Source organism: Podarcis bocagei (assembly GCF_964188305.1).
Source record: "Podarcis bocagei genome assembly, chromosome: 15".
Taxonomy (NCBI): Eukaryota; Metazoa; Chordata; class Lepidosauria; order Squamata; family Lacertidae; genus Podarcis; species Podarcis bocagei.
This window is the reverse complement of record NC_138141.1, coordinates 38,189,665-39,314,215: the sequence shown is the minus strand read 5'-3', so window position 1 is coordinate 39,314,215 and position 1,124,551 is coordinate 38,189,665. Positions and strand designations below refer to the sequence as shown.

Below are 1,124,551 nucleotides of genomic sequence, written 5' to 3'. Positions count from 1 at the left end.
CAGATTGGCCTTTTTTGATTTTCAAATGTAGTTGGCATTAACATTTTCATAGAGACCTCAAATTGCCAATGGCTGATGGCATTTTTGTTCAAGAGCCATCTCTGTAGCCAGTAAGCAGCATACAAACGACATAAGCAACACCAGATCTCTGAGCACCCAGGCACTGCAATGTACTCAGACTCAACTAGTCACAACCTGACAGTGTGCAAGTTGTTAAGCATATCCACCATTCCAGACATGCACACACTCTTACTTCCCTCAAGTAAGGGAAGGGAAGTTCAGCATACTGCTGAACCTACTGAATACAAATCCTTTGTCAGAGGTCACATACAGAATTTGGCAGAGACAGGACTTGAACACAGGACTCCTAAAATCCATGTCCAGTTCTTGTTTTCTATGCCCTCGCAACTCACAAATCTTGTGATCTGAAGCATTTATAAAAGTTGAATTTACTTCCATTACTACCATACTTGTGGCTCTTGATTTCCTTTGCAACTCTAGGTCCTGAGGCCTATGTATTGGAGGTCCTAAATAATTGTATTTAAAGCATTTCATAAAGGACAGTGCCATGCACCGGAATTTCATCATGTCACAAACAAGGACCAAGTACTTCCTCTTCCCCAGCTGTGGTCATTTAGCTTTGGAACTAGTCCGTTGAAAATAGTACAGCAACTGAATTAAGTAAAAATCACTGGGGCCCTAAAACGACATATTTTGAAAAGCTGCACAATTCAAAGACTTGGGAAAATGCTCTAAAACGGCTCTTAATGAGCTGTGCCATTGGACTCTTGAGATGGCATTCACATTCCCACGGTGCTAAATCACCCTTTCTGGCAATCCTTTTTCACACTTTGCAAGCCTTGACTCCTGCAAAAATGAGCAATGGCTTAATTTCTAGTGACTTCTGCACGTGTTTACTGGATGAATTACACCCCCTCCCCCTTGGTTCTTGCTTAACGTATGGGCTCCATGTCAATTTAATAGCTGCACTGCTGAGGAACTGAGTGCAATGCAGGGACACCTGACCTTAGTTCTGAAAAGTGTGCGATGTTCTGTAATACTGCTTGCACCCTTGAATTCTGTTTCAAAGATCCAAAGAACCCTTGACTGCAGAAAACCTCCTTACACCGAGGTCAGACCAATGGTCCATGTAGCTCAGTATTGTTTGGCTCGCCAAGATTGAAGGCAGGCTTCTCTCCCCATCTAATTTAGAGATACTGGCAACTGAAGCAGGGGTGTCTCTGCAAAGCAGATGGTTGTCACTGAGCTACGCCCCTGCCCCTAACATCACAACCAGTTTCTTGCGCCCCAAGCAAACGTTCCTCGATGGGTCTTCAACGGCACATATGGAAACCACTTTCGGAACAAGAGGGGTGTTTTTTAAGGGCGGTTTGTTAGAGTCAACAAGTTATGCTAGACTTGTGCAAATGTCTCAAAAGCCACAGTACCCGCTTTTCCTGGAAAGCCTTTCATTATTGTTTACAACAAACCAGTTGAAGATCTGTTTTTCTGTTAGGCCTTCAGTCCGTCTGCAACTCTGGGTTCATGCTAGGGATGGATGAATCCCATCTTACTGCAAGTCCTTCACTCTCACAAGTGTTTGCTCTTAAGTCCATATTAAAAACAACCAAAAGTTTTCGTTTCATTTTTTAGAGTTGTTTTATCCCAAAAGATGCATTAAAAATGCTTTATTCTTTATGCTGAGGACTGGTTCAACATTGGGAGTATTGTATGAACCTAAGAAAATAGTGCAGATAACCTGCTTTTGCAGCAGGGCAGGCTGAGCCACAACCTTTATCCCTGAAGTGCTAGCCTTCCTACTTGCAGGGACGTTTCTGGGGAGGCACCACTTTAAAGTGGTGTAGACAAGATGATACTTTCCAATTGCAAAGAAGTATGCTGCAGCTGCATTTTGGCATGGTTATCTTGGAACATGAGCCAGAAGGTAAGACAATGATTGTACCGCTGTCTGCTGGAAAGCAGACAAGACTACTCTGCCTCCCCAGGCAGGTTCCAGGACTCCCTCCCCAGTAGGTTCAAGACTGATGCTTCCCCTGAGCTGTCCTTTAAACTGTGATCTGGTAAATTCCCCCTAAGAACAAACATAGCATTGCTCAGGGCATTGTTGTGAATTTTAAAACTGCTCCACTAACTTGCTGCTACCTCTTGCTTGCATTCTAAGAAAAGACCAGGGGCACACTGATGTAGCAAGGAGGGCATTTGTGTGGGTTCCTTCAAAACCTGGGCCAAGCCTTGTGCATGTGCACACATGCATGCTAAGATGCATATATTGTGTGTGGATTTCAGTGGAAGTTGCTTTTGGGTCTTAGAAAAAGCAAGTTTTAAAAACAAGTCCACATTTGCTTGCATTCTTACTCTTCTACCTCTGCTTCCAACTTAGGAATATAGGAACTGCTCTTTAGATTCCATCCTGGTTTTTTCTTGTTTTTTCTTTTAAGGTCTGTCGGGGCCATTTCCCCACCCACCCACCATTGTTCCTTCATAAATCACTCTGTTTATGCTTTTAGATTTCTGAGCAAATGCCTGTTTTCTATTGGAGCGGCCTACACATAGTGCTTGATTCTGACAATGGTAGGCCCTTTTCAAACAGGCCCTTTTTCTTTCCAATAACTCTTCAGGCACTCGCAGAGCATGCAGATTGGAATCCCGTTGCGTCTCGGGCTGCAATGTGGCGATGTGCCATCATCCCTTCCTGCTGAACATGCTGCGGGGAGCACTGGAGGTGGACGGCATGAAATAAATATTGGAAATCTCTGTACCCACAGAAGAGGCAGCCTGCTGCCTCTCAGAACAGTGGGTGGCTCTCCCATTTCTCTAGATTCATGGAATTCTGGAGAGAGAGAAAACCCTCTGGCGCACAGGGGATTGGATCACTCAGTTGCTCTTGCAGAGGCACACAGCAGAATTGGCTCTTGCCTAGAACTGGAAGTAACTTTCCAGAGTTTCAGGCAAGGATGCTTTCCAACTACAGAGAAATGTTACCTCCATCATTAAAAGTAAGCCCCTTCCAGTCCTCTCTTGACTACAAGCTGCCTGTTATTAGGAACAGAACTAATTCACTATTATTATTATTATTATTATTATTATTATTATTATTATTATTATTATTATTATTATTTGGATTGATTGATTGAATTTATATACCACCCTATACCGGTGGTTCACAGAATAAAATCAAAATATAGAACCACGAAAGACATAATCAAAATAAAACAACCCAATAACCCCCACCCAAAGAAACCCGTCCACATTTTAAAAGGGCATAGGATGTCAGTCAAATCAACAAAAGACCTGGTTAAAAAGGAACATTTTTGAGTGGCGCCTAAAGGTGTATAATGAAGGCGCCAGGCAAACTTCCCTGGGGAGAGCATTCCACAGAGGGGGAGCCACTGCAGAGAAGGCCCCGTTCTCGTGTTGCACCCTCTGGACCTTTTTTTTTTTTAAGATATTTATTGCAAATTTTAAACAAAGAACAAACCACCAAACATATATAATACCATCACCATACAACAAACAGAAAAAACAAAGAAAAATTAGAAAATAGACATAGAATGAAAAAAAGAATACAACAAAAAACAATTATCCATAAATCATATTTTCATAATCTTTGGACTTCCTCACATCACCCTTTCCTGCGTTCTCAGTCATATAATTATAGACAGCAATTTATTACCTTATTTCAGTTCTTATTTTGTAGTTCTCAAATATTATGTCCCAAACTTTAAATATTTTTATCATATACTGAACTGCTTAGCTTAAACATAATATTATTTCAAATTTCATCATTTTCTTAAACATCACTTATTCTCATACATCTTACAACTAAATTGCTGAAGCCATGTTACTTTCTATCGTGCATTCTCTTAACATTCATACAGCTTATAATGTTTTTGTAAATAGTCTTTAAATTTTTCCCAGTCCTCTTCCACCGACTCTTCTCCCAGGTCTCGAATTCTGCCAGTCATTTCAGCCAGCTCCATGTAGTCTATCAGTTGTGTCTGCCATTCTTCCAGAGTGGGCAAATCCTGTGTCTTCCAGTGCTTTGCGATGAGTATTCTTGCTGCTGTTGTTGCATACATAAAGAAAGTTCTATCCTTCTTTAACACCCCTTGGCCGACAATGCCCAAAAAGAAGGCCTCTGGTTTCTTAAGGAAGGTATACTTAAATAACTTTTTTAACTCATTATAGATCATTTCCCAGAAAGCCTTAACCCTTGGGCATGTCCACCAGAGGTGAAAGAATGTTCCTTCAGTTCCCTTACATTTCCAACATTTATTGTCGGGCAAATGATATATTTTTGCAAGCTTGACTGGGGTCATGTACCACCTGTATATCATTTTCATAATGTTTTCTTTCAAGGCATTGCATGCCGTGAACCTCACTCCGGTGGTCCATAACTTTTCCCAGTCAGCAAACATAATATTGTGCCCAATGTCCTGTGCCCATTTTATCATAGCTGATTTAACTGTTTCATCCTGAGTATTCCATTTCAACAGCAAGTTATACATTTTTGAAAGTACCTTAGTCTTAGGTTCTAACAGTTCTGTTTCTAATTTCGATTTTTCCACCTGGAAACCTGTTTTTTTATCCAGATTAAAAACCTCCCTGATCTGAGCATAATGTAACCAATCTCGCACTTTGTCCTTTAATTTCTCAAAACTCTGCAATCTCCAAGTATCTCCTTCTCTTTCTAGTATTTCCCAATATTTCGGCCATTTGGCCTCCATATTGAGTCTTTTCTGAGCCTTGGCTTCCATTGGTGACAGCCACCTTGGGGTCTTGTTTTCTAATAAGTCTTTGTATTTTATCCAGACATTAAACACTGCTTTCCTGACAATATGGTTCTTAAAAGCCTTATGGATTTTTACCTTGTCGTACCACAAATACACCCTCTGGACCTTTCAAGGAGTAGGCACACGAAGAAGGGTCTCAGAAGATGATCTCGGGGTCCAGGTCGGTTCATATGAAAAGAGGCAGTCCTTGAGGTATTGTGGTCCTGAGCTGTTTAAGGCTTTATTAGTCAAAAACCAGCACTTTGATTTGGACCAGGTAACCAATTGGCATCCAGTGCAGTCGGACCAGAATTGGTTTAATAGGCTCAAAGTGTCTTGCTCTGGTAAGTAACCTGGCCACTGAATTCTGCACTAGCTGAAGTTTCCAAACCGTCTTCAGAGGCAGCCCAATGTATAACACATTACAGTAATCTAACCTTGAAGTTACCAGAGCATAGATAACAAAAGTTAGGCTATCCTTGTCCAGATAGGGGCGTAGCTGGGCCACCAGTCAAAGCTAATGAAAGGCACTCCAGACCACTGAGGCCGCCTGAGCTTCAAGCAACAGCAAAGGATCCAGGAGTACCCCCAAGCTATGAACCTGCTCCTTCAGTGTACGTAACCCCATCAAGAGCAGGCAATCTCCCACCCATCCAGTCTAGGGAATCATCCAGGAACGGGGCTTCAGTCTTTCTGGATTGAGTTTCAGTTTGTTGGCTCCCATCCAGTCCATTTCCAAGGCAAGATACTGGTCCAGCACTTCCACTGCCTCACCTGCAGATGTAAAGCAGAAATAGAGCCAAGTGTCATCAGCATACTGCTGACAATGTACAGTGTTACCTCAGGTTAAGTACTTAATTCGTTCCGGAGGTCCGTTCTTAACCTGAAACTGTTCTTAACCTGAAACACCACTTTAGCTAATGGGGCCTGCCGCTGCACCGCCGGAGCACGATTTCTGTTCTCATCCTGAAGCAAAGTTCTTAACCTGAAGCACTATTTCTGGGTTAGCAGAGTCTGTAACCTGAAGTGTATGTAACCTGAAGCGTATGTAACCCGAGGTAACACTGTACTCCAAACCTCAGGATAACCCCACCCAGTGGTTTCATGTAGATGTTAAACAACGTTGGGTATAGTATTGAGCCCTACAGAACCCCACATTGAAGGTTCCACAATTGTCCTTACTGGCAGTGGTTTCCCAGGGCATCATGCAGAGGTATTTTTCCATTGGCTGGGGGCCGATTTTGGTAATCTGTCTCCCTGAGCAAGGACAAACTTTGGTGCCACCCCTCCCCCCATATTTCTTATTTTCACAATACAGACAACTTCCAATTTATGTAGGAGTTACATTTTAAAGCACTGCGTGTTTAAGTGAAATCGCAGATATTTGAAACACAGCTGGAAAAACCTGCAAACACCCGGTTCTACCCACATTCCATTGGGTCAATTCCAGGTTTGGTGCAATACACATATGCGTGGTCACGCACATACTGAACGTGTGCAAATGAGGGGATGCCTGTAACTGAGTAGGTACCTGTATAAATATAGCTGTTTTTGATTTTGCATCTCCTCGGCTCAGCGCCCTGTGCAGGGGATCCACTCACACTGCCCTGTCTGGTGCTCCAACAGCTGTTTCAGGCACCTTTTAACCTGGAGGTTTCCAGGACCCCCCTGCAACGCGTGTGCTCTGCTCCTAAGCTACATTCTCTGCTCATTGCTCAGGCTGGGGTCCAGTTTAAAGGGAAATAATCTCCAGGCATGATTTTGGCACTCCTCATGCCTTTTGCTTTTAAAATCAGACATGCGCACCCCAGCCGCTCTTTTGTAAATGATTGGAGTAGGCATCTAGATGTTGCTTCTTATTTGTACCTAGATTTAAAGTGGTTTTATTTAACATTAAGCAACAACAACGACAAAGTTGTTACTAGAGGAGTGCTGTTTTCTTGACTAGATACAAGGAAGTAGGAACTGTGCACAAAGAAACCTGATCTGTCCCAAATTCACTCTGGCTACATCAGGGGTCAGCAAACTTTTTCAGCAGGGGGCCAGTCCACTGTCCCTCAGACCTTGTGCAGGGGCCGGACTATATTTTTTTGGGGGTGGGGTGGGGAATGAACAAATTCCTATGCCCCACAAATAACCCAGAGATGCATTTCAAATAAAAGCACACATTCTACTCATGTAAACATGCTGATTCCCAGACCATCCATGGGCCGGATTTAGACTGCGATTGGGCTGGATCCAGCCCCCGGGCCTTAGTTTGCCTACCCATGGACTACATCTTTGCTGGTTCAAATAGGAAAGGATCCATTTCCTGGGGTTACTGTCGGATGGCGGAAGAGTCAAGTGTGTGCCTCGTTAAGATGTTGGTCACGTATATCATCTTCCTATTGCTAAAGCCACTTAGGAGGGAGGCTGTAAAATCGCTTCCCAAAAAACCGTGGCTTGCTGAAGCCATCTAGTGGGGGAAACTGAAAATGCCGTTTGGGTTTGCGATGGTCTTCCCTCCGCCTGATCAGATGCATCGTGCCATCTGTTTGACTGCTTCAACACATGTAAAGCACAAGTTAATAGATGAAAGACAAGGATAAAGTTCTCCAGGTCATGCAAGTCCTTTGTGAACTTAAACAAGAAAGTGAAGGCAAAGGGGCAGAGTGTTTCCAATAACCACATTCTCATGCACATCAGAGTTCTTTGGAAACTTACAGAATGCTAATCACCAGAAGGCGAGCGTCACTGAAAGCGCATTGAGGAGAAACCTGCTTGATCAGGCCCAAAGTCCAGCATCTAGTTTCCTACAGTGGCAAGTTAGATGTCCCCGGAAGACCCACAAGCGAGGAATAAATTTGATAGCCCTCTTCCTGTTGCTACTTTCTCCACAACATCTCATAGACTACTACCATGGGTGGGACATTCTATGGCACGCTTTCAGTTCAAATACAGTGACAGAAGAGCCCAGTAGACCACACCTGTGGGCCATGTCAAAAGGGTATGAGCTCTGTGATAGCATCCCTAGGTTCTTTGGCAGACACGGCAGAGAATACGATGTTCCTGGAAGGTAAAAAGTTAGAAAAGGACACGGAAATGTGCGACGCCACAAATAAGGCAGACAGCTGCTGTCTAAAATAAAGTTGCGTTCTTAAAGCATGGCTATTTGGGAGCATGGAGATTACTCATGAGTAAACAAGCATAGCACGGTGCTGCTAAGTGTGCTGTACTATAACTACAGCAGGAATGTGTTGTCACCTCGGGGAACAATGGGTCAGTGCTTCTGGCTGTTAACCAGAAGGATGCTGGTTCAAGCCCGCCCAGGGACAGCTGTGGGCAAGATTTCTGCATTGCAGGGCGTTGGACTGGATTACCCTTGGGATCTCCTCCAGCTCTATGATTCTATGAGACCACCTAAACTGGAATGCTGCTAGTGTTTCAAGTACTATAAACTGGGCAGAGAAGCTGTGCCCCTCCAGATATCGCTAGACTGCAACTCCCATCATCTCTGTTCCATTGGCCATGCTGACTGGAGCTGATGGGAGTTGGAGTCCAACAACATCTGGGCAGCCACAGGTCTTCCCCTCCCCTGTGTTCAAGCATTGCCCTGGTTTGCCATTATTTCCCAGCTGACACTCGACCAGCTGTGGTTACTGAGCATGCTCAGGCTTTATTTTTGGCCTTGTTTGCCTAATTAGCTAAGCAAGTCTCTGGGTTCCCCTAAGAGTAGACCTCCCTCATTTTTGCCCTGTTAGTGGTCCCTGTCTGCCAGCACCCACGACCTTCTTTCGCTGTGAAGCAAAGTGCAGTGGCAAGGAAAGGCCACATAACTCTGTGTTGGAGCAGCTGCTTTGCATGTAGAAGGTCTCAGGTTCAACCCTCAGCATCTCCATCTAGGGCTGTCTAAGGCTCCCTTCTTGAACCTCTGGAGAGCCACTGTCCTAGAGAGCCACTGGACAAGACTCAGCCATATGGACCCAGGATCTATAAGCGAGGCAGCTTCCTATGTTAATACAGTAGTGCCCCGCAAGACGAATGCCTCGCAAGACAAAAAACTCGCTAGACGAAAGGTTTTTCCGTTCGCGATTTGCCTCGCAAGACGAAATTTCCCTATGGGCTTGCTTCGCAAGACGAAAACGTCTCGCGGCTTTGTTTCCTTTGTCTAAAAACAAAGACATGTTTTGTTTATAAAGTTAATTTATTTTCCCTTCAATTTTTGAACTGCTCTTTACAGTATGTGTGACTTTAAAGAGCAGTTAATAAACTGTTGTTGTACCAAATTTGGCTTTGTTTGGACTTTTTTTGACCATAGGAACGCATTAATTGATTTTCAATGCATTCCTATGGGATTTCGTGATTCGCAAGACGAAAAATTCGCTAGACGACAAAAATTGTGGAACGAATTAATTTCGTCTTGCGGGGCACCACTGTAGTCAAATCAACCCTTTAATTCAGACTCATGAGGACTAGAACCATGTTCTGTTTTTAGGAGAACAGCTGTAGCTCAATGGCAGAGTGCCTGCCTTGCTTCCAGAAGGTCCCAGGTGGAATCTTTGGCATCTCCAGGTAGGGCTGGGAAAACACTCCTTGCATAAAACCGTGGAGAGCTGCTTCCAGTCAGCGTAGACCAGCCTGTGGATCGGGACCTGCATGAACCTTATGGAATCGGATTGCAGGCTTTATCACATTTACTTGCATGCCTCAAGCTAGTGTTTATCAAATAGGCAAAGGTGCAGTTAAAATGCATTAAATTGGTGGTAGCTGAAGATCTGAGGTCCAAAATTTGGGAGACGATAAACCGATGGGGCCAAGTAAATTTGGGTTTGTGGGTCAACATACCCAAAAAGTTAGTATGAAGTAAGAACGTAAAGTAGGCTTGCTGTACGTCAGGGAAATGTCCTGTTTTCCGGGTGTAAAAATGGAGTCAGGGGGGGATTTTGCCAAAGTGACAAAATGTCAGGGAAAACCTGGATGGATGGAAAAAGCAGAAGAAACGGTCGGTGGAAGAAGACTGGAAGAAATTTAAAGACTATTTACAGAAATACTGCAAAATTAATGAATGTTAGAATGATGTCAGAATGAAGTTAAGTGGTTTTAGCAGCACTGCTACAAAGGAGTATGTAAAAATGGTTTGTTAATAGGTGAGAATCCAAAGTTACAATATATTAAGTTAAAGGATTAGGATAAAAACAAAGAGGGAAAGGATTTGCTGAATTAACTAACTGAACTGGAATACAAAAAAGGGAGGTGTGAGAAGGTCAGGGAAACAAGTAAATGAAAGACAAGACATGGAAAGATTGATTTGTTTTTAAATGTTTTTATTTTTCTGTATTTTGTATTTTTTCTTTTTTCCTTTTTCTTATTTTTGTAACCTTTTTTGAAACTTTAATAAATATCATTTTTTTTTTAAAAAAAGGAAAAAGCAGAAGAAAGGGCTCCAAAGAATTTCACTATTTTGAGGGAAGGTTTCCCAAAAAAACTCTCAAAAAATATGGCAACCCGAACGTAAAGAGAGGGCCGTCTAGTCCAGCATCTGATCCACTCAGCAGCCAGTTAAATAGATCTAGGAAACTGGCAAGCAGGAGCTGAGTTCATCTCTCCTCCCGTGGCTTCCAGCAGCTGGTATTCAGAAGCATTTCTGTGCAGAGAGGCCGACAGCTAGATGGACCTCATGGCCTGACTCAGCCAAAGGGAGCTTCCTGCGTTCCTCTGTCCTGCAGACGAGGCCCTGTCCTCGACAGCAAGCCTGGCATGGGCCCGTGCAGCTGGCCTGCCTGTGTCTAATGAAAGAGGCAGGAGGGGTTTTTAAGCAGGCAGTTTTTATGGACTGCCTCGAGAGTCTTTCATGCTTCCCCCTGGTTTTCGTGGGTTTGGGGCAGCCTGCGACTGCCGAGAGAGAGCCAGCCCCCATTGTCTGGCAGCTGCTGCGAGGAGCGTTTCTTGTTTCCAGCGGAATTCTAGACATCCCTCTAAGCTTTCCCCCGCCTTTGATGTGGCCGTGAATCTCTGCCTTTGTCCTCTTGGACTCCAGGGGCCTCCTTCGCCGGAGAAATATTTCAGCCGTCTTCCCACTTCGCTTCGCGAGGTTCCTTCCGCAGAAAAGCAAAACCGAATGGGCAGGTCGCTTTGCTATCCGTCCTTATTTGTAATTACTATTTTTTTCCCTTTTGTATTACTATTTTTTTTGCGCGCAAACACGTACAGGCACAACGAACACCAAAGACGTCGCACAAATTCAGATTTTAAGTGCCATCAAGAGCAGCAGGTGACAAAGATCTGTAGCAGGAAGCAGAGCCACAGGGCTCAATCATATAACATCATTTTATTTTATTATGCTTTTAAAAAGCATGCTGCTGTGTTTTAGGCTTTATTTCCTAAATTTATATACCACTTGATTTAAAAAAAAATGGTTTGCAAAAAGAATAAAACAATATTATTATTAGCAAAAACAAAATCCAAACAATTAAAACCAGAAATAAACTAATCAGCTGTCTAGATGTCTGGGTAGGCTTGTCTAAACAAAAATGTTTTTAGCAGGTGCCGAAAAGAGTCCACTGAAGGCGCCTGTCTGATATCGACAGGCAGGGAGTTGTGGAATAGTTATGGATACCTGTAAAAGTGCCAGTTCCGCAAATCGAAGTGGTGGGAGAGGGTATATAGATTCGGTGACGTGGTCTCGCAGGTAAACTGGTCCCAAGTTGGTCAGGGCTGGAATTCCTGCATCGCAGAGGCTTGGATTGATGACTCTTGGAGATCCCTTCTAACTCTACAGCTCTTTGATTCCGTGACTGACTGTTGCTGCCTGCATATTTCAAGCCACTTTGCTTTGCTTTTCAAGTTGGAGTGCTCTAGTGTGGTGTTTACTCAAGTCATTAGCTTTGTCTTCGGGTGAGGACTTGGAATGCGGAAGGAGAACATTGCCAGCTAGAGGATCCTGACCCAGCCCACCCTCATGCCCCCTATCACATGCCCTCCAACATGACAATGAAAATAGGGACATCCTATTCAATAATAATAATAATAACAATAATAATGGTGTTATTTATACCCCACCCATCTGACCAGGTTGCCCCAAACACTCTGGGTGGCTTCCAACATATATGAAAACATAATAAAACATTAAATAATAAACTTCTCTATACAGGGCTGCCTTCAGATGTCTTCTAAAGGTTGTATAGTTACTTATCTCCTTGGCTTGGGGGGGGTGTCACATAACTCCATACCTTCCAACATTTCTCAGATAAAAATAAGGGCATCCTAAGGAAAAGTGGGCCATTCTGTTTTTTTTTTTTAATAAAGTTTTATTGCTTTTTTCCAGGGTAAAAAAAAAGGTATATCATCCATAGCACATCAAAAGCAGTTTTACAGAAAAGAAAAGAAATTATAAAAGAAAAAAAAAAAGAAAAGAATCACATTTTTCACATCCATTTTCATGATCGATCAGACTTCCTCACGTCCCCCATCCCCTGTTTTCTTTACAATAAAAATAAACAGCAAATTAATACCTTATTTCATATGTTTTTGTGTTTTCCTTTAGTTATATAGACCACAATTTATACATTTCGAAATCTTAACTTAATTTTCAACATTTACCAAATTCAATACTGAAGCATGTTTTTCCAGAACATTTAGCAAATTCTCAACATTCATATAGCTTATAATATTTTTGTAAATAGTCCTTAAATTTTTTCCAGTCCTCTTCCACGGCGTCTTCTCCCAGGTCTCGGATTCTGGCTGTCATTTCAGCTAATTCCATATAGTCCATCAGCTGCAAGTGCCATTCTTCCAGCGTGGGTAACTCCTGTGCCTTCCAGTGTTTAGCTATAAGAATTCTTGCTGCTGTGGTTGCATATAGAAAAAAAGTTCTATCTTTTTTTAACACTCTCTGGCCCACAATGCCCAGGAGGAAGGCCTCTGGTTTCTTGTGAAAGGTGTATTTAAACACCTTTTTCAACTCGTTATAGATCATTTCCCAGAAGGCCTTCACCCTCGGGCATGCCCACCAGAGGTGAAAAAAGGTTCCCTCAGCTTCCTTACATTTCCAACATTTATTGTCAGACAAATGATATATCTTTGCAAGTTTGACTGGGGTCATGTACCACCTGTATACCATTTTCATGATGTTTTCCTTTAAGGCAGTACATGCCGTAAATTTCATACCGGTGGTCCATAACCTTTCCCAGTCTTCAGACATAATGTTGTACCCGATGTCTTGTGCCCATTTTATCATAGCTGATTTAACTATCTCATCTTGGGTGTTCCACTTAAGCAGCAAATTATACATTCTTGAAAGCACTTTCGTCTTAGGTTCAAGTAATTCTGTCTCTAATTTTGATTTTTCCACCTGGAAACCAATTTTTTTGTCTTTTTTAAAAATCTCTAAAATTTGGGCATAATGAAACCAATCTCGCACCTTTCCTTTCAGTTTTTCGAAACTCTGCAACCTCCAAGTGTCACCATCTCTTTCAATTATCTCACAATATTTCAACCAGCCAGTCTCCATATTACGAAATTTTACGGCCTTAGCCTCTACCGGTGATAACCACCTCGGAGTCTTACTTTCGAATAAGTCTTTGTATTTAGTCCAGACAATAAGTAGAGCTTTCCTGACAATATGGTTTTTAAACAGTTTATGAGACTTTGCCTTGTCGTACCAGAGATATGCATGCCAACCAAAAGCATTGCTATGCCCTTCCAGATCTAGGACATCAGTGTTTTCTAACAAAAACCAATCTTTCAACCAGCAGAGGGATGCAGCTTCATAGTACAGTCTTAGGTCCGGCAGGGCAAACCCCCCTCTTTCCTTTGCATCTGTTAATATTTTAAATTTTATTCGGGGCTTTTTGCCCTGCCAGACAAACTTCGCAATGTCCCTCTGCCACTTTCCAAAACATTCCACTCTGTCCACGATCTGAAGGGTTTGAAACAGAAACAACATTCTTGGCAATACATTCATTTTGACTGCAGCTATTCTGCCCGACAAGGTAAGTCTCAGTCTCGACCATGTTTCTAAATCCTTTTTGATTTCCGACCAACATTTTTCATAATTATCTTTAAACAAATTCAAATTTCTCCCAGTCAGGTTAACCCCCAGGTATTTCACTTTTGGAACAACATTTAATTCTGTTTCCTTCTGAAACCCATCTATTTCTGAAGGTGTCAGGTTTTTAGCCAAAACCTTGGTTTTTTGTTTGTTCAGCTTAAATCCCGCCACCCGACCAAATTCAGAAATTAGTTCTAAGGCTCTTTTTGTACTAGCTTCTGGCTCCTGTAATGTCAAAACCAGGTCATCTGCAAAGGCCTTCAATTTGTATTGTTTTTCCCCGACCTGTATTCCTTCCACCCGCTGGTCCTTCCTAATCATATTCAGCAACACCTCCAGGACAGAAATAAATAACAAGGGTGATAAGGGGCACCCCTGTCGTGTCCCTTTTTCAATTTTAAACTCCTCAGTCACCACGTTGTTTACTATCAATTTAGCTTTTTGCTCTGAATAGATTGCTTCAATACCATTTTGGAACGCCCTTCCCACTCCCATCCCTTCCAAATTTTTCTTCATAAATTTCCAAGATATGTTATCAAAGGCTTTCTCGGCATCTATAAATATCAAAGCTGCCTTCGTGTTCAGATTTGTCTGTAATAACTCCAAAACATCAATGATATTCCTAGTGTTGTCAGACATATGCCTGCCAGGGAGAAAGCCTGCTTGGTCCTTATGAATTACTTCATTCAAGACTTTTTTCAATCTGTTTGCCAAAATGTTAGTAAAAATTTTGTAATCCACATTTAGGAGTGAGATAGGGCGATAATTCCCGAGTTGAGTCTTTTCAGATTCCAATTTAGGAATCAAGGTGATGAATGCCTCTTTCCACGATTCGGGTGCCCCCTTTCCTTCCATAATTTGGTTACATACCTCCATTAATGGCTGAACCAAATATTCCTTCAATGTCTTGTAGTATTTGGAGGTAAGCCCATCTGGACCTGGAGATTTGCCTAATTGCATGTTCTGAATGGCACTTTCAATCTCCTGTTGTGTTATTTTGTAATTCAGGGCTGTTTGCTTGTCTTGTGTTAATTTTTGGAGGCCATAACTTCCTAGAAAATTATCTATCTCAGTCTCCACTTGGGGTCCTTGAGTAAACAATTTTCTAAAATATCTCTGGAAGCACTTTCTAATATCTTCTGGTTTCTGAATACATTCTCCCTCAACCTCTAGATTGGTAACAAAGTTCAACTTTTGTCTCTTTTTCAGCTGCCATGCCAGCAGCTTCCCACATTTATTTGCCGATTCGAATGATCTTTGTTTCATTTGTTTAATTTTCCATTCAACTTCTTGATTTATCAATTTTGCATATTGTGCTTGATGGAATTTTATTTCTCTTAAAACTTCTTTTGATTTTGGGTTTAGTCTCAACTTTTTCTCGCCATCTCTTATCTTCTCCAAGATCTTATCCTTTTTACCATTCCAGAGTTTTTTCTTGATAGAGTTCTGCTGTATCAGAAATCCTCTCATCACAGCTTTACTTGCGTCCCAGATTGTTTTCTTTTCCACCAAAGTATTCAAATTTATTTCGAAGTAATCTTTCAGCGTTTTTTGGGCCTTCTTCACAATCTCCTGATCTCTAAACAAATAGTCATTCATTCTCCATCTGAAGGATCCAGCTGGTGCCAGTCTTAAATCTATTTTCAAGGCGTTGTGGTCAGAGCAAGTTTTAGGGCAGATCTCGACTTTTTTTGTCTTAGGTGCCAGTCCTCTAGATGTCCAAATCTGGTCGATTCTTGTCCACGAAAGATGGGCCTCAGAGAAAAAAGTTCCCTCTTTACCTAGAGGGTTCTTTGTTCTCCAGATGTCAATCAAGTCCATATTGTCTGTAAGTTCAAAAAAAGTCTTTGGAAGTCTGCCATCTTTGGTCAAATTCTGATTTTGAGACTTATCCATATGTGTGGAGACAACTCCATTCATATCACCCATCAGGATGATGTTAGTATAATCAATATAGTCCAACATTGTCTCATGTAGCTTCTTATAAAATTCCGATTTCCCATCGTTTGGTGCATAAATTCCTACAATCAAAAATTTCTCTCCTTGTGCTTGAATTTCAATCGCCAAAATTCTTCCTTGTTCATCTTTAAAGATCAATTTTGGTGCTAGAGTCTCCTTTGCATAAATCACTACTCCTCTTTTTTTTACCTTATCTGATGAGATGAATTCTTGGCCTAGTCTCTTGTTAATTAGTACTCTCCTATGGAGCCTAGTCACATGCGTTTCTTGAAGGCAAATAATGTCTAATTGTTCTTTTCTCAAGATATGAAAAATCTTTTTCCTTCTTTCGGGAGAATTTGCGCCATTAATGTTCCAGCTGAGAAGCTGTAGAGACATCTTGGACTAATTATTTACTTGCTGGGGTGTCTCCTTTTTCGTTTTTGTCTGGAGGTGGAACCGGATTCAATCCAGGCGGAGGAGGTGGCCAGGCACCTGCTATTCCTTTCCGAAGGTCTTCCCCGTGGTCGTTTAGGAACTTTTCTTGCTCCTCTGCTGTTCTGATTCTTACCCTCACCCCTTTCAAGGTAAAAGATAATCCTTGAGGGAATTCCCACCTGTATGGGATTGTGTTGTTTCTCAGTAAGCTTGCTAGGTCTTTATATGTGGCTCTTAAGTCCAGAAGTTGTTTTGGTATATCTCTAAAAATTTCTGCCTTTTTTCCCTGGATCACCAATGGATTTTTAAAATGCAAGCCGAGTATGGTTTCTTTTTCTTGCCTAGATCTGAAAATGATCAGGCAATCTCTTGGTTTATCCTTCTTAGCCACTCTTCCTAGTCTGAAAGCGGTGACAATTTTAAAGTCTTTTTCCTCTGCCACACCCCAGAATTTGGATAATTCTGTTGTCAAAAATCCAATCAAATCCTCCTTTTCTAATTCTGGAATGTTTCTAATTCTGAGGTTATTTTCCCTATTTTTCAGCTCTGCAAGGGACAGGTACACTTGTTGTTCAGTCACCTGTCTACTCAGTGGTCTGACTTCGCCTCTTAATTCCTCTATCCTCTTTTTATTTTCGTCTGCTTTTGTATTTGCTTCCTGTGCCAGTTTCCGGTTTTCTGTTGCAGTCTTTTCAATATTATCTATGGCCTGAGAGTTTTTAGAAACTTGGTCTGTCAATTTGTTAATTGAGGCTGTTACCTGGTCAAGTTTAGCAGCTTGTTCATCAAACCTAAGTGCTTGTTCATCCGCTTTCTTGTTCAGTGCTGCCAACTGCTCCAATATTTCTTTAGATACAGAGTCTATCCCTCCAGCAGCCATCTCTCCAAGAGTAGGCTGTATAGCTTGTCCTTCCTGCAGGCCTGTCACAATTGGGACAGATGATCTGCGTGGCTGCACAGGCAGAGTTAATTGCAAAAGTTCAGTTTGTTTTGCTTTTTTTTTTCTGCAGCCCTTGTTTTTGCTGTGCCACTCATTCCACAGCTGTCCCAGTATCAAGGTCAAATTGTAAATCCCATGGGAAAATTAATTCCAGAAAAAATAAACATCCGGGCAGGAAAATTCCAAGACTAGTAGCAGTTCTCAGATACTATTAAATCCACAATCCAGCAGGGGGAGCTCCCTGAAAATTAGGGAGAAGGATAGGAAATTTCCACCAAAAGTTCCCTTTACACACACAAAAAAAAAAAAAATATTATCCAAAACAAGGGGGGGAACCCCTCTCCTTAAGCTTAAACTGCAGAGAATAAAAGTTCTTTACCAAGGTGCTTGCAACAGTTCCTTTTCCCGGTTACAAAGTAGCCCAATGTTACTTCTAACTTTGTCTACAGTTACTGCAGACCGATGTTACTTGTATCCAGTCAGACCGAGAACAGGGTTTCAAAAATTTGTAATCCACAAGGTAAAAGAAAGAGGAACATAAATTTGTCACTTATAAAACTGTTATGTCCTTTCTTTAACTTTTAATCAATCAAGGTCGAATTTGCAGATAGATTCCAACTCTTTTAAGATTCCTTTCAGCGCTTCAGCTTTAAAGGGGCTTTGCTCAATACTTTAAACAGAGCCGGGAGACTGACTTCCTTTTTAGCGTCTCCCGCTTTCAGCCAAATTTCTCCAAATTTAGTTCGTACAAAGCTCCAAATTTCCTACTCACGAGTAAGTTGTTTCAGTTCGATTGTTGAAGGAAGAAAGGTCAGCGCTGATCAGCAGCAGCCGCGCGGCTTCACTTCCGCGGAAAGAGCGATGGATCCACAGCACCGCTACCCCCTTCACGTTCCGAAACCCCTTACGGGGTCCCTTCTGCGTTTCGGAGGTCGCTCCTGGTGCCCGCCGAATCCCACGGCCACTGGCTCACTCTACCAGTGGTTTTTCTTCATGGGTCGTCGCTGTGCCGCAGCGCACGACCCTTTTCCGCGGAGCCCCTCTTCAGCAACTGAAGAGGACCGCCATTGCTGAGCGCGCCGCCTCCGGAAGTCCAAAAAGTGGGCCATTCTGGGATCAAATCAAAAACTGGGATGGCTTCTGTAAATCCAGGACTGTCCTTGGAAAATAGGGACAGTTGGAGGGTCTGCTATCACTTCCTTGGCACTCTATGTACCAGGGATGGAGAACCTGCAGCCCTCAATTTATTGTTAGGCTCTCATCCATTGCTGTCAAGCGTCCCTTATTTGGCGGGACAGTCCCTTATCCCAGCACCATGTCCCGCTGCTGTCCCTTATTGATGATGTCCCTTAGATAAGCTACTGAAGGTAATGGGGCCCTTTCTATGTCCAGCTGTCCTTTGTCAACAACAAATTGTTCCTTTTTTTGTGTTGAATATATGCTATATGGTAATTTATGGACCTAATAGGTATCTAAAGCCATTTGAATGCAACAAAATATGTATTTTATCAAAGTAATTGTTCATCCCTTATTTTGGCTGCTGATCCCTTATTTTCGAGGTTGCTGGTCCCTTATTTTCAAATCTGAAAGTTGACAGCTATGCTCCCATCACCCCTGGCAATTGACCATCTGGAGCCACAGATTCCACATACAGATACAGCTTAGGCCCAGGCTCTCTGAAGGGCTGGATTCTTCCACACAAACCTGCCCAGGCCCAAGCCCTACCTGCAGATGTCATTGGGGACTGAAGCTGAGACCATCCGCCTGCAAAGTACTACTGAGCTATTGTCTGCTACAAAGGGGGGCGGTCTAGTTCCCATGGCTTTAAATAAAGGACTGAGTTAAGAATGTAGGAAGCTGTTGCATTCCTGGGATAGCTCAGTCAGTAGAGTACCAGACTCTTAATCTCAGGGTTGTGGGTTCGAGCCCCATGTTGGGCAAAATTTCCCCACGTTGCAGGGGGTTGGGCTATATGACTCTCGCTTGGACCGTTGGTCCACTAGCTCAATATTGTCTCCTCTGACTGGCAGCAGCTCTCCTAGCTCAATATTGTCTCCTCTGACTGGCAGCAGCCCTCCTAGCTCAATATTGTCTCCTCTGATTGGCAGCAGCTCTCCTACCTCAATATTGTCTCCTCTGACTGGCAGCAGCTCTCCTACCTCAATATTGTCTCCTCTGACTGGCAGCAGCCCTCCTACCTCAATATTGTCTCCTCTGTCTGGCAGCAGCTCTCCTAGATCAATATTGTCTCCTCTGACTAGCAGCAGCCCTCCTACCTCAATATTGTCTCTTCTGACTGGTAGCAGCCCTCCTAGCTCAATATTGTCTCCTCTGACTGGCAGCAGCCCTCCTAGCTCAATATTGTCTCCTCTGACTGGCAGAAGCTCTCCTAGCTCAATATTGTCTCTTCTGACTGGCAGCAGCTCTCCGTGGTTTCAGGCAGAGGGCACTCCCAGCCTTGCCTGGAGAATGAACCTGGGATGTTCTACATGCAAGACAGCTGCTCTATTACTGAGCTACAGCCTTTACTGCACTTCCAATAGGCCTCACTGCCTGCATCAGGGCAGCAGACCTCGGTCCCCAAGGCTTGTTTGTTTTTGTGCAAGCAGGGAAGAGTTTTGCTGCATACATTGGCAGCCTGCCCAGTATGCAGAAGGCCCTCCTTTGCCCCTCTGATCCCCATGTTTCCCGGCCCGGCACATATTCTCATAGGAATCCCTCTTTCGCCATACAGTATTAACACAGCCTTGTATCAAGTCAATGGGTTAAACCACAGAGCCTAGGACTTGCCGATCAGAAGGTCAGCGGTTCAAATCCCCGCGACGGGGTGAGCTCCCGTTGCTCGGTCCCTGCTCCTGCCAACCTAGCAGTTCGAAAGCATGTCAAAGTGCAAGTAGATAAATAGGTACCGCTCCAGCGGGAAGGTAAACGGTGTTTCCGTGCGCTGCTCTGGTTCACCAGAAACGGCTTAGTCATGATGGCCACATGACCCGGAAGCTGTACGCCGGCTCCCTCGGCCAATAAAGGGAGATGAGCGCCGCAACCCCAGAGTCATCCACAACTGGACCTAATGGTCAGGGGTCCCTTTACCTTTATCTATATCAAATCAGGCCATTGGTCCATCAAGCTCTGTATTGTCTACACTGAATGGCAGCGGCTCTCCAAGGTTTCAGGTAGAGATCCTTCCAACCCCTGCTTGGAAATGCTGGGGACTGGGCTGGACTGGGGGCCTTTTGCATGCAAACGAAAGTACACAACCGCTGAGCTAGAGTTCCTTTCTGCAAATAGAATATAGGAAGCTCCCGTATACTAAGTCGCTTCACTGGTCCACGTAGCTCAGTACTGTCTACACTGACTGGCAGTAGCTCTCCAGGGGGTTCCAGACAGGACCCTTTCCCAGCCCTGTTTGGAGATTCAAGGGATTGGACCTTGGAACTTACACATGCAAAGTAAATAAAAAGCAAGGTCCCAGTCCTCATTGTTCTAAACCAGGAGCTGATTTAAACAGGAGAATAGGGAGGGCAATCCCAGCCCAGTATTGCCTACTCTGACTGTCAGTGTCTCTAAAGAGTTTCAGGGCAGATTCCTAGCTCTACCTGAAGATGCCAGGGATCAAACGTGGGACTTTCTGCATGCGAAGCAGGTGCTTTGTCACCGTAGATGATGCTCCCCTTGAAAGCTTCTTGAAGCTTTAACTGTGACTTTAAGGATGAATGGGAACCCTTTACAAAGTATCTGAAGATGCAACAAAGCGAACTGGACTCCTTGGCAGGTTTTGAATAAACATTCACAAACTTTTTATTGATAATAATAATCAGCTAAATAGTTTGAGGATCTATACAACTTTGTAACATGCAGAAAACAGCATTCTTAGAGAAACCAAAGACTGGAACTGAGGGAAGTCGGGGGTGGGGTGGGGGTTCTGGGTGGGAGGGGGTTGGGAGGAAAAATGGGGGGGGGGACACACAAGGATGATATGTTTTTGGATAATATGTCTTGTTATAATTTTGAATTTAAAAAAAGTATTTATCTGGCAATTGGAAAAAAACTTTAAACCTTAGTGCTTAACTAAATCTAAATCTGTAATGTGTGTAATTATGTCAAAATAAAACACATTTTATCTGTAAAAGAAAGAAAGAAAGAAAGAAAGAAAGAAAGAAAGAAAGAAAGAAAGAAAGCTTCTTGATGCTTATGCAAAACCGGCTCGCCCCGTGACCTAGGGAATTCTCTCTCTGCGTGGTCTTCTGTCCATTTAAAACGACTACTGCTCCACTTTTAAACTAAATTAAATACATCTTTCCCCCACCTCCAACTTGAGCTGCAGTTTTGGCACTTTCCCCGAAAAAGACCAAAGTTTCACACAGATGTATTGGGGATGTGGGCGGATGGAAACATGAACAGGCCGGCCGGAGGTGCGAGACTGTTTATGAGTAGCCAGAAACAAGGTGAGGTGTTTGCCTGATTTATGACTCAGCGCCGAGGACTTCCCAAGCATGTGTTCTCGCTTTCTCCGAGGATGACTCAGCAGAAAACTCCAGTTCCATAAGCCAAGTTGCTAGCATTTAAAGTTGACGGACTTCTCTGCTGGGCAAGTCAAGGCTTATTTAAGTTATATTCAGCTTGCACCTTCCCTGTGGGCATGTTTCTGTGACAGACTTATAGAGGCACCAATAAGCCTTGCATGAATTACTTCTTATTCTTTTCTTTTTTTTTAAACAGATGACCTGTTTATTGAGAGCGTTCGCTCTGATTTGCTAACTTCTGGGACAAAGTTAGATCATATCCGGAATTTACTAAGCATTTGGTTTGATTTGGTTGCGGGGAAAGTATATGACAATGAGCATCCATCTTGATTTAGAATAATAGAATTGTAGAGTTGGAAGAGACCCTGAGAATCATCTAGTCCAAAGGCCTTGCAATGTGGGAATATGCAGGTATCCCACACTGGGATCGAACCTGCAATCGTGGCGTCATCAGCACCACGCTCTAACCATCTGAACAATCTAAGCAGACTTGATTGTGGGGTGTTTTTACAGTCTTCCAACTTGTTCAAGCTCACACTTTTAATTGCATTTACCCATAATTTTCCTACCCACAGAAGTCCATTTCTTTTCTTTTTAAAAAAAACAAAAAGTGGTTTTGTTTAGCTAGGGTGACAGAGCCCTTTAATCCACTGAAAATGTACAAACCTAAGCTTCCCTCCTGCAAAGGACTGACTCTGTGGACACTGGGGAGGTTAGCTGGTCCATAGGGCAATTGGGGCATTGCCCCACTAATATCAGTTGGCTTAGTCTCAGTGCTGCTCTTGTAGAATTCAGCAGGGATGCGGATGGGGACAAAATTGGTTGGTTCTGCCTTAACTTCTGGCTCCCTACCAGCCCTTATGGGCACCAGTCACCACTAACTCTGGAGGCACCTTATATAGCAGGTGCTTTTTCTAGATCGAAACTATGGACCAAATTACAGCTGTTACTGCCGGATAAACAACTCTTCTTCCTTATTAAAGCTCTGTACAGTGATAGCAATTTGCAGGTTAGATGTGGGTTGCGGGGCCAACTTTCGGACTGTGCTGAGATGACATGGGGAGTGAGACAGGGCTGTATTTTGTCTCTCACATTGTTTAGCCTTTTCCTAAATGATTTAGAGGAAAGTCTAATGGACTCAGATGATCATCTCCCAGAAATAGGAACCAGAAATACCTCTCTTTTGGTATATGTGGACAATGTGACCATCCTCTCTTGTTCCAGACCTGGCTTGAAATACGAACTAAGGAAGCTCTCAGATTACTGTTCTGACAACGGGTTATCCATCAACTATGAGAAATCCAAAATTTTGGTCTTTGATAAAAGATATTCCCCTTGTAAATGGGTACTAGATGGCCATAATCTAGAGCAGAATAAATGCTTCCGGTACCTAGGGCTGTTGTTTCACCACAGAAAGTCCAGGAATTGCCACCGGCAGACTATCTGTCAGAAGGCGGAGATGAGCAAACTTGCAATACTCCGTTTATTTTTATCAAAGGTGTCATAGACTTTGAAGATGTTTGAATTCAGGACAAAAGGGGGAACATGCTAAGAGGAAGACATGTTTGGCAAACCCTCACCATGATCAACTCCTTCCCAGAAACCTCTGTTGCCACTGTGGAAAGATGTGTGGATCCAGAATTGGCCTCCACAGTCACCTATGGACACACCGCTAAGACTTGTCATGGAAGACAAACTTGCTTGGATACGAGTGACCGCCAAAAAGAAGACTACACTGTGAGCAGTTCAAACAAGTCAGGGATCAATTAATTAAACCCCCATTGGTAAATTTAACTGGAAAATCCAAAACATTCCACCTCAAGTACCTCCTTGGAGAAAATGTCAAATGATACTACCCTGGTCGTGGCTAAATTCCTCACGGAAGTATTAAGAAACAGAAACCTGCATACTCTGGATAAAACATAGCAACCACTTTGGTACCCTTTCCCAGTATTTCTGTTTTATTTTGCTTTTGAAAATGTTTTTGTGGGTCTTTGGACTGAAATGAATTTTATATATACACACATACCACACACACATATATAGCAAGTGTAGGGCCCTGATCCAGATTGGGACCCTGGCATGGAGAGGAGACAGGCTTTAATACTCCCTATTTTGGATTCCTGGTGCCCACAATTTCTTTTTGAAAAACCATTCACAGTTCCCACAAGGGTTGATTGGTAGAAAGGTGTTTCATCGGCTTGGTCATTTAACCACAATGGGTTAATTACTACCTTAAAATTCATTTTAAATATTAGTTACTACAGTTGAGAAAAAGCAATTTGAACAACCTTTGTAATTCCTTTAAAATCATTAGATACTTCCAGCTGCTTTTTAAGTATCTGCTTCCACATGCTGTCTCTCTGCCACCTATTCCCAGCTGATTTTTTTAAAATAAATGAATGTTCCTTCATACGTACAGCATGCCCTATCAAGGCCCAGAATAACGCTAATCAAAGCAATGTGATAATTTAACCATTCAGAAGAGAAATGACTTTTTCCCTACTTTCGTTTTGAAAGAGATTTCTAATTAACAGTACAATCCTTTGCATGCTTACTTCTGTGTAGAGGATTGCAGTCAATGGCTCTATAGACACTTTTTCAGGGAATGTGCCCGATTTTCAATGGGTCTTACCCCCAGTATACTCTCTGTGGCTGCATATATGTGTGAAAGCACATGAACCCACCTAAAAGCATCCTGGGGCATCTTAGTACCCTTAGAAAACTACAGTTCCCAGGATTCTTTGGGGGAAGTCCTATTCTTTCTATGTATGGTGTGAGTACAGTCTATGGAATTTGCCGCCTGTGGCTGCAACCCAGTACACCAGGTGTGGGGAACCTTTGGCCCACCAGACGTTGCTGAACTACAACTCCCAGAAACATGGGCAATGGTTGTGGCTGCTGGGAGTTGTCATTCAGCAACATCTGGCAGGCCAAAAGTTCCCCACACCTTGCTGCACACCAAAGAGCCAGCATGGTGTAGTGGTTAAGAGCGGTAGACTCGTAATCTGGTGAACCGGGTTCGCTTCCCCGCTCCTCCACATGCAGCTGCTGGGTGACCTTGGTCTAGTCACACTTCTCTGAAGTCTCTCAGCCCCACTCACCTCACAGAGTGTTTGTTGTAGGGGACGAAGGGAAAGGAGAATGTTAGCCGTTGAGACTCCTTCGGGTAGTGATAAAGCGGGATTATCAGATCCAAACTCTTCAAAGCATGCACACAGAGCATGCATTCATTGCAGAGCCGGCTTGCTCATTTGGCGGGGTAAAGCATCTGCTTCAGGCGGCAGAAACACAAGCACCCTGCCCGACGACTTCTGCCACCACTGGAACCCCTTTTCTCTTTAACTTTTTGGTGAAAGAGGAACTTTCCAGCATGTGGCATTGCTGTTTGTCTTCCTCACCACTGGGGTAGAGAAGATGTCATGGACTGGCTGCATGCAGAGACGTGGTGGGAGGCACCAGCTGGGGACCCCCAAGGGCACCCTGGGGAAGAAGACTCCGAGCCGGTGGTGGGATGACGATGAGTGGTCACAGGGAGAAGAAGGAGCAGACTGGGAGGAGCAGGTGTCAGAAACAGAAGAGGTAACAGGCTTTGGTGAGCAGGAAGAGGCTGTGGCAGAGAGCAGTTCAGACTCTGAGGCAGAAGTGGAGGCTGGAGTGGTGTGGGGCCAGGAGACAGAGATGAGGCTGGCTGCTGAAGTAGCCAGGGAGTCTCCTCTTCCTGCTGTGACCAGCTCCCTTCTCCCCTGGTCTCCTGGAACCTGCAGAGGTATGAAGAGGGCAGAGCAGAAGCGGGTTCTGTGCAGGCTCAGTCTATGACTGCTTGGGAAAGACCCTGGAGAGGAGACAACTTAGGAATAGGGCAGGGCAATGTATATCGTCCAAAACCAGTTTCGAGTCCACATTGTGGTAACAGCTTCATAATACTCAACATGGCGATATATCAGGAGTCACGATGTGTGCGTGTGCTATGAAAAAAAAAAGGGATGTGGGAAAAACCGTGGGCCCCGTCACCACTTCTTTCATGATTCCTGCCGCCCCTTTTGCTCTGTATTATAGAATAACACTTGTAACAATATAACATAAGTAAAACATATAAGGTAAGTTAAAATATATCAGTATTAGACCCCTAAGTAGCTGGTGTTATCACCAGCTAAATATTGCAATATAGTCGTACCTTCGTTTTCAAACAGCTTAGTTCTCAAATGTTTTGGCTCCCAGACACTGCAAACCCGAAAGTGACTGTTCTGGTTTGTGAACTATTTTCAGAAGCCGAACGTCCGGTGCAGCTTCTGCAGCTTCGGTTTCTGAATGTTTTGGAAGTCAAACAGACTTCCGGAACGGATTCCGTTCGGCTTCCAAGGTATGACTGTACTCATATACAGTGGTACCTTGAGTTAAGAACTTACCGTATTTTTTGCACCATAACACTCACTTTTTTCCTCCTAGAAAGTAAGGAGAAATGTCTGTGCGTGTTATGGAGGGAATGCCTACGGGTGGCATGCCTACGGATTTTCCTCCTCTAAAAACTACGTGCGTGTTATGGTCGGGTGCGTGTTATAGAGCGAAAAATACGGTAATTTGTTCTGGAGGTCCGTTCTTAACCTGAAACTGTTCTTAACCTGAGGTACCACTTTAGCTAATGGGACCTCCTGCATCTGCCGCCGCGTGATTTCTGTTCTCATCCTGAAGCAAAATTCTTAACCCGAGGTACTATTTCTGGGTTAGCGGAGTCTGTAACCTGAAGCGTCTGTAACCTGAAGTGTCTGTAACCTGAGGTACCACTGTATCACAATGTCTAAATAAGGATGGCACTACATAGAGGCAAAAGGGGCAATGTCCTGGCAACTGCTACTACTTAGGGGTCTAAAATGTTGAAAACCAGACATTGCTCAGAAGTGGTGGGAAGGCAGGGACCTTCAGTCCTTGCAACAGCCCCGTTGGAGCAAGATCTACTGGAAAGAGTTGATGGGATCCCTAGGCCTGCACTGTTTGGGTTCCTTGAATAAAGAGTTGAGTATTTTTCTTCGATTGTTGACTTATGCTTGACTCCAGCTTCTGACAGAAGATGAGCATCAAGGCCTTGCGGAGTGCTCCCTCGTTTGCCATTTGGTGAGGGGTGGGTGTGTGCATTCCAGCAGTTGCGGGAGGAAAGCGACACTGTGGGGCAGCGACACTGTGGGGCACATTCCAGTTTCGCCTCAGGTGGCGGAATGGGACAGGCTCGTTCATTGCAACAGACTTGACAAGCTGGAACGTGCACAGAGGAGGGCAACCCAGATGATCAGGGGCCTTATGAGGAACGGTTGAAGGAGCTGCATGGAAAAGACTGAGAGGAGATATGGTAGCCATCTTCAAATATCTCAAGGGCTGTCACGTGAAGAGGGAACAAGCTTGTTTCCTCCCGCTCTGGAGGGCAGGACCCGAACCAAGGGCTTCAAGTTACAAGAGATTCCGACTAAACATCTGGAAGAGTTTTCTGACAGTAAGAGCTGTTCGGCCGTGAAACAGACTCCCTCGGGAGATTGTGGACTCTCCTTCCTCAGAGAGCAGAGGTTGGAAGGCCATCTGTCATGGATGCTTCAGCTGAGATTCCTGCGTTGCTGGGGGCTGGACTAGATGACCCTCAGGGTCCCTTCTGTGATATTTATGAGTAGGCCTGTACTGTAAGTCCCTGATCTGTGTGAGTCGGAGACGGAGAAAACCCAGACTCTTCCCATTATTGTTAGACTACAACTCCCATCTTCCCTGACCACAAGGGTTGGGCCCCAGGAGAGCTGGAGTCCAGCAACACCTGCAGATCCACAAGTTCTCCTCCCCTGTGTGTTTGTCGAAGAGACTCCGACACATCTCTACATTTCCCTTTCTGATCGGGGCTGGGACGTCTGTGTCTAATCAGCCGCCTGGTTTCTTCGCCTCCCGCTGCTTATGTGGCTTTCTAATGCGTCTCGATTTCTGAATTTCATCCAGGTGGTGTCACGGATTTCTTCCTTTTTTGCGGCTGGCCTCCTTTCTCGCCTTGCGTTTCCTGGAGGTTTGTTTTTAATTACTCGCCGAAGCGAGCCTGTGCCAAACACACACTCTTTCTCTCCCTGTATTTAAACACGTATGCCGTATATAGGCCAGAAAGGTAAATCCAACTATGAAAGGAGCGGGGCGGCGGAAGGAGGGGGGGAGGGGAGGTGTTTGGAAGAGCCGAGTGACCCTTTGCAAAGGGATCAATAGCCACCATCCCACCCTTGGGCCTTCTTTTGAGCTGTGTTGTGCAGCCTCCGCTGTCAGCTCGTCCGTAGCTGCAGTCGATTCCTCACACCCCACCCCTTCCTTTTCGATGGAAGTAGCACGTCCCTGGTGGATTGCCACAAGCAAGGAGCTCCGGTTTAATGGGGCATCTCCTGCTCAGAGTAGCATCATCAGCATATTTCCGGGGGTATGGGAATGTGGATCTGAGTGCCTGTATCAGTAGGGGGTGGGGGGGATAAAAGGACGCCACCCGTCTCAAATCTGCAAGGCAGATTGCAAAACAAGGAAGATGTATGTGCCAGCCTCCTTCTGCATATTTTTTTTTTGGCTCCGCGCTGCCATTTCAAGTCGATTTTGTAGCGTTTGTTTTAAGACTCTGCTTCTCCTTCCCGCCTCCCACAGAGGTGAAGTCGGTACACTGCAGTCGTAGGAAAGATGCCACCAGAGAATACAGAACTGGCACTGTGTGGAAGGGAATCCTTTCAAGAAGCGCTGCTGAAATGCATCCACAATGCAGCAGAAAAGCTGCAAACGGAGGGGAAAACAATGGAAAGCTTTGCAGATCAGTGGCTTAGCTGCTGGGGTTTTTTTGTTTTTTGTTAAGAAAAGGTATTGCAGAGAAAAATATAAGTTGCAGGAGCACGGTGGGGGAAATTAGATGGTTGTGATGGTTACCGTTGCCAACTTTTTAATTGCCCCTGCTCCTGTGTCTTCCATAGTGGACTGACCAAAAAAACAAACAAACCGTTAACAGGCAAAGCGTTTCCTAACAGGGGATCTAGGGATAAAGCGATGTGAGGAACCTTCACCTGCTTAATGTTTGCACAATAGCCTCCCCATCTCTCCCCCCCCACCTCTTTCCCCCTTTTCTTCCTAATGTCTCAACAAATGAAACTGATTTGCAAAAATGTTACATGGGGGGGGGGGATACGAGAGAGACATTGTACACACTTTTGTAAATCAATAAAATCTTTAATAATAATAAAGACACAGGAGGAAAAGGGGCAACCTTAGGTATCCCTTGAAATATTAGCAATTCCTGCAGTGTTTAACATGAATCTGTTATCCAGCGCGGGGACTTCCTGCCCCCAACTCAGCCCACCCCAGCTAGGACTTCACTATGAAATATGTGAAGAAATATTAAGATTGCCATTTTATTTATTGCCTGCTCCTTTCTTTATTGGCTTTCAAAACAATATTATGTGCATTTATTTGTCACCTTGTATATTTATTTATTTGTTCCGGAGACATCAAGGTGACTTATAGTAAAATCAGTCAGTAAACGGTCAACATATGTACTTCAGTAAGAGCAATAACGTTGTTTTCAGTGGACCAGTTCTACACAAATAGATCCTGTTAATAGATCCATTTATTTCAGGTGGTTGTATTCCCACTATGCCCTGCTTAGCACAGACCTGATGACATGAATGTACCAAAGTTGGCCGTGTCCATTAATTTCAATGGGTCTACTCCAAGTGTGACCCACACCGCATATGACTCAAAAGAGTCTACTTTGAATAGGGCTGGCATTGCATACAAGCCAATAAATATAAAATACACACTCACAAAACTACAAACAAAACCTCTTTCTTTTATTTTTTTAAAGCCCCTATAGTAACAGCCCATACCCAAGATTTTCACTTCCACAATACACGTAGTAGATATTCCAATATGCTAAATAATATGAATATGCTGCCCATCAGAATGGGTTTCCCCAGCCACTCTGGGTGACTTCCAACAGAATATAAAAAAACATTATGATATATTAGACAATGAAAGTTTCCCGAAGCAGGGCTGCCTTCAGGTGTCTTCTAAAAGTCATATAATTGTTTCACTCTTTGACATCTGACGGGAGGATGTTCCACAGGGCGGGCACCTCTACCGAGAAGGCCATCTGCCTGATTCCCTGTAACTTCACTTCTCACATTGGACCAGTGTTATGTGGTCCCGGCAGTGTTATGTGGTCCCAAGCACCAGTCCGGCAGCCGCATTCTGGATTAACAGAATATGTAACAATTCCCCCACTTCCCGATGAAACTGGGTTCTCCATCCTTCTCTTCTGTGCATCCAACCCCCTTGCAATGCAGGAATATGCAGCTGTCCCATACGGGGGATCAAACCTGCAACCTTGGAATTATCAGCACCACGCTCTAACCAACTGGGCTATGCAGATACTGGTGACTTTTCTTCCCGAAGGAAGCTCTTGTGTGGAGGACAAATATATTGATTTCTGTATTTCTGTATTTATGTTAATTAGAATTCTGATGTTAAGCCAAACCGAGTGTGACCTGTATATATCACTGATGAGACATACCTTTGGCCCTCCAGATGTTGTTGGGCATGGACTCTTATTGGCCTCAACCAGCATGGCCAAGGATCACAGGGTGATAGAAGTTGAACATCTGGAGTGCTGCAGGCCCTCCACCCCAGGGAAATGATGCAAGGGGGTTAGCTAATCTCATGGGAGGGTAGGTTGCTCAATGGCTATGAGCTGTCATAACGAAATGGAACCTCCAGGTTCAGAAATAGTATACCATAAGGCGGGGGGGGGAGCAATCGGAAGAGGGCTGTGGGTTTTACATCCTGCTTGTGGTCTTCCTGAAAGGATCTGGTTAGCCATTGTGGGGAAACGGGACCTTTGGTCTTACCCAGCAGGGCTCTAAAGTTATATATATATCTGCTCCGCGAAGGAGAACAGACTATGTATTGACTGCTTTGGTTTCGTTTTTCTTTTTTAAATAGTAAATGTTATTAGTATTTTCCACACAACAACAAAAAATGAAAAATAACAATACACAAAACACAAGCATATAAAAAAAAACCCAAATCCAAATCTTACAAATAATATAAACACTAAAAAGGAAAACGAACATTGACTTCCACCAATCCCACAGCACCTCATTTACCTCTCATTGTATCTTCCTGTTTTCCTTATCATCTCTAGCCTAACATCTAGATATAAATCCCTCTTTCTTATCCTTTCACTTCACAAGGTTTTTCCAGACTTAGCCGACTGCTTTGGTTTCTGAAGTTTTCTTGAACATTGTCAACAGGTTTATTGAGCAAACTTTGCCCCTTTAAGGGTAGAGATATACCTTGCTGAATTCTTTTTCTGTGTTTTCAGGATCCCGTTTTTGCCTGTGAATAGGTGGTTGCATGGCTTTCATTACTGGAACAATGCGTGAAAATGCCATTGGTGCTTGGATAGAGACTAGCTGATGATGCTTAACTTTGCAGTTCTTCTTAGGGGAACTGAGTATACTATTCCAAGGCTTGTAAATACTGTTCTTAGGGTTTAAGGCTCTTTTTTTTTGAGGGGGCAGGGACAGGTAAGGACCTCTAAAAATGACATTTTTTGCAGGTCCACAAATGGGTCAACTCCTTGCCCAGGCACAAACCTCACTAGGTGACCAAAAGCCTGTGGCTGTCTCTTAGCCTAACCTACCGTACTGGGGTTGTTGTGATAATGACATCAGGAGAGGAGGGAGTGAGCCATGTATGCCACTTGGAGTGCTTTGGGAAAAAAGTGGGATATAAAAGTAATCATAAAACAAACTAGTGACTTTTGTTACGGGCTACTAAGTTCAGTGGACTTATTGTGAGGTTGTGCTATTTCACAGCATCATAGCCCATTGTGTGCCCCTTCTACAGTAAAGGTGATGGTACCTAGGGCAGAGATGGGGAACATGTGTTTCCCCCAGATGTTGCTAGCACAGCCCAAGTTTAGGGGTGATGCAAATAGTATTCCAAGTAGAGTTTGGAGGGCCACAAGTTTCCCCACCCCTTGACATAGTTATATGGTGATAATGTATCCATCGTTTTCTTTGTTTCCAAAGTTAAAACCAGTCTCAAGGCGGCTTGTGCAACCCATACAAAATGTCGTAACTACAAACCTAACAAAAGCAGGCATAAACAATGAACAAAACATCAAAAAGTACAAATCTAACAATTCCACACAACTAAGAAGATCCAAAATAAAGACACATATTGTAATCAGGCTGCTGGAAACTTCCTTAAGAGGCTGACTTTGAGTTGCAGGATGAGAGTTTTCCATTCTATATCCTACATATTTTTTAAAGAAAACCTCTGGGAACTGTAGGTTACCCACCCACCACACAGAGCAGCCTTAACAAACTATAGTTCCCAAGATTCTCTGGGGGAAGTCATGTGCTTTAAATGTATGGTGTGTACTGGGTACACAACCTGAGTGGCATTCGCCTAAAGAGTAGGGCTGTAACTGTTTTGTTGATCTGTTAATCAGTTAAACACTATGTGACCAATTAAACAGTCATCTTGTCCCCTGGCTAATTGACCAGCAGATATTTTTAAAGACAACAGCAATCAACTGTTAATTGCTGCTTTTACTAGCAAACTCAGGTGGTGGGTACCACCAGCAGGATGGTAGCCCAAAAGTGGCTACTGTGATTGAAGCAAGAGGGAAGTGGAAACCTGCTCAGGGGATCCCCAAAGATTTGGAGTGGGGAAATCTAAGTGAGCTACAAACAGCCCAAGAAGGACTGATCATACTCTGTAGCAACAGAATGCAGAGTTGGGGAGTAGATTTTCTGCTTGGAGGAAACAGCTGGCCAAGAAACCTGAACAGGAACATGTTTAGAAGGACGGCAGGAGTGCAACATTTTGGCAGAGCAGGCCCCAGGTTCAATTCCAGGTAGAGCTGGAAGACTCCTTACCTGAAATGCTGGAGAGCCATTGCCAGTCAGTGCAAACAGTATTGGGCTAGAGGTACCAAATGCTCTGACTCTGTCTAAGGCAGCTTCCCATGTAAGTAAGATGTCACGCAGGTGGGGGCTGTCCAAGGGCAGACCGAGTTTGGTGGGGCACTGCCCAGCCACTATTGACTAGCTAACTTTTGACCAGATTCAGATGTTTTTGCTCTGGGGTGAGGGTGAATCTGTATTTTTCAACCGCAATCCAGTACTACTTTCTGTTCCTTGGATTTCTGGGGCATTATAAAGAGTGAAACACAATGAGCAGTTAACTTCCGAGTGGGTCTTGATTGCGTGAACCATGCTTCCATTAGATGTTTAGAAGGGTTGCCAGATATTTCTTATTCTAGGATACCCTTTTGTATACTAAATAAACCTTAGAGAGTCTGTTACTGTGGCATAACCTTTCACAGACAATGGCCTTGATTGTATGGATGGCTGGAGGATAGATGAAGTAGAGAGAATCAAATAAAGAAGCAAAAACTATACGAATACACACATGGTCGAGTTAATAGAATCAATATACTGCATGCCATAGATTAAGACCATTGTTTATGAACAGTTTAAAAAACCAATATTGCCAAATAATTTGGCAATTATATGCAATCATTTATTAATAACTTGGCACCACATATGTTGAATTGCTTTCTAGACTCTGTGTAATCCTAAACATCTTTTACTGAGTAGGAAGTTCCATTAACGTTACTTGAAGTTAACTTCCAAATTCATTTAGGATTGGATTGGAGTTGTCTGCCACAATCCTATGCAAGTCTGGGAGTACGTTTTTACGGTGGTTTGTTTTGTGCTGAAGAATGACGGATAAGATATAAGTATCTTAATAAATAAATTGAACTTTCTTCAGAGGAAACATGCAGGATTCTGCTGTTGACCTGACAAATTGTACTTCAGATTAGAACAAGGAAACCCTACATTACTAAAGAAAGCTGTACAGGGTTCTGTATATGTAAGTTAGCTGTAAGTTGTATTGCGTTAGATCAGGCTCACACCCAAGTGCTATACAGGGCAATCCTAAGATTACTCAGAAGAAAGTCACATTATTTTAAATGGGACTTACTCCCATGTACCGTAAGTCCCTTTAGGATTGCAAGCTTAGATGGTGTAAATGGCAGGATTCTTTTTTTGCAGGATGCAACTTTCTAAACTTCCCCAATGTTGCAGTTTTGAATTTTAGGCTGGGGATTTGGGTTTGACATGGAAGAGTTAACCTGCTCTGCCTGGTCTCATTATTTGTGTGAAGCAGATTTTTGTGGATTTTAATACTTCTCAGGGAAAAACGGAATTCCTCCGCTCCCAGATGCTGTTTTTGACAGAAATTCCTCTTCCCTGCTTTTCAACCTCACAGGACACTCTGTGTTTGGTTTTATTTTTAAAAAAGTGAGGGCGGGACGGGGAATAGCCTTGGTGACCAGCCCGGGCCTTCACCCTCAGCCCTCTCTCCTCCATCTTCTCACAGCTCAAAAAAGGCTCAAACGCTTCTCTCTCTCCACCTCCCCCCCCACGCCCCGCGCTTCAGCAGCCTGAGGAGAGCGGGCCGTCCCATTCCGCGCCTCCGCGGGGGTGCCCCACTCACCACCCTCGCCTCGCGCCTCCCTCCCGGGCTCCCCTTCGCCCCTCTCTTCCCCGCACCGCACCGGAGCTCAGCTCCCCTGGGGCCAGGGCGCGGAGGAGCGGGGTCCCCGGCTCCCCATCCGGCTCCGCCCTCTCCCCTCTCCCCGCCGAACCCCCCTATTCGGGGCGATGGTACGGCCCGCGGGTTAGCGGAAGCGCGGCCGCTGTGGCGCTGCCATGTTGAGCAGCCTCCTCTCCACCTCCTCCTCCTCCTCCGCCGCCGCCGCCGCCGCAGCAGCCCCAGCCGCCGCCGCTTGTGCTTTGTTGTCGGCTCCATGTAGTTGGGGGCCCGGGGGAGGGAGGAGGGGAGGGGGGCGGGCGGGGGAGAGAGAGAGAGGAGAGAGAGAGAGGAAAAAAAAAAGAGAGGGAGAGGGAGGCGAGCAGGCAGGAAGAGCGAGCGGGCGCTGTGAGGAGCCGCAAAAAGACCAGGCCGCCGGGCCTGAGGAGAGAGAGGGAGGCACCATTTATATATATATCTATATCTTATAACTCTTATCTATCTATATACAGAAGGCACTATTTTTTATTTTTTAAAAAAACATATATATATCTATATATATATAACCTTCCGTATTCCCGGCTGCCGCCGCCGCTTCCAAAGCCATGGAAGCCAATTGGACCGCGTTCCTCTTTCAGGTGAGGGGAGAAAAGACGACCACCCTCTTCAAAAACCAACCCCCCCCGCACCGCGCGCGCACTTCTGAATAGCCCCCCCTCCTTAAATGTCCCCGCCTCTCCCTCCCCCAACCCCCCCTCCCTCCCGCCCGCGCTTGCCTGCCTCCCCCCCCCCCCCGCACAAGGCACCCCGCGCAACCCTCCCCGCCAGGCCCTGATTCTTCTTGCAAAGGGCCGGCTCGCTCTGTCAGCAGTAGCGGCGGCGGGCGACCCCCCCCCCCGCTAGAATAGCCGCGCGCGAGGGGGGGCGGAATAGCGGGAGGGAGGAGATTGTAGCTGCTCTCTACGGCGCTGTGGGAGGCCGGCTATAGCGCGCTCGCTCTCCCTCTTTCTCTCTTTTCTCCTCTCTCCCGCACCCTCTCCCCCCCCCCCCGCAGCCGCCTGCGTCCGAAACAGCAGCCCCGCCACTACCAAAAAACAAACACAAATCTGTTTTGCGGAGGTGGCTTTCCTCTCTCTCCCCCCCCCCAATACTTTGCCTTCTGTAGCTGGTTGGGTTTTTTTGTGTGTGTCCATTTTTTCTTCCCAAAGAAGAAGGAATTCGAGCTCTCTCTCTTTTTAATTTGGGGAGTGGTGGCTGCCCTCCGCTCTCCCGTCTACTCATCGTATTTGCTCAGATATTGGTGGCCGACGTTTCTTTTTTTTAAGGGGGCCATCCAGTGTTTTCTCCTCCACCCATTGAGCTAGAGCCCCCCCCCCCCATCTTGGGCTCATATCGGTGGCTTTTAAGGGGAACAAAACCTGTTCCCATATATATTATTGTACTTCTTGGGGCTTCTGTGCTTTTTCTCATCTTGTGCTCAAGTATCCGTGCCCCTTTATATGTTAAACTCCTTGACACATTAGTTTTTCTTTCTCCCCACCCCACCGGATTTTTCTACTGATATATGTGTGTGTGTGCTCTTAGTTCTTTTTTATGTTCTAATTGTTTACGATTTTAATTAATCTCCCCTCCCCTTGCATAGCCCTCTCTTAACTCGCATTTTCAGCTGCTGCATTCTTTGGCTCCCCCAGTTCTTTAGGACTCATTTACTAATTTTCCCTCTTTCCTCCATGAGCTTCTCTGTGCACTCGCTCTTGCTCCTTCCCTTGCCACCACATTTTCTGCTGCATTCTTTATTCCAACTCCCTTCAGTTCTCTAGGATGTTTAACCAACTGCCTGCTATGAGATTTTCTGTACACTCTACTTTCTTCTCTCCCCTCAACTCTTTTTGCATTTTTCATTTCGTCCCCTACCCCGTGTTTAATTGGGAATCTTAAATTATTTTTCTCTCCTCACTCCCACAATGGAAAATAGGATTTTCTGCATACTTTTCATTCACTTCAATCTCCTCTACATCTTGTGTTTTTGAGCTGCTTATTTTTCTCCCTCAATACCTCTGCTGCTTTGGGACTCCTTAACTAATCCTTACCGTGTCCTCTCTACCCCCTCTAAAGATTCTCGACACCTTTTACTCCCCAGGCTCCTAGTAGTTTTTGGTCTGCATTATTTCTCTTGTCCCCAAGATACTTTTGCTGCCTTTTATTATTAAAAATAAGTGCTGGCTCCCTCCCCCTTGCCCTATTTATTTTGCTTTTATGTTTTCTTTGGTGCTTTATTTGCATTTATCCCCCCCTTTTACTCCCATCATCGGCACTTTCCCTTTAGTCTTTTAAGGTGCAATAGGGCCTTATGTGTGTATTCTGAAACTAACGGCTACTCTGGAATTTCTTGCTTTGTAAGTTGCTGCTACTTTGGTCGCCCTTACCCCCAGCATGTTACCTTTAACTGTTCCCTCTCTTTTTTTAACCATGTTTTTGGTGGTGCCAATTTTACTGATTTTTCATTCTTTTTCTGTCCTACAAATCATTGATCTTTTGCCCCTCCTTACTTTGGCTTGTGGAATTCTGTATTCCTCCCTTCTTTGCCTTCTTCTGTTGTTTTCCAGTTTTGAACTGAGCTACTAATTCTTGTTCCCTAAACAATTATGCTCTTCCACCTTTTGCAACTTTGTCCTCCCATTTTTACTACTTTTTTTTTTTTGCCCTCATATTTTTCTATCTGCTGTGCCTCCTGGTTCCTTCTCCCTCTTTCTGTTCCCTCTACCTTTTTTCCTTTGTTTTCCCCCTCAGTTTTTATCATGTACTTGTAAAGCATATTTTTTCTTTAAAGATTTATCACTTTCTCCAGTTTGTCCTGTTTCTCTCCCTTTTTTCTAAAGATGTGTATTCACATGTTTCATTTCCTCTTAGCCCATTCTTCAAAAAATTGTCACTTTCTCTACCCTTTTGTTCTGCTCTCCTACTTTAAATTACTATTCTCTTCTCCCTTCTCCCTTATTCTGTTTTCTCTCTGTTACTTTGTCACATAAAGCCCTTCTACTTCCCCCCTGGGTTTTTACTATTCTTCTGTTGGAAAGTAGTCCACTGTCTCCTGAAAATTATTTGTAAGTGGTTCTTTGGACAAGTCTTAAGGACAAATTATATTTTAATTTCCACGCCTAACCCTCTTTATTGGGATATAGGTCAGGAATCCCCTTACCTGCATGTGGAATCAAATACTGGGCTTCTTTCAGGAGAGAGCATGTTGATAATGTAGCTGGAATTTGTTGACTTAATAAGAAAATGTTGGGACAAACCATCTGGGGTGGGGGCAGGATATGTTCAGGTCCTAATCAATTTACTAGTCTGCAGTTTTGATTTCAAAGAATACTTGCCCATGATAATTTTCGAGGGATTGCTCTCTAAAACCAGGGCCTGAGTGAATGATGAACATGTCTTCTATTAAGCAGCTCTCCTTGCTTAAACCCCTTTGAAAAACAAAACTCCCATTAACTGCTTTTTCTTAAAAAGATGCCAGAATAATGTAGTCAAAATGATGCCATATAGCCTACAACTTGAGTCACTTAAAAGCATTAATATTCTGTAAGGAATGCAGCATGCCAGGCTACTTCCTCCTTAAATCTACAATCCAAGTGAGAACCTACATTACAAACCATTCCCCTTTTTTAGCTTGGAAAAAGTAAACTAATTACAATACCTCTTCTCCCCCTCTTTCTTTAAGGTAAAATAATCCTCTCTGCAAATTACAAGTCTGCGTCATTTTCCCACTGAGTCTTCTGTTCTCTTTAAAATACAAAGCATGACTCCAGTTTGAAAACATGAAGCGAAGGAATAAATCTGAGGCAAATGCACTGCAGTCTTTCTCTTCTAAAGGAAACTAGTCACCCAAGTACAAAGATGAGTCATTCGCTTAGGTGCCCAGTCTTTGGATGCAGGCTTAAAAAATCCTCTTGAAAACAGAATCTGTTTGAGCTTATGATAACTAAGAGCTCTTGTGTGACTTTTATCTTTGAATACAAGGAATGAAATGTTTTACCATAGGCAGATTCTAGCAGTGATACATCTGCAGTCCAATGATGGGTTTGATTATTTTCCCTGTTTAGAGATTTGAACATTGTTAATCTCCTTAGTGAATCATAGGTTATAAGATACATTTTCCTTCTCTTTACCAACCTCTACTCCCTTCCATAATAACCACTTGAAGGAATGATTATTGTGAAAATATATGTTAGGACCTTAATGGCTGTCTCACAGTTATATTTGTACTTCACTTGGCTTTTACTTCTTAACTAAATAATTTGGTACAGTATTTCAGAGTTGGGGTAAAAATTAATCTTATGAGGTCAACTTCATAAAAATATGCTAATGTCAATTAGTATGCATGATGGATTTCCCCCCACTTTTTAAAGGTTTTTGATCTTGTTCATGTGTTGAAAATGTCCTGCTTTGAAGCAAGGTGGAGGTTTTAAGCCTGAGTAACTTTTGCCTACACAACGGTTTCTGAGCTTATGTATATGTTAAAGCAGATTTTATAGCTGCCTAGGAAGTACACGTTGCATGTTTAATATTGGGGGAAAGATAACCCATCTAATAATGCAACCAAGGTATGACTCACTTATGCTAATTGGTTGCTCTGACATCAAGGCTTCAGTGCGAAAAAACTTTGCTTCTGGCAATGAAAGTTCACAATGCCAATCCTTCCACCCTGGGTCTTGAAACTGTTTTGTTTTCTATCACAGAAATCACAGTAATAGAAAGAAAATCATGAGCTGTTGATTTGAATCCCAGGCTAAATAAAAACTACACTGCAAGTGAATGAAAATAACTTAACAAAAGATAGTCAAATGCTCATGCCCTCATTTACCATTTAGCCCCTGATCCTTTTTTAGAAGGCCTTAATGCAAGAGATCATTAGGAATCACAGAAACCATTGCTTTTGGCAGAAAGGGGACATTGATTTAGCAGTTTCAGCAAACTCTTTAGCAAGGTGAGATACCCAGGTCTTAAAGTACATATCCTTGTTCAAATTACTTTTATAGCAGAAAGCTTTATGAGTATATAGAGTTCAGCCATCTTATCAGTTATGTAGATTTTGTGTTAAAAGAATGAACCTAGCCTCCCTCAGACTTTCACGTTCCCCCTTGCCTGGTGGGGCTGTAAGGAAGAGTTTGGAAGCTTCCACTTCAATTTCAGATAAACCACAGTTTAGTCTATTATCCGAACCCTAAATCTTACTGGTGATTAGTGAAAGCATGGCAGCCTCTTTTAACTATGGTTTGAAATTAGATTGTTTCTATTAACCATAGTAAAATAATTCGGTTTTTCAAGATGTAGATAAAATGGCAAGTTGCTGGTAATAAAAGAGGACTTAAATGTCTTCTCATGGTTGCATGGGGCTTGGGGAGAAGAGTGTGCAAGTCCAGAGAGAAACTAAGCTTGTTCTAATGATGCTAAACCATAGTTTCCTGCTGGGTCCACACAAACCCAAAAGCTTTAAAAGGCTCTTATTAAAGTGTGGTTTCTTGAATCTTGTCTGAAGGATTTGTGTTCCATTTTGAACTGATATGTTGGTGCCTTGATAATGTGATTTAAGTTAGGTGCCTTGGGCCAAATCTTTCCCTTCCATTATTTTTTATTGGTGCCTCAGTTACCAACAGAGGTAAAGGGAAGGGCATGGAAGCAGATGTAGGAGCTGTGCTAATCACTAACAGGCTACTTTGATAGAGGTGGCTATGGCCCTGGCCCCCTGCTGAGAACTGCTTGCAGGCTGCCATCGTAGATAATGTGTGCAGTGTATTAAAATATGTAAAAACTTTGTATGAAGATAATTGGGCTCCGAATGCTTACTGTCTTCAGTTTTTTTTTGTGTAGAGCCTACAGGGAAATAAACATACAGTAAAAGAGTTAAAGCTTGTCTGAGTTGGGTTTCCAGTGGTTGCATCCTTGGCTGCAATTGTTTTACAGGATCATTATGATATTTTAGTTGAAATCTTGATGAAAAGTGGAACCTTGTGTTGGGTTTACGCTCTGGTCACCCAGCCTCCAATCCCTGCTATATTAAAGATGCCTGTGAGCTATTCTAACAGGCTCAAGAGCCTTTCTGGGGCAAAAAAGGTTCTGTGCAATTCATACAAAATTGGGCACTCACATTACCTATCCTTGGAAAGTACCTCCCCCCACCCTAAGAACAACACAATGCCATTTATCTTCAGTGAGCAATCATTTCAAAGGTGGCTGTTGGAAAAAGGTTGCAGCCATTTTTGGTCTCAATAAATTCTCAGATGCTGCATCTGACAGACGTACTTGCACAGGCTTTTTTCTTTTTTGCTTTTGGAGGGATGTGCTACTGATTGTGAATTAGTAATTAGTGACTTGCATGTGCTGTTTTATGCTTTGCTGATTTTATTGTATTGTTGTGGGTGGCTTTTATTGAATTTTGGTGTTTTAATATTTTAATTTGGTTTTTAATTCTATGTCGGCTACAAAAGTACATTTCCTAGGTAAATAAGTGAAATAAATAAATGTTAAAAACAAACCTGACAGCAACAGCTAACTTCATAATAATGGGAGGCTGGACTCTCCTAAGCCCATCTTTTGAGCTTGGAATATAGTGGAGGACTCTGTAAGGACAGAAATGTCTCCTCTTCCAACCTTGCTGAAAGTGGCCAGAGGTGCTATCTAATTTCCAAACCATGTGCAGATGGAGTAGAGAATGGCAGAAAGGTGGACAGAGATGCTGAAATATTTGGGAATTTCTCTTGTCACTTCCTGCACTCTGTGCCTGGTGGGATACTTGTAATGGCTTGTGGACCTGATGCAAAACCATGTTGTGGGTGACCCGCTGGCTGTTCCTTGTATATGAGGTGGGTTAGCTGGTTTAAGTCAGACTATCTCAAGTGAAAATATATGGTTGAAATTGTGCAACTCATGAGAGGGTTGCATGTTGTTTAGACTTTGTTTTCCTCTGAAATAAGCTATCCAGGTGTTTCAGAACCAGCCTATGCTATCCAGAGAGCCCAGTTCTCACAAGGCTCGTGCAGGCCTCTAGTGTGAGCATAACATGGCCTGGATTTACTCACTCAGCATGCCTTGCAAGTCTCCTTAAGCTATTTCTAGTAGCAAAAGTTTGTGAAAGGCTTTGTTTTTCACTTTAGTACTTGATGGAGTGCCTCTAGACATGAACTGCAGAGGTTCTTTCAAAACATGGTTGTTTAACTCAGCTTCAATAAGGTCTGTCTTCAAATGAAGAACCATTTCAACGCTGGATTCTGATTCAGACTAAAAATGTATGACTAATTTTGGTTAATCCCAACTATCGAAAAGCAAATGACAGTGCAGCTCATACAGCGTGAAAGGAAACAAGCCTCGGTTTTTTTCTTACCTCTATAGACAAAATTTAAATAAACTGTACTGGTAACAATTAATTTGGCCAGTTGAAGAGAACCTATAGGGTCTGATTCCAGTAGGAACAAGAGGACAGGCAAACTGTTCATTCCTGGGAAATGACATAGTGTGTACAGTTGTCTTTCTGTGCAGTCATTCAGGGTCAACTTGTACTCTGGCAAGTTTTAAGAAGTCTCTGCTTGAATTCTCCCCAGTCCTATACAGTGAGACCCATTTATGGTTTTAAAATACTTTTCTTTACTTTGAAAGCAAGCTTAGTACAATTTTGATTTGTTAAGGTTGCCAAATCTTACATAGTACCCCTAGATAGCACTCGAGTATGGATGGAATCCACCCCACGCCCCTTCTTAAGCAGAGTCATGGAATACTTGGGCAACTGTACATGGGAACTCTTTTGTCTTCATGCTGGGCAAGTGAGTTTCAAAACTGGGATACAGCTAGCACCTATTCTCACATCTCCCTTGGTTTATTGTTCTGTCTGATACAGAGCACTGTCAAAAGCTCTCATTAAATGCCGAGAAACAGGGCCACGCACACACTCCTTAAGCACAGGTTAGCATGTGTTTGAAAAGTTGCTCATCTGAGAATATTTCTCTTGTGAGCTCTTTTTAATATTGCAAAGTGAGAAATCCAACCAAATGTCATGTCCTCTCCTACCTTTGCTCCTTCTATAGAAGTGTGGTTCAGCTAGAACTATTCCCTTTGTCCTTGAGTCCAGCTTGTTTGTCCTCTCCATGGCATCCAGGTGATATGGCTTGCAGGTCATAGCCCCATTATGGATTTAGAAGTGAAGCCTCTTGGGTTGTCACCAGATCCTCGATATTTGCCCACCTAAAATCTGTTCCCCAAGGAGCTGCTGACAGAATAAGAATTACATCTCTTATTTTCACCTGTCTTCAGCCTGGAATGCCTTAGTCATTGTGTTACTAAATATATACATGTCAGAAGGTGTGAGTTCCCAGTACATGCTCCTTGTGTTTAGTTCCAGCACGGACAAGTTATTACAAGTACAACTGACTTGGTTGTACTGTCTGTCTGGCGGGCTCATGGTTGGCTTTCAGAAGCAGCCTTCCTGTCAGTGGACTGGTGTCGACAGTTGTGTTATCCCCCATGTAATGTATCCACAATCTAATAGAGCAGACTGGGCATTATAATTGTATTTGTAACTTGTAGTTAACCAAATAGGCTGTCATTAAGATAGGGATCATGTAATATGTTGAGCAGCATGGCATACACCCAGTCATTAGCTGCAAGAATTGCTCCCCTCAGGAATTAAAAAAATGGTTTGCTGAAACGTGCACCTTACTATATCCGCCTGATGAACGCCTGTATTTAGAAAGCAAGTGGCTTATCTTCCTTTTGGGGAAATTACTGTGGGTGGGATTATATAACTCGTAATGTCCATTTACCTCAGTTCTTATGTTGAGGATTTGCTCTTGTGTTTATAGTGGGAAAGAATAGCATAGTAAAAAGGTGGAAACTTCAGTGGTTTTGCAGGTGACATTGCTATTTAAGTTGGCCAGCAATTTACTTTAAGAACACACTCCTGGTGGTTCAACAATGGCAACAACAAAATATTTGCTCCCTCCATTATATGGCTGAAATGAAGAAAGCTAGGAGTAGGGGAGGGGATCTTTTTGTGGAAGGACTGAAAGTTCTGTCAGTTGTACTGTATTAAAAACAAGTTATTGGGTTTAGAATGTTTTAATTTTAAGTGTGTCTTTTGTTCTGGAGGATTTGGGGTTTTAGTAAAAAAGAAAAGAAAAAGGAGATCCTGCATGTCTTAAGTCTGCCTACCTATATTCTAGGAGTATGCTTGGTTCAAGCAGGTTTAGTGATGAAGTCGAATAGTCAATACAGTGGTACCTTGGGTTACAAACACTTTGGGTTATAGACTCTGCTAACCTGGAAGCAGTACCTCGGGTTAAGAACTTTACCTCAGAGTGAGAACAGAAATCATGCAGTGGCCGCACAGTGGCAGTGGGAGGCCCCATTAGCTAAAGTGGTACCTCAGGTTAAGATTGGTTTCAGGTTATGAACGGACTTCCAGAACGAATTAAGTACGTAACCAGAGGTACCACTGGAGTGATAATAAACATAAGGCATAACCTCATAGTCCAAGTATTTGTCCCTCTAGCCCAGTGCAGTCTGCTCTAACGGGCAGCTGCTCTCCAGAAATTCAGGCAGACATCTTTCCCATCACTAGTTGCCTGAGATCTTACTTGGCAATGCTAGAAATTGAACTAGATACCCTCTGCAATGCAAAGCTTGTGGTCTGCAACTCTCTCTTTTCTGGGTTCCTTGGAAATTTCCCTGGAATCTTCTGCAAGATTCCTTAGCACTTCAGTCAAAATGGGAAAAGTCCACTGAAGAGAAAAAGTTTGAAAACCCTGTTGTTTGTTTGTTTGTTTGTTATATCACTTTTCATCACAAAAGAGTAACCCAAAGCAATTTACAAAAACTCTGGCAGTCTGAGTGGGCAGTCTACATGAGACTCTCTGGGTCAGACCAATTATATGCAAATCTGTTCTCCTAATCTCAGTGGAACTTATTTTCAGTAAGTATTTGAGAACAGTGACCCAAAAAAATGTTTTAGCTGCAATTTTCAATCCTTACTGCCTATTTTCTATTATTTAGGATGACTTGCTCTTTACAAAAAGTTCAATTCATCAACAGTCAGTCTGCATAAATATACTTCCCAATAAGAGAAACTGTTTTATTAATATTTTGAAACATTTCAAGACGCGTCACAAAATAAAATGGCTTCTGTAGTGAATTTTACTACTGCTGAGTTGCATTGAGCTTGCCTTCTGCTTTAACATTATTTCTAGCCTGAAGGATACTGCAAGTCCTAACTGCTGTACTCAATGCATTGGTAACCTCGATGCTGGATAACTGTAACACACACTGTGTAGGGGCTGCCCTTGGGCCTGGTTGAGAAGCTTCAGCTGGTACAGAATACTATGACTACATTGCTGATGGAGGCATCTGGCTGACAGCATGTGATACCAATGTTAAAGTATATTCACTGGCTGCCCATCTACAGCCAAACCAGGTTCATTGTCTTTGTATTGATTTACAAAGTTCTGAACAACTTAGGTCCAGGCTACTTTAGGGACCACCTGAACCCTTATATCCCAGCTCAGTCACTTCAGTCATCTGCTGGAGTGATAGAATCATAGAATTGTAGAGTTGGAAGGGACCTCAAGGGTCATTAGTGCAACTGCTTGCAATGCAGGAATTTCAACTACAGCATCCATGACAGATGGCCATCCAACCTCTGCTTAAAAACCTCCAATGAAGGAGAGTCCACAACCTCCTGAGGGAGTCTGTTCCACTGTAAAACAGCTCTTACTGTCAGAAAGATGTTCCTGATGTGTCACCAGCTATGTTGGTGAGGTTCATTTGACAAGAAACAAAGCCTTTAGTGGCACCAGCCCAGTATTCTGGAATGCTCTGCCAAAAGAGATTCAGCAGGCTCCTTCAATTTCAAACTTTAAATTCCTGCTGAAAACTTTCCTATTCCATTAGACTTATGTAGGCAGTTACAAATACATCTTTCCACAATAGTTAGCTGATCTTGATTTTAACTTTTTGTATGCTTTTTATTGTATTGTTTTACATGCAGTTGTTTTAAACAGCTCTGATATACTTTTATGAATAAAGTAGAATATACCTGTTGGGAACAAAAGGATCAGTATTACTTTCCTTTCTCTTGGATAAGTTTGCCCCTTCAAGTGCTAGATGGACCAATACCCCACTTTCCAAGTAAGATTGGCTCCTACAATTAAAATTCATACAAAATCCACCCCCAGTTGATAACGTACAAAAATGTGGCTTTGGGCTGAGTAAGTACAGAGGACAGTTGTATTAAGTAACAGGTGAGGCGGACCAAACATTACTTGTTATTCCTGGCCTGTTAACCAGTTGAGGATCAACATTGGTGGCCATGTGGGTGGCTTTCTTAATGGAGCATGGATTAGGATTTTGATGTCTTGGGAGGTGTATTGGAAGACTTTGGAATTTTGACATTCCTAGCACTTTCGGCAAATAATCATGAATTAGTCTGAAATGAAAGCACACTACATTATAGTTATACTTTGGATCTTGAACACCTTGGCTCCCTAACGATTGAAACCCGGAAGTGAGTGTTCCGGTTTTTGAACGATTTTAAGAAGCCGAATGTCCAGCGTGGCTTCTGGTTGGCTGCAGAAGCTTCCTTCAACCAATCGGAAGCCACACTTTGGTTTCCAAATGTTTTGAAAGTTGAACAGACTTCTGGAACAGATTCTGTTCAACTTCCAAAGTACGACTGTATATAGTATACAGCCCTCCTGGCCTTCCTCTCAGGTGCAGAGCACAAGGGAGTTAGTCAGAAGTACAGCCCTGACTAGCTGTTTCTGTAGGCTCTCCTGCTCTATCTCCTGTGGTGGTTCATACTCTTAGCTTTCCCTCAAACAAGGAAGCTTGATACTGGTTGCTATTTAAAAGGCATACAGTAAACAAAAGCAAATGCCTAAACAAGTACTTAAACTGCACTCTTCCATTTATTAGCCTGCGGGTGGGGAACCTCTGGCCCATCTATAGGCAATTTTGACCAAGCCGCACCTACTTGTCAGTCACCTGTTTTGGTATTAAAAGCTCTATCAGCTGATCAGCAGAGCTTCAAAGCACTGCACAGCACTTTGAAATCCTGATTATCAGTAGATATCTGTGCATCACAGCACTGCAGTGTCATTTGCAATGTCAGATGATTGAAAGATGAGCAGCCCCCCACATGTCAAATTCAGCCCAGGGGGGTGGGTTGGGGAGCTAAGGATCCAGTTTCCCACCCCAGCACTAGCTATAGCAAGTTTCCAATACTTCATATCAGTATAAAGAAGATTTTATGAACTGCCTTCACCTGCTTCCTAAAAATAGAAAATGACGAGTTTAGGTGGATCTCCTGGAGGAGGTAATTCTATAAAAGGTGTGCCACAAACTGCTGGCTGGCTGTACATGAGAACAAGATTCATTTGTTAAGACAGGTTTCTTGCTTACAGTGTCAAAAATTTGAAAGCACATTGACTGACTTGAAAATGAAACAACTTTAGTCAGGCCTGTGATAAAACTTGGATGTCTTGCAGAGTTGCTTGTCCCTTCTGTTTGCTCAGTCTGTATAACTTGCATTCAATTCTTGTGTCAGGCTTCCTAACTCTTGCTAATGTGTGTGGGGCAGGAGGGGAGAGGAAATTAAAAACCTGAATTTTGGTGGTAGTAGTATAAATTAGCAAGGTAAGATATGTACAGATTTGCTTTCTGCGTTCTCTGTGTGCAGCTTGAATCCTTTTGTTGCCTTGTGTGTGCACAGTCCTACACATTAAGTGCCATTTGAACATTAGGAGCTGGGTTAGTAGAAATGTTATAAGGAATTAAGTATAAACAGATTAATAGAATATTAAAGGAAAAAATAAGGTTAGAATGTGTTAAGATAATTATAAGATAGAAAACAGAGGAAGATGGAAAGGAATTGCTGAAACAATTAACAGAAGTGAAATACAAAAAGGGAGGTGTGAGGAGGTCGTGGAAATAAGTGAATGAAAGATAAGATACTGAAATTGTTTGATGTGTTTTAAACTGTTTTTGTTTGGTTATGTTAGTTTAATGTGTCAGTGTTATGTAGTGTTTTTGTATTGTATTGTTCTTTTTTTTGTAGCGTTGTGTTTAAATTGTTGGAAAAGTAATAAATATTATTTTCAAAAAAAAAAAAAAAAAGAACATTAGGAGCTGGGCCCCCTCAAATCTGTTCCAGAGAAGGGCAGCTCTTGCCTTCCGAATTAAACCCTACCACATTAGGTAATGCGTGGAATTTACCATCTCAGCAGGTTTCTGAGCAGTGTTCCCTTATCAAAGCTAAGTAGTGCGCTTGTAAGTTACAAATGAATATTTCTGTTTTTAGGCACACGAAGCATCACATCACCAACAGCAGGCAGCACAGAACAGTTTGCTGCCACTCCTGAGCTCTGCTGTTGAGCCCCCCGACCAGAAACCAATTTTACCATTACCAATAACACAGAAACCTCAGCCCCCACCGGAAACGCTAAAAGATACCATAGTCGGGATTAAAAAGGAGAAACCGAAAACCTCCTTTGTGTGCACATACTGCAGCAAGGCCTTCAGGGACAGCTACCATTTGAGGCGCCATGAATCCTGCCACACAGGGATAAAGTTAGTGTCACGGCCAAAGAAAGCTCCTGCAACGATGGTGCCCCTAATCTCGACCATCGCAGGTGACAACAACCGGTCAACGCTGGTTTCGACCATCGCAGGTATCCTCTCAACAGTCACTACGTCTTCCTCCGCCACCAACCCAAGCAGCAGTGCTGGTGCCACAGCCATGCCGGTGACACAGACGGCGAAGAAGCCCAGTAAGCCTGTCAAAAAGAACCACGCCTGTGAGATGTGTGGCAAGGCCTTCCGTGACGTCTACCACCTCAATAGGCACAAGCTGTCCCACTCAGATGAGAAGCCTTTTGAGTGCCCAATTTGCAATCAGCGTTTCAAAAGGAAGGACCGCATGACCTATCACGTGAGGTCTCATGAGGGTGGCATCACCAAACCCTACACCTGTGGTGTTTGTGGAAAAGGCTTTTCGAGGTACCATGTAGAAAATCCCAGGCGAGCTCAAGTATTGGATTTTCATTCCGTGTTCGCGTGGGGGGTGGGGGTGGGAAGGGGCCGTAAGGAAAGTGAGTGTGGGAGGCGGGGTGGGGTGGGGGAGGGGACAGTGACCCTTCTTGGGTCTTGAAGTCTGAATCTAAAGGCAATTTTGCAAGTGATAGGACATGCTGCTTGTGAATTTAAAACAATAAATTATTTATGTTGGTCTGCATTGGACCTTGCATTAGCAGGCCGTGGATGGAGATCTTAAAACAACTCTTTTTGCACAGACCAGAAAGATTACCAATCTAGCAGTATTGGGGAAGCAGAGATTCTGTTCTATTTGGATGATCTCCAGTTCTAATAGCTAGTAGATCTTTCTCTTAAAAAGAGAATTATACCAATGGGGTATACCCCAATTATACCATTTGGGGGGGGATTAATTTTTTTCTTTTCCTGCAAATAATCACAGGCAAGCCATATGACCTCTTTGAGGAATGCAGTTAGAATGCTGCTTATAGGGAAGTATGGATTTGAAAGATTTGGGTGGTTGGTTAATTGTTTATTGTGGAGGATGTTGGGTTTTATAAATGACCTACACTGTGTTATGTGTAACAATGTGTTCTCTTTGTGTCTCTACTTTTTTCTTTCTTATACAGGCCTGATCACTTAAGTTGTCATGTTAAACACGTTCATTCCACAGAGAGGCCCTTCAAATGCCAAGTAAGGGGTTTGGTGATCTACAGTGCTAAATTTATATGCTGTCTGCTAAACTGCTTCACAAAGAGTTTGGATTTGGATGTCATAGGGGCTCTTTGAATTGGAAATATTGGGGCGTGAGAACCAGATTGGGTTGCATTATGGATCCTTGGAATCTCACCTTCAGGCTGCATCAGTAGAGCTTCACCTTGCTTTAGAGCACTCTTTTAGCTTATCTCCATGAGGCGACTTTGGCTAAGTGCTGAAATAGCCCAGAAGACTTTTTACAGCATAGGTGAAAAAGCACAAGGGAGAGAGAAGCTCCCACTTATGGTAGCAGCTTCCTTGAACAGGGCTCTACAGATCTCGGGCTGACTTTGGTAGCCAGCCCAAAGTGGTTGGGTCATGTCTGTGCCATTATGCTAAGCTTGGCATGTCACAGAAGAGCACTGTAAGTTCAAGGTGAATCTCTTCCCCTTTCCCAGCTTCAGTGTGTAGCTATGTTTACTTGGCTGAATGTACATGCTCCAGATGTTCTTGATAAAAGCATAAATGTATTTTTATCTCTGTATTTGAGCAGGACTGTACACATGGATTACTTGAGTGTCTTGTTTTGCTGTCTTAAACATGTTAACTTCACTGTTTCCTCCAGTGGAATAGAAAATGTCCTCCATCCTGAGACCCTATCTAGTCTTAGTTCAGTAAGCACATTCTAAGGCATTTTCAGCAAATATTGCCAGTTCTAGCCCCAGTATTGAAAACAATTTCTTGTGACAAAAGTTAGCTAGGAACCAAAGACATACTTGCAAATATCTGTTTGCAAATAGGAATCTCCTTCAGCTGTGACTCCATAATTAAGCTTTTGTAAACTGAAGGAATAGTTGTGTTCTTTTTTTCCACTTGCAACTTGTCACTGTGCCATAAATGACAACCTGCATGCATATGTAGGCAGACTAGCAATTCTTTTTGTATTGGCTAATAACTTGTCAACTAGTTTATGAGGCTGAGCTTAAAGGCAAGCAAAATGGCTAAGTTGATTGAACAGTTGGCTGTTCTTCTATTTTGCTTCATCTGTGCAAGACTGAGCTTGTTCTCAGTGACTCAGCTATGGCCAGCTAGTGCTTTGAATTAAAAGGAATGACTCTTCATGCTTTGTGCTTAGTTTTTGTCTTGATTTTTATTTAACTAAATGTAACTGAACAGTGGAAAAATCATAAGCAGGAGTGTTGGCAGAAAACAATACAAGAGACCACCTGTGTGTGTATTCCTAGCATTTATAAGCCCCATGGCAGTTTGGTATGCGAGACTGTCTTGCTATCAAAACACAAAAGTCCCACTTTTGTCCTCTTTAAGTATTACTCAGCTCTATGTCATGAGTGTGCTGTTCAGTGTTTGGATAATGGATGCATCAGTTAAGAGATGGTTGGAACCATAGTTGGTATCCAGTTCATAGAATCCCAGAATGTATTTAGATTGGTCTTTTATCAGCTGCATCTTCATACTGCCTTCATACTAACCAGCTGCAAAAGCGTACTTCGGTGGCTAAGCATGTTAGGCCTGGTAGACGTGCTAAAACTCCCAAACCACTTCATGGTTCACATAGTTGAGTGGCACTATACACACACACAGATTCTTTCCAGAAAGAAGGAGAGGAAGGATTCTAGCCTATATTGCAAATAATTCTTATGCAGGAGGATTCAGTCATGATACTCTCCCCTGCTGTCTTTCCACTCTGGGCAGTCTAAAGTTGTACAGTCCAGATACAGGTTTACAATTTTACTTGTGTTTTAACAAATTAAGTGTTGTATCCCGTTTACACATACTCTGATGGATATGACTACTGGGGTGGGGAGCAGCCATACTGGTTGGGCTACAAATGAAAGGGGTCTTCCTTCACTGTGTATACTTACGGGGAGGAATACTGCTATGCTTTAATTGCACGTCAGAAGGGTTTGAACTAAATCTCAAATTTCAATTCCTCCTTTGTGGGGTGTAAGGACTGATGGTGTATTGGCAGCATAATAAGAAGAATATACCTAAAATTAGCATTCATTGGAGTAAGGGTACTTGCCCAAACCTTCTGTTTCCTTCCATGTAGACTTGCACGGCTGCCTTTGCCACCAAAGACAGGCTGCGGACACACATGGTGCGCCATGAAGGAAAGGTGTCATGTAACATCTGTGGTAAACTTCTGAGTGCGGCATATATTACCAGCCACTTAAAGACTCATGGGCAAAGCCAAAGTATCAACTGTAATACCTGTAAACAAGGCATCAATAAAAGTAAGTGGATACCCCCTTTTTTCAAAACAGTCTTTCAGCATACTCTTTAGCATCAGCTATATGTGCAAAACTTCCCATCAGTATGTGTGGCATGTTTAAAATATAAAATACATGATGTAGCTCAGGCATAGGCAAACTCGGCCCTCCAGATGTTTTGGGACTACAACTCCCATCATCCCTAGCTGACAGGACCAGTGGTCAGGGATGATGGGAGTTGTAGTCCCAAAACATCTGGAGGGCCAAGTTTGCCTATGCCTGTTGTAGCTTATGTGAGAAATGATGGGGAATTGTAGTCAAGCAGATGAGACTTGCAAGGAAAGGAATTTCTGTATTACACTGGAGTTTGCACCAATTTTTCTTTCCTTACCTCAGTCAATCTCAAATGTTGCCAGGCCTTACCCAAAGCCCTTTGAAGTCGGTGGAAAGTATCCCATTGATTTTAGCAGGCCCTGAATTGTCGCTTCAAAGTTCTTGGCATGCTAGAGCTGATGACTAAACAAGTTTTTTTAAACAAAGCATTCATCCTGATGGAGTTTTTAGGGCACTGAAGATAAATCTTGGTTGTTGCAGCTGAAATGCCCAGTCATGTTTAGCAGTGCAGATAATGAAGACATTTCCTCCTCTAAAACAGCTACATAAGAATGGGATTTTCAGTGGATCGTAAAGGAGTTAGGGGTCAAGCAGCTCACTTCAGTTCCTCCTTTGAAGGATTTCCATAACACAACAAACGTTTTCATTTTTGTTCCTTCAGTTCTCTCTGAAAAAGCTTGAAGGCATGTATTAGCTATGAGGAAAGCAAGATAAGAAATTTATAGGATCGAATTGTTCATCACATAATAGGTTTCGATGTCTTTGTCAGAATCTGCTAATCCAAACATAGGTTTATAAATAACAACTTGTGGTGAGTAAGGATGGACAGGAGTTGTTACGAATTTTAAGTCTCTTACAAGATTTGGCCTATACATGCAATAGAATGAGAAGGTAGAGATCTGAAGTGGTACAGTAGGCTGTACCACCTCATTGAGTGGCATTTTTGAATGCTAGTTGAAAATAAATAAACTTCAGGCAGAAAACTGGCACAAGGAGCAGACTGCAGTAGATCCATCTCCCTTATGTTCTTTGGTAGAGGGGGTTATTTGCAGAGAAAGTTTTACTTTCAGTACTAAAATACCTCCCATCTTCCACCTGTTGTCTAAAAGTAGTAAGTCCAGTCTACCAGCTCAGAAATCTTTTGCCTCATTCTATTGCATGTGTACATGAGACACGACTAATAAGATGTGGGCTAGTAACTTTCATAGGTTCATGAGTATGGCTGCCTAAGAACTAATAAACCTACAAAATAAGTGATAACCTACCAAATTGAAGGAAAATAATTATGTGCGTTGTTGCCCAGTCTCCTCAGATACTAGAGGCAAGAGTCGGTCATGGATTAGCAGTCTGGAAGAAAGGTTTCTGTATTGCCCTTCCTCATAACTCCTGTTCTTCCCCAATAACTTCAAAAGGGTTGCTTCAGAATATATGTTTTTATTTGTGATACCATTGCAACAATCCAGTAAGGATCTATTCAGACTTAGCTAGTGGTCAGCTCCATGGCTTGGCAGGGGGACTTGAAGCAAGTTTTCCTATCTCCAAACTGTAGCCTGTACTCACCTCATAGGCTCTGTTGCTTTCCCCTTGTACAGCAGCCTTCCTTTGCCTGTGTATCCCCCATTCTTTCACCTTCTCTGTTTGTCGCTTATCCCTTTCCACATTGTGCCTTTCCACATTGCGAGTGCAAAAGAAGTCTTTTGGTGGAGATAAATGGTGTCTTGTGTTAAATTATGCAAAGTCGCTTCACTCACATTCCTCTTAATTGCAGAATTTGGGTTTTTCAAGCAAGAAAATCTGCACCTCCCTGCTTGTGAGTAGCAATTGTCTAAAATTGATATTGTTAGTGGTATTAGGCTGGAAATGCATGATGCAGTAACTGATAACCTGCCTTTATTAAGATACTAAGTTTTTTATTGATATGGACTGCTTTGCATGTTAAACTATGACTTAACACAAATGAGCAACCACTGTACAAATCAGAGCTGCGCCCCTCTTCTTTGCTGTGCCGGAAGGACACAAACCCAGTGTTGGCTTAAGTCTTATGTGCACCCAGGGCCCTTGATTGGTTCCTCTCCAAACAAGTCACAAGAATAAGCCAAAGAAGATATTCCTCATTCTTAGTCGTTTGGAAAGAAACAAGCCACAGTCGCTGATGTGCATGTAACACTAAACTAGTGTTTGTGTTTGTTTTCTTCTGGCTTTGCAAAAGAGAGGAGGTGGGACAGGTGCACTTTGAGCAGCATGCACTAGCACACCTGTTTATTCCTAGTAAGCCATAGTTGCTTAACTCTTGCTTGCCATTATGCATGAACCAGGCTACTGAGAGTTGTTGTATCTAATAAGGCCTACTCAGAGAGGACCCATTGAAACCGGTGCTCCTAAATTGGCCATGTCCATTAACATCATTGGGTCTACTCTTGAGTAGGACTAGCTTTGGATACCACCCTGAGCCCTTGTACAAGCCATGGTGGCATAGGTTTCCAGTTTCCCCCATAAATGATTCCAGCCAATCTGTCCTGCAGTGCAGTCTGTCAATGCAGCTAGGCCACCTTCCATCCATCTGCTTTATCCACAACTGTGGTCACTGTATAAGGAAACGCTGCACACACTTGGCCACTGTGCACACACTTTAGTCTGACTTAGAAGTGGTCGTTTTGACACAACTACATTATGGAACTCCCTGTTGGCAGAGACGGTATACCTGCAGTTGCTACATGTTCGGAAAGCAGCTGGGTCTCTTCCAGTGGGAAGGTCTGTTAAAACTCATTTGTTCTTGCTCTTAATCACAAGGACTTAAGGAGGGTAACATCCACTCTGTATAAGGTAGACAGGTCAGTGTCCCTTAAAGAACTCCTGATCTAAGATGAACAAATTGGACCCATGAAATGAGAGGCAGTGGGAGGCTATGTTTGTCCCAGTCATTTCAGCAGCACACTTAAAGGTGAGGGTTTGGTCTCCTAGTTCTTCTCCAATCCATTAAATAGCTGGGTTTGAAGCTTTATACAGCTGTCCTAGCAGAGGTGATGTTGGAAGTGTTTAATTATTTGCACACAACTGCTTCTGTTCAAAATCATGAAGGGATAGTTTTATGGAAAAGCTAATGCAAATCTTCCAAAACCCAAATCCACTTTCCTCAAGAGTTGCCAGACTTCAACAAAATTATTCCTTTTGATGAAAACTCTAACATGCATCTGTATATATGTGTCTCTTTTATAAAAAATTTGGCTGGAATAGCATGCATGAACGAAGAGAGTAACAACCAGAAGCAGCAACAGCAGCAGCAGCAGCAGCAACAGCAGCAGCCACAACAGCATGTCACAAATTGGCCTGGAAAACAGGTAGAGACCCTGAGATTATGGGAAGAAGCTGTTAAAGCAAGGAAGAAAGGTAAAAATCTATGCCCTTAGAATGTTGTTAAGTGATGCTATTGGTGATAGATCAAATTCACAATAACACTTGTGTCATGGCAGCAGCCACTAGATAATCTGGCATTCCCTCCTGCCATTGCCAATCAGACTCACAATAGGTCCTTACCGCTTAATCACCTCAAGCAATTGCCCAATTATGAGAGCCAGGCTGGGAGACATTAGTCCTATTATGTGTTAGCAAGTCTCCTGTCAGCGTGGTCTGCTGCTTAAATAAAAAATGTGAACTCTTGCTCCAGTGTTAAGAATCGGGGACATATAGAAAACTTTGATTTAAAACCTTTTATGGCAATTTCTTTTGTAAAGCTATGAACTCTAGTGATAGAATTAAGACCAATCAGAGGCATACTAAAAAAAGAAAAGAAAAAAGAAGTTACAAGTCCTTCATCGGAGAACTAGTTTCTGGGTTCCCCATGGAGAATTCTCAGCAACTTTGGAAAGCCAGAGAAGTTAAACTGGTATAAAGCCACAGTGTAGATATTCTCAATTTTGATGTCAGGTTGCTCTAAGTTGGCTAGGAAGGCATCTGGCCTAGGTTTCTTGACCTTGTTACCAATCTCATCCCACTTGCTTTTTATTCCCATCTTGTCTTTCACTTGACATTTTAACAACTTTCTGTTGCTTTCTTGTGTGACTAGTTGCAAAACAACAAAAAGTGGTATGTTCTCTTCTTGCCAGGGTGACTCCAAGACCTGCTGTAGGCTGAGCTGGTCACTCAGTTGCCTTTTTTGTAGCTCATTTTTGTCTTAACTTTATAACGCACACAAGTAAGCCAAGGAAGTGTTGCCTGACCATTGGAGGATAATGACATAACTCATCTAATGGAGTCTAAGTTACTAATTCTTCTCCACACTTGAGCTTCTAATGGCGGTCCTTTTGTTTCAGATACGTTTTTTTCTTAAAATAGTATGAAAAGTACACTTGTCTTTCTATTCTATGTCTTGCGGTGGCTTCCATACAAGGAAGTAGCAGCGACCTAATGCAGTGAAAATCAGTGCCAGATTTAAAAAAATCTTTGTTTAAATGCAGGTAATAGTGGCCTAGTTTGCACATATGTTAAGTCATGGCTTGTTAAACCATGATTTCTTGGCTTGTCTGATCCCCTGTCCAGCAGCTTAACTGTGGTTTGTTAATTGCCAAGAAACCACATATTGAAGCCATAGTTCGCTGGCTAAGTTTTGTTTTGACAATGTTTTGACATTGCGTGCAAATCCAGTACCTTTCCTTAACCATGGTTTGTTCAGCCACTGCAACCTAGATGCTTGCCAAGCTACAAAGACAAGTGTAGCTAGGGGAAAAAATCAAACTCTTGAGAAGGAAGCCATATTTTGTTAGATTGCCTGTGGAACAACTCTTGGTTTGTTAGCCAAACAAGGGTTTTGGGTTGTGGGTGAACTAGGCCAGTATAATATATATGTGGTTTTTTTGTATGAATAGAAGCTACAGAACAACTCTTGGTTACAGGTCCACTTTGATATTTCTCCTTCCATCCACACTAACTTTTTCAACTGTTGTTGAGCAGTGTACTTCCTTAAAGAAGATTACTGTAGTAGAAGTCTTGCAGATAATGATCATATGGCAATGTCCAGTTTTTATTAGGATTAATGAGTATATTGATATCCTTATTATTTGGATTTTTGTGTTGTACACCAAAGAAATCTGGCAATTACAACAAACCATCCAGGTGTTCCTCTTGCGTTATTCTGCTTTCAGAGTTGAGATTTTCAGGGCGATGAATGATACAGCAGATTCCATAATTATAATTTCTGGGCCACTAGAACACACTCTGACACACACTAGTCTTGCCAAGCTTTCTTCTAATTTCCCTTTGAAAAAGCTAAGACTTCTTGGGATGCTGAATCCTGAACACTAAATCCCACTCTTTCTAGTGAAAGATGTAGCAAAATTTAATCTTATAATCCTGTTCCTCCAATGGCAGCATGCACAGCTTCATGCTAATTTGGCTTCACAGATAAATTGAGAATGTAACTGGTTCAAGGTTATTACTCCATTTTATGATTGACTAGGGATTTGAACCCGGGTTCCCCAATGCAAATCCAGGTTGCTTATGTAGATGATCCTGGCATGCTCTTAATGCCAGAGTCTTCCTTAGGACCCAGAGTTTCCCTTCCTTCCCAGATAAAGGTGTGTTGAAGTGAACTCCAGTTCCTCAATAACTGACGTCATATTTTAGCCCCACCAAACACCTGCATTTCTTTCTTGTGTTGCCATTTGCTCCTTCATCTTCCTCTGGTGCTTACGGTGGCTGCTGGCATCTTAATTTGCATTGCCCTATTTTTTATGAACTGTGCATGCACACAGAGCCAGGGAACTTGGGGATGGAGAGACTGTTCTTAGAGTTGTAGCTGGGTGGGGACCTGTGGAATGCTGAACTATTCATAGGGTGCAAAGACTGAACTGGGAGAGAAGCCCCCGCAACCTAGGAACAGGGATGGTTTGACAACTTGGTGGAAGCTGAGCCTGCAATTGCATGAATGGTCAACTTTCTTGGGCAAAAAGCAGAAGGCATTGGCCATTTCTTAAGGCAGTTTTAACCACTGATTTTTGGAAGACAGAGTTTTCACACATGATGTAGACCGAGCATTTTTATACCTCAGAATGCAAGAAAAGGGAATGTCAAGAAAAGAAACCATTCAAATAATTTTTGCCTGGTAACTAAAGGGCCATGGAGATAGCCTGAGAAAGGATGGCCAGAGTGTGAGTGGAAAGTACTTTAGCCTTAATTGATTCTGAATCACTTGCACAAAAGGAAAACAGTTGCATTCCATTGAGAAGTGGAACCCATTGGCTCTGCTGCAGAAACACCAGCCACAGCACAAAGCAGCCCAGTGCACAAACAGAAAGATCTGACTTCAGGATGCATCCTGCCTTGGCTTCTTGGGACACAAGTCAGGATGTGCTCATCCCAGGGGTACCAGGAAGCCTGGATGCCCTACTTGTGTTTGCTTCTTTTTCTCTTGCACCGTTGAAGTCCCAAAATCTGCATTTTAAAGTCTGGGTGCTCCTTAACTCATTTTCTCTTGTGATGGCAAGTCACATTGGTGCACACTGAATTATTGGCACCTAGGTTCCAACAGTTATAAATGCAGGGCAGTATTGTGTATGCACAGTATCCTAAGGAATGTGATGGTCAGGACTGGAGTGCTGGCAGCTTCTGTATGCAATAGGTGGCATATCAGGGCACGGTGAGAGGCTGTAGGTCAGTTGAAAAACCCCATGCTTCACAGGTGGCAGATGTCAGATTCAACTCATGGCATCTTAAGTTTAAAAAATCTCAAATTTGCTGAGCTTGAAAAGTCCCCTGGTTCTCTGAAGACTTTGTATGCGGCTGCTAGTAAGAGTAGATAGTACTGGGATAGATTTTTGCCTCACAATTTGAGAGCCTATGTTGCCTGGGAACACTTGGCTTTGGTTAGAAATTTTAAAGTTAGACATGACAGTTTCATGCTCGTGTGTAAATGCAGCCACCTCGGTTATACTAGAGAGTAGGGGGAAACTAGAGAAATGTCATTGAATGGCTTAATTGCAACACCTTTCCTCCACCTCCAATTTTGATTGCAGAAAGTCAACAGACACTGAGGCCAACTTCAGTCAAGCAAGGTAGGGTCAGATATATTTATATAGCTTGTATGGTAAGACCAGACCCTTGGGTTTCTTAGAATCTGATTCCCCAGATACAGTTCCTCCACGTTTGTGGGTTACAAGGTGGCAGTTTCCAGACTCTGACAATAACACTAGCTGCCTGTCACTAAGAACTAAACACCCTGGGGAATTGTATAGGGGCTAGAGCCCTGTCTACCCAACCACCTTTTGCCCCTGCCAGTCTTTTCTTAATCTCACCCTCCCTATTTGTGCAGTGTGAGGCCCACCTTTTGAAGGGTGGGGTACAGTCTGTCTGTTGTGCAGCAGAGCAATAGCATGGCACAACCAAGGCTTCACACAAGTTGCAACCTGAAAGAGATTCTGGCTATATGGCTTTGATGCACTAGCAAGTATGTGAACAACTTTATGCCTTGGCTTTATGCCTGGAGCTTGCCTAAGTTAAGGTTTCCAAGAGGAGCTAGCTGTTTGTTTTCATGCCATAACTAGAGGAGTTAGTCGCACATCCTTTTCTTTCCCCCCTATATGTGAGCATAAGTATTCTATGGCTAGCCAGCAGGTGGTGCTGATATACTAGAGGTATTTACCTCTACCATGTACGCTTCCTGCTTATTCTCCCCACACGGTTAGCCCCAAGGGTCCTTCTGGTGTACATTATAAGCCTAACTCTTTCTCAAAATTCTAAAGGAAACACTGGTGTGTAACTTTTAGCCAACCTGAAAAGCTATGTGACCAGTGGGGTTTGATGCACACACCTTACTGACTGGGGTGTTGTAGTAATTTAGTAAGAAGTTACACTTACTAAATTATTCCGCCAACTGTGGTTTAAATTGATCTTAAGCAGGTAAATAGTGAAACCAGCTTTATGTATTGGTCCCTAATAATGACTTTTTAAAACCTTCACAGAATGTCAGTACAACTTTGAGAAGGCTATAGAGTACGTACCATTCGGTATGTACACTCTCCTCTACTTATAATGTTCCTCATGAGAGGATTTTCTGCTAATACTGTGCTGTTTTTATGAACAAATCCCCCTTTTATATTTTAAAAAACAACTTTCGAAGGAAATGTATTTAATTCAGATGAATTGCATGATTGAAGTTAACCTAGGCTGTAGAATTAATTGTATTTAATGATCTTATTCCCAAATTGATGCTGTTTGAGGATACTTAACTGTTGCAGAGAGAGAACAGAGAATTTGTTGACTGCCATTAGTTTTCTAAAAAAAATAATCCAGTGGTTTTGCCAGATTACCAGGAAACCTGAGAATAGCTGCAGGTTGATGGTTAATTTGTTGGCCTGCAAGCACTCTGTAGCCATTGGCTGAGCTGCTGTGAGGGGATCAAAACATTCTCTCTGCTCAGGAGTGAACTGTCAGCAATGAGGGACAGGAGCTGGAAGGGACCATGTGTTGCAGTGGGAAGGGATACTTAGAGATGGAGGGCTGGCTTTGCAAGAGTACAGGTATGAACCCACAAAAAAAATGCAGTAAGGTTTATGTAATGGACTAACCGTCCATTATTTAATGGACCCTTCTAAGGACTGCCATGCCAGGGGTTCAAAGTCTTCTCTGGGGTGTCTTTTAATTTTAATGTTTAGGAAAAAAACAACCTTTGGTCTTTTTTTATATCTCTTTCTTGTTTTTTAGAAGCTGCTAACCTGTGCCAAACGTCCACTGCTGCCACTACGCCTGTGACTCTTTCTACTCCCTTCAATATAACTTCCTCAGTGGCATCTGGGACCATCACCAACCCAGTCACAGTGGCTGCTGCAATGAACATGAGAAGCCCAGTCAATGTATCAAGCGCAGTTAACATCTCCAGCCCGATGAGCCTAGGCCACCCTGTCACCATTACCAGTCCGTTGTCTATGACCTCTCCGTTAACACTCACCACACCTGTTAATTTACCAACTTCAGTAACTGCTCCAGTGAACATAGCACATCCGGTCACTATAACCTCACCCATGAACCTCCCGACGCCAATGACATTAGCTGGTCCATTAAATATAGCAATGAGGCCAGTGGAGAGCATGCCTTTCCTTCCCCAGGCATTGCCAACCTCTCCCCCATGGTAAAAACAAGCAAACAAAAACTCACAGCAGTATTAAAAAGAGGAATGAAAAGCAAGTCCTTACCAGCAATTATGTTTTTGTTTCGTTTGTTTTTGTTTCGTTTTAGTTAACAGCGGTAATGAAACCAGGCTAATTCAGCTGGGGCAAAAATAATAATAATCATGCTCCGTTTTTAAAAATGGAAAACTATTATAGTGTCTCTGTTTAGTTAGCTGGCTGTTGATCTATATTACTGGACCACATTTGTTTCCTTCAAGCTGGCAGTGATGTTGGAAGAGGAACAGATCGGAGTTGAACCCAGTCATTTTTTAAAAAAATAAATAAATCAGCATTGCTGATAGCCCTGGAAATTGCGAATGAAGAAACAGTTTTAATCTAATGAAGAAACGGTTTTAACCTGAACACTAGAAGGCTTAAGAAAGGCCCTCCATATTATCATAGGATGGAGATGGATCACTTGCCAGCTCTCTGTCCCTCTGATTCAGAACGTAGTGTTTGTAGTGTTGTTTTTTTAAGTAAATGCATTACATGGTCCTTTTTTTGTTTTGTTTAAGAAAATGCATTTTGAGTAATTATGCATTTTACCTTTTGGGAATATGATAATTTCAGGCCGAATTCCCTATGGGAAAAGTGATACCAGCTCTGATATGCAAAGCATATGGTAACTTATCATTCTACCTGCAACATATACATAACTAGGGATTGTGACCTGATATTTGGAGATGTAAATACTACGAGACATATTACCCTAAGGGAATATAACATCATATTCAACATTAAAAAGGAGGAAAAAACTGTTCAATGTTTGGCAAGGAACAGCTGTGGCTGGTGGAAGAGGATTTGAAACCTACACAAGCATGGTCTCTGCTCAAAACCCAGTTGGGACTCTTTCGGAAGAGCAAATAATGGGCTTTGGAACACAGAAAAACAATGCTTTAAGCTAGAAGACTGTGGAGATGCTGGGGTATGATGTATGTATGCCCCCCATTCTCCCAATCAGAACCTGCTGGCTGTGTTGACAAAGGAGAGCAGGTGGTGTTCACTAGAAGTTTTTTGTCTTATATTATAAAATGATATACAGTTTTTATTCTAACCACTAACTAGTTAGGATGCCCCTTCAGGACAAGCCAAGTGTGCATCTTATTGTTTTGTGTTCTTTTCTTTTTTTAAAGCCCCTTTCTTCCCTTCTCCTTAATCAAGTGTTGTGCAGATCTCTTCAACTTTGTAAATATTTGCAGGAGAACCCCCCCCCCCAAATCATTTTTACTTTTAGTTAATTGTGTTAACCCATAGTTATCAATTTGTGGGGGGTTTCCCAGTAACTATCTGACCTATCCAGTGAAGGAGAAATGCCCCTTTCCCCCACCCGATGGTCTCATATTTTTTTTAAAAAAAATACAGCTACACCTTTCTTTCAACTTTTTTTATCTGTACTTAAAAAGTAGGATGGAAAATCTAGGGAAGAGGTTACTTTTTTAGGCTATCATGTCACAAACATTTTTTAAGCTTCATTAAGACCTGTCCTATAAACAAGATGTTGTGAGAAATAATTGGAGGAGCAGCCAGGTGGCTATTGATTGGAACCAGGGGCCTCACGACAAAGTGACTATCAATACTTTGATTTTAATGGGATGCAGGCAAGCCTGTGAGGGTCAAGCCCACTGGTGTTTTTTTTTTGTGTTAATACCCATCGTGTCGGTGTAAAAGCAACATATTCCGTACTTTTGAGGCATACGTCTGGGGTCAAGAGACGGATGCCCAGATTATGTGAAAACAATTCTAGGGGCTTGGACTACATAGTAAAAAAAAGGGGGGGAATAATAGAACTTAGTGTAAAATAATTTTATAAATGATCTTTTGTACCTTAGGACATCAAATTGTACAACTTTTGTATATATAAAAGCTTAGGAACTTCCTGTGTAGCAGAAAGAGAACACATTCCTACACTTTTAATGTATATGTTTGTTATAATGTCATGTAAACATATGCCCCATGTTTGTGCCTTTTAATTAGTTTGTCTCAATAAACAGAAATGTAGAGACGTCGTAGTTATGTGTGCATTGCCGTACAGTATTTGTATTTATGCACTGTTCCTTTTTCTATTTTTGTCAAGATCAGTGCATGAGGCAGCTTGCAAACCTTGCAATCACTTGCAAAAGTGTATTGTTCCAGGGATGCATATGTGCTCATTTGAAGATTTTGATCTGTATGTCTTGCCTGTTCTATACAGAAGAGGTAACCATTGATTGGGGCAAAACCATCAAAAAACCCTCTTCCATTAGTGGGAATGCCTCCCTGCCCTGGAAGAACTGTTTCCTGTTTTACAGAAGAATGAAAGACTCTACACAAGCTCTTTTCATGAACTCCCCCACCCAGCCACAAGTTTCCTTGCATCAACGTATGTTATTACTGTACTCCTGATGTATTGTGGCTCTGTGCAGAGGAGATAAGTCATTCTCTGTTAGCTCTTGCACGATAATTCATGGAATGTTACCAATCCATTTTATCCTCCTTCACTCACAGTTCTTTGCACCCAATCCATTGTCTGGATATGTGATTTGGTAAAGTGGTGAATCAAACCACAGCTGCTTGCAGTTTGCTTAAACATAACACCCCATACATACATAGATGTAGAAAGGGGGAGGGCTCCAGAGTTGGCGATCACCCAGTAACAACACTTGTGTAGGTGTTGCTGGTCAATGGTCTTGTCAAGAGCCTTTCTTACACATTGTAGGTAATGAATACATATAGAAGGTTGTATATAAGGACCAACCAGGTTGATGTGTTGGTTTTAATGGATGAATTACGTATGGAATTCTGCAGCACCGTGCTCCTACAAACTTAATGCATCCCAAATAGTTTGTGTGTATGTAACTGTTAAAGTTCACTGCCTGTGTTTTGCAAGCTCAAAGTAGTGATTCATCCACCTAGAAAGCAGGAAGCATCCTCAGCAGGTAAGTTCTACTGCCACTGTTTCAGGTGTTTTTTTTATTGTAAACCACCTTGTGATCCACATATGAGTGGTGGTGTATTAATTAATTAATAATAATAATAATAATAATAAAGTGGGCCACCCAGAGACAGTTCCTGTTTCCTGTTGCTCCAAACAGCAGTACTACAACAGATGGTTGGAAATTGCAGGTTGGGTGAGGCAAGGTTTTTTAAAATAATAATATTTCTTCTGTCCAGCTGGCTGTCAGGAGAGGGTCAGAGCTCTTTCCAGAAGTCTGAACTGATCTCTTGCAGAGGGCTTCCTTCCCATTCCATTGCTTCCTCTGTTTGGCTTCCCACACCTACATTAAATCGAGCTGGCACACATCCACACCACCCATTTAAAGCACTCATGTCACTTTAAACAGTCGTAGTTTCCCCCCAAAGTACCCTGGCATGTGGTTAGGTAAAGGTGCTGATAGTTGCTAGGAAACCCCTATTACCCTTAAGAGTTAGAATTTCCAGAGTTCCCTGAGAAGACAAATGGATAAACCATTCTGGGAATTGTATCTGTGAAGGAAGTCAGGGTTTCACAGCTACCGTACCATCGGCACCCTTAACCAGTTCTTTTGGAGAAGCTGTGACTTAATGGTACAAGTGTCCTTTAAATACAGTGGTACTTCAGTTTACGGACTTAATCCATTCCGGAAGTCCATCCTTAAACCAAAACCGTTCTTAAACGGAGGAGCGCTTTCCCTAATGAGGCCTCTCGCCGCCGGTGCCCTTCCACTGTTTGGATTCTGTTCTTAGACCAAGGTAAAGTTCTCAAACCAAGACAATATTTCCGGTTTTGTGGAGTTCGTAAACTAAATTGTTCTTAAAACCAGACTGTTCTTAAACCGAGGTACCACTGTATGTATGATATGGATGTGACTCTGACTGCCAACCTCATTCACCAGAGGAGCATTTTGAAATGTTTGTGGTCTTGTAGTCGTGACTTCCTTGGGTTACTGTTGTTTGGGGGAAATGTAGGGGTGGAGGAAATCTCTTTCATAAGCTGGACCCAGGCCATTTTGGGGATTGTAGGTAATTACAGCCACCTTAAATTTAATCTGGGAGGCTCATTTTTTTTAATATTAAGTCTATGCAAAGACCTGATGCCTGTAGGCTTAATTAAAATACTGGTTGGTTGATAAGTTTATTTTTTAAGCAGCATTTACTGAAATGTGTGAAAGCTCAAGAAAATAATAAATATTTTGTGTCAAGACTGGATGCAGTTGGCTGTCATAGAGATGTATAACTTAGCAGTTGAGTGCCAGCAGGATTGGAGTGAAAAGTGGGTGTTCCTCTGAAACAGGAATCTGCTTACTCAAGATTTATTATTTACAGACTTTATTAATTGCTTTATATTAGAAATACCAAACAGTGTATAAAAATTAATTTTTAAAAATTCTTTGCTTTTAGCAAACAAACTCCATGAACAATTTTACCAAGCTTTCGGCTGTAATACTTGAAGCTAGTCGACCCAAAGCTAAGGCAAACTCTTTCTCACTGCAGTTTGGGCCTGTCACACCAAATTGGGTGAAGTCACACCAAAGTCATGTTCTGGTGTGCCATGTTTATTCAAAATGGCACCCTGCATGTAAACTTGGACGAAGAGCGCTGCCTCCACTTCGGGGACACTCATGTTGAGTTTGGTGGTGATACAGTGATAGGTGGACAAGCCTATTGCCAAAAATGAGTGAAGTCACCCAATAGTGACAGTTCAGTCTTCCATCTTGATTCAAAATGGTGTCTGCCATACCAGTATCGACTGCCGCCACGACCTCGGGAACTCTCCTGCTGAGTTTAGCGATGATAACCAGCATTGGGACCCACAAAGTGGACAGACCAAAGAACAAATGGCTTTCCAAAATATATAGTACACAAGTGGGGAGTGCCTGATGCTGGCAGGCAATTCTTTGAAAAGCAAAAATATATTGTGATTTATAAATGGATAGTGTAATACGTGAGTTTGGACCCGGCAAGCCAATGTTACGAAGTTTTGCCAAAGTCATGTTTTGGTCCATCTTGATTCAAAATGGTCTTGGCATCCAAACATCAGCAAAGCTTGCCCCTGCCTCCTCAGGAACCCTTGTTCTGAGTTGGTGATAGATTGAGTGGTGTCAGAGCACATAGGAGGCAAACAGGACAGACAAGCAATAAACTTTCCCAAATACATAAGAGTCTCAAGTATGGAGCGGCTGGCTGGCTGACAGTCTGAACACGAGCACTTCTGTTAGGGGATGAGGATACAGTGCAATGTTTTGTTTCAGGCCCGGCTCATCTGATCTAAAACTCTTGTCAATAGTCCTGTTGATGTCTAGTTTTTTTTTAAATTCTGGGTTTTGTATTGTAAGCTGTGTTGTCAATTCACTTTACTACAGTTCTATCAAGCTCCATGCCTTCTCTCTGACCTACGCTTTGAAACAAGACTGGATGATTAATATTTTAGCAATCATTTGCTGGCTGTACTTCAAAGCCAGCTTGAAATGATAAAAAGTCATTGGCGCTAGGCAAATAGCAGTGTTGGTTTTTTTAAAAAACAAAAAAACCCTGCCTGATTGTAAAAGTGCACTTTGCCCTCCTCCCATTTATAATAAAATGGCTTGAAAGCCAGACAAAAATCCACAAATGCAAAACGTGGAATATTCTGCATGTCAGACAGAAAATGACATGCACAGCACTCCAGAGGATGGATCACTGGGTGAGTGAACATTTGAGTAATTATAGCTGGCCACAGGCTAACCATGATTCATAGGAATAACTGTTCTTTAAAAAGAAAAACAAAGGAACTACCTTTTGGGCATTTGACAGTCATATCCTAAAGATGAGTAATAGCTCTTTATTTCGGTTCCAGACTTCAGCTCCATTTCCCCCCATCATTAAAGTTGTGTTGATCCTGCAGACGATATAAATACAGTAACAGGCACTTGTTTTTTATTTTTTTATTTGGTCCGATTTATTTGTCTAGCAGTGCAATCCTGCTTAATCCCTAGTACAGGGTGGGGGTGGAGATTTCAGCCCAATTTCCCTAATGGGCACAAACCAATGGTGAGTGTGGCCCACTGGGACAGGTGGGCTGGAATGCAGGGAGGCCAACAGTAGGTGGAGTCAGAGCCAACGGCGGGTAGAGTTGGAGCCAATGAATTTTGCCTCCACTCTCCCTGCCGAGTTCTCCAAAGGCAACACTGCTACTGGGGAGAAGTTGGCACTGCCACCCCCTTGACTGGTTTGCAGCAGGTAGGCAGGTGAGGTCTGGCTGAGGGCACGCTGAACTTGGCGGAACAGTCCCCCAATTTGCCCTGATGGACCAGGTGTGATTGTTGCCCTTGCACAGTAGGCTACAGCCTAGCTACATACATGTACATCTCTCTCCAGACAAGCAAGAAGCATGAAGAAGAAGAAGAAGAGTTTGGATTTGATATCCCGCTTTATCACTACCCGAAGGAGTCTCAAAGCGGCTAACATTCTCCTTTCCCTTTCTCCCCCACAACAGTCTGTGAGGTGAGTGGGGCTGAGAGACTTCAGAAAAGTGTGACTAGCCCAAGGTCACCCAGCAGCTGCATGTGGAGGAGCGGGGAAGTGAACCCAGTTCACCAGATTACAAGTCTATTGCTCTTAACCACTACACCACACTGAATGTAATTGAAGGACACAAATAAACCCAGAGGAGGAGGAGGAAGCTGACAACCAGTGCCACCCCCTTGACTGGTTTTAGTGTCTCAGCTTTGTCTATGCTGGCTTCGTCATGTCCACACTATGGAAGATGGCAGGATCCCCAAGGACGTGGTCTATGGGGAGCTGGCTTTCAGCACCAGGCCAGTTGGCAGACCAACCGTGTTACAAAGATGTCTGCAGCTGGCACATGATGTGGCAGCTAGCAACACCAACTCTGCCATCTGGGAATCCCTTGCAGGCAACCACAGTGCCTGGAGATAGGCAGTCAGGTCGTGAGCAGAGGAGAAATGACTGCTGGGAGGAAGGCAGAGAGGGGAAACGCCCTGGTGCATCTGCAGCAGCACAACTGGATGCCTTCATCTGCCCCAGCTGCAACAAAACATGTCTCTCCCGTATCAGTCTCTGCAACCACAGCGGGTGCTGCAACCTTCCAAAAGCTTGGCCTCACCCCCAATGGCGTATTTAGCTAGGTGGGGTGCTGGCTGAGGGTAGACTGAACTTGGGGCAACCCCCTCCCCACAGTTCAGATTGCAAAGCACTTGAGAGGAACCTGAGGTTTAATATGTGTTAATAAAGGATAGTAACTGAGTTTTTTTGTTTGTTTCTTTGGGGCAGATGAGATGGTGCTCTATTTATGGATGCTACCTTGCAAAGTGTGCTAATGGATGCTAAAAATGCCAGCCCAGGTGACACAAGTAGGGCTTTGCCCGTCTAGAATGGTTGGGTACCTTGTGATGAATGGGAGGAAGGCGAGACTGACTAGGCCTGACTCATCAATCCTAGTTTGCATGAGATTGCCTTATACAGGACCAGATAGTTGATCTTTTTAGCTTGGTATAAGACAGCTTCTTATGTCCTTAAAAATCACACCTATCACACGTTATCTGAAAGGTGGGTATGTTGGACCTGAAGCCCTGCAGATGCTTTGGACTACAATTTCCATCAGCCTGAGCTGGCAATGCTCGTCTTCTCTGGTTTTGTCATGCTCATTATGATCTGTGGACTGGTTGTTTTGGAGAAGGGGGAAAGCACCTGTCTCTACAGGAGGCAGACTGGAGTTTGGGGGAAGTGTCATCACTGTTCTGGTGATCCACAGCTCTGCTTCTCCAGAACATCTGTCAGGAGAGGCTGTGCACCATCTGGACCAGTGTCTCACAAACTTGGGTGTCCAGATTTTTTGGACTACAATTCCTGTCACCCCAGCTAGCAGAACCAGTGGCCAGGGATGATGGGGACCGTAGTTCAAAAGCAGCTGGAGACCCAAGTTTGGGAAACACTGATCTGGACCATGGTCTGGGCACAGTGGCAGACTGGATGGGGCCCAGTAAACTGATCCTGAACCCTGGGAAGACTGAAGCGCTATAGATTGGAGGTTCCCGAGTCTGGGTGTTCTCCTGAATTTTTGTCACTAGAGGCCCAGTGGCTAGGATTGCCTTTCACCTACCACAGCTGGTGTATCAATTATGGCCATTCTTGGACAAGGATAGTTGAGGCCACGGTGATTCATAGAATCAGGAAGGGACCCAGCAGATCATCTAAGTTCAATCGGCTGCAATGCAGGAATATGCACCTGTCCCCTACGGGGATCGAACCTGCAACCTTGGCGTCATCAGCACCATGCTCTAACCAACTGAACTATCCAGGCTGAGCACTGATAGCCTCAAGACTCCATTATTGCAGTGCAATGGGGCTACCCTTGAGTGCCTGGTCTAGAGGCTCCAACTGGTGTCGTCTTCTGCATTTGCAGCACCAAAGTGACCTCTCTGGGGTGCAAGCCTGGACAGAGTGTATGGAGGTCCTGGGCTGCCCAGATAACAAGAGACCTCTCTTGGCCTTGCTGATGTGGTCCAAAGGAAAGCAGAGAAAGTCATTTAGGACCAGGAGTTGCCAGAAGCAGGAGGACAAGGCACCACCCAACCGTCTTAGGGACTCCATTCCAGATTTACTCCTGGAGGGTTTACTCCTTAGCCTTTTCTTCTCCTGAAGATGTCCCGCAACACACTGGGCACAGTTTTGTCCTCCCCCTGAATCAACAGGGACCTCATTACTGCATTTAATGTTACTGCCTTAGTCTTCTAAGCCAACAAGTGTGCCCTGGCCCACTAGGAGGGTTAGGTGGACCAGACATCTGATTGGGAGGGCCATCTCTCAGAGGTGGAGCATCTGCTTTGCTTGCAAAAGGTCCCAGGTTCAATCCCCAGCCTCTCCAGGTCAGGCTGTTAATGTCCCTTCCCTGAAACCCTGGGAAACCACTGCCAGTCAGTGCAGTAGACAATACTGAGCTGCGTGCACTAAGGGCCTGACTCCGTGGCAGCAGCTTAAACCAGTTGCTACCTCGGGGGAGGTCTCAGTATTTTAATGTTGCTTGTTAGTAAAAACACATGGGAAATGAGTTTTTTTATTTTTTTCAAAATGTTGGATTATGGGTTGTAGCCAATGCCAGTTTGCTAGATCACTCTACTGAAAATAATGAACACGAGTCACTTGGGTCTATTAATTTTAATGGGTTTACGCAGAGTAACACTGAGTTTTGCCCACCTACCAGTTACTTGCAGCACTGTCTGAAACGTTGTTGTTGTTGTTGTTGTTATATTGGTCGTATACTTGTTGAGCTTGTCTCTTAGCCCGGGAGCGCAATACTGAGGAGTCGCAATTTGATATAATGTGCTGCGCGGGTCCTCATGCCATGTGGACCCGCGCGTGACGTACCGGGGCCACCACGTCTTGGGTCTGAAGAACCCCAATAGCAAGGGAAATTAGGGGGAAAGCAAACTCCCGTTCAAATTTGGGAGCTGCTCTTGTCCTTTGTGAGCCCCTCCTCTTTCTCTCCCCCCCCCCGCCGTGTTCTCGACACCCTCGGTCTCTCCCCCCCCCCCCCCGCTTTCCTCCTCAAATCTGTGCCACTTGTGGCGAGGCGGCCTTCCTACGGGGAGGAGGGGTGTGTTACACAGCTGCGTTTCAAACAACCGGCCGCTAGGCTCGGGGAGGGGAAAAGGTGGGGGGGCTAAGGGAGGCAGAGAGAAAGGCAGCTTCGCCCGCCGTTACGTTGCCCTCCTGTGTTTGCAATGGATCGGTGTGACCATCGGGGAGGGAGAGGCGATCCAGCGAGCGGCCACACCAGCATACATTAAAAGGAGCGACCAACCTGCCCCCCTCTCCAAGGTCTTGGATACGGAGGAGGAACAACTGCGAGGGAACTAACGTAGGTAGACCGGGGGAGCGAGCGGGGAGGGAGAAGCGGGCGTAGCTCTTCTCCTACAGGGGAGGGGTCGGCGGCGGCGGCGGCAGGAGGATCCTTGCAACACCCAGCGCGCTCTCCCTACCCATATCTTCGGCTAGCCCTATCCTGCTTCTTTCCCCGGCAGCCCAGCGGTGTCGCGCGTCTCCCTTCCGAGCCCTCCTCGAGTGGCGCGGGTAAGCTTTGGAACGTTGGGGGTGGGGAGCGGGGCGGGGGAGGGGCCCCTTTGGAACGCCGAGGAGCCTTTCGGAACGCCGGGGACGGAATTGTGGCTACTTTCCGCCGCTTTCCTTTTTGCGCGCGCCGAGCGTTCGCTTAGAGACCCTCCCCGCGGGAAAAGGGAAATAAAGGGGGTTGGGAACCCCACCCCCGAAACGCGGCGGCCGTTCCTACCCGGGTTTCCGAAAGCTGTAGCAGCTGACTTTCCAGCCCACCCACCTACCCCGCGTCTCCCCTCCATAGCGGCCTGTTTTGGAGCCCGCGGTGCCTCTCGCCTCCCTCTCCCTTTGCGCCGTCGGAGGGCCCTCTCCTCTAACGAGGCGCGTTCTCGACTCTGCTTTCGGTTCCTCGCTCCTAGAAGGACCTGGCGGATTGGAGGCGGGTGGGTTGGCTGGTGTCCCTGCGCTTCTTCCTTCTCCTCCAGGCGGTCATGTTCCCCACCTCCTTTTGCCGCCACCCCCTTATTTCAACTGCGAGGGGCGTGTGGTTTGGAGGGCGCAGATAAGAGCGTCTAGCCCGGTGTAAAGGGGCAAAAAGGGGTGTGTATGGGTGTGTTTTTAAGCAAAATGAGCTTTGCTTTGGGAGGGGGCAGAGAGAGAGGGAAGCTGGCAAGCATGGCTGATGTGAGATGGGAATCAAGGAAGAGTTGGGAGTTGATTTGTTGTTGTTTTGACACCTACCTTTCAAAGTTTACTTCTTGTTTGCATAATGAGGCGCTGGAAGGCTGCTTTGGAGAGGTTTGGGGCCTCCTCTCTTTCCCCAACGCTCATTATTTAGGAGGAACTGGTCCTGGAATTGTATTTCTGCTATTTCTCTCTCCTCTTCTCACAGCCCCTCTCCCAAATAATCTACTTTCCCACCTCCATTCCACAATAGTTGCACATTTGTTTCACTTTCTCTCTCAAATTTCTTCCAAGTTCAGCATCATAGTAGCAATAATCCGCAGTATTCTCATGAATGAATATATATACTGCTTAATTGCCAAACACACCTTTTAATCAATTTACAAGTATAAAACCAATTACGAAATAACATAATGGCGTGTAAATAAGAATGCACAATAAAACAATTCAACTGAAACATTGAAATAAGCATCCATGTATAAAAAAGCAAAGCAAACACCTTTGAAGAGTGCAGCAGTTTAAAAAAAGCAATTAAAAGAATTAAAAATTAAATATAGTAATAGTAATAAGTGTTTGCATTGAACTGGAGTGTTCTGATGCTGCCAATAATGTATTATTGTAATCCACGTGACACCCCTGTCAGGTATGCCTATGGTATTATCTCCACCTTGCAGAGGGCATAACTGAGGCAGAGAAAGAATGGCTTGTTTAAGGCTACATAGTTCTTGTGGGAGGTAAGATGAACTGATTTTACTCTACTATGTAATGCCAGTGCTTGGTTAAAAAAGAAAAATGAGAGTTTTGTATCCCGAATGGTGGGCTATCAGTTGTAATAAACAGGACCTAGTTATGGCTGGTTTATTAGTTTATTAGTTTCTTCAATTTTGATACACACCAATGCAGTTCCATTTCTGAAATCTGTCTCTACTTTGTCACATAAATGCTACTGCTTGAGTGGCATGGGAAATTGGCTACCTTTGTGCAGGTAAAAGCATCCACTAGTGTCTCTCAAACGCTCCAATTCGACAAAAAAGGTAGCAGAAAGTTTGCTGTGTGGGATCCACTGGTGGTCTACTAGGTTCCATTGGGTTCTTGGGCTGAAGTTGGAAGTGACTGAACTGTCAGATTGTTTCCGAGTTTCCGAGCCGCACTGTTATGATTGAAAAGATTTGGTTCTCATTGTCTGACTCACTCTTGGCCAGTTGGAGTATTGCTCCCCACCTGAGAATTGATGCAGAAGCATCGCTGCCCACATTGTCTGCCAGGTAAAATGGCACAGACAGTTCCCAGCACAAGGAAATAAATGCAGAAAGTGCTTTTCTAGGGGAAGGATGACACCTTGTTTCTGAGAAGATTCTTCCTTCTTCTGTCAAAGTCATTTTGATGGTTTGGATGTTGCCTGGGAGTTTTCATTGTTAACTGTTGTGACAGGATTTTATTTCATTGATAGCTGTTGATGACATGCCCATCCAAGGATGGAAATGCTTGAAATCTGCTTGGAATTTTGAAACTTGCAAGTAAGGAAGGTGGCAGAGACCATGGATTGGTTTATTGGCTGGTGATGTCACCAATGTCCTTTTCCTTGTTGCTGTTCTTTGTAGAATTGGGCAGACCACAGGTTTTCCAAGATCAGTTTATTAACTTTGACCCTCTCATCTTTCTCACAGCACCTCTCTCACTTGGGCAGATAAAAGATTTTAGAAGGAGCAATTTGATAGCCTTAGTTGCAGGCATCTGAAAGATATTACTGGTACCTTGATTCTACCACACAGAAGTGATTTTATGTTCCATTCTTTTGTGCAACACCTTAACAGAATATATTTAATTAGATGCAGATGCAATTCCAAAATGTGGAATAAAGTTTAAGTATGAAGGTGGGAAATGAATACAAAACGAAATACGATCTTCCTCCTGGAATAGAATTATTCAGGCTCTGCAATCCTATACACACTTGAATTCAACAGGGCTTAGCTTCTAAGCAGACATGTATAGGATTGCACCGTAAATCTGCTATGTATTTGGACAGCTGCCTGTTAGCTATGCATTCGGACATCTCTTAAAATATAATCAAAATTTGTGTGATGATTCCTGAGATCCATGAGCAAGTTTTTGCCTGTGTTTGGATACAACTGAATCGATCAATCACTTTGAATCAAGATGGTGGGCTGAACCTTTCGAAATTGCACTGATTGTAACTACTCCAAGCAATACAAGGGATGAGGCTACTAGACTATATATTTCATCCTGTGTTCTGTACATCAACTGCTCCTGTTTATTAGTGACCCAATTAAAGAAACCTTAGTTGGCTGATTGTATGAATTTTGGTTGGTTGATTAACTAAATTTGCATAAATTCACCCATGGATAAAACAATATCTGAATAGTTCTTTAAACTTGTAAAACATCTTGACCTATTTTTTATTACTCATTTTGCATAGGTCTCTGAAAGGTGACCTTCTTCGTCTACAGACCCACTTGAGTGTTGCATCCACCCTCTTGGTCCTTCTGTGCAGTGCTCAAAATTCCTCTGGCGTGTTTTGCAACTGGTGCGTGCCCAGTTGCGGCCACCTGCATTCTGCCCTTCTGGTGCCAATGAGCATCTTTTAAAAGTGGGGTTTGATCACAGGGCAGCATTTCAGATTTTGGGAGGTGGTGGGGGCAAAGAGAAAAGATAATCAAGGTTTAAAGCATATTTTTTCCAATCTGGCGACCTTCAGATGTCGCTAGGCTACAACTCCCATCATCCCTGACTATTGAGCTAGAGCTGATAGAAGTTGTAGTTGAAAACATCTGGAAGGCACAAAGGTGATGCAAAGGCCAGGGTTTTGTTTATTTTTTTTTTTTGATACCCTGGGAGTTAAATTGCCAAATTAAATTTCCCAGAAACAGCATGCTTTAAGAGCATTTGCTGTGGTAACTTTTTAAAAGACCCATAATTATTGTGATATGATTGGCACTGGTTAGAATACCACCCCCTCCCAAGTAATGCAAGCCCATTTAATAGTTTATTGTTGGTTTGCTATTATCCTGGGCGTGCTTTCCTTGGAACAGGCCCCACTGAATGCTGGGAGACTTCTGAGTGAATATGCCTGGAACTGGGTTCCAGCTCTGAAGCATCTTTGAGCAGGCTCGAGATCTAGGTTGCTCCAGAGGTGTGTTGTGGAAGCCAGTGAGTGGGACAGATGCATGGACTAAGCCTCTGGATTTGATCCCTGTGTCCTCAATGTCTCTTAGTGTATCGGAATTAATTTGGGAACTGCTTGCTGACAGCCTGGATCACAGATGTCTGTTTTCTAAAACGATGTGGTTTATTTCCCTTTGTTAATAAAGAATTCGACATTCCTGTGGGCTGACAATAACTCGGCTTTGGATGAAAGTCTGCAAATGTTTCCAGCTCGGAACATACCTTCTCTTCGCCTCTTAATGTAAAGAGTACATTTTCCAGATGCCATCTAATACTGTAGTAAATATATAGATTTGCAGCCCTCCAGATGTGCTGGTGAAAACTGGCCTGGGAGAGGTGTCTGTGTGTGGGCAGAAACTGCTTCCACTTCACTTCCTGAATCTTCCTCACCTCCTTGTATATTGTTTTCCTCTTGGTCTCTTTAATCTCGGGTGCTACCAAGTGTTTGGTCACTATGCTGTCGAAGAGAAGCGGGAATCAAGCTTTGCAAGAACTGAGCTGCTAGGTCTAACCTCAGAGCACCTTGCGAAAGCTCAGCAAATCAGAGAGAGGAGATCGGCTTAAGTTCAAGTTCAGACCTTGAATGGAGCAGAAGAAGACTTAAAATGAGTGGTGAAAGAGTGGGCCAACCAGTTCCATCTGTCTGATGGAGATCTGAAGTGGAGGCTGCAATCCTCTGTACACCTTCCTGAGAGTAAGCCCTATGTAAGACAGTGGGGGTACTTCTGAGTAAACATGTATAACATGTGCCATGTGTTTCTTAGGTGGCAACATCCCCATATTTAAATCACACTGGACACCAAGGAGAACTGTGGTAATAATAATAATAATTATTATTATTTTTATTTATACCCCGCCCTCCCCAGCCAAAGCCGGGCTCAGGGCAGCTAACAAGCAATAATAAAAACAAGCTGAATGAATACAATTTAAAAACAAGATTAAAATACAACAATTAAAATATTGAAACATTAAAATATTAAAATGCAGCCTCATCACAGAAGGAAAAAGGAAAAAGAAAGAGGGGGAGGGAATCAAATTGGCTCCAAGCCAAAGGCCAGGCGGAACAACTCTGTCTTACAGGCCCTGCGGAAAGAAATCAGATCCTGCAGGGCCCTGGTCTCATGAGCCAGAGCGTTCCACCAGGCCGGAGCCAGAGTTGAAAAGGCCCTGGCTCTGGTTGAAGCCAATCTAACTTCCTTAGGGCCCGGGACCACTAGGGTGTTGCTATTTATGGACCTTGAGGCTCTCCGTGGGGCATACCGGGAGAGGCGGTCCCATAGGTACGAGGGTCCTAGGCTGTGAAGGGCTTTAAAGGGTAAGGGATGAAAGCCATGGCTGAATCCTCTTTGTAAGCAGGAGAATCAAAATTGCCACTGGGTGCACCAGTGTGGTAACCCATGTGCAAAATGTCCCGGCTGCATGCTACCTAGGGAAGGAATGAGATAAACACCATTGTTCATGCTGGCTGGACTGATGGGAGCTGGAGTCCATTGACACCACCAGCCAGGGCTCAGAGGGGCTCAGCACATCTGGTTACATAAGTAAAACTTGCATGTGATAAAGTGCTTGGAGGATTGTTGGGGCAGAGGACTGAGGAAGCCCAGCGTTGCGTTATTGGTTGGTATTTTCCAAATCAACCCTGTGGTGTTTTTTTAAATGGGAAAACTATCAGAATCCAGTGGTGGAGAAATGGGATGGATGGCGGCTAATGGATTGAAGTTGAATCCCGACAAGACAGAAGTACTGTTTTTAGGGACGGGGGGCCAGCAGGTGTGGGGGGACACCCTGGTCCTGAATGGCATAACTGTGCCCCTGAAGGACCAGGTCTGGGAGTCATTCTGGACTCACAGCTGTCCATGGAGGCACAGGTCAATTCTGCGTCCAGGGCAGCTGTTTATCAGCTCCATCTGGTACACAGGCTGAGACCCTACCTGCCCACAGACTGTCTCGCCAGAGTGGTGCATGCTCTAGTTATCTCCCACTTGAACTACTGCAATGCGCTCTATGTGGGGCTACCTTAGAAGGTGACCCGGAAACTGCAGTTATTCCAGAATGCGGCAGCCAGACTGGGAGCGGCCGCCAAGACCACATAACACCAGTCCTGAAAGACCTACATTGGCTCCCAGTACATTTCCGAGCACAATTCAAAGTGTTGGTGCTGACCTTTAAAGTGGCCTCGGCCCTGTATACCTGAAGGAGCGTCTCCACCCCCATCATTCAGCACGGACACAGATCCAGCACCAAGGGCCTTCTGGCGGGTCCCATGCTGTGAGAAGTGAAGCTACAGGGAACTGGCAGAGGGCCTTCTCAGCAGTGGCAACCAGCCTGTGGAATGCCCTCCCATCAGATGTTAAGGAATTACATAACATTTAGGAAACATCTGAAGGCAGCCCTGTATAGGGAAGCTTTTTAAGGTTTAATGTTTTGTTACGTTTTTATATATGCTGGAAACTGCCCAGAGTGGCTGGGGCAACCCAGTCAGATGGGTGGGGTACAAATATACTACTACTATTACTACTACTACTACTACTACTATTGTTGTTGTTGTTGTTATTGTTATTATTGTTATTGTTATTAAATTATTTGCTAAGATATAGATACAGCAGGCAGGATTCAGTAAAAGAAAACCAATTTAGGGAGCAGTCCAAATAGCTCTTGAAATTGGTGCATTTATGTCCTCTGAAGCTCATGAAGTTGCGCAAATACAGACACAGCCATTTCTCTGAGGCCACATCAGTGCATTTCTGGGACGTCTGCTCTTGGGTATTTGCAGTCTTTTCCGCTGCACGGCTTTGCCGCCTGATGCTTATTGTAATGGCTCAAGAGCTAATGTCCTAAATCCAAAATAAATTAAAAGGTGTTCCTTCATTTACCGCAACAAAATGACTTCCTCCTCCTCCTGCCTCTAAATCCTGGGCTGGCTATTAGTTTCCTGGCTCCGTGTTGGGGGAGTTATTATCCTCTGTTCTTCCAGCATCTCAAATCTCCCTTGCAAGATTTTTAATTTAAAATCTAATTAGCTAAGCACGCAGTCGGGTTGTCATAGGTAACGGAAGCGGACGCTTTGTTGTTGAGGCCTACGGATGGCCTTTCAAGATAGCCTTTGTGCATTCAGCAAAGGACTTTCGGGGTGGCAATGGTGTTGTTGAGACCTCTTAACGATGATTGGTTGGGCTGCTGGGCTGTCACAGAGGGACTGAGCAATCGGAAGGCCTCTATTGTTTGCGCTGCTCAAATTCTAAAAGAGGGCTGGGGCAGAATGAATGGTCTGGGGCAGGGAACTTGGAGAACCTGTTGCCCTCCAGAGGTTGCTGGATTATAACCCCTGCCAATTCTGACTAGTCTGACTACTGGCCATGCTGGTTGGAATAGAATCAATATTTGGAGTGCCCATCCCTAGCCTAGGGAATTTTGAAAGCCCTGGTGTTCTCTGGGGAATCTACCGTATTTTTCGTCCTATAGGGCGCACCGGCCCATAGGACGCACCTTGTTTTTTGGGGGGAAAATGAATGAAAAAAAATTATTTCCCCCCCCCCCTCTGCCCTGGCTGCTGCCCCAAGCCTTGCGCTCATCTGCCCGAAGCACGGGGCACCCTCCGGAGGGCTCCCCGTGATTCGGGCGACAGGCTGCCGCCCCAAGCCTCGCGCACTGGGCGGGACCTCCTGCCGGGCGCGCAAGGTTTGCAGACACTCGCCCAAAGCACGGGGAGCCCTCCAGAGGGCTTCCGGTGATTCGGGCGACAAGCTGCCGCCCCAAGCCTCGCGCACCGGGCGGGACCTCCTGCTGGGCGCGCAAGGCTTGCAGACACTCGCCCAAAGCACGGGGAGCCCTCCGGAGGGCTCCCCGTGCTTCGGGTGACAGGCTGCCGCCCCAAGCCTCGCGCGCTCGGCGGGACCTCCTGCCCGGCGCGCAAGGCTTGCGGACACTCGCAGGGGCTGCAGGCTGCTGCCCGCAAGCCTTGTGAGCCCGCGGGAACTCCCACCGGGCTTGCAAGGCTTGCGGATATCTTCCTGAAGCCTGGAGAGCGAGAGGGGTCAGTGCGCACCGACCCCTCTCGCTCTCCAGGCTTCAGCGAAAGCCTGCATTCGCCCCATAGGACGCACACACATTTCCCCTTCATTTTTGGAGGGGAAAAAGTGCGTCCTATGGGGCGAAAAATACGGTACATTCCTTCCCTTAACCTGAACCTTTGCTAGGTAAGCTAAAATAAACGGATGTCTAGTTGTGCCCACCTTTACCACAGACCCCACAAGTGTCCCAAATTATTCGGGACAGCCCGAATTGGCAGAAGGTGCCCCTTCTTCTCCACCCAATCCCGAATGTCCCAGTTTTGCACCCCCATGCTGGTTGAGGGAGCAAAAGATGGGCGTTTTCCAGTTCTGCTATAGTGCGAGTCCAGAAACAGGTCCAAAAACTTAACCTTGACCTCCTCTTTCGGAAGTTTGTCCGTGGTTCCCAAAAAGGAGGCGGGGGGCAGGGAATAGCCCAGAGAATCACTGTGCCACCCACCTACTGAACTGGAAGTGCTGTAGGAAGGCAGTGTGGTGCAGCAGTTAGAGTGTTGGACTATGACCTGGGAGATCAGGGTTCAAATCCCCACTCGGCCATGAAGTTCACTGGGTGACCTTGAAGTCAGTCACAGCCTCTGAACCTACCTCACAGAGTCATTGTAGTCATTATCTGAGGGGGTGGGATGGGCCATGCACTCCTTGGGGGAAAAGGTGGGATAATGAGCAGGTAAGCAGAAGGGCTTATTTATTTAAGAAAGCTGGAGATACCAGCCAGAGGGAGATGGCAGCCGGACATCCAGAGATCTCTATGTGGTCGTAATTGGACCCACACCAGTCGTAAAGCACATCTGGTGCCTGGCTAATTTCTAACACTGTACAGAACATTGGGTCAGCTGCTTGGAGACCCTTAGCTAATCATGGCTGGGATGGGAACCATCCAGTCAGGAGGGAGAGAGGTCGGAAAAGTTTGATTTTACAGTTTAGCTTCAAGATAGGGCCCGGATTGGGAAGTTGGTAGGATAGACATGGCAAATTCCTCAGGCGGAGGGAAAGGTTCTAGAAAGTGGCTAGACTTTTTGTTTTTTTACAAGCGGGGTAGAGCAGATAGCCATTCTAAGAGAGCACTAGATTTCCTGGTTTGTTGAAGAGACTTGTAAGTAAATTTCTCTTTTAAGCCTGGAATGGTGTTTATGACTGATCCTAAGTGTTGTGCTTTTATTAGTGAAACCATTGGAAGTGTCTGTTAAAATAAAGTACGTTATCGTATCCAGTGTGCCTCGGCTTTAATTTATTCCCAGAACTGGAAATAAATTGCCTTGGGAACTCCTCGCTGCAGATTCTTAGTGTTTGCTGTCACTCATCGAAAACCCCTGCATTCACACTTGATTTATACAGGGAGTGACCAAGGATAGATTTCCTATTCTCAGTCCTGCTGCCTCGGGAGTTTCTCACACCTTCTGACTCTAAAATTCTGTGATTCCAGGTGGGAATGTTTCCAGTTGTCATTTGCAAATGGCAGAATTTCAGCCCATTAAATAAGTAGATAATAATACATGGGTTCTAATTTTTCTGAGCTCGTTCTAATAGGCAAGGAGGTTATACGTTGCATGCTGGATCTGAAGTAAGAGGCACGAGTTGAGACCAGAATTAACATTCTCACGTTGCAGGTTGGACTTTGATTTAACATGAATGTTGTGCTCAAAGCTGCTCACAATAATCACAATAGCGGTATAAAAGAACAATAATTGCAATCACGATAATATCAAATACAGTAGCATATAAAGCAAAGAACAACCAATTCATCAAAACAATTGATGCAATTTAATAAAGCCATAGTAGTTCAGATTTCAGTGTGCATCATAAAATCATAGACTTGTGGAGCTAGAAGGGGCAGCAGGGTCATCTGGTCCAGCCATCTGCAATGCAGGAATCTTTTGCCCAACGTGTCTCGAACCCACAACCCTAAGATTAATCGTCTTATGCTGTACCAACTGAGCTACCAAGGCAGATAAGAAAACACATAGGGCTCGTTGATGAGTTGGTCTTTGGTTGGAGTCAAACTGGAAATGCAAGACATGGGTGTTTTTAGTCTGTGAAATGGGTGCAATGCCATAAGCTGGTTTGAGAGGCAGGAGTGAAATCAAGGCTATCCAATTGTATCAACATGTGTCCCTGGGGAGGAGTCATAATTCTATGCATGTGCAGTGCTTGCAGAAAGTCCTAGCTTTTATTCCTGGCACCTCCAGTTGAAGAGATAAGGTGGCAAGTTGATGAGGAAATCTCTCCAGATTGTTAAATTTTGCAGTCTTTGCGGACCAAGTTTGTCAGGTGGGCGGGGCTGCCCTCCTGTCAATCACCTGATGTCACAATGGTGTCAGTAGGGATATTGCAGAGTGCTCTCATAACCACCTAGCACAGTGATGGCCAAACCTCGCCCTCTAGCTGTTTGGGGACTACAACTCCCATCATCCCTAGCTAATAGGACTAGTGGTCAGGGATGATGGGAATTGTAGTCCCAAAACAGCTGGAGCTGTTTGGCTATGCATTTTTTTAAAAATGGCCAACACAACAGGCTTTGCTGCGGTAATAGCTCATTATTTTAATGTGCTGGAATCCCCATTGCTTACAAAGAAGGAGTGGGGCACAGGCTTGCATTACTTTTAGGGAGGAGAAGGAGTAGGGCTACATGTTTTTCCTATTAAAAAAACAAACCCAGGCCAAAATCTTACTACGAAGTTTCCGCAGTAGGTGGGAGGGAAGCAGGAAATCGAGTTATGTTCTGCAGAAATAAATATTTCTCTGGGTAGCTTTGCAATGGGCCTGGCAGTTGATTAGGTTGTGTGTGAGTCACTCTTAATTCATCCTGTAATTAGGACAGCTGTGCGTGTGTGTGTCATAGAGTTAGAATAGTGTAATGATTTAGCTGTGGCTTCTCATGGTATTTTAATTTTGTTTGTTTTTTTTTGTTCTATTGTATGATGTATTATTTAACATATGTCTCATTTTTGTAAGCCCGTCTGGGTGCTTACTTAACGATCAAGTGGTTCTTGTTGTTTTCGTTGCTGTCGCTGTTGTATAGCCAAGAAACTGAAGTACAAATCAGGAGGAGCCGAATTCGAATCTTGCCCCTACATTAATTCACTCGGAGAACATAATGAATTATAGTATTTTAATATTCTTTTGGAAACCGCCCAGAGTGGCTGGGGAAGCCCAGCCAGATGGGCGGGGTATAAATAATAAATTATTATTATTATTATTATTATTATTATTATTATTATTATTATAAAAGCTTAGCAGGGCTGTTCGTATGCTCTTCGGGGTACCTGGGTTGAATTTTTATTCATTTACTTGCTTGAAAACTGCACCTACATTCCTCCTTTCTTCCAAGGAGCTCACGATGGTGCTCACGACTCTTCCTGTCCCCATCTTATCCTCACAACAACCCTGTGAGGTAGTTTAGCTTCTGTCTTTCCCTATACCTTCTGCTTGGATCATCATCCAGGACTTTTCTCCGTAGGCCCTGGATGACAGAAGGGTGAGTGAATGAAACTTTTAGGGTGACGCTGTGGGTTAAACCACAGAGCCTAGGACCTGCCAATCAGAAGGTCGGCGGTTCGAATCCCCACAACGGGGTGAGCTCCCGTTGCTCGGTCCCTGCTCCTGCCAACCTAGCAGTTCAAAAGCACGTCAAAGTGCAAGTAGATAAATAGGAACCGCTCCGGCGGGAAGGTAAACGGCGTTTCCGTGCGCTGCTCTGGTTTGCCAGAAGCGGCTTAGTCATGCTGGCCACATGACCCGGAAGCTGTACGCCGGCTCCCTTGGCCAGTAAAGCGAGATGAGCGCCGCAACCCCAGAGTCGGCCACAACTGGACCTAACGGTTAGGGGTCCCTTTACCTTTGCATTTACCCGCTTAAACTCCAACTCCCATAAGCTCCAGCCAGCAATTGTCAATGGTCAGGGATGGGGAGAGTTGTAGTCCTGCAGCGTCTTAAGAGAGCTACAGGTTTCTCAGGCCTTCTAAAGTAGCATTTATTTATTTTTTAAAGACAGCTGAAGCAAGTGTCGTTGTGTTGCTGTGCTTCCTTGAGTTTTCACTCTGTTGCTCCGCTGCAATATTTCTGTTCGCTTCCTGTCTTTGTATTTTATTGGATTTTTATTCTGAGTGATGGGATGCAGAACACAAACACTGAGTGATGGGTGGTGGGGATGGTACAGCACTCTGCACACCCTGAACCATGAAAATGGCTTGCTTCTTTGGCCTGATCCCTGCCAGGCTGTAGAATTCACCTTCGTTTCATGGAAAACAGGCCGGCCTCATTTTTGCAGCTGCAAACAAGCAAGTTCCAGCATGCAGCTGTTGCAAACAGCATGTTTGACCTGCCTCAGCCAAAGGCAAAAACCGGACTGCCTCTTAGGTTGCTGACGGCTCAATCCTTTCTCAGGCTCTGATTGGCCCTTGTTCTGATCATCTGATTGGCTAGAAGTCCTGTAGAGTCCACCCTTGCTTCGTTACCAGTTTGGGGAAGCCAGGCTGGTTCAGCAGGCTGGTTTTTGGCATTTGGGTCTTACTTGAGGGGCCACTTCTCAGTGGTGGAGCACCTGCTTTGCATGCAGAAGGTTCCAGGTCCAGTCCTGGTATCTCCTGGTACAGATGGGTATGTTCCTTGAAGAGCTGCTGCCAGACAGTGTAGGCCAAACTTGGTTCTCCAGCTGTTTTGGATTACAACTCCCATCATCCCTAGTAGCAGGACCAGTGTTCAGGGATGATGGGAATTGTAGTCCGAAAACAGCTGGAGGTCCACGTTTGGGAAACCCTGATCTAAGAACTCACTGACAGGGTAGCCAACTGATCAGCAAAAATGTAACCTGACCTGCTCCTGTGTTTTTAACACAGAAAATTTAACAGTGCAGAAGTCAGCAGGCAAAACTTTTCACTGCTGATCAAACTTGAAAGCTTTGGTCCCCATCCTGCACTCAGCTCTCACCTGTGGCTCCTAGAAGCTGTCAGCATGTGACAGTGGCCACACATCCCAGGAAACTGCTTTGATTGGCTGGCTAAACCAGGTGAGGGCAGCAGGTGGGTCTCAAGCCCTCAGTGAGTTAGGGAGTTGTGAGGGATTTCACCTGCATGTGAAGACAGGCTGTGACGGATTGAGTGGAAGAGACCAAGACTATTTTTCTTTCTTCTTTCTTTTTTGTTGTTGAGCATTTTTGGGGAAACCAAAGCTTTTGGAGCTTTTAACCTTTGGGTTTCCCCCGACATTTTGCCAATTCGGCAAAATTTCCCCAACACCACTTTTACACCCAGAAATCGGGACATGTCAGGAATTCTCCTGAACTATGGCAAGCCTAGGAAACCCTGATGTCAGTGTTCGAAATTAGCCAGGTGCGCTTTGTACCTGACTATTGGCCACTGGCGACCAAGTGAAGATGCCTGGGTCACAGGATGGTGCCTGGCACCTCCACTATCTGGAGGTACATGCCTGGGGATCATTGAATCTCGACTGTTTTCACTAATGCCACATCCTGTAGAATTCTGTCTGTTCTATTCTATCTGCCCAATCTGAATGATTTTCAGGAACCAAAATGTTTTTTCTGTGCAGCCTGAGCAGGAGCAGTGAAAAGCTTTACAGTTAATTGTTGGAGCTTGTCTTCACTTACCCCACCCTAATGCCCTGCTCCCAGTTGTGAATAATATTCTTACGTTATGAATGGTGCGTGTCATCATTAAGAAAAGAGGCAGGCCAATATACCGTATTTTTCACTCTATAAGATGCACCCGCCCATAAGACGCACCTAGTTTTTAGAGGAGGAAAACAAGAAACAAGAAAGCAACGCAAAGCCTCTTGAGCGAAGAGGCAGGAGCACTCCCGCTGCGCTCAAGAGGCTTTGCATGGCTATCCCTGAAGCCAGAAGAGCAAGAGGGATCGGTGCGCAGCGATCCCTCTTGCTCTTCTGGCTTCAGCGATAGCTGCGCAGCCTGCATTCGCCCCATAAGACGCACACACACTTTCCCTTTTTAGGAGGGAAAAAGTGCATCTTATAGAGCAAAAAATACGGCAAGTGTGGACTGGCCCTGGATCAAGTGACTTTTCTTCTTTAAGTTTTCAAAGTTAGGGTTGCCATAGGTCCTCCTTTTCCAGGACAGGTCCTCTTTTCCAGGGGTGAAATTTCTGCCCAGGTGGATTTTTTGAATTTGCCAAAATGTCTGGGGGTATGGGAGCGGGCTGCTTTTTATGTTTCATCCGCAGTATTAGACAGCCAAGTGCAAAACGTATACATACTGTGTGTGAGATTTGCATGATGCAGGAAAGGGGTAAAAATCCAGGGGTGTGTTGCCCCCCAAACCACTGATGCCAAAGTTGGCATTTTGAATGGACATCAGAAGCAGACTCAGCCCTGTATGTATAACACATTGGCTCACCCTATCTCTCCCCCTTCCATTCCTAAGCTCCCTGCCCTCCTAGCGCTGGGCCAGCTGCTGTGGAGGATGAGTAGATAATTCATGTCAGCAGCTGGTATCCTTTTTTAAAAAAAGAAATCCTGGGGAACCAGAGACGACTGCCAGAGCAATCCCACTCGATGGCAACCTTGTCAGCCGGCAGCCCTGCAGGGACAGCTTCTGCGTTCGCGTAGCAGTGAGCGCCGTTGTCGGTAGACAGCTTGTTGCTTTCTCTGGGTACCTGCTGCACCGCTCTCTTGCCTCAAAGGGAACTCTGGGCACGGATGCAATTGGCCAGGCAGGTTTCCGAAATCGCACCACAGGTTGCTTCCCTTCTGTCTCCCGCCTGGCAGCAAACTCTGTCTGTCCCCCTCCTCTCTTAAAGCACAATCCAGGCTACCGCAATGATTTTTATAAGGCTGGTATTGCCTTTATAATAAAAGGCACGCACCCACTGTAGTGCTCTTGCATAAGATGCTCTCTTAAGAACCAAGTCAGACAACTGGTCCATGCTAGCTCAGTATCTTCTACGCTAGTGAGGAATATGTGCCCCCCCAGATGTTCATGAACTACAGTTCCCATCACTCCCTACCAGTGTCAGTGAGAGTTCATCCTCATCATCAGACCTTTTATTGGCATCACATACAAACATCCAAAACAAATCAATACAGAATTACCACTTCCCCAGTGGCACAAAACATTTGCTAAAAGAAAGGAGGCAGAGCAGTCTATCGTTGGTGAGAGTTGGAGACCAGCAAAATTAGGAGGGCCGCAGGTTTCTCACCACTGGGGATGTAATAAGGCACAATTCTCTGTTCTGCCTTACATCTCTTTCAGAAATATTCTCTACCATTCCCCCCCATGTGACTTTGCCTTAAACATCACATTATTTTCTGCATTGTTTTTGACGTTTCCCTTCCAGTTAGGTGCATTTAAGCTAATTAATCAAATACTGTAATTAATTACACAAGTTTTCAGCCACAGCAGTGAGATGAATAACGTGGGTTTTAGTGGAAACTGAACTGTAGTGGAATAGAAGCAGCGCAGATTGCAATGATCACTGGATGGGGGGAAATCACTGTTTCCTTAATAGAATCCTGCCTACATGCCAAACCACGTCTTTATTAGAGGTGTAATAGAGCCTTAAAGGTCTGAGTACAGGCCAGGGATAGCTGGGGCTGAAGGGAGTTCAATAGCATCTGAAGGTTCCCTACACCTGCAGTCACCATTGTGGTGGTGGATGTTATCCCATTGCCAGTGTTGAAGTCAGATTCAATTGCCAATACAGTCAGCTTCCATACATGGAACGGGGACACCATCTGGTCCATCATTCCCCTGTAGCTCATTGGTGGAGCATTTGCTTTGCCTGCAGAAGGTCCCAGGTTCAATCCCTGGCATCTCTAATTAGGACTGGGGTGGGGAATGTCCCCGTTCTGAAAACCTTAGAAAGCTGCTGCCGGTCTGTGTAGACAGTACTGAGCTAGATGGATCAATGTTCTGACTTTGTGTAAGTCAGCTTTTTATTTTCATCTCAGGCATTAAAATGCTTTGGGCCACTTCCTGCTTGGTAACGTGCAAACAGAAAATAAATGAAACAAAACAAAACTGGTGACTGTCTTGGCCTTCAGTGAAACTTCATGGTACTTTGCTACACGGTGTAAAAAAAACACAGAAGGCTTTTTGGAATGCAGGGAAGAATGAGTCTTAATGGGGTTGTTGGTGGCAACAGGAGAAAGCAAACGGATGTATGAGACAAGCAAAAGGGCATTCTTTTAAGATTTTCATTCTCATTCCGCTCCTGGGCCTTCGGGTGGTTAAGAATCTGTTAAGCTGACCACTACTCCCCCTGCCCCCATTGCCTTGCAGATATTAAACCCTGAATTTCTGAATGTTCTATATACAGTGGTAAGGTAAAGGTAAAGGGAACCCTGACCATTAGGTCCAGTCGTGGCTGACTCTGGGGTTGTGGCGCTCATCTTGCTTTACTGGCCGAGGGAGCCGGCTTACGGCTTCCGGGTCATGTGGCCAGCATGACTAAGCTGCTTCTGGCAAACCAGAACAGCACACGGAAACGCCGTTTACCTTCCCGCTGGAGCGGTACCTATTTATCTACTTGCACTTTGACATGCTTTCGAACTGCTAGGTTGGCAGGAGCAGGGACCGAGCAACGGGAGCTCACCCCGTCGTGGGGATTCGAACCGCCGACCTTCTGATCGGCAAGTCCTAGGCTCTGTGGTTTAACCCACAGCACCACCTGCATCCCATATACCTCTGTCTAAGAACAGTCCTGTTAACGAACAATTCAGGGAACGAATTCTGCAAAACCGGAAGTAGGTGTTCCGGCTAGCAAACTTTGCCCCGGAAGACGAACAGAATCTGAACGGGAGAAGGGTACTGGCGTCGGGAGCCCTCATTAGCAAAAGCACGCCTTGGTTTAAGAACGCTGTCGGCTAAAGAACAGACCTCCGGAACGAATTAAGTTTGTAAATGGAGGTACCATTGTACTATGATCATCCCGACATGCAGGATTGTGGTGTGTGTGTGTTTAACAATTCCTCACCATTTCCCAAAGCTAGCTGTTTTTTTCAGACAAATTCAAACACGAGTCTTGCTGGATGAGGCCCGTGGCTACCTCTAGTCCAGCATCCTGTTCTCACAGTGCCCAAGTAGAAAGGGAAGCCCACAAGCAGTATTTGAGCCTAACAGCACTCTCTGCTCCTTCGACTCCTGCAACTGGCATCCAGACGCATACTGGGCATATTGCCTCCAAGGCAGAAATTAGCTGTCGTGGCTGCAAGCCATTGATAGTTTTGTTCTCCGTGAATCTTTTCTGTCCGGATTTTTGAAATATGGTGACCCTGGCTTACTCCTTAGCCTTTTCATCTCCTGAAGGTATCCTGCAAGGCAGTGCAGATTTTAGGATCCTGCAAGGATCTGTTGTGGAGGGTTTGGGAGCACCTCCAACGCAATATGGAAGGTGGTTTAGGAGACTCTCTATTTTCCACTCAAATTCTTGCAGTGTTCTTTACCTCGTCTAAGACAGCTGTAACTCGTCTCTGACAGCGGCTCTTTCCCCCAGCTAAGCAGACTATATTCCAGCAAAAGTCAGAGGTTTCGACCAATAGACACCAGTATAGTGGGGTGTAATGGTTGGATAAGAACCTAGGAGACCAGCGTTCAAATCCCCACTCAGCCATGAAGCTGACCTTGGGATTTAGTCTAAAAGTCCCTCACAGGGTTGTTGTGAAGATAAGATGGGGTCATGGAGATCCATGGAAGAAAGGTGAGCTATCATCCTGGAGGGATGGCTCAGAGGAATCTGGTGGAATTCTCTTTCATCACACTGGTCTCCTAGCAGCTGTCTGTTTACCTAGTTTGGAGACCAGGTGTTGTCTTATCTTGAAAGTGCTCTTAAGAAGACCAGATCCAGCAGCTGAGGCTGGAGAGGTTCTGCCATTTGGTATCTGGTGTGGGCTCGATAAGAAGCTTAGCCCACTGTTTGTCCTGTGTGATCAGAGAAGGTAGGTCTTTGGGTCAGCTGTACAATCCGTTACATGTTCCTTACAATTGGGTGTATTCCAAAAGTGTCCAGTCCAATCACCGCCACCCCTTGGAGTGAGAAGCTAGGGATGATGGGAGTTGTAGCCCAAAAACAGCTGGAGGACCAAGTTTGGCCACCACTGTGCTACACACTAGGTAGTATTTTATGACGAATGTTATTCTGAATGCTGGGAATGGGCTGATCTGTCAGTTCTGGTTTCTCTCTGATACTTACATTCAGTTCTCCACATTTCCACATAATTTGTGATTAGTTTTCAGAAGGCCTCTTTTTATAAAAAAAAAATCAGCATTTTAATGTGAATTTCGCCTGATGCACACATTTGTCTGCAGTTTTGCCTAGTTTTGTTTTTTGCAAAGCAGTTCCCCACTATACAAGTTTTTTTGGCTCATTGTTTTCACGAATTACATATTTTTATATACACTTTACTCAGTACATGCATTTTTGCACACATTACTTGGCTGGAGAACTGCATTGTCACGTTCAGAGAAGTGCGAATTTGGAAGATGCCTGTGTTTCGGTTTGCATAGTGTTTTGGAAAGCATGAATTAGGTATGTTTGCCTTTAAATGCAAACTGAATTTAATCTCCCCCCACCCACCCCTGCATTCCTAGTGCCCATTGGGACGGGTGGGTCAGAAGGCAGGGAGCCCAAGCAGTAGGTGGAGACAGCGCTAATGGCAGGTAGAGCCAGTGAATTTTCTCTCCTCACCTCCTCCCTGCTAAGTTATACGTGGGTAAGATGGAAACTTAGGAGGAGGACGCTGACAGGCAGTGGCAGCACCTGGACTGCTTGCAAGTACAGAGGCAGTGTTGGGGGTTGAGGGCAGAATGAGGTTGGTGGAGCAGTGCCCCATTTTCTGCAATGGGCCCGCCTCCCCGACCTGGAATATATCCCTTCTGTTGTCTTCAGAGCTTTAATTCAAGCATGTATCAGCGCTGCCCCTTTAATTAATGGTTCTTTTGCAGACAGCTGGTATGATTCCCTTTTTAATCCCCTCTGCCTCATTTGCATATGGCTTAGTCAATGACCTAGCCTCCTCCATCTGAGAAATGCAGGGATTCCCACTCGCCTTTATGGGCACATGCAATGCACTCTAGGTAAGATGATCTTTTATTGACTTTATTTATTTGTTCAGCGGAGGGAGCAGGATGTAGGCGTTTGTGTTACACAGAACTCATTATCAGGTGTGGTTCTGAAGAAAAGCCTGAACACTCCCTTTCGCAACCCTCAATGGCTTATTTAGAGCATCACCTTTAAATATTTGCATGTCCTCCTCTGTGAGGCAAACGGGGCGATGGCTGTCTCATCGCAGGTCGTGAAAAAGATAGCTCCTTCTAGATGATATGCCGTGATTTTTGCCATAGGAAGTGCGGTAGAATCCTGTTCCCAACCATATTCTTAAAATCTGTAATTCTGGAAAACTTGTATTCTGCATTTTATTTATTAATTACACTTATATACCACCAGCTTCATGGCAGAGTAGGGATTCAAACCCTGCTCTCCCAGGTCCTTGTCATTAGGGCACACCATTTGCATTTTCTTCCAAGCCACATATTTGCAATATTGCGGAATCCTGTTGGTTTATTTTTTGGGTGTGTGTGTGGCAATGCATGATGGAAGAACGGGAGCACGAAGGGCCGTAGCTCAGAGGAAGAGCTTCCACCTTGTATGCAGAAGGTCCCAGGTTCAATGCCCTTTATCTCCAGGTAAGACTAAGAAAGAACCCCCATCTGAAATCCCCAGGAGCTGCTGCCGGTCTGTGTAGGCAGTACTGAGCTTTATGGACCCAATGGTCTGACTCATGGTCAGTACAAGGTTCCCAGAGGCAAAACATCTTTCTTTTCACTTAGCTGTAGAGTAGGGTTGCCATATTTTAAAAAGTGAAAATCTGGACACAAAAGTTGTTGGTTTTTTTGGCAAAGTTGTTGAGCTCAGGTAATTATAATAAAGTATTTTGCAAAATCTCCCCCCAAAATGAAGTTTTTGACCTATTTTTTTTAAGGAAACTGGACAAAAAAAAACAAAACTTTTGGCATGGGTTGCCATACATCCAGGTTTTCCTGGACAGTTCTAGCGATATTGGGAATTCCGCCTGGATGCTTTTTTCTGATGGATGAATTCTGGATATGTCTGGGAAAACCCAGACGAATGGCAGTCCTGCTGTAGGGCAGCTGTGACGAACCTTTGGCCTGCCAGATGTTGCTGAACTACAACTCACATCAGCCCCTGCAAGCATGGGCAGTGGGCAAGCATGAAGGGAGTTGTTGGTTAGCAACACTGGGGAAACCAAAGCCTTCCTACACCTGCAGGTTACTAAAAGCAGCCAGAGTTGGGGCAGTAGCCCAAATATGGAGGAAGGATAACCACCCAGATAGGGTGTGGAGGCTCTCTCACAAAACACCAGGACCTCCTGCAGAAAAGGAAGTGGTTGTTTTCAATCAGTGTTGCGGCAGAACAGCCAGGAGTCTCTCAGCTCCTATAGATCAGGGATTTTTGAACAGCTCTATGGACCGCCAGTGGTTTGCAAGCTTCATTGAGGTAGTCTCTGGCAAACCCACCTTCAATATATTGGTTTTTGTATTTGCATTGCTGCTTTTATTTCTTGAACTGTATTTTATTCTATTGCAATTTGAAATGTGTGAAATGCAAATTGTAATACAATGTAATAAAGGAAGCTATAAAGATACATATAAAAAACATACAGCATCTATCACAGCACGTTGCAGTTGCTACAAGAGGCCAAAACGTCATTCAGTCCTCATAACCAGGAGGACTAGGCACTTGACTTTAAAGCAAGAAAGTTGATAGTTGGCAGGAATTCAGAATAGATTCCATCCATTTATTCTGAACCCGCTATTGATTTTGTGTATGTGTGTTAATCCCTTTTTGGTGCATCAGGATAATCTGGGCTTGCTTTCCTGTGTATTTCAAAAACATATATACAATGTAAGGTCAGAGATGAAGTCATTTAGTATCCGTGTGTGTGTGTGTGTGTGTGTGTGTGTGTGTGTGACATTAATGCACCAAGAAAAGGCACAAATGTCTCTTCCTCGCCCCTTGAAGATTTTTCTTAAATGTTCCTCATATGACAAGCTGTTTTCTTTAGCCAAGCTGGTTTTAGATTAAGATATTTATCCAGTAAAAATGGAGAACAGAGATTACTCTTGACGGGCTGGATATAGGGCTGCAGGCTCCGAGTCTGGGTTGGCTGCATCTTTCATGCACAAAATTAAGAAGGGGGGAAAATGTGTGTTGTGGGGCGGGGAGGGCGGGGGCGGTTCAGTAGTTGCTGACAACCAGAGGACGAAAATCCTCCCCAGTACTTCAGATTATTGGCCCATTCTTCCAATAGGAGCTATAAGAACATAAGATCAAGCCAATGCCTCATCTAGTCCACCGTCCTATTCTCACAGTCCCCAAATATTTCCCCCAATGGGAAGCCCGCAAACATAATTTGAGCGTAATAGCACTTTCCTTGCCTGTAATTCCTAGCAACTGGTATTCATATTGCTTCCCAGTCCTCCACCTCCACCAGGTTGTTTAAATTTGTGCTCTATGGACCTCAGCTACAGTCGTGCAAAACGTATCATTCTATGGTGCTGAGGGTGGTCCTCTGAACCAGCGGTTACCTGGTTGTCAGTGCTCAGCTACCTTAGCAACATTATTTCCATTATTTGAGTGTCGAGCTCCTATAAAGCCCTGGCCTCAGAGAATGCTCTTCACCAGGGGTCAGAAAACTTTTTCAGCCGTGGGCCGGTCCACTGCCCCTCAGACCTTGTGGGGGGCCGGACTATATTTTTGAAAAAAAATAAATGAACGAATTCCTATGCCCCACAAATAACCTAGAGATGCATTTTAAATACAGTGGACCCTCCGGATACGAACTTAATTCATTCCCGGGGTCCTTACGTACCCCGAAAAGTCCGCAACATGAGGCACCGCTTCTCTGCATGTGTGTGGCACAATATAGCGCTTGTGTGCATGTGGCGAAACCCACAGTCATACCTTGGGTTGAAGTCGCTTCAGGTTAAGCCTTTTCGGGTTGCGCTCCACAGCGACCCAGAAGTAACGGAGCGTGTTACTTCCGGGTTTCGCCACTCACGCATGCGCAGACGCACTAAATGACGTCGCGCATGCGTGGAAACAGCAAATTGCGACCTGCGCACGCGCAGACGCGGGTTGCATTCGCTTCAGGATGCGAACCGGGCTCCGGAACAGATCCCATTCGCATCCAGAGGTACCATTGTATACACTTACGGGTTTGCTACGTTTGCACCCCGAAAGTTACGTTACCTGAAGGTATTGTAACCCAAAGGTCCTCTGTAAACGGACACATTCTACTCATGTAAAAACACGCTGATTCCTGGACCGTCCGCGGGCCGGATTTAGAAGGCGCTTGGGCCGGATCTGGCCCCCGGGCCTTAGTTTGCCTACCCATGCTCTTCACTCTGGGAGCAGCGTGTTGTGGGCAAGGCCTGCAAAATCTTCTGGGTTCTGCTTTTGTTGTACAGCTCTATGACTCTGAGAAGATAGATATTTTTTGCTCCGTGAGGCGGCTCCTTTGCATTACAAGGACTGAGGCCTAGTCCCAGTTACCACAAGCAGACCAAGGATGGGGACACAGCGTTAGTTTCCAACTCTGGGGAACCGGTTTTCCTGGCACATATCGAACGCTGACAGTCTGCAAACATTAATATTTGAGGAGGTGGTGAATAACTAAGGGGCGATGAGAAACCAACACCGTTTGTGACGTCTTCTTGTGCAGAAATAGCTTTAATGTGCAGAAATAGGAAGCCCTTTTGTGTTTTTCTGGTCGGCGTTTAACGATCCCTCGCCCCAACACCTGGCAATGGGTTTGCTCATTTTATGGGTGCATTTATTGCTTAATGTTAAGCCCAATTTTGTCCCATTGTATTTCAGAGGGTTATGCGGTACCTTGAGAAAAGACCCAGAAATCTAAAGCTCCTAATGTGTAGCATTTCCTTGTTTCATTGCTTGAAAGGAAGCTGCACAATCCATATCTGGAAATGTTCCATGTTTAGATGCGTGTGCAATCGTATTGTTACTGCCGTTAAGTTATTTGCACAGTGCTTCCAGCACACATCAGGACAGGCTATAGCTTCAGCGGCAGAACACATGCCGAATGTCCCAGGTCCCCAATCCTTGGAACCTCCACTTTTTAAAAAGGATATTCTCTGTTTCAGGGCTGCTGTGTCTGAAGAATGGGCCTTCACACTCCAGCTTGAGCGGAAAGCAGTCAACAAGCAGGAAGCGGGCATCATTCCAAGTAGATTCCTAAGGGGTGCCAGCCAGCCAGTGCTAATTGAAGGTAATTGCCTCATCAATATTTATAATCCCTATTCTTTCCCCACCCCCAAACGATGATCTGGTTATGCCAACAAATCAGCGTGGGCCTGAGGGGCCCCTAGTGTCATCGTCACTTGCTAATATTTTTCTTAAAATGCCAAGGACTTGGTGCTTTACGTAGGAAATTAATGAAAAATCCACAGTGCCCCAATCTGCAGGCTTATGATTTACTTGTTGGGAGAGGAAAATGGGATTTCTGGCTACCTCTCACTTGTGGTGTGATCTGCCACCAGGATTCTAGGACCACATCTGCACCACACATCTAAAGCAGGATCGTACCGCTTTAGACAGTCAGGGCTTCCACCAAAGAATCCTGGAAACTGTAATAGTAAATGATGATGATGATAATAATGATAATAAAAAATTATTATTATTTATCTGTACCCTGCCCATCCGACTGGGTTTCCCCAGCAACTCTGGGCTACTTTATTATTGTTATTGTTATTATTATTATTAGTAGTAGTAGTTATTGCATTTATATACTGCTCTATACCTACAGGTCTCAGGGCAGTTCCAAGGATAAAATTAGAATATAAAACCACAAAATACATAATCAAAATAAAAACAACAGCAACCAGAGTGGTTAGGACAGGCATAGGCAAACTCCGCCCTCCAGATGTTTTGGGACTACAACTCCCATCATCCCTAGCTAACAGGACCAGTGGTCAGGGATGATGGGAATTGTAGTCCCAAAGCATCTGAATGGCCAAGTTTGCCTGTGCCTGGGTTAGGAGACCGCCTATAAGAAAGCACAATGGGTTCTTTTCCTTGAAAAAACGTTTAGGGGTACTCCCATTTTGACTCAAGAAAATCACCATTTTATAGTTCAAAATGGGGGAAATAAATACAGTAAATGGACAAAAGTACAAAGATTCACAAAATGTTTAGGGATATACGTACCCCTGTGTCCCTCCTTCCCCCTGGAGGAAAAAAAAGCACCGAGAAAGCATCCTGGCTTAACCTAGTCCTAGTCAAGTTAACTGGCTGCATCTTTGCCTGGTGTTTTGGATACCCGTCTCTCTGTGATTTCTCCTTCCAGCAAGGATGAATTGGTCCACCAATGGAACAAGATTGCTGGTGGGGCAACCTGCCACATAGGTGCAGTTGGACAGGATTCTCCAGCATTTGCTGGGCTCTAGCAGCTGTTGCACAGGGTGAGGAAGCCGACGCTTGTACCTGTCAAGCAGCAACAGTTGGAGATCGTGGAGGTTTGCCACGGAGCAGCAATTACGATACAGGCTGGCTTCCTATAATATCTCAACATGGGTGCATTTGTCAACAAGAGAAGATCAATAGGAGGTTGTCAGATTTCCTACGCCTAGAGAAACGGGATCTTTAAATTCACTCTTCTTCTTTTGTTTGTTTTCTTTCTCTTTGACAGTTTTTAAAGCTGTGTGCTCTCGGCCTTGATGATCAGTGTGGGGGTGGGGGGAGCGAAGATGGGAAATTTGGAGCTTATTAGAAGATGGGGCTTGACTCTGTAAAACCAGCTTAGTTTGGCCAGTCGGCTCTGCTGGGGAACATGGACGGTCTGCTCAATGAGGAATGCTGAAAGGAGGAAAAAGGAACCTCTTAGAACTGTCTTCTTCTATAGATCCTTGCCTTTTCTCTTAAGAGCTGCATGCTACCCAAAAATGGGACTATAACTGCTGTAATAGCTTTATATGTTGGCTGTCTCTCCAGGAAATAAACCAAACCCAGATGTATGGGATAAACCCTTTTTCTTTTAAAAACACCCCCACTATGAGCCATTTCTATTTGCAAGACAGTAGGAGGATTGTTTGTTCCATACGCTTCTTTTGAAGACCTGATTCACTCTTGGCAATGCCGACTAAGCCCCCAAACCTTATCTATTGTCATGAAATATGAGCCAGGGTTCAATTCTAGCGTTAAGAGTTGCTGTGACTTGGAATGTGTGATGTAATAATGTGTGGAGTTCCTTTCCATTGTTCCTGCCAAAGCTGCCCTCCATGTATCTGACGTTTTTATTTGGGAGAGGGGTTTTCGGGAGAGAGAGAGAGGGAGAGGGAATTCAACATGGATGTGAGCCCCAGCACTTATCTTTACAAATTAGCTGCACATTTTCTGTCTGTCAAAAGAGGAGTGAGGCTAGCTTCATGTTGTCAGGGATGGGCAACCTGAGTTTCAGGGCCAGATGTGACCATCCAGTATTCTCTATCGGGCCCTTAGGCCTCCTTCCAGGTCACGCCCCCGTCCCTAACTACACCCCTCACTGGGCCTAGTATAATACATTTTTAAATGTACAGTGCAGATGGGGCCTTAGCCATGTCTACTCGTTTTGGTGGGTGAGTAGCTCTAATTGGATACCACCCTTTGGTTATTAAATCTTTGCCACCAAGTGGAAGGTGCCATTTTGGATTCTTTGCCTCAAGCTCCACCCCATTTCTGGCTCCTCCCCCAGCACTTTGTTTCACATTATTGCCTTATTAAGTGCAGAAGGACCCAGCTTTACTCGTGGCAATAGAAAATGAGTATTCATGTGCACTCTTGTATTATTATTACGCTGGTGTGGTTTTTTAATGTGGTTTTCCATATTGTGTGCTTACTGTTTAATTCTGCAGTTATTTTTGCAAGCAGGGCATTATTATTATTATTATTATTATTATTATTATTATTTATTTTGTTAAGCCAATAATGTAAGACCTAAATGACTTGCCTTCTGCTTCCCAAGCATTAGGCTGGTGGGTCTGAATTAAGCAGGTTGTGTCTCTCTGCATAATGAATAGCTTTAAATCTTTCCCCTTAGACCTTAATGGACAGAGCCCTGTCCTGCTTAAATAATTTACAGTGCCCATAAATGAGAGGGTTTTCTCTCTCCCCCTCCCCAATTCTTTTCAAACTGCACACATTCTGTTTCCATAGAAACACATGCAGTCTTTCTGCTTTTGCCTCGCCTTCGGCAAATCAATAATAGTTTATTTCTCTTTTCACACACACACACACACACACACACACACACACACACCCCTCCTGCCTTTTAAGGTCTTCTGTGGAGGCCTTGGGAAGGAGAGAGAGATGTCAAAGGCACGGTTCCCTTTTGCACTCTGTGGGATAACTTTGTGGTGTAGAGCCTGGGGGGTTCTGAGCAGCAATTGACCCACCGGTGTGATTAAGAAGTGGCGGTTTTAATTGCACAGTATACTGCAACCCACCTCCCCTCCCCGTGAACTGCTGCTGGCTGAGGACAACCCAAAGCTCTTGGATCCTCGAAGGACCACCGCCATGAGGAACAGGCCCATTGATAAGTCAGGCCCCCTCCAATGTACAGGGGCGGCACTGTATAAATAGCTAAACGCATTGCCTTTATGATTTGTGAGAAATTCCACAGTCAGAGCTACAGGGTCCTGTTTCCTTTTGTACAAGAGAGCTCTGATGATTTATTGTATCCTGGGGGAACATAGGAAGCTGCCTTATTCCTAGTCAGACCATTGCTCCATCTGGCTCCGTATTGTCATCAGAGCAGCCCTCCAGGGTTTCAGACAGGAGTCTTTCGCAGCTGGGGAATTGAACCGAGGACCTTTTGCATGCAAAGCTTGTGCTGTGCCACTTATTGGAAGGCTCTGCAAAACAGGCAGGAAAATGGTTGTTTCTGCGTTGTTGGTTTCTCAGAGAGCAACAGTGCCCCTCCCTCTTCCCCTGCGCTTCATGGCTTAGGCTGCTTCTGGCTCAGCTAAACTCCCAGCTCTGTGTCCAGATATAAGTGTTTGTAGATGCACCGCAGGTGAAAACGCCCTGATGGATGTCTCATTCCAAAGGCCAGGGGGAGAGATTCCAAGGCCATCAAGGTATGGGGAGATGCTTCCGTTAGGTAGCTGCCTACCTGTTACGCTTAGCAGGCAAAACTATAGCAAAGGCTCATTTTGATGAGTAAGTAAAGTACCCATACTTAGAACAACATGAAAGCCAGTTCCTCACATTCCAACCCTTCCCATCTCGCTGTTTTGTTCCCCACCTCATCCATCCCTGGGCAACTGCAGTTTTGAACCTGTTTTGTAGGTTCTTGCATTAAAATCATTACACAGGATGGTGTTTTGTTTGTTTTTTAAAATCCCACAGTCATTGCCCTGTGAATAAGGTGCAGACATTTAGTCAATCAGGATGCTTTTAATTAATCAATTGGATGGATTGGCTAAATGTTTGCCTCCTTTAAATTGTATGTGTATTAGTGCCAGTGGGTTTTTTCCTGTTGCTACACTTCAGTATGGCGTTCTGGCACCTTTAAAAAAATCCTTATTATTATTTATTGAAATTACCTGCCACTTTGTTTACTAAACTTAATTCAAAGCGACTTACAAACATACACTAAAACCAACGTAAAGGTAAAACGGAGTAAAAGCTAAAATGCATTCACATTTATAAAGAGGCAGGACTAAGACATTCTGCTCACTGAAGGAGGAGGTCAAAGGCCTGGTGGAAAAGAAATGTTCTTGCCTGGCGTCCAGATACAGGTAATGATGGCGCCAAGTGTGTCTCGCTGGGGAGAACATTCCATAAGCAGGGGGCCACTACTGAGTAGGTCCGTTCTTCTGTTGACACCCTCTATACTCCCTTGGAGGGGAAATGGAAGAGAAGGCCATCTGGTGACTAATGGGGATCCGGGTTGGTTCATGCGGAAAGAGGCGGTCCTTGCAGTATTGGGTCTTGAGCTGCTTAAGGCTTTGTAGGTCAAAACTTGAACTGAGCCCAGAAAACTAAGTGGACACTAGTGCGGTCAAGCCTGAATTGGTATTATGTGCTCAGACCATCTTCTGTTGGTCTGCAGTTTGACTGCAGCTGCCAAACTGTCTTCAAAGGCAGACCTACATATAATGAATTGCAGTGATCTAACCTAGAGGTTAGAAGGGTGTAGACAACAGAAGCAGGGTTGATGAACCCCTGATGCTCCAAATTGTTACTTCCCTCCCCACTGAATGGGCCAACTTTGGCAAGGGGTAGGCCCACCAACCTGTCAATCATCTGATGTCATAATGATAGTAGATGATTGACACTCGGGGAGGTGGGGGCAGATGGCGCACATGAGTAGACGTTCGACTCTTCACCTGTTGGACCTGTCAGTCCTGCTTTCTTCAGATTTGGGTGTGTGAGGGAGTTCTGTGCATGGTACCCCCTCATGCACCCAAATTGAAGAGGATTCAGCTCCCCCCCCCCCTCTGTCAGCTAACTGGTTCGGTGTTGGTGTGTGATAATCCTGTCTTATGCCAGCTTTGTGTTACTGAAGCAGACTTTGAGTTACCCGCACCCCAATTTCTGTGTTACAAAGCACTGAGTATTGCCTTCACATTCTCACTGTCCTCCCTTCTTGTAAATCTTATTTCATGTTTGAATTCCCTCAGCTATTTCAAGAATGTCATCCTACTGAGGTCAGATTACTTTCCCATGCAATGTATAGAGAGAGCAAGCCTGCGAGGCATGGCACTTTTCAATTAAGTCCCTCTACTTTTCTCAATTAATTTCTTAATTTAGAAGTATAGGAGGCTGGAATTCCAGTATGGATCAGCAACACATTAGTCACAAGATACAAAGGGGGAGGGGGACCCCCCCAGACTTCAGATATTTTTAGAAGCTGTTCTAGAGAGGGTCAATGCCCCCCAACACAGTTTTCTGAAAGCCAGATGTGGTTGTTTGGGTCCTTGCTTTCGTAGCATTGAAGTATTGCTTTTTTTAAGACATAAATTTACATTGTGGCTTGAGAGTTGAGCAAATAAGGTGGCAAGACAGATGCTCAGCTAGTGGTGAGGGGGGAAGACGCCCACATTCTCCAGGAATGGAGAGACACAGGTTCAAATCCCTGACTAGTCTTGGACCCTGGACCCCAAGGAGGAGACACTGTTTTCCCTGTGTGGCAGGTAACCCAGAGCAGCCGTAGGAACAGAGAGCCGCTTTCCTTCCCACAGTTGCTCCAGCAAAAGTGCTGCCTGGTGACTAACTGTAGGAGGCTAGTAAAACCATGTCATTTTCTAGATCCCCTGATCCTCTTTGTATGCCCATTCTTTCCATTGCTGTGGTTGGTATCAGTTTGTTCATTTGTTCTCTCAGCTTCTTTCCCCCACTTTGAGGAATACAGACAAACTCTACAATTTGCCATTGGTTCTGCATTTCCTGATGGAGCTTTTACTCTGCTGTGGAGTCTTGGAGGATCAATTCTTGTTGGAAAAGTGTGTGTGTGTGTGTGTGTGTGTGTGTGTGCTTGTGTGCCTGGTTGTCCCCAGAGGGCTTGCCCATTTCATTTCCTCCTGATTGCTTTGTGTCCCTGCCCCCCGACAACTAGCTTAGTCTCTGCAGCTTAATATATGGCTGAACGGCATTAACAAGGGATCACTCAGGTGCTTTTATTTTATCAGAGTTAGAGGCCAGCACTCTCCTCCTCCTTCCCCATGTTTTGATGCCACGGCAGCGATGCTCTGAACTGGCGCCGGATAACCAGGAGCTGCCATTTTAATTTGCCACAATGCCCCAGAGCAATAGTCCTTCAGTTGCATTGTGGGTAATTTAAATGGTGGCTCTCAGACTCGAGACTGTTTTGAAATGGAGGGAGAGAGGCCAAGCAGGTGTTGGTTTGATATGTTGCCACCAGGACCCTTGTAAGCAAGGTCTGGCCTTCATAGTAATGACACCCTCAGTGTGGTGAGCAAGAATTTGGGCCTCTGCTTGTGACATATATGGTTTTGCCCTTCTCACTGAAAGTGAGTGGCTGGCCCAAGGTCACTCAAAGAGCTTCATGGTTAGGTCTTCTATCTTAGAATCATAGAATTGTAGAGTTGGAAGGAACTCCAAGGGCCATCTAGTCCAACCTCCTGCAACCTTCTTTGATTCTGAAGGTGAACACAAAGCTACTTCAGCAAGTCATTAAACAGCGTCTTACCCTTTCCGGTCTTATGTCATATAGCAGCACTTCTAGGGATGGGGGATAAATTAGATCCAGTTTGCATTTAAAGGCAAACCTACCTAATTCACAGTCCCCCTGTGTACAGTACCTGAACTGAAACACGGTCATTCTTCAAAATGGGCTCATGTTTAAATTTTGCAATTCAGTTCTCCAGCTAAGGAATGCGTACAGAATGCGTATATTGGTGAAAATACATGATATTAGGCGAAACTGTTTTGCAAACATGTGCCTATTAGGAGAAATTCGCACTAAGATGCTGATGGATGAGACCTTTAATTTTTTCAACAAAAAAATAAAATAAAAATAAATTGGAAACTTATATGCAGATGTGGAGAACTGAAGACTGGAAAAATAAGAAACGGAGAGACGCTGAGATTGACAGTTCTAAGGAGAGGCTCTTTGGTACAACACTGAGCTTGGTAGGCTTAGGAGGTTCGGTTTTGCAGCCTTCTGCTCACTGTGTGTGGGGGATTATGCTCCCAGCCCTGGTAAGGAGGACAGAGGGGAGTTTCCACGACCGGCCTCTGCCACCTCTGCAAACCAAAGACAGGTGTTCGAGGTCTGAGCCGACGTGGTATTAAATGCTTTGGACTCCCACATACGAAGATCAGCTGTCAGGAATCCGCACAACTCACACAGGCCTGCCCAGGTCCACTGTACGATGACGCAAAGGACAGGGAGCCAAATGTGTGCCATGGATGTGTGACCCAGTTTTGCCTTTCAGAGGGAACGTCTTGTCAACTTTTTGCTGGTGTGAACTGCTTGTAGCGATGCCCTTCCTCAGAATTCAGCTGCTGCTCCAGAGTCTCGAGGGGTTATGTCTGGGAGGGCATGTGTGGCGTGCATGCATCTTCTTTTTAGTGTACCCATTGGCAAATACATCCATGCTGGCACAAGGCCACATCCACACCAACCACACTCTCATACCTCTTTAAACTGTCATGGCTTTCCCCAAAGCATCCTGGGAGACAGGTGCTGAGAGTTGTGTGGAGACCCATGTTCCCCTCACAGAGCTACAATTCCCAGAGTTCCCTGCAAAGAGGGATGAATTCATCATCATCATCATTTTTAATTTCTATCTTACAATACTCAAGGCGGTTTACAAGCTGAAGAAACAAAAAATGTACGTCTTATAACAATCTAATGCAATACAAAAAATGTGATAATAAAACATAACTTTAAAATAGGCAACCTCCTTCAAAAAAGTATCATTCAACAATCATTAGAATAGTATAAAATAATAATATCAACATATAAAAGCTAAACAGAAATCCACTCAACAGTTACAATAATATCTAAGCCATAATCAATAAAACAACGGCAAGCCACAGTACATAAAACACTACATAAAACAATACACATTGAGAAGCAGAGAATGGGGCAAGGCAGGTGGAAGGAGGCCTTGCCTGGTGGAGTCTCTCCCCTCACAGAATTGTTAAACTACTGTGGGGAATTATAGCTCTGGGATCTAAGTGTCTAGGAAGCTGCTTTATCAACAGGCCAGATCAGTGACCCATCTAGCCCAATATTTGCTATAGTGACTAGCAGCTAATCTCTAGACTTTCAAGACAAGGTTACCTCATTCAATCAGGGACTTTCCGCATGCAAACCCAGATGCTTTTCCTGTCTCAGCCGGCTGGTGGCCCTCTCGATGCCAGCGCATTGGTGCTGTAGAGTTCACTCCCGCAAGTGGTAGTTACCGCCACCAACTTGGGTGGCTTTAAAAGAGGACCTGGACAAATTCACGGAGGATGAATCTGTCAGTGGCTACCAGCCACAATGGTCATGCTCTGCCTTCATGGTCGGGGGCAGTAATGCTTGTGAATACCAGTTTCTGGAACGGCAGGGGAGAGGGCTCTTGTGTTCAAGCCCTTCTGAGGATTTCCCACAGGCATTTGGTTGGCGGCTGTGAGGATGCTGGACTAGATGAGCCATTATTCATTATTTAGTATATTTCTATACCGCCCTTTATCCGAGGATCTTGACAGGGCGGTTTACAATACGAAAACACAAAAATACACACCATAGTAAGAAACAGAAACAATGCCCCCCCCCCCCCAGTATTTTACTGTTCTTGTGTTATGTTCAATTCAGTTAAAATATCAACAGCTTCTGTTTTTCTACTTCTACTGGTCAACTGTTTTCCGGATGCAACTGCTGGCTTCATCCCGCTTTTTTAATATTTAGCAGTCATTTATGCCTTCCTTTATAAGCAATTTTTAAAAAGTGCTTCCTTAATGTTGTTCCATTGATCCCCTTCTTGAATTGGAGGGCTGGAAAGCTAATCAGTTCATGTGGAATGGGATTGGTTTACAAATAATTAGCAGAGGATTTTGTGCCAAATATCAGAAGCTAGGAAGAGAACCCCACAGCAGAATATTTACTGTATTTTTCGCTCTATAACATGCACCTGACCATAACACGCACGTAGTTTTTAGAGGAGGAAAATCCGTAGGCATGCCACCCATAGGCATTCCCTCCATAACACGCACAGACATTTCCCCTTACTTTCTAGGAGGAAAAAAGTGAGTGTTATGATGCAAAAAATATGGTAATAATAATAATAATAATAAATTTTATTTATATCCCGCCCTCCCCAGCCGAAGCCGGGCTCAGGGCGGCTAACAACAATAAAACAGTACAAAAGTACAACATAAACAACATTCTAAAATCATTCATTATAAAAATTAATTAATTCAAGCCACTGGCAACCATTGGGCCAGAGCTCTGCGAAGATTGTCGAGGGAGGGAGTCAGGCTGTGCCCTGGCCAAAGGCCTGGTGGAACAGCTCTGTCTTGCAGGCCCTGCGGAAAGATGTCAAGTCCCGCAAGGCCCTGGTCTCTTGTGACAGAGCGTTCCACCAGATCGGAGCCACAGCCGAAAAAGCCCTGGCTCTAGTTGATGGACATGGTCTCTTAGCCAGATTTTTAAACTAAATGGTTGAAATGTCCGTCCCCCTGTCCCCGGTAAGCACTCTCAGTGATTTTTGTTTGCTTGCGTAGAATAGTGGCTTCCACCCTGAGAGCAGCAAGGCTTCCATGCCACTGCATAATGAAGCGCCATAATGATCAGGTGACGTGGCCATGGACAGAAATTGGTGGAGGGGAGGAGCCAAATGGCAGTCAGTCCTAGCTGAGCCAATGGAGGGTCCCTCCCTGTCTCACCTCTTCCTCATTGACTGCCATGTGGCCACCCAACCTCTGCTTAAAAACCGCCAATGAAGGTGAGTCCGCCACTTCCCATGGGAGTCTATTCCACTGTCAATCAGCTCTTATTGTTGTCAGAAAGTTCCTATATTGCCAGACTCTCCTGTCTTGTAACTTGACTCCATTGGTTCAGGTCCTGCCCTCCAGAGCAGTTGAAAACAAGCTTGCTCCATCTTCCATGTGACAGCCCTTTAGATATTTGAAAATGGCTATGAGATCTCCTCTCAGTCTCCTCTTTACCAGGCCAAACATACTCAACTCCCTCAACCATTCCTCATAAGGCTAGTTTCAAAAACCCATTATCATCTAGGTTGCCCTCGTCTGCACACGTTCCAGCTTGCCAACACCCTTCTTAAACTGTGGTGTCCAGAACTGAACACAGTACTCTAGGTGTGGTCTGACTAAGGCACAATAGAATAGTACTATTACTTCCCTTGATCTGGACACTTAACTTCTGTTGATGCAGCCTAGGATAGTGCTCATTAACTTTGTTTACTGCTGCATCAAACCCTCGCTTTGTCCTGGGGCAGGTGCCCACCAGCATCAAAAACAAGGTCGCTGCTGGCGAGCACATTTCTGGTCTCTTGTGCAAGGGTTCTTGAGAATTTCCAACATTTCTTTGCACTGGAATGGGTGGAATAGCTTTGAATGGAGCGCGTGGGAGGCTTTATTGGCCCGATGAAAACCTGCACACATGCCAAAAGCTGTGAATGAACAGTTAACATGCCAGTGCGGGGGGAGAAGCATGTGTTCAAGGGCCCTCTATGAGGCATTCGTGGACAAATTGCAGAAGGGCGCAATATGGTTTTGATCCGTTTTGAAAAATGGCAGCGGGTGCGTGCCAGGTTTTTTTCTAGGGCCGTCTGCGTAATGGTGAGGGTGATTATTATCCAGGCGCTGTTCTGTATTATCCAAGTGGGGGGGATGGAATGACATAGAAACCGTGAATACCTAGCTGTTTCCAGCAACAGGGGTGGGGGGCAGGGGGTTTACATTGAAATAATGCCAGGCGAGCAACCAGGTTGCTGCATTTCAGGGTATGAAAGGGAATAATTCCCCATCTTGCTGGGAGCCGACAGCTGTGCTACAGCTGTAATCCTGCTCTGATTGACCTCCGTGCTTAGAGACTGCCTACCTCGGAGTGCCAGATGCTGAGGGCAAGCAGCAGAGGAGGCCCCATCTCCCTGGAAGCTGCTGGGTGCAGAGAAAAACATTGGACTGGATGGGACCTTTTGGCCTAGTCCAGCAGGGTTGTCTTCTTATAAGCCCTCTGAGAGAGTGCCTAGAACAGGAGTGGGGATCCTCAAGCCCTGGGGGGCTGAATTTCTGCCTGGCCCTCAGAACTCCCCCTGGGCCAGGCAGAGGTTTGTTCCAGCTCTGCCTGGAGATGTAGTGGATTGAACCTTGGACCTTCTGAATGTGAAGCAGATAGCCCAGTTGGTTAGAGCATGGTGCTGATAATGCCAAGGTTGCAGGTTCAATTCCTATTTGGGACAGCTGCATATTCCTACATTGCAAGGGGGTTGGACAAGATGATCCTCAGGGTCCCTTTGAACTCTACAATCCTTCCTTCCTTCCTTCCTTCCTTCCTTCCTTCCTTCCTTCTTGTAGCTGAGCCCACTCTTTTGAGCTAAAACACTTTTCTGATAAGTAAACTGCGAAGTCCTATCGCCTTTGCTGGACTGCCTCTTTCTGGAGGTGTGCTAAATTCACGTCCAGCGGTGAACAATACAAAGCAAAAGTTGTTTGTGCAAGTGAGCACTCGGAACAGGATGCAAAAGAGACACGGGTGAACCAGCTTGTAATAACCCGCTCCGCGGCACCTTGGAGATGTTCACTTAATTGAATTCAGTCTGCCGTCAGCTTAACGTCCCTTTGCTTGGTTGTTAATGAGGCTGGTACTAAGGCTCCTTGGCTCCTTCCCCAGCTTGCAGCAGGAAAGCTCCAAAGGCTTGCATGGAAATGTTCAATTTGCTTGGACTATTCTTTGAAATCCATTCAAAAGGCAAAGCATCTGCAAGGCAGATGAACATTGGGCCTGCAGAGAAGTAGCCACCTTGAAACATAACAGAAGTGGTTTGGATTTTTGGGTTGTTTTTTAAGGACCTATCCAGATGTCTTTTATTGTGCATTCATGATTATTTGTGATCACAATGGTTTGGGGGCAGGTATATGCAATCCCACTTTGTTCCTGCAAAAGTTTTGAAGCAGTCATGCTGCCTTTATTTCCAATTGGTGCCTTTTGCATAACTTCCTGCTGAAGCGCTGTAACTTTATATGAAAAAGAAGAAGAAGAGTTTGGATTTGGTATCCCGCTTTATCACTACCCGAAGGAGTCTCAAAGCAGCTAACATTCTCCTTTCCCTTCCTCCCCCACAACAAACACTCTGTGAGGTGAGTGGGGCTGAGAGACTTCAAAGAAGTGTGACTGGCCCAAGGTCACCCAGCAGCTGCATGTGGAGGAGCGGGGACGCGAACCCGGTTCCCCAGATTATGAGACTACCGCTCTTAACCACTACACCACACTGGCTCTCACCACAGATGTTCTGCTTTCATGGTGCTATAGCGGAGGAGTGACCCTCCCGATGGCAAAAATGTGGTAACATCAGGGAATCATCACAGAACAACTCATAAAGTTGAATGATGGTCCAGTGTATTGGTGGTCCAGTATATTGGTGGTCCACCACCAATGCACTGTTACTGCATCAATGACGTGATGCAGAATACTCATGGCAAGAAAACAATAACCCTTTAGCCTGGAGGTATTTGGCCCAGTGTGTTTTTAAAAGCCACATCACTGTGGGACAGCCTCCCATGCTCAACCCAACTTTCTCACCAGAGTGTCTTCGTATGAAGGTTGGTGACCAAGCCGCTTGGTTGAGAACAAACTCGCATATGAAGCAGGAGAAAAGCCACACCCACCCAAGGCCTAGTCTCTGCAGCGCCCATGCTCTGTGTAAAAACTGGACTGGAACTGTTCCATGCTCTGCTAATCTGGAACACATAAAACCTGGATTCCCTTAACATTGCAACCACCACCACCTCCCAGAATAAGGGCCACACCAGGAGTGTTTGTTCGAGGAGGATCTTGGGTATAGTCATGCAATGCCAGTGGCATCGAATTTGCCCTCCAATGGCGCTCCCCCCCCCCCGAGGATTCTGGGTTGTTTCAGAGGGTCCCAGCTGGAACTGCCTGTGGTTTCTTTATTTTCTGGCTAGTGGAGCAGGGAGCTGGTGCTTAATCTATGAGTCTCCCTGCTCAAGACCCACTGAGCAGAAGGGCCCTGTGGGTTATGCCCCATGGGTGAGACCACTCTGTGGATCCTTTAACAACCTTTGACAAATCATTTTCTAGTTACTGCCAACATGTGATAAAAGAAAGCTCTCTAATATTTCCTGAGTACGGCAGGTATGAAGAAATTGCGATAGCATATTTACAAGATGTAATAATTGTGCTTGGAACAACTTTAATATTAATCACCAGTCTGCAAAGTGTCACTGCCCTGCAACACCCCCACCTAGGTTTCCCACAATTTGAAATAGCAAAATGCACCTTGAATTCCCACTGAAAGTTGTTGGGGAAGGTTTGTCTACATAGTTTTGTTGGTGGGGGTCTTTTTTTGCCGTTTTACTTTCCTTGCGAAACATTCCCCCACAACCATTCAGCAAACTAAGGAATGACATAGCACTAACACAAGCATTTTCTTACAGGTTGCTATGGTTCCCCCACTCTCGGTCTGAACAGGCAATGAAAGAATCTCCCTCTCTTGGTAACAAGTAGCTCTCCTGGAATTGCTGGAGAATGAGATGGCGGTGCTGCCCCTGTGAATTATCCCGGTAAGTCTTCTATGTATTCCAAAACAGTTCAGCTGAAAACTCAAGGTTTCCCCCCTCTAATAAATTCATTTTATAAGAAGAGACCTGCGGTGACAGGCCATAATCAAAATCATAATTTAATTGAAAAATCTGCTGGGTGATACAGTCTTCAGTAAGCACCAGAAGTTCTGGCCTCAGTTGCATGACATCGGACCCACAATGGCCCCTGGTGGTTATGAGCTGTGCATCTGAGTCGTGGGGGGAAGAGGATAGGCAGCTGGTGCAAGCTTTTTAGCAGCACGGTTAGGGGCTGGCTGTGCTCTGCCCCCAACAGCAGCCTCCAGGGCAGGGCAAAAAGGAACAGTTAGGGAAGCCTCCCTTTTCTGGAATCAAAGAAGAGCCCTGCTAGATGAGACCAGAGGTCTCTCTAGGCCAGTGTTTATCAATTTGCAAGGTTTTTCTTTTTCATGACAATTCATCAGCATTTCAATGCAAATGCCCTCTGTACATTCTACCCGGCCCTCAGAACTCTCTCTGGCCCTCACCACTCACTGGCCCTGCTTCACACCCCTGCAGTTCCCTGCCCATAGAGCAGTGCTTTCCAAACTTGGGTCTCTAGCTGTTGTTGGACTACAACACCCATCATCCCTGACCACAAGTCCTACAAGCTAGGGATGATGGGAATTGTAGTCCAATAATAGCTGGGGACCCAAGTTTTGCAGGGAGTCCCATAGTGGCCGGAATTGGAGCAGACGACAGGCAAAGCTGACTCATTCTCCTTTTGTCCCCATCCTCTTCCCCATTATGGGACGCGGGTGGCGCTATGGGACGCGGGTGGCGCTGTGGGTAAAACCTCAGTGCCTAGGACTTGCCGATCGTATGGTTGGCGGTTCGAATCCCTGCGGCGGGGTGAGCTCCTGTCATTCGGTTCCAGCTCCTGCCCACCTAGCAGTTCGAAAGCACGTCAAAGTGCAAGTAGATAAATAGGGACCGCTTTATAGCGGGAAGGTAAACGGTATATCCGTGTGCTGCACTGGTGCTGGCTCACCAGCTGCAGCTTCGTCACGCTGGCCACGTGACCCGGAAGTGTCTTCGGAAGGCGCCGGCTCATGGCCTCTAGAGCGAGATGAGCACGCAACCCTAGAGTCGGACACGACTGGCCCGTATGGGCAGGGGTACCTTTACCTTTACCTTCTTCCCCATTGCCTAGTTCTACAAGGGCATCACAGACTACTGTATAAGGAGGAGGCAGTTGGAAGGCAGGGCCACCTCCTGGACTGGATGTAAGAAGTCAAGCAGGCAGGTGGAGGCTGAGTTCAGACTGAGGTTAGTGGGGCAGCGCCCCACTCGTCCTACCAGACCAGCCTCCCGTGTTTCCAAGAATAATTCAAAGCGTTAAAAGGCTGCAGTTTTATCGCTGACATGAATCGGTTAGTACAAGAACAGAACATCTGTGCATAATATGTGTGCGTGATAAGAGAATTGTTAACGCATGGGTAAATTTTGCAGCTTATTGCTTTGCCTAATGGTGTTAAGTCTGCCTGCACGCTGTCTCGCTAAGAGGTTCTAATGACATTTCTTTTTCCTTTGTGTACACACACACACACACACACACACACTATTAATATGGTTCTATTATCTCGTTGGCTTTTGAAATCTTCCGCCTGCCACGTAATGGAAATGAGATAATGTGATGGAACGCTCCCCCCCCCCAAAAAAAACCCTGCCCAATTCATTCCTGGTGTAATTTCATCCATCAGTGGAGTCTGTACCAGAAATAAATGGTATTTTCTTTTTGTGTTTTCAAAGGGGGAAAAGGCAATACTAATAATTGAATTGGTGGTGCTTTCTGCTCTTGTGGATTTGAGGTATTTAACAGCAAAGCAAAATACTATGGGTTGCGTCTAGTGTTAAGTCATGCTCAGAGTTAGACCAGTTGAAAATAATGGGCATATTTAACACAGGTCCATTGGGCAGTATCCAGCAAACGCATCCTTTCAGCTCAAGGATTTCTACTTTTGCTGCCTTTTCTTCCCCATGCATGCCCCATGCCCATAGTGCTACGTTGAGTAAAACCCACCAACTTCAGTGGGTCAGCTCAGAATAGAACTTGCTTGAATACAACCCTATGAAGCACATTTCTGCAACATGTCCTGATGTATTCTTTTCCTATCCATTTTGTTTCTGTGCGCTTTATATATTTTCTTTTTAACACTGAAATCAACACAACCAACGTAGCAAAAAGAGAGTTGTTTAATTTTCCTGCTATGCAATTGTGGACACATTTATTCATTTATTTTAAATTAGATACTTGCTGTAGTATCTTCTTCCTTTTTGATGCTGCAAAAATCCACTTCTTGTTTTTTAAACACATTTATATCCAGGCTTGCCAGCCTCTAATTTCAAAAGCAAGAGCCGCAGCTCATTAATAACACATCTGCCTTGCATGCAGAAGATCCCAGATTCAATCCCCAGCATCTTCAGGGGGGGCTGGGGGAGACTCCCTGTTTGAAACCCTGGAGAACTCCTGCCAGTCAGTGTTGACAATACTGAGCTAGATACCAACAGGTCTGACTCAGTATGAGCCTAAAAGTAATGACACACTTGGAGGAGGCAAGAGGCATAGCCAACACGAAACCTCCCTCTCTCATTATACCAGAACTCAGGGACATCCAATGAAGTAGAAAGTTTGTTTAGATGTTTGAATAAATTTTATTTGAGGATTTCCACCCCCAAACTCAGCTCAAATTCTGCCAATTCCCGGTTGTCTCAGGAGTTGTGTGGGCAGGTGAACTGTTCAAAACCAGCTATCTCTGGTTACATTTCTCACACAAAATAAAAAAAATATTTTTATTTTTCAGTCAAACATGTTTCTGAGGCTCCGGACGCCGTACTGAAGGGCCTTCTCTCGGACTTCCTCCTGTGGTAGATTCACCTTGGTCCGAAATTCTCCAGGCATATTCAGCAGCGTTGCATTTTGGCATCGCCAATGTCCCGCCATTTTGTTGTGGATTACTGGCTAGCGGCGCTGGAAGATGTCGACGTAGCTTCTTGACGACAAATCTGGAAGGCAGACTGTGTGCCTCCTCACCTTTTCTTCCTCCTGGCCTGGGGATTTATACGTTTATTCTCTTTCCTTCCTTTCTACCTCAAAAGCTGGTTTGAAAAAAAAAAAGAGTCTAAACATTTTCCAAAAGCAGTTATCAAAAATGACAAGTCTGTTCCGGCGGAGCAGCAGCAATGGCAGCTCAAGGAACGGCTCTTCTGCCCAGGAACTCAACAACAGCCGCCCCACAAGGCAAGTCCGGCGGCTGGAATTCAACCAGGCCATGGAAGATTTCAAGACTATGTTCCCCAACATGGATTATGACATCATTGAATGTGTCTTGAGGGCGAACAATGGGGCAGTGGATGCCACCATTGACCAGCTGTTGCAGATGAACTTAGACGGGAGCGGGTATGACGACAGCTCGGATTCAGATGACAGTATTCCTCCTGAGGTAAACCTCACTGTGTTGTGGAGGCCGTCCGCAAAATGCCCTCTGGTGGACCCCTCCTTATGCTTGCGTGCCATGCCTACCCAACATGGCAGTGCTTCTTCGATTGCTGCTGGGTGTCCTCTGTTTTTACTGCTGCGGGGCATTGTGGGAAGTGAAAATGGTGGCTGCCCAGCCCAGCCCAGCAGTGAATACTGGGGGGAATGGGGAAATCCAATGAAAGGTGCCAAGGCTGGTGCCAGCAATGATGCTTTGTGGTGAAACCAGGCCTGGGTGTTTCCTAGCTGATGTTCTAGGGGTCAGCTATTTTTCTTGTGTGGAGAAAATAAAACTAGAGGATTTGGGGGAGCAGGGAACTATGGAGTCAACAAACTGGACTGTGATTGCTGAGGTGGTAGTTGTATTTTATACCACGCTTTGTCATGCTGCTTTGTTTCTAATCAGTGAATATCCTGTAACTTGCTGCGGAAAGCCTGAAACTTTTTAGACCCCAAATGTTCTGGTTCTCTCCCCTCCCAAAATTTGCTGCATTAATGCCATGTGGTAGCATTGGAGAAGCATTGTGGAATGACTGATAGAGCGGAATAAACCCGCCACTAAATGCACTGTTGCGGCGTGAGGATCGTATTACTTTATAAATCTGTGTTTCGCACTCTACTCCATTTTAAGCCATTTGTTGTTTTCTTCTAGGTTTTAGGATTTTTTTTTAAAAAAATTGAATGTTGTGGGGTTTTTCCGCTCCCTCTGTTTTTATATAGATAGCTTAGCAGTTTGCAGTGTATATAGCAGTATATATTTAAAATAAATAAATACATTAGTCCCTGCTGCCCTGCCCCGTCCCATGTTTTGGATTACAACTCCCATCTGCCTGAACCGGGACAGAAAAATTCTATAAAAATATAAGATGAGCTGTGCTGGATCAGGCCAGTGGCCCATACAGTGCAACATCTTATAATAGCAGTGGCAACCAGATGCAAGTGGGAAGCTCTCAAGCACAATCTGTGCACAGGAGCACTCTCCTGTTTTGTGGTTTCCAGCAACTGGTATTCGGAAGCATAACCAGCCAGGATGAATTTGTCTAGTCCTCTTTTGAGGTCCATCTAATTTGGCGTCCATCACTACCTCCTTCAGGAGCAAGTTCCATAGTTTAACTGCATGAAAGTTCCATAGTTTAACTCCATAGTTTCACTGCATGAAAAAGTCTATTATCCTGAATGTTCCAACATTTAGCTTCATTGGCCGCCCACGAGCCCCAAACACTACGGCAACCTTTCTTCATAAGGGCTCCATCCCCTCGGTCATTTTGGTTGCCCTTCCCTGAGCCTTTTCCAACACTACAATATCTTTTTTGAGGTGAGGCGCCCATTCCAAATGCGGTCACACCATGGATTTGTATAACAGCGTTAGGATATTGGGTTCCTTTTCATACTGGGTCAGTGTCCTTCATTGAGCTCTCTACTCTGACTGACTACAACAGGCATAGGCAAACTCGGCCCTCCAGCTGTTTTGGGACTACAACTCCCATCGTCCCTACCTAACAGGACCAGTGGTCAGGGATGATGGGAGTTGTAGTCCCAAAACAGCTGGAGGGCCGAGTTTGCCTATGCCTGGACTGCAAGGTCTCCTGTTCCTAGTCAACCACTGCCAGTTCAGGCCACACGCAGGTTTACGGGTTTGGGGCTCTCCTGTGAATAAATAAGGAGCATGAGAGTTATAGGGCATTAAAGGATAACATCTCCTGCCCCCATGCGGACCTTAAGAATGGCAGTAGGAAAAACTATGTGCATGAGCTTTGCCGTGCAGAAAAAGACAAGATGGGGGGGGAGAGAGAAAGGGGTGGATGACAACATCAGAGCAGCCACGGCGAGATTAAGCCAACGGCCTCACATTCTTTCAAAGCAGATCTGACAAGGGCAGGCTGTGTGTCGCGCTTGGTTAGAGGGACAACTGCAAGCGGGTTTCATGTTGCGTGAATAGCTCGTCGACTATTTGCGGATTTGAAAACATCCTGGCAAGATGATAGCACACGCTCCCTGCTCCACGGCTGCCAGGATCTCGGTGGAGTTGAAACTCTTTTTTTTTTTTCTCTAGTAGCGGGAGAAGTCAGGTGTGGAGGGGCACGTCCTGCCTTGGGGTGACTTAAGGCCAAGCGGCCGGTTGTCTGCCCAGTCTTGGAGTTTCCCCAGAGGTCTACCCGACTCACGGCCCTTGCAAGATGCATTCAGCCCACCAGCTGGGCACGGCGGGGCCTCCAGAGGGCAATGGGAGCCTGGTTGTGTTGTGTGTTTGAGGCTGCAGAAACAGAGGCGGCTGTGAAGCACCTGTCAGGCCCTGAAAGGTGGCTATTGAAGTGTATTTAGCTGTGTGGTATCATAAGATGCTTAGCCTTGCTGTACTGCAGTGCTTTCCAAACTTGGGTCCCCAGCTGTTTTGGGACTACAACTCCCATCATCCCTAGCTAGCAGGACCAGTGGTCAGGGATGATGGGGGTTGTAGTCCAAAAACAGCTGGCGACCCAAGTTTGGAAAGCATTGCTCTACAGGCAGGGAGCCTCAGGTGCGTGAAGCAGAGGTGTGAAGCAGGGCCTGTGAGTGGTGAGGGCCAAGGAGAGTCCTGGGGGCCAGGTAGAATGTATGGAGGGCCACTGCATTGAAATGCTGATGAATTGTCATGAAAAAGAAAAAAAAATTGCAAATTGCTGCAGAAATGTGGAGAGTGAATTTAGGGTTGGAAAAATGAGAGGCTGAGTGGACGGAAAGTTCTTCCATGACTTGTCCCTTGCTGCCCCCTCCCTTAACCCCCATTTGCTACTTTTAACCTTCAGCTCCTTCTGCAGATCTTTTGAGTTCATTTTTCCTTTGGCCTTCTGCTGTGTCAGTTCCCACTTCCCCTGCCCTTCATCTTATAGAGTCACCAGTAGCTTTTTAAAACAACAACAAATTAAGAGCTGCCTCCTTTTAGTGAAAGGAGACCTCAGTGGGGATGCCATAGAATTTGGTCAGAAATGGGAACGTAAATTGCCACAATTTATATATTTTTTCGCCTCATGTCGGGAACAGTATTTATGGTTGTATTTTTAGTCTGCAAACCTTATGGAAAGGATTGTGTTACTGTCTGTATCGTTTTTGACATTGCCCTTCTACTGAAATGCATTAATATGAATTATGATATCAATTGCACAAGTTTTGGCCCTAGCAGATAGAGAGGCAGGTCTTAGCAGAAGTCAAACTGTAGCAGAAGAGAAACGCTGCTGATTGCAGTGAGCACAATCACTGCCTCCTTTACATCCCTAGTCCTCACCGTTTCTGCACTTCTCGGATCTCTGTAATGTGCAAAGCCATTATAAATTCTGTCTTCTTCTGCCTCTCTCATTTGATTCAGATCTTGGAACGGACTCTAGAACCTGACAGTTCAGATGAAGAGCCGCCTCCGGTTTACTCTCCCCCCTCCTACGACATGCACGTGTTTGATAGACAGTACCCACAGGCTCCCCCGACACCACCTCCCAGGTAAGCAGGCTAAACTCTTATTGGGAGTTCACAAAATTCTAATGCATTTTGTTCAGCAATCAGGCGATTTGCATGAGCTGTCTGTCTGAGGCATAAAGTGCATTGCCTTGCAGGCCTAAGAGCGAAGTGAAAAATAGATGAATCCACAATATCTGGCCCACTAATCCAGTCTTGCAATTAAGCACTAGCCTGGTAGCCATAGGCAACCAGGAGTTTCATGTAAACAAGTGACCAGGCTGGCAGAGGAGGAATGGAATATTCCATCCTTCCTCTGTGCGTGCCACAGAAACCAAGCAGAGCGAAGCCCCCCTCCTCTGCACACAGTCCGTGGAGATTAGGAGAGCAGGGCAGGATGTTAGAAGCAGGGGTTTCATCACCAGCTGGAGATCACAGGCCTTTGGAAGCTACTCCCCTCCCGCCCCATCTTCAGCTAAAAGCAAGCTGCTAAGAGGATGCTTGAATGCAGGGACTCTCCTGGGCTGTGTGGAACCGTCTGCTGTTTGCACCTCGGGATGATGGAGGATTCCCACGCAAACAGAAACTGCTGCAGTTCATGTTTTTGTCTGTAGCCAGGAACGGAAATAATGCAGTTATACAAATCTATGGTGCGGCCGTATTTGGAATATTGTTCTCCGTTGTGGTTGCCTCACTTCAAAAACGGTATTGTGGACTTGCAAAGGGTTCAGAAAAGGGCGCCCCAAACGATCAAGGGGATGATCCCCTTTGGGTCTTTTTAGTTTGGAGGAAAGGTGAATAAGAGGTGACATGAAGCAAGTTCATAAAATGATACATGACATAGAGCAACTAGATAGAGAAAGGTTTTTCTCCCTCTCTCATCAAACTAGAATCCACGGAAGCTGAACGCTGGAACATTCAGGGCAAATAAAGGGAAGTTCTTGTTCATGCAGCACAGTGTTAAACTATGGTACTCCCTGCCACAGGAGGGACTGGTGGCAACCAACTTGGATGGCTTTAAAAGAGGATTAGACAAATTGGTAGAGGAGGAGGGAGGCTATCAGTGGCTACAAGCCATGCTGGCTATACTCTGTCTGTACCGTCAGAAGCAGGAATGCTTCTGAAAACCAGTTGCTAGAAGCCACAGGAGGAGATGGTTTTTTTACTCAAGTCCTGCTTGACCGTTTCCCACAGGCATCTGGCTGGCCACTGTGAGAACAGGATGGTGGACTAGATGAGCCACTGGCCAGATTCAGCCGTCTCTTCTTACGAGCCGAGCCAATGCGATCTGCGTTCCTCCACACAGTTGTTGTTTTTAAGTCCCCAAAAAATATGTAATTAATGACTTTATTTCAGCACATTGTGACGTTTCCTTTACCTTGAAATAAGTGCTAAGTTAAAAAGCAGACAGTGAGATGGAATAATGTAGTATTTAGCAGAAACTGAAATGCAGAGGAACAGAAACATTGCTGATCTTTATGGATACAGGACAGAATGGAAACCACTGCCTTCTGACATCCTTTTTGCATCCTGATATCCAAGGTGAGGGGCAGCACAGCTCTCATCTGTAAAGCAAAGGGGGGGGGGATAGAGGTTTGAGCCCCAATTTGAGGAAGGGCTGAGCCCCTGGCCCACTTTGACTTGGGATCGCTCCCCGATTTGAGGAGGCGTGTTTGCATCCTTGACAGCATCTCCACCCCCGGCTTCAGTTACCTGCTCACTACCCTCTCTTTTTAAAAACCCTGTCCTAATGAAGACACTAACCTGTGTATACAGTCATAATTGCCTCTTGCCGCCCTCTCTGACTTTCATGCTCCAATGAAGGGGCCGTGAAGGGGAATTCCCAGCCTTGAGACGCTCAGTTATTAGCAGCTGCGAGCCGAGCCAAGATCTGAAATATAGCAGAGCCTGGGTCCCTGTGGCGTTCCTTCCTCATTTTTTCCTCTCCTTCTTTGGCTTTGAGCCCTCTTCCACGAGTTGGCCTCCCTCGCGTGTGCCAGTTAAGGGAGCCTAGGCTACTTTCCTCTCCCTTCTCTCAAAATCCTGGCACAGCGGAGAGACCAGATCTCGATGGGTGTTCTCAGACTCCTGCCTCGGCCTTCAGAGTTTGTTGAGTTTCTTTTCATAGAATCATAGTTGGAAGGGACCCAAAGCACTATCTCGTCCAACCTCCTGCAATTCATTGTGTGGAGATTTTCCTTCCACAAAGAACCAAGGACCCTGTTTTTGTTTTTTTGCAGGTGCATTCTGCAACATGCTACTGACACAAAAATAATAGTTTGCCACTTAGGTCTTCAACCAGTGGGTCAGGACAAAGCTTTTGCCACCATGTTGGTGTTTACATAAAGCTCACCAGAGCACTCTATGACATGTCTGGGCTAGATGTAAATGTCTGATGCGACACTCATTTTATCAATTTCTATGAGAGCTGTGTTGTGGCAAAGGAAAGGCACGAGCCTTTTCCAATAAGATACGCATTTCTGATCAGTCATATCCCCCACTTTCCTGTGGCTATGCCTGCAGTGAGGGAGTTCTCTATGGAGCAAGGGCACTCGGTTCACTTTCTAGTCTGCTCCTGTGGCTTTTCGAGACTCCTCGTAGAATGGAATTTTACTGGGAACTAGCTTGCAGAAAGCTGGACCATAAAGAAGGCTGATCGCCAAAGAATTGATGCTTTTGAATCATGGTGCTGGAGGAGACTCTTCAGAGTCCCATGGACTGCAAAAAGATCAAACCTCTCCATTCTGAAGGAAATCAGCCCTGAGTGCTCACTGGAAGGACGGATCCTGAAGCTGAGACTCCAATACTTTGGCCACCTCATGAGAAGAGAAGACTCCCTGGAAAAGACCCTGATGTTGGGAAAGATGGAGGGCACAAGGAGAAGGGGACGACAGAGGACAAGATGGTTGGACAGTGTTCTCGGAGCTACCAGCATGAGTTTGACCAAACTGCGGGAGGCAGTGGAAGACAGGAGTGCCTGGCGTGCTCTGGTCCATGGGGTCACGAAGAGTCGGACATGACTAAACGACTAAACAACAACAACAGCTTGCAGAAGTGTCAGCTGTGGTGAGGCAGCTTGGTTGCCATCATAGCAGCAGTGGCAGCCCAGGAAGTGACAGCAAGAGTCTGGTAGCTGCAGGAGGTTAGAGTTTCTGGAGGGAGAAGGGCTGCCATGTTTGTTTATTTATTTATTTTTCATTCATTTCATTTCTATACCACTTCATATCAAATAAAAAAAATTTAAAATCTCAAAGCGGCTTACAATCTGCATTAAAACATCAAATAAAACAGTCCAGAATTAAACATTATGGAAGAAAGTAAAATATAAAGTATACATTCAAAGCAGCATAATCAATGGGAGACGAAAATATTATCTTAAAAGATTTCAGAAGGAAACATTACAAAGGAGGTCAAGTGCAAGAATGCACATGTAAAGCAGTGAAGTTAACCCCCCCCCAATTAATCTCAACATTTCAAATGAAAACCTTACTAATGGAAATCAAATATAAAACACATGTTTAAAAGAGCATAATTAGCAAGAGACTAAAAATATTTTCTTACAGCTGTTGCTGTCCTGCCAATGGTGGTACATGGCTGGTGGCAGCTGTGGAAGATCAGGCTTCGATGACCTGGGTCTGCACTAAGAGACATCCAATATGTCTCTGGCCTCTAACAGCTTCAGCTTTTGTAGCTGGAGTCAGTCCGGGCTTCGCCCTCCCAGGCCAAGTGGGAGAAGGCCTGCAAGGCAGGGAGCACGTCATCCAGGACTCCCTGCAACTTGAAATTTGGTTGGGTTAGGGGAAATCCGGTAGGAGCATAGGAAGCTGCCTTCTTCCAAGTCAAGACCACTGGTCCATCTAGTTCTGTATTGTCTACACTGACTGGCAGCAGATCTGGTGTTTCAGGGAAGAATCTCTCCCACTCCTACCTGGAGATGCCCAACAAGGGTTGGGCATGGGGACTTCTGTATGCAGAGCAGATGCTCTAATAGTCTGCTACTAGGTTTCAAAGCTTTGCCTTAATATGCCTCCCCCCCTGCTGTTGACCCTGCAGGAACGATATCCAGAATTCCAGTGGCCCCCAAGCGCAAAGGCGGTACCGGAACTGGAATCCACCGTTGCTAGGCAACCTTCCTGATGACTTCCTTCGCATCTTACCCCAGCAAATGGAAAAGGTGCAGGTAGGGTGGATATAACTTTCTATATTTGGGCTATGAGTTCAAAATATCGACAAGGTCCATTCAGTGTTTCGGCCTTTCAGGGCATTAGATAGCTCAGCAACTTGGGATTGTGTGTGCGCATGTTGCCACAAGCTCTTGAACCACACTTCAGCTCTCCTCAATTTGCACATAGGCCCTAATAGGTCAAGTACCACCCACTGAACAATATAAATGCTTCTTGTTCCCTGATCTCAGCAACTTAGGAGTCATAGAATTGTAGAGTTGGGAGGTACCAAAAGAGTCATCTAGTCCAACCCCCTGCAAGGTGGGGCTCGAACCCATGACGCTGAGATCTCATGAGTCTCATGCTCTACCACCTGAGCTATCCCTCAGGTCCTTGCTGCTTCCTCCATTCCCTTCCCCTTCTTCTGCCTTCTCCATCCTGCCCTGCTTGACCCAGAAGTAGCTGTGTCTGACACTGACATGCCTCCAGTCCTTGAAGTCCCTTTAACTGCCCTTTTGGGTTAGTTTTAGGAGCAGGGTTCAGATCTAAGCTTCAGGTAACGCATTCAATTTTATATGTAATCATAGCACCCCAGGGGGGTATTTTATTACTTGTAACCGTTCCAGATCAGATTGGATGGCAACCCTGTGAACCTGATCTTTAAAAGATCTGTTTCAACGAAGGAGGATTCAGGAGAGAGGAGAACTCCCAAGGAAAACCAATAATGTTGAATGTAGTGTGCAAGCCTTTAGAAGCGGCTTCCTCAACCTCAGCCCTCTAGATGTTTTTGGCCTACAACTCCCATGATCCCTAGCTAGCAGGACCAGTGGTCAGGGATGATGGGAATTGTAGTCTCAAAACATCTGGAGGGCGGAGGTTGAGGAAGCCTGCTTTAGAGTTAGGCAAGTTGTTGCTATGGTGGTTGTTTTTTATTTGCTTCATTTATATCCCACCGTTTTCTCCAAGGAGCCGTACATTGTTCTCTCTGCCCCCACTTTATCATCGCAACAACCCTGTGAGCTAGGTTAGGCTGAGAGGCAACAACTGGCCCACGGTTGCCCTGTGAGTTTCATGGCTGAGTGGGGATTAGAACCCTGATCTCTCAGGTCCTAGTCCAACACTCTAACCATTACGCCACACTGAGATCAAAAGCTGAGCCTTTTCATTTGCCCCAAGAGACACAGTTTAGGCGGTGCTGTGTTTGGAAGAGAGGAGACTTGTGGGTTTAGGGCCAACCTGGGCATCCAGCATCAGATGCCCATCTCAAAATGTAGGGCTCCCACCAAGCATCTAAAAAGCGTTAAGTTTGGAGTGCATGATTTGGAGAGGAAATGCCGTGGGCAAGAGAACAACACTTTACCCTGTTTCCTGCGTTCCTCTCCCCCAGCTCCCCCCCCCCAACCAAATCACACGCTCCCAGTCCTACTTTTTAGAGTAGGCAGAGATCTGGTTCTCCACTGAACACCTAGTTTTGCTTATTATGTGGACTGAAAAATGAAGCCTTGTGGATTTGAGTCCTCAGAGTGACAGCTTCATGTGTTATGTTTTGGGGGAGGGCAGGTAAAGGTGTACACGCAATATTTTTTTTAAAGTGTCTATTTAAAAGAAAGTATGAATGCTGCAAACCTAGGTTATGCATCATACAGGTGCAGCCATCGGGGGGGGGCGCTCTGATGGGTTGGGGCTCTGGGCTCTGGGTCACTGTGGTGGTCATGGGTTTGCTGCCCTGTGAAGCCTGCAGTCCCTAGCCATTCCTTCTCTCTCTGTACGCAAATGCCCCCTCCAGAGTCCGCAAAGCTGCCACCAAAAAACAGCAAGCCCAGGAAGCCAGAGGGCCCACGGCTCATTGGACCAGGAGAGGAAGTGGAAGCAGTATCTAGAAGATGAGCGGATCGCGCTCGTCCTGCAGAATGAGGAGTTTATGAAGGAGCTGCAGAGGAACCGGGATTTCCTTCTGGCCCTTGAGAGAGGTAATGGCATATTTCAGAATCTTATAGTGCTTTGTTTGTTTGTTTCTTTTTTTGTAGGAATGTGGATTTTCTTTTAGCCAACCAATTTTATGAACGGTCCCCCTCCCCGTTTTATTTATGTTTTTATTACTGCTGTCATTTTTGTATAGTGTGCTCTGCTGTATTTTTTAGGAAACAGGTGTTTTATAAATATGACAGCACACATAAAAGAACATTCCTCAACACAGAGTCTTATCTGAGGCAGAGCAGCAAAAGCCTATCAGTATAGAAAGGTCTTGACCTGGCATAGGCAAACTCGGCCCTCCAGATGTTTTGGGACTACAATTCCCATCATCCCTGACCACTGGTCCTGTTAGCTAGGGGTCATGGGAGTTGTAGTCCCAAAACATCTGGAGGGCTGAGTTTGCCTATGCCTGGTCTTGACTGACCAATGGCAAATGGCAGAGAGTGGGCCATTTGAACCTCAAGCAGCAAGGAATTCCATTGAGGATTGACCTGAGTGCAAGGCAGCAGGTCTTCCACTGAGCTACGGTGCCTGAATGGAAATCAAACCCAGACCACAGCAGGGAAACTGCCAAATCCTGACCACTTGACTGCCAGTTTTTGACACTCATGCATTTCCTTCTCTTACTTTTTTGGTCGCCATCTAGATCGATTGAAGTATGAGTCGAAGAAATCCAAGATGAGCAGCGTTGCCCTCACTAATGATGTTGCTTTCACCTCTGTAATATCAGGTATTACCCCCCAATAGTCCACCCCCCAAAGGATGGATGTTAGCTTTGGGTCAGCTGCCAGAATGTAAGGGTGCAAATCCAGTAAAAAATTATTCCAGTTCAATCAGTACTTAGGTTACTTTGACTATGCAGGTGTGGCCAATGACTGGCTCAAGGTCACTCAGAAGAGCTTTGTCTCCATATAAGAATTTGAACCTGAGCCCCCCCCCCCAGGCCTTGTTTGACACCAACACTTAAGCTGTGTATGGGGAAGCTTTCTTTTGACCATTTGGCACGCTTTGAATTTTGAGAGAGTGCTGGGGGTGCCAGTCACAAAATGGCTGCTATGGGGGGCGTGGCATAACACAAAATGGCTGCCGATGGCAACCCAGAATTAGACAGTCACTCATGACAAATTTAGGCTTGCCATGGGAAGTCAGCTTTGTCCTGCTGGTCCAGATCGTAGAGATCAGGCAGTATTGATTTTACACATGCACACACATTCTCTTGCTGTCTGATATAACAGGGAGCATTCTTCAGCAGAAATAAACCACACCATGTGGACTCTCCTTTCACAGAAATAGCTTAGAAGAACCTGCACCTTTTGCACCAAAACTTCCTTTTTAGGAAGACTAGAGACTTTTTTAAAAAAATGAAAGCTCAGCATTGGGGATCTTGCCCCAGGGCAACAGTGAGAGCTTCCACAGGCATCAGTTGCACCCATAGGTGCTTGGTTGGACATGCCTGGTTTGGTATGTCTTGGGCATCTGGGGCAAATAGCTGGTGTGAGGCGACAAACAGCTTCTGGAATATGTTTTCAACTCTTTCCCTGTACATTTGCAAGGAAATGCTCATAAGTATCCTTTTGCTTTGGACTGTTGGATCAGGACTTAGTCTTCCCTCCCCCCCCCCACTCCGGATCCTCCCTCATCCCATGAGGAATGGGCACAAAATGGTGAGCAACCTGCTCTGGTCCCCAGTCGTACTAAGCACGGTTTCCTCCTTCCTTTCATCTTTGAACAAAGGGGATATAGCCTCGCTGGCAGAACGAGGAAATAATCCTGCTTAACCTTCACTACCCGAGCCGAGCGGCAGCCTCGGAGGAGGGAATTAGAGCCACTGTCTGTCGCTATCACATGGAAACCGTGGAACCGTCGGGGCCTAGCCAAGTATTATAAAGAGACTGCTTTTGCTGAGGATGCTAACGGCAACTAATGCTACGCTGCAGGCAGTGGAATATGCCTTATCACTTACAACTAGTCTGTGGGGTGGCCCTTCCTGCCACCTTCCTCCTCCTTAGTGTCCGAGCTGCCCCTTTAAGATCTCAGCAGGAAGATGGAGGCAAAACTAGAATGAGCTGGCTCTACCTGTCTTTGTCTCTGGCGCCACCTGCTGTTGGGCTCCCTACCTTCTGCCCTACCAATTCCCAGAGGGCACCAGCCACGGCTGGATTCAGGGGCAAAATGCTGAAAAAGGCTGTTTAAGAGGATTGGGGCATTCTGGGCATACCCCACTATCAGACCTCACAAGAGCCAAATTTGGTGTTAAATGCCTCTACTAAAAAAAACACGTTGAAAATTCGCCTCTGTTTCCTCAGTGTTGTGTTTTAATCCCGAGTTTGTTTTGCCTTCCAGACGATGTAGCTCGCTCCAGTGGTGCCGTCTCCGATGATGCCTTATTCAGGGACAAATTAAAACACATGGGGAAATGTGAGTTGTGTCATGGTGGGCAGCATGGTTGGATCTGGAGCTGCGGTGGGATTTCCCCCACCAGCCTGCATGAGTGAATGTATCGTAAATGCTGCGCTAGACCATTGAATTACTTTGACAGTATATGGGAATCTTAATACCTGCCTGTAACTGACTGGAGTTTTGGGGAGGGTGCATGTGACCCTTGCAGTATACAATGTGGGCAGGAGCTTTTGCCAGCACAGAGGGGTGAATGGGGATGACTGCACAGTCAGCTCTGATCCATTTTCCTGGCCTGCCACATTTGGCCCCTTGGTGGTCAGGGGGATGTATGCCTTTACCAGGGACTCCTCTTTCTTCTCATTCTGTAGTCGGGGATATGGATACATTCTGCAATGTGCAGAAAGCTGGGTGCGGAATTCAGTATCCCGAGAAGATCACGTCTTTTATTTTAAACAGGTTCCCAGTCCTTAAGGCTAGAACCCTAACCCTAATTTCAAAAGCCAAAGCGAATAGGCTTTCCAGTGGTCTTTGATTCAACAATCCTTAGAGAAACTGCATGGTTACACCCTCTTTCTCCTTTAAAAAAACAACAACAAACCTTTATTTCCACACACCCCTTCCAGCTACACGCAAGAAGCTCTTTGAACTTGCCAGGGCTTTCTCAGAGAAGACCAAAATGAGGAAATCGAAAAGAAAACAGTTGTTAAAGCATCAAGTGTATCCTTCCACGTGAAGTCTTGCTATTGTGTCTTGAGGGTGCTAAATTCCCTGCAGTTCCGAGCACATTTAAAGTACATGGTTTTCCCCAAAGAACCCTGGAAAAGTGTACTTTTACCCCCACAGCTACAGTTCCCATGGTTCTTTGGGGAAAACCATGTGCATAAAATATGCTTTAAATGTTTGATGTGCATGTGACCCTCAGAACCCACCCCCCTTGCATTCTAGTGTGAGGTTGGCCATGCCAGCCAAGCTATGTTGCTGGCACAGAGCTGGCTTTCTGCACTCAAGTTCCTTGTGGCATGGCCCAGGGGTCAAGAGGGGCCTCCCTTTGGGTTTTCTCCACTGTCCATGCCTACCCCAAGAGCAACCAGTGAGCTTTGTGCTTGAGGAGGGAGTTGAACTCCTTTCTCCTCCTCCAACTTGCGAGTCACTGTGCTGTTTTAGACTTCAGCAGCTCAGCTGAAAATGTAATAGATCTAGATTTACAACACTCTTTGCTTGTTCTTGCTGATGTCACCATCAGCACCAGCTGTGGTTGGTGTTCACTGGCAATGGTAGGGCTGATGGCAGGGAAACCAAACAGTAGGCAGAGCCGAGGAAAGGAAAGGCAGGGCCTGCTCATTCTAGTTTTGTCCCCATCCTCATCCCTGCTGCATATGTCGTTGCGAACCTGCTTCTTGATCTCAGGATTACGGTATTTAAAGAGGTGGTCAGGTGCATAGAGAACAAACAGCTTTCCAAAATATATAATAGGTAATGACGATGCAGTGTGACTTGGGAATCTTTGGATTCCCAGTTGAGTTTGCAGATCACTGAGTGAAAGACAATCTTGCACGTGTGTGAGCACACACAGAGGAACCCTAGCTTTGTCTTCTACTCTCCTGGGGCTGAGCCATAGCCATGGAAATCATGGTTCTGGAGCTCAGATCATCTGAGGCCTGGCTTAGATTATGCCCTCCACATGCCATTGGTTTCCTCTTTTTTCCTCCTTAATCGCAAGTGCAGGATGGGAACAGCAGCTTCGACAGCTAATCTTCTTGATGACGTTGAAGGACATTCATGCGGTAAGGCGAGAGCCCTGTTTCTAACGTGAGTGCTACCTTTGGGTTGGTCCCAGCTAAGCTCAGTGTGCTGATTTACTTGTGATCTCAGCTCATAAGGCTACTGCTTGGACTGATTCACCCATTTAAGACTCTTTCAAACTGTATATAACGATGCCTGATCCTTTATTGGTGTAGACTTCTGCATAGCTCAAAAACCTTGCCCTATATCTTCACCTGTGGAGGCTGGTCTAACACAGGATTTCCCAGTCTCCCTGCTTATTCTGTGCCCTCTCTCTCATTCGTTCTGTGGGGCCCATGTGACAGCAGCTCCACATAAGAAGAAGAAGAGGAGTTTGGGTTTGATATCCCGCCTTTCACTCCCTTTAAGGAGTCTCAAAGCGGCTAACATTCTCCTTTCCCTTCCTCCCCCACAACAAACACTCTGTGAGGTGAGTGGGGCTGAGAGACTTCAAAGAAGTGTGACTGGCCCAAGGTCACTCAGCGGCTGCATGTGGAGGAGCAGGGAAGTGAACCCGGTTCCCCAGATTACGAGACTACCGCTCTTAACCACTACACCACACTGGCTCACCACATAACTTCAGAGTGAGCTGCTTCTCACTGGCAGGTTTCCATATTCTCTTGCCTTCCTCTGCCTTTCAGATGAAGAAGGCCAAGCAAGAAGACGACAGCTACACACGGAAGATGAAACATCAAAAGAAGCACAGTAAGGTGAAGAGTATTTGGAGATTAGGGAGAGGGATGTTGCTAGTGGTAGAGCATCTGCTTTGTATGCGGAAGGTCTTGGGTTCAATCCTGGCATCTCCACGTAGAGCTGGGGAAGATTCAGTGTCCAAAAACCCTGGAGAGCCACAGGTGTTCAGTATAGACTAGGTGTGGAGAAGCTTTGGCCCACCAGATGTTGCTGAACTACAGTGCCCATCACCCTTGACTGTCAGATATGCTTAGCCGGGGATTATGGGAGGTAGTTCAACAGCATCTGGAAGACCGAAAGCAGGCTTCCTCAAACTAGCCTTCCAGATGTTTTGGAACTACAGCTCCCATCATCCCTGACCACTGGTCCTATTAGCTAGGGATGATGGGAGTTGTAGTCCCAAAACATCTGGAGGGCTGGGTTTGCCTATGCCTGGCCAAAGGTCCTCAAATCTAGGATAGACAATACTGAGGTTATATGCACTTTGGGTTGGATTCCTATGCAGAACTTTTGCCTTGGGTTCAGTATTGAATATTCCATTAAAAAAAAAAGATGTTTCCAGAAAACGGGTGTTCTTTTTTTCTATTTTTTCTTTCTATTGACCCTTCCAGTTTGAGCCACTAAAATCCGCTGTCTTGGTCATAGCACGGTGCTAAAGGACAGCAAGTCTGGTTTCAATTCTGGTTTTGGGGTGGCACAAAAAACATCTGAAGTTTTGAATGTTTGAGGTTTTATTCTGTTTTTAATGTTCTGTTGAAAGCTGCCCAGAGTGGCTGGGGAAACCCAGCCAGATGGGCGGGGTAGAAATAATAAATTATTATTATTATTATTATTATTATTATTATTATTATTATTATTATTAATTAATTAATTAAGCTCTATTTTACTAAGCATTGAAATCTGCCCTCCTTTGTCTTCTAGATCCTGAGCTGGCCAATATATATATTTTTAAAGAAAAGGTGAATAATGGGAGAATTAGAAGATGTCAGAGAAGCACGATGGGGTCAGGTGCTTTTGTCCTCCCCTGGAGCTGTCAGATGCTTCCCGAAGCCCAAGCTTTTTATAATGCCAGGCACATGGTTGGTCCTTTCTTAGCAGCTGGGTTCGAAAACAGTTACCGGTTGGTTTTTCCTCCTCCTCCAATCTGAAGAATCACCAGCCCAAAAGGAGGAAAGAAACAGCGATCTGATTTTACAGCTGACCTGATTTTTTTTTTCTACGTCAAATCTTTGCAAACTGCAGAATGAATTTTCGAGATCTTAAGGATGGGTCAAGGACCTTTCTTTCTTTGTTATACTGTAGGGTTCAGACGTCTGAACGAAGGGCGGGGGGAGATGCCGTTCAAATGTGGATTCTGGCCTGGTGTTTTTAAACCATATCTCTTTAACTAACAGATGACCTTTCTGCAGCCACAGGATGGCCTCAGAATTTCATTGTATCATTGATGATTATCATTACATAATTATTGCTGCTAACAGAAAATAAGTCCAAATCAAGAGATTGGATGGTCAGGATGTTATAAACTTTTCTCCACGTAAAAAAAAGGGGGAGAGTTTCTGCTGATTCCAACTAACAACCAGAAATGCCTCACAGTGGATTAATCCCCTGCCCTTGGTCCTTGTTTATTATTATTTTAAAAGTGGGCCTCGGAATTGCTGTCCTTCCAGCTAGAAACCACTTTCATCCCATTGCTTCAGCGTGGCCCCTCTCCTAACTATGTGTTCCTTGTATTGCTGAAAATTATGATTGGAAAATAGGATTGATGTAAAGGGTTGTATTCTGTATGTGTTTCTGTGAATAAGGCATTCTTCATGTGATGGTTGTGAAAGCCATGTGGTTTTTGTCCCATGTTGCTCAGGTGATGCTTTGAAAGCCTGGAGCCAGTCAATAAGTAGGAAGGAAGCACACAGTTGTCTTCAGCCACTTAGGGGCAGGCTTTTGAATGCTACCTTGGTGCTTTATGACAAGGCCATGTGTGAGGGGACTCTTCACAAGAGGGTCCTGCTGGGACAGAAGTCTTTGGTTCCTCTGATACAGCGTCTGGCTGGCGTCCCCTAGGACTGGGGGTGGGGGCAGAAGACAGAGAGGGCAGACTGAATTTAGTGGGGGCAGTGCCTCGTTTGCCCTAATGGCAAATGACCCTTTGTCAGGCCCACCATGCCTGTTGCTTATGACTGCCAAGGTTTGTTCTGAAACAGACACTCGTCCTGCCATTCAGAAGTGACACTGACCATAGAGATCTGAGTTGTTTTGGTGGTTTTTTAATACCCACCCAAAGCGGTGCCAGCAGCAAAACCTGTGCCTGTTGCTTTAAATCACAGGCAGAGAATGCCCAGCCGGGCTCTAACAAGGGGGGGGGGGGAGGACGGACAACAACAACCCAAACCCTCAAAACCCTGAATGAAGGTTTGTATGTTCTCCAGCACAGAAGTGACGTCAGTGCAACTTAGACAAAAGTTCAGCCTCTTGGACTCTCTCCGCAGGGCTGTTTTGTACGGGATCCAAGTTTCCAGGGAGAGTTGGGAGAAAGCAGTATTGCTTAAAAAGATACCCAAACTTGAGGGGCTGCCAGGCAGAAACGGTTCCCTTTTGGGGAGGGGAACTGGTGTAAGCAGAGAGAAAGAGAGAGAGAGATCCTCAGGATAAGACCACCCCCCTCACCCAAAGCCTTCTTTGAGGCTAAGCATCCACTAGTTGCCAAGGAGAAACCTGGAGGGTGGCCACTGGAAATAAACAGCCAGAGAAGTAGAAAAGCCTTCCAGCCTCTCTCCCTCTCCCCCCCTTCCCCGTGGGTTCCTAGCTGAATAAGCCACCGGCTGTTCCTCTTTTGACATCTATAGCTGGACTTTCTCTCTCTTCCTCTCTCTATCTGAACGCTTGGAAAGGACTCAAGTTCTGGAATCGGATCCGCTAGTTTGAAGGCTCCATTGCTTCGTGGCTTAACTTTTTAAACTTTCCATTTTATTTTTGTGACGCAGACAGAAGCCAGGGAAAAAGTCTTTCTGCATGGCAATGGAGGCTGCTCCTTTAGGGGCGCATGGGGCATTGCCTCACCAACCTCAGTCTGTCTTCAGCCAGCCCCCCCCAACCTGCCTGCTTTCTTAAGAACAACCTGTTTGGGGCAGGGAGGGGTTGGCCTGCCAGTAGTGTTGCCCCCCTTACAGAACAGCAGGGAGGAGAGAACGAGAGCAAAAGCAGAATTAGCTGGCTCTGCCTTCCACCCCACCATGAAGGCAACTTTGCAGGAAGTGTGACGGGGAAGAGGACATGTCAAGGGTACTTGCCCTTCCTCAGGACACGCTGCCTTTTGTGTCTTTATCCCTCTAGCCTCCAACAGTGTAAAAAGCCATGCAGACAGCTTTCCCCAAGCGGTGGGGAAATGGCCCCACCTGTTTTGAGCGAAATGACTATACGGGATAAATGGAGTTGCTGCATTTTCTCCCTGCCAGACTTCCTGTGCCTTTAACGCTCTAGCTGGCAGCTAGGTGAGGAAGGGGCATAGCTCAGTAGCAGAGCATCTCCAGGCAAAAGGACCCGGCATTTCCAGGCAGGGCTGGGAATATCCCTTGTTTGAAACCTGGAAATCCTGGAGAGAGACAGTCCTGAGCTACATGGACCAACAGTCTGACCTGATATGAAGCAGCTTTCTATGGCCCTAAGGTTGCAGGTGGAAAGGAGGAATGGGCCAGGATCCTGTTGTATTACTACTCCAAAATGGGCTGTTGCAAAGTTTCACAGCCAAAGTTCCCAACAAATGTCCTTGACTCTGGGCTGGCAGTTTTTAATTTTTGCAGGGTGGATGGGTGGGAAGGGATACTTCTCAGGCAGGAGGGTGGTTTTTGCCTCGGGGCTTCTGGCTGCTGTTCCTTACCAACTTCTGCCAGGAGGCTGTTCTTCCAGCTCTTGCTCCTTAGCAAGCTTTGCTTCTCCATCCTGCCCTCATTGGCTTGACCAGGACTCCTTTCTCGGAGCCATGGCTCAATCGGTTCCTTCTGCCATTGCAAATTCTTTGCTTCCCTGTTGTCCTGCTTTATTTTATTTTTTACATTTAAAACCTCAGGTCAACATGGTCGCTTCTCTCTGCCTGGCCCTTGAGACTTTTCTCCAGGCAACACCCCCTCACCAGCCTTCCTTCACACCCTGCTTGGGTGTGTTTGCTTGGCTGGAACATGTCTTTGTTCTTGCTTGACTGGATGGAAGAGGGAGAGGAGGGGTGAGTAGAAATCTCCTGTATGAAGGTAAAATCTATACTCATTGCTCCACCTACTTTTGCCCCTGGTCCCTGCCCACCACTGGCATGTGGCCCCTGGAAGGTTGCCAATGAGGACATGCGGCTCTTGGGTTGAAAAAGGTTCCTTGCTTCTGTTTTAAAACAAGTGCTGGCTGCCCCTTCTTGTGGATGATTGATAGTTTCAGCATACAAATGAGAATCTTGGGTACATTTGTTCAGCTCCCATGAAACCCTGCAATCCTTGTGAGTCTACACTAATGAAGCCTGGTTTGTTTCAAGCAGGTGCAGGGAACCTGTGCCTTCCCAGATGCTGCTGAACTGCAACTCCTATCACCCCTGGCCATTGCCCATGTTTCTGGGGCTGATGGGAGTTGCTGTTCAGCAACAACTGGAGGGCCAAAGGTTCCCCATACCCAGCTTAGAGGCTGGGGAAAGTTCTTTTTTGGAGACCCCTCCTGGCTGTTCAACAGTACTGCCCACTCCAGATGACCCGTTTATTGAGCAATCATACTGATTTGCTTGCAATAAAGCTTATGCAGAGGTTAGACTACACCTGGCCTTTACTGAACACCCATTCTCATTTGTTTGTTTATGACAAGCATTTGTCTCAATTTGCTCGCGCAGCGTGTTTAACATCTTCCCCGCTAAGCATCTGTTTGTCCCACCGTTTACCCATCACAACCGTAACCGCAAAAAAAGTCTGATCTTTCAAAAAGTGGGTTTGTTGCACTCGAGCGAACAGAGCGCTCTGATCCACTGCAGTTGCACAACTTACGCTTCTGGTACAAGCTTGAATACATTCCTGCAGAATATTGGCGGTCTGGATGCAACTGTGGCCCTGTGCAGGTGAGAAGACCAGGTGGGCAATGGGGCCAGGAATGTGGGTGGGAGAAGCGTAGTTGAGTCCTCCTTGGTAGCTGGGATAGGTCTCTTAAAGAGAGGGTAGTTTCCTGGATTGGCCAGGCAAGAGCAATAAGGGATTTGCTCCTTCAATATTTTCTGGGAGTTTCATGGATGGAAGGGAGCACCTGTTTCCAAAAGAGGCTCCCAGATAAATAAAAGCACGCACACACCCCAATGCCCAATGGATCAGGATTAGAACCCGGGCCCTCCACTTCTTCAGGTAGCAACACTGACATCCTTTTAAGCCTCGCACACTGAAGAATGTAGGCTACATGAGATACAGAAGTTTGGGAAGGGCTGTAGCTCAGTGATGGAACACTTGCCTTGCATGCAGAAGGTCCCATGTTCAATCCCTGACATCTCCAGGTAGGGCTGAGGACTCCCAACGAAAAACCCTGGAGAAGCTGCTGCCAGTTCGTGTAGGCAATACTAAGCCAGGTAGACTGAGGATGGATTCCGTGCAAGAAAGTTCCCTATGTCGTTACTAGGTTTGGAAAGCAATTGGGGAATGGCCAAAGCAATGGTTTTGTATTTGTGCAGGTGGGTTGAAACACTTCAGACATTTCCTTTAGCAGCCTCTGGACATTTGGACCAACTGAGCCCATGGGGCATATAGCCCAGGGGAATGAGGGCAAGGATGTAATTTTTAAAGAATCTAATGTAAATGCATTTTAGAGGCCGCCAAGTTGGGCTCCTAAACCAAGCTGTATTTCTCTGAGCACCAAACAATGTCCTGTCCTTGGTAATGTTTGTATTCCTTTCTTTAAAAAAAAAGGGGGGGGGAAGAGGGTTGTTTTTTTTAAAAAAGGAGACAAACCAACAAAAAGAAGAAGAGACTTCTGTGACGTTTGTGAGTGTTGCTATTTTAGAATTTATTTCCATACATGATTTTTTTTCTCTCTTAAAGATGTTTAATAGTAATTCATATAATAAAGTCATGTTGTACTCTCGTAATGCTTTTGGCTTTGTGAATCTCCACTGTGGTTTGCTTATTTGTTTTCAGAAAGGGGAACTTGAGTCAACTTGTTAAAACGCAAACATTTAAAAGAAGTGCAAAAAGCAAGGACAATAGCTCAGTTGGTAGAGCGTGAGACACTTAATCTCACGGTTGTGGGTTTGAGCCCCGTGTTGGGCAAAAGATCCATGCATTGCAGGGGGTTGGACTGGATGACCCTCGTGGTCCCTTCAAACTCTACCGTTCTATGACTCCCTAACTTAGACTACTCATTTAGAATATGGTGCAAGAACAGATTCAAAGGTCAAGCCTACCTCCTGCATCCCAAATGCTGGGTTTGGAAGAAGGGAGACAGACATCCTTTTTAGATACAGAATGTGGGCTTTGCAGCGGCTGGTCTGTAATTAGAACAGTAGGAACCTAAATCTGGCTTACTGGTATTCTTAGGATGTCTCTCATAGACGTTTCCTGGAAATACTGGAGGTATGAGAAGACTGCTTGTTCCAGTAACCTTGGTGTAGGTGTTCCAGTGCATTAATCAAAGGGGATGATTGGGAGTGGGTGAGAATACAAGGAATATGATGTGAAGTGTTACATCTGGTGACATCTGGTGGACAAATCTCAGAAGTGCTGGTAAGCCTTCAGGAAAACATGCACAGAGACCCCGAAGACTAGGCCTCAAGCCTTCCTAGGGTGTGTAAAATGATGCCAAGCTAAACTTTCTGTGCTGTGCTCAGATGAAATCTTTCCTCACCAGAACTAGGCTTGGGAAAGCCTAGTTAGTTGCATAACCCTACTCTGCATAGCACTGATTGGCTAGGACCTGTAAGGTCACAAACTTGCTGCCCACCCCAGAGTAATTTTGCGATGCTTTCGAAAGCAATTCCCTGCTTTTAATTACAAAGGCAAACAAACCAAAACCTAGAGCAACAAATGAGTAAAGGGAAGAAACATGATTCAAGGCTTGGGAGATCTAATGTTCAGTTCCCCGCTCAGTCATGAAGCTGCATGACCCTGGGACATTTGCTAGCCTACCTGTCATGAGGATAAAATGGGGTGGGAGGAGCTCATTGGAAAAAGGGTACGATAATGAATAATAAAAACCAGAATAAAACAATAGTCATTTTGGTGGACACCACCTTTTCCAGCCATGCTTTCAGCCTGTTGAGGTAACCCCAGGCCTGGTGGCTATATGTGCCCCTCTGGGATTCTCTACATGGCCCTCAGAACTTCCCTTGCCACCCTTGTCTCACACCTTCCTTGAGTGTTTTTGCCTGGCTGGAATGTGTCCTTGAACTCTGAGCATGCCTTTTGCTTGCCTGGATGGAGGACAAAGGGCTGTGTGTAAGTGTGTGTAGAAACTAGCCTACAGTACAAAGATAACATTTACCTTTGTTGCCCTGCCCACTTTTGCCTCTGGCCCTACCTACCACTACTTACAAGAAGAGATTTGCAGAGTTTCCCTTCCTTGCTCTAAAGCATGGCGTATGTCACCCAGAGGTGAGGCTAATATATGGTGATCTATTAAAGTGTGTTTTTCAGTACAATACAAGTTTCCAAAGGGGTATACAGTTTAATCACGGATTGCAACAAACAAAACACAGTGTGTCCTAAAATATATAGCAATTTAATCACGATTCAATAAATCCTGACCAGGCTTGCACTGTGCCCTTCTAAAATGTTTTTGCCTAGCTGAAATGTTGTCCTCGGCATGGGATAATGCCTTCTGCTTGACTGGATAGAGAGGGTGGTGTTTGTTTGTTTGTTTGTTCATATTATAAACTACCCTGTGATCTTCGGATCATAAGGCAATTTAATAGTGATTTTAAAAAATACAGCAACCTCTGACTTTCCTGTGGCTGGAATGTCCCATACTGTACAGAGGTCCTTCTCTGCCCCTAGCCACAACTTCAATCTTCCTTTCTCACTGGCTGCATTCCAGCTGTGAAACTCTCCCCTCCACCCACCTAACACACACCAATCTTCAATTCAAGCAGGTGGAGTTGTATCTGGGAGTCAGCAACCAGCAGCCATCAAAAGCCAGCAATGCTCACTAAGCAACTGTTTTTAAAGCAATCGACGCCCGTCTTTAGCAAAAGTGCTCAACAAGTCAAGCAGAGAAGGGGGGGAAAGTCCCATCCTTCCTTGACATCCGTAACAATGTCTTCCTATTACGAGATAATTGCCACAAAGTGCACATCTATTTATGTTTATGCGGGGAAACAAAGCTGACAGAAGCCTCATCAAGCCTTTCAGGTTTGGGAGCCATCTGGACTCTACGCTCGGCCATATGGTCTGAGCTTAAGGACTTTAATTTGTGTTAAGTTGCAAGGCACACCGAGCGTCTGTCCTCCTCCTCCTCCTCTACTCAGATGCGTTTCTTTCCTAATGGGAAGAAGAGTGGCATTTGCCAGCATCGCTGTTCCCTCTCACTGTCGCGCTCTGGGACTAATAAGCAGCTGAAATGCCTTCTGTCCCCGTAGAACCAGTTCACGTTCCCCTTCGCGATCATGAGGAGTGTGAAACGAAGGAGAGGGAGAGACCGCGTGGCAGCGGCGTAGCGTGGGCTGTCAGCACCCGGGGCAAGGCAAGTAATTTGCGCCCCCTAACCTGGGGCAAGGCAAGTAATTTGCGCCCCCTAACCTGCCGCCGCTGCCAGCTTCTTCTTGCTGCTGCCTGGTCTGGTCTGGTGTGGTTCTCTCCCGCGCTCAGCGCTGCGCTGGGCAGCCGCTGCACTATCCCTCCCCCAGATAGTCCCTCGCTCTCTCTCCGCACCACACGCCTGGCACCCACCCCCTCCACAGTGGGTGGCGACCCAGCGGCTCGGATTCGCACAGCCAGCACTGCAGTGAGAGAGAGTGAGTGAGCCAGGTAGGGGCAGAGAGCTGCGAGTGCGAGCGCCCCCCCATGTGTTGTGCCCGGTGCGGCCAGCCCCCCCTGCACCCCCCACGCTACGCCACTGCTGTGTGGGCTGGTGCCCGGTGGGGCTGGAGGGGCGGAAGGCAGGGAGCCCCACAGTGGGCGGAGACAGAGCCAAAGACAGGCAGAGCCAACTAAAGCCAGTTTGGCCCACCCACCTCCTCCCTCCCAAGCTCCAAAAGAGGCAACCCCGAGGCTGAGAAGGAGGAAGACCCTGGTCTGGTTGCATGTAAGAAAGGGTGAGGTTGGTGGGGCAGTGCTCCATTGTGCAGCTTCCACTCCAAAGAGAAGATAACCAGGACCCCGGTCCCCTGAACACACCCCAAAGCCAGGCTGTCTGGCGCGGTAGAATTGGAAGGGACCACAAGGGTCGTCTTGCTATTGAGCTGCTTTTTAATGCACTTTGAATGTTGATAGGTATACCATAGGGGTTTTGATGTGAATTTACTTTGGTTCTTTTTTATATAATACTGATTTATAACAATAATTTATTATTTATACCCACGCCCATCTGGCTGGGTTTCCTCAGCCACTCTGGACGGCTTCCAACAAAATATTAAAAATACAATATTCTTTGATATATGATTGTCCTGTCTCCGATTCCATTTGGAGAAATGGTGTGTATGGGGAGTGCCTTTTACAGCACATATGCAGTTTCTTAGGTCGAACTAAATTCTACTCCGAATGGGGGAAGCAATTTCACGCTCACGCTCCTTTACTATTAAGGTTGCAAGCCTACAAACTGTTACATGAGAGTAAGCCAACTTCCCAGTAAACATGCATGGAATTATTACTGCATTACCAGTTGCATATTCTATGGCTGAGCCATAATATTGCAAATGGGTTCTAGGGCAGAGATCAAAGGAAAACAGTTCTCCCCCCTCTATCATACAGAAGGCAGGCAGCGCCCTCTTCAGTCAGCCCCGCTCTTCCATCGATTGTTTCTGCCTGCCTTCGCTCTTCCATACTTCTCCAGCTTCTGTTTGCAACTGTTCATCACAAGGCTGTGAGGCGCTCGCGTCCGGCAGGAGTCTCGCGAGGTTTTGCGTTTCCGGTTCCGGGTGCTGCGGGTTGCTAGGGCCTGCTCCGGGTTGCTAAGAGAGGCCTAGCGAAGGCCCGAAGGCGTTATGGCGGGGAGTAGGTTGGAGAAGTTTGGCAGCGTCTTCAGCCGGTGAGGCAAGCTTTGCGGGTCCTCCATTTAGCAATTCGGGGGTATGGGATGGCGAGGAGGGACTGTCGAGGTTGCAGACTCAGGGCGGCTGGTGTAGCGGGTAAGGAAGAGTGTGGAAGTCTCGATGAACCTTTGGGCCCTGGGCTCGAAGCGAGGTGTCATAAGAGAACGCAAGAAGGACCCTTTTGGTTGGAAACAAATGTTCTTGTAGCTCAGTTGTGTGGGGGGGGGGGGAACCCGCGCGCCCTTCAGATGTTGCTGGACTACAGCTCCCATCATCCCTCACCATGGTCATACTAGCTGGGGCTGATGGGAGTTGGAGTCAAATAGAAATCTGGTGTGCTACAGATTCACACCCCCCCCATTTCTTCCTTGCCCTATCTTAGACTGAGGACACCCTAAGCTTGTTTTTTTGCTGATGTCATACTCTTTCTTTCTCTCTCCCTCTCTCTGTATATTCCCTTTTAAAAATACTGCAGCACACGGGACCTGCTACGTTCAGGGGTCATTCCTGAAGCCAAGAAACCCATCTGGTTCGATGTTTACGTCGCTTTTCCTCCGCTGAGGGAGCCTCTCTATCGGGAACTTCGTCCGCAATATGGCAAGATCCAAGATGTGGTCCCCCCCATCCTGTACAAGGAGGATGAGATTAGAGCGTAAGTTCACGCCCTCACCTCTGCTACACACATTTCTGCTCTCGTTCATTCATTTGCTGATTGCATCATTATATCCCACATTTTTTCTATCTCCAAGGAGCTCCAAAGTGCTGTACGCCCCCATATAATCCTCACAACAACCCTGTGAGGTAGGTTAGGCTGAGTGGGAGTGTGGCTGGTCCAAGGTCACCCAGTGTACGCTTTGTGGCCAAGTGGGGATTTGCACCCAGGTCGACTAGCAGTGAAATTGATGGACAGTAGATTCATCATGAAGAAAAGGGTGCCCTTCTTCTTTTTACAAGATGTGGTGATGGCAACTAACTGAAGAGGGCTTCACCATGGGAAGTGTTTATTTATTTTGGACACTGCTTGTGTTTTAAAGTGCAACCAAACATATATGCAATAAAAACCATGTAAAAATGGTTAAAATGGAGATCAGCTAACTATTACTGGAGTTGCTGTTGTTGTTAATTACCTGTGTAAGCTTGGTAGCATAAAAAGGTTTCCAGCAGAGCTCGACAAATTTTTGGAAGAGGTAAGGCCTATTGGTGACTGTTAACCATGAAGGGCAAATGCCATGTTCACATTCAGAGGTAGTATGCTTCTAGGGACAAAGGAAGCTGCCTTATACAGAGTCGTATGCTTAGTACATTCAGCTCAGTCTGCACTGACTGGCAGGTGTCTCTACAGGATTTCAAACAAGGAAAATACCCATCTCTACCTGGAGACTGAACCTGGGGCCTTCTGCATGCAAAGCTCAGGCTCTACCACTGAGCTTTAGCTCTTCCCCCAAATGCTGAATATCAATTGGTTTTTTTTGGGGGGCGGGGAGCTGTTGCCTTTAGGTTCTACTTTGGGCTTCATTGACACATCTGATTTACTACTGTGAAAAGGAGAATGGAGGGTTAGATGGCTCTTCTGTTAATGATTCCCGTTTTTTTTAATTCCAAGGAAATTACTGGTCGCTTGGCTGCCTGGTTATATTAGGAAATTCTTGCTTGAGCAGAACTTCTAGTAGGGCACGCATCTCAAAAATGTTTGCCACTCTCAGTCTCCTGTGAATAAGTTTGAAGTCTTTAGTGAATGTAACCAGAAATGTCCACTGGAATTTCAAGTATTCCTTGGAATGTAAATATGTTATCTAACTGCTCGTTACCCATGCCTGAACCTACATTCAGGAAGTAAAAGATCTGTTTAGAACTCCATCCCAAGTGCTTGGAGTAACCAGCAATAGTCTTGTCCAAAATGTTTGTATACACACCTGCATGCTTTATCTAAATCTGTGTTGCCAGAAGGCAGCCAGCCATAAGGCTGTCCTATGTTGGCTAAATCAATAATCAACTTTGGCATTGGTTGGTCAGTAGGGAAGGCAGTTTCATAAGTTGATGCTTATGACCCTATAGAGGATTGGAAATTCTAATCTGAGGTAGGCATGGGGAGGGGGACTATCTTTATTATGGATTAGTTTACTTGCAACCTTTTTGCTTCTGGCAGTACCCACCATTTGCACCCACTACTCACTGCTTGTATATAGTCCCCAACAGAATGTGGCCTGACTTAGTCTTGAAGGGTGTAGGAATCTAGTTCAGATCATGCAGGAGGGGAAACCCTCTAGAAATTACATTTGCTTTATCACTACTGGATCTACATATTTATTGACATTACTGTCTGTCAGGGGTTCAGGAGCAGAGGCAAGGGCAAGGGAGGAAACAGAGAGCGAGGGGGAGGAGGCAGAAGAAAAGATGAGTGATGACGACGACCCGAGATCTCCGAGTCTTTCCAGTGAATCAGAAGATTCACAGAAAGGAGCACCAGTGGCCAGGGCAAGGGGGGAGCCTAGGGGGACACCCCAGGAAGATAGAGCCAGAGGGGACTCAGAGGGGAGCAGTTGGAAATCGGGACCAGCGTCACCGCCAGAGAGCAGGGAAGAGGAAGGGCGCCAGGGATCAAGCGCTGGCAGCTCACAACAGGAGGGAGGGCACGAGTCAGGAGTGGCCACACCTCCATCGGGGAGCGAAGAAACGGTCAGACGGAAAGTGGAAGGTTGGGCGCGCGCGCCAAGTTCAAATGCACAGGAAAGTGACGCAGTAGGCAGCCAGGAGAGGGAGCCAGGTCCCAAAGCCCGGCGCAAGGAGACAGGAGGGTCCGGGGGGTCGGCGTCAGAGGAATCCCGGAGGGAAGAGACCCCGGGGGGCAGAGGGACCCAGAGGAGAACAGTCAGGCGGAAAAGGTGGAGCAGGGCTAGGATATTAAGTTGGTGCACAAGGGGCGGAGACTCAGACGGAGCTTCGCCGATCTAACCACTAGACGTAGAGTTGCACGCAGCAGCTTGAGAATGGAAACTGTAACTCAATAAAGACTTTTACTTAATGATCGCTGGCTAGCGTGATCCTCTGTGAGCTAGGATCTGGAAGCAGCTCTGACACTGTCTTTATATAGATCAGTCCCAAACTGAAACTTCTTGTCTTATTTATTAGGAAATTTTATAAAGCTTATGGAAATGGTCCAAGAGCCTTTGAACTGTCCAGATTAAACTTCAAATCCACCTGCCAAAGGTAAGTGAACAAACTCTGACATGAAGATTTGCCCCTGAAATGATGGAGGAATAGGGATTCATTTCCCCTGCTTGTTGCTGTTTGACTGGTGACGGGTGCCTTGAATTTCAGGTTTGTTGAGAAATACATTGAACTGCAGAAACAGGGAGATATCGATGATGACAAACTGTTTGAAGAAACAGGGAAAGCACTCTTGGCCGAGGGACTTCTTTTACGCAGAAAAGTGCCAGAGAATGTAAGTATTCCAAAGAGTTGCTCTAAAGGAGAGGCAGGGGCTGAATTAAGTTTTTGAATGGTCTTTGGGGCCTCAGTGTATGAGGGCCATGGACTTGAAGACTGGTGGTTAGAGTTTAGCTTTGGAAATGGCCTTAGTTGGCGATTCTCCAGAGCTAACTTGACAACTAAGTAACCATTGCGTGCAAACCCATACAAGATAAATTTAAAAAGCAGTTTACTACTCAGAGGGTAACTGTGTTTTATTTCTGTCCACTATTGATACACATTTACTTTCACGAATAAGTCCTGATATAACACAGGCAGTTTTAAGGTTACAGTGGTGGTCCTTGTAGCACATTGGTTATCCAGGGGGCACTGTCACATAGAGGAGACCCTTTGGGGTAGAATAGGGACTGGTGTTCCAATGTTTTGCTTGACTTTGGCCTATAAACGTAGAGCCAAACTAGACAAGACCCAATACACACAGATAAATTGTGTGGGTGCCTTTAAAAAAATAAATGGAAAGTGTGGGTGTGTGGGATGATCTGGATCAGAATGCTGGTGGGGATTGGTTAAGCCTTTGTTCCCTGAGGAAGGGCCATCACTCAGTGATAGAGCATCTGCTTTGCATGAAGAAGGTCCCAGGGTCAATACTTGGCATCTCCACATGGGGCTGTGAGAGTTTCCCTGCCTGAAACCTTGGGAAGCTGCTGTCACTCATTGCAGACAGTATTGAGCCAGATGGACCAATGGCTCCAGCTCTGTATAAGGCAGCTTCCTATGTTCCTATGCTGTGTTCTTGGTTAAGATCTTCCATTGGCATTAATGGACACCCCCCCCCCTTATAAAGCAAAATAGTAGGTGTGGATGCCTCAAATTAGATCAAGAACACAGCGGCGGACAAAGGGTTTGAAACAAAAACCCTGTCCCAGAGTCCTCACCTACTTACTTCCAAAAACTATTATTTCAGTGGATAACTCTGTGAATAGCATCTCATCTAGTTTGGCCCTCATATCGCTGCCCATAGCTGAGGTCAGTAGTGGAGCAACTGCTTTGCATGCAGGAAGTCCAAGGTCCATTTACCAGCTTCTCCAGGTCGGGTTGTGTAAGATTCCTTGTCTGAAACTCTGGAGAGTTGAGCCAGTCGGTGTAGACAGTATTGAGCTGCATGGATTAATGGCCTGACTTTGTGTAAGGAAGCATCATGTGCTTTAATTTCCTGATGCTACAGCAGGGGTGGGAGGTCTTCAGCCTTCCATATATTGCTGATCTACAGGTCGCATCAGCCCTGGCAAGCATGGCCAGTGGCTAGGGATCAGGGGAGTTACAGTTACAGTAACATCTGGAGGGCTGAAGGTTCCCACCCACAAGGATGCTACAGCAACCCTGTAAGGGGCTAGACTCGAGCTGCTGACTCTGTTTCATTCTTGCCTCTGTCTTGTTCATCTGCTTGTAATGTCCAGGTAGCCCAGCAGGCTTCTCCGGAAGCCAGAACCAGGGACCCGATGTTAGAGATGCGACTCCAAAGCATGCTGCAGGAGATGCAGGACGGCAAGCAGGAGCAGGAGCTTGAAACCACAGATGCACCAGAGAAAGGTCCTGCCCCATCCTAAGGGCTCCATATTTTTCAGTTGCCTTGTAAAAGAAGGGTTAGATGCCACTGAATGTCTTCTCTGTGGGCATATGACTGGCTGGACTTAGAGACACTTACAAACAAGCGGTTGGCCTTTTTCCATCCACCTCACTATTTCATGTTGTTACACACATTGACTTGCAACAAAAGGATAACGAGGACTTTGTCTCATTGTGACTTGCTATGGCACAGGAGGGGCCAGTCCTGCACACTCATGTGCCTAATATGATGGATTTGATTATTAAAACTTCCTTCAGAAGCGTGTCTTGCCTTGGATGTTTGAGCTTTCATTTATGTGGTGGGTGAAGGGCTTGTGGAGTCGTCTGGTCACTAGGCTGCTATTCTTTACACTCACTTGGCAGGAAGTCCCATTGAACTCAGTAGGACTGACTCCTGAGTGGATAGGATTCCACTGTGTGAAAGGACAAACTGAAGTTTTGTTTGCATCCTTTTGTGTGTGTGTGGGGGGGGTGTTCTTTCTCCCTTGCAGAATGTAATTATGGCATATAATATGGACAAAACTGATGGTTCTAAATGGGCAGAGTGATACCACGGAGACCTCTCCTTCCCCTGTCCAAATCTCGACTGAGTAGGTGACCTTCAGACAGTTGGAGTCTCTTGGGGATGAAGTACAGCAAGCCTCTTACAATAACTTGTAATTGCAGATGAATTGCCAGAACACAGCAATAATAGTAACAATAATTCTTCACCACAGGTCAGTATGTTATGTTATGTTTTGTTTGTTTGTTGTTTTTGCAGCTTGTATCCTGAAGTCTTTGTGTAAGCAACATGGTTTAAAGCATACTGGAGGTGGGAGGGAATTGGGAACACAAGGAGAGCCCTGCTGGATCAGGCTAAAGGCCCATGTAATCTAGCACTCTGTTCTCCCAGTGACCTACCAGATACCCAAGGGAAACCCATAAGAAGGACATGAGCGTGACAGCGCTTTCCCAACTACAATTTCCAGCTACTGACATACTGCCTCTGATAGTACAGAATCACAGGAAGCTGCCTCATACGGAGTCTGACCCTGGGTCCATTTAGCTCCGCCTTGTCTTCACTGACTGGCATTAGAGCCTTTCCCAGCGCTACCTGGAGATTAAACTTGGAACCTTCTGCAGGCAAAGCAGGTGCACTGCCACTGTGCTTTGGTCCTTCCCCATAAAGATAAAGTAAGATTCCAGTCCTCACAATAAAATATCTGGTGACATGTAAACAGGGGAAGCTGCCTTACACCAAGCCAGACCCCTGGTCCATCTAGCTCAGCATTCTTTGCATGGATTCAGTGAAGTCTTTCCCAGCCCTGCATAGAGGCACGTGGGATTGAATCTGGGATCTTCTGTAAGCCACCCAGGGACCATGCCACTGAGTCATGGACCTCCCCTTTTAGTTATGGCGCACTCCCTAAAAGTTCCGCAATGGGGTAGGACATGGTCATTGTGAGCATTAGTAGCCACTGAGAGCTTTCTCCATGAATTTGTCCTCCGTGCCACATAAAGGCTGGAATTTTTCAAGGGAGGCCAGTCCCGCTTATCTATTGCCACAGCCTGCAGCTTATAATAATAACATCATAATAATAATTTATTATTTATACCCTGCCCATCTGGCTGGGTTTCCCCAGCCACTCTGGGCAGCTTTCAACAGAATATTAAAATACAATAGTCAGCTTAAACAGAGATCGTTATACACCAAGCACACCTAAGCAAATTAAGGCTGTAATGCTATGCATGCTTACCTGGGGTCAGCTCTGTTTGTACACATCTCAGCACCGAGGATTGTGCTTTCAGTTCTGTTAATTTTAAAACAGTGGACTCCTATGTTCTTCAATCCAGCACCATCTTTTTTTCTCCCTCTGCCTCCACTCCCTGCTTTTGTGTTTCTGCTCATCCTGTCTGAAGAAGGGTTTTGTGAAACCCATAAAAGTCTTCCCCCCCCCTCTTCTTTTAGCTCTTCAGTTGGTTCTAATAAATGGTATTGCTTGGCTTTGTATTTTGCAAGGAGGGGGGATTTCACCTAACTGGCCAAATTGCCAACCAAATTGCAGCTGTCTTCTTAAACCTGATCACTAAATGGAAAATGCTTGCCGTGTCTCTGGGGAACGTGTTGGCTCCAGCAAACCTCTGGTGCGAAGGAGCCCCATGGAACCCCATCTCAGTTTGCACAGTGTACCCAGATGGTTGAATTTAGGGAATGTTCCCTGCCCTTATCTCTTTCTTCAGTGTTTGGGCTACTGGGAATGCTGCTAACTAAACACTTGTTCTAAAATTAAAATTGACTTGGAGAAGAAGTCCCAAGGAATTTGACTCGTCCAAGGCTGGAGCTGTCGTCTTGGCTGCCGGTTTTATGATCATGGCTTGGCTTGACACGTTGCCACCTCTCGGGAGAAGCCGCAGCCATTGGGCCTGCCGCCGGAGGGGAGAGAGGCATGATGGTGTTCCGTGTAGCTAGTAATGTGGTCCAATTAACTGGAAAGATTTGAAATGCCTAAGTGAACAGCCAAGCTAAATGAGCTGGCAGGGGTCAGGACTTGCTGCTGATGAGGGCGGGTTGTTGGCTCTTCTGTGGCAACAGAGATGGGGAAAGAGTTGCTTGTTTCTCTCCCCCACCCCCACCCCCTCTTTAATTTTAAAGGCAGCTTCCAGAATTGGAAATAGCTTTTTGGAATCTAAGTTGCTTGTTGGCTGACCTCAATCCCAAAGAACACATCAGTTGGGGTAGTGGCTGCCAGGCAAGCTCAAGTCTCTCATTTCCTCCAGCTGGCTGGGAAGGGGGGCAATCTTTGGGGGTTCACCTTTTGAATACACAATGTGATTTGCAAGTATCTTTTGCATTATGAAGGAAACAGAAGGAAACCATGTGTCTAATCCTCCCTTTCTGTTGGGTGAGTCCTTTGTACTCTGGGCTCTGTCGTCCTTAGTGACCTTACAAGAGCTGGAGTATTTTTTAATTAAAAGGTTGTAAGCAAAACCCCCAAGGGTGACCTATTTACTTATTTATCAAGCATTTACCTTCCAGCTGTTAGCAAAAGGTCACTAGCTTCAGCTGATGCTTTAGGAGTTATGAGTGTGTGTGCTTTTTAAAATTCATTCCCCCCTTTTTTCTTTTTCTTTAGCTTAGATGAAAAAGATGCTCGATCAGTCACTCCACTAACCTTGGGGTGGGTTTTTTTCTTTCTCTTTTTGAATGCATGCAACATTCCTTGCCAATAATGATGTTGACTTTTAGGATGCTGTGCCTGCCTAACATACAGGGACAAAAAAAGAGTGTGTTTCTCATTGGTGTTTGTTTCCGCAAAAACCAAACAACCGGCTAGTGATTATGGCCAATAATGAGATATTGATTATTTTGCAAATGTCACTGCTGGAAGGGCAGCCGTGCTGGCAAGCAACATTGCCGGTTATGCTTCAATCCACTTGGTGGCACTGTAGGGTTTGCCATGACAGTCTGTTAATTTCTGTTTTTATATACAGTACCATGTTTTCAAGGAGCAGTGTCTCCCCTCCCCAATAAATCCACAGGTCTATATTAGATTTATTTAAATTGTTCAATTAACAGTTTTTAAATACCATGAAGCACATCTGTTTTATTGTTTGTTTATATCCTGCCTTTTTAATGAATGTATTTGAGGTGGCTTATATACAATCAAAATACAAGATAGGCGGCCGTATAAGTACAGTGTGTGCGTGCATGTGCATAAAACATTTCCAATATTTATCTAATTTTAAAACATTATAGCCAGAGGTGAAAATGTGAATTCTAACCCTTCTGGCAATTAACAGGAGCGCACAATTTGCACATAGTTCTTTATGAGCAGACACCATTGGAAGGAATCTGCTAGCTGAGGTCCGCACCAAGTTCTCTTGCTTTGGCTGCACAGAGTCCCTGTTTTGTGAATTAAAATTTGATACACATCCCAACAATCTATCTACATTATTGGGGTGCTTCCATGTTTAAATGCACACACAGAAACCATGCTGCCTTGTATAGTTTTGCCCTGAACTGAAGGTCGCAGGGGCAAGAGCATAGGGAGAGCCAGTGCAGTTAGAGTGTTGTACAAGAACCTGGGAGGCCAAGGTTCAAAAACCCCACTTAGGGACCGTGGGTGACCTTGGGCCAGTTAATGGAAGGAGGGGAGAACCGTGTACTCTGCGTTGTGCTCCTTGGAGGAGAGGTAAGATACACATGCATTAAATCATAACAACTTGGAAAATCTTTAAGACTTGGAATGCAAGGTCTGTAGCCGAGTGTTAAGAGTGTCTTCTTTGCAAGTAGAAGGTCTGAGGTTCATTCTCCAGCACCTTTAAGGGGGCTGGGAAAGATGTCCTGTCTGACATCCCAGAGAGCTGCTGCCAGTCAGTGTTGAAAATGTATGCCACATGCAACAGTGGTCTGCCTCTGTAGTGGTCTGCAGCTGTATTCCCTTCTGGGCAACTTTTTAAAGGGGGTTATAGTCTAGTGGTGGGTGGTGCAAGAGACAGCAAGCGGGTGGAGTATAGTTTTGGCCTTTGTCCCATTGGCCAGTTTTCTACACACCTTTCTCTATCCTCCATCTAGACAAGCAAGAGGCATCATCACAGTTCAAAGACACATTTCAGCTGACAAAAACAATCCAAGGAAGTTGCAAAGAGACCCAGCAGAACAGAGGTCAGCAACCTTTTTCAGCAGGGGGCCGGTCTACCATCCCTCAGACCTTGTGGGGGGCCGGACTATATTTTGAAAAAAAAAGAACGAATTCCTAGGCCCCACAAATAACCCAGAGATGCATTTTAAATAAAAGCACACATTCTACTCATGTAAAAACATGCTGATTCCCAGACCGTCTGTGGGCCGGATTGAGAAGGTGATTGGGCCGCATCTGGCCCCCGGCCCTTAGGTTGCCTACCCGTGCAGTAGAAGGTGTGGCTTGGAAAGGGGAGGGTCCTGGAGCCCCAAGGGTCTTGGAGGGCTGCATTTGGGGTCTGAGTTTTCCCACTTCTGTTTAAGCACACATGGTTAGGTGTTGGGATAATTTCTGAGAATACAGTAAATCGTTATTTAGGGCCCAGCCCTGCCCTGCCAGTCACGCACATATGTCACCTCATTCAAAATCCAGTTTTGTGGAAGCCCCTGGAACCATCCTTTTTCAAGCTGAATACTGAGCATGGCAGAGAATGAGCTGATGGGAGTTATTGTGCAAAACCTCTGAAATGCACCCGCTTTGCTAAGGCTTGTTGGTCTAGATCAGGCATGAGTAACATCCGTAGCCCTCCTGATATCGCTGGACTCTCTGTTCTCATCATCCCTGACCATTAGCAATGTTCTCTGTTGTTGAAGGAAGTTGAAGCTCCCATGTGCTGAGATGGCAGTGCGAGAATCAGCTTTCATGATGGTTTGCATTGTCAGTTCTAGCCTGCCGCTACATTGGATAATGAGATCCTTCATCGGGAAACCATTTAAGTAAAAACAACAGGCCCTCCCCTGGGATATGTAATGGGGAGATAGCTTAATATAGTATGTAATAAGAGGGCCTGTCTTAATCTTGCACAAAACAAGGAGCTGAGATCTCATCTCTTTCTGTGTGCGTGTGTCTCAATTCTCTTAAAATTCCCAGTCTAAGACCCATGGCGATGTGGAGGCGGGCAAAACGTCTGTCTTTTTGGGGGGCAAAAGGGAAGCTTTCCATCCAAGACTGCGGCTCTATAGCTAATGAGCAGAGCTGGGCTTTATCTGTCTCTAGGATCCTATACCCTATTAAGAGAGCACCCAGTTGACCTTTGTGGGCTAAATTGCTGGTGACCTCCTTCCTGGAAGCTAACCAAAAGGGATATGGATCACGAGCCCCACATGAAGCTTCTGGCAAGCTTCATCAGAACACATTGTGAGCCAGCCAGTTAACAGTCAGTGGCAAGAGGTCAGCTTCTCGCTTCCACCATATGCCTCGAGGCACAATGGAGCTTTAAAATAACATCCTCTCATTTAAACGCTTCAGAGCAGAAATGAACTCTGTCACCCCCTTCTGCCTCCTCCCCAAATGGCATTCAGATGGGCCTGTGCTTCTCAAAGGTTTCCCAAATTTCTGATAGCTGAGGCACCCTTTGCTCCGCTGAAAAGATGTCCTTTGGAAGCACACTAGGTTCACCCACGTTCCAATAGTGCTTTATAGCCCCGTTACTGATCTGGTTATGCCTCCTAATCAGAAGCCAGAGCAGTGTCTCTATAGGAGGGACAGTAGTTATTAAATTGCATCTAGTGCTAGGATGAAGCAGAATTAAATTGCATCCAGTGGTGAATGCCTCTACAACAAAAGAACGTCTATTCTAAAAACATTCTAAAATCAGCTGTCAATCTCACTGGAAAGAGCCAAGGCCAGAGCAGTATATCATACAGAGATGGAACAGGCAGCCTTCTGAGGGCGAGTGATTCTGTGTTGACTTTGCTTGGGAACAAATGGGTCATTTAATCCTAAACAGTACCATCCACATACAGGAGGAAAAGTATTAGCAGACTTGGGAGAATTCGCAATTTTACGGAAGTATAAAAAAAACACCCTTATTGGGTGGGGGTCTCCCAAGGGAGTGAGGAACCTGGAAAACATTTCAGCTACAACTGAGCATGCTCACTAGCCACAGACTGCTGACTGGCGGCAAGGGAGAGGAGAATGGAATGGAACAGTCAACACTGCAACATTATGTTGTAGGTTGTCATACCTGATACAGAACTAATCCTAGCCTGGAAGAGGCTGATTGGAAGAAACCAAGGGAAGAGCAGTTAATCATACAGAGATGCACTGGCAAACATCCTCTGTGCATTGAAACACAGGGCTTACCATTAGTTGTTAGGAATAGGATTGCTGTTGAAAAGATTCGATGTGAGAAGGAATTTGAGGCTAACAGAGGGGAATATGTTCTGGCAGCTTCTGTTTTATTGCGAAAAGACTTCCGTCTGTGTTCCACAACAGCTTTAAGTGCCGCCAGATATTTGTCTGAGGTAAGATATCTAATAGGTCATTAGGGGATATAGACATTAATTGGAATAATTTACACTTTCCTCTTCTAGGAGACCAGGGCATTTAGTAATACAAGTGTATCTCTGTTTGTGCATGCATGCACACACTTGTAATATGTATTAGAGCTGCAATGTTTAGTCAATTAAAAATCTTGCTCACTTAAAAAAGCTTCCTCCGACTAACCAAGTACCAGGGTTTTGTTCTGTTTCGAATAGTTGCTTTTGTAAGTACTTATAAATCCATAGGTAGCAGACACAAAGGGGCATTTCTACTTCTCTCACAAAGGAGGGAATACCTCTCCTGCGACTGTTCCTGCTGTGGCACTTACCTCCAACATCTTAAAAACAGAGGGATGCTCTCTTTCCGTCATACACACCGCCCATTTCAAGCAACCCCCCTCAATAATATTGGGAACTGTAGTTTGTTAAGTGTGCTGGAAGCTGTAGCTCTGTGAGGTGTAAGCTATAGTTCCCATGATTATTGTGGGCTGGCGGGAAGAAACGTGCTTTAAATGTCTGGTTTGTAGGCAACATTACTCTGAATTAAATGGTAGCTCATTAAAACCAAAGCAATAGAAATGTGAAACATTGAGTGATATTAATTGATTGATTGACAAACATTGCTTCCCTGATGGAGTTTGGTGCCTTGAGAATATTTAACCCAGGGCTTGATTATGGCAGGCCTCTGCATCAGTGCATGCTGAGCTGTATGTTAAACACTGGAATAGTTTCTTGAAAACCAGTCCCTTTTGGTAAAACTTCCTCAGTCGAGATGGCAGGGACAGGAGAGCAAACAAGGAGTGCACCCCCTTGTGCATACTCCTCCTCCCTGCTTTGCACCCACGCTGTGCTGGAACAAGCATGTGTCGATCATTTGGGAGGCAATCCATGGGAGCTTCTCAGCTTGCCTTGTCCTCCCCACCCCCACCCCCCGTGTGCCTCCGCCGCTGAGCATACTGCAAGCTCATTCTGCTGTGCGCTAATGCTATTATCCTCCCGAAATTAAATATCAGGCCCAAACCTATAATGTTTCACAGGGTGGGAATTGGGGTTATATATTCCTGGGTAGAAGCTACCTTCTATTTCAGTCATAGCATTTAATTATGATTGGTATGTTAGTGCCCACCAGAGCATAACAAATTGTCATTATGTTATTCTGCTGAGTCTAATTTAATTGGCAAGTTGTCACAAAAGCAATTATCCGTCATTTATTTTGTTGCCATAACCACATCTTGGAGAGCACCTGCTGTCTGTGATGTGGGGCGGTCAGGCGGGAAAGGATCCCCTAAGTTCCCCCCAGTCCTGGATTCCTTCCACTTTCCCCAGCGCAAGAGGCCTTTCCTTTGTTCCTTTTCGGTTTGGCGTTTAAAAATTTGTGTCCTGGTCTAGAAGATGTCACATCCTTTTGCCTAAAAAGTGCATGGCCTTGAGGGAAAATAGGAAATTGGGGAATGGCCCCACAGTGGGGCAGCCGGGTGTGAGAATCCGCTCGGACAGCATTTGGATTAACCAACCAGCTCCGCTCCTCTTGCTATTCGCTTTACTATTTTATTTATTGACAGTGAATAAGTGAATATATTTTGCCGTTCTACTTGGTGCCCATGGAAGACCACAAATAATACTGCAAGTGACACCAGTTTAAACTGCCGGTGTAAATAAGAGCTCTGAGAATGCAGTGGTCGCAACACTCTCTGTGTGCCTGGACTTTGTCTTCCTATCAGCCAGAGCTTTTCCGAGGGACCAGGGCAGTGCAGAGTGGGTCAGGCAAGATCTATGGAAGTGCTTTTCGTTTGGATCCCACCCAGTGGTAACACCAATCTATCAAAAAAAACAGCAAAACCCTAGGAAAACTAATAGTTTTAAATTTGTTCTTTCACGAATACATTGTGATCTGCAATTGGCTTTGCAACAGGGTGTCAGATCTTGTAAATGGCTTAAAGGTTTTAAGTGGTATATAAATTTTGTTAAATAAATTGATACTTTAAAAAAAAGGTGGAAGCAGAAATACAGTGGTACCTCGGTTTTGAACGTAATCCATTCTGGAAGACCGTTCGAGTTCCAAAATGTTTGAAAACCGAGGCGCAAAAGGTGGCCTGCAAATTTAATGGAGAAAATTGAAAACAACTCAGCGGAAGCCGTTTGACTTCCGAGGCGCATTCGAAAATGGAAGCATTTACTTCTGGGTTTTTGGTGTTCAAAAAAAGAAACGTTTGACTTCTGAGACGTTTGACAACCAAGGTACCACTGCACTGATAGGGCAGGGTTTGCTTGCCTTACTCCATATGTGCTGTTACAAGTACTACATAACACTCATTCCACGTTTGTAATAAGAAACCATTATTTCGGTGTGGCAGCACCTACTCTTTGGAACTCCCTGCCTATTGACACCAGGCAGGTACCTTCACTGTACAGTTTTTGGGATCCACTGAAAAGGTTTTTCAGTAGGAAAGTCTATCTAGACATGCAGAAGCTGAGATCAAAACACACGTCTTTTTAGCCTATTGTCGACTTCAATTATCCTTTGAATGTTTTCAACTCCAACTCCCATCAGCTCCAGCCAACATGGCGAGCGGTCATGCATGATGGGAATTGTAGTCCAGCAAACATCTGAAGGGCCACGGAGGTTCCCCACATTTGATCTAGGCATTTTATGAACATAACACACTTGGTTGCATTACTCATGACACAAAGGGGACTTTCTCGCTGCCCTGTATGTGGAATGCCTCCTTCAGAAAGCCTCTTTTTGATGCTAACACTTATTAAGAAAGCTGAACCTTCCCTTGCCCTTAGATTTTTCTCTCAGAAGTGAACCACCCTTGAGGGGAAAAATTCTGCATCCACAGAGTATGAAGAAATAAGATGGAGAAATGGTTTAGATCCCTTCAACCATGTGTGCCATTTGATGGGAAAAAACCACAAACACCAGAGTACCCTGCCTCACTCCATGCTTTATATTTGAAAGGTATAGAAGACAAGTGAACAAACAAACATGGCTGCTGCCACCATGTCAAGCTCAAATTAAAATGTCTGAGGAAAATTTAACGGCTTTAGACAAATGTTTAAAATTACTGCTGAAGTAGTACTTGAATGGAGTAGACAAGTGAACAAACAAACATGGCTGCCACTGTCATGTCAAGCTCAGATTAAAATGTCTGAGGAAAATATAACGGCTTTTGTAGAATGTTTAAATTACCGCTAAAGTAACTTAAAAGGTTTTGGGGAGGGAGGGAACTGGTGGCTGCAGTTGGGGGGAAGATGTCACCTCATACACAGAGTTCCCTTTTGCTCTGGACCTTTTTCCGTGCGCAAAAAAAGATGGTTGCGTTGAGCCGGCAGAATATGTTTCGTGCGAGCGAGAAGAGAAAGGGGGATCTCAGCCCTGATTGTAATGGCTTGGTAGGAAATTAAAGCTGATCTCCTGGCTCTTCAGAAGAGCTCGCATCTTCCTGATGGGCTCTGATTCCACATTACTGAAAGGGCTTGATTATTATTCCGTGCAAATGAGAAGTAATTCCACCGAAGCCAGAATGGCTGCTTTTCCTGTGGACTTTGCTCCTAGCATAGTTAAATAAATGCTTGGTGGTGCCTCCTTCCAGTCTACATTGCAAATTATTGAGGCCTTAATTGCATCTTCCCCCCTCCAAATTTGGGCAAATTAGCCTGTGTTTGTGTGGCTCCAACGTTTAGCTTGAAATTGTTGGTATGGATTGTGCCATAATGTCTGGAAGCACATTACTAGGTTTTGGTAATCCGTGCTCTAGTAGCCTCCCAGTTGGATTACTGCAATGTGTTGCACTTGGGGCTGCCTTTGAAGATAGTCTAGAGTTCAACTGGTGCAGAATATGGCTGCCATGATTTTAACAGGGACCACAGGCATCATGAACACATTAATGTGTCCTTTCTGGCTTTCTGATTGTTTCCAGGCTCAATTCAAAGACTTGGTTTTGACCTATAAACTCTGCAGAGATTGAGACCTTGATACCTGGCGGACCACTTCCTGCCCTTGTCCTAAAATAATAAACAGAGGTCCTTCTCCAAGAATCAGGTCAGCCTGAGATATGGAGGGTGCCATACAGGAGGAAAGCTTGGCTGTCCATAGAGGGGTTTGCTTGGTGTTCACCCGGCTGTATTTTCTGTGCCAGGCAAAGACTTTTATTCTCCCAGGTCTTTTAACATAATCTTAAATATCTATTTTGCCATCCGTAGAACTTTTAAAGAATGTGTAGGTTAGCATTACCGTATTTCAAAAAGTGTAAATCTGGACAGAAAAGTCATTGGGGTTTTTTTATAATCTCTCAAAAAATTGAAGATTTCCAGCTATTTTAAAGAGAAATCATCAAAAATGACACTGCCAACATGGGTTGCCATACGTCCAGATTTTCCTGGACGTTTAAGCAATTTCTGCCTGGACACTGTTTGTGACAGCCAATTGCTGGCTATGTTCAGGAAATTTTGGACGTATGGTAATCCTAGTGTAGGTGATTTTTTGAACTATTTAATTTATTTTGTCTTTGTGGTTGAAGGTGGTGGGCTGTTTTAGTTTTTGTGGTATTCTTTTAGCTATTTCAAAGTGTAAAGTCATCTGCTATTACTTCTTATTGGGGTTTTAAGGGAGTTTTAAAAAAGAATTTCCATGTTGATTTTTTCTGTATTTATCTACTATATATTGTGGAAAGTGGTTGGTCTGTCTGTCTGTCCGTCCATCTATCTGTTCTCTATATGTTTGGCCTCCTCTTGAGACACCATGGTGATGAGGGTTTCTGAGGTGGGGGCAGGGGTCGTCATTGACATTTGGATACTAGCTGCCATTTTGAACCAACATGGCGGACCAAAATGTGACTTTGGCTTGACTTCGCCAAACTCAAAAATTACACTATCCATTTAAAAATCACATTTCTTTGGGTTTTTACAAATTCCTGGGCACTCCCCACTAGTTATAATCTGCAGGTCACCTAGGGGTCCCCTCCCCATAAATAAAATATGTTTTAGGCACATAAATAAGTCCAGATGGCACTGGACTTATTTATATCTAGGTGCAGTCATGAGTTCACTGTGTCCTGTTATTGTGAGAGTCAATTAAGTTTTTGTCCATCTTCCTTTGTCCTCTAAGCCTTTCATGATAGCATTCCATTTTATAATTATTATTCCTTTCTCCCCACCACCTTTAGTCTCATTATGATGCAGATAGGAGGTGATTATGTTTTAAGAACATAAGAAGAGCCTGCTGTTTCAGGCCAGTGCTCATCTAGTCCAGCATCCTCACAGTGACCAGCCCAATGCCGATGGGAAGCCTAAAAGCAGGACCTGAACACAACGGCACTCTTCTCATGTGCAATTCTGAGCATTCTGCCTCCGACAGTTGCAGGTAGAGCATTGCCACCATGACTAGTAAGTAGCCTTTGGGTTGTATTCAGCCAAGTGAGAGCCAGTGTGGTGTAGTGGTTAAGAGCGGTAGTCTTGTAATCTGGTGAACCGGTTTCGCTTCCCCGCTCCTCCACATGCAGCTGCTGGGTGACCTTGGGCCAGTCACACTTCTTTGAAGTCTCTCAGCCCCACTCACCTCACAGAGTGTTTGTTGTGGGGGAGGAAGGGAAAGGAGAATGTTAACCGCTTTGAGACTCCTTAAAGGGAGTGAAAGGCGGGATATCAAATCCAAACTCCTCCTCCTCCTCCTCTTCTTCTTCTTCTTCTTCTTCTTCTTCTTCTTCTTCTTCTTCTTCTTCCTAGACCCATTGGAATGAGCAGACTGGTTAGTCATGCACATTCGTTTCAATGGGGCTGCTCTAAGTAGGATTAAGATTAGCCCAGCCCATCATTAGCTTTATCTTCCTTTGTTTTGCCTGGTCTTCTCTTTAAGCCAAGTTGATGGCCATCACTATTTCTTGTGGGAGCAAGTTTCAGAGTTTAGCAATGTGCCAGGCAAAGTAATGCGGATTCGGGTGGCGCTGTGGGTTAAAGCACAGAGCCTAGGACTTGCCGATCAGAAGGTCGGCGGTTCGAATCCCCATGACGGGGTGAGCTCCCGCTGCTCAGTCCCTGCTCCTGCCAACCTAGCAGTTCGAAAGCACGTCAAAGTGCAAGTAGATAAATAGGTACTGCTCCGGCGGGAAGGTAAGCGGTGTTTCTGTGTGCTGCTCTGGTTCACCAGAAGCGGCTTAGTCATGCTGGCCACATGACCCGGAGGCTGTACACCGGCTCCCTCGGCCAATAAAGCAAGATGAGCGCTGCAACCCCAGAGTCGGCCACGACTGGACCTAATGGTCAGGGGTCCCTTTACCCGTTACCTTTTTAGGCAAAGTAATACTTTCTTTTGCTTGGCCTGAATCTTCCAGCATTCAGTTGCATTGGATGACTCCGAGTTCTAGTGTTAAGAGAGAGGGAGAAAACCCCTTTTCTATGTGTTTTCTCTATGACTTTTCATTGCAAAACACACCATCATCTCCTTTTTTGGTGCAGGAGAGATATCTTGCATCTGCTGCCAGTTTCATTGAAACTTCATGTCTCCCTCTGTCTCCCTGGAGTTCTAGAAAAAGAAATGCCAGTTATTCTATATTATTTTTGTTTTGAAAGCTAAAGAGGTAAGCTGCTTTGATAGCTGAACAAGGGGCTTGCCTCTTCAGCTTCCTGAAATGCTAACATTGCTTCAAAATGTGATGGGAATTCTGGAGGTTTAGAACAAATGAATAAATTGTTTCCTTGCATTGACTATCTTTGTTTTGCTTTTTGCTAACATTGTAGAGATATTTTCAGTACACACGGGTGGATCTTGCCTGTATATTCCTCTTCCCATTTGGATTACAGCTTGTGTTCTTGTTCCCAAACCTTTCAATATCCTAGCTCCTCTTTGCATTACAAAGAATTCTAATAAATTCAGTGCAAAGATGTTCAGAACAACACACCCTTCTAACCTCCCTCCCCTTAAAAAATAAATTCTGATAAGTAGTGGTTGGCTATATGTATTTGTGCCAGAGAGAGGGGCGGGGAAGAGGGTAAAAATTTCCTAGCCTTCTTTTTTCTCTCATTACTTCAGATTTGATTATTTTCTAAAGCAAGGAAATAGCCTAAGACCACGATTTATTCATCAGACACGCGTTGGGGTGATGTAATTCTGAATTGCAAGCGAGGCAGGGGCACCAGATCAGTATAATTCATTCCTCTCTTTCAGACACCAGCCCTCCTGCTGTAAAATCTGCACAGCGCTCTCCCTGCAGAGAAGCTTAATTGTTTCACCTGAGGGGGGGCGGTGGCTTTCCTGTCCCTTTTTATGCAGGAGCGCTCACTTTCAGAGGAGCATCTGCTCCTGTGAATGTGTTTATTATCCCAAAACCTTCTCCTCTGGTTTGCATCGCAGCTTAAAAATGTTAAGAAGTTTGCTGCTGCTAGCCTCAGTCAATAGCTCACAAGTAATATTCAGATAAACCAGCCTCTCTGGATGCAATTCTTATGCTGCACAGATTATGATAGTCTGTGCTCGCAATAGTATCAGGGTGGTTATATGCGACCCTGCGTGTTGTTTGCGCCAACAAAAGTTCTGATACAGACACAACAGACTTGTTTCCAGTCAGTGCACGTCCTGTAGCTTCCTTCTGAAACCCTGTAACTTTTCGTGCCCCAAATGTTCCAGGTTATTTTTTTGTCTCACGCTGTTGTGCTGTAGTGCACGAGTGCCCTTCCAGCCAGCAATAATGCAGTTACATTGGGGAAACATCGTTTGACGCAACCATGTGTAACCACTTTGTAAACAAATCACAGTGAATGCTCATTAAACAGCTGATGTCATCTAACCTCCCTACACACTTTCTGCAAATAAATCAGGATGAATGCTTCATAAATGGGTCTTCTGGAAGCAACCAGAATGTCATTTCTGGCTGAGGAGTGTACTGGGACTACATGTCCCAGCATCCCTGGCGAGGAATCAGGACCAGGTCCAGGGGGTGGGTTTCCTCTGATACTGTGCTGGGCTGACATGGCAGTGAATGCAGTGGACAGCAGCAACTATTGGGTGACAGAGGGCCAGCGTTCAAATTTTCCACAATGTCCCAGAGTAAGGCTACTTCAGGGGCATTGTGGGAAAATTAAAATGGCATCTAGAACCAGTTACCGGCTGCTGTTCAGAGCACTGGACTGCAGAGAAAAAATAAAAGGGGCCCCCAGGGTCTTAGCAGCTGCCTAAGGATGTCAGGGACGCAGGTGGCGCTGTGGGTTAAACCACAGAGCCTAGGACTTGCCGATCAGAAGGTCGGCTGTTCGAATCCCCATGATGGGGTGAGCTCCCGTTGCTCGGTCCCTGCTCCTGCCAACCTAGCAGTTCGAAAGCACATCAAAGTGCAAGTAGATCCCGCTCCAGCGGGAAGGTAAACGGCGTTTCGGTGCGCTGCTCTGATTTGCCAGAAGCGGCTTAGTCATGCTGGCCACATGACCCGGAAGCTGTACGCCGGCTCCCTTGGCCAATAAAGCGAGATGAGCACCGCAACCCCAGAGTCAGTAACGACTGGATCTAATGGTCAGGGGTCCCTTTACCTTTTAAGGATGTCAGAGGCTCACAGGAAGGTGATGCTATTTGCATCATTTCCCACCAGTAAAGGTAAAGGGACCCCTGACAATTAAGTCCAGTCGCAGACGGCTCTGGGGTTGTGGAGCTCATCTCGCTCATTTCCACCAGTAGAGGTGGCTAAAGATTAGGATAACAGATAGAAGGTGTGGCAGACTTACCTGAGTAAAGAGTAGGAATGAAGGAGAAATTCAGGGCTTGTCCACACATGGGTCTGATTGGTTTTCCTCTTGATCCACACTTTCTAGGCATGGGCCTTATCAGTCTTCTCCTTGCCACGCTCTTTTCCCAGGGAGATCCCACTCTTTTGTGCTAAATCGGAGCAAACATAAATCTGGAGAAACCCTGAATTGCTGTTTGCTCCAGTTGAGTGCTAAAGAGTGGGTTTTCCATGGAGGGAAGCAGCAGGGCAAGAGGAAATGCAGATAAGCCCTCCATTGGCATTTTAATGTGAACCTAATTCACACTTACTGGACCAAAACATGTACTGAAACACACCTGTCTTTCAAAATCCATAGTTCTCTGAATTTTGTGATGTAGTTCACTAAGCAAAACTTGATTGCAGCTGCATTAAAAAAAATTGTGAACATTAGGAGAAAGTGTGCAAAAAGGGTAATCATTAGAGAAAATAGCATACAAAAAAAATTAGGGGGAATTGCTTGCAAAAATGTCTGTTGGGAGAAATGCTGATAATATTTAATGAGGACTTTTTTCCTTTCTTTTTCTTTTAAATGCAAACTGATGCAGAAATTTAGCAAACTGAATTCAAGAATGGAAAAATGAGAAACGGAAAGAGCTACTCTCAGCCCCCCCTCCCAAGACCTGGCTCACAGAGCTTGCAAAGGTTGGTCCCCTTTCTTGGACATATGCTTCCTCCTGTTTCTAAGTATGTTGGGCCTTGGCAAGAAATGGCTTCTCTTTGAAATGGCTCTGCTATTTTTAACATAGTTATTCATCCCCATCAGCATTTTGGATGGAAGGAGACTGAACAATAGCAGCCGCCACAAATATAAGATAGGGTGTGGAGGGTGAAATCCAGGAGTGGGAGGCAGGCAGGCAGGTTGATCATGGAGAAGAGCTTTACCCATTTCCTGTAATTTGTCTTGACAGGTCAATTCTATTGTTGCTGAGCGGGGGAAAATGTGATTATGAGAGACGCGTTTGCTGCTGTTGTGATTCCCACCCCCCCCGACCCCCTGATTAGGCTTCTGTTTAATGTGGCAAATAAATAAATAAATGAAGTGTAGAACATATCTATTCCCAAGAGCCCAGCTCCTTGGGAATCCTGCCCTAACCAGGAAAATGCTATTAAAAAATTCCTTCCAGTAGCACCTTAAAAGGTAAAGGGACCCCTGACCATTAGGTCCAGTCGTGGCCGACTCTGGGGTTGCGGTGCTCATCTCGCTTTATTGGCCGAGGGAGCCGGCGTACAGCTTCCGGGTCATGTGGCCAGCATGACTAAGCCACTTCTGGCGAACCAGAGCAGCACACAGAAACTCCGTTTACCTTCCCGCTGGAGCGGTACCTATTGATCTACTTGCACTTTGATGTGCTTTCGAACTGCTAGGTTGGTAGGAGCAGGGACCGAGCAACGGGAGCTCACCCCGTCACGGGGATTCGAACCGCCGACCTTCTGATCGGCAAGTCCTAGGCTCTGTGGTTTAACCCACAGCGCCACCTGCATCCCTTAGTAGCACCTTAGAGACCAGCTAAGTTTGTTATTGGTATGAGCTTTCGTGTGCATGCACACTTCTTCAGATACACTGAAACAGAAGTCACCAGACCCTTATATATAGTGAGAGGGTGGGGAGGGGTATTACTCAGAAGGGCGGTAGGAATGGGTGATTGCTGTCAATATCCTGGATCAGCCAGGCTGCAGAGCATGATGATCAGATTCCTTCTCATGTTACATCTGGACACATCCACACAATATATCTAGCGCCCACGGATTATGCCGAAGAATCCTACGAGTGTAGTTTAAGGGCACTGGGAATTACAGCAAGCTCTGAAGGGTAAACTGCAGTTCCCAGGGGTCTTTGGGGGAATCAAAATATGTTAAATGTGCTTTCAGCTTATGGGTGTGATGTGACCTGTAATAATTACTTTGCTTCAGTAGTGGTCATAGTCACAATCTAGGGAGTTACAGAGTGGGAAGATGATGGATTCTAAGCCATGATTCTAAGTTACTGTCCACTAGAGCTATGTTCCACCTGTATGGTCAGAGGCATTATGTCTCTGAATCCCAGTTGCCAGGATTCACAGGAGGAGAGGTTGCTGCTGCACTCATGTCCAGCTTGTAGGCTTCCCATAGGCATCTGGTCATCCGCTGTGAGAACAGGATCCTGGGTAGGAAGAGTCATTGGCCTGATCCAGCAGGCTTGTCTTACATTCTTATGACTGTGATAGGGAACTCTGTATAGTTCCAGGGTGTCATGGGCCAGGAGTTGGCTTCACCTGCTGAGCAGCAGCCTGAAGGGGCAGAAGGTGAAGTGACTCCAGCTGCAGCTGATTAGCCTTCTTGCTCCTGATGAGAACCAGCTGGCTCCAGCTTTCTTAATCAGGGTTTCCAGCCTCAGTCAGTTGCTGGGAACAACCAGGGCCTTGCAGAGCCAGGCAGAGGCCCTGGCCAGGAAGATAATGTGCCCCCCCCATTTTCTTTATCCTGGGGATAACTGAATTCTTCTAAATAAGTAAGTATATAAACAATTTTCACAAAAGTTATGCTGACAAATAATTTTATTTCAAGGCTTGAACTGTATCTGCATATAAAGACAAAATGGAAAATATAGATAAATATTCTGACTGAGGCCCCCTTTGGAATTGGAGGCCCGGGCCAAGTGGCCCACATGGCCCCCCCTCTGTCTGGGCCTGGAAACAACATTTGTCATTCCTGGCCAGACCTTGCTGCTTCTTGTGACCTTGGAGCCTCAGCTTTCTTGACCCCCAGATCATCTGACTATTGATCATTCCTGACCTTAGGACTGGACTGAACCTTGTATATGGACTCTGCCTATAGGCAAGTATCTCCCCCTGAGACTCAGCCAGTTGGCTGGCTTCTCCCTCCACTGAGCTACCCAGTTGTTGGGCTTTTCCAGATGACGCGTTAGTTGCACATTCATTCTGAGAGCCAGTGTGGTGTAGTGGTTAGGAGCGGTAGTCTTGTAATCTGTGGAACCGGGTTTGCATCTCCGCTCCTCCACATGCAGCTGCTGGGTGACCTTGGGCTAGTCACACTTTTCTGAAGTCTCTCAGCCCCGCTCACCTCACAGAGTGTTTGTTGTGGGGGGGGGGGGGAAGGGAAAGGAGAATGTTAGCCGCTTTGAGACTCCTTCGGGTAGTGATAAAGCGGGATATCAAATCCAAACTCCTCCTCTTCTTCTCTTCTTCTGATATGCTTGTGCAGAGGTTATACGACAAGGAACGTACATCCTGATTTCAATCTGATTTGCTTGCATGGTGGTTGTATGCATCTTCCAGTTGATCAGCTGTTTATGTCAAGGGAAAATGGCTAGGCCTAGACTTTGGTCAAGGAAACTGCTTATATGATAGGGGATGGGAGGGGTGATGAAGAAAATGGGAAGGCTCCGAGAACATACCGTCTGTTCTGTAACCACAAGGATATTATTTAAGTTGATGAACGTGTTTTGAGCTTGTGTTGAAAACACATTGTACAATGAGATAAAGAAGTATGCTAGTATGGGGTGGTTGTTCTTCTACATTAGGTTGGTATTCTCTGCTTAGGGTATAGAAGCTTGCAACACTTGTTTGTTGGGTCGTTTCTCCCTGCCCACTTGTAATAAAGGAACACCAGGTCATGTTCTAATCAAAGCATAATACATGGTTCTTTTCCACAACATTTATCACAGTTTTTAGTGCATTTCCCTGTCACCTTCCTAACTGCAACAAGTCTGCTCCCCCCCAAAGTGGATTTGTTTCAATGGAGCCCTTTAATATACTTTAATTGCACAAACCTACATTTGCAGTATACGGTTGAACCCGTCCCTCACAATACTGAGGGTGCTTCCTGACTGTCACTATTTTTGGATGGGATTCAGTCACATATTGACAAATTCAGCTTGTCAAGTTGATTGGGAGGTCTTGCACAACCAATCTGTTCCCCGCTACCCAAAAGATCTGACATTTTGCAGTAAGTAGAGTGATAGCAAAATGCACTGGAATGTGTGAGATACTGCTAGCTTGGTGCAGCGTCATATAACTTCCCTGCAGACTTTGTGCAAACTAATCAGGATAAATGCTCAATAAGTAGCTTGTCTAAAAGCAACTCGCATAGACACTGCCTACCAGAAATGTTTTACTTTGTGCTAAAACACTGACCCCCCCATTTAAGCACAGTTCTGCAAATATTTTAGAAAATCTGGGTGCAATATCTTAAGAGATTGAAAATGTATAGTGAACAAACAACTTTCCAAAACATATAGCAGATTAATTCAGATTTGAGTGCACAAAGCTTAGTATCTGGTTAGACTATCTCTGGTCTTTATTGAGCATTCATTCTGATTTGTTTATGGGGCAATTATACAACTATGAACATCCAGCCTGATTTGCTTTCCACTTCCTCCTGTTATTCATCCACCCAGCCATATTTTTCAATGGATTTTCAACGCTTTCCCCCATCACTTTCCCAAATGCAAATAGTCTGTTTTGTAAATAAAGTGGATTGGGTTTGCTAGGATAACCCAGCACTTTAACCCACTTCAAACGAGCAAACATAAATTACCAGTGCAGGCTTGAATCCCTCTTGCAAATATTGAAAACAAGGCAGCACCTCCCCTGCTTAAAATGTGAGTGAATGAAGCGTAGCAATTCCACACCCAAATGCCTAGCGTGGAAGTACAAGTGTTGAAGTAGGAAGTTGGAAATGCAACAGTTTGGCAGTGATCTCAGTTGGGCTCTCCATGAAAACTCTGGGAACAAGTGCTCTCTGAGCTGCAGGAAATGTCCAGTGTGGAAGGAGTACAGACAAAGAAGAAGAAAGAAACCACCTTCCTTAGCAGCAAAGGAAAGCTGGAAACTAGCTAGCACAGGACATTCTCTCTCTCTCTGGCCTTTTTGGATAAGGACTGCTGGTGTCCTGGGCTAAAGTTCAGCAAGGATGGCATGAGCTAATGTTGTGGAAACCAGGGCTCTTGCTTGACAATGGATTCTTTATCTGTTTCTCGGTTTGCATCATCACTCGGATGAGTCAACCTCTAGTCATCTAGGGTTTTCGGGAAACCGAACACTTTTTGTGATGGGAGATGCTGGAATAGAAGCAAGTTGATCTGGAGGTTTTGAATCCTGTAATTTAATCACTGGGGATATACAATAAAGTTGGCATATTTTGAAGAAAATAAACAAGTAAAACAAAAAAGATGAGGAGAATTAGTTAAACGATTATACCCTTCTTTTCACATGTGCCTCAAACTGGCTTACAAAAAGAAAGCATACTCTGTACAAAATTGAAAACATAGTTGAAAGCCTCAGAAAATAAAAACATTAGAACAGTGTGCATCCTGGAACAAATCTGGTTTGACCTGACATCTTACATTTTGCAGGGACAGTGTCTGCCAGGTTTCTACTGGGAGGAAGTTCCAGACAATGGAACTTTTTGTTGACGTGAGTCATGCTTCTAGATCATGGGGGAACCATATAGTTGACTTGCTATCCCAAAGCAAATAGAGTGTGTGTAAACAGGTCTCTTGAAAAAAGAACTTTGAGGAAAGGGGGAGCCGAAAGCTGAGAGCTCGTAGTACAAATCTGAAACAAAAAAGTACTTCTGGCTGCAGAGCAATTATTAATATAGCTGGGGGAGATAATGGGTGCTTTAATGAAAACCAAAATTTGCATGTAATATCCTTGTGATTTTCTTGGAGACACGAAGGGTCACCCACTGTTCTAAAGCAATTTTTCATCCTAAAAATCCTTTTGCATAAAAGTAGGTGCTACGAGAAACAGAGATGCCGCTCCTGCATTGGATTCTGTCTAGGGTAGTATCAGTGCAGCTCACAAACCTACCTACTTGGAAGCAGAATCAGGACTCCCTTCCAGAGGGGTTGCTAGTAGGGGCTGTGATAGAAAACATCTGGAGTTAGGTGCAGCTTTGGGGAATGACCTGGAAAATGTCTCAGATACCTTTTCAGAAGGAGCTCTGGAGAGCAGTAGTACCAGAGGGGCAAGCTGGAGTCTCTATTAAGCCAGAGACAGATGGAGAACCTCTGGAGAAGGGAACATGGGTGCACAGTGATCCTGAATTCCTTAAGGGAGTGAGTACATATAGGGAAGCAGACCTTGTTCAGTGAACCCCTTTACCTCAATGTTTGCTTACATGGAAATGCGGGAAAGTCCTGGAAGGGAATTGCAAGAGGGCTTTCCCCATATTCAAGCCTGTCCCAGAAAAAGGCTGAGTCAGAGTTGCCAGGAAAAAGACAGCCTTGCTTGAAGTAAAGTTAAGACTGCACTTATTGTTTGCAGGAGAATGACATCACTGAGTGAGATCATTGGCATGGACCGGGTTATTCACAGTGTGCTGTAACACCTAATGTAATGCCTAATAAAAGCTGTTGAGTTGAGCATTCCTTATGATTGTTCATTTGTATAAAAGAAAAGGAAAGCAAGGCCCTTTGATGTGCCCCTGCCCATGGATACCCAACACAAAGGAGGATGTGGAAGTGAGATGGGATCTCTATGCTAGTAACCTTCAAAGCTTCCTCTTAACATGATGTCAAACCAACATTTTTTCCTTAGTGGGATGGATCAGGGAAAGGTGCATGGCTCAGTAGTGGAGAGCATTGCTTTGCATGCAAAAAGTTATGGCTTCGTTCCTTGGCATTTCCAGATAGAGCCTAAGGAATACTCCCACCTGAAATCCCAGAGAGCCTATGACAGGTCATTGTGTGGATTGGGGATTCCAAGCTGTTATTGGGTCAGAGGCACCACCAAAATACCAATGTCCAAGAAGGAAAAATCCAACGCTTGGAACGCCACTTTTCCCCAACAGGCAAAACCACAAATGAAACATGCATTAAAAGAGAAGGAGACAGCATCCCCTCAAAGAACAGGCAGACCCTCCACACAAGCAACCAAGCTCCCCTCATTTTATACACAAACAATTTTTCAGAAATCGGGAAGAGTAGGAGACCTTGGTAGGTGCCAAGCATGTATCTGAGGGTACTGTGGGGCCTGTGGTTGCCACATTGGGAACCCTTGATATTGAGCTAGATGAAACAATGCTCTAACTAGGGAGGGGCTGTGATTCAGTGGTAGAGCACATGCAGAGGGTCCTAGGTGCGGGTACACTTAACTTGGGCACCTGGAGAACAACAGTCAGTGTGGATAATACGAAGCAAAATGAACTAGGGCAGCCTTCCTTGGGTATTTACCATTCTCATTCTTTGTGGGAGTTCATGGAGAACCCAAGCTGGTTTTCTGCTTAGTCCTCACATTTGACACCATATGCTACCTAAAAGCTGCAGCACTGCTGCCTTCTGCCATATCTCTTCTCAGATCCTTATATCCGTCAGCCTTTCCTTTTGCTTCCACCTTCCTCAGCTACCTAAAGATCTCCTTGACCTCAAACAACTTTGCCCTGCACCACCACATTGCCATTAGGAATGGGTGGCTCTGTCAATGTTGGTTATCTTTGTTTCTAACTTTTCTAATCTTGCATCCAGTTCTTTGCATTCCTGCAGCATTCTTTTTTAAATCCTCATGAAAATTTCTCAGCATCTTAATGTGAATTTCTCCTAATGAACACATCTGTATGCAGTTTTGCCTAATATATGCATGTGTGCAAAGCAACTTCCCCTTACACTGGATATCTCTGTTATTTTTACCAATACATGCAAACTGATCCACACTTTACCCTAGTATGTGCATTTTTGTACACATTACTTTACTGGATAACTGTGCTGCAAAATTGAAAGATGTGTGAATTTCAAAGGATGGCTGTGTTGGAGTTGGAGCATATTGTTTCGGAAAGTGTGAATGTGGGAGCTTCTCCTTTCAATGTAAACTGAATTGAATCTCTCCCCCATCCTGAAGTGCCTCTTACAGCACCTTTAGGGTATCACTTTTCTCTTTCTTCAAATCCCTCCTCATGGCGACCCAGCTTTTCTGTGAAGCCTTTGCATAGCCAAAGATCCCATGGAGACACCCTCATTTTCAGCAAACGGAAAATCTATACAACTGGCTATCAACAGACCGTCTATGGCAGGGGCGGCCAACATGGTGCTCTCCAGATATTGTTGGAGTCCCAACTATCATCACCCCCAGCCAGTATGGTGAATGACTGGTGGTAAAAGTTTTACTGGTGGTAAAAGTTTAACTTATGGAAGTGGTATTATATGCTACAAAACACTGACGTTTCTACGTGGTATATGATAAAATCACATAAATGTACAGTGGATAAAATCAATTAAAATAAGCTGAAAAATCAGAAAGCTTGCTTAAAATGCCTGCTGAAATAGAAATGTCAAGTGCCTGATGTTCAAGGGGGAGAGGGCCTTTCTGATCTCCTCCACAATACTGAACACACAGCTCCTGGTGGATGCAAGCTGTGCGTCTGAACCATGGGGGAATCGCTAACAGTGATTCCCTGAAAATCTCAGTGATTGGGCAGAGCTATAAGGAATTGGGGGGACCTTAAGGTATTCTGCACTTAAGTTGTTAAGGGCCTTCTAAATCAACACAAAAACTTTGAATTTGGCCTAACAACATACAGGCAGCGAGTGCAAACTTCTGACCACTGGAGTATATGTGTTGGTGGTAGTCTGTCCCCACCAATAGTTCAGCTGCAGCATGTTGTACCAGCCAGAGCTTCTGTACCAGGCCCAAGGGTAGTTCCTCACAGATCTCATTGCAATACAAGCAATCCTCATTTTGTGTGGGGGTTACTTGTGTGTCAGCGGAGCCCACATAAAGCATTCGACCCCACTCCCATTCCATCCTTTTAGGGATGTTTTGAGGTCACTTCTGGGTTCGGCGCTGTGCATGTGTGCGCTTGTTGTTTAGTCGTTTAGTCGTGTCCGACTCTTCGTAACCCCATGGACCAGAGCACGCCAGGCACTTCTGTCCTCCACTGCCTCACGCAGTTTGATCAAACTCATGCTGGTAGCTTCAAGAACACCATCCAACCATCTCATTCTCTGTCGTCCCCTTCTCCTTGTGCCCTCCATCTTTCCCAACATCAGGGTCTTTTCCAGGGAGTCTTCTCTTCTCATGAGGTGGCCAAAGTATTGGAGCCTCAGCTTCAGGATCTGTCCTTCCAGTGAGCGCTCAGGGCTGATTTCCTTCAGAATGGAGAGGTTTGATCTTCTTGTAGTCCATGGGACTCTCAAGAGTCTCCTCCAGCACCATAATTCAAAAGCATCAATTCTTCGGCGATCAGCCTTCTTTATGGTCCAGCTCTCACTTCCATACATCACTACTGGGAAAACCATGGCTTTTACTATACGGACCTTTGTTGGCAAGGTGATGTCTCTGCTTTTTAAGATGTTGTCTAGGTTTGCCATCACCTTTCTCCCAAGGAGCAGGCGTCTTTTAATTTCGTGACTGCTGTCACCATCTGCACTGATCATGGAGCCCAAGAAGGTAAAATCTCTCACTGCCTCCATTTCTTCCCCTTCTATTTGCCAGGAGGTGATGGGCCCAGTGGCCATGATCTTCGTTTTTTTGATGTTGAGCTTCAGACCATATTTTGCGCTCTCCTCTTTCACCCTCATTAAAAGGTTCTTTAATTCCTCTTCACTTTCTGCCATCAAGGTTGTGTCATCTGCATATCTGAGGTTGTTGATATTTCTTCCGGCAATCTTAATTCCGGCTTGGGATTCATCCAGCCCAGCCTTTCGCATGATGAATTCTGCATATAAGTTAAATAAGCAGGGAGACAATATACAGCCTTGCCGTACTCCTTTCCCAATTTGGAACCAATCAGTTGTTCCATATCCAGTTCTAACTGTAGCTTCTTGTCCCACATAGAGATTTCTCAGGAGACAGATGAGGTGATCAGGCACTCCCATTTCTTTAAGAACTTGCCATAGTTTGCTGTGGTCAACACAGTCAAAGGCTTTTGCATAGTCAATTAAGCAGAAGTAGATGTCTTTCTGGAACTCTCTAGCTTTCTCCATAATCCAGCGCATGTTTGCAATTTGGTCTCTGGTTCCTCTGCCTCTTCCAAATCCAGCTTGCACTTCTGGGAGTTCTCGGTCCACATACTGCTTGAGCCTTCCTTGTAGAATTTTAAGCATAACCTTGCTAGCGTGTGAAATGAGTGCAATTGTGCGGTAGTTGGAGCATTCTTTGGCACTGCCTTTCTTTGGGATTGGGATGTAGACTGATCTTCTCCAATCCTCTGGCCACTGCTGAGTTTTCCAAACTTGCTGGCATATTGAGTGTAGCACCTTAACAGCATCATCTTTTAAAATTTTAAACAGTTCAGCTGGAATACCATCACTTCCACTGGCCTTGTTATTTGCAGTGCTTTCTAAGGCCCATTTGACTTCACTCTCCAGGATGTCTGGCTCAAGGTCAGCAACCACACTACCTGGGGTGTACGAGACATCCATATCTTTCTGGTATAATTCCTCTGTGTATTCTTGCCACCTCTTCTTGATGTCTTCTGCTTCAGTTAGGTCTTTACCACTTTTGTCCTTTATTATGGTAATCTTTGTACGAAATGTTCCTTTCATATTTCCGATTTTCTTGAACAGATCTCTGGTTCTTCCCATTCTGTTGCTTTCCTCTATTTCTTTGCATTGCTCGTTTAAGAAGGCCTTCTTGTCTCTCCTTGCTATTCTTTGGAAATCTGCTTTCAATTTCTTGTATCTTTCATTATCTCCCTCGCATTTTGCTTGCCTTCTCTCCCCCGCTATTTGTAAGGCCTCGTTGGACAGCCACTTTGCTTTCTTGCATTTCTTTTTCATTGGGATGGTTTTAGTTGCTGCCTCCTGTATAATGTTGCGAGCCTCCACCCATAGTTCTTCAGGCACTCTGTCCAGCAAATCTAAATCCTTAAACCTGTTCCTCACTTCCACTGTGTATTCATAAGGGATTTGGTTTAGATTGTATCTTAACTGTCCAGTGGTTTTTCCTACTTTCTTCAGTTTAAGCTTGAATTTTGCTATAAGAAGCTGATGATCTGAGCCACAGTCAGCTCCAGGTCTTGTTTTTGCTGACTGTATAGAGCTTCTCCATCTTTGGCTGCAGAGAATATAATCAATCTGATTTCGATGTTGCCCATCTGGGGATGTCCATGTGTAGAGTCGTCTCTTGTGTTGTTGGAAAAGCGTGTTTGTGATGACCAGCTTGTTCTCTTGGCAGAACTCTATTAGCCTTTGCCCTGCTTCGTTTTGATCTCCAAGGCCAAACTTGCCAGTTGTTCCTTTTATCTCTTGATTCCCTACTTTAGCATTCCAATCCCCTATAATGAGCAGAACATCCTTCTTTGGTGTCACTTCTGTAAGGTCTTGTAATTCTTCATAGAATTGGTCAATTTCAGTTTCTTCAGCACCAGTAGTTGGTGCATAAACTTGGATTACTGTGATGTTAAAAGGTCTGCCTTGGATTCGTATCGAGATCATTCTATCATTTTTGAGACTGCATCCCAGTACAGCTTTCGCCACTCTTTTGTTGACTATGAGGGCCACTCCATTTCTTTTACGGGTTTCTTGCCCACAGTAGTAGATATGATAGTCATCCGAACTGAATTCGCCCATTCCCGTCCATTTTAGCTCACTGATGCCCAGGATGTCAATATTTATTCTCGCCATCTCATTTTTGACCACATCCAACTTACCCAGGTTCATGGTTCTTACATTCCAGGTTCCTATGCAATATTTTTCTTTACAGCATTGGACTTTCCTTTCGCTTCCATGCATATCCGCAACTGAGCGTCCTTTCGGCTTTGGCCCAGCCGCTTCATCAGCTCTGGATCTACTTGTACTTGTCCTCCGCTCTTCCCCAGTAGCATGTTGGACACCTTCCGACCTGAGGGGCTCATCTTCCAGCGTCATAACTTTTATATGCCTGTTGTCTTTGTCCATGGAGTTTTCTTGGCAGGGATACTGGAGTGGCTTGCCGGTTCCTACTCCAGGTGGATCACTTTTGGTCAAAACTCTCCACTATGACCAGTTCATCTTGGGTGCCCTGCTCGGCATAGTTCATAGCTTCTCTGAGTTCTTCAAGCCCCTTCGCCACGGCAAGGCAGTGATCCATGAAGGGGGCATGTGTGCGCATTCGCATGTAAATCAGCCATTGCCTGTGCAGCGAACTCCCTGTTTGTGTGGGGGTTACATTCTGGGTCACTGCATATGTAAGTCTGTTCCACCCCTGTTCTGCCCCTTCCAGGATCGAAAGCTGTGTACATGTGTCCTTGTTTGTGTGCAAAATGGTCATTCCCTGTGATTTAGTTTTGAGATTACCGGTGCATGAATCACTGTGACCAGGCTATCTTTGCTCAAGTATAGCTATAATTGTCATACCAGATGTAACAGGTAAAAGGCATTCCAAGCCACTGAGGCTACCTGAGTCTCAGGTGACAGGGGTAAATCCTGGTGCATTTCCCAAACTATGAAACTTTTCTTTCAGAGGGAGTGCAACCATTTCCAGAGTAAGCAACTGGCCAGTCTCATGTTGTTGTCCAGCAACCTCTAGGGTCACCACACTGGCCACCTTTGACATTTGAGCACTTGGACATGATCACTTGCCTCAGCCTCAATAGAGCTCACATTTGTTATCTGTGTCTGCTGTACGATTTCAACTCCTTTGACTATATTTCAGAGTTTGCACCAGCAGAGGGTGCTGTGCTCACAATTTTAACAACTTGGAGAATTCAGAGGAACGGCAAATAAGGTTACTTGTTCGGGGAATGTTGATATGAAAATGGAAATAACAAGACAACTTTATTCTTCCGCAGGTTTTTTTGTCCAAAAAAATATTATTGTTATTAATATTTTCTTGCTCCCCAGCCAGCTGCTGTGGATCGTGATGATATTAGGAATGACAGCTAAGATTTCTTTTTCCACCCGCTATGAGAGAGGCTTATTTCAATTTTCTGTAATCCGGAGAAGGGGAAGGTGTCCTTCTGTTGTTGACCTCTGCTTGAAGACTCAAGGAGAAAAAGCATAAGCACCGGCCAACTCTTGGGAGGCTGGGTGTCATGGCAAGCCTCGAGAGAAAATGCCGTGTCTCTGGAGGCTTTGAGCCCCAGAGCAATCAGATCCACCTTGTTCATAAATTCAGTTGCTGGGGCAGAATGAGAGCAGAATGAGGCCAAGCCCAGACAAAAAAATGAAAAGTAAATGCATGGGCATAACCAGAATTTTTTTGGGGGGACAGGCCTTTCGTTAGGGGGGCAGAATCTGAGTTATGTATTTTTTTTATTTTTTTGGGGGGGACTGCCCTTCCCTGCCCCCCCCAGCTACGCCCATGAGTAAAAGCATAAAGAAGAAAATTGTGAGCTGCACTGTGTCCTTCCGAAGAGTGAGTAATCTGTGATTGTCTGGATGTTGCTGGACTGGAAATTGCATTATCCTTGACCCCCAGTGGTGTCTGATGCCCATTGGGATTGGCAGGGCAGAAGGTAGGGAGCACAGCCCGTAGGTAAAGTCAGAGCTAACGACAAGAAGATGGTAAGGTGGAGGCAGACTGAGGTTGGTGGGGCAGTGCCCCAGTGAACCAGCCCCTAGTGCTGACCACTGGGTTTTCTAGCTGGGGCTGATGGGAGTTTGAGCTCAGTGACATGGGAAGTATCACAGGTCCCCCCCCCACCTGGTCTGTACCACTATGGAACTGCCCATTCCATTCCATTTCCATTAGCTAGAAAAGTCTGTATGTCACTCTAGTGCTACCCACAATTCTGGCTCCAGGTTTTGCCAAGGTAGCTTGGTGGGGGTGTCCCCACTTTGAGTGGGCCCCACCACCTCTTCCTTACCCTGTCACCTCTGCCTATTTCCTTGTCCTCTCCTTGGGGGCTCACATCTGCCCAGTTTTCCTAAAGGAGCACTGAAGGCAAATTGAGGGTGTTGTTCCATTGCACCCGGCAATGCACCCCTCCCTTGCCAAGTACAGATTGTCCAGAGAAGGAATATATATGATGCAATTGATCAAGAGGGGCAGAGCTTTGCTACTTTTTACAACATTCTAAGACAGTGTTCAAGGGCAAAGCCTGGATCACGAGCTCCTAGGAAAGAGATTATATTATAGTCATCTCTCGAACGGTCATTTGATGCAAAATGTGAAATAATCTTTCTGTGTCATCAGTGAGTATCATCCCTGAGCGCAGTGAAAGAGGATGCATGTGGGATGAAGTCAGAGTTTTACAGAGAGATGTGCTGGGTGCCTCTTGCTAGGCTGAAATATACTGAGAGACAGATTACCTGACCGTAAACAGAGGGGGAGAGAGAACGAACTTCACAGTTCCACACTGGCTTGACTCTGCTTGTGAGAGCATCTCCAGGAGGCAAATGCCTTTGTAATAGAGACTTTTTGCAGGTACCTGGCAAAGGAATGGTGCTGAGTTTGTGTCAGGGCTGCGTACTTCGGAAGAGAGGTTGACATATATAATGTTATGCAGGTTTCATTCTCTGGTGGCTTGTAAAAAAACCCGAAAGATGCGCCAACTTTCTCTTGTGTGAATGCGTGTCTGTCCCTCCCACATGACCTTGGCTATTTTCTTAGCAACACTATTAATGTGAATTAGGGAAGGCGGCGTGTGCAACATTTTACGGTAATGATTTATTACCTGCCCTTCACCCTAGGTTCCCAGGGTGGGTGACAACAATTTAAAACAACAAAGCTAAAAACAAATTATGGAATAGGTCCCAAATGTATACCTCTCAGGTCTCAAAGGCCCAGGTAAAGAGGTTTGTCTTCCCTCATATGATGAAAACTGTATAGTGAAGGTGCCAGATCCACCTCTTTCAGGAATTCTTTCGCTGCAATTCCTTTATTTCAGGGGGTTGGGCTAGATGACCCTTGGGGTCCCTTCCAACTCTACAGTCCTTTGATTCTATAATTATGGTGATTGACTAATCAAAAAACGCAACTTAAGCGAAAGTCAAAAGCAAGGGGTGCCTGCTGAATCTCTGCTGGAAGAGCATTTCACAGCGTGGGACCAGCAACACTAAAAGTCTGGTTCTAATTGAGCCTCTGTAACATGGGAGACAACTAATAGCACCCAGATACTTCAGGGTAGGAATGGAGTCCAGTGGCACTTAGCAGGTGGCAGAGGATAGCTATCAAGTGCCACTCTTTGATCTGCTAGACTCCCTTTCCCCCTCCACATGCTGAGAATAGAACTTGATACAGTGGTGCCTCGCAAGACGAAAAGAATCCGTTCTGTGATTCTCTTCGTCTAGCGGTTTTTTCATCTTGCGAAGCAAGCCCATTGACGGATTAGCGGATTAGCGGCTTTTAGCGGCTTTTAGCGGCTTATCTGCTGATCGGATCAGCTGATAAGCGGCTTAGAGGCTTAGAAAAAGGGGGGGAGGGAAAAAACCAGCAGGAACTCGCAAGACATTGTCGTCTTGCGAAGCAAGCCCATAGGAAATTCGTTTTGCGAAGCACCTCCAAAACGGTAAACCCTTTCGTCTAGCGGGTTTTCCGTCTTGCGAGGCATTCGTCTTGCGGGGCACCACTGTACTTTCTGCGTACAGATCTCTACTGTTAAGCTATGATGCACACACCTTCAAGATACAGGTTATGAACATAGTAACCTTCGTGGGAGCATTGATTTGTCAAGCAAAGTGCATGCATTACCATTGAACTTTTGTCCCTATGCCTCGGACATTGCAGTGCTGCTTCCAGTCGGAGAATGCCATACTGGGATTGATAGACCAATGTCCCATCCTGGCTCCATGCATCCATCAGCGGGCAGCAAAAATCCATTTATCCTCAAAGAAAGGGTCTGCTGGGCTTTGGGCAATGTGCCCAGAGACCAGGATGAGTCCTCCACTTCAAAGTTTTTGCCTTCGCCTTGAATGCTGTCCTATCAAAATAATCTGCGGATTACCACCGGTTGAGTTTATTGGCAGCAGAGATAGTGTAGGTGTTTTTTTCCGGTCGTACAGGGGGAAGTGGAGATAAGAGGGAGGAGGAGAGCAGGAGGACAACTTGACGAACTGACTAAGATAAATTTAGTGTGCTACAGGAAATCGAAATGGGAAATAAAGATCTCCAGGAACTGAAATATTTAAAAAGATAGAGAAGTTAGGCCACAGGCGTGAGCCGTTCCAAGCCCTGATTTCCCCAACAAGCTGATCCTTAAATCAATCTATCACCCTAGCCAGACAGAATATTGTAAAGCTAATAGAATGGAAGAAAAATTGAAATGGAAGTGAGGCCATTCTATGAAGTAAAATGACAGAATCCCTGAAATTTCCATTATAATTACAAACATATTTCCATCTTTGCTGCTCCCCCACATCTGCTATGCCTTCCTCTAAGTGTATACATAGATATTATTAAGATCACCCCACTTTATTTGGTGAGAAGGCTGCAGCTCTTACCTGAGTTTGGTTTCCTTTGGAAGCATATTGGCATTCTGTAATGCTTGTGTCTATTTACAAATATACTGGCTGGTCCTAAGTCAGGAGCAGCCAATGTAGTACCCTACAGATGTTGGTAGACTACAGCTCCCATCAGCCCCAACCAGTATTGCCAGTGGCAGGGATAATGGGAGCGGCCCTCCAACCACATCTGGAGGACACTATATGGGCAAGGGCACAGGGAACACTCCCAACAGGCAGCCAAAGTCCATCACTCCCATGTTGGGTCACTCCAAACTCTGGCTCTGGCTCCATCTCTCCTTCAAACTTCAGTTCTCTCCCTTTGTTTTTCTCACAGACACTTGCCTGGTGTAGAGCATCCATTTTCCATGCAGAAGGTCCTCTCTGAAACCTTGGAGGCCACTGCTGATCAGTGGTGACAGCACTGAGCTAGATGGACCAGTTGTTTGACGTGGTATAAGGAAGCTTCCTGTGCTCCGGTGCTACTGCAATCAAAATGCCAGCATCAAACTGTGAGTATCAGAATGCCAGATCCCAATTTAATCTAGATTTACCCTTTCCTCAAAAAAACCCCCAGTAAGTAAAAAAAACAAAACAAGAGTATGTTGTCAGCAACTGAACTGCAGTATCTGAATGACTCATTTGCAATATTAATCCCCTATCTGGAAACTCCTTAAAACTGCTATCTATAGACACACTTAAGGTAAAGGTACCCCTGACCATTAGGTCCAGTCGTAGACGACTCTGGGGTTGTGACGCTCATCTCGCTCTATAGGCCGAGGGAGCCGGCGTTTGTCCACAAACAGCTTCCGCGTCATGTGGCCAGCATGACTAAGCCGCACGGAAACGCCGTTTACCTTCCCCCCGGAGCGGTGCCTATTTATCTACTTGCACTTGACGTGCTTTTGAACTGCTGGGTGGGCAGGAGCTGGAACCAAGCAACGGGAGCTCACTCCGTCGCGGGGATTTGAACAGCCGACCTTCTGATCGGCAAACCCTAGGCTCTGTGATTTAGACCACAGCGCCACCCGTGCCCCTATAGACACACTTACTTGGCTGTAAATCCTATTAGCTGGGTTACTTTGGGCTCCCAGTCTCTTTCTCCTCCCTCCCCTTTCCCTGGGGAGATCACTTCAGTTCTGCTGACGCAGCGGTTTGGCTTCACCCCCGGAGGTGCACTCCATTGTCTCTCAATACAGATGGATGCCAACAACATATTTTCCTTGCAAAATTAGACATTCAGTATTCTGCACTGTATCCAATGTGAGTCATATTTAGGGATGCAAGTAAGCATCCTTTTCTTTCTTTTTTTAAATAATATTTTATTAGGTTTTGACAGTAGAAAAGTTTAACAAACACAAAAAGCAAATGCAAAACAAATACAAAATACAAAAATACAAAATACAAAAAACAAAAATACAAACATTAAACACAAAAAGAGGAAAAAAACACATATAGAAGAAAATTTTTTTCTCTCTTTCTTAATCTCTCCACTTTAAATTGACTTATTTTCCTGACTTCCTCACGTCTCCCATTATTGTATCCCTTTTAAATTTAGTTCAGCAAATTCCTGATCTATTAATTTATCTATTATTAGTCCCCTTATACTTTTTACCTTGTTGCTAGAGCCCCTTCAATTCATTTCAATGTCATCAACATTCAAAAATTTTACAATGTTTCTGCAAATAAATTTTAAATTTCCTCCAATCTTCTTCCACCGACTCTTTCCCTGGTCTCGGATTCTGCCAGTCATTTCCGCCATCTCCATATAGTCTATTAGTTGCATCTGCCATTCTTCCAAGGTGGGTAGATCTTGTGTCTTCCAATGCTTTGCAATGAGAATTCTTGCTGCTGCTATAGCGTACATAAAGAAAATTCTATCCTTCTTTAACACCAATTGGCCAACAATGCCCAGGAGGAAGGCCTCTGGTTTCTTAAGGAAAGTATATTTAAATACCTTTTTCAGTTCATTATATATCATTTCTCAGAAAGCCTTAATCCTTGGGCACGTCCACCAAAGGTGAAAGAATGAACCTTCAATTTCTTTACATTTCCAACATTTGTTATCGGGCAAGTGATATATTTTTGAAAGCTTGACTGGGGTCATGTACCACCTATACACCATGCAAGTAAGCATCCTTTTCTGGTCTGCCCTATATTTGCTTCATGCAACACTGTTTCCATTCCACTGCAATTCGTCTTGTGCCAAAAACTACATTATTTGTCTCACTGTCTGCTGTTGCGATATTACATCACTTCTGTAATTAATTATGTTGTCATTAATTTATGCCATCTCATTAGTAATGCAGATGGGGGATGGATGAACATAAACTTGTAGCATTTGCAGACTGAAAGTAACAGCAACAGTGAAGACCACTCGCATTCACTGGGTTGATTTCTGTTCTGGACATCGGACAAATAAGTGAACATGGGCAATTTCTGCTAAGGTTTCTGTTATCATTGGAATTCTCCAACATCCCTAGTCGTTCCTGGAGTAGATCCATTGAAAATAATCAACATGACAATCTTCTGCCCATTTATTTCCATGAAACTAATTTGAGTAGAAATTAGTTGGTAAGAACCTCTTGTTTCCATTTCATTCCTGAAGCGTCTGTAACCTGACGTACCACTGTACTTTAAAAAACGTACAATCTCCTACTTTATGGGGAAATGTTAAATGAAATGGTAAAGTCAGCACAAATAAAGTGGGCTCAGGATTTAGGTCATAATATACAATTTGAAGATTGGGAAAAGATGTGGAAGGTGAATTTAAAATTTACAGATTGTATCTTACTGAGAGAGAATTATATGAAAATGATGTATAGATGGTATATAGCACCAGAGAAAGTGGTCAAAATGTATAAAAAGGAATCAAAAACTTGTTGGAAATGTAAAGAAAAAGATGGTACATTCTATCATATGTGGTGGGAATGCAAAAAGATTAGAACATTGGGAAATGATATATAATGAATTGAAAAAAATGTTTTAAAAGACTTTTTTTAAGAAACCAGAAGCATTCCTCCTAGGAATTTTAGACCAAGATGTAAAAAAAGAAATTTGGAAATTATTTATGTATGCAACAACAGCGGCAAGAATTATACTAGCACAAACTTGGAAGACAGAAGAAATACCAAGGAAAGAACAATGGCAAGGGAAACTGGCAAAACTAACGAAAAAATTACATGAAAAGGACAACAAAGATTTCAAAAGAGAATGGGAACCATTTGCAACATATATGAAGAGGCAACATGAAGAAATGGACTCACTGGCAGGGTTTGAGTAAACAATCACAACTGTATACAACAACTGTATACAACAAAAAATACGACTATAGTAGTACCTCGGGTTACAGACGCTTCAGGTTACAGACTCCACTAACCCAGAAATAGTACCTTGGGTTAAGAACTTTGCTTCAGGATGAGAACAGAAATCGCGCAGCGGTGGCATGGCAGCAGTGGGAGGCCCCATTAGGTAAAGTGGTGCTTCAGGTTAAGAACAGTTTCAGGTTAAGAATGGACCTCCGGAACAAATTAAGTTCTTAACCTGAGGTACCACTGTATATGTATTGGGAAAATTTTGGGGAAACAATACGCAGGGTGAACAATATGGAAATAAAGCAAAACGGGAGTATGAGGGAAGTCCAGGGGAGGAGGGTGGAAATATCAAAAATTGTTAAAGATATATTGTTAGAAGTATACATGGAAAAATCAAATATATATATCTGGGGCGGGAATCTTTGCCCCCAGCAAGTTTAGAGTCCAGGTAAGTTATTGGAAATTGGATGCTATTAAGCACCGCCTTGTGTGTTTTTTCCTGCTTGCTTCCATCACGTTGGAGGCAATCACGACTCCAGCCTGTCGGAAGATTGCCTTGTCCATTCCAATGATCTTTAACTGCCCGTTTTCACGGCAAAAATCACAAACGCTTTTCTCATTGTCCGGTTGCCTTGCCGGTCGCTTCCCATTTCTTTGCTTTCCAATCCCAGGACTCTGGGCCAGTCACATCCCATCAGGCCTTTTCTACATCTTGCCCCTTTCTTTTTTTCTTTTGGTTGCCAGCAGGTCTCCTGATGGCTTCAGCTTCTAAGAACATTGCCGCCATGATAAGCTAGGAGGTTATCATGTGTGTGTGCTGATATTCTTGGGCTTGCTGCTGAATGTATATTGAGATTTCTGTTTGCCAAGGCTAAAGGGAGCAAGCATCAGGGAAAAGGGGGCACCGTCCCCCAACCTCCATCTGCTCTCCGCTAACCCCCACCCACCTTCCTGCCTTCTTATTTAAAACCAGTCCAAAGGGTAGCCACCAGCTTCTTCCTCCTTTTTCTCACTGATGACCTTGCAGAACAAGGATGGGGACAAAAGTAGATTTAGTTGGCTCTGTCTGTCATTGGCTCCGGCTTCACCTACTGTTAGGCTTCCTGACTGCTTCCTCATCAGTCGCAGTGAGTACCAGCCATCACTAGGAGCCTTTTTTGTGAGTCAACGTTCCTTCCGAAGATCAGGCCACAAAGAATGTAGACAGGTGAGCAGGTGTCTGAGTAGAGGCAATGTAATGCTAAGTAGGAACCAAAGGGTGCTATGAGTGGCTCCACAGAGGGAAGCAGTTCTGGGGAACACCAGTGGAGAACGGAAACCTGCAAACGGTGGTTTTTTTAAAGGTGCTGAGAATAGATAGGAGACCTCTCAGAGATATTCCCATAACAAACTACAGTTCCCAGGATTCTTTGGGAAAAGCCATGGCTGTTTGTGGTATAAAAGTGCTTTAAATGTATGATGGTGATGTGACCGAAGTTTGCAATTACAGTGGTGCCCTGCAAGACGAATGCCTCGCAAGACGGAAAACCCTCTAGACAAAAGGGTTTTCCGTTTTTGAGCTGCTTCGCAAGACGATTTTCCCTATGGGCTTGCTTTGCAAGACGAAAACGTCTTGCGAGTGTTCCGATTTTTTTCCGCTCCCCCCCTTTTTCTAAGACGCTAATCTGCTAATCCGCTAAGCCTTTAATAGCCGCTAAGCCTTTAATAGCCGCTAAGCCTTTAATAGCCGCTAAACCGCTAATAGTGCTAATCCGCTAAGCCGCTAATAGGGTTGCTTCGCAAGGCGAAAAAACCGCTAGACGAAGAGACTCGCGGAACGGATTAATTTCGTCTTGCGAGGCACCACTGTACATACCACCGCAGTTTGTATTTGCACATCTGGATTGAAATTAAACCACTTTTCTACAATGTAAAGTGATATTGCTGCTGCTATTCATAGTAGTAAATTTGCATGCTCCTTTTCTAAACAAATGGGTTGTTTCCAGATGACCTGTTTCTGTGAGCACTCATCCTGATTTTTTTTTACTGGGTGTTTACACATCTTCCCATTCAACATTCATTCATCTTGCACTTTTCAGTTCTTTTCATCATCACTTTCCGAACTGCGAAAAGCTTGTTTAATTTGTTGTTGTTGCATCCTGGTGACAATGTTTTGATCCTCTGGAATTACACAAATCGAACTTTCCATTAGATAACTATATGCTTGAGCCCCTCCCTCAAAATAGTGGCAGTCTGGAGGCAACCCCTAACCTGAGGCTTCCAATGCCTTGACCTTCCCGTGTGGATTAGAAAGTGAGGAATGGTATGGGCCTGTCAGCTTCTGTTAGGTCTTTGGGAAGAATTAGTTGCTTTTTCAGGTGACTGTATATGTGCCCAGTGAAACACCCCATTTACCATACCCTTCATTTTATTTGGTAAGCTTGGAATTTGACCCTTCCCACTGTAGGTTTCCCGGTCTCTTTGCAGGCCTTACAAAAGCAATCTAGTTTGTCTTTCTCCCCCGCTCCCCCCACACCTTCCCACCAAGCCCCACTGTGCATACAGCTGCTAAATAAAAAAAGCATGTAATAGAGATAGTTGGATTGTCAGGTTTCATAAAGTAGCCTAGGAATCTACAAGCCAGCCTTTCTTCGCCAGCCTCGCTCCTTCTCCCGTAACTGAGCTAACAAGATATCTCAAGGATATTCCGGTTAAGTGGTTGCAACATGAGCAATCGGCAAGAAGGATGTTGGGTCGGGCAGGGGGGGGGGTACTGTGCTGTGCTTTTCTGAAGGGAAAAGGAAGAGAGAGAGATTTGTGCCATGTGGCATCAGGTGAGGCTTTGCAGCCTCAGTGGACTAGGCGGATGAAGCACCAAGGTGGAAATCAAAGGGTCTTTGGCATCACTCAAATCTGGAACACTTGTTCAATATTTTCTTTACATTAAGTGCCTATTAGGGGAGAGGGGTTGGCTAGGTCTCCTCAGGGATATTTCAACCCCATTCCTGGATTGTCAGCTTTCATTTAAGGTTCCTTCAGGGACGTGGGTGGTGCTCTTGCCTAAACCACTGAGCCTATTGGGCTTGCCGATCGGAAGGTTGGCGCTTCGAATCCGCGAAACGGGGTGAGCTCCCATTGCTCTGTCCCAGCTTCTGCCAACCTAGCAGTTTGAAAGCATGCCAGTGCAAGTAAATAAGTACCGCTGCGGCAGGAAGGTAAACGGCATTTCCGTGCACTCTGGCACTCATCACGGTGTCCCATTGCGCCAGAAGTCATGCTGGTCACATGACCCAGAAAACTGTCTGTGGACCAACACTAACTCCCTCTGCCTGAAGCGAAACGAGTGCTGCACCCCATAGTTGCCTTCGACTGGACTTAACTGTCCAGGGGTCTTTACCTTGCCTTTTACCTTCACGTATCTAATTTGTTGAACACTCATCCTGATTTGCTTACACAAAGCTTAAATAGTGGTTCGATTGGGAACAGGAACATTTCACACTGCAACATTTTGTTGCCGCCATGTGTGTGTCCCTATATAAGATAGGCCTGCTAAGACAGAGCACAGCAGCTGCTTGTCTTAATGCTACCTAGTAGCTTTTTGCTGCTGCTGCTGTTTTAAAAAGGCTATTAAACACCTTGAGCATTTTGTAAAAAAAAGGAAAGACGGAGCATAACATATTTTGAATAAAGAATCCAACAATGATAACTTCATGATAGAGGAAAAATTGTGGGAACTACCTAGTCCAAGGTATGTAATATTGTAGCCATGTTGCCAAATAACTCTCTGGTAGCCCTCCTGTTTTTCCTTCCTTAAAGCACAATGGATAAATTTACCTCAGACTTTTCGCCTCTGAAATAATAAAGTCATGGGCACCCATTATTGGCTTTCTTTTACCTCAGTTGATGCATCAACTGAGATGAATATACCTTTTTGCTCCATTGGAGGGGGATAGAACAAAAAAAAAAAAAGAAAAGAAAAGAAAAAAAGAGGAAAAAATGATGGGAAACATCGATATTCTCCATCTCCTAAAACCTAGCAACTTGCCTTTTGACACTCCATCTTCACAAAGCCTCTGCTCTCTGAAGATTAATTGATGTTGTGGTCCACTCAGCCTGTTTCCAAATCCCTTTTGAGCCACCTTTTAAAAACCACCTGCCTTTAAGAATAAATAAATAAATAAAAGTCACCAAGTCTCTCCCCCCCCCCCTTTTAAAAAAGGAACCTGGATTCTCAAATGATTGTCCGGCTTGACAAATTGGATTCTGAAAGCTGATTCTTGAAAGAAAAGGCCGCAGGTTTGACAAGACAAGAAACAGCTCATCCTCTGAGGCGGGAGGATAAATAAATAAATAATGGAAAGAAAAGAAATCCCATTCTTCTACTCTTGTGCGACTCAATGGGCAACCCCCCCACCCTTGTTGCTGATAAGATTATCTCCTCTGTGATAGGCGGCAGAGCCGTACAATGGAGACCTAAAGCAAGCTGTACTTTTGATAGCCCCCTGATTAATAGAACTGTCCAATGAGGACCTTGGCATCTGGGAAGAATGATTAATGACATTTTATGTGACCTTAGACCCTTCCCTCTTCCCCAGGAAACATGGGGAAGAGAAGGGCGATAGTCGCTGGTGAATTCTCTCAGGCTGACAACTTCAGATTTGCGCCCGACACCCTTTTGTGTATCGGAAATGGCACTCTGGCAGGAGGCAGTCCCTTTCTCACAAAAATCAATAGCTACTTTGCCCAGTACCTTTACCGAGACATGGACTTGACTGCGCCTGTTCCAAAAAGGTGGCCTTTTTTTCAATAAGGAGATGGACTCCACCGCCACCGCCCTGTTTTTGACACGCATTTTCAGACCGACTCTGACTTGTCCTTAACATCATGGTCACTTGCAGGGCAGCCGGTCTGAAAATGCCCTAAACTGCATTTAGTCCAAACAAAACCTATTACTGTGTGGAGTCAAGCTCTGAAAACCACAGTTGTGCAGTTTTGTAGTAAAAGTTAGTTGTGGAAAGTGCAGGGTGGTTTGGTATCCATGCTGCCATGTAATTCCCTAAGTGGTTGAGCTCTTCAATTTGATTTAATATTTCTATGCAGTTTTTCCAGTAACAAGGTTCATTTTTTTATTTAAAACAGTTATATACCACTTTAATATTTGAAAACATCCTAGCCTAGATGATCTATCTTGCACCAGCTGATGAACATCAGACAGATATAAATAATACTTTAATAAGTCCCTCTACCATTTTTCCAATTTTTTCCATGTTTCCCCATCAGTTTGCACTGTTTTTTTAAGTCCTCATGAAAATTCAGCATATGAATGTGAATTTTTCCCAATATCCCGAATATTGTAAAGCAATATTTCCTAATATAATGCATTTTTGTTTGCTTTTTTCAGTAATTTATGCACACTTTATTTGTTTAACTTATTACATGTCTATCCTGCCCCTGCTCCCAAAGGAGCTCAGAGCAGCAAACAAGTCATAAGACAATAACGTATTTTTAAAAGTCTTTAAAGAAATTACAGTACATATATAGACTGAGAAAGATCTCTGCTTAGAAGCCTTGTTGAAACAGGTTCTTCCTGCTGCAAGGACAACCAAGATGGCCCTTGTCTAATATTCGAGGGGAGGGAATTCTGAAGGGCAGGTGCCAGAACACCGAAGGACCAATTCCTATATTGTATGGGATGAACATCCTGATAAGCTAGTATCTGCAGAAGGCCCTCTCTTCTGCAAAGCACAGTGACTGATTGGTTATATATGGGGTGAGATGATATTTCTGGTATTCTGGCTCCAACCTACATAGGGCTTTACATGGGTATAACCAGGATTTGGGAGGAGGGGAGGTAGGATTCATGTAGGGGGCAGGGCAGGGCAGAACAGTTTTTTTATTGATTTACTTGATTTAGGTGGGGGGGAGATGCCCCCCACTCCCCCCCCCCGCTACACCTATGGGACTTTACCTAAATTTTGCCTTTTTGCATATATTACTTGGCTGGAGAACTGCATGGCAAAATTCAGAGGACAAGTTGCATTGTCTGACCATTTAGTTCCTATGTTGCTTCAGAAAGTGCAAAGTGGGTATGTTCAACTATAAATGTGAACTGAACCAAATCCCCCCCCCCCCCAATCCCTACTGTGGGATGAGGCTGGTCAGCTGATTTCATTTAACCTTAGGATCTGGCACACTTTGTTGCAGGGTGTTTCCTTTCTTTCTTTCTTTCTTTCTTTCTTTCTTTCTTTCTTTCTTTCTTTCTTTCTTTCATATAAATACACGCCGCACAACCTAGCGGCTAGCCCAACCAGGAAGGAGAAGGGCTACAGTCAAATGTTCTCAGTCAATATAAAATAAAAATTGTCAGGCAGTGCAAATACTGATGGTCTAAGTTGAAATGGGTAGGTTTCTGAACTGCTGAATCCCCATCTCTCTCATACTCTCTCTCTCTCTCTCTCTCTCTCTCTCTCTCTCTCTCACACACACACACACACACACACACACACACAGAGAGAGAGAGAGAGAGAGAGAGAGAGAGAAAGAGTGTTTCTAAGGAAATAATTTGCATTGTTGTTTTTAACCATAGTTTGAGCCAGCTTAGCTGTGTGAAGCAGGAATTTAAAATCTTGCTCAGTAAAGGGAGTTTTTCCATTGTGCTTGCAGCTGCAGAACTATTAGCCCATTTAATACCAAAAATACCGTCCTCTGATACTGGTTTTTGCAGCCCCTCCACCCCACCTCCAACCACTGAGGGGGGGAAACCGCTGACACAGGTCCTCTAATGCAGAAGGTGCTTGTGAACTCCCTGCTGTGACTTTCCCCTCTCCCTTTTATCTTTTTGAATTGCAAATAGAGCTTCAGGTCTGGGGATGAGTCATTTGCTGGCTTGTTAGGCAATGCATAGAAGGCAAGGCGGAAGGAGCTACAAGCAGTTTCACTGCTCTTGCTGATCTCCAGGAGTTTACCTGGCTTTTTACTGTAGCTGGCTTTGTGCAAAACCTTCATCTCTGCAGAGATGGAGCAGTCTCCTATGCTAGGCAGTGTGACAAAGCCACTTCTGGCTTGCCCAGGAGGTGGGGTTGCGGGCTTCACGCCCACCCCACATGAGCTGGGGGGAGCTGGCTGGGGGGGGCGAGGCCTGTCCTATTTAGGGCCGGTGCTGAGGGGGCTCGCCCTCTTTTCGCCGGCTAGCCCTCACGTTTTCCCACCCTCCCTCCCTTTAAGTGGGCTTTAGGTAGGTCTTTGACTTTGCTATGGACTTCGGTCTGTCACCGCAAGGGGCATGGTAGGAATTTTTCCCAATTGGCAATTTCTAGCCTTTTGGTTTTTCACCTACCTCGTAGCAACTCGTCACAACTTCTCGGCATTGGCGGTAGGCATTGGTAAGAAGGGGTTAAGAGGATGTGGGGGGGGGAGGAACGCCATCACCTCCCCCCAGTGAGCGAAGGGTGGTCCGTTATAGGACTCCGGGGGGCGTGGCCCTGTCCGAAGCCTATGGAGGTGAGGGCCAAAGGCACGCCCCAGAGCGGTGACCCGGGGGAGCTCCTAGTCGACGTGCCTCGGCGGGAGACTCCCCCGATTAGTGTTAACCCTTCCCTGTGTCTCCAGCAAGTGGGATGGAGCCGGATAGTCGTTAGGACCAATGCCTAAGCCAATGCCTCTCATTCCTGAATTCAATAAAGTTGTGGCCTAATTCGCCCAATTAACCTTATATTATGGTGTCTTGTGTCTTTATTTATCCTGGTGGGGGGCGGGAACTCGCCACGCAAGTGACTTGCACTCCTACCTAGGGACAATGAGATGGCAGCCTTGAGAGGTGCTCCTCAGTGCTGTAATGGTAAATTCTGAAGTGCAGGAAGAGCTCTGCACCAATAGCTGTGTCCCCAAGGAGTGTTTAAAAATGTGGGCATCTTACGCACATTTAACTTGTGCAATTTCAACCTTATGTGGTTGAAGGCTAGCTTGTTGAAATCCCATGAGTTAAATGTGGAGGCAGTGAGAGGAGAAAGCCTTGCTTGAGCCTTGTTCCTGACAAACATCTTCACTCCCTCCTTGTTCCAGGGGACGGCAGCAGCATTTTGTGGTTCGTCTCAGGTGCCAAATGCTGTATTTAATGCATTTTACAATGTTGTGACACGCCCTGAGACATCATAGAATCAAAGTTGGAAGGGACCACAAGCGTCATCTAGTTATCTAGTCCTCCTGTAATGCAAGAATCCTTTGCCCAGTTTATGCCTTGAACCCACAACCCTGAGATTAAGAGTGTCATGTTCTACCAACTGAGCTATCCTGGTGGTAATGATTTTTTTAAACACACACACATTGTGTGGGTAGGAGAGCATTTTAGTGAATTCACTGAGCATGTTTACTAGACACCCTGAGAATCTGAGGATGAACAGAGCCTAAGGTCCATGCAGTTGCAGATTCCCCCCCCCCCCGCCTAATTTTTGTCCTTACGGATTTATGTGGTATCACGAGTCACTTGCTTGAGAACACGACATCCCTCTCACAGATTACTGCTGTCAGCAGATGAACACGGTCACTCAGAAAAATCTATTTCTAGCTCTCTAATGCCATCCCCAGATGCTACTTGTGGTCACTGGTACTGTGTGAAAACAAAACAAAACGTCGAGATTTTTGCTGTAAAGGGTTTGCTTTGAATTTGCTTCAGCAAAGTGCTCAGAGATCTATTAATTAGGAGAGTTGCAGATTAAAAATAAAATAAAACCCTAGCATGATACAAGCAGATGCTTAGCGTTCCCAGTTGCGGGGGACTTGCGGGAGGTCAGCGAGTACAATCTGAGGAGCTGGCAGTACCTAGTTTGCTATCATAGTGAAAACTCTGGCAGTCCTAGTCCCTGTGATATTGACAAGGAGAGATGCTTATTTCTCTGAAGGTCGCCTGGCAGCTTCCAAACAGCTGTTCAGCATTGCACGACCTCAGGAATGTTCTGAAATAAGAGGTTTCACTCCTGATTTGCACATAACCGGAGGCTTCTTCAACTTGATGTCTGGTAATGAAGCCTTTGTTGGATCTGCTGTGCTGTATGGAAGTACATCGAGTTGACCATATGGCTGGGGAATATTGGAAGCTGCAATCGTGACGTGGTGCTAATTAACTGGTATCTTTATCTGCCCTGTCTGCGTTATTTTTAACCGTGAAAGGCCTTTAATTATTATTATTTTTTTTTAAAAAACTAAGCCCTTATTAAATTGCCAGTGCAAACAGAAAAGCAGCAACATATCTAACCCCAATGACAACACAGCCGAAGATCACATACACGCCCGTCTGCTCTTTTCTAAGTCGTATGTAGAGCAAGCAAGCAAGCCCAGCAGCCAAGATTGCTTGGCATGGCGTATTCTTCTGATTTGCAGTATTGGTTTTTCAGTGGTAATCTGGATGGTTTCACAGGAAAAGGAACAATCACACTTTGAAGGCCTATAAGATACAGTTATATGAAGTTTCAAAGTAGTGTTTTAGTCTCAGAGTTTGGGGGCACATCTACACCATACAGTGGTACCTCAGGTTACATACGCTTCAGGTTACAGACTCCGCTAACCCAGAAATAGTGCTTCAGGTTAAGAACTTTGCTTCAGGATGAGAACAGAAATCGGCTCTGGCGGCGCAGCAGCAGCAGGAGGCCCCATTAGCTAAAGTGGTGCTTCAGGTTAAGAACAGTTTCAGGTTAAGTACGGACCTCCGGAACGAATTAAGTACTTAACCCAAGGTACCACTGTACATTTAAAGTACACAACAGCTGCAGACGTTAACCTTAGTTAAATGAATCCTTACTTGGAGCACACCTTTAGGTTGAAATGTATTCAGATGGAGACTTGGTATAAAATAACAAACTTCCAAGAAATAGCATGCCTGTTTATTGTGCCACCCCTATCACATGCTCCTGGCTGTTATTTGTGATCTCCAGGTTGTGGTGGTCCAGACTGATGTCCTGAAACTAATCTTAGTGGTACTGCTGTGTGTGTTTGTGAGTGTTGTGAGAGGCAGTGTAGTGTAATTGTTGTAGCCTCAGGCTATGTATTTGGAGACTTAGGTTGGAATCCTTTATGGCCGTGAAAGTCACTGGGTGGCCTTGAGCCTGTCACTATCTCTTGGCCTAATCTACTTCACAGGATAGCTGTTAGGATAGATAAAACACACACACACACACACACACACACACACACACACACACACAACGAACGAACCATATGCATCACCCTGAACTCCTAGGAGGAAAGGTAGGATTAAAATGCAATGCCTATAATCACAGCCCTCCAAGCTTCATGCAGAATACTCCTGATATTGAGAGCTGCATTCTGAGATTGCAATTCACGAGCAAATTTAGCAGATGCAACTTGAGCTGTGAAACCAGGGCTCTGCCAAATAGCCCTGAAACGTGGACGTTTTGTGTGTGTGTGTGTTTTTGTATCAGAGACCACATAATTCACTCTTGACAACCTGATAGGAGGGCCATTGGCTTCTGCTGAGCTGCAAGGTAGTTCGACATGATGTTACTTGGTGTAATGGTAAAGGCGCTCCGGGCTACGGAAAGGCTTACACCTCCACCCCCCAAAAAAGGATTCTACTTTGACTCTTATCTGCTGTTGTTTTCTAGTCAAGACAGCTGGCTTCTAGAATTGCCTGACAGAGGAGAGGATGGTTAATCAGAGCAGAATGTTTTGGTACAGTCACGTCTTCTCCTCTTTCTTCCTCTTTCCCTCCACCCGCACCCTACTAAGGCAGTGTTTCCCAACCACTGTTCCGCGGCACACTAGTGTGCCGTGAGATGTTGCCTGGTGTGCCGCGAGATGTTGCCTGGAGGGAGGCGGGCGAGTCGGGCGGCGAGAGGCGGGGCGGCGGCGGCGAGGAGAGGCCGCCCAGCGCGGGGCTCTCGCCGTCTGCCTGCCTGGCTGCCTGCGAGCTCGGCGGGCAGCGCCTCTGTCCGCAGTGCCCGCCTCGCGGCTCTCATTCCCTGCCCCTGCCAAAGCTCACCCAGCCAAGCCGCGCTCTCCTTCCTGCCTCGCTTTGCTGCCTCCTCCCCCCCCCACCCCCAAAGCTTGGAGGTTCCCCGGCAAGGGGGAGGGGAAAAAATTGAAACTTACACTTTCGTGCATCCCTCCCGGCGTGACGCTGCGCGCCGACGTCACGGGGCTGTAATGGTGGTGTGCCTCGAGATTTTTTTCATCAAACAAGTGTGCCTTTGCCCAAAAAAGGTTGGGAAACACTGTACTAAGGTATCCTGGAGAGCTCCATTTAGTTTGGTCTGAAGTTTAGGCTCCAAACGATGAGAAGGCATCCCAGCAAACAGGGTTCCCACTGCGAAATCCAGCTCGGTCTCTAGTACTGAAAACACATTGTGCTTGGCGGTGGACATTTCAGCACGGACATTTGTGCACAGCAGCAACACAGGTTTGTTGCATGTGATGCTCCTTTGCCATCACAGCACTGCGCTGTGTCTTTCTACCAGGGGCCAGCCACCCAGCTCCTTACCTATGCTGGTGTATAGAAGTTGAACTGGCTTCTTTTTGCCTGCATTTCCAAGATTAAAATTAGCACACAGAGCACTATGCCTGCTTGCTTCTAAGGCTTGCTGCTTTCTTTGTTTCTCTTATACTTTATTTCTTTGGTCTCCAAATAACATTAGTTAAGAAGTTTGCAAATAATGATGACAACAACAAGGAGCACCCATCAGTTCCAAATGCGACTGTGGCTCCCACAAAGACACCTTCGCTATATTAATTAACAGGGGCGTATTCCTCCTGGACTGATGAACATCAATATTAAATCTGAAGATGGGAGCACGCATACTGGTTCGGTGACCCCTCCTCAGATTTCCCCTACCCTTCAAAGTCTGTTTGATGATTGGCGGTGGGGAAATTATGATCAGCTATACAGTGGTACCTCGGGTTAAGTACTTAATTTGTTCCGGAGGTCCGTTCTTAACCTGAAACTGTACTTAACCTGAAGCACCACCTTAGCTAATGGGGCCTCCCACTGCTGCCGCGCCGCTGGAGGACGATTTCTGTTCTTACCTTAAGCAAAGTTCTTAACCCGAGGTAATATTTCTGGGTTAGTGGAGTCAGTAACCTGAAGCGTATGTAACCTGAAGTGTATGTACCCTGAGGTACCACTGTAGAAGGAAAGTGGAGTTTTGTGTGAGAGTGTGCATGCAAGAAGGTGTGGGGGGCGTCTAAGTTTTAGGGTGGGGCATAAAGGCAAATACCAGTTTGAGCATCTAAAGGAAAACTAGGCCAAGAGGAAAATGGTTTCCAAAAAAGGACAACACAAGTGGCTTTGATATGGATATGTTCACTGCCTTGAAGAGACACGGCTCTAGAGAAACTCTTTATCAGTGTCAAATTATGACAAATGACATTGGGGGGAAAGTCACAGGGGCCGCTGAACACTGTCGCAGCAGGAACACCTTAGAAATTACACAGGTATTTTTTTCCACCGCTCTGTGCCTTGGGGGGGATAGTTCCCTCCCCTCATTCTTCTTCTTTTACTACTTCTCCTTCCCCATTTCAGTATTAATTAATCAGAAGGAATAAAGGATTGTCTTCTGTTCTATTCATATTTTCTGCTTTATTTTAAGCCTAAGAAAATGGGGGGCTGGGAGGGAAAGAAACATGAAAATGGAGCGTTTGGGTGAAGATAACACCGCCCAGCTTCTCGGCGCGTGCAGAAAGACGTTATTTGCCTCTCTTGACAAGACAAATTGCAAAATTTGTGACCTGCTGTCTTGTCTGGCAGGACGGCTTGGCAAATGCAGAAATGTAAAATAAGCAGCAATTATGGGAAGACAATAAAAGTCAGGAGGCTTTTCTTTTTCCTTTCTCTTTTGGCAGCAGTTTATGAGAGGTAACCTTAGCGTGGAAGCTAAGCGGGGGGCCTCCAGACTGTCAGGAGGGGTTCAAGCACAGACCAAAACTTTTGGAGCTGTGTACACACCATGGATTTCAGGCACATTTAAAGCACATGGCTTCTCCAAAGCATCCTGGGAGCTGTAGTTTGTTAAGGGTGCTGAAAATTGCAGCTCTCTGGCTTGTGAACTACAGTTCTCAGGATTCTTTGGGGGAAGCTATGTGCTTTAAACGTACTTTAAATGTATGATGTGTGCACAGGCTAGGTTTGCACAGTTTATTGATATTATTTCTTAGTACTGTACATTTATATCCATCCTTTTATCTAAGGAGCACAAAGTGATGTATATACACACTTCTCCTTTCTCTTTTATCCTCATGACCACCCTGTAAGGTAGGTTAGGCTGAGAAGTAGCCCCAGTGGGCTTCATGGCTGAGCGCAGATTTGAACCCTTGTCTCCTAGGTGGCGCTGTGGGTAAAACCTCAGTGCCTAGGACTTGCCGATCGTATGGTCGGCGGTTCAAATCACCGCGGCGGGGTGAGCTCCGGTCTTTCGGTCCCAGCTCCTGCCCACCTAGCAGTTCAAAAGCACCCCTAAGTGCAAGTAGATAAATAGGTACCGCTTTATAGCGGGAAGGTAAACGGCGTTCCGTGTGCTGCGCTGGTGCTGGCTCGCCAGAGCAGCTTCGCCACGCTGGCCACGTGACCCGGAAGTGTCTGCGGACAGCGCTGGCTCCCGGCCTCTTAAGTGAGATGGGCACACAACCCTAGAGTCGGACACGACTGGCCCGTACGGGCAGGGGTACCTTTACCTTTACCTTTACTCCTAGGTCCTAGTCCTGCATTCTAACCACTTCAGTGTAGAAAACATTCCCTATTTGGAAAGTTTGAAAAACACTGATCTAGACCAAGAAAAAACAACCCTTAACAACTCTCCAGTCTGTTTTTAATGTTTTCTAACAGCTCCCTCAAAGCCTTGTCTATATAAATGTTGAATTATATGGTTCTTTGACTCTTTACTAGAAATTGCTCAGTATGACCTTCTTTATATAGTCTTTTTCATTTCCGCCCCCCCCCCCCAATATTCTGCCGTATCTCACAGAGGAATATCTATAACTGTCAAGAAGCACAACTCCCCCCCCCCCATCAAGAGACAGCTGTGTCGCTCACGCCTAATAAAGTTGTCCTCTCTCCAGCTATGGGGCAGTAATCTGAAATAAAAATGTTACCAAAAAATGAGGTTGGTTGGGTGGAAATCTTCGGCATGGGTTTTCTTAAGACACTCACACACATACAGCATGTTGGAGATGAGATGGAATACAGAGAGAAGATAATTTATCAACTTGTTATATTTCTGATTTCACCTTCTGCCCTCGTTCCTGATGGAATTCCAGCTGGGTCAGTATAAAAGGTTTCCAGCTGAACTCGCCGTGTGTCTCTGTTTACAAGATCACACCGTTCTTACCTGGCTTAATTCATCTGGAAGGAGTACCACCCTGTTTACCGTCCTCCTAAGAAACAATTAGGATTTTCAGCCACAGTCTACGTCAGAGGCAGTCAGAAGATAGATTAGGTAGGATCTGCTGATCTGCAAATAGCTTTCTGGGCTACTTGCACCAAAGATTTCTGATTCCCAGTCATTTCACAGCAGTAAGTTAAGGCCATTTCTGCTCTGTAGATTTAAAGTCCTCTTGTACCACTTAAATAGTCGTAGGTGGTCCCAAAGAGTTCTGGGAGCTGTAGTTTGTTAAGGGTGCTGAGAGATGCTAAGAGAGACCCCCTATTCCCCTCACAGAGCTGCAATTCCCAGAGTTTCCTGGGAAGAGGGGTTGGTTGTTAAATCTCAGGATTGTAGCTCTGGGAGGAGAACGGGGGTTTCTTCACAACTTGCAGTGCCCTTAACTAACTACAGTTCCCAGGATTCTTTGGGGGAAGCCATGACAGTTTAAAGTGGAACAATAGTGCATTTACAAGTATGGTATGGATGTAGCCTAAAATAGCCAGCAAAAATAGGTGAGCTTCAAGCCTTTACTTGTGTGGCCAGTGGGCCACTGGATTTCTACTTGTGACCTTCAGAAGAACTGGGGAAACCAATACTGATGATTTGAACCCAGGTCTCTGCAGTCTAAAATTCCACCCCCTACAGAGATAAAAGCATTCCATGCCCAGCGCAGTGAGCAAACACGTACATTTTTTACCTCTTGGCATTTTGGCCAGGCGTGAGCCCCATTCCCACTTTCCCCTTAGCGTGTAGAAGGATCAATCAAAATAGAATTACAAGGACAGAACAGGAAAATATTTGCTCAGCCTAATGGATACGCTGATCCATGGGGAGGGGACATTTTCTGTTTTATAGGGCTGATGCCATCGGGATGCTATATTTAGGACCTTACACTTTAACAGAAAGAAACACAACAACCCCTGCCCAAGAACGAAACTTTCCTCAGAAATATTTAGTCACGCTTTTGGTTTCAAAATACTGTATTTACCCAAATGTAATGTGATCCTTTTTTGGCCAAATTACATCACAAAAATGAGGGTGTGCATTAGATTTGATGGCACATTTGCATTAGGCAGCAAATACTTCCTTTTTTTGTTTTTGTTTTAAGGTTTTGAAAATTGAGGTGTGCATTAGATTCGATGGTGCATTAGATTCATGTAAATGTGGCACTATGTGCAGAGGGCTTCTAAACCTATTTTAGTTGTTTTTTTTTATTTAAACCTCCACCCACTCTCCTCTTTATCCAGAAAGGCTCCAGAGTGAACCTTATATAATATCTGTAACAAATCTGACAGTCCCTGCAAGGCTAGGAGGAGTGGCGGTGATTCAGGCTCCTGGCCTTAACTTTCTCCTAGCTGGATGACAGTCTGTTTCCCAGAAGCCTTTGTGGGGGCTTTATCCCCCATTGCCAACATGTCTTTAAAGTAGCTACCCAGATCCATCGAGTTGTGGAGAAGTTTTGGATGTTGCTCTGTGAGATGGGGGGGCGGGGAGTTATCACACTGTTCACTTTTTGAAAATGCCAAGGACTGACTCTCACAGAGAATGGAGCTGTGGGGATTAAAGCCTTTTCAGGCAGAAGCAAAAACTCAGCATTATGATCATTTCTCCCACCAACAAGGCAGAAGAATTGCTTAGCCCAATCCACAGGGGTATTAGGAGGACTAATGGGATGAAACTAAAGAAGCAGCATTTCGGCTTATAGCCTTGTGAAATTCGTGGCGGGGAGAAGAATTAGGCTGCCAAATAGGCTCATCGGGAGAACAAGACTTTATCTCTCCTGGGACCTTTAAAATTAAGGAGGACACAGTAGTCACAAATATTCTGAGGAGAACCTTTAGCTAAGTTATACAGGGCTGGGTACGTGTGGAGGACTTAATATGTGGGTGGGCGAAACTTCTAGGCATTTCCCATTTTGGGCGTGGCCGCCGGGATGTCTTTTAAGAAGGGAAGAATGATCGTGCTGTCAAATTATTGAAATTATTTTAGCCGATTAAACTGTCAGGCTTTTAACTTGACTAAAGCAATTAAATAATTTTGCATGCTAGGCTCCTCAATACAGGTGCCTTTTTTCAAGGTTTCTCTGGCAAGGTTACTGCTTTCCTTGATACACAAAAGGATCCCCCCCCAAAAAAAAACTCTTACTGCAAGGCCCCACCTAAGTAAGTGAGATATACAGTATATGGAATATTGGCTGCTCTTTTTTTCTGTTGGCTTGGTTCCCCCACTCCAGTTTAATATATAAGTACTTTCAAAAACATTAATAGTCCTGGAATCAGTTTTGAGGAAGGGAAATATATAAATGTTTGTAAATAAATACATGGTAGCTAGTAGCCATCAGCTGCCAAAAGCGATTGTCTGACTAGGGATGATCAATATAGCATCATTTCTGGACTACAAATCTCATCCTCCCTGACTATTAGCCATTGATGTCTGGGGCTGATGGGAGTCGTAGTCCAAAATATTTTAAGAGCACCATGTTATCTACTCCTGAATTAGAGAAGAAAGTTCCCTCTTTACAGCACAATAGCAAGCCTGTTGCAGTGTTCTCATTCTTGCTGATCAGGAGTAGAAACTGAAATAAAAACAATAGGCCAACAACTTGTAAGAAACAAACCTCCACAACTCACAAAATCAGAAGATTAGAAAATAGCTGCACATGATCAATTGGGCAAGTATGGTTTGACAAAGTCAGGTTGTGCTGTGCAATTTTATTTAAGCAGCCGGTCTGGCATATGTCATGCAACCAACTCTGCCATTTGCTGGTTTGACTCTGAGGTCACAATCTCATAGCTCAAGCCCACTTATGACCTACAATTGGCTTAGCAAGGATGACTTCAGGAGGAGCCATGGGGATTGCAGGACCTGCAGAGCTTCATTTCCCCTGCCCTTGAACTACCTTTAAGACCTAGATGGAAACCTGGAGAAGCTTTGAGCTTGTTGGGATGGAGTCAGGGCGACAGTCCCGAGAACACCCTTCAGAGTCTCCATCTGGTAAGACAGTCTTGACTGGCCCCACTCAAAGCATCTCAGCCTGCCTCCTCTCCACCATGACCTCTGCAGTTTGCACCCAATATGCCCTGGATTTGGGGAGATTGTGCCATGACCTGAAGAACACTCAGGAGGACATGAAGAACTTCCAGGACAAAGTCACGGGCACCTTGGTGAAGCTGGAGGGCATCCTTGGTTACTTGACAGAACTGGTGGCCAGGCTCGAAACCAGAATCCACAATGTGGAGCAGAGGTTGAGGGTAGAAGAGGACAAAGGCACAGCGCGGAGCAAAGTCCTGTCCTTCCTGCTGCCCAGGGAGAATGATCTACGCAAAAGATGTGTTATAATGGAAAACATGTTTTTCAAGAAGTGGACCTGGCTGGAGGAAATGGTCCAGAAATGGACCAAAGATTGGAGAAGCCCAGCACAGTTGCGATTTGCAATCCGTGAGAGAGGAAACAGAAGTCTTGCCCTCGAACTTGGGTCAGAGGACCAAACGTCAACAGGGAGTTATGAAGGACTGGGATGGGAATGAAACAAAATGAGGATAAGTAATCCTAATAACACATAGACACTGTGCATCCTAATGCTCCATGCTTTCTAGCACACATGAGTATTCATGTGAACTTTGGAGGTAATAAACTAATTATTTGTTCCCCAGTTTATTTATTGTTTTAATGGTGCAAAGAGAGAGATTCTAGTTCAGGGGTCAGCAACCTTTTTCCGCCGTGGGCTAGTCCACCATCCCTCAGACCATGTGGTGGGCCGGACTATATTTTGCGGGGAAAAGAACGAATTCCTATGCCCCACAAATAACCCAGAGATGCATTTTAAATAAAAGGACACATTCTACTCATGTAAAAACACACTGATTCCTGGACCGTCCATGGGCCAGATGGAGAAGGCGATTGGGCTTTAGGTTGCATACCCCTGTTCTAGTTGATGCAAGAAATACAGTACAGTGGTCTCTCGGGTTACATACGCTTCAGGTTACAGATGCTTCAGGTTACAGACTCTGCTAACCCAGAAATAATACCTCGGGTTAAGAACGTTGCTTCAGGATGAGAACAGAAATCGTGCTCCGGCCGCACGGCGGCAGCGGGAGGCCCCATTAGCTAAAGTGGTGCCTCAGGTTAAGAACAGTTTCAGGTTAAGAACAGACCTCCGGAATGAATTAAGTTCTTAACCCGAGGTACCACTGTAGGTTATTTTAAGCATTTATATACTGCTTTTGGGAAATGTATCCTCTCTTCTTGGGAGCAGGATGAATGAAATGCTATTTAAGAAACATTAATACAGTGTAAGATTGTAACATACTAAATATTTTGAAAAGCATGGATGAATAAAATTATTCAGCTGGTGCCAAGGAGATAACAGAGATGGCACCAGGCAAGCTTCCATGGGGAGAGACTTGCAGGGGCAGAATGCCCCAGAAAGAAAGACCCTATTCCATCTCACACCTGTTAAATACAATCAGTGTTAGTCTTTACCCTGCCAATTCCCAGCCAATACAATAGCGTTAATGGGTCCTCTAATCAGGGTTCAAAATTGCTCATTAGGAACTGAGACCGAGAGTAAAGCATGGTCACATCCATGCCAAAACATTTAAAGCTCATTTCTTCTCCCAAGGGAAACTTTAGTCTGAGGCTGGAAATAGTAGTTCTGTGGTCAATAGACTGCAGTTCCCGGGATTCTTTGGTGGAAGATATGTGCTTTAAATGTTTGTGTGGATGTGAACCATGATCAGTGATAAAAGACTACAGGCTCCAGACTGTAACTGAAACATATAGATTGGTTTATTTCTTATTAATGTAGCAAAGCATCTACACTACTTGATTGCAATAAAATCTCTACGTTTACAAGGAATTGGTTATAATTCTTCATTATCATTATCTTCACATGGAAGCTAATGGTATTTTGAATTTGGGAGAACACAAAGTGGTTTAAATCAATGTAATATATAGCAACAGAGTATCTTTGGAAAACGTAGTTTCAGAATGGCATTAAGAATAGCATTGGAACTGCATAGACAAAGGAATCACACTGTTTGTTTTTTCCTGTTCTAGTTGACCATTTGGCCTCCTCCAGCCCATCTAGTTGTGACACAGAATTCCTAAGTTTTGTAGCATCTCAGTATTTGGGAGTGAAGTTCATAGCTACCCATCTGTGACTGCGGGCCAGGATCTTGTAGCCTTCAGCTGGGTGAAAGCAGGCCAAGCAGAATTGAATAGACAGCAGGCAGAAAGAGAATAAAGGATTATTTGAACACATCTTATATTGACCAGCAAACAGGGCCAGGAGGGTGGAATTTCCCATCTTTACGTCAATTTCATTATTTATGTAGGGGAACCCCGTAAGATATTGACTGGCATAACTCGTCTGGGGGCCCTGCTTTTCCAGACACCCTTTACAAACATTCCAAAAGCATTTATAATTCTTCTGCCATTGTGATGTTGTTCTTCTCATCCCATCCCATAGCATTGCTTTCAACAGAAAAATGGCTCTCTATTTATGCTGCTGGTATGGTGTTATCTTTTAATCTTATCGCTGTCCAAAATGCCAAGGTCTCACATGACTATTACTGAGAGACGGCAGAAAGTTCCAAGCAACTTACATAAAAGTGGCATGGAACTGTATTTTTTTCCTTCCATTTTGGCCCAATCATGGCAGCTCTACTGTTTGCTAAAATTTGCTATAGTTGACTGTTCTGCAGGCTTAGGTGGATCCATATTGGCAGCACCCTGCCTTTCTGTTGATAGCACAGGGAGCTACAGAAGTGCCCTGTAGGAAGCTCTTGTTACCTGGGCAAGTTACGCTTATTTATTGAATTTATATCCCGCCCTTCCTTTCTAAGGAGCCCAGGATGGCAGACAGAAGCACACTTTAAAAATGAAAACAAAGCAAAAACATTATAAAACAGTCAAAACATTCTAAAAACAGTTAAAACCATCTAAAACCAGTTAGAAACATACAGTACTTCCATCCAGTGATCTTCGGGTTGCTAGGAACAGTATCATTCATCTGCCAAATGCCTAGGTAAACGGGAATGTTTTCCAATTCTCCCTGACAGTAAAGATGGAGACTTGCACACCTCACTAAGGAGGGCATTCCAGAACTGAGGAACCAACACTGAAAAGGCCCTGTTATGGGTCAGTGCAAGTCAGGCACCAACAAGGCCTTACCTGTCAATTGTAGCATCTGAGATGGTTTGTATTGAGGAAGGCTCTCTTTTAAGTACTTGGGTCCCAAGTTCATGTGGTCCTTGAGATCTTCCGGCGCTAAGCCATATTAGGCTGCAGTCCTACATCTTTCTAGATGTAGCAAGATTGGCAACTTCTTTTCACGAGCTCTACTGTTGCTTAAGCAGCAGGCTGATATGCAAGACATAAGTTGATGGATGCTGCTTTATCTTGAGGAGTACATCTTCATTACACTGAAACTTAGTTCTAAGCATACACGCAGAACTTCAAGTTGGAAGCTTTCCCCACCATTGATCTAACCATGGCATGAATAGCTTCACTTGTTTAATTTCTGCATCCCAGGCTCTGTTTAATGGTACAGGAGTACCAGTAGGAAAAAGGGGGATAAACGTACCTATATCTACTGTATGCTGCCCTGCCTTCTGCCCCACCAGGCCCACTAAGGACCAGCCACCACTGAATGCCTTGGAATGACACACTGCCAGGTGTTCAGGGGCACTGTGGCTGGAGGGCAACCAGTGTAGGAGAGAGCCCACCTTGCAGAGACCTCCTCAGACCTGGACCTGCCTCTTCTAGCATCTGCTTGCACCTCCTCCAGAGAGAGGCCTGCCTTGCTCTTTGAGAACCACTTTGCCAATGAATCTGGGTTCTTTCCCCACCACTTTCCACACCAGCTGCACCTCCAGCGCCTTACCTGATGCTACTCTGCCTGACAGCCAGTTTGAAGCAAAACAGAACCGCCGCAAAAGAGATCCAGCCGGCTAATTGTACATGGCAGATAAATAATTAACCATCCATCCCGGCTTAATACCAGAACAAACCAAACAACACACAAACAACAGAAAAGTCAACATATTTAGGAGCGGGCTCCCGCCCGCTGCAGAAAGCCCCATAGCCCTGCCTAAGATTTAAAATTTACAAAATGCTAGCTCGCTAAATAATCAGACGGCTTCGGTTGTGTCTCAGAAATGGCCACCTGCGGCTAATGCTCCAATTTTAAATGCATCCCCGAGTCAATCTTTGTAAATTCCACATTAAAAATTGATCTGCCTGAGAGGAGCCTTAATATGGGATGTTTAGAATACACACATTACATTCAGAGAGAAGCCGTTGAGCCAGGAAATTTAAGAGCACATGCGATTAGAAAGGAGAGTAGTTGGGCTGTTCATCTGTAGTGAGCGGAAATTGAGTCAAGGTGATCCTGGAAGGGAGCTTTCTAAATTAGGTTGGCACTTTTCAGACAAATATGGCTGTGCACAAATAAATTTGCATAGAAGTGTGGGCAACCGGACAGTTCCACCCAAGTCACAATGGCTAACAGCAACAATCGGAGGAAATAAAGACATAACATCATGCACGGAACTTGAAGCTTTATTAATTACCTAATGAAACAACATGAATAGAAATCATCAAGATTGCAGCTGCTCTAAAAAGGGTTATAATTTTAACTTGAATGTAACTGAAATTATTAAGATTTTGGAATGCTGACAAAGAAAAAAGCCATCAAACCTAGCATGTGGGGGGGCACTTTAATTAAAATGTATAATTTGGTATTTGAATAATTTGTATCAATGTATTAATTGGATATGAAATGCCAATGTTATAATGGGACCATTATTGGAATAATATTGAAAAACTAATAATCATTTATTTTTAAAAAATAGGAAGTGTGGGCAACTGGTCTAGCAATTCTCATCTCTGCCCCCTGTTTTGCCAGCTCCAGTTGACTGTAGTAGTAGTCATCAGTTCTGAGAATTCTCTTCCTTTGTAACTTGGTTCACACTGCAGACTCAAATGGAACCTCTGTGTGGTAGGAAGTCTGTGAGTAGGTATGAGTTCCAAGTGCTGGTACCGTTCCCTGCAGGAGGATCTCCGTTCAGCCTTTTTGTCTGAAACCTGGATTTCTGTTCAGGTATTCAGATATTATCTTGCTAGGTAGACTTGATGGTCTGACTTGGCTTTAAAGTAGCTTATGTTTCTGTGAAAGAGTTGGTCAGAATTTGTAGAGGATCCTTAGCTTACTATCTGCTTTTGCATGCCGGTTCAGTCCCTGAGATCTATGGATGAAGGGCAGTATACAAATTTAATAAAATAATAAATATCTCCAGTAAAAGGGATCTGGTGGCTGGTGATGGGGGAAGCCCAGGGGTGGAGGGGTGGGGGGTGTCTTTTTTCTTTTCTTTTCCAGAGCAGGAAGTGATTATGTTCTAGCCACAGTTCCAGGGTAATTGATGGCTTATTCTGGCTTTGGCAAGTGAATGAGGTGATAATGAGGCTTTCATCTTTGTGATAGATTAGCATAGAGAGGAAGCCAGAGTCCTGGAAATGATAATAAAAGTGGTGACTGAATACTCTTTCCTTTTTTTTGATGGGGATCTTAGTTCACACTAGCAGTTTTAACAGTTCCTTGCAAGATTATCTGCTCTACTACTTAAAACGTTAAAAGTTTGCATTTCTGGTGGTTAAAGGTCGTTTTGTTTAAAGCTCAATGTGTTTTCCATTCGGAAGTAAGCACTATGAAGTTCAGTTGCAGTTCTACTGTGTATTACTGCTCTTTGATGGGTTGGGTCATGTGTGGCCATGACCACTGTTAGGATGAACGCCTTCAAAATTGATCATTATTCTACTTCAAAGGCCTCTGCCTATCTGATACCCTGGAAGGCTGCTGCCAGTCAGAGTAGCCATTACTGAGCTAGATGGGCTTAAAGTTTGGCACACTTGTTTCTAAGCCATTTTTATAGTGCTGCTCAGTTCAAGATTTCCAGGTAATGGGCGTGCCCTATGCTTCAACTATAGCATGTTGTTAACATGTAGAATGGGTCCAGTTCAGATCTTCCTATCTTGGTCTGATAAACTGTGGTTTGTCGGGTGGGAATTGTGCCTACACGGTCCCTTCTCTCACACGCTGCTGATAGCGCCAAGGCCATGGGTTGGATCCCTGTCTGGGTGCATATCCCTGCATTGCGGGAACTTGGACTTGATGATCCCTTTCAACTCTATGACTATGTGAACTACAAATGTAATGGAGACAGCGGGGATATTTCAGATCCTGACAAGACATCGTGGGTGTCTTGGGGCTTTGCCTGCCTGCCTGCCTGTGGGCTGTGTGTCGCCTACCGCAGTTCTTAACAGATCCATCATTTTGTATAATTCTATTTTCCTTGTTCCGATTGATTGGTCTTGGAGTGCATTGATCGGCCTTGAGCTCCATAGTGGACTAATTTGGGTAAATGTTGATTATAAGAGGAGCTGATGGCTCGCTCTGGGGGCCCTGCCAGGCCCGTGCAAAACTCTGCTTGCAACTGCATGGAAGGGAAAGTCGCACGAGTGTGTGTTTTAAATTGCAAGCCCATCCGTTAACTGTCATTTGTGTAGTTCCAAATAAACCCAGAATAAATACAGCACTGACTCAGATTTGCCACGACTACTCCATTTCTTACAGGTAAGGAAATTAATCTTATTTTCCTCAGTTTAAATATAATTACGCCACTAAGCTATTCTTTCCTCTTTACTGTAATTATACAGATTAAAGGCTACTCATTTCCTGTACAAAGATACGAGCACAACATATGGCAACAATGGAGCTTTTCATAAATTATATGTATGTTTCTCTCCAAAATATATTGAAAGCCAGGCTGAAACAAACAAACTGCCTATAATGGAGAACAGCAATCTTCCCCCACAAGAAAACAAAGCAGACGCATCTCATGACAGGTGTAATTTTGACAGAAACCTGCTTCATGAATATGGAATGGCAATTAGATGTTTTATTTAAAACTCGGATGCCCTTAGGGGGAAATCCAAGCCCCCCCACTTCATTTATTTCCCTAAACAGAACCTGGTTTAGCCTGACAACATATTTGAATGATTTTCTACTCTTCTTTCGCACAGAAAAGAATTGAGGGTCTCTGCACCATAGATGCCATTGGGTTAGACTTGGGAGCAGAGCAAAAGTCCATGAAGAAAGAAAGAAGCCGGGGACACACCAGGCTAAAAACAGGAAGCCACCAGTGTAGGCTGCAATAACTTGTGTGGGTGCCGCCATACCATTCATAAGAACCCAAGCAAAGCCTTGCTAGATCAGTAGATGGAACCAGCGGCTTCAGACCCTTGTTCTTTCAGAGGCCAGCCAGACCATTGCAAGCTGGGTCCTGGTCATCATTAGGGTTGCACAGGCATTGACCCTGCACTGCATACACCTGTCTAAGGAGCTAGGTGTCTGGGGTCTCTTGCCAGATGTGAGGGTGTAAAAGGTTCAGAGAAGCGCATCAGCTGAAGCTTCCGCCTGGCTGTGACTTCTTAGCTGAGTTAATGTCCAGTACATAGCTGTCGACTTTTCCCTTTTCTTGCGAGGAATCCTATTCGGAATAAGGGAATTTCCCTTAAAAAAAAAGACCATAGACAGCTATGGTCTAGTATTGGAGCCTGCCTAGAGTTAGGATGCCTTTAGGAAGCAGAGGGAGGGTTCCGAGCTAGGTGTTCTGGCTCCTGTTTAACACACACACGAGCACACAAGAAGAGCCTGCTGGATCAGGCCAGCAGCCCATCGAGTCCATCATCCTGTCCTCACAGTGGCCAACCAGATGCTTCTGAGAAGCCCCCAAGGAGGACCTCACTCAGCACAGCAGCAATTCTGCCCGCTTGTTTCCTTCAATTGTGGGAGATTTGACTAGACCCCTTCAGCTTTGTGACTCTGAGAAGCCAGATCTTCCCAATTCCCCCATTTTTGGATAACATTGATTTTCTCCCTTAACTTAAACTTCTTGTGTGTGTATCATTAAGGCTAACCTCTGCTTGCATATGTCAGTCTCATTACCAACTGGCTAAGCAACCCAGCCTTGGCTCCTTTCCCACCATGATAGACATGTGATGGAAGCTCAGGAAGCATTTGGTGGGATGTGTGGGCAACATCTTCCCAGGGGGATAATTTGTGCACCAGCAAAGGCCATGCTTCCCAGTTGTTTGAGTGTGCAGAGTTGGGTAAAGCAACACCTCGGTTCTGTTGGACAAGTTTTTTGGGGGCAAGTACGCAGGTGGCACTGTGGGTTAAACCACAGAGCCTAGGACTTGCCGATCAGAAGGTCGGCAGTTCGAATCCCCGCGATGGGGTGAGCTCCCGTTGCTCGGTTCCCTGCTCCTACCAACCTAGCAGTTCAAAAGCATGTCAAAGTGCAAGTAGATAATAGGTACCACTCCGGCAGGAAGGTAAACGGTGTTTCTGTGCACTGCTCTGATTCGCCAGAAGTGGCTTAGTCATGCTGGCCACATGAAGCGGAAGCTGTACGCCAGCTCCCTCGGCCAGTAAAGCAAGATGAGTGCCACAACCCCAGAGTCGGTCACAACTGGACCTAATGGTCAGGGGTCCCTTTACCTTTTTTACTGCTTATGCTACAAGCTGAATGGGTTTGGCAGGTTCAGAAAACAAAGCCAGTAAATAAGCTTGTGCACAGATTTTAACAATTTTTTTTGGACCTGTACTATTTTTCTGTTAATGTCACTGAGAAGGGCAATGGCAATGGCTTAGTACTTTTCTCACAGGTGCTCCAGCAAAACTAAGGAACCATGCTCATTGAGGCCAGTGGGGGGGTGTGTGAAGCTGCCCCCGGCACCTGCATCTGTTGGGGCTTCAGAAATGCACTGGTGGGAATGCCAATAGTCCCCCCCCCCAACTTCATATGCTTATTCACTCTCTGCTACGTCTGCTTCTCCATTTGGGGCCTGCATCACTCTAGCTTGGCGATAAATCAGGTCCTCCCTTAAAGAGGGCACATATTGCGGTGAGACCTGGAAAACTGACACCCTGTGTTGTGGGTGGGTACGATTGGTCAGCCACAACACCTGATTGGTAGGTCCATCGAAGCTGGATGCAATCTGGCCAATGGGACGCAGTCCAAACGGTTTGAGGAACCTATTTATGCCCCTTCACGTGACCCAGAGCTTCCTCTTTCGGCGTGTGCATTCGGAACACTCACCCACCTCTCCCTACTTTTAGAGCTTTGTGCTTGACCTTGCTATGGCATTGTGTGTCATCTGTTGTTGGGACAGGGGCACGACAGGAGTTTTCCCCACTTGGCTGATTGGCTGTTGCCATTTGGGTTTCACCTGCCGCGTAGCGAATCGTCACAACTTGTAAGGTGGCGGATAGGCTCTGGTTCAGGTGATAGGGATGGGAGAACGCTCTCGCCATCCCTATGTGAAGGGTATTCTGTTAAAGGAATCCAGGGACTCGATGGTTTGGTCAACCCCTGAGAGGGGGTTGTGCCCGTGCCTGAGTCCAGGGGGACATTTGGGTGGCGGAGTTAGCCCGTTCCCGGCTTTCCACTTATCCGAGTGTTCCCCCTTGGATGACCTATGCTGGAACCCTGGGTCAGCGCTACCTGCATGGCAGGGAGCTAGTTAAACCAGAGCCTATGCAACCACTCACTTTCTGTAATCAAAAAAGTTGTGGCCTAAATTCTGCCAAAAACCAAAACCAAAATTTTGAGTCAAGTGTGAATTTATTTAGGGGGGAGGTTTCTGGGTCTGAACACGTAATCTTATGCATTTTACTCAGAAGCAAGCCCCATTGTCTTCAATGGAGCTTACTCTCATATGCGTGTATGTGGAGTTGCAGGCAAGATGCCCTGCCAACCTTGGGGTCACCTGCTGCTTCCTTGCTCTTCTTCCTGTTCCGACTTGGTCTCCTAACTCCTGGCAGTGTGTGTTTGCACACACACACGCTTTTCAGCCAAAGATAGAATGTTTTATAAATCTGAGTGGTACAATATCGTGATTTCGTCTTGTTAAACACCCCCCAGGCTCCTGTGGGATGGTTTTTGGAAACGAGATACAGCAATCTCAGCGAGCTTATTCCTCAGCGCTTGAACGTTAAGCAAAGAGAAATGTTCCATGCAACACTGTATATAAAGAGAGCCAGGATTAGATTTCGATTTGCTCCCTGTGAGATGGAGTGCCTTCCCAGTTTTTCTGTCTTTTAAAATCGGATTTCCCTCAGATCCCCTTGTGAGATAGCAGGATATCTAATGAAAGCACCAGAAGTGTTTGTTGTGGCAAAGTAGTGGAATGTACAGGCTGACCGCAAGACCTGGCTTCCTTCCTCCAGACCCCACAAGTGTCCCATTTTCCTGATTTAGAGAAGCCGTCCCAGTTTCTGATTTGTTCCCAGAATGTCCCACTTTTCCTTAGGATGTTCCTGTTTTCACTGGAGAAATGTCGGAGGGTATGGAGTTACCTGATCCCTGAGCTGTCTAAAGGCAATCCTGTATAGGGAAGTTTTTTTAAAAAAAAAGTTTAATGTTTTCTTATGTTTTTATATATGTTCGCAGCTGCCCAGAGTGGCTGGGGCAACCCAGTAAGATGTGTGGAGTAGATATACAGTGGTACCTTGGGTTACAGACGCTTCAGGTTACTGACTTCGCTAACCCAGAAATAGTACCTCGGGTTAAGAACTTTGCTTCAGGATGAGAACAGAAATCGTGTGGTGGTGGTGCAGCAGCAGCGGGAGGCCCCATTAGCTAAGATGGTACCTCAGGTTAAGAACGGACCCCCAGAACGAATTAAGTTCTTAACCTGAGGTACCACTGTAGTAAAGTTATTATTAAGGAATGGAATGTCCCTACTTTCATTTGAGAAATGTTGGAAGGTATGTTCCTCACCCTCACAGCCAGCCTTACCTTTAGACTAAGTGGCACCCCCAGCAAATAGGGTATTTGGCACCTCCCTGCCTTTGTTCAACGTTTCCATATCTTCTTTTCCCGTTATTACATTTATTTGCTCATTTCACGACTTTGATGCATGATTTATCCCTGTCACGTAAGGTGAAAAAATTGCACACATTGATATGACCGCAATCGCTCTTGTGCACACTGCAGTATGTACACAATCTTTCTTTGTCGGAGGGGTCATTGAGAGAGTTTCTAGATTTGCGTATGTCACTGGCGGGATTCAGTGGCACGCTGACAAATTCAGGTTGCCCCTTTTAAAGTGGATTAGGAGTAGGGTTGGGTGACACCAGCTGTTCAACATCGTGGTATATCACCAGCCAAACATCGCAGTCAGGCGATATACCGTGATGATGAAAAAATAAGCTGCAGTGGCCTGAGCCAATGGCCTGCCCCAGCTCTCACCGTGGGAGCCAAGCAGTTTCACCTTAGCGCCTTGCGAGCTGGGACAACGCAGCTTGTTTGCATGGCCCAGCTGGGGCGCAGGAGGGCTCCTAATCTCCAGCAGAGTAATCCTGGGTCCCCCCTCCACTTGTGTGGGAGCCAGTGCTGGGGGATCTTTTAACTGCCCGGCCGAGGTGAGTGCTTCCATTTTTCTGCAGTTTGTCTTCCGCCAAAGCCTGCCTTATTTGTGTTGCTGTGTGTTGTGATGAAATTACAAAATTAACTATGTGAACAAAATTAGCCAGTGTATGCTGTCTTTATGTTATTCCACCCTGTTCATTTCAGTGCAAAGGAAACACAATGCAAATGAAGAAGAAAAAATGTGATCAATTACATATTGTTTGCAGACTGAAAGCAATGACAACAATGAATGCCAATCATATTTGCTGGGATCAGGCATGAAATGAATGGTTGTTGTTGTTTTTTAAAAAAAATATTCAGTTTATATATTTCCCCTCCTCCCAAAGTAGCCCAGGGCAGCAGACACAGCAGTGTGAAAACATTAAAACTAATAATCTAAGAAAAAATTCTTTCAAAACATTATCGCCACCAGTGATCTCAGGGTTGCCAGGAATAGTGTACTTCAGCCACCAAGTGCCTGAGTCACCTTCAGCAATTTCTGTTCCTTTTTTCTGTTTTTGCAGGAATTTCCCGACATCTGCACTTATAGTGGCCTCAAGGAAGGCCTGACTGGCTATCTGAAGCCCTGAATAGGCCTCACTTGTGATCAGAATATATAGCATCGATCCGTTCTATGGCTGTTACTTTTATGCACTGTTTTATATTTTACAGTTGTGTTTTATTTTGTTTACTGTTAGCTGCCTTAGGCACCATTACACAAAGAGGAATAATACTTATTTAAATAAATAAAAAGACTACAGCGAAAAACGCGAAGGTGTCCAATGTCTGCTTGCAGTCACCTGTGTCATACAACAGTGATTCCCAAATCTTTCCCCCCATGGATTTTTTATTTTATTTTTAGTTGAATCAACACTGAACATCTTAATTCTAGCCTCTCATTAATTTTGCTGCTAATCCTTTCTACTCATTTCAAGCCCCTCCTCCTCTGGTTTTCTCTCCTCTGGAGAGGCGGTGTGGTGTAGTGGTTAAGAGCGGTAGTCTTGTAATCTGGGGAACCGGGTTCGCTTCCCCGCTCCTCCACATGCAGCTGCTGGTTACCTTGGGCTAGTCACACTTCTTTGAAGTCTCTCAGCCCCACTCACCTCACAGAGTGTTTGTTGTGGGGGAGGAAGGGAAAGGAGAATGTTAGCTGCTTTGAGATTCCTTACAGGGAGTGAAAGGCGGGATATCAAATCCAAACTCTTCTTCTTCTTCTTGTTTCAGGTTCTCATAATGCAGAACAGCCACTGAGCCCGCTGTTTGTGCACCACCTGAATGGATCACTGGTGGGCCATGGGCCACCATTTGGGAACCCATCATACAGGTTCACCTGTTTGGGGTTGCAATTGCCTTGCAGATAGCTGGATAGCTCAGTTGGCTTGAGCATGGTGCTGACAACACCAAGGTTGCAGGTTCAATTCCCATAAGGGAAAAGCTGCATTTTCCTGAATTACAAATGATCCTTAAGGTCCCTTCCAACTCTATGAGTCTGTGAAATATCTATGAGACTCTGGGAGCCCTGGGTTTGTCCTGCATAATCATATATGCGAAATGATATTTAGGCTGCAGTCCTCTGCAAACTTTACCTGGGAGTCAAGCAATACCTATTGAACTTCTCCTGAGCCTTCTTGAACAGTGTGTCTTACAAATATAAATAAACCAGCTACTGGAGGTGGGGGCAGACTACACTCATTGTATCATGGGGGTTATTTCTTAAGTGCTGCTGCAAATTCAGCAGATGTGCGGCTTCTGCAAAACTGCTTGCATGTGTCATATGCATATTTCTTGTTGGTGTGTGTGTGTGTGTGTGTGTGTGTGTGTGTGTGTGTGTGTGAAAGCTCACCACCCCCCTCCAAAAATAAGAAATAAAACAACCCTTCCAACACCACTGGAAACCTTTTTTCAAAAACCTGAGCACTTCATACTTGAGTGGCTAATTTGGATAATATCCTTCGCCGGTGGAAACTTGCTCCGCTTCCCTGCCGCCTCTCCGTGTGGCGTTACTTTCACTCCGATAAATGTGCTCGCAGCTGCGTTTGGCAGGGAGAGGCATTGATCTACTGTGGCCGGTTACTTTAATCCGAGGTATTGCATTCCCCCCGTGGAGATTTCCCCCCAAGGCTGCCTCCATTACCCACTCCTGACAGCTGAATGTGACAGCTCAAATTACCTCGGCAACACGATCGAAATGGCGACTCTCTCCTTCTCTCGCCCGCCGCCCAGCCGCCAACCCCCACGTGCACCCCCGGTTTGTCTCGTTTCTAATTAAGCAGTAATGTCTCCTGTCTGGATTGCTAAATGTCCAGGGCCGGAGACAGCCCGTGAGGAAACGTTAGCAACAGAAACAAGCAAAATAAGTTCCTTTTGCCTAACCTTCCCCACCAGTCCTTTCTTTCTCTCTTTCTCTCCAGCCCAGCAATATTATTGATCGCCGGGACATACAAGTCTTGTGCAAGAGTCAAACCTGCCCCCGGGCACTGCTTGCTGACTTCCATCCTGCGCAAGGAGGGCAACTCATCATGCACATTCGACGTGGGGCTGAGAGGAGGGAAGAAACATGCCATTTGGCCACATTTCCCATGGGCCTTGCTGTGTGCAAAATGAGCAGCTGACATTTTGACCTCACAGCCACAACAGGAAGCTGCCTTCTGCTGTGCCCTTGGCCCATCTGGTTCATGTCCTGCCTACAGTAGCCTTTGCCCTCCAGAGGTTTTGGACTACAACTCCCATCAGCCCCGGCTTGCAAGGCTGTTCTCCCACCTGCCCCAGCATCATACAGGTGACATTGATGGGAGTTGAGGTTCCTGGTCTTTATTAGACTCGTGAGTGCTGTATGACGCAATTTACAAGTTGTGGCTCAAAATATCTGGAGGGCGGCAGGCTGGCAAAGGCTGGTCTACACAGACTGGCAGCCAGCTCTCCAGGAATTGAGGCATGGGTCTCTTTTCCTGGCTCTACCTGGAGACTGACCTGTGGACCTTTTGAACTGAGCTATGGTAGCTCTCTGAAAATTCTGCCAGCTCTTTCCACGGACACAAAGGAAGCTGCCTGGTTCTGAGCCACTTCATTGTCCCATCCAGCTTGGAAATGTCTACACAATTTCAGTGGGTCTGAGTTGGACTAGCATTGGATATAACCTTTATATACATTTGCTCGTAAAAGAGCAGGCTATAAAAATCCGTAAAGGATCTCTCAGTGTTAATCCCTAAAACAGGCTTGTACAGTTGATGACATTGGGTGGTATTCAACTAAGTCATCTTGCAGGTAAAGGTAAAGGGACCCCTGACCATTAGGTCCAGTCGTGGCCGACTATGGGGTTGTGGCGCTCATCTCACTTTATTGGCCGAGGGAGCCGGTGTACAGCTTCCGGGTCATGTGGCCAGCATGACTAACCATGGCGAACCAGAACAGCGCACGGAAATGCCGTTTACCTTCCCGCTGGAGCGGTACCTATTTATCTACTTGCACTTTGACGTGCTTTCAAACTGCTAGGTTGGCAGGAGCAGGGACTGAGCAACGGGAGCTCACCACATCGTGGGGATTCAAACTACTGACCTTCTGATCGGCAAGTCCTAGGCTCTGTGGTTTAACCCACAGCGCCACCTGCGTCCCTCATCTTGCAAGTAGACACATTTGAATTAATAGATCTTAAGTCATATGCATTCACTTCAATGTGTCTACCTGGAGTAGAACTAGCATTGTATACCTACCTTTAATCGTACCCCATTTTTCCTCCAAGAAGCTCAAGGCTACTGGCTACAAAAGATAAAAATCTGACTGAGCCTTGGAATTGATTGGCCACACCTATGAGAAGACACCAACTTAGGGTGCAATAGTAGGGGTTGCTCATATGAACACCCCTCTCATATTGATGTGTATATCATGCCTATATAGCAACATCCTCCTCTTCACACACCAGCTACCTCCAATACACGTTTGTTAGGCCTCTTCCATGTGATCTTGAACCATTTAGGCTCCCTCTCACGTGGATGTAGCAATGGGCAAATCTGTCAATCTTGGCTCCTCTCAGTTTCTCACTTTTCCATTCTTCAGTTCTGCACATTTCCACATCAGTTTGCAAGTATGCATGGCATCATATGCATTTTCTACAAAGCAAATCCCCCCCCCCACAATGCATTTTGTACGTAATTATCACGAAGATATGTATTTATATGTACAGGTTACCGTGGTATATGCATCCTTCTGGTACACATTACCTGAATGGAGAGCTGCACTGTAAAATTCAGAGAAGTGCAAATTTCGAAGGATGGATGTGTTTCAGGTCACATACAGTGGTACCTCAGGTTAAGTACTTACGGTAATTCATTCTGGAGGTCCTTTTTTAACCTGAAACTGTTCTTAACCTGAAGCACCACTTTAGCTAATGGGGCTTCCTACTGCTGCTGTGCCACCGGAGCACAATTTCTGTTCTCATCCTGAAGCAAAGTTCTTAACCCGAGGTGCTATTTCTGGGTTAGCGGAGTCTGTAACCTGAAGCGTCTGTAACCCGAGGTACCACTGTAAGGTTTTGGAAAGTGCAAAATGAATTGCCTTTCACCCCTGTTCCCTACTTGGATGCGCTGTGTGCCTGTAGGGGCCAGTTCAGATGGCTGAACGTATGGCCGGCAGGGGACACGATGAGCTCTACCGGGGACGGGTCTGACACGTGCGCACAAGCTGGAAATGACACAGAACAAATGGCCAGCCTCCAGCTTCTCTGCCTTGTACTTTTGTATATCGGTGCACCAACGCGTTCTTTCACTGTCACATCGGTTCTAATGAATGTTATTCGCACACCTGCCAAATTCGAGGTGGCTTCTGAGTGTCATTTATAAGCTGAGGAGGGGGGGGGGGGAACATGGACGTTTTCTGCTTTGCTCATTTCGGTACAAATCTCCCGAGTAGCTGTCAACACCACTTTCCTCTTGTACTTCACCCCCCTTCCACCTCTTTCGTATAATTCCTTGCTATCTTCTATGTGGTCAGCCTCTTGTTCAAAATACATTTTAATAGCGTTAAGGGAAAAGGGGGGTGGGGTGGAAATACACCCCCAACAACACTATAAAGAAATTGAAGGCTGTTAGTAAGTACTGAGAGGAGAAGATGGTTTTTAATCTCTCGTACGGCGTTGCTTATGCAGTAATGAGATTGAAATAACAGCGGGACGCAATGTTATGTATCATAGCAAATTCTGCTCGGCGTTTTCCCCATGCAAATAGTCTTAGTGAAGAGCTGGAATTGGGGTGGGTGGGGGTGTTATTGTTTTATTTTTACAAAGGAAAGAAATGGAGCATGTAGGTCAGGACTGTGTGTGTCTTTTGGTTGGATAGAGCAAGGCAAGCAAATTATCTGGCCTAATTGTGAATATATTGTCTGTCTTGGCTTGTTTCTCGCCTGCTCCTGCCTCTCCCTGCCTGCCGCTCCTTCTCTTGCTGTGGCTGTGATATTTGAATGCCTTTGCGAAGTGCTGAACATATCGGTCAAAAGCTTGTCTGCACATGGAGCCCCCCTCAATTTGTCTTGTGGTTAGAAATTGGCCACAAGGGGGATCCCCAAGGGTTAGCCGGTCATCTGCTGCCGTTAGCCTTAGGGCTACAAAGCCAGCTGGAAATGACAGAAACCCTCTTGAGCTGCAGAGGACATTGCAAGGTTAAACTAGGTTCTTTCTTCTTTTCCATTTTTGTTTTTTAAACAAGGGTGCGTTATTCCCCCCAGAGCCACATTTTTTGTTCAGTTAAACTGAACAAGTGCATATTCAGCAACCATTTTACACAGGGGTTACGTTCCGAGGCCCCGCACATTTAAGTGAAATCACACATATTGGGAACACCATTGAAAAAGCTTGCAAACAACGCAGTCACTCCCTCCAAATCTGCTTGCTCAAATTCCAACTCTCCACAGTTGTCAACAGCTGGTGCAAGGGCTCATGGGATTGCACTTGCAAAGGTTCGTGGGATTGCTAGGTGCTGTTTTCGCCCTTTCTGCGCTCTTTTAGGTAACGCTGCACTAGATAGGGAATAACCTGACCCAGTGTAAGGCTGCTTCCTCTGCGTGTGGCACGCTGCAAAGCCCTTATAATAAAAGAGATATTACAGCTTGTCGGACCAGCTGGATTAAGTTGACTTAGGGATCTATACAGGTGCTGCTGGCCTTCTGATTTGAGCGTGGCTCTCCAGCCTGAGCTTGGGTTGCCATATGCCTGGAATTTCCCAGACATTGCCAGGATTTGCCCGTCGGAAACAGTGTCCGGGTGCAAATTGCTGAAATGTCCAGGAAAATCCAGACATATGGCAACCCATGTTGGAAGCGTAGGTTTTGGTGAATTTCCTTAAAAATAGCTCAAAAACTTCATATTTTATTTTTGCAAAAAAACCACAACTCAGCAACTTTTGTAAATGGATTTTCACATATGGCAATCCTAGCCTGAGCTACGTGTTAGATTGCAGGGATAGAGACCCCTTTTCACCCTGAGGGCCACTTTCCCTTATGGGCAGCAGCCAACTAAGGGTCGTGAGCCAGTGATGAGCGGAGCCAGAGGCAAAAGTGGGTGGAGCAACACATGCAAATGTTTACCTTTGAGAAGCAAGCTAATTTTTACACACACTCGCTCACCCCTATTGTACGCGCCATCCAGACAAGGAAGAGGTCAAATGCACATCCCAGCCTGGCAAAAACATTCTGGGTGCGGAGCAGAGCTGGTGAAGTTTGTAGCCTGGGGAGAAGTAAGAGGGCCAGATGAAGAGGTCTGGAGGGCCACATTCATCTCCTAGGCCCGAGATTCCACACCCCTATGTTGCTTTACCTGTTCTTCTGATTTCCGGAGCCTAACTGCCTGTCGGTCAAGCCTGCCTGATGGACAGCACCTGCTTCTGGCTCCCCACAGCTGCTGTTTCGGGAAATTGACTTGCACCCTGACCTCGACTGCAGCTCTGCCATCTGATACTGACAAGGAGTAATCCTTCAGATCCTAACCCTAAAAACTGGGCCTGAGCTCACTGGGTTGTTGCGGGTCTAAATTTGGCTGCCAGGTCGCAAAGCCCTTTTGCGTTGCAGTGAATGCAGACAATTTCCTTCATAAGCGAGGCCAAGAATATGTCAGGCTCTGTATTGCAAGGATTTCAGTTCCCGGGAGGTGAGCAGCAGCTGTCGTCCCAGCATAGCTCTTAGGGGCCAAAACAATATCGGAATGACTTGTTTCTGCCAGGCACCTCTGTAATAATGCATTGGGCTTTCTTCTGCTGCTGCTTGACCTTCGGGCGACAGACTGTAACTAAATGGCAATGTGGGAAAGGGAAGCCTGTTTAGGAGAGAACTCTTTCAGACTGAAAACAGTCGCAGCTTTGGCGTCAAAGCAACGACAGCATGGATGGACTTTAATGGGTTTTGTGCGCTTTGGTGGACCCCTGTGGGCTTCTGAGTTGTTTGCCGGGGGTGGGGGGGATAGAAACACCTTTTAAAGTGTGCACGCAGACGGATGAAGAGAGAGAAAACAGGAACGACAAAATAAAATCCAACCACAGTATAGATGATTGTTGCAAAAATGAAGCTCTATTCTGTGAGCGGTGCTCTACAGCTGTCGTGTCATCTCAATGTAGTACAGGAGTGGGGAAGGCTTTTTCAAACCAAGGGCCACATTTCCCTTTGCATAACTTTCTGGGGGCCAGGGGCAAATGTGGGTGGGGCAGTGGCAGTGGCTTTTATCCCAAAACACAGTGACAGTGGCCTGAGGAATTTCATATTTGAGAATCCAGTATGAACAACTGGGATAGCTCCGTAAATAGAGCACGGGACTCTTAATGTCAGGGTTGTGGGTTCCCCTCCAACTCTACAATTCTATGATTCTTTGTGGAATTCCCTCCCCACAGAGGTGCATCTGGTTCCTTTGCTGTACAGCTTTCAGTGAATGGTGAAGATGCACTGGCCTTGGACCCCTGAGATGTATGTTTGCAGAACCCGCCCTATTCCCGTGTCATCTGTTTTAGAACTCTTTCTAATGCTATATCTTATATTGCTGTAACCCACCCTGCTGGTGAAGGGCAGTTAATAAATTTTGGAAGATTAAGAATCTGCACCTGTTTTGCACAACAGCCACTATCTTCCTCTGCCAACATGGCTGCTCTGGTTAGGTCTAGTTATCCTGCCTTGATCTAGTAGCAGTCAGATATCAGGGCAATCTAGGAATGGTGGGTCTTCAGGGGAAGCAGAGGTCAAGCCCAGCAAGGCTGTGCAAGAGTGGGCATGACCTAGTAGCACAGAGCTGAAGTCAAGCACTGGTCAGCTGGATTCCAAAAGCAAAATATTAGCAGGGTCAGTAGCACAAAACCAGCTGTGCAACCCCAATAGCCTGCAATGCTCCAGCAAATAATAGTATTCGGTGGAGAGTTCATGTAGCACGCAGAGGGCCCACAGTTCAGTGGCAGATGGACCAAGGGTCTGACTCTGTATAAGGCAGTTTCCTATGCTCCTGGTTTCCCAGACCTAGCAGCAATTGGTTAGACCAACCTTCAAGAGTCTTTATTTCTCAGGAGTTCTCTTACTACTGAGGACCCTTGAGTCACACATACCTTTGAACCACAGGTGGTTGCCTGCACCTTGTGCTGTGGCATTCCTGGGCCTGAAAGATAGTTTGACTTCCCACCCAGTGCAGGCTGGTCCATTTGGGTGAACGGGGCACCACCCCACCAACCTTAAGTTTTTTTAACACCTGGTCGCCACCTTACATTAAAAATGAAATTTTCTAAAGCAGTGTCCTTCAGATGTTTTGGACTACGATCTCGCCCATACCATTCATTCAGAACACGTGGCATCCCCCAAAGAATCTTGGGGACTGTCGTTTGTTAAGGGTCCTGGGAACTGTAGCTCTCTGAAGGGTAAGCTACAATTCCCAGGATTCTTTGGGGAATGTGTTTTTAAGCGTGTTGTACATGTATGGTATGAAGGTGACTAAGCTCCCATTCACCCATGTGATGGGATTTGTAATCCAAAGCAGGTGGATGGCACTAGGTTTTAGGGAAGGCTTTCCTAAAGGATCAGAGTATGAGGAAGTCCTCTGCTGGAGATTCTGAAAGGCTCCTTCTGTCCAGACCAGACAATATATGGACCAATAATCTGACCTGATGTGAAGCAGATTCCTATGTCCCTAATGTTGCCTTCCTTTATGAGGCAACAATGGCCAACAGAATGTTGGGGCAGCCAATCAGGGGTTCATTTTTAATACAAGCGTCACAAACCTGGCAGTTGGGGAAAACATGGGCAATGAGGTTGTTCAAGGCAGCTCAGAAAAGCAGGGTGGGAGCAGAAAGCCCTGGAAGAAAACAGGAATTGTGGCAGAAGGGGAAGAATTAAAGTCGAAGGAAATGGAAATAAAGGGAAAAGAGGTGAGCATATTAGTCAAAACTGTTGGAAGAGGTGGCTGTGTCTTTAAATACAGATATGGTATACAGCATTGTGGGAAGTCTCAGTTCAGACATGGAGTCAAATAGTAGATTATACTAACCTTATAGGTCAAACCAGTGCTTTTTTCTAAAAAAATGTTTAGGGGTACTCTCATTTTCCTACTCATTTTGAAGTACTGCCCCTCACTGAGGCCAAACTTAGATTCACAAAATGTTTAGGGATATGTGTCCCCCTGTGTCCCCCCAGAAAAAAAGCACTGGGTCAAACCATGGTTTGAGTTTTTCAAACGTTCAGAGAACATGGTTTAGAACTGCCTTTCCATCTGTTTAGCAATCCCATCTCTTAAGGTCCAGCAGTTTTGGGAGGCAGTGAAATGACCACTTGTTATGGATTTTCCGTTCAGTCCTCATGCCAAACTCATAGTTAGCTATCTAATTTCAAGCCATGTTTTTGGATTCTAGTTTGCTGGCCAATTACAAACCATAGTTAAAGCTTTCGCAACCATGGTTTGGCATGATATGAATTGTGCCGGTGTCCAAGAGACTTAGCTGGACACTTGGTCCTACCAATTTCAATATGCTGAAGAAAATCTATAACCAGTCTTCTTCCTGAATGAGGTTCCATCTGCACTGTACGCCGTTTCCGTGCGCTGCTCTGGTTTCAGTGTTCCGTTGCACCAGAAGCGGCTTAGTCATGCTGGCCACATGACCTGGAAAAACTGTCTGTGGACAAATGCCAGCTCCCTCGGCCAGTAAAGCAAGATGAGCACCGCAACCCCAGAGTCATCTGCGACTGGACTTAACTGTCAGGGGTCCTTTACCTTTACTTTTTATAGTACTTTAAAGTGTCATGGCTTTCCCCAAAGAATTCTGTAAAGCGTGCTGAGAGTTGTTAGGAGACCTGCATTCTCCTCACACAGCAACAATTCCCAAAGCTCCCTGAGAAGAGGGATAGATTATTAAACTACTCTGTAAGTTGTAGCTCTATGGGGAGACTAGGGGTCTCCTAACAACTCTTGAAACTTTTAAACAACCTATAGTTCCCAGGATTCTTTGTGGGAAGCCATGACTGTTTAAAGTGGTAAAACAGTGCTTTAACTATGTAGTGCGCAAGTCTTTGCAGTTCCCCAGCAAGAAGGTTTTAGAAGGGCTGAGAACAAAAATTGCAGGAACCACCAGGGGTGTTGGTGGGAAGATGAGTCGGGAATAAATGTGATGACCGAGAGAGAAACCTCAGCAAAAGCAGCAATGGAGTTTAGGCAGCAGATGGATGGCAAAGATGGATGCCAACTCCTTGGCGTGACCCGCTATATATTGTGGAATGGTTTCACAATGTCCCTAAACTTTCAAAGTGGAAAAGAAAGATTGTGTGGTGGATTGCTGCCTCAGCGTTTACTGTAGCAAAGAGCTGAATCGGGAAGCTGGCCTGGCAATGACTAACGAGGAAGGGAAGGTATAAATGATGTTTCTGGGTTCTTTTTTTTTTTTACGTCACATTGTTTTGGATGGTAACTGCCTGTGTTTTCTGGAGGAAAGTCTGCTCCCTGTGAGGTGGAGAAGGAGGAGGTTCAGACACTTGATTTGAATAGCAGTGATAGGCTAGCAGGTGTTCAGGCACTCAGTCCGGATTAACATCCCATTGGCTGCCTTCCCAGTTGTGGTTGCAGAGGATCTGGGGCTGGGGTTCCCACGTTTCAGCAAGTTCTACACAGGAGGAGGGATAAGGAGATGAAGGAAACTTAATTCCACTGAAACCAATGAGGCTTCAAAACAGGTGGCTAACCTTTGGCCCTCCAGCTCCTATAATTCCTGATAATTGGCCATATTAGCTGAAGAAGAAGAAGAGTTTGGACTTGATACCCCGCCTTTCACTCCCCTTAAGGAGTCTCAAAGCGGCTAACAATCTCCTTTCCCTTCCTCCCCCACAATAAACCGTCTGTGAGGTGAGTGAGGCTGAGAGACTTCAGAGAAGTGTGACTAGCCCAAGGTCACCCAGCAGCTGCATGTGGAGGAGCGGGGAAGCGAACCCAGTTCACCAGATTACGAGTCTATCGTTCTTAACCACCACACCACGCTGGGGCTCCTGAGAGTGATAACTCAGCCACCTTCTTGACCACACCTCTGTGGCTTAATTGGCCATGCCACCCTTCCAGGTCGGGGGCTACCAGATGCCACTGCTAGAAAGAGTCAGTCCTCTAGCTCTTGGATAGAGGGGTAAAGGTAAATGACCCCCGGACGGTTATGTCCAGTCAAAGGCGACTATGGGGTTATGGTGCTCATCTCACTTCAGGCTGAGGGAGCCGGTGTTTGTCCACAGACAGCTTTCCGGGTCCTGTGGCCAGCATGTCTAAACCACTTCTGGTGCAATGGAACACTGTGACGGAAACCAGAGCACACAGAAACGCCATTTACCTTCCCACCGCAGTAGTACCTATTTATCTACTTGCGCAGGTATGCTTTCGAACTGCTAGGTTGGCAGAAGCTGGGACAGAGCAACAGGAGCTCACCCCGTCATGCGGATTTGAACCGCCGACCCTCCGATCAGCCAAGCCCAAGAGGCTCAGTGGTTTAGACCACAGTGCCACCTGCGTCCCTTTTGATAGAGAGGAGTGTGCAGACACTAGCCTACTGTACAGTGGTAACATATTCTTGGCTCTGGCCACTTTTGCCTCAGGCCCTGCTCACCACTGGCAGGTGACCCCTGGGAGGTTCTTCAAGGGAAAGCTGCCTACGGGCTGAAAAAGATTTCTGTGCCGCTGCTCTAGGAGACGACAGCCTTTAATGTGTCTTCCCCCAGTGGTTTCAGATCAGCACATCTTTACTTATCCTATGGCAAGTTTATGTAGCTGTGCTCAGGGCAAGCAGAGTCATGTGCTGAAAGAGAATGCCCACAGGTTTCCCTTTCTCATTCATGTGTGTGGAGAGACTGACTGCCGTGAGACTCTAGGAAAGCAGGGCTTCAACAAGTTCCTTATCTGATTGCAGTGCCCTCTTGTGCGTCAGAGCGCTTGGTTTTATAATTGTGGTTCACTTGTTAATCTTTCAACGCCAGTATCTGCAAGGTGCGGCAAATAAGCAGTATTTCGCTTTAATTGAAGGTCAAGTGTCTCTGTGGAATATGTGAAGATTGTAGATGGATCAGTGATGGGCTCTTGAAGCCATCTAGATAACTCAGGAGCATTAATAGTTCCTTTTTCTCCCTCCCAGGAACATACACAACTCTTCACATCCTCTCGTTTGATTCATCCCTTGTGTTTTATACCTGAGGAAGTCATTGGAATAATACCTCCCACCAACACCGGGGAAGAAAAAAAACCCCTCCCTAATTTGTAATGCCGTATTTACTTTACCTTCACTTACATTCAATGCTTAAGACAGCCTTTCTCAACCTGGCACCCTCCAGGGTACAAGGCAGCTGGAGGGCAGCAGGTTGCGAAAGACTGGTTTAAGCCATTTGAAGGACAAGGAAAAATAATGTGGGTCTCTAGAAGCCAAAGCACAAACATTAAAAAGACACACTTTGTTCTGTATTTGGAGTTAAACAAACCACAATGCTAGTTTGGACATAATTCTGAGCCAGGGACCATGGTTTGTTGCTCCCCTGTGTGTTCCACCTGTGTTCTAACTTGAATAGGGACAAGGTTTTTAGATTTATACTTCCTGTGCTAAGTGTCTCACCCTTGTATATCTTGGTTATCAACAGCTCTCTGTGTGTTTGTAGCCTCCATATTTAATAATGCAATTATTGTTATCAGCACCTTGCTTCATTTCCCTTTCTTTTGATCCCAGCATTTGCAATCCCCATCAGCAACAGCAACCAATGTGTAGACAGATATACATGGAACTTAGGATAATAATAATAATAATAATAATAATAATAATAATAATAATAATAATATATGTATACCCCGCCCATCTGGCTGGGTTTTCCCGCCACTCTGGGCAGCTTCCAACACAATATTAAAATAAAGTAATGCATCAAACATTAAAAGCTTCCCTAAACATGTGTTTGATGGAGTGCGGTCTACAAAAGCTTATGCCACAATAATTTGCTATTATTTAGGTGCCGTAAGATGCTTTGTCATTTTCCCATTAACTATGGTTTACTGTGACATGCAAACAGAGCCATTGTGATGTAACACTTGCAGTGGTTCTCAACCTGTGGGTCCCCAGATGTTGTTGGACTACAACTCCCATCATCCCTGAGCTTTGGCTTTGCTAGCTAGGGGTGATGGGAGTTGCAGTTCAACAACATCTGGGGACCCACAGGTTGAGAAAGGTTGTCGTAGAGTGTCAGACCAGAACTGTGAAGTCCCAGGTTCAGTCACTGCTCAGTCATGTGGCTCACTGACCTAGGACCAGTCACCCCTCGCACCTTAACCTGCCGAGGCTTACGGCTCACAGGGCAGGTACAAGACAAGATAAATCAGGAACCTGAACAGTTCCCAACGAGTCTTGCTAGCTGAATTTGGAAAGATGTTTCAGCAAAAGCCTGCCTATCCCTGCTTGCCAATTTTATAGGACCAGTAATCTGGTCTGCAGTCACATGCTCCTCAGTAGGGTAGAATGGAAGATGTTGCAGAGAAATCGTCCTCAGGCTCTGTGGATGGCAGCAGACCCACATACATAGGCTGGGACAATGTAAAAGACGGTACTGAGGGCTCCCCCTTGAGTGGGGTGACTGGTGCACCCTATGAATTAAATGCTGGGGCTCAGAGGACAAGACAGAGTCCACCTCGCAGGATTGTTGTGAGAATAAAACGTCAAGTAATAAGCGTTCCGTTAGAACTTTTCCTCGTGTTAGAAGAGGAGGTTAAGGGGTGATATGATAGCCATGTTCAAATATATAAAAGGATGTCACATAGAGGAGGGAGAAAGGTTGTTTTCTGCTGCTCCAGAGAAGCGGACACGGAGCAATGGAGCCAAACTACAAGAAAGAAGATTCCACCTAAACATTAGGAAGAACTTCCTGACAGAAAGAGCTGTTCGACAGTGGAATTTGCTGCCAAGGAGTGAGGTGGAGTCTCCTACTTTGGAGGTCTTTAAGCAGAGGCTTGACAACCATATGTCAGGAGTGCTCTGATGGTGTTTCCTGCTTGGCAGGGGGTTGGACTCGATGGCCCTTGTGGTCTTTTCCAACTCTATGATTCTATGATTCTATTCTATGATTCTATGTGTTATCTTTTGGGATAAAGCTATCAACAGCTACTAGTCATGCTGGCCGTGTTATATACCTCTTCTGTAAGAGGCAGTATGTCTCTGAATGCCAGGTGTTGGAAACTGCAGGAGGGGAGAGTGCTGTTGTGCTTCCCAAAGGCATCTGTTTGGCCACTGTGAGAACAGGGTGTTGACGGGCCATTGGCCTGATTGCGTGGGGCGCTTCTTATGGCTCAGCACTGCTAGTGATGTCATAAACACCGTCCAGTGCACGCCCAGGACACTTGTGTAATCTGGTTTCAGATGCTGCTCACAGCTTACTGGGTGTACTGACAGGACTCAGGAAGTCAGAGTGAGTCTGGAGAGATATCACTTGGTGGGGTCTTCTTGAATAAATCTAGTGTGCCTGATTGTGGCAAAATCTGATGCATGCTTTGGCTTGGGGGAGAATTGGTTTTTCTTAGGGACAAAATATTGTCATTTGAGCGCCGGAAAAAATGTATCTTCACACTATCTTGTGGAAAGATGACTGAATACATTCGTGCACATATACACATTAACATACTGTGTGTATATCATCCTACACTTCAAAGAGACTTCCCCAGGATGCCCCTTTATCACACAAAAAATTATCCCCTGCCTTTTCTCATACAGCTCAATGCAGTTTGCAAGTATAATCAAATGCACTCAAATAGCAATCTATAAAAAAGAACAGAATACAGTGAAATCCGGCAATCAAACAACTTTTAAATGTTGCAATAAGAAATGTCATATAAAACGCAACAATAACCGGATTTTAAAAAGGGGGGGGGGAAGCACCAACAGAAGGATTGCATATAATCTATATGAAATACCATTCTTAAAGAAATAAATAATATTGCTATGGTAGTCAAGCGATAAAACCCAGTCTCTAAAAATCAAAGGCCTTTCTAAATAGGAAGGTTTTGAAGCTGCAATGGATGACCAACAAGGAGGGGGCAAGATGAATATCTCTTTAGATAGAGACTTCCAAAATTTGGGTGTGGCAGAAATGGTTCTCTCTGTTATTATAACAAAATGTGGGTTTGGAACTGACAGGATGGCCTCTGTTGATGTTGATTAGCAAGTGGGCAGGATCAGTTGGAGGAGCTGATCTACGAGGTATGAGCAGAAGCTGTACATTCCTTGCACATAAACACACTCTTCGCATTGGAAAGGCCTTAAGTTTATGAAGGGAGCCAGTTCCACCTATAGCGGGACCCCTTCTTCCTCCCCTGCTAGTCCTTGAAAAGGGAAGGGTGTCATGCTATTAATTCCAACTTGCGAAAATGCTGGCGATGGTTGCAAAGCTGGACTCGGTGCGAAATGTTGTTGGGGATGCAAAGCACAATGGGGCCGGCTCAGATGCGAAGAGGATTATTTGTGTGAAGTGGTCTTGCTGTTCTCCCTCTCCCCCCGCCCTGCTTTTTTGTGTGCTGCGAAAATGCTGGCAACCATAACGTGATTATTGAGGAATATGATGCACCGAAAGAGGTGGTGGAGGAGAAAGAAATGCCACTTAAGTCGCAAAAGTGCTTTTCAGCCTGAACAATCGAAATGAAAAAATAATTGCACTCCCCTTTTTTTATTCTCTCCAGCCTTTCTTATCAAACGACTTTATCACCTTTTTGGTTTTATTTTACACATTATTTAGACTTTCCTGTAATCCCTGCTATTCTACCATTGACACCTCCTTAATACCTTGTCTAACGCCTCTGACACTTCTGGCGCATGCCTGTGCCCTCCTATAATAGAGAACAGCTTTGGCAAAGGAGGAAAAGAATCAGGGGGTGGCTGAGTAGCGGGAGAAAAGAACAGAGGAATTATTTGCTGCTCAGACTGTGAATAATAAAGTTTGAGAAGAGAGAGTGGTGCCAGTGAACTCTTCCCTGTCAGGGTGAACTTTGCCGTCTTGTGTGATGTCTGTCCTTGTTCAGCCACCGCCTGCAGTTTGAAGATTGGGAAGACGTGGGAGAGGGTGTATTATGTGCAAGAAACGGCCTGCTATATGGAACCAAAGCAAATCAGTCCCTCTTGCACAGGTGCAGACTATGCATCACTGTCTCCCATCCTATTGCCAGGCTTCGCCCTTCTATTGGCCCCTGCTGGCCCTGGCAGATTTTGAATGGTAAGGATATTGCTCTTCCTCTCAAATCACTTGTTCCCGTTTTTGCAATGGCTTTGCAGCTCCTGGTTCTCCCCCAAGCCAATATGTTCTTCTGTCTTGGCTTTGTATGTTGTGAAGAACACAGTGCTACCTCTCTCCCAACTCGGCACCATCTGACAGCATCCTCAGCTTGCTTCCTGATGTTATTGCAAAAGGACCACTGGAGGATTTTTTAGTTCAGAGGAAAGACAAGTAAGAGAGCGGGGTATGGCAAAGGTGTATAAAATGATGCAGAGTGTGGAGAAAAAGGATATAGTTTTTTTCTTCCTATGTCATAATACTAGAACTTGGCTGAATTTTGGAAAGTTCAGGACAGGCAAGAGAAAATACTTCTTCACATAGCACACAGTTAAATTGTGGAATTCGTTCCCACAAGAGGCCATGATGGCTGCCAATTGACTTGTGACTCAGCTATACAGCTGCAAATAAAACGTTTTAAGTTTGCTTTAAGTGCAATATACAATTGTGACAATAGATGGCGATAGTGAGCCTTATGGAAAATTACTATATTTTTTAAAACGCCTTTACAAAAAGCATTTTCAGAACTTTTTTTACATGTGTGTAGATGCCACTTTGGATGACTTTAAAAGCAGTTTAGACACATCCATGGAGGGTAAGGCATTTTTGCACAACATTCCCCCACGCAGTCAAGAATTGTCTGGCTGTGGACTAATCCTGCCAACTCAGGCTGGCCATTCAGCTGTCCTAGACAGGAAGTGTTGCAGGTTAATGGCTCCCCCAGACAACCTGTTTGTTGAAAATTTATCCTGATTTGCTTGTGCAAAGCTTGCATAGAGGCTATATTATGTCCACTTTTAATTGAGCTTTCATTCTGATTGGTTTACAGCAGGGCTCAGAAACCTTTTTCAGCCATGGGCCAGTCCACCATCCCTCAGACCATGTGGTGGGTCAGACTATTTTTTTTGGGGGGGGGGATGAACGAATTCCTATGCCCCAGAAGTAACCCAGAGATGCATTTTAAATAAAAGCACACATTCTACTCATGTAAAAAACACTGATTCCTGGACTGTCCATGGGCCAGATTTAGAAGGCGATTGGGCCGGATCCAGCCTCCAGGCCTTAGGTTGCCCATGCCTGGTTTACAGGGAGGTTATACCTCATCCTGTCAAACAGTGGTTAGCTCATTTTTAGAGCATTTCCCAGTCACTTTCCTAACCACAAAAAAATCCACCATCAGCTTGCTTTTAGGCAGTGGCGTAGCGTGGGTGGTGCAGGGGGGGCCGGCCGCACCGGGCGCAACATCTGGGGGTTAGGGGGTGCAAATTACTTGCCCTGCCCCGGGTGCTGACAACCCACGCTACGCCATTGCTTTTAGGTGGTTCTGTTGCAGCAGAGCACTTTCTTCCACTTTTAATTGCAGAAACCTAAATTTCCAGTGCACAGTTGAATCCCTCCCACCACCTAAGACTTGGCATGAGTAACAGCGTTTATTCCTTGCTCTGGTGTGTTCCATTGCATCCCTTGGGGGGTCTTCCTCTTGGTTCTTCCCCTTCCTTGCTCATCACATCACCTACAACACTTGCCTGTGGCTCAGCCTTGACAGCAGCATTAGAAAGCCCCTCCCAAAGCTCATGTGGTAGAATTGCACTTCCTGCATCCCATGTCTCTCTCTCTCCCCCCCCTCCAAACACCAACTCAGCGAGTGTATCATGAAACCCAGCAAGGTATTGCTTGGCCTTGTAAGCAACACAGGTATTGCTGCTATATATATACCTGGGTCTAATTTCCTATTAAATAAACTGTATCTCTGAAGTGGGGACTTGTGGCGGCTTTATTGTAAGTATATTACATGCTAATTCAAGCAAATAAATTTGCCCTGGCTGTGGAGCTGAAGCGATTAATAAGCCTCGAAGATCACTTGGCTGCCCTGATGAGTTTCTTCAAGATAGTGTAGTATATTTGGGGAAAGCATTTAGACAAGGGCTCCCCCCCCCCCCATTTTATAGGCTTTAATTATTAGTGACACTGTGCAAACGGCTTCATATGACTGGAATGCCAACTACTTAACTCCCTGACCTTATTATTCAAATAAACACTTCTTATTATAGCAGTGTGGCTCGTTCGTCAACACATCAAATCAGCTGCCACAGCAGTGGATTTCAATGTCCCCACTGCGTCAGCGGAGAGCATACGGACTTCATTAAGAATGTAATGGCAGCCTTTAAGGCATCGCCACCGCCCCAACTTTAATTTAAGCGCTATTGTGTGTTGCTGAATGTACAGCTTAATGCTCTTAAAAGGGTCTCAGCAGCCGTTGCATTCCCAGCTAGGAGGGGATGTTTGCAAAAGAAGCCTTCCACATCTCCTTCAGCAATTTAGTGGCAATGCAGAAACCTGCTCCCCCTGCAAAAAATCAGGGATAATGTGACTTGGCCAAGGTTCCCAAAGACATTGCTCCACAGGGCTCACAGACCTTACTAACCTGACAATTTCCTCTTATTTTCATGCACTGACTGTTACCTCTACATCACCTAAGGCAAGGAGTGGGGAGCACTTTCAGCCTAGGGGTCCCATTCCCTCGTGGGCAAGCTTTCAGAGGCCACATGCCAGTTGTGTGGGGGGCCAGAGGGAAAATGGGCAAGCAGTGGATGTGACTCTTAACTTCGCATGGTAGGATATATTCCAGCGATTCAAAAACAGACCCACCCTTCTCCATCCAGCCCAGCAAGAGGCACCGTCACAGATCAAGGACACATTCCAGCATCTAAGGAGAGAGGGGTGGGCCTGTGAGGAGGACCAGATAGGGAGGATTGGAGTGCTGTAATTGTCCCCAGTCATGACAGTTACAGGGACGCGGATGGCACTGTGGGTTAAACCACAGAGCCTAGGACTTGCGGATCAGAAGGTCGGTGGTTCGAATCCCCGCAACAGGGTGAGCTCCCGTTGCTCGGTCCCTGCTCCTGCCAACCTAGCAGTTCGAAAGCACGTCAAAGTGCAAGTAGATAAATAGGTACCGCTCTGGCGGGAAGGTAAACGGCGTTTCCGTGTGCTGTTCTGGTTCGCCGGAAGCGGCTTAGTCATGCTGGCCACATGACCCGGAAGCTGTACGCCGGCTCCCTCAGCCAATAAAGCGAGATGAGCGCCGCAACCCCAGAGTCGGTCACGACTGGACCTAATGGTCAGGGGTCCCTTTACCTTTACCTTGATGACAGTTACTTATTCCTGACAATAACTCACACCTTCCTCCCACTGAAGTCCCTCTCCATAGCCCATAAGAATGGGAGAAAAGCCTGTTTATTGGATAAGACCAATGGCCCATCTAGTCCAGTATCCTGTTTCCAGTGTGGCCCACCATATGGTTCTAGGGAAGCCCACAAAGAGGGGGCAGGAGCAGCAGTTTCTCCCAGCAGCTGATAACCAGTGGTGCACTACATCTTGCCATGGAAGTTCCTTATAGATATCGTGACTGGCAGCCATTGATAGATCCCCCCCCCTTCTTTGAAATTGCTACTGTTCTTTAAAAGCTATAAGCTAGCAGCTACCTGTACCTTTAAAGGTAAAGATAAAGGTACCCCTGCCCATACGGGCCAGTCTTGACAGACTCTAGGGTTGTGCACCCATCTCACTCTAGAAGCCGGGAGCCAGCGCTGTCCGCAGACACTTCTGGGTCACGTGGCCAGCGTGACGAAGCTACTCTGGCGAGCCAGAGCCGCACACGGAAACGCCGTTTACCTTCCCGCTAGTAAGTGGTCCCTATTTATCTACTTGCACCCGGGGGTGCTTTCGAACTGCTAGGTTGGCAGGCGCTGGGACCGAGCAACAGGAGTGCACCCCGCCGCGGGGATTCGAACCGCCGACCATGCGATCGGCAAGTCCTAGGCGCTGAGGTTTTACCCACAGCGCCACCCGCGTCCCCTACCTGTACCTTTAAGGCAGCCTAAATGAATTGCACACTTATGTCAGGGGTGGGAAACCTGTGGCCATCCATATGTTCTGGACTAAGCTCCCATCAGCCCTAGCTGGTAAGGATGATAGGAGTTGTAATGCAGAAACACTTCGGTTAAATAGCTCCTCCCGACCGTCTTGAACTTCCTGCCCATCCATTTCATTGGATGACCCCAGTTTTAGGGCTATGGGAGAGGGAGGGAAATATTCTCTCCACCCACTTTCTCCTCACACCATAGATACTTTTATAAACCTATTATCATACCCCCTTCTCTTGTCACCTTCAACCCTCCAACTACCGCTAGAAAAGTTGATCCAGCTCCCTAATAATTTTGGTTGTACTCTGTTACACCTTTTTGAAATCTGCAATATCATTTAGGTACTTTCAGCAGAAGAGAGTGATGATGATGATGATGATAATCACTATAATTATTTGCATAGTCTTTGCTATTGGCCAAACAAGTCTTTTTGTATTCCTTCAAAAACCTTTCAAACATATTTGATTGGAGGTGAAACTTTAGGACCTGAACAATTTTTCAGTATTTTATTTACAGCCTCTGTATTCTACCTCTTAAATTCTCTAGGCAGCTTGCAATGAGTAAGAAAGCCATATAAATACAAAAAGAACATAAAATGCAGCAAAAACCAGAGACGTTGTGCCTCCACAGTTAAAACACAAATTTAATAACTGAAAGGCGCAGACTTCATCAGGCCTAGGTGTGACCAGAGCGATCTTCACCTGGAGCCAAAAAGAGCACAAAAGATGGTACCAGGTGAAATTACCTGGGAAGGCTGTTCCATAACTGGGGCTCGTGTCCACCGTGTAAAGCAAAGCCTTATCCCAAAGACATTAAGTTTTCTTTGGGAACTGTTGTCTGTCTCCAGCCAATCTGTCCGCACCATACACCCCTGCAAACACCTGGGTTGGGTGATGCTGCCTCTTATAGCAGGGAGGAAAATGTCTCTCAAGGCACTGCCAGTCACTCACTCCTGTTGAATGCAGACTCCAGAGCACAGGAGCTAAAATCTCTTTTAAAGGTTAGTATTGCCAGATCTCAGGAGGTTGACCAAAAATTTCAGATTGCAGTCTCTAGCAGAAGGTCTCTAACATTCAATGGTGAAGGACTAAGACCAAGGATGTTTGCTTTTCCCCCTGCTTGGCTTGACAGAGTTTTTGTTACGAACAGGGATAGACAGATCAGTCTCTGCAAATTTTGCATATGGTTCATTCACAAGCCTGTTCCAATTTCTGCATTAATCTGCATTTAAAAAAAACAACAACGAACTGAAGATTTGTATTTAAATATATATTTTACTAGAATATACGTATTGAAATGTATATTGTGGGTGGTATGCAATTAAATTTTATTCAGAGTACACCCACTGAATGACCACAACTAATGTGGAATTTACACACATATTCACATGTGAAAATGCTTTTTTTTAAAAACGTTTTAAAAAATACATTGAATTTTGCATAGTTCACTTTCACCATCTAGTGTCACATTTGTGTATTGCACTTTACAACACATTTAAAATGTTTTATTTGCAGCTGTGTAGCTGAGTCCTAAGTTAGGCCCATTAATTTCAATATGTAAAATTTAGTTGAATACCATCTTTATCACAGTGCCTGCATTTCTAAACATATTTTTTCCTTTTAAAAGTTTCCATAAAATATGTATATTTAATGTGTTTTGATAGTCATTTAGTTGAAAACTGTACTGCAAAGTTCAGAGAAGTCTGAAATCATGTTCTGGACCATGTGCTAGTTGTTGTTGTTTAGTCGTGTCCGACTCTTCGTGACCCCATGGACCAGAGCACACCAGGCACTCCTGTCTTCCACTGCCTCCTGCAGTTTGGTCAAACTAATGCTGGTAGCTTCAAGAACACTGTCCAACCATCTCGTCCTCTGTTGTCCCCTTCTCCTTGTGCCCTCAATCTTTCCTAACATCAGAGTCTTTTCCAGGGAGGCTTCTCTTCTCATTAGGTGGCCAAAGTATTGGAGCCTCAGCTTCACGATCTGTCCTTCCAGTGAGCACTCAGGGCTGATTTCCTTAAGAATGGATAGGTCTGATCTCCTTGCAGTCCATGGGACTCTCAAGAGTCTCCTCCAGCACCAGAATTCAAAAGCATCAATTCTTCGGTGATCAGCCTTCTTTATGGTCCAGCTCTCACTTCCATACATCACTACTGGATGTATTAGTTAGGGAAGCATAAATTTGGTCAGTTTGCTTAACAATGTGGACCAGGCAAATTTTTCCACCCCTAGTGTATGAACTCCCCTTCTCTTCAGTTTAATCAGACTTCACTCAGCCACCGGGAGCATCCTAACATGCCAGATGCCATTAAGCTCTGCCCCAAGTACAGCAAGATCCACTATATGAAACATTCAATCTGGGAATCTGAAACTGCAACTTTCCATGTTGAACTTGGATTGAATGCAGAAATATCCAACTCCTTTCTTGTTTCAAGCCTTCAATCTGATCAAAGGTGTTTTTCCCTTCTGTCTCTAGTGTAACCCTCTTCTCCCTCCTTCCCCCCCCCAAAAAAAGAAAAGCAACACCTTATAGGAGAGCATGCAAAAAACAAAACAAAAAACCCAGTGTTAAATTTCTGCCTCTGCTGAAGCAGTGAATCAAATCAATTCTCCCTTTCTTCTTTTTGATTCCCTGAGCTTTTACATTTTCAACCCTGTCACAGAAGAACAGGGCTGGAGAAGCAATCCCTTTTGTATTCCTATTGACTCAATTATTTTGCCTCTTGATTTTCTATGAAACGGACCAGAATGGCAGGCTGATTGCTAATGGTCCACGTATTGTTAAAAGTGATGTGTTTTGAAGGTGCTAAGTAGAATATCTTTTGTCTTTTTCTTATTTTTTTTTTCTTTTAAAGCAAGAACTTGGACTGCATTGGAGTTTTATTTTGATTGATACAAACCATAGCGGACAAGGAAGGATATGCAAGATGAGCTTTTAACCATCGGCCGGGAGAAATAAATGTGGCTGCATCGTAAGCGAGTTCTCACAATGAAAGGTCATGCTTTGTCATTCTCTGTCTGTGCACTACATCGCTGACCTTACTTTTTCTTTGACCCACTTGTACTAATAGACTAAGTCATATGATACCCTGAAGAGCCAATGAGATTAATCTCCTGCACACTTTGATCGATAGAGGCTTGGCACGGGGTGTTCTGTCGATGTTGCATTTATACAATGTCATTGATGATCCGTATTGACAGCTGAATGGGTGTTCTCAGCATCACAGAGGGAGCTGCTTGTCACAGGTTTTTTTTAACTCAAACAGCTGCTCCTTGGACAAAGAAATCTGGCATTGGATCATTCAAGTGCTATAATACATATCTTCAGGTCTCTTTCTAAATGCTGCTCTGGTGATCTTAACTGGGAAATATTCTTGCTCTCATGGGTGCCTTAAAGCAGTGTTTCCCAACCTTGGGCCTCCAGCTGTTTTCGAACTACAATTCCCATCATCCCTGACCCCTGGTCTTGCTAGTTGAGGATTATGGGAGTTGTAGTCCAAAAACAGCTGGAGGCCCAAGGTTGGGAAATGCTGCCTTAAAGAATACAGACTAAAGAATTGCAACTCCCAAAGCACTTGGTAAAAAGACTGTGAGTACAGGTTAACAAACAAACAAACCCCAACGCCTCTTGTTTTTGAAAACTAAGTTTCTAGTCCTTGGAGAGACAATGTTAATAATAATAATAATAATAATAATAATAATAATAATAATAATAATAATAATTATACCCTGCCCACTCTGGGCGGCTTACAGCACATATCAAACATTAAAAATTTCCTGATACAGGGCTGTCTTCAGATGTCTTCTAAAAGTCAGATAGTTGTTTATTTCCTTGACATCTGAAGGGAGGGCATTTCACAGGGAGGGTGCCACTACCGAGAAGGCCCTCTGCCTTGTTCCCTATAACTTTGCTTCTTGCAGTGAGGAACCACCAGAAGGCCCTCGGAGCTGGACCTCAGTGTCCGAGCTGAACAATGGGAATGGAGGTGCTCCTTCAGGTATACTGGGCCAAGGCCGTTTAGGGCTTGAAAGGTCAGCACCAACATACTGAATTTTGCTCAGAAACATACTGGGAGCCAGTGAAGATCCTTTAGGACTGGTGTTATATGGTCCCGGTGGCCACTCCCAGTCACCAGTCTAGCTGCTGCATTCTGGCTTAGTTGTTGTTTCCAAGTCACCTTCAAAGGTAATCACACGTCTTGAAAATGTGATGGGAAAGGATTTGAAATAGGCTGGAAGTAAAGAAAACCGTATAGAATTATTGAATGTTGTCTCGATGTGTCCTCTGGTTCTAGCTTGCTGGTTAGTAGAGGTGTGGGGTGTCAGTGCTGAATTCCTAAAAAACAAAAGAGGAGGTGCTGGGCTTTTTAATCTGTGTGGCAGATATATGATCACTTCTGTAAGCCTTTCTTGAATTCTGTGGAAAGACTGTAGTAAGAAAGCCCTCTGTGTATGCGCAGGTGCACCATTTTCTTTGTTATTTCTGCTTCAGAGCTCTGCCATGAACCTACTGGCTAGTCCTTTGAAGTGGGGCCAGTGCCCTCAAAATGGTATGAGCCAAACATATTTTATTTTACATGCCATGTAGTGTGTCGTGAAGCTCACTTCAGTGATTTTGTCATCTGGAACCATCTACTTTTGATCATTCAGCATTTTTCGTTACTGCCATATTCGAAGCTCATTTGGGTATGGATTTTGTTGGCCTGGCATTGTGGCATTGTGTTGACCCACCATCCCAGCCTGTGCCAGTTGAGCTCCCAGACTTTGTCCCTAGCCAAAATCCACTCAGTCAACAAAGCATCCCTGCTTTTCTCTATGAAAATATAAGAGGGTCAGTCTGTGGCAGACTGATGTGTTGGGTCCTGGTTTTGAAACTCCTTCTGACTCTAAGGCAAGGATGGGGAGCTGAATCTGGCCCCCAGGCCTCTCTCTGGCCCTCAGCACTTTCCTCAAGCCACATACCTCAGTGACCCTGCTTCAAACCCAAAGTGTGTTTGCCTGGCTGGAATGAGTCCTTGATTCTGATACGTGCATGTAGAAACTAGCCTATGGTGCAAAGTTAACATTTATGTTACTTGCCCCTTCCACTTTTTCCTCTGCCCCTGTCACCAGCATGTGGCCCTTGAAAGGTTTCCCAGAAGGAAATATGACCCTCGGGCTCAAAAAGGTTTTCCACCCCTGCCCTGATATAAATACTGCTGTAATCTTTTGCTCTTCGGACTAGCTTCATTCCGCCAGGGATATGTACCGTATTTACTTGAGTCTAATGTGCCATCGAATCTAATGCGCACCTCAATTTTCAGAACCTTGGAAGCAAAAAAAGTATTTGCTGGCGATTGTAAATGTGCCATCAAATCTAAGGCACACCTTAATTTTTGCAATGTAATTTGGCCAAAAAAGGTGAGCATTAGATTCGAGTAAATACAGTATGTGTGTGGGATCAACATAGTTAGCAGCCCACATTCCCCTTTAAATGCTGAATGTTTACATGTTGTTAGTAAATGAAAGTAATAATAGGAAACTTACCTTTAAACTGGTCTCAGTGGAGACAAGTGAGTACTATATTTCTAGCAAAAATAAAATAAAATACAAGAGCAGGCTTGAGGGCAACGTACCTTTTTTGAAAAGCCAATTGAATCTGCTTGTTCAGCATTGAAGGGTTTAGTCTCCACTCTTTCGCTAGACAAGGATTTTGGTGAATTATCAAGTTTTAAAAGTGTTATGGGGAAATGACTTTGAAATGGAAATAGAAGATTGGTGTTGGTCTAGACCCTGTGCTGGAACATGTGCTGCAAACTGTTGCAAGATGCGCACACAGCGCTGAACCCCAAAATGGCCCCCAAACATCACTCAACACATCACAAAAAGGGCAGAATGGGGTGGAGCATGTTTATAAGTGCTCCAATGACGCACACAGGGGCCAGAACAGATCCCTTGCATAAAATGGTAGTTGGCTGTACAATGTAAGGAATTCATCAGACAACTACTTATGGCTGCTTGTTTAACAGTTGCTAGATTTGGGAAAGATTTGTGGATGGAGATTAGCCTTGATGGAGATCTTGATGGAGTTTATATACTTATAAACTGAAAGTTGTCAGGAACTGTGCAAAGAGGGATTGATTATTTTGCAGGGGAATGGTTGAATTTCTTCACTTTTGTTAACAAACAAACAATAAATAAATGTGGTTGGTGATCCGCTCTGAATGAATGCTTTAGCAATAGTGCTAATATTTGAAATGTGTGTGTGTGTGTGTATGGAGGGGGTACTTTTCTCACTAGAAATACTCAAAACTGGAGAGTACAATCCAGTCAGAACATGTGCTTTAAAAAATCCTGTTTCTATCAATGGCAAAAGTTAAGCAGACACTGAAACCTCTCCCATTGTAATCACTGGGATATCAGAGTGCTTAACCTTTCATTGGACTGTGTTTGGGAGGGTGGGGAAACTGCCCCCTGGAAGTATTTGGGCCTCTGACTCTGTGGTTGGACCCCGGAGGTTACTTGAAAGAAAGGCATTTTTTATAATATGTGAATGATAAACAGATTATAAACCAGACAGAAATAATAAGGCAGCAATCCTAGGTGTGCTTCCTTGAAAAGTTAACATCATCAAAATCAATAGGGTGTGCTTCAGCAGGAGTAAAATATATGGTGGTTTGGTTTTCAGAATTCTCATGTGGGACAAAGACACACATGGTGAAATCTACTTTGACCCCTCTGCCCCCTTCGTCACCAGTATTTTTTTTGCTTAGTGCTGTTGCTCAGCTGTTGATTATGTTTGAGAGGAGGGGTCCAGGTGGCAGCTGGGCCAGGGTGGTTATGGCGATCTATATCTGTCAATTAATGAGAATACTTTGCATCACATAGGCAAAGGTGGTGATTCTGCCAGACAGTGTTTTCACACGCAGTGGCGTAGCGGATTGTGATTGCATGTTACTCCAGTTATTAATACACCAGGAAAACCGATAGGATCCAGTCTGTTTTGGTTAGCCTCAGCCCCGAACACCCATTCTGTCTGCCACACCGATATTTTACTGGCTCTTTTGTCAGCATAAATCAGGGTCTCGTCGTTATTTTGACATCACCTTTCGACGATTACAGACTCAATAGAGGCAGTGCATAAATCTCTCCGGCCGTGGCTGTGGTATGTTATAAACCTCAGCAGTAATATATTTTCCTGTGTAAGCCGTGTGTAGGTCCTGGCTGTCCTGCAGCCACCAGCAAAGGACGTTATCATTCAGATGGAGCTGGAAGGCGCATGGCTCAGTGGGAGAGCATTTGCTTTGTGTGCAGAAGGCCCCAGGTTTCAAGCCCTAGCAGCTCCAGGGAGGTCTGGGAGAAGACCCTTGTCTGAAACCCTGGAGAGCGCTGGCAACCAGGTCAGATGACACAGAGCCAGACAAACCAATGGCCTGGCTTGGTATAAGCTTCCTAATTTCCACCAGTTTAGATGGCATTCAAAATAAAGGATTAGACTAGTGTTTCCCAAACCTGGGTCTCCAGCTGTTTTTGGACTACAGTTCCTATCATCCTTGACCACTGGTTCTGGTCGCTAGGGATGATGGGAGTTGTAGTCCAAAAACAGCTGGAGACCCAACATGGGCGTAGCTAGGATTTTTGTGGGGGGGGGAGCAGGCCTTCTGTTTGGGGGGGCAGATGAACTTCACTTAGCTATGTATTTTTATTGATTTTTTTGAAGTTGCCATTTTTTTCTCAGCAAGTGCACAGAAGCAGTGATTGTGAAAGGCCTTGGCCCTTGCTTTACATATTGAAGTTTGCTAGTTTTCTTCTGGTCTCCGTTTTGAAAGGCTAAAGAGGTGAAATCTTCTTTCTCCTGCTCTGAAATCCTTCCCGCTTCTCCTCTGCAATAAAAGTGTGTATCGGTGAGGTGTGTTCCTGTCAGTGCTGCCTGCTCACCCTTGGAGCTCTTACATCATCTTACATCTTTGCAAATTCATTGCAAAGGAGGCACAAGAATCTCAACAGCTTTTGAGAAGAGAAATTGGTCTGTAGTAACACCCACTCACACCAGCTAGGGGTGTATTTTTTAAGAGGTAATATCAGAATTTAGGCTCCTTAAGCTGCAATCCTAAGTGAAGGGTTTTTTTATTTGGCAGGTGGGAAACAAAATTCAAATGTACTTCGGTGGGAAAATCCTGCACCATGCTGTGATTAAACTATCCTTGCATTAATTTTTTAAAAAGGCTTTTTAAAGGAGTGAGAGATTGAGACATGTTTCTGAGCCTGTCGAAATTTGATCCTGGTTTAGGGGTGGGTCAGGGAACTTGGACAGTTGAATCCTTCAGATCAAATTGCTTCCAAGTTCCTGGTCCTCCCCTGGCTTGCCTCTGAACTGCTGGACGTTGGACAGAAAAGAAAGTTTTCCTTGCAGCACAGTTAAACTGCGGCACTCACTCCCAACGGAGGCAGTGATGGCCACCAAACTGGATGGCTTTAAAAGAGAATTAGAAAATTCACGGGAGAACAAGACTACCAATGGCTACTAGCCACAAGGGCTACACTCTTGTCTCTGCTGTTCAGAATCACAGGTGAGAAGAATCCTGTTGTGCTCATGTCTGGCCTGCAAGCTTCCCACAAAAATCTGGTTGGCTACTAAGAGAACAGGATGGTGGATTCGATGGGCCATTGGCCTGATCGCACAGAATTGTCTTCTGTCCTTACTGCCCCATTAGTCTCCATTTTGGCCATACCAACATTGAAGCTCTGATCTCAGGTCTTCCTCCAGTACTGGAGAAGGGGAATCTCAATGCCGGAGCATCTGATTTACATGCAGGAGGTTCCAGTTCCAATCCCCAACATCTCTAGGTACAGCTGGAAGTACCTGAAACCCTAGAGAGCACCTGTCAGTCACTGTGGACAATACTGAGTTAGCTGAACCAGCAACTTCCTTTTGTCTCTATGAGAGGGAGATCCAGTCAGCCCTATGATCCCTAGAACATCCTCCCAGGAGTCTTTGGTCAACCTTGAAAACAAAACAGTTTGCCTAGGCAAAGAAATTGATATTTGGGTAGGAAAAATAAGACTTACTCGTGCCTACAAAGCTGCGCAGACATAGTGCGTCCGCTGGGTGCCCACCAAATCACCCAGATTGTTTTGCCAGGCCTTGTTAACAGGCCTTTGAAACCTTTGTGCCACAAAGACTGTGGCAGCAGCAGCAGTGTGGCTGTGAGGCATATCAGTGTCAGCAAGCCAGCGGTTTTGGGAGGATTGTGTCTCTTTGAGCAGCCAGCGGAAGGCTGCTGCCAGGGAGATGGGACGCGTCGCCAGCCCCAGGGGTCACTCCTGATTGAATCCCTAAGCCAGGTTAAGTACCTCCAAAGCTGTGTGAGCACTTAGCGCAGGCCAACCTAGACGTCCTAATTAGCTTTGAGCGAGGAGCCAAATGGAAGCCAGCGGCGAGTTCAGCCTCTGTCAAAACAGGCGCCGATGCATTAACTTTTAAGAGAGAGGGAGAAAACAAAAATGGTCTCATTTGAGCCAATTTGACAAACTGTACAGTACAATCCTTTTCTTTTCTCTTTGTCCGTAAATTACAGTGTAAGAGAGAGGCGCACTTCTCTCTCCTTTTTCCAGCAGGGGAGCTGCCTACTGTAGTGTCCTTGTTGGGTTGGTTATCAAATACAGTAGTTCTCAAGAAGAAGACGAAAGGCGGGGGATGAGGGCCTCTAAACCGGGTCATGTTTTCTCTCTCACTGTGGCAACCTTGAGTTAAGTGTGAACAGGGGATTATCCTCTGAAGAGCCAAATTGCTATAGTTTTATCATTAGAGCAAGTCCCTATTCTCCTGGTTTCCTCCTTCCCAATATATCAGCACCAGGCAGGCCTGTTACAAGAGGAGGGGTGCAATGAGGGGGGAACCTCTCCTTCCCCTCCTATTCAGAGCAAAGTGTGTGAGTTGAAGTAATGGGAAATGGATATTCTCAGAGCTCAAGTCAATCAATCATGATGGCATGTTCTGCAGGGGGAAAGAACATACAAGGGAATAACTGTTTGAGCAAAGCATCATTTTTGTCCTATAGGGATCCACTAATTTATTTGAGGTGGGTTTTTTTTATTAGCAATTATAAGCCACCATGATTATGTCTTAATTCAGAAACTTGACAAACTGCCTGCATTTATAACCATCCCAGAATTTCCAGGATGCCTCCCCTTCCTACTTCTGCTATATAATTTAGTAGTAAATACACTAAGATTCTGGTTGGTCCCATTCCATACATTTAAAGCACCCAAAGAATCAAGGAAACTAGTTGGTTAAGGGCGCTGGGAATTATAGTGCAGTGGGTGGAACTGCAGTTCCCAGGATATTTTAGGGGAAGCAGAGTGTGGATGATACTGAATATTGTGACATTTCAGTTTAGGTGCTACAGGAATTTTCAAGCAGAATTTTCCAGTTTGACGTCAAATGATATATTTCAAGTTCATTTCCCCCAATGTGACAGCATGTATATTAAAGTGGTATCTATTCCTAATGTATGTTTTCCCCTTGTGCAGTAAAGAAACTGGTCAGCAGTTAATCAGGGTAAGATGATGGCATTGCTAATGTGACAACACCCACATAATAGTTTGAGAGGGAGAGATGAACGCTCACCCCCCACTCCTGATACCAAGCTGAGAATAAAGTTGGTTGAGAAGTGTTTGACTATTCATCCAACTTGTTTGCTATGGACAGTTTGGGTCAGATCCAGACTTTGTCGTATTTGGAATAGTCCCACTGAAATAAATGGGATTTAAGTTTATTGTGACTAAGTCCCATAGATTGCTCAAAGCAATTAGTGTAATACTAAATCATAATTTGGCTCTAGAGGAGCACGCCTCTCTCCTCCTCCTTTGAGAGCCAGTGTGGTGTAGTGGTTAAGAGCAGTGGACTCGTAATCTGGTGAACCGGGTTCGCGTCCCCGCTCCTCCACATGCAGCTGCTGTGTGACCTTGGGCCAGTCACACTTCTCTGAAGTCTCTCAGCCCCACTCACCTCACAGAGTGTTTGTTGTGGGGGAGGAAGGGAAAGGAGAATGTTAGCCGCTTTGAGACTCCTTAGGGCAGTGATAAAGTGGGATATCAAATCCAAACTCTTCTTCTTCTTCTTCTTGATGAACAGCCTGCAGGGAGGTTCATTATCACATAACCATGGTTACTTGTTATGTTTGAACTTGGTCAAAATATGATTTGTGTTAACTATGGTTTGGGGCAGGCATGGGGACTCAGGGCAGTCAAGATGTTGCTGGAATACATATCCCATCATCCTTGAACACTGGCTCTACTGGCTGGAGCTGATGAGAGTTGGAGTCTAACATCTGGAGGGCCCATATTCCCTACTTTTAGTTTTGGCAAGCAAGCAAACTTCAAACGGTGGTTAATGATCCTGGCTCCCCCACCCCCAAAATGTACTGCTAGCCCCATTTCTGTGCTCTAATCTGTAGTAAAATAACTGCAGTCCTCAGTTTGGTCACAGCAGATAACCATGGATAGTTAAAAATGGAAACGAACACTTCTGATACTTTCCTCTTTGTCTCACTAGATGCTCGTGCATGTAACAAAAAGCCAGGAATGGGGAACTTTCAGTCTTCCCGAAGATGACTTACATCTTCCCTGGCCACTAGCTCTTCTGGCCGGGCTGATGGGGGTTTGAGATGGGCAAAATCGGAAAGACCAAAGTCTCTGTAGGTCTGACCATAATCCTTTAATACAGTTATGGTGAATCTTTGTTCTAAAACCACAATCCCCATCAGCCTCTGGATGTGTGGCTGAAGTCCAGGGATGATGGGAGTTGTAATTCAGCACCATCATTCAGCACCAAAGGTTCCCTACAGCTGCATTAAACCGTAGTTTGGCGCTGCATGCAAACCAGGCCTGTCTGTCAAATCAGCTATTGAATGATACCTTTCCTCGCTGATTGTAAAGAGGGCAGTGAGTCGCTTAATAAAGATTACCATCCATGGAAAAACGATATCTGGGTTGCAATTTCTATATGCTGATCAGATGTTGCCAGTTTGCCTTCTACAGACCTGCCTGCTCAGAATTTCATGAGGAAGCTGGTATATGCCTCTTCTTTTATTAAAAATTGATTATTAAATATAAATGCACAATCTGCATCTTAAGCCTATTCCTTTATATATTTATTAAATCTGTGTAGCGCCCTTCATCTGTAGACCACAAGGCAGCTCACAACATAAAAATACAAAAAACCCCCACCCACACAAAATACATAAAAACAAACCAACCAATAACCTTCCTTTGTAGAGTTTAAAGGCCCCAAAAGGTTTAATCATCCAAAGACCTGGTTATAGAGAAACCTTTTCATCTGGTGCTTAAAAATCGGTAATGTAGGAGCCAGGTGAGCTGCTCTGGAGAGAGTGTTCCACAAATGGGGAGCCACCGCAGAAAAGGCTCGCTCTCATGTTGCCACCCTCCGGACATCTCATGGATGATGACTGCAGGGTCTGGGTTGGTTCATATGGGGAGAGGTGGTCCTTGAGGTGAACCCAGGACACCATCCACATACAGTGGTACCTCGGGTTAAGTACTTAATTCGTTCCGGAGGTCTGTTCTTAACCTGAAACTGTTCTTAACCCGAAGCACCACTTTAGCTAATGGGGCCTCCTGCTGCTGTCGCGCCGCCGGAGCCCGATTTCTGTTCTCATCCTGAAGCAAAGTTCTTAACCTGAAGCGCTATTTATGGGTTAGCGGAGTCTGTAACCTGAAGCGTCTGTAACCCGAGGTACCACTGTACTCAGTTTCTGGATAATTGCTGTCTGAGATAGGCTATAGGGACAGAAGAAAGATGGGTGCACCATAGGGGTGAAATCTCTCTCAAACCACTATTTAAAAAGCAGAGAGTTGAGATTTGCGTTGCTTGCTTGTAGTTTGACCTCTGAACTACCAAGCCTCACAGCTTTCTAGTTACCTTGATTACCTTTATCTGATTTGATGAAGAGTTGTTGCTCCTGGGGTGGGGCTGACCCCGCTGGTGCCGAGTGCGAGCTATGTGGAAGCAGATGAGCCTTTGTTCCAGCCGGTCTGGCCAAGTCATCTGAATGTTTATTTCGACTAAATTTGATTGCACACACTGGTACAGGAGGGCTCTTTAGGTTTTGTTCACCGCTGTGTTTTAAATTGGAGGAAGAGAAAAGATTGAATGCTTGTCTCAAATCAAGGCACCGAGGTGCCCCAAAGTGACTGCTGAGATAATGACCCCAAATTAGCCAGATACTATACACACAAACACTAAAACTTCCTAAATGATGGGGAAAGAAGGAGGGGGCGAGGGACTCAGAGGGGAGAAGCAGCTTATTATACCCTTAGCATTAATGAACATTTCACTTGCGGCAAGAAACACAGAGAGCACACTGGCTTCCTGGTACATCTCTAAAGTTATTAATTTTGCTACTGGTGTCATTTTCCATTTACAAAACAATGAAGCAAAGGATTTAATTATGCAGGCTTAAAAATAGAAGACGGTGTATTTTGCAGGCCCAGGGATTCAAGACATGCATACAAACAAAGGCAACTGTCTGTGGGTTTTGCATCAAGGGCTGTGGCAGCAGCACAGGAAGGGAAAGCAGCAGCCCAGGTGAAATTAGCCGCTCTTTCCCCATAAATCTCTGGGAAATTCAAACAGCCATTAATGTTTGTAGACATTTTAAGCGATGATTTCATAATCGCGCCAATCTATCTGTGGCTTTGCTATAGATGAGGGTCGTTTGGTTTAATGTACGTTTCAGTCTTCATTGCCTTTTAACTAGTTTTTAATCAGTAATTATTGCCGAGCTGGAATGGTATGCGCAGTCCTTCCTGCCCGCTTCCCCGGAAGAGTGCCAGTCAATATGTCATGTCAATTAGCCCGCGGTGCGTGGGCTGGCAGGAAGCGCCGGATCTCTCACTAGCAGAGGGCAGCTGGATAACTAGCCTGTCTGTCTGATCAACCTGGGGGAGTGCGGTGGGGAATCTCCCCCTCCCTCCACTCACATTTGCAATTTCCCCCCAGGCATCTCAGGGCAGGAAAGGCCAGGACAGCTAAGTTGTGCAAATTAAAGGAATGCCGGTGCCTTTGGGTTTGCTTGCAACCAAAGCAAATAAGAAAGTGAACCAAGATTCCCATTTCAGTTAAGATAAGTTAGTTTTGGTGATAATTTGTGCTGCTTCCCAGTGCACTTGTGTATTCACTATTCTGATAGATGCTTGGACTGTTCTGTGGTCCAGCTTGTTACCACATCAAATACATGCACATAAATATCCATGTTACCCTCCTCCTGGTTATGTCACAAGCTTGCCCTCTTATATTTTAGTTGTGTGCCATAATTTTCTCACATTGCCCTTCTTTGGGATTAGTTTTTTTCTTGTTTATTTTACCCCTGTGTCCTGCTGCTGTACCTTGTGTTACCTTTCTGATTGGCTTGCTCTTAGAAAATGCTGTATCGCTGTATTACTGTTTCCCCAAAGCACATTTTTCCTCGAGTACTGTTGTGTTTTAATGCAAGATTTCACCAATTAAATAAGTCCACTCCCTCATCTCGTGGAACAGTTTCCTAAGCATGGGAATGCAAGGTAGTATTCCACAGTCTGGGAATACAAGGTAGGGAACTTAAAGATGGAGGGAAATTTGATTCAGTGCTCATTTAAAGGTGGCTGTACCTAATTCACAGTTCCCAAAACAATTTGTGAACCAAAAATGTTGCCATCTTCCAAAATTTGCAGTTTTCTGAAATTTGCAATGCAGTTTGCCAATCAAGTAATGTGTATAAATTCACACTGAAACACTGGTGAATTTTCAGGAAGATTTATTTATTTTTTTACATTTTAAAAAATAAATAAATGTGGAGAACTGAACTAAGACAGGAAAAAGGAGAAACTGAGAGAAACCAAAACTGGCAGATTCACCCATCACTAATGGTGATACAATATAGTCTTTTTAGCTGTGGCACCAACATGCTGAAACTTGCTCTTCCAATAGACTCATGTTACCCCCTACTTAATCAGATTTTAGATTTCAAGTGAAGACTTAATTTCAGACAGCATCTTGGGATCTACTAAGTGCATGACTCTGGATTTAATGGTGGGTGCTTTAGAATGTTTTTCTGTTTTCTGTTTTTTATTGATTTATGCTCCTGGAGATGTTCAGAGTGCATTTTAAGTAAGCAGAGAGTGTCCTTGTACATCAGGGATTAGGGGATTAGATCAAATAATTCTGTATCCAGGAGTGAGCCTCAACACCCCTTTTTGCTAAAAATTAACCAGTGCTTTATCCTCCCATAACAATTGTAGTTTGATGAGTGTGCTGCGTACCCTTCTAAATACATCCTTAGCCCTAAACGGTAGTTCACAGTTCTTTGGTACAGTATAGAGGAAATCACTCCTAGACTGCTGGAAGTCTATCATCTAAATATAATTGGGGATCTGAGGTGACCTGCAAAAGTGAGTTTGGTCTATCTCATCTGTCCAACAATCTATCTGCTACATTGTTCTGGTTGTTGTTGGATAATGCGGCTTTATCATAAAAGAATACCCAAATACTTAGGCTGTATAGTAATAAAGGGCTGAGATTTTTTTCCTTTTTCCCCTGGATAGATAGGTGACACGTATTAATGGGTATAATTGTTCAAGGATGAGAATGATAGCTCATTACTGAAAAGCAGATGTTGCACCAAGTTGAGTTATGCATCATGAAAGCAAAGAGTTGACGGGACAAATGGAGAAGGGAAGCAACATTTCTCCAGAGCATCGATATAGGCTGTGTGTGGCAAGGATTTATTATGCTACTATGCATTTCTGCCTCCCCAGAAACTTGTGATATTGGGGTATAGCTTTCACCCACCTTATGGGGTTGCTGCAAGGTTTATTGTGATGATGTACACATGAGGTGTCTCATATGGAGTCAGGCTGCAGGACCATCCTGTCCAACGCTGTCTATTCTGACCAGCATCAACTCTCCCAAGGTTTTTGGCAGAGGTAGATCTTTTCCCAGCCTTCTGTCGGAGATTCTTTTCACTTCATCCTTTAAGTGACAGTGCAGAGTGCCTTGCACCGATATAGCTACAGTCAGGTAGTGATGGCTGCTGACTTGGATGGCTTTCAAATAGGGTTAAACACATTAATGGTGGGTAAGGCTAGCTATGGCTATTAGCCATGCTGGCTATGTTCATCATCATCATCATCATCATCATCATCATCATCATCATTTATTATTTATACCCCACCCATCTGGCTGGGCTTCCCCTGCCACTCTGGGCGGCTTCCAGCAAAATATTAAAATACAGTAATGCATCAAACATTAAAAGCTTCCCTAAACAGGGCTGCCTTCAGATGTCTTCTAAGAGTCTGGTAGTTGTTTTTCTCTTTGACATCTGCTGGGAGGGCGTTCCACAGGGTGGGTGCCACTACCGAGAAGGCCCTCTGCCTGGTTCCCTGTAACTTCGCTTCTCACAGTAAGGGAACCGCCAGAAGGCCCTCGGCGCTGGACCTCAGTGTTTGGGCTGAATGATGGGGGTGGAGATGCTCCTTCAGAAATACTGGACCAAAGTCATGCCACTGTTGGAGTTCTGAACGCTATCTGAATACCACTTGCTGCGAATTGTAGATGGGAAGAGTGCTGTTGTGCTCAGTTCCTGCTTTTGGTATAAGAAATTTATTAAAGTTTCACAAATTATATAAACAAACACAACAATACAAACAAACACACATACGAGAAAAAACAAGTATAATTTCAAATCCTTATTTTCTTAAAACTTACTTCCCCGACCTCCTCATACCTTCCCTTTCTGCATTCCAATTTCAAATATTCAGTTCAGCAAATCCTCGCCCTTACTTTTATGTAATTATTAACCTTTCTTTTCTTTTAACTTAATCCTTACAGCTGTAATCCACTTAATTTCTAAAGCCGCATCATTCTAACACACATTAATTTTGCAATGTTTCTTAAGATAGTTCTTAAATTTCTTCCAATCTTCTTCCACCGTCTCTTTTCCCTGGTCTCAGATTCTGCCAGTCATTTCTGCCAGTCCCATATAGTCTATCACCTGCTTTTGGGTTTCCCATTGGAGCATCCAGTTGGCTGCAGAGAGAACAGGATGCTGAACTGGGCGGGCTTCTGACCTGATCCAGCAGCGCTCTTTCTATATTCTTGTAACTTTTCGTTCCAATGCACACTGGGCTGGGCTGACATGTGGCTGAATTTTAAGATGGCTCGGGTCCAATAGTGTAATAATAGGGGGTGCTTGTGAAAATATCATTTTTTAAATAAAAAAGATGGCTCACGTCTCTTCTTCAGTATCAGTGCACAGCAAACTAGCAGGTATTGTTTCGCTCTGTGTGTCCACAGTGGTTTCCCATGAACTCAGATGGAAACCAGGATGGGGACAAAAAAGAACCTCCCTTCCCCAGCTCCGTCCTATTTAGAGCTCTAAGGGGATACCTCCTCGACGGGAAGATTTGAGAAGTCTCTTGTCAAAAGGCCCTCTTGTGTCTTGCCTATTCTTGTCGGTGGGCCCACAGCAGAAGGTCTCTGAATTAGAGCTGGTGGGGTCCCATATACATTTTCCATAATGGCCAGGGTGATGTTAACATCGCTATTGCCCTTGCATCAGGGCTGCTTCCTGCTATTCTCTTCTCACTGAACATGTTACCAATGACACCAAGGACTACCTCACCTATGATCCTATCAGTTCTTAGCCCTTTCCTGGTTCTCCCACTGGCAGTGGGGATTTCCCCACCAGTCCTAGGTCCATCTTACTTATCCCTCTCTCTGTGTCATCCTCGCCCCCCTACCATGTACTAATAGTTGTCGGAGCCAAGATTCTCACACAGCTGTTACCCTTAGCCACTGTGGAACACCAGAAAGATAGTGGGTATATTGCATCTACATTTAAGGGGCTTTATTTAGGTGATTTACTGTTTCATTCCACCCCGCCCCCCGAATTAAGAGAACGTCCTTATGGTGCTATTGCCACAATATCCTGGAAACAAAGTCTGTGTGGATCTGACACAAACAGCTTTGCTACATAAAAAGGGATCTGTTTACATCACTGTGTCTGTCAACACAAGAGGAGAGTTTTCCTTCTGGCCTTTGCAGATGGCTTCCCTTTCACAGAGTCGCAAATTTACAAGATGCCATGGATATACACCATGCTTTTAAAAAAGCAAATTAGCAGCTGCCTCTGTGACTTGGATTGGCAAACAAAAGGGCTGTTTTGCAAAGGGAGAAAAACGAGGTCCAAAATACCTTCCACATTACAGAAACACTGAAGGGCAGGGGGTGGGAATCCAACCATTTATTTACCATTCATTTACCATTTTGACACACTGATTTCCAACCATAATTAATATCATCATTGAATATTTTAAGATACAGTTGATAGGTTCTTCATTTTATTGTGTACTGGATGCTTGGTGGTTGGCACCTGTCAGTCTCAGGAGATAACAGAAAAGGGCACCTTTCAGGGTGAATTCAAATGGTTGGAGAGCCACTCCTGGAGGGTGTCGATTGTGTACTACTGGACATGAATAGGTGGCGTGTAACAAGTTTTGGAACAGAATTAGAAATGATGGCAAGAGCATGAGTAGGCCTTGCGCCTTGTCCTTCCAGGTGAGGGAATCCATTTTTTATTCTTGTCAATTTGGCGCCTCAGCCTTCATTCCTACTCAGAAAGTCAGTATGTTTTCAAAAATGTGTGTGGCCTAATGGGATCTGTGGCTGTGTTCCTTTTTGTTCTATCTGTATAACTGAATGTGAGACAGTTTGTGAGCTGTTGTGAGAAGTTATTGGATCTGCTGCTGTGTCATCTCTGTGAACTGTGGCTGCATATGTGGCCAAGAGACTGAACTACAAGCAGAGAAATCTCACCCACCACCACAAAGTGACCAGGTGGCTTAGGCAAGTCGTTTTGGCTACACCTTGGTGCCCCGTCTCCCTTGTTAAGTTGATGACACCAGCCTACTTTCCAGGGTTGCTGTAAGGATTCTAACAAGATTATGCTTGAAAGCTCCATTTAACGGCTAGATATTTGTTGATAGAACATGAGACTCTTAGGGTTGTGGGTTTGAGTCTTACGATGGGTAAAAGATTCCTGCATTGAAGGGGGTGGATTAGATGGTCCCTTCCAACTCTACAATTCTATTATATATCTATGATTAATACAAATCCCCATTCAGCCAGGAAGTTGCTTGGTGCCTTTGGGCAAGGAGCCTCAGCCTGAGATGTCTTTCAGGGTGGGCAGGTGTAAAATCTTCTGCCTCATAGCGGCTGTGGTAACAAGAGTCTGCTAAAGGTTATAAAAAGCTTCAGAGAGCTGTTTGGATCTCCTCACTGCAGATCCTTTGTAGTCCAGGCAAGATAAAGGGCATGCCTGGGTTGCTCTGGATCTTTTGTGGCCATGGGTCTCTTTGTGGGGGTCTTTTCTAATGCTGAGGGCCTCAGGCTCCCCCCACCCCACCTCTGGATTGTGTGTTTGTTGAATAGCCAATTCTGACTGTTTTATGAGCATAGATGACAGCATGACAAAGCATCTGTAAGTGGATTCATGGCATGATATCAAAGGGGGTCTGTCTAGCCCAGCAGCTGTTGCTGGTAAAAAAAGGGGGGGGGGGAACCAAACAAAGCCAGGACCTCTTGGAAACAGCCCTTTTGCTTTCTTTCACTAAAAAGCTAAAATAAGGGCTTCCCTTTCAACAGTGGCTGCCTGAGAACTTGCCTCTTAGAGTTCACATTTTTCACACAAGATTGTAAAAGGTTTTGTTTCTCCACCAGTAAACTAATGCAGGAAATGGGGTCAAGTGTCAGGAAACAATTGGGGGACCCCTTGACTCAGTGGGGGCCCTGTATTCAACAACGCTGGAGGTAAAGAGTCTGGGAATAACCCCCTTTCTGTACTTTTTAAAAATGAGAGTGAATCCTTGTGCATCATATGACATGTTAAATGATACAGATAGCTAGATATATTAAGTGAGCCAAAACACCTGGTTTTCCTTGTGGCACTTTAGAATATGGGACTGTACAATGAAAACATAAGAAAACTCCTGGAGGAGAGGTTTCTATGCTGCCTCCGTTTTCAAAGGCAGTATATTATGCCACTAGTAGAAGCCGGGGAGCCACAATGTGGGGTGGACTATTTCCATCATGCAGGTGGGCATCTCTCAGCGGTCGTACCTAGATCACAGAATGCCCTCCCACCCCATAAAGATGCTTCCAGGATTTCTGCCAGGTTCCACCTCTTGTTGCATTTAGGCCGGCAGTTAGGACTTGTTGCTGCCGCTGTTCCAGCAAGCTTTAAATCTCTGAAGATTGCTCTGTAAAATTGGCACCGCTATCCGTGTTTCATTGTTTGGTTGTTTTATGTTAGAATTACTGATTTTTGATGTCTGACTCTTCTATTGTTTTGATTAAGTCATAAGCTGCTTTGAATGCAACATACCAAAGTGTTAAGTGTTTGTGTGTGTGTGTGTGTGTGTGTGTGTGTGTGTGTGTGTGAGTGTGAGTGTAATAGAATGAATTAGATTTTTGAAATAAACAAGGAAGTGGTAGCGAGGCCAGTGGCATAACAACAACAACAACTATAATTATTATAATTTTTTTATTTATACCTCGCCCATCTGGCCAGGTTTCTCCAGTCACTCTAGACGGCTTACAGCATATACTGAAACATAATAAAACATCAAACATTAAAAATTTCCTGATCCAGGGCTGCCTTCAGATGTCTTCTAAAAGTTATACAGTTCTTTATCTCCTTGACATCTGAAGGGAGGGTGTTCCACAGGGAGGGTGCCACTACTGAGAAGGCCCTCTGCCTAGTTCCCTGTAAATAATAAGGCATGATCTTCCTCAGGACAGAATATGACTCACCTGTGGTTCCCAACTAGGGATGTAATAAGGCTTCTTTTTCTGCTCTGCTCTGCACTTGTCACATGCAGCACTGTTTCCATTATGCTGCAGGTCATCTTCCGCCAAAAACTAGGTTGTTTGTCTTGCACACCACTGTGGCAAAATTACATAACTTATGTAGATTTCCAATTAATTAATTGATTGATTAAATTTATATACCACCCTATACCTGCAGGTTTCTCTTAATTCCATAGATTATGCAATTACATCACCATTACATTATCCCACTTTCATTTCAGAGGAAAGGAAACCCAGTTGCAGATGTGTTTGTTTGTGTGGGGTGTTAATCAATTTGCGGATTCAAAACAACAACAGTGTATACTGATCGTATTCACTGGATCAATTTCCATTCCAGATATGGGATGAATAAGGAAACCCTGGCACATTCTGCTCCCATTTTCATTGGAATTCTCTGACATCCCTACTCCCAACGCAGCAATCTTAAGGTTGCTGCTGGGTGTCAGGTGCTTCCAATGCACTGGGGAACCCCAGGGACCAGCTGCTTAGCAACATTGACTCTCACACTTGCTTCTGCAACTGGCTCCTAGGGGGGCGGCATTTGTGTCCAGCTCCTCACCCTCCTCTTGTCGTGGCATGGTGTTGGGTGCTTGGAGGGCTTAGACCTCCGAATTTGTTTTGGGGATAAACATCACCTTTACTAATCAATAGCCACTGTTATCCTAGCTGGGAGAGCACCATCTTTTAGGCAGCCCAATCCCATGCATGTTTAAGCAGCAGCTGTTAGGGATACGGAAGGAGTTGGATTCAGTTCACATTTAAAGCCCTCCCAGACATTTTTTTAAATTCACATTCACGATGTTTTGTGCTCATGCTGGTATCGGGGCAGTTAAATACAACCCCACTTTCACTCCTGTTTGCTCTTGCAAAAGTTTCAGGGTAGGCATATAGCTTTGTTTCCAATCGGTGCATGTCCCATAGCTTCCTGCTGAAATCCTATAATTTTTCATATCAGAAATGTTCTGGGGAGCTGTGTGTATGTGTGCTATAGCACTTTTGTTGCACTATAAAAAAGCAGAATGTGTGGACACTACCACTGCACCATTACTGTGTAACTGACATGTTGCAGAATATAACCGCCCCCCAAAAACTTTTCTGGAGGGGCTCAAGCATGTAAAGTGGGAATGCACCCACATCTGTCAATTCAAAATTCTTGGCTACCCTGATCTGATAGTTTAGAATAAAAGCTAATTCCCTAGAGGAAGTGGAAGAGATGATTCACTTTGATCAAGTTTGTTTACCATGCTTATAGGAGTCAATTCTTGGTTGGACCATTACAGAAGGCAGTTATTTGATCTTCTCCATATGTGTGAGGGTTGTGTGTGTGGTGGGGGGAGGAGTAGAATAGAAAAATTTCTATTTTTGAAAGAAAGAAAAAGGAAGATCCTTAGGGTAATAATCAGTCTGAATTACAGCTTTCAAAATTAATGCCATGCAGGGGTGGCAAGTATAATGTGTGCATTTTTAATCGGAGCACCCCCCCCCCCGTCGGTAATCAATATGCTGTATAACGAATGAGCTTTAATAAGCACACTCTGTTTTATTATTCTTATTAATAATAAGGAGGCCCTTGAAAATATCCATGAAAGGAGGCACTTAAGTTGATAATTAATAAATGCTGGTTTTGGTTTCCGCTGCTAAACAGCTTCCATGAGTGGGCTTGATAGCGGCTAGATCTTCATTCCAGCAGCAGAGGGAGGAGGCTGAAAGTGTGTGTGTGTGTGTGAGAGAGAGAGAGAGAGAGAGAGAGAGAGAGAGAGCGCACGCGAGAGAGAGCTGCAGATTAATAAGCAACTATAGCAGAAACTGCTTAACACAATGCAGATATTTTGCTCTCCAGTAAGGAACGTGAGGCAAGGTGGTGAGCTCAGCAAAAGTTCAGCTATGGTGGAAATTGCAGAAATTGCACCATCTTGGCTGGGTTGGGTCATTTCCCTACCTAAAAAGAAAACTTTTTCAAAGTAGCCTTCATTTGTTCCTCCTACAGCATCTCTCTCTGGATGGAAACTGTATACTTTTATGACAGACAGAATCAGCAACTTGTACAGTGGTACAGTGGTACCTCGCAAGACGAATGCCTCGCAAGACGGAAAACCCGCAAGACGAAAGGGTTTTCTGTTTTGGAGGCGCTTCGCAAGACGAATTTCCCTATGGGCTTGCTTCGCAAGAAGAAAGCCCATAGGGAAATCTCCGGGGACCTCTTTTAAATGCTGGTGGTGGGGAGCAAAGCCTTTCCCCCCCTCCGGCCTTCAGAAGAGGTCCAGGAAGGCCGGCGGGGGCCGAAAGGCTTTGCTCCCCACCGCCAGCATTTTAAAAGCAGTCCGGGATAGCAGGGAAGCGCTTCCCGCTATCGCGGACGGCTTTTGAAGGCAGGCGGGGGGGAGCAAAGACTTTCGCCCCCCGTCCGCTTTCAGAAGAGGTCTTTGCTCCCCCCTGCCTGCCTTCCCGGGAGAGCGGAGAAAGGCAGCACGTTTCTCCGCTGTCCCGGACGGCTTTGGAAGGCAGGCGGTGGGGAGCAAAGACTTTTGCCCCCCGCCCGCCTTCAGAAGAGGTCCAGGACCTCTTCTGACGGCGGGCGGGGAGCAAAAGTCTTTGTCCCCCCTGCCTGCCTTCCCAGGGGCTTTTACATCGCCCCGGACAGCGGAGAAGTCCTCCGCTGTCCCGGGCGATTTTAAAATGCCGCCCGCCAGCATTTTAAGATCGCCCCGGACAGCGGAGAAGTCCTCCGCTGTCCCGGGGTTTTTTAAAATGCTGGGGGTGGGAAGAAAAGCCCTTGTCCCCCCCCAGCCTTCCGAAGAGGTCGGGGGACAGACTGTCCCCGGACCTGGTCTGAAGGCGGTTTCCATAGGAACGCATTAATTGATTTTCAATGCATTCCTATGGGAAACCGTGCATCGCAAGACGAAAAACTCGCAAGAAGAAAAAACTTGCGGAACGAATTAATTTCGTCTTGTGAGGCACCACTGTACCTTGGGTTAAAAACACCTCGGCTTACAAACACCTCGGGTTACAAACACTTCGGGTTACAGACTCCGCTAACCCAGAAGTACAGTGGTACCTCGGGTTAAGAACTTAATTCGTTCTGGAGATCCGTTCTTAACCTGAAATGTTCTTAACCTGAGGTACCATCTTAGCTAATGGGGCTTCCTGCTGCTGCTGCACCGCTGCTGTGCGATTTCTGTTCTCATCCTGAAGCAAAGTTCTTAACCCGAGGTACTATTTCTGGGCTAGCGGAGTCTGTAACCTGAAGCGTCTGTAACCTGAGGTACCACTGTAGTACCTCGGGTTAAGACCTTAATTATAATAATAAGCAGAAGGCCAGGCCCCTGGCTCTAAGACAGACTGGGGAGCACGACGTAGAGAGATGGGTTTAGTTATGGTGCCTGACCAGCTGTAGTCTTGGCTTATATCCCTGCAGAAGGGAAAGCAGCAACAGATTAGTGTATGAGGGCAACCTGAGGTATTGGTGCCCAAAGCAGTAGTGTTTGAAGGAATTTGGGGGTGCACACGTTGGACAGGGACGCCCAGAAACCTAGGTGGGACATGGAATGAGGCCAGCATTTTGTGCTGACCTCCCCAGTGCCAAAGGGATGTACTCAATGGGTCACAAACACGCAAAAATGGCCTGCCTCCTACTTCGGACTGGATTTGTGGCACGACTGTAAACAAATAATCAACAAGAACAAAATAGGTTGGCCACCACTGGACTATGGATAGGCTTTCAAACAGTGTTGTCTTTAACTATGAGGCTGCTGGCCTCTGTACATGAATTGTGGAGGGAATGGTAAGGGCCATCAATGTGATCCAGAAGCCCCAGCCCCTGACTCTGCTACATTTTGGGCAATCCCAGTGGCAGCTCCAGACAGGGCTGGGAATGCTCCCTGCCTAAAGTCCTGGAGAGCCCCTGCCTGTCAGTGCAGACACTACTGAGGTGGATGGACCATGTTCTGATTCAGTATAGAGCAGCTTCCTAGGTTCCCAAGTTCCTCCTCCACCACACCTGAGGGCAGCAGCTAGTTTAGGGGGCCAGGACAGGCCACGCGGCAGACACAGCTCTTGTTCCGCGTGGGGCTGCCACTGCAGCTGTCCCCCAGCCTCTGCCCCCTGCAGTGGTTGCCTCTCTGTGCCTAACAGTTTGACCAGCCCTCATAGCTGCATAATTGTGCAGTTTGTTCTGCTTCCACAGTGCAGCTTCTTAAAGACTGGGGCAGGTGGGTTCAGGACTGAAATGTAGGAATTGTAGGTGAGACGGAAGGACATTGAGTTGGGAAATGAGTTGTAGGAAAAAGAAAGGCGGGAGTCAACAAATGGATAGCAGAGTGCGTGCTCTGCGTGCAGACAGAACCAAGGTCAATCACCAGTTTAAAAAACCTCAGGTGATGGGGGGCGGTGTGCTGGCTGATCTATCCATCCCCTCCTACCATGAGATCTAGAAACTTGCTTTGATTGGAGACAGGCATTTGTTTTGGGGGTTTTTTTGTTTTGTTTTCCTGAAAGAGTTCATGAAGGACATCATAGAGGCATGACCACCCAAAGGGCAATATGTCACAAACCTGTAGAAGCTTCTCATCAGAGGCCTCAGGTACACCACAGGAAATGGCTTCTTTTTCATACCACCTCTGACTCACTGAAAACTAGTTAGCTGGTCTAGAAAACTAGTTAGCTGTGCCTTTGGGCACAGAGCACCCATTCATGGATTTTTAAATAGAACAAAAGGTGCACCCCCCCCAACCCTCTTCATAGAATTGCCTTTGAACAGCCTTTGAATAATTTTGGATCTTATTTTACTCTTGTGACAAGCTCCACCCCACAGCTCTTAGCAAAAAGCAACTTCCCTCTCCCTCCCACAATTCTGCCCACCCCCAATGCACCCATCTGCAGCTCAGGTTACATAGTAAGAACAGTTCAAACAGCATTTTAAAACCCATTGTAATCTACCACCATTGTTTATGGCATGAAGAAAAGGTCCTAAATTGCATTTCTAGGACTTGCTTTCTTCATCAAGGGTAGTAATTTGACAAGGAGAGGAAATTTTGGCTTCTTTCACAAGGCGTGGCCTGGGATTCTGATTTAAATTTTTGAGAAGCTGCAAGGGGAACAGAGAACTTATTTCTGATCATTTAGGGAGTGGGTAGCTGTGTGGGGAGTGTCTGCAATAATAAAAATAAAAATCCGTTTGTTGACACCAAAGGCGCACGAGCATATTTTTAGCTGAGATATAGGAGGCCGTTGGGCATTTTGCAAGCGCATAACCCAACAAGTAACACACTCATAATTCACTAATGTTTGCTGAATGACAGGGTTAAGTGGCTGCTATTCCCGGCCTCCCACCACACTAATGTATTCCAGACCTGCTCTCCTTCTCCTGGATGGAAGTCAAATTGTTGCCTGCCTGCCTTGATACAGCAGCAGCCTTCCACCGCGAATAAGCCCCACTTCCTAAATGATTTTCATTTGTTTTTCTAATCTAATTTTTCCCTCGGTACCTCACTAATCATCAGTCCCATTAAGGCTTTGATGGGTTGACTGCTTTCCAGAGACGAGGCCATCCCGCAGTCAGCAGGGCGCTGACCTTCAACCGCAGCAGCCCCAAGTCCATCTTCTCTTGTTAAGCAACCTGAGTTCTGAGCTCTCTCTTTCAGCAATGGAAGAAGTGCCCTTAGAGGGGGCAGAGACCCTTGTGGAGTCTCCACCGTCCCCATTTCCTTTTCCTACCTTGTCGCCATCTAAGATGAAACTAGAAGCTAGATTGTTTCCTTTTTTAAAATGTGAAGTTCCAGCTCATCTGAAAGGTTAGGTATCTTATAACTTTCAATCTTTGATTCATTGAGGGGTTTCTGTTAGGGGTGTGTAGAGATGAATGGAACTGTCACTTTTCAGTTCTTCATTCTTCTGATCTTAAATTCAGTTCCCAACATTCCTGTCACAATTTGTGATTAAAAAATAGTAATACAGTGGTACCTCGCAAGACGAATGCCTCGCAAGACAGAAAACTCGCAAAACGAAAGGGTTTTTGGTTTTTTTAGTTGCTTTGCAAGACGATTTTCCCTATGGGCTTGCTTCGCAAGACGGAAACGTCTTGCAAGTTTGTTTCCTTTTTCTTAAAACCGTTAATACAGTTGCGACTTGACTTCGAGGAGCAACTCATAGCACGCGGTGTGGTAGCCTTTTTTGAGGTTTTTGAAGACTTTGGTGATTTTTGAAGCTTTTCTAAAACTTTTCCGACACCGTGCTTCGCAAGACGAAAAAACTCGCAGAACGAATTAATTTCGTCTTGCGAGGCACCACTGTACAAGATTCTAATGAAAATTCACCAGAATTTTAGGGTGTGAATTTCTACTAATAAACACATTTTGGTATGCAGTTTCCCCTTATTTATTTTTTTGCAAAGAAGTTTCTCCTGATATAATGCAATTTTCTATGCTACTGTCATTTATTGGCTAGCACACTGTATATGCTGCCTCCGAAGGATCGGTGGTATATTTTGGGCTGTGCCTAGATATGTCACTGTCACTAGAGCACCCATTCCCAACTAGCTGGTTCATCATCTATGATTCCTGGACAGGGATAGCTTTGCCATCTAATCCATGCATTGGTAACCTCACATCTAGATTACTGTAATGCACTATGCATGGGACTACCCTTGTGCCGGATTTGGTTGCTGTAAAATGCAGCTTTCAAGATACTCAGTGGGGCACCCAGTTTGCTTATATTAAAGGTAAAGGTACCCCTGCCTGTACGGGCCAGTCTTGACAGACTCTAGGGTTGTGCGCTCATCTCACTCTATAGGCCGGGAGCCAGCGCTGTCCGCAGACACTTCCGGGTCACGTGGCCAGCGTGACGAAGCTGCTCTGGCAAGCCAGAGCCGCACACGGAAACACCGTTTACCTTCCCGCCAGTAAGCGGTCCCTATTTATCTACTTGCACTTAAGATAATAATAATAATAAATTTTATTTATATCCTGCCCTCCCCAGCCAAAGCCGGGCTCAGGGCGGCTAACAACAATAAAACCGTACAAAAGTACAGAACAAACAACACTCTAAAATCATTCATTATAAAATTAAAATTTTAAATTAAAGAGTGCTTTCGAACTGCTAGGTTGGCAGGCGCTGGGACCGAGCAGCGGGAGCGCACCCCGCCGCAGGGATTCGAACCGCCAACCATGCGATTGGCAAGTCCTACGTGCTGAGGTTTTACCCACAGCGCCACCCGCGTCCCTTTTATTTGCTTATATTACATCAGTGTTAAGAGGCAGATTAACTACTGAGACAAGCAAAAAGTTTGGTTGTTGATATGGAAAGCCCAAAGCCACTTGAAAGCAGGGCACCTAGCAGTTCACTTCCCCAGTACAGACCAAGCTGAGCAGTAAGATCTTCTGAGGAAAGTCTGCTGGTCATTCTGCAGCTAATGGATTCTCGCTTGGTAACAACACAAAAGTGGGCCTTCTCAGTGGTGGCACCCACCTTTGGAATGGCTCTCCCTTCAGCATTTGAGAGGCTGAGATTGGGAATCAGCTTTAAAGCCTCTTAAAGACGTGTGTGTGTTTCTGTACTACTCAGTTTTATCTATGGTGTATTCATTTTTATTCTCTTTTTCTAAGCAGTGTATTATATTTGATTTTTTATTATATTTTATGCAGTGCTATTTTTCTAGAAAAAGAGGTGCTGGAACTCACCATGAACCAGTATACCAGTTTCTGGGTATCACAAGTGGGGAGAGACAGTACAGGTGTGCTCAGATCCTGTTTGCCTGCTTCCCAAAGGCATCTGCTTGGCCACTGTGATGCTGCTGGTATAAATGAGGGCATTTGGTCTGATCCAGCTGCAGGGCTCTCCTTACAGCACTTCTGCCCTCACCTGGCTCCCCACACCTGTTGCATCATTCCCTCTTGATTTTAGCCCTAGGAATTAATTGCCCCAAGGAGCCACCAGCTGTTATCTTCATGGTGTAGATAACAGTAAGTCAGATGGGAAAGAGCTCCCCATCCCAGTAAAAAAAAATACCCCTACCCTTGTGGTGAATGCAAAGTGGTAGTGATGTTCTGCCTGAATTGGGGGCTGAAGCAAACCTTTGTAGACTAATTTCTGATATCACTCTGGATAGAGTCATACTGCATCCCCCCCAATACAAAATTAGAAATACATTGAAGCCTAGTCTGGCAAAGAACTATATGCTATCAGGTCCTTGTGCCTCTTCAGGCAGCTCTAATATTCTTTGTAAAAGAAAAGAGTGATAAGCTTTTTTGAATCAAGGAACCTAGAGATGCAGAAGGCTGGTTTTTAATAATTAGTACCATGGTGCAGCTCCCAAGAGAACAAAGCCATGCCAGCCTTTCTCAACACCCTCAATTTAAAATAGCCAGTGAATGAAATAAAAAATAGTCATTTAAAATATGGAAAGCCCCAGTTTCCAAGGCAATTGCATCCGACAGGCAGTTAAACACCTCTTGTTAGCCAAAACCATAATGGTCCAGTTGATGCTAGTTGGTGGTGGCTTGATAAATGGTTTGATGCTTTAGTTTTTAAGAGTCCCGGTGACTCTTTTTGCAAGCGCCCACCTGGCGGGGACTGTGGAAAAATAATCCATGAATCCCTGGGAGCTATGATGTCACACACATCCTTCTGAAGTCTTTCTTGAAACTTTGCCTTTCAGAGTTCTGATGCACAGGAGACAAGCATGATTAAAAGAATGGGGCATCTAGTTATCAAGAAAAGAACCTTCATGCCAGGTAGGTTTATGTCTCCTCCCTAGCAGATGTGGAAATGCGTAGAACACCTTGTCCGCTGTAACAGAGTAATTAAGAAATGATGATTGACTAACCAGAGCATATGGGCACCTTTTTGAGATGAATGCAGGTAAGGGAAGTGGAAAAATAGACATTAATAGCTAGGTGTCAAGCGATTGATGCAAATGACACATCATACAACACTGTTCAAAACAGATTTTTTATTATTTTTTTCTGAGACAAACACATTGATTTTCTGGACCACAGTAGAGGATGGAAACCTTTCACAAACTTATTTATTTGAAAATACAAATATAAAATTATACTTTCCACATCTGTGATGTGAGAGACCCCCATCCATGTAGTATATTTTTACAACAGGGCTTCGGAAAGCCATACACAGAGACCTGAAAGATGCTTGATATATATAGATACACGTATATATATATATGTATGTATATATATATTTATATATGTATATAAAAAGTCACTACCAAAGTTCGCATCAGTTCATACTAAAATATAAAAGGAAGGGGCTAGGCCTGGCCACTGTGTCATTGTTGATTAAGTACATTTAGAACCACCTGAAAATGCTGAGACTTTGCATTGGATTTACTGATGGAATTCAAAACGTACAACATATACAGTGAGATTATTTTGCTATCACTAGAATTCAATTGACACTCACATCCCACACATGTGTGGTGGTGTTGGCATATGTACAAACACAGGTTATTCTATAGCACGGGTGACTTCTTTTTCTGTTTGTTTGTTTTTGTCTGAAACAAAATTATATTAAGACAATACATTCTGATTGTTTGGTAACTGGCAAACAGATCACTTTGATTTTGAATTCCTTTTATTTTTTGGTAATTTTTTTATTACAGTATTAAAGTATTGCTTAGCTTGCAGAATCTCATGTAGTGCTTGCACACAGTGAGAAAATGGATTGGAATTAGATTCTGCGCACTTTATGAAACTCTACAGTGTATTGATGCAGATTTTTTGGGAATCTGCCAGTGTGTCTAAGGCCCCCTGTCACTCAAAACATAGTTAGACTAGCTTCGGTTTGCTCTTCCAACCATTTTGCTTTTCAGAAAAAAACCCAAAACAAAACAAAAAGGAAACCTTTCAAAACAAATACACCCAAGAGTAAAAAATAAGTAGTTAGTATTTTTTTTGTAAACAATTTCATATGCAATATATATATTACACAACCATGGCTGACCTTCAAGAAAAAAATGTAGGAAAACTATATTGCTTTAGTTTTGTTTTATGTTGCATTGAATTAGATGGCAAATGAAACAGGGTGGTTTGGTGGCTGGAGTCCCTAGCCCTCATTCACACTCAAGATTGAAAGAACCGTACAGGGTTAATAGCTGGGTGATGGAGAAGAGAAAATTAAAAAAAGTCTGTACACCTTTCAGGTCATTATTATTTACCAACAATTACCCAATGATTCAACTAGCCTAGCAAGATGTGTAACATTCATCAGCTTGTGTATATACTGCTGTACAAGGGGAAAAAAATTACAGCAACAGAGCCATGCTACCTTAAAGTCCAAGCTACAAATTCAAATTAAAATGAACATTATGTAGAATAGGAAACAAAAAAGGGACAGGTTGCTCTTCATTTTAATCAAGTTAAGATTGGATGGGCTGCGTTTTGTTTCCCCTCTCCACACCTTCGGTGGGAGGAGAAACAGGCAATGTGAATTAAAAACTCCCAATATCCCGTGAGTGAAATTCTGGCCCTCTATTCAAGTCAGTAGCAAAAAAGGAAAGTATGCCAGGATTTCATGCCAAGCTCTTTCCAAACTTTTAGATCAATTTTGACATCCAAACGCCACGGAAACAAGCAGAGAATTTCTCATAGAGTTTCCTGGCCTCTGGTTTTTCACAAGATTGTTTTAAAAATTAACTTTTAACTTGAGGCACAAAGCAGCATTTTCCAATGCTTTCTCCATGGAGGTGTGTAAAGAATCCACCACAGTACTTGAGTGGTGCTTTTCAATCCCTGTTTACACCATTCTGCTCCTGCCTTTTGGTTTTTGCTAACTCCAAGGCATTGTTTGGAAGGGGAAGTTTGGAACAAAATGATGAGATGCTGAAGATGGGGCTTTTTGCCTGCTCACCTTGACTAAAATAATGACGCAGCTGAGCCTTCTGTGCTAAAATTAATTGTTTTCAAAAACAAACAAACGAACCCAACTCCTCTGAAACAGATTTCTAGATGAGTGAGGGAACTAAAATGAACCTTAGCCTAGGAAGCCACTTCAGAAACATACCAGGTTCCACACAAGTTGTGCTATGGGCCACTGGGGCTTTTCAAAAGGTATAGAAACATCTAAAACATATTCACACAGGTTATCAATTTTTTTCTTCTGAGCATTCTTTTTTAAAAAAATATTTTTTCTCTTAGTAAAATCATTTTATTATACCATGCCTCCCTCTTTTTTTATTTTAAAAAATAAATTAAAAAAATCCAGTTTTGCATATCTAGCGTTAGCATTTAAGGTAGTATGGCACACCCTCTTTATAAAAGTCAAAGGGTGGGGGAATCTATAAAATGCCGCAGTGGTTTTGCTAGCATTTTTTTCCTTCTTCTTCTTCTTTTTTTTTTTAACATTGTGAGACCTTTGGTTAGTTGAAACCACATGAGATCAGCAGAAAGAAAAAACACAAAAAGAAAATTTAAGTTTTAAAAAAAACACCTGCCCAAAATTATTAGCATTTCGTTTTGTCTTAAATAAGAGAAAGTTCTATCCTTACTGGTCCTAAATCTGAATAACTACATCTATGTATTTAACCTTAATTACGATACAACTACCAATATGTACTAGAAGAGGAAGAAAGAGAAGAAAAGAGAAGGGGTTGGGGTTTGTCACTACACTAGCATCAGGACAGCACTCTTACAAGATAGTCATTTTTATACATTATTAACATACAACAATGATCAAATAATCTGCTATGAGGTGACAGGGAATGAATGACGAGGAGGAACACATGGTAGTATACAGTACAGGCACACGCTCCCGGGAACTCCTCACAGGAAAGCTCCATTGAAATGAATGGGAGCTGCGCAGAGCTCCTGGGAGGGAGAACTCTACATCATTTGAAAGGAGCCTTCAGAGAAGTCGTCCCTGATAGGTGGTACTCTGATGTCATCTACATTGATTAAAGAGTAATAAAAAAAAAATTCCCTGACTTTTTTTTTTACACACTTGACTCTCAGGGAATTTGGTTTGCAGTTAATTACTTTTCTTTCTTTATTATTATTAATAGTATTATTATTATTTAGTGTACTACTTGATCAAGTCTCCATTTTAAAAAGCGTCCAGCATTCTGGCTTTTAAACCTGGTTGTTTTGAAATAAGAAAATAATAATAATAATAGTACAACCAAAGACATTACACAACCAACCAACAAACAAAAAACAACCCAAAACCAACAACAAACAAAGAAACCCATGTTTTTTGTTGTTTAAAAACAAGACCCTCCCCCGTCCTTACAGTTAGCATTATGGTGCCTCGGTGAGTGTTCAAAGATGCTTTGCTCTAACTTGTCTATTGAACAACTATGTTAGCCTACTTGTTAGTAAAGTTTTACAAAAATAGGAGCGCAGCAGCTTTTTTTTCTCTTAACAAATGTCGCATTCAGTGTCTTATTCTGGCTGTACCTAGAGTACCAAATTTATAAACGTAACAATTTAAAAAAATATTAATAAACCTTGTCAATATTAATGTTAAAAAAAAGAATATATCCACACTATAGTTATGCTTGTAATATCACCTACTGTGTTGTACTTCGAGTTGCTGTTGCTGGCCTATTTGACCCATATTTAAAAAATTAAATTAAAAAATATCCTTCATAAGACTCCTCCCCAGCAGAGGACCATATATATAACAGCCAAACATTAAACATGTGCAAATTGGAAATTGTCAGTTTTTCCCTACCAGTCACAGTGCAATGATGTTTTTTATACATTATTTTTTTTCAAATCTGTTTTCATCTACAATAAATTAAATCTTCTCTTGCGTCTAGGGTGATAAACTTGTAGCACTGAGGTATTCAGAACAATATTTTCTTTTTTTTAAAAAAACAACTTTGCTTTCCCTAATTTGTTAATATAGGAAAGAATGGATGAGGTGAGAAGATGCAAGGCTTAATTTGCACCCCCTGCCCACAGCGTGGGAGCTTCCAAGTGGACTCGCTTGGCCAGAGAGCTATAGAAGGCGTCAGGGTGGCTGAAATGGATGGACAGTCAGTCAGGTGATCTAAAGAATGGTTAAAAAAAGTGTGCTTGGATTTTTAAATACCGTCTTAAATATTATATTTGTAGCTTTTTCAATCTTGGGAAAAGCAGTTTTTTTCCTCCTTCTTAACTTAAAAATGTAACTAGACTGTTACTTTATAAGCTGTGCACAGATGTCTAGTTAATATGCTGGTATGACGCTAGTACAGTTATAAGGTCTAACACCTACAGAGCAAGCTAAACAGTGTTGATCTAACTGCTATGGGCCAGCTCTGGCAGTCGATCTCAAACGTTTAAAAATGTCAGGGTGCGACCCACTGGGAGCTTTGCCGTTCCATGTGCTGGCGAGATGAATGGGAGCCAGGAAGGGCAGTTCCCTGCCCTTGGGCCTCTTCTCTACACGCCAAAGCACTTGCAGAAGAGAAGCTTCCAGCAGATCGGGGCCCCCTAATCTTTGTCTTTTTCTTCCGTTCAGTACAGAAACTGCCTTAGTCTGACTCCATCACAAAAATATTAAGCATTTCTCTTTTTTAATAGTTTATATGTAAGTTAATGGAATTGTATTTACAGTATTATTATTTTTTCAGAAATCACAATTTCAAAAAACCTTATATCGCCTCTTTTTCAACAACAAAAAAATGCACTTATAGAAAAAGGACGCACAAAAAACTTTGTGGTCCTTGCCTTATTGCCGAAAATAGATATAATTAGGTTAACTAATACAAAGAACTGCTAGAGATCTTGTTACTGAGCCAGCCTCCCATTCCCTATACAGCATAAATAGAATATGTCCGCTCACTTGTCTTGCTTGCTCTACTTCTAAATTCAGTGTGTGCTAAATTCCACCTGAAAAAAGTTTTTTTAGCTTCAGAATTGGTACCAGTCAACTGAGAATCGTGTTACCACTTCAGCTTCTTTTAAGCGACAAAAGTACATAAAACAAAATAAAGGGGTGGGAGGTTATTAAAAAGCAAAGCCCCCCCTCCAAAAAAATCCTCGTAATATATAAACAGTTATATTATGGTTAGGCTTTTTCTAAATACACAAAGTAGTAGGTCTACGTGACTACAAGCCTATGTCAAAATACTACAAAAGAGTGATTAAAATAGATTTCAAAGGGGAAAAAACATCAAGAAAAATAATAAAATGAACAAAATGGATTATATATATATACACATATTCTTTTCTTTAAAAAGCTGTTGTTCTATATAGTACAGCAGGTTTGTGAGATGATAGAGATTGTGGACAACCCAAGTCCGCTGAATGCCACCTCCAGTTTGTGTGGGTTATTGGTGATGATGCAATGCTCAAAGTCTGATTGATGATGTATCACCTAAACATGGAACCATTCAGAAACTTCGCCCTGTCTTGCCTGGACATCCAGATATACTCTACAGAGCGTTTTTGGAGAAGGAAAAAAAGAGAGAGAGTGTGTGAATAGATAAAAACAACAACAATTACAGCCAACACTTCAGAGACATGTTACTAGTTCTAGGGGCCTTTTTATGGGTTTTATGGTCACACTTTGAAGGTGGTTTACCTGGGATGTCATTTGTTTCCCAACAGGCCACCATACATTTGTCTTAAAGGGCGAGGGACTTATGCACGTTGATATCCAGAGCTGTGTGTAACCAACCAGGTTAAGAATATCAAAATGCTGCACCACATCAGCTCAAGTTCAGAAACAGGGGAAGTGGAATTCTGGTGCTTAAATACACTATGCAATTATGTTGTATGCCTCCTTATCCTGTGATTCACAGGGAGCTATTCGGCTGCACGAGTCCCCTCCCCTGACTGGTGGAAAGCAGATTTAGCCTCCCCACTCCCAACTTCTGAAATGTTAGCGGGCGCAGCTTCCAGGTATAAGGTCAGAATTTAATCTTTTTTCTTTTTCTTTTTAAAAATTCTTAGGGAATCTGATTTCGGTGGCTAATATCAAATTCTCCAGCTTTCTGCCGCTCTAATGGCACCGCAGCATACACACAGAGTCTATTATTCATGTGGTAACTGCACCTATCTGCCGAGAAATGTGATAGGGAAAGAGGAACTGGGGTGACTGAGACTTTTAGGCAAATGACCTACAAGGGGCGCTTAGATGGTAACTTACACATGATATGAATTACCCTTAAAACAGAAACAGGCAGGGAGCTAATGCTGCAAACAGGGACTCTCTGCTTCTAGGTCCATGCAAGAAAATCAGGGTTCTGTTAAGTGCCAGGGATGTTAATATTGACAATAACTTGGTCCCAGGGCCATAGCTCAGTGGCAGAACACATGCTTTGTATGCAGAAGGTCTCAGGTTCAAGTTCTGATATCTCCAAGTACAGCTGGGAGAGACCCTGTCTGAAACCCTGAAAAACTGCTGCCAACCCGTGTAGATAGCACTGAGCCATTTACATGGTCCAATGTGTCTGACTCAGTATAAGGCACCTTCCTATGTTCCAAGTGTTGTCTTCCTTTTAAGGTCGTGCACTGTGGAGCCACAAGGTCCTCAAAATTAGAGACAAACCCTTTAAAATTTTTATAGGTTGGAGTTACTTGTGAGTGAGAAGAACTTCTGTTTCCTTGGGGTTCTTGGAAGGAAGTCATGTGTCTGAGATGGCCCCTCCTACTGCGTGTTGCCCCAAAAGAGTTTTTCTTCATACCATCCTTATGGGCTTTGGAGACATCATCCCTGTTGGCCAGCTCCTCCACCCACAACCTGCCCCTGCATGTTTATCATGGATTCCTGGGGGAATCTACTGCTGGTGCATTCAGCTTTCCTATCACCTTAGGCAGGAAGTAGTGTCACTTGTTGACTAGTTTGTGTGATGGTTTATGTTTCCTGGTATGCCCCATTCAGCTTTTCATAACTCTTGAACATGGAGAGTGATGCATGGCCATGCAGTGCTGCTGGTCTGGAAAGGCAGCTTTTGGCTTACAGCAGTTCCAGGAGCCTCCTTGCTTTGACCTCTCTGGAGAGGGAGCACTCAAGAGAGCCTCTGCCCTAGGCATTCTAACTTCCTGCTGTATGCCTTCTTGAACAGTCTGGCCTTGCTGGTTCCATGCCTTATGGAATGTGCCACTAAGATGGACCACTTGTGTCCAGAAGATGGAGAATAGGAAAGAGGAGGGAGAAGAGGAAGAGGGCAGAAGAAATGCTGACTTAGTGCATCATTCTTCCTTCAATGGGACTTACGTACTTATTTACCCCTTTCCAGTCCTGGACAGGGGGACTGCAATGGTAGGGAAGGGCCTGTTGCTGGTGTGGACCTGGCAGAATTCATTTTCCCCAGACAAACGCAGTATTGAGAGGACTTAACCCCCTCCACTGACAGTTCACTTGCAGCCCAGGGCTTTAGCCTTCCTTGGACGTGGCTTGGAGGGCTATCCTGTTCACCTGCTTCAGAGGCCTCTGGTTCTTAAAACACGTTTCCCTTTGAGGGTGACTTTGCCCTGCTGCGGGGCATAATGTTTGGCTGCTGATGCCAGCCAAGGCTGAGATGCGGGTGGGGAGAGATCCAAATGGGCTCTGCAGGCTTCTCCATCACCTCAGTGAATCTCATGGTGCCTGCTTGCTGTGATGAGCAATTGTGCCAACCCTCTCAGCCATCTGGGCACAATATTCTCCACCGTCCCACTTGGGGCTCCTCTCTTTCTCTGCCTCCTCCTCTTCTGTGCAATTGTGCCAGTGTGAACCACAAACCTCCTGTGCTACAGGAGCAGCCTCCCAAATGCCCCCAGTTTCTAACAGCAGATGGGGAATGAAAGGGGAGGCAGGGAGAGAGAGAAACACACAGAAGAAGAAAATACAGAAGACAAGCTAGGAGCTCAAGTTGATCCCAACCATTCAGCTCATGAGGCAGGGTGGTCTGGTGAGAAGGATGTTCCCTCCCCCTGGGTAGTCTCATCTACTTGGGACCATAATTGGATCCAGCCAGAGGGAGGAGCCATCCCAGACACATGGCTGCTCTCCAGGAACCTGTGGGGGAACTTCATTTACACATTTTTTAGAAAAGTAAGAGATGTGGTTGGCAAGCAACTTGGATGAAAAAGCATGCCAATAGTTGATGTAAAGTCTTCCTTTTTCTGAAACAGGCCCTCTTCACAGGACTTCAAAACCAAGTATGAAGGTGAACCTGTGCTCTTTGATGGAGGTGGTGGTGGGTGCATTGAAGGGCAAAAATAAAGAGCGTGACATGACAAGGGAAGAGAGAGTGGCATGTAACTAAGCGCCCTGGTGGAGTTAAGAAAGAGGCATGCTGCATTTGTAATAATGACTTGGATATGGAAGTGATTGTTATTGAATCCCACTGGTACCTAATTTTTTATTTTTCTTACTGGCTTCAGACAATATAATCAGTGAGAATGAGACAACTAAATAACGCGTGTTCACACTGCCTCTCTAAAAATTAACTTCATGTTTCTATCCACCAAGCTCTTTATTCATTCTACTTGGCCTGGTGCCAGAAGGGATACCTTCTCCCAACACACCTGAAATCAGGCCTCACATATCAAGAAGTTCCCTAGAAAACGTTCTCAGAGCAAGGCCCTGGGTTTAAGGCAGCAAAAGTCATTTGTGGCAAAGTCCTACTTGAAAACAACAGAGTGAAACTTGACTCACAGCTAACTCAAATCATGCTGGTGCCAGTAGGAATTGGCCATGGCTAGTTTTTTTTGCCAGTTTGTGCCCACTCAGCTATCAGGCTCTGGGTCTGTTTCAAGCAAGGCCTCTCTCTGGAAACCTCTTGAGTAGCTTGGCTTTTCCAATAGGCTTATGGGAAGCTGTCAGACAAGGCAGCTGCAGTGGATGGAGGTAGCACAGCCTGACACCTCTGAGCTTCTGATCCCCAAGCTTCTTTCCTGCTTGGTTGTCTTGGTGTTTAGGGGGAGACGTGAAAAATACAGGTTGGAGAGGAAGCTATGAACCAGTAAATCCTGGTTCAAAGCTTAGCTCAGCCATGAACTGAGCTATGCTAGTACCTCTGCCTCAACTCCGATCTGCAGCTCTTCCTACCTACCTCCCATGCAGGGCTGTTGTGAGAATTACTGAAATGTTGTGTGCGAAGGACTTCACTGGACCCCAATGTTAAGCATAAAAATAATGATTGGCAGAAGTATGTGGACCAAATGGTACAACCTTTCTGTAATTGGGAACAGGTTAGGAAAGGCTACCCAGGGCCCGTTATTGCCTGAAGATGTGTGTTTGTGTGGTTGTCAAGAAGAAACAAGGATTGCCACAAAAGGTATTCTCAACAAGGCTCACAGAGGACTAGATGTGTCTGAAGCTACAGCAGAAGATACCTAGTGGAGTGAAGAAAACATGGCGCACAAATTACAGAGATGCTCTTCATTTGAAATGGGCTTATTTCAGCCACTGCTTATTGCCTTGTTAATGGCGGTTACAGCGTTCATGTGGGTACTGGGTGAATTAATGCCGTATGGTTACCTGGTTAACACTTGTTAGCACCAAAACACCATTTTTAATTGCTCATGTAGTGTTTTTTTCTGTGAGTAGCAAGACTGCATTTGAACCTGGTTGCTATTAGTAACTTTAACATAATTAGCAAGCAACCGTTAATGGCACCAGTTTGAGACCCTGATTCACCTAGAATGGTGTCCTGGTTTTCTTTTTGTTGTATCTCACTGCCAGTCACTTAGATCATACTCCACAGAAACATATACTTATACTGAGTCAGACCATTGGTGCATCCACCTCAGGCAGCAGCTCACCAGGATTTTAGGTGGGCAAATATTTCCCAGCCCTACCTGGAGATTGAACCAGGGACCATTTACTTGCAGGGCAGATGCTTGACCACTGAATTATGGCCCTTCCCCAACTGCATGTTCTAAAGGTTAGTGACGAGTACAGAATTTATTCATTTCAGTACATGTAATACCCTGTCTTTCTTCCACCATAGAGCTCAAGCTGGCATATATGGGATTCTCAGGCACTAACCAGACTCAGACCTGCTTAGTTTCAGCAAGGTATCTTTATTGCGTGCCCTCAAGTCACACTCTGGGCATGATGCAGAGCATGCTGCCTGATGAGAATCATGGAGCATTGTTATGTGTTTTGCAAGGGGGGGGGGTGTTGAACAGATGCAACTCAAATGCCTTAGCATCCTTGAGAACTTTTTAAAAAACTCATTTGTTCATGGTCGAAAAACCTTGGGTCACTTAAACCACACCACCATATACTTATTCACCCCTCTGACATTCCTAAAGCATTTCACAAGCATCATGCCAAATTCTCCTAATTTCAGCAATCATTATTTTAATTCCATGCACTGATTTGGAATTTAGAAGGCATGCAATTAGCAGCAAAATAAAGCATTTACCACATTTAGATATATGTGTATATAATCTGGCCATGGACTGTTTTCTAGGAGTTGTTTTTACTCTTTAGACTGAATATTTATAATTTGATATGCAAAGACCCCAGATTGGGGTGGTCAGTTGAAGGGTAGGAAACAGGCAGGGATCCAGATAGGACATTAGTAAGTGGATAGTTTTAATTTGAGGTAGCTGTTCTGAAAGTACTAACAGTCCTTATTGTGCTACAGGATTTGACATAGCACTTAGAGGTGGATTTGAAGCAGTAAAGCATTGCACTTTTGAATGCTGCTTTTTCCACAAGTCTCTAGTCCACATTAATGGTACTTATTAAAAAAAATGCTCAGAGAAGGTTGAGGATTCCTCAACAGCTCTTTGTATCTGAATAATCAAATCGATTGCATAAAAATGAAATAAATGTAAAGACACTTAGCAAATTTGCTCAGGATCCCTTTCCGCTTTCCATCCCAGAAAACTGAATAATAATAATAATAATAATAATAATAATAATAATAATAATCTTACAAGGAAAAAAGGATTTAAAGACAGGAAGAAAGAAAAGTGTAAGAATGTAAAAAAAATGACAAAATATAAGGGACATAGTTGAAAATATAAATGCTATATACTGGAATACCTCCAAGTGAGATGGCAACCAACCCTGTGTAACGTTTCAATGGTATCCATTTGTAAAAGCCGTTGCAATCAAAGGCCCCTAAAATTGTACAATTGTTAATGTCATCAGTGTGATACATGGGAAGAGATTGTGATTTTTATTTATTTTTTGCATGGATTTATCAAAAGTCTCAAGTGTGTGTGGTGCCAGCATGAATATTTAGAAAAGCTGCAATCTAGTCCTGCTAACATCTCTGTAGATTCAATTCTAGGGATATTTTTCCAAGATCACATCTGAAAAGTAAATTTCTTAAGCTGCTGTTAGTAAATGGATGGCGTGAAAGGTATTAAAAAGGCAGCTACTTTCTGTAGAATGTTATTGAACGTAAAATTAAAGAGCCAGCTGTGTGCAGGCACACACAAAATAATTTTAAAGGCCACATTAGTGCAGACAAAGCACAATGCTGAGTGCTGTATTATTCTTTGGAAGCCAGGCTGCTGCAAAAGGTCAACAGCGCACACGTTTTCAAGAACAACCCGATCTTTTCTTTCTTTAGGCGAAAAATGGAAATGAGGGGTGTTGCAAAGTGGCGATAGATGGCAGTTTAGATTGATGTAGGTCTTAACAGAATAATAATCTTTCACTGTACAGCTGATCCAATGGGATTTTTCAAGTTACCCAGCTGACATTACAAGGGGAATGGAATTAAAACAAAAACCATACATGTCCGGGTGTTAACATTTTTAACGCAGTAAAACACTTTTGGAACTTTGTCTGCACTTTGGGTTAATTAGGATATAGCTCCAGATACAAGAAAATGGACAGGAATAATCCGTTTGGCTTAAAATAATTTGGTTAACTGGCCACTAAACAGCGTCAGACATTCATGCTAACACACACAATTGAACACAGTAGAATTGAGATGGGGGGAGGGGGGACTTGCATGCAAATTTGTTGAGCAAAATTTCCACTCGAAAATTAGTAATTTTCTGCTTCCAAATTAATAATCACACCACATTAATACTAAAACATCTTGTATTGGCTTGAGAAAAAAATACGTTAAAAACTTTTTTGCAGATGAACAGATTTAAAGCAACAACTTCAGTTCTTTATAAATTGGATTCACATAACCATTCCTCCACCCACACACTATGCAACCTTTTTCCACCTTCCAAAAACGGATTAGATCTTAAAACTGAATACGAAATAATGGCACAGAAAGAAGCCCCTGTTCTGGTGATGTGAATCCATTCACTCCTGGGTAGCTGGTAAGGTGCAGAGCAAGGCAACTTTCCATGCTAAGTGTTATTATATCAGTACTTCATTTCTAGCCCAGCTAAAATTTAAAAAAGGGATACAGGCCATTCCTTGCTTCCTGTTTTAAGGTTATAGGAGTGTTCCTGCAAATTGCTCCTATGCATATTCATACATCTACTTTTGACAAAGGGTTAGGGTGCAAGGAGCTGCTCCCAGATTCTTGGGAGCATGAGCAGAGTTATCAACCTTTATAACTTTTGGGATATGGAAGTTGCTTGGAGGAGTACAGATATATCTCATCTTACACTGATTTTACATACGTGATTCCAGTGTTACACAGATCACAGAAAAAAAAATTAAAATAAGGAGGGGTGGGAGATCAGGGAAAACCCCCAGGAAGGCCGTCTAATGTTATGCAATGGCTCCTGTGAGATCTCACGGGAGCCCTCTAGGGCCTTCCAGAGCCCAATAAGCAAAGTGGGTTGGGGGGGCAAGGCCCACTCAGTGACGACTTTAGACAGGGAGGGATGGTTGTGAAGAGCTGTTCCGGGGATCGTTCTTCCTTTGTGCAATTTCCCTTATATGCACAATAGCCGGAATGTAACATGTAAGTGGAGATCTACCTGTACTTTAGGATCTCAAAATTAGCTCATGTAAGCATTTTTGTGGGGGTGGGGTGGGGTGGCTTATAGCCAGAAAAAAACTTAAGCACACCTTTGGAAATTAAGCACTCCTGTTTTTGTAGGATTGTGGCATTTGTTATCTTTCAGCTGCTCGAGTGGGAGCACTAAAGTGAGATCTCTCACCTGGGTAAGATCGCTATGAAAAAAACTTAACAGGTTTCCTTAAACAGAAGCGCACACACATTGCTAAAAAATTTTTTTTAAAAAACATACTTGGTGTGCTGTGAAGGTTGATGGATCAGAGGAAATCTCTGCCCCCCCCCCTTACAGAAATAAATACACAGTGCAACTTCTGTCAAATGGACACCTCTCAGCAGCTGATGTTTATCTGGAATAACGGAGCACAATGCAAGTCCAGTATCTGGCAAAAGATCTGAATATGTGGTCTGGCTGAATGAAGTCTTATTGTACCTTGCAAGGGAAGTGTAACGGTTTGCTGTTACAATCAAAAGAAAGTGAAGCTTCAGGTATATGGAATCCATAGAGGATGCCGGGGCAAAGGCAGAGCCACACAAATAGATTCAATTTAGCTTCTAATACACGTGACAGGCAGGAGTCTTGGCTTTGTGCGGCTTTGAAGGCCTATTTAGAAAGTGTAGTAACTTCTATAACAGGAGCCTACCCTGACAGCGGTGGGAGGGGTTGCACTCGTTGGCAGCTAACTCTGCTCATTTCAGAGCCCAGGACACGCTAGGAGGAGAAACGGGGAAACAAAGAGGACTACTTACAGCAATTCCATGCCCAAAGCCGGAGCCAGGCTGGGGGCTGGCAGCACTTATGTAGTTACCAACACCGGAGTCTTGACTGGCTGTACCGTAGAGGTCTGCAACGGGACCCGGGCTGTTCGCCCCTGGGAATCCTCCGGGCCGGGCTGGGTTGGAGCCTGCCGGGGAAGCGGGTGCGCCAAAATTCGGTTGAGCACTGTAGCTATTCAAGACTGGTGTGCAGAGAATAAAGCTGGGTATGAGGCCAGAAGCCGAGCATGCACAGTTATTACAAAGCCAAACACTAAAAAAAGAAAAGAAAACAGCCTAGGTCCAACTTCTAACACTTAACCAAGGCCATGCGATAGGAGAGCAAGTACTCAATAATAGTCAGCCCATACTACTAAGAAGCTTGGAGCTCCAAATATATAGAAATATGTATAAAGAGAGAAGGAAAAAAAAAACCATTCAACACACTACTGCAACCAGAGACGGTAGGTGCTCAGTTTCACCAAATTATCACAAAAATATATATTTTTCAACATCTGATTTGATGCTCATGCAGTAGTAAAACGAGTTTTCTAGATCTGGGCACGTCGAGACAGCATTCACATCCCATGCAAACTACAAAGGAACTAGTTTTAGACTACACATTGTGTTAATATTGATATTAAATGTTGATAAGCAAAGAAAGAAAACCGTTTTTTGGATCCACTGAAAACTTTCAGATGAAATATATGTCCTGTCCACCCACCCACTTTTTAGCTCTCAAGGTACATGAAGATTGGGAGGTTTGAAATGCTTTTCTTTAAAACAAACAAACAAACAAACAAACAAACAAACAAACAAACAAATGATATGCAATGGAACATTTGGGGTGTTTTAGGTACCAGAGGAGGGTTGGTTTCCCTTTCCTCCTCCCCTAATAATGAGCGTCTGTCTCCATCTCCAAAACTATTATTTGGGCACTACCGGAATGCACAAAGAAATGAGTAGCTAGAAGCAGAAACAATCCTATAATCTTAATTATTTCCAGAGAGGGAAGTAGGGAGGAAAAAAATGTAAATAGTAATAGGGAAGTCAGCTCCTTTAGCTGAAAGCACGATGCATCTCTTTTTGTCAACTATTTGGTAGAAAAAGTGAAATTAGCAGATTTAGTGGAGGAGGAAGACCGAACCATAAGTAGTATGCTACAAAGAGAGAAAACTGCCAGCTTTATGCTTTGAGACCATCCACTTGCCTTCATGACTATATCAAGGCAAGCAGTGCTATTTCTTGAGCTGATGATTATTGACCTTTTAAAATCTATTGCTTAATTATACTGAACAAGATGCTCTCAAATAGCTCCGACTATAATGCAAACCTAGAAAATGATGTTCCAGGAACGCTGTTATTAAATAAACCTTTGCTGTTATTGGTCTATTTGCATTGTCTAGAGATGTTTGATATGTAAAATAATTGGTGGAAGAATCTGAAAAATGCTTTTAAAGAAAAAAGAGAAAGAAACAGGATTAAATAGCAAAAATACACAGGGCCTGCCCTCTCTGACAACAAACTACAGAGCACCGTTCCCTCTATACATCTAGGCAGAGTGAAATGGGAGGTTGCAAAGCCTTTACCATAGCTTTGAATCTTTCAGCCCACCAAAGATGCAAGCTTGTAAGTTTCCCAGAGGTCAAAATGCCATGTTGCCTGGAGGTATAGTTGGGAATCCTGCCTCCTCTTTCCCAAGCTGGGAGAAAAAAACTATCTGGGAGTAATATGCCCCTGGGCATTTCACATTAGTTTTCTTTCTGCATCTTGCTAGATTCCACACTTTTGAGGAAAACAGCTGTTTGTCTATTTACAGAAAACTCCACAACATTTCCTGGAAAAGAGGGGCTTTCCCCAAAGCCTCACACACCAAAAGGGAATCTTTCCACCTCTAACGAACACCCATACTTAAAAAATAGATAAATTGAAAAACAAATCTGGTACATCTTGAGCAACACAGATCTGCAAAGTCCTAAAATAAAGGCCAGCTGTAAATGTGCAGCCCCTCCCATAGCAAAATATTATAAGTATTAACCTGGCAGAGATAAAATGGGGTCTGTGTGCATGCAGAGAATGCATGAAGCAGTATCCCTAGTGTTTGGCAGGGGGACAGGCGACCACAATCAGCACTGAGGCTGGGGAGAAAGATCTAGGAAAGTAACTGCATTGTGCTGGACTGAAATGGCAAAACAACGTACTTAAAAAAATATTAAAGATTAAATGTCAAGCTAACATTTGGCGTTCTCACTCATGGAGAAAAACATCCAGCTGAGATATTCAGAGGCCCTTTATTAACTTGCTAGAGCAGACTTTTCTTTTCCAGTTCAGTAAAGTGGATACAGGCCTTGCTGACAGCTCACCAGAAAGCCTCCGTTACCCAGGCAAATAAATGCTTAGGCTTCTGAAGTGAGTGATGCAAAGCCTCCACATGGAAGTGGCTTTAAATCACGCCAGATGGAGGCTGCCTTAGTGTGAGCCAGAGGTGGCTGTCCTGGTAAGGTGAGGAGTCCTGGCACGATGGGTGCATCCAAGGGAAGCTCAAAATGGCCACCATGCAGACATGGGCAGGCCTTGGTAATAGGACGCCCTGTGCGAGGCCAGTGGACGCCTTCCTTACAGCCTTCGCGGTGCCGACTTATGCTGGGCTTGGGGAAGGAGGTGAGAGGGCTCTGGCAAGGTCCCAGAGTGCTCCTACCTTCCCAAAGCCCAGTCAGCGCTAGCCTGGCTTTGGGAAGGAGGACCCTAGGACCCTGCCAGAGCCCTCCTACCTCCTTCCTGAAGCCGGCCAAGCGCTTGCCTGGCTTTGGGAAGGAGGACCCTAGGACCCTGCCAGAGCCCTCCTACCTCCTTCCTGAAGCCGGCCAAGCGCTTGCCTGGCTTTGAGAAGGCGCCCTCCTTGGCTTGCATGCCTTGTGTGGCTGCAATGCTCACACTGCACTAAAACCGCCTCTGATATAGAGGTCATTGCTGGGGAGCTGCCCAGATAGCAAAGGGATCGCCTTATTTCAATGTGATTACAAAGAAGCACAGGGAACTTGAAGGGATATAATAATTTTTAGTTGTCTCAGGATTGTGCACCAAAGGAGCTGCCATGTGTTTGGGAAGAGGAAACTGATGGAAGAGATGGTTCTGCCTTGAGCAAGATGGCTCCCTGACCTCTTCTAACTGTGTTCCTGGTTGCCCACGGGTATCTCCATTGCTCCTTTTTGTGTGTGTTTCCTGCTGGCTCAGGATTCATGGCTAGATACCAAAATGAGTGCATTTCTGAAAAACGGATGCAAAGCTAATATACAGACAGCATTCACAATAGATAAAAGACAAGCTTCCCCATCTCCACTCAGGTATAGGTAAACCTGTCTGTGGGGGCCCAAAGCACTGAGGGAGGATTGACACACCAGTCAACTGATCTGTCAGATTTGGCAGCCTGACCACCTATTCTTTAATGGTGGTCCAATACTGTAAAAGTATTGCTAAGTAGGAGGTTTCAAGGACTGTTTTTGTCTCAACTGTTTGAATAAATATTCCAGGAAGGCCTGATTTATTTTAGGATGCTTCCTTTCTTAGCAACGATAGGAAGAAGGGCTTCTTACTCCCTTTCCCTATAGTGGTTAAGATTCCATAATGATGATGGTGGAGGAAAAGAAGAAAACAGCTGCTGTTGGAGGGAGCACTGCTTACCTAGCACTATTGCATTTAAAAAGGGAGCTTTGGCTTTTTAACTGCACTGTACTTTGCTTTCTTTCTGTTTTCATTTTCATGCAGTTTTGCAACTGAAGGCCCACCCTCCAGTTCTAGGATACAATCCAAATAGAATACCAAGGCTGAAATCTTAAAACTGGGGAGGGGAAGGTGGTGGGGGCCAAAGGCAGCTTATATACCTCATCCAACAACCTGTTGGGCTCTTGCCAGCAGGGAAGGAATGAGGGTGCAGGTTCACTCTTGCTCGCCTATGTCCTTGGCTAGGGTTTTAAACATTTGTTTAAACCAGTGATTTTCAATCAGGGTGCTGTGGCTCCCTGGGGTGCCTTGAGTGATGGTTAGAGGTGCCACAGGCAACACGGGCCTCCACCCCTCTTTCCTTCCCTCCCTCCTCTGATGCCCTCTCACGTCTCTGCCTCCCAAAGGCTTGCACAGCTGTTTATTGCAGCAGCCCTGGCTATAAACTCTGCAGGTGAATGGTGCCACTGGGGGGGGGGCTGTTTTGGGGGGGGCAGCTCAGAGACCGGGGGCGGCAACAGCAGCTGCTCAGAGGACTCCCAAGTAGAGAGGGGAGAGGAGAGGAGGCTGAGGGAACCCTCCACAAGGGTGTTCAAAAAAGGATGAGAGGCTGCCAACTCTGCAGTCAGGGGGTGACATAACTGGGTTCCTCAGCCCAACAGGGGTGCCACAGAAAGAATGTAGTCGGTTAAGGGAGCCATGGATTCAAAACCTCAAAATCAGAGGTTGAAAACCTCTAATTTAAATTATTTCCCTAGCATTGTTTCCATTGTTGGGGTTTAATCTTCAGTTTGGGGTGTATCAGAGGACTGGGAAGGCTTTAGATCCAAGCCTTCCCCAGGTCTACAGACCTTCTCAGCCCTATTGATGTCTGAGCTGCCATATTGGTAGTGCAAAGGCCGCCAGAGTTTCCACAGCAGGAAGGGGGAATCAAAAAATGAGATCTCTGTTTCCACTCTGTTTGCCTGGGACCAAAATATTTTAGGACCTGTGAACTGTTTGCATTTATAGATGCCTTGCCAGGTAGCCTAACAAAATTAGATTTTAATAATAATAATAATAATAATAATAATAATAATAATAATAATAATAATAGTAGTAGTAGTAGTAGTAGTAGTAGCCTTGTTTCCCTATAACAGTGATCTAATGATTATTGCTTTTGTTGTCATCATAAAAGTTAATGCTTTAAAAATTATTGGCTGTTGTGTGACAGTTAACCAAATCTTCTCTGATCAGTCAAACATTCAACACTAAGAGGAAAGGGGGTGTTGCATCATCCACCCATCCCCAGGGTGGGCCTGAATACAGTGCACCAAGCCCACAGGGCCATGTCAACAGTTTAGCCTCAACTGATTGCACACCAGTAGAGATGTACAACTGCACACAAGGCCAAGTTGCTTGGAGCAGTATTTTTTCCTTCTCCAAAATGACATCCACTGCCTGCACTCCTACCTAGGGAGAGCATTTAACTGGTCTCTGCTGTGCTAGTGGATAGAGCCAAGTAAGCTCACTCTGCCAGGGGAATTCTGGAAGATATCGATAGGGGGAAATGTCCTTCTTAATGGGAACAACAACTGCAAAACAGACAATTTGCAAGAAAGTGTGAGCAAACTTATCAGATTCCAGAGGTTGGGGACTTTTTCTCAGTGTTCTGCCCAACAATTTTGGGCTTAATTGTTTTAGACTGCAGAAACTTAGGGAACAAGAGCAAGCCCCCGCAGTGCCCCCACACCTTCAGGGACACTTGCCCCCTCCAAGCAGCCTTGCAACCAACCAACCAACTGAATTCACCAGAACATATTGAAATGTATCTTTTCACAGTTGTTAAACACACACACATATGAATGATACTGTTTGTACATTCAGGATTTGCTTGTGAAGTCTGAACAAAGACTGTTGACTATACAAAGTCAAGGGTAATTTCCCATTGTTTGAACATCATTTTGATAGTTCGCTGTGATCGCAGAATTGACTACAGGAGAAATGCAAAGCATAAAAAGCACGCCCACTGGGACATTATCTTGCAAATACACTAGAGGAGTAGAAGATGTCTCGGCTCCTTTTTTTGTTCATGACCTACAAAACAGCGAGTTGCAAAAACTTCAGAGGAGCATTTGGAAAAGCTGTTACAGAGCTGGCAGTCTGCAGTAGACCCAACACATTAGAGAAGACAGGTCTTGGAACTGCCACAGAGAAAAAGCACCTTGCAGAGACTGGCTTTTAATCAGAATATATTGCTGTAATATACTTTTCCAATACAAGCATCCTTGTAAGACTTAAAAAATACTGCAAGTTAGACGTGAAGTATCAAAAAGGAAGGGAGTAGTCATCTGATAATGTATTTCAGAAACAAATCTTAAATAAGCATGGGAGGTGATGGGAAAATCAGAGAACACGCCAAATCTAAAAGCTTAAAAACCTATTTGAAGTGCCAGAGAGAATGTATAACTTGCAGGGTGTAATTTTTTAGCTCAAACTTTCTTATTTAGACTGGACAACAAAAAGTGGGAACCTGCTGCTGTTTTGTTCAGAAGAACACTGAAAATAAAATTAAGGAGTTTTGAAACCAGGCCGAGGGGGGAGGCAGTGGCACAAAGAGAGATGCAAAAGAGAATCCCTGTGAGAAACGGGTGCAATGGCCTTGATCTGAAGAGGCTGACTGCCTGGGGTCTTTGGGTGTCTGGTGGGGTTCTTTGAGGACTGGATCTGCACAAACTTGGCCCTTGGGATCGCCTGGAATTCCAGTGTGCAGCCTTCTCACACTGCTTCTACCACTGGAAGATTTTTGCCAGATGTCAGAGTCCAGGCTTGGGTTGATGTTTTGAGGGCTGTGGCTATCTGGGCTTGGGGTCTCTAGGTGTGCAACTTGAAGGGAGAGCTAGTCTTGGAGTGAGAAGACCATGTTTCTTTGAACAGACATCTCTTTTTTCCCTGAGTGGTGGGCAAAGACTTCTTTTTGTACTTTGTCTTCACTAACACTGCCTGGGGGATCTCCAAACAACTCTCTGCCTGAGGAGGACACCCTTGCCAGACTGGCCTTAGATCTGGTGTTGGCTCCCCAGGTCTGGAGCCAGGGATTGGTTTCCTCTTGCCACTACATTATTCATTTACACAGCATTTATATATTTTGTATTTATATTCAGCCCTTTAACCAAAAAGGCTCTGAGCAGCTTACAAAAAGCATCTCGCAATCTGAAAAAAGGCATCACATGAGTTAAAAGGAACGGGAGGAAGGATGGAAAAGCAAGTTGATGCTTTGCTAGTGTGATTTTATAAATATGAAACATATAAAACTAGATACATTTTTTTTTTAATTCATGCCTTGTTGTATGCATCTGTTATCTTGGGAAACCTGGAATGTATTCATATGTAATATGTGTTTAATATTATACATATAATTATGCATAGAATATGTGGCAATTATCTGTAGTTTAAGCAGAACCAGTAAAAAATAAGTTGCTTCCCTTCAGGACTGAGGCTGGAATGAGAAAAAAAAGTGTGTTGATAATCAACACTGTGATTTTTAGAAAATTCCATCCCTAAAGTTGACCCTTATGAGTTTAGTTTATGGGTTCTATTTTCAATGCTGGGCAGAAGATGCTGTAGTGAGCAGTCTGGGGTGGGAGGCAGGAAAGAATAAAAAGGAATACTCTTCTACAGATGGATGGTGATTGCACAATGTTTTCTCTTCATCCTCTTAATTTTCAGGTTGCCCAGTATCTTGTGCAAATGAGCAATTTGAGCGGTAAAATCCTTGCCATTCAACTTGAGATGAAAACATGATCTCTGCACTGAAAAGCTATGGAATAAGTCAATTCCATTTCGTGGTCATGAAGTTTTATGAAGTACAGGGCAAAGCAATATTTTTGAAACAAGTAAAAACAAAAATGCACAAACAAAAAGTGATGGATTACTATTTTGGGCTCTTTTTAAATTGGGGTCATGCAGGTTGATGACTGCAATGGGAGGGGGAATATAGTGGTAAAAGCAGCTGTAATCTCCAGGTTTATTGGACAGTGGATCTAACCTTCCTGTCAACACCAGCCTGCAGCTCCCAAATGAGTCTCTGGTGAGAAACTAATAAAGTAGTAAAAGTCTGTTTCCCACCTTCCCCTTCAGAAAACAGAACTGGGCCACAAACAGGAATGAGTGTGGGAAGCTCTAATGCCACATTGTGTGCCCATTAACCTAGATTACACACAGAGGTCCAGCAAGTTCACATTCAATTAGGAGCTAAAAATAATGACATGGACTCGCAATCATGCACTTCACGTCGCAGACTCAGTTCCTCCGGCTGCTTAATAGAGAGAACAAGATGAGTGTGAGTCAGCAATAATGCATTGTTCAAAAGCAAACTAGGGGAAAAAGCCCTACAACCTAAAACGCAGCCCCTGGGGGGGCACATTAGAGAAAGCGATGTATCCAAGCAATGGAAAACAACAGCATCACGCTGATCGAGTCTCCGATGACCAATTTTGTCCAGTTGGGCTACCATAATTTAAAACAAGAGGTGGGAGGAAATAGGATTGAGAGCATCAAAGCAGAAATGGAATGTTTTAAGATGTAAGTGAAGGGGAGAAACTGAAGGGATAGCTTTTTTGCTGAACCCAGAGAAAAGAAGATTGGGAGCGGGGCTGGTAAATATTGGGACTGCCATAAAGAGAGAACTATTCCCAGAATCATTTAAGGCCATTTTGCACATTAAACCAAGACAAACCTGAGTCTGGCACTGTGAGCTTTTAACTACAGACCACAGCCAGTCGCCGTACCTGAATAGTACATGTGTTTGCTTCACTTGCACATTACATTTTTTGATGTACACCTAAAACAAATAGCAGGTAGAGTAGCCCTAAGAAATGGCAAGAGATTTAGCTTGTAGAAATCTAAGATACCACCTTCCACATCGCAGGGAAAACAGAGACCACTCACTTAACAGGTTTGTTTAAGCAAGCTAGCAAAACAACCAGCAGGCTGAATGAAATGATTCTGGATGAGCTGGTGACTACCCTATTATTTCAGGGAGTACTAAAAGGTGCTCAGGAGACTGTCAGTAAAGGAACGCTGTGACACCCCTGCTCCATCTTTTTTACTGCAAGCTCTTTTTTATGTATCTATAAAAATATCTGTAACTCGTGTTTTCTCCAAGGAGCTGGAGGTGGCATCTATCATCCTGTCTCATTTCTACCCCTGTAAGGCAGCATAGCCTGAGGTGGTGACTGGCCTAAGGTCACCCAGTGAGGCCCATGGCTCAGTTGGGGGCAAGTGGAACCTGAGTCCCCAGTCTTTATCCAACATTACAACACACTGAGCCCTGGTTTTCAAAAACGGGAAAATGATCACCCAAAGGGCAAATAAGTAAAAGAGCTCAAGTGGGGGAGAGCTTTGGAGAAGGGAGTACAGAAGGCAGAGCTGATGCCAAGACAAGCGCTTTTTTTCTGGGAGTACTCAAGGCTACGCAGTACTACTGACACCTTTTTTTCTAGAAGAAAAGCACTGGCACCAAGAAAACCCACTCTGTTCTTCCTCACCAGGCACATATTGAATCCAAGTTCTAATCCCTCCTTTTCTTTTCTTCTGAGACAGGAGGAAGTTAGGTGGGTATGAAACAAGACTGAGACATATGAAAAGTTACTCTTCCCACAGCACACTGAAGGTGCCATATGTTGCTGTGGATTGTGACGGTTCACTGCAGTATCAAATTTGGCTGGGGAGGGAGGGGACTCATGCTACTACTAATGTTATTATTTATACCCCACCCGTCTGACTGGGTTGCCCCAGCCACTCTGGGCAGCTTCCAACACATATAAAAACATAATATAACATCAAACATTTAAAAAACATTTTTAAAAAGGTCCTTGCTACAGAATGTGGCATTTAATATAAATCCCTCCTGCTTTTCTCTGCTGGATCTCATCTCCTTCATATTCAGCATCCTCCTTCTCTGAGGACTTCATTTCCAAACTTCATTAGGGACATAACTGTTTCAATATATGTGTTAAAAATTCACACACTTCTGCACCCTAAACCTATACATTCCTACCTATAGATTTTAAGCATTATTTCTGTAGCATCTCTTCGGTAAAACAATGTGCAACGTAACATGTACACACAGGTCTCGCCTTCCGAACAGGATTCATTCCCAGAAAATATATTGTCTGGCGAGTATTCACAAAACGAGATGATCATATCCATTATTTCCTGTGGGAACATGTCTAACGCATGCTTTCTCCCTTCATGCTTTCTGCCTGCAGCCAATCAGCAAAAGCCAAAGAAGGAATAACTGATTTGTCCAATCTTTCCTGCTTTCTGATTTGTCCGATATATCACCCTTCCTCTGTGGTTTCCACTGAAAATGGCTGTTGCGGACCAGCAAAACACAACTGAGTAAGGAAGGGGGCAAACTTTGGCTGTTCAGGTATCTGAATCAGCCATTGTGGTGATATAATGAAAAGAATACAGGCAGAATTCTACCTGATGGCTCACCAGGACATAATGCAATTAAATACCTTTAAACATAAAAGGCTACCTGCATGTACATTCTGGCTGTTCTGCAATGATCCTTAGAGCCCCCTCACTGTTCAAAGCACTTTTGCATGCTTACTTAGAATTGTAGAATTGTAGAGTTGGAAGGGACTCCGGGGATCATATAGTCCAACCCCCTTCAATGCAGGAATATGCAACTTTCCTGTATGGGGATAAAACTGTGACCTTGGCATTATCAGTACCAAACTCTAATCAACTGAGCTATCCAAAATACCAGGCAAACTAGTCCCACCATTTGTTTTGATCCTGGCTTGAGTGTTCCTACTTGCTGATTTTAAACTATTGTATCTAAAACAGTTTTAGGTGCGCCTCAATGCTGGCCAATTTTTAATTCATGATTTGATGAATTAACATATGCAAATGGGAAACAGGACTTCTCTCCTGAGACAAAGGGCAATCTACTATTCTGCTTACTGCATGATTTGGAAGCAAGGTGAGGAGCTTAAATGGTGAAATCTTAAAGCACCTCCCCCAATTTGGTGCCCTCCATATGTTTTTGACTACGGCTCCCATCAGCCGCAGGCCCCATGACTGTGCTGACTGGGGCTGATGGGAGCTGTAGTCAAAAACATATGGAGGGCACCAGGTTGGGGAAGGCTGCCTTAAGGAGTGCTTGTGTGGCGAGAGCCCAGAGCATGATTTTGCTGGCACTGCTGACAAGTGAGAGCTAAGGCTGGCTTATCAGGCACTTTGTCCTATGAACTGGCATGTTAACACAAAGCCTGCACACAAATTACTCCAGTTCTGGACAAGAAAGGTCACCACTGAAAGATAAACTCTCTTTGATAAAATGGGGAGGAATTTCCAGCCATGATTCATTATGACATCTGCCTTAGCATATGGCGCATTATACTGAGGTGGATTCACAAAGTGAGGAGGAAATGATGGCTTCCTATTTTCAAGGCAAAAGCACTTCAGCAATTTTATAAGAGTGTCAAAAAATCAACCCCACGTACAGGTATTTAGGCCATCTAGTTACGTAGGATTTTCCAAGGTGGGGAGGGGAGAGATGATGGCTGACTCATTCAAGTGGTGAACTCTATGTAAGTATATATTTAGAAGCCACCACATGCCTATGAGCAACAGCAAGACATTCCTCCTCTTATTTAAACATTAAGACCAGTAGGAACTCTTTCAACACATAATGTAAACCAAGGTTTCATTGCGAGAGTTCATTCTAGGTGGAATGCAGAATTTGCGAATCTGGATTTGGTGATGATTCAAAAACAGGTGTGAAGGGGCCCTGAGAAGACTGTCTGTTTCAAGAAAGAGTGTGCTAAAAATCTAAGTCATAGATACATTTGTGGAATCCTTGTAGAAAACAATGACCAGGTTTGGACATAACACTAAGTTGTAATTTAGTGAGCCTGACTTGGTCTGCTCTCCCCTCTCTTCCTGTTATAGCCACAAAGAACAAATCAAAAGCATTTTCAACTAACCACTGTTTATTGTTTCATCCAAACCAGGATTTTATTTAATTTCAACAATGGTTTTATCCAAACAAGTCAGGATCAGAAAACACAATTTGATCTTGGATTGTTTGGAGAAACCATAGTTAAATCTAACAATAGTTCCCAGTTCAGTTGAAATGATAAACTACATGAAGCTTTTGCAGCATAAGATAGGTGCACTGAAGGGGTATTTAGGATCAGATTGCTAATGAAAGAGCTCATCAAATGTCAGAAACAAATTTCTGGAAGAAGCAAAGTAAGAGATTCTCAGGAGGATGAAGTATCATTCATACACAAGCGCACACACCTTATTCTAAGCATCTCTTTCAGGTCAAATACCTAGCTAAGAATAACTTTCAACAGAATATGCAGTTTGAAACCTTTTGCATCAAAATCTCTGGGGTTAAGAAGAATCTTGAAAAAATCAACACAAATTATTAGGGTCCTTTATTTAATCTTTAAAGAATACAGCTAAATTTTGATTCACACCCATCTGAAGAGGGAATGCACTTTTTAAGCTCAAGACTTACTTCCAAGTAGACATGAATAAGATTGCCCTGCACATCTAATGAGCTACTTCACTCTCTGCTGTCATGCCTCTACAAAAGGTTTTGATTGACGTTTGATCAGATCTGGAACAGCCCCTAAAAGAAAACTGTGCCCTTCACAACTGAAGCAAAGTCGACAAAAATTCTAGAACTGAGTAAAAGGATGGAGTGAAGTTTGATTGCCAACCATTAAGTGGCAGACATAGCATGCAGATCTCTTTCTGTGCATCGCTAAATATGTGATGCCATTGCCATTTTCCTTTTCTTTTGCTTCCCCAAATGAATGAAATTCTATACAAACCTGGGCTTTTAAATTGATCCGGGCTGGGAAGGTGGTGAAGGGGGGAGTTACTCGCTGAAGCAGGGTGCTCGCTACGAAGCATCTGAGCCACCCGAGGCCCCATGGAACCATAGTCCGCGTACGATAATTGAGCCCGTTGGTCACCGGGCGGAGAATAGAAACCGTAATCGGGGATCCCTGGAGATACAGTGACTCTATCATTGTGGATACTGGATTGGTTCTTATTTTCAATATTAAATCGTACTTTATTATTATTTTTTTACAGTTACAAATCACGGAAACAAGAGCAAAAATATATGTATGTAGGATTTTGAGGAGCAAGTGGACCACAGCTTGATCATACACGCTCCAGGGTCCTTACTCAGACTCATAGGTTCAGAGGCAGTGAGCCTGGATTTTGTAGAAAAACAAAAAAAACATAAACTCACCATCTGATGTACTATATATTCTTTTCCAAAACAGGCACAAGAACCGAAGTATGCAAACACAGAACCCCAACTGATTAAAATGACAACCAATGCAATACATACTGAGAAGTGTAGAGAAAAGCCGAACCAAGCTGACTGGGCCTAACCTTGCAAAGCTACAGGGGTTCATCCACATGAAGTCCCTTTCCCCAAACTCATAAAAAGCAAAAAAAAATCCCCAACCACCAGGTGCAATGTATACAAAGTGTGTGTGTGTGCGTGCGTGTGCATAACTATTTGTATCAAAGTATATCTATGTATTTATTGAGAAATGTTCCTTATTTGATCTTACCTGGATTTCCTGTTGTACTGGATCCTACAAGATCACTCCCACCCCCACCTCCATTTTAGTACTGCATAGTGCAAGCTTTGGAGTTTGTGTTAATGCCCTGGCCATAACAATTGAACTCCACAGAGCCCCAGATAAGATGAGTGAGTCTCACACCATACAAAGCTATGGCTTTAAATAAGGCAGTATGTGGATTTCAGTTGGTTTGGGTCCCAGTAGGAAGTAAACAGAAGCTGATTTCCATTAAACCTCGTCACAACCTTCAGATTGAGAACTAGCATAAGTAACAAAAATTAATTAATAGGCAAGTATCACAAATAGTTGATCTACTCCACATTTAACCTAGCTAAGCAGGGGGAATCTCAAAAGAACTAAGAGCCCTGCTCAATCAGGGCAATGGCCCACCTTGTTCAGCATCCTCTTCTCCCAGTGGCCACCAGATGCTTCAATGGGGAGCCTGCAAGCAGGAGCTGAGTGCAACAACACTCTCCCTTCCTGTGGTTTCCAGCAACTGGTATTCCAAAGTATACTATCTCCAAATAGTGGAGGCAGAGCATAGCTATCATGGCTAGTAGCCAATTTTGACCAAAGCAGAGAGTGAACTCCACCGTTGGTTGGGATTTGGGATATTAAGCTTGTTCTTATTTCACATCATGGGCATCCTTTAAAGGACAGCAATTCTCAAATTGGTTGGTGCAAAAATGTCTGCATGCATTTTAACAAACCAGTCTACACATTTATTCTCCCAAGCCAAGTGGACTAGAGGTACATTTTAATATCTGTGTTGTAAGCCACTGGTAACAACAAAGAACGCCCCCCCCCCCGCAGCTTCAGGAAGACTTTTGCTCTTCCACATTCATAATTGCCTTCCAGCAAAAGGCAAGAGCAGGTCTGAACTTGCAAGACAGAAAAGATGAACTTAAATAAAACAGAAAGGAAGATTTATTTATTTATTTATTTATTACTTTCAGCATCAACTGTATCACCAAAATAGATCACTCCATTATGAAAACAGAGCCTCCAGATGGTGAATTCAGGAAAGAATTGAACAGGGAAAAATAAATAACTCTCAGGAAATTACTTTTCTGCTCCAAACTTCCATGAATCTTTGCAGAGTTTTGTGATAGTTTCTTTCTCATTAGATCGTAGCACAAAGCACCTGTACTACTAAGTTTCTTTCTTTTTTGAGGTTTAACCAGTACTCTTAAATATCTGCTGCAAAGCAGCCACTTGCCTTGTGCCTTTGTAACTTGTGAAGGGTCAGATGCTACCTGTTTAGGTCCCAAAGACATGTATCGCAGATCTCCCAGAAGCCAGACAGAACGATACACGTTGACTCTCTTCTGTTTCTCAACACACATCTTAAGAATGCACACCAAGAAAAATGAGAGGGGAAGTGATTTCCCCCACAAGGACATTCAAAGCAGAACTCACTCATGCAGAATTAATTTCCATGCCAACTAATTCCCCTTGGTGTGGTGTTCCTTGCAGGACTGACAAACCCTGGGCTTCCAACTCTTTCTCTTTCCAAGTGCATCAGCCATTGGGAAGTGACCCCAAATCTGTTTGTAGGCCATTTTCTGCAGGATCGTGCAACATGGGGAATTTCTGCCCAAGTGGATGTAAATAATTGGTCTCTATTGAGGGCCTTGGCCCTCCAGAGGACACTTAACAACTGTGTGTTCCGACTTTAGCGCAGAATGATGGCAGCGTGTGTAAACGTTCTTTTATTAAGGGTGCTTTCCAGAAGAACAGCTGTACAAACACTGCCTGAGATTCTGCTTCATCTTGCTATCCTTGCCTGGCTGTGGACCACAGTGCTGAGAAGTGAAGAGAACCCCAAAAGTCACTTCTGGAGGTCAAAGCAAAACTTCGGGAAGACTCAAAATGCTCTCAAGATTGAAAGGTCTCACTGACAGCAACCTGTCGACAGAGCTCCCTGTCTCTCTTTTTCTCTCCTCTCTTGCCATAAGCAGCCACACGCAATTTGGCAGCCGTTTGCACCATCAGTGTTTATGATAATAACCGTGCGTGCTTGAAAGCAGCAGGAAATTTTCAATATAACTATCATTAAGACAAAACACTTTAAATCAAAGCCATTACTGCTACTGAGAGTTAAAGCTCACAAGATTAGGCCGCTTTTTATCTTTATGAAAAATTCATAGAACAAGCTGCCAAACATCATTTTCCTGCTCGAGAGAGTAAATGATATAATAATATTTAATGCTGCCGATACAGATGAAAGTGGAGGCAGAAGCTGCGTGTAGTAATGTGTACATCAGGGAGACGCTGTCGAACAAGGAGCGCCGACACTCAGCACATGTAGCGCTGGGCATACAAGCCAACGGGAAACCTGCCGTTACCGTCTCCTACTTCTATACTTCAAAAACCAGCGGCTGTTCTTTGACGTTGCTTAGTTTGGGTTGCTAGTAGAGGTCCAACGTACAACGTTGGAGCTAAACGGGTCCAAAGCGTGCTTCAGAACTGTAAGGCTGGAAGGACCCAACAATAGGACATGCTCCCTGTGTGGGGCTTCCCTCAAGAGTGGCGGAGAAGCTGCAGGGAGCGCAGAATGCAGCTGCCAGGTTGTTGACTGGAGCACCGGGACGCACACATGTTCCACCTGTGCTGAGGGACCTGGACTGGCTGCCAGCTAGTGTCTGTGTCATGTTCAAAGTCTTGTTATTAACATATAAAGACTTGGACAACCCTAAGCCACGTTATCTGAAAGACTGCTGCTATGGAGACTTGTAAGGACACTTAGACAATTTGGAGGGAAATGGCTTGTGGCACCATACTCTACAGAATATCATAGGGTGGTGACCTAAAAACAAGTGTTCTCCACTGTTGCCTCTGCCTTATGGATTGCTCTTTCCTCTGCCAGACGTTGCCTCAGCCACTTTCTCTTGCCTAGAGTTTCCCTGACCCATAAGACTGGACCCTGTTTTTACTAGAATTGGTTTTATCTGTTTTTATTATACAGTTTCACTGTTTTTATGTTTTCAATTTTCAACATGGTTCAGAGATTTTAAATATTAAGTGGTTTAGAAATGCTTGTAAACAAGTAAAAACAGACAAGTGTGAAACGCCAAAATACTTTGGCAAAAAATGTCCCATTGTGCCTTCTGTGATTGACAAGGCTCAGGTATTGCCTTGAGCCCCGTGGCCAGTACCTAGCCCCCCGACTGGCTGGAAGAGGGAAATGCAGGCAGTTTGAGCCAAGCTACAACGCTGCAAACTGGCGTCTTCCTGGTCCTGGAATCCAGGTGATACCAAAGATTCTGTGGCTCTCAAGATGTTGCTGGACTTCAACTCCCATGAGCCCCAACCAGCCTGGAGAATGTTCAGCGACTGATGGGAGTTGTAAGTCAGAGGTGGGAGCTGTTGTGGGTTTCCCATCCCTGGTGCAGGGTCAGTGCAGTACATGGCTGCTTAAATCTCTAGTTCCTCAGCAGTGGTCATGATCGACCAGTCTGACTAAGTTGCTTTGCCAAGCAAGCCCTCAATAACTTTACCAAAGGTTTCCTTGTTGCAGACTCAGGAAGAAAGTGTCATAATTTCCCCTAACACCTGCTGCAAACATTCTAGCTGCACACCCCCAGACGTTTCTACACATTACTCAATGGAAAGCCTTATTCTAAGACATCATGCAGGCACCATTTCTTACATTTTAAGGTGGGATACAAGACAGACAGACAGACAAGACTCGCCTGCCCAGGGGAGATAATACCACACTGTCAGACTTTACCCAAAGATGATCTGACTGATTTTCTTTTTTATCTGAATCTTTCTTTCTTCAATAGAACTCAGTGAGATTTATGTTGAGGTCCCAGTCAGTCTCCCATCCAGGCCCTAATGAGAGCCAGGCCTACTTAGCTTCAGCAAGGCTGTTGCATCAGATGCCTTCAGATTTTAGGTCTAGTTGAAACTGGCATTTGGGATTGTGTTTGTGCAATCTGCCATGGGATTATAGACTGCCCAGTCATCATGCCAATTGTGCAGGTCACTCTCTAAAGCTTTAGCCAAGTGACCTGCAAAACTGGAATGCGGATTGGATCACAGGGCAGAAAGGCCTTTCTTAAGCAGATGGGGCTCAGTGTCTTTGAAAGCAAGTTATATAGGATGATATGCCACTAAGAGCACATTTATGTAAATTTGGTGGTGCTTTCAAATCTTAGAAAGTTGAGAACTGCTGCTGACCCGCTGACCACAAGAATTCATCAACTTAAGAATGGATAAAAACATTGGGAGGATGCTTTGGAAACTCCTGCTACAATAAATCAAATTGGATAATTGCAGTGATTCTTTCTGACTACAAATACTTTGAATTAGTTAACTGCAAGATGAAGAAAACCTAAACCAACAAACAATAAAAACCCTAATACAATAAACAATAAATCCCACGAGAACACTTTCCTCCCTGAAACATACTCAAGTTGAACCCTTACCTTGCTAAGCATCTGTTGATGCCCATAGGCATTTGAAAAAATGGTAAAAGGGGTTCCCAGGTATCAGGAAAGTGCAATATCATGGGGCACTCTGTGTACCACTTTGCCACCTGAACACTCTCTTAAAAATCTGCTCATCTCTGGGTTCTGTCTTTTTATAAATGTATGAGCTAAGCAGCAGCAGGGCAGGGCATTGAAACAACTTGAAGAAAACAGGGAACATTCTTCACCTTCAACAAAGGTGAGGAGCCCTTGACCACAAACTTGACATGAGCCAACAGTGTGACGCGGCAGCTAAAAAAGCCAATGCAATTCTGGGCTGCATCAATAGGAGTATAGCATCTAGATCAAGGGAAGTAATAGTGCCACTGTATTCTGCTCTGGTCAGACCTCACCTGGAGTACTGTGTCCAGTTCTGGGCACCACAATTCAAGAAGGACACTGACAAACTGGAACGTGTCCAGAGGAGGGCAACCAAAATGGTTAAAGGCCTGGAAACGATGCCTTATGAGGAACGGCTAAGGGAGCTGGGCATGTTTAGCCTGGAGAAGAGGAGGTTAAGGGGTGATATGATAGCCATGTTCAAATACATAAAAGGATGTCACATAGAGGAGGGAGAAAGGTTGTTTTCTGCTGCTCCAGAGAAGCGGACACGGAGCAATGGATCCAAACTACAAGAAAGAAGATTCCACCTAAACATTAGGAAGAACTTCCTGACAGTAAGAGCTGTTCGACAGTGGAATTTGCTGCCAAGGAGTGTGGTGGAGTCTCCTACTTTGGAGGTCTTTAAGCAGAGGCTTGACAACCATATGTCAGGAGTGCTCTGATGGTGTTTCCTGCTTGGCAGGGGGTTGGACTCGATGGCCCTTGTGGTCTATTCCAACTCTATGATTCTATGATTCTATAGAGGGCTGTGTTCCTTTGGGGGTCAGCTGGGGGAGGGTGTTGAATGCTAGTGGTGGCAGAACCAAAGAGAGCAGTGGATGAAGCTAGATACAAAGTGTGTGCATAGGGACCACTCATTTTCTCTTTCTATCACCCCTTCTCATCCCCTGCCTGATGGGCAACCAGGGAGAGGCAGATCACTCTTGCCCGTGGTCTGCAGTGTCCCTTTCTTCTCCTTCTTTCATTTGTCTCCCTCTGTCTCTGCTTTCTCCCCTGGTTCTTCCTCCTCCAAACCTCCTCTTTCTTCCAACTTTCCCCACCAGAATGACATTAGACCAAGGGCTCCATGAGATGAGACGGAGGGCAACATGCCTAAGGCTGGTTTGGTTGCAGGTTGCCCACCCACTGCCTAAAAGCAAACATCCATCATGATGCAAGGGCCTGTAAAGATTCTAGTCTTAAATCTCTCATCTGCTACATGATGGTGGTCTCAGAATTGGATTTTGGGGCAAATGACCAGAGCCCTACTCAGCAAAATGAGCAAGAGGGCTACAAAATGCAACATGACTAAACCTAAGATCTAAGAGGTGTGTCCGTGTATAAGGTTAGTAAGCCTAAAATTATCTAACTATGCTACTGGTGTCACTTCCACAATGTTGCTCTAAATAGGAAATAGTCTTGGTGTCCCTGTACAAAATGAAGACCACCTGGATTTTAGAGTCTGTTCAAAAGGTTAGAACATTCCTCTCTGCAAGCTTTGGAACATATTGATTGCTTCATGTAACATAACTGGGTAACATAATCACAAGGGAGGTTAAATGCAGCTCAAAGAGCCATTGTGCAGCTGGGTTCATGATACAGCTCAAAAGATATTCGGATACATTTGTAGAAGCTAAATCCCCATGGCATGTATAAAAAGAGCTGCAATCTCCAGGCTTTAGCATCCTTCTTTGTGGAATATTGACACCAGCCAGCGACAGCTAAGCAAGATCAAATCCCACTGAAATCCATACAATTCAAAAGGGTCAGTGGATGTAGGAGAAATGCTGCATCTATTGCTGCATAATGTGGTCAGAAAGGGTGGTGGTGTTACCAGTTGCATTTGTAGCTTAAGAGGAGCATCAACAAGAGGATACATGGGACAGAGGAATGGAGGACCATTGGCAAAGACTGAATCCAGAATACATACAAAATGCAAAAGTGTAGTTTGCAAATATTGTTGATAGGTTGAGAATATGATTAAGAAAAGAGCTGTCTCTTGCAACTGGTTTCTATATGGAGATAGTGCATCAAAGAGTTTTGCACAGATCACATGGTGCTGAATTGTAGAATTGGCCAAAAATACTCCTGTTCCAGGTTTACAAGCCTTGTCTATTGTGGCCTACAGAGAGGCCAGAATGAGAACTCAGGAGAGCAAGAAAGATGTGCACCTCTCAACTTGCATCAGTATTAGCCTCAAGATGGTTTCATAGAATCATAGAATCATAGAATCATAGAGTTGGAAGATAGTTGTTGTAAGAGTTGTTGTAAGATAGGAATGATTTCCTCTTTCTCAAAGTTCTGCAAGGGACATAGCAATTGCAGTGTAGGGAGGGTGTAGGGGAATTGGTCTTTTGCCGTGTCAGACAGATGAGGGCATTTAGACAACTTCTTTAAAGCCACTAAAATGGCGATAGGCTGGGGCACTTTGACGTCTAAGTTAGCCACCCGTCCAAAGCCATAAGTATATTAGAAAAAACTGCATCCTTAATAGCTGTTTTAGCTGAGTTTAAACTTGCACACTGATAAAGGATTGTCGACAAGTGATTGGGAACAGATTAACAAAATACTTGACACACAGCAAAGTATATAAAAAAAAACCCTCACAAAATAAAATCCTGCACTCGCTTATGGAGGCAAATAAATACATTTCTCATCTTAGCTGTGATGTTTCATGAGCAATCAATATTTATAACCTAATCAAAATCTCCCATATTGCGAATTAAACACAGTGTCATTTTCAGATGGGGCCAGTGCCATCACACGCGAGGCCTTGCAAAGCTTCTCCAAGAGAAACGGCAATCAGGGCGCCAGTTCTTCTTGCAGCATTTGACAAAAGAGTTTCCACTTGAGGGGCTCATCTTTAATCATTACAAAAGCACAGAAGTTTAATCCATTTTTGATGTAAGTGCTAATAGCTCTGTGTCCTTGAAGTTCAAAGTGGTCTTCGTGCATGTCACTAATTAGCCAAGCAAGCAGCCAGTCTGCTCCCTCTCATGCTTCTAATTAGATCCTTAACAACAAACAAATGTCGACCTTTCAAATGCTGTGCTACATTTTTCTCTCTTTTTGTTACATCGTTTTGGAGGGCAGAAGATAACCATCCCCTCGGAAAAGCTTGCACCATATTTTGACATCTTGTCCAGATTATTATTATTTTTGAGTGAGTTTGGGGTGGGGAGAGAGAAGACAACAATCATAGAGGCTGGGGATTCCAAGGCAACCTGTCAAAATAGTTGACCGTGCCAATCAACTGGTCAGCCATTTTGTTTCTTGGAATAGAAGGAAGAAGTCAATGTCTGACAGAAACTTCAACCACTGGTTACCTGTTCCCCTTTTGAGCTGTTTGTTTCCCTTTTTTGTTTTTCATTTTTAGTTTTTTTGCCATTCGCCAGCATGACGATTGATGCCACTGTATCATAAAGCATTTTGCTGTGTAGCTTCTTCACCTACAGCAATGGAAGCTGGTGATTTGCTGGTCATATTCTTATCATGGTGAATTTTTATTGCTAAAATAGCTACTCATGAAGCCACAATATATAGCATGTGCTCCTTATCTCACACCTGCATTCAAGAGCAGTCTGGACTCCAAAGAGCTCGTCCAATGAATGAAGAGGAGAAAGGAATATTCAGAATACTTATCTTTTGAATGTCTTATCTGATCGTGAGTCACTGAAAACAGTGGGCAGAACAAAGAGGTTACATGATCTTTAACACAAGTTGATAAAGTCAGGAATGAGCTGGTGATGGCATGCAGTGGAATACAGCACGGTAAAAAGTGTGAAGTGGATTTCTGGAAGAAGGTGCCAGGTGAGGCCCAAGGTGCTTCCAAGGAATATCTCCCCAATCAGTGCCTTCACTGGGTTAAAAGGCAGCAGAATAAAGCTAAGCTGATGTGCTCTAGACCAGTGTTTCCCAACCTTTTTTGGGCAAAGGCACACTTGTTTGATGAAAAAAATCTTGAGGCACACCACCATTACAGCCCCGTGACGTCAGCGTGCAGCGTCACGCCGGGAGGGACGCACGAAAGTGTAAGTTTCAATTTTTTTCCCTCCCCCTTGCCGGGGAACCTCCAAGCTTTGGGGGTGGGGGGGAGGAGGCAGCAAAGCGAGGCAGGAAGGAGAGCGCGGCTTGGCTGGGTGAGCTTTGGCAGGGAATGAGAGCCGCGAGGCGGGCGCTGCGGACGGAGGCGCTGCCCGCCGAGCTCGCAGGCAGCCAGGCAGGCAGACGGCGAGAGCCCCGCGCTGGGCGGCCTCTCCTCGCCGCCGCCGCCCCGCCTCTCGCCGCCCGACTCACCCGCCTCCCTCCAGGCAACATCTCGCGGCACACCAGGCAACATCTCGCGGCACACTAGTGTGCCGCGGAACAGTGGTTGGGAAACACTGCTCTAGACCTTCACATGGTTGATTACTGCTGCCAGGTATCTGTTTGCCATTACTCTATATATAATCCCTCATCTGAAACCCAACTACCTCATCTTTCTTTGCCTGCTTTGCTTGCTGTGTTGAGGAAAAATATGGGCCCTCCAAGGTAAGTGTCTATCTTAGTTTCACTAAGAGTAGGGCTGCCATATGTCCGGACATAGCCAGAGTTTGACCCTTGTAAACAGTGCCTGGGAGGAAATTGCTGTAATGTCCGGGAAAATCCAGACATATGGCAACCCACACCCTAAGTGTAGATTTCGGTGAATTTCCTTAAAAATAGCTCAAGTTTTCTTTTTTGTGATTTTGCTCAACAACTTTTGTGTCCGGATTTTTACTTTTTGAAATATGGCAGCCCTAACTAAGAGAGGCTCTGGACATTCACCATGATGAAATTTTGGAACCTGCAACACAGAGGATGTTCTTTACGCTCCAGTGCGAAGTCACAAGGATGGTGGAGAGAGAACAGAGGAGCAGAGTCTGAGGAAACTGCTGAAAGGGTGGCTGAGGGCAGGTTGCTGCCTTTTCTTATATACTGCTATGTAAAATGCCCTTCATGGCAACAGTGCTTTCTATATTCTATATTTCCCAGGACTGAAATACCTCAAGGGCCACCTGTCTCCATATGAACTAACTCTGAAAACTTCATATATCTGCTGTCCAGCTCTATTCAGAAGCCCAGCGGCCATTCCATTATAAGCGATACAACAACTCAACCTGGGTCAATATAGAATAATTTCCAAATCATTTGCCTTTTTTATCCGAAGGAATGGAATAATCTCTCTTACTTTTTCACTCTCGTTTTAGCAATGAGTCTTTTACTGCTACCTTTTTACCACTGGTGGCCAGATTTGCATTAATTGTTTACCACAGCCTGGACAGGCCTTTTATTAATATTAATGAGTGACTGGGAAGAAAGGGACCCTTTATTTTTAGCCTACTCTAATTGTGTAGTAATTATTCATCTACAAAACAAATGAGCCGAACTCCATTGCTATGGCAACTGAAACTCTGGCCTCCCACTGTAACACATTAATAGGCTATTGTTCCTGTTAATTTTAAATTGAGGCCTTTTGTGCAGCTACAGATATGAAAAAGAGGCAAATTAAAATAAAACCGGGACTTAACCTCACATTTAAGTCAGAATGGTCATTGTCCAGGCATGCTTTTAAGAGAAAAGTCACTTGTTGAAATGCACTGTGTGCCACTAGGTATTATTTATTAGGGGTATTTAGATATACTGCTTTTCAGCAAAAAGTTCTAAAAAGGGTTTACATAGAAAAACAGGGCAACAACTTGAAAATAGTATTTTTTTAAAAAGATCCTGAAGTTTCCCCAATATTTTTATGGTTGGGATGCGGGTGGCGCTGTAGTCTAAACCAATGAGCCTAGGACTTGCCGATCAGAAGGGCGGCAGTTCGAATCCCCACGATGGGGTGAGCTTCCATTGTTCGGGCTCTGCTCCTGCCAACCTAGCAGTTCGAAAGCATGTCAAAGTGCAAGTAGATAAATAGGTGCCACTCTGGTGGGAAGGTGTTTCTGTGTGCTGCTCTGGTTTCGCCAGAAGCGGCTTAGTCATGCTGGCCGCATGACCCAGAAAAACTGTCTGCGGACAAACGTTGGCCCCCTTCGCCAGTAAAGCGAGATGAGCGCCGAAAACCCCAGAGTCGTTCGCAACTGGACTTAACTGTCAGGGGTCCTTTACCTTTGATAGGGTGCTACTCTTTGGGATGCGGGTGGCACTGTGGGTAAAACCTCAGTGCCTAGGACTTGCTGATCGTATGGTCGGCGGTTCGAATCCCCGCGGCGGGGTGAGCTCCCATCTTTCGGACCCAGCTCCTGCCCACCTAGCAGTTCAAAAGCACCCCTAAGTGCAGTAGATAAATAGCGGCCGCTTTATAGAGGGAAGGTAAACGGCGTTTCCGTGCGCTGCGCTGGTGCTGGCTCGTCAGAGCAGCTTCATCACGCTGGCCACGTGACCCGGAAGTGTCTCCGGACAGCGCTGGCCCCCGGCCTCTTAAGTGAGATGGGCGCACAACCCTAGAGTCAGACACAACTGGCCCGTATGGGCAGGGGTACCTTTACCTTTTACCTTTACTCTTTGCTGTGGACAATAAATAAAACCTGAATGTATGAAGGCATTGTTTGGACCCAGGAACTATCAATGGTCCTGGAAGAAATAAGCAGAACAATGACAAATGATGACTCTGCATCGGAAGTGGAGGGGAGATTATTTGTGGCTCTAATATATAGCTCTTGCATTGCTGAGCTAATATGAAAAATAGCAGGAAAAAGGTGAGCTCGCACTCATATTCACATGGGCAACGTTTATGCACAGAGGATTGCGTTCTGCAAAGAAAAGGCATGTTAAACTAATAACTGCATGCAAAACTGTTGGGATGTGCAAGGAGTCTTCCAATCTTCATCTTTATTATAGTATCTCTATGAGGTAAGGCATCCCTATTCTTATCCTAAGGAAACTGAGACTGAGAGACAGCAGTTTGCCATCTCACAAACCTAGTTATTTGTATCTGACACTCTCTCAGAAAGATTCAGGGCAGCTGTGCTGTGGTTCCCTAGTGGTTTCCAATCTATAAAGTGTGGCCTGCTAAGTTTTAACTTGCATGAGTTCAAACATTACCTTAGTTGATCCCCCAATGTCCTGAGGGATTTGAACCCAAGTCTTTTGAGGTATGGATCCAACACTTGGTCTACCCTGGCTCTCCATCATTGTGCTTCTGCCTATATCTGAAGAAGTGCCTGAATAGCTTTTAGATTGCCAGAGCCCTCCTGGGACTATTATAATGGAAAATGGATAATGATTGCAGGAAAGAGAAAGAGAAGACCTCACTCTTCAGCTTTGTTCCATCAGGGAAAAATTGAGTTACATGAAGTGCCTGTTTCAGGGCTTGCCAAGAGTAGAGTAAAATTCATTCATGGAGCGAAAGAACCTTTTAGAGCCCCCTTTCCTCTGAACACATGATTAGTCTGTTTGGATCGCAGGAGTGAAGTGAGGCACCCTGCAAGTCAGAGCGGGTTCCGTGGAAGAGTGTTTGCCCATTGAAAATAATTCCACTGATTGAGAAGACCATTAAAAGTTAGTGACTACATTCATTACAGATTAACTTATACCGTACTTAAGCCTGCTCTCCTGAGCTGGTCACTAATTGCGCTGGAGATGATTTATCAAGTGCCCTGGATTTTCTATTACAAAATAAGTGATTAAAAGCTAATACATTTTACCCACAATAGAATCAAGTAAAATTACTGCAGCCAGAGTCAGAACTTGGCCGCAGCATTCACAGAACTCCTCAGTGTACAGGAGGGTTAGTGCTTCCCTAAGAAAGAATGCTCTGCCCTTGAACGAAGAAAATAAATGGATGGGGTGCAGGTGGATATCCCAGAACAGGCTCACAGGTATCCAACTTATATCATGGTAGGGGTTTTCCTCCAGTGAGCTGAATGGAAGTCATTCTGCTTTAAGTTCTTTTTGAAAAATAATGCAGGAAAGCATTACTTGAAGGAAAGGAATTGTCGTATAACAGGGAGGGGCAAACCAGTGTTACTAGAATTCTCTCTCTCACTCTACCTACTTAAGGGAACCTTCAGGGGCCTAATGATTGCACGTGCTGCAATTTATTTTTCTCTACTGATGTGTCACCCAGGCTCACAATGCCTTGCTGCAACCCTTTTAAAAAGAGGGTTGATTGGCTGATTGAGGAATGGGATCCATGGACGGTTTCCCTGAAGCATTTAAAGAATTCTCAAACAAGCAGCAATCCTCAATGAAGTTAGCCAAAGCAAACTCCCCATGACACTTTTTCAAGCACAGAATATAGAAAGGTGCCTTACGCCAACACATTGGCCTATGTAGTTCAGGACTATATATGCTGATTGGTAGAGGTTCTCCATGGTTTCAGACTGAGGGGGAGCATCTTTTCCCAGTCCTACCTGGGATTTAACCTGGGACCTTCTGCATCCAAAGTATGTGTTCTACTAAAGAGCCACATTGCACTTTGAGCAAGAGAGGAGTCCCAGTGACAAAGCATCAAGGTAACAAGTGAGTTTGACAGCAGGGCGAGAACACCAGGGCAGCAAAATGTCTCACCTTTTTATCTATCAAAGCACAATTTTTCAAGTAAACAAATTCAATATGTAGCAACAGCAGGCATGCAGGCAGAAAGCCAGCAGGGGTTTGAGAGCTTTCCAGCGTACTACATAAAGAGCCACATCAGGGCCGGACTGACTGGAGTCAGATAGTTGCCTTGAGTGGTAGAAGCCCAAGAGGCAGCACCCAAAGCAGCAGAAAAGCAGCACTGGCAGCTGGCAAGATCTCAGCAGGTAGCTCTTGGACAGCATGAGATCTCCTAAGATTTCGGCAAGACCTTGCCAGAAGCCAGCGCTCTGTGGGTTGCCACCATGCCACACAAGTAAGGAAGGCTTGCAGGGCAGCGCATTCCCATTATGCCTCAAGTGGAGAAATGGGATGTGCCACCTGAGTCGCATGCATGACTCTCTGCGGGACATGTAAAGAAGAGGCTGTGTGCAGGCTGAGCTGAGGAGTCTCAATGTCTGGATCAGACCATGGCATCAGGGAGAGGGCTTTGGGTTTCTTAGGCACTGGGGAATGTTTAGGGACAAGCCAGGCCAGGATGAAAAGGATCGTCTCCATTTGAACCAGATAGCTGGCACTTAAAAGTTAGCAGACCAGCTTTTAAATGTGGGGAAATTGACAGGAGCTGAGGACCGTCCAGTCTGGGGTGAACCATGCCTAAGGAACCAGGATAATCTTTTTTTTCCTGGTGGTCCAAAAGGGGACAAGTAGAACTAGGCAATGGAAGTGCAGGGGGACACAAAAGCCATTCAAATATGTCAAAGTGCTGTGAGTTATATATGCTAGTTCAAGTGCTTGCTTTTAAAGGAGAGCATAGATACAGTGGTGGAATGAAGGAAACCAATGGACACAGTTATCTCTGGATACAACCTACTATGGGAAGCACAAGGCAGGCAAGGGCGTACTAGGTTGTAGTGTCATTCTTTACATTAAAAGACCCTTTCTAAGCCTTAGCTTAATATTTGGTCTACTGGATAACCCTCCTGCTCTGAACTTATGGACAAATCATTGCAGTCTCATTCTGCTGGCTAGGCAAATAGAAGCATTTATAGGACTAGGCAAATAGAAGGATTTATAGATGCATCTCCTTTTTACCACACTATAGAGTGAAAATTAGTAGGTGCATTAAGATGCATTAAGATTTTCTCTTTCTATTGCATCAGCTGTCTAGGGCTCCAGAAGTAATTATTGGGTCTTTCAGAGGAGAAAGACATTCGAAAACCACTTGCTATCCCCTAGGTGGTGCTTGTTAACATTCTGACTACATGACTTGGATTAAATGTTATACACTTTTTAGACAGTAATATATATACATTTAAGCATCTAGGGCTTGCTTCAAGGTCTATCCCTTGGACTGTGAAGAAAACACAAGTGGCTATTCAAACTGTTCCAACATGTTGCTACAAATTTCCCCATCATCATTCTGTGTACACAAACCAACTGTTGCTCCCATCTTTTTTCTTTTTTTATTACTGCAATTTGCAAACGAGAGAGGTGCTTAATGACAAGACTAAATATTTGAAAGTACTGGAATTAAGTGTACGACGTGGATTGCTACTTCCCATGCAATTTTCCGCTTTGCTAACTTTTAGATACGTTACCCATCTAATTTTCCTGCACCACACATTTAACAGTGGGCCCCATTCCTTGTAGTAGATTTGCTGTTTAAGAGACAAGTTATATTATCATACCTCAAGTGTGTAAGATTTACAACTATACTGGCGCAATAAGGGAAGTGGAACACCTTCAATCAATGAAGGGTATGTACTTGTCATCTGGGTCAACAACATGTGGAGGGGCGTATGTTTTACGATCTGTTAGAACAATATTCTTAACTGCACAATGAAACAATATTTAGCGTATCTTATTTCTTCCAGTAACATATGCTGAGTTAACTGCTTGGATTTAACCGTCTACACTGAGCATGCTCGGTAAATTGAACACACTCCAAACCAGCAGTGCATCTTCAGGCAAGATGTCGAACTGGGTGGGAGGGGAACGGTGATGTACGCAATCTACTCTCAGCAGGATATGTGCTGACAAAACAGTAGCAGCCACAAACCAAATGTAATGTGGCATTCAGGACTTGAATTACCAGCTGCCAACCCTACCCACTGCTGCTCATTTGGAAAACAATTTTGAGAAGCTGAGTACAGAAAACTAGGTGCAAAAAAGAAAGAAAGAAAGAAATGCAGGGAGGGAGAAGAAGCAAAAGACGATTTTGCTGGTTTGATGAGGAAGATGATGAGACTTGCCTTGGGACACCTAATATTGACTGTTCATGAAATGTTCAGTAGTGCTTGAGGGGAGGAAAAACCAAAACATTATCCTAAAACTTGGCAATGTGGGAATGAATACAAACAGTGGCAAGTTTGTGGCGTAGCCAAATTTGCACTTTAGGATCTAAAACCAATTCCCTTGTGCCTCTGCATACTCTGACGGTTAGTCATTGTACATACTCTCCATAACTTAGGTCTCCAATGGACGGCTTTCCTGCTCTGCCGGCCTGGTTTAAGGCCTCCAAAAAGGATTCGGAGCGCTAATGCAGAATATTAAGAAGGTTAATGTTCTGTAGGAAGCCTTGAGTGTACAATGCTTGCTGAAATTAAACTTGGCCTCAAATCATAAAGCACTTACATATGAGTAACTCCCATTGGCTTAAGTGGGAACTACTCACAAGTAAGTGTATTTAGAATTAAAAGAAGGGTCACTTTTTTTCTTTTACAACGGTCAATTGACTACCCCCCGCCAGACCACCAAGGGCCCTTGCAGAATAATAAAATGTCCTGATTGAATTTGGTAGGCCCAAGTTTGGGAGATAATGATCACTGTACTATGCATCCAGGTGTTCAGCATTGCTCTACACAGGTTGACCTACACTTCCAATCAAACTGCGGCTACACTGCAACTGCCATGCTCTTTCGAGCCGACAAGAACCTATAATATCAACTCAACAATGCATGTTCTACAACTACGTCTACTGCTACCGGTTACAACTACGACAAGTGCATGCATTTAGTTCAGTCCCACAGATACATAACACTCTAAGAACAGGCAAGGGGAGATGTGAGATGTTTCACGAACAACAAGTGTTTTGTTTTATTAAGTAAGGGAAAGTAATTTTTAAAAAAACCAAAAGAGAGAAAGTGTACTAAAATAAACAAAAATATATATTTTTAAAAAGAGAGAGAAAGAGAGAGAGAGAGAGACATTTTTCAAGAGTTGGATATGAGTCGTTTCTTAAACCGTTTCATCTGAACAAGCAAAAAAAACATGCAACCAGCTGCTACTAACAAGAAGCTGGACACAGAGAGAGGATTAATAGGTGTGGACAAACCTTCCTGCTGAGCGTGCTCAGAAGAGTGTTTGAGAGGAGTGCACGTCCCAGTGTAAGAGAGGCCGGAAAGAATGCCTCAGAGACACCCTCTCTCACAGCAGCCCCAACCAAGCAAGAGAGAAAACAACAAGAACATAACTGCTCACACTCACCATCAAGGTCAGTAGCTCATGTTATGAGATTGGTTATAGCTGGCAAGTATAAAGGACAGTAGGGAACTGGTGAACTCAGGATTTCAGAAGTAGGAGCAGGACTCTGGCCAAGGTGGAGGGGAGCAAGAAGGAACTCTGGCGGATCTTTCTGTTCGGGGGTTTTACCACTTGGTTCTTAGTGCAGTCACTCACAAGTGGTCAAGCAAGTAGACTTTGGTGCCTCCCCACGGCCAAGCAACAGAATCACTGGCCATCTCATTTTCCAGCCACGAGGGAAGAAACTAAAGCCACAGAACTATCTGGCTCATGCATTTTAATTGCCAAATTTTATATTCCTTTAAAAAACAAAGCAAAACCCTGAATTAACCCCGCTCCCCAACTTCACCTTTGTGAAATGAAGAAGCAAACAGCATTTTCAGGAAAGGGTGAAATCGGCTCAGTGTACTATTAACAGGGTAGAAGAATGGACATGGTGGTCTTCCACCATCTATCCAAATAAAGCGTGTGAGGGGTGCTCCATGCAGGGGCCTGTATGCATGATGGCTCAATGCAGGAAGAATTGCATGAATCAGGGCACTGGATACACAGAGCTCCCCCATGGGGGAGGAGAAGGGCACCCACCCACTTCATGGACTGCTGACGATGCTTGGCTGAGTGTCTGAACTGGGGGGGGGGGGAGAGGGCACCCTAAACACTGGTGCTTTAAATATGCCAGAGGAAAAAAATCACCTCAAACCAGCAATACCTTTCCAGTAAGCTCTGCCCCAATGGCTCCCTTCCCTATAAGTGGATTTCCCAAAGCTGCCACCTCCATCAAACTGAATGGGGAAGCCTGCCCACGAAATCCATACATGCTCGGAATCGTAACAGAAATGTGGTATTGATAGTGAAACTTGTGCATTGGAAGAGTTTGTTACAAGATGCAGACCGTCATGCCAATGCGACCCAGGTCCTGATTCATCAGTAACATAATAAGCAGAAAGTGAAATGTTGTCAAGGTGGGTGTAAAGGCTTGGTTTATATGGAGGGTTGCAATGTCCTCAACAATTGCGTGGTTTTAATAACGGTCTGGCTAACGTTTGGCACATGGGCACGGCCCATGACGGTTACCAGGTAGAGCCTCTTTGGTGATAGTCCCACAGCTGCGGAACTCCCTCCCAAAGGAGATAAGATAGGCCCCTTCTACAATGCCATTCAGGTAGGCGGCGGTCAATACATTCTTTTTCCTGCCAAACTTTTAGTTCGTGTTGTGGCCTGTTGGGAGGCTGGTTTCATTTGCTTTATCTTGGCTTCTCTCAATGCTCTCCAGTTGTAATTACAGAAGTGTTTTCACTGTTGTAACCTGCCTTGGGGAACCTTTCAGGGCTGAAAGGAGGTATATAAATGTTTCTATAAATATGAACGAAGAAACATACAGCCCCAACTCCCAGGCTAATATCGCCCTGTGATCCTCGGATTGAAAGGTAGTATAGCAATTTAGTAAATAAAAAATAAAAATAAAATAAATGTTTCCCCACCAAAATTAAAAGCATAGGCCCTTGCTCCAGGGAGGGGTCATCTGCCTGTGGATTGTAATTAGTAGAGTACCCTTACGAGATGCACAAGAGGCCAGAGTGGGGAGTAAGGACAGAATTCTCTACATCCAACAGCCAGCCTTATGAAGTGTGGTTTAAAGATCCACGAACACACAAATTCTTATGTTATGAACCACCCTGAGAGTATAGGGTGGTATACTCTTTTAATAAATAATAATAATTGTGTGTACGGCAGTGCTGCAATCACAGGAACCAACTACAAACTTCCGCAGGGGTGCAGACCTCCCCCCCTCAAATCTGTTCAGCAGTGAGAGATCAATAAATATACACTGAACTGATGTCTTGGTGGTTTAGACATTTAACATTCATACATCTTACGACACAGGTGTGTCTTCGCTTTAGTAGTCACTTAAGTCATCTTGCAAGTGTGCCCTGAGTGATATTGCTCTAATCATCAAAATATTGAAGCCAATTACTTCCATTTGTCATTCCCCCTCTGTAATGAATCAGGCCTGAGTGCCATTAACATGAAGCTGACTCCATTGCTCTTAAATACACTTCACTATCAATGCTATTCCCTTTGATGGAAATGGCTGCAAATGGAATGCTGCCCCTGAGCCGAAAAGGCTGCTTTGTCAATGGAAACCACTTCTGCACATCAACAGACGGTTTCCTTGAGGGAGCACTAGGGTAGATCTGCAAGTGCAGAGATTTTTTTTTTCAAAAAGAGACAAGAAATATATACAGGGCACCATACTGCTCTTTAAACTTGCCATATATGTTGGTGTTAATTTCAGGGTTAGAATTTTCTTTTTTTTCTTTTTTGGTATCACAAAGTTAATCTGTTCTTTAAAAAAGAAAAAAAAAATCCAAAAAAACAAAACAAAAACAAAAAACAAAAAAACCAACCAAATGATATCAAGCAGAGAAATTGGCTGACACTCAGGTTCAGCTGTGATGGGACACTCTGATTAAAACAGGACAACAGTGAAGATCAGACTTAATCTGGCAGAACCCTTGTCCTTTCTGTGGGAAAAATGATCATCTCTTTTTAAAATTAAACTGGAACCAAATGGGCCCAAAGTGCAGGTAAGGGAAGAGGGAATCTGTCTATTCTTCTTCAAATAATAAATGGAATCCTTTTCAGAAAAGGATTTTAAAAAGTAAAGGGGGGAAAAAATCCCTTTGCTATCTTTGAGCAAACCAACCCTTGGACTTTCCCTAAATACAACGATAAACTGCTACGGGTGAATCCTTTGTAGCCCCGCAAGCAGTGCCAGTTTGCATGGAACGGAGTTCTCCAAACATCCCACTTTGGACCCTAAGTAATTCAGTCTCCCCCCCACCCCCGCCAAAGTCTATTACGGTTGTGTGTGTTGCTGCTTGACAGCACTTCCCCCACCTCTGGGACCTTTTGTTTTGTGTCGGTTTGAAGAGGCCTATAGCTAATGAGTGTAGAAATTTTCATGTCAAAGAACAAGCTTCATCATGAGAGAGCTGAATAAAACAGTTACCTCCAAGTTGTTTGCTACATGTCTCAACGTGTACAATCTGGCTGGGGAATTTGGGCCCAATCGTGTTGTCTCCAATTGCCCCCACCGCCACCCCCAGTGCAATAACCCAGTTAATATTAGCAAGAACAAACGGCCGGATAAACGCACAAGACAGTACACAGAGATGAGCAAGCAAGATAGATTGGGGAGCAATAAAACCCACTGAAAGCAGCAGTCTACCCTTTGTCCTTGCTTTGTATTTAGGGTTCAGAATGGCTTCAGGCACAACCAAGGTATCAGCCAACAAGCAAATACAGCAAAAGAGAGGCACTGGTAAGTCTTAGCAGCCCACTCATGATTTCACTCAATTATGCCAAAGGGATAATTCACTTTCCCCTAAATTGGAATGCTAGGATATAATAGCGGCTTAACTACTTCCCCTAGCAGGAGGGGCACTGGAGAACAGAGTGGAAGGAAGTGGAGCTTTTTATAGGTGGGCACACATTTCTCATGAAACTGGAGCCAGAGTTTGCAGCAGGTAACAAAAGATGGAACAATATTCACGCTCAAAGAGCAAAAAGTATTTTTAAAGATGTCTGCAAAAGGTTATACTCTTCAGAGAGCCATTCCAATTTATGCCAAGGTGGAACACCCCTGATTTAGATTGCACTCCTAAAACTGCAACTGACTTCAAACGATGGTGCAATTTAGACATCATGCCATGTCGCCGTTTGTGCTAACCCTAGTTTAGAGCCAAAACCTTGGTATGAGCTTCCAAACATACTAGCAGACCATAGTTTAGAACAGCTTGTCTGCTGTTGTATTCTGCCACTCAGCTTCCTAAGTCCATCAAATCACTCTCATCTCCCTTTTGGTACAGCTTCTGGAGGTCAAATAATGGCTATCAATATCACACCAAACCAGAGTTAGCACAAAATCCAGTTTGTAAATCAACTTCTGTCATTGTATCAGATTCTGGTTTGTTGGCCAATTGCAAACTATGGTTTTGTCAATTCAAACATCACACCAGAACCATCCTTAAGCACCCCAACCATATTTTAGTGAGATGTCTGAACTACGAAGTAACTGGGGAGAACTATTTTTCTAGCATCCAGGTCCAGCTGACCAGACTTGGCACCTAAAAATGGCCCGAGAGAAGGCAAACTGCACTGCTCACCCTATTCTGTATAATACTAGACCTGTTCGCATTGGTCAGATCTGGAGTGCCACCATTTCAAAGGGCAGGGACACACACTATAGTTCCCTTTTCTCAAGAGACAGATGAATAAACGGAACTTACTAAATAGCTGAATGCTAAGCTGATTTGTAGGAGGTTGATCCATAGATCAAAGTTTGATAGAGCATTCCTAAACACCATAATTTGGAATCCTTGCTGATATTAATGGATATGTGGTTTCTTGCTTTGGATTGGGCCACCACTGAGAGTAACTTACTCACTGCATTCATCCCAAACATTAAAGTTGGAGATGCAGGTTGCTGCCCTAACAAGTTGAGGAATTAACAGGTGTGTGTATATGTGGGTGTGAGTGTGGTTGCGTTGTTAGCCCAGTGCAAACTGTGGAGAAATGAAAACTTTTGTTGTCCTTGACATTTTCATAAAAGGTCCAGTTGACAGCTCCCAGTAGGGTGGACTTTGTACTGGATGGATCCGCAAAGACCATCTGGTCTTACAGCCTATGCTCTGCTCTGAGTCTTATGGGCTCTGCTTGTAGTATTTGGTTTTGTTTGGTGGGTATCCCCGCACCCCCAGATCACTGTGAGAAAAGTCAGAGAAAGGGATGGACAGCTGCAGCCACATAGAATACCGACAGAGCTTTTACCTGGCCCTGCATTCTGAAGGTATGCCATGTAGCCGCCTCTTCCACGGCCCCCCCTACCTGATCCTCTTGCTGCTGCCACTGCCGCTGCTACTGGTCCGTAGGCTGCTGCCGGAAAACCTGGCCGTGGGGAAAAACAAGAAGGGGTAAGAGGAAAGGTGCAACGGACAGCCAGTGTTTACAACGGCCACAACAAAAGAGGCAGGTTAAGGGCGAGTATGAGCGGGAACAACTGTGTGTGTGTATTTATGAGAGAGCATTGACTGCAGAGGAGTTTGGGTGGGTCTTAAGAGTGGAAGCGCTTTGATGCCATTCCCTTTCTCCTGCAAGGTAAAAGTGGCAGCTGCCCATGGGACATAATAATGGAGAAATTCTGAGCAATTCAGCACAGTTGTGAATGGGCAGCCAGTGGTCCTGCCAAAGCAGAGCCTATATTTCTTCCTATTTTGTGCAAAAATTCAAAATCAACGTGTGAGTGGATCTTCCATTGAAGCAGCACAAAATGAAACTCCCGGGTCAAAGCAGAAGGCAGGCGGTGAGCCTTAGGTCCAGTGGTTTTGGCTGGAGGAGAAAAGTGCTTGAAGGGATGAGTGTGGTGGGGGGGGAGGAGGAAGCAAGCTTCAACTCCTGCCAAGCCCTGCACTCTTTTGCAATGAATATCAAAGCCCCCACCAGGTCCAGCATCAATACAAAGCACACTCTGGCAGCTATATATATGGAACCCTGCTGAGTGAGGGACATCCTTTTAGCCCTCCACAATGCTCTGAATGGAGGCTATGGAAGGGGCACTGTGGGAAACAAAAATGGAAGCTCCCCCAGACACAACTGCCTGGTACTCATCAGAGTGCTGCTGCTGTGTGTCGCTGCCACCAGGTAAGGCTACAGGGAGGTCACTGATGTGGGAGGGAGGGCAAAAGGCCCATCATTGTTGAGGGTTCCTCTCATACCTAGAGCTGGTCCAGTGCCCTGCTTAGATGTGAATGAGGAAGACTCCTGAATATGGCTACCCTGAGATAGGTCCACTGAGACAGGGCAGGGCAGAAGGTTGTGAGGAAGGCAATTCTACAAGCCAAGAGTCTGTAAGTGCTGGCAGTCAAGTCAAGGATCTGTAGAACAGCAGTTGGGGCTGCACGACAGGGACCAGCCACCATTGAGGAGGAGGAGCTTCTCAAAAGCAATAAGGAGCTGGTAATCAAAGGGCTGCAGGGACAAGGAGATGCTGGGAGGGTTTTCTGCCCTTTGTCAAATTTTGTCCAGGGATGCTGCTGCAGTCCTCTGAGCTTGGGTTCAGAAACAAGCTCAAATGAGGGGCGAGCTTTTAAAAGCCCTCAATTTCCCCCCTGGCTTTAATCAGAATGTGAGCTTGCTTCTCTCCTGTCTATTCGTACCTACGGGACCGCCTCTCCCGGTATGCCCCACAGAGAGCCTCAAGGTCCATAAATAGCAACACCCTAGTGGTCCCGGGCCCTAAGGAAGTTAGATTGGCTTCAACCAGAGCCAGGGCCTTTTCAACTCTGGCTCCGGCCTGGTGGAATGCTCTGCCTCATGAGACCAGGGCCCTGCAGGATCTGATTTCTTTCCGCAGGGCCTGTAAGACAGAGTTGTTCTGCCTGGCCTTTGGCTTGGAGCCAATTTGATTCCCTCCCTCTCTTTCTTTTTTCCTTTCCTTCTCCTCCTGTGATGAGGCTACATTTTAATATTTTAATGTTTCAATATTTTAATGTATTTTAATTTTGTTTTTAAGTTGTAATCATTCAACTTGTTTTTATTATTGCTTGTAAGCCGCTCTGAGCCTGGCCTTTGCTGGGGAGGGTGGGGTATAAATAAAAATTATTATTATTACTATTATTATTGCTGCCAGCCATCTCAGAACATACTCTCCTCCCTTCCCTTCCACTGACAGGGGTGGATCTTGGTAATACGATGCCTTGGGCGAGGCCAAAATTTGACACTGCCCTTGTGCCGCCTTCCCAAAATCTGGTGGGTGAGGTGCCTGGCTTTGGGAAGGAGGCAGGAGGGTTCTGGCAGGGTCCCAGAGTCCTCCTGTCTCCTTCCCAAAGCTGGGCAAGCACTTACTAGGCTTTGGAAAGGAGGCTGGAAGGCACCCCCTCAGCTTGGCGCCCTGTGTGGGGGAACCGGTTGTGCTGCCCTAAGTCCACTTCGGCCACTGAAGTTGTAGCAGCGGCAGCAGCAGCAAAAGTTGCAAGTACATGGAGCGAAGAGAAGAGAGGGTTTTCACCCTCTCTCATTACTTCTGCCATCCAGTTGGAGCAGCCTTCTGGGAAAGAAGACAGCATAGGAGATGTAGTTGTCTTGCCCCTACAGAATCCATATACCCACCCATATTTGATCTTAAATGAGGGCAGTGGCTCTTCAGAGAACTACATCTGTCACAGTTCCCCATGGGCCGGTAGGTTGTTAGCTAACATGTTGGTCTGCTTTCACTGCTGCTACCATTACTTCAAAATGAAGATCATGAAACTGGGAGCGTGTGGGGAGACCTTTAAAGGAAGGAGAAGACAGAAAGGCCAATAATTTCTCTGAGCCCTCAGAGTGGCTCAGAAAAATCACCAAGTTCCTTCCATTTTTCCAAAGAACTCAAGTAATTTCAGAGTTAATTTGATGTGAGCTTTGGAGAACTCTAATTTGTATTGCCAATTTTGGTTGTGATGACAAAAGACAGGAGGCACTCTTAGCCAGTGATTACGCTGCTCATAGTTCCTCATTATGAAGACAACCATATGGAGGCCAGAGGCAAAGAAAATAAAAAGAGGATTCGGAAAGCAGAGGAAAAGATAAGAGAGAGAAAAAGAGATCCAAATAACTCAGCCAACTACAAGCCTGCTAGCTCTAGTTCTATCACCGTAGCTACATGTATTGCTAACAGGGAAAAACTGAATAGAAGTGAGAGGCTAAAGTGTCTCTAAACTACTGCAAAATATGAATTAAGAGAGACATACTTGCATTTAAATATGGTAATAGGGCTGTTGGAGGAAAAAAAACATTCCAGGTAAATAAATGCAGCTGTCCTCAGAGCCCGTCCCCCATACACAAAACATCTGCTCAAAGAAAAGCTAGGTCCCATTTTCATTAAATGCAGAGGTTAATTGGCATGCTCTTCGATTGTGGTGCAGTGGCTGGGCAAGGTTGCAGTGGCTGGGCAAGAAAGAAAAGAGAAACTGCTTGCAGAGACTAGACCCAAGCAAGTGCAGAAACTAAATCATTTTCAATATGTCCACACCTGGCTGCCATGTCAGCTGGGGTGGGCATGCGGGACACCTATCAAGTATACCTGCTTCCAGAGACTGCCACACCCCAGATCTAGCGATCATGTTTTCTTATGACATTTGTGTACAACATCAGGCTGAACAGTAGAGGGATAGGATAGGTGTCAGTAACAGCAGGAATGGAAGACGGAGGAAGTTTGTCTGGATGTTTGCTACTGAAAGGCAAAGATGTGTAGCAATTTAACAGATTACTTTCTGGACCGAACAACTGGAAGCTAAAGGAAGTTTTCCTTTGTCCCTTCCAACAAATCCTTGGCCAGTCATAGCACCAGCCCCTCAGCTTGCCTATACAACAGCTCTGCTTCCTAGTTGCCATGATGCCATTTGGGGGTCGTGTAGTGTAGCCAAAGGTAGATTGGGGCAGGAGCCTTGATTATTTTTAACAGTGACTCAGATTCTCTGCTCCTCATAGACCTCTGCCTGAGACATTTCATCACCCAAAAGGAGGCACAACACATCCCAAGACTCCTCTACGATACCAGCCTCGGAGTACACCTTTCAGTTTGCATTTATAGACTTCTTACTTTTTTAATGTTTTCCTCTGAGGATCTGAGAGCAGCAGACATGGGTCTTCCTTTGGTCTCCATACACCTTTCACTTATACCCTGTGAGGTAGGTTAGTCTAAGATATGGAAACTCTGCTTGAGGTCACTTAGTAAAGTTCATGATGGTTTGAACACAGGCCTCACTTGTCTATTTATTGCCCTATCCTTGCCTTTATACACTGCTTTGTACACCCTTGCACACCTAAGAATACAGCTGCTCCAAATGTGTTGCACACTTCCTTGTGCAGTTCTTACTATGAGACAAACTGTTTTTATGAAAGTAGATAGCACCCACTTCGCTACAGAACGCTTCTTTCAATTATTATTTCCTAGTGTGATACCATCACCTGCATTTTGCAACTCCAAGGAGTTAAAATCTTGGTGTAGTGAATGGGTACTGCCCATAACAGCTGTATCTGCACTCCCACCAAATAATTAAGCTTTAGATGCTCTCCAAATAAGCAGTGTAGCTGTTGGTATTTGTGGCACTCTGAAACCATCATCAAAGCTTAATATGAAATATGGTGCTAACCTTCCAAAATCATGGAGTGCTTGGCTGGATAGCACATTTATTAAATGCTGCTTAAGAACCAGGGAAGCATCATGCTTTTAATAGAATGGCAAGGCACAATATGGCACATAATATGTAATATGAAGATTCCTCCAGATGTTTTGGATGACAACTCCTCTCATCCTGTGAGCTGCCCGGCTCCGTTCAATGTGTACTAGGGTACAAAGCTCTAAATGACCTGGGACCAAAGTACCATCCATTTCAAAATTTTCAACGGGGGGGGGGTCTTGCTTGTGGTCTCATCAATAGGAATAGCATGGGGGACAAGGACACAAGATAAGGCACTCTTAGTGGGGGCACCCCAGCTGTGGATCACCCTAAGGCGTTTTCTGCATTCAGAAACACATAGAAGACTTTCATTATAATTGTCAATGTTAATCCAGGTTTTTGGCTAATAGCTTTATGGAGTTTTTATACCACAGTTTGCAATACATTAAAGTTATATTTCAAATGGTAAATGCTATTATTGTGAACCGCCCTGGGTTCACCTTGGGAAGACATTGTACATTTGAAACCATAAATAAATCCCTGGCCATTGGGCCATGCTGGGTAAGGTTGATGGGAGTTATAGCACCATGTTGCTCCTCTTGCGGCACAGGCTGGAAGAATATAAATCAGAGATATAGTTCGGAGATCAGGCTTGAGGGTGGTAGTCAAATGTTTTCCCAAGTCTGGCTTCTTGCCTTTACTTGGGGAAGGAAAGAAACCTTGTAGGCCACCCTCAGCATGATTTCAGGTGTTCCTTTCAATAAAATTAAGAATGTTATGACTGGAGTCATCAGGAAAGGCTGGGGCCTACAGCAAGAAAGGACACAATTTGGTTTGAGCTACATTCCCTTCCCTAACCCAATGGATCCAGGGGCACAGGCTGCCGTACTAGGGTGTGTTGAATTTTTCAACTTTCAAATTCCACTTGGTAAGTAAAATGTGTGTAAAATTGCACAGAAATCATTAAAAATGATTGCAAAGTACTTGCAGTTAGATATTATTATTATTGTTGTTGTTGTTTTGTTGTTGTTGTTGTTGTTGTTGTTGTTGTTATTATTATTATTATTATTATTATTATTATTATTATTATTATTGAACGCAGTTTATGTGCTTATTTGACAAATGTAGACCTACCAAGCTAAATGTTATCCAATCACAAAAATAGTAACAAATTTAATTCCTTACACCCAAGAACATATTTTAAAGACGCCTCTGAAGAAATTTGCAAAAATTAAGTTTTATCCCCAAAATGCCATGCCCTACAGCCATACCTCATCTTGAGCGCATTCCTTTTATGAACCATGATGTTCTTCTCAAATCAATTCAAATGCTGCACTCAAAAACTCAGATGCTACTTTATTTTTTAATATGTCTTTCGGACAATTTTGTAAAAAAATTGCCACAAACTTGAAAGCCACTATCCCACATCAACGACATCTGTATGCTATGGGTTTTCCACCCAAATACTAACGCATAGCATGGCACAACCAGATTTTACACTCTATCGGACATAAGAAGGTTTTTTTGGGGGACACAATTTCCAAGCACTCAAAAAACAGCATCTTGTTTCTAGGAAAATATACCTCTCCCCCAGATACGACATGTGTAAATGTTGCTGCTGTCACTTCAAGGCTGGCCCTCAAAGGATGGGAAGCAGAGCCAGTACTGATCAAGAACTTCCCTCCTACAGATCCTGTGCTGTGCCAGCTTATTAAAGTTTGAAGGAGGACACCTGAGACTCCATTGCAACCTGGTGTGTTATCCAAAGGCCCAGACACTCCTGTCCCTGCTGAACAGATCTCTCAAGCTCCTTTGTCTGTGTTGCACTTCTAATTGCCTAGAGAAAAACAAGACGCCAGAGCCATTCAAAAGCACTAAAGTGGATTTAGGCATTCCAATTAGCGGATATTTTACAATTAATGTTTTGAATGGGCTCCAGCGCTGCCCAAGAAAGCCCCCAGGATTCCGATCAATTTCATGCTGCCTTTATTTGTCAGCGAGAGCTAAAGCCGGCATTTAGAGTTCAATTTTTCACAGATAATATTCTACCCCCCCCCCCATGCTTCCTGCATCAATAGGTTCCCTAACTACTTGAACAGCCATGTTGAGGAGAAGGACACATCTGGTTTTGACGAAGAAGCCCTTAGGCCCCAATTTGGTGAGAGGCTCTGTTCGAGCAAGTGCTTTCTCCACAGCGCAAACAACATCATGAGGGGAAGGCAAGCAGTCTTTCGGACAGATTATTATTATTAACATTATTAATTCACTTCTGACCTCACATTTAATTTGACAGGTTTAAAAGAACTTGAACAGCGTAATGCTCGCCTGGTGGTATGCTGTTGCTTTTCAAGAAGAACTGTAAAAAAAATATCTTCTTTTGGACTATTTAATAAACATTATTAATTGACTGTTGTCTTTGTCCATGGAGTTTTCTTGGCAGGGATACTGGAGTGGCTTGCCGGTTCCTGCTCCAGGTGGATCACGTTTGGTCAAAACTCTCCACTATGACCTATCCATCTTGGGTGCCCTGCTCGGCATAGTTCATAGCTTCTCTGAGTTATTCAAGCCCCTTCACCATGGGAAGGCAGTGATCAGTAGTGATGTATGGAAGTGAGAGCTGGACCATAAAGAAGGCTGATCGCTGTAGAATTGATACTTTTGAATGATGGTGCTGGAGGAAACTCTTGAGAGTCCCATGGACTGCAAGAAGATCAAACCTATCCATTCTGAAGGAAATCAGCCCTGAGTGCTCACTGGAAGGACAGATCCTGAAGCTGAGACTCCAATACTTTGGCCACCTCATGAGAATAGAAGACTCCCTGGAAAAGACCCTGATGTTGGGAAAGATGGAGGAGAAGGGGATGACAGAGGACGAGATGGTTGGATAGTGTTCTCGAAGCTACCAGCAAGAGTTTGACCAAACTGCGGGAGGCAGGGGAAGACAGGAATGTCTGGTGTGCTCTGGTCCATGGGGTCACGAAGAGTCGGACACGACTAAACAACAACAACAAATTAACTGACTCCCTGATTTAAACAAATGCTCAAGTATGCCATTGAAACCACCAAGACTGACTGTGCTGAACTTTGGCTGGGTGGTGTCTGGTGTTTCTTGAGCTGAAGGGGTTCTTACAGGTCATCTAATCTGATCTGCTGCTGGAGGAAGGTGGTCAAGAGCTACAGGTCTCCTCTAGGAAACCTCCAGTGAAGGAAAGCCCATCACCCCTTTATGTGTGTTATGAGGTCACTTTTTTATCAGCTTGTTTGAGGGAGTGGCAATTTAATAATTCTATTCTTTTAAAAGCCCAACAAACAGGGGACTGAACAAAAGCACTAGATTGCTGGCTCCAAAAAGGCAAAACACCTGTATGGCATTAAAACTTACCTTGCCATTATGTTCTCAAACAGGGATTAAATGTGATGACAAAGGTTTCATTCAGACAGGCTTGGGCTTCAGGAGGAAAAATGGAAAGAGCAAATCATTTTTACGCGTGCCCAATTTAAGTGCCAAGTCTGTGGCTTAGTTCGGATTGACCTTTAGTGACCAATAGGCTTGAAGGGAATTAAGCTAAGTGATGTACTGAATTCACAGCCTAAGGCCTTTCATAGGTGCCACATGAAAAGAAACCAGAAGAGACAACGCTCAGGAAAGTGTTCTAAAAGTTCATCTAAAGGAAGATGCACAATGATGAGGAAAGCACCAACAGTATCATTGGTTTTATCCTTTTAAAAAGCACTTCCCCTCCCTTTGCAGAATATGTAGTCTTCAAAATACAAGTCTGTGGTTAGGTTCATACAATACCTAGGTCAAAATATTGTAAAGCCAAGAATTCAACAACTGTCTTCAGGTTGAACATAGAGAAATAAAGCAAAAGGAAATTTTGATAACCTTTCCCCCCCCAAACATAGTTTCCAATCCCTTTGATCAGCCTGGAAAAAGAGTTAAGAGGCTCCCAGCTGTTCCTGCAAATAGAGACTCTCTTTCATGATTCCTTTAACTGGGCCAGGCTGAGGCTACGTTTGGAAAAGGCAAAAGCAGGAAATGTCTGGGGTGAAATATTATTATGAGCAATTTACTTTAAAAACTTGTATATTGATTTACAATCCTTGGGTGAACATGAAATACCACTGCTGGTTTCTTTCTCCCCCAGATCAGTAATCCACACAGCTCCAGAAGAGCTGTAAATTTTTACGGATGTAATATTAAAACTGCCACTGCAAGAGTTATAACTAATAACTATGGCGTGTGATGCATGCACTCCCCACAGAAGTTACCCATGTAACACAAGGACTGTGACTATGCTTTAACACACAGAACCCTTGCCTCTTCCATCCCAACTATCATCTACAGAGATAGGTAGCTGTTCACATGGTAGAGAAGGGAAACAAAGGTCAGGAAGGCATGAATTTGATCAAAACTCTCCAGATAATTCATAGCTGAGCTACAATTCAAAATCTGGTTTTCTCAGGTTTGACTACAAACATGTTGCTGGAAGAGCTTCACTATGGAGTGGTACAGAAATGTAAATAAACAAATGAAATCCTCACTGGATCATGGTGCCTCTAAAGCAGGACTAGGTGTACTCCAGATGTTTTTGGACTACAAATCCCATGAGCCTGTGCCAACATGGCTGTGCTCGCTGGGACTGATGGGCACCAGGAGGGGCAAAGTTAAACTAGAGAGTCAGAGGATGCCTGCAAGGTCTGCATTTTGGCAATCAATGAATACTCAAGCCTGAACCCAGTCAAAAATAGCTTGTGGAGGGTGAACCAGTTCTTTATCCAGCCCCTGGGCTGAAAAGGGGTTTCCCACCCCTGGTTTAGGGTTTTAAAGTTCAAACCCAGCACCTTCCACTGAGCCAAAAAGCCAACTAGTAGCTAATGAACTTGTTTCACAACTGGCATAATGCAATCTCCGGGGGCCTTCCCCAGTCAACATGGGGAGCTAAATACTGAACTAGTTTGGAGATTTGATAAGTCTTCAAGAGCAGCCCCACACTGAGAACGCTGCAAATCCAATCTGGATGTCACCAAAGCATGAATTACCATGGCTCTAGGTCAATGCTCTCTGGGAAAGAGTTCAATATTGGTCAAAGTCACTACTGGGGTATCTGGCATAAGAACATGGCTGACACTGAGTCAGACCATTGCGTCCAACCAAGTCACTATTTTTGACACTGACTGGCAGCAGCTCTCCAGGACTAGAGTGGGGTTTCTCCCAGTCTTCCCTTGAGATGCCAGGATTTGAACCTGGGACCTTTTGCACACAAAGCAGATATTCCTACCTGTGAGCTTATGCTCCTTCTTCAAAGAGCATTGCCAAACCCAAATCACAGATAAGCTGGAAACCAGTCTTTAGGGCAAGCTTTCCAAACTGTGTGTCGTGACACATTAGTGTGCCGGTTTCTTTGTATAGGCCTGTTGTGCGAACGCTCCCCACGCTCCTCCCAGGGCTGGAAAGGGGTTAGGTTAATCTCCAGTTTGCTAGTAAAACGGAATTACTATGTTGCAAAATGATGCGTATCTAAAAAAGCATGTCACCAACATGAAAAGTTTGGAAGCTCTGCTTTAGGGGAAGTACAACACTTTCCAATAAAGGTACATATCTCCAGCATCAGCCAGATTCCCAGCCAACAATACATGTGTCTTTTCAAATTTTAATCACACTCATCTAATTCATGGCTGACTTAAGGCCCCTATTTAGAATTCACAGTGTCTTCCCAGGGTCAGATGAAAGGGAGAGTTAGAATTGGGTATGACTGATCTACAGATGACGCCGCACTCCAGACACTGCACGTCTGGATGATCTCATCCAGCCATTTCATGAAATGTTAAATACCATGAGTGACACGATGGAACTTCTTGTTGCGTTCTGCAGCTGTATGTCACAGATGCACCCCATGGCAAGTCTCACTTTGGTCACAACCCAAAAAAGGATGCTGTCAACGCAAATCTTCCTAGTGCCCTGGTGAGTATTTGTTCCATTTCCCATTGAAACAAAAGTACACAAAGCCAGGAATGTTTTACAGAGATTATTAAAAGCACAACAGAGATGTCCATCGTTGCATCAAGAGAGACAGAATTCTACTAAAAAGTTCGGGGGGGGGAAGGAAGAGGTGGTTTAAAAACTTTTAAGTGTAATGAACTTGCCTGGGTAACTGGGTTTGATTGAAGATCCCACGGTAAGCACTAAAAATCCATAGAATCAAATATAGGCATTACTGGGAAGCACAGCAAGCTATAAACTAATTTAAGAAAAATTGCACGACCTCAAAATTTAATCCATTTCCCCCTCTCTTTCTCTCTCCAAAGAAATAGTTTAACCCTGTGCTTTAAAATGCCAAATAGAGGTATACAAACAGGGCAGCCTCTCCTGGGTGCTTCTGATGGAGTAATCCTATTAACATTTTTAACATCTGTCCAAGAGTGCTTTATTTTGACAGCCACGTTAAGTGTTTCCCTTTGTCTTTAAACGCTGCTCTAGATCAAGCTTATTAAAATATATTTCACCGGGTCAGGAAATTAGTGCATTTTGGGCTCAGTAGTGGCACGCATAATGAGGTCATCATTAGAGAGCCTACTCTGGTATTCCAGGCACAGGGGCTGACAAGAACAGAGGCCTCAAAAGAAGGGAGTGTGCAAGCAAGAATCCCCTGGGGTCTGGTTGGGTTGGGGGGGTTTTCTTCCCAGCCTCCACATCCTTTTCTCTTACCCTCTCACCCTCTCACTGGTAGATGGCCCATGGGGACTGAAAAGTAGTTGCCCAGGTTTTCCAGGTTTGAGGGAGAAAACAATTGGGAAGCATGTGGAGGTTCAGACTATGAAGAACTGTAGCCAAAAACGTGAAAATTCCTAACGGGTGGGGAAATCAATGCACAACTGCCAGAGCATAAATAGTACAGGTAGCCTAAATATTATTTAACATTGTTTTGTGGTGAACAGCTGGATAGAAAAGTTATCTGCTGCTGCCATTAACATTACTAGCCCACTGGCTCGCAGTTGCCTATATCAGATATTTGCAGCCTAAAACACCACCACCACACATTTTGGACCATTTCCCTGACCAGCTTTTTATGGTTCCCCATAACAGGTTGCCACTTAGCAAAGGGTCACTGGCACTTTGTTGATAGATTTTGCCCAACTTGCAATGCTCTTGGAAACTGCTCTATACATACACACCAGGCAACAGCAAACACTCAGAGTCACTGAGATGCCTTGGAAGCAAAACAGGCTGGCCATGTGATTCATTTGACCCCAGTCCTCCAGTGGGACAACCCTCTTTCCACTCGCCATGCACCCGTGCTTCCATTTGTGCTGCTTGGCTTCTGTGAATCATAGTTCATGGAAAGTCTCCCAGCAGCTGCACCTGTGGGTCCCTCCAAAGGAACTGTGAGAAGAAATGAGGGGTGGACTGTTCCTGGCCCCGTTTGGAATGGGCCAGATTAAAAAACATAAATTTAGAAATAAAGTCCAAAAATGTATATAAATGCATCCCTTTAAAATTCTGACCCTGCTTCAGATTCAAAGGAGCCACACACCTGCTAATAGCCTCTACACCAGGCTTCCTCAAACTCAGCCCTCCAGATGTTTTGAGACTACAACTCCCATCATCCCTGACGACTGGTCCTGCTAGCTAGAGATCATGGGAGTTGTAGGCCAAAAACACCTGGAGGGGCGAGTTTGAGGAAGCCTGCTCTACACTCTTGGGATGATAGCTGCAGCCCTTCCTTGTCTGGGCAACATTATGAAAGGGGGTACGAAGGAGGCAGCAAGGGCTTATGGGGAAAGGGACAAGATTTCCCAGTGCCTGGCATGCAGCCATTGGCAACATCCCACTTGCTAGAAGGAACTCCCTCCCTTCATTCCATCACACCTGGAGCATCAAGGAAGAAAAGTGAGTGAATGGGTTAGGAAAGAAGAACTTGAAATTCTTCCCTGGTGCAGATTTTTAACCAAACTGAAGATGAACTTTCAGGACTCAGATTGCTGGCCTCCTAATACTGACGTTCCAAGCCAGGTAATACAAAATCTGGAGACACTGCAAATTTCTAGATGTCGCTTGTAGGACATTTCCTGATTTGATCTGCAGATCAGTAGAAGACCCTCAGGATCAGACCCTGAGTGGATAGAGAAATGATGTGCAGCTGCTGCAAAGGAGCGAAGGCCCACATCTCCTCATCTCTCTTCCCAATCACCGAGACTGTCAATGAGAAGTGGGGCAAGTGGGGAAACCGGCCACAATGAATTCATGTTTCACATTTTGTGGTCACAGACATACAGCTCTGGCCAAAGAGAACTGTAAGAGCCAGCCTATGACACACAACCAGCAACAAATGCTTGATGCTAACTAGGCTGATTTAGGGCCCAGAACAGCCAGGCGTCTAAGATCAAAGCCTGCCACACAACAGTTTGATTTAGTGCAGAGATTTACTACCACCTTTTATTTCATGATAACCCTTTATATTATGAGCTTTTAATGATGTTGCATTTACAGCTACGGGAAATTTCCTATCAAGCTGCCAGGCAGCTATAAAAGGCTTAAGCAGAAAATGCTTGTAAAACCTCTTATTACCACCAATCCTGGGCATTTAGGGAAAACTTAACAAGCACTTACATGGGTAGTTGAAGAACAGCACAGAAAACTAATCAGAACCAATAAGGAGGAGGATTTTCAAAATTGCTCAGGGTTGTGCAAATCTCATTTGAAATCACCCATTAGTTTCTCTACTGCTACAAGTAAAGCACTCTTTAACCAAATCCTGACTAGATGGAACGCCCACTCTGTGGTTGACGCTGAATCCTGCCCCTTTAGCCCCACCAGCTGCATTTCCATTTACCTGAATATCTGTAATGTCCCTTCCCACCCCAGTCTTCAAGGGCACAGAAAAATTAAACTGGCAGCTTCACCGAAGCACCAACATAGCTGCCCCTGCCTAAAAAGTCCATGGCACCCGCAGCTCCAGCTTCCCTGTCTTCACACCAAATCCCTCCCACTTTGTGGCTTGGTTCAGCAACCTTCCACGTGACGGAACCGCAGGGTGGCTCCTCAGGGTCCAGGCAGGCTGCCCTATTGGTGGGTTTTTGTTCCCCCTTGTGGTGACTGTGAGACCGTCTGAATGTCTGTCTCTGCAGAAAGATGGTGGCTGTTAACTCCTTAGGAATCTTTACCTGGAAACTGGAGCTCCTGAGGGGGTACTTCAAGTCTCACACTATGAGGCTTTGGGGTAGCTGCAGTCTCTCCTCAGCCTTGGCACCACAAGGCTTCAAGTCAAGAACCCCTGGTGGCGGGGTTAGTGGGAGTGAGGGGCTCCTCCCTTGGGAAAGAACCTAGTGGTGAGCCTTGTGTTTCTCAGCCCAACCTTTCCTCTTCCACCCATAGTCCCCCCCCCCCAAGCTTAGGGCCATTTAAGTCTGCTTCGTGTACCTGCCCTTCATTGGGCTCATGCATGCCAGCTGTGCTCCCATCTGCCCACCAGACTGGTGTGTGAGAGACACCCTTACTGTCTGCTGTTGGATCTGTCACTGGTACCTCAGCACTGTTCCTGATGAGCCCAGATGCACAATGGGCGCAGCAGGGACAATTACAGTGGCCTTAAGGGAGCAATCAGCACTGAAGATGCTAAGGGAGGGGATCAAGTCCTGGAAGTTTTTTGGTTTTTTTGCTTTTAAACTTAAAGCTAAAAACTCCAAAAGGGGACCGGGAACATCCCTGAGTTGGTGGGAGGTCCCAACTTCCCCCTCTTCCCAGTGAGTCCCAGTGACTACCCGTGAGATTTTAGTAGGGCAACCAAACTTCTTCCCAACCATTTCAACAGCTCAGCATTTAATAATGTTGCTGTCAGGCTTTGGTTATAACTGGTTAAACATCTGTTCAACCCGGTATACAATACTCTAAGTCAAAATACCAGCAAATGTGACCGGGCTAATCCAGGGCATTTCAGGACAGCCTGAAGCCAGTCATGTGACAACATAAAATCCTCCCCTTGTCACGGCAGGGTGAAAGAGGGAGAGGGAAATATTCAAATGTGTGTATTTTTAAGTGTTTTAATTTTTATTCATGAATGACCAGCTGAGTGGGGAAGCCTTATCGTTACAAGGCTCAGGAGAGACAGACTTTCCCCACTGCTACGCTTGTGGAGGATGCTGCCTATGGACTGAAAAACGGCTGGGGAAGATCTTCTGTCTGAAACCCAAAAGAGCTGCTGCCGGTCAGTGTAGGCAATACTGAGCTGGATGGACCAATGATCTGACTTGCTAGAAGACAGCTTCCTGAATTCCTATGATGCCCACACTGCATGGAGACAGGAAGATGAAGACCAGCCTAATCTATCCTGCATAACAGAGTGATGTGGATTGGTAGTTCTCTGGTCCAGGAATTAAATAGATGGCATGTTCTGGATAGAGTCGCACCTAACTTGAAAGAACAGATTTGTAGTCTAGAGGTGCTCCTGGAGCCAGCTCTTTTAACTGGAAGCCTGAGTGACCTTTGTGCAAGGAGTACCTACTATTAGCTTTGGCTGTTCCTAGATAGTAATCCTCACTCTTAATAGCCTCCTGACTGGAGGACTGTGATGTGCTCTATGTAAGGCTACCCTTGAAGATTGTCCAGAAGCTGCCAACTAGTGTCCAGAATGCAGCTGTAAGACTGCTGACTACTACCAATAGGCAGGACCATAGAATGTAAGTCCTAAAGAAGCTGTACTAGTTGTCTATATGCTTCTGATCTTAATTCAGAGACTTGGAAGGAACCCCAAGGGTCGTCCAAACCCCTGCAACCACAGCTAAAGAATTCCTGACAGGTAGCCATCCAATCTCTGCTTAAAAACCTCCAAGGAAGCAGAGTCCTTCGTAGGTAGTCCATTCTACTGCTAAACAGGTCTTAACATCAGAAAGTTCTTCCTAGTGTTTAGCCAAAATCTCCTTTGTTGTAATTTGAATCCATTGCATCAGGTCTTATCCTCTGCAGTAGCTTGCTCCATCGTCCACATGACAACCCTTAAGAGATCTGAAGAAGGCTATCATATCCCCTCTCAGTCTTTTCTTCTCTAAACTAATTCAACATGTTAACCTTGCCATATAATAAAGCCTTTTAGCTTAAAACCCAAATTCCTGAAGGATCACATTTCTGTCAACCTGCTCATGTACTGAGAGCAGATTGAGAGGTTCTTCTCGTAGTTCCACCATAAGGGAAAGTGCATGGCATGTTGGCACAAGAAAGACCATTTAGAGAGGATTCTGGTATTGAACCTACTTGAGTTTCGGTGCCTGTTAAAGAGGAATCTTTTTTTATTATTATTATCCAGGCTTTTGGAGGAGGTTAGGCAATGTGGCCAGCTGCTATTTGTATGCTCACCTGCGACACTAGTATTGTATGCTGTACTAAGGATGGCTTGAGTGGCTATTTTAAGTTTATATTGTTTGATGTTTGATGTTCTGCTGTAACCTGTCCTGGTACAATGAAGGGAAGGCTTACAAATTTAAATAAATAAAGAGAAATGGCAACAGCTGGTCCCTCCCTCCTCCTGCCATCATGGTTTGCAAACAACTTCTTGAATGCCCACCATGTTCTGTTTTCACAAATTTGTGCCAAAGAGAAACAAAAGTTTTTGAACTGATTAAAGAACAGGAGGCGGGTAGAAGTGTGTGTGTGTGCGTGCGTGTGTGCGCATGTTTATGGAGGGCATCCAGGCTGTGCCATATCATTTCACACTGATGAAAATTAAAATGGAAGGGCCTGGCGAATGATAATTAAACTCACTCTGGCTGATTTAATATGCACTTTGGAAGGGGGGGATGTTTTATGCCATGCAGATGTTGCCGGCACCTTTTGGGTAAACAAAGTGGGTACAGAGCTGGAAGGATTAGGTCACAATTTGAAGAGCTAAGCATGAGCTGGGGGGAAAGGGGTGGGGAAGGAACAGATCAAGTGCTGCAAACCAAAGCAGACTGCCATTGTTTGCTAGCCAGAGGAAAGGCTGCAGATCACAATAAGGTCAGAATCCCCAGGGAAGTTGCCCTTTGCAAGCCAGCCCAACTGAAATCAGCATAGATGGTCGGGCTCTTTGTGCTACTGCCACAAATTTCAGTGATGCTTGTGCAGGAGACCTTTGTCCGGGGTGTGTAGGACTCAGACATCTTTTTCCTAAGGGAGTGCTTCCACTATGTGGAAAGCACATCACCCCAATGGTCCAGATGCAGAATCTTGTCCCTGGGAAAACGTATAGCTGGGAGATTTAAAAGCAAACGAAGAGCCCTGCTGGATCAGATCACCAAACCCAGATGCTTCTGGGAAGCCCACTAACATGCCAATAAGGAAATAGCTGTCTGTGCCACTAAACATTTCCCTTTTTGTGCCATTAAACATGAAGGAGCCATGAAGCTCTGAATCTGAGTAGACACATATAGACTAATAATTCAAATAGTGGTCAAATTTCTCTTTTAAAACTATCTAAGCTAGTGGGCAATGTCCTGTCTTGCATTAGTGAATTCCCTAAGGGAATGATGCCCTGTGTGAAGAAAGTCTCCCTTGTGTCTGTCCTGACCCTACTGCCAGTTAGTTCCATTTGATGACCTCCTGTTCTAGTATTATAAGACAAGGAGAATGTGATGTTTATACCAGAAACACTGTCCAGCAGATACCTATGCAATAACATTTTATCTACCATTCAAAGTAAAAATAAATGCTGCATGTAGTCCTGGTTGCCCCATCTCAAAAGGGATATACCACAGCTGGCAAAGGCCAACCAAAACAATCAAGTGGGTGCAATCCAGATGTTCTTGGACTACAATTTCCACCAGCCCCTATCATGTTCAGCCATGATGGGTCTCTTGTAGGCCTGTAGCATCTGGCGAGTGCTAGGTTGGGGAAGATTGGGCTAAATCATTTGAGGACTTTAGCTTAGGGGAAAAAGGACTAAGGATGCATCCGAAGACTGATGTTAATACAATTATCAATGACAAGTTGAATTGTTTTCCTTTTTCATTCCCTTGTTACTTTGTTAACTTACGATTTTTTAAATTCCACCCGTGATCTTTTTTTAAAGCAAAATGTAAAGGCCAAACTCTTCCATGCTCAAGTGCTGGAGGAGAGGTGTGGCCCTTTAAAACAAAAACAAGAGTATCTACTCCCCCTCCCCCACACCCCAAAAAGCATTCCAAGGGGATGGAAATTTGGGTCACAGTCATCACCAATGTTATTAAAGCACTAAAATGTATTACTTTTTTCATTATCTGGAAAGGCTCCTGCTCTCCCAAAGTTCAACACAAAAACAGAAGCAAGGTCACTGTTTTGCCCAAGCTATGACCTTTAAAAGAAATGCGTGTTCAAGGTGGTTTTTGTCTTGTGAATTTTAATTATTCTTCATCTGTGCGATGGATGCGTCTTTCAGTCTGTTTGTGCTGCCATTTCATTTTGCTTGCATGGAATCCAGGGATCATGTTAGTGAAAATACACACATTTTACCTGTCATACCTGTCTGCATGGTGGGGGAACGTGACACAAACTGAAAGCAGTGGTAAACTGTATGCACAAATCCAGTTGAACCTTTCCATTTTTGCAAAGTGCCTTTAAGCTCAGATTAAAGCCATGTTTCTAAAACAAGTCAAACTAACTGTGGTTGAGTTAAAAATACTTTCCACCACCCTGGTATAGACTTAAAATTCCCTTTTCAATTTTTTATTTGCGGAATAAAATGACAGTGGTGCCACTGATGTGACCCAGCTAAGGTGGGGTGTCATTCAATTGTGGGGTTTGAGCTGTACACCAATACAACCAAGAATGCTCTCTGTCGTGGACCATGATTCAGTAAGTAAGTAAGTAAGTAAGTAAGTAAGTAAGTAATAGATGAAAGTCTCATTGGAACTGCAGTCTGACACATTTCACAAATTTTGATGAAACCTGCAACTTTCAGAACTAAATAAGTTTTTGGGGTCCTACCCAGGGTTGAACACAGCTAGGTCAGGATGTAAAAACTCAATTTGATCACCCTCTTCATTTACTCATTTTATGTGCGTGCACATTCATGCATGGACACCCCAACACTGCAGACAGGTCTAGCTTGGCCAAACCAGGGCAGATTTCATGAACTGAGAAAAACTAGCACCTAAATAATTTTATGGTCAGAGCCCTGCAAAATTAGGCATGAAGTGAAGGAAGGCCTCAGCAATGTTGTACTCTTATTCTTGCATGTGATTTGCGTTAATGTGATTTGCGTGTCATTCTTTTTTAGAGAGACAGGTGGCAAACTGCAGTGGATGGACAAATTGAATTTATTTTACAGTAGAGTGCTACTCACTCCCATGTGTTAAAAAACAAAGAACCCCAACAACTCATCGAAAAACACTTTTCAAATACCTTCCGGAATAGACCTGGAAACCAAGAGCTTGTCCACGATTGATCTGAGCTTCCTTCTGCGTATTTCTTTATTTATGAATTCAGTGGGTTTTTTGTCATCCCAGTCTCTAAAACAGGAATGGTTAACCCATGGACTGCAGGACGTATCCAGCCCCAAAAGAGGTTCTTTGGTGCCCCTTAGACCTCCTTTCCCCAGATAGTCCTTTTTTCACTAACTGCTCCAACCCCCGGCCGTGATTCTGTGATGCAAAACCTTCATTGTGGCTCTCCAAGGACCCAGACCACCAATTTGTTCATTGAAATGTTACCATTATCTTTTAAAAATAAAATAAAAACTATACTTCCAGTCCCCTGCTGTGATGCCAAAAGGTTTTGTGGCACTGCCCCCCAACCAACTGACCTTAATAACAAAACGACACAAAAACTTTTGACCACCCCCACTTTGATGTGTGACTCTCAGTATGGGTTTACTATGAGTCAACGTGGCCCATTTTCAGTCTGAAAATGTTAGCTGCTGTTGCTCTAAAATATTCCTGTGCCCATGAAGCCTATTTTTGTTTAACATGGACAGCTAGGATGCTCAGAGGTCAGCATGGCCCATTCTTTGTGCTGTCATAACAAAAAAGATACAACCCACCAGTAATCTACATATTCCCATTGCTTTTATACTTTCATTTAAATATATTGAACTAAAATGCAACATTTAATCTGCAGCAAAACTTTGAAGCATGTTGAAAAGAGGTGCCATGCTTTTTACTAACTTATGTATTATTTCATTACATTGTTATTGGTACTGGTTATTTGGTGCAACCGAATTGAAAGTGCAAGCTAAGAGAGCAAAAACACAGCTTGTCTATTGTAACAATTTATTATCACTTTTTCTACCTTTTCTACAAGGATTTTTTTTTTTACCAAAAAAGAAAAGCAAAGAAAAGCACAGATGAACTACTTACAAAAGAAACCAAAGGAATTAAGAAAAAAAAATCATACAACAGTTAAATGTCTGCAAAATCATGCATTCTAGGACAAGATCACAAATGCAAAGCAAATAATAGCAAAAAAACCCTCCCCCGCAAAATAATAATTAAAAAAGCCATACAGGTTTCAAAAGCCATAGCTTGCAAAAAAGGTGAAAAAGAGAAAAACTAAACAGTTATTACATCAAGCACCATTATTAAATGAACAGCACAACTCCGATTGCAGTGACTTTGACATTTTAAACAAGTGAATTAAACATATATTTAAAAATGCATCACAGTCCTACTGTAAGCATGCAGCCAATTTCTCACAAACTTAGGAAATAAGTAGAAGGGCCTATTTTCTTTGTTGCATTATCAATATAGGAGGGTGCCCAGACTTGTCATACAGCTGGAAAGCCAATTCCCATGGAAGTCTCAAAGCCACAGAGCAGTGACAGTGAGGCCCAGCTGTCTGAGCTGCAGGCAGCGGCTCACAAAACAGAATGCTCCTTCAGTCTCTGGACACAGAGAGCTAGCATGTCAGGAGGAAGGCTAGGTTGGAACTCAGACATCCAGGTTTCTATGAGCAGGGAATGCCCCTGTGCAAAGGATTCTATCACGGCAGCCCTGACCTAATGTCTGAAGATGGTAAGCCCCTTGCACAGATGGACCACCCACCTCAAGGACCAACCAGGCCTCATCACAACAACTGAGATTAGTCTGCCAAATTGGCTGCCAGCAGTTCACTCAATTAAGCCTGGGAAGGGCTGGGCTGTTGCTAACCAGGAAACGTGTCATGATGATACCACACCATGACCTGGCATCAGGCATTCTGCTTTTGGCAGCAAATCAGTGTCAGTCGTACGATGAACACCAAGGTCCATGAGTTGAATGGCAAGGCAGCTTCACATTTAAGAGGGAGCACAACTGAGTTCTCTAAGCAGAGCTCTTGGTCAGTTATTTGAACCAGCGTTTTATGGTTTTTGTGGTGGTGTGGAGCAGGCCACAGCATAATGGCTACTGAAAGATCCATCCCAAACCAAAAGTGACCTCCACCAACCAGGTTAATTTTAATCAGATTCATCCTCCTCATTTGTCCAATAGCTGTAGCAACCACCATTCTGAACGCCAACAAGGGATAGCTGCTGTTACGTCTCAGAGGTGATGTATAGCAATAAATGCCAGCCGAAATCTCCTTCCGGACTTTTTAAGGTGGGTCAAACAGCACATCTCAGTGAAGACAAGAGAATTGTCCCTAAAAGTTTGTGAGAAATTGTAATGCCTTCACCCGCAGCCAACCCTGATGTGAGTTACATTCCATGTGGGTATTAAAAAAAACAAACTCATACAAAGCAGGGGGTGGAGGAACAAAAAGAAGGAAAAATCAAAAAACAGGAAAAAGATATGGAGATTTTCTTTTTTTAAAAAATAGAGTCCAGTCAGCCAAAGGAGTCAGAAAGAGCAGCTTATTTTTTTCCAGTGGATACTGATATTAATGTACAGACCACCCAGGCTTTCTCTCTCTCACTCTCTCTCACTCTCTCTCATTAGCACTGCAGTAAACCCCGATTAATTTGTTATGCATCTTTAAGAACTAGTTGATAAAAATTATGTCTTGTGAAATCGGCAAATAGTCTGCAAAGTGAAATAAGAACAGAAATTAATAGATTAAACTGTAAAGATAAGTCCGAGAACTTTTTTTAAAAAGGGGAAACAGGATAGCGAGCAATTTCAATTGGTTTCAAAAAGCATAATGGGGGGTAAGGAAAGCTAGAAGTGCAGCCTAATCCCATCGACGTCTATTCAGAAGAAGGTCCCATTGAGTACAACGGGGTTTACTCCCAAGTTGTATGCTGAGGATTGCGACCTTAGTTGTCAAAGTGTGTGGCATTCCTTCCACCTTCCCAGAAGGTGACAGACACCATTTCTTCCCATGAATTATTGAGCAAATGACAAGGTTTATATATTATATACTAAACGTGTATACCACTTTCTGACATGTTTTTTTTACAAAGCAGTTCACAATTCAAGCAATAAAACCACAACATAAAATAGCAATGAAATCAAATAAAAACAGGCAAGGTGACACATTATAGAAAGGAGAGTCAAAACAAGCAAGGTTTAGGACTGCAGCATGAATAGTCACCTTAAAAAGGGGGAATGGTAGTCCCCCCTCCATGCCTCCTAAAGGCACATGAAAGGAAGAAAGAGGGAAAGAGAGAGAGATGGAGAGGCAGACAGGTGATGTTCCACCATTTGGAGGGCATGGATTTGGGAGCCACTTCTCTTAATTTATCAGGAGGAAGGGTATTTGCAAGAGGCCCTGCTCCTCTGTTCTTGATACCCTGGGAGAGGGTTGTATCGGGGTAAGCATTCTTTCAAGTGACCAGGGCCTACCTAGACCAAGTAGGGCTTAAACATCAACGGCAATGTCTTCAGCTGTGCCAAGAAAACTACTTATAGCCACCAGTGCAAATGTAACACAGCCCCAGGAGACACTCTGTGTCAAGAGTCCAGCCAATGCCATTGTGGACCACTTGTAAGTCAACTTCATGCAAACGATATTAGAGGAGCTTTGCCAAGAGGTTATCGAGGTGAATTATGAAGACACCGCCACACGTAAAGCTTGAAAAAAAAATCTGGCCATATAGCCAGAAGCAACTCCCAAGAAGCAACCAGAAACACCCCCTCAAAGCTGCAGATCTATTCCTTCTATAGAATGGCTACTCATTAAGGTGCAGACTGACCAGTTGCCTACTCCCAGATGGTGATCCACCTATTGCCAATAATCGTTTGTTGCAGCCCTGACTCTGTAGACCTCTGCTCAAGAATTGCAAGGATTTGAGGAAAAGGGAAAGGGCAGCTGGGTTTACTCCAGATCCAAACATCACCTCTTTCCAGTGGTTTCATGCAGACATTTAGTACCAGAGCAGACAGAACAGAGCCCTATGGACAGCCCCAACAGATACCTCCACTTGAATAGCGCTAGAGTCCACCTCTCTCCCTGTTTCCTGAAACCAAGGCAAAAGTCAGGTGTAGGACCCCTGCGAGGCAGCGTTCCCTATTCCCAATCTTGTCGGATATTCCAGAAGGACACTGCAGTGAATGGTACTGACAGATACTGAAAAGTAGAGAATCAATAGTATCACACTTCCTCTGCCCCCCATGCAGTAAAGGGTGCTTACATGGCCAAGACTATTTTTGCCACAAAGCCAGGCCTGAAAACAGATTAAATGTGTCCAGATAATCTAAGAGCCCTTGGAGATGACCAACCACATGATCACCTTCCCCAATAAATTAAGATTAGAGGCACCTCACCAGAAACTGGTAAGCACTGGAGAGCACTTCTCCCTGCGAAGAAGAGCCTATAAGCCTGACAGTTTCAGACACTACTTCACCGCAAGCAGGTATCAAGCACTGAGGAAGATGAATTCAGAGCACAAGTGGTTATTTCAACAGCCCCAAAGACCTTTTCCACATCCTCAGTCCTCAATAATGGAAACTCATCCAAGCAGTAAGAGGCAGCCAATGACTCCTGGGGTAGAGACTGTCACCCCTGAGAAGGCCAAGTTGACACAGATGCCAGAGATTTTATCCAAAAATTATTTTAAAAACATGCCACAGAGGCGACATCATAAAGAAAGCAAAATGGCTGCAGCTAAAACAAACAAACAACCTCCCCCCAAAAGAAACCCATGTTCCCCTCTACTCAAATAATGAAAACAAACACGCATAATGGAACAGGTGGATTGCGGCATTGTTTCACCTGACAAGAGTAAATATCACATTACCATGCAGTGTCAACTGGCATTTTATTTGCTTAAAAAGCAAGCAAACAAAAAGCAAATTTGAAAGAAAGCACTTAGTGGTGAGTCTGCTGGTATCAAAATATAAAAACAAACGGCAGTCCCGGGTTCTCTGCAATAGTAACTTAACAGCATAATATTTCAGTTTAATGCAAGGCAGATCTAGCAATGCCTCAGGGTAAGCGGACGTTTCTTAGTTTAGTTAAGAACCATACTATTTTTATAACACCAGTGGGTCTACTCTTGAGTAAAACTTTTTTGGGGAGAAAACCCATACTATATTTAGGTTCCATACTGTTAACAGGTGGCGTGGGTGGCGCTGTGGTCTAAATCACAGAGCCTAGGGCTTGCCGATCGGAAGGCTGGAGGTTCGAATCCCTGCGATGGGGTGAGCTCCCGTTGCTCGGTCCGTGCTCCTGCCAACCTAGCAGTTTGAAAGCACGTCAAAGTGCAAGTAGATAAATAGGTACTGCTCCGGCAGGAAGGTAAACGGCGTTTCCGTGCGCTGCTCTGGTTCGCCAGAAGCGGCTTAGTCATGCTGGCCACATGACCCGGAAGCTCTTTGCAGACAAACGGCGGCTCCCTCGGCCAGTAAAGCGAAATGAGCGCCGCAACCCCAGCGTCATCTGCGACTGGACCTAATGGTAAGGGGTCCCTTACCTTTACTGTTAACAGGAACTGATGAAGGGACTGCACTGTAATGAATACTTCTGACACACAGTGAGAATGGTTAAAGAAAACCGCATCCAATCAAACCCAACTTTATTGTATCCTAGCAGTTGCTGTTTCTGAATAACCCCCAATTTACTTCCAAGGGACTTGGATGGCTCCAATCCTGCCTTATATCCTCTGGATATAAGGTTTAACAGTTGGGGGGGGGGCAGAAGCTTCCTTAATGTGCAGAGACCCATTTGGAGACAGCCAGTCAAAATGTGTGTTCACCAATGACTCCCCCACACCTCCCTGCAGGCTGACATCATGCTGATTTGGGAAGGCACTCCAAGCCAATGGGAATGAGCCCCTGGCTTTCTCCCCATCTCCAAGCCAGCAGCAGCTCACACCTGTTTGTCATGTATGCTGCACATACATTTCATATACACAGCATTTGCCCCCAGGTTAAATTAGCTCGTATCTTAAGGCTGACCCCAGAAGTAAAACTAGAAGCAGATACCAGTTATCCTCTGACAGACACATAATACATCCAGTTAGCTACATGCAGGCATGAATAACCTATTTCTGCTCTGTATCCCTCTCACATGGGTTCAAGCTTTAGTCCATTCCATCCTGTTTCTGAATGAATCTGTGGGTTTTTTCCTTAAACTGCATGACAATTCCCCTTATTTTTTATGCATTTATATTTTAATATGAACTGTAGTCCTTTTTTAAAGCTGACAGCTGCATCATCAAGTCTGAAGAAATGCAGAAACCAAAGGAAACAACTGTGTCCTGACTTGATGTATCAACCCAGGAAGTGTAATTCTTGTCTGTTTGCTGAAAAATGTGAACCAAGCTAGATCCTTGAGTATTCCCAGCTAAAAGGCCTGTTGCAACGAAGCCTGCATAACAGAAACACACACTTATTGTACCCCTGCTTACCCTGTCTTCAGTTCCTTTCCCTTCCTCTATTGACTCACTTGTGTCTATTTTAGATGGTAAACTCCTTGAGGGAAGGCATCTGTCACCTCAGTCTTTGTAAAATGCCAGACACAGCATTGCTGCTGGCATACAAACAATAATGATACCATTTATTGGTGGCTGGTAGAAGATAGAGGAAATGGCAAGAATGAACAAAACCTAGAAGTCAGTGTCCAGAGTGGAGGAAAGGTGTGCAAGTGTCCTGCTGCCTCCCACCTAGTCCCAGGTCTGGGGACCACTGCCTGGATGCTGTGTCATTTAAACTGGCAGCATCCAACACATAGAGGCAGCTATGGTAAAGTCTTACTGACATCAACATCTCCCAGGGGAAATGGCGGGGATCTCAATTTTTGCCTTTTTTACTTAGGCTCAGTAGGATGACAGACTTGGCCCAGCATAAACCAGACCCACTCACCCCTTTTTAGTAGTAGTATTTCTGGCAATTGCTTAACCAAATATTTACTGATCTTGGCTGCAATAGTGTCAAGCTGCATGAACAGACCAAGCAAAGGATCAACCAGGTTAATTGCCACAAAATATGGATTCCCAACTGTCCATGGTAGGCTAGCAGGCCAAGCTACCATCAGTGAGAGCTTCAATTTCACAGTAAATGCTCCGCTGGGTCACATTCAGCAGCTGATGCTGACAGCCACCAAGTCTAGAGCAGAAATATTTGGGTTTCTTTATTGCAAGCTGAGGAATCTGCACTTAAGTGATTTTAAAAAAACACCTTTTATGCATCCACTGGTGTAAGAGTATGCAAGCTTTTGAAGATACACTGAACTTGTGGTCAGGCAGAATGAAAAGGTAATAGTTCTCAGTCAAGGCGAATGCAAAACATACCAACAAATCACAGTTGTTGTTTTAATGGAAACAGAACAAAATGGACAAGCTGATCATTTGGGCTTCTGAAAGCACCTTAACACCTCAGTTTCTAACCTAGTCTGTCCCACCACACACCTATGATCAACGTTTCCTCTACCCTCAATTTTCACAAAACAAGGAGTCAAACAGTAGTAATCTTCACTGACTTGTCGAAGATCACATAGGAACTTCCAAATGGGAGCAGAAGAGGATCCCCAGCAACATGCAGTTGGTACCATAACTATCATTACATTCACAACTGCATTGCAATGTACGGTACTGAAAATATGCAAAATAAGGTTACTGTTTGTGGCACTTCGGAGTATTCAACTCAGTGGCAGAATAAATGCTTTGCCTTTGGAGAGATCCTTTAGAGAGGGTCCTTTTGCAGCTTGGAATCCCTTTTTGTTTTAACCACTCTTAGCAACTGTGGGGGAAGAGATGGGGTTAACCCCTTTCCTTCAGTGCCATTTCCCCCTCAGAAAATGATCCTATATCTGGCTGCTATTTGTCCTGTTCAGAGAAACTGATCTGCTCATGGGTCTCCATAATTAAATCTTGCCAGGGCCTAAAAGTGTTTGTGCAAGACATGGAAATGAAGACAGAAATGGTAGAACATTTGGAAAATGTTGCAACAGTGAATGTGACAGGCCTCTGTCAGTGGGGAAAATCTAAAATACTCTTAAGAGGCCTTGTTTTATAAGAATAAAAGTTGGTGGGAAGCTTTCCCAACTCTCTAGAATTCAGGAATGGTTAACCAAATAAACCTGGCAGTATAGATTGTCCTAGCTAGTTTTTAAGGCTGTACTTGCTTCCTTGAGGTCTAAAATATTTCTACCATAAGACCTTGTTTTCTTTTGGTTTCTATTGATTTTTTAAAAAAATGAAGCTGCCTTAAACCTGGTTTTCTTAATTAACCTTAGAAAGGCTGTTTCCCCATCATTTCCCTTGTACGCAATTACAGAATGCAGGGCAAGGCGGCATAACCTCACACTTTGCGACACGCATTAATGAATTTAACATGCAGTGCAACAGTTTCCTTGCTGTGGTCTCCAGGTGGGCCTTTGCTATTAGCAAGCAGCAAGCTCACCGGTCAGAAATTGGCTCCCCAACCCTACTTATCCTGAGGTGGCTAAGATGCCGGGGGGGGGGGGCAGACACCATACACTTTCTAGAATCTCCAGTTTAAGCTTGTAGCGTTGCTGGCATAAAAACAAAATCCAGGGCGTTTGGTTTCAGTGACTGCCTGTTGATAGTGGCAGAGATGAAATGCGAGGGGCTGCTCATTATCGGCAGGAGGGGATGTTTAAAAGCCAGCCAGCCTACCATTTCAAAACCTCAGGAGTTCTCAAAGTGACGACTGGCGGTATTAAACACGGACTGAACAGAGATTGCTAAAAGCAGCAGATCTGACAGCTGCACAAAACGGAAGCAGAGGGAAAGAGAAACAAACAAGAGGGAAGGTATTAGGTGAAGCCTCATCTCTGTGCAGAGTGCCAGAGAGAGAGAGAGAGAGAGAGAGAGAGAGAGAGAGAGAGAGAGAGAGAGAGAGAGACTCTTCTGCATAGCACTACAAACAAACTCAACTTTGCGGGGCAGGTGGGGAGAAAAACGTGCCTTACAAAAAGGAAAGTAAAATACCTAATTGTGTGCTGTTTCAAAGGAATTCTGTTTACAAATAACCAGTACCAATTAAAACCCAAAATGAAACCAGGTTCCCCACCCCCCATTTATTTCAGTAAACCTGAAAGAAAATAACACCTTGAGCATTACCAAAAGGTCCTCCATTTAGAGACTTGGTTGTTGTTGTTGTCTCAGTTGAATTATGGACTTGCAGTGCAATCCTATGTATGCTTTGCTCATGAGTAAGTTCCCTAATAGGATGTGTTTGGAATTTTCTTTTCTTTTGCTCGATTAAATTATACATATTAAAATTTCACGTACCTGGGAATTGATAACTGTAACTGGGGGCAAATCCAGGGTATCCTCGGCCGTAGGTCGCGACAAAATTCGGATAACCTTGAATGTAGAAGTGTTTGAGAGAGAAAGAGAAGAAGAAGATTTAAATGTTGGATCTTAAGTTGCACAAATACCAACAGGTTATATCTAACCAAGTTTTACTCAGAGGATAACAACTGAAATTAATGGGCCCAAGTTAGTCATGCCCATTATTTTCAATGGGGCTACTCTAGCGCTGGATACAATCAAATGACACCAAAGACAGGTGAAGAATAATAGGATCATAGAACTGTAGAGTTGGAAAGGACCCCTAAGGACCATCTAGTCCAACCCCCTGCAATGTAGGAATCCATGACCGATGGCCATCCAACCTCTGCTTAAAAACTTCCAATGAAGGAGAGAAAACTGACTTTGTACAAAACATTACAAGATTACTGTTCCTGTACAGAATTAATACCAAATTAATGCTCAGCATTTACATATGACGTCAGCGTACTCAAAGTGCTTCACACATAATATCCTTACAACAATCTGTAAAGTAGGCCTGTTCTATATTATATTGCCCATCTTGCAGGTGGCAGAGTGAGGCTGATGCTTTGCCCCTTTACCTGCATCAAATGTTTCCTCTACATCCTGAGTTGCACCCCTGAAAAATGAAACACCTGGAGACTGGCATCATTTTCTTGGTCAACCCCCCCCCCCCGCCTATCCCCATGTCTGAGGCCTGCTACTCATAATTAAAATGCACTCGAGTAGCTCAAGTCCAAGGACTGGGCCTACTTTTCTCAGCTGGGAAGAGTAAATGCCAAACGCTTAGGCTAAGCACATAACACAGGTTTGCTCTGACATTTGGAGAGCTTACAACAAATGTACTTTGCTTCAGAACTATTGACAGTTGGAGATTAAGGTACTAGTAATGCTTCATCCCGAGAGTGTGAAGGACAACTGTTAACGCAGCCAAGAGTCAGAGGCAGCAAGATCAAGGAGCTGGGAAGACCAAGAGATTTCAATTTGACCAGAAACTGAAATTCAACAAAGGGACCACAATTTGCCTTCATGGAACACAGGCAGTTGCACCTGCAACATTGTAAAGTGTATCTCTGTAGCACACACACTCTCTCTAAGAGTGAAATTAAACCATTACAAGAGAAACACAAGGCTCCCATATACCCCTCATGGTGCGAATAATGCAGGGCCTGGGGACATTTAACAGAGAGAATCTGCAAGGTTCCTATATATGTCTCATGGTTCCCCTCTCTTGAGTAGTTCTGTTTTAGAGCCTGGTATGGTGACACTGTGGGTTAAACCACAGGGCCAAGGACTTGCCAATCAGAAGGTTGGCAGTTCAAATCCCCACGACGGGATGAGTCCCATTGCTCGGTCCCTGCTTCTGCCAACCTAGCAGTTTGAAAGCACGCTCCGGCGGGAAGGTAAATGGCGTTTCCATGCGCTGCTCTGGTTCACCAGAAGCGGCTTAGTCATGCTGGCCACATGACCTGGAAGCTTCACGCCGGCTCCCTCGGCCAATAAAGCGAGATGAGCGTCGCAACCCCAGAGTCGGCCACGACTGGACCTAATGGTCAGGGGTCCCTTTACCTTTATGGAAACAGCCTCAGATTTTTGATGGGGAGAACTGACAGGCACGGGAAGGGTTAAGATCCCCCTCTTCCTGCTACCCACACATCTTTCTTTAGAAGCTGTCCTGGACCTCACTTTTCTGCTCTGATGGCAGATGCCTGGCGTGCTCTAGTCCTTGGGGTCACCAAGAGTCGGACATGACTAAACGACTAAACAAAAATCGTGATTAAATGACCACACACTCAAAACTATCCTTCTGATGGAAGCTGGCCTTACTAGAGAGCTTTCCGATACTCTGACCAGAGAGCTTGGTAGGTGTGCAATGGCAGTAGAGCCCACAGGAGCCTGCCACCCTGAGGCAACCCTGATGTCTAGTATAGAATGGTTTGCCCCGGCACAGGCAATTTGGAAGAACCAAGGCCGGAGCAATGAGTTGGGCAGCAGCAGCACTTTGGTGGTTGGATATTTTGGCCTCACAAGAACTTTAATTCCTTGTGGCACACTAGTATTTCTGTCATGCTCTGGCAGACAGTGTGGGAACTTCTGTCCTGGGATAACACACACACTTTTTAAAGATGAAAGTAGCCAACCTCTGTTCTTGAGAACAGGGGTTTATTGCAAAAGTGCTTTCTGCGTTATATCTGGGCAAATCTCTCCATTGGTTTTAACCGAGATCAAGCTCGCGGAGTGCCCTGTCACCAAATGTAAATTTTGTTCTTTTGCTGAGGTTTCATCCCTTCAATTGTGCTCATTTTTACAGAGCTGTTGCACTGCAATGCAACATGCTCAATTATTTTGCCAACATAGCATGTCCCCTCCATTTCAGATGAGATTTAGACGTCCATATTGTTTGCTATTAATCATCATTTAGAGGTGGAACATTAAACGCTTGGATGAATTTTGATTACTAATTATGACGGGATGGATCTGTGCACGCAAAGCAAAATAGCAATGGCCAAACAAGGCACTCTAGTTTTAAATGCACGCAAACACCCTGTTTGTCTCCTTAACATGCATTTCACAATGCAAATCCTGCCAGAAATTTACTGGATCGTTCAGAGGTAAGTTTTGCAAACCGTCTCTTTGAATAACAATATTGATAAAACGCAGTTCTGACCAAGGCACCAGCATCCACCAGGACCAAAAAACTCATAGTAAAGTGCTGTTTTGAAACCAGATAGTATTTTACTCCTTAATGAGGGCTCACTTCAGGGTCAATGGAGTAATGAGTTTGTCACACTGAATTGAAGGCGCTTGGTTCTAAAAATTAACGGCTGGACCACATAACAATATAGTCCCTCCCTATGGTTTTCCCAGGAGTGATGTATGGAAGTGAGAGCTGGACCATAAAGAAGACTGAATTGATGCTTTTGAATTATGGTGCTGGAGGAGACTCTTGAGAGTCCCATGGACTGCAAGAAGATCAAACCTATCATTCTTAAGGAAATCAGCCCTGAGTTCTCACTGGAAGGACAGATCCTGAAGCTGAGGCTCCAATACATTGGCCACCTCGTGAGAGGAGAAGACTCCCTGGAAAATACCCTGATGTTGGGAAAGATTGAGGGCACAAGGAGAATGGGGCCGACAGAGGACGAGATGGTTGGACAGTGTTCTCGAAGCTTCTACATGGGTTTGACCAAACTGCAGGAGCCAGTGGAAGACAGGAGTGCCTGGCGTGCTCTGGTCCATGGGGTCACAAAGAGTCAGACATGACTAAACGACTAAACAACAAGTAAAGGGGTGGGACATACAAGCACTGTTCCAAGAACAGTTCATGGGCAGATTCACATATTTAATTTTCCAAGCACCAAACTGCTCCTGTGGGTGATCCCTATGAAAATATATTGTGCAAATATGGAATCCATATCTACAGCATATGCTCCAACTATTATTGTTTACCTGGCTTATTTTCTGGTTTTGTTTGTTTGGACCTGTCTCTGGCAAATGTCCCTCTTTTTGCCTTTCGGGAATACTGTGTCAAATGTAATTAATGTGTGTTCTTAGAGTTGTTATTTTCTAGGGTTCAGCTTCCACCCCAAGTTCTCAGAGTTATGAAGCTACATCTTGTCTCTAAAGCAGTGTTTCCCAACCTTTTTTGGGCAAAGGCACACTTGTTTCATGAAAAAAATCTCGAGGCACACCACAGCCCCGTGACGTCAGCGTGCAGCGTCACGGCGGGAGGGACGCACGAAAGTGTAAGTTTCAATCCCCCCCTTGCCTTCCTTCTGTGCCAACCGCCAAAAAGCCAAGAATCGCGGGACCGCCGGCGGAGGGGGGGAGGGGGGGAGGGCGAGCGGAGGCAGCGGCGAGCCCCGTTCCTCCCCATCCGCCCCATTCTGTGCAAGGAGCGCGAACAGGTGTGAGAAGGGGGTCAAACCTGCGGGCCGGCGCCGGGGAACCTCCAAGCTTTGGGGGTGGGGGGGGAGGAGGCAGCAAAGCGAGGCAGGAAGGAGAGCGCGGCTTGGCTGGGTGAGCTTTGGCAGGGGCAGGGAATGAGAGCCGCGAGGCGGGCGCTGCGGACGGAGGCGCTGCCCGCCGAGCTCGCAGGCAGCCAGGCAGGCAGATGGCGAGAGCCCCGCGCTGGGCGGCCTCTCCTGGGAAGTTTCAAAGCTGTAGTTAACTTTTTTAGATTATTATAAAAAAAATTGAATGCTGGAGCACAATTTCTGTTCTCATCCTGAAGCAAAGTTCTTAACCCAAGGTAATATTTCTGGGTTAGTGGAGTCTGTAACCTGAAGCCTCAGTTACCCGAGGTACCACTGTCCCATGTAATGTAGTTTTGTGTTTTTGTGTTGTGAGCCTTGGATGTTAAACAGCCACGACCACCGCAGGCCCTTAAAAACAAGGTACTTTCATATTCATCTTTACTTGGAGGCAAGCCTCCCTCTTCCCAAGGGGGCCACTTCCCAATTCAGAGTGCTTGGCATCCTAAGGAGGGGAGCAGCGCTGGATTTGGGACGCTGCTGGCGGCAGAGGGGCGCAAATAACAACACTGAACAGATCCGTTGGAAAAAGCAGCTGTACCAAAATGAATTATTGCGAAAATGAGGGATATTTGAGGGAGGGGCCGTCAAATGTTGTCCTCGCCCAGGACGCCACTTGAAGGAAGCAGCGGGGGCGGACGCAGGTTGGAATCCTCTCAGCCCGGCCTCCCTCACAGGGTTGTTGTGGGGGGTAAATGGCGGGGAGCCCCGCCCGCCCCCCCCACCGGAGCTCCTGGGAGGGAGAAAAGGAATGCGAAAGCGCTAATAATAAAAGCCAATTTATATATGTGGAGAGAGGGAGGGAACCCTGAGGCCGCGTCAGGCCCACAAAGGCGGGAAGGGGCCCCTCAGCCGCGCAGGAGGCGCCTGTCCCGCAAGAGGCCGGCAAAGGTCACCTCTGACGCCCTTGCGCCTCCCTCCCTCCCTCCATTGCGCGCGCAGCGGGGGGGGGGCGTCGCTCACCATCCTCCGTGGCTGCGCGTGGCGGCTGCAGGTCGGCGGGCCCCTCTGGCGCGCGTGGACTGCGGCGCCCCTGGCGCAACTCAGGCGCTGGAGGGAGCGGAGCGAGCGGTACATGGCGGAGGCTGAGGAGCGAGGCGCCGCGGGCGGGCGAGGGGAAGGAGGACGGAGTGGGCGGAGTCGCAGCCAATGGGGTGGAAGAAACCCACGTTTCCTTTTTGAAAGAGAAACTTTTAAACGAGCTCGTGGTTGAAGAAGGAGCTTGCCCAGCTCCCCTCTGCGCCTCGGAGGGCGGGTTTGAGCACGCGCAATGCGCCGCCCTCCCGCCCTGCGCCGTCGTCGTCTCGCGCTCCTCCCTTTTGCGCGCGCTGCCCCGCCGCCGCCCCATTGGCTGGGTCCTGTCAGCTGATCCTGTGTTATTTCCTGTGTGTGTGTGTGTGTGAGGGGAGAATGGAGAGAGAAACTTCGGCACCACCACCGCGGAGCCACCCCCGGCTCGACGCGGATCCTCGCCGCCGCTGCCCCGCCTCTCGCCGCCCGACTCGCCCGCCTCCCTCCCACGGCACACCAGGCAACGACCCGCGGCACACTAGTGTGCCGCGGAACACCGGTTGGGAAACACTGCTCTAAAGCACATGCATGTAGATGTAGACAAATGAACATTAAGGTGCTACAGAGGACACAGCCTGTCATTGTGCATGCCTTGATAAATAACTGTAGGATAATTATATTCTAACCCTCCCAAAACATGGGAAGCTGCCTTATACTGAAGTCAGACCACTGGTCCATCTAGCTCAGTATTGTCTACACTGACTGGCAGCAACTTTCCAGGGTACGAGGCAGGGTTATCCCCCGGCCACACCTGGAGATGCTGAGGATTGAACCTGAGACCTTCTGCATGCAAAGCAGATGCTCTACCATTGACAAACCTTTCGCTAACAAATAGCCTTTGAGCTTTTAAAACAGTGCAGGCAAATAATTGTAAAGCAAATAAGAGCAGTCAGAGTAGTGCTGTAATACGATGGTGAGAAGATGGCTTGGGCATATTTTCAGAAGGGAAATATTGGAGAATAAGGTATTGCTTCTCTTCCATTCAACTCTCCAAAGCTGGATCTTGTGTGAAGGTTGGCATGAAGAGACATTTTTAAGGTACATTTTCCTCATCATTTCAGAGTATGTTTGCAGAATGACTTTTCCAGCATACAGATGTCAAAGTGGCCTTACAAAGGGTTAGTAATGTGTGCAGGTCATGGCTCAGCACGACTCCTGAGTCCTCCAATCCACTTTTACAGGGTTTTCAACAAATGCTGAGCCCGTTAGGAATATGTGATGCACACAAATACTAGGGAAAGGGGGACAACACAACGACATGAGGAAACAATACTAGGAATCACCCTCGAGGCCAACCTACGTGGAGATACAGTCGTACTTTGGATTTCAAACAGCTTAGTTCTTGAACATTTTGGCTCCTGAACACTGCTAACCTGGAAGTGACTGTTCCTGTTTGTGAGCTATTTTTGGAAGCCGAATGTCCAATGGGGTTTCCGCAGCTTCCGATTGGCTGCAGGAGCTTCCTGCAGCCAATCAGAAGCCATGCTTTGGTTTCCAAACGTTTTGGAAGTTTAATAGACTTCCTGAACAGATGCCATTTGACTTCCAAGGTACGACTCTACTGTAATGTTACAAGTACAAAACTTCTGGAGGGGCAATCTGAATTGGAGGAATGGCAAGATGGTAAGTGTTAACCCCTTTCCTGGTCCAAATTGCTATTCCCAAGTGCCTTTTCCTCCTGTGGGTCAACACATGTTTTTCATTGACACTGCAAAGGGAAAAAGCCACAGGTGGTGTTGGGAAGAATCTAGAAACAATAGGTGAGGACCAACATTCTCTGGTTCTGATCAATTCTCTAAAAGTGCTTTTTCTTGCTTAAAATGAACTCGCTGCCTATTGAAATCAAGCAGGTGCCTTCACTGTATTATTTTCAGTGCCTATGAAAAACATTCTTGCTTAGTCAAGCCTACCCAGATGCTTAGAAAGTTGATGTGCATTTTCACCTGTTTCAGCATTTTAACTTTTTGTATGTTTTAACCTATTGTAGTATATTTTTCTTGATTTTACTGCTTTACCTCGCTGTAAACTGCTCTAAGGTTTGCTTTTACAGTCGAGCAGCGTATAAATTTAATGAAATAAATAACTACATAAAATGGGAGGGACATTACAAAACCAAATGCCTAGTTTGGTCCTCACACATTGCACTTTCTTAGAGTGCTGGACACAGCCGTGTGTTTAATCAATCTGCTCCTCAACTTCAGTTCCTACATGAAAAGGGGAACAGGTATACTTTATCTGTTATGAGCCTTAGGTGGCAAGATGATCAGAGTAAGAAAAATCTTGCGCCAGAACACACGGACTACAAGACTTCCTTCAATTTAAAAGCAAAAGAGAAAGAGAGGCTCAAAACCAATCAACCAGGATCACCGAACACCACAAGCACACCTGTGTCACTCCCCCCTCCCTCCCACCAGCCCCTTGCTTCATACTTCCTTGAAACTGCATCACTTCCAACAACAAAGGCAAAATATACAGCTGACTGGATAGTGGTTCTCATCCATATATCCCATCACAGAACATTTCTCGAGGTCAGGCAGATGAAATCATAAATTTATAATACAACATTACTTCAATTTTCCTCTTCATTTGCCGCTGCAGTGCCCAGCTCTGCTCTAACGAGTCAGAGCCTGATCCGCACGGGGGGAAATTGGCTGGCTGAATATCAATAGCACATTAACACCATGCCCATGTGGATGCTTCATCAAGCCAAATTATGGGCAGGCAGGCCGATCCGCCATTTCCCATTTAGCCGCCATTCTTGCCTTGCAATGGGTACTGAGCAATTTATTTGCTTCAGTACTTCTGGCGAATGATCAATCTTGCAGTAATTATCTCTTGTCACTAAACTGAAAAATCAAGGCTTTGCCTCGATTACCTCCCTTGAAGAGAGAACTTCCTATCCATGAAAGTAGAGACCTAAATCAACAATCAAACATGCTTTTCACAACACAACTTCTTTCTCCACGCTTTCTCCTTTGCCCGGAGACAGAAACACTGGGGCAATCCTGCTCTTCAGACGCCTGATAGGAAACACTGCAGATTTTCAGGCTAGTGTGGGCATGCAGCCAACACTGGCACTGTTCCCTAGAACTCGGGGACTACTGACACCCCTGAAATGCCAAGTCTTGGGATTCAATACAAGTTTACTGTCAATTTTTATAGGAGACTTCTGCCATTTGTAGTGCTACACTCTAAAGTGACTCGAGCAGCAAGTTAATGGCAGCAAGAAGCTTCTCAAACTGCCCACTACAACCAGCCAACATACAGCATAGTGGGAAATTAAAACGGAAGCTTCCAGCCCATTGCTGCCAGCAGGTAAGCCTGCTGGGAGGCACACTGGCACACTCAAAAGCTCAACACAATGTCTGAGAGAGGAGCTGAAAAGTGGTCCTGAGACGAAAGTGGGAAAATTCTGGGAAGTGCCGCTAAATCGGGGATTGTGTAGCATTAAACATGATGCAAATGTCCCCAAAATGCTGGACTTGATGTGAGAGTGCAAAGCATAAGGAATCCGTTTCCAGATGAGAGGAACTCTCCGTCACAGGCAGGAGGATCTTTATAAGCTTTACAACATGACAGTCACCATTGCCCAACCATAATGAGAAGCCTGGTTGTAAAAGGGTTGTGTGCATCAGTACTGCACAGATGCAGCCAGAAAGCCTGTACAGGTGCTACTGGCTGTGTCTGCACTTTGCCTGATTCTCACTGACCTTTTGCTGTGTGATTGTATGCCCACGTGTGGCCCCAGGAATAATTCCAGCCAGCTCAAATGGAGAAGAGGAGTCTGGTCCTTGCTGCACACCAGGCAAGAAAGAAGTGGCAGGGCTCAAAAACTACCCCAACTCTGCTGCCCCTCTCTCAGACACCCTGCCTCCTGCTCAGCTGGGGCAAGGGGAGAATAAGCAGAGCTGGAAAGACTTCCTGGATCTCAAATGCCACTCCTATGGGGCAACCCTCCGAGGCAGCTGGATGCATGATAATGCTTTGCTAAGTGGATGGCTGCCAGAGTTCCCCAGTGTGAACGTGAGTGTTCAACATTTGGCTCCTGGAAAATCAACTCTTCCCCTCTATCCGCCTTCTCATTCAGATAAGAATGCAGCTCCACTGCCGAGAGTACCAGCTCCGTTTTGTCAAGGAAAGAATAATTTGCTTGTATTGATTTTGAAATCAAGGATCGGAAGCCTGACATGTCCAGACCCTTTCAAACTTAACAGCTGAGTTAGTTTACCTTTCAATTTGCTGCAAGCTTTTTTCCCGGAGTGGGAAAACTTGCAGCCAGAGCCTATGCATGTTTACTTGGTGGAAAGTCCCACTAATTTCAGTGGGAATTAATCCTTAGTACATGTGCACAAGACATAGCCTTAATTGCTTAGTAAAAGCACTTTTTTCTTGAATCATGGTACCTAATACACTATTCACAAGGCCACATCTTGATTAAGGCACTTTCCTATGTTGCCCTGTTCCTGCTAAATCTTGCAGAATCCAAGGGTCCATGGGAGGGGTTGTCTACTGGACCCTCTCTAAAGAAAATGCTCAATGTGCAATGCCACCAGGAGGCAACAGCTGAGGAGCAGCCTTTGTCCTGGGAGAAATAGCCAGCTGAATTGGCCCTGGGGTTACAGTGAAATGGTGATTTATTTGCAGTTCTGAGTTCCCAGGCTAGTAGAACCTCATATCTTCCACCCATCTACTCGGAAAGAAAACTGCTGTCTTGTGGCATTTCCAAAAAATTAAATCTCAGGTGCTGAAGCGAAACTGGGTTTGCAATGTTCAGATTTTTAGATGTACCCTTTACGTGTTTTAAATGAACCTCAAGAGTATGCCTGAAGTGCCTGAGGCACCCCATCCTCCCTGCCATCTTAATCACCTAAACTATACTCCTGAAGTAAGACCAAGAAAAGGGGGGCAGGAGAGAGAGATTTCTCTTCTACTCAGCTTTTCCCTTCCTTTGTCTTAGCTCAAGCCGCGGTCCCAATTTCCTGTTCTGCAAAAAATGTCACCTGGAAATAACACTAAAAGCTAAGACTTGGGTGCCTGAGATGGTTTCTAATGGGACTTCAAGGCATCGAGCTTTTGGTGTACTCGTGCCAATGCCACCCTTTCCTTTGCTTTCTCTCATAAGGAGTATCTCCTCTACAAGAATGACTTTCTTTGAAGGGCACAAGTCTCTTTTATGCATGAATGCAGCCCAGCTAGATTGAACGTGTGCACTATTGCGAAGCTGTGGTCTGGCTCCCGCAGTAATATTAAAAAGTCAGTCAGAGACTTCCTGGAATTAAGACGTTCACATCAGGTAGTATTTCAGTGGTCCAGAGATATAAATTTTACTGGCTGAGCTTTTTTGTAGCCTGGGAGGGAAAGGAGGTGGTGAGTTAGAAGCTTTAGGTATTGTATTTAACAGATGGTCACAGCTAAGACGCCTGCCACTGCTGGGGGGGGGGGCAGTAACAAAAGAAAGGAACCCTAAGTTTTTGTCTTGGTAAGGCGAGGCATATAAAAAAATCACATGCTCAAAGGACACCTTGAGACCGGGATGTGGGTCCATTACTTTTTTAAAAATAAGACCTATGTCTCAAGTTAAGGCCTTATCTTCATGAAGGATTAACCAAAGATAACTTTTATTTTGTTCCACTACAGTCCCCTATGGAATTGGAGAGACTGCTTGAACATATTGTGGAGGAAATTTCGATGTGCTAGGACTCCAGAGAGTAGGAAGTAAAGTAGGCATTCATGCATTTCCCCATCTGATTAAACAACTGAAAGCAGTGCAAAAGTACATCCACACCTGCAAACTGGCTGCCATGCTTGGTTTCAACATCCCTGTGAACTGTATGCTAAATACACTTTGTACTAAAACAGACCACTATGAACAGCTGTTGGCTGTAAGATCAGAACTGGACCGGTGTGCATCTAAGTGCGACCTCTCTGAACCTCAGCCCAGATCCTTCAGACACCAGCTCAAATTTGGTCCACTATGTAACTTCTAAGAGTCAAATGTAACTCACATCAGTGTGATATCACATGGTTCCTGTAACAATCAGAGGGCCAACAGAGACCAGACACAGGGACAAATCTTCCAGATAATTAACCTATTGCTTGATTGCAACCAAGCCATGAGTTTCACATCTGACATGGAGGAGGGGGGCTAATCAAACTGGCATGCTATTTCATCTTTCTTCATCCAAGTTGCTGACACTGAAGCAGGGGCGCTGACTTGGGCCCCAGGTTATGGGTGCCCAATGGCACCTGTGATGTAACACGATGTCATGACATCATGACATCATATTGAGTCAGTGATGTGGCGGCTCTTCTGAGGCCTCATGGGGTCTCGGAGATTACATCCTGTTCAGAGGCCTGGCAGGGCCTCCAACATCATCTGGGAGGCTGTGTCAGGGCTCCAACACGACTTTCGGTAACTGGAAGTTACGTCGGAGCCCCGTGTTGTGGATGCTAAGCACCCAGATTTTTTGTGGGTTCCCTGGCACCCATGGCCCCCTAGACATGACGCCTATACACTGAATGCTGATACAAGACTCCATGGCTAGTCTACCAAGACCCAGTTGGGGGAAGCTCCCAAACGAGCATAATTTCAGGCAGCCCTGACTTTATATCCTGTATGAAAACTCTCCACATCTCATGTGGGTCACCAGCAGAGCTGCTGAGTACCAGACCCATTCTTTTGATATAAATGTTCTCTTCTACAGGCATCTTCTGACTAAATGTTTTGTATCTACACTCTAGCTTCTGGAATGACTCCTAAAGTAGCTGCCTAGAAAAAGCATTCAGTCAGAATGGGTCACCTATGTTAGTTCCTGAAGAGCAATCCTGGGAACTGATTATGCTTTTTAATCCAAGCTCAGGTTGGCCAAGCTGTATGGACTCCAGTCCTCACCAGCTTTGGAGGAAGGCTGGCTGCCAACCTGGAGACAATGCTTTCAAGGGTATAAAAAATAAAATAAAAATACTTGGTTTCATTCTCCGAGAATCAGCAATGCAATTGTGCGACTAAAGGTCTTTGGCTAAATATCAGGCCACATCACAGTCTCCCTGTGCTAATTTTGCTTGATGAGTTAATTACACCCTTCTTCTGTTCATGGGTGGGATTTCACTGCTGTGCAACTGACGAGTAAGGAATGGAAAATTTTGATTGCATGCTGAGAATCCGCTGACAGCCGTCGACCTTGAAGCTGACTTGTTGGAGGCAACTAGGGATACATGCACATAATGGACAAGACAGACTCAGACTTATCTGCTGCAACTTGGCGGCTTCATAATGATGCCACCTCAATAACTAAGAGCTGGGAAAGGGGTAGAGGGGGCCAGAGAAGAACTGGAGCAGATAGTTAAGCATCTGGCCTTCATCATGAATCAATCATTCATTCAGAGCAAGTCAGGGTGATTTAAAATCTAATAAGATCACATTAGGAGTCACCCTGCAAAAACCAGTGGAACAGAACCAATTTGGATCTCTTAATGAATCCATGCACTCTACATGCACTAACAGGCACCTGTGCGGCAAGAGATGATCTGCCAAAACCCATACATGCCATTTCTTTTCAACTGAGGTGCCAGCCTGCAGTTTCCACACGCAGCTCCATTTTAATGTCTAAAATAATCCAAGAGCTAACCCAAATAGTACTCAGTCATAAATATGCCTCAGGGTTAAACCTTTCTTCTGATTAACAGTGGTAAGCTTGGCTTTGAATACCCTTTCCAGATTTTTGGAGTGTGGATTGGTTTAAGGTGATTTAAATCAGTAATAAAATAATAGTAATCAACGATTTAAATGAGCAAGAAAAGGGGTAATTAAAATCAATTGATCACATCACATTTCCCCTAAACAATGGTGCAATTTTGACCACTGAACCATGCTAACTTAGAACTAAAGTAAATCATTTATATTATTTTAGTATTAACATGTAAGATATTATTTATAGTGTTGTTGCATTCTCGCTATATACATCTGCCAGGCTTTCCTTTTATTTATTTCCAGAAGCAGGGATGGGCAACCTGTGGACCTCCACATGATGGACTCCACCTCCTGTCAGCCCTAGTCAGGATGGCCAGTTGCCAGGGATGATGGGAGTTGTAGTCCGACAACATCTGGTGGACACATAGTTACCAATAATATGCTCTTTACATCTTGCTAGACTACAGCTCTCATCATCTCCAGCAGAACATAGGCAATGATCTCGGATGGTGGAGTGCAACAACACCTGGAGGGCACTGGAGGTTGCACACTCTGCACTGCAAAGCCTTTCACATGATCGGTCCCTGTGACAGTTTGTGAGGTTACATATGGGAACAGAGGGACCTGAGAACTGCACCATTTTGTCTTCCCTTCCTTTCCCCCAGTTTCTCCTTTCTCCACTCTCACAAAAAGACAAAGAAAAAATGAAATGCCTATATCAAAGCTAATATGCTTTTATTCAAATTATTTCATATTAATCTAGTTACAGTGGTACCTCTAGTTACAAACTTAATTCGTTCCGGAGGTCTGTTCTTAACCTGAAACTATTCTTAACTAGAGGCGTGCTTTTGCTAATGGGGCCTCTTGCTGCCGGCACACAATTTCTGTTCTCATCCTGGGGCAAAGTTCTCAACTTGAGGTAACTCTTCCAGGTTAGCGGAGTTTGTAACCTGAAGCGTTTGTAACTCGAGGTACCACTGTATTTTTTGAATAAGGTGCTCAAGGCCCAGGACTTTCCCAGCGGTTGTGGAAGGAAAAGCCCAAGATTAGCTAGAATACTCAGGGCTCAGACAGAAGAGAGGCCAAGGACTACCTCAATGATATTAAGGAAAAAGAGGTGAGGAGAATCAATTGAACATTTAAGGGATGGGAGGTAGTGGGGTGGATAATCAGCATCTCCGCTGGGGTAGACCTATCTCCCCCCAGTTTTTAATATATATTTACAATCAAGCAGTTGTCAGGTAATATAGGAAGAACAGCTAAGGAGAAACAAATGAGAGCCAATTATAACTGAGATGACCTGCCACGCAAATAGAATTTCAGCATTAAATACCATTTATCCCATTTAATTAGTACTTTCTGGACACAATGGTCTGGGCTCAAATACCGTCCTCTCTCCTTGGAACTTCTAATTATTGCTACAACCACGCTATTATGTTTCTCGCTGGGCTTTCTCCATCTTCTGTGCCATTTAAAGCCATGAAGATTTTTAATTATCTGTGCTGAATTGTCAAAGATACCTTTAAGAATGTGTGACTCAATTCTTTGGGGGTGGGGGGGAAGAGGCGGAGGAAGAGAACAGTTTTAAGCATAATTCTGCTTTTGTGAATGGAAGGGCCCACTGAAAACACCCATTTAAATGCAAATTTGGGTATTCCAGAGTGTGCATGTGGTTGCCTTTTAGCACAGAAAGGATAATTGAGCCCCCATCGTCCACACCGCTGTATCTTGCACAAGTCATGCAATTTTCGAACCTCCAAATCTTGGAACAGGCTGTTGCTGACTGCTCATCTATTGCACACAACAGTTTAGGCAGCTCTGAGCTTTGGAATACGTACAGAAAACATAGACACATTCTTGCCGATGGCTCATCTATTGCACACTTACCCAACATTCCCATCCCTAGCATAAAAGCATCCATGGTATATGGTAATCCACGAGCCCTTCCTCTCGTCCCTGGCGGAAACATCACTTCTTTAGGTTGTGCTTTCTTACATTCCACCTATTAAGCAGAAACATGTACAAATGAGATGCAAATGAATTCATGTAAAATGTCAAATGCTGAACTGATCTGGTTAAGTTGTGGGGGAAGGGGGGTTATTTTTAGCATTGCTCTTCTGTAAAATGTGAACTTTAAAAATAGGCCAGCAGTGTAAAGTGATTTTCAAAGAGTAAATATGTGTAATGTGACTTCAGAAAGCACACAGGACAAACCCAGCTGAGGCAGAGATAATGTGTGGATAGGTCACACAGCTAAAAGCTGAAGTCCGTAAGTTAAGCTGTATTAACTTTTAGTGTGTTTCTAAGTGGTTACTTCTTTGTGAAATAAATATGCAGCTATAGCTGTTTTGTTGTACAAGAACCAGGCTTATTTTCACTCCAAATGCTATTATGTTTATCATTTCAAATGCAATTGCCATACAGAGAATGACTGCAACAGAAACCTGTTGATAATACCTGTGACACCAAAAAGAAGTACTGCAACTCTACCACCCAGGACTACATTGGTTAGAGTTATTTGCTGAATGAGTAGTCCGCTGCTTAAACACTTACAAGCATGAGCATTCGTGTAGACATACAAAACAATACACAGCGGACCACCAGCAAGGTTAACTTATCTCCACACACAAATTCCTGACAGCAGTAACTTCCTACTGTCTCTCCTACTGTTGTTTTGATTGATTAGCTCATCCTTTCAAAACACTTCATTGTTCTGGAGAAATCAAAGGCTAGTTGCCAACACAACCTTATTGCAAAGCAATTCAGCGGTAACTTTCTACAAGCAAATATTGCCAACAGATTGGGTTTGTGGGGAAGAAAATTCCTATTTGTGCTGGAGTTGGGATTCTGTACAATGTACCAATAAAGGGTTATTCCTGGTACCTTTGGAAGCTTAATACCATTTTCATCACGTTGCAAGTGTCTGGCTATTAATAACCTTTGAAGAGTGCATAAGGCCAATGATGGCCAAAAGTAAATGGCAGGGCACAAGGTCAAACTAAGAACTATTTCTAGCTGCTGAAACCAGGTGGGATGCTTGGAGGGAAAAGGTGCTTTGATGTGAGCCAGGGAACAGACCAGGAGCAAGGAAGTGTTCTGGCAATTAGGTGCAAACTAGAAAATTTAGAGCATCCAATCTTAGGCTTGCCACCACATGTGAAAGAGACAGAGTAGAAAAGGTATGTCTGATTTTCACCTCACTTTTCACTTAGACCACCATTTAGGACCAAATTAGGCAAGTGTGATTGCATTTCAGGTCTCTGGTTTGTTAAACAGAAGGCATGGTGGGGGCGGTGATCAGGACCAGGACTGAAGCATTAAGCAGTTTATAAGGGATTTTAGTTAGAACTCTAGTGAAAGGAAACAGCTACGCCCCCACCCCACCCCACCCCAGCAGTCTCAATTCTGACCATTGCCTTCTCCAGCATGGCTGATATTTAACGAACAAAAGAAGACATGAAATGCAATCATGAAATTCACATATTATCTAGGTTTGACTCTTGGTAATAAACTTGCCAAAATATGTAGTTCCTTCTCCGTAGCCCTGCAAAGTTTATCATAAATATCCTCAGCATACGTACCCCCTTCCCCATCCACTTCCTAATATATGAACTGAAAGCTACTGAGGTTCAAGTGAAATGAAGTCATTGAATCATATTGGAGAAAGCAGAGGAGTCCTGTCAGGGACAACTTTGAGTTGGGGCAAAATCTGCCCCCCCCCATCATCTCAAGAAACAGATAGCACTAAACCAGTCTTAACCTGCATGGTTGCACCACTTCATTTGCACAGTCCCATCCTGGGTTTGGTATTGAAGAGAACAAGTGAGACCTACAACAAGAGGTCACAGCAGGGGTGGACACCACCACTTGCCTGTCCATCAGCTGACATCAGTGGATGACGACAGCTGATGACCAGGGGTGCTTCTGTTCTTGCTGGGTGCTGCTTCGCCAAGATGTTCCCCAAAGCCAGCATGATTGAAACCTCTGCTCATAAGCTGGTGCTGTTTCATAAGCACAATTCCTGCAAAGCAAACCCCCCAACCCACAGCTCACTTATCAGTCATCTGATGTCATCATGACACCAGATGATTGACAGAAAATGGCCCTGACCCCATCAAAGTTGGCCAACGGGGGTGGGATGATAAATAAGAATAAGAATAATTTGGGTTTCCCCAGCCACTCTGGGCATCTCCCAACAGAATACTAAAGACACAATAAAAGATCAAGCATTTAAAACTTCCCTAAACAGGGCTGCTTTCAGGTGTCTTCTAAAAAATCAGAGGGCATTCCACAGGGTGGGCACCACTACTGAGAAGGCCCTCTGCCTGCCCCCCCCCCCGCCGCATACAATCAGCATTCTGTGGCTAGTGGGCCTGTTCAGTCCTCATTGGGCTGTTTTTGGGGAGGGGGGATTGCCCCTTAGCATACTCCCCTAAATATTTTTCTACTTCTGCAAGTCTTGGGGTTCCTGCAGGCAGCCTGGTAACTCCCTCTGGTTTCTCAGTAGTGCCATTTTGGCCATGCAGTCTTCATAACACAGCACCTGAACTCACCACCGGGCAAAAACATCCAAATTTGCCAAATATCTCAAAGGATCTCTTATCCCGCAGAGATCGTTTTTTCTTTCGGCACTGTTTGCACACGAACTCTGCCATCAGAGCGAGGAAGGAAAGGTGGGCGGTACTTTGGAGGTGCAAAACAGGTAATTACACGAGACAGAACTGGCAATGTAGGATAATGCTGCTAACTGGCTCTATTTCTAATAGCCCTATCAGTAACAGTGCATCCATTGTCTTATGGTAACCAACCGTCTGTTCCTAGGCAACCCGATCAGCGAAAATTTCAGGTTTGTACAATTTTCATTTAGGTAACGTAAAGGTTAACTGACTGTAAATGGGATTATTTTAAACAAAACCACCCACCCTTTCTCTCTCTCTCTCTCTCTCTCTCTCTCTCTCTCTCTCTCTCTCCCTCTCTCTCTTCCCACCCCACCCTAACCCACCGCCCTGCTGCAAAACCTCACGGCATATCTTATTTATTCAGCTTGCAACATTTCACAGAGCAACAAAGCTTCTATTCTGCCAGCAAACTGTCAAAATACCGGTTTCGTGCAAACTGCTCTGCCACAACCCTTGGTATGTCAGAAAAGAACCACCTCCAAGCTCCACCAATGGACATGCCATGCAAAGGTAATGTGAACAAAGTGAGCTTACTCTGCTGGGTGGGAAGAGAGCCAATTGGGAGGGAAAATAAGGGAGTGGGAAGGAGGAAGCCACAATGGCCCATCGAGTCAAAGGACCTGCAGAAGCTAAAGAGAGGCACACTCTGTCAGGAGAACTAGGGGTGCTGGGAGGCTACACCCCCTGCCTCTTAGGAAGAATACTATGGAATATAAGAGTACAGGAACCTGCTTTGTACTCAGCCAGACCCCTGGTCCAGCTAGCTCAGTACTGACTACACTGATAGGCATCAGTTCTCTAGGGTTTCAGGCAGCGGTCTATCCCAGCCCTTCCTGGAGATGACAGGGATTGAACATGCGACCTATTGCATACAAAGCAGATGCTCTAACACTGACCTTCACCCCTTCCCCAAACAGAGGTGATTCCTTCACAACAGATGGTAAGAAGGAGACATGGCTCCTTTCGTCAGCTAATGAAGCAGCTGTCCCAATGCTTGCTTTCCTCTTCCCTCCTCATTCCAGTGCTTAGAACATTTCAGGTGCTTTAGAAGTACTTAAATAAATAAATAATCAGCAACCACCCAGCAGCTGGCCCCATAATGTTGGTTCCTGCAGGTAGCAATAGGTGTTGGGTGGCCTAGTAAATGCCTCAGGTGACAGCGGGTCCATTCAGCTACCCGAGAGACGCCTGTCATCTGTGAATATGGGCACCGGCATGTGCAGGCTAACTTATGGCAGAAAAACATACGTATCTTTGTTGGGGCGCAGTGGACAAAGTGGTCAGATATTGACTGGGATCAAATCTGTACTCACGACATGAATCTCTCCCTCTCCCTGTCTAAACAATCTCACAATGTCATCATGAGAATTTAAAGAGGGAGTAGGAAATAGTGGGAACCATTTGTGCTGTCCTGCACCACTTGGAGAAAAGCCAAGACAACTTTTACAAGTACTTCAGTTAAGTAGGTCTGGTTTATACCAAACACACCAGGCTCTTCTCCAGGTCTGAGCAGGACCTTAGAAAAGAGCACTCTTTTTGGGTGGGTGGCACCCCCTCATTGTCATCTCTGTGTGTGTCTCCTTGTATGAGAGAGTACCAGACTTTTCCCTTATAAAAGAAACACAATGCATGGCAAAGGTTCCTTTTGACATAAGCTATTTTTGTTTCTATCACAATGCTCTAGGGCAATGTTTGTGGAGGGGACAAAATGGCAGATGCCACAAAAACATGGTGACCCTCAATATTTTCTCCAGCAAGGCCCAGAATTTTAGCCAAGGGGCCCAAGGCCTGGCAGGCACCAGAGTAGCTGCTCAAGGATGCCCTGTGTCAGCGGCTGGCCTGACCAATTCAAGGCTAGCGACGTCCTGTCTGGAAACCAGAAGCTAAACTTTTGCAAAACACACTTTCTGTTTATTGTTTTAAACTGAGAATACTAAGCCCTAGTCAGCTGAAGTTGTTTTCTTCAAAGCAAATTATCCTGGAGTGATCAGCAGAGGTGTATCCATTAACACCTGAGCTGTATTACTTTTGCACCTGCCCACTGCTTGTATGCCATGGGGTCATCAGTTACATCTCCTAGCCATGTCTATTTCAAGTCACTCAGATCAATATACAGTGGTACCTCGGTTTACGAACTTAATTCGTTCCGGAGGTCTGTTCTTAAACCGAAACCATTCTTAAACCGAGGCGTGCTTTCCCTAATGAAGCCTCCTGCCACTGGTGCCCTTCCACTGTCCGGCTTCCGTTCGTAGACCGAGGTAAAGTTTGCTAACGGGAACACTACTTCCAGTTTTGCGGAGTTCTTATACCGAATAGTGTGTAAACAGGGCTGTTCTTAAACCGAGGTACCACTGTAAAAAGAACCAAGCCAGCTTACATGGACCATTAAAAGTGACAATGAAGCTTGAATTAGTACTGTTAAAACAATAAGCTAAATAATTAGCTTCTGCAATAGAACAACTGAGCTGAAACAAAAGGAAACCTACTTTTTAAGCCAGATTTGCAAAAAATAACTCTATATAGTTATTTTTCAATTTATATCCCACCTTTCAACAGAAGCATCCTCAGGATGCTCAACTCTCAGCAGACAGTCTGTGTTACAAACTCCCCATGACTCTGTATCTATGGTTCTCCTCCAAGTTCAGCCCCCCCCCCCCACTTTCTGGGTGAACGTTGAGGTGCTAGTTGTGCCTTGTAAAGCTCATCTGGTAAAGACTACTGCCTCCTCCATAACTCAGCTAAGCAGTATCCTTCCTGCCTCAAATCTGAATAGTGGACACACATGCTTGCTCTTAGGTTTTGGAACTCTCTTGCTCTTGAGCATTGTTTGGAGGCAGCCCAAACACATTTATTTGAGAAGGAATAGTTTAGCAGCTGATTTATATTTTTTGGGGTGTGGGCTACAGCATGTACAGTGGTACCTCGGGTTACATACGCTTCAGGTTACAGACTCCGCTAACCCAGAAATAGTGCTTCAAGTTAAGAACTTTGCTTCAGGATAAGAACAGAAATCGTGCTCCAGCGGCGCAGCGGCAGCAGGAGGCCCCATTAGCTAAAGTGGTGCTTCAGGTTAAGAACAGTTTCAGGTTAAGTACAGACCTCCGGAACGAATTAAGTACTTAACCCGAGGTATCACTGTAACGTATTAATGGATATGATCAGATAATTAGAAACATTCTGACAGACTAAAAAGGTGAACTGATTAATACAGCAGTAGATCTTTAATTTTTTTAAAAAATATTTTTTTATGGATGTACTTAAATTGAAGATTGCAAATGCTGTGTTAGAAGAGACATTCCTTTCTGGGTGAAAAATTGAGAACGTCTCTTCCAAAAGGATATGGGCTGCAACACATAACAAAGAAAGTATGCTTTTTAGTAATTTTCTTCTGACGTGCATTCCCCCCCCCCAGCTTTAATCAATCTACAACTCATAGCAAAACTACATAGAATCATGGTTTATAGAGCTACGTTTTCCTTTGCAGTACCGGGAACCAACCCAGAGCAGTAAGTATTCATTATTTTAAAAAATACAAAAAATGCATACTATTCTGTATCTGCTAACAAATGCAGGGAGTCATTCCTACACCAGGGAGCATCAGGAAAAGTAATAGAAGCAAGCCTGTTACATCCTGTAACCAAACATTCTGCCACGATGAAATTCATATATTGTAATGAAAATTATGCAGAATTACTTGCTTTTGCATTATTCGGCATAACTTGCAATAACTGGGTTTGTTCAGGAATCAATTTTTTCCTTGTTAAAGAAATAGATGAGAAAACAGAGATAGGGCAGGCAGCGGTGGAGGCAGTAGGAACTAGCAGTCACTGAAAGATCAGCTACCCTCAGAAAGCACATCTACATCTACCTTGCCTGATGCAACTCATTTCTCTGGCATAGATCCCCTTGGCTTTCTGACACATATTTTGAAACATCTCTCTAGAGCAGTGTTTCCCAAACGTTTTTGGGCAACGGCACACCTGTTTACCGGAAAAAAATCTCGCGGCACACCACCATTAAAGCCCCGCCCCGTGACGTCAGCGCGCAGCGTCACGCCGGGAGGGACGCACAAAAGTGAAAGTTTTTTCCCTCCCCCTTGCCGGGGTGGGAGGAGGCAGCAGAGCGAGGGACTGAGGGACGGCGGCAGCTGAGGCGGCGGCGGCTGTTGTGGTGGTGGCGGCGATAGCGGGCGGAGGAGGGGGCGGCGGCGGGGCTTGAGGAGCCGTCGCCGGGAGTTGCTGCTGCTGCTGTTGCTGCTGCTGCCCGGACATGCCGGCCTCCTCCTCCTCCGCTGTCTCGCGCTCCTCCCTTTTGCGCGCGCTGCCCCGCCACTCGGCACCACCACCGCGGAGCCGCCCCCGGCTCGACGCGGATCCTCGCCGCCGCCGCCTCTCGCCGCCCGACTCGCCCGCCTCCCTCCCACGGCACACCAGCCGATGTCTCACGGCACAGTAGTGTGCCGCGGAACACCGGTTGGGAAACACTGCTCTAGAGCTGGGCACTAGAAACTTAGTCTATTAATGGCTTTTAAAATTTGACAGTGGAGTTTCTCAAGAATCCATGTTTCAGGCAGCTTTTTTTTTTTGCATTTCCCAAAGAATCTGACTAATTTTATTTACAGCTTAATGCACTGTTGCTTTTCTTGTTTGCTATTTGCTTAATAGAGCTTTTGAAAATAATAATAATTATAACAACAACAACAACAACAACAACAACAACAACAACAGAATACAAGTTTCAGCACTTGTGGAAGTGAGCCCAGTTTTATCTCTGTGGCCGCCTTAAACGCTCCTGGAGTATCACCAAGTGAGTCTTGGAGAAGTGCAGTGCAATCCTAAGCATGTTTACTTGTGAGTAAATCCCAGTGGGTTCAAGTAGGCATGTATGTTTAGGATTGCAACCGGCAGCTGATATCCTGCTCTCCCACTAGGCACTTGCAACACACTGACTTCAGTTGGATAAAAGACGGTTGCAGCCAAACATTATGAGCACTGTGCCTGGTGTTCTAGTGCTTTTCTCATATTTATTGCCCCATTATCATTTCATACAGCTCATGTTATTTAACCATACTGCTTTCGTTAAAAACAAGGGAGGGGATTAGGCTATAATGTGAAGATTAACAAAGATAAAACTCTCGTGGGAAGCGGACTGTGTTACTCCTAATAGGACACCTCCAAACAGCTGCACTCTACATTGCTTACCATCCCCTGCTAACTACACCGGGGGCGACGGGCGACGACACTCACATAGGTTTCATTTCTATACACAGCCAAAATGATTCCTCATGTTTGGCAGTATCAGTTGAAAGCACTAAGCAAACTCAACTGAAGATACACAGAGCACATCTCACAAAATGTGGCCATGTGAGTTCTCCCTGTTCAGCATTCCAGCTAATCCGACATGCCCATCTCTATGATACCCCATTACATTCTTTCTCTCCCTCATCTGTGAATACTCAATGGACACTAGAGATACTCAATTCTCACTGAGTTGTTCTGGGGATATTTGCTCCTTCAATGTTTTCCCCCCTAAACAATGTTTGTACTTCTGAAAATCTGCACTCACCTGAGCATACTATGACTTTCCCTTTGTGTGCTGGAGTGCTCTTTGGGCTACATAAGCCATGGGAAAGAGGTGGATCTTAGTATGCAGGATGAAAATATGTAATGCCTTCCCAGCTGACACTTATAGGAAGGCAGTGTCCCCAAGATGAGGAAGGAGGGAGGTCAACATTTGTGAGCTAGTTTGCAAAAGCAACGCCCCACTCCCTTGTACTGACTCCACTCACAGAGGTCATCAATTGAAGCCCTGCTATTTAGTTGTCCACCACAAGAAGAGGGTGGCCAGTTACACACTGTAAAAAAATGAAGATCTGCATCACAGAAAGAGGACACCAATTTGCATATTGGAATTCATATGTATGGATGTAAGCTTAAAATCAATTACTACAATTTAAATAGAAATGCAATGCATCTCCCCATAGTGAGGAAGACACCAGGTGCCAGCTCAGTCTGCTGATCAGGTGCTACTATCTGGTGATGAGCAAGTTCACCTGCTCTCCTCTTCTTCTTTTTAGGGTTCCTTATCTTTAAACCAGATGCAGACTGAATGGCCCTAGGATAAATGCCACTTTGAAACAGAGGGCTGTCCTCTTGTCAAATAGAGTTGCCCCCATAGGATGGGCACAAGACAGAGCATTTTCAGTGGTGGGGCTGATGTTCCAGGTGGGCTCATTTTGTCTTACAGAGGCCTACTGGGTAATGGCAGCTTCATTTCAGAGGGGGCTTGGGATTCAGTAGCAGCTGCTGGTCGCTTCTGGGTTATTTAATTTTTTTGTTAGTCTGTTTTTATTGCTTTAATCTGACTGTGCATTTGTTGCTGCCGCTTATTGGCTGATGTCATTAAGTTTTTGTTTTTTGTAGAGCCACTTTGTGCACCTGCTTGCATCAAAGCACCAGGAGGAAAAGTATCGTAAATAAATAAAAAATAATGAAAGCAAAGAGCCCTCTGGTCTTGCAAACCGTTCCCCAAGGGTTTTATTTTACAGGATCTGCTATTTATACCTTTATCCAATTAACCGGGGTGTCTTGGGGCTGGAAAGTGCAGGCCGCACACAACCAAACGCACACCCACACCCGGTGCTCCAGCATAAGCACTTAAGTGTTGCCAACTGGTAAGTTTCTGGTTCAAATGGACTGCAGTGATGGAAGCTTCCTCATAGTACCCACGAATGCCAGTATAGATTTATTTGGGGAGGGGTCCACAGGTAGAGCACATGTTTTGCATGCAAGTCTCCAGTTCAATGCCCAGCATCTCCACATAGGAGTGGGAGAGGCTACTGTCAGAAATGCTGGAGAGCCACAACCGGTCAGGGCAGACAGGACTGAGCTAGACACAGCAATGGTGTGCCTCAATATAACGCAGCTTCCAGTTGTTCCATGGCATTCCTGGGTCCCTAAGCTAGCAACCTAGATAGGCAGCTTGCAGGTGGGGGGGGGGGGGACAAGTAGAAATGCAGAGAGAAAAAAGTTGGGAGAGGAAAGTTGCCTCCCTCCCTCCCACCACTGTGTCTATTCACAAATTCCTGGAAGTGTCAATGTGTACACGTAACTTTCTAAGAGCACAAACACTGGAAATAAAAGCATCTGAAACATGCCGGATGCTGCTGCTTCCTCTTCCCGTCCTCATTACGTGCATTTTAATTTGTTAGCCTGCTAATGAATTCTCCTGCCCCCCACAACTCCCCCCAAACACTGACTCAATTAAGTCAGTGCACGTTCTGAAGGAAATATGCACATGGGCAAATGTGTGTGCGCGCCTTGGTTGTGATGGGTGCAGAGAGGAGATGAAGAAGGCTGGATTTCCAGTGTGCCCTCTTCTTGAGTGGCTGGTAGACCTAGCAAGTGTGACTAACAATGAGAGCTAAAACAGCCTCTCCAGGTTTAGAAACAGACTATCCTGTGGGGAGTTAAAGACGGCTATTGCCTTCATGTGCATTCAATGTGGAAAACAAGGTGTGGTATCAGCTGGACCTTCGACCTGATCCTGCAGGATTCTTCTGCAGTTCTTAGGTATTCTGCATCACCTCCTGGCTGCTGGAATCTTTAGTGGGGAAACTTTTTAAGCCCCACATTTTAAAGAGCGCCTCAACAACAGAGTAGGTGATGTTGGTGGAAAGGGACGTGGAGAAGTGAGGGCCAAGCTGAGAATAAACCAGTTGGAAGGCAACACTCCATGGTTTTGCAGGCTGCCTTTTACTGCTGCCCTGAATTATCCTGCAGGAAAAGTCTCCCCCTTCACTACGCACACAAAGTATCTCGCACGCTGTTTCTATTTTTGAAACACCTCGGTTTCGTAGGTAAGTTATTTTTAGGGTGCCTGTTGTGTTTTCTTTGATGCCTGGCAAGAACCTTTTCACTCCCACACCAATAGTGGGTTTCACGTTCAGCGCCTCGCTAGCATTTGCTTGCTACTTTCATGCTGCCTGTTTAATACGCCATTTGACATTCTAGCTTTATAAATGGTGACAAAAGTGGCGCAGAGACTCTAAAATTAGCTCCTCCGTGAAAAGGAGGCTGGAAATAGGTCCACCAACACAGTAGTGGAATTCAACTCTTTCCCTCCCTCCCCATCACCACTTCAGGGAACAATAAATATTGTGGAGACACTGAGAGAGATTTCAGAATGATGAGCCTCAACTTAGAAGTCTAAAAAGGAAAGTGTCCTTTGAGGATGGATTTTTCCCGTTGCCACGGTTGCTAAGCATTCTCCAGTCAGCGATAAGACAATAGTCTGGCTGCTGCCTCTGGCCAGCTGTGCCAGCTTCTCTTCCCACATGCTGGGTTGAGAACTCCTCTACTGGCTGAGCAATCCATTTAAAGGGCATTCTTCCTGAAGGGATGAGTCAACCCCATGCCTGGATCACACATCATGACCTCCTGGAAGGCAGATACTGAGATGAGTTTTCCACAGGTGGGAGGGAAAGGAAGGGACTCTGGACGCACAACATTTTCGTGGAGGTTACACTCACACAGCAGGGCACACCAGTGCGTAGAACGTTTAGCGTCAGTGAGATCTTATTTATTTTACATATTTATTTAAATATTTATACAGGACCTGAACTCGTTGATATTGGGGGAGGCACTCTTTCAGGGTCCCAAGCCATTTAAGGCTTTGTATACTAATGCTAGCATCTTACATTGGGCCTGATAGCTCACTGGCAGTCAGTGCAGTGCTTTCAGGAAAACAAAATTTTCTAAAGGCGTTCATTCAACAAGAAGTATAAAAAGCATGAGACCTACCCCACCCCACTAAAAGATGAACACCCCAAACAAGTCATAAATCATATTGAAGTAATCTAAAATAAAGTCCAAAAGCCTAGGTATTACAGAAATGTCTCAGCCCAAGCGCCTAGAAGAGGGGGGTGCTGGTGCCAGGCATTCGGGCGAAGGAAATTGGGACAGGGTGGCTGGAGGAGGAGGGCAGGGGCAGCAAGAGCCGGAGGGCGGGACCTGCTGCAGTGGTGGGACCCAGCACCGGAGAGCGTCAGCAACATGTCTTGCCTGCCGCCCAGCCCAGCCATACCCGGCACCCATGAAGCTGTACAGGAAGAGAAGGGCAGCAATTGGGTGAGAAGCAGGGTAGGAGAGGCCAAGGGCACCACAGAGCTTGGAACAGTTAGAGAGATCTTAATTGGGAGTTAATTCCCTGTGGTGCTATTGGGGGGCAGGGCAGTGAGGCACCACAGAAATACAAAAGAATAGAGATCTCTTAATCTGGGACTTTCTGTGATAGAGGCAGAATCCATGATTACTGAAGTGTGATAGGTATTGTACCAGCAAAATAGCGACAATTGGAGGGTATGAGGAAAGCACCCCACAAATGAGGAGCCTCTAAATGAAGTTTAGGCAAACTAATGGAGGATGGGATATATGTATTGAGGGCTAATAGTCATAATGACTATATGGAACCTTCTGGTTCAGAGGCAGAATAGCAGCAGCGGAGGAGCAACAACAACAGGCCCTGCTTATGGGCTTAATGGAGGCACCAAATTGGCAATCCCTGATCCAGCTCCTCCTCCTCACTTGCACAGGGCAAACCTTGCTGAAGGCGGGGAGTGGGAAGGAAACTGGTGCTAGGTGAGCTTTTTGGTTAGAATGAGGTTAGGTCTTTGGGCTCTTTTTTTTAGCCCCTACACTGAGGAAAAGGAGGTAATCAGGAAAGGCTAGTGACAACGACTGGGTCTCTACCAGACTCCTTGGCCTAATTTTCACTATGAATTTTCAAGAGGAGAAAACATTTCCACTGACTCTTAGGAATGCTGCATCCCACAGAGAAGGGGAACACAGGTCTATATGTGCTAACTCATTTCAGTTTATGCAGATTAAATATCTACCCATTGATAGACGTGGAGGCTGAGCTGGGAGGAGGCAAAGCAACTGTGGGGCAGAAAGAAACAGCCAGGCCACAGATGGTGACTCTTCTTCCTGCCCCAAGACATCAATCCCCATTGCTGAGTCATTCAGATGCACATTTGTTAGGAAGTCTGAAACAGCTGTGACATTCACCCCAAAGGAACAGATCAGTTTAAATGTCTCTGGCTACAGGTAGATTCTCGTGCCGTTTTCTGCCAGGCCGCACAGAAGCTGACATCTCTCACACTGTCATCTTCCACCCCTCACATCCCAGCAACTCAAATCCCATTTCCTGGCTCTACAAGGACCAGCAACCATATCAATAGAGCTAAGAAAACAAGGAAGATTCTGAAATGGAATTCCATCACTTGGAACTGCTAAGGCCCCTTATGGGCACAATTGGCTTTGCCTTGTCTGCTGCAATGGTGGTCTCCCACACAGGCAAACATTACAGGTGATCGCACCTCCTTGTGAGGGCAACACTCGCAGCTCTAATATGGGTGTTATAAAGCACTTTAGGCTGCAGTGACTTGAGACTAAGGTGTATTTTGCTTCCCACATGAACCTGCCTGGGCATTATGGTCTTCTCGTTCACTACTAGGCAAGAATTCAAAGCATTACTATTAATATATAAAGCCCTTAATGGCTTGGGACCAGTTTGCTTCAAAGATCACATAGGTGCCAATCACTTCAATCTGCAGAACTTGTATTTCTACACATGCCATGCAACTTTGAGTCTGCATTTGTAAGGAATCATTCCTTTAGTGTAGCGGCACGTGTACTTTGGAATTTCCTGCCTATTGGTACCAGGCAGACACCATCACTGCATTCTTGTGTATACTTGCTAAAAACTTTTCGGTTTCAATAGGCCTGGGAAGACACCTGATTTGGTGTCTCAGGCATTCAAAACAACCAGACAAGCAGGATATAAATTCTTTTAACAGGCACACATTTCTTTTGTTCTTGTTCTGTCCCTCTAGTCACACAGCTTTTGTAGGTTTTGGGAGAAAACACAAAAACCTGCCAAATGTGTTTACCACAGACCAAAGTGGGATGAATGGAAGCAACAGCAATGCCTCTGTAGAAAAACAAAAAAAAAAGCACAAACAGTTTTTGGTCTTCTCAGTGGTATTCCTGAATTCAACCCAAAATTGGCTGTTTTAACTTTTCCCACAATGTCCCTGTCTGCATAGCTTTTTCTGACTAATAAATATGCCAGAAAAAGAATCTGGGTATTCTGGCAGCAGAACCTGAGTGCGTTTTTTTTAAAAAAGCAGGACATCCTATGCAGCCTGCATATTTAATAAAAGAGAAGGAAGAGGTTTCTTTTTAAAAATAATAATAATAATACAGGCTGAATTTGTTTCTATCCATATTATTAAGTCTCACTGGAGGTTATAGGGGGAAAATTAGTCTGTGGCAAGAAAATATAAATGAAGAACCCTGTCAGTCATCTGGGAAGAGCAAATATAAATGAAGAACCTGTCAGTCATCTAAGAAGAGCAGCTCAAGCTCAGTCTGTGAGCGTGAATGGAAGCCTCTGCTTCAGGATCACCTCCTTTTGTAGCCACCCTTTTAAAGTCCAGTCTTGACATCTCAACACAGAGCATAAAAGAGGACCTGTTATTTTCATTTCAGATGCATATTGTGCCGAGAGGAACAATGTGAGGGATATTATTTCAGAGCCCTGGGAAAAATTAGCAAGTCAAATATTGAATCAGCCTCTAGCATATGCTAAGGAGATTGCTTTGATCTTATCCAGCCTAAAAGCCCCATTATTGAATTTAAAGTCTGTGAACACATATCAGACCAATATATAAAGCCTATCTGAATATAGGTTTGAGAAGCAGAAGATGTTTTGACAAAAGGGGAGGGGGAGAATCTTTTAGCTGAAAATATCAGTTACTGCATTGATTAAAATACAGATGCCCTATTCTGGATTTGTTTCTAATAATCCAAGCCAAATGGCTTTACTGAGGGCGCAGTCCATTTCCAAGGCAAAAGCAGAGAGAAAGAGAAAAGGAGGGGAGCGGGTCCTATCCCTAAGACTAGGAGAGAGAGAAACTTTTAAAGAAAGAGTTCAAGTTATGAAGTAATACTGCAGGGAGCTGAGGTGGGGTGGGGGGAACCTCAAGGTTAGGCTGAGAAATAATGACTAGTTCAAAGTCACCCAGTGAGCTGTGTGTCTGAGTGCAGGATTCAAACCCAAGACTGCCAGGTCTATATTCAGCACTCTAACCTGGCTTGGGCTGATAGCAGTTGGGTGTCCGAAACATCTAGAGGGCATAAGGGGAAGGCTGTTGCCACCAAGTACATACACTGCACTGGCCATTTGAGATACATTTAGGTATTTCTCTTCAGTGAATCTTGCAGGAGACTTTTTACTGTGTGCTTTCCAAACAAGTGGTCTGACCGTCCTCAGGTCAATTTACAGAGAAGACAAAGGCCTCTCAGGACTGTTACTACTTCAGAAAGCATGTGTGGAACACAAACTGCTCCTGCAAACAACACAACCTGTATCTGAAAAGTCCTGATCCTGGGGCATTTTCTTTTTTTTGCTCTGAAAGAGCTTTTAGTTGCACAGAGAAGGTCAAATACTTTGCTCTCTAATTCTAGAATGCACAGTAAAACATAAGCGAAAGAGAGAGAGAGAGAAATGGGTATTAGATTTGAGAAGTGTGAGGACGCTCAATTTTAAGTCATCCTTTAATAAGCAGGATAAAATGTACACTCAGGTAAATTGGCAAAATTGCCCTGGCAGAAGATTTATTTCATTTTACAGCCTTGCCGGATCCCAATAATTCAGCACTGCTGGCTGCATCACAGAAACCATGTCAGCTTCACTGGACCTAAGCAGCAACCACTTCTCTAGATCAGAGTGGTCCAACACACGACCCTTAATACCTTTTTTGGCAGCCCTCAGCAGCATCTGACACCCCCTCCCCGCAGTCCTTGAACTGCTTTCTAAAGGGTAAGCAAGGCACTGGGCTTTGGGAAGGAGGAGTTGAGGGCTCTGATAGGGTCCTAGAGACATCTTGCCTCCTCCCCCAAACCTAGTTAGCACTTTCCCAGCTTTGGGAAGGAGGTGGGAGGGTTCTAAGACATTTGCCAGAGTCTTATGCCTCCTTCCCAAAGCCTGGCACCTTGCTTAGCCGGCTTCGGAAAGGCAGTGTGAGGGCTGGGGGTGGGGGCATCCAATTTTGGCCTTGCCTCCCCCCCAACAATGACAAGGCAGTGTTCAGTGCACAGGTTCCATGCTGTAGTACTCTTGCAGCCCACTTGGTATGAAAAGTTGGGGAGCCCTGCTCTTTAAGATGCTTTAAGTTCACAGTATAATAAAGTATACTGCATAGCCTTCTTCATTTCACAGATGAAAAATAACAACACTCTTGTGTATGTATGCCACTCCTACTCCTCAGTTCTCACACAAAGAACTGCTGCCTGAAGGGTCTTCTGCTTTTACACATTACTGGTATAGTTCCACCCACTGACACCCTGTTCATATACCATCGAGCACAGTCTTGTCTACTTGGCTGGCAGTCCCCCAGGGTTCAGGCAGAGCGTCTTTCCCATCAACAGTTTCTGGGGTCTTAACCTGGGTCCTTCTGCATACCAAGCAGGTGCTCTACCGCTCAGCTTAGGATCCCTTCCATGGCTATTTGTCCCTCCTCAACAGTCTCTTCTGGACTGACTTTAGAAGCAAGGCAGGGTAGTTATGCTCACTGTGAAACAGACTGTTTCCCCCCTTTTTAAAATCTCAGTAAAATTATGCTTAATCTCACAGTGAAGTCAGTACTTTATTGCAGAATAGCTGCCATTCAAAAACACATTAATCAGCATTTGCTCTTCGGAACAGTAAATCTGTAAAGATAAAAGAGAAGCCACTGCACACACAAGCAACGTTATTTAAAAGAACCCCAGCATCTCCTGAAAAGGCAAAACAGAAACACTGATTTATCAAGGGCCTGTACCAGAAAAACAAAGACACCTCCTAGTATATAGTGACAGTTGGGGCCTTAAATACTTCTGTGCAGGCCTAATAGTAAGTGAAAGTTTCTGATCAAGCATGCTCAGAGACACCATTGATTTGTGAATAAATGTCACAACAACCCCCTCAAGGACAACTGAGAGACACCCCACCATGCCTATGAAAAAGAGACAGATATTCCTCAAAAACAGATGCACCCGCTGAGGAAACTTACCATTTTATTATTGATTTCATGAAAATGGATTTCACAGACTTTTTCCACCACATCTTCATTCTCAAAAGTTACAAAGCCAAATCCTATTTTTAAAAAGAAAGAAAGGAATATTAATCACGGTAAAAATACGTTTACCTTTTTTCGGCTGCTTACAAAACAAATGACTTTAAGGCACCTCGGTTAGATCACCACACAAATATGCATTCAAAAACCAAAGTGTGTTTCATCAAACCTATAAAGAAAAACTCTTGAAGATTAATATGGATTAAATCAACAGGGGACTGCTAGAGCTGAAAACAAGGGCTATGTCTATATTTTTTTTCTCCATGCTCTTTCTATACATTTAAATAGACAGTTGCTTTTCTGGAGAAGGGTACATGACATAAAAAGGACATAAATCTCAGCTGCACACGATAGCTTCTGAGGAATAATTGTCCTTATATTCTTTCCCACCTGTCCATGAAGCCCTATTGGCTTCAGGTAGAGTTAAACCCTACGGGACTCTTCCTATTATGGATGTCTCATTAAGCAGCAAGGGGCGGGTGGGGAAGGGTCAGTAGTACAAAAGGAATAATCATGAATCATCAGTCACACACTGCCAGTAAGAGGGCAAACGTATCAATGCTTCTGCAAACACACTGCAGTACATTTGCCTCCTGGAAAACAAGGGAGGGGAAAATCCAGCTGCCTGTTACTGATCAGGGTTAAAAGAGACCAGCTTTGCTCTCCCCAGAAAGCAGGCAGTATAATAAGCGCTCCTTGGATCTCTGCGGGTCCCAGGTTGTCCTTTCCGCTCATTGCGGCAGTTCAGCCCTACGGGTCAGCCAAGATCCAGAGGTGGTTATTTGTCTCTTTTCTTCCTGAATTACTTCCTCTAATACCTCATCAGGATATCCTGAGGCCTTGAAGGAACTATGAAAGTTGCAGGCCTCTCATCTGATCACTCATCTGTTCTGCACTGCCACTTCAAACGCAGCTTCTGATTCAGGCCAGTTTAAGGTCGTTTGATGCCTGCTGTCTGCCCGTCAGCTATACGCTGTGTTTACCCTGTCAGGTCTTCACCATCCCAGGCAAAACCAAGCTGAAGATTTTTGGCAGCATGCTCCAGCACCACATAATGATTCCCACACATATCTCTTCGGGGGAGCGGGTGGCGAAGGGGGTGGGGGGAGAGGAATCTACCGTCACGTTTCTGGCATCCGCTCAATGGACAAATAAATATAGAAACCCATTAAAATAAAGTGACAGCTCCCTGAGTGAACCTATAGAACAGAACCCGATTCCCAAAATAGTGACACAAGAGACTTGGCAGCTTCTAAGAGGATAGAAATTCAACACACAACAACAGACACAGAAGGCTTTTGCTCCAGGCAGCAGCCACAGGCTTGGGAAATAAAACTCCGGCTATGGCGATATGATCACATAATTCGTGCTACGCACACAAGCCAGCTGCAGGTGGCAAAGTAAACAGATCACATATGCTTAACCCGTGTGTGGGATTTGGAATGAAGGTATGTAAATGTATAGAATTGACAAATTGTCCCTTTGCAGTTTGTAAAACTTGGCAGTCATGTTTATGCGGGAAGACTGTAAGGAAGCTGACACCGTCTGCAGCCAATTGCCCCCAAATCACGAGAAGGGACCTAAAACAGTCAGTGACATACAGAAGGTAGACAAGAAGACTTTGGGTCCGGAGTTCCAGGTCTGAATGCTTAACTCTGCTATAGGATCACTCAGACTCACATTCCATAGGGACTGACTAGATTCTTCTGGAAAGCCCACAAACAGGGCATGAAGGCAAGAGCCCTCTCCCATTGTTGGGTCTCCAGCAGCTGATCAGTGAGGAACTTTGGTCAACTTGGGGCTTCTCTCTCCCTGAATTCCCAACTGGTAAAATAAAATACAAACATTCATCATCTGCATTAGGAGGATATTGCAAGGACATCTGGGGCAAAGGCTGTAAGCTAACGTTGCAATTCTAAGCATACACGCTTCGGAATGAAGCCCACTGAAATGATTGGAACTTATTTCTGATTAAAGAGATTCAAGACTTTTCTGTAACTCAGTCACCTGTGTCAGGTCACCTGACAGCAAGGCTCTTCCTCCAGCAACACTTTTGTAAATGGGAAGGAAGCCAGTTGTGGTTTTCCTTTCAGCCACTGATGGTCTACAAACTGCTATAAAAGTTATGTCTCTAACTAAAAATAATAGAATAAAATAAAACTGGGTTGGCATTTTAGCAGACTGATTTGCAATAAATACATTCCCTATTTACAAATCCATCATCCTCTTTCTCCTGACTCACCATTAGGAAGCTCAGGGGTAATAGCCAGGGTTTGTCCACTGTGTCCTCCCACCTATGGGGAATACAAACCCAAACACCCACACCCCCAATGCTTCTTCCCCTTAGGAGAATAAGAGAAAACCATAGCAATGTTTCTACATATGTAAAAATCACTCACAAACAGCAGCAATTGTAATACCAGCTCCCTCCCCTATTCTCAGACATATCTGCATGATTGCAGCGTCCAGCACTATCTGACAAGCATCTGCAATAGTCAACTCAAATGGAGGGGCCTCCCTAACAACCAATCAACCCTCACTGCAGACAAAGTTGCTCATCTGTAAGGTGGCCTCTGACCACTTCAGTAGCACTCAGGAAAGAATGTGTTCTGTACTACTGACATTTGGAAGGGTTAGGGAGGGGGAAAACAACAACCAATTGAGTGTCCACCTCAGGAATCCAGTTTCAGGCTGACATACAATGGGAACCACTGAACCACTTTCAAAGATCCCTGTGACACAGATTTTCAGTTTCAGACTTCTCTTTAGAATGAACCAAAACAAAACATCTGTGTTGCCTGGCCTATTTTCTCAGACTTGAAAAAACACCTTCTTTGAAGAAGACATTAGTACAGACAGGTACAGACAAGCACAGATCTCACTCTATTCAGGGGAAACAAGCATCATCAACAACAAAAGTTGTAAACAATCATTTTCAGCTTTTTAAAGATCAGCATCATTTCAAGCACATCTGGTTGCCTGGCTTGACAAGAGGGTGGAAACTAAACTTGATCTCATGAAAAGGTGTTTACTTATGGACTTCTGGAAGAACCACGACTGAAAAAGAACACGGTCTGCTCTTTAATTATGTGATTGTTTTGCATTCTGGACCTGCAGCTTATCAGAGTTAATATTTCATGGTTTAGGTTCAAGATGGGAAATCTGTGCCTTCCAGATGTTGCTGGACTACAACTTCCATCATCCCTGACCACTGGCCAAGCTGGTTGGAGCTGATGGGAGTTCAACAACATCTGGAGGGCCAGAGGTTCTCCCTCCAGGACGCAGGTGATCATGAATGCAACACAGCTCATTCCTTAGACTGTGCCGTCCTCTCTCCTTTGCACACTTTAGAACAAACCACAGTTCTATATACCTCACTAGGTTGTCAACATTTCAAAATATACACTGGAAGCTACTGTATGTAAAATAGCTGGCAATGTGTGTGTCTGGTGTGCAATCATGGACATACTGTACATGGGCACTAGAGAAAAAAGATGCCTATTTGTCACCACAGATTTAGCTTCCCTGGAGAGGACAAGTCGGACAATTCACATTAAAATAAATTTAAATGGGCACTTTCAAAAGGCAAGGAGAGTATTTACCAGGCTCAGGGGCTAGAACATTGGGTCTGTGGTCAGTAAACATATAGAAACTTGATCCTGCTTTGCACACTGTGTGAGGTGCAGAGATTGAGGAGAACACATTGGTCACACTTCTGAACCTGTGCACTTGGCTAATAGACCGAACTGGTTCTGAGCAAAGGCAGCACTTGTGAGACAGCAACTTCTAAATGCTGCTCCTAAAATGTAGCTTATTATAGGTTACACAGCATGTGAGCCGCTCTCAGCTACCCAGCCATAGTCCTGAACAATCTGTGTCTATTACTAAAATGCAACACAACAGTCTTAAAGGCTACACAGTGATCTCTTTCTGTTTCTATTTGTGGGAGCCCTTTAGGTAAATGGAAGACACAGTCTCTCCCCCTCAAGAGCACAGAGCAAGCTTGCTGTACTTCTAAATGGAGAAGCGTAAAAAATAATTAAAAAGCAAATCAATCCAATCAAAAAAAAGATGGACTAAGATGCTGGTGTTTCAAACACCCACACAATACAGATCCAAAGCTTAGCATGGACAGTCTGCACCTGAAAGGCTGTATGTACAGTAGCTACTTGGCAAGATGTGGACAAAAGAAATTGCCTTGGTAGTTCGGGGAAAAGGTCCAGTATCGTCTTCACAACAGTGGTTAACCAGGTGCCTTTAGGAAGCTGAGCAGCAGAAAATGTTGGTCATAGTTTGCTGCTAACATCTGGCAGTCCATGGTGTATTGCCTCTGGGAATGGAGGTTCCATCATGCCAGATGTATGAACTGGCCAATACATGGTGGGTGTCGTCCAGCAACATCTGGAAGATGACAGGTTCCCCACCCAAACCTAAACCATGGAGCACTGGCTGATAATGCACAGCATCCAGCTGAGTGATTGACTGAATTTCCATGCCACTTTCCATTCCCATGAATCCCAAAGCGGTTTACACACCATAAATAACAACAACATAATAAAACATCACAAGTACAGCGTAAATCATATAATTAATGAAACATCAATCTATTAAACCATCTATTAAACACTATTAGAATACCAGCGACTAAGGCTAAACATCACAATTACAGTGCAAGTCCCATTATATAATTAACAAATCAATAAAGCTTTTATAATCTATAAACCAATATTGACAAAAACAGCAACAAAAATAAGCTAAACACTATTACATTCAGACACACAAACACCATCCCCCCCAAATGAATAAGCTTTCACTCTGATTAGCCTCTTCAGTTCATTAAAATACACATACACATCCACCATTACAGGACTAGTCCACATTACAGTTGACTTAAAACCATTTCTCCAGTCTCCTCACATATACTCAGAGCAGTATTCAAAGCCTAAGTTTGAGGTAGCTGTCCCAGGGCTTACCCACCCCACTCCCTCCAGGCACAGGTCCACGCCCCAAAGCACTGTGTATGACCCCCCCTCCTCTTTCCCACAGAGCTCTCCCTGTGGAAACAAGCCCCCCCCCCAAGCTGAATTGGAGCAAACAGCATTTCAGGTTCACCACAGATTGCCAAAGAGTGGGCTTCTGCAAGGAAAGCCCTATGTGTGTGTGTGTGTGTGGGGGTGCTCAGGCACAGAGCTCCAAAGCTTGGATCGTGTCCAGAAAGTGCAGAGGAAAGACAAGCGCAGACAAGCCCTCAGTCTCTCCTTGCTAGTTGCCCACCTCTGCTGAGGCTTCCCCATTCTGTGCTGACCACAGGATAAAATCCATCGGAGTTCACAAGGGACACTGGCATTGGACAGACACCAAGGAGAGGAAGAGCTGGAGGGGTGGGGGGCAGAGAAGGGGCCCCTAGAGGGGCTTTTGGCATGATCTTTTTTATGTTCATAGGTCCAACTTGCAAAACAGACACATAAGGAGCAGAAGATTTTCTTTTTGAGTCTTTGCTCTTTCATAATCCCATTCCTTTGGCTTGTCTCCCCTGCATGCAAGGCCCATATATGTGCCCTGTGCAGGAGAGCTTTCTGGCAATCTAACTATCAATAACATTTAACCTGAAATGAAGCTTTATTAAAATTTCCACAAAGCATTGGCTGATTCAAGGTCTCCACATCTCTCGGTATTTAAAATGCAACCCAACTGAATAATTTCCCCCTAAAGTCCAGAATCTCTACACAGTTAACTTAATCTGAAAGGAAACATCATAAACCAGGATGAGCTTAACTAGGGGGGGAAGGCATCTGTCCAGAATCTAAGAAACACAAGTACAATGTATGCCAAAAAATACCACACACCCAAAAAACGTATTTCCCTTTCTTCATGCCCCATTAGTCAAGGTAATGAATACACACTCATTTTTAAATTACTTCAAGTCTTAGAAATCTTTCTGGATTAAACAGACAATTGTTTCTTATGAGTGGTACAAAGAGTCAACAACAGAAAAACCCATTCCACCGAAAGTGTATGAGAAAGATTAACACAAAACAAAAGAGGCTGTTTAAAATGGTGACATAAATAGGAATCTGGTTGTCAAGGAGTGTGCATTTTTAAAATGAAATTATACTGCATCCTCCTGAATGAAGCTATTATTGGAAGCTAACAAGCTCTATTTAAGAGATAAGCGGTTAACAGAGTCAAACAGGGTGGCTCCCCTCCCTCTTTATTCAAATGAAGAAAAACTGCATATACATTTGAATAATCTTTTTTGAGGAAAAAATAAAAGGAAATGGGGGGGGGGAGGATAATGAGGGTGGAAGCAAAGACAAAAAAGCTCCTAAAATGTGGTGATCTGAGCCAAGCGAAATCACTGAAGGAGAGACACAGGCAGAAATACATGGTCTGGAAGTTTAAAAAAAAATGAAGCGGGGGAAAAGCAAATACAAGCAAAAACAATTCTGGAAATATATAAAAAGTCATCTCATTCAGAGGCAAGTCAATAGCCCCTGAGGGACACTGAAACTCAGTGAATCATCCAGGAAATTGACTGATGTACTCTGCACTATTTTAGCTGTTTATATTGCTTTATGATCCAAAGGAATTCGGCATCGGCCTCATTATCAGATCAAGTGCATGGCAACCTTCAGAGTCACCCTTTTAAAGGAGGATGAACTTGGGTCCAAGAGTGGGAACTTAAGTCCTCAAAGCACTCACTCCAGAGTCATCTCTTTTGACATCTCTGGGTTTATACTCCAGTGTAGTATCCCAATTCAGTGGAGCCTTGCGAGACTGCTTCGTTCACAGAGCCTGCAAATCTCTGCACATAGAAATAATAAGGTCATTGTACACAACGAGATTCACTTCTGATTAAGCATGCACAGGATTACTCTATAAGATGCACAAATCTGCCCACATTTTGGCCCCAGAACTGGGACCATCACGTTTTAATTTATTCACTGACTCGCTTAAACAGCAATCCTCACCCCCCAATTGGTAAAATAATACTACCACCAGAAATGACGGCCATTTGGTCAGCTGATTGGGGGGAGATTATGGTCCCTTCCCCACTCATGAAACAATCAATTTGATGATTTGGATGGAAGAGATTTGGATCAGGACATAGAGTTGGTTGTTTATTTTTTATTTTCTCTTTTTGCTGCTGCCACCAAAATTAGAGAGGTTTCAGGGCCAGAGCTGGCAGCCCAACTATAAAACGTTTGCTGCTTTCCAGCACAGCTAATAGGATTCCTTCCTGACCTTGCATCCTTTTCATGTTTGACCATAAAAACAGCACTTTTTTTCCTGGAAATCAACACTCACATACTGGAGATCATACATGTGTGGTGGGATCCATCAATATATAAGCACCCATCTGAAATGTCAACTTCAGTTTTCTCTGGAAAGGTTTTACGCATGTCTGGAAAAGCTGCTGCTGAGTCTATATTGCTGATCCCACAGCAAGACTCCCAACCTTGCTCCATTGTTAACCACCACACCTCCCACCCTTCCAGCCACCTTGACAGCACCAGGCAGTTAGAGAGGCTTGCCAATAAGAGATATACTGTTGAGGGCAGATGACTGAAACCACACATGATTAAAACAATTAAAGAAATTGGTAGAAGCCATAAATAAAGTTAACAAGGAATGCCAAAGGCACCAATTGCTTGGAAAAATTATGCCTCTGCATGCTGAGTTTTGGTGGGCTTTTCCCACCCGTCTCAAAGACAGCTATATTTCATACTTGCATTGGCTGCTGGAGAGGCCTCGTATTAGGTTAGCAGAAATATGGCTCGGATGATACTACCGCCATGAAACACTGCAGTGAGTGGTTTGAACCTGGTGGGATTTATTTGTCTACACACTGGTAATTTTACCACATGCAGTATGGACGTCTATTCAGCTGTGTGAGAGCGGGGACACACACACACACACACACACACACACACACACACACACAGCAGCAGCAGCAGCAGCAGCATAGGGCCAAGCAAGACGTGGCATGGAAAATCCACTATAAGGCCACCAATGCTTTAAAAAAGTAAAAATAGAAACAGCGTCTTAAAATATGTATTTTTAAAAAGCATTTAAATATTTTAATACTTTACTATGTATTTAAATCAGTCTTCACCAAGCGGGTGCCCTCTGATGTTTTGGACTGCACTCCTAGCCAAGCTGGCTGGGGGCTGATGGGAGTTGTAGTCCAGAATATCTGGAGAACAACAGGTTGACAGCGGCTGCTTTAAATTCTCGTTAAAGTATTATTAGCAGCATGAGGAAAAGGATGAGTCAAATCTGGAAAGTGGTGCAAAGTTAACAATTCCATTCCATTCCACCTGTTCTATGGTAATGCATATGCTAAGGTGTTAAAATACCCTAATCACAGCACCTGTGCTCCCACTAACTGTCCTGAATAGCTTTCAACTGATGGTGAAAAGTTCCCTGGTATTATTTGTGTAAGCACAAAACAACATGAGCCACTTATCCCAAAACATACTGTTTAACTAACCTGGTCCTCTACAAACAATCAATCTAACAAATGCATTTATATATCACCTTTCCCATAATAAAAGTGTGCTCAAGGCAATTTACAGCAAACACAACCTATCAGTGGTAATAAAATAGCAAACTGTAACAGATACAACATCAGCATAGCAAACAAATTTGGTAATAATTCACTGCACAATTACCATTCAACATAAGGAGGTAAACTACAGAAGGTACTGCAGGAACCAGTATGCCCTCTAGTGGTGTGGATGAATCTACTTGCAGAAATATGTTAAAAAACATTGGCAGCTTGTTTCCCAGAGCTCTGAAACTGAGGGTAGCATTCCACCATGAGCAATATTCTGGTTGCCCATTTTAGTGGAGGGTGTGGCTAGAGGCAGAAGTGCACAGGAGATGCCTAAAGTAGGCTACATTCCTACTCCAGAAAAGCCAGGGGTTTCTGCAAACACAAACACGCCCCTCTCCATCCCATCCAGGCAAGCAAGAAGCATTATCACAGAGCAAGAGCAATTGAGGCAGTCAAAACTACTCAGGGAAAGTGAGGAATAGGACCAGTGAGGGCTGCTGCCTGCGAAGAGAGCATGTCGCCTGGGGAGAGCCCCAAGGCCACACTTCACTTGTGTGTGTGTCTATATCCTCAGCTTCCAGGCTTTCAACTACAGAGTAGCCTACTTAATCAAGGATGCATGACCCTATTTGCCTGCTGTGAACCGAGTGGGGTAGGGATGGGATTTCAGCTTTTTCAGGGAGCAGGGGCAAATTTCAATAGCAGGAGGCTAGTGCTCAGTGGTGCTCCTCTCAGTTCCCTGCTGCTGCCAGATGCTCTTCCCTCTTCCCTAGAACGCCCCACTGTTTTTCCAGAAGAATGATCCTATAAAATAATAGATGTAATTCCAGGGTTTCTTAAGAGTTCTAACAAACATTACTGCTGTTTGATAATTTGCTGAGTAGATATTTTAATGGAAAGAAATTGATTTGAAACCTGTGTGTGTAACATATATTAGTAGTAATATCATTTTTACTGCAGAAAATCTGCCCTCAAAAGGATAAATTGAATTTCTTCCATTGTTTATTTAATTAAATATTCATTCATCTATCTTATTTGTTATTTTTCTTCTAAGATACCTAATCGGTTTTGTCCTCTAGCTGTAGCTAAACATCTCTCTTATCTGTTTTTGGTTTTATTATTGATACTTAATATTTCAGTTTTATCTCTGTTTAATTTATATCCAGCTAATGATCCATATATTTCAATAATAGTCTCACTCTTTCAGAGATTTGAGAGGTTTTATAACAGTTAACACTATATCATCTGCGTACAATTTTATTTACATTATTTCTTTTTATCTAAACCCCAGTTATCTTAATAGTTTCCGTGACTGCAAGAGCTTCCAAAGCTAAAACAAAGGGCACTGTCGCCTTGTCCCTTTACTCAGTTCAAATGCAAAATCCCATTTTATCAATTTTCTAAAAACTAGTCTAAATATTTTAATACTTCAAAAAGCGGGGGGGGGGGGAGGAAATTCAAAGTAGGTAAGGAATGCTTGTGCAAGCCCCTTGCGGATGCCAACTTCTTACTCTGAGAGTGTTGGGAATAGATTATCTCTAGAAGCATTAAGTAGCCCCTCCATAGTTCTCTGATGGCTACCAGTTGCAATGAAGTATGTGAGAACATAGTGTGGGGACATGGGAGGTCCTTCTCACAGACTGTAGACAGTTCGTTTTTGGTTGGTGTGTACTGGAAAAGTGGTGTGCACTGTGCTGAGCAACAAAACCATAACAAACTGAATAATTTAGCCCTGGAGGTGAAATTGCTGCTGAGACTGGTGCACAAGTCCCTTAGCATCATTCCTAGGCAGCCCAGCTAATTAAGCAGCAGCAAGACCTCCCAAGAGCACACTCTCTCTGCTGATTCATGCAGTGCCTCGACTGCTGAGGAGCCAGGGTTGCAGGATGGCTTTTGTCCCCAATGGAGACCAGAAGCACAAGTCTGGTGCTGTCTTATTCTAATCTTGTTGCCGATACTCATATCTTAACATGTATTCCGCCACCCTGCACCATCTCTCACTGGATGCAGATAGAAATCCACACAGAGAACAATTTTTTTACAATTTATTCCAAATTACTCTACTCGTTCTACAATTATGAAGAGCTAAAATTTCACTCCAAAAAGCACAACTGCCCTCTTTATAAGAACTATAACTTTAAGAACTGGTGCCTGAGCTTCCTTTTTTCCCTCCTTCCTTCCCGTTCTTATTTTCCTTGTGTGTGCTGTGTCTTTTAGAGTGTAAGCCTGAGGGGAGGGACTCTCTTACTACTGATTTTTGTAAGCTGCTCTGGCAGCCAGGTAAATATTATTTCAATACCTCAGCAGCTGGCAGGCTGTGTATTGCATGATGGGTTAGTGTTCACACGGGAGCACAGCCATGCGCACATACACCTCAGACAAGATGCCCCTCTTCTCCAATGCAGAGATTTAACTACCTGAGACTGTGTGAGAGGGCCAAGCACTGCAGAGCAACAATTACAACAGCAAACATTTAACTCAGGCCCTGGTTGTATGCTTCCCATAGGCATTTGGCTAGCCACTGCAATAACAGGAAGATGAGTAGATTCTATCTGGCCCCTGTGACAGTTTATTTTTTGGGGTAAAATCCTAAAAAAAGCTCAATAACTTTGATCAGCCCTCACACATGTTTGCTTCATCAAATCTGGCCCTTTTTGAAAAAAGTTTGGGCACCCCTGGCCAAGTGACTTGATCCAGCAGGCTCTTCTTATACTCTCAGCAGCACTGACCAGTGGTTCCCATGCCCTGCCCTAGAAAAGTTCCTCGAATCCTCTGACATGCACAGGGGTTGCAGAAAGTGTGGCCAAAACTGAACTGGACCTTGAGCCAGATGGAGCTGCAAATTGGACTCTTTCTCAAACCAGATGAAACTTCCTACTGTAAAAGCTGTGTTGAAATTCCAAACTGCTTGCTCTGACAACCTTCTTGCCAACATCATTATCATCTTGATTTTTTCTGCATCTAAGCAGCAGGTAAAGAAAAGTACATGCAACTTCCAATTTCTCCTCCCCAATAACAATGCAACATGCAGGATCTCTTACTATTATTATTATTATAGGGCAGCTTGACAGCCTCAGTCGCTAGATAGCTTACTAAGTAAGGTTTCCCCTCCTGATTACAGGGGAATGTGTGAATAAAGCAGAGCCATATTGATTCACACCAATCTATGCATCGACTGTGCGAAAGCCACTTGCAATTCCCAGCAGCCTAGTAAGCTTTGCAATGGGGAAGAATATGACCAGGCAAGTTGAGAAAATAAATTAAAAGAGTGTCAACTTTTCTTGTTGCTTCCCTCGTTATTAATGGATGGAACGGGGGCTCGTTTATCAAGGAGAGGAAAAAATTAATTGACGCTGGCTTTAATATTATTATGCCCAGCTTGTCTGGTCACATTTCTTCATTTTTTTAAAGGCATTTTATTACAGTTTACAGCAGCCAGCTGCCAAAGCTAGCAGTGTAAACAAGAAAGCAGGTGCATGAATAATGGGGCAGCAGAAAGACAGCATTTCTTCCCTGCACAAGCTGAACTAACTTAAGTGCAGGCAACGGGACAGACAAAGTAAATACAGACCTGAGAAAGATCACCTGGCAAGAAATCATATGAAAGGGCATGACAACAGGGGAGTAATATTTCTTCATTATCCAGTTCAAAACTGCAGAAAGAGGTTTTGGACAGTGGTGGGGACAAGATATTGCACGTCCTTTTATCACATGAGGTGATTTGCGTTTGTAAAGCCCCAGCAGACAACCCATTTTTAATGGAAAGGTCACAATTTCAGCTGAGCAGGATCTTAAGGACTAGTAACCTCAGCTGTGTTCAATGATTCTTTACAATACGTAAGAGTAAAATAACAAATAACACAGTTTGAACCGGATACTGGGCATCAAGGTAAACATCAGGCAAATGTTGGCCACTTAGCACCTTAAAGAGCAGCTGAAGACTGGCTAGGGCCACCTTTTAACAAAATTACACATCTTTTGTTTTCCACTGCTCTAATGCCTCTCAGCTTCCAGTCATCATCTTGGTTTACTTTCCATTGCCCTGGAAATAATTGTTCTGAGCCATTGCCTGTGGTGGAGGAGGAATCACCACCCCGCAAAAAACATGGTGGCCAAAAGCTGCTCAATGTACCCTCCACCAGTTAAATACAGTGTAAGTTTTTTTTTAACGGGAAGCTCAGTTGCACTTTTTTTTGGGGGGGGAGTGAAACCGGACAACACTTTTCCAGTGACCTCTCAACTCTGGAGCCAGCCATGCCAGGTATATAGTGGGGCCTGGAAGCACATGTATACCCCAAGCATAGGACTAGGGTCCTAGAACATCGAAGACTGCATCTGAAAAGTGTATTCCCAATGTGAATTAAATATCACCCCTGGTTGTTCTCAGCTGAAGGGGAGGGGGGGGTAGAAAAGCATACCTGTGGCCAAAGCTAGAAAATCCCAACCTCATTTAATTCTAAAGCTCTTGAACAGTGAGTCTGTGAATGACACTTGTCAAGGGAAAAGATTAGTTCGCAGGTGCTTTTTGGTGAGTGCACAAGGGTGTCTGAAGGGGGGGGAGGAGAAACACATTGCTCCTGTTTCTCTTGACAGACACAGGTATGACTGCCACTAAGATGTGCAAATGCACAGCCCAGGCCACAAGAGTAAGCTCTCAAAAACTGAAATCGGCAGACAAGTGCCTCCGAGCGAGAACTTCAGAAAAAGGTGCTAGCATTTCAATACAAACACAGCAGGAAAGCAGAGAGCTGAGGTCAGTCACACAGCTGGATAAAAGGGCAACAATATTCTCTGGCTTTTGCTCCAATTCTTTTTGTTCCAATTCTCTTCCCCTCTCCTGGATGGCTTTTGCAAGAGAGCTCATTCAAAGGTGTGAGGGAGGGGGGTGGTGGTTGTGGAAAGCACACACAGAGCAGGAGGAACACGGCAGCAAGCATGATCCGAGCTAAACAATCACACCCTGCTAGGGCTCAAGCTCTAATTCTTGCAAAGCATGAAATGGAGATGAGTTTCTGCTTCCTTCCAATTTTTGTTGTAGAACATTTTCAAATTCAGATGCTAAAAGATGGATCCTAAAGCCATATTGAGATAACAGCAGTCTACTTTTCCAAAATTGTGAGATGCCCATCCTGTCCGTCTAAAGAAACACTATGATGCTTTGGCATACGGGACCAATCAATATTGGCCGGTGCCACAAACAATCCCTCCAGGGAAACTTGACTGCACAGCCCATTGCTGCAGAAAGCTTGGGCTATGGACTCTATTTTGCCCTTTGGCAAAATATGTATTTCTAATGGAGAACTACACAAAATAAAATGTCATGCAAGCACTTTCAAAAACTACACCCTTGTATTTAACACCATGTTCCATCTAAACTTATAGTCCTTGGCTGATGTCTCGAAGCATCACATTTAATTAAGAGGTGCAAAATGGAGCAGGGACATTTCCCCCCTTTAGCCCAGGGCGGTCCAATTTTTCATACCAAGTGGGCTGCAAGAGTACTTTGACGTGGAACCTTGTCGTACAGTTGGGGGGGGGAGAGAGAGAGCAAGGCCATAATTTCTCACACACACCCCCACAGAGCGCCCTTGGGCTGCCTTTCTAAAAAGACAGCTAAGTGAGGTGCCAAGCTTTGGGAAGAAGGCACGAAGCTCTGGCAGGGTACTAGAGTAAGGTTACCAGATTTTTTTCAATGAATCCTGGGACACTTTTCAACTTTAATGAATTTTGTCAGGGGACTGGTTTGTAAATCCAGGGACTGTTCCCGGGAAATGGGAGGTCTGGAAACCTTATACTAGAGTCCTCCCATCTCCTTCCTGAGCTGAGAAAGCGTTAACTAGGCTTTGGGAAGAAGGCTGGAGGACTCTAGGACCCTGTCAGAGCCTCACGCCTCCTTCCCAAAGCCCAGAGCCTTGCTTACTCCTTTGGGAGGCAGTGCGGAGGCGGTGTCAAATGTTGCTGGGGACCCCACAAAAAGGTATTGAGGGCCATATGTTGGACCCACTTGCGTTAGCCCTTTGACCAAACTGGAGCTGAAACTGCATACCTCCTATTTATGTTCCCAAAAAGGGGTGGGGGAGTGGGAGTGGGGAGAGGGCAGGACGGGAGGGGGGAGGGAGGGGGCAAAGTCATGCCCGCCCTGAGAAAGCTGCTGTCAATTCTCCACAGTTTATTACCAAATTTCTGAAATATTACATTTTTTTATTATAGCCAAACTCACTTCATTGCATTTGACAATACAGATAATCACATACCATATGCTTGAGTGTTTTGAAAGCGATGTATGTTGACAGCACTTTTTATTCATGATGCATAATTCTATTCACGGCTAAGCAAAGAGGCAATGAAGCACCCGGGCTAGGGTGGGTTTTTTTTAGTGGCTTAATAACAGATTAACAATACTGCAAGTAGATGACACTTCACTTTCAGTCTAAATGGGAAATGTTCTTTGGTTGAAAAGAAGGGCTTATCAGGGGGATACTCACAAACACATTTCTAATGACTTTCGGCTATCGTAACCTGGCTTCTGAAACCTAATATTGAAAACAAAGGGTAGGGCACCATCCAATCCATGCTTTAATCTCATTGGCGCATGACCTCCTGACTAGCACACTGAGCTATTAAGATGTTCAAAATGGGCCCAGTAGAGGTAAAACAGCAATATACAGAGTTCTAAGTGAATGGCTTAAAGATAGCAATTCAAAGTGAAGGGCAGCTGAGGCTCCACAGAAACACACCTTTTCTATCCCATAATATCTCCTTGATGCGAGAGAAGGCTGTGAGGGCTCTGGTTCAACTGCTCATCGGACCTTTTCCCAATTTTAAACTAAACCACCACCAATTAAAAGGTGGAAACCGGGAAGCACAAACCATATTCAGAAACTGAAAACGTAAGATTATCCACACAATGATATAAAAGAGAGATTACAAAGAAACAGGTCTATGTTGTCTGCAAAAGCTCCCAATCCAAGGAAGTGAAAGTTTCTTCCTCAAAAGAAAACTCCAAAATGACCAGTCCAGAAAGTGAGGAAAGAAGAAAGACTATAATACAGCCAAAGTTTGGACAGTAGCAGGAGAAGGCTTTTGTCCATCCCAGGGTTACCCAGTAAATGTCTAATATCAGCCTTGTCAACCTTGTAACAATTAAGGAAGAGCAAAGAACATTTATTTACTATGCTTATATACTGCCTTTATGCCAAAATAAGGCAACTCATATTTTATAATAGTGTTTAAGGCTTAAATCCTAACCCCACTTATCTTGGAGTAAATGCCAGTGAATTAGATAGGGCTTACTTCTGAGTAGACATGTTTAGGATTGCAATGCAAAATGGAATAAAGGAAAGGAGGAGAAAAATAAGCACAACTGAGGCACCAACTGTGAATAGAAGTGTGGCATTCTGAATTTTTTCTATGGTTTATTACTGTAGATCATGGCATGAGTAAAGTTTGGCATAGCTTAATATGAAAAGAGATCCTCATTATGAACTTGAGTCTTAACTCTAACGTGTCCTGGAAGGCACAGAGGAAACACCCTGAGCTCCTAATGCTTTGTGTAAAGATCAGGACACATGCAATATAGTTACCAGCAAAATCTATTGAACAACTCCTGATAAAGAATGGTTGCCGCACAGACAAATAGTAAGATAACTTTAAGACAGGAAACAATCAAGAAGCAGCAGTTTAGTCATTGGTCACCAGAATTATATTCATTCACTTTATAAGAATTGCTCATCTCAGTGTCCCCTCCCTTCTCCATTAAAATGTACTGACTCAAATCTTTACCTAAACCCAACATTTTCAATGGCTGGCTGGCTTTCAAAGCTTCAAGAAAGCCCCTTTTCACCCTATGCTCTCAGGGACCAGCCTGGCACACCATGCTTTGCTTCAGGACACATATGCCTTTCCCCTTTTCTTTTTTTGCATCACTATTAGCATGGGTTTTGTGGCAAAATTGTCATGCGCACTTTCTGTAGGCTTTTGAGAATAGTTAGAGGTTCTTTCAGTCTTTAGATCAAGGTGTATATGTACTGTAGGATTTGCTGCTTGCTTAAATTGTAATTTTGCTGCCTGAAGCAACTTTTATCTGTTCTGTCACTTTAATTTCATGTAATAAACCAATCTTTCTTTTATTTCTTTGGTGTGAGAATCTCTTGTGGGCACAAGGTCTTTCATTAGGAATTGAATTGCATTAACTGAATTGCAGGAGATAGTTCTGGGAATGGAAAAGCCAAATGGCAATTGGTTGTGTCTAGACTTCAGGAAGGGAGCCTTCTCTGTCTCACTTCCCTTTCAGATATAGCCAGGAAAATGGCTGCTGATGAAGACAGTCCTGAGAGGTGAGGAATCAAATGGAAGTTGGTCCCGGCCAGGCTGGTATGTTTTTTTGGGGTAGGGGTGGGGGTGTCTCAGCTTTCTCTCTGAAGCTGGGCATGAGTGACATTAGAGATTTATACCATGATCTGTTTCACAAATAACACTAAGCCATGGTTTCTTTAGCTTAACTATGGTTTGTTTGTACATCTGAACCTACCAACTCAAGTAAATATGGTTAGTTTGTGGCCTACAAACCAGAAACTGAAATTCTGGTTAAGGTTGACTTATGAACCTTAACCTCTGCTTCTGTTAACTGGTTTCTCATCCAAACATAGCATTCTGGATTAACTCTAGTTTGCCTCAGTGCTCCACCATAAATGTCTACTAATTAGAAAATAATACCAATATTAGGCAAAACAAACAGTAATTATTTTACTCATCTAATCAAACAAACCATGGCTTAGTGTTAGTACAAATGCAGCCTTTGTAAACATGAGGGACTTGCAGCACATGTTTTCTGGCTGGGCACCTTTGCCTTTAGCAGTTCTGTGTGAGACATCAAAGCGACAGATGAATCTTTCCCAATCAATATATTTCAGTGCTGGGAAAACCTGAACCTGGCTGGATTATTTTTTTACTTGGCACACAACTGTTGAAGGCACAGAAGACCCACCAGAGAATGTCAGCAACTCGTAAGTGTCTTGCAGAGGCTCCACCTGGGCCACAGGGTTAGTTTACTTGGATAAACAACAAGCCCCATAAGCAGCAGCAGGTTCTGCTGTTCAAAACAAGTCCCAGCCTACCTATCCATATACCTTTTTGGCATATTAACATCCCGAGTGACACTTGGAGAGAAATGAAATGCATTACTCTTTCAGCGGCAATGCAAGGGAGAGACCTATGAAGCTATTTTCTTCTTTTCAGTGGAAAAAATAAACCCTGAACCGAGACTTTCTGTAACCAAAGGATGGATGATTTACACTTTATCCCAGGGCTTTAAAGTGTCCCTCTTAGAACAATCAAGGCCATTTCATGCTTCTCTTAAGCTTTTTCATTTGCTACAGAGATTTGCGCAGAACAACTGTAAGCCTATTAGATTATGTTACATTTAGAGGGGAAAGTGTCTAAAGGAAGGGGGGGGAGCCCAAGCTACTCCATCAGAAATGCTTGCGCTTGATCTGGCATGCTTTTAATGCTCGTGGCTCAGCATAACTCAGGGTCTTAACCCAGAACATCTCTCAGATAAAAGGGGTGGAAATGCTCATTTTCCCCAACCAGACAAAATAATAAAAATAAATGGAGGGGGCATATGTTCAAAGCCGTAGAAGGCGGAAAATATTTAAGAAATGGAGGCAACTTTTCCCTGGATCCCAGTGCTGGTGTGAAAAAGCTTTTAAACAATTCCTGAGAAGCAAAATAGATTGGAGGTGGGCAAATGTTGTCCCCATCTTCAAAAGGAGTGGGGGAAGAAGACCCAGGTAATTACAGTGGTACCTTGGTTTTCAAATGTAATCTGTTCTGGAAGACTATTCAACTTCCAAAATGTTCAAAAACCGAAGCATTTACTTCTGGAAGCCATGTGGCATGTTCAGCTTCCGAAAAGGGTTTGAAAACTGAAGCAGTTACTTCCAGGTTTTCAGTGTTCGAAAACCAAAATATTTGACTTCTAAGACATTTGAAAACCGAGGTTCCACTGTACCAATGGGAAAGGTCTAAAAGGCTACACTGGTTTTCTCCTGTTCTGGAGGGTAGGACTTGAACCAATGGCTTCAAGTTGCAAGAAAGGAGATTCCGATGAAACATTTGGGAGGGAAACTTTCTGACAGTAAGAGCTGTTCAGCAGTGGAACAGACTGCCACAAGAGGTGGTGGACTCTTCTTCCTTAGGAGTTTTTTAAACAGAGGTTGGATGGCCATCTGTCATGGATACTTTAGCCGAGATTCCTGAATTGCAGGGGTTGGACTAAGTGAGCCTTGGGATCCCTTCCAACTCTAAGATTCTATTATTCTACTACAACCTAGTAGTGGTGCAGCAATAAAACTGCTACCACATTTGCAAAGCTAAGGGTTTGGTATGGTTTCAAATTGGATGGGGGACTGAGTGTAGAACGCTACAGTTCTATGAATCTCATTTCTTTCTTTCTTTTTGATAGAGTTCCTGGATTGGTATTCCTTTCATGTGATGGTTCTGAGGCAGTTGGAGCTGAGAGTTAAGAAAGCAATGGGAAATTGAGGAGAGATGGGCTCGTAAAGAAAGGGGATCCTTGATAGTGAATCAGGAGAATGCTGTGGGTGTAGTGTATCTTGATTTCAGTAAGGCTTTTGACAAAGTCCCCTATGATATTGTTGCAAGGAAGCTGGTAAAGTGTGGACTGGGTAAGGTAACTGTTAGGTGTATTTGTAGCTGGTGGACATATTATTATTCGAGAGTGGTAAGCAGCTTAGGTTTACACAGCAAACTAACTGGCATGTGTTCTATTACAGAGGCCTGCCGCCACCAAGGGAGGAACATTCTGGTTGCAAGTGATGGAGAATGTATCCAAGTTAAATATCAGAGCTGTGACCCACTGGTTGATCCTCAGCAATAACCATCAAGGGGCCCTTTTCCTCATGAACCCCTATCTCCTCAATCTCCCGTTGCTTTCATAACTCCAGCTCCAAATGCCTCAGAACCATCACATGAAAGGAATATCAATCTGGAGCACCCTAAGGTGGGTTTACGCTTAGGCCTAGTATTCACTGGTATAGTCAATCTCAGGGCTGTGCCTGCTTCAGACTGCAGGTGGGAGATCATTTATTCATTTAATTGCCCATCTCCATTCGAAGGAGAGTTCCACAGTTGGGTTGCCCCTACACACAAGGCCCTCTCCAGTAAACACCCTCTTGACACACTTGGAGGCAGGTGACACACAGAGAAGGTCCTCTGTGGATGATCTCAGAGGAAGGTTCATGTGGGAGTAGGCAGTCCTTTAAGGGCTTTCAAGGTCAGAACCAGCACTTTGAATTGCACTCAAGAAATGTACTGGGAGCCAGGGAATATTAAACTTATTTTCTTTACCTAGAAAACTGGCATGCCAAAGAAAGAGAAAGGAAGTGGGCAAGGGGGGGCATATTGCCTTATATTTAGAGCCCACCTGGAAATATTTTTCTTTTCTTTCCTTTTTAAAAAAAATATCCCAGATCAGATTTTGAAGTCAAATTTCTGCTGGAACCAAACTGTGAAATGAAGGGACAATGCACATACTTTTAGGTTCACTCACAACATCTATCAATCATGAGTTAGGCTCTTCTTTAAGGTACCTAATGGAGAAAGCAATCAATATAATGCAATTCAGCATATTTCCCATCTGATGGGTTGTTGCAAATTTCCATCTTAGACAGAAAGTGAGGCTCTGAAGCTGTAGAGCTCAGTCAAAAAGAGCATAGGAAAGTAACAAAACAGAAGATGCTGGCTTAATAATTAAAGTTTCCACCTCTCATTTTAAGGTATAACAAAAACCCAGTACATAAATCTTTGTCTTGGGACCCCTGCCCCACAAACCAAAGTGCAAAAGAGAAAAAAGCAAGTCTTATGGAAGATGGGAAGGAAGGGTGTTCAACAATTATAGAGCAGCGACTTAAAGTGTCTCTCTTGGTGCAAATTCAAGGGAGCGCCATCAGAGAAGGAAATGAGATATGAATGTGTTGGTCTCGGGTATGCTGAGGTCGTAATATAGTCCCACTCAAAATGAACTCATACTTACCGTATTTTTCGCACCATTGGACGCACTTTTTTCCTCCTAAAAAGGAAGGGAAAATGCCTGTGCGTCTTATGGAGCGAATGTGTGGTCCCTGGAGCCAAATCGCTGTTGCCCTGCGCTGCTGGGGTGCTCTTTGGTGGGGTGGGGGAGGAGCCACGGTGCTCTGCCGGCATCCTCCGTTTTCCCCTGAAGCCCCGGCAACGTTTGCAAGCAGCGGGAAGGCTGTGCGCTCCTGGGCTGCTCTGTGGGGGTGGGGGGGAGGAGCCAAGCGGCTCTGCCGGCAGCTTTTGCTTTCCCTTGAAGCCCCGACAAGGTTTGCAAGCAGAGGGAAGGCTGTGTGATCCTGGGGTGGAGGGGGGAGGAGCTACACTGCTCTGCCTACAGCCTTTGCTTTCCCCTGAAGCACCGACAAGGTTTGCAAGCAGAGGGAAGGCTGTGCGTCTTTGCCCTGCGCTCCTGGGGTGCTCTTTGGGGGGGGGGAGCCACACTGCTCTGCCTATAGCTTTTGCATTCCCCCTGAAGCTCCGACAAGGTTTGCAAGCAGAGGGAAGGCTGTGTGATCCTGGGGGTGGGGGGGGAGGAGCTACACTGCTCTGCCTACAGCCTTTGCTTTCCCTTGAAGCCCCGACAAGGTTTGCAAGCAGAGGGAAGGCTGTGCGTCTTTGCCCTGCGCTCCTGGGGTGCTCTTTGGGGGGGGGGAGCCACACTGCTCTGCCTATAGTGTTTGCATTCCCCCTGAAGCTCCGACAAGGTTTGCAAGCAGAGGGAAGGCTGTGTGATACTGGGGTGGAGGGGGGTGGGGAGCAGCAAATTGCTTTCTCTCAGTGCCTCCTAATTCAACTGCAAAGGATTGCCTAACCGGATTCTGAGCTCCATTTGAAGTTTAAAAATATTAAGTTTGGGGATTTCTTCAGGTAGCAGTTTTGCAGAAATAGTCATAAATACATGCAAAGCATTTCCACAATTCAGTATTAGTGAGCTCAGCTAAAACCGAGCAGGCATCTGGCTCAGTAACAGTTTAAACTAAACAACTATAACCAAAATAAAAAAATTCCTTCCAGTAGCACCTTAAAGACCAACTAAGTTAGTTCTTGGTATGAGCTTTCGTGTGCATGCACACTTCTTCAGATACCACATGAAAGCTCATACCAAGAACTAACTTAGTTGGTCTTTAAGGTGCTACTGGAAGGAATTTTTTTATTTTGACTATGGCAGACCAACACGGCTACCTATCTGTAACTGCAACTATAACCAGACATCCTGTGTGTTTGTGTGTGGACCATGTTTCTAGCAGCTAATCTTTATTGCTGAAAAGAGGCACTGATATTCCACTCCAAATCTATAATTCATTATACAAATTCTTACAAGTACAGTCCACCTATACCAAACTAAAAACATTGTGTTCTCTTGTTATTGAATGGAAGCTATTTATCTGCCCTCTTTTCCTCCTCTGTTCTTTGCTCAGTCACTCCATTTTGAATCTTCCTTTCAAAACAACCATGCCTGTTTTGAGAAAACTTCAGAGATTTAGGAACTGGAGCACAATCATTTGATCTCTTTGCTGTTCCTCCATACTCCAAGCACTTCTCATTTGCACAGCCCTGGTTTCTCTCCCTGACTATTAATATTCTTGATTAATAACAGTAAAATGCTCAAATTTTAATTTTTGTGACTGCTGCCAATACTGACTTCCCAGTGATGATGAAAACAGCTACATTATAATGGAATGTCTGTCCTTTTTCCATTCTCTTCATTATATATTGTGGCTCGCTTTAAAGCAGCAAAGTGGACAGGAGCCACCCACTTTGCTGTTTTAAATAGTTTAGTACAACATTTGAGTTGGATTTTTTCTTCTTCTTATTTTCCTGCTCTAAAAACTTGGTGCGTCTTTTGGTCAGGTGCGTCCCATGGAGCGAAAAATACGGTAAGTGCTAAGGCAAAAAGTCTCTAGGTCAAGGCCACCCTCCCAGGAGTCTTGTCCTTTTCTTTGTTGAATCAATTGCCAAAAATATATGTGACAGAGAGACATATTAATGCAACAAGCTAGAAAATGGCACCCCCTTCCCCTCCCATCAACCCCCTGCCCTGACAGATCACAGCTTTGCCTCAGATCAAAACACAACCAACAAGCAGCCAAGAGCTAAAGGCAAAATGACATGTACAGCCACCATGAGCTAATCTGGCACAAGATGGAGCAGATGTGCCAATTGCTTATTAAAGCTGCTCCCCATTTCTCGTAAGGTACCAATTGGCGACAGATACTGCCTCTTGAAAGATGGAGGCACAGCACACGCCCAACAGGACTCTATGTCTCAATTAAGTTGTAACGGCCTGTTCCAGGGGTCTTTATTAGTCCGGTAATGATCACTTAAAGAAGGTTAGAGTCCTAAGCCAAGGGCACCCAATTCTATTAGCTGACTTGTTAAAAGCTGCCAAGCAAGTCATTATTTCTATAACCACTTTCTTCACCTTTAATGATGGCGCTTTTACACTTTTGTTCCCGATGTAAATGACTGCAATTCACAAAAGCTTGGAGGGGAGTGGGAGAAAAAACTCACCAGCTGCTGCAGGAATGGCCTGGCACAGCTATTCCACCATGAAGATGATTCATGAGACACAGTTCTATAAGAGTCTGGCTGCTGATTTAGATCAAAGGCCAGCACCCTATTCTCACAGTGGCCATCTAGATGCCTAAGGGAAGCCTGCCAGAAGGACCTGAGTGTAACAGCACCCCCATGCTCATATTCCCCAGCAACTGGCACCCAGTGCATATTGCCTCTGGGGCTGGAGGTAATATAGCTGTCATGACTGGTCTGCTCTTAAAGTCAACCAGTTTGGTGGCCATCACTTCATCTTATAGTAGATAGGTAGCCGTGTTGGTCTGCCATAGTCAAAATAAAAAAATTCCTTCCAGTAGCACCTTAAAGACCAACTAAGTTAGTTCTTGGTATGAGCTTTCGTGTACATTGGTATCTGAAGAAGTGTGCATGCACACGAAAGCTCATACCAAGAACTAACTTAGTTGGTCTTTAAGGTGCTACTGGAAGGAATTTTTTTATTTTGACTTCATCTTATGGTAGTGGAGTTCATAGTTTAGCTATACACTACGGGAATAAGTACCTACTGTTGACTGACCTAAATCTCGTATTAAGAGAGGCAAAAAAGAATATAAAGTAAAGGCTTATGCCGACGATCTAGTAATATCAATAGAAGAACCTCTAGAAAGGATAAATACAGTTATCGACTTAATGGAGGAATTTGGGAGGTTATCTGGGTTCAAACTGAACAAAATAAAAACAAAAATGTTGGTAAAGAACTTAGACGAACAATCAAAAAATAAAATCGAATTAGAATCCGGGATAAAGATATCAAAAAAGGTTAAGTATTTGGGTATTTGGGTTTCAACTAAAAATATAAATTTGGTGGAGGATAATTACAACAAAACGTGGAGAGAATGCAAAAGAGATCTAGACAGTTGGAGTAGATTACACCTCTCATGGGAGGGGAGAATGGCTGCCATCAAGATGAACATCCTCCCAAAAATGATATTCTTATTTCAAAACATCCCAGTAATCAGGGGCACAACAATGTTCAAGGACTGGCAGAGGACCCTCTCCAGATTTATCTGGCAGGGCAAAAGGGCCAGAATTAAATACAAGTTGCTCACTGATAGAAGAGATAGAGGTGGGTTTGCGGTCCCGAATTTGCAACTATATTATGAGGCCTCGTGTCTATGCTGGGTCAAGGAATGGATAGTTTTGGATAATACCGACTTGCTGGACTTGGAGGGTTTTAATGCTAGGTTTGGGTGGCATGCATACCTATGGCAAGATAAGGGGAGAGTGCATAAAGGCTTTTCCAATCACATCATAAGAGGGGCGTTGTTAGAGGTGTGGAATAGATGTAAGAACTTGGTAGAAAAAGACACCCCATTGTGGCTGTCACCCATAGACATTCTAGTAATTAAGAAATTGAATATGGAAGGTAAAAGGTGGACATACGCTGATCTTTTGAAAAGATCTGAGAAAGGATGGGAAATTAGACCCTACGAAGAGTTAAAAGACAAACTAACGGGGTGGATACAATTCCACCAAATTAATTCCTTATGGAATGAACATAAAAAAGCCGGAATGAGTAAAAACAAGTCCAAATTCCAGTTAGAAATAATAGAAGGGAAGTCTAAACTCCTAACCAAAATGTATAACCAACTACTAGATTGGGATACTATGGATGAGGAAGTCAAAGAGGTTATGATCAAGTGGGCCATAGACTTAGGACACCCCCTAGATTATGAAAAATGGAAAAAACTATGGATTAAGGAGATGAAATTCTCAGCGTGTGTCGGCCTCCGAGAAAACATGGAAAAGATGATGTACCGTTGGTACATCACCCCAACAAAATTAGCCAAAATGTATAAAACCGGAGATAAGACCTGTTGGAAATGTAAAAAGAAGGAGGGAGATTTCTTCCATATGTGGTGGTCCTGCGATGAAGTAAAGAAGTTCTGGGGCTCCGTCTATGATGAATTAAAAAAGATTCTAAAGTATACCTTTCCAAAAAACCCCGAGGCATTCCTTTTGGGAATGGCGGGGAGTGAGATCAATAAAGACGACCAAACCCTATTCCAGTATGCAACAGTAGCCGCTAGGATACTGCTAGCGCAGAATTGGAAAAAACCCAACATCCCAACAATTAGGGACTGGCAAACCAAGCTAATTGAATATATTGACTTAGCAATAATGACGCAGAAGATTAGGCATCAGAAAAATACTAAATTTATTAATGACTGGAATAAATTCTTTTCATACATGGAGACGATATTAGGAAACACCAAAATCACAGTAGGTATAATATAAAAACCGTGAGGTAGAATACGACGATTAGCAAAAGATACTGCTGTACATATTGTTGAGATAGAGGTCACGTCGTGGTGGTGGGAAGTCAAATGACGCAAAAGATTGTATATTGATTTTTGAATTCTCTTATTATTCTTATTTTTCTTTGTTTTGTTTTATTAATAATGTATATGTGTTTTTAGATGTTGGTTTATAATAAAAAATTTTAATGATTAAAAAAAAAAATCTCGTATTAAGAGAGAGGAAAGAAAAACCTCGTGTCTATTCACTTCCTCCACACTGTGCATAATTTTATACATCTCTCCCCTGCCCACTGTTGCTTGCCTTCCCCCTTCCTCAAAATAAAAAGGCTTTTCCAGATGCAGGAATTGCTTCAACCCCTGGATCATAACTCACTTATTTGAGACTCATCTACATTGATTTCAATTAGGCTTCCCACCGAGTACACATGTATATGATTGTACTGTGAATCATTCAAAGAATAAATTAAATTTATTAACTCTTTGACAAGAGCTGCAGTCCAGCAGGCACATGGGCTTGGTTGCCTGTGTGGTTTCTGGATAGCAGCAGGAGGAAAGACTTTAGAGTATAGTCTGTGTTTAATAGGGATGAATACATTAGTGTATTTCCGGTTCATGTTAATTTCACATAGTCAATTCTATCCCATTTCCACAATAAGCTGACAATTTTTTAAAAAGCAAGAAAATGTATTTTAAAAAACTTAATTAAATACTATTTTATCAGAAACTATTATTTAAATATAAATTTTATTTCAATGTCTGCATTTCTAATGCTTCCTTTCTTAAACACTACCAATCCAGAACACATTTACCATCTTGGGAACAATTCATTTAAATCTTGTTTCTTGAAATAATGATGTTGTTAGACTGACCAATATTCATATAATTTTATTGCAAAAACTGCCTGTGCTTCATTTCAAGGTTTGCGCTCTCTCTCTCTCTCTCTCTCTCTCACACACACACACACACACACACACACACAAACACAAAGAGCAAGAGAGCAAGAAACCTGTGATTCCTGGTTAATACAAACTCATTAGATCTTGAGCCAGGGCCAGCGTACCCATGAGGATGCAAAGAGGCAGCAGATCCCAATTTAGATCTTTATTTCCCCACCACAACCCTTGTTCCTGTTGTAGATCTTCACTCATCACTTCCTCCCTGGTGAGGAAGGAGATTCCAGTTTGTGGTTCGCCTCAGGCCCCAAAACATATTGGGCCGACCTTGGTCTTGAGACAGCTGTAGCTTCACTTAAGAATTTTACTAACCAAATGTTTACTACAAGGCAAGGCAACTCTGAAGGTCAGACTGCTGCTGCATACCAGGTGGCATGACAACATGGCAAATAGCTATGTAGCTAAGATCACTCATTTTTATTAATCGGTCATCTAGTCGACCTTACTGTCTTTAAGATATGAAATCTTGCAACTTGCAGAAAGGGTTTTGTGCTCTTCATCTCCAACCAATGGATGCTGCAGTGGAATTTGGGAGATACAGCAATGGAGGAAAGGTTACACTCATGTAGATCAGGTCCATAATGTGCATGACTGTCCTTTGTATAAAGCCTGCTGAGACGTATTCTTGGTCAGACTGGCTTTATGGCCAGCAAAATCTGAATAGATTTTCATGCTGAAAGACAGTAATAAGATGGTGACCTAGAAAAGAAGCATCACTTGCAGTGGGCATAACTTACGTACGATCACAAATTGTGAGTAATGAACTATCAAACTGCAGAAGTGACAATCATAACTGAGCGTTAGCGGACTATACTGTGCATTTGCAAGGATATAGTTTTATATATCTGACATGCCGTAAAGCAGGGTTTTTTTTTGCTGAGCAGTAGAGAAATATTAAGATTCAGCTCTCCCCACCTCACGATAATCCCTTTCCAAAACACAAGGTACAGATAGCTCCACTGAAAACACGAGTTGCAAAGAGAGAGAGCAAGACAGAGACAGAGAGACAGAATATACTCATTTATCTATTTTAACCCTTAGATTAATTAACACTTTAAATCAGCTCACTAAGTATGGTGCGAACCAAAACATATACAGTGGTGCCCCGCAAGACGAATGCCTCGCAAGACGGAAAACCCGCTAGACGAAAGGGTTTTCCGTTTTTGAGCTGCTTTGCAAGACGAATTTCCCTATGGGCTTGCTTTGCAAGACGAAAACGTCTTGCGAGTGTTCCGATTTCCCCCCGCTTCCCCCCCTTTTCTAAGCCGCTAAGCCGCTAATAGCCTTTTAGCCGCTAAGCCGCTAAGCCTTTAATAGCCGCTAAGCCGCTAAACATGCTAATCCGCTAATAGGGTTGCTTCACAAGACGAAAAAACCGCTAGACGAAGAGACTCGCGGAACGGATTATTTTCGTCTTGCGAGGCACCACTGTAAAACAAAACTCTACAGAGACCCCCACACTGTGGCACTCCAGCCAAACAGGTCACTGGCGAGTTACCTGTACCCCATGCACAGAAAGGAACTGAGCAGAAACCAACCAACAGCCAAAAAGACAGACTGGGCATATTCAGGGAATGTGGGGGGATGGCAGACATGCTGCCACGTTCAAGTTCTCTACCTTGATGCAGCCTAAATTGCATTCTGCTCCTGCGCTCGCGCTCTCTCTCTCTCTCTCTCTCTCTCTCTCTCTCTCTCTCTCTCTCTCTCTCTGCTAATTAGGTAAATTTTACTCTTATTTTGTATGAAACGTATCTATTTCATTCTTAAGCTTTTAAAAATGCAACTTGTCTGCACACGAGTCAATGGAGCACAAGGCTTCAAGTGCTTTGTTTTCGCTGGGAGAGGGTTGCAGAGAGAAATGTAACTAGACTGGATGCTGCTGAAGGGAAATCTAAACTGTCTCCCATCGTCCCATTCTGTTCAGGAATATTAACAGTGGATTACATTACAAGACAGTCATAAACCTCTACTGCTCTTCAACACACACACACAGAGCCATTGCCACGAACCTGCCCCCCCCCCAGCCGCCACTTACAACTGTGGATAATGGGCTGCATTAGCATAGTACTTTAAAATGTATTCGTTAAAAGAAAAAATGTTTCTCTTGTGAAATGAGACCTCGGTAAGAAAGTGCATCAGCGATGATTTTTGCTGCCCAACCACAAGAATGCTAAAATCCTGGATTTTTCCATTGGGCAGCTCTCACTTCCATCCCAGAGGATGAAATAACCTAAGCTTCGAAAGATGGAGCTTCTTTGGCAATTGAACTGTAAGTTGAGAACCACCCTATATCAATGGATATTGCTCCTTCACTTAGATGCCAATCCTAGTTGTAACTTCCCTCACAGGCTCGTTTATGATTGGGCACAATACTATCCACACATTCTGCCGGATGACGCTGATTCTAAAGGAGCTAAAGAAAGAAAGAAAGAAAGAAAGAAAGAAAGAAAGAAAGAAAGAAAGAAAGAAAGAAAGATTAAAATCTTGGCCAGCTAACGGGCCACACTGGCATCAGGTGGCATGGCCAGAATCCAGGCAAAATTTGCCCAAACAAAAAGTATGTGCAAATCTAGCCATAGAGTGGATTTGGCATTTTGGGAGAATATTGCTGGGTAATGCTGGTGTTGCACAACAATGTCCTTATTGTTTAAAATATGTAGATAATATGCTCACAAATGTATTCATTCTGCAAAAAGGGGAGCTTAATTTCTAATTATTTGCTCCAGTTTCCCATGTGCACCCAAAGCATACCTAATACGGAAGTATCTTTTCCAGTGTTCCAGCTTTGCCACCTGGCATGATATCTTTGCTAGTGTCTTTCTTTTGAATTTTAAAGTCTTTGAGGAGCTAGGCTTATACAAGGGAAAGAGTTGCAGTTGGTAGGAGAAAAAGTACTTTCAAGAAGAATAAACACATTTTGAAGATAGTTTAAGAAGGTGTGCAAGATGCTGGTACTTATGAAAGTGGCTTACTTGTTTCCGCATTACAATAAACTGCAGTTCCCTTAACACAGTCGTGTCATTAGTTACTTGACTGGTTTGCTTCATGCACAGGTAAACATTTAACACATCTTAGGTGTATGCCTACAAAATAATAGTGCACAGATCTGGCTACCTCACATTCAGGTGGACCTGTTGGAGAACTGTTGGAGAACTGCAACTTGCTGTTGAATGTATAGACAGTGGTAAACTGGGGTTGGCTGTGCACAATGTGCAAAACAGTCTTTAGGTGAATACAAGCATGTACACCTGTATGGTTTTTTTTCCTGTTTGGGACTTGTCCGAGAGGTTCATGAATCATGAAACAAGTGTACCTGTTTTTCATCCGACAAGTGTTGGAAGCCATGTTAGCACAACGCATACATGGTCACAAGAAAAGTGGCATGTAGAGACAGGGGACTGAATATGGCATTCTTGGATGACAACTGGTCGAAGCAGCTGTACTTTACACAGTAGTCCAGCATGGCCAATATTATGGATGACACACACAAGCTGCCAAGCTTGGGAACTCATAACTGTCAAGGTACAATATGGCGGCCTGCCAGGCCCAGAGCTTTCACATTCACTATGCCAGAACATCCACACACAATTTAATTGCATTATAATTTCAAAAGTGCTTTTCAAACTGAAAAAAGACATTCACTGATTAACCAGTGAAGAGCAAAATTGTTTATGAAATTGAATACAAAAAGCTACAGAAATGTAATTGGGTCGTTCTAGCACCTAATTTTCAAGCCATTTTCCCACTTATTTAATCACGAGACACAAAAGGAGCGAGTGAATTGACTTCATACTAATTAGATTACTCCCTGCGATACTCACAGCCCATATTCCAACTGGTTGATAGCAACGTTTTAAAAATGAAACAAAAGCAGGGGAAAATGACAACAGCTTGTCTGTGGGATCCACTTATTTCAAAATTGGCTCCTTGTCTATGGGAACGCCATCAACGGGCTGCCAGAGGAGACCTTCCTCAACTGCAGCTCTTCACTTCCAAAATAGGCCTGGCAGTAGCATGTGAGAGCCAAATAGCACCTCAGAGAACAGTTTGGGATCCTAAAGGCCCAACTTGTACAAAAATGAGAATTAGAAATATTATGCATAATAGCGATGCATAACGAGTCTCAGTAGATTCAAGGTTATCAGTACACGGCAGCCAATATCCACTCTGTCAAACACAGTAATTAGGGGAGAAAATTATTCCTAAAGGCACAGTCCACTGGGAAGTTCTCCTACTAAAAGATGTATTGAACAGAAGATGGCGCCCATTCATTTCCACGAGTCATACGAAGGGAAAGATTTCAGCGGATTGTGTCCACTCTTATTAATTTAAACAGGCAAAGAGAAACAAACATCATAAAAGCTGGAATCCAGTTAAAAAATAAACATGTCTGATTTGATTCAAACAACTCCCGAGTAGCAAACCTAATTATCCACATTCACCTTGCAATGCCAAAGCAATTGAAAATAGAAAGAAATTCCATCTAACCAAACCTCTGGCTAATAGTTATTAACTGCCTCTTTGAACAATTCATTTGTTCAAAATTACTTACAAGGAAACACAAAGCTCCAAATAAAAATAAGAAGGGCAATGAAATAAAAATGCTTCCTAACTGAAATGCTGGCCCACCCGTCAGGTGCTCTCTTTCCCTTATCGACGGACATGAATGAAATTCCATTTTTTCCCTGAGCCATAAGTACTAACTTATGGGGAGATACCATAAGTTAGTACTAAGGAGGGTCCTAGCCACTCTCACTTTCTCCAGTTAAAGCAGGAATAGGGTACCTGTGGCTCTCCAGCCCTACCAACCCTGGTCGATGGCCAAGCGGGGAGGAACCAATGGATATTGGGAATCCAACTACATTCGGAGGGCCACAGATGCTTCAGTTGAAGATCTCATGGGAGAAAAGGGCACCCCTCTCCCTAGGGAGACCTCAGAGGACTGCCTCCAGCCAGAACAGATGATAAAGGCAGGTATATAGGTTCACATTGTATCGGTCTAAACTTACACACACATATTAGACGTGGCTTCGTGGAAACCAATGGCTATTTAGCTCTTCCTCTCCTCTAGCCATTATTATGTTCTCCCTCCACTGCCAGAGGCAGTATGCCTCTAAATACCAGTTGCTTGGTATCACAGGTGGGAAGAGCACTGTTGGGCTCAGGTTCTGTTTCCCATGGAGATCTGACTGGCCACTGTGAGAACAGAATGCTGGACAAGATGTGCCCTTGGTCTGATCCAGCAGGGAGGGCACTTCCTATGTTCTTGCGTCCAAAAACTGTCTTCCTTAGTAGCTGTTCCTACCTGGCCGTAAAACAGAACTGTACAAAGAATTAGGGTCTGAATTTGCTTGCAAGGTACCTCCCCCGCCTGAAGGGTGTTTTCTGAGGGACACTGTGTGCTTTGTTTGGTCTCAGATAAGCTATGTACCATGTTATACTGTATCTGAATATATGTGCATAGCTGTTGTGTTGTCTTTATTTGGACCCCTCTCCCCTAGTTGTGTCAAGTGTATATCTGAGGTTGTTGATATTTCTTCTGGAAATCTTAATTCTGGCTTAGGATTCATCCAGTCCAGGCTTTCGCATGATGAATTCTGCATATAAGTTAAATAAGCAGGGAGACAACATACAGCCTTGTTGTACTCCTTTCCCACTTTTGAACTAATCAGTTGTTCCATATCCAGTTCTAACTTTAGCTTCTTGTCCCACATAAGAGATTTCTCAGGAGACAGACGAGGTGATCAGGCACTCCCATTTCTTTAAGAACTTGCCATAGTTTGCTGTGGTCGACACAGTCAAATGCTTCTGCATAGCCAATGAAGCAGAAGTAGATGTTTTACTGGAAGTCTCTAGCTTTCTCCATAATCCAGCGCATGGCAGAATACCTTGATGGCAGCAAGTGAGGAGGAATTAAAGAACCTTTTAATGAGGGTGAAAGAGGAAAGTGCAAAATATGGTCTGAAGCTCAGCATCAAAAAAACTAAGATCATGGCCACTGGTCGCATCACCTCCTGGCAAATAGAAGGGGAAGAAATGGAGGCAGTGAGAGATTTTACTTTCTTGGGTTCCATGATCACTGCAGATGGTGATAGCAGCCACGAAATTAAAAAAACGCCTGCTTCTTGGGAGAAAAGCAATGAGAAACCTAGACAGCATCTTAAAAAGCAGAGACATCACCTTGCCGACAAAGGTCCGTATAGTTAAAGCTATGGTTTTCCCAGTAGTGATGTATGGAAGTGAGAGCTGGACCATAAAGAAGGCTGATCACCGAAGAATTGATGCTTTTGAATTATGGTGCTGGAGGAGACTCTTGAGAGTCCCATGGACTGCAAGAAGATCAAACTTCTCCATTCTGAAGGAAATCAGCCCTGAGTGCTCACTGGAAGGACAGATCCTGAAGCTGAGGCTCCAATACTTTGGCCACCTCATGAGAAGAGAAGACTCCATGGAAAAGACCCTGATGTTGGGAAAGATGGAGGGCACAAGGAGAAGGGGATGACAGAGGACGAAATGGTTGGACAGTGTTCTCGATGCTACCAACATGAGTTTGACCAAACCGCGAGGCAGTGGAAGACAGGAGTGCCTGGCGTGCTCTGGTCCATGGGGTCACGAAGAGTCGGACACGACTAAATGACTAAACAACAAGAACCGCTAGTTTTGTTTTGTTTTTACTTTGGAGTTAATGTTATTCTCATCATGGTTATTTTCATTATTGTAAGCCACATTGAAAACTTGATATGCCCAAATGATATATAAGCACTTCCTTCCCCTGTTTTCCTTTTTCCATCTTCAGTCTCACTCCTTGTTTTCATGCTTTTCTGACTGAAAATAGAAGGCTGGATTTGTAGCAACTACAGAGATGCCCAGATCTATAACAACAGGAACATTTAATTATCAGAAGCCTCCTTCCTTCCAGGTAGTTTTGTGCCATTCCCCCACCCCCCAAAAATTGTGCATTTTTTGTTCAAATTTGAGTTATAACGGTTCTGCATTTCAGTTACAGATACTGACAAATCTTTAAAAACTACTGGTATGTGAAAGTAACAGCAGAAAGGCAGATAAAGGTATAGGGTAAGGGACCCCTGACCATTAGGTCCAGTTGTGATCGACTCTCGGGTTGCAGCACTCATCTCGCTTTATTGGCCGAGGGAGCCGGCGTACAGCTTCTGGGTCACGTGGCCAGCATGACTAAGCCACTTCTAGCAAACCAGAGCAGAGCACGGAAACACCGTTTACCTTTCCGCTGGAGCGATACCTATTTATCTACTTGCACTTTGACGTGCTTTTGAACTCCTAGGTTGGCAGGAGCAGGGTCCGAGCAACGGGACCTCACCCCGTCACGGGGATTCGAACTGCCGACCTTCTGATCAGCAAGCCCTAGGTTCTGTGGTTTAACCCACAGCGCCACCCGCGTCCCAGAAAGGCAGATACACATTCTTTAAACAATTTAACTATACAAATAAAAACCAAGTATTTATAAAGCACGTGCAAAAGTTCTCCTGATAGTCAGGACCAGTAAGCATCTGCTTTGATGACAGCTGAAGTCAGAAGGGAATCAGACCAGACTCCTCCCACCTCACCAGGTGACACATCCCCCTGGGTGGCTTCTTTGTAGAGAAAGACTAGAGAAAGACTCCGTTGCCGCTTGAAGACTAGCCAAGAACTTCCAAATGCACCCCGACCTGGCACAATCTCCTTGCCGCTTTTGTAACTCATTTGAAATTTTATTAGGTGCAACATAATTGATTACATAATCAAACGAAGAACGCACATTATCAAGATATTGTAGCACTTCACGGGACATTTAATCACCCTGCCTGGCACAGTGCCAAAATGAATTAGCCTGCATTAGAGCTGAAACACATCTTAGTCCTCATATTTGTTTCCATCCTAAGGAAGGAACTTGCTTGTGCAAAAGGGTTCTCCAATTCATCATGAGGTTTCTCTGTTACCCAGGCTGCAATATTATCCAAATGAAATACCATTAAATTGCTGGGTTATAACTAAGCTAGGGATAGGGAACCATGTGGGCTCTCTGCATGCTGCTAGACTCCAACTCCCATCATCCCTGACCACTAGCAATGTTGGCTGGGGCTGACGGCAGCTGGGTGCCAGAAACACCACAAGCTCCCCACCCCTAAACAAAGCAGTACTTTTTTAAAATGCCACATTGATTATTTCCTGGCACAAGGAGGCAACATATAAATATTACAATAAATATTTGTAATATTGATAAATATTGGAATATAGATAAACGTATTTGTCAGGGGTTCAGGAGCAGAGGCGAGGGCAAGGGAGGAAACAGAGAGCGAGGGGGAGGAGTCCGAAGGAAAGATGAGCGATGACGATGACCCGAGATCTCCGAGTCTTTCCAGTGAATCGGAAGATTCACAGAAAGGAGCGCCAGTGGCCAGAGCGAGGGGGGAGATCAAGGGGACACCCCAGGAAAAAGGGACAAAAGGGGGTTCAGAGAGCAGCAGTTGGAAATCGGGGCCAACGTCCCCAACAGAGCGCAGTGGGGAGGAAGGGCGCCAGGTATCGGGATCCGGCGGCTCGCCGCAGGGGGGAGGGCATGAGTCAGGAGTGGCCACACCCCCATCGGGGAGCGAAGGAACGGTCAAGCGGAAAGTGGGAGGTTGGGCGCGCGCGCCAAGTTCAAATGCACAGGAAGGCGGCAGAGTAAGCAGCCCGGAAAGGGAGCCAGGTCCTAAAGCCCGCCGCAAGGAGACAGAAGGGTCCGGGGGGTCAGCGTCAGAAGAGTCCAGGAAGGAAGAGACCACGGGGGGCAGAGGGACCCAGAGAAGGAGGGGAAGGCGGAAAAGGTGGAGTAAGGCGAGGTTATTAAGTTGGTGTACAGGAGGCGGGGACTCAGACGGAGCTTCGCCGGTCTAGCTGATAAGACGTAGGGCTGCCTGCGGCAGTTTGAAATTGGAAACTGTAACTCAATAAAGACTTTTATAAAGTGAACGCTGGCTAGCGTGATCCTCTGTGAGCTAGGATCTGGAAGCAGCCCTGACAGTATTTCATGCAGACTTTCCAATATAGAGGCCCCAAAGCAGTTTACAATCATTGAGTTGTATTCAACTAATGGACCCAAATTAGTTAGGTCCATTATTTTCAGTGGGCCTACTCTTGAGTATGACAAACTCTGGAAACTACCCATAAAGGAAGAAGAAGAAACAGGCTATCTTGGACTTTTGACATGCTCTACCACTTTTTATTCTTCCTGAGATATGGAAGATGTAAACATTTATAGGCTCATGATGCTTAATGCATCTCACTGGATTGCTTTAAGTTATTATGCTGTATGATAACTAGTGACTTTCAGCTTAAAGGGTGCTGTAAAAACTATTTAAATAAATAAATAATGGCTTTAAAGGTTAAAACAATACTGACAATCTCCTTACAGCAAAAAATAATATTTTTTTTTAATATAAATGAATTTCTGTTATGTCAAGGAAGGTGCATTCATATAAAGACCAAGAAAACTGCAAGCTCTTTTCTGTCTTTACCGTACATAAAAATCAATAAAATAATAAAAAGATTAATATCCAGGCAAGTAAAATCTTGTACCAAGGAGAGCTGAATTCTGCAAAAGTTGCGCACGTACATTTGAGTAAGTTCTATCTTGCACAACTTATTCCTTAGTTATTATCAGTTTGCCTTGTTGATTCCAGATTTGTCTGTCTGGGGTAGGGTAAAGAACTATATCTGCAGGGCAGTGAAGCCACTGGAACTCTCAGCCCTCCCCCTACGTGACTTTGGCTAACAATGTACTCCCAGAAGCACTAGAAAGTCACTCTTTTTTTTAAAAGGAAACACAATATTTTAAGGAAAGTTAAATCTGTACCCAGTCCCATATTTTAGACTTTGATAAAGCTTCTACTTCGTGGCAAGCATTTGGCTATAGCTGCATGCCTGATGTAACTGAGAAAGTTAAGCAAGAGTTATCAGATATTGCAGCTAAGCTGCACTGGTTGTTAGAAATGCCTCCGATGCACCTGAATAAAGCTGCAAATCCTACCAGTCCAAACTACCATGTATCTGACTTAGGCCCATCAATTAGGAGGCGACACACCTCCCTCCCTGGGAATCATCGGCATCTGGCGAAAGAAAGCAAAGAAAGCATGGAGCAACTATTCTAGGGGTGGCTCATCATCTGGTTTCAGGCAAGGGGGTGGTGGGAAATGATACGTTGCATAAAATGCAGCATTGGCCATTTACCAAAGCTAAGCCGGAAAAGAATGCCTCTACTCAGAGCCCTCCCCGCTCTTGCCACTGAAATTATTTAATTCTCATCACCAGACTCCACTGAGGCGATCAACAGCTGCAGGACAGAGCAAAAGAGCAATGACGTGTCTGCAGCACTGACTTCGCATGGGGGAATTTTCTCAACAGCTGAGGCTCAGCGCTCAAGGTGACTCCTAAGTGATTGGTTATTGAGGGAAGAATCAGGGTGGATAGTGAAGGAGAAAATCATATGTCCTTCTAATCACAAAGATATTCATGTGTCTTTTTAATCATGCCGAGAAAAGAGAAAACACAGCTACCAGCAGCAGCATTTGGTCACTTTGAAGGGTGCATGTGGTTTTACAGTGTCCCGAGAGGCCTTGTCTTCCAAGGTGAGATCAATGACTGCCCTAGCCTGCCTGCCTTGTGAAGTGGGGCTGCCACAATTCCAGTTGGGGCTTTAAATAAACAAAATGTCTAATTGCCCAGATGTTTTTATAGGATAAAGAGTTTTGTTGCACTGGGTGTTGTTCCAAAGACAGGGGCACTGTGGCAGGAAACAGGCCAAGGTTCCTTTCAACCCTGATTTGCTTGGGAGAAAACTCTTGATCCTTCCACTCACTCTGCATGACAGACATTATAGGGGAGCTGGAAGGAGCTGGAAGCTCAGAAGTCCACAAAGCAGATATAATAAAAGCACTGACTGTGGTCAAGAGAAGTAAGCGCAAAAAAATGACACACCTGACCTTGGGCTATAATAATTCCATTGATTCTGTAATAACTCTTCCCCTTCAGGCTTTCGCTTCAGGCAGCATTCCATAATCATAGCAACTATATTGCTGGGCAGACAGCAGCTGCCCAATACTTAAGATAAACTGGCATATAACATTAACCTGGGAAAAAGATAATCTCTGTACAGTCAAAGGTTTTATCCGAGTGTAAGGCATCAGGGAGATGAATGACCAATACTTTGTGGAGCTATAAAAGAAATGATTGGTTGTGTTTAGGACTTTTTGAGCTTGAAAACAGATCTTTGCTATGGGCTTTCTACTGGTTGTTGTACAAAACTCTGTGGGATCTGCTCTGCATTGCATGCCTGTATATCATTCATCCACTGAACCACACCAAGCCCAGTTCAATGTAAAGCATAAGATGGTACAGTCAAGAGTGGGCAGCCAGTACATACAGCAAAATCCCCCACTCATTTTCCATTTCCTGAAAGTTCAGAGTTATCTATAGTTTAAAAAGAAAGAAAACAGTATCCCTTACACAGTATAGATGTAAATTGAGGAAGGGGTTGGGGCATTGGTAAAGCATTTGCTTTGGTGCATAGTTATTAATTATACTGTATTCCCCCTTGAATTTGGGGCTTCTAATGACTGGGACATTTACACACTAGGCAGGTTCAGAAGCTCCTTAGCCCAGTCATAAGGAGTGGGGGGAGAACGGCACCTGGCAGGCTCATGACCCAGTTAGGATGATACGGAGGTGCCAACTATATGAACTGATGTCCCCATGCACACACATGAAGGTGCCAGTTCAAACAATTGACATCTCCATCCAATACCAGCTGGGCTGAAAGCTTATTACCCGCACCATGCATGTGAAGGCCAAGAAGAGTGGGGACCGGCCCTCCATGTTGCCTCTATTTTAGAAAGGTAGAAAATGGGATGGGAAAGTTTAGACGCTGTTGCTTCTGCTCTGTTTACAACTCTTCTGGTTGCCACTGGCCTACTGCACCAAACACACAAAGGGAGCCTTGGCACATGCAATAATTTTAATGATTTGGCATGGCATCATCAAGAAAATATTACGTGAATATCAATGAAGACCCTCATCTTACCCACTTACAAAAGTAGAATATATTCTATGTAAATAGCTTCTCAACGAACACCACAAGTAGCAACACAACATAGCTTTAGATGTTTCACTCACACACACACGTCCAGAGCAAACTCACAAACATACCAACGTTTGCTTCTGATCCATATTTTCAAAGGAAAATTGAGCTGTTAAGGAGTAAGGAGTGAGCCTCTCATATAGCATCAGATTTGATGCGTCTGCTTTAATGTTCAAGGCCACAGGCAACAAGAGGAGGATAACATCAGTTCCTTAAATGCATATCAAAGCAAACAGGTCTGGGTTTAACATGAACACCAGCAAATGAGAAGTTCTATTAAGATAATCATGTTTTACATATATCTTTAAGAACTGGGGAGTACAGGGAGACATGCCAATTACAGAAACACCCATTTACAACCCCCATGTCAGATTGTCAGAAGGAAAGAAAAATCTCCTGCGGCTTTAACAGATAACGGATGCCTTTCAGGAAAGCCCGGTAGGTATTAAAAGAAGAGCAACTGGTTGCACACTGAAAAAAAAGGCAGCTTTCTTCGGCAGCTGTCAGCAAGTGCAAAGAACGGCATATATACCTCTGCTCTAGCAAACAGAAAGCTCAGGCATCTGTGTTGGGGCGACAATCTGTTTGGAACTGGAATGTATGTAAATACAATCAAATCAGAGACGTTCCTGCCGTCTGTGTAGCAGACAGAATCTATCGCCAAAGCTTAAAACTAACAATGTGTGTCTGCTTTTTCTGCTGAACAAAGGCAGCACCCTGTTCTCCCCCCAAGTTATGTCTATATCAAAAGCCGACAAAACTAAAGGCCCCTGTGATCATTTTCAAAGGGCTTTTTGTCACAGAGTGAGGGTTTGCTTCCAACAGGACCAGCCTCTCCCCCTGCCGCCTCTTTCTTTCATGATGGCACTGCATAAAGACGAAACTTTCCAATGAGGAATATCTCAACCCTCGTCTTTCAGGAGGAGCCACATCAGCACTGGTGCCAAACTATGCCCAGGTGTACATCACACGGGTACTTTTTAGTACAAAAACCCACCCTGAGAAAACAAACTCCTGCCTTCAGCATATGAAAAAGTGGCCATATGAATCTTCCAGAGACATGAATAGAAAGCCATACACTGTTTTCAAAATGTGCTTTGTTGCCCTTGATTCTAAGTTTCCCCTTGAACAAAAATCCTTCTCTGTGCTCAATTATAACCGATAAACATCAGGAGCTTTGTACCCAGGGCTCCTGGGTCCCCCATGTCAGTCAACACCAGGGGTCAGCAAACTTTTTCAGCAGGGGGACGGTCCACTGTCCCTCAGACATTGTGGGAAGCCGGACTGTTTTTTTTTGGGGGGGGGGTGAACGAATTCCTATGCCCCACAAATAACCCAGAGATGCATTTTAAATAAAAGGACATATTCTACTCATGTCAAAACACCAGGCAGGCCCCACAAATAACCCAGAGATGCATTTTCAATAAAAGGACACATTCTACATATGTAAAAACATGCTGATTCCTGGACCGTCCGCGGGCTGGATTTAAAAGGCGATTGGGCCGGATGCGGCCCCCAGGCCTTAGTTTGCCTACCCATGATCAACACCATCACCATCCTATTCTTCAACAATAATTGCCAGACCTCCTTGCCCAGGGCAGCTGAGAAAGCTGCTAATCCATTTTAATCAGTCCCATAAGTAGAGAAGGGGGCAAACAACACTTTTTCTCTTTTCCATGAAAACTGCTGGTTGGACACAATTTAACTTTTCTTCTGATCCATCCAGATGAAAAAAGGCTGGCAAAGGATGGGAACGGTCAAAGCTTCCTCTGAAATATTGTAATAGGATGCAAAGAGAGCAGGAGAATGCAATGATAAAAACAAGATCCGTCACTACAGTGCTGGTGCCAGGCTCTTTTGCAGTTTAGGCAAGGCTAACTCTTGCACCACCACCACTCCAAAAAAATTGCTAACTTCAGAAACAGATGTATTGTAGAAAGAATTAAAAGCACAAAAATTGAAACTGGTTAATTCACTTTAGATTGTCAGAATAAGTACTATTTGATTATCCTTCTCAAATACAAAAGAAAATGCTTTAGCACACAAATCATTTTGAATAAGCTTGCGAACTGTGATGTTAAAATTTAAGTCTCTTTAAAGTTTCAATTTGAGGCACATCAACATCTTGCTTTGTGTGCCTCTTCCCTTGCAAATTTTGTCACCAATTACTACAAGTCAAGAGCTGATACTTGGGCATGTTCAACTGATATAGGTGTCAGGCTAACTAGTTTCTTTCGCAAAACTGTTGAGCATATGTAAGTTTTTATAAGTCTGAGCTTTGAGAAACTGGGTTTACCACTTTCCCGTGACACTGGAAGTGTAGGGAGGATCCTTAGAGAAACAGAAACGTTAGACACTTTGTGCAGGAGTTTTTGTTGTAGTATGAAGAGAAGTACTCCTTGCAGCAGCATAGACTTTGGAAGCCTTTGAGCTATTGCCATAAGGTCACAGCACAGATATAAAACTGTGCCCCTCAAGGAGCAGTACTGCACCCCTTTGTGGTCTGTGCTTTAGGCGGCTGCCTAGCTGGCCTAATGGTAGCACTAGACCCGGGTCACTACAGCGCACAATGACCTGGTTAGCAGTAATAACCAAGTAATGTTTGATTCCAACTAAATATACGGAAAAACCTTCTGACAGTAAGAGCTATTCAACAGTGGAACGGTCTCTTTCCGGAAGTTGTGGACTCTCCTTCCTTGGAGGTTTTAAAGCAGAGGTTGGATGGCCATCTGTCATGGATGCTTTAGCTGAGATGACCCTTGGGGTCCCTTTCAACTCTACGATTCTATGATTGCATATGCATGGCACCATCAGTGCACATAATAACAGTATGAGCAAGGATGGAACTCTTAAGAAAAAAATGAGCTTCTAACCCAACTCAAACACTGTCCTAGAAACCCTATAAAACCAGGACAATTTCATATCAAGCTGTCCATCACTAATAGAAATCTTACTATGCAGTTTAAACACAGTGACCAAGTTTGGCTTTGTTTTGCTGTTTAATCAGTGCAGCTTGTCCTTCTGTCCACAGATAGGAAATCACACTTGTAGGAAAAAAACAAGATAGTGTAGCAATCATCCAAACTAGGAGTGTTCAAATGGTCACCTCAAATGTCCAATCAGTTTGTAACATTGTTGCTTTGACCCAACTGGAACCTGATTCCATTGTTTTTTTCCTAACATGAGCTGTGCTGTTAAGGCCCAGAGATGCTTCCTGCTGCTTCAGCTGTCTGTCTTATACAAAGACCATGGATACGACAGGTTCATCCTGCCGCAACCTCACAGCAGACAGGGAGCTAACCAATTTGTTCCTCCTTTGATCAATTGAACTATTCCCCAACCGAGATGAGTATAGTAAACTGAACATAGCTAAATCAACCCAATAATCGCGAGGTCAGCAAAGGCCAACTGGGGTGCAGACTAAAAGGCTGGAGAAGGCTAACACTCTTGATTGCTTAAGTGTGGTTAAGTAGCCAGGAATGTTACCTCTACATCTACAGAAGGAATTGTGCTGGATAATGACATCTCAGCCTTGGGGAAATTCTGTCTTACCCCCTTGAGTCTCAAAGTTGACAACATATACTTACATATTTATTGCTTACATATTTCCAAAAATTCTCTACATTTGGGGATAATTCTGCATAAGAATCACTGGTGCAGGGTGGAAAATATTGTGGAACAGAAATTTCCCCTCTTTTAGTTTTTCCAAGGACAGTTTTCTAGTTTTATTTTATTTTATTTCAACCTGACATTTACGTACCACTTATTCAACAAAGCTACCTAGATGGTTCACAAAAAAACCTTAGAAGTACATTAAAAAGAAGGAGGAGCATATGTCAAAACTGTATTAATTTAACCAAGATAAGAGCAGTTTTCAAAATGCATTGGGTCACACAGTTAATTAGTAACATAATTAATGAGTACAGTACGAGTTGAACTGGGGAAGCTGAAATGATACGATACTGGTCAAATCTAAAATCAAAGCTGTAATTAACATTTCCCCCCAGGTGAGTCTCCCCAGGAAGCATGCATTTTCTTCATCAAATATTTCAGTTCATCTATTTCTGGCTACTGGAAAAAAGTCAGATATTTATTTTGCATAACAAATTAATAAGGTGTGGTAGGACTGTTTGTAGCCTGTACTGTGAGAGGGCAGGAAGCCAACCAAGCAACCAAACCCTCTTCTTGTTACCTTCAAGGTGCCACCAAGTGTGGACATCTTTATTTTATTTTTGCTGCCTCCAACCTTTTGGAAACTTGGTGGTGCAATGGGTCAGTCCATCTAGCTGTTAAGCAGGTTTGTGGTTGGAGCCCATCCAGAGACAGCTGTGGACAGGATTCCTGCATTACAGGGGGTTGGACTGGATGACCCCTGGTACACCCTTCCAAATCTACAATTCTATGATTCAGCTGTAACACTTCACATGCCGAGGACTGCTTGTGCCATTGAGAGTATAATTGTGGCAGAGAGGGAAAGCCCCTATTGTGTGAAAATCCCAGCACTTGTTTTAAGCATGAGGTTGCACTATGCTCCAACTAATTTCAGAATCCAGTACCATGCCTAATGGAAGCAACACCTTCCACTCAGCCAGTAAAAATGAGTATCAGCCAGCAGCCATACCTCATACTAATTAAATGAAGTATCCTTTTGCATTTCCTGAACAAGTCCAGGCCAGTCCCCTTTCAACAAGGACGAGGGCCCATTGCTAATAAACTGTTAGGCGTACTCCATTTTATATTTCCAGAGAACTTCCAAGTTCACTCATTTTTCAGCAAAGGGTAGAGCCAGAAATAGATTGGACAAACAGAAATGCCCCATGGTTGGGCTTTCACCCTATGGCATGACATTTAATTAACTCAGCTCAGGGTGTCTCAGGAGCTCTCCACCTGTGCCGCTCATTACAAAATTTAAGTCTGGCCCCTTTGTGAAAAGCCCCCTTCACATTCAGGGAGGTGCTGTGTTAGAATGATTCCCTAAAGCACAGTGAACTTTTTTCAGCATTCTGCCCAGGAGGTTGCTCCAAGCTCTATGCCACACCAATTCAGCTTTTTCAGACATTTCCAGGAGGCTGATCCATACCACACTTCACCAAGACATGATGCTCCTTTGATGGACAGTGATGTCAGTGGGCTTGTCTGTCTGTCTGTCTGTCACTCACACTTTAACTAGACCCCTTCTTTACCACCACCAGCCCAGTTTCCTTGCCTCCAAACCTTGTTTGTTCTTTGTTTTCAGGACTAATCAAGGACTTAGTGGAGAATCAAGATTTTGGCTCAAGGGCTGCCCAATAATCACTACCCAAGCTTTAACTTTTAACCTTCCTGTGAACTTTTGACTCTCCTATGCAGCAGAGCCTCTAAAAGAAAAGCAGCGATTTTACAACCAAACACAAAATGGCTGAAAGTCCTACAGAGTCAGTAACACATGCTATACAAGATTGCCATGGGTTATATGATATACTTTCCAATTCAAAATTTTCTAGAAACCCTACATCAGTAATCAGAAGTCACATTCCATGCTTCTGTGGGATCAACTATATATGACACATCTGTGGAACTTCTGGCCCTCCAAATGTTGTTGGACTATAACTTCCATCATCCCTTATCATTAGGCACTGGCTGGGGCAGAAGGGAACTGAAGTCCCAACTACAGCTGAAGGGCTACAATTTCCCCATCCCTGAACTACAGTTATAAGTCTACATAATATTAGACATATCTACTGAGCTCAATGATCATAAAGCTGACTTTCATTATGATTCTCCATTAAACATTTATTGAACATCTTCGGGGAAACCCAAAGTTAAAGAACAACATACAAGACCAAATATCACCCGGAGAGAAGCAGAAAGGGAAGTGAATATATTACGAGCACACTCAGTGCTATCTTCCTGAAGTGTTTTCACAGCCTTCTCTGTGCTGTCTTGCCCAGGCCCAAATCTATGACCCTGCACTTCCCAGCATCCCAAACCTAGAAAGAACCCATAAGGTTCCATTTTCACTCACAGCAGAAGCCATTACACACTTCCTGTCAAATACGTTTGAATGTGAAAAGGCAACTCCCTACAGAGACCATGTCAAAGGATTGCTAGATCTCGGGTTTTGAAGTCTCCAACCCAGAGTCTCAAAGGGAAGTAGTTAAATCCATGGGTGCAGAGCAAGAAGCAAGAGAAGGACCTATTTGGGTTAGAAGCTGAAGGGAGGAGGATTATTTTGGTCAGAAAATCTGATCTTAAGGCAGCAATGACTTGAGAATGCACTGCCCTGATACTGCTGGATATGGAACTGCCTGGTCTTGATCTTCGTGTGTGTGTGTGTGTGTGTGTGTGTGTGTCAGTGGCGTAGCGTGGGTTGTCAGCACCCGGGGCAAGGCAAGTAACAGCAGTGAAGCAGCAACAGTATAATCTGTTGGAGAGTAGACAACGCACGTGAACACATTCTGACTGCTTTAGTCACTACTGCTGGTGGGATGGGGCAGGAGCAGCAAGAGAAAAGCCCCCACATCAAGGGACAAGAAATGTGTGATGACACCTTTCCCTGACTGCCATTAGCCCAAGTGAGAGTAGTGGGCACCTGCTCTTTCCTGTGGCTATTGCAGAACTTGAACAAAACATCAGCATTAACAGCCAAGGAAGGCCTGATGAGTGGACAGATAACATAGCTGTCTTCAGTCAGTCTGCAGTGATCCAGGAGCCACAGGCTTACCTGCTGCTCTAGCCCCAGGGCCAAAATAATGGGAGAGGCCATTTTCAGCACTTGGAACATAGGAGCTTTCCCAGTCAACGCTGCCTTCTTATTTTGAAAAAGAAAATTGACACAGAGCTTAAATATAAGGTTGGGTTAAGCCCCTTAGGGAAATCAGTTATGGTTGGTTTAAAATCACAAGTCACCACACCTTAGGAGGTTAAGGAGACACATTATTATCACCATTTCTCCCACAAACATTTCAGCGGAGAGAGCACTGTCTCAGGCCAACCAAATATTTTTTTGCAACCAGACTTGCTATGCCTCCCAACCCAACACTTGATCCCATGTGCCATGCTGGCGCTCCATGCACTATATCTGAAAGACCTGCCATTAACTGCATTTACAAAGTTCAATGCCATCCAACACTCAGTGATGTCCAACGATCTGTGTTATTTTAAATATTGTGATTCTCCCCATCGGAACGTGATGGACAGCTAATAAGAAGGCAAGCCAAAGTGCTGAATGAGGGTAATTATGTGGTGGTTCAATAGGCTGAGACGACAACTGCGTGGATCTTCTACTGTGAAATGTAAGCATGCCCTTTCCCCAGGGCTCTTATTTAAATACTGCTCCGTCTCCCACAGCCTTGTGCTGGAAGGATACTGCTCGGCGCACTCCTCATAAAACCACATAATTATGAATAATGCCTCGCTTTAACAAAATAAATCACCAAGCGTCCTAGAAAAGGCGGCTAATTCTGACATACTTCAGGAATTTTATTAAAAATGCCAAGCAAAATGAGGCACCCTTTTCCCTGAGAGGCTGATCTGCTTTTTCACCGCTTGCCAGTCTAATAGGGATTCAGTGGGACAGGATATGTCAGGGGGTGGGAGACAGAATGGTCACCTGATGGCAAGTCCAACCTAAATTTAAAAATGCTTTAAGAGTGATATCCAGCGGCAGAATGGGACTTTATCTATTGACATATTTAAGACTCTTGCACAGGAAAACTGTCTTCTCAATGGCCAAAGTAGCAAAATAAAACCTCCAGGTTCAGAGTCAGTACACCTCTGAATACTAGATGCTGGGGGCAAACAACAGGGGAGGCCTTCGCATCCTTCTTGTGAGGTTTTGAAGGCCTGTGATTGGGCACTAGGAGGAGCAACAGGCCATACCAGATGGATCTTTGCCCTGGTCCAGCAGGGCTCCTCTATTTATGTTTTTTTGCCTCGTTTTTGTTTTCAAAAGCAGTACAGCATAGTTTGCAGTTATGGTTCAAGGCTGCCTTTTAAAAAACCCTGAGTTCTTTACAAACACATGTGTGACTGAAATTTCCCCAAGCTCCTAGGTGGCTTCCTGAATCTTAAAGAAGCTGGAGTTGACAGCACAGTGTGATAGGGTGTTGCTGCTGCACAGCTCCTACAGCATTTAATGCCCCTAGAGTTGCATCCAATATTAGTGCATTAGAGAGACTCTTGGTGCTGTTGTGCATGTGGGCTCCATTTCTGGTTTAGACCGCTTCAAGCGCACTCTAGTGCCCAGTACTCTAGATGCATTAACACAGTTAAGTGAAGCACTAACGGGCGAGACAGAATCCAGGTCATATTCCACTGCGCTACGGAGCAAAGGAGAGATGGGAAACCAGGCCACACCAGCAGATCTGAGAACACCTGCATTTGCTTCTTCCTCAGCTGTCAACTAGCAGCAGCCATTTTGTCATGCTGAGGGAGTGGGGGAGAGATGGGAAGCAGGCCCGCTCTGTTAGCTCTCCTAAGAAAGTAGTGCTCGAGCTTGCTCACTTTCCTTCTCCCTCCCCATCTGCTTTTCCTTTTGCTTCACATATTTCAGATTGTAAGTCTGAGGGACAAAGGCTGCTTCTTTTAAAAACAGTGATTTGTAAGCCTTTTGGCTGAAGTGGGTTAAAAATGTGTTAGATAAATGTATGCATGTTTGTTTACAGAATTTATGGGGAGGAGGGGGGATTCAAATCCACCTTCAATTCCACTTCAGGTAGACTTTGGTGGCAACCCTTTCTTTTTATAAGCAGAGCACAATATGGGCTGTGCTGCCAGTTCTGCCCAGCTACATTTCTAGCCTAGCATAAGTTGAGGTGGTCCAAGGAGAACCATTTTTAATTACTTTTAAACACGTTGGAGAGGTGGCGGGGAAATCAGTAATTGTAATTACTTATTGGTGTCAAAGCCTTTGAAAGCCATCTAAAGGGTTTTGAAGTACCTTAACTTGAATGCAATCCTGCTGTGTGAGCTGGAGGAAGTAAATCCAATCGCCCCACCTTTTGTCTGCCTCCAAGGTTTGGATTACAGAAATCCGTTAGCAGAGGGCAATTCGAGGGCAATGTTCTTAATAGCTGGTGCAGCCCACCTTTTAGTCCTCAAAGCAGGACAAAAACATCTGACCAATATATTTTAAGTGAAATGAATCCATGGAGATGGATTGTTGTGAATCCATGTTACAACAGCTCTTGGTGCCTCACCACCACCCTTTCCTCTCGCTTTGCATAGACCAATTAGTTTCCAATCTTTATTTACATATGTGAGAACTGTTAAGCATCCATAAATTTTTATGCCAGGCCTCTAGAGAGATAATTTAGAAGTTGGGAAAAGCAATTACCCTGTAGGCTGACAAAGTCCTCACCACCTCAGCAGCCAAAAAGCAGCCTCAGCCATTCCACCCCCACCTGCCCGCAAAAGCTACCACTTTTTCCTTCATTTTAGGGTGCAACTACCCATTGCAAATTAACACAAGCCTGTCACCAAAAAGAGCTAACTCATTTCCCATTAACCCAATAAAAAAAAATACTATACTTGCATACCGGATAGCACTTTTTAAAAACATGGTGCCTGTAATAAAATGTTGCAGCGCATCCCTACTTGCTAGGATGAGTGTTGCTGTTCAGGGCTGCAGACAGGCAGGATGTGGCGCGTTAGAGTGCGGCTCAGGCCTTAGAATTTCATAGCTATTCAGCAGGCAAGAGAGTGGATTCTGAAGAGCAGAAAAGGAACAGATTCGGAAGGGACCCCGAGGGCCATGTAGTCCAACCCCTTGCAATGCAGGAATCTTAACACATGGCCCTCCATCACGTATGAAACCATACCGAGCCCCGCTTAGCTTTGCAAACATGCTAGAAGTTTTATTGCTGCGTCACCCATGAAACATTCCCATATAGTTCAGGGAGGAGAGTTGAAAACCCCTAATCCTTCAGTCCAGGATACTTATTATGAGCGGTTTAGAGCATGAGCAGGTTGATTTCCACCTTTTTGCCCCTCCTCCCCCATTGACATGACAATATTCTATTGGAAGCTCACAGGTGTTTATTAGACCACTTTGTATTTTAGGAAAAAAACCTTTTAATTTTAGAAACACCTTAAGTTAAAAACTTTCCTGCTCTTAGAGAGAATGATAACCCCCCCAAAAAACAAATTCCCCAAGAGGCAAGAAATAGGACCAATGGTTTACCAGGAACAACAAACCATCGAGATCCAGGGGTGGCTGAGAGTGTTGTGAGAGCTCAAATGCCAAAGGATTGGGCCCAATCCTTCCTCACTCTTTTGAAATTAGTTAAGTTGCCTTAAATACCCCCCCCCCCAAAAAAAAACCACACAAGATACTTTCCCCTCAAGATGGTTGATATAAAAACTGTGGTGAGATATATATATATTTGCAAAGAAAGTTTTCAAGCCATCAATCAAAGCTGGCCTGAGGCAACTGCCTCCCTCTGCTACTTTGACCACACTGCTCTCTTGAGATAAACACAGGACTTTTTACAATTATCTTTTGCCCACAAGCAAAACCAAAAGGGGAGGGGGAGCAAATCTTTCTACCAGTCAATAATGGAAACTTTCAATAGATCACAAAGAGAGATATTTTCAGTGTGTTTCAAATCAAGTTCAAAAAGACAGCTGGTGAAAAGGAAGTGCGGGGGGGGGGGAGTCACCTATCTGCAGCTTTTTGCACTTTTGGGAAATGGTGTTAATTCTCACAACTTAAAAAGGAAACATCTCTGACTTATTTCAAGAGAAAAAGGAGGTATTTGACTCTCATCATTCCCACTCCCCACGTCCACAAAGCCACTCAGTCCAGATTAGGGTGCTGGCTGACTTCAGTGAGGTAATCCTTACCATTGAGGCTAACTAGTCAATTTAGGAACAAGGGCTTTGAATGCTTGAGGCAAAGTTCTTCCACAGAGGGAAGAGGGTGGGGAAGGTAGGTTTTAAAAACTTCTATTAGCCTGTTCTGACATCAATCTACACTCTGCAACCCAAGCCACCAAAGCAGTTGGCCCCTCTCACCCCATACCTGAGACTTGCTTTCCTGAGGAGGCACTTAGTCCCCCCAGGTGAGGTCTGCCTCCTCCATACATTCTCCCTAGCCTAGCAATATCTACTCTAATCTTCACCAACCTGGTGCCCCTTCAGATGTTTTTCACTGCAACTCCCATCTGCCCCAGCCAGATGGTCTACCCCAACTGGGAACAGCTCTCCAAGGAATAGGGAAAAAATGTCTGGCAACTTGAGGTCCTTGGATCTGGCACCTTCTGCATGGAAAGTGGTAGTTTTACTGTACAACAGATCTGTATCTGCCCCTTCTGAACATACGAACACAGGAAGCTACCTTACTCGCCAGACTAAAGTTCCTCAGAGTTATTCTCAGGCGGTTCTGGGGTGGGGCAGTCTTTTACTTGGGTGGTGGCGGAAGATCTCCACTGGTAGGCAGGCAAGACATAATACCACAAAGGGGTGGGATTTCCTTTTCAGCCCCAGACCAGCCTGTCCAATGAGCAGTTTGCAGGACACAACAGAGCTCTGACACCACACCTATACATAGAAGTTTGGTTTGGCAAGCACCTTGTCTGCATCCTCAGTCCACAAAAGCTGGAACTGATCCCATAAAACCAGATCAGATGATGCATTGCACCTGCAATAACAATGGCATTAAAGTAGTCATGCAAGCGAGCAACTCTATGCCCATTGTGCCTCACAAACTTGTCACAGCGGGACTCCAGTGATTTTGAGTCACCATCCCCCAGTGCAGCTGTTGACATATCCCACAACACTCGGAAAAGTTCTGGATGCAGTGGAGGCAGAAAAGGAAAACCCTCTCTGCTACATTCACTGCTGAATGATGCACATGTTTGGAAGCCTTCACAGAGAGTTTCATGCCATTTGTGCTCCAGTTGCCTCCCCCCCCCCCCGGGCTTTTCCCAGTTCCGCTACCTGAGATCCTTTTAGCAGGAAATCCTGGAGATTGAAACCAGGGCCTTCTGAAAGCAAATGGTGTGCTCTACCACTGAGCAACAGCTGTAAAATGGCCTTCTAAAACAGGCCAGGTGTTTTATATCTACATGTGATAGCTATTGTGTGGGATGGCTGATTTACTGGCTTCTTGAATGCCACACACTTCAGTTGTGGCTCAGCTGAGCCAGGAACTATCAGCTTATATCAAACGCTCTTCACCATTGCCGGCCACCATGAGGTTCTCGTGCTTCTAGAATGCATTACTAGCTTAGTGTCTGTCAGGCCCCATCATGACAGGCCTTTAGGAATGCAAGACCTACTTGTTTTTGCTGTTTTCCCTTAAGATAGAATTTACTGAGTTCCCGATGGCTCTTGGTTGCAATTATGGATTGGATTTTACCACTCTGTGAGCTAAATGTCTGTTTTATTATCATGGCTGGCTTTTAATTATTTGATGCCTGTGATTGAATTGTATTTTATTTACCCGAAATTGTGGCTTTAAAGTGTTTTAAATAAGTAAAAAGAACATAAATGCAGTGGTACAATAGTGGAACTGGGGGAAAGGAGAGGGAAACAAACTAGGTTGCTCGCGGGGTTCCTGGTGGTCAAAATCAAAGTACAAGAAAAGAAATATGTGCTCTAAGCACCCATATCTCTTCCACACCCCTATAAAACCAGCAGGCGCTTCCTTCACTTGTAAAGCAAAAAGGAGGGGCAAATTTATTTAAATTCATTTAATTGGACATTGTATATCCAATTCAAATGGCACGTAACAGTGTACCCTTTTCCTCCGCACAACATTAATAATAATAATAATAATAATAATAATAATAATAATAATAATAATAATAATTAATAATTTATTTATACCCTGCCCATCTGGCTGAGTTTCCCCAGTCACTCTGGGTGGCTCCCAATCAAGTATTAAAAACAATACAGCATTAAATATTAAACACTTCCCTGAACAGGGCTGCCTTCAGATGTTTTTTAAAAATAGGATAGCTACTTATTTCCTTCACATCTGAAGGAAGGGTGTCCACAGGGTGGGTGCCACTACCGAGAAGGCCCTCTGTCTGGTTCCCTGTAACCTCACTTCTCGCAATTTGCTTCACTCAAGTGTAAGCTGCATCTTGCAGCGTCAACAAGCATTGGTTGGACCCAGAACATCTGGATTCTGTCCTCCTTCACTTGAAGTGAAGGCAGTTTTCAGCGTAAGCAAGGCAACTTGCCTTATTTACAATCTCTAATGTACTGGAACTGGCATGAAATGAGGTACATTGGGTGCCCACATTAAGAGTGGATTCTTAGAAACAGCCTCCATCACCCAGCCCTGTTGCAACAACGAACAAGCCACAGAGGTTAATATGAATGTGGAAGGATTTTGCCTCCTTCCCTTGATAAATGAGCAGGGCCAATAATTGCACTCTGGCAAAGAATTGGAGGATGGGGGGGGGACCCCACTCTCACTGCTGATCTGCAATTGAGAAAAAGAGCAACCAGCTGCTTTCTGGACAGACCTAGGCAGCACCCTTCATCTCAAAGCAAGGATGAAGGGTGGGGGGTATCCACAACCTCTCCTCCTCCCTTATTTTCTTCTTAACTTACATAGGCCAATGAAGCATCCTCCAAGCAAACTAGTCAACTGGGATAGTTATTCCTATTAACCTCCACACCTGCACTCAGCGGCAATGGAGAGCGACAGAAGAGGCACAGAAGCGTCTCTGTTTAAACAAGAGAAGGGAGAGAGGGAAGCTCCAATTTCACCTCCAGCTGATTTCTGTCTTCTGGTTACCTACTGCACTCCCATGTCATAAACTGGCCAAATATGTAAGGGCGCTGGTTGCTCTCTGCAATGTTCCTGCCTTCTTTCCTCAACCTCATCTCCAACTGTGCAATAGAATGCAAGTCTTAGACTTCTCTGTAGATAATTTGATGCTCAAGGCCGACATTAGCAATGCCTGTCTCTCAGCTAATCAGCAGGCAATTAGCTAGGAGAATTCAGTATGGTGCATGAGATGGAGAGTAAACCCGCAGACGCTAAATTATCATTTCACAGTGATAATACACTGCAGTCTCTTTCTCCCCCCCAATTCCCCTTCTTTCGTTTTTTACTTTTAAAAATACATTTTTAAAAAACACACACATACAGACTTCTGCTTAATCCAATATCACATTCATCACTAGATTTGAGAACTAAATTGTAATAATGGAACAAACGATTATTTTGGAACATACAAAATACGCTTTCATTTGAATGAGCCATCAAGAGCAGTGGGGAGAAAATGGCCTAATACTCGCGTGTTCTTTCCATCAAAACTCGTTTTAAATTGTTGTTGAATATTGTGAAGTTTTAATTAGCTCTCACACTAGCTCTTTCCTGCAACATTTTTTAATAACTGATTGCAGGCAGGGGAAGCACACTGTGGAGCTGAGAGATGGCATATGACAGAGAGCCAAAGGAGGGGGGAATAACCTAATGTGTAAGTGTAGATTAATTAACTTAATTTTTTAGAAGGGAGGCAAATTTTAGTACCATTTAGGGTTGCAGCCCTACACACACTTAACATGGGAGTAAATCCCACACAAAACACAGTGGGATTTGCTCAATGAGAAAATATGTACAGGATCGTATTGCACATGATGTTCAGCAGTTGAGAGTCATAGCCCTGAACATCTTTACTCAGACTTAAGGCCTACCATTTTCAACAGGTCGTACTCTTAAGGAAGTGTGCACAGGCTTACAACCTTAACCAATTTCTCTGGTCACTTCAAGTGTGCTGTTGAAACTATACAGAATGGGGAAACAGCTTATGCATAACTACCCCAAAAAACCGAAACTAGGTTTGCAATTTTAACAATGAAACAAAAAAAGAACAAACCAAGCAACAGCTTGAGGAAATGTCATTTTTCTTCTTCTTCATGGCTGATGCACTTTTTAAAAGGAAGGGTACAGATATCAACAGGGCATCATGATTACATAATCTCACATCTGTCACAAAGGCCGGAGCTCCTCAACTTAGAATCAACATGGTACAAGGTATATTATTAGATCAGTTCCATCCAGGATTATCTCAGGACAGTGTCTCACTTATCCTTGACATACATTCATGCTCTGCCTACACCCACATCATCTTCCAGGCACCATATCATCGGGCTGCCAATTCACTAAGGAATTGCCATCGATTAATCACATGAATTTTAGTCAATGAACTGACTGATTGAAATGACATAAATCTGCATACTAACAAGATGACAGTTTTGAAGCAAAAAGCGTAAGAGTCATTTTTACATGACGAGAAACGGGAATTCATTTTGCGTGTGTCAGAGAAAGGGGGATGCCTTTTAAGGTGACTGTCATCTGTAGTTTTTATAATTCTACAAAACTACCTGATCAATCAGGGCTCCTTTTTAACATTTGTTAATCCAACTGATTAAACACTAAACGATTGGCGAGAGAAAGTAGAGTATAAAGGTGCAAGTAATTAGGCAATACTGAGGCAGTTTTGGAGTTGTATATATCATTATCAAATGCTACAAAGGCATTGTCTAGATTGGATCTCTCCCATCCTGTTCACATCTGCCTTTTCCTTACCAAGTCAAACCTGGGATTAGTGGGGAAACATGGTTCTCCCGAAGCTTGGTTCACCTGTCAATTGCTGCTCTTCAGCAGGAACAAAATGTACAGGAACCAGTCAGCACAAGGTGCTCCTGCCCAACCAAAAGCTTATCAGCAACTACAAAGTCACATTAAACTTTGGACTAGACAATGTCTTCTGAAATCCCAGACTGCAACTCAAGTTGTAGCCTTTGACCTATAAATCTTAAATAGTCTGAGTATCTCAGAAATTGCCTCCTACTACAGGATCATCCTCAAATTTAAGAGCAGCTAGTGAGGCATTGCTTCCACTTCCCATTTATTTTGAAACCAACGCTCCTTCTCCAAGAAGAAGGGCTTTTTCAGTTGCTGCCCTGAATCTGGTCTGGATATTCTAAAACTAAGTGACATGTTTTGGGGGTCACTGTGGAGAAGGCCCTGCTCTGGGCAATATCTTAGTGTACCTCAAACAATGGAGGGACCACAGCAGGACTTCCAAAGGTAGGTTCACATGGGAGGAAGCTACCCTTCAGAACATTTTATTCCTTAAGGGGCTGTGGAAGAAATGCTACCTGCAACCCTCACTTCTGCTTCAAGGAAAAGAGAGGCAGTTTCCCACCTTAGCATTCACAGAAGTGGATGTGACTCCTGAACTGTCCAAAATGCACATACACATTACAAAATACAGGTTAAGAAAGACTTGTTATGGATTAAAGCACAGGTCAGGCAATCTAGCAGCCATGCAACAGGGTGTGTGTGTATCATTTTTGAAATGAGAAGCATCTCTCATTGTAAATTCTTCTTCCATAATCTAATATAGGACATGTTAATTCTGAGGTGCCTATAGGCAACACACACAAAAATTCAATAGGGATACATGCCACAGTAGTAAAAATTCCAGGATATCTAGAACGTTTGTTTCAGGTTCCGTGTATCAAAGCTACTGGCAAACAGACAGAGATCAGTGTGCACTAGAATAGAATGTGCACAAATATAAGATGGTGGACACCTGACTTGCCAGTAGTACATGTGAAAATGATCTAGGGGTCTTAGTGAACCACAAGCTTTACATGAGTCAACAGTGTGATGGAGCAGCACAAAAAAGCAAATGCTATTCTAGGCTGCATCAACAGAAATGTAGTGTGCCGATCAAGGGAACTAATAGTATCACTCTGTTTTGCCAGATCACACTTGCAGTACTGTGTCCAATCCTGGGTACCACAATTTAAGAAGGATACTGATAAACTGGAACGCCCTCAGAGGAGGGTGACCAAGATAATCAACCGTCTGGAAACCAAGCCTTCCTGAGAGATGATAGCCATCTTCAAATATTTCAAGGGCTGTCACATGGAAGATGGAGCATGCTTGTTTTTTCCTGCTCTGAAAGGCAGGACTTGAACCAATGGATTAAAGTTACAGGAAAGGAGATTCAGCCTAAACCTCAGGAAGAACTTTCTTACAGTAAGAGTTGTTCAACAATGGAAGAGACTCCCTCAGGAGGAGGGGGGCTCTCCTTCCTTGGAGGTTTTTAAGCAGAGTTTGGATGGCCATCTGTCATGAATACTTTAGTTGAGATTCAGGGGGTTGGACTAGATGACCCTTGGGGTCACTTTCAACTCTACATTTCTGTGATTCTATGGAAGGTGGAAGTGTCTGCACCATATAGAAAAATGTTTTCAAATGTTGAACCTAGTGGAAAGTGAGTGTCATTTGGGCTCAACTTCAGGCAGTAAAGTACATCGGTCTCAAGTGCAATTCCATTAACTCTGCTCTACTAGTTCTCCCCCATGGGGGGCGCGCGCACGAGGGGCTCGAAATATGTTAACGACACTGGAAATCTTGGAGCTACCATTTCCAAAAGGCATGCCACTGTCTTGCTAAGTCAGGATGCTTCTGTTACTTTGATCAACGATGCCCACAAGGACCAACTGTCCGTTCCATAAGCACAGCCTTAATCTCATCTAACAAAAACTATGCCCTATCTTCTACTGGTGGGATGTGACTACTTCTCCCTGTTTATTTTATTAGAACAGTTTTATACCACTTTTCCAAAAAGCTCAATCTGACTTACACAAAAAATGCAGAATAAAAGCAAATGTAACTATATTTAAATCCACAGTAATATGAAATATTAAAGAAAAGAGCCACAGAAGGTTCAATCCTGACTCAAAGGCTTGGTGAAAAATAAAGGTATCAAAAGGACAACAGCAAATAAAACTTTCCTTGGACTTCTAGGAGGAGGCTCCAATATTCGGCGGCAATTACCAAGAAAGCACAGCCTCCAGTTGCTGTCCAAACTCGTCATATAGCTGGTTCTCACTGGAGTGCCTCAGGAGGGCTGCACAGCAGACCCAGCAACGGAAACAGCCTTTGTCAGCCACACTCAAGCCTTTCTAAAGCCACATTAATGTCAATCAATGTATGCACAGAAAGGCCTTTTGCAGCACCAAAAAGACTGACGCATTTGGCCTAACCAAAAGCCAAGAACTGTTCAGTGTAAGCCTGGACGCCACCTACTGGCACTTTCCTTCGTTTGACATATTCTTTCATCTATGGGACCCAGTCATTTAAAAGCAAAGAGTCTCAAACTTGGCTTTTGTGTTTTTTATTATGCTAAATTATGTAGAAAATTGCTATTTTCGTACTTGCATGAATTTACAGAAATCTGGATACTTCATTTCACTAAGCAGGAGGCATCCTTAAAGATGTACTTTCTTTCCCTAAATTGCATCCATTCCATTTTTATCCTGGACCTCTTTGAGGTGCTCTCCCATCCCATTTTAGTCTCACAACTCTGTGAGCAAGGCCACATGGAGTGTGTGTGGCTGGCTCAAGATCACCTAGGAACCTTCATGGCTAAGTGGGCCTTGGAACCTAGCGTCACCCTGTTCCTGGTCTGATGCTCTTCTACACTGGCTCACTTTATCCACTTCTGCTCACTATACAGCGTACCCTCTAGATACGAATTAAATTTGTTCCGGGGGCCCATACTTAACCTGAAAAGTCTGTAACGAGTGTTGTTTCTGTGCACATGCACAGTGCAACAAAGCGCTTCTGCGCATACAGCAAAACCCGGAAGCATACAATTCGTAACTCGAGGGTCCCCTGTATTTCCTAAATACACATCAAATGTGCGTGGCATTTTCCCTTGCTAGAAAACTAGGAGTGCAGAACTTCTAAGAGCAGTGGCTGAGCTTCATGCCCCGGCTCTGGGGGCAGAGAGCAGGCGGGGCCAGGGCTGGTGCACGTCCTGGGGGCAGGGCGTACTGCTTGCGGGGGCAGGGCGCCCAGCGCGGGCGGTGGGGCAGCCGCAATGGCACCCTGTCAGGATTGCGCTGCTGGGGGCGGTGTACTCCCCCAGCACTCCTCTTCCTCCACCAGTGTCTAAGAGTACAAAAAAGTTAGTATCTGAATGCACAAAACACAGACTAGTGACAATGTAGGGATATATCCCTTGTGAAAACAGCCAGAGTTGGAAATGACCTTAACCAATGGCTCCAGAATAAAATAAAGCACCCCCACTTGCTTGAGTTCTTCCGGTGTGTGGCATGTGTGTAGATTTACCCATAAACAGATATAACCATAAATCATAAGGTTTCATTTATGTGGCACATCAGCTCAGCATAAGAGGCAAAGCCACTATCCTACCCTCTCCTACAAAACCAGCAAGACATGGAGAGAGAGAGAGAGAGAGAGAGAGAGAGAGAGAGAGAGGGAGAGAGAACAGTAGCCCCTATTTAGTAAGCATACTTGTATTCAGTGGAAGTGAAAGAAAGGGGGTCCACAGTCAATACAAACACTCCAAGTGTCACGGTTTTCCAGGGACAGTCCCAGAATTACAGAAGCTGTCCTGCAGTGTCCCTATTTTCCTTTTTCCTCCCCTTGTCTCAGAGAACAATTAAAGTTCTGTGTGTAGATACAAAACCGAAGTCCTGTACATCCTGAAAATAAAATCCCTGAATGAAATGAAGGAGTGTTTATTTCTTTATTGTACTTTCTGATATGTTCCTGATCGTTCTCAGTTTCTTCTCCTTCTCCTTCTCCTTCTTCTTTGCTGTTGTTGTTTCCCACATTTTTCCCTTATGGGGACTCAAGGCAGCTTATAGTTAAAATCTTATTTCATTCAATTTGTCTGTGGAAGGTGTTGTACACCATCCCTTCCCCTGTACATTTTTTCTTTACAACAATCCTGTGAGGTAGGTTCGGCAGAGATGGTGTAATTGGCTGAAGTTGACAGGTGTAGATGCATATATGACGCCTGTGTGTGGGGGAGATCAGACGTGGGAGAAGTTTCCTGGTGTAAAATAGGATGTCCTTATTTTCATCGGACAAATGTTGGAGAGTATGCCAGCATGACCCTGCGCATACCTGCACATGCCATATCTGCACATTCACCTGAACATGTACACGGGGCTTACACACATGCAAACTGAAGACAAGGAGGTCCGGGGCAAGACCAGCATAATCAATCCTGCTCTCCCCCCTCCATGCACTCGCTAGATACTAACGTGTCTCTTGAACAAGGCTGAAGTGTCACAAGAAGACATCTGCAGCAGTTTTCGTCGTCCCAGTTTCACTCCTTATTTAATCTTGTTTTATGTGATGAGCAGTTAAAGTTAAATAATAAAGAGGCTGACTGACAAGAAGGGAACAGGTCACTCCAAATGACTTTAAGCACGGGAACTAAGCCGTGCACAAGTGTGTGTGGCCACCCAGGAGACACTAGGCCAGCTGATGGGGGAGGGAAGGAAAGAGAATGACTTCCAAAGATGAAATATGGTGGCTGGCTTAGGTCCAAAACAGCACTGATCCTCAGGGTTTCCACAAAGGAAGCTAATAGTGGATACATCCCAGCATCCAAATGCAGCAAAAAGTCCTGCAACAAGGGAGGGCAGCCCAGAGCACAATTGGCTACCTCTAAGCGGATTAATATTAATATTGATCACTCGCATATACACAAAGAGAGGGCTGGTGTTGATAGCGCACTATACTGCAACTCTTCACTTCACATCACCCCAGCGGACTAAGCTGTCCCCACCCCCAGTTTCTCCTAGACAAGTTAATAAGACGGAAGGCTCCCTCGAGGCCTGGAGCCAGTGAACATTATCACTTGGAAGCAAGGCAGAAATACTGACATGTCGGAAATGACTCCAAACCTATTAATTACCCTTTCTTCCCTGGCACATCTTTGAGAGAAAGCTTGACAAATTGAAAGGCAGGATAGATCAGCCTCTCCTGCCCCCTTCCCTCGCTAACTAAGGGAAGATCTTCCCTTCCACTTTATTATCAATTAATCCATTGCAAATTATCTAAGCACAGGGCGCTTTTTAAGGAATGGACACAGATGGTCTTTGCTCCCCCGTTTGAATTTTTATAGGTAACAAGCCAACGCGTATCAACAAAGCAGTATGCATTTATTTATACAGCACAGTGAATTCTAAAAAATAATAAAAAAATACTTTGGAAATAAATGCAATCAATAAAAAGAAATTAATCCTGGCTTCTTTTCATCAGAAGTGTGGACAGGCAAGTGTGCACAAGTTTTCTATTAATTTTTGATAAGCAACTCTTGCTCCTGAATCTGCTTCCCTTAACTCATTCAGAGCTTCATATTTGCACTCACATATAGGCAAGGACTTCCATCCATAGCTACAGCAGGAACGGGGCTGTAGCTTTGTGGCACAGCAGCGGCCTTACATGCAGAAGGTCCCGGATTTAACCCCCAGCATCTCCAGGTAGGCCTGGGAAAGACTCCCTGTCTGAAATACGGGAGAGCTGCTGCCAGTCAGTGTAAACAATACTGATATTGAGTCAGTATAAAGCAGCTGCCTATGTCCCTTTCCGCAGAAGACAGTGAAAACCTGGGTTGCAATTTTACGGAAAGTAATGCTAGACTTCCTATTCAGGTAGGCATACAGCAGCCAGGGATAATCTGCGGGTTGTTTTACTGTAAGTTTTATATATATAAAATAGGATGGTAAATCAAGAGGAAGTTATTTTGTAGCATTTCAGGGGAAATACTGTAATTCAATGACCATGAAGGTACGCAAAGGGTGCAGGATGATGGCAGCTGTCAGAGTTCTGATGCTAAGATCATCAACGGAGTCTGCAGTTTTAAAATGTAACCAAAAGAAGAAGAAGAAGAAGCAGCCCCTTGCCACATATGTTCACACACACTCATACAGCTAAATTCACCCTCACTCGGCAGGGAAGGCTGGTATTGTTTGACGAGGCAACAGAGTTCCCATTGACCCAGCCTGTGTGCCATTTGGCTTGCCGTATTCCATGCCGATTCCATGTCCCAGGTTAGATTTTAAAATGTCTCTCTATCGGTCTTTTCTAATAATCAAATCATTTTGGACTGGGCATACACTAAACTTCAATTCTCTAGTGGTTGTAGACCACTTTGAGCCCTCACCCCATTTTTCAGAGAGGTGTATAAATGCCAGATTTCTGTAGTAATTAGGTTGCACTGAACTACATTTGCAATAAATTTTAGCTAAGTCATGCAGAAGTACCCTAACTATGTGATAACCTTTCTTAGCTAGAGGTTTACCCACAACTGTCAGTATAAAAGGCAGCCCTGAATATACTCCCCCCCCCCCCGCAGCCTCAAGACTGAGAATATGTTTTCCTTTCCTCCCTTCCCACTGAAATAAAGGACATTCCTATTTCTAATACTTGTCTTGATTTGGTCAGGCATCAAAGCAATTAATGCAACATTTCCCAAACTCCTGATAAGCAAAGCACTTTTTCCTGAATTAAAACTGGTAGCACACTTCATTGTCACACCTGAAAAGCTTTCCCTAGGGCAGTGTTTCCCAACCGGTGTTCCGCGGCACACTAGTGTGCCGTGAGACACCGGCTGGTGTGCCGTGGGAGGGAGGCGGGCGAGTCGGGCGGCGAGAGGCGGCGGCGGCGAGGATCCGCGTCGAGCCGGGGGCGGCTCCGCGGTGGTGGTGCCGAGCGGCGGGGCAGCGCGCGCAAAAGGGAGGAGCGCGAGACAGCGGAGGAGGAGGAGGCCGGCATGTCCAGGCAGCAGCAGCAACAGCAGCAGCAGCAGCAGCAACTCCCGGCGACGGCTCCTCCTCCGCCCGCTATCGCCGCCACCACCACAACAGCCGCCGCCGCCTCAGCTGCCCTTACTCTGCTGCCTCCTCCCACCCCGGCAAGGGGAAGGGAAAAAACGTTCACTTTTGTGCGTCCCTCCCGGCGTGACGCTGCGCGCTGACGTCACGGGGCGGGGCTTTAATGGTGGTGTGCCGCGAGATTTTTTTCCGGTAAGCAGGTGTGCCGTTGCCCAAAAACGTTTGGGAAACACTGCCCTAGGGTATGTAACAGCAAGAGCTGCTTGGCCTCAGAGGAATCTCTCTGCTGTTGCTTTCTGAGGATTCATGTTCAGAGCATACCTTCTATTTGGAAGAAGGCAAGCTAAGAGTCATAGCTCAAGCAGTGAGCAGGAATGGTTGCCCTTCAGCATTCGAAGTGACCAACTGATTCAATCACACCCTGTGCTGAGCTTAAGGAAACTGACTATTCTCAGAGGAGGCTGACTGGAAGTGGGCCAGACCAGGGAGTCATACAGAGATGCAGTGGACAGCCTCCTTCGTAAGCTGGTCATTCTTATGACTCTGTATTGGCGTAGATTGGATCATTCAATCACACTCATAAAAATCAATCATCAGTAGAATCCAACTGGAAGGAGACATGGCCAGAACAATGGATCATGAAGAGAAACCACGGGGAAGCTCCTGGGGATATGTGCTCCAGTAGTGGCAGCAGGAAAAAGTATTAAGGAGTGCACAGAAGGGCAATGTGTCTTTCTGAGTGGTGCGGGGGGCGTTATTCCACATATTAGATTTTGGAAAGGGGAAAAAAACAACATTTTTCTCTTTAAGACCTCCATCTAAAATGTATTTTCTCTGAAATAAGTCCTATTGATTTTGATGGAGTTAACCTTTCAAGGAAGCATGTTTAGGGCTGCAGCCTTAATTTAATTTCCAGTTCATGATTCAACCATAATTTGTGTGTGAAAGGAACATTTTATTTAAGTAACGAAACTGAATCCAGCACAAGGCTAGTGGTGGGGGCAGCTCCTTTCCTGCCCCTCCTGGTACCACTTGTGGGCTCAGTAGAGGCTTTAATATTATTTATTGTTTACTGGCACAGAGTATGGGAATTCCTATTTTAGGGTCACCAAAAACCTGGCTATAAACAACAAAAACAATATTGTACCTCATTCAAATATTTTATCCACATCTCCAGCATAGAAATCTCACTGATATAATTGATCCTAATTACCCAAGCCAAGGATATAAATGCAGTGCTGGTTTGCTGTGCAGCTTCTGCTAAAGGCTTTATGAAAAGGCTATTGTATAAATAAATGATTGGATTCCCTATTCAACTTCTCTTTAGATCTGACAGCCTTAATTTTGATGCAAAGTAGCCCCTGCCACAGCACAGAAAAATTCACCACCGCCTCTGCTATGGCTTTATTTTAAAGGTAAATTTGATGATATCTGGTGTTCTGTTGGCCTTAAAAAAAGTTTTAAACAAAACTCCAAAAGCCCATTTACGCAGGTAACCATCAAAAACATTGTTTGTCATTTTTTGTATTAGTGTGGCTGTAATTAAAAGAGAATTTCACACACACACATACAAACAAAATCTTTAGCAGCACTTATCAAAACCCATCCCCGCAGCCTATCAATTAGGATTACAATAACCCCACTCCCCTGTTGCCTTGGCTATTAGCATTTTGATTGAATGTCTGTTGAAAAGTGACTGGAAACAGAAGATTGTGCTCGGAAAGTAATGTCACTTTATTCGCTTTCATTGAAGCTTGTCTAGTTGTCTCCAAGCCCAACTCAAAAGAGACAAGACAGTTCCAAAAAGCAGCAATTTTTTTTGATGGTGAAATATTTATTCCCCCCACCTTCTCAAGGTGGGAGAGATTGGTTTATGGAAGGGGCACAAATGCTATTAAAGCACTTGACAGTAGAGGTCTTGTTCTGCTCAAAACCAGAATCAACTCGGAATTAGCTCATCCAAATGCTCAGCGTCCTGCAAAAAGCACACAGGGAAACAATGCTCCTCTTCCTCTGCCTGCTCCCAGCCACAAACCACCAAAAAGACAACCCTAACAGTGGCCTTGGGTGAGTGACCTTCCAAGAGACTCTGTGCTAGAAAGGTATTTTCAGTGTTCGACACGTGCTCAAACTGTCCCTGTTCACCAAAGACAGCCTCCATTTTCTTCTCCCAGTCCCCAAAGAAATCGCTGTCTCCGTTTTTCTCTTTTGGGAATGACCTGTTGGTATGAGTTGCAATTCATACTCCTTCCCAAACATGTCCAGAAGACAAATCTCTGAACCTAGCTATAATAAAGCCCCCTTGAAAGAGGGCTGGTTTGTAGCGGAAGACATCAGGCAAAAGAGTGGCCACATCCTCCCATGCAGATGGCCAGAATGGTGAAATGGGTAGAGTGTCAGACTATGACACAGGAGACCCAAATTAAAAGTCCAACTCAATCCTGGGGCTCACTTGCTGACCTTGGGCCAGTTGTTATCTCACCACACACGAGACAAAGGAAGTGGGATTTCATTGAATCAGATCACTGATCTGTCTAGTTCAGTATTTTCAACACTGACTAGTATCAGGTCTCAGATAGACATTTTTCCAGTCCTTCCTGGAGATGCAGTTCTACCTCCAGTGGGAGGCAATGCCTTCATCAAACCTCTTTTAAAAGACTTACTGTCCCTCCAGCTTACTTTTAAGAATGCACACAAACTGGGAAAGCGACTGAAATGGACATGAGATGCTGGTGGAGTCTTGTGCAGTTGCCTTTCAGGGTAATAGTTGCAGACAGAAAATTCTGCAGGTGCACTGCACCCAATACTCATGAAAAATAATCTACGATTACGGAACTCTTCACCCTCACATCAAGCAAGTGGCATTGTTTCCTTCTTCTCCTTTATGTCTCCCATCTGCTTTGTTCTGTTTCTGGTCTTGCATCGTAGTCCCAGCAACAAACTGAGGAAGACCTAGCAGAAATGATGATCCAACTTGCTGTCAGCTTTGCTAAGGTCACCTTGATTGCTCTGGCTAGGTCCCTCCACCCCCTTTCACTAGAGCAGCAGTTCTTTCCCACCCATTCAAGATCTCCCGCTTCCTCTCCCTTCACAACTGTCTCCCCACCCAGCAACAACTCCGTTATAATGGTATCTGGCAGCACCCTTTCCCCCCATCACCACCACCCATCTATATATATATATATATATAGAGAGAGAGAGAGAGAGAGAGAGAGAGAGAGAGAGCACGCACATTTATCAAAGATTTCAAGGGAAAGATAAGAAAAGACAACTAAATTGTCATAGAGGGAAATAGTGTATAAGTGCACAATATTTTACAAATGAAAACAATAAAAAAACAGACAGTAGGAATATATAAACCAAGTTTGCATGTGTGGGGGGGGGGGAGGGAGAGATCTGGATTGTGCAGGAGAGATTGCAATTCTTTTGCCAATAATAATAATTTTAAAAATAATGTTATTCTTTATATGCCGCCCATTTGACTGGGTTGCGCCAGTCACTCTGGGCGGCTTCTGACAGATATCAAAAACACAAGAAAACATCAAACAATAAAAACTCTCCTATACAGGGCTGCCTTCAGATGTCTTCTAAAAGATCCTTGAGCACATGGAAATGTAAACACACACAAACACAATTTTATCTGACTGTCTCCTCAGGTGAAATATATTTCGCAAGTTTTTAAAATGATACAACACTCTCCAGAGCCTATTTGCCAGAGGAAAAGGTGGGAGGGATGTGTATACTACAAACAGAAAATTCCCTTTTCAAATCACTGTCAGTTCCATAATATAATCCATACTATATCCATTCTAATCATACCAGTTGTATCTATGGCAATATATTTAAATCCATACAAACTACAGCAACAGGAGCTAGTTTGGTTTTTTGAGCACAGGTTCCAAGCCTGACAAGGGGAGTTCACCCCATGGCTATTTTCAACTTACTTTGGACATCACCTTCTGTGTTTGACAAGCGTCATGTAGATATGAACAAGAGTTTGAGTGCAAGATTCTGCCATGAATGTGGGTCTCTTCCTGTTCCAGAGAGGAAGAAAACTCAGCTCAAGGCTTGCTAACAATTAGGCAAAACACAACTATCTTGCCCATTGCTACTGAAGATGTGAAAAGAGACGGGCAGCAATTTAAACTCCTTAGACCCCGGTTGCCTTTTAATTTTACAATCACACTAAACTTCTATCCAATTTTTTACGTCAACTCCATAGGAAAAAGTCTGTTTCCCCACCAAACTCCGAAATAGTCAACTATGCGCTGCCCCAATGATTGCAATGGGACTTCAACAGGCTCCACGTCCTCTGAATTTAGAAGTTACAAACGTGGCTGAACTACGTTTTGTTCCTCTCTCACATTTGTATTGTAAACTCCGCTCCAAGTAGCTCAGAACACAACCCCATGACACAGGCACAGTTGTGAATGAGAATGGCTGAGCCAAGGTCACCCAGGCAAGTTTCAGATCCATTCAGACCCAAGTATCCTCAAGCTCAAGTCCAGCACACTGATCATAACACCACATTGGCTCTCCATTAGACTTCTTCCAGAGTTCATCCCCCAAAGTGCCATTCTGTCTTCCTCAGTGTGATACCTAATTAATCAAGCATCTGATTGGTTTGGATACTAGGTCAGTGAGCACTGCATAACATAAACATCATATATAGTTGCACCTTGGTTGTTGAATGGAATCCGTTCTGGAAGTCCGTTCGACTTCCAAAACGTTCGCAAACCAAGGCGGGGCTTCTGATTGGCTGACTGGCCCTGGAAACAATGCCAACAGCCGAAACGTACATTCAGCTTCCAAAAAGTGTTCGCAAACAGTAACATTTACTTCCGGGTTTGCTGTGTTTGGAGCTGAAGCATCTGCGTACCAAGGCGTTCGACAACCAAGGTATGACTGTACTGTATTTCAGAGCCCTAAGCCATTGAAAATTGGGACTGACAGCCATCATAGCACTGCACTCATAGCCCTCCCTTTGTCTCATCTACCCTTATATAGAACAGTCTCTGTGGCAAAATTTTCTAGGAAAGAAATTACTGATGGCAATTTCCACTTGGCTGACAACAGACTCCGATCTAGTCTGCTTCCCCTGCAAGCCTCGCACTCCCACTTAACTGCACAAAAAACCTTAAGAGATTTACATACATCTTATGTATACAGGCCTCCTGGTTCATGAGGTATATGGCGCAGGAGGATAGTGGCCATTTTGGAAAAGAGGTTCTGCAGAAATACCCAAACATCTATCCATTTTCCCTCCATTCCAAGCTCTGCCTTCTATATCTTCCAAGTAGAAATTTCCACCTGAAATTCATGTGGAAGTTAATTACAGAGACAGAACTGTTGAGGGCAAATGTTAAAGGTAATTTGATGGGTGGGGGAGAGACTATGTATGCCACCTTGGTCTCCTTGGAGGAAAGATGGGATGGACTGTGCTACGGCAACTGCCTATCCTGATTTCATCTTGGCCTTCTTTCCAGGAAGTGTGGAGAAACACAGAGTAGGGGAAAGGAATGGGCACAATGGGAGAAAAGAAGGGTAAGGACAACAGGTAACTGTTGCTGACCCTAATTCTTTACAAGGCTAGTATATATATATGCATCCCTATGAGAATGGATATTGGGTATTTACAGTTCTTGTACACCCTGAGAAAGAAATACACAAAAAGGAAAGTGGTAACAAGATAATTGGAAGAATCAGAAGATTCAGGAGTTATACTGGATTGCAAACAGAATCTACCAAATTCTTTTCTGGTGCCAAAGGCCAGAAAATTATTATTATTTAAACAAAAGAGTTGAACAGATTTACACAATGCTGGTAAGAGATCTAGGAAAAAATACATTTTAAACAGCACAATTGTAATGCATGTTTACAGTGTTCAGTGAGGTTTACTCCTCAGCATAGGACTGTAGTCCTAAAGTGTGATTCTCCTCTCTGCCCGCCCTCAACATCTTGGCCTGTGGCACTGGAGCAATGTACTCAAGTCCTTTCAAAATACACAATAAAAGAGACAGACTGACAAATGTGAAACTGGTTTGGCTTTGTTCGGTAAGTAGCAGCTGCACCAAGATGACGAGAGCAGCTGTGGGCCTGAAATTAGCCATTCTATGAAGAAATGGATTTGATAAATAATAAAATAGTGGTATTAGCAACAGATGCTTTGCACATCAGATGACTCTGAACATATGCAACAACTGTGGGTCATAATTGGGGGTGGGAGAGACATGTCTACTAACATGCAAGCGGGAAAGTACATTAAAGTGCTTTATATATATGACGCACACAGACAATACTGTTTGTTTCTGTCCACACCATTAGCACTACCAACATTATTAGTTTAGCTTTTAAAAGCAAAACAAGAACAGAAGATTGGGGGGGGGGGGTAATGAGAGGAGAAAAACAGGTTTCTAAGAGGAAAAACTCCTAAGGTAAAAAGTGAGACCTTGGCCAGCTGACCAGGAATTTGAGTCAACCACTCTATAATTTGCACTATCCATAGTTTTCTCATAAGGACTAGAATCTTCCTTTAAAAAACACTGAAAGCTGAGTTCCCCACCCCATAATCTCCCCATAGCCATGGATTCTGTACCTGAGGCTGCATGGATATTTTCACGGTATTATTTAATTATTGGATGACACTGAATTTAGTTGTGTCTGTATTGGGTCAGGAGTTTCCTGCTCTGTTGTTGTTTAAGAGACACAATGAAATTTACTTGCTAGATTCCTGAGTGTAGTGTTCTCTACACTTTCTATGACCGGGACTATACTTCATGGGGTATGTGATTGCAGCCACATCGATTTCAAGATTCACAGCACCAGCTTTCTAGAAAATGTAAATGTACAAAAGCAACAGGGTTAGGAAGAAGCCCAGCCCATTATTAAAGAAACAGAAGGTAGTATATAGATGGTTCATTCCATGTGGCAATAACACATTTGTAGCTTGGGGATTTAATTACCAGATAACTTCCTTGGGATCTGCCCTGCACAAGGAGCCACAAATGCAGGGCCACTGCGTATGGTATGTTTTGATAAACATGGAAAAAATTGGCAGGGCAGGGAAAGGGGACAGGATAGCAAACCTCTGGTGGGAACAGGTTTACTCATTTATTTGCACCCGAAGATGACATATTAAACTAAGTGGTTAAGAAAGAATAAAAGACATGACTCATAGGCAACCTGACTTAATGATAGCGCAGATAAAGCCTCTCTTAATGATGCAACAGGCTGCTTTCTAAAGTAAGTTATTTTTAGGGGGGTGAAGTGGAATCAACACAAAGAGACATTAACCCAATTGTTAACTGAGAGCCAACATTATTTCATGTTCCATTCGGAAAGTAGCAAAATGATGCCATCATTCATACTAGGACTCTGACCTCCATGGAGACAGAATGATTTTTTTTTAAAGCCACTTCTAAATTACACATTTGGAAACAGAAATAAGTCAGATTTTAATCCTCAGCCTTCAAAGCCTCTCCTTCACAGCTCAATGGCTTGAGCCATGCAAGCAAGCACCAGCCTTTTTCCAATTCAGCTCCTGCTGTATCCCAAATTTATTTTTGAAACATTCAGCAGCATCAGAAAAGCTAATATAATGATGGAGGAAAAGAGGATCTCAAACTCTGTCACAGGTGTCTCCTTCAGAGAGAAGAAAGATTCAGTCTTCCTGTGCTGAGCCACACTTCCTTGTAGAGGTTATAACATGGATAATTGCAGAGCCAGAGTCAGCACAGACACAGAAACTGCTTGCACAGCCTAAGGCAAACTGGTATCCTCCAGATCTTTTGGGGTACACTGATGGGACTTGTAGTCCAAAGCACGAGGGGGGTGCCAGATTGGTGGAGATTGGTGTACACCGTGATGGCAGTCCATGCTGCTGAGCTACTCTAATGTGTTACGGCCACTTTCTTGAGCCACGCTGTTATGAGGAAGCTTCTCCAATGTCACCTCCTGTTGCTTTGTGGTCAAGGAAGGCGACAAAAAGGCTTCCATTATCCCTCAATATTTCCCTTAAAAAATAAAAAAAGGTGGCAGATTCACCACATCTGCTTGCAGAACATAAATACGAGTCGGCTTTCTTTTTACCAAACCCATTAAAAACCACACTCAGAAATGACAACGTAGAACAAATTGTTCAGTATGTTAAAATATTTTATGTAACATTTTCCTCGATGCTGGAGGGGATCTGCCTGTTTTCTCAAGGCTGCCTGCTGATTTATTACACTTGGCATCTTTAATACCACTCACTGCATTAAATCTGTCTATGTAAATGTTGCATTTTGTTCTTTCCCTTCGTGAGCACTTGGATTTCTACCAATTAATGTTTTGAAACCGTCCCACATGACTTGAAAACGCAACCTGATAATATCTCTGCTTTTGTAGTTCTGAGATGGTACAAACAGCAATAATGCTCCATGAATTAATTCATAACATAGAGGTAGTAGGGGAGATATGTCCCAGTTTAAATCTAGAGAACACCACAGGATATTTTTCCTATGCAGGACCTGAAGTAATTCATTATGATTCTGCACACAGTTTCTGGTAAACCTCTTAAGAGTAAAGAAGGTCTGCCAGATAATGGAAATGGCAGCTCTTTGTATCTTAAGCAACAAGACCCTTAAAGCTCATTCTTCATACTGGAGAACACTTGGAAGAAGTTACATTAAGGTTGTTTCTGGACAGCACTTTTTATTTTAAAAAACTACAAAATGTCAAGGTTTCCAGTAAGGTTATGGACAGGTTTACTCACCATCACGTTTGAAAAACAAAACAAACGTTTCTGTATTGATTCTTTTTTCTCTGGCTGCCTTCTGGAGATGCCTGCTTGCCTCATGCCTCCAAATTTCTGGAAGTGATTTCCCGTCATTACGGATCTTATATTTAGCAATAAGGTATGACAGCCAACATGAAAAATGGCAATTATTCTGCACCCCAGGTAGCACTGCACAGCATAGGAGGGGAGAGGTCAAGTGAATGGAATCACTAAAGATGTTCACTAATCTTCAGATTAGGTTTAGTATGTTTACAAGGAAAGGTTGCACAGAAGTGATCTAAGATTTTATTATAACAACTTAGGACCAAACAGGTAGTTGCAATGGCCTTATGTGCACATCACTTGAAACCACAGTTAAATTAAAGGATGGTTTAAAGGTGAATATGCAGCATGCTAGTGCATGCTGCTAAAACCAGGAGCATTTCAATCCTCCTCCACTCTTGCTGTGCTGCTAGGAGCCGAGCCATGGTTTGGCTGACCATGAAGGAACTTACTACTTTTCGTTTGGTGGCGGCATGACTACTCATAGCACGGAATCAGAAAGGACTTGAGCATCTACATATCACACAATGGTGACAGACTGTATGGACAATTGCTTTATCTGAAAAATTTACAAGAAAAGTGTGTATGCTTTGAATAGCAAACATGATGCAGATGTTAACAAAATATGAGACCCTTTTACAAGATTTTCTAATGAATGTTTCAACAACTGCCATTCACCAAGTTCACTAACAAGGCTATGTCAAGATCTGATAAACTGATCATCTGGGAAATGGGAACTTCTGTGTTATGTTTATAATCTTTTGAAAATTTAGACACACACACACACACACACACACACACACACACTAACCAAACAAACAAGCTCAGGTTACACCTCACTGTTTTGTCTGGAGAGAAACAAACCACAAACCAAGGTTCTGGTGCAATGCTAATCCAGACCATGGCTTAGCTTCCAGCAGTGCAACATCAGAAGGCAGAGGGGAAGAAGCAAAGTGCCTGTAATTTTAGCAACTTATGTCACCACATTCACATTTAAAACCATTTACTTTGGCCAAACCACTGAGGGCTATCATGGGCACCTTTTGGGAGGGACGAATGGCTATAAATGTAATAATAAATATATCCATTTGACCAGGTTTTTAGTTTGCACTGAAAAGGAGTTATGAATCTTAAATAAAACCTGAGTCAGAACTGCTCCAGATTCTAGTATGCCAAAGTCTGTCAAACAGACTTTTAAACATGGAGCAACATCAGAATGCACAAGGCTGGCCTGATAGCGTGCATGTTGCCATCAGCACAGCAGGGAGCTATCACCTCCCTCCCTACATGAAATTGATGATGTAATGATAGCTATTGGAACAAGCTGGTCAGGAGGAAAAGGATATGAAAACAAATATAGAACCAAAGGTCTAATGGGAGGCAGTCTTGATGGCTACTCCAGTCTGGCTGGCATGAAGAAAACTGAAACAAGAGAGGGCTTCAAGTCCTTAATGAATCCTTGCTTAATTTCCTCTCTTAATTTCCAATTAAATAACATTAATGAAAAGCACCAGGTTTCTCAACTCTGATGGAAAATGAATTAAATGGTGATATAGATGGGAGCGAGTGTGAATCGTCAACTTCTCTGCAGCTTGTGCAACCAGTGGACACTATTCATGTAAGAGAAGAGAGTTTTCTGCCAATTTTGACACTGCCACCTCTGATCTGGAAATAAAGCTGTTCCCTGTGGATCAGGGAATGACTACAGCCACTATACCTTCTGTGGGGTATACACAAGCAAATTGCTGGACAAGAGCGGTTATGACGACAGCCACTAAGCATCACATACATTAGAAGTTCTTTACGACACCAATACTTTATAATTAATCTTTGTACAGTGCTTAGAGTGCATGTAAATATGTCACGTGGCATAACCACAAGTTAAGATCTATAAACCCAAGTAGGATTTATAGTATATCAAATATTGCCATATGAAGGGACCTCAGCAGCTTGTGCTGCTGTATAAACACTTCCAGCCATATTTTCATTTTCATTTTGAAATTTCATTTTGAAATTACTATTCTATGAATAAGTTTCTGAAACAAGGTGTGCCCACAATACTTTTGTGAGGATAACAATCGGTGCATACTTGTTGAGAGGTATAAAATTCCATTTGTTCATTAATGGTCCTTCTGTGTCCACATAGTCCCTCTGATTCCTTATTCCCCTCCCTACTGTGCAATTATAAGATTTAACAGCAAAACCCCCCACCACTCAACAACAGTAATTTTTAAAGGCTTCCTACAACTCTTCACTTTCCAGGTTTCTTTATGAGACAATACAACACTATTCAAACCATGCTCCTTTTTTCACTGGCAACCCATTCCTTCTTAATGAAGCCTCGGAAGGCACACATTGATTTTCTGAATTTGCCCTAATACTTGCAAGCAGCAGAGCACCCAACATTCCAAAAATGCTTTTAAGGGCTGGAGACTATTTAGGGCTCTGACAACAAGGCATGGTCCCTCAACCCAAGCTACTTCACAGGTTTGTTGCAAGAAGATCAGGAGGCTGGAAAGGGGAAATTGGGTGTAAAATATATATATATATATATATATATATATATATATATATATATATATATATATGCTTTCGTAGATTTTCACGGGTACAGGAATGCAGGTTTTGGTGTCTTCGGGTGTCTTCCCGTGTAAGAGTTGGGGTGTCTAGGCGACGTTTCGACGAGGTCTCACTCGTCATCTTCAGGCTGGTGCTTTCGGCTTCTTGTTACTGGAACAGAGCAGGATCTCAGTGTTTGAGTTCCTATAAATACTGTTGAGGGGGTGTGGTGTATAGCCTCCAACTTCCTCTCTGCCCAGAACGTTGGAGGCTATACACCACACCCCCTCAACAGTATTTATAGGAACTCAAACACTGAGATCCTGCTCTGTTCCAGTAACAAGAAGCCGAAAGCACCAGCCTGAAGATGACGAGTGAGACCTCGTCGAAACGTCGCCTAGACACCCCAACTCTTACACGGGAAGACACCCGAAGACACCAAAACCTGCATATATATATATATATATATATATATATATATATATAATGTATTTTTTATACATATTCTATAAATAACTTGGTTTAATTTAAAAAAATACTTATGATTTTTGTTTTAAAATGATATAAACGATGACCAATAATCCCATGTATACCACATGTGCACAGCTCCTTGGAGGATGGTCAAAGTGAGAAAGTGTTAAATTTCCAGTGACTGTTAAATGGAACCAAGGGTCACTTGAAGGTATGTGCAAGACCTGTGATTTAGCAGCAGAATTTGGAAGGCAAGAAAGAACTCCGTCACAAGCAACTTAAAGCTACTGCCAAATTAGGCAATGGAACTGCCTCTTCTAAATCCATTTGTTGGTAAACTTCTGCAGGATCTTTCTTTAATTTTTTTTTAAATGCATGACTTTGTTTTGCTTGAGCCAGACAGCAATAAACAAACAACAGCAGCAATTCTTAATCATCTTTATATAGTGTAGATAAAAACGTCAATTAGAATTTCAGAGGTCGGCTACAGAAGTGAATTCCTGGCATCCGTACAGAACAATGAAAGGCTATTTTTCTCCTTAGAAAAACATTATCCTGAGCCGGAGCTTAGACAATATCTCACCAACAACATCATTCCTGTCTCCTTCAATAAACAGAGTGATTACACCGACTGGCCATACCTAGACAATTACTTTTATTTATCAAGATTTGCTGGAAGCCAAATTCCTCGTCTTTCTTTAAAAGCAAAATCCAAAGGGAGGGAGGGTGGGTGGGTGATGATGTGGGGCAGAGAGAGATTGCTGAAGGGTTACACCGCTAAACTAAGTTGAAATTCCCTTTTATGGTATCTGAGACACCACACACACACACACAGACTGACCCAGTAGAATCAGGGCTTGTCTGAACAAGTGTTCCTAGTTTGCTTAAAGCGTAACTGCTGAGAATGAGCAGAAAGTAGGTAGGAGATGTCCAATAATAAGTGCCTGGGTGAGAAACGAGTGCAGCAGGGTAGAAAGGGAGGGTTGTATCCAATGGTGTGTGAGCAGTCTCGCTTGTGCAATGGCACTTCCTCTTCTGTCCCAGTGTGCTCCCAAAATCTGCTCCAGAGATTCCCCCAACTTTCTGGATCAGTTTTTGCCGGGAGTGGGGGCGTGGGGAGCTGCTGCATGGGAGAGCAGAGGAGGGGGTAGTTCTGTTGCAGAAGTGGAAGTCTGCTGTGTGAGTGGAACGGCAACATTCAATACCAATCTAGAATCTGGGACCACCAAACTTGCAAGGCTATCTCCTCATGACCAGGACCCTGCTGCCTGATCCTCCCTGCATCCCTACAGCATCAAGACCTCCACCTACCTTTCGCCTGACTATTCCTGGGGGTTGGACTAGATGACCCCTGTGGTCACTTCCCACTCTGCAATTCTATGATTCTATGAATAACAAAGTCCTTTGTGAGGTCCTGATGAGACTTAAATTGAGAGGCTTCCAACCTGTGTACAGCCACCCTGTATGGTGAACTACCACATGACATATGTTGCAGCATGTTTCTGGGCAGTGAAGTGCCACCAAGGCCACTGGATCCTCCTGGAGAGAGATATAATAGGGCTTCCTGTTGCAATCAATGAAATCTTTCCTGAGTCTGGTGTGGTTCTATGTTCTGTGACTGTCCTTCAGTCCCAACTTTGGGCTTCATCTTTGAGCCTGCCTCCTGGTTTGTCCGTCTGCTCCTTGAACCTGCACCCTGGTTTTCACCCATCCTGATTACTGGGCCTCCCGATTCCTCACTCACCTCACAGCAAGAACCCCTTCACGCCGCCTCCCACCTTCTTAGATGCCCTGTGAAAAGCAAGAATGGCTCTTGGGGCAAACAGCCTTTCTGCCAGTGTATGGGCCTGGACGAGAGCTGGACCCTGCCAGCCTCCCAAGCCAGCCTGGCTCACCTGCTCAGCATGCTCAGCAAGAGCCCGTGTGCCTTTTGGAGCTCTCTTACCTAATGAAGTTAGAAGGACATCATCTTGAGAGATCCTTTCCAGCCCGCAAGATCAATAACTACTGCTGAGTTTAAGATCTTATCTAGGAGGCTGCAAGGATAACAAAATAAAACTTTCCCCCCATTCCAATTACTTAATCCTTTCAAGATTGATCCTGGTACTTTTAAAAGGGGCTCAATCAACTTTTTAGAGAGAGTCAAGAGAACTCTTTTAATACGCTATTTAACCCCACCCCAACTCTTTTTTGGGGTGGGGTGAGGGATTATAAACAGAAAAACAGCCTATGAACACTTTATCACAGTCTTGTACAGAATAACCAGCCTGCTTGCCTGCCTACACTCTCCTAGTTGTCAGATGGGTGTTTTGAGTGGTGGGCCTGACAAGTTCCTGACCCAGAAGGAATCATTATTTGCTCCAGGTGAGTGGGCAGCTGCTAGGCTAAACTATACTTATCAACAGAGCTAAACTCTATCCTTAACTCCCAAATTACAGAGGAAACAATAAAGCAGGCAGTTCGCCTGTCAACCACCAATGTACCAAACAAGACTTGTGCAGGAAAACTGACTGGTGGATTGTGTCCCTTGTCTGAAATCCTGAAGAGCCATCATGCCTGTCAGTTCTGAGCTAGATGGACCAGCGATCTGGTTCAGCATAAAGCAGCTCCCTAGGTATAACTTCAACAGAGCACTATTCATTCTGGTACATCAAATGGAGCACTGGGAACTTTCCCTTTCATAGGGATACCCCCTTCTTCCTTTTATATGGATGCAGTATGTAGAATTTCACATCTATACAAGCCGAAACAAGTTTTTGCATTCATTGGATCTATCCTTCCTTTGGCAAATGCTGCTCTGATTGAGAAAGCTATTGACAACCCACTGCAATCTACCACGTTAGACTGCTCTTTCTACAAAAAGCTCTGGGTGGCATGCATGAGCCCACCTTTAATCCTCACAGCAGCCTGGTGAGGTAGGTCTGCCTGAGAATGTATGATTGACCTCAAATCACTGAATGAGCTTTGTGGGTTGGTAGGAATTTGAATCAGGGTCTCGCTAGTCTAAGTCCAACACTCCAACCACCACATCAGAGGTGGGGAAACTGTTTTGGCCCAAGGGCTACATGCTGTGGGGTGGCCACAGACACACCAACCCGCTGCTCCCTCTCTGACTGTGACCATCTGAAAAAACGAGAGGCTGGCGTTTTCAGCAGGAGGGAGGACTGCAATTCACAGAGAAGGGTGGGCTAACTCTTCCTTCTCCAGCTGTGAGCCCCCCATCCCTCACCAAAACCCAGTCGATCACTCTACAGTTAAGCTCAGGGAAAGCTTTAAACTGGCTACAATAGAAGGCTGACTTCCAAGCTCAATTGCATGGCGAGGGAGCAGGAAGGAGATGCTACAGGCCAGACAAGCATGCCCCTTGGGGGAGCACCCAGACGGTGACTCAGTTCTCTACCATGGTACTGCAATGCATTAGTTCTCATTTACATATGGGCAAGAGAGAGCAGCATGTTGTTTGCACATGAGCGCACAATTATGGTGTTGGACTCTCTCATTCATGGAGCAGGGGTGGAATCCGACCAGGATTAGAGCCCTGTCGATGGAAGGGCTTAATGCAGCTTCTGCCAACAAGCTGCCTATTGACAAAAACTGCATTAAGCTAGTTGAAGCTCGTTTGGAGAGCAGGCATGTAAAAAGCCTTAGGGAAGCTGTAACGGACAGCTGAGCTAGGCCAGAGTCTGTGGATGCAGTGCCTCAGGATTCCACCAGAGGGCTGGAGCCTCTCTCTGATTGGTAGAGTGGGGTGGAGCCAGCACTTTGGGAGGGAATATAAAAGGAGGCATCCCCAAGATAGTTGGGAGATAGTTGGGAGAGAGCTTAGCAGAGAGTTTAAGGGAAAGAGCTGGAAGGAGAGTTAGAGAGTTGGTTCTGAGGTGTGTGTAACATCCACTCTCATCCACATCTACAGTCAAGAGAAAGGAGTTTCTGAGCTTAGATAGAATGACAGTTTGTAGTGTCTTGTGAGAGCATTCAGACAAGAGTTAACTGGAGGGCTGAGTTTGGGCAAGGAGAAGTAGAGCTGTGAGGATACACTCTACCCGGGTCTCGTTTTGGTCAGGAAGGGAGTGATCTTCTAGAAAGGGAAGAATCCCAAACCAGTTAAGAAGGGTTTGGTGATCCCCTGGATCTGTAATACTGCGAGATGTACCTCAGGAGTGAGATTCATAGGAGGCTGGGAAACTGACAGGAAGTACCACCTTGTTAAAAACCCAAGTAACAAGCTGTAACACCGCAAAAATTAAGTCTAAGGAACCGAAGTGAAACAATGTGAAAGAACCTAAGCATTTACCATCTAGTCTAGAAACCTGTAACATCTAACTGAAGAGTAATAATTGAAAATACGTAACTGAAGTTTAAAAGAAGCTGTGTGTTTGCTAACTTTTCAGAAGCTTGTAACATCCACTAAATTTAATATAATTAGATTTGACTGTTTCCTGAAAGAGCTTTATCACCTGACGCATCATTTGTTCTACCAGCTTTGTTCTGTAAAATAAATCTTTCTTATTTGTTCAACTTCTGCCTGAGTCTCCAAGTATTAAAGTTTTATCTCACACAAAACCACAAGTTAACCTATGGAGGTTATAGAATTGTATAGAGATGCGATCCGCTGTAATTGGTAACCAGTGGCGGGATCCGTTTCAGTTGGTGATAGTGGTAGGATTCACATCAGTAGCCTACCGAAGCTGATAGGCTGAAGGAAAGTTATTCTTCCTGGTTTTCTGGGGGTTGGGGTTGGAGGGGACATTGTAAAACAGCAGTCAAAGGTGCTGGTGTACTGAAGTATGACTCAATAACCCATAAGATGCAGTTGGTGCAGGGCAATGTGAATGTTAGGGAGGCACAGCAAAGGAGCAGCTAGAATCCTGCTTCCCCAACACACACGTATCGTAGCACATCACACCAATAAAAACATGTTTTGTTAACAGTAGTGTTAAAAAAATAGCACTGAGGTATGTGGAAGAGGGAGACAGTGAAACCGAGTAACTGTATGCACCGATGAGGGGATGATTCTGCCCCCAAATAGATGCTATGGATTGAAATTTAAAATGTGCCTCCTTTCCAAGCCCTGGACAAAAGCGACAAGTCTGTGCCAAACATCCCCAAGGACCTGTCCTTTTCATACATCTTGACAAGGCCAGCATATTTGGCCCTGCTGGTAGGAATGGATCCAAACTGGTTCCCCAGGCAACACTTTGATAAAGGCGCTGTGTCTCCACAGGTCTCTTGCAGAAGCTAGCAAGCGCACGCCTAACTTCTTGTTGCAGTCCTCAGAGGGATGAGCCTAGTCTAACCAGCAGGTCCTGTTGCACAGACATGGCTAGGCCTGTTCCTTATGGACAGCTCCTGCCCCACTGAATTCTCCGTTTCTCCTGAATGAATTCCTTGTCCTTGTTTCTCTGAATCTTTCAAATGCAGCTCACATAAAAATGCTAAACGTGCACAGAGACACTGCTGAGACCAGTCGTAAAGTGAGGCTATAAAGCAAACCAGAGCCAATAAAAGTCCTCAAAATCCACACCTGCCTTGCTTCCAAGCAAAAGGGCTTTTGCCAGTTTACCTTAGAGGTCTCTGTTGATGTCAAAAGTGTCCTCTGTAGAAGCAGCCCTAATCGACAGTCGTTAACTCTGTGCTAGATAAGATAAACGGAAAGATGTTTTGACAGGAGAATCTGCCCTCCGATGGCTTGTCACTCATGTTTGCACCTGATAACACCAGGTTTCCCAAACACCTTTTTCTACTTCCCTCTGGATCCTGCATTTGTTGCAGTTCACTCTAAGAATTAAACAAAAAACATTACATTTACATGCTTCTCGTCGAAGATGTAATGGCTTGGAGTGGTGTGACAGCAGCACGGGCAGAAAGTGTCTGCCTCAATGTGCACATGAAAAAGAGGACTTCATTAGGATCACATTGAAATAAATACAGAAATGGCAGTGATCAACTTGGTTGTGCAGGAGGAAAGAAGAATCTGAATCTCAGGAACTGCATACTGCTAACAAGTCACTTTTGAACTTGTTGACCAGAAAATGCCTGGCCTGGACTCCAACCCCTTATTCCAATCTCTTGGTGGGAACAAAGGAACTCAGAATGAGAAAAAGAAATTAGACAGCAAGCACAGGTATCCCTTTGGGTCGGGATTGTAAGCCAAAGACAGGGAGAAAAGTAGTATTCTATCAGGCTGGCTAGGAAGAAAGAGGCCCTGGACAAGCAGGGAGAACCAAAAGCAATAGCAAAGGCTGTGGCTCTTAGCTATTAGCTATTCTCCCCCTGCATTTCCAGTGTCTCTGAAAGGTACTGTGAACATGGGGGGAGCTAGATGCAATGATGCCAAAAATGGACTCTGAATCATGTAGCTGATAGAGGGTAGGGTTGGTGTTCACAGCATGGGAAAGCAGCTACTGGACATGCCCATGGTGTGCTTTCAAATTGGCTCCACCTTCATTTTCTTGCACATTGGTGGGAACTGCATTCTGATACGTAGAGCATACTATCACAATGTCCAGTTTCCGCACAAGTGCACAAATAAGTAAATATCCCCACTAGGGGCTGATCCCAGAACCCGCATTTGTCACAGAATATGCCTACTTCTGACCTTACCTATTCTCAGTGATCAGAACAGCAACACAATTGGCAGTAATCACAGCACAACCATACTTTTATCATTTGTTTTATATCTAATTTACAATGTATTTGATAATCTTTATCTAGTTTTGTCTTTGTGGAATGCACACACAGGTATTGAAATTCTACTCACTCCATGAGACGAAGAGAAGCGATTCCAATTGACCCCAAACACCTCAATATAGTCTGGAATTAATTTATAAAATAATTTGCTGCCAACTATCTTTTATTATTACAATTCAGTTCTAAAACTTTGATATATACATCTCCTGTAGCACACTCCCTAGTTCATATCAATCTTTTCTCCTCTACCAGCATCAAGGCAGTTCAGCATCAAAAGAGATGAGACCCTCTTAAATCTAGTCCCACCCACCCCCTCTTTAAGTTAGGCAGCTAACATGCACAGTGCACAAACAGGTTTGCTTCCCCCTCCCTCCCCTTCTCTCTCTGACACATCTTTAAAACATTTCCACATTCCTTTTTTCTTTCTTACATTTTATCTGGCAGAATAGAGCATTACACTTACAGCAACCCTATGAGGTAGGTTGCAATCGGTCTCATTTTATTGGGGATGGGGGGAAGGAGATGGGAGTTCTGGGAAGCATGATTTGAAATGCAAACATTTAAGAGAATACTAAGCTGATCATTTTTACTCCAGTTTTCTGAGCTCCCGGTTCTGCCGTGACAGTGGAAGGTGAGGTAAGGCTTTCCTCTCACCAGCTGTTTGGCATTGTAGGAAATGGGGTTTGGCTACTGTCCTCATGCGAAATTTCCTGGGCTTGTAACAGACCCTGATTTTACTTGAAGGCTCTAAACTTTTGTTTGGCAGATTCCCTAAACAAATTCACTACACACATTACTCCAAGAAGCTGACACATTTGTGGCTTATAAGACAATCAGAGCAGCCATTGGCGAAATGCCTTCCTTTTCTCAGAGTATAAACACTAAGCAGTTCGGTGCTTGAGAAATCGATGGGACAACTCTTGGGAGCTCTGTTTCCAATTGGAAACAGAAACCATAAACTATATCTGCCTCCACCTCAGTCATTGGGTTTAGTATTAAACATGGTGTGGGTGGGTGTGGCTTATATCGACATTATACCAAGAGTTAGGTATTGAAACAATGCATTTTTTTGGCCTACTTCTCAATGAGTTGGAGCAAATCTAATGGATCTGCACTGTACTTCTTTAGGCCACATAATGAAATGCTCCTCCAAATTAGAAAATAAAGAGAGGGGGAATATTTGCACATAGAAATATAGCAAGTCAGGGGGAAGACTGGCATGCCTACCATGCTAAATTTCTGAATGCAGTGTGTGTGTGTGTGTGTGTGTGTGTGTGTGTGTGTGTGTGTGTGATGCCGCCATAATGAGAAGAACTCTATTCTCCCCAGACGGCAGAACAGAGGTGACAGTCAGGTTACAACACAATCTGATCGCTGGGAGGCCTTGTGTAAACTGATGCTCCCTTGGTAAAGGTAACTGACCTCCATGGGCTCCGGCTGATCTGTGCTGTATATGGAGCCAAACAGAGGGAACGTTGCAATGGTTGTGATATACTACGTGCAGGTCAGCCAAAGACCACATAGCTCAATTATCTTTTCCTTCTGGAAGTGCTTATATATGCTTCCTCTCCACTTGCAGGCACATCAGTTGCAAACCGGGTGAGTCGATCTGGGGGTATGATGAGTCCTTACGAAGATTCCTGAGATTCTGAACAAGGGCTTTGTCTGGAGTCTCTCATTTCCCACACAGAACTACAATTCCCAGAGTGATTTAACAGTCCATCTCTCTTCCCAAGGAATAAGGATATCCTGGGGACTGTAGCTCTGTGAGACGACATGGGGTATCTCATAACTCTCAGCACCCTCAACAAGCTAGAGCTCCCAGGATTCTTTGGGAGAAGCCATAACTGTTGAAAGTGGTATGATACTGCTTTAAATGTGTAGTGCAGATGATGCCACAGAGGGATAAGCTTGCTATGTTCTCTCGTTTCCTCAGCTTAGATGCAGACCAAAAGAAGGGAGAAAGGCGGGAAGGCGGAGAGAAATGTTGCCAACATTCATGCCCAATGCCACCAATCAGTAGGGACTTCCATTGCTTGGCCAATCTAGACAGATTCTGGGAGGCAGTTAGTGAGCAGCTCCCAAGGGAAGGCTGCCTCACACTTTCCTATCAACTAGGACAGCTGTTCTCAAGCAGGCTGCAGCTTGCCTGGAGCTCAGCTGCCAGGAAGTCCAGCACCAAGGAGCAACAGCCTAATTTCACCCACAGCACCCTTCGCAGATCATTGCCAGAGGGCGAAATCTGAAAGAGGTGGGAAGGTGGAGAAGTTACTGATGGGAATCGGCTCTGCTCACACTTCAGCAAAGCTACAGGTGAGAAAAAGTGCCAACAAGAAGTTACTGTAGTCTGCCTCAGGGACATTAATTAAATCCTTTTGGGAGGGAAAAATCTACTCCCTTAACAAGAAAAATCAAGCCCCAGAATTTGACACCAAAGTGCCTTCGCTATTTCCATTCTATAACTTGCCACCTTTTGTGCTGCCTGAGGGAAATGGCACATGGAGACCACACCAGGGCTGTTTGGCTGCTTCCCTATTGAACATCTTCTCATTATGTCTTTGCAAGCTGTCAGGCTATCAGATTTCAAGGAGGGGAAATAAAGAACCCAAACTTTAACTGGATTCAAATGTGAGAAATGTTACACATGGTTACAGTCGGGGAGCAAGAACGGTGGATGCCATACCTGTTCAAGCACTGATAAGCCAATGCCACACAAGACAGATAGCACTGACTGTGCTCGTTCACCAAGGTCAACTGTAACCCCCAAAACTCCTCAGCTGCGCTTGGAAAGGACACTTATTTCTAGTCAAGACAGTTAACTGGCAAATGCAAAACATGGGTGCCCTCACTTCAAAATGCTTTCATGCTGAAAATTCCAGGGAGAAACAAGTGGACAAATGGCAGAGGTGAACAGTCAAGCAGCGATTTGGAAAGAAAGCATTAATAGTGAACCTGAGGGCCTTGAGGAGGGAAAAGCACAACTACTCTCAATGCAAGAGAGACAAAGGTTTTAACTTTGCATCTATCAAGAGGGCACAGATGCAAATTGGCAGCTCTGTAGACAGGAGCCATTGTTCAAAAATCTCCTGCAAGATGCTTGGCTGACACTCCACTGGTTTTATTCATGCAGTGTTACCCCACCTGCTTACATTTCACAAAAAAGCCTCCAAAGCCCAATGCTGACCATGATCCAGCCCCTAAAACATTACCCCCCCCAGATGTTTCTCAGGATGTGTTTTAGTATCCACAGCCCAGTAAAAGACACATTCCAAGGTTCTATTGTAGCTGGGAGGACTTCAGACTTCAAGGTCACTCAGTACTCCCCATGTGAATCCTCCACAGAGTTATAAACCCTTATTTATCTATCCACAGTCCAATGTCTTTGCCAGTTGTGTGAAACCAACTGTAGAGGACATCCACGGCTTATTTGACCAGCCTACTATAATGCTGGGCCCTTTTGTATGGGCTAAGAAACAGGGATTAAATCATGTATGCATAATGGAGGCCATCACAGGCCAATTGCAGCGCAAATGTATAGTGGAACTTCAGCTCACCATATAGAAAAACCACAGCAAGAGAGAACTAGACCTCTCTAACATTCCTCTCTATGGGCATTTGCTTTCATTTGCAAAAACACAAAACCAAAGACCTACCTTGCTTCTTTTCAATGCCTTTGTGTGCACTAACATTCAACATTTGGTGACACATTTGCCAATGGGAAACGGCCAGGCTACAGCCTCCATTTCAAGCAAGCTTCCATGTATTTCCAGAAAGGGGATACAAGTGAAAAAAAAAGTCCCCAGTGTACATGAGGTCTAGTGGTATAATGAAGATTTGTCTTAAACAGTTTCCCCTTTTTCCACTAGGATACTAGTGAAGATGATAAAGTTTTCAGGTGGTGACAACCAGTAGCAGAAAACAGTGTGTGCAAACTCTCACCGCTACATGGAGATTTTGTAGGCAGCTCATCCCTGCTATGAGTATAAATTTTCTCTGCTCAAATTGTCAGTTCAAGGCTTTCATAGCTTCCATGATTTGTATTTTTAAACCCACATTCTCATGTGGATACAGGATACAGAAGCCACAGCAATGTAGTTTACAACTCAATCTCCCATCCTTACCAGGGATCAAATGTGTCAGGGACTAGAGAGAGGTTTCACGTGCAAACGTTTAGAACAACTTTGGCTGTGGTTTCTTTCACATCAGGTAGAGTTGTAGTGGTAACCACGTAACCTAAGCAACTGTTCTGTCACTTTTCATACTTGTCCAGATCCCAAGTCTACCAGCACAGAAACCCAAAGCAAAGCCTGAAAAGGGAACTTATCAAATATAAGCTATAAGAAAGGAGATTCCAACTAAACATCAGAAAGAACATTCTGACAGGAAGAGCTGTTTGACAGCTGAATGGTCTCCCTTGGGAGGTGGTGGATTCTCAAGGTTTCTAAGCAGCGGCTGGATGGCCATCTGTCATGCATGCTGAGTTGAGATTCCTGAACTGCAGGAGGCTGGACTAGATGATCCACAGGGTCCCTTCCAATTCTACGATTTTATAAAATCAAAAACCTCTTGAAACACCTGAAGCCAAATATTATCACTGCGGAATCATGGTCACTGAGAGAGAAAGATCCACAACTTCACAGCTAGATTGGTGCTTCTCCAACTGAGGGGAACTCTTGTTGTATGGGGAATTAAACTATCCTTTGACCCAGAAAGCCATTCACAACACACTCCTCATTTAAAGACAAAATATCCAACCAATGTGAAAAAGTAGCATCAGACCTGGGGATTGTTTCCCCAACTTACCTCTATGTCTGTTGGTAGTCTTGTCAAACATAAGCATGGCATCCTCTACCTGCAAGACAAAACAAGAAGTTTGGTTTAAAGGTCTTCAAAAAAGTACTTAAAGTTATACCAGAAAGCAGCTGATGGTCCCCAAAGCCACTTTTCCTTTGTATGACATCAGAAACATATAAATATTTGCATACATGCATAAAATTGATTACAAAAAGAAAAGAGAGCATCTATAGATGAGGACATAAGAAAGGAGTGCATAGTATTAAATCTTAATGTAGATAATACCACATCCATTCTTATTATTAGCATACTTATGTGTGGTTTAACTTCAAAAGGGGCAACAGTTGTATCTGCAGTAATTGACTTTTGATAAATACTTTTGCATATTGTCCTACAAACATATGAATGTGCATTTTCATTGTTTTATTACATTGGTGTCTGAGATTCAAGGCAAGAGCAGCAGAGGTGCACCCAAAAGAAGTGCATCCCAAGAGGCCCAGCATCACCATGGGTTTTCCCATTGGCCCCAGACAGTTCCTGTATCGTGGGTTATGTTAGACCCAACCCTGTGACAGCTTTATGAGTGGGATCCAAGTAGAGTTCCAATTTTAAAAGAAGGCTACTGCTGAACCGGGGACCTGTATCCAACCTGCTCTGTCTGCTAATGCATAAGCCCTTGCACTTGCAAATGGCAGGCTGCACAAGAAAGGACTCCAACACAAAAGGTGTGCTAGCGGAAGCTTGTTGTGTAACAGCTGGTATTATTGTTGTTATTATTATTACTACACAAGAACATGTAGACACCCCAAAAAAGGTAACAGAGGAAAAAGTAGTGCAACAGCTTATTCTTGTTGTACAATACATTGTACCACAATCTTTGTAATGCTACTTGTGTTTTCCCTTGTGCAACAACATTCTGCCGGAGCAACAAATAAGTGACTTTAACTTAAAGGTAGACATTGGATACAACTCAAGATAGCTCCCTGCCAGCTCACCTCACCAACACTCCCTACCTTCAGGGGAGCTGCAGGGAAGCAAATAAGTACAACCATTAGGAACTTACTCCCCCCCCCCAAAAAAAGCCCGTAATAAAACTGATACCACACACAGTATTGCCCAGCTTAAAAGCCTCTTTGTCCAAAAAAACCCCTCCTGAAATTGAAGCCCCCCCCCCACTTCTCTCACCCCCTCACCAATCTACCACAGCAGCTGGGGGAACATAAGAGACACACCCACAGACTCAGCTGAAAATATAAAGCCCTGACCTTCCTTGGGGAAAGCCACTGACCCTTAAGAGGTTCCAACAGGGTGTCCAGGGCAGAAACCTGATCAGCCACAAAGGTATTCAAAAGCCCTTTTGAAAAGCCACAGGAGATTGTGGGAAAGGGGAAGCGGGAGGCTACATTTGCATTGGTTCTGGCATTTCCACTTCAGGGAAGAGAAGGGTCTTGACTGACTAAATGTATCCAAGTGTGACAAAAAATGGCTTTCAAGTTCTGTCATTATTTGCATGATTTATTCCACCTACCTTTAATCTGCACAGCCACACCTAGGTTCAACACTCTTTCTGAAAGTACTGCTTTCAGAAAGATAAAAGAGTACTCTGAATTATTTTCAGCCACATCATTCATTCCCACCACCACCACGTGCTGTCCCTGTAGAGTTTTCGGGACGTTTCACTGGCATAATACTGTGCCCTTAAAAGAAATGTCCAAAAGAATTTGTTTGGAAGTGAAGCAAGTCAAAATAATAGTCTTAACCAAATGGAGATTTAATAAGGAATCTGATTTAAAAAACAGACAAACCAGGATGGCAATAAATAAAAGCCTCTTGAATGGATGTCATGCTTTCTTTAGCTCTGTAGATCAGCAACAACTTTGTTTGATCATCAACAGTGCTTGAAAGGCTCAGAAAGTTGTGAACTATGGGTCTACAAAACATTTTATCACCTGCATTTAAAGCAGATGCAATTCTTAAAAATTATTGGTCGGGGGAGATCCTTTCCTGCCCCTCATTGTGTATAAAGGTACTCTTTGACTCACTGTTGTAAAAGGAAGGATAGTACTGTATGTAGTATCAGCACCATCCACTAACCAACTGAACCACTCAGGCTGCCTGTACCATTTAATGGTGCTGACAACACCAAGGTTGCAGGTTTGATTCCCGCATGGGACAGCTGCATATTCCTGCACTGCCAGGGGTTGGACTAGATGATCGTCAGGGTCCCTTCCAACTCTACAATTCTATAGTTCTATATAGCCACTTCATTCTGCTAAAATGGACTGTGTGTTTGGGGAAGGAGGAGCCAGAGTCGGGCAGCCTCATCTCCCGCTGGCCCTGATGGAAGATGGGTTCAGCCCTCTGGCCCCTACCCCGGGGTCAGTTTATAGAATAATTATTTGATTTGAACCGGATGCAACTCATCGTGATGGCGAAAAGTTTCGGCGAGTTCCCAGGAGGCAGACACTCTGAAGTCCCTTTGTTCACAGAGTTGCTTTAAGCTCCTTTTGTCGCTAGGGTAACAAACAGCAAGGAACTCAGTCGACAAGGGAGCCGCTCTTTGTCTAAGGGGAGAGCACCACACACGGTGACGCAGTCATCTCCGCATTAGCTGTAACCTAGGTGACGGTGCTGCAAGCCAGTTGGCACATGAATTCCCCCCTCACCAAACTTCAGCCTACCCGAGCAACAGGTTCATAAAAGTATTACACATGCATTTGCAAGAGCAAGTTTGGGTGCAGGGAATTGTCCAATGCCTTCATTACTAACGTATTCCTCACTCTCTACTGGAAAATTCATTCATCTAATTTTACTTGATGGACTTACGCCAGAGGTTGTTGTTGAATTCCAATTGGTTAACAATGGCAACAATAAAAAGGCTCTCTCCCCCTACCGAACCATAAATTAGATTCCTTACTACCTCAGATATTGATTTGTAACTGTATATGCAGGACATCCCAATGTATGGATTGTGGGGTGCAGTAAGCATTTTTTTAAAAAATGTATCCCACCGGACAGTTCATATGGTTCCCCTCTCCTGTTTTATATTCACAACAACCTTGTAAAGTACTGAGAAGTATACGTTTATGGCTGAATAAGGATCCAAGCCCAGTTCTCTCTGCTTCTAGTGTGACATCGCAACCACTTCACCACACTGTTCCATTAAAACGCCGTCATGCATAACACCATCATGCCTTGCCATTCTTGGAAGACTGATACATGAACAATCTTGCCATGGGGAGTGGAATCGGCCACCTACTGGCTCCTTCAGAGCTATGATCTGCTTTAGAGGGACAATTTTGATTCTCTTTCTTTCCCTCTACTGTAACACTTTTATCACTCTGTGGTGAACACTATTCCTTGTATGACTGAGGTGGCATGGTGCCTGGACTCCCATGGGGTGCCCAGTGTGCAGTGCACAGCTATAAAGTGCTCAAATATGTCAGGGTGATGAGATGAAAGTTCGGGCATTCATACTGAGGAGCAAACGGCAGGGTTATGACATTTCTGATTAACTCGGACTGATGACGGTGGGAAAATAAACAAGAATTTTGGATTAGGCTCTGAAAACAGCCCAGTAAAAAGGAAGGGGAGAAAGGTTTCAGCAGAGACAAAAAGAGACAGACAAAGCTGGGAGTTATAATACTGGGTGGAGCTGGACGAAGTTCTCCCAAGCACCGCTTTTTGTTTGTACCTACCAGTGGGTGATACCCCTGGATGTTTTAAAACCAGGATGCCCTTTCAAGCCAAGCCTAATTGGTTATCCTTTTTGTTGTGCTTCCTAAGGTCAGAACATTTTATCTCTGCCTCAGCCCTTTCTAAGTTTGCCCCACCCCACGTGATTTTTTTTTTGTAGGGCACCCATTGTCACAGAAGAATAGCCTCTTTCCTCAGCAGCCAAGTGACACAATGGCACTACTCAATACCCCCTGAACAGATAAAGTGCAGCAAGGAAAGAGAAATTCTATAAACGCCTCAACAAAATAAAACATGTAAGTCGACAGGAAAGGGGGGAGTTTAGGGGTCAATATGAATAAGGCTGAGTTCTCAGAAGAGAAAAAAACTTTTTAAAACACACACACACAGAGAAAGAGAGAAAGAGAGAAAGAGAGAAAGAGAGAAAGAGAGAGAGAGAGAGAGAGAGAGAGAGAGAGAGAGAGAATATATCATATCATTGCCAGGTAAAGGGGCTGAGAGTTAGAATGAGGTTATTCATTCAGTCAGTCCCATTAATGCCCCTGAAATCTAAGCACAACAACCTGAAGAGAAACCAGTAGGCATCTGAATATGCAAAAGCTAAAAAGAATAGACTTTCTCACGGGTGTCTGTTCCATCAAGACACAAGCTTCTTGTGCCTTCCCATCACGGGAGGAAAGAAAAGTCAAGGTACCTGGCATGAAAACCAGGGGTTAAGCAAACTGATCTCTCTCATTCCCCCAGCCATATTGGCCCATGAAGCCCTAATGAAACTCTAGCAAGATTTGGAAGCAGTTTGCAAAATATAGTCCAGGAGTTAATCCCATTTGTCTTGGTTTTGATTCATTACAAGGAGTGTGTAACCAAGAGGAGTGCATGTGTGCACGCACACCTTTAAAGGGAGATGTGAAATAAATGAAGTATATATTTTATTTATAGAAGTATTTATATACATTCCTCTTTACAAAACATTGATCTTGTCCAGTACCCTGCCTCCCACAACAGCCACCATTTCCCTCCAGGAAGCCCACACAAAAGGACAGGACAAAGGAAAGGACAGCCTCCCCAGTACAGTGGTACCTCTGGTTACAAACACTTCTGGTTACAAACGCTTCAGGTTACAAGCTCCACTAACCCAAAGTAGCTGCTCCTCGTTGTGAACTTTGCCCCAGGATGCGAACAGAAATCGCGTACCGGAGGCGCGTGCACAGCGGGAGGCCCCGTTAGCGAAAGCGCGCCTCAGGATAAGAACGGTTTCAGCTTAAGAACGGACCTCCAGAACAAATTAAGTTCATAACCAGAGGTATCACTGTAATGGTATTCAGTGGCATGCTGCCTCTGCCTCTAAGCATGGAGTACTGGAGTCAGAATTCAAGTTGCTGCAGTTTTCACATTTTCAAAAGGAAACCGGCCATTGCCTTTCTCTCAGTAACCTTTGGTTCAATTGTGTGTGTTTGTCTGTTTTATTAAGGCTGGCCAAAACCTAACATCTTTTTTACTCCATGTTAAGGCAGTTACAAACTTCAGATGTGTAGGAAGATTAAGGTCCATCAAACACATCCCCTCCCCTCCCCTTTCTGTCCCTTCCCCCTGCCACAGCCTGATGAAGAGCTTCAACACTTTCTTTATGGATCAGCTTCCTTGTGCCTTCTTCGCTTGTCCTAAATAAAGGCACTCTCTTGTGATTATGTCTCCCAACATGGCTACCTGCAGTTTTTGCCAAGCAAGGAGAAGTCATGGGTGCTCCTCAGGGATGGCCCAGATGTTCTACAGGCAGGTCTCTCCACCCCAGCTCTTGAGCACTACAAAGAAGCTTTTCCACTGAACAAAATAAAAGCATTTACCAGTGCAAAATGTTCCTTTGTAAAAGGCAAAGCACAACCACAAAAAACAGTTATCCCCACATGGCTCGATATGGCAGCTCACAAGAGCTGATTAATCCAAACTAATTAAGAGCATCAAATATCAGGGCATTACTAAATGCTCTCAAAAGTCTCAGCAGTTCGAAACTGTGGTGAGGGTAGACAGAAAAGTAGCATTTGCTGCAAAATTAAAAACAATAACAAACTTAAGAGTTAATAAATATGTCCCATTTCCTCTCTCTCTGATCAAACAAATATAATTTACTCTCTGACAAAGTTCAAGTAATGGGCTTTGGTTTATTTAACGTTTACTTCCTAAGGCAGTTTTTAAAAAGGAAGGGGGGTGATACACTGTCTTTAATCAGTACTGCTCAGGGAGAAAAGAGGGATTTTATACTACCGGTGAATTCCTGCTCTTGAGTCAAGTCAAGCAGGGTGTCACTATCCTTTGGGATACCACTTCCATGAGCTACAAGGCAGAGCCCAGTGACTGAGTAACTCCTCCTTATGACAGGCCCTTCCACAATTTCTCCTGTCAAGAAGCAGAGCATCAGTCAGGCTCCCTAAAAGCCTGCTAGTCTTGGGTCAAAAGCAATTTTAAAAACAACCCTTTAAAAAAAGTTAAGTTGACATCTTTCAACCCCTCTCCCATGTATTCGGGTGGGCCTTTCACTAAACTAGGGAGAGCAATTGTCATTGCAGGAGTTTCCAAAGCACCAGCACAACTGCTAACAACCTCAATTCCCCACAGGAATTGTCTGGTGGGAAGGATCCTGATTACTTTTATATGCTTATATGACTTATTAAGGTTTTTAATGCGTTTCTGGCGTCACTACAGAAAGGAAGGATTTGTGCTCTGAAAGGGAGGGTATAAAAAAACTGTAACAAATAACTATTATTATTAACTGGGAACAAAGGAATGATGTGGGGACATTGCCCAAGACTCTCCACAGGAACCCACAGCTAGAGCTGTGATTTGAGCAATTTCCCAGCCCCTGTTTTAATGCTATAAACCAGGCATGGGGAACCTGTGGCTCTCAAGAAGTTGTTGGATTACATCTCCCCTTGCCTGTTAACTACTAGCCATGCTGACAGTGGCTTATAGGAGGGTAACAGGGTCACCATCCCTGCTCTAAAATCTGGCTCACATCAAGCTCCCCAAAACTGCACACTTTAGAAATCTGGTACCAACTCCCAATCAAGTCCCATGACAGATAATCTTGCTTCTCTAATGCTGCACTATCATCTGCCACTAAACCATATACTTTAAATAAGATGCAAGTAAATGCTGTCTCTCTGGTGCAGTCATTTAAAAGGATGCCAATGGCATAAAAGCAGGAGAGCCTAGAGCACTTTGGTGTTTGCTATGTGTCTAAGTACATCAACTGAATTGGAGCAAGCAGACATGACTGGGCCCTTTATGCCCATATCCTGGCCCAGGCAATGCGAGCAGAGAGTTGGGGCGGAGAAATTGTCATTGAGCACCTTCAGCAGGGATGGTTATGGGGGGAAAGGTGGTAGTTTAGTTAATGGACAGAGAGAAAGAGCCGTGATGGGCAATTACTCAAGTAGAGAGACAAGAGCACCATCAGCCACTTATGGCTGGGGAAGAGGGGGAAGCAACAGTTTCTTCTGACAGATGTCATGCAGAAGCAGCATTTGATGTTGGCGCATTGATCTGTGCTCTCCTTGACTAGCAACTGCTGCTCTTAAAACCCCATATTACAACTTGCTGTCACTTGCCACCTCAACAGATGGCTGAATCAGAAAGAACAGTTTCAACTTGATTCTGTAGGCTTTCCCCTCCCTCCAGTTATTTTAGAGCTAATAGACTTATTGCAGGGGATCCGGATGTCTTAAAGATGTGGTAAAACCAGCCCTGCTGTCCCCAAGTCCTGCCTTCATGGCACCAATTCCCCACCACCACCCCTACATCAATGGATCAATCAGCTAACTGCATTTTTTTTGCAGGTTACATGCAATATTATTCTTTACAGACAGGCCTATAAAGACTTTGTGGAGTGTGTGTATGTGGAAGGGATTTGATGCAAAACAGAAGGAAGCTAAGGTCCAAGTAACCAAAATTATCTTATGAAATATTTATACAAGTGTTTCATTAGTGAATGGCAGCTACCCAATAGACTTGAATTGTCTAGAATCATGGAAAATTAACTTCTTATTAAGTAAATGGTTATAGAATATTGCCTGCACAATTTTCCTTGTGTCTCCATGAACTCTCTTAATCGTGGTGTATCTATCTCTGCATCTATATGACATCCTTCATTTTAAAAAGACAACCATGGCATTTCTGCAATAAAATAAATCAAAACTGTACTCCAGTTTCTTCCTGGGAACTTTGTTCAACCACTCAACAATGGAAAGGCATATTCAGCTCAGAGAAGGGAGTGGGACCTATTGAGTTTCCAAAAACCAGTTAGGAAAGGATCAACAATGAGAGATTGTGAAATACAGAGTGGATAGCGACCTGTCCTTGCATGAGTATTATTAACTTGAAGAATCTCTAGACTGTCCTTTAATCAACATTACCAGGGTGGTTTACAGGAGAGCACGCGCACAAACACACACACATGCACACACACACACCAGCACCAGATCTCATGAAAAATAATAACAATAATAAAATTGACTCTAGACCCACCCTTACAGAACCATCATTTCTAGGTCCTGGAGTGGAAACTATAACAGTAAAGTCAGTATTCAGGTTTGTAGCCCAGGCATGCCCCTGTGCATCTTTGCCCAAGAAGCATCTGCCATTAAGTGTAACATTCACCATTCACTTACACCCCCAATTAATGAATGTTGACCGAGGTGATAATTGTACAGATCTATCTTGGGCTCTGTGGAATCAACGAGTTTATTACTACTGAATCAAGGAGCCTGTCAATAAGCTAATCTTTTCGAATACGTACAGAACAGATAGTGACAGCCGTGAAATAAGGCACCGGGAAAGAAAAAACAACACAAAGCAAACTCTCTGCAGCCTCCATTAAAGCTCAATGCTGAACCATCAGGGTTGCCAGGCTTCATTGCTCTTTGGGCGGGGGACTGCCAAGCAGCTGGAGGAATCTGGCTTGGGTGGTCAGTGGGGTGAAGCATGCTTACTTGGAAACATGAAGGGGTCCAAGCATGCAGCTACTCTGCAAGAGGACCAAACTGAGCATACCTCTCCTGAACATGGGAAGATGAAGCTTTGCTGGATGAGCAAGGCAGCACTGCTCAGTTTGCTGCTGTCTACTTCAGCAGGAAAAGCAAAATTAATATCCATATTGAAGAAGAAGAGGAAGAAGAGTTTGGATTTGATATCCCGCCTTTCACTCCCCTTCAGGAGTCTCAAAGCGGCTAACAATCTCCTTTCCCTTCCTCCCCCACAACAAACACTCTGTGAGGTGAGTGGGGCTGAGAGACTTCAGAGAAGTGTGACTGGCCCAAGGTCACCCAGCAGCTGCATGTGAAGGAGCGGAGACGCGAACCCGGTTACCCAGATTACGTGACTACCGCTCTTAACCACTACACCACACTGGCTCTTTCATTGAAACAATGAAAGCTTAAGGTAATTGGAAAGAACAGAAATTCAAAGTATTCCCTCTAATCCCAATACCATCTTGCTCAAGGCAGGTCAATGAAATGACTGGAGCTTATGTCCACAGGACCATTTCCCAGAACGGATCCTGGTGACTTGCTGAAGGTATCACCTCAATATGTACACTTCTATGCACAACTGCTGATGATGCACCCTGGAAAGGATGTTACACCCAACTCATTTCTCATCAAGCTAATTCTGGCCCAAAAGAACGAGAAGAGTCGGAAGAGGTGATCTCAGGTGTGGCCTTCCAGATGATGCCCATATTGGGAACTGCTACACCCAACAGTTTATTTTCAGGCATGAGTGCCTAAAATGAGATGCCCAGAGTAGACAGGTCACCACTCGGGGTGACCTGGGGGAAAATAATTGCCCGACTGTTTTGATTTAAACTGACATATCACCTGATCTTGCCCAGAGAAGATGAACAAAGTCCACTTTATAGGACAGACGTTCAGAACTCCCACCCCCAAATAATCTCCAGCAGCGAGAATAAGACATTTTTTGGCACAGCCCAAAATTACAAAGCAGTTTGCAAGTTTATCACATTCAGAAGAGGATGTGCTTTGCAGACTTAAATATGCTTGTTCCTGATGGCAAACAAGTACTCATCTTGCTGCAGGACACAGTGCGGCAAAGAATATGCATTAGGAACAGCTGACCGGGCCAGAAAAAAGGTTTCCATTTCACCTGTTCTAGGATTCGATATTAATTTCAGCATCACTATAAGGAGCTGTTGAAGATCACTTTTGTTTTGACCACTGCTGATTTGCTTAGGTCAGGATTGTTGTTGTTGTTCGTCTTTTAAAAGCTAAGAAGGGATTTAACAGTGTGACCTCCCTCCCCCAATAGTTTGAAAATTTAGACAAAGTCCAAGAACAAGAATGAGATCAAACAACACAGATATATGCTGCATTTAAAATTTGCCCAACCTCACATGCGAACTTTCCTGCTCTTTCCGTTCTCTCACTCTGGAACCATACTGGGCACTGTTGGCTTAATTCCTCCGATTATTTATACACATTGCACAACTCATACAATATTTTGCTTTCTGAAGCAGAAAAAAACCTCTTAGCTACTCGTAAACTGTCAGGTGCTATTATTTTAAATACCCAAGTGAAACTCTAAGAGCCAGCAACTCACTCCTATTTTCCCCTGTATAAATTAAACAAGACAATTGCATGTTGCAAAGCCAGATGGGGGCGGCGCTGGGGTGGGTGGGAGGGAGATAACACCCCTTTTTATCAAGCCTTGCAGTTAGATTACAGTGCAGTTGGACAAAAACAAAGTATTTTAACCTGATTACCCACCTCTTTTAAAATCCAAGATGACCCCTCAGGGCATCTTTTCCTTTCCTTCTGGTAATGAAGATAAACCACTGCCTATTTACTCAAAATGTCACAAGGCTGAACTGTCTCTACAGTGCAGGCCTTGTGTGCTCTGGCCTCTGCAAATAGGCTCCTTTTTGTGGGGTGCTGAGCCAACAGCTTGTTAATAATGGGGTTTGGCTGGTCAGGAGTCAGAGCCAAGTCACTAGCCATGTCTCACAATGCCAACTTGAGCCTGGGCACAAACCAAAGCATAATTGCCAGACAGTTGTGTTGAGCCACATTTTTTAAAGCCTGCAGTAGTTGACTTCAGCTCCAACTCCTGCCTGCAAAGACCTAAAGAGGTAATATCTGGAGAGGTGTTAGCGAGGGTTGCCTAAAGTGCAGAACTGCTCCATTCAGCAGAACCTCCTGGTAACATCTGAAGAGAGCATTAGGTGCTAGTTAAATTCTAAGAATTTACTGTCACAAAATGGGAAGACCATCACTTGTTTAAATGGCTTTATAAGAGGCTTAGAGAAATTCATGGAGGAGGAAGAGAACTATCAGTAGTTGTTCCTCATGATCATTATGTGGCACCTCCATGTTCAGAGCCATACTTTGAATATTGGTTGATGGGGAGCAACAACAGGAGAGGGTTATGACCCTCATACCCTGCTTCTGGGCTTCCCAGGAGACTTCTTTTGGGCTGATGAAGAAAGATAGATACTGGCCTAGATGGATCTCTGGTCTGCAGAATTTATGTTATATTGCTCTAAGACATGTAACAATACTAGTCTGGAATCTTTTCCAACACTACTCAGATTTCACGTTTACTCACTTGTGCAAGAGTTGACCTTACCCTTCCCCAGCAGCAATAACAATGCTTTTCTTAGAACATACAAGATGTTGAATTGTTCAAGGGCATTTTGAGGGAGTCACTGGTGGGAGCCACTATTCTTAGTCACTCACCATTTGATTAAGAGGCCAAACAGCAGACCAAAATGTTTTTAATTCACTGCAAGGCAATTCCCCCCCCCCCCGTCACCTTGCCATGAGATCCCAGGGTTGGACTGTAAGTACCACCTCCATATAGCCAGTGCAGTGCACATATCAAAAACACAGAGCTACAGAGCTTCCTATGGCCTTCCATGTACTGTATGTTAATCAAGTTTGATGCACTTTGCGATCCCAGTCCAAGACAAAATTTAGCATGCTGCAAAAGCCATCAATACACGGGGAAAATCTATCCTTCCATTCACAATGAACAGACTTGTATAGGTATAGAAGAAAAGACACAAGGCCCGTTAAAAGAAAGGAATGCCAACCTGTTTTGATAAGGATCATATTTCCTACTCTGCAGGATGGAATGCATTATATAAACCTGCTACGTTTGCCAACACATTCCTCAAAACAGAGGATGAATCTGGGGAACTGTGATAAAGAAAAAGGAGCAATGTCTTTTGCCTTTCTACTAGGAAAACCAGAGGTGGCCGCGGCCTAGAACTTAGCAGGTAGTGTTTCTTTAGCACCATTTTGGACTCAACTAAGCAGGCCATGACTCATTTTCTTTTGTGGTGCCTTCTCTCTGTGGAAAGCTTTTGCTGTGAGGTTGCCAAGATAGGTCACTTTTTCTCTCTAGAATGCTGGGGGTGGCCTCCAGTACCAAACGCCAAGCAAACTACAAATTGTGGCACCTATTCATAGTGTTGCTCTCAGTGCTTCTGCGCCTTACATGATCCAAGTGTGATCCACGTCCGCCATCCTGTCCCCCAGAGTGGTCAGTCCTGGAAAGCCCAAAAGCAGGGTGTGTATGCAATGGCCCTCTCCTGATGCTGTTTTCCAGCGACTGGGATTCAGAGACATGCTACTAACATGGAAGCGCCACTTAGCTATCATAGCTCATAGCTGCAGAAAGAGTCATCAAAGCCGGGGCCATTCATCACTACCTCTTGCAGCAGTAAATTCCATAGGCTGACTGGGTGCTATGTGGAAAAAGCATGCCCTTTGTCTTGCCCTGAATCTCCTGCTGATTGTCCCACTGGGTGGTCGGCAGTTCTAGTATTATGAGAAGCTGTCTTAATGTTAACATGCATAGGCTGGATTCACCTTTCATTGCAGTTCTCTACAACTAATTCCACATGCTCCATCATGATTCTCAAACAGCAGCCCCACTCAAGGCCCATGTCACACAGCAAACTACTTTTAAAACTGCTCCAATTGCCAGTTGTTCCTGGGACCTGACGGGAGGCACGCCATGTCACCAGCCAGGTGCTGCGTTGAAGTCTAGTAGGAAGATCATGGCAAGAAGGAGACCAAGCTGGCTCTGTGGATCAGCTACTCCAGGGCTTGCTCCTTCCTTTTGTATCCTGTCCGTTAGACTGTGAGTCTGTGGGAAAGTGGCTGATTTATCTTTAAGTAGTTGTACAGCACGTAAAACATTTTAGATGCTTTGTAAGTGTTAAATAACAATAGCCCAGCACCCTGATTCCAACAGGGACAACCAGCTCACCTGAAAGGAGGTGTTTAATAACAACAAGCTAACTGCCTTAAGGCTCATAAACCAAGCATAGGAAGGATCATCACCCAAGTCTCTTTGATTCCTAAACAGCTTGCAGCTTCATTATACTAGCTGACTGGAAAATGAAAAGCAATTTTACTCCCAAATCCTGACACATTCTTGCATACAAATATACAAAGGTGTCTTATACAAAGGTGTGAACCACACTAAGATCTGTGGGCAAAGGCGGGTATAAAAATTTAATAAATAATAAATAGTAATAACAGACCACCCACCAGTCTGTCCAACTCAGCACTGTCTCTAAAGATTGGCAGCAGATCTCCAAGGCCTCCAAGCTTGCCGCTCAATATTTTATTTTTACAGGGCATGCCAGGGATTGAAAACCAGGACCTTCTGCATGCAAAGCCTGGTGCTCCACTGCTAAGATGTGCATCCACTCCCTTAAAAAAATGTGATGCCACCTGCACATCAGCTGTGTAGCCTGGATTGACTTCTATTCCCCACCCGTTTTAGGTTCCTTCAGCACAAGTCACTGCCGTGTGTTTTGACTTAAGCATTTAGAACTATTGAAGCAACTGTCATGCATAATCTCTAATGCTGTCAGATTAACAGTGATTAAACATCTTGCCATGCTCTGATTCAAATTATCAGAATTGCAAACATATTTGCTTGAAAGGCAAGCCCCAATCCACCGCGCTCAATGGCTTTTGAACGAACTTATTGATTTACAATGGGGAATTTGTTTTAATGGAACTTTGTTTCTGCTAAGTTGTTAGACCCGCTTCAATTATAATAAGCACTTTCTTTTGTCTGTACAAGAATACAACAAAAATGTAATTGCAGTTACCAATTCTTGGAAACTGCTGCGGCTAACATACTTTGCAAAGAGCACTGATTTCCAGTGCAAACAGACCTCAGTTCTCTTTCTCCAGCACAGGTGGATATACATCAGCGCCAAGCTCAGGAGGCTGTGCAGCAGAAGGGCTCTGAGCCCACTTCCGAAACAGAGCACTCTCTCAAAAAACAAAATCTGGAGGTTGTTAAACAGCCATCAGTGTCAATATGACTTTCTTCACAACATAAAACTGACAGAATGTCATGCAATGTACTACTTCCCTCTAATCCTAGCCAAAATGTGACAGCTTTATGTAAATAAAATGTCGCTGAATTATTCTACTAAACAAGCAGGGGGTGGGGTGGGGGGAGAGAGAAAGATGCCTGATAGGATTCCTTATCAAGGACTTGATTTTTTAAAAGGTTTCTTCTTTGTTCTACAAAAGCGAGCTGAATTTGAAACCCTAGTCTTATGAGAACAATGTTGGTTCACCCCGTCAGCCCTGAACCAAAGCCAGTCTTCTGCAAGCTCATTTCCCTCCAGCATCAGTGGTGAGAGAGACAAAGTCACAGCAGTCCCCTCCTGCCGGCTTTGTTGCAGATGGACAGCAAACCAGCCAGCCTGAAGTAATGGCTCACCCTTAGGGCCGCTACCCAACCAGGAAAAGCAAAAGCAAAACAAAAAAACAGCATAGCCATTTTCTTGACCAGGTTCCAGATTTTCTCTCTCTAAGTATTCATGATATAGGTCTTTTAAAAGCCAGAGTTGAGGTGCTTCTTTCTTGTCTGTTTTCAAGTTTCTTTCTACAATTGCGAGTGGTAGGAATTTTTTAATATAAAAAAAAAGCTTTTAAAAGTTAGCGCCCTCCTCAGCTAGTGCAATGCTTGACCTGGGTTGACTAAGGGGCCAGAATGCTAAGCTCAGTGCCAGATATATATGAGAAAGGGGGGGGGGGGAGCCACAAACTCAGCAGCTTCTCTCATGCCTGTTTTTATAGTTTTCCTTTCTGTAACCATAAGGACTGGGGACGCTTGTTAAAAATTAAGCCAGATATTCACAGGATTTTTGTCTGTAAGTTGGCCTACCTCTGGATAGAGCTGGTAGTGTGGGGAGAATGACTGAAAACTGTGACTTGTGTAAATCAGGAATAAAATGCTGCATGGACAACCCCGAAACATAAACAAGCTGGCCTTAATCTGGGCTCAGGCAGTTTTGCGGTACCATATGAACTACCTGGTGTGTGTATGCTAATGTTTAGTGGAAACAGCACAAGGCAAGAAAAGAAAAGGGCCTGTTTCCTTGAGAAGGAGGGAGCTGCTTCCTTAGCCTCTCACAGCACTGTAATTTATTTCCCAGCAAAACACTGGGTGTACAATTGTCCATGTTAGCCTGATGAGGTGGGGGGAAGCAGGGTCAGTGTTTTGCAGCCCAGCGCATTCAAGTCTAGAGCTGAGCCCACACTCAAGCTCTACAAAACTCAAGTTGTAGCCTTTGCACAGGCAATAAACTTGGGGGAAGTAGAAAATCCCTGCATTGCCTTGGCAAGTGGGCAGCACTGCCTCTCTCCCGGGATCATAACACAGCAGAAATAATTACAAGAAGCATCAGCTTTCTTCTACTGCCTTTCTGCAAACAGCCAAAGAAGAAGCATACTTAAAGCAAATTCTGGGGAGGATTTCAAGCTGGTGTGTGCATCACCAAATTCACACTGAAGACAATCGTTTTGGCTCAGTTCTATTAAAGACAAAAAATTCTGAATAGGAGCTAAGCAAACCAGGATAGCATTTGTGTCTTCCCTTTAGTGACTTGCCCGTATGTGCATGCACAGCCATGCATATGCACAGATTGTACTCCACACTTAGGGAATCCAGTTTCTGTGACAGCCTGCCCCAACCTGCTGTCTCCCAGTTGTTTTGGACTACAACTCTCATCAGCTGTAGCCAGCACAGCAATAGAGGATATAACTCAAAACATATGAACATCACCAGATCAGAGAAGCTGCTCTATCACATTCTTAGCATAATAGCCGGTCCAGATCTGGTCAAACCACTCTGGGATAAGAGTCTGTTTGGGAAAGAAGAGTTGATCCTTGGACCCGGCGCTCTGGTGACACCACTACAGAGAGGCTGGAGGGAACATTGCTCCTTCAGCACTTTGAGAAACCAGGTGCAAAGCAGCTTGCGTTTTTATTTTCACGGGACATTAGCCATCGTCAGCAGGAATAATTCTTTTTCCTTTCATGGGGCTTGCGTGCAGATTAACAGTATGAGGACTCTAGAGTTGCAACCTATTTTCTTTTCCAAACAATACAAAAAATGTAGGTAACACACACACACACCTGTACATCTGTACATAAGTAACACCTTAATATTAACAGCTATTGGGGGAGGGAGGGGACAGGGAAGGGGATAGGTCAATGCCTAAAACCTTTTGGCCAGTTTTCTGAGGCTCTGCAGCACAAGGCCTGTCTCGATCAGAAAGGATTTTATAATTTATTGCAGCCTGGTCCTGATCAAACTGTCGTGCCGTGAGGTCAGACTGCTGGTTCCCCAAGTCAAAAAGGAAGACACCGCATTTTGTAGCAAAAAGAGCTATAAGCGCTTACATTTGCAGGGTAAATAAAATTGCATGCACACACAAGCTGTACCCAATGTCATGAAGTTTAATTATTCAGAACTCACCCTAACTAGTCTCTGCCTATAAGCCAAATGTGAGAAGCAGAACTGGATAATATTAAGCCAGGCAGATGGTCAGAAGTCCTAATTCTTATTTTGGTTTCCTTTTCAAAGAGCACACATCTGTTCTTCCTCACCAATTGCTAAATGGATCTGCACGTACACCACACCAAAGCAAAACGGAAATCCAAGTTCTGTATCAGAATAAAACTCTGTAAATAAAGGAAATGTGCAGGTGTTTAACTTTGCCTGAGTTTGGCTTTTCCATTTGTCATGAGCTGGGGAATAGAAGGACAAAAGGATGAAGGGGGGGCTGAAGAGGAGGGGGCTAAGGACAGCAAGAAGTGGCATAAAGCACCAAAGTTCTGCCTTCTGCCCTGGCCAGCAGAAACGGGGATGGGCTCCTCCTAATTTTCATCAGATGTTTCTAAGACTTTCATTTTAACTGTAAGAGCGTAAAAAGTAAAATCCAGCCACCAAGGTGATTCTGTGAACATCCTTCTTTAGACAGAAGATAACATTTTTGTACATTACCACAAGTATAACTCAAAAGCTTATTTTGCATTCACATGGCAAAGCATTAAAACAGTACAGACAGCTGCAATACAAATCATTGCACAGGAGAGAACATGGTTAACACAAGTGCAATGTATAAAGTTTTTCTTTCGAGGCCCTTTTCAACGTGTGGGGTCAAGCAGCATTTTTTTTATATATAAACGCTTTAAAAAATCTGTCTGCTGCCTAAGCCTATTAGAAATAGGAGTATAACCACCTCCATCAATTTAAAATTATCGTAACCAGCACATCTAAATGAAACTATTTTATTAGCATTACTATTTTGCATTAATTGCAAAAAGAAAAAAATCAACAAAACACCATGTTAAAAACCTATACAATGCAGATGAAAGAGCAGTCAAAGTACAAAACAAATTCCTGTTCTCTTCTAGCCATTGTCTACTCTGCTGCCCTAGGGGGGCACACAGAGGACTTCCAAAGATAACCTCAGGGGTTGACTTAGCTGTTAGATGTGAACCAGCTCATTGCCACTGATTCTGATCTTAGGCTGGGGATGATAGATAGATAGATAGATAGATAGATAGATAGATAGATAGATAGATAGATATCAATAGTTTTAGATTTGATGTATTTATACTGATTTAACATGAGAGTCGCCAACTCCAGTTTGGGGGCCTGATTTGCTCCCCAAAGCAAGCATTTCTGGCCCAAAATACCCTACTGATTTGAGTGGTTGGCCAAGGGTTCCTGGGACGAAATATTATCCTGTGATTTAACACCTTGCAGCATTGCATTGTAAATATATATATTTACACTGCACTGTAAATACTGCAGTGGTAAATGTATAAATTTGAAGTTCATGTGTGATTGCTAAATGACTTCAAGTTATCTCTAGCTCTTGATTCCAGGGAACCATGTTCAGTCCAACTCCCAGCATGCCAGCCCACCCATGAGGCAAGGTGAAGCGACCACCTCAGATGACAGGATCCATGAGGGCATGAACACTCCTTGGAGGCTGGATCTGCTGCCTCCTCGGCAGCCCCCCGCAATGCCACCTTTACAGCAGCATCTTGGCAAATAGGAGGTACTCCTTGCCTCCTCACATCCTTGTTCCTGATGGAGAGGCTTCAGTCACCCCTTCTTCCCTGACCTGGGAGGGGCACCATTTTATAGTTTGCCTCAGGTGTCAAAATGTCTTGGGCAGGCCCTGAGTCCCAGTAACTGAAGAACCCACATGTTCAACTCAACCAGCACACCAAAAGCAACATTAACTGTGGCATAGAGGGAAGACACAGCGAATTAGTTCAAGTACAATGAGCCCCTAAAGGTGACAAAGTAGGAGCACAGTAGGAACTGAAGGGGGTTACCCCCCTGGCCACCCCCTGGCATTCCCAAGACACAAACCAAGGTTTCGAAGGAAATGATTTGAGCATTAAAATAAGTTCCAAAAAGAGGATTGTAACCACTGCCAACTGCAAAAAAAGAGCTGATCTCACAGCCTACATTGCACAGGCTGCAGCTTTCAAACCAGGTTGCATTGCTAAGTATCCCAGCTAAGCAGCAAAGGATGGATGAGGTTGTGCCAGTTTTCAGCTGGAGGAAAGCTGGTTGCACCTAAGCCACTTCCATCATATCAGAGAGCACCAGCCTACAAGTGGGACTTACAGATCACTCTTATAAGCCATTATGCTGTCACAGCCCTAAGACATAGAGTAGCATGAAGTCAATAAGGTTTGTTAGAAAAGGAAATACACTGGGTGAAAAAGCAAAGGCTTTATGGCAGCTGCGTGGCCCTAAGGTAGGAGAAGCAGGTAAGCATATCTGATCCGGACACATCCTGTGCAGAGTTAACAGGATTGAGTTGAAAGACTTTCCCACTGCCCTTTTGTAAATACCTGCTGAGTAAGTGTGAAGATAAGACAAGTATTACATTACGCTGGTTCCTGATGCATGAAGGACTTTTTTTAATGCACAAAAGTTCTGGCGGAAAAATAATATATATTAAAAAATGAACAATTGCCACAGCCAGTTTCACAGAAAGGCTCAGGTGCAAAATGAGAGTGTCGTTTATTAGCAGAGAGAAATTTATCTAGGTTTCCCACAGCTGGAAAGAAAAGGAGGTTAGTTATATTTCCTGTTTGATCTCCCTGCCCCCGTTCCTCTGTCTCAGACTGCCTTCTACATTAAAATGATTGTTTTCCACCTAAGCCAGACTAGAAACCGAGACTAGCTCATGGATTTATCAAAACAAGCGCACCCAAAATATTCAAATCATGAGCATTATTTTTCTAAGTCAGGAGCACATTTCCATAGGATTGTAGTGATCTAATGAGGACAGCATGGTTGCAGAACTGTAGTTTAGCATGATACGATGCAAGCTTATTGAAACTAAGCAAGTTTGGATCTGGTCAGTGCATGGATGGAAGACTGCCTAGAAGGCCCATGTACACTTCCTTGTGTTCAGTAACAAAAAAGTCAGACATAAACAAAATGTACATAAATGACGAACTGAAAAAATAAAAATGTGGAATCTGGACAAGATCAGCTAAGTGTTGTGATTATGCCTGCTTCAGAGTCCCTTCAACTCATGAGTTCTAAAGATATGTAGAAAACAGAAATGTTTAATGAATTAGAAGGATCCTTATGAGAAGCTGTATTTAACCGTACACAGAATTGTGTGTAGGGTTCCAGCCTCTCACAATGCTAGCATGTTTAAATCTAATGAGTGAAGAAAAGGGTTAAAACTATAGAGTAAGCTGTCCTGCCAGGCTTAGTCTATATTCTCACCCCTCACCTTGAGATGAAATAGGTGACCAAGCCTTTGTTACCTCTCTCTCTCTCTTCATGTGGCTTTCAGCATGTCAGGAACTCTGAGCATAGCTTTAACCAGCCTCTTTCGTTTCATGCCAGAATGGAATCTGAAACTAGTGTTTTTCCCTACCAATAGTTTAAGAAAGTTTTACCTTTTGTAACTAAGCAATGTTTTGCTGCTTGTGCAACAGGGAAAGCACATGAATCTGACCTTTGAAAGGTTTTGTAAGTAAACCATTTTATGACTTACTAAACGTGTGGTCCATCTAGGGATGTTGGATATCTTGGAAAGAGCTTTTTAAAAGGGATGTTTTGGGACTCACTGGAAGGGAGTTTTACAGCCTATGTTTCCTCGCTATTCTTTGCTGCATGTTTTTGTGGTGTCAAATCTCTGCTGGAGTTCTCTCACCAAGGAGTGTGTGTCCCAAACAGTGTGCCCCTTCTTTACTGCACTGGCTGCCAATTAGTTGCCAGGCTAAGTTCAAGGTATTGGAATAGATGTATGAATCCCTACACAGCATGGGACCAGAATACTTAAAAAAATCTTCTCATCCCCTACATACTCAACTGGATCACTGTGTTCTGCAGATCCCATCCTATCAGGGGGCCCTTCCACATAATGAGGGAATCAGGCCTTTGGTGTCCTGGCATCTACTCTCTGGAAATCCCTCCTATTATAAATCAGGAAGACAACTTCTTTCAACAAGCATTCTAAACAGAGATTATTATGCCAGCTAGAGTCTGTCTTGCATTTGAATGGATTTTATGTGTGTGCTACTACTGCTGTTTTAAACTGTGACACACACACACACTTTGTTTTTAAATATGCAACTGTTTTAAACTGTTTTTATATATGTAACTGTTTTACATGTTTTGATTATGCTGCAAATGGCTTTGGGATGCCTCATGAGAACCAATTCACAATTAAATAAATAAAAATAAAAATCATAGTTTTGAAGAAATGTGCATTTATCACGAAGGGAAAAACATACACATACACACACCTGAACAGGGACGCTATTAATTTCAGCTCTCCAGAAGGTACTTTGAACACAAGGACCTGCCTAGGGCAACCTTTTGCTTCAGTCAAAAGAGGAGATTAAAAGAACTAGCTCTTCCCTGTGTGAATTTATCCTGCTCTGGAGGATCGGGAACCAAGGGAAATGCTCGGGGCCTTGTGTTGTATAGATGGAAACATGGTATGTTGCTGTTGTTGGTGTGGGTGTGAGGGAGCACCAGGAGGATGCGGGGGGGGGGGGAGGACAAGTACCAATGGCCCGAAAAGTATCTCAACCCACCCCACATTGCTTCCCTAAGGTTTCTTAAATAAAGGTGCTTTTCATACACAGATTATAACTGACTCACAATCTGAAAGTTAAAATAAGCCTACAACTCTAAGTATATTTTCTTGAGAGGGGATTCCATTAAGTTCAACAGGACTTATTTCAGAGGAAATATGCTTAGGAAAAAAATTAAATTAAAAAGTCAAATTACTGTTATTTCTCCTTCCAAAATCTAACATGGGCAAACCTCACTACCTAAATTGCACTCTGCTCCCCAGCCACAAATTGTTTCTGGCCACTGGGAGAAAATAGGGGGGCTTTTAATGAAATCCACAGGTCCTCTAATTCTGCTCCCATTTTAGCCAAATCATTTCCAGCCCCAGTACTCCAAAAACAGTACACTTGACTACTCATGTGTAGATCAATTTATCAGTCGCTTGCCACCCTCTCCAACATCAACATGAACAAGCAAATCACCACAAAGACTCCCATGCCAGCAGTTCCCCTCCCCAAAGGAACTGCAGCCCTCTCCACATACTTTATTTTACACTATTTAGCAGCAGCAAGAGCAACACATGGTTTCGGAGGCTTTGCCATCATTTATTAATGAACAAGCTCACCCGCCATATAAAGGTTGTTCGAGGTCATGCAAAACCTGAAACATTTTGTGCAGTGCTGCAGCATGCCAATCATACACCCCAGACCCGTGCCTCTCCAGATCATTATAAGGTTTTGCTGACCCTACTAGGTGAAAATAATTATAGCTTGAAGGTTTCGTGGTTCTGTGCTCTATGCATCCTAGCTAAATTGCCTGTGTTGTGGTTTTTTTTAAAAAAAAAAATCCAGTCCATGTTCATTGTACTGTGTGTGTGTTTTGTTATAAAAATATAAAACGCTCAGCTAAGAGGGATGAAACAAAAGGTACAAGGTAAGGGCCCCTCATTGAATAACCTGCAAGAGAACTTAAAAAGAAAGTGGGTGTTTGATTGGCTAGACGGTGTAACCTGAATTTTGGCTCCCTGTGCAGTACGGGCAGAGGGAGTGGGAGCTGAGGCCCTCCAGCAGAGGTTGGGCAGCTGGACAGGTGTGGTTTAAGGCAAAAGCTGCCCAACAAATGACGCATAACCAAGTTCCACATTCTGTAACACCCAAGCATGATTAGGCAAGCCGTTCAACGTTAATTGTCAGAGTGGCCTCTGCCCAGGTGTTACTTGCTTTTGGAAGAGACCTGGAGATCTCTGATGTGCACTTATTGGTGAGTAAATTGAGTTTTTACACGTCAGCAACGAAGAGCTCATCATTTTGACAGATAATTTGCTATCCATTTTCAAAACGCATTTGAAAAAGGCAACACACTTCGGCTAATTTTTAATTATGCTTCACTAGCACTGGAGTAACACAGAAAGTCCTCGTGGTATTTAGACTGCCCCATTCCCCACCCCACCCCCAGCCACGAATGGAAGAAGGACTGTAGCCACAAGGAGTTATTTTTATTTGAAATCTGACGCCCTGAGTTTCCTGTAACCATTTACGTCAGTGATGACCTTCGAAAGTCAGGGTCAGCAATTGTTATTACTTTTGGCATATCTCCACTAAGAGGCATTAGCTACACAGGGTATTGTCAGGGGAAGACTCCTGAAAACTTAGGAAGGCTGTCAATGCTTTGGGGGAGACGGAGGAGGATATCCACGAAGTAGAAACCAATCTATTTCCCCTCTGCATGCACGTGATTTTCCCCAAATAGATCCAGCTGTGCCGAAACACCAGAACGAGAACATCTGTTTTGAGCAGTGCACTTTCCTGAAGCTGCTGCCAAACACGTGTTGATGCTCTTCCACTGAAAACGGCTAGCATCGCCGCATGCAAAAACAACAGCAACATGTAGCACAGAGATGGGAATAGGTGAGGATCTTTAGCTGGGTAGGGACTGAAACAACCGCCTTGGAGTTGAACCACACATGAAAGCTGTTCTCACTACGCCATAAGTGGCACGAGCTGACGCCCTTTACTTGCTTTGCACGTGATGTGGCTGTTGTCAGTTTAGGGTGAAGACAGACGTAACATTTTTACAAGTGCAACAGAAGCTGACTGCAGACAGAGCCGACCGACTGGCGCCTGCAATGTCACCGACAAACTCTCCCAAGTAATCTCCCAGGGCAGTTTTGCACTTCCAAAAAAGTATTGATTATGATTAAGAAGAAGCACAAGTGGATTACAGAGAAAGAGACACAGTACTTTAAGAAATGGAAAGGTAAACACCCTACCTAAAGCACAGGGGCAATATTATGTCTGTCTTCTCTCTCAGGCTGCTTCATAAATCCTTTAAAATGCATCCAACAAATCTAGCGCATCCATGATACCTCTCACATATGTAGCTCTTTAGCATATGGTAAAGGTAAAGGGACCCCTGACCATTAGGTCCAGTGATGACCGACTCTGGGGTTGCAGCGCTCATCTCGCTTTACTGGCCGAGGGAGCCGGCGTACAGCTTCCAGGTCTTGTGGCAAGCATGACTAAGCCGCTTCTGGCGAACCAGAGCAGCGCACGGAAATGCCGTTTACCTTCCCGCCGGAGCGGTACCTATTTATCTACTTGCACTTTGACGTGCTTTCAAACTGCTAAGTTGGCAGGAGCAGGGATCGAGCAATGGGAGCTCACCCCGTTGCGGGGATTCGAACCGCCGACCTTCTGATCGGCAAGTCCTAGGCTCTGTGGTTTAGCCCACAGCGCCACCTGCGTCCCATTTAGCAAATGGAGAGGGCTGCAAATCTGAGTTATCCTTATGACAACTCTTTAAGGGAGGCAAGCATTATTGCCCTCATTTTTCATGCGCAAGCTTGCCAAAGGTCTCCTTGTGGTCTCATAGCTGAGCATGGATTTGAACTAGGGGCTTCTCAGTTTATAGTTAATCCTTTCAGCCACAACGATGTAACATTACACAACTTTACTATCCGAGTAGCTGAACTGCTTCACAACCCCACACTCATTCATCCAGAGCACTGCTTCTTTTTAACCACAGCATCTGAGCAAAGGTCACAGATCAAGTTATTTTAACTTCACAGCTTGTCAAAGCAATTAAGCCATTTAGGAGGTTATGCCTCTATGTGTAAATTGAAACCTGACTGGAATGAGATGGTCTGTGCCAACGCTTACCTGCCTAACTCACTTACCTGAGGTCTGAAATATATGGAGAGAAAGCCAAAGAAACAAAGGGCAAAGTGACCAAGAAGCAAAAGGTGCCTTAGTGGCAGAGACCAAGGGCCACACTGCTCTGTGGATGATCTTCCATTGGTGGGCAGGGCCAAAGGCAACCGCAAACAGAGCAGTAGATGTGACATTAACTTTCTGCAGTATGTTACATTCCAGCAACGCAAAGGCAGAGGTTTCTAAACACACACATTTCCCCATTCCCTATCCAGGCAAGCAAGATGCATTATCACAGTTAAATGATGCATTCTAGGTTGCAAAACCACTCAAAGATGGGTCAGAGCAAGAGCAGTTTGAAGGTCCTGTATGTAGACTCAAAGCATGTCTACAGCCTACTAACTTATACACTACTGCCCACAGAAGGTATACATCTCAGCTGGGATCCAAATAACGGCACTAGTTCTGGACACACAGAAGGGTATTCAGATCTGTTTCTCAAACAGCGAGCCCCCAGTGTCACACAGTAAGCTGTCTGAAAGCTAAGGGGAGCACCGCAGTGTTAAGGGATTGGAGAAAGGTCCAATCATCAATCTTCAAAGATTGACGAGCTGTCCACTTGCTTGGGGCTGGGTGGAGGGAGAGAAATTGTTCCCTTGACTTCACTTTATAATATTGAAGGAACACAAGATACAATAATTAAGCCCTGATCTCGGTCGATTGTTCACAATGATAATTCCACCTTTGTAATGCAAGCTTCAAATAAACCCCCTTTGTTCTGTCTTAGAACGCAGATTCTAGTATCATTCAAGTATATTAACTGGAGCCTATTACTGTCACATAGAAATGCTCCCTGAGCCATAGCAAAGAACTCCCCAGACAAAACTTTATGTCATGTTAATCCAAGCTTTAATAACTAGGAGAATATATAACTGTATTCTAATTGCGCTTTGTGCTTCTGCATACAAAAACCCCCTCAAAGACATAAAAAATGACATACGCAGCTTTCTTCAAACAGAGCAGTTTAACACCCCAAATTTGGGTGTTTGGAAGTTTTCTTTTCCCCCTCCTCAAAAGGGCAGTTTAAAACAGACTAGCATTAAAAAGGTGGTTGACAGTTAACGCCAAATAAAAAGGATCAGGCAGACACTAAGAGGGAAAAGGGGAGGGAAGGGACTGGGCACAGCTGTGATTTTGGCAACAGAAATCAACGCCCTCTAAGAGAGCACTTAAACAGGAATCATCAGTATTATGGAAATCTTTCATATTTAATTCTAGAGTGCCAGCTATAAAACCTTACAGGATAAAAGGACTATAACAAGACAGACCATTTTGTTAACTTGATGCTTTGGAAAATAAAGAGCCCGGGCAATTAACATACTGTATTTCCATATGAATGGCACAAGGCCCAGAGAGTGGTAACAAAGGCCTTCTTGGGTCATACTTCCCTTATCCTTAAAATGGATTGGGATTTAAAATCTCTTTGCTATTGCTATTGATCTCCCTTAAGTCAAGCGTATGGTACACACCTGATTTCCAGTGGCAGCGTTCCACAGAACTGGGAAGGACTGGGTTCGCGAAGCTTGCTGAGTAACCTGGGACAGTTCTAATCTCTCAAAACTAATGCACATCATAGGGTATTAAAGTAAGAGGGGCCTCTATGCACACCAAATGCCTTGGAGGAAGGATGGGACATATATGAGGGTGAAGGATTCATCTGTTTTGAGAACTGTTGGCATCCATCTATCCTGAGAGACAATGAAATGCGCCTCCGGGGTGAAGTCAAACCGCTAGAGAATCACAGCGCCTGCTGTGGCTGCAGGGACTGGTAACTCCTAACTGCTGCCTCCCGTGTTGTTTTTGCTGCATTAGGAGCACCCAAGTGACATCTCCGGGATGCAACCATGGGCAGGTTGTATGGAGGTCCTGGGCTGCCCAAACAACAATACCACCCTCTCGGCTTTGCTGATGTGGTCCAAAGGAAAGGAAAGCAGTATGTGTGGGACCAGCTTGGCTGCAGGAGTTGCCAGAAAGAGGCATACAATACACCATCCTACCATCTTAGCAACTCTACTTCGGATTTGTGTAGGGTTTACTCCTTAGTTGGGGTGTGTGAAAGTAGCAACCTTATACACAGTCAGACCATGTCCTAGTAAAGTTTGAGTTGACAGTGGCAGTACCCCAATGAAGAGATAGGAGAGTGATTTTGATGGTCCTTCCACAGAGATTTGTGGAATCCTATGGATACCTGAATGCTCTGGGGATTTTCTGATTGAAATGTTTGGTGCTCCTATAGCTTGGTATGGTGAGATGGGCAGGACTGTTGCCACGATTGCCACTAAGTGTCCTCTCAGGAACTGTGGAGCATGAAGTGCTCCCTTGTTTCCCAGTGAGCTTTGGATGATGAAACAGGCAAGATAGCAGGTAGAGTGCAGACAGTGAATGTCTTGCAAGGAATGTGCTATAGCACATAATTGTGCCCACCAGGTGGCGGCAGTGAAAAAATACCACTTCTTCTGCACAACTGGGTCCTTGAATAGCCCTCTGGCGTAGTTGTAGAGTTGGAAGGAACCCCAAGGGACATCTTGTCCAACCCCTGCAATGCAGAAACCACAACTAAAGCAAACATGATAAATGGCCATCCAACCTCTGTTTAAAAATCCCAATGCACAACCTTCCAAAATAGCCCATCCTGCTGTTGAACATCTCTTACTGTCAGAAAGTTCTATCACAGAACTGTAGAGTTGGAAAGGACCACGAGGGTTATCTAGTCCAAACCCCTGCAATGCATACCGCTCTCCCACGGCTAGCGGAGACCTTGCCGGCACCCAGAAGCTTCGGGCGCGCTGAGCTCGGCACGCCCCAAGCTTCGGGATTAGCGCAGCGCACCTGGGGGGGGGGAATAAAATGTTTTTCCTTTATTTCCCCCCCAAAAAAAACTAGGTGCATCCTATGGGCCGGTGCGTCCTGTGGGGCGAAAAATACGGTAATTCTTTAGCTCAATGCGATTACAAGTCTCATGCTCTGCTGACTGAGCTACCCACAGTCAATATTTGTTTATATTAAGAGCAGGGTCAGAATGCACAACATGTTTTTCTTCCGCTCTAATATAGCTTCCTATGTACCCACGAACTGAATGGCAATGTGCTCTTTGGCTGTTTCCAAAGCCATCCACTGCGATGAGGTGAAATGCTTTACATATAAACACACTTTTCTATCCTCTCAGCCCCCAAGCCCGGAAGGCATTCCCAATGCATTAATGCCATTAAGCAAACAGCTAATGAAAATAAATATTTTACATTATTTACTCATTACTGATTTATGCCAGTTAATCACAATAAAGGCTTGCTTTGAAATGACATTTAAAATGGTCTCCATATTTTAGCTAAAGAGCGCTGACAACTCAACTAACCCTTCTCATTCTTCCTTGTGAAATGCTCTGCAGCAAGGCGAAGCACACGTTAAAGCAACCAAAATTCCTATCAGCATGAAAGACCCATTTCTGCCTCAATGTATGAGCTCAGTGTTCTTTAAACCTACAAAGGTAATCTCTGTTTTACACACACACACACACACACACACACACACACACACACACACACACACACTAGATTGAGTCAGTCACTCCAACAAATTGCCCCATAAACACTGTTCTTGAGGGACAGTTATAGACACACAATTTATTTATGGATCAATCTCTGGGAGATGTTATTTGTTCAAAACAAAACAACTTGTTAGTTTTAAAGGGCTTGTGAAAAGCAGACCTGCCGCTTGAAGGGAAGCTTCTCAGCGTTGTTATATCCGAAAGAAATGCCCCCAAACTGTTTCCATTTCGGACAGGCTACCCCTCTACCTAAGCAACCTGTCTTGTTTCATGATAAGAATCGAAAATGCTTTTGATATTCTCAGTGAGGGTTATTCAGAACAATTTGGTGTGGTGATTAGAATGCCAATCCCACTCAATCACAACAGCTGCTGGGTAACAATGGACCACTCACCATTTCTCAGTCTAACCTACTTCGTAGGGTGAATAGAAAGTTGTAATAAAATTCTTAATGTATTTTCTTACCCTCATAAATGCCACCTACCTACCCCCCCCCCAACAAAGAACACACATCAGGGAGGAACAAATGCAATGTATATACTGTTTTCTCCTTGTCAAATTAACAAAAATAATGATAACAATAGCAGCAAATGATCACCAGTAGTTGAGAAGAAGTTGAGAACCATCTCTGTTCACAGAAACTTAAAAATCCATGCTCATGAAGTCAGACAGGTAGGAAGCTTGCCTCTAAAGAGAAGTAAGAATCAACCAGGTGACTGCAGCCCACTTTGAGGAGAATGTGGATATAAATAGTAATTACTTCAGGACAGAGATAAATGTTACAAGTGTTTAGCTCATATGCATTTAGCAAAGACAGCTGCCCCAGTCCATACTGAGGAAGAGTCACACAGAGACAGAACACTACATTCACATTTTGTTTCTGGCTTCCTTGTGTTTTATATAAGATACGCAGACATTATTGAGCTGCAAGCTAAGAAGGGGGGCGGGCGGCTATAAAGATCAAACACACATGCTCTGAGTGTCAGGAAATTTCAAAAACAGCTCCTTAAACCCTCCAGACTCTAATTACAGAGAATCTTCAGAATACTTCCTGCAGTAAATCCAATCATCATAAAATAAGAACACATCTTACTGGGAATAGGTTTTGTTTATTGGCATGAACTAACTGTATACAAATGCAAATTTCACCAGATTCGTTTAGACGCACGCGTGTGCAAACTCACACCAGACACAAACAGGAAAAAGCCAGGGAAAGAAAAAGGAGTTTCCTGCACCAGGAAGACAAGGAACCATGTTCTATGACATCAACAGCCAATTAAGACAGAAAGCGTGGCCAAATCTGCTGGCCATGAGGTAATGGAAGCATTAAAGAATTACAAATACTTGCTTTCTTCATGCTGGTGGGATGTGTGTAAAACGGAGGCTGCAATCAAAGGAACACAGGAATCGGCCTTATACCAGCCAAAATATATCTTCACCTAGTCAGTACTGCCTAGTAAGTAAATCTGTCCCTTTAGACTTTACTAATGTTGGTACCCATATAAAAAGTGTTATTAGAAGATCACTTCAGAGAAGATGTCTGAAAACTTACATGGCCTCCAGAATGAACTCTTGACTCCTGTAATCTGAAACCCACCCACATCAAATAACACGTAACTTTGGGACTTTTTTTCCTTTAGACTGTCATTTCTTTTTGTATGTGCCATACATTAAACTTCAGGAATCTTCAGCAGAGTTGCCTACATGCATGTCTGTTTATACCCAGTTTTCTTCTTTGCACTGACCATGCAGCACCTCAGTGCAACTTGGGACTTTAAGCAACATTTTGGGGATTTTCTGCAAGCATCTACTAAGAATGACTGTTCGAATTTAACACTATCAATTCCTGAGCAAAACATACATTGGTTGCACACTTCCGATTCTTGCCTTCCATCTTTCCTCTCCGCTTCCCTGTTTTCTGACAACCCACATTTCTATATGAAAACTGGCAAACCTTCACAGTGCTTCCCATCTCTGTATGATCCACAGTGAGCTCTGGAGTGTCTCTGGAGTGTGCTTCTGCATTCCTTCAGAAGCAGTGTCGGGGCTTGCAGCTCATAATCCCTCCTCTTGCTTCCTTTGGAAGGAGAGGGGAAGTGCAGGCAGCCTACATCTTTCGGCTGGGATACTAGCACTTCCTAGCTATTTCATGTTCCTATTTCAAGCCACCTGGGTTGAAAGAGGTTCCCCAGCCGTCCTCTAGGAGGAGAAGTCTGAGGTTTTTTGCCACCAAGAAGTGCAAGGCTGCAGCCCCTGCTTTAAGAGGCTCCGCTGTTTAGCTCTTATGTTTCACACCAAGTCTCAGGATGTGATTCAGCCTGCTGAACCTCACAGAGAGAGAGACTAGAATCACACCCGGGATTTCCCTGTAAGCTGCCTGTTGTGGCGTGGCATTATGGCAAACAGTTGATCTTTCAGGGAAGTCTGGTCCATCAAGACTATTTTTCCTTGCTCCCTCATTTGAGAGGAAGGGCTCATAAATAAGTAAGCACATAAATAAATATCAACTTCCAAAGGAATCCCAGATTTCAGCTTGAGAAATTAATGTACATTTATGCTTTTGGTATTTAAACTGAAATTTCTGAATAAAATGACCTCCCTTGTGACGCCCTTTCATTAAGGGTTGGTAATAAATGCATATTAATTAATTACAGCATAAATCAAAGACATTCACTGTCTTGAGGCTACAAGCCCACATATATCAGGGGTGAACAACTTGCTCAGAACTGACGTCTGCTTGAGAAACCAGAGGCAGGAGGGTCACACTCAACTTGAATGTTTTAATTGCACATACTTTGCATTTTATATGTAGTTTCCACAGAACCCAGCAGGTGCAAAACTACTGTTAGCAGATGTCCTGCACTTATTCTTACAATGCTCTGAAATTGTTTCCAACCCAAATGTGAAAAACATGAACTGAATAATACTGATACAGAGACTTCTTCGCTCCTCTCTCAAACACTGTTGTTACGGAAGTTCTTCTATATACCAAACTGAACTATAAGAAATAGAATGTTCTTTCCATGGAGTGCATTCAAGATAAGGGAATTAAAAAAGACTAAGTAAGGAAAATCACTCATCATGGGGTGATGCCTGGATCAATTAACAAGGAACATAATGAACCTGCCCTTCTGTTTGCTTAGCTCCCTGATTCCAATTCTTTTAGACTCTTATTGTCATAATGTTGAACCTGTGACTACATTCATGAGTATTAAGCATTTACTTAAAAGAAAAGCTCAACATTTCAGGATTCAAGAATAGAAGAAATCATAGGTGGAAATAAAGAATTCTCTCTCATACATAAATATTTACTTAGAATCATAGAATCATAGAATCATAGAATCATAGAGTTGGAAGAGACCACAACGGCCATCGAGTCCAACCCCCTGCCAACCAGGAAACATCATCAGAGCACTCCTGACATATGGTTGTCAAGCCTCTGCTTAAAGACCTCCAAAGAAGGAGACTCCACCACACTCCTTGGCAGCAAATTCCACTGTTGAACAGCTCTTACTGTCAGGAAGTTCTTCCTAATGTTACTTACTTCTCTTTTGTATAATATAGTTGTATGGTAAAGGTCCACATTAAGTATTGCACCTCAATCTTGTGTCCACAATCCCTCCCCAATGTTTGACCCATCCTCCCACTCATTTATAACTTGCATCCAAATCTAACTTGCAACACACCCTAAACTTGCAAAGTTAACAGCACTTTGGAAACAACTAAAGCAGGAGTAAGACAACTGGGAGAAGAGCCCCAGAACATGCTGCAATAAACCAAATACAGGGCACGCAAAATATAATAAAACAGAGTTCTCCAGAGTACCTAGTAAGATGAGAGTGTCGAAGTAGGACTGCGAAGACGCAGGTTCAAATTCCCACTGATCCATGTTAGGGATGTAAAAATGTAGGGGAAGAATCATGTGTGCTGTCCTGAGCTACTTTAGAGAAAGGATAGGATAGGATAAGAAAATAAAATCTATAGCATCTTGCTTGTGGAAAACTTAAAGGATCATCTTCTCCCACCTGAATTTCAACCTGCCCAAAGTTTAAAATTCATATCAGAGGTACTTCTGTACATCTCTGCCTCCAGGTGAACTCAGGCAGGTGGTGATGGGGAAATGAACTTTATTACACAGTGATGATGGTCCATTTGAGGAATGCCCTTCCTGGACCAGTAAAGGAAGCACCAACCCTTGTATCATTCAAGAGACAAGTTCAAATGCATCTGTCTGTCAGGGCTTCCAATGGATAGAAGAAGTTATACAAAACTTGACATTTTATGTCTCTTATTTTTGACGGATAGCTTACACTTGCCTTTAAGTTTTAGACTGAAGGTAATAATTTATTGTTCCTGCACATTTATCTTTCACATTTTCATTGTTGTTGTAAGATACTTTGAATATGATTTTAACACAACAGCAGCTAGTAAATGTTTTAAATAAAAGCATACATAAATAATTATCTTCTCCTTCTAAAAAACCCAAAACCCAAAATAAGAATGCTTGTAGACAATTAATTATGTATACACAAAGTGCTCAGAAATAATAAAGCAATTCATTAACACAATGAGTTAAATTTTAAAGTGACTAATCTCTCTCCTTTTCCTCCCCCTCATTTTGCTTCAGTGAAGAAATACCACTATGACACTTAAATACATTTCAAGTCTGAAGCGTGTGATTTTTGGTCCACTTCCAAAATAACGTTAGCTGGTGGTGTGAAACATCTCTTTCAATTTTCTGCAGTGGATCTCCCTGGACAACACCAGATAAAGAGGCAATTTATCATTCAGCTGAAGGTTGTGCGTAATGCATTATCTGCCTTCCATGAGGATCGGCACATTTTGTGCAAGCCCTCTGTTTCTGCAGAATGACCTACAATCCTCCATTTTGAGACACCATGGCAACACCAAATTAACACAAGGAGAGGACTCTTAGGCAAACGCATTTATTGATTGCTCAAAATCTTGCCATTCATAATTCTATTATCTCCCATGTCCTCTCAACTTCTTTATACGTACAAGAAGGCAGCAATCAGAGGTCAACCCTGAGGGGAAAGCCCTGTGAGAATATAAAATAAAATATACTAATAAAGTACTGAGGGGGTTGTAGTGTTCACCAAGCATCACTTTCCCCCAGGGCCTCCTTTAAAAACAAAAAAGGCCAATAGATTATGGAGAATAGATAATGGGGAAATATTTCTTATTATTAATTCTATACTGCTTTTCCACTTCCAGAGGGCCCTCCTAAAAGCTCATAAATGAATTGGTATTAGTGAATGGGTAAATGGCACAAATGGATGAAAGGATTCAAACTCCAGATTTATAGAATCCACCCTTTCCAGATTCCTTTTGGACTGGAGGTTGACCTCTCAGGAGTTCTGAGATGGTCCAGAAGAAGATCTGATCACAGCAATTCCCAGGAGCACTCCCTGTTCTTTCCCTCCACCACTTCCATAACTTTAGCAAGGCAAGGAGGTGCTGCTTTTCAGGAAGGGCTCCCAGGGATTGCCATGAGGGGATCTCAGGTGCCTCCCAGAAGCTTAGGAGAGCCGGAGGTGGGAGGCGTATCACTGATTCAAAATGGAACCAGTTAAATATGGTTGATTTTGGATTTCTGCCAGTCATTCTCCAAATTAATCTGCTTTAAAAAGAGATCCAAATTGTTCCAAATTGTACCTTAGCAAGGGAGCACTCATCCCTAGTTAGTAGAAATTGCAATTAAAACAACCCAGAGTCTAGTCCATCCATTGAGCTATTTGTCCTACCCTTAGACTGCTTGCTCTCACAGATCAATCAAAAATAGGGTATTTTTGTGGAAGAAATATCACCATCTTTGATCTGCCAATCATCACTTTGAAATCTCCAAAGAAATGTAGCACCAAATGAATGAGAAAAGGAGAGACGGGGTGGGGGGGGGCGGAGGGCGGGAAGCATGAGCTAAACATACTCTATATACATTCAATGATAACTGTGAGTGTGAAATGCATTTCAACAGGCTTCTCCAATACCATCAACTTGCACACCACCATTCAGACTCAATTTAAAGGATATTTATAAAGACAATACATTGAAAGATTTCTTTTCAGACTTATTTATTTTTGTAGAATGGTTTAGATTACTTTTGTCATATGCTCTTCAGCAAAACGGATACTCTCCATTCCATATATATTGGAGGCTGCAGATTAGTTTTAGCAATGCCCATGCGTTGCAGTTGCTCAAGGGAGAAAAGCAATGACAGCGCTAGCCTATCAGTGCTCAAATAATAATATGGTTCAGTGTTTTTTAAAAGAAACTGACTTGGTTCCACTGGACCTGACCCCCCCCCCCAGTTACTCTTATTTAACATCTGTATGGAGTACCATCTTAGGAATGGAACTTACACACACACACAGAGAGAGAGAGAGAGAGAGAGAGAGAGAGAGAGAGAGAGAGAGAGAGACGTAGGTAACTGGTAACTCGAGTCAAAGGTGAAACACAAACACTATCTACCAGATCTCCATTCATAGTTTCATGGAATTGGGAGAGACCATGAGGGTCATCTAGTCCAACCCCCTGCAATGAAGGAATATTTTGCCCAGTGTGGGACTCAAACCCACACAAGTCTCGTACTCTACCTGCTGAGCCTTATCCATCTTTTTTAATCCTGATAACTGGTGTAAGCAGCATCTGAGGACTGCCAGTTCTTTGTCCTAGGGCCCAAGCAAGACCTGGCCTCAGAAGAAGAATGAGGCCACCTTACTGAACCTAAGTAAGTCTGGATGTGTGGAAGGGTGACTGCCTGGGAACTACAAATAGGCCATAATGGAAAGAGATGAGTGATACAAAACTAAATTGAAAACATTTCCTAGACACATTTGTGACAAGCACCCTCTATCAGATCCCAAGAAGCCGCATCCTTGCAGAGCTCAGACAGATGGTGCCCAAAGAAGGAGAAGTGCTTGCTGGCCTGCCTGGGAACTGCCTCTTTAAGGGATGGAAATTAGTTAGGGATGGAAACCTGAAGTGATTTTTTAAAGAGCTGTCACCAATAAAGCATGCAGAGTTTTTCACCTGTCCCACTCATGCCCCACGGCAGACTCAGGAACAGCAATCCACATAAGCCCATCAGCTAGGCATCTCTGCAGAACTCCAGATATCTCTAGCCTTCTAGTTTACAGACCAACATCAAGAATCAGCTTGCTCATCTCCTTGCCTTCAGGCTGGACAACCCCAGCTGGCCATGTATCCCTCAGAGTTTGAGGTTCCTGACAAGTCTCACATAGGAACCAGAGGAAACCTTCTACACTTCGCTTCTCATTGTGCCTTGCACTCCCAAGCAGGACATATGGGACTTGACAGAATGACACAAAGATCTTGAGCACTCAGAGCACGAGAGATACAGATTTCAAAAGTATGGCCAAAAACCCCCACCTCCAACAAGGTCCTCAGCATCAACAAGTTTTATGAACACATGCCGCTCATTTACACCGAGTCAAAGAGTCAAGTCTGGAAGTGCTTTGACAAAGCTATTGTTACCATCGCAATAGCAGGCTTTTCGGCACTGTTCAAAACTAACAGTTAAGAAGTACAATTGGCAACTGACAACTTCAGCTTTCCCCTCTTTTCTTCTGTACTCACTTTTTTCCATAGAGACCCAATCTCTCTTCCCCTCTTTTTCTCCCCAAGATGTATGTTTTCAACTCAGATATAATGTCGAGGGTGTCAAGGTCACACTGAAAAGAGTGTTTTAAAGCTTTCACAGTAAATCCTGTGCAGCATGCAGCAGACATTTTGTTTAGTATTACCTCCAGAATTACAGATGGCCACACAAAAAACAACCCGTAGCTCACAGAAGAAGAGTTTTTAACAGCAGCGACTTTACTTCACTTTGTCACTTTCCCTAAACCAGCAAAGTTTGTCAGACTCTGAAGGCTGAGCTGAAAGAATTGCACACAATACATTCCATCATTCAGTGTGCGCAGCCTCTGCTGCCCTTTCCCTAGCGCCCCCCTGGCAACATCTTGGCCAGGCAAGGAGTCAACTTTGTCCTCCAGACTAATTTCCTGATGCTCAGAAAGGAAATCAACTCTACATAGTCATGACTTTGGCTGGCATCAATCAATAATCTCCATAACTTACCAGTGCAAGTTTTCAATGGTTTCAAACTACATTTGCCCTTTACAGGGAGATAAAATAAACACAGAGAAAAGGTGGTCCTAATCCAGGGCTGCTGAGTAAGAGAAGGAAGGAAGGAAGGAAGGAAGGAAGGAAGGAAGGAAGGAAGGAAGGAAGGAAGGAAAAAGTGAGAACTGATTCCAGTTTAACTGCTTGTGTATTTGATCAATGCTGCTCTCAAAGCAGAGAGACACAAAGCAACAGATACATTAAAAGGAAACTCATTTCTGATCAGCAGTGTCAAGTACTCAAGAGCAGACTGTCTTGTTTGCAGTCAGTTTTTCTACCAGCCTGCCAGACTTTTAATCCATTAACCATCAGTTGTGTCTGTGGGAAGATACACATCAGTGGTAAAAGAGGGGGGAGAGAAAGAAAATAGTTTAAGGCCAAATGCATGTTATCTTTGAGACTGGGATTCTATATTTACATGTCAAGAATAAAAATAAACACTTGCTGGTGAGCCTCTTTTTTGAGGAGGGGAGGAACACTCTATTAGAATACATTTTTAAATGACGGGTTACCTTTATATCCCACCCTTTCCCCCAGGCATCTCGGAATGGCAGTTTTGCTTCACACAGTGAGTTTCACGGCTAAGCTAGAACGTGAACCAAAGGTTTCCTGTACACAAAAGCCTAGCCCTCTGGACCAGGGAAATCAAACTGGCTATCCCTGGAACTAATATGCAACACAAAGCAATTATTATTGTTGTTACTATACCTATATTAAGCTGTCTCATAACATTGTTCTGAGGGCAACTCACAGATATTTTATAGTCACACTTCTAAATGTTTATTCAGAATAAACGTGAGTTGGACAAAAGAAAAAAGAAAAAGGTGAACCAAAGCATCAGCGCTCTCCAGGGCTTCAGAGAAGAGCATCCCACTCACCATGAGTTAGATTTCTGGATCTCATAGAAACTACCACCATGAAGAATGGGTTATACGATGTTGCCCCTAGTGGGGCACCACAGTATTCTTAATAGTGGTAGTTTCTACACTGAGATCCAGAGAAAGGAGAGTTCGTTCTGAAAGCAAAGCATGTGCTCTAGTCTTGGTGCAAAGACTTTCCTTTCTTATTTTCCTTCTGATAGTGGCCTCATTCACACATAACAACAAGCCTTGGTTAATGGCTTAATGGGATGAAGTAGCATGCTAGTGCCTGCTGCCCAATCACTCTCTCTTTCCTCCTCCCCAGATGCACTGGCTTGCAGAGGAGACCCCAGGGCAAGGCAGGTTGCTCACCAAGGATTACTCCTAGTAACAACTTGCTCTGACAAAGGTTGGAAGCAAACACAGGCACTTGGAGGCTCTGCTTCCCAGTTCACCTCTCCTAGGCTCCACCCCTTTGTGGAAAACGGGGCTCTCTTATTAAAGGGCCAACATTTTAAGGCCTCCTACCTAGTGCACTCTCTGAGCTGTTGGATTGGCCAGGTACTGTGGTCAGTATTCTGTTCCTCACGTCCAAGGAAGACACTGTGAATATTCTACCCTTGGTTTCACAGACCCTGGTGCTATGGGATCTGGTTCAGCAAGCTCCTGCCTTCCCAGCCTCAAGGTTCAGCTGGCCTCTCAACAACATGAGGCTCAGAGCAAGGAACCCGGTCTGGCTCCTTAGCTGGTAGCACTGTAGCCTCAGACTTTGTGTCCTGATCACGGATGGATTCTGGAGTCATGACAAAGATTGTTATCTCTCTTGAAGAAATTCTGGTCATGGTTTGCTAGCAAGGAGGGGGGAAACCCACATTCCCAGGTCCAGGGGTAACATCAAGCCAAGGATTCATGACTTGTACTTCTGCTTGCACCAAGAGAAAAGTGAAGTGGGAGTGATAAGTAAAGATGCACTAGCATGGCTTATCCGTGTGTGGACTAGTCTTCATTTACTCCTGATTTCTAGTACAAAATGAGAGACCTGAATGAATCGTGGGCGGGTTTCATATTCATACAAAGTTACTTCAAGGTACTTGGCATTCCCTATAGGGAACTTTGTTTACTTCACACCTTTGAGACCAAAATAACCTACCTGGTCTGGAGCAAAGACCTTGTTTCTAATCCTGGCTCTATCTCCCACCTCCAAAAGCTTCCCATCACCTTTCTTCTTAAATAAGTCACTTTGACTTCCTTCACCTCCACCTTGTCTTGTATATTTAGGTGTTAACCCTGTTCAAGCAGACACCATGTCTGCTCCTCTCGACAGTGCCTTTTTCATGGGGCCTGTTTCTGCCTAGCTTTGAGCATTTTTAAAAACAGGGTTAGCAGACTTTCTGTGAGTTCATGAAGCTTCTTGGGAGGAAATAAACTTATTAGGCCATAGGCCTATTGGCCTTTTTATGCTAAACTGTTTTTGTGAGTTTGGATAAACCAGGGGTCTGCAACCTTTATGACAAAAAGAGCCACTTGGACCCGTTTCTGAAGGGGAAAAAACTGGGAGCCGCAAAACCATTGTGACATTTAAAACAAATATATCTCCGGAGCTGCGATCTGACAGCGGGCGGGAAGGTGACGTCGGGACGGTGCGTGACTAACGCACGCACCGCCCCCATGCGACATCACAGCCAGTACAGCGCCCGCCACAGTGGGTAGTGTCGGGGCGCACAATGCGCCTCCTCCCCTCGCTAGTATCTACCCCAGAGCCGCAGCAAAGGTGTAAAAGAGCCACATGCAGCTCCGGAGCTGTGGGTTGCAGACCCCTGGGATAAACGAATGAATTGTGAATGTAATGCTGTCACTACCATATTGTTGTTTATTCTACTAAAACAAATGGTTGATCTGGTCTATGATCTAGTTGAGATTCCTGCATTGCAGGGGGTTTGACTAGATGACCCTCAGAGGTCTGTCCAACTCTACAATTCTATGATTCTATGTTAGGAATTGAGCATTATTGTATTAACTACTGAAATTAATAAAACCACTGAATACTCAGCTAGATTCCTTTTTCATTTTTGTACTGTTATGGGGCGGAAGTTGGGAGTGATGTTATTGTTAATACATTTACATCTGCTGTGAAGCACCTTGAGTGCAGTAACTGTGGGAAAGGAGTATAAAGACAAACACATGTCATGACTCAAGTATGCTGCCAGATGTTAGCATCAATGAAACTGGTGGACTGGATGACCTGTGAGGTACCTTCCAAGTCTATAGTTCTATGAAGCTGTTCAGGTGTTCAAATCTTTGTTTGAGGTCTGTTCTTCTTTGTTTGATGGGAACTGTAGTCTAAGGACTCATGGAAGGAGACAGTCTCTCCATCTCTGATTTACAATGACTGATAAAGCGGTCGGCTTGAAGAACAGAATGCTTTAGAGAAATCTAAGAGTGGCTGGTTGGCTGGGCATGGGTTGCTGTTGTCCACCCGCAGAAGAACACAGACAAGGTACCACTGCCTCACAATTCTGTAGGGCACTGGACTCTGGTTCAAGAAGCATCCTTGAGTACTTTAATCCAGCTTTTCTCAGATAACACGTCAGTAGCCTCTACTGGTTGTGAGCTATAACTAGCAAACGGCAGTGTTTTTCTTATGTTTCTGGTTAATACCATGTAACTGGAGCCACAACAGTAAAACACAGACATCATTAAACAAAGGGGAGAGGGAGGTAAACCTCCCCATCCCAGACAAGCTCAAAAAGCAGATCACTGTGAAAGACAGAAACAATCCTGCTAAAGCAGTGCCTCCACACAGGGGTCCTTAGATGCAGCCAGTATAAAGTGCCTTTGACTTTGACGCGCTGCGCAACGGAGACACAGATGAAGTGGAAGATACTGTTTGCTGAGAGTATGTAGATACAATCCCCTACACCTACTTTTATTCTTTTTAATCATTTCATCTGGCTAATGTACAACATTCAAAGGGGCTGAGAAAGCACAAACAGTCTGCTCCAAGAAAATGCATTGTTTTTCTTTAACAACATTAGCAAATGTAAAAAAATAAATAAATATGAAGCAGCAGCAGCTCAAGAGCTAATCAGGACTGTTAAGGCATGATGCTCTCTGCCATCTCTCTAACATCATTTTCTCTTCATTACTGCCTAATACGGTTTCCAATTGTTGTATTATAATATATTAGTACCTGGGGCTAGGGTTCTGGGGGCAGAACTCAGGGATTTTGGAAGGGGCTGAGAATGCCCATTATCCTAAATTCATGTTTAATCTGTGTTTTCAGTAACTAACACTGGGTTCAGTTCACATGCAGAACTAACTGTGATAAAATGAGGGCAGAGAGAGAGGTATTCTCGGTGGCTCCCCCTGAAACTATGTCCAACAACCATGGTATACTTCTGGATTGTTTGGGGCTGCTGTTTTGGGTGGCTCCAATCTTTCTTGAAGGAAAATGGTGCTGGAGGCTTGATGCCTTGGCCCATGGCATGAAAAAACAACATGGCAGCCCCCAGCTGTTGTGGACTACAACTTCCACCATTCCTTCCCACTGGGCTAGCTGATTGGGTCTGATGGGAGCTGCACACAACATCTAGAGGGCACCATGCTGCTTGCTTTCTGAGATAATCTATGAAGGTTGGTCCCAATGTGCAAAAAGGGCATTTTCTGTAGTGATACCTGCTATGTGTCCCTTGAAGTTAGATTATCTCCTCCTTTGCTGGCATTCTGTTATGATTTCAAAACTTTTCCTCCAGCAAGCAGTTAACGTTAGCACTCTTCACAGAAGAGGCATCCTCCCACCCCGGGTGTAAAGAGACAGGCAAGGATGTTTATCTTCACTAGTCACCTCCAGCTAGCTCATTCCCCCCCCCCTTTTTTTAGTTATTCCAATTCATTTTATTTTTATCAACCAGCCATCATGCAATTTCAGTGAAAAGTCATCCGGTTATTGGCATCAGTCTGTCTTTTTTTTTTTTTTTGCACTGTGTAGATTTTATTCCTATATATATATATATATATATGCTTTCGTAGATTTTCACGGGTACAGGAATGTAGGTTTTGGTGTCTTCGGGTGTCTTCCCGTGTAAGAGTTGGGGTGTCTAGGCGACGTTTCGACGAGGTCTCACTCGTCATCTTCAGGCTGGTGCTTTCGGCTTCTTGTTACTAGAACAGAGCTCTGTTCTAGTAACAAGAAGCCGAAAGCACCAGCCTGAAGATGACGAGTGAGACCTCGTCGAAACGTCGCCTAGACACCCCAACTCTTACACGGGAAGACACCCGAAGACACCAAAACCTACATATATATATATATATATATATATATATATCAGTCTGTCTCGAAAGACAATGGAGTGTGCCTCAAAGGGTGAAGTCAAACCACTGCGTTAGCAGCATCAAAGTGACATCTCTGGAGTGTAGGTCTGGGCACTGTGTATGGGAGTCCATAGCAGCCAGATGACAACATTCAGTAATATGGTCCAAAGGAAAGCAGAGCAATGTGCCTGGCATCAGCATGGCTGCAGGAGTTGCCGGAAGGAGGCAACTGAGAGCCAGTGTGGTGTGGTGGTTAAGAGCGATAGACTCGTAATCTGGGGAACCGGGTTCGCGTCTCCGCTCCTCCACATGCAGCTGCTGGGTGACCTTGGGCCAGTCACACTTCTCTGAAGTCTCTCAGCCTCACTCACCTCACAGAGTGTTTGTTGTGGGGGAGGAAGGGAAAGGAGAATGTTAGCCACTTTGAGACTCCTTCAGGTAGTGATAAAGCGGGATTATCAAATCCAAACTCTTCAAACTCTTCACACAAGGCACCATTCAACTGTTTTAGGGACTCCACTCTGGATTTGGGTACGTTTTACTCCTTAGCCTTTTCTTCTCCCAAAGATATTCCTTCCACTGGGCAGCGGAGGTTTAGGATCAGAGTTTTCCTTCTCTTAGATGGGCTTAACTTCCCAGGTTTCTGAGCCCCATCTGCCTCTCACTTCCCTCTACAGCATTTAGATTCATATTGGACAGGACTCCACATAATTATGATCGTACACAGTAAAAGATACAGGCTTCTGAGGGGGAAAGTAAAATACAAATGAAATGTCTATTTTTTTAAAAAAAAGATGAAACACAAAAGTTATGAAACTCATTTCCTGACCTTTGTGTGACATAAGCATTGAGACAAATTCCTTTATATAATGCTTTTGGAAATAAATATATTGTATGTATGTAAGATCTATTTTAGGAATCCCACTGTATCATCCAACAATTAAATTGTTTCAATATTTACAGTGCCTTAGGCTGCCAAGTTTGAAGTTAGAGTAATGCAATAGTTATTTAAAAGGGGGGGAAAAAACTAGAAACAAGGAGGTAAAAGAGCTCCCAGAGGCCCCTGGGCGGAAGTACCCAATGTCAGGAAGCATTTGTTTTTATTTCCTTTGCGCCAAATGAATTTTACTCGTGGCGGTGGTTTAAAGCTGGACCGAATCCATACAGAAGCTAACCAGAAGCATTTGTTTCTTAAATAAATGCCTCTGCTGGGAACAAGCTATATATAAAGAGGAAACCTCTTTCCTTAACGGCCATATGCTACACAGCCAGCATGCTATTTACTGCTTTAAAAATAAAATAAAAAGTGAGCGAGGTGAGTAGCTTTAGGTTCCCAACAAAAAGCATTCAACGCATACACAAACACCCCCATGCACATTTTTGCATTTGGATATTTCTATCGAGATACTAAAAATTCAAGCCAGGATCACGACTCCCCTCAGAGTTTTAATGTGAGCTTTACACACCACACATTCAGGAAAGGGAAGGGAGAGTGATGCATGCCTAGAACGGCATTCCTGCTTTTCCTGAATGAATAGTTTGATGCCCAGCTCCCTTTCCCCGCTGTAACAAAGTCAAAGTACCATATTTTTTGCCCTATAGGACGCACCGTCCCATAAGGCGCACCTAGTTTTTTTGGGGGGAAATAAAGGGGGGGGGAATTATTTTTCCCCCAGGTGTGGGACTGGGGCGGGGGAAGCCCGAGCTTCCCCAGCCCCCAGAACAGGCAACTCTCTGCAAGCCGTGGGAGCCCGGTGCCGGGCTCCCGCACCTTGCGGAGAGCTGCGCGAAGTCTGGGCGCGCTGAGCTCAGCGCACCCAGCCTTCGGCATGCAGGCAACTCTCCGCAAGGCGCAGGAGCCCGGCGTGGGCTCCCACAGCTTGCGGAGATCTGCACGAAGCCTGGAGAGCGAGAGGGGTCGGTGCGCACCAACCCCTCTAGCTCTCCAGGCTTCAACGAAAGCCTGCATTCGCCCCATAGGACGCGCACACATTTCCCCTTCATTTTTGGAGGGGAAAAAGTGCGTCTTATGGGGTGAAAAATACGGTACATGTAACTGCAATAATCATGTATTCTCCCCGTTTACCCCTACACCTTTTACAATTAAAAGCAATAATTGACACCACTGTCTCCGATACCATGTTCACTAAAGTATGCCAAAAGCCACTTATTATGTCAAGAATGCAGGTTGGGAAGAACAACATGAGATGTGGCCCTTCCTAGACTATACTTGTGAAATGCTCACATGGTGTGACATGCCGTCTTAAGTTCCCCAACAAATAAAATATGATTTGCTATTTCAAAGTAACTTAATTTTGGTTTGCCAATGCTCCTAAAAACAATGGAAGGTTACACAGAAGAGGTTAGAGGTACATTCTGAAAAGAAGTTCTGTGCTTCAGACTAAAATGTGCTAGTTCCCGATCATAATTCACTCTTTGGAATGGCTGTGTAAAATGGTTCGGCTTCAGATATCATGCGGGAAGGGGTTAAATTAAGAGATTACTAATCTGGCCATCAAGTGAACAAGACCTTGCATAAGATTACCAGGGCAGCCAGACAGAGGCAGCTGCCTCCATCAACAGCACAGAACCAGCTCATGCCAAGGCTTTAACCCTTTCCTTCCACAATTATTTATGCAAGTGTGAACAAATGAAATGGCAGGGCCCACAGTATGCTCATTCGCACCCTTTGTTATCTGCAGCTAAACGTAATGGAAAAAATTGACTGTTTGCTTGACGCAATAGGGCATGACTCTGTTTACACAGAAATAATAGCTAAACACTGATGGATTCTAAATCTCCATTACGGCAAAAGATTTGAAAGAGTAAAGCGGTTAGGGAAAATAATTAGCTCTCCCGTTTGGATTTTTAAAGAGCTTTTCACACATTTGATGGAACGACGTGGCCCTCTTCACTACTGGTTGGCTCTGCAGGGATAGTCAGTTTTAAATGCACAACCAAAGGAACCCTTCAGCTCACATAAGGATAAGTGAAGCAGGGCCATTCTTTGCCATTAATCCTGAAGGCCTGGAAAGCCCCAGGAGATGTCCGATCTATGCTTCCCAAATGCTGTTGGACTACCTCATAACAGAAATAATAAATTCTGATATAAAGCCAGGCTTCAATGAGATAAATATATAAGCTCTACATGTCACTGCTTGGATTTGCAGGGCTGAAAAGCACTGTTTCCTCAGTGCTGCATACCTACAGACAGATGGCAACAACCAAGGCTGTGCTGAATTTCCACCCATTTTTCCCCCCTCCCAGCAAAAGGGTATGGAGGAGTTTCACAATGCTAACACCCACCTGCTTGTTAATGTACCACTTGATACCTGCTCACAGAGACTTAGGCACTGGGTTTGCTTTTGTTCAATACACAAAGCCTTCTTACTGAAGAAATCCCAGCCACTCAAGAATCACATGATCAGAGTGATGACATCACATTATGACAGAGCCAAATAAGATTTGGCTACATGATACTGTACGGAGATTAAAGTTTCTTGCATTTACTATGCATGGGGGGATGTTTGCAACCCAAACCATGGGAGGAGGTGTCATTTTGCACTGTGTGAGAGCGATATTTTAATAAAACATCTCCTCCCACACACCACGTTTTCTTCTCCACCCTATCAGCAGGTATCAATGTCATTAATTTACAGGTGAAAATATCTGATGGAGAAAGGCATTCCCATGAGATTATATGGAATGCCAGCAGGGGGAAAGCCTAGGGTTGACAAGGTTGGCCCCTGCCATGGGTGCAGGCCCATGGGGGGGGCACAAAACTCACACCCCTCCACTCTGGCTCAAAGTAGTTGCCCATTTGCCTGCTCCCTGGGCAACTCCTGTGCTGCTCAGGGTGTCCAGGAGGAAGGCAGGAATAGCTCCTTGCCAAGGGTGCCAGGGGGTCGGTGTGTGTGATACATTTCATATATTATACAGCTCCTTGCCAAGGGTGCAAGGAAGTCTAAGTTTGCCTCTGAATGGCAGTAGAAAGACAGATGATCAGTTTTTCTTGCTTGCACTTCCTCACTTCTGTCCTGCCCATACAAACCTACGTATTAGTTTTTTTTAACTCAGAAGGAACCAGATCAGGGTTGTTAATTGTTCACTGAGTTCACTCCTAGTATTCCTGTTTGCTGAGTTTCCGATATTATCAAAATACAATAAAAGCATAGAAGCATGTGAGCACTATAGAAAAAAGTAATAACTTGTATATTGAAGAACATTTAAAACTACAATTACAAATCCATTTGAATCAAGAACAACTGATCAGAGGAATGAACTCAACCACCTGATACAGCACTTTTAACAAGTTTCTAATTATCAAATGCCTGACGCATTTTGTAAAAATGTGTAAAAGGATTATGTAAAAATGCCAGAAATGCTTCTGATATACCCCAAAACCCAGCTAAGTCCCAAACTATAATCTTCTCCAACCCAAAAGGTACACTTAAACTACTTTTGTTGTTGAGACAAAACGGGAAAATATGCCCAGGCTGGTAACATCTGAGCTCTAACAATTCAAGTTTATATCATCATTAAGGGCTGACTAGAAACCCTGGGATTCGCTAACTGGAAAAATTCAACTAAGGGGAGGAAATCTTTAAAAAAACAAACAAAAACCTCCTCAGTGAGATAGGAAAATTCTGACTGTTACGAAAGTCTGAACCCTGTGGGATGCTTGCAAATATTTTAAATGTGTGTGGGGGGGGAGAGAGAGAGAGAGAGAGAGTGACCCAAGGAGGCAGCCGTCATAAGCTGGAAAAGTGAGGTCAATGGGCTGCTGTGTATGTTTTCTAAAGGCAAAAGACCCCTTTCTTTTCCTTGCTTCCCTTTAAATCCCTTTGAGGCAACTTCTAAATTATTCAGCTGCGACTCTGATTGGTGTGTGTGTGTGTGTGTGTGTGTGTGTGTGTGTGTGTGTGTAAGATGGCAGGAACCAGGGAAGCTGGCAAGGGAAGAAGCCTGCTGGTGACATTTGCGCTATCTCTGCGGCACACTCTGAAAAGCCCCGAGTGCGCCTATTTGAAAATCGTACCATCACTGGCAACAATGGACCACCGGCTCCCCACATTGCTTTAGGTCATATTTACATACAAAAGCACAGCCACTGTGCAGCTATTGTGCTACAAAGTTCCCATTTGTGACCCATGGTGGGCTTGGGAGAGGAGAGGTCACTGGCAAGTGTATGGAACCTACTGAGACCCCATTAATTTTTCAGGATTTCTCAGACTTTGGCCTTTTCAAACTTGGCAGGAGGAGAGAAAAAAAGAAGGGGAGGGAATCTAGTTATGAGTCTCTCTCTTCTCTTTCTCCTACCCCCCCAGTAGCTCACTCCCCTTTCAAACTGTTTTTTGTCACAACACAGAAATGAATAGAGCTTGCTCTGAACTTAACCATGTTCCCTAATTAGAAAAAAAATATGGATTGCAGAGTGAAATAAGCGGCACCTTTCTAGAGGGGGAAGTGAACAGGCTCCAGACACACTGGCGTTGCTCTGAAGTTTCTCTCTGTGGCCCAATTTCTGGAAATTTATTCCAGTTGTAAACCATTAGGTGCCAATTTTGTAAATCAATCTTACGATTCAAAAGAACCGAGAGCATTTTCTGCCTAATAGACTCTGAAAATCTTTTGCCAATGCACAGCTGAGCAAATGTTATCTAAAAACATCTTTATAAATCTCCAGCTATTCTTTCACCTCACTGCTTTTAAAAGGAGTCCAGCCAAAGGGAACGTAACCCAGGTGTTGAAGAAAGGAGAGGTAACCATTCAGAATGGAGCAATCCTCCCCTCAAATTAACGTGCTGTGGGGTGCCTTAGGATTCCCATGTTGGCTGGAGTAGATCTATATATTTATAATCTCCAAGAGCACTTATCAGTTGTTGCTGTTGCTGGAGTTTCACACTGCCTCCTTCCCGTCTGGAACAGAAGAGCCCTGAAAACTATGCCCATTGGCAAAGCCTGACAATGGACGACAAGGGGCGGATAACTCATTTGTCCTGTGACTTTTTATGAAGCATCTGGGAGATGCAGATTAAGTGAAGATCATTTCCTTTTTATTGGGCCAACTCTAGCTGTTTAAAGATGTTCAGCAAGCTTCAGAGACGCAGATGGCTCTTCATCCGGCCTAGGGGTTACGAGCACGAGAACAATAAAATCAGATTTCATTTGTTATACACAGGCTATAATTGAGTAACAGCAAAAAGTTTTTGGAGCAGCCAAGGAAGATGCCAACAAGCCTCCATAGCAAACATAACTCTGTCTTGAAGCTTTGCTTGGAAAATATGCGGGCACAAGTATGTGATCCTGCAGAAGGTGTTTAAATAAGCTATTGCTATTTAAACCCATCCACCCAGTATTCTGCAAGAGGAAAGGCTGGCTCGTTCACTTCAGTGTTCCACAAGGCTTTGTGTACATCATACAGTGGTACCTCAGGTTACGTACTTAATTCGTTCCGGAGGTCCGTTCTTAACCTGAAACTGTTCTTAACCTGAAGCACCACTTTAGCAGCACGATTTCTGTTCTCATCCTGAAGCAAAGTTCTTAACCCGAGGTACTATTTCTGGGTTAGCGGAGTCTGTAACCTGAAGCGTATGTAACCTGAAGCATATGTAACCCGAGGTACCACTGTACTTGCAAAGCATTTCCATCACCTTGAGATGAACAGGGCAATTGCTGAACACATGGCATCATGGCCATGCATCAGTTCTCACGTATACAAATGAGACATTGGATGGGGGTGTAATAGATACAGACATCCACATTATCCTGCTCTTATGTGGGACTTGCAACAGGCTCCCATCTGAAGAACTGATCAGGCAAACTCCAGTGCCAACTAGACCATTCACTTGAGCACATTTGCCACTTGAAGTCAAACTAACGCCAATACTTTTCAAGCAAAGACCATTCATACATTTAGCTAAGAGCCATTGCAAGGAGCATCCAAGATATGAGATCTACTGGTTTGTGGCACCTGTTCTGGAGTAACTGCTATCTCTCTCCCAAGACAACAGGCTCTTCCTTTTTTACAGTATGGTCTTGCATATTTTAGTGCACCTGTGCTTACGGATCAGTCAAGTGTAGCAATTTCCTTTTGATATTACAGTCAGGGGTATAAAGTAGTGTGTGAATGGCCCCAGATTCCTGTGTGACCTTGAGTAGGTCATTTTGTTCTATTCTGTTCCTACAAAAGGCAGAGAGGTGCCCAGTCTCACAGGGCAGTGAGAAAGAACTAAATGCTGCTGGAGAGGCTGTTCAAATGCTATGGAAATGGGGGCCAGATGAAACTCTAAAGGAAGAGAGATAACAAATGAAGTCTTTTCTCTGCCACTCACACCTTTTTGTTGGCTCCTTGCTTTAAAATTGCACCTCAAGGCAATAGAGTGTGCGCATCGGAGAGCAATTTGGGCTTCTTTTGTCAAGTTAAGCCACTGTGGTTTTTATCGGAAGGCGCGAAAGGAACGTGCAGCCATAAGTTCTTACATTTGCTCTTGTGCAAATGAAAGGGTTGAATGCTTTTGTGAAGAAAGCTCCAAGTGGAGAGGCTGAAAGCTCTAAAACCACGTTTCATAAATGGAGGGCTAAACCCTCGGGATGGAGAGAGGGGAGAAATATTTGAGGTTATGTTAATGCTGACAAATTCACTGTATGTTTTAACACAACTTTTCTGTTGTTCCGAAAAATCCTGCACTCTCTCTTCCGAAGTCGCACACAACAGCTGCTTCATTCCTCATCCTCAGACTCCACTCATGAGGAGCTTTCAGAAATAGCCAAGCCATCAGGCAAAGCAGAGATTACAGGCAGGGAGCAGCTCTCTGTCTTCTGTGTAAACAAGGGCCAACCTCCATTAACTAGAACTTCATGCTGCCCTAGAAACAGCCACCCCTGGGATCATCCATGCCTCTGAGACCTCCCCATAGGGGTGGGGGTGCGGGTTTGGTACTAAAGTTCTTTCAACACCCTAAAAAGGCTTACTACTCTCTTTAGCAAAATAAATTTTCCATCGGTCAGCACTTTGTTTTTGTTTTTAATGTACTTATTAAAATGTAAGAAACTGAGCCACTGACCCCTATAATTTTTCAATTGTTCACACCACAAAGACTGGCTTGGCTAATTATGACTGAACAGCTGTTAGAAGCGACCTTGCGATCAGCAAGAAAAATAGTGATGAAACGCTGCCTATCTACCAAGATCTGAAGAGTGCATTCTCCTCTCCCCCCACCTTATTCAAAGTAAGTTCAGAAGTTAATTACACACAATATCTCAGAGGGTTATATATGAGCAAACAATTTTGAGAGCCAAATGAACGACAGACCCGAGGAACATTTGCAGAAAACTTTGTACAATTTCTCTTTCTCCAGAACTGCGGTCACTGCTGTCATCTCAACTTGGGACAAGTACCGTATTTTTTGCACCATAACACTCACTTTTTTCCTCCTAAAAAGTAAGGGGAAATGTCTGTGCGTGTTATGGAGGGAATGCCTACGGGTGGCATGCCTACGGATTTTCCTCCTCTAAAAACTACGTGCGTGTTATGGTTGGGTGCGTGTTATAGAGCAAAAAATACGGTATATTGCTTCATGCTCCATAAGGAAGAAATTAAACAGAGCAGGTGGGAAAACCTAGTATGATACCCATGCAAACAGGCCCCAAAGAAAGACGGTCCACGTGATCAGCTAGTGCCCATTCCATTTCACATTGTACTTTTTGTGGCAAAATAAAGGAAATAAAAATTGGGTCTTTAGGAAAAACAAATGGAAGCAAAACACTCCTCTTTGCCTGCCTTTATACCAAACACTGTTAGCAGGTATGCAATTTAAAGGCCTCTCTGGTCTCAAGATAGGATCTCAGAATGGGACCCTCTTGGGTCCACATTGTACAAAAGGTGTGAAACTTATAGCCCCAAACTCAGCATTACATATTTTTGGCTTCTTCTTTTTTCTACATAATTAAAGTAATATTTTCTCTGTGGAAGCTACTCACTAACAATGGCCAATGTAAGGCTACCGCATGTATTCACCCCGTATGGTAATGACCACCCTATTTTTAGGCTCCTGGACCACAGACAATTGCAGACGCAGAAACATGCACTTGAAGGATTTTTGTTGGTGTTTTTTTTAAGGCTAATAAACAGCATTAGAGTCTATCTAATGGCAATCATGGCAGAGTAGAAATAGGGGCTTTCTGATTCACAGCATGCCCCCTGATCCTATGCATATCTACTAAGAAATAAGCCCTAACATACAGAGTAGGGTTAAGTGTGCATAGGGCTGCCAAAGCCGCTTAGCCACTATTCTGCCCCATTCTTTAAGCCCAAATTCATCAAGGCTTCTATCCTATGCATACTTGCTTGAGAGCAAGCTCCACTGAAATCAGTAGCACTGTAAGAAACTGAAGAAGGCCTACCCCTACTTTGACAGTAGTGATCAACCTATACTTCATCCCATGTGGGGACTGGGAGTCAAACATTCCTTCCTGGGTCCCTCCCTTTTATCCCTCTCTTTGCTTTTTCTCTTCTAAAAGAGCAGACTCACCTGCCCAAGGCTTTCTATTGCCACAGTATTTTGCTGGAACATAACACCAGCCACTTATTACTTCAGCATAATTTACCAGTAAGTCAAAACAGGAGCCTGGGTGAAGTGCATCTACTTGACAACCCTTCCAAAAGTATAGTCACGGGATCAGGATGCAAAAGCCAACCTGATACTGTTTTCAATTTGATCCTTAGACGTTAGCAACAAATAAATGTGTCAAAATGGTAACTGCTGATTGCTGCATCAGAACACATAAAGCACCATAAAGCACCAATGCTGCAGCAAGCAAAGGCTCCAGCAGCTCAGTCAGCTGCTTGTGGCTGGAAAGCCAGACAGGATGTTTGTGACTGTTGCCATGGGAACAAAGGGGCAGTTCATTCTGTACTGAGCACCGGATGTTAGCTCAGTGTGTGTGTCATATGACCCGTACTGGAAGTACATGGGTGGAGTTTCTTCTTGCAGTTGTCGAGTGCAGACATGTTTCTCTGTACTGATATGAGAGACAGAAATAAAGGATGTAAATAGTTTTCTGTCTGCTTCTTTCCCCTCCCTGGGGGACACCAAAGGGGAGAGAGGGAGAACGGTGTGTTCCTCTCACACATCTGAGATGAATCGCCGGGACCTCGCCTGCTTATCAGCAGAGTGGAGACGCGGGGAGGTCGACAGGAATATCTGCCGGTGCCTACGCTGTGGCACATTCCTCTGACCCAGGCGGAATTCCAACAGTGGTAGCAGAGGATGGTTTCGATCCATCGGACATCTGCATGAGAGGCTGGTGAATTGTCCTCCTCTGCTCAATGGAAGCCTGATTTGAGAGGCTGATGCTCTGCAGCCAGAAGCTGACCAGAAGAAGCTGACAGCCAAGCCGATGCCCAAGGTATGAGACTTTAAGGGCTTAGAAGTGTGAATGCAGATTGATTCATTCTCTGCTTCACGGAGAGCGTGTGTGGGAAAGCAGCTCCAACTTAGAAGAGGCCTGCATACCAGGCATTTTTGTGGTTTCCTGTCCGAGGAAAGGAATGCGCTGTTGCTAAGCAACGTCCTTCAGAGAAGGCTGTGCCTCAGAGAGGAGAAATGGAAAGTTACTCGAGAGGGCTGGACAGTCAGACTATGCCTCAGAGAGGCGAAAACAAAGTTTTGTTATGACTAGGTCCTCACGAACTGCTGGAAGGGACTTTCCAACGCAGCCAGTGTCAGAGTTGCCAGGTGTTAAGAGAGTAAACAAGCCAGCTATTGGATTTTAGAGGCTTGTGTTTTAGAGTCAATGCAAGGACTCAAAATGGATGCTAAGAAGGGGGGAGGCTTGCCTTCTCCACCCCTCCTGACCAATGACAATTATTCATCTTGGTCTGTAAAGATGAAGGCCCTGCTGCAAAATCAGAGACTGTTTGGGGTGATTGAGAATCCCATCCCAGCAGCACCAACGCGTGCTTGGGAGTCACAGAATGTGAAGGCTAGGACTGCTATAATTCTGTGTGTCTCAGATGAGCAGCTTGTGCATATACAGCATTTGGAATTTGCGCAAGAGGTTTGGAACGCGCTGCGTACAACGCATCAGAGAGATGCTGGTTCTTCAGCGTTGCTGTATTTTGAGAAGTTGACCAATCTGAGATTAGCGCCTGATGGAGATGTTCAAGCGCACCTGACAGAGATGAAGTATCTGCGTCAACAGATGGTGGAACGCAATTTCCGTCTACAGGAGGAAGTGTTTTGCTTCATGATGATAAACAGCCTGAACCGGACCTACAAGGTTGTTGCCAGTCAGCTTGGTTCGCTACCTGCTCAGGATCTGACCGCGGAAAGGGTGTGTGCCGTCGTCCTGAACGAACACGACAGACTTGCTGCACTGGAAGTGAAAGACAGAGGGAGGCAAGAACAGAATTCAAATCTTCCCACTGCTGAATCTACCTCAGAGCATGCTACAGCATTGAGCGCCGTCCGATGCTACAATTGTGGACAGACTGGGCATCTACAGCGAAACTGTAGGAAGCCGCGACAGTCAAAAGGAGCCAAGAACAGCTCTACGAAGCCTGAGGCGTCAAGCAAAAGCCGTACCAAGTGCCAGGTGAAACCTGCAAAGGCGATGATGGCGAAAGGAACCACGCCAGATGTTGGGAGCGCATTCATAATCGACACGGGCGCCACGAAGCATCTCTGCCCACACAGAGGACTGTTTTCGACGTTGAAGAAGCAAAGCTTCACTGTGAAACAAGCCAACGGTCAAGAACTGGAAGCGACCGGGATTGGGACTGTGTATCTTGAGAGTCTGAACTTGACTATAAGCGATGTTTACCTGGTTCCAGAACTGAAGTTTAGTCTGCTGAGTGCTTCGCAGATTGCAAAGAAGGGGCTAAAACTGTACTATGATGCTAAAAGATGCAAGATCTACAAAGATGGAGAACTGTTTCTTACTGCCAAAGAGAAAGATGGACTGTATTTGTTGCCTTTTGATCAAAGTGATTACATGAAATGTAATACTTCTGATTCTAACGAAATTTCTCTTGCAGGTGTGACCAGTGAGAGCACCAAGAAGGTGGCTAAGAAGGTCCACAGAGCTTTTCAGCGGGTGTATGCTGATGTGATTGGTCCTCTAGAACCATCTAGGGGCGGTGCAAAATATTACCTTGTGTGTGTTGATTGTTACACTAATTATTCTTGGGTTTATATGATGAAGAAACCGCAGGAAACTTTAGAAAAGTTTCAAGAGTTTTGTGACAAGGTTAAAAGTATGCATGATGCTAACATAGATTGTCTTTTCACAGATGACAAGCCAGTTTTTCTTTTACAGGATTTCCAGAGGTTCCTGGATGGAAAAGGGATAAGACACAAACTTGCTAGTTCCGAAGAAGCATGGAAGAAATGTGTCTGTGTTAGGGTGAACAAAGAATTGCAAAAGGGGATGAATGCGCAATTGCTGAGTTCACATTTGCCACATGAATATTGGGCCGAGTCTCTAGCGTCCTATCTTCACGTGTGGTTGAGAAAAGTCTCAACAGAGTTGGGATGTTCTCCTTTTGAGAAGCTGTTTAACAGAAAACCTTCTGTTGCCCATTTCAAGGTTTTCGGGTCTCATGTGAGAACAGAAGCTCCAAGTGGGGTAAAGAATGCCAGAGGCATCTTTGTAGGTTATGAAAAAGGTCTCTACAGAGTAATTTTGTCTGAATCTGGTCAGGTGATTCTCACAAAGTTTCTAGAGAGTGCTCCTGAACGGGAGAGAGTGATTGTTCACACATTTTCCACAGATGATTCTGATGATGATGATGATGAGTTTGATCTTATTGAGTTCAGTGGTACTGATGATGATGACACTGATAGCTCAGACAGCTCAGTTGTCACAGTTATTGAGAAGAAATCTCAAATAATGACTAGACCCTCAGAAGAGGAAGATAAACCACTGATTAAGCTTAGTACTGGTTCTCCAGAGTGTTCAGAGGCTGAACCAGAAAGCAGAGAAGAGCAGCAGCTCTTACGTAGGTCTGAGAGAGCAACGAAGGGTGTACCACCCAAGAGGTATTCAAAGGAGTTTGCTAACCTTGCATATGTTGCTGTTGTAAACGATCAAGGACAAATTGAAGCTGTGTCTGAGTCAGAGACAAAGGCACAACAGAGAGTTGTTAACCAAGGAAATGCGAAGTCACACAACCAGAGAGGTACATTGGTAAAACCAGTGGCGGGTAGTTCCAAGGGTGGAACTGAAACAACAGGGGAATGTTATAAGTATAACAACTGTTTGTTTTCTTCTCTGGATGACGCTTTGCTCGCAGCACGCATTGATACTTTAGGGGGAGTATGTTACCATAAAGCACCAATGCTGCAGCAAGCAAAGGCTCCAGCAGCTCAGTCAGCTGCTTGTGGCTGGAAAGCCAGACAGGATGTTTGTGACTGTTGCCATGGGAACAAAGGGGCAGTTCATTCTGTACTGAGCACCGGATGTTAGCTCAGTGTGTGTGTCATATGACCCGTACTGGAAGTACATGGGTGGAGTTTCTTCTTGCAGTTGTCGAGTGCAGACATGTTTCTCTGTACTGATATGAGAGACAGAAATAAAGGATGTAAATAGTTTTCTGTCTGCTTCTTTCCCCTCCCTGGGGGACACCAAAGGGGAGAGAGGGAGAACGGTGTGTTCCTCTCACACATCTGAGATGAATCGCCGGGACCTCGCCTGCTTATCAGCAGAGTGGAGACGCGGGGAGGTCGACAGGAATATCTGCCGGTGCCTACGCTGTGGCACATTCCTCTGACCCAGGCGGAATTCCAACAATTTGCGAGTCCTGGTTCCAAGATTTGGTCTGAAGGGCCAGGAAGCCACAGCCTTGCTCAAACTAAGGTCTGGTCAGTGCCTAGATGGGAGACTGCCTGGAAGCCACAACTATGCCACGTTGAATTCTGTGATGGAAGGAAGGCAGGATAAATAAATAAATGATGATGTAATGCAGTGTTTCCCAACCTTTTTTGGGCAAAGGCACACTTGTTTGATGAAAAAAATCTCGAGGCACACCACCATTACAGCCCCGTGACGTCAGCGCGCAGCGTCACGCCGGGAGGGACGCACAAAAGTGTAAGTTTCAATTTTTTTTCCTCCCCCTTGCCGGGGAACCTCCAAGCTTTGGGGGTGGGGGGGGGAGGAGGCAGCAAAGCGAGGCAGGAAGGAGAGCGCGGCTTGGCTGGGTGAGCTTTGGCAGGGGCAGGGAATGAGAGCCGCGAGGCGGGCGCTGCGGACGGAGGCGCTGCCCGCCGAGCTCGCAGGCAGCCAGGCAGGCAGACGGCGAGAGCCCCGCGCTGGGCGGCCTCTCCTCGCCGCCGCCGCCCCGCCTCTCGCCGCCCGACTCGCCCGCCTCCCTCCAGGCAACATCTCGCGGCACACCAGGCAACATCTCGCGGCAAACTAGTGTGCCGCGGAACAGTGGTTGGGAAACACTGATGTAATGCAAGTGACATCTACTGAATCCCTTGAAAGATCTCACCATTTTCAACTTTCCCTAAATCACATTAGTAAAAGGGGAATGTCAAAATCCCACTGGCTTATATAAGGAAAACAGCCAGAGTTACCAAAAAAACAAACAAGTGCACTCTGCTTCCTGGGCAATTGGGTTGCAACAAAAGGAGTTCTCTGGGGTGCACAATTATCCCCATGACAAAATTAATCTACTCTGCCTAACCAAAACAGATGCCTCACTCTTTACAGGAAAACAGCATAAGAGACAATTTGTTGGAAATATAGATGGCCCCAACTCTCACGAAATGTCATCCATTTCAAAACTGGAGAGAGATAAAAAGAATCCACATGGTTTCTTGAATATTCAAACAACAGTAGGGAATAAAACTTTTATTTCCACAGGGAATCAGCAACAAGCAATCCTTCTATACAAATTATTACATTTATATTCCATCTTTTTCCATCATGGAATTCAAGGCAGTATACCCAGGCAGTCTCCCAACCAGACACTGGCCAGACTCAAACCTGCTTTGCTCCAGCAATATGGTTGCCCCCAGTTCTTTCAGACTCTGTCCTGTAACTGATATACTATGTCATTGTAGGGTGCCATCTGTAAACCTTTGGGCAGGTCCAATGAATACACAGCTCTTCAATATATCTGCCTGTGAGAAGCAAAGCTGCAGATTTATTCTTCAATAGGCAGTATGCAACTTATTTGGCATGGCAAACTTCATCGGGGATTTTTGCCAGTACACACACAAATTTAATTCCAGCTGGGTCAACTAAGGTAGTTTTTATCTGAAATGAACGTCAATATAGTTAACAATAAAGCTCAAGAAGGCTACAAGGTGCCCTCCTGTTAAGTATTTGCCAAATGCACCTGTGGATGTGCATACTATGGAACCAGTGAGAATGTGACAACATTGCTTTGCTTATTGCTTATAAACAGGAGTCCCAAGCTGCAAGAGTTAATTTTTAAACACAGACAATGAATCGCACTACGCCAACGCTGAATAGCTGTTTAAAATTGCACATACAGCCTGTGCAAGCAAGTGCAAGGAAAAGACAGCAAGTTAAGATGACAAGTAGCATTTTACATGCACCCTTCTGAACATCTACCCTATTTGACACCCTGATGTTGCCTTATGCAACTTTTCTCTCTCCCCTTCCCCCTTGCACAGGTTTTGCACTGACAGATGTTCCCATTTTGCAGGACAGCATTAAACCATAGCAGATAACACACAACTGTTTAGGGAAGCTGGGACAATTCTTTATGCTGCTGTTATGGTATATGTAGAAGCAAATTTTAGATTCCTGTGCTTTCCACATCAGTCACTTATGGGACTAAGGCCTAGTTTGAACATAACAGCAAGCAAAACTATGGTTTCACAGGCATGAGCAAGTGTGCTGGTACACAGCGATGAAACTGGTTGCTTCACTCACTCCTCCAGTGCTCCTCTTTCTGCTGTGCTGCCAGGAGCTAAATCATGGTTTGGCTTAGTATTACTTTCAAACTTGGGCTTGTGATTTGTCTTGTTCCTAATAAACCACGAGCTGTAACTAAACTCTGTTCTTAACTTACTGCTTGTGGAGGAGTTCATAGAAAAAGTATTTTCTAACAGAACAGACATGTATTATTCTCAACTACCCAACATGCAAAACCAGCACATGAGGAAACTGATGAGCCCTTTTGACTTGGGAAAGGGAGGATCGAGAGACCAGCTGCACAGGAAGTGGTGAGCATGGTATGTATGTGGGCTCTTGCAGCCTGAAGGATTCCAAAATTTGCAAAGTGAATGTTTCAGATCTTTTTTCAAGTCAGCACCTGCCTCCAGCTGAAGAGGGCAGATGATTATTGTAATCCACACACAGCTGAAACACCTGATTCAGTGCTTTCCCTACAACTGAACTTTAATTATCCCAGTCCTGGCAAGACCAGTACCCTGTAAGGGGTTAATGGGATTATAGTCATGGCACTGGCGCCATGGCAGCCATGCCAACCTAATAGGTTTTCAAGGGTCTACACATTGTTTTCTTAATCTGGTGGTGGAAAGTGAGCTGTAGGAGGCAACAATGGCGGAGCTGGAATGAAAACTATTTTAATGCTGCAGAGCAAAGATGTTTTCAATTTAAAGCTAGAATGCCAGTGAGCACCTGACTGTGGAAGGGGGGGGGGGTCAGGCAGAAAGAAAAAGCAGCTGCCCAGAAGCTAATTCCTAAGGAAAAACAGCAGCAACAACACAGCCATGACAAACCTGGGCAAATAAGCATGCCTGGCACCAGCACCCAACAAGGCCGGGCAGTTGCCCAGGTCAAGTGGATGTTCAAAGGGCTCAACAAGCCAAGGCCTTGACCCACAACAACCCTTAATCTATCCTCTCTGTAGCTCTTTGGCACATAGAAGACCTGAAGGAGGGTGAATTACAGGCCACTGAACAGACAGAAGTGGGGAACTGTCAGGTCTCCTGTCCAGGAGGTGACAACCCATTGCAGGTCTCTTGGCCTGAAACATAGGCAGAAGGCTGGGTAGGATCCTGGCTGTGTGAGATGTTTTTCAAGGTTATGGGGTAGTGGTTTGAATGAGGGAAAAGTGGTGTTAAGCCTTTAAAGAGGCTCAAGTGTCTAAAATTAGAGGCAAAACGTTTGGAAAGCCCATATCTACAGCAATGATCATGGAAGAATGTGGTCAAAATTCTATTATATTCAGGCACTTTGAAGGACACCAGAATGTAGCTGAAAACAGCTGAGTTGCATCAGCAGTGGAACTACAATATAAGCATCCCTGGTAGGTGCCCCAGAAACTGAGATTAGAATTGGACAGGACAGTTCTTGAACTGTTTGTTTGATTCATATTAACTGTTTAAAACTGAAAAAAGAATGTATCAAATAGGATAAATGTTGCTAGCCAGGCAGGTGTTTCTTCCCAGGACAGGAATTCCCACAATTTGCCATCTTCCAGGCTTCCCCCCTCTTTAGCTGCCTTTAACTTTGCACCTCCTAGCTTCCATCCTGACTGCTCTGGATAGGATCAAGCAGCCACCACACACATGACAATGTTGGCCATTTATAACACCAACAATTACAACACTGACTCCTATTAATCTGCTAAGAGGTAGTCAGGTGGTTTCTCAACCATGATGGAGAAATCAAAGGACTTACTGCAGTAAGTAGGTTCCATGAAGCTAATTTGATGGAAGAATGTTCAAAGCTAGCACCAGTCTAAGACCTGGAGCGCAAATGTGCAATTATGTACAAGCCAGCTTTTCCCAGTTTGGTGCCCTCCAGATGTTTTGGACTACAACTCCTATCAGCCTCAAGCAAGCACACCCATGTCTCATCAGCCTCATCACATGGCTGTGCTAGCTGGGACTGATGGGCATTGTAGTTCAAAACTTTTAGAAGGCATAAGGTAAATGATCTTTAAATTATTTCAGTGACTACCTAGACCTAGACCAATAACACAAGCAACTATAAAACCACTGGCACAAGTCTGTGGGCTAAATAAGCTTGACAAAAGACTTACTGCTTTGGGGAACATGCAAAAAAACAGAAAAGGATAAACACCAATGTTTCAATAAGTGCATACTGATGCACATATTTAAGCAATGAAGCAGCTGTGCAAGGAGCTCACCATGTTTTGGGCCCACATATAACTGTCTCCCTGTTTGGGCTATGGGGATACTCATTTTCTGCTTTGCAGGGGTAGGCAACCTAAGGCCCATGGGCCACAAGCAGCCCACGGGGGTCATTTAACTGGCCCCCGAACCGAGCCGCCCGCTTGGCGAGTCCCCACCCGCTGTGCTAAACCAGCGCAGTGCAGGGACTTGCTTCCACGGTGCCGGAAATCGTGTCTGCGCAGACACAGATGCCAGAATTTGCGGCTGCGTGCATTCACGTGCGCACGCTCCAGCCCACAGAGGGCTCCCCGCTGGAGTGAACCGGCCCAGGCGAGGTAAACCTTGCCAACCCCTGAAGTAGAGACTCAATTTGCACAATGATGATAGGCCAGCCCTTGCATCAACCATGAAGCCACTTCCTCTGTTCTCAGAGCAGGGCTGTGCAGTATCGGTCTGGCCTTTATGTTGATTCTCCACCCTTTTTAAGGCAGATTTTAAAGTGTAAAAAAGCCAGCATAATAAAACTTTTTAAGGAAAGGAAAGGACCAAAACATTTAAGCATATAACTAAGCAGACACTTGAAATGCAAAAATCAAAACATCTGATCTGTGTGCGAGAGAGTGCGGGAAAACATTCAGTTTGGAGCCAAGCATACGCATCTTTTGAGAAGCAAAGGTTTGGGGAACAGGAGGGAGCAGATTCTGTCCCATGTGAGGGGACCCTTCACCTTCTGCTTTTTTTTCATATATATCAGTATACAACCTAGCTAAAACTAACCTAGTTTTCATTTACTTTGTCGCAATGTGATGAACATTCCTTTACACAATTGTCTTCCATTCTTGTTTCTAACTCAGTTTTTCTTAAGTTCTGTTTTACTGGTTTGATGTTTAAAAAAGGAATGCACTTTTAAGATGAGAGCTTCACCATAAAATAAAGAAAAGCAACACCCTTTTCTAAATTCTTAGAAACTCAGAGATTGTCTGGATGGCTTTTAATACGGTGCGTTCCATCCAGCTCTGTCCAATATGCTCTTATGAGAACACAGATAACAGAGTGAGTCTTCTGTTTAGTGGAGGGCCAAGCGTCAATTCCATAGCAGAAACGACCTTTGCTTGAAGTTTCAATTAATTGCCACCTGCACCTTGATGGGGAATTTGCAAATGCTAGTGATTGATGGGCAGGTAATAAAATACATTTTTATCTGTGCGGGCGCTGCCTTTTTGGCTGCAGAGCCCTGCTGTATCTCTGAAACCAAGGCAGGAAGGGGGTAGCCCATCTAACAACAAGGGTCACATCAGAAATCTATCATGAGCTGTAGGGCTGCAGCTAATTTGCATATTTTCAATTTGTGTACAATTTGCATATGGAGAATGGGGGAGGGGGAGAAGGAAGACACCGCCAATCTCACCCTGATACTCTAGGGCAGATGGGGGGGGGGGTAGAAATGCCATTTATCGAGAAGAGGAGGCTGAAGTTCATATCAGAGCGGGGTATATTATACATATTTGATACAAAATGAAATTGAAATATTGAGCAGGCATATAGATTTTGCTTTTTAAACACAAAGCGAGAGGACAAGAACTATTCTTTTATTAACCTCCCAACCTGCATCCCACCCACAACCAGAGTGACTAGACTATTTCTTATCTGTGAAGGTTGTTTGATAGATATTTTTAAGGGTGAAGTCAAACTGGCATGAGTTGAAGGCAGGTCACCTGACTAAGACAACAAGGACTGCAAGCCAAAGATGTATGGCTCACTTTGTGTGAAGGATCGGCCCCAGCATGCTTCCAATGCTGGGGCTCAACTCTGGGAACTACAGAATAACAGACGGTGCAGAGTGCAATTCTCTCACTAGCCAAAGGCCTCCAAGCAGAGAATAGGGCAGGGTGGTCATGTGGCCTACTTTACAGAGGGAAGTCCTCTATTTGAAGGACTGTGTTTGGTATACGTCTGGTTAAAGACCCACAAAAAAGAAGGGCCAGGAGGTGTCTTGAAGTTGCCCATCAACAGTTAGAACCCACACAGCAGTCTGAACAGGCCCATGGATCACCTGGCCACAATCTTCCCCACTGTGGTGAGACATATGGTGCTCCCATTTATATTACAGTAATTAATTCTATTTGTGCATCTATGCATGTAAATCAGCACATGCAAATAAATTTACACCCCTTAGGATGTGTAAGTGGCCACCCTAGGGGAGGAGTTCCTCGCAGACTCAAAACCCATGTCTGCTTTCCTAGAATGAAGCGCTGCACCAGCGAAGCTGCGCCTGGATTTTGCTGGTAGCATGCGCAAAAGCACTCACCCAAAAAACCCCAACCCTATCACTCCAAACAGGCTTTCATTAAAATGGCACTTCAGGGCACAACTCCCAAGAGTAATTTAGAGACTTTGGAACCCAAATCTCACTAGAAATTAATAAGACATATACTCAAGATCATTTAATGTGGATTAGTTATCCCCTTAACACCTTTTAATGATCAAGCACTATCCACAATCAGAGTGATTAAAGGGTAGATTTTCCCTACCACCACCTTTTCAACACATGAGCAAAATTGCAACTAATTCCTTTCAGAATTGTGGGCACGGAACCAAGTTTCCCCAGATTAATTAACGAAGTGTACAAGGACGTGATCCTGCATGTGTGGAGGACATTTCGTAAATGGGACTCAGCAGTCTAAGCTGCTTTTTGAACACTGTACTCTTCATGTATGGTCTACATTTCTAAACCTGTTACCAGACCACGAAAGTTTATTTTCCCATCCAGCTTTAACAAGCCCTGTGAGTTTTCCTTCCTCCTGTGCTGCTAAAGTCCCCTACATAAGATCAATCAGCCAGATTTGACCAAGAAAGGCGGAGAGGGGTGGGGAGGAAAAACCTGCCGACCTAAGAGGTGCTCTTCATTTTGCAAACAATGAAAAAGGCAAGCTTTTTGTCCCTAGAAAGTTCACACAAAGTCATACATCACACTGGTTGGCATGTTTACTCCTGAAGCCTCTAAAATGCAGCAGGTCTCAAAGGGTTTCAGAAACTAGGAGCCAACGAGGAATTTTTCATTAACAACTCAGAGCAGAAATCAATGTTCCCCCAGTGTCATGTTATTTCAAGGAGTTGGAGTGGAGGGAGGAAGAGAGTTGAAAAATGCACAATGCAAGTGGCTTTTGGGCCCTTGCCAAACTATCCCACACATTCAAGGCCTCCATTTCTTTTCTTATCACGAAAGATTTTTTCAAAGCTTTTAATTGTCCCTAATAAATTGCCCACAGAGGCAGCAAAAGCAGGAGCTCCCCCCCCCCGCCATTCATTTATTTTGCACCACTTCATTGTTAGCAAGGCAACACCAACAAAGAGATAAAGCTTCCACCTGACCTGAAAGAGATAAACAGGAGGGCTGAGGCTGAGACAAATCACAGATAATAATCCTATAAACCAATGATCCAGACCAGTGGTCCATCTATCCAGGCTGGCAGTATTCATTCTCTTCTTCTGCAAAGAATACCTCTGCCCTAGGCCAATATTCTATGAAAAGCAAGGCCATGATTCTGGTACTGAGAACTGGAGCCCATTTTGTGAACCCGGGATGAGAGATCTGATGGAACAGGAGAGTAATGAATAAGGAACATTTCCTAGTAATCCTGCAATCCCTAGGACAGAATAATCCACAGAACCTAAAGGCAGCTTCCTGCATCTCCAATGGAAAGGCAGAGGACCTGGTGCTAGAAGAGGGGCAGCTGAGTAGCATCCTGTTACCATGGTTTGCCTTAGCATGTCATCCAAGCCTGGGATTGTGGGAAAGGACTCTCCTCCTTAAGCATGAACTACAGACAATGTCTGTCCTAAGGTCAAAAAGGTAAAGGTAAAGGACCCCCGACAGTAAAGTTCAGTTGCGGACGACTCTGTGGTTGCGGTGTTCATCTCGCTTTGCAGGTTGAGGGAGCCGGCGTTTGTCCGCTCCCGTGTTGTACTGCGCCAAAGGAACAGATGAGGAGAAAAGTGGATGCAAGCTCCTCTCTGGGAGCCTGCATGCTAGTGCAGTCCAGATAAGCAATAGGGTTCACCATGATATGTAAATGAGGCCACCGAGAGGCACCCAGACAAGCAGCAAGTTCAGGCCCAATATATAGAGGCAATATAATATCACTGGATAGACTTGCTGAGGAGCAAGAGAAGGGAAGGGCTACTGCCTGCATGCCCTGTTTGAGGCCTTCCCAGATTTATTTGGCTTGTTTGGCCACTGCAGGAACAATGACCCTTCAGATGTTGCTGAACTACAACTCCCATCAGTCTTAGCCAGCATATCCAATGGCCAGGGATAGTGAGTTATATTTTGGCAACAACTGGAGGGTCAAAGGTTCTCCACATGTGCTGTAGTGGATGGACTTTTGGTCTGACCTAGCACAGTGGATCTTCTGTTCAGTGGAAAACTAGCTATCTGGCAGGCCTGTAATAAAAGTAAGCCCCAATCAGGTCACCACAAGCCATAGGGCTAGGCGGAACTTATGGGGAACAGCCCTGGAGGCTCCAGAAATCAACACTAAAGATGACAAAGTGGTTTACTTTCTTACCTGAGGCCCCAGCGACAATCTTGGGTAAACAGACGCTGGTCCAAATTTCATACAGGCCATTGTGCAGAAGTGGCATGTGGGGCGGAAACACTGTCTGACAAATTCCACTTCAAGACTGTTTAAGCAGAAAGTGTTTGGCAGTTTGAGAGACGCTCTCTATGCACAGAGAGGAAGCACAGCAACACCACCACTAAAGCCACGCTTCAAATCAGTAAGTGCTATTTCATTCTAGCCATTTGGAGCAAGTGCCACATCATACTAACAGTGAACTCATGACCAGAGTATGAATCCTTATGTAGCCGGAACAGAATTGCCCGTGAACAAAAGGAAGGTATCAGCAGGCCTAGAGGCACTCCCAAGTTTTTTTGAAGCCCAATACATTTAGAAAAAAATATCCTAAAGCTGCAGGGAGACAATCCTGTGTGAAATGAGCATGGTCAGTAGGTACAAAATGCTGGCGTTTGAGGACATGGCTAGCTGGAACCCAAAATTGTGTTAAGAGTTCCACTTATATGGCATCTTCAACCTAAGCTGGAGGTGAGAGGAGAAGCACCACAGAGACCTCACCTTTTATTCCATTTCTGAAATCCAAATAGACAAGCACCTGCTACACAAGTCATGACATGCTCTCAAAGTTTTATGAGAAAGACTAATGTTGTCTTCCAAGGAGAAGTAGGAGTAGATTGTGAAGGTACATCTTCTTCATTTACTCATAAAAAAAATAGTATTGCTAGAGAATGATGATTGATACAATGCCATCAGTGTACATGTTACTTTAAAGAGTCTCTCTCTCTCTCTCTCTCTCTCTCTCTCTCTCTCTCTCTCTCACACACACACACACACACACACACACACACACACACACACACAGCGAGAGAGAGAGAGAGAGAGAGAGAGAGAGAGAGAGAGAGAGAGAGAGAGAGAGCGCTGCCCTGTGTGTTTAAGTGGACCCGTCCAGGCAGCTTGCATTGCAGGTACACCACCCCTTGCACTATCTCTGCACATTATTTAAGGGCATCAGTAGCCCGACACAAAGCTACTAAGGATAAAGGTGCAACACCGAGAAGCATTAATTGAACTGAGCATTAGTCAATCCTACATTTGGATAACATGACACTTGTTGCATCTTAATATATGCAGCTTCCACTCTCTAAACTGCTTATGAAGACTATAATTTTCTCCACTAAAAACACTGTCTAATAGCACCACCCCCATTCTAATTATAGGCGGCTCTCTTATGCATTATAATCTTTACACAATTAAGCCCACTTAAAAGAGTAACTGATTGAATACCCCTCCAAAAATTAAAGTGTTCAGGGAGCATGAAGGTTGTGATGGCAAATGACAAAAGACTCAGAAAACTGAAAATTAGGGCATTTCACCCCTTACATTTATATATCAATGGGTTGGAAAAGCAGCATCAACTTCCAAACTCCAGCGATCAACAACTCACCCACCCATTATTGTTTCCGTAATGTAAAATTACATCCTTTCTGAGAACTGTGTGTAGAAAAGCGATCAGTCCCTCACACTCTATACATTATGTGAAATAAAGCTGTCTGGTTTCATGTCAAGTGGAAACCTTCTCTATGGAGTGCTTCAAGGGTTTAATGAAGGTGAGTCCTTGCAATTAAAACACAATACTAGTAGACATGTAGACTGGAAAGAGATGGAATTGATCCGCTTACATAAACACTTTTATACTGTGGGTTGGGGTGGAACAAAGCTATACAGCCTTTGTAGGGCTCACCTGTTGTACATCTAAGCTCCCTATAAACATTAATACAGCAGGAAACAAAGGAACAAAGCTTTTTCTGATGTAGGTATTCATGCGCACAGGCAACTTTTGCAGCGTCTCTGAATAGTTATGTTTTTACACAGTGGTAGGGCTAAAAGAGGAAATGTATCACAGAAAAAAGGGGACATGGATCCACATAAAATCTGCATATGTATATGTTCTAATGTATAAGTATAGATATATACTGTACATAGAAACATTTACTATAATTTTAATAAACAGAGACTATGTCTAACCATCATGGTGAAGACTATGACCTGTGTACCTGCTTGCTCTCCTGCCCAGGTGTTAAGTTCTTATTATCATCTTCAAGGCCCCCTCCTGCTCTCCCCTCCCTTTCCATCCTTAAACCAGTTTTGGACCAGGCAGCTCTTCAAATAGATGATTGTCCTTGACCCACAGGCACCCAACATAGCTGAGAATTCAAACATCAGTTGTCCCCTCCTGGAGCCTGACCATGCAGCCTGTGGGGATCCTGAATACTACAAGTAACCAACTGGCTAGAAGGGGTGGATGTGAGTGGGCGGTAGTGCGTAGCTAAGCATAAAACCTGATAACCACTGTTTTGTCCTATATTCACTGCAATGCCATGCAAATTACACCATGCACCCAAAAATCTTCCCAAACTTGGTCCTGTGACACTTTCTCAGATAGCTGTAAAAGTAAATGTCAAGACAATTAAATGGAACCTCCATATCACGGTTCCATCACCTTTGTGTTTTGCTTGCCAATGCCCAGAGGTATGTGGCTGACAGTATTTGGGAGCAAATGATGGATTAACCCAGGGGCGAGGGACCTGTGGCCTTACAGATGATGCCCATCTACAACTCCCATCATCCCTATCATTTAGCATGCTGACAGGAGCTGGTGAGAACCAGGAGTCCAACAACATCTGGAGGGCCACATAAGCCCCATCTGGTGCTGGGTAGAATGACCCTCTTTACAAATTCCTACCCATTTTAGATCCTGTCGCCGTTAAAATAATAATAATCCTCCAGGCTCCCCCCCCCCAAATTGCCTTCTCTAAATTCCCCCTATGATAAAATATAGTTTAGTAAGCTATACAGATGTTCTTAAAAACACCTGTTTCTCTCAATCACATCCTCAGCTTCATCCAAAACTAAGTCCTCCTGCCTCCAAGTTAAGAAGATCTAAGATAAGGGGCTTTTGTTATCCCACCTGCAGCCACAACAGTGAGCCTCACCTACCCATCTCTACCACTTTGCCACACATCAGAAGAGGGAAGGTGTCAGCAGAAGCTTCAAGGTTGCCTGGAGGGGCAGGCAGGGACAAACGCTATTTACGCAGCTTCTGCTCCAGTGCCAGGTTTCTAAAAATCCTGCTATGCCGTCCTATGCAGGGTTTGCTGTTTTTGTTTGTTTGTTTGTTTGTTTGTTTGTTTGTTGTTTAAAGGTACCGCGCATGCAAGACATCCTTGAAGCATGCTTTCATTTATTTATGTTCCACAAAATGTGCAATGCCAGTAGTGCATGATTTAATTATTCTATTACAGTAGAATACAGTGACATCTACTATATGAGGAATGGCTACGGCGTTTAGGGCTCCTTAGTTTAGAAAGGGGGGGGGGAGGCACCTAAGGTGGGACGTGGCAGACGTTTATAAAATTCTGCGTGTTGTGGGAAAAGTGGGCAGAGGGGTGGGTGTTTTTCTCCCTCTCGCATAGCACTAGAATTCATAACGTATCGAAACTGATTTGCTGCATATTCAGGACAAATCAGAAAGTGTGCTTCTTGGTATTTATTAGAATTTCTAAACTGCCATCTCGTTAAACACACAGATATATATGTATATAATTATAAAAATAATAACACAGAGAACAAATGACCAACATGATGCATAATTCATGCATGGCATTCACCGCCACAAGAGATGATGACAATGGCTTTTTGTTTAGATGGCTTAGAAGGGGATTAAGGCAAATTCATGAAGGAAAAGAGGCCCACCAACAACTATTTGTTATGATAGCTATGTGAAATCTCCTGCTTTAGAGGAAGCGTGTCTTCAAGCACCGGCTGCTGGAGGCAAAAGCATGGGCTATTGCTTTCATGCCCTGCTTGTGGACTTCCTAGAGCAGGGGTCAGCAAAGTTTTTGTGGTGTGGGCTGGTTCATGGTCCCGCAGACGAAGCGGTGGACCCGAGTGTGTGTGCATGCACGCACGCACACGCAAACGCTATTTCTGGCACAGAGGAGGTGTGCACAGCTTCCCATTGACTGCAAGAGCTTCCTGCAGCCAATCGGAAGCCGGCCAGCGTCGCGGAAGGTGGTCCCCGCTCTGCGCCAGTTTAGCGCAGCGCATGGGATCTGACCGAGTGGGCAGCGGGGGTCTCTGAGCGGGCGGTGGGGGTCCATGGGTCGGTTAAATGACCCCCATGGGCCGCTTCCCCAAGGCAAGAGGGCTCAGAGCCAGGGCACTGATGGTGGGACACTGATGAGTAGGCAGAGGGAGAAGAGGCAGCAGACTGAGAAGAGGTAGTAAATAAGCTCTTCTGCTTACCTGCTTAAGAAAGCTGGAGGGGCCTGCCAGATAGAGATCTCAATTGCCAACCTGGCACCCACAGATCTCCACACGGTTGCAGCTGGTCACAAAATGCACATGGTGCCTGACTAACTTCTAACACTGGAGGCATCTATCTGGTGGCTCACTGTGGCATGTGGGATGCTGGAAGAGATGTACAGTGGTACCTCCAGTTACGAACTTAAATCCCACCAGAGGTCCGTTCGTAACCGGAAACCGTTCTTATCCTGAGGCGCGCTTTTGCGAATGGGCCTCCCGCTGCGCGTGCCTCTGGCACATGATTTCCGCTCGCATCCCGGGGCAAAGTTCGCTACCGGGAGAAGCAACTTCCGGGTTAGCGGAGCTCGAAACACAAAGCATTCGCAAGGAGGACGGTTCACAACCAGAGGTATTACTGTATCCAGATTCTTCTTACATGCATTACTTCTTTTCAGAATAGTTTTTAACTTTACACATTTGGTGCACTGATAAGTCATCATTCCCCCAACCTAGCAGAGTTAGTGAACCAAAGGAAAATTTCCCTCACTTTCTGATCCACCATATGTACAGCGTTTTTTCCAGCCCACTGTACCACATACTCCCTCTGGGGTTCTCTTTCTCTCTCGCTCCCTTTCCTCTTTCCTCCTTAACTGACATTTTGGGGTACATTCAGTCAGAAGCATCTTGGGTTGCTACAAAAGAGGGTGTCTCTAAACAAGCCAAGGCAGCTAGCTGACTTAAAGGCTCATTAGGCGATATCAACAGCTGCTGCTATTGGACACATGGCATCATCCGAGGAGCAAAAGGACAGAAACTTGGTGCAGATGGCTCTTTCCTCTTTCAAGCAGCTTCCGACAAGGTGATTCGGCAAAACTCTTTGCTGAATGTTAAAAGGGAAAGTTCGTTTGTTTTCACCCCTTCACTTGGAATCTCACAAACAGCTTTAAAAAGTTAACACAGCAGTTAACACAAAGGCTAGGACAGCCTCTGGTTACCACAGTTCCTGAGCTGTACACTTCTCGTTTCATCTGCTCAAATAAAGACATCTTGCAGTTCGTTTGCACGGAACCTTCAAGCGCTTCTTGATTCAAAGTGGCTAAAGACATTCTTCCCTCATCACTTCCTTAAAATGGCTGAAAACCCTTTTTTATCTCCAAAATAGTGACCTTAAAAAGTTTGCAGTCCCCAAAGTATACAAATTTAGAGGGTGAAACTAATTTCAAGAATGTTATAAACAATACAAGGTTAGCAAATAATTATAAAGAGGGAATACAGGAGGATTGGGCTGGCTTGGAATAACACATATAGTGAGAGATGGCAGGAAGTAGACATCTGCTAGTGGACCTCTGGCCAATTTCCATTGGACCACCTAGCACAGATGTGGGCAACCTGCAGCTCTCATGGCTGCCCAAGGCACACAGCCCCTTCAACCCTCCAAACAAGGCCATTATGATGGGGAGAATGGTGTGTGGGAAGGGCAACCCCCTTTCTTTGTTACCAATTCATTCTTCCCCCACACAGCGTCATTCAAGCTCCTTTGCCCCCTGGCCAAATGCTTGCTGGAGCTGCATCACCCAAATCCATAAAGACTGAACTGTAGCACAACCCCATCTAGGTCTCAGGCAAGTAGAACACAAGGTCTCTACAGAGCTTACCCAAGAGTCAATGCAAATGTGATGGGGAGGAAGGCAAAGACTGTACACAACTGTATGTAACAGCTGGCAAGAATCAAAAGATTCCAAAATTGCACCGTTCCCAAAACTGCACAAAAAAACCTGCTGCCAGAATTGGTTCATTCTGCTGTGCCACTTCAGGATTTTACTGCTTCTCTCTTCCTTCTGCATAGGTAGACCAGGCCAAAGAGGACTATTGAGCCAAGAGAACAAAACTATAGACCTACAATGTTCAGAGGCAGTTTGTCTCCAGATACCAATTTCTGAGGGTGATCCAGAGAGGGGTGGGCTACAGTCATCATGCCCAGCCTATGAGCTTCTCAAGAGCCACTGACTGACCACTGTTGAAGACAGAGTGCTGGGAAGGAACAACCTCTGGCCTGATCCAGGAAAGAAATTATTCAGTTCTTCAAGCAAGTTCCTCCGAGCCCAACCACTGATGCAAGACCTCAGCAAGCGTGTGAGTGCCGCACAGCAAAACAAATGACAAGTGAAGCTTCTCATTAAAAACAAACTTTTGCATACATTAATTTGATCGCATGCCTGTTTTGCATAACATTCGCTTCCCCTGCCTTTTCACCTTCTTTCTGCTGTTGTTTAATTGCTAGCAAAACAAACCAGGTCTCTGATGTTACCTTCTGTCTCTAAATTGGAAGACTCGCCTGAAAGAGACATGTGGCAATTAAACAAGTGTTTATATTACACCTTGTTCTAGCTGACAGCAACAGAGCAGGAAGGCCACCCACGCACTCGCTGGGCATTTCTGCATCACATGCCATAAGAAGTGGAGGGGGAGAGATGAGCAAGAAGCCAAGCACAGCCCTTCAGCTGGACAGGAACTAGGAGTTCTCTCCTACCAGAGTTGCTCCAAGGTAATCCACATTGGAGACAGAACCTACAAGCTCACCATGCCAATCTCAGAGGCAAAGGAGACATTCTCCGCAAAACACATTCTTGTTAAAAACTGACGTGGGGCGTATATTAAGAGAGCCTCATTACTCTTGGCGTAGCATCCTCACACAAGCAGCAGAGAATACAAAATGCAAGTGTCTACGGTGTTGGCCATTCATTAAAAACAACACGATGGCACTCAGCCAACATTATAAATAGCCCGGTTTGTTCTGAAACTGACCTGCATCAAGAGCAGCCACTTCAATTTTCTGTCCCACAGCGCCAACTGCTACTGGCAGGAAAAATCTCTCAAGGCCCATTATAGAAGAATAAGGCAGGAGTTACTGTTATGCTAAGTACTTTATAGAGCAGGGGTCTGGCCAAATTTAGTTCTCTGCTGGGCCATTATCTAATTTGAAGTGTGTGTGTGTGTGTGTGTGTGTGAGAGAGAGAGAGAGAGAGAGAGAGAGAGAGAGAGATTTCCCCTCATATATGCAAATATATATATATATCTCACAAACCTCCTCTGAAGTACATTATGCTGATACAAGAAAAAGCGACTCACTGAGACTTGAGCACAGATCTGAATCAGGTTTTCCCACATCCTCACTGTTAATCCACCGCATTGTTTCTCAACCTTTTCCTGATTGTGGCCCCCTTCCGCCCTTGTTTCCTCCCTATGCCCCCCCTCCTACCAGTAGAAAGCTAGCTATTTAAATGTTTTGTTTGTAAATAGAACACACAAACACTGCTGCAGCCACACACCTTGCCCTTGACAAACAAGACGCAGACAACTTGGTGCATGTAGCAGTGGAGTGTGGAAGTGGAAGGGAGAAGGAAGAGGAAGAGACGTTGCCGCAAAGTTCGCGTGGTGATCCATCCACTGGGAAGCACGGTCAGTTCTCTGTTCACTCTACTTTTCTCTTTTCTTCTCTTTTTTCTGTTTTCTTTTCTCAGTCACTTCTCTGTTTTCTTCACTTCTCACTTCCCTCTGCGGTCCCCCTAGTCTTGTGCCTTGGCCCCCCATTTATGCGATTTTCAACTGTGGTCCCCCTGGAATATCCTGGGGGCCGTATGGCCCCCAGTTGAGAAATGCTGATCTAGGGCACCACAATGGTTCTCCGCACCCTGTTCCATCAGAGCAGGGACTGCGTGCTGGGTCTAGTTGCACTGCACCCAGTTGAGAGCTTGGGTGAACTGGTTCCAAAATAGGCCTGATAAAAGGAATAAAATGGCTTTGGACGTCCCTGAAGCTTCAGGGTCTGCTATGATACCCAAAGATGTTGGGGCTAAAAGGACTCCAAGCTTACTCCATTCCCTTCTATTTCACATGGTGTCATCTACACTATCTCCCTTGGCTAGGCCTTGATGTACTTCCAATGAGTACGGTGAGGAAAACTGGGGTCTGGGATACTTACCTTGTCCTAAATCCAAAGAAAGCTGGTTAGTGTTTCAGACATATTCTTAATCGGGTGTTTTATTTTTAAAATTAATTTTGGACTGGGCAAAGTAGACCTTGTCCATCATCTCTACCTGAAGCTACATACATACTAGAAATTACTTCTATTTAACCAAACCTAGTATTCATTTATTCTTGTTCCATCATACAGCAAGCTGAGAGCAGGAGAAACTGGTTTCTTCCCCTGAATGGACCTTCATTTTTGTTTGCTTTAGTGAGCAGGGGAATATACCCCTCGTGCTTGTTCCTATGAATGGGAGTTACAGTTCAGAAGCATCTGGAGGGTCACAGGTTCAGGGGTTGGGCAGTGTGCAACTGCAGGGGCCTCAATGAGTACCTGGCATGGTGTCAGCCTAGGGTCCCTTCACTGCTTCCTGGATCCTCCACTTAGTATGATCAAGAGGAAGGCTATGGTATGCTTAGAAAGCAGGGAAAGAATTCTAAGATGTCATCAGATGACTTTACTGGAGACCCTCTTTATGGGAAAAGGGAAGGAGTGCACAACTGCATGTAGTAGTATCAATCAATCAATATTATTACTGTCAAGAAACCAAAATTAAAAGCATACAGCACACAAGAATCAGCATATGATATATGCATGAACAATACGGAATTAAGGCAGTGATTCACAAATCATCGCTCATATGCCTTTGTTTGTGTAAAGAGGTCCAGGATTGACAGATATGTTCCCATTCAAATTTCAAAGACGTAATCACGTTAGGCTTCCACAGCAAAACCAACAAAAACTCCTATGACACCTTACACCATCATTTGTTAGGTCTTTAAGGTGTCACAAGACTCTTTGCTCTTTTACTCCCAAGCAAGAGAGTGCAGCCAAAGGCAATGATCACATGAAATAAGGATTGGATCCTGTTTAAAGCCAACCCGTCTCACCCATACAAAATATAGTTTTCCTTTCTAGATAGCCAACACTCACAAGAGTTAACTAGTTCATGTGTACATCAATTAAAGAGGGTGTAGTTTAGCAAGCCTGAGATCTAAGACAGGGCTTCGTGCTAGCTCTCAGGCAACACAGCACATCCACCTGGATATGAACGGCAAAGGATCCATATTTCTTTCTGGCTAAGGTTATATGGAAGGGTAATCTTCCTTTCATTATGTATAATTATGATCATTATGGGCAACTTGAAAGAAATTCAACCATAGTAGTTATTTACAACTGCACATATGGGGCTGATGGTTATGGCAGGCTACCAAATTTGCCGTAAAGCTGGCCAAGTTTGCTTTATTAATTCACATTGCTCCTCTATTATACATGCCTTTCAGAATTAGGCAGGCTTCTAAAAGCTCATCAGATCAGGGCGATTACAGCAATCTGGAAGCTGAAACATTGCACCAGCCTGCCCAAACCTGGCGGGGGGCGGAGGAAATGCCTCTGTAGGAAAGAGACTGGAGGTGAAAAGGACTGGACCAGAGGGCAAGGGGACTGGGTTGGCTTGGCTATCCATATGGCTGCCTCCCCAGGCCTTCTAACATTAAGAGATCTTACTAGAGTGCTTGTTGCATATAAATTTTGCACAGTAAAGACTCAAACCAACAGTTCAAAGCGTGACTCTGCTGATCAGATACAGACACTGGGTGTGAAATAACCATTTTTAAAAGGAGAAAAATCACTTGCATAGAATTTATTCCATTTATCTGGACATTTACAAGTTCCAGAGGGGGAAAAAACCATGCAACGACAGAATGAGATTGAAAGCTGGATTCCAAAGCCAAGTCTATTCCAGCTTTGACCTGCGGGACATGCTGTGGTCAAGTTACCTTCCCTCTCTTTGCTCAGGTATTTCCAACTATACAATGAATACAGTTATTTTGACCTCTACGGTCAGACACTGTTAGTGATGAAGACATACATTTATGTACACACACAGCCATGATATACTCCTACTCCATGCACCCAGAAGTCTTTTCTTCCGTTTTCACTTCTTTAAGACAGTTGACCAACCCACTTCTCAAAGAGTTCTGCCTTCCATTGCAGCAGCCATTGCTCTGTCCCCAGTTCCATCAGTGTGCTACTACCTCCAGCACGGTGACTACTGCCAGAGCTTGGCAATGTATTAGGGACAGGGGCAGCGTAGCCACTTCACACACTTTCATCTCCTTTTGAGCCCTCTAAAAAAAAGAAAGGGAGGGGTGTTCTCTGTAGCATTTCAAGGTGTTTGCAAAACTCCCATCTTCCTCCATTTTCACTCAGTCCTAAATTTCTGCCAGGCCCAGGTTTGAACCCCACTATATTTGCCAAATGCAGGGTTTGAATAACTAAGTAAGAACACCTTGGCCTCTTCCAATCAGAGGTATCAAACTGAGCTTCCTCAGCCCTGAAAGATCCTGAAAGAACGTCCAGTACATTGGATTGTTCACTAGGAAGAGGATGTGATACTTTCCTCACAAGGTTGCTATGAGGACAAAGCCTTTCTCTTTTTTATAGAAGGACCTTAAATGCAATATAAATGCTTTCTGCCAAGCAGAATCTATCCAGCACAATAGTAAACAATTAGATAATAGGAATTTTGGCTAGGCCAAACCCTTTCCGAAGCACTTGAATGAGTATTTTTCAAGTGATATTTATAAAGTGTGGAAACCTTTCAAAATTTTCACCTTAAAGCCCTCACCTATAGAAAGGGACAGGAGCCTCTCTCCTTGGGAGCAAATCAAAGGACTCCATAGGCCCCAGTGGGAGAAGGACCTTTGCTTCAAAAGGCATTTCAAGCATTTCAGAGCTGGTGCTTTGATTAATAAGCTTTCCCCTCCAGCAAAGAACCATGTCGCCGGCTTTGAGCGTTCCTCGGGATATTGCCATGTTTGTTTTGTCTGCATGAGATTTTCTTTCTTTCTTTCTTTCTTTCTTTCTTTCTTTCTTTCTTTCTTTCTTTTTAAGAAAGAACAAAAATTAACCAAGAGAGGGGTGGGAGTGGGGGGGACTGGGGGTGGGACAGAATCTCTTGGACACATTTATAAACCAAACTGTTTACTCAGTAAGTTGCCTTGACCTTCTCTCGTGCCACCATCCCGTTCTTTCCAGTCCCAAGCAACAGAAATTAAATTGATTCAGTCTATCAAGGCTCTGCATCTAAGTGATTAAAATTCAGCTACCGGGGGGGGGAGAGGGGGGCCAGCTTGTGCTGCATCTAAGAAATACAAGCCCTTGTCACCGCATGTGATCCTACCAGTGGTGGATAAGGGACAAGGGGAGATATAAAACACACCTTGCCATTGTGTTTTATCACAAGCACCATCATTTTGCTTAGATGGGGCAGAGGGGACAGGGAACTGTTTGCTACAGAGGTTAGTAGCTCTTGGCACAGGTGGTGCGAGAGGAGTGGAGAGCTTTAACCAGAGAACTGCTGTTTCATTAAAGGCAATCAACAGGGAGAAAGTGACCATTCCACCTTTACTGGGATGCCCAAGCTTATTTGAACCACACATACCCCTTCTGTGTATCGCAACAATGGGCAGAGAGATTGGCAACTCTACCTTCTTTCAGTGGCCAACCACCACTGTGTCAGTCCTCCTCAGTACAGTGGTACCTCGGGTTAAGTACTTAATTCATTCCGGAGGTCCGTACTTAACCTGAAACTGTTCTTAACCTGAAGCACCACTTTAGCTAATGGGGCCTCCTACTGCCGCCGGAGCCCGATTTCTGTTCTTAACCTGAAGCACTATTTCTAGGTTAGTGGAGTGTGTAACCTGAAGCGTATGTAACCTGAAGCGTATGCAACCTGAGGTACCACTGTACTGCTTTGAGCCACAGGCAGCTGCCAAGTGGGAACCAGGAGCCAGGAACTGGGAAGCAAGAGATAAGAACTGGAGAACATGGCAACACTCAGGCAAGACTATCATTGCTTAGGCAGAGTCCCAGCCTAAACAGGAGGAATGGTGAATGGCCACGAAAGATGGGAACTGAATTTCAGCAACATCTGAAGAACCAACAGGTTCTCCACACCTACCCCATCTGTAGCCAAGGTGGCTGACCACACAGTTGACATGCACAAAACCAGAGCTTCTCAATTCAAGCCCAAACAGCTCCTAAAACATACTACCTTGAAGCTTGTTTCTGCTTTCATCTGAAGTATTCCCATACTGATGGTGCTTTCCAAGATAACACTGGCAAATCTTTAAAAGATTTTCTGGACCAATCACAACGGTAATCTTTTGCAAGCGCTCAAATCCTCTGCAAGTTAATTGTTAAAATGTCATTAACATTAAACAAATGTTTTGCTTACAAAATCTTGCGGCGGATCCAACAAGCGTGCAACTCCCTGCATACCACACAGTCCTCCAGCAAATGTCTGACACATCACAAGTAGACTGGGTAGTTTCACGCAGATGTTAAAGAGAATGAGGGACAAGATAATACCCTCTGAAAATCCACACATGCCAAGGAGCCAGCTGTGATGCCTCAGGACCAGCTTCTGGAACTGGCCACAAATGCCTAATACAGACAATATATAATACAGGTTATCCAACTAGAATAACATCATGGTGGATAATAACAAAAGTCTCTGAGAGGTCCAGGAGAAACAACAGGGTCTCTCAATTCCTCCTGTATCTTTTAAAACCCCTATGTGTATTAATAATGAGAAAAGACTATTGCAGTGAAGTGGCATTAAGCTGCAGCACCATCCAGGAGACATCAGATGAACAAGTAGTAACTTCAGGTTCAGCCTTTTCTACACAGGGGTTGCATACACAAAACCCCAAGAGGGCAGGTTCACTGTTCGACCCTTTAATAGTTTCACTCCCTCTGAATTTTGTTTTCTGCTGCTTCTCTATGCCTTTATTTTGGAGCTTTAATGTTGTGGCGTTTTTATTAATTTTACTTTTAAATACGCCATTGTGGGAGAAAATATTTTTGAAGAGCAGGACATGTATTTTATGCACGCACACGCACACACCACTTAGACACTAACGTATACAGACAGACCATTTTTAAAAAACAGCCTGGAAACAGTTCAGATCCTGCAGAAAGCTGTTTCCAGCATTTCTTGCACTGCGAGTGTTTTGACCTGACCTGACCTCGCCCAACTGCATCAAAAGAACCTCAACTAAGTAGGCCATTTCTCACAGAAGGGAGTAAAGTCGAGGGGAAGTAGAGAGAATTAAGAGCTGCCTTTCCCTCAACAACACTCCACAGTTGACAGGGGAGTCTTTTAAAAAATCTGTAATCGTTTTAGCAGATATAAAATGTTGTAGTGAAGAAAGGTACACATGTTCTGGGATAACCCACAAATTGTAGTGAAGAAAGGTACACATGTTCTGGGATAACCCACAAATTCAACTATCGAAAGTCAAATAAGCACATCAGGGTAGGTGGGTGGGAGGCTAAAGCGACAAGTTTTGCTGTACTAATCGTGGCTTGAAATTACCAATCTCTGTGCAGCAGTATAATGGTCAGGGGTCCCTTTACCTTTATGCAGCAGAATAAAGATGGGGGAGAAACTTGTTCTGTTTGCTTCCCAAACAAATTCATGCTTCCCAAACCAATAAATTCATGAACCAAAATGTAGCTATATTCTGCTAAATTCACTCTTCTCCAAATTCTGTGCTACGGCTCTCCAGCCAAAAAAATAAATAAATAAAAAAAGAGTACAAAAAGGCATTGTGTATATAAAAATATGTATATCAGTGAAAATAATTCACAAAAATGCATTATAATATTAGGGGAGGGGACTACTTATAAAATTGTGCATAATATGTGCACACAGAAATGCATAAATTGACAAAATTGTCCATCCCTTGAGCAGATTTAAACGCACTTGATTAAAAAGGTATGGAGAGCTGCCTATCAATGAAACTAAAAGCTGGTACACCATTTAAAGTGCTTATTCGACACACATCTGTTTTCCATAACCATATTTCTAGCCTGAGGGTAAAGGCACATGATGCAGCAAAATTTCTGAAGCTAAGCAGGTCTGGATCCGGTCAGTGCTAGGATGGAAAGGCGGCTTGGGAACTCCATGAGCAGCATGGTGCAAGAAAAGCCAAAATATATGTCATAATTAATCTTATTTATTTATTTATTTAAAGTTATAACAAAATAAACTATCTGGTAAGCCAAAAAGTCACAAGGAAACAGAACAAAAGCAAGATGTGCTAACAGGCAGTCTTCATGCTTACTACAGCAAATCTCATTTTTGATGTTAAGTAAATCTCAGTACACTCCTTAGACTTGAAGCCATTTTATACATTCGGCAGGATCAAATTGTAAGACTACTCCAGAGCTGGACGATTTCAGATACAAAATCCCATGTACGGCCTGCAGTCATACAGTCTTGGAAATGCTTTGCAACTGCTGCCATCTGAACTTACGTTGCATTGCAGCAATGGATCCAGGACCATAATTAGGGAGCCTCTTGATCTTTAAAACGAATGGCTTAACAGGTATGAGAACAATGCACTGGTGAGGTCAGATAGTGAGCAGATCAGCAGTACTTCTGTGCAGCTCTCACATTCAACAGCAGTTGCTTGAAGCAAGACGTCTAATACAGCTGGAACTTGCTGGAGCCTTATGTCAAAGACAGCTGTTGCGGCCAAATAACCACCACATTTACTAATTAGGAAGGATCAGTGTTCAAGAGAGGCGATTCCCTATTCCTCTCCTGCAATCAGGGAAAATGCACAGGGTCAAAGCGAGGAGACGTTTAGGTGTCACAGCTGAGAAACACAGGCTGCTCTTAGGATAATTTAGAAAAAAGAAAAAGAAAACAGCAGGAAGACAAATTTTCATTGGAACTATTACTGGTGTGACAGACTATCCTCTTGGCAGCAGAATTCTAAGATTTCAGAGAGAAATGCAAAGGTTAATTTTTACTCTTTGGAGATTACAAGGACACATGAACAAGAGAGAAAATTTAGAACATTAATGAGAGCAAAAGCAATTATATCACCTCTCACTGCCACTCATATATTTTAGATTAAGGTAGTGGGGATGGTTTCACTATACTTAACCAATGGAAACAAAAACAAGAGCCTCCTAATAATAGCTGAGCCACAGGAAAGGTAAAAAGAGATGAATGAAAGAGCACTTAAAAGAATCAATGTGAGCCTTAACGCCCTCCCCTTGAAATTCCCTGTGTGGAAAGACCACCAGCATCCTGGGGAATGCTCAACCTTCAGCACGAGTGTCACAAGGTCACATCAGTGGTGGGAACGCTCTTCCTCAGAAAGGAGCGGCTCAGCCTGACAATGTCTCAGGCGTGACTGATAGTCAGGAACTCACAGCTTTAAGAGACAAGGTCAAATTCCAGAGCGCCAGAAACCAAACCAAAATAATAAAAATAAGTGACTGCCTAGTTTGTGTTGATTCACTTTGCATCTACAATCATGGTGCATTTAATCTCTCGCTGCCTTTTTCTTCTTCCTCTGACACAATCAGCTCCTCGGGAGCCAAGGAGGGGCCAGTGGAGACCCATTGGAGTAAACGAATCCAGATTTTATGAACTGCTGGCAGCCAAATATTCCCACAGTATGGCCTATTATTAGATCACTTGCCTTACGTGGAAAAGGTTTCTTAAACTGCAGAGAGAAATAAATGGGCAAATCTAACGCTGGAGTTAAAGTGGGTCTGCCAAGTGCACGCAGCAGTAATCCATAATAAGATGCAAATAGAAGAAAGAACATATATACCTAAGACATACCGTATCTTTGGTTAAAACCTGAAAAATTTAACAGGGAGTAATTTTCTGTCTGCGAAGTTCTTTATCACAAAAACAAAGCAAAACAATATAAACCTATCCAATTTTCTGCTCAAATTGCATAATCCATGTTCCAGCCATACATAAATTAAGTAAAGATACTATTTCATTAATACTGTTCTACTTAGTACATACACGTGATTATGCCAGACAAAAATTAGCTGTCATTGGTTTTAAGTGGAGATGAGCAAAACCACACAAAAAAACCACACACTTTCCCACAAATTAAAAGGTAACTAGACAAATGGCTAACATATCCTTGTGTGTGAGAGAGAAGTGACTTGTTTGAACACTCTAAAACACCACAACCAATTATCAGGAATAGTCTCTTTCCTGCTCAACATCTTCACTCAGTTAGTTTTAGGTCCTTCTTGGTCTCTTTCCTCCTTATACCCCACCCCACCACCAGCCAAGATGCAGATGGGGATAAGAGGGTTTTTTATTGTGCTGCCTAAATTATGTAATAGCATCAAAAACCAGGTTTATCTACCCTTTTTAAGAAGGCTCTTAAGAGAGTTTTATTTTGGTGAACATTCTTTAACCAGAGCCCCCTAGAGAATGCCCCCCCTTTCCCTGTTCCTGGTGTATTTTATTGTGCTTTCTCACAGCTACTGTGAATAACTTGCTGCTCTTTTCAGAACTGCAATTCCCCTACTTTTATATGCTGTATGCCATCCTGAGTATGCCCTTAGCATAAAAAGTGGGGTACATAATTGACAACATAAATAAATACATAAATTATACAAACCTATGATCACATCTATGGGACTTGTTCTCCCAAACACTGCATCAATGTGTCTCCCCTAAAAGCATCAGAGGACCTGATCTGGGAAAATCTTGGCAACGAGCAACAGCCAGGTTTTTTGCTCTGCGGTAGTAAGAGAATTGTATAGCTGCATAGATTTTTATTTATTTACTAAATTTGTATGCCGATCTGTAGATCTCAGAAAGGTTCACAAATGCCAGCAGTCAACCTTCCTTCCCCCATATACTCTGATGAATTTTTTTGGCTATTTGGAATAGAAAACAACTGAACCCATAAGCAACTCTTAAAGCTTGGCATGAGTAATGATGCCTTTGTTAAAATTATAGATCCAAAACACCACCAAGTTATTGTCACACAGCAGGTAGGGTGGAGCTATCAGACCACAACCAGCATGGCCCACTAAAAATACAATGCCACAAAGGGTTAAGTGACCAGGCCATAAGGCTGTGCTGAGTACTGTTGAATGTAAATCCCTTCCAACCCCTTCTATCTGATGTCATGTCAGAGCACAAATAATCCTGGCTCAGAATGCTCTAAAACCCGGTTTTTGAATAGGGCTGTCACCTGATTAAAGAGAGCTTGGCTGATAAATTTGTAATGAATTTTACTCTGCTAATTAACTCTATGAATTACATCTGTATATAAATAAAAAATGCTGCCAGCAAGCAGGTGTTGCAGAAGGCCTTGTCTAAGAAGAGGCATTCCCTCCAGTGAGAGGAGGGAGAATTCTTTTTCAAAGATGGCAGGTGCAGGTTTTATGAGTACTCACACTGAAAATACTAGTGTTTTGGGGGCAATGATGGACCTGGGTGTGTGTGTGCTGGGGAAGAGAATTCACATGTGAAAGGAAAGGAAACAGGGAGGGTCCAAAGGAACTATGACCCGCCACCCTAAGAAAAGGGGCTTTGCACGGCTCATACAAAAAGAGAACCTCCCCAATGCCACATTGCACATGTAGTTTAACCCTGCAGGGAATAGTCTTCTCACCAGCAGATCTTGGTAGCCAATAGATCCTTTCTGTTTTCAGCATGCATACTTGTCCCTGCTTTCCTCACTTTTAAGCAGAAATAGGCAGGGCACCACCTGGAGCTCAACACCCCACTGTGTTAATGGGAAAGCACAAAGGATGTTGGTCGCCTTCCGCGAGCTCATGGCTCTGTGCAGAGCTGCTAAGTCCCCCTCCCCTTGCGGAGGGTTGCTTCACCTGATAAACAATGTATCTATAAATACACCCACAAACACCTTGGCACTTCTGCTAGTTCAAGTTTGCATTATCATCAACTATCTCCTGGGAGTGTCGGGCCACAGAAACAACCAGCTGGTGCACCACAATGATTGCCCCTTCAGGAGAAGCATATAATAAAACCTGAAAGCTGCAATATGAACTTCGCACATACTTGTCCTTTTGGTTTATTCATCGGAAATAATTATCAGTAACAGACATTCAGAGCAGCACATTCTTTATGATGGGCATTAACATTTAGCCCGTCTCCATAATTATAATGCTGCGAGCTCAAAGGAGGTGTACCAGCCTCCCCAATTAAACTAACTCTACTCAGGAAAAAACTCACGTTCTCCCCCGAAATGACATCATAATTATTTCCGTGAAGGAAAGCCTTACCTTAGTGTAGTAGTGGTTAAAAGATGAGGTCCTGATTCCCCAATCTCACAGGAGTATTATTACTTGCTGTACTGTCTTCCAAGAAACCACTCTCTCTCAGACGAAGCCCACCATTTTTAATACTGCAATAGCAAAGGCCCTCCCTCCAAGATTGTTGCAAGGATTAGTGAGATAATGTGAAGCACCGAAGCCTTGTGCACACACAAAATGTATTTTGCGTGGCGAGTTCCCGCCCCCCACCAAGATAAATAAACACACGAGACACCATAATTAAGGTTAATTGGGCGAATTAGGCCACAACTTTATTGAATTCAGGAATGAGAGGCATTGGCTTAGGCATTGGTCCTAACGACTATCCGGCTCCAGCCCATTTGCTGGAGACACGGTGAAGGGTTAACACTGATCGGGGGAGTCTCCCGCTGAGGCACGTCGGCTAAGAACTCCCCCGGGTCACCGCTCTGGGGCGTGCCTTTGGCCCACACCTCCATAGGCTTCGGACAGGGCCACGCCCCCCGGAGTCCTTTAACGGACCACCCTTCGTTCACTGGGGGGAGGTGATGGCGTTCCTCCCCCCCACACATCCTCTTAACCCCTTCTTACCAATGCCTACCGCCAATGCCGAAGAGTTGTGACGAGTTGCTACGAGGTAGGCGAAAAACCAAAAGGCTGGAAATTGCCAATTGGGAAAAATTCCTACCATGCCCCTTGCGGCGACAGGCCGAAGCCCATAGCAAAGTCAGACCTACCTAAAGCCCAACTAAAGGGAGGGAGGGTGGGGAAACGTGGGGCTAGCCGGAGAAGAGAGGGCGAGCCCCCTCCGCTCCGGCCCTAAATAGGGCAAGCCACGCCCCCTCCAGCCAGCCGATTGGCTGGCCGGGAGGCGTGGCCGGATGGGATTCCCCTGCTCTCGCGGGGGCTGAGACCAGCCCCCGCTCACGTGGGGAAGGGCGTGATGCCCGCAACCCCACCTCCTGGGGCAGGCCCGGAAGTGGCTTCATCTAAACATACAGGTGCTATTGTGCTCTTCTTTATAATGACTGACAGCCTTTCTCCATGTATGCCTCTCATCCAATATAAGACAGGTTTCAGTGTCAGAGAGTACAGTTCAGCCAGGGCACCCAAGTTAATAAATATCCTCCCCAAGGAAATCTGTGGGGTACCTACATTGTTAATCTTTAGGCCCCAGACAAAAAAAGAGCACATTTTTATTGAGATTTGGCTGGCTGATATTGTTATTTTTTTATATATATTTTATCCACTGATAGTATTGTTTGTGATGTGCACTGTTGAATTGTCATGCCCTAATACCTTTGTAAATCATCTTGAAATCTAGTAGGTTGAAGGGCAATACTGTACATAAAGTATTTAAAAATAAATAAATAAAACACCTCTTCCTGCAGCTGACAGCAGGGATGGCACTATACCAAATTGATTGAGGCTTTGGGGGGTTTGCGAGGGGCCAGGCAGAAACATGAAGGGCGACAGAGGACATGCCCATGGCCTGCAGTTCTCCCTCCCTAATATATTACAATGCAAAAATGGTGTCACCAGCTCTTTGGATCAATATCTATTTATGGGCCAAGAAATTACATGTATGGTGACCTCGCCATCAGTGACACATTCTTCAGCCGCATCTGAGTCACCCGAGGCCCATAAACAAGCTTCCAAAAATAGGTCCTGTTTACTAGAGTTAAAACCCAGGCACTTGAACAAAAAGCCTGCACTGAAATGGGGGGGGGGGTGTAGGAGGGGGAGCCCTGAAAAGCAAGATTCAAAAGTGAAGCGTTGCAAGATTACTGAACAGGGCCTATTAGGTGGCACCAAATTGCTATCTCGGTTTTCAAACGATATAAAAAACAAAGCAACTTCTGACGTTAAGAGAGCTGCGTGTGTTCTTTATAACCATTACCAACATCACAAATAGCCTTCTTGTCCTAAGGATGATGCCAGAGCATCCTTTGTGATTCACAGGTTGCAAAAACATACACATATATAACCATGGGTCATAAGGATCCTTCACAGGAGGAGCTGGAAGTAATTGCTTAGAAAGTAGTGTTAAACAAAGGGTTGAAACCACAGAATTGCTGAAGAGGGAACATTAAAAATGTCAGCATGGATGAAAGACATTCACCAGCGCTTACTGTCGAGAAGCTACTGGCCTGCAGATGTCCTAAAGGGTACTTGGCTAATGGGATCAACATTACCGTTTTTGATATAAATTATATTTCAGAAGCAAACAACACAACAAAAAAGCATAGAAATGGAGTAAGTTCAAACTATTCTTTTATAGTAATGGTCTCCAGTTGAGCATAATCACCAAAGCTACAAGTGATAAGATTGCCAAAACTAAGCAAACATCTGTGAGATGAATTCATCTCCGAGGGGAAGCCAACAGCTTGTTATCATTAAGGAGGCGATGCTCTCTCTGCATTTGAACTGCAGGCCCCCTTGTTACAGCTTTTGGAGAGGCAATTGCACCAGATGTTGGCAGCTATCTTCAGATGGACGACAGGCACCTGCTGTGGAGGGTGGAGGACTTAAGTTTTCACTGCCCTTTTTGGGGGGTCCATTCTGGAAAACAAGGCAGCAGTTGACCCTCTGTACAGTGGGGAAAGTGTGTGCTTATAAAGAAAATTCAGTATGTACTTTCCAATTGTTCAAAACCTTCCTATTTTTAAATAAGATTCAATAGGGTTCAGTCGGGAGGCAATACCTCCTCCCACTTGAGCCCAAGAACTCTAGGCTTATCTAGAGAAGCTGAAAGAATTATTATTTCTCAGATGTTATCCAGACAGAGATGGAAGCTCCAAATTACCTAAATCAACTGTTTAAAGTGGATTTTAGTCATAACATAGATGGTAAAACCTGGCTTCTGTAGCTTATGTTGTTCTGTGTGTACTAATTACACAGCCAATACTACAATGAAATATCACAAGCGTTTGGAGTGTGCCTTCTGAACTTCTGCAGATGTTTCACCCAATGAGGACCCTCAAATTTGCTTCACATTTTGCCTGAGAAAAAATTCCAGTGGCCTCCCTAGAAGAAGTCACTGGTGAATCATGCCCACTGTGATCTTATCAGCAATTAATAACAAGGCAGTCAATAGCAACGGGCACTTGTCCCTTTTTACTTTACGTTGGGTACCTTGAAAAATAAAAAAAGTAAAGAGCACTTAACCCTTAAGCTGATTCCACTACATGCTGTTGAGAAAATTAAGTGTTCGCCTCTGGCAAGGAATACAACCCTATCAGCTTCAGCTCATCCCAAGATCAAGGGGCTTACAAGGTCTATTTTGAAATAAACATCATGTTTGACACAAAATCATGATCTTCACTGTGCTAGTGCAGCTTTGAAATCAAAGCCCTGCTAGCGGGAATAGATTTTTCGCTTCTCTTATTGTTTCACCTGTGGAACATTTCTTTCAGGCATCAAGCAGACTGTAAAATAACCTATTGCAAATCTTCAGCTTGTGAAAACAAGACAATGCGCCATACTTTAAATAAGCACAAGGTAAGCGACTTTCAGGCTAAACCTCTAGGATCTTCGATCAGTTATCTGAAGATGCCAACACAATTCCATTTAGATATACTCCAGTCTATGGCATACAGAGATATTGGAGCCAGCCATTTTCACAGTGTAGTCAGAACTCTGAAACAGTCTGGTTCATCATCAAACAGGCTGCCACCACGTCCTAGATCTGGGTGGAAAACACACAGCAACAAAACTGTCATGTTGTTTTGTATGAAGAGCACATTTAACTTCCCTAAAAAGCTAAATACTAGTATGCCGTAACCATACCCCAAAACTGTTTTATTTCAAGGCAATGCACCTTGTAGGGGAGGGGGTTTAAGGGAAAGCAGCCCTTTCCCTGCCGGAGAGTAAACATGCATCTGGGAACCCTAAGGAATACAAACTGACTGATAGTAGTAGCTGCAGGAAAGACAAAAGGCAGTATTTCTTCACACAACATACCAGTGCAACTGCTTAAAATGAGGGTTATATGAGTTCTAAATGAAATCCCAGCCAGTAACCTGGCTGCTGCATTTTCGATCAGTTGATGCTTCTCAGTTGTTTTCAAGTGCAGCCCCACAGAGAGTGCATTGCAATAATCCAATATGGGAGCTAGGAGTGCATGGAGCGTAGTGGCCAGAGCTGGAAATCGGCACTAAAGACATCAGGGCCTCCAGTAATAACGTTGGATCCATGAGTAGCCCAGACTACAGACTTGCTCCTCCTGGGGACCGCAACCCTGCACAGAACTGCCATCTCCCAAGCTCTTTGTCAATTCTTAGTCAAGAGTACTCAGGACATGTAACATCCCTGTCTTATCAGGATTCTGCTTCTATTTATTGGCCCACATCCAGCTCATCACCACCTCCAGCACTTCTCCTGGATGGAACAGAGAGACAGAATCTGGTGTCCCATTTTGTTCTAAAACCCATGAGGATCGCTCCCAGCAGCTTCAAACAGATGTAAAATATAGCATGCAGGACTCGCCATCTACTTCCTGAAGCCACTCCCAAAGAAGAGGGTGGTCAATGGATAAAAGGACATGGAAAGGTCAACAAAAATGTCAAGCAGGGCTACCAAAACCATTTCAGGGCCATGACCAGTCCTGAAACCAGACAGAAATGGGTCCAGATAATACTGTGAGTTATAGTCCAGCAGCATCTAGGGGGGCCATAGTCCCCTTATACCTCACTATATGAGCCCAAACATTTCTCGCCTGCCTCTCTTTCGGCATGGAGTTAGGAGAGAAGTGTTAAGACACCCACAACTTCCATGAAAAGGATACGTGAATTTTAGGCCTATAAAATATGCCAAAACTCCACCTCCCGAACAAAACCCTCTTTCAAAAACCAAGAGAGACATGTCCAAAAGTATTTTGAATCTACCGGCACCGTTCACTGCTATTAAGCACAAATGCAACTTCAGGAAAGGCCACATGCACTGACTGGGACACTCCAGCATGGCTGTGTGCATTGCAGACTTGTTTCAGATTAAGAGAAAGCTAATCCACCTTCTCTTTAGATTAGCCTGATCGGTTTTCTACCTGAGCTACTTTATCCTTGTCTCCCTTCTCATATGAATGATCCTATCAGCATACAATTAATCATGATTTTTTTAAAGCATGCAAATTATTGGTATGTGTGCGTTTCTGTCATGATTATTAGCACAGGTAGTAGCAGTGTGGAGTTCCAGAATTGGGATGGGGGGCTTGTGTATCCCCCTTAATTGTGGGTCCCTGTACTTGCCACTGTTCACACTGGCCATTCTCTCTCCAACCTCACACTATTGCCCAGAAAGAGAGGCGAGTGGAGGTTGCTGCTGTTCTTCTCTGCACATGCTCAGTGGCAGGGCATCTGCTCTGCTAGCTGACAGTCCTCTCTCCTCCCCCTGCCACCTCTTATTTAGCTAAATTTTGTGGCAACTTTGGCAAACCCACTATTTTTCTGCAGGTCTGTATGTACTGTGTATATGCTGTGTGCCTCTCTCACATCCCACAGAGAAATGTTAAATCCCTAGGCACGCTAAGACAGAAGGGAGAGATAAAAGAGAGGAAAGGCTTGCATCACAGCATCAATGTTGGCAGCTTAGGTTTTCTTGGCTGTTGGTGCCTTTCTTGTTCTGACAGATTTGGGGAAGGAAACCCAGTGACCAAGACTGGAGCCTTCAGAGTTAGCTAGGCATGGCTTTTCTCTTACAGTCCCTCATGAGGGTGGTGTGTGCTGCTGTGACACATTCCCTAACAGTCTTATCATGAAGCCACTGAAGAGACAGAGACATAAAAATAGAACAATTGCTCAAAAGGGGAATGAAATATGCCAGAGAGACTGGCTGGTCCCCCAAATGGAGCCATGTGGCTGATGCACTACATCCTAGGTCTACCAGAGAGGAGATAATGTTTGCAATTGCCTAAAAGCCTTCTAGCCTTAGACAACAGCATTGACTGTATATATAAAGGCACTTGAACAGGTCATAAGTGACCGATTTATGGCCATTTACTTGCATGTAGGAAAAAGTGTCATTATACCCATTTCCCACAGTACAGTGCTTTTTATCCACACCCCTCTCCTTACAGCCAAGGAACACTCATCTCTCAGGGATATTCTAAATGCTTCCCAGCTCTTCTGAGTATTCAGACCCAAAAATGGTCTGCTTTTAAAAAAAAACCAAAAAAAAAAAAAAAAACAGTAACAAGCACTTTACTCAGGATGTTAACATTTTTTTGGTACGGTGACAACAATGTTGTGTGTCATTATCCAACACAATGCATTATTTGACAAGAGTCTTCCTTCCCCTCTTGCCCTTAAATAAAGTCTTATTTCTTGAAAAAGTTCAAAGCAGGATGTATCAGATTTTATTTTAGTGCCTTCAGCTCTGGAGTTCTGGTTGACAAGGAGGAATCTCAGCCTCTGGACATCTTGCAGCACCATGCAAAGTCACTTTTGCCACATCTGGCTCATGTGAATTTCAGGGCTAAGCATGGCAAAGGTAGCCAGTAGCCAAAATGAACAGGACTCCTAGTTGCTCAGACCCATGAAGCTTTTTTTCAGGGATTAAGGAGTGCCACATCATCTCATCTGACCTACTAGTGTAAGGAAGCTCCCTTGATTTTGTCTAAGCTTCAAAATAAGACTGGATTCGCCCACCATGATCCTACTGCCACTCCTGGGCACATCCCTGGTTATGTTCCCATATCCCAATATGCCTCTCATACTGGTTAGAAAGATCCACCAGAGGAGGACAAGGATTTGGGAGGTGATGGCAGAAATGGTTAAAAACCATTCCTTAAAGGTAATACGTAAATACTGCCTGGACTGGAATAATTTTGTTTCAAAATGGGTTTCTTTTCAAAGTTAACTGGACAATATACATCCAGAGTCAAAGTAGGACAATAAAATGAGATGCAAGTTTTTGTCTCCAGCCGGCTTCTGTAGGCACAGGGGAGATTAGCAACAGACATGCAAAAATGCACCAACATATTTTCTCCAATGCATATTAAAATCTTTTGGGTACTCTTGATTATTACAAATTCAGATTAAGTCAAGACCTGACCTTCTATTACTCTGAATGCAACTAATTTACAAATATAGTGTCTTGAAATGCAGCACTGAAAATTGTAACTGGCTAACAAGTAGTCAATTTAATAAAAAAAAAGATTGCTGAATAGAGGAACAATAATAAAAAAGGCTTTAGTGTACCCTACTTACTAAAAAAAATCTACATTTCAATGTGTAGCAGAGGAAATGTGCCATTCCATCTGCCTGCCCATGCTAGAATAAATAACCCTTCACAGCTAGGAGGATCACAACCCTTCTCACCAACTGGCATCAGGCTGAAGCCAAGGTTAGGAGGTTGCACTGCCAAATCCCCCTAAAATGAACCCATGGAGAGAATATTGCCTTTTCTCATGCTAACAATCCTATTATCATGACATCTTCAGAGGCCCTTGGGGCCTCAGGGAAAAATAAACCTTGGAGTGTTTAATACTCCAATGGATCATTAACTTGTTCACACCCAGGTATCCATGCCAAAAGAGGCAGAGATCTCCTGTCTGGATGGGGTGATATTTCCACAGCTGTCAAAAGAGAAGGACTTGAAAAAAGCAACTAATAGTGTGACTTCTATCACTCTTTTGGGACATTCCTCAACACCCGGGATTCTTGCGGATTGCACATATATACAATTTGAAAACACACAAGCGCATTTGCTGGGTTAAACAGGCCGTTGCTGGCTCCCTGCTTTTTATTCAAATGCGTGATGTATTAAAAACATTAACAACAGGCTAGTACATCTTTATTTTCTTTGGAGATTACAGCACACTTTGGCATTCACTCTACTATTCTTGCAACATAAAACCCAAGCTATGCTCAGGCACACCTAAAGAAACAGCAAGTTTAATCCTTTGTTTCTTTTCTGTTTAAGATTCAAAGCACCCAGGAAGGACCTAATGGGACAAAGTTTAGAGAGGCAGCATGATGCACTGGGTAGTGTGTTGGACTAGGATCTGAGAGAGACCTGGGTTCAAATCCCCACTCCGCCATGTGGGCCAGTGTCTCATTCTCAGCCTAACTTATCTCACCTGGCTGTTGTGAAGATAAAAATGGGGAAGAGGAAAACTATACACAACAGTGTGAGCTCCTTAGAGGAAAGGTGAGATATAAGTGCAATCAATCAATCAATCAATCAATCAATCCTTTCCTGTCTTATCTGCGGAAGTGATCAGACACCTACTTCTCCTAACAGTCTCTTCCTGCATTCGCCTCACCCGTAGAGACTTCAGTAGGAAGCAAACCACTGCCATTCCTCTCAGCTGAAAAGAACAGGCTATCCCATGCTTCTTTGCACCCAGTAAGAAAAAAAAATCTGCCTCTGAAAGGGACATTCTACTCAACTATTTATGGCCAGGAGGACTGAGCTAGATCTGCTCTACACTAGCAAACAAGCAATAGTTTTTCAAGCAGCCCAGGGGCACAGAAAAACGGAGCCTATGTGGCAGAGAGTGTATCAAAATGACTGAAGAGGCTTCTGTTCAAATTCCCTACTACTTGATCACGAAGCTCATTTTGGGCAAATCACCCAGCCCAATAGTGCTGTGATGACAAAATGGGGTATATCACCAAAATGCAGTTGAAGGAATGTAGTCATAATGAATTAACACTGAGGCACTGCTGGCCAAGCACCCTTTGCTCAAGACTTTAACAATTTAACTGGGAGCTAAATTTCATCCCACCTTCAATCTCTCACTTTGGGATAGGAAGGGGGGGGGAGACACTGAAAGCCTTGTCCACTTGAGGGGTTCCCCCCCTCTCTTTTAAGGCAGGCACATAGCAAACTTAGAATCATAGAATCATAGAGTTGGAAGAGACCACAAGGGCCATCGAGTCCAACCCCCTGCCAAGCAGGAAACACCATCAGAGAACTCCTGACACATGGTTGTCAAGCCTCTGCTTAAAGACCTCCAAAGAAGGAGACTCCACCACACTCCCTGGCAGCAAATTCCACTGTCGAACAGCTCTTACTTAACATGCCTTGCCTGGCTACTTTTCAAGAGAAATACCTGAAGTCCAAGAATAAGAACAAATGCTTAAGGAGTCTTTTATTGAGTCTTAAAACATCCTTGATCTTTTAAGAGAGATAATGTAGCACAGGTATTTTATTATATTTTATTTTATTACTACTTTTACCATTACACACAGAGAACAGAAAAGTGCATTGATGTACTAAGTTGGCTTGACACATGCATCACTACTTCTCAGACACTCAGATCTGAAAAGTTCAGGCAGCTACAGCACACTTTTTACATTCCCACCATCTTGCTTACACATGGTGAAAAATAGTATCGTACACCTTGCAATTCAGAGGACTGCAGCTGCAAAAGCTGAACACAGCCCTTCTCCAAAAAGATTCTGCATAACTGGAGCAACAAACAAACAATTAAACAGCCCTGAAACTCCAGCTACTTTTAGCATTCCTAGTGTGCAGTGGCTTAACCTTTCTCTGCCCAAAATGGCATGTATGACCTAAATATTCTGGTATAGCATCCCAATACTTGAGATCAGCAACTTCCAAGTGCTTGTAAGATGAAAAAGTAGCTTAGCAGCAAAAAATATTTTAAAAAATAGTTAACATTTCACAAAGAAGGGCTGCATCTTGACACAAACCCAGGAGGACATGGGAAACAGGGCAGCTGAGGTATATAAAGGCCTGATTGTAGCAGCCCACTGGATTGGAAATGACTCGTAAGCCTAATGAAACAAAACTTTTGGCAGTAAAACAGAATGAAAGGAATGAGACAATAAAAAGACAGGAACAAAGGGAGCAGAGTTGTTTCAGCTTAGCAAAATAAGCTCACTTTGTTGTTGGGAAAAGCCAAAGCCGATTAGGATAAACCAGTGACTAAGCATAAGTCTTCCCAACTAATTACACAGCTCACCATATAAAGTATAAATTGCAAGTCTCCAAAAATAAGGACTGGGTTACTTTCACAGGACTTCTGGAAAGCAAGTGGTACCTACAAAGGGGTGGGGTGAGGAATAATAACAATCCCTTTTATTAGCAGCAGCTTACAGCTTTAAAAGAAGCAGAACATTCAGGTCTTAGGATGTTTTAAGTGTAAGCTTTAATCAAGTTTGTTTTTTTTTATATAGATTTTTTATTGCGTTTCTTTTCACAGGTTAACAAATTTGTTTACATGGCAACATACAAGAAACATTTTTTATATATATGTATATGAAGAAAAATAAACAAAGAAAAAAAATATTAAGAAACTTTCCTTAACATCCTTCAACAGTCCTTCAACTTTTGGACCTCCTCACATCCTCTCAGCATTGCATTCATTGTTCTAGCCAGTTCAGCAATTTGTTATCTTGTTTCTCATCTTATTATACCTTTAAATATATTATGTTACCAATTTCAAAAATTTGTAGTTTAATTTTAAGACTCTTAATAAACATAATATTTTGTTTCAAATATGTCTCGTTTTTTCCATCAATGCTTACTTTATCATTTGCTTAAAATAAAATGCAGAAGCATAATGTTTCTTAATCGTGCGCTATCTTAACATTCAAACAACTTATAATGTTTTTGCAAATAGTCCTTAAATTTTTTCCAGTCCTCCTCCATTGTTTCTTCGCTCAGATCTCGGATTCTGCCAGTCATTTCTGCCAACTCCATGTAGTCCATCAACTGCGTCTGCCAGTCCTCCAGTGTGGGTAAATCTGGTGTTTTCCAGAACTTAGCGATGAGAATCCTAGCTGCTGTGGTTGCATACATAAACAAGGTTCTGTCCTTCTTTGGCACCTTCCGGTCCACCATGCCCAGGAGAAAGGCCTCCGGTTTCTTAGAAAAGGTATATTTAAATACCTTTTTCAGCTCATTATGTATCATTTCCCAAAAGGCCTTTACTTTCGGGCAGGTCCACCAGAGGTGAAAGAATGTCCCTTCTGCCTCCTTGCATTTCCAACACTTATTATCAGAAAGATGATATATTTTAGCCAACTTGACTGGGGTCATGTACCACCGGTATACCATTTTCATAATGTTCTCTTTCAAGGCACTACATGCCGTGAATTTCATACCGGTGTTCCATAACCTTTCCCAGTCCTCAGACATAATGTTGTGTCCTACATCCTGTGCCCATTTAATCATAGCAGATTTAACTGTCTCATCCTGTGTGTTCCATTTAAGCAGCAAGTCATACATCCTTGAAAGTACCTTAGTCCTTGGTTCTAGTAACTCCGTCTCCAGTTTCGATTTCTCCAACTGGAAACCCACTTTTTTATCCATTTTGAATACCTCTTGAATTTGAGCATAATGTAACCAATCTCGCACCTTACCTTTTAGTTTATCCTGGCTTTGGAGCTTCCAATTATCTCCAACTCTTTCAATCAATTCCCAATATTTTGGCCAATAGGCCTCCATATTGGGCCTTTTTTTAGAAATCTTAGCTTCCACAGGTGATAACCACCTCGGGGTCTTACTTTCTAATAGATCCTTATACTTCATCCAGACGGCAAAAATTGATTTTCTGACAATATGGTTTTTAAACAGTTTGTGAATCTTCGCCTTGTCATACCACAAATAAGCATGCCAACCATACACATTGTCAAACCCTTCCAGATCTAGGACATCGGTGTTTTCCAACAGAAACCAATCCTTCAACCAGCAGAAGGCTGCAGCTTCGTAGTACAACCTTAAATCCGGCAGGGCAAATCCCCCTCTGTCTTTTGAGTCGGTTAGTATTTTAAATTTTATTCGGGGCTTTTTGCCCTGCCAGACAAACTTAGAGATATCCTTCTGCCATTTTCCAAAGCATTCCATTCTGTCCACAACCTGAAGGGTTTGAAATAAGAATAACATTTTTGGCAAAACACACATCTTTATAGCTGCGATTCGGCCTGACAAGGTAAGTTTCAATCTTGACCATATATCCAAGTCTTTTTTGATTTCCAACCAACATTTTTCATAGTTATCTTTGAAAAGATTTAAATTTCTAGTGGACAAGGATACTCCCAGGTATTTCACTTTTTTAACCACACTTAACTCTGTCTCTTTCTGATACCCCTCTATCTCTGTAGGTGTCAGATTTTTAACCAAAACCTTAGTTTTTTGTTTGTTTAACTTAAATCCCGCCACCCGACCAAACTCCAGGATAAGTTCCAAAACTCTTTTTGTGCTAGATTCTGGCTCCTGTAATGTCAAGACTAAGTCATCTGCGAAAGCTTTCAGTTTGTATTGTTTCGCTCCGACCTCTATACCTTGCACCAACTGGTCCTCCCTAATCATATTCAGCAATACCTCCAAAACAGAAATAAATAGCAGAGGGGATAAAGGGCACCCCTGTCGTGTCCCTTTTTCAATTCGAAGTTCCTCCGATACCACATTGTTCACTATCAGTTTAGCTTTTTGTTCTGCATAAATTGCTTCTAATCCATTTTCAAACCCCCGTCCCACTCCCATCCCTTTCAAGTTCTTCTTCATAAACATCCAAGAAATGTTGTCAAATGCTTTCTCCGCATCAATAAAGATTAGAGCAGCCCTTGTATTTCTAATTCGCAACAGCTCCAATATATCAATAATGTTCCTGGTATTGTCCGACATGTGTCTACCAGGGAGAAAGCCTGCTTGGTCCTTGTGAATTACTTCATTTAATACATTTTTAAGTCTACTTGCTAAAATGTCTGCAAATATTTTGTAATCCACATTCAGGAGTGAGATGGGACGGTAGTTCTTAAGCTGAGTCTTTTCCCTTTCTGACTTGGGAATCAATGTGATGAATGCTTCTTTCCACGTTTCCGGTGCCTTTCTCCCCTCCATGATCTGGTTACAAACCTCCAACAACGGTTGTATCAAGAAGTCCTTCAAAGTTTTATAATATTTGGAGGTGAGTCCGTCCGGGCCTGGAGATTTGCCCAGCTGCATGTTTTGGATGGCACCTTCAATTTCCTGTTGAGTTATTTTGCTGTTAAGGATTGACCTTTTATCTTGGCTTATTTTAGGTAGTCCATTTGTTTCCAGAAATTGATCCATTTCCGATTCTTTCTGAGGCCCCTGTGCGTAGAGCTCTTTGAAATATCTATGGAAACACTTTCTTATTTCTTCTGGTTTCTGAACTATTTTTCCTTGAATCTCCAAATTTGTAACCGTATTTAACTTTTGTCTTTTTTTCAATTGCCAAGCCAACAACTTTCCACATTTATTTGCTGATTCAAACGATCTCTGCTTCATTTGTTTGATTTTCCACTCAATCTCTTGATTGATCAATTTCGAATATTGTGCTTGATGAAATTTGATCTCTCTTAACACCTCTTTTGACTTTGGTTTAATTCTCAGCTTTTTCTCTCCTTCACTTATTTTCTCTAAAATTTTTTCTTTTTTTCCATTCCAATATTTTCTTTTTATCGAATTCTGTTGAATCAGAAACCCTCTCATTACAGCTTTACTTGCGTCCCAGATTGTTCTTTTCTCCACCGTAGTGTTCAAATTTATTTCAAAGTAGTCCTTTAATGTTTTTTGGGCCTTCTTCACAATCTCTTGATCTCTTAACAAGGTGTCATTCATTCTCCATCTGAAGGATCCAGTTGGAAAAAGTCTCAGTTCCATTTTTAAGGCATTATGGTCGGAGCAGGTTTTTGGGCAGATTTCCACTTTTCTCGTTTTCGGAGCCAGCCCTCTAGATATCCAAATTTGGTCGATTCGTGTCCATGACAAGTGGGCCTCAGAATAGAAGGTTCCTTCTTTACCCAAGGGGTTCCTTGTCCTCCAAATGTCAATCAAGTCCATATTGTCTGTCATTTCAAAAAAGGTTTTAGGGAGTCTGCCGTCTGTTGTCAAGTTTTGATTTTGGGATTTGTCCATATTTGTAGACACCACCCCATTCATATCTCCCATCACAATGATATTAGCATAGTCCAGATAGTCCATCATTGTCTCATGCAGCTTCTTGTAGAATTCTGATTTTCCATCATTTGGCGCATAAATTCCTAATATCAAAATCTTCTCTCCTTGTGTTTGAATTTCGATTGCGAGAATTCTTCCATGATCATCTTTGAATAAAAATTTTGGCGACAGGTTCTCCTTTGCATAAATTACAACACCTCTTTTTTTAACTTTGTCTGATGAGATAAATTCTTGACCAAGTCTTTTATTGATTAATACTTTCCTGTGGAGCCTAGTCACATGTGTTTCTTGCAAACATACTACATCCAATTGTTCTTTTTTTAGGATATGAAATATCCTTCTCCTTTTTTCCGGAGAATTCCCGCCATTTATGTTCCAACTAAGTAGCTGCAGAGACATCCTGTTTTATTTAAAATGTTCTTAAGATGGGGTGTCTTCCTTTTTCTCAGATCCCGAGGGTGTAGGCGTTGGCCCACTTCCGGGCAGTATTGGTGCTGGTAAACCTGGAAGCCAATCCGCTCCTTTTTGGAGATCTTCTCCGTGGTCGTGAAGGAACTTTTGGTTATCTTCAGGTGTTCTTATTTTAACCTTCCTTTCTTTGTAGGTGAAGGATAATCCCTGTGGAAACTCCCACCTATAGGGAATTGCGTTGTGTCTCAGCAATTTTGCTAATTCTGTATAAGTGGCTCTAAGGTCCAGCAGTTGCCTCGGGATATCTCTGTAAATTTCCACCCTTTTGTCTTGTATTTCAATTGCTTTTTTGAAATGAAGGCCTAGGATCTTGTCTCTCTCTTCCTTTGTTCTTAAAATTATCAAACAGTCTCTGGATCTGTCTTTCCTTACCAGTCTTCCCAGTCTATATGCCGAGACTATCCTGAAATCTGTATCTTCCTTTAAACCCCAGAACTTCGAGAATTCCTGTGTTAAGTATCCAATCAAGTCTCCTTGCTCGAGTTCCGGGATGCCTCTCAATTTGATGTTGCTCTCACGGTTTTTCAGTTCCACCATTGACAGATAGACTTGTTGTTCACCCACCTGTTTGTGCAGGGGCCTAACTTCTCCTTTTATTTCTTCAACCTCTTTTTGTAGAACTCCCACTTTCTGGATTGCTTCTCCAGCTAATTCCCGATTTTCCGCTGTTGCTCCTTGCAATTTCTCTATGGCTTGCGTGTGCTGGGAAACTTGGTCAGTCAATTTTTGAATCGAGGAGGTTGCTTTATCTATCTTCACAGACTGGTCGTCCACCTTCTGGTTCAAACTTGATAATTGCTCCAATATTTGTTTTAATAGTGTGTCTGACCCACCTGCTGCCATATCTTCCTCAGTGGACTTCTCAATTGTTTCCCCTTGTTCTCTATGAGTCACCAGTACAGCTGGAACCGACGAACGGCGTCCTTGGGTCAGCGTTGTTTGCACAAATTGTCTTCTTTCCTTTTCTTTTTCCTTAGCCTCTTTAGTTTCCTTTGCTTTAGATGCTCTTGTTCTCCCTGCACCACTCATTACACATCTGTCAATGTTCAAGGTCAAATTGTCTGTTGTTCCATGGGAAAGGCAAATTCAGAAGTAAACAACCAGTGAGATGGAATTCAAAACAAAAGTCAGTTCCCAGGATTTTATAATCCAAAAGCCCTGTAGGGGGAGTACCACCAGGTTTCAAAGACAAAGAAGGAAGTAATCCGCCATTAAAGTTCCAAATTGTTTCAAAACAGTAGATTCATTAATCCAAAAGTCCCTTCATAAGCTCAAAGTTTCCCAAAGCACCTTTTATAAATCAAGAAAGTTTCATGAAAGGTGCTTGTAACAGTATCCCATTCAGTCTTTTCTGCTCAAATATAACAGTTACGTTTCAGCAAAGTTTTGCAACTGTTTCCGCAGTTTGACACAGTCTCTCTCTCTGGCAGCCCGACAATCTGGCTCTTTAAAAAAGACAGCCCAAAAGAGAAAAAAGATAGGAGGAAAGTCACCATTTACTACTTCTTTTAATCAATGTCCATTTCCACCTTCAGCTCAGTAAAATAAGCAGATCTTCTAGCACGAAAAAGTTTAAGCTTCCCACAGTCCCGTTTCAAACGCTTCCGTTTTTAAAAGCTTTGCTTTGATCTTGTCAGCAATGTCGGAAGACGGACTTCCCTTTTCTCGTCTCCCGCTTTCAGCCAAATTTACCGAATTTCTTCTGCCAAATTTAAAACCCCTTTACTCACGGGTATGTTGCTTGCAGTTTAGTGTTGATTTTAGGAAGAAGGATCAGCGCTCATCTGTAACAGCCGCGCGGCTTCGCTTCCGCGGAAAGAGCGATGAACTCACAGCACCGCTACCCCTCCTTCACTCCGGGTCTCCTTACGGGGTCCCTTCTGTGTTTTCGGAGCAGCTTCTGGTGCCCGCCGAGTCCCACGGCCACGGGCTCCCTCTACCCGTGGTTTATCTTGATGGGTCGTCGCTATGCCGCAGCGAACGACCCTTTTCCGCGGAGCCCCTCTTCAGAGCTCGAAGAGGACCGCCATTACAGTTTCGCGCCGCCCCCGGAAGTGTCAAGCTTTAATCAAGTTTGGAGAGGCTGGCGACTTTTTTATTGCAGTATATTACTTACACACACACACACACACACACACACACACGTATGGATATATGCAAATTTTAAGTGCTTCTGTGTATTCTAGTTGAAGTATAGAGGTAAAAGTGAGGAAGTCAGAGTAAAATCTGGGATTCTCAGTTTTATCCCTGGTCTTCCCATAGATTCCTTGCACAACTGTGGCTAAACTGTATCTGAAACTGCAGCTCTCAGTTAAAATGTGCAACCATATTAAAGTTCATAGAATTACTCCAGTAACTTTATCAACATTGAAGGTGAGCTGCATTTCAGTTTCATGTTAATTTCTCTCCCAAATTGGCAGAAGCTAATAATAATAATAATAATAATAATAATAATAATAATAATATAATAATAATAATAATAATAATAATAATAATAATAATAATAATAATAATATAATAATAATAATAATAATAATAATAATAATAATACTGACGAAGATCTTAGGCCAGAGATATGACATTCCAAGTCAATAAAAAGAGAATGTCTAAAGAGGCCCCAACTCGAAGGTCACAATCCAGCTCATTTCAGCAAGACTTACATATACTTAATGGAGCTGTGGACTGAGGGTTGTACCCAATTAAGTTTTACTCACACTACACTGAATGAAATTAATGGACCTGTTAGTCAAGTCCAATATCGTCTGAGTAGGGCTAGCATTTAAACAACCCTCAACTTCTGAGAGGGTTTCAGTAAATCAGCAGGTGTACCCTGCTTATATTCAAATACCATTTGTATTCATATTCCATTCCATTCCCCTTCATTTGGCTGCGCTTTTTTTTGGTGGTGGTGGGGAATCCTTTAGGGGATGATGATAATAGCCGAGTAGCCCTTTCTCTATACATACTGTGATTGACAATCTTTGTATATAATAAAGGGAAAGTTCTAAAATAAAGGTGAAATGGTGAACTTCTGGATGCTCCACAGGGAGGGAGAATTTCACACACAGCAGTGTTCGGGATTTATTAGGGCAGCTACATGAAACTGACCAATCAGTATGGCTAATCAGTGTAAAGCAATTTTTATCAATTGGAAAGATGCTCCCCATTTTAAAACATTTTACAAAACTACTTCTAAAAATGGCAGGTGGCAAACACATCTGAAAAGATATATTCTCCTTTCTCTCTCATGGGAGGGATGTCTCTTCTAACAGGATGCCTGCTACAACACACGTGTTCATCTATGAAAGGCAAAGGAGATCCACAATAAATCAACCCAGATAAATTAAAAACTCATAAGATATATAGACTGAGATATTAGTAATCAGGCGACAGCCTTATTTCTTATTATAAACAAAGCACTGAAAACTGGTATTTTCAAAAAGGTCTGCTGATATGGGATGTATTCAGCTATTAGGATAGCAATACAAAACAAGTGTTGTTTGTTGTTGTTTTAAGGGGGGCATGGTTTAAAAGAAAAAGGGCCTTATAAGACACTAACAGAGAGAAATCTCAAAGAGGCACCAAAACCCACTAAAACGCTTGGATGATCTCAGCCTGGTTGTCTATTTTTCAGACTCAGCATGAAGCCACCAGATGGCAAAACAAAAATGATTCCTCAAGGGTGCATGCGAGAAACAGGGAAACATGCATGCGGCAAAACTGTTATTAACTTCAGAACTAGATGGAGGAGTTTGGCAGATTTGACAATAACTAGGGAAGAAACATTCAAACGCTGCCATAATCCTTTAATAAAGGGCTCAGCGGGCTGTAAACATCATCCTGCCGGAATCGAAGATTATCATTGAAAAATAAAATGAATGGTTTTGCAAAACAACTATCAACCCGGCAAAATAACTATTTAGAAGTTCCCTCACCATGAAAGGAAGGTGTACACAAAACAAGGCATTCAAAGGCTACCCTAAAAATACAGGATACAATTTCTGGAACTTGCCCGTGTAAAACTTCACCGAGATGGATGGCAGCTGCACAAGTGCAGCCTAAAAGCCCTCTGGGGGCAGGGACATCTTTGGTGTAATTTGTGCAGCACCAAGCTCACATACTCACACCCAAAATAAATATTAAAAATAGTGGTGAATCTTTCCTTCTCTTTAACAGACCCCACGGGAATCAAGAGCTGGCCTGCAAAATATAATAGCACCCCCTTACCACTCATTAACTTGGAGCACATTCTATCACTAGTTCTCCAAATAAGCTGTGGAAAAGAATGCTAGTTGATACTTCACAAGGCTTGCACAAGAGAACATCATCCCATGGCTCAGATCTGTCAGCACCCAAAATACACCATCTCCAGCAAATGTGGCAAGGCCACTTATGATTAAAATGAATGAGAGCTGCAGACATGCAAAAGAATTGACCCCATCTCCACCCTCAGACCTTTCGTTTAATCAAAGATGTTGAAATTGATCTGGCTTCCAGATACTTCCATATCCTTCTATCAACAGCTGCTGTTGCAGGACTGAAAATAAAGAATCACAGCATAACCTACATGGACCTATCGGTTGTACTGAGGTCTGTTGGATAACATCAATAGAATGTAAGAAATGTTTGATTTCTCTGAGGATCAGCTTATCCAACACCAGGTTGCTAAGATGTATGTGTGTATGTCTAAATATAAAGGCAAGTATACCACAAATATAATTTGCAATTACAAGCAACTGTAAGTTATGGGCATGGCCATGCCCTCAACATTTATCCAAGCTGGACAGGCTCAGAGGGCCACAAGACTGCACTGCATCACATGAATCCTCCTGCTTGTGTACCAGTTTGAAGGTCTGAGGAATAGACTACCACTGGACTGGTCCCACACAGGGAACAGCTATAAATTATCCGGTTCACAAGCCTGGCACCAAAACTAGCCTCCCCGTGTCAAGTTCTCCACTCTATTACTTAGTTCAGAACTTCCCCATATGCAAGTGCCATCATGCTATCCACTTCTCTGCCTCCAATCCACATCATTGCCCCCACTTTTAAGAACAAAGAAAAGCATGCCATAGTGACATCAATATATGGAATACAAGTTATGGAAAAGGAGAGCAGAGAGGAGTGAGAATTTTTCTTTGGCAGCGCATCGTATACATGCCGTCCTGCCCACAGATGTGACCTGCTACCCAGTCAACTCTTATGGTCCACTCGTTTAAAGCCTGCAGAAGAAACCAGACTAGCCATATTTTTTGGGGGGTGGGTGGGATATAGCCTTTTCACAAAAATAGCTCTACTGACTGTCATGGGACCATATATTAGACTAGATGTCTACTGCTCCTCCCATGACACACACCCCTACGGAAAAAGGAAACAAACTCTGCAGTTCTGCAGTCATCTCACAGAAGCTTCTCCAACACGTGTGCTATGGCAGTGACACGCCACAGCCCTTCTCCGAACAGTTCAAAATGAAAGCAGATTAAAATGAATTCATTTTAAACTGAACAGTTTAAAACAAATTCATTCATTCACTCACTGTTTTACACGGACACACTTTATTGTGAAAAAAACCAAAAAACTATCCTCCACATCTTACATTACGCAAGATAAAAGAGTACATCATCGTGCCTGATGTGGAATCACTGTAGTGCTGAACAGCATGCTAGTTTGATGGCTTGCAGAAATACGCAAAGATCACCACTTCTCCAACAGCATGAGGCTCTTTGGCAACATACTGAAAGCAGCACTTGTTGACTTGCGTCACTGCTAACACAAAACTGACCATCATTAGAGAAAACCTTCATGTTTCTCACAAATAAATTCAGACTATAAATTATGTTGACTCATGCTGGAACTTACCTTGCCAAACTGTTCGAAGTATTGCTTTACATCTTCCACTACTGTATTAGCTGATAATCCACCTACAAATATTTTCTTTGTTCTCGTGACCATCTGTAAGAAATTAGAAAAGAAAAAGAAAAAACCAGCATTACCCCAGATTATTAAAGAAAAACAAAAATACAATGCATGTCACAGACATAGCTTTCAGATGCTATCCCTTTAATCCAGTTAAGGGTAAATCTCTTTCCCCATGAAAAGGAATGTACGTTCAATTCAATTATATGAAGTACTGCTGTTTGGTTAAGACTGCTTTGATGGCTGGGTTTAGGCAGCCACCAACCCCAGTGCCCACTGGGTATTTTCTTTTAATAAGCATTTTCATTTTGCGAAAGCTCCCTCACCCCCACTACCTCACCTCCATATAAAAACCAAAACCAAAAATAAGTTGCAGCCAAGTTTCAAACAGTTTCTGTAGCCTGGCTGCTGCCTCAAAAGAAGTCCCCCTCCCCACCACACAAACACACTGGCCTCCTCCAACAATTTCCATAATTTAAAAACAAATCAACACTTGTGTACCAACTGCTCCCCAAGTTGCTCAGGATGGGTGCCTCATCAATTTTAAATACCTGGAACAGCCCCCCCCCCCCCCGATTAAAACCTGAAGGAACACCTCTCTTGATAAATATATTTTTGAATTTAAAACATTTAAATCCCATCTTTTGGCCTAAAAGGTCCCAGAGGCAGCCCATGACAATTATTAAACTACAGATTTCTCAAATCCACTCCCAGAGTAATAACAGCCAGGCCTACTTTTTTTTTTTAAAGAATGCTGGATATAACCATTCACTCTGTCTCCCAGCATCTCCTTCTAGGAATCTCTTAGAAATGTCAGCTGTAGTACAGGTATGACTCTGAAGGAATGAAAAGAGCAGTGCTACACAGGCTTCCCTGCTCAAAAAAGGTGCATTTGATATGGTAGGGATGGGGCCTGTGGCCCTTCAGATGTTGCTGGGACAGGATTCTCAATAGTCAGGGGTGATGGGAGCTGCAGTCCCAACACATCTGGACTTGACTACAGTTTGCCCCATATAGGAACAAGGGTTTAATTTTTCAACATGCACTTCAAACCCTCTCATGTCACATTGGTGTGCTCCAGCGCACAGCCTGGGAATTATCAGCATGAGTGCCCACTTTTTTTTATTACTACAACAACTATGAAGCACATTAGCAGATGGTCAGTGAGCTTCTTGGCTGAGCAAGAATTTGAACTCAGTCCGTATCAGTACTCTTGACTGCTACACCTTACTAGTTCTGACAATGGGCTGGTCTATTATACATGTAGTAGAATGAAGTGCGAACGAGGTCGTAAAATGCACTGACAGGTACAATAATGAATATTCCACATTGCCCCGGGGCAGGGGGGAAGAGAGAGATCCTAGCAATTAGGATCGTTCTCCCTGTTGCACATGTTTTATACTCGGACATCCAAAAATAGCAGAAAGCCTTGTCAAAAGTAGTCAGTATATTCAAAGTGCTGCACAAAAGCTAACCAACAGAAGGGACCCAGAGCACTGCCTGTAAGAGGAACATGGGTGGGCAGACATACTTTTAGTAGCTCTTGAAAACCACAAGAGGGATATACAGTGTTCAAAACTCGCATTGTTCTAGGCACATTTTGCGACAGGGAATTTCATCAGCACAAGCAGTTTCCGAGCTCTGGGCGCAGTACTGCGCCTAAGATTTCAGATTAAAACTGCAGAGTGGAAGGAAAGGAGGACCTTTTTTGGCCTCCCCACTTCCAGCTACTCTCTGTAGACTGGAGAAGAGACCCTCTTAAGAATACTAGGGAGTTGAGAAGGGGAAGGACTAGAGCACGTGAAAAATGAACGTCATATTTTAGCTGCAGTTCATTCATTTTCAGCTTTGTATTCTTGCTATAAAAAGTGCACCTAGGCATTCTGTTGTTGCGTCCATAACCTAGGTTTAAGGTGCCATTTAGCTCCTAGCTTTCATATCTCGGTTTCTAACACTGGGGTGGGGGTGGGGAGCCTGTATAGCTACTGACACAATGGATAAGGTCCATAAAGCTAAGGTAAAACATAAATTTTGAGGGGAAACTCTCCAAGCTGTCTCCAGTGTTGGTCCTACTCAGCTTAAACCCACTGAAATTAATGGACATGACTAACTTGGGCCTATTCAAAGTAGAATATAGTTGGATACAACTCTCTAATCCCAACACACTCTCACCCTTTTGAATGCTCAACGGTCTACATACAGGGGATGAAAATGGGTTAAAACTGAGGTAAATTATTTTCCGAAGAATATTTGTGAGGAGAGGAAAAACTTCTAAAGACAGTTCCTCATCATGTTGTTCAGACAGTGGTGAAAAGAGAACCAAGGGGAGGGCCCTCAAGGCACACAGGCTGAGGACAGGGGCTGCTGCATGGCTGCTGCACTCTTTGAAGCCTCCGCCGTTTCCAAAATACCGCTCTGCAGAAGCCACACGCATGACTGTGCACAGACCACAAAGAGCTTCCAAGCTTGGCGAGGCAGGAGGGAAAGAATAGAGCAGGTTGGAAAGAACAATAAAGACTTCACCCAAGATCACAAAAGATTTGCATTAAAAAATCTTAACAGGTGTCCAAAACAACTTGGAGTGCCTTTTGGCCACAGCAGCAAATGTGTTGTGACTTGCGCTGCACGCGGGAGCATTCTGTTACTCTGAGGATCAATTAAAAACTAATTTTAGTGAGATCGTGTTGTGTGTGGCTTAGGCAGCTCAGAGTGGGAGGCATTCAAGAGAAGCAACAAGGGGAAAATTACGCCTTGGCTGCAAACAGTGCTGCTAGAAGACGTTAGCTGCGACAGAAGCTCACAAACTTTCCCTAGCTGAGCTGAGGATGCTCTTCAGGAGTCAGAAAAGGGTTTACAGGACAAGGAGAATACACGCACGCGGTAACCCCAGCACCTCGGTCCTGAACGCAAGAGCTTTCAGGTGAGGGACAACAAGTCATGCCACAGTCACACCCTGACAAATTTGCAAGGAACCAGAGCATGGAGGTCTGGGTGAGCTCTGACCCATCTCCCAAAAAAAAAAAAGGTTCAACGTGCTTCCATCACCTATGAATGTAAGGCACTGCATGTGATGGTGGAGGAGGGACAGATGTCTCCATTCCTCCTCCACCAGCCTACAGTGGTGCCTCGCAAGACGAAAAGAATCCGTTCTGTGATTCTCTTTGTCTAGCGGTTTTTTCGTCTTGCGAAGCAAGCCCATTGAAGGATTAGCGGATTAGCGCTACTAGCGGCTTTTAGCGGCTTATCGGATCAGCTGATAAGCGGCTTAGCGGCTTAGAAAAAAGGGGGGGAACCGCAGGAACTCGCAAGACATTTTCATCTTGCGAAGCAAGCCCATAGGAGATTCGTTTTGCGAAGCACCTCCAAAACGGAAAGCTCTTTCGTCTAGTGAGTTTTCCGTCTTGCGAGGCATTCGTCTTGCAGGGCACCACTGTACTTGGTTGTCCATACTACTAGCCACAGAGGAAGGAATACAAAGCTGGATCATGGGGGAAGGAGGGATCACTTCAACTCTCCAATGCTAATCTGCACGCTAGAAGGCAATGTTTTTCTTAGCCTGGCCTACCAGCAGGGAACCACAGATAGCAAACATTGTTGTTGTTGTTGTTGTTGTTCTTGTTGTTCCTAAACTTTTGTAAGCTTATTTGCAATAGCTGGGTGAGGTGCATACACAAGCAACGCTGGTTCTGATTCATCACCTTCAACTTTCTGGGAGGAAACCACACTTTGTCCTTGGCTCCAAAAACCCAGTGATGGGCCAAAAGGTTGCTGTCCCAGGATTACTGCCTGCATCAACAGGTCCAAAGATTTCTTCTGTTTTTCTTGAACCTACCCATGCATTTTGCTTTTATCATAATATTAGAAATGTAATCTGATTTAGATCTAAAAAGAATGGCAATTTGTAGATTGGTTCTCCTGTCAGCACAGGAAACAGACTGCAAGAAAACCAAGAGGGCAGCTGTGATCTGGGTACGCAAAGATCTGAAGACCCACTCTCTATGTCCAATTGGCAGGCATGCCCAATCTCAGCAACGGCAAGGCCTAGAATCCATGGCTCTGTGGTGTGATGAGCCTCCAAGGCTCTAATATGGACACTGGGCACTGACAAATCCCCAAGAATGGGTTTGACTCCTAACACTCAAAGTGTCCATTGGTTCTCCTCAACAGCAAGGATTCTAAAGACTTCGTGTTTAGGCTAGAACTTGTCTGGGTAATAAAAGCCTTTCCTGTAATAATTTGCTGATGATTTTATTGTGAAGAATGCAGGGTGGGGGAGATGTGAGGAAGTCCAGTTGGTTATTTGAAAAATGTGTTGGACGGTTGGTTTTTCTTTTTTATTTCTTTCTTCTGTTTCTTGTTTCTTTGTTTCTGGCTTCGGTTCATGTTTATAATCTTTGTATCTGAAAACTGAATAAAATATTTTATAATAAAAAATAAAAGCCTTTCCTGGGTGACTTGGCCTGGCCTTCTGGCTCCACATCTACTCCAAGGCACAACTCTGATACTCCAGTTCAAAATGCACATAACATTATATAGAGAAGACATGCATGCAGTTTTCAACAAATTCCAATTAAACCAAACTTGCAATTAAGTCTACAAAGTTTACCAGTCCAGGAAAATAAGAAGGAAGGAAACATGTATTATATAGTTCCCACTAGGAGCATTTCAATGGTCTCAATGGCGGGGGCATAAGACTTTTTACAGATTTTTTTCCTGCCTGTCTGGAGCCAACCTTTACTTTTCACAAGCAACCATGCATGGGGATATTTATTAGCTTGATTTTGCTACAAATTGGGCCCTTCTTATATATACTGTAAAGTGAAAAGTGCTGAAAATGTACCTGTCATACTTGGCAACTTTCCAATGATGGACACACACCCGAGTACACCAAAAATGGCAGAAAGTTAAGATTCCAGGCAAATTCTGACCTTGCAGAGCAAACTGATAGTATTCAATGAGAGGAAGAAAGAACAGGGTTGCAACCTTTAACTGATTAATTGGTTAGAATTAATTAATCAAACAAAACAGACTAAAAAGGCATCCCTAATAAAACTGGGTGACAACTTTAAAAAAAGTTTATTAATTTAACTAATACTAATTAAAGCTGTGAATGGCAGGCACCATCTTAGAAGAGGCATTCCTCATTCCATCTCACCGAGGGGGGAATGCTTCTCTTAGGATGGCATGAACTATGGAATATATATGCACAATCTAAAAACATTATTTCCTTCCTACTTGAGACAGCTTAATGCAAATTTATGCAGATTTAAATTGATTAAAATAATTTGATTAAATGATGATTTTTTAAAATCAGATGACAGCCCTAGTTACTGAGCTAACAGCTTCAGTGAAACTCCATATGGCCCCTCTATATATTCTTGGGAGTCCCCATAATCACATTCCCCTCCAGTGCAGCAGCCAAAAAGAGAGAAAGAAAATCCCAGACAGAGCTAGGGAAAGGAAAGAGCATGTATTTATCAAAAAGCTGCTGACATAGAATAGAATAGAATAGATTCTTTATTGTCATTACCAAGTTGGCCTGGAAGACAATGGCTTATTAAAAAGGAAGTTGTAAGCTCTAGGCACATACAAGTAAAGACAAGAAGCCAGGATGCAAACATTTCACAAAGAACAAAAGTTGCAGCAGTCAGTACCACAATATACTCTCCTGACCTGGTGGTGGAAGGAGGAGCTGGAGGCTGTGGCATGAGAGGAGAGAACAGGAGGCTGATTTCCCCCACCAAAGCACAGGGGGAGACGCAAGAGACCACTTTCCCTTAATGACTAAGTGCCCTCCTCCATCCACAGAGCTTGAAGGACACCAGAGGTTGGAGGGAGGGAGTTGGTGGGGGACAGGAAGCAGAAAATCCACCAGCTGTACAAGTGCATCTGCAGCCATGGGACCAAAGATGCCCTGGCTAGAGAGAAGGGATGTGCATTGATACTATGATCAGAGCTTATTGGAAGCAAGGATTCATTCCCCACACCCCACCTGAGGTTTTCCTCTGAGCTGCATGGAAGAGAGGGGAAGGTGGAGCATGTGAGCCCAATGCAGCAGTTCCATGGAGCACCAAAGCTTGCTCTAGTACTATGTGTGAACATAGTTGGTGCCTCTGTGCATGTGCAGAGAACCTTTCAAAAACCAGTGCCGGAGCCAGCTTCTGTGCACCTGAGATTGATGGGAAAGACTTCCAGCAAGCATCAAGCCCCAGAACATTCTCACAGTCCTAACACTGCATCTACCCCTAATATCTGAAAAATAATAATACTGAATTGGGAATGCTAAGAGGCGCCACTGGACAACGAGGGACAGAATTGCTGGGATGTAGCCATGATCAACAAGGGACAGAACGAGAGAGAGAAATGTTGGGATGTAGCCATGATCAAAAGCCTTCTTAGATTTTCAGTATTGCCATACACAACCCATGCCTCCCCAAAGAACCCCAGGCAGAGCATGGAACAAATTAAACACCAGTCCAATTTCAAATGTTCACCCCTTTTCCCCAAACTGCAAGCCTAACTATCTTTCAGTGACTTAATTCACTCTATTTTAAATAAAATCACCCTAAAACCGAGCAGCATTAAAATTCAATTATTCCTCTCCTGGCTGCAATCCACGGCTCTACAATTGAAGTCCAAGCATATATTTTGCTGTAGAAAATTGTCATTTACAAATAAGAACTGGCTGAAGCAGCCTTGTAACTAAAGCATTTGCAGGCCTGTCAGGGGGCCTTTTGCACGCCAGTGTTTGATTTAATATGGGGCCAAGCATTTAGTGTCACAGAGGAGGGGGGGAGAACAGGGGAAAGGAGGGGGAGAGGCAATTATTCTGAGGGTGTGTGTGTGTGTGTGTGTACACATATGCAATTATCAATTTGATATGCAACATCTCAAAAAATGAAAGAAGGGGAGGAAGGAAAGTGACTTCCTTTCGGAAACTGAGAAGGAAGGGGGGAAGCTGGGGGGACATCACTTTGCCTCAGTGACTTTGGTCAAACAACATTTTAATGCTTGGAGATGCATTGCGAGGCAGGAAATTGTTTCAGAAAGCAGCTCTTTGGCGCAAAAAAACGGAAAGCACAAAATTAAGTCTCACTGTGGCAATCTATGTTTTCCTGAAAAGACAGTTCAATTGCTTCGTTATACATGTTCCCCTCCATGAGGGAATAAAAGTCATTTGTTGCCTTAGCAATTCTTTCCACCATGACAGGCTTAAGCAGATGTCAGCGGCCTCCTTCTCTTCCCCGAGTGCAAACCACGGCCACCACGCAACACCATGCCACCGAGTGATGCCACAAACCCAAGCCCTCCCTGAACATTTCAACCTTTTGACTTTGTTCTGAATCGGAGATAAGGAGGTGTCACCAACTGAGGGGAGAGTGGGAGGAAGGCAAGCTAGAGTGTGGTGATTTTTTTCATTTATAAATAAAGTCAACCCATGAAACAGCTTCCTTGCATTCCAGCCTTAATCATTCTGATACATACTTATTCGGGTGGCTGCTTATGCAAAATAAAAATAAAAATAAGAGAGTCAGATTTTGCACAAAATTTGCATATGCTTAGAAGTATAGATGCACGTTTAGAATTAATCACTGTAATTTAAACAACACATTTTCATCATAGCAGGAAATAATCATGTAATGAGGGGCTAACTGTTGACAGGGAACTCCAAGGCCACTGCTCCCTTATCACGGTTCCTTGTATTTAAACTGGACTCGGACTGGCCAGCCCTTCAAAGAGGAGACACCTCCAAATCAAAGAGAGTCACCTGTAAAAGGGGACACCCACAAACCCTGGAAGTCCTCTAAAAACAGGGAGTCTGCGCCAGTGACATAGCATGGGGGTGGGGTGGCCACAGGGGCGGTTTCCCCAGGTGAAAAAATGGTTTATGTTTCGAGGACCTGATCCCCACTTGGGGAATGAAGACACGTGGACACAGTATAGTAGGTTAATGGGCAAGAAAAGGCCACAACTTTATTGATTACAGCATGTGAGAAGGTATTGGCTTAGGCATTGGACCACAGACAATTTGACTCCACCCACTCGGAGAGGGGTGAGTATGATGAGGGGTTAACCACCAGTAGGGGGAGCCTGTTGATGCAAATACAACTATAGGCTCTCCCCTGATGGAGGCGTGGCACGCAAACAATGATGAGCGGGAATCGTCTCCCGCCCACAACCCCTCCCCTCCGGAAGGAGGAGAGGCTTTGGGGCACAATACAGCTGTGCACTTCCATCACTGGGCTCCATTGAAAACAGCTTCTCCATGCAAACCAGGAAGTGAACTCTCCAGGCAACGGAACAACTCTTCTTATCTCTGTGGCTGCGATCTCTCGGGTGAATGTGCATGCACCATTAACATCACGTGAAGCAGCTGGCATTGCCCTGCTGCACAGAAGGCCCAACTCTGGCCACAAGAGGCAAATCATTGGCTGTTGGCAACAATCTAACCCCAGAGGTGGTGAACCTGTGGCCCTGGACTACAACTCCCATCATCCCCTGGCCACGCTGGGAGATGGGAGTCTGAAGATCGCATGGAGGGCTGCAAGTTCCCCCATCCCTTGGGGGGGGGGTGTACCAACTGGCAGCTGGTATCCCAAGCTTCTGGCACCTGTCTTTCCCAACCCTACCTGGAAATACCAGAGGGTGAACCTGAGACCTTCTGCATGCAGAGCACACGCTCTACCATTGAACTACGGCCTGATCTCCACTGCTAACTCCCATTACTCCTCCCAGCCGCCAGCTTCTGAGCTCAACTCTCTCATCTCACCTGGCAGTTGGGAACTTACTGACAGAATTTCGGAGTCAGTGTTCCAGGTTGCCCCTAGCAACTCGCTACGCAGAGAACAATGGGATCAGACAGCTGGAATAGGCCTGGAGTCCAAGCCCCTCATCTGAGGACAGGATCCTGCTCATGTTAACATCGCAGTCGCAGCACAAATCAATCACACCATTTACATTACAACCTCCTCGAGAGTGAGAAGTGAGGCCGAGCCCAGAGCGGCAGTCCCATTGACAGAAGACAAACAATCTGGTTCCAGGCCTGAAGCCCTTCAGACTGAAGGGGGAACTCTCAAACAATCAATAACCCATTCCCCCCCCCACATGTAGAAAACAAGCATATGAGGGGGGAAAGCTAGCTTTCTGTGTGCAGGGTCAGAATAGTTCAGTGCCCCCATTCAGCGGCATTGAGATCTCTTCTCTGCTGTTCTCTGACCTCAGTGCCTCAGTCATCAGCTATAGTCACTTCAAAGTGAGAATCATGACTTGGGCTTCAAGGAGACAAAAAAGGTACTGGTGACACTGACAAGTTTGAAATATTAGGTTAAAAAGATCTTTAAATAATCCTGTGAAATAATATCATATTGATACTGCCTTCCTGTCGCAAAAGACAAAGAGGTTTACACGGTTTATTCAGAACCACTGAAGTAAAAACGTCATGTGCTGGTTGAAGATGATGAGTATTGCTACCTCAAAAATTCTTTGAAATTTCTATTTAGCCAAATATGAGCAAGAAAAATTTGCTGCCTTTCTTTGAGCTGGCCAAAACAAATAATCCATCTTTAATTTCAACAGCCAGGGGAGGAGATTGGAAAAAGAAGTTTCTCTCATTCACTACACTTCGCAAAACTGAACTATCCTTACCTTGATTCTGGCTTAGACTTAGTTTCAAACTAGACTCTGATTTTGCCTGCCAAAAAGGGGAAGGGGGAGTTCAGGACATTCCCAATACTGAAGGACTCAAGGCTGAAAATAGTTGGGGAGCTTCTGGTATCTCAATTCCACTATCCATTACATTTGCTGAGCTTTCACTTCCCCAGCACTTCAGTTTGACAGGGCTTGTCTGGAGAACTAAAAAGGTGTAAAGTGTTTTAATCTGCATCACAAATTGCCAAAATTAATTTAAACTTCAGAGGAAACTAATTAGACCTAAAGCTAATTTCGCGCACCCCCATGCCTTCCCTTCATGCAGATCATATATTTGAGAGAGAGAAAAATATTAGTGAGAAGTATTCTGCCTCATACATTTAATCTCAACTTTTGACATTTCATCCTTCATGGGTGCTTGTGTCTTCTAAATATATTTATAAGTGATGAGAGAGGAAGGGAGCAGAAATCACCATCTGTATATGCAGAGTTACATTACATACTCCACTGTGCTCTGCATTCAGAATACAACGTTACATCTGATTAAAACACAACTTCCCTAATGGGAAAAGTGAACTTGTTAATGAATTACCGGTGCTCTCATATCAGAATACAAAAGACATTGAGGAACAAGTATTTCCAACGTCTGGAATTTCTTCAACTTGCTGGCAATATTCATAACATTTCTTAACAGTAGCCATTATTTTTAAAAAATAAAAATAAAATCCACTTGTACCCATTTGTTAAATCTGTATACCTGCCTCCCAAAGGACCCCATTCAGGCAACCATCACAATGTTAAAACAATACTATTTGAAATAAAAATTTAAAAACATGTTTTAAACATTTAAAAGTAATTAACAATCTAAAAACATTTAGAACATTTTTAAAAAATCTAAATGTGCTAGTTGAAAATAATGGGAACTGGCTGCTGCTGCTTGCTTGCAACCGATCGTTCTTCTGTCCAGTTCTCCAGATGTTCAGTAGACCCCAATGAGATAAAATGCTCTGCGCCGTGGAAAGCAACAATGACTGCTACGTTTAAAACGATTTTATTTTTATTTAGTGTCAGTCTGCCGAAACATGTACAGAGGCTAGGAACCAACTCTAAGCAAGGTGCTCTTAAAGCTTCTCAGCCTGCACACTAAGGCAAGAAGTCAAAGCTTGGTGATCAATATTGTATTGAAATGTACACACTGCTGTCTCAGAAGACAACAAATGTTTTTGGCCTCTAGTAAACATGCATCCCCCCCCCCAACAATTGTCGCAGTCCCCTTAAATGTATTCTGTCTCTCCATCTCCATATTTCAGCTTCTTGTAGCTAGAAGAAGCAGTGTGAGTTTGCTTGCAAAGGGACTTTCAAACAGCCCCACACTATGCTTTGAAGTCCCAACAATTGGGACTTCAAAGCACAGCAGCATCCGATGTCCCTACGGCAGCATGTGACTGACTAGTGTGTGGCCCCACCCACCTGTAAAATTTGACCCACCAGAGGGGGGACAGGAATATAAGAATCTGGCCCACCAGCCAGAAAAGGTCTCGCACCCCTGCTGTTCCAGCTCTTCAACTCCTTGTGCCCAAGTGCATCCCCTCCTGTGTACCTACTTTGTACCATGTTCTGCTCTAGGCAGCTGATGGGATTCTCTACTGGTGGCCCCGTGTGTTTATTTTCCTAAACTCCCATTTCCATCATCTTCGCCCATGTCACTCTCTCTGCCTAGAGCAAGACTCCTGCCATCTGTCAAGCTGCTCCTTCCAAATTGGCCCCGCTTTCCTAAGTCATGTTTGTCTTGCCCACTTTGCCACTGCCAACCATTCATCATCACAGCTCCTTGAGGAAAAGGGTGCTGGCAATAGCTCAGTGGCAGAGCTTATGCTTTGCATGTAGAAAGTCCCAAGTTCGACCCCCAGTTGCTCCAGGCGGGGTTGAAAAGGATCCTGCATGAAACCCTGAATTCCATTGCTATAAAGTGCCATGGAGCCTTGAAGACACGAGAGTGTAAAATGCACCACAGACACAATTTCTAGACGTCACCTTTTTGTAACAGTAATGCTTATCTGCTCTGTAAGTTCTGTTTGTTCTAGGGTTATGCATACATTTTATGGATGAATTTTAATTGCAACTTGTGAATTTTTATGTAGGTATTTTGTTGTATTCTGCTATGGTTCAAGGATTAATGCAAAGATTCTGCATTCAAGGATTCTGCAGCCCTAGAGAGCTGCTGCTAGTCAGTGTAGACAGTACTGAGATAGATGGATCAATAGTCTGCCTTCCTGTGTTCCTCTCCCCAGCTGAGTGGACTAAGAGATGCAAAAGACCCCTGCTTAAGAAGAGCTGCCAGTCAGAGTAGACAATGCTGAGTTGATGGATAAATATAGTGTGCTGTGGTATAAGATCAGCATAAGTTCCCATGTTCATCCTGCTCCTAATGCATTCCTCTCTTCCACATCCATAGCCCTCCCCACCAGAAACACTGGCGACCTGCACAGTGTAGCAACCGGACACGTTAAAACACCCAGCTGCTTCTAATCATCAGAATGGCAAGGACCAGCTTCCTAATGGCCTTGTCCAATCAACGCCGCTGCTAAGAATCTAGACCTTGTTCTACTAAGACTGGAAAACTTCAGAAGGAAGGGGGGAGGGGGGAGAGAGAAATAACAACGTTTAAAGCAATTTTCCTCCCTGCCAAACTACTCCAGATGATTTCTCAAAGAAGAAGAAAAAACCTGAACAAATGGAAAAACTTTAACCCTTAGCCTTGATTAATTTCATCTACATAATACAGATGCTTGCAGCAATCAGCCACTGATGAGCAAGTCTTCCCTTAATCGCCCGAGAGAAACCAATGTCTGCGCAACACTCCAATTGGTTTTTTCCACAAAGATGAGCTTTTCATCTGAAGAGACCCCGACAAGCACTCAGAAAAGGCCCAGAGATGCAAGGTTTCTCCCTCCACACTTTTGTTATTACAGTATCACTATTTCTTATAAACAGGCTTGGCCAGAGCATTTCTTCACTGCCTGGGAAGATCTCTCAGGCTCTGGCCATACCCAGAAGACCTTGAAACTGACCCTGAAGGGAGAGACATAGGGACACTTCCCTTCCTCTTGAGCCCAAGCGCTGCCCATGACCCCAAGGGACCCAACATTCCTGCAGAGCCTTCAGGCTCCAGCATTCAGAAGCTGCAACTCTGGAGGATTTGATGACAGTTGCCTGGGCTCCCAGCCAGATCCCAGAACTGCAGCAAAGCCAAACAGGAACTATGGCGCTGCTGGCAATGTAACTTGCTAGATGCACTGGGCTACGAATCTTATAAGACTACTCAAGAGGAGGAGGAAGTCCATGTAAATTCCTCCTTTTGTCAGGGTCCAGTTGACAGCCAGGAAGGAGCAGAGGTTCCAACTACTATGTAGGCTCTCTATGTGAGCCAGACCACTGCGGGGCAAGCTGGCATGCTGCAAGTTCCCATCCGTGTCCAGCCAGCAGCCAGGCTCATTTCGACTCCTGAACAAGAGGCAATGGGGAATATCCAGGATCTGAATAGGGAAAGCAGAACAGGTAATAGCTTAAATACGCAATAACCTGAGCATGCAGGTTGTATCTAACACCGGTCATTCTCAGAAGAGACACCTAGAAATAAATGGGCATGACTGGCACAGGGTCATTCATTTAAATGCGTCTACTCAAGAGTAGAACTTAGTTGGCTGCAACCCAACCTTACTAAAAAGGCTTGTTTAGACACAACTGCCAAGCCATGGTCTGTCCTAACTGTAGTGCAGGCGCCAAACCAAAGTGTGTGCTCCAAACAAGCAAACTATGGTTTATAAAGTACAGCATAGCATCACCACTGAACCCAGAATGGGCAGGTTCACCTGGGTGATGGTGGTCCTTCAAGTAGCTTGACGCCCACCAATAGCCCTGAGCGTGGAGGCTGGAGCCAAAGAAACCAATGCAGTTGAAGCAGGTAAATTAATGAGCTCTGGAGGGAGCCATTACCCTAGCAAAAGTCTAGAGGAGACTGAGGGGGCTTGCATACTTATTTATTAATATTACCTGTATTCCAATATTCGTTTTTTAAAAATAAAATACCAAAGCACTTTACATGGCAACAAAAACAAGAACACAGAACAAAATGTGACAGCGGAAGTTATCAGCATCAAAGATAGTAGCCAGAGGGGCCAGGAGCAGCTATTAACTGTCTGGGAAAGATTGAGGAAATAACTTTGTTTTTCATTGCCAGCAAAAGTGCCCAACCATCAGCACCCACCTGATCACCAAGGGGAGATTAGTCCACAAGTTAGGGGCCACCACAAAGAAAGCCATTCTTAGCACCAATGAGAGGTGGGCATCTGCAGGCTGCAATACAGTTAATAGGGTTTCCTTGCAGATCTCAGTGACCTCAACCTGGTCATAGCCTGCAGCAGGATGATGGCTTGCAGCTGGGTCTTCTCCCTTTTCCTGTGTAGATCCTTCCTCCTGAGTAGCCTCCCTGCCAAAAGCCCTGTCTGGCAGCAAAGCAGGTGCTCCTGTGCCTTTGAGCATCCCGTGTGATAATGACTACCAGACAGTTAATTTTGATTCCTTTCAACACAGAATCCATGAGCTGATTCAAGCTTTCAGGAAAATAATGTGATATAGTCTCCCAAGACAGTACCACTTCAGAACATGTTTCTAGGCAAGAGAAGACTGAATGTGTGCATCTTCTCCAAGATTGGTTGGTTTTTTGGTTGGTTTTTTAAGAAAAAAGTTTGAGGAATGTATAAACTAAGTGCAACACAGAAAAGGATTTAAGGCTTATCTTCTACATACAGGGAGTGTTAGGGAAAGGCGCAGTAGGTTAGAGAATGGTGCTGATAACTCCAAGATTGCAGGTTCAATCCCCACATGGGACAGCTGCATATTCCTGCACAGCTCATACTCTGGTTTCTCTTCAGGTCGTAGAAATCTTTCACCTTTTATTAAGCATGTTCCTGCACTGCAGGGGGTTGGACTAGATGATTCTCAGGGTACCTTCCCAACTCTACAATTTTTCGATCCACTTCTCACTTGCATTGCGATGCAGCACAGTCTCCAAAGGACTGTACCACATGCTGTTTCAAACCGTTTGAATCAGATTAGTAATATATACTGCTGTTTCCGTGTAGCAGATTTTTCTTCCTGCACACTTAAGAAACACATCCCTATAAATCCTCCCAGCAAGGAAGTTCAGCTTCCAGAGAAGAGGGTGGCAAGAAAGTGGGGGGGGGGGGGTGATGGCAGTTAAAGCACCACCAATCAAAACAGTCCTCAAGTCCTGTAGAAACCTAAGTAAATGTGTAATGTCACAGATGGCGCACAGATACCAACGTCAGTTCCATTCGGATCATTTTTTCAAAACCCAGCAAGGAATAATCCCCCACTGCTGAAAACCATGCTAACAGGTCCTTTGGAGCAAGAGTTTATTGAAGCACAGACAAAGCCAGGGGGAAGCAAGGAACTTGGAAGCCAAACCTATGGGGTTGTTCAACAAGGGAACCAAGAGACCCCGTCCTCCAACTTAAAACAGCCTACACTGGAGGTAAAAAGCAGCGTGAAGAATAATGCACCACCACCCCTGCCACAAATGAATTAACCCAACACAGAGATAATAAATTCAACACCTGTCCTGCACCATCAAAAGACTAAATGACAAGTAAACTGAGAAAATAATTTGTAAACGGACACATCTTTTTATTTAAAAAAACACTACTTCTCAAGGGGCGCATGGCTTGGGTTCTCCTACTGACGGACTGCAGAAACATGAAATTCAAAAGCGTACAGTGGCCAATAGTAAGGAACATAGAACCTGCCTTGTACTGAATCAAACCACTGGTCCATCTAGTGCAGTATTGCCTACACTGGCCGGCAGAGGCTCTCCAGAATTCCAAGCGAAGGTCTCTACCAGTCCTACCTGCAGCTGCTGGGGATTGAACCTGGGACCTTCTGCACGCAAAGCAAATGCTCTACCACTGAGCTATGGCACCAGACTGGCTGCCCCTAAACAAACCACAAGACTGAATCCAATGTTCTCTTGTCTGCTTGCACAAAAGGCCTCTGTGATCCAGCACAACAGTTACACCAGTGGAAACGCTGTGTGCAACAGATCTCCTCTTCCCAGGAATGAAAGAAAGTAAGAACAGAGCAGAGGGCATGCGAGACCAAGTTTCCCCATTACATCTGAACAGCTCTCTCTTTGAGGCACACATCAGCTTGCACGCTCAGCTTTCCTTTCAAAGCCTATTAAAGGAGTCTCCCAATGCTGGAAGATTTATTGCTCAGTACGATAGCTGCTGCACACCGCTTTGTTTGTTAATTGCGATTACTTTGCCTGCAGAAGAGTAGTCATCTAATAAATCAGTTATCTCCAGGAAGAATTGATTTTAAAAGTTGTTAGCATTGTAAACTGAAGTACTTGGTAACAGCACACAGTAAAAAACGAAAGGTCCAAGTCTTCTGTTTATATGCTCGTATTAGACGATTCCTCCCACCCTTTTTTAAGGTTTTAAAAGACTGTCACAAACCAAGGAATCTTTATTATTTCTTTGAGCTCATTGGTAGAATCTGGTTTCATTGTTGCGGCATTAAAAAATGTCAGCACTGGAATGATATTTGTCAAATTTGAAAACGTAAAAAATAAATCTCACACTGATCATTAATATTCTGCACAGCAAAAGCTGGATTTCAGCTAAGTAAAATACCTCTGAATGGATGTTCTAATGCACAACAGGACAGTTTTGGCATAACAATAAGCTATGGTTTGTTTAGCTAAACTACATTTGTATCTACTTCTGAACCAGCTCATTAGCCTTGAAATGCGGGGGACTGACCACAAAAGATCATAAAGCAGTTTGAAGCGGGTTGGTGAAAATAATCGCCCCCGTAGTTATTATCATAGGTTAGGGAAGCCCAGGTGGTGCTCTCCAGATGTTGCTGGACTCCAACTCCCACCATCCCTACCAACTGGCCATACTGGCTAGAGTTCATGGGAAGTAGAGCCCAACAACTCCTGGAGGGCACCACACTGGCTCCCTTTGTTGTTAGGATCCTGGATTCATTTATTTGGATGTAAAAATTACCCCCATCTTGGGGATGAAAGAAAATTAGCAACATCTGACAGATATGAAGCTCTAAATAAGCTTCACATACTGGGGTCTGGATTTTCCCCATGTGAAAAATACACACTACAGTGGCAACTCAGGTTAAGTACTTAATTTGTTCCGGAGGTACGTTCTTAACCTGAAACTATTCTTAACCTGAAGCACCACTTTAGCTAATGGGGCCTGCTACTGCTGCCACGCCGCCGGAGCATGATTTCTGTTCTCATCCTGAAGCAAAGTTCTTAACCCGAGGTAATATTTCTGGGTTAGTGGAGACTGTAACCTGAAGCATATGTAACCTGAAGTGTATGTAACCCAAGGTACCACTGTAATTCCAAATTAAAATTGGAACCCTGCAACAGCATTGAACCTTAGAAGTTTTATTATTAGGTTGTATAAGGGAAATATTTGCCCAGGCAAGCCCCTCCTCCTTCTGGATTTGTGTGTGAATCATCACTGCCCTGGGCATAATTCCTGTCTGGAAGAAGTAAGGTCCATAGCAGTGAGTCACCCATAGAGACACAGACTGCAGCTTCCCCTGCAGGTGGGCAATGAAGGTCTGCCTGAACAACCCAATCACACATGGCACAGGGATGAAGCAGAACTGACCACCCCCACTGTGGCTGATAGGGAAGAGGAAAGGCCACTACAGGGGAATCGTGGTACGTTGGTTTGGTTTTCCTCGAGCTCCTGATAGGCCAAAGGCCAGCACACAACAACATCCTTCATCTGTTGCAAGGGCTCCAGCACCTTGGCAGCCTCAAACAATTTACTTGAGGGATCGCCTTACCCCATACAGGCCAATTTAGTCGCTTCAGTCTGCTGATTGTGCCCTTCTACAAGTGCCATGCAATGTCCATTCGGTACAGGTTGTTCCTTTAGTGTAGCAGCACCTGCACTTTGGAACACTGGAACATTAGGTACCATTACCGGCTGAAAAAGTTTTCTGTTTCAACAGACCCATTCAGACGTATGGTTTGGTGATATCTAGCTTTGAATTTGTTTTAGTTTGTTTTTTTTAAGTTTCCAAATATGTCCTAAATATGTTTTACAGTGGAACCTCCAGTTAAGTACTTAATTCGTTCCGGAGGTCCGTTCTTAACCTGAAACTGTTCTCAACCTGAAGCACCACTTTAGCTAATGGAGCCTCCTGCTGCCGCCGCGCCGCCGGAGCACGATTTCTGTTCTCATCCTGAAGCAAAGTTCTTAACCTGAAGCACTATTTCTGGGTTAGCAGAGTCTGTAATCTGAAGCGTATGTAACCCGAGGTACCACTGTATTTTTACAGATGTGTTTGCCGCCATGTGCCCCTATTGGGGAACCGGGTTCGCGTCTCCGCTCCTCCACATGCAGCTGCTGGGTGACCTTGGGCCAGTCACACTTCTCTGAAGTCTCTCAGCCCCACTCACCTCACAGAGTGTTTGTTGTGGGGGAGGAAGGGAAAGGAGAATGTTAGCCGCTTTGAGACTCCTTAAAGGGAGTGAAAGGCGGGATATCAAATCCAAACTCTTCTTCTTCTTCTTCTTCTTATTGAACAAAGAACAGGATATAAATCTAATAAACAAACTACTCCAGCGGCCTTGAACTGTAGCATTGCCTTGCTTCCAAACCTCTGGCCATGTTTGGAATGTAGCCTGTTGTACAAAGTTAGGGGTACATTTCTTGCTCTGCTCACTTTCACTTCTGGCCCTCCTTACTGCTGACTTGCTGCCTCTGGAAGGTGGCTCATGAGGTAACGAAGCCCTTGGACTGAAATTGATTGATTGATTGATTGATTTCTGTTCTATCACATTTCAGGCCCAGCTTTCCACCAAAAAGTTCAAGGCAGCATGGATGCTTTAGTTTAGATTATTTCAATAGGTAAAAAGGTAAAGGAGTCCTGGATGGTTAAGTCCAGTCAAAGGCGACTATGGGGTTGCGGCGCTGATCTCGCTTTCAGGCTGAGGGAGCCGGCGTTTGTCCACAGACAGCTTTCCAGGGCATGAGGCCAGCATGACTAAACCACTTCTGGTGCAATGGGACAGAAGCCAGAGTTCACGGAAACACCGTTTACCTTCCCGCCACAGCTGTACCTATTTATCTACTTGCACTGGTATGCTTTCAAACTGCTAGGTTGGCAGGAGCTGGGACAGAGCAACGGGAGCTCACTCCGTCATGCGGATTCGAACCGCCAACCTTTCGATCGGCAAGCCCAAGAGGCTCAGTGGTTTAAACCACAGCGCCACCCTCATCCCATTGCAGGGAGTTGGACTAGATGACCATTGGTGTCCCTTCCAACTCTACAACTATATTATTCTACGTGGCTCTTCTCCAAGAGCCCAAGGACACTCACTGAGCTTCATGGTGGAGCCGGCACTCGTAACCACTACACCACAACAGCGTAATCTTCCCAGCCTTGCACTTTATAGCAAAAAAAAGGGCACTCCCCCCATTCAAAGGCTATACAACGTATCTGCCCTCCTCTCAAACCAAGTGGACCTTCTCAGCGATGCAGCCTCTCAGACGATTGTGGGCCTGCTTACCTGCCCGCCTCGAGTCGGCATTCGAAAGCTTCCAAGTCACATGGCAACAGAAGAGGCTTCTGCACCATGTCTCTGTCTAATCTAACACGTGCTGGCATCCTGCTGAACCCGAGAGGAATCGGAAAGGAAAGCTGGTACGGAGGAGTGGATTAAAAGTCAATTGCTGTCGCGCTGCCGGGTCTCGTCACCACTCTCCCGTACCCAGAGCTATTAAACCTGCAGCGCTCCAGGAGCTGCTGAGTGGTGTCACTTCAGTCTTTCGCCTGAAATCACAGCGTACTTTAAGGATGTCAGTAGCACAGTCACAGCTGGGGAGAGCGGGAGCTCAGCGGTAGAACACCTGCCTTTGCATGCAGAAGGTCCTGGGGTCAATTCCCAAAATCTTCAGGTAGGACGAGGGAAAGATGCTTACCTGAAATGTTGGAGAACCTCTGCTAGCCAGTGTCAATAATACAGAACTAGATACACCAGTGGTCTTGACTTGGTACAAGGCAGCAGCTACCTATGTTCCTAAGGGAAGGGCCACAGCTCACTGATAAAGCATCTCTCCCTTTGCATGGAGAAGCTCCAGGCCTCAATTCTCAGAATCTCCAACTAGGGTTGAGAATGTCCCCTGTATGGAAAGTTGGAGAGTCGCTGCCAGCCAGTGTAGGAAATACTGAGCCAGCTGGACCAATTGTCTAGTTGCCTATGTATCTACAAGGCCACAAAACTCAATTCATCCACATAATCAAAGCCATACAAAAGTTTGGGGCATGGAAGATTTGTTTTCTTCTCACATGTTGATTTGACATGTCAGTCCCTCTTCCTCGGAAACTCTGGGAATCATAGCTGGGGGGGTGTCTCCTAACAATTCTCAGCACCCTTAACAAACTACAGATCCCAGGACTCCTTGGGGGAAACCATGATGGTTGAAGTAGGATCAAAGTGCTTTAAATATATGGTGTCGATATGGTCCAGTTCTCAAAGTGGAACATAGGAAGCTGCCACAGGCTGTGGCTGAGTTGCTCAGATCCTAATAAATAATAGGAAAGAGGAGGGAGGGCCCTGGAAAAGGCAGCCGGCCAGCAATGGTAGTGGCTGAGCAATGGGAGAGATCAAGAAAAGAAAGCTGGAAGATGAAGTGGTTCAGAGAGAGGCGGCGTCAGGAAACAGGGTCTATATTTGCAAAGCTCTTTATGCCATTGTAACAGCTGTTGCTTCCCCCAAAGAATCCAGGGAACTACAGGGACGCGGGTGGCACTGTGGGTTAAACACAGAGCCTAGGACTTGCTGATCAGAAGGTTGGCGGTTCAAATCCCTGCAACGGGGTGAGCTCCCGTTGCTCTGTCCCTGCTCCTGCCAACCTAGCAGTTCAAAAGCACGTCAAAGTGCAAGTAGATAAATAGGTACTGTTCCAGCGGGAAGGTAAACGGCATTTCCGTGCGCTGCTCTGGTTTGCCAGAAGTGGCTTAGTCATGCTGGCCACATGACCCAGAAGCTGTACGCCGGCTCCTTCAGCCAATAAAGCGAGATGAGCACCACAACCCCAGAGTCGGTCACGACTGGACCTAATGGTCAGGGGTCCCTTTACCTTTACTTACAGTTTCATTAAGGGTGCTGAAAGTTGTTAGAAGACTCCCTCTATTCCCCTCATGGAAATACAGTTCTCAAGAGTTCCCTGGGAAGAGGGATTGATTGTTAGCTTTCTCTGGGAATTGTAGCTCTGTGAGGGAAATAGGGGGTATCTTAAGAATTCTCAGCACCCTTAATGAAACTACACTTCCCAGGATTCTTTGGGGGGGGGAGCCGTGACTGTTTGAAGTGATATCACAGTGCTTTAAATGGATAGTGCGGATGTGGCCTTATACAGACCCAGGGGAATAACCGAAGGATGATGCCTTCTCCGTCTGCAGCAGAACTAATCGTTTAGCATGCAGAGCACAAGTGCATGTCAGAAATGCATGCCACATCCAAATGAGTTTTTGATACGTTACCACAAATAGCTAATAAGGAGGGGAGAAACAGAAGGGAGGGACAGGCCACACCAACCTTTAGCATAATTGCTCTCCTCTCCTGCCAATACTCTTAGTCTCATTTGGGACTAATGGTCTGTCTTCAATTAGGCTCTCAAGCTTCCAAAAAAAATATGAAAGCAGCTTTTTATTGTACCCAAAGTTTATCTAATAAGCACATGCTTTGCAAAACAGCAGGGCAATGTTTGGGAGATTTGTTTTGCTTTTTTCAAACCAAGAGAAAACGTGGACTGCGGGGGGGGGGTGAGATACCTAAGCCAATGATGGGAGCAGGGTTGGCTGGAAAAGAAAAACAGCAGGAAATGTAAGGTTTTGCCTTAGGAGCTGATCCAGTGGAAAACCTGTGCTGGACTGTCCCACTTCAGACTGGATGTAGGGGGGATTGCATCACAAATTCTCTGAACACAGGTCAGTAGATATCAGAATAGAAGAGTTCCAGCCTACTATGTCATGTCTCCTCCCCATCAAAGGAAACCTGGGAAATTGGTTGAGGGTGCTGGAAAACAACCTCAGCCTTGTATACCCGAAGGAGCATTTCATTAAATATTTTATTTTAAAAATGTTTGCATACAATATTAATTGCATTCATCCATAACAATTTCAGTATTTGTATAGGTGCATTTCAGCCCGTGTCGTTCAACCTGGATAGTGAGGTCCAAGTTCCAAGGGCCTCCTGGAGGTTCCATCATTGTGAGAAGTGAAGTTACAGGGAACCAGGGAGAGGGCCTTCTTGGTAGTGGTACCCACCCTGTGGAATGCCCTCCGATCAGATGTCAAAGAGTTAAACAATTATACAACTTTCCGTAGACATCTGAAGGCAGCCCTGCTAATGTTTGATGTTTTGTTTTGTCTCTTAATGTTAGAAACTGCCCAGAGTGGCTGGGGTTACCAGCAACAAGTTGTTGTTGTTGTTGTTGTTGTTGTTGTTGTTGTTGTTGAAAGGTTCTCTAACATCTCTCAGCACCCTTAACAAAATACACTTCCCAGGATCCTTTGCTGGAGCAGGGAGAGCATGACTCTTACAAGTGGTAGAAGAGGTATTTAAATGTGTAGTGCCGATGTGGCCTTCGTGAACAAGGGCTCTATCCTACCTGAATAGAGTGATATTACACCACTGGAAGCACAATTCCAGTCGAGCTTTAAAGCACATCCTCCAAGCGGGGTTACCTTACAACACACTTTTCCAGGAAGCGCAGCAAGTACTCCTTATCAACCAGCCACAGTAAAGAAACAGGATCGCTGCCATACACACACACACACACACACACACATATATACATATATATATATATATATATATATACACACACACACACACACACACACACACACACACTAGAGAAATAACCTCTCCCGACAGCATGACAGCTGACATTCTAAACTGAAAAAGCTATTTGCCAAGAATTATCAAGCCAGGCTTCTCCCTCTCTGATAGATGGCAGAAGAAAGAACAACAAAGGCCACACACATATCATAAATCACAACTATTATTGAATGCCTAGCCACATAATAGCAACAGTCAAACTGAATAAAGACGCTTTTCAGGGCTCATCTGTACAGGGGAAAGTGGGAGGAGGGAGAAAAAGGTAAAACTTAAAAAATCTGGAAAAAATCCCAAGATGCGATTCTAGCATTTAAAAAACAAACAATCAAACGGCAACCCCATACCCTTTAAAGAAAAGGTATTTAATATTGTGCCTGACTTTTAGGACAGTATTCTCCAACCTGGTACCCTCTAGATGTTTCTGAACTCCAGCTGTCATCCAAAACAACTGGAATGTACCAGGTTGTCAAAGGTCAATTTAGAGCATTAAAATGCTCAAGGATGCATACAAATACAACATGGTGTTTATTTATTTGCTGAAAATATTTGTTGAAAGATTTGCTTGATAAAAAAAAAATTCTAAAGCTCTCAGGTTGCTTAAGAATATTCAGTTGGTGGTCTGCGTCTTGTATGTTTGCTAAGAGGGTAGGAAAAACACATATCAGACAGGTTTTATTCTGTTTTTTAGTCAAGTTGCAAGCCCTCGGGGTTCCATAGTTAATGTTTTGGTGCTCAGTATGTCGCTGCGCAAATGGGGTATTCGACAAACTTAAGAAACCATACCAAATATTGCCCTAATAAAGCTAAAATAAAATTAAGAGCCATATTGCTCATTAAGAGAAGATGAAAACATATTAATAGATGTGAGGAGGAGGAACCTCCCAAGGCAACATTTTGTTTAAGAGAATATGTATATAAAGAGATACTGCGGCAGCTGTGTACACAAGGTAACATTTGGTCTTTTGTCTGCTTTGGCAATTGTTAAAAACTACATACCAGTTTTCTCCACTCCAACTGCAACAGAGAGCACAGTGCTGCAGAGCAGCTAAAAGACTGAGCTGCACTGACCCTTGCGCCTGGTTCAAATTACACTTCTACCCTGAACTCAGCAGATGGACTTAGAGGAGTCATCATTCTCTCAATGCCAGGGTCGGGGCGAATGTGTGATTGCGCAGATATCATTGCTGTGTTTCAGCCCTTTTATGCTGCCTGGGTTGATGGGAGTTGGGAGTCCAGCAACATCTGTAGTGCCAGAGGTTCTCCACCTTTGGGCCAAGGCAATGGGTTAAGACAAACATCACACCAAGCCATGTCTTGTACTAGCCATAGCTTAGAACCTAGAGGATGGAAGGCAGCATCCCTTGCAAATTCTGCCTTGCATGATTTAGGGGAAAGTGTTCTCACGGCCTTCCACATGTTTTGGGCTGAATGTCCATAGTGGGGAGTCTTGTCAGCTCACCTAGGCTTTCCGTTGTCCTGCACCCACCTAGCCAAGGAAGGCAACTGGCTGGTGGTAAATTCTTTATTGACAAATGCATGCACTTACAGTAGCTCCCAAGGTGTTCTGGACGGACACAGGCCTTTAGCGCCCACTTAGCTGACCTTAACTTTTCCATATTCATGCCCTATGGAGCGGTGGAAGCAGCAGTGGGACCATGCCCCGCTCCTAGGCTTATGTACCCTCATATGCCAGAGTGTGCTCCCATAACCTGAGACTTCTCCTGCATGAAGTTGTTGCTGATCTTTCCTCTTCAAGCCCCTCCTGGCTCCAGGAGACGGTGGGGATGGCGTGGATTTGACTGGCCTGCTCCTCGCCTGAACAGTGTCTTCCTCCACTTCCAACATGTCCTGAGCACCCACCTCCATCCTAATGCTCCAACCCTTCCTCTTCCCACCCCCCCCGGCTCCTGCCGCATGGGTGGCACCAAACCCCTTAAATCGCTGGGTCAGTCTCTGGCCCCCTTCCCTCCGCCACACACTTGTCAGAGCCCTGACACCCACACAATTTAAATAACAGACTTGCATGGACTCAGTATTTGCACTGGGACGGGACAGGTCAATTCAGGACACTGTAAGAACATAAGAAGAGCCTATCTGGATCAGGCCAATAGCCCACCTGGTCCAGCATCCTGTTCTCACAGTGGCCAACTGGATGCCTCAAATAGGAAGTTTGCATGCAGGACCCAAGTGCAACAGCACGTTCCTCTCCTACCAATTCCAGCAACGGATATTCAGAAGCATTACTGCCTGTAGGCAAAGCATAGCCATCATGACTAGTTGCCAATGATAGCCTCCATGGATTTGTCTAATCCTATATCCGAATTGCAGATACTTATGAAAGCATGAAGCCCAACCTTCAGCATGAACGCCCCCCTATGGCTGCCGATAAACATACTAAATGGTATTTTGCATTTCCATAGCGCCTTTCATCTGAGCAGTTCAAAAGAATCTTGGCACTTTGATTTTCAGAGAATAAAGAGCCAACATGCATTTGTTTTCATTCTTCCCCAGTTAACGGGAGAGAGCTTCTAATAAGAACTCTCCCAGAAGATAAACCCAAGGACAGCAGCAGCAAGAGGGGATAATGGAACAGAGGAAAGAAAGAATAATTATCGGCCACTTTCCCCAAAATGTTTCTTGCACATTTTTTCTGCATAGGCAAGGGTAGGCCTGAGATTTAAGAACTGCCACAGCCTCGCTCAGTTCTGTTGGCTTGGCTGCTCTGGTAAGATCCCTGCTGGATCACAAAAAAGTCCTATCTAGTCCAGCAGCCAGCTTCCCAAATGTTCACCCACTCAGGTGCTTCAGGACTAAGAGGAAGGACTATAGCTCAAGTAAGTGTATCTGCTTTGCTTGCAGAATGTACCCAGTTCAGTCCTCAGTGGCATTTCCAGTCCCCTGCCCTGAAACCCTGGAGGGCAGCTGCCAGTCAGTATAGACAGTACTAAGCTAGATGGACCACTGGTCTGATTCAGTATAAGGCAACTTCCTGTTTTCCTAAGGATATAGCAGAAGAAGAAAAAGAGAAGAGTTTGGATTTGATATCCCGCTTTATCACTATCCTAAGGAGTCTCAAAGCGGCTAACATTCTCTTTTCCCTTGCTGCCCCACAACAAACACTCTGTGAGGTGAGTGGGGCTGAGAGACTTCAAAGAAGTGTGACTAGCCCAAGGTCACCCAGCAGCTGCATGTGGAGGAGCGGGGAAGCAAACCCAGTTCCCCAGATTACGAGACTACCGCTCTTAACCACTACACCACACTGGCAATGCCCCCTGCTTCAGCTACTGTAAACCACTAAGATGTAGTAGGTAAGAGTGTTGGACTAGGCCCTGGGAGACCAGGGTTCACATCCCTATTCTGGGATGAAGCTTCCTGAGTGACCTTGGGCCAGGCACTCTCCCTCTCAGCTGAACATACCTCACAGTGTTGATGTGGGGATGAAATGAGGAGAACCACTTCAGCCTTGAGCTCCTTGGGAAGAAAAATGTGGGGTATAAATGAAAATAAAACTGACTTTCAGAGAGAGAGAGAGAGAGAGAGAGAGAGAGAGAGAGAGAGAGAGAGAGAGAGAGACTCCATTTAGCTACCATAGCTGCTACCCATCGACAGATCTCTCTCCTCCTCCATGAATTTATCCCATTTTAATGCAATCTAAGCCCACCTTCGACAACCTGGTGGCCTCCAAATGTCTGGGACTACAGCTCTCGCCAGTCCCTGCCAGCACCATGGCCACACCCTCACCGTTCATGTAAAAGATTTTAAATGTGTGATGTGGGTTTGACCCTGCATAATTTAACAGCAAATTCCAGTCAATTAAACCACACACTTTTAGGCCTGGATTAATGGTGTGAGGTCTGAAAGCCAACAGGCGGGAATGGCCTAAATCCCATGTATCATATATTGCAAGAATCATGAAGTCAAACAAAATGCAAAATCACCCAACTTCTTTCTTGTTTTCCTGGCTTTGGCTGAATGTCAATCCTCCAAATGACTCAAGGTGGACTCCTTCTGCTTCCCCCTTATCCTCCCAACGGTAAGTAAAGCTAAGAGAGTGTGACTGGCTTAAGTTCACCCAAGGAATTTCTGGCTGAGCTGGAGAGCTTAGGGCCTCGGGCTACAGCCATTTTAGAATAATGGTTAATCCAGCCCTGTTCACTGTGTCAATAAACAGCTTCTCTCGTCTGCCCCGAATCTTCATCCGGATGAGCTCTGGCATCATTAGACAGATGGAAGGTGGGGAGAGCTTCTCCCTCTACACCACGCATAGCTTTAATAAACCTCTCTCCTGTTCCCCATTCACACTGCAATCCTCTGCTCAGAAGTAATCCCGCTGAGTTCAATTAGATTTACTCCCAAGAAAATGGGCATCGCTTCAAGGCGATCCAATTTCTTTACGGAACTACTTCTAGCTTTTTATTTTTTTATATATTTATTCGCTAAAGACTTTAAAACTGCCTTTCATCATCATCTTCACCATCACCATCATTAACCTGCTCTTCACTCTAAGGTCCTAGGGTGGGATGATGATGTTGTTGATGGTGATGATGATGATGATGATGATGATGATAATACCCTTTTGAAACTTCAAATGAAAACCACAAAATATAGGGTTTACATATCAAGACAGTGGCAGAAATGCTTAACAATATACTTTTCAAGATGGAGCAACCAGAAGTCTACCAAGTACTCCCAGTGTGGACGCAGCAAGAAATATTAAAAGATTTGGGTTATTAGAATACTGGCAGTATCATGGAAGCTTTTGTTTTTCCGATGTCATAAAGAGGCTTTCTGGCCCTGGCTTAGGGCTCACAAAGCTTTTCAGACTTTAGAAACTGAATTTCATGGTCCATGAGCAACATATGCAAACTCCAGCCTCCTCTTCCGATGTCAATACTTCTCACGTTTTAAAATGACACCTTGTTGGTGAACTTTTGAGGAAAACAGACACTCCATGGTTATGTATGTGATTTCCCCCCCTCTTAATGTTACAGTGAATGCCCAAAATCTGATGAATGTTGACGTTCCCATGTGAACGCTGACAATCCCAGATGGATTCTGAAATTAGATATATCTATTTCCTCACTTTTCAGACATATACCAGCGAATGTTTTGACTGTGACATTTAGGTGACAACGTCTGATTTTTCAGACATTCACATGTGAGCGTCAATAGTCAATGGATTTTGGACATTTTCTGTCTCATATATGTGCAAACATATAATCACACACATAATAGATAAAAATGGATGGATAGAGAGAGAAATTTCCATTAGGTCTGTGAGAGATCCTTTTTTGGTCATATAAGAAGCATAATTTTAAAGGAAGACCAAGAAATGGTTATCTCTCTTCTAGCAGCCTCAAGAATATGTATTAGCTATAACTGGAAAAAGAAGGAAGTACCGTACCAATAACTTCTCAATGGTTGTTGGAAATCTGGGCCACACTAAGGATAATAAAACGTACAGACTCTGTCCAAACAAGGTTGGTGAGGAGATAGTGTCTCCCTGTTATGTTTTGGTATTTGAAAGTGGATCCTATACATTGATATGAGTTTAGTATGGTATAAGCACATTATGGCAGACATCATTTAATTGGGGGCGGGTAATTAAGTTCATTGACAGAGAAGAGTGAGCACTTGGTTTTATCCCAAGAATTAGCTAAGACAGGAGAGATGCCACCACCCTCACCTCTCCACCTCTGAGAAGAAAAGAAAGAATACTCTGGTTTCAAGTCTTCACCCCATGATCTGCACCCTCTGCATCAGAATGGAAGCAATCCTGGAAGCAGGACATGAGAGCAAGAGCACTCTCCTATTTATGATATCCGCCAACCGGCATTGAGAGCTGTGTGGCGACTCTCCACTTATGCAGGGGTTATGGTCTGGGCCCCCACGTTCATAAGTGAAATGCAGGTAAGTGGGGAGCACCCTGGAGAGTCCTTGTGGCTGGCAAGGAAACACCACCCCCCCCCCCCGGAGCCCAAAGGGGACATCCTCTTTGGGCTCTGGGGAGGGTTTTCTGGCTTGCCACTCGTCACTTCCGGGTTCCCAGCACTGCGCGTGTGCGCTGTCATGTGCAAGTAGATTGAGCAGAAGTGGGGAGCTGTTTGTACTGGAAGAAATGTACAGTGGTGCCCCACAAGACGAATGCCTCGCAAGACGGAAAACTCGCTAGACGAAAGGGTTTTCCGTTTTGGAGGTGCTTCGCAAAACAAATCTCCTATGGGCTTGCTTCGCAAGACGAAAATGTCTTGCGAGTTCCTGCGGGGTTTTTTTTTTCCTTTCCCCCCCTTTTTCTAAGCCGCTAAGCCGCTTATCCGCTAAGCCGATAAGCCGCTAAAAGCCGCTAATAGCCGCTAATAGCGCTAATCCGTTAATGGGCTTGCTTCGCAAGACGAAAAAACCGCTAGACGAAGAGAATCACAGAACGGATTCTTTTCGTCTTGTGAGGCACCACTGTAACCTTCGTAACAAGGAGCCAACACGTTAATCTGCTTCTCAAAAAAAAGTTGAGTGCCCAGATCTCTCTCAATGTAGCAGGTACAGTCATTTTTTTTAAAAAAGAGGAAAAACTAAAAACAAGCAAAGAGGGAGTGAGCACATGCGGCAACACCCTGGACCACAGCAGCAACATTTAAGTCACCCAATTCTCTTCTGTCTAAAACAGCTTGGGTGGGGGGAGAGGTAAAGGTCGAAGAAAGTCTCCAGCCGACTCTCACTGTCAAAAATTCAGGGACTCCTGACTATCCTACATTGGAGGGTTGGACTAGTTGATTATTTGGGTCTCTTCCAACTCTATGGTTCTATATTCCTCCAGCTCCCAACAAAGCAATTCTCCCCCCACCCCTAGCTATTGCATTTCCACCAGTCACAGCTCCCTCCCCCTTAACACCAGAACTGGGTAAAAAAAGACAACTCAAATTCTCGAAACGTGCCAAGTGGCACCTACAGCATCCATCGCCCTCGAGTGCCATTATTCACAGAGCCTCAAAACAGGCAGCTTCCTGCAACACTGAATTCCCACGGCGGTGCCAGGCACACATCCCCAGATATTATCAGCCAGGCTCTGCGGTAAACAGAAAACAGGAGATGCACTTCCCAGGGGCTGCTCCATTTCAGCGCTGGGTGAAACCGTTCCTCCCCACTAAAAAGTTTCCTGCTGCTCTCATGCGGTTCAGGCTGGCTGTTATGGAAAGTGCAACACCATGCCCATTGCAAAACAGTAAAATAAATTCAAAGAAACATTGTAAAATCCCCCACTAAGGAAGCTTTGGAACCCAAAACGCCACCACAGAAATCTTGTCGTCCACCCCATCTGTTCTTGCTGTTACTCTAGCCGGAAAGCCAGTCTCTTCTACCCTGACAGGTTGCACCAGAAATAGCTATGCCATCACAGAGCCAGCGTTGAAAGGGGGGGAGTTGTTCCTACATGGGAACAGGCCGTAGTAACGACAACAAAAACAAATAATAATGCCTTCCCTCTTTTGCTACCCTCTTGTTTCTCCTTGCATAGGGATAATAAAACACAAGAGAATGCAAGATCTAAGCAGAATCATTTTTAATCCTCCACCTCCGTTGCAAGGTCTTCAACATGGCATTATTTAATTTTCCACTTTTTTCTACTGTTTGTTTATGCCAATGCAGGGTGGCAGAAGCAGAAAGAAAAGCCAGATTAATGAAAATCCAAGCACGTCTGTGTTGACTAAGCAAGCAGTCATAGACTTCAGTGGGTATTTTATTATTTCTAAGGGAAAACACAGGAAGGGGGTGAGGCACAGCTTAACAAAAAAAAGCTGTGTCACTCTTTCTGTATAGATATAGAAGGACCCATGACTAGAGTGTACTTTATTTGCAAGTCTCATTTTCCATCCCACCGTTCGAATACATTTCCAGGCTCAGAAAACAAGCCAGGAGTTTAGCTCAGCCAGAGCTAACTCAAGCTGACAGCTATAGCACTGATGCCTGCCAGACTTGATTGACTGGTTGGATATATTTAGACCTGAGGGAGGGAACGAAGAAAAATGGAGGGTGGGTGGGGGAATGAGAAAGATAAGGAGGAGGACACTGTTGTACGTTTGAACTAAAAATATAAAAACACAAAGGCTATTGTTAGCAATGGTAAATAATAAAAAAGTTAAGTGGCATCGCCTCCAGCAGGGTCTTCATCCCCACCCATCTCACACTCCATATGAACATAATCTCAGACAGATATCCATTTGCAGTTTTAGGTTGGAGAGAGAGGATGGAAGGACACCTTTCTATACGTCGATGGTCCCTGGCTCCATCCCCAGCAAGGTTATGAAGATCTTGGGAAGTATCCCTGGCGAAGACTCTGGAGACAGGTGCTAGCCAAGAGGAGACCAACCTGAGCCTAAGGACCAATGATCAGGTCCAGCAGGAGTAGTGTTGCACTTAGGTAATTTTAGACTTAATGGACTTAATGGAAGCCCCCGCATTAGACGGCATGAAACGCAATGCTTCACCAAGATCAAAATGTGGTATGTCAGTCCTCTGAGGGCCTTTCTGCTCATTCCGCTGCTCATTCCGCTGGGCCCTGAACGCCTACCCAATTGCCCCAATGGTGCAGTTGAATAATATAAGGCACCATGATACACATATGCTAATATGATTTAGCTCTGTGGAAGGGTACATGCTCTGCAGGCAGAAGGCTCAATTCCTGGCATCTCCAGTGAAAATTGTCTCAGCTAGCATGGTGGAGCATGGACCCTGTTAGAGACGTCCTGTTGGACAACAATGGATCACAAGATATATGGCCCATCTAGCCCAGGGTCCTGTTTCTCACAGCAGCCAACCAGATGCCTCTGGGATGCCCAGAAACTGGGAATGAAGCCAGCAGCCTCCCGCTCTCCACTTCCTGTAACTGCAAATATCTACAATTGCATATTGCCTTTAGGAGAATGGTCCCTGTAGCCCTGCAGGTGATGCTTAGCTGCAGCTCCCATCATCCCTGACCATAGGGCCAGGATGGCTGCAGCTGATGGGAGCTGGAGTGCAGCAACATCTGGGGGGCCAGAGGTTCCCACACCCTCGGTTCTAGAAGCCCTACCCCACGGACCTACTTTGGCAGGTCTTAGGAACAAGTGAGCGCCTCAAAGCTCTATGATGGGCACCATTTTCACCAGAAGCCAAAACAGTTTCCTGCAATAGTTTGATATTTCTGTTTTGTTAGCCACCATAATAAATAGGTGGTTTTAGAGATTAACGGCATCCTGCCAGAACAAACTTGTCTGAAGTGCTGCTCAATGCTTTCATGCCCGCAGTCGCCTCTATATATCATTCATAAAGTTTGTTACACATCATGGAGAAAGTGGGGGTGAGCAATGCTGTAATAGCTGATGACAGGGTGGGAGGAGCCGGTATTGGATGAATGAAGTGTGATGATTGCTTCTCCAGCACAATAATTCAGGAACATGGTTAACGGGCGCAATTCCTTCTTCTCTCCACTCCTCTCTTTTTACTTGACCTCCCATGTAGCTTAATTTCTCCCTCCTTTACTCCCGTCCACTCTGCCCACTGCCCTTGTGGCCTGATTATGATGTCTGGGACTTTTTGCTTGCCTCTGTTCCCAGGACTTCCTCACTCTCCCACACAGAGCGTCTAATTCCCCCGCTCTGCATAATCTCCCTCTCTCCCCCGCTCCTCCATAGACACACCCTCTTCTTCTGGCATTATGGACACTTGTAAAAGTATAAATATATGCATTACGCATTTTTACTGAACTGAGCTGTGTCTGTCAGTTGTTGTTTTTTAAGTATTTCTTGAGTGTCATAAACAGAGCTAGACATTACAAGCATTCCAGATGTGTGGGGTGGATGGGGAGCTATGGGGCAGGAGGAGGAAGATAAGGAGGTAGTGATGGCCACCGACCTGGATGGCTTTAAAAGACAAAAATTCATGGAAGATAAGGTTATCCATGACTACTCACCATGGAAGCCATGCTCTGTGTCTCCTTGGTTGGAGGCAGTATAGTGGTACCTAGGGTTACTGACACTTCAGATTATAGATGCTTCAGGTTACAGACGCTTCAGGTTACAGACTCCATTAACCCAGAAATAGTACCTCAGGTTAAGAACTTTGCTTCAGGATGAGAACAGAAATTGTGCTGCTGCGGCACGGCGACAGTGGGAGGCCCCATTGGCTAAAGTGGTACCTCAGGTTAAGAACAGTTTCAGGTTAAGAACGGACCTCCAGAAGAAATTAAGTTCTTAACCCGAGGTACCACTGTAATGCTTCTGAAGGCCAGATGCTGGAAACCACATAGGGGAGAATGCGCCTGTGCTCGGATCCTGCTAACGGGTTCCCTGCAAGTGCCTGACGGGTGGCCACTGATGGACTAGATAACCTGTTGGATCAAGCCAATGGCCTATCTGCTTTTGCCCTTAAGGAGGAGATGTGGTTTTAAAAGTGCCTTGTACACACCGTACATTTAAAGAACACTGTGGTTTGTTAAGGGTGCTGGGGCTTGTAGCTGTGTGAGGGGCAGACTACAGTTCCCAGGATTCTTTGGGTCGGAGGGGAGGCAATGTGCTTTGAATGTATGGCAGGTATGCGGGGGGGGGGAGCTTGCAGATTATTGCTATAGTATTTGAATGGTAGATCTAGATTGCCCATTGGTGAGAGGAGAATCCCAAACAAACACATAAAACAATACCTGAGATTCACTGGGGCATTTTTCTTTTTAAGTGTTCTGATCACTTTTTAAGTAGGCTGCATGGAAGATGCTGGCTCTGCAGGGCCAAACACATCCATATGCAGAATTGGGTGCACAGGTGTCAAAACAGCAATGGACCCTTAAGCACTCAATGCACAAATACTAATAATAACACCAATGCCAAAAGTTATTATTCTCATTTTCATTGTTATTATCATTTACGCAAATGCCGCTACGGCTTAAACCCACTAATAATAACAACGTATTTATATCCTGTCTTTGATGCTGAAGAAAGCCAGGGCAGCTAACAGAAACTGAAACAAAGCAAGGTATCTGACAAAACAATGCACCTTCTTTAAAGCCAACACATCAATGTAACCCAAATAAGCCAAGCAGTGAAGAAAGTGTAGCAGTAATACCAGTCAGCTTGCCAAATTCTCCAAAGGCCTTCCAATCAATCAATCAATCAATCAATCAATCAATCAATGAATGGCTTTCACCATACAGTGAAAACTGAGCAATTAAGAAGCCCAGTGGGCCTCCCTAGGGAGAGAATCGGAGACCACAGATGCCCTCAGCTCCTCATATCTGTCTGCCAAAATTCAGACGTCAGAAGGACATGGAGCAGAACCTTCGATGCGCAGCTAAGCTTGCGAAAGGCTACACCCTGGAGGTCCTCATGGGTTCCCTCTCCACGGGAATAGCCAAGAATGTTGCTATGCCTTGGCCTGATGCAGGTCCCCCAGCCCCCTTCTCATGCAGAGCTGCAAATGTGGATCAGGGCACCAGGTTTTGATCCAAAACTGTTTCCCCCAAGACAGATGCCAACTTAAAGGATAAAGATTTCGAAGAAAACAACACACAAGCCTTAACACATACAGCGGCAGATTAGAGCCCAAGAACCTTAATTTATCAATTAGACACCATCTGCAGATTGTGCTCCTTGAAATAATTGTCGAATCTGACAATGCACTTCTGCTTCTAGAAAGTTTCAGCCAGCTTTGCTTCCATTTAATTAAATTTCTGCACTTAACTTTGATTGCGCTGAAAGCACCGCTGCTTTGCCCAGATTGAGTTCCTTCGCCACCTGCTGTGTTTGATCTAGCCACGTTTCCACAGTTATGGCAAAAATTATGCCTGATTTTTTTTTCTCTCTCTCCCCCACTCCCCAAGAAAACTGGCTTGCCTTCACCCCTACCCCACATCTCTTCATAAAAATGCAATGGTGGAACAGCAATGTAAAAATGCAGGGCTGTAGCTAAATGGCGGGGCACAAGCTATGCATGCAGAAGGCCCTAGGTTCAATGCTTGGCAAGCCAGGTGCAGCCCACCAGATCCTTGATAACCCATTCACACCACCCTAGCTTTGCAGTCTCAAGCAAGCAGGAAAAAACAAAACTATTCAGTGGAGCAGGGGGAACGACTACACATGGCTAAAGCCGTATACGCAACCAGAACATTATTCCACACTAACTGGCAGAGGCTTTTTGGAGTTTCAGGCAGAGGTGGATGCTTCTTGGCCACCCCCCTGGCATGACCAGGTTGCCTCTCTTCCTCCACTCTGCTACGATCTCCAGAGCAATTACGCAAATATTAAAATGGCTGTAAATGCCTTTTTTCTTCTAAGTTGCAGCATAAATGTATTCATTTCTATGGGATTTTTTAAACTGCTGACCCCTTTTCTTTTGTAATTGCTTTGTTCCATTTTAATGAAACTGCAACTTTTGTCAAATTGCAAAGCCACGCCGAGTGGTGCATTCCTGCTAGAAGGTAAAGTGCAGGTGCTCTAATAAATAAGTAAGATGCAAGCGCAAACGTGCGGCTTTAAAATTAAAGAAGACTGAATGGCAATAGGAAGGTTGTTCTCTCACTGGTGGAGCATCTGCTTTACATGCAGGGGGTCTTGGGTTCAATTCCTGGCATTGCCAGGAAGTAGTGGGAGAGAGCCCCGCCTGAAATCCTGCAAAACTGCTGTCTGTCAGTGTAGACAACACTAAGATGAACCAATGGTCTGACTCAGCATGAGACCACTTCCTCTGTTCCTGCAGAAACAAGACTTGAGGACTGACACATCACTTTGGCAAAAGGGGATTTCTAAGTGCTTCACTGCAGAATGAGGGGGTGCACCTGCTTGTAACCCAGGTTGCAAAGCTGTGCTCACATTGGTTGTGAAGACTCTACAGCGGCTACCCTTTGAATTATGCATCTACCTTCACACCCTTAGTCACTCGCGGGATAATTATTCCTCCAGGACATGCTGGCAAGGCAAGTGCGTGGGCTGGTATACTGTGTCATATTTATCTGCAAAGTTCGTTGAAGGAAAACCACGATGTGCCCTGAAGCAGGTGCAGTTGTAGTTACTTCCGAGAATAAATTTAAAACAAAACAAAGCATCTTACCACTGGCAGCAATGTTAGCGAAGTCACTTAAGTAATGCAGCTGGAGTCCGGAGAGAAAATACCTGATAACACTTCACTAAGCAGACTGAACAAAAAAGAGTGTCTAATTTGACAAGAAAGGAACAGAAAAGTTATGTCTTTCAGTTCAGGCCTTGAACAAAGCAGGGAGACATACAACTAAACATACAGAGGACAACTCCCTCAGAACTACATAGCCAATCAGAGGATGCACTACCTTGGCAAAGATCAGGCCACTCTTGGGTAGCTGACTTCATAGTTAACAGAATTAACCCTTAGATTAAAAACTAGTTGATGCCAGATATTGCACTTTCAACACGTAATAACCTGCTGGTATATTTATGTAGGGTTTAACATGCATAATCCTTTGCTGAAAAAACAGAGGAGTTGGCTGTCTGCAAAAAAGTGCCATCAAAGGTATGTGCGGTTTGTTGGTTTGTTTTTTAAAAAAGAATACCATACAAGGTTTACCGCTGAGGTAATATAAACCTCTCCAAACCAATAATGTGTTTCAGCAAGTTCCTAAAAATAATGTATTTTGGCCTTGCAGGTACAGGAATGGCTTCATCTTGTATCATACAGTACAAAATGGATTTACAGTCATACTGAACGAAACAATACAGAACCTGGTAACACTCTCCAAGGAACCATCATTTGAGCATAACTATGTTGAAACATCAAAGACTGAAGAGGCAGGAATGCTTCTGAATACCAGCTGGCAGAAATGGCAGGAGGGGAGAGTGCTGTTGTGTTCAAGTCCTGCTTGCAGGCTCCTTGCAGGCACCTGGTTGGCCACTTTGAGGGCAGGATATGCCCCTGGCCTAATCCTGCAGGACTCTTCTTACATCTGCCAGGATGACCCATAATTTGCCTTTTCTGAAGGGGAGAGGCAGCTGGCAGTTGGGGTGTTCGTGGCCAGCAGAGGAGTTAACACCTTTTCTGGAAGGCAGGGTCAAAACTATAAAAAACTTTTATTAGCGGCCAGCAAGAAGAGGCGGCCATGGGCACATTTGCAAATCAGAGGTCATGGGTAACACACAAAGACACACACACACACACACACACACACCCACAGCCACTGCACACAAAACAAATTTCCCCTACTGGTTATAATACAATGCTTCTTTCAAACCTAATTCTTTTTTAGAGGGGAGAGACCCTGTGTCCAACCCTCTGCAATGGATACCCAGAGAGAACTTGCTGCAAGACAGACCCAAAAAAGAAAATAACAGAACACCTCTAGTCATCACATACAGCTCCCAAGTTAAAACAGTACAACGCATCATCAGAGATCTACAACCTCTCCTGGACAATGACAGTTCTCTTTCTCAAGCTCTGGGAGGAAGACCTTTCATTGCCTACAGACAGCCACCCAATCTTAAACAACTCCTAACCCACAATAATACTACAACCAGACTTAACACAGACACTGGCACCAGAGCCTGCAATAAACCCAGATGCCAACTTTGCTGCCACATACACCCGGACAACACCATTACTGGCCCCAACAACATCACACATACCATCTCGGGACTATTTAATTGCTCATCGTCTAACATTGTGTATGCCATCAAATGCCAACAGTGTCCTTCAGCTCTCTATATTGGACAAACAGGCCAAACCTTACGCCAAAGAATAAACGGACATAAATCTGACATCAAGAATCACAAAACAGAGAAACCAGTAGGAGAACACTTCAATCTCCCAGGACATTCTATACAAGATCTCAAAGTAGCTGTTTTACTACAAAGGAATTTCAGAAACAGACTGGAAAGAGAAGCTGCTGAATTACAACTCATTACCAAACTTAAAACAATGGAAAAACCTGGGCTGAACAAAGACATTGGATTCTTATCTCACTATACATGACTAAACCATTTCTCACCTCCTCACCCCTTGCCTTCTCCTGTAAGACCTATTACAGTCGTTAAGAGTCGTCAACAGGCTCTCCCAGCTATCTGCCTATCTCCCATTCCCACCACCCTTTGAGTAATACCCCTCCCCACCTTCTCACTATATAGAAGGATCTGGCAACTTCTGTTTCAATGTATCTGAAGAAGTGTGCATGCACACGAAAGCTCATACCAAGAACTAACTTAGTTGGTCTTTAAGGTGCCACTGGAAGGAATTTTTTTATTTTGCCTCTGCAATGGAGTAATCTCAGCTAAAGCAATGGTCATGTGTACCCTCAGCTACCACACTGGCAAACTCTGTGCTAAGCTCTTTGTTTTCACAGGGAGCTGACTTATGCCGAGACGAATACTATTTACAGTTCCTGGCAGCGTCTCTCCAGGGTTTCCAGCAGGGTCTGCCCAATACCTACCCGGAGATGCTCTTGATTGAAGCTGAGACCTTCTGCATGCAAAGATGTGCTCTACCACTGACCCATGGCCCTTTCCTTAAATGCAAGTGGATGGGGCACACACACGCACCTTAGTCACCTACAGAAGGCTGTAAAAGGGAATTGTGTAAAAGGGAATTCTTCAGGAAGAAGAATTCTCAGGCTTCATCCATTTTGGCTAAACAGAGCCTCCACGTTCACAGACAGTGTATCTCTGAAAACAAGGTGCTGAGGGACAAGAGCCTTCCTGGAAGAGGGATGTGTGGACCATTTGTCTGATGCAGCAGCGCTTGTCTTAAGAGTACAGAGAGAAGAGAATTAAGAAGAAGGTGGTGATGGCTTTGTTTTTTGTGCAAAGCAAGGCCAAAATGCCAAGCAGTGCAAGAGACGGTTGCACAGGTGCGCCAAAGTGCAACAGAGAGGACAAATGAAGACAAGCCCCAATCAGGACAAGATCTCTGGGCGCACTCTCCCAAGCAGATAAAGTTCGTGCCCGTAATGAACGGTGTCTCCTGTTCTTGCCGCAGGTGCCCCGATGTACTTAGCCCTCCATGGTAGAACTGCCAATCTCGCAGAAGGGGTCAATTATATTACAAGAAGGGGAAGCAACAGAGACAGGCCCATGTCCTGACTTTCAATCCTGCCCTAAATTAACTTTTAATACGGAACAGAATGTCACATTCACTTCTCTCCATAGTCTAAAAATTTCTCCTTTATGCTGCAGCAATAAAGGGGAGTATTTAAAAATTAAACAGAGCTTAGGGAGGAGGGGGAGGGAAGCATAGAGGAATATATTTCATTTCCACATGACTAGGCATTTTAACATCCAAAGACGAAAGAGAGGTGCTCTCAGAGTAGCAAGCAAGGAGATGAAGGTGTTAAATACAGGGGAGGGTATTTTACAGTGGAATGAATACACATTTCAGTTTAGTGAATTGTCAGGCTCCCAAAGTCCAAAATGCCTAAAATTTGACAAGGAAGACCCAGCCTCCAATGTGAGGAGTAAAATAATTCAAGATAACTATTTGTATCCAATGTGAAAATCCCTTAGCGGTCTGCTTACTCCGCCAGCAAAATGGTTTGCGCTAGTGAAATGTTGTCAACTTTGTGCAACCTGCTGCACAATGAATTTCCACTAGTGCAACTGTAGCATTGGGTTAATCTGTTGCACAGCACTGCACATCTGCTGGCACACGAGCCCTTGCACCAACCAAGGCAGAACGCCGGATGCAGACGGTCTATTCATTCATCATGTCAAAGTATAAAAGGCGGTGGTTGCATGTCACAGTAAACCACAATTAACGGTTTACCGTGCATGCACAGAAGGCTCCTACTTGAATGCATCCGTCTTACCCTCAGGAGCAACAACTCACAGAGCCCTGTTTACTGTTACATCTCAACTGGGGATTGTGGTTTGTCTCACTCCAAACAAATCCTAACATGAAGCCAAAGTTTGTTCTTCGCTTCACATCAAACTTAGCCAAAGTCTAGACTTGTGATATGCATGTTCAAATCCTCTTTCAGTCTTTTTAATCTAAAATTAAAAATTAAAAAATCACTAAGGCTGCAATCCTATGCACACTTACTTAGGAGCACAGTGGGACTTACTTCTGTGTAAACACATACAGGAATATATTGTAAGAGGCGCTGGGCAACCTAGACTCATGCTCTGTTCTTCATCTGTAAAACAGGAAGAATAACAACCCAGAGCTATTACATGGACCATGAAAGATGAGAGGTTGCATCCAAAGAAGTTCAGAGTAGACTCACTGAAATCAATGGACCTAACTTAGTCATGTTTATTAATTTCAGTGAGTCTACTCTGAGTATGACTAACGTTTGATGCAACCCAAAGAGTACTGAACTGAAGAAGTTTTGGAAACCTTGGTCTAGACCAGGGGTCTGCAACCTGCGGCTCCGGAGCCGCATATGGCTCTTTTACACCTTTGCCGCAGCTCCGGGGTGGATACTAGCGAGGGGAGGAGGCGCATTGTGCGCCCCAACACTCCCCACTGTGGCGGGCGCTGTACTGGCTGTGACGTCGCATGGGGCGGTGCGTGTGTTAGTCACGCACCATCCCGACGTCACCTTCCCGCCCGCCCACCCGCTACATTGTAAGGGGCATGTACGCTGGTCACTGCATTGAAAGGGGGGCATGTACGCTGGTCACTGTTTTGAAGGGGAGTGAAGAACACACACACACAAAAAGGTAACTTGTTAATTTAATGTTTATTTCTATGAGGAGGAGTAATTCTGAGGGGTCAAACAAACAAATAATAAAAAAGTGACAAATAAGTTATTTTTATAATGACGAGTTTTGCGGCTCCTAGTTTTTTTTCCTTCGGAAACGGGTCCAAATGGCTCTTTTTGTCTTAAAGTTTCTTCATACAGAATAGGTGCTCCACCACTAAGCTGCGACCTAGGTCTACCGAGTCTATTATGGACCTGGACCTGTCATTAAAAAAGTGGCCAAGAAGCCACATTAGAAGATGGAGACAGAGATGCTCCACCACCTTTCACTCACCGTTTCAAGAGGCCCTCTGGAACAAGCGGTTGTGGATAAGGTTCTCTAACTCCTTTATTTTTCAAAGAATTGTGAGGCGAGGCTGCAGGCTCTATGAAGCTGCTTGCCTTTCCACCCTCACCACCTGTTGAGGATTAAGCCCAGGTGCATTGCAAGTGTCTCTGAAGGAAAGGAAGCAGCAGGGAGGCGTTCTCTGCTTTGCAAGCCACAGACAAAGAAGGGGTGTGGGGAGAGGAAAGAAGCAGAAACCTATTTCTATAGAAGGCTTGGAGTAGCGGGGTTAACGGTTTGTCATGATATAAAATTACGCATGGCATGCAGAAAGAGGATAGAGGAGAGTTTTTCTCTCATACCACTAGAACTTGTGCACATCTAACAAAGCCGAAGAATTGATGCTTTTGAATGATGGTGCTGGAGGAGACTCTTGAGAGTCCCATGGACTGCAAGAAGATCAACCCTCTCCATTCTTAAGGAAATCAGCCCTGAGTGCTCATTGGAAGGACAGATCCTGAAGCTGAGGCTCCAATACTTTAGCCACCTCATGAGAAGAGAAGACTCCCTGGAAAAGACCCTGATGTTGGGAAAGATGGAGGGCACAAGGAGAAGGGGACGACAGAGGACGAGATGGTTGGATAGTGTTCTCGAAGCTACCAGCATGAGTTTGACTAAACTGTGGGAGGCAGTGGAAGACAGGAGTGCCTGGCGTGCTCTGGTCCAGGGGGTCACAAGGAGTCGGACACAACTAAACGACTAAACAACAACAAACAAAGCTGAATACTGGAAGAGTCAGGACAGATGAAAACTTATTCAGGCAGTGTGCAAGTTTATTTTGGAAGTCCCTCTGACAGGAGGCAGGGATGGCCACCAAGTTGGATGTCTTCAAAAGAGGTTTTGGACAAAATCATGGAGGGCAAGGCTATCAATGGCTACTAGCAAAACCAAGAGAGAGTTCTCAGGAGTGCCACAAACAGCCCAACACATTTCGGAGAATCCTTAGGAGCATCCTTAGAAGTAAATCTTAGCTCATTCATCTTTTTCTTACTGAATCAAACTTTTGGAAGCAGTATGTTCCTGAATACCAGTTGCTGGAAAATATAACTGGGAAGAGTGCTCTGGCGCTTGGGGTCCGCTTGCAGGTTTTCCACAGGCATCAGGTTGGCTACCGAGAGAACAGGATGCGGTACTACATGGGCAACTGGTCAGATCCAGCAAACTCTTCTTATTTTCTTGTCTCCAAGGAAGCTGGAAAGGTGACGTTGCCTTTTATCCTATCGTATAAGGAGACTATTAGACCAAATTGCCATTTTGACAGCATCAGTTCTAACACAGGTCTGATCACTATACCATTTGAGTAGCACTCATCTTTAGGCGTAAACAAACATAAGTTGAGGCTATCATAGGAACATAGGAAGCTGCCTTACACCAAGTCAGAATGCAAGTATCTAGCTCAAAACTGTCTACACTGACTGGCAGCAGCACTCCAGGTTTTCAGGCAGGGAATCTTTCCCAGCCCAGCCTGGAAATGCCAGGGATTGAGCCTGGGACCTTCTGCACGCAAACCAGATGTACCACCATTGAGCTCTATTCTGAAACCTCCCTCGACAGACTCTATTTCATCAGGCCACCTGGGCATCACCGATTCACTAGCATAGCTCTCAAACCAACACTGCATCTTCCACGGTTGTCAGCCAGCCCTGAAACCCTCCTCAATGCTCTCAACCCTGCATTTTTCAAACTCATGTTCAAAAACACAATAAAAGTGAACGAAGCTTTTTTTTTTGCAAATGTCTGTCCTGGGAAGGTGGCAGCATTAATAATGACCCTTTTGTACAACTCAAACACATCTGCTGCCATCACTGCAGAGTCCAAATTTAATCTGACAAGCTCTTCTCCTTCCTTTGGCACAGCCTGATTTTATTTTTAATGCCTCTTCCTTAACGGTCCATATTACAAGGAGGAGTTTTACAGGAGGGCACACTCACTTACTTTCAAAGTTAAAGGAAGGACAGCAGGGAGTCAGGCCCAAACTAGAACATCTTGATTTTTTTAAAAGCCATAATACATGGGCCATTTATTATCTATCCTATCCCACCGGCCTCTGAGAAGTTGAAATCAATTTCATTCATTTTCATAAAAAAAAAAAAATCCCAACTAGCCGATTTGCCTAAACCACCATCCTTTTAAGTGAACATGAGTCCACAAACAAAAATAAAAACAGGTGTTCGCAAAAAGCAAAAAATACAAAAGCAAACCACCAACATGCCCGATTACTTGTGGTTTCCACAATACGGAGGTGTGCCTTTGAAAAATAACTTCAGCTAACTAAAAAGCAGCACTCAACGGTGCTTTATCTGGGACACAGAACAAGTGCTAGTAAACATGACTCAGCCTTTTAAAGACCCACTCAGATCTGGAGAGTTTAAAAGCAGCGGAGGTAGTAAAGGAAATAGTGTCAGAAAAGACCTCACACATCCATCCAGTTTGGCCCTTTGCTCTGACAAAGGGGTGGGCTCAGATTAAGACCTGGCCTACCATCTGCAGGCCATTTTCAACAGGCAGGAGAGGCCACCCAACTGTCAATCACCAGACATCATTATGACATCAGGAGACAAATTCAAAGCCCGCCCTGACAGTGCTGAGCAGCAAACTGGGACTGGAGCCATTGGCGAGCCTCCACTTCCTATGAAACTTCTCGCGAGAACCAACATTTTTCCAGACACCTTCATCCATGCCAGTTGTTGGGAATCACAAGCGGGGAGAGTGCTGTTGTGCTAAAGTCCTGCTTGTGGGCTTCCCAACCGTGATCAAAATTCCCCGGGTACTGGGTGAGTTTTGCTACTGGCATGGGTCCAACTGCCACTGCGCAGTTTTCTGGGCACCAGGTTGGCAACTGACATCTCCATCGAGGCAGCTGATTCGCACGCGGTCCATCATCACATCAAGGAAAGTTAAGTGCAGGGCAAAGGACAGATATAATGGGCTGTGCTGCAACCTTTCCACAGGCCACCCCAATGGAGCTAACAAGACACAGTTCAAAAACTTCTGCCTTAGCCCATAGTTAACACCATTTCCACTTCCACTCTGTGTGTGTTTCTCCTTCTTGCATACTGGGGCAAGTGAATTGTTGTAAGAGCAAGCTACAATTGAGCAATGTAGCGGAGATCATAGAATCAGAGAATTCACAGACATGTCATTGTGGCGACCATAACCTAGGACTGGGGTCAGCAAACGGCGAGGCTTCCTATCAAAGCCCAGCCCCCTTCCTCCACAGGGCGGAGAGACGTCAGGAAGAGGGAGGGAGGGAGCTGTTCGCGGGCCAGATCCAGAGGGCAATTGGGCTGGATCCGGCCCACAGGCCTTAGTTTGCCGAACCCTGACCTAGCTTATATGTCTGAGTTTCTAACACTGCCCATAGGCATCTTGTTTTCCATTGTGAGAATAGAATGCTGGACCTTTGGCCTGAGAGGGTAGATTCTTGATTGTTCCTTTGCAGCCACATCTTTACTCTCGCCACATCTGACACCACATCAGATGTGGGACAGGTGGGTGTGATTTGGAGGAAACTACATCCCTGGCATAATTAGCTGAGAGGGTCAGGGCTTTCCCCACTGCTGCTCTCAAGCAGAACACCGTCTACTGAAGGAACCCCAGTCAAATGCATGCCTATGCCCTCACAGAAACCTCTAAACAAGGTTACCTAACCACTCCTGAGGCAAGACAGTCGACCTGTTCTGAAGGTGGAGCTACTCCTACTGTTTAAACATTGAGATCTACTTTAAAGTTTCAGATCCCTTATGGGCCTTGAGCTCTCCAGGGTTAAGGAAAGAGGTATTTCCCATTATGTGTTAGCAAATCCTTTTAAACTGGGGATTGAACCTGGGAACCTATGGCTCCAAAGCATGCAGTAAATGCAGCTCTGGTTGATATTCTGATATGCTACCAGGCAGGCTGGTGGAAAATTGAAGCTTCTCTCCACCCTAGAGATGGGAAAACCCAAATCTTCAACTTCCTGCATCTTGGTTTGCTTGTAGCAGCAGCAGCAGCATTTCAATATTAAACACAGAAAAATCAATTACAGTACAAAAATAATTATACAAACAGAAAGCCCCATTACAATTGGCAACTGCAACAAAAAAATAGTGTCTCTCTATGCCTGCTTGGAGGGTGGTAATTTTTAACTAAGGCTAATGTTCTATGCTCACATAATTCACCTATTTGTAAAGACTTTTGGCAAAGGTTTGCCATTTTCAGATTTGTTTGTTAAAGTTATGGAGTTCCACCAATCTGCTGAAAACTTCTTCTTCTTCTCCTGACCTCTCGCCATATGCAAACTCTGCACTGTTTTCTCAGTGAGAGCTAATTCTCAGACGTTTTAGCACATCTTGGTTTGTTACTGACCCCAATGAAGACACCAATTAGCTCAAATCCAGCAGATTTGTCAACATCCAATTTCAGGAAAGGATGCACAACATACAGCTACAACACTAAAACAAGAGCAAAGTGACCACAGCATTGGAATTTAAGAAACGGCTGTTACAGGCTGAAGGCCTGCTTCAAAATGCTTGTTTAAACGACATTGTGAATAACAAACAACTGGTCAACCATGTGTTTAGTTCCTGAGCAAAGTGGCCTTTGCGATCTTCTCTTTGTTCTAAGGAGGTTCTTCCAAGAAATCAGCCTCAAGATAAAGATTCTTCAGTGGTTTCAAACATTCTCCATTTTTTACAACAAAAAGGCTCTTGAGAAGCAAGCAGGTCTTGCTCAGAGCAGCCGTCTTAGCCTGCCATTCTTTGTTCCACCTATTGGCATATTAAAGTCAGCTGCCTTCAGCTGCTAGGTAAGAGCTGTACACAGACCTAAGCTAACAGCCCCACCTTCAACCAGCTGAAATTGGGCATCTGAAATTATCATTCTATGTATTCCCTGCATTCAAAAGGGGACTCTCTGGTGTGCAATTACTGCAGCAGAATTGTATTCTGTTCATCTAGGATTCAACTGAGTCCGAGGGTTTATTTTCCATTAAAGGTGGGAAATTTAGACAATTGTGTGATCGCCAATTGCAATTACCGTTGGCAACTGTTCTTATCTCACATGCATTTGAACTTTTGAGAATATCAGACTATATACCCTCTTGCATTTTCGGGGGGGGGGGAAGTGTTGTGCAAATATCATTATGTAACTAGAAAGGTTTATCAAAAAAGAAATAGAGAAATTAAACATATTAAAAATGCAGACATTAAGACTGCTAAGAGAAATTAAGAAAGTTAATTAAAAAAATTCAACAAGCAGTAACAATAAATAAAAATTATTCTAAATTAAGTTTAACCTTGCAGTATTACCATAAGTCCTGGTATTCATTATATGAATTGCTACAGCAGACCATGCTTAATTTAATTTTGTAGTAGACTTTTGATAAGTAGTGATTTTAAAAACAAGTGCAGGTATCTTCCCCCTTTGTGAGAGTGCTTTTGTTGTGGTTGCACCTTTCAGCATCTAGCAAAAATTACTGCTTCTGCCATAATGAAGTACTGCCTAACACTAATTTTCAGAAATAACATTTTTGGGTTGATTGGTCATTGGACATTAAGCATTTCTTAAATACTAGTAGCTTTGGTATCTTGTACCTATTGCATGCACTGTGGTTTTTTATTTGTTTGTCTGTTGTTTTATTAAGACATTTCTATACTGTCCTTTCTCAAAAGGCCACAGGGTGCTTTACAACACAAAAACAACATGACAATACAAGAACGTTAAAGCAATTATTTCAATAAAACTCCTAACAAAAGCAGCTGCAACAAAATTATTCACAAATTGCTACTGTCCCTGTTCCCTCGATATTAAATTTATATCCCGCCCTTCCTCCCAAAGGAGCCCAGAGCAGCAACCAACAAGTGATAAAACAATAAAAATGTCTTTAAAACAATTCCAGTATAGATGCAGACGGGGAAAGATTTCCACTTAAAAGCCTTGTAGGAAAACAGAGGTCTTCAGTAGGCAATAGACAGGCAGCAGACAGAGCCGATCTAATATTCACAGGGAGGGAATTCCAGTGGTCCAGTTCCAAGACACTAAAGGCCAATTGCTATATTGTGCAGAATGGACCTTCTGATAAAATGGCATCTACAGGCAGTGGCATAGCATAGATTGCTAGTGCCCGGGACAAGGAAAGTATGGCGCTCCTTAACCAGCACCTCCATGTGGCGCTGCCGCCACCACTGTGCGCAGCTGCAAAGCAGCCGCGGGACATGCATGTGCCCCTCCTTGGGCTGGGGTGCAGCCACCACCACTCCCTTCAGGCATTGACCTGAGACAGACTTCCTTTGCTTCAACAAGGTGGCTGTATTGTGGGCATCAAAACCATGCCCTGGGAACTGATCGCATCTCACGTTCAGGTTTCTGCCACAAACAAGGAATGTTACCTTGCTAGGACCCGGTTCCATAACACCTCGTTTCAAAACCATTAGTAGAGTGGAAGCACAGAATCCGACAACATCAATTACGTTTTTTATTGAACACAAGGTGACCAGGGAGAGATGCCAAGGGGACAGATGTCATTCACAGGAGTCATCTACAATCACCCAGAGGATTTAAAAAAAAAATAGAGGGAGAAGAAACCAGGAACCTCTCAACCTCCCACAGTGGTGGCAGCTGTGTCCAAAGGATGTGGATCCCCACTGCTTTTTCAGCCACTGCCAAAGAGGGCCCTCACTTCATCCTGAAACAGAGGGCGGTGTTGCAGTGGGACGTCCTCCCTGGCCAAAGAATAAAAGCCGCTTGCTTGCTGTGTCAACCAATTAAGTTTAGAGACGTGGGCAATAAATATTTAAAGAGGACCCCTTTCTTCCGGAGCCACAGGCTGTCTGAATCTACTTTCCGCTCCTCATGCTTTCCTGATAGAACCTCCCAGCGGCTGCAGGCGAGGTTTAAACAGTTGTGGAAGATCAATAGGATCGGAAGCCCAGCCCTGCCTTGTCCTGCTGTTTCTTATAAACTAGAGCAGCAAGATGAAGATGGTGGGGGGCAGGAGAGCAGGGGAAACCCGTTAACCTTTTCTGCTAGATATTTTAAAAGTGTTTTATAGCCCCTTATTTTCTCTCTCTCCAAGATCTCTTGCTGGTCTTTTCCAAGAGCCTCATTCCAACAACTTTGCTGAAAGGCCAGCTCCAAAAGGCACTCCCTACCACTGAACTGTTTCCATAGATCATTATAAGAAATACTATCTAAGAACTGGTGCCTGTGTTGGCTGCTGCTGCTTTTCCTCTTCCCTCCCTGTACCTTTGCCTTGTGTGTTGTGTATTTTAAATTGTAAGCCTGTAGGCAGGGACTGCCATGTTTTAATTGACTGCATATGTAAGCCACTCTGGGAGCCGTTTGGACTGAAAAGCAGGGTACAAAGGCTCTATATAAATAAACGAGTCTCCATTTAGCACAAAGCCCATGTAATGATGGCTAAGGTCTGAGCTGCTTCCAACATGGCACTGCGTATTGGCAATTCTTAACACAATGCAGTTGCTGCCTGCTCACAAGTACCTCTGCACCTTGAAGCAATGGCCTAATCTCACTCAGTTATTGCTCTCAATGGTATTTAACATAATAGCGTTGACCACGATGAGCTTATTTGAAATTATCGTGGAGATGGTTGGCACTTCAGTAGGATCTCCGCAGCAATTCGCCATTAATTACTGCACTGTTATTTTTAAGTGTTAGCCATAAACCAGGCTGCTGCTACATTTGCATTCAGAAGACACAAAAAAGAAAGAAAAAGATGTAGGGAGGTAAATGAGAAATAAATTAGAACAGAAGCTAAGTGCTGCTTCTAACTTTAATATTCCCCAATTAGTTTATGATCTGGAGGTAAAGCGTTTAACCTCGAGGTCACGATCCCCCCTCCCTCTCCTCCCCCCATCCCCTGCAAGGGCTATGAATATATTTTCTCTAATTTCTTACACTTTCATTTAAAAGGAAATACCAAGATGGGTAAAATATGGCCTCCGGGATCCATGAAGCTAGCTATTACCATTTCGCAGTCAGTGTAGAGAGTTTGGATGCCATGTCTTCCCAGGGCCACCCCAGAGACAGGCGTTAATAGCCCAATATTTATGTTGGGTTGAATGTGAGGAGAGATTTGGGGTGACTCTCGGTCTTGTGCCCAGTTGTGCAGTGCCTCTCCAGATAAAGGGGAGATCCGGCATACAGACAGCCAAGGCATCTATCTACCTATTTCAGATACTGTTCTGTCCTCTCCTCCTTTCATCACTTGCCATGATGGAGGCTATGTTCTTCCTCTACAGAGGTAGCAACGCTTTTGAATACCAGTTGCTGGAAACCACAGGAGGGGAGAGGGCTATTTTGCTCGGGTCTTGCTTGAAGGTTTCCCCCAGTCATCTGGAGGGCCACTGCGAGAACATGATGCTGGATTAGATTGGCCAGTGACCGGATGCAGCAGGCTCTTGCGTTTTTCCCATGGAGTGAGCGTATAGGAGGTGAATATAAAATTGTCTAATAATGTCCAAGCTATACAAGGTAAATCAAAACCAGAAAATCCCTTGTGCAGTTTGGTATCCTTTTTATTTTGTATATACCATTAGATCGGGCACTATCAAACACCCTCCAACAGAACTACAAAATGATCTAGATTATAATTTCACTTTCCCAGTAAGATGACAATTTCTGGTCTTCCTTTAAATTGGGATCTTCTGCTAACCTCTAAGTTAGATTACCACAACAGAAACATCAGCTGGTGCAAAATTCAGTGGCCAGGTCGCTCACCGGAACAAGACGGTTTGAGCATATTACACCAATCCTGGCCTAACTGTGCTGGGTGCCAATTAGCTTCCAGGCCCAATTCAAAGTGGTGGTTTTTACCTATAAAGCCTTAAACGGCTCAGGACCAGAATATCTCAAGGACCCTCTCTATCCATATGAACTGACCCAGACCCTCTGATTATCATCCGAGGCCCTCCTTCGTGTGCCTCCTCCATGTGAAGTCTGGAGGGTAGCAACACGAGAACAGGCCTTTTCTGTGGTGGCTCCCTGCTTGTAGAATGCTCTCCCCAGGGAGTCTTACCTGTTGCTTTCATTACATATATTTAGGCTTACGGTGGATTGTTCTTTTTACCATTCATTAACTGCCCTTCAGCCTAAGGTCTCGGGACAGGTTATTACAACCAAAATGCAGCGTTGATACCAAAACACGACATTACACAATATTTAAAACAGTTTAAATCAGCTTAAAATTACAGAAATAAAGGGGGGAAACAAGAATGGGGGGCGGGGGAAACGAGTCATCAACACACCAGGAAAACTGAGATGTTTGCAATGCATATGAAAAGAAAAGGCAACAGAGAGAGAAGGCATAAAAAGGCATTTAAAACAATTAGACCGTTAAAGCACAGGTCACAGCAGTATCCTTACATGGGAGAGAGAGCAAGCCAAGTAGCTCTGAAGCAACTAACAGCCAGCTTTAGAGCAACTAGAGGCCCCCAGTGAACAACAAACTGGTCATTAACAACAGGTTTGGAGGAGGATTACAGTCTTAACAGCTATCATCAGAATAGGTGTACTGCTTAGAAGCTAAGCAGTTCCATATGGTTAATTTACAATTTCAGGACCAAACCTGGATAGCTTCTAAATAAGCAAGGCTCTGGAGGAAAAGGGAATCTGGAGCGGGGGCAGATTGTGTACAATTGTTCATTCTAACAAACATTCAAAACCAGACTCATGCCATGTGCCCTGCGACTTGCAGAAAGGGACCTGCATTTTACACGAACTCTTGGCGCACACAACTATGTCAGCTTCTGTATTGTGCTCACCCCACAGTTCAAGTACTATCAACACAGGAGCCGGTTCCAGGGAGTTGTGGCTGTGCTCCCATAAGAACTTAAGAAGAGCCTGCTGGACCCATCTAGTCCAGCATCCTGTTCTCATTGTGGTCAACCAGGTGCCTGTAGGAAACCCGTGTGCAGGATCCGAGCCCAAGAGCCTTCTCCTCTCCTGAAGTTTCCTGCAACTGGTATTCAGAAGCATTACTCTCTGAAGAGGAAGAGCATTGCACCCATCGTGGTGGGTAGCCATTGGCAGCCATCAATTTGCCCAACTCTCTTTGGAAGTCATCCAGATTGAGGGTTGTCGCTGCCCCCACCCCACCCCACCCCGGTGTGGGAGTGGATTTCATTGTTTTATCTATGCACCGTGTGAAGAGGTACCGTATTTTTCTTTTTCTTTTTATTTTTCTTTTTATAAAATTTTTATTGGGTTTTCCGTTTTTATAAAGACAATACAGACACAAAAATGACACAAGACACAAACATGTATAAATTCAGCAGATCCTCTTCTCATAACCTTGTTCCCTGACTTCCCCCCGCCCCCCCTCGTGCATCCCAATTCCCAAGATTATATCAGCAAGTTGGTAATTCTCCTCTTAACCATCTTATTCATTTTATTACCTCTTTTCTAATAAAAAAAAAATTAATTTTCCTAAGTTGGACTTAAGTTCTCTTCCATCGATTTTTCATTTTATCTTGATTAAAAGTCATATTAACCAAACCTGAAAGTCTTAAGAGTTTTTAGGAATCTCCTTTTCCCTCCCTCCCATCCCCGGTTTTTGTCCCTTCCCAATAAAAATCCAAAGTCAAGATTCTCAGCCTGGGTTCCTCACGTCCGAGGCTTTCAAGTCTCTTTCAGTCCCTCTCCGCCGGTCTTGCTGGTAGTCCTTTATATCAGTCGTCGAATCTGGAAAAAGATCTTTCACCATCAAAGCATATTCTCTTCCCACAAGGAGATTTGAAAGCAACTGCTGGAGTATTTCCACAAAGCCTGTATCTTCAAAATCAAAGTCCAAACGGAGGCCCCAATCATATTTCTTTATATTAAGTTCCTGTATTCCATATTGTCCCAGGACCTCCTCCTTCTTCTTCTGCATCTTTCGCAGACTTGTGGTAGATATGTTCCCAGAGTCTCCTTGCTTGTGTTCCACAGATGTCAGCTTTTGGTTGTTGCTTCCCAATGTTACTTTCTCTTTTTCTTGTTTAGTCTCTTCCACCTCTGTAGACATTGTTTCCCATTCAGCTGTGGATTCTTTCTCATTCAGGTCCTCAATACAAACAGCAGAGTTGCCTGTTCCCAAGGTCATAGTGATAAGTTGTTTATTCATGGCTGAGCTCTGCTCTTGTAAGATTCCCACCAATTGAAACATCCTTTCGATTTCCACTAGTAACTTTCCACCCACAGCCATTGTATCCATTGTAGTTTCACAGAATTCCCCCTAGGGGGAATCTGGTTACTTATTAGTCTTTTCTCCAACAGTCCTTTAACTTATTATTATTACTTTGTTTCCAACAATTTTAGCTCAATTATAACTCGTCTTAATCCAGAGGGATCTTAGATAGTGATTTTTCCACTTTAAACTGCCCGTTTGGCAGCTTTGACAGCTGTCAAACTCCGCAGCTCTTACACAGGCACAAAGGCAGGACGTTCCCGAGCCCGGGAGGGGGGGTTGTTTAAAACATAAAGAGGGTCTCCAAAACTCCACTCTCCAGCACAAAATTTCCTTTAGCTAAATCTTGAAAGTTAGTGTCCTTTTTAACTCACCCCACCAAGGGTAGGCTCTCCAGCTTAGCTCTTATGTCGTTGCTTAGATCGTCTGCAGGGGGGGGGGTGCGGACTTCCTTTTAGCACACCCCCCGGTCGTCTCCAATTCAGGGTAAAATTTTTAGAGTCCCAATCCGTCTTACTCACGGGTAATTCTTTCAGTCCAAATTTTCAAGGAAGAAAGTCAGCGCTCTCTGGTCATGGCTCGCGGCTTCGCTCCACCGAGGTAGCGGTCGGCTCTCAGTGCCACGCCACCCCCGTATCCTCTCCGCAGCCTTTAAAAAGGCTCTTCGTGGATCAGGGGGGGCGCTTAAGGCACGCGCTGAGTCTTCAGTCCGCAGGCTTCCGCGCCTGCGGTTTTTAAGGGTCCCCGCGTCGCCGGCGCGGCAAAGACCCGTCCTCAGTAGAGCCGATTCCCTCTGCAGCTCGGAGGGAATCCGCCATTTCCAGATCGCGTCAACCCGGAAGTCCAGAGGTACCGTATTTTTCGCTCTATAACACGCACCAGACCATAACACGCACACAGTTTTTAGAGGAGGAAAACAAGAAAAAATATATTCTAAATGAAATAGTGGATATATGATTTTTGTGGTTCATGCTGTGGCCACAGACATGTGATCTGACAATGAGTTTGGAGTAGCCCAATGCAAAAATCCTGAGGATCCATGTGGATCCATGCTTTGTAACCACGGAGGAAGGAAGGAAGGGGAACCATGGATCCTCTGCTCACGACTGCAGCAGATCCCCCCCCCCCGCAAGCATTCGCTCCATAACACGCACAGACATTTCCCCTTACTTTCTGGGAGAAAAAAGTGAGTGTTATGGTGCAAAAAATACGGTACTTCCTTTTATTTGTCCTGAATCTTCCAGCAGTCAAACTTCATTGGATGTCCAAGAGAGGAAGGAGAGAGGAAGGAAATCTCCAGCAGGAGGGCAGGGTCCTCTGATGCTCAGGTCCTGCCTGCTGGCTTCCCATAAGCATCTGGTCAGCCACTGTGAGACCAGGAAGCTGGACTAGATGGGCCATTGGCCTGACGCACCTGGGCTCTCCTTACGTTTTTTAAAACATGTGTTTGGGCCTCTGGGTGCCTGTCTGCTGTATCCCACTTTAAAGGAATTGAAACCTGCAGCTTGGCTGGAGGCGCGAGCCCACAAAGGAGAATCCTAAGGCTCCAGCAATGGGTGGGAAGGCATGGGGCAAGCCATCCATCAGCTGTCCACCTTAGTAGGTAAGGCCTATGCGGTTGCGGCATTTAGGATACCTCCCCGCGACGGCAAAAGCAGCGGCTCAGGGAATGGACAGCTCCAATGCGGCTTACTATTATAAAGGTTCCTAGAACCACACTGGATCCCCACATTATTGCCATAAAGGAGTGCAAACGGCACTGTGGCTCAAACATGACCTTCAGTTCTTGCACATTAGCCATCGCGGCAGGCAACACAAGGGCTAGGGTTAGACCAGGTTCTTCCCTTGGGGAGGGGGGTGCAGTGCTCAGGTGTGCTCCATGGTGGTGCGAGGGGGTCAAGGCAAAGACTCTCTCTTTCTCCTTCCCTCCTGCCCTATTATAGCATGGCTGGCCTTTAAGCTAGTTCTTAATTAAAACAAAATCTTGGAAGGGAAAAAAAGGGGGGGGGCACACGGGCAGACGGGGAAATCTTCAGAAATAATTGGATCACACAGCAACACTTTATTAAGTTCTTAGCCTAATCCTGTAAATTTAATGATCAACATTTAAGTTGGAATAATTCATCCGCTTTACGCACACACACACACATATATCAACTCATAATTGTGCAGTTACAGGTTCCAGCTAGTGGGATTGCACTTCAAAAAGGACTTTAGCAGCTCATTGACATCACCGAGGCAATTTTAAAAATGAGCTTAATGCTTCATTTTTTGTACAGACCTCTAATAGCTGAGGCATAGTTCCCCCCCCCCATTCCTGAATACTGTGTGTGTGTGTGTGTGTGTATATATATATATAAAATGTAAGCACACTCCACCCAGAAAGGTTTTGTTTTTAAAGTATCAGCAATTAGAACTATCTGACTTGAGAAGAGTCTCTTGCTTGTGTCTCTGCCCGAGTTACTGTTCTGGGCCCAGCCACCTGTCAGCACACATAATCCTGCAGAGCCTCTGCCTCAAAAGGGATTGATTGATTGATTGATTGATTGAATGATTGAATTCAATTTTATATCTCAATTCCATTCTTCAGCCCCGTGGAGAATTATTAGGAGGAGGCACAGCCAGAGTGATAGATCGCACAGAGGCACCACAGACAGAAATAAAGGCAGGTCAGGGGGAAAGAAATACAGAGGGGCAAGAAAAGAGGGGAAACAGATAGGAGGGGGCAGAAAGATCTATGGGGTGGGAGGAAAGATGGTAACAAAAATGAGGTGCATAAAAGATTTGCAGCTGTTAGGAAAACAAAAACTAAAAAAAGATGCAGTGGTGCAAAGAGAGAGCAGGGAACTGCTATATTTCAGGGCAGATGACTTGACCATCTAACTCTGCATTGTCTACTCTGACAGGGACACTCCAGGGTTCTCAGGCCAAAAAAAATCTATTTCCTGTCATCCGTTATCCTTTTATAACTGGAGATGTCAGAGATTAAACCTGGGACCTTCAGCATGCAAAGAAGGTGCTCTACCACTGAGGAACATGAGAACATAGGAAACCTCTTTGCAGTGAGAGTCACACCATGAGGTCCATCCAGCTCAGCACTGTCTACACTGGCTGGCAGCAGCAATTCAAGGTCTCAGACAGCCCTACTTGGAGATGCTGGTGTTTGAACCACAGGCCTTCTGCATGCAAAGGAGGTGCTCCCTACCATTGAGCCCAGATCCCTCCCTGGCTGCAGAGCAGGTGCTATGAAGTGCAAGGAAGGAAAGTGGGGGGAGGAAGGATTAGCACAGGGTCTCAAAACAGAGGCCTGTGGTGGTACAGAAGAGAGTACAAACCACAAGGTGCAGAAAGAGAGAGACAGAGTTAATGAAAAGAGAGAGGGAGGGAGGGAACGAAAGCTGTGGAGAGAGAGAGAGAGAGAGAGAGAGAGAGAGAGAGAGAGAGAGAGGGTGTTAACACAGCAATACACAGCCCTTTGGAATAATAATATTATAAAAATTGTCCCCTCTGAGTGCTTTGAGTTGTGCATGCCTGTAGTAAAGCATTATACACTCATCGGGCTTTAGGTGTTCCTTGCGCAGCCTCTGCCAGTGTGGTTCTGACCCCTAAAACAAAACATGCACACAAAATGCAGCTCAAGCATGAAGTTCTTAGAAAGATTACAGGCTGGAGGAGAAACGGCTAGGGCTGGGTTCACGATTCTCTCTCTCCTTTTTAAAAGCACCTTTAACAGTGGTGAGAAGCGGCAGCGGTTTCCAGTGCGTCTGACAGTAGCCATGCGCATTCAGCTGGGAAAACAAACAGGGTTAGGAAAGAAGACCAAGAAAGTGGAGGTGGTGGTAGTGGGTGGTGGAAAGGAGCTGCCCATTTTCTCCTGGTTAAATGGGGAGGTGCAAGATGTCCGTGTCCAATGAGGTGTTGTGCCAACATCCCTCAGAGAACCACATCAAATATAATTTTCAAACAAATTAGCTTGGGCGAGCGGGACTTGGGGGTGGGAAGCATTCAAACCAAAGCAATGCCTTCCTCATTCTAATTACTAGGGCATCCTATTCAATGCCTAATGAGAGCAGAGACAAAGGCAGTATATGCATTAGGGTCTACTTCAAGAATTCCTTTTTCTTTTTAGCAAACAGATCCTCTTTTGTTCTGGTTAAACACCAATTACTCCTTTCTCTCTAACATGCAAATCAGCTGAAAATAGGGCAGGGTGCTGCCCGGATCCTGAGCCACTGCAAGTTTTTGAATGATTTGTGGTGGGGGGGGGGTGAATCAAGGGGGGGGGGGCAAAGAAAGAAAAGCAACCCTCTAGGGGTTTTCAATTCCAAGTACTTTGTACTCTGATAAAGCTCTTTTCAAAGAGCTTTTTGTATTATCAACAGCGTTTCCCATAAGGAGGGATTTTTGCCATTATCCAAAGAGAGAGAAAGAAAAAGAGAGAGAGAAAGAATGGGGGGGGGAGAGATAGCACATTTTTAAAAGGTGTACAATATAAGCAAGGGAAGCCAGAAGTAGCCAACAAAGCTGTTTACATGTAGCTTCGAGTCGCGCCATTCACAGCAGGGACGTAACAACTCGGAACATTATGAAAACTATTGTACCTAGGGAAATAGCTGGAGCAGAGAGAGAGAGAGAGGGATGGGGGGAGAGGGGGAGATGGAACCGGAGCCCAGATTCACAATGTGTTCTTTTGTGCAAGTTGGAGAGTATTCATAAGAAAAGCCACATTGACAGCCCTGGGAAGTACAGTGCTCCAGTCTTTTCAAGTGGTGGGACACAACCTGAGTTAACAACCCCTCCCCACGCACTTCCCACCTCCTACTCGGGCTGGAAAAGGGAGACCTCCCTTCTCTGCCCTTGAGCACCCAGCAACTCCTCAGCCCACCCACCTACAGAAAAAGAGACGTTTTAGGAGAGAATGGTCAACTGCGGCAAGGTGCAAGCTAAGAGCAACCCTGTTTTCTTCTTCTGGCTGTTAATTAGATTCATATTCCTCCCAAAGGAGCCCTGTGTGGCAAACACACAAGAGGTAAAACAATGAAAAAGATCTGAATACAATTGCAATGCAGAATGGGAGAGAACTCCACTTAAAAGTCTCGCTAGAGGAGAGAGATCTCCAGCAGACTTGGAAAAGACAGAGAGCAAACCTCCTGATAAGATGGCATCTGCAAGAAGCCCTCACTTGCAGAGCACAGTGATCAGTTAGGTAGGGTCCCATAAGGGGTGAGAGGATCTTTCTTGCAGTGGCCAACAAGACACCTCCTCTGGGAAGCTGAAAAACAGGACCTGAGCACAACAGCATCCTCCTTACTTGTGACTTCCAGCAACTGATATAATAAATAGTAGCCACTGATAGATAGATGTCATGGAGGATGTGGCTACGTGTACTATACATGCAAACCACAATTTCATTTTTTTAAAAAAAAAACCCCAAAGCATTTACAATTATAGCTATACACATTTTTTAAAAATGCAAAAATGTAAAGTCACGGACCATCAGCTAGCTATTGGAGAAGATGTTTTCTTAAAAGGTAAAAGTAAAGGGACCCCTGACCATTAGGTACAGTCGCAGACAACTCTGGGGTTGCGGCGCTCATCTCGCTCTATAGGCCGAGGGAGCTGGCGTTTGTCCACAGACAGCTTCCGGGTCATGTGGCCAGCATGACTAAGCCGCTTCTCATGAACCAGAGCAGCGCACGGAAACGCTGTTTACCTTCCCAGAGTGGTACCTATTTATCTACTTGCACTTTGACGTGCTTTCAAAATGCTAGGTGGGCAGGAGCTGAGACAGAACAACGGGAGCTCACCCCGTCGCGGGGATTTGAACCACCAACCTTCTGATCGGCAAGCCCTAGGCTCTGTGGTTTAGACCACAGCACCACCCACATTTTCTTAAGTGCATGCATAAGCTTGGCAGCAAAGAGAAGTTTACAGCTAATGTTTGAAAGTTAGTACACCTGCTGAATCTCTACTGGAAGAGCATGACAATGAAGACTCAGTTTTGTATCAGTGTCAAATGAGCATCACCAACTCGGAGGGTGACCAATGAAACTGCTGCAAGTGATGTGAGTCAAGCTGGGATATTGAGTTCAGGGGGTTCCTAAGGTACCATGAGTCTAAGTTGTTCAGGGCTTCACAATGCAGCAGGACAACATGATGACAACCTGCTGCCCTCTTGATGATATAGTAGGACAATTTCCATTAACTCCGATCATTTGCCATCTTGCCTGGGGTTGATGGGAACTTAACAGCATCTATGCCATTGAAGGCAGCTTTCAATTTCATCCCAGTTGAGGTCAATCAACTGAGTGTCCACTTTTGAGGCCCTCCTTAACAGACATGGAAGTGCATTCCCACAGAAAACAACCAGAAAGAAGCGCTCTCTCTCTCTCTTTCTCTCTCTCTCTCTCTCTCTCTCTCTCTCTCTCTCTCGCTCTCACACACACACACACACACACACACACACACAGCCCTATGACTCTTTTATTCAATATAAAGGAATGGCCATTCATCTGAAAGAGGACTGGGGTATTTCCCAATCAGCCCCTGAATTACTGAACTTCAACATACCTAAATGCAGATTTAACTTCAGACCAAGGCTAAACACACCGTATTCTCCAACTATAAATACAGCCAAAAAGGAGAGAGAAATAAGTACAGCCAATTCATCTTCTCTGCCAAGCATTAAATTATAGCCCACGAGCCTTTCAAAAGTTCCTTATTCTGTTTTGCTGGCCCTTTTAATATATTTTTGATTTATGCCAGCTCGAAGAAGTTTCAATGCAGCTAAGGAGAAGAAAGCGTTCTTGTAATTCCAGATTCTGACTGGCTTTAAAGAGACACCAAAAAAACCGTAATAAATCTGAAATGTCATGCTACTACTGTATCATATGCTAGCGAAGAGCGTTACAGGCTTCCATAGACAGCCACTTCCGAGGGAAAACCTGATTAGAACTCTTCCACAGGCAGCAACAACACAGAAATGAATGCTTGTTGCAAAGCCTGCTTTTGCATAACAGATCTCTAGTGCTTCATTCAACGCTCTCTGGATGAAAGCAAGCCCGGGAATGTACACGAAGCCAGACAGAGGGTGAACCAATGCAAGTCCGCTCAAACCCACCAAAACAGCAAGACAATCAATCCACAAAGCATTTACAACAAAGTAATTGGACGTAGGTTGACGTCGTCCTTGAATTTCAGGCTTAATTTGTTTTGCAGAGCAGACTTGAAGAATCAGCACACCTGAAACATATGCCCACAGCAAAGGGACTGCAGATTTCATCTCCACATGGATTTGAACCTTTGAAGAGTCTTCATAAACTGCAACTGGTCCAGAAGGCAGCAACAGGGATGCTGGCTGGCACTTGCTTACACAAGATCACATTACACCTGTCCTGCAAGGGTTGCATTAGTTACCAATTTGCTTATTACGCGTTAACTTTAAACTCATGATTGGCTTAGGTCCAGGAATACCCTCCTTCCACAACAGCCTGCTTATGCCTGAAGAGCTGATGGAGAGCTCCCTTCTCTATGTCCTGATCTATGGTGCAGACATAGATGACTAGAGGAAATGCCTTCTTTGCAGCTGCACCTAAACTGTGGAACTCTATGCACCAAGAGGCTCAGTTAACCAACATACTACATGACGTTTTATCATATAGCAAGAAGCTTCCTGTTTAGGCAGGCCTTTGTATTATTAGATAGTGGGGGGTTTTAAAAGCATTTCACTATAAGCAAGTGTAAGGTAATGCACACGGAGGCCAAAAGTCCTAATTTCACATGCACACTAGCGGGAGCCTGAACCGGCAGTGGCTGACCAGGAACAAGACCTTGGTGTAGCAGTGGATAGTTTAATGAAGATGTTGACCCAGTGTGCAGCAGCTGGGAAAGTTTCAAATTCCACATTAGGAGTTTGGTATACCAACAACAAAACCTTAAATGTGACCTGGCAGCCTACTGAGGCAGTCATTGCAGTTGTCTCAGCAGAGGCAGGCTTTTTTTGCCACTGAGGCAAACTTGAGCCTCAAGAAGCAATTACAGATCAAGAAGTTTCCCCAGACTATGTACCTGATTCTTCAGCAGCAGGCCATCCTGTCCAGAGCAGGCAATTGACTTAACGCCTGAACCACTCAGCCACAAGCCCTCAGTCTTGCCATTTTACCTTTACTGTATTGTTCTTTCTGGTTGGTTTACTCGTTGTTTGCTGCCCTGAGTAGCGTGCAGGCACCAGAAAGGGAGAATATAAATCTGTATATAAAAATAAATTGATAAAATACCGATGGAGTAAGGAACATTCAGCAGCAGCTCCCTCCAGCTTTGAATGGTGAAATATGCGGCTCAAAAATCCTAGGACTGCCTTCTTCCACACTGAACGTTACCATCTTCTTCCTCCAACGTGCATTCGCGCCATCTGAGGATTGGTGGGCAATTATACTTGGCTGGGACCTTCTCATGACTTGGACCAAGAGGGCTGATGAGTCTCACTCCCTCCTTGCTGCCTCTTAGGCACTAAGCAAAGGTGGTTCTCTTCCAGCAGGCGTTCAGAGCTTGGTGACTGCACTTTGTATATTTCCCAACACTGCTGTAATACTTTTGCCAATGATGCTGCTCTGCTCAAGAGCATGCACTAGTCTAGCAGTAAGAAGGGCAGAATCTTTTACAACAGTGGTTCCCGACTGTGGCCTGTGGACCTGAGGGGGTCCACATAACTCACCCAGGGGGTCTGTGGCCTACACCCATCAACTGTTTGGGACATCCCCTTTTGTGCAAGAGCACAACACCCAAAACACGCGCGATTGCAGCCAGATGCACGTCTCGTTCGAGATCATGGTGCCTCTAAGCACGTATTTTTGGGTGTCGTGTTCTCGCATGGGTCATGTGACTTGCGCAGGAGTATAGCCTGGAAGACATGCATCTCAGTTTTACACTGGGACATGTTGGCAGGTAGGGTGGTACTACCACAGAAATATCAACATTTTTTAAAGGGGGGGGTGGGTTTCTATGGTTTGGCTTTTGAAAAGCAGGAGGTCCATGGTACTTAGCTAATTGGGAACCACTGCTCTACAAGATACACTGCTGCCCAGCAAAGAAAGCCATCGAGGGGTGCCTAACAGCAAGCCAGACAGTCGAACCCACTTTACAGACCCCACTGACAGGCACTGCCAACTCCAGCTGCTGTTGGCTTATTCAGCTGCCAATGACATCCTGCATTTCTCTCACACTTCAACTCCCCCAAATGTAAAGATCCTCTTCTCCCAATCACGTGAGTCTCCCAAGTCCTCTCTGCAAGACATCAACGCTTTAGAAGCAATTGCGCCTGACTACCCTCATAATACACCTCATTTGGGTCAGAGTGATGAGGAATAAAAAGAACTTCTAGCCTCAGAGATGGATGGAAATTGAAGGGAAAATGAGTAATGAAACCAGAAATAAAAAAGACCAAAGAAAAAGCAGTTAAGCTCCAAACATACATCAATAATATGCTTAGCTTGGTTAACTGCTAGCGACCGGACAACTCCAGGTTGTTGGTCGTTGTTGTTTTTTTACTTTCTACAGGACCAAACTGCTTTCACCTCAGAAATAATGTTATTAACTAACCTTAATATTAATCCATGTAAACATTTATAATAGCACATTTTCATCGTTGTGAGGCTGTTTTCCTTGAGAACTGTTTTAGCTGAAAAGTACCTAATTAATTTATAATAAATAAGTAAGAGGGTGCTGTGAAGCATTCAGTGCTTTGTATTCATTCCTGTTCGATTCACCTTTTATATACCATGCTCATTTTCTTTTAAAGTTATTTGTGAGATTTAAACATGCGCACGTCCCCGACCATAGGCCAGCAGGCTGGTGCTGAGGGGACTTGGAAGTCATTGGTCTCCTGAGGGCCACAGATGTTCCCCATCCCCAGTTTAAGTGGAGGGGCATTCCTCCACTTTCCCCTCACCAGGCATGCATAATTTTATCGTTTCTCTTCTTACTCGCCTTTTCTCTAAGCTGAAAAGCAGCAATTGCTCTATGCAGCCTTCCCTCACAGGGAAGTTGCTCCTTCCCCTTGATTGTTTTAGATGCCCTTTTCTGAACCTTTCCCAACCCTACAAATATCTGGCTGTTCTATTATAGTCGCAAACCACCTTGGGGGCTCTATTATAAAAGCCAAAAGGCAGGATCAAAATGCAGAAATAAACGCATGCTCATCTTGTCTGCCTGGGCATCTGGAGTGTCATTCCTGTTCTCCACTCGTGGTATATACTGCTGGACTGAATCGTAAGAAGTGGGGGTAAAGAGAGGGAGAAACGAAGAAGTAAACTGGACTGGATCAAGCATAGGCAAACTCCGGCCCTCCAGATGTTTGGGACTACAATTCCCATCATCCCTAGCTAATAGGACCAGTGGTCAGGAAAGATGGGAATTGTAGTCCCAAACATCTGGAGGGCCAGAGTTTGCCTATGCCTGGTCTGGATGGTTCCTTGGGGGGAAGGGGGAGGCTCCTGTCCAACAAGCTCAGGCCTCCCTATCTTCACTAGTCCATTCTGAGCCCCGATTGTGACCCAGATTCCTATCTGGTGCCCCAGCAGCCTCTAACTCCATCACTGGATCACTGCTTGATTCAGGGGTCCTGACAGGCCGTGTATTTTAAGAGCATTTGCTATGGTTACTACTCTCTCTCTCTCTCTCTCTCTCTCTCTCTCTCTCTGCCACCTAAATGCAGGTGGCTCCCAGAATAGGATAAGACAAATAGACACACACACAAATATACTCCGAAGTCAGTAAACAGCACCCCTGAGCCAAAATCACGGGACTAAACACTGGTTGCTGGCATTTAGACCCAGCTTTCCCAAATGTCAGGCGCGGCTCTACAGTTTGTGTCTGGAGCTATTCCACTCGCACAGTGCAGGTGGGGACTTACAGGAGGCAATGCAAACAAACAACCCCTACAAAAGCCACGTTTCCTCATATAGAAAATTATGTCAGCAAGGATAAAAGACAAGTGCCCTTCTCCTTGACATGCCAGAGTTTTATGTGAAGGGAACTTTTTTTTTCATAGAAAGGAGCCCCTACCTACAGTGGTATTCCCTAGGCCCGAGTGTACCGCCTCACCTGCTTTTATGGCAGCCAGGTCTTGTTAAGTAAGCAGGTGACGCCAAAGTTAATATCCCTTTGGCACTTGCATCACACCAAGAAAGCAGATACTTCCACTCGCGCTGTATTGACGCTTCCTTTTCACACACATATATTGCAGTCCTGAAACATTTACTACCAGGGTGGGGTGGGGATTTAACTCCACCGGATCAATCCCATGCATTAATCCTTGTACCAAATGACAGGACGCTACATAGGAACAGTCAGCTGTGAGCATTTTATTTACAGTGTGAACTTCCTGCGGAGTTTGCTGCCTGCAAGGAACTGGAAGCTCTTCGCATCCAACCCTCTGAAGTTATTATTCAACAACAAATGAGCACTATTTTTAGAACATTTTCCATGCGGCGCCCGTCTCCAAGGGCCATAGAGCCAGGAGGCCTTCAAAGGTTAAAGGAGTCTATCAGACACACACACACACACACACAATTTCTTTCTACCCCCCTCCCAAAAAAATGCCAACTATGTTTCAGTGTTAACTGCAATACTCCATTTTCAAAATGATTTTACTAGGGAACAAAACACACTTTAGTTCTGTAAACAAAAACAAAACAAAAACATAAATAATGTGTATTTCCTTATAGGGAATAGTGACTTTTATGTTTTTGCAGCAGTTGAGATGAGGAATTAACCATTTATTTGGATTATTGCCATTGTCGTCCACAATCTTTTGAGTTGGAGGGAAAACGCATGAGTAAAGGTTCGGGGCCCGTAAAACCTCCTTAGAAATTTAACAGTATTCTACAAAACAATAATCCTTAATACCATTTCATGATATTTTTACATGAATTTGTTGGACACTGCTGTGTGCATGCGCATGTATTAAACTGCAACTTAATTGGCGCCTACCTGACCCCAATACCAGATTAGTAAAGTGCTTTCTCCAAGTGCAGGAGGGTTAATAACAAACAGGCTGAGAAATTATTGGAAACCTTATCTTTTCCTGATGTTACAAGAGAGCTATGAAGGATTTTCAGTGCCGAGAAAAATATTGTTCTGATAAAGCAGCCATGCCGAAGGCGAACGATGGCCTTGCCTCAACCCATTCTCAGAGAATCTTTAACACTCTGAACCACCCGTTAAGGGCCAGACTCGGATATTTCAGTGTGTGAGGACAAAAAGTGTCACAAGGCCTGGAAGCAAGAGTATTTACACACTGCATGCCATTTTCGCAGCCACAATGGAGCCCATTCTCTTCTGGGGGAGTAAAGGGATGAGTCGTTTATTATTTCAAACACACAGCAAAGTGGTTGAACTACAGAGAAAGAGCCTCACGTGCATAATTAAGCTGCATTTCAACTGGCTGAGCTGCTTTTAATGGCCTGCATATTACATTATACTCCCCGAGCTTGAGGCACCCTTGTTAGGAAACAGAAGGTGGGAGGAGAAAACAGTATTAGATGACAGGCAAATAATGATGCTCTAGCTGGGGAGGAGCAACAGAACCACCCCGGGCTTGTCTTTGCAGTGGGGATGGTGAACAAATCACTCCCCTCCCAAAACTTGTGCCACAGGCCAGGGAGAGGAGGGTGGGGCAGCCAGGGATTTAAAGCTTTTCCATGCATCACCATCTGTTAGGTTTGCCCAGGACTCGGATAACAGGGAAACCAAGACCGCTCTTGAGACTGCTCTCCACTCCCAGCACACCCCCTCACAGTTAAAGACTGGATGGGAACTGAATCTAGGCAGCGCTTCTTAGACATTGAGCAGCCTTGGTCCACTTGCTTTTTCCATTCACTTATTTAAATTTTATTTGAGATATATTTTTATCCTCCCTTGTTCTCTTATAAATGGCAATGGTACCCACCTGAGAGGCGCCAGAGCTGAGCTCCAGCGAGTTCCAGCTGGAATAAAAAGCCCTACCTGAAATACACTTTGCCTGTAAATGCATATTCCCCCACCCTTGCCACCCCAGCTATTCAAAAGGGCTTGTGGTTGTGCAAATCTGGGGAGATTCGGGAACGTGTCCCATAAGTGATAAACGTTGTTTGGAACCTGTCAACAGCAGCTCAGCTCTGCTAGCCATGCAGCAGAAATTTCTGTCTCTTTTCACCGTTTCTTCCTTCGCCACATGCCCTACTTTGCAGAGGCCGGTGTTCATCAGCTGTCCTCCTGAACTGGAAATCTTAAGCATCCAAATGTCTTCAATTGGTGGAGAGTCTTTGGGGTGAGGGGTTGGTGGACAGACCTATTTATTGCTGTATGTTTGGCCTGAAGAGAGGGGCCTCCAGGGGTCCAAAGTGAGTAGCAGTGCCCACGTAACATCTCACCCTTGGGGAAGCGAGGGAGCAACAACTCAAAACGGTCACGTGACCCCCCAATATCCCATGTCAAGCTCATGCAAACATGTGGAGGGCAAGCCTCCTCTTTCCTCCCAAGCCCTTTTCTGTTTATGTCCCTCCAGTGTTTACCAACCTGTCCCCCAAAACACTGCCAGGCTGGGCATTTCCACAGAGTGCTCCAAGAGAGTTCACAAAAAGGAAAATTTTTAGAGCGGGAGGGATGGGGAAACTGGAACGTTCCAGCCAGCACACCCACACAGAATGAGTGAGTAATATTAGATGAGGCGTAAGTTATAGCTAAGTCTCTTACTGACAAACCTGACAGCTTCTCGACATGCCGGGCCCCCAGAGGCAGCTGGTCAACAAGATGAGAAATCTGGATTTAAGTTAATAAGTCCCAGCTGGCATCCCAATTTTTTAAAAAGGTAGGGAGAGCAGGGTGGGGCACAGGGTAGCACTCGCCTGGCGTTTTTAGATTTCCTTTGATCAGGGGACCAGTTAAACACGTTCTGCTTCACCCTTTCCCATAAAAAAACCAAGCAGTTTGGTGGTGGGGAGGCAGCTTTGTATGCAATCCGCGCTGATGAGAAAGGGATCTTTGCGCTGTCAAAGCCTGATGGCCTGGAAAACTAGGAGGCCGCGTCATGGCTAGATAACAACCGGCAGCAGGAGGGGGGGGGGGGTTGGAGGCAATTTCAGACGCAGACATCTCTAGCTTGGAAAGTCCGCTGCATGCCAAGCTGTTTGAAATTTTGGAAACCGGAGAGCAGGGTTTCAAGAGAACACTACAGGGTTCTCTTTCTGCGGGTGCAGACAGGAGTGGGATTTGTGGTGGGGAGCAGGGAGCAAAAAACAAACTAGTTTCTTTAAACAACCCATCACACACCCACACCCAAAAAATGAAATTAAGACTGGTGAACCATCTTTAGTTTTGTAGAAGCCACCTAAAAACACTCTCCATGTAGGCTGGTTTGTTTTTTGGAAAAATTGAAGACATTGGTTAACTAGGTCGAATATCAATCTAATGCTCACCTAGATGCACACACACACACACACACACACACACACACACACACACACACAGTGTGCATGTGACAAACTAAAAACAACAACAAAACAGCTCCTACCAACAGCCAGCATTTGAACTCCTGTCACACTTCATTAGAGTTAGCTTAAAGATGATGAGCAGGTATCGCCCTAATGACGACAGCCTGGTCAAGGCTACGTGTGCAGCTAGTCTCTTCTGGGTGCAAGAGAGAAAAAGAAAGCTTGGATCAGAGACTGGGCAGGGGGAGAGAGAGAATCAAAGTCTGGAGGATGTACTTTGAGGCTCATTAACCTGGCATGTAGCCAAGTGACAAACAGCACACTGGAGCAGCCCCCACCTTTGAAAGTGCATTAGAAGAGATTTCACCTGGAACACACCAGAAAATTCTAGCCGCTCATGCAAGCAGCCTTTTCATTCCTCAAAATCAACATGGATAAGGAAGAAGGAAAAAACAACCGACAGTATGTTGCAAATAAATATTTGTATATTTTATGTATTTGCAATATTCCTACACAGTCTTTCAAGACTATAATCTTCCCATGTGGCTTACATTAATAGGAAATACTGTATACAATGTTATCAGTAACAAAACACCAGAACACACGATTCAATTCGCAATAACAACAACATGATAAAATTTAGTAGTCACCAACAAAAAGCCCAGCAGCTACATAATAAAGCTTCAACATGTTCTTACATAGTATACATTATATTATATGTTGGGGCAACAATGTTTAGATCTATTTGATTAATCTATTAAAATGTATAGATTACTTTGCTGCACCACTTTCCTCTTCTACAAATGTCTGTTGTGGCACATAAAAAAAGCTTTAAAACTATTTTTTTCTCATATACACATTTATGCATAGGAATATATTCACTGTAAATGATTAACATCTGAACTAAATTTGAGTCTGCAATCCTATACAACATACCTGGGAGTAACCCCAACAGAACTGAAAAGGACTTGCTTCTGAATAGACATGTATGGGATTGAAATGTAAGTGAACCAAGTCTCCATTCCTAAACTCACTTTCCAGGAAGCAAGTTGGACATAGTGGAAGTTACCTCCAAGTACACATGTACAGTATAGGATTCTAATGTTTCTTTCGCTGGATGACTACCCTAACACACCGGGTGGTGCAAGAGAACTGCATCAAGGACAAATGGTTAAAACATGTGCAAAGGGGAAGACTAGCAGACTCTTCTGTATGCTACCCATGAAGAGGACTCTCAAAAGCAAGAAAGAATGAGCCTTTTGGCTCCCATACTTGTAACCTGATCTCAGTTTATCCTTAAAATAAAATGGTAGCCTGATTCACACTTTTTCTTCCACTACAAAGCAGTGAGAATGTAAGAGCCCTGCTGAATAAGGGTTCATTTAGTCCAAATTCCTGCTTCCCACAACGGCCAAACAAATGCCACCAGGAAGTCCAGGAAGGAGGGCCTGGAGGCAACAGCCCTCTCTGCTTATCTCCAGCTACTGTACATTTAAGTTCCATTTAGCTATCATGTTTTAAGAAGCTGTTGATAAGAGTATAAAGACGGCTCTGTGTGTTTTCAAAGCAACAGTTTTAAATCAAGGAAGTCTGCCATAGCCTTAGAAACAAACTCTGATTTTTGGGCAATTGGAAGCAGGAAATTGGGGGGGGGGGGAGGACCAGGAGTCAGACTCCTCTTCGTCAGGTGATGGAAGCAAGAGCTCTGAACCTAACGTGGAAGGACATACACTCCTGGCCTGAGGCTGAAGCACTGCTGACTCCAAGGACTCCACTGCAAAAGATCCTGAAGAGACCTGATCCTCACTTTTCTGTCTCAGTAGGAGAATACTGGGCTCCTTTAAGTCCAGCAGCATCTTGCAGAACAGGTGGTGGTAACAACCAGTCTGCACCTGGTGCTATTGCTTTATAAGGGCTTGGCTCAGTCCTTGCTAGTGCAACTGCACAGTTCTTTGTTTCCCAGTGTCTAGGCTGCACCTCGCCTTGCCCTACATCCTTGTTGAGCCTTGCCACACCACAGAGCAGGACAGCATTCCCCTTTCCCTAAAGGGCTTTTAGCCAAAATTTAGACTGCAGAGATTGTATTGCCTTGGTCCTCTTGCCACTTCCTTACCTGTTGAGGCTCTGCACTTGCTATTCACACTTCCTCTCCAGTCTTTGCAAAGGGTGCAGATCAGAGACCAGTGAGCTCAGGCTCAGGATGAAAGCAGGTTTTGCCACATCTAAGAAGGGAAAACAAAACCTCCCTTCCTTTTGTCCAGCCTAGGATCAGAGATCAGACACATGGCTCCCGCAGGATTGCTATTCTCTCAACTAATGAAAGGGATATTTCCATAACTAATATTTAAGAAGAGGCACTTGAGCACCAGGAGATTACAAGAGCCCAGAGTTGCTTTTGATCTTTCAATTTGAGCCCCCTCCCCACACCCCTCCAAATAGAAAACTGGCCAAAAACACACAAATCACTTTTGTTGGTGGATTAAAAACTGTAAGAACTGTGAGAGCTGCAGTCTGGGAACGGGTTACCCAGAGCATACCCAACATTAGGGCATAAATGGACCAAAGAGTACAGCATCAGCTGAAACTCTAGACTCATGAGGGCTGAATTCTGACACGATTTAGGAAGTTTCATTTCGCCGAACAGAAAGCAAACGTTCCTTGCTTTCTCCAAAGCTTAAGCCACGCTGTTCTGAATAGCTGCATATAGGCAGGATTGTTCCGATTTGATCTGACTTAATCCTATGTATATCCAGGCACAATGATGGAGTTAGCACAACTTCAAAATACTCTAACTAAATGCGATGGGGACGTTTAGCCGCCTTGGCCAAATTCATCCCAAATCACATGCTGCACGCTCAGGAAAGATGGGGGACTTTAAATCTTTATGCTGCCACACAAAGATAGAAAGAGACCAGAGTATCACTGCATGTGGCCACCGGCAGTGATTCTCGATGGGCACAAAATGGCAGCCCTCTATTCTCTGGCATTGTCATGATGAAAACATGATGTCATGATGGAAACCACTTCAACTTTAGAACTAAGTCCCAAGAAACTATTGTTTGGGTATTCTCCCCCCTTCTTCTGGAATAAAACCTATTCATACATGGAAGGTTGAGGAGAGAATGACTTAAGAGCCCTGCTTGGAACAGACCCAAGGCTTAGTGAAAGGTCACAGCCATTTACCCCTCGCAGAGCTACAATTCCCAGCACCCTAAACAAATGGCAGTTCCCAGAACTCTTTGGGGAAGGCAACACACTTTAAATGTGTGGTGTGGATGTGACTCTGTCTCAAGAATGCCACTTTCCACCATGGCCAGCCAGATTCCTATGGGAAGAGTACAAACAGGGTAACCATCTCTCCCACAGCTGTTCCCCAGCAACTGGCAATCAGAAGCATGCTACCTCTGATGCTACAAGTAGGGGGAACTGTAAGCAGCGACTCACATGCCATTATTGCTTCCTGATACATGTTATTTATCTAGATGCTGAGCAATTCCAAGACCCACGGAATCTGCTCCCCCCCCCCCACACACACCATGTTCTCTCATCTGTGAGAGGGGGTGGTGGTGGTTTTTTGGAGGAGAGAATAGAGCTTTTGGCACACGTCACTAAAAGCGTTCTCATTTTCTGCTTATCTCCACTACCATGAAGGCTAGAAACTTGATCTCTAAATGCGAAAGCTCATATTCTCAGCAATCTTGGTGGGAAGGATCTCTCCGTTTGCAGGTTACCATGGCAGAAGCCAATTTCCATGATTGGTAGCATGATTGCAACGATGCAGTAAATTAGCATCTCCGTTTATGGGCATTTCCATAACCAAATGAGCCAAGAGACGAAAGCTTGTCTGAAACAACAACAACAACAAACATCACCATGGCTTCCGAAGATGACGAGGGATAGGCAATAAACAAATAAATAACAAAAATGCACGCAAGACATATTGTCAGGGAACTCCAGATGTTGCCTGAATATGTATTACACGAGCACACAATGCTGACACAGGTACTTTCAATGCCTGGCGTGCCAGTAAATGAAGTGTGGGAGACAAATTGATCCAGATTCCTCATCTTCCTCCTGTGACAATTCAGTAAACATTAGGAAAATTTACATCTCGCAAAACATCACTACCTGAATTTTAACTAGACCAGGTGTTATGCTGTGGCGAAGCAGCTTCGTTGCCATGCTTGAACGCATCACCCAAGGTCGGGGTCACAGAGGCAGCTAAGAGGCAAAGCCCTAGTAGTTGTAGCATTTATTGGACTCGTTAGTCCCTTGTAACCTGAAGGTCTCTAGGCGACTTGCAACGCATTGAAAACCCATACAAACAGAACAAAGCGACTCCCATTAACAGCCACTGGGAGCTTTTGAACCATAGAAGCAGGAAAACAACATCAGTTGTATCAAAAGCCTTGGAGAGGAAGAAAAGTATTCACCTGGAGCTGAAAAGACGTCAATGAAGGCAGCAGGCAGACCTCACTTAGGAGAGCATCCCACAACTGAAAATGTTCCAGTGTCCCATGTCACCACCCTCCAAGCCTTGGATGGTTTTAAAAGGGGAATAGACAAACTCATGGGTGACAAGGCTTATCAGTGGCTATTAGTCATGAGAGCTGAGAGGCAGCAGGGCTCTGAAAACCAGCTGCTGGGGGGGAAAGGAAGAGATAGTGATTGCCCCTATGCCCTGCTTGTGGGCATTGCAGAGGCTTCTAGTTGGCCAGTATGGGGAACAGGATGCAAGAATACACAGGGCTCAGGTTGAATCCAGTGGAGCTCTTTTTACATTTCCATGCAAACCAAGGACTGTCCTGTCTGCACTTAACACGGATCTGTGGTGGTTTGAAGCTCTTCAGCCCTTAGCTGACCTGCCAAATGGAGACCAAAAACATCTGGAAATGTGTAGGTACTGGCAGACAACCGCTTCTGTTCAGTTCGGGTTGCACCTCTTTGAAGTGTGACAACGTTTAATTTCTGAAGTGAGAGGCCCTGGGGCTCCTGTCTATCTTGAAATCACACCCTCTGCCCTGAAAGTTAACCTAACCTCAGATGTGTGGGGGCTGGTTGCAATTAGCAGCAACGGAAAGGCACTCTGCAGGTCCTCTCCAAATCAGAGGAAGGTATTCACAATCCTTTCAGCACGGATGTAGATTACTTGTCTTCCAGACTGGTGCCTCTCTACTGAAACCTGGTTAGTACAGCAATAAAACGACTAGCACATTTGCAAAGCTAAGCATGGTCTGGTATGGTTTCAAAATGCGTGGGGGACCATGTGTTAGGATTCCTGCACGGCAGGGGGTTGGAACACATGACCCTTCAGGGTCCCTTCCAACTCTACAACTCTATGATTCAAAGAAGCTCTGCTGATCTCAGTGAGAGCTGCTTCCATGCAAATATGCATAGGACCAGGAGGAAGACAACCTGTGGTGATGAAGAAGAGACTGAGCAATGCAAATCACCTATGAGGTCTCAACCACACACTGCCAATTGGTAGGACTCAGGGAAGGGCTGTAACTTAGCACTGCACATGTAGAGGTCCCAGGTTCAATCAGCAGCAGCTCTAGATAGAACCAAGTAAGACTACTACTGTATCTGAAATCCTCAAGAGATGCTGCTAGGTCACGTACCTAATGCTGGGATAGATGAAGCAAAAATCAGTATAAAGGATCAGCTTCCCATGTGCACTACTGGCATTTAAAACATTCTACTTTGGGGGGTGGTTTTCTATGTCAGGTCTTCAGTCACTGAAGGACTCTGAGGCATATTCCAACCACACACCAAATACATGTGGGGCCTACAACACCCACCAACCCCTGCCTGCTTTTGCAGCTACTCTTCGCAGGGGACTATCAGCCATGTGGGACAAGCCGGTTTTGTTCCTTCCACCAACCAGTAAATGCTGACTTTTGTCCAAGTTGATGAACCAGCGTGCAGGCAAGTGCGAGGAGCAACCAAGGAAAGCTTTGCACCCAAACAGATGCTCGCATCGCGCAATTTGTACCCAATATGCTTGGAACATGTCAATAAAATATTTATGGTTATACTGTGCCTCATTCCCAACTGTTGTGATTTGCTCTTGGCAAGAGGTTAATGCAATCCTGTCACCATCCTGCAAAACTCTGTCGTAGTTTTTGCAGGAAGCAGACTATTATGGGTGAATGGTTAGTGAACTCTGCAAGCGGCATTTTAGATGGACAGCGCCATTCAACAACATTGAGCCTGACTTATACTGGACGTGGGACGTCCTGCATTAAGTTTTCCACTTGTGCCTGTTCACACTGAAATCAAGTTCCCACATGCAACTGGCCCATCCATACATTAACTTAGCACTCTAGCAATCCAACGTGTGTGCGTGCATGCGAGCACCATTGGTCTCTGACAACATGAGATGTGGATTGGCCAGTGCCTTTAAATGTGCAGTGTCCCAAATCAGACCTTTTCTGGTTCACACAGCCCCAGCAGGGCTGTGTAGCATGCACTTTTCCTGAACATGCTGACCAGCTCCCCGTTTCATAACCCTGGAACATTTAGAAAAGTCAGGGCAGACAAAAGAAAGTACAGTGAATACCTCGGTTATGGAATTCACTCCAACAAGAGGCAGGAACAGCCACCAGCCTGGATGGCTTTAAAAGAGGATTGGACTAATTCACGGTGGATAAGGCTATCCATGGTTATGTCACCATCATACCTGTCAATGCATCATGTCGAAGACAATACCTTTGCTGTCAAAAGCGGTATGGTTCTGAATACCAGTTGCTAGGAACTGCAGGATAGGAGAGTTGCTGCTGCAACTCAGGTTCTGCTTTCAGGCTTCCCATAGGCATCCAGCTGCCCACTGTGTGAACAGGATGTTGGGCTAGGTGGACCTTTGGTCGGATCCAGCAAGGCTCCACTGCTCTTACAGAGCAGGTTTGCACACCAAACAGCCTGTGAGCGACATGTGGTTTGACAAGACATTTCGTGCTGCCCGGAAAGGGTCTGCAGTACCCTCAGGTTACTGACAACTCAGCCCTCCCAGCAAATGGCATCCTTTTAACTGGAGATGCCAGCGACTGGGTATTGGTAAAATAGGTGCTCTGTCACTCAGCTTGCAGTAACTCTGCGTTGACTTACACTGGAAATGGGTATTGCCAAGAAACCAGCTACCATATCTACGATTGCTCTGTACCAAACAAGCTCAAATTAGGAATCCTCAGCAAATAATAACAACAAAAAGTTAAAATGGTACCTCCCATCTGAATCTGCCACTCCCTGCTAATTGTTGCCCTAGGCTAGGGATGGCCACCTGGCAGCCTGTATCAAGACCTCTTGAGGAAATTTAATCTGACTCTTAGCAGCCCCACCAAATTTCAAATCAAAGTACGGTAAAAAGCACAGGAGCACTTGTACTAGCAAGAAAGAGAGAGAGACTGCACACATTAACGCTGCATTTCTCTTTTGGGGTTTGTATGCAACATATCTGCAATGTGTAAATACTTGCACTTTGTGGTGTGCTTGAGCGCCACTTGCTCTATAACTGTGAAGTCTTTGGTACTATAAGTTATGTGTTGAGATTCCTGCATTGCAGCGGGTTGTACTAGGTGACCCTCGGGGTCCCTTCCAGCTCTGCAATTCTCTTATTCTAAAACATGTGTAGCTGCCTTACACTGAGCCCATCCACAGGTCCATTAAGCCCAATATTGCCAACCACAGTAGCCAACATAGTGTCCTCCAGAAGCTGTTGGTCTACAACTCCCAGGCACATGAGGCCAATTTGACTCTGATCAATGCCTGGAAAGGTCACATAGGTAGCTCTGCCTTATACTAAGACCACTGGTCCATCTAGCTCAGTACTGTCTGCACTGACTAGCAGTGGCTCTCCAGGGTTTCAGGCTGGGTTCTTTCCCAGCCGTACCAAGAAATACTTGCTGGGGATAGAACCTGGGACCTTCTGCATGAAAAGAAGGTGTTCTACCTTCCTGGTGAGGGCCTGGAAACCTCATGCACACCACCCTGGAAGAATTTGGGGGCGGGGGGATAAGTGAAAGAAAAATAGTGAGTAAATGAGTAAATAAGTATCACCCCAACCGCTGGCCATGCTGGCTTGGGATGATGAGAGTTGCTTCCCTCCAGATGTTTTCGGACTGCAAGTTGACAATCCTTGCCTGGCTGTCAATTGTTCTCCAAACCCTGTGTAATCTAGGACACTCAAGCACTGAAACAGGGACTTTTTATCTATGCAAACTATGGGCTCTACCACTGAACTATGACTCATCCAGCTCAAGTGTTACCTTCACCAACAGGGAGTAGCTCTCGGGAACAGCTCTCACTCAGGCTGCATCTACACCATGCATTTGAAGCACTCTTATGCCACTTTAACAGTCATGGAGAATCCTGGGAGCTGCAGTTTGTTAAGGGTGCTGAGTATCGTAGCTTTGTGGAGTCAGCACAGTTCCTAGGATGCTCCATGACTTAATGTGGTACAATAATGCTTTTAATTTTTTGCTGTGGATGTGACCTCAGCCGTGCTACAAAAGATCCCTTTCGCTGGAAATTCTGGGAGCTAAACCTGGAACATGACATTTGCTCAATCACTGACCTACAACCCTTGCTAGGTGGAGCCAACCTTACTGTGGAGCCTGAGTATATATGGAGCAGTTAGTTTGTACAAGTAAAAAGGCACGGCCACATGGCCAGCCCTCCCAAGAATGGAGATTTCTGCCACAGGCAACCACCAATGATTAAGTTCCTGGTTTAAATTCTGGAGCAGACAAACCCAGTTGACTTTTATCTTGGTGATCTTCATTTAAACATATATTAATAGAGTAAAGCCCCTGTGAGGTTAACTGCCAGCGCAGTAAAACACGGGCAGGAATCAAATTGTTTACAACCACTTTGGAACCCGATCAGAAACTGGGGAAATATTAGCTGGCAGGCAGCTTGTACCAATTAAAATTTATTTTCACTCTCTTTTAAAAGTGCTACAATACTGGGAGGCAGGGGGAAAGCAAGAAATGTTTACTCTTCAGTACCTAGCACTGAATATAGAAAGTGTGCACAGCAAAGAAGGAAGAAGTGGGGGAATCAGTTGCTACCCTAGAGCAAAAGGTTACCTCAATAGACTGAAATCTGGAATAGCTACTTGAAGCAACAAAAGAAAGCTGATGCACAGGTAGATTTTGTTTTCCAGGGGGGTGTCCCAGGAGTTACATAAGCACTGGGGAGGAGAGAGTGCTGATCTAAAGGGAATGTTGCTGTTTTATGAAACCTTAATATGCTCATCTAGGGCAGATCAATGGAGTTTTGAGTCTTATTTGGGTAACCCAAGATACATGCACTGAACTAGTTTGGGGAACCTGTGGCCTCCCTACAGATTGCTAGATATTTTTATAAATACACAGCGATTATTTTGATTGTTCTAACTAATTGCCAGTTTCCCTGGGTGTTCTTCGGAACTTAAGGGCGGGGTACTATGTCAAACAAAATCATTACCTGCCCAATTCTGTCCTGATCACATATGTCTGATTTGCCAAACTGTATGTCCACCTGTGACCCAACAGGTCCTATCCTGGGTCTGCCTGTCACAGCTGTACACCCTGGCTTGAAAAGGTAGAGGAATCAGGCAGGATGAGTGGCAGCATCTCTATGCTCAATCATGGCGGCAATTAAAGTGACTGGTCCATGAGACTCAAGAATTAGAGAATTGTAAAGTTGGAAGTGACCACACACAGGCTGTCTAGTAAACCCACCTGCTATGCAGGAATCTTTCGTCCAACATGGGGTTCAAACTCATGCCCCAATGATGAACAGGCTCTGCCGACTGAAGTACATTTGGTCTTGCAGTGTCCCTTACAGTCGCCCTCTCTGCCACACACTTTGCCACAATACTCAGGCCATTTTCTGTAGTGCCTAACAACTGCAGTCACACTAACCTGCACAAATATTAACAGGCACTCTGCTATCTGCGGGGAGGATTTGGGGGGGGGGAGAGACTTTTATACTTATCGTGTGTCAAACACACACTGCTTAATTATTTCCCCACAGCCAACACAGCTTCAATTAGACTGCAGAAAGTCTCTCTAAGAAAGCTCGAGTCTTTCCCATTTGCCAAGCCCTCCGGTGGGACCTTGAGAGGCCCGGCTCCATTGCCAAGCAGGATCTCTCCCTGAAGATTAATTTATTAACTCCGCCAGTGTGGCTGTTTGTTTAGAGGAACCTGAAAGAACCTCCAGGTGAGCGGGCTCTTCCGGGAGGATAAAGGAAAAGACGCAGGCTTCACAACAATCAAGAGTTTAGCGCCACATGCGTAGACGGGGCCTCTCCCACAGAGGCCTGTGGCAGCCCTCAAAAATAAAGCAAAATTAGAAGCAACTTGTGCGCACACCAAGATCAAGAGGCATATGCATTCCTGCCATTTAATTTTCTGGGGAAAGCCTTGATACACGCCATTCATTGGCACTGGTGAGCAGGGGCTGCTTTCATATTTCAAGGAAATAAACAACTATTTGACTTTTAGAAGACATCCGAAGGCAGCCCTGTACAGTATAGGAAAGTTTTTAATGTTTGGTGTTTTATTGTGTTTTTAGTGTTTTGTTGGGACCCGCCCAGAGTGGCTGGGGCAACCCAGTCAGATGGGCTGCATGTAAATAATAAAAGTATTATTATTATTATTATTATTATTATTATTATTATTATTATTATTATTATTATTATCGTCTGCAGGAAGGGTCACACTTTTTTTGTATGATCCCTGCTTTGGCAAATGAACAGCGTTCTGAAACCCACAGCAAAGTTTTCTACAAAAAGTCTCTTGCAAGTTCTTTTGTTCACTGCATCCTTCTGCAAACCAACCAAAATGTCAATATGGCTTTTCCGTAGCACTGCTAGCAAACACCCACCCACCATTTTTTAAAACTTCAAGTTAATACATCAGTTTGGGGGAATAAAAAGCCACTTGGCTTATTCCTTTTCTCCCAGCAGAACATGTGGCACAGTGAAGAAAATATTATGGCCGCTAATAATCCATTCGGGATTCCAACGAAATTCTTGTCTGTAATCTCAAAAGTTCTGCAATTTATGTGATTTATGAACTCGGGAGGCTTCGAAGACTCATGCAGTCTCTCTGTTTTATAGGCCTCTCTCTATTTTTCCTCCCTCTGAATCTTTGGCCTCCATTCCTTTGCCTAGTCTTCCTCAGCACATTGGAACTTCTGCATTGTTGGCAAAAGGGGCAGCCTGGCTGACTATGAGTGAAAGGAGTTTCTGCCCATCGTCTCTTCTTAATAGGGAAGGAAGCAGAATCCACAAATATGGATGGGGTCGTCAAGCACCAGGTGTCTTGGAGCCCTCTCTCCCAAGATATATGCTGGAGTGGATCTAGGCCAGCTTGAGTCCAGGCCAACTTGAAATGGATCCATATCAGCAATGTGTGCCCCATGAAAGCGTCACCAACAGCCCACACTATTCCAGGATCACTGAGAGGCAGCTGGCCACGGTCTCAGAGTTCACCCTGTGCAGTAGACTCCAAGTCAGGAACCCAGAATGTTGCCAAGAGCACATATAGCAGCATCCAACAGAGTGGACAGGACCCGGGGGAACTACATTTCCCATCATTCCAAAGCATCCATGCACATTGCCACACATGCCCATGGCAACATGTAAGGCTACGCACTGCTCAGGGAAGCTTATAAAAACACATCCATACCATAAAAAACAGCATAAAAAACAAACATTCTGGCCAGAAAAACGAGGGACTGTTGCATAAAAATCTCACTGGGGCAAGAAAACCCTTAACTAGTTGGTGCTTGGGAACTACAGGCTGCAGTCCTATGCACACTGGGAGCAAATGCCACTGAAGGCAGTGAGACTGACTTCCATGTAAACTTGCACAGGATTACTTTTTGTTCATATGCAGATTTAAATAGACTGTAACTTGTATCATTAATCAAGAAAATTGGATGGCAAGCCTAATAATTAGCATTGCAAAAGAGTATGTCTGGCACAGTTAATATCAAAAGCAGAGCAGGATCTTAAACTTAGGAAATAAATTTAAGGCACTTACTGGGGGCCAGGGGGTGGGGGCTAGATCCACAGAATTATAAAGGAAAAACACAGGCAATATCCAGCACTACATCCCAAATCCTTCCCCTACCTTAGTTTTAAATGGAAGTTCTTCTCAGCCATGCACTATTAACTTCTCCAATTTATTACCAGACTGAAGGAAACAAATTAACTTTGATGAAAATGCAAAGGAATAAAAAAGGAAAATAAACCAATGAATTCAGTCAGCAGACAACTTTGATCCAGGACAAAGAGTGGGAGGCAGGGGCAAATTGGGAGATTAGAAGAAATTAAAACTGTCCTAAATTTCTTAAGAGGTGAAAATTCACCTGTATGGGTTCAGAGCCAACTATGGAAGCAAAATAACCAATCACCCACCTTGAAATTAAAAGCCATGGTGATGCAATGGCTAGCTAAGGCAGCCCAGGCTGAAATCCGAGTTCAGAGAGTGGCCTTTGGCCAGTCACAGTCTCTGAATCTAATCCACAACATTCGTCTGAGAACAAAAAAAAAACTTTTTTGGGGGGGGAGGAAGAACACCTTTCAAACACTTTCCTGAGTTCCCTTGAATGAATTACAGGACAGTCATGTCGTAGATAGAAAGGAAAGATGACATTATGCAGTCACCTTGATAAAGCAAAGCAGGACTGGCCCCAGTCAATGCCTGGCTGAGAGACTGCCTGCCACTGTATACCAGTTGCCATTGAATTGCTGGTGGGCCAAGCGGCTGCTACGCTCAGGCGGTGCATTCAGGCTTCCCACAGGCATCCAGTGAGCCATTGTAAGAACAGGATGCTGGACTAGATGGGCTGCTGGCCTGATCCAGCAAGTTTGCCTTCTGTTCTTAAGAACCCCAATGTGTGCTTCCTTGAGTTCCACCATGGAGTAAAGGCAAGATATAGAATGCAATAAACAGCAAAAATAAATGAGGGCAGAAACTAGAGCGTTGTATTGCACACTGGATACCTTTGCTTTGACCAAGCTTGATCAAGATCTTAGGCAGAGATTTCACCACCATCTGATGCTCAAGAAGATCCTTTAATTGAACCCGGGGCCTTCTGCATGTAAAAGCCTGTGTTCTCCTCAGTGATTTCAGGGGTAAAAAAAAAGAGGTACAGGTGCTTATCTATTGGTAAAAGTGTTGTGATTATCAACACAAAATGGCTGCTACAGGCAGGGAGGCAAGAGAGAGAGAGATGACAATATTCTGTACTGGTGAGTACTCTCATCAAAATAAGACCATTCAACTACAGGTCCCCTGCTTCTTTGCATGCCAAGCCTAGCTTTTCTATTCATTCACGACTGGGCCCACTCATCCTCTTGCTCACAATGTGTACCTGCATTGCTCAACGTCACTCTCTCAGAGCCTCTCTCTTTCCCATGGGTTCACAGCACAGTCAACAGGTCTAGTCTATTATGCTCTGGGCACACAACCCAAATGCCACCCAATGAAGCCAGGTGCAGGTGCTCCCATTGGGGATCCTGGCCAGCTCTACTTGGCCACAACATCTTTTATCCTCCCTCTGTAAACAGAGTCATTAAGAGTACTCTCATCCACTCTAAAAACCGTTCTTGGATTTTTTTTGTTACTGGGGGTTATATGCCTGTTTAGCTTTCTACTGCACAAGTTCCCCCTTCAAGAACTATGAAGTTATCAAGCTGCAAAGGCCATGCAGACATACTGAGAAATTCCCCAGAAGTGCATTCATCTTCTCTCTTGTGCTTCAAAACTTCACACCAGGTCTGGGTGGATCCTTAACGGTAAAGGTAAAGGGACCCCTGACCCTTTAGGTCCAGTCGCGGACGACTCTGGTGTTGCGGCGCTCATCTCGCTTTATTGGCCAATGGAGCCGGCGTACAGCTTCCGGGTCATGTGGCCAGCATGACTAAGCCGCTTCTGGTGAACCAGAGCAACACAGGGAAACACATTTTACCTTCCCACCGGAGCGGTATCTATTTATCTACTTGCACTACCATGCTTTCGAACTGCTAGGTTGGCAGGAGCTGGGACTGAGCAATGGGAGCTTACCCCGTCGTGGGGATTCGAACCGCGACCTTCTGATTGGTAAGCCCTAGGCTCTGTGGTTTAACCAACAGCAGGGTGGATCCTCATTTGTGCCCAATTACTGGACCAGTGGCTTACTTCAGAGATGGAGAACTGGTTGTCCTTAGACAACCTCCAACATCTTTCTTCTCTGGAGAAAAGTCACCACACTGCCTGAGTCATATCCCAGGTAGATCACGTTTATATCCATGCAATATTTTCTTCTCTACTTTTGACACTTCCGCTTTGGAAGACAGTCTGGCGCAGGGGGAGATCAGTCGTGAAAATTACGCTCACCGGATGCTGGGCAGATGTGACCCCCTGACCTCCTGTTTGAAGTGCTTCACTGCCGCTGTTCCCTTCCTTGCCTTTCAAAACACAGACTTTCAGAATGCAAGCTTCTTTACGCAAGACGCAAAAGAATCGTTTTCAAATGGGCTTCAGCAAACACAACTCTGTATTCGGAAGGTTTGTTAAAGTATTTGTTCCCCATCCTTTAGTAAAAAAAAAGAAGGCTTCGAGACCATTCTCCCAAGCTGAATAGGAAGACTTTCCCTGTTCTCAGGCTTACAGTCTAAACCAGGGGTTGTCAACCTGGTCCCTACCACCCACTAGTGGGCATTTCAGGATTCTAGGTGGGCGGCAGGGGGTTCCATGGCACAAGCTGAATCCTCCTTCCATCGAGCACAGGTGGGCATTAAGGAAATTTTACCATCAAGAAAGATGCATTAGTGGGCGGTAGGTATAAAAAGGTTGACTGCCCCTGAACTAAACAGAGGCATGGCACACAAGGAAAAGGGTGTGTGAGGGAGGAAAGGAAAAGCAAGCTCAGGCGTCTGTTCTTACTCTTATCTTGCAACATAGTTATGTAGCTTTGTCTGATAGTCTACAAAAGCAAACCCTCGGGCAACACATAGTTCTTTCCTCAGACAGCTGGCACGATGGCAGTGGGAATCTCCTCAAAAGGAGGAGGTTTGATAGAGTTGCCCTGCTCCCTTGTTGATAGTGGCTCTGCCTGCCTTGGCCCTGGCAAACAGCCACTGCTCTCTGGCAACTCTCCTCATCCACAATGTGAAAATCTACTAGGGTCCGTCATGACCCTATTACAATGGCCAAGATCACATGAGTGGCTTAATTCTGAACATGCAAAAGGCATGGACTTTGCATTGCACAGAGAAACCATGGTGCTTTCAGAGACAGGAGAACCCAATTTAAGCCAAGCAAGAAAAGCAATCCTACAAGTGCACCACCCTCAAAGTGGTGCAGAAATCAATACTCTCCTGCGTGCCTGCGCACACACGCATTTGGATATTTGGAAAGATTTTCCCCCAGAGCCCAAATTGCAAGGTGCTCCTCCACAGAGTTCAGCTCAGGAAACCAGACTCACATTCTGGGGCCCAGTGCCAGTTCCCATGTCATAATCCATTTACGATGCAAGGGTCATCGAGCAAGCACAGGCTGCGCTGCACACAAAGAGCCCCCTCCAATCCTCCAATGGCAAAACATGTCGATAATTCTTGCTGTCTCCCAAAACACATGGCTTCCCGGGAGGCTTCTGCCAAAAACTGCTAAAGCCCCAAAACCGGAAGCCCTAACTGTGACTAACTGAAACGCTGTACCAAAGCAAACACATAGCTGAGATTTACGACAAAAGTCAGCAGCTGGACTCTTGCCCAGTGTTAAGAATGGAAGAAGAAGGGGAAAAAGTTCAAACAGATATTTGATTTGTGTCAGTGATGCCCAAACCTTTAAATGTCCTCAGCTCAGATAAAACCACATCTTTTTTATTTTTTTAGGGGGGAATCCCTACCCAAAAGTAGTTCCGAGTCTGAAATTTATGTATTTGTTTGCCAGATTTCTACAGCACCCCTTCAACAGCATTTCCAGGATGGCTTATAAAAACACACAGCAATCCATCAATAAATCCCTTGCTACTACAAGAAAAGAGGGAATAAGAACACCACAGTCATAAAACAATGATTAAGACAGCTCTTAAAAAGCCTGGGGAAATGAAAAACCATGTGCCCCAAAAGGCATCAAGGTAGGAACATAGGAAGCAACCCTGTATCAAGTCTGAGTACAGGTCCATCTAGCACAGTATTGTCTACACTGGCTGGCAGCAGCTCTTTTATGGAGCTGTCCCTTATGGGGCTCAAACCTTCAACCTTTGAATTATCAGCACCACACACTATCCAACTAGGGAAGAAACCTTCTCCTCTGTTGCCACCCACCCTCAGATGGAAAAGGTTCCTGGAGGAGGACGGGTTACATCAAGGGAAAGTTGGGGTGCAGAAAAATGGACAGCCCACATCATGCACCCGCAGAAATGCCCCACAGCGGAAATAGGAGAACTATTCGAGGACATATTGCAGCCGGCCAAAGAGATTCCCCTTTGTTGCAAGCCAAAGCAACAGCTGGGGGTGGGGGGAAGCTTGTGGAAAATTTGTTAGTCAGCTATGTGAACCTTTCCTTCTGCTTCAACAAATAATATAGTAATAGCAGCGAAGTTATCACAGAGCCATCTTCCTCCACCACCCCCATTACAAGGAGGAAAAGGCGTTCACTCTGCATCCTGATTAGCTGGGAAGAAAAGCACTGCATATCAAGCCGTCTTCTGCCAACTTCTACGAAGTGTCCAGCATTCAGAATATTTATTTTACTGGCCATTTCCACCACCACCAAAGAAATTTCAACTAAATGTGTGTTTGCCTTGAAATGAAACATCAATTTCTCCCCCCACACACACCTTTTTAAAGAAAAGTTCTAAAGACCTATGCCTGAACAAGGATTCTGAAAAACTTGTCTTCCACCATTTAAAGGTCCCATTAAGTGCAGTTGTCACTACAACAACCACCCATTTCCAAGTGGCAAAGAGACCTAATTCAGGAACATCCCACAGCACTTGCCTCTGTTCTTGCCTTACCGTTGCTGCCTCCTTGCAAAACACTTAACCTGACTGTGGAGTATCATATATCTATTCTAAATCAATCCAAAATTATGTCTTTATGATTGCGTTCTTAACTTACCCCTTATCCATCTTATTCCTCTGCACATGATTCTCTCTCACACATAGATGTGTATCTGCTTCATCTCTACCCATTTTTCAAACACTGACTGAAACCCACCCCCATCCCCATTTTGAAAAATTGTCCTACCAAGTTAAAAGATTTTGCATTTCCCCCTTCAAGGGCAATATCTCTTTCTCGCCCACCCCAATGTGCAATTAGGTTTGAAAAAGCTTCCTCTTCATTCCTCTTGGTCCAGAGAGACCAAGAAAGACTCTTTTCTAGGGTAACTCCTACTGAGGATGCCCTAGCCCCTTTTGTATTTATTGGAACTCCAGAGCCCTTCCGATTCGAGCTTTCATAGCTGCCCTGCCTTGAAGTCTTCACACTGCACAGATGGGACAGCCACAAACACAACAAGATAAGCAAGCTGTTTTATTGAAGCTGCCATTACACGATGCTCCAGAGAGGGCATAACTAGCAGCAAGATATTAAATCGGACTTTGTTATGGCATGCATCGACTCAGAGTGGCATTATGTTTACAGAGAAGCCATACGTCTTTCTCCCCCTCCTGAATATGCTAAAGGCTGTGTGCCGTACTTATTTCATTAAAACCCTATTAAGGAATTAGAAGCTGTTGTGCTGCAGAGAGGAGGGTATTCTTTACTACTTTAAAAGGTCCTGTGTTTATATATACAGGTGCAAGCGGTTTAATTAAATGTGCAATAAATCAAATATAATTTGCTACAAGAGGCGGCTGCTAATCTCCTCCAGGTTATTTATTGCTTGGGCTTCATTAGTGCTAGGAGACCTTCCAATATACAAGGAGGGTGGGTCCTTATCACCCAGCTAACCTCACACCTCACAGCTGATTCAATGTGGTAAGATCAATGCAAAAACGGTATCACTTATAAAAGAGCTCCCTGGACAACCAATGTCTTGGCCAGAAAAAGGGGTGTACCATAGGGGTTGGGGTATACTGTAGACAACTGCAGTTGCTAGCTTTTGGTGTGCGCCAGTATCTAGCTACAAGTAGCCTTGATCTTGCGATACCTGGACCCAGCGAATGCGCTAGGCTTCTCAGTTAACTTTAGGTCACTCATTTCACTGAGTTACCTCCCCCCCCCCCCAGTAATAACATCACAATGAATTAGGTTGCCTCCTCTGGAGGGAGAGATCATGTATACAAAATTCTATGAAAAAAGTAAGTAAAAAAATAAATCTTGCTGGCTTTCAGGACTGGCACACACACCAATAACCTGCTAATATGGGATTAGCTAAAGGAGAACCTGAACTCAGTTCCAGTCTCTCTGCCTGAGAAGTGATTCCTTTTTTAAATACTTCAAAACCACTAATCAATGGTCTATTTCCATAGCTTCCTCCTATGACAAATATGGGGAAAGTTCCGCTCTCCACATGTTACTGAACTCCAACTCCCATCATCCCTTGCCATTGGCCATGCATGCTGGAGTTCGCATTCATGGGAGTTGTAGTTCACCAACATCTGGAGGGCCAAATGTTCCCCCACCTCTGTTGTATAATGTCACCAGCTGCACCGAGAAAGCACACATCTGAGCTGCATTTCTTTTTGTCACTAGAGTGGCTGCGTGTCCTACATTACAGACCACAGTCCTCAGAGAACGCAAGAGCCTGGCTGCTAGACCCGTCCAAAGGCCCATCTAGTCCAGCATCCTGTTCTCACAGTGGTCCACCAGATGCTTCTGGGAAGCTCACAAGCAGGACATAAACACAGTAGCCCTCTCAAGGTTATGTATTCCTTCCTTTCGGCACTTTGTAAGGGGTCAACCCTATTTGTGGCAGCATTTTAGTAGGGGCAAGAAAAGAGGAAGTACAGGAAAGTTTGCTTTGATCTCATTCAAGCCAAGGAGCTGTCAAAGAGGAAGGGCTCATACACGACCACCATGATCTCACAGAGCTTCCAAAACAAATCATTTGGGGCTCACAGTCTTATTTACAGCTCAGCACCACCTTTACGAAAGCAACCTTCCCAAGGCAGCATAAAATGCTCAACATAATATTTAGCAGTCAACAGGGCCTTCTGTTCCAGTAGGAAGCGTGGGTTTTCCAAATACACCCTCAGACCACCCATTCATCTCTACTTATATTTACATTTATTATTTTCTCCAGATTCATGTGCGGATAGCAAAAGGCGATGGCCCAGTATCACACAGGCCCAATTCAAGCATAGGAGCACTGCTAGGTAAGACCAAAAAGTCCATCTACATGGTAGAAGACAACTTGCTGTGTTATTGAGTCAGACCATTGATCCATCCAGCTGAGTATTGTCTATGCTGGCTGGCAGCAGCTCTCCAGGGTTTCAGGCAGGGAATATTTCCCAGATATACCTGGAGATGGCAGAGATTGAACCTGGGACCTTCTTCGTGCAAGACAGATGCTCTACCACTGAGCTACAGCCTTTCCCCAGCATCCTGCTGCTGAAAAGCCCACTAGAACGGCATTAAGAAAGTCGTCTGCCATTGTTGCTCTGAAGACAGGTTCCATTTAGCCACCATGGCTAATCAACCTCTCCTCCTCCATGAACCCATGCACATAGCAAAATGTGGGCACAGCAGCACAGCCACAGCCCCTAGTATGCTAACACAGTATGCACAGAGACAGGAACACTATCTAAATGAGATATAGGTTTTATGAGGAATGCCCCACAGGTAAGCAAGCTTCTTTCCTGTATGTGCAGTGTTGCATTCATAATGCGGCCTCGAAAGAAGAACAGAAGGGCACGTCCACATGGGAGCACTGTGCAAAATCAGAGACGTGAGTTCCAGGTTCAACACACACATGCACACCTAGAGCGAAAAGTGTGATGCTGCACAAGGCAGTGCACGCCAGCCTTGGCCCTTCTCCCACATGGATTATGCTGCCTGTAAACAATTCCCATGTACGCAGGTGAACAGGATGATCAGCCCAGGATGTGCACCAGGTGCAGAGTGGCTTGGAAGGATCAGGTGCGCTGAATGAGCACAGAGAGCCAACAAGGAAGGTCCCCAGTGCTTCCAGCTCACACTCTGGCTGTAGTTTGGACGAGGAAGAGTTTGAGAGCAGAGGTATCAAGTCGTATCTAAAACTGCAACTTAAAGAGGGGGGAAATATTATGCATTAGATGGAAAGCTCTTTCTTTGCAACTTACTCCTTTGATCCAGTTATGGCTTCTTAATTTTTAAGAGAAGCAAACTGTACTGAGATCAGAGATAAAGACTGCGCAGAAGCAAAGCTACTAGAGCACCAGGTTACAAGCTGGCACAGAATAAGAGTCAGATCTGCAGAGAACTACTTGGCCACATGGTGCTGGCATCTCATTCTGGATTTCCTGCTGCTTCGTTGCGTATAAAATCAAACGGCAGTGCCTTCCAAGTACAGGCAATTGTGGCAAAATAGAGACACACATGGATCTCACGGGTGACTGTGTAAACTATCAGTCCACTGTTTCTTCCATGCCACAGACATACAGAAGATAAGCAACACACATGAAGTGGCTCTTGGCTAACAGACATGTGGACAACACATGTGTTGCAAGTCTGCACACCAGTTCCAATGCCTTTTGGTCCAAGTCATAGGCTCTTCTCAGTGCTCAAATTACATGGGAGCTGAGAGGAGGTCTGGCTGCCTTAGCTTTTGTGATGGCTCCCTGAGTGACAGCTTTTAGAAGGCTATGGGGCTAGAATTAGGAGGGGGCAGAGTTTCCCTCCCAACTATTCTCCTCTGTCCCCACCCTCGCAGTTCAAGCACAGACTTTTTTAAAAATGTTACATTTCCAGACCCATGTTCTCCAGACACAGGAATAAACACAGCACTTAAAAATATGAATGGAAACTTGGAACTTGCAAAGAGCCTAAAATAATGACTGAAAAAAATAACTCTCAAAAATGGAAGGCTATCTTCTCTTCAAGTTTTAAGCATATAAATGGACCCCCTCCTAAAAACACTGCAGTATTAGTGTTACAAGTGCCATGGTCATGAATGCAATACGAGCATATGCAAATTTATGTTTACTGCATCATGGAACTAAAAATGTAAAACCAGTCATGGGACTCGAGTTCAGGAAGGGCTTTTTTCCCTTTGTGCTAATTAAGCTGCCGCCCTCTCTCCTTTGCCTCTTAAACCGTGCAGATTTCCTCCACTCCTGCACACACATGAAATCTGTGTGAAAATACAAGAGATTCTCAAGAAACACAAAATCTGAGGATTTCCAAAGCCTGCAAGGCTCAGGAGTACTCGCTTCCCCAAATTTCACAGGACTCAAAAGCTGGCTCTCAATTCTCTGCTCTGAAAGCGAAGTGGGGGCGGTGGACACCCAGGATAGTCTATTTCTGCTACACCAACGAAAAATGTTAGAGCAATAGCAAGGATCAGAGGAACAAGTTTCCCTGTCTCCAGTACTCCTCCACAGCTACTGTTTCAAAAACAGGATTTGAAATCCGAAAGGATGTTTTTTGGCAACAGCTCTTCCCCCACCCCCCTCAAGCAGAATCTCTGCTTCCAACACAGCCATACGCACGTGAGGAATAGCAGGAAGCATTCAGGAGGGGGGAGGCAGGAATCACAAATTTAGAAAGACACACAAAGCCCTTCTCTCTCTTATCAATGAAATGCACAGACAGCAACAGAGAAAAACACCATTGCTGAAGTTATCATAGTCGACACATGCTAAGTGAAGATTTTGAGATGGAGACTATTACACGCACACACAAACAACAAACAAACAAGACACTAGCTACCCCTTAACTCGGCACATCAATAGAGCTCAGCAAGAAAAGTTTTGTGGGTTTTTTTTTTTAAAAAAATCGCAAGGTCAGAAGTGTTATGAGCTAGATGGGAAAATGCTGGCATCCGATAGGATAAAATGTCTACGCCTCCATTGGTTCAGGAAGCCCCAGTGCTAAACCTGAAAGAGATTATGTAACCTAAGCTGCCCAGCCATCATCTGTTCCTCCTGCTTTGTTTTAAAGAGGCAGTGTGACCAGCAGCCAAGCTCAAGCACAGGGCAGGCTCCTGGTAAAAAGCAACCCCACTCCTCCTGCCCAACAACTATATAAGATACAGCATCTCTTAACATTTTTAAGCTTATCCCAAAAGCTTACCTACTTAGGCCCACCTGATACCAGCATTATAATTCCCTACCACAAATTAAAAAGAACTGATGCACATTTTAAAATGCTTTATTGTCAGGCACCCCAGTTCTGCAGAACTGTGGTTTGCACATAATAATAACGTTGTACAAACAGAGACTGTGGTCTGAAGCAAGCTTTAGTTGTAGTTACGTTAGCCAGCTTCATAGCCCATGGTTTTAAGGTGGCTGGTTTTGAAAAGAACCAGAAGGGAGGAAGAACTGCATCAACCCGGGGCTCTGTTCACACACACAGTGCTTAGCACAAGAATTGCCAGTGCCGCACCTATGGGCACCAAGTTTGCCCACCAATAAACATCCCAAGGCTCCTGTCAAAGCCTCAGTAATTGTAAAAATGTAAAAATCCACAATGCCTGAGTGACAGTTTGCTCTGCATTGGTTTGGCCTCTCATACCTGCCCCCACAGCAGCCATTTTGTGTTGTGCCATACTCCCACAGCAGCCATTTTGTGAATGGCACCCACAGCACGTCCCCGAAATTCCAAACGTGACCACCAGCTTCCAAAGGTTGGTGACACCCCGGCTTAGAATTATGCGAGAACTTGGCCAGTATCTCTGTCTCGCCGAGGCAATTACATAACTGAGCTAAGCAGCTCTGAAATTCTGGCACCTAGGAAGCTGCCCAGCTTGCCTCAATGCCTTGGACAAAGCACCTGAAAATACGCACAGTTGTTTTTAATTTAAAATATTTTTATTCAGCCGTTCATTTAAAATAAATAAATTCCAGGGCAGGATAAAAATCAGATAAAACACATCAAACAATGCAATGTAGAAACAGAAATACAGTAAAATACAGCAGAACAACCGTAAGCAAGGCAATTCATGAATGGCCCGATATCGGTGTTCAACAAAAACCTGGGCCTGAAGGCTATCAGCATTAACCCCACCATATGGGAATTCCTTGCAGACAATTGCAGTGCCTGGAGACAGACATTCGGGTCATGTCTCGACCGCAGTGACCAGAGGAGGAATGACCACTGGGAGAAGTGCAGAGAGAAGAAATGCCATAGTGCGGCTGCAGCAGCAAAACCAGACACCTTCATCTGCCCCACCTGCCTTATCAGTCTCTACAGCCACAGCTGGCAATGCAGCTCTCCAATGTTTTGACTTTACCAATGGAAGGCACACTCTTCCATTGTCTCCCAAGACAGACAGATACCAACAGTAACAAATCTGCACTATGCATTTAAAGCAGTATCATACCACTTTGAACACTTGCGGCTTCCCTCAAAGAATCCTGGGAACTGCAGTTTGTTCCTGTTGCTAAGAAGTATTAGGATGGCCCTATTTTCGTCACAGAGATACAATTCTCAGACCGATTCAACGGTCAATTTCTCTCCCCTGGAAAGACTGGGAACTGGTGCTCTGTTTGTCCAGCACAGTTCCACAATTTTTTTGGGGGGGAGGGGGAGCCATGACTGTTTAAAGTGGCATTACAGTATACTGTTTCAAATGTATAGTGCAGATGGGAACTAAACATTTTCTCCTCTACAAGATGCTACACAAGACTCTTGGTGGCACGGAAACAATGCAATTCAACTGTACCGATTATTAGTTTTTAAGCACGCACGCAGCAACATATAGCTGAAGCACCTGAGCAGCAAGCACAAAAGGGACTCAAATCATTGCTAGACTGAACCCCAATATTAAGCAGAGGAGGTCCTTTCAAATTTAAAAAAATGGGAATATATTGCCTGGCTAGTCCATAAGTGGTACAAACCTGAAATAGACTCTAAGGAATTTAAAGCCACCTCAACTCTTTCCCTCCCTCTCCCCTTGCATCTCAGCTTTCAAGTCTTGCCTTTCATTTTGGCGGGAAAGGTCAGCAGTATAATAGCCCCTTGTTGATGGAGGCCAAAAAATGTAGCAGACGCTTACCTCAAAGAAATTAGAGAGCTTTAAAAGGGAAGAAAATCTCTCTCTCCTCCCCCCCCTACATACTCACACACTCCTTTGGAGACTACAAAACTGGCAAATTCTCCCCTAATTCTTAGCAGAATGGCAGAAAACAAGAGCCCTCTCAGTGTGAGGTGGGCAGCAAAGACTTGATTATCAGCAATTAGCAAATCGATGGTTCCCAGAAACACTGATTTAGGCCAGCAGCCCTTATTAGTGACACTCAAGGAAAAAAGACAAGGGCGAAAGTACACAGAGACAGAGCCTGTTTCTAAGGCATGGGGAGGAAACAAAAACACCACCTTCCAGAACTGCAAGAGTTGAAGAATTTCACTCTGCCACCAACATAGGATCAGTTTGATCCAGTTTGTGCCACACAATGCCAGAGCCTAACCTTACAGGAGTGTGAGGGGCGAGTACCCCATATTTTCCTCATGGGAAAAGGCACTTTCCATCACGTCTGTCTTGATTTGTTGAACGAATGAATAAAATTTTATTGATGAAAGCAACGGGACACCACAATATAAATACAGCAAACCATCATTATTTACTCATCTTTGGTTTAATGTATTTCCTTAATTTCTACCATGAAAAGGCTTTGCATAATTGTTAACCTGTCTCAGCAAAATTCACGTTTAAAAAAAGGGTCGCTATATTCCGCCTGAGCACTATAAAGGCAACCTAGGACGAAGGACAAAACTGCCCAGCTGAAAACACAGTCTAGCACTGACCTAGCACACTCCCAAGAGTTGTAAAGACACCAGTGTACATTATCTCAGTCACTGGTACAAAAGGTCTGCCAGGTAGATAGGCAGTTTAATCTCCATGTCAAAGACACGGAAGTGGAAGCTAAAAGAGGCTTGAACATTGCGTATCACCTGGACCCACGGGTGACACTAGCACCCCTTTAATTTTTAATTTTTTAAAAAACAAGTTTAAAGTTAGGTTCCCGCACTAAGAGTACTGACCCCAGACTGGGTAGCTGAACATGCCACCATCTGAAACCCTCCACAATGCCTCTGGTTCCTATGTACAGTGTTAGAAACTCAGGTATATAAGTTAGGCACCAAATGTGCTCCTTAAATCAGGGTTACCATTGCAAAAACAGAATACCTAGCTGCTATTTTGGGGACAGACGGCTCAAAAGTCAAATTTTTTCAATACAACTTTTTGGTTCCAGAAATTCATTCTGATTGTGCAGATAAAATATAGCCAATAGAATTCTATAGGATGAGATCAAAGGATCCCCAGGCACGCACCTCCGGATGGTAGAGACAACAGGCATCATCCGGGCACCAGGGCATCTTCACTTGGTCACAAGTGGCCAACAGCCTGGTGCAAAATTGCTTGGAGAATTTAATATGTTTTACCTATGTAGTGTCACTCTATGGCTTTGAGAAGCATTATGGGGCTGGAGCTACCCCTCCTTTCAGCCCCACCACCACCACCACCACTCTCTGCTGCCCATAGTTAAGTCTGGTGGGGAGGTGCCAGAGGACTAACAGAAGATATCCATCCAGCACTGGCTTTAAATGGAGGGTGGGCAGAGGTGCCAAGTGGCCATGTGTCAGAAGTGATTCATTCTTCCTAGACCAAAATCCTAATCACACTTACTAGGAGGTTAGGTCACACTGAACTGAAAATGGCATGGGAAAGGATTACTCTGCTGAGGAGGTGAGACAGAAACAGTTCTAACTAAAGAAGTGGCTTTAATGGGTTGCATCCAGTGGTAGCCCTACCCAGAACAGACCTATTAAAAATAAAAGACAGGACTAACTTGCGTTCATTAATTTCAGCGGGTCATTTCTGAGCAAAACTCGGTTGGATACAACCCAAACATAACAATCTGCCAGCGCCATGAAAGAGAAAAATCGCTTTCATTCTGTGTGGCTGCCTCTTCGAAACTATCACAGGAATTTTAGCACACACTTTATATTTATAGTTTGCTAATCCCTTCGCTTCCAGAGGGGTTACTTGCGCACACACAAAAGTCTAACCCACTTATTTTAAAAACCAATTAGGCTCTCCCCCCCCCTCCTCCCAATGCACCAGGAAGCTAGAGAAGTTATAGCTCCATTCAGACACCATGCCAAAAGACAGTTTAAAAGAAGGTTGGCGGGAATCTGTGGCCCTTCAGATGTTGCCAGACTCCAAACTCCAAACAACACCTGACATGCTGACAGGAATTGCAATCCAACATCTGGAGGCCCGCAGGTCCCCCATCCCTGGCTCACCACCTAAATCACAGCATGAACTCCCAGACACACTCTTGCCAAACCCTGACATGGAGCAGTTTTGCTGCTTCTGTTTTCCATTCACCCAACACGACCATCCCTGCACGGAGAAAGGGCCACAAGTCTGACATCCCGAGAACCTAGATAAGTTATTTGACATTGGTTTTGCCACGATGACGCTAGGCCCGGGCTCCAGTTGTTATTACCTGATAAAGTCTGACTTCGCTTTTTTCCCCTTTCCCACACTGCTGCCCCCTTTCACTTTGTGTGCCTTGTAGTAAAGACTATAAGCCCACAGGCAGGCACTATCTTGCTTTAATTGACACTCTGGGAGCCTTTTCAGCAAAGCAACTGGCTGCATCTATCTCCCAGCAATCCCACAAGTGCTAAAGGGCCCCAACCAATTTCAGTACAGCTGCTACCTGTAGCCACATCCGATTGGTAGCAATCAATGGGAGGGGGGGAGGCAGGAGGAGACTGCAATTTTGAGCATTTTTTCATCTCTATGGTGACGAAAAGCTATGTGAAGGCAAATAAGGGTCCCTTTCTATTCAACAGGTTTCTCATTTTCAGTGACCACCTTTTGCAATATTTCTGGGAAGACAAGAGTAGTTTGAGGAGTGAAAAAAATTAAGGGGGGGAGGAAACTTTTGTAGTTGTTTTATTACTTTGCTTAATGACCCCCCTCCCTTTTGAAGGTTACCTTGGGGTATATTTTAGTGGACCAGTCCCCTGCTGAAAAAGTTAGCTGACCCCTGCTCTAAGGCTTGGGCAATAGGCGCTTTCCACCACTGTCTCTGCAGAGCATTAATAAGGCACCACTGCCTTTAAAAACAATGCTACATTTCCTATATACAGTATTGACAAAAAGTGAAGTTATCTGCCTTGAAGTCTTCTTATCAGGCAGAAAATCAGGCTGCAAATATTTTAAATAAATGTTGGAGGGTATGTTTTGCATGACAGTATCTAGTCAATGAATCCTGGGCAGACTGCAGAGGATTCTGGGGGCAGAGCTGCTGGTAGGCCAAAGGCAGCCCTGTAGCTGCTCATGATCAATAATGTTGGACAGGGTGCCTTGAAAGGTGCTTTTACCCATCACTAGCGATCCTTCTCAAAGAACTCCTGATAAGCTTCCAAGGAAGCTCAGGACACAGTTCAAACACTACGGCTCCAACTTTAAATGGGCAACACTGCCGAAGATTGCTGAATTTCCTGCTGTATTTCCTCAAAGGTATGCAGCCTTTCCATGCAATTTCCCAATGATTCGGTTTAGGGAGGGCAACGTTGCAAAGGAACTTAAGAGGTTACTGAATCACACCAGCAGTAAACATCAGACTAATTGCACTGGTATTGCACTACCTCTTGCATGTGCAAAATAATTCCTAGCATAAGATATTAAATTAGCAGAGAGAGAGTGAGTGTGCGTGTGCGAGTATAAACTATACTAAAATCCTACAGTATGTGAGAGCTTTATTTTTGCACTTTGAATCTCCAAATTCTGTACCCAGAATTATAAACTGTAATTACACTTGCATGTATCTCTTTTGTATAATTAATTCTGCTTTCAAGTTTCAGGGATTAACACTAAACAGTGGTGAACAACAAGCAAATATGGGGTATGCAGGTTAGATCGAAATGGGAAACAGCGCAGGAAATAGCACAGTGGTAGGAGGGGGAGACAACAAAGGTCCAATCCTGATTAAGGCTGCTGTCCTTTACACAATTATATGGGAGTAAGTCCCATTTAACTCAATGGTACAAACAGCACACTCCTATTCTTCTTCTGTGTTCTTGCGTTTAATGAAGCCTCAGGCAACTTCCATACGTTCCACTCTCCTCTCAAGAACTATGAGAACTACCAACTTGCTTAAAGAAAAAAACAATGAAGAACAACGAAGGATAATGTCCATTAAGCAAAAAGATTCTCAGAATGGCAACCTCTGCAATAAGTGCTGGAGTCTAAATTGTGCTGGGAACTGCAGAGTACACATAAATATATATATATATTCAAACAGTCTGCTGAAAGATTAGGCTGGAGTAGAAAACCACACTGTAAATTCACCAGGAATGGACAGGATAGAAAATGTCACCGAGTTAGAGCAACAAACATTTTGTACTCTAGACCACCTACAGAGCCAAAGATATGGTACACGGTGCTCCATAATGTCCCTTAATTTAGAAGTATTTCATCTTGCAACACTAACACATTAAGGTACATTTTAAAAAGAAGCCATTTTCAGTTTTCATCTCGCAGCTATAACACTGTGTTATTGCTGAAAGGCCAGGAGAGCAGGTATGGGAACAGCTAATGCATCAAACAAGGGCTTTCGAGAATGTAAGAAACATTACAACATGTAAGCAATTCTAAAACAGACTCTTGGCTTGGGGTATTGTTTAGGCAACTTGGGGGGGGGGCGGTTCTGTTGCTGTTAGTAGTGCTGATAAAATTGTTTTAAATTATTTTAAACGGCTTTTTAACTTGTGTATTTTTAAATTTGGGGACAAGACAGGTTGAAAGCATATTACATCAGTCCTGGTCCGACCGCACTGGCTGCCGATCAGTTTCTGGGGCGAATTCAAAATGCAGGTTTTGACCTATAAAGTCTTAAAATGGCTCAGGACTACAATATCATGGTCCCCATATAAACCCAGATCCTATTATCATCCTCTGAGGCTCTTCTTCGTGTGCCTCCTCCACAAGAGGTCCAGAGCGTGACAACACGAGAACAGACCTTTCCTGCAGGGGCTCCCCAGAATATTCTTCCCAGAAAGACTCACCTGGTGCACTCATTACATACTGTATATATAGGCACCAGGCAAAAACGTTTCTCTGTAACCAGGCCTTTGGCTGATTAACATTATAATGCCTTTTAAATGGCGGACTCATTCCTCTTAGTATGTCGCTTCAGCCAGTCGTATCATGGATGACGAAGGGAAAACAACCTTGCATTCAGAATGTAAAATGACAGAAGCCAAACCCAATGAGTGTGTGAATGATTTTTGCCACCCGTCTGATGAAAAATTTGACTTTGACCTTTCACTGTCTCCTATAAGTGAAAATGAGGATGGAGTTTTTGTCGGGCCCATTGGCCATAAAGAAAAATGCATTGCGACGGCTCTTGAAGCAACGAAAGACACAATTCCTCCATCACCCCTTGCAGATGAACTAACACAGAGCCCCGTTTCTGAGGAGAAATTTGTGGAGATTTTTAAGGAAGTTCACTGGATAGCAATCCAGATACAAACTGGAAGCAAAGCGAAAAGGAACAACGGTCGCCAGCTGGAAGAGCGAAAGACAGAGGCTGTAGAAAAATTTGTGCAAGAATCTAAATCAAAACTGAAACTCCTTGAGAAGGAATAGTGATGGATAAAACTCCAAAGGAAGTCAGGAGAGACTTATTGTTTGTGAGAGAGTCCACTCTCCCCACAGCCACCTTCGTTTCAGAAACATTCAAGGCAACCAATCGTGGGAATGGACAGCTCTCGTTCTCCACAAATTCCTCTAAATATTTCTAGTCCTGCCAGAATGAGCAAATTGCCCCCCACACCGCTTGCATCTTTAGCGCAAGGGAAGAGTGACAAAACAAATAACAAACCGAGCACAGTGCAGACTGTAAAAAATGCATCTGCATTTGGAAGTGGTCTCTTGGCAGCGGGACAGCCAATAGATCTGAGCTCTCCTCTCATCAGTTTTACAACGGAAGGAAATAAAGAGAACCTGGATTCTCTTCTTCTGAAGTTTTGATTTCTTGAGCAAATCTCTTAACTTGGAAGAAACTGATGTTTCACTAAGCAGGGTGTGGGTGGGTAACAGACGAGTAAAATAGACATGAAGTTTTAAAACTGAGCACTTGACAAATGTAATGTTGATGTGTTGTTAAGGAATGATAATAAAGACTGCTTAAATATTGATTACTCAGTACTGTAAAGAACTGATTGCAAATGCCTTGTGTGTTAAAATGTCCAGTTTTGCACAAATTTGTCAAATGTCATGAATTAAAATAAAGCAAATGCATTCTAAAAGAAATAAGGCCTTTTAAATGTGTTTGTGTGTAGTTTGTTTTGTTTTTGCTTTGTTATGTATTTTGTGTTCTCATTTTGTATTTTTACATTGTGAACCGCCCTGCGATCTTCGGATGAAGGGCGGTATACAAATTTAATAAATAATAACAGAAACAGTAATAAAATCTTTAAATAGTACACACACACACGTTTCCCAAGGGCAGAAAACACACAAGGAAATTTCCTTCCTTGACGAGCAGCTACATGCTCAAACGACCCAATTAGTACATATCTGCCTAAATTTATTTAACATGCATGATCTGGTTCATGAGAGCACATGAATTTTCTTTTGCAGAGGTTGGAATCTCATCCAACCACTTGGGGTAGGGGCAGAGAGGAGAGAGATAAAGGATCAATTCTGTGTATCCAGATGGTCCAAACACACATGCCCATTTCAGCCCCATTTATAAACAAGTGGTTCACAAGTTTGGATATATTCAAGGTTAAACTGCACATTAGTTGTGGTTACAGTTCTGAGGGGGAGGAGAACACACAAGGTCCATAGCTTGGCACAGAGCCCCATAGTGTCTCACCCGGAAGATACCAAGTACAACCCCAGGCATCTCCAGTCAGGAATTACCCTAAGGGAAATCAGGAGCTTCCCCCCACAAACCCACTTCCGTCTATCCCATTGGCTCCCCCAGCTTTCAGTCACTGGATATTTGCATTTGTGCACAGCATATTCCTTGCTCTCCTTGCCACTTCTCTGCTCACCCAGAACTGCTGCTTTTCTTTTCTTTTCTTTTCTTTTCTGAAGTCAGTTGTTTCTAATTAATGAGGCTGGGAAATACCCCTCTCTGCCAGAGAGCTGCTGCCAATCAGAGTAGACTGATGGGTCTGACCAATGGCCTGATAAAAGTTCGCCTCATCCATTATCATGGGCGTAGCCAAAGGGGAGCAGGGGGCAGCTGCCTCCCCTTAGATCAAGTAAAACAATAGAAATATTTAACTAACTGACCAATCATGTCGGTTCTGCCCCTCCCCCAAAAGTCCTCCCCTCCTCCCCAAAAATCTTGGCTACACCCATGTCCGTTATACACTCAACTGATCACTGTGGGAGAGGGCAACCTGCAGATACCATCTTATCAGGAGATCTGTTCCACATGAAGTTGGAACAGGGCCAACAGTGTGGTGGTCCCAACCCTTTGGAATTCCTTCCTGTTACCTTTCAGGCAGGTACCTTATTGCCTGTTGAAGCCTTTCCTCCTTTCAGCAAGCCTTCTAAGTCAAGCATTTTATCCAAGTCAGTATCTGAATTTATTTGAAATTGGTTCATACACGCAGCTATTTTCCTATGTATGGTTATTTAATTTTTAAATTTATTTTCTTTACTTTTTTGTCGTCGTTACTACATATGCACTGGCTTCAACTGTTCCTGCGGACTCAAGATGTTTTGCATATGTTTTTTACAGTATCGTGAAATGATTTTGAGATTATTCGTAGGAAGCGATTCATAAAGGAAACAAAATAACTAAGGCAGGTGCGTAGCATTCACAACTACAGCAGCGTTATTGACAAAGGCCAATCACACGCGTACATCTGCACATTAGAACTGGTGCCTTTGGCATATAGAGCTAGTAGGCAGGCCCATTCATGGCATTCAATGTGTAGAACAAGCAAGTGGCGACATTGCTGCTCCATTGGGGGGGGGGGGGGAGAACCACTTCTTCTCCCACCTTGCAACAGATTCCCTGAATGACAGGAGGGCAACACTAAAGAAGAGTTAGCTCCCTGCCCACCCCTCTTCCCCAAAGAACAGCCGCCGCAAAATTTCAGGGAAGTTTAATTCATTATTAGGGATCTCTTCAGCGCTTTTACATGAAAAAGCGCTTCCCTGCAAGCTCTCAAGTCAGTTCGCAATACCTACTGGAGTGTTGCAGACGGGGAAACGAAGAATGACAAGAGAACCACCAGCCCGGGGCCACCCAGCAAGTCCAAACTGGGCTGGGATTTGAAACAAGGTCAGTCATATCTCCCTCAGTTCCATCCGATGGACCACACTAAGACTTCCCTCCCCTCTCTCTCCCGTCCTTCCCAAGTTAGATTTAGGAGCAATTGAGAAGATGAAAACAAGATGCTGTATTGCTTTAAGTAGCAAGGGATATTAAAACATCAAATGAAATGGGACCCCCCTTTTACGAGCTACTTATAGTCGAAAGGACTGCTTTTTTCTTCCCCTCAAGCATGCAAACACACATTAAAAACATTTTTAAGGGACCAACGAGAGTTGTTTTAAAAACAGGCAGCAGACACCTTTTTTCATCCGTGCAAATTTAAAAATACACACAGAGAGAGAGAGTTTAATGCTTGAGGCTTGGTTATTCCCTTTTGTAAAACCTTTTTTCCACGTACATATTTTCTTGGGAAAAAGAAATGGAGGGAGGGGGGTAGAAAGAGAGAAAGCTTAGCCCCACAAAGGAGTATGAAATAAATTGCTTTAGCGAAGGTTAATAATATCCTGTCGCCCTGGTAAAAGACTCAATTACAAAACCTTCAGAAGAGCTCCCAAGGAAGCCATCTGCCCGCAGTGACAGAGGCTTAAACAGGCAAAAATACGGAAGATGGCTAAAGTGTCCCCCCCCCCCATACAAGAGGGACTGGATGGGGAAGGAACAAGGGCAAAGAATGGGAAGACCATGAAAGAAAGAAGGAGAAAGATACAAAGAAGGAGAAGAAAGGTTAAGGACTGTGACCTGAGGACTCAAGGTTATATAAAAGAAGAACAGAGTGGGGGGAATCCAGACCCAGAAAAACTATAAATCACTGGGACACGCAATTCTCCATAATCTCAGGAAAGAATTATGGCCCAGGGAGACCAGCACTAATTTTAGTATTGGAATTATTATGCAGGAGGGAACATGAATGAGCAACGCCCATCTCCCTGCTCCTAACAGACTGATCTAGATCAGGAAAGCTCCAATGAAGGAGAAAGGAGAAAAGAAAGTGGGGGGAGCCTTTCGGCCAAACCTGCAAAAAGTAGCCCAACCAATGTGTGTAGAACAAGAATGGTGAACCTGTAGCCCTCCAGATGTTATCTGCACATGCAACACCCACCATCCTCAGGTCAAATGGTCAGGAGTAAAGGGTGATGGAAGTTGGGAGTTCAGCAACTTCTGGAAGGCAACTCATTGGGGAAAGCTGGTCTTCGATCAGGACCCTCTATTGTTCAAGACGGGTTGCAAGAACAGCACTACTACCATCACATAAATACATCAGAGAAAGCTGAGAAATGCATGCTTGGGCTGAAGATCACTCTTGGGTTTCAGACGTTTGAAGATTTATTTTTCCACTCTAGCGCCTGTTCCCCAGGGTCACAGGCCGGGGTATTCCCCAGCTCTGCCACCCGAATTAATTTTAGCAGGAGATACCAGGGACCAGCTGCATGCAGACCTAGTCTGGACAAATGATTCATCGTATGGTCAAAATGTTGCTGGACTGAACCACTTGGGAATAAAAGTAGCTGATAGCACTCTGCAGTATTCCATGGTTTTGGGAGGATGCTTTCAGGTAGAAAAATAGTACATTAGGAAAATGGAGTTTTCCACACGCAAGCAGGAAACAAAACAAAAACAAAAAACTACCAGTAGGTCTTCAGACATGCAACCCCTCCAACAGCCTGGAAATAGTACAGTCCAGGAATAGGTGAATGTGAACACAGACTTATACCTAGAAAGGTAAGTGGTACATCTGGCCCCAGTAATGTCTACTCTGATTGGCAGTGACTATCTAAGGTATCGGAGCATTACTACTAGAGATCTTCTAGCTTGCAATACGGTGTAATGAACCTGGGACCTTCTGCATACAAAGCATAAGCTCTACCACCAGGTTACAGCCCTGTATTTTACATGGAGGCCTCACCATGACATTTTTATGGGTCAAAGAAAGCCTCCCCATAACAAGACCAGCCCACAATAGCCTATTATGCTGTAAATAATTTGCTAGTCTTTAAGGAGCCCACAGACTCTGCTTTTTGTGTTTTAACAGCAATATGGGTCTCAACGTGGGGAAGAAGCCAGACATAGTTTGAGATTCAACAGGCAGCAAACAGGAACACACAGAATTTTATATTCTCTCGTGGCTGGATTAAGGAGTTTTACCTTTTCCGCCTGCCTGCACTCAGCCTGTGCCCACTTCAAGGGCATTTAACTGCCTCCGTTTCCAATTATTCCCACTCAGGTAGAGCCAAAAGGTAAAAACAAGCAGGTGGTGTGATGTTATCTGCTTCTACCTCTCTTTTTGTCTTTTTCTTTTTTGGTTAGGTTCCATAGAAGCAAATCTAAAAAGAAGTCACCCACAACAAGAGGAGAGCTGCACCTGCCAAACAGTTTTAAGAACATTATGAAAGAGCAAAAGTTCCTTTGATCTCTCCTGTGTTAAAGGAGCTTGCTATTGCATGCAAGCTCCCAACATGGGGTGCAGAGCCTAATTTTCAAAAGAGACGCAGATTCCAGTGATATGCATTAACCTAAATTAGAGGTTATTAAGAAAACATGAAGCAGCTGTCCAGTAAGAGAAAAGGAACTGGCACCCAGCGTCTTTTAAGCCATCAAGCACAGGGCCAAATCCAGCTCTGAGGACCACCAGGTGGACCCTTCAAGTTACCCAGTTACCCAGGTAGGAACAGTGTCTGTGGTGGGCCCTCCCCAAAGTAGCCCTCCTGTAAAAATCAGGTGCCAAGATTTGCTCACAAGAGAAATGAACTGTGAAATGGGAGGCGGTGCCTTGGAGATTATATCTCCTCCATCACACAATGTGTCCGTGGTTCTCAGTAACGAGCAAACAAGCAGAGCACCCTGCGCATGCTCAGAGGCATGCTAAGTTAGATGACGGGGGCTGAGCCCTGGCATTCACAACTCGTGTTATTTCTCTGTATTTCTCTAAATAGTTCTGGCAGGCACACACGGTTCTCTCCCCTCCCTGCAACATTGAGAGGTGGGTTATGCTGAGAGAATGAGAGTTAGTACCTGGCTGAAAGCCATCCAGTGAACTTTGCAGGTGAGCATGGATTTGAAGTCTGTTGCAAGTCCAGTGCCGAAGCAGGTATACCATGCTGTGCGTCAAGAACTGGGTATTAGCTGAGCTCTTTCAGTTCAAGACGAAGTCACAGCTCATTTCATTCTTCAGGCATCACCTCCTTGTACGCAGCCTTCCAATCGCCAAAGTACGCCACTGGCCTCTTAAACTCAACTTTATTAGGAGCTGCCATTTTGCACTACTTGAATTGTCTGCTTATAGCGTTTTTGCTACCTGCAGCCCAATGTTGGCGGGTGACACTCATTAAGTAGTCCATCCAATATTTCAGAATGCATGCCCCTCTTTCTCCTGTTAAATACTAAACTCAGGGTCAAAACCTGAAGGTCGACGCACACAGCAGATGCAAATTTGTACAATAAAGCCTGGTGGTTTCATTTTGCATGAAAAGCAGACTCGGGAGGCTCCAATTGAAGTCAAGAAGCAACAGAGCTTTACAAAGGTAAATATCAATGTAGAACGTCTCGACTGGGCAGGTGAGGAGAGAGAAGTGGCTTGGGGGAGTTTTTGAGCAGGAAAGTAACCAAAAGAATCAGCCCCTCCCCGTGGCACTCAGATCAAAGCCTTCAGTGGCTGCTTTTCTTTTTAAGTTGTCTTATTACACAAATTCATGTGTTGTTTGCCTCTGAGATCCCAACTTTTACAGGCAAGCAACATGTCTCCCCAACATTTAGTCAGCCACATATGAGTGCCCTTTCACACTGAATACATTTGGATGAGTGGGCAGAAATCTTTTGGATTCCAAAGGGTGAAAATGTTGGATTCAGCTATACTGAAAGACCTGCCGTTTTTGGCTCTAATCTTTTCATTCCAGCTGGATATTTTTAATTGTTGTGGCCTGCTCTGGGACCTCAGGGCGAAGGGTGGGAAATAAATCAAAATAATACTAACTTTGTAAGCAAGAAATGATGCCTAAATTTTCTTGCTTTTGCCCCTTCATCCCTCTTCATCCCTTTTCCTTTTGTGTTGTGTCTTTTAGATTGTAAGCCTGGAGGTTGGGACTGCCTTTATCACTGGGATTTATAGAGGGAGCCTGAAAAGCAGGATTTTAAAAATGCTTTGAGTAAATAAACAAACCGCAACGTGCTCTTTTAATTTAAAAAAAAATATCTGAAAGCAATGTTTTATCGCAACTTGTACCAGCTAGGATTACCTTTTGAAAAGAAGTGTGAACTAGGAGTCCAAAGGATGTAGGCTGTTATGTTCTGCAAAGCCAAGGATGCATCTGTTCTAAGAAAAGGGAACATTCTCAAAGTTACCTTTCCCAGAAGTTGTTCAGTCTCATGAAAGAATAAGGCCAGCCTGAAGTAGCCAGCGCTTCCCACTCCTTCGCTTGGCAAAGCACCATGACGGTTTCTAGCAGCAACTAGATAAGAGATGCAGGGAACTCTTGAAGAATACAAGGAGTGAAACATCAAGGACACTGCAAGGCAGTTCAAGGTCACTGGTTGCAAAGAGGAAGGCTAGAAAGACACAGAGAAACTCCAGACACGGCGAGTGGCTGTGCATACGTTCAGCATACGACAGCCACATTACTGACCAGAATCTGTTGGTCGCAAGACATATCTCACTAGTTTGAAAACAGTTTTGCGGACTTCTTATGCATTTTCAGGCACAATTCTAACTGTGTTAACCTTGAAAGACCTCTATAGCTTGCAGCCACTCAGCTCCAACAGGATGACCCCATCTGTCAATTTAGATAATCAGAGGCCAAGTGCTCCCCACCTGACCCTCTTTCCGATGTTTTGATTGATGGACAACAGGCAAAGTCCTTTGTATCTGAGCAGACCGTTGTGAGAACAGACAACACTGAGCTCGATAAACCAAGACAGCTTCCTATATTCCTAGGTTTCCCTTCCTAGTCCTCTCCTACGCAACCTCATGTGACCAGTGACCAATTTGACAATTTTTAAAAAAAACCTAAATAATCATCATCTAACAAATAAAGCAGAGCAAGTCCACAGTGAACAGAATCCATAATGCCACTGCCATGCCATGGCACCAGTCCTCAAGATGACCAGAAGAAAAGCATTTGGCGTCACCTAGAAGGGGGGAAAGGGTGCAATGCTGCGTCAGAAGGCACCCAACACACACAGCTCCTGCTGTATCACAGGACTACAGCCAAGATGCTCACTTTACCAAAGAATAGGGACAAACTGGATTGACAGCAAAGGTTTGCAAACTCATTTTATAATGACCTCCCTAAGTCAAGAAAAACAGCACACTATTTGGGCATCATGAAGGCAGAAAGACAGCTCAACTAGCAGCATTTACTGTCATCCTTGCCCAAGGGCAGAGAGAATTCCAAACAGAAACTGCACTTTTAAGAAGGCTTAAAAAAAGAAAAAGAAATGTCTTGTGTTTGTGTGTGGGCAGAAGAGAAGAAGGGGTTGCCTTATGGATTTACCGTGCCGTCAATCATCACAGGTATAGGACATTGTTCTCATTAGGGAAGAGGTGGGTTGACATTCCACCATGAGTCCAAAACAGGAATTAAGGAAAATGCACTAAGGCCAGGAATTTATACCTCTCTGAACCACCTTAGTTTACTTTTAGTGGATACACACTTCACTTTAAATGCCATCTGGTCTGCTTACTTGTGGAGGGTGGTAGGAGAGAAGAGAAACCTACATCCACAGGGCAGCCTATAGGATCTTCAAAGCATTGGTTAGCAAATCTACTTTAAATACCACAGATTCAAGACTGAGAAACACACTGCACTGATGATTCACCTTTGGGTGCAGATGAATCATAACACAGTCCAGCAGCAAGGTGCAAAACATACTGTGTGAAACCTGCCCTGTCTAAAACCCAATTTCTCCTGTGAGGAAAGCTTATAATTTTTAGGCAGAGCTTCCAGAGAAAGAGAAGAGAGCAAAATTTTCCCCCAAACACACAAGTTCAGCCCAACCATATTTACTGCAGAACTTGCTTGAGGGCAATTTCAATTTCAAATGAACATTGCCGGCTTTGGTGATAGAGAGCCGTGCTGCTCAAGTCCAGCTACTACTTGCTCTACAACCATGCGTGAACAGTCCTTTTAAGATAAACATGGCAACAAGGAAGGCTTTTTGCTATGGGCAACTTGGGCCATGTCCAAAACTTGAGCACAGCTTTCCTCTCCTCAACCCACCTGGCTATACTAAACTCATTCTCTGCTCTCTAATTCCTGGCTCGGAATCGGCGTCACCATGTCCTGCTTTCATTCATCGTGTGTGTTAAGAGAGGTAGATAGTGGAGAATCTATGCAAAGCAATCCTATGTAGGTCTTCTTAGAACCAAGTCAAGATAGGTCTTAGAACCCAGTGAGTTCAAAAGGACTTACTCCCACGTAATCATATCTATATTGTCTTTTGCACAAGAGAAGAATGAGGACAAAGCCATAATGAGTTGTCTCTGGCTCCTGTGATTCTCCAACCCCACCTATCATTAGTTACTATTTATTTAACTACCCGCCCTTCACCCTGAGGCAGCGTTAGAAACTCGGATATATAAGCTAGGCGCAAAATGGCTCCTTAAACCGAGGTTACAGCCGCCAAAACGGAATTTCTAGTTGCCATTTTGGGGCAAGATGGCTCTCAAATCTTATTTTTCAAATGATGGACTAACTGTGATTGGTTCTCAGTCAAACATCTGGCTAGTTCAAGTGGAAACCTAGAGCTAGGTTAAGAACTTTGAAAACTTAAAAGAAGAAAGGTCACTTTATCCATGGACAGCCCACATATATATTGGCCTATTCCTACCGCTTTTTCTTAATGAACACAGACTGTTCATAATGTAAGAATATTCTTCACAACTGTGAACAGGGCAGTGGGGTGGGGAGGGGTAAGCGAAGACAAGCTACAACAATTCACTGTAACGTTGTTCACCGCTGCTGCTCAGGCTGCACAGAAAAAGCATTTTGGTTCCTGAAATTCATTCCAATTATGCAGATAAATTGTAACTGATAGAATTCTGCCTAGGCTGTGGTATCAGTGTATGAAAACAGTCCAGATCCAAGGATTCCCAGGCATGCACCTCCAGATGGCAGAGATATCAGGCACCCTTCTGGCGGCCAGGAATCTTCACTTGGTGGCAAGTGGCCGATAATCAGGTGCAAAATGAACCTTGCGCCTGGCTAACTTCAAACACTGCCCTGAGGTCCAAGGACGGGTTACAGCATCAAAACACAGTACTGTATCAAAAACAATTTTAAACAACTTAAGTTTCCCTTTCCTCTGCCCCACCAATCCCAACGGACACCAAGCACTATTGTGTGGTGCCCAAGAATGGAAAGGTAAAAGTGAGGAGTCAAGGGCAACCCAACAGATGGGCAATCAGTTGCAACCGAAGTGTTTGAACTCAACACCATGGCCTATTCAGGTCAAAGCAAGAGCAGAAAGCTCACACAAACCACACACAACTCACACTGTGCATGCACAATCACTGTTTAAAAAAAAACCCTCCTGCAAGTACTTTTGAGTAGTCACTGTGCACCCAGAGGCTGTGTGTGTGTGTGTGTGTGTGCGCGCGCGCGCGTGCGAGTTGTCTGCTGTTGCTTTGATGTGAAGAGGTCATGGTGCTCAGTTCATGTATTTTGCATGGCTGGCGGTAGGGAGCAACATCGTCAGCCTTGGAGGGAGAAGACGAGTGAATAAGCAGCTGCGAAAGGAGTGAAAAGGCCTCCTGGCCAAGAAGCCCAAAAGCATGGAACCAAGATGGAGTGTTCAAGCTACAGATGGAACCCAGCTCTTCCTGCATGTGTTTTTAGAAGGCTGGAGGGTGCCAGTTTGACAAAGATGGAGAAATTACAGGATGGAGCTCTTGGATTTTGTAAGACACACCTTTCCCTTGATGTTCTTAACTCACAGTCAGCTAATGGTGTACGTCACTGAGGCCAGAGGAACATCGCCCAGCTGTGAGGCGTGAAGGCCACTCCCCGCAAGGCCCTTTTCACCTGCCCTAGGTGAGAAGGCCCACACTCACCCAGCCCTACTGAAGAGGCTCCTCATGAGGCCGGAGGAACATCGCCCGGCTATTGTTTTATTGATTTAATATGCTGTAAACCACTTTGAGATTTTTATAAAAAATATAAAACAGTATAGAAATAAATAAATACATCAGGCATGGGGAACCTTTGCACTCCAGATGATGCTGATCTACAACTCCCATCAGCCCTAGCAAGAGTGGTCAATGGCCAGGGATGATGGGAGTTATAGCTCAGCAACATAAAGGTAAAGGGACTCCTGACCATTAGGTCCAGTCGTGGCCGACTCTGGGGTTGCAGCACTCATCTCGCTTTACTGGCCGAGGGAGCCAGCGTACAGCTTCCAGGTCATGTGGCCAGCATGACTATTCCACTTCTGGCGAACCAGAGCAGCGCATGGAAACGCCGTTTACCTTCCCGCCAGAGCGGTACCTATTTATCTACTTGCATTTTGACATGCTTTCGAACTGCTAGGTTGGCAGGAGCAGGGACCAAGCAACGGGAGCTCACCCTGTCGCGGGGATTCGAACCGCTGACCTGCTGATCGGCAAGTCCTAGGCTCTGTGGTTTAACCCACAGTGCCACCCGCGTCCCAACAGCTCAGCAACATCTGGAGGGCCAAAGGTTCCCCACACCTGCTGCCATGTGCTGAATTCAACATCTAGCACACCATCTTCACTACAACTTTGAGCACTTGCCAAGGCATGTTTGGGGCAGCATCTTGTGCACACAGCCGCACACAGCCAGGCTGGAAGCTGGCACATGGACCCTTTTCAGTGTGCTCCTCCCATAGCTACCACCTATCTTGCACTTTCACACATCTGCCCCTGGAAGTACCAGCAGAATGCCAGGATTTGAGACGGTACCTAGAAACACACGACGCTCGATTCCACTCCCATCCACATAAGCTATATCTAAGGCACATGCTGCGTGAGTTATGCTATTTCCAGCATCTCTTGCTAAAAATAAGACCTGCGTTTTCTCAGTAATGCCGATTCTCAGCATATCAGGGGGCGGGAACAGGGAGAGAGAGAGAGAAGGAATCAGACAAGGCGACCGGCTAAAAAAAGAATCTATTATCATTAACTGGGCTGTCAGTGGCAGTGACAAATAAATGAATTTGATGGTTTTAGATCAGTCATTAGCAGACCAACCCCTAGGCTGAAAACGGCTGCTCAGTAGGCAGAGATGCTCCAAAAGTTGCACAAGCAGAGAGAAGCACTGAAAGGACCCCTTGCTGCCCTGCATCACAGCAGCCAAAGGCCAGCAGGGCCAAAGGCCAATCTTCACCCAGCCCTCTTAAATATACATTTGATATCCTCTCCTACCTGTTAGAGAGGGGGTGAAATATAACCCTGTCCTGTAACAAAGGGGAACGGAGGAGAAGAGAATAACAAAACACAAATCATCTGTGCCTATCCCAAATTGGGCCATTATTAATTACTTAATTATTGTTTTTCAAGTTACTATTATAATTTATTACCCACCCTTCACCACCGGGTCTACGGCAGGTTACAACAATTTAAAACTCAACCTTAAAAAACAAATCACAGTGGGTCCCTGAAACACACACAGAATTGTAGAATGGTCAAGTTGGAAGGGACCACAAGGGTCATCTAGTCCAACCCCCTGCAATGCAGGAATCTTTTGCCCAATGTGGGGAATGAACCCACCGCCCTGAGATGCTTCTTCAGCATCCTCCAAAAGCTGTATAGCATTGGTGCCAGACACACCTCTGTAAGGAGGGAATTCCACAAGCTAGGATCTGCCACAGAGAATGCCCTCACTTGGGGCACCACCAACACCCTGAACATCTGAGGGTAGTGGAACTATAAAGGCCCCCTATGCTGATCTTAACACTGATAGGAAAGCTGTTCTTTCAGATATTAAGAGCGCAAGCCATTTAGAGCTTTAAACACTAACATAATAAAGGAAGCACAGATTCAGTCTTAATATGTATAGCCATCCTTAAGTTTATTTACATGTCCTCCTTACCCAAACTTGCAAAGATGCCAAAGACTCTTCCACTATAACAAATCAACACTGTCCCTAGGAAGCCTTAACACTGTACCTATTTAGTTTTAAAACTCCACCCTGCCTTTTTCAAGTAACCCAGTGTCAAAGTGTTGGCTCTGGGCAAATGTATCTCTGGAGGGAGTTTCATGACGAGGGGACCACCACCAAGAAGGCTCAATTCTACCAAGTGCAGAGACTGTTGCACAGCAGCCAAAATGGGCAGAGAAAGTAAGTTGATTATGAAGATAACTGCTGTTGGAATTCCTCAATAGCTATCATGAAAGATCACCGGTAAAAGTTAATCTTGGTTTTAAAAGACAGACAACAGAGAGAGAGATGAGGCAGCAGCCTATCTCCTCTCTCAAAGAGGAAGAGGTCCAAGACTCTATAACCATTTAGAAAAACAACATCTTCCGAGACTGGCAACATTCACCGAATTAGAGATGCATTTCCTCTGTTGGCTCAGAGTGTGAAACTCCTGTCCAAATGAAGAAATACAAACACAACGGATTTGGTCTGTGTGTTCTCACACGTGCACTTTATCACTAGAACTCGTTAAAGCTCTCAATGTTCCGCAAGACAAAGAAATGCTTTGGTACAAAATTTAGAAGGCCATTAGAGTCTTTCTTTCTTTCTTTCTTTCTTTCTTTCTTTCTCTCTCTCTCTCTCTCTCTCTCTCTCTCTCTCTCTCTCTCTCTTTCTGCATCATGCAAGTAACTGCAGGTGAAAGCTAATACTGCAGGTATTCCCCACCCATCTGCCAATAAGCCATGAGAACCAGAGTTTATTGTAGAGCACCGTTATAAGTCGTCTCAGACAGCAAAAGTAGTTTAGGATTACAAATGATGTGACCTGCTGTAAGCAAGCAACTGTGGAGACCCGGGCTAAGGTTACCTTAAGGAAAAGGGATCCACAAGGGCTTTCAAGTCATTATAACCTGCATCTTTCCCCCTTTGAATCGCTGTGCACTGGCACAGGGGAATCCAGATGCTGATGGCACAGGATGAACAGCTGCAAAGCTCCCACTACCAATCGCTTAACCATTTTGTCACTGTTAAATCTGCAATGGGCCAACGAAAGCTGCGAAATGTATTTCTGCAGCCGTTAAGAGAGCTAGCTTACAAGACCTCTTGGAGAGGCTCATAGCTCAGTGCATGGTCCCAAGGTCAATTCCCGGCAAACGGATTGGGCTACATGGACATGACTCAATATGAGACTACTTCATCGTTCCAAATGATCAAGGATAGCATAGGTTAGTGATTCACAGTTGCTATTCTGAATCAGTAATCTGACGCTTTCAAAAAAGGCAAATTCCCTTGCCTTTATGCTGCTTGCTCTTCTTCACTAAACCAATTCACTCTCAGTCAAATTCTGAACTCCACACACCTGGGCACACCAAAGACGAAGATTCATTGATGTTAGTCACTTGACCCAAGGTGAAGCAGAGGTAATCAAGAACCCCTAACAATGCAGGGATCTTTTTGACACTTTGCTTTGGCCTCCTATTTCCTAAGCCATGCAGACAGAACCCAGGAACCCAGTCGATTAAATTTATATCCTGCCTCTCCTCCAAGGAGCTCAAGGCGGGCTTCCTCTTACCCTGCCTCCTCCATTTTATCCTTTCAACAACCCTTTAAGGAAGGTGAGAAACATCAACTGGCCCCAAGGTCACTCAGTGAGTTTCATGGCCAAGTGGGGTTTAAACCAAGGCCTTCCTAGTCCTCATCCAACACCCTAACCACTATGCAGCATTGATGTTTAACCTCCATTGCCAATGACCATTCACTTGGGTCTGGACTGGGAAACTATGCCAATGGCATTCAAACACACCAGGATATTAAGCCAACTTTAAAACATGGCTTCACAAGTGGGTTCATTTGGAAGCTGTTAACCAGAGTTTCCTGGTCTGAACATAATGGGAAAACAGAGTTTCTTTACTGAGGCTTGCTAGCTTCTTCACTTACACACACAAAGGGGACAAAGTGGCTGTGTGCAAGGCTCAGTCATGTCTCCAGTTATTAAGCTAATCTATGATTGTCCAAACACAGTCAATAGGGCTAGAAAACCCATTCTCTCAAGTTTTCCTAATAGGAAAGGGACACAGATCAGTACCACTGAAAACAGACTTAAGGTTCTGGTAGGTACATATTGCAGAAAACAGCTCTTAAGGTATCTGATCCTAGGCAATGCAGGAATTTAAAGAAGCATAGAGTTGGAAGGGACCCCCTGGGTCATCTAGCCAACCCCCCTGCAATGCTGGAATCTCAATTAACGCATCCATGACAGATGGCCATCCAACCTCTGCTATAAAACCTCCAAGAGTCCCCACCTTCCTTCCAGCACTTTGAGCCAAGGAACAAAACAGGTAACGAAGGAAGATGATACAAAATCAAAGTTATATGATCAGATCACAAAGCCCCCATGAAAACCCTGGCAGCTATGCTTTGGAACATGTTGCAGGCTTGCTAGGAACTTCTGTGGGCTAATTTGCAAGGCTGCACTAAACATGAAACAGTTCACAGCTACAAGTTAGGGACTAAATGCACAAAAAGAATGATTTCGCACTTCAGGAAGAAGCAAGCATTCCTGCAGATGAAGAAAGCAAAGGCCAGAAAAATTCTAACAGCTGCTTTCTCAGATAGATTAAAAAAAAAGGGGGGGGGAGCCTAGACAAGAATGGGAGATTTGGGGACAAAAGCATCACTCCACTGTATGTTTTGTATCAACAAGAGCTTTATTGCAATTTGCGGAAAAGACAACCAAGAATCTTAGGCAGGGATGTAAGGAGGCAGCAATTTCCGTGCTTTGCTGGATTCATCACTTTATATTGTAAACCACCCCGTGATCTTTGGCTAAAGGGCGGTACGGAAATTTAATAAAGGATAATAAACAATCATAATCAGCACGGTTTCTGTTCCACTGCAGTTCAGCTTCAGCAAAAACCTATGTCTATCACGCTATCCACTACAGATGAAAATAACATAATTATGTAATTAATTTCAATGCATTTAAATGGAAAAAGAAGTATCAAACACGACGACAGAAAATAACATAGCGTTTTTTGGAGTGAAAAGCAAACACCGCTCTTATTCGCTTGTGTGATTTCTGTTCCTGACCTTGGATGAAAATGCGGCAACTTCCACTCCCAACAATTTCCGACTGAATTCTCTGGCATCCTTAGTTGCGGGGCACTTTAAAGGATGGCTACCTTGCTACGGTCGTTGACCCTGCTCCACTTCATCAGAGGAAGCTAAGTTTTATTGCAAATCAACACATACACAAAACAGCCCTCAACCTTGGAGTTAAAGATCACCGCCGTGCTCAAAGCGGGGATAGATGCTACGGTTGCAAGTCCTAAAGTCCTTTGCTTACACCGGAAGAGGTATTTCATGAGTAATTCATTTCTGCAGAAAGAACTGTCAACTAGCTCAGCTGAACGTCTGCATTTTAAAGGCAAACACTGGCCATTTAACTGTGAAAAATTAACTTTTCAGTTTAGAAGCCTCATGGGAGAAAGGAAGCTAAGAAAAACCCACACAGGGAGGACGTTGCAAGTCCATTTCGCCTTGGAAGATTTTTGCCCCCCTTTGATATCATTTTACACATCCTTTCCATTACAAGCCCCTTTATAAAAAACACAAACCTCAACAAATTAGAATGGATTAATAGGGAGGAACATCCAAAAAAGCAGGTGCGAGGCAAAAATACAAGCTTTCCACCTGGGGGAACCACATGCTCAACACAGAAGCCAGCATATGTTTTAATATTTTCACTGCACCTTTGAGACACTCACTAAGGAAGGGTGGGTGAAGAAACAATAACCTCTAAATAAGGGGGATTTAGGTTGCGTGCCTTTACGATAAATTCTCATGTTACTAAAACTCCAGACCTTCCGATTTGAGCCTTAAAAAAAGAAGTTTGTACCAAGCTACAGAGAAGTCACTGCAAGGAAAGAAGTTTTAATAGCTATCGCAAGGTATCCTGAAAAGTCGAGATAATTTTGGTGAACCTCAGCAAATGAAGGCAACGGGTAAAAAACAAATATTCCAGATACTTTTATAAAAGGAAAGAACATGACAGCAGTGCCTTGCTTTGTGTGTAAATAGAGTTTTCCTGAGCTTTGAGAAAGGCACCTTTTGGACAAGATCCAATCATAAGTTAAGCACTTTTCCAATGAAGGGCACAAACATGAAATGGGTTCTTAATTCTCTCCATTAAAAATCAGGACCTTAAAAAGTGCTTAACTTTGGCTGGACTGTGCCCCTGAAATACAATCGTATCGCCTCCTAAATTTGGAAAATATGGCGGCATTTGTATGACATATTGCTGCTCAGGCAATTTTGAATTGGCCACTGCTCCACTCCAGAGACCATTTGCACCATGAAGACAGAAGCATATATGCCCAAGACCACTAAAGAAGAAGCCACTCTGTGCTATGGTTTTCCCATTGCAAGCTCAGACCATGGTTAGCCCAAACAAAGGTGGGTGGGGATGTCCCGAGCTGCTGTGCCTCAAATTCTTGTAAAAAGGTACATAAAAACATATTCCTCTGTCTCTTCCTGGGGGAGTGGGGTTGGGGGGATATTGTTGGGTACCTGAAACTGAGACACTGCTTAAGCTGCCCGGCAGAAGGGGGGCCAATAAGCAGAAGCGGTTTACAAAATTATTTATGCTTCTGCCTTATCAGCCCACACAAGAGCTCTGCACCCACCCAGGGCAGTTTGTTCTGTGGAAGCAGAGAGTAGGGCCTTCTCAGCTACTGAGCTGCACCTGTAGAATTCCCTCCCTAGGGAGGCCCACCAAGCAGTTTCATTACTGTGCTTTAGAAGGGTGGTGCAAATCTATTTTCATATGTGACTTAAAAGTTGAATACATCAAATAGTCTGGGTCAATATTTTGTTAAGCAGCTACATATTCTAGGAACTCCTTGCAAAAAGGTTTTATATATATATATATTTGCATCTCACTATCTCAGGAACATACATATTTAGATCTGGGAAGTGGTCTCCCACAGCTTCCCTGCTATTACCACCAAAACGTCATCTGACAGTTTTAAAATCCAACATCATCGGGTGGTAGTCCACTACTGCTATTTCTAAAGAGCTGCACGCTGTTCTTCTCTAGACACCCTTTTATATTTTACACCACTGTTGCACAAGACTTAAGTTCCTTCCCTCGCCAAGAGTTGCATGCCACAAACAAGTGTTCCATTTGAACAGCTTCTCCCGGTCCAATTCTGACACATATTCCCTTGCTGGCTTGTGCCTGCAGTATCACACTCAAGACATCCTTCCTCTTAACAAATGGGCAGAGTGGTGCCAAGGTGGGGGGCAGGGAGAGAATCAGTTCCAAGAGAATTCAGTATAAATTAGCTTTGGAAGCCACGTGAATTAAAAAGGTTCGGCAGCTGAGATTCCTCCGAGTCAAAAGAGGGGGGGCAGTGGAGAAGCAGAGTCAAAGAGAACTCTGTAGAAACCTGGGCTTCCTACTAGCCCAGCAAACTGTAGCAAACATACCAATTTCATAGTTGTACTCATAAATTCTAAGAAAGTAATGCTGTGTGTTCCACCTTGGGCAGACCAAACCTACCCCGTACTTACTAACTTACACTGTACTTACTGTGCTAACCACTTCATGCCTGCGCTGTGCAACTATTTCATTAACCCCTCCCTAACCAGAATGGGCACAAGTCTTTCTCTTACAGACAGATTTGAGTCCACCTTTCCCCCGCTTCCAAGAACACAGACCAGAGGGATTCCAGGCATGAGTTTCTGTCCAAGGAGAAAGAACTAACGGGACCCAACTACAGGAACACTCTGGGGGACGTGCCGTTGACGCTAGATGTTCCAGTACTGGTTGAGAAGGACTATTTCAGCTTGCATTTTTTTAAAAGAAAAACATTGCCTATGCCGAAAGTATTTCCTCCACATTAAGAGGATGAATGCAGCACCACTGCCACCACCTTGCGAACTAACAGAGCCAACCCTGAAAAGCTGGCCCCAACAGCAGTCTTGGTTCTGAGTTTTGTTTTGGAGGTAGCCTTCGGACAAAAGCTCTTTTGAACATGACTGACATGTCCTTGCAAGCAACCAAATGCATTACAACAAGGCGGCCCTGAATAAAGTGGGGGGTGGGGGGGTGGAGAACAGGTCACTTATCCAATCAAACTTAAGGCTCTTTGTTCCAACGCTTCTTCCGCAGGCAATGCTCAGAGGAGCTCAGGCCTTCCAATAGCAGCCAGAGGCTCCCTGGCTCAAAAGCTTGTGAGTGAACTAGCACTTCTCAAAAGTTATGCACTAGGAAAAAGGGGGGGGACGTTGGGAAGGAGCAAAACTAAACAGGAGGGAACTGCCCCACATAAAGGCACCAAAAAGCAGACAGAGAAACAGACGAGCCCTTTACTTTGTCAATATACCACAGGCGCTCAACACAGTTGTCATTTTATTATTAAGATCCAAGGTAGACACGAAAGGCTGCTTGTACCAAACACACAAGGAGATGGATCTGCGAGAGACGGGCCTTCCTTCACACAAACCAGGTAGTTTTCAGAGAACCTTCAGACACCAGGTATTCCAGCCTTAAAAGTCTCTGTTGCAAATTCTGCTAGCTTCTCCCCGCCCACTCCCTCAACATGGTCCATTCCTCTCTACATTGCTCAGCAATGTGAGATTCTCAGGATGCCTTGAATCCCCCCATTATTGATCTTTCTTACCTTAGGTTGAGCTCGTCGAGGAAATGCAACTTTAGGGTCAATCTGTGAGGGAGCAGGGAGGAGAGGAAAGAAAAATGAAAAGCAATGTAATTTGCGCAGACTCTTCAGAAAGGCAAAAAGCAAACAAAAAAAGGATACTGTACTGAATGATTAAGCCTTCATTTCTCAGGTACATTGAGTTTTGCAGGGTTCCTAACGGGGTGCAGAGGTGTAAGGGGGGATGATCATATGGGGGGGGGGAGAACACACAGAAAGTGAACCAATAATGTGTTCTGTGAGCTATCAACAATATACAGTACTGTTTATAAAAAAGATTTTGAGCTAAGTAGAGGAAGGAGTTCCCTGTTGCTAATTTGACCATCAAATCCTGGATGCTAGACTCAATTTGCATATTCTGCAGATTGCATGCATTTAAAAATATGAGCAATTGGGAGGGGAATGCAAACCATTCTGACTTTCAATGCACACAATCTTCGTGCCGTTTGTGTTTGTTTTCTTTTGGATTCTTAAAGCCTCTGCAGTTTAAGAAAACTATTTAAAAGAAAGAACAAAAACAGCAACTGCCAGTTTAAAAAAAAAAAATCAGCTGGAATGCCTGAAAGGAAAGCTTTTTCCACCCCAAACTGCATATCCCCAATTTCACTTTTAGCAGGTCACCCTGAAAGGATGCTAACTGTGAAAAAACTTCCTTTAAGAAAAAACGACATCCACAACTAACATACAGTCTTGAACATCCAAGGCTAACTATATGAAAATCAGTATCTGTTTAAGGCAGATCTGATTTTTTAAAGCTAATTTAATTCAATAACTTGCAATCCCACCCTTCTAAAAAAATGAGAATAAAATAATAAATCAGGTAATAAAACTCTGAACCAAACCATAGAATTTTTTAAGGCTATATCCTTAACTGACAATGGACTCCTGTCTTCCAAGGTGCTAAAACCACAGATTTATAGCTGCCACGTAAATAATAAAAACGGTGACTTGTCAACGGGTATCTCAAAAAAAGGTAATAAAACAGATTCCTAAAGCTGCGGTCTTAAACTCACTCACTAGGAAGCAAGTTCCACAGTGAATTAACTCCCCTGCTCAAGTAAATTTGTACAGGGTAATGTTATTGGTCTCGAATCTCCTTTGGTTCTAGACACTGCTCAAAATACAGTATTTCTGAATCACTTGATTTAATTAAAAAATGTCATGTACACCTTTATGAACCTCTGCATAGCAAACTTGGGTGGAGGACAGAACAGGGCAGAGAAGAGATTCTGACTGGCACAGCTTCTTAATAAACTGCCTATGAAAGAATTAACCTTAGACATGAATAAGCATGTTGCAGATATGGGGTACAGGTTCCATTAACCAAGTTAATAGGATGCACAAAGCACAATCCTATTTCCTACTGAGGTCAACAGGACTCACACACACATACCCCGAAAGTGGCTACAAGACTGCAGGCCTGAAAATAATTTTCACAACTTACTCCCCAGCTTCTTCAGCTGATTTACTCACTGCAGGCTACTCGTATCACTTTAAAGCCTAAGTTCTGCTTGCAAACCAGGGGCGAGTCTTTAAGAGAAACCTTGGCTCGGAGGACCAATATCAGAGTCACTTTCAGAGGGTTAAGAAAACCTATTCGCTGCCTGCATAAAACAGGGATATTTTCAACCTGCTTTCATTCAACTTGTGTCCCTTAGCTGGCATGTGTCATCACACCACACTCCACTTACGATAAAAACTTTTTAAAAAATAAAAAGCAAGAAAAGAAAAACCATATACCTGAGAAATGAGTGACTATACACCACTGTAACAGTTTGTGAAGCATGAAGAGAAAACTCATAAAATCCTTAATCTACAAAGCTAACCCTTTCATAGAGATTAACATTGTCTACATATATACACATATATATTCAGCACTGGCTAGATACTTTTCTACCAGAGAAATACAACAGGTGCAGATTTCCCATTGAGTGATCTAAAAGTTTGGGGACAGGGCGGGGGGGGGGCAGAGAACAGGCCTACCATTATTATACAACGATAATGTTTGGGAGAGTTGATGTAAGTCATCAAGCTCTAAAGCATAGGTTAAACTCAAAAGGTTGGGTGTCTTTCGCACAGTGACTCTTTTGACTGCTCCAAAATGGGGGAAATGTCAGCCTAAAGCAACCAGGAGATTTAAAGCACGACCCACACGGCAAATCCATACCTGTTGCGTATCCCTGTCAACTATTTAAAAGAACAGCCGACAGAAAAAAGGCTACTAAAAATAAAAATTAGTTAGTTAGATAGATACAATGCTACTTACTGTATCTACAAGTCCTCTAGGAAATGACTAATAATAATAGTACTATTTCTGATATGAATGGCCATTACCTAAACCAAGCTTTTAACGTAACTGTAAACAAGAGCGGCGCCTTCCATGTCAATACCCAACCGAGCTGCTTCCTGTGCTGAACGTTGAAACAGAGTCAAATGCTATGCAGGACAAGATACTATCAGAGGTCTAAGAAGTCAGCAGCTATAAAGCAGAACCCCATCTTAGCTTTCTCTCTTTTTAACTCTGGAGAAACACAGATTTCGGGGCAGGTAACCCCATGCCAATCCGAGTGTGCTTGGGCGACATCATGGTCAAATAAATGCAGTTTTGGCCTTGCTTACATCACAAACTAAGTGATGTGGGTGCACCGCAACCAAATGCTTAACACGATTCCCCGTCCCAACACCACCCTATTCGAAAGTGGCTGGGGCTGCCAGGCTTTTTACATACATGTAAAAAGCAATTTCTCCTATCTTTTGCTAGCCTCTTCTCTCCTTCCCCTCCATATTTCCCACTGTGAGTTTTAGACTGTAAGCTCCTTGGGGACAAAGATCTCTCTCTCTCGTTCCTCTGTAAAATGCCACATAGTTAATGGCACTGTATAAACGACAACGGTAATTAATACACTCTCAGGATTAATGGTCAGTAGGTGGAAGGATGACCAAAGCAGTGTACTTTCTTTGTACAACCCACGTTTACAAAAGGTTTTTTCCCTGCCTGGATTTTTACACCTAAATAAATAAATTTGTATGAACATAAGGAGACAATTTCCCAGGAGCATAGCCGAATCTCATGAAATGCTACCACCCCACCAAATAAATAAATAAACCCCAAAATTATGAAATGCTTGAGCACGGCTTACATGCTCAGGCAAGCTCAGCAGAATTTGTACATAAAAGTTATTAACAGCTCAAAAATATTTCCACCTGCTTTCATGCAAGCACGTTACTAGAAATTGGAAGGAAAAAACCCGTTTGATTCCAAATCTTTTTTTGTTTTGTTTTAAAAGGAATCCATTACAAAACAGATCTTGGTAACATTAGTGCATATGTTGCGTCAAAGAACCACACACACATACACACACACACCTTTTACAAAATGGACTGTGCACTATTAATGTTGAAGAAAAACATTCACATTAATTAATTTTATAAATGTCATGGGTGTACATCAGACAACTGCATCAGATGTCTCCCTCCTCAAAAGAAAAAGGGGGAGCCCCCCACTCCATACAGAGAACTGCTGTAGCAGAGGTGACCTTTCCCAGTGTCCTTTAATTATAATTTTGCTCAAAGATTACTAATGAAGATAACAGGGCACAAACTTCCCTTTTTTCTGGTACGACAGATGAGTTAGGACTTGTACTGGGAAAGGTGGTGATGGCAGGAAACTCTTACGCTCTTAAATCAAACTAGCATTTAACTCTTCAAGCCGTTTTAAGTCCGGTACAATGGACGGACTTTAAATAACATCAACAAGAACTAAACAAAGACTACGATCCCATTGAAACTTATTAGTTGCAGATCCACAGAACACACCTTGTTAGGTTAAAAAAAGGGGGGAGCATAACTTTCAAATATCTGGAAGGGCATTAAGAAGAGGATTTTGAAGTTTTGTGGTAAGAATAATAACAAAACTTTTTTTAAAAAAAAACCAACACTGAGCAAAACTAACATTTTTCTGACATAACAGAAAGCTTATTTTGTTGTTGTACCGGAATGCAGTTCTTTAAGCTGAGTAGCTCAAGATGCAATTAGCAGAAAACAACTAAGCACAACAAACTGGTTTAAAACTGAAGTGGCTAGCAAGTTATTTAACATTTTAGGAGATTTCATAAAGCCAGAAAGAACTTCCAGGCTTAGTAACAGACTGCTGCTTCTTTTAGGGAGTAAAAAAAAACTGAACGAGAAACCTCCGGCAGACTCAACAACAACAAAAAAGGGGCACTGTCTCTTTAAATAAGCCTGTCACAGTCATAATATTGCAGGAAATAAAGGAGACATTAAAACGCCGCACACACACAAACACCAATTCCATCACATCATATAACATACCGTCTTGGAATCTAATTCGTGGTGGGGTTGAGCTAATACTTTATCTACGCTTGCCGGATCAGCAAATGTAACGAAACCAAAGCCTCTGAAATGAGACAAAGAACAAGAGAAGGTGGAGAGGGAAATGGGACACAGCGTGAGCTCAGCACTGGAAAAGAAGCGGCAAAAATATATAAAAAAAATATGGACACAGTTTCATCCTCTCTTGCCCTCTTTCAAGAAGCTACCACCCTCTCATTTAAAATATACACTTTGGTTCCGAGGAAGGGAAGGGGAAGACTTTATATACCGTTCTTTTAATCGTTCCTCCTCCTCCCCCTCCCCAAAAAGAGACCTTTCCGCTTTGCTTTATGCAGAAGTGAGAAGAAGTGATGGGATGTGACCTCTTTATTAAAAAGAGGGTAAATAAGCCAAAGAGACTATAAAAACAAACAAACCTAACAGCAGAAGCAAGTTTCTCCAAGAGATAAAGTGGGATATAATTTAACAAGTTCCCACCAGCAAAAATTAAGCAGTGTCCATCAGCATTTACAAACAAGACTCAGAACTATAAGTCAGAACTAGGAGTAGTCCAGAAGTTTAAAGAAAAAAGAAAAAAGATATATAAGCTTCCAAGGAATCATATATACTGTGTGTGTGTGTGTATATATATATATATATATTCTTAAATATATTGACACTTGCTTCATAGACAGAATATTCAGGCTTCCATAAAATACACATAGAGACAGAGAGAGAAAGAGAGGAGTATCCATAGGAAGAAAACTTTGATTTGAAAGATGACTTACCTGGAGCGCTTCGTAGTCGGGTCTCGCATGACCATACATTCTCTAATGTCTCCAAATTTACTAAAATAATCTCTAAGGTTGTCTGTGGGATGGGAGAAAGAGAGAGTGAGAGAGAGGAGGAGATGGGGGAAGGAAAAAAAACACAGAAGCAAACGTAAACATAAAAATAATAATACATTATTTAAAACCAGCCACTGGGGAGGGGAGAGAATGACCTATTATTTTCTTTCACGGAAGATGGGAAAGGATTCTTTGGTGGCACAAGGAAGCTTCTTTTGCTCTGCCCCCCCCCCTTGCCCCCCAGCCTGCCATCCCTTAAAAGTGTGCGCACGCAAATTTAAGGTCGAATAGAGGACTCGAGAAATGGATCTGTTATTTGGAGCAAATAAAATATCGCATCTCCTTAACCTTGTGGAAGGGGAAAACAAAAACAAAAAACGTGTGTCTGTCTGTGACTGTGTGAGAGTGTTGGAAAGGAGGGGGGGTTCTGGAGGGGAAGGAGGGGAAGGAGGGGGGCAAGAACCCGATACAACTGACCTGGGATAACAACAAAGACCTATCAAAGGAGACAGGGCTGGAGGGATGAGGGGGAGTGGGAGATGGGGGCGCCCCCCACCTCTCCCCACACGGCACAAGCACCCTCAACCCCGTCTTACCTGGTGATGTTTGCCAACTCAGGCCGCCAATAAACATTTTACTGGAAGAAGAAAACATAACAGAGTTAAGCACAGATGTCAGATCGGCCATTTTGACGTGTAACTTACAAAAGCGAAAAGGAAGGCAGAGGTGGAAAGGGGGGTGGGTGGCTGGGGGGGGGCGCCGAGGGAAGCGGAGCCTGGTCTGGCCAAGGGGGGTGGGGGGGAGAGAGAGAAGAAGAAAAGGAGGTGGAGAAGCAAAAGAAGGGGTGAAGCCGGGAACGAGCGGGGAAGAGGAGGGGGGCAGATCAGTGCAACCCACCCAAGGTGAGTAACTCAGAAAGAGGGGGGAAAGCGAGCCAGAAAGAGCCGGCACCGGATCAGCCATTGGGGGCTTCTCATGCGCGCGCTCTCAACCCCCCACCCACCCCATTAACCCAGTTTTGTTAAAAAGGTGGTGGGGGAGGGCAGGAGAGCATTCTAAAGTGGCAATGCAAGAGGAGGAGGACACACGCGGAGGGGAGGGGGCGCGCGGACGATCCAACTCACCCAGGGTCGTGCTGAGAGTCATTGGGGCTCCCAGATATCGCTTGGCTCCCTTCCGCCTCCATGGCTGCAAACGAGAAGAAGGCTCAACCCCGTGGAGAGAGAGAAAGAGAAAGAGAGAGGGGGAAAGAGAGAAAATAGCCCCCACCCTGTAGAAACCCCCCACCCTCCCCCCTGGCTCGCTCTTTCTCCACCCCCCCCTTTTTGCCCCCTTTCTCTGATCACTTCTCTTCCTTTTATCTTTCTTTTCCCTCTTTCTCTCTCTCTCTCTCTCTCTCTCTCTCCCTCTCTCTTTTCTCCCCCCCTTTTTTTCTCCCCCCTCTCTCCTCTTTTTCTTTTCTTTTCCTGCTACCGGCGAATATTACTGGCTGGAGGGGAGGAGAGGGAGAGAGAGAGAGAGAGAAGCCGGGGAACCAGCCAGATCCTTTCACACGTGGGATCAGCTTAGCTTAGCTCAGCTCAAGCTCCTTGCTTTCTCTCCCTCCTCCCCCCTCTCCTCTCTCTCTCCCTTCCGCGCACGGCCATCCTCCCCTTCCAGAGCCAGCCAGCCAGCCAGCCTTGCTCCCTCCCATCCACCCCTCCTCCCCCTCCGCCTCCTCCCCCTCCCTGGGACGCACGTGGGGCGGAGTTCTCAGAACGTACAGTAACCGATTCGAGAGACGTCACAAGCTCCGCCGAGGCCCCGCCCCCTTCCCCGGCTCCCGCTTCTCTTCGCCCCGACGCCCGCCCACCGCTGGCGCTCCAAGCGCAAGGAGCCGGGCGGATGCAGGCAGCTGGATTCCGCCCGGCAGCCTGGCTTGACCGTGACCTGGATCCTTTGGGGCTGATCTGACATGCGCCGCCTGCTCCTGGCAAAACAGCGCGCTCTCTCTCTCACGGAATGGCGAGCCGGACAGCCCCACTACCTTGCAGTCCCCTCCCCAGGTCTCTCCCGTGGTGGGAGCAGGTTAGCCGTGCTTTTTAGATCCTAAGGGAGAAAACGCGGGTGCTGTCAGGGCAGGACTTGGGGCATCGGCCCAGGGCCCCTTGTCAGCAAAAATGAGCAGGAGGGCTTCTCCCGCACAACACACACGTAATTATTATTATTATTGTTCGGTTCTGAAGTGCCCTGGGATCTTCAGATGAAAGGCAGCATACAAATTATTATTATTATTAATGTATTGGTTGCTTCTTTACCAACATAACTCAATTTACAGTGGTACCTCGGGTTAAGTACTTAATTCGTTCCAGGGGTCCGTTCTTAACCTGAAACTGTTCTTAACTTGAAGCACCACTTTAGCTAATGGGGCCTCCCGCTGCTGCCGCGCCGCCAGAGCACGATTTCTGTTCTTATCCTGAAGCAAAGTTCTTAACCTGAAGCACTATTTCTGGGTTAACGGAGTCTGTAACCTGAAGCGTATGTAACCCTAAGTACCACTGTATAAACAAACCAACCCATGCATTGAAACGGCCATAGAGGGAAAAGCCTGAAAGACGGTCCTGTTTTTAAAAAACGTCCCACCCAGTCAAGGAAGCTACAGATGATTAAGGGCCTGGCAGAAAAGAAATGTTTTTGCCTGGCTCCTAAAGTTATGTAATGATGGTGCCAGGAGAGCCTTGCAAGGGAGAGCACAGGCGGAAAGCGACCCCTGAAAAGGCCCGTTCTCACGTTGCCAAATGCACCCTCTGCAGACCTCCCAAATGGTGGGCAAATGAAAAAAGGCCCACAGACGCCACAGGCGTGCCTAGGGTCCCTTGCACCATTGGCAAGGAGCTGTATTGGCACACACGCATACAAAAAATCACTTTACCGCAATAGCCAGATTAGAAATTACTGCAATTTCTGTGACCCATGTACTTGAAGCATCCTGAGTAAGGGTGAGGTGAGGAGGAAGGGCGAGAAAATTTGCAACTCCTTTGTGCCGCGGTGCAAGATGGAGGGGAAGCTTCCCCTGCGTTTGATCTCGCCACAATAGTGGCATCGTGTTGGCATGTACTCCACACCCTTACAGGTTATTTTTGTGTGTGTCCCCCCGGGCTTGAGGCCCCAGTGGGGGTGGCTACACCGTTGACAAGCATACAAAAGCTTCCTTATATACTGGATCAGATCCCTAGTCATAGAATCATAGAATCATAGAGTTGGAAGAGACCACAAGGGCCATCGACTCCAACCCCCTGCCAAGCAGGAAACACCATCAGAGCACTCCTGACATATGGTTGTCAAGCCACTGCTTAAAGACCTCCAAAGAAGGAGACTCCACCACACTCCTTGGCAGCAAATTCCACTGTCAAACAGCTCTTACTGTCAGGAAGTTCTTCCTAATGTTTAGGTGGAATCTTCTTTCTTGTAGTTTGGATCCATTGCTCCGTGTCCGCTTCTCTGGAGCAGCAGAAAACAACCTTTCTCCCTCCTCTATATGACATCCTTTTATATATTTGAACATGGCTATCATATCACCCCTTAACCTCCTCTTCTCCAGGCTAAACATGCCCAGTTTCCTTAGCTGTTCCTCATAAGGCATCGTTTCCAGGCCTTTGACCATTTTGGTTGTCCTTCTCTGGACACATTCCAGTTTGTCAGTGTCCTTCTTGAACTGTGGTGCCCAGAACTGGACACAGTACTCCAGGTGAGGTCTGACCAGAGCAGAATACAGTGGCACTATTACTTCCCTTGATCTAGATGCTATACTCCTATTGATGCAGCCCAGAATTGCATTGGCTTTTTTAGCTGCCGCGTCACACTGTTGGCTCATGTCAAGTTTGTGGTCAACCAAGACTCCTAGATCCTTTTCACATGTACTGCTCTCAAGCCAGGTGTCACCCATCTTGTATTTGTGCCTCTCATTTTTTTTGCCCAAGTGCAATACTTTACATTTCTCCCTGTTAAAGTTCATCTTGTTTGTGTTGGCCCAGTTCTCTAATCTGTCAAGGTCGTTTTGAAGTGTGATCCTGTCCTCTGGGGTGTTAGCCACCCCTCCCAGTTTGGTGTCATCTGCAAATTTGATCAGGATGCCCTCGAGTCCATCATCCAAGTCGTTGATAAAGATGTTGAATAAGACCGGGCCCAAGACAGAACCCTGTGGCACCCCACTAGTCACTCTTCTCCAGGATGAAGAGGAACCATTGATGAGCACCCTTTGGGTTCGGTCAGTCAGCCAGTTACAAATCCACTGAGTGGTAGCATAGTCAAGTCCGCATTTTACCAGCTTCTTTACAAGAATATCATGGGGCACCTTGTCGAATGCCTTGCTGAAATCAAGGTAGGCTACATCCACTGCGTTCCCTTCATCTACCGGGCTTGTAATTCTGTCAAAAAACGAGATCAGGTTAGTCTGACATGACTTATTTTTCAGAAATCCATGCTGACTATTGGTGATCACAGCATTCCTTTCTAGATGCTCACAGTTTGCTTAATGATCTGCTCCAGAATCTTCCCTGGTATTGATGTCAGACTGACTGGGCAATAATTATTTGGGTCCTCTCTTTCCCCCTTTTTGAAAATAGGGACAACATTTGCCCTCCTCCAGTCTGCCGGGACTTCGCCTGTTCTCCAGGATTTCTCGAAGATGACTGCCAGTGGTTCTGAGATCACATCTGCCAGTTCTTTTAATACTCTTGGATGCAGTTCATCTGGCCCTGGAGACTTGAATACATCTAAACTATCCAAGTATTCTTGTACTATCTCCTTAGTTATTCTGGGCTGTGTTTCCTCTGCTGAATCATTTGCTCCAAATTCTTCAGGTCGGGCATTGTTTTCTTTATCGGAGAAGACTGAGGCAAAGAAGGCATTGAGGAGTTCAGTCCTTTCTGTGTTCCCTGTTTGCATTTCACCATCTTCTCCTCTGAGTGACCCCACTGTTTCTTTGTTCTTCCTTTTGCTACGGACATACCCATAAAAGCCTTTTTTGTTGCTTTTAACCTCTCTAGCAAGCCTGAGTTCATTCCGTGCTTTAGCTTTTCTGACTTTGTGTCTACATGTGCTGGCTATTTGTTTGAATTCCTCTTTGGTGGTTTCCCCCCTTTTCCATTTTTTGTACACATCCTTTTTTAATCTTAACTCAGTTAAAAGTTATTTAGATAGCCACCCTGGCTTCTTTAGGCACCTTCCATGTTTCCGTCTCATTGGTATTGCCTGAAGTTGCGCTTTTACTATCTTCCTCTTAACAAACTCCCAGCCATCATGAACTCCCTTTCCTTTTAGTATTACTGTCCATGGGATCTCACCCAGCACTTCCCTAAGTTTTATGAAGTCGGCTTTCTTAAAGTCAAGAAATTGAGTCCTAGTATGCTTGGCTGCTCCTTTCCGCTGTATAGTAAACTTCAGAAGAGCATGATCACTCGCGCCTAATGATCCTTCCACTTCTACCCCACTAACCAGGTCATCAACATTGGTTAGGACCAGATCTAAAATGGCTGTTCCTCTTGTTGCTTCTCCCACTTTCTGGACAATGAAGTTGTCTGCAAGGCCAGTGAGGAATCTGTTTGACCTTATGCTCTTGGCTGAGTTTGACATCCAACAAATATCCGGGTAATTGAAGTCCCCCATTACTACTATCTCCCTTCCTTTTGCATGCTTGGCCATCTGTTCCAGGAAGGCATCATCTATGTCCTCCGTTTGGCTTGGGGATCTATAGTAAACTCCCACAATGAGGTCTCTGCTATTCTTCTCTCCCTTAATTTTGACCCAAATGCTCTCACTTTGGCTTTGAGGTTCTAAATCTTGGATCTCTTCACAGGTGTACACATCCGTGACATATAACGCCACTCCTCCTCCTTTCTTGTCTGGTCTGTTTCTCTGAAATAGATTGTATCCCTCCATTATTACATTCCAATCGTGGGACTTATCACACCAGGTTTCAGTGATGCCTATTATGTCATATTTAGTTTGCTGTACCAAGAGCTCAAGCTCATCTTGTTTATTTCCCATGCTTTGCGCATTAGTGTGCAGACATTGAAGTCCATTAATCATTCCCCCGTGTCTCTTATTTAAGGATTTTTTCCTCCCACCACTAGGTCTGCGTGCTGTTTGCTCCATTTGGTCTATGACATTTGGATGATCATCTTCATCAATTGATAGACTCCTACCTTCAGGAGCACTGTCTCCCTCCCCCACATTAGTTAGTTTAAAGCCCTCCTGATGAGGTTTCTGAGATTTTTGGCAAAAACATTCCTCCCAACCGTTGTGAGGTGCAGCCCATCGCTTGCCAGAAGTCCATCTTCAAGAAACTGCAGTCTGTGATCTAAGAATCCAAACCGTTCCTGTTTACACCATTTGCGAAGCCAGCTGTTCACTTCCACTATTTTTCCCTCTCTCCCTGGGCCACGTCGTTCAACTGGGAGGACAGTCCACCTAGCTCAGTGTCATCCACACACTGGCAGGCAGCAGCGCTCCAGGGTTTCAGACGTCTCTCCCAGCTCTACCTGGAGATGCTAATGAGGTTTGAACCCAGGACCTGCATGCAAAGCAGCTGCTCCACCCCTGAGCTGCAGCCCTTCCTTATTGCAAAGGATCATCCTGAGATTCCAGTACAAGATGTAGAGCCCATGTTTGCTCAGAGGCTATGCCAGGCATAGTTAAATAAATTGGAATAATTAAGCACTCCCCTATTGGGGACTGAAGTTTAGACCTTCTGCATGCAAAGCAGATGTTCTACCACAGGGCTATGGCCCTTACTCTTAAAACATAGGAAGCGGCCTTAAACCAAGTCAGAACATTGGTCCCTATCGCTCAGCATTATCTTAACTTCTCGCCAGGAGCTCATCAGAATTTTGGACAAGGAGCTTTCCTAGTCTTACCAGAAGATGCTAGGGATTGAACTTGGGACCTTCTGCATGCTAAGCAGATCCCACTGAGCTCAGGTTTCCCCTGTGCTGAATTTTAGATGGTACGTTCCTTGTTCCGGGGGGGGGGGGTCCTGCCCTCTTGTACATTGATAATGTTGCATTTATTTTGCCTACTTGTAAACAAGTGCATTTAGTGGGAGATCTGCGATGATGTCTACTGATGTTTTCATTTTTATTCTAATGCAGCTTGGGGTGGGGGGTGGTACTCAGAATTTGGTTGGAGCAGCAATCTGCTCCTTTTAAAGAGGGAATATGGGACAAACTGATTATTATAGGATAGCACCAGTGGCTCTAGCCTTCCTTACAAAGTGCCCATGGGAAGGTTTGCTTTTCAAGGGGAGAAGGAACACGGGGAAAGGCAGAACGTGCTTAACCCTTCAGCTGAATTTCACTTGTCGCTGATACTGTATGTGTTTGGGGACTGTGTTTCTCTTATAAACATGCACCTTGACAGAAGCAGCCGAGGGAAGAGTTTTGGGGAGGGGAAACTGATTGCAGGGACAGGGCTAAGAACCCCTTCCATCTCCTCTCTTCTGCAAAGCAAGTCATAACCTCTCCAAGGCTATTTTGGTAGGGAAGAAAGTGGGGGCCCTTGGGGATTTGTTGTTGAACGTGGCTGCACCGTAACATATCGTTTGCTCCTTGGCAACAAATGGGAGCTGGTAGCTCAAAACGGGAGGAACACTAGGGCTATAAGAAAATAAAAATACCTGCATGAAATCTGTGCTATGGCTTACATGACTGGCAGCAACCCATTCTGAAAAGACATTCAGAAGAAACACTGAATAAAGGCCTTGGGGAGGGGGTCTCCATCCTGTTTGTCGTCTTCCACCTCTCCTTATTCATATCTTCTTCCCTTGTGCCCCTGGAACAGACAGAAAGTAATCCCACAAATTGCATTATGCCGATCAACTTCTCTCCGGTTCCTGGTTTAAATATAATCACATTGGCTGGAGTGGTTGGTAGCGGATCACAACCGTAAAAAATGTCCCCCAAAAGGCCTGATCCCATATGCCACTCGGTGGGACTCCTCACTTTATTCTCCGCGGGGGCAATTTTGCTTGCAGGTGATTCTGCAAATGAAGGAAACTTGAAAGAGACTGTGCTTTTAATCAGAATTCCTATTTTTGCCTTCTCTTTTAAAAAAAATCTAATTGTATTTCCCCACCTTCCTCAAAAATAATAAGAACACTGCTACTACTTGGTAGGATAGGGACAATTTGCTCCAAATGAGCAAAGGCAGGAAAAGAAGGAGCTGTTTATAATGTCTTACAATGTGGTGCCATTTCAAGGTCAAGAGAGGATTTTAAAAAATGTGTCACAATCCTCCCAGTTTATGGAAAACTCCCATGCAAAGATTTAGGACACCTCCAGCCTTCATAAATATGGGGATGATGATGATGATGATGATGATGATGATGATGATGATGATTCTAGAGCATCTCACATCCATCTTTGGATTTACGCCTCTTCAACTTCTCTCCAGTATTCTCTGTTTGCTTCCTGCACCCACATGGTGTCATTATATTTCTTTATATCTCACATTTCCCCCAGACTCAAGGCTGCTTACCAGAATCAAAACAACATGGACAAAATATGAAAAGCTGAAAGCATATTTTAAAAAAATTAAACAATGTTTACAAGTAATTAAACTATAATACAATTAAAACAATATGAAAACAAATATATTGTTATATATTTAATAATAATATCTTTATTGTCATTGCCCCCTCTCGGGGACAACGAAATTACTTATTTATATAAATATATAAATATATTTATATTTAAATATATTTAAAACAGCCAGTTCTCAAAAGCCTGTTGGAATAAAGTGGTCCTCCACCTGCCTGAGGAAGGACAGCAAGGGATATCTAGTGCTGTTGTTATTGCTATTAAAATAATAATAATTAATAATAATTTATTATTTATACCCCGCCCATCTGGCAGGGTTTCCCCAGCCACTCTGGGCGGCTTCCAGCAGAATATTAAAATACAATAGTCTATTAAACATTAAAAGCTTCCGTAAACAGGGCTGCCTTCAGATGTCTTCTAAAAGTCTGGCAGTTGTTTTTCTCTTTGACATCTGATGGGAGGGCGTTCCACAGGGCGGGTGTCACTACCGAGAAGGCCCTCTGCCTGATTCCCTGTAACTTGGCTTCTCGCAGCGAGGAAACCGCCAGAAGGCCCTCGGCACTGGACCTCAGTGTCCGGGCAGAACGATGGGGGTGGAGACGCTCCTTCAGGTATACTGGATTGAGGCCGTTTAGGGCTTTAAAGGTCAGCACCAAGACTTTGAATTGTGCTCAGAAACGTACTGGGAGCCAGTGTAGGTCTTTCAAGACCGGTGTTATGTGGTCTTGGCGGCCACTCCCAGTCACCAGTCTAGCTGCCACATTCTGGATTAGTTGTAGTTTCCGTGTCACCTTCAAAGGTAGCCCTACATGGAGCGCATTGCAATAGTCCAAGCGGGAGATAACTAGAGCATGCACCACTCTGGCGAGGCAGTCAGCAGGCAGATAGGGTCTCAGCCTGCGTACCAGATGGAGCTGATAAACAGGTGCCCTGGACACAGAATTGACCTGTGCCTCCAGGTCAGTTTCACTTTTACTTAGTGTCAGATCACCAACATCCATAGAGGTGAACACCAGGTCCAAGGCATGTCCAGGCTTATGAGTTGGATCAGACTTATTCAGGCTTTCCACGAAGTCCCGAGTGGCCCCTTGTAAGGTCGTGTCAGCATGGATGTTAAAATTCCCTGGGACAACCAAACTAGGTGTCTCCAGGAGAACATCCACCACGACCTGAAGCAGCTCGGGCAGGGAATACTTGGTGCAGCGGGGAGGTTGGTAAACCAAAAGGAATCCTGTACTGCCCTATTGCCCAACTAAAATTCACTGCAAACCACCCCCCGCCCACAAGGCCTGGGTTGCTGTGCATAAGAGAAACCTGGTAGACAAGCAGCGGCAAGGACAGGCCCATCTGCTTCATCTAACCAAGTCTGTTTTACACATGCCAGGTCAAGTCCTCCATCCACGATCAAGTCATGGATGGCAGTGGTCTTATGAATCATTGACCTGGCATTGCACAGCAGCACCTTCAGGTAATGTGGGTATCCCTTGCTGATTCCAGTATCCATCCGGTTAGAACCAGACCTGGAGGCAGGGATAGTCCTCAAACAATGACTAAATCTGCCTTCTGGGTAATGACATGATCTGGTCTTAGCGTAATTCCTCCTCCTACCTGTGATCACTGAGATCGGTTGTCCCAGTGCATCCCCCCACCCCACCCCCAGACCTGCCCCAGCCATTTTGTTGGCTGGGACCCCACTCCCAGGCAGCCCTGACCCCTCCCCTTAAGAACAAAATAAAACCTTTTTTTAAAACAAGTTTCATATGTTTGTGTCCTCCTGCTGCATAGTAGAACCTTAGAGTTGAAAGGAACCATGAAGGTTGTCATCTAGCCCAAACTCCTTCAATGCAATAACTTTTTGTCCAACGTGGGGCTCGAACCCATGAGCCTGAGATTGAGCCTCATCCCCTACCAACTGAGCTATCCTGCAATGGACACTTGATGACTTTAAAAGAGGATTCGACAAATTCATGGAGGATAAGGCTCTCAATGGCTACTAACCCTGATGGATATGTTCTACCTCCAGTGTGGGGGACAGTATGCTTCTGAGTACCAGCTTGCTGGAAACCGCAGGAGGGGAAAGCACAATAGCGTTCAGATCCTGCTTCCCCATATACATCTGGTTGGCTACTGTGAGAACAGGATGCTGGACTGGATGGGAATACCTGCCTGCCCTCAGCATGACAGCCAGCAGATGTGCCTGTTGGATAGTGCCCACAATGCATAGGCTCCCGTCCCCTCCCAGCGCCTAAGAAAGTTGTTGAACTTTAAAAAATCAAATTTAAAAATCGGTGTTTTTAAAAAAAGGTATACGGAAGGACAGGTTTACATATTCCCTCATGCAAACTCCCTCTCCCCCACTTCACTTCCTTGCCATAAAAGCAATCTTTTTAAAGTTGACTTTAGGAGTGAAATTAACTAGGCCACGGTAATCTGGTCCAGTCAATCAATTTTCCAACAAAGACTCCTGAAAGAAGTTTACAATCAAAATGAATAGCACACAGTAATTTGTCCTTGATTCATAATTCTTGAGAGCATTGCATACGTATGATGTGGGAGGGTGGGGGTTAGCCTTGGTGCTCAGCCGGAAACCATGGTTAAACCCTAAGCTATCCATGGCATCCAAAGGTGGTCATGGCATGGCAAGATACCCTTTCTCAACTATGAATCATATGCAAAACTGACTAAGGAGGAAGGTGAAGGCCTGCTGAATATATATGTTTAAGATTAGGCCACAAGACAGTGAGCATCAAACAGAAGATTTTTCCGGTGTTTAATGAATAGGGTTGGGATACGGGGGGGGGGGGGAATCAAAAGTGTTTTCACACCATGCTTAAAAATTATTACTATTATTTAAACTGTATAGCCTGCCTTTCTTTAGAAAACAAAAATTCAGTGGGGCTAACAGTTGGTAATTAAAAAAGACACAAAAGCATTACAAATAACATGAAAAGGAACAATTAATGGGCAGTCAGAAAGCCAGAAAAAACTACATTAGGAAAGGCAATCAGCCATCTCTAAAAGCCCAGTCTAAAAGCACACATATTCTAAAAAGAAAAAGGGAATACGCTTCTTGTTCAAAACTATTGTTGGTACCTATGCAGAAATTTAATGGGTAGATGATTTGAGAAATAGAATAAAACTAATATGGTTCGACCTTCAAACCCTCTGTGCTTGTATTTCACATAATCATAGAATCATAGGTTTGGAAGGGATACCAAGAGGCATCTAGTCCAACCTGCTGCAATGTAGGAAATGGAATCACAGCTAAAGAAGGCCTGACAGATAGCCATCGAAACTCTGTTTAAAAGCCCCCAATGAAGAAGAACCCACCTCCTTGCAAGACAGCCTGATCCACTCTTGAACAGCTCTTACCATCAGAACGTTCATCCTAATCTTTGGTTGGACTCTCTTGTAACTTGAATGCCAGAGCAGCAAAAAACAAGCTTGCTCCATCTTCTTGATCATCTTGGCCATCCTCATCTGCAGGAATTCCAGTTTGGCTATACAGTATACTTCTTAAACTGTGAAGCCCAGAACTGGACACAGTACTCCAGGTGGGGTCTGACTAAGGCAGAATAGGAGTGGTACTACCATTTCCCTTTATTATACATATAACTAATTTAAGATGTTTCTTAGGAATGTAAGGTAAATAGATTTATGGGAAAGTATATATTTATAATATGTTAGAATACAAATGATACGATTATGTCCTTTTTCTCTTCTTTCTTGTGCTATAATTTATTATATGGGGCAGTATTTTTATTTAATAACAATGATTTTTTTTAAAAAAAACAACAACACACCTCATGATTGATCAGCTAAAATCCAGCTGCAGCCCTAGTAAGGACGTATAAGCAGCCAAGCTGGACCCAAAGGCAAGTACATTTCTCACCCCCACCCCAAAAATAAGGACAACACAATGCAGGATAATGCTATAGGTTATACCCAACATTAGTCATGCTCAGATTAGACCCATTGAAATTAATGGACCAGTGTTACTCATGCCCATTAATTTCAGTGGGTCTATTCAGTGTTGACACCGCAGAACAGAAGATATGTAATTATCCAACCAAAGCATCAATATTTCAGGTCACGGTGGCGACTGTTATCAAGCATCATTTTGAACTATAATGTTTGATCTGTCTTTCATGCATGCCTCCGTGAGCTCCTTGGGGGGAAAGGTGGGATATAAATATAATAAATAACTAAATTATTTTGCTGGAGGGCAAACATCTATGAGCATAAAAACCAGCCTTACAGAGTCACAGCAGTGACCAATCTAAAGAGCATAAGATGAGCCCTGATGGATCAGGCCAAAAGCCCATCTCCAGCATCCTTTCTTCACAGTGGCCAACCAGATGACTTTGGGAAGCCCACAAGGAGAACCTAGAACCAATAGCCCCACTTGTGAATCTGATCAGCTGGTATTCAGAGACATATAGCCTCCAAAAGTGCAGGTAGGACATAGCCACTAAGGTGGGCAGCCATTGATTGCCTTATCTCCATGAATTTGTCTACTCCTTTTTCAAAGTCATCCAGGTTGGTCACCAATTGCTACATCCTGTGGGAACGAATTCTTTAGTTTAACCAGGCACCGCATGAATAATTAGTTGCTTTTGTCTGTCCTGAATATTCCACATCCGGCTTCATATTGGTTGTAGGCAACCTTGGGGCCCACAACAACTGGAGGGCACCACATTGGCTATAAGAACATTGAGAAGTTTGGCTTAGCTATCTCTTTTAAGAGACCCAGTCGGCTGCCCCAGAAACAGGCATTTATAGAGACCTTCATGATCCTTTGACGTCTTTTGTCTCCTTTTCACCCTCATCCTGGGAGAGATTTGACTACTTGTATTGTTAACATTCACATTTTATTATAAGATCTCATCTTATAATAATGTTTTGAACATTCAATGCTCTTTTTTCTTTCTTTTCTTTTCCCATTTAAATCAGACTATATTCCAAAGCAGACTTTTAAGCCTTGCCGAGACCTCTGCCCTGCCAACAAGCGCTAACTGAAAAGGCACCACCAGTGTTATTTCCAGCCAAAACAATGTCCAATCAATCGCAAAGACTGACTGCCGCTCAGCCCTGTGCATAACACTGGTTCAACTGCACACACTGAACCCCAGTGGGGTAATCAGGGTTTTTTAAACAGATTTGCCAAATGCACAAGCGCCCTGTCAGACACAGAAAAAGAAAAAGGCGAAGGAACAACACAAAAGCGTACTTTGCTCCTTGTTTACAGCCTGCATCAGGGGTACTCCACAGGAGCCTTACCTACCACCCGGCAACATTTCATATTTTAATCTGCCTTAGTTCAATAACGAACAGGTACAAAAATATTTACAAGGATGCAACAAGGCATTAAACTGCCTAAAGATGAAGGTGTGGAAGACAAGGCTCCAGCTAAAAGAAGAAGGTCCTTTAATATGGTTTGGTCAGTTCGTTTTAAGTATGGAAATTGAATGCATTCCAACCCTTCTATAATTTGTGTGCATGCTGTTCCTGACATGGCCTGTCATTCAAGTGCTTAATAAACACATACTTCTAACATGTCTAATTTCCCCATTATTCAAAATGAATATTATCAGCTTCCCAACTGCACAAATCCACACGCACCCCGACTCTACATTTTGTGTCCAACTGCACACTAAAACAAAAACAAAAAAAACCTTGGGGGTGATAATTCACTGCGCATCAGTTTGGGCACATGCGCAGCCTCCCGTTGCTCCGACCTTTTTCTCAGGCGCGCTCTCCTTTTGCCCACTCGCCTCTGCCACGTTTCTTTCTCTCCAGTGGGAGGCTTTATGGGATTCTATACATATTTATCGTATTAGAATGATTACATAAGGAAGCAAACAAGAAATGGAAGAGCTGTTGAATATGAATGCAAAGTACCCACCCTGTGGCACATCCTGTCGCTTGAGGCACTGTGGCCTACATTTTGCAGAAATATTCATTCATACCAAGTATGAGCCAAGTAAACACTTCAACGTCTTTGGAAGGAGCCTCCTGCAGGAGAGAGAGGCACGACATGAAAAAAAGCCAATAACTAAACGTTTTCATTTGGGGGAAGATACCCATTCATTGCTTTATTTGGTTTGATCTTAAATATCTCAAAATAAAGGCACTGTTTTGAATATATGCATACATGCACACAATTTCACAGTTAATAGTCTCCTAGGAACCCTAGGAATCAAAGCAGGGCCAGATGCAGTCTTAGTAAAGCAATATGTGCCACCTCCAGCTCATTCTGCTAAGTGGGGCCATGGACCTCAGCCCCCAAGTGATGCCTTGACTGCACCCCGGATGGACCTTTAGGATGAGTACACACAACTTTTTATTCTAGAATCAATGGAGACCAACTACTACTTTTTTCCTATTTATTACACACACACACACACTAGATCTCTTGCATTTTTTTCTTCTTTTTTCTTTTGCCCTTTAAAAGTACTTCTTAAGAAACAGTTTTCATTCTGCAGAAGACAGAATCAGGATTCAAGATGACCTTGATGGATTGGAGAACAATCCCAAGCTAACAGAATTAATTTCAATAGGGACGAATGTAAGATTCTGCACATAGGCAGGAAGAACCAGATGCACAAATATAAGATGCAGGGCACCTGGCTTACTAGTAGTACATGTGAAAAGGATCTAGAGGTCTTAGCAGACCACAAGCTTACCATGAGTCAACTGTGTGATGCAGCAGCATAAAAAGCTGGTGCAACTCTAGGCTACATCAACACAAGTCTAGTTTCCAGATCAAGGGAAGTAACAATACCACTCTATTTTGCCTTAGACCAACTTGGAATACTGTGTCTAATTCTAGGCACCACAGTTTAAGAAGGACGTTGACATGTGCAGAGGAGGGCAACCAAGATGATCAAGGGTCAGGAGGCCAAGCCTGATGAGGAACAGTTGTGGGAGTTGGGTATGTTTAGCCTGGAAAACAGGAGACTGAGAGGAGATGGGGTAGCTACTTTCAAATATCTGAAGGGGTGTCACATGGAAGACGGAGCAAGCTTGTTTTCTCCTGCTCTGGAAGGTAGGACTCGGGGCAATGGCTTCAAGTTACAAGAAAGAAGATTCTGACTAAATATCAGAAATAACTTTCTGACAGTAAGAGCTGTTGGACAGTGGAATGGTCTCCCTTCCAAGATTGTGGACTCTCCTTCCTTGAAGGTTTATAAGCAGTCATGGATGCTATAGCTGAGATTCCTGCATTGCAGGGGGTTGTAAGGTAATCTAAAGGTAATCTCATCCAACCTGCTCCTCAGAAGTGGAGACTCTCACAGACAGATGTGCAGCCTCTACCTCAGGGTTGGGGAGCCTATTTCAGCCATAGGGCCACATGGCGGCAGTAGGCAGAGCCAGAGGCAGAAGTGGGTGGAGCCACAAATGCAAATTTCACCTCTGTACAGTAGACTAGTTTCTATCAGCACTCTCTATCATTCATTAAAGGCATTATCAGAGAACATGATCAGTAAAAACACTCAAGGAAGATATGAAGCAGGGTGTGGCCTGGGAAAGAGTTTCAAGGGCCTGATAGAGATGTCTGGAGGGCCACATTCAGCCACCAGGCTTGAGTTTCCCCACCCCTGCTCTAATTTAAGACCCCCCCATAAGGGAGCCCGTCACCCCTCTAGGCAATCAGTTCCACGGGAGGAAACTGCTTTTACCATCAATACATTTTTCCTAATGCTCAGTCAAAGTCAATTAAATTGATGGGCAGGATGTAAATTGAACACAAATATAAATCACCATGGTGATGCAGCTGTGTTTTCCCTCCCTTTGGCTTTCACCCGTCACCACATCAAAGTGAAATATGGCACCCCTTTCACCAACGGCCTGGCACTTGGGGTGGGAGGCTATTGCATTGTGGGTGGGGTCTCTGTTCACCAGAAGACATTCATCCCCAGGAAGCATGTTGCAGTAGGGGCAGATATTCAGTAGTGCTCCTAACCTTTGCAACAGGATGTGGGGTGGGAGGTTGAGAACAGAAAGTGAAGGGAGTAGGAGCAATGGAAGTACAGTGGTACCTCGGGTTACATACGCTTCAGGTTACAGACGCTTCAGGTTACAGACTCCGCTAACCCAGAAATAGTGCTTCAGGTTAAGAACTTTGCTTCAGGATGAGAACAGAAATCATGCTCCGGCGGCATGGCGGCAGCAGAAGGCCCCATTAGCTAAAGTGGTACTTCAGGTTAAGAACAGTTTCAGGTTAAGTATGGACCTCCGGAACGAATTAAGTACTTAACCCAAGGTACCACTGTAGAATATGCCCCAAGATCTGTGCTTAGCTTAGTCCCAGGCTAGTTTATCTACTAGTCACAGAAAACTGTGCTCCTACAGGTTGCAATAAGTAGCCTGGAATTGTTCGCACTTTACCAAAGCGATGTGCTAAATTCTGCATCCATTATGTATAACTTTATTTATCTTAAAACTCGTTCCTTGCCTTTTTTGAAAATTGAAAGTAAATTCAAAGCAGCATACAGAATGAAAAATACAATATGTAAAAACATATCCACAATAAAATTGCCACACACGAAAAGCAACTCTCACAAAACATCAGCCCCCAAAACAAAAAATTCAAGTAAACAAACAGCTAAAATCCATCTTTGCTCTGTACCTGATTTATACTATTTTTACAAGCTGTCCAAATCTGCATCAGCATCCTCTTCTTTTGCATAAATTATTCTGCTCTGATTCTATCTGGCATGATCTATCCTGGTTTTGTTAGGTCGTGGGAATCCTTGTTCCTGAACGCCTGGAAATCTTCAGCCACCCTTCTGGCTTCTGAGATTTCAACAAACATTCCTATTTCACTTTCAGCCACTTCACATCTGTAAGGCCTAGAGACTTGCTTTTTTTCAAATAAAATGTGAAACCTGAGATTTCCAGGAAGCTGAATATTGTTGCTTAGTAATGTCCATGTTCCCGTGGAAATCATGGGATAAGCCCAGCCCTGTGAAATACGAGTTCCGTAAATAAGTATAGTTGCAGTCGCATACCCTCCAACATTCCTCAGATGGAAATAGGGCCATTATTCACTCTTGCCCCCTGCTGACCTTTCCCATTCCCCTATTTTCTGTTCCCTACTCCTGCAGAACACTTCTTATCAATAGAAGGGTGAGCACCACCACCACTGAAAGCAATAGGACACAGCACACAAACACTCCACCGTCCTGAGAAAAACCCCTAATCACGGTTTTATTTTACTTTTTTCTTCTGCGGATTTACAAAAAGAAAAACGCACACCAACAAATAAATTTTTAGAAAGGGGCAAGATTAGATGCAGACGCACAAAGCATTTTTTAAAATTCGAAAAATCAAGACTCCTTGCGTTCCGCTCCACTCCCCCTTTCTTCCCGCCCAGGGCAGCCCTGCCCTGTCTGCACCTCAGAACTGGCGCGTCACACAAAGCTGGTCCTCAGTGGCAGCAGCCTCTCCTCCTCAACTGCTCTCCAGCAGCCGCCACGAGCTGCCCAAGGGAGGAGGCTGGCAGCAATGGCCATGGAGAGGCAACAGGAGGCTCTCTCGCAGCTGCCACTGCCATTGCCCGCAACTCACGACAAGCGCCAGCTCATCTTCCTCCCCAAGCTCAGCAGTGGAGCTGGTGAGGGAACTAGGGACATTCTGGGATCAAAGCAGCGTTTGTAATTTCGGGACTGTACCTGAAAAAATCGGGACACCTAGAGGGTATGCAGTCCAATTTGGTACAGTTGCCGAGACTAATGTAGTTCCTTCTGACCTCTGACAGCACACGAGGTGACCACCTTGCTAGCTAAGCAGGGCTGGGACCGGTCAGTGCCAGGATGGGTGTAACACCTTGGGTTCCACGACGGACAACAGTTGCTTCTGCAAGATCCAAAGCAGAGATGCTAGGGATTGAACCCGGGGCTTTCTGCATGCAAGCGTTCAGCAGTCTGAGGCTGTGTAAGCAACCCTACATTTAAAGCGCATGGCTTTCCCCTAAAGAATTCTGGGGTGTAATTAACTCCTCACAGAGCTATAATTCCTTAACAAACTACATTTCCCAGGATTCGGGGCAGGCGAAAGTAATGTGCTTTACATGCATGGTACATACACAGCCTGCATTAGCAAGGTGCCTACCTAAATATTAACCAGAATCTACAAGGCTCCTTTAGACAGTCAGACTTATTAATAAGCTGAGATATAAATGAGCCTGATGGCGATGAGAACAGGTCTTTTCCTCGTCTTTCTGTGTGAGCCAATAAAACCGTCCATGTTTTTGAAGTTGGCTTAAAATCCTTGCTTGTTACAACGTGGAGAGGCATTTTCGGTAAAAGAAAAAGAAACTGCCTTAAGAGACTTGAGCTAATTGGTACTTCCAGGTACAGCATGACTAAACTTAAAGTCCAGCTGTGAAAGACTATATTGCCGATGCTTCCCTATTACTCAACTCGTTTATTATTTATTTAAAACGCTTGTGGTCCCCTCCTCACTGCTGAGTACAATCCCAGGGTCTGGTTACAATTGGAATACACTGAAACTTAACACGTTAGAAAGGCAGTAATGCTAAGACACCCATAATAACAAACTCCAAGGTCAGCAGATCAAGCAACGCTGCTGCCCATTCTCAGCTGTGGCACACCGGCCAGGGCAGCTGCAACCCCACAGTCAAGCATGATCCACGGGCAGAAAGAGGAGAATCATAGCAACACTGCCGCACACTCTCCTCAGCTGTGGCGCGCCGGACGTGGCAGCTCCACCCTGGGTCAGGCACTTGGGGGCACTTCCTGCCAGTGCGCGCCAGGCCGCGTTGCCCTACGCTCCGCCAGGGGGCATTGGAGGTGCATGTGAACATGCAAGAAGAGTAGCCAGTGCCTGAGGAAATGACGGTATTTTCCCCAGTAGAGGAAAACGTGCAGGAAAACTCTAGGCCCATGTCATGCGCCACAGGAGCTGGGGTCCTGAGCCACAAAGGACTTTGCAGTTAATGGAAGACTTCCCGGGGTGTTGGTTCGCTCCTGTGAAGGAAGGAGTGAAGAGGCTGGCTGCATACAAGCTGCAATGCTCCTTCGTATCTTGTTAAGCCAAGATACGATTATCTGAACGTGACCTTCCCATCCAGCCCAGTATTGTCTACCCTGATTGGCAGCAGCTCAGTAAGGCCTCAGGGAGAAGCTTTTCCCAAGCCTATTACCTGAGCTCCGTTTAACCTGGGAGAGGCCAAGTCTTCCACCGAGCTTTAGCCTCCTTGGCAAGCTATGTTAATCTTGATTTGCTGGATTTGTTTTCATCTATTTAAAATATTTATAAGCTACCTTTCTGGACCTTGTCCGCTCACGGTGGCTTATTGCTTTAATTCCGGTACCACTGTTGATCCTATTGTTAATCGTGTTATTCCATTTCTATTATTTTAATTTACTTTGTAAGCTGCCTTGATGAGAGTTCTCCATATGGAGAAAAGGACTAGAGTACCAATTTCCTAAATAAATAAAAGGCCACAGGATGTGTCTCTAAAATTAGCTGAGCTTGGGGGGTTTTTTACACAAGTTTTTAAAAGCAGTTATATAGTATATAACTTAATAACAACAAAAAAATAAGCCTGAGGAGATAAACAAAAATATAACTATTAAATGGTGATAGATGCTCCTCAAAGCAATCTTAAAGTTGAGTTTAATCTCGTAAAGAAAAACCCTGAACTGATTTCACCAAAGAGCTGTAACATTAGCCAGGGCAGAATGCAACCCCATTATTAAACAATCCAGTGTGTGCAGGTAGAGACTGCTGCCCTCTATTGAACATGCTCTGAAATAGCACCCTCTCTCCCCGTTCTTTCGTGCTGAAATAATCTATTGCTAGCTTAACTCCTTTGCTGATTGATACTTACACACACACACCACCACCACCACCACCACCACCACCACCACCACAGAGAGAGAGAGAGAGAGATACCTCTGACTGCCCTGTTTCTTCTAATCCTGACGCCAGAGACACAAAGCTAGGCTGGCAGCAACAGGGGCATTGATGCAGGCAATCGGGGTCTGTTATTTGCGGCGATGTCTTACGATAGAAGGTATTAAAAGGAAAGGCATTATGAAGAAATGCTAGTCAATCTAATAAAGAAGAAAGGAGAGCCCTGACATGTACGTTATATAATAGTGCTGTGTGTGTTTGTATACACATACACACACGTACACGGAAGTGCTTATGTAAGGTACAATCATCTTGACACCTGGTTCACCCCAAGAAGAAACAAAATTTGTCGTAAGATGCACGTGCTTTCTTTCATAAGAACCACGAAGGAGAAGGAGAAATATTGCAGAACAGTGGCTAGAGTCCCAATTACACATTGTCTGTAGTACTGAGATCCTTTTTCTCAAGGCCTTTCTCTTTATCATGTAAAGGTCTTTGTGGGTAGCTGCTGTATGCAAGCCATCCCCTCGACCACTAGGACCTTCCACTTCCTACAAATGGGTACAAGGTGGAAGATGCAGTAGTCAAACAGCAAAAGGCAAAAACACCTGCACCTCTGTAGGGCTATATTACAAACCAATCCTGCATCACACCATATCAATGACCACGTCGGGGGATGTTCTCAGGGGCTTAGGGCCCCAGTTACAGAAGACAGACACCTTCCTCAACAGACTCACCAATGAGGACAGGGTTGCAGATACAACACAAACCAAACAAGTCAAGCACAAAGAAGCAGATCTAGGGCCAAATGTGATCCAGAGGCAGAGTCAGGCGGCAGTCTGTGGTCTATCTCAGGAGTTCAGGTCCATCACAGCAAAACATGAACTAGCAGGAAACCTGTGTTAGTTTCCAACAACTAGAAGGCTGAAGACGGAGGCCTTATATACTCTGGCCTCCTAAACCATGCTCTTGCTACAGCTGCTGGCAGTGGTATATTAAAGAATGCTTACAAGTAAACCAGCAACTCTGGGGTTCTTGACACATACTGTGTCATTGCTCTTTGGCCTGGTCCTGAAGCTTTTGCCATCAGTGCTCTTGAGGACTAGCTAGGGGTGGGCATTGCCTCTTCTGACAGTTGCAGGGGTTCTCCATCAACTCTCAACCTAGAGGACTCCTCAAGGGGATCTTCAGCCTTGGACTCAGGGGGTCCTGCCTTCTCTTCAAGATCCTCAACCTGTGGGGTGTCTGGTTCATTCTCTCTCCATACCTGTTCAGGGCTGAACAGTGACTATGTCAGGATCAGAGATAGCATGCCCCCAGAATACGTCTCACTGGGGAGCACTGGGTTCCCATGCCTTGCTTATAGGCTTTCGAAGAGACACCTGGTTAGCCACTGTTGGGAACAGGTTGCTGGACTAAAAAGGCCTTTGGTCTGATCCAGCAGATTCTTAAATCTTGCGTTCTTCTCCATGGGTTCCCAGGCCTCTTCCTCAGAGGAGGCCTCCCTAGGATCTGAGTCAGTCACGATCCGGACAAATGCATGGAGAAGGTATTACCTGGAGCCTTTCAAGGATCTTGAGCTCATGTAAAACCAAAGGAGGGGAAAATTTATCACCCCATTTGGAAATAAGCAGAAGTTTCCAAAAGTCAATTGGGGAAAGGGGTCGGGGGGAGGATGGATGCAAAAAAGAAATCATAAATTAAAACGTATTGCCTGTCCTCAGTGTGTTCTTGTTGGTTGATGTTACGATAGAGAGAGGCTGACATTATGTGGGAAAGAGTGATGTATCATCAGGATAGCATTGTTCCGAGGATGTATGGCGCTAATACATCACCAGAGCGACGGAGCTTTAATGATGTATGACGCCAAAATGGCCCTGGCCAGGAAAAATGCATCCAGGAGACTCCGTCCATTTCGATTTATAATCAGGAAAAAACTTTCAAAATTGGTTGTCTCTTTTCTTTGTCAAAGTTTCATTGATTAAGAAGAAAGTTCAAGGATAACCACCGGTGAGCACAGGAATTTGAAGGCCTGCGGTGGATATGCACAATGTTTTCCTTCTTACCCATCACCTTGGGCACTGACCCCAGGTTGACGAGTGCATCATGGTCTTGTGAACAACAGAACATGCATCAATTGCAGGCCAGTTTCAATTTAGCAAGCTCAAGTCTTGGCAGATTCACCGTGAAGGTTTGGATTCCAAATCTGAGTTGTGTCCTTTCCACAGTTCCACCTGCTGTCCACTACAAAATGAATGGTGGTTTTTTTAAATAATCATTAATTCCCTCTAATAGCAAGCTCAAGTGGCTGAGTGCCTATCAGTCTGGAAGCAAAGCAAGGCTATCCAAAAATAACAACTGATTGGCTTCTACATACTGGGAACCGTAGTTTATAAGGGCTTCTGGGAATAATGGCTCTGTGATGGGGAAATGACAATTCCCCACATGCTTTGGGGAAATCATGTGCTTTAAATGTGCATTGAATGTGCTTTAAATGTATGGTATGGATCTGCCTGAAGAGTTCTGGGGAAGTTGAAAGTGTACATACTGTTTCATAATATTTTGGTGGGCTACTAACGGTATGTCGCTGATACAGATTTTGGAATTGTCCTTATGAGCCAACATGGCTGCCTTTCCCTCCTTTAAGAAGATACTTGTCATCTGCACTTGTATTAAATGTAATTATCTAGCTACTTGTAGGACGCAGGTGGCGCTGTGGGTTAAACCACAGAGCCTAGGGCTTGCCGATCAGAAGGTCGGCAGTTCAAATCCCCGCGATGGGGTGAGCTCCCGTTGCTCAGTCCCTGCTCCTGCCAACCTAGCAGTTTGAAAGTACACCAGTGCAAGTAGATAAATAGGTACCACTCCGGCGGGAAGGTAAACAGCGTTTCCGTGTGCTGCTCTGGTTCTCCAGAAGCGGCTTAGTCATGCTGGCCACATGACTCGGAAGCTGTTCGCCGGCTCCCTCAGCCAGTAAAGCGAGATGAGCGCCACAACCCCAGAGTCGTCTGCAACTGGACCTAATGGTCAGGGGTACCTTTACCTTTATCTAGGTACTATCCATACCTCTTTTTCACTGTACCTGTATTTGATTATGGTTTGGTTTTCTCTCCATTATTTCATATGCAACAGTTGTTTTCCAAAAGAAGAAGTTTCCTTTTTTAGTTCACATCTTAAAGTAGATTTGTCTTTTAAAACTTGTGGTGACTTCTGTCTGAACTCTTGCCTAGATGGGGAAAAATATGCTGGTGCCCAGTGGTTTAATTGTGTTTACATCTAAATTACTGCTACACATCTTCCCTTTCTTGAGACTGATCTTTTTTCTATTTAATTTCATAAAACAATATGAAAGAAATAAATCTTCATAAAAGTTCTGTGTCCTTTTTTTCCTTTCCTTTTTCCTTTTCACAAGATGCAGGAAGGACTCCATAATGTTGTCTCTGTCACAATCAAACTTAAGAGGGAATGCCTCCATCATTCTGATTGAACTGTCCAGTTTACTCCAGAGTCTGACTATTCCCAAAACTAGATCTCCAAATGGTAATTTTCTGCTGCCCTGAATTTTAACTGTTTCAAGACCAGTAGTTTAGGGGCAAATTCAGATGTGCAGTGTTCCTTCATGATAGTAACAGCCATTCCCCCTCACAGGCCCGCTCTCTTCTAACATTCTACAACCTTCTAAGGTTATACAGTAATCTTCTTGTTGTTGTTTGTTGTTGTTTAGTCGTTTAGTCGTGTCTGACTCTTCATGACCCATGGACCAGAGCACACCAGGCACTCCCGTTTTCCACTGCCTCCCGCAGTTTGGTCAAACTCATGTTACAATAATCTTATAATTATACGATAATTATAATGAGAGAAACAATGCATATCTCCTTTTAGCTAAATCTTCTGTTTTCCGTACAGATAGACAAATGATTGGGAGTGCTCCAATATCTTCTCTCTCTTTTTTGGAGCGACTTAATTGTGCTTTTCTTGAAGTTCCACTGTACATACTTACACACCATTCTATTGGAAGTGAAAACCTTGTGTTTTCAGTGTCCCCAAATGCTTAGCTTGGAGCATACAAAAGAACCTCTGCGGTGTTCAACCCAAGTACCTTTTCCAGAGTGATCCCAGAAGCCAATCCTCAGCATCCTCACTCTTATTGGCTCCAACCAACAGAAAGAGTGAGGGGGCTTATTCTCAGTGGCTAAAAAGCTCCCCTTTCATGCTGATCGGGAGGCTTTAGGACTCTGGAGAAGGGGACCCTGCTGCAGAACTAGTGATGAGTCTTTGACCCCTCGTGACCCTGGAGCACTACACCTCCGGCTGAGACAAACAGAGGTCTCAGGACATCACAACAGATGAACAGAGCCCCACTCAGCAGAATGAGCAGAGGGTCCCTCCCAAAATCAGCAGGTCTAGTGGAATAGGCATCCACTGGGAGGGGGCAGTGAACCATAACCTCCAGATCCCCAGCTTTCATTTAAAAAGAGAATATAAACTTATAGCTTTGTAGTCTCTGAGATAGGAGGCAAAATGTACAAGTACTATTCTTCTCAGGCTGCCATCCATGGTGTGCATTTAAAGCACATGACTTCCCCCAAAGAATCATGGGAACTGTAGTTTGTTAATGATGCTGGAAGCTGCGGCTCTGTGAGGGATAAACTACAGCTCCCAGGATTCTTTGGGGGAAGCCATGTGCATTCAGCCTCAGTTTTTTGTGAGAAACCGAACCTGCTCTCCATTTCAGACTTTGATTTTGCTCCTGGCACCCCTGGAAAAACTCCTGCGAGCGCCCATGAATGCAAATGACCATCTAAATAAGAAAATAAGAAATAAACAATTATCTGACTTTTAGAAGACATCTGAAGGCAGCACTGTTTAGGGAAGCTTTTAACATTTGACGAATTATTGTATTTTAATATTTTGCTGGAAGCCGCCCAGAGTGGCTGGGGAAACCCAGCCAGATGAGCGGGGTATAAATAAATTATTATTATTATTATTATTATTATTATTATTATTATTATTATTATTATTATTATTATTACTACTACTACTACTACTACTACTACTACTACTAAAGATGGGGGGGTGTTCATGTGTTCATTAAGTCCAGAGTCTACAGTTATGTAACTGTTAACCTGAAGTTACCTAACTGTCACCTCTTCCATCGTCTCAGACACAAAGATGCCAGCACCAACGTGAATAGATAGCCCAGACCCAACTGAAGCCAGTGTTCCCATCTGCAGGTGTAAACCCAAGCTGCATCCAGCTTTCCACTAGTTTGCAGCCATGCCTCTTTTATAACAAGCCCGGGGGGCACATCAACTGTTGGACCAACATCTTAGCTCTCCCAGTCATGCCCTGCACTGATGGTGCTGATGATCCTTGCTTTACTTTTCTACCAGGCAGTAAAGACTATAGTAGAAAATGAGATCTAAGATCAAGTCCTTCATCCAGCAGGAGCCAGGACGACCTCCTTGTTCACCTACCTTTTGATATGGCCAAAAAAGAATGAGCAAACAAACAATGTGTGGTGGGCAGCAGGATGCCACTGCCTGTCTGCTCCTTGGCTTTGTCTGGCAAGCAAACAGGCGGAAAGGAAAACAAGGAAGCTACCTTATATTGAGTTGGACCATTGGTCCATATAGTTCAATACTGTCTACACTGACTGGCAGTGGCTCTCCAGAGTTCCAGGCAGGAGTCTTTACAGTAATGGCCCTACCTGAAAATGTTGGGCATAAACCAACGAGGCTGAGAAGACACCACACATTTAAAACACACACACACGACCCAAAAATCCTAGGAACTCATTTGTTAAAGGCTGCCAGCAGTGCAATTTTTCTAGAAAAAGAGGTGCTGGAACTGGCTTGTTCTCTTAGAATGGCAGTGGCACCCATCTGAGAGGTGCCGGGACTGAGTTCCCCTGAGTTCCTGCTGGGGGAAAAGCCCTGGCTGCTGGGAATTGCCGCTCTTTGAAGGGTAAGCTACGGTTGCCAAAAATGTGGGGTGTGCAGAATGTGCTTTAAATGTATGGTGCGTACACGGCCAGAATTTCTACTTGAGAAGCAGATGACGGCATTGAGAGAGTCGACTCGGCATCAATGGAGGAGTCCCCATTGAAGCCTTCTTCCTGAAAGACCCGCCAAACCCCAAAGCCAGAGCTCTGCTTGGTTGCACTCCACCCCCCTCCCCACACTCTCACAAGGTACTAATTAAAGGATAATGTGCAAGGAAGCCACTAATCTGCCCCATTTTAAGATAGCAAATGCATACCAAGCTGATGTTCAGCTCTCATGGGGTGGGGGGTTGGGGAGGCAGTGAGGAAGTGGGGTGTGCACTTCAGATCAAGGCTGCAAAAGTGGCGGGGAGCGGGGAGGTTGGCAGAAATCCTTGGCATTCTTAAGGCGTGAAACTGGATTATGCTTCTTTGGGTGCTGCGAGGCCCCGTGCCAAAGCTTGGTCTCTACAGAGCCTGGAATCCCCAATGAATGAAGCACAGCAAGCAGGGCTGTGGTGGGCAAACAACATTGAGGGGTTTTTTTTCCCCCCTCAGCAGAGTTCCCATTGCTTATCTAATCTCCATTTTCCTAATGATGCAGTTAAAATTAAATTATGGTGTGTGTTTTTTAATCTAGTTACGAATGCATTTACTGGGCACATTTCATCTTGAGTTACGTAGTGCTGGCATTTAAAATAAATGGCTTGTGGTTGCACAAGCCCTCCTGGCTTTATGGACCCTTCGGCAGCCTTTCCCATGCTCTTTGAATGTGCCTCACCTGTGGCTAAAGATTTTAAAAAGGGGAGGAGGTTGGGCCAGATTCACACTCAGTGATGGGAACGAGGCTGATGGCTCTGTCTTTGTTCTCAGTTCCTTATTCCCAGGTAAAGCCTGGGGGATTCATGGCTGAAGCTGCTGGTTCTGCAGAAACCAGGCTTTAGCCCAGGGAAGAAGCCTGCGGCATCTTGAAGAGGACTGGAGATGTGGGGTAGCCCAAAGCTTCTTACGGGATGCAGAGACATAGAAACTTTATTTATTTATTTTATTTTATCATTCATTTATTGAATTTATATACCGCCCGATACCCGGAAGTCTCGCAGGGCGGTTCATGGAATAAAATCAAAATGTAAAACAACAAAAAACATAATCGAAATAACAACAACCACCTTAGTTCCTTATTCAGGCTGCGAGCTCTGCCTTGTGTGAGCGACTGCCTCTTGTGCGCAGGAGGTAAGATGCTCTTTTGGAGAATTTAAGGGATTGCTTTCTCTCTCCTCCCCATCCCATGTTGGAAAGCTACACAGCCAAACCAGACACCATTGCATGTTCAGAGCAATCAAATTTCTCATAGCCCTTTATTACTCATAGATGGGTCTGTGAATTGGGGTCAGCTTGGGGAGGGGGGAAATTTAAAAGGCTGCCCTTTGGAGGAATGTCCACCTGTCAGGGATTTTTCAGTTGCAATTCCTGCATTGCAGGGGTTTGGACTAGATGGCCCTCAGGGTCCCTTCTACCTCTACGGTTCTGTGATACTGCCATGCAGTCATGCCATCTTCAAACTATAGGGTGCCTATCCCTTTCACAACTGCAAAGCAGGCCAAACCCCAGCAGGTAAAACTCTTCTGGGTGTGGACTGGTAGGGAAAGTCTCAATTCCTGATTCATTTGAGCCTCTTATTCAATGCCTTAATAAGAAAAGTCCTGCTAGATAAGGCCAAAGGCTTTTCTAGTGCAACTTTCTCTTTCTTCAGTACTAGCCAATCAAAAACCATGAGAAGATCAGTAGCAGAGCAGCAAAGAAACTGTGTTTTCCAACAACTGGTACTCAGAGGAATATGGTGTCTGAATTGCCAGGTTCCATGCAGCCATTGTGACTAGTAGCCAATGAATAGACCTATTCTCCATTAATGCACTGCGCCACAGCTTTTTTTCTGATTGAAATAATCACACTGGCATCTCCACTAAGGGAGATTTGGATCAATACCCTGCAAACTAGAATATATCCCTCTAACTCAGGGATGGGGGACCTTTTTGGCTCTGTAGAATCAGCTTTGTGCACCAAATTTGACAGCAGGGACTTGGGTGGCGCTGTGGTCTAAACCACTGAGCCTCTTGGGCTTGCCGATCGGAAGGTTGGCAGTTCGAATCCCTGCAACAGAGTGAGCTCTCATTGCTCTGTCCCAGCTCCTGCCAACCTAGCAGTTTGAAAGTACACCAGTGCAAGTAGATAAATAGGTGCCGCTGTGGCAGGAAGGTAAACAGCGTTTCTGTGCGCTCTGGTTTCCATCAAGGTGTTCCGTTGCACCAGAAGCAGTTTAGTCATGCTGGCCACATGACACAGAAAGCTGTCTGTGGACAAACGCTGGCTGCCTCTGCCTGAAAGCGAGATGAGTGCCGCAACCTCATAGTTGCCTTTGACCAGACTTAACCGTCCAGGGGTCCTTTACCTCCTTACCTACCAGATTTGACAGTCAAATCACCTGATGTCAGCTGGCACTTCAATACACCTTGCAAGGTGGTGTTAAAAGGAAGAGCTTTCTCCCTCCATTTTGGCAGGGGAGTCCATGGAAACCGCTTATTGACTAACTTTTGTTATCTCACCCTCCCTTGCTTGCTGTTATCAATGTAATGCAGTCGATCCACATCTTACGCGTGGATTACATTCTATAGATGGCGCGTATACAAAAAACCCCATGTATAGTCAAACCACCCCTCAGAACGGCCCCCATGCAAGTGATCTTCCTTTCCAGACCCAGCATGCCAAATTGGTCTTCCCCACAAGCAAGGCAGGGAGCTTTTAAGCTCTCCGCCTTGCTTACTGTGGCTCTGGGAGGCACTTGCAAGATCTCACGAGGCCACCCAAGATCTAGTGAGAGCCTCCCAGAGCCCGGTAAGCAAGGCAGTGAGCTTAAAAGCTCTTTCCACGCTGGGAAAACCCTGCGCAAAAAGAGCTTTTAAGCTCTCAGCCTCCTGTGCATTTAATTTGTGCAATTTCAACCACATAAAGTTGAAATCGCATAAGCTAAACACACGTAAGTTGCAAGATGACTGTATATACCCATGGTGATTGTAATTCTATGGGTGCCAGCTCTTGTGCAGCCAAAACAGCAGTATCCAAGAAGGAATAGGAGGCTCAGAGGTGCCCCAAGGTATCCAGTGGGAGGGGGGAATTATATATGAAACCCGAGGAAGGGTGGAAGTTCCCAAAACAGGCCAATGAGGATTCTGACAGGGTTGGTGATTTGGAAAACTGAGGGTAGGGAATCATAGACTCTTAGAGTTGAAAGGAACCCAAGGGTCATCTAGTCCAACCCACTGCAAGGGGGGTTTCCTGAAGAGCAACACTCCATGCTGCAGTGCTATGTGCAGTGCCCACTTGTTTCACCCAAAGCAGATCCTCAGACCATCCACTGGACAGTACAGTGGTTCTAGCAGATCACCGTGCAGACACAGCTAGCATACAGGGTACACGTTGTCTAACCTCTGACAGCAAGCCATGCTTTGGCTGTAACAGGAAATGGGTTCAACAAGCCCTAGAAGTTTTCCTTTACAGTGTGAAAGAAAAGCAAAGGAGGATGGGAAGATGGAGTATGTGAGCACAATGTTTGCTCTTTGTTCAATAAGACACCACGGGATATACATGCTGAAATGGGATCATTATGCCCTGAATTGGGCTACTATGAATACTGTTGTTATCCAGACAACAGTATTCATAGTTGCCACCGACATTAGTCATATTTGGAGTAGTTAAAATCAATGGAAATGGCTAACTTAGGTCCATTGGTTTCAGTGGTCTACTCCAAGTAAACCTTAGTTGGATGCAACACAAAGTCTGAACAGGAAGTCTTTACCTTCCTTTAGGGAGAAGCCAATGGCAGGCTTAGGTGTGCAGAGTCACCCTAAAGCTCAGAAACTCTTTAGCACTTAAGAAGCACTTTGACCTGTGGCCCTGGTGGCTCACCACATAAGGCAGCACCACACAGATCCATGGGCTTCTAGTTGCATATGGAGGTAGGGATTCAGAACCCACTTCTGACACCATGTAGAATTAACAGAGAGCCAGCACACCATGTTAGGAAGGGCAAAACACGCCAGCCACAAGCTCTAGCCTTCATGCACTGTGCCATTCATTTGCCCTTGTTCTTTTACAACTAACATCACACTAGGATCAGTAAGGTAAAGGTAAAGGGGACCCCTGACCATTAGGTCCAGTCGTGGCCGACTCTGGGGTTGCAGTGCTCATCTCGCTTTCTTGGCCGAGGGAGCCGGCGTTTGTCTGCAGACAGCTTCCGGGTCATGTGGCCAGCATGACTAAGCCGCTTCTGGCAAACCAGAGCAGCACACGGAAACGCCGTTTACCTTCCCGCTGGAGTGGTACCTATTTATTTACAGTGGTACCTCGGGTTAAGTACTTAATTCGTTCCAGAGGTCTGTTCTTAACCTGAAACTGTTCTTAACCTGAAGCACCACTTTAGCTAATGGGGCCTCCTGCTGCCGCCGCACCGCTGCTGCATGATTTCTGTTCTCATCCTGAAGCAAAGTTCTTAACCCGAGGTACTAATTCTGGGTTAGCGGAGTCTGTAACCTGAAGCGTATGTAACCTGAAGCATATGTAACCCGAGGTACCACTGTACTTGCACTCTGACGTGCTTTCGAACTGCTAGGTTGGCAGGAGCAGGGACCAAGCAATGGGAGCTCACCCCATCACAGGGATTCAAACCGCCGACCTTCTGATCAGCAAGTCATAGACTCTGTGGTTTAACCCACAGCGCCACCCATGTCAGTAGCTCGCCACAAAATTGCTGATTCCTATGGGTTGTAGATGGAACCCTGTATGGGGTGTGGGTTATCTATTGCTGATGTGGCTCAGCGTCCGGGCACAGAACCCCCTTCCCTCTGAATGGAAGCAATTCTTGTGATGACGACACCGGGGGTCCCAACATCATAGCCATCACCAGCGATTCCCCCTCTGCAGATTTTGTTGGCGGGAGAACACATAGCCCGGCAGCAGGAAAGCATTGGGGATCAGCAAACAACATAAAAACCTGCATGGAAGCATTTAATTAACAAAAGGAAAGTAAACAAAACCACTCAACTCTCCAAGGTCAGTCAATAAACACCGGCAATTATGAGTTGTCATTTGCATAGCATTCAGCGGGAGGAGTCCTTCCCTGAATGCAAAGCACCTCCAGCTGAAGAGCCTGCCCTGAGGATCTTACAATGCAAGGCGGGAGAGCCAAGCAAGTAATGAGACATCATTTTCAACTTGGGGGAAATAATCAGCGTCTTAACAGTGCCCAAGCTCAAAATTCTATAATAGTGTTTTGTAAGTGGCTTCACCCCAACTGTTCGGTTATTTATGCTGTGAGTCACTGATTAATGGGTGCAATTTAAATTGATTGGGTGGCCTTCTTACCAAAGCAAGGAAGAAGAAGAAGAAGAGTTTGGATTTGATATCCCGCTTTTATCACTACCCGAAGGAGTCTCAAAGCGGCTAACATTCTCCTTTCCCTTCCTCCCCCACAACAAACTGTGAGGTGAGTGGGGCTGAGAGACTTCAGAGAAGTGTGACTAGCCCAAGGTCACCCAGCAGCTGCATGTGAAGGAGCGGGGAAGCGAACTCGTTTCACCAGATTATGAGTCCACTGCTCTTAACCACCACACCACACTGGCTCTCATAGTCAACATTATTGGCTTGGCCAAATTGCCACGACCCAGCCTCTCGGATTACAACCTTGAGGTGCATGAATCTGATTCAGGACTCCACCCCATGAGACTGACCAAGGCACAGGGAGCTGTGCCTTAGAGGGAGGCTCTGCCCCCGAGGCCAGGAAAGTAAACCTATATAATAAGATGTGGTCCTGCCATATGTTGGCAGGGCTTGAACACAGAGTGCTATGGCTCAAGGAAGGGCTGCCGGTCATGGATGTTGCAGAGTAGGCTTTTGTCTCACCTCAAGCTTAAACTGGATCCTTTAGTTCACAATATCAGCTCTTACGGGTTGCAGCAGAAGCAAGGAGGAAAAGGTGAAAGAGAAACCAAATTCATGACTCAGAAAGGCCACCCATCTTCCTGGGTCTAGATCCATCAACTTCCTTGTGGCTTTTCTCAGCCGCTTACTCCAGCCGCTTACTCCAGCAAGGGAAGAAAATTATAGGCTGCTTTAGATGGGACGCTGTTAAAGCAAGCCATGGTCCCCCTATTCCATGAAGTCAGCTGATGCCAAATGGCCAATCATATGCTACCGAGAGGTATCAAGGGTTGCAAACCTGCTGACATTCTTCAGTCTAGGCACCTCTTAGCTGGAGGACGACACATGGTCTTCCCTTCTGTGTGCCCAGTCTTTGTGATGGCCTGGGATTCCGAGTCTGAGAGTGAACCGGAGGAATCCCAGCTGGCACAGGAATCCCCGCCTCCAGGGCCGGCTGAACTGGGGCAAGGCCTAGATGCTGAGGAGCCTGCACCTGGGCCAGATCCTCAGGGGCAGGCACCAGGTGAGACCATTCTGGCCCCAGAGGTGCTGGAGGACTCAGTGGCTACAGGTGAGCCTCCCCCGGGGCCCAGTAACCCTTTGGCCTCTCCTGAACTGCAGAGGCTTAGGGCAGAGAGGCGAAGGGAACTGGTCTCTCCCAGGAGGAGTGCTCGCCTTAAGGCCAGGAGAGGCGGGGCTCCTGGGGGCCGGGACCGCCCCCGGCCTTAGAAGAAGATAAAGGTCAGGCAGCCCGGTCCCAGGTTGCGGGAGCAACGTCGTTGTGGAGTACCTGCTTTTACCCAGACCTAGATCTGCACTCCCGGTGTGCCTGTTCCTCGCCCGGCTTCCTGCTCCTGACTCTCCGGTGTTCCTGTTCCTCGCCCGGTTGCCCACTTCTGCCCTACCAGTGTTCCGGTTCCCCGCCTGGCTTCCTGCTTCTGCCCTACCAGTGTTCCAGTTCCCCGCCTGGCTTCCTCCTGCTGCCCTACCAGCGTTCCTGTTTCCCCGCCCGGCTCCCTGTTTCGGACCTCGCGTCTCATCTAGTGATCGTCTACCCTGCTAGTGACTCTGGACTGAACCTCGGCTACGGTATTAGTACCTTTCCCCCCCGGGACCAGCACAGTCTTCTGGGTTACCTGTTATACCTAACCTATTGCCCTCAGCCTGAGCATTTTTCTCAGAGATACCCATGGGCAGCTGTTGGGGGCTGAGGGACCAAAAACCAGGAGTTATGCTAGGTGGCGAGGTTCAGCTGATATTGGAGCAACATCTGTGCTTCTTGGGATCTCTCCAAGGTCCTGAAAACTCTACCCATGACTCCCTGGTAACAGTAACCTACTGCCTGCCTGCTGTAAGCTATAACCTAATGCTTAGACCCTGCTATTTGCTACTATTAAGGTCATTGTCCTCAACTTGATCCAGCACCAATGCTGGCCTCATCCAGGCTGGTACAGGACAATCACAGGTCATCTATAAAGTACTATTGAGATAGGAGAGATGGAATGGTTTTGACAAAATGGTGGGGCAAGCAAATTTCTACTTTTCCTAATATGGGCTTAGCAGGAAAAGTAAAACTCACTGCTATCTATTTTTAAACTCCATCACAAAGGGGATAATTGAGATGGAGCTTCGTCAAGGAATCCATGCCAGGTTATATCCACACTATTCATTTTACCCAGCACATTTTTTAAAAAGAAAACCTGTCTGTGGAGAGAAAACAAATGCATCACGAAGGAAGCCACAGATTCTCAATGCCATGCACATCGCCCAGTCTGGGAGTGCAAACACCATCCGTCTTTATTTTGGGGGTGTTCCAGCTTAGTTTTATCATCATAATGGATTGGAAGCAATGAAAGGAGCGGTATTAATACAGGAAAGGAATCCGAGGGAAGCAGCCTCCCCTGGGCATATTCAGGCCAATTCTGGATAGAGCTGGATTGAAAACTCCCTGTCTGTTAAAAACTAGCCTGTCAAGGAAATATCTCCAGGGATTTGTTTAATTTACCTACTTACACACAGAGGAGCATTTCAACTTGCAACTTTCCTGAAGTGATATGGTCCTGCACTACACGGCTCCTTCTGAATATGTAGTTTGGCTCAGGATGGTAGAAGCAAAGATGAAGAGAGGTGAGGACCGATGTGGGACAAACTCAATTCAGTTTGCATTTAAGGGCAAACCCGCCATATCCACACTTTCCAGAAAAAATATGTGATCTGATTATTATTATTAATTTATTTATACCCAACCTTTTTCCCTGATGGGACTCAAGGTGGCTTGAAAAGCAGCCATATTTTGAAACTTGTGCTTCTCTGAATTTTGCAGCACAGTGGTCCAGCCAAGTCATGCGTGCAAAAATGCATATACTAAGCGGTGAAGTTTGAATATTCGTCAAAGCAACATGTGTAAATGAATTCTACTAAGGAAAATGGCCTTGCAAAAAATACGTATATTAGGTAAAAGTGCATACAAAATTTAGAAGATATTCAGCTTGAAATGCTGGTGAATTTGCACAAGGCCTTTAAGCAAACAAACCAAAAGTGCAAGCTGATGTGGAAATGTGGAGAGCTAAACCTAATCTAGGAGAAATTATAAACTGAAATTGACAGATTCGCCGACCCTAGGCAGGTGTTGGCCAGACAGAGGACACAGTGGATTGGGCCTGAAAAGACTGATTCACACAGAACCAGTGAGTCAGAATTAGACCTGGAAAGTCATTTCAGTCTAAGCCCCCTGCTGCAAATCCATTGCTAGAGCGCCTGCAGAAAGGTAAGAGGGGCTGGATATTTAGGTGTCAACCTAACTCTTTTCATTTCCGCAGTTTATCTTGGGTGTTTGTGCTTATTTATTCCAGAATGTCTTCCTACACAATACTGTACGCACTTAAGGCAGCTTACAGCTATTTTAAAAAAACAACAAACATAACCACAACAGAGTCAATTAAAAATAAAGTAGCTGCAGAACACCTTTCTAAGAAAAGGCAGATATACATTTCTTAAGGAAACAAGTCAATGGCTACCAGTAGTTGCTAATAGGAGCAGGCTGCTCAATCCCTTTTGTAACTGTTAAGAATCTCAAAAAACAAAACTGTCCTGAATCTTCAGTGGATGTCCATCGGTTCTAGTGTTGTGAGAGACAGAGAAAAACTTGTCTCCACCCACTTTCTCTGTGGTGTGCCTAATTTTATAAACTTCTTCCTTGTCCTTAAAATAAAAATTGCCAAACGCTACAACTTTTCTTCATAGTATGAAGCGTGGCGACATGAGACTTGGACTTCTCAGTGGTGGCTCCCCATTTGTGCAATGTTCTCCCCAGGGAGGTAGGCCTGCTGCCATCCCATCACTGTCTGTTTTTAGGTGCCAGGCAAAAATGTTTTTGGAGCTTAACTCTCACCATATTTTTAGAGGAGTGTGATGGATTTAAATTTTCTCTTTTAGGCGTCTTACTGTATTTCAGGTTGTTTTTATATCTGTTTTAGTGTTTATAAGGTGCTTTGAGTTCATTTGGTGGTGGCAGGGGAGGGGGAGTGACTAATAAATAAAATAAATAAAAATAACTCACATCAACCCCAGCCAGCAAGTTAGCAAGAGCTATTTGGCCCAGTTCTAAGTCCAGAGACTGAAGGAGCATTCAGAATTAGCATCTCTCACCAGCAGTCTGAAGTAGTTTGTTCTACCACCTCATTCTCCTGCAGAGGTAGACCAGGCCTAAGACCATTAGCCTTATAAAATGTTGCTTCTCTGAGCAACAGTTGAAAGTAAGATTTATTTAAAATTATTTTGTTATCCTTTCTTTCCATCTAGCTGAAACAGCTTGAAAAAAAGGGGGCGGGGTCACAAAGCCAAGGATAAAACCAAATTAAAATGCAATTCAGAAGCACATTAAAAAGAATGTGTGAGAAGAATACAGCAGCACTAAACAGATCTTAAAAAAACCCAACAGCCATCTACCATGAAATGGATTCTCTCAATTAAAGAGAACTTTAATAGATTCCTGTTACTAACGCAGAAATCCAGGTGTGCGTTTTAATAAGGAGGTCAAGCTATAGTATTCCCACTGGGCTACCTTTGAAAGCTGCCAATAGCTCAACTGCTTTCCAGAGGATATAACCTTGATTTCTTAGTGTTGAGTCACATGGTATATTTGCAGCATGTATTTAAATTTTTTAGTCATGTGCTAAGAACAATTTAACAGTTCTGGCTGCCTCGCCTCAAAAAGGATATTGTAGAGTTGGAAAAAGTTCGGGAAAGGGCCACCAAAACCATCAAGGGGATAGAGCAACTTTCCTGTAAGGATAGAAATTTATAAAATTGTGCATGGAGAAAACGGAAAAAGAAAAGGTTTGCTCCGTCTCTCATAACACTGTGACTCAAAGGCATCCAATGAAGCTGAAGATTCAGGACTGATAAAAGATAGTTCTTCATGCAGCTCATAGTTAAACTACAGAATGCATCATGCATGTGTCTTTGTGTTTCCTGTAACACACAATATTGTCCTACAGACGACAACCAGAGCCAACAATCAGTTAGCTAATGCCACTGAAGTCAACACTGTCATGTATCATGATATGACATGATATACAATGCAACATCAGCTGCTGCAGATTTTGGTGGCCAGGTTGCTCACTGGAGCAACATATCACATTGGCCTGACTGCACTGGCTGCCAATTAGTTTCTGGGCCTAATCGAAAATGCTGGTTTTGCCCTAGAAAGCCTTAAACAGCTCTGGACCGCAATATCTCAAGGACCGCCTCTTTCCATATGAACCTACTCGGACACTGAGATCATCTTCTGAAGCCCTTCTTCATGTGCCTCCTCCACGAGAGGTCCAGAGGGTGGCAACACGAGAACGGGCCTTTTCTGTGGTGGCTCCCTATTTGTGGAATGTTCTCCCCAGGGAGGTTCGCCTGGTACCTTCATTATACACCTTTAGGCACCAGGCAGAAATGTTCCTCTTCAGCCTTTGACTGATTAATATTCTATGGCCTTTTAAATGTGTTTTGGGGTGGGCTGATTGTTTGTTTTTGTTCTTGTTTTATTACGTATTTAGTGCTTTCCTCTTGTATTTTTATGCTGTGAACCGCTCTGAGAGCTTCAGATGAAGGGCAGTATACAAACTAACAATAAAATAAACAAAATCATGGATGGGTGAAAAGGAAGCTGGTCCACTATGGTGAAAGGGGCTTTGCCCCACCGGCCTCAGTATGTCCTCGGCCAGCCCCCACCTGCCTACCTTCCTACTTCCATCTCGCCCAGGGGGTTGGACTGCCTGTCACTTTCCCCCTCCTCTTTACAGCATTGCCCTTGCAGAACTCAGGTAAGGAGAGGATTGAGATGAAGCTAGAACTAGCAATGACAAACCTAGACAGCATCTTAAAAAGCAGAGACATCACCTTGCCGACAAAGGTCCATATAGTTAAAGCTATGGTTTTCCCAGTAGTGATGTATGGAAGTGAGAGCTGGACCATAAAGAAAGCTGATTGCCGAAGAATTGATGCTTTTGAATTATGTTGCTGGAGAAGACTCTTGAGAGTCCCATAGAATTCAAGAAGATCAAACCTATCCATTCTGAAGGAAATCAGCCCTGAGTGCTCACTGGAAGGACAGATCCTGAAGCTGAGGCTCCAATACTTTGGCCACCTCATGAGAAGAGAAGATTCCCTGGAAAAGACCCTGATGTTGGGAAAGATGGAGGGCACAAGGAGAAGGGGACGACAGAGAACGAGATGGTTGGACAGTGTTCTCAAAGCTACCAGCATGCTACCAGCATGAGTTTGACCAACTGCGGGAGGCAGTGGAAGACAGGAGTGCCTGGTGTGCTCTGGTCCATGGGGTCACGAAGAGTCGGACACGACTAAACGGCTAAACAACAACAACAGAACTAGGGGCACCAGTTCTAAAACTTTTCTGGAGGAAAACACCGGGATAGGCCGAATGCACCCTCTTCTTCTTCTGCTACCCAGTCCCCACCCCACCCTGGATAAAGGTTTTTGGTTTTCTCCCCTGCCACAAATGGAGTCGTGTTGCATGCAACTCTGGCGTCTCCATTACCTACATCAGCATGACCAATTGCTCCCAAAAATAATCATGGCATTTAATAAAACAAAAATACCCCCCTTCTATTTTCCACGCAGCTCCTGGCTGCACTTCCCCTTAATAACAGCACTCACTGAACATTTGTCAGGTGCAAACTGCAGCTGAGTGCGAGAGCAGGCAGGCAGCAGCTCTGAACTGACGACCGGCGGGACTCTGGAGACACAGCAGCCAATCAATCTCAAGAACTTACTAAGTGAGAGATGGGATATAATGTAAGCCATTATTCCTTCCTTATGCATGAAAATGAATTATTCAGTAAAGATTTAGACTCCTTTTTATTACCATGTTGAATTTATGCTGCATACAAACCATAAAGGCAGATTGGAAGTTGCCTCTGCGCCTCCTCGCTAAAGCCTGCAGCAACAGGACTTGCGCGGCATTTATTCCTCCGTTCTACCTGGCCCTGTGCATCCAGAGTCACTGAGAGCAGGTTCGGGCCTGGGGGGGGGGAATTGGACCCCCCCCCAGCAAGGGTGGACCTGCTAAAAATATTTACACTGTATATAAAATAAATGCATGATCTCGTTTTTATGTTACTAAAATGCCTTTTATGTGAATTTTAAAATACCTTTTATGTGAATAAAATATTCATACCTGTTGAGAATATTAAGAATGTTAAAACCCTAATGACTAATATCAATAATATAGGCACCCACACGATCGCTGCTGAACTATCCGTACACTTTACATGTCAAACTTGTACGTGTAACACATCACAATGCGTATCACACAACTTTGTTGTATCCGCATGGTGTTCACTTAAGAAAACATGCACATGTGATCACACATAGAATCATAAAATTGTGGTTGGTAAGGGACCCCGAGGGTCATCTAGTCCAACCCCCTGCAACTCAGGAATCTCAGCTAAAGTATCTATGATGGGTGACCATCCAACCTCTGCTTAAAAATCTCCAAGGAAAGGGAGTCCACGAGGGAGACTGTTCCACTGTCAAATTAGCATAATAAGATGAGACTGCACCATCATCCCGTCAAAGCACAGAAGTGAGTGTTCGTTTGGAGTCTGAAATACTGGAAATGCTCAGTTCATAGCACAGGTTCGCAAGCTGTTGTTCAGAATTGTGTGTGTGTCGAACATGAAAACAATTGAGCAATAATGATACCACCGAGAAAGACAAAAACATATGGAAGACAGGGGTCCTTTCCGGACTGCTGGGAGCTGGTAATTTGTACTGGCCTTCTCTGCTCTCTTGTTGGCCCTGTGTGCCCCATTTGCAATGGGTTGCTGCAGTTCCAGCAACTCATGCATTACCGCTTAGAAACAACTTCATATATTGAGTCAGACCATTGACCCTATCTAGCTTAGTATTGCCTACAATGACTGGCAGCAGTTCTCCAAGTTTTCAGGGAGAGGACACGCCCAGTTACACCTGGACATAACAGGGATTGAGCCTGCATGTAAAGCACCAAGGAACACTCTTCCCCCTCTTATCTGATGCAGTTTTACTATTCCCATTTTAAAGATGGATAGCAGAGTCTGGGACTGCTGAGTACCCCGGCCTTAGCCTTTGGCTGGCTGAATTTAAAGGATGGAGCTCCAGCTCTTTAGGCATCAACCCTTAGTTTAGAGAAAAGGTGAGCAAGAGGAGACTAGCTAGACTAGATGGGCCTTGATCCACCAGGAATCTTCTTATTGTTCGTTGCATTCTGATACCTTCTCACCAGGAGGTCAAATCCATACAATGTAGAAATCAGGCCTTACCTTTGGAACTCCCATCCACTAGATATCAGAAAGTTGCCATCATTACGATAAGAGGTGTATAAAAATTACGCAGGGTGTGCAGAAAGCAGAGAGAGAGAGAGAAGTTTTTCTCCTTCCTAATATGAACTCAGAGGCATTCAAGCTGAATGGTAGATTGGGAACCAACAAGAGGATGTCCTTCTCATAGCGCATAGTGGAACTGCTATCTCAAGATGTGGTGATGGCAACTAGCTTGGACAGCTTGAAAAAGAGAATTAAGATAAATTCCTGGAGGATTAGGTTATCAGGGGCTACTGGTCATGATGCCAATGTACCTCCAGTGTAGATGGGCCTTCGCCTTGATCCACCAGAAATCTTCTTATTGTTTATTGCATTTTGATACCTTCTCACCAGGTCAAATCCATACAATGTAGAACTCAGGCCTTACCTTTGGAACTCCCATCCACTAGATATCAGAAAGTTGCCAACATTACTGTCTTTGTGGCACCTACCGGGGGAGGGGACCCTCCCCTTTCCAACAAGCCTTCAAAGTGAGGAGTTATACCCCAGGGACTAGTCTGTATCTGTACTTTCTGCATATGTTGATGTTTTAATTGTCAAATCGTGTTGGGATGTTTTGTAGGGAGCAGTTCCTAAATGGCATAAATAATTCCACATCTCATTTGGCCTCCACAAGTGAGGAAATTCAATCCTCAGTCCATCCCTCATTCACATATAAAGTGGTGGTGGAGCAGGAGAGAATGATATTACTTTAGCAGTGAGATTAGAGTGTAGGTGAGATGATTTTAATTTTTATTGGTGCTCCAGGTAAAAAATGACCTTTACGTCTCTCACTTTTTCTCTCATATCTGGGTAATTATTTTAGGCTTAATTTGTTTGCCCATTCCACCGGTTCAAAGAAGTGCTTAGTGTCATATCCCAGACTTGAGCCGCCTCACGATGACAGTGCTGCAGAGCAGGTTTCTATGGATGTGGGTCAATGGAAGTCTTCATCAGGGATTCTTCCAGAATTTCCAAGTGGCTGTGAGGGACAGAATGATGAAGAACCACCCAAAGAAAGAAAGGGCTTGTGGGATTTGACACGAAGGGCCTCTTTTGTACTGGTGCTCTAAGCAAGAAGAAACGTTTATTTCTGTCTGTGCCTCTCATTGACTGGAATATTTTAGGTTCAACTGGGGAGAGATTCCATTAATGGCAGTCCCAGGATCACCACAGAGTTTTCTGAGGTAATATGACTGAACCTCCCTCAATTCTGTTTACACAAGAACCCTGAACACCCACTCATTGCTAGGGATGTGGGAGAAATCCAACTCATCTATTTCAAGTACCTAATTTGAACTAATTTGACGTGAACTGAAACAATTCACACTTTTGAGCTGCAGTTCTTCAGCCAAGTAACACATACAACAACAAAAACGCATATGCTAAGTGTAAAGTGTGAATATAAAAACATATGTCAGTGAAAATACCATACAAAATGAATTATGGTAGGGAAAATCTACTTTGCAAAAAAATTGTATTTTGGCAAAATTGCATCCAAAGATTTCTATACAGTATTAGGAGAAATCGGCACTGAAATGCTGCTAAATTATTATGACATTATACGGATATGTGGAGAACGGAACTAAGAGTGGAAGAATGAGAAACCAGAATTGACCTATTTGCCCACATTCGTTGCTACTGAACTGGAATCAGGATGTGAGGCTATGAACTTGAGAGTATAACTCTTTTCTCAAAAGTCAAGCCTTTTCCAGCCAAACCATTTGTTTCTCTTCATCTCCTTTCCTCTCGCTCTCAGAACGAAGGATATTGTGTAAAGAAGGCTTGTATTATAGTGAGCCTTTGTGGGGTGCTATCACTTCTCGTCTGTTTGGGGGCTTTAAAGCCAATGTGTCTGGTGAGAATGTATTTTCCCCACCTGTAGGAAGGACATATTTCAAGCCTGCTGAAGTCCAGGCTTGACTTGCCATCAGTAGAATTTCTGCGTCTCTCCTCCCTTCCTCTCATCAGGGTAAACAGACAAAGCTGATGTCCCACTTTAGGTTTAATCTGTTTGAGAAATCTAACGGAAGAGTTTTTTATAACCAGGGATGTCCGAAAATTCAGACAAAAATGGAGGGCAAATTGCTGGTGTTTGCTTATTCATCAATCCGGTGAATACAATCGGCATTCACTGTTGTTATTACTTTTAGTCTGCAAACGAAAAGCAATTGATTATGTCATCCCCATTTGCATTGTTTCCTTTGCACTGAAATGAATGGGATGGAATAATGTAATTGCCATTATTAATAACATAAATAATGTAAGTTCCATAACTTTATGACAGTGGAGAGTAGGACGAATAACATGGTTTTTGACAGAAGGTGAACAGCAGCAGAACAGAAATCTAATCTCCATTCTTTTTACACAAGAGACCAGGCCACACACTGGTGTCCACTGAACTGGATTTAAGAATACATAGTGGTTGTTAAGTATAATTGTTCAACTGACACTGAAATGGACAATGCCTGGGTGTGTATTGCTAACATTGGGGATTCTTCATGGCAGCATATTAAGAGCTCTCTGAGCTTTAACTAAGTTAATGATTAACTGAGAATGTTCTCTTCTCTAACATGTGAGTGTTTAACCTTATACAACATGATTAAAGTATTCAACTGCAAATCACCATCATAAAGGGAGTTGCCTGAAAGTCTTTCTCTGGATGCCACAGAGAAAAAAAGGATGAGATAATGGCTCTCAATAAGTGGCACAACGTTAGGCTGTATTGCAGGCTAGTGGAGAGACAGACCTCTGATTTTTGGTCTATTGGAATTATTGCATATTTTGTAAGAAGCTGAGCCTGTGCTAGACATGCACAATATATTGTAAGGAACTATTTTGGATTTATCACTATTGTTAATGTTCTGTTTAGAAGGAAGTTCTGCAAGTAAAATTTTGAACAATACGGTACTTACAGGGCTGGAGTCCAAAAGGAATCTGCTTTTATCCATCCATTTGCTTCAAGCTGCACAATATTAATATTTGCAATAGTGGTACCATTAAATGTGAACTTTGGGATCAGAGTTGGTGAACCCACAGCCTGGGGGAAGTGGAGGGCAAAAAGGATGCTGGACAGCAAGAAGCAATTGACAGTGGTCGCACCAGTCCAGAGGCATTCTAGAGAAATGAAAATGGCAGATGGCTGGAGCATTGAAATACTGCTCTGCAGCACATGCCCATCCAGTCACCCAAAAGAGCTAGGGATGGGAAGAAATTCAATCCAGTTCACCTTTAAAGAAAAACCTACCTTATTCACCCTTTCCAAGAACTGAAACACAGCCATCAATTGAATTTTGAAATTATCAAAATGTTGTAATGCAGTTCTCCAGCCACGTAAGTCAAGTATAGTGCACTAAAGGTGTACACTAAGGTAAAATATGCAATAAAATATATATATTAGTGAAGATTACAAACCAAAAAAGTATGTAATAGAAAATTGCTTTGCAAAAATAACTGCACTAAAATGCTTTGCCACCATAGGAACAGGTTATTGTGTTCAATTCATGTATCTAGGAGTGGGAACAAAACTAAATTCTACGCTATAATATTGTCGCAATTCTAACTTCTAAAAGAAGCGTTTGGCAACTCCCTTTCAACTTTGTCATTTATAACAGACTAAAAGCATTTCTGGCTCTGCCTGAAAAATAGTCAAAAGTTTTGCCTCCACATCCTGCCAGCACCAGGTATGAAAGACTGAAAGAAAGAAGAGAGCAAACCCCGAATGACCAGACTTGCAGAAGGAGTAAGGCAGTAAACTCCATCAGTACTTAAATCTGGCACAACTGCCGTGAGGCAGCTCCTCATCAAGAACTGTTCCCAGGCTAAAACAGGAACACTTAAGCTTTTCTGAGGATGTTAGGAAGCTTCTAATCCCTTCCGCAGGTGGAGGGAGGCCAAAGGGCTTGGATTACGCCAGGAGGCAACCAGAGAGACAATGCAGGAGGATTTCCACTAACTTTCCACTCCCAGTTGGATCTGCAGCTTGTTAGTTTCGTGGTTCAGAAGGAAACAGGCATGTGCTTTGTATTGTGCATTCATGATCTGTGCTCATGATGTTATCGGGACACCACTGGCATCATCTAGCCAGTAGTGTGACAAATTCAGAAATGCAGGTTCCATTCATGAAAGTCCAGCCACACACTGTCACAACCACTACCACTTCTAAGATTATAATTATTTTATAAGAATATTGTATAATTAGTGGTGCATTGTAGTGATCAACACAGATCTGTGTGTGTTACCTTTCAACTATATCTTCTGTGCAAACAAGCAGATTATTTGAAGAGCTCCAATATCTTATTTTGGAGTGACTTCAGTTGCGTTTTCTTTGAAGTCCCATCGTACATAATAGAAATTACACACCGTCATCTTGGAATGACCTTGTGCTTTCAGTGTCCCTAAACGTTTAGCTCTGAAGCAAGGAGAACAACTCCTTCTTGGTGATCTACCCTCATGCCTCCGCCAGAGTGACTCTAGGAGCCCATCCTCGGTATCCAACTCACCTACTTTCACTCCGATTGGTTCCAATCGGCGCAGAGGGTGGGAAGACTCCTTTTCTGTGGCTGAAATGATACCCTTTCATGCAGATTGGGTGGCTCTAGGAGGCAGGAGGCAGGCTCCCTGCTGGGAGCCTGCTGTAGAAATAGTAAGAAGTCTAAAAACCCCAGGACTCTGGAACAATACACCTCTGCATCACTATTGTTGACAGTGAGTGGCAATGGCTTTGCACTAGCTGCCTACCTGCTATGGGGCCAGGTTCAAAGTTTGTTTGTTAATGCACAAAGCCCTGAACAACTTTGGTCCAGGAAACCTGAAGGACCACCTGAGGCCTTTTGTCCCAGCTTGATCACTGAGATCATCTGGAGGAGTGCTCTTAGTTGTCCCCTGTGTTATAGAGGCCCAACTGCCTCAACCAGAAGCCAGATATCTGCAGTTGCTGGTCTTGTGCAATGGAACACGTTTTCAGCAGAGATTTGGTAGGCACCCTGGATTTTGGCTTTCCAGCCTCTCTTGAAGACAGGCCTGTGCAGTTGCATAAAATGTTCTTGATTAGCCAGTCATTTTGATTATTATTCTGTATTTTTTTAAAATGCTTTTTTAATGTTGCTGTTTCATGAGACAGCAGTATAGTAAAAAAGCCTTTTAAATAAATTTAATTTAATTTAAAGCAACAAGACTATCTTAGGCTCATTCATTTCTGTGGTTTTACTATGAGCAGAACTTTGCTGGATACAACCCTAAGGGGCTGTCTTATTTATTTTATCAATGGGGAGGGGGGAGTTGCTCTCCCAAAAAGAGAATTTGCAAGACCAGTAAAATGCAGGGTTATTTGGCTGGTGTTTAAGCCAAGCAACCACCAGCACATTATGTATTTTGAAACAGTTAATGACTTCTTTTCAGTAGGAAGCAAAAAAGAAGAAGACGAAGTGTCCATCAGGAGCGACAAGGACTTGCCATTTTGAGTTTGTGGAATCTGCAAGTCAAAGGTGATGATGAAATAGCTGCTCCCAGCAAAGTGATAAAGGTAAATATATACACACATTTCTCATTTTTAAGGAAAAATATGTTACAATGCAACAGGAAGCAGGTGGCCCAAGATTTAGTGGAATGCCAGATTGCCAATCATTTTTATACCTCTGTCGTTCAAATTGCAATAATGTGCTGAATTGCAAAATTGGCTGGGCTGATGTGGCTTTTGCTTATTAAAATACAAGTACCAGGGAGATGAACATTCTGCGGTTTCTGATGCATCGTTGGGAGATGGGGAAAGGCTTGGAGAAGGAAATCACATGGAATAAAAACAGGACAGGAGTGAAATTTGGGAGATACAGTTCTGAAAACGTCAAGGACCAGATAACAAAATGTTACCTGCTTAGTATAGTGAATAACACATTCAATCAGGTGCAATCATCTTCTGCCTGTTGGTCAGTTAGGACCTCAGGCCTGGCTGGTCCAACCATTTAGGGAGAGGTAAAGTGCAGGATGGAGGGACATGGGTGGCGCTGAGGGTTAAACCACAGAGCCTAGGACTTGCTGATCAGAAGGTTGGCGGTTCGAATCCCCACGATGGGGTGAGCTCCCGTTGCTCGGTCCCAGCTCCTGCCAACCTAGCAGTTCAAAAGCACATCAAAGTGCAAGTAGATAAATAGGTACCACTCCAGCGAGAAGGTAAATGGCATTTCTGTGCACTGCTCTGGTTCGCCAGAAGTGGCTTAGTCATGCTGGCCACATGACCCGGAAGCTGTACGCCAGCTCCCTTGGCAAATAAAGTGAGATGAGCGCCGCAACCCCAGAGTCGGCCACGACTGGACCTAATGGTCAGGGGTCCCTTTACCTTTAAAGTGCAGGACAATTCCCTAGGCAGGTTGAGGCAGCTACTTCAGGCAACTGATTTCAGGCATCATTTTAAAAAGCAGCAAATGTTTCTTCAATTAATTGATTACTGTTGCATTTTTACTGCCAGGGAGAAGAGGCACCTGCGTTCTGTTCCAGGCGCCAAAATAACTTGACTGGCCTTGGGTACTATTCGGGATGTCAGGGAATTCCAACAGAAACAGAAAAAGGAATAGAAATTGGCTGGCGTTAACTTATTTGCTCCATGTCCAGAACAGAAAGCAGTCCAGCAAAGACAATCGGTATCCACTGTTTTTGATGTTTTCAGTTTGCAAACGATACGCAACTAATTACTTTTTATACTGCAGAATAATCGGTCACATAGGAAGGTTCCGTATGTAAAGTCGGAGCATTCTTTCCACCAGCCCATACTAACTGGCAACATCTCTCCAGGGCTTCAAGCAGACCTACCTGCATGCAAAGGGGGGTGTTCTGCCACTGCACTACGACTCTCCTGCATCTCGTGTATATGTCTTGCACAGTCTGAAACCTGGGATGGGGAAATTATCTCCCCCTCTCAGTGGGTGTCCCTGCATATTAGACAGGAACTCCAAGTTGAAATCTGTCTGCTTTAAAGATGTCCATAACTCTCTGGTGCTATAGCATTATTCTCATTCCCAGAGAGGTGCAGGGAGGTCTGCATCCCCATCACCCTGCATCTATTTTCCCACCCTGTTGCTATGCCCTGCCTTTTACGCATTTCCACAAGATGCTTCCAGGCAAACCAACTCACCATTGGTTAGAAAACCTTGGCCAACTTGCAGCCATGTGGTACTCAGTGTGTCTCCGTAAAGAGACATTTTTCTCCCTGAAACAGGCAACCATTATGCAGCGTGACAGGCACATAACTCTTTTTTGGATGAATAGATTCCTTAATCTACGATTTTTACAGCCCTATTTATATATAAATATGCTCCCCTTATAAAAAGGGTACGCGCGTGCAAAAAACAAAACAAAACACCAAAGCTATTTCTTCATAAATGTGATACCCCCGATAAGGGGGTGAAAACATGATGTATGTAGGGATTGTGTCCCCCCCCCCCGCCACCAGACCCGCCACCATCCTGCGTCTGAAAAATTATTGCATGATTCATTAATCCTCTTCTCTGTTCCCACCCAAAGCATCCCCTCCTCCTCTCTCCTCCTGCTCCCCACCTCAACGCAGCAACATATAAATAATCATTTCTCTATCATCCACGCCAGGTGTCAAAACTTCTGCAAAGTCATTCCAAGAACAGGCCTATCAAGGTAGGCCAGGAAAGGAGGCTGTTTTAGGTAAACACAAACATTCAGAAATACAGTGCAGAATAGCAGATTATGTATTTTTTTGTCACAGTGGCAAAGGTTAGGGGGAACCGGTAACGACGATTTTTGGGATTAACAGATTTTAGAGAAGGGGCCGTAGCTCAGTATATCACCCCTTAACCTCCTCTTCTCCAGGCTAAACATGCCCAGCTCCCTTAGCCGTTCCTCATAAGGCATCGTTTCCAGGCCTTTGACCATTTTGGTTGCCCTCCTCTGGACACGTTCCAGTTTGTCAGTGTCCTTCTTGAACTGTGGTGCCCAGAACTGGACACAGTACTCCAGGTGAGGTCTGACCAGAGCAGAATACAGTGGCACTATTACTTCCCTTGATCTAGATGCTATACTATTGATGCAGCCCAGAATTGTATTGGCTTTTTTAGCTGCCGCGTCACACTGTTGGCTCATGTCAAGTTTGTGGTCAACCAAGACTCCTGGATCCTTTTCACATGTACTGCTCTCAAGCCAGGTGTCACCCATTTTGTATTTGTGCCTCTCATTTTTTTTTGCCCAAGTGCAATAATGTAAAGTATGGGTGACACCTGGCTTGAGAGCAGTACATGTGAAAAGGATCTAGGTATGCTTTGCATACCTAAGTCTCCTGGTTCAATCGCCAACTGTATAGCCAGGTAGGGCTAGGGGAGACTCCCTGCCCGAAACCCTGCAGAGCTGCTGCCAGCCAGTGTAGACAATGCTAACATAGATACACCAAGGATCTGACTCAGTATAAAGTAGTTTCCTTATGTTCCTATGTTCTGTAATCTAAGATTTTGCAGTCCCACCTGTGTATACAGATACAGTGGTGCCCCGCAAGACGAATGCCTCGCAAGACGAAAAACTCGCTAGACGAAAGAGTTTTCCGTTTTTTGAGTCGTTCCGCAAGACGAATTTCCCAATGGGCTTGCTTCGCAAGACGAAACGTCTTGCGAGTTCTTGTGAGTTTGTTTCCTTTTTCTTAAAGCCGCTAAGCCGTTAGTAGCCGCTAAGCCACTAATAGCCGCTAATAGCCGCGCTTCGCAAGACGAAAAAACCGCAAGACGAAGAGACTCGCGGAACGGATTAATTTCGTCTTGCGAGGCACCACTGTATACAGTCTAAACTCTTTACAATTTTTGTTGGCGTATGTCTCAGGAGACAATGGAGGAGTGCGCCTTTGGAGGTGAAGCCAAACCACTGGAAGGTTACAGCACCTGCTGCGGCTGTAGAGACCAATGCAGAAGAGACATGCAACTGTAGTACAAAATAATGACTTATTGAAAACGTTGCTATTCCATGCATGTGTTTGCACAGACACCGGCCACCAACCACCCCCTCTCAGACTTAACTACCTCTCAGAGTTATTGTTAAGGATAAAATGGCGGAGGTCTGGGGGGGGGTAGGAACTATGTGCAATAGCATCACCAAAAGAGAGGGCCAGAGAGGACATAGGTTTGCATATGAGCAAAATTTGCATAGAAAAACATCTCTCACCATTGTGGTGACCAGGTGTGTCTTCTCAGTCTGCTGCTCAGATGCCACCTGTTGATGGGCAACTTCACGGCCCCTGCAAGGGTCTCCTTTCTTAGGGTTCTTCATCTTTAAGCTGTCTCCCCAAATTTCTGATATATCGTGATGAGGGCCTAAAGCAGGGGTAGGGAACCTGCGGTCCTCCAAAACTCCCAGCATCCCTAACCAATGGCCCTGCTGGCTGGGACTGATGGGAACTAGAGTCAAACAACATCTGGAGGGTCACAAAACACCTTTGGGGCCCTGCCCCCAAACCCTTTCCCTTCACAGTGCAGGCCAGATTGGGGCGAGGTTTCATCCAATGCAGGCCAAGGCCAAGACAGTCTTCTCCATCTGCCACTACTTTCACTAGGCTCTTTGACTAAGCTTTCGTAAACATTTGCTTGCTGATGAAATCAAGAGGCTGAAAAGTCCTCAAGGAATCCTTCAAGCAAACTTTCTGAAAAGTTCCTTCTTTTCTGCTCTTTAGACAGTAAGTCTATACATTTACATCCCAACTGCCTTTCGACACAAGATCTGCTGGTTGCAATTTTAATTTTGCTGTTTGTTGGGGAGAGGCCGGGGTTGTTCTTATGAAACTCTGACTTTTGGATGGCTTAACTGCTGCCATTTTTATTGTGGGCATGGGTGCACTGTTTTTAAATTATTTTTGTTTGATGTGGTTTTAATTACACAGAAAAGCAGGATATAAATAATAAAATAAACAACTCAGATAATTTTATTATTTTTAAAAAACCTAAGTAAATGAGAAGGAATTTATTCCCTTTTCCTCAATTTTTCTTCAAGACACTGCAAAGGAAAAAGGAGGGGGTACAAGAGAATTGAAAGTCCAACATAACAAAGACACAAAGGTTGTGAAGATTAACTTTTAAAAATGTTAATTCAGAAGAACAAAGGCCTCAAGACGTGAGATGAAATGAGAAAGATTCATTTTGGAGGATGTGAGGGACGCTGGCAGGCTTGCGCTGACCAGCGACAGGAGAGGCAGCCTCGATTTGATAAGCAGATGAGCAAAAATTGTGAATGCGAGGACGGTGCTGATGGGGAAAATATCGAGGGGGATGGCAAGAGATGGAAAGGTGGAAGAAACAGCTGTGCACAAGGAGAGACACATGAGGCATTATGGAAAAGAGAAGGTCATTATGATCCATGAAAAGCCTCAAAAGAAATAGTGGCTATGGGAGAAAAGTGGAGGATTGCTGGGGAGACCAGATGTTTCCACGCCAAGACAATGATAGAACAGTAATTACAAAGAGATAGAGCATCCTTCAGACACACGGGGGGGGGGGCAGGGGGAGTGGGAGGGGGAGAGAAAGGAGAGGTGCTTGTCTGGATGCCTGGGTAAAGGATGCAGCAATAAGCACACGTCCCTGGCTATTATTGCACAGATGACAGGCAAATGGGGGGGAAATAGACACTTCTCTACGTAAAATGAAGATGTACGTAAAATGAAGCCACTCCAAACTGGTGGGTTTTCGCAGGTGCATTCTGCAACACGTAAATACTGTCAGAATAATACTGCATTAGTGGTGCATTTATACTGGACTGTCCACACATCCGCTTTGTTAGCTGTTCCGCAATGCTTATTGCAGTACAGTGGTACCTCGGGTTACAGACGCTTCAGGTTACAGACTCTGCTAACCCAGAAATAGTACCTCGGGTTAAGAACTTTGCTTCAGGATGAGAACAGAAATCGCGCAGCGGCGGCAGCAGGAGGCCCCATTAGCTAAAGTGGTGCTTCAGGTTAAGAACAGTTTCAGGTTAAGAACAGTTTCAGGTTAAGAACAGACCTCCAGAACGAATTAGGTTCTCAACCCGAGGTACCACTGTATTGCCATCTGGAGGGGCCCTCTTGCACAGGTAAAATGCAGTCCTTTGCGCAGGGCACGGTTAAACTACGGAACAGGCTCCCACAGGAGGCAGGGATGGCCACCAACTTGGATAGCTTTAAGAGAGAACTGGACAATTCATGGTGGAGGTGTCTACTGATGATTATGTTTTGCCTCCATGGTCAGAGGCAGTAATAATTCTGCAAACCAGTTGCTAGAAGCCACAGGTGGGGAGCACTCTTGGGCTCAGGGTTGCGGGCTCCCCCTAGGGGCACCTGGCTGCCACTGTGAGAACAGGATGCTGGACTAGATGGGCTGCTGGCCTGATCCAGCAGGACTCTCCTCATGTTCTCTATAGTGCAACAAAAAGTGAACAAAAATACAAACACTTGTGTGCAAAAAGTTACAGGATTTCAGCAGGAAGCCACAAGACACGCACAAAGTAGTATGTCGACCGCCAACAGTATTGAAACCGGGATTGCGTGTAATTGCCCCAATATAATCATGAGCACACGCACAATAAAACAGGGCAACTGGAGAGGTCTGTAATGGCATTACAGTGGTACCTCGGGTTAAGTACTTAATTCGTTCCGGAGGTCCATACTTAACCTGAAACTGTTCTTAACCTGAAGCACCACTTTAGCTAACGGGGCCTCCTGCTGCCACCGCGCCACCGCTGCACGATTTCTGTTCTCATCCTGAAGCAAAGTTCTTAACCTGAAGCACTATTTCTGGGTTAGCGGAGTCTGTAACCTGAAGCGTATGTAACCCAAAGTACCACTGTATTAGTACTACAGTGAGAAAAAAGGGACTACTGTATCACAATTGGAGGACGGGGTGCAATAAAAATAGGGATGGCGGAACTAGTGATATGTTAACTGAAACAAAGTCATCCTTTGAAATGGATGTGGTTCTTTGGATACAAAGTCTACATTAGATTTGAAGAACCATGTGATGGAGGGCCTTGGCACATGTCGTAGTCTATTATTCCTCATCCTCACACCTGAAAACATAGTTGACAAGTGTTTCCTTATGCAAAGATGGCCGAACTAGAAACTGGCCGTGTTTGCACCTCGAAGGAAAACCTTGAAACCTGATAATCTTGCCAGCCTAAGTGGCTGCGGCCTGACCTCCATTTATGATGCTCTTCTAAGCAGAAACAAATATTTGCTTCTACTGCTTAACCATAAGGAACTGTTGTCTTCATTAAAGGGCTTCCAAGCATCCCTGCTACTGAGCTGCTAAAATGTTTGCTTTAACTTGGTTAATTAATTGATTAAAAGCAAGACACAATCAGCTGGGGGGGACCCTTTTAATTGGTGGGCAGACATAAAACAGAGACAAGGGAAAAGTTGCTGCATCAGCAACATACATTTAAAGGAGTGCCATACAACTTTAAACAGTCATTGCACACACCCCAAAGAATCCTGGAAACTGTAGTTTATAAAGGGCACTGTGAGTTGCCGGGCAACCCCTATTCCCCTCACAGAGGTATAATTCCTAGATTTCCCTAAGAAGACAGGTTGATTGTTTAATCACTCTGGAAATTGTAGCTCTATGCAGAGAACAGGAGTCAGGGGGCTTTTGAACCCTTAACAAATTACAGCTCCCAGGATTTGGGGACACAATGGCTTTTAAAAATGGTACCATAATGTTTTAAATGTATAGTTCAGGTGTGACCAGTGTTCTCCCCAACCCCTCTCCGCTCCAAACAGGGGTGGCCCAAGGCATTTTGATGCCTGAGGCAAAGGACCTGATTCCATCCCCTCCAAATTCCTCATTCAGAAGCCAACCAGAGCGGCACCTGAATCTAATTTCGACCCAAGTTTGGGAAACACTGGTGTGGAACATGTGCTTTGCATGCAGAACGTCCCAGAGTCAATCCCTGGCATCTCCCATGTAGGGCTGGAAGAGACTTCTGCCTGAAACCCTGGAGAGTTGCGACACTGACTACCATAGGGGCAGCAAGCAAGCTTTGAGAGTGTAGGGCAGGCTACAAAAGGGCAAGGCCAGCCCTAGCATTGGGCAGAGTGAGGCAACTGCCTCAGGCGACAAATGTTGGAGCACGCTCTCCTCCAAAATCTCACAGCCACTCCTTGCTCTCCGACATTTGCTGCCTGAGGCAGTTGCTTCACTCTGCCCAATGTTAGGGCCGGTTTTGCCCAGGAATTTAAAGCAACACTGAATTACCAAACACAGGGTCAATCTTCATGTTTGCAAACTGTTATCCTGGTGGCACAAGCCAAGCTTGAACTCAGAAATCTCTACCTGCTTCTGCTTCTTCCTTTGTCCTTTCCTTCTTAAGTGATGCTAACTTTTAGATTCCTTCCTTCCTTAGCTGACAGATATAAATCAAAATAACCTGTACATGTCATATCCCAAAGGGGAGAAAAAGTTTTTTGTGATGCATTATGCCTTTAGAGCCTCAATAGCTTCCTTTCAAGTGGCGTTTTTGTCAGTGTCAAAACACTGATGCAAATGCTTGCAGACCCTGGCCTATGTCTAAGATATAAATAGGCTGGGAGGGAACAGGGAAAGAAAATAAAGATACCATTTAATTTATCATTACTATTATTCTTATGGCACTTCAGAAGAACCAAAATGTAGGTGAGCGGTTGTTTTTTCTGCAGGCATGAGTTCAACAATAGCATTAAAGATATTTCAGCATCTAACATGGGGGAGGGAGAGGCAAAATTAATATCTGATCTAAGATTATCAATAAATATGGTGGGTAGGGGATTCCTTGCCAAGTTTACCAGTGTAAGTCTGCTTGAAGTGAATGGAAATTCAATCTCATTCATCTCCATGACAGGGATGGGGAATCTCAGGCCTGGATCCAAATCCAGGTCTTTCTATACAACCCCTACGACTCTCCCCCAGAACACACCCCTCACCAGCCTTGCTGGAGTCTTTTTGCCAGGCTGGAATATGTCCTTGGAGGTCTGATAATGCCTCTTTCTTGCCTCGATGGAAGACAGAAGTGTGTGTGTAGAAACCAGCCTACTGCACAATAGTAAAATGTACAGTGGTACCTTGGTTTATGAACTTAATCCGTTCTGGAAGTCTGTTCTTAAACCAAAGCGTTCTTAAACCAAGGCTTGCTTTCCCGTAGCGGCGGGGGACTCAATTTACAAATGGAACACACTCAACAGGAAGCAAAACATGTTCTTATTCCAAGGCAAAGTTCACAAACCAAAACACCTACTTCTGGGTTTGCAGCGTTCTTAATCCAAGTTGTTCATAAACTAAGCTGTTCTTAAACCAAGGTACCACTGTGCACTCATTTCAGGGGGGAGTAATACAAAGGTCTCTAAAATTATTATTATTTATTAAATTTGTATACCACCCTATACACACAGGTCTCAGGAAAAAATGAATCAGAAACAGCGTTAAAAATTTCTGAAGTAAAGCAAACTATTTGAACCCATCTTGTTTCCTTTTAAGGAAACCGGCCTTTAGTTTAGTAGCAAACAAAACTTTGACACTTTGCCCCCAGAGAATTATATCCAACTGACTTTTCTTCAGAGTAGACCTACTGAAATGGCTAGACTGAGGTTACTCATGTCCATTACTCTCTGAGTAGTACTAGCATTGGACAAAACCAAATTGCCTATTATAAAAATAAGTTGCAATACAGCTTATACATACAAACTGCACCCTCTTCCTTTATTGCAACAGAAAATACTTTCCTGAATCTTTTTATTTTGTAAAAGAAACTCCTAGAATGAATCTATATATTTTTTTCAACTGTGTAAGAAAAAATGCACGTCAAGATTTTATATACGCCAGATTTCTTGAGTCGTCTTACACGCAACTGAAACAAGCGAGGAGCAAAGCATTCACTGTGATCCTGTCTTGTTTCAACAAATCATTGTTTAAAAGTAGTCCATGTTCCCAGTACAAATGCAATGAGAAATTCCGGTTATTTTAAACCAGGAAGCGGATACTCCTAATCTCCTCATGGCTGCAGCAGAACTGGGGCAGCAGGCAAAAAAACACGTGGGCCAGAAGTTTGAACAAGCTGATTCTTGCAAACTTCAAACTGCAGGTTAGCATTACATTCAAACCAGACCGCTATCTGATATAGTAGTTTGGGAGAAAGCCAGACCATTTTGAACAATTCCCGTTTTTATTTTCTTTAAGCACAGGCACATGTGCCTTTGATCCATCTATGTTAGTGTAATCTGCACTGACTGGCAGCAGCTCTCTAGGGTTGTAGACAAGAGGCCTCTGCCAGCCCTACCCGGAGAAGCCACGACTGAACCTGGGACCTTCTGCATGCAAAGCAGATATTACAGCTCATCCCCAAAGGAAACTTAGATCATCGGGCGGGGAGGAGAGCTAAAAAGTACATTTGCCTATGGCTACTATGTAAAAAGAATGAACACAAGTCATGCTTTAAAAAAAAGGGAAATAACAGCACACAGTGGTACCTTGGTTTACGAACCTAATACGTTCTGGAAGTCTGTTCTTAAACCAAGGTGTTCTTAAACCAAGGTGTGCTTTCCCATAGCAGCGGGGGGACTCAATTTACAAATGGGACACACTCAACAGGAAGCAAAACATGTTCTGCTTCCAAGGCAAAGTTCACAAACCAAAACACCTACTTCTGGGTTTGCAGCGTTCTTAATCCAAGTTGTTCATAAACTAAGCTGTTCTTAAACCAAGGTATCACTGTAGTTTCATTCGATCTTGTCTGTGAAGTTGCAACGACAGAAAGATGCGCAACCCTAGACAGAAGACAGTGCCTGCCCAAAACATTTTGCTACCTGAAGCCAAGAACAAATCACCTCCAGCTGGGCCAACACTTTAAAAAGTATTGTATGACTCCCAAAACAGTGCATAAAACGAATAGAAATGTAAATGATCATTAGAAAAGCCATAGATGCGGGAAAGAATAAGAATTTGGGTCCCAAATAAGGAACAGAATGGAGAGGATGGTGCAAGTACAAGTAACACTGCATATCAGTCAGCTAACAGACCATTTGCATGGTCTTGCTACTCATACCTGAAGACCTTGGTACCAAGTTACCCAAAAGACCACCTGCCCCTATATAGACCTATGCAATCACTCAGATCATCTGGGGAAATTTTACCTGTGACACCACACCCTATAGCTTATCACCCTATAGATTTAACCTGAAAACAGGTGTTTTCTGCCTTTGCCCACACACTGTGGAATGCCCTGTTACTTCCACACATGAAGCAGCAACTGTTAGTTGCTTCAAATGTCTTGCACATCATACATAATACCAAAGTCAGGCTTTCCCTGAACCGTAAAGTTGGATCTTGTTGTTACTGAATTCCCTTTTTTATAACGCTGTCTTATTGTTTTGGTGTTGCTGTATTTTTGCATACTATTTTAACCTCTAATAGTAGTAAGTGGTTTAGAAATGCTTTTAAATAAATAAACTTAAAAATATCTAGAACCCCTTTTATTTTGATCAGCTAATACAAAAAAAAGCATGTTTCATAATTCTTTAGTATTGCTTGCCATGCTGTTTTCAAATTAGAAGTGTTACATGTTTAAGCAGCAAACTTTCTTAGGAGTCTAACAAAGCACCTTGGAGTGGGGAAAGGTGGAGAAACAGCCACAGTGTGCAATAGCAGCCCACTGCTACTCTCAGTTATCTCAGACTAAAACGCATGGTACTAGTATTTGGTAGCTTGTGCTACATCGCCATCTACTGACAAGTATCCAGCTGAGCCATATCAATGGGAGTCAGAACTGTGCACCCTTTCACAGGAACTTCAAACGTCTTGTCTTTTGCTTCCTCCACTCCCTCACTTGGCTAATGCTTTTTCCATCAAACAACCACGCTCCCCCAAACCCCACAAGGGCTGCAAATGAGCCCTAGAGTGCCCTGTGTTTCTTACTTACTTGGGTGCAGAATCAGGGCCCCAATTCCACAGAGGTTGCTGGTATGGACTCTGATAGAAAGCAGCTGGAGTTAGCTGCAACTGCAGGGAATTACCATGAATCCTAGTTAAAGGGAAACAGCCTTACATTCAGATTTCTGGAGAGATTTGATAAACGAATGAGATTTCATCTTTTGTCTGCAAGGTGCAATGGGTGGAGAAGAACAGATCCAGGGAGCTATTATCAATGGACCCACGACAGATGCCTGCCCCTCCTCTCGACTAATTGCCTTCCACATATATATTTCAAGGCAATGTACGAAATATAGTAAAAGCAGCTGAAAGAAAGTTAAAAACACTACAGGAAACAATAGCAAATGTTTTTTAAAAACCACACTGTACAAATAACTAGCCACCCATGGCAGAGGCCCATTCATCCCACTGGGAAAGATTGTCACACACAAAAACGTATTCAATTGTTAACGGAAAGTGAAGAAAGTTGGCATGGGTCATATCTTGATAGGAATGCTGTTACATAAAATGGCGGCAGCCCCGCTGATGTTACTGCAGAGTAGGTGTTACAGAAAAAATATGGGGGTTGGCTTTTGATGCCCAATTCCCCAAGGGACTGAGTCTCCTAAGTCCATGATCAGAGATGAGTGGATGGAGGCAAGATCCATAGGAAACAAGGCAGATCTTTTTTTCTGTTGCAACAGAGTCCCCCCCCCCCATCCTTGCAAGGAGATAGGAGAGACCCAGAACAATGGTGCTCAAGACCCTATAAAGACTTTGAATACTGTCCACCTTGTAGCCCAAAACCACCCCCCAAAATATCTCCAGCAGAAAATTGAGAGTGTTGCTTCTCTCCTGTCAGCCAGGATACCTGATAATGCCTTACTTGATTGCATTTTCTGGGTAGCCTGGCCATTCCTTTGAGACTTTAGTTCCTGAATCTCTCTCACATATTGATAGTTTGCTCAGCTTAACAGATACTTGCCAAACTGCATTCAAAAAGGGAGGTGTAACCCCCTACCCTCCAAAGACCATCGGAAAGCTTTTCCCATTTCCTTCCTCCTTGCAGAGAAATATTTGAGGTAAATTTGGGAGAGTCCAAAATGGCTTCAGGAATGCTCTCCTGTACTATTTCAAACCCATGGCTTATATACTTACTTACTTACTTACTTACTTACTTACTTACTTACTTACTTACTTATGCATGTGTGTTTGCCTTGTACATTATGGACCTTTATTCTATATCTGAGACCTTCGAATTCTTATAATGATGGCTTCTGAAATTGTTGAAGGAGAAACTCTCCTGCAGGCCACAGCAACCCTTCTGGGTATAGAAGGGCCTAACCCTGTGGAGGTTTGCTCTGTAGCAGGAGCTACATGACAACTCAGCCAAAATGGCCTCATCCCACCACACTCTCCTCTGGCTTCTCTCAGGCCTGAAACTCTCCAGTAGTTTGATCCTTCCAGCTTGAACACAACCACCTTGTTCCCCCCTCTCAGCCTTGCTTACCTGCTGCCTAGGCTGACCTTCAAAGTGGAGCGGGAAAAGATGGCTGTTTGGAGGCTGATGGGCCGATCATCTCCTCAGCTTGGGTTGGGAATGGAGGATAGGACGGAGGTGGAAGGAGGAGCCAGAAACTAGGCAGCTACAGGCAAGCTCAGGCCCATGAGGGGGGGTGAATCCAAACTTAAGTTGTGGAAGGTAGCTTATGCTGCCTGGGTCAGGGTATTATTTAGGGCTTTAGGCAAATGTAAACTTGATTTGTTCTCTCTCTCTCTAGGGTGTCGAACAAAAACACGGACCACATTCGCACCCTTTACATTCAATGCACTTTTGCCATGGCTTTCCACAAAGGATTCTGGGAACCTGTAGTCTGCCAAGAGTGCTGGGAGTTGTCGAGAGCAATGCCTTTTTGGGTATACTGTATATATAAAAAGGAGGCGCCAGTACTCAAGTGCTGAGCACAAAATGGCTGCCATACACAGCAAAACAAGAAAGGTGTGCTGGTACTCTGTACCAATGAGTGCTGTCACACAGACACAAGCTGCAATTCCCAGAGTTCACTGGGAAGAAGGCTTTATTGTCAAACCACTCTTGTGAGTGAAAATAGGGGTTACTCTGCATCTCTCAGCACCCTTTAAAAAATCCAGTTCTTAGGATTATTTGGGGGAAACTGTGGCTGTTAAAGTGGTAAGATAGGTTTTTTTAAAGAATAGCATGGATTGGGCCAGTACTGAACATTGGACAAGTCAGGCCTCCTTTTTTCAGGAGTTTCTATGCCCAGGAGTTGTTGTTTTTTCCTTTTTGGAACTAAGAAGTTTGGAAGCCATCTTTCTAGGGTCCTTGCTAACGGGAACTTCAATTCCCTGATTTCCATACATCAGAATAAGCATTTTAGTAAATAAAGTGGCGTCAGAAGGGCTGGATTTGAAGGCAGCACCTCGGCGCTATGAGGTCACAAAATAAACTTCCAAATGCAGCATAAAATCATTAAGTGCAGAGTTCAAAATGGCTGGACTTTTGACTGACAGCTGCTGAGAGTGCGCTTTTTGGGGGTGGAGGACAAGTGTCCCGTCCCCCCACATACATACAGGGCTGATGGAGCATGTAGAACTTTTCCCAGGATGTTTCAGGTATTATTTACAGCAGGTAGCAGCTGTCAATTGAAGTGCAACCTTTTAAAAAAATCTTCTACCCGGTGCTATTTTTTCTAGAAAAAGATGAACACCTCCCTCATTCTCTAAGAATGGCAATGGCACCCACCTGGATTCCAGCTGAAAAAAAGCCCTGCTTCTACCTATCCCTTAAAGTTTTTATCCTCCCCCCACCCCATCTAGAAGAAAGTGGATTTTCCCGTGTTCCCCCTCTATATCACACCTTGCTCAAGAAAACAAAGGCTAAAGCACACCCACCAGCACATTAGCCAGCACAAAAAGTGTCCTGTCAATCATTTGTAGGTCTCTGCTGTAGTTCCCAAAGCAAGAGCCTGCTTCTCTCCCAAAACGGAGCCCCTGGAATAAAGGTACCCCCCTGAGCCTGTGCAGTTTCACATTTTAAACTCACGCAGCTCACTTTTCCTCCCTTCCCACCTTAGGCCAGTCACTGGCTCTCATCCTAACCTACCGTACATGGATGTTGTGGACACACGTCCTCATATCACAGGCATCCAATGTTGGTTCCTTTAACCAGAATCTTTGCACTGCAAAAGATCATGGGATGTAGCTAATGTTAGCCCTACCCAGAGTGTAAAAGGTAAAGGTAAAGGGACCCCTGACCGTTAGGTCCAGTCTTGGACGACTCTGGGGTTGCAGTGCTCATCTCGCTTTATTGGCCGAGGGAGCCGGTGTACAGCTTCTGGGTCATGTGGCCAGCATGGCTAAGCTTTCTGGCGAACCAGAGCAGCGCATGGAAACACCGTTTACCTTCCCACTGGAGCAACACCTATTTATCTACTTGCACTTTGGCGTACTTTCAAACGGCTAGGTTGGCAGGAGCAGGGACCGAGAAACGGGAGCTCACCCCGTTGCGGGGATTCAAACCGCCCACCTTCTGATCAGCAAGTCCTAGGCTCTGTGGTTTAACCCACAGCGTCACCCAGAGTGTAGACTCATTTAAATTAATGGACATGACCAACTCAGGTCCATTCTGCATAGAACTTTATACCCTCATCTGCGCCACACGTTTAAAGCACTATTATACTACTTGGAAGTGTCATGACTTCTTTCCCCAAAGAATCCTAGGAAGTGTAGTTTCTTATGCCAATTTTCTGTTCCTCCAGCTCAATTTAGTAATTTCCAAGGCTTCAACCAATCTTAATCTGGCCTGATTCTTGCATGTTCTAGATGCAGAAATACCATTCATGTTCAACTGAGTTTACTCCCAGATTAGTGTGCACAGGGGTCTGATTCCTAAGAATTATCATCTTAAGCCTGCAGCCATTTGGGTGGGGTGGAGACACTAGAAAGCATGGGTGATCTGTTCTCATTTTTAAAGTGCAAAAAAAGTTTGGTGCCTGGCAACTCTAGAATCAGGGAAGCAAAGTGATGGGAAAGACACTGCAGAACTGGTGCCAGCAAGTTGCTAACACCAGGCAAGATGGAGAAGTAGGAAGCTACTTTAGTGAGATGAACATGCATTCACATATCCCTCTCTGGGTACCACATTCTGCATGCCTTGTAGCCATGGCTGCAATGCACTTCTTAACCGCCAAGTATATTGCTAATTTCACACCTTCAAAGCTGGGAGGGGTAACCTGTGTGGTCTTCAAGTTGCTGTTGAACTTCTACACCCATCAGCCCTGACAGTTGGCCGAGCTACCTAAGGCTGATGGGAACTGAAGTCCATCATGTTTCCCCATCCCTGTTAGAAAGGAAGAGACTGTACAACAAGACTGGTCAATCTGTGGCTCTCCTAATGTTATTAAGATTCCAATGCCCAGCAGTAAGGGATGGTGGGTGTTGGAATCTAGCAACATCACCACCTGTCTATTAGAGGATATAGGGCAATTTGTTTCCCTGCATCCGGCGCATCAATGCAACCACTCACTCTCCTTGTCACAGTGTGGTCTGGGTGATGTGTATCTGACTGACCAGGCCTGTGTGGCCTCTAGCAGGATAAACACAATCTGTCAGTCATGTATTGTGAGGTTTATGAACATCCCATTATTCCACTCTGAAAAGGCGAACCATAATACTGTAGGCTCCAGGCAACATGAGTTGGGCCAGTAGTTCTTATACCGTCCGCCCACTGCAACAACCAGACATTGTGAAGAAATCGCAACAGACCAGCTGACACGAAGCATGTTTTTAGCAACAAGATTTTATAAGCAGAAATCTGAACACTTGTCAACAGTGCTCTCTCAATGATCAAGGAACTCTGTACAGCTGAAGTTTTGATGCTTGACCTTGTATCAAAATTGCAAACAGGCTTTAAAACACATTGTTGGTAACAGGTGGGAAGAGGGCGGCATCGAAGATTTTTGAATTATGGGAGTTTCCATGCTCTTTATTTTGTATATTTTTATCCCAGTTTTAATATACAGAGGCATTGAAGACGCACCCACAACCAGTCATTTGCCTGCCGGAGTACTTTTGCATTCATGAAGGCTTGGAATTTAATGATTCTCAGAAAACAGCCCAAGACTGTTTTGTTTTTGCATCCCCATTTTCATACCATTTGTATCCAGAGCAGAAGGAAGTGTGGAAATGAAGGCATATTAGAACTATTTCCCCGGGTGCTTAACAACAACAAAAAAGTATGCTATAATTCAAGGGGTGATGGTGGTAATGTATTCTAGATCTTCTGAACAAATTTAAGCAAATTTAGCAGCTGAGCTTCCCTTGGACACACTTAAACTTTTATTAAGAAAGAAAGCAAATCCTAAAGCCCACATGGATTGGATCCTGCAAAAGGCAGCTACACCCAATACTCATTTTTCTAGAAAATTACACACAGCTTTCTACAGCAGGGATGGGGAACTTGTAGTCCTTCAAATGTCGCTGAACTCAAGCATGGCCAATGGTTAGATGATGAGAAACATCTGAAGGACTACATGTTCCCTAGCTGCCCAAAATCAGCTTCTAATGTGACCATTTGAATACAGACTCAAGTCTTTGAAGAGATAGGCAAGCGTCTTACCAAAACAATTCAATACAAGTTCCTTGCATTTGGAGGCATTTAATTGTTGAAAGTTATCAACTTGTTTTCACATACAAGGTGTCCTACAATATCTTAGGAACAGGAATTGTGCCGGATATTTTATATGAGAAGGCAAATCTGAAAAACTGTAGTTGGTGGTCTAAATACAAAAAGTAGTCCCAAGCACCTTCCCCCACCAGTAATAACTCCCAACTCAATGGCCATGTTTAGATTCATTTATATTTTAATAGTATTAAATTAGCTTAAATTACTTGGTTTTTTTTTAATTCCACATTTGAAACCAATCTAAAAAGGAGCAAAAGAAATAAATTGAGACACACCACTGCAATATTAATTCCAAATGTTAACTTTCCCCCCTTTACGTCAGATCTGTACAGCAAAAAGTAGCAGAGTCCATTGATTACTGTTCCTACCATACAGCAAGCTAGAGAAAAGCCATCCTGTACACAAGAGCCTATGAAGGATCCTCCTCAGACCTTCTAATGCTTAGCTGCCAACAACAACACGCCCCAAACCGTTTTCTACCTACAGAGGACATTTTGGTGTGGCAAAAAAGGAAAAAAAAACTGATTTTCTTTGAAGTTCCCTTTTTAGTTCTCCAGTATTTTTTTTTCTCTTGTACAAAATATTACAATGATTTTTATATATATTTACATAGGTTTTTGCACATCTAGAAAAACAGTTATGAATTACAATCAGGCTTGGCAATCAATTTTGTTGTTGTTAAACATGATCTAGGGATTTAAGACAGCTGCAGCTGTAGTGGTTCACTTAATCACATGATTTTTAAGGAGGTCTGCAAAGCAGTGTTTTCCATCTCTTGCGAAAACAGCTGTAATTTTAAGAAGTCAACAATATACTGTTAATGAGCGCTATCTGTTCATTCAGTCCTTCAGCCTCCCAAAGCACAGCTGAAGAAGACTTGCTTTTGCTGTTTGGAAGCACAGGTCTATGTCATGCGCCCAAAATTCAGATCAATCACCACAGGGTTTTTTTCCTCTTTTTGTGTCTGTGAGGGGGCTAGGTCTGAAAACAATTTTACTTCCACACAGAGTTGCCTTCATGTTAAGGCAGCCAGTTTAGAAAACTGGGTTGTGTCCTCATCTTAAATCCTCTGAGGACAAGTGTTATAGAACCCTCCCCAGACATTTATTTTCCCCCTTCATTAAAGTTTTGTTTAAATTTCGCTTTTGGACCCAGATCAGGGTGGGGTAGAGGGGGGCAGAATATAGAGCTGCGTTTTAAAGCTGCAGTATTTTTATGGCTTATGGTTCAACTCCTTGCTTTTCTGCAAAATGAGGTATGATAAATAAACCGTGTCCGTCGGATGAATACATCAAAACAGACTTAAAGCGGAAGTGACATATGCTGGGGCGGGGAGGAGGAAAGATTGCCAAACCCAATTCCGAAACAGTGCCAAAAAAAGAGGGGGTGGGGAAGGGATAAGGTAGGGAATGGGAGAGGAAAAATTAGTCAAGAAGACAGCCAAGAACTCTCCTAGTAGCTTTCGATCCACTGCGCAAACCCTCTTTCCACCAAGGTTCGGTTTATAGACACCAACTGGAAAAGGAGAAAATGAAAGGTGTTAGAAGTTCTGCTGTCCTGTGCTAAGGCAGAGATAAGCAGCCTGCCAGGCCTGCCAGGCGTTGCTGGACTCCAACTCCCATCAGCCCCAGGCCTGCATGGCCAGTGGTCTGGGACGATGGGAGTTGAGTCCAGCAACATCTGGAGGGACCTACAGGTTCGCTCCCCCCTCAGCCCCACAAGTTAACAAAGAAACTGAAAAACATAGGGTTGTAGCCAACTCAGAGTAGACCCAGTGAAATTTAACAACTCGAAGTTAATCCTCTCCATTAACATCAATGGGCCTATTCCATGGCATGGTTAGCGCTGGCCTGCTACCCATAGCATTCTGAATTCAAGGCGTGTTCACATGCAGATTTACTGAAATATCCATCCTTTATTCTGATCCCCTAGCCCAGGCAGCCCCAAACTTGGTCCTCCAGATTTTTTTTGGCCTACAACTCCCATCATCCCTAACTAACAGGACCAGTGGTCAGGGATGATGGGAATTGTAGTCCCAAAACATCTAGAGGGCCAAGTTTGGGGGTGCATGCGCCTAGCCTATGAAATGGCAATGCATTGGATTTGAACAGGGATACTCAACATGGTGCCCTCAATACGTTGCTCAGCTGAAATCTCCACCGCCCCCAATTACTTGTTACGCTGACTGGGGCTGATGAGAAACATCGGGAGGGCACCATGTTGGCTATGCTGGAGTAGTTTTAATTCCTGGGCCCATTTATACATCAAAGATCCCGTCCCGGTGCTCTATTTAGTAGCATAAATACCTCTTCTCCCATCATGCTCCACAGCTGTATTAAGGGCAAGCCCGTTGCACTGTCATAATTTGTTACCTGGAATCAGAGATGTCTATTAATCCCTAGCAAGAGAGCAGAAGTAGCAGCAGAGTGCACAATTATCCTCCAGACATATTCCGGTACGTTGTAACATGCCTAAAGACAGCGGAAGTGATCTTTCCAGTTTTACACTAGCAATGTCACCAAAATCTGCAATTACCTGGCCCAGTATACAAATCTGCCTGGCTCGGAATGGCCAATGTATTACACGTCAAGTGTGCTTTTTGTCTTCAAACACTATTCTGTGGCTCCGAATGGAGCATGAGCAGCAGTGGCTGGCAGCCCCTGGTGGGGTGGCTGTAGCCAAGGAGGTCATGTAAGTGGGACCGATAAGGTCACATGGGCAGAGCCAAGTTGTTCCGGTTTTCTTGGCAAAGATGAGGAGAGTAAGGCATTGCAGCTGCGTAAGTACTTAGCCTAAATAAGCTGAAAAGTGTCTAACCTTGTTTTAAGAAACAATCCTTGCTGCCATGATTTTTAGTGCTACTCAGAAGTAAGCCCCACTAAATTCCAAGGGGATGGCTCCCAGGTAGGACTAGAGCCTTGTGTCAAGCTTCTCACAACAAAAGGCAGCACTAAACAATAAAAGCTCACAGCCATGACACATACCTGTGCAAGCAAAGGTGCACCTCTGGTCATTTCACTAACAGCTGTGTCCGCCTCAGATGAAAAGTGATCGTCATCTTTCAGGAAAGAAAGGAAGAAGTGTTACTCTTGTTTAGCCTGGAGAAGAGGAGGTTAAGGGGTGATATGATAGCCATGTTCAAATATATAAAAGGATGTCATATAGAGGAGGGAGAAAGGTTGTTTTCTGCTGCTCCAGAGAAGCGGACACAGAGCAATGGATCCAAACTACAAGAAAGAAGATTCCACCTAAACATTAGGAAGAACTTCCTGACAGTAAGAGCTGTTTGACAGTGGAATTTGCTGCCAAGGAGTGTGGTGGAGTCTCCTTCTTTGGAGGTCTTTAAGCAGAGGCTTGACAACCATATGTCAGGAGTGCTCTGATGGTGTTTCCTGCTTGGCAGGGGGTTGGACTCAATGGCCCTTGTGGTCTCTTCCAACTCTATGATTCTATGATTCTTAAGGTAGCACCATTTTCCTGTATATTTGAAAGCTGTTCCAACACACACAAGAGATCCTCCTTGCATGGAGAAAGCTAGCACATCAGTGATGTAATATGCAAGCACAGCATGGGCGGTGCCACATTGGGGTGAAGGAGGACAACCCCTCCCCAAACAATATCACCCCCACTTCCATCACTGGACTCCTGCCATTAACATATACAGTAGTACCTCAGGTTAAGTACTTAATTCGTTCCAGAGGTTCGTACTTAACCTGAAACTGTTCTTAACCTGAAGCACCACTTTAGCTAGTGGGGCCTCCTGCTACTGCCGCGCCGCCGAAGCACAATTTCTGTTCTCATCCTGAAGCAAAGTTCTTAACCTGAAGCACTCTTTCTGGGTTAGCGGAGTCTGTAACCTGAAGCGTATGTAACCTGAAGCATATGTAACCCGAGGTACCACTGTACTTTTATTCTTCTTTCAGAGACCTTAACATGCGGGACATATAGTATCTAAATTTTGGTAATAAGAAGGAAATCAAAAAATTACTGGCTTGACCGTAGGCTCAAAAGGCATCCTGTTCCTTGATTCTTAACATTACACCTGCCTGCCTGAGACGCTATTTTGGTTGGTGGGCCTGTCTTAATGTGATTTCAAAGAACTTTGGTTATCACACAAACCCATCAGGGAATTGCCAAGTATGATCTGCCTACCTCTTGCCTTTCTGCTCACACACACAGCCCCACAGATAGCAGAACACCATCTGGTTTAACATTTAAATGCATACGGAAAATTTCTATGCCAGCAAAGTTATGCAGTCCATTAAGAAAACAACTTTCTGTAACAGTTAGTGGACAATCTGCAACTGTAACTTTTTTTACATGGTTTCTATTGTACAACCTCCGTAAACCATGTTGGTGCATTTAAAAAACACACACAATGAAACAGCAGTGTATAAATATTTAGATATGGTAGATATGTTAATTCTCCACAAAATGGGAGGAGTAGTGCGCCCCCCCTCAAAAGGTGCAGTCCACCTTTGACTGTGCCATTCCACCCAACTTTGTTTTTGCAAAATTGGTCTGCTACTGCAGCTGTGCATGCAGTAATCCAGCATGATGGAAGAGACCAAGTTATGTTTGAAAACAGCCACTATCCAGCCAACCTAGCCTTTCACAGGAAGAGTTCAGGTCATGCAAGAGGGGCCAGGGAGAACTTGGGAATATTCTCCCATGGTTTCACTGAAGAGGGTCCCAATTACAGACACCACTAAGGCATGGCTTTAACCTCCGTAAACAGCCCCCTCTCTGCAAGACTGCAACATGAGATGGAAGCAGAGTCTGAGTAGGCTCTACTGTTTTGCTGTTAAAGAGTTCTTATGCAGTTTGAATGGTGAGTCCTCCCCAAACACCCTCCGCCTCATCTCACACCCCTAGACATGAACTGTGCCACTTACACAGGCACAAAGAGCTGGACAAGTCCTAAAGGGAAAAGGGAAAATCTTTCACCAATGACTGATGTTACCTGGAAGTGGCACTACGTTGTCCAAGAGGACCTCTGCTCCTTGGAAAGGTAGTGTTACAAAGTCAGACCTTAAAAAAACCAAAAAACAGCAAGGTGAGAGATTACCAGAAAACAAGAACTCAACCAATAAACTATCACAGCTTGTTAGGGGCAGCAACAGAAGTGTGTGGCTTGAGTACTGAACAGGTTGAAAAGCTAAGGCCCGCCTTCTCTGTGTATCACACCTTCATGCCCATTTTTACAGGACAACTTTTCCCTCTCCTTAATGATGGGAAGGGACAGGCACCCGCTATCTGCCATTTCTGAGGGCAGTTTTTGGGCCACTCACCTGATCTGCCTGAGCGTGTCAATCTTGACTCTCTCGTATCCACCATAGTCCACGTATCTGATCTCCACTTCAGTGGTGTCTTTGAAGTAGCCAATTACTTGCGCTCGCCACCAGGCCCCTTCCAGGCCGGGTGCAGCACAGACAACGCCAACTGCAAAGCACAAGAGTTGGAAAGAAGGGATCAAATGTGAGATCACACACCAGCTTTTCTTTTTTTATAATAGAATAAACTATATTAGGGTTTATAAAAAGAACTACAAGGCTTAATATCAGATATCTTTTTTTAATCCAAACTAAGACATTAATGACATGACCCGGAAGCTGTACGCCGGCTCCCTCGGCCAATAAGCGAGATGAGCGCCGCAACCCCAGAGTCGGCCACGACTGGACATAATGGTCAGGGGTCCCTTTACCTTTACCTTAAGACATTAATCTAAATAAGATAAAAACAGAGAAAGAGAAAGGGGGGGGGAGAAAGAAATAATGAAACAGGAAATAGAAAGGGTATTAAAAGGGAGAGAAAGAAAAATTAGAGTTCAGAAACTAAAGAACTTCCAATTCTTCACCTGTCCACTATATATGAACAATATTTACTTCAACCACTCCAACATAACACCCAAAAACACCACTCTCTATAAACAAGCATTATCTTCAATAATGGCATCTAAGTGTCATTATTTCTCTTTTTCATGCAAAAAGTCATTGAGAGTTTCCAACTTCCTGTTCAGTGCAAAAGCCTCATCATGTTCCCCAGCAATCACTTGCCCACTTTGAACCTTTACAGTTTAAGCACTCAAAGATAAGGTTGCTGTTACTCTCTTTTAGGAGCAAACCGAAAACTGGGAGAATGACTCTCATGCTATTCGGTGCTAAAGGTAGAATCTAAAGTGAAGACTGAAATTAACTTGGCACCTTAGCCATTGGTTTGACGTTCTCCTACGTTTGCATCACCTGAAGAGACAAGCTGAATACACTTCTGACAGCCCTGGCACTTTAATAAAACCACTATCAATTCTTCATTCCATCATAGGCCATAAGTGGCAGGTTTATCTGTGAGTGGCTGGTGACTATATTATAGAGAACTGACTGACTTGTTTGTGATCCAAAATGCTGCTCAGTTCACCTGAAATGGCTTCTAGAACTCTGGGAAGGGCCTTAGCTCAGGGTGTAGAGCAGGTTTTCCCAGACTTGAGTCTCCAGCTGTTTTTGGACAACTCCCACCATCCCTAGCTAGTGGGACCAATGGTCAGGCATGATGGGAATTGTAGTCCAAACATCTGGAGACCCAAGTTTGGGAAACACTGGTGTGGAACATGTGCTTTGCATGCAGAACGTCCCAGAGTCAATCCCTGGCATCTCCCATGTAGGGCTGGAAGAGACTTCTGCCTGAAACCCTGGAGAGTTGCTGCTTATCAACATATAGCTAAATAGACCACAGGTCTGATTCTATACAATGACTTTCTGAATTGGATCAGATTATTATGTGTGTGTTGTATATTTTGTTGGTGAAAACCTCCTTGTTTATAGCAATATAGAAAGGTGGTATACCAATTAAAAGGAAAATGAAATGAAACATATAAAGCAGCTTCTTATGGCTGTAATTTCAGTTTAGAAAGAAAGAAAGAAAGAAAGAAAGAAAGGAAGGAAGGAAGGAAGGAAGGAAGGAAGGAAGGAAGGAAGGAAGACAGACTTCTGTTTGCTCCCTTGGCACCCTGCTCCTCTGACATCAGAGCAGCTCAACTAATAGAACCGAGTCAGGACAGAGAGATTAGAATAGAGAGATTTAGCAAACTGGGCTGTGGCAATGAACATATCAGGCATTTCCCAGACTAAGGACTGTTAATTGTTTATTCGGTATATGCAACACCGGCAGCAGCCTGGAGGAACTAAACTTGTGTTGCTTTAGTTACCAAGCTTAACAGCCAAAATGAGGAATTAAGATGGAAAGAAAACAAGAGGCAAGTGGGAGCATTTTGAAGAATATTTAAAGAAGAGTGGTCTTAAGGTTAACTGGCAAGTGGGATAAGCCTATGGGCAGCAGCAGACAAGACAAAGATAAGCAAAACAATAAACGGGGGAGAAAATATAAGGAGATGTAGCAAATTAAGAATATGAAATAAGATACATAGAAGGTAAGTCACGAAGTGTAAGACTAAGGTATGATTTGTATAGATGTAATATGGAAAATGAATATAAATAAATAATAATAAAACAAACTTTTTTAAATTCTGCAAGACACAGGAGAGAGCAATGTTGTGCTGATCAAAGACCTGGGAAACTGCATGGGAAGAGCTGTGTTTGCTGGATCCCTTTCCACATCCAACGCAAGCGGCTTGTGCTAAGAGCCAGCGACGGTGGAAGTCAGGCAGATTCTACCAAAGGCGTCCCAGAGACATCGAAAGGAGAAGCACTCACCCTCCACCGGTGTCGGCATGGTGGGAATTCCTGGCTGGGAATAGCACAGGTACATCTGTTGGTCTAGACTACGGAGGACGTGGTAAGTTGGGTGCGTGTGCTGCTGCACAAACAAGTGTCCCGCGTTGATTTGGTTGACCACGATCACTTCCACCGTGACCCCATCTGGAAGCATGAGCTGTCAGAGAGAGAACATGTTTTCCCACTCAGGTAACATCTTGGATTATTGCAACGAGCGCCGCCCCTGAAGATGGCTAGGGAACATCAGTTGCTCCACAATGCAGCCGCCATGTTAATGGCTTGCTTTCCCACTTAGGTCTCACGTAAAACCCCATTTTAAAACAGCGGCGCTGGTTGCCCATTCATTCCCAAACCCAATTCAATGTGTTCACGTTAGTGTTTAAATCCCTAAATGACTCAGGCCCCCAATATCAGAAAGACCGCCCCCGTTCCTACAGGCTCTCTCAGGTGCTGAGATCGGCAAAGGGGGCCCTCATGATAGCCCCTCCACCCTCAGAATTTCTGTGTGTTTGTGTGTGTGGCCAGGGAGAGGGCCACAGGTCCCCCATTCCTGCCCTAGGGGGCAAATATCTTCCATTCCTGCCCTTCAACTGCAAACCAAACATAAAATTTTAAAAGTGCCTTAAAAAACCCACACAACTTTACAGATCTACCCACACCTACACAAAGCCTGTTATATATGAGGGAACACATTACACATTTTGAGAACCCTTGTCAGTGGACAAGGGGCACCAGGCTAGTCCCCTAAATGTTCCTGGTAAATCAGAGCACTGAAGTGTTAGAAGTCTGGCGCCTCCTTCCCAAAACCTGGGAACCTTTTGCCCAGCTTAGGGAGGCACAATGCTTGCGCACATGACATCGCCCTCACAAGCTGGCACCTCTGGCCCTAATTGTTCCACTACAAAAAAGATTCACTGCACGCCACTGCCCAGGAGTCTTAACTACAGAGACCTGCCGAAAAGGGGCCCACATGATACTGCAGCCCACCTACCAGTTGACCAACAGCTGGTGTCTCATGCAGCTCTTTAAGGGATTTTCCACCTTTCCGCAGGGCCTGCAAGACGGAGCTGTTCCGCCAGGCCTTTGGGCTGGATGCAGTTTGACTTACTTTCCTTTGTATAAAACAAGCCCGAAGGAAGCCCCCAACCTGCTCACAGGTCTTTGAATGATCAGAGGAAACAGTTGGCCCCGGCAAGTATTAACCACTCTCAATTCCAACCTGATAATTGCCACCTGCCCAGATTTTAACTTGTCTGAATTAATTTTAAGATGTATTTTAATTAATTGATGTTGGCTTTATTATTATTATTATTATTATTATTATTATTATTAAGGTGCCCCAAAGATACCCCCGCGCTTACCCAGGAGGTCATGGGGAGAGAATGCACTGGCAGCGGGGGAGGTGGTGGCGCATAGATATTGGTGAGGCTCAGGTCCTTGAACTTCTTGCCAATCAGGCTCAGGGCTTTGTCGACGTTTTGCTGAGAGCCTTTTGGGGGGGCGGATGGGGGTGAAGGAGAGAAAAAGAGGCAGGTGCTTAGGAGGTTTCCAGAGACAAAGCAGGAGCTCAAACTTGTCTGCATCTCTGTGAGGCAGGGTGGTTAACTGTGCTCGCCACAACAAGAGTGACTTGTTCAAGGCTGCACAGATAACAGCAGAACAGCTTCTGCCAGGCTAGGTGGACCAACCATGTGACATGTAAGGGTGTAAGAGGAGTCCTGATGCATTGGGCCAAAGGCCCACCTAGCTCGGCACTCTGTTGTCACAATTGCCCACCAGGTGGGGAAGGGCCATAGGTCAGTGGTAGAGCTCCATGCACACTGGAGTTAACTGCTTATTAGCAAGGAAAGGGTCCCTGGTAGGTCTTACCCCCCTGGACCAGTCAACGAGACTAAAGGTCCCTGCCTCCCCACAGCTGTCTATGTCTCCTCCTCTCCAGGGTTTTTTCCAACGACCCAAGACTGCACCTGTGTGCTTGTCTTTCCTCCTCCCGCTTCATGCCTCTTCTGGTTCTGGGAGACCAGGTGGGAAGGGAGCTCGTAGCAGCAGGACGGGGAGACACCCATGACTCTTCAGCAGCCTGACTCATCTCTGCCTCTTGGATTCCTCATCCCACTCACCAGCTTCAGCTTCTGCCTCTTGACTTCTCTCTGTCACCAACTCTCCTCGCTCACTGAGCCCTAGTACCTATTTAGCTTCCGACACCTCCTCCTCCCAGTCTTCTCCCTCTGAACACTCATTGTTGTCCCACCACCACTGCCTGAGTCCTGAACCTTCTTCCCTTGGGAGTTCCCCAGCTGGTTCCTCCCACCATCCCTCTGCATCCAACCAGGCCATGACACCTGGGAGGAAATCCTTGTCTGAAATCCTAAAGAGCAATTGCTAGTCAGTGTAGACCAGGCACCCCCAAACTCGGCCCTCCAGCTGTTTTGGGACTACAACTCCCATCATCCCTAGCTAACAGGACCAGTGGTCAGGGATGATGGGAGTTGTAGTCCCAAAACAGCTGGAGGGCCGAGTTTGGGGATGCTTGGTGTAGACAATGCTGAGCTAGGTGGACCAGTGATCCACAAAGCAGCTTTCTATGTTCCTAGCTGTCCTCAAGGGAAGCCCCACAAGCAGAACCTGAGCGCAGCAGCCCTCTCCGCACCTGGGATTCCCTCCACAACTGGTGTGCAGAGGCATACTGCCTCCAACAGGGAACCCATGGAAAGGCAGCTCCCTAGACACAACCTCTTGGTAAGACACCCCGCTAGAGACCCAGCCAAACCACTCACTTGGCCATCTGCCATCCCACCCACTCACCTTCTATATGGCAGATCTGGAAGTCCTGGGTGTAAGGAAGTGTGGAAATGTAGATTTTGGCACCGGACGTTTGTTTCAAGAAGCTCACGTACCTCCCCTGCTTCCCAATCAGCCGTCCGACTAAATGCTGCAGGGAACAAAAACAGCATGAAGAAATGTTCTGCACACAGAATCCAGCTGAAGTCGGTGGGTCCTTGGCGGAACATTATGAAAACCTTCTTGAAGTGAATAGCAGCTGACGCTGTGGGCCATGTTTAGGGTCTCCCTCACTGGAGGTCTCCAAGCAGAGGTTGGAGCACCACCTGTCAGGCTGAAGCTCTATCTCAAAAGAGTTTGCTGCATCAAGGAATGGGTTTAAGGAAGAGTCATAGCTCAGCTGACAGAGCACCAGCTTTTCAGGTCCCAGGTCCATTCTCCAGCATCTCCAGGGACGGCTGGGAGAGACTCCCTTCATGAAGCTTGGGAGAGCTGCTGCCAAGCACGTGTCAACAACACTGAGCTAGATCAGATCAGATCCCTTCTGAGTTCTGAAGTCAGGAGAAATGACTAGCTGGGAGGCTCTGTGCCAAGGGAGGTTCACTTTTTCATATGCTCTTTATGCTTAGCTGCATGCACCATCTTCTTACAACAAGTCAGCTACTCTTCCAAGCTTCTACACTAGCCAGGCCACTCCCCTCCGGGATGAGCTTCTTCAGGCTGCAGTGAGACACCCAAAGGAGCCCCTCACCACCACCCATCTACTTCTCTGTCTTTTTAAACGCCTTGAGCAAAACTGTCTCCAGGAATTCTCCTTCAACCTGCTCTATTATGGGCCCTGAAAGCTCCCCCAAAATCCCAGTTGCTTGTACAAACACCTCCATGTCTAAACACACATGCTCATCCACAAGTCCTCAGGGAGAGAGGATTAATATGGAGATGTATTCAACAATTCCTGCTTGGCATGTCTTATATGTTTCCGTTACATCTGAACAATTCTGCATTGATACAGCCATGTGTAAATATAGTCAACACGCTTTCAGGTGTGAAGCAAAACTTTGGTTAGGCCAGATTCCACCAGAAATGTGGGGCATTACCTTTGGTACCTCTATCTCCCAGATAACAAGCTCTGTCTTATTAGAATCTGCTCCGGTCTTCAAATTCTGGCAGCTGTCCTTATTTCTGAGGGCACAGCCAATGTCCACTGAATCCATGCTATTTACATCCGAACCTACGAAGAGAGATAAGTTCCGCAGCTCTGAGGCATGTTACAGAATCTTATACATAAATAAATAAGTTTGAAATATGAGGAAGTATTCAGAGCCAGGGCGAAACTACACACCTAGCAGGAGTTCTGAAACAGGATCCTCCTTATTCTACAAGGCAGGGTGAGGGAAAGGGGGTCTTTCCATTCATGGCACACCATACATTTAAAGCTCCCCTCCCCTCTAGAACACACGAACACACACACACACACACACACACACACACACACAAAATTCTGGGAATTGTCTCCTTGTGTTGTATGCAGACAAGGCCAACTCAGAATAGACCCAATGAAATTTATGGGCCTAGGTTAGCCATGTCCATTAATTTCAATGGGTCTACTCTTGAGTGGGACTAGCATTGGATACAACCCTCTGCGAGAGGTAAGCTACAGCTCCCAGGATTCTTTGCAGGGGGTGGAAAGTGCTTTAAATGTATAGCTTAAGTATAGCTTGCGTCTTCCCACATGCATGCTTCCGAAAGTGAAAGTTCAAGAACCCATAGGGCCCTTACAAATTTTCCACTTTGCTATTGAAAGAAACTCAGGTGAGGAATGATTTGGCCTAGAGTAATGGAGGGGAAGACCCCCATCCCAAAACAGCCTGAGCCAGGGTGTTCATTGCCTTCAACGAACACAGCCATAAATACAGAATTAAACACTAGAAACCAAGGCTGAAGTTCTATGCACATTTAGATAATGTGACCCTACTGCCTTCCTGATGCTTGAGGACTAGCTGCCCCTTGTGTCTAAGAGAAAGGCAATATTGTGAGAGGTTTGCGTTGGTTCACAAAAAAACTCCTCTAAAGTCATCTTGAGTTTAAGGACTGTTCACGCTAACCCACCTTGATAATTCTAGTAAATCTAACATACACACATACTTTACAGCAGAGTGAACAAGTTCTGCGGGGCCTCCTGAGCTGCCAGTTCTATCTATAAATATAAATAAACACCATTCAGCAAAAGAAGAGCTTTTAAGAACAGATCAGGGTCCAGACCTCTATGAAAGATCTTGCAGGTGAGGGAGCTGGAACACCTAACAATACGTTATCATCCTCATCAACAACAATAATAAAATTAATTTACATACTGCTTAAAAGACAAATGGAGCTTCTATGCAGTTTACAAGTTTACAAGTACAAAACCAATCACACAGAAAATTAAAAAATAAACCCATGTCATTAAAATATGCTACTGAAAAAATAATAATCAAAACATGCATGGCTACACCATCTGTGCTGGCTTTCTGCCCATTTCCAGGTCCAATTCAAAGTGCTGGTATTAACGTTTCAAAGCCCTGAACAGCTCAGGGCCAGGTTACTTGAAGGATCATATCCCTCCAGATATACCTGCCCAGAGGCTTTTCTCCAGGTGCCCATACCAACCTGAGACATGTAGGCGACTAATGAGGAGTGGGCCTTTTTGGTGGTAGCATCCTGGTTGTGAAGTGCCCTCCCCAGAGAAGCTTAAGAGTGTTTTAACAGTTTTAGAATGCTTTCATTCTGTTTTTAAATTGTGGACATGTCTGCCGTCCTGGGCTCCTTCACAAGGGATATAGAGTCAACATACATACATACATCAGGAAAGCACCATGACAGCTCCTCCGACAACAGTGGTTCCACTTAGTTATCGGGCCTAACAATAACAACTGAAAGAGCCAAACTCCATTTTAAAGCTATTTAAGCTGCCTCCACATCTCACAATAGCAAACCTGACACATTCATGCTGAGAAAAGCAGGACTTTCGGGTGTGCCCCAAATCTGCTGCCAATACATTTCTAGAGTGACCCCAAAATTCTAGTATTTATATATTTTGAGAGAGAAAGAGAGAGAGAGAGAGAGAGAGAGAGAGAGAGAGAGAGAGAAAGAGAGAGAAAGCACACCCTTACTTTTGCACCCAGAGCAGCCCAGTGTAAGATGCTCACAGCTCTCCAAGGAAGCAGGACTCCATTTTATTTACACAACCCTGGAATCTTTTGATGGCGGGCAGTTAATACTGCAAATAAATTTGGGGGGTGGGACAAGAAACAGGACACATGCAAGAAAACCGGGACACGGGAATCCTTACCCCCTGAGTTGTCTGCATCTGCTTCTGCCGACCACGGCTGGTCGTGCCTCCGATGAGGGCAGTCTTCCTTCAGCACTCCGTTGCTGTACGGCACTTTGTTCTCCGCTAGCGTAGGGGAGGAGGGAGGCTTTTTGCTGGACGCCAGCTTGTGTTCCGAGTCTTTGAGCGCGGGCATGTTCAGCAAATCCAGGCGCTGCCCCAAAGCGGGAGAGGAGGTGCTTTTCAAGAGGTCCTCCGCACTCGCCCCGTCTTCCGAAGTGCAGGCGCTGCAGCCGGAATCTTCCGTCATCGTCTGAGCGTCTTCCAACTCATCCTCGTGGTTTGCGGCTGGGTCGCCGGCAGGCTGCTCAGCGCTTCTGGAGTCCCTGGGGAGGCCATGGCTTGGGTTTCCCAAGAGGCCGTGCGTCAAGTGGCTTGAGTACATGGCGTGGCGGTTGACGTTCTCTTCCAGCAGGGGAGTCACCTCTATGGCTGCCGCCTTCTCAGCGACACAGCCGTGGCCCTTGCTGCACTCTGCCTGGCCGGCAGCTGCCACAGAGATCTTCTCAACCCGGCTGGCAATCTGAGAGATCCTATCTGACATGTCGCTGACCGACCCAGAAAGCACTTCCTCGGTGGCTGCCTGGATGACGTTGGAAATTATATGGATAGCAACCTGCTCAATCTTCTCAACTTCTTCTTTATCTAAGCTGATGCCTCCCACCCTCGCTTTCTCCAAACTCCCCTTACAGCCAACATCTCCAAATCCATGGCGCTTCAACGTACTACCAGCGTTCGAACTGGACGTCTCTTCTTTCTGGGCCAATTCTGCGCTAGCAGGTTTGACGCATTTAGCCTCCGCTTCCATCTCTGTGGCTGCTGCACTGGCGCAGCCGCCACCAATCTCTTCCTTTCCAGTGGCATCCACAGAAGGTTGAGAAACTGCATCATCTGCCACTTGGGAGCATGGGGCGGCCAAAGAACCCGCATCTGAGGAGGTGGCTGCTACAGAACAGAGGCCTTCTTTCAAAGGCTTCTCTGGTGCATCATCCTGGACCACATCCTCCAAACCGCTATCCCCAGACTTCTCTAAACTAGAAGACTTCTCTAGCAGAGCTGCTGCCGTCGAGACTGGTGATGGCACCCGGTCTGCCACTCGAGTGGCTGCCAGTGGCCTCTCGATAGAAGCTTCACCAGCACAGGTACCGTCAGCTATCTGAGCGCCCGGAAGGGAAGGCTCCTGTGCGGGGGATCTAGGTACATCTCGGCACCCCGTCACTTCCAGTTTTTCACTGTTGTCCTGAACCCTGTTGGATTCAATGGTTGTTTTTGCCGTGACAGGCCAGTCTCTTGGGGGGTCCCAGCGCCGAGAGCCGCTTTCCAAAGGGGCCTGCAGGCTTGCCGAAGACTCGACGGTAAAGGCTGGTTCAGCAGGCTGCTTGGCTTCTGGGGGCAGGGGCGGCTGGCTGTTCAACGGCACCCCTTCTCTAGCGGAAGGCTCCTTCTTGGGGGAGCCTATCCTGTGTTCTTCTATGTTGGCCAAGTCTCGCCTGTCATGATTGCTCACACGCTCCTTTTTGCGTGAAGAAAACCACCACCACCCGATGAGCGCCAGCACTCCAGGGATGGCAAAGGGCAGCAAGGTGCGGAAGCGGAGCGCCATTTTGCAGATCCTCAGCGATTACACCTAGAGACAAAAAGAAACAAAAACACAGAGCGTCACGTTAAAGGCTTCAGTTTTCCTCGCACTGTTCTGAGAACATCTAAGCCAGCTGGCATGCTCCAGCATTCCTTGACCGCCATCGCTGACTATTGGCCACTCTGGCTGGAGATGATGGGAAGGACAACATCCAGGGAGTGCCAAGTTGGCAAAGGATTAGCTTTGGCAACATTAACAACTGAGCAGTTGAGCTTGCCCAGCATTCACCAAAACGCCACCAAAACCTTGTGGCCTTGCCATTATGAGAGGCTGTGTAGCCAGGATCACACCAACAGTGCTCAGAAACACGCAAGACTAGCCTGCAATCAGGCATCCAAGCCGCAGAAGCTGAGAAGTCTAGTTTCTCCATCTTGAATAGCTCAAGATTTTTTTAAAAAATAAAGTTTCTAGTCCTCAAGGGCTACGAAAACACCCTTGGAAGGGGGGGGGCGATGCCTGCTAACATTTCAGAGGTACCTCTGGGGGCGCAAAGCAGGTTTTTTAGGAATTGGGAAGGGAGCGTGTTTTGATTTACAACTATGCAGAACCTTCTATGAAGACTTGGCTGTGAATATTCTAAGCATTTAAGATTCTTCCCTAGAAAGAGTTCAAAGGCAGCTCCTCGCATACAAAATAAGCCACATGATCAATACTTTTAAAAAAAAATCCTAACAAGTAGTAAGCAACATGATAGAGGCCTATAAAATAACAATGGAAATAAAAATGGGTTGCAGTGGGTCAGAGTGGCCCAGTCGGTTTAGCTGCTAGGCTTTGAAGGATCTAGGAGGCATATTTTGCCTAAAAGTGGGGAATGTTGGGTATTAAAGCAGAAACAGCCAACATACTGGCCTACGTAATATAGGAAGAGTCTGCTGGGTTAGGCCAATGGTCCAGCATCCTATTGTCACAGTGGCCAACCAGATGCCCCAAGGGGGAGCCCACAAGCACAGAGCCCTCTCCCCACCTGCGATTCCCAGCAACCAGTATTATCCAGAAGAATACTGCCTCCAACCGTGAAGGTGAATGGACTACAACTCCCATCAGCCCCAGCTAGAGTGGCCAAAGGCCAGAGATGTTGGGAGCTGTAGTCCAACAGCTTCTGGAGGACACCACTGTATTAAGGAACCCACTGCCTCCCTGCATAACTGAGCCCTCCTGCTGAACGCTTGGACTACTTCTTTCAAATCACAGACAACATGCATCCCCACCTTTAACCATGAAATATGCACCATCAACATATGCAAGCAGAGGAAATCACCCACCGGAAGAAAATCTGTGCTGCAAACACCTGGTTTGATATACCGTGCTGGTCACCTTTCCACAATCTTCCTTCTCAAGTGCACCCCCCCCCCATGCTCTGCCCAGTAGCCCCTGATCTTCATTTTGATCTCAAGACCATAAAGATCACATGCTGATTATTCTCTTTTGGTTTACAGGAGCAAAAATGTATATAGTTGCAGATAAGGATCTCAAATACAGCAACATGCATCAGAGATGTTCATCATAGATCCACAACAGAACAGAACAATACACACACAGAGAGCTTTTTGTTGCACTGAATGTTGTACAACAAACTGTATGGCACAAGAAAGGCTGAACAACAGGGGACATGTTGTGCATCAGCTGCCATCTAAAATAAATTTGGAAATCCCTGCCTTCATGAGAATCAAGGCTAAGTCCTACTCAGAGGAGACTCAATGGAATTAATGGACCCAATTTACTCATGCCCATTAATTTCCGTGGATCTACCCCTAAAAGGAATATTCCACAGTCAAGGTAAGTGACAAAAATTGAGGTTCACATTGTATTCTGCCCAACCTGTTACTTGAGCAAGAGCTCCCCTCGAGTTATAAAAAGACAAGGCTGGCATTCCTTTCCTTAACAGAGGAGAATCTGCAGGCCTTGTGGCTGGAATGTCAGGGGTAAACAGCTGCCCATTCAGAGAGCTGCTTGCTGCAGAACACTCTCACAGTTTACATTGGCAGCCAGCAGAGTTTGGGTGTCTCCAAGGGCACGGACTCGTCCTCCCAAGGTTGGAAGTGTATAACCAGGAATATCAGCTCTAAGGTCTAGTTCTCAGAGAAGTGGGGCAAACCTGTGTCCTGGCTGCACCCCTCAGACTTGGAGCGGGGAGGCTTACGTGTCAGAACGATCTTCCATATAAACTAAATACACTCCCTGCATGCAAAAAGCCTGCATGTGGGGAAAGAGCCTGGCCCGCTCTTTTTCTGCATGCAGAGGACGAGGTCTTTGTTGCTCTATGGAAGAGCCCTCCCCAACCCAAAAGTCTGGAGGGGTACAGCACAGACAGAGGTTTGCCCCACTTCACTGGGAAACAGGCTATGATGACAACGTGCTTATGGAGTTTTCTAAAAAGATTCTCTCTCTCTCACGCAGAAGAAAATCTACAGGGATTTCTTCTACTGCCATTTAATGATGATGGCATCTTGAGGGCTTTCCAGAAGCAAGAAAGCAGAAGGTAAGACCCCAGAGGACAGGATCACACTTCAAAACGACCTTGACAGATTAGAGAACTGGGCCAAAACAAACAAGATGAATTTTAACAGGGAGAAATGTAAAGTATTGCACTTGGGCAAAAAAAAATGAGAGGCACAAATACAAGATGGGTGACACCTGGCTTGAGAGCAGTACATGTGAAAAGGATCTAGGAGTCTTGGTTGACCACAAACTTGACATGAGCCAACAGTGTGACGCGGCAGCTAAAAAAGCCAATGCAATTCTGGGCTGCATCAATAGGAGCATAGCATCTAGATCAAGGGAATTAATAGTGCCACTGTATTCTGCTCTGGTCAGACCTCACCTGGAGTACTGTGTCCAGTTCTGGGCACCACAATTCAAGAAGGACACTGACAAACTGGAACGTGTCCAGAGGAGGGCAACCAAAATGGTCAAAGGCCTGGAAACGATGCCTTATGAGGAACGGTTAAGGGAGCTGGGCATGTTTAGCCTGGAGAAGAGGAGGTTAAGGGGTGATATGATAGCCATGTTCAAATATATAAAAGGATGTCACATAGAGGAGGGAGAAAGGTTGTTTTCTGCTGCTCCAGAGAAGCGGACACAGAGCAATGGATCCAAACTACAAGAAAGAAGATTCCACCTAAACATTAGGAAGAACTTCCTGACAGTAAGAGCTGTTCAACAGTGGAATTTGCTGCCAAGGAGTGTGGTGGAGTCTCCTACTTTGGAGGTCTTTAAGCAGAGGCTTGACAACCATATGTCAGGAGTGCTCTGATGGTGTTTCCTGCTTGGCAGGGGGGTGGACTTGATGGCCCTTGTGGTCTCTTCCAACTCTATGATTCTGTGATTCTAAGCTGAGTGAGAGACATGCGAAGCATGCAAGGAGGGCGAGGGAAGAAGGCTGCATTGAGACAAAGCAGGTGTGAAGCCCTGATCTGAGCTGCTGGAGGAACAATCAGGGCTTTAAAAAATAAATTAAAAATTGCTTGTAACATTCCAGTTTATTATTTTTATTTTTATTTTTATTTTTATTATTGGGGACTGGTGATTCCCAAGACACAAGAGCCTCTCATTTGTGAATCATCCACCAAAGTTGGACTTTTCCCAGCAATTTTGTCAGGACTCAGGTTCTCAGAAGCCAAAGGCAGGCTCTCCCCTTATGTGTGATGAAGCATTCGAGAGCAAAGCAACCCACTTACCCATCCCCCTTTGGAGATGCTGGGAATAAAACTGAGCAACCAAAAGAAGAAGAGCTAAAGCAGCTTTAAGTTTATAAACCATCTGCGGCTGAAGGCTTGGGAGTGCATCACAGCGCATGAACATGAAAGGAGCCCAACAAGATCAGGCAGATGTCCTTCTAGTTCATCATCTCTCCCACAGGTCAGCCAGATATAACAGAATCATAGCACTGTAGAGCTGTAAGGGACCACGAGGGTCATCTAGTCCAACCCCCTGCAATGCAGGAATGTTTTGACCTAAGTGGGGCTTGAACCCACGACCCTGAGATTAAGAGAGGCTCGTGCTCTACCAACTGAGCTATCTCATGCCTCCAGGAAGTACACAACAAGCGAAGAAGATAGATGACAACCGTCTCCCATTGCTGTCCCCCCCCCCCCATCTTCTGAGTTTCGGAGACATTCTGCCACTGAACATGGAGGTTCCATTAATCACGATGGCCAGCAGCATGAAACAGATCTCTAATAATAAAAGATTGGGCACTAATAACATTCAATTCTGCAAAACGTAGATTTGCATTCAGGACTGCAAGAGGACAGAAGAGGCAACAGCTGTTCAAAAATAAAAGAGTGCCAAGACATTTAGGACAGGGGTGGGGAACCACTTGCTCTTCAGATGCTGCTAGAACTACAACTCCCATGCTGGCCGGGGCTGACGGAGTCCAACAAACTCTGGAGGACCACAGATTCATCAACCTTGCTCTTACGAAAACTTACACTGCATATGCTCTGTTTCTAATTAAGGGAGGTGGGCAAGGAGACACTCACGACACCTCCCCAGTTCACTATTCAGCCAACTTTCTGGAAACTTCACTAGAAATCACCCACAACAGGACTAGAAACTTGGCATGGGGCAGTGGGGTGGGATTCTATATGCATGCAAAAGGTGCTGCGATTCCCCAAGAAGTAGCTGTGTTGCCCTGCACCAGCCTCTGCTCTTCCCCTATTGTGCTGCTTCTCTCCCTACTTTCCAAACACCCTTGCTTACAAGGGAATTTAAAATTCCAAGTGTCGGGTATATCTGGCTTGCAATGATACTCAAAAGTACATTAACAGCATCCTGCATTGCAGAGGGTTGGAATAGTTGACCCTCGGGATCCCTTCCAACTCTACAATTTAGGATTCTACCTGTGGGCCTTCGATGTGGTTGGACTACAGTTCCCATCATCCGTGATCACAGACCTTAGGGGCTGGGGCTGATGGGAGCTGAAGTACAACAACAGGTTCCCACCTACCCAGGTGAATGAACTAAATATAGTACCAGGAGAAGGAAAACCTGTGTCCAAGTTTAAATCACAGTGGTCAAGGAGTGTGTAGAAATACTCCTCTCTAAGGCAGCAAATATATATATCCCTGCATGTAGAAAGCAAGGGTGGAAATGCTTCTTCTAGATACAGATTTACCACCTCAATGAGATCTTGGGACAGTCCCCTTCTCCCTCCTCCAGTAGGCAATTCCCTTAGGTCTGGTGTTGGGAACTCGTAGCTCTCCAGATGTTGCTGAACCATCAGTGCCAGCGAGCGTGATGGGAGTTGTAGTTCAGCAACATCTGGAAGGCCACTTGTTCCCCATGCCCACCTGAGGCAAGGAGCTGAAATTGCAAACTGGGTCAGATTCAGACACACCCTTCTAGCAATATACTCTTCCTGTGATGCTTGCAGCTTCTGCCGGGGGAAAAAAATGTGTCCGCTAGACATTGAACACCTGGTTCACATCTACTAAATGGGGTTTGGTGGGCACAATAGCACCAGTTCTCTTTGGAAGTTGGTTTTTTTTCTCCCCCAAATTCCTCCTTTACGTGCTGCAGAATCAATAAGCACAGCTCCCCTCCAGAACGGACAAACCCTGCAGTAAGCGGATCCATATAAGGGCCGAAACGAACTAGTGGCGCAGGGTTTTTAAGGGGCGGACAGAGCAGCTCTGCCTAAGATCTGAGAAGGGAAGAAGTTCGCTGGTGTTCACTTCAGCACACACATACATGGCAAGCTGCTGTGTTGCATATGCTGGCATCGTTCCCAAGCCTGGGATGGGATTCCAGTTTCGTCAGTAGACTCAAAGATTCTGCACTTGGCAAATGCACAAACGCATGGAACACCCATTTGCTGGTGCATTATCTCCTGGGGTGAAAGGGTTGAAACCTTCCCCGGATTCAGGTCAGACCCATCAAAGTGCTTTTAAATTAAAACCCAAACACTAGGAGACAGGAGGCACCAGCGTTGCGTTCTGCAGCCACAACAGTGTCCTTGAGGGCCCCAAAAGCTTCTGAGCTCCGCCTCCCCTCTAAACTCGCTGCTCCTTTGGTGGTTACTTTTTTCTCCCATAAAAATTACACCAAAGGGGTGGAAGTTGGGAAAGCAATGCTCTTTCCCTCCTCCTCTTTCAGCTCTACAGGCTTATCAGGGCTCAGAAATTCTATTCATTCTGACTGTCACACAGAACGTGCAGAAATGCAAAATTTGTATGTTTGTGTGCAATCCTTCCCTCTGTCAGCGGGGAGGACTGATCTGGGGAAAAGGTGAAAGATATGACCAGAGGGAGCAAGTACCCACAACACTTGCTCCAAAACCCAAATTTGTCCATGAGCCTTTGGCAACCCCTGAACTAAGGGAGATCAGTATCATGAATTTTGCATACACTGTCTGGCTCTCATTCACACAGTCCACAGACAAAAATGATTATCCACACCACCGTTAAGTTTCCAAAGAACTTTGGCAGGAGTTTCAGAGAAAGGGGCTTACGTATTTTCTGGAACTGGGAGGTGAAAATATCCAAGAAACTAGTCCTTGTTGAGCCTGGATAGCTCATGGGCTTTGGAATGGGAGATGAGAGAGGGATGCCAGAAGACTGCATTTGTACCACAAAGTGCCAAGACAATAGTGCAATGTTAACAAGTTTGTATTCTTTCGTCTCCCTGGATTAAGGCTATTTGCACTCTGCATTTAATTGCATAAAACACCAAGTTTCTAGTCCTCAGTAATGAGATGGTAGGTCGAACCGAGAGCCAGAGGAGCAAAAAAAGAAAAAGCCCGGAAGGAAGCAAGAGGTCGACATAGTGGGCGTAGAGAAGATTCTCAATAGGAAGCACCTTTAAAATTTCACAGCCTTCTCCCCCTAATCACATAACGATATAATTGTGTAATGCAGTGGAATTAGAAGGATGTGCGACACAGTGTCAGGGAATGCAGCCACCAGGGTGAAGAGGCATGCCGGATAGGACCCGGTTGCATTAAAAACTGAAGTCACAGGGGCCGGGAAATTTTTTCCACGCTAAAAATAGCCAAAGGGCATATGAGCTGCCTTATAAGCCCACACAGAAGCTGGAGATTCCAGAAGAGATAAAGCTAACTTGGTATGCTAGCTTTTGTTATGTTTTTTGGGGGGAAGCGGACTTCCTATTTCTCAGGTGAATCCATATTTTGGAACAAGGCAGCTACAAATAACTTGCAAGGTCAGAGAACAGAGTCCGGTCTTTCTCTAGGGTTTCTACTTGGGTAGCTGGAGAATCATCTGCATTCAATCGAACCAGCACGAAGCACAGCTAACTTCAGCCACTTTGACAACATTAAGAGGAGAAGCAAAACGGAGGAAAGGGAGAAATTAGTTGGGCTCCGCTTCTGAAGTGGGGATTGTGGTACAAATGGAGCCCTTGCCCTCAAAAGTTCAGAGGCACGGATTTTACTTCTATTTAAAATGTTTACGAACCACGTATTTTCATTAAAAAATTGTCACAAGGAGGCACGCGAAACAGGAACTCAAATCCAAAATTACAACCGCTCAGCAAAATGGCAACTAAAACAAAATAACACCTTTTGAGCTCCTCTCACATAAAATAGGTCTTAGCACATATTAGTAGATGGGGGGGGGGAGAGACAAATTGTGGCAGAAAAACATGGTTTTCAGGTGGGAGAGACACTATTAGGGGCGAAGCAGGTGAGAGAAAGGCTCAGCTGTTGCCCAGGACATTAGGATGCTGCCACTGCGCCCATGCCACAGGGTTGTAAAATGGAGGACAGCTGGAGATTTATTTGGGTTTTTTAAATTTAAAAAAACCAAACGCTTGCCACTGAACTTGTGCCCTACTACTGACTGTGTGAGCCGCAGGCCGTGCCCAACAACAGCATTATTTGGGGACTAAACCGAGAGTTAGGTGTACTTTGCCCTGAATTATACAAATAAAAGCACTCTGGCATTAAAGCAAACAAGGAGAAGCACCCAAGACAGCAATGGAGGACAGCAAACACAGCAGCCGAGGCTGCGGTAAACCCGTTTGCCTTTAAAAGGGTACCACGAGACTGTTGCATTTACTGCAATTTAAACAGAAACCTCCACAGAAATTGGGCTGGTAGGAAAAAAAGTGTTCAACATGCTCATCCTTCTACACCTTGGAAAGTAAAGGGAATGGTATCTCTTAAATCAGTCAGCAGAAGATCTCAGTGTGTAGACAATACTGGGCTTGATGCACCAATGGTAGAGGGAGGTGGAGAGCCACCGGTGGATTTATTAGCCACAGCGGTGAGATAGAACTTCCATATTCACACCAAGGACATTTCTGATTGTCACCTGCTGGGAAGCCGTGTTCAGGAGAGGGCTGCCATATTCATGCCCTGCCTGCAGGCTGTCGAGAGACAATTGGCTGGTCACTGTAGCACGTCAACTGCTGGACTAGTTGGACCTGATCCAGCAGTGCTCTCATGTTGTTCACATGCTAGAATTATAGATTGGTCAAGTTGGAAGGGACCCCGAGGGTCTTCGACTCCAACCCTCTGCAATGCAGGAATCTCAACTATAGCATCCATGACATATGGTCATCCAACCTCTGCTTAAAAACCTCCAAGGAAGGAGAGTCCACAACCTCTGGAGGGAGACCATTCCACTGCCAAAAAGCCCTTACTATCAGAAAGTTCTCCACGATGAGTAGTCTGAATCTCCTTTCTTGTAATTTGAAGCCCTTGGTTCGAGTCCTACCCTCCAGAGCAGGAGAAAACAAGCTTGTTCCCTCTTCCATGTGACAGCCCTTGAGATATTTGAAGATGGCTACCATATCTCCATCTTCAAATATCTCAAGAACCCAGAGTTTGGGAAAGATTGTTATATCAGTGGAAGACTTGCGGTGATTAGCAGAGGCAACCAGAACAAGGAAGTTTAGATTTTTTGGTGATCCTATCTGCGCTCACAAGACTGTGAGGAGGCGGCACACACAAAGCAAACAAATCAAGTGCCAACTTTATTCCGGAAACAACGGAAGACATTTCTGTTCTGACAAGCTTTCTCAGGTGGATAAAGGGGGCTTTGCCACGAGCATCTACTTGTTAGGGTTTCAGTATTGCTTTAAATATATCTGGTTTTGTAATTTTAACTATTTCAATAATCTTAGGTGTAAATCACCTTGAGAAGGTTGCTTAGAAGGCAATAATAAAAAGGATGGTGATGACAATTTAACACTTTTATTTTCACTAGAGATGAAGCCCAAAAGTGTTTCTGGCAAGGCATGAGCCTCTGTTGATCTGGGACCAGCCATCTGAACACAGAACACAACGCAGGGTTCCCTGAGCTGTTGACAGCTTTGATGAAGTTGAAGTGAGTCAGAGCATTTTATTTTTTTTAAGGCAGCTTTCTTCACCAATCCAGAAGGACAAGCTCAAGACAACTGATTTAAGTCCTTAATGCATCTCGAGCAGCTAAATGAACCATGAAATCCCAATGCTCACAATTGACTTCATTCATGTATTCAAAAGAAACTAGAGCTAGGGGATGGGTGGGAAAATTAGGAGATGTACATAATAAGGACCCAGCTGGCTCAGACCAAAGTTCCATCTGATAATGGAGAACTTGTGGCTGTGTTCAGATGCTGCTGGGCTAACAACTTCAACCATGAGCTGCAAAACTGAATAAGCTGTATCAAAGGAAGATGGAGCTTCAGAACCCAGGAACAGTCTACCACACCTCCACCTCAAGCTTCTCCAGCTGGGGCATAAAATAAGTGTAGATGTCTAGCTGACCTTTCCCCTGCAGCCCTGCTTAGGAAGTCACCACCACTCACCATCCTCATGGTCTCAGTTGTTTTTGGTACACACTGCCAGATTTGTCTCGAAATACATTCCACGCTACACCAGAAATAGGCAAGGCTACAGCAACCAAACTAAGCCCTTGCCATGACTTAGAAGAATCCTTCCCACAATGCCAAGGATTTCATAGGAAGACTGTGAGCATGCAGTCGCCAAAGGTGAGTAAGAAAACTGCACCAGACAACCAGGCAAGGCTGTCTAAAGACAGAAGGAATAGACTCTTAATACTGCTTTTCCATGAAACTGCGCCCCAACAAACCTTACAGCAAGACAAACATGGAAACAAAGAATATAAAAAAAACTTACTGAAAATATAAGAGCGCTACAGAAAGCCAAACGCAATCACTACCAGAAGACTAGTAAAAAACGTAAGAGCGTGAGCACATCAAAAGCCTTGGGCAATGTGTGGGAAGGGATCTGGCTCAGTGGAAGAGCCTCTGCTTTGCATGCAAAAGGTCTTAGGTTCAATCACAGGCATCTTCAGGTAGGGCTGGGAACAGCCCCTTGCCTGAAATCCTGGAAAGCTGCTACCAGTCAGTGTCAACAACAGATGGACCAAGGACTCAGTAGAAGGCAGCTTCCTGTGTTCCCATCACTTATCTGTCCAGTTGGTTCCTGAGACCGCTCACTTCTTATAGCCACCCTACCAACCCTGCTCACCAAGCCCAACATACCCATTGCTTTTTATAAGTAAGTAAAAACTTTAAAAAATCACATTATTGCCGGGGGGGGGGGGCCAAGTGGGGAGAGGCACTCCGGACAGCAGACAGTTCTCTGTCCTTGCACAAATGGAGCAAGGGCAAATTCAAGCTGGCCATGTGGCACCCGACAAGACAAAAATTGCAATTTGCAAAAATTCTAGAAATATTTGCGAGTCTAGGCACAGTCAATGATTTACATGCCCTTCCCGTGCATTGGGGGGAGAGGAGCGAAGCAGAGGATCGTGTTTTCACTTGTCCAGAAGGAAGTCTCCCTACGGGAAATGGGATAATAAGATTCCAGGCAGGTATCAGCCGTGTTTGGTCTCTTTTTGGGCAAAGCACTGCAACAAGGAGTGGGGGGGACCTTGTGGCCTTCTAGATGTTGCTGAACTCCCATCGGCCCCTGTCAACATGGCCAACAGTCAAGGCTGGTGCGAGATGGGAGTCCTGCAACAGGTCCCCCATTTCAATAAAAACATATCAAGAGCCCTGCTGGATCAGAGATCCATCTAATCCACTCTTCTCAAAGTGGCCCCACCATATGCCCCAAAGGGAAGCCCACAACCAGGATCCGAGGGCAACAGCACACACCCCACTTGTGACTGTGAGCAACTGGTACCCAGAGGATTGCGCCAGTGTGCTATGTTCTGCCTCCAACAGTGGAAAAGCACACAGTGAGTGCATCAGCGCAATCTTCCACACATTTGCCTAATCCCCCTTCGAAGCCATCCGTTGGTCTCCATCACTACATCCCATGGGAGCAAATTCTGAAACTTCCAGTGTTAGAAACTCAGATATACAAGCTGGGGGCCAAATGGCTCCTTAAACCAAGATTGCAGTCACCCAAAAAGGAATGCCATTTTGGGGCAAGACAGCTCTAAAGTCTTATTTTTCAAATGACTGACTGACTGTGATAGATTTTCAGCTAAATATCTAGCTAGTTGAAGATGACAACCTTGAGCTGTGTTAAGAACGTTGAGAAATTAAAGAAGAAAAGTCACCTTATCCAGGGACAGTCTGCATGTATGTTTTTTCTTATACTATTTTTCTTAATAGTGACACAGACCACTCATAATGTAAGAATATTCTTCACAACTGTGAGGAGGGGGCAAGTGAAGACAAGTGACAACAGTGAACTATAATGTTGTTCACTGCTTGTGCTCAAGCTGCACAAAAAAAGCGTTTTGGATCCTGAAATTCATTCTGATTGTGCAGATAAAATGGGACACATAGAATTCTACAGGAGAGGGTATTAGTGTGTGGAAAACAGTCGCGACCCAATGATTCCCAGGCATGCACCTCCAGAGGTGGAGGTGTCAGGCGCCATCCTGTGACCCAGGCATCTTCCCCTGGTCGCAAATGGCCAAGAGCCAAGTGCAAAATGCGCCAACCACACACGGTGCTAAGCAGTACTTCCCTTTACCTGTCCTGTATCTCCCAATAGGTGGGACATACTTTGTGGCAGAGTTCTTCACAGAGGTCATGCCATCTTCCCTTTTACATCCTAGGATTCAGACCATCATGGAAAACAGGAACGCCGCTGTGCTGGGACCCACAAATCCCACATAAGTTAGCACTTGCACAGAGTTGACATAAAACAGATGCTGCATAAGGTGTTTGCTGCATTTGGGGAATGGACTACCCCCAGGGATATGGACTTCCCGGGAAATTTAGAACTGGGAAGTTTTTTTTTGCCGACTCTTAAGAATGAACCAAGATCCAACTTATATTTCGTAAGCAAAACCAACAGCAGACTTACGGCATTTCACACTTGGTGCTATCTGAATCTCAAAATGTTTTGCCAATTAGCCAGAGGTAGATGAATCAACGGATTCCATTAGGAAGCCTTCCATGCAGAGTGCACTTAAACCTCAGTCCTACACATGCTTATCTGGGAATAATTGGCACATAAATAAGCCGCAGTGTCTTCAAAATAAACAGCCACAGGATTGCACTGTCAGTGAGGTCTAAATGTTATATTCTGATTCAAGTTCCTTTTATTGGAGGACTTGTAAATATTTTAAGACATGGCAACTCAATGCTACCCACTTGTCTTAATATAGAGCTTAAGGGGGGGAAATGGAAAGCAACGTAGACCATTTTGGCAGGCCTAATTTTAGCAAGCCTGAAGCACTGGAGAAGCGGGTTCTTCCTAGAGGGGGAAAAAATGGTAAAAACACTTTCCTGTCAAATTTGGCTATGGCTATTTTCCATTCTAGTTGCCCAGTTTGATTAGCATTGCACGTTTTATTTTGCCACTAATTTTATAAAAGCCTGCATTTCTAAAATTAGAGAATGGAAGAGAGGATCAGAAGTATTGCAACAGGGGAAACGAATCTGGATCATTTGTTTAGAAAACGTGTTCCACCACACATCACAGACTGCCTCGTACCCAAGGACTCCTGTTTAGCTTTAAGGCAGCCAACAAAAGATCACCTCTACCACCACCCTCTGTTTGTTTGTGCTGATAAGTATGCGAGCTTGTGAGCAGCACAGAACACCTGCCAAAACAACAGACCGGCACTTTCTTCACTATAGCAAGGTTAATAAATAACTATTTTTTCAGTAGTTCTAGGTAGATAACCCTTTGATCAACCTGTTTAGACATTCAAATGCAGGAAAGGCATACACCCATCAGGCTGAAAAGTGTTGAAATGTGTTTAATTCCCCTCCTGCCAGGTATCACTTCATAGCCCTTGCATTCTCCAATGCTGGGTGGTTCTAAAGGTGTAAAGGCTTGGTGGGGAAGGGAAAATTGGGAGGGGAAAGCCAACCTGCCCCCTATATTTTTTGGAAACAAGAAAGGAAAATAGACTGGGAAGACTGAACACACTGGAATAGCACCTGGCTGCATTAACAAGATTCCGGGGTCAACCCCCTTAACTCTCCAATTAAAAAGATCAGCTGCCCAAGCAAGACCTTCAGTCAAGACTGGCAGACAATCAGAGCGGGCAACCCTGGTCTACAAAACCAAATTGTCTCACTTCCTAGGCTCTATATAATAGGGGCTCCTACTAGGATAATACAGTTTTTGCAGCCGGGGGGAGTGGGGTGATAAATAGAAATTTTAATTTATGATTTTGTTTTGTATGCCACTTCTCCCAACATCAGTGCTTCCAATGTGGCTCATTTTGGAAACTGATTTGTCTTTCTGTTTTCTATAGGCTGCCTCTCAAGATGTCTTCACCAAACCTGGCACAGGGGTTCCTGAACCAAGGGCAGCAGTCGTTGTCTATGTCTGGATACCAGCTGCCAATCTGAATCCAGATGGCGAACTCAGTTGTGACTTCACCTAATTTTTGGCATGGCAGGTCCAAACTCACTAATTGCACTATCCCTTTTTAAATAATTATTTGTTGCTGTTGTTGTTTCTATAAATTACTGGGCAGCGACAGGCATTCCCCAATAGTAAACATGTGAACTACATTTGGAGCACATTATTTCTCCCAAAGCATCCTGGGAACTGCACTTTTTTTCCAGGGCTGCTGGAAATTGTAGTCCTGTGAGAGGGAAATTACAGTTCATGGGATTGCCTCTTTGTGGGAGATAATATGATTCAAATGCACTTTAAAATTATATTGCATATGCAGCCGAAATGCTGATTCATGTCAAAACAGAACAGGTTTTACTCAGAGTAGAAACACTTAAAATAATGAACATGTTAGGTCTATTAATTTCAATGGATCTACTCCAAGTAAAACTTAACTGAATACTGCCAAACGTAACAATCCAAATAAATAATTCATTTTGATAACCTAGTGCATTCGCCACTGAGAAAATGACACAATTTCACTGCAGAGAGAAAGGAAGAGAAAAATTATATATAGATGCCACAAAAAGTAAATTTTACTAAATCTCCCTTTGAGCAAACTTCTAGGTCTCATTGATTTAAAAAAAAAAAAAGCATTTACAAGCCTGAGGACGTCCTGGGGAAAATTTCAGGTGGCAGAGATAAGACCCCAGCAAGTCAGGTAAGGTAGATATAATGTTTATGGCACCCAGGGCCTTTTGTGTCACACCCTCAAACTTATTGCAAACACATCCTTGAGTCAGAGACTGGGGTTCCACACCCCACAAAAGCTCCTTGTTATCAACCAGCAGAAGGCGTCAAGTGAGAGATCTACGAGAAGTCTGCCCATTTACTGCACTGCAGAGAATCCAGATTTGCTGCTCACTCAATTAACTTAGTACAGGATTTATCTTTCAAAAACAAAACAAAAATTTAAACGCAACGTTACGCACGTAACAACTCAGCCAAGGACTTAGTTCAAACACAGGCAGCAAAGTAAAAACTTTCCCCTCTTCCTACGGCGAGCAAGCGCATCATTAAAGCAATTCCAGACCAGGCAGAGCTGCTCTATCAGACACACCCCTCTCGGCTTTGAAGTTCTTTCACTCTGGTTTTTTATGTTTATGAGGAGGGAGGGGCATGCTTTCCCTTTGCTACCACTAGTCAAGTTGCTGATTTGCAAGGGGGAGGGGGGAGAGAAAGTTAAGGCCACAAAAAATCACCTAAAGGGGAACTCTTATGGGATCAATTTATTTTGGATGCAAGACTCTACAGGCTTCTGAGCTACACAGAACCTATCCCTGGGGCAGTTAGAAGTCTCGGCTTCTGGGTGAACCAAGGTCACTGAATGCAAAGTGTTGAGAGAGAGATATTAATCACGAACTAATCAAGTGTGATGGGCCACAGGTGCAATTACAGGTCCCTCTGAGCCAATAGAAGGCCTAAACTTCACAGCTTTGATTAGTCCGGCTGCTCTGACATCACATAGGGCTCCTGCAAGACTTGAGCCACAGCCAGCTGCTTTGGGGCAACAGGGCTTCTGACTTCAGAGGCTCAGGAACAATTGCAGGCTTCAGAGGATGGTTTAACACTCAATGCCTCCTTCCAGGGAACTCCGGGAATTGTAGCTCTGTGAAGGGAACAGGGCTCTCCCTAGAAACCCTCAGCACCCCTCACAAACTACAGTTCCCAGGTTCACTAAGGGAAGCCATGGCCGCAGCCCAATACTGCTTTAAAGGAATAATGCAGGTTGGGTACCAGAGCAGTTAAGCAGCCTGCCCTGCATCCAACTGGCTATATTTTGTCCTCAGTGCCTTTTATTTGGCTAATTACCATTCTCTGGTCTTTTAAATGTGTCAGTGGGAAGGCAGTTATTGGTTTGTTTTCATTTATTATGCATTTTACATCTTCATTTTGTACTTTTATGTTGCAATCTTTGGGTGAAGGGTGGTATAACAATTTAATAAAGAACAATCTTTAAAATGGGAACAATGAGCGTTTAAGGCAGAAAAGGATGCACACATTAAAAGCAACAATATAGCTCAGTCAGTAGAGCAAAAGACTCTTGATCTCAAGGTTGCAGGTTTGAGCCCCACATTGAGCAGAAAGATTCCTGCATTGCAGGAGGTTGGACTAGATGACCCTGGAGGGTCTCTTCCAACTCTATGATTTTATGATTCTGTTCAGCAAGCTGCAATTATTTTCTGCGTCACGAAAAAAAGAGAAGAAAAATCCTTGCAGGGCTCTCCCACCTATGGACTTTGAAGCAGAACACAACCCTCTCCAGGTGGGGAATCTACCAAACGCTTTGAATCACCAAACACCTTGTGAACTAAAAGCACAGGAGGCGACTCCGTTTTAGTGTCTGAGGTCCACACCAGTCCAAGTGTTAGGACAGGAATGTGGAGAACAAGCACGCACACCACAGATTTAAAGCACGTTACTCGCCCCCTCAAAGAACTGGGTACTGGGAACTGTAGCTTTGTGAGAGGTGGTACTACAGTTCCCAGCACCCTTAACAAACTACGGTTCCCAGAATCATTTGGTGCGAGGGTAAGTCACAGGCTTTAAATGTACGCACACGGCCTCTTTCTCATATTGGAAAGCAAAATGGGGAGGGCGGGAGCCATGTGCCCCATTTCAAGTGTCGAGGAGAAAGGGCAGGACAATAGTCTTTAAAAAATGTAATTCCCGTGTGCCAGTTATGACCTCTCAGGTGAGACGCACTTTAATCAAAGGCCACCTCTGCTTTCTGTGTGTGTTGCTATAGTCACACAACACTGAGGAAGTGTACCTTCTTTAAGTACGCACCAAGTCAACACTGGAATCATTGCCTGTCAAGTGTGGAACTCCTTCCCAGTGCTGACTTGCCAAAATACAAAATCGTCCAGCCATTATCCAAGAATGGTGGGGGGAAAGACCTGCTTCCCTCCAGTTGTTGATGGACTCCAGCTTCCATCAGTCCCAGCCAGCAAGGTATGATGGGAGTTGGAGTCTAGTATAGGTTTCCTACTCCTGGTATACGAACTGTGCAGTATTTTTACATTTAGCTTTCTTTCAGTAGGGGTTCTAATTTCACCAGCTGGATTTAAAAACAAAAAACCAACCATGCTTAATTTTTTTAAAAATGACTTCCTCCTAGCAAGTACTGAGGGGCAGTACAAGAACAGGCCTTTTCAGTGGTGGCTCCCCACTTACAAAATGCTGTCTTAGGTGAGGCACCCCTGGTGCCATCATTACCTATTTTTTAGGTTTAGGCACCAGGCAAAGATATTTCTTTTCACCCAGGTTTCTGGTCCTTAACTTGAGAGGATTTTTAGGTATCTGTGGCCTCTGGAGTGGGATGTGTTACAACTTGCCTTTTTCTAAGTGTATGGATGTGTTTTTAGGTTTGTTCTGGGGTTTTTTATACTCGGTTTTAATGTTTGGATCACTATAAGTCGCTTTGGGTAATGAATAAACAGCAAAGCAGGCCAAAGGCAATACAGCCTGTTAAGACACCACTGCCTCAGGGAATGGTATCTGAGTAGCATTTAAGGCTGCAACGCTTAAGGCAGCATTGGGCAACTTTTAAGACAATCTAGGAATCTGCTAAAGGACAAATCCCTAAAACCTGCCGAAATGCATTCATATTTCATTACCCAGAGCACTCAGCATGTGCTACAGCACTAATGTAGCCCCCCATAATAGGGCTGAAAGTTATTCCTCCCTGTCTCCTGATACTAGAGCCCTCTAGGGGCCACCCAGTAAGAGATTTGGGATGGACAATGAGGAAGCACTTTTTCACAGCACAGTGGAACTGCGGAACCTCTTCCCACAAGATGCAGGCGCAGCCACCAACTCAGATGGCACCAAATGGGGATTAAAGGTATTCACAGAGGGTAACACTATTGGGGGCTAGCAGGATGGCTATCAATTTATACAGCAGGTGTGGGGAACCTGTGGCCCTCCAGATTTTGCTGAACTACGACTCCCCCCACCCCTGGCCATTGGCCATGCTTGCTGGCGCTGACAGGAGTTACAGTTCAGCAACACCCAAGAGGGGGGAAATTTCTCCAACTCCTATTGAGCATATCTCTGAATGCCAGGTGATGGGACCAATACTGAAAGACCTCTGCCCTACATCTGGGAGCGGCATAACTCAGCGACATTTCATCACGCGACACACAATTAGCCTACAGAACTCATTGCCACAAGAGTCCACAATGCCCAGTTGCTTTACAAAGGATGGTTAGGCCGTTTTGTGGGGAGGGAAAAGAGAGCCGTCCATGGCTGTACCTGCACTCCTGTTCAAAGTGGACTGTTCCTACCTCTCCAAAGATCATCTACCGCCAACTACCCAATAGGGATAGATACTGATTAACTGCAATATTTCAACATGGTCATCATGATTACTATTGTAGCTTTATGCGCATTAGAAGAATTTGTATCCTGAAATGAGAGATATAAATGACATTTTATTTTACTGCAAACGAACGAACAAACAAAAAATACAGTGGCACCTCTGGTTATGAACTTAATTTGTTCCGGAGATCCGTTCTTAAGCTGAGGTACCACTTTAGCTAATGGGGCCTTCTGCTACCGCCGTGCCACCGGTGCACAATTTCTGTTCTCATCCTGAGGTAAAGTTCTTAACCCGAGGTACTACTTCCGGGTGAGCACAGTCTGTAGCCTGAAGTATTTGTAACTTGAGGTGCTTGTAACCCGAGATACCACTGTACCAGACTATGTGCCCCCGCAGCAACAATATGATGGGGAGCAACAACAGTAAAAGCAGCAGCTCAGCATCAGGGATAACTTATTATTACACTTATAACCCACCTTTTCTCCTATAAACTCAAAAGTGGTGCCGACCCTTCTCCCTCTTTCCGTTTTATCCTCACAACAACCCTGTGAGGTAGGTTAGGCCAAGGAAGAGAGAGCACAACTGTCCCCAGACTACCCAGTCAGCTCCACGACAGAAATTGAACCCTTGTTTCCCAGGTCCAGCACTCTAACCACTACACAACACTGCCTCTTGGGAGTTGCCGTCCCAGGACATACAATATTCCAGAATGACACCCTCTGCCTCCATCCAAACGGTCCCAGGATGCTTGCTTTCGCTGTGACCACATGGCTAGCTCTACCACATATCAATGGCAGCCACTCATAAATGATTTTTTTTTTAAGGCTTCCATTTAAAACAGCTGTACCTTTAGGAATCCGCTTAAGCGTTGGGGGACTGAGGTCTCTGCTTCAGCAGAAAAGCGAGGCTTTGGGGCTCCTTCCATTCCCCCCAAAAAACCCTCCAACTTTGCTTAATCATTCCCCCGCTTGCAAGAGGAAGGCATCACCAGCAGCCAATGGGAGAAGACCGACTCCAGCGGAGGAGGGACTGGAGGAGGAAAGAGTGAGTGACATTTCTCAAGTTACCATTCAACACTAGCCCCCCTCCAGGGAGGGAGGGAGAGAGCAGTGCAAGGAGGGTGACCTCCAGCAGCCACTTACGCCAGGAAGCGCCAGTAGGGCAATTCCTCTCAGAAGGCAAGCAAGCTCACTAGCACCAGGAACTTCCGGGCACCAGGAACTTGCTCACCTCAGACAGGACGAAAGCAAACAAGGAAAGCTGGAGAACTTGTCCCATTGAAACTTCTTTTCCTTTTCCTCCTCATCTGCCACACTCAGGAAGGTCACAGTCAAAGGGCGAAGGCCAGGGTCACCACTACAGAGAGATCAATAGATCCTAAAAGATGCCTTCGGGCACAGGGCACCCACTTCTCAAATCTGCCAGTGTCATATTTGTGGATCACAATGCAAATTAAACTGCAGTCTAGTGGTTAGAGCAGTGCTTCCCAAACTTGGGTCTCCAGCTGTTTTTGGACTACAACTCCCATTGTCCTTAGCTAGCAGGACCAGTGGTCAGAGATTATGGGAATTGTAGTTCAAAAACTGCTAGACACCCCAAGTTTGGGAAGCACTGACTTAACAGTGTCAGAGCAGAACCTGGGGGATCTGGGTTCAAATCTCCATTAAGCTCACTGGGTGATCCTGGGGGCCAGTCACTACCTCTCAGCCTAACCTGTCTCACAGGGTTGTGTGGGGATTATATGAGGAAGGGGGAAACCACGTAGGCCACATTGAGCTCCTTGAGGAAAAAGACGGGATGTAAATGCAATACATTTAAAAGTAGCAAAAAAGCACATCGGTCCAATTGGTGATTCACCTGCTTAGAGAAAACGGAAAACGGCCTTCTCCTGAGTCAGACCATTGGGCCCATGTAGCTCAGTATAGTGTACACTGACTGGCAGCAGCACTCCAGGGATTCAGGAAGGGAGCTTCTCCTGCCTGTAGCTAGAGATGCCTTTGGGGTCTGAGCCAGAAACCTTCTGCACACAAAGCAGAAGCTCCACCCACTGAGCCAGAGCCCCATCTCCCATTGGAGCAACGTCAGGGCCAAGAGCATGTAGTTGCGTTACACCAGAAATTTTTCACACACAAAAAAATTGTGTTTACAATCAAATTATTTCCCAGTAATTGTCAAAGTGTTTGCCTGTGTATGTGTGTAAAAGCAAATGCACATGAAGTAATTGAAAAGGCAGACACAAGGTGTGGCAATTACTCTAGAGGAATTATCACAGTCCACATAGCCAAAACAAATGCCAAACACTCACAGAACACACCCAGGCCAGCTCTGTGACTTGTATTTGGGGTGGAGGGGTAAAGGTCAGAGAGGACCTCACTATTTCAGTAAGACACTCATATTACTCCTTGCAGCATAAGAGGGTTTGGTTGTTTTTTGCCAGGGGGGTGCTAATGAGTTTCACACCTGAACAAGTATCTTAACCTAACTCAACAGCCATCCAAACTCTCACCCATTGTGTGAAAGTCCTACAATGCAAACCTCTTGTTAACAGCCAACAGCAGCCTCTTGCTTCACCAAACACCACCTGCCACTCAATAATGCTAGGTTTGACACAACATTTCCCTTACAAGCACAGAGCGACTCAGCAACCCTGTGAGGTAGGCCTCGGCTGCAGATACAGTGGAGAAAAAGGCAACTTGACCAAAGCTACCCAGAAAAGTAGATTTTGCTCAGCATGCTGTTGTACCAGAACTTAACACAAGGGAAATATCCACACTGTATATTTAAACCACACGGCTTTACCCAAACAATCAGATCGTTAAGAGTACTAGGAACTGTGAGGGGCGAAACTACAGTTCCCAGGATTCTTTGCAGGAAGCTGTATGCTTTAAATGTATGGTGTGCATGTTATCTACATGTGCATTGTGTGTGTGTGCACAAGAGAGTCTACACCTAATGTTTTCCCAGCCTATGAGTTTAAAAGCAGCAACCAGAGCAAATCACACAGGCTCAATCCAGTGGCATCTTCACGGGATGAGAAGAGAGGTGACACAGACCTGTGAGTCTTCGTTGGCAGACTCCAGGCAGGCCTAGCACCTGTTCCTCCAAGCCATGAACACTTTCCACAAGCCAAGGGCTCAGAAAGCCACAACACCACCTGCAACAATGAGGGAGAATCTTACCAGAGGTCCCAGGTTTCCTACTTAAGGTGACATAGCTCCATAGTGCTTAGCTGTTCAAAGTTCATAAAGGGGAATGGAGGACCCAGAGAGCAGAGAATTAAGGAACAGCTTGTCTCCTTATGCCCCCCCCCAAAGGTGGGGCAGGGGAGAAATGCTAGTACAGAGACATGAAAAGGAAGATACACATTTCAATGCCACACAGCAAAGAGGAGCTCCCAAGGGCAGGCTAATGACAGTGCACTGGGGCCAAGGAGGAGTGGCTCCACGTTCAACAAAATCACGGGTGCAAAACTTTTCTGAATTTTCGAAGGACACTATAAAACGCTTTCTTTTTGTTTAATGCACAAGACAAAGTCGGCGAGAGCACAGCGGAAGAGTCGCGCTTTAACAAGGGTTAATCTCTAGCCTTGGCTCGAGCGAAGGGATCCCCTATGAAGCCGCCGCTTTACGAATCTAGGGTGGGTGGGAGAGTGCGTGTGGGGTGGAGAGCGGCCCATAACGAGGAAGGGCCGAACCACGTGCCACGGGCTGGGTGGGCGAAACGCCAACGCGGAGCAAGGCGAAGGAGGAGAGGTTACCGAGGCCTGCTCCTGGTGCTTCTCGGTGCAAAATGCCGCCGGCCGGCGGAGCTGAGCGCTCTCTCATCTGCTAACTGCCGCAGACCAGAAGACCCTTAAAGGGGCACAGCTGCAGGGGCGAGTCGGGAAGTTGTTGCCGGAGGGAGGGAGAGAAAACGGCAAAAAAAGACCCAACAAATGCAATTTTAAAAACCGCTACTTGGGAAGGAGCAACCGTTCGTGTAATCCAGCGGAGGCCCCGAACTGCCGCTCTGTCCTCCCACAAAAAACAAAGCGTGTGTTTGATCATAAAGCAGCCCTCCCCCATGAGGACTGGCGCCTTAACCCTCCTGTTAAAGCCGCTACTCACGATCCGCCCGGTGATGCTCGCCCTCCTCCGTCTCCTCCTGGCCGTCCCACCCCCGGTGCCGGTGCCAAGCCCCCGTGCGCTGCCGCCGCGCCCGGCCCCTCCACCCGCCGCGGGCTCCTCGGTCGTCCCCCCACGTGCTGCCCGACCGGGCCTTTCGGAACGCTGAGACATTCGACCGATATACACAACGTTCTGCTCGCCCCGCCCACCGCTCGCTCAACGTCCCGCTCGCCCCGCCCCTCCCGCTTACCCCCTTCTCGGCCGCAGCTCGCGCGAGACGGCGAGGGGGAAGCCACGCCCCCTCCTTCCCCAGACTGGGCTCGTGAGTCAGAGGGCAAGAGAGAACGAGAACAGGGAGCGTGGGGAAGAGGCAAATTGTGCGCATGCGCAGCCGCAGCATGCTTTCTCTCTCTCCACCGCCCCCCCTCCCCATGCAAGGAAATAAGAGGCGGGGTTAGTTCTGACAGGGTGTGTTTGACCCTCGTTGAGGCTGTCAGTCGCTTAAAGAGACCTTGCAGAGTAAGGCTGTGTGCGCATTTACTCTGAAGCAAGTCCCACTTTCCCTAAAAGGCCTACCGCCTAAGTAAACGTGCATAGGTCGCACCATCAGGCACTCTTGCTTGGGATCAAGCCCCGAAGACGGGCTTGCTTCTAAGTAACGATGAATGAGAATTTTGATGGAGTGATAGTCATCCATTAAACATGCAAACATTTGCATCAGTAGAATATAAAAGCTCAGAGTAGCAGTCCTTTCTGTGTTATTAGAGGATGCAAGAGGCATCGTGATGGAGATGGACATTTGTATTAATTTTAAAATCAATCTGCCCAGTTAATTGGGCAGACATTTTTAAGGTTGTCAATTTATTAATGTTATTGATTGGTGAATGTTCCAGCACTGACAGAGATTGAAAATATATTTTTGTCAGCCTTGTAGTTAATTATGATTACTGTATTCAGGGTTCTCTTAAAAGTATCCGTTGTCAGCTATGAAGTCACAGCTAGTCGTCTTTGCAGGGCTGTTGGAGGTTTTTGGGCAAAACACTGCCAGTCTATCCTATTTTACAGAGCGTTTGTGAGAGCTAATGCTGCAATCCTAGGCATACTCAGCTTGCAAATAACTCCCTTGAAATCTGGGGTTCATGTCCCAGTAAATGTGCTTGGGATCAGGCTGCAAAAATGCTAAATCAAGGCTTTAGGTGGGATGCAAATAAATAAGCTTCTTCCACAGAGTGTCTGTCCCTCTGGTTTCCAAATTCCCCCTGCCCCGAACCCTTTCCACCTGGTTTGCATGTTCGCCAAAGAATGCCCGTACACTCCAAAGGATTCTTAAGAATATTAGGGGGATCACGATCATGCAGAGCACCAGTCCCCAACTCTTTGTATATCGTATTGTTGTTTTATTGCTATGGCCGATGGCTGACGCAAATAAAGATTCATTCATTCATTCATTCTTGTGGATTGCCCATTGCTGGGAAAGAGTGCTCACCTGGCACTACCAGTCTTCAAAAGCCCAGGGTGCATGGCTGCTGATTTCGTCATTTAAATGCTTTGAAGGGATGCACCAGGTTACCCCAAACCCACTGCTATAGCAGAATCGAAGCCAGAGTGTTGTTTCTAAGAGTGAGAACAGAGAGCAAAAAGCAGGTCAGATGGATTATTTGTCTGAGAATGAAACTCCTGCTGTGCCCAGCTGTTGCCCTATGTGCCAGGGAAATATGCACACAAATTCAAGTTCCAGCAACCCCACTCTTTTTATGAGGTGGGTTTGTTCAGCAGAAGCCACTAGGATCTGGGTTAGGGTAGGTTTCCTTTCAGCGCTTGAGCAGGACTTGTCAACTTACCCATATTTTTCGCTCTATAAGACGCACCAGACCACAAGATGCACCTAGTTTTTGGAGGAGGAAAACATGAAACAAAATATTCTGAATCTCAGAAGCCAGAACAGCAAGAGGGATCTCTGCGCAGTGAAAGCAGCAATCCCTCTTGCTGTTCTGGCTTCTGGGATAGCTGCGCAGCCTGCATTCGTTCCATAAGATGCACACACATTTCCCCTTACTTTTTAGGAGGGGAAAAGTGAGTCTTACAGAGCAAAAAATACGGTATTTCCTAATGAAATATATTTGCATGATTTGGGGGTGAGGGGTGTGGTAGTTGATGCTCCAACCAATATAGCAGAGGAGCTTATTCCAGGTGTGTGTAGGTGGGAGAGGACGGGAGAAGAGTCAGCTGCAGGGACTCAGTGGGAGAAATGCACTCTGCACATTCCCAGGGATACTCTCTCCATAGTGTGTGAGAGAGAGGAATAAGAACACAGGAAGCACTGCCTATCATCCACCTGGTTCAGTATTGTCTACTCTGACTGGCAGTGGCTCTCCAGGGTTTCAGACAGGGATTATTCTATCATCTGCTTCCTGGTTTTCTTAAACTAGAGACGCTAGGCATTGGATCTGGAACTTTCTGCATGCAAAGTCTGTGCTTTTTCACTGGGGTTGTATCCTTCCCCATTGTCCTTTGTCAGGGACCAGCTCCCGTTCACAGGGCCCGTGGAGCAGCAATGGAGAGCCTGTGGTCCTCCAGACATTGTTGGACTGCATCAGTCTAAGTCAGCATCATCAATCAGCAGTATTTCAGCAACCTATGGAGGGCCACTGCTCTACTCTGGAGAGTGGGTGCATAATCCCTAGGGTCAATGAATGTGCATGAAGATTAAGGCACCATGGAGCCTGCCAATGTGCACACTGCCACTTCTGGGGCAAGCTTTGAACTACTGACATGGCTGGGCAATTATGTTCCTCCCTTAGTTTATCTTTAACCAAAAGAACACACACTTTCTTTGCATTTAAATCATCAGAAGATAGGCAATCACAGAGTAAATGAATTAGGCATACAAACTGGTCCCTCTGCGGTCTCAGGAAGACATGAGGCTTTCTCCAATATGTACTATCTGATTCTTTTAACTGGAGATACTAGGGAATGCATGTGGGATCTTCTGCCTGCAAGGCATGTGTCCCACCTCTGAGATATATCCTCTCCTTATTTTAACCTTGTTGATTTTCCTTTGGTCTTAAATCAGGGATGAGGGATGTTGCAGGACTATAACTCCCCACATCCCTGAGCATAGTCCATGTTGGAGTCCAACAACTTCTGGAGGGCCGCAAATGTTCTCAACTAATCCTCTGCTTTTTTTTACCCACATGCATGACTAAGGCTTTCCAATAGGCATTGGGTCTTCTCAATGAGCAGGCAGAATGGACAACAGAATATAACAAAGAAGATTTATAAGAAGTATCAGGGAGACATGTAAGTGGCCCAACAGAGGGTGGAGATTTGGGTATGGTTGTTTTTCAGAGACACCAAAAGCTCTGCATTGTGTAGTGGCACTATTGAGATTACATGCAACCTGTCATGGTCTTTGGACAGAACAATCAAGTGGTTGGTTGGTTGACTAAATGTAGCTAACAAATTATGGCTCTATCTTACCTTGATCATCTAATACTGGTCATCTCTAGGCAATCTACAATATAATAATAAAAGGCATATAAAAATTCAACAATATGCAACACAATAAAGCATTCCATTCTAATGACCACATCAGTAAAATACAAAATAATGAATAAAAACCACTCTCTTGACATGATCACCACACAATGCATACAAGTTGATCCCACCCTAAGAAGCAGTAGTCAGTCAACTGGAATACAGGTGGAACCTCCCTTGGTAGAGCATGCTGGAGTATCTGGACATGAGAAAGGGTTAATTTCCTTCATTAGCATAAATCATCCCATGAATGAGCTAATCACAGGTGCAAGGTCATCCAAGACAGTTGCTATGGTAACAGCCTAGTACCCCAACTGTATCTGTGATTAATGCACGTCAGCAAAATAGTCTGTTAGTCTGCAGTCTGTCTGTTAGTCCAATGTTGTGTCTTAAATTGCTGAATTTATTTAGAGCAGCAGAGATACTTTGTGCTTGTGTGTATCTGTTTATATTTGGGTCTGCAAAAGCCTACAAGCTGTACATATCTACATCCAGAATTGTTTTGCTGAGCCTTATCTTCTACAACAGTAAACTATCTTAACATTTATCTGCTTCTATGTGGCAGCTGATACTGGGAGCAAATTCTACTGCGTGGGTATCTCACTTATGATTCCCACCAGAACATTCAATAGGTAGTTCCCTATAGGATTGTACCCAAAGCAACACAAGGCTTGATCTCCCTTTTTGCATAATTGGTGATTTTGTGACTCTGACATCAGAAGAAAGCCTACTGTGAATTATTATTTTTTTTGGGGGGGGGGGGGAATTCTGACCTCTCTTAATAAGTCCACAAATTTGGAATTGGCTCAACCTGTCTCAGATCACTAAAAATGTGACCTAAACCATGGGTAGGCAAACTAAGGCCTGGGGGCTGGATCCGGCCCAATTGCCTTCTAAATCCAGCCTGTGAACAGTCATGTAAACTGCGAACAGTTATGTAAAATCAGCATGTTTTTACATAAGTAGAATGTGTCCTTTTATTTAAAATGTATCTCTGGGTTATTTGTGGGGCCTGCCTGGTGTTTTGACATGAGTAGAATGTGTGCTTTTATTTAAAATGCATCTCTGGGTTATTTGTGGGGCCTGCCTGGTGTTTTGACATGAGTAGAATGTGTGCTTTTATTTAAAATGCATCTCTGGGTTATTTGTGGGGCACAGGAATTCGTTCACTCCCCCCCCCCCAATATAGCCTGGCCCCTCACAAGGTCTGAGGGACAGTGGACTGGCCCCTGTTGAAAAGGTTTGCAGACTCCTGACCTAAACTGTCACAGCTAATGCTCCTGTCTGTGCCACAAATTGTACTTAACATTTCAAAATGAGTGTTCTTATATCATGTGCTTTCCTGCCCTCTTTCCATAACACTGGCACACACCCTTGATTTTTTTAAATTTTTTTTAAGTCAGCAACCTTCCATCTCAGGCCTTTTTGGAAGACAACAGCAGCAATCTTGCCTGCTGAAACAGGCCACAGCAGAAATGGCAGGAGGTAACTCTCTTGCACAGCCAGAGAAGCTTATCCCGCAGGGCATGGGATTCACTGCCTGACAAACCAGCTGAACCTACCTACACCCACTCAACATCTATAAAGTGTGGCCCTGTTTTGAATAAGAATGCTGCCTGGTAGGGCTGGGGAATCTGTGGCCCTTTGAGCATTGTTGGGTAGGAATTCCATCATCTCTGACCACTGGCCATGCTGGGTGGGGTTAATGAGAGACCTATTAATTTTTATTATTATTTAAATTTGTATACCGCCCTATACTTGTAGCTCTCAGGGTGGAACATGAAAATCACAATATAAAAAAACACAAAATACATAATGAAAATGAAAACAAAGACAACCCAAAAATCCACCTTCTACAACACACTTTAAAAGGCCCTTCGATGTCAATCAGCCAAAGGCTTAGTTAAAGAAGAACGTTTTCGCCTGGTGCCTAAAGATGTATAATGAAGACTCCAGCCAAACTCCTGAGGGAGAGCATTCCACAGCGAGTCACCACTGAAAATGCCAATTATTGTGTTGCCAGCCTCCAAATCTATCGTGGAGGGAGCACACAAAGAAGGGTCTCAGAAGATGATCCCAGAGTCTGGATAGGTTCATGTGGAGAGAGGTGATCCTTGAGGTATTGCAAAAGTTGACTCATTCTATTGGTCCATCTAGTTCAGCATTGTCTGCACAGACTGGGAGCAATGGCTCTCCAGGATTCCAGGTAGGAGTCTTTCCCAACCCTAGTGCTTTCCCCCCCTGGGGGTATTCAAGAGTACGCAGTACAGACACCTTTTCCCCCCAATAAGAAAAGCACTGGTAGAAGGTATGGCACTTACTGAAACAACTTCATGGTGAGCACAGGCACCTTTTTTTCTAGAATAAAAGCATTGCCCAACCCTACTTGGAACTGCCAGGGATGGAACCCGGGACCTTCTGCATGCAAAGTAGATGTTCTAACCACTGAGCAAGATATTTGGCACCAGATTGGCTGCAGGAGTTGCAGGAAGGAGGTATATAAGATGCCATCCAACCGTCTTAAGGACTCTGCTCCAGATTCGTGTAGGGTTTACTTCTTAGCCATTTCTTCTCCTGAAGATGTCCTGCAAGTACCGGTATATGATTTGTTCAAATAAATAAATGTAGAAGGCTTGCTCTCAGGTCTTGCTTGCAGACTTCCCACTGGGGCATCTGGTTGGTAAGGACAAGATAGATTTCTTATATTGCATTCTATCGTCTCACAGTTTGAATTATATGGAATTCAGATTGTAATATAATAAAATTAAAGGAAGGAATTGCAATACAGCATATTACAATTGCTACAGCAGGCAGAAAAATCACTAAGTGGTCCAACATGGCCATCAGCAATTTTCAAGTGGTCCATGGAGGGTAGGGTGGGGGGAAGGTTTGCAACCATTGTTCAGGACTGCAATTTTTATGGGGATACAAATCCTGATTTATCTCTCAGGTGCTTTCTTTACATTTGGGGAACTTAGATTAATTTAATGTTTAAATCTTAATTGAAGACTGCAACCTTAAGACTACAGAAAAAAAATAGGTCATCCCTGAGGGCATCAAAATTTGTTAAAGGAGTGATGAGTCAAAGTTGTCTGCATTTTAAGGCTGTTTTTGACTGTGGGTTTTGTTATTCTCCTAGTTAAAAAGACAAAATCTGTATGCATGTATATTGTGTCTCTCCCTGCCCCCAGCCCTGGGGTTGTAATTATTTTGCTAACCCTGCACTGCATCTGATATGTATCGATGTTGAAGCATTGAACTCAACATTTAAGCTGCAAAACCTATGGACACTTTCCTGTCCATTGATCCTTGCCCATCCTGGCTTATAAAATCTAGGGAAGCTTTTAATGTTTGATGTATTACAGTATTTTAATATTTTTTTGGAAGCAGCCCAGAGAGGCTGGGGAAGCCCAGCCAGATGGGCGGGGTATAAATAATAAATTATTATTATTATTAATGCCGGGAAGGGCTGGGCGATGGGCTTTGTGGGGTGTGAATGCTTCTCTCTGTGAGGGAATGGCACCCTCACCTGCTGGGTGAGGTGGAAATGATATCTGGTAGTCAGCAGAGGGAGCTCCAGGACTGCTTGTGTTTAACTTGCACAGTCCGGCTCCCAAATTTCTACCTCGCTCAGAATTAGAGCTGTGCCAAACTCTGTCCAGCAGGTTCTCAAACACTTTCTCCCACAAAAGGTGTTTTCCATTTTCCTCCTTCAACCTCAGGGCACTTCAGAATTGGTAGGGCATGGCGTTCTGAACTTTATTGCAAGGTGGCTGAGGGACGTGTGTTGCTTTCTCCCTCAGTAAACTTTCCTGAGCTCTGCAGCACCTCTTGATTTGAAAAAGCTTCTGTAGCGGATCCCACAGCTTATATACCAATTGCAGCAGATCCAAACTGCACACACACTCTATAATAACCACCACAGGTTACCTTTTTGGATTTTGTGTGAGGGAAAACTTTGGTACTTGGGAGACTAATGCAGAAGTTGGAATGAGTAAGAAAGATTTAACAGAACGACGTGGACAAAGGATATATCAGGATATAATGTTATTTCAGGAAACCGTTCACCTAATAGTATTTATACTGAATCTAACGGATGTTACGGGCTTTTAATCAAGCGCAGCTTCTTCTAAACTTCAGTTGCTTATGTTCAGTTACTTCGCTTCAGGTAAATGTTATAGGTTTCTAGACTAGATGGTAAATGCTCAGCTTATTTCCAGTTATTTCACTTCAGTTCCTTAACTCAGTTGTTGCACAGGTGTTGCAGCTTAATATTTTGGTTCTTAAACAAGGTGGTACTTTCTGTCAGTTACCCAGCCCTTTGACAACCCCACTCCTGAGGTACTCCAAGTAACAGGCCCAGGGGATCACCACACCCCTCTTAACTGATTTGGGAATCTTCTCTTTCTAGAAGAATCTCTCCCCTCCTGACTAGAACGAGACCTAAGTAGGCTGTATCCTTTTAGCTTCTACTTCTTCTGGCTCAGCCTCCCAGTTAACTCCTGGCCTAATACCACACACCGTCCTTCACACTAAGCTCAGAGACTCCTTTCCCTAGCTTTGGATATGTTTCTCAGAGTGGCTGTTTCAACCCAGAACCAATTCTCTCTCCTCTCAAACTAAACCCTATCTGAACATTCTCTCAGAAATGGCTCCTTTTATTTTCCCTCCAAAAGTGCTGGCTCCACCCCCTTCTGGTTAGCTGTCTTGGTAGTTTCCAGCCCCCTGGTGGAATTCTGAGGCACTGCATTCCCAGACTGTGCTCTGGCTCTGCTGTCCATCAGTTTCATATGAGTTGTCTTGGGATGTCTTTTCCTGGACTTTAACTGAAGCCTGAGCACCCAAGAAGGCTGCAGCATTACCAGTACAGTAGTACCTCAGGTTAAGAACTTAATTCGTTCTGGAGGTCTGTTCTTAACCTGAAACTGTTCTTAACCTGAAGCACCACTTTAGTTAATAGGGCCTCCTGCTGCTGCTACGCCGCAGCTGCACAATTTCTGTTCTTATCCTGAAGCAAAGTTCTTAACCCAAGGTAATATTTCTGGGTTAGCAGAGTCTGTAAGCTGAAGCGTACCACTGTACTGAGATACATTTGTAGAATAAAAGGACACCTTGTAGCCACCTGCACCTCACCCATAACTCAATCCACCCCTCTGATAATTTTCAAATGCAATTTCCCCCCTCATAAACCAATGGCAGAACTGGGAGGGGAGGAGAGAGGGAACCATGGGAGAAATTTTCTGCTACCTGGAATCTCATACTGTGCATGCACAAGGTCCCAAGCTCAGTTCCTGGTTCCTCCACATTAGAAAAAAGCTAGGTAGCTTTCATCTGAGGCTTTGGAGATCCATTGCCAATCAAGAACACTTGGCAATGGTGGGCAGGAACTAAGTGTTAAGAGCACTTGACCACCAGCATTTCAGTTTCATGAAAGGTACTACAGTGGTACCTCGGATTAAGTACTTAATTCGTTCCGGAGGTCCGTACTTAACCTGAAACTATTCTTAACCTGAAGCACCACTTTAGCTAATGGGGCCTCCTGCTGCCGCTGCACCGCCAGAGCACGATTTCTGTTCTCATCCTGAAGCAAAGTTCTTAACCTGAAGCACTATTTCTGGGTTAGCGGAGTCTGTAACCTGAAGCGTCTGTAACCTGAAGCATATGTAACCCGAGGTACCACTGTATAAAAGTGTGAAGCAGAAGTCATTTGTGTAAGGCACTCACCTCAAGGCCACATAGAAGCCTCTTTTGGAAGCCCCTATTAGCATGTGTCTTTGGGGAGTGGTTATTTTAAAAAACCGATTGGCCATGTTCTGTGCCATGTAAGCAAAAGCACATGAAGTCTCCAACCAGAGTACTGTACATAATTTACTCTGAATCATTCACTGCTTTGAATGATTCATTTTGGTTTTGCTAATCCAAAGGAGAGGGGAAGAAGCCCTCAACCCTTTGACATCTTATTCCCGCCGACTTCCTCTGGCTTCTGAGATTATCCCATACACTGACCCATCCACCTTTCAAAGCTGTCTTTGCCGCTCATAAGGGTTAGAAACTTTGAAGAGCAGAAAGAAAAACTCAGAATTGTTGAAACCTGGACTGTGCATCCTGTCAGTTTGCATTTCTTAGTACAGAAAGTATCGATCTGATGTGTAGAGATCTTTCCTATTCTACTTAATTCAGGAGGGTTCTGGAAGCTTATCTGTGTGAGAAACAAGCATAAGGTCCATGATTGTTTGGGTTATACTTTCAGAGAAGCTAAGTACAGCTGGTTTGAACTGGTTCTCTTATCTCTTTCAATCAAGGTCACGCTGACTATAAAAGTAGGGCCAGAATGAGCCTGAATTTCACTTTCTCTTTTTTTAATCTCTTTTCCCTCTGTGTGGTGTTCTGTACAAAGTAAGCATAGTGCTAAGGTTTTAGATTTATTATAAGTTATTGTAAGTGTAAGGTTAAGTCTGCTGCAAATGGATTATTTATGGACAGTGCCAATTCTGAATGTATTGGATTTGTGACCATTATGCTCATTTGCCTTCAGTAGCATTAAAGCTCTGCTGGATGAAATATTGCCTCTGGTCTATTTTTGGGAATCCCGCAACATGTTTAAGTTTTTACTCTGCTAACTATACATTGGAATCTACTCTGGATCATATTGAGTAGACTTTCAATGATACACCCAACCCATATTCTGTACTTTTTCTACAGCTTTGAGGCATCCTGGTATACAGATAGCCTCTTATTCTGAGATGTGATCAACTGCTTTTGGGAAATGGCTGCTTTGCCATTAGTATTTCACATACCCCAAGTGAAGCCTTTACAGATTAGATTCAGGACTAAGCCACGACCCAAATCAAGTGATGAAAATGGGTTTAGAATCATTAAAGATGCACAAGCAAATAATTACTCCAACAAGTCAAAAGCAGGTTGAATTTACATTTTTTACTTCAAAAAAAGGGAAGTACATACATGAGGGAAAGTGGGGGGTAAACAACAATTGCTTGAAACCATGATCTCTACAGGTTTATTTTAATTTTAATATATATTTATATATTTATATATATACCTCCAATTACCCACCCATAAGTGTGCAAGTCTGCGGGGCTCACGCCCAACGCCTTGCACAAGCACTTACAAATATTAACAGGATTGTAGACAGAGGAGGAGAGGGAACCAGTCTTCAAGGTTGAGGCCCCAACGGGAAGTAGCAAGTTCTATAATACATGGCGTTAGGTTTATAGTACACAGCATCACTTCCTTTCAATGACAGAACGCAACAGCAGGGAGGAAAGAAGCACGTTAACAGTTACTAAACACTAAAAGATATTCAAATGTCATTATGTTATACATGTACAGCAACTAACTGCTTTACAAAAAAGCAAAATAATACAATATATTGTCACATGTATTTACAGTGTAGTAAATATACTTTTTTCTGTCAAATTTTACACAAAACTATTTACAGGGTGAATATACTGCATTAAAAAAAAGTGTGTGGCCAATGCAAAAAAAGTGACTTCTGTGGATAAGTCTCTTGCATAACATTAAGACGTGCTTTAATACATCGTGGGGGAAATAAAAACTAGAAACAAAGCAGGAGGAAGGGGGAGAAGAAGCCCTAAAACCCCACAAACCCATCAGGAAAAGAGCACCAGCCACAATCTTCAGCGCTCAGTCCCGTAAAACGTTGACTTTGAAATGTTTCTTGGTTATCGAAAACAAGTGCATGCGAATGGAAGCGTAACAGACTGGCGGATTTAACAGGGATTCTTCTTTACGCGCAAGGAAAATGCATCAGGCTTAAACTTCAAAATCGGGGGAAAGATTTAAAAAAATACAAAAAGAGAACAACGCAAAACAACTTTACAGTACTTAATAGTGCACATGGAGCCCGTGCTTGAAAACGAGGAGTGTCAAACTGGTTTCCTTTTATTTAGTGTGAGAGTGGGGAAAGGTAGACCCTGCAGACGCCACCGCACTCCACCTTCCCCTTCAGCCCCAGCCAGCATGGCCAATGGTCAGGGACAGTAGGAGCGCTAAGCCCAGCGACATCTGCGGGGCCACAGGTGAATAGCCCCTGCTGCACAGCCTGCAGCAACCTTACGCTGCAGGTCAAAGTTACTTGGTTCTCGACATGATATTGAAATCCTCTAGGAGAAGGTTCAAATTTAAACACAACAATCAAATTGCTAGCCCTCTGCCAAAGCCTGTTGGGACACCTCTGGTTGAGAACCTCTTTCCTGTGTTCCATTAAAAAAGCAAAAAAAGCAAAGGAAAACACTCCCAGAGGTCCCTCTCTTGTCTAAACACGCTAACGCAGGAATTTATTCATGGATCTACTTTGTTTTAAAGGCACATGGATGCCACCAACCCACAAGCAGCTTAGCAAGATGCACAGCTTCCTCCAGAGCAGGGAAGTGTATTCTGCTGCTTTCCGGGCCCAGAGAACATGAGATGGCCCCCAATGGCCCAGAACCTAACCGTGAGAAGGTGTCCTTTTAAAGCAACAGCACGGAATCGTTCGCTGGGTTGTGTAGCCGATATCCGAAAAATAAAGGTTGAAGACAGCAACAGTTGGTGGAAGGGCAAATCAGCTGCAGTGGCTAAGGAGAGGACATTTTTCACCAAGTGGATGAGAGAAACACTTAAGGCACTGAGCAAATCAGCCACTAAATGGGTTTTGTTCGGGGACAAAGCCATCAATGCACCCACCATCTCTGCATTGGAAAGAAGCATCTCTGAATTGCTGCTCCCTTATCCCGTTAAGACACCTCAGTCCAGAAATCAGCTCTGCTAAAGCACATCTTGTAAAGTAAGCTTTTCTATCTTTTTGATTCTAGGAAGTCTGCCCAGATGAGTTTCTGCTGCCCTGTAGTGGTTTCTCTCAAGGGTGCAGAGTCCGATTTCTTTCGAAATATGCATAGTTTGGATGGCCGAAGAACGCAACAGATTCACTGACTATCACTGTGTACAGCACTAGGTTCCCGTGGTCTTTGGCCAACTGACCCATGCCGATTACTACATCCAAATAACCTCGAATTGCGCATGTAGCTTCTTACAGGCTTTTAACATACAATGCGGCATCAACTTTCATAGACTAAAGTTGACTCCACTGGATGCATCAACTGGCACATATAATGTAAATATATGTGCTGTGAAGACGACACTTTATGCACCTGACAATGTGGTCTGTAGTTCAATTCCTTGAGTGCATAATTCACCAGTTTCTCTAGAATTTGAACAGCCCCCCCTTTTTAAAGGCTAACTTTGCAAAGAACATGAGAAGGGTGCCAAACACCCATCTGGAAATCTCCCACTAGCCTCTCTCCTCCAGGGAAGATGCATGTTGGCAGCAAGAAAAAGCAGTGTCAAAACTAAGACTAAAAATGGTGGGGTGCGGGGCTAGAGTGACCTCACTCCAACTCTCTTGATTTGTACCTCTTGAAAGTTATATAGCTGAAGGAAGTTCTAAAACTGAGTGCTTACATAATACAGCCTAATTTTAGAAACCAGGAAAGTCAGATTGTCTGGAGATCCTGATGTTTGGCAGGCTGGTGGGAGAAGAGAGAAAGAGAGAAGGAAATTACTTCCCTTGCCAACCCCACTTTGGGTTCGCTGGCCTGTTTTGCCAAACCCATGATTTGATGACGCAGCCTAGAGGCTACATCAAGACCTACTGAACTGCTGTTAATGCTTCTCCTCCTCCCCCCCTGTATCCCCCTGCCCTCAAGAGTTCTCTCGGCTGTTCACAGTGACTGCCTGTGCAAACCCCAGCTGCCACACGCCTAAAACATGGGCGTTATCATAAGGAAACCTGGTGGGTGTGCTTCTGACCATTGCTGTGAATGGGCTGGCGGGCTGTGATCCTCTGGGCAGAGGATTAGCTGTGCCTATTCAGAGCTTACACTCCGCCACTCCCTGTTTCTGTCACATCTGCCATGAGAGATCCTACTGGCTCAAGCTTTGGGTGAGCCCTCATGGTATGCGATGGAGACAAAGGAATACGTCAGAGGGGGGAAAGGATTAAAGGAGCTTCTGCGCAGGGCTCCCTTTGGGAAGCCAAAGGGTTCACCCACCTTGTCCAGTCCTCTGGCACCACAAGCTGCACATCTCCTGACCTTGGCTTGGGGGTGCAACGTCTACACATGGCCCAGTGAGAGATATTAGCACAGCACAGGACTCCTGAGGACTACATCGTGCTATTTTTCTCCCAGACTTATGATTTGACACTCCAGCACACTGCAGTGAGAAGAGGAAAGCTCCCAATGCAGGTGTGACCTGGTACAATAGGCTATCTTTCCTCTGACCACAGAACTGGGAAGAAACCTGAAGGATTCTAACCTGCGACAGTTTCATCGATCCTACTTTAACCCTTCCCATTTGATTCAAATCTATTTCAGCTGAAATTCCAACATGATCAAGAGCGTTTCCTTTCTCTACCTCAAAAAAAACCAAAAAACTTTTCTTGGTTGGGCAGACTGTTGTTGGCACCTTAAGACTGTGTTCCAGGAGTGGAACAAAATAAAATAGTTCCTCTCTGAATCAATACACCAAAAGCAGTTGTTTTATACACATAAAACCCATGGCATTTTAAATGAGTATTAATAGCTTGCTAATGGACCATTCATTTGCACCCTCTGTCTAATGCTGTGGAATTTGATTTACCCAAAGTCAGCATTAAAATTTCACCATACAGTTTCAATTGTATGTATATTATTCCCTTTGAAGCCACTGAATAACCAATTATGTCAGCAATACATACATTTCATTTCATTTCTGACTGGCATGCTTTTTTAGAAGTTGAGAATTTGTGCTTCCAAAATCTAGGCAAGCCGCACACTTTTGGGCAGCCAGTCAAAGCAGCATGTTCATCATCCATGTTGCTGCTGAGGACTCTGGTAATCTCAACACAGAGCCACAGCAGTCTAGTGGCTGAGTGTCAGACAAGAACCAGAGAGACCCAGATTCAAAACCCCAACTCAGCCACAAAGTTCAGTGCCTGACTTTGGCCCATCCATTCTCCAGCCCAATCAGCATAAATGTTTCCCCCCTATTAATATAGTCTCACAATACTGCCTATGAAGTACGTTTAGGCTATGAGAGAGAGAGGGAGGGAGGGAGGGATGGAGAGAGGGAGGTGGAGCCATCCCCATCTCTCTCATCCTAGCCCAACAACCTAGCCCTGATTCCACACGTGTTTTTCAGAAGAGACATCTATTACCGCTATACCATTTTGACAAGGCCTTTCATGGTGGCTGAAAGCTGTTTCAGTCTGTGGTTCCTAAAGCTGAAACATGCTTCTGTTGGCAAGGATTACTGGCCAATTAAAGCTTTTTTAAAATAAGCCCTCAGGGCAAGGTTTGAGTGTATGCCTGGAATCCAACTACATTCTACTCAAGAGCAGACCCAACGGAATTAAAATCTGTTAGCCTCGCCCATTAATTTCAATAGGTCTGCTCTAAGTACGGCTAAAGCTGGATACAACCCAAAACATTTACACTATCAGAAAAGGATATTTGGGCCACTGGGTTTGAGAGCAGCAGTTGCTCCTTTAAAAGTAAGTAAAACTTTGAGTAGGAGCAATGTGGATATTTTGGAAAAAGGGGTATGAGCCAATTAAAAGTCTAGGGCGCTTGGGAATTGTTAGCGGCACCTTTCCTTAACTGGGAACATCAATGAGTTATGTCAATGTGGTGCAAGGAAGGTGGGGGAGAGTTATCACATGAGAAGCAGCCGTAACAATCTTTGTGGGAGCAGCAGCCCAAGGTGACACAAGCACAAATGGCTGCAGTGGAGCTTCCACACAGGAGCTGCTGTGGAATGAATCAAGTCCACACAGGACCCCAGCTGGGAAGGGCGAATGAGCAGGAAAGGCCCACACAATCACAACATGCTGTGGAGTGGGACGGAACATTGAAATAGCTAGGATAGCTCAGTCGGTAGAGTACGAGACTCTTAATCTCAGGGTCGTAGGTTTGAGCCCCACGTTGGGCAAAATATACCTGCATTGCAAGGGGTTGGCATGGATTACGCTTGTGGTCCCTTCCAACTCTACAATAAAGAAGTGCCCCTTCCCACAGATGCATTGATTCATTCATTCATTCTCTCTCGCTCTCTCTCTCCCAAGATGGAAGTGGCTTGGATGCTTGGCAGGGGGTTGGACTCGATGGCCGTTGTGGTCTCTTCCAACTCTATGATTCTATGGAAGTGCTGCTGATCTATATATATATATATATATATATATATATATATATATATATATATGAGAGAAAGCAGTCTAAATTCACCAAAGGAAAACTCGACAAATACAGCCAGTTTCTTCCAGTCTGGTTCATGTGCCCCCAGGAGGCTATTTTCTGGAGTATTAAGAGAGACACCCTGCACTCTGAAATGCCTAGATCATTAAAGATACACCTTGACGGGGCAAAAACTCTCACCCCTTGGTTAAACTCATTGCACTGTACTTGTGCTCAGAGGCCATTTAAGCTCAGGAAAAGGATGTCCACAGCTACAGGGATGTGGGATGGAAACCAGGATACTGACTGTGTCCACTGGCCATCAAAACCTCTAATGTGCAAACAGGATTGAATATTAACACTCCCCCCCCCTTTAGATACAAAACAAGCCATGAACAAACAAACAAGCTCCCCACCCCAATAAGGTAACAAAAACGTGTCTGAAATGCGAGAGACATGATTTCTGCCTTTCGACACAACCTACGGTCATTTCCCTGCTTTCTTCAGATTCTTAAAAGTGGTTCTGTTCATCACAGTTTGGCTATTACCAGCTTAAAAACAAGAAAAAGAACAGAAGGGTTGTTGTTGCTGCTGCTGCTGCTGCTGCTGCCGCTGCTTCTGTTTTGTTTTTTAAAGGTGGCAAAAAACAGAAATGAAAATCCAAAATAAATTCAGACAAAATGTTTCGAGAGTTGATCGTCTGGCACCACAGCTGACTGGGCGAGTGGGCAGGAGGGTTTGAAATTAAGTGCGGCACGACCACTTGTGGAGGTGGGGCAGGAAGTACTTACGCCACGTTAGAAAACCAAGGATGGAAGGAAGGGAAAACAAAGGGGAAAGGAGAAGGCTTCAGACAATCTTTTTGATGCTGTGGCGCTTGAAGCTGCCAGAGCTGCGCTGCTTCTGCACCTGGCTGGCGGAGCCGTGGCGCGTCCTCCCGCTGCTGGAGTGTGCCGTGGTCGGGGAGAGCTCCACGTTCTCCTTATCGATTCCTAAGGTGGTGGTGGGAGTAAAAGAAAGATTATTAAAAAAGGAAGTGCCATGAGTGGGAAAGGTAATGTGGAAGCTTCCGCCGGACGACTCCATCTGAAATGGCCAACTCAGGGTCGGGGAGGGTCCGTGGCCCTCCAGCAGGACTCCCAGCGTGGCCAGTGGTCCGGGCTGATGGGAGCCCAGCCACCTCTGGAGGGCCATACAGGTTCCCCACCCTGTTGTTATCATGCAAGGAGGAGCTCCGCCTGCAGTTAAGATCAAAGAAGCATCCAAAATGGGTGGCGGGAGGAGAGAGAGAAGCAGGAGGCATTCTCTTTTGTGCCAAGGGTATGCCATGGGCGCTGGGAAGGAAGGGGAAAGCTGCTGGTGAAGCGAGAAGCAGAGATAGGGCTTAATGGGATTCCAGGGCAGTTCCAAGAGTTTTTTTTTAATGCACATCTGACCCCCAGGTGGCCACTGCTGGGTTGCTGGGGAACGCACTGCCATTTAGGGAGCAATCAACTTCACTAAAGCAAAAGTGGAACTTGTGATGCTAGCCTCGGTTACAAGATGTTCCTGACTGTTTATTTAGACAGAACCGAAGTAACCTGCAGGCCCATGGTCTAATAATCACATCTGCAGCTCTTGGCCTTTCTCTTTCTCCTCGGCTGCTCCAGCCTCCTCCCAGCTGCTCAAGCCACTTGGCCTGCTGCGTAAGTCGCTTTTGCTCTGGGAGAGCCGTCCCACAACAGCTCCAGATACTGAGGGCTGGCAACTCCCATCTCTCCCAGCCAGCGGGGCTAAGGGTCAGCAACGCTTATGGTCTGGTCAGCTCTGCCAGAGGATCTTGGCCTGTCTCCTCTGTGACATCAGCGGTCTCTCAGCTAATCATGGCCAGAGGCTTCGACGCCCAAATATCTTCACGTATAAGCAAGGCAGATTTTCATTGTGTTTTTGTTTGAGCTAGACTTGCAACCACATGACCCTTGCCATATTTGAATCAAGAATGATCCAAGGCCCTGCAAGCACACCCTCAGATTTGCTAGTAACGGAAGAGGTCGTGGTGGTTACTTCTCCTCGTAGGGTGTGACTTAGCCCACCCTCTCATGCCGTTTGTATTGTTCTGATAGCGCAAGGGTACAATTTTAGAGCTCAAAATGAACCACTGGAGAGTCTTTAGGCTCCTGCCTTTAAGGTCTATTATTCCCTATGCATTTCACAGTTGCCAGGAATGCTACCCACCATTCAGATGGTTCAGCACTTCCAGGGGAAGCAGAGCAATATATACATTTCTATGCTTTTCCTTGATCTATTATGGAGGCCTCACAAAGAACCCTCCTAGTAACAGATCACACTAAAACAAAGGCGGGATATGGAGGGAGGTAAGACAGGCAATGAAGCTAGACACATGTAGTCCAAATGACTAGATTTCTTCATTCTTGAAGCCTTGTTGCTAAAAATGTTCCTTAGAGCCTCTGCTCGGCAATATACCTTCAGCCTCATAACACCCCTCCAAGGTAGACCATTCCCCCCATTGGTACTTGAGAATGAGTACCACTCTGAATTCCTGGATCTTGGGCACTAGCACTGACCATGCTAGTGCCAAGCTCTACAGCAGCATCTTGTAAGTGTAGAAGGGAATAGAAACACCCACCCACCCACACCCTTTTCTCCTCTGCAAATCCTCCTCCATTGAGCGTATGGATGGGGAGACTGTGTTCCATCAGATGTCGATGGACTTTTGGCTCCCATCACCCCAACCATTTATCATGCAAGTTGAGGCTGAAGAGAGCCCACCCAATGAGATTTCCCTGGCACTGACGAGGTTGCTGGATGTGCAACTGCCTGCATTTTCCGCTGGCAAACAGTGAGGGAGGAGGGCAGGATGTGCCACGGGTGCCTGACATCACCTCAATTCAAACTCACCATGCAGAAAGCACTCCAATTTCTGCCTCAGTGGGTGCTCCCTCATGCACAAACAGAGTATTTCTCAGGACAGGAAAACAACAAAGACTGGCTTGCAGGCACTTCTTTCCACAGAGCTTTCGCATGTTCTGCTAACTATTCTTCCCCAGTCCACTTCTCACTGCCATTATTTGGGTATGAGAACAAGTTCCCAGTCACACAGCGTTGCTTCCAGTCACTTTGGAGCCTGTTCAAAGAGCTGCACATAAAGGAGGAGGGGCAAGAATGGGCCCATGCGGCTTCCTTAGGCTGAAGCTTTCTCCAGCTCAACGTTGTGCTGCTGTTGACTGCCTAACTCTGGGGTTGTCTGCTTGGCATGATGCCACCCTGGAGGGCTGCTTCTGGCACCTGCAAACCCTCTCAGTCCATTTCGCTCACTGCTTCCTTCATCATGAGGTAGTTTGGGTAGTTACCTCCACCCCACCCTGGCAAAATAAGCACCTGGAGCTCAAAGGAGAAAGTTGAAAGAGCCACACTTTCCTACTTACTCTTTCAGTTCTATTCATTTTTCAAGGCTCATGTTGACATTTGGGGGGGGGGGAATTAACAAGGCAAAAGAGGAAGAGATTCCCTCCCATGTCCTCTTCCAGCTTGATGTGCTTTCCGAGCCAGAGCTCGAAAGGAGAATGATCTGTAAGGGAAATGGAGTGGTTGGGAGAAAGTGGGGTGCCACAGGAGTCAGAGGGAATATGCACACACACACAAATGCTCACAAAGCCTCCTCCTGAAAAGGCACGTTTTTGTTACTTGTTTCACCTACAACCACCATCAAACCACAGAACACATCTATCTCCATTGACTGAGGCATAAAGATCACAGATCCAGCAACACTATGCCACAAAAAGCTGGATCTGAGGCACTGATCCTTATAGATCAGCGAGTTCACCTGAGTTCATAGATGTGGTTTGCTGGTGTTTTTGTCACCATCCTGCATAAAAATCATAGAGGTCTCTGAGCATCTTTGCTTTAGATTAATGCTCCTGTGCTGCTGGCAAGCACTGGATCTGTGGTTTTTGCTGTTCAGTCTGCTACTGTATGCTTTATAATTCAATTACATGGGGCTGCAGGGTAAATTCATGCAAATTCAAGAGGATCTCTTTTAATTCTACTTGAGCCAACCCTCACTCAGACTCCTTGGAAAAACAATGTTTTGGGGTGGGTGTGTGCCTTTTCTCTGTTTGTCTGTCAGGTGTTTGTGTGTTCATGAGTGAGACCTGGCGGAGAAGCAACCAGACAGGGCAGGGACCACGGCACTCTCAGAATTGCAAGTGGGCCAATGGGTTCAGAATGGTTGGCAAATTTGGAAATCTGCTGCCAAGAGGTTGATGCCATTTGCACAGTTGAGGAGCACAAAACCTTTTCCTTGGATTTGAATTAGTAGGGGTCAGAAGGGGCCCAACCTTTTGCCTCTTGTGAAGGTTCTCTTAACAATGGTTGTTGGAAGGTGGGGGCGTGATTTGACTAATAACGGGATGAACGTGTGTGTGTGGTGTCAGAGCTCATGGATTTTACATGGGGAACCCCCAACTCCTCCCCCCAAATAAATGAGGCATGCCCCACTTCCTGCTTGCCACCCTAGACTTAAAGTTATTCCAAACATTCTCAAAACCCTTCTGACACTGAGAGGCAAGGAGGTACGTACAGGTGGGCAGATGGTCACTTGCATGAGGCAGAACAGAAAACTGAACAAGGCAGAAACATGGTTGGTCGGTAAAGTAGGGGCATACAGCAGACAGTAACAGGGATGGGCAGGGATGGGGTTCACACATTTTTATAAACAGTTACAAAAGTCTTGCAGGGAGCTGAGGCGGTCCTGCGATGTTGTAGTCCCCACAGGTAGCAACATCTATAGGTGTACGACCCCCCGAATCCAGCAGCAGGCAAGAGTCAGTCAGAGGCTGCAAAGTCTACACCTAAGGAGCTGGAGCTAAAGATGGGGAGACTCCCCTCTGAGCCTGAGATTCTCCCCCGGAAGAAGCTCCCATACCTTGAGGGCTGGTACGGCTAGAGTCAGGCCCTTTACTTCTCCTGAGGAACCTAATGCCTCCCACAGCATCTCACTGGCCAAGTGGCACAAGGAGCACACTAGGTGGGAGCTGTGGAACAGAGGGAGAGAGTTGGTCTGCAGGCCAGGGGGTTGGCCCTTTAAGAATCTAAAGTGATCCATAAGGGGGTGGGGCCTGGGAGAGGTGGGTGGGGCCTGGAAAAGGGGTGGGTGGGTTGCAGAGGCTTAAAAAGGCTCACTCTGCTCCCACCCTTTGTCCATCAAGTTGCTCACTTGGAACTGTCTGTGGTCCTGCAACTCCTGACCCGCCTTGCCTCCCACCCTGACACCCCCGCTGCAGCTGCAGCATCAGACCAGAAAAACACCACAAACTGGCAGCATGGATTTGTTATTCATAAATTCTGGATGTGCCACTACATGCGGTCGAGACTCAGGTCAAATGAAACAGGAATGTTTTTGAAGTCACCCCGAAGGAGCCACGGGGTAAAAAGGTCTGTTTGGCTCCCGTGTGCAATGCCTTCCTGAGACTTGTGCCACCGAGGAGGCTGACAGCAAGCCCTAACTAAATGTGGGTTAGCCACATTAGGCAAAATGTGAGCGCTTGGCACCCAGCTTTCCCTTGTATCTTCTCCACCTAGGAAAGCTGTGTTTTGTGTTAACAGAATTATGCACAATGCTGACAACCAGGCAGATGTGCTCACTGTGCCAACGAGCTGCTGAGTTTGCATCCTTTATTCCAAACCCATAATTTGAGTGGTTTCAAAAAAACAAAATGAACGGAATTATGAATGAAGTGGGATGGCAGAAAAACAGGCACAATTCAAAAGGGCAACAGAAATATCACAGGCAGAGGGGCAGGAGTCCAGGAGGAAGAAGACGAAGGGAAACTGAGAAGATCAAGTGAGTGGATCACCTTCCCTTGAGGGAAAAGCTAGAGCCCCGAGGGATCCTTAATACAGAAGGGGTGGGGGCACACAACTAAAGGGAAGGGGCCTGGCAGCCATGTAGAAAACCTATGCACAGGGTGGGGAAAGTGTAACTGCTCCTGTTTGCTGCTCCTACTGCTCTTCCCAACCCATCCTTTCCCCCTTCTTTCTTGTGTGCCATGTCTCTCAGACTAAGCCTGCAGGCAGGGATTGTCTTGTTTGCTACTAAGCCTGTGCAAGTCACTCTGGCAGGCTTTTTCAGCTGAAGGGTTTGATTTATTTTTTTTAAGTTTTAAAGAAACAAATGTGAAATTTGATTGGTGGTAGATGTGGGACAGGCAGAAGAATGTGCAACTTCACATGGTGCGTCATTCAACTCGCTATCCAAAGAAGTGGAGAAAAGCCGCTGGCTTGGATGGCTTTTGAAAGGAGAAGGATTCGGGGGAGATGACCAGACTCGCCAAAGGGTATCATTTACCCTTACTACTGGCAACTCCCATGTTCAGAGGCAGTCTGGAACGGGGAGGGGAGAAGGGAACTGTAAGGGAAGGCTGTTACTTCCTGTGCCCCATCTCAAGGTACCCATCTCAAGGGTACCTAGCTAGCCAGTGATTTTTAAAAAAAGGGTTATGGACAAGAGGGGACTTTTGGTCCAAACTACTCCCCCACCATGAACTCTTTTTGCAGATGCAGCCCTCAATAGAATAAATTTCTGTGTAGATGCTTGCCTGCTTACATCCTTTTGTGGCTGCAAAACTTGCCTTGGGAGTTTGTGGCCCACACTTTTTAAGAAATCCTTGGGGTTGGCGCCATGTGGATGAGCAGGGGGGCGGAGCTTCTGTGCCCTGCACAGCTCCACCTCAACCCACCTATGACTAGCAGAAATAGGTATGCTAATATACTTGGTTTGCATAAAGAATTCTGGTCAGGTAGCTTCCCTGGTTTGCAAGGTTGGTTCTCGCCATGCTGAGTAAAAGCAACCTTGAGTCAATCAGTGTTGCATCTACGGTTCAGAGAGAGAGGGAGAGAGAGAGGTCACAGCATGGAGTTGCCGCACAACTAGCCTGAACGAACAGCCCAACCAACAATGTCTCAGCCAGTTACCTGGTGCTTTGGCCTCTTTGGTATTCCTGCAGCATCAAAATGAACATGTGCACGCCATATCATTTCTTTCTGTAGCAACTGTGTAATTTAGCCACTGTTCTGCATGCAAATGAATGCAGAGAGGCAACGAGGAAGACCGAGAGAGAAGGCAAAACTCAAAACTAGACTGCTACATGGAACAGCATAATTCAAGGGGCGCCCGTGTTCCCTTTTCAGTATAGCCAAGCCTCTTGAGTGAACTGAGCATGCGCCCCAGTGTCCCCGGAATTATTGCAAAAGAGACTCAGGCGCAATCTTCATTTGCACATGGATGGGAGCTGCTCTAGGAAAACAAGGTACAAGTCTTCCCCCACCCTGGCAGTACAGCAAGTTTTGCAAGGTGTGACCTGGGGAACACTGAAATGCACAGGGCAGAAGGAGAAGAAGAGAGAGGATCTTGAGAGTGTCATTTCACCAATAAGGCAGCCAGCGATGTACAGTAGTCAGAACGCTGAGCTTAGACTAGGAAGCACTGGGCTTGAATCTGCCCATTTGCCACAAAGCTCATTAGGTGATATTGGGCCAGTCTCTCTCTCAATCCAGCCTACCCCACAGGACGGTTGTGAGGATAAAATGGGAGGGACCACCTATGTTGTACCCCTCAGCCCTATGGAGTGAGAATGCAAGTAAAAATACTAACAGGAATTTAACCACCTTGATTCTCAAGGTATTTATTTATTTAATCAAAACATGCTGGCCCTTTTGTATCGTGTGAATCAGGCTTTTTGGACAAAACTTGAGGGTTTTTGCTAAGGGGTGGTTTAGCGAAACAACTAAGAAACCCTGAATTGACCTTGTAACTCATTCGTGACAAAAATGTGCCGTGTGATACATGTCCAACCAATTTAGACTTTAAAGTATACAACAGCAGACTTGTCTAATTAGACTTGGTATTGTTAAGCTCAAAGTTTCTGTGGGTTATTTAATTTTTCTGTTTCTCAGCAACACAGAAAAACCACACAATGTGGAAACACCTACACAATTGGAAGTGTCAAAAGGAACTAGTTTCCTATTACTCTTCAATGTTCCTTCTTCCAGGCAGAGAAGCATGAGAGGCAGATGTGCTGCGATATATAACCACTAGGAGTGCCGCTTCATGTTTTACTGTCGACTTTGGTGTGTGTGGTGTGTTTTTTACAAAGCTATCTTGCCACTTCTGAAGAAAACAAATTGTGTCTCTCAGTAACAATGTCAGTAAAATGCAGCTTCGTAGATTAAACGTGTGAGGAATACTTAACGGGTTTGGGCTGAAGGGGGAACTCTAAGCACTTTTCTATATGGTTGGGGCCGTTGCAGAGGAGATTCTCACCTGACGGCTCCATCCATTTTGCTGCTAAAAGGACAATTCTTTGAGAGCAAAGTTACAAAATGTGGCAATGGTGGCTGGCAGACATAAAAAGGGAGAAGGCAAATTTGCGGAGGTTTATCACTGGCTATTATTATCTATGGCAGGTAAATAGAACATGGGGGGGGGCAATAAACAATGGGAGAGGGTTTTTTTCCTTCATACCCTCCTGATGGGTTTGCTGGGAGACACTTAGCCGTGCCAACACAGGGGAAAAGGTGCTGGATCCAGCAGGGTGCTTTTCTTATGCCTTTACAAAATGTAGTTGGGTACATAACTGTCGTCTCTACAGCACCATTAGTAGTGCTTTGAGAGATTATAAATATTTCCATTTTCCAACCCAGCCAAGAATCCTAGGGTTGATGCAGGGTTTCAACACAGGTCCAAATTCACTGCTCTGTGCCCTGGAACACCCAGCCTCCCAAAATGCCCAGCAGCAGAAGCACTACAGTCACGCGCTAAAGGCCCACTCCCTGCCCCTATTCTGTCCTAGGTTTTGGGATCTCTGCAAAATAAAAATAAGACTCCTCTTCCTGTCATGAGCCCCAGCTCTGGCACAGATCAAAGCAGTAGCTCGTGCAAGTAGAATGAAAATTAGAGTACCTGGATGAGGAAGTTGCATGAAAACTGCAGATTTAGAGCAAGGCAGAGAAGCTTCACAGACACAGAATGAAAGAGAAAAGATGAGCGATCAACATTCATGATTGGAAGACAGACAGAAAACATTTACAGGACAGTGATTATGGACAGGGAAGGGAAACCTGCATCTCTCCAGATTAATTAATGAACTGATTTTCACTCCGTCCTTAAATATTTTTTAAAATAAAGCCTTACGTAATTTTTTATTTCACCATCAAATAAATTTATTTATATGTTGATTTTATCCCACCCTTCCTCCCAAAATAGCCCAGGGTGGCAATCAAGGAGAAAAAAACACCCCCAAAACCAAAGCGTTTTTTTTTTTAAAAAACAACATTTGAAATATTGTTGAACTAAGTCTCTTACCACCCCTGACAGTACAGCTGCAATTCTCAGTCATTTAACAATATTTCTCTCTTCGTAGGGAACACTGGAAATAGTAGCTATGTGAGGGAACAGGGTTTCCCTCACAACTCTCTTCACCCTTAACAAACCACAGTTCCCAGGGCTCTTTGGGGAAAATTCATGACTGTTCAAAGTGGTAGGAGACCGCTTTATATGTGTAGCGCAGATATAGCCAATGTCACAACCTGCTGTGCAAAATCAGAACTGGAGGGTGGCTGCCCTACAGGTCAGGAACACAGCTGAAGAAGCATTCATGGGTGGGAAGCCTTAATTAGCACATGGGGTCTTATGAACTGAACACAGGTGTCCCACCTGCCCCATGCTGAAAAAGTTTTTGGTCCCCCCCCCCTTGGACGGCAAGAGCTGCTTTTCAACAGTTCTATGACCCACAGGGCACACAATGACCTAGAGCCAGGGAGGTCTGTTTCTTAACAATTCCACGCTAGCTTACGGTACACGTTCCTCCTCCTAGTTTCAGGTGGGAGACAGTGAAAGCAGCAGCAAGAACAGGATTATGTGGTTACTCTTTGCTCATTGCTAAGGACGTGACTCTTAGCACAGGAAAACAAAACACTTCCCAATTCAAGAAAAAAACTGTGTTTGGATATAAGAAGCTAAGGCATAGCTACAAAAGCCAGGAAAGGATTAGGGTTGAAAGACGCTCCCTTTCAGTAGCACTGGTCCAAGTCAGAAAGCATTTATGGAGCCCTCCATATAAATATCTGGGGGGGGGGATAGACGTGGGGGCTCTAACCTAGAGATGTGTAGGATAACATGTTAGCCACAGCCCCTAGCACCTCACTTTCAGTTAAATAGCTTGTCAGGAGTACAAAAAGTGAATTCCCATTTCTCTCCACCCCCTGTCTCGGTCACATAGAGAGTTTTCAAACATTTGCTTTTCAGACACTTGTAATCCTATAAAAATACTAGATTTGTCCACAGCAAGTGTATGGGAACCTTTGGCTGAACTACAGCTCCCATCACCCCTGGCCATTAGCCTTACTTACTGCAGTCATAGATCAGCAACACTGAGCTAGATGGACTAAGGATCTGGCTTTGTAAAGGGCTGCTCCCCCTGTTCTTTAGCCTAAGGAGGCAAAAAGTCTTCTTGACCAAGCTCTTGGGGCCTGGAGCCTTCTCAGCTACAGAAGGACGGACAGCTTTGCAGGATACAATAGATGGCAATATATCTTAAAATGAGCCGGGGACTTTTGCAAATCCGTTTCTCCATCTTTTTAAAACGTGTAATAGCAAACCAATATATATTGCTTAGGAATGGATATATTTCTAGGCCTCTATGGAGCGGAGGCAACCTCACACAGCTACACTGCATGTTACGGGACAAAATGGGAGCTTGTACTCACTACTTCCATTTCCATTACAAATGCAACAGTCTGACTCTGGGACCCTTCTTACTTTCGCATCCCACCCATCAGCATTGCTTTACACCCAGGGCAGGGAATCTTTGGCTCACCAGAGGCTGCTGAAATACAACTCCCATCAGCTCCAGAAAGCTTCTCAGAGGAAATAATGAGCCCTACCCCACCCTTCTAGACCTAGTTTTATAGCTTTATAGCAGTGGCAAGGACTTTCAAAAGGACTTTCAAAAGTATAGTGAGGATGGTCAAAAGCTTATATAGCTTTAAAGGGGAATTAGGCAAATTCATGGAGAACAGCAGTTCCCAGGGCCTTGATAAGGAACAATGTCTCTCTGAGTATCAGTTGCTAGAGAGCAAAGAACAGGGTGGCAGAGGGATCTTCCCATGATGTCCTGCTTGTTGGTTTCCCAGAGGCATCTGGCTAGTCGCTATGGGAAGCAAGGTGCTGGACTAGATCAGTGTTTCCCAACCTTGGGTCTCCAGCTGTTTTTGGACTACAGTTCCCATCATCCCTGACCACTGGTCTTGCTAGCTAGGGATGATGGGAGTTGTAGTCCAAAAACAGCTGGAGACCCAAGGTTGGGAAACACTGGACTAGATGAAACCTGTAGCCTGATCCAGTAGAGATGTTTGTGTTTGGGGTTTGTTTGTTTTTTACTTATACGCCCAAGATGTTTTTAAGCGCAGACCTAACAAGTCAACGTAGCAAACTCACAGTTGCAGAGAGGTTCGCTCACCAAAGAGCTGTGAATGAAAGCAAGAGTGCAGATTCCGGCAAATGCATGTTTGCCTCTGGGTAACGTGGGGAAGGGCTCTAGCTTAACAGCAGAGCACCCACTTTGCATGCAACAGGTCCCTGGTTCAATTCTCAGTGGCATCTGGAGGTGGGGCTGCATATATATCTGCTGTCAAAACCTTGACAAGCCACTGCCAGTCAGTGTGGAGACAATGCTAAGTTAGATGGACCAATAGTCTGATACAGTTTAGGGAAGCTTCCTATGTAGCCTAGCAACTGAACCCAAAGGGTGTTTATTTTTAAGCTTCTAGGGACATTTCATTCTGCCCCCAAGAACAAATTCTGCACTTGTACATCAACACTGCCATTTGGGGACAAACCAAGTCAGAGTATGCTTTATCCAAAGCAGTTAGGAAGCCACCGAGCTGAGATAAGATCTGATCCCATATCGTTGTCCATGACGCTAGACTACTTCATTGCATGTATTATCTCATCTTGATTTGTGCCAACGTCAGGAACAGGCGAGTGGAAATTCACCCCACCTCTGCCCCCCACAAATTCAGTGCAAGAAATGTCTCTGAGAATAAGTCTAACGAAGAACAGAGCCTTGAGGCTCAACAAGGGGTGATGATAAGCTGCCCCAGGGAAAGAGCCTGACACCCAAAAAAGGGAGCAGTGCCCTCAAAGGTGTTTTAACAAATCCTTCCCCCTTGACGTAAGCAATGAAAAAGCATGGCGAACTGACCTGGGGAATGCTGGGAAGTTGCAAGTGAGGTCATGGAATTGGAGAGGTTTAGGTTTGCCGTAATACTAAGCTGACTCTGCACGGCAGGAGGGTAAGGAGAAGTTGGCGTCAGCAGGGATTCCTCGCTGGTTTCCTCATCAATCCCAGGTAAGTAGGTGTCGATCAAGGCATCAAGGAACTTTACTATGAGCTCAGCATAGTCTGGGATTTGTGTTTGCTGGAAAAAATGAGAAACAGATCAGCTCCATCTCTACCTGCTAGTTCTCACTGGGGGCGGGGGGAGCCTTTGGCTTACAATCTAGGGCCACAGGTGTGTGTGTCTGAAGAAGCTTCCTGCTGCCCCACTCTTACTGGGATGTGTGGTTCCCACCAATGAACAGGTCCTACACATTCAGAAGGGAAAGACTGGTGGAGTGCTGTTTTTCCTCCTTGTGCCTCCAGCTAGATGGGGCAGGGAGGCCAATGGGGAAGCTGCACAAAACAAACCCAAAAAGTTTTAAAATGTTTTGAAGTTATGAGCCTGAGGGATCTCACCAAAAAGTCCAGTGGCACTGCCAGCAGAAAGGGCCAGTCCAGGAGGGCACGATAGCTCCTCTCCTGGAAAGAATCCTCTTGACTGGCCCTGTCTGCTGCCCAGGAGAAGAGGGTCTACTCTCAAAGGGTTGGGACGCCATCCAGGAGGCAATACATTTTTCAAAGCTGCTGAGTAATAAGTCATGAACAACTATTTAGCCTATGGGAGGGGGGTAATTAAATCAATTAACCAACATCAAAAAAGTGTGTGCAAGTATTATTAACCTCCAACAGGGACTTCAATTGTCCACTTAAGCATTACTACAAATGCCATGTAAGGTTTCAGCTGAAAGAGGCCCCAACTGCTCACCTTAGAAAATGGTCCCGCAAACCTCCACAAGCCATTAAATCCAAAACCTGCAACCAGCAAAAAAAGCAGAAGCATGAATGTGCGCCTTAGTAAGAAAGATAGGGCAAGATGCAAAGAAGGACATTTGCAAGAACTTCCTCATACTTTGCTCATCAAAAGCAAATGTTTGCAAATGCATAAACATCACTTGACAACATCAGCATCCTGTGATGTTCAATGAGCCATCTGAAGAAACCACAAATAATCTTTTTTTATAGAAAAAACAACAACACTTTTTAAATTCTCAAAAAACTGTAATAGTAGATACAAGGACAAATATAAAGCAGAAGTAATGACAAAATAGTCAACTTTTGGTTTTTTTAACCGTAGAAACAAAAATGCAGATAAATAGAAAAACAAAACATTTTTACAAATTTCCCAATTATAGTTGTGGTTTAACATTCTCCTGTACAGTACTATGTTTCATTGAACTGATACATCTTTCAGCGTTCTCCCAAATTTTTGTATCTAATGTGGGTGGCATTTTGTTTCCTCCAGTAGTAACTAACTGTCACTCAAGCAGTGGCTAGGAAATATGTTACCATTTCTCTGTCATATGACAGAACACATTGCTTTTAGGCTACAAAAGAGACTGTTACGTACTAGATTTATTGGTTATAAATAAATATATATCTTGTTATATTTTCTGTTTCCTTTTGCACACACTTTCATTTCCCCTCAAATGCACTTGCTTTGCAAGTGTATCCATTCACACATTTCGCTGCCAAGTAATTCGGTGTGGAAAAACCAAGAGATGTCATACACATGAGCCCAAATCAGTGTAGTACAACATTTAACATTTTAATTGCCCCACTGTTGGCCCATTTATTGCCACTAACAGGTCCGTTAATTCCAAAGGGTCTACTCTGAGTATGGAGTGCATTGGATACAGCCCATTGTTTTGATAATATTCTCCTATCGCTCGCATATTAGCATCTGATGTAGTACACAATAAAATAATCCATTGCTCGGGGCTGCTTCCATTAAAATAATAAAATGCAACAGTGCGGCATAAAAGCCATTTAAACACATTTTCCTGTCTCTCAAGGGAAAATGGGAGGAGGAGAAGATGTATCAAAGGGAAGTTTCAGAAATCGTCCTAAAGAATCTAAGGTGGTCTTTCTGACCTTCTTAAGAAATGATGAACAAAAAATGAGGAGTGATGGCTACCAGATTGGATAGCTTTAAAAGTTGTTGATTTTGGCATTCGTCTGTCAAGAGAGAGAGAGAGAATGGAGTGCGCTTCCTGGGGTGAAGTCAAACCACTGCATTAGCAGCACCGAAGTGACCTCCCTGGGGCGCAAGCCTGGACAGAGTGTATGGAGGTCCTGAGCTGCCTAGATGACAAGACCCCTCTCTTGGCCTCGCTGATGTGGTCCAAAGGAAAGCAGAGCAATATGTTTGGCAGCAGCTTGACTGCAGGAGCTGCTGGAAGGAGGTATGCAAGGTGCCATCCAACCATTTTAGGGACTCCAGATCTATGTGGGGTTTACTCCTTAGACTTTTCTTCTCCCGAAGACATCCTACAAGGCAGCGGGTGTTGAAGACCAGAGTTTTCCTTCTCCTAGATGGGTTACCTTACCAGGTTGACAACCCCCATCCACCCCTCACTTCTCTCTACAGCACGTGCAGAGACCGTCTTCTTGACCATTGGACCCACTATTATTTGTTCAATCTGCTCAGTCCTTAGAAGATAAGGCTACCAATGGCTCCTAGTCACAATGGTTCTGCCTCTACTGCTGGAGGCAATATGTTGCTAAATACTAGTTGCTGGGACTCACAAGTGGAAAGAGCACTGTTGCACTCAAGTCCTGCTTCCTGGTTTCCCACAGGCATCTGGCTGGCCACTGTGAAAACAAGATATTGGACTGGATGGGCCACTGGCTTAATCCAGGAGGCTCCGTCTTATGTTCTTAGGGATTGGGAACCTCCAGGTATTCTTGAATTACACCTCTAATCATAGCCGACCACTGGCTGTGCTGGCTGAGCCAGATGGGACTTTGAATCCAAGAAGGTCTAGAGGGCCACAGGTTCCTCATCTCTGACTGAGAGCTACCAAGTGACACCAAAGGGTCTGCTAAAGCAAAGGCAAATACAGCCGAGGGGGGTTAGGGGAGGAGCTTTGAGCACTGCTACTCCCAGGAAGGACCTTCTCCTGAATGAAACACCAAGGCCTCAAGATGATCCACTGGTGAAACACAGAAACCAACAGAAACTCTGCTCTTGGTGCCTTCCTTCAGGAAAGAAAGGATGGCATCTACCAGGAGCAGGACCTTTTCTGGCGTAAAGGATGGAATATACAATACAGCTTGTGCGGTCAAGCTTCTCTTCTGGTTCCCTGGCAACTAGTAATGAAACAGACCAGATTCCAGGCTTTTGTCTCCGGAGGGAGGGAACAGATGCACTTGGGGGAGCGGGGTTTGATGGGACACACGCCCACAGAAGCAACACTTTGTCATTTTAAAATGGTAAGCCACTTTGTTAACAGTTTTCTGTTGAAAGGCAATCCAATTTGTCTTTTGGAGAAAAGCAAAGTATATACAATTAAAGGCAACCATGCTTGTGGGGTTTAAATGTTAGCCTTTATTCTTTACCTGAGCATCTGAGACCTTTTTTCAAAGGAGCTGCAAGATACCTACTTTGTAGATAAGAAGTTTGGTACTGTGGCGGAGATTCCTCGTGGTAAACCACGCTCTGCACAATGCCATGAATTGGATTCAATAAATTGGGATCCTGACACTGCGACAACAGGGTATTTATCTTGAAGTCCAATAAATTGTGCCTAGGCAATAAAACACACCATGTCAGTTTATCAGTTGTTAAGTTTTCATCACAGGGAGCAAGGTGGACCGTACAGCCTATTTTAGCCAACAAATCTATCCTAACAACATGTGGCTTGCAATGGAGGGCATATGTGCATTACAGACAGACAGACAGACATCAATAGTTGTTCCCTTTTGCAAGGGAATATTTCTATAAAGCTGGCTAGGGATCTCTAACAGAGCATTATCAGCACCTTTCCAAACTACAATTTTTTAGATTCTTTGGGTGCACAGGCATGGCAGCTAAACTCAAGATAAACATGCACTTCCTAACAGCTGACGACAACTGGCTCCAGTTAATTTTGACTGTAATAGCTGTCCAACTACGAGCCTGCTCTTAAACAGTATACACAGCAAGCTGCACATCTCTATGGTTCTAGGCTTGGGGAATTCATTCCCAGAGATGCATTGGCAAGTGGATCCAATCCCATGAACAAATATCAACCTTGAATGGAAACTCTGTAAGGAGTTATCTACCATTTATCCTCACTGTATGGGGTCTTTTTCATCATTCCACTCAGCTAGGATAAAGAGATATCAGCAAAAAGTGGGGTCAGGTGCCTATTGGGACACGTAGTGCGAATGTTTGGAGGCCAACAATAGGTAAAGCCAGAGCCAATGACAAGCACATCCAACTAATTATAGTTTTGTCGCAATCCTCCTCCTTGCTGAGCACTGAGACCTAATGAGGACCAGCCCTGGACTGGTTACAAATGAGAAGGTAAGCAAATGGAGGCTGGCTGAGGACAGAGTGAAATTGGTAGGGCAGTGCCTTGTTTAACCCTATGGACCAGCCTCTATTGGTAGACTACTTCCTAAGGTTTGAACCCCCATTAGATGAGTGTAAATCTCCTTTCATTTAGCAGAATTTGTATATCACTTCATCATTAAAAACCTTCGAGCAGTATCTGAAGAAGTGTGCATGCACACGAAAGCTCATACCAAGAACTAACTTAGTTGGTCTTTAAGGTGCTACTGGAAGAAATTTTTTTATTTTGACTTCGAGCAGGAAGCAGACATGTTGTGAGAAGATGTGAACACTTACACAACAGGAAAGACCTTTGGGAACACCACACTGGCTTCTGCTAAATACTCATACAGGATTCTCTGGTCAAACTCATCTGCCGTATATTTTACTAGTGTTGCCTGCCAAAAAAAAAGCGGGGGAGGGGACAGAAAGAAAGAAAAAGGTCAACATCTAAGTCCTGGTGAGCTACTTGCCTTGACTACTGTGCTTTTAAAACATGCTGGAGGAAACACAATGCAAGCAACTGAGATTAAAAGTGCATATACCAGGATGGTCAGCAACAGGGCTTGGATTTTGGGATCTGTGAGGACTTCTTCATCCAGGAGGACATTGGACTCTGACACTGATACTTTCCGGAGATGAGGATGCTGCTGCGGCGATATCCTTTGAGTTTCTGTAGGAAGAGAGCAACGTATTTAATGAGGAAAGCAAGAACGGACAGATCTATTTATTGTGCCATCAGAACAGATGGAAATCACTAGTATGAGAGCAAGAGTGTCTCACTTGAGAGAAAGTCGATATTGTACCTGGGAGACCAGGCTTCAGTTCCAGTCTCAACCATGATTGCCATGTGGCCTCAGGCAAATGATCAATGCCCTAAGATCAGCTGGGTTCCCCACTCCCCTGCTATATTTGCAATCCTTCATATTGCGAGGACATGTTAACTAGTAGCTGGGTCCAATAGCTTTGTTCCTTACCCATTTCATAATTTTCTGCTACCCTTCTCATTTTGGGAGGTGTGGTGATCCCAGATTCCATTTCTTGTCTTTTAGGCGCTTTTGTGTCAGGCATCAAATGGTCAAAACTCTTTCTTGTACCTATATATATATTATTTTAAAAAAAAATCAAAATCAAAGAGTGGGGCGTGGGAAACAGATCAGGAAATAAAAACAGTAAATTGGCATGCACTCACATCCACTCTGTATCCTGCCTGAACAATAATGCTTTGGTATTTGTGGCTGAAAAAATTAGTTGTACATCCAAGATATGCTGGCAAGTAAGTAGAAATGGCTTACTTTAATAGGGCTGTTAAAAGGTACACATTTTCTTGAATGGCAGTCTGGTCAGAACAGGAAGCTGAATGTAAAGCTTGCCACAAAAGTGGCAGACCAAAATTGTTTATCCCCCACCCTCCCCCAGCTAAGAGAGAAAAATAAAAAGGTGATCAGCCCAGGGTCTCTTAGGCGCAGGTTTGCAGGTCTGCCTTCCTCACACATGCCTCTAACCTAGTGACAAAGAGAGGAGGGAAACTCCCCACTAACCTAGTAGCTTTTTAGTGTTGGCTTGAGAAGGCTGCCCCATATCCAAACTCATGGACTTCCTTGTGCGTGGGCTGATCTGCCCCACTGTTGGGTAACTGGCAGCGAGATGTCTGTCTGAGCCCTTGGGAGAAGACCATGGCTGGTTTTCCCTTAGTGTCCTGAAAGAGAGGACAAACCAAATGTTCAGAAAACAATGCATCGCTTATTGTTAAAAGAGCAGAGTAAGAACATCAAACCCCCCCTCCTCCTTCAAAAGCAGCCAGCCCCTGACTCTCTCAAAACACTCTCTGCCATGTGCGCAGTTTACAGCTCTCTCTCCCCCCCCGAAATTCAAGTTGTGGCCCCAAACTGGTAAGAGCTGCGACTCAGCGGCCGTTCCAGCTGCCTGCCTCCAAGCGAGAGGGGAGGCAATGAGGCACCATCAATTAATCTGGCTGGGACCAACTCCCACATGGTCTTCCCTTCCCTTCCTCCTGCCATTGCTCTATCATGTGCCCTCAACTTAAAACATCTCACACGCTTACCTTCCTGTCCACTTTGCCTTTTGCAGATTTTGAACCTATGGCTTGAAATCAGGGACGGGCAACCTGTGGCCCTACAGATGCTGCTGAACCACAACTCCCATCATGCCTGACCACTGGGCTGGGGTCAAGGGGAGCTGGAGGGCCGCAGGTCACCTGTCCGTTTTAAATTGTGCTGTGAATACAGGAAGCTCAATATTGTCTACACTGGCTAGCAGCAGTTTCTCTGCAGGGCTTCAAGCAGGTTTCCTTCGCCAGCCCTACCTGAAGATGCCAGCAGCAGAACCCAGGACCTTTGAAAGCAAAGCATGTGAGCTATGGCCCTCCCCAGACAACCTCCTTGATCCCAAATTAAAATGCACCATCCCATGAAAAGTTTAGGAGGACCCCTGACCTGAAGCTGCCATCGCTGTGGTGTATGTGATACGTCTCCATTGGAACATTTTCCATCGAAACGTCTGTCAGGAGGAGCGACTTCCTATGCTTTAAGCTGCACCGACTTCGAACCTCCTCGGACACAGTGAGTAAAGCTTAAATGATAAAAGGAAGGAAACAGATGTCCAAAGTATATACTTCGCCGCAGAATCTCCCAAAGCCTAACAGCACCATCATGATATGTAAAGCAAGGCAGGATGTAGCTGCTCTCTTATTACTCAGTACAGGTCCAGAAGCTGCTATTGCATAAAGACTTCAGTATTCCAAGCCTCCAAGCCTCCTTCAAGGTGGGGCATGTGGGAATCCAGCCCTCAGGACTCCAAAGGAAGGCTACAAAAACACATTGGCAAGTACTCGGAAGAAGGGGTTCAGGTTGAGCAGAGTCCCAGTGGTGTCAAAATGGGACTTTGGTGCCTTGCACGACACTTGTCTAGTCTCCACCACAGGCAGAAACAGAATCAGTTGCAGAAAATAAGCACAATGCACTCCAATGCGCTTGCTTGGCATCATTTTTACAGGTTCCCAAATTCCACAGGGGTCCCCAGGGCACAGTCCATAGGCACATGATGCAGCCTCCTTGCTGAAGCTAAGCAGGGCTGGGTATGGTCAGTGCCTGGATGGGAGGCTGCTGGGGAAGCTCCATGTATGCTGCATTGAGCTCCACAGAATATAAATTCAATACAACATTTTAAAAACTTTTTAACTGAGGTCTAGGGACGAAGAGCGGGATATAAATTCCAAAATCAAACACACTGAAAAAAGCTTCAGTGATTGGCTTAATAGAAACAAACAAACAAATCTGCAATATAAAATGAGGAGTCGCTCTACAGATCCATACTGATGAAAACACTCCAGAAACCATCCTATTGAGCTGGGAGAGCTTTAGCCTTTAAAAAGCCAGCTCTTCAGGGGTGGGAAAGGGAAAACGACACACACAACGTAGTTCTTCCTTTATTGTATGTTCTTCCAAGGAGCTCAAAGCAGCACACACATTCTCTCCCCATCCAACTTTATTTTCACAACAACCCTCCAATATAGGTTAGGCTGAGCAGACTAAGGGATCCCCAATCACCCAGGGAACTTCATGGCTGGGGGAGGATTCTGCCGTAATCTAGCGCTACAATCACTGCACCACACCAGCTCTCTCCTTTCTTGTTTACATTTTGTTAATAGCAAAGAGAAGAACGGTCAGATTGGATGCTAGAATTGGATTGGATACAAGCCTAATAGAGTTGGGTTTTTTTACCTGCAAGGTAAGCCACACTCTGGGTATTCACCTCAAACTTGTCACAGTTCCTATGTTTGTTCACCAGAGCGAGGAGCGTGTGTAGAATTCTGACTGTCCTTGCCACGATAGTTGGAGAGGGATGCCGATAGCCTAAACCGGGTAAAAAATGCATAAAGCAGTCAGTTATCTACAGGGACAGGGAGATGGTTGCAAAGCATTTTATGGATGGGGGGTTTGTGTGTCACACAATGTATTTCAGGGTCTTTAGTGAGGACAGAGATAGGCATCATTCACAGGGACTGAAATTCAATGAAGTTATAATCTGATTAAGGATGCAATGACAACTGTGAGTTGGTCAGGATTAGCTGCCCATCTCACTAACCAAATTCAGGTGTTGTGTGGCGATTCCCGCCCCCTCCCACAGATGGAATAAATAAAGACACTGGACACCAGAATTTAGGTTAATGGGCATAAAATGGCCACAACTTTATTGATTACAGGTAAGAGCGGTATTGGCTTTAGGCATTGGCCCTATCAGACTAACCGGCCTAGAACCGGGAAGGGTTAAGCACCAACAGCGGGAGCCCCCGAGATGCACATCCCTAGGCGCTCCCCAAGGGGTTACCGCTCGGGAGCGCGCTTTAGGCCCTAGCCTCCATAGGTTTCGGACGAGGCGACGCCCCCCGGAGTCCTTTAACGAACTACCCTTCAACATTTGGGGGAGGTGGTGGCGTTCCTCCCCCCCAACTCATTTGCATAATAATACCCCTGCCAATGCCTAACTGCCACACGAGCCAGGCTCGTCGCCAATACCCTCAGACCTGTAACCAATGGTGGCGGATGGACAAGCACACTGCCTTCTCTTCCTGTTGCCCTCCACATGTAGAAGGGCAACTGTTTGAAGCAGGAAGCCTCCTGCACTCCTGGAAATTCAGGGGTCTACACCACCCAGATCTTTCAAAAGCAGAAGGAGGCTCACCTCTCCAGGCAGTTGCCCTTCAGATCACAGAGGGAGACAAGAACAGAGGAGAGCAGAGCTAGTGAGCTCCTCTCTGCTGCCCCTCGATCACATGTTGTGGAATTTCCCAATTACAAGAATGCTTGAATAGGGTTCTTTTGAGCTCTGTCTGCACATGGGGGGGGGGGACACCTATAGTACAGACCAGATCACCTCAACCTGCCAGGTGGAAGATGCCATTCCCAACACTGTAACCACTCCCCGCAAGTAGAAAACTAGCATCTCAGGACGAAGACTTCTAATCCAGCCTACTCCCTGTTGTGCTGTTTCTCTACCTGCACAGATAATTTCCCATAGGAGAGCATTCCGGGAACTGCTTCCTGGAGCCCGAAAGGGTTCAGTTCATCTATCTCCTCTGCATCCTAAAGTAATGCAGAAGGTTCTCAACCACAGCTGAGGAAAGGTAAACTGGTAATCACTCTGGAGTCTAATGAATATGAAGATTTATTGTATAAGCACACACATTTAAACAAGAAAAAAGATGCACCCACCCCCCACGCCCCACTCCCAATGCGCACACCCAGCCCAACCCATCTCTACCACTTGACTTGTGCCAAGTGTGTCTGCTGACAGTGCTGAGCCAGGTGGACCAATGGCCTGTCTCAGTACAAGGCAGCTCCCTATGTTCCTAGCTGAATAAGAACATAAGAAGAGACTGCTGAGCCAGGCCAGTGACCCATCTAGTCTAGCAACCCCTTCTCACAGCAGACAAGCAGATGCACTCTTCCCTCCTGTGGTTTTCAGCAATGGATACAGGCAACCCCTGATTTGGCAGAGCATACAACGGAGCCCTGCCCTGCCCCCTTCCTGGCCCAAAAATGGCCCGCACATTTGGCTTTGAACATGTGCAAAACAAGGATTATCTGTATCTAGATACATTATGGAATACCTCTCAGTTTGCATCGTAAAAACAGTCTTTCAGACTACTGGCTCTGCTGCTTCTGTTCACGCTTCTCCTGCTCTCTGAGGTCTGGTCCATTTGCTTTCTCATCCACCTACTCCTCCCCACAGGTCTCTCTCCTCAGCTCCTTCTCTCCCTCCAAGTGCCGCCAACTGACTTGTCCTTCCCAGCCCTCCCTCCCCTTGCCCTCCATTCCGTTGATTCGGAGGTGTTCTGTATTCTTCACTGCCGCTCTAATGGCAGTGAATAAAGAAGGCCCCTTGGGAATCCTAGGGAGCAGGAGACTAAGAGTTTCCTTTTATGTATTAACAGAGAACAAAGCTTTACAGGCATATAAGATTCACATCATAAATAAGATGCGAAAAAGCAAGCAGAAAACATATCAATAAATGCATCCTCCTTCACAGAATGTCAGCAGAAAGACAACACACACAATCTGTCGTCTGCAGCACAAGCAGTCAAAATACTGGCTGTGCTGGGGGCTGCAGCTAATCTGAAGCCAGCTGCCAATCTGATCATGCCCCCCTCTGAGTCTGCCAAACTGTGTGCATACTATGTATTTAAAGCACATTCAAAGCACTTCCCCTGAAAGAATCCTATGAACTCTAGTTCCTTAACAGCGCTTGGAAGTGTCACTCTGTAAAGGGTACAGTTCCAGGATTTTTGTGGTGGGCTGAATGGTGTGCTTTAAATGTCAATTACCTGGCAGACTGACCAATGAAACTGCCTCTATAAAACCTGATGGGAATATTTACCTGGTGGGGAAATGTTTCAGTGAGTGTCCGTAAACAGCGGGAAGCGTACCTTCAACTGACATGGTCTGAGACAAAGGGCTACCTGCCTACCTTTTAGCAGATGCCCCACCAAGGCAAAGTTGAAATTGGAGTTGAAATTGAGTCCCACAAAATGGTCCATCTGCTTGCAGTGCCACTCCAGAGGCCTCCTGATCTCCATGAAAACTTCTTCAGGGCTCTGCTGGGAAGTCAAAGTACAGACCATCACAATCATCTGGGGGGGGGGGGAGGAGATGCTGGTCCACCGTGCCCATGAATGTCTAATACTATAAAACGCCAGGCATATAAAACAAAACTATAAGTCTGCTAAAATTATTACGTACTTGGCTGGGCTCATTTATTAGAAATTTTATTGCTATGGTTTTCTATTTTGTTTCGTCTGGTATTATTTTATATATTTGCACAAAACTGATTATAATAAGGGTGGGGTTCTCAGGAGCTCCTGAATCCACGGCAGCCAGGACTCTTGGGAACCATTCCCAAGACTACCTGGCAAATTAGCCAACTCTTTTATCTAATAAAGTCACGCCACCAAAACCCAAGATAGGAACCACGGTGGACTCTTGTGGTCCAAAAGAACATCCATGGGAAAGGAGCTTACCATATTTTTTGCTCTATAAGCTCCCCCTCTCTGTGCAGCTCTCCCTCTCTGCACAGCGCCTCTCCAGCGAAGCGAAGTCAGAACAGCAAGAGGGATTGCTGCGCAGCGAAAGCAGCGATCCCTCTTGCTGTTCTGGCTTCTGGGATAGCTGCGAAACCTGCATTTGCTCCATAAGACGCACACACATTTCCCCTTACTTTTTAGGAGGGGAAAAGTTTGTCTTATAGAGCGAAAAATATGGTACCACATTTTTTGCACCATAACACTCACTTTTTTTCTCCTAGAAAGTAACGGGAAATGTCTGTGCGTGTTATGGAGGGAATGCCTACGGGTGGCATGCCTACGGATTTTCCTCCTCTAAAAACTACGTGCGTGTTATGGTCGGGTGTGTGTTATAGAGCGAAAAATACGGTACTTTGTAGGCTTCCCAGACAACCTGCAGTTCCTCTGGCTCCAGTGTTTTAATGAAGCCTGCAGCCCAACTGGACAAGTCCCATACACATCATCTTCTATTATTATTATTATTATTATTATTATTATTACTACTACTACTACTACTACTACTACTACTACTATTAGTTGTTGTCGTCATTTTTATTATTATTTTCTCCATTACTATTTTAAATAACCTGAAGTAGGGTGGGGGAATTGCTTCCATTCTCAACACTCAAGTTATCACTCAAAAGGAAAGATGCACCGTTTTTCAAGCAAGTTTCACCTCCAATTGCCGGCACGACTAAAGATATTCAGGTGTGTGTGTGTGTTGATGTATCCTGACAAGTGGCTGACTTACTTTGTCATTGAATACTCGAAGGTTGTCCAGAGTATGGAGATTCTGCTCGAGGAGAGCTGTGCCCGCTGAATACAGACTGACTTCGTCCAGCTGCAGAACAGCCATGGCCACCCAGAAGAGGGCCTTGTGCAAAGGCGAGTCCTGGACAGGGGAAGGTAAAAGCCACCAGGTTGAAATGCAAAACTCGCTTCTGTGATGAACAGCCAAAGCAGAAAGTCACACGCTGCATTCATCACGTACACTGGATTCATTTTGCAATGTAAACAACCCTAGCAGCCGAAGGGGGCCTATAACTGGTATAATATATGCAAATTGGGGAGAATCACATTTGTGCACCTGTTGGCTTGGTTTGGATAATATGCTGCGGCTCAGTAAGCCACAATATGTAAAGATGCAAGATGGAGCTAGCTTGTTTTCTACTGTGCCAGAGGTTGGGGCCCAAATCAATGGACTCAAATTACAAGAAAGGAGATTCTGACTAAGCCTTAAGAAGATCTTAATGATGGCAAGGGCTGTTGGGACAGTGGAATGGGCTCTCTCAGGTGGTGGATTCTCCTTCATTTGAAGTTTATAAGCAGAAGTTGGATGGCCATCTGTCATGGATGCTTTAGCTGAGATTCTTGCATTGCAGAGAGCTGGACCTTCCCAATAATACAATTCTATGTGGCCAAACAGCCTTTTGACCACACATACAGCTACTCTCTTCAGGAAGTCTCTAATTAACCACAGTTTCCCATTTCATCAAAACAAGGAAGCTACAATTACCAGCTCTGAGAAAAGATGGAATCTTAAATTCCACTTCGAACTGTGCTTCAGCATCCTGGCTTGGGCTGGCAGAGACTGAAAACATGCTAGGCACTTACTTGCTAAACAACCAACTCAAAATCACCAGCATTTAGCTGTCGGTGCCACAACTCAGACTCAAACACCCCCTCTACACCCCCCCCCTGCCTGTGGGTGCTCTGATTATGACCAAGTCAAGTAAACTACCATTAGCGCAAACCATAGTTTGCCTCTCAAACAGAACAGAAAGCATGGTTTACTGAGAACCAAGAGGCAAGGCGAAAAAGTAGAATGTGCGAGGGAGAGAATGTGCAAGCCCAAGGAATGGTCCTAATGACATCAGGCCACAGTGTCTTAAGCCACACCATACTAAGTTCCATTTGCCAAATATGTACAGCAGCAACATTTAAAAATTCCTCTTCAGCAAAGAAGATGTTCAGAGAGGAAAGACAGGCGGAAGATCTGCGCTTGAGCTACCAGAGCCTCCTCATTCGAACCACCTTGTATTTGCTCTAAACAGCAAAGGAGAACAGGCGGTTGAGCACTGAGGCAGCTTACCTTATTGAGAAGTGGCTGCAGCTTGGTCAGTGCTATGACCGTGGCTTCTATTAGAACCTGGCTATTGTAGTTATCGGGGCCTTTCAAGCAGCTCTCGAGACCCTGTAATCAAGAAAGGAAAAAGAGGATTGGCTTGTGATTGCAAGGCATGGCTCCCCTTCTCTTTGCTCCAGGTTTTAAAAGCTGATTTGCATTGCCCCTGCCCAATAACACAAGGTGGGTTATCACTAGGGAGAGGAGGACCTATTCAGTGGTGGCACCCTAGTTGTATGGATCAGTCTTCCTGCAGATGTTCACCTGAAGACTTGTTGCTCCCCCAGGCATTTTCAATAACGTATGTTTCATGGAGTCATCTTCTTAGCTTTAAAATCTGTGCTTTTAGTTTTTATTATTATTTCATATTGCAGAATATACTTTGTTGGGGAGCTATGTAAATATAGTAAAAAACAACAACACTGAAATACCAGGCTGAGGCTCAGTCTCTCCTTTTGCGTTCTTACTCTCCAACCACCTCCCGCTTCTGTCAATCACAAATGCCTCTGTTAAAGTGAACCTCTCTCACCCACGTGTCACTATGGTTTCACCCCCTCAGAAATGCTTTCATGTTTATTTTCATTCTAGCATGAAGCTGTTAGTCTACAAATTGCTCCCATCTTTTCCCTTTATTGATCCCTTTCACAGCTGAGCAAAAGGTCTATCTGTTCCCCTCTGCTCTTTCTATTCTTTATGCCACAATTTCCCCCTATTTGTGCAGAAGATTGAGTCCTGTGATGACAACACTTTGCTTTGGACTCATTTGTTCTACAATCCCATTCAGGACCAACCACAGCTTCTCTCTGCTGTACCAGCAGCATGCAGCTCTAGCCTAAATATGGAAAGCAAGAAGATGCCTTAGACCATTGCTCCATCTAGCCTGGTACTGTCTACACTGACGGACAGCAGCTCATCAGGATTTCAGACAGCAGCCTCTCCCAGGAGATGCTGGGGATTGAACCCTAGGCCTTCTGCATGCAAGGCAGGTGCTCTGCCAGTGAGCTATGGCACGTCCCCTTCTGGGAACAAAGAAGCAACAAAGGTACCTCCCAGTTGAAAGATTTAAGCAGAAAACCAGCTGGATATACAAGTAAGCCCATTACAAGATCAGAAGAAGCTTTATTTGCATCAGCCACAAGCCATAGAAATTTTTCAAAAATCCATGTACTGAAGATAGAGGTAAAAACTTAACTATACAAAATATGTTCTGGAGGTTTAAATCAATAATCAAATAATAGATCTTATTCTAATTGGCCCTGCTATTTATTTATTTTTTGCAGTTTTTGCTGTCACCTGATCATCTTCATCTGCTAAAAGAAAGGACACGGTAGCAATGGTTGAGCGACCCGGCATGGACAATAATAGGAGGGTAATAACCTCACTCCTCAAATGTTTATAAAGAGTGCAAGCCAGAAGCACATGAGTCACGGACTCAATACTGCCATCTCCACAGGGATACAACCATTTTCCCAGTGGATTTTTTTGAAATCGACCCACAAGTACAGCTGAAGGCAGTATATTCAATATTGTGAAAGTGAAAGCATGTCTGTATTTTGGAATTGTTAAATTTTGTAAATAGGGTGCCAATGTGTCAAAATGACTAGGTGCAAAATAATCATATCATGGACAAAATTTCCTTATTGTGGCCAAATTTTTCTGTCACGCGATATATAGCCGCTGTCTAATTAAATTATTTCCTTTAATAACTGTTGTGGTGATAAACCAGAAAAGTAAAGCTTTTGGTTGACAATTTTAGTCCAAGCGCTCTCATGACAATCTTGTGATACTAAGAGTAGTAGACCTGTGGGATTTAAATTTAAGCGAAGCCAATAATTAAATGTCCTGAACCAAATCTGTAATTCAGCAGAAGGTAGATTAGCCTGCAAGTGCAATGAAGCATTTGGAACACAGGACGGAACAGGAAAAAATTGCCTTAGGAACTTAGAATGAACAGCTTCTGTAGATCCAAGATGAGCGCCAGTCCAAATCTGAGCCCCAAATAATAATTGTGCTAGGGGTTTAGCTTTAACACTTCAAGTGCTGATGGTATGTGATTGACACCTTTTGTATGGAAAAAGCATGTCAGAATTTTGGCACTCTGAGACTCCTTTTCTTTGCATATTTCTGATGGCCCTGTTGACTGAAAAATAAGGCCGAAGTACTTAAAGACTTGTTCGATCAACTGATTATCCATATACCATTTATGGGCCCTATAGTTTCTTGAAAACACCATGACTTCAGTTTTCTTGTAATTCACAGCTAGCTGTTCTCTTTGGCAGTATCCTGAGAATGCCCTCATCAATCTTTTTAGGCCCACTTTTGCATTACAAGATCTAATATGTTAACAATGAACAAGCAGCAGAATCCTAAGCATATCTACTCAGAAGGAAGTAAGACGGCCTTCAATGGGTATTATTCCGAGGTAAGGGTGCCTATCATTACAACACAAGCTGTAAAGCAATAGGATAGCAGACTGGCCTCCTGCTGGACTATGCAATATATATAGCAGCTGGATCACTATTTTCACATTCTGTCTCCATTCACACAGTGACAGATCCAACCTGTGAGATGTATCCTTTAAAGCCTCTAGGAGAAAACTGAAGCCACTGAGAGGAGTGTTCCTCACGTAGCCTGAAAGCCCTGCTTCCCCCTCCACAGATTGTCAGTTTCTCATTTATGGGCTTGTTTCAAAAGTGTCATCAAGAGGGTTGGATCCAGGGTTGTTTGTTTCAGAGTTGGGTTGTGAGCTAAGCAGAGTGTAATCCTGGGCAACCAGAATGGCAAAATTATTGACAGCTAAAGTACAATGTGATGGGAAAAATGCCCACTGCCACAAAACATGGCAGATGCAACAAGCCCAAGCATTCTATATAGCAGTGCCAGGCCCAGGAGATGCACATCCAAGTGTGAGGGGGCAGGCAAGCACCCCTAAACTTTTGGGGGTGCCTTGAACCAAGATAACTCCTCAGACAGAACAAACAAGTGCCACAAAAAGGCCACAAGACTTCAAGCCTTCTGTGACTGCAGCGTACTGCACAGCACCGAAATGTTTCGCAGGAGGAGTTGAATGCTTGCTTGCATTCCAGACAGTATGCGTTTCAATGGGCTGAAGTGCCTTAGCCTGGAAATAAGAGCTACATGAAAAGAAAAGCAACAGCAGGCAGGAAAGGAGGGTACATACCTTGCTAAGAATCCGGATGATCTGCTTTATCTGTCCGTGTGACACCCGTTTGCTAATGCAACCAAAGACAACCAGGGCTCTTGGCTGGAGGGACGGATTATATTGGAATGCAAACCTGTGGAGGAGGGAAAGCAGCTATCAAGCAGGCCACCGACTAGAATAAGGCCAACAGTGAAATCGGGTGGGGATGGAAGATGGCTGAAGGAATAGCAAATGTGACACAGGTGTACCACCAAACAAGCTTGGGGTTGGGGGGCAAAATGACCTACTTCTGAGCTAGTTCCGTCCACTGGTCAAGCCACTTGCAGGTCGGAATATCTCTCATACATGCCTACAGGGGGGAAAGGCAAAAGCAACAGTGTCTGAGCAAATAACGTTAAGTAAAAGCAATATTAAATTTCAGGCATGTGCTCGCTTTCTCTTTCTGATGCTTGTTTTTTATTTTTTTAAATAAAGCAAAAATAAATGCAACATTACATATGTATAGTTGCCATATATGTATATATAAGACAAACAATTAGCTGTTGGTAGAGCTCGACTCTTAATCTCAGGGTTTTGGGTTCGAGTCCCACCTTGGGCAAAAAATTCCTGCATTGCAGGGGGTTAGACTAGATGACCCACGTGGTCTCTTCCAATGGGATTATTCTATGATCCCATTCCAGTAATTAGTAAACAACAGCTTTCTCCCTATGGATACATTGCCTGCTGTCTTTAACTGCTAAGTTAACAGACACCTTATGGTGTTATCCACACATGCAGCAAAGGTGTCCTTTGTGAGGTACTAAGTTACAAGGCAGGGAAGGGGAACCTGTGGCTTCAAATGTTGGAAGTCACCAACTTCCATAACCTTAGCCAGCATGGCCTATTATGGGAGTGGTACAATCCACTACCACCTGAGTCTGCTACATGTGTTGACTAAGCCAAGAGCTGCCATTCACTGTCAGCAAGGTCATTTGAAACATTTTCTTTCTTGCTCCCTCCAAATACAAGCCCATGCACTAACTCTTGGCCTCACTGATTAAAATGTGTCCTGTTCAGAAACAACCAACCAAAGTTTTAACTGAGTACCAGCTACAATCCTGAATTCAACCCACAGATGATGTGGCACATTCATGGTTTGCCTTGCACATATCATACCTCCATAATCTCCAGCAGAGCTTCTGTCACCGTTTCCAGAGAAGTCAGTGCAAACGTCTCCCTCTCATAGGAGCCGGGAGAGAACGACCGGTCCCGGTAACTGGATCGGAATGCAATGACAGCTGCCGACTTCACCTTGCTTATTCCAAACAGCAAGTAGAACTTGGGGAGTGAGAACTCTGTTAAGCTCAGTCTCAACACTTGTTTGGTCTCCTCTGTTGAAGGAAGTAAAAACAGGTACTTCGAATCTCCTTCCATCTGTTTAGATTAAATCGCAAACATACACACACATATGCCACTACAACGTCCATATTATGGTAAGTGCCTATTTTAGGACCTGGCCTGAAATAAAGTAAAACCATTAACCATGTCCTTCCATAATGGTCATGCCTCTGATGGTTCTCCTCATTTTACTTGCCCAGCTCTGGGCGATGTCAACAACCAGTAAGATTCCAAATGCACAACCCACCTGCCCAGGTTGTAGTTCCAACTACCCCTGGAGGACACCAGACTGGGGAGGGCTGGAGCAGACAATACTGGGGTTAGATGGGACAAACAGCCCAGCCTTGTAAATAAGTAGGCAAAAGTTACTAGCCTGTAAATAATGTTTTTTACTCACCTGGATAAGAGGCTAGCATTCTGCATTTTCATGCTGGCCACATGAGAGGACACTCTCCCCGTCCCAAAGTGTCTAGTACAGAACCCCTTGAATACTAGCCTCTTAGTAAACTAGTAAAGAAAATAAATATTGCATCCTACCATGTGTGCTGGCAGAAGGAAGTTGAGGGACTGCTCTTCAACCAATACAGAAACCAGGCAGCCAGATTCTAGGCAGCCCACTTGTGTGCCTACACATAATTCCTTCTCGCCTCTGGCTACCAGGCGAGTTATTAAACACAGGGCTGAAATAGTCTGACCTGCTTTAAGGCAGGCATGCTCTTGTAACTGAATCAGAGAGCCAAAAAAAAAGAAAAAAAGAGAAAAAAGTTCACACTGGATGCTTGAGAAGAGGAGGGAAGGAAGGAGCTCAAAGTGGAAAACTTTGGGTGACTTCAGATCAGCAAAGGTAAGAGTAAACAGAGCAGGGAAGCATCTTACCCTGGGCAGAGGAATTCTGTTTCATCACAAAGTGACACTGCCTCTTATGTGGAGACTGCTTTACCCACCATGGGAGATTGAGAATTGCCTAAATGCTCCACATTTCCCTCCAGCTATTGATCTCTACAGTGTATTCTTCTTTAACCACAAAAGCAAAAGGTTGCCCTACAATTTATTTTAAGCCCAATGGCAACACTACATGCATCCCTAATTTACGGTCATGACAGGCAGTCAATTTTGTTCTACCTTACGATGCTTGTAGAGCCTTCAGCGGGAGCGAACTGATCTTAGCATTCCTTAGACCTCACAGCGTGATTTTAAATGCAACACTAAAACCTCACTCTATTAAAACACAAAATATATAGCCCCCAAGTCTAAACTGCAGCTTTGTATAGTGTGACTACATGGAAAATGAGAGAGGAGAAGATAAAGGAGGGCTACAGGGGAAGAGCTAGAGGTCATACATAGCAGGTTCAGCAAATATGGAGCACAGGTTCCATTAGCTCTCTTGATATATAATGTATTTAAAATAGAGAGCACAGGGTTTTGTTTTGTTTTTGCTTACCTTAAACAGTTTCACAACACTGTACATCAAAGTTTGATCTACCATACTGGCTATAATTCAAAGGGCTTATGTAACATCACTTACTTGTACTGGATTTTTAAGCAAGGGAAGGTCTGTGGTATCTAACTCACTTCTCCAACAATTATTAGGAACGTGTTCAAGCACCTTTATGGCTCAGCAGCTGATGAGACAACTCTAAAATCAACCCATCACTACTGAGTTGCTTTCCTATGTTCAGTTTAATGCAGTGAGTGTCACACTCACTGGATATATTGTACAATCGCAGCTGATTCTTCAAATAATTTGTGTGCACTAGCCTAGATCTTTGTTCCTCAACAGGTATCTTGCGACCCAGATAAGGCCTCTCAAAGCCTTTTCCCTTCCTTGCTGTCAGAACTGTCCCTACTTTGATGGCCCCTAGAAAATCCCGGTCCCGATTGCTATGTGCAGGCAGGCAGGCCCATGCACAGCTGAACAGCAGGAGAAGAAAGCACAGTGTTTAGGAGGGAGGCACTCACAATTCCTGCAAGTAGCAGAGAGAGAAATGAAGGGACAACAGAGATGGGACGGAAAGAGGCAGCAGGTAGCTGCTCATCACTGATACAGACATTTGACATACTCAAGATTTATACTGGACCCTGCTAACCCTTTAAATCTCCCCCAAGGTCAGCTGCTAGGAAACAAAGTACAAGTTTAAAGGAGAGATCAACTCAGTCAATAAAACCATCTCGTAAAGGACTTACCACTAAAGTGGAGTTGTGAACAAGTGCACAGAGAATGAATGATGTTGATGACCAGGCCATGGGTGGAAGCTCTAAGGGAAAGAGGACCGGTGGCCACCAACAGAGTAACTACATGGAAGAGGTAGGGGAGGTGTGCAGCCACATCAAGTGAATTGTTAAAGGACAGCATCAGCATGTAACGGGCTAGAATGGCAATATCATCCCACATCAGGTGCTGCTCTAATGTAGGAGTTGGAGACAGACAGGTCTTGTCGATTATTTTGCACATCCTTCCAATTACCTGAAAGGGAGCAACCAGTCACTTTTAGTAAGGAGCGCTCTACGTTCAGAACAACAACAAAAGGTAGCATCACAGTTCGCCTGAGGGACAAGGTGTTCCCGAGGGACGCTTGAGAGAACCGTCAAGAGGGGAAAGGGACAGGGGAACAGAGTCTGAGACTCCCAAAGAAAGAGACATTGTGCTCGTCAACAGCTGTTGGTGCGTATCCTGACATTTAGGTTTCTTTTCCACTGTTAATCCTACATAGGATTATTTTCAAGTTCCTCCTTGAAACACACCTCTTCCAGGAAGCCTTTGGGCTTAACCTGCTAAGGCATGTACAGATGTACCTGCGACGAGGAACTTTATAGCTGCAAGACTAGTTCTTCCCTGCAACCCCACATTTTCCTTCCTCAACTGACATGCACAGTGGCCAAATCAAGAGTTCTTCCGGCTTTTCCGCCCCCTTGCCCAAATGCTTCAGGCAGGCTATCTGCTTTGCTCTGATTTCTCACCCCACAAAATATCTGCTCTAAATGGCACCAAGGTTTGTTCAGGGCTATGGAAAAGCCTTTCTTCCCCTCATGAAAAAATACTTTAAAAACTGTTCTGATGGATGGCTTTATGACCAATGTTAGGGCCAACCAACCATTGCTGTACTCAAAGGGTAAGAGAGAATCTGAATGCTCTCTACACTATTGTTGGTATTTGTGACACTTTATGGTTTTTTTAATTGACATGCTTTTAATTATTATTTTGTCTTTGTAAACTGCTTTGAAATTTATTTGGGATGACAAGCAGCACAGAACATGTATATTTAAATAAATAAATAGCACCTTAAGCTTCTACAAGTGGACTACCACTGAAATTAGTGTCAATTCACAACTGTAACAAAACCTACGTGAAACAGCTAGGAAGGGTTGTTGCCTTCAGAGTCGTGCTTGTGCGCTTCCCAGAACATCTGGCTGACAACAGGCAGGACTAAATAGATCTCTGGTTTGAACTAGCAGGTCTCATCTTATATTTTAACATTTTAGTGCCATTTCCACCAACGTGAACTGAATACCACACAGCCAACAGTGTTGTGCTGCCTCTGCAGGAATTATCCTGCGCTCTGCCTGCTGCCCCAACAAAGCAGGACAGAGAAGGGAGCTAACCCTTTCCTTCTTTAGGAACTACCTCCCTTATGGTTTGCAGCTTTCTTAGATTACTATAAGGAAGGATGGAGGGCAGGGAGTGATGACTTCACACGACCATAACATTTCTTTTCAGATGTGGAGAGACAGTGTCAAAACAGTTCACTAGGTTTAAACTGGTTAAGGAAGAGAAGAACTTACTTTACTGGAAACCAATTTCACGTTTCCAGATGCCAGAGCTACAGCTGTGTCTGCCATAACCTCCGCTTTGATGGATCCCAATCCCCCTGTGGCACTGGTTTTGATGAAACTGTCCAGCACTACGTCAAGCAGGTCAGTAATCTGTTGTAAAAGACAATAAATCATTTGCATCCGTTAACATAAGAACTTCAGCCGAACCTCACAGGAGGCTCTCCACAAACTATTTGCCATCCATCCACCGCAATCTTCAACTGGAGGGAGCCCTTTTCCCGTGATGTGTTCTTGCATTTTGATTGTTCTCCCTGGAGAAGGCTGCTGGGTGCCCTTGCAGCTATCAATTAGATTCCAGGTAACGGCACTTCCCATACTTTTTTAAAAAGGTCTCATGCTGGCATTTTTATTTAGAGCAGTCTTCTTTGACTATCTACCTGTGCAAGCAAGCTGTTGCTCTTTGCGTGTGCTGTGTTAGTTAGTTTGCTTAATTTTAATAATCCATTTATTTATTTTTAAATGGCACTTTTGCATTTACTACTGATCAGGTGACCTGGAAATGCAAGACTTTTAATGGTAAGATACAAATTTTGTCAAACCAACCAACAGGTGATCTCATAGCTTTTCCTACCCCCAAGTTGGGAATGCTTAGCATATTGCCACCATGGGATCCTTTGGGACAAAGAGTGGGATATAAATTAAAAAAAAAAAAAAAAAACAAGGGGGGGGGGAGACCTGAAGCAATCCAGAGACACAAGGGAACACCAACAGCAGCAAATTGTTAGGAACAAGGAGAGCTGAGCTAAGAGGGAAGAAACAGAGCAAAGGACTCTGAGGAGAAATATTAAGGGAGCTTAAGCAATCCACTGAATTTGATGAAGGCAAGAAGCAAACGAGAGGATCATGGGAGTAGCCTACTTCCAAAGAGTTTGTTCCTGCCTTGACCAGAAGGTGGAGCCTAAACCCATTCTACTAGTCCTGCTGGCCAAACGGAAGTAGTATTACAATTTATTACACTATTAAAATAAATGGCTTTCTCAAGACCAGCCACATTTCCATACCTAAGCCAGAATCAAACACGGAAACTGTAAAAAATCAACCGATTCAACAGATCTCCCTCAACAGTTTCAAACTGGATGCTTACTTTTTTGGAAGATTCTGAATATGACATTTTGAGCCCCTTTCCTTCCAAGGCCCAGCAAAAAATAACAACAGATGTCGAAGATGGTTCAAAGATAACAAGAGTTGAATATTTAACATGAATTGCAAACACTTAAGGTAGATGCAAATTTATCTTTATTTGTGACTCTAGCGAGACTGGAAGCGAACCTTCTAGTAATTAATACTTAAGCGACTGTCAAGGACATCGTTTCTCCCATGAACACCACAGATAAGATCTGCAACACACAAAAAAGGCAATACCTGGCCCAAGCTCCCCCATATCTTGGCTTGAATGGAAGGGTACATCTGCTTCTCATTTATGGTCATTGTGATGAGCTTATCGAGAATAGCAGTGACTCGCTGGCGTTTGGCATCGTCATTGTGTTTGCAGAAGCGGACCAGATTCAACAACCAGGGGGTCATGTATTCCAGACAGAGGTGTTTCAGTTCAATACCTGAAATAAAATAAATACATATATACATACATATTGTAGTACGTGTGGAGGTCTGAGAGAGGGCGTTTCTCCCTTAGAATAGGCAGAATTCTGTGCCAAAGTTTTCAAGGTTATTATCCTATAACATTGTCCAATGAAGATTACTAGAAAGAAGGAACGGCGTCTGGGATCCAAAGGAGAGTAAATAGTTCTTCGGCATGCTGCCAAAGGTGACTTAGGATGGGTGTTTCTTGAAGTGCATCTTCCCATGCTGCATGGCAAACTAACTTTAAAATGGAGGGGGTTTTCAATAGCAGTTGGAGATGTGGCACTGACGAAAGCTGGCAATTCTGCTGGGGCAAACGGACCCCTTGGAAGTACGGACTAACCCTCTGGAAAACCAGGGGCATACATACCATGATGTATGGACTGGGACCAGAAGGCCTAAACATATATTACATTTCATGTGAAGGGCAACCACATGAGAACTGGTCTATTTAGTCCTACCCCCCCTCCATCCCATGAAATGCTCTAGAGCCATCATTGCCAAGTCTTTTAAGTACCAGACCTTTTTGTTTACTCAGGCCTCTTGTAATTAAGTTGCCTCCTACGGTAGTCTTCATTTATTAGTGGGATGGGTAGGACTTGTCCCTATTGATATATTATTGGATGCCCGTTCTACGTATTTTGCATTGTTCGTTATTTTAAATTACTCTTAATTGGTGTATTTTATCTTGTAAAGTCACTTTGAGGCTTTTTCTGTTGTATAAAGTGATAGAAAAATGTAAACAAACAAACAAACAAAAACAACAACAACAATATAATGCACTCAAAGGCAGCCCTTCAAAAGAGGGTTATGGGGCTGGAGACAATAGACTTCAATCTACACATGGTCATTCTTACACAAGCAAGGCCAACATCCATGGGCTCAGGAACATCCAACCAGAACGAAAGCTTGCAGTCTAACACTGTATCCCTTTGATGTCATAATCTATGCCCTTGATAAATAAACATCTTATTTTGGCAAGTTAAGAGAGGCTCACTTGAATTCTGCAATGTGTGTCCTGGTAACATTGGGTTGCATCCAATTGAATTCTATTCAGGGTAGACCATTGAAATGAATGGCATTAAGTTAGCTCTCTCCAGTCATTTCAATGGTTCTACTCTGAATAGGGCTAATTGTCAGATACAATTCATAGCCCTCTGCTTAATTTCAGAAGAGGCAGCAGACTGCTAGCGTAAAGACAGAGCCGTTTTAAAAAACACACTTTAATGTTGGACAGCAAAGTTTATTTTACAAAATTGGTTCAATCTTCTGGGGGGGGGGGAGTTGCATTTTCCCTGTGAGCAAGAAACCAGGAAGACATGGTTGATTACTCAAATAAAATAAACTCAGCTTGGCGTCGTCCTTGGCACTCACGGACTGCAGTCTGTATCATAACACTGCCTGGCACCAGATTAGAACAGAGATAAGTCTGTTACATTTGGAAATGGGCACTAATGGACTTGCTATGGGTTGTGCAAAGGAGGAACTTTATCGGAAAAACCCTAACCAGGAAACACTTCCATTTATGACTTTGGTAACAGTGCTACCCAAACCCAACACCTTTCCATTGTCAGAACAAGAGCAGAAGGCAAGTGTATCTACTTACTAGATTTGCTAAATCCGGAAATGCATTCCTCCAAAAACTCTAAGGTGAGGTGGGGCTCATTAGCTGCCAGAGTCTTACTAATAGAGACAATAAAAAGGGTGTTGTTGGCAGGGATACACAGACCTGAAGTTTCCAGTAACTGGCCTTCAATCTTTAAATTAAAGGTACAGGTTAAGGCACAGAGAAGATTATAGGCCGCAGACCTGCAACAAAGAATAAGGGAAGCAGTTAAAAAAAAGAATCTTTCATCAATGGGGACTAAAAGGCTTTACTCAAAAACACAATTTCATAACACTGAAACCAGGGTTGCTCTCTGGACTGTAGCACCGGCTCCAGCTACCATGTAGGATTAATCATTGCAAAAACCCCAAATTTAAATCCCAAGGAAATCAATCTCTCTCTCTCTCTCTCTCTCTCTCTCTCTCTCTCTCTCTCTCTGTGTGTGTGTGTGTGTGTGAGAGAGAGAGAGAGAGTGTTGGGGGGGGGAGAACTCAATTAAAATAAATATTTGTTGATCAGTTATATGTGAATCTGTTGGTGAATCAACTAATTAACTCTACAAAAACTGGCATATGAGAAAAAGGGAGATCTACATTTCCTGCAATTCCTTTCTTAGATATTCTAGGGCATAAAAGTCTTTGACTGTTCGGACTTCCTCTGATCACCAGACAGGGCCAGCAGGAAATGATGCCGTATGGGGAAGTACTTCTCCTCTAGCCCTGGAGAGAGTCCAGACTATGGAAGCAGTTCACTGACCCTAACTCATAAGAAATCAAATCAAAAACTAACCCAGGCATAGGCAACCTCGGTCCTCCATATGTTTTGGAACTACAATTCCCATCATCCCTGACCACTGGCCTGTTAGCTAGGGATCATGGGAGTTGTAATCCCAAAACATATGGAGGGCCGAGGTTGCCTATGCCTGAACTAGCCTATCCCTAAAACAGGGGTAGCGGGGGGGATGGGACCTCTGGTCTGTGAGCCAATATTGGCCTACTGGGGGTTCCAATTTGGCCTACAAGGCCATTTCCCACTTGCTGGCTGTCAAGTGACATCACCTGATGGTTGGAGGTTCAATCCTGCTTGGTTCACTTGCATGCACAGTTCCGCCCTTAGAGAAGTAGTGCACACAGCCAATCTCTACAGGCAGCAGGAATGAACAAACACACACCAGTTGATGTGCAGAGAGTTCAATCCTTCTTGGATTGGGAATGGGAGCTCCCTCATACACCAAATCCCTGCAGAAAACAGGATTACGGTTTCAATTTCTTATCTGCTCTTCGCCACAAGATTCCAGGGCAGGTTACAGAAATTTAAAAATGTGATATTAAGAACAGTTTAAAACAAACAAAACTGGTGTGCTTTGTCACTGAAGGCTTTGTCACTATCTCCCGCCTACAGTGGACCAACTTGTGACAGGGTGGTAGGAATGTTCACCAGCTTTGGTTGTCATTCCCTTGACAGGAATGCTCTGTCCTTGGTGATACAATGTCCAGACCCCAGATGTGGAATCCGCTGCATCAAGATAAGCTCTTGGAACCCTGATTATAAAGCTATAAGGATGTTTGTTCCACATCCTTTCTTCCTTGAAGGAAGTGGGGGATTTGATTGCAACGATGTCTAAGTTAGGGAAAAATGAGACTGCCCATACCGCTGTGGGTGGAGATGCACCATCACTTTCACCAAGAGCTTGGTAAATATGCGACAGGCAAAGGAAAGGTCAGCTATGTTGACAACATAAAGTTGCCTTTATTCATGGCTTCCAGGATCAACTCTAGTGTTTCCATCATGAGTGAGTATCCCTTCATGCGCTGGTTCAGCCACTTTAAATCCAGAGTGGTTCTGAGGCTGCTGGGGTATTTTTGGGGGGGAGGGGGCGTGTTGATGAAAAAATTAAGTAAACCCCAGATCAAGCTGTTTTCCACATGGTATCCTTTCCTGTTAACCCTGTTTGGTTACCAGAGAATATCTTTCTAATCCGTTGAAGATTAGTCTGCCTGGGGACCTCCAGAGAACACAATTAAAGAAGAGAGCACATTTTGTTTCTAGATAGTGTATGGGTTGCCTTGGGCATGTCCTTAAAAGAGGCCTTCCCCCCGTGAATGAACGAGAGAGAATGGGGAATGCCTCTTCCAAGATGGTGCTTGCCACACACAGTTTTCAGAAGTAGTTGCAATTAAGAAATGTTTAAAACTCGCCAACCAATGAATCAAGAACTTCTTCTTAGTCTATTAAAATACTTCACAAGTTAATCGGTCGACACCTCAATGGCTTGAAAAATGATATAAGTGTATATATGAATCCTAAACATTTGTACTGTATAGCATTAAGCTTCAGTAACCTCAAATGCACTTACTTTTACATAACGGCCGCAACTGAGACAATCGGGCTTCAACACAAACCAAGGCAAGCAAAGAGTTCTGAATGTAAAGGTGATCCACAATACACAAGGGGAGAACCCTGGCTGTATATACAACACACCGGCTAAATTGTAGCCGGTATGCTTCAAAGCAGGATGTAAGGAGAATAGGCCAATAACACCCTTAAAGAAATTGGTCCTTGTTACAAAGTTTCAGTTGAAATTAAGAGATCCATACCGTAAGCTTGGGTCTGAGCTCCCTAGATTGAGCAACGCGATATTCAGCAGAGTCCCAGGCACATCCTTTGGGCGGATTTTTGTATGCTGCGGTATGGAGTCGGGCTGCGATAGCTCCCACCGCGTCCGTATGTGAATGATGGACTGGACGATGGCATCACACTCCTGGTGCATGAAAGTGAGAGGCGTGCCTTGGTTGGCGATGGTTAAGGTGAACTGGTTTTCATCCACAAGGCAAATTTCTTCTATTTCAGAGGCATAGTAAATGTCATTCAAAAACACCGTCTGTCCCAGGACCCTTGTGCGCTCCGCTGAAGTTACTTGGACAGCTGTAGAACCAACCTATGGAAAGGTATTTAGTTTGTACAAGGAAAACATGGTCAACGCACTCCCCCCCCCAAAAAAAACCCCCAGTTATGTTACCTCCTTTTAAAAAGAGTAAGGGGTTTCATTAGTTAACAGTAAGATCAATTTATTCTTTATGTGCCATTTCCAAAAAGGATGGCAACCAATCTCTATGGGAGTATGTGTATTAATTTGGTACAAGAATCCTAACCACTCTGAAATCGGGTTCTTCTCAAGGAGTCAAGCTATTTAGCAGGAGAAAGCTGTATGAACTGGTTACTTTGGAACAGAAAATGGTTGACTAGCAAGCTAACATTTCTCCTGGTTGACTTCTAGCAAGTGGTCAGTCACTTTGGGAGAGACGGTGAGAGACAGAGATAAAATCTGTTATTGATCAGGAAATCTTGGTCACAGCAAGGCAAGCAGTCTTGTGCGTGGTGTGTATGAATAAAGCTTTCAATAAAGCAGAATTTGTTTACAACTGCATACAATTGTACAGCTAAGCTTAATAAACCCCAACTCCCATCAGCCCCAGCCAGCACAACCAGTGGTCAGGGATGATGAAAGTAGATGTCCCACAACATCTGGAGGGCCATGCAATGCTCTGCACTTGCTCATTTTAAATGGAGAATCCACACTGCCCTAAATGTATATATGGCACAATTCCCTAAGGGCAAAGACCACAGAGTTGCATGAGACTCACTTTAATAGAAACTTTGGTGTCTTTGTGGGCCAGCTTGAGGGCATTGTGGAAAACCTTCAGGTCTTCTTCCAAGGCCAAAGTGGCCGCTGGGAGCTTCTGCTGCTCATGCTCTATGTGTTCAGCCAGCTTCCCAGGCGAGTCAATGAAGATGAGTCTCTTGCTGCCTTTGAGGCCTGTCAGAAGCCTCTCATGGTATTTTGTGTACTCCCTCACCCACGAGTTGCAGTTATAGATGAAAACAGCGGTGACGTTTTCGTAAGCGAGTCCCGGGAAAACAACAAACCACTTGGAGAGGAAGTCCGTTTTGAACCGATTGCTGGGGCCGGCGTGAGTGAGGTCCACCACAATCTCATATGGCTTAGCGTAGTATGGCTTCAAAGTTAGCAAGACGTGGTATATCAGCAGATCACCATTTATCTGGCCGGTCTTGAACCTAGAAAGGAAAAATAAATAGCTGAGAGGGAGGAAATGTTAGGGTGCAGCTTGGCTTGCGTCTTCAGCAACAGCAATAAAAAAAGAGTGTGAGAGAGAGATTACCCCTTTCCCCTAATGGAAAACAGGAACACAGTAGAATTAGCTGCAGGGTGACTTTGCTGGCAAGGGACAAACAGCAGTGATTAGAATTTAGTCTTTGCTCATCTGTCATGTTAGAGACAAGAAGGAATTTTAAAGAACGGAAGAAATAACACTGAAATTTTCATCTCCTCTTGAGGAAGAGGCCACAATAAATGCAATTATTATAGACAGAGCTGGTGCTATACTAAAGGCAAATCTGGGGAGATGTGGATGGCCCAGGAGGGCCATAATTATTTCACCACATATCTGAATTTTTTTTGGGGGGGGGGGCTCCTTCTACTAGGGGCCGGGAAGGAGAAAAAATGTGACCATATGAGATCTGAAGATGTCGTCCTGTGGAGCAGGAGTTGTGCCCTCCAGATGTTGTAGACAACAACTCCCCATGTTGTTTGTGGGCTGTTGGGCACTGTGGCCCTACAACACCTGGAGGGCACCAGGTTGGGGAAGGCTTTAATATATGAACGTGAATCACCGGTGTTTGGAAACAGACATTTCACATGGATGTATTTCATCAGAGTTGCGATTGCTTGCAGCTCCTTGTAGGAAGTTTGTAGGAAGTTTGCATTCACGCACTGTATGGCTCAGCCTTGAGGACTGATTCAGACATTCAAATGAGGCAGGAACTGTTGAAACAGTGCACATGACATGCAAAAATACTGATGACCTTCATTATAGTCTTCCACATTGCATGCACCTTGTTGCAGGAGATACACACATCTATGCTTTTCATCAGGGATGGAGAACCTCAAGTCCACGGTACAAGTGTGGCCCCCAAGGTTTCTCTATCTGGCCCTTGGGACTCTCCCAAGGCCACCCCCCTCACTGGTCCTGCTCTGAGGCCCCTTGCGTGCTTTAGCCTGGCTGGAATGTGTCCCTGACCTATGATAGTTGTGAGGGTGAAGAAACCTCTGGCTCTTGAGTGGCTGAATGATGGTAAGAATCACATCTACTGCTCCACTCACTTTCCCCTCTGCTCCATCATCACCGGCAACCAGAAGGCTGCCCATAAGGCATGGTGGCTCTCAGTCTGAAAAAGTCTCCTCATCTGGCACTGGATTTTGCTGGATTACAATTCCCATCATCCCTGACCACCGGGCCATGCTGTCTGGGGCTGATCAGAGTTGAAAGCCAACAACATCTGGAGGACCACAGGTCTCCCACCCTTGCTCATAAATGTGAGTCGCTTTTTGGTCCTTGAACACCATCACTATGAGAAGCCTATGGTGCACAAACATCTGGAACTGCCCCATAGGACCTTCCCAAACTCCAAAAACATTCCCTTCAAAAAGCACAGTGACAGATAAATTTCCAAACCTCTCAACTGGAAAAGCCGCAAAAGGGAGTAATAGCACATCAATTACTTTGAAATTGGCCTTCCCACTTAAAGGCACTCTTAAACTTTTCCTCTATAAAAACAAACCAGCAACCATATCTCAGCAAGGATTCTTCATCAAACCCCGATTTATTTGCTTTCCCTAAACTTTCAAATTACGCCCGCGCTGAAACACGAAAACGAGGTCATTTATTAGAGCAGTGCTGCCCTAATTAAGCAAGTACTGGCATTTCCATTACAAGCCCGCCATTTGATGGGATTATAATTCAGATGTTTCATTTGCCAAGAGCTGAAACGTGGCATCCTGCTGCTTAATTGGATGTGTCTAAGAGCGCTCAAATGAATAGCAGGAGATGAAGGGACAGGAGTGGAGGCATTTAGATGCTTTCAGGACACCAAACAAGCCCATGTAAAGCAGTCGTACACTTAATTAAAAGCTTTGCTGTTGTTTCAGGAGGAAAAGTCGTTCCAGCAGAGAACGTCTTAAAATGCCGAGCGCGATAGATGTATATGCTGCAGATATTACTCAATGAATCTAATTCCTTAGGGAGGCGTAACAGGTACACTAATCCTGAAGTAGTGGAAGATCACCACCATTATTTGTTCAACTGTCCTGTGTACAAACGGCTAGAATGAAGCGCTTAGCCCAAAGGATGAACTCTCTGTAGTTTTACGAAATATAATGAGGAAATTGTGGCCCTCCAGGTGTTTCTTGGCCAAACCTCCCACCAGATTTAGCAAGCTAAAAAAAGTAATTACCCTACAGGCAATTAAAATAAATGTGAAAGCAGCCCTGGAAAGAAACACACACCGATAATTTACATGGAAGTCTGAGTGTCAGACAGATCTCAATAAACTGTACAGCGAATCTTTGCCTCCATACTCAAGAGTTGACTCAACACACAGGCTCTAGGAGCCTGCAATAAATCAACTTCCCCACCAAATCAATTTACATAAAAAGAAAAGGGAAAAAGATGACCGTGGCAGTGTACTCAGCTGCTTGGAGAAACAGGCTTGCCTTATAGCAAATGCTTTATCCGTCAATCTGGAGGTCTAATTTAGGCAAGATGGTGGTTCTCCCTCCCTCCCTCTTAACACGTCACGGGGTACTTACACCAGAAAGGAAATGTCTCATCTCTGTGGTTTAGTTCTCTAAATGGAGAACTAAACACCATGTTTCAGAGGCACATTCACTTTCAATGCATAAAAACATCCCCACCTTCTAGACTCCAGAATCTAGAGTTTGCCACTGTAAGGCAGACAAATATTGAGGTGCGGTTAGCTAGCGAATCACAGACCTCCCAAGTCACACCCTTTGCTGACCTCTCCTCCAGGTAAGTGTATGTCTACCTTTTATACTTGGTTCTGTTTCTATCTTTCCTCGCAGCAGGTCCCAGATTGAGGTTTCCAGTACCAAGAAGTCAAACTAACTTGTTCCGATGAGCCTTAGGCAGCAAAGCAGGAAACTTACTGAAGAAAGCGAGGGCCTGGTGCTAACTGAACCGCAAATGTTATTTATGTAACAGAGGAGGGAAGGCATTCTTGTAGGAGAGAAAGACAATTAGAAACCTGTCAAGGTGCTTACGGAAAGCCCAACACACTGTTTTCTAACAAAACAGCCACTTTGCCAGAGTGAGCTTAGGTGGAGAAAGAGCCCTTAATGGTCAGTTCCTTTGCTCTTGTCTGTTTAAGTGAAATCCTCAACAGCAACCATCAGCTACTACAATTAACAGTGAGTGCTTTGTGCTGGCAGTGGAGGCACATAAGGCAGCATTGTAGTCGTTGCGGTGTGGCAATGGTGGGCATCCGAGGATGCTTTCAGTTTGGGAGGACTGGCACCATCCAGGCAGGACAATCTAAAAACAACAAGAATATCTGAAAGGTTGGGGGCACGGAAGGAAGCCTCAAGTACCACCAGCGTCATGTGTACTCTGGGCGTGAAAAACAAAAACCCAAGTTTTGCACAAGGAAGAAAAGGGGCGGATGTACATCTATTGTAAATTTTTAATCTGGAGTCCCTGCCCTCCCTTTGTGGGAGGGAATAGCAAAGATTGAGGCAGTAACGCCTCTAAATACCAGTTTCCAGAAACCAGAGGAGGAGAGGGTGTTCCTGGGCTTCGGTCCTGCTTGCAGGTTTCCCCCAGGCATCTGGTAAGCCACTGTGGGAACAGGATATTAGACTACATGGGTCATTGGCTCCTAGCTTGTGTCTGGTTCAACACACAGCCAGAGAGTGCAGAAAGAGCTGGTCAAGCAAACAACAGAGGGCTAGAGAGGAACACAGACTGGAGGTTGTCTTCTACCATTTGATGCTGATACATAGGAGGTGCTGTAGTTCAGCAGGACACCACGGACTCTGTGTGCACAAGGTCCCAGGGTTAGTTCCTGGCATGTCCAGTAAAAGGAATTTGGGAAGCAGGGCTAGGAAAAACCTCCACCTGAACCCTTGGAGGGCCACTGCCAGGCAAGGTAAACAATGCTTGGGCTAGGTCAGGGGTACCCAAACTTTTTTCAAAGAGGGCCAGATTTGATTAAGTGAACATGCATCAGGGCCGACCAAAGTTGTTGCTTTTGTTTGTTTGTTTTTTTTACAATTTCCCCCACTTCAGGTATAGGGGATGTGGGTGGCGCTATGGGTTAAACCACAGAGCCTTGGACTTGCCGACCAGAAAACCAGCGGTTTGAATCCCCGCGACGGGGTGAGCTCCCATCGCTCGGTCCCAGCTCCTGCCAACCTAGCAGTTCGAAAGCACATCAAAGTGCAAGTAGATAAATAGGTACCGCTCCGGCGGGAAGGTAAACGGCATTTCCGTGAGCTGCTCTGGTTCGCCAGAAGCGGCTTAGTCATGCTGGCCACATGACCCGGAAGCTGTATGCCGGTTCCCTTGGCCAATAAAGTGAGATGAGCACTGCAACCCCAGAGGTGGCCACAACTGGACCTAATGGTCAGGGATTCCTTTACCTTTACCTTACCACTTCAGGTGGAGGAGGGTTGTAGTTTTCAATGGGATCTCTCACTAAAATTCTCTTCCTGCAACATGCAAAGTTAGCACAAGGTGCATGGAAGGAAAGCTCTCCCAATGTGGGTTAGATCTGCAATCTATTGTTATATGATGTGTCCTTTTTTACATGTGAACTGGCTTTACGGACTCATGGGACACCCAATTCCACGGTGGATGTCCAATTTTTGAACTGGGCACCTACAGATCTACAGGATGCACACAGCCCCCTCTCTCCAAAACATTTCATACAAAGGAAGCACCATGCAGGCATCAAAACAATAGGATGCCCCTTCACTGACTGCTGAAGGAACATGTTATATTAGATGAGTAATGTAGCTCTCAAAATGAACTGCTGAAGAGTTGCTTTTGTGCTCTTCTTTATATGTACAGATTGCCTGGGGCTCTTTGTTCATGATCATAGGAACATGAGGGCGTTGTCCTTTTGTTTTGCTGGAAAGCACTGGTGTATCTGAAGGTTACCAGAGATATAGCAAAGGCACTAAAAAAACTTCTCAAAGAGTCTACCTTCTGAAGGACTTTTTCATGAAAAAATGATACATTTTGGTTGTGCTGTATAAATAAAACCTCCTCTATTACTTTTCTGCAAGGCACTGATGGCTTGTGGAAGAATCTTTCGCAGAAGCAATTTAAGTTTCAGCACAGATGGGAAAACAGCCATGACATTTATCCCTTCCAAGTTTAACAGAACAGAAGATGCTATAAATAACCAAAAAGAGAAACTATATTTTTCTTAATATCTATGAGGCTTGAGAACATGAATTATGAGCAATCAATCTTCAATCTGTGTTTAGTTTATAAGATGAAAGCCATTATACCTTAGACCCAAAGTCAGATTAAGCTTTAATCCATAATAACAAGCTATACGGGGCTTGTTGATTTTTATTATGCTTTTATAGTGTGGTGTTTATCTCCTTTAAAACCTAGGGATGTGGTAATTAGAAACGAATAAGCAAACCATGCCACAACACAATTCAAACATGATAATATTTAAGTTCTCCTTTAGGAAAAGCCTCTCTGACAACTGAAACAAGTGTTTCTGTGGGTGCAAAACAAACTCAACCCTGTCACTTTATTATTCTTGCAGGCAGCAAACGTCCCCATAAACATGAAACTGATGGGCAACTCTCACATGGATTTGGGTTTCCTTTGGTGGGCCATCTTGCTATTTCACATAGAAGTAAGAGCGGACACTACCACAGCTCTTTTGACGACAACAGAAACTCCCACCGTCCCTACAACTCAAACCCCAACACACACCAGTGGGGCTCTTACAACATTGCCTCTGGGGGAGACGTCTACTTATACAACACAGATAAGCACCTTCCAATCGACATCCACAATGCAGCCAACTACCTTTAGTTGGACATCCTTAGGGCAAGCATCCACCTCTCAGTCCTCACCAGAGACATCAACTGCCCCGCAAATGCCCTCAACGCTTGCACCAGAAGTGCCCCCATCTCCCTCCACCGTTACTGGTACAGATCAAGAACTTGCAACTCCTAGTCAGGATCAAATGAAAGCTGAACTCTGCGAAGAGAACAGCAAAAGGCTAATACTGATTTGCCTCATCATCATCGGGGTGCTTATCTTCATTTGTGTATGTCTACTTGTGGCTACTGTTGCAATGGCAAACAAACTCTCCTATATGAAGAAAAGGCAGGCAAGCAAGCGCCCCCTCAGGAGCAATGGCGATTTCCTCACCGCAAATAGCTTGTGGCCAGCTGGATTAGAAACGTTGCAGAGGATGACCAATGAGGCAGCAGCAGCAGAGCTGATGGCACAAAGAACGGGGTCGGAGAGAACAAAAGCGGGACAAGGGAAAACTGGCGAAGAAGCCAGCAAGAAACTAGCGAGTGAACTGTCAGACAGGCAGAAGCTCAAGGAGGTGTTGGCAAAGCCACCCAGCAGCACCACAACCATCATTTAGATTCAAGCATCATGCGGACACCCAAAAAAGGTTTGGGGGGGGGGGGAGAGAACTTGAAGGCTATGCGCCACCACTGCAGAGGCATTGGGTTTCCGGGCGGTAATGAACTTTCCAGGTTGGAATGCCATAGCGAGCTATTACCAGAGAGGTAATTGTCCACGATGCTTCAGAAATCAAGCAGTCCACAGCTCCTGAAATGTGGGCAACTTGTTTTAAGAAAATTCAGATGCTACACATGCAAGGATGCAGGTGAAAAACTGAGCAGATGCGAGGCTGGAAGGGGAAATGTCTCCTTGGCACCCACACAGAACAACAAGGATGGCTGAGAGGCGGAGCCAGTCTTTGCGAGGAAAGCCTTCCACAAATGTATGCATCATATCCCTGCTCGTTTTCCTTACATTAGAACACTGGGTCTCAGCACAGGAAAGCAATGCCACGGAGGTGTTGCAAGCTCTTACCTGCTTGCTTCCTCCCCCTGTCCCAAGCTACCTGGGTGCATCCTGACTGGACTAATACAGTGGTACCTTGGGTTACATACACTTCAGGTTACATACGCTTCAGGTTACAGACTCCGCTAACCCAGAAATAGTGCTTCAGGTTAAGAACTTTGCTTCAGGATGAGAACAGAAATCGTGCTCCGGTGGCGCAGCAGCAGCAGGAGGCCCTATTAGCTAAAGTGGTGCTTCAGGTTAAGAACAGTTTCAAGTTAAGTACAGACCTCCAGAACGAATTAAGTACTTAACCTGAGGTACCACTGTACAGCAGAATGCCTCCACCAGCTGTTCATGTCTAAGACTGCAAGAGGCTTGTGTAACTCCTCATCCCCCAACCCTCTGATTCTGTGCAACTACATGAGCTCCACCTCCCTCCCAATTCTCTGTGTTGATCTTTATTTAATACCTGTGTACCAACAAGAGAGAGACAAGGAAAAAATCCCAGATCAATCACCCCTCCTTTGTTTAGTCAAGTGCTTGGGAGGAACCTGATCAGGGCTAGCAAAATGCCAAGTTTCTTGCTTGTGGCAGAATGTCTACGTCGTACTTCCTGTCCCCATCCCTTAATGCGGGAGCCAATATACCAGGAATTCTCCTCTGTTAGGTTGATTTAAACGACCTGATTACAATCAAGGTCTGTTCTCAACTTCTGTAATATTGTTCCTTGTAAGTAATGAAAAATAAAGCAGGCTTCTTGGGGTTTCCTTTTACGGAAGTGGGGAGTGGGGTGCTGTTTCCTTTTAAAACAGGGCCACAGTTAAGTTTTCAGCAATAAAATGTTTGCAAGAGATTGTGGAACAGCCGATGTCAATACATACTAGATTGCTAAATGCAATGTTCTTGCAGAATACTCAGTTTGTTCAGAGTAGAGGTTTTTGCCTTTCCTGGATTTCTTTATGCATGAGCCTGAAGATGAAACCTCAATTTCCTGACATATACGAAGTATAACAGCTGAGCAATAAATTCACCGCACACAATCCCAAAGTCACCAGTAATTATTATTTGTGAATCTGGAACCTGGGGGAGCTGAGTATATGAACTCAATTTCAAAAGCCATCGTCCCCAAGACTGATGAGCCTTAGAACACATCCTTCCAAACTTTGTTCTGGCTCGAATTAGAGGGCATCAGTGAGACTGGATAAGGAATGGTGAGATTGGATAAGGAATTTCCTGCTTTCGTTTATCTTTTATTTATTTTTAAGGGAAATCCTTTCCTTAAAAGCTGATATTGGCAGAAGGTTAAGATGGGATACATGGTGAATCACTGGGTGATCTGCAGTAGATTGACCAGGGTTTCGGAATCCAAACTGCATATGCAGATCGAAGCATACGGCTGATGGAGTGCCATTAGCTGATCTCTCCAAACCACAGTTTCGCAGCTCTTGTTTTACAGCTGGCTCCAACTGGTGAATCTTGGGGTATGAGAAGGTGTTGATGGAGACAGTTATTATTCTGAATACCAGTTGCTGGAAATTGCAGGAGGGGCGAGCATTCTGGTGCTCAGGTTAACTGGTTAACTGCTGCTGCTGCGAGAACAGGAAGCTAGACTAGATGGGCCGCTGGCCTGATCCAGTAGGGTTCTTCTTATGTTTAATCCCCTTATGTGGCAACACAGAATTGGGAACAACGCCTGCTGAAAGCAAGCAGCAGAACAGGAAAGGAGTGGCCAGTATTTCCAACAGAGAGGATCAGGAATTCAGTACCTTGAACCTCTCAATGACTAGCAAAATTATGTAACATGGCATAATTTGTTTAGGTTGTAGAGCTCAGCTTTCTTGGCACAAAATTAAGTATCTAAGAACACACCCAGTTTTGGATAGAAGACGATGATGCGTTAATGGTCCATTTAGCAGCTTGAAGTTGTTTACATTAGACACAAAAAAACCTCCTCCCTTATCCTTCATTTGCAAAATAACTTCATAGACTTTTCCATGCTGTGTGAGGTTGACCACTCTTCCCATTTTGCAGATAGGTTAATATATGTTGAGTGAAGGGAACAATTTACGTACCGTGAGCTCCTTGGAGGAAAGGCAGGAAAAAACCAGGGATGACTAACCTGTGGCTCTGTAGAGACTGTAAAATTCCTCCTCCCATCAGTTTTTTGAGTTGGGGGTTATTTTGTGTGTGTGGGGGGGGTTTCTTTAGTGTAGAGCGCACCACCCTGCACATCTGAATGGCCACAGGTTCCCATCTCTGGTATACAGTATACTCGACATGGCACATCAATGGACACTTAATCCCTTTACTGAGCAATACAATATTTTCCTGTTTATCGGGTGCCTTTGCTTCAATTCATACATTACCACAGCAGGATAGAAACCTCTACTTCTCCAGCGTTTTTGTCATTCCAATTTAGTAATTTCTCAGTAGAGAATACATTTGGAGTGGAGTCAAGAGTATGAATTGTTCCTACACAAATGCTGCCTTGTTTCCCTTAGGGATACTGTATGAATCAGGCCCATTACTCTATGAACCAGACTACCATACATATAGGCAATACATATCACAGAAGACCGTATTTTCAAGATATCCTGCTTGAACAACATACAAGGCCAGAAAGGAACCTGAGAAACCTTTGCCATCACTACATTCTGCGGTAGCAAATTCCACCGTTTCACCCTGCAATGTGTGAAGAAGTACTTTTTTTTTGGGGGGGGGTCTGCCCAAAAATCTTCCAACATTCAGTTTCCGAAAAGGGATTCCCAGAACGGCTTAAAAGACAAAGAAAAAGAAACCACCAGCAAGTAATAAAACCAACTGGCAGAATCAGAACAGAAAGCAGAGCACACCGAGATAAAATCAAGGATAAATCTGAGTCAAAAGGCAGAGGGGAACTTTATTTAGAACAATATTTGGAGGCAGGGGGTCCACAGGTCACACACGCAAGCATGCATTCTGCCCTGCCAGCATTCGTGCACTAGAGGAGACCCACCCAAACACACATTGCCTCACTCCCATCTGCTTCTTCCTGTCCCACCCCTTAAATATTGTGCAGTCTATGAAGTAGTCCTTCCAGCTGACCGCGTTCTCAACTTTGAAGATTTTCCTGCAGCTTGATCACTTGTTCCCTATAATAAGAAGTGTGCAGCTGCTATTCCCTAGCTGAAAGCTATATTTTGAAAGAAGAAAGCATGGGAGGTTCGGCAATAACTGGCTCTGTTCGGTGACTCACTCCCACACAAGCAGATTTGGAGGCTGTGTCCTTTTAACCCCCTCGGCCCCCAATGCAAAGACATCCCCCTTCATCACACATGATGAACACTGCTTGAGGCAAGAGGAGGCCCTTAAGATCAAAAGCTATGCTGGGGGGTGGGGAGGTCAAATGCAAAGTCTTGCCCCAATCTCCATGTTACGTGAAATTTTCAAAAAAGAAGAATTTAACTCAAGGATGTGGGGGGTGAGCTCCTATGCTGGGTAGGGGAAGACATATGGATAATGACACCATAGAAAAACCTCATAATCTGTCTGGGACTTTCTGCTGCTGCATACTTAGCCTAGTGATTAATCCATCTCCTGAATGTGCTTGGCACAGCATGAGACTTTCTGAACTGCCGTGCAGTTGAGCCAAGTCATTTTTAGTCAAGACTTACAGCAGGTGGTTCCATGTTAGGCATGTCTCTCCCTCCACCCATCCACCCCCAGGAAATAAAAGTATTCAATGGGATTTTTAAAATGATCATACTGCCAAGTGACTCAGCTTATTCCCCAATGAGCAGATGATGTGATCTCTTCCTCTCCCCACCCAAGATACGTATGATTTTGGTTTGGGAAATAAATATCTATATATTAGTATCAAACTTCCAAAGTTGTTAGTGAACATAGGCTTGAAGCTCTAGCCAACATCATACAGCTGATGTGCAGGAAATATAAATTTATCAAGCCCACCTACCCCAAACCCAACACAAGCTAAGGGACATGGCTGCAGTTCAGCAGTAAAGCACACCATTTGCACGTAGAAAACCCCAGACTGAATTCCAACATCTCCAAGTAAGGCTGGGAAAGACCCCTACCCAGAACCATTGAGAACCACTACCAGATAATACTCGGTTAAATGGACCAAGGGCCAGATTCAGTATAAGTCAACTTCTTACGTGGGAAGGGTAGAAAATGAGCAAGCATATTGACTGTTAATGCCAGCTCCTATCCAGGGACTGCTAAGTAAAAGCTGAGGGAAGCTGGGGGGCAAAGCTGGGGTTAATATTGTGGGGAGGGAGAGCACAACACCATCCACAACCCAATATACATCTTGAAACCCAGGTGAGGAGAAAAGGAGGAAGTTAAGATGGCAGGTAGGACCTGAGCTGAGCTAAGATGCTTGTAGCAAGAGTGGCTGGGACAACTCAGCCACACGGGCAGAATATAAATAATTAAATTAAGTAAATTAAAGTAAACAAAGTCCAGCCTGCCTAAATAAAATAAGACCGACTACAAACAGAAGAGACTCATTGACCCAGCACTTTAGACAAGACAATTCACTGTGTCCATCAGCTGATCACCGGAACCTACTAACTGATATATACTTAACCAAAGCACAACCAGATCCACTTAGAGAGTTTTACGATCAGCGACCTAATTTACAATAGGCAGCTTTATGGGTGCTTCTGGAACGATCCCCGGCTCCCATGCACATGCATGTGCATGTATACTCACAAACACATATAGTAATAGGTATCAATGTGGACAACAGGATTACAGAGGCTTGCCAAAAATGAAATGCCACCTTCCATGTCAAGAACCACAAGAACATGCTTAGATCTGCAGTCCAAAGTGCAAGAATGCACAGGTGCAATGAAGCATTATGGGCTGGAGAAATTTGCATCCCTAACTGAGTCATTTTGAACCTCAGCAACTTCCCCGTGCAGGGCTACTCAAGCTGAGAGTTTGGGCAGGGAGAACAGAAGACTTCTCCTCCATGTACCCAGCTACTCAAAACCAAGTGAGAACATCCAAACAGAAGCCTAGCCATTTTTGAAAACACCAAGGAGCCTGGCAACCGCTCCTTCAACAAGGAGCCAAGCAAGCAGAGAAGAAAATTCCCCTTGGAAGCAAAAACAGCAGCTTAGCTAAGCAAAGAGGAGGAGGAAGAACTCCGAGCTACACAACACCCACTTGCAACCACAAAGGAACACAGCGCTTCCTGTTCACAGTTGCCTCAGTTGCCAACAGTCACTACGGAACTTGCTCATATGGAAACGCATCCGGGCAAATGCTCGGTGTGAACCTTCAGCTTGCTCCTTAATGCCGTTTAGCAGCTGAGAATGGGGAAGGAAAAGCAAGGCTTGCACGGGCACCTGGCTCTCTGAGCAGGCACAGGCTTAGCAAACTGAGCTATGTATTGTACTGGGCTCTGAAGGGCCACAAGATGCGGAGACTGGCAATCTGAACATGCATTGACCAGCTCAGAAACTCCCACAACTACATCACACTAGGTTCACATCTTGATTTTGAAATAAGGGTGAAGGCCTTGGTTCAGTAGGAACTTGAATATCGTAAGCCATGGTTAAATCAATGCTTTGTATCACTGGGGCAAAGACTGAGGTACAGGAGAGTCACATGGAGGATGGAAGGGTTTGGGGAGGAAGAACACACTCTTACAGCCTGCTCCTAATTTTTTAACCATGTTTAAAAGAAATAGATGTGTAACATCTATGCTGGACCAGCAAGTGACTATATACCGTATTTAAAATACACAAGTTCCTCAAAGAATCCCAAGAACTCTAGTTCATTAAGGGTGCTGAGAATTGTACCTGTTGGATATTCTACAGTTCTCAGTATTCTTTTTGCAGGGAGGGGTGAATGTGCTTTGAGTGTGTGTAGGCACGCTCCGAGCAATTATTTCCTTGGCCTTCCAAGAAAAAGCAACAGAAGCACCTATATTTGTGTCAATGTAAATGTCACATAATTTAACAACATCAACATTTGATTGGCTGTGTTTTCTCTTCACAGGCACAAAAACTCTCTAATTTCCATCTGCTACCATTAAAATTTGGTTAGACACCGAAAAATGCTTCCACAGAGAAAGCTGCCCAGAGTACAGCCTTTGCAGAGAAAAATGTCCACACACTTAATCACTTCTCAGTTCTTGGGGCTTCCTGCAAAAAGTGTTGATAAACTTCCTCTTTAAGTGAAAATAGGATCATTTTGCAACGTGTAAACCACCAGCCATTTAGAAACACTTTGTTGTGTTGTGCTTCCTTTTCTCTGCTCTTGAACCATTAAAATGTGAACTTAAAAACGAGAACCTGGTTAGAACAAGAAACGATATCGAACAGGTAAGACACAATTATACTTCTTTGGATAAAAAACACCTCTAGAACAGTAAAACTGGTATTGAATATCTTAGGAATGTGTGCTTTACTTTTTGGAATGTTCTTTTTAAAAAAAAAAAAAGTTTTGCATTCCCTATCACATGCAAGGCTAATGTTATATTAAGTGAGGGTTTTTTCTTCCAAAAGAGATATATACATTATGCAAAAATACGCCCTTCATTTTATTCTTTATTTTTACTTACTACTGGGATTATAACAACAAATGCATGAATTCTTTTTTTCTTGCTTGCAACTTTGTTATCTTTAGTAAAATCTCTGGATGGAATTTCTGCAACCAACAGTCAAATCACAACAAAAAAATCCACAAACTTTTGGGGCATCTTAAGTACCAACAAATTTATGTAAGTAAACACAAAGGTGGAAAAAAAGGAGTATCTATGTGTGTCTGTAAATATATATGTGTGTATATTGGAGTTAAAGGGCAATTGGCTGCAACAATTGAATTTGAGCTGCAATGAAAGCAAGATAAGTTCAGTGACCTTCATCACAGGAGTAATTCATGATAGCATAAAAAAGTAAAAAGGCTCATGCCGCAACACTGTTTACTTTGAAGTAAGCCCTACTTAGTTCAACGAGGCTTACTCACACGTTTGTATAGGATTTCACAACAGAATGTGTAGTTCAGAGCTGCTAATGTAAGCTATTGACATATACAGATAATTTGAACTGTTGCAAAACAGTGTTCCACTTTAAAGATTCCATGCTATCGCTCATTCTTGAGATTCCCCCAAAAGAGGGGGGCGGGGTTCACATTTGCAGGATCCAATCTGGACCAAGACCCCCCCCCCCGTATTGTTAAGATTTCTAGTTCCATCCCTTCAGGTTTGCATGTTTAAAATGTTACTCCTTTAAAATGGATGCACAGACCTTGAAAGCATTTTACTGAGGACAGCTGCTATTAAGATTGCCTTCAGAAGGCCTGCCCCAAGGCAAGAGTTCCCACTCATAGGGTTCCTCAGCACCCCAGCAGGACCCACTGCTGGTGCCTGCCTTGCCCTTAAAAAGAATTCTGACCTGGTGCTCTGAGCATTCTCAGCAGCTGCATTGCACTGTCATTTTAATTTCTCACAATGCAGCTTCACTCCAGGAGCACTGTGGGAAATTTAAATGGTAGCTCGACCCAGTCACCCAGAGTCACTTGTCATGCTACTGCTGCTCACCACCTACCAATGGATGAGGGGGCTTGCCAGAGGGCATTTTGCCCTGGGCCCCCTCAAACCTGGAGCCCTTCCTGCATGTCCCTTCATTAAACCAAGTGCCACAAAACTCTGTTGTTTTCGCTCTGGGCTAGTCTTCTTTCAGTCAGGCCCAGTTAGGGGAAGGGGAATTCTTTCATGTCTTTCTATCGGTTGTGAATGGATTAATCATCCCCCATTTAAAGATGCAGGCTAATTACTCTGTTTCTATACGAGTTACTGCTCCAGACCTGCCTCTTCCCAGTGAGTAACTCACACTCCAAACAGGGATACAAATACATACAGGAATGGGAAGTGCTCTTCAGATGTTAGGAATGAACAGAACCACGTATTTCTGGTCTGAATCTATTTTGGATGTGTTCACTCATAAGTTCGTTCTCTTCCATTTCTTTCTATGTTTTTAGTGGTTTTCATTTTTATATGGAAGCCACCTTGAGTCCCATCAGGGGAAATGGCTAGGTATAAGTAAGTAAGTAAGTAATTTCTGCATTAACCTGCAATGAAAAAAAATCTACCCCAAAATTTGCGTTTAAATAAGTACTTTTGAACATGTTTTCTCGCAAAATATGTGCTTCTAAAGTATTTCCCACCAAAATACACATTTTTAATCTGCATGTTTTACTCTGCATGCTAGTCACATTGGAATGTACAATGATCAGATTCTTCAAATGTACCTAACTCTGAGGCCACTTAATTCTCACACTCTCACACTTCCCAGTAAGGGAAGTCAAGCCCATGGAAAAGTTTTAACTTTTGTTTCTCTAGGACAGAGTTGAATCCTGGCCATCATAGCACGAGTCAGTACACTTTCGTTACAAACAACACTACTTATTTTAAAAATCAAAGATTCTCGGTTGTATCCAATGCCACACAGAACAGACCCACTGAAAACAATGGATATGACTTCCTTGGGTTCATTAACTCCAATGGATCTATTTTGAGTACAACAGAGTTGGATACAACCCTCTAGGTCAGGCACCCCCAAACTCGGCCCTCCAGATGTTTTGGAACTACAATTCCCATCATCCCTGACCACTGGTCCTGTTAGCTAGGGATTGTGGGAGTTGTAGTCCCAAAACATCTGGAGTGCCGAGTTTGGGGGTGCCTGCTCTAGGTTCTGATAATTTACTGCCTTTTATTCCCTTTGTGCCACAGAAGCGTTTATCAGCACTGACGCAACTATGGACTCCAGAGCCATTGTGCTTGTTTTCTTCTACGGGCAGCTGTGGTGGAACGTATCAACTACACTTCTGATCACTACCACTGCAGTAGTTGGCACTGGTGGAAAAAACCCCATACATTCATACGAAACAAGCGAACCTGGAGACCCTGTGAAATTCAACCAGCAAACACCCACCACACAGCCCCAGGTTCCTGCAGCAGAAGATCCCAAACCTCACGATGGTGGACACTTCATAGCAGCGGTAGTAATTGGGGTCATCCTGACTGTCATGATAGTAATTATTGTTGGCATCTTCCTATGGAGGCGATGGAGAAGGTCCGCTGCACCTGTCCCGCACTGGGCAGGCCGTTCCCCATTTGCGGATGGAGAGGTACCAGATACGACTGCGGATAAAGAACCTATTCAAGACACGAGGCGGACTTCAGTTCTCTCCTTCTTGCCTTGGAAATTCAACAAGGATACGCAGCTATTGGAAAATGTGCAGGGACAGTTGTCTGAATCAAGCCAAGGCCCGGATGTTCCCCCTATATGTGGGGCTGAAGAGAGTGGCACGCAGTCAAGCTCCACAGCAACAGCTTCTTCTGCAAGCATGCAAACTGCCATTTCTGAAGAACCATGCAGCTTGATAGATGTTCCACTCCAGTCTGATAGTCCAGAGCCACTTGATTTGCCTCCACCGCCAAACTGGCTTGATGGAGCTAATGAGGATCTCTGTCCAAAGCAGACAGAGTCCCTCTCACTTGAACCAATTGCAGAGATCCAGGGTTCTGGATCCCTAGTTCTCTCCCATCAAATTCCAGGCGAAGAACTACTACTACCACCTCCTCCAGAAGACTTGTTATCTAACTGATTTAAAGGAGGAAAATGTTTAGGGAATCAAACCAATCAAAGAAAAAGGCCGAAAACCTATCAAATGCTGTTAGCTCTAGTTTTTTTGTGAGCAAAAGGGAACGCCATTGCCTTTTTTCACATAAGAACTCAAGAGCAATGGTCCGGCTGCTTCTAGGGTATCAACATTGCCCACTGTGATCAACCAGAAGCTTCCAGAAAGTTAACAAGCTGTGCATGAAGGAAACAACTGACTTTCAGAGGTACACAACCTTTGCAAATGGGATGCAGTGATAAAACATTTCCTCCATGAGTTTCTGCTCCTTTTTATTCACCCTCATTTGGGCAGCAGTTGATCGCATCAGAACACTTTTCCATTTGTTTGTACCCTTTACGAACCCATGGCATCCTTTTTATCTGTGGTTCTACTACATTGGTCTTACATAATCTCCAAGTGTCCGGAAGAGATCTGAACCTTCTGGCACTTCCTTTGCAGCTTCCTTTTAAGCAATGCCTTCTCTTTTAAGAAGACGTCTTTTTGACACTGAAAATGTGACCTTGCTGGACTTCCTGGGAACCACTTGCATTTATGTTGAATTTTACAGCACTATGGTCACTGTTTCCAAGCTGATCAACAACATCTGCGTCTTGCCCTGGTTCCTGGGCACCACTAAGTATTAAGCCTCCTTTCCAACAGGCTCTTTTATAACTTGTTAAATAATAGCAATTTCCCCCCCGCCTACAAATTTTGCCTTTTTTAAATCTAAAGGCAAGCCACCTCTCACCCCACCCCAATTTTTGTTTGCTATTGTTATCAACCCAAAGCAAATTTTATCAGAACTCATGATTGCAGGTTCAGACATATCATATGCAACAGAAGCACTTTTGCACCCACGTCACTGCAGTACTATAGAGAAGTAACCACAACATGGCTATACAAAATGAAACACAGGAACCCATTGAGCACATCTTTAGTGCCAACCAATTTGACGCAGGTGAGGCAGCAGTTCCACTGAGCTCCAAAAGCTCAGAGGGTTCAGCAGGTACAGTAAGCCCCAGGGGATTATGGGATGAGAACTCTGGGGAAAGGAACATAGCTCAGTGGTAGCATCTGCTCCACATGGAGAAGGTCCCATGTTCAATCCCTGCCTGAACTCCTGGAGAGCCACTGTCAGTCAGTGTGGACAGTACTGAGCTAGATGAGCAAGTGTTTGACTCAGCATAAGGCAGCGCCCTATGTTGCAGAAGATATGGTGGGAGACAGAGTTTTGGTGCTGGGGCTCAAAGGGAGGTGGTGGTGAACTCCGCTCTTTTTTGGCCGAGGAGAAATGTGTCCTGTGGATATAAATCCTAGAACAAGGGGAAGCAGGATGGTGAACTCACCCCTATTCAGCCACCCTCAGCCCCATGACCGGTTTTCCCAGGGACCAAATTCTGCAATATCCAACCGCTTTCACCTCCCCTGGAAGAAAGAACCTCTCCAATAATTCTACAACACAGACGTGACTCGGATTTCTTTCACTTGCACATTTGAGCCAGTGGAGTAAACTGCTGCCAGTTTTGATCAAGGGGATCTTATGTACGCAGAAGAGATCCCTAGATGATGCTTTCGTTTCCTTGTTCAAAGTTCTACTGCAAAGTGCATCCATGAGAATTAAAAGCTCTGCTGCAAGCAAGAACACTCGCTTTGGAATCTGGCCGGAGCTGATTGGGTGGACCTTGGGGAAATCAACTCTTGATTCTAATGCTAAACTTTGTGCTCTTCAACACTTAAAAAAAAAGTTACTGCAACTTCAGCATCCTGGTCTTATGTTTCTTTTTTTATACATTGGTTAAGTGGTGAGATGCACCAAGATTTGCTAATCGTTAGCATAAGAGGATGTGACGGTCTACCAGAGCCTTGTCATGAAGTTACAAGTCATGAAATAGTCCATTCTATATTTAGATTTTTTCCTGCCTCCATTCTAAAGGGCTCATGAAAATGTACATGTTTCGTTCCTGCAGCCTATGAGATAATTAGGCTTTGAGACCTTAACTCCTCCATATCCACACAAAGCTATATTGCCAAGGGTCACACTATTCATTTCACTATACCAACTCAGGCCAGAACTGGGCGTTATTGCAGATGTATGTCTGCCATGGGGAAAAAGCAGCCTAGTTCCACCTCCTTCTCTCCTGGGGAAATAGGTAGTTACAAAATGTGTGTCCTGACATCATCAGACTCCAGGTTTGCTTACACCCATTCCATTGGCTGCTGTTTTGAAGGACAGGGAAATTCTCAGTATGCTGATGCTGTATCACACATCAGTTGTAATAGATGTTATCAAGAAAATAGATGGGTCCCATTTTGCAAGCTGGGGGTGAAGGGGGGGATCCTGGGTCTGAAAAGTCGAAGACTATTGGGTTAGGATGTATGGGTGGCAGCCATCAGTCAGTCATGCCCAAATTTGTAACATCATGAAAGCAACCACTTCTGGATACATGGATTGACGCTTACAGATAAATTATCTGACCATCTTGGCTGTGAATCCTGGAAGACCTGCTCCCTGCCTTGCAGGTCTTTTCCCACCTGGCCTGGAAAGGCAGGGCCCTGAATGACTCCAGCTGCAAAAGCTGAGGCTGCTGGACAGAATCTTGGGCCAGGGTATGGTTTAGGGAGTTTTGTTGGGGGCAAGGGTTGTTGCTGTTTATTTTGGATCTTACGACTTATGTGGAAATTTTTGATTTGGTTGTGTACTTTTTTGATGTTTTGTTTATTGTTTATGACTACTATTGCTATGTGTGTAGTTCTGTAATTGTTTTTATAAGCTGTAAACCACCATTAGCATGGTTTTAACTTTGGAAAGGTGGCAGACAAATAAAACGATTGACTGATTGATTTTGGTGCATGAATTGGCAAGCTGAAGTATAATGGGAAAGTGAGCATGTTCCCACACCGATCAAACCAGGCAGAGTGAATTGAGATCACCTTGGATGTGCTGCAGTACCTCCCACTTAAAAACCATGGCAAATTTCCCATAGGTTTATCTGTAAGTGCAGCCCTTCTCTCCATCTTTTTTTAAACATATATTGCACCATGCCTACCAGGCTGCCAGTGCAATAAAAATATGAAATAACACTAAGCATCCTGCTAAGGACATCTGCTCACCTGTGAACCACTTCAGAAAATATAACATTTCATATCTGCACAAATGAAGTATCATCTCAGCTGGGGCCACTGAAAATATCCACAATGCTCCCTATTAAGGCAGTTGGAAATATTTTTTTTGGAATCTGATGCTAATACCTTTTTAGCTACCTTTTCATGCTCATACTTAATGCACGTGAGCGTATTTGGTTTTACAAGCTCTTAAACACCCAACTTTCAGCATGGGTCTTAGTTGAAAGGGTGGGAGTTTGTGTCCTTTTTAAAGGACATCATTCCGCCTGGTTCAGCTAGCAAAATCTCCCCCACCCCACGTGCAGTTTGTATATTCCAGTGCATATCATTTTACCCGTGCAGTGTTAAAGGTACTACTCATTTTACTCTTCTTGGCTGCTGTTGGCTCTGCAGTGCTGAGATCTTGCTGAAATCTATTCTGGCGTACAGAGTCTCAATAAAATAGCTAATCAGCCTCCAGTCGCAATCCCGAGTCTGTCCTTAGTTACCTCTGGATAACATGATTGATTGAAAAAGGCATTCCTTGGCAGTAACAGAAGGCAGTATCCTTCCTTCTATTTCTGATGTTCAGGCATGAGTGCCACGACTTATGCAGCCAAGATGGCATCACCCACACACAAGAGAGGGAGCTAACAGCAGCCTTGGGTGAATTCCAAGGTTTGCAGAAGAAAAAGAAACCTTGCTGAAGGGTAACTCCCCAAACAGTCCATTGAAAGCTTGAGCATGCTTGGTGACCATGGAATGCTGGCTGATTATGAAGGGAGAGGAATGGGAAACCAATTGGAAGGGGGCATGGAATGGAGTCAGCTAACAGGGGCACTCCACACTGCAACATTTTGTTGCAGGTGTATTCACACAGGATCTTTCAGTCAATAGTAGGATTACACATCTTGTGGACCAGAAACAGCCTGCAGGCCACTGGTTAAGAAAAAAAGTCAGAAAGTTGGTCTATCTAGCTTGGTGCTGTTGGCATGGACTTACAGTGGCTCTTCCCCCAGCCCTACCTGGAGATGCTGGGGATTGAAATGGAGACCTTTTGCATGCAAAATGTTTGCTTAGCACTGGTAAAGGAAGCAGCTTTGTGGAAGCCCCGTATTCCCTGGAGCAGTCTGTGCACCTTGCAGAGCCCACACTTTGTCTGGCACGTCTGTCAGCTGAGCCAACCGGCAAAAGGGCAAGAGCAGGCTGGAACCCCTCTGTGCACATATACAGCAGGGCTGAGGAATAGTGAAGCCCAGAATCTTTGGGCTGAGTGATGATGCCTTTGGGTGGAGAATGAGACTTAGTTGCTGTTCCTGATCACATTTGCTTAGAAGAAAACCCCGCCATCTCATTTTCTTGGCAAAACAAGGCTGTTTACGAAACGAAAATAAAAACCCACAAGATCTACCAACAAATTCAATAAAAAACACCAACCACTACCAGCCTACAAAAATATTGTCCCTGAACTCCAAATGCCTGTCTTAAAAAGCAATCTTCAAACAGGAAGCTGGGGCTCTAACCAGGCAACCCTCGGCTCTGGAGGCACTTTGACGCCGTCAGTCTATAAACAGAACACTGAGCTAGATGGATCGGACTGCGCATAAAGGCAGCTTCCTAACTACCTGCTATACTGGAATGCAATGCAGGTGACAGAGTCCTAGTCCAAATGAGCTTACATATGGAGCAAGGAAAAGTCCTAAATCTGAAACAGTAAAAGTAATTAGCAGCAGATTGTATGGGGAGTTGGGGAAACATGTCACCCAGTTTGCACAAAACAAAATGGCTGTTGGCCAAATGCTCTAGCATTGAAATTGTTGTTGCTGATATTATTTATTATTAAAAGTTATATGCCACCTTTCCTCCCCAAACAGCCCAGGGCAGCAAAGGCACAGGTGATACAGCAATCAAAACACCTGAACACAATTCTAATACACATGCAGTCAGGAAAAGATCTCAACTGAAAAGGTTTGTTGAAAGAGCGAGGTCTTCAGCAGGTGTCAAACAGGCAACAGTGATGCCCTCCATTTAATATTCAAGGGGAGGGAATTCCAATGGGTAGGTGCCATAGCACTAAAGGTCTGACACATACATTGTGAAGAATGGACTTCCTGATAAGATGGTATCTTCAGGGGACCCTCAGCTGCAGAACACAGTGATCAATTAGTAATATAGGGGGTGATACTATATTTTCAAGTATTCTGGTCCCAAGCTATATCAGGCTTTGTAGACCAAAACCAGCACCTTGAACTTAGCCAGGCAGTTGAACAAGGAAGCAGCACTGAATTCTCATTATAACCTCTATGATCAGAGGCAGACTCCCTCTCACTATCAGTTGCCTTTGAGTATGAATGTGAAACCCAATGGGAGGGCTGCTGTTTTATTTCCTGCGTGTGGGATTCCTGGAAGCTGCTGCGGGGAAAAAGATGGCAGATGAAATGGCCACAAAAGGTCTGACCCACCGGAACTCTTCTTATATTCCTAGTCTAGTCTCCAGATAGAACTGCGGAAAAGACTATTCAACCATTGTAAGGAATAGTGCCAACTCAAAATAGACAAAAATGTGGGGGACTTTGAAAAGACAGGTGAAGTACAAGGCGTTACAGAGGGATGGGGTCTTTTCAAAGCTGCTCTTGGAATTAGTTGGTTATAAAAAAAGACATAGTAAGGAAAAAAAGTTTCAGAGTTTTATTTTTCAGCACACGCTGTTACCTTTTTATTAGTCACGTGCACCACTAATTCTCAGTGTGGCTATATTATATTGCAGCTGGCAAGTCATTAAAACCGATTGCAGCGCTGAGAATAACGGGCTTTACTCGGTAGTTGCTTAAATCAGACAGGCAATTTCGGCACAGGGTCTCTCTGTTAGCGTTTGGGTCAATGGGGGTTAATCTGTTAGGTGGGTGAAGATGACATGAAGATGTCAACCCAGTGTGCAGCAGCTGTCAAAATGGCAAATTCCATGCTAGAGCTCGTTAGGAAAGGAACTGAAAATAAAACCACCAATATCATAATGCCATTATACAAATCTATGGAGTATCGTGCGGAGTTTTCGCAGCCTCACCTCAAAAATAATGCTGTAGAGTTGGGAAAGGTTCAGAAAAGGGCAGCCCAAATGACCGAGGGAGTGAAGAAGCTCACCTATGAGGAAAGGCTAAAACATCTGGAGCGTTTGGGTTTCGAGAAAAGGTGAGTAAGAGGTGACATTGTATAAAATGATGCATGGAATGGAGGAAGTGGATAGAGAAAAGTTTCTTTCCCCCTCTCTCATAACACTGTAACTCCAGGTCATCCAACAAAGCTGAATGTAGGAAGACTCAGGACAGACAAAATAAAATAATGAACTGGAATTCGCTCCCACACAAAGGCAGCGATGGCCAACTAACTGGAAGGCTTTAAAAGAGGATTAGACAAATTCATGGAGGCTATCAATAGCTACTATCTGTGATGGCTATATTTTCCCTCCACTGATGAAGGCAGCCTGCTTCTGAATACCAGTTGCTGGAAACCACAGGAAAGGAGGCTTGTGTTGTGCCTCAGGTCCCATTTGCAGGCTTCCCACGGAGGCATCTGCTTGGCCTCTGGGAGCACAGGATGCTGGACTCAATGGGCCAGTGGTCTGATCCAGCAGGGCTCTCCTTACGCTCTTAGACATGGGTCAACAGAAGAAGTGCCTCACCCTAAAGCAGGGGGCTGGACTAGGTGATATTTGGCTTTCCCTGAAGTGCTACGAAACCAATTATATTTAATACCACCCTCCCCCGCACAGAGATATTTCAAGAGCTGCAGCATTTAAGGCACACAGAGAATCCCAGCAAGACAAAAGCTGGTTAAAAGTAAAAGCCGGGAGCAGCCGGGAACAGTCAAACGCTGAAGCAAGCTTATGACTAGCACAAATACCAAAAATCGAGACTGGATGCTATTTGCACAGTTAAAGTATGCATGTCGTATCCTAATGCACTGAGACCCATCCCAGGGGGAGGGCGGAGGGAAGGAACATGCGGAGAGAAGTTTGGAAACTTGGGCTTTTGCTTTTTTAAAAAAACAAGAAAAGACTGTCCATTTTGTTGAGTATGCAACCCCTTGCAATAAATTTGAGTCAGCACCAAAACGACAGCTCTGCAGTCCTCCGATGGAGCACTGATCAGGTGGTTGCAGAGCCCCTGGAAACGGCAGTACGATGCAGCTGAGGAGGCAAAGCACAACCCACAGACAAACTGTGGCTACCCTGGAGAGTGAGCCGACCTTTGCGTTTCGGTCTTTCAGGGAAGCGATGCACTGATACTGCAGCAGGGACTAAGGTAAGTTTGCTTCTTTTGCTCTTTCTTCCTCTCATTCGCTTTTAAGGCCAAATGCTGCCACATTGTACGTGTGTGTGTGTGTGAAAGAGAGAGAGAGAGAATATATATTGCTATATAGTATAACTCGGCAGCTTCTTAGACTAGCTGTCTACTGCAGTGACAGTTACAGAATCTCATCCTAACATTAAACCCCGGTTTGAAAATGGACACCTTGCCAAGCTTGGGAAAAATTAGATTAATATTATGGCAAAGGAGGGGGGAAACACAATTAGTAGTCTGAGTTTAAGCTTGCACGGTTCCGAATGCATGTCTGAATTGAAAATGCCATTTGATCAAATTATCTTATTTACAGCAGATAACAACTGATGTATAGCTGCAGGGATTTTAAGACTATTCTGTAGCCAGTGATGCTGTCCCTGCTTTATAAAATAATCCATTGTAAAATAAAGAAGGGAGAAAACCCCATAGATAAACATGAAATTCAAAGGGCTGAAAACAGAAAGCAGACATTGTATAACATTTGGAAGAGACTAGCAGTTTAGGAAGAATGCTACCATTGGGAGCTGGAGGCGGATGGGGGGGGGGAGAGAAAAAGGAGGGAGATGGAAATAGATGAGCCTCTTTCTGCCAGACAGCAAGACAGTAGGATGAAGAGATCCTTTGTAAATAGCTGTGTTTTTTACACCAACGAGGTCTATGCCACAGCGATGTAGGTATGCGTGGTCTTTTTCTTGAAATGCAACTGGAAAGGAACCAGTGTTTTAAAAAATAAACACCACCTTCTGAATTGTATTCATAGTCTGTGCAATAAACTGGCTATTTTGGCATGTATTTGTTTCCAGGCAACAATGGAGAACCGGGTCTTGAAGGCATCGCCCTGCGTCCTGGCGCTTCTCTTCTTCATACCAGCTGTCCAGGGTATCTGCCCTTTGGCGTGCTTGTGCTCAGGAAATGACAGAAACGTGGACTGCTCCAGCAGAAACCTGACCACGCTGCCACATGGACTTCAGGACAACATTACCTATTTAAACCTGTCTTATAACCACTTTGCTGACCTCAACCACCAGCTCACTCGGTTTGCCAATCTGAGGACCCTGGACATTTCCCACAATTGGCTCCAGAGCCTCCCGGCTTATCTGCCCAGGTCGCTGTGGGAAATATATGCTGCACACAACAACATCAAGGTCCTTCAGAAGCTGGACACAGCTTACCAGTGGAACCTTAAAGTCCTCGACGTGTCTGGGAATATGGTGGAAAGGGCTGTTCTGATTAACAACACCATGATCAGCCTCAAGTCCCTCAACCTCAGTAGCAACAAACTGTGGACGGTGCCCACCAATATTCCTTACAACACCGAGACAGTGGATCTATCCAACAACTTCTTGACACAGATACTCCCCGGCACACTGGCGAGGCTGGCACATCTTTCCGAACTTTACCTACACAACAACAAGTTTGCTTATATTCCTGACGAGGCTTTCGACCAGCTTGCTCAGCTGCAGCTCGTCACGCTTTACAACAACCCCTGGTCGTGCGAGGATAACAAGCAGGACCTCTCCTATTTGCAGAAATGGATAGGAGAGACAAGGGCTACCGTTGTAGGGTCGCCATGCTCAGATGAGGCCACCACCCCTTGGAAGGCTGCCACGCCATTCTCCACAGCTGCAGAGAGCCACCTCCTTGTTAAAGCAATGAAGGCGGCGGACGCAGCTGGGTCTCCAGTGGCAACGGAGCAAACCGGACAAGTGCACCAACAATTTAGAATGAAGGATGTTGGCCTGAGCGCCACCACTGGCCAAACCATCGCCTTCACGAGCACGGACAGGCCACTGGTCCTCTACCCGGAAGACCTGAGCACAGAGAAACTCAGCTCTTACGAAGCAGCTGCAGCCACAAACGGCATCGACATGCAAGAGGCAACCTCTGTGAATTCAAGCACAATGGGCTTGGTAGGACCGTCCACCACTCCCATGACCTTAAGCATCACCAGTGGGATGCCTACAAACTACTCAAAGAGACCACAGAGCACAGCTGTTACTGTAAAGAGAGAGGAGACGACCACAAAAATCAACCCTCGCGCACCCTCCAAGGCAAATATTCCCAAGGGGGGTTTGGCCTTTGTCGTAATGCTTACCACAGTGGCCCTGCAGTCTGGCTATGGATTTGTGCTTAAGTGAATGAATTGCTTCATTTATCCCATATTAATAAAATGGTCAAAGGGGGGGAAACGCTCATGTCCCGCAACGATTCAAATGCCAAGAAGAAATGCCCGTTTAGTTTCTGAAATACGACCGTAAACGAGAAGACTGCACAAAATTATGTCTTGATAACCAAGCTGCTACTTACTTTAACTATGTCTTACTGAAATTAAACAGAGGAAGCCTAATTCTATCAAATATAATCTTTTTTTATGAAATGTGCTTATTTTGTATTTACATTTTTAATTTTCTTCACACAAAAAATATGAAAAATGTCAGTATTTTATGTATTGATTATGAATAGTTTTGTCATTAAACATCTGGAAAAGAAAAAAAAAAACATGAAAGGCCTATATTATATATGTATTGTCTTGCTTGACTTGCCGGAAAGTCTTGTAATATAACAGTGCTGGTCCTTTATAAATGGTGACATGCAAAAGGGAGGAAATAAAGTCATCTAAAACTTAACTGTTTCTTATTTTGAGGCACATGGCTGGTGCATCCATGCATAGGCATGTGCAAAAGTTAAATTAATGTAATGATATAACAGAATCATTTTAATATCTACAACAGTGTGTGCATTGGAACACTTGGGCTGCAATCTGAGTTCTGGTTGCCTCACCTAAAAAAAGGATATTGTTGAGTTGGAAAATGTTCAGCAAAGGGCAACCACAGTTATCAAGGGGATGGAATGACTCTCCTATGACAAAAGGTTGCAGCTTTGGGACTTTTTAGTTTAAGGGACAAAGCGAGTAAGAAGGGACATAAGTGATTATGGGATGGAGAAACTGTTTTTCTCCCTCTCTCATAAAGTGAGACATTGGGGCCACCCACTGAAGCCAAATGCTAGGAGATTAAGGCAGATAAAAGAAAGTACAGTCTCACAGAAGGCAACTTGGGTGACTTTAAAAGATAATTGGATTAATATGGAGAAGGCTATTGATGGCTACTATGCTTTGCCTCTGCAGCTGGAGGCAGCGATGCTGCTGAATCCTAGCTGCTGGAAACCACAGGCGGGGACAGGACTCCTGTGCTTGGGTGCTGCTTGCAGGTTTCCCACAGGCATCTAGCTGGCCACTGTGAGAACAGGGTGCTAGACCAGTTAGGCACTTGGCCTTGTGCAGCAAGCTCTTATTATTTTTTTTAACCCCATCAACCAGGTAATAAGCCTCACTGAACTCAACAGGATCTATTTTTGAGTAGACATGGTTAGGATTGCACTGTTGGCTAGGCTTACCACTCACTGCAGCTGGTTGCCTTAATTCACATTCTCTTCCCAAGCATACAATAAAGTCATTACTTCAATTTGCTGAGGTAAGCCCTACATATAGGGAGACAGTGGCAAGAGGCGACAGGAAGCTGCATTGCTCAAGACAGATGAAACAATCAACTGTGGCTAAAACCAAACAAGTGTTCTGCAAACCCCTTTCACATCACGACTTTACGCCATGGTTTGCAGTCAACGCATAGCCATGGTTAAAAGTGTCATAACCTAGCACAGCCAAAGTTAAGGAAAACAAACCGTGGTTAAGCATGAATGCATGTATGCAGCCTTAGCCTCCAGTTCTCTAGAAACTAACAGGAAGGTTGGTTTAGTTCAGGGATAGCCCTTTTGTATCATTAGGGGGCAATTCAGATGGGGCACACAATACATCACAACACAAGAGTTCATAGTGAAAAATCTGGCCATTTCTTCAGAACAAAAAAAATATGCTCACTGGGTGGCCGGATCTTTTAATCTGGTGTGCACAGGTCCCTAATCTCCCATAGAGCTCCAGAGAGGCTGCTCCTCTATCCCCATCTGTTTGGCCAGCACTTTTACAAAGAGTTGTTTGTGGATAGAAGACCAACACCTGCAGGTTGGAACTGGATAAGGCAGGGTGGGACAGCTTGATCCCAATCCCGTTACAACATGCTGCTTGAATACAGGAAGCTGCCTTCTACTGAGCAAGACCACTGGTCCATCTAGCCCAGTAAGGGAATACAGTGGTACCTCAGGTTAAGTACTTAATTCGTTCCAGAGGTCCGTTCTTAACCTGAAACTGTTCTTAAACTGAAGCACCACTTTAGCTAATGGGGCCTCCCGCTGTCGCCATGTCGCTGCTGCATGATTTCTGTTCTCATCCTGAAGCAAAGTTCTTAACCCGAGGTAATATTTCTGGGTTAGCGGAATCTGTAACCTGAAGCGTATGTAAGCTGAAGTGTATGTAACCCGAGGTACCACTGTACACTGACTGGCAGTAGGTCTGCAGGGTTTCAAACAGGGAGAATCTCCTAGCACTGCCCGGAGATGCCATTGGGGATTGAACCTTTGACCGTCTGTGTGCAAAGAAATTGCCCTGAGCTACAGCCCTTCTGTGCACAGGGCTCAAGTCTTGTCTGAATAACCTTGAGTTTGTATCCAGAAATGACAGAATGTTCGATGAGGGGAGGCTCAGATGCAGCTCAGAGCTCAGAGCTCTGCTCAAGCTCAGAGGTAGGGCACCTGCTTTGCATGTAAAAAGCCCAAAGTTCAATCTCCAGCTTTAAAAAGGGATCAAGTAGCACGGCGTGGGAAAGAGACTGCTCTGTAGCTGCATCTGCCAGGCAGAGTAGAAAATGATGGGCTAGGAGGACAAATAATCGGACCAGACAGAAGGCAGCTTTCTGCACTGTCCAACATGGAGCTTTCACTAGAAGCGATCAGGAAACTCCATCAAAAAGCCAATTATCTGAACGGATGTACTGACGACAGCCATGCAGAAGCCTGGTTTCCCTGGAAATGAGAGCTATGGGCAAAGTATCTGCTTTGTAGGAACTGGGTGCACACAAAAAGCAGGAATAGGCGGTGGCTGAATGATTAAGCTGACCTAAAGCAGCAGGAGCAGTATATTCTAGTTAGTTGGTTTTTGGGGGGAGGAAAGGTTGGGTACTAATTCAAAAGAGAGACCAGTAAATTCATGCCTTTAGTTACCTCAGTAATAAAAGTCAGAGGCTGTCTAGGCTTGGAGGAGTGAACTCTGGAAATAAACCCAGGCCAGTGTCCTTGTGAGAGGCTGCGGAAAACCACGACTCTGTTTGGAATGCAAATATTCCTTCGCGAGATGCTAAGGTAGAGAGGGGCAGAACTGGCAGCGAAAGCCTGACACGTGCCAGATCCTTGCTTTGCAGCTCCCACAACAGGTTACATATTGCAGCAGCCATTTCCATGGTTACCAGAAGCAGAGGATTCAGAAAGGGAGACCAGTTCTACATTATTTTTTTTAAAAAAACCCAAACCACAGAGTTGTTTTCCCCCACCGTGGTTCAAGGAAATCAGAACCGAAAAACAAAGCGAGAACTAGGATTAATATGCTCATCTCATAACTGAATAAAAGGTGAAGTGGCAGTATCCCAGAGGTGCTAAAAATGGGCCTATTACTCACCTACACTACTCTAGGGCCAAATGAACCAGTGCATTCAGAAAGCTTCCTCATAGCTAGTTTCGAGAGAGATGGGAGGGTGAATTCCCAGACACACAGAAGAGGCAGAACCTGCTATGCTAGCAGTTAACCCTGCCTGATCAGTGGCCCTCCATCTCAGCCAAATGTGCGTTGTCGCTTTTAATTATTGCTTGCATTTCTGCCCTGCATTCTCAGCCTAACAGGGCTCCCAAAGTGGATGTGAGGATGCTGGCAGTGTGGTATAATAATAATAACAGGAGATAGGGCAAGTGCTTTGGCCTCTCAGCCCCATTAGGTGTGGAGAAAGTAGAGAGAGAGAAATCTTGCCAATCTATCCATTCAAAGATTGCCAGCAGATCCCTAGCTTCTTCCCACCTCTGCCTTCAAACACAGCAGCCTTGCCCTGTGGCAAAGCATCTCAGGTGAAGACTGGTCATGGTGATCTCAGGGAAGCTCAGCTTCCATTGCTAATCTTCTCACTGAGGGTATCTGACAAGCTTCTTAGCAAAGGCAGGTTTCTCCAGGATACACCCTGAAAGCCACTTGCTTACCCTTCTCATCTCACGCATGCCACCCAATTTCTGATTGATGCGATTTCTGATTAAAACAGTGCTGCTCAGTGATCCATCTTTCTACATAAGATGTGCAAGAAACACGGAATGTGCTTATAGCCTTTTGCTGCTTTAGTTTGAGGTCTCCGGGCGGCCAAATGCCTCAGCCATCAAAGCATCGTGCAGCACCCAGCTGTAGTTCTTCTTTTGGAGCATCCGGAAGCCTGCAAGCTTAGCTGCCCCAGAAGCTTGTTCATAGCCATACCACTGGGTTTTGAGATTTCACCAGGCCCTACCCACAGTAAAAAGGCAGGTGCACAAAATATTCACAGCCTAAGACACAGCGTGCCTTTCTGAATGACAGACCAGCTTATCTTCACATCATCATGCTTGAAACATATGTTGTAGATATTTTTCCACATTTATTATGTTATTTTTGTGATATACATATGACATGAGAAAACTTGGTACAGTGGTACCTCGGGTTAAGAACTTAATTCGTTCTGGAGGTCCATTCTTAACCTGAAACTGTTCTTAACCTGAGGTACCACTCCTGCTGCCGTCGCGCGATTTCTGTTCTCATCCTGAAGCAAAGTTCTTAACCCAAGGTACTATTTCTGGGTTAGCGGAGTCGGTAACCTGAAGCGTCTGTAACCCGAGGTACCACTGAATACTTATTTCTATAAGATTATTATTGTTTATAAAACCCAATTATAATAATAAAAGGTATAAGGCAAATGGAGCCGTCAACAGGTTAATGAAATGCCAGTGGCTTTAAACTGATTTGATTAAATCTGTAAATTTACATTAGAGCAAAACATTGCTTTTTGCAATATAAAATCACACACTGTTTTGAGATGATGCATCCACCTGCCACTACCTTAGATGTGCTATTTTCCTCCTACATATGGGGGAATGCTGATTTTATTAGCATTTCTACTGAAATGAGTTAAGAGTCTTTAAAAAAGTATTCTGATCAATTGGGGCAACTTTCTATAGTTTTACTCAAAAGGTGGTTAGCAGAATAGATTGTTTTTATTGATGCATTTATTTTCTTACATTTATATCCCTCCTTTCTTCCAAGAAGCTCATCAGACTAAGGTCTGCTAAAGTTCAACAAGGTGCCTTCAGACCATACCTATCTAGACAATTGATCAAGAAAACACTGCAGCTCTAGATTTCAAAATATACTGCTGCAAACATTCAAGGTTCAAAATGCTTTCAGCATTTCTATTATGCTTCCTGAATGCTCCATGAAGTCTATTTTTATTAAAAACAATATTTAGTTTGGATTATGCTTTGCAAACAAGGAAACGAACCTTTTGTTAGCTGCATGGTTACATCATTCTTAAGCTCAACATAAATTGCAGTCCCCAATATTCCTGCCCAGCTGTTTCTAAGACTGAGAGGTGGATAAGCCAAGGAGGTGCATTTGATCTCCCAGGACGAGGATCCGAAGGGGAAAAGAGAGAGGTATGGAATTTGACACTGTGATATAATTGCCTCATTTTGAACATGATAGTACCTGCTCCTTTGATTTATTTATTTTTTGTCTGCTTTCCAACTTTCTTCCAAGGGCACAATAATCACAACACTGGTACTGGTGCATTAGATCAGTGGTTCCCAAAGTTTATTCTCCACAGACCACTTGAACATTGTTGAGGGTCCTGGTGGACCACTTAATTTTTTTACTTGTTATCTGCCTGATGTTGCAACTGTAATAATATCTGGGGTGAGATTTTGATTTATTGCATAGTGCCCAGAAATAATGAATGCTTCTGCATCTTCTTTTTTATTTTAACAACTGAGTGAGTCTATAATAAAAGATGAAAATCTAAAGAATCTAAATTCTAAAGAATCCAAAAAGGCACTGAAATGCTACCTTGAAGGAACTGGAGGGCCTTCTCAGTAGTGCGCCCACCCTGTGGAACATCCTCCCATCAGATGTCAAGGAGATAAACAGCTATACAGCATTCAGAAGACACCTGAAGGCAATCCAGTATAGGCAAATTTTTAATGTTTGATGTTTTACTGTGTTTTTATATTTTGTTGGTAGCCAGCCAAAATGGCTGGGGCAACCCAGTCATATGGTTGGGTTATAACAACAAACAAACAACAATAATAGGGACTTGTGAGATTCCCTCTTCTAGCTTGGACTACTGCAATGCACTCTGCGTGGGGCTACCTTTGAAGGTGACCCGGAAACTGCAATTAATCCAGAATGTGGCAGCTAGACTGGTGACTGGGAGTGGCCGCCGGGACCACATAACACCAGTCCTGAGAGATCTGCATTGGCTCCCAGTACGTTTCCGAGCACAATTCAAAGTGTTGGTGCTGACCTTTAAAGCCCTAAACGGCATCGGTCCTGTGTACCTGAAGGAGCGTCTCCACCTTCATCATTCAGCCCGGACACTGAGGTCCAGCTCCGAGGGTCTTCTGGCGGTTCCCTCACTGCGAGAAGTGAGGCTACAGGGAACCAGACAGAGGGCCTTCTCGGTAGTGGCGCCCGCCCTGTGGAACGCCCTCCCATCAGATGTCAAAGAGATAAATAATTACCTGACATTCAGAAGACATCTTAACTTCAGGGAAGTTTTTAATATGTAACGCTGTACTGTTTTAAACATTTGATTGGGAGCCGGCCCAGAGTGGCTGTGGAAACTCAGCCAGATGGGCGGGGTATAATAAATAAATAAATAAATAAATAACTGTAGTTCTTTGGATCTCATTCTAAGTTGGGGGCCCAGGAAATAAAGCATACTTAGAGGAAAGAGGGGCTGGGCTTGGGTCAAAAACTGCAATAATGTGTACTAAAAGACAGCATCAAAAGCAACAAGATTTGGCCCGCTTAGATCTCATATTTTTCTTATGATGTTGTGTGGCATGCAAAACAATGTATCTCTGCTTTGATATCGCTGTATCCAAGGGCCAATTTACATCACTTTTTAAAAAGTCACATAGGATAGACATCTCAGTGGTAAAGGTGCACCACATGCTTGGCAAAGTCCAAAAACAAGATCTCATGAGCCCTGAAGGTGACTTTGTGAAGGAGGCACAGTTGGATGGCTTAGTTTGAGCAGCCAGCAAGCCATTTACAAAGACAACTGTGAGTTATATATTAATTGTATTGTATTGTTCTTCTCTACCAGAACCCCAGGTGCAGGATGCAGTTCGGTCCACACTCCATCTTTATCCTAATGCTCAGTGGGCTTCACTTCATTAACTGTGAGCCAATGGCAAAAGACTCACCCACTACCTTCCAAAGCACCACCAGCACATCCAGTCCTGGCTCAGCCAACACCCCCTCTATCCCCTCTACTCCTGGCCCAGTCAGCGACATGGCCACATCACCCGCCAACACCACCAGCACGTCCACTAAAGGGCTAACCAACAATGCCACTATGTCGCCAGCTAACAATGCTACTGCTTCTACTTCTGGCCAAGCTACCAACACAGCCAAAGTCACTCAAGGTCAAACCAACACTACCTCATCTGCTCCTGGCCAAGCTACCAACACAGCCAAAGTCATTCAAGGTCAAACCAACACCACCTCATCTTCTCCTGACCAAGCCACCAACACAGTCAAAGTCACTCAAGGTCAAACCAACACCACCTCATCTTCTCCTGGCCAAGCTACCAACACAGCCAAAGTCATTCAAGGCCAAATCAACACCACCTCATCTTCTTCTGGCCAAGCCACCAACACAGCCAAAGTCACAAAAGATCAAACCAACGCCACTTCATCTTCTCCTGGACAAGCCACCAAGACCACAGCCAGCCAGAACAATGGCACTACAAGCGCTTCTCAAAAGAAAACAACCAATATTGCTGTATTCCCAACTTCTTCCTTTTTGGGATTTGCATTGCTTGCCGTTTCTGTACTCTGCCTGTAAGGAAGTATTTCTCTGTTGTACACTGCCATCCTTGGAGGGGGAAAAGGCTTTCCTCTTTCCACTGTTAACTGGTCTGCAAGTCAGTTCTTTGAGACGTTTCACCTCCTATTTGAAATATTCTACAAATACCCCAATCTTTCACTGAAAGATCGAGCAAATCCAACACTGAAGCTAGAGGATTGTGAGACTGAGGTGGGGACAGGGCAGCTTTTATCTAACCATGGCACATATTCATAAACTATGTAAGCTCTGGGGAGGCTGGAATTACAATTGATTTACATTGTTACGATATGTGAACAACAGCTCACTTGCAGCCATGGGTTTTCAATGGTCCAGACCACAATTCCTAGCTTTGCTCCCCAAATTGAGGATCATGATCGGTTTCATTCAAAGCAAACCATGATTGTGATGTCAAGGTTTGTTCTTTACTTCCAGGTCATGGTTTTGAGCAATCCTGGTTTTGGCTATTATGCTAGGTCAAGGATCGTAGCTTTTCTCCCACATGCTAAAAGTGGTTGAGATGCTTTTAACTATGATATGCAATCAAGGCCAATGTGAGCAAATAATAGTGAGCAAATAATGAGCTGTGAGTAAATACTCTCTGCTCCTAGCAAAAGAGCTAGTGCCTTCCAAACACTCCCTTCAATCTTCCTTAATTCTGTGATGGAGCAACAGGAGGCAAGAACTAAACTGGGTTCCCTTCTATCTATCTCGTGGTGCATGGGAGACTTAAGGTGTATCATTTGCTGTGTTGATTTGGGGGGCAATGGAAGTGGTCCCTGGGCCTCCTTCCCTCGGCACACTTGAAGCCTACTGCACATCTATGCAATCTGCCTCTCTACATTTTTGTTTTACCCAACTAACCCTATGATCGGATCTAGAAGAGTCACTGCCAAGACAACCTTGTTCTATCTCTAGGCATGCCCAGCCAGCAGTTTCTCGCAACAGTTGCTTACAGCGCCCAACCAGAAGGAAGACAGTGAAGCATCCTATGGAAATGGACAGGTAGCTGTTCCCCCAGGATTCCACCAAATTTATTGACAAAAGCCTATCATGAAGACTGTGACATCTCTGCTGGTCTCTGCAAATGGTCTGCAGCCCCTGCATGGACCATCCTGCATGGACCATGTGAAGGAAGAGGGAAGAGAACAAAATGTGTCTCAAAGACCCCACTGCATCAGGAACGTAGAGGCCAGCAATACAGAAACAGTCCTGCATGGATCAAAGGCCTCAATAAGTTCTCTTTCATTTTACTTCAGCAAATCAAGAACTTCCAAGACCTCAGGTTGGAAATTTAATGCATTTTGACAGCTTCTGTTGTTAGCTTGTTCTGTAGAGGGGTGTTTTGTCTGCTTGCCTTTTTTTTTAACAGTTTTATTAATTCTAAAACCACAGAGAAACATATTTACAGTAGTACCTCGCAAGACATTTGCCTCGCAAGACGAAAATCGCGCAAGACGAAAGAGTTTTCCGTTTTTTGAGTCGTTCCGCAAGACAAATTTCCCTATGGGCTTGCTTCGCAAGACGAAACATCTTGCGAGTTCGTTTCCTTTTTCTTAAAGCCGCTAAGCCGTTAATAGCCACTAAGCCGCTAATAGCCGCTAAGCCGCTGATAGCCGTGCTTCGCAAGATGAAGAGACTCGCGGAACGGATTAATTTCGTCTTGCGAGGCACCACTGTACACAAAATACAAGCATTAACAAACACAAATTACGATTCCCCAATTCTACCCAATTCATTTCTGATATACAAATTACCACTTTGTTATTTTGAGCATGCCATGCAAAGCTCTAAGTTTAAGAATTTCCAACTGATCCCAATTTTTTTTAAATCAATTTGGGTTTTGATTACACTTCAATTATTCAGCAAGGAACATTTTTGCAAGTGTACTTATATTTAAAACAGTCTCTACGATGTCCTACCATAAGCACAGAGAACCTGTGGCTCTCCAGTCCCCACCATCCCTAGTCAAGAGCAATGCCGGCTGAAGCTCATGGGAGTCTGACTATCTGGAGGGCCACAGAATCCCTCTCCTTGTTTTATAATGCTGTGTTTTATTAATCTGAATTAGGGGAGATTGGGGTGGCTGGGTATGAAGTGGCAGCAACTAATTCAAATCGCACCAGACATCAGAGGACATGTCAAACACTATTCAGGAATCATAGCAGTGGTGGACTAGAAAGTTAAAAAGAAGATTAACTCCAGAGAAAGGTGGAGCAAAGATCCAGACCTCCTTTTTGAATTAGGGGCACATATGTTATTTATTTATTAGCAATTAGATCAGTGTGTTCTACTGGGGAATCAAGAGGGGATGAAGCCATGTGTAAGATAGATATAAAAGCAACCTGCCTAACAAAACGCTCCATTCAATGAAAGGGAAACAGCTGGTGGATCAGTCCCAAATGAATAACAAGAAAAGTCAACAGGGCTGGCATTCCTCACTGTTGATCCCTGGAGAAAAGAGAGCAGACAAGCTGGGCATTAAGCATAAGGGACGTTTGTGGGGAAACAGTGGGTGATGTGCAGAATTTAGCATATGGTTGTTTTGCTGCCACTGTGAAATGGAGGCTGTGCCACTCCTTTTTACAAGCAGCAGCTCAAGTTGCACCTGGCAGGTGTGGCAATTGATAGCGGTGAGATCTATAGGCAAGGGATGGATAGGAGAATTTCTATGCTATAGCACTGCCTGTAATGCCTTTCTACATGTTTGTTTTAACTGACAGAAACAACAAATATGCCGTGTCGGACTGTATTTGCTTGCATTAAACATGGCCAAAGTGGATTTGTTTTCTTCTGTCATTGACTTAAGCTTCCACATCCATGTAACCACAAGACAAACCACCTTTTGGGCTACGCTTCACAACTGATGACGTACAAAAAATTCTCTTGAGAAGAAACATCGGGCCTGTACTCTTGAAAGGAGAGCAGCGATCAAATCACTGACCCTTCCCTCCTTTCCTTGTACATTAGACCTCGCTAAAACAGACTTTTCTCCCTTGCTAGAGACTAAAGTGATGCTTACACCAACCGCACTTAACTGTGAATGTTCAGTCTCTTCCATTGATAGATGTTATCCAGAAGTCCCACTTGATTCAGGGGAAGGGCCCCAATATGGTGGATGTTTTGGACTACAATTCCCACCAGCCTCAGCCTGCACGACCAATGTCCAGGGATGACGGGAGTTATGGTCTAAAACAGGGGTCAGCAAACAGGGGTCAGCAAACTGTCCCTCAGACCTTGTGGGGGGCCGGACTATATTTTGGACAAAAAAATGAACGAATTCCTATGCCCCACAAATAACCCAGAGATGCATTTTAAATAAAAGGGCACATTCTACTCATGTAAAAACACCAGGCAGGCCCCACAAATAACACAGAGATGTATTTTAAACAAAAGGGCACATTCTATTCATGTAAAAACACGCTGTTTCCCAGACCGTCCGCGGGCCGGATTTAGAAGGCGATTGGGCCGGATCTGGCCCCCGGGCCTTAGTTTGCCTACCCATGGTCTAAACTCTGAAACATCTGAAGGCACCAGGCTGGGCTATGCTGATTCCTCTGTGCTTGGTCCCCTTCAGTGGGAGGAGCTTCCCCCAAACCCCCAAGAACTGGATGGCCATCTGTTATGGATGCTTTAGTCCAGATTCCTGCATTGCAGGGGGTTGAACTACAGTAGATGGCCCATGGGGTCCCTTCCAACTCTACAATTCTATGACTCTAACTCGGTCTGATGGGGGGAAGACAGCAATTTATGTGTGAAAAACCAGAAAGGAATTAGGCTTATGAGGCAGGGGTAAGCGTTCACGCTAAATATGTACATTATTCCAGGCCACAGTGATATCCCTTTGTCGTAGCCTACAATGAGTGCTAGCTGTGGTCCATAAAACCCAACATTTCAAGTCATCATTTCAACAATATGCAAAACACTAATTGGCTGATTAGCACACACAAAAAGTTTTCCTTGCCAAACACGGATCCAAATACCAGAGTAGAATCATAGAATCATAGAGTTGGAAGAGACCACAAGGGCCATCGAGTCCAACCCCCTACTTGACATGTAGAAATGGGAGGCGTGATTTAAAGCAGTGTTCCAGGAAAGCGTCCACCATGCTCAACTTTTAACTGAAGCCAATCCAAACCAGCAGACCAGAGCATGATAACATTATCTGGCCTGTAGATGGGAGGATGCAGGATCTGTGAGCAAGTTCCAGAGTTTCAACAATGGCAGGAAGTTCTCCAAAGCAGTGACCATAGCACCAATAAAACAAAACAAGGCTTCCGCCTACACCCCAAGTGAAAGTTGCACGTAGACCTTAAGAAAGAAAGCAGCCCCTCCCGGCTGAGGAAATTATACGCCCACAAGAACGGCTGAAAGGCAGAAATAGAACTTAATTGTTGCATGCAAAGCAGCGGCCTTACACCTCAAACACTTGCATGTGGAAGCCCTACTGCGGGAAGAGGGGTTGCGAGCGCATCTGTAGAGAGATCTTTAAAACACTCCAGTTCCTTAATAATTTTGGGAATGTATCCCATGTAGTCAGGCAACCCAAAGCATGAGACTCTTAATCTCGGGGTTGTGGGTTCGAGCCCAACATTGGGCAAAATATTCCCACATTGCAGGGGGTTGGACTAGATGACCCTCGTGGTCCGTTCCAGCTCTACAACTCTATGATCCTACTTTTATGTTCTGGAGGGGCAGCTCAGGAGTTTCAAATGCATGCGTGAAAATTTAAAGAATGAATATGTGGAAGATTGTAAGCAAGTGCATTGTGTGCATACACATGCCCTAAAACATACAAACATACATACATACATATTAAAAAACCCATCAGATATGTGTTTCACTTGTCAGAATCTATGCTGGGAGTCTATCTGTATCTTGCAGGGAAGAAGCTGTCCTCTGTTCAATTTTGAGGGGCAAGAATGAACAAGGGAAAGTTCACTTGCCAGCTCCTGAAGTTGTTCAAGGTCTGGATTTCATTGGCTGTCCAGGATGAACCCACAGGGTACTGGACAGCTATTGAACCCTGCTATTTCACTAACTATTCAAAGGCATTTAGTTGCTTTGCAGAGCTGCCAATGTACAGATCTCAAAAGATGCAATGCAGTATTTCAATCAATTCCAGCAAACGCTTTATGAACTGTTGCTGCAAATAAACAAACAAAATAAAAAGAGAGATTTACTGAGGAGCTTGGGTGGCATAGCAGAAGCAGCTAGCTGGAAGGCCTCTGAGGTTGAGAGTTGGAGAAGGAGGTTTCAGGGTGCTGCGATTTTAAAGTTAAGATCTTTATACCAACTGAAGAGAGGTGAGGTTTTAGGTAGGTGCGCCCTCTTGTGGCCATATCACACAACATTAAAAATGCAAGTACAGTAAGCACTTCAGAGATGCAGAAACACTTGTGGATGCTGTTCACCTAGGTTTAGATTTTCAGCACTGATGTTCTGGCTTGATAAATTCTCCCTCCCTCTTATTCTCCCTCCCCCTCTGCTGCTACTATTTGCAAAAGAGCTCTTTGGAAAACTAAACAATTTCCAAGATGAACCTTATGCACAAGGTTTGATAAAGGCCATACATATTTGTGTACATCCTACCTTTTTGGTCCCTGCCCCATGCCATACTTAGTGAATTTCAAAAGCAGTACAAGAGCTTTATGTAATGAGAGGATATTGGGGATATTGCTACCTGTTACCTGTAAGGAGAGGATACTGGGGATGTTGCTACCTGCCCTGCATCTCCTGGGTAGGTGGGAAACAGCACATGGTACCTAGATCATATACACTGAAACAACCACACTCTTGTTCAGAATACACAAAAACACTTGGGTAAGGTTACCTGAAAACAGAACATAGGAACCTGCCTTATACTGCATCAGACCCACTGGCCCATCTAGCTCAGTACTGTCTACACTGATTGGCAGCAGCTCTCCAGGGTTTCAGGTAGGCAGTATCTCTCAGCCCTACCTGGCAATGGCAGGGATTGAACCTGGGACCTTCTGCATGCAAACTCCAAAACTGAGCTACAGCCCTTCAGAACAAGCTGAAGCTACATCTGCTGGCAGCTCCACACATTCTGACTGCTTCAGGGAACATATAACATGAGGAAATCACGAATAAGTGCATTTGCACCTTCCAACATCAGCACAGACAGGCCAGGTTTCTCGGATCAAGTTTCTGAGGTTCATGAACAGTGGTGTTTAAAGCTGTGCACAGAACATGCTTTGTGTGTTTGCTGCAGCAACCACTGTGTCACATTGCTCTCAATAAAAACCGTGCTTCCCCTTTCTGGACAGGTTTAGGTCCAGGAAACCTGGTAATGAATAGGAAAGGGATCAAAACCTATTCAGAGGAATCCCACCAACGTGACAATAATTTGCTTCAGTTTTTGCAGATGCAAAACACCTACACCTGAGATTTACATGGAAAATTATCCCAGGTTCAGCATTCCTCAAATTATACCTGGATTTAAATAGGTGGTAAGAAATGTCCTTGGAAACTAGCAAATGCACTGTGGCATAAGTTTTGTGGGTCAGAGACCACTTCATAAAGTACTTATCCTTAGGTGAGGAACTGATCAAGATAGACCACCTACGTTATTTGGAATGAGACAGGATGGCCTAACAAAATCCTGCCAAAACTTTTCACAGGACTCGTTCCAACCATCCATTCAAGCTGCAAAGATTGAATGAAAGGTATATACTTTCCTTTACGTTCTTTCTGGCCATTTCTGACCCTGTCTGCCTACAATTCATATATATAACAAGTTGTAGTTTAGGAAAAATAGATTCCGACCTACCAAACCACATCCACATTAATTCAGGACATTACTTAAGAAGTAGGGACCCACTGCTAAGGAAGGAGATAGAATGTTAAAATCAGGGCAGAAGTTTCCAAAAAAAAGAGGGAAAGTAAGGAAAAGTGGTAAGGCAGTAGATGTAAGAGTTGATCACACTTCTGAATACCTACTAATCATAGTCTTATTTAAATGCAGCACCAGGTGTTTTAAAGAGCCTTCCCACACAGGTCTCCATTCAGAAGAATCACACCTCTATAATTCAGGCTGAGGCACCTTGTACACACAACATTAGCAGATACAAGTACCGGTAAGTAAATGTGGATAGCTCAGTTGGTTACAGTGTGGTGCTGACAACGCCATGGTTGCAGGTTTGATCCCCACATGGGACAGCTGTACATTCCTGCATTGCAGGAAGTTGAACTAAATGATCCTCAGAGTCCCTTCCAACTCTACAATTCTATGTACCAGGAACCCAACTTGTACATGGTGCTGAAACTCTTGGTTAACCCACAAGTTCCCACTCTTTTTTGTTGACTTAGTGCGGTTCTCTATCATGAAGGTTCAGAAACTGTTCTATTCACTGACTTGTTATCTGATCAGCAATGTGAACTGCTCAGAAACGGGTATTAAGCTGCAATTGCCTTTCAGAAGAAGATGAAACTAAAGGATTCTCTTGCAAGAAACAAAAATGAAAGAAGGTGGAATAGCATTGTACCACAGGCGGGTTTCACAACAAGTGTTCAACTGACTCAGAGGCAAGCGATACCATAGCTACTGGTGCTTTTGAAAAGAAAAAGAGAGAGATGCTTTCTCCTCTTAACAGTGAAGCCACAAAGCTCAAAACACATTTGTGTTTCAGACTATCTGTTCCACTCCAGGAAGGGATAGAATTACAGCACTATTGTGCCCTTTTAAGAAGAAAGTCACTCCAGAAAAAAGTCACCTTCGGCAAGCGCACGTATCAAGAAACGAAGATGCACACAGTGTCGTTGCTACTGGCAAATGAAAATATTAACAATAATGTTGCTCTGTAACGACGCCTTTGAGAACATGAGAGCAGCCATGCTGGATCAGAGCAAGAAAACATCCAGCCCAGCATCCTATTTGCCATGTGAGCCAATCAGGCACAAATAATAATAATAATTTATTATTTATACCCTGCCCATCTGACTCAGTTTCCCCAGCCACTCTGGGCGGCTCCCAATCAAGTGTTAAAAACAGTACAGCGTTAAATATTAAAAACTTCCCTGAACAGGGCTGCCTTCAGATGTCTTTTAAAGATAGGATAGCTGCTTATTTCCTTCACATCTGGTGGGAGGGTGTTCCACAGGGCGGGCGCCACTACCGAGAAGGCCCTCTGCCTGGTTCCCTGTAACCTCACTTCTCACAATGAGGGAACTGCCAGAAGGCCCTCGGCGCTGGACCTCAGTCTCTGGGCAGAACGATGGGGGTGGAGACGCTCCTTCAGGTATACAGGACCGAGACCGTTTAGGGCTTTAAAGGTCAGCACCAACACTTTGAATTGTGCTCGGAAACGTACTGGGAGCCAATGCAGATCTCTCAGAGGCAATAGCTTCCCTCCAAGTGCTGGTCCCTAACAACATGGAGGCTTCTTTTAAATTATTTTAGTATGCTGCCTTTCCATAGTTAAAACCATGCTCAAGGCAGCTTACAATGTATAAAAAAACGTAAACGCAGCAACAGTAGTCCGAAATAGTAAATAAGACACCAAAAAGCACATAAAACATAACATCTAAAATAAAAACACAAAATAATTAACATCAGTAACAGCAACGACCCTGCTTTCAACAAAACTCTAAGCCAGTGTTTCCCAAACTTGGGTCTCCAGCAGTTTTTGGACTACAGTTCCCATCATCTCTGACCACTGGTTCCTGCTAGCTAGGGATGATGGGAGTTGTAGTCCAAAAAGAGCCAGAGGCCCAAGTTTGGGAAACCCTGCCCTAAACAATACCCTAGCCCAAGTCTGTCCAGCAACCTCAGTTTCTGCAGATGGAGTCAGTCCAACACCCCCCCCTCCCATGCCAGGTGGGAAAAGGCCTGCAAGGCAGGGAGCAGGTCTTCTGGGACTTTTGTCTTTTCTGTGTTTTTATCTTTTTATATTTTCTGCCTTGATTCCCAGGAAAAGATGGGGTAGAAAGAAATATTATTATTACTATTATTGCCACCATGAGTAATAGTCACTGCTCCATAAGTGGCCTGCCCCATAAATTTGTCAAATCCACTTTTAAAGCCATCTGAGCCAGCGGCTGTCCATATCTTGTGGCAGTGAACTCCCTAAATCAGTTGTGCATTTTGTGCAAAATCCTGACCGTCCTAAATCTTCCGTCAACCAGGTTCACTGAATAAATCAGAGTTCTATAGCATTACAAGAGAGAGAGAGAAAACTTGCCTCTGTCCACTACACCTAAAAGCAACCCTGCTGGACCAGACCAAAGGCCTTTCTAGTCAAGCATCCTCTTTTTCACCATGGCCATTCAGGTGCCTGAATGGGAAAAGAACAAAATCGGGATGTGACAGCGATAGCTTTCTCTCGCCATGGTTCCCCAGTGACCAGAATTCACACGCATCCTGCGTCTAATCCCAGAGGTAACATATAGGCATCCTGAGTAGGAGCCATTGATGGCTTTATCCTTCCGTAAATTTTATAATTCAGGAGTTCCCAAACTGTGGCTCATGGACCTCCACTGGCTGACAAGATACAATCAAGTGGTTTAGGCTTTAAACATACAATTAAAAACCATATAGCACAGCCCATTACAATTGTTATAACAGACTGAAAAATCAGTATGTGGTCCAGCAATTTTCAAGTGATCCATGGAGACCAAAGTTCGGGAGCCACTGGTCTAATCTCCTTTTAAAGATGTTTTAACTCAGGAGCTCTCAGAAAATATGGAGTCCTATGTGTGCATGTGGAGTGACGATCATGCTCCATTTTACTTAGCAAATGGCTTCCAAAGAAGGAGGTGGTACCACTGACAGAAGTGTGTCAGTTCCATGCTCTCCCCACTTCCAGGAAGTGTCCAGAAAACTATGTGAAAACCCAACTCCAATCAGGAGCATAATTTGGGTGCCCACTTGTATGTTTCAACCAGTAAAAGGAGAAGGGAAGGGGGCAAGTTGCCTTACCCCACGGATATTGCAAGCCAACATTAGTTTCTTAGTTTAGATGAGGCCACCATTTTGTGTTACGTAGACTGAAAAGAAATCCAACTTCCTCATGAGCTGCTTTCCGATTTGCAAGCATTTTTATAATGTGTGGGAAATATTCAAAAAATAGCACACACACCCCTCCTTGCCGCGTGAAATGGTACAGTTCTCACTACCATCCCATTCCACTGCAGGTGTATACGCTGCCTCTGTAGCCCACCTGAGCCTAAGCTTAAAACTTTAAATAGACTTCCAAGCCATTGGAGAAGAACATAATAAAATTAGAATATCTTTAAATAGCTCCTTTTTCATGCTACATTCTGCAGTCAAAATTCTGCAGTCTTAATTTTCTGTAATCATAAAGCTACACTTTTTTTAAAGGAGACCAGGAATTCCAACAATCTTGGAAAGAATTCTTCCTGCGCTGTGTGTTGTCTGGCAGTCCTTTATTCAGATATGAAACACAGTGGTCTTCGGGTTATAGACACTTCAGGTTACATACGCTTCAGCTTACAGACTCCGCTAACCCAGAAACAGTACCTTGGGTTAAGAACTTTGCTTCAGGAAGAGAACAGAAATTGTGCTCTGGCGGCACGGCAGCAGCAGGAGGCCCCATTAGCTAAAGTGGTACCTCAGGTTAAGAACAGTTTCAGGTTAAGAACGGACCTCCGGAACGAATTAAGTTCTTAACCTGAGGTACCACTGTATTCTCTTTCCTGCTCTCTTCTTTGAAAAAAAGCATAAAGCTGGAGGGAGAAGCCCACACCATGATTTCTAACTCCTCTTACTTCCTCCATCAAATTGCTGGGTGGAAAGTGTTTCATGTTTGCATCCGTTGCCTTGGAAAAAAAGTGACATTTGCAAGCTGCAGGAGCCAATCATTATGAGGCTTGTGGTTGCATAATCATCCTGAAATTATATTTAAATGGCAGAAATGAGCCGACACATCAACCGGCTGCATGCAAGGGAGCTCCTCAGAGGCTTCTGTATTTTACTCTCATCATAAGCGCCTGAAACTCGGAACAGGTACGGAACAAATCGTAAAATTAATTACAAATTTTAAAAGGGTGATTAACTGCCCCTAACTGCCTGATATGCTGATGCGTCAAACTAAGAGGAGATATTTTTATCTTGAAACGTGTGTGCATACTGGAAGAAAACTAGCAACCCAACCTGCAAATTTCTTGTATGATCTTGGAGCAGTTATGGCTTAAGTAACCTGTTAAGATTTGAATCACCGAGCCTGCTGTAAAAGATGACATGTAGCATAGAACTAGTTCACTCTTGCAGACTGCTAAATGCCTGTGTTAAATATATAAAATACAGTGGTACCTCGCAAGACGAATGCCTCGCAAGACGAAAAACGCGCAAGACGAAAGAGTTTTCCGTTTTTTGAGTCGTTCCGCAAGACGAATTTCCCTATGGGCTTGCTTCGCAAGATGAAACATCTTGCAAGTTCTTGCAAGTTTGTTTCCTTTTTCTTAAAGCCGCTAAGCTGTTAATAGCCGCTAAGCCGTTAATAGCCGCTAAGCGCCGCTAATAGCCGTGCTTCGCAAGACGAAAAAACCGCAAGACGAAGAGACTCGCGGAACGGATTTTCGTCTTGCGAGGCACCACTGTAAATACATTTAAATCCTGCCTTTGAGGTTAAACCTCTTATGGCAGATAACAGAAAAATAAAATGCATGTTTAAAATAAAAAAGAAGTCAGGGAGTAAAAATAACAAACTCTAAACTTGGAAAATTAAAAAAAAACAACCCACATCCCTACCCCTTGCGGTTAATGTTCCTAGTCCTCATGATTAATGAGAAGGAGTGAAATCAAACAGTGAGTTTGTTGGCAGAGGGTGCCTGCCATGGAGGGCTGATTCCAACACACTACAGATGATGCAAGGGATTTAGAATCACCACTGGAAAGTGTAGGAAGGTAGTACCTGTCCCAGGTTTGGATTGTTAAGTGTTAAGCAACGAAGGCCTGGGCTGGGTAATTACTGGAGGCGGATCCCTCTCTGTAATGTTCTCAGATCCTCTCCTTAGCGGTCCCCATTTGTCCCTCCGTCTTGAGAATATCAAGCCTTCTTCCATAACGACAAATAAACCAAATCATGACGGCGTAAAAAAAAGGAAACCTAAAGCCTGTTGAGCATCCAGCTTCAGGCAGAGAGATAGACCTGGAACTGATGTATTTTTGTTCAGTTCTGCCCTTGGATTTTATTTTTTTAATTGGCTGTGGTTTTTTTTAACTGCAGCTGATGTAGAATTTGGTGCTAAGAACAAGATCCTGGGCTGCATTCCTACACACATGAACCTGGCAGCAAGACCCGTTCAAGTCACTGGGGCTTATTTCTGAATAGACATGTATAGGATTGCACCGTTAAGCCTATAATCATAAACCGGGCTTCAGAACAATGCACAAATCCTCATTTCTGGCAAAGAAGAGAGAATGAGCTATGACTTGGAAAGCTCCCCCACCCCGCCCTTCCCATTTGAATCGCTTTTCTGCCGTTAATTCCACAAAGTGACCACAGGCAAATCAAACTTGCTTCAGCCTCAGCCCCCCCCCCCTGGGGACAATGATACTGACCCTCCCTTACAGGATTGTTGTAAGGATTATCACAAGATCACGGGTGTGAAAAAATGTTGTAATCTTGGCTGTGGCTCCCTGGCTCTGGAATTCCTGCCCAGGAGAGTCCTGTCCATTCAGCCTTTTGGGTTGGCAATAAAATAAGCCCTTTTACCTCCCCGAAAGGGATTTGGCTCCATTTTAATAGTCTCCATGTTTAGTTTTGTATTGCACAATTCTAACCTAACTAATGTTCCTTGGGATGCCTTTAAGAGCTGGCTAACAGATGCAAATATTTTTATAACTAATTAAATATAGAAATGCTCAGGTACAAGGCAGCCTCAATTGCCTCTGGAATATTTGACCCCAAGGCAGAATACCAATATTTTAATAAAACAATAAATTTCCAAAACCTCAAGGGTTTTCCAAAAATATACAAACAAGGGGTACTGATTTTTACTCAAGTAGACCCACTGAAAACAGTTGGACCAAGTGAGTCATTTTCATTACTTCCAATGGGTCTACTTTGAGTAAGACTATTACTGGACACAAGCCATGCTTTCTTGATTTTGTTCATTTTAGTGTTTGGGATTGGCCATGCTTTCATTCTCTCGTTGAGGTCCAGAAATGGTGGTTTTGTGACCTAAATTCCAAGTCATTTCCCCCACTACATTTGGCCCACTTGTATGGAAACATTTTTATGTGCAAACACCCCCCCCCCCCGAGTGAACTCTCTCAGCGTGTGGATTCCTATGTAGCCAAATCCTCACCATCCTCATGACAAAAGCCAAGTCTTCTGGAAATGTGTGAATTGTTAACTAATGTTCACTGTTGAATATGCAGAATGAAGAGGCTGTTGAAATGGCTCTGGCCTGCCCTGGTGGTTGTAGTTTTGTGCAAACCTGACTTGGTTTCCGCATCAGGCACTACTACGACGGCTCAAAATACCACAGTGGGAACCAGCACACTCCACAAGATGACCACCGCCTTAAAAGTGTCGCCCACCAATTCTGCTCCCTTCAACAGCAGGATCCCTGTGACGGCAACACCGCTTCTCTTCACCTGCTTCATCCTTGTGACTAGTCTTTCTCTGCTAATGTAAGCGTTAAGCTATCCCGTTAATCACTTAAAATTGTACGTAAAATTCAGGAAAATCCAATCCAATTCTGTGAGTCCTGGTGTGTTTTCTGGCGAGCACGCATTCTGCTAGCAAATCCAGTTACCAAGTATAAACGTTTCAATTAATTTTGCCATCCCCTCCCCTTTGTGGTGTTACATTTCTCAAAGAGATATGTGAGTCCTTTCATTGCTCAAGACATACATGAACCGCAGCACTTCTAACGCAAGCTAAGTTGGTTGTCAACAATGGGAAATATTCTTAACTTCAATTCACATGAGGAAGTTTCTGTGTTGAAGAGAGACGTTATGCAGCAAAATGAAAAATGGAAGCTGGTGGCATGGCAACTGAACTACAGAGCACAATACAACATTTTAAAACCATAAGGAAATAAGGGATGGGTGGACAATTCCAGGGGGAAAAGAGCTGAGGAACAGATCTAGAAGCAAAGTTGCACACCTTGTATTCAAATGAAAAATTCAATTAGTCATAAATGTTTGGAGATCTTAATAAATAATGTCATTACGGTACATGTGTCTCTCGCAAGAATTATTTTTGAGGAAATAAGCCTCGGCTTGCACTGTGGTATACATGTACAACTTCAGGAAAGTCAGCAGCATGCAAAATCCAGAAAGGCAGGTCACACTATGTTAGCCTACTAACCCCAATTCTGTAAGTCACTGAAGAGGTTGGGGCAGTGGAGGCAGATGGCGTACTGCCCCATCAACCTCAGTCTGCCCTCGGCCAGCCCCACACATGCCTGCCTTTCTACTTGCAACCAGTCCAGGGGGTGACACCACCGGCCAGTTTCCTCCTGCTTGGTCTCAGTGTTGCCACGGTAGAATTCAGCAAGGCGGAGGATGGAGGGTAAAACTAAAATGAGCTGATTGACTGTCATTGGCTCATCGTTCTGCCCGGACACTGAGGTCCAGCACTGAGGGCCTTCTGGCAGTTCCCTCACTGCAAGAAGCCAAGTTACAGGGAACCAGGCAGAGGACCTTCTCAGTAGTGGCACCCGCCCTGTTGAACACCCTCCCATCAGACGTCAAAGAGAACTACCAGACTTTTAGAAGACATCTGAAGGCAGCCCTGTTTAGGGAAGCTTTTAATGTTTGACCGATTACTGTATTTTAATATTCTGTTGGAAGCCGCCCAGAGTGGCTGAGAAAACCCAGCCAGATGGGTGGGGTATAAATAAAAAATTATATTATTATTATTATTATTATTAGGCTCCCCATCCTCGGCCCTACCAGTTCCAATGGTCAGCTGCCGCCACGCAGTTGGCAGTTCACACTTCCCAAGCATATTGCCCAGAGCCAGTGCAATTCTGGCCATTCATCTACCTGAATGATACATGGAAAACGTCGGAAGCTGGCTTAGAACAAATTGGACTGTTTGTCCATCCGGCCCACTATTGTCTACTCTGACTGGCAGCAGCTATCCAAGGTCTCAGGTAGAAAGGACTTTCCCTATCACCTGATCCTTTTGTCTGGAGATGCCAGAAAATGAGGCTGGGGGTCTTCTGCATGCAAAGCATGAGCTCTTGCCTCTCCCCACATATACTCTGTCCCATGAAAATCACCATTTCTATACAGGGGTTCAACTCTGCTAACAGTTACAAGGCATTTGCAACTTGGTTAAGAGTTCAGGGCGCAAGTGGTTTGTAGGCTCCCCCCTCATTTGGCCAGGACACCCCATATTTACATAACCTTTGTGATCCCCATCTAAGCAGAGCTCTTTCCCTCACAAGATTTAACGTCTTACTGTCTGCACTTTTGCAAGGTAGATTTTCAAAAATCCCGTTCTCTGAAAGATACTGCCCTTGCGGCACAAAACAGGTTGAATCCATGACACACGTTTTATTTTCTTGTCCATTTTATGTGAAAATATAGAAGTATTTGGCCCCCTTATTAAAGGAGGGGATTTATCGCACTGACTCTTCCAGGGTGTCTTATCTGCCGAACAATTGTAGGAATGATGTTGTGGAGAATGTGGCAAGATTTTTAAGCGACGTGGTGAAATTACATTACCATAGGTCCCAAGAGCTGTTTTCGTACCTCACAATGTCTGGACGGTTTTATCCTAAAGTATCTCCTACTGTTCTGTTCACTGTGTCGTGTTCTGATCCATGTATATGATGCACTTTCTCCATGTCAATAAACGAGATTGGTTGTTTGAAGTGGTGTGTATTTTTAATGATCCAGCCATAATGGCTATGGTTCAGCCAGATAAGTCTGTTTGTGGCAAAGTTTATTTAGAACTCCCCCTCCACCTGCACATGTCACAAATTTCAAGCACATTGTTCCCCCACAACCAGAACACAAAAATAATATATTGTCACACGCAAGCACCCAGCATGCCTTAGTGATGCCTGTAGAGTCAAACTCCGCTTACTATTTGTCAGTAATTTTATGGACAAAGTGCATGGCCATTTTATGGACAAAGGATTAAGCTGGCGTCATAACTAACAATGGTGGTAGTTGTTTGAAAACAACGGTGTTTTTATGCCTACTGACATGGGGCACGTAGACGGCAGTAAACATGAAACGGAGTAGAAAAAGAAGCAAAAATTAACTCCAATGGGAGGCCACTTGAAAGAAGAGAGTCAGAAGGAAACGTAGGTATGGCTACAGCATAACAATGTGCAAGTGTGGTTTCACACCTCAATTCAACCCAAATTTCCCTCCCATGTCAAAAGAGCCATCGCCTTGTGTCCTTCCAGTCCCCTTGATGCATGGCATACGCGATGAACATCCTCGCTGCACATGAACATATAAAAATGCCTTCTTCCAAAGCAGCAGTCTACATTGACAGGCAGCAACTGATTTACTTCCAAGTGCCCCAATAACTTCACTGGCCTTGGGTATAACACACCTTGACTTGGCAGGGCAGGGTTTGGTGGGTGGGGAATTGCTGCTTCATCTCGGGGAGCAAAATGTCTTGGGCCAGTCCTGCCCAGCAGGCAGCTTGTGGGGCACATGCAAACCGTACCACATCCTGTATTTTTCTTCACATTTGCTTCGCTTGCTCATCACATCAGGACTCCACTTCTCAAGCTCCTTGACTTTACACTTTTGATGATAGCTAACTGTTTTGTCAAAGGGACACAGGTGGTGCTGTGGGTTAAACCACAGAGCCTAGGACTTGCCGATCAAAAGGTTGGCGGTTCGAATCCCCGCAACGGGGTGAGCTCCCGTTGCTCAGTCCCTGCTCCTGCCAACCTAGCAGTTCGAAAGCATGTCAAAGTGCAAGTAGATAAATAGGTACCGCTCCAGCGGGAAGGTAAATGGTGTTTCTGTGTGCTGCTCTGGTTCGCCAGAAGCGGCTTAGTCATGCTGGCCACATGACCTGGAAGCTGTCTGTGGACAAACGCAAGCTCCCTCGGCCTATAGAGTGAGATGAGCGCGCAACCCCAAAGTCGGTCACGACTGGACCTAATAGTCAGGGGTCCCCTTTACCCTTTAACTGTTTTGTCAAGGATACCCTTTGCTGCACAAGCCTCATTTAGCTCAAGCAGAGATATTTATATTGAACTGGTAGTCCAAAACAGGCACAGCAACAAGTGTGCACAGTGCAGACAATCTATGCCATATAGGCACTCGCACACAAAACAATGGCAAAAGTTATTAGCTGAGGTTCAGGATGGTAAAGATTAAAGTTTGTTTTTGCATCTGTTGAGAAAACCTATTTTTAAAAAAACCAAACCCACAGAACTCCACAAGAGCAATAAATTTGCTCTCTCACAGGAGTGCATGCAGCCTTCCACATAAAATACCGAAACGCAATCCGATGTGCACACAAGAGTTGTGCAGATAGGGCCTACCTATGGAGGTCGTGGAGCTTTTCACAACTCTGAGAAGCCTGCAAGCAAGCCCAGTGGCCACAGAGAACTTGCCTGAGCAAAGGAGCAGCTCGAAGATGGCAAAAATCCTCACTCCTCTTAAAAAGTGAACCAGCGCTAGAAACAGTTGTGGCGTATTTTGCACACACAAATAAAACTCACTTGGCTAATGTGTTCAGAACACAACAAAAACATTTGAAATGACAGAGGCATTGCTGTTGCTTGGGAAGCAAGAAAATGAACGAGTTTGCTCCTTCATATAGACTTCACAATTCTTAATAGTAAATAATAAGGAACAAAGAGAAGTGGTCTTACCGGCGAGCAATGTAGTAGAAAACAGGGTTGCCAGCCTTGGATGTCCCAGCTTGGTAGAAAATATTTAGTGTTTTCAGGGCCTTGAACTCCTCCTTTTCGTGCACCTGGTGCCTAAGGAGGCAAACAGAAGCACAATGAAAATCTCAAATTAAGCTTGAGTGTCTACATCCCACCCCCAACAAAAAGCTGACTGCCATCTTTTTCAGGCTTATTCAAAACCCTTGAATCCCATGTTGGAACTTTCACAAAAATGCTCCTGAGGCATGGCAGAACATGCAAGCAAACTCTAAAATAATAATAATCCTGGAATCCAGGAGTTTGGGAGAATGTGTGGGGAAAGAACCATGGAAAGCATTGTATTTGCATTGGCCCCATGGCAACAGATTAACGCTAAAAGCTACTGCTAACAACAGACATCTACAGATCCCCTACCTAGTCATAAATTCTTCAAACTTGGAACTGGTGAGATTGATACTGGACCACTGCGTGTCTGCCACTGGTTTGTGCTCAGGAGGACCAAGGTATGCCAGCAGAGTCGCCATCTTGTCAAATGGCCGTCTTCCAACAGCTTTGTGGTCCCTAGAGAAACAACTGCATGTTATCAACAAAACCCAACAACAGCAATTGTAACAACCGGTGTTTTTAGATTTTCCTTCTCTTCCATTTCAGTACAACATGCATCATCCTGCATGCATTAATAAGGAAACCAGACAAACATTTAGTGTGGAAAATACCCTGCGCTATTTACGCGGACAAGATACACTAGAGAACCTAGGTTGCTTTCTGCATGCATCACTGGCTTCCAACGCCAACCCTCCTCCCACTCTCCAAGGTTTAATAAAGTGTGTAAACCGATGAGTCCCATCCCATGTTCAGATTTCTGTTCCCGATTATCATTGCAATTCCTCCCACAACCCATGCTTCACCCATCCTATCTGTGCTTGGCTTGCTCTGTGCCGCAGCACTGGATGCTATAATGAAGCAGACTTCTAGCTGTATCCAATGGTAGTCATACTCAGAGCAGATCCACTGAAATTAAAGGACAAGACTAACACAGGCTGATTCATTTCAATGGGTGCACTTTGAATAGAACTTACAACCCTGACTATCCCAGCATCCATACTAATAAAAAGCAAAATTACCCACAGCAGTCATCACAGTAGAGGGTCACCAATCTGGCACTTGGTGAGGTTTTCCTAAATGCCCATGTGCAGGTACCCCAGACTTTCAGCTTTCATTTAAGAAAAGAATTAGGTTTCTAGCCATCCTAGAAATAACATGATGGGCCAAAATATACAGGTACCTTCTAAGTGATTTCTATGAAGAGTGAGTGGTTTGTTTTCCCAGGTAATGTTCCCTGTTGCTATTAGATAGCAACATCACCAGGACTAGGAGGATATAGCTGACTTCTCATGGTACACAAAGTTGTCAGGGGTGGCTCTTTCTTTCTCTAATGTTGTGTCATGCCAAGCTCCTCATAGTAGCCATGTTGTGTTATGTCACACACTCCATGGCAGCTATTTAGTGACTAGTACCTCCAGCACAAAGGGACGCGGGTGGCGTTGTGGGTTAAACCACTGAGCCTAGGACTTGCCGATCAGAAGGTCAACAGTTCGAATCCCCGCAACGGGGTGAGCTCCCGTTGCTCGGTCCCTGCTCCTGCCAACCTAGCAGTTCAAAAGCACGTCAAAGTGCAAGTAGATAAATAGGTACTGCTCTGGCGGGAAGGTAAACGGCATTTCCGTGCGCTGCTCTGGTTCGCCAGAAGCAGCTTAGTCATGCTGGCCACGTGACCCAGAAGCTGTATGCTGGCTCCCTCGGCCAATAAAGAAAGATGAGCACCGCAACCCCAGAGTTGGTCACGACTGGACTTAATGGTCAGGGGTCCCTTTACCTTTACCCCCAGCACATTCTCAAAACTCAAAGACATGCCTACTAGCCCCTGAAAGATGGCAACTGCTGCCCTGCAGTATGTTCCTCACTTTCTCCTTCAACTCTGACAAAGCCAACGATTCTTGGCCATTGGTCAAGCTACTTCTACCTGTTGCTGGAAAGGTACTGGCCAATCTTCTCCTGATTGTTCCAGAGGAGCCGGTGCAAAGCAAGGACGTTGCCATCACTGATGAAAGAGAGGCTGTGATTGACCGTGTCGCTGGCTGGACAATCTGATGCAATGTCAAGGAAAAACCTACAGAGAAAGGAAAGCCATTGCTTTCTTTAGCAAGGATCTCACAGCTTCTCACTACAACCAATGGGGTGTTGGGTTTGCTTTTCAAGGCTGTGGTTGAATAGTACGGTGTTCAAAGCAAAATTATTAAAATTACAAGCAGGTACACCTAAATTTCTCCAGGGAAAGTATGCTTGTTGCTAGGGATAAGGTGGCTACAGTACTACAGTTAAAACAATCAGTCTTGGCAGTCATATACACTCTGACAGAAAACCTAATAGAGGGCATGAGGCGCTTCCAGACTTCCAGAGCAGCACACACCAAGACCAGGAGCTGCATAACAGCAAAAGGAATATTCTTGGAATCCACAATGTATGCAACGCTGACAATGATCTCTGCACATTTCTGCCTTTTTTTTATTTCTGGGAGATCTGTTTTGCCACGAGAGTAAAGGCAAATGTGATATGAGCTAACCACCCCACACTTCCCACCCCCAATGTCTTTTTAGAAATAAAGAAAAAGAGCAGCTGTGCTGGAACAGACCAAAAAGATCCGACCAGCCCAGCATCCTGCTTCACCCAGTGGACAACCAGATGGCTTCAGGAAGCCCACAAGTACGGCAGGAAGGTGAGAGCCACACACTCCACCTTGCTGCTTCCCAGCATCTTGTACTCAGGGGTGCACTGCCTCTGAACTGAGTAAGCCCAGATATCATGGCTATCCTCTTCCATGAATTAGTCCAATCCCCTTAAAGCTGAAAGACTTTGTGGACCAGTTCCATGCATGGTCTGCGCCTGCCTGATCTGCCTATGCTGGATCACTTCTCCTGTCTCTGGTCCTTGGGACTTAACGGTTGCCATACTTGGATTTAGCCATTTGCCAGCCTCTGGCCTGTTTGACTGCACCCTCTGGAAACCCAGCCCATGTTGGAGAGACTCCATCATGCAAGGCCTCTTTCCACCTGCCTTGCCCGCCCCCCCACCCCAAGCCCTGGGACTCCTCATAAGGAAGCTGTGCCTCCAGTCTCTGCTTCTCATCATGTATTGTATTATGTTGTGCACTGTGGCTTGCTGTTGTTTTATTGGAGTTTAGAAATCACTTATTGGAACTGTTCAGAGTGGATTTCTGTTTAATCTTGAAATGCTGATATTTAATATTATTCTATATTATTTTAATGAATGTTGAATGTTATTTTATTTGCATGTTGTAAATTGTATTATGCATATTGTCTTATTTACATGATGTTAGCTGCTCTGAGCCTGGCTTTGGCTGGGGAGGGTAGGATACAAATAAATATATATATATAAATTTATTAATTTATGCATGCATGCTTGCTCTGGACCACACTATTTGCCTCTGGCCTTTCCAACTAACAGAGCCTGCAGATCCGACCCCTCTTGGCCTTTACAGACTTATAAAGGCAAAGCTCTCTTTTAAACTAAGCATTGCAACTACTTTACCTTCGTGCTGCATCAAAGTTGCTCTTCACAAAGTCATTAAAAGGCCGCATGTGCTCCTCCTTTGTAAACAAGACGTGGTTGGCAATGCTCTGCAGTACCTAGGTTAATAAAAAGAACTGGTGAAGCAACCAATCGTGCCGTGGCAAGCTGTGCCATGGCGTTCTCTTCTAAGCATTATTTCTGCGTTACAAGGGATTCGTTTTAATCCAAGACGACTGAACATTTGCAGGCAGGCTCTGGTCTAGTCCAGAGGACAAAGGGCCACTTTGTGGAGCATGGTTCTCCAAAAGCAGATCACAAATGCTTTACATAAATAAATGAACAACATATGCTATATGTCAGGAAACTGACATCAGAGCAACAGGAGAAGGAGAGGCTCTCCGATTCTGCAGGGGAAGGTACCAGCAACTGGGGGAGACGCAGCTTGATAGAGGGGGAAGGAAATCAGCGTAACACCAAGGATCCAGGAGAGCAAATGGGGAAAGAGGGGGAAGGGCTCCGGGATTCTTCCTTGGAAGTCAGCGAGGAGAGCACTGGTCCTCCACTACCCACGCCTTCCCTGCGCAGAAGACTCCCGCGCAATGAGAGGCGGAGACGATTGGGTGTCAAACAGCTTTTATGCTGGAAAAGGTTTAAGAAACGCCCACAGACAGATTCTGCTAGCGACTGAGGCAGCCACGCTGAGATGGGCTGTGCAGTCAGGATGGTTTAACCCAGGCAGTTAAGCTCCCAAACGGGGACAGTTTACGCACGAGTAACTCCAAACCACACTATACTAGCAGGCTGTAAGAAGGGGTGACGTTTTTTGAACGCTCCCCCCCCAACCCACGAAACAAACAAACAAAAACTCAATCTGGGGCAGGCAACCTTTTATTCCTATGGAATACCACAGTCCTGCCAGGGTAATGTGCTGTATACTGTCAGTGGGAAGTGCTGAAGCCAGTGATGGGTGGATCAGGCTTCCAGGAGAGGGATGCGTCACTCTCGCCAGAGGTCTGAACTTGCAGAGGGCTTTGGAAGTCATGCAAAGGGCCGCACAAAATTAAGCAGAGGGCCAAAGCTTTCCACGTGCGCCTTAGGTCCATTTCAAACCCCTCACAGCAATAATTTGCCAACTGTTTCACTCTGCACCTCACTCAAAGACCCCAAAACCCCACACATGCAAGAATTGCAGTTCTTTACCTTTGACATTAACTTCAAGCCCCTTTCAATTCTTGGCGGCGGCTTCTTATCCAATATCCCAGCCTCATATGGCGAGACGATGGCAGGGTTGATGAACCTCAGGAACATGGCACTCCCAACGGCTCCAATGCTGTTCTGAGGGAACCGCTGGCTGACAACCTAAATAGCACAAGTTGGGAGTTTGATAAGGACAAAACTTAAATGAAGGGCCGGAATGAGTACGGAAAAGAAAAATGAGAGGCCTTTTCAGCTCCCTATTCGTTGCCAAACCTTCCACATGTGTTACTGTACAGGATAAACAGAATAGGGTGCCAAACTGGGCCTCTCTTGTTAAACAGGTCAGATCATTATTAGAAGTTAAGGAAGAAGAAAAGAGTTACTGATAATAGTACAGACAAGGCACAATTTTACAGCATGATTCCCCCCGCCCTGCTCTCTCTCACACAAACATATTCACATTCTGTCTTGTGGTGAAGCCCATGTATGAGCAAATCCATATGAGCAAGGCCAAAAACTAAAAAGCCATTTTGAGGTATGCTAATTTAAAAGGAAGGCAAGAGTTTCTTTGTACCTGAAAAGTTTATGCACAAACCTTGAGGTGTGGAATGACAACTTTGCCAATGAAACCAAAATGCTCATTTATCAAACTAAAAAAAAACCAAAAAGAAAAAGAAAAGTTTTGCTTCAGTACACCCATCAGCAGGGAACTCTCAACAAAACAGGGAAGTCAACAAGGTGTAGAGGTTAGAATGCCTGACTAGGACCAGGAAGAACAGAGGCCCAGTTCCCACTTAGCCAAGAAACTCACTGCGTGACCTGCGCCCAGTCACCTCTCAGCCTAACCTCCCTCCTTAGGCTGCCATGAGGATAAAAAAGAGTGGGGCAGGAGTATGCATACCACCTTGAGCTCTTCAGCGGAATGGTGGTATATAAATGTAATAATATATAAATAAAAGTCATGAATAGAAATAGCCCATTCATTAAATTCCTGATTCACGTGTCACATTAAACCAGTGTTTCCCAAACTAGGGTCTCCAGCTGTTTTTGGACTACAACTCCCACCATCCCTGGTTAGCTGGACCAGTGGTCAGGGATGATGGGAATTGTAGTCCAAAAACAGCCGGAGACCCAAGTTTGGGGAACACTGCATTAAACCATTGTTTTAACATTGCTCTTAAGTTCCCACAGCACTCCTCTGCCTCTCCTGCCACACCACTGGATGAACAAGTTTACTGGGCTGTCTGAACCCAGGTTCCTGTTTGTCTCTTTGCAAACAAATCACAAGGTTGCCACTTGGGGACTGCTTGGGAGGCGGGGGCCGGAAACAAAGCATGTGCACCAGAGCAGCACGCATTCACAATAAACCACGGTTTGTTTTAAACCACGGCTTAACGTATTGTGTGAACTGGACCAGTCTCTGCCAAGAAATTGCCAAAAGCACTCCTGTTGTGTATGTTGCATGTGAGAAAGTAATTGAGTGCTTGCAATATTAACTCTGGGGGCAACATGCAGAACACTGCTTATTTCCTCTAAAGGGGGGGGGGGAAAGTCCAGAATTAAATTGTTCATATGCTTTTCTGCCTGTAATCTTTGAACGTTCTGGTTTAGATGTAACAGGGCTACCCTAACAAACCACAATTTGCTGGAGCGTGAATGAGTACGACCTCTTGGAGCTTGCCAAAGATTGGATCACAGTTCACAATACTGATTTCTAGGTAGCTCGTCCTGGGGTGGGTGGCGAGGAGGATCAGAATCATGCTGGCCCCTACGCGCACACACACACAATGCTCATCTGCAAAGGATCTTGGATGTGAAACCCCAAATCTGCCATCCAACACAAGGACATTAGGCAAACTCAAGAGGGAAGGTGAGCAGGCCAAGCCAGCTGCAATCACAATTCCCCAGCGCATAATAATAACAAACACATTCATATCCATACATATCCCGCTTTCCTCCTACGATGACACTCAAGGAGGAATACCTGAGTGTTGCCCAGTCTCCCACTGAGGCACTGGCGAGGCCCAGAACTGCTGAGGATCAGCAAGGCTACTGAACATACACACAGGCCAGTTCATGCCAATTCGTAGAATAAGCAAAGCCAAGATAAATTGGCTATACAACACTAGACATTAACAATTGCAGGACACTTGGAATTTCAATGACTAATTTAACTCAGAACACTGTGTTGTTCTTTAAAGGGAAGGACAAAAGAACTGGCACGAGATCCTTAAAATGGATACTGGTTTCTAAGAACTGGGTATTTTTCCAAAAGCTGTTCATATTAGCAACTTGCAGATGGTAGCTGCTGGGTCCCAAATCCCACATATACCACACTGCCAATCCAGCATTTTATATAGATAGTCTCCTGGAGTGGCACTTGGATTAGTGGTTTATGAGAAGGGTGGCTGCAGAGGGAACAATGCCTCAAGACATGGCTGGTGTCTTCGAGCAAGTTGTGTGAATGGCTGCAGCCACAGAACATGTCAGGACAGGCCGAGAGAGTTGGGCCGGTGCCCATTTCATCTCTGAGACGGGCAGGAGCACCCAGGAAAAAAACCCCCACAGAAATCCAATTGGAGTAAGAGCCCTGAAGTTCTGTCATTGTGCAGCGGGCAAGATTAGAAGAGAAGAAGCACATCCATGGAGGAAAACACAAATTCAACTTCCACCCTCATAGCAAGTGGAAGTAAACAATCTGCTCCCATCTTGTGGACCAGTCAACACCACCATTTGGCAAATGGCCAAATGTCATTAAGCATCAGGAAAGTCTCGTGTGTTAAAAACAAAAACATGAGCAAAGTAGATAAAATACTGAACCCTCTATCCGTGTGCCCCCCATAGTAGCATTTTGGTTAGGAAACACTTTTGGAAAGTTCGACACAAAGGACACCCAGCACCTTTCGTTAAGGTTCCCGGGTTCACTTCTCTTTCACACTTTGGAGGGAAAGTTAGAAAGTAAGGCCAATCCATTTGTGCACACGTATTTTACTCCACCCTAACCTGGTATAGGTGAACAGCTGAAATATTTAGAGTATGTTATTGGGGCATTTTCCCCATCCCGGCCAGTTTTGGAAGTTGTTTTCATAAAAAGAGGGTTGCCAAGGGCATATACTTAACTCAGCCCACCATGCATATAGTAATTGAACGAAGAGCCTCATGCATCTTGCAATCCACATCTACTTCCTTGCTTGCTGTTGCTCATACTTTAATGCTACCTACCAACTGGTGTTGTTTCCAGTTCTCATCAGAAAGGTCCACCTACTTCTCTTGAGGAATGCCTTCTTTTTTTCCCTGGAGGTCCCTGCAAATACCAGTGCACACATATGCCTCGCCCTTATTTTCTGACTTTCCCCTTCTTATTTAGCATTGCAAGTGACGACAAAGAGAGGTTCATCAGAATGATGGTGCAGAGCTGCAGAGGTTCCCTTCCGAAATTGAAAGAGGCACATTCAAGATTTATTTTTATTTTTTTCGTAAAAAAAACAACAACAGATGTGACTTCAAAGTCCAGTGTTAATTGAAATGAAAGCTCTTTGGTGCCAGAATTAGTAGAATGATTTTTACAATGAAAGTCAAGTAGAGGCTTGAAAGTGGAGAGCTTTTGGAACAGAGAGAGCAAAATAACAGAAATCAAGAAAAGGGGTGTTCTGTGTGCTTTGAAAGAAATGGCTAATAAAACTTCTCCAAAACTTACTGATTTTTTGTTTTCCTTTTTTTCTTTTACGGTAGCTTTATTCAGGAGAGAGTGGCAAGTTGCCTACAGAACAGAGATGAGCACAAACAAGTCACAGCACCAACCACATACACAGCAACAAAAGAAACCCCCAATGTCCACCGGTACACAAAATTACACGATCAAATGTAACAAAAACAGAACAGAAAATGAAATTACACACTCATGTTGGATGGAGTTTGTGTTTCATGTGGGTGACCACAATTTGTCCACAAATACGAAAGCAAGCAAATGTCGGGTTCCAATCATTTCTACTATTTCTGGCTAGGTTGAGAATTTTTAAAGAGTATTTATTTGCTAATCTGTTGTGTGTTATTGCATGTATTGTCCAGAATATATGCTTTGAGAGGGTCCAAATCAATTCTTCCCAGTCCCGAAGTTAGATGCATAATCAGCATTGTACCAGAACTTGTAAATGGTTTTTTAAAAAAAATCAACACCAAGCCCATATATGAACTTTTTTTTTTTTAAGTATGCCATGTAGAATATGACACCAAAGATAAAAATATTCAGGTCCCCATTCTTGCAAAGGATTGCAGTAGTGCTTCTTTTCTCCCTGCTACCCACACAAAACCTTTTTCAATGCACAGAGGGAAGCTTCGCAACCTTATTTGACCAGTTCAGGCTTTAGAAGAAATATGTGCATCTGCTTCAGCTGAGTAAATATTTGGCAACTGTGGCAGGTCAGCTTCTCCCAATCCACTCATGCATTGGGCACAGGCTAAACACCCTTATCCAGCAACGCTTGCACGATATTCCAGGTCACCCGTTACCCCAAGAACTGCAGCTGTATAATTCATTCTATCCTTGCCCCACACATGACTCTGTGACATGGTGCACCTGCTGCCTAGCAGGCAAAGCAAATGAAACATTAATGATTAAACTCTCTGCCCTTTTAGAAACCAAGCAAAGTATTCTCGAGGTATTTACTAGTCCCTCATGACAAAATTGGTCTGGAAGGTCTGGGTCCCTGGGATAATTGGTCTCTTATTCACGGGGGGGGGGGGGGAATAAGCAAACCTATGCATTACTAGAATAATAATATATTACTTATACCATGCCCATCTAACTGGGTCACCCCACCCACTCTGGGCATCTTCCAATATAATATAAAAATACAGGTTGCATGTAATTTAGTTAGGTAGCTTTTGTTGTTTAAAAAAATGCTTCTATTTGCATACATTGACAATGATTTGTGTACATTTAGAGATACTTTTATACACGCTCCCCAACTCCAGAGATAAGGGAACAATTGTGTTCCCCTTCCCACAATCTCTCAGAGCTTGGGATCCAAGACTCCCACAATGGACTGGCAAGCCTATTGAGACAAAGTGCCAAGCCAGCCACAGGAAACAATCTGTTTTCTCCCACCAGAGGCTGGAACATACATGTTTCAAGCTAGCAGCCACCCAGTGAGATCAGAAGCCCAACCAGCTTCTGGTAGGAATCGGCTGTAATTAAGGAAGGCCCACACAGGCTAGCCTCTCCCCACCCACATGCAGCTGAGTTGTCAGAGGAAGCTGCATCAGGGGTTCCTCCTATCCAAGAGGAATAGGGCAGGAACAACTTGTAAGGGTTAACCAGTGGTGGCCAAACTTGGCCCTCCAGCTGTTTTGGGACTACAACTCCCATCATCCCTAGCTAGCAGGACCAGTAGTCAGGGATGATGGGAACTGTAGTCCCAAAACAGCTGGAGGGCCAAGTTTGGCCACCACTGGGTCCAGCAGATGACATATCTGGGGCAGAGGGTGGGGTGGGGTGGAGAGGAAACCCGGCCTCAGGGTAATGCACGTCCTTGCCTTAAAACCGACACACAGATCTTCACCGCTTTTCATCTAGAATATCAAATGCAGCCCAGTTAACAGAGTCATTGGAGGAGCTTGCTCTTGGCCCTCGCTTTGGCAGTTCTCCCCTATTTCCATGCATGCGTACACTTGGGAGAAACGTAGGGGGATGAGTGGCTGGGAAGAGAAGCCTGTGGACCTCACCCTGATGGCTTGGATCCTCCCAATCATGAGCTGGAGCATAATTTCCTGCCTAGGATGCCTCCAATTCCATCAGTTAGGTAGAGGAAACTGCAAATCCCCTTCCCCCCAGAAGAAAATGATGCTTTAGTGCATGCTCAGCAGCATCTAGGTTTTAAAGACGATGCCTAGAGGCCTCTTTGGGTCTCTGGTCAACCCCCCACATTATCAGCTCCCCCTTTACACAAGAGCAAGTTTTCTGGGGGGAGGGGAAGAGAACAACTGGCGGGGAAGGCTGGCAGCAAATTTAACACAAGCCAGGCCCAAACCTCAGTATGAACTGATTCAGAATGTGCTCAGTCACTACCGATAAAGTTATTTACAACACCAGGTATCACACATCCCACAATGCAACCTTTAGGGAAAATATTGTTTATGCCTCGTGAGGATGTAAGTAAGTAGATAATCGATCCATTAAATAAGGGAGAAACTGAATCATCTTCACAGCAGTTCTCTAACAGCCTCTCCCCAATGGAGAAGTAACCTTGAATGCTTAATACTTTCCATAGCATCTCGAACTTTACAGTCACTACACCATAAACTCCATTAACAAAATTCATTGCACGCTCATAGATTTGGCTGCAGGTCTGCATCTGAAACAGAAGCTGCAGACTCAGCTATTGTCCTGCACACTGTTCTATTGGGGGCTGGACAGAACCGGTTTTTACTTGGCAAAGGAGAGCACCTACGTTCTATACCCAAAGAACGAGACTAGCAAGCAAGGGCATTTGGTCCAAGTTCCCTTCCGTTACTTTGCAAGGCCCACATGTGACACGTCTCCAGTAAACGAGAGGTGTGGACATAATCACAGAACGCTCTTCCCTAACCCTGGGAATTTCATGCTGAGTGACAGTGAGAAGCAGTCACACCTATTTCCCCACTCAGTTAGTTGTCATTTCCAGAGGGAAAGCTCTTGGGAAGGATTTCACCATGATCCTTCTCTAAAAGGAGCTTCATTCCTCCTGAGCAGCTTTAATGTAAAGAACAGGGATACAAACATCAATCTCATTTCATTGCTGTCCCTACAGAATTGGCTTCTCAGTTGGACGGGAAGAGGAGCAAGTTAACTAATATTGCTGATACTGCAAAGCTTTGGGGAAAGAGAACAGATGGTAAGAGAGGAAGATGTTTGGAGGCAAACCGATTATTCCTGCCCAGCAAAGCAGAAAGGACTATGTTGCTTCAAACGGACCTCCATCTTCTTTTATGCTCCTTCCTGCCATCTCTCCTATGCAGAAACTCAACAGCTGCTTGCAGGAGTGAGGAATACCAGGCCCAGGGACTGAATGCATCCCTTCAGGCGCTTGGGACTCTCCCTAGGCCACACATGCCCTCCCTCACCAGCTTTGCCCCACGCCCTTAAAGTGTGACCTTGAACTGTGATACAATGCTTCTTGCAAGCTCATAGCTGGAATGCAGGCTACTGTGCAAAAGGCAAGAGCCACCATCTCCTGCTCCACCCACTTTTGCCTCTGGCCCCACCCACCACTGGCACATGTCCCCAGAAAAAGGCTCCCTACCCACTCAGTTCAAAATCCAGATTTACTCCTTTGTCAAGCCTGCTTCTCTTCCTTCCTCTTTGTCAGGGCTCCACCCAGTTCAGAAATATTGTGTGATGCTTCCTGAAACAGGACTGCTTTAGAATGCACAACTAAATTCACCACCCAAGGGGAGGGGGAACAAACCTAAACCCTCCTTGCATTGAACAACTCACCTGCTCGCTCTAGGTAACCAGGAATTCCATGCAGGTGAGTGTATGAGCTGGCAGAGAAGAGATAGGATCCCTTCATTTCTCCTTTGCCAGTTTTCTTGGTTTCTACACTGGTCACAAGTATGGAAAGCTCTTTCTCTCTCTTTCTCCTCTATCAGATTGTTTAGTAAAAGAACATTTTTTTTAACCACCCTGCCTAGTGTCTAGCATTTCAGCCATCATAGTAAGAGATGTCTTTATCCATCTAGTTCCTACTCGGAGGAGACCCATTGAAATAAATGTGCCTAAGTTAGCATCCATTTATTTCAATGGATCTGGGACTAGCACTGGATGTAACTTAGCAGGCAAGTATTTTAATTTTTATATTTGCAAGCTACTAAAAAAGTTTAGAGTTTATTACCAGGGCTGTTGTAGTCTACCTGCTTTTTCCTTGAACTACTGCTTTTAGACATGCAAGAAGCTTTTCATGTAGAGGATGACACACACACACACCCATCTGCATCCCCAAATGGGCAGTCCCAGGAGAATAAAGAGAATCTCATGAATGTGCAAGCTCATCTGTCAAGCGTATAACTAGCCTTTCAAGTACAGGCAGCGGACACAACTCATGTGCCCCGCACAGTGCATATAGCAGCACACAGGTAGAACTCTGTAAATCACTGCAACAGTAGGTGATGCATCAAAACCTCAGCAAAGGCAAAAGGTTGGCCCTGGTAACAACCAAGGTGTAATTTATTGTGCATGAATTTCCCTAGTTCCGCAGAAGCAAACACAACGAAAGCAAGATTTCAAAAATAAATAAATCAGCAGCAGTGCCCTTGGAGGGTGATCTGAAATGGTTTAAAAGGCTCTTTCTTGTTGAATCAAGGCCAGGGAGCCCATCAGCCCTCAGCCCTGTCAGTCAATAACCTGGGGAAGAAACACAGACCACACAGCATTGCATTGATCAGACAGACAGACAAAGAATTGGAGGAGAAGAGAGAGTGGCTCACATCTCTCTGAGCCAGTTGCCCATTTTCTTCTATAAGGAGGCTTCCTTCCACCACCGAGAATGCCTCTTTAACTTCTCCCCAGGCAATAGGCCCAATGCAGGCTGCAACAGAAGGGACCTCACCTTCATGGCACAGGTAGCGCTTCTCCAGAGGTGGCTGGACTCCCAACTCCCATCAGCCCTATCCAGCTTGATGACAGTCAGCGATGATGGGGATTGTAGTCCAACAATGTCTGGAGGGCCACAGCCTCTCCACCCTTTCCCCAACACTGTCCAACGAAATGTACAACCTAGTGTTGCCAGATTCAGGCATACCTGATAGAGACAATGGCACACGCTTCGAAGCTGAGGTGGAAACTCTGCAGAGGAGTTGATAATGGCATGGAAGAATTTCTCTGTCATCTGGAGAAGGCTCCGCTGGTTATCATCAAGGCTTTCGGCGGATTCCAACCTGTAAGACAGGCCTGTCAAGGCTTTGCCAGGCTCCCTAACTTTATTGGTGCTGCTAACACCAAGGCTGCAGGTTCGATCCCCGTATGGGACAGTTGCATATTCCTGCACTGCAGGCGGGTTGGACTAGATGGTCCTCTGGGTGCCTTCCAACTCTGCAGTTCTATGATTTCTCCAGCACAAACTACGGCTTTGTTTCCTTCTGCCTATCGCTAGCTACAATGCCGGAGAGCTTCCAAGCAGCAGATGGGACTGGTCTGTAAGTTTATCCCCCAAGCCTGGCATCTGGATGGCATCAAAATGCAGAAAGGGCTGCTTTTGTGGGCTGGCCTCCTTAGCATCAGCCAGCTTTAGTCTGAGACCATCTGCAGATTTCTTGCCCCCTCCTGTCTGCAATGAAAAACCTGGAGCTTAGTCTTCATAACACACAGAGAGCAATATATCCCTACTTCTACTGCACCAGATTTTAATTGTAATCTACTATGGCAGCCAAGCTAAAAAGCAGAACACAAATAAAATAAACGAGCCCTGAACAATGGTAATGTCATATCAGTCATGCACAGCTGGCCATTATCTGAGGATTCAGATTTGTAACTTGAAGGCAGGTTATGATCGATTAATGAGACGAGAGATGGGAGCAAGAGAGTTGGCGGTGTTCCCTGCTGATCCGGAAGCAGGGAAAAGCATCCAGAGAGCTCCAAATCTACCCAAAGGGAAACCAGAATGGGCGCTGTGACTACAATATGCCAACTGTGACTCTCGACCTCTCCCTATAAGGCAGGGGCAGCCAACATGGTGTCTGCCAGCTATTGCTAGGCTACAATTCCCATTATCCCTGACCACTGGCCACGCTAGTGGGGGCTGATGGGAGTTGCAGTCCAACAACACATTGGAGGCTATCACATTGTCTGCCTTTGGTACGAGGCAGCTGTGGGGAACCTTTTTCCCTCCAGGTGTTCCTGAATGTGAAGCATCGCTCAGGGCCACTCTGCTGCACCCTGCATTCCCTGCTTAGAGTTGGGATCAGGGCCTCAAGCAACGGGGCTTGCCGGTGGAGGGTGGCTGGGCTGCAGTGTGTTAGGGGGAAAGCAGGCAGAATATTGCAGACTTCCTCCTCCTCCCTCTGCTTCCTTCCCACCCACCCGGATTCAAACCTTGTAGGGTCCACCTCAAAGCTGACGTGCTGCCATTCATTTGATGTAATTACTGCCCTTAATAAAGGCTCCAAAAGCTTCTGGAGGTAGGTTGCCCCATAAACCTGCAGGAGAGAGAATAATCCGGTTGGCGATTTCAAATTTGTGGAAGTTAAAAAAAAAGAGCAGCGCTGTGCCTTTTTGTGCTGCGCTGCTTTAAGAAGTCAGTAAGGCTTCAGAGAGTCAATGAAAATGGCATCTCTATCATGTTCAGGCATTGCAATATTTTGCTTTCTATTTTGCCTAGCTCCACGCCACGGACAGCTCTCTGCCAACTAAGGATCACACTTCATGCATCTAATGAAGCAGACTCTAGCTCATAAAGGTTTATGCCACAATGCTGTAGCCTGCTTGGAATATGCACTTATTTGTTTTTTTTAAAAAAAGTTAAATGTGCTGCCCTAGTAAAATCAGGACACAGTTTAAACTAATCCCACGTTTTAGAGTTGATGGCTTTAAAAATGAATTAACCAAGTAACCACTTTGCTGGATTACAGCTATGGAATTTAAGACACAGTCTGCACTGAAGTGATTTTAATCTGACAACAGCACAACTGCAGTGGTGCACCTAGATGCCGAATTTTTTTTTAATCCATCTGATTTCATGTTCTGGGTGAGCCTTCTGCCCCATCTCTCTCTCTCTGTGCCTCTTTTGAATTTATTAAGATCAAACGTACCTTAAAACAGAACGTCATTATTTTGCTAGCCAGACTGTTTCCCCTGAAGAGCGTCTGCATCGAGTCTGCCAGCTCAACCTCTTTAGAAAACATGTTCCAAAGCAGCTGGTAGAGCAAGTGTCTGGAGTCAAAGAGGGTGACCAGGACACGAGCCAGTTCATCCTTTCAAAAACAAAACACATAAACCCAGTCCTAAATATTATTCTCTATGTGGAAAACAAGAACAATGCCAGGTCCGGATGGTGGGTTCCCATCTCCAATTAAAAAGGATATAAGGAAACAGTGCTTGGAAAGAGCTCTCACTGGAAAGCTGCTGCCAGTCAGAGTGGGTGCTACCAGGCTAGAAGGACTAACAGTCTGACTGGGGAAAGGAAGCTTCCTACATTCAGAAATAGAAATATATTCTATCAGTAAAGCTCTGATGGCAATAAACTCCAGTTTAAACTGTACAATATTCCTTGTGTGCATCTCATTCTATTATTTTGCGTCTCCAGTGATAACCTTCCCCTTTGCAGCCTGAAAAGAAGCAAGTAATTTTAATCAGCAACAATACATTTCATATTAGTGGCCACAAACAAGCCTTGAGGGCTACACACGACCTGCTGAGCTGCTTGCACCCAGCACTCACCAATGCTAAAGAACGTTCATGAATAACCAAAAGCATCTTACCCACTGTGAACAAGGCACTACGTTCGCCAAAGCCATAGCAATGGGCAGCTCTCCTTGGTCACCCATCATGGTGACCAACTCCACCAATCTCTCGAACCGGTCTGCCAAGACAGTTTCTGCCAGGGTATCAAACTCTGTGCCCTGCTGCAGAATTTTGGTGAGGACCTCCATGAACGTCGCTCTTGTCTGAAGATCTTTGTGATAGCCCAACCCTGCCAGCAGACAACAGAAAAGTTTAGACGATGAAGCCCTGCACTTTGCTGCACTTCACACAGCTACAATGAAGTTCCCCTGTTTTACCTATTGAGTGCATAAGGCCACTATCCACGTTTGCGTTGAGCAAGTTTGACATGGCCAGGACTGTGCAGTGCCGTAACGAAGCCAGCCTTCGGGACATCCCTCGTTTTCTGCCGCCTGTTTGCGCGCTTTCGTCTTCGACTTCGCTGCAGTCATTGAGGAGGTTCATAAACAGGGTAAAGTACCTAAAAGCGAGACACAGTGGCTTGTATCTCTCTGGAGAAACAGTCCCCCTGCCCTCTAATATGAGGAATCCATCTCTCCTACACAAAACCAACATTTCCCAAAAGGATATGTGTCTAGACACTATGCCCCACTTGCAGAACTCTGTCCCCAAGGAAATTCACCTGGCTCCAATCTCATCACTTTCTGGAACAAGGAAAAGCCCACTGTAGTTTCCCCAAGTCTTTTAACCTTATATTTGGCCCTTCTGTTGTCGTTTTAACTGCTCTCCCTCCTATGTATTTTATTGTTTTCCTGGGAAGCCACTCTGAAAATAGTTATCACTGAAGAGTAGCCAGTGAACCAGCCAAAGCTGGAAACAGGAACTTCTACCCAGCAAGGCCACTTGGGCCATCTACAACAATGTTGGATCTAGGATTAACCCCCAAGCTACGAACGTGCTCCCACTGGAGTGCAACACCATCCAGAACAGGCCGATGTCCTACTTCCTGGATTTGAGAAGTTGGACATAACAGCTCTGTCCTTTCAGGATTCAGTTATGCTTGTATGTCCTACAGACTAAAACCTGCTGCCCTTCCACAAGGCTGGTGTGTCAGCAATGCCCAAGTGGTAATAAAATTCTAGCTGTTTTAGTCAACCGGGTACTAAATAAAATAAGGTAAAGGGCCTTTACTTAAGGAACAACTGGGATTTAGCTTCCATCAATTCAACTCCATCTCCTTCTTCAGGCTGTAACGGAAGTCCCGCAAGAAGAGACACCACAGCTTCCATGCTTGCTTGGTCCAAATCTCTGAACAAAGCAGGAAATAGACCATCGTTAGAATGGGGAATGTGCAACCCCCTTCACATATTCTGAAAATGGGCCAGAGCTTTGCTCCTGCCCTTTGCCGTGCTACACAGAAACAACTGGTCACATCTTCCCCATTGTGCCTGTGGGTGTTTTTTTTTATTTAAATGTTTCATAATCCGGCCTTGACACAAGCCACAGGACAGTTTACAAGGCAAATAGATGAGAACATGCAAAAACACCACAATCCTTCGAAAACACATAACAAATCACTAACAATTAGTAATAGCAGAAGCACTAGCAATCGGACCTCTCCTCTGAACACTCACTGAAAAAGATGCTTCTTAACCAACAGCCTAAAACTACAGAGACACAGCCAGGCAGGGAGTTGTGTCTATGAGAAGCCATCACCCGAAAAGACACTTTTCTCACACAACTATCTCATAATGAGGCAGGACCACAAGGAGGTCAGTATGGAAGAATCTGGGACTCCCAAGTGCATACTTGCTAATGCGTTTGTTTGTTGTCTCCTCTGCCAATTTACACAGGCCACTAGAAATGGGAAGGCTGGACCCACAGCCTAGGCCAAGTGATGCAAACACTCATGTAATTCAATATGCAGGTGTTATGATCTTGGATCAGCTCTTTCTTTCTTTCTTTCTTTCTTTCTCCCCCCCCCCCCATAGTGAGCAGAAAACGGACTCCTATACAGCAGCTAGTTCCCACTTGCTATTAACAAAGCACCTGTCAAAAAGAAATCTCTGTTGTCCTGTTTCTGCAAAAAATAAGCATTGTGAGATTCTAAAGTGGCCTCTTAAGCCTCTCTCACCTTGTCAGACATTTCACATCCTCATCTGTTGCCTGGTTGGATGTTCCCATAACCCAATCTGTCAGATATTCCACCATCTTGTTCCTAAAATTGCATATTACAGAAGATTCAAAAAACAAATTTATACTAAATTAAAGCAAAAACATAGCAGTGTATTTTTAAAATGCTAAAAAAAGATACCTTCCACCAAACATCTACACACACATAGCTCAACCCAAGGCCACCTCTAGATCTGTCATTTCATCACTAGCTGAACACCTCTCAGATCCCATCTAATGACTCTTTGTTTGCTGTGTTTGAGCTACTATATAAGCTTTTGTTTTGAAGTTCCTCGGGGTAGACCTTCTCAACTGGCACAGAGTTGAGTGAGCTGTTCTATTGCAATAGCTGTAATAAACGCTGGCTCTCTAAATCTGGATGCTGGACTTGAAAATAGTGTCCTTGGTTCTGTGGTTTATTCAAAAGGTGGTTGTTCTTCACCCGGGTAACAAACAGGTGTAGAGGCTAACTCTTACCACAGGAGGATTTAGGCCCAGGCATTCTTCATATCGTTTTGAGCGATTGTGCAAACTGGTCCAAGTGGCAGAAACTAGAACGGCTGCAGGCACTAATAGCAAAGGTATTCTTGTATTGTGGCTACTAAAGAGCCATCCAAAAAATGATAGATGAGAATGGTCTTGTGTTCAGATGAAAAATGTAATTCTATGGCGATTTTATCAGGATCAGTGTCAGCACTGTTACTGGGTTGTTGACTCCTGCCTTAATTTCCCCCCCTGACCTGGCATTCTTGAGCCATGTAGGCAGTTGGATCTAGTCATCCTTTCAATTTCCCACAATGCCTCTGACCTAGTGTTGCTCTGGAGCCTACAAAGCATATCTATCACCATCACTACCTGGATCTCCGTCACCAAAGCCAAGTAATCCTGCCAAAGCCCGCTGACGGAGAGGAAAGCCCAACCATCAGAGAATATTTTGCCCAGGACCCACTCAAACCTGGAGCCAACTTCACATTGATTTCGGTTTTAAATATATATAGCACCAGTAGGCAAACTAAGGCCCGGGGGCCAGATCCAGCTTAATCGCCTTCTAAATCTGGTCCGCGGACGGTCCAGGAATCAGTGTGTTTTTACATGAGTAGAATGTGTCCTTTTATTTAAAATGCATCTCTGGGTTATTTGTGGGGCATAGGAATTCGTTCATTCCCCCCCAAAAAAATATAGTCCAGCCCCCCAAAAGGTCTGAGGGACAGTGGACTGGCCCCCTGCTGAAAAATATATAACCATCAGATAGACAGATAGACACAGACATAACTAGTTATAGGGATAATAACTGTGGCAAGAAACAGTCCACCTCAATCAACTATTTCCAAGAAAAACAGAAAGATTAGCACAGTATTCTTCACTTAGGCAACACCAAGCCTCACCTGAATTTCATCTCTTGACAGAAGGAAAGATCATCACGCCTCTCCATCATTACCTTCACAAGCTGACAGAGTTTAGTTTTTATCTGAATGGCGTGGACCAGATTCCCCAGGACGCGCACATATCTGTGGAAAAACAGGCCCAAGCCTGAGTTTAGGTTAATCCTCCTTCTAAGGACTTGAGCATCTGGTGGGCACCTTCAAAGCAAATACATGTCAAAACAACAACAACAGCAGTCTGAGAGGTATTTTTCTGATAAACACACAGGCCTCTATTAAATGCTGGGAGTGAGCCATCTTACTACGATTGTAGAAATATAGGCCATAGAGCACAATGACAAAAAAGAAAAAGAGAGTCAAGACTTACTTAAAATGGTACCTGAACTAGGTGGTGTCAGGTGAGGAATTCAGCCTGGGGGAGGAATGCAGGAATCTCAACTGCAGCATTCATGACAGAGGGCCATCCAACCTCTGCTTAGAAACCTCCAAGGAAGGAGAGTCCACCACCTCTCGAAGGAGTCCAAAGAACCAGTACATCAGGGTGGGCCACCTGTAGTCCTCCAAAGGTTTTTAGACTACAATTCCCATCATCCCTGATCCATTGGCCATGCTGGCAGGCAGGCAGGCAGCTGATGGAAGCTGGAGTCCAATAGTGAGGGAGGGAGGGGTTCACAGGAGTCCCAGTCCTGCCCCTCACCATTTCAATCTCCTGTAGGCAACTAGTAAGTATAGGCTAACTTTTTAAAGTGGTTTTAAACTGCTTTAAATATTGTGCAATACTGTATTTTAATATTTATGTTGTGTTTCAATTGTTGGAAGCCATTCTGGGACCTTCGGGTAAAGGGCTGGTAACATAATGTAGCAGTAACTGCAGTGGTATTAACAGTGACAACAACTTGCCTGACAAGGTTCAGCATCATGGTCTCAATGCTGGCTTGTCCCAGGTGTTCTGAACTCCCTTCTGTATGATTATCAAGCAGGTTCTTCATAATTGCAATGGTCTGCTCCACAAACTGGGTGTTGCTGTCATTCAACAAGACCTGTAACAGAAGCAAACTGTGCTGTAGTTTGAGTTTTCTGGCCGGCATGCCAACGAAACTCATAAGCCTAGATTAAAATTGTAATACCCAGTGGTGCTAAACCAAGCTGAGTTCATAGACTGAAAGGGACACAAGTATAATTATTCCCTTAATGACCTCTATATCTGTGATGAGAAACAGGCAGGCAAATTTGCTACCTCTGGCTGCCTCTGAAAGAAGACATATTCCGCACTGAATTGGGGAAATCCCTCCTACAGCTTCCCAGTGGCTGCTAAAAAGCCCCGAAGTGGAAGGCAGGAGGCAAGGAGAAGGTTCTGGGACTACCAACAGCCTAAGGAAATTCTATTGTATTCTTTTATCTTTTCATGCTACAAAAGTACTAAATAAAAACATGGCCTTGAGCGCATTGGCAGAATGGTGGTACAGAAATGCAATCAAACCTATTGCTGGGAGGGGCTAATAATAGGCACTGTGCACATCTGTGAATACCCCTGAGCTACTGACATTTGGCTAGTCTCACTAAAATGCTGCAAAATTTGGGAGCCACCCAATATAGGATATTGGGTGCTGAAACTAATCAGGTCTGGGTCAGCTCACTGCATGGATAAAAAACCCCTCAAGTAACGCCCCCCCCCCCCCGTCAGCTATGTTGGTGCAAAAATGCAAACTAGTGTTTGGGCTGAAATTTAGGGGTGAGCTGGGCATAAACTCCCAGTCTAAAAGTGTTTTAGGGGCTTCGCTTATCTCTTACATACTGTATTCACTTTTTTAAAAGCCAGGTGAATTTAACACTTTTTAAATTCTAATAAATGGGTTCAATTGAAACTAGTAACCAGTAGACCAAGATATCCAATTGCTTTTAGCTGCACACCAATGTATTCATTTGGGTTATGGAATTCCCTGCTTCAGCCAACACCCCAGAATCGACTGACAATAGCCATTGGGCTATTGGGAAGGAGCACACATTCTGGCTTCCGCCCAAGGTCAGAGGGCAGGATCAGCAGGGAGGCTGCTTGGGCCTTCCAGGTAGAAAGAAGATTGTGTTGAAAGGGAGACCCACCTCAACCATTGCCCAAAGGAGGAGGAGCTGTGGGGAGCTCGCTTGCCAGCTCTCAGCCAGAAAAAAAAAATGCTCTCCTCCAACAGCTACCTGTTGCCTTGGCACTGCAAAGGGACGGGGAAAAGACACTGGACCACCATCCACTGGACAAAGGACCAAGAGTCACCAACTGCTATTCAAGCAAGCACATCAAGCGAAGGGATATTAGCCTGGCTCAAACTGGATCAGCACACCCACTTAGAGCTCACCATTTTGTTTTGGCCTTGGAAGGACTGAGCTACCCCTTTCCTCTACCTTTTCCCTCCACTCACCCTTTCCTTTATTGTGTCTGCTCTTTTAAAGTTTGCAGGGCCTGTCTCTAGTTTTTGTTGCCTGGAGTCATTTTTTGGGAGACAATAGTTGTCTGAAAAGCAGGATAAAAATAAATAGTTGTTTACACATTCCCCCCCTTTGTTCAAAAACCCTTGAAATACTCACAGGGAAACCTGGATGATTAGCCAAATAAAACAGGTGAGATTGCATCCAGTGTCAGGCAAGTATGTAGCCAATATACCGCTCACTCATCACACGTTAAATTCCTTAAAGAACCAAAGTATCCTATGCCACTGGCCTCCTAGGCAGAGTTGCAGAGGCAACCATCACACCTTGAACTGAACTCTGCACCCTAGCACCTCCATAAAAAGCAGGCATTGAAAAATGAAACTATCCCCAAAAGCTGCCCCCTTTGGACAGCTTCTTGGAACAGCTGGTTTTGGTGCGGTGGACATTTTTAGATTTTTATAATGGATTTTATGTTGCCATTGTCATTTTTTTTCCATGTGGTCTCTTTCGCCTCACAAATCAAATGATTTCCATTTAATATAAACTCCTTAGGGCAGGATTATTAACATTGGATGGAAGGAGGGGAATGCTAGGAGCCCAAGGGATGGAATAGAATATATATCAAGAGGGGGAGGGGGGGAGCATCCGTCGAACATTTCCTTGTACTGCCAGGCAGTACAACTCCAGCATGTCAGAAAGATATTTGGGGACAGGGCCTTGGACTTCAAAGAGAAGTGTGAAGCTGTGTCTGCTCCTCACGGATGACGCTTTCAGCCATCTCTGGGATGTCCCTCTCCACCAATCTCATTTCTAACTATCACTTCCCTTCTACACTCTACCTTTGAGGCCTCCCACTTTGGCTAATTTACACAAGACTTCCCAGAAGAAAGGGGCAGGGCAGAAATGTAAAAAACAAACCAACACGTGGCCCTCATCTGACTGCCCACTTTTGTATTTGGCTCCAGATCATCACAAAGTAGGCAGTGTTGGCTGGTGCCCATTGGGATTGCCAGAGCAGAAGGCAGGAAGCCCAACCAGTGAGTGGAGCCAGAGCCAACGGCAGGCAGAGCCAACTAATTCTGGTTTTGCCCCCAGCCTCCTGAGTTCTATAAGGGCAAAACTGGGATGGAGGAAGAGGAACTGGACAGCCAAGGCCACCCTCTGGACTGGATGTTAGGAAGGAAATGGGTAGGCTTGGCAGGCTCCACTGTATGTAGGTAGAGAGCCCCTGACCACTTTCCCCGGGGAATGCAGCCCCCAAAATACTACCCATCTCTGCATTAAAGCAAACCCCTTTACCTGCCCTTGAGAGTCAAAGAACTTGCTGATGTTGTTCTTCAGTTTGTTGAAAAGCATGGGGTAAAGCGCCGGGCTCAGTTCCAGGCCCATGAGATCTTTAATGTTGGTCCGTATCTGCAGGCCCACTTTCTCGTGGGTGCAGACCATGAGCGACAGCAAACGGTCCATGAACTTGCTCACGGGGGTCTCCGTGTTGCCCTCGGTCGACAGCATGGATATCATGGAGCCTTTGCGCTCGTTCACGGGGGCCATGGGGGGACTGTAGGTCGCAAACCCGGCGCTGCTGCGCTGCTGCAGGCACACCCCGCCCAACGCGCACAGGAAGCCAGTCATGTTGATCCACTCCTGCAGAGAATCTGTGTCCGAAAGGTCTATAGAGCCTCCCCCGCTGACATGGGACATTCGCCTCTTGACGATGGTCTTGTGGAGGCTTTCCGCGACCTGGAAAGAGTTGCACATCATGGCGTGAGTTGGAGAGAGAGAAATGCAGTGATGCAAATTCAGAATGCTCACCTGTTATTTGGATATTCCTTTCGGAGCAGGGTGCTTTCTGGGAATTGCACCAAAACGACCCCAGGACATCGTAAGTCCCCATTTACAGAAAGGAACCGAGGTTCAAACAGACTTGCTTGCGCTTTCAAAAGCAGCTCATCCCCAAGCAGAAATTTGAAACCAGACTTCTGATAATACCCAACCCACAATGGCACCATCAGAAATGGGATTTGCTTCTAGATGCTTCTGCTGTGCTACTGTAACATTAGCTTCTCTGGTTTCCTGTTTTTCCCTGTAAACTGATCTAGGAATTTTATTGAAAAGCAGTTTCCCAAAGCAAACTGGGGTTTCCCAAAGCAAACTGCCACCTCTTTCTCAAAAGATGGCTTGGTGGATAGCACAAGATGTGCCATGGCTGAGGAAGTGGCAACCAGGGATGGGTTTGAAGAAAAAAAATCAACTACTTGGCTTTCCCTGAGCATTATAAGTCAGCAAACCAGGAAAGAGCATTAAGAAGACGACAATAGATCTTGGCTGTATGGGCCAGCAAGATGAGAACATCCATATAGCTAGATTCTCTGAAGGGTAGCACATTAGACCAGGGATGGGGAACCTCTGGCCCTCCAGATGCTGCTAAACTACAACTCCCATCATCCCTGACAGTAGCCGTGCCTGCTAGGGCTGATGGGAGTAGTAGTTCAGCAAAAACCAGGCGGCCAAAGGATCCCCACTCCTGTGCATTAGATGCTAAAGAGAAGCAGAGGGAAAAAGGTCTGCAAGGTATTCATGAAAGGCCTTACCTGGCCATCTTCCATTTTAGCCTTCGGAAAGTTGAGGATCAAATTTGTAGCCGTCTCCCATTTTAAATATGTGGCTTCCCAAGCCTGGAACACAACAAAAGAAAAAAAACTGTTCTAAATACCTTCTAGAAAATACCAGATGACACTTGGTGAAGACCTTTTTCCCCAGCAGGCATTTCAAGTAAGTAGGTTTTACGATTTTATGGTAAACCGATTTTTATCTTTATTGCAGCATTTTAACCATACCATACCCAGCTTAGAGACTATGGCATTAAGCAGGATATTAAGTGCTTAATTAATTAATTAATTAAATAAGTGTTCTGGTCCCAGCTCTCTTTAATCAGATGAAGGGGTGATATATAAATTTAATAAAACGAAACAAAGCAACAACAATAATAAAATTTTAAAGAATGCCTTCCATGAAGTGTGACTCGGCCATTATGCAATGTGCACTGAATTCATGTAATCTGATGTTTTTAAGGTCTGTTTTCATATTTCTGTGTATATATTTATTATTTAATCTGTTTTCTGATACCTTAATTTAATGCTGCCATGGAAACATTTGTTAGGAAGTGCTTATCCAGTGTTATCCGGCTGCCAAGGAAGAATACTTTCGCCCAAGAAAACTGAAATAATGTACCTCAGTGTTACCTGCCGTCGGATGTTCAATTCGCCTTAGCAATGCCATCACTCTTTTCTGGAGAGCTGCTCTTCCTAAAGGCATGTGGTCAGAAATTCAGTACATTTTCAACTTTTAAAAGGTTGCTTTGTTGAAAACTTTATGGAAGTTTCCTCTACCAATAAACATCCTTAATCAAAAAAGACTGACAAGACATATCTGCATTAATGCTTGCCTTTGAACAAACAATTGCCCTTTAGTTTCCACAGAGACATTTTTGGTTAATGGGATTTAATGTACAGTGGAACCTTGGCTCTTGAACTGCTTAGTTGACGAACAAATTGGCTCCCAAATGCCAAAAACCCAGAAGTAAGTGTTCTGGTTTTCAAACGTTTTTTGGAAGCCAAACGTCCGTTGCTGCTGTCTGCTTTTGTTTCCAGGGTGCCTGCGCCAATCGGAAGCCGCGCCTTGGTTTTTGAACATTTCGGGAGTCCAACAGCCTTCCAGCAAGGATTACGTTTGAAAACCAAAGTTCCACTGTATCATTTTTAAATTGTTTATTATTTCTAAAGCAAAATTATCAGCTTGAAACATCAACCTAAAAGTGCACCCCACCCTCCTCTTTTCTTGTTCAATTTTCCCAAGCTCAACTGACAAGAGACCTTCTCTCCCCCTTCTCACCTGTTGACATCATGTTGCTCACGGAAGCAAACTCCATAAAGGTGTTGTAATTGGGCAAAAAGTTGTGAACCGACACCTCGTCCACACCACATCTGATATCCGCTTCCTCGCAAAGATGTCGGAAACAGGACATCGCGACAAGCACTGCCTCAGTGTCAGGGCTCCAGAGGGACATATACAGGGCCACCTCCAATTTGGTCTGCGCTTGACGGCATATTGGCGTCCCGCTGCAGCCTGCAGCGCTTTCCTTGGGAGAAAGGACAACGGGCCACGTTAATCATTGCTGCTCTCCACAAACACAGTCAAGACAAGCCATGGCGTTTTAAAGGACGTCTGCAGAGCACAAATGAATATAGCTCTCTATTGATCTAGATCAGTAGGGGGGAACCTGCAGCCCTCCAGACATTGTTGTGACTGCAACTCTCACCCGCCCTGACTGTTGCAGCTGGTTGCAGCTGATGGGAACGGGGGCCTTGATGTTCAACGAAGGGTGTTTCAAGCACGCGGCAGCCAAGGAAATGCCTTCCAGATGTTTTGGACTGCAACTCTCACTAGCCTCAGCCAGCATGGCCAGTGGTTAGAGATGATGGGTGTTCATTGCTGTAGTTCAGTATCTCTAGGGGGCACACCATTGGCTATTCTTTCTTCAGCAAGTACATTTCTAAGTGACCCTAATTCTATCACTGATGTGTTTTCATGTTCTTCCTAGCTTTCAGCAGCTGATGGGATACAGAACTAGGAACGTCTTGGTTCTGTGTGGCTGCTCTGCGTGGTGAGGTATCAGAATTGACTAAGGTCTGAAATAGTACCTCTAACTACTGTAGCAGTAATAGCAGCAGCAGCAGTGCTCTGTATGACAGCACTTGCGTTATGGTCACGTACCATGCAAAAGCTCCCTTTTCCTTTCCTAAGCGTAGCTCCTGGGATACAACGCATCATCTCTTCATGGTCAAGAGAAATTTGATTAGCTCCACCCCCAGAGACATCGCATCCTACCCCATAAAGGAAGAGAAAGGGACAGGAACTCCTATCTGATTGCTATGGGGAGAAAGAGAGGAAAAATAAGTAAGTCACTCTGCTTTTGTAGGAGGTAAAGGAAATCAGACATGCACACACATACACAGGAGAGAGAGATGTATTTACTGGGGTTTTGTCTATGAAAGGAGAAAATAAAACACAATTTCACTTCCCTTTCTGAGCGGGAAAGCTAGCCAAATTTCCTTCCCATCCAATAACTATCCAATAAGCCAAGAGCTGGAGCAAGTCAGAAGCAGCAAGCCCCTTTTGAAATGCTTTTCAAGTTTCAAAGTGCTCACTTACTTTGTTTTTCAGAAGAAATGTGTTCCTGCAGATCAAAATCTCTCGCAGCCACTTGAGGATTTCTGTGCTGCTGAGAATCTGATTGCTTGTTAGCCGCTTGCATATACAAAACAGCATTTGTGAACTGCAAGAATTAGGAAAGTGCCAATCAATAGCCACTTATTAAAGTGTTTCCCGTAACTTCAGCGGCAATATTTGCGATAAGCAGCACATTACAACAGCTGTGATGACAAGAGGTACACATACTCAATCCCCTGCAGGGGATCCCAGTGGACACCTGCCTTCTCCCCACACCAACACCCTCTCCTTTTGACAGTTTCCTAGCTAGTATGCTAAAACCCTTTTGCAGGGCTACAGAATTTGTGTCAAGAATTCTGAGCACAACATAGCCTAAGAGATAAATAGGGGCTGGGGGCAGTTTGGGTGAGGGGAACTAAAATAAACTGAGCTATTTCATTCATTCACTTTTTGGACCCATGAGCACAACGGAAAACCAGAGCAGCTGTTATGGGCACCACACACAAACTGCAACCAGGCACCCACCACAGCATAACTGGCTACAACAGAATGTCTCTTTTCAGAAGGGGGGGGGGTGAGGCAGGGATCCTGCAGGCATCTAGAAAAGTCTTTGCAAGCACATGGGGGCCTGCAGGCACTACACTGGTAACCTTCTATTGTATACCCAGGGCTGCCTCGGCTGCCCACATAGGCAACTGTGGGTGCTCTCCGTGTGGGGGAATGGACGGACACAGCACTAAAAATGGATCTGCTGAAGGGCTAGAGTGTTTGAAGGGCATCTTAGGGCCTCTACAATTGGCAAAGAGAGTCTATGTGAGCCTCAACATAAACAATAGGGGCACCTCATAATTTCCAATTCCAACCCCCAACTAGCACATCTCAACAAGGAAGATCACACAGGGGCCCGGATAAATCATGTAAGATTGGGTATGGAATCTTTTCTGGCCAGCAGACCAGATGCTTATCTCCCTACTCCTAGGCAAGCCACGTTGGGCAGCTGGGGGCTCTGAATTTTCTACACCTGTGTCCTTCCACAACATCTTTTCATTAGCACTTTCTTTCATCATGGGGCACTAAGTTGACATTTTCACCATGCTTATGTAGTTTCAAATTTACATTCTATTGTTTCATCTCCTGTGCATGGATCTTATATTTTTTGCAACTGTGGGTATATTTTCACTGTACGGTATTTCCTCAAATAAATCTAAATTAAAAGCGCTCCACTGGATTGAGCACAACTTCCGTGTCTGTTTCACTGATCTTTGGAAAGGGAAACCCAAAACATACAGAGTGCCCCACTGTATTGAAAAGAATAGGCAATTCAGTCTCGCCTCAGAGGGGCATTGTTTATATATACTTTTTGATCATTTATGGTTATGGTGTGTAGCCCAGGAAACTGAGTCAGGAGAGAGACAATTCTTACCAAGCCCAAAACAGGCAATGTACTCACCTGATCTCCCAGAATGTTTCGATGGGTGCGTCTGGATTCCACAAGTCAATGCTGTCTAACTGATGGAGCACAAGCAAGGCCTGAAGGGGCCAAAAATGGAGAAACCACTTAATTAACTTAATGCTGTACATATATTACACTATATTATATGGTTGTTGTGTTGTTGTTGTTGTTGTTTTGTTGTTATTATTATTATTATTATACTGCTCTTCATCTGTAGATCTCAGGGAGTTTCACAGCATAAAATTACAATATAAAAAACACAAAATGCGTAATAAAAATAAGAAGAAAAACAAAGCAATAATCTGCCTTGTTATGAAAGGGCGAGAGCCCATTTTAAAGCCAGGACTTCAGACTGTGACACACTGTCGTTTTTTAAAAGAAGACTGGTTCACTTTGAAGCAGGGCATGGGGACACACATTCAGATCTGCAAACAATACAGTAATGGGCTTGCATGCCACTTAGCTCCTGACCTCCATGGCTTCTTGTGCTATTTCAGGCATGCTGGATTGTGGCACCAGCTGGACAAGGCCTGTTATGAGTTCAGCGGTGCTGCCCTGAGTCTCAGGACCTTGTTTCCTTGGATTCTGTAAAGGAAAGTACAAAACGATAAGGTGCGGGTTCACTGACATTCATATTCCAAATTCACTAGTGTAATTTCCCTGTAAACTTAAAAAAAATATTGCAGAGAAGTAGACCCCTGATCCTCTAAGCCAGCTCTTGCCCTGCAGGTCAGCCTTGGGGGAAACGTTTGTGTCTTCTGTAAGACTTTTGCATATTTCTTCACTAGAGGGGGAGCTCACACTCCCTGCCACCACTGGAAACAGCCCTTCATTAACATAGGGAGCCAACCTGAGGCTCTGTTAGGTACTATGTAGGTTTCAGGTTACACCCCGGGCTGCTAGGAAGAAGGAACAGGCAATGCTTGATTCTGCATGTTTGGAAATATACAATCCAGTCAATATCAACACCCAATAAACACACAATTTTTTGTTTTTAAGATGGAGGATTTAAACATAGAGAATTCCTCTACCTGTAGTGCATAGCAGTACCGTCCTGTAAACGTTCAACAACTTGATTCTTCTGGGCATATTAAGTGACTCCAGGCTTCTTCATAACTTTAGATTGAAAAATTCTACTAGGATTGGGCATTTTGTTTGTCCTAAGGGTCAGGAATGCTGCGCGCCTTCCTTTTCTAGGCTCAACGAACCAAAGCATGCAGCAATGAAACTATCTTAAAAAAAAAAGGGTTGTCTGCACACTGATCATAGGGTTGCATGTATGTATACATACATAATTTTATTTGTACGTTGCCTTTCCACAGTTCAAACAATGCTCATGGTGGCTTACATGAAAAATATAACACTACAATATAATAAAAGTAATCATAAACAACTGCTCCTTCTTCTGCTTTCACTTAATCATGCCATATTCTGTACGCTATAAATTGTACGAACGTAGGTTCATGAGACAGGTGATGAAGGAGGGTGGTCATTTTAGATAATAGCATCCACAAAATTATGCCAACCTACTAATAAGGGTTAAGGGATGTGGGTGGCACTGTGGAGCCTAGGACTTGCCGATCAGAAGGTCGGCGGTTTGAATCCCCGCGACAGGGTGAGCTCCCGTTGCTCAGTCCCTGCTCCTGCCAACCTAGCAGTTCAAAAGCACGTCAAAGTGCAAGTAGATGAATAGGTACCACTCCAGCAGGAAGGTAAACGGCGTTTCCGTGCGCTGCTCTGGTTTGCCAGAAGTAGCTTAGTCATGATGGCCACATGACCCGGAAGCTGTACACCGGCTCCCTCTGCCAATAAAGAAAGACGAGTGCTGCAATCCCAGAGTCGGCCATTACTAGACCTAATGGTCAGGGGTCCCTTTACCTTCACCTTACTAATAAGGGTTACTAATTCTTTTTTCCATTCCAAATCATGTGTTCTATGCCATTGGAATGGAAACTGCTATCAATACTAAACTTTCCTATGGAAGTTTAATACAGGGAAATTGTTGGAAAGTCAATGCCTTGTTTTTTGGTTCAAAGACTGTAAAAGAAACCCCGAGAGTTGGTATTTCATTTCATTTCATTTTGTTTTTAAAAAAGAACTTTTACTTACACAGAGCAAAAGTTTAGGATCAGCATGGATCAGCTTTACCATAGATAACAACAAGACCTTGTAACTTCTGGTTTCAACATCTGTAGGCTTTTCTTTAAACTTAAGGCTCGTCATTTTCTCTTTAAATGTAAGACTCTAAGGGTGTGGAAAAAACATGATATGACTGTCAACAAGGCACTGATTACTCCAAATATGTAACTCACCACTCTTTTAAAAAGTAATACTTATACAATTAATGTCATAGTAACGGAAAGCATTTAAATATGAGAATAGCCAGGTTTTATCATTCAACCTCTTCTTGTTAGCTGAGCTGACATTTCCATGGAACCGTCAAAAAGATCCCAATATTTATTTCCTGAGCACTTTTAGCCAATGCTGAATCTATCACTGTGATGACCCAGGAAAGAAGAGCCCAGGAGGGACAAGCTCACTGAAAACATAAATTCGGTCTGCAGTATAAATTTTTAAAAAAGCAAACTGAGTGTTGGAATCATTAGGAACAAGACTGAAAACAGAACTGGCCGCCTATTTTGTAGTTGCACTTGAAATACTGGGCAGAATTCTAGTTGCTCCATCTTAAGCAGAATGTTGCAGAACTGGAAGTAGTAGGAAGAACAAGGTGAGGCCAGGAGGCTGAACAGCACAAGAGACATTTGTGCTCCATTATGATAAACTCTGCAGGGAAAGGTCGAAGGTCCGTCTAGTCCAGTGTGCTGTATTTCACAAGAAGAGCACGACTCTGAGAAGCCCACAAGCAAGTCATGAAGGCAACAGTCCTCCCCTGCTGTTGTGTCTGGAGCTGGAGTCTGGTGCAGGCCAGCAATAAATTAAAATGCTATGTGAGTGAATTAACGCTTTATTGAAAGCAACCAAAACAGTGCAGGCCTATCAGAATCGATTTATTACGGCCACAGACCAGAGACATGGACGTATACAGGAATAGAGAACATGTAAATAAAAATAGGTTAAAATTAAACTCAGTGCAGGCTTAGTGATCCCAGCAACTCTTCCCAGTAGCTCTTGCTCCAAGGAGGCAGATGTGAGGACTGAAGGTCCCTGCCTTCCCACAGCCGCCTAAGTACCCTCCTCTCCGGGATTTTTCCCAAGCAGTTGTAGACTGAGCCTGCCCACAACCACTCTCTGCTCTTTTTCCTTTCTCTGCATATTCTAGGAGATCAGGCAGGAGGGGAGCTGGTTGTAGCAGGAGGGGGAGACTCCCTGGAATCTTCAGCAGCCTGTCTGATCAACCAACCTTCTCTCCAGCCTCCGCTTCTGCCCCTGAACCTGTTTTCTGTCCCAGCCACATCCTGCCTACTAAACCCTGTTGCCCCTTCAGCTGCCAACATCCAGTCTGCTCCCTCTTCTCTCTCTGAACACTGATCGGCATCCCACCACCAATCCCTTGGCTCTGACGCTTCTTCCCCTGGGGTGCACCTTGGGGGTTCCCTGGCTGCTGTCTCCCACCATTCCTCTGCATCCAGCCAGTCCATGACATGTTGCTCTTAAGAAAGTGGCCTTTAGTGGCTAACTGCCCCTGAACATGGAGCTTCCATGTAAGCAACATGGCTAGAAGATGTTTGTAGACCTATCACACTATGAAGAATCAAAATTGAACTACGGTCCAGGGACGCGGTGGTTAAGGCTACAAGTCGGGGTGGCCTTATTCCAAACTAGTAAATAATGAACTGGCAAAGCAGATGAATGCTGCTCATGTACACAGAGGAGCAATTGCGTTCCCCATTGAACATGCAACTCCCAGTCTCAGTTTACCCCAATTCAAGATAATGACAAATCAGCAAATGAAGCCCTACTCAGCAGCTTCACACTGAAACTTTTCCCGTCTTGCGAGGGTGACTTTTGTATTTGCTGCTGAATGTCCAAAATATGGCAAATAGGAGCATGGAATCAAGGAGAAACTGCTCTCCCCATCTTACATGTTCCAAAAAAACAGATCCTGGTTTGGCAGGCTCTTAAAAACCATGATTTGCTGAAGGCTGCCAGTTCAGATGTCATACCAAACCACAGTTTGGCAATACATCCCAACCATCTCAACATTGATTCCCTCCCTGCCACATATTTAAAAAACAGAAAATAAAACTTGAAGAACTAAATGTAGAAAAACACCACTGCCCATTTAAAATTGTGGCTGATCTCTCTTTTAAAAAGTAAGCGAGTAAATAAATCTATGAATGTTTTTGCTAACCAAACAAACATATGGGCTGCTTCAATCCAAATCTGGCCATTTTTTAAAGTATTTCCCTTGGTTGTCTGCAATTGACCAAAAGCTATGGAACTCAGGGCTGCATGTAAGCTAGACAATCACCAGGAAAAGCAGAACATAAAATATTAAATCAGTGGTCACTCTAAGAATCCAAGTTTACTTAGGATTAAAGCTTCTAGGCCTCAGGCAAGCAGGGTATTATGAACCAGAGGAGGTTTCCAAGAGGGCCTTCAAGTGGCAAGGTTCTTTCTCTTTACAAACTCCCCTCCAATCCATGACCACATCAACCCTTGCCATAAGATTAGAAATTCTTGGCAGTCCTGAACCTTAGGAGCAGAAATGCACAAATACAAGCACAGGTATTCTCATTCCTAGCAGAGAATGATACTGATAACTAAGCAGGCACAGTCCTAACCCAATCTGCACACAACAATGTATGCATATTAATGGCGATAAAATACAAAATATGTTTTCATGTTAATGAATTGTTTTCTATTTCTACACACACAAGACACCCAACAGCAGGACCAAAATCATATGCATTAACATACTAAAAACAAATTATCTAAATGAAGGTGGGAGGTGGGCAGAGAGAATGAGCTGATCATTCTTTGAGGGTAAATCCTCTAAACCATCTCAGTGAAACTGCAAACTTTTCAAAAATAATAATGGATTTAGTTACTCAGAAATAAAAAAGTTTATGAATTTGTTCTCAAATCTAGTATTTGATAGCTGATGTTACAACTGCACACTATTTTCACAAAGAAATCTAATGAGAGTACAGATTTAATAGTGCTTCCCTCTGAACAAGAAAAGGGAGTGCATCCGGTTCCACTTTCAGAAGCCAATTCCCTACTCACATCTTAACTGCAGTCAAGGCATTGACTGCTGACTTCAGCATTTATCTTAACCATGGTCAGGAATACCCAGGATTTGAAACCGACATTAAACTGCATGCTGAAACCCTAGTTTGTCACAAACAAGGTGAAGGTCGGTGCTGATGTATCCTCTAAACATGGTTGAAGCAGGGAAAGAGGAATTTCCTCCTGAAAGAGGGAGAATATACAGCCCTATGGTTGGCTCCCAATCTCCTAACCATGGTTATACTTACACCAGCCCCAGGAAAAATCTTTGCTGTTAACTCATTTGTCAAAGAACAAAAAACAAAAAAAGAACTAGCAGTTTATACTGAAGGAGGGCATCACTTCATGTTTAAGAAAACAAGTTGGGATAAATTAAGGGATGCGAGGGCAGGGGAATAATGGAGAGAATAAAACCGCTCATGTCACCTGGTCTGTGAAATGGGTTTTAATTGTTTCATTACAGCCAACAGGTGAAAGCATGCTACATAATCAATCACTGAAATGAAGTGACATGACTGTAGTGGTAACTATGCACAGAAAAGTCACGGGGGAAAATAAGGGAAAGCTTTTCTGTGGTAGTTAACAATGGGTCATATACTTACAGCAACAGAAGCCCACTGCAATGCATAGCAGTGACTGGTTGGCATCTGATCATGTGAGCGACAGCAGCCAATATGAACAGAAAATAAGAAGCAGAAGACAAAGTGCCGCCAATCAGTGTCAGAGCTGCAATGCACAACTGTTCGTTCTTTTCCTCCCCATATATGAACACACAGATTCTTAAATTTCCAAAGAAATCAGTCTTATTCTTTCCTCTATCAGGGCCATGGCTGAGTCGTGAGGAACAGTTTCAGCTGCAAAGTGCGTGTGTTTGTATGGGTATGCCTTTGCATCTGACAACACAGCTTGACAGCTCAAGGGCCCTTTAACTCAGCTTGGGACATCACATTCCCTCACCTGAACCAAACTCTCAAGACTGCTGTGAGAGAGTGTGTGTGTGTGTGTGTGTGTGTGTGTGTAGCTATATCTATGTATAACAACACCTGGTTTTAATTCATTTTTTTAAAAAGTGTGGGTAGCAAATTAAGAAGCAATGATGCAATGTGAAGCTACCAAGTAGCAACAGAGATGCAGAATTCATTGAAATAAAGAGGGCCAAGGCAGCCCTAATCGTCTGAATGTAATTCTACATAATCCCCCTACGGCAAGCCGTCTGGGACCATCAGATGCTGCAGCTCTCTAGAAGCAAGAGTGAACTTTGGGAGAGGAGACTATGGAGAGCCATATGCAAGAGCGGAATGGGTTTCTTTGATCAACAGCAGAGAAGATAACAGAACACTATTTGGGGAAGGGCTGTAGCTCAAGGACTGCTTTGCATGCAGAAAGTCCCAGAGGCAATCCCTGACATCTTCAGATAAGGCTGGAAAAGACCCCTGCCTGAAATCAAGGACAGCTGCTGCCTGTCAGCATTGACAATACTGGTCTAGGATGGACCATTGTGTCAGCTTCCTATGAAGTTACTTTTTCTGAGAGACACCTGTTACTATCACAATACAAAGAGATTCAAGAAGCTGCAAGGCATTGGAACCAGCATGAACTACAGAGGCAAATGCCTGCAAAACCTGAGAACCACAAGCCTACACTGTTCGCAGAAAACACTCTGCATATAGTATACATAATTCTTGTTGCCAAAAAAAATCCCACCCCAGCCCAATTCTCCTTCTACACTCCTACATTATCACTGATCTGAACTGCCGACTTGCTGTAATATGGAGCAACGAAACTGACAGCACAAAAAACTTCCATGAAAAAACATCTCTGTAATTTGCTGACAAAGCTGGAAAAGCAACAGCTTGGCAGTAGAGCGCATGCAAAGCATGCAGAAGGCCCTAGGTTTAATCTGCTAGCATCTCTTGATTAAAAAGAAAGCATGGAAAAACCTGTGGCCCTCCAAAGGTTGCTGGACTTCAACTCCCATAATCCCTTGACCATTGGGCCATGCAGGCTGTGGATGATGAGAGCTGGGAGTCCAGCAATGTCTAGATGGTCATAAGTTTCCCAACCCCCAAGTTAAATGACCTAACATAGCAGGTCCCCTGTCTGAGACCTTGGAGAGCAGCTGCCAGTGAGACAACTTCCATCAGCTTCAGCCAGCGACCCGGCTGTGCCCCTATCTGAACAGGAACACCCTAACTATTGTTGTCTATGCTTTAGTAAACCTCTAGGTTAGATTACTGCAACCCGTTACCCTTGGCCTGCCTCTGAAGACAGCTGGGAAATTTCAACCGGTGCAGAATTTGGCAGCCAGGTTGCTCACTGGGGCAAGACAGTTTCAGCATATGACACCCATCCTGGCTTGACTGAGCTGGCTGCCAATTCGTTTCTGGGCCCAATTCAACTTTCTTCATTCAATGGATCACTTCTACGATCTACATTTTTATGTATATTTTACAAGTTTCAAAGCACTTCATATGCATGTCACTATCTATGTCTGGGTCAGAAGACTCAAAAAAATGGGGGGGGCAGGCAATGTTGGTGTGGGCAGTACTCCTTTGACCCACCCGTCCCATGTAAATTTCACCCTTCAAATATTTCTGGAATGGCACAGGATCCAAAGCCCAGGCACTCCAGTAGCCAAGTCTACTCGTGTTTGACTTTCCTTCCTATGGTCTTGGAAGTAAAGAGTACCACTAGCCAAACTCTCTTCTTGGTTGACGTGGGACAAATCCAAACCTGGGATTTGCTTGGGACGCTAGAAATATCATTGGGGAAAGAGTTAGAACTTCTGCTTTTAAGGACTGCGGCATTTGTACCACCTTCTATGATATAACAGAACATCAAGGAGAAGTAAGGAACACACTTCCTTTTTTTAACAACAACAAAATCTGACAACTGAAAAATGAGGAGCGGGGCCTTACCGGTGTCATGCGAATCGGGGTGTGCACGCCAGAACCTTGTAGAGCTTTATGGAGGGTTTCACTAAACATGCTGCGGAGTTCCACTGAATGACAGTATACAGCGTCAATCTTGGGCCACCAGTCAAGTGCAGACTAAGGTAATGCCGGGGGTGGGAGAGAGAATACCAACAGAGATCAAACACAAAATGAAACCTAGAAAGGATTTCAATGGGGCACACAGGCCCAGCAGCCTGATCCTGTGACTCACATCCCTAAAGCATCCCTGACTCATGTTCAGCGATCCCTTGAAAGCCTCCAGGGAAGATCCCCATTTTCTTCTTTATGTTACTATTACATTTACACCCCACTTTTTCTCAAGGAAGCTCTAGGGGGTGCACACTTTTCTGCCCGTCTCCATTTTATCCTCACAATAATAATAATAATAATAATAATAATTTATTATTTATACCCCGCCCATCTGGCTGGGCCTCCCCAGCCACTCTGGGTGGCTTCCATAAAAACCAAAAATACAGTAAAATGTCACACGTTAAAAACTTCCCTGAACAGGGCTGCCTTAAGATGTCTCCTGAATGTCAGGTAGTTGTTTATCGCTTTGACATCTGCTGGAAGGGCGTTCCACAGGGCGGGCGCCACTACCGAGAAGGCCCTCTGCCTGGTTCCCTGTAGCTTTGCTTCTCGCAGTGAGGGAACCGCCAGAAGGCCCTCGGCGCTGGACCTCAGCGTCCGGGCAGACTGATGGGGGTGGAGACGCTCCTTCAGGTATACTGGACCGAGGCCGTTTAGGGCTTTAAAGGTCAGCACCAACACTTTGAATTGTGCTCGGAAACGTACTGGGAGCCAATGCAGGTCTTTCAAGACCGGTGTTATATGGTCTCGGCGGCCGCTCCCAGTCACCAGTCTAGCTGCCGCATTCTGGATTAGTTGTAGTTTCCGCGTCACCTTCAAAGGTAGCCCCACGTAGAGCGCATTGCAGTAGTCCAAGCGGGAGATAACCAGAGCATGCACCACTCTGGCGAGACAGTCCGCAGGCAGATAGGGTCTCAGCCTACGTACCAGATGGAGCTGGTAAACAGCTGCCCTGGACACAGATTTGACCTGTGCCTCCATGGACAGCTGTGAGTCCAAAATGACTCCCAGGCTGCGCACCTGGTCCTTCAGGGGCACAGTTACCCCATTCAGGACCAGGGAATCCTCCACACCTGCCCGCCTCCTGTCCCCCAAAAACAGTACTTCTGTCTTGTCAGGATTCAACCTCAATCTGTTAGCCGCCATCCATCCTCCAACCGCCTCCAGACACTCACAACCACCCTGTGAGGTAGGTTAGGCTGTGAAGTAGTGACTGGCCCACAGTCACCCAGCAGGCTTTCATGGCTGAGCGGAGAGCTGAACCTAAAGCTTTTGTTTGCCTCTCAGAACTCAGAAAAATGGAGGAGTGGGGAGCCAACGGCCGTTAATAACCATGAGCAAAAGTCTCCTGCAGAAGGGCACTTCCAATTTCAGTAGGAAAGAAGCCCTGATCGGATTGGCAGCTTAAAGAAACACAGCTTTGGTAGCAATTGTCTCCAGTTGTTAAGTTTTTGTTTTCATGCTGTTTCTAGAAGTAGCTAATAGGAATCCTTGCCGCCCTCCTTCCCAGTGGGGATGAATCAGTGGTGCTGAGCAATGCAGCACCCTTCCAGGTGGTAATCCCATATAAAACATCTGGAAGACATTCTTGCTGCTGTGGAGGGAGGCCTAGTAAAAGACAGTGGACATAATGCTAGTCAATTCTCAGCTACGGCTAAGGGACCGGGAACAAACCGCAGGAATTGCATGCAGCCTTCTCTAAGCCCTTCCCTCTCGGGCAAATTCTCCCCAAATCGCTTGACCGTCGTTTTGCCATTGCGTCTGCATGGGTGTTAAAGATGGCTAATGAAAACCAGGAAGACTTCTTTGAAGGAGGATTTGAAACTCTAATTCTGAAGCTAGCTTGAAATGTCAGGCCCTCACCTGACTTGCCTTAACCGGTTTATATCCATGCAGACATAAATGTGAAATCAAGATAAAGAACATTGGAGGTGTCTGCACATCTGAAGGAAGGAAGCATGCAATTTCAGGGCCAAATCCTAACCTTCCCATCCATGCTAAGTGTCTACTATTTATTTATATTATTACTTTTCTATCCCACCTTCCCTCCAAGGAACTCGCGGTGGCAGACGCGATTCGCTCACTTCCCATTTTATCCACATAACAACCCTGTGAGGCAGGCTAGCGAAGGGACAGTGGCTTTCCCAAGTTATTATATACAGTTTACAATTTTCAATGATACTACTTATCATGTACATTTGGCATCTACAGTTGCTGATGGAATGCCAACGTATCAATAGATGGGCATTAGAAATGGGATTCTGATGTCTAGAAAGCCTCTGCTGGTTTCGGGGATACTCCACCCTTGAAATGCAATTGCCCACGTGACTTCAAGAGGTAAGCTCTCCACCTTCCCCCAGTCCCATTCTCCTTCTCCACTTCTAATCAAATCATTACCATTTCTGAACAAATTACCAAGTCTTTTTGATAACTCAATAACTTACATTTGTGATTATACGGTGGAGTGAATTTACCAGCACATAATGAAATGTTGACGGGGAATTCTGTGCCAGGCAAGTCTAGAAAAGAGAAAGGGAAACATTTATAAGGTTTCCTTCTGCAACAAACCTGGAAGTCAAAGGGTTACAAAACTCTGCAGCACAAGCGCCATCGAAATGAGCAGGACTTGTTAAAGGACACTTTTCTGCAGGAATGAAGTGAACACCTTTCCCCGTGCAACCTATTTATTTAGTTAAAAGAAAAATTAAACTACTTAAGATTTTAAAAAAATCTAAGTCATGTGAAAACAAAACGTATAACTGAAAAAAAACCCAACCTAAATCCAACAAAACAATATAAAAACCCATGAAAATGTATGGAAACAAATAGAAACAGAAATATGGAGGATTCAAACATGTAAAGCGGGGTCAAACCTTACAGGCTAGGAAAAATCTGAACAAAAAGATATATCTTCACAGAACGCCTGAAGCAACTGGTGGTGGCTGCTTTGTATATAGCAGAGGGAATGGCATTCCACAGTACAGGAGCAACAGCAGAAAATGCCGGCTTTGGGGTCACCACCCAATGATAGATACTCTGAAAGGCATGGGACTACTAGTAGAGTCTCCCCAGATGTTCTAAGTGATCTTATAGGTCTATAAGGAGGCAGGCAGCCTTTCAGTTAGCATGGTCTCACAGTGGTCCCACGTTGTTGGGTTTTCAAGGGAGGGGTTCTTGGTGGACTGGGTCCAAAGAAAATAAAAGATTACTAGGGCTTCTTCAGTCAATTCAAAACTTCAAAGTCACTAAAGAGCAGCAGGAAAGGTATCCTGAAAGCTAGCTACCTAAAAATAGATTTCTAGAAAACACTCAAACTGTAATTGCTGAGAAACAGAATTCTCTATTATTCATGACTCCCCAACCGCTGCTGACCCATCCATCCTTCATATCCAGCGGCTCAAAAATAGCCTCAGGCTAGAGAGCATGTGCCTGCAGAGCCACAAGCCTCACCTTGAAGTGCTGGTTATTGTGTGGGTTGATGCGGAAGCAAGACACTAAGCAGTCAATCATGAGGTCTATGTCCGCATTCTGGTTGCCTCTTGAGAACGGCTTGCTAGGATTGAAGAGCAGGTTCTGAAAAACCAACAAACATGTGCCGCGGTTATTTTGGTCGGCACGTGCCTCGGGGCTACTCTTCAGAGAATGAGAAGAGCAAAGTAGCCCATCTTTTCTAAAGGATTAAGTGGCTGTTTGAGGAAGTATTTTTGTCCACCAATAAGAACAGGAACAGGAAGCTTTTGGGAACTAGTGAACCTTTTATTTATGCTAATGAAAAAAGCATGCCTTGCAACGGAGAGAGGTGTACATTGGCCAAGGAAGTCAAGTCAATGGGTCTGCTCTTTGAAGCAGACATCAACTGATGCCACTGAGTGGCTTGAGCCAGAAATAGGGAACTTGTGGCCCTCCAGATGTTGTGGGACTCCAACTCCCATTATCCCAACATCTGGAGGGCCCTGTCATAAGTCTCAGTTGTCACTGTTAAGCAACCAAGATTCTTAAGGATTTCTATGCAGCTTTCTCCATCTGGTAAAAGACACAGGAGGCCTCCAAGTGTTATTGGATGGCATTCAACTAGGTTTCACTCAGAAGAGATCCTTTGAAACTATTCTATGTAACTTAGACACGTTCACTAATTTCAATATGTTTATTGTGAGTAAAATTTAGTTGAATACCACCCATTATCTCCCCTACACCGCCATACACATGGTGTCCAGCGAAAGAGATGTTTATGTAGCTGGAAGAGTTTGGTCAAGCCTGCTCTAAAGTGAGAGTTTCAGTCTATGGCCAACTCTCAGTCCCCCCCAACCAACTTTTGATTTTATCAGTAGGGCAGAATTCTTTGCCTAGATATTATTTTACAAAAATCCTGTATATGCACAAAATAGCACACCCTGACCAATCAAACTGTAGCTCAATTCTGTCATCACATCAAGCAACAGTTTGTGCCAACTCTAATTTAGAACCCACACCATGGTTTGAGTTTCTAGGTGTCCAATAAGTAAACTATGGCTCTGCTTCCATCTCTTCCCACAGCTTCAAGCTCACTTCCATTTCCAGGTGCAGCAGCCCCGGGAGGGGAAACAGTTTCTGTTAAATAGGAGTTGTGAATTCAGACCTCACACAAAGCCATGGCGAAGCTTCTCTTAACCACTCTTTGCAACGATGAGCCATGAAAGTTTCACTTAACAGTTCAAAATCCTAAGCTGAAATACACACACGCACAGCACTACAAAATCTTTTTACCTTCAGATCTACCACCATGGATTGAACTAGAAGGAAAATGACAGAGTTGTCTTCCCAGCTGATGTAGGTCGATGCTTTGCACAACTTAACGCAAGCAATGGCAGCACTTTCTGTCAACTGTCTGCTTCCACTGTGGCCTGAAAGTGCCTTCCTGAGGTTGTCCAAAAATAGCTTCTGTAGGATTCAAAACACAACATCGGTCAGAAAGAGAAAAGAACTTATAACTCCATCCTGAGATACCAAGGCTCAAATTCCAGATCAGACACTGATCTGCCTTGAGGACAGTACTGCAAGAGTCAGTTCCTGCTTCTCTGTCTGGCTTCCTTCCACCTGGCCTCAGAGACCAGGGCCTTGGCTGACTCCTTCCTGCAAAGGCTGTTCCTGCTGCGGAAGGCACCTAAAACACTTTTCCTATGCTGGTTGCTAATGTGGATTTGCATATTACATTGTGAAATGATTGTTGCTTCTGTTGCACTTGCATGTTGATTTGCTTGTAGGTTTTGTCAGCCACTTCGGGTATTATGTGGGAAAGCAGCATATAAATGAATATGATGAGAACCAGCATTAGCTTTTGTGTAGTCTGTGCTTTATCATATTAAGACCATAACCAATGCCTAGAACCATCTTTATATTATTATGCCACAGTACTAGAAGGAATAATCCTTAACAAAAAAAAATTAAGCACACACAAAACTGACGCCACTGTCTCCAACCTAGTTCTCACCAAGACAGTCAATCTGTGTCTGGACTTTACCCGCTTCAGAAGGCTGAGAGGGCAGAATGCCCCTTCATGGATAATGTTCCCTGCACACAGAAAACTAGAATGTCAGAGCAAAGGTTTCTAGCCTAGCATTCTCTCCCATGTGCTACTTTGCTATGCGCTAGGAAATTTTCTTCTTTCGGGGAGCACTCCTTCCATTAGGAAAAGACAGCAGTCCCAGCAAAGATTTTAAAGCATCTCATTAGATTTTAAAAACCGTGACTCAACTGGGGTCTCTAAGACACCAGTACTAGATCAGCAAAGTAGGATATTTTTCCTAGTTGCAGGAAAACTAAAAAAGGGAGAATAATGAAGCAAAAGGCTTTTAAGTATTCAAGCTCTTAGATTCAAGGAAGAATCATATGCAAATTCTTTGCATGTAATGAGAGAGAAAGAGAAGTTCCAGTCCAGCCTCTTAATCAACATGCTTGCTTATTTATTTGTTTTTAAATCATCTATATGCATATATGAAAGCCGGACTGGCACCAGCCAGAGATGGTATTGCAGCTCCCTTTACCTTGTTTATTTTGTTCTCCTCCACCCCATCCTTGTTAATGTTTTGGATGATTTCTGGACACAGGACGAGGAGGATTATTTGCAAGGGCCAAACAGCCGCCTTGCGTTTTGTGCTTTCGGCAAATCCATCCACCAAATCAAACAGCTTCTCTGCGCAATCTGCAACAGAGGGAGGAGGAGACAACACATGCAGTTACTTCCGGGTAGGGTGAGGTGCAAAAGCTGAAATACCTCCCACGTTTACCACAGGAATGGTATTTCATAGCACTGCGATAACACTGCTGTTGAAAGGGAAAACACCCCAAGTTGGAGGCAGTATGCTTCTCAATACCAGTACAGTGGTACCTCGGGTTAAGTACTTAATTCGTTCCGGAGGTCCGTTCTTAACCTGAAACTGTTCTTAACTGAAGCACCACTTTAGCTAATGGGGCCTCCTACTGCTGAAGTGCCGCCGGAGCACGATTTCTGTTCTTATCCAGAAGCAAAGTTCTTAACCTGAATCACTATTTTTGGGTTAGCGGAGTCTGTAACCTGAAGCGTATGTAACCCGAGGTACCACTGTACAGTGGTACCTCGGGTTACAGACACTTCGGGTTACAGACTCCGCTAACCCGGAAGTAGTACCTTGGATTAAAAACTTTACCTCAGGATGAGAACAGAAATTGTGCTCTGGCGGCGTGGCAACAGCAGGAGGCCCCATTAGCTAAAGTGGTACCTCAGGTTAAGAACGGTTTCAGGTTAAGAACAGTCCTCCGGACGAATTAAGTTCTTAACCTGAGGTACCACTGTAGCTGGGAAATGCAAGTGGGGACAGGGTTGTGGCGCTCAGGTCCTGCTTGAAAGGTTTCCCACAGGCACCTGGCCACTGTGCTGGTCTAGGTGGGCCATTTGCCTGACCCAGGAGGCTCTTCTTATGTGCTTATTCATTGTCAAATGTAGGATTTCATTTCAGCAATGTTTTTAATACAGAAACGAGTATCTGACCATGTTCTATCACGGGCAGGCTAGATATTTAACCAAACACATGGTACAACTCTCCTTGGACATTTCAAGCTTCAGATCACAAAAGCACACTTGAATGCTCTCCTCATAAGGAACTCCCCGAATATCAAGCTACATATCAAGAATTCCTATTCCCTTTCATATATTAGCTTTCTGCATATACAGACATTTTCTGCTACAGGAAGAACCCTAGGACCCAATGGGATTTTGCAGGAAATAAGTCGACCACTGAAGTTTGCCAGCAATATAAACCTGCCCTCAATCTGCTGGAGTGGAAAAAGGAGGAGTGCAACTTCTCCTCCGTACTGAAGTGGGTGACCTCTGAAATCAGGCAACAGTTGAGGCAAATAGTGGTTAACTGGAGAGACCCCACACCAGTTTATAAGGTATACAATCCAACTTCTGTTGATGCCTTACCCGCCAGATCTGTCTGCGGTGTCTGGTACAGCTTAGTAAACTCATCCGGATAGTTTTCCACCCAGTTCCAAAATGCCTGTGGAATATAAAAGCACAGTTAGTTCAAGGAATTTATTTTGTTCAGGAGCAATGGTGATGAGTGATACAGTCGTCACCTTTCCAGTTTTATCTGGCAAAGCTCTCAGAGCCACTTCACTCGCTACAAACCACATGGTCTTGTGTGGCCCTACCTGGAGATGCTGGGGAGTGTTCCTGTATGCAAAGCAGATGCTCTGAAACTGAGCTGTGGACAAAATTCATGGGGAATATGGCTATCAATACCTACTAGCCACAATGGCTGTATGCTAACTCCAAGATAAGAGACTCTATGCTTCTGAATACCAGTTGCTTAGGGAATAATACCAGGAGAAGACTATTATGTCCATGCCCTCCTTGTGGGCTTCCCTGAAGAGGTATTTGGATGGTTATTGCTGACAAAGAGGAAAACAGACTAGGAGAGTCCTTAGTGTGATCCAGCTGCGGGGATGCTCTTCTGAGAAACAAAAAGCGAAGGTTTTTCGATAGTTTTGCATGGCCTGATTTTGGCTCTCTCCTTCCAGCAGAAAGAGTACTGGGTATGCACTCCAGTACCACAAAAACCCACAACAACCTATGAGCAGACACCTACACTCTTGCAGCTTCTGAAGACTTACAAGCCAGGAGGAAACTTGCCTTTTCAAGACTGTTGATAACTGCCAGTTGTGCTACTTTCTTGAGGGCTTTAAATTTAAAGGCCGTTTCTGTGAAAACAAGAAAAAAAAATCTATTTGTACAATGTGCAAGATGACAATAATGCTACGAAAACTGTCTTGAGAATCACCTAAACAGCCACCCAAGTAGCAAATGCTGCATCATGGCCCATTATTTTTATTCTTCCAATCAGGGTTCGGAATTAGCAGAGCACCGGGCACATTTTGCACCTAAAGATTCTCCATTTGCGAGCACCTCAAAAGGTCTAGGTGTAATATTTTGCACCTGGCTGACACTCAAGGATTACTGAAATGTATGTGCTTAGAAGCCTTGAAGTATATATTATGGATAGACAATACGTTAAGGTGTTTAACAATAAAGAGTAGCATGTTTTGAAAACTGAAGTACGGTACAAATATTTTTATTGTACGCACCAAGTTAAACATGTATTAACAATTTCTGTTAAAATGTGATATTAACAATGTGTATTGTGTATTCGTTCATGCTTATCAAAATAATAAATAAAAAGTGTTGCTGACCCCCTCCCCCCCCTCAAATGGCGACTAGACATTCTGTTTTGGCGCCCACAACCCAGGTTCCAGGAACTATTTGGCTCCTAGCTTTTGTATCCCAGTTTCTAACACTGCTTCGAATCAGTATCTTGAACTACTGAAAGAAATTACAGTATAGTGGTACCTTGGGTTACATACGCTTCAGGTTACATATGCTTCAGGTTACAGACTCCGCTAACCCATAGTACCTCAGGTTATGAACTTTGCTTCAGGATGAGAACAGAAATCGTACTCCAGTGGTGCGGCGGCAGAGGGAGGCCCCATTATTTAAAGTAGTGCTTCAGGTTAAGAGCAGTTTCAGTTAAGAACGGACCTCTGGAACGAATTAAGTACGTAGCCAGAGGTACCACTGTACTTGACTATTCTTATGGAGCCCATTGTGGTGGTGGGGTCAATGTTTGTACATTAAGATCTCCTGGATAGACTCCTTCACATCCCTCCAATATCTGAAATGTATTTGAGTGGGGTGGGGGGGTGTTGTGGTGGTGCCTCAGTTATGGAACTGGTATTGTTGCGAGACCCTCTCTCCTCCTCCCACTTGTAATGATGGCCTTCCATCTCTATGTGAAGATCGTGGGTGTTTTGTTTGTTCGTTTGCAAACATGAGGTCCTTGAAATCAGCTAGTTTTTAATTTCCTTAAACATGGGTTTTATCCGCTGTTTTATTCCTCTGTGTTTGAGATTTATTTTATTTTATTGATGTTTTAATTTGCTGCAAGCCACCTTGAGCACTAAAAATGAAAAGGTGGGGTGGAAAAAAAGTAATAAACTTTAATAACAAAAGCAGCAGCCAGGAAACTTCTGAACTGCACCTCAGCCGGGAGTAGACTTCTTTTTCATCTCAGTCCAAGAATCTCCCCAACTCCAGCCAGCTGTTAACAGGAGAGTAATACTACTAACATACTCATCAAATTTCAAAAGTAAAAATCAGGGCCAAACTGACTGAAAAAGTAAAAACTGAAATCATGAGGAGCCAGGAGGTGGCAAAAGAGAGAGAGAATGCAGATTTTACTGGAATCATGACACTTGCCTTTGTGCCATATTCTTGATGCATCCTCAAAACCACTACCTACCCAGCACAGACAAATTTGCAGGTATCATAGTTACCTGCAATTTTTCTCCCTCATGTGCAAGCAGCAGCTATAGGGAGGCTAGCAAAGATTATTTGTAAACCGCTTTTAGGTTTCTGCAAACCACTTAGAGGTTTTCTTACAAATCAAGTGGCATATGAATTCTGTCAAATAAAAATAAAACAAACAAATAATAGAAAAGCAATACAAAAATAGCATACAACAAACATCCCCACCCCCAGGTAATAGAAACTAAAAACTGTGTGACCTGAAGGAAGGCAGAAGCCAGGGTGACTAAAGCAAAGGTGATAGTACCAACAGCTGCTGAAACAGGCCTGAGAATATTTCACACCATTTGTTTGTGTTAATATTTTAATTGTAAATTGCCTTGGTGCTTTGGCACAGCTCATATTTCAACAAACCACAAACAACATCTACACAATGCTTATGCACAGGCAATTATTAGTCAAGCTAGATCAGTGTTTCCCAAACTTGGCCCTCCAGCTGTTTTTGGACTACAACTCCCATCATCCCTAGCTAACAGGACCAGTGGTCAGGGATGATGGGAACTGTAGTCCTAAAACAGCTGGAGGGCCAGGTTTGGCCATCACTGAGCTAGATCAATAGGAGGAACTGTAGCACCCTGTCCTTAAGGGTATATACATAGGAGCAAGACCCACTTACCTTGCAGTATACGCTTTAGTTTAGCACAGTCGACACTGATGTACTGTAAGAGTTCAATGTCATGAACATCAGCATTGTCTTCAGAGCACACAGTCAATTCCTGTAATCTGCAAAAAACAAGCAGCTTCTCAAAATGGATGGACTTTTGACATAATGAAGGGAGAGGGGACAATGTGAAATGATAATGCACTCAGATGTTTAGGACAACCAGAATTGGTCAAATGCACAAAGGCGACACAGCCATGCTTTGGATTTTAAAGATTCAGAACTTGCCAACACTTCCTTTTCATTCAATTTCCACACTGACCATTAATTTTATTTCCTTAGCTGTGTGATAGGATTTATAGTTTACCTGAGAGCAGAGTTCTCAGAGCGGCCCACAAGAAATAAAACCATGTTGAAAGTACGGGGATTCCACAGAACTATTTTGATTTTCCCCCCCTTTTGACATTGACATGGTCAGGTTAAGACCATATCACCTCGGATATTGCATGATGTGAGGAAGGTGCTGCCTACACACTTAAATCCAGATTCCTGTCGCCTCCCTTGCCCCCTTCTTAAGGTGCAGAAATCATGCAAGATAGGTCTCCACAGATAGGGTTTACATCTAACATTAAACATGTGGGAGCACATACCCACTCCCCCTTGGCCATGCATAAAAATCACCAGTGCATTAAGTGCCTGAAACAGGCTTTCATTTTATGAGGCCAGGGGACAAAAGCAGAATAGGCAAGTCTGTGCTAGCTAATCACCAAATCATGTTATTAATTTACCAAATTGTGTTACTAATTTTTTAATGCATGAGCCTGAGGGGCCACATGTCCACGTGCATTTGAAGTCCACCTCAATATGCTAGAGGACTTCACATAAGCATAGATCTGAGCTGAATGTGAAGTTATTCGCAGCTTCACAGCCCATTCTGACAAAAAACAAACCAACCCCATGGCGCCTCACTGCCCTCTTTTGCCTTGACCCTAATGAATTCAATTAGCCGTGAAGTCTTAAGTGCATCTCACAGATTCTTCTCCCACCCACACCACACACTTGGTGATTCAGCACTCTGGCCCACATGCAACTAATATCTAAATCATGTGTTGAGCGCAAGCTGAGAAACTGCTTTGCTTGGTCTTAAATCTACAGATGTGTGTGCGCGACATGATACGTAACTTCCAGCGCCAACCAGCAAGGGAGCTCTTCATTTCATCTATGTGGAGAAAGACTTAACTCTGGCATGACATGGGAATGTGCCAGGAATTCAAAAGCATGGGTCACAGGACCCACAACGCTAAGCCTGCACCACTGAACACCCCCCCCCCGGCAAAATAACCCATGGGGACAAGCAATGAATGGCCAAATGTTTAAATTAATTTCTGAGCAAGAACATCATTTGAAACGATTTCTCTCTTTCATGGTCCCCTCCCAGGTCCATGCAGCCAAGAACAGGAAATATGAGACCAAACAACACTCAGAAGTTAGTTCAAGGAGAGGTTTTTATTTAATTGTTTCTGACTATTCCCCATAAAGGAAATGCAGTGTCTCCCGTTCTGTATGGAACTACTCTCCATCAAGCCATTTAGCAAAAAAGAGAAAACCCACATCCTCCAGAGCTGGCTGCCAAGAACAACTCCTTGGAACAGAGGTTATGAAAAGGCCCTTAAAATTTAGTTGAGGTACCCTTTAACTGCAGGACTTTCTACCTGTTCACTAGATGCTGATGTTGCTCCTATGCTCTCCACTTCTGGATCCAAAATTCACATAGGGGAACACAGGAAGCTGCCTTATACCTTAAATGATTTGCCCAATTAGACCAGCATTGTCTCCTCTGAGCGGCAGCAGTTCTTGAGGGTCTTGAGCAGGAAAATTATCTTATGTCAGGGCTTGAACCATGCTACCACAGAGCTCTAATTTGTCCCCCTATGAAACATTACATCACTTGGGAAGATAGGAGAACTAATACCAGTGAACTGGAAGAAGCAAAGATCACCAGTGTTGAAGCAATGGTTCTTCAACATCAACTTCGTTGGACTGGTCATGTAGTGCGGATGCCTGATGATCATCTTCCAAAGCAACTACTCTATTCCAAACTTAAAAATGGAAAGCGTAATGCTGGTGGTCAACAAAAGAGGTTTAAAGACAGTCTCAAGGCAATTTTTTTAAAATGTTGTATAAACGCCAACAATTGGGAAACACTGGCCCGCAAGCGCTCCAGTTGGAGAACAGCCTTTACCAAAGGTGTTATGGGCTTTGAAGACACTCGTGCTCAAGATGCAAGGGAGAAACCTGCTAAGAGGAAGGCACGGTTGACAAATCCATACCGTGATCAACTCCCATCCGGAAACCAAAGTCCCCACTGTGGAAGGACATGTGGATCCAGAATTGGCCTCCACAGTCACTTACGGACTCATTGTTAAAACTGTGTTTATGGAAGACAATCTTACTCGGCTATGAGTGATCGCCAAAGAAAGAAGACGACTAATGAAATATCCATCTTCAGCTTGTTAGGTTTCCAATTCTTTAGGTCTGACTTGATGCAGAGCCTTCTAAATGAATCAAAATTACAGTGGTACCTCTCGTTACAAACTTAATTCGTTCCGTAGGTCTGTTCTTAACCTGAAACTGTTCTTAACTAGAGGCGTGCTTTCGCTAATGGGGCCTCTTGCTGCCGCTGTGCTGCCGGCACACAATTTCCTTTCTCATCCTGGGGCAAGGTTCTCAACTTGAGGTAACTCTTCCAGGTTAGCGGAGTTTGTAACCTGAAGCGTTTGTAACCTGAGGCATTTGTAACTTGAGGTACCACTGTATTAACATACACCTGCGTTCAAAGAGATGACCCAACAGCCCACAAGCAGAAGGAAGGTGTAGAAATAGACTATACTAGGTCAGAAGAGACTTCGACACTCAGAAGCTCAATCAACCACACTGATTTTAACCTTCCTTGAGATGTATTGACATTTATACATGATAGAGGCTGACTGGGGTCAGAAATATTTAACAATCTTTTAAATGGGGAGTGGCCGGGGAAACCCAGCCAGATGGGTGGGGTATACAGTAAATAATAAAATTATTATTTATTAAATGGGCCTTCCAGGAACGATGGGGAAAGTAGCATCTTTCACTCACTCACCTGGTGGAGATGCGGCTGAAGACGGCGTTGAAATTGTTGCAGCTGAGAGAAAAGAGAACTCCAGAGGCAGAATTGCGAAGCTCTGCTGCGTGTTGATTCCCTTCGCGGTAGGTGTGGATAAAGTGACAGATCTCCGGCAACAACTGCTTGACCAGCATCGTCTCATCGAGCCTCATAGTGTCCTTTGGTTGCTAGGAGGACAGTTTGTAAGTGACTGCCTGCCTGAAGCGTTTTCACAGTTCTCTTCCCCCATTGTTAGTAACCCAGGAAATCTGCTCCACTCCCAAGCTATCACAGCATTTTGTAAACAAGATGTGTGTGTTTGAACTCATGAGACACATCTCGCCAGGCTGTGGGAAAATGCTGCACATGAACCAGCCACATCTGTCACAATAACTTACAGCAGGGTGTTATAATGACCCTTGAGGAGCCCTTAATGTGGCTGGGGAAAAGGTTGCTGCTATCCTTTTGTTATGTCCCTGCAGAAGCAGCTCTCTATCCTTTTCCTTGGCCGCCTTTCTCCTTTTGAACCTGCCTGTGTCTCAAAATCTGCATCAGAAACCCTTTTCCGCCTATCAGCAATTAACGGTGGGGAGCAACCAGGAAAAGGGTCTTTTCAGTGGTAGCACCCCTATATCTTAGTTGAGATGCCAAGCTAAAGACTTTTAAAGTGATTTTAGCTCCATAGTTTAACGTTTTCTATCGATTTTAACTGTACTTTGTTATTGTTTAGTGGCTTTATTTTTTTCCCCTGTCGTAAAACTATGCAATTTTAAATAGATGTCCTGCAGCTCCATCTTGCCCATCACACCTTGCTGTGAGCAAGGACCCTTCTTCAGATGGAGGCACAGGCAAGTGGCCTGAACGGTCCTTAACAAGTACCTCTGCAACAGTCATAGCCATTGACCCAGACAGCCTCTGCACGCCAGCAGAGGCTATAGAGGGGGGCAGTGGGAAGGAGGGCACACGAGACCGATCCACTACCTGAGGCAAAGGGATCACCTTGCCTAATGGGTGAGCCTTGCACACGGTCCAGAGAAGGGGAGTTGCGTGCTCGATCCAATGCTCTGCTGCTCAGAGAAGGATAGGAACATGCTGCGGGTCTCATGACTACATTTATAGATTGTCTGCAAGTATGTTTACACAGGTGTCAAATGACAAGCCATGAACTATTCCATCTGCAATGGCTTGGAAAGCGATCTTTTAAAACCAGTATGGGGAATCACAAGCAGCTTACAGCTGATCTCATTACAGTAAGCTTGGAACTGTGTGAAGGAAACCCTCAGGAATAAACAAAGACTCTTAGATTTCACCAGAGCCCAAGTTTGGCTTTACAGCTTTGCAGAAAGGGCTAAACCACTAACTGCATTCCCAAGGCTGCAAAAGAGGGAAAAAGCAGAGAGACTCCAGGAACAAAGTTAAGTGAAAATAGGATCACTTTTCTGGAAACCTCAGTACTGCATTCCCACTGGAAGTTTAGACAAAGTTAACTAATGTAAACTAGGAAGCACCTGCAAAAGTCATCTTTAGCAGCCAGAGAGTAAGCTCAATTTATCTGTGTACAAAACTAAGCCAAATTGAAAGAAAACCACAGGAGAGCTCAGGTGGACTTATGTTTAAAAAAATTAACTTTTAAAGTGGAAAAAGTCTTATCTCTTTGCACTGGCTGAGCCACAAGTAAACACAAAAGTTCCTTCTTTTTTCTTTTTCGCATATCAAGCTGCATCAACACCCTTTTTTGATGCAATATTTAGAGCCAAAGATACCAAAATCTTTAAGTTTGCTTTTCAATTCCAATATTATTTTCCTTTCCAGAATTAGTCACATTAAAAAAAGCACATGCATACAGGAATTAGTTACAAAGAAAGTTGCATCCATTTCCTGATGCATTCAGCAAAAAGGCAAACAAATATCAGCAATCAGCTGCAGACTTGGCTCTCTACCCTGCAAATTGCTGCCACAAAAATGCTATTAGCCCACTTGTCTACATTTTCTAGACAGTTGTTTGTAGCACTGCAACAGTTTGAAACTGTCCGTTTACAAAAAATCCCTGATTGCCTGGAAGTCACTTCTATATTATTTTTATTAAATTCATTTGGTATGTAGATCCACACGTAAAGAAGTTAACACACACCATAGTTCAAGTGCATTTGGAGGCAACCTCTCAAGCATAACAGGGGAGTGACTTTCTACAAATCTGACATATTATCATCAAGGACATGACTATTTCAGAAGACAGACATTTCACACATCTTCACAGTTAGATTGTCTATGTAGAATTTGCAAAGGCAACTAATGTTAAGCAGGCTACTCACCCCAGCAAGACATTTTTCCAGTGTATCCAATATAATCAGCTGAGAAAGATACAAATTCTTTTCAGCAGCTTCTCCAAATATTCTCTGGGGTGGGGGAGGTAGAACACAGGAAACCAATTAAGTTCTCATTACAAAAATGGATTTGCTTCCCATCATCCCACACAGTGGGTGGTATTCAGCTAAGTAGACCCACTGAAATTAACTTAGTCATGGCCATTGAATTCAGTGGGTCTACTCTGAGTAAAACTTAGCTGAAAACCACCCAACAGGTTGCATTCAATGTTAGTCCTACTCAGAGTAGACCCATTTAAATTAATGTGCATGACTAACGTTGGCCTATAAATTTCAGGGGGCCTACTCCGAGAATAAATTAGCTGGATGCAATCCAATACTTCCCAGATGAGCATCAGGAGACCAGTAAATTATTTTGTTTCTTGAGAACTTCAGCAAGATCTGGAGCCCTTGAGGTTAATTTATTCAATCGAGACATTTCTATACCACCCATCAACCAAGGTCGCTGGACAGTTGCAAACTTAGAATCAGAAAATACAACCACAAAATTGACAAATAGTATTTGTACTCAGACAGCGACCGCTTTGTGTGTGTCCAATTGATGTGTGGCCACTGACACGTGGGTGATTTTGGACCCAGAAGAGGGCAGAATGTGGGGGACAGGGTGCACATGCAGGGGCGAGGAACAGAACCCCAACCCAAAATGGTCACTACCTGTACTAGAATATAAAAATCTGCACCAAGTCGGCAAATATAATTGACAAAAAAATCAGGAGAGATGTGATTAGCAAAAAATATTGTAGGCGGGGGGCAAGACAATCCTCCCTGGGGAGGACACTGCATAACCAGGATGGCAGGACCAGAAAGGCCTTATCCACCGTGCTACCACTTCCCCTCATTGGGTGGGGGGAAGGTGGAGAGCTACATTTGGGGAAGGCACAGAAATCAAACAGGGCTTCACAGCTTAAACACAGGTCTTCTCTATACCTTCCTCATTCCCTTTGCTCTCCTGACCCAGTCATGTTCTCTGTAAAACCATCCTAAAGCACATGAAACCCCTATGCATACAGGTTTTATTCCAAACAGAGGATTCAGATTACCTTGGGAACAGAACTTGGACTTTGGGGTATGCAAACCAGTCAAACCCACAACATTCAGAAGAGAGATAAAACGAGGAGGCATCCGTTCCCTAGTGCAACATCTAGCCCTCCAGATGTTGCTGAACTACATCTCCTATCAGCCCCAGCAAGCATGGTCTACGCCAGAGAGCATCTATAATGATCCCTGCATTTCAGTTAAAATTAAAGGGCATATCCCTCAGGACTAGACAGTGGGTGGGTGGCAGGGAGGTTGAATGATGTTAAAACTTTGAGCTAACTCCCAACAGATACAAGACTGAACATGGAAAGATGAATGGCATCCTATTATTCAGGCCTCACCATGTTCACTAAACCCCTTAATGTGTGCCATAGCTTGCCCCTTCACACAGACAATAGCAAACAAAGGCCGTGCTTGGCTTTTTACCCCAACCCAAAAGCCACTGCAATCTGCAATTGAATCAGGATGTCTCTAATTAACCACAATTTCCTGTTTTGTCCATACTGGAAACTATGGTCACCAGTTTCAGAATTACCTAAAATAATCAATTTCAGACCATAGTCTAAAAACCTGGTTTGTTCCAAATGTAATGGGAATGCATGGCTAGTTAGAGGCTTCCTGTTTTAACCACAGCTCATGCAAAGGGTTCCCATGTCTGTGCAGATCTTGGTTTCATAAGCTGCAATTGTCCAAACTGGGCCAATATAATTTGTCCTGGTTACACATAAGATAGGACTTATCTAGTTTGATCTTGTTTTAAGAAGCTTGTTATTTCGAACAAGGGAGAGGAGCATTTTTAATCAAAAGCACTGGATATAGGAAATCAACATATCAGTGTGTTTACCAAGTACCAACGGAACCACTGGCATCCAATATCCACTGGTAACTGGGCAAGAAAACACACATATTCCTTTCCCAACCTAAGGTTCCTTCATCTCATGCTTTCCCCACCTACAATAAGCCTATTAAGGGCAAGAGGATAGCACTTACCATATTGTTAACATTTTTTAATATATTGGTGAGGCCACTGATGACCAAGGAAAACTTGTACTTTGAAATATTGATGAGACATTCCTTGTTATGTTCCGTGCTGACTTTGGTGTGGGTATTCTGTTGACTAGCTTTGATTGGTAGCTGCAGGTGAGGAGGAGAAAGAAAAACAGTAAGCATTCACTTAGAAGAAAACTTCCAGAGCTCCAGTGTGTTACACTGAAGGCTTTTTCCTTTAACTTTTCATGCAAGAGCTCTTTGGGTATGCCAAAAACCAACATGGTGGCAGTTTCCAGCTCTTCCCCACCACCCCCATTTAAACAAGCATGGGAAGTGTATGTTAATGTTCATGTTCAGATACAACACTAAACCATGAACGAGCCTAAATTTCTCCTGGGCTTGCATGGTCTCTTACTTTCCTCTCCTCCTACCGCAGTAGCAGGAGGAGATGCTTAGAAGCTTTTACTTTTGCTTTAACTAAAAGATCCAAATTTGCCCTCTTGAGAGGATGAGAGGGAACAAATCAGAGGGGAGGTCAAGCTCATTCACATAGTGCTAGATCACAATTTAATGTTGCATCTGAACAAAGCCACTGAATTTCCCAGTCTTAAAATATTTACAAGTATTCAATGAAACAGTTCTCCAGTAAAAAAATTTGACTGCATTTAAAGCACATGGACAGTGCAATCCTATGCATTTCTACTGAGCCACCCTGAGTTCAATGGGACGTATGCCAAATTAAGTGTGTATAACAGGTGTGGAGGAGTTTTGGCCCTCCAGATGTTGCTGAGCTCCATCTCCTATCAGCCTCAGCAAGCATGGTCCATGCCCAGGCATGATGAGAGTTATAGTTCAGCAACATCTCAATGGCCAAAGGTTCCCCACACTGACAGTATAAGATTGCAGTCTAAGGCTGCGTACACTCTATACCTTTAAAGCACATTTGAAGCAGTTTCCCCCTCAAAGAATTATGGGCACTGTAGTTTGTTAAGAGTTGCTGGGAATCGTAACTGTGTGAGGGCAAACTACAATGCCCAGAACTCGGGGGGGGGGGGACGTTGCTTTAAAAGTATAGTGTGTATGCATGCAGCCTAAGTGTGCTTTACTGTTCAATTACTTCTAGTTATTGGAAAGAACTTCTGACATATTTATACAGCATGTACAATTAAAGCATGGCCTTCTAAAATAAGTTGTGTTTACCACCAGGCACCTTAATTTTAACCTGCCATAGCAAAAGCACCATGAGCTTCTGTGAATGGGACAAGCCCCAGCCATGTGAGATTGTCCACAACACATGTGTTCAACTTTCTCAGACCCTAGGTGCACTCTGAACCCCACCCACCCTGAAAAAAACGAACTGTGCTCTTCCTTCCTTCCTTTCACCATCCATGCCTATCTTTCTCCTCCCCTCCACCCTGAGAACAATTTGAAAGAACATGAAACAGTTCTTCTGGGGAAGCTAATCAGATTTGATCCTGACAGTTGCCTGGATGGGAGACCACCTGGGAACCATAGCTAAGCTGCTCTGAGTTCACCACAGGAACTCGTTTTAGTAATTTATGCTATAAACTCGTTGAATAAAGCAATTCATTTTCTCCCCGCTTCCTGCCTACTTATGACTGGGGGGGGGGGGAGGAGACCAAAGAAAACGAAAATGGTGGCAGTGCTGATGCGACCCACCTTGCTAGGTTCCAAGACCACAGCCAATACAAACAGAGCTGAGTCCAAGATGGAGCTGGAAAGGAACAGCTGGGAGCCTTAAAATGCGCTCCCCGTTATTCCTTAGCAAATGGGGCTTGCCTTCGCCACCAGTCTGGAACTGGCTTGTTTCCAACCAGCAAGCATAGTTTGCATTAACCACAGTTTGTTGGATCAGATGACATTATAAACAAAAATGGAAGCGAAAGCCTCTGAGCTCCTCCTCATGGTTGCGCCAGAGGAGATGCGGGGGTGGAGGAGCGCATGAGCCCAAGGCTTGCTGTGGATCACTTCCGTCATGCTATACCATGGTCCAAATGCAGCTGCTGTGGCCTGAGATATCACATACAGGAACTATTGTCAGATGCACTTCATCATTGAAATCAGAATCAAAGAGTAACTTTGAGTTGCATTTCACTACCTGTCTTTTGTAACCTACTGCAGAGGTATTGGGCAAAATGTGTTTCAACCAATGTTTAGCTTCTCTCTGAACTGTATCAGTTAAAACTCAAAAGTTCGGAAGTCCCAGCAGCAGCGCAGATAAGACTTGAAATGACTCCACAAATCCAAGATATTAATCCTGCTCCATGAACACTAGACACTTTGTTTTAAGCTGCATCCATAAATTCTTCAAAAGGTCACAGACCAATCATTTCCCTCATGCGTCATTTACCAGTCAGTTGGTCTCAATTGTTGAACAAAACCTTGCAGAAAACCCCACTTTGAGGAAGTTTTACTTTTGATCAAAGCCAACAGCTTTTTGATGGAAGCAGCACACAATAGACACAAAGTGCACTTAGGGAAAAAAAAGTATTTCACACAAAGTGGGGATGGTTAATCAGCAAAAACGTACTGAAATTGTTTTCGTTTGCTTTCTATTAAAACCTCTGAACACTGGAGACGTCCAGCTGAATGGCTGTGAGGAACCACTTCCTTTATCAGCATCTACTATTATCACCAACTGCAAACTTAGTAGTGCACTGGATAAGCTTCAGCCACTCTTAATGTACTCCTCTGCTAGAATTTAATTCCCACAGCTGCTATTCCCTGACACATGAGCATACATGTGGGACTGAAATATATGGAGTTCTGTCTACTAGTCCACTTTCTCCACGAAGCCAAATAGACGGATCAGAATAAAAATGCTTCTCACCAGATTGCTAAGTCTCAGTCAGAGTAGTTCCCAAGGTTCGAGACCCATGAAAATTAGTTCACCTGTATATATTACGTAACTTTATACCATGCTTATTCTGACTTTTCTTGAGGAAACCTGTCACCAAGAAATGCTTATCTACTTACTTTTTTAAATGAAGGGGGACATTTCTACAACTCTTCCTAGAAAGGGGGGAGTGTACACCCAAAATGTTAAAGAACTTCCAAAGAACCTGAAATTTATCTAGCCCCACAACACAATGGTTACTAGAATAGTCCCAAAGGATGCTTTTATATATCTCTTTAAAATGGAAGGGAGCAAAGAAGCGTAACCCACCCCCCAATACTCAAGCCATGAGCCAGCTTAAAGCTAAAATTTGGTGAGCACTTAGTCCCAGTTACACTGATTAGACAATTCTGAATGTTGGATATTTGCATACCTAACTGGGAAAACACGAGGGCATAAACTAAAGTTTACCTCGCAAGAAGAGCCAGTGTGTAAGGCACATATGAGATGGAATGCCAGGATCTGAAAATTCCATTACCTCTTCACCAGATTTTTATTTTGGAAAGCAGAGAGGTGGCTCCCAGGAACCATAACCTAAACTTGCATAATGCACACTTCATTTCAGATTATATATGACAATGGTTTGTTTATGTGTGTGTTTTTAGAAAGCTGCAACTCAAGACTACTTCCCAGATGATCAACCTACTAAGCAGCTATGAAGGCACAATCAAGGACTGTTGCCAATTTCTGCCTGTTTATCAGTACTGTACCTCTCTCTCCTATATGATCACGTTTGTCAGGAACACAACAGGGCCTTTACAGCAGTGACCCCTCACCTTTTCAACTCCCTCTCCCTGAAGATATGTTTGTGAGGGGCTCCCTCCTCTGAAGATTTCTTTTTTAGCCCACCTTTGGTTAGGGTTCCAGTGCAATTTAAAACCTGCTTTTATATTTTTAAATATAATTTCTATATTGTCCTTCATCCAAGGATCACAGGGCACCTTATAATAGAAATACACACCAAACAAAAACAATGCATCTCACAATAATCTGGTGGTGCAGTCTAGCTAAAAACATGGCATATGCCAATGAAAAGGGGGGGAAGCCTAATTTTATAAGTTTGATCAAAAGAGATCATCTCCTTCTGTCCACAGCAATAGCCCAGAAAGTCCCATTTAAAAAGCAACTGAATTTACTTCCAAGAAAGCAATGTAGGATGAAGTGCAAGATCCTACTAGGACAGTAATTTCCAGCAACTTCTCTTTGCAAGGGAAATCACATCTTTTGTAGATCACTTTGAGAGCTTTGGCTGAAGAGCAGCTAGTTAATGCCTTAAATAAATAAAATACTTTGAGGGAACTTACTAGCATGAGAAATTAGCTCATCATTAGAAAGTGTCATTCTTCCAAAGTAGGAAATAACTCCCTCAATATCTCTTTCTTTAAAGATAGCATAGCAACTACAGGAAAGTGTTTGAACATTTTAAGTCCATAACTCCTATTGTGTTAGTCAGCTCAATTCTACAAGGAAAATGACAAATCTTATGGTGTTTCACACAAGCAGTATGCCCCATTTTCCATACATTACTGCCCCCTTTCACATGGAACAAGGATGAAGTCTGCCATATTAATATCCACCTAGCTGAATGGAAGCAAGTGAAAAGTGATGCATGATGGGGCAAAATTATGGGGCCAGAACTGGCACTGACTGATTGTTGTATCCTTAGGGTTGTAGGGGGCAGCTCTAGGAAAATGCTGATATTGTGTGCAGAAACTGAAAAATGGGAACATTCATTAGGAAAGGAAGTTAGAATAAAACTGCCAATATTGTATTGCCACAATACAAATCTATGGTGTGGTGTGTATAGCTCTGGTTGTTTTCCGCTGCTCAAAAAGAACACAGCAGAGCTGGAGAAGGTTCACTAAATTATCAGGGAGATAGAACAGCTCTCCTATGAGGAAAGACAACAACGTTTGGGCCTTTGGCTTAGTAAAAAAGGGAGTAAGTAACAAGAACATGATAGAGGTGCGTAAAATTATGTACTGTGGGGAGAATGTGGACATAAAGGCTTTCTTTCTCACCCAAAACGCTAGATGCTGAATATTGGAAAATTTAGGACAGACCAAGGGAAAGACTTCTTCATGCAGTGGACGGTTAACCTATGGAATTCAATGCCGCAAGATGAAGTGATGGCCTCCAACTAGAACTGCTTCAAAAGCGGATTTGACAGATTCATAGAAGATAAGACTATCAATGGCTATTAGTCACAATGTGCTGCCTAGGATTAGAAGCAGTATGCCTCTGAATACCAGTTGCTGAGAATTTTGAGTAGGGGGAGACCTACTGTGATCATGATTGCTTAGGGACTTCCAAGGGGCACCTGTTGGGCCAGATTGTCTCAAAACAAAGCTGTTTTTCAATGGCTTGCTTTAAAATGGATCCAGTAGGCCACTCAGAAGGGCAGTTCCATAATTATCTCAAGTCAGTATATCCCCTTATTTCCCTCCTCCCAAGTTCAACTCACAAGCAGCAAGTCCCAATTTGTTCAAAAACTTCAACTGATGTGAGTGGTACACCCACTCACAGTAGTACCCCCTATCCCCATGCTGCATAACTGGGCCTTCACTGGGCCCAGAAGACACCTTCAATGATCAATAGTATGTCCACCTGTTCTTTCAATCCTACTGCAAACCATCTGTGCCCCGTTTTCCATACATAAGCACCCCCTTTCACATGGAACAAGGATGAAGTCTGACTACATCTATTACTGCATCTTTCATTCCACAGGGCTCCCAGTTCCCACATCCAGCAAGTGAAGAGTTCCAATGAGCCAAGCTGCTTCCCCTCCTTTTTCCCTCAAAGACCCCAACTTTTACAAATCCCAGAATGACACCTTCCCAAAACCCAAAGATTGAGCCCAATTTCTTCAACATTTTTTCTCTTGAAAGAACCCTAGAAGGGACAGTTCCTCAGCAATGTGGGATGCACAGTTTTCCAGCGCTATATTTTTTCAGTGGAAAATGTTCCATTTTGTAAGTTCATTAGGAGCAACAAATTGATCCCAACTGCAAATGCAATATTAGGCAAACTTAGCATTATCAACGCATTTAGCTTTCTTTACTAAATACAGGTAAAATAAACATGTTAAGGTGGCTAACCCTTTGACACTGAAAGTTTCCTACTGCAAATTATCCGAGGCAAATCACCATTTTTGGGGGGAAATAGCAGGATAAGCCACATCTTTCTTCATTTAAGAGGAAAATGCTGGACCACCCAGCTACTTCTTTTATATATATATATATAAAATATTTATTAAAGTTTTACAACAAACATAGGTTCAAAGAACCAAGAAAACTATACCAAAGATTACACATAAACACAGATTTCACAAAAAAAGAAAAAAGATAACAAGAAAAACACCAAAAAGAGGACCTAAAAGAGAAAAAGGAAAATACAAAAAACAAAAAACAGATGGCTAGGGGGAAAAAGAGGGAAAAAATTAAAAAGGAAAAAATCCATTTTTCAATATCTTTAGGCTCATTTACTTATTTCCTTGACCTTCTCACACCTCCCCTTTTTGTATTCCCGTTTACAAAATCCTTTCAGCAAATCCTTACCCTCTTTCATTTATCTTTGCTCTGTATCTTAACCTATTATAACTATATATTTCCATCCATATAACGATCTATATTTGCATATTCTTATTAACCTTATTACCAAAACCACTTATTTCCATTCCAACATCCACCCAGCTACTTCTTTATTCCATTCAAGGAAGACCCATTTTCCAGTTCTCTCTTGACTTGAACATACACATCCAGCCCTCACAGAGTAGAACTCAATTGGTACAGTTGCCAGGATCCAGCTCAGTTGGTTAGAGTGTGGTGCTATAATGTTGCAGATTCGATGTCCTTAAGGGACAGCTGCATGTTCCTGCATGACAGGGGGGAAGGACTAGATGATCCTCAGCGTCCCTTCCAAATCCCGTGCCATTTCCAAAGAAAATGAATCCAGCACATCCTTAGAAAGGGCCAGTAAACTCCATCCCACAAGACTGACGAAAAGTACTCTGGTACCTTGCAAACTGGCAGCTTTATTGTGACAGAAGCTTTCAAGGACCACAGCCCACTTTTGTCATATGCACAGCCACCTCTAGACAACGAAAGCTTCTGCCACAACAAATGTTTTAAGTACCGTATTTTTCGCTCTATAAGGCGCACCAGACCACAAGACTGGTTTTTGGAGGAGGAAAACAAGAAAAAAAATATTATGAATCTCAGAAGCCAGAACAGCAAGAGGGATCGTTGCACTTGCTGTTCTGGCTTCTGGGATAGCTGCGCAGCCTGCATTCGCTCCATAAGATGCACACACATTTCCCCTTACTTTTTAGGAAGGAAAAAGTGAGTCTTATAGAGCAAAAAATACAGTATTTAAGGTGTCATAAGTTTATTTTATTGCAAACCTAGAGATAAAATGCAAAGGCATAACAACAGCTGTTTCTCATCTCCCCTCAAAAGTCACACAGCCCGTTGGTACCACTGATAAAGTGACACCCAACTAGATCAGCTACTGCTCTTCAACTCACCTCCAGGATGCCCTACTACAGCTGTTACTCAAAAGAACAACAACAGACAACTCCAGTGCATCTTTGGCGGGGCAGAGGGAAAAATGGGCTCACCCCACTAGAAATGAGCTTTAGCAAATCATCCGCACAACTCAAAGCAGGGTGTCAGTAGGGTTCCTAAATGGCCAACACCAACTCTCATCCCTCAAAGACCCTAAGATCACAGTAAGCAACAACCATATATACAATTCCAGAGCAAACTTGATGGGGGGGGAGGGGAAAGATGGGATTCATGCCCACCACAAATCTGCATGTTCCACACTCTTTATGTTCATGTATAGCGAGAGATGGGACTCTTCCCCCCACCCTTTAATCAGTTTGGGTGTGTATTGCCTGGGAGATCTGCAAGGATGCTTTGCATCCATAAACAGACACACACTGACTAAAAGGCACTAGCACATCCCTAAAGGGTCCCCCTCTCCTTTCCCTGAAGAAGACCAGAGAGAGTGAGGAAAACGTACACACACTTTCCCCTTGCATGGCACCCCAATTCCTCAATCTTTTCCCCAGGAAGCTTTGCCTTCCCACCCAGCCACCCCCCCCCAAAAAAAAAAATCACGGCATCCTTTGAAAGGAGCAGAGGGAGTTACCTCGCAAAGGCATCCTCCCTAAGAGGTTGTGAGCTCTCCTTCCTTAGAGGTTTCTAAGCATCTGTCAAGGGATGCTTTAGTCGAGATTCCTGCATAGCAGGGGGTTGGACTAGAGGACCCTGGAGGGTCCCCCTTCCAACTGTACAATTCTAGGATCCGACGACGACACTTTCTGAGGGGGAAACGGGCCCCCTCAGAAAAGACACACACACACACACACACACACACACACACACACAAATATGTATGCATTCGTCCCTGCTTGGAAAGCCCCCCTCCCGAAAGGGCCTTCCAGCCCTTCCCCGAAAGGGCCCCCACATATCCTGCAGCCCACAGGGCCGTTACCTGCTCGTCGAAGCGGCTGACCACGGCCTGCACCCACTCCACCGGCTTGTGGGCCGCCATGTCCCGCCGCCCAGCCAGGCGGGGGAGGAGGAGGAGGAGGGTCTCGACGCCCCCGCCCCTTCTTCCCCCTCGGCTCGATCCGGCCGCCGCCGCCGCCGCCGCCGCGCTCTCAGCTCCCCTCCTCCTCCTCAGCCATCACAGCCTACGAGCCACCATGACACCACACCGGAAGCGGGGACCAGAGTCCGCCCCCAACGCCAGCCCCGGACGCCGGGAGAGAGAGAGGGAAGCGGGGGGAGCGACAAGTGGGGCGGGGGTGGGGGGGAGAGCGAGCGAGATTGAGGAGGGAACCAAGGCAAGGCGCATGCGCGACGGGCGGAGGGAGCTCGGGCCGCGACGCATGCGCGCACGCGGTGGGTGGGTTGAGGGGGGAAAGGGCTCGGAAGCCAAAGGGCAGCGGCGCACGCATGGGGAGAGGGTGGGAGAAAGCCGAGGCAGCACGGCGCAGGCGCCGCGGGTGGGGATAAGGGCGCATGCGCCCGGGAGGCGGGGAGGGGCGCGAGAAAGCCGAAGGGGGTAGGGCGCAGGCGCGGCGCGGAAATGTGCGGCAGGGGTTGAGGAGAAAACTGAGTGGGAAAGCCGACCAGCGAGCGAAGGGAAGCACTACTGCGCAGGCGCGGTAAAGAGGACAGGGTGGATTGGAAGAAGGTAGCTGGGTTTACGGTATATACTGCCGGTTTAAAAAAATCATCGCTGACTTTAGTGGGGCTGTTTTTATTATGTAATCCTTAATGATTTTAGCTTAACTGCTCGGTATTTTTTGCGTGTACGTAAATGATGAAGATATAGGGTGAGATATTTTTTAAAAAAACAAAAAACATTGGAATAAACCGAAACCAGATGTCGAATTTAAATGTTTGTTTAATTGATGGACAAAACAGTCCGAACAGGAAGGCATTAAATGCAGCATTCCTATAACTCCTTTCTAAAATTTATGTTTTGTTTTCCATGGTACAGAGGATACATTTAGGGTAAACAACTGTTAAAACAACAAAGAACTTCTCCCGATAAAATTAGATATTGCATTCTATAACTCTTGATTCCTCTAACAACAAAGAATTGTAGAGTTGGAAGGGACTCCAAGGGTCATCTAGTCCAACCCCCTGCAATGTAGGAATCTCAATATGCCATTTTAGCTCTCTAGCTATTACTCCTGACGAGTCAGATGGACGTCATACAATAATGATGATGATGATGATGATGATGATGATGATGATAAACTTCCTGGTTTCCTGAGCTAGTTTATTAGGACAAATGGGGCTCTTCCCACCAATGTTGAGTCTGTTTACGGTTCTTATATTCCTTCGTGACCCTGATACTTCTGCTGCCAGTTTTGCAAATTTTATTTTTTGCCAGCTTGTCCACTAGAGGTCACTCGCTTGACGCGAAAACATTTGGTGCGTTAAGGGGTGGAGCAGAGACGAGAAAACCAGAGTGTACTTTGCTTTCGTTTACTCAACAATTCTCTGTTCCCATATTTCTTCACTGTCATTGAGACTTTAAGCTGGAAAGTTCCCCCCACCGAGCTACAATTTGCAGAGCGGCTTACAACATGCAAAAACACATAACTGCAACGCAACAAAAGAAGACCGAAACAGTAAACTAACCATTAAAAAATACAAAACCAAACAGAACAATGTCCACATAAATTGCAACCAAATAAAAGAGACAAAAAACCAACAGCAGCAACTCTCCCCTTTCCATATGCCTTCTTGTTTGTCTTTTTTCCTGTTTTGTGAACATTAATAAATATAGCTTTTTTTCAAAAAAAAAAAAAGGTTGAATGGAACAGATGTTGAGAAGAGCAGGTTGATGGCACAGAAGCTGTTCTTCGCATGCAACTCCTTGCCTTTCTAGACACAGCTTTCTGTTCAATAAAGCTTTCGTTGCAGGCCTAGCCTTTGCTCCTTCTGTCTTCATCATGACAATAGTACTAGGATGCTCTGCGATACCATTGCACATCATTAAGGTGTGTCCCAACTCTAGATCCAGTTCCCTTTGCAGGTTCACATTGCTGGAGACACTGCTGTCTGACCACATTTTTTGTTCAGCGTTGAGCCTGATAAGGAGTTCTAGCTCACAACTTATCTTGGCTGACCCTAATGCAGGTGTTTTTACTGCTTATTCCAGCACTGATGTTAACAAAGACTCACTGCACAATCTCAGTTATCCCACACCCCCCAATAAAGAGGAGAAATACAGTACCAGGATTAGAGAGAGGCGACTGTTGTGTGTCTGTTGTGCAAAACCCTGCAGATCAGATGTAGTCACATGTGCCTAGCTAAAACTAATGACACAGAGAGATGAACGCTTGTTGCCTCAGGCCCTTTTCACTGAAAAAACAACCAGGTCTGATGCTCGGTGAGTCTTGTGACCTTGCCACTGTATCATGAACTTGGGATATAGCCACCTCCTTATATGATGTCATGGGATCAGGGTAATGAGGGAACTCCATTATTCTGATCTGTAACCTGAAGATAGCAAAGACCAAACAACTGGGTGAACTTTCTGTTTTTACGCTACAGGAAGGAAATGAAACAGGCGAAAACTATGTCAAGCTGCAGGGCATCAGGCCAAAAGACCTGTTTGTAAAGCGTGAGTCAAAGCCTGCGAGACTAGCAGAATATCCAGGCCTGCCAACATATAAATCTCACATATTCCACTGCTTTAAAAATAATAATAATCGCTGCACATGCATGCACCCCTATGGTGGAATCCTGATGTATATTTTGCTCTAGAAGGCTTAGTTTGGTCAGAATTGAGTATACATTTGCAGAGTTAATGCTAAATACACTACAGTGGTACCTAAGGTTAAGTACTTAATTCATTCCAGAGATCCGTACTTAACCCGAAACTGTTCTTATCCTGAAGCACCACTTTAGCTAATGGGGCCTCCCGCTGCCACCGTGCTGCCGGAGCACGATTTCTGTTCTCATCCTGAAGCAAAGTTCTTAACCCGAGGTAATATTTCTGGGTTAGTGGAATCTGTAACCTGAAGCGTATGTAACCCGACGTACCACTGTACTTCTGGTAAATGAGCCACCATAACTGCTAGAAGGCTGTGAAAATTTGTGTCCCAGGCTTTTCAGACTCCTCTAACTCATGTACTATCTGAAACCAAAGGGGCACATTGGTTGCCAGATGTGAAATATATTAGCATTATTTTCAGCTCTCCTACGCTGCGACATAGGCCTGAAGTTCCCCACCTTTGGGTTATGTTATATACCAGCTTCTCCTCCTGCCCCAGTTCTGTCCTTGCAACAGCCCTGCGAGATAGGTTAGGCTGAGTGATGGTGACAGGCCCAAGGTCACCCATTGAGCTTTTAACACTGAAGGAGAATTTGAAACCTGGTCTTGCTAGTGGCAACACAGTTGGCTAATCCTCATAGATCCATTGCATTAGTTTCTTCACTTTCTTTACACGTGAACACAGAGCGTTGGCATGAGATTGGTCAAAACCTGAGTTCAAGTCTAAAACAACACCAGATGTTCCTAACAGCTGCCCTGACAAATCCGCTTTGGCCTTGTTTGAGCCTCATTTTTCCAGTTTATATGTACTGCAGAAGGTGCTCTTGGAACACTGAGCAGACCTGAGAGTCTTCTTCCAACCACACCTGTCTGCATATTAAGTTTGTTTGTGCTGAATGTACTTTAGGATCCAGCGGCATTCCAGTGGAAGGAGCGGTTGATTCTCTGCCAGAATCTGCTTCTGCCTCCAGGCAGGTCTGCTTTGTACTGAGAGGAGAGAGCAGGGATGACAACTGTCACGGGATCCTCTTTTGCAATGCATTAAGCACAGGGAGTGGCAGAAAATAAAATGGGCTGCTTTTCCTGAAATTCGTGAATCTAGGTTACCATGTGACAGCCTCCGTGGAAAGGGTGTACAAAGTTTGCTTTATGGCATCACATGCTTTAAGAGACCTAATTCCTCCAATTATTAGACTTCATGTTTTTCGCTCCCTTACTGTAGCTGACCCTTCACTAAGCTGCAGTGCCCAGCACCCTTTACAAACTATAGTTCCCAGGACTCCTTGGAAGTGGGGGTGTGCTTTAGATATAGCCTTAAAGTGCTATTGTGCCACATCAATGGTCATGAAGAATCCTGGGAACTGTGGTTTAAGGTGATGACCTCACAGAGCTACAGTTCCCAACACCCTTAACAAACTACAGTTCCCAGGATTCTCCATCACTATTGAAATAGCATAACAGAATTTTAAAGACTTGCTGATTTTCCTGAGTCTAGACAACTTGTTTCAGGGAGATGCCCTCCCTCTTCCCTCTGTTTCACCCGTCTTCTTGCTGCCAACCAGTCAGTAGGCTACAGTATATATATTTTTAAGAAGGCTTTTGACACCCTTTATTAAGGTTGCCATTATTAAGGTTGCAACCCTATGCAAATGTACAGGGAAGTAAAGCTGAATGAACGCAAGGGGACTGGCTTCTAAGTAAAGACATAGAAGGAATGCACTTAGGAATCCTAAGTGGAATGCTTGATATCCTTTCATTTTAAATAATTTGCCTTTTAATAGATATGGATGCACTAGTTTACCAGGACAGGTCACATCTATGCCATACATTTAAAATACATTTAATGCACATGGTTCCCCCCACAAAATCATGGGAACCACAGTTAACCTCTCACAGCGCTACAGTTCCCAGCACCTTTAACAAACTAGAGTTCCCATTATTATTTGAGGGAAGCCTTGTGCTTTAAGCACATGTTGTGGACGTGACTGCAGTACTGTCATACGGCACTGTGTCTTCACTCCGTGCAAGGCCAAAGAATGTACTCTGATGTAATTCTGCAAAGTACCGAGACAATTGTGACACTTTAAGATGAATGAGGCAAAACAAATAGTAGAGGGTGTGCCAACATAGATCTGGGGAGTGCCAGACATGACTTTCCCTTGCACGTCTTCTGCTGCAACCCTTGAGATTCTCCTTAACCTCAAATCCAGGCAGAGCAATGGAGCACATATTGTAATTACAGGGTTGCTACTTAAATTGGAAGCATTGATCTTTGTGCCAAGATGCAGGTAATGAAATTAATAGCTCTGTGATTATATAATATGGCCTTTCCCTGAAAGCAAACGTCGTACGTTTTATGTAAACCATATTGCCTTGGCTCTTACTGCTGGGCAAAGAACTCAACCTCTTGGTTCTGTTTCTGCCCAAATCTTTATTGCATAAATTGGATCAGTACATAGGCAAAGCACTGGTTACAGGGTATTGCAGACAGAAAAAAAGGCCTAGGTGCATGGCTGAGCGCTAGCTAAGATATTAATCCAACAAGTAGCACACCCCCTGCATCTTCCTTTCAAAGACCGGTGGCAGGAGGGCACAGCTCTTAACATGGCAAGCAGCTGGATCCTCAGGAACGGGCAAGTAAACACATAGACATCAACTGTCCTGATTTGGGCAGGACATCCCGGAATGATAGAAACCATTCTGTGTTGGGAGGGAACATTGTCTTATACACAGAAAAATACGGTAAATATCTTGTTATGTTTGGTTCTGTGTATATTGTAGATATAAAATCTCTTATTGCTTTATTATTATTAAAATGTTGAAGAAAAACAGAGAGAAAAATACACTGCCAAATAAAGGTTATCATCTTGTTTTGCGACCACAGTGGAATAGCTTTATCAAACCGCAAAGCAGAGCTCCTTTGAAGTCCTCTTTGGAACAATGTGTCCTCAAACTCAGATCTTGTGCATGCTCTGAAGCTGAAAGACAAATGTTAGGCGTCCGGGTCTTTTTCTTAGGGAAAGGGTAGCCGACAGGAGGAGACGCCTGAACAAAGCAAGGCAGATATAGGATAAAGGCAGAGTTGTTCATAGCCAAACAACTGTGGAAAATGCATTTGGCTCTCAAGAGCAGTTGCGCTGACAGAAGGAAGCAGGCCAAATGGCGTCTCAACAGCCAGACTTCCCTTTGCAAGGGGTGGGAATGGAACTGGAGAAGAAGGGCCTCTCTCAAACCCTTGGAATGGTTGGCCTCTGCACACAATATCTGTGTTATGTCCCATAATTGAGTCAGAGGATTGGAATCTTTGCCTGCCCAGCAGCTTATTTGAGTTAACCACATCCAATCGACATGTTACTCTGCGTCTAAAGGGCCTAGTGACAGTTTCCCTACCCACAGCAGTGACCAGAGGAGAAAGGACTGCTGGGAGGAGCATAGACAGAATAAACGCCTTGGTGCATCTTCTAACAGCGAAAGTGGATGCCTCCATCTTCCCCAGCTGCAACAAAACATGTCTCTCCCATATCGGTCTCTGCAGCCACTGTAACTCTGCGACGGTTTTAACTTTACCCCCGATGGCACAGTCTTCCATAGTCTCCCAAGACGGACGGATGCCAACAACAGCCTTATCGCTTCTATCACATGACGTGCCCAAACATTGTTTTCGCCACATGAGACTCTTCCCCAGCGCCACCAGCAAGCTTCCTACGTACCTATGAAACGGCCCTGAGGGTCACCATTCAGGGATAGGTGGTGCCACAATTGCACATGGAAGGAACCAATGAATAATAATAATTTAATAATAATAATTTATTATTTATACCCCTTCCATCTGGCTGAGTTTCCCCAGCCACTCTGGGGCGGCTCCCAATCGAGTGTTAAAAACAATATAGCATTAAATATTAAAAACTTCCCTAAACAGGGCTGCCTTCAGACGTCTTTTAAAAATAAGATAGCTGCTTATTTTCTTCACATCTGAAGGCAGGGCGTTCCACAGGGCGGGTGCCACTACTGAAAAGGCCCTCTATCTGGTTCCCTGTCACCTCACTTCTCGCAATGAGGGAACTGCCAGAAGGCCCTGGTGCTGGATCTCAGTGTCCAGGCTGAACGATGGGGGTGGAGATGCTCCTTCAGAATGAATGGCATTGAGGTCACACACCCATGGAGTGCTACGTGGTTCCATAGCCTGGCTCCTGCATGGGCCAATCAGACTGTTCGCCACAGCGATTGAACCTGGGACCTGATCTCATGCAAATCATCATCTGCTCGCCCCTGGAGCTATGGCCCTTTCCCTTCCACAACCTCCTGGCTGCAACCTGGCAACTTTATCTCAGCTGGGAAGCTATAATCCTTTAACGTAGGTAGGTGACAAGCTCCCACATAGGCAGCCGAGACCCTTTTTCCAGGAGCTCAAGTGTTTCAAATAGCTGCTTCTGAGGTTGTTTTGACGAGGCATTTTAATCATTAACCACTTTAAAAGCTGCTTTCCTAGAGAGAGGCCAAATATGGTTATTGTATTATAGGGTAAAAGGGAGAGACCCTGGACGTCATTGCACCTAGGCTGTCCTATGTCACCTTCCCAGTTTCAAGCAGGGCAACCAGATGCAAAACACACCACAGCTGTCCTATAATCGTACGCGTCACCCTCATTATCTAGGGTTGGCGTATTTTGAAGAGCAAAAAAGAGGACACATTTGCCAACTTATACTTTTAACTATGGATCCTCTCATCATGAAAAAGAGGACATATGGCATGCCAAAGTTGGCTTCCAAACCATTTACAAGTACAGTGGTACCTCGGGTTACAGACGCTTCAGGTTACAGACTCCGCTAACCCAGAAATATTACCACAGGTCAAGAACTTTGCTTCTGGATGAGAACAGAAATCGTGCTCTGGCGGTGCGGTGGCAGCAGGAGGCCCCATTAGCTAAAGTGGTGCTTCAGGTTAAGAATAGTTCAGTTAAGAACGGACCTCCGGAACAAATTAAGTTCTTAACCCGAGATACCACTGTACAGTAGTACCTTGGTTCTTGAATTTAATCCGTTCAAGGAGTCCGTTCAACTCCCGAAACGGTTCAAAAACCAAGGCGTGGCTTCTGATTAGCTGCAGGAGCTTCCTGAACTCAAGCGGAAGAGCTGTGTCGGATGTTCAGCTTCCGAAAAATGTTCGCAAACTGGAACACTCACTTCTGGGTTTGAGACGTTCGGGAGCCAATTTGTTTGGGAGCCAAGCCGTTCAACTACCAAGGTACCACTGTATACAACCAATGACAGAAACATAAATGCACCTAGCTTTAAAAAAAATACAGTAAAACAATCCCATCAACACATTAAAATAAACACCTGCGATTAAAATGTGCAAAAAAGCAAGCCAGGCGTGGGAAAGCTTTGGCTCTCTGGCTGTTGCTGAAGGACAACTCCCAACAACTCCTTGGCTTGCAGGTTTCCCATTGAGGCATCTGGTTGGCTGCTGTGAGAGCAGGATGCTGGACCAGATGGGCCACTGGCTTGATCCACTAGGTTTGTCATTATGTTCCTTAAAGGTAAAGGGACCCCTGACCATTAGGTCCAGTCGTGGCCGACTCTGGGGTTGCGGCGCTCATCTCTTTATTGGCCGAGGGAGCCGGCGTACAGCTTCTGGGTCATGTGGCCAGCATGACTAAGCCGCTTCTGGCAAACCAGAGCAGCACACGGAAACGGCGTTTACCTTCCCGCCGGAGCGGTACCTATTTATCTACTTGCACTTTGACGTGCTTTCGAACTGCTAGGTTGGCAGGAGCAGGGACCGAGCAACGGGGGCTCACCCCGTCGCAGGGATTCGAACCGCCGACCTTCTGATCAGCAAGCCCTAGGCTCTGTGGTTTAACCCACAGCGCCACCTGCGTCCCTGATGTTCCTTAGGTATGGTCAATTGCAGGGATGGTGGGAACAGCCGTTCATCAACACCTGGAGGACCAAAGGTTCCCTGCAACTCGTGCAGATGAGGTCATTTCAGTAGGTGTTACCTTGCATAACAAGCTAGACTTGCTGAAATCCTGTCTTTTACACCAGTGTTAATGGTTGGTGCGGAAGGGAGCCCTGTTTTCTTACACATCTGGCCACTCTTAATTTGAAAGCTATCGCTCAGAAGTTCATGCTGTCAGGGTTGTTGTTCAATACAGCTGTGAGCTCAGGTGGTCGTTGGTCTATCTAGTTCAGTTTTGGGTCACCGTGGATAGTACCATAAAATGGAATAAAAAGAAAATACCAGGAATGGTCTATACTAGAAAGTTCAAATAACTTAAGGGCTGTCACATGGAAGATGGAGCAAGCCAGTTTTCTCCTGCCGTGGAGGGTAGGACTCGAACCAATGGCCTCAAATTACAAGGAAATATCAGGAAGAGCTTTGATAGTTGTGGACTCTCCTTCCCAATACGTTTCCGAGCACAATTCAAAGTGTTGGAGCTGACCTTTCAAGCCCTAAACGGCCTCGGTCCAGTATACCTGAAGAAGCGTCTCCACCCTCATCGTTCTGCCCAGACACTGAGGTCCAGCGCCGAGGGCCTTCTGGCGGTTCCTCCCCTGCGAGAAGCCAAGTTACAGGGAACCAGGCAGAGGGCCTTCTCGGTAGTGGCGCCCGCCCTGTGGAACGTCCTCCCATCAGATGTCAAAGAGAAAAACAACTACCTGACATTCAGAAGACATCTTAAGGCAGCCCTGTTCAGGGAAGTTTTTAACGTGTGATATTTTACTGTATTTTTGGTTTCCATGGAAGCCGCCCAGAGTGGCTGGGGAGGCCCAGCCAGATGGGCGGGGTATAAATAAAAAATTATTATTATTATTATTATTATTATTATTATTATTATTATTATTAACCTCATTAACCTCATTTCTACTTGATGACCCTTGGGGTCCCTTCTAACTATGATTCTACAAACCTTCCTACAGTTGAGGTTTTGATAATGTGCCATTTCATTTCATTGATTAATTACTTGGTTAACAAGCAGGTGGTTAATCAGCAATGATCATTTGACCAGTTGAAAGCAATCATAAGGCTGTGCTGATAAGATCTGCTTACAGCTCCGATGCACCGTTTTATCAGTCAACACAGGAAGAGTGGGGGAACTAACAGCAGTAAATCAGAAAAGGGGAAGCTCAATATTTGCTTTCTTGTTTGCACAAAGCAGTTGGAATAACATGGCTCACAATATTTTTGAGGTTCAGTGTTTTTGTATTTTTGTTTTTCAGTCCATGTCAGAGATCAGCTCCCCTCCTTCCCTGATGTGAAATCTACCATAAGAACAAGAGCAACAACAACAAAACCCACAGGGTTAATTGGAAGAAAGGGAGGGTTTCTCAAGCTGCCATCGTTTATTGGTGTTAATAAATTACTTGTTAAGATGATAGATTTGGGGCAAAGGGGGGAAATTGATTAAATGACTTTCCATTCTGTTCATAACAGGAGCGGCTGGAGCGGCCTGTAGCCCTCCCTCATTTTTACAAAGGAGTGCCAAATTGTGTAGCTGATGCAAAACCTCGCACAGTAGTAGAGCAGGCCTTGCTGTTTCCCAGGCTTCAGCAATGTCACCGAACACCTCTCAATAGGTTGTACCCATGCTAGCCCGACTCTGAGTAAACCCACTGAAATCAATAAATGAGACTAAGTTTGGTCCTTTAATTAAAAATGGGCCTACTCTGAGTAGGACTTGGTTGGATTTTACCTCAGGTCACTGCACTGAACAAACACTGAGCTCACCTTGGCGCCCAGGAAAGGTGCCTAGCTTGTAAGTCTGGGGGGGGGTGGTGGTGGAGAGAAACCAAGAGAACAAACATCGAGAGACCCATCCCTAATTCCATCTGGTCTATTTTGCAAAACATTGCTTATTTATAGACATAAGTAAGTGAGGATTATATTTCTAGAGCTGGCACAAATGTTGGTGTGGTTTTTGTTCTTGTTTTCATTCTAGCCATGCTACCCATCCTTCAAAAAACAAACAAACAAAAAAAACTAACAGAAATTCAGCCCCCCCCCCCAATTCCCCTCACAGAACCTACAGTTCCCAGATTTCACTGAGAAGAGGGATTGAAGGACAAACCACTCCAATAAGTGTTGCTCGTAGGGACACATCCTAAAAACTCTCAGCACCTGGATTAACTACAGGTTGCTCTGGAGGAAGCCATGACTGCTTAAAATTGTACAATACTGCTTTAAATGTACAGTGTCGATGTGTCCAGAGAAGGGAAGCCCACCAAAGCTGGAGTCATGTGGGTGAGGAAAGTTCGCGTATTGGCTTGAAATCAAGCAAGAATACTCATCGCAAAGTATTGGAAGACACAAGATCTACCCACTCTGGAAGAATGGCAAATGAAGGTGATAGACTACATGGGACTGGCTGAAATGACTGGCAGAATCCGAGACCAGGGGAAGGAGACGGCGGAAGAAGATTGGAAGAAATTTAAAATCTATCTTAAGAGACATTGTAAAATTAATGAGTGTTAAAATGTTGCGTTTATAGAAAATAATCGGACTACAGCTGTAAAGATTAAGTTAAAAGAAAAGAAAGGATTACAATTAGATAAAATTAAGGGTGAGGATTTGCTGAACTAAATACTTGAAATTGGAATGCAGAAAGGGGAGGTATGAGGAGGTCGGTGAAGTAAGTTTTAAGAAAATAAGGATTTGAAATTATACTTGTCTGTTTGTGTGTGTGTGTGTGTTTGTTTGTACAGTGGTGCCTCGCAAGACGAAATTAATTCGTTCCGCGAGTTTTGCCGTCTAGCGAATTTTTCATCTTGCGAAGCACGGTTTAAACGGCTTAACAAAGTCGCAAGACGTTTTCGTCTTGCGAAGCAAGCCCATAGGGAAATTCGTCTTGCGAGGCAAATCGCGGACGAAAAAACCTTTCGTCTAGCGAGTTTTTTGTCTTGCGAGGCATTCGTCTTGCGAGGTACCACTGTATTGTGTATGTTTATATAATTTGTGAAAACTCAATAAATATTTTTTTTAAAAAAGAAATCATTCCTACTGAAGGAAAAGCATCATAAGGCTACACTACCTTTGACTGTAGTTACTTTTGATGTTACAGGGATAACGCTAAATGTCACTCAATCATTGAGCTGGTCCTTGTATCATAAAGAGGGGCTGCCATCATCCCCAGGCCTCTTCTGTACCTGCAACACTCCTTTGCCCTCTTCGCAAACCTTCTCAGCATCTCCCATCAAAGCAAACAAAAACTCATTAACCATTAACAGCTTTAATCATAAACCCAACATGCTCGTTTTTTAAACACGCACAACACCTTCCTTCCAAGTGCCACGAGGGCTTCTCTGCCGCCACCCTTGGAGTAACCCTTGCCCCCTGTTTCCTCACTCACCTGCTTTTATAACTGCTTTGTTGCGATTCAGATTTTTGGTGCCAAAGTCTGACTTTGTTAACTCATGCATTATTTGAGTTATGCAGCTGCACAAGAGTTATTCGGGCCAGTCAAGCAGCCAAACTGAGCTGCACCTGGCCTGGAGAGCCCCATTCAGCACAGGAGCACCATCTGCGCAATAGGTTTAAAGCAGTACTGTACCACAAGTGGTGCTGTGGCTTAAACCACAGAGCTAAGGACTTCCGATCAGAAGGTTGGCGGTTCGAATCCCCGCGATGGGGTGAGCTCCCATTGCTCGGTCCCTGCTCCTGCCAACCTAGCAGTTCGAAAACAGTCAAAGTGCAAGTAGATAAATAGGTACCACTCCGGCAGGATGGTAAACAGTGTTTCCGTGCACAGCTCTGGTTCGCCAGAAGCGGCTTAGTCATGCTGGCCACATGACCTGGAAGCTGTACACCGGCTCCCTCGGCCAATAAAGCGAGATGAGCGCCGCAACCCCAGAGTCGGCCACGACTGGACCTAATGGTCAGGGGTCCCTTTAGCTTTACCAATTTACATGGTCATGGCTTTCCCCAGAGAATTCTGGAAACTGTAGTTAGTTAAGGTTGCTGAGAGTTAGTAGGGGACCCTTATTCCCCTTACAGAACTACAAATCCTGAATGGTTTAACAAGCAATACCTCTTTCCCAAGGGAACTCTGGGAATTGGAGAGCTCTGTAAAGAGGGGTCTCCTAGTACTGCAGCTCTCATCACCCTTAACAAACTACGGTACTATTCCCAGAATTCTTTGGGGAAAGCCATAACAGTTTAAAGAAGTAGGAACACAGTTTTTAACACACCCTGTTTTTAATACTGTGTTGAATTTAAAACTGTTGTAACTTGCCCTGGGATAATTATTTAAAGTAAAAAACTGCATCTTTTGTCTGTGTATGAGGAGGATTATGAAAGATCACTGTCAATCCCTGTTTGAACTCTCATCTTCCAGGATATGCTATTCTTTCGCTAATGACATATCATCGTACCCGGAAACTTGTTTTTGTTTTGGCAAAGTGTGCCACAGTAACATGATACTCGACCTCCTTGTTCTTCATGGTCAAACGATTTCATGCAAGAGCTGGCAGAGGAAAGGGAAGCCACGTTGCTGCACGCCAACAAAAAGCGTTCAGCAAACACACACACAAGGCCTGTAGGAAGGCTCTGAATCACTTGCCTAGATCTGCCACACTGACAGGTCATTTAGAACTCCAATTAATGAGGTGGTTTTTTACCTTCACACTTCCACTCCTTGCCACATTTTGGACACCTTCCTGCTTGCCTGAAAGTAATCCTTAGTCTGTTAGCTATTTCCAAGTCTGAAAAGATACTCTTAATTAGGGTCGTGGGTTCGAGTCCTTGGTTGGGCAAAATATTCCTGCATTTTGCAGGGGGTGGGCTAGATGGTCCTCGTGGTCCCTTCCAATTCTATGATTGTATAAAAAAGCACAAAACCAGGGGGACATAGCAGTGAGGCTCTAACACAGGGGTGGGAAAAGCTTTTCACCCTTCTGGGGAATCTTCCAGTGGCATTTAGTGCAAGAGGTAAAAGTGGGCAGAGCAACAATTTCATATTTTACTACTGTACAATATGCTAATTTACACAGCCACCCGCCTCTGCATCTATTGAGGCAAGAAAGAGGAATTACTAGAGTTCAAGGACACAGTATTAACTAATGAGTATTTATTTCATTTTATTGATGTTTTCATGGATCTTTTGTCATCTCTATCCTTTTATTTTGCACTCTGTGTATTGCTATATTTTTATGGAAGTGCAGATTATAAACTTGTAAAGCAAATAAATGCGAGGCAAACTCTACACCCCCTGAGCCCTTCTGATGTCTCTTTACTGCCATGGCACTTGTTTGTTCCTTTGACATCAAACATTTCCTATGAATCTGTGGAGTCCCAGCACTTCCTTGCTGTTTTCTAAAGCTCTTTGTGGCAGTCAAGTACTGCAGGGCCACCAGCACTGCTTCAAAAAGAGGACGTGCCTTGCTTGTCTCCTATGCTGTTCTCAGTTTCTGAGCCTTGCAACAAGGTTAACCAAACAGTGGTTTTTATCAACGGCCTTGATTGTCTCTGTCCAAACAGGCTTGCAATGTGACTCACTCCAGCTGAACTGCTTGCAGAGTTACTCCAAAAAGCATCATGTGGAAGATGACTCCATCAAAAGGAGTGAGGCTTTATACACGTACTCATAAAGGTTTCACATTATATTTCAGCTGTGATGGATGAAAATCCATTGCTCTGCGATGTGCAATCCCTTGTCATCTACTAAAACAAGGAAAAAGACTGTTGTGACTCAGTGGACAAGTCTCTGTTTTTGTACATAGAAGGTCCCAGGTTCAAGCCTTGTTGGTTTTGCTTTAAGGATTGTGATTAGACATAAGTTTTCTCTCCACATAACGTCTGCAGGTCAAGTGAAAAACACAGGAGCAATGTATGTGTAACCTTAAGAGTTATTGATTCACTTTCTTTTCATTTTGACCTCTGATTCCCCCTCTGAATTTGTCAAATTAAAGGTTAATTCAGAGGTTGTTATCAATATGCATATCAGCTATTGCTTTTGTTCTTTGGGAATCTAAAGTCTTTTAAAAACAAAAACAGCTAAGGGACAAACTTTGAGAACTTTTTGGCTTAGGCATGAACCAACACACCAGTCCTTAAGCTGTGATAGGAAAGTGGGATAATAGATTGTGGCAATATTGGGAGTCACAGTTCCAGTGGTTCATTTAGGCAGTTTTAGACGCTGGACTTCATGGTCTTACTGGCAGCTTCCTCTTTAAATGACAAGATGTACGACTTTGCTTAATTAAAACTGTGGCAAACCAGCCCTGCTGTGTTACAGGACTGTTCTAGGTCATTATGATGAAAGGGGCCCTGGACTTCTGCCTCAAAATCTTGCTCTGATGGCACCACTTGCCAGTTTCCACATAAGGTTTTGCTGTCCAGTGTTCTGAAATCAACGAATACTAGCTGCATTCACACAATACATTTAAAGCACATGATCTGCCATACCCTTCAACATTTATCTGATGAAAATACGGATGTCCTATTACATAATTATAATTTTACCATTTATACCCCACACATCTTACTGGGTTGCCCCAGCCACTCTGGGCAGCTTCCAACATACATAAAAACATAACAAAATATTAACCATTAAAAAAACCCCTTCCCTATACAGTACAGGATTGCCTTCAAATGGCTTGCTGGTGAGTGGATAACTCCATACCCTCCAACATTTCTCTGATGAAAACAGGGATGTCCTAAGGAAAAGCGGGACATTTCGGGATCAAATCAGAAACTGAGATAGCTTCTCTAAATCTGGGATGTCCCTGGAAAATAGGGACACTGGGAGAGTCTGGGTCTACCCACCCCCAGAATACTGGGAACTGTAATTCGCCTCACAGATCTACAATTCCCAGCACCCTTAACAAACTACAGTCTCCAGGATTCTTTGAAGGAAGTTATGAATTTGAAATGGACTTGAACTATATGGTATGTATGCAGCCATTGTTTCTGAGACAGATGCTGGCCACTTCATCAAGTGATAATTGTTTTCACTTCCCCATTCCACAACAACCCATTTTAATCTTGAGGAACCCTCAATCAGATTGGCACTCAGTTTAGTAAATAAGCCGTGCATCTGCTGCGTTAAACCAATTGTGTGGTTTAGCAATTTGCAACATTATTGGAATGTGCAATTGTGTGTTCCCTGTCGTAATGGCTTGACTTTGCGAGCTGAATGACTGAAGGCACGTTTTGATTTTTCAGATCTAGTTCTTTTGTAAAAACAAAAACAAAAAAATCCCGCCACCAATTCCACTTCAACTTCTTCAGAGTTTATTTGGGCAGTCAAGGGCACATCTGTTGCTGCAACAACCTCAAAGGGTGAGAGAATGTATTTGGAACACATTTTGACATCAATAACCCAGGAACAGAGACATATCGAAGGGGTTTCTTCCAGACCACGACTATTAAACTTATTTATCATGTCCAGCAAATACCAAGAGATGGGAGATTTAAGGGTGAGGTGGCACGAATATCTTGGCATCATATAGAGTGTTATTTGAGGATGCAAAGGCATCTCTCCCAGTTGCTGTCGTTGGAATAAGTTGTGGCCAAAAGCACAGCTCTGAGAAAGCAGAAAAATAACCACCGGGGTGGGGGGTGAGCTGTGTCTGCCAGCTCAAATCCTAAACATCTCAGTAATAAGTGCCATGGAGTTAAATGGGGCTACATCTAAGTAGAGGGACGCGGGTGGCGCTGTGGGTTAAACCACATAGCCTAGGACTTGCCGATCAGAAGGTTGGTGGTTCGAATCCCGGCGACGGGGTGAGCTCCCGTTGCTCGGTCCCAGCTCCTGCCAACCTAGCAGTTCAAAAGCACATCAAAGTGCAAGTAGATAAATAGGTACCGCTCCGGTGGGAAGGTAACAGCGTTTCTGTGCGCTGCTTTGGTTCGCCAGAAGCGGCTTAGTCATGCTGGCCACATGACCCGGAAGCTGTATGCCGGCTCCCTCGGCCAATAAAGCGAGATGAGCGCCGCAACCCCAGAGTCGGTCACGACTGGACCTAATGGTCAGGGATCCCTTTACCTTTACCTTTACTTTACATCTAAGTATAAATGGGTAGAGCGTTGCAGGTGGCATCTTTCTGAATCTACAGCCCCTGGTTCCCACATGCAGCTGAATGAGATTATAGAGGATTAAGGTGGGAGATAACATTTAGGAATGTTCCCCTATGTTAAAAACAAAAGAAAGCCCTTATCTGCAAATAGAGAACCAGCACAGCAGGCAACCATCTGGGAGAGACCCATCTCACCTCCCTCATGCAGTAAGAGGACAGAACAGCAGCTTTGTACTCTCCCTGGGGGAAGCTGTGTGGTTTGGGCCTAGAGGAAAAGGGCAAATGAGGGCTTTTTGCCCGAAGGCGCTACAAAACTTGGCAGCGGGTGCCGATACGATATGGGAGTTGAATGGTGTTTTTCCCGATTCTCCTTTGAAAATTCCAGGCCTTATTTTTACAAGTTTTTGAGAACCTCGGGTTTTGGTATTAGCCAACACACCAGTTGTCTTTGTCCTTGTCTTTGTCCATTGTCCATGGAGTTTTCTTGGCAGGGATACTGGAGTGGCTTGCTGGTTCCTGCTCCAGGTGGATCACGTTTGGTCAAACTCTCCACTATGACCTGTCCATCTTGGGTGGCCCTGCACGGCATAGCTCATAGCTTCTCTGAGTTATTCAAGCCCCTTCGCCACGGCCATACATCACACATCAGTAGTGATGTATGGAAGTGAGAGCTGACCATAAAGAAAGCTGATCGCCAAAGAATTGATGCTTTTGAATTATGGTGCTGGAGGAGACTCTTGAGAGTCCCATGGACTGCAAGAAGATCAAACCTATCCATTCTTCAGGAAATCAGCCCTGAGTGCTCACTGGAAGGACAGATCCTGAAGCTGAGGCTCCAATACTTTGGCCACGTCATGAGAAGAGAAGACTCCCTGGAAAAGACCCTGATGTTGGGAAAGATGGAGGGCACAAGGAGAAGGGGACGACAGAGGACGAGATGGTTGGACGGTGTTCTCGAAGCTACAAACATGAGTCTGACCAAACTGCAGGAGGCAGTGGAAGACAGGAGTGCCTGGCGCGCTCTGGTTCATGGGGTCACGAAGAGTCGGACACGACTAAATGACTAAACAACAACAACAACACACCAATTCTCGGGATATAATAGGAAGGTGAGGCCTTGGCATGGAAAGGAAGCTGAGCGTGTATTTTTCCACAGGCCTGGAATCTGCCCTTCAGTATTCCAAATATTAGCCAGATAGATCCTGACGTTCATTTATTTTCCCCAAAACTTATAACAACACTATAAAATGGGGTCATCTGTCAAAACTGATCGGCAGTAGGGCTATGTACACATTGAAAGCACATTCCACTCCTGCCTGAAGAAGGATCCTGAGAGCTGTATTTTATTAAGGGTGCTGGGAATTGTAGCTATGTGAGAAGTAAATTTTAATTCACAGGATTATTGGCATCAGGTGTGTGTGAATGTGTATGCCAGGCAGACACAAACAGAAGGACTTATTCACTCAGCAAATAATGGGTCGCATCCCATGTGAGCCCTACTCAGACTAGGCTTATTGAAATTGATGGATATGATTCAATTCCATTAATTTCAGTGGGTCTACTCTCAGTAGGACTGACATTGGATACAACCCAATGTAATGAATTGCCAGAGGTGTACCTAGGAGTTGGAAACAAAGATCATCTTTCTTGCACTGTGGCACAAAGGTGTGCAATTTTCCCCCAAACGTCTTCCTCACCCTCGCCCTCACTTTGGTCCCTTTGACTACTTGTAAAATGTAGTGATTTCTAATGCGGATATTGCTGTAATTTCCCCTTTTTCTTTTTTGAGGTGGACCCAAAGGAACAAGGGACCCAAGGAACACTCTGTGAATTGCCACACAATGTTTTGATAGCCACTGACATAAGACTTTATCCACACTTCCTCCTGTCCTGCCCCCAGAGCGAAAAAAAAACATTATTTAGTGCTCAATAGGAATAAACAGCAATTCAGGTTTTTCCACGGATTGCCATTTGTTCCAATTTAGTGCCAAAGAGCAGGTTTTCCCTTGGGAAGGAGCGGGGCAAGGGGAAAATTATTCAGACCTGTGCTTTTTACACACAGGACAAGAGCAAGGTGGATAAGTCCTAGATTCCTTCAAAAGGGAGTTATTAACAGGATCTTGATGGCTTTATGGAAACTCTCTGTTCATTGGCACTGTACCATTGCACACTATTTTCTTAAGATTAACAACATGGGAGGGTGCCTTCTGCTTCTGCATTTCTCCCGGGTTGGCCACTGCAGCTAGCAGGATGCTCAACTTATTTAGGCCTTTGGCCTGACCCAACACGGCTGCCCTTATGCTCTTAATCCTTAAACATTGACAGGTGAAGGAACAGCACATTTTTAATGTTTGATGTTTTATCGTGTTTTTCATATTCTGCTGGGAGCAGCCCAGAGTGGCTGGGGAATAAATTATTGTTATTATTACTGTATTATTATTATTATTTTCTGGCACTTAAAAGAATCAGGGAGCTCCCCAAATTCTTTTAAGTGCCAGAAAATATTATTATTATTATTATTATTATTATTATTATTATTATTATTATTATTATTATTATTATTATTATTATACGTATATATATTTACACACACACACACACGAGTTTTAGAACAACTAGCTCTAACATGAGCCACCTCAGCTTTTAACAGTTCATTTTTCCAAGTTACGTTTGCCCCCTTCCGCAGAATGGTCTCGCCCAAGAGCTAGCTTATTCCATTGAGACGGACCCGTTCTATTTCGGAAGAACAGACCTCAATACGGATTCCCTCCCTTTCCCTTACCCAATCCGCGACTCTTACGTATGGGGCGTGGCCTTGAAGGTCCCCGCGGCCACGCCCCTCCTTTATAAACCTTCCCGCGGCGGCCATTTTGTCTCAGTCTTTAGCTCTTGCGGCGCAGCGGAAGGTGACTGGGAAGTATTCGGAGTCTTTCGTTCCCTTTGCTCCTTTTTTCATTCTTTGTTCAGAGCCGGTCTGAAGGGCGGCTCCGTAGATGGCCAGCTTTCCCCCGAGTGTTAACGAGAAGCTCATTGGTGAGAGGCGCCCCCTTCCGCGGAGAAGGGAAAAGGGATTGCTTATTGCTGATTATGTTTATTAATAATGCTAATAATAATAAAAAGATCGAAAAGGTGGCAAAGGAGGGGAGGAAGATGGCTCAGAGGCGTTGGCTATGCCTCGTGCGTCGTGAAAACGCTCGTTGGCAGCCGAATTGCAGGGCTTGCTTTGAAAGATGCTATAGGACTGCTCTTAAGTGCGTTGCATCCAGCGCGATTCCTTACTCGGAGTAGACCCATTGAAATGAATGGGCATGTCAGAATCGGGTCACTTGGTTTCGAGGGATCTGCGACGAGTAAGGCTAACGTTGGCTGCAACCCCAGGTTTACAAGGGATCAAGTAAAACATTAGTAAAGGGACGGGTACGGGAACATGCATAAAACTGGCTTGCGAGCAAATGATTTTCCTTATACAAAATAAAACGAGCACGTCGTTCCTGTTGCCTTTCTGCACAATTCGTTGGAAGTTGCTTATGCCCGCGCGTGTACAGTTTTGCATATGTGGCTTAAGCTTGGAATAGGCCCAATATAGGAGGAAATGAGGGCTGCTGGAAAAAAAACGTGGGGTTGAAGGAGAGCATCTTGGTTGTTGGGGATGTAATCATGGCGGTGTGCTATTAATAGCAGTGTGATTTGGTGTGCTAAATTACGTACACCTTGCTTTTGTTGTGTCTTTTGGGACGGGCATAGCAAGTTATGAATGCCATTAACGAAATTATAGGGGAGACAGTAACAGGGCAGGCTCTCGCAGGCTGCTTTGTTAGTCCTACATAAGAGTAGACTCATTTAAGTTAATGGGCATGACTGACTTGATTTCAATGGGTCTCTTCTGAGTAGAACTGAATTGGAACAGAGCCCAATGAAATCCATAAGCCTCAGCTCCCCCCCCTCGTGGCATGTTCCAGTTTTAATTACTTGTGACCCCCTCCTTCCTACAGCCTTCTAAAAACAGTAGCTTAAGGGTGCTGGGTTTCCCCTCAACCTTTTCACTCCTCTGTAATTTGAGAGTTGTGTGGTGGGTATGGCTGTTGCATATGGAGGCAGCATAGAAGTATTTGACATAGCACTGGAGAAGTAGATTAAAAAGTGGATCCGGTTGGGTGTGGTTGGGGCTGGGCGGTGGTGATAGAGCAGCCTAAAGAACTTTAGGAGAGCAGGGGGGTGACAGGCGAAATAGAAAAACAAGTGCTGCTAAATCTGAGACAAAAGCTGGCTGTGGGCAAGCGACTGGGTTTATAATCAGGAAGGGGGATCCTGTAGTCCCAACCTCTCTTATCTCTAGGGCTGAGGGGAGTTGGGAGCCCCTCACCTTTTGTTGGGCTTCAGGTTCCCCACTTCCTGGTGTGCTGAAATTGAAATACTTTGTCACTTGTAGGGTCTCCAGCTTAGGGCGCCTTTGCGTTTTATCCAGGTGCATGTTTTGTGTGTAGACTGCTCAAAACTTTTGGGAGGCGGGGAATCTGGTTATAGAGATATGAAACAATTCCTTCAATGATTTCAGTTGTGAGAGTACAGAAAGTTGCAAAATGATTTTTTAAATAAAGCATGGAGAGCAGGATTGTAATGTAAATTGCTTGCATGCAATTTCCTTCTGGTTTGACCTAGGAGCTAGGGGAGTATTTCAAAGCCCAAAAGAGGAACAAGGCTGTTCCGTATTGAGATTCTTTTGCAGTTAGTTGTACATCTGCACGGGCTTGCAGTGTGACTCTTTGATTGGAAGTTGTGTGAGTCAGAACTGCTGCGTGCTAGGTGAAATTTTTCTTCTCCCTTCCGTGCTTTTCCCTCCTTTTTGGGGGGCGGGGGTGTCAGCTTGGAACCATCCACCCCTTCACTCATCCCAAATAAGTGAAATAAATGGAGGAGAAATTCTTGCTGGTAAAACAAGACGCCCAAATTATCTTGCTTGCTAATTTGCAATGTACTTAAAATGTGGACTTTTTTTTTACCATGTCTTCTTTTTTCCCCTTTTAAAAGAGACCTACGGGTCACCAAATAAGGGTAGGTTTTCAGCTTTAGGGTTTGCTTGCTTATTGCCTTTTTGGGCATGGCTAGCACTCCTGCCATTATCCATGCTGAGTTTCTCATGCACACAGCCCCCTCCTCCCCCTCTCCATTTACATATGCAAGTGGAGCTCAGTGGGGAATGAGAGTTACCCTGCCTGTAATGTTCATTTACCCTGCACTAAGGGATTACTGACCCTGTATTAACTGAAAACAAGCTCCCTTCTATCTTCGTTCTCATCTGTTTTATGTTCTGTTTGTAATGTGGTATTTGGGTTGAAAGAAGCAAACTTGGATTCTCAAGCTCCTCCTCCCTTGTTACAGTGAAAGAAACTGCTGTGCGTCCACAGGGGGAGTACACATTTAGTGGAGGAAAATAAATAATGTTACTTTTAGTGTCATCTTTTTAAAATGTCTATGGAATAAACCAGTGAAGGCTGTGCATACTTGGGTGATGAAGTAAGGCAGGGGAATAATTCCAGTACAGTTTTTTCCAGTGGTGACTTCCATTTCTGCAAATGCATTATTTTGTAAAATTGGGAAACAAGATGTTAACCGAAAAAGTTATTTCTTATTTTATAGACATTTTATTTATGATTTTCAGTTTTATTTCTTGTAACTAAGAAATAGAGTGTGAGTTTACTTTTCTCCTCACTCCCAATCTCCCCCCCCCTTGTCTTTTTTTAGATATGTAAGCTGGAGGTCAGTCTTTTCATTGACATATGTAACTAACCTGCTTTGGGAACCCTTTTTTTTTGGCAGCAGGAATACTTTAAAGAAGTAAAATGCCAGTCAGATGAAGGCAGTTTCTATTTTTGTAATTAGCTTTTCCCCTCCCCAAGTGGCTGAGTATTTATCAGCCCCTCACTGAAACAAATCTACTTGTAAATGGGATAGCATGAGTGAATGGTAAATCAGATTAGACATCATTCAAGAATGCTAAATAGATACCTAGTCTGTTTTGCGCTCTGGGGGAAAATGACCCCCCCCCCAAAAAAAAAGTCAAGTGCTGTAGGAAGCCTCACTGAACAGTGGGGATTACTTCTGAGCAAAGGTTCATAGGATTGAGCTGCACAGGACCTCAGGCTTAGGGATACAGTGGTGCCTCGCAAGACGAAATTAATTGGTTCCGCAAGTTTTTTCTTCTTGCGAGTTTTTCGTCTTGTGAAGCACGGTTTCCCATAGGAATGCATTGAAAATCAATTAATGCGTTCCTAGGGAAACCGCTTGCCAGGCTGGTGGTGCGGAGAAGGGCTTTTCTCCGCACCGCAAGCCTTCAGGACAGGTACGGGAACAGAGGGGAAGGCGCGCAGCGCTTTCCCTCTGTTCCCGGGGCTTGCGTGGGAGGAGGGTTTTTCCTCCCCACCGCAAACATTCAGAACAGCATTCTGAATGTTGGCGGTGGGAAGGAAAACCCTCCTCCCACCCCAAGTCTTCAGGAAAGCCATCCGATGCCGCGCGGCAGCATCGGAGCTTCGTTCCGATGCCGCGCGGCGGGAGGAGGCGTTCCCCCCCCCCGCCGCCCGGCATCGGAGCTTCGTTCCGATGCCGCGCGGCGGGAGGAGGCGTCCCCCCCCCGCCGCCCGGCATCGGAGCTTCGTTCCGATGCCGCGCGGCGGGAGGAGGCGTCCCCCCCCCGCCGCCCGGCATCGGAGCTTCGTTCCGATGCCGCGCGGCGGGAGGAGGCGTCCCCCCGCCGCCGCCCGGCATCGGAGCTTCGTTCCGATGCCGCGCGGCGGGAGGAGGCGTCCCCCCGCCGCCGCCCGGCATCGGAGCTTCGTTCCGATGCCGCGCTGCGGGAGGAGGCATTCCCCCCCCCCCCGCCGCCCGGCATCGGAGCTTCGTTCCGATGCCGCGCGGCGGGAGGAGGCGTTCCCCCCCCCCGCCGCCCGGCATCGGAGCTTTGTTCCGATGCCGCGCGGCGGGCGGAGGTCCGAGGATAGTGGGGAAGACGCGCTGCGCTTCCCCGCTGTCCCGGAGATTTCCCTATGGGCTGTCGTCTTGCGAGGCAAGCCCATAGAGAAATTCGTTTTGCGAAGCGCCTCCAAAACGGAAAACCCTTTCGTCTAGCGGGTTTTCCGTCTTGCGAGGCGTTCGTCTTGCGGGGTACCACTGTAGTAAGAGAATTCAGTGCTTTTAGACTAAAGTGGGTATAAGTGGAGCCATTCTTTCTTTGGTTTACTGAAAAGGGTCAGGCATAAACCCTCTTGAATCAGAGCTAGGCTTCCTTTAGTAGATACTATTGTGAAGTTTGTGCTTGTGTGTAAACACAGGTTTTGCACATGCTTCTCCATTTGTCATCTGCAGGCATATAAAGACAGGAAGTGCTTCTTAAAAATCTAGGCTACGTGAAGACAGACTTGATATTTTGTGTGTGTGTGTGTGTGTGTGTGTGCGTGTGGAAAATACCAGCAAGAACTCTTACAAAGCAGCACTTCTCAAAGTGTGGGTCCTAATGTGTTCCTGGGGGGCTTGGTATGATTCAAGAGCAGGAATGGAGACCTGTGGCTCTCCAGATGTTGGACTCCAACTCCCACCAGCCCCCACCAGCATGGCCTAGTGGGTTAAGAATTATGGGAGTTGTAGTTCAACAACTTCTAGAGGCCTGCACATTTCCCATCCTTATTCTATAGAGATGCTGCAGTTGTGATTAGTTTAGATTACCTCCACACTCCTAGGATGCTATGATTCCTTCCACTTTTTTCCTTTCACTAAACCAGCAGCACTTCATTCCTGACTTTTAACAAGTCACCTCCCTCTGTTATCCTTAAATTCCATTCAGATGAATGCTGTGTCGATCAATAGTAAAAATCAAAACATATTCACTGTTTACTGATGTGATTATTCAGTAGCAAGGGTTCAAAAAAGTGGAGTTGGAAACATGTTGAATTTCTGGTTCATGCTTACAAATGGTGCGTTCTCTTTTTAGGAAGATCACGGACAGTGGGAGAACTTTTAGCCCCAGCTTCTCCTTTTGACAAAAAGTGTGGGCGTGAAAACTGGACGGTTGCCTTTGCTCCAGATGGCTCCTACTTCGCTTGGTCACAAGGCCATCGCATAGTAAAACTTGTTCCTTGGTCTCAGTGCCTGAATAATTTGTGAGTACAGCCTGTTTTGAAAATAGCTTTGTTTCTGTTTGTTGTGTGTTCTTTACAAAAATCTCTGGAAACAATTGTGTCAAAAGCAGATTTTAAAAGTTAACAGGCAGTCTGCTTTTTACTCAGAAACAAATTGTGTCATTTCAAAATAGTTGGTTTTGCAAGTCTGTGGTCCTCTATAAGGAAAAGAGCCTGCAAGATCACGCCAATTGTCCAATTGTCCATCTAGTCTAGCACACTGTTCTCACAGTGGCCAAACAGCTCCCTCTGTGAAGCCCAAAAGCAGCCGCACCCTCTCCAGTTTCAATGGCAAGCCACAGACATTCGTTATCCAACAGGGAAGGTAGAATTTCAACTGAAATTTCATTCAATTTCATGAACCCAGTTAGCACAGCTGATCATCAAGGATGATGGGTGTTGTAGCGAGAAAACCACAAGTTCATTACCCTGTGCTAAGCCATGGCTTAGTGTGATATGTGTATACATGCCCTCCCTGCTCATGCAACTGGGAGAAAGCTTTTGTTTTCCCTTAGTCGTGATTTGTCATGCCATCGGATATAACAAACAGATTAATTTCCAACCAGACAGCTTCAAATTGTGGTTTCTGAAGCTGGCCAAAAGCGGAAGCTTCTGGATGCGAAATTTCAGCAGTGCAGATGGATAGGCAGAGCGCATGAGCCTAAAGCTTGCTGCAACTCAGCCATGGTTTAGCGTGGCATGTGTAAGCATAGAATGCAAACCAGAGGTGTCGAAACAATTCGTTCAGTCTGCTTTTTAGGAGGAAGGACCCAATCAGTGCTATTTAAGTTGCTTGCAAGTTGGAACGCAACTCCCAGTTGAACTCTGCACGTCTTCAGATTTTGCTGTGCGGTTTCTGTACTCAGAACACACAATACTCAGAACACACATTCTGTACACACAATATTTTATGTGCAAAGTGTGTGTTTTATGGGGAAATGCACTAACAAATGCATATTCCATGCCAGTATACAATTTAAAAGCAGGCTTTTCATGTGTCCTTTCAAAAAATGCACCGAACGCAACGGACCTTTGGTTGCACACCGGTAGGACTGAAGTAGGACTGAATTAGTGCTTAGTCCACCCCCTCGTGCAAGCACAGCCAATGTGTAAACTAGGAGAAAGAAGGGAACTTTCTGAATGGAAGAGTGGTAAATCTGTGACCCTCATCGGCTCCAGCTGGCATGCCAGTGATCAAGAGTGCTGGGAGTTGTAGTCCAGAAACAACTGGACAGCTACAAGTTTCCCACAGCTATGGTGAGATACATCGGGAGCTGATTTATACCATTCAGTATTGTCTGCACTGATTGGCAGTGACTCCAGGTTTTCAGACTGGGAACATTCCCAGCCCTGCCTGGAGATGCCGGGGATTGAACTGGTGATCTTCTCTATTCAAAGTAGATGCACACCCCAAAACAAAAGAGGGAGAGAGAAAAGACCCATAAGTCAAAGCACTAATTCAGTCCTACTTCAGTGTTGCCGGTGTGCAACCGATGGTCCATTGCATTTGGTGCATTTTTTGAAAGGGCACATGAAAAGCCTGCTTTGGGCTTCCTTGTTCTCCATGCAAGGGCCACGCATGTATTCAGAGCAGTCCTTTGCAGATTAACTCTTAAGTTCCATGGGATCTACTCTCAGGCCACTAATGCGCATACCATGCCAGCCTTAGGAAGGGAGGTGTTCATGGTAGAGACTGTACAAACCATACTTCATTTTGATGGTAACTAACAGGGGTGGGGGTTGGATTAGATGACCCTGGGGTCCCTTCCAGCTCTATGATTCTGTGAATCCAGAAGCATTGCTGCCTCTCAGTATTGAGGCAGAGCATGAGAGCATGGCCATCGTGGTTAGTAGCCATCAACAGCCCTCTCCTCTTCCATGAATTTGTCTCATCCTCTTTTAAAGCCACCCATTTGGTGGCCAGCACTGCCTCCTGTCGAAGGGAGTTGCACAGTTTATATGCTGCATAAAAGCTAACGTGGTCCAGTAGACAGAGGTCTGGGTTCATCCCAGCTCCATGTTCTGTGCTCTCTCTGCTTTGGTTCTTGCAGTAGCAGTGACCCAATTCATAAAGTTAATGGGGAAATAGTAAAACCTTTACTGTTGGAATTTGTTAGTTTCCCCCATATATTGAACAAGTTTTCATTAGTAGGTTGGCCTACTCCGCATGGAGAGAATATTATCCATAGCCACACACACACATGATGATTTGGGCTACAACTGGTGTCTGCTCAATGGTCAGGGATGCTGGAAGTTGCAGTCCAAAGTATCTGTAAAGCATTAGGTTGGGAAAGCGTGCTGCATATCGACTTGTTTTATAAACGTTGCCGTTTGTGTGTGTACATTGGCTTGGAGAGTTCTTCCTCCTTTAGAAGACATCTGAAGGCAGCCCTGTTTAGGGAAGCTTTTAATGTTTGATGTATCACAGCATTTTAATATTCTTTTGGAAGCCGCCCAGAGTGGCTGGGGAAACCCAGCCAGATGGGCGGGGTATAAATAATAAATTATTATTATTATTACTTCTAAAAGGTTGGCTTGTTTTTCCCTCCCAGTTCATTGCATGGCGTAAAGACTTTCACCAATTTAAGCCATTCCAAACTTTCGAGGCAGAACAGCAATGGAGACCAGAAAAACAAGCCCAGCGAGCACGTCATAGACTGCGGCGACATCGTCTGGAGTTTGGCCTTTGGATCTTCCGTGCCTGAAAAGCAGAGCCGGTGTGTGAATATAGAATGGCACCGGTTCAAATTCGGCCAAGACCAGCTTCTCCTGGCAACGGGCTTATCCAACGGTCGTATCAAAATATGGGATGTCTATACAGGTAAGGAGCGTCCTGGTAGTAGAAAATAAATTCAGTTTGCTTTCTTTCTAAGAACCAGGGAAGGGTACCTTAAAATGTGATTCTGATGCCTGATAGGGCTCCGGTTTTCCCTGCGGACAATTTCCAAATTCATGGAGGGTGGATCTGTCAACAGCTTTGGGTTGCGGCAGATAAATAGAACTTCCAGGTTTGGAGTCATGGTGGATCTGAGAAGGGGCGGGTTGCTGCTATGATGACATAAAACCTCCCTTTTGATTTCATCAGAAGGATTTCCCCCTCCAAGCCTAATAGCCACACAGGCGGAGAGGGCGCAGGACTGATGGAGTGGCCTGGCATACCTGGCCTACAGGTCTGTGGTTGCCCATCCCCAATGTCTCTGAACTTTCCTTGAATTAGGCCAGGGAAGTATTGGCCCATAGGCCATTCTTGGCCTGCCGGGGGATCCAAATTGACAGCCCACAATGCTGTTCCATCTCATATCATCTGATGAGTGGGAGGATGTGGCAAAATTCTGCCTTGGCTGTGCACACCTGTCCCCAGCAGAGACTGGATGTACAGCCCAACTGAGCAGATGATGAGGGGGGGATAAGTCATGCTCAGTTTGGCAGGATCCCATGAAAAATGGATTGCATCAAAAGTCCAACTAAATGAGAAGAAGAAAACCTTGCTTTCACAACACCTTGCAGGTGCTTTGAAGTCCTGATTTCGGGGTGTCCCCATTCTGCTGTCAAAGTCTTGATAATTATCTGATCCATAGAGCCGAAAAATGACTGGCTTAAGTGTTGAGCTAGACAAATTCTTGGTCTTAACGTTGCACACATTTTGTACCAGTCATTAGTGAGATAATGGGGTTTGTGGTTGCGGTTGCTTTTTTATTAGTTGTTGTCCTCTCTGATCCCTTTTATATGAATTTCTCTGATCACTGGAGACTGTCTTTATAGTGGCAGTTTTCACCCAGTTAGCTTCTGGTCTGGGTGAAAATCTGTACCTTTAGAACGGAAATTGGAATAATGCACTGCATAGGACAGCGTTTAAATGTCAAGCAGACTGCCAAGTTCCTTGAGTTTCAAAGTAAATCTTTGCACTGCTTAGAAGATAAGCTTTCCTGGCATCAAGTCTAAAAGCTTATCCAACAGATAACGCAAGTATATTGGCTTAAATGAAATATGTTTGGGATCAACAAATAACGTATTAAAACATTTAAGTACTGTGTAAGACAGCCTTGCATTTAAGCACTGGCCTGGTAGCCATAGACAACAAGGAATTTGATAGAAGGCCTGTGGGTGGGCGGAGAAGAGATGGATTACACCATCCTTCCTCTGCCAGCAAGCAAGTAAAAACATACTTCCAGGCTGGTAACTGTTATTTACAGGACTGGCACAATATTTGATTTATCAAAGGATATGTATCCTGCCCTTCCGCTCCAAAGTGGATGTGTTTAAACCTGCTTACCTGTATATAATTTGTTTCCCAACAGCCCTAAACATTAATAAATGTAAAATAACACCCTGTTACTTGCAAAGTACACATCTGCTGCAGTACACCCCACACGTTTAAAGCACCCCCTCAAGGTTGGGAACTGTAGTTTTCCCATCAAAGCTATATGCAATTTCTAGTGTCCTTAACAAACTACGGTTCCCATGACTCTTGGGGGGTGGTTTTTTTTTAATGTGTGTTGTGTATGTAGCCATTGTAACACATTAAGGGTTTTGTTTGTTTTTAACAATATTAAGTATTTAAAATGTTAATAGAGTATGAAGAATGCCAACCTTTCCCCCAAGAGTTGCAGTAAGAAAAGAAGCCTTTTGCCCTTTGTTCCTGACTTTCCAGGTTTAATTTTAAAATATTTTATTCCAACAGGAAAACTCCTCCTTAATTTAATGGACCATACAGAAGTTGTCAGAGACTTAACTTTTGCCCCCGATGGCAGCCTGATACTAGTTTCTGCTTCACGAGACAAAACACTAAGAGTATGGGACCTGAAGGATGATGGTATGTTATCAGGAATGTTTTACGTGGCCTAACAAACAAGGGGCATGATTTACTGTCTAGCAATAGAAAGCTATGATGCAATCTTATTTATTTTTTGATGTTTTGAGATTGCTTTCTTTATATACAGCAAGTTCAAATGGTATTTGTAGAGATGTTCCCAGTGTCCCAGATTTGTCTGTCTATAATATCTGCCAGCCTTCCAAAATTGTCCTCGCAGACAAGCATGCGCACACAGATCTAAATTCTTGACTAGAAACTAGGCTTGCGAACCGCACCTTGATCCTTGTTTGCAAACCAGAATTCCAGCTGGGGTTTTAGAGTTTCTCATTTTGGATAGAGCAGGTTTTATTTTTGTTAAGTAGTGTGTGTATATATAGATAGAGCACAGATACTCTCCAGCATTTTGACTTCACTCCCAAAGGACTCCTTCACTCCTCCATTGTCTCTTGAGACAGACAGATGTCAACAGCAGCAGCACAGATAAATCATGGACTCAAGCTGTTTAGGGCTTTGGCAGGTTATCTGAAGGACTGCCTTCATCCAATCCTGCAGCTCAGCTAGGCTGGCATGCATAAGAGACCAAGCCTTCTTGGTGGTGGCTCCCGAAACAGTAGACTTCACTTCAGTGGCCTTGAGTCTTCAGCTCTTGCATTTAGGCAGACCTTGAAGATCTTCCTCTTCATGGCAGCCTTTTCCTGATTCCAAAAGAAGCTTGCATCTCCAAAACTAACCTGTACATGTGTTCTGCTGTGACTCTTTTCCTTCTGTACCTATTGGGGAAGGACCATGGTTAGAGCATCTGCTTTGAGTGCAGAATGTCCAAGGCTCGATCTACAGTTAGGGCTGGGGTGTCCCCTGCCTCAAATGTCGGCGTGTCGATGTGGACAATACTGAGCTTGATGGACCAGTGGCTTCCTTTGTACTTTGCTCTGTGAGGCTGTAGCTCTTGGAAGCACCTCAAATTATTTCAAGTGAAATATGAGTGATACTAAACTGGCTTTATTCCCTTCCCTTCCATTTTCCAGGAAATATGATGAAAGTATTAAGAGGGCACCCAAACTGGGTCTATAGCTGTGCTTTCTCTCCAGATTCTTCCATTCTCTGCTCTGTGGGGGCCAGTAAAGCAGTAAGTATCAAAGTTTCATGTTCTTCAACCTGTCTTTGATTGTGAGCAAAGAATTATCTTGAATCTTAAGAATATAGCCAGCTTGTGCTCTGTGTCATGCTGGATGATGATGATGATGATGATGATGATTTAAGGAATTGCATGACAACAACATTTGTAGTAAATTGGCACCAGGCTTTTGTTCGGTTATCATTTACTGAGCTGAACTTTTTATTGCTTTTAGTCTCAATAAATTTGAGGAATCTTGCAAAGTAGCCATGCATATCTCCATCTGTTCCATGACTTAAAAGAGAGAGAGAGAAGGCATAAACATTTTGCTTAAGAAAGAAATGGTTTTATAGTAATACTTTGTGGCTCTTGACTCCTGATATTCTGCAGTCACACTCATTTGAAAGATTACTTTTCCAAAGCCTGGGCTGCTGATCTTACTTGACAGTAAAATGTCATTCTTGGACAGTTTCCAACAAACTGCCCTTGAGCTCTCAGCGCTTTGGAAAGGATGAGCAGTGAGTTTTGCATCAAACTGCGTTGTGCTGCCGTACTTGCAAAATGCAACACAGGGCAGTCAAAGAACATAGAGTGAGCTGCTTCTTTGTATAAAGCAGGAACAAGGCACCTGTCGCCCCCCCAGGTGTTGTGGGGCTATAGCTCCCATCATCCCCAACCACTGGTCTTCGGGGGGGGGGGGGGATAAGGAATGGCCAATGCTGCTAAGGGCGAGAGCCCAACAACATTTGGGAGGCTGAAGGTTCCCACCCCTGATATAAAAGTCTAGAATAGTGCTAAGTCTATAAAGTTGCAGTCCAAGACATGCTTATTTGAGAGCAAGCCTGCACTGAATTACTTTCGAATAAGCATGCTGGGATTTGAGTTGTGTATCTTCTGTTCAGTTTAATATTAGAAAACTCCAGGTAGGGGTAATAGAAGGGTGGACAACTTGTATCGCCTGAAGCGCGAGGACTGGAGTTTTGTTAGAATCTGGAACCCTTAAATCCCATTTTAGGAGTTAGTTTCTAGTCCTTATGATGGGCAGAAATTCTGAAAGTATAAAATTTACGTTTTTTCAGAAGTTGACTTATTACAACCCAGAGCCACCAGTTGCGAAATCAAATGTCACAGAAAAAATTCACCAGCCGCCAATTGTAATGTTTTGTCACGTGGATTAAAATGCCGGTGCTGCGTCTCTTTATCAACTACCCCACCCCTGAGACGGCCTTCGGGGTCGAACAAGTTGTCCATCCTCCGGGCTAGTGAAAATTGTAGCTTTCAAAGTTAGCAGCTTGAAGGTTAGCAGAGAGATAGTGTCATTTGAAAAAGAAATATAAAGAAAAGCCTATTGTGATTATTATTATTACTATTATTATTATTTTAAAAAGGAAGCCTAGATAAGAAAGACTTATCAGTAAAGCCCTTTAAAATAGAACAGATGTAGATGTATGCATTGATCTTTTTTTTTTAGGCTGTGTGTTTTCCATAAGCTTCTTGCTTTCCCTGTCACAGGTGGTGGCAGCAATATTGGTGTGATTGAGGGTAAGCTGGCACCACTCAGACAAGCGCACATTGGTGTTAGCTGGGCAGAAACAGTGGCATCTCTGGCCACCAGGCTGGAGGCGAACTTTACCATAGGACGAAGTAACCTTGCATTCGACTGCAGGGTGTACTGTACGTACGCAGGTGCTGGTTGATGTCCACTTTCTGCTTCCCCCTCCCCCTTTCTTTTCCTTTTTATTTTATTTTAACGTTGGTAAAGAGATCCTCTGGCTCCTCTTAAAATTTTAACAATAGATATTTCCAATTCCTATGGAATTCTGGAGTCTCTTAATAAAACTGAGCCGGTCCCTCGTCGCTTACTGTGACGGACTAAGTAACGAAGTTTCAGTACAGTACAGCGGTGGCGTCACTAATTAATATATTTATTTACACCCTGCCTTAGTTCCCCACACCCCCGGGACCAGTTTTATGTTTATTATCTCTGCCTGTTCCTAAAGTTCAGGGTGGCTCAACAATTTTGCATACATACATAATGTATTTATTTAAAAAACGAAAAAATATTCTATTCCGTAAAAAGGCTAAACATTATATGCCAACCTGTTTTTGTAGCCACAAACCTTTGCTAGCTTGTTGATTGTATTACACTGAACTTTGTAGTGCAATTTTGAGATCTAAATTTTCCTGCACATGCTTAAACTTACTGACTACAGTATTAAGTATACAACTGCATGTGAAGTGTGCTAAGCCGTGCCCGTTTGTGTAAACTGCTAATTACTGAGACCTTTTAAAATTATTATTTAATAAAAAAAATCTTGGCAAATAGCAGTGCTTGATTTTTATTTTTGTTCTTTTTCTTTAAAAAAATTAAGCTTAAAATGTGTAATATAATAAACTTGGTTTAATTTCTGGGGTTTTTTGCCAAAGTCATGTCATTTGGCTGTGACAATTCCTTTTTTGCTTGCAGTATCTGTTTCTCTTCCTAGGCTGACGTTGGCGATCCAAGCCTATTGTAAACAAGTGATCTTAAACTCACAGGGGATTCCACGGGAGTAACCATATGTTAACCTTACTTTTTTTTCTGTCTGTATATTTCTTAAAATTTTGTTAGTTAATTGGAAAGGCGGGCGGGGCGGATGTTAGCACTTAACCCAGCTACTGTATACATATCTATATATTCTTTTACTTAAAACAGTTAAAGTAATAACATGGGATTCAGTAAAACCACCACTGTTGATGTAAACGTTTTAATTTTTTGGCTTATTTTTTATAAATAACACTTAATATGCATGTTTGCTTTAATTTAAATAATTCTGAGTATGGCACTGAGCATTTTCCGTAATTGTAGTAATTCTTAATGCTTGGCTTTAGTTGTAATCCTCAGTAAAACTAGCAGAAAACGTAGTTTTGCAGGGAGCGGGGTGGTGGGAAGAAGTTGATGAAATGTCCCCTCTGTGCCTGGGCATCGCTGTAACATGAGCTTGTTTTGATTGCAGGTGCTGCTTTGGGATATGGATAAGTACACTCTCATCCGAAAACTGGAAGGGCACCACAACGATGTTGTAGCCTGCGAGTTTTCTCCTGACGGAGCTTTACTGGCTACAGCATCTCATGACACCCGCGTTTGTGTCTGGGACCCACACACTGGAGCCATTCTGATGGAGTTTGGGTGAGTGAGTTGGGTGGAGTGGTCACAGTAATAATCTTAAAAACTTGCCCACCTTTGGCATTCTTCATTTTACAAGGGCAGCCTCTGCTTAGATTTGTACCAGGTTAAGAAGAATCGGACAAAGCCAGGTGCCAGTGTTGTTCATCGGACAGCGCTTGGCTGGGAGGGAGCACTGGGTTCAGGTTCCACCACAGCCAGGAATGCTTTCAGTGGCTTACTTTAGAGAAGCGGCTGCAGTTTTCCAGGTGTGAAATAGGGATTGTTGTTATTGTCGTTTAGTCGTGTCCAACTCTTCGTGACCCCATGGACCAGAGCACGCCAGGCACTCCTGTCTTCCACTGCCTCCCACAGTTTAGTCAAACTCATGCTGGTAGCTTCAAGAACACTGTCCATCCATCTCGTCCTCTGTCGTCCCCTTCTCCTAGTGCTCTCCATCTTTCCCAACATCAGGGTCTTTTCCAGGGAGTCTTCTCTTCTCATGAGGTGGCCAAAGTATTGGAGCCTCAGCTTCAGGATCTGTCCTTCCAGTGAGCACTCAGGGCTGATTTCCTTAAGAATGGATAGGTTTGATCTTTTTGCAGTCCATGGGACTCTCCAGAGTCTCCTCCAGCACCAGAATTCAAAAGCATCCATTCTTCGGCAATCAGCTTTCTTTATGGTCCAGCTCTCATTTCCATACATCACTACTGGGAAAACCATAGCTTTAACTATACGGACCTTTGTCGGCAAGGTGATGTCTCTGCTTTTTAAGATGCTGTCTAGGTTTGTCATTGCTGAAATAGGGATTAGTGAATTGCAAAATAGAAACTTGGGGACCCCAGTTCACTAGTAGAGAACATGCTCTGCTGGCACACATTAAGAATGGAGTGTCAGACGGGGTACAAGGCTTGAAAGACTCTTCCCATCGGCCCCAGAGACCACGGCTAATCACTGAAGAAGCACCAACTGGTGCCTACCAGATGCTTCAACTCCCATTGGCCCCAGCCAGCATGACCAACAAGTCGGGGACGATGGGAGTCGGAAGTTCAGCAACATCTAGAGGGCGCCAGGTTGGGTAAAGCTGGTAACTGTTTTTATTTATTTCATAAAAGTTGCACACTGCTTGATTGGTTTTTGTGTGTGTGTTTTAACTCCTCAAAGCAGTTGACATACCTTCATGCCCGTACGTGTGTGTGTGTATATGCATGCAAGCCATGGTTTTCTTGGCTTAACTATGGATTGTTTGTATATTCAAACCCACCCCAGTCAGCTAGCTTATGGTCAGTTTGTGGCCAACAGAGCAGAATGTGGAACTGACTTGCATCTAATGTTAGTCTTTCTTGGGAGCAGAAACATTGAAATTAAAGGACATGAGTAACTTAGATCTGTTAACTTTAAACTTGCATCCATTAATGTACGAAGGCTGTGTGTGCTCACCTTCCATTCCAAATGCATGGCTTCCCTCAAAGAATCCTGGGAGCTGTAGTTTATCCCCTCACAGAGTTAGAATTCCCAGCACCCATAGCCAACTACAATTCCCAGGATTCTTTGTCCCTTAAATACATGGAGCGTACACAGCCTTAGTCCTGGCAAGCCTTGTTGAGTGGCTTTTGGTTAATGATTAAACGCAGAGCAAATGTCCCGTGAACCAAAGTTCTTAATTTCATCCTCAGGCATCTGTTTCCCGCACCGACTCCAATATTTGCTGGGGGAGCAAATGACCGCTGGGTCAGATCTGTATCTTTTAGCCACGACGGACTGCATATTGCGAGTCTTGCCGATGATAAGTAAGTATGACAAAGCACGGCTTGGTTCTGCTGGTTCTTGCTGGCTGGGAAATGAACTTTCGTGCAGTGTCTTTGAGGGCGAGGGAAGCTTTCCCCCTCACAGATGACCGGCGCTTGAATTAGGCGGATAAGGGGAAATCGGTCAGAATAATTTACCTACGCAACCCGAGGGTCTTCAAAGCGCCCCACAAGCACACAATTTTAAAATGCAGTTGAATGCAATAATCAGATGAGCTGCAGAATGAAACAGCACAGTCAGCAGAAGAGAAGACGAAACTTTAAACCCCAATTAGAATTATTAGGTGGTGTTGCCTTGCAGGTGATTATGGAATCCTCAACTGACTTGGCCCAGTGATCTGGGTAATGGAAGTAGCAGCTCAGAATACCTGGAGGTCACAAATTGGGAAGAGTGGTGTCTGTAATAACTCGTGGGCAGATAAATAAGAACCATTGAACCTCAGATTGTCTGCTCAGCCACATAAAGCCCGCAGCAAGAAAGAAACTGGGGCAGAAGCTAGAGTCACAACTTCACCGGAAGTTAATTGAGCAGAGTTTCTCAGTCGTCTGGCAAGTTAGAACAGGCTCCTATGTAAATGGTCATTATGCAACAGGAGACAATCTGACAGCTGGGCATGTGAGGATGAATGCTGGGGCTGTATTGTGGTATATACCATTTCAGACTGCATTTAGGGGATCCCTACATTGCTTTCCCTTATATGACATTAACCATGGGCTTGCTCACTTTCAGTCGATTCAGTCACTCAGGACACACAGTTCTTCCTCGCCTGATCTATGCAGATCCAGGGGTGGGTGTCATCATCCCCACCCCACCTCTTTACACATAATCGGTGAGGATCGAGGAGGAGGAAAATCTTACCTCCCCCATCCCTTTTCTTCACTGCTGCCAAAATTGGTGGGTTGGGTGGGTAAAGGTAAAGGGACCCCTGACCATTGGGTCCAGTCATGGCCAACTCTGGGGTTGCAGCGCTCATCTCGCTTTAGTGGCCGAGGGAGCCGGCGTACAGCTTCCGGGTCCTGTGGCCAGCATGACTAAGCCGCTTCAGGTGAACCAGAGCAGCGCACAGAAACGCTGTTTACCTTCCTGCCAGAGTGGTACCTATTTATCTACTTGCACTTTGATGTGCTTTTGAACTGCTAGGTGGGCAGGAGCTGGGGCAGAGCAACGGGAGCTCACCCCATCGCAGTGATTCGAACCACCGACCTTCTGATCGGCAAGTCCTAGGCTCTGTGGTTTAACCCACAGCGCCACTCGCGTCCCTTGGGTGGATACAGGGGTGCTTATCCATCCCCTAGGCCAGGGATTAACTATTCTTCCTTAGAAATGGATTGGAGACATCCTAAACCTTGTTGCTTTCCTAAGGCCCTGCCAGTGAGATCATGCTTGGGTTGAGTCCAAACACACCCAACGCAGGAGGCCTGGCTGGATCTCCTAAGTGCATTTTCTCCCCCTTTAAACTACAGGCAGCTTCAACTTCAATTCCAGCCGCTGTGCTGAGCCCGGGGTGTCTAACCTCTTCCCCGTTGCTATTTCTAGGTTTAGGTCTCCAAGCTGCAGCACACAAACTCCTTCCTCCCCAGTATTGGCATAATATTTTCCTGATCTGCTTACAGCAGTTTGGCAGGAGGTCAAGAAAACCGGAGGAGGACTGGCAGCGGGGAGAGGAAATGCCCATATTCCCAGACTGATCAAAATCCCGTCGTTTTAAAGATTAAAAGGGTGGGGGGAAGTGATCCAGTTTTGTATTGCCTGAATCACATATGATTGAGGGGCCTGTACAGTTCCCAGCTAACTGCTTGGGCTGTCAGCCAACTGTGCTGCATCAACTCTTTGCAAACCACCAGGACCTTCAGTTTTCAGTCCAGAATGCCCTGGTTTATTTTGGACCAATGGCTAGAATGTGCATGTCCCCTTAGGCCTTGCATCAGTCCCTGTTCCTCTTGCTGGCGCTGCAGTGAGACGGCTTTGTGAATTTGCTCATCTTCATCATCCCTCCCTTCCTCCCTAGATGTCTTCAGCAGCCAACGGAGATGCATCAGCTTCCAGCTGTTGCTCAAATTAAGCATAAAGTTTAGCAGTGATGATAAAATAGAGGCTGTCAACTTAACCTGTTTGCTCTCTCTTCAGGATGGTGCGGTTCTGGAGAATTGATGAAGACCACCCCGTCCAGGTTGCACCTCTGAACAATGGGCTTTGCTGTGCCTTTTCTACAGATGGCAGTGTTCTAGCTGCTGGGTAAGCAAACCTAATAATAATAATAATAATAATAATAATAATAATAATAATAATTAATAAATAATAACCACAACACATGCATACTCCACTGGCAAGGCAGTTTCTTAAAAGCCAAGTGGATATTTTAAGAGAAAACCTCTGGTTTTTTTTTATATATATATAACATATATATATATATAACATATATATATGCAGGTTTTGGTGTCTTCGGGTGTCTTCCCGTGTAAGAGTTTGGGTGTCTAGGCGACGTTTCGACGAGGTCTCACTCGTCATCTTCAGGCTGGTGCTTTCGGCTTCTTGTTACTAGAACAGAGCAGGATCTCAGAACGTTGGAGGCTATACACCACACCCCCTCAACAGTATTTATAGGAACTCAAACACTGAGATCCTGCTCTGTTCTAGTAACAAGAAGCCGAAAGCACCAGCCTGAAGATGACGAGTGAGACCTCGTCGAAACGTCGCCTAGACACCCAAACTCTTACACGGGAAGACACCCGAAGACACCAAAACCTGCATTCCTGTACCCGTGAAAATCTACGAAAGCAACATATATATATATATATATAACATATATATATATATAACATATATATAACATATATATATATATATATATATATATATATATATATATATATATATATATATATATATATATATATATATATATATATATATATAAAAATAAAATATATATATTTTCGGTCATATATATATGCGCACTGGGGCCTGATTCTCTAGTTGCTGCTTGGAAGTAACTACTTCAAGCAGTCGCCATCAATGCTGCTTGATAGATAATCCTTGACTAAAGAAGTGTGTGAGCCTTTGATGGCAGTAAATGGTTTGGATCTGGAAAGTTTCCTTCTGACAGAAGGGCTTTTTTGTTGTTGAAGGAAGAGAACCTTTTGACCCCACCTGATTTGTCTACAGCCATTGTCAACCTGGCACACCCTCCAGATGTTGGACAGGGGCCAGCAAACTTTTTCAGCAGGGGGCCCATCCACTGTCCCTCAGACCTTGTGGGGGGCCAGACCTTATTTGGGGGGCGGCGGAAATGAACGAATTCCTATGCCCCCCAAATAACCCAGAGATGCATTTTAAAATGAAAGCACACATTCTATTCATGTAAAAACACGCTGATTCCTGGAACGTCCGCGGGCCGGATTCAGAAGGCAATTGGACCAGATCCGGCCCCCGGGCCTTAGTTTGCCTACGCATGTTGTTGGACATGGGGCTGGTGGGAGTTGTAGTCCAGCATCATCCGGAGGGGGTGCAGCTGGTTGCCAAGGCTGGTTCTAGAGCAGTGTTTCTCAAACTTCAGCTGTTTTTGAACTGCAATTTCTCTCATCTCTAACTACTTGTCCTGCTAGCCAGGGATGATGAAGATTGAATCACATGGGGCGTTGGGGGAGCTTAACCGACTTCCATGTTTTATTTTGCTTTTGCCTGCAGGACGCAAGACGGAAGTGTGTACTTCTGGGCCACTCCCAGGCGTGTTGCCAGCCTCCAGCACTTCTGCCGCATGGCCATCCGGCGAGTGATGCCCACCAGCCAGGTGCAGAATCTGCCTGTCCCTCCCGCAATCGTGGCTTTCCTTTCCTACCGGATTTAGAAAGTAAATTGGAAAAGGGGAGGAGAGCAGTCTGGCAGGCACCTGGGCGAAAGAGAACCTCAAGCTTTTTGTAAGCCCTTTTGAGCTGAACGCTTTACATGTTTCGGTCATTACTTTTCCTTAAGAATAAAGAAGGGGAGTTTCCTTAAAGACGGTATTTATAGAAAAGATCAGTAGAGGTGTTTCTGAAAGCGTCAGACTTTTCTAAAGAAATTCTAACTGTGAAAATCTGTAAATAATTAGACGTTAGCTGCTATGTATTACCTGTGTATATCATTTGTGATTGCTTTTTTAATGTAGAATATAGCATGTATATAAGCATGTGTGTTTGTGTGTGTATGATACATATATACGCGTGCACACAAAGACACACAGATATATATAGATTCTGGAGCCACAAGCTGTATTGGTGCTGTGTATAGAGTGGCGTTTGTGGCTCAGGGATAGGAAAACAAAATTTAGTGGCTTCTGTATGTTGTGCATTTTTGGCAGGGGGCTCTCAAAATGGAGCCCTGGGTTGCGTACATCTTGTGTAGCAGAAGGAGTGAATTTCCTTGAGGCCCACAGCACGGAGAGGAAGAAAGCTTGATTTACCAGACACATGTCATCTTCAGGGAGGCCTTAATTTTGCCACAAATTGAATGGTGAGTGTCCAGGATCGCTTGGGGGTCCTTAAACCTTTGAAATCCAGCTACTGTATTAAATCCTGGCAACTTCTCTATCAGATGTGACTTCTTCACAGGCTCAGGGTTCCCACCCTCCACCCCCCCCCCAACACTTCAGTCAACCTTTGTCATTTAAAGGGGGTGATAACTGGGTGAACTACCAAAGACATGAAACCATTCTTGTTTTCATATGCTTTTGCCTTCTGTTCATCTGGACTTGCAGATACAAAGAATGTATGCATTGCATAAAATGCCTGATTATATATATTCTTTTTTTGTATTAAAAAGTTGTTACAAAAAAAACACCCTACAGAGCTTTGAAAAGCTGGTTTGTTTGTTTGTTTCGTGTGAGCTGCATCTTGAGTCTGAAAATGAGAATGACAGAGAAGAAAGCAAAGGAATATGTTTGCTGACTTGCTTTTCCATCTAAAAGCCTTTGCTGAACCAACAACTCCCAACTGGCCATTGAAATGTTAGGAGGGCTGTTGCCTAACATTTCTGGCTCCCAACAGTGAAGAGAGACAGTAGCTGTCATAATAATAATAATAATTTATTATTTGTACCCCGCCCATCTGGCTGGGTTTCCTCAGCAACTCTGGGCAGCTTCCACAAAGACCAAAATTACACTAAGATGTCACACATTAAAAACTTCCCTGAACATGGCTGCCTTAAGAGGTCTTCTGAATGTCAGGTAGTTGTTTATCTCTTTGACATCTGGTGGGAGGGCATGTCGATTTGCAAGCCCCCTCCACAGGGGCTGGCCCCTCTCACTGTCGGAGCTTGCATACTGGTAACCTCCTCTGGCTGACATCCAGACAGACCAGGGAGATTTTGATAGGCGACATTTTCCAAGCGTGGGTTAAATGCACAACCCCTCCCTCCTGCTTCCGCAGGGGAAAGAAAATAAGTCAGAAATCTATTTACATGATGTTTATTTCTGACATTACAGCACTAGAGAAAAACACGTCCTTTCAGTTCAGTTCTTCTAGCACGTCTGACAAACTTCCTGAACATGCGCAGTCGGAAGGTTTCAAGTTACACTCTTCACAAAGACTTATCCAGCCTGTGAAAGTCCTGGGAAATTCTTCTTTCCCACAGATAGGCACATCATGTGATATCAACAATCTGGGTGTCTGCAGCTGTGATGTTTCCATATACTGACAGGGCATTCCACAGGGCGGGTGCCACTACCGAGAAGGCACTCTGCCTGGTTCCCTGTAGCTTGGCTTCTCGCAATGAGGAAACCGCCAGAAGGCCCTCAGCGCTGGACCTCGGCGTCCGGGCAGAATGATGGGGGTGGAGACGCTCCTTCAGGTATACTGGGCCGAGGCCGTCTAGGGCTTTAAAGGTCAGCACCAACACTTTGAATTCTGCTCGGAAATGTAATGGGAGCCAATGTAGGTCTTTCAAGACCGGTGTTAATGTGGTCTCGGCGGCCGCCCCCAGTCAACAGTCTATCTGCCACATTCTGGGTTGTAGTTTCCGGGTCACCTTCAAAGGTAGCCCCACGTAGAGCGCATTGCAGTAGTCCAAGCGGGAGATAACTAGAGCATGCACCACTCTGGCGACACGGTCTGCGTCATGGCTAGTAGACATGAATTACTTTCTTTTGTCTTATGAATCTTTCTAACGCTCTGGTTCACTGGATCTCCCCAAATTCTAGAGGTATGAGCAAGGAAGAAAAGCATCTCACTATATCCCCATTTCACCAACCCATAATCCTATCTTGGTTTACTCTCCTTTCTAAATGTTTAGCTCCAACTCTCTCTTATCATTTTGGGCACCTTTTCCGGTTCTGCACTGCCATTTTAGGTGAAGCAATGGAATAGTTCTGTATAATAGATTGGTGGTGAGCTGGGAGGGTGCCGCGATTTCTAGGAAGGCCTTCGAGCCCAGCTCTTGGGATTGTCTCTGCAATCTGCCCCTTACTTCCCTTTATTCTCGTGGAAGAGGAGATGAAGCAGCTGCATCCGGTTAACAGGAACTGGTTGCAAAATGGGAACTTCAGAGCTGTGAAGCACGAATCACGCTGAAGGGAGAAGCGTGGCAGCCCGAGTGCCAGGGTGAAAACAGTCCTTTGCCTGGGGGTGGGGGGAAGGAAGTAGAGGTAGATTTCAATCCCTTTGCATCCCTGCCAGCTATTAAGAGACCCAACTGCTTTGAGTTTCTGGAGAACAGTGGCTGGAAGCAGTACAAGCAGTCAAAATAATGACTATGAACACAGCAAAACTCCCTCCAAAATGCATGGGGCGCAGTGCCCATTATGAAGCAGCTGGTAAGTTTAATGAAGCAATTAATTTGGGAGCTAGATACTGGATTCAGAGGCAATGGCTGGGTGGGGGGCACTAGACCACAGCCAGTTTTGCATTTGTGCTAGGAGAGTGACAAGGTGACGAGGCTTTTGAGGTTTGCCGGTGCCCAAATGTCTTGGGCAACTAGCTTTGCTGTCAGTAGGAAGTGAGCAGGACCCTAAGATGGCGTAAGACAAGAAGGGCTGCAGCATGTTGGCAAGTAGCGCACTGCAAGAGCATGTGCACTAGGGCATGATGGGAGTTGTAGTCCAGAACATCATGAGGGCACCAGGTTGCTGAAGGCTGAAATGCAATAGAAAGTTAGCCTGCTGGGAAGAACTGGGTTGCCCCCCACCCTCCATTTCACTTCCCAAGGGTAGAGCTATGGAATAGACTCCTGGGGGGAAAGGCCTAGACCAGCCTTTCTCAAGCTTGGGTCCCCAGATGTGGTTGGACTACAACTCCCATCATCCCTCAGCTCTGGCCTTGCTAGCTAGGGGTGATGGGAGTTGCAGTTCAACAAAATCTGGGTACCCAAGGTTGAGAAAGACCAGCGCTTTTTAGAAAAGAGGTACCTGTACTACGTACCCTTGAGTGCCCCCAGAAAAAAGCACTGATGATTATTATTATTTATTATTGGAGCAACAATTGCAACCCACTGTGCCAGTACAATAGACTGAAGAAACTGAGTTAACTAGCTCAAAGAATTCAGGCTCTCCTTGGAGATGTTTGGTTTTTATCTTGCTTTGCTCAGAGGACTGGACTGAAGCGGCTGGTGTGTTCGGATCGGAGTGGAAATTGCCTGTGTGTGTTTCTGCATGGAGTGGCTCTGCATTGCTAAGTCTGCAAAATATATTCCAGGCTTTTTGTTTGTTTGCTCTCTGCAGTGCTGAGTGGTCCTGGGAGTGCCTTTGAGCTTAGCCAAACCCATGTTCCAAATGTGGGGTTGTTTTTACCATCTGCAAAGTGTGCAGAAACATGCAATAAAAAAGAATAAAATGAAAAATCAGGAGGGAGAAAATAAAATCTGATTCAGCTCTGAAAGGAATGACAAGGAGTTAGCAAAGGAGCATCTGGGGACATTGTGTTTAATGTCCCCTCCTTTCCTGGTCTTTCTGCTCTCTTTGATTGACAAGCAGGTACTCTCTGGCAAGGGTTTTTCATAGTTAAAAAGCCAGATTTGATTTATTTGCACCCCCCGCCCAGCAAAGCTTAGCTCTGGAACATGTGGCACAATGATAATAAGTGAGACTGTCACTGGCCATGTACAGAGCTCAAGTGATCACCACAGACAGAGCTCTTAGACATCCAAAGTAATGGGATTGTCACTTTAGAAATTAAGCACAGGATAGGAACCGCTTGGCACAAAGAATCCTGGGAATTGTAGTTTACACCTTACAAAGGGTTCCCCCGATGTTAGTCCTACTCAGATCACACCCATAGTGAACAATGGGCAGGATTAACTTGGGTGCATTAGTTTCAGTGCATCGGCTCTGAATAAAACCAAATAAAACCCAGAGCTACAGTCCCCGGCGCCCTTAAACTACAGTTCCCAGTATTCTTTGGGTGGATGGAGGGAATGCACTTTAAATGTATGGTGTATACACAGCCTAAAGCAACCTGACCTGGGATGACTCCTTGAGGAGTGATGTCATCATCATCAGGGCTGCCTAAACTTGGGGAAAGGGGCAGGATGTTAACTGTATGTAGCAAAGCAACCCAGATTCTGTACCCAGAGAGAAGCAGATCAAACCCACAATATATGAGTTTGCTTATCATGAGAGTCAAGGAGGTAGCTGGAATGAACAGTAGGCATGGAGAGGAGCCAAAAATTGCTGTGCCCTCGAGCTCATAATCTAAGAGACATGACACAAAAGGAAAACATGCTGGGAGAGAGGAGGAAAAAAGCAAGCTCGCACACACCAAATTTTAATTTCGGAGAAGCTGTAGTGAATAGCAAAAATGGGAAAATGGTTGCTAGCTTACTATGCCAGGCCCCAGCCTGCACTCATGAATCCTGGTTAAATCCCTGCAGACCCCATCAGCAGATAGTTTTGACAGTGGGTTTAGTTAGGCAGTCTTCCTATACCTCCCAGACTGGCGGGCTCATTTACATTTACCTTTAGATAAGTAATCAGGACCTCACTGAGAGGCCATGGAAATGTTATCAGCAAGGCTGGCCTTGTCTAACCACTGGAATGTAAGTGGTGATAACGGAGGCCATTTTGAAATGCTGGTGTGAAGTTTGAAATCTGGGAACAACTGAGGAAGTTTGGAGGCATTTTTTTTAAGAGGGCAGATATCCCCCTCCCCTCACAACAGGCGTCCATCAATGCATCCCTGAAAGCCTTAGCCTGCATTAGTTTCTCATGAGCAGAATGCCATATTTGCATTGTTAACAGATTCCTACTTCTCCCCCTGCCACATCAACATTTTGAGGCGATGAACAGCATTTATTATGGTTTAAAAGGTCACCTCAAAAGCTGCTGGTGTGCAGAAAAGAAAGAGGGAATGAGGGGCAGGAATATGCTCTGGAAATGAGCAATAGCTTTGGGAGACCAGCACATCCCTGATGATCGAGTCTGCTAACAAGGGGCCTGTTTGCAACTGTCTGCAGCACCTGCTGCTCTCTGGGTAGCCACTTGCTTGGGCCCTGCTGGCTGTGGAGCCCTGGACTTTGGTCTTGAGGTCCAACTGCTTCATTTTATCACATTTGACCTGCGGTGGCTGGCACCCATTGGGAAGGGTGTGGCAGAAGTCAATAAGACCACACAGGAGGCAGAGCCCATGACAAGAGGAGCCAACTAACCCCTGGGACAGCTCAGGAGGTAGAGCACGAGACTCTTGATCTCAGGGTCATGGGTTCGATTCCCGCATTGCAGGGGGTTGGATTAGATGACCCTCGGGTCCCTTCCAACTCTATCATCCTATGATTCTATGAACTCTGGTTTGCCCCCCATCTTCCTCCTCCCTGCTGAGGTCTGTGAGGAGAGTGCCAAGACTTGGGAAAAGAAGGAAACTGACCCAGGTAGGGCTACCCTCTGGTCTAGATGAAGGCAAGCAAGGCAGCTGTCAGAGGATAGGCCGAGTTTGGTGGGTTATGGTGTCCCAGCCACCCTATCAAAACATGTAGGGGCATGAGAATAGCCTCTGTGAGTTTGTTGAATGCTCTTTTAAAGCCACCCAAATCGGCTGCCGTCGCTGTGTCTTGTGGCAGCTAATTCCACAGTTTTAATAATGTGCCAAAGAAGGCGAGGCCAGTGGCCCATCTATAGTCCAGCGTCCGGGTCTCACAATGGCCAACAAAGTGCTTGTGAGAAACCTGCAAGCAGGATCCAAGCATGAGATCACTCTCCTGCCCTGTGGTTCGCAGCGACCGGTATTCAGTGTTGCTGCCTCCAACTGTGGAGCAGAGAAAGGGGCTGTGTCCCAATACGAGAGGATTTGGGACACTTCTGGGGGAGATCGAAATAAACCAACAAAAATAAAACCCAGGATGTTTTTGTCAATTTGTGGTTAGCTCGTTAGTGGGACCGAGGGAAGCGAAAGCAGGAACACAACACAACCCATCTATGTGCAAATTATCCTCCCTCCCGCTGTGGGTTTGCTGTTGCTAAATTCACCACTGGAAGTTACTCAATCCAAACCACAACTGTGTGCTGTTCAGCTATTGGTTGGGTAGAGCCTTCCCCTCTCAATAAAACGTAAACCTATGCTGACAAATTATTACTTGAAACTACTTGGCAAAGAAAGTATAATCATAAGGCCCAGGCATCCCATAACGATAAGCCAGGTGTGGGGGAACCATTTGGCCTTCCAGATGTTGCAGAACTACAGTTCTCTTCAACCACAGCAAGCATGGCCAATGGGAGTTGTAGTTCAGCAACATCGGGTTTCCCATACCTGTGCTAAGTAAAAAAAAATGGCTTAGTGCAAGTGAGCAAACCATGCAACTGCTTTCCTCAGCCCTGCTGCTGCTGTGCTACCTAGAACCAAATTAAGATTTGGCTTAGTATTATGACCAGGACAGGTGTTGCTGGACTCCAACTCCCATTGGCCCCAGCCGGAGACCCTCTCACCAGCAAGTCCTTCAAGACCTGTTCCCCGCTTTGCTGGTCTGTTCCCAGCAGGCTGGCAAAGGAGGGGGCCTGATTCCAGCTACCGAAACTATTATTGCTGCTGCTCAAGTTGCCAGAACCCCATCTGCACTGCCCCTTTAACCAGCTGTGTCTTCCATCTAAATAATCCTGGGACCTGAAGTTTGTTAAGGGCTCTGAGAGTTGTTAGGAGACCCTTCTTTCATCCAAGGAACTCAATGTGGTTCTCTCCAATCTCACAAAAGCCCTGTGAGGAAGATTCAACTGAGAGGCTGTGACTGCCCCAAGCTACCTGCGAGTTTCATAGCCCAGCAGAGATTTGAACCCAGTGGTCTCCCAGGTCCTAGTCTAACACTCTAGCCCAGCCTTTCTCAATTCTGGATTGCCCAACGTTGTTGGACTACAACTCCCATCATCCCTAGTGAAAAGTCCCAATAGCCAGGGATGATGGGATTTGTAGTCCAGCCAAATCTTGGGGACCCATGGTTGAGAAAAGCTGCTCTAACCACTACACCACACTGGCTCTGTCCTTAGTATGTAATACTAATTGGTGTAATAATGTATTTAGAAATACTGTGACAGCAGAAAATCGCCACAAGATCATTGTGCCTGAGTGTGTCCAGACATAGATATGCATGCTCCCCTATGTGGCAAGCCCCTGAATTGCAGGTGGCAGGTACTCAGTGCTTTCAGGCCCTAGGCTGACTTTTGACACCCAGTCAGGGCCAGCCCAAGACATTTTGAAGTGGACCCCCAAATTGTGCCATGGAAGAAAGGGTGAGGGAAGATTTGCATCAGGAATGGGGTGGGGTGGGGGTGAGAGGATGACATTGGGATCTGCTGCTCCAGTGCATCCTGCCGCCTGAGGTGGTTAAAATCACCTTGCCTCACGGGTGGGCCGGCACGTTGCCTCATTGGATCCTGGAGAGGAAGGAGGATAAGAAGGGAAGTGGTTTCTCCTCATTTAACCCCCACTAGAACCCTATGTGGCAGGTTAGACTGAGGGGCAGTGGACACCCAGTGAGGTTCCTGGCCAAGTAGGGATTCGAACCCTGGTCTCCCCGGTTCTGGTGCAACACTCTAACCATTGCACAACACCAGCTCTATATCTGGGTAGTTTTGGTAATTGCAGGAGAGGATTCTGTTTTATTTTAGCACTTTTCTTCTTTTCTCTTTTATTTTTTGTTTAGTTTTTTTCTATTGTAATGCAAAAAGTTTTAATAAAACTTTACAGTGGTACCTCGGGTTACAGACGCTTCAGGTTACAGACTCTGCTAACCCAGAAATAGTACCTCGGGCTAAGAACTTTGCTTCAGGATGAGAACAGAAATTGCACGGTGGCAGCGGGAGGCCCCATTAGCTAAAGTGTGACCTCAGGTTAAGAACAGTTTCAGGTTAAGAACGGACCTCCGGAATGAATTAAATTCTTAACCTGAGGTACCACTATATTTGAAAAATAAAAATAAAGGAGTCTTCATTTTAAAAAATCACTCTGTGCGTCTGTGTCTAATCTTGCCCTTTTCTCATTTATTTCTTGGGGTGTGTGTGTGTGGTTTTTTTTTGTAAATCTATCAAACAACAAACTAAACTTGGAATTGTTGGTTTTTCCTGGATGGTGGAGGGCGTGTTTCCTGTGACCCGTTGGTATAGTAACAGTGCCTTCTTCTGATAGGAAATGCTTCGGGGAGGGGGGGTTTATGGGAGGTCGAGGAGAGTCACTTGGTGGGGAGAGTGATAAATGTCCCTATTTTCACCTGAGGAATGTTGGGGGGGGGTATGCAAGCACAGTGGATGATGTGACCTGCTTTGGTCTTTGATGACAATAGCAAGGGCCCTCCTTCCAAGACTGACCCACCCCCTTCCACCCCCATTTCCGGCCATTGTCTCCGATTTCTGTTCCGCTGTGAGCTGCCTCTCAGTGAACACAGCAGCTCATTTCCTGTCCCAGCAGTGACACAGCTCTGCCTCTGGAATGGCTGCCCCGAAGCTATCAAGAGAAGGGTGTCTGTTCCGCCTCTCCTGTTTATGAAGACTCTTCTGCCAAAAATTACCGCCTGTAGGTGGTGCCAGAGGATCAGAATGAATTTCCTTCCAGGTCCAATCTAGCCCTACAAGCAACCCTCACAAGGCTGGTGCCTTCCAGATGTTTAGGACAACAACTCCTGGCTGGGGCTGGTGGGAAGCCACCCTCCGAAAAAGGTCAGCAAAGGCTGCCTTGCAGCCTGACTGCAATCATATAAATCAGGGTTTCCCAGACTTGGGTCTCCAGCTGTTTTTGGACTACAATTCCCATCATCCCTGACTACTGGTCCTGCTAGCTAGGGATGATGGGAGTTGTAGTCCAAAACCAGCTGGAGACCCTGCTATAAGTGCTTATTTAAGCCACATTCACACCATATGTTTAAAGCACCGTGATACCATTTTAAACAGGCACAGCTTCCCCCAAAGAGTTCTGGGAGTTATAGTTTGTTTTGTTATTTAATTTTTACTGAGAATTTTTTTGAGGATATTGAACAGGATGGAGCAAAACCTTCTTCTTCTTTGGTGATCACTTGTAGCCGAGTAAGATGTTTCATGAACATGGTTTTAACAGTGAGTCTGTAAATGACTTTACTCTAGAGGCCAATTCTGGATCTACATGTCCTTCCACAGTGGGGACATAGGTTTCTGGATGGGAGTTGACCATGGTGAGGGTTTGCCAAGCGTGTCTTCTTCTTGGCTCGTTTCTCCCTTTCATCTGGAATTTGAGCGTCTTCAGTTTCCCAATTGTTGGTGTTTATGCTACATTTTTCAGATTTGCCTTGAGAGAGTCTTTGAACCTCTTTTGTTGACCACCACCATTACACTTTCCATTTTTAAGTTTAGAATAGTGTAGTTGCTTTGGAAGACGATAATCAGGCATCCGCATAACATGATCAGTCCAACAAAGTTGATGTTGAAGAATCCTTGTTTCAACACTGGTGATCTTTGCTTCTTCCAGTACTCTGGTACTTGTCTTCCCAAGTGATGTGTAAAACTTTTTGGAGACACCGTTGATGGAATCTTTCGAAGAGTTGGAGATGGCGTTTATAAGCGCTCCTGTTTCACAAGCACACAGAAAGGTTGGTAGTACAATAGCTTTGTAAACAAGTATTTTGGTTTCCCTGCGAATGTCCTCAAATACCTTGCACTTCAATTGGGATAAAGCTGCACTTGCAAAGCTCAGGTGATGATGGATTTTGGCATCAATGTCGGCCCTTGTGGAAAGATAACTGCCCAGGTAGGAGAAGTGATTGACACTTTTCAACGTTACACCATCAAAATTAAACAGGGTGGAGCAAAATAACAACTACGGATAAATGAAGGTTGCCTGCTTCTTTTTCTTGATAGGCATGATAAGGAAAGAGTTCAGTCGGTAAGCTATGAGACTCAATCTCAGGGTCCTGGGTTTGAGCTTCACGTTTGGCAAAAAAATCTGCATTGCAGGGGATTGGACTAGATGACCCCCCCCCCCGTGGTTCCTTCAAACTGTACAATTCCATGGTTTTATGATTATAAGAATCAGGGAGGGAGGTAAAGTGTCACCTTAGGGAAGAGGCAAGTAATGATGTTTAGGTAGTGGCTTAGAACCTAAACGTTTAAGAAGCTCATTCTAAAGGACGAACGTGTTTGGGGAAAATGTCAGATCACAAAGGACGATGGGATTCAGGAGGGAGGGAGGCTCCTTGTGGACGTAACACAAATTCCGTAAATGTGACTGAAAAGTATGGCTTACATTTAAGTCCCCCAATTTGTCTGCTACGTTCTATAAGTTTCTCAACCACTGCTGCTTGTCAAACCTTGTTCTATCATCCAGCCGGAGAAAAACTGGTATGAGACGATCTCCAATGGTGTGCAACTTCTAGTCTGGCTGCCACTGCCAATAGCGTAATCAAATATTTTGTACAAATTGTTTTGCATATTTTATGGAAAGGCTAAACCTGGGCCAGTAGGGTGAGTCGTAGTTTGTTAAGGGTACTGCTAGGTAAAGGTAAAGGGACCCCTGACCATTAGGTCCAGTCGTGGACAACTCTGGGGCTGCGGCACTCATCTCACTTTATTGGCCGAGGGAGCCGGCATACAGCTTCCAGGTCATGTGGCCAGCATGACTAAGCCACTTCTGGCGAACCAGAGAAGCGCATGGAAACGCCGTTTACCTTCCCACCGGAACGGTTCCTTTTTATCTACTTGCACTTTGATGTGCTTTCGAACTGCTAGGTTGGCAGGAGCAGGGACCGAGCAATGGGAGCTCACCCCGTCACGGAGATTCAAACCGCCGACCTTCTGATCGGCAAGCCCTAGGCTCTGTAGTTTAGACCACTGCTAGAAGTTCCTTTTTCTCCTTCCATAGCTATAATTCCCAGAGTTCCCTGTGAAAAGGGATTTGATTGTTCTATCGCTAAAGAAATTGTAGCTCTGGGAGGGGAATGCGGGTTTCCTAAAAGCACTGAGGAGCTGCTGCCAGTTGATTTTCCCTCTCCCTGGGAGCCTAGTGTGGAAGACAGGGCGCATGAGGAACATGCCTCAGAGGAAAACAAACCGAAGGATGGAGATGAAAAGCTGCTGCTTTGAGATCTCTTCACTCCCTGTGTGCCAGAAGGTGCAGGAGGAGATGAAAGAGTTCTGCCTGCATGAGCAAGAGGAATCGGTGTCTGTGGAAATGACAGGAGAAGAGGGACAGCAGCAGAAATTGGAGGCCCATGTGAATGGGCAAGAGGAGCAGAAATGGTTGTGGAAGAGAAAGGACAACAGGAGGGGATCAGGCTCTTAACCAGAAGGTCGGTGATTCGAACCCTCCCAGGGACGGCTGTGGGCAGGATTGCGGGGGTTGGACTAGATGACTCTTGGGGTCCCTTCCAACTCTACAATTCTGTTCTCAGGGCTGAGGTGGGTGAGATAAAGCCCTCAAATGCCTTTGCCCCTTGCGCTGTCGGTGGCTCTGTACCAGCTGAACCACAAGCGGATATCCGGCTGTCGCTCCCAGGTCCCACTTGCGAGTTTCCCATGGACATCTGGTTGACCACAGAGGGCTGGACTAGATGGGCCTTTGGCCTCATCCTGCAGAGCTCTCCTTCTGTTCACATGACAGGCTTTGCATTGTCGCCGGCAGAAGCGGGAGCTCCAACTCAAGGAGATTGGTCCGGGAAAGGAGCCAAAACTGGCCTGCGGTTTATGGCATGGCGCCAGGTGATCAGGTCATCAGGGCACGCCAGGGCTGCATTTCAGGCCCACTTTCCCCACCAGGGTTGCCTTCAGCCGGCTGGCTCCCTCCTTGCTCGAAGAAGAACAAACCTTTCTTCCCTTCAGCAGCAACAGCCCCCTCCAAAGAAGAAAAATCCTGCTGACCATTATGTCTAAAAAAGGTTGTGGAATGCCTGGCTGAGCAGGCCCTCCGGGTAAAACCGCCCAGGCCGGCTGCAGCATAATCGAAATTTATCCCGTGGAATCTTCTGTTGTTTTTTAATGTCGCTCAGCCTTAAAGGTTTTATCCTACTTTCAACTTTCCCATGGGAAAAAAAAAATCTAGCATGCCGTGAAGGGGACGGACAATGCACTCTCTCCCCCAACCCCAAAGCACTGTAATTAATTCCAGAAGGAAATCAGGGAGCAGCAGCAGGAGTGGGAGACACAACAAAATCTGCATCGGATTGAAAAGGAAATATAAACTTGACACCTTGTTAAAGGCGAAACTCTAGCACCTGACTAGTCTTTTTGGAAAGGTGGCTTTTGGGTGTTCCCGCCCCAGACGAGGGTTGGGGAACAGACTCTCGCCACCCCCAGCTTGGCTCAACAGTCAGGGAGGATGGGAGTTCAGTTCAGCTCGGGATGAGCGAATCCGCCAATTTTGCTTTCTCTCACTTTCCCATTGTTCCACTCTTAAGGTCATCTCTCCACATTTCCACATCAGCTTGCAGTATTATTTTTTTAAAAGTCCTCATGAAGAAGAAGAGTTTGGATTTGATATCCCGCTTTATCACTACCCGAACATTCTCCTTCCTCCCCCACAACAAACACTCTGTGAGGTGAGTGAGGCTGAGAGACTTCAGAGAAGTGTGACCGGCCCAAGGTCACCCAGCAGCTGCATGTGGAGGAGCGGGGAAGCGAACCCGGTTCACCAGATTACGAGTCTACCGCTCTTAACCACTACACCACATTGGCTCTCATGAAAATGTAACAGCATTTTGGTGCAATTTTTTTTTTTTTAGTATTTATCTGTCTACTTATTTATTGCATATATGTCTCCACCTTTTTCTCCAAGGATCTCAACACGGCACGTACATGGTCGTCCTCCACTCGCTTAATCCCCACAACAACCCTGTGAGGCTGGCAGGCAGTGTGACTGGCCCAAGGTCACCCAGTTGAGAGCTTCATGGCAGAGTGAGGATTGGACCTCTCTTCTCCCAGGGCCTTGTCTGACATTCTAACCTCTACTCTGCGGTCTTGCCTAACAGACCCATTTTTGCAAAGCGATTTCCCATAATACAATGCATGTTTGCGTTATGTTCATTACTGTTCACTTTTATAGGAAGACTTTCCCCTGGTGCATGCACAAAAATGGGTTTGAGAACTGCAAAATTTGGATATGTGCACGTTTTGAAAGATGACCATGCGCACCTGTGCAACAACCACACAAAACCAACTGTGGAATGTTTCATCTAGTCACAGAACTGCAGGACGGGAAGGGACTCTAGTCCAACCCCCTGGGGCGCTGCAAGAATGGCAGCTAAATAATTATTGGCAGGTGCCCATCCAACCTCTGTTTAAAAGCCTCTAACAAAGCAGAGCCCACCATCTGATGCATGAAACGTTGCAGCGTTTTAGCAGGAAGCTGCAGGAGTTGCTGCAATAGCTCAGTCGGTAGAGCGTGAGACTCTTGATCTCAGGGTTGTGGGTTCGAGCCCCGTGTTGGACAAAAGATTCCCGCATTGCAGGGGATTGGACTAAATGACCCTTTGTGGGCTCCTTCCAATTCTATGATTCTATACATTGATTTAAAACACAGCAGAATGTCTGCTTTGGAACTTGTGCAGGTGCAAGGAGGGACTGAGAGTAGGAGCATGGGTGCCCAACTACTTTGACTGGAAACCTGTGTGTCTTCTTCCTTTCTAGTGCTTCAGTGTGTACATCACCACTAGATTTTCAGTATATCTAGCCTTTTGCTGCACAAGTGAAACTGGTAACAAAACTTGAAAATAATGCGAGGGAAAAGCTCTGTCTTTTACAGCATTGATGCAAGTGCTTTCCTCTCTCCGCAAGGATTCTGAAGCTGAAAGCAGGGAGGTTACGCTTCTCTTAGGCTGACCCCAGAGGCATCTATTTCCTTTCATCATCTCCTCACTTTCTACCTTCCAGTCTGTCCAACGTGCCTTTTTTAACCTGCAAGTTCATGGCCCTTGTAAGTGGCTTAAGCACGGCAGGGGAGCTGACCTCTTAATCCTAGGTGAACACTTAGTCTTTAAACTTCAGCAAAGTTTAGCTACCGCATACACTTAAAGGGGACGCTGGGAAGAAATGCCAATTGTAATCTCCCCTCAGCTTAAATCCTCTCCTGCCTCGTCATCAAAACCTCCTTTTTTGGGGGGTGGGTGGGAAGAGTCGGTATTAAACGACCATTTAATGCATTGCCAACTTGTGACAGTCTGTAGAGACAGGCAAATCCATTTCAGTTTCTCATTTGTCCAGTCTTAAATTCAGTTCTCCATGTTTCCACACCAGTTTGTAATTAAACAAACAAAGAAAGAAACAAAATCCACCAATCCTCATTGTAGTGCAAATTTACCCCAATTAACACATTTTTGTGTGTAATCAAAGATGGAGGGCACAAGGAGAAGGAGACGACAGAGGACGAGATGGTTGGATAGTGTTCTTGAAGCTACCAGCATGAGTTTGACCAAACTGCGGGAGGCAGTGGAAGACAGGAGTGCTCTGGTCCAGGGAGTCATGAAGAGTCGGACATGACTAAACAACAACAATCTTGTTTAATACATCTTCCTTCCTTCCTTTCTTATTTGGAATATTTTAAAGGGGAGATTGCAGGCTAGCGTAAAAATACTGGCTAAGCTTCCTTTCAAAGCCAGGACCTCACCTGGGAAAGAGATGTCAACATGACAAAAAGTGTTGAGGGCCCACCACAGAGGAATCCTTGGGCAGAGGATGGCCAAGGTGATGGGTTACGGAGGGACATTGCAGCCTTGGCTCCCCCAATCACACTCGGAAGCTGGCACGTCTGACCCTAACTGTTCCCCTATGAAAATTTTCACTGCCCGCCACCTGGAACTCCTTGCAATCTTGCTACCGCTCGGCATGAGAGTGGTAGCACCCAACTTCTGTAACAGTATTATTTCCAAACTACCGAGTACACGACTTTAGAACAAGGGTGGCAAACCCCCGCGGCCCTCCAGATGTTCCCATCACTTCCAGTCGGCATGGGCAGTGGTCGCGGATGATGGGAACCAGAGTCCGGCCACATCTGGTTTAGAGGAAGGCAAAGCTAAAAAGAAAGAAAGAAAGAAAAAGGCCCGTATATTTAAAGCTATGGTTTTCCCAGTAGTGATGTATGGAAGTGAGAGCTGGACCATAAAGAAAGCTGATTGCCGAAGAATTGACGCTTTTGAATCATGGTGCTGGAGGAGACTCTGGAGAGTCCCATGGACTGCAAGAAGATCAAACCTATCCATTCTGAAGGAAATCAGCCCTGAGTGCTCACTGGAAGGACAGATCCTGAAGCTGAGGCTCCAATACTTTGGCCACCTCATGAGAAGAGAAGACTCCCTGGAAAAGACCCTGATGTTAGGAAAGATGGAGGGCACAAGGAGAAGGGGACGGCAGAGGACGAGATGGTTGGACAGTGTTCTTGAAGCTACCAGCATGAGTTTAACGAAACTGCGGGAGGGAGTGGAAGACAGGAGTGCCTGGCGTGCTCTGGTCCATGGGGTCACGAAGAGTCGGACACGACTAAACGACTAAACAACAACAACAACAAAAGCTAAAAACCTGCAGATTATTCCAAACAGAAGTGCACAGCTCCCCTTTTCCCTGCAGCTTCCGGGAGATCACATGCATGCCTCAAAAGCAGCAAACCCGGCCTTGACATCCATCATGTGGTGTCTGAGTTTGCCTTTCCCCCCCATCTCTTCTCTTCCTTCCTCGCCCCATTTCCCTTTTGTTCCCTGCCCTTCTTTATTGAAAGCCCGAGGGGCAGAGACTGAGCTTGTATGGCTCTGCGTGAGGTGCTACGGTAGCCTTGCCTGGCTGAAGAGCAGGGTATAAATGTTCCGAACAAATACGAGTTCACAAGTCTCTGCGACTGCATAGCAGCTGTTTCTTGAAACGTTGTCTAGAACTTTTTGCAGAACGGGTGGGAAGGAGGAGGAAGGGGGAGATGGTGGCGGGGAACTCCATGTGACCATCCCAGTTACTCACGCCCCATCCTGAGCGAACAAAAGGCTTTGAAGCGCTGCTGCCCACGTAGGCTGTCTAGTTGGCTGCAAATGAGCTATTTTGCTCTAATGAGGCATCTCTCCCCCCGCCCCCCGTACTGTACCAAGGAAGCCCAGATTGCACACGAAGCATGAAATCCAGACTGCGGGAACAGACGCCGAGCAGAACACGCTTCTTCCCCTGCCCTTTGTGGTGGTTTTGGAGCTTCCAAAAACAGATGGAGAAACGAACTGCCTGTGTCCCTTCATCCTCCAAAACGCCTGTTCTGTGCCTGGGATTATACACAAGGGACTAAGAAGAGCCTGGCTCCTGGGTCAAGACAGTGGCCCGTTTTATTTTTATTTATGAAATGTGTATACAGTGGCACCTTGGTTCTCAAATGCCTTGGTACTCAAACAACTTGGAACCTGCAAACACTGCAAGCCCGGAAGTAAGTGTTCCGGTTTGCGAACCCTTTTTCGGAAGCTTAATGTGCTCTGTTTTGAGTGTTACGGTTCCGTTTCACGTGTTACGTTGAGGTCTGTCTGTTTTTGCTATTTATTTTGCGTTTTTGTTTTTGCAGCTCTTTTTGTTTTTGTTTTGACTGTGTGGAACTCAGTTCAGCTACTGATTGATTTGATTGTGTGACTGCAATACATTGTTTATTGCTTTCATTTTATGGATCAATGGTCTCGTTAGACAGTAAAAAACACATGTTAAATTGCTGTTTTAGGGGTTGTTTTCAAAAGTCTAGAACGGATTAATCCGTTTTGCATTACTTTCTATGGGAAAGCGAGCCTTGGTTTTGGAACGCTTTGGTTTTGGAACGGACTTCCGGAACGGATTAAGTTTGAGAACCAAGGTACCACAGTACCACCTTTGATCTGAGGATGGTTCATGACATAAAAATACAACATGAGAGCACAAAACATGTAATAAAACAGAATCAATCCAAGAACACCACTCCCATGAACACATTTCAGAGGACATAAGGCCCTTGCCTGAAAACCTGGAGAGCTGCTGCCAGTCAGTGCAGGCAGTACTAAGTGAGATGCACCAATGGCATAACTAATTTCTCCATATAATCACATCACGGCGCCAGACCTGCTGCTCCGTCTCATGGTATTATGTACCACAGACTGAAAAAAGGTACTCTGTAGATGTGTGGGAGGCAGCCTTTGAGGGGAAATCATCGATAATAAAAAGCTTTCTTCCTTTGAAAACAATTAGCGTCCCAGCTCTCCAAATCCCAGTGCTCTAAAGCTTCTCAAAGGAGCATTTCCGTTACCTGTGTTAAAACAGATCAAGTTGAGTAATTGCACGTTAAATATTATGATTTCACCACAAGGTAACTCTCTGCTAAAAGGTATCGTGGGTGTTTTGCCGAGCTCCACGTAAAGTGCACTCAAGCCACATGTTATTTCCTAAATAGATTTCTTTCTTTCTTTCCTTCTTTTTCACAAAGAACATTATGTATTACTGGGAGGGAGAAACTTCGCAAGATCTCAGCAGCAACATCAAACTCAGCCCGAATGCAGCTGCTCTGCAAGACAACGAGCAATTTAGGACGTCTCCATATCACCTGTTTATGTCCGTGTTTATCCTGGTTTGCTTGTGCAAGGCTTACACAGTGGTGAGACTATGCCCAGTTTTTATTCAGTAGACATTCTGATTTATTTATAGAGCAGTTATAGTATGGAAAGCATTCAGCCTAATTTACTTACAGGGTATTTACACATCTTCTTGTTGGGCCAACTGCTCACCCCGCACTTTTCAATGAATTTCCCTGTAACTTTCCAAACTGCAAAAAGCCCGTTGTTGTTTTTAGAAGTGGATTTGTTTTAACTGTGCTTTCTCCCTCACAGAGCTACAATTCCCAGCATCCTTAAACTACAGTTCCCAGGATTATTTGGGAGAAATGTGCTTTAAATGTGCATTGAGTGTGGATTTGCCCTGGCTGCAGACACACTACTGTGGTATCTCAGGTTAAGAACTTAATTTGTTCTGGAGGTCCGTTCTTAACCTGAAACTGTTCTTAACCTGAGGTACCACTTTAGCTAATGGGGCCTCCCTCCGCCGCCGCGCTGCGATTTCGTTCTCATCCTGAAGCAAAGTTCTTACTAAATTTCTTGCTAAATTTGAAGCTAGGTTACAGTCACCACAACAGACTGTCTGGGCATGTTTCCCCCCCTGATGGGATTTATTATTATTATTATTATTATTATTATTATTATTATTATTATTATTATTATTATTATTATTTAGTGCATTTCTATACCACTTTATATTTAAAAAAACAAATCTCAAAGCAGTTTGCAATGCCTTAAACATCAAAGAAAACAATCCAGGGGAAAAAACCAAATTCAAACTTCAAGGAAAATTATTTCAGATCAGATCCTTGTCTAAGTGACATTTTGCTTCCCCCGGTCAACAACCTGGCACCCAGAAATCTTCACGTGGGTTAGCGGAGTCTGTAATCTGAAGCATCTGTAACCTCAAGTGTCTGTAACCTGAGGTACCACCGTATAATTTTAAGGTACATTTGTAGCACAGTTTCTCCCTCAAAGAATTCTGGGCACTGTAGCTTGCTAAGAGTTGCTGGGAATTGTAAACTCTGCGAGGGGCAAACTGAAGTGCCCAGAATTCTTTGACAGAAAGAATGTACTTTAAATTCTGCCTAATGTTAGTCCCAGGGACTTGCACAGTGCTTCAATTTCTTTCTTTCTTTTTACTGTTTCTCTCTCCACCCCTCACTTTTTTTTTTTAAAAAAAAGGTAAATACATTGTCTTTTTGGCCTAATGTATAGCACTGCTCAGACCTTTATGGAAGACTCCATGAATTTCCCCAATCCTCTTTGAAAGCCTTTAAAATTGGTGGCACCACTGCGTCCCGTGGGAGTGAGTTTTATCGTTTAACTATTGCACAGCGTGAACTCTTGCACTTTCTCTTCTATCAATCCTGAATTTTCCAATCTTCAGCTTCGCTGGGCATCCAGGAGTTCTTGTCTTATGAGTGAGGAATGGAAATGTTTCTCCATCCACTGTCCCCAAGCCAACACTCAAAAGTTGCAGTCATGTGTTAAAAGTCTCTCCCTCCCTCCCTCCCTCTTTTTTTTCCTTCTGGAGGGAACAATGGCTTTCCCTGTGACGAGAAGAGGCTCCCCACTTTGCCATCTCCTCCTCTCAGTTCTGTCTGCAAAAGGCATGCGTTTGTCTTTTGTCTAATCTTCGTCCAAGGACCCAAAGCCTCTCTCTGACTCTCTTTCTCTTTTCCCACCCCCTCCCAGCTAACACCATCTGGGCCCTTTGAGCCAAGGGGAAGAATGTGGGGACGTAGACATTCATGCTAAATTGGGGGGGGGGGGGAGAGAGAGAATGTTTAGTCAGCACATCGCTTCCTCACACGAGCCTGTTCTTTCGGCACATTATCAAAGAGGACTGTGGCCTCTTCTGTGGCAAATGCTATTTATTAAGCCAAATGTTCCCAGTGGAACACAGAAATCGATGCAAACACACCCACCAGCGAGGTTTAAGGGTTTGACGGCCTCTCTGAGCTGTTGCACCATCCTCTGACTCAGAAGCCTTAAACGCTTGCAAGTCAAGGACTCTGCCTATGCTCAGCAGCTCTCTTTAATGCTTTGGGTGTTCTATGGTTGAGCATTGGATCAGATCAAATTATATGGCTGGGAGCCATATAACGTTCCAGAGGAGGAGGGCAGATAACGCGGACAACAAGTGCAGCTGGAAGAGGAACAAGATCAAGGAGGGGGCTGGACTAGATGGTTCTCAGGACCCCTTCCGACTGTACAATTCTGTGATCCTAAGGACTCCCCTCTGAATGTTGTTGGATTACAATCACCATCCGCTCCAGCCAGGATGGCCGGTTGCTAGGGATGATGGAAGTTGCAGTCAGCAACATGTGGAAGGCACAACATTGGCTACCCCTGAGGATGGGTATGAATGCAAGGTGTGTGTTTTAGCTCTGCCTATTTAGGTGTTTAGCCCCAACCCTTCCCCCTAAGGAAATTTGGCCTATTGGGAGGGGAGAAGCTCTTACATTTAAAACACGTCTCCCTCCGCAAAAGAAATAAATCTTGGAAGCTGTGGTTTTGCAATAGTTGAGTGTGGATTTCATGCTCTTTATTCAGCTCATAGTAGTGAGGGGGAATGGAAGTTCCCCTGAAATGTCTGCTTTATATACATTCTTTACACAATGGGCCCCACATGATTGGCTAGTTCCGGGATTCTCCTGTAGGCCAATCAGGTTGCGGATCCACTTCCACCTGGAGTTGGATTGGGTGGCTCCTGCGGACCAATCAGACTGCTGCATTCTGAATCCTATTGTTCTAGGACCAATCAGACTGCTGCAATTTGGATCCTATTCAACTCAGTACATAACAGGTTTATGCCTAGAGAGCTACAGTTCCTGGTACCCTTTAAAAAAACTGCAGTTCCCAGAATTCTTTGCAGGAAGCCATGCACTTTAAGCAAAGCACATGTTCTGTACCCCTGAGCTCCCCCCACTTCCTTTGTTCCACTTGTTCCAGTGGCGGGTTCACAGCCCACGTTGGCAAGAGAGCCCTCCTGCCTTATTCTGCCATGGGGCGTCCAGGCCTCTCAGGGTGCTCTGAGGAACCCACACGACTCATGCGCTTAAGTGTTTATGTTGGCCAAAGAAGTCAGTTTATGCAAGTGCCCGCTTCAAGTGTGAAAAGGCCACTCGTTGTCTCTTTACAGAGTGTAAACACGCTGCCCTGATGTATTTATGGAACGTGTTGGGAAGGTAATTTTTAGAAAGGCATGATGGCCCGCCTCGCAAGCGTGGCGCTCTTCGGCATTAGCCAGGAATGTCTCTGGAGTCATTCCAGCAACAGGTATAGCACCTTGAGCTCCTTGGAGGAAGAAAAGGTGGGGCATAAATGTAATATATAAATGAATGAATGAGACAGAGGAAAAACCTAAACAGGAGGATAATTAAAGGGTAATAATAAAAATAATAAAAATAAAATAAAATAATAAAAATAAATTAAAAAAAGTAAAACCCCATAGTGCCAAGGGATTGGACTGGATCAAGACAGTAGTTCCCTTAAGAGCTGCAGTATGTCTTAGTCCTTCCCTTTCTTTTGCTTAAATTTGGAGGGGTATGAAACACCTAGGCAGGAGTTCCACAGGTGGTGCATCCCAGCATCCCTCCGCACTCACGCTGCCAAACCCTGCAATCTGCTTGCCACCCAACTCCTTCAACATCAGCATCCAACGCAATAATACTAACCCAAACTATCACTGAGCCTTTGCACAGCGCTTTCAAGGCGTCCAAAGCACTTCACACACATTTTATCTATATTTTAACAACAGCCCTGTAAGGTATGATGATACCACTAAACCCTTTTGCAGACAGGAAGACTGAGGCTGGAATAAAGCCATCTTCTATATAGCGAAGCTCGCAGCAGGCATGAAATCTGAACCAGGGACTTCCTGATTCACAGCTCTTTCAGTCACTAACTTTCCCAGCAATACTAAAAGGTTTGTTGTTGTTGTTGTTTAGCCATGTCCGACTCTTTGTGACCCCATGGACCAGACCACGCCAGGCACTTCTGTCTTCCACGGCCTCCCACAGTTTAGTCAAACTCATGCTGGTAGCTTCGAGAACACTGTCCAACCATCTCGTCCTCTGTCGTCGTCCCCTTCTCCTTGTGTCCTTCATCTTTCCCAACATCAGGATCTTTTCCAGGGAGTCTTCTCTTCTCATGAGGTGGTCAAAGTATTGGTTACATATGCTTCAGGTTACAGACTCCGCTAACCCAGAAATAGTGTTTCAGGTTAAGAACTTTGCTTCAGGATGAGAACAGAAATCGTGCTCTGGCGGCATGGCGGCAGCAGGAGGCCCCATTAGCTAAAGTGGTGCTTCAGGTTAAGAACATTTTCAGGTTAAGAACAGACCTCCGGAACGAATTAAGTACTTAACCCGAGGTACCACTGTATGGACCTTTGTTGGCTAAAGTGATGTCTCTGCTTTTTAAGATGCTGTCTAGGTTTGTAATTGCTTTTCTCCCAAGAAGCAGGAGTCTTTTAATTTCGTGGCTGCTGTCACCATCTGCAGTGATCATGGAGCCCAAGAAAGTCTCTCACTGCCTCCATTTCTTCCCCTTCTATTTGCCAGGAGGTGATGGGACCAGTGGCCACGATCTTCGATTTTTTGATGTTGAGCTTCATCCATATTTTGCGCTCTCCTCTTTCACCCTCATTAAAAGGTTCTTTAATTCCTCCTCACTTTCTTAGTATTGTTTTAAAAGCAGCAACCTCGCAGCATTGTCTTGGCTGCCGTCCTGTTTTTGCGCGCGCCTGCAAGAGCGCGATCAGCAGGGGAAGCGCCCGCTCTCCCCGCCCTCCTCCCTCCCCGCCCTCCGGTTCGCAACCAAAACAACACCGCAGGACTACAACTCCCAGCATCCTCCTCGGCAGCCGTGACCTGGACCCCAGCTGATATTCAAAGCTGGCTGGAAAGCGAAGCTCAGAAGAGGAGAGCGCTAGTTTGCAGCGCGGCTGCTGCTGCGACTGACCCCGTATCGCCGCCACCCACCTTCTTCTGCCGCCCTTTTCTCCTCGCTCTCTAGGGGGAAATAAACTCATTTTCAATTTTTTTCTTTTCTTTTTTTGTGGGGGAGAGATGCATTTTGGGACCCTTTTGCACTGATTACTATCATTAAAAAAATAATAATAATTAGTGCATGCAATTGGAAAGGCAATTCATTCTGCCCAACGTCGTCGGGGCTTGATCGGGCAGCGGCGGCGGAAGATCTAGCTCCGGCCCGGCCCTCGACCCGCTTCCCCGGCCCTCGCTTGCCCTCCCTCCGAGAGTCGCCGCGCCAGCCCCCCCCCCCCCGCCTCCCCGATGCCGAGGAATGGATAGAGCGTCTGCCGCGCGGAGAGGAGCCGAGAGGATGGTGGAGAAGAAAGAGTGCGCCGCGGGCCGGACGGCAGGGGCAGCGGGGGCCGGAGGAGGAGGAGGAGGTGGGCGCAGCGGCCGAGCCCCCCCGGACGGCTTGGCCTCCGGACGCCCCGGTCGGGCCGGCTGCGCGCTGCAGCAATGCGGGCAGCTCCAGGACCTCATCGACATCTCCCTGTCCAGCCTGCAGGGGCTCCGCACCAAATGCGCCGCTTCCAACGACCTCACCCAGCAAGAGATCCGCACTTTGGAGGTACGCGGAGGGCGCCCCCTCTTTCCACCAAAGGGGGTTGCCTCGGTGCCAGCTCCCCAGGGGGTCCTCTACCATCTCCTCGCTTTCCTCCCCCCCCCCGCAGCTAGCTTCCGCGGGAATTAATGAATTTTTTTGGGGTGGCTGGGTGCGGGTTGTGCGCGCGCGCCTTGATTTCCTCTCTCCCACCGATATGCGCGGACAATTGTCACAAAGAATCTCTGGGTCCTTTTCCTGAGCTGGCAGCGCAATCGCCTCCCTTAGGGAGACAACCCTCTTATTTATCCTTGTTATTGATAGGTATATTGCGTTTAATAATAAATAATAAGCTTCATTATTATAAATATGTACGCCGCATGCACTCTTCCTGCTGGGCACTGCATTTATTATTATTTATTATTATTATTACTAGGATTAGGTATTGCGGTTTATTGGATTTTCCTCCTTTTTGTAATGGGACCAGCATGGCCACTTGCGATTAAAAATAAAAACAAAAATTGAAGAGCTACACCTTTCTATTTCCCCATGCATTCCCCCCCCCCCTGGTAGTGATTATATTGGCAGAATAAAAATAATCTGTCCTCTCAGTGCAAGCCTGTATGCATGTCTGCTTGGGAGTTGGCCTCGCTGAATTCAATGGAACTGACTCCCAGGTAAGTGTGTATCTATAATAGGAATCTCCATAGCTTTTGGGGCTACCTACCAGGGGCATATTTTGAAATTGAGAAGACAAACCTGTTGTTGGGCACCATCAAATACCCATTTCACAGGGAAAAAGCTGTACTGTATATGTTTGCAGCCTTGAGGACAGATCGCTCCTGCATCCGTGAGATCTTTTCTTGCAGTAGTACGCTGTTTGCCAATGAAACAGTGCCCTTCCCCTCAGTGAATGCTTTTATTTACTAAAACTGCAATGCTCTGCACACTTACCTGGGAGTAAGTCCCATCCAACTCCTTGCGGACTTTGCTTCAGAGAAGATATGTATTGCGACTGCACGGTTAAGGATTTTATTATTGGTGGGTTTTTTGCTCTGACACAAAAGTCGTGCTTTACGAAACCCGTGAAAACAACAAACAAACCCCAATCTTAACCCACCAGTAATTTGTCCCGTTCCAATCAATAAAACCATAGCTGCAGGTTGGAAAAATTCACTGCCAACATCTTAAACATGGTTAAAAGTTTTTTTTTAAAAAAGAAGCAATGGTTTATTTTCCAGGAAAAGGTGTGTGTCGGTGTGTGCTAACCCCACACTCAGAAAAGGAAGTGATGTCTGCACTGTGCAGTTGGGGGGGCGGCGGCGGAGGTTGATGACTGCCTTGTTGCAACACTTGCTTTTTCAGAGGGGAGGGGCGCTGTCTGGCTGCTTTATACAATGGTGTTTGTTTAGGATTCCTTGGCCTGTCCTTCTGTTCTCTTCTTTTCCTCCCCCCCACCAAGCCCACCCGTCTGCCCCCTTTTTGCTGGAGAGGGCATGCACTCTCAGTTCCTGCGGTAGGATTTATCTTGTGGGGTGGTGGTGAAGGGAAACATGGAGAGAGAGAAAAAACCTGCTCCCTTTTTAGCTGCCATCATGCATTTTTTCCCATTCAGCGACGTTCCAGAGAAAGGACAGAATGATATGTCCTATGGATGTGCATTGAATGCAGGCAACCTGTCTCTCAAGCCGTGTGTCTTTTAGTAAAGTAAAACCACCCCTTCTGCACATGGCCCTTACCTACCCTGCCCTCTGGCCTGGAATTTGGCAACACAGCTGGAGATGGTGGCTACATTGTGGGGGGTCCCTCCCACCTCTACAATTCTACAATTCTACCTACATACCATACATTTAAAGCGCATTCCCCCTGTAAAGGGGGCTTTTGCGTCTAGCGACCCACCCTGTGAAGAATCCTGAGAACTGCGGCTTATTCCCACAGAGCTACAATTCCCAGAACCCAGAACAAACCCCAGTTCCCGGGATTCTCTGAGAAGCGTGGGTGCTTTTTAAATATAATGGTGCATATGTAAGCCTCTTTGCCCTGTAATCTTGGGTGGTATTTAATTTCTGCTGTACTAGCTATGGAATGCAACGGTACGACTGCTTCCTTTTTGGATTAAAAAAGATAAAATAGAAGGTAGAAGACTCTGGGGGCACTGGAGTCATTTTAGCCTCTGGACGTATGGGGTGGGGACTCGTAATGTGGCAACCGGCTCTGCTTCATTTTGGTTTCCTTCAAAACGTGGCAAGCCTGTCCAGCTGCATTTTGGGGGACGGCTCCTGTTCAATCTGTTGCGTGGGGCCCCCTCGGCTTCTCAAAGCAGGGATGGCACTGCTGAACTGAGGGCGGAGGGCAAACCTTGCTCTCCTGCCCCAAATGGAGCAGATTGGAGAGAGTGCCTTGAAGCAGCTCTGCAGCTGTGTTGGAGGGCTAGCAGCTGCCTCTTGCCAACTCAGACCATTGAGCCTATCTTACCTTAGTATGTTTTGCACTGATTAGCAGAGGCTCTCCAGTGTTTCAGACCAGCAGACTTCCCCAGCTCTGCTGAGCTACGGCTCTTCCACGCAAGATGGATTTGCTCTGTCTGGTAATATCTGGGAGCAACTGGGTGCGTTCTCAGGTGGCTTCAATGCTATTGGCGAATTCCTTAACTTGATTTCTTGGGGGGCGGGGCTTATAATCCATGCCCGCTATCAGCGATAGAAATTAGCCAGGCGCCAGGCGCGTTTTGCGACTGGTGCAGATCCAGTAGTGACCACGTGAAGATTTCTGGGTGACAGGTTGGTGACCGGGGGAAGCAAAATGTCACTTAGAGAAGGATCTGATCTGAAATAATTTTCCTTGAAGTTTGAATTTGGTTTTTGCCCCTGGATGGTTTTCTTTGATGTTTAAGGCGTTGCAAACCGCTTTGAGATTTAAAATATATTTAAATTTATTTAAAATTTATTTAAAATATAAAGTGGTATAGAAATGGACTGAATAGTAATAATAATAATGATAAATCCCATCAGAGGGAAAAAGGTGCCTTGACATTCTGTTGTGGCAACCGTAACCTAGCTTCAAGGTGCCATTTAGCAATTTGCTTATACAGTGGTACCTCGGGTTACAGACGCTTCAGGTTACAGACTCCGCTAACCCAGAAATAGTACCTCGGGTTAAGTACTTTGCTTCAGGATGAGAATAGAAATTGCGTGGCGGCGGCAGCGGGAGGCCCCATTTGCTAAAGTGGTACCTCAGGTTAAGAACAGTTTCAGGTTAAGAACGGACCTCCAGAACGAATTAAGTTCTTAACCCGAGGTACCACTGTACAGCTGCGTTTCTAATAGTGCCCAATGTGGCATTTAGCCTTAAGAGGGTGTGTATATTTTCTAGTAACACAGGGATGGGGAACCTGTGACTCTTCAGATGCTCTTGGACTCCAACCCTGCTGAGCCCCAGCAAACATGGCCAGTGGTCAGGGATGATGGGAGTTGTAGTCCAACATCTGGCGTGCATCACGCTGGCTATCCCCATAGTAACAGCTGCTTCTGTGGGGAGCATGTTCCTCGCCAGATATTGCTGGACCACAACTCCCATCATTCCTCCCCATTGGCCATTCTGGGCTGTGGTTGACAGGAGTTTTATCAACATCTGGAGGGCCAAAGGGTCTCCACCCCTGTTTATTATGGATCAACATCCCCTCCACTGATACCCTTTGATTGTGTGCTGTCTTTGGATTCCAATGCTATGAGGCCTAGTTAATTCCAGGAATTCCATCAATATGAGGCCCAGATTTGGGGGGGCGGGCTTGGATTAGATGCCTTGCAGTTTCCCCACTTTCTCCCCCCTATTGCTGCTGCTACTGCTGCCCAGACACTTGCCTTCTTTCCTTGAGCACAATCCAGAGGCAAATAGAGAAATCTGTTTCATAACCTCACTCTGGGCCCTTGCTCCCTTGCTGAAAGAGGAAAGGCAGACAGGCAGCCCATAGCAAGTCAGAGGAGGAGCAAGATGGCAGAAGAGGCTCCAGAAGCTGGCAATGGCAGTGCAGGCCTCAGCGAGTGCCCAACACTGCTTATTCTTTGTGCTGGCTGTGGTGGAGCCAATTAGATTAATTCCCCACCAGGGAATATAGAATTGGAGGATGGTAGCTAACTCATTGCTTGGAGTCTGTTTTTACATGTTTGACTCTTTCATGTTTGAATTTCTGTTTTCCTAGAATTGTAGAGTTGGAAGGGGCCGCCCCTGCAACCCAGGAATCTTTTGCCCAACATGGGATTTGAACCCACGACCCTGAGATTAAGAGTCTCATGCTCTCCCCATTGAGCTATCCCAGAAAATTTTCATTCACCTTGATATATTTATTTTGCAAATACAGTGGTACCTCCAGTTACGAACTTACAGTGGTACCTCGGGTTACATACGCTTCAGGTTACATACGCTTCAGGTTACAGACTCCACTAACCCAGAAATATTACCTCAGGTTGAGAACTTTGCTTCAGGATGAGAACAGAAATCATGCTCCAGCGGCAGCAGGAAGCCCCATTAGCTAAAGTGGTGCTTCAGGTTAAGAACAGACCTCTGGAACGAATTAAGTACGTAACCAGAGGTACCACTGTAATTCGTTCCGGTGGTCCGTTCTTAACCCGAAACCGTTCTTAACCTGAGGCGCGCTTTCGCTAATGGGGCCTCCCGCTGCCACCATGCCGCCACCGTGCGACTTCCGCTCGTATCCCGGGGCAAAGTTCACTACCAGGAGTAACTACTTCCGGGTTAGCGAAGCTCGTTACCCGAAGCATTTGTAAGGAGGACGGTACGTAACTTGAGGTTCCACTGTGAATGCTGTAAGAAAACCTCTAAACTCATTTGCAAAAATAGATGCATGGTTTGTTTTTGTTTTTTTTAAATATTGCTGTTCTGCTGCTTTGAGCTTACAGTTTAAGGTATATTGTTTGCTTTTAGAGTACATGCCACGTAGCGGGGTTTTTTTGGGGAAATATTCTGTGATATATAAATGCTTTTAAACAAACAAATGCATAAGTAAGATTAGAGACTTAGTGCTTGGCGACCCACGGGGCTGTTGGGTCCAGTGCTGGGTCTGCGTTTGTGCACAAATGCCTGAACACTCCTGCCTCTTGCATTTCGTGGCTCCCCTGTGACCCGACTGTTTACTACCATTTTTCCATCCCTTTCCCCCTGTGTGTCTCTGGCAACGGAGGATAACAACTGAGTGAATCTGATGAAACCGGACTCCTAGCCTGTGAAATCTTACGCCGTACGTTTCTGGCTTTCAGAACTTCAGGTGCCGCCTTATAATACCAAGCCAGACTGTTGGTTCATTTAGCTCAGTATTGTCTGCACTGGCTTGCAGCAGCACTCCCAAGATTACAGGCCAAGAGTCTCTCCCAGGCCACCTTGGAAGATGCCATTGGACATTGAACCAGGGACCATTCTCAGGCAAGGCAGATGCTGTACCCACTGAGCCACCTCCCCTTCCCTTTGACCTTTTCAAGCTCTTCATGGCTTAGGGCCGAAATGGGGGAACCCATTGTGATCTGACTGGGGCTGAGGGGGGCTGTAGTTCCAAACAGCGTTAGAAACTCAGATATATAAGCTAGGCACCAAATGGCTCCTTAAACCAGGGTTATGGTCTCCAAAACGGAATGTGTGGTTGCCATTTTGGGGCCAGATGGCTCGAAAATCGTCTTTTTCAATACGACTTTTTGGTTCCTGAAATTCATTACCATCGTGCAGATAAAATATAACAGAATTTGACAAGATGTGTTGTTAGTCTGTGAAAATGGGCAAATTCTGGGCATGCACCTCCAGATGGTGGAGACGGTCAGGTGCCATCCTGGTGCCTGGGTGTCTTCACTTGGTCGCAAATGGACAATAGCCAGGTGCAAAATGTTCCTGGCGAATTTCGAACGCTGGTTCCAAATATCTGGAGGGCATCAGGGTGAGCTAAAATATGACCTACGTATCTATTGGTACGTAGAGAGAGGCAGTGAGAGATTTTACTTTCTTGGGCTCTATGATCACTGCAGATGGTGACAGCAGTCACGAAATTAAAAGATGCCTGCTCCTTGGGAGAAAGGCGATGGCAAATCTAGACAGCATCTTAAAAAGCAGAGACATCACCTTGCCAACAAAGATCCGTATAGTTAAAGCCATGGTTTTCCCAGTAGTGATGTATGGAAGTGAGAGCTGGACCATAAAGAAGGGTGATCGCCGAAGAATTGATGCTTTTGAATGATGGTGCTGGAGGAGACTCTTGAGAGTCCCATGGACTGCAAGAAGATCAAACGTATCCATTCTTAAGGAAATCAGCCCTGAGTGCTCACTGGAGGGACAGATCCTGAAGCTAAGGCTCCAATACTTTGGCCACCTCATGAGAAGAGAAGACTCCCTGGAAAAGACCCCGATGTTGGGAAAGATGGAGGGCACAAGGAGAAGGGGACGACAGAGGAGGAGATGGTTGGACAGTGTTCTCGAAGCTACCAGCATGAGTTTGACTAAACTGCGGGAGGCAGTGGAAGACAGGAGTGCCTGGCGTGCTCTGGTCCAGGGGGTCATGAAGAGTCGGACACGACTAAACGACTAAACAACAACAACATCTATTGGTAAAATGCTGTGTGTATTGTGTAAAGATCTCACCTAGAGCCAGTTTAGATTTCATGAGCCTTTTGATAAAGTCCCAGGTCCTTAGTTCCTAACTTATATAGGACTTTTCTACATGTAGACAGAAACAAGAGGGAGTCTGGTCACTGGAGAAACACACTTTAGATGTTTATCCCCTATAGTATTGCTGTGATGCTGTCACTCAGATTGTGTCCTCCATATGTAAAAATGTAGCTGGATTTCCCATGGCTGCTCTTCTCAAAAGGACCACAAAAAGGTTTCGCAGGAGAACGGCAACAAAGACGATTCAGTCAGCTGATAATTCAGGTATATCAGAGTGGATTTCAGGGGGTTAGACTAGATGACCCTCGTGGTCCCTTCCTATGTGGTGCATGGAACTGGCTCTCCTGCAGGAGGCAATGACAGCCGCCATCTTGGATGGCTTTAAAAGAGGATTAGATGAATTCATGGAGGATAACGCTACCAGTGGCTACCAGCCATGAGGGCTATGTCAAGAGGCAGCTTGCCTTTCCAGGCCATTTTTGCCCTCTCTGGGCTCTTTCAAGGCTGTTTTTGCCCTTTTGGAAGTCACTTCCGGGTTCAGCCCAGTCGTGCGTCAGTTGGTCGTCGCCTGTACTGAGGGGCACAGCAGGAACTGTAGGTTGGTTGGAGGCTTCCCAGACGTGGCTGCCATCGTTGGATAAAACTGGGGAACAGTGGGGAGGTGAAAACAGGCATCTGTGGGGTCTGCCAGGGCCCTGGGCCCCAGAAGCTGTTACAGGTTCAAATGGCCTCTTACTTCACTGGTGCATTGATGGGGGTTTGTGTGGGACCACCACACACGGAAACAGCGAACCAGACTTTTCCAGTTGCCCCCTGCCCTCCCGTTGAAGGTTTCTTGCAAGTTGGGGCCGAGAACCTTTCGTTTGGGCTGGTTGGTTGATCTGGGATAACCAACACTTCCTGGTTTCCTCTTCCAAGTTGTTCCTGCAAATTCTGAGGTTTGCGGCTTTTTGCTGGGGCAGATGATTTTTTGTCGTGAACTGTGCCTAGGTAGGTGGTGAAAGCTGCTTGGAGCAGTGGCTGGGAACTGGGATGCTCCGAGAACGGGGTCCTCGCTGCGGGATTACATTCATCCAGTGCTATACCAGCTGCACTGGTTCCCGGTGGAGTACAGGATCAGGTTTAAGGTGCTGGTTTTAACCTTTAAAGCCCTATACGGCTTAGGACCCTCGTACCTATGGGACCGCCTCTCCTGGTATGTCCCATGGAGGACCTTACAGTCTTCAAACAAAAACACCTTGGAGGTCCTGGGCCACAGAGGGGTTAGGCCGGCCTCAACCAGAGCCAGGGCTTTTTCGGCTGTGGCTCCGATCTGGTGGAACGCTCTGTCACAAGAGACTAGGGCCCTGAGGGACGTGACATCTTTCCGCAGGGCCTGCAAGACAGAACCGTTCCACCAGGCCTTTGGCCAAGGCACAGCCTGACCCCCTCCTTTGGTAATTCTTCACAGAATTCTAGCCCAATGGTTGCCATCAATTTGATTTGAACTGATTTTATAATGAATTGATTTTAGAATGCTGTATTATTTTACTGTTGTTAGCCACTCTGAGCCTGGCTTTGGCTGGGGAGGGCAGGATATAAAATTTTATTATTATTATTAACAACGAAGCCTCGTCCTCAAATGCCTCGTTTGCATCTTGGAGGATGTGCATGGTGGGCGGTTTATGCAAGAGGCAGAATCAAATGGTGGAAAGAATCTTTGGCTGGCTTGGCAGTTTCCAGTGAGCTTAATGGCTGATTTAAATCCCGGCCTCCCAGGTCTTAGTCCAACACTAGGCCACCACATTGGCTTGTCTCCCCTAGAAATTTCTTCCTCTTAAAACAGCCACCCCAAAACTCGGCCCTCCAGATGTTTTGGGACTACAACTCCCATCATCCCTAGCTAACAGGACCATTGGTCAGGGATGATGGGAATTGTAGTCCCAAAACTTTTGGAGGGCTTAGTTTGGGGGTGCCTGTCTTAAAGGAACATCCCAACATCCAGGGCCCTCTCCTGCCAGTCTGTAGCCTGGAGTGTTACACCCCAAAGAAAAGCTTGATGCAGCTATACATGCCTTCCCCCCGACTTCTGCCCTAGTTATTTACTTTTAATTTATACGTATTTGTATTTGCCACTTCCCCCTCCCCAGCAAACTCATATCGGAACAAAAACCACATAGCCTCCAGATCCTATATAATATTTTTCCTAGGCTTTTCCTAACCCACGAGATTGGACTCGTGTTATTTCTGAATGCTTGTTTTCTGAACTGATAAATGATTAAAAAATAATAATTCTGTGATTCCAGGTACTGTACACTCAATGAAATGAATGGCTCTAACTCAGCAACGTCTACTAGGTTCAATGGGTATACAGTGGTACTTCGGGTTAAGTACTTAATTCGTTCTGGAGGTCCATACTGAACCTGAAATTGTTCTTAATCTGAAGCACCACTTTAGCTAATGGGGCCTCCTGCTGCTGCCGCGCCACCGGAGCACGATTTCTGTTCTCATCCTGAAGCAAAGTTCTTAACCTGAAGCACTATTTCTGGGTTAGCGGAGTCTGTAACCTGAAGCGTATGTAACCTGAAGTGTATGTATGAGGTACCACTTTATTGTGGGAGGAGCTAAATGTGGTTATAACCCATTGTGTTTTGTTTATTTGGTTGCATCTTTGTATACAGCTTAGAGGGATTTTTTTAAACAGGAAGCGGCTTAGAAATGCTTTAAAAGACATAATAAAATGAAACGACCAACAACCAAAAACAACGGGTGGTTTTTATGTGAGCCACTTTCCCCCTCCGCCACAAATGATAGGAAGATCAAGGAAGTTTCCAACTGAAAATGCACAATTCTCTTGTGAACGGGCAAACCAAATTTCCTGACTGTCACTCCTCCTGTGGTTGTCAAGCAGATGTTTCTGAGAAACCTTGGGCTTCCCCAGAAATGCAGAAAACGCGAAGATCGGGAGAGATTTTGCGACGAACGAATGGAGAAAACGTCTGACTCTGACCCCAAAGGCCTCTTCTTCCTTTGCAGTGGGTGACCTTGGCATCTGCGTTGCTTCCACAGAATGAGGAAGGCAGAGCAGGGGAAAGTGAGATGCTATTTCAGCAAGCAACAGGAAACTCCAGCCGTTGGCTCTCCAGTGGCTGAAAACAATGATGATGTCAGTGTGTGAGCCTTGAGGAGCTGGATGGTGCAGCCAACAAAACAGGCTTTGGCCTTCAAACAGGGCCGGACTGCCCATTAGGTAGGCTGAGGCAGTTGCCTTGGGCATCTGATGCTGGGAGGCGAGGAGCGGGTTGATGTTTTGTTCGTCAAGCACCTATGATGATGATGATGATGAGGAGGAGGAGGAGGAGGAGAAGAAGAAGAAGAAGAAGAAGAATCTATTATTTATACCCCGCCCATCTGGCTGGGTTTCCCCAGCCACTCTGGGTGGCTCCCAACAGAATACTACTACTACTAATAATAATAAAGTGATAAAACATCAAACATTAAAAACTTCCCTAAACAGGACTGCCTTCAGACGTCTTCTAAAAGTCAGATACAGTTGTACCTCAGGTTACAGACACTTCAGGTTACAGACTCCGCTAACCCAAAAATAGTGCTTCAGGTTAAGAACTTTGCTTCAGGATGAGAACAGAAATCGTACTCCAGCGGCGTGTTGGCAGCAGGAGGCCCCATTAGCTAAAGTGGTGCTTCAGGTTAAGAACAGTTTCAGGTTAAGTACGGACCTCCGGAATGAATTAAGTACTTAACACGAGGTACCACTGTAGTTGTTCTTTTTTGGTTTTTCATTGAGAAACTCGCCTGCTTCCCCCTTTCAGTCTTTAAAAATTTTGCACTCCCCTCCTGACGTCTGGAAAAAAATCCTATGCACATCCATATGCACGAAGCCTGACTTGGGCAGCTCCCAAGCTAGCCAGGTGTCTTCAGGTTGTGGTAGAGGACGTTGTCTTGTCTCCAGTGTTGAAGTAAGAGTCAGCTGACAATCTGGCCAGCTTCATAGTTTACAATTGGTGTGTGTGTGTGTGTGTGTGTGTGTGTGTGTGTGTGTGTATGCCATTTTGCCCTTTCCTGACCCACAAAATGTCTTGGCTCGGCCCCGTCTTCAAAAAGTTGTTATTTGGCAAACCAGGAAAGTGGGAAATATTTTGAGTATTCCTTGAGATGTAGGCAATAATCAGTGTCTCCATAACATGGCCAGAGTTGTACCTGCGACCCTCAGGATGTTTTTGGCCTCCTATCGTCCCTAGTCAGCATGTTGGGGGCTGATGGGAGTCACAACATCTGGTTCTTCATGTTTGCTCTTGCGACTCTGCTGTGGAAGACTCAATTTCCTTCTCCTGGATGTGAAGTCATAAGCAGAATCCCTATAACTTGATCAGAACTCGGCCAGAACTGCTGGACTCAGGATGAAATAGCTTTGCAGGCCATTCTTCTGTTGGCAGATTTAGGGTAGCCTGGAGTTCAGTCCCCAGAATCTCCAGGTAAGGCTGGGAAGGAGCTCTTATTTCAATCTCTGGAGAGTGGTTCCCAGTCAGCTTAGATCAGGGATGTGGAGCCTGGTTTCTCCCAAACTGCAACTCCCACCATCACAGGTCCTTGGCCATGCTGGCTGGGGTTGAGGGGAGTTGGGAGTCCAGCAATATCTGGAGATTCGTGGGTTTCCCACCTCTCAGACAGACAATGTTCAGCCGAATGAATCCATAGTCTGATTCAATATAAGGTAGCACCCTATGTCCCTATGAAATTGGGCCTACTCTTGACAACTGGGCGTTTGCATGTGGTAAAAATGGAGTGGGAGTTTGTGGTCAACCAAAGAAGGAAGTGGGCATCTCTTCTTCCATTAATTTGCCATAGGAATATCAAAGGCTGTTGTATACTGAGTCAGGCTGTTGGTTCTGCTAGCTCAATGTTGTCTGCACTGACTAGGGGTGCAGAGTTTCAGGCAGGGGCACGACTTGGGGGTGCTGGAGATGGAACCTGAGACCTTCTACACGCAGAGCATGTGTTCTGCCACTGAGCTCTTCTGCACTGTACTGGATTTATCTTATAACTGCTTAACTTCTGCCATTAAAAACTGGTCAACCTTGAGACATGTTCCACCTTCGCTTCTGGGACTTTGGTAATTCTCTGGTGCCGATGAGGGAGGTGGTAACATCTCAGATATGCAGAGCCAAGGCCTGGTGAATGCCAGAGACAGCCCTGGGGTGAGAATCTCCCAGACTTAATGGGCTGGATCCAGACTTCATAGGAGAGTAAACTCTTTGAAACACAAAGGTTGTGATGGCCAGAGTGGCAGGATTATTTCACGCTGAACTATGTGCATTCTGAATCGGCAGGAGGTAGGTGCCATTTTGAATCTCATTCATCCTTGGGTGCTATAACTGGCATGGGTTGCTTTTGTTGTTTGTTCTGTAACCAATACAAAACACGGAGGTTGTCTGTGAACACACAGTCCTGATGGCATCAACTTTGGTGGGGAGAGGCTGGCATCCTTAAGGTGTTCTTGCTAAACTTGGGACAAAAACCTTGCTATTTCATGTTGAAGTCCTTCTCCTTTTTGCTTTCCCTGCAACATAGGAGTGTAGGAAGCTACCTTAATACCAAGGCAGAACATTGGTCCATCTAGTTCAGTATTGTCTGCACTGATTGGCAGTGGTTTGCCAGGGTTTCAGACAGCAGGGCCTCTCCCAGCCCCTACCAGAAAGCCAGTGTGGTGTAGTGGTTAAGAGCGGTAGACTCGTAATCTGGTGAATTGGGTTTGATTCCCCGCTCCTTCACATGCAGCTGCTGGGTGATCTTAGGCCAGTCACACTTCTCTGAAGTCTCTCAGCCTCACTCACCTCACAGAGTGTTTGTTGTGGGAGAGGAAGGGAAAGGAGAATGTTAGCTGCTTTGAGATTCCTTCGGGTAGTGATAAAGCGGGATATCAAATCCAAACTCTTCTTCTTCTACCTGGACGTGCCTTTGGGGATTGAACCTGGGACATTCTGCCTGCAAAACAGATTCTCTGCTGCTGAGCCGAGGCCCTTGCGTGGGTTGGAGCTGCTCTGCGTTTTCACTTTTTGCCAGTTTACTGGGTGTATGTAAGTGCCGTAAACAGCCTTGTGGCTTCAGAGTGCTCTCCAGGGACCTACAAACTCGGCACTGGTCGGGGCTGCGAGTTGTACCAGCAACTGAATTTGCTGGCTTCGAACTTGGTGGAGAGTTTGCAGATGAGACAGCTGCTGCTGGATGTGCTGGCCTGAGGAGGGGCTTGGAACGGGGTGGAGGGGCGGCGAGGAAGGAAGGATGTGGTTTCAGTGACCATGTTCCTTGGAATGGCGCTGCCCATTTGAGGTTGCACTGGCATATTTTTTTTAGGGTATGAGTTGGCTCAATTATGTTAGAAACTTTCTCTCTCTCTCTGTGTTTGTGTAAATTCCTGACTTTCCTGCCGAGCCAAATGTGGGTTACATTTCCCCCCCCCCCTCTCTCTCTCTCTCTCTCTCTCTCTCTCGTTATGCAAGAATGAAAACGCAACAAAGCTTTTAGTTCAGGGATGAGTGAGGAACCTGTGGCCCTCCTGATGTTATGGGACAAATGTTATTCATGTGAATGCATGCAAACTCTCCTACGCTAGTTGCTTTTATAACTTCCTTTGAGTGTCTTTTTACACGCAGTTTGGTTGCAACAAAGATGTTCTGAAAGAGGCTACCTTCCCATAGCTCAGATTAGGATGCAAAAAGACCGGATGCTCTTGGAACCCAATAAGAAACGTGTTTTGGCCTTGCAAGCTGCTCCAGAGACGATGGGTAGCCAATGTGGTTCTCTCCAGATGTTGTCGGACTACAACTCCCATCATCCTTTGACAATGGCCACGGTAGCAGGGGCTGCTGGTTGATAGTGGTTGTTGTGATTGCACGTTTGTGAAGATCGTGTCTTGTTTGGCATGAAGGGAGGCATTAAAAGTGAGGGTGTAAGCAGGGCATTTACATATGCTGAAGGTTGACTGGCACTCGTGCAGAACTATTTGGGGCGGATCTTAAGCACATTGAGTCATAAGAAGAACCGGGCCACTGGGTCAGGTCAAAGACCCGTCTGTTCTCTTTAAAAAATATTTTTTAAATAAGATTTTCCACAATTATAACAAAAACCACAAAGCAGAATGACACACAAAAACAGAAAAAACAGAAAAATACATCAATGAACGAAAAAAGAAAAAAGGAACAATAAACAGATAAACAATAACAACAAACTTAATTCTTTACAAATCCAACCTTTTAAAAATCTTGGTTGACTTCCTCTAGTCCCTCCCTTCTGAGTTTCCTTGTAGTTGAAAGTAACAGCTTTCCAATATCATTATTAAACTAAAACAATTTCCAATTATAATCCATCTTACTCACTTTTCTTAATATTTGTCTGTCCTCTCAATGCCCATGGAAAGCCTGCAAGCCTGCAGTTCCTGGAAACTGGTATTCGGAGATGTACTGTCTCTCACAGTGGAGAGCCATCTGGCCAGCAGCCATTGATAGCTTCATCCTCCATGAATTTGTCTCACCAGCTCCAAACGTTGAGTAAACTCTTGTCTGCTAGAGACCAACAAAGGCTGCTTCTCTCCTGCGATTTTTGAGTGGAGAAAAACTCTGTCCTGTGTTAAAAGCAGGAGCTGATGAACCACCCTTGACGTACATAGAGAGGTGTACCTTGGCTCCCTTGTGCCCTTGGGAAGGAGTTACATTAGCCACCTCCAAAGCTGGGCAGAAGAGTGCCAGATGAAATGGATGGAGTATGTAGAATCAGGAAGTTTAACAAGTAAAATTAGAGAACAAGAAGAGACAACCATCAAAGAGGATTGGAAATTATTTGTTAGATTATTAATAAATCATTGTAACAATGTTAAAAACACTAGCCAGTTTGGAGTAAGCTGTTAAAAATTGCAATGAGAAAAATTAGGTAAGAATGATTAGAAAAAGCAGAATATGCAGCAGAAATAGATAAACTGAGGAAACCACGGAAGGATGGAAGTTGACTAAAAGAAACTATTTGATGAATTCATTGAAATGTATTGTCCTTTTCCTTTTCTTTTTCACTTTGATGGTATTTTGAAAAATCTATATATATATATTTAAAGCCATCACTCTGGGCCGCCTGGTTAAAAAGTCAGAAGGCCCACTCCAAAATGCCTTTTTTAATTTGTGCATTCATGTTGACGTGCTCAGGTAGTGTTAGGGTGGTTATGAATGACCCTCCCGCTTTCCCTACTGTTTGTGCTTGCGGAGGTTTCTAAATCAGCACATTTCCTGTAACTTCCTGCTTTTCAAACCTGCAACTTTTCATACAACGATCTTCCCGCGCTTTCAAACTTTCCCCAGGTTTTGTTGTGCTGTAGCGCAAGGGGATCGTACCATCCTCTTCGTCCAGACAGTCCCTGACAACTGCTTAACTCTCTCCCTCCCTGCTCCAGCAACATATCTTGGAGACAGTAGGGTGGACAATGTCCTGTTTCAGATCTAGGCCTGCCCCCCCTTTATTACCTGACCAGAGCTGCCTCACTGCAACCTTCGCGGACTAAACCAGAATATTATTTGTTCCTCCTCCAGCCGCTGTAACCTCAGGTCACGTGGTCCTCCTGAGGTCTCCTTTGTCGAGAGAGGACTTCCTCTAGAGAACAATGAGAGTTTAGCTTCCCTGGCTTCCCATTTGGCACATGAACGCCACAGGGTTTGAAGGCCGTTAAGGTGCTATTGGACAACATAATAAATGACTTCTCAATTCCAGGGTTTGGCCCAAGTGAGAGGTACAGAGAGGAAGGGAAACTCCCCCCCCCTTTAATTTGTGGGGAAATGCTCACACTTCTGGGCTAAATTTATGGGTCTCATGTGACCAGAGGCGTGTTTGTTTTTCTTCCTGCAAAGAGAGAAATAATTTTTTTGGGTTTTTTTTGGTACAGTGTAGATAGCCACCCTAAATGCACAAACACTTGACTCGCTTCCCCACCCCAAGAGACTGGATAACCACACTGGAATACATTGCAGGGCTGACTTAACTCATGTTAAACCACAACGGAATCACAAAACTGAAGAGTTGGAAAGTACCACAAAGGTCATTTAGTACAAACCGTTGCAATGCAGAAGTCACAGCTAAGATACTGGGACCTTGTGCCATGGCCCTTCCTCTCCATCACAAAAAATAGCAATAATTTAATTTAACTTTTAAACAAATAGACAGTACAAACAAGGAACAGTTGTAGAAATAGTGTGCAAAACAAGGCACAGAGGAAAACAATGCACACCTAAGGAAAACAAAATCCTTTCCCATCTAGCCTTCTTGATCAATCCACAGCCCTGTCTGCACAATATAGTTTTAAAGCAGTATCAAAGCCCCTTTAAAGAAACATGGTTTCCCCCAGACTCGCAGCGGTTCTCAACCTGTGGGTTCCCAGATGTTGTTGGGCTACAACTACCATCATCCCTCAGCTCTGGCCTTGCTAGCTAGGGGTGATGGGAGTTGTAGTTCAACAACATCTGGGGATCTGCAGGTTGAGAAAGGCTGCCCCAGAGGGTCCTGGGAAGCGCAGATTGTTAAGGCTGCTGAGAGTTGCTAGGAGACCCTTATTCTGCCCACAGGGCTACAATTCCTGGAATTCCCTGGGAGGAAGAGAGATTGACTATTAAACCACTCTGCGAATTATAGTTCAGTGAGGGGAGTTGTAGCTTAGCGCCCCCCCTCTCTAATCTGAGCACCCCTGTCAAACTACAGCTCTCAGGATTCCCGGGGGGGTGGGAGCCGTTACTGTAAAGTGCCAAGATACTGCTTTAAATGTATTGCTTGGCTGGGGACTTAAATAAGCCACGCTGCACGGAGAGACTAGTCTGTGTATGTGAAGCTAAGGAACGGAAGCTATTCCCCATAGAGCATTTTCCTGCGCCATTTATTAACCCTCTGCATACCCTCCAACATTTCTCCGATGAAAATAGGGAGGCCCTGTTCCATAACGATAATTTTACTATTTATACCCACACATCTTACTGGGTTGCCCCAGACACTCTGGGCAGCTTCCAACATATAAAAAAACATAATAAACATAAAAACATAATAAAAAACATAATAAAACATTAAATATTTTTTAAAAACCCTCCCCTATACAGGAATGCCTTCAGATGACTCGGGGGTCGGATAACTCTGTATCCCGCTCCCAACATTTCTCCGATGAAAATAGGGACATCTTAAGGAAATGTCGGGCGTTCAGGGATCAAATCAGAAACTGGAACGGATTCTCTAAATCAGGGATGTCTCTGGAAAAAAGCGACGCTTGGAGGGTTGTCTCTGATGTTGCACAAGACTTTAAAAACAGGGTCTCGTCTTTGGGAGGCCCGCTGCACATCAGAGTGCAACCTCTTTGCCTCTCTCCCTGGCCTGCCACCTCCAGCTACTTTTCCTAGGCCAGCAAATGTCTTTCAGCTTGGATAGGCAACAGTTGTGGTGCGCATATATATATATGCACGTTTCAAAGAAGCGGCAGATGGTGCATGCTGGGTGTGTGGCCGCTAAGCGCTCGCAGTTCTTAAATACACTCTCGGCGTCTCCTAATGGAGGGGAGTCGATTGCAGCGACTTCCTGTTTTCTGCCAAACACTTTTTCTAAATGAAGAGCGGGAGAGGTTGGCAGAGCTGTTTGCGTGGGTACTCTTCTTCCCTGCCTTCTCTCTCCCCCGACTGCCCCCATGTTCCTGGTCTCTCCCAGGCGATGGTCTTCATTAAGATTGGGATATGTGGTCTGTATTAAGATTTGGGATATACGCAGCAGCAGGAGTTGGGTGCACGGCGGCGGGGTGTGTGTGTGGGAAGGTCATCGCAGATAGGCTGCAAAAGCCTTGTGACAGGCTAAAAATAGCCTCTGCCATCTCCCCCTCTTCTTGATTGACGCCCCCCCCCCCCCGGAGAGATCAGCAAATGAGGCGGCCCGGCCAGGGTGGGGCGGAATGAGCGGGGCCCTGGGATCAATACGTGTCTGTCTTTGCAATGCCAGTTGCGAGTGGACTTTGTCCGGCTGTCTCTCTCTGTCTCTCTCTTGCTCTGCAGTTTCACGCATGGGATGGAACATTGGCTGAGATAGTTTGGGGGCACATGATGGGCAGGCACCCTTAGGATACGGGGTGGGCAGATCTGTCGTTTTCAGCTTCTCATTCTTTCCGATCTTGAGTGTGGCTCCACGTCAGCTTGCAATTCCACACTCTTGGCATTGCGATTTGCTTTAAGCTGCTTCTAAGTTGTTGTGGTTTGCCCTGGAACCTTGGAGCGAAGGATGAGCAATATTTGTTTTATGGATTACTTTTATGTCTCAGTGTTTCTCCAAGGAGCGCAAGAAGGGTGTAGCGTAAGTGGTTCTCCCCCTCCTCATTTAATCCCCACGACAACCCTGTTGTTGATTGAGAGGCAGTGACTTCGTGGCCGAGTGCAGATTTAACCCTGGGCCTTCTTGCAATCGTGATCCCGACGCTCTAACCACTATGGTACACTTCTCATTATTAGCAGTAGCAGTAATAATAATGCAAATTCCCCTTGATACGCACATTATTTTTGTAGGCAGTTTTGCCCAGTGTATGCGTTTATGCAAAGCAGGTTTACCTTATATACAGCTCTGTACGTAATTTTTATCCACACTTTCCATGTGAATATTTGCACACGTCGGTTGGCTGGAGAAATGCGTTGCAGACGTCAGAGAGGGGTGAATTTCGAAGGTTGGCTGATTCTCAGTTCGCATACTTTCTGCAAGGGTGAATTAGGTAGGCTTTCCTTTAAATACGAAGAGAATTTCTCCCTCTTCTGTACCTCAGAGGTGGAGGGTGTTGGAAGCTGCTGAGCTGGGAGGTTCCTGTTGAATATCCTCTAGCATTTGGACTGAAGATTGTGTTTTGGGTGGAATGTTAAAACATCTGTAAGATTATTTTTTGAATAGTTGATTTTGAAGCCGGTGGCCCTTTTCCAACTCCTGGTGGGCTGTGGCAACCAAGGGGTTAGAGTGGGAGGGGGGCGGGGTGTGAACCTTTTTGGACCAGGGTGGCACAGTTTGAATTTTGAGACCACGCTGTCACAAAATGAAAGTATTTGCAAGTGGCTTCCCCGAATAATGTGCATTTTTGTATGTTCTTTTCACTAATATTTACACTTTTATCCACATTTCCCCCCCATCCCTAAAGCAAACGGCATTACAGTGGTACCTCGGGTTAAGAACTTAATTCGTTCTGGAGGTCTGTTCTTAACCTGAAACTGTTCTTAACCTGAAGCACCACTTTAGCTAATGGGGCCTCCCGCTGCCGCCATGCCGCCAGAGCACGATTTCTGTTCTCATCCTGAAGCAAAGTACCCGAGGTACTATTTCTGGGTTAGCAGAGTCTGTAACCTGAAGCGTATGTAACCTGAGGTACCACTGTAATTTTGTGCATATTGTTTGGCTGGAAAATTTCACCAGAGAATTCAGAGGAGTGCACATTCGAAGGATTGCTCTGTCTTGGTGGGCCAATTGGCCGTGAATTAGGGCATTTATCACGAAAATGCAAACAATTTGAATTTCTACTCCCTCCCTCCCTCCACAATGCAAGGCGATGTCCCCTTGGCCTTCTCCCTGTGAAAGCTGGTTGCCCCATTGTGCAGGCACATCAAATGACTTTCTGACCTGCTTTGAAGTGAGTTGAGTTTAGAAAAGGAAGTTGGCGTGTTTTGAGTGTTCCGTGTGGGTTCCTGGTGCAGCTCCACCCGATTTGCATGCCTCTTGTTATGAAACCCTACATTGCTTGTTTGGGCAAGAGAGGGGAGAGCTTTCTCTCCGCCAGTCTTCCCCATCCTGGTCCTCCCCCCCCAAAGGCTGCAACTCTTAATAGCTGCCTCATAGGATGAGTTCAGCAAATGGTCCAAAGAGGAGCACACAGGTCCCATCCGTACTGTGCACTTAAAGCAGTATCGTATCACTTTGTGCAGTCATGGCTCCCCCCCAAAGGCTCTTGTACTCTGCCAAGGGTGCCAGGAGTTTCTAGGAGACCCCATTCCTCTCTCAGAGAAACAGTTCCCAGAGTTCCCTGGGGAGAGGGATTGATTGCTAAGTTTTTGGGGGGGATTGTAGTTCTGTGAGAGGAATAGGAGTCTCCTTGCAACTCTCAGCACCCTTAACAGACTACAATTCCCAGGATTCCTGGAGAGGGAAGCCATGACTGTGCACAGAGGAAGGATGCTGCTTTCAATGCAGAATGTCAGTGGGGCCAGAATTAGGGTTGACCCAAAACATTCTGCTTCCTGGGGCAGGTACCCTGTTGCATAGCACACACCCCTCCCCCAACACGTATGGAGATGCCTTGAAATTGATATTTTATTTCAGATCAGTAGGCAGAGGAAGGAAAAAAGAACACCACGAAGAGACCAGGCTTCTAGTAATCAACTGTTCATTCTGCTTATTGCGCTTTGGAGAGACATTCCTTCATCAGGAGCTATGCACAAAATGAGGTTCAAAATAATGACAGTGATCAGGAGATGACACCAAAAAGTAAAAACCAGGACACCCAGAAATTGTTGAACTTTTTTTAAGGAAACCCCAAAAATTTCTGAGCTATTTCAGTTAACTTGCCAAAGATCCAGGACAAATCGCAGGCTTACAGAAATTCCCTCCGAAATCCTGGTAATGTCCCGGAAAATCCAGATCTATGGCAGTCCTATGCTAGACACACTTAGAAACAACGCCTAGAACCGTAAATTCCAAACTGTACCATGAATAAGTAAAAAGATGAGCACTCTGTGATACGCCCATTCTAATAAGATTCTTACAGAGTCTTCATTTTGAGTAAGATGCACATGGATGTTTGGGTCTCTGCAGCTGCTTGAGCAAACCTCTCGCTCCCAGTTCTGCCACCTTCTCTTCCTAACAGGCAGCATATAGGGTTCTTCAGAACCCAAAGGTGAGACCCGAGATCAATATTTGCTGTAACATAAAATATATTCTTAGGGGCGCGGGTGGCGCTGTGTTAAACCACAGAGCCTAGGACTTGCCGATCAGAAGGTCGGCAGTTCAAATCCCCGCGACGGGGTGAGCTCCCATTGCTCGGTCCCTGCTCCTGCCAACCTAGCAGTTCGAAAGCACGTCAAAGTGCAAGTAGATAAATAGGTACCGCTCCGGCGGGAAGGTAAACGGTGTTTCCGTGCGCTGCTCTGGTTCGCCAGAAGCGGCTTAGTCATGCTGGCCACATGACCCGGAAGCTGTATTCCGGCTCCCTCGGCCAATAAAGCAAGATGAGCGCCGCAACCCCAGAGTCGGCCATGACTGGACTTAATGGTCAGGGGTCCCTTTACCTTTACTTTAAAATATATCCAGTGGTTCCCCCTGGCCCTGTCTCTACTCACTATGAAGAATTTACTTGTGCGGCCTGATTTCTCCATGTTGGGATTAGAGGGACATGGAAATAGCGGGGAGGGGGCTGGACTGCTGCTCCGCTGCCCCCCAACACCCTCTGTCTGACGGCACTCCCTCACTTTGCGCTGCACACACCGTTTGTTTTTTTGTGGGGTGGCAAGCAGCATCGAACCCTCTTAAAAGCATTTCCCCCCTCTTACATTCGCATGTGGTCTTTCCTCTGAGTGGTTTGAGGCAGTGAATGTAGCTCTCATTGCAGCAGCCTTTGTGGTGGATTGCAGCAACTGACCCTGCCTGTCAAACTCCTGCTCCTCCTCTATCTCAGTGTCGTCCTTTGTGGAACTCAACAAGCAAGAGGGGAGTGGGAACAAATCTAGAGTGAGTTGCTTCAGCCTGTCATTGCCTCTAGCGCCACCTACTGTTGGGCTCCCTGCCTTCTGCCCTACCAGCCACCAGATTGAGCCCAGTGTTCTTCCACTGGGCCATTCAGTAAATAACAGCAGTGCTGTACAAGAGTTTCTGCTGCAAGCATATCATTTTGCGTAGAAAGCAGAGGTGGTGCTTCTTATTTGCGATATTCCGTTTTTCGCTGGCATCTAAATAGCTGGGACAGTGCCTGGGCGTTCCAGCTTGTTTTTTGCTCACTTTCCTCGGGCGTCTCAAGAAACAAGGAGATTTCACTTTCCCGTGACCTGTAACTGGAGCTGCTGGAACGAATGCGGAAAACAAGTTATTTCTCAGATTCTCATGGATCTTCTGAGCGTAAGCGGAGATCCTTTTCTCCAGGCGATGCTCTGAGGCCGGCTGAACAAACAAAACTACGATTGTCCCGGTTTTATTCCTGCTGGATAATGTTATTTACTTGTGAGGTTTTTGTTTGTTTGTTCTGCAAGTAGTGAGCGGATGATTTTGGAAATGGGAGCCAGGGGCTGCTTTGACAAGCGGGGTCTGTCTAATCTGCCACCCTCCAGATGTTTGGGGCTAGAGCTGGCATCAGAATCCAAAACCCGCCACGTGTGCTGAGCTCAGTATTATTTGAGATAGGCCTGTGGTTGACATGGTGTTCGTGAAGTTGCGAGCCTCCCCAGACAGGGTTCTTCAGTGTGGATCTTGCTGGTGCCCACTAGAGTTTTAGGTGGGCTGGTGGATTCCCCAACACCACTTCTGTCAATTCAGCTAAGAAGACTATTAGACAGCAGGATGGTCAGTAAGCTAACAGAACGTCTGTTGGGTCGCTTGAGCCCAACATCAGGTACACATGCCCAGAGATGGACATCTGCAAGGTTGGGTCAGGGAGATGGGCTGTCTTTGTGCCAGGGCTGCCCCACGTCCTCACCCTTCCAGCCGGGACTTCTGCTGCATCTGGAAACTTGGTGGGCACATCTGGGAGAGGTTTGCCCTTCCACTCTCACCCAGCCTGGTCTCAGTGATGGCCCAGATAGATGTAATGGTCAAGTGGCAAGTCTGGGATGAAGCAGGCCTTGCCTGATGCCTTGATGTGAAGCATCACCTGTAGACTGGAGGCGGCTGCTGATAAGCTCCCTAACCTATTCAGGTTGGTAGGGGGGGATGAGTGGAGAGTAGAAGGACCAGGCTTGTACTGACCATCCTTCCTTATGAGCACCACCTCCTGCCGCCTTAGGACTCTGACCGCACTGTGTCTGTTGTCGCCCTCGACACATATTTCTGCTGACACAACACACCCTGAACATTCAGCAGGCTGACACCTGGTGCTGCTTTTGACTGCTTTCACTTGTCACGTCGCAGGCTGAATGGCTGGTGACATGACACTTGGCTGCTTTTTGGAGTCACAGAGAGTGACCTGGAAGCAGCCTGAAGATGTACCGTATTTTTCGCCCTATAGGACGCACTTTTCCCCCTCCAAAAATGAAGGGGAAATGTGTGTGCATCCTATGGGGAGAATGCAAGCTTTCACTGAAGCCTGGAGAGCGAGAGGGGTCGGTGCGCACCGACCCCTCTCGCTCTCCAGGCTTCAGGAAGCTATCCGCAAGCCTTGGGAGCCTGGTGGGAGTTCCCGCCGGGCTCCCTAGGCTTGCGGATAGCAGCCTGCATCCCGAAGCCTGGGGCGCGCTCTGCAGTGTGCCCCAGGCTCTGGGCAGATATCTGCAACCATGAGGAGCCTGGCGGGAGTTCCCGCCGGGCTCCCACGGCTTGCGGAGAGTTGCTTGTTCTGGGGGCTGGGGTCGGGGGAAGCTCGGGCTTCCCCCACCCCAGCCCCGCACCTGGGGGGGAAATAATTTTTTTTCTTTATTCCCCCCCAAAAAACTAGGTGCGCCCTATAGGGCGAAAAATACGGTACTTCTTACTGAGATGGTCTGCCAGAGTTTGGACTGTACCACTTGCGTTTGGACTGCACCACTGTGGATGGCCAGCGAGGTGGGACTCTTGTGATGGGATTGTTCCGTTTGTGAAACACCTAAAACTTCTAAATAATGTAGATTTGCTGCCCACAAGCTTACAATCAAGAGATAAGGACTAGACATAACGCGGGGGAGAGGAAATGAGCAAAGCAGGACGGGTCAATGAGGATAAACCGGAGGAAGAAATCTGTCTTCAGGAGAAAGCTTGAACGTGAAAACAGAGAGGGGAAGAATCTGCTGCTGGGTTGGTGTTGCAGGAACCAGGCAGCTGCAAAGGGGGAAAAAGCACAAAGGTGGGAGATACGTGATAATGCTTAGTTTGACTGTGACATGGATGGTCTAAGGAGTTTTTGTGTATAGATACACAAACACACACACACACACACACACACACACACACACACACACTTCCCTGCGCATAGAACTATAGCAAGTTGGGGATAAAGCCAGACTATAAATTTTGTCTTTGTCGCCTAACTTTCTGTGTATATGGATTTTTGTGTTGCTTTTTTTGGGGGGGGAGAGTTGTGGGTGGGTGTAAAGAGGCACATTCAGTTGCCTTGGGCCCCTGCCAGCAGTCTGAAGTGGCATGGCTCACATAACTCCGTATGCAATTATGTAGAACTTCCCAAAGGCAAAATGTAAAAATAAGACATTTATATTCCACTAAGTGTCCGTTTCTTTAAATATAGCCTTGACATAAGGTATGCAATGCCCAAATCACGTTCAAGCGCAATATGGGATGTCTCAAAACCAAAGTTCCCTCCAAATGTTCATTCATTCAAGAAAGAGAAAAGAATCTCTACAAGTATTCTTGTTGCTAAAGGGTAATCCACAGATTGGAACGAAACTATCCACGTTGCCAGTGTTGTAGCATTGCTCTCAATCACTCAAACCGCAGTGGCAGTGCCCCATCTGTGTGAAAATCCAAAGTGGTGCAGCCCGGGCACAGGTTGACCTACCTACCCATGAACTAGGAGGCCTTAATGAAAGCCTACATAAGATCATCATGATGGCCAGCACCAGGTTTTCTTGCACTTTACTCAGATTGAAATCTTGGAAGCCCTGTCACAGTTGTTGTCGTTGGTGGCTCCCTTCCCTTTGACCACAAGAAATTCTGCCGCAGGCCTGTGCTAGGAACCTGACCCAGGGTGTTGTCTATAACCCATGTTAGGTTTTATGGAACTTGTGTGCATTGCTGACATCCGTGTGATATCTGAATCGGTGGTCAAGGCTCGACTGGGGTGGATAGCACACAGACCAGTGTCAGAAATATTCTGCTTGTGGCTTTTCAAACTGGGAATATTGGAGGGAAGCGGGCTTAAACTGGAGAAAGCTGAGCTTTGCAGCAGCAGCGTAGCGTGGGTTGTCAGCACCCGGGGCAAGGCAAGTAATTTGCGCCCCCTAACCCGGGGCAAGGCAAGTAATTTGCGCCCCCTAACCCCTAACCTGCCGCCGCTGCCAGCTTCTTCTTGCTGCTGCCTGGTCTGGTCTGGTCTGGTCTGGTTCTCTCCCGCGCTCAGCGCTGCGCTGGGCGGCCGCTGCACTGTCCCTCCCCCAGATAGTCCCTCGCTCTCTCTCCGCACCGCACGCCTGGCACCCACCCCCTCCACAGTGGGCGGCGACCCAGCGGCTCGGATAGGATTCGCACAGCCAGCACTGCAGTGAGAGAGAGTGAGTGAGCCAGGTAGGGGCAGAGAGCTGCAAGCGCCCCCCCCCCCAGATGTTGTGCCCGGGGCGGGCGGCCCCCCCTGCACCCCCACGCTACGCCACTGCTTTGCAGGACCAGATGTGTATGTGGCCATTGGCTCCTCATCCAAACATCCTTGCGTGTGTTAGACATTTCTCCCTTGCAAGCTGTGTGGTATGCACTACAACTGCAGTTGTGCATAGGAATCTTTGTCACGAGGGTGGCGACTTCCACATTGCTCCGACAGATGATGAAACTGTTTGGTGGGCAACTTCAGAGACCCCATTTTCCCTTCTTGTAGCACTTTCTCTTTAGACCAGATGGACCAGGCAGTTGTCTCTGGCCTTTGGGACTCTCCCTAGGCCACACCCCTCCTTAGGCCACACCCCCATACCACTGGCCTTGCTTTACATCCTCCTTGTGTATTTTTGCCTGTATCCTATACCTGATGGTGCTTCTTGCTTATCTAGAGAGGGTGAGCAAACTAGCAATTGTTGCCCCACCCACCTTTCCTCCTGGCCCCGCCCACCCTGAGCATGTGGCCCCAGAAAGGTTGCATAGAGGGGAACGTGGCCCTCAAAGTGATAATAATAATATTCCGCCACGGGAATGCTGTAGCGGCAGGGCAGTAGCAGGCAGGAAGCAAGGAAATTCTCCCCAGAGGACATATTTAAATGCAGTTTATCTTTTTTCATTACTGCTGTTCTCTTTCAGGCCAGCGCGTTCCAAATAATTCTGGTGAGCCTCTGGGAAGAACGCGGATTCCTGGAAGCCTTGATTTACATTTGCTCAGGGTGAGACGGGGCAGTGGAGAGAGGCTGGAAGGAGCTTGTGTAATTTCAGAGCGGGAAGAGTTCTCCCTGTGACCGGGAAAAGCAGCCTCTTTTGTGCTTCCCATGGCCACCGACCTTGGGATCCGCCTTGCCTGCTTGTGCAGTTTCCCCCCCTGTCGCCTTTCAGAGCAGAGTCAAGCAGTCAGAGTAGCCCGCCTTGAAATGGGTGGCTGGGCAGATTTACATAAGGCTCAAAGGAACCTCCCAGTTCAGGAGCAGTCTGCTGTCCAAACACCAGTAAAGGTAAAGAGCCCCCTGACCATTAGGTCCAGTCGTGGCCGACTCTGGGGTTGCGGTGCTCATCTCGCTTTACTGGCCAAGGGAGCCACCGTTTGTCTGCAGACAGCTTCCGGGTCATGTGGCCAGCATGACTAAGCTGCTTCTGGCGAACCAGAGCAGTGCACAGAAATGCCGTTTACCTTCCCGCTGGAGCGGTACCTATTTATCTACTTGCACTTTGACGTGCTTTCGAACTGCTAGGTGGGAAGGAGCAGGGACCGAGAAACGAGAGCTCACCCTGTCGCGGGGATTCGAACCACCAACCTTCTGATCGGCAAGTCCTAGGCTCTGTGGTTTAACCCACAGCGCCACCTGCATCCCAGTTTGTAGCTGGGGACAAACAGTAGGAGAGAGAGTTGCATTTCCTCCTATTTTCTCTGGGCATTCCAGAGGGATCTGGCTGGTTACTGTGGGAAAACAGGATCCTGAACCTTGTCAATTCCAGCAGGTCTCCTCTTCCGTAATCAGTAGTTATGAGTGGAGCCTCCAGATGCAGAGGCAATCTACCCCAGAACGCCAGATTATTGTGGGCGGGTTTTTTTGCTTTGATGCTGTGCTTGTGGGCTTCCCAGCAGCATATGTATGGCCAATAGCTGGGAAATGGGATGCTTTATAAGAACCTAGGAAGCTGCCTAGGAGCCAGACCGTTGCTCCATCTAGCTCAGTATTGTCTACACTGACTGGTAGGGGCTCTCCAGGGTTCCAGGCAGGGAGTCTTTTCCTAGCCCTGCCTGGAGATGCTGTTAGGGACTGAACCTGCAACCTTCTGCATGCAAAGCGGATTTTCTACCACTCAGCTAAGGCCCTTTTGGTTCTGATCCACCAAGAGGCTCCTTATGCCCATTTCACAGCTGTGTAGGCATTGTGGCAGCTGCATGCCCGAGCACTCCTGATCTCAAAGGACCAGGTGGCAAGGGTGCTGTCCCAGCAGCAGTAGTGTACTCTCTTTCTTGGCCCTTGTAAGTTCAGAAGAGGTCCTCTGTAGGCACAGCTGTTTGCCCTGCAGGTGAGACTCAGGTGGGTTGGCAAGCAGAGTTGGTCTGAATTCACAGAAATGGGTGTGGCGAGAGAACTGTTTCTGGACTGTACTACTTCATCCTTATTTTATTAATAGCTATTTTTTTTCTTAAGAAAAATTAACAAAGGAGAAAGGAATACTGCCAAATAAAATGCAGCCAAAAATAACAAAACAATGCTTTCGGTTTGCCCGTATATGGGGGAGGAGGGGAACGAGCTGGTGGTCCAGACTAATCCAGTTCCCATTCATGAAATTAGATCTATTTATGGAGTTTGTAGATCTGAAAACCTCCCATCTTGTGCTTGCGGAAGGTAACCTTCTCTTAGGCTGATAGCGGAGTCATGTCTTCTGTGCAGTGTCTGATAGAGTGTGTGATGAGCAGGGGAGGTAGAATCATACAATCATAGAATTGTAGAATCGTAAGGGACCCCTATGGTCATCTAGTCCAACCCTCTGCAATGCAAAAATCTTTTGCCCAACATGGAGTTTGAACCCATGGCCCTGAGATGAAGTGTCTCGTGCTGTACTGACTGAACACTACTGATGTTTAACGACACCAAAGTGTTAAATATTTAGCCACCATGAGTGCCTTCGCTAGCCAGTTATATTATCTCTCTGTCAGGTTTCAGAGTTCCAAGATATAATTCAACTGTACATCGACACCTGTAAATCTCAAAAATACCGTATTTTTCGCTCCATAAGACGCACCTAGTTTTTAGAGGAGGAAAACAAGAAAAAAAATATTCTGAACGAAACAGTGGGTGTATGATTTTTGTTGTTCATGCTGTGGCCACAGACATGTGATTTGATGAGGAGTTTGGGGTAGCCCAATGCAAAAATCCTGAGGATCCATGTGGATCTCTGCTTTGTTACCACGTTTTTGCGCCATTGCGGCCCCACGAAACAGTGGATGTGTGATTTTGTGGTGCAGGCTATAGCCATGGACATACTATGTGATCTGATGGTGAATTTTGAGTGACCCAATCCTGAGGATCCATGTGCTTTTACCTCCCCCCTCCGAGGCAGCCTCCTTTATCGCTAGAGTCCCTTATCTCCCTCCCGATCGTTTGCCGATCAGCTGCTCAGCGGCTTTGTTTCAACACCCCCTTCCCTCTTTCTTAAAAAAAAAGCACGATTTGCTTTTCGCCCCTAGTCAGTTCAGTTCCAGGGACCACGCATTCGCTCCATAAGACGCACAGACTTTTCCCCTTACTTTATAGGAGGAAAAAAGTGCATCTTATGGAGTGAAAAATACGGTATGTCTATGACCATATTTATGTGGCCAATTACCCTTACTGTCTCTTTTGGGCATCCTTTCAGTGAACATGCCATGGTTCAAAGACACACATAACTAGTATTTTTGGGGAAAGATTTTGTTCAGTTAGCGACTGTCAATGTGTCTTTGGGGTGGGGGAAGGTGAATTCAGTCCTGCAACCCCCCAGCCCATTGCCCCATCTACTGCTTGTGTGAATGTGGGGGTCAAGGCCACTGTCTTGATCTGGGCTCAGTTTAGACATCTCTCCCAAATAACAATTAGGGAATCTTCATGATAACTTGGTGCAAAATATATAAAATGGGAAGCTATTGTTTGTGACTGACTAACAAACCTGAATCCACAAGGCATGGTTTGCGTGTTTAGCAGATAATAGTTTGTGGTGAGCATCAGGTGGTGCAATTTTCTGAACTGACCAACTGGAGTTGGATGAGCAAACTATGGTTGGAGTTCTAAACCAGGGATTGTGCAAACAGTGGATTAGTGTGATGTCTGAATGTAGTCTTCCTCGGTTCTTCCTATACTTTACTTTTTTCCATTTGGGGACACAGTCCCAAGAATTGTATGCATCTGATAGAGTGGAGGAAGGGAGGGAATTGAAGAGAACGAAAAGAAGCAGCTCCACGAACCATTTTGCAAGCCCCACTTGAATTGCATTTTGAGCAGAGTTTTGAAAAACGGGCAGTTTTTTTAAAAAAAAGAACAGGGCTGCACTCAGGCATTTGGATTTACTTGAAGGCTCTTCCTTGCACTTCAGCGGATGAACGAAGAGCCTCTGTTTTATATAAATCCCTGGCACGAATTAGAAGATGTTGCAACCCATTGGTACATAATGCTTGGTTTTCTGCGGTCTCCCGGTTTGGAAGAGCCACAGCTTGCCATCTGCCGCTTGCGGTTGCCCGTAAAAATCCATTAATGGCTCTTTTCCAACCTCTCTCTCTTAATTAGATGATCTTCTTCTTTCAGCCTGCTCGCCAATGAATTATTCACAGTTGCTTGGCCCGAGGGAGTGCTTACCTTGATAAGGAGCAGGCTTAAAGATGATGGAGTTGTTTTCAAAGTGACCCAAGGAGATCACTCCATCCTTAGGCACCTCAGGGCTTGTCTGGGTCCAACAGGTTGCTGGAATGTGGACTAATGTTATTATGACTGTATTTGCATCTCACCTTTTTTTCCAAGGGACTCTAGGCAGCATTCATAGTTCCTCCCCACAGCCACCCTGTGAGGTAGGCCAAGAGACAGAGACAGTGCTGAGGCCAGGCACCTAACACTGGTCTTGAAAGACCTACATTGGCTTCCAGTACGTTTCCGAGCGCAATTCAAAGTGTTGTTGCTGACCTTTAAAGCCCTAAACGGCCTCGGCCCTGTATACCTGAAGGAGCATCTCCACATCCATTGTTCAGCCCGGATACTGAGGTCCAGTGCCGAGGGCCTTCTGGCGGTTCCCTCACTGTGAGAAGCCAAGTTACAGGGAATCAGGCAGAGGGCCTTCTCAGTAGTGGCACCCAGCCTGTGGAACACCCTCCCACCAGATGTCAAGGAAATAAACAACTATCTGACTTTTAGAAGATATCTGAAGGCAGCCCTGTTCAGGGAAGCTTTTAATGTTTGATGCATTATTGTATTTTAATATTTTGTTGGAAGCCGCCCAGAGTGGCTGGGGAAGCCCAGCCAGATGGGCGGGGTATAAATAATAAATTATTATTATTCATGTTTTAGATCGGGGTAGGAAGTATTTTCCAGCATTCCTTTTTGGGCCCCCACCCAAGGGCCTAAGTCCAGAGGTGGGCAGGGCCAGAGGCGAAGTGTGAGGAGCAAGGAATAAAACGTTCCATTTGTACAGTAGTCTAGTTTCTGCACAAACTCACACACCTTTCTCTACCCTCGATTCAAGGCAAGCAAGAGGCGCTGTTGGAGTTCAAAGCCACGTTCTAGCCAGGCAAACGCAGTCAGGCTCCATGAGGCGTGAGGGCCAGGTGCAGAGGGCCACATGCAAACTCTGGGCCAGATATTCCTCTCTTCTTTTGTGGCTGATGGAGACCTCTCATAATTTAGGGCATTTTGTCGTGGTTCTTTCTGTATGTGTATGGCGGATTCAGGGAAGAGTTCAGGAGATGAACCTTGAAGTTGTTGGCATCTCGACAATGCGCCTTCAGAGTGCAAATGGTTGGAAAGTTGCAGTGCCTGCTGTGGTCACAGATACCGATACGGGAGAGACATGTTTTGTTGCAGGTGGGGCAGATGAATGCATCCAGTTGTGCTGCTGCAGATGTACCATGGCATTTATTCTCTCTCCACTCCTCCCAGCGGCCATTTCTCCTCTGGTCACTGCTGCACCACTGACCGTCTGTCTCCAGGCACTGCGGTCCTCTGCAAGGGATTCCCACGTGGTGGGGTTGGTGTTGCTAGCCTTCACGCCATGTTTGCAGACATCTTGTAGTGTAGGGTTGGTCTGCCAACAAGCCTGGCGCCTTAAAAATTACCCAAGGCAATTGATCTCTACATATATATATTACTTCTTAGATCACTTCTCTCTATGTTAATGTTATACATACATGGGAATATTGGGGAACACGGGGAGTTCTTTGGAGTTAGTCTATCTGTATTTACTACTGAAAATGCATTATATAGTTTTAAAAATCACCCCAGGCCAGACAGTCCATGGTGCCCCTTTGGGGCACTCAGTCTGCCAATGGGCCAGTGCCATCGTGGGCACAGACCCAAAAGCTCCATTATCCCTTCTGTGTCGACATGGTTATAACAGCTGCTCTGTTCTCTGTATCTCTCTCCTTTCTAGCTGCAAAATATTTCCCTGGGCCAAATCAGTAAGGTTGAATATTGTGCCCGATGGAATTGTTTGTGTGGGTGAATAAAGCACATGCACTGCTTTAGCCTGGCCTTTGACACCAGAGAGGGGGCGTAAGAAGTAGCCTCATACAGAGTCAAACCATTGGCCCACCAAGCTCAATAGTGCCTACACTGACTGGCAGCATCTCTCCTGGGTTTCAGACAGAGACGCTGGGGATTGAGCCTGGAGCTGCAGATACTGAGCCCTTATCTTTTTAGCACTCTCCCTCTTCTTATTTGTTTTCGAATGTTTTTAACGAATCGCCTGAAGGAGCGGGTAATGAACTGAGCAAATAATAATAGATCTGTCTCGGTTTCGACTTTCTGGTGAGACGTAATTGTCCTTATCACGGTCCCAGCCCTCCTGGTTGCTGAATACCTGGTTGATCATTAATTCTGCTTCCACACAAAGGCAGGCCGGCCTCCCTTGCATTTTCCATGGGGAAAGGGAAACTTTTGGGTGGGTTGGGATGCCTGGACTTGAACCCAGTGGGACAGTGCTTTGCTTTATACCCATCACTGCCAAAGGCCGAGGGGGGTGTGAGCGCGTGTGAAAGGAGCTGCGAATTAGATGTGCATGATTTCATCCTGACCCGGTAGCAGAGGGCGAGCAGGAAGGTGGTGACAAGAGAGGGCTGGGCCGGGCAGTTTTGCTGCCATGATACTGATCAGCTGCTGCTGCAGGGAGGCAGTTAAGAATTGGGCGCTCCTGAGCAGGTAATCTCAGCAAGTCTCTCTCGCCTTGCACTTCCTGGAGGGGAAGGGAGTGCTTCTCTGTTTCTGTCCTGTGCCCGCGAGTCGAGAGTGATGGGCTGTGGCAGGTAAGAAGCGAAAGAGGATCTGTGCCTCTTTGAAATGTGGGACTAGGCGGGAGCTCCTTCCTCCCAGGATTGCAGAGGAATTTTCAGATCCAAGCAGAAGGGCTGTAGGTCGTGTTTTGCATGCAGAAGGAATTTCTAGCTATTGTTTCTGTCTATATCAATATTGTCTACACTGACTGGCAGCAGCTCTCCAGGGGTTCAGGCAAGGGACATTCCCAGCCTTACCTGGAATTCAGCCTCAGAGCTTTTGCATGCAGATCTGTCACCAAGCGATGGTCCTTCCCTTAAAAATGAGGTAGGATTCTAGTCCTCATGGTTCCAAGTTAAATGGCTGAAATAGGAACAGAGGAACTGAGCCAGATGGTTGGTCCATTTAGCTTAGTATTGCTTACACTGACTGGCAGCAGCTCTCCAGGGTTTCAGAGGTAGAGAGAATCTCCCAGCCCCACCTGGAGGTGCTGAGGATTGAACCTAAGACCTGCTGCACCTGAAGTGGATGCTGTACCACTGAGCTGTGGTTCTTTCCCTAGGAGCATCTCGGATGGCAGGTGACGAGAAAGATCCTTGCCTTGGACACTGGAGAGCAGCTGCCAATCAGAGCAGAGCCTCCCAGTTCTCCAGGTGTTGCTGAACTGCAGCTCCCCATCACCCTTGCAAACAGGAGGGATGGAGGGATGGGAGGGATGGGAGTTCAGCAACATCTGGAGGGCTGAAGGTTCACCGCACCTACATTTCAAGGGGGCTGGGGCTAGATGGACCTTCTGTGAAAATTCTGGTTCCATATAGGTTGTTTGTTGCATACTTTGATCTTGCAAAATGGAGAGCGACTCTGTTGCTCTTGTCTATGATTCTAAGTGGGTCTTGGGCCCACCTGGGAAGGTGACTATAATAATTCTGTTTTAAAATACACCTTTTATTGTTTATTTAACATAATTGTTACAAAATATAAGCAAAATATTGCAAATACATACATGCATGCATACATACATACATACATACATACATATTTCAAATAAGCACATATACATGCAGCAAGGGTGGAGGACCCCAGGCCCCAAAGGGGGCAAATGTGACCCTTGCGGCTTCTGCATCTGGTCTTAGGGGCTTTCCCCAGGCCATGCCCCTCACTCCAGGCCACGCCCCCTCACAGGCCCTGCTTTGCATCCTCCATTACTGCCTGGCTGAAAAATATGGCCCTTTGCTTGCCTGGATGGGGGAATAGAGGCCCATGTCTGTGCAAACTAGCATACTTGACAAAGGCAAAGCTGGATATCAGTTGCCCTATGCGCTTTTGCCATTGGCTGAACGTAGGTCATAGCCAGTTTTATCCTCCATGACTGTGTCTTAGAGTTGAGTTGGTATCTGTCTGTCTTGAGACATAGTGGATCACACCTCCGGGGGCGAAGTCAATCCACTGTGATAGCAGCACCTCCCTGGAGTGTAAGCTTGGGCAGTGTGTGTGGTGGTCCTGAGCTTCCCAGACGACAAGACCTTCTCTGCCTGGTTGATGTGGTCCAAAAGAGAGCAGAGCAAGGTGTTTGGCAGCAGCTTGGCTGCAGGAGGCATGCAAGGCGCCGTCCAGCTGTCTAGGGACTCCACTCTGGATTTGTGTAGGGTTTACACCTTAACCTTTTCTTCTCCTGAAGATGTCCTGCAAGGCAATGGAGACTTAAGACCAGAGTTTTCCTTCTCCTGGATGGGCTCCCTTCCCAGGTGGACGAGCCCCATCTGGCCCTCGCTTCCCTCTGCAGCACATGCAGAAAAATGCCTTCTTGACCCACAATTGGTCTCCTCCACTCAATACGCCTGAGTCTGTTTTCCATGCAGGGGAAGTCCCTAACCCACCAAGGATTTGAGACTCGTCAGCTACTCTCACCTGATTTAACCAGTTGAAGCCGTCCCTGGGTTGTGGCCGCTGTCGCATGCTGACAGCTTCTAGGAGCCACTAGTTATAGCTCAGTGCAGGGTGAACAAACTGCCCCAGAAGGAGCATGACCTGTTCCACTGTCAAGCTCCTTGTGCTGTTGTTTCCCCTTTTAACTGATTCTTCAGGAGGCAGGCTGTAGTTCACTGGTAGAGCATCTGCTTTGCATGCAGAAGGTCTCGGGTTCAATCTCCAGTGGCACCTCCAGGCAGGGCTGGAGGAAGAAGAAGAAGAAGAAGAAGAAGAAGAAGAAGAAGAAGAAGAGGAGGAGGAGTTTGGATTTGATATCCCGCCTTTCACTCCCCTTAAGGAGCCTCAAAGCGGCTAACAATCTCCTTTCCCTTCCTCCCCCACAACAAACACTCTGTGTATCTGAAGAAGTGTGCCTGCACATGAAAGCTTATACCAAGAACTAACTTAGTTGGTCTTTAAGGTGCTACAGGAAGGAATTTTTTTATTTTGTCTGTGAGGTGAGTGGGGCTGAGAGACTTCACAGAAGTGTGACTGGCCCAAGGTCACCCAGCAGCTGCATGTGGAGGAGCAGGGAAGCGAACCCGGTTCACCAGATTGCAAGACTACCCCTCTTAACCACTACACCACACTGGCTCTCATATGTAGTGTTGGTGCCACCTGGACCTCTATGGGGCGTGCTTTCTGCACAGCATAGGAAGTACAGCATAGGAAGACTGAAACCCTAGAAAGCTGCTGCCAGCCAGTGTAGACTGTGCCAAACTCAATGGAACAAATGGTCTGAATATGTACAAAGCAGATTCTTCTGTTTCTGTCAGGATTTAGAGCTCTGTCCCCCCAACACCATCAAAGGTGACCCAGAGCTCTGTAGGTGGGGTGAATGAAACTGCCTTTTCTAGTGTAGTCTTCCAAGAAGTGAAGAGAAGCAAGGGGCTGTTCTTGATTTCCAATTAATTCCAGATTGATTTAATAGTTTACCAGCAGCCCCATGTGGAAAGGGAAGTGATGGGTCTTCAGAGATCTTGCAGCAGATTATTACATTGTATGCAATTTGGAAGAGATTCTACCACTCATCACTTTCTCCACAAGTCCATTTTTCCTCTCCCTCCCCATCCAAGCTATTCCTTTCACCACCACCACCCCATTATTATTTTTTTGACACTTTCTCTTAGACAGAGAGCAGTCAGGAAATTTCTTTCTCAGCCAGATATAATCTCTCTGCATCAGCTGATCCTTGCAGTGTCCAGCGGCACTTGTTGCTTTATCACCCGGGAGGAGGAAATTGCCTTTGTAAAGCATCTCTTAATTTTTTTGCTTGCTTTTCCAACTGAAGCCTGGTCTTCAAAGTGAGGGAGGCATGTTAGCCTGGGCTGTGGCTAGCTGGAAAAAGAGGCACCCTCTTTTTCCTGGAATGTGCCGTTTGGCTGAATGAAGCCATTTCCTCCAGAGATCATGTTCTTTGTGTTTGTTTATCTGTCTTTTTAACAATGCCCATTTCCTTTCTCCTGCTCCTGTTCACTTATGCATTGGGTTCTTACGTTTTTCTAGTTCTTGCCTCCCAGACAGAACGAATGCCATTGCATGGGGGAAGCATTGCAGAACTGCTAATAAGGTGGAACGATGTCTGGATGATCCAGTATAAAACCCAGAGCTAATGCGTTCTTGTTACATCTGGGGCATGTTGCAGAATACACTAGTCTTGATTGTGTGTCCTAATCAGTCTCTCTTGAGGAGTGGGGCAGGTCCAAGCAGGGCCTTGCAGAGCCAGGCAGAGGCCCGGGCCAGGTAGATACTGTGCCCCTCCCTTTCTTTACCCTGGGGATAACTGAAATCTTATAAATAAGTAAGTATATAAATAATTTTCACAGAAGTTATGCTGACAAATAATTTTATTTCAAGGCTTGAACCATATCTGCATACAAAGACAAATTGGAAAATATAGATAAATATTCTGACCGAGGCCCCCTTTGGAATTGGAGGCCCGGGCCATGTGGCCCATATGCCCCCCCCCCCTCTGTCTGGGCCTGGGTCCAAGACCTAGCAGGGGAAAGAGGAGGCACCTCTGCTCTGTGCAAACCAGGGGGCAAGTGGATTGGGCCTGTAAGGTTTGTTTCATTTGATATCTCTGCGTCCTTAGAAATGGAGGTACAGTGGTACCTTGGGTTAAGTACTTAATTCGTTCCGGAGGTGTGTTCTTAACCTGAAACTGTTAACCTGAAGCACCACTTTAGCTACTGGGGCCTCCCGCTGCCGCCGCGCGATTTCTGTCCTCATCCTGAAGCAAATTTCTTAACCTGAGGTACTATTTCTGGGTTAGCGGAGTCTGTAACCTGAAGTGTATGTAATCTGAGGTACCACTGTAGAACTGGTTCAGTGTCCAGCTGCCTCTCAAACACGTCCCCAGGAGAAGGAGACCCATAAGGGTCAGGAGGAGATGGTGATAGCAGCTCCTGACTTGAGGGGTCCAGTAAGACAGGGCCGGCCACCTCTCTGTCAACCTGCTTGGATCCGCCCCAGAATCCAGCTCCGGACTCCCTTGACCACTGCCCCCCTTCTCCAGCTCAGACATTTGTTGGGTTCAGGATTCTGCCTCCCCTGCCCATCCAGCTAGGAGCCTTCCCTGGGTCATCTGGCGCCTGATCTCCTGCTACTCCTCAGGATCTGATGACCCCTTCCATGACATCTCCATGGGGCTCAGGACAACGTTTTGTGGCCCTGCCTGGTATTTTCCCCATCTTGCATTTCTGTATTTCATCTCCACCTCACCCACCCGCCCCACTGCAGATCTTTGCGTTTCTCTCCAGTGGATTTCGTCTGGTCAGCTTCAGCCCAAGCTTTCCGTTCTGTCAAGGTCACCTTGGGTTTTCTATTCCTGCCTTTGGAGGAGGTAACTTTCCCTCCCGGCTTTGTGTCATCTGTAATTTCCCCGGGGCCTCAGTAGGAAGAGGAGTACCCTGGGCTGGACGCTCTCCTAGTTGCGTTTTACTTTGTAGGGGCTGGTCAGGGATGAGCGGAGTGGGTTTTTGCCAAGGTGGAAAAGTGGGTGGAATGATCAGCCTTGCCAGTTCACCTCTGGATGGGAAGAATCCTGGAATCCTAGGGGAGGAGCCATTGTATCCTGTTGTCGCCATAGCCTTTGAGGAAAAAGGCTGTGGCTGAGTGGCAGCGTATCTTGTTTTGCATGCAGAAGGTCCTGGGTTCAATCCCCGGCATCACCAAATAGCCCAGGGAATTTCCTGTGACTGAGAGACACTTCCAGAGTTGACCAAGCTGAACTAGATACACCCCATGATCTGACTCACTATGGCAACTTCTCATGTGCCTATTTAATTCAGTCATTTATCCAGAGGCATGGGGACTAGATCCTTAATCTATTTGTTGTTAGAGTATCTCCTTCACATGCGGAAGGTCTTCTGTTCCAGTCCCTGACACCTCCAGACAGGGCTGGGAATGTCCTTTGCTTGAAACCCCGGAGAGATGCTGCCCAGTCAGTGTAGATAGTACTGAGTTAGATGGGTGAGCAGTCTGAATTATTACAGAGCAGCTTCGTAGGGGAGTTTGGGGGCATCTTGAAAAGCCTCTTAATCCTTAAATGGCATGGGGCCAGGATACCTGAAGGACTACCTCTTCCCATATGTTCCTGCCTTTCCCTGAAGATCTTCACTGAATGCCCTTGTCCAGGTTCCCCCACCTAATGAGGTGAGGTGGGTGAGTCCTGGGTAAAGGGCCTTCTTGGTGGTGTCTCCCTATATATCATTTCCAGAAGGGCTTGCCTGGTGGCTACACTAAATCTTTTCAGCACCCTTTTTTTTCTCCCTCTCCCATATTGCTAGAACTCACAAACGTCCAACACAGCTGAATGTTGGAAGGTTTAGGACAGATAAAAGAAAAGTACTTGTTCATGCAGTGCACAGCTAAACTGTGGAACTCACTGCCACTGGAGACCGCCATGGCCACCGACCTGGATGGCTTTAAAAGTGGACAAATTCACGGAGAACAAGGCTACCTAACCCTGATGGCTATGTTCTGCACCCACTGCCAGAGGCAGATATGCTTCTGAGTACCAGTTGCTGGGGAGAAGGCAGAGTGCTCTTGTTTTTGGGTCCTGAATGTGTGTTTCTCATGGCCATTTGGTCGGCCTCTGTGAGAACAGGGTGCAGGGCTAGATTGGTCTGATCTAGCCATCTCTTCTTAAGTTCTCACCAGGTTCTTCCAAGGCTGCCTCTGTATCTCTATTATAACAGAAAGAAGTATCAGTTCCCTTTAATATTAATAATTTTTTACAAAAACTTCTGAGCATTTTCTCTCTTCTGCATCGCTTCCAGGCCTTCCAGCAAAGGATGGTGTTTGCCTTCTCTTCTTTGAAATTGGTTTGTTTGGGTTTTTTTCCTTTTTTGCATCTGGGCAGGAGCTGCCACCGAAATCCAGCCCCACTCTGTCGGCGTTCAACAGATCATAATCACGGGGTTTTATTTTTAATCTGGAAGTGATAATTAAGCATGACGTTGTTGCAGCAGAGGAGAGAGGGAGGATGCTTAGGCAGAAGGCTGAAAGTGTGGGGTGTGTCAGAGCACGTGATATAACCCCCCATAGAAGGTTTTGGAAACGTGATGTGCCTTCCCCCCCAAAAAAAAATTCTGGGTGCACCAAAAGGCCCTTTAAGACTTGGGGGAGAGGGAGAAGAATTAGGTCGATCTTGCCTTTCCAAGGCTAATAGCTGCAATATGGTATTGTTAGGTAATTTCAGGCTCTGAACTTAATGGTTTTATGGGGGGGGGGTCTTTATATCAAGGGTTTGATACATGGGCAAGGCCACCGCAACCACATCTGGTTAGCCAAGGAGAAGAAATCCGATTCAGTTCACATGTATAGCCGAATCTTATCAAATTCACACTTTCTGAAACAATACGAAAACCAAAACACAACCATCCTTTGAAGTTGCCACTTACCCAGATTTTGCAGTGCAGCTCTCCAACCAAGCAATGTTTAGAAAAATGTGTTTTATAAGGGAAATGGGTGCATAAAATGAAATATATTTGGGAAAATGACACACGTAAGTGCATTCTGTTAAGAGAAGCTGTCTGCACAAATGTGTGTGTTAACTGCATGCAGAAATGTCCTTATTAAAATTTATCTCCTGCCTTCCTCCCAAAGGAGTTCAGGACGGCAAAAGAGCAAGTGCTAAAACAAAAAACATCTTAAGAATAATTCCAATTTTTAAGATACAGACGGTGAAAGGTCTCCACTTAAAGCAAGCATCAGCAAACTGTTTCAGCAGGGGGCCGGTCCACTGTCCCTCAGACCTTGTGGGCAGGCGGACTATTTTTTAAAATAAAAATAAAAATGAACGAATTCCTATGCCCCACAAATAATCCAGAGATGCATTTTAAATAAAAGGACACATTCTCCTCATGTAAAAACACGCTGATTCCCGGACCATCGGTGGGCCAGATTTAGAAGGTGATGGCCCGGATCCGGCCCTTGGGCCTTAGTTTGCCTACCTATGACTTAAAGGGCTTGTTGGAAGGCCTTCAGTAGGTGCCAGAAAGACAACAGAGATGGTGCTGGTTTGTTATTTGAGGGGAGGGGATTCCAAAGGTTTAGGCTCCAGGACACTAAAGGTTCAATTCCTATATGCTATGGAACAGCCCTCCTGACAATATGACATCTGCAGAAGGCCTTTCCACATCAGTCTGCAACTAGTCCTCATGAAAACTCACCAGCATTTTCGCACGGATGTCTCCTAATGCAACTTCCATATGCAGTTTTGCCTGATATATACCGTATTGGCCTGAATTTAAGCCACACCTCCGAATAAGCCTCACCTTTCAAACTGAAGGGGGCAAAATTAAAAAAGGACAATACCCAGGCTGCTTCCTGGGGAGGGGAGGGGGGAGAGCTACGCTCCCCCCCTTTCCACCATCCTTTGGCAGCTCAGAGGAGGTTTGGGAACAGCAAGCGGGACGGGCGCCATTTTCCTTCCCCGCCCTATGGCCCTCGTGGGCAGCTGTTTCAGCAGCGATACTGCAAGGTTGCGAATACAAGCTGTGCTTTAACTTTTCACAATCAGAATTTGGGGAGGGGAGAGCGGCTTCTATTCGGGCCAATACGGTATTATACGAAGCAGTTTTCCGAAATATCCCACATTTTTTATGCTAATGTTTGCTAACGTATACTTTCATAAGCACACTTGACCCTAGTATGTGCATTTTTATTTGAGCTCAGTACTTGCCCTGGAGAAATGTATTGCAAAACTCAGAGAGGAGCGGGTTTGGGAGGATGGCTGCGTGTAGGTCTGCGAATTGTGCCCAAACGTACTAATTAGCTGCGTTTGCCTGGAAATGCAAACAGAATCAAGTTTCTCCCAGATCTCTGCACATGATTTCCACCCCTGTGGAAGAATGATGGTAACGATATTTAGCACTTAGGAAAACCCTAAAATCTCTAAGCACTGCGCACACCCTAGTCTCCATGGGTTCCAGCGCTTAACCAGGGTTCAGTTTCCTAGGAAGGAAGGTCGTTTGGAGACAGAAGTGTCTTTAGAATATACAGTAAGGTAAAGGGACCCCTGACCATTCGGTCCAGTCGTGGCCGACTCTGGGGTTGCGGCGCTCATCTCGTTTTATTGGCTGAGGGAGCCGGTGTACAGCTTCCAGGTCATGTGGCCAGCATGACTAAGCCGCTTCTGGTGAACCAGAACAGCGCACGGAAACGCCGTTTACCTTCCCGCTGGAGCGGTACCTATTTATCTACTTGCATTTGACGTGCTTTCGAACTGCTAGGTTGGCAGGAGCAGGGACTGAGCAACGGGAGCGCGGGGATTCGAACCGCTGACCTTCTGATCGGCAAGTTCTAGGCTCTGTGGTTTAACCCACAGCGCCACCTACGTCACTAGAATATACAGTATTTACAGTTAAAATACAACCTGTGCATAGGGTGGACAGGCTCACAGCATGTACCCTACAACCAGGGCCGTGAGGCAGACTGAGGCAGCTGCCTCAGGCGGCAGAATCCAAGAGGCGGGGCCTGTGGGCACCCCACCCTCCTCTGCCACCACTGGAGAAGCAAGAAGGGGTGCTTCTTGGTTCCTGCAAGATTTTGCTGACCTCTTGCAAGATCTCTCTAGAAGCCTCCGCCACACGACCCCAGTAAGCGAGACTTTGGAGTGGAGGGGTTGTCAGCGGGGTTCCCCCCCCCAGCACCTTCCCTTGGGTTCTGCCTCAGGCGGTGAAATGGGCTGGGCCGCCCCTGCCTCCAAAGTACAGAACGAAGAGCAAATCTCTGTGTCTCTCCGGCTCCTCGCTTCAGCCCCTGCCCATAGACTCTCAATCAGACAGACACGATCCGAAAGGAAAAATGAATGGGGAGGGAGAAGGGAAGGTTAGCGACGTGGCCTTTTGTTTTTCTGCTTGTGTTTTATAATCCAGCAGGCATCTCTGCAGCAAACTCATGCCTCTGCTGAGTTTCCCCCAGACCTGCTGTAAATTCAGAGCCTTGACTGAAGGAATTTATTCCGTCGCTGCTGCCACCTCCAGAGTACTAACTTGTTGGATTCCTTTTTGATACTGTAAAACCAGAGAGGGTGGGTGCCTCTTTCTCTGCAGACACAATCATCTCTGTTTCAGCCACTGTGGGCGAAATCCTTGAAGTGTAATGTTATTGCTTTGGATTCCCCACCCCACCCCTTCCTGATTCAGCCCGGGAGGAGGTTAATGTGTCATTTTTCAGCGTTTTCAGATGCCGAGAACGGCGTGGTCTTCAGATGATCATGAAACCATGCCTTGTTGCAGCAATTGGGGAACGTGAAGGCCTTTCGGGTGTTGAACTCCCAGCTTCCATCCAATCATATTTTAATTTTATTTTATTTTATTTTATTAGATCTATATACCGCCCTTCATCAAAAGTTCTCAAGGCAGTTCACAAGATAAAATACAAGATAAAAGCACAAAAAGTTAGAAACAATGAAACCTTTCCCACAAACGCATTTAAAAGTCTGATCAGCCAAAGGCCTGGCTGAAGAGGATTCTCCTTATTGAAAATTCTGAAAGGGGAGGAAAATTTATTTCTAGGAGAGTTGTAAGAAGCGCAAGGCAGACTATAAGTCCACCTTGTCTTCAATCTGTTTTGATCCACTTGCAGTTGTCGGTTTGTTTGTTTTTTTAAAAAAATAAATGCTGCTAAGAAATCTAATCTGCATGAAATCTAAACTGAGTATACACACAAAGCTTTACGCCTTGCTTGTCTATTGAGTTTGCAGAGTTGTAAAGTCAGCTCTGAACAAATCTGACTTGTATTAAGAGGGTAGGTACACAATTGGCTACTCCTGATTAAAATGCATTTATTTGTTCCGCAAGGTTGATATACCTCTTGAGTGTAATAAAACCTCACAGCGGCTTACAAAACGAAATTGGTTTACAAAAAGTAAATGTGCAACTTTTTCTTCCCCAATGAGTTGAGGTGATTGTTTTTGTAGCCATTATATATTTTCAAATAGAGCAGGAGAAACTTGCACGTGTGTGTGTGTGTGTGTGTGTGTGTGTGTGTGTTAATTAAAAGCAAACAAACTCCAAGGCTGTCAAACTGCTCCACAAGCTCTCAGCACAACAGTGGCAGTGTAGTGAATTAGTGTCCCTTTCTGAGGGAGAGTAGGAGAAATATTTATAGAAACGCGTTAGTCGTGAGAAATGCAGGCTTGTCCTAATTTGCTTTCCCTTCAAACGATGCTTTCATTTCATTTCGTTTTATTTCAGTAAAAGCTATTTCTGGTCCTTATTTGAACATCGCATATTTGAGGTCAAACCATCCCAACTATGAGGCAAGAAAAGCTTCCCTTGGGATAAGGGTTGAAACATGTGTGGCAATTGGGATTTTATGTCCAATTACTTTCCCGTAGACTCTTTTGAGATCTACTTCGGTCCAGGAAGCTTGTGGCCTAGCCTCTGAGGCTATTGTGATCCTTTTTTTTTTTTTAAATGCCCAGCAATTTCATTTCTTTCTTTCTTTTAAAAAACAGTGGCAGGCAAATAAATCTTGGAAGTTGCTTTTCTTATTCTTTTGCTGTAGTACGTTGGGAAATGTTGCCCCTGCAGGAACTGTTTTGCTTTAAAAATCTTGGCCGTCCAAATCTGCTCGGCTCAGCGGTTCTATGCACTTGTCTGTGTGTTGTTTTTCCTGAGCCTCCAACTGTTCATTTGACGTCACGGTTAAAAGAGAGAGAGAGGCAAGCTTGTGTCTCGAGAGGTTTAGCTAGTTACGGTATAAATAGATCAACAAATAATACTGAGCTTGGCAGGGAACCCCTGGGTTTGCGCTTGCGCAGATATAATAGGCGCACGCTGGATCTGCCTTTGTTCGGACCAATGGGCTGGGGTTTAATTCCGAGCCTCTGGAGCGTGATATTCTGAGCTCAGGTTCCGCCCCCTTTAGAATGTGCAGAGAATCAATTGTGGAGAGTGCCTCTGAGCATGGGCAAAGAGCATTTTGAGCCTCACATGCGGTGGGTGGATCTGATCATTTTGGTTCTCTCGGTTTCCCTCCCCCCAACTTAAATTCAGTTTTTCACATTTCTGCAGGAATTTGCGTTAAAAGAAATCCTTATGAAAATTCGTCCTGTGAACGTTTCCTAATAAGCATATTTGTATGTAGTTTTGACCCAGCGTAATGCATTTTCATGTCGTTTGCAGTAACATGTTCATTTCATGCACACTTTCCCATAACATGTGCGTGTTTGTAAACATTGGTGGGTTGGAAAACCGCACCACAAAATTTGGATGACGGTAATTTTGAAGCACAGCTGATTAGTTACTCATTAAAATGCAAACTAAATCAAGTTTCTTGCCCAGCCCCTACAGTCCTCAATGAATAATGCTATACAGTGGTACCTCGGGTTAAGTACTTAATTCGTTCCGGAGGTCCGTACTTAACCTGAAACTTTTCTTAACCTGAAGCACCACTTTAGCTAATGGGGCCTCCTGCTGCTGCCACGCTGCTGGAGCACGATTTCTGTTCTTATCGTGAAGCAAAGTTCTTAACCTGAAGCACTATTACTGGGTTAGCGGAGTCTGTAACCTGAAGCGTATGTAACCCGAGGTACCACTGTACTTCTCCCCCCCCCCAAAGACACATTTTGGATGTATTGTATTTATTAAATAGTTACATTATATGTGCATCTCTCCTTAATTCCAAAGAGCTCAAAGTGGCATACATGCTTCTCACTCTTTCCCCCGTATGTAATTCTCACAACAATCCTGTGAGGTAGGTTAGGAGAGCAGCAGGGAACTGGCCTTCATGGCTGAGAGAAGAATTGAGTGCCAACATGGTGGAGAAATAGATAGGCTCGCCACGTCTCAAAAGGCACAGAGCTGGTTGTGTGTGCGAATCCTGAGAGTGAAAGGGTTGGGGATTAGGATACCCAGATAATAATAATAATAATAATAATAATAATAATAATAATAATAATAATAATAATAATAATATAATTTATTATTTATACCCTGCCCATCTGGCTGGGTTTCCCCAGCCACTTTGGGCTGCTTCCAACAAAGTATTAAAATACAGTAGTCTGTTAAACATTAAAAGCTTCCCTAAAGAGGGCTGCCTTCAGATGTCTTCTAAAAGTCTGGTAGTTGTTTTTCTCTTTGACATCTGGTGGGAGGGCGTTCCACAGGGCGGGTGCCACTACCGAGAAGGCCCTCTGCCTGGTTCCCTGTAACTTGGCTTCTCGCAGTGAGGGAACTGCCAGAAGGCCCTCGGCCCTGGACCTCAGTGTCCAGGCAGAACGATGGGGGTGGAGACGCTCCTTCAGGTATACCCAGAGGGTAGAAACTGGGGCTGGTAGCATGGAGTAGACCCTGACCTCTCCCCCTGCCCCAAATTATGCGCTAGACTGCCTTGAAACTCTGAAAATCTGGCAACTCTAAGGGTGGGACTTTTCAGAGGCAGGGAACGTGGCATTAGAGCTGGTGGGGTGTTGTAGTTAGGATGTTGGACTGACCAGGGTTCGAATCCCCACTCAGCCACAAACCTCACTGGGAGACCTTGGACTACTAGTCCCTGTCTCTCAGCCAGATCTACCTCGCAAGGCGGTTGTGAGGCTGAAATGGGGAGGGCAGCACCATCCACGCTGCCTCCTTGGAAGAAAAGGTGGTAGATAAATGCAAGAAATAAATAGAATAAAAACCAGGAAGGTTTAAAGCCGGGTCCTTTTCACTTTAGCAATTAAGCACTCCCATAAAAAACAACAACACTTCAAAGCACTTTTCTTAGCAAGGAAAGAATTCAAGGATCTCAGTGAAAGTTGTGACTTTGCTCCTTCTCCAAGTATCTCAGCACACCTCCAGAATAATCCTTAGGATTTTTTAAAAGTTAAAGTTTAACTCTTTAAAAAGCCAAAGCTTTAATTTTTTTTTGAAGTGTGCATTCCAACCAAAAGAAGGTGCTCTCTTATTATTATTTTTTAAAAAATGTTTACAATGACTGCAACTGCTGAAGGCACCTGATGAGTTGTCTCGAATCAGGATTTTCCTGGATGGTTTATTTTTCTTGTGAATTACTGGAATTGCTTAAGGGTGATTTTTTTGTTTTGCTTTGGTTACAGGAACTTGTATTTAATGAGTGAGACCTGCAACGGAATGTTCCACTGTGGTGTGTTCCAGTTCAGGTGGCTGGCAACCAGCCAGCCATGCCCTTTTCTGCGATACTCCATTACATTGCCTCTCCCCTCTGGTTCCCCACCCACCCAATTGGCAGTCAGCATTCTGAGCAGCCTCACTGAGCTGTCTGTGGGGTGGTTTCCATGTCTAGGGTTCCCCCTCCTACATTTTTGTCTTGCAAACCATGAGGTCCCCTCAAGTCATCTGTGCACTGACTGCATTGGAACTGAAAATGTGTGTGCTCTTAGTTTATATGACTAAATTGTTAGGTGCGCTTTCTCTCTCCCCACACCCCCCAAAAAATCACTGGACTTTGTTGCATCTTTTAACTTTTTTAAACAATCAGAAGGTGAGCCCAGTGCTGCAATTTCCATCAATTATTCAAAATAGCCACAAGTGCCAATATTTTTCACAATTTTGCACATTCTTTGGTTAAGTACAGTGGTACCTCAGGTTAAGTACTTAATTCGTTCCGGAGGTCCGTACTTAACCTGAAACTGTTCTTAACCTGAAACACCACTTTAGCTAATGGGGCCTCCTGCTGCCGCTGCGCCGCCGGAGCACAATTTCTGTTCTCATCCTGAAGCAAAGTTCTTAACCCGAGGTACTATTTCTGGTTTAGCGGAGTCTGTAACCTGAAGCGTATGTAACCCGAGGTACCACTGTAGTTAGCGTGAGGCACATGGAATTGTAAGCAAGATAATTTCTCCCATCCTGCCATAACCACAGGAGGTACTGTTCCATAGCCTTCTGGCTTCTGACATTTCCCTGTATTCTGCTCATGAGGGCTAGAAGCTTGTTTTTAAAAAGTTAAACTTAGATCACAGCCACACGGGACAGTTAAAGCACATGACTTTCCCCCAAATAATCCCAGAAACTGTAGCTGAAGTGTGCTGGAAGTTGCAGTTCTGCAGTGGGTAAACTACAGTTTCCAGGATTATTTGGGGGGAAAGCTATATGCTCTAACTGTGTGTTAACTGTATGGTGTGAATGTGACCTTAAAAGCTGAGATTCTCTGTAGGATTTGTCTTGTGCCTAGTACTACATTCAGTAACTGCACAGCAGGATTGAGGAATATGCATATTGCATGCTCAGAACTGTCCCGAATAATTTAAATGTTCGTATAGGGAAAATCCAGCCCTGTTTATCCTTGGAAGGGCTGATTTTCAGTGAAGAATAGGCTTTGCATTCTGAATGTTCTGGGTTCAGTCCCCAGTTGCATCTGCAGACAGGACTGGGGATGTCCCCTGCCTGAAACCCTGGGGAGCTGCTGCCAGTCAGTGTAGACAATACTGAACTAGATGGACCCGTAGTCTGACTCTGTATAAGACATTTTCCTATGCTTCTTGCTGGCGAGGAGGGAAATAAATATATTTTTTTAAAAGCAATCTTAACAATGTTAATAATTTTGTTTTTTTAACTTCCAGAATTTGCTGAGAATGCAAAACCCATAGTCTTTCAGGACTAATTACCGTATTTTTCGCTCTATAAGACGTACCAGACCACAAGACGCACCTAGTTTTTGGAGGAGGAAAACAAGAAAAAAAATATTCTGAATCTCAGAAGCCAGAACAGCAAGAGGGATCGCTGCGCAGCGAAAGCAGCGATCCCTCTTGCTGTTCTGGCTTCTGTGATAGCTGCACAGCCTGCATTCGCTCCATAAGACGCACACACATTTCCCCTTACTTTTTAGGAGGGAAAAAGTGAGTCTTATAGAGCAAAAAATACTGTAATTTGAGAATTCTTCGGTTTGCAGTCAATTTGTGGTAGCATATGGTTGTTTGCAAACTGCATATAAAAAGTAATCAAAATATGAAATCCTTTTATTTCCCGTCTTCAAAGATGTTATTTGAACTTGGTGGGAACAGTGTGCATCCCCCCCCCCGTCTTTTAAATGTGCGCTCCTGTATTTTTCCAGCTGTTTTGGATCCTCTGTCTTATAAGCATGTCCTTATTATCTGTAAAATGTTGGCGAATGTGTAGTTTTCTCATCTGTTTCCAAAAACACAGAGAGTAATTGCTGCAAGAAAAGTATCTTGGAGCATTAAGTTTGGGAGTCCTGTTTTCTATTTGTGGCTCTCTCTTTTCCCCTTATTTTACTTTCCCCCTCCCTTTTATTTTATTTTTTTCAATATTTGCGTCACCGGACCGTGATGCCTTTTTTTTTTTTTTCTTCGTTCTCAGAAGTCGGTTTTGTAACACACCCCAGCCGTTTCAAACCAGGCAGACAGCTTTACTTAGAAGCCTGAGCAGGAAATGACAAAATGGGATTCGTTCGTTTAGAGGAGGAGGAAAGGGGCGGGGTTTCCACGGAACAATCCACCTCGTAAAATGGGTATTCACAGAATTTGAGGCTGGGGGATTAAATGATAAAGCCAACACCAAGACGACGGCTGAGGGGAAATCTTTGGGGCCCTTCCTCTCTTCACGTTTTCGCACCAGGTAAACTTCTTCTTTTTGCAACCCCAAAGGTTTTACTACTAGTAAATTATAGGAACCTTTCCCTCTCTCACCCTCCCGCGTCCCCCACCATAGTGAACCAGTCCTGTGGAGATGTCCTGGAATGGCAGAAGATTGGGGAGATGGAGATGGATGGTCCTGAGGAAGCTCCCAGCGGGTTGGGGGATGGAGATCCAGAATGGTCCCCCCTCCCAAGATGTTGGCTGTCCCAAGCCTAAAGCCTCCTTCTATGGAGGAATCTGAGAGTAGATCTGATGCTGAGATGGTTCTGACTCGGCCAATGCGGAGATACCAGCATTGGCGCAAGCACAGCTCCCAAATACAGCTCACTCAATGGAGTGACGATTTCCTTGCCCAGGGCTCTGTCTGGGTCCTGTGCAGTTAGCTGTGGGAGCAAGGTGTGTGTGTCACCCTGTTGGATCGACACCTTTTCTAGCGCTTAGCTATGTATCTTAAAGGTAAAGGGACCCCTGACCATTAGGTCCAGTCATGGCCGACTCTGGGGTTGCGGCGCTCATCTCGCTTTATTGGCCGAGGGAGCCAGCATGACTAAGCCGCTTCTGGCAAACCAGACCAGCGCACAGAAACACCATTTACCTTCCCGCCGGAGCAGTACCTATTTATCTACTTGCACTTTGACGTGCTTTCGAACTGCTAGGTTGGCAGGAGCAGGGACCGAGCAACAGGAGCTCACCCCGTCACGGGGATTCGAACCGCCGACCTTCTGATCGGCAAGCCCTATGCTCTGTGGTTTAACTCACAGCGCCACCCCTGACCCTTTCAGCCATGTATCTTAGCCTCTGCTCAATCCATGCCTTGCAACCTGACTTACCTACAAAAACTGACTTGTCCGTTAAAGGCTCTGGCAAAAATGGTGTCGAGGGTTCTCTCTCTCCATCCGGCCGAGAGAGCCAGGACGATCTGGGCAAGCGATTCCAGGTGGGCATCATCCCACCTTTCATCTTCTCTGGCAGTAACATTGGATGAAGCGAGCGCCTGTTTTGGGGTGTGACTAAATGGGAGTGAGGAATTGGCTGAAGGATAGCTTCCAGGGCCTAGACACTAACCTTCGACTCCCTCCTCCTTTTACCCCTGCGGAATTCAACAAGATGGGGACCCAGTTGGAATTAAGTGATTCTCAGATGGACCTGTGTGAACCTGGGGTCTTCTTCAGGCCAAGCAGATACTGTACCACTGAGCTGCGGCAATTTCCTTAGTCGGAGATTCCAACCAAACATCAGGAAGAACTTTTTCTGACAGTAAGAGCTGTTGGACAGTGGAATGGTCTCCCTTGAGAGGCTGTGGACTCCTTCCTTGGAGGTGTTTAAGCAGAGGTTGGATGGACACCTGTCATGTATGATTTAGTTGAGATTCCTGCGTTGCAGGGGGTTGGATTAGATGACCCTCAGGGTCCCATCCAACTGTACAATTCTAGGATTCCCAAATGATCTGAAGTGTTCCAGTATCCTGTTTTGGAGTGATTTATTTCTGTTGAAGTTCTGTAGTACGTAACAGAACTTGTGCACCATTACAGTGGTACCTCGGGTTACACACGCTTCAGGTTACAAATGCTTCAGGTTACAGACTCCGCTAACCCAGAAATAGTACCTCGGGTTAAGAACTTTGCTTCAGGATGAGAACAGAAATCGTGCTCCGTCGGCGCGGCAGCAGCAGGAGGCCCCATTAGCTAAAGTGGTGCTTCAGGTTAAGAACAGTTTCAGGTTAAGAACGGACCTCCGGAACGAATTAAGTACTTAACCCGAGGTACCACTGTACATTTTTATTTCTCAAACTTGAGATTGCAGCTCTTGTGCTCTCCTGCAGGCAGCATTCAACATTCAGCAGTCATTCAGGGTCCAGGGTAGGAGGGGAGAGCAAGTAGGGCAGAGATAGGTCCGACCACTTCCCGAGGCACCGCTGGAGGAAGAGATCGCCCCCAATTCAGTACAGCAGGCAAGGCAAGCCCCTCGCTCCTCCTCTCAGGGTTTGGTAACCGGTTGCGACTGCCTAAGGAGCAAAGTCCAAAGAGCATCAGCCGGCTAGGCCGTGCCAGAATTGTGTAAGGGCAAGGGGGAGGTGTCATTTAAGCCGCTCAATTTGGAGGTGGCGTGGCCAAAAGATTTCTTGAAATGTGAAAGGTTTGTGAAACGTTTCCTGGCCTTGGAGAGATCCTTCAGCTTCTAGCCTCAGGATGAGTTTGCACCCATCTTTCTTGCAGCCAATTCAGATTTGCTGCTAGATCCTAAGAGGCCCCATGAGCACTATAAAGCAGTATCACAGAACTACAATTCCCAGACTTCCCTCTACACCACTCTGGGAATTCTAGCTCTCTGAGAGGGATAGGAGGTCTCCTGAGAACTCTCGGCACCTCTCAGTTCCCAGGATTTTTGGGGGAACCCATGGCTGCTTAAAGTGGGACGATGCTGCTTTAGGGTATAGTTCAGATGGTGGCCTAGGTCAGAATTTTTCCTGCGGAAATCTTCCTTTTGAAGTTTTTCTTTATTCTTGAAGAGCAGCGGCTTTCAGACCACCTTGGGATGCTTCCACATTTCTGTTGTTTGGGGAAGGGTTTTGAAGCCTGATCTGTTTCTGCTTTGAGTCTTTATTCTTTGTAGGGGAATCTGTGGCACTCTGAGATGGTTCTGTACTTTTCTCTCTCATCATCCCATTTCAATAAACCTTCTTAAAAAAATTATCCTCGTTGGTATTGTTGTAAATAAAAATATGCCCTTTTCCCTTATGGGGTATCCAAGAGCCCATATAGAGTCCTTACATAGGTTCCATATTGGTAGGAGAAAATAACAGAGGCCAACCAGAGAATATTGAGAAGCAAAGCAGCTAGTAAGCTTGATCTTTATTGATCTGTTGCAACAGGGTACTCCCCTCACACGCAGGAGAGGAAGAGGACCCAGAACAATAGCCTGCAAGGCCTTATAAAGACTTTTGAAATTCCCCTTCTCTAGATCAGGACCACCCCCAGAAACATTATGCATACATTACAGAAGGGGTGTAACCTAAGACCACCCCTCAGATACATCCCACCTACATCACAGAAATTTAAATGTTGTTTTTCTCTTGTCCTTGTTTATCTCCTGTCTAGCAGGTTACTTGATTGGATTTTCTGGGGAGCCTGGCCATTCTTTTGTAATGCTAAAATACTTATTTCCTGGGCCAGGTCACAGGCTCACACCTTATTCAAACACAGATTAAGACAGGATTTGTGAAGGAAGAGACAATGGGGAGGCTTTTCCATTTTTAACCTTGCAGAGAAAGGATTTGGTCAGTTTAGGAATCAAAATGGTTCCAGGTTGGCTTTCCTGTGCTGATCTATGTATGTGCAGTTATGAACATTACTATATATCTAAGACCATAAAATTCCTATCACAGTATCTGCCCAGGCTCCGAATACCTTTTACACTGGTGCTGTGGGTTAAAGCACAGAGCTTAGGACTTGCTGATCAGAAGGTCAGCGGTTCGAATCCCTGCAACGGGGTGAGCTCCTGTTGCTCAGTCCCTGCTCCTGCCAACCTAGCAGTTCGAAAGCACGTCAAAGTGCAAGTAGATAAATAGGTACCGCTCCAGCGGGAAGGTAAATGGCATTTCCGTGCGCTGCTCTGGTAAACCAGAAGTGGCTTAGTCATGCTGGCCACATGACCCGGAAGCTGTCTGCAGACAAACGCCGGCTCCCTCGGCCTATAGAGCGAGATGAGCACCGCAACCCCACAGTCGGTCACGACTGGACCTAATGGTCAGGGGTCCCTTTACCCTTTACCTTTATGGTTTTTTAAAACTGTTTTTATATTTACAGTTGGGTTTTGTTTTGATGTAGAAAATTTGGGGCGCTTGGCTTTTGCTGCCCAACTCTCCTAAGTCCATGATCGGTCAGAGATGAATGGATGGAGGCAGGATGCAGTGAAAGCAAGGCAGATCTTTATTTTTCTGTGGCGACAGAGTTCCCTCCCCTCCTAGCAAGGAGGGAAGAGAGACCCAGAACCAAGAAGACACGTCTCTTTTAAGTGTTTGCATTTTGGCATGGAGAAGGAGGACATCCGCTCTACAAAATTGCATCACACATAAAGTGAGGTTACTGTGGCCCAGGCAGGCCAAGGTGTGATATTCCTGAGGGTTTAGCAAGTCAGGATGCCTGTCACACATCCCTCAATGCAGAGCATCTGGGCAAACAATGGTTCATAGATATAGGAGAGGAATCCCTTCAGGAACTTCACCTGATTGCTGTCTGCCTATATGGCAAGGGGGATTAAGGAGGTAGAGGAAATATTTAGATTCTTTAGGAGAGCCAAGATGGCTTTTGGATTGCTCTCCTGTACTACCTTAGACATGTGGTTTATATACCTATGTATGTGTGTTTACCTTGTGCAATTATCAACATTTATTCTATATTTGAGACCTTAGAATCCCTATAACAGTTGATTAAAAGTCATTTTTATACATGCAATTGTTTTTAGATCTGTAACCTTCATATATGTCATGATGTTGTAAATCGTTTTGAGATGCCTCCAGGGGAAGCGATTTGTTAATGAAAATAGATAATAATATAGTCTGGCTGGGACTGATGAGAGAGGGTTTTTTTTTGGTGGGGGGCAGGGGTTCCACACACCCCATAGCTGAGACTGTCTTGCTGTCCCTGAAGGATAAAGCAAAAGTGTGTTACTGGCGGAAGATGGTGAATAATTATGTTTTAGAAGGCCTGAAGTCCAAACCTCAAAGAAGTTTCCAAATATATATGTAGGTATATGTATAAATCTAAAGTCATGTGCACCCATCACCTCTGGCCACTTGTCCTCTGCCCCTCGTCTCACAAGTTTGCTGGTTCCAGGCTGAGAAAGCAGTAAAAGTGATAACAGGTTTCAGCTGAAAGCAGTTCCACTGGATTTTGAAATCGGAGAACTAGAAAAGCTAGTCTTGCTGGATACCTGCCAAGGCCAGGTGTAGAAAGCAACAAGGCACAGGTTGGAACAATCTCTTGGATGGGCCACTTTAGAACTCGTGTTAATTTATATGCAGATCCACCTCTGAGTGTTTGTGTACCTCAATTGCTGCATGTTCAGCAGGGGTACGAGAGCTTCTGTGTTTGCTCAGGCGTTCCAGTGGACGCAGAGCCAAACTCATATCCTGACACCTGCGTTCGAATTCCGCCTCTGTTTGCATGGCTGCCCTCTCCCCAACCCCACAGAAAAGTGGCCTGTTTCTCTTTGCTGTGGGCAGATTGATCTGGGGAGGGACAGCTCTTCAAAGTCTTCCCAAGCTGGATGTGGAGCTTTGGGTTCAGAAAAGGGCAATCCAAATCATAGAATCGTAAGAGTTAGAAGGGACCACGAGGGTCATCTAGTCCAACCCCCAGCAATGCAGGAATCTCTTGCCCAATGTGGAGCTTGAACCCAGGACCCTGAGATTAACAGTCTCCTTCTCTAACGACTGAGCTATCTCAGAGATTGACTGGATGGAGCTTCCTGTCAAGTAAAGGTTAAAGCATTTGGGGGGCTTTTTAATGAGGTGGGGGTGATGACTACTGTGGGGACAGACCTTGTTCTGGATATTCCATTCCATTTCCCATCATTCCCAGTTTTTGCTCAACAGTCGATGAGCATTCTGTGGCCTCTGAGCATCAATCCTCATTGGGCTGTTTTTGGATTTCTCCCCTTTCTTTCTTTCTTTCTTTCTTTCTTTCTTTCTTTCTTTGCCTGTTGTTTAGCAATTGCAGTGTGCTAGATGCTAAAGTAACTTTTCTAAAACTTATGGGCTCCGAATTCTCACACATTAAAATACAGTAAGAAATAAAAGAAGCAATAAAAATACAGTTAGGTTATGTTTAGACGTTGATTATCCTTTTTCTACAATAAACGGACACTTGTGTTCTCTCTCTGAGCTTCTCCCCATCTTTCTCGCGGCTTCCTTCATTCCTTCATATGGACTTGGTTCTCCTTTCCCAAATGCCTGGTCAGAACCTTTTCCCATGTTCCCATTGCTTTATTCCGCTGGGGAAAGCAAAACCCCTTTACATCATATTTCATCCTGCTCAACTTCCGTGCAGGCTGCTGGGTTGCAACCTAAGAAGAACATGAGACCAGCCCCGCTGGATCAGGCTGACAGCTCATCTGGTCCAGCAATCCTGTTCTCACAGCGGCAGACCCACAAGCAGGACCCAGCACTCTCCCCTCCTGCTGTTTCCAGCAACTGGTATTCAGAATCACTACTGCCTCCGGTGGTGGAGGCCAAGTATTGCCTCCATCGCTGCGAGTAGACGTTGCTAACTTTCTTCACGAATCTGTCCAGTCCTCTTTTAAATCCGTCCAAGTTGGCAGCCCTTGCTATGGAGGGAGTTCCACAGTTTATGCACAGCATGAAGAAGTTGAGGATGGTCCAGCAGACCTCTGATGGTTTGTGGTTTTGATAACCCCAGTGAAGCTTGGTCCATTTGTTTGAATGGGGGCACTTGCCCCACCACCAACTTCATTCTGCCTTCAACCAGGCCCCCACCCCCTTGCCTGTCTTCTTACACCCAATCGAGACGGTGGCATGGCCTGTCCACTTCCTCCCCCTTCGTCTTGGTGTTGCCCCTTGCAGACTTGCCAGGAGAATGGAGGCATGGGGAGAAATAGTCAGCTCCACCTACTGTTTCTACCTACTGTTCAGTCTCCCTATCAGCCTCAATGGTCACCCGCCACCATTAAATTAGCCCAGTCCTTCAATTTATGAACAAGTCAGTTTGTGTAAGGTGCTCTTTGACCCTGTTGTTCTGTCTCCTCGTCGCGACTGACTGTGGGTTTTTGTTTTTTGCTTTTGACTACATCTCTCTCTCTCTCTCTCTCTCTCTCTCTCTCTCTCTCTCTCTCACACACACACACGCCCTTTGACACCCTGAAAAACATAAAAATAAAAACCTGCTTAAAATTCCAGCATGCTGTTCTCAAGACCTGTGAAAGTAACTTGTGTGGGAAGTGAGAAAACCTCACTTGGCCCCAGAAGCTGATGTTTTAGTCAGCTTCGCTGCTCGTGCAAAGCACGCCCCACCGTCCTCAGTTTGGAATCTCGGGTCTGCCTTGTGTGAAGAGAATGTGGTGCATCGTGAGCAGTGGGAATCCAAGTGGTGCAGCAGAGACTCTCTGACTCAGTGCAACTCACCTCCCTGTGTTCCCGTGCTGTGTAAGCCAAAGGGAGCCAGCAAACCTCTGCCTTGTAAGGACAGATGAGGCTTTTATGTGTCCCAGGCTCAGAGCTGAGTCCAGTACCTTTTGGCCCTAGAGGTGAGAAATGCAAACTCTTTACCATTCTGTTATCTGCACTGGAGGTTTGTGTCTGAGTGGGAATAGGGTTGTAAGAAGGGCATCATTTTCCATTCCGCCCTGTGCTCGTCGCTTCCAGCGCCGTCTCCATTCCGCTGCAGTCCGTCTTCTGCCCGAAACCCACGCTGCTCACCTCACTCCACTGTGGTGAAATGGCATAACTTGCGCCGTTAATTCCATAAATGTTGTGGTCATACTGTTCCAACCCATTCATTCCAGTGCAAAGGAAACACAAAGCAAACGAGGATGGAAAGGAACGGGGGACCTCAATCAATTGTGTATCATTTGTGAACTGAAAGCATCAGCATTGGTGAATACCAAGGCAGGTTGATTTTGTGAACATGGGATGTCTAAGCAAATGCTGGCCGTTTCATCTCCTGTTTCCATTTTCGTCAGAAATCTCTTGAGATCTCTGGGTGAGGAACTGGTGGCTGGCCAGAGGTCCTAGCCAGCATGGCCAATCAGGGATCATAGAACTGTAGAGTTGGAAAGGGACCACAAGGGCCATCTAGTCCTACCCCCTGCAATGCAGGAATCGGGGGGGGGGGGACGGACATTCAGCCGAAAGAGCAGGAGGACTCTCAAGATAACTTCCTAGGAATTTGGGTTGGCTTTGATGACGACTTGATAAGTTCAGTGACCTACCGAGCTTTGAGAAACCCTGGTCTGTGTTGTAAGTTATCTGGACGCACATAATTCAGCCACTGTGTTGGAGAAAAACATCCTGGATTTGATCATAGCTCAGGTGAGAATGCCCTGTACTCCATGTTGAGTTACATTACAAACACACACGCAATATGCAATGTGCGATACAGAAGAACATAATGAGATCCCTACTGGCTTTCAAGCCAGTTTCTCATCAAGTCCAGCAGTCTAGAATCCCAGAATTGCAGAGTTAGGAGGGTCCCCGGGGGGGTTATCTGGTCCTGGCCCCTGCAACGCAGGGATCTCAACTATAGCATCCACAGGCAGTCAGATGCCCTTAAGGGAAGCCTGTAAGCAAAACCTGATCCCTTGCAAGTAGCATTCAGGGCCATGAATTCCCCTGACAGTGCAGGTAGAACACAGCCATCCTGGCTTAGTAGCTGCTGATATTCTCCAAGAATTGAACTACAGTAATCTTTCTTTTTTAAAAATCCCACCTTGCTGGGCATCACTGCCTCTTGTGGGAGCAAAATCCATCCTTTCGCTGTGAAAGGTGCTCTTCCTTTCTCCTGAATCTCCCAGGCTTGTAACAGACTTGCAAAAACATTCCCAGAAAAGTTATAGGGAGGAGCAGCAGCAGCCTTTGCCTTAAAAAAAGGAAGAGAGTAAAAAAAAATAGAGGGAGAATAGGAACGCCTGCCCACTGAATGGAAATCTTTCCAGGGCAGACCTGATGTACGTGGTTGTTTAGACGTTATCGCAGCTGCAGAGATGAGATCGCTTAGCAGAGACAGCCTGCGGGGCTGTGTGTGTGTGTGTGTGTGTGTGTGCGTGTGTGTATATGTGAGTGAATGATCTATTCTAAATATGAAGGCGAAATCAGATTGCGTGGGCCTTTCCCATGGAACCGGTGCCGCTCCCACCACGGTGCTGAATCAGCGGGAAATGTATCTTTCGGGTCATTTCAAATGTTGTCTTAGCTGAGTCAGCCTTCTCCATCGCTGATAAGGAGTATTTACACGTCTGGGATAACATTTGCAAGGCTTCATAGATTTGACCAAGACTGAAAGGAGAGGGTGTGTGTGTGTGTGTGTGTGTGTGTGTGTGTGTGTAAAAGGTATTGCGTTTCACTCTTCTCCTTATTCATCCGCTGTGGGGCAAGGACAGGAGAGAGGACTGTTTCCTTTCTTCCCTGCTGGGGGGCTGCCCAGAGGCACCCAATTGGCCACTGGAGGAAACAGGATGTTTGGACTTCAGGGATGTTGGAGGAGCTGGGTTTTGGCCTGCACTTTTTAAAGAGAGCAGGCTAGATTTGCAGTTCTTGGGCTGATACTATGTGGATCGGAACAGTGTTAGCCTTTGGCTTTCACACCCTTCTCCAGATTTGCAGTACAGTTCTGGGCTCAAAAAATTGCATTGATTTAAATGCATCCAACTCCCCCCCCCCCCAGTATTTTAGAATAAAATGCATACGGAAATACATGTTGTGAAATGTCCATGCAGGGGCCAGGGGAGAGAGACATTAAAAATACAAATATTGTGCATTAAAAGGAATCCACAGGTTGCTACAGCAAAGGAATGGGCTAGACGTTTGAATGCATATGTCTGAAAGTGGCCCAGTCCACTTTCATCCCAGTACGTTTCCGAGCACAATTCAAAGTGTTGGTGCTGACCTTTAACACCCTAAACGGCCTCGGTCCAGTATATCTGAAGGAGCGTCTCCACCCCCATCGTTCTGCCCGGACACTGAGGTCCAGCACCGAGGGCCTTCTGGCAGTTCCTTCACTGCGAGAGGCCAAGTTACAGGGAACCAGGCAGAGGGCCTTCTCGGTAGTGGCACCCGCCCTGTGGAACGCCCTCCCATCAGATGTCAAAGCGATAAACAACTACCTGACATTCATAAGACATCTGAAGGCAGCCCTGTTCAGGGAAGTTTTTAATATGTGACATTTTAGTGTATTTTTCATCTTTGTTGGAAGCCGCCCAGAGTGGCTGGGGAAACCCAGCCAGATGGGCGGGGTACAAATAATAAATTATTATTATTATTATTATTATTATTATTATTATTATTATTATTATTATTATTATCATCATCCTTCTTGGCTAGATCAGTCTTCCCCAAATTGGTACCTTCCAGATACTCTGTGTTCAAGGCTCTTGCTTCAGTCTCCTGGCACCTCCAGTTAAATGTATTAGGTAGCAGAATAAGGTAGCAGGAATTCTAAGAAGGCGTTGCTTTCTGTTCCTGTATTTGCTGCCTGCAGCACAGTTGCCATTCCACTGCAGTTCATCTGCTGCCAAAAACTGCATGAGTCATCTGCTGTAGGAAAATCACATAATTTGTGCAATTATTTGTGTACGTTTCATTGCCCTTACGGCCATTCCGCTGCGTGTAGTTTGGTGCTAAGGAAACACAATGCAAATAGGAAAAAGAATGGTATTGGTTATGCTTGTGAACCGAAAGCAACAACAACAGCAAATTTCAGTCATGTTTGCTGGATCAGTTTCTGTCCTGGACATGGAATGAATAAGTGAACATCAGTCGGAGGCCTGTGACAGGTGGAACCAAATAATTGTAGCTTTGCCCTTATCTTGTTGAGTTCTGTGTGGATTAAGGAGGGCAGAAGTGGATAGCTAGTGCGTCCCCCCCACCCCCCACCCCACCCCAGACTGGGCTGGTTGTAAACAAGAAGGCAGTCAGGAGGGGGTTGGTTAAGGCAGACCGAGGTTGATAGGGCAGTGCCCCATTTGCCCTAATGGACCAGCCCCCCTTGCAGTCAAAAATACCTTCCTTTGGGGCAAGTGAAACTATTTTTCTGAAAAGAAGCTGAACTTGTAAGAAAAGAGCCTGGCCACTTCATCCCTCTTGCTTGAGAAGCTGGAAGTTCTGCCAAATCATTTACCTGTGGGAGAAATGGGAAGCAGGGCTTATTTCATTAGCTTTGCTGAAGAACCAGCTCCATTAAGTGCTATTATCTTTTGAGATTCCTGCATTGCGCTGGGCTCCATTAGATGACCCTCGGAGACCCCTCCCAACTCTACAATTCTGTGATTCTAGAAGTGCCTCCTTCCACTGAGTTGTTTCTACGCCCGCTGGTCCTTATAAGAACTACTGTTTAAGAGCTGGTGCCCGAGCTTGCTTTTTTCCTCTTCCCTCCCTGTCCTCTTTCCTTGTGTGCTATGCATTTCAGGTCGTAATCATGCAGGTAGGGGCTTTCCTTTTTAAAACAGATGGCATGTAAGCCACCCTGGGAGTCTTTTCAGCCGAAGAGCCAGGTGCAAATGCTAATGATAATAATAATAATAACTACGTGTATTGATGGGTTACCGGTTTGTGCTCTTAGATGTTTCCTGGTGCCGTTTGTGATTCTTTTCCCTCCTCTCCCTTGGCAGGTGAAACTTGTCCGTTATATTGGCACCCAGCTTCAGTGCAAGTTGAATGTCCCCCTGAATGACAGGACAGTGGAGCTGAACAGTTACCCGCGATTCAGCGACTGGCTGTATCTCGTCAACGTGAGGAAAGACGTCGTTCAGGTAAGGCGGTGGGAACGTCCGTCCGAGCTTCCTGGTCAGGAGGATGGAGCCGTTTCATTGTCTAAAATTCTCTCTGCGTACCCTTGAATTTATTTATTTATTTTTAAATTAATGGTACATCTGTGGCCTGGGTACATGTAACATGCCTGACTGCATGTAACGCCAAACCCAGAAGTGACCTGAAAATGTCGCAAAAAGGGACGGAAGGGGACGGGGGCAGAACCGTGTCTTTGCAGACTTTTTCAGTGGTGTTTCAAATATATATAAAATTTTACTTAAAGGTGTGATGCCTTGGAACGTTAACCCTCCACCCCATAAATTGGGAGCTGCCTGTATTTTAAAAGATTTCCCCCCGTATTGGATAAATGTACACTGTACTACTTTGTGTGTTTAGTTAGAAGTAAGGCCCCCAGCTGCCCTATGCATTTAAAGCAGTGTCATACTGCTTTAAGAATCATTGCTTCCCCCAGAGAATCCTGGGAACGGTATTTAAAGGAGCCGAGAGTGGTTAGAAGACCCGTATCCCCCTCAAAAGAACCTACAGTTCCCAGAATTCCCTGGGAAGAAGTCTTGATTGTTAAACCACTCTGGGATTTAGAGCATTGTGAGGGGAATTACAGCTTCTGTGGGAACAAAATAAAATAAATAAAATTAAATTAAAAAATTCCTTCCAGTAGTACCTTAGACACCAACTAAGTTAGTTATTGGTTTAAGCTTTCGTGTGCATTTACACTTCTTTTATTTATTTTATTTTGTTTCACTACGGCAGACCAACACGGCTACCTACCTGTAACTAGCTTCTGTGGGCTACACCAGCTTTTCATGGCCCCCTGCAACACTTTCCCTCCGCTTCTCTCCTCTTCTGCAGTCGGACAGAATCTCCGCTGATGGAGATGATTCTCCCTAATATTTTCTTTGAAAACGGCCTCTGCACATGCTTGGGAGTTCTTTCTTTTCTCCAGCCAGTTTGAGCTGAAAGAGGAGACCCGCCCAGTTCGTGACATTCCTCACTTAGCTCACCCAATCCACAGGCTCTTTGGTTTATGAACTTAAGTTTTGTTCAGTCTTCTTTGATGCTGTGAATGAATAGTGACGTTATTGGTTTCCTATGAAAGCCCTGGAACAGGCTTGTAGATATTTTTTTGACCCAGCTCTGTCTAAAGGACTTTTTCTTTGTATCTGTCACCCTGAAGGCGTAAGACCTAACCATTGCATGCCGCTGCCACTTGCAACTTCCAGATTCCACCAGAGGGCTGAGATTTTTGCATGCAGATTTTCTCACTTATCATGGAACATGGCAGAACTTCTCTCTCTCTCTCTTTGCAGAGCTCTTTGGGCTTACTGCAAAAGTGAAATGTCTGTGTATATGTGGAATTCTTTAGATTAACCTTATCTTGAAGCTGCAGCAGGGATGATGTCACTTCCTTATCTCATGTGTTCTCCAACACATCAGTCACAATTTTAATTCGTTTTGTTACAGGGGGAACTACAAAAGCATGAGTGATGTTTTGGCCACCCAGGGATTCGATGGTCTCTCACAGTGATTTCCACCTCTTAGGTTACTCCCTGCACTATGCATTTAAAGCAGTATCCTACAGCTTTAAACAGGCATGGCTTCCCCCAGAGAATCCTGGGAACTGTAGTTTAAGGGTGCAAGAGAATTGGTAAAGGTAAAGGGACCCCTGACCATTAGGTCCAGTTGTGACCGACTCTGGGGTTGCGGCGCTCATCTCGCTTTATTGGCCGAGGGAGCCGGCGTACAGCTTCCAGGTCATGTGGCCAGCATGACTAAGCCGCTTCTGGTGAACCAGAGCAGCGCACGGAAACACCGCTTACCTTCCCGTCGGAGCGGCTCCTATTTATCTACTTGCACTTTGACATGCTTTTGAACTTCTAGGTTGGCAGGAGCAGGGACCGAGCAACGGGAGCTCACCCCGTGACGGGGATTCGAACCACCAACCTTCTGATCAGCAAGTCCTAGGCTCTGTGGTTTAACCCACAGCGCCACCCGCGTCCCTAAGAGAATTCTTAGGAGACCTCTATTCCCCTCACAGAGCTACAGTACCCAAAATTCCCTGGGAAGAGGGATTGCCTATTAAACTGAGCTGGTGAGGGGAATAGGGGTCTCCTCACAGTTCTCAGAACAAACTACAGTCCCCAGAATTCTTTGGGAGAAGCCATGATACTTCCTTAAATGTGTAGAGCATAGGTACCAGTTCCCTGGGGCTCTGGGTGCCAGATCACCCACAAAATTACACATTAAGGGGCCAGGTATCTATAAATTTTGGTGCCAGGGCCATGCACGCTGCGTGGCACCCACAACCCAGGTGCCCACATTTGTGGGGCCAAGTTGGCACTGCTGGCAGACAGAGCCTTAATTTGAAATTTGTCTGCGTGCCAGGTCTCAGGCCTGTTTTGAAGCTTGTGCCCTAGAACCCTCGTTCAAAATTCACCACAGCCTGGTTGCAGCAGAAGAGAAGCAATTTGCAGATATTTTGGAGGGCTTTCTTTTTCATTGTGCGCAAGTTCCGTGGTCAAACTGTGGCAGAAAAAACCCGTTCCTGGGGCTGTAGTTAAGCCCAGGTTGAGGAACCTTTTCCTGGCTGACGGGATGAGCTCCGCTTCCCAGCTTTCCCACAGCCTGATGGAACGAGGCAGCCTAATGGAATGCCTGCCTGTTACTTCGATTTAATTCCAAAAGGCTTCTTAATGATCTTTTGAAGGGCAATTCTTCCAAACTAGGGGGATGTTAACACCATGAAGGAAGACGGACACCTTTATCAATGTCAACTTCAGTGTTTGGGGGTGAAGGGGCTTGGTCAATATGCCCTAAGTGTGGGGTTGGGGGGGAAGATGTTGCCAAAGTTGTTGCTGCCTATGTGCTTTCTCTGTCTCTCTTTCCGGGCCCAATCCACCCCAAAGCAAATGCTCAAGGCAATTGGAGGCTTGTGTTTCTCCTTCTTTTTGTTATCACAACAGAGAAACGAGGGGTGCTGTGTCACCTTCCCTCTGGTGGCGTGTGAGCTTTGGCAGTTGCTGGGGGGCGGCCCTCATTCTGCAATGCTTGGGCCAGTAGTTTTCCATAGGGTTTGACTGAAGCGGGTGAGTGTATCTCAGCTGTGATGTTGACGTAACACAGCATTGGGGGTTTCTAGAATTACTTAAGCCCCAAAACGAAAAGTCCCCACCCCTAGGGTGTTTGTCACTCTCACCAGAGATTTCAGTTCACTGCAATTGCAGAATGCAGAGAGGGAAAACACCGGTTCTGTGATGTCCAAGATGTTATCTCCCCTGCTTTGTCATTGCAGTTGTTTAAAATACAGTGGTACCTCGGGTTAAGTACTTAATTCGTTCCGGAGGTCCGTTCTTAACCTGAAACTGTTCTTAACCTGAAGCACCACTTTAGCTAATGGGGCCTCCTGCTGCCGCCATGCCGCTGGAGCACGATTTCTGTTCTCATCCTGAAGCAAAGTTCTTAACCTGAAGCACTATTTCATATTGGATATGATAGGTCATCATTTATTTTTGATGCTTTTTACCCCATCCATTTCCCTCCAGCCATCTCAGGGTGTTGTTGAGAGAGTGTGTGAGGGAGGGAGTCTCGGGTACAAAGTCAGGGAGCAGCAACATGACTGGGTCGGGGTTCGAATCTCGCGTTTCCCAGGCTTAGTACACCACCCTGTTGGTCGTTTAACCAAAGAACAAGCTGCCTCCTTTTCACCTCTGGTTACCCTGCAAAAACTTGTCCTGCAAATAGACCGTAGTGCAGATGGAGATGAACACATAAGGCTACAGTGGGAGAACTGGGTTTCTATCTGAGTCTGTATATACACCATACCTTTAAAGCACCCCTCCCAGGAACCCTGGAAATGGTAGTTTGCCCTTCATAGAACTACAGTTCCCAGACCCTCAACAAACTACAGTTCCCATAAATCTTTTTTTGGGGTGGGGATGTGCTTTGAATGCACTTTAAAGTTATGGTGTGTACACAGCCTTGTTCTGTACATAAATTTGTTTTATACAGAATATGTGGAATACAACATAACTATCCCAATTCTATTGGGGGGGAATCCTTTGAAGATTTATAATTAATATATATGATCTAGTATTTACCGAAATGTAAATACAGAGGAAATGGGTAATCAAATGGTGTCCTCCACTATTGAAACTCACTGTATCTAAACACACAGTTTTATAAATATATCTAGTCTATTCCCTTCCCTGAACCCACCAAAAACACTTTAGGTATTGTGTTGCCAGATATCTTGGTCTGAGAAGGGGGCTGTTAACATGGACATCAAACAAGCCCCTATTTTTAAAATCTCGGAAAACGTCGTGGATCTGAACTTCCCTCCACCTTCCAAACACAAACAAGCAGCAGGTCTTTCCCCACCGCCCACCTCCTCTCAGCCGATTTGCTCCCCTCCTGCTCTGCCAAATCCCAAAAATAAATCTGGCAGGCACTGGGGAGGCTGGAAAGCCCCAGGACCACCCCCCTTTTCAGAAATAGCCTGCCAGCTACAATTTAAAATATCTGCTGACTCCACCACATCGGGCAGAGAAAGGCTTGCCTTTTGCTGGGCTGGCTGGCTGGCTGGCTGGCTGGCTTTCCCCCTCCCCGATCCAGTCTGGTATCAATCTTGGGAAAACTCCAGTTTGTGGCTTGTTGATTATTATTTTTTTTAAACTCCCTTTTCTTTTTTTGCTGCTGCTGCTAATTTGAAAATTCGAAAGCCTATGGTGGATTTTTTTGTAAACAAAACGAAACAAGGCAAATGACAGCTTGTAAAATCCTATAGTTTTTTGGGGGGGGAGGCGTGAAGAGATTACAGCGCGGTAACAATGCAGTGCTTGTGGAATTGGGCCACGGCAAGAAGTCCTGAAGACCTGAACGGGAGCCAGCCAGTCACGCTGCGGAGCGTGAGAGGCCTCGCCTGTCCCGAGACGGCGGTTCCTGAGGTGAGTTCAGAGAGTGTCTGCTGTGGTTTTTGCTACTGAAATCAGCATGTTTCTTTAAAAATAAATAAATACCACCTGGAGAAAAGAGGGAATGGTTGAGTAAGCTGGATTTGTGGAAGTATGGAGGCTATTAGGAGAAGATGGGGCTACAAAGAACGGATCTACCCATTTCGCAGGAGGAAGTGGCAAGGTAGATTGAGGAAGGAGACGATTGGGCAACGTTAAGACTCTGGACTTAGTGGTCTCAACTGAGAGGGGTCCCCCCCTTTCCCATACCCCTCCAACATTCCTCAGATGAAAATAGGGACATTTCTCGCTCCCGCCCCCCTCCAATTTATCCTCCTCAGCCCCTCAATTTTGCCCTCCCCTGGACATTTCCACTACCACTATACCAACGGGGCACAGCCCTCGAGAAAACCCCTCGATCCTGATTTTATTTCATTCTTTGGTGGGTTTGCAAACAGAAAAGCACACACCAACAAATAAGTCTTAGGAAGGAGCAAGATTAGACGCTGACGCACAAAGGCTTTATTTTTTTAAACAAAAACAAACCCCTAGACTCCTTGCGCTCTTCTCTTCTCCCCCTTTCTTCCCACCCAGGGCGGCCCTGCCCTCCGCCTGCCCCTCAAAGCCTCGCAGCCGAACCTCTCTTCCTGCTTGTCCGCCCTCCAGCAGCCGCTATGAACAGCCCTCATCCTGCTCCCCGAGCTCAGCTGCAGCGCTGGCAGGGGAAATGGGGATGTTCTGCGATGAAATCAGAAGCCGGGATGGCTTTCGTAATTCTGGGACCGTCCCTGGAAAATGGGAAACTTGGAGGGTATGCCCTCTTGTTTTGTTAGATGTTGAAGTACATTACGTGACTGATTTGCTCTGCTGATTTTGTGGGGACCCCTGAAAGTCCAACCTCAGTATAGACTATACCATGGGTAGGCAAACTAAGGCCTGGGGGCCGGATCCGGCCCAATCGCCTTCTAAATCCGGCCCGCAGACGGTCTGGGAATCAGCGTGTTTTTACATGAGTAGAATGTGTCCTTTTATTTAAAAGGCATCTCTGGGTTACTTGTGGGCCCTGCCTGGGGTTTTTACATGAGTAGAATGTGTGCTTTTACAGTGGTACCTCAGGTTACATACGCTTCAGGTTACAGACTCCGCTAACCCAGAAATAGTGCTTCAGGTTAAGAACTTTGCTTCAGGATGACAACAGAAATCGGGCTACGGCGGCGTGGCAGCAGCAGGAGGAGGCCCCATTAGCTAAAGTGGTGCTTCAGGTTAAGAACAGTTTCAGGTTAAGTACGGACCTCCGGAACAAATTAAGTACTTAACCTGAGGTACCACTGTGTTTAAAATGCATCTCCGGGTTATTTGTGGGGCCTGCCTGGTGTTTTTACATGAATAGAATGTATGCTTTTATTTAAAATGCATCTCTTGGTTATTTGTGAGGCAAAGGAATTTGTTCATTCCCCCCCCTCCAAATATAGCCCAGCCCCCCACAAGGTCTGAGGGACAGTGGACCGGCCCCCTGCTGAAAATGTTTGCTGACCCCTGGACTATACTGGGCTAGATGGACCAATTTTTTGGCTCCATATAAGGCACTTTCCTATATTCCCTTCTGTGGCTGGTTCCACCTGGGAGCTCTGAATTTGAGCTGCGGAATGGTACTGATCACAGGGAGATCTTCCTTCAGTGAAGATCCACCTGCCCTTTATATATTGAACAAAAGTTATATGCCGCTTGAACGGAAAAAAAACCCGAACCTCTGAGCAGTTAACAATAATGTAAAATTCTTACTGTAAACATCTTTAAACGCTAGCTGGATTAGAAAAATCAGATCAGAGAAAGTTCAATAAAGTAAGAAGGAAGGTGAAAATGAAAGGGGTAAAGGCACATTTTGGATATGCTTGTTGAATAGGAGAAATTTTAATGGACCGCGGAAGGTGGGGAAAGGGAAGTCGCGGATAATGAGATGGTTTCAATAATTACGCATTTGCTGCAATATTGAAAACGATAAACAGAATGTTTAAAAAAGATCTAAAATTCTTGGTGGGCGAACATTTAAAAGCAAGTCTACCAAAGCATTCTATGAATGTGTGATTAAAATCCATGGTAGCTAAAAAAAGAGATTAAGCACAAGTCGGCCTTCCATGTGTCTGGATCGCCTTGCCTGTGCAAAAATGTTCTCTGCAGGTGCTGAAATAGTGCAGCAAAGGTGCTTGCTTTATGTCAGCAGGTAGGAATCTCCAACTTGCATCCGCTGCCACACTAAGATATGGGTTGCTTTCAAGCGCAGGGCGAGTATTTTGAGACACCTCTAACAGGGCCAGTCACGCAGATTGGAGCAGTCAAGTGGGCCCAGAATTGTAGGTTCGGAAGAGACCCCAAGGATCATCTGTCTAGTTCAGCCCTCCACAATACAGGAATCCTTTGGAGATCCTGCAAGTGAACTTTGCCTTAAGCTGTTAAGGGCTATGCATTCTAATCCTAGCACCTTCAACACCAGGGTGCTGATTGGCAGGTTGGCAGCCATGCTTGTTGAATCTTCCAAACCTGAGCTCGTGGTTGTATTTTCCCCAAGTGTTAAGCCAAGAGCAGGACTCCCCTCCCTCTCTTTCTCTCTGTCCTGGATAGTGGAGAGGCAGGTGGATAAAACCACCAGGGGCTATTAGACACAACGGCAATGGTCCCCCCTCCGCTGTTGAAGGCAGTGCAGGCGTTACCCCCCCCCTTTACGTGCGATTGACTTGCGCGCAACGTGCGGTGCTGGGAAATGAGTAAATAAATAGAATCCGACCAGGACAAGGGTCAGCAAACTTTTTCAGCAGGGGGCCAGTCCACTGTCCCTCAGACCTTATGGAAGGGCCAGACTACCGGTATAGTTTGAAAAAAATAATAGTGAACAAATTCCTATGCCCCACAAATAACCCAGAGATGCATTTTAAATAAAAGCACACATTCTACTCATGTGAAAACACTCTGATTCCCGGACTGTCTGCGGGCCGGATTTAGAAGGCGATTGGGCCGGATCCGGACCCCGGGCCTTAGTTTGCCTACCCTTGGACCAGGAAATGGAGAGAGAGAGCCGGAGATTCCTTGTGGCTTGCAAGGAGTTCTGAATGCAGTTCCTGGAAATCACAAGCAGGGACAGCGCTGCTGTGCTCCGGTCCTGTTTTCAGGCTTCCCATAGGAGAGGCATTTATTTATCACATTTATATACCGCTTTTTCATCCAAAGAGCTCCGGGTGGCATGTGTGGTTCTTCCCCCCACCCCATATTTTACTCTCCCAACAACCCTGTGAGGTAGGCTAGCCCAAGACACCGTGACTGGCTTACGGTCATCCATTCAGCTTGACGGCTGAGCGAGGATTCAAACCATGGTTTCCCAGGTCCTTAGCCCGACACTCTAAACCGGTGTTTCCCAAAACTTGGGTCTCCAGCTGTTTTTGGACTACAATTCTCATCATCCCTGACTGCTGGTCCTGCTAGCTAGGGATGATGGGAGTTGTAGTCCAAAAGCAACCCAAGTTTGGGAAACCCTGCTCTAAGCCATTACCCTACACTGGCGTCTGGCTGAGAACAGGATGCTGGACTAGGTGGGCTTTTGGCCTGATCCTGCTCTCGATGTTCTTAAATAACGAAGAAAGCAGTGCCAGGAGCAAAACACCTTCCCTTCAGCAGTTTCCTCCTCCCTCAAATCGCTTCCTTCCCCTGTGTATGCATATTTGCATGTGTGAGAGCGATGACGGATCTCAAACCAGTTTTTAGCAAGCTGACTGGTTTCCAAGGCGTGCCTGAGCTGGCCCCACTCTCCCCTAGCAGGGGTTCTCGTCAATCAAGTTTCCGTCTGTAGCGTTTGATTCCTGGGAGAGGCTGGAGTTCACCGGAGGGGTTCGTTTTGTGGGGAGATCCTGACCCCGCAAAGAGACTTAGGTGGCCGGAGAGAATGTTTGAACAGGCTCCTGGTTTTACTAGCTGGCTGTGAGTGCACCTTTAAAATGTGTGGATCGGTATACAAGTGCCATTTTCTGCACAACTTTGCGCTCTCTCTCTCTCTCTCTCTCTCTCTCTCTCTCTCTCTCACTCTCTGCCTCCCCAGCCTCCTTGTATTTCTGCTTGTGGATTTGAGACTGCGCTGACGCAGTCCTGGTTTATTTTCCTCTTGTTTTGTTTTGTTTTGTTTTGTGGTGTTTGCACTTCAGATCTAGCAAAAAGCCCCCCCCCCTTTCTTCTTCTGAAAAAACGTTCATGTGAAGTCTGGCTTGTACTAGTGGGGGAATCTATCCATTGCACGGGGGGGGGGTAGGGCTGGGCCAATCATGTCTTTTGGATCACGCGAAATAAGGGGGCCTCTGAGCTAGTTCAGAAAGTCTTCTCCCTGCTGCCCTAGCAACTGCAGCCTTTTTGCATTTCTGAGCTTAGCAGGGGAAAGGTTGGTGCTTAAAGTATGACTCCCAGGAAGGGGTTGAACCTCAGGATTTCTCGTTTTTTTGTAACTAAGCATTTGGTGCCCCTGTGTCTTGCAGGGAGGAGGGTATTTTTCTGTTGGGGTTGCAGAATCTGAGATAGAGGTAGGAGCAGCAGAAATAAATAATAATAATCCTGTTCTTTGGGCTGGCTTCATAGCCAGATAGGTCCTCCTCACCCTCCAGATGTCCCCCGATTTACAGAAGCTGTCTCAGTTTCTGATTTGATCCTGGAATGCCCCGTTTTTCCTTAGGACACCTCTGGAGGAAGGGCATTCTGGGAGGCACAACCACAAAGAAGACCCCACTTTCTTGTTGCTGCTAGGTAACACTCTCTAGGTCATGGAATTATACTGACAAGGCGTCCTCCAAAGATCTTGATGGTCTACTGCAGGCACCCCCAAACTTGGCCCTCCAGATGTTTTGGGACTACAACTCCCATCATCCCTAGCTAACAGGACCAGTCATCAGAGATGATGGGAATTGTAGTCCCAAAACATCTGGAGGGCCGAGTTTGGGGACGCCTGGTCTACTGGGTCTGGGCGGAGTGTTACGCTTTAGGAAACCTGGTCCCAAGCTGTTCTGTGTGTTGTATGTTAACCACACCTTGAAGATGACTCTGTCGTTCAGAGGCAGCCGGTCCAGTACCTTTGGCACTGATGTAATACAGTGGTACCTCGAGTTACAAACGCCTCAGGTTACAAACTCCACTAACCTGGAAGAGTTACCTCGAGTTGAGAACTTTGCCCCAGGATGAGAACAGAAATTGTGTGCCAGCGGCGCAGTGGCAGCAAGAGGCCCCATTAGCAAAAGCACACCTCTAGTTAAGAACAGTTTCAGGTTAAGAACGGACCTCCGGAACGAATTAAGTTCGTAACTAGGGGTACCACTGTACATGGACAGTCAGATCTTCCTGTTAGTAACCCGGCCACTGAATTCTGCACCACTTTCACCCTCTGCACCAACCTCAAGGGCAGATCTCCACAAAGTGGGCTACAGTAATCCAACCGTGAGGTTACTGGGGCATGAATCACAGTGGCTAAAATGCCACTATCCAGAAAAGGACGCTGTTGGTGCACCAACTGCTCTGGTAATTGGTTATCTGAAGCTAGGAGCACCCTCAAATGACGTACCTGTCTCCTTCAGGGGAAGGGCAAACCTGTTCCGAACAGGCAAGCTTCCCAATTCTTGGGAACCCCTCACGGAGTCTGCCTTATTGAGTAATTGCATGAACTCTGTGTGTGCTGGTGTTGTGCATCTTTCCTGATGCTGATGGTGGGAACCTGTGGGCCTCCAGATGTTGCATCATTCACCTCTGATCATTGGCCATGCTAATGGGAGTTAAGTGCAGTCACACCTGGAGGGCTGCTGGTCCCCTCCTCTCCGCCCAAACACTTTAAAGTCTAGCAGGCTAAAGGGGTGGTCCTTCCTGGAAGCCCATTCACAGAGCAGCTGCAAGGGCAAGCTAAGCACTCACCTGATTTTTCCTTGGCGTTGAACCTGGGACCACCTTCTTTTCTTTTTTTAAAAATAATATTTATTGCAACAATTTAAACACTTACAAAAAAAAGAGCAAAGAAAAAACAATACATTACATTACAATACAAAGACACTACATAACACTAAAAACTAACAAGACAAAACAAAAACAATTTAAAAACACATCAAAAAAAGAAAAAAGAAAAAAAAGGAAAAAGAAATTTCAATATCTTGTCTTTCACATATTTCCACGACCTCCTCACGCCTCCCTTTTCGTATTCCACTTCTATTAATTATTTCAGCAATTCCTTTCCATCTTCCCCTGTTTTCTGTCCTCTAATTATCTTAACACATTTTAACCTTATTTTTCCATTAATACTCTATTAATCTATTTGTACTTAATTCCTTATAACCTTTCTACTGAAGCCATATCACTTCATTCCAACGTTCTTCTAACATTCATTAATTTTACAATATTTCTGTAAATAGTCTTTAAACTTTTTCCAACCTTCTTGCACCGACTCCTCTCCCTGGTCTCGGATTCTGCCAGTCATTTCCGCCAGTTCCATGTAGTCAATCAACTTCATCTGCCATTCTTCCCTGGTGGGTAAATCTTGTGTCTTCCAATACTTCGCGATGAGTATTCTTGCTGCTGTTGTTGCATACATAAAAAAAGTTCTATCCTTCTTTAACACCAATTGGCCGACCATGCCCAGGAGAAAGGCCTCTGGTTTCTTCAGAAAGGTATATTTAAATACCTTTTTCATTTCATTATAAATCATCTCTCAGAATGTCTTAATCCTTGGGCATGTCCACCAAAGGTGAAAGAATGTACCTTCAGTCTCCTTACATTTCCAACATTTATTATCGGGCAAATGGTAGATTTTTTCAAGCTTAACTGGTGTCATATACCACCTATAAATCATTTTCATTAAATTTTCTCTTAGAGCATTACATGCCATAAATTTCATACCTGTGGTCCATAACTGTTCCCAGTCAGCCATCATTATGTTATGTCCAACATCTTGTGCCCATTTAATCATAGCTGATTTCACCATTTCATCCTGAGTGTTCCATTTCAACAGCAAGTTATACATTCTCGACAAATTCTTAGCTTTTGGATCTAACAATTCTGTTTCCAATTTTGATTTTTCCACCTGGAAACCAACTTTTTTGTCCGAACCTGGGACCTTCTTCAGGTACAGCAGATGCTCTCCCACTGAGTCACAACCCTTCCGCTATTTATTCAAAATAAATAGACTTCAGTTGACACAATAAGCAGCTTCTCCACTTTCTTGTGCTTACAAGAGAGTCCAGCCGTGGGCTTTTTTTTTTTATAAAGGGGGAATGAACACCCAGGAAGGCTGCAGTTTGCAGTCTGCTGATGAGATTATTTGCAGGCTATGAAAAATCCTCAAAATACGGTACCTCCTGGGCTTCTTCAAATTCAAGGTACGCACCATGAAACTCCACCCCCATGAGAATTCTTTTTAAATTCTCTTTCTCCTTTTGACCATTTTTTCAGATGCAATTTCGTTTCATGGTGATTGATGGAGAGAACAGTTGCGGGGGGAAACTGGAGGAGAAATTTTCGGTACAATGCTAGTCTGAGCGTGGGATCCTCTTGGCTAGGTTTGACAGACTCCACATGGCAAGGAAAGAGGCAATTACTTTCCTGAGCATGCTGAGATGCTTTTGTTTTATTTTTTACTTGGAGGCGGTGTGCCAGCCCCCTCTCCCTGTAGGCTAGACCTCACCATTGTGGAGGGTTATTGAAGGCAATACATGCTACTCAGTGCATGCTTAAAGCTATGGAACTCGCTCCTGCAGTGATGGGCACCAATTAGATGGCTTTGAAAGAGGGTTGGACAGATTCATGCAGGAGAAGGCTTTCCATGGCTACCAGGCATGATGGCTGTGCTCTGCCACCACAGCTGGAGAACCTAATGATTCTGAATACCAGGAGGGGAGAGGGCTCTTGTGTTCTGGTCCTCCTTGCAGGTTTCTCGGACGGATCTGGTTGGCAACGGTGAGAACAGGATGCTGGGCTGCAGGGGCCATTGGGATGATCAGCCAGGGCTCATCTTATGTCCTTACTTTCTCCCACTGGTTGCTGTATCCTTCATGGTTTTGGGGTGTTTTTTTTTTAATCCATTGTTGTTTTACACCATGGCGATCCTGCAAGCCTACTTACTGCATCCTTGTATGAAAACAGCGTTTTAGGAACATGCCCGTCAGGCAGCGAATTCCTTACTTGAGAACTCCCCTGTGTCTGGTATTTTGATTATGTGTTACCTATGGGCTTTCAGACATACCTTCGTAATCATAAGGACCAGAAACTTGCTTTTAAAAGATTCTTAGGAAACTGGATTCTGCAGCCAGTACCATGCACCACACAGCTTTTTAAAGCAGTGGCGTAGCGTGGGTTGTCAGCACCCGGGGCAAGGCAAGTAATTTGCGCCCCCTAGCCCGTGGATTTGCGCCCCCTAACCCTAACCCCCAGGTGTTGCGCCCGGTGCGGCCGGCACCCCCCACGCTACGCCACTGTTTTAAAGCAACTTTCAGCATGCATGGAGCCTTGCCTCGGATATAATGGTAAAATATCAAGGTGTTCTTCTATAGCCTCACACCGATTATTGTGGGACGTACGGTTTCTTCTGCTTCTTTAGGAATTTTTGGGTTGTGGAGTCAGTGGTCTTATGCCACACACACACACACACACTCCTCAAGCCGGGGGGGGGGGCTCTGCCTGGCTCTTGGGACCATTCCCCTTCCAAGCCATGCCTCCTCTCCCCTGGCCATGCCCTGGCCTTGCTGCACACCATTACTTAGTGTTTTTGCCTGGCTGGAATGTGCCCTCGATCTCTGATAATGCCTCTTTGCTTGCCTGGATGGAGGAGAGAGGAGGAGGGGACCCTGGAGATGAGGTGAGACCCTGGAGAGTGGCTGCCAGTCCGTGTAGACCAGGGGTCAGCAACCTTTTTCAGCTGTGGGCCGGTCCACCGTCCCTCAGACCATGTGGGGGGCTGGTCTATATTTTGAAGAAAAAAATGAACGAATTCCTTTGCCCCACAAATAACCCAGAGATGCATTTTAAATAAAAGGACACATTCTACTCATGTAAAAACGTGCTGATTCCCGGAACGTCTGCAGGCCGGATTTAGAAGGCGATTGGGCCGGATCCAGCCCACGGGCCTTAGGTTGCCTACCCCTGGTGTAGACATTAGATGGACCAGTTCCCCAGTCTCCTACAGATGAGGTTCTAAATGCCCAGAGGCACTGAGTGAGTGCCTGGATTTGGGGGGGGGGGCGGTTGTTGCGATGAGGAGATCCTGCTCACTGAGACCTATCTACTTGAGAGCTCAACCTTTCTGGAATGCCCTCCCAGCAGATAAAATGGGGCGGGCGCAGCCCCTTTCGTTGCACGTGGTATTTCTAATATAGCGTGTTTTTCCAGCAAATCCTCCTAGGAATGAGCTCAGAGATCAAGTCTAGTTTTTAGTTTATTTTTGTCTCTTGGAACTTATTTTAAGATCCTGCTTAAACTAGTGACCAGCGGTTTCTTAATTGCGTTGGCGGGAGGTGGGGGGGGGGCAGAGACGGAGATGAATCATATTGGGCTAATCTCCCAAGGATGCTGTGGAGCAGTTTGTGTGTGTGTGTGTGTCTCTCTGTGTGTGTTTTAAATGTTAATCTGTCACATATGTACAGTGTGTGAGAGTGGCTCTTTTAAAGAGAGCCTCTTTATTTGTTCCATTACAGCCCCACTGGGTTTAGCTGTGTGTGTGTGTGTGTGTGTGAGAGAGAGAGAGAGAGAGAGAGAATAAATAAATGAGAGAGAATATGCATGCACCCACATTGCATGTCGTGAGGGCCGGCAGCAGGCTTTGAAAATCCTGTCTGAGCTCTTCCAATTCAAGGTCGTTGGGATTGTTTAAATATAATCTCCTTATACTTTTTCCTACAACTCACCATTCCGGTGTTCTAAAATTAAATTCCAGGCGAGGGACTACAAGTGGGGGTGGTGGGGGTGGTGGAGGGAATCTCAGACCGAGATTGCGCATGGACCACACATTTAAAAGCACATGACTTCCTCCAGAGAATCCTGGGAACCGTAGTTTTGCTGCCTCACTGAACCACAATTCCCAACAGCCTTTAACAAACTTCTATGTGCACACCATACATTTAAGGAACGTGGCTTCCCCCAAATACAGTGGTACCTCAGGTTAAGTACTTAATTTGTTCTGGAGGTCCATACTGAACCTGAAACTGTTCTTAACCTGAAGCACCACTTTAGCTAATGGGGCCTCCTGCTGCTGCTGCGCCGCCGGAGCACGATTTCTGTTCTCATCCTGAAGCAAAGTACTTAATCTGAGGTAATATTTCTGGGTTAGCGGAGTCTGTAACCTGAAGCGTGTGTAACCTGAAGCATATGTAACCTGAGGTACCACTGTAATCCTTTAGAACTGTAGTTTGCCCCTCACAGAGTTACAGTTCCCGGCACCCTTAACAAACTACTGCGTATGCACTGTACATTTGAAACCCATGGCTTCCCCCAAAGAATCCTGGGAACCGTAGTTCACTTCTCGCAGTGCTACAGTTCCCAGCACCCTTAACAAACTGCAGGATTCTTTGGAAGAAGTAAAAAACAAAGGGAAGAAATCCCTGCGCTTAGAAAACCCAAATATCAGGGAGGAAGGTGGATAGGCAGAACCCTTTTCCTTGATACATTAGATTTCTGCGTGCAGGGAATGTTTTTGAGAGGAGGAGTCTTGCCTGGCTAGCCCCCTCCTGTACCCTGAAGCTGTTCAGTCTTCCTGACGCCTATTTTCCACCTTGGTATAAACTAGGCCTCAGCACTGATTGTGAAGTTGGAGCATTCAGCTGATCACCTGCTAATAATAGCTCGCTTTAGTTCGAACGTGAGCCGGATGGGGAGGCATTCCTGCCCGCTGCAGCCCCAAGCTCTGTGTATCCTTCAGCCCTTTAATCCTGCCCTGTGGATCCCTCCACCTTGTGCCTGCTCCTGCCATGCCCCCCCCCCCCCCCCGCGAGGCTCTGAATGTCTTAAAGCAGCCTGCCACGTGCGGAATGAGGCCTATTACGGAGCCAGATCTCCCCAGGTTTTCCGACAGCCTCAGCAGGATTCAGTTCCGACAAACAAATCTCTACCATCAGTCCCAACCCCCTTTCTTTGCTAGTTTGGGCCGAATGGCATGTTGCATTAATCACACGTTTCACTGCAAGTAGCACCTTCGAGGGCAAATAGCAACTGTGGAAGCAGGAGATTGGAGGTGGGTTTTGGGCAGTGTGCTGGCAGAGGAAAACCACATACTTGTACTTTGCCAGAGGCACCCTCAAAGCTGGATGTAATGGGAAACTTGTAATGTGGAAAGTTGTGGCGGCACTTGAGAACAGGAGTGTGGCGAGCAAAGAAGATATTCCTCTTGGAAACCTGGATAAAATGCACTCTAGTCCATCACTGATGGACGCTGCCTTCATTCTAAAAGTTGCTTTCCACCATAATGAGGACTGCATGCTTAGCTTGTTTAACAAAAGTCGATGTTTCGATAGTCAGGGATTCGGTGGGTATCTCAGGGCTTCCTTTTGTGCATTGCTCACTCCTTAAAAATACGTAGGCTGGGTGAAAAACCTTCGTCCAGGAGCCTCTGCAAAAGAATCCGGCTCTGTCATTTGTAAAAATGCAAAGAAACTTAATCTGCAGATTGCATCTTTTTTAGACAAAATGTTCCTTAGGACTGTTCTCTCTTGCACACGTGTGCCTGCCGCACTCGCTCGCATGCGCTCCATTTGTATGACAGCAGCTTTTCTTTTGGATCTGGGTGTGAGCCAGCCCGTTGGTGAGAATTAACAGCGTGTTCCGGAACCCAATTCAGACACCAGATTATGTGCGAAGACGGCAGAATAAAAGAGGGAGGGTGCTGCTTTGCCCAGCTTGATAATGATAATAAACAGGCTAGATTGTGCCTGCTGTCAGGGGTACGAGCTATTGATGGCATTTCTCATACAAGGACCCCAAAGGCACTTGTGATGTCACTGTTCTTGGTTTCATCTTTACCTTTGTGGAGATTCAATAGTGTGTTCTGTTTGGGGAAATTCTGATGAAAATAGATGGTTTCTGAACAGGTCTTTTTGGTGCCATTTCCGTTCCTACCCTGTCTTTGGCTTTGCTTGCCCACAATGACTTTTAGTCTGTTTGTTTTTGGCAACCTCCAGGTCCCGCCCCCCCCAACATTGTGACTACACCGCAACATCCTTGGTCAGGAATGATGGGAATGGTTGGGAGTCAAGTTTGGGAAACCCTGGCCTAAAACCACGCTTCAGCTGGGTTAGAATAATATAGAATAATATAGACCTCTGTCTAAGTGTTGTTCCTTGACCCAAGGGCTAGGAAAAGTCAGGACTCCCAGTTGGTATGGGCAGGGTCAGCACCTACAGCCATTTTAGTGTCTCCATGATGCCCTTGAATGTTGTTATTATTTATTCAATTCCTAGGCCTCCTTTTATCTGAAGATGACAGGGTGGAGTTGTGTTGAGGCATTGTGTGTGGGGAAAATGGCTTCCCTCAGCAACAGCGCAGCAGGCCTTGGGGCATGGTTATGGCTCTCCGGGATCACCTGAGCCCAGAACCAGGAGGATTCTTATGCGCCATCTGCACCATGCATCTAAAGCCCTATTATGCCACTTTAACTGTCATGGCTTCCCCCAGAGAATCCTGGGAACTGTAGTCAGGGGATTATAGATATGTGGGGGTGGGTGGTAAACTACAGTTCCCAGGATTCCTTGGGGGACAGCCATGATGGCTGGAGTGGTACGGCATTGCTTTACATGTATGGTGGAGATGAGGCCTGAGTTGTGTTTGACGTCCCAACGTTGAACCTTCCCACAGTCTCCATGTCTGACCTATGGGCTCTATTGCTGTGTGGATTGGGGAACCGGTCCCTGCCCCTTGGAGTCAGCTGGTTCGAGTCTGCACCGCCTGACGGTGATGCCACCCCAAGTTTCATTTGCGCTCATGTTAAGATGTCTGTTTTGGGAAAAGAGGAGGGAGGGAAGGAAGGAGGAAACGGATTGGAAGCATTCCTAAAAGAAGCAGTTGTCTCGTGCAAGTACATGCTAACTCTGTCCTTATATCATCTGGTGTCGGAACGAGCTTCCGGAACACTCAGCAACTCTCTCGCTTCGTGACTTGGATTCCAGCCTGGTTTTTTAAGTTATCAAACTCTCTTGTTTCTTTTCTTCCCAGCATGCCTCTTGCTTGCATGTGGCAGATCTTCTTCCTCCCTCCTGTCTTCTGTTCTTGGTGTTGGGGGTCCAAAGATTGTCTCTTCAGAAGTTGGCATCGCATAGGGCAAGAGTGGGGAACCTCTAGCCTTCCTGATATCATTATACTACAACTCCCATCAGCTGCAGCTAGCGGGGATGGTGGCCAGGGAGTTGTAGTTCAGGGCAACAGGTTTTCCCCATCCCTTAGAGCAGCCTTTCTCAACCTGTGGGTCCCCAGATGTTGTTGAACTACAACTTCCATCACCCCTAGCTAGCAAGGCCAGAGCTCAGGGATGATGGGAGTTGTAGTCCAACAACATCTGGGGACCCACAGGTTGAGAACCGCTGCCTTAGAGGGTCAAACTAGGACCAGGGAGGATGAGTTTGAATCTCTTCCAGACCATGATTCTTGCTAGGTGACCTTGGGCCCATCTCTTTCACCCTGAAAAAAATTTGGAAGACAAAGTTTATTGTTGAAAAATATGTGGCAGTGAAAGGGAAATGGTGGCTGGGCTATAATTCCCATTGGCCCCTGCTAGCATGGCCAATAGCCAGGGATGATGGGAGTTGTAGTCCAGTAACGAATGTTCCTAACTCCCGGTGCAGGGGCCAAAAGTTTGCGCTATGAATCAGGACATCCCTTGTTTAAATCTCATGTCTGTTATGGACTCACTAGATGCCCTTTGGCAAGTCATTCTCTTTCTCAGCCTCGGCCCTCTCCCACCATATGGGGGATACGAATACTGACTTCACTTACTGTGGGATGCATAATATCATGAGGATAGGATAGGAAGATGGGGGGACGGAGGTGGGGGTGGCAGAGAAATAAAAGGGGGTGTCCTGTTCACTCGGGCCTCTGGCTCCAGCCCTACTTACTGCTTGCACATGAGAAAATGCAGTCCTCAGTGGCCAAAATATCCCATGCACCCACTTTGCAGCGTTGTTTGCTAACCATGCCAGCTGCAGGGTTGCAAGCAGGGGGCTGTCTGTGAGTCTCTTTTATACCCTCGAAGGCACTCACTTGTTTGCCTTCTCCCTCTGAGCCCAGTCCATATTAGCACCTTTGTGGCTGTGCACATGCTCAGAGACAGGAGGTGAACGCAGGCAGCAGCATCAGAAAGGACGAGGGGTGGTCCCTCCTGCAAGGGTGTGGGCCTCAGCAGCTGCCCAGTGATGGCTACTCCCGGCACCAGCCCCATTTGCAAGGGCTGAGGTCTAAGCATCCACATTGGTTGCCCCAGCCGCTTCAGGTGGCAAATGATGCTGAACTTTTGCAGTATCTTCTGGACCTGGGTAAGTGCAATGCTTGGGCGGGCAGTTCTTTGTATATATTTTGGCACAGATGCCACTCCAGGAAAGGCCAGTCATTGCTTACAGGGAGAGTGCAGTGATGGTTGGGCGCAAGTCACAGCCAGCTTTTCCCGCAACTGCCTCGTCACTCTTTCAAAGCCGGGAGCGAGTGACTGGACCGTCCAGTCAGAAACAAATTTCTCGTTGTTCCTTTGTTCGACCTTGTTAAAACACACACACAAACACTCAGAACGAGGCAACGCTCTAGCCAAAGCAGCTGTTGCTTGTCACCAAACGAGCCACACCAGGGACCAAGCTCCTAACCGTGTTTCTTGACCCAGCAATCTGCCTGAGCACGTCACAACCACACAGCGTGATTAATTCGTTCCCCAAATAGGAGGAGGGTAGGCAGGGGTGGAGACAGGACTCCATCTTCCTGCAAAAGTTTCCTGAACAAATAAATGACAGAGCTTATAAAATCCACGCACACAAACCACTGTTCTTTCTTGCAGAGGATACCGGAGGAGTTGACCCTCGATGCCTTACTGGAAATGGACGAGTCGAAAGTGAAAGACACCATGAAGAGGTGCGGGGCCAGTGCTGAGGAATGCTCCCGGCTCAACGGGGCTCTCGCCTGCTTGCGGAAAGTGACCCGCACAGGTAAGAAGGCTTCCTGTGCTGCTCCTGGAGACTAGCAGCTCCTCCAGTAGTAGATCTCTATTTCAGTAAGCAATAGGCAGCCTTGCTGCTAGCGACTGGTAGGGTGGAAGACAAGGAGCCCAACAGCAGGTGGCAGCAGAGGCAATGACAGCTACTGTGTGGTCTGCCTATTGCGATCTATCATAAGATCCTTGGTAGATCAGACCAGAGGTCTATCTAGCCCTGTATCCCAGTGGCCAGCCAGGCACAGATGCATGCCATACATTTAAAGCACATTCAATGCACTTTGAAAGCGCGTGAGTCCCCACCCCCACCCCGCCAAGAAGCCCAGGAACTGTAGTTTTCCTCCCTCACAGAGCTATAATTCCCAGCACTCTGAACAAACTGCTGCTTCGAGAATTTGTTTGGGGGAAGCTGTGTGGTTTAATTGTGCACCAGGTGTCCTTGTGTGGCATGGGAGGAGGATATATCAGAAGCTGGAGAGGTAACAGGACTTAGTGAGCAGGAAGAGGCTGGGGCAGAGAGCAGTCCAGAGGCAGAGGGAGAAGCAGAGGCTGGAGGGGGGGGGAGAGGCAGATGAAGCAGGCTGCTGAAGAAGCCAGGGGCTCTCCCCCTCCTGCTGCGACCAGCTCCTCTCCCTCCCCCGGTCTCCCAGAACCTGCAGAGGTATGAAGAGTGCGGAGCAGAGACAGAAAAGGCGAAGGAGCCTCAGATTGCTTGGGAAGGACTTGGTTGAGGAAGAGCCTTAGAGAGCAGTGGGAAGGTGGGGATCTTCAGTCCACACAACCACGTCATTGGGGCAAGAGCTTTGGGGAAGAGTTGCTGTGCTCACTAGGCCTGAGCTGTTTTGTTTCCTTGAACCAAGAGTTAACTTCACTGATGCCTTGTGAGTTTTTCTGCCTTGATAGTAGGATAGGTAAAGGTAAAGGGACCCCTGATCATAAGGCCTGGTCGTGGCCGACTGTGGGGTTGCGGCGCTCATCTCGCTTTATTGGCCAAGGGAGCCGGCGTACAGCTTCCGGGTCATGTGGCCAGCATGACTAAGCTGCTTCTGGCGAACCAGAGCAGCACATGGAAATGCCGTTTACCTTCCCACTGGAGCGGTACCTATTTATCTACTTGCACTTTGACGTGCTTTTGAACTGATAGATTGGCAGGAGCAGGGACCGAGCAACGGGAGCTCACCATGTCGCGGGGATTTGAACTGCTTACCTGCTGATCGGCAAGCCCTAGGCTCTGTGGTTTAAACCACAGCACCACCCGCATCCCGATAGCAGGATGCAAGAGCAATAATCCTCTCTTGCTGATGTTCCCCAGTAGCTGTTGATCATCTCCTGATCCTGGACATAGGAATCAGCCACCATGACTTGCAGCTAGTTGGCACCCGCCATAATAATAATAATAATAATAATAATAATAATAATAATAATAATAATAATAAATTTATTTGTACACCGCCCATCTGGCTGAGCTTCCCCAGCCACTCTGGGCAGCTTCCAACAAAGATTAAAAATACAATCCCTTTTCTTAAAGCCGTCTAATTGCAATCTTCTTCCCATGTGCAGGTGGAGAATACAAAGACGACCTGGTGTGGAATCTGCCAGACACACGCCGTGAAGCCAGCTTGATGCCCCCCTCCGAACTTTCCCCCTGCCCCACCTCACTCACGTGGACTCACGGCAGCTTGACGTCCCTGAAGGGGAACGGCCCGCAGGCCCGCTCCGTCTCCACGTCCACGCTCCTGTCCTCCTCGGACCAAGGCCCCCCCGGCAGCGCCGACAGCCTCTTGGAGTCATTTGCTTTCCCCACCCACTGCGGGAGGCGGAACCTCAGGACTCCCCACAGCATCACCATCACGCCCCCCACGACGCCCCAGCTCAAGAGGGGGAAGCCGCCACGGACTCCCCCACCGCCCAGCCGGAAGGTTTTCCAGCTGCTCCCCAACTTCCCCACCCTCACGAGGAGCAAATCCCACGAATCTCAGCTTGGCAACAGGATCGATGAAGTCCCTCCTATGAAGTGAGTATCCAATCTGCTGCATTGTGGTCTTACTATCATGCAAGGGTTGCCATTTTGACGAGGCCCTGCCATGCACAGAGTTGAACCCTTGGTTTGTTTTAGCACAATTACTGTCCTTTTAAAATATATATATATATTTGTTTGACGGGATCTGTGTACTGCTTCCTCGTAATTCGAAACCTCAAAGGCGTTTACATTAAGATTATCAGTCAAAAACAAGCATGAAATTTCCCCAACATAAAACCAGCAGCTTAAAAAAATAAACAATATGGAATTGAATTACATATGGAAACATGCCAGATTTACCGTGTCTGGGTATGTTTGCTTAAATAAAATGTTCAGCCTGTGCTGAAAATTGCACAGGTGGTGACCATTTTGTGTGGGGGTTCTATTCCTGCGCCCCGCACACATCGGCAGAGTGTGCATAAGCCCGTGCTGCCCCCTATACTCCCTCTCCCGGGTCCAAAAGGACTTGTGTTTCAGTGGTCATGTGTCAATTGGATGCACACAAAATGGTTGCCGCCTGTACAGTGAAGGCACCTGCTTAATATCAATGGACAGGGAGTTCCGAAGTGTAGGTACGGTTGCATTGAAGGATCGATTCCTTGCAAGTGCAAGACAGGCATTGTGTGGTGTTTGTAAAAATGCCTGTTTCACAGATAAAATTGGCCAAATGGATATACACATATATATGGGGTGAGGATATCTTTCAAGTAAACTGGTTCTAAACTGGTTCCTCTTACTGCAAGTATTGCGACGGCACTAGAAAACCGGCTATTGCCATCTCCATTTTACAAATCAAGGAAATAGAGGCTGAGTTGAGCACTGGCCTGCAGTTGTTTGACCTAAGGCCACCTCTCTAAAAAGAGATTTGGACTGAAACCCAAAACACACACCTATTAACACCCCCTCCTCTCAACAGACTGAATTTTTCTATTTATTTTTTTCTTTTTGTTCATTTAATAACAACATTTATATACTGCTTAATTGTAAAAAACAACAACCAGAAAACCAAGAACATCTAAGCCAGCCTTTCTCAACCTGTGGGTCCCCAGATGTTGTTGAACTACAACTCCCATCACCCCTAGCTAGCAAGGCCAGAGCTCAGGGATGATGGGAGTTGTAGTCCAACAACATCTGGGGTCCCACAGGTTGAGAACCGCTGCGAGTCAACAAGTCACATTGGTTTCTTGGAACTAATGCCAAAAATATTACAAATGAAGCCCAAAGGTGCATTGTTATCAGGAGGGCTGCATTGCTTTGGTTCTGACGATTTGGGAGGAGCCCTAGCAAAATAGGCTAGTGGTTGCTTTGCTTGCAGAAGGTCCCAGGTTTCACCTCCAGCATCTGCAAGAAGGGCTGTCCAAAAACTTGGAGAGACTCTGCTGATAAGTGCACAGCCGTGTTCTTCAATGGGTGTCGTTGGGACATTTGGCTAAGTTGGCAATGGATGATGTGGGTTGCAATCCCAAGGATGTACAGGGACCCAACACTGAAGAACACTAATGTAGAAATACCAGACCAGTGGTCTTGCTGATTTTATTTTATTGCATTTCATAGTATCATAGAGTTGTAGAGTTGGAAGGGACCCCAAGGGTCATCTAGCCCAACCCCCTGCTATGAAGGAATCTACTTCACCTTTTTTTATCCTTGTGAGGTAGCCTAGGCCAAGAAGCAGTAACTGGCCCTAGTTCACCCTAGTGAACCTGATGGCCAAGGAGGGATTTGAACCCTCGTCTTTCAGGTCTTGGTCCAATACTCTTAACCACTACACTAAAGGTAAAGGGACCCCTGACCATTAGGTCCAGTCATGGCCGACTCTGAGGTTGCAGCGCTCATCTCGCTTTATTGACCGAGGGAGCCGGTGTACAGCTTCTGGGTCATGTGGCGAGCATGACTAAGCTGCTTCTGGCAAACCAGAGCAGCACACGGAAACGCCATTTACCTTCCTGCCGGAGCGGTACCTATTTATCTACTTGCACTTTGATGTGCTTTTCGAACTGCTAGATTAGCAGGAGCAGGGACCAAGCAATGGGAGCTCACCCCGTCACGGGGATTCAAACTGCCGACCTTCTGATCAGCAAGGCCTAGGCTCTGTGGTTTAACCCACAGCGCCACCCATGTCCCTTATCATATACTGTGTCTCATTTAAGGTATATGACAGCTTTGTATATACAGTGGTACCTCGGGTTACATATGCCTCAGTTACATACACTTCAGGTTACAGATTCCGCTAACCCAGAAATAGTACCTCGGGTTAAGAACTTTGCTTCAGGATGAGAACAGAAATCGTGCTCCTGCGGCGTGGCAGCAGTGGGAGGCCCCATTAGCTAAAGTGATGCTTCAGATTAAGAACAGTTTCAGGTTAAGAACGGACCTCCGGAACGAATTAAGTACTTAACCCGAGGTACCACTGTATCTTTGATATATCCCTATGGCTCAAGTCTAACCCCCTGTTTTTTCTCTCTCTCTTTTTTAGATTCGGTAAGAGAGGCATTCTTTTGGCAACCTTCTCGCCATCGGTGGAGTGGGGGGTGAAAAAAACATGACCTCCGTAGGTTTGGAGGGTAGCCTTTCACACAACCTTCTGTTTGCCTGCATCTTGTGCAATCTTCGGAACAGTAGGCCCAAACAGTCACTCTGCTGCAATTTCCTGAATCCACTGGGAAGAGGGATTGGCTGTTGAACCGCTCTGTGAAGGGAATGTGAGATTGTCTCAGCACCCTGAGCAAATTGCAGTTCCTGAGTCTCTTTTTTTTGCAGGGTGGGTGGGTGGGTGGGTGGGACTTGTCTGTTAAAGTGGCATCATGGTGCTTTAAATCTGTGGTGTGACTGTGGCCCTGGAACACCACAGGTCGTCCATCCCCCCTGTCCTTGTTTTGAACATTTAGGCCTGCTCCCATTGTGTCTAGTCTGGGTTGGCTCTTTATAGGGATGGGTTGTTTTAAAATAGTTGTTTAAAAAAGAAACTGCGTCATGCATGAAAGCTTGGTTTAGTGGTGTGGCTGGGCTGAGTGCGAAGTGTGAACCATGACTCATTCCGAGCATGTGAGGAAATTCCAGTGGCAGATAATTTTTACGATTCTTTTGTTCTGCTGCCTTTACTTCCTTTGCCTCTAATGACATGTTGCGCGATGAACCCTAGCAGGTGTGGGGAGGCCTTTTAGTCCAGCAGATGTTGCAGAACTACAACTCCCAACAGCCGCAGGCACAATGGCCAGTGGCCAGGGAAAACAGGAGTTCAGTAACGTCTCGGGGGCCAAAAGTTCCCTGCTCCTGATCTTACCTTTTGCTGTCTTTGTTTTAGATTTTTAGCAAACTAAGTGCTACTAAGAGTTTCTTCTTTCATTGTGTCTGCTCTTGAGTAGAACATCCGAAGGCCAATGGTGGATACAAATACTGTATCTATCCACCTAGAGTAGAACTTAGTTTGCTAGAAACACCCTAACTGTGCTCTGGAGATCCTCTGACTGCCCCCATCTAAAATCCTGCATTCTGTGCTGAAGGTTGCGGGAGATGGACAGCAAATTACTGTATTTTTCGCCCTATAGGACGCACTTTTTTGCCTCCAAAAATGAAGGGAAAATGTGCGTGCGTCCTATGGGGCGAATGCAGGCTTTCGCTGAAGCCTGGAGAGCGAGAGGGGTTGCAAATGTTACATCATAAAACATTATTCTATTTGCTGCATATTTTTTACATTACTCTTGTGCTGAAATGCACTGAAATTGATTGTCTAATTTATTATGTTAGTTTCAGCCATGGGACAAAAAATTCTGCCTCTAGTGTCTATACAATTAAACGGAATAATTAAGGGGGCCTCTGTCCCCCATATCTGTCACAAACACCTTCTGCCTGCCTACCTTCTAGGGTATGTCTCTCCTCCCCACCAAAAAAAATGAAATTCTGCTGAAAAGAGGAGACACAGAGAGTTTGTTCCTTTCGTATTCTCACGGTTTCTTTGGGTGCCTTCGTGTGGAAATATGTTTCCTTTCTTATCTCAGTTATTCTTGTGATAAGAAATACAAGCTCTGTGTGTGTTAGACGGAGAAGAAGGGGCCAGCCCAGAGACCCACGCTGGGTCTTGTCTCCGATGTTGCAGTTCCCCAATCTTGTTTTAAAAGGAGTCTAGGCTGAACGTCGAAATGCTTCTATGTGTGAAGGACAGTGGGGTTTATGTGGTGAATTTATGTCGCTTTGCACTGAAACCAAGTTTCTCTGTGCTGTTTCAACACCTGGGGCCACGACTGCAGGCATATTAGTCATTTTAAAAATACGAATAATCAATTGTTTCAAACAGAGCTGTGGCTTATGGTTTGTGAGTTTATGAATTGTATTGTTTTGGAATTTGGGGAAACTTAATTAGTGGGGGTAGGAGAGCTGGAAAAAAATCACATCTGGCAACCAATACGCCCCTTGGGTTTCAGATATATTGTAAATGGGTAGACGAGTCTTAAAAGCCCAGGACACAATTTTTCACGGCCCTCTAGCAGCTGTGATGACTTATTTACCAGAAGTAATGTACAGTGGTACCTTGGTTTACAAACAGTCTGGTTTGCATAGGTTTTGGATTGCAAACACGTCAAACCTGGAAGTGCATGTCCCGGTTTGCAAACTTTTTTTGGATTACAACGCATTTTGGGGGGGATTATGAACAATTTTTTTTTGGAGGCCCCATTGGCAAAAGCGCACCTTGGGTTACAACCTGTTTTGGTTTACAAACAGACCCTGGAACAGATTATGGTTGTAAACCAAGGTGCCACTGTATTTAGTGTTAACTCTGGAAGTATATGCTCTATTCTGACCAAACTAAGCCTCCTGATGTATTTTGTGCCTTAGGATGCTTTGTTTTAATGAAAGCGCTGGTGCTGTGCTCTTTTTATTGTAATTATCTTTGTGCATTTAATAGATTTATATATGTGTGTGTGTGTACGACTATATATAAAACTCTCTCTATATAATATGTATACAGTGGTGCCTCGCAAGACGAAAAGAATCCGTTCTGTGATTCTCTTCGTCTAGCAGTTTTTTCGTCTTGCGAAGCAAGCCCATTGAAGGATTAGCGGATTAGCGCTATTAGCGGCTTTTAGCGGCTTATCAGCTTATCGGATCAGCTGATAAGTGGCTTAGCGGCTTAGAAAAAGGGGGGGAGGGAAAAAAACCAGCAGGAACTCGCAAGACATTGTCGTCTTGCGAAGCAAGCCCATAGGAGATTCGTTTTGCGAAGCACCTCCAAAATGGAAAACTCTTTCGTCTAGCGAGTTTTCCGTCTTGCGAGGCATTCGTCTTGCGGGGCACCACTGTATATAGTTTAATTCTAGCAATGTTTAAATGTTTTTAAATGGTTGTTTTTTTCCTAGATAGAGAGATAGAATCTTTATTTGCATCAACCACTAGCCATAGCAATAAAATAAAATAAAATGTACTGAAGATAGAGGTAAAAACTTAACTATAGAAAATATATTTTGGGGATTTCCATCAATAATCTAATAATAGATCTTATTCTAATTGCCCCCGCTAAAAACCTTGCAGTCTTTGCTGTCACCTGATCATCTTTATCTGTTAAAAGAAAGGACATGGTAGCAATGGTCGAGCAACCTGGCAAGGACAATAATAGAGGGGTAATAACCTCACTCCTCAAATCTTTATAAAAAGTGCAAGCCAGAAGCACATGAGCCACGGACTCAATACTGCAATGCTATGTTTCCAGCTGTTTTTGTTTTAATCTATAAGCCACCTTGCATCCCTGTTAGGGAAAATGGTGGAGTGTAATAATAATAATAATAATAATAATAATAATAATAATAATAATAATAATAATAATAATAATAATAATTTTTTAAAAAATGTAAATGGCTGCAAAAACAGGGAGAACCGAATATAAGATTGGACAAATGAGAAACAGAAAACTGAAACTGACAAATTCGTTCATCTCTAGCACTGCCTTCTACCTTTTCATTTTCAGTGGGCACCAGATACCACTGGTTGGACTACAGTTCCCATCACCCCTGTGCATTGGCCATGCTGGCTGGGGCTGATGGGAGTTGGAGTCCGGGAACTTCCTCAGAGCCACAAGTTCCCCACCCCTGCATTAGTGGCTTGTGCCATTCTTCAGCCATACGACTTGCCCCTTTGTAACGTCCCCTTCCAAATGATTTGCGGGAAATGAGAGCTCCTGGCTTCCCGATAAATAGACCAACGGGGAAGTATTGCTGTGTGGAGCTGGGATTTGCTGCCATCTGGAGTCGATAGGAAGGAGAACCTCCCGACCCGTTGCATGGATGGGCCTTGTGTTGTTCACAGTGTCCACCTTCCTTTCTGGTGAAACCTAACACGCTGCCTTTAATTTTGGCTTCTCAGATCTCCCCCAGGGATCGCCTCAGACTGTACGAAGAGATATTGGTCTGTCTGTAACACACAGGTAAATGCTTCACATTCTTTCAGTGGGTGACAAGCTGCTCAGGTTGGATTCTCTGAAGACTTCGCTCAAGCCCATTGGTGGCCCTGGCTGGGGGCTGAACATACTCTTGTTGCTGCAGCAGTATGACTTTCCCCTAAGCAAATCTCATTCCACTGTCTGCGAAAGAAGAGTTGGGTGGGTGGGGGCCTTCAGACTGCAGCCTTGGAAACCCCCATGTATGGGCACCATCTTAGGAATGCACCCTTCTGCCTCTCCTTTCCCAGCCCTGCTCACTCGCCTGCATGGAACCCCCTGTCACCAGTGGCGACCAGCTAGTTCTTCAATCCTAGTAATGCTACTTGGTGACTCAACAGCAGTCTTCTGGAACCTTCTGCTTTGCACAGGACCTTCTCTGTCCTCGTGCTATGACCTCTGCTTGCAAACACGGCTCTAAAATGTTTTCTGGGGCGTGATACTGGTGGGGTAGAGGGCAGATAGGAATGAACTGTTCCCCGGTGGAATATAACCACGTGAAATTCACAAATATGGCTCCCTTCTTTTTTCTTCCAGATTTTGAAATTTTTTCCTGATAATACATTTTTTAAAAACCTTCCTCTCCTTTGTGTCTTCTTTGTCAATCAAGAGCCTTTATTAGGCATAGCAAACCACACATTATCAAACAGACACCGTTTACAAATTGTGTAAAATACGAACGTGTCTTCTTTGTCTTGGCTTGCTTCTTCTCGTTCAGGTTCTCCGCAAAGTCATGGCTTTCTCAGGTCTGCCAGGTGTGTCAGAAAAGCATGATGTTTGGCGTGAAGTGCAAACACTGCAGGTAAGTGTGCAATGAGGACCTTCACCTGGCCCAGGTATGTGGGCCAGCATACCTGCGAGGCAATTCAGCCGTCATAACCCAAGAGGGTAGTGGGCTGGTCACTGTCTCTTAGGCTAACCTGCCTCATAGGGTTGTTGTGAGGATAAAATTGAGAGAGAGGGAACCCGATACAGCCCCCTCCCCCCGCTTGAGCACCTTGGAGGAAAGGTGGGCGATAAATGCAATTATGTAAATGAAATTTGGCATTGCAGTTCAAAGGAATTTGACTGTAGGCTTCCTTCCTTTCACTTTAATTCCAGAGCCCAGGGTGACATCCTTGGCTCTACCCACTAATCGTTTTATCACCCCCTGCTAATTTTACCCGCACAACAATCCTGGGTGGTAGGCTAGGCTGAGAGAGTGAGTGACTGGCCCAAAGTCACCCTGCGAGCTTCGTGGTCAAGTGAAGATATGAACTGGGATGTGATGGTTGGACTAGATGACCCTTGTGGTCCCTTCCAACCTTTGCACAGTGGTTGCGTTCCAGGTCATTGCGCGCTTGCGTGAAATCACGTTCCATTGAAACACCCCATTGTGCCCCCCCCACTCTGCAGTGCTCTGTCCTCGTTCTGCCCTTTTAGGTAAAGGGACCCCTGACCATTAGGTCCAGTCGTGACCGATTCTGGGTTTGTGGCACTCATCTCACTTTATTGGCCGAGGGAGCCGGCGTACAGCTTCTGGGTCATGTGGCCAGCATGCCTAAGCCACTTCTGGTGAACCAGAGCAGCACACGGAAACGCCATTTACCTTCCCACCAGAGCAGTACCTATTTATCTACTTGCACTTTGAAGTGCTTTCAAATTGCTAGGTTGGCAGGAGCTGGGACCGAGCAACGGGAGCTCACCCCGTCGTGGGGATTCAAACTGCCAACCTTCTGATCGGCAAGCCCTAGGCTCAGTGGTTTAACCCACAGCACCACCCGTGTCCCGTTTTAGTGATATCTTTTAGGATGTTTCCATGTTCTGCACTGTGCACATGTACACGATGACACACATATCAGTCACATCTAAAACAGGGGATGCCTGTATATAATGTTATATAATCTCTAATTCACCTTTTTCTTGTTTGCAGATTAAAGTGTCATAACAAATGCACGAAAGAAGCCCCACCTTGTAGAATATCTTTCTTACCCAGTAAGTGTGAGGTTTTTTTTAATTGGGTACCCCTCCCCCCCCCCATTTCTGCCCTACCCAAGCTAATTTGTCACCTTGGTGTTGTTGCAATAACAAGAAATGGAGATAAATTGTTTCCTTTTCCCTCCTTTTCTCTTCCACCCATCCTCAATAGTACCCCGATTAAAGCGGGCAGAGTCTGTCCCTTCTGACATCAATAACCCGGTGGACCGACCATCAGAGCCGCAGTTTGGGACTCTTCCGAAAGCTCTAACTAAAAAGGTATTGGGCTTACAAAAAGGGGGCAAAGCCCAGCAGAGGACCCCCAGAAGAGGATTGCACCCCCGTGACTAGCCAAACAATAAAAAAACCAGAACGAGGCTGCAATCGTAGACACATTTACCTAGGGCTAAATCTCATTGAACTCAGTAGATTTCACTTCAGAGTTCTTTGGTTTGTTTAAATTAATTGCTTATTAGAAATCTGGCGTACAGTAGAAACAAACTTTGCATAACTGGAAGCCAGTTATAATTTCTTTGCTTAAAACATCTGCTTCTTTGGGTGCAGATCTGAATTAAATTTAGTTTGTAAAACTTCTTATTTTGTCTTCTAGTAATGCTTTGCACTATGATAAATATTGCGTTTTATATTGAACATGTATTTGATAATTAAGGTGCATGCGACATGCTCCTCCCGGTTCTTCCCCATTTTCTGTGAGCTTTATAACCTTTTAGAAGTGATGGAAAACATTCTGGCTGAATCAGAGCTATCAAGGCTTAAGGCTCACGATTTCTACCTTCTCTTGACCATTTCCAGGACCACCCGCCAACAATTAACCACCTTGACTCCAGCAGCAACCCATCTTCCACGACCTCCTCCACGCCATCTTCCCCAGCTCCCTTCCCGTCTTCCAACCCCCCCAGTGCAACGCCACCCCCAAACCCATCTCCCATGGGCCAGCGGGACAGCCGGTTCAACTTTCCAGGTAAATTTGTGGTTTTGTTCTCTGGGACCAGGGGGGTAGAGCAGGGGATGGTTGGAGCAGAGCCTCCCTTACCATTAGGTTAAGTTGTTTCACTTATACTTTTAATGCCAGGAAGGGGAGCTAAACCAGTAGGTTTATCCACCTCTGGGGCCATGCACCTTGATTTGGAGATGTCTGGTTTGCTATAAATGGCAGTTAAATCAAGTTTTGCATTATTCTTCTGAATGTGAAAGGAGGTGATGCATTCTCCAACCCAGCTGCAATCTTTCCAAAATGCATGCACTCAAATGCACCCGCCTTGCCTGTTTTGTTTTACAATTTACTAATGATGAACTTGAATTAATTCACTGAATTTATGGGGGCAGTTGCTGACATGGTTTTCTCACATGCTAATCTCTTGTGATTTTTTTTTTTACATTTTGTTTTGCTGTCCTCTCCTCCTTTTCCTCCTTCCTTTTTTAAAAAGCTGCCTACTACATTCAGCATAGACAACAGTTTATCTTCCCAGGTGAGTTCTTCTGCTTCTAACTGGCTGGTGCCATTTCTTCTAACGCTCCTGTTTTCCCCTCACTCTCAGAACAGAGGGTGGGCTTATGGCGAAGTGACTTAACTTCCTTCTGCATGATGTATCAACGTTCTGCCCTGCTTGCATGAACAAACTGGAACATTTCCTTTCCCCTGCAGTGCCAATGTTGTTTAAACAGCACAGAAAGTGCCAGTGGGTGCAAACCAACAACAACAACAACAACAATTATTATTATTATTATTGATTTCCTTCAATGGAATTGTTTCAAGGCAATGTAAAATAAGAACTTTGGTTTACTGATGTGGTGGCAAACATGGGGCTCTCTGGATATTGTTGGACTCTAATTCCCATCAGTCCCAGCAGCTGTGGCCTGTGATCAGGGATGATGGGAGCTGTAGTCCACAAAGAGCCAACGAGAGCAGCACTACAGTATCTTGTTTGGTGCTGGCAGTGTGGTGAGTTTTGTATAAAACACCAAAGCAGATGTAATAGTGGACAGGCACAGCAGAGAGAGATGATGGCATTGTGGTGGGGCACAGATTTTGTGGATCTGGAGGTCCCAGGTCTGATCCCAGATATTTCCAGATTAAAAGGGACATTAAGGATGTGATGAGAAAGACTTCTTCTTGCAAAATTGGAGGGGCACTGTTTCAGGGGTCAATAAACTTTTTCAGCAGGGGGCTGGTCCACTGTCCCTCAGATCTTGTGGGGGGCCAGACTATATTGGGGGGGTGAACGAATTCCTATGCCCCACAAATAACTCAGAGATGCATTTTAAATAAAAGCACACATTCTACTCATGTAAAAACACGCTGATTCCCAGACCTTCCGCAGGCCGGATTTCGAAGGCGATTGGGCCAGATCTGGCCCCCGTCCTTAGTTTGCCTGCCCATGGATAAGATACTAGGCTAAGGTAGAAGTTTCCTGTTACCTGCAAAATTGTTTTGCTCATATGATTCACTAAGCTTGGAGTGCTGGTCTAGTCTTGTAGGAGCTCAGTTACTGTAAAATGGTGCAATCTGCTTGCCAGTACTGCATAGTATTGCCACTGTGTGATGACTAGGGTCACATAAATGTGTAACAGGCCTCATGGGAATGTACCACTTCAGTCCGCAGTTGAGGGGCGAGGAGGGAATCATTTATTGAAATGTTTCCCTGCACTGCATGTAGAAAGCACGCACACCAGGAAGAGAGATTTTAACCTAGATTTCTAGAAGGTTATGTAGTAGATTTGATTCCCCATCAGTCTGAAGTCGTACAGTCTAGGATTGCTACAGACTGTGATTCTTCTGAATTGTGTATATTGGGTCTTTAGTTCTATGTGGCTAGGTACTTATTGGGTGAATGTTACTGCAGCTGTTAAAAGCAAAACGACGACAACCTTGAACTACAAACATCAATTTCTTTTTTCATATATTGCTCTTTTCTGTAGAAATTCCCAACACCCCCCAAGTAACACAACCTTCGGAAACTACTGAAAGCACTAAGTAAGTGGGTTAGTCTTTGTTTCTCTCTTTCTCCTTCTAACAATTCTATTTGGACAGGAGGAATCAACTAATAAACATTATGTTGTATTCTCACTGCCCAACAGGGGTGCTCCTGTTCCAGCCAACTAGAAGTGCCCTTCTCATAGATACTCCATTCTGTTCCCCTGCCCAGTTTTCCATTTTTCTTTTCCGGTCGACGTTCAATATTCTGTGGTTACTAAGCATGGTCAGCCCTCACTGGGTTGTTTTTTAAATCATTTAATGCCAGTGTCAGGGTCCCACCACCATCAGGCATGCTGACATAATCATGTGACTATTAGTCAAAATTGCATGCATATAAATATGTACAGCAGGATAAATTTACACTAAAATGCTGGCAATATTTTGGGAAGACTTACAAAAAAATAAATCACAAACCGATGTGGTGAACTGAACCTAAAGCAGGAAAAACGAAAGAATCAACAGTGACATAGTCTCCCACCTCTACCTGAACCTCAGTCATTGGGCCATCATAACTCTCAATCGTTTGTGCCATCTTGCATTGTCAACTCAACTCTCTCGTTTCCCTTTTTCTCTGTCAAATAGTGCTGATGAGCACCTAGAGACGGACGGGGTTGAAGAACGTGACGTGGAGGTAAGTTTCCATTTGTTGAGGGTTTTTTTGAGGAGTGAAATTATTAATTCGTATAGCTGGGGTCGCCAACCTTTGTGGACCCATAGGCACCCACACTCACCCTGCAACCGAGCGCACACAGAGCAGCCTATTCTGTTGGCTACACTGGAATGTTTCTGTTGTGGGGGTGCCCCTCTGGAGCCTCAGTCTCGGGAGGTAAAGGCCTTTCCCCGAAACACTTATACAAGAAGGTCGGGTTCAAGGTGCAGTCTTGTCTCTACAAGCCAAGGTCACGCACAGTCAGTCTTGGCCCAAAACATGACCCAGAGGCTAGGTCAGGCCACAGTGCAAGGTTGATTAGCACAGAGTGTTCAGGCAAGGTGCAACTCAGCAAGGCAGTGGAATCAGGAACAAGGAGTCAGAGACTTAGGCGAGTGCCTGGTCCATCCCAGTGCCTCTATACAAATCTGTGGTGCAACCACATTTGAAATACTGTTTACAGTTCTGCTTGCCTCACATGAAAAAGGATATCGTGGAGATGGAAAAGGTTCAGAAAAGGTTCAAAATTATCATTTCATTTTTAATTTGTATACCGCCTCTCTATATTACTGTACACAAGGCGTTTTTTACAGCAACAACATAAACAACAAAGAACGCACACCATATAATGAATCCAAAAACAAAACATAACTTTAAAATAGAACGGCTTAGATCAAATAAAGTAATATTCAGTAATCTATTAGAATATAATAGTACACAATAAAATTAACTCCCAAAACATCAGCAAATAATTAAACAGAAATTCGCCTTTAACCATTGCAATAAGTAATTACTAAATGGTGAGAAATAAAAATAACTGCAAGTCACAATGCATAAAATACCACAATACATACAAAATCATGTAAAAGGGTCAAAATGAGAAACAAAAGCTCACAACTTATGAAATTATTTAATTATATAAGGGGGTGGAGAAACTCACTGATGAGGAAAGGTGGTAGGAACTGGGACTTTTTAGTTAGGAGACAAAGCGAGTAAGAGGTGACATGATAGCATATAAAATGAGGTCATACGTTTTCTATTACTGGGGAATGATCAGGAGCTCACCAAGTTAGTGGCTAAATATCTCTATTTGGTTTTTTGTCATCGAAATACACTGCAGACGTCTGATCTCCCTGGAGACCTAGAGATGTGACGATAGACTGCTCTGCCTCCTTTCTTTTAGCAAAAGTTTTGTGCCACTGGGGAAGTGGTAATTCTGTATTGATTTGTTTTGGATGTTTGTATGTGATGCCAATAAAAGGTCTGATGAAAATATATATATATAAGATTCAAGGCAAGGAGAGAGCGAACAGAGGAAAGTTCTCCCCCACCCTCTCCCACAATGCTAGAACTGAATTCAAGATAAACATTCGGGACAGACAAAAGAAGGGACTTACCTTCCACTATTAAACTATTGAATTTGCTTCCACAAAAGGCAGCGGTAGTCATCAATGTTCCTGCCAACCTAGCAGTTCGAAAGCACGTCAAAGTGCAAGTAGATAAATAGGTACCGCTCCGGCAGGAAGGTAAACGGCGTTTCCGTGCACTGCTCTGGTTTGCCAGAAGCGGCTTAGTCATGCTGGCCACATGACCCGGAAGCTCTCTGCAGACAAACGGCGGCTCCCTCGCCAGTAAAGCGAGATGAGCGCCACAACCCCAGAGTCGGCCACGACTAGACCTAATGGTCAGGGGTCCCTTTACCTTTACCTTTAGTCATCAATGTGAATACATTAAAAGAGGATTACACAATTTTTCATAGGATAAGACTATTCGTGGCCGCTAACCAACATGGTTATACTCTTCTTCCACTGCCAGAGGTTGCATGCTTCTGAATTCTAGTTTCTGGAAACCACAGGAGGGAAGAGTTGATCAGGTCTGGCTTGCAGGCTTTGCAGACATCTGGCCACTGTGAGAACAGGTTGCTGGACCAGATGAGCCATTGGCATGATCCTGCAGGGGTCTTATGTTCTTAATGCAAGGTGTTAGGGGGTGTGCGTGTGTCCAAGGGTATTGGAGATTTAGCCATGCTGAAGTGGGACGATCCAAATGGTTGCCACCACAAGGCCTGGGGAGGGAGGATGTGGCAGGCCAGGACTCGGTATCTGATATTCCCATCACCCATTTCTTTCCCAAGCACGTGGAAGACCAAGAACAGAACAAATCGGAAGCCGAGGATGATGAAGATGAGGTTGACGACCTGCCGAAGCGGCGAGACCGCTGGCGGCGAGGGGTGATGTCCCGGAATGTCAGCCAGACCAGCGTCTACCTGCAGGAATGGGACATCCCCTTTGAGCAGATCAAGCTGGGCGACCCCATTGGCCAAGGGCGGTGGGGCAAGGTCTACCGGGGGAAATGGCACGGGGAGGTGGCCATCCGGTTGCTGGAAATCGATGGGAACAATCAGGACCACCTGAAACTGTTCAAGAAGGAGGTGATGAACTACAGACAAACCAGACATGAGAATGTGGTGCTTTTCATGGGGGCCTGCATGAACCCCCCTCACCTAGCAATCATTACTAGGTAAGCATCTTGATTTTTAAAGTTATTATTATTATTATTTTGGCACTTAGAAAGAAGTTAGATCTGCTAGGGCTTTGTTAGTTCAACAGTTCCAAACTGCATATCAAAGGTGTGGCTGCCAGCCTCATCTTTTACTTTCCAAAGTGTCCCATCTAAAGTTTATCCTAAAAGAATAATATTGAGCAATAAGCAATAACTTTGTAAGCCACCATTAACCAAACAATCCACAAATTTAATGAATCGGAAGAAGAGGTGAATAATCCTCTAAAACCCAAGGATGCGTGTGATGAGCCTAATGAAATTGCATAGAGGGATTTCAGAACTGCTATTGCATTTCTGAGGGGAGCATTGCTTTATCTTTGATGAGAATCTTACAGAATTTTCATGGGAACATCTTTTACATTTTTTAAAAAACAAGTTTTCAGTTTGTGCTGGTGTTGTGTACTGGTGCTCTGTTGATTATATTGCATTCTCCTTTGAGTTACTTGTTTGAATGAGTGTTGTTGTTTTTTAAAAAAGATATAATTTGGTGTAGTTTTGATATTTGGTCGCCTCTTTTTATTATGAGCTGCTCTGTGAGCTTGCTATTAGGTGGAATAACAATTTTAAAATACGAATCAGTGCATTGTTTGTTTGAAAAACAAAATCTGGAGATCCTCAGTTATGCTTTTGACCAAGGTTGCAAACCAGCCCCTAACCTCGGTTGCAAGCACTGGTTTGAAGACAACCACGTTTAGTTCTGACAGTTATCATGCTGCATCATTTATACCCTTGTACTCTTCTTAAGCCTACCTATGGATCTGTAGCTTTTTTCAGCCTGGGTATGTGCCTGTTTGTGATGGGATAGTATGAAGTGGGCATAACCATTCCTTATATCACTTACTCATCACAAGACAGTTCTGATTTTTCTTCTTAACTCAATTGTCTACCCACATCTGCCTTAGCTTCTGCAAAGGAAGAACGCTTCATTCGTTTGTAAGGGATCCCAAGATATCTTTGGATATTAACAAGACCAGGCAGATCGCCCAGGAGATCATTAAGGTAAGAAGCATTTGCATGAGATTATTAAGGTAATATGTAAGGCTACCTGGGGTAGGGAACCATTTTTTCCCCTGTGGAAAAAATGAATTGGGGGCTGGAGCCGATGGTGGATGGAGCCACTGCTCTGCCTTTCTGCCCCGCCTCTTCTGTTTCTCTTGTAAACATTTGAACAGGGATGGAGAACATCTGTGTGTCTCCAGATGTTCTCCCATCCACCCCAGCCAGCATGGTCAATGGTAGTGGATAATGGGAGTTGTAGTTCAGCAACACCTGAAGGCCACCGGTTGCCCATCCTGGATCTAAAACATTGACTGTCAATACTGATTTTGGCAGTGGTACTTAGAGGTTAGGTTTCTCTTTCAGGGGCTCAGGCAAGGACATCTCTAAATACAGTGGTGACTCAGGTTGCGAACGTGGTCTGTGTGGGATGCACGTTCGCAACCCGCATCTGCGCACACACGGGTTGCGATTCAGTGCTTCTGCGCATGCGCGACTGCCGAAACCCGGAAGTAACCCTTTCCGGTACTTCCGGGTTTCAGCGGTCCGCAACCCAAAAAAACGCAACCTGAAGTGGCTGTAACCCGAGGTATGACTGTAACTGGCTTTCTTTTGCCCACAAATGGCTGATATAAACTGCGTAGGGCAACAAAGCTAGTGATATTTGCTGTGGGCTAGTAACTTGGGGAGATTTATTTCAAGGCTGTGCTATTCCCCCATACCATAGGAGCCCACGCTGTCCCCTTCTACAGTATGGGTGACAGGTGCATGCAAGATGAGCAGAAAGAGAAGGAAATGTTATATAAAGCAGGAGGGGTCTAGCAGTGGACACAGCAGGGGCTTGACCAGGTAGCACGCCAAGGAATGCAGATCTGCCTGCAAAAAGGCTAACACACTGATGTTTTCCAGGGCATGGGGTATCTCCACGCAAAAGGGATTGTGCATAAAGATCTCAAGTCGAAGAACGTTTTCTATGAAAACGGAAAAGTTGTGATCACAGACTTTGGTCTGTTCGGGATTTCTGGTGTGGTTCAGGAGGGAAGGTAAGTTTTTTTTTGCTGCCTCTTTCTCCATTCGCTTCTATGTGAACCAGGAATTGAACGTTGGAGCTTCTACCACTGAGTTATGGCGCATATAAAAGCCCCACCCACCCCCACAGTTCATCTTATTTATTTATCTTGTTCCACTGAGTTATCACCTCCTTTGAGTTCCCAAGTTGTGTTGGCCTTGTGGAGTACTGGCTTGGGTCCAATGCTAGGCCCGCTCAGGGTAGACCTGCCAAAGTGAACCGACATGGGTTCGCTCGTTTTAATGGGTCTGCACCACACCAGCGGCAAGACGGGAGCAGTAACCAGGTAAAGCAAAAGCAGGTAAAGCTTTTGTTGCCATCTTCCTGCTTTGCTTTGCTGCTGCGTCCCCCTGAAGGGAGAGGAGAGATGCCAGGGTCATCTCTGGACGACCCACCCACAACTGATTTGTAACATTGGCCTTGACCCCAGATTTCTGGGTGGGGTGGAAAGGTTAAATAGGGGGTGGGAATGCTGGTTTGATGGGGATGATTTTTGGACTAGAGGGAGGTTGAGGTTTTGCTTATTTGCTAATTGGGGGGTTATAGTATTGCTTTGCTTATTGTTTTGAGTATTGTAAATGTTGTTCGCTACTGGCATGTCCCTGTCCCCCCCCCCCCCCCGCTGCATGGATGTTATATGAAATATTCATGTATTATATGACGCACACCCCTTTTCCCTATAGTATTGTGTATTGTATACCTTTTTTCATTTTGTTGTAAGGAACTTGGAAACCTTTGGGTGACAAGTGACTAATAAGTTTAATGAATGAAATGAAATGCTCTGAGTAGAACTTTGCTGGGTACATCACCAAGTCCAGTAACGCTCCCCTTTCTGACACCAGGCGTGAGAACGAGCTGAAACTGCCCCACGACTGGCTGTGCTACCTGGCTCCAGAGATTGTGCGCGAGATGGCTCCGGGGAAGGATGAGGATAAGCTGCCTTTTTCCAAGGCAGCTGACGTCTATGCTTTTGGGTAAGTGTGAGAACATCAGTAAACGCCGATTGGTTAAAAAGGAGAAATGTCGTATTGCAAAGGCCTGCCTAAACAGTCCAGTTTTCCAAAGACACACCCAAAAGAAGGGAGGGATGGTTCCCGCTGAACTTCAACTGGCAGGGAGTTCCGCAGGGCAGGATGTTCTTGGTGACGTGTCTTTCATTGGGCCCTGACAGTGATAGACTTTTGGCTCTCAATTTTCAGTTCTTAGTAACTTTTCAGTTTAAGTGAGAATACCATAAGATCTTGGGGACCTAATGCTTGGAGGAAGGGCAGAGATGTACATTGATGGGTTTCCTGTTTTAACTTTTCAAAACCTCTCTTTGCCTCTCAGGACCGTGTGGTATGAGCTCCAAGCCAGAGAGTGGCCCTTTAAGAGCCAGCCAGCCGAGGCGTTGATCTGGCAGATTGGGAGTGGCGAAGGCATGAAGCAGGTCCTCTCCACAAGCAGCTTGGGGAAAGAAGTTGGAGTAAGTGGACAGGGGATTCTTCCATTGGCAGCTGTGCTTAGTACATCAACCGCCCGGGGCCGGCCCAAGCGTTAGGCAGAGTGACAGGATCTCAGATGCTGGAAAGGGGGATAGCGGTGCTGTGTTCAGAGGACAGGCCTGCCTCATGCCTCCTTAGCTAGCCCGCCATGTGCTGGAGGATGCTATCCAGCCTCCATTGTGGGAGAAGCACCATCTTGTCCTTTGCTTCAGTCCCCAAAATGTCTTGGTCCAGTGGTGTGGGATGATGGGAGTTGTAGTTCAACAACACAGGAAACTGCCTTATACCGAGTCAGACTATTGGCCCATCTGAGTTGATATTGTCTACCATGGCTATAATTCATTGGCTCTCCAGAGTTTCAGGCAGGATTGAACCTGGGTGCTCTATCACTAAGCTATGGTCCTTCCCAAACAACTGGAGGGCTATAGGTTTCCCACACCTGCTACACACCTGTCTTCTGACTGCATCCCTGTGCAGGACCAAGCCTAAAGTAGCTGGGAACAGCCTAGGCACCCGCAATCTCGTTGCTCCAGAAGCCGAGATGGTAGCTAAAAGGTACTCCCCTATCACAACAACCCATGAAAGCAACCCCAAAGGATCCTGGGAGCTGTAGTTAAGTGTACTGAGAGTTGCTAGGAGGCTCCCATTCCAGTCACAGTTCCCAGAATTCCCTGGGAAGGTGGCTGGATTGTTAAACTACTCTGGGAAATCGTAGCTCGTTGAAGGGAAACTCAATTGCTTCTGTAACTCTGGAGCCAGGATTGAAGCTTAAAACTCCTTGCACCTTCCTTGTTATAACAACCCATGAAATCTGCTTTTCAAAAACATTCCTAGCTTTGCCAAATGCCCTTTCAAGCTGAAGTCAGTAACACAGCTGCCTGTTAAAAATGCAATGCTGTCTTTTTAGGAAATTCTCTCTGCGTGTTGGTCTTTCGACGTTGGTGAGCGTCCCAGCTTCACTCTCTTGATGGAAATGCTTGAAAAACTGCCAAAACTCAACCGGAGGCTCTCTCATCCGGGACATTTCTGGAAATCAGCCGAGTACGTATTGCCCTGTGTCCGCTTGCCTCTAAGCTGCTTCTGGAAATCGCAGTTGATTATGCTGGTTGGGGACCCAATATTTGCAACGGGGTGAAAGCTTCTGTAGGTTCATGCATATCTGCATTTAACACACTAACACTGCAGGCCCATGTGTCTTTAGTGTGCCCACCGGTGCGTCACAAAGTTGTACATGGTACAGCTTGTACATGGTAAACCATGGTTTGCAGGGAGAGCTAACAAGGCGGCCTCCAAAAATTGTTGAACTCCAATTCCCATCGCATCTGGCCTTTGCCCCTGCTGGCTGGGGCTGATGGGAAATGTAGTCCAACTTTTTTAGAGGGTGCCATTTTGGCTCCCTCTGCAAGCCATGGTTTACTGTGTTTGAACTGATCTCCCTTGGCATGGCTGCGCACGCGACATAAATGTAAAGTGCACAACTTCCCACAAATAATCTTGGGAACTGTAGTTTGTTAAGGGTGCTGGGAATCATAGTTCTCTGAGGGGCAAATGACAGGTCCCAGGATTCTTTGGGGGAAGTCACTTGCTTTAAATCTATGGTGTGTACACGGCCAGTGTCCTGCCCACTGCTAAGGAGAATGGCTAAGATCCCCTGGGTCCTAACTTCTCGCTCCCTCTGCGAGATAGACTCTTTGTTAGGTTACCAGCTGCCCCTCCTGAGTTCACTTGTGGGTTCAGAGGGGCATATACGTGTGTGGTAATTCAGCACACACCTAGGCACAAAGGTCTTGCTTTCAAACAGCTACACCTCCCCTGCCCCCAACCAGGCTATCTACAGAGAAATGGGGGGGGAAAGAATTAAGGCTCCCGACAGTAAACTCGCTGTTCCAATCTCTGCTTAAAGATACAAGCATCATTCTGCTGTGTGCTGGGATCACAGGAAGCCGGCTTATACTGAGTCAGAGCCTGAGTCCATCTTGCTCAGCGTTTTCTGCACTGGCTGGCAGCTCTCAAGGGTCTCACGCAGGGGACATTCCCAGCCCTACCCGGGTGCGAAGCAGATCCTGTACCGCAGAGCCCTTCAAAGCTAGCTCTGCTGTATGGCTGAGTTTTTAACGGTGAACTAACACTCCTTCTCTTGTCTTTCTCCCTTTGCCTTTCACCTCCTTCCTTATAGGATGTAGCTTCTGATGCAATAGTTGGGTTCTGCCTTGCATGCTTCCTTGTCTCCTAACCCACTCAGCAACTTGGACAACTGCTCTAAATGTGTGCACGCAAGCACACACACAAAACCACACATGCTGCCGGTTTTTAATCCTTGGATGCCCCTGCTGCTTCTACAAATTCCTTTTCCCCGCCTCGTCTCTTGGTGTGGGCTGCTGTAACTCGAAATAACCATTCCTGTCTGCAAGAACTGTGGCGTTCTACTAACACCTGGTCCAGATTAACCCTTCTTCCGAAGCATTTTCAGCGGCTGCAGCACTTGTCACCTCGCCTCTTCCTGTCCCGGGATTCTTCTCCTTCCTCTATAGACTTGCCCCCAGCGGTTATTTCTCTGAACTTTTACCAACCAGCATCTCAAGCAAGTTTGTAAGCAAACACCCAAACCAACCAAGCAGTGTTGCGTGCGTCTCCTTTTTGGTGGGGTGAGAGGGGCTTTAAGGAAATTAATAAATCCATCTGTGCATTTTGGGGGCTAGCCAGCAGCAGCAGATTTGCAAACTGCTCTCAAGTCTGTTAAGTTACAGCTTTAGTTGGGATAATTCTTGATGTGCATATTTCCCTCTCCTTCCCCACTAGAGATGGGTTAGAAACAAGAGCGTTTTCAATCCGTTAAGTGTTTAATCGGTTAAATCTGTGTAAATTCACGCAGGAGCAAAGCTAGCCGTCTTGAAGCCTGTAACTGTTTTTCTTCCTGTCTATTTATCATTTCGATCTGCCTCTCGCCTTTCTGGCTTTTCTGAGAGAAGGCAGCTTTTAACAAGTTATTTGTATTAAAAAATAATGAAAAATAAATAAGGACTTAAATAAAAACAACAACCCGCTGCCTGGTTAATCTTCTCCGGGCAGTTTTTAACTATGACCAACTTAACTGACTAAATTAATGTCAGTGCAGTAGCTCCTAGTTCATTAAAAAAATAACCCTAATCCCATTTGTGTGTTTGAGGCAGCGTTTAACAGGAGCCAGCAATGTGGAGCACGCTTTTGCTTGTGTTTCTGCGTCTCGCTTGTCCCTTCAAGGTGTAGCAGTGGGAAATCTGACTTAAGAGCAAAATTCAGAGGGGCATCTCACCCATGACATTTTTCCTCCCCAGAGATGAGCTCAAGGGCAAGAAAGCCAGTGACCCACTAAAAATTTGATTCCATTTTCACTTGCAAGCAAAGCTACCTAATTTGCACTTTGGGAAACAATAGGCAAACTGAATCTCAGCTTCCTTTTGAAATCTACACATCCTTGCTCTCCAGCACCCCTGCCCAAACCCCTTTTGAGTGAGTTCTCCTTCTCAGGAGACCATGGCTGAACTCTCCTTGACTTCCTGCCTCAGGAGGCTGTGGACGCTCCTTCCTTGGAGGTTTTCAAGCAGAGGTTGCATAGCCATCTGTCATGGATGCTTTCACTGAGATTCCTGCATTGTTGGACTAGATGACTCTTGGGTCCCTTCCAACTCTACAATTCCATTATTTGGCAGAGGAAATTCCCCTGCTAGTCCTTTTCTAGGCAGGAGAGTATGGCCCCAGCTTTGTAGTAGCAGAGCCAGTGAACTTTCTGCTTTCCTCCTCAAGGAGGGTGGTCCGAAAGGGACAAGTAGGGTGGGGGATCTTGTCCAATCTTCAGTGCTTTACAGATTTTCATTGGACCTGGGTAGGGAACCAGCAGACACTAAGATGTTGCTGAACTACACGCCCCCCTTATCCTGAGCTAGCTGCAGTGATGGGAGACAAGTGTGCAGCAACATCTGGAGGGCAGGAGAGCTTCCTTCAGGTTTGTGTCCAAGTAAACTAGTGTGGAGGTGGAGCAATTTAGGGAGGCCAAATTTGGCGGCAATGTGTCTTGAGCCAGCCCCAAAATATGTTACTTTATATATATTACAAAATATGTTATATGTATGTTATATAACAAAATATGTCATATATGTTACAAAATATGCACACAGACTGGGTCAGAAACATGGTGCATGCAGACTTTTCCTGATCAACATGGCGCAGCAAGAGAAACACTTTGCAAGTGACGCTGCGTGTTTGTCTGTAAAATAGGTCGTGCCCCTCCCCAATGAGATATATTTCCATATCAGCAGAATGTCATAGGTGAGGTGCCCCCCCCAAAAATCTTCTCCCTAAGAAGCTTCCTTAAATAGTTATCCTTTATTAGGCATAGCAAACCACACATTATCAAACAAGACACCATATAAAAATTGTGCAAAATACGAGCTCAACATAACAAGGTTTGTCCCGGTCAGATCTTTAACTCCAGAGCAAATCAATTTGCATAAATAATACACTACTGAATTCTCGATCAATTAAGAACCACTAATTCTCTTTATAATGACCCAGTCTTTCTACATGGACAGCACTCAAAAATTCAGCCACTATTAAAGTAATTTGATCATTCCTGTCCGAAAGCAGGTCCTGAACCGTTGGTGGTAAAGAAATCGGCCTCTTGAGTTGTTAGGCCTCTAATAATTGTCTTCTGGCATAAATGCCAAAATCACAAGAAAAGAAAATATACTCCAAAGTATCAGCTTCCTGTTTACTACATTTGCAGAGGCGCTCTGATTCTGGGAGAGCTAAATATCTTCCTCTCACTATCATTGAGGGAAACATATTAAATCTGGCTAACATAAACAGCCTGCACAATTCATGATTCTTCAGATTTGTCATGTATCCCTTTTGAAAATCTCTACAGAAAGGGAGATTTAAATAGAGAGGAGAGCAAGTGCTGTGCTTTGCAACCTCAAGAATGGAGAGAACACTCTTTTCTGTAAGAAAGAAGCTTCCTTGAGTTGTACAGTTTCTTCTGTTTTCCTCCCAGACCACTTCAGTGTTTTGCTCTCTTGTGTTAGTACATGGAACCAATTAGCTCATCATCAGCACTTGTTGTTTTTGTACAAGGTCTCAAAGTGAAACTGCTTAATTTCCCTTTTTTCCCACCCTCCCTTTACCCTCCACCTTCCTCTTCAGCATTAACAGTAGCAAAGTTGCCATCCGGTTCGAGCGATTTGCCTTGGGAGATTTGGAATCCAGTAATCAAAAGATATAGCTTGTTGTGTGTTCATGGTTCTCTCTTCATTTCCACCCCCCCGGAAAAAAAAATATATATATGTGTCACTCACACACCTGGAAGTGGATCATCGGAGTCCTCTGCAAAGTTTCCCAAATAATTGAAGGGCCATGGGGAGATGCGGTCCCCCCCCTGGCCCCCAACGAGATTTCATTTTGACTTTCGTTACTTTTGCTTCTGACATCTCGAGTCAGCATCTTCTTTACTTTAAAAATGTTTACATTCTGATGGACTGTTGTTGTCTTCCCCTTGTGTGAATTATATTTTTCATGGTTAATAATAAATGTGATAAAAGGTTTTTTAATCTTAAAAAACAACAACCCATTTCCCCTCTCCCTAAATGTTCAACTGGCACTGATAAAAACAACCTGACTATGAATCTTGGTTTCATCTGTGAAGCAGCAAAGGTTTTCTGTTTCGCCCTGTGGAAATGTTCGATCCGTTCAAAATGAAGTTTGCACACACACCCTTGGGGCATGTATACATGCAAAGTGTGAACTGGTTCGGAACTGGTTCAGCCGCCTCAGCTTGCACCCAGAGAATGCTAGGAACAGTTGCTTTTGTGAAGGTGTGCGAAAGGAAATCCCACATTCCATTTTGAGAAATACACTTTCCTAGCCTAATTTGAGAATGAATAGCAGAGGCAGAGTTTGGAAGTGGTTTAAATTTGTGTAGACAATCCCATTGTTTTTGTTTTAAAAAATAAGCTTAGAGGCTGCTGAAGCAACGTGGGATAGATGCTATATATTTCTGGGGGATCTTCAAGTGTGAAATGTTTGTTGCATTCAGCGCTGTTTAAATGCAGCGTCGAAACCTGTTTGCTTTCCAGTAGGCGTGGATTCTCCAGAAATATAATGGCATCGGGTGATTGGCAGGTGGGTGGACCTATTGAAACTGCCCCATGAAGGGGTCGGTGGTTTTGAATCTGGCCTGCTGGACAAGAGTCGTGTGTCCCCCTCTGCTCCCCTTGAATAGAGGGTAGTAGGTGATCATTTTTTACAGCAAGCTTCCTACCTCATGGTTTTTGGGGAAGGTTTGGGGTTGTTGTTGTTTTTTTTTTTTTGAGGTATGTAGGTGGTATCTAAAGAGCTGGAGACACTAGAAGGGAACTGAATAGGACTTTTTTCTTTAGGGAGCTGTCACTTTCTGCACAGCTGCTTGTGTCTCCCCAATAACCACTATTTCTAACCCTTTGAGGCAGAGCTGGTCATTCTGTGGAACTCCATATGTTTTTGGGTTTCTGGTGTGTACAAGGGGGTTATGGTCAGATTTTTTGTGGGGGGCTTTGTGTAAGCTGGATGTGGGAGCCCTTAGCACTCCAGATGTTTCTGAACTACAGCTCCCATCAGCCCCAGTAAGCCCAAAGGACAGGAGTGATGGGAGTTGTAGTCCAGCAAAACCTGGAGGGCCTGTGTACACCTGGTGTAAAGGAGACACAGTTTCTCATTCCACTCCTTCCAAAGGATCCCAGATGAGGAATGATAAGGAGGGTTGCTGGAGACTGTGCGGGGAGCGGGACCGAGTTATGTCTGTCTGCTGAGGGAAATCTCAAAAGTTTTTGAGGACTTAAAAGTGGTAATTTATTAATGCTGCTGTTGCCCTCTTCCCAAAAAGCAGGGTCTACCCAAGAAGAATCCTCACTAATGGCTCCAATAAGTACTCAGCCTTTATTATTATTATTAAGAGCAATTTCCAAAATATGTAGGCCAAGGTATGGTAGTGGGTTAGCCTTCAGGGTTGGTGGCACAAGCACTGTCCAATAGGTCCTTTGTGGCAGGGTAAAGAAATCTCGCAACGCAGTTGTTTGTCTTGGTGGTCCACCAGTCCTGCACATTTTCTTAGAAGACTGTGAAGAAGGGGGGGGAGCGCTTTTGAGGCTTTTTCTGTGTGGTGATAACTTGTTTGGGGTTCATCCTGAACCATTGACCGCACTCCCAAGTGTTGGAGACGGAAGCCTATTTCTGTGGGATAGAACAGTTTTTGTCTTTTTAAAGAAGACAGACTGAAGGCAGAACATCTTATTGGAAGAGAGCTTAAATGTGCTACCTTGACACTGAAAGTACTTTAGAGAAGTACCTTTTTTTGAGGGGGGGGGCCGAGAGAGAAGAGGTGTTTCTGGTTACTGCGATGCAGTGAAAAGGCCACACCTGCCCAATAACATTTACGCAGTTGTGGCTTCCCCCAAAGAATCCTGGGAACTGTAATTGGTTTAGGGTGCTGAGAGTTGATAGGAGACCCATTTTCCCCTCACACAGCTACAGTTCCCATCCCTCACGTCCTTTAATGTTGCTCTGTACACATTCTCTGCACATAGGAAGTTAGCATTTCAGGGGGAAAGAGTTCTAACCTTGCCATGTTCAGTTTTTTTATGAGCAGGGATTTTTGTATCTGTGGTGGGAATGAGCATTCAACCACCACAACAGACGGATGTGGCCCAGACACTGGTCAAACGCTGAAAGCTGCAGTTCTGGTGGAAAGTGCAAGTTGTTTCGTGTAAGCCACATAATATCCGCAGTGTAACTGACAGGCCCAATTTTGGCTTCTTTATCAGTCCTTTCCTCTGTATAGTTAATGCTGTGTACCCCTCAGTGCACCAGGTCCTTGGATTATAATACAGTGCACCCCTTTGGTTGCCTTTTCTAATGAAGAGAGATCCGCTCATGCTTGCAGGGAAGAAGAGTTGGTTTCAACTTGCCTGGGGTTCAAACACTTTCCACCAACAGGAAGTCTTACCCTAAGGATTCTTACTAAATTATTTTAATTCCTGTTGCTCTGGGGAACTGTAAACCCCCTCCCAGCATTGCATTCTCAGTTAGGATCATTCTCAGTTTGGCACACCTGAAATTAATAAAACTGCAAAGGAAGAGGTAGCAATTCAACATGCATCAAACATCTCCCTGAGTGCCCAAGAGCAGGGCATGATGGGAATATCTCTCTTTATTCCCAGCATCTGGGAATGTATTTACCTAACTAGGGGTGACTAGCCTGTGGCCTTGCAGGTGTCGCTGGACCTCAGCTCCTATTTGCTCCAGCCAACTTGGCCAATAGAGATGATTTCAGTCTGGAGTTCAGCAACATCTGATTGCCCAAAGATCAGCCATCCCTCGAGAGAGAAAGAGAGACTGTCTTTATAGTCATTCATAGCTCTATTCTCCATAAATCTGGCCTAACCCTACAGCTATTTAAGCTTTAAAACGTGTGATCGTTTTCAGACTGAGGGCCACATTTCCTCCTTTACAACTTTCTGAGGGCCGCATGCCAGCAGTGGGCAGGGCCAGAGGCAAACGTGGGTGAGCCAATGATTGCACAGTAGGCTAATTTCAGCATGCTGACACACCCCTTTCTGTCCTCCATTCAGACAAGCATGCATTGTCAGTGTTCAAGGATATGTTGGAGCCAGGCTCAAATCCTTGGGGAGCGAAGCAGGGCGAGTGAAAGGCATGAACCAACACTGTTTACATTGCTGTAAATCCAGAGTCACTCCACTAAACCCAGGCGGAAGGCAGGGTGGTGGCAGGGAATGAATGGAGTCCTTTCAGCTGTGGCTGTAATTTACCCACTTACCTAGAGTAAGCCCAGTTGAATTTGATGAGACTTACTTTTAAGAGGAAACAGAAGGAATTGCATTGTACAGCATTGCAGCAGGAGCATTGGACGGGGGTGGGAGGAAGGGATCTCTGCCCCAGTTCGTTCCTAATTATTTGTGGGTTTTCCTTTTTGTGGTGATTGTAAGCGAGTGAATTAGCACTGTGAGGCCGTATCTTTTTTTTTCTTTTTCTTTTTGGTGAACCGCAGCTGCACATTAAGGGTCCCCCCCCCCTCAACCGCAACTTTGACGGTGTATGTAAAATGAAGTCTGTAATATTGGTGAAAATGGATGTGTGTTTGGGGTTTTTTTCCTCCCCCTTTTCAAATGTATTGTAAACTTTGTACAGTAAATATATTATAAATATATATATAAATATATAAATATATTTTCTATCAACTTGAGTTTGGTCTTCCAGAATGGCTATTAATTTAATTTTAAAAGAAATGGTTAGTATTAACAGAGAGCTCTGAGTTTAGTCTGTGCAACTGTTTAAAAAGAGAGAAAGAGAGAAAAGAAAAGAAAAGGAAAGGAAAAGAAAAGAAGTACATTCTATGCTAATGAAATTCTGGATATTTTAGAGTTCTTTTAAGTGAATAAAACTTTGCTCTGGATGAAACACCTGAAGTTGTGTGGTTGTGGTTGTGTATGTGTGTGTTGTTGTTTTTTAAAATATTGTCTGCCTGTCATCTATTCTTGTTTTGAAAGTAAAAAAGAAATGTCCTCAAGGGTCATCTTGTACAACCTCAAATCTGCTACTGCAGCATCTTTTTTGGTGGCTACTTGGGCTTTGCTTAAAATCCTGTAACGAGGTCTCACTACTTTCCAAGGTGACCTGTTTCACTGTCAAACAGCCCATGTTTTATGCCCCCTCCAATGTTGTTGGACTCCTCTTCCCTGTCCACTGAGCTGTCTTGGGTTCATGATTGCTTAGAGCAGGGGTCAGCAAACTTTTTCAGCAGGGGGCCGGTCCACTGACCCTCAGACCTTGTGGGGGGGCCGGACTATATTTTGAAAAAGAAAGAAAGAATGAACTCCTATGCCCCACAAATAACCCAGAGATGCATTTTAAATAAAAGGACACATTCTACTCATGTAAAAACACGCTGATTCCCGGACTGTCCGTGGGCCGGATTGAGAAGGCGATTGGGCCGGATCCAGCCCCCAGGCCTTAGTTTGCCTACCCATGGCTTAGAGAGCCAGCAGGTTAGGGAAATCCTCTTCCATCAATTTCAGAGCCATTGCAGTGGTTCACTGGAAACTCTTGTGAACTGTAAACAGAACACCCTGCATTGACAAGCTTGTACAAGGAAAATCAGCATTTAAAGTTTTGCTGCTTTAAAAGAAAAACTCCAAACTGCTGGCAAACCGTATCAAGCAGAGTGTCAATAACAGAAGAGCGCTGCTTCTCAAGGACACAATGGGCACTTACAGTACAAAGAAAAGAAGTGCATGTTATATGTATTCAACTTTGTACACTTCAACCCCCCTCTCTCCCTGGTGCAATTAATGACTATTCAAATAAACCACTTACCACAACTTTTATGAGGCTCATAAACAGATTCTAAATAAACCCATTGGGCTGGAAGAGGTGCAAAGAGCCATTAAAAATCTAAAAGGCTATATATAAGGCACTTGGCATTGACTGGCTTACAGGGTGTTCCACAAACTATTTAGCAATGTGTTATGTACACACTTAATTGCACTATTTAATGAAATCCTAGATGGGAATAACAGTGCTCCCCAAAATGGGGAAACCTGATTTAGTGTAATGTGGCGCTGTGGGTTAAACCACAGAGCCTAGGACTTGCCAATCAGAAGGTTGGTGGTTCGAATCCCCATGACGGGGTGAGCTCCTGTTGCTCGGTCCCTTCTCCTGCCAACCTAGCAGTTAAAAAGCACTTCAAAGTGCAAGTAGATAAATAGGTACCGCTCCGGCGGGAAGGTAAACAGTGTTTCCATGCGCTGCTCTGGTTTGCCAGAAGCGGCTTTGTCATGCTGGCCACATGACCCAGAAAAACTGTGGACAAACGTCGGTTCCCTCGGTCTATAGAGCGAGATGAGCGCCACAAGTCCAGAGTTGTCTGTGACTGGACCTAACTATTGGGGTACCTTTACCTTTTTATTGGTTAGCCACACAGCAGTTTAGAAGGCATGTGATATCTATTTGTTCTTACTCATTTTGTCCAAATTATTTTCTTTTGTTTTTGCTCAAGCATTTCATCTTGGATTGTTCTTGCATTTTAACAGATGCTTGCATACACAAAAATTCACCAGCCAACACCTGAAACCATGCATGCTAGTATATTATTTGTGTGGTGGTAATGAAAATGCATTCTCCTTAGCATCCTGCACAGGAAATGCTTACCAAATTTGAACGCCGCAACCTCAGAGTCGTCCATGACTAGACTTAACCATCAGGGGTCCTTTCCCTTTCCCATCACAGATGATTGACAAGTGGGCCTCTGCAACAATACGTTGCAGTATATCCCAGGGGTGGAGGGTGGTGTTACCTGAGCCCATGGGTGAGGGGGTGGGGACAAAAGTTAGCATCAAAGACAGGAATCCCTGCTCTAATTTATGAACAAACAGGGAAGGAGAGGTTTTCCTCTTGCAAACACAAACCAGGAGAGAGATTGCAAACTGTTTAAATGCCCCGGTCGTGATGTTGGATTTGGTGCCCCAGTTTTCAAAGCGTTCTGAATCCTCTCCAGAATTTGGATTCATTTGAGGCTTTTTATTTGTGTGCTTAAGGCATTCTGTAGCCTGCTCTTCCGAGGCAGCTTATAAGACTGCCAGGACACATGCAGGCAGTGATGGTTCAGGCAGTTAAGAGAAAAAGAGCAACCTTTGTAGAAAGCAGCAGGGAAAGGATGGGGACAAAACTCGAATCAGTTGGCTCTGCCTGTCTTTGCTACTGGCACCACCTACTGTTGGGCTCCCTGCCTACCGCCCTACCAGTTTATCTCAAAGAAGTGTTTGATTTGGGGCAAAGGGCAAGATATAGATTTAATTAATAAATGCCCCACCACCACACACAATAAGGAGATCAAGCTATAGACATTGGAATGTAGATTCAAATAAACTTTCTGAGCTTATCCATTGGGGTTGTGCTTTGGTGGAGCAAAACCTGGAGAAGAGGGGGAAATGGGATTTTGTTTGCATTTCAATGGGGGACTGCATAATTCACGTGCCTCGAGCCCAGAATGTGAACCAAAACACAGCAATCCTTTGAAAATTGCACTTCTCCAAATTTTGCAATGCAGTTCGCCCACCAAAAGCATAGGGGAATGTCTACGTAAAAATGGAGAAATCAGTGAACATAACATACAAAAGCACATTATATTATGGAAAGTCACTTGTGCCTTAATTGAGTTTGTTAGGAGAAATTCGCACTGAAAGCCTGATGGGTGTGATAGATTGCTGCAGATGTGCAGACAACTGAATTTAAAATTGGCAAAAATGAGAACCTCAAATTTGCCTTTCCCCTGTGAAAGCAACACCAGGGTTAAAGAAGTGCCAACTTGTTGTGCTTTTTGTGAGCTGCTGGTGCCATCTGGTGGCTACTCCTCAGTGGCACACTTAGTCCATTTTTGCCTGTCAATATCTCTCCCTGAGCCACCAAACTCCCAGTTTCTCCTGGGGCGCAGTGAAGCTATTAGTGAAATCATCCTGGACAAGTGTTAACCTGGGTTTCACTCCCAACATGTACAGGCCTGGTTTAGCCACGCAGCAGGTGGAGGTGGTGGAGTCCTGTGCAACGTTAGAAATTTGCCAGGCGCATTCGCCAACTGCAACCATGAGGAGATCTCTGGATGCCAGGATGGCAGCTGATGTCACCATCTGGCAGGCCCCTCCAGCTTTCTTAAGCAGGTCAGCAGAAGAGCTCATTTATTTCATTTATATCCCACCTATTCCTCCAAAAAGTACGTGGTGTTTATTGTAAGAAGCCAGCTAGACAAATAATACGCCAGCATGCCAGATCACATCCACCACCAGCCCCCAAAAGCACAGTTTAAAGCTGCACGACCCTAGGCCTCAAATTGGAGCCAACGTACGCTTTCAGAAAAAGGCACATGGGGCGCTCCTTCGGGGATTGTGCAGCATTTCAGGTGGGGAGAAGGGCATGACAGAATGTGCTCTGCTATCAAATATCCCCTGCCCTTGGAAATATTAAAACCAGGGATGGAGGACGGGGCAGTTAAACGAGTCCCCAAAAATCCCAAGTCCCCACTACAGCCTCAAACTAAGGCCAGGACAACAACCGTTTACATAAGCACCATACATGCATAATAGGAAAAAAGCTCAGAAAAGCAGTCTATAAAACTGCAGCAAAAAGCAGATACCATGTACAGTGGTACCTCGGGTTACATACGCTTCAGGTTACAGACTACGCTAACCCAGGAATAGTACCTCGGGTTAATAACTTTGCTTCAGGATGAGAACAGAAATCGTGCTCCGGCGGTGCGGCAGCAGCGGGAGGCCCCATTAGCTAAAGTGGTGCTTCGGGTTAAGAACAGTTTCAGGTTAAGAACGGACCTCCGGAATGAATTAAGTACTTAACCCGAGGTACCACTGTATCATACAGTTTCCTCTGACTATGCGAGGCATGTCCAAAGTCATGGATTAAGGGGCTTAATCCAGCCCGCCGGTCGGTTTAATCTGGCCCCTGTGGCAGTTTATTTCCTGGGGTAAAATCCTAAAAAAAACCCTGAACTTCAATCCTAAAAAAGGCTCAACAGCTTCAACCCTGAAAAAAGCTCAAAAACTTCAGTCCTAAAAAAGTAATACGGCCCTTCACTTTATCAAATCTGGCCCTCTTTGAAAAAAGTTTGGACACCATTGGACTATGCGATATAGAAAACTGTAGAAACTTCACACATAATGACCAAAATTCAACGGTTTGGTCGATTTCCTTGGCTCCAATGACTAATGACTCCTCTGGAAGAGGGGGGTCCAGGGCTCCCCCTGCCTCCATAACCCCTTAAGCATAAGGTCACGTACTCCTTGCCCCTCCATAAGGTGTGAACTCAGCCTCGCAATAGGAGGCAGGAAGCGATCAAGGGCAGCATATATTGCAGACAGAAATCCACCAGGATGGTGGATTGAATCCTGATACTTTCAAAGGAGAAGCGCAGGCAAGCCTTGCAGCTAGGGAATGTGTAAATACCTTTATTGTTATTTGGGGAAGAGTGTAGTTAAAAGGTGTTGGGATCTGGGGTTATTGACAGCGGTGGGTGATAGGCTCATGTTTCCACATGCCAAGCATCCCTACTTTGTGACATATTTGTGATGTAGCGATAATATTATTGTATTATCAGTTGTCTTTTACCATTGACCTTTTATAAGGGAGGGGATCACTCTCTGTGAGTGGGAGGGGCTGTGAATATTGTGGGTGGAGTCTTGCGTGTGGAGCATGCCCAGTGGCATGACCTGGTAGGGCCAATGTCCTCTTGACTCCGGAGCATGCCAAAAGTGCAGGCTGATGCCAAAGGCATGCCTCACGCTTCACACAGCAAATTAAAATACACATCTATATGTCAGGTATTTTACACTGCCCTTCCAACTGAGTAATGGATGCATCAAACTCGGGTTCGTAGTTAACTCTTTAAATTTATAGTGTGTGTACACAGTCCTAAACAGCATCACTGATCAGCTTTACCAGTTTTACTCTTCTGTAGCTAAGGAACTGGTGAAGATATAATAATAATAATAATAATAATAATAATAATAATAATAATAATAATAATTTATTTCCTGCCCATCTGGCTGGGCTTCCCCAGCCACTCTAGGTGGCTTCCAACAAAACACTAAAATACAATAACCTATTAAACATTAAAAGCTTCCCTGAACAGGGCTGCCTTAAGATGTCTTCTGAATGTCAGGTAGTTGTTTATCGCTTTGACATCTGATGGGAGGGCGTTCCACAGTGCGGGTGCCACTACCGAGAAGGCCCTCTGCCTGGTTCCCTGTAACTTGGCTTCTCGCAGTGAGGGAACCGCCAGAAGGCCCTCGGCGCTGGACCTCAGTGTCCGGGCAGAAAGATGGGGGTGGAGACGCTCCTTCAGATATACTGGATGCCTCCTTTAACCTTCCTTGGTGTGGATGTGACCTTGAGCTCCTCAGTCCTGCCGGTTCATTGCATCAAATACAGTATCTCAGGAGAGCCAGCTTAGCAAGTACACAAGAGTCTGCTGAACAGGAACAATAGTTTATTTCCCTTATAAATTAAAACAGCACCACTAATTAACTAGCAAGCACACACACAAGTAGCCTGTGTTCTGTTGCTGTCAATAAAAGGTTGCATCAGCAGTTCATAGCGCTGGATTCTTTTTCTTGCTGCGGGGAAAAATTTTTTTGGGGGGTGTATCCTGTCCCCTATGCAGATTGGGACCAGTTTCTTCACTGTGGGTGAGGTGGACCGCTGGCCTGATCCAACAAGCTCCCCCCCCAACCCCGATGTGCTTGGATTTTATTTAGCACTTTTATTTGCCATTTGTTCTGACAGAGTCCTGCTCCTGCAGAGGTGCACTTCATCCTCAGAACAACCCTATGAGGTAGACTAGGCTGAGAGAACATGACTGGGCCAAGGTCATCCGCGTGTGGTAGCTGTGCAGGGGATCTGAAGCGCTGAGCTCCTCTATCCTAGTCCAACACTCCCTGAAGAAGGGAGTGGGAAGCAAGGCTCACGTTCACAAGGCAGGAAATGGGTTCAAGCACAGCCATTGTCCCCCCTAGAGAATCCTGGGAGCTGTAGTTTGTTAAGGGCGCTGAGGGATGTTGAAAGACTTCTATTCCCCACACAGAGCTACAACTCCCAGAGTTCTCTGGGAAGGGTGATTGATTGACTATTAAATTAACCTGCGGGTTGTAGCTCTGTGAGGGAGAAGAGGAGGTCTCCTAACAACTCTCAGCACCCTTAACCAATTCCAGGATGCTTGAGGGGGGGCCATGGCTGTTCAAAGTGGTATGAGACTGCTTTAATGCACAGTACAGATGTGACCAGGGTTGGTTACAGTTTGCACAGTTTCATACAACTGTAGGGTTCGGCTCCTAGCCGGTGGTTCCAGAAAGCTGTGACAATGGCAAACCCCAAAAAAGCTTTGCTATGGAAAAGGCAAACACCCCCAAAATGCTTGAGTCAATCCAACTATGGGTGACCCCCAACCCTGTCTAACCAGCAGCTAGCCTCAGACCGCAGCAAATTGATGAGCATTGCAAACGAACGCCAAAGACCGGGCCTTGATCTCTATGAACAGGACTGTCTTAAGCATATGCGGCGCCGGGGTGCAAAGATCTGCCCGGCGGGCCCCCCCCCGGTTGCCCAGTCCCAGGCGCGCAGGAGGGCGGAGCCGGGTGGCCGCTTTAGCATCTCGCTGGCTCAGTTGCCCCCCAACTCACAGTGCAGAACCACCCGCAGCAGATGAGCCGGCCACAACGCTCCAACCAATGGACGGGCTCTTCTCCTGACTCAACTCTCGGGCCCCGGACTCTCAGCCTGGCGCCCCTGAGAGCCCAGCGCCCGGGTGCCCTGCACCCCTAGTGCCTATGTCTATGAACCAGGAACAGACCCTGCTCCAAGCCCCGCCCCCTGAGACCCCCAGC

At 44.8% G+C, this 1,124,551-nt stretch overlaps 12 protein-coding genes and 15 long non-coding RNA genes across 99 annotated transcripts in view; 22 read left to right on the top strand and 5 right to left on the bottom strand.

Annotated features, from left to right (window-relative positions):
* Positions 1 to 464, top strand: part of SRSF1 (serine and arginine rich splicing factor 1) — a 13,540-nt gene extending 13,076 nt beyond the window's left edge. For both annotated transcript variants that reach the window (XR_014002593.1, XR_014002594.1), the window contains one exon: positions 1 to 464. This exon is cut by the window's left edge and continues 343 nt beyond it. The gene's annotated coding sequence lies outside the window, so the exon portion shown is untranslated.
* A 34,109-nt stretch (positions 465 to 34,573) lies between these two features.
* VEZF1 (vascular endothelial zinc finger 1) lies at positions 34,574 to 61,869 on the top strand. Of its 6 annotated transcripts, none has more exons than XM_081173028.1 (9): positions 34,575 to 34,895; positions 47,600 to 48,318; positions 48,960 to 49,023; positions 51,098 to 51,281; positions 53,140 to 53,181; positions 54,606 to 54,758; positions 58,379 to 58,417; positions 59,324 to 59,368; positions 60,066 to 61,869. In XM_081173028.1, the coding sequence occupies exons 1-9, from the start codon at positions 34,863 to 34,865 to the stop codon at positions 60,491 to 60,493; spliced, it is 1,707 nt and encodes a 568-aa protein (XP_081029154.1). In that variant the 5' UTR covers positions 34,575 to 34,862; the 3' UTR covers positions 60,494 to 61,869. The 6 variants fall into 6 exon arrangements, with proteins under 6 accessions (XP_081029156.1, XP_081029157.1, XP_081029158.1 ...); XM_081173029.1 differs by having other exon boundaries at positions 34,576 to 34,895; positions 47,600 to 48,297; XM_081173030.1 differs by lacking the exon at positions 53,140 to 53,181 and having other exon boundaries at positions 34,574 to 34,895.
* A 2,927-nt stretch (positions 61,870 to 64,796) lies between these two features.
* On the bottom strand, positions 64,797 to 71,738 carry LOC308574915. Its single transcript, XR_014002626.1, has 3 exons — positions 70,822 to 71,738; positions 66,260 to 66,362; positions 64,797 to 65,560 (listed from the first exon to the last, which is right to left on the bottom strand). It is a non-coding gene; the product is annotated as an uncharacterized lncRNA (long non-coding RNA).
* Positions 70,126 to 127,505, top strand: CUEDC1 (CUE domain containing 1). Of its 8 annotated transcripts, none has more exons than XM_081173133.1 (14): positions 70,126 to 70,343; positions 93,624 to 93,748; positions 107,611 to 107,736; positions 108,926 to 109,145; positions 110,577 to 111,215; positions 114,594 to 114,721; positions 118,730 to 118,856; positions 120,626 to 120,809; positions 121,460 to 121,543; positions 123,157 to 123,231; positions 123,837 to 123,930; positions 124,939 to 124,997; positions 125,637 to 125,700; positions 126,610 to 127,505. In XM_081173133.1, exons 5-14 carry the CDS (start codon positions 110,925 to 110,927, stop codon positions 126,614 to 126,616), a joined length of 1,113 nt encoding a protein of 370 aa, XP_081029259.1. In that variant the 5' UTR covers positions 70,126 to 70,343; positions 93,624 to 93,748; positions 107,611 to 107,736; positions 108,926 to 109,145; positions 110,577 to 110,924; the 3' UTR covers positions 126,617 to 127,505. The 8 variants fall into 8 exon arrangements, with proteins under 8 accessions (XP_081029259.1, XP_081029258.1, XP_081029261.1 ...); XM_081173132.1 differs by lacking the exon at positions 70,126 to 70,343 and adding an exon at positions 70,406 to 70,555; XM_081173131.1 differs by lacking the exon at positions 70,126 to 70,343 and adding an exon at positions 88,247 to 88,378.
* Positions 127,506 to 135,711: 8,206 nt separating this feature from the next.
* On the top strand, positions 135,712 to 141,187 carry MRPS23 (mitochondrial ribosomal protein S23). The gene is made up of 5 exons (XM_081173229.1): positions 135,712 to 135,867; positions 136,347 to 136,523; positions 139,001 to 139,078; positions 139,190 to 139,313; positions 140,758 to 141,187. The coding sequence occupies exons 1-5, from the start codon at positions 135,824 to 135,826 to the stop codon at positions 140,905 to 140,907; spliced, it is 573 nt and encodes a 190-aa protein (XP_081029355.1). The 5' UTR covers positions 135,712 to 135,823; the 3' UTR covers positions 140,908 to 141,187.
* An 8,976-nt stretch (positions 141,188 to 150,163) lies between these two features.
* On the top strand, positions 150,164 to 156,220 carry LOC308574910. Its single transcript, XR_014002618.1, has 3 exons — positions 150,164 to 151,956; positions 153,080 to 153,299; positions 154,368 to 156,220. It is a non-coding gene; the product is annotated as an uncharacterized lncRNA (long non-coding RNA).
* Positions 156,221 to 156,311: 91 nt separating this feature from the next.
* LOC308574932 lies at positions 156,312 to 163,031 on the top strand. Its single transcript, XR_014002644.1, has 2 exons — positions 156,312 to 157,306; positions 159,442 to 163,031. It is a non-coding gene; the product is annotated as an uncharacterized lncRNA (long non-coding RNA).
* A 51,273-nt stretch (positions 163,032 to 214,304) lies between these two features.
* On the top strand, positions 214,305 to 281,824 carry LOC308574891 (uncharacterized protein). Of its 12 annotated transcripts, XR_014002601.1 has the most exons (6): positions 214,308 to 214,477; positions 255,339 to 255,414; positions 259,544 to 259,682; positions 261,426 to 261,532; positions 265,566 to 265,632; positions 268,804 to 268,951. XR_014002601.1 is itself a non-coding variant. In XM_081173249.1 (4 exons), the coding sequence occupies exons 1-4, from the start codon at positions 214,349 to 214,351 to the stop codon at positions 276,768 to 276,770; spliced, it is 387 nt and encodes a 128-aa protein (XP_081029375.1). In that variant the 5' UTR covers positions 214,306 to 214,348; the 3' UTR covers positions 276,771 to 281,824. The 12 variants fall into 12 exon arrangements, 2 of the variants coding, with proteins under 2 accessions (XP_081029375.1, XP_081029376.1); XR_014002606.1 differs by lacking the exons at positions 261,426 to 261,532; positions 265,566 to 265,632; positions 268,804 to 268,951 and adding exons at positions 219,956 to 220,004; positions 228,636 to 228,752 and having other exon boundaries at positions 214,305 to 214,477; positions 259,544 to 260,643; XR_014002598.1 differs by lacking the exons at positions 265,566 to 265,632; positions 268,804 to 268,951 and adding an exon at positions 276,696 to 281,824 and having other exon boundaries at positions 214,309 to 214,477.
* MSI2 (musashi RNA binding protein 2) lies at positions 255,618 to 686,046 on the bottom strand. Of its 38 annotated transcripts, XM_081173058.1 has the most exons (19): positions 685,937 to 686,046; positions 679,110 to 679,264; positions 672,580 to 672,643; positions 672,052 to 672,092; positions 671,396 to 671,477; positions 670,608 to 670,692; positions 666,240 to 666,281; positions 550,762 to 550,854; positions 448,254 to 448,302; positions 363,650 to 363,732; positions 346,742 to 346,856; positions 332,018 to 332,092; positions 314,607 to 314,645; positions 307,029 to 307,052; positions 304,072 to 304,188; positions 281,831 to 282,007; positions 269,262 to 269,470; positions 266,615 to 266,692; positions 255,618 to 261,056 (listed from the first exon to the last, which is right to left on the bottom strand). In XM_081173058.1, exons 3-18 carry the CDS (start codon positions 672,639 to 672,641, stop codon positions 266,651 to 266,653), a joined length of 1,335 nt encoding a protein of 444 aa, XP_081029184.1. In that variant the 5' UTR covers positions 672,642 to 672,643; positions 679,110 to 679,264; positions 685,937 to 686,046; the 3' UTR covers positions 255,618 to 261,056; positions 266,615 to 266,650. The 38 variants fall into 38 exon arrangements, with proteins under 38 accessions (XP_081029184.1, XP_081029183.1, XP_081029211.1 ...); XM_081173057.1 differs by lacking the exons at positions 679,110 to 679,264; positions 685,937 to 686,046 and having other exon boundaries at positions 672,580 to 672,738; XM_081173085.1 differs by lacking the exons at positions 679,110 to 679,264; positions 685,937 to 686,046 and having other exon boundaries at positions 269,262 to 269,416.
* LOC308574935 lies at positions 395,328 to 401,253 on the top strand. The gene is made up of 4 exons (XR_014002647.1): positions 395,328 to 395,514; positions 396,953 to 397,075; positions 397,157 to 397,230; positions 400,465 to 401,253. It is a non-coding gene; the product is annotated as an uncharacterized lncRNA (long non-coding RNA).
* LOC308574534 lies at positions 530,797 to 531,515 on the bottom strand. Its single transcript, XR_014002521.1, has 2 exons — positions 530,968 to 531,515; positions 530,797 to 530,925 (listed from the first exon to the last, which is right to left on the bottom strand). It is a non-coding gene; the product is annotated as an uncharacterized lncRNA (long non-coding RNA).
* On the top strand, positions 532,542 to 539,244 carry LOC308574929. Its single transcript, XR_014002641.1, has 3 exons — positions 532,542 to 532,791; positions 533,952 to 534,036; positions 538,456 to 539,244. It is a non-coding gene; the product is annotated as an uncharacterized lncRNA (long non-coding RNA).
* LOC308574926 lies at positions 559,741 to 564,122 on the top strand. Its single transcript, XR_014002638.1, has 3 exons — positions 559,741 to 560,142; positions 561,532 to 562,530; positions 562,922 to 564,122. It is a non-coding gene; the product is annotated as an uncharacterized lncRNA (long non-coding RNA).
* On the top strand, positions 578,295 to 583,105 carry LOC308574533. Its single transcript, XR_014002520.1, has 3 exons — positions 578,295 to 578,401; positions 581,084 to 581,165; positions 581,662 to 583,105. It is a non-coding gene; the product is annotated as an uncharacterized lncRNA (long non-coding RNA).
* Positions 593,693 to 598,226, top strand: LOC308574029. The gene is made up of 2 exons (XR_014002309.1): positions 593,693 to 594,340; positions 597,913 to 598,226. It is a non-coding gene; the product is annotated as an uncharacterized lncRNA (long non-coding RNA).
* LOC308574055 lies at positions 651,056 to 655,382 on the top strand. The gene is made up of 3 exons (XR_014002324.1): positions 651,056 to 651,703; positions 652,400 to 652,987; positions 653,525 to 655,382. It is a non-coding gene; the product is annotated as an uncharacterized lncRNA (long non-coding RNA).
* On the top strand, positions 672,109 to 685,585 carry LOC308574919. Of its 2 annotated transcripts, none has more exons than XR_014002630.1 (3): positions 672,109 to 672,357; positions 678,310 to 678,440; positions 684,985 to 685,585. It is a non-coding gene; the product is annotated as an uncharacterized lncRNA (long non-coding RNA). The 2 variants fall into 2 exon arrangements; XR_014002631.1 differs by lacking the exon at positions 672,109 to 672,357 and adding an exon at positions 673,419 to 673,522.
* A 47,382-nt stretch (positions 686,047 to 733,428) lies between the features above and the next one.
* On the bottom strand, positions 733,429 to 777,251 carry AKAP1 (A-kinase anchoring protein 1). 4 transcript variants are annotated; one of them, XM_081171483.1, is made up of 12 exons: positions 775,548 to 777,251; positions 773,554 to 773,681; positions 748,171 to 749,836; positions 745,937 to 746,070; positions 744,864 to 744,990; positions 743,420 to 743,547; positions 742,038 to 742,215; positions 739,623 to 739,773; positions 739,295 to 739,362; positions 737,316 to 737,389; positions 736,638 to 736,703; positions 733,429 to 735,846 (listed from the first exon to the last, which is right to left on the bottom strand). In XM_081171483.1, exons 3-12 carry the CDS (start codon positions 749,810 to 749,812, stop codon positions 735,784 to 735,786), a joined length of 2,631 nt encoding a protein of 876 aa, XP_081027609.1. In that variant the 5' UTR covers positions 749,813 to 749,836; positions 773,554 to 773,681; positions 775,548 to 777,251; the 3' UTR covers positions 733,429 to 735,783. The 4 variants fall into 4 exon arrangements, with proteins under 4 accessions (XP_081027609.1, XP_081027610.1, XP_081027608.1 ...); XM_081171484.1 differs by lacking the exons at positions 773,554 to 773,681; positions 775,548 to 777,251 and adding exons at positions 771,015 to 771,115; positions 772,068 to 772,230; XM_081171482.1 differs by lacking the exons at positions 773,554 to 773,681; positions 775,548 to 777,251 and adding an exon at positions 772,068 to 772,229.
* A 5,269-nt stretch (positions 777,252 to 782,520) lies between these two features.
* On the bottom strand, positions 782,521 to 945,046 carry NF1 (neurofibromin 1). Of its 4 annotated transcripts, XM_081172818.1 has the most exons (59): positions 944,742 to 945,046; positions 936,326 to 936,469; positions 934,226 to 934,309; positions 931,911 to 932,101; positions 928,787 to 928,893; positions 926,443 to 926,510; positions 925,732 to 925,807; positions 924,314 to 924,471; positions 923,037 to 923,210; positions 921,744 to 921,866; positions 920,738 to 920,812; positions 918,168 to 918,299; positions 912,166 to 912,300; positions 910,528 to 910,641; positions 910,054 to 910,133; positions 908,586 to 908,709; positions 908,148 to 908,303; positions 907,266 to 907,512; positions 906,606 to 906,679; positions 905,966 to 906,049; positions 904,674 to 905,114; positions 901,854 to 901,993; positions 900,957 to 901,079; positions 899,534 to 899,617; positions 898,591 to 898,707; positions 897,738 to 897,919; positions 897,438 to 897,649; positions 896,769 to 896,930; positions 896,053 to 896,156; positions 894,764 to 894,899; positions 889,684 to 889,746; positions 885,990 to 886,148; positions 884,808 to 884,905; positions 883,222 to 883,368; positions 881,613 to 881,759; positions 881,181 to 881,291; positions 828,995 to 829,427; positions 827,948 to 828,288; positions 825,351 to 825,553; positions 823,526 to 823,719; positions 822,113 to 822,253; positions 820,517 to 820,796; positions 818,111 to 818,325; positions 817,243 to 817,304; positions 816,974 to 817,088; positions 813,760 to 813,861; positions 812,419 to 812,559; positions 811,076 to 811,202; positions 808,330 to 808,461; positions 807,043 to 807,178; positions 806,128 to 806,285; positions 805,564 to 805,683; positions 805,132 to 805,259; positions 804,884 to 804,984; positions 803,656 to 803,798; positions 800,978 to 801,024; positions 800,095 to 800,311; positions 796,794 to 796,844; positions 782,521 to 788,826 (listed from the first exon to the last, which is right to left on the bottom strand). In XM_081172818.1, exons 1-59 carry the CDS (start codon positions 944,799 to 944,801, stop codon positions 788,684 to 788,686), a joined length of 8,562 nt encoding a protein of 2,853 aa, XP_081028944.1. In that variant the 5' UTR covers positions 944,802 to 945,046; the 3' UTR covers positions 782,521 to 788,683. The 4 variants fall into 4 exon arrangements, with proteins under 4 accessions (XP_081028944.1, XP_081028945.1, XP_081028946.1 ...); XM_081172819.1 differs by lacking the exon at positions 796,794 to 796,844 and having other exon boundaries at positions 944,742 to 945,045; XM_081172820.1 differs by lacking the exons at positions 796,794 to 796,844; positions 889,684 to 889,746 and having other exon boundaries at positions 944,742 to 945,045.
* Positions 831,876 to 1,073,957, top strand: EVI2A (ecotropic viral integration site 2A). Of its 4 annotated transcripts, none has more exons than XR_014002588.1 (3): positions 831,876 to 832,237; positions 835,011 to 836,414; positions 1,073,869 to 1,073,957. XR_014002588.1 is itself a non-coding variant. In XM_081173178.1 (2 exons), exon 2 carries the CDS (start codon positions 835,032 to 835,034, stop codon positions 835,851 to 835,853), a length of 822 nt encoding a protein of 273 aa, XP_081029304.1. In that variant the 5' UTR covers positions 831,876 to 832,237; positions 835,011 to 835,031; the 3' UTR covers positions 835,854 to 837,324. The 4 variants fall into 4 exon arrangements, 1 of the variants encoding a protein (XP_081029304.1); XR_014002589.1 differs by lacking the exon at positions 1,073,869 to 1,073,957 and adding an exon at positions 1,018,349 to 1,018,369 and having other exon boundaries at positions 835,011 to 836,398; XR_014002590.1 differs by lacking the exon at positions 1,073,869 to 1,073,957 and adding an exon at positions 927,178 to 927,208.
* On the top strand, positions 842,088 to 848,761 carry LOC308573968. The gene is made up of 3 exons (XR_014002288.1): positions 842,088 to 842,619; positions 842,924 to 843,017; positions 845,028 to 848,761. It is a non-coding gene; the product is annotated as an uncharacterized lncRNA (long non-coding RNA).
* On the top strand, positions 852,728 to 855,989 carry OMG (oligodendrocyte myelin glycoprotein). 2 transcript variants are annotated; one of them, XM_081171541.1, is made up of 2 exons: positions 852,728 to 853,323; positions 854,166 to 855,989. In XM_081171541.1, exon 2 carries the CDS (start codon positions 854,172 to 854,174, stop codon positions 855,498 to 855,500), a length of 1,329 nt encoding a protein of 442 aa, XP_081027667.1. In that variant the 5' UTR covers positions 852,728 to 853,323; positions 854,166 to 854,171; the 3' UTR covers positions 855,501 to 855,989. The 2 variants fall into 2 exon arrangements, with proteins under 2 accessions (XP_081027667.1, XP_081027668.1); XM_081171542.1 differs by lacking the exon at positions 852,728 to 853,323 and adding an exon at positions 853,922 to 854,036.
* LOC308574435 lies at positions 860,601 to 863,423 on the top strand. Its single transcript, XR_014002501.1, has 2 exons — positions 860,601 to 860,967; positions 862,641 to 863,423. It is a non-coding gene; the product is annotated as an uncharacterized lncRNA (long non-coding RNA).
* On the top strand, positions 872,980 to 877,554 carry LOC308574484. The gene is made up of 2 exons (XR_014002513.1): positions 872,980 to 874,371; positions 876,751 to 877,554. It is a non-coding gene; the product is annotated as an uncharacterized lncRNA (long non-coding RNA).
* WSB1 (WD repeat and SOCS box containing 1) lies at positions 964,435 to 985,431 on the top strand. The gene is made up of 9 exons (XM_081173111.1): positions 964,435 to 964,597; positions 969,549 to 969,717; positions 972,288 to 972,556; positions 974,417 to 974,548; positions 975,574 to 975,674; positions 978,659 to 978,831; positions 980,484 to 980,597; positions 982,744 to 982,851; positions 984,304 to 985,431. Exons 1-9 carry the CDS (start codon positions 964,558 to 964,560, stop codon positions 984,461 to 984,463), a joined length of 1,266 nt encoding a protein of 421 aa, XP_081029237.1. The 5' UTR covers positions 964,435 to 964,557; the 3' UTR covers positions 984,464 to 985,431.
* Positions 1,007,404 to 1,114,026, top strand: KSR1 (kinase suppressor of ras 1). Its single transcript, XM_081173262.1, is given in 20 exon segments — positions 1,007,404 to 1,008,153; positions 1,067,647 to 1,067,787; positions 1,087,772 to 1,087,919; positions 1,089,485 to 1,089,937; positions 1,089,940 to 1,089,942; positions 1,096,296 to 1,096,356; positions 1,097,087 to 1,097,170; positions 1,098,281 to 1,098,342; positions 1,098,497 to 1,098,603; positions 1,099,138 to 1,099,306; positions 1,099,773 to 1,099,814; positions 1,101,265 to 1,101,319; positions 1,101,905 to 1,101,953; positions 1,104,106 to 1,104,491; positions 1,105,436 to 1,105,532; positions 1,106,439 to 1,106,572; positions 1,107,441 to 1,107,572; positions 1,107,928 to 1,108,063; positions 1,108,990 to 1,109,123; positions 1,113,261 to 1,114,026. Coding segments are annotated over 20 exon segments (2,769 nt in total). The 5' UTR covers positions 1,007,404 to 1,007,856; the 3' UTR covers positions 1,113,340 to 1,114,026.
* Positions 1,114,027 to 1,114,645: 619 nt separating this feature from the next.
* Positions 1,114,646 to 1,117,565, top strand: LOC308574908. The gene is made up of 2 exons (XR_014002616.1): positions 1,114,646 to 1,115,071; positions 1,115,111 to 1,117,565. It is a non-coding gene; the product is annotated as an uncharacterized lncRNA (long non-coding RNA).
* Positions 1,117,566 to 1,124,551: the final 6,986 nt, after the last annotated feature.

Coding starts and splice junctions, on each gene's coding strand:
- WSB1 (XM_081173111.1), top strand. CDS start 964,558: ATGGCCAGCTTTCCCCCGAGTGTTAACGAGAAGCTCATTG. Junction 975,675..978,658: donor CTGTGGGGGCCAGTAAAGCA/GTAAGTATCAAA, acceptor TTTTGATTGCAG/GTGCTGCTTTGGGATATGGA. Junction 982,852..984,303: donor GGCAGTGTTCTAGCTGCTGG/GTAAGCAAACCT, acceptor TTTTGCCTGCAG/GACGCAAGACGGAAGTGTGT.
- AKAP1 (XM_081171483.1), bottom strand. CDS start 749,812: ATGGCGCTCCGCTTCCGCACCTTGCTGCCCTTTGCCATCCCTGGAGTG. Junction 746,071..748,170: donor AGATGCAGACAACTCAGGGG/GTAAGGATTCCC, acceptor CTCTCTTCGTAG/GTTCGGATGTAAATAGCATG. Junction 735,847..736,637: donor GGAGCATGATGGGAGAAGAG/GTATTTATGCTA, acceptor CTCCTTTTCCAG/TTGGTGTCTATAAACCGAAC.
- EVI2A (XM_081173178.1), top strand. CDS start 835,032: ATGAAACTGATGGGCAACTCTCACATGGATTTGGGTTTCCTTTGGTGG.
- CUEDC1 (XM_081173133.1), top strand. CDS start 110,925: ATGACAAGTCTGTTCCGGCGGAGCAGCAGCAATGGCAGCTCAAGGAAC. Junction 120,810..121,459: donor CCTTCTGGCCCTTGAGAGAG/GTAATGGCATAT, acceptor GTCGCCATCTAG/ATCGATTGAAGTATGAGTCG. Junction 123,931..124,938: donor CAGTTGTTAAAGCATCAAGT/GTATCCTTCCAC, acceptor TCGCAAGTGCAG/GATGGGAACAGCAGCTTCGA.
- LOC308574891 (XM_081173249.1), top strand. CDS start 214,349: ATGGGCAATGAGGTTGTTCAAGGCAGCTCAGAAAAGCAGGGTGGGAGC. Junction 214,478..255,338: donor TGGAAATAAAGGGAAAAGAG/GTGAGCATATTA, acceptor TTTGCCTTTCAG/AGTTCTGATGCACAGGAGAC. Junction 255,415..261,425: donor GAAAAGAACCTTCATGCCAG/GTAGGTTTATGT, acceptor TGTGATTCACAG/GGAGCTATTCGGCTGCACGA.
- OMG (XM_081171541.1), top strand. CDS start 854,172: ATGGAGAACCGGGTCTTGAAGGCATCGCCCTGCGTCCTGGCGCTTCTC.
- MSI2 (XM_081173058.1), bottom strand. CDS start 672,641: ATGGAGGCGGAAGGGAGCCAAGCGATATCTGGGAGCCCCAATGACTCT. Junction 346,857..363,649: donor ATGAAATCAATAATAAAATG/GTAAGTTTCCTC, acceptor TCTGCTTAATAG/GTGGAATGTAAGAAAGCACA. Junction 282,008..304,071: donor CCTTCAGAATGCAGGGCCAG/GTAAAAGCTCTG, acceptor CTGTATCTCCAG/GGATCCCCGATTACGGTTTC.
- VEZF1 (XM_081173028.1), top strand. CDS start 34,863: ATGGAAGCCAATTGGACCGCGTTCCTCTTTCAG. Junction 48,319..48,959: donor TACCATGTAGAAAATCCCAG/GCGAGCTCAAGT, acceptor TTTCTTATACAG/GCCTGATCACTTAAGTTGTC. Junction 51,282..53,139: donor TAAACAAGGCATCAATAAAA/GTAAGTGGATAC, acceptor TCTTAATTGCAG/AATTTGGGTTTTTCAAGCAA.
- NF1 (XM_081172818.1), bottom strand. CDS start 944,801: ATGGCGGCCCACAAGCCGGTGGAGTGGGTGCAGGCCGTGGTCAGCCGC. Junction 932,102..934,225: donor TGGAAAAATGTCTTGCTGGG/GTGAGTAGCCTG, acceptor CTGTCCTCCTAG/CAACCAAAGGACACTATGAG. Junction 800,312..800,977: donor TTGCGGGACCATTTTCTAAG/GTGAGCAGTTGG, acceptor CATTTTTTCCAG/CAAACACAAATCCCAGACTA.
- MRPS23 (XM_081173229.1), top strand. CDS start 135,824: ATGGCGGGGAGTAGGTTGGAGAAGTTTGGCAGCGTCTTCAGCCG. Junction 139,079..139,189: donor TTCAAATCCACCTGCCAAAG/GTAAGTGAACAA, acceptor CTTGAATTTCAG/GTTTGTTGAGAAATACATTG. Junction 139,314..140,757: donor GCAGAAAAGTGCCAGAGAAT/GTAAGTATTCCA, acceptor TGTAATGTCCAG/GTAGCCCAGCAGGCTTCTCC.